The sequence below is a fragment of the Salvelinus namaycush genome, chromosome 4 (genome assembly GCF_016432855.1).
Source record: "Salvelinus namaycush isolate Seneca chromosome 4, SaNama_1.0, whole genome shotgun sequence".
In the NCBI taxonomy this organism is placed as follows: Eukaryota; Metazoa; Chordata; class Actinopteri; order Salmoniformes; family Salmonidae; genus Salvelinus; species Salvelinus namaycush.
Window position 1 is genome coordinate 30,116,739 of NC_052310.1, and position 1,153,433 is coordinate 31,270,171.

Consider the following 1,153,433-nt stretch of genomic DNA (forward strand, 5'->3'; position numbering starts at 1 on the left):
TGTGTGAATGTGTTCTTTAGTTGTGTGGTTGTGGTCAGTAGTTGAGTGGTCAGTAGTTGTGTAGCCAGACATTGTGTGGGTGTGGCCAGTTATTTTGGTCAGTAGTTGTGTGATTGTGGTCTGTAGTTGTGTTGTTCAGTTGTTGTGTGGTCAAAATAACGAAAGACTTAAAATGGTCCAGACACACACGTGAATAAGGTGCCACAGTGCCTCTACCCCCCCCCCCCCCCCCCCCCCCCAGGAGGTTGAAAAAGTTTGGCACGGGCTCTCAAATCCTGAACAGGTTCTACAGCTGTACCATTGAGAGCATATTGACTGGCTGTATCACTGCTTGGTATGCCATTATCACGAATTACGCTACAGAGGGTTGTGCGGACATTCTAGTACCTCACTGGGGCCTCGCTCCATGTCAACAATGACCTCTATATCAGGCAGTATGAAAAGAAGGACTGGAAAATTGTCAATGACCCCAACCACCCAAGCCATAGAATATTTTCTCTGCTGCTTCACGGCAAGAGGTACCGGTGCATCAAGTCTGACACCAATAGGCTCTTGAACACAACTGATTATTATCTAACAAAATAGCTAAATGGACTGAGTTTACCTTGCATCTTTATTGGCCTTTTATTTCAGTATCTATAGGTATTCACAGGACCCTACACACACACACACACACACACACACACACACACACACACAGTCACTCGAACAGAAACACCCACTCCATAATTTTCTCACTCACACTTAATATGGAAATTCAGTGGCAAGAAAAAGTATGTGAACCCTTTGGAATTACCTGTATTTCTGCATAAAATGGTCATCAAATTTGACCTGATCTTCATCTAAGTCACAATAGACAAACATAACGTGCTTAAACTAATATCACACACATTTTTGTATTTTGTTTTGTTTATATTGAATACATAATTTAAACATTCACAGCGTAGGTTGGAAAAAGTATGTGAACCCCTAATGACTTCTTCTCCAAACGCTAATTGGAGTCGAGAGTCAGTTAACCTGGAGTCCAATCAATGAGACGAGATTGGAGATGTTGGTTAGAGCTGCCCTGCCCTATAAAAAACACTCAGAAAATTTGAGTTTGCTATTCACAAGAAGCATTGCCTGATGTGAACCATGCCATCGAACAAAAGAGATCTCAGAAGACGTAAGATTGAGAATTGTTGACTTGCATAAAGTTGGAAATGGTTACAAAAGTATATCTAAAAGCCTTGTTGTTAATCAGTCCATGGTAAGACAAACTGTCAATAAATGGAGAAAGTTCAGCACTGTTGCTTCTCTCCCTAGGAGTGGCCGTCCTGCAAAGATCACTGCAAGAGCACAGCGCAGATTGCTCAATGAGTTTAAGAAGAATCCTAGAGTGTCAGCTAAAGACTTACAGAAATCTCTGGAATATGCTAACATCTCTGTTGACGAGTCTACAATACGTAAAACACTAAACAAGAATGGTGTTCATGGGAGGACACCACGGAAGAAGCCACTGCTGTCCAAAAAAAACATTGCTGCATGTCTGAAGTTTGCCAAAGTTTACCTGGATGTTCCACAGCGCTACTGGCAAAATATTCTGTGGACAGATGAAACTACAGTTGGGTTGTTTGGAAGGAACACACAATACTATGTGTGAAGAGAAAAAAGGCACAGCACAGCACACCAACATCAAAACCTCATCCCAACTGTAAAGTATGATGGATGGGGCAACATGGTTTGGGGCTGCTTTGCTGCCTCAGGGCCTGGACAGCTTGCTATCATCGACAGAATAATTAATTCCCAAATTTATCAAGGCATTTTCCAGGAGAATGTTGCTATCTGTCTGCCAATTGAAGCTCAACAGAGTTGGGTGATGCAACAGGACAACGACCCAAAACACAGAAGTAAATCAGGATTCCCCCCCCGGATTCCACTGCCAGTCAAACAATTAGTCGTTTGACTTCAAAGCTGTGGATCGGTACAATCATAAAGCGAGAGCCGTTGCATAGTTGACCTGTTCAGAATGTTAATCAGTGGCATGGGACCCAGCTTTTCCTGCCCTAACATTTAATAGAAAATATTGCTCATGATGGAAGTCACATTGCGTGCTTCCACAACAGTATCATGTCATGTAACCAGCACATTGAATTTACAGGAATGATTTTTAAGTAATTCTGTTTTCTCTTTCAGAAGTTTGATTATCCCTTCCAACAGCTCACTGTTTCCATGTCATGGAGTCGTACTGTACCTGTGTCACATTGGCTGTCTTCTCCAGACTTTCCACTTTAGTTGAATAGGTATTCACTTTGCCAATGAGCACTGCCAATTATTAATTTACCAGTTTTAATTGTATGTCAAGGGCAGAGGTAATCTCCTCAATAACAATCTCTCTTATAGTAGCGGCGAACTCTTTCTGTTGTCTGGTGTTGAGAGCCGCCATGTTCCCACAGTTGAATTGTAGACGGACAAATTCTAGCTGCTGAAGCGAAATAGATCTGCTGTTATTTATTGTCACACAATTAATATCCCACACCTTAATATGATGTTTAGTATTGATGAATTTGAGGAAATAAGTCCATTAATTCACAGTAACTTTCAAAAGAAGCCATGATAAAGCCACACGTTTCAATACATGCCACGGGAAACAGATATGCATGACAGTCCATTTATAACTTATGATAGGGAGCTGAAGGCTTATTTCCCGGAGGACCGTTTGGGAGAGTTGCTTGCCCAAGGGTTGTGGGACGCGTTGAAGTTATGGGGACTGAAAGAACGACAACTTGTGTGTTTTACAACGGACAACACATCCAACATGGTAAAAGCCATGGAGCTAAACAGCTGGACAAGACTGACGTGTTTCGGTCACCGTCTTCATCTGGTCATCGGTAAGTTGACAAAATATGTTTTCTCAGATGATGAGCAGGTACTGCTATAGATGAACTATCTTCAAAGTAAGGACTCAGGACGTCGGTTATGAGATGAAATGTTAAGAAAAAGTAGCTGGCATTGCTTGGCTAATAACTTGTCACTTGTTGGATTCATAACTGGAGCGTTCTCGTTCTCAGTTCCTGTTGCAAGGTATTCTGGTCCTTGCAGTTCAATAGCCTAAACTAATACAATAGAACAATGTAAATAGTTCTCAGTCACATGAATTGTGGTACATTTAGTCTTGTAAATAACTGTAAATAATATCTGGAGATAATCTCAGTGTACTCTGTAAAAGTCACACTAACTATAATACAAGCTTTTTAAAATTGAATAGGACTAGGCCCAGTAATAGCCAAACAGTTAAATCGGTATTTTTTATGCCATATATTTCTGTATTCATTATATATTATAGTATTCAGATTCTTTGCTTTCCTTGAGCTGTTTCTACAACTTGACTGGAGTCCACAACTTGATTGGAGTCCACCTGTGGTAAATTCAATTGATTGAACATGTCAGAGCAAAAACCTAGCCATGACGTCGAATGAATTGTCCGTAGAGCTCCGAGCCAGGATTGTGTCGAGGCACAGATCTGGGAAAGCGTACCAAAAACTGCGCAATCGGGGGAGAAGGGCCCTGGTCAGGGAGGTGATCAAGAACCCAATGGTCACTCTGACAGAGCTCTAGAGGTCGTCTGTGGAGATGGGAGAACCTTCCAGAAGGACAACCATCTCGTCAGCACTCCACCAATCAGGCCTTTATGGTAGAGTGGCCAGACGAAAGCCACTCCTCAGTAAAAGGCACATGACAGCCTGCATGGACTTTGCCAAAAGGCACCTAAAGACTCTCAGACCATGAGAAAGAAGATTTTCTGGTCTGAGGAAATCAAGATTAAACTCTTTGGCTTGAATGCCAAGCGTCACGTCTGGAAGAAACCTGGCACCATCCCTACGGTGAAGCATGGTGGTGGCAGCATCATGCTGTGTGGGTGATTTTCAGCAGCAGGGACTGAGAGATTAGTCAGGATTGAGGCAAAAATTAACGGAACAGTACAGAGAGATCCTTGATGCAAACCTGCTCCAGTGCGTTCAGGACCTCAGACTGGGGCAAAGGTTCACCTTCCAACAGGACAACGACCCTAAGCAGATATCCAAGACAACGCAGGAGTGGCTTCAGGGCAAGTGTCTGATTATCCTTGAGTTGCCCAGCCAGAGGCTGTACTTGAATCTAATCTCACATCAATGGAGAGACCTGAAAATAGCTGTGCAGCAACACTCCCCATCCAACCTGGCAGAGTTTGAGAGGATCTGCAGAGAAGAATGGGAGACACTCCCCAAATACAGGTGTGCTAAGCTTGTACTGTCATACCCAAGAAGACTCGAGGCTGTAATTGCTGCCAAAGGTGTTTCAATGAAATACTGAATAAAGGGTCTGAATACTTATATCAATGTGATATTTTTTATTTAGAGATTTTATAAATTAGCAAACATTTCTAAACTGTTTTTTCTTTGTCATTATGGGGTATTGTGTGTAGATTGATAAGATTTTTTTTTAAAGCAATTTTATAATAAGGCTGTGACCTAACAAAATGTGGAAGTAAAGGGCTCTGAATACTTTCCGAAGGCACTGTATTATGAATTATCTAGTTGTTTCGTAAAAAAAAATGTTATGCCTAAATTTAAGAAATATAAAAAAATATATACTTATGTAAATATAAGAAAACAAAGTTAATGAATATTGTTTGGAAACAAATGTTGTTGTTTTTTTACAGAGAGAAGTGTTAAATATCCCCTCATTGACCTTGTCGTTGCTGTTTGCAAGAGAGTAGTCAGTGCCTTCTACATGGCCTGGAAAAAAGCTATGAAAATTGCAATAACTGAACATTACTTGCTGGCCACTTGCTTGTCACTGAAACTCCAACCAGGTGGGGCTCACGCCTGAAGATGATACAAAGAGTGCCTGAGCAGGAGAAAGCCATAACTCAGGTCCTAGCTGCAGAAAAGAAAACCAGGCCCCTGGTGCCTACATGGCAAGACATACTTGTCCTTGAGTCAGTAAACAAAGCCCTGACTCCACTGCAAGAGTACACTGACACCTTGTCCGGAGAGGAATATGTCAATGTCTCCTACCTGAAGCCTGTACTCCAGCTGTTCAACGTGAGTGTTTTGAATTTGGAAGAAAATGACCCACCTCTCACAAAGGACATCAAGAGGACCATCCTTGACTATCTGAATGACAAATACTCAGATCCTACCACAGATGACCTGCTGGACAAAGCGTCATTCCTCGACCCCTGCTTCAAGACCACATACAGTTCCTTCAGAAAGGATTTACACGTTTACCACATTTTGTTGTGTTACAGCCTGAATTTTAACCTTTTCACACAAGAGTTCCAAATATCTCTAATGGTCACCCCAGCATGAGTTATTTTATGCACGTGATGTCAGAATAAACTTACTGTTCCAAAATGTGATTATTACGCAACAGGACAGTTAACACGTGCTGCCTGCTAATTTTCTATAGGCTGTTTCAATTTGTCAATTTCAAATGATTTTCGAACAAGTTGTATTTTCTAACAACAGTTTGAATTGAGGTGTGTTCCGCCTCCTCATTAATTCACTTTCAGCTTTGCGGACAATTTATGTTTGAGGCTTTACTGAGCCGGATAAACTTCTCTCTTTGAGGAGAGCCCACTGCACTTCACTCATGTTTGCGCAGATCAAGTATTTATATTTGCGCAGTCTTGCCAGAATTGGAACATTTTCTTGCTGGCGCTCGCTTTGCCATCCTTGTTGTTTTCCATACACATAATAACGTTGGACATGTGTGCATTCCTATCAATGTAAGTTCCTTATTTTCTGTATATCGTGTTGTCGTTTCTACTGTAAACGCATAGTGTATGTATGTATGTAGGTATGTATTGTAGCGACCCGCAGAGACAGCTGTGTGTTATGTGTTAGGCTAGTAGGTGGCTGTATTGTACTTACCAGTACCCAGTGTTCGCGGGGTCCGACATGCCAATCAACCTGCTATCTGCCAATCACGGGAATACCTGGAATGTTCTGATGCCGGGCATCCTGGCGGTTGGCGGAGTGGCGTGGAGGGGGGTTGGGCAGGGGGATGGAGCATTGGAAGTTAACCAGGGTTAGCCTTTGTTCTCTCTCTTATGTCTGGCCTGCGCAAGAGAAGGTCACGGTTGGCTTGTGGTTATCTTTCATCTATTTGGCGTTGGCTACGGCCAAACAGTAGCCTGTGTAAAGTTGGGTTAATAAACCGTCAATTCGTAAACTAAACCCTCTGTCTGGACAATTGTTCCTTTATGATCTAGTCAGGTCATTACAGTATGTATGTATGTAGCATAATGTATTTACAGTTTTATTCACAAGTACTGGTGACAAATAATTCATTCCGATTAGAGCATATATTTTAAATGAACACCTATGATGTGTGTAAAATACTTTTCTGAAGGTTGTACTGATTTATAATGAGCTAAGCTATTTGCCAGCTATGTGTGGCGCCATGTTTGTTGACATTATACAATGCATTCTTGGGTGTCATGTAATCTGTCGGACCAAAGATGTTATAATGAGGTGAAGGAATGGTTCACTCATCTTTCGGGTAAACTTCCGGAAGTGAATGAAGGGAAGTGGATGTTCATTGACGACACACCCCCTTCAACATGCATAGAATAAACAGACCAAACTCATCTTGTCTCCTCTTATTATCTTTGGTTAATGCGAAAAAACAAACATTCCGGCAACGCACAAACTACCCATTGTCATTACTTTCGATTTCTAGAAAGTGTTTTACTCAATTATTTCCATCAATGGTGAGCTCACCAGTGATGTAAATAGTAATTGTTATTAGCTAATTCATATTGTAGTTTCTGTCAGCCGTTATAAACATATGACCACTTGTGTTACGTCAATCTTTCCTCAGTTAGCACTAGGACAAATGTAGCCTACATTTTTCCGGTTTGGATGATTGTGTTATGCTGTAGCTACTTCTGTGAATGTCTGAACATTGCATCCAAAAATAAACTGGTCATATTCTGGACATAACTTTGTAAGGACTGTGTTTGTGCAAAATGTTTCTGTGAAAAAAGTGTTGCCAGCTCAAATGCTGATTGTTGCGTCAATCGACGTTCTAAATAAGCATTCTAATCAAGCGTTCTGATCACACTGGTTTGATCGTATGCAACAGGGACCACTATAGAATGATCACACCCGTTTGTTGGTACATGTGAAAAGGTTAAAAAAAAGTTAAATGTTGATTTTTTTTATCACTGGCCTACAGACAATACCCCATAATATCAAAGTGGAATTATGTTTTTTTTTTTTATTCTAATTAAAAATGACAAGTTGAAATGTCTTGAGTCAATAAGTATTCAACCCCTTTGCTATGGCAAGCCTAAATAAGTTCAGGAGTAAAAATGTGAATAAGTTGGATGGATCAACAACAGTGTAGGAAAACCTGGTTCAGTCTGCTTTCCACTAGACACTGGGAGATTAATTCACCTTTCAGCAGAACAATAACCTAAAACACAAATCTCGACAGCCAATACATCTCTGTTGCTTGGCAGGTACTTAATTGATTATTCTCATGGAACACAAGTAGCGTACAGACATGAAACACAGTCGGGGGAACGTAACTAAAGGAGTGACAGATATAGGGGAGGTAATCAGTGAAGTGAGAGTCCAGGTGTGCGTAATGATGAATGATAACCGGTGGTTAGTAAACTTGCGACGTCGAGTGCAGGAGGGGTGGAGCGGGAGTAGATGTGACTTTAAAAAAATGTTTTTTTTATGCTTGGGATTGTATTAATTTGGGATATATCGCATCCCACAACTGTCCCAGACGATTGTTTGGAATATATATTTCTCGCATAGAATAGGTCGACTTTTGTACTATGGGGATAGTAGACTGACATAGGTTAGTGCTTTTTCTGTTCGTTAGGCCTACTCATCTTGTTGGCTGATTAAAGTAAATGTGAACAGTTGTTCCAATATCTTCAATATGCCCCTCGGAATTAGATAAGGATGCGCACAGTTGTGTCCCTGATGTGTCTGTCTTCACTTGTAGCCTGTGAGAAAGACCCGATCACTTGATGGAGAGCGCAACACTCAGGAAGAAAGGCACAACGGCCACTGGCCGCAAATGTCATGTATTTTTTTAAGGTGCATTACAACCACAAAAAGGGGATGCTGCCGTGAAATTCTAGGCATTATCAAGTGCTTGCCAAATTGTGAATGAGTGACTGATGTAGTGTGTACAGTCTGCGCAAAAAACAAAGCACAGCTGATGCCTTTCAAGCAACCTTTTTTCAAATCATCATTAGTTGCAACATGCAGCCTTACAATGTATTAAAAATCCAAACATATAGCCCAACATTTGTAGAACTAACGTTACATTAATAACTCTGAATTAAGTATATAGGAATACCTATTTCTTTGTTAACCGCTCAACACTAAATAGCAGCATGTGCGCACTCCCTCAAAATGTTTGGAGAAACTATCCTTTCTATTTTATTCAGCTTTGTTCAATTGTATTCTTCATACTATAAAATAATGCCACAGAATTATAAGCGAATCTTGTCTGCTAAATGAACTAGTGTAGCCCACAGCCATTTGGCATAGCCAGATCAGGACCTAACAAAAGGACAACTCAGAGTATTCTGTTCTTCTGAAATAGACATTTTCTTCATATCATGCTTCTTTAGACCTTTCTAAAATAAATAATGTATTTATTGTGTAGGCTATATTCCATGGATTTATTAGACTTTTTAAAAAGCAGATGTTCCAAAGGTCTGTATCTGGGGCTTGTTGGCTAAGTGTGGAAGCCAGGAGATGCTAAATGTGTTTGTTAATTAACGGTCAATTGCCGAAAGTTATTTGCTTGACATTCACCGGCTGATGGAATTTCTTGACTGCCACAGCCCTAATCCAGACCTGACATAATTGGGATGGTTGTTCACGCAATGTGTATCATATTAAAACTTACCTGTGGTCAGATTGATATAGAATCTCAGACCTGTATACCCAGAGTGAATGTGAAGTGAAACGATTAGCAATATCGATTTAGAGACTTTGGGAAGTCAACCAGCCACAGACAGAACTACTAATTATTAATTTTTTTAACCTTTATTTAACTAGGCAAGTCGGTTAAGAACAAATTCTTATTTACAATGACGGCCTACCCCGTCCAAAACCTAACCCGGACAACACTGGGCCAATTGTGCGCCGCCCTATGAGACTCGTCCGGATGTGATACAGCCTGGAATCAAACCAGGGTCTGTAGTGACGCCTCTAGCACTGAGATGCAGCCCAGACTTTTATCCTTTCCCAGACAGGCTGTATTTAATGAATATTACTATATATTTAAATATATGATTATATATTTAATTTTAAAAAATTGCATAAAAGGTGAGAGAGCCGGGGAGGGGGGACATAGTGGCTCATCAACAAGATACATAATTAGAGGTGGTCGTTTGAGAATACTGACGACTCAATAGAATAGAGGTGAGGTGAGTGTTAAGCCTCCATGGTGACCCATGTTCATGCCGTTGCATTGTTCACACCACAGCTAAAATGTCTTTACTGAAATAAAACTCAGGTATTTAAATGGTTTGACACTCTTGTTCTTGAACACACAAGTGATGTAGCATTGCAAACCCCAGAGAATATGTAAATACAGTACAGAGTTCAAATCCTGGGGCAATGTCTAACAGTATAAGGGTTTCATGGGGGACCCATTTGGAGGTGACACCCAGGGGATCTACAGCGTAACATTTTACTGGTGGAACCATTTAGATGTGACACGGTAGAGGATATGTGTAATGAGGGGACTGATTCAGAGGCTACACCATGAGGGATGAATAAAAGTGTGTACCAGTTGACTAGGAGACCCATTTAGAGGTGACACCCTGGGAGATATGTAACAGTTAATTGGAGGGACTTATTTGGAGATGACACTCTGGGGGGAAGTGTACTGATACATACTATACAGTTGTGTGATGTCCATGCAGAAGGTGGCAGACCAGGGCTGAAAGCAGGAGGAAGGCCTTTAGGGTGAGGGCAGCAGGTACGGACACCAAACAGGATCTGAAGTTTACAGGTCAAAAGAGCATTAGGAAGTGGTTAATCAAATCAAATTTTATTTGTCACATCCGCTGAATACAACAGGTGTAGACCTTACAGTGAAATGCTTACCTACATCCCTCAACCAACAATGCTTTAAGAAGTTAAGAAAAAAAAGTGTTAAGTAAAGAATAGATAAGTAAAAAAATAATAATAATAATTTTTAAAAAATGAAAAAATTAAAATTAAACAGCAGCAGTAAAATAACAAGCGAGGCTATATACAGGGGATTCCGGTACAGAGTCAATGTGGGGGGCACCGGTTAGTTGAGGTAATTGAGGTAATATGTACATGTAGGTATAGTTGAAGTGACTATGCATAATTGCTAGTGTAAGCTACTAATGTGTCCCTGATACTAATGTTCACTGTTCATCACTCAACTATTTATATCAGTTGTTTGCACTACAATTTCACAATGAAATATTGTAGCTAATTCCTTCCGACACTGCTCTCAGACAGTGCCAGGCTGTTCACCGATTCTCCACCCTTCTCCCAAAGTGTGCACTTGCACACTATGGATGAAAACTCGCTTTAGCTGATTATTTCACCAATCCAATGGTTGTAAATCCATGACGGGACTTCGGGAGAAGGGTGGAGAATCAGAGCGCAGCTCTACTTGCATATATATGCCCTTTCCATTCCCTTCCCTTCGCTCTCTCTCCCATCTCCATCCTGTAGCTGGCAGAATTAATGGCCATCTCCAGCACATGGATGCAGCCGTCGTCAGAGGCTAGCAAGCACCACCTTGTCTGAGGTGCACCAGTCGATGTCCAGGATATGGTAGTTCACGTTCCGACCAATCCGCAGGCTGCTCACCATTCTCACCTGCAGAGGTCAGGGTGAGGAGTATAGTTACACAACATAATCTCTGATTGATTGGTCAGATTGACAGGTGATAGGAAATAAAATGTTGACATAGTTCTCAGGCCAACATGTCAAACTTAAAATTGTCCAGACAGATGTGTAAATCGATTTTAGTTGCCTATAAATCAACAGTAGCACTGTAGCAGAATGAAAAAGGCAAGACCCCATTGAAAAAATCTTTACAAAAAAAAAGAGTTTATGGAGTCTCCTCTTCTCTGTTGTTTGAAGTGTGTGCGTGTGTGTGTGTGTGTGTGTGTGTGTGTTGGAGTCTCTGAGACCCAGCTGTCAAGAGATCACTGCTGCGTTTCTGAGATCTCTCCTATTTCTCCCTCTTTTCTCTCTATCCTGCTCACTCCATCGGCCACTGTTGCTGAACTCAAAAGCATGAACAGAGTTTGTGAGGCTGCACCAGCTAGAGTTGGGACTGGGGAGGGAGGCCGTTTTAAAATCATAGATATGATGGGGTGTGGGAGCGAAGCACATTGGTAGAGGTGCAGTCTCCCAAGGTATTGTTCATAGCGGCATGGGTACGAATCTCATTAAACCCTATACTTTCATGCTGTCTTGCCTCTATAAATGTGCACTCCATGTACTTTCAACAGTCTAAATAAAAGTGGAAAAAATGTATGTGAAGGGAACATTTTAACAACCCCTTACAAAGAAGGTTTGTTCTTAAGTAGGGCTTCCAATGTGAAATGAAGGGCTTGCAGCGTGATAATGGAGGCTCGAGTTATTAACAAAGGTGAAAGGAAAGGTAGACATTCAGAACTTAGAATAGTAAAGGACATCTATCCTTGTGTGTATTTGTCAGTGGAAAAGCTTTTAGGCTCCCTGTGAATGCTATTATCTAATAGCCTGAAATTACATCCTGAAATTATACTTTATAAACAAAAATCCATACAACCAAAGGGAGTAAAGGTAGCTGATCACTAACTGGATGTACTGTATGTCTTCAAAGAGCACCTTGGTTGAATCCCCTAGCAATCAGCCATAAAAAATACTACCCTACAGTAGTACGTATCATTATTGCACTTACACTCACACTTGTCTTTTATTACTAGCACTGATTTTGCCGATAGCTGGTTTATTGAGGAAAGTGTTTTACTTGCAATAACTGATGTGGTTTCTTACTTACCTTCATTGAATGCACTGACTGTATAAGTCAGTCTGTATACAGTGGCTTGCGAAAGTATTCACCCCCTCTGCCTTTTAAATATTTTGTTGCCTTAAACCTGGAATTAAAATTGATTTTTGGGGGGGGTTGTATCATTTGATTGACACAACATGTCACAAAAATGATTTGAATGCATTTAAATGGTTTGAAACTTGTCTGCCTGTTGAGAACACATCCTCAGCCTTCTATAGGAATTTAACGACTGCATAGGACTATGTTTTGGATGACTGGCTGCGAATGCTTATTGAATTGTTTTATTTCTGCCTTTTCTATTCCAGACATTCTGAAATTCACTAAAGCATCCCATGTATGTAACTTTAGTCTTTCACTTTTCAATTAATCTGGCACAACACTTTGAAGATGTTATTGTGAAACAAACAACAAATTAGACAAAACTGAAAACTTGAGCGTGCATAACTATTCACCCGCCCAAAGTCGTACTTCTTCATTACACAAAGGAAAAAACATCAACCAATTTCTAAAGACTGTTGACATCCAGTGGAAGTGGTAGGAACTGCAAGAAGGTCAATTAGAAATTTGGATTCCCAATGAAAACCCATTAAAAAGAGTGACCTCAAAAAAAAAAAAATCTGAATGGTTTGTCCTCGGGGTTTCGCCTGCTAAATAAGTTCTGTTATACTCACAGACATGATTCAAACAGTTTTAGAAACTTCAGAGTGTTTTCGATCCAAATCTACTAATAATATGCATATATTAGCAACTGGGCCTGAGTAGCAGGCAGTTTACTCTGGGCACGCTTTTCATCCCAAACGTGAAAATGCTGCCCTCTATCCCAAAGAAGTTAACTTCTCTAGGGTAGGGGGCAGCATTCGGAATTTTGGATGAAAAGCATGCCCAAATTAAACTGCCTGCTACTCAGGCCCAGAAGATATGATATGTATATAACTGGTAGATTTGGATAGGAAAAACTCTAAAGTTTCCAAAACTGTTAAAATAGTGTCTGTGAGTATAACAGAACTTATTTGGCAGGCGAAAACCTGAGAAAAATCCATTCGGGAAGTAGTTTTCTTTTGTTGGTTTTGTAGTTTTCTATTCAATGCCATTACAGTATCCATTGACTTAGGACTCAAATTGCAGTTCCTATGCCTTCCACTAGATGTCAACAGTCTTTAGAAATTGTTTCAGGCTTGTATTCTGAAAAATTAGGAAGTAAGAGCAGTCTGAATGAGTGGACCCTAAATTGTCACAGAGCCTTTTCATGCGCACGACCGAGAGATTGCCTTTCTTGTTTACCTTTTATATTGACAACGTTATTGTCCGGTTGAAATATTATCGATTGTTTAGGCTAAAAACAACCTGAGGATTGAATATAAACATAGTTTGACATGTTTCTATGAACTTTACGGATACAATTTGGATTTTTTGTCTGTCTGTTTTGACTGCGTTTGAGCCTGTGGATTACTGAAGAAAACTCGCGAACAAAACGGAGGTTTTTGGATATAAAGAGACTTTATCGACCAAAAGGAACATTTATTGAGTAAATGAATGTCTGCTGAGTGCAACCATATGAAGATCATCAAAGGTAAGGGATTAATTGTATCTCTATTTCTGACGTATTTCTGATGTTCTACTTGGCTGGTTACTATTTGTAATGATTTGTGTTGTGGGCTATGTTCTCAAATAATCGTAAGGTATGCTTTCGTCGTGAAGCTTTTTTAAAATCTGACACCATGGTTGGATTCACAAGAAGTTAATCTTTAAACCTATGTAAAATACGTTTTGTTTTCTGAATTTTATTAATGAGTATTTCTGTATTTGAATTTGGCGCCCAGCAGTTTCACTGGCTGTTGAAGAGGTGGGATGCTAACGTCTCACGTACCCAAGAGAGGTTAATAAATAGCTTTTATCTGGACACTCTTCCATAAAGCCCAGCTCTGTGGAGTGTACGGCTTAACCTCTTTGGGCTGCAGGGGCAGTATTGAGTAGCCTGGATAAAAGGTGCCCATTTCAAACGGCCTCGTACTCAATTCTTGCTCGTACAATATGCATATTATTATTACTATTGGATAGAAAACACTCTCTAGTTTCTAAAACCGTTTGAATTATATCTGTGAGTAAAACAGAACTCATTTTGCAGCAAACTTCCTGACAGGAAGTGGAAAATCTGAAATCGATGCTCTGTTCTAGGGCCTGCCTATAAATGTCCTTGATATGTATTAGTATACATGCACTTCATACGCCTTCCACTAGATGTCAACAGGCAGTGAGAGAAGAAATGGAGTGTATAACTTGATCTGGGGTCGAATAAAAGCTCTTGGCATGACGTGACACCAATTTCCTGTTTTCTGGAACGTGCGAGAAGGGACCTGGTATTGCCTTCTGAAAAGCTGTCGTTATAGACGACTAATATCTCCGGCTTTGATTTTATTTGATAAATGTGACAATATCATCGTAAAGTATGTTTTTTCAATATAGTTTTATTAGATTATTGAATTTTTTTCGGGACGTTAGGCGTGTTGCTTTGTCTACGTTTGTTCACGAAGGAGAGCTTCGCGCCACTTTGCTAGCTTTCCATGCTAATTGACTGGAGAAGAGGACATTCTAAAACCAAACAACGATTGTTCCCGACAAAGGACCCCTTGTACAACATTCTGATGGAAGATCATCAAAAGTAGGACCCATTTTATGATGTTATTTCATATATCTGTCGTACATGTGTACTAGTAGTTTGCGCCCAGATTTTGGGCACTCTCTCGCTATAACGTAAGCTGGATTTCGTAATGAAGTTATTTTTAGAATTCTAACACGGCGATTGCATTAAGAACTAGTGTATCTATCATTTCCTATACAACATGTATTTTTTAGTAACGTTTATGAATAGTTATTTGGTCAGAATAGGTGATTGTCATAAAAATATCCGGACATAATGGGAAAAAGATGCTACGTTAGCACAATGTATAACCACTGATTTCAGCTCTAAATATGCACATTTTCGAACAAAACATAAGTGTATGTATAACCTGATGTTATAGGACTGTCATCTGATGAAGCTTAGGTTAGTCAAAAATTATATATCTTTTGCTGGTTTGTTACGATCCCTAACTTTTGCAGCTGGTAAATGGCTTGTGTTTCTGGCTATTGTGGTAAGCTAATATAATGCTATATTGTGTTTTCGCTGTAAAACACTTAAGAAATCGGAAATATTGGCTGGAATCACAAGATGCTTGTCTTTCATTTGCTGTACATCATGTATTTTTCAGAAATGTTTTATAATGAGTATTTAGGTATTCCACGTTGGTGTCTGTAATTACTCTGGCTGCTTCTGTGCTATTTGTGATAGTAGCTGTGATGGTAGCTGCAATGTAAAACTGATTTATACCTCAAATATGCACATTTTTCGAACAAAACATAGATTTATTGTATAACATGTTATAAGACTGTCATCTGATGAAGTTGTTTCTTGGTTAGTTTGGTTGGTTCTTGGTTAGTTAGGTTGGTTTTGTGCATGCTACCTGTGTTGTGAAAAATGTCTGTCCTTTTTTGTATTTGGTGGTGAGCTAACATAAATATACGTGGTGTTTTCGCTGTAAAACATTTTAAAAATCTGACATGTTGGCTGGATTCACAAGATGTTTATCTTTCAATTGCTGTATTGGACTTGTTAATGTGTGAAAGTTAAATATTTCTAAAAAATATATTTTGAATTTCGCGCCCTGCACTTGAGCTGGCTGTTGTCATAAGTGTACCGACGTCGGGCTTGCAGCCATAAGAAGTTAACTAATTATGTGACTTGTGAAGGTAATTGGTTGCACCAGATCTCATTTAGGGGCTTTCATAGCAAAGGCGGTGAATACATATGCACGCATAACTTTTCAGTTTTTTTTAAAAGTTACATTCACTTCACCAATTTTGTAACGGCTTTCTTCCTGGGATGAAGGAGAGGACCAAAATGCAGCGCGGCTAGTGTTCAACATGATTTAATAAAGAAGAGACAATAACGTGAACACTATACAAAATACAAAATAACAAATGTGAAAACCAAGACCGTCCTATCTGGTGCAGAACACAAAGACAGAAGACAAAGATAACTAAGGCCAGGGCGTGACAAATTTTGAATATTTTGTGTATGTCCATTACATGTAATCCAAATTTAAAAAATCAATTAAAATTACAGTTTCTAATGCAACAAAATAGGAAAAATGCCAAGGGGGATGAATACTTTTGCGAGGCACTGTATGAGTGTCTGCTAAATGACCAAAACATTTATGTATACGATGTTTAGGAAAATATTTCTGCGGACGATCTTGGATGAAGGAGAAAGGTTCATCAACGCGCAGAGCTTCAGTGTATAATTTTAGTGTGACTGGAACTTGTCCGGAACATAGTAGGAACTTTACAGAACGCAATTACACAAGTGTGTCCAAAAAAGCACAATATTTCCTTTATAGGAAATACTACTTTTGACCAGGGCCCATAGGTTTCTGGTCAAAAGTAGTGCACTAGGGAATAGGGTGCCATTTGGAATGCACACAAGTCAAACTTTTAGCTAGTGGGACATTTTGTGAATTTGGGCCAAGATTATCTTTTAAATTATGGGTCTCGATCAATTTCACACAGAATGTCCCTAGTTGCCATGAAGAGAGAAAGAACTTTCACCTCCTTGTTGTCCAAGACCTTGGCTCCATCTGTGTACATTAACAGCAGTTTCTGGTTCGGATCTTCTTCACCCAACAGGAGATCCGCCTGGAACATTCATACAGAGGTCACTACAAACACATATATGTGCACACACACACACACACACACACACACACACACACACACACACACACACACACACACACACACACACACACACACACACACACACACACACACACCCACACACACACACGGTATGTTACCTAAAAAGATGAGCCTTGAGGTCCCAGAGGTTGAGGTTGCCGTCCACGTCACCTAGAACCAAAGTGTCTTCTTTCCAGGCGATGCACGTGATACTACCCATACTGCTCTGCAACACACACAGGAAGAGAGGAGGATGATGAGAAGAGAGGAACTTACAATAGCTCTCTGGTAGTCATCTGAAGGACTAACAAACACAACACTTCCCATTGACATCTGACTCAGACCTGGGTTTAAATACTATTTCAAATACTTTGAGCATTTGCTTTAGCCTGCCTAGAGTGTTATGTAAGCGGGGTATGCACTTTTGGGACTTTTCCATTGGTTCCATTGCAACAGGCAAGCTCAATCGAGCACAGCAAAGTACTTGAAATTATATCAAATAGTATTTTAACCGTTCCTGTAGTGTGGACCAAATAATGAATTGCTTTAGCTAAAGTGTATCCATAACAGAGCTTAAGCCAGAAAAATATCCATCTCATCCTGCTCTCAAAATTTCAACTACCTACCCACATTTGATCTGAGAGAGTGAGTGGTTAAGAGAAGGGATATCAACAGAGATTCAGAGCAGGTTGAGCTTTAAAAGTGGGGGAATATTGCTGAAAAAGAAATGCAGCACTGTGAGAGAGAGTTGTTGTTACTGTTGTCCCATTATTGATTATATAATAATATTGTAATGATTATTATTTTTATTGTACATCTCCAAAGTAAGCTTTGGCAATATGTACAATGTTACGTCATGCTAATAAAGCAGAGAGAGAGAGAGCGAGAGCGGATAAAGACAGTACATATCTTGACTAAGATATGAAATTCCTTTATCAGTGTACGGGAAGATGCAAACTCTTAAATCTCTAAATAGAGACTGTGGCAGAGTAGTCTGAGATAATAATTGAAATCCCTGGAAACACTTGCTCATCAACCTGCCAATAATGGATGAAAGCATGCAGGAGGTGAACAAGCAGAAACCATTTGACACTATCGTATATGGACAGGTCCCTTGCCTCTGCACCATTTGACACTACATGGACAGATCCCATCCTCTGATTAGCAGGACATGAACAAATAAATATATACTTTTTTAAAGTTATATAAGTTGTTAAGATAAGTTGATTGAGCATTCTAGTTTTTATGAAGATAAAACTATTCTGAAAATTTTGCAAACTCAACTTGCTGTTTTTGCTGAAGAGAATGAACTGAAAGTAGGCTAAGTCGCTATGGATAAGAGAATCTGCTAAAACATGACTGAAAAGTAAAATCTAACACAGGTTAATTCAACTGCAAGAAAGTCATGACAAAATAAGATATGGCAAAGTGTTGATGAGGGTGAAAAAGTTTTAATCACTCTTAGTTCTCCATGCATCAACAAGCCTGACTGTTTATGCCAAACCAACACAATGTCACTACCTTCAAATCAAGGCTTCCAAGGCTAAATCAGGCTTCCCCTGTGCCTCAGTACAGTGGTTCCTCCTTTAAAAGTTGCGTCATATTGCAGCACACTTTGCGGGCTGCTGCAGCATTCTGTGGCCTGTTATTTATTTGTCAGCCATTCTTTCTGTTAATGCGAGTTGGTGCTAGTTTGACCACCAGAGGGCATCTTTGAGAAGCATTTGATAGTCTTCTAAATTAGCATTACCAGAGAATTTAAAACCTTTCTTGTAATAACATAGTATATGGGATTAATTTGATTAATATTATGGTGTTTCTATTCCGAGAAGAAAAAAAATGAAACCCTCTGGGTTTCCATTAGGATGGAATGGAAAATATGGCGCTGTACAACGTGATGGTCGGGAGTAGGCTACAGCATAAGAGGATTGGAGGATTCTAAATGAATATCTAAGGGGCATTTCCACACCCAAATTGTAGTGTAAATTAACTTTCAGTTGAGCGTACTTGCTCTTTGCCTTCTCTACTGGAAGTTGATGTTGTTGCTATGCAACCTCTTGCTAGCTAGTTAGCATAACAAATTACTAGTTAGACATTCTTCGACTTTGGGTGTGTGGGTATTCAATCTGGAGCGCCTGCGCTTATAAATCAGAGCTTTCTCAGTTTGTAAATTCAGACTGTTTCGCTCTCGGAGCGCAGGCTGGACGATCGGGCCGAGGAGTAGGGTTGATTTGAGCATTCTGGCCTTACAACGGCAGTCAAGCACCCAAGCTAACGTTGGCTAGCTTGCTAGCTACTTCCAGACACAAATTAGACCACTCTGACCATTTTACTTGCCCTAGCAGAGCTGGTTAGACAGTTTTCGCATTAACCAGAGCGTTGGTGACTGTAACTGTGCTGCTGGAAACAATTTAATTATGCTTTTTTGCCGATGTTTACTGACACCGGCCATATTCAACTAGTGTTGAGCGCTCGTAAATGCATTATTCTGCGCTGAAATTGGAGTAGATAGCCAGAGCAAATTTACGAAAGCACCCAAATGTCCATTGAGAACGCACAATGACTACACCATTTAGCTAAGCTAAGAATGACGGAAACAATCAAGTCAAAAAACATTGGGTAGTTAGATAGCCTATAGTTAATCTTAGCGCACAGATCCCGCTAGAGGGATCAAATTCGACAACATCTGGTGAAATTGCAGAGCGCCAAAATCAAAATAGAAATAGAAAGACAAGTGTCTTACATGGTTCAAAAGCTTAGAATCTTGGTAATCGAACTGCGTTGTCAGATTTCAAAAAAGCTTTACGGCGAAAGCATAGCATTCAATTGTCTTAGGACAGTGCCTCACATTAACATATTTTCCAAGCCAGCACAGGCGTCACAAAATCAGAAATAGCGATAAAATAAATCACTTACTTTTGAAGATCTTCCTCTGTTTGGAATCCCTAGGGTCCCAGCTACACAATGACTGGTCGTTTTGTTCGATAAAGTCGTTTTTTTTATATCCCAAAAACGCCATTTAGTTGGCGCCAATATCAATATTCAATATTAGTTGAATTCCAATATCCACTCCTTCAACATGCATACAAAGGCTTCCAAAAAGTTACCAGCAAAGTTCGTCCAAACAAGTCAAACAATGTTTTTTATTAATCCTTAGGTGTCTAATATCTAAATAAACCATAATATTTCATACGGAGAATACTATGTTCAATAGCAAAGGAAAAGAACGAAAAGCGTGCCCTCGTTCACGCGCACAAAGACTACTTATTGCCTTGGAAAGACTACAATATTTCTTAATTTAAAAAAACAAGCCTAAAACCTTGTATAAAGACTGTTGACATCTAGTGGAAGCCATAGGAACTGCAATCTGGGAGGCGGAAATTAGATCTTTCATAACAGCTAGTGCAAGCCATAGGAACTGCTATCTGGGTCCTATTTATTTGTATATCCCGTAGGCTAGCATTGAAATGGCCTGTGACCTCAAAGAAACACATTTCAGAATGAATTTTCCTCAGGTTTTTGCCTGACGTATCAGTTCTGATATACTCACAGACATTATTTTAATAGTTTTAGAAACTTTTAGTGTTTTCTATCCAATTCTACCAATTCTATTCAAATCCTAGCGTCTGGGCCTGAGTAACAGGCAGTTTACTTTGGGCACGTCAGTCAACCGGAAATTCAGGATACAGCCCCCTAGCCCAAACTATTGTTTTGGCAAGTCGGTTACTTTGTGCAAGACATAAGTAATTTTCCCAACAATTGTTTACAGACAGGTTATTTCACTTGTAATTGACTGTATCACAATTCCAGTGGGTCAGAAGTTTACATACACTAAGTTGACTGTGCCTTTAAACAGCTTGGAATATTCCAGAAAATGATGTCATGGCTTTAGATGCTTCTGATAGGCTAATTGACATAATTTGAGTCAATTGGAGGTGTACCTGGGGATGTATTTGAAGGCCTACCTTCAAACTCAGTGCCTCTTTGCTTGACATCATGGGAAAATCAGAAATCAGCCAAGACGCAGAAAAAAAAAAAAAATTGTAGAGCTCTACAAGTCTGGTTCATCCTTGGGAGCAATTTCCAAATGCCTGAAGGTACCATGTCCATCTGTACATACAAATGTACGCAAGTATAAACACCATGAGACCACACAGCCGTCATACCGCTCAGGAAGGAGACGCGTTCTGTCTCCTAGAGATACTTTGGTGTTGAAAAGTGCAAATCAATACCAGAACAACGCCAAAGGACAATGTGAAGATGCTGGAGTAAACAGGTACAAAAGTATCTATATCCACAGTAAAATGAGTCCTATATTGACATAACCTGAATGGCCGCTCAGCAAGGAAGAAGCCACTGCTCCAAAACCGCCATAAAAAAGACAGACTACGGTTTTCAACTGCACATGAGGACAAAGATCGTACTTTTTGGAGAAATGTCCTCTGGTCTGATGAAACAAAAATAGAACTGTTTGGCCATAACGACCATCGTTATGTTTGGAGGAAAAAGGGGGATTCTCGCAAGCCAAAGAAAACCATCCCAGCCGTGAAGCACGTGGGTGGCAGCATCATGTTGTGGGGGTGCTTTGCTGCAGGAGGGACTGGTGCACTTCACAAATAGAAATGATAAATTATGTGGATATATTGAAGCAACATCTCAAGACATCAGTCAGGAAGTTTAAGCTTGGTCACAAATGGGTCTTCCAAATGGACAATGACCCCAAGCATACTTCCAAAGTTGTGGCAAAATGGCTTAATTAAGGTGAACAAAGTCATGGTATTGGAGTGGCCATCACAAAGCCCTGACCTCAATCCCATAGAAAATGTGTGGGCAGAACTGAAAAAGCATGTGCGAGCAAGGAGGCCTACAAACCTGACTAAGTTACACCAGCTCTGTCAGGAGGAATGGGCCAAAATTCACCCAACTTATTGTGGGAAGCTTGTGGAAGGCTACCTGAAATATTTGACCCAAGTTAAACAATTTAAAGGCTATGCTACCAAATACTAATTGAGTGTACATAAACCTCTGACCCGCTGGGAATGTGATGAAAGAAATGAAGCTGAAATCGTTCTTTCCACTATTATTCTGACATGTCACATTCTTAAAATAAAGTGGTGATCCTAACTGACCTAAGACAGGGAATTTTTACTAGGATTAAATGTCAGGAATTGTGAAAAACTGAGTTTAAATGTATTTGACTAAGGTGTATGTAAACTTCTGACTTCAACTGTACATATAATGTATATATACAGTATACCTATAATGGTGAGTATAGACAGTTTGGACAGTATATGAATAGAAAACGTGTGTACTGCAGTAGTTATATAGGATGAGCCATGACTAGAATATAGTATGTATACCATCCTTTTTTATATAGCACCTTGCACTTTCACTTTTTGTATTCTTTCGAACATGGATAACATTAATTACATTTATTTTGTATCCTGGCTTCCTTGGGTTATTCATTGTCATGGTTTTGAGTGCGAGTACTTTTTGAATTCTACAGATATTTTCTCTCCCAATCACCAACCGCCTTTCATTCTAGGAGTGCAAATCCTCATACTGGCTTTCTAGAATACAGTATACACATATAAAGTGAGTGAAACAGTATGCAAACATGATTTAAGTGACGAGTGTTCAATGACTATGTACATATGTATGTATTTTTCATTTTCTGACAGGAAGTTTGCTGCAAAATGAGTTCTGTTTTACTCACAGATATAATTCAAACGGTTTTAGAAACTTGAGAGTGTTTTCTATCCAATAGTAATAATAATATGCATATTGTACGAGCAAGAATTGAGTACGAGGCCGTTTGAAATGGGCACCTTTTATCCAAGCTACTCAATACTGCCCCTGTAGCCATAAGAAGTTAACAGGTCTGGAGATAGAAGCTGTTTCTCAGTCTCTTGGTCCCAGCTTTGATGCACTTGTTCTGTCTCCGCCTTCGAGATGGTAGTGAGGTGAACAGGCCGTGGCTCGGGTGGCTCAACCCTCGTATATAGCCACGTTATTGACATTTTCAATTTATATAATTTATACAAATTATTCTTTACTTTTGTTTATTTAGCAAATATTTTGTTGGCTTGTAAGTATGCATTTCACGGTAAGGTTTTATTTGGTGCATATGACAAATAATATTTGACAGCATGCATCGGTAGACTTTTTGCCTCCTCGCTTAGATCCTTATGCAATGATTTATACCAAAAAGCAAGGTTTTTCGTGTTAAGAAGTATGTTCTCCTCATTCCATGTAAAGGGCCTGGATTATGTCCGTTTTGAGCAGGGCGAGCCATTTGGCAGGCCCCTGCTGTTACGGTGCAGTGCTGGATAGAACGTTTGAAGTTTATGTTTTGCTTGTTTAATGGCCCTCTGGAGTGTTATTTTTTAATCCGGAGTGTGTTGGGAAAGGGGGAAATGAGTGGCTGGGTTCTGTCATGTCTTTTCATCTCTACCGTTGGCAGGCTGATGGGCGAGTAGATGTGTATAGGGTATGGTCTGCCAAGTGCCAGGCTTTTGGAATTGGCCTGGTCTTTCGTCAGCATTACATCCCTACACACTGCACACTGCCCAATCCCACCTGGACAAGAGAAATACCAATGTAAGAATGCTGTTCATCGACTACAGCTCAGCCTTTAAAACTTCTCTGGGATATGTGGGACGGTTGCGTCCCACCTAACCAACAGCCAGTGAAATTGCAGGGCGCAAAATTCAAAACAACAGAAATCTCATAATTAAAATTCCTCAAACATACAACTATTATACACCATTTTAAAGATAAACTTCTCGTTAATCCAGCCAAAGTGTCTGATTTCAAAAAGGATTTACGGCGAAAGCACACCTTGCGATTATGTTAGCTCAGTACATAGCCACAGAAAAACACAGCCATTTTTCCAGCCAAAGAGAGGAGTAACAAAAGGCAGAAATAGAGTTAAAATCAATCTCTGACCTTTGATGATCTTCATCAGATGACACTCATAGGACTTCATGTTACACAATACATGTATGTTTTGTTCGGTAAAGTTCATATTTATATCCAAAAATCTGAGTTTAGGCGAGACGCTACTGTCTCACTTGGCCAAAAGCCAGAGAAAATGCAGCGTGCCAAATTCAAATAAAGTACTATAAAAATCTAACTTTCATTAAATCACACATGAAAGATACCAAATTAAGTTACACTGGTTGTGAATCCAGCCAACATGTCAGAATTCAAATAGGCTTGTCGGTGAAAGCAAACGATGCTATTATCTGAGTTAGCACCATTGTAAACAAAGAGAGATAAGCATATTTCAACCCTGCAGGCACGACACAAAACGCAGAAATAAAAATATAATTCATGCCTTACCTTTGACGAGCTTCTATTGTTGGCACTCCAATATGTCCCATAAACATCACAAATGGTCCTTTTGTTCGATTAATTCCGTCGATATATATCCAAAATTTCCATTTAGTTGGCGCATTTGATCCAGAAAAACACCGGTTCCAACTCGTGAAACATGACTACAAAATATCTCAAAAGTTACCTGTAAACTTTGCCAAAACATTTCAAACTACTTTTGGAATATAACTTTAGGTATTTTTTTTTATTTTTTTTTATTTATTTATTTATTTTAAATTAATTTTATCCCCTTTTCTCCCCAATTTTCGTCGTATCCAATCGCTAGTAATTACTATCTTGTCTCATCGCTACAACTCCCGTACGGGCTCGGGAGAGACGAAGGTCGAAAGCTACGCGTCCTCCGAAGCACAACCCAACCAAGCCGCACTGCTTCTTAACACAGTGCGCCTCCAACCCGGAAGCCAGCCGCACCAATGTGTCGGAGGAAACACCGTGCACCTGGCCCCCTTGGTTAGCGCGCACTGCGCCCGGCCCGCCACAGGAGTTGCTGGAGCGCGATGAGCCCTAGACCACTGCGCCACCCGGGAGGCCACTTTAGGTATTTTTTAACGTAAATAATCGATAAAATTGAAGACGGGATAATCTGTGTTCAATACAGGATTAAAACAATCTATAGCATGCTTTCTGGTCACGCGCCTCTATCTAACAGGACACTTCAAATGACCCTGATTCAAAATGGCCGTACTTCTTCATTACACAAAGGAAAAACCCTCAACTAATTTCTAAAGACTGTTGACATCCAGTGGAAGCAGTAGGAACTGCAAGAAGGTCAATTACAAATCTGTATTCCCAAAGAAAATCCATTGGAAAGAGAGTTACCGAAAAAAACAAACATCTGAATGGTTTGTCCTCGGGGTTTCGCCTGCTGAATAAGTTCTGTTAACTTCTTGTCACAATGGGGGCGCTGTTTCCACTTTGGAAAAAATCGTGCCCAAATTAAACTGCCTCGTACTCTATTCTAGATCGTACAATATGCATATTATTATTACTATTGGATAGAAAACACTCAAGTTTCTAAAACTGTATCTGTGAGTAAAACAGAACTCATTTTGCAGCAAACTTCCAGACAGGAAGTGAAAAATCTGAAAACGATGCTCTATTCCAGGGCCTGCCTATTCAATTGCCTTATATTTATGGATATGCATGCACTGCATACGCCTTCCACTAGATGTCAACAGGCAGTGGAAGGTGGAATGGGGTGTCTAGCTTGATCTGAGGTCGAACAAGAGCTTGGAATGACGTATCCAGAATTTCCTTTCTCTACCTAGGCGCGGGAAGCACCTCCCTATTGTCTTATGATAAGTGTTCGGTATAGACGGCTAATATCTCCGGCTTTGTTTATATTTGATACATATTAGAAAAACATCATAAAGTAGGTTTTTTCAACCGAGTTTCATCAGTTTATTCAACGTTTAATGGGACTTTTGGAGTTTTCCGTTCTCTGCGTCGAGAGAAATTGGGAACGTCATCAACATTGGCAAGCCTTGTGGAGCGAATTCGACAGGAGAGAAGGACATTCTAAAACCAAACAACGATTTATTCTGGACCTAGGACTCCTTGTACAAGATTCTGATGGAAGCTCAGCAAAAGTAAGAACAATTTATGATGTTATTTCGTATTTCTGTGGAAAATGTTGAGTCCTATTATTCGCCCTTTTTGCGGGCGCTGTCTCGCTATAACGTAAGCTGTTTGTTATGGTAAAGTTATTTTTTAAAATCTAACACGGCGGTTGCATTAAGAACTAGTGTATCTTTCATTTGCTGTCCAACATGTATTTTTTTGTAAAGTTTATGATGAGTTCTTTGGTCAGATTAGGTGAGTGTCCAAAATAGCTCCGGACAATTTGGTGAATCGATGCTACATATTCACAATGTATAACCACGGTTTGCAGCTCTAAATATGCACATTTTCGAACAAAACATAAGTGTATTGTATAACATGATGTTATAAGACTGTCATCTGATGAAGTTGGTCAAGGTTAGTGATTAATTTTATATCTTTTGCTGGTTTTTGCGATCGCTACCTTTTGCTGCTAATAAATGCATTTGTGTGTTTGGCTATTGTGGTAAGCTAATATAATGCTATATTGTGTTTTCGCTGTAAAACACTTAAAAAATCGGAAATATTGGCTGGATTCACAAGATGTTTATCTTTCATTTGCTGTACACCATGTATTTTTCATAAATGTTTTATGATGAGTATTTAGGTATTTCACGTTGCTCTCTGTAATTATTCTGGCTGCTTTGGTGATATTTTTGATGGTAGCTGCAATGTAAAACTATGATTTATACCTCAAATATGCACATTTTCGAACAAAACATAAATTTATTGTATAACATGTTATAAGACTGTCATCTGATGAAGTTGTTTCTTGGTTAGTGACTAATTATATCTCTATTTGGTCGGTTTTGTGATAGCTACCTATGCGGTAGAAAAATTGTGAAAATATGCGGTTGAGTCTTTTGCTATTGTTGTTAGCTAATAGAAATACATATTGTGTTTTCGCTGTAAAACATTTTAAAAATCGGAAATGATGGCTGGATTCACAAGATGTTTATCTTTCATTTGCTGTATTGGACTTGTGATTTCATGAAAATTATATTATATGATATCCCTGTCGCGTTAGGCTAGGCTATGCTAGTCAGCTTTTTTGATGAGGATGCTCCCGGATCCGGGATGGGTAGCAATGAAAGGTTAAACTCACAGACATGATTCAAACAGTTTTAGAAACATCAGAGTGTTTTCTATCCAAATCTACTAACAATATGCATATCTTATCCTCTGGGGATGAGTAGCTGGCAGTTGAATTTGGGTATGCTTTTCATTTTCATTCATGAAAATGCTGCCCCCTATCCTAGAGAAGTTTTAACACCATAGGGCCCTCCAAGCTCATCACTAAGCTCAGGGCGTCTGAAACTCTCCCTGTGCAACTGGGTTCTGGACTTCCTGACAGGTTGACTCCAAGTGGTGAGTTAGGCAGCAACACCTCTACCACGCTGATCCTCAACACGGGCTCAGCCCCCTCCTGTACTCCCTGTTCACCCATGACTGCTTGGCCACTTTACGCTGCTTTCATGTACATGTCTACCTCAAATACCTCGTACCTCTGCACATTGATCTTGTCCTGGTACTCCCTGTAAAACTCTATTCTTGTGTATTTTATTTTATTCTTCTAGTGTTCCTCTGCATTGTTGGGAAGGGCTCGTAAGCAAGCATTTCACGATAAAATCTACACTAGTTGTAATCGGTGCATGTGACAAATAAAATTAGTCTCCAACTCAATCGTCAAGTTTGCTGATGACACAGCAATGGTAGGCCTGATTACCAACAATGATGAGACAACCCACAGGGATGAGGTGAGAGCCCTGGTGGAGTGGTGCCAGGAAAATAACCTCTCCATCTACGTCAACAAAATGAATGAGCTGATTGTGGACTACTGGAGACAGCAGAGATAGTAACCCCCATCCACATCGATGGGGCCGCAGTGGAGAGGTTCAAAAGCTTCAGGTTCCTTGGCGTGCACATCAATGATAACCTGAAATGGTCCCTTCACACAGACAGCGTGGTGAAGGCGCAATAGTGCCTCTTCAACCTCAGTAGGCTGAAGAAATTTGGCTTGGCCCCTAAGACCCTCAAAGTTCTACAGATGCACCATTGAAAGCATCCTGTTGGCCTGTATTACCACCTGGTATGGCAATTGCACCGTCCGCAACCACAGGGCTCTCCAAAGAGGGTTGCAGTCAGCCCAATTCATCACCGGAGGCACACTGCCTGCCCTCTAGGACATCAACAGCACCCGGTGTCACAAGAAGACCAAGAAGATCATCAAGGACAACCACTGGTACCAAGTCAATGTGTGGGGGTACAGGTTAGTTGAGGTAATTGAGGTAATATGTAGGGGTAAAGTAACTATGCATGAGTAATAAACAGCAAGTAGCAGCAGCGTAAAAATGGAGGTCAATGCAAATAGTCCAGGTGATTGTGTGCTGTAGAAATGTTAAATGATATTGTGTAGTCTCCCTGAATAACTTCTCTTTATTTCAAAGATATCATATCATGTTTTGTATCATTATGTAAGCAACATTATGCCTTTAACAATTACCCACCTTTCCCTAGGAGCCTCAGCACCCAGCCCCACCCTCACTGTCCATTGAACTGAATTATAAAAGCTTTGCCTGAATAATAGCCATGTGCGACTGAAAACCTTCTACAGCTCAGACATTAGCATAGTTGGTAACTGGAAAGCGCCCTCTTGCTTATTGATCCCATCTCAATGAGCGGAGGCCAAACACCAATATTGTAATTTGAAAGATTATCTTCTGCTTTCGCTTCGATCTTAGTTGGATGAAGACACTAAATCGGAGCTGTTTGAACTCTGACCTTCTCCCTTTTTCTCACTGAAAGGACGTTTGGGAATCCAGCCAGAGACTAAACTCCTGCTGAATTGCACGTAAGCGCATTCAATGCAGCCTTTTCTCACTCCTTAAATCCCTATTGGTGTGAGCGTGTAAAACTATATTGCTTAGGCTGCCTCTCTTAAATTCCCTGCTTTGTCTCATTTTGAAATTATTGCAAGTCATATCCTTGTGAGTTAAAAGAAACCATCCTCTCTTTTCCCTTCTCCCTTCCCCTTTCAAACTCTGAGAAAGGGATGAGCCAAGCACATTAATTAATAGTAGCCAGTTGGAGGAGCTCATGGCTAGACATGCCTGGAACCACTGTGACGCCCTTTTCGGACAGGATTCACAGAATTTAAGCGTTGGTAAATGGGCCCACTTGCTTAATGGCAATTCTCTCACTTCTACTCTGGGAAATCCTAGTCGTGGACGATTCACCTGGATCACCTGGGAGTGAATGTAGATTAATTGCTGGAACATGGGATGTACAGTATCCTCACCTTCAGGGGAGATTTCGGTGTCTGACATGACATAAATGTCATGGAAGGCAATGACTGTCTTTGGAAAACTTTTGCTGGAAAACAGCAAGTGAGAGAACAAGGGTAAGTTGACATATGTATCAGACCTCAGGATAAGACCCAGAAGCAGACAGTTCGAAGTAACAAAAGTTTATTACAACGACAAGGGGCAGGTAAATGACAGGTCAAGTTCAGGCAGAGGTCAGTAATCCAGAGCAGTGTCACAAGGTACAGAACGGCAGGCACGTTCAGGGAAGGCGGAATGGTCAAAATCGGGACTAGAGCGCAAACAGGAGAATGGGAAAACCGCTGGTAGGCTTGATGAGATAAGACGAACTGGCAACAGACAAACAGAGAAGACAGGTATAAATACAAAGGGGACAACAGGGCAAATGGGTGACACCTGGATGGGAGTGGAGACAAGCACAAAGACAGGTGAAATAGATCAGGGTGTGGCAATAAAAATACATCCCAAGATTCACGCCCATTGGTTGAGAGAGAAAAAAATTATAATTTGAAGAGTGAGCCCATACTGTAGGTTAAACATTAAGAGTGAAGAATGTTAATTATTTGCCATGCTTATAGCCTATAAGGTAAATAGGTGAATGACATTCCACACATGGCTAATAGGAAAGAGGAGAAGAAACAAAATGCTGTGCTGATGATGTTAACTGTGTATGCTGTTTGTATGCCTGTAGAATAGGAAACAAAGTTAATTCTGTTATGCTTACTGGATGAAGTGAAATGAGAATTCAGATCAGCCTTCCTGATTGAACCTTCGTAAAGTACATTAAGGAATATAAATGCATAATGATCTGCATGTCTTTGTGGCACTAATAGGAAAACACCTCAGATATGTTTCCATCCTGTTTTATAATTCAGGATTGTGGCCCTTGCCGCTGCCCCATTTTGCCCGGAGGGTGCAATCAATATGGAAATGAGCAGGCAATAAGGTGCTGGGGAGAGCATGTATTATTAATGTTACTTTGGCTGATATTTTCTGAATAGTTTGGCCAACATCATTCTCCTTTTGTGAGTTTTTCTTAGGACTAATAAAGCTACTTCCTTGCTGAGAGAGGAGAAATTTCCTGACTAATCTTCCAAATGGCTAATATACCAATGTGTACACATCCTCGGTAGAATATAGACGCAGAATTATTAACACAGAGAGACTAGAAAGTATTACCTCAGTTTATAATCTCTGGGTGTATATGCATGTGTACAATGGAGTGTGGGAATATTAGTGTGTGTATGTGTGTGTGTGTATATCTCTTTTTGTGAGTGTGTTCATCACCAGTGCAGTGACAGTGGGACATTTCTTGGCCATCTCTCGTAGCAGTCCTGACATCCCACAGCTCCAGAGGCTTTTCTCTGAACGCCACAACCAGATACTGCCTGTAGGGGGAGACAAACCTCAGTACAGGCACATCACAATCTACACCATCAAAATGATTCTATGGGCTCTATGTGCCGATTTCTCTTTCAGAGACACACACACACCACTGTGTGCACCTACACACAGACACTCAGACATCTACACAAATTTCAATCAAACATCCATTCAATGTGTGAAGGGCGTCCAATGCACCACTGGAGTTTGTACTGTTCTAGCAGCAGAACACATTTCATGGGAATATGAATGGGGGGGGGGGGCTGTGTGTAAGGGACTCAGTTCAGATGAGACACTTTCATCATCTCAATATCCGGCTCGTCGTTCCCCCACTCGCCTCGGAACGCAAAGCGCCAGCCTGTGGGAGAGAGGGAGACAGACGTATAGAGAGACAGAAGAATAGAGAGAGAGCGTGATATCATTCAAAATCCTAACACACGTAAGGTTGGAAAAAGAAACGTCCCTTTTTCAGGACCCTGTACTTCAAAGATAACTCGTAAAAATCGAAATAACTTCACAGGTCTTCCTTGTAAAGGGTTTAACCTGTTTGGGCTGCAGGGGCAGTATTGAGTAGCCAGATAAAAGGTGCCCATTTCAAACGGCCTCGTACTCAATTCTTGCTCGTACAATATGCATATTATTATTACTATTGGATAGAAAACACTCTCTAGTTTCTAAAACCGTTTGAATTATATCTGTGAGTCAAACAGAACTCATTTGGCACAAACTTCCTGACCAGGAAGTGGAAAGTCTGAAATCGATGCTCTGTTCTACTTCCTGCCTATAAATGGGCATGATACGTATGAGTATACATGCACGTCATACACCTTCCCCTGGATGTCAAGAGGCGGTGAGAGAAGAAATTTAGTGTTTATCTTGGTCTGAAGTGGAATACAAGCTCTTTGTATGACGTGTCCCCCATTTCCGGTTTTCTGGAGAGCGCGAGGCGGTACCTGGATTTGCCTTCTGTTTAGCTGCCGTTATAGGCGACTACTATCTCCGGCTTTGATTTTATTTGATACATGTGACCATATCATCGTAAAGTATGTTTTTTCAATATAGTTTAATCAGATTATTGAAATTTTTTCGGGAGTTTTGCCGTGTTCCGTTCTCTGACTTTGTTGACGATGGAGCGATTCGTGCCACTTGGCTAGTGCGCTTGCTAAATCGAGAGGGAAAGTGGCCGTTCTAAATCCAAACAACGACTGTTCTGGACAAAGGACCCCTTTTCCAACATTCTGATGAAAGATCAGCAAAAGTAAGAAACATTTTATGATGCTATTTCATATATCTGTCGTGCATGTGAACTAGTCGTCGGCGCCCAACGTTTGGGTACTCTAGCTATACCGAAGCTGGATGTCGTAATGAAGTTATTTTTTAGAATTCTAACACTGCGATTTCATTAAGAACTAATGGATCTATCATTTCCTATACAACATGTATTTTTTAGTTATGTTTATGAATAGCTATTTGGTCAGAATATGTGTGTCAGAAAAAGTGTCAGAAAAATATCCGGACGTTGTGGGAAATAGTAGCTACGTTAGCACAATGTGTAACCACTGATTTCAGCTCTAAATATGCACATTTTCGAACAAAACATAAGTGTATGTATAACCTGATGTTATAGGACTGTCATCTGATGAAGAATATCAAGGTTAGTCAAAAATTATACATCTTTTACTGGTTTGTCACGATCGCTAACTTTTACTGCTGGGGAAGGGCTTGTGTTTCTGGCTATTGTGGTAAGCTAATATAACGCTATATTGTGTTTTCGCTGTAAAACACTTAATAAATCGGAAATATTGGCTGGAATCACAAGATGCCTGTCTTTCATTTGCTGTACACTATGTATTTTTCAGAAATGTTTTATGATGAGTAATTAGTTATTTGACGTTGGTGTCTGTAATTATTCTGGCTGCTTTCGGTGCAATTTCTGATTGTAGCTGCAATGTAAACTATGATTTATACCTGAAATATGCACATTTTTCGAACAAAACATAGATTTATTGAATAACATGTTATAAGACTGTCATCTGATGAAGTTGTTTGTTGGTTAGTTTGGTTGGTTCTTGGTTAGTTAGGTTGGCTTTGTGCATGCTACCTGTGCTGTGAAAAATGTCTGTCCTTTTTTGTATTTGGTGGTGAGCTAACATAAATATACGTGCTGTTTTCGCTGTAAAACATTTTAAAAATCGGACATGTTGTCAGGGTTGTGTGCGGAGAATATTCGGAGTCAAACGCAGGACACAGGTGTTGAGCGAAACCACAGTGTTTTACTCAAAATTAATGCACAATTCCACAAATGGAAATAAACAGATACATACACGTATCAACTACAACACCTAACGCACAAACAATCACGGACAAAACAGAAATGAAAGCCAGAGGGTTAAATAGGGAACATGATGGGGGAATTGAAACCAGGTGTGTATAATACAGACAAAACAAAACGAAACTGAAAAATGGATCGATGGTGACTAGAAAGCCGGTGACGTCGACCGCCGAACACCACCCGAACAAGGAGAAGGGCCGACTTCGGCGGAAGTCGTGACACATGTTGGCTGGATTCACAAGATGTGTACCTTTCATTTGCTGTATTGGACTTGTTAATGTGTGAAAGTTAAATATTTAAAAAAAATATCTTTTGAATTTCGCGCCCTGCACTTGAAGTGGCTGTTGTCATAAGTGTACCGACGCCGGGCTGCAGCCATAAGAAGTTAACCTGATGATGACAGGGGGCGCTATTTACACTCTGGGGGAAAATCGTTCCCAATTTAAACGGCCTCGTACTCAATTCTTGCTCGTACAATATGCATATTATTATTACTGTTGGATAGAAAACACTCTCTAGTTTCTAAAACCGTTTGAATTATTTCTCTGAGTGAAACAGAACTCATTCTGCAGCACATTTATTGTCAGGGAGTGAGATTTCAGAAATCGAGGTCCCTGTTCTGGGTGCAGTTTATAAGTCCCAATGTAAGCTATGAGGGTACATGCACTGCATACGCCTTCCTCTAGATGTCAGTAAGCGGTGAGAATTTGAATGGAGTGGATTGCGCAATCTGGGACCTTATATAAGACCGTGGAACAGGAAGTACCGTCCTTTTCAACGGTGCGCCTGGCGCAAGAAGACATCACAATGACGTCCTGCAAACGCTTTCGTTTTAGTAGTTCTATATCTCCGGTCATGTTTTTATTCGTTATAGGTGTTAAAGACATCATAAGGTAGTTAATTTAAACCGACTTATAGCAGTTTATAGCAGTTTATTGCGATTTTCCTGGATTTCTTTGTGACGCGCTTCCACTAGTTGGGCACCTCTCCAGTGGGTGGCTAACGTTAGCGGCTAATTCGACAGGACAAGAGGACATCTTTCAGCCAAAAGACGATTGTTCTGAAGAAAGGACACCTTGCCCAAGATTCTGATGGAAGCTCAGCTAATAGTAAGCAGTCTTTATGCTGATAATTCATTGTTCTGTTGAAAAAATTCAAATGCATAAGACTCCATTACTTGCAGTGTAGCCTTGCTTTATCGCACAGTGTATTGCGCAGTTACGTTAATTTTAAAAATTTAACCCAGCGATTGCATTAAGAACTAATTTGTCTTTCAATTGCTGTCCAACCTGTATTTTTTTAGTCAAGTTTATGAATAGTTTTCGATAAGAATAGGTGCCGTTCCAAGATGGCGCCGGACAGATTGCTTGACGTTATGGACACTATTATCATTGTATAAGCACGATTTGTGCCGCTAAATATGCACATTTTCGAACAAACTCTATATGCATTGTGTAATATGATGTTATAGGACTGTCATCTGAAGAATTCTGAGAAGGTTAGTGAAAAAATTTATATATTTGGTGGTTTATACGTTATTGCTATGTTTGGCTTGAATCAATGCTGTTGTAATGTTTGCTATTGTGCTAAGCTAATATAACGCTATATTGTGTTTTCGCTGTAAAACACTTAGAAAATCTGAAATATTGTCTGGATTCACAAGATCTGTGTCTTTCATTTGCTGTACGCTGTGTATTTTTCAGAAACGTTTTATGATGAGTATTTAGTTATTCCACATTGGTCTCTATAATTGCTCTGGCTGCTTCGGTGCTATTTTTGACGGTAGCTGTGATGGTAGCTGCAATGTAAAACTGATTTATACCTCAAATATGCACATTTTTCGAACAAAACATAGATTTATTGTATAACATGTTATAAGACTGTCATCTGATGAAGTTGTTTGTTGGTTAGTTTGGTTGGTTCTTGGTTAGTTAGGTTGGCTTTGTGCATGCTACCTGTGCTGTGAAAAATGTCTGTCCTTCTTTGTATTTGGTGGTGAGCTAACATAAATATACGTGCTGTTTTCGCTGTAAAACATTTTAAAAATCGGACATGTTGACTGGATTCACAAGATGTGTATCTTTCATTTGCTGTATTGGACTTGTTAATGTGTGAAAGTTAAATATTTCTAAAAAATATTTTTTGAATTTCGCTCTCTGCCTTTTCAGTGGAATGTGGGAGGAGTTCCGCTAGCGGAACGCCTGGGCTAGACAGGTTAAACACTGTTTCCCATGCTTGTTCAATGAACCATAAACAATTCATGAACATGCACCTGTGGAATGGTCATTAAAACACTAACAGCTTACCGACGGTAGGCAATTAAGGTCACAGTTATGAAACCTTAGGACACTAAAGAGGCCTTTCTACGGACTCTGAAAAACACCAAAAGAAAGATGCCCAGGGACCCTGCTCATCTGCGTGAATGTGCCTTAGGCATGCAGCAAGGAGGCATGAGGACTGCAAATGTGGCCAGGGCAATAAATTGCAATGTCATACTGTGAGACTCCTAAGACAGAGCTACAGGAAGACAGGACGGACCGATGATCGTCCTCGCAGTGGCATACCATGTGTAACAACACCTGTACAGGATCGGTACATCCGAACATCACACCTGCGGGACAGGTACAGGATGGCAACAACTGCCCGAGTTACACCAGGAACGCACAATCTCTCCATCAATGCTCAGACTGTCCGCAGTAGGCTGAGAGAGGCTGGACTGAGTGCTTGTAGACCTGTTGTAAGGCAGGTCCTCACCCGACATCACCGGAAACAACGTCGACTATGGGCACAAACCCACCATCGCTGGACCAGACAGGACTGGCAAAAAGTGCTCTTCACTGACGAGTCGCGGTTTTGTCTCACCAGGGGTGATGGTCGGATTCGCGTTTATCGTCGAAGGAATGAGCGTTACTCCGAGGCCTGTACTCTGGAGCGGGAGCGGTTTGGGGGTGGAGGGTTCATCATGGTCTGGGGCAGTGTGTCACAGCATCATCGGACTGAGCTTGTTGTCATTACAGGCAATCTCAATGCTGTGCGTTACAGGGAAGACATCCTCCTCCCTCATGTGGTACCCTTCCTGCAGGCTCATCCTGACATGACCCTCCTGCATGACAATTCCAACAGCCATACTGCTCGTTCTGTGCATGATTTCCTGCAAGACAGGAAGGCAGTGTTCTGCCATGGCCAGTGAAGAGCCCGGATCGCTATCCCATTGAGCACGTCTGGGACCTATTGGATCGGAGGATGAGGGCCCCCCAGAAATGTCCGGGAACTTGCAGGTGCCTTGGTGGAAGAGTGGGGTAACATCTCACAGAAAGAACTGGCAAATATGGTGCAGTCCATGAGGAGGAGATGTGTCCCCTACTTAATGCAGCTGATGGTCACACCAGATACTGACTTACTTTTGATTTTGACCTCCCTTTGTTCAGGGACACATTATTCCACTTCTGTTTGTCACATGTTTGTGGAACTTGTTCAGTTTATGTCTCAGTTGTTGAATCTTGTTATGTTCATACAAATATTTACACATGTTAAGTTTGTTGAAAATAAACACAGTTGACAGTGAGAGGACGTTTATTTTTTTGCTGAGTTTAAGACGGATCCCTGGGGAACCCATATTATGCAGTTGCAAGACGTGTCAGTGATAACTTTGCATTCACGCAGCAGTCTCATTTCACTCACATTAATGAGATAAACAAATATATAATATTTACATGGAACCTGTTTTGATCTAGTCTGTGTATTTAATCTTAGCTAAGATTATACAAGATTATACGTTTTTCCTATTTTGTTACATGACAACCTGTAATTTAAATGGATTTTTATTTGGATTTCATGTAATGGACATACGCAAAATAGTCCAAAGTGGTGAATTAGGTTCATCGAGGAGGCAGGTAGCTTAGTGGTAAGAGCGTTGGGCCAGTAACGTTGGGCCTGTTGTTCTGCCCCTGACCAAGGCAGTTAACCCGCTGTTCCTAGGCTGTCATTGTAAATAAGAATTTGTTAACTTAGGGGGCAGTATTTTCACGTCCGGATGAAAAGCATGCCCAGAGTAAAAGGCCCCGCTACAAAGCCATAAAAGCTAGAATATGCACATTATTAGTAGAATTGGATATAAAACACTCTGAAGTTTCTAAAACTGTTTGAATGATGTCTGTGAGTATAACAACTCATCAGGCAGGCAAAAACCTGAGAAAAAAATCCAACCAGGAAGTGGGAAATCTGAGGTTGGTCGATATTCAACTCAGCTCCTATTGAAGATACAGTGGGATATTGGTAATGTTGCACTTCCTAAGGCTTCCACTAGATGTCAACAGTCTTTAGAACCTTGTCTGATGCTTCTATTGTGAAATGGTGGCGAATGAGAGGGGAATGAGTTAGAGGTCTGCCAGCAGCCATGAGCTGACCATACGCGTTCACATGAGAGTTCGCTCCCGTTCCATTTGCTTTTCTGAAGACAAAGGAATTCTCCGGTTGGAACATTATTGATGAATTATGTTAAAAACATCCTAAAGATTGACTCAATACTTCATTTGTCATGTTTTTACGGACTGCAATATAACTAACTTTTCATCCGTACTTTCCGCTGGACCTGCCCGCGCGTCGTGAGTTTGGAAAGTGTACTGAACGCTTGAACAACAAGTAGGAATTTGGACATAAATTACGGACATTATCGAACAAAACAAACATTTATTGTGGAACTGGGATTCCTGGGAGTGCATTCTGATGAAGATCATCAAATGTAAGTGAATGTTTATATTGTTACTTTTGACTTCTGTTGACTGCATAATATGGCAGATATATTTGTGTCTTGATTGGGCTCTGAGCGCCGACTCAGATTATTGCATGGTTTGCTTTTTCTGTAAAGTTTTTTTTAAATCTGACACTGCGGTTGCATTAAGGAGAAGTGCATCTAAACTTCCATGCATAACACTTGTATCTTTTATCAATGTTTATTATGAGTATTCCTGTACATTTATGTGGTTCTCTGTAAAATCAAAGGATGTTTTGGAACTTCTGAACGTAAGGCGCCAATGTAAACTCAGATTTTTGGATATAAATATGAATTTTACCGAACAAAACATACATGTATTGTGTAACATGAAGTCCTATGAGTGTCATCTGATGAAGATCATCAAAGGTTAGTGATTAATTTTATCTATATTTCTGCTTTTTGTGAATCCTCTCTTTGGCTGGAAAAATGGCTGTGTTATTCTGTGAATAGGCACTCACCTAACATAATCGTTTGGTTTGCTTTCGTCGTAAAGCCTTTTTTAATTGGACACTGTGGCTGGATTTACAACAAGTCTATCTTTAAAATGGTGTAAAATACCTGTATGTTTGAGGAATTTTAATTATGGGATTTCTGTTGTTTTGAATTTGGCGCCGTGCACTTTCACTGGCTGTTGAAGAGGTGGGACGCTACCGTCTCATATACCCTAGAGAGGTTTTAACTGACTTGCCTATAAGAAGTGAATTGAGAAAAATAACTTGTTTAAAAATAAATAAAAAACGTGTATATGTATTCACCCCATTTGCAATGAAGCCCCTAAATAAGATCTGGTGCAACCAATTACCTTCACAAGTCACATAATTAGTAAAATGAAGTCCACCTGTGTGCAATATAAGTGTCACATGATCTGTCACATGTTCTCAGTATATATACAAACCTATTCTTAAAGGCCCCAGCAAGCAACACTGTGAAGACCAAGACTCAAAACAGGTCAGGGACACAATTGTGGAGAAGTACAGATCAAGGTTGGTTTCTAAAAAAATATCTGAAACTTTGAACATCCCACAGAGCACTGTTAAATCCATTATAAAAGAATGGAAAGAACATGGCACCACAACAAACCTGCCAAGAGAGGGCTACCCACCAAAACGTCTGAACCAGGCAAGGAGGGCATTAATCAGAGAGGCAACAAAGAGACCAAAGATAATCCTGAAGGAGCTGCAAAGCTCCACAGCGGAGATTGGAGTATCTGTCCATAGAACCACTTTAAGCCGTTCACTCCACAGAACTGGGCTTTACGGAAGTGTCCAGAAAAAAGCAATTTCTTAAAGAAAAAAATAATCTGGGTAGCCATTTGATTCTCACTTGCTCTCTCCTTTTTCTCCCTCCATCTCTGTGAGGGGCTAGCTGCATCCATCATTTTAATATCTCCACATCAGGAACTTCAGAATGGCTGCGACGCTCAGCACATTTTGTAAATATCAGAAAGAGAGAAAATAGAACACTTATTGAAATACAGTGGCTTGCGAAAGTATTTACCCTCTTGGCCTTTTCCTATTTTGTTGCCTTAAAACCTGGAATTAAAATGTATTTTTTGGGGGGGGTTGTATCATTTTATTGACACAACATGCCTACCACTTTGAAGATTGGATGGGTTCTGCTGGTGTACAGCAATCTTTAAGTCCTACAACAGATTCTCAATTGGATTGAGGTCTGGGCTTTGACTTGACCATTCCAAGACATTTAAATGTTTCCCCTTAAACCACTCGAGTGGAAGACGAACCTCTGTCCAAGTCTCAAATCTCTGGAAGACTGGTTTCCCTCAATAATTTCCCTGTATATAGCACCATCCATCATTCCTTCAATTCTGAACAGTTTCCCAGTCCCTGCCAATAAAAAAGAAATTATGGTGGAAAATACTTATTTTCCACCATAATTTGCAAATAAATTCATTAAAAATCCTACAATGTGATTTTCTGGATTTTTTTTCTCATTTTGTCTGTCATAGTTGAAGTGTACCTATGGTGAAAATTACAGGCCTCTCTCATCTTTTTAAGTGGGAGAACTTGCACAATTGGTGGCTGACTAAATACTTTTTTGCCCCACTGTACAGTATGCAGTAGCTAGAACTTTGGCAGAGCTACAGTTCAGGTGCAATTCAAGAATGCCCTTATTAAATGGAGAATGAAATGGTCTCATTCTGTATGTTATGTCTCTTCCTTCAGGATAGGCACACAGTGGACTCCCTCACCGTCTGTTTTGGAAGAACCCGTAGTGTACAGCAACATGGAGGAAGAGCTAGACAGGCACTCTGGGTCAAAAGTAATTCTAGTGAAAGCAGGCGTTACATTGCGATTTAAATCTACCGTTCAAAGGTTTGGGATCACTTAGACATTTTTTGGGGATCACTTTGAAAGAAAAGCTAAAATATTTGTCCATTAAAATCACATAAAATAGATCAGAAATACAGTGTAGACATTGTTAATGTTGTAAATTACTATTGTAGCTGGAAACGACAGATTTTTAAATGGAATATCTACATAGGCATACAGAGGCCCATTATCAGAAACCATCACTCCTATGTTCCAATGGCACATTGTGTTAGGTAATCCAAGTTTATCATTTTAAAAGGCTAATTGATCATTAGAAAACCCTTTTGCAATTATATTACCACAGCTGAAAACTGTTTTCCTGAGATAACTATTGTGTTCCAGAGTATGTTAGAAATTATAAACCGGGTGGTTCGAGCCCTGAATCCTGATTGGCTGAAAGCCGTGGTATATCAGATCATTTTCTGTGGGTATGACAAAAAAAATACCTTTTACGATTTAATTACATTGGAAATCAGTTTATAATAGCAATAAGCCACCTCGGGGGTTTATGGTATATGGCCTATATACTACGGCTAATGGCTGTATCCAGGCATAAGAACAGCCCTCAGCCTTATACCACAACCCCTTGGGCCTAAATGATTAATTATACTTTTTTTTTTACAATCAATTGATTTTCTATACGAGAGGGGTCTCACATACGAGAGGGATCTCACAAGGAGGAAGAAAATCAATTGATTGTAAAATGGACACTATATTGATGTTTTTTGGTTGAGTTCTTTTAGACCTTTTCCCTGGTATTGTATAGGCCTATCAAGAAAATTGTTTCCTAACATTTTAATATGCTGCGTATTTATAGGGCATCTTTGTAAAAATTCCTTATCTACTTCCCCAGAGTCAGATGAACTTGAACGTGGATACCATTTTTATATATCTTTGTTCAGTTTGAAAGAAATTGCCAACTAGCATTAGCGCAATTGCTAACTAGCGTTAGCGCAATGACTATCCCTTTAACCTGTTATGGCTGCAGCCCGGTGTCGGTACACTTATGACAACAGCCCGTCCAAGTGCAGGGCGCGAAATTCAAAAGATATTTTTTAGAAATATTTAACTTTCACACATTAACAAGTCCAATACAGCAAATGAAAGATACACATCTTGTGAATCCAGCCAACATGTCCGATTTTTAAAATGTTTTACAGCGAAAACAGCACGTATATTTATGTTAGCTCACCACCAAATACAAAAAAGCACAGACATTTTTCACAGCACAGGTAGCTTGCACAAAACCAACCTAACTAACCAAGAACCAACCAAACTAACCAAGAAACAACTTCATCAGATGACAGTCTTATAACAAGTTATACAATAAATCTATGTTTTGTTTGAAAAATTTGCATATTTGAGGTATAAATCATAGTTTTACATTGCAGCTACAATCGGAAATAGCACCGAAGCAGCTAGAACAATTAGAGACCAAATTGAAATACCTAAATACTCATCATAAAACATTTATGAAAAATACATGGTGTACAGCAAATGAAAGACAAACATCTTGTGAATCCAGCCAATATTTCCGATTCTTTAAGTGTTTTACAGCGAAAACACAATATAGCATTATATTAGCTTACCACAATAGCCAAAAACACAACAGCATTGATTCAAGCCAACAGTAGCGATAACGAATAAACCAGCAAAAGATATTAATTTTTTCACTAACCTTCTCAAAATTCATCAGATGACAGTCCTATAACATCATATTACACAATACATATATTGTTTGTTCGAAAATGTGCATATTTAGCGGCACAAATCGTGGTTATACAATGTGAATACTAGGCAAAATGCAATAACAATGTCCGGAGAAATCTTGGAGAGGCACCTAATCTAATCAATAACTAATCATAAACGTTACTAAAAAATACATGTTGGACAGCAAATTAAAGATAGCTTAGTTCTTAATGCAATCGCCGTGTTAGAATTCTAAAAATAACTTCATTACGACATCCAGCTTACGTTATGGCGAGAGAGCGCCCAAAATCTGGGCGCAAACTAATAGTACACATGTTCGACAGATATATGAAATGACATCATAAATGGGTCCTACTTTTGATGATCTTCCATCAGAATGTTGTACAAGGGGTCCTTTGTCCAGAACAATCGTTTGGTTTTAGAACGGCCTTTTTCCCTCTCGATTTAGCAAGCACACTAGCCAAGTGGCGCGAAGCTCTCCATCGTCAACGAACTCAGAGAACGGAACACGGCAAAACTCCCGAAAAAATTTCAATAATCTGATTAAACTATATTGAAAAAACATACTTTACGATGATATTGTCACATTTATCAAATAAAATCAAAACCGGAGATAGTAGCCGTCTATAACGACAGCTTTTCAGAAGGCAATCCTAGGTTCCTCCTCGCGTCTTCCTGAAAACAGGAAATTGGTGTCACGTCATGCCAAGAGCTCTTATTCGACCTCAGTTCAAGCTATCCACTCCATTTCTTCTCTCACTGCTTATTGACATCTAGTGGAAGGCGTATGAAGTGCATGTATACTAATAGATTTCAAGCAAAAGATTAGGTAGGCCCTGGAACAGAGCCTCGATTTGAGATGTTTCACTTTCTGACAGGAAGTTTGCTGCAAAATGAGTTCTGTTTTACTCACAGATATAATTCAAACGGTTTTAGAAACTTGATAGTGTTTTCTATCCAATAGTAATAATATGCATATTGTACGAGCAAGAATTGAGTATGAGGCCGTTTGAAATGGGCACCTTTCATCCAAGTTACTCAATACTGCCCCTGCAGCCCAAAGAAGTTTTAAGCGCCTTCAAATGATTTGAACTAGCTGGGAATAAATAATTTGTCACTCTCAGAATGCCTGTGTCACACACTGCGAGAGACCTTTGGAAGGAGGGATGCAGGATAGAAGGAGGAGACACAGAATGGAATTACAAAGACTGGAGGCATGTTAGTTTGAACTTTACTTAATCTTAGCGCAAGGGGTCAGATTTTTTTATTTTCTTAAAATAACGTTCCCAAGGTAAACAGACATTTTCTCTGGCCCAGATCGTAGAATATGCATATAATATACAGATTAGGATAGAAAACACTCCAAAGTTTCCAAAACTGTCAAAATATTGTCTGTGAGTATAACAAAATGTATTCTGCAGACGAAAACCTGAGAAAATATAACCCGGAAGTGATATATATATATATATTTTTTTTAATCTGTGTTTCCTGGACCGTCTTTCTTCCATTTAACCTTTTGAGGACAGAGGGCGCTGTTTTCACTTTGGGGGAAAATCGTGCCCAATTTAAACGGCCTCGTACTCAATTCTTGCTTGTACAATATGCATATTATTATTACTATTGGATAGAAAACACTCTCTAGTTTCTAAAACCGTTTGAATTATATCTGTGAGTAAAACAGAACTCATTTTGCAGCAAACTTCCTGACAGGAAGTGGAAAATCTGAAATCGATGCTCTGTTCTAGGGCCTGCCTATAAATGTCCTTGATATTTATTAGTATAGATGCACCTCATACGTCTTCCACTAGATGTCGACAGGCAGTGAGAGAAGAAATGGAGTGTATAACTTGATCTGGGGTCGAATAAAAGCTCTCGGCATGACGTGTCACCAGTTTCCTGTTTTCTGGAGAGCGCGTGAAGGGACCTGGTTTTGCCTTCTGAAAAGCTGCCGTTATAGACGACTAATCTCCGGCTTTGATTTTATTTGATACATGTGACAATATCATCGTAAAGTATGTTTTTTCAATATAGTTTTATTAGATTATTGAAATTTATTCGGGACGTTAGGCGTGTTGCGTTGTGTGCCTTTGTTCAGGAAGGAGAGCTTCGCGCCACTTTGCTAGCTTTCCGTGCTAATTGACTGGAGAAGAGGACATTCTAAAACCAAACAACGATTGTTCCCGACAAAGGACCCCTTGTACAACATTCTGATGGAAGATCATCAAAAGTAGGACCCATTTTATGATGCTATTTCATATATCTGTCGAACATGTGAAATAGTCGTTTGCGCCCAGATTTTGGGTACTCTCTCGCTATAACTAAGCTGGATGTCGTAATGAAGTTATTTTTAGAATTCTAACACGGCGATTGCATTAAGAACTAGTGTATCTATCATTTCCTATACAACATGTATTTTCTAGTAACGTTTATGAATAGTTATTTGGTCATAATAGTTGAGTGTCATAAAAATATCCGCACATTCTGGGAAAAAGATGCTACGTTAGCACAATGTATAACCACTGATTTCAGCTCTAAATATGCACATTTTCGAACAAAACATAAGTGTATGTATAACCTGATGTTATAGGACTGTCATCTGATGAAGGTTTATGAAGGTTAGTGAAAATTAATATCTTTTGCTGGTTTATTCCCTATCTCTAACGTGCCTATTGCTATCGCTAACGTGCCTTGATGAATGAATGCGGTAGTGTGGTAGGCTATTGTAGTAAGCTAATATAATGCTATATTGTGTTTTCGCTGTAAAACACTTAAAAAATCAGAAATATTGGCTGAATTCACAAGATCTTTGTCTTTCATTTGCTGTACACCATCGATTTTTCAGAAATGTTTTATGATGAGTATTTAGGTATTTGACGTTGGTGTCTGTAATTACTCTGGCTGCTTCGGTTCTATTTCTGACGGTAGCTGTGATGGTAGCTGCAATGTAAAACTGATTTATACCTCAAATATGCACATTTTTCGAACAAAACATAGATTTATTGTATAACATGTTATAAGACTGTTATCTGATGAAGTTGTTTCTTGGTTAGTTTGGTTGGTTCTTGGTTAGTTAGGTTGGCTTTGTGCATGCTACCTGTGCTGTGAAAAATGTCTGTCCTTTTTTGTATTTGGTGGTGAGCTAACATAAATATATGTGGTGTTTTCGCTGTAAAACATTTTAAAAATCGGACATGTTGGCTGGATTCACAAGATGTTTATCTTTCATATGCTGTATTGGACTTGTTAATGTGTGAAAGTTAAATATTTCTAAAAAATATATTTTGAATTTCGCGCCCTGCACTTGAAGTGGCTGTTGTCATATTGTGCCCGGCTTCGGGCTTGCAGCCCAAAGAAGTTAACATATGTTTCCCATAACAATAAAGCCCATATATTGAAATGTAATTGATATGAGAGAGGAAGCGTGAGAGAGAGAGGTTGAGAAGGAGAAGAAAGAGAGAGAAGAGCTAGAGATCTCTGCTTCCTTTCTTTCTAGCTTTAATGGGAGCAAAGATTGCAATTTCACTGCCCAGTGATTTCACACCGTCAGCATTGAGCTCATCTCCTTCTTTATTTGCACCCCTCTGGAAGATATAAAATGATGGCTGTCCCTGCGTGTCGTATCTCTACGGTGTCACATCTAAAGGAGTCCCCCTCCCCCCTCCATCCAACAAAGCAGCCCATTTGTGTGACCAAAGTGGAGTTCAATGCACAGAGAGAGAGTGTGTGAGTTATGTCTGCCAGTGTTAGATGGTCGATAGTAAATGCCCTTTCTAGACAGATCAATCAGGTGTCACATCTAAATAAGTGCCCCCTCCTCCAACAAAGCAACATCTTTGTGCGAGGAGAGTAGAGCAAGAGAGCGAGAGTGAGGGAGAAGGAGAAGGAAAGGGAGAGGGAGAGGGAAGGGGACTTTCGTCTGGCCAGTGTTCTATGGCAATACTAACCACCCGGTCTGGACTGATCAATTGAATGCTGGAGCAGTAACTGCTCCCCACCTTCCTATCTTGTAAATAGGTGGGGTGACGAAACGGAAGCCAAAATCAGCTGAAGGCTGTCTCTGCCCAATCCGAGTCTTATCCAAAATCGTTCATTATGGAAGCGGTTCCATCCCAAGTGTCATTAGATCTCTCAGAGGAAACCATTTGTTCCCACTGTCACAAACGGTGATACCAACGGGAGTGAGAATCAGTCTTGAGTGAGAATCAGTGGTCGTTATAACACTCGCTTTCAACTTTCCACAAGCCAACTTCTACATTGAGCTAGTGTCGAGACTAGAGAGTGACAAAAAGGAACATTTCAATTGATTCAGAATAAACACCTGACTGAGACTTTGCTTGTTCAATCATCGGCATGAAAACAAATACACTGTGAATTCATAATGACCCTGAGAGGCAGTCACATCAAAGAATGGATGCCAGATTTTGGGATGTCTGGCAATCAGTGTCCCAGCCACCATCTGAAAGAGGCATCGGGGTGAAGTTTCCCGTAAGTACAGATCTTTCCCTACCCCAATCCCAACCTTACCAATAGTGGGGAAAATGCTACATTTACCCAATATCAGTCTAGGGGCAACTTCACCCTACACCCTGAATCAGCATCAGGAGCCCCATCCGCTACTCTAGGCTTCAGATAACGTGCGTTTGTTTTAGCTTGCCTGGTCCCCCAGCGCGGAGTTTTCACTTTATGACCAATGGAATGGGCTCAAATGTGCAAACCCCACCGACATGGTGCCACGGCCGAGCTAAAACTAACACACCTTATCTGAAGGTAGTAGGGTAAAGTTGCCCCTAGACAATGATCATGGGTCAATTTAGCATTTTCCCCACTATGGATAAGGTTAGAATCGGGGGAGGGGAAGCTGATCCTAGATCGGTACCTCGGGGAAACTAAACCGAAATGGCACTGAAACAGCAGGTCTGCACACCAGTTAACACTCACAGCCAAGAACATCCAACTTTTCCAAACATTGATGTATGCAAACCTGCATACACATGAACACATACTGTATAGGCCTTTTCCTTTCTGAATTCTGTCTAGCTTTTGACTTTGATGTTGTATTTACTACATAATAATGACTGTTGAGAATGTAGGGGTAAGGCTCTCTTCTCAGATGTGCAGTGTTATTCTCTTTCTCTCCCTCCCACTTCCCTCCCTCGCTTCTCCTGTTTATTTATCATTATTAACTCCATCTCTCCGCCAGGCTGTCTGGCAGTTATCTCAGGGGTGTTAATAATAGAAGGAAAGTAACTTTATTTCAGATGAAGCAATATCTCTTTTGCGTCATTTGGAGAGAACACAGAGCTAAATGAGATGAGCGGTCATCTTACAGTAGGCCTACGTCCTGATCCTGCTTTATGCTACACAATCCTTACAATACCTTTTAACAGTCAGACATGCTGACGTTGTGCAGTTTCACATCATAGGGGGGTGGGGGGGAAGACCCAAAAGCAGCCCCAAAAGCAGCCTCAGAGGAAGCCCCAAAAGCAGCCCTGTCAGTTGGAACTTCAGCTGCACCTCCTGCTGCGGAGGTGGATGGTCAGCTCCCGAAATCAAACTCTGACCTGGACACACACAGGATGAGGATGGAAAAGGTTAATAAGGGTTTCAAACAACCTTAATCTTTGCTGGAGGTTAATAAAGAATTAAAATGGTTGGTTGGAATGATAAAAGTGAACGTGGTAACCTCTCTGCTTTCACATCTAATCACTTAGAATTTAAGGAGGAAGGGTGGATTTCTGAAGTAAAAAATAAATAAATGAAACTGTATGCACTCACTACTGAAAGTCGCTCTGAATAAGAACGTCTGCTAAATGACAGAAATGTAAATGTTAAATGATAAAACAGGGACAATAACTCATTTTACAAACCCTAATGATAGGGGCTCAACTCAGACGGAAAAGGAAATGGAGAAAATTGCACTTTTAAGGCAGTTTACGAGTCCAGACCAGACCAGACTGAGGATAAAATAAACGAGCTAGTTTATTTTACCCTCAGTCTAGTCTCCCACAGGAGAGGAGATGGAGAGTTGGGCCGGTTTTATGACTTAACGACTTTTATCACCGGTTGTAAACCTTCTCTTGCCTCTGCAGTATGGAGAAGTTAAAAATCCCTTTGTTACAACAGTGAGAGACTTTGCCAATACTTCAAACATCAAACAATGAACATTGGGACTATATATTTCAATATCCAAATGTTGGGAATTATGACAGATAGAATATGGAAAATGAATGTATATTTTGTCATTAAAATGATCAGAAAGACGTTATAACGGAAACTGTAACTTTAAGAGCTTTCACAATGTATATCAGATTTACATGTTCTAAAGCTTATATGATTAAATATGAAACTAATTGTGAAAAGTTAGCAATGTGATTTTAGCCTTCTGAATGAGAACTGTTTTTCTTGAAAAACTTGTGCCAGTCAGTAGCCACTCCCAAGTTAGCTCAGAGTTCGTGTCAACATGATGGAACCGCCTTCCAGGCCAGAGTGCTTCATAAGAACTTGTAACGAAATTTACATTAAAACCAAGCAGGCGGACGGTGTAAGCCGGATGTCACAAATGGTTAAAACTACAAGACCAGAAAATGGTAAGACCCTCTGAAACTCTCGACGAGTGAAGAAGTTGAAGACTAGACCAAAACATTCCCAGTCTGCAGCTGGTATGTAAAGTAGTCTAGGACAATTGACGAAAGATGAGAGGGAAGGACAAATCTCTCTCACCATCATAGGTACCTCTGAGGTATCTATTCTAACAGAGGGAAGTACAGATCCATCTGAACACTGCGTAGTAAATCTCTGATATATACATCCAAACGAACACTCCAGAACAAAAGAAGACTACAACTAAAGGACATTGTGACCTCTGGTGGACAAACCTGGTACTCAGGCCCAAAAGCTAGAATATGCATATAATTAGTAGATATGGATAGAAAACACTCTGATGTTTCTAAAACTGTTTGAATGATGTCTGTGACTATAACATAACTCATATGGCAGGCAAAAACCTGAGAAAAAATCCAACCAGGAAGTGGGAAATCTGAGGTTTGTAGTTTTTCAAGTGATTGCCTATCCAATATACAGTGTGAATTTGGTCATATTGCACTTCCTAAGGCTTCCACTAGATATCAACAGTCGTTAAAACGTTGTTTCAGGCTTCTACTATGAAAGGGGAGCGAATAAGAGCTGTTTGAATCAGGGGTCTGGCAGAATGTCACGTGCTCAGCCGTGAGCGCGAGCTGCGTCCCCTTTTATTTCTAAAGACAAAGGAATTGTCCTGTTGGAAAATTATTTAAGATTTATTATAAAAACATCCTAAAGATTTATTCTATACATCATTTGACATGTTTCTACGAATGTTAATGGAACTTTTTTGACTTTTCGTTTGGACTTAGTGCCCGCACATTGTGCATTTGGATTACTGGACTAAACGCGCAAACAAAAAGGAGGTATTTGGACACAAATTATGGACTTTATCGAACAAAACTAACATTTATTGTGGAACTGGGATTCCTGGGAGTGCATTCCGATGAAGATCATCAAAGGTAAGTGAATATTTATAATGCTAGTTCTGACTTTTGTTGACGCCACAACATGGCGGGTATCTGTATGGTGGCTGAGTGCAGTACTCAGATTATTGCATTGTGTGCTTTTGCCATAAAGCTTTTTTGAAATCTGACACAGCGGTTGCATTAACCTCTAATTCCTCCCAAACCCGGATCCGGGAGCACCCCCATCAGTAAAAAAGCTGACTAGCATAGCCTAGCATAGCGTCACGAGTAAATACTAGCATCTAAATATCATTAAATCACAAGTCCAAGACACCAGATGAAAGATACACATCTTGTGAATCCAGCCATCATTTCTGATTTTTAAAATGTTTTACAGGGAAGACACAATATGTAAATCTATTAGCTAACCACGTTAGCAAAAGACACCACTTTTCTTACTCCACCATTTTTTTACTGCGTCAGTAGCTATCACAAATTCGACCAAATAAAGATATAAATAGCCACTAACCAAGAAACAACTTCATCAGATGACAGTCTGATAACATATTTATTGTATAGCATATGTTTTGTTAGAAAAATGTGCATATTTCAGGTATAAATCATAGTTTACCATTGCAGCCACCATCACAACTCTCACCAAAGCAACTAGAATAACTACAGAGACCATCGTGTATTACATAATTACTCATCATAAAACATTTCTTAAAAATACACAGCGTACAGCAAATGAAAGACACAGATCTTGTGAATCCAGCCAATATTTCACAGCGAAAACACAATATAGCATTATATTAGCTTACCACAATAGCCAGAAACACAACACCATTTACCAGCAGCAAAGGATTAGCGATCGTAACAAACAGGCAAAAGATATATAATTTTTGACTAACCTTGATATTCTTCATCAGATGACAGTCCTATAACATCATATTACACAATGCATATAGGGTTTGTTCGAAAATGTGCATATTTAGCGGCACAAATCGTGGTTATACAATGTGATTAGTGGCCAAAACTTCAAGCAATCTGTCCGGCGCCATCTTGGAGAGGCACCTAATCTAATCGAAAACTATTCATAAACTTGACTAAAAAATACAGATTGGACAGCAAATGAAAGATAAATTAGTTCTTAATGCAATCGCTGTGTTATATTTTTAAAATTAACGTTACTGCGCAATACAGCGTGCGCTAAAGCGAGACCGCACCGAAATTCATGGCGGAATTATTATTTGACATTTGTCAACATAAATACGAATTAACAGCATAAAGACTGCTTACTATTTGCTGAGCTTCCATCAGAATCTTGGGCAAGGTGTCCTTTCTCCAGAACAATCGTCTTTTGGTTGAAAGATGTCCTCTTCTCCTGTCGAAATAGCCGCTAACGTTAGCTATGTGCCGGAAAGGTGTCCAACTCCTGATAGCGCGTCACAAAGAAATCCCAGAAAATCGCAATAAACTGATATAAACTGCTATAAGTCGGTTTAAATGAACTACCTTGTGATGTCTTTAACAACTATAACGAATAAAAACATGACCGGAGATATAGAACTGCTAAAACAAAAGCTTTGCAGGACGCCATTGTGATGTCCCTCTTGCGCCAGGCGCCCCGTTGAAAAGAACGGTACTTCCGTTCCACGGTCTTATATAGGGCCCCAGATGGTGCAATCCACTCCATTCAAATTCTCACCGCTTACTGACATCTAGAGGAAGGCGTATGCAGTGCATGTAGCCCCGTAGCTTGCATGGGGACTTATAAACTGACCTCAGAACAGGGACCTCGATTTCAGAAATCTCACTTCCTGACAGGAAATGTGCTGCAGAATGAGTTCTGTTTCACTCAGAGAAATAATTCAAACGGTTTTAGAAACTAGAGAGTGTTTTCTATCCAATAGTAATAATAATATGCATATTGTACTAGCAAGAATTGAGTACGAGGCAGTTTAATTTGGGAACTAATTTTTACAAAGTCGAAATGGCGCCCCCCTATTGACAAGAAGTTAACCTCTCTGTGCTACGGATCCCTTTAGCGGGATCATTTTCCTAAACAACCGCTGAATTGCAGGGTGCCAAATATTACAAAAAATATTTATAATCATGCAATCACAAGTGAAATATACCAAAACACAGCTTAGCTTGTTGTTAATCCACCTATCGTGTCAGATTTAGAAAATATGCTTTACAGCTAAAGCAATCCAAGCTTTCGTGAGTGTATCAATCAATGCTAGAACAGCTAGCCCCAAATTAGCATGGTCACGAAAGTCAGAAAAGCAATAAAATTAATCGCTTACCTTTGATAATCTTCGGATGTTTGCACTCACGAGACTCCCAGTTACACAATAAATGTTCTTTTTGTTCGATAAATATTACTTTTATAACAAAAAACGCCATTTGGGTTGCGCGTTATGTTCAGAAAACCACAGCCTCGTTCCGGTCCTGAAAGGCAGAAGAAAATTCCCAAAAGTATCAGATTCAAAAATATTACAAAAAATATTTATAATCATGCGATCACAAGTGAAATATACCAAAACACAGCTTAGCTTGTTGTTAATCCACCTATCGTGTCAGATTTTGAAAATATGCTTTACAGCGAAAGCAATCCAAGCTTTTGTGAGTGTATCAATCACTAGACAAAACAGTAAGAACAGCTAGCCGCAAATTAGCTTGGTCACGAAAGTCAGAAAAGCAATAAAATTAATCGCTTGCCTTTGATGATCTTCGGATATTTGCACTCACGAGACTCCCAGTTACACAATAAATGTTATTTTTGTTCGATAAAGATTATTTTTATAACCAAACACCTCCATTTGGTTTGTGCGTTATGTTCAGAAAACCAAAGGCTCGTGCCGGTCCTGAAGGGCAGACGAAAATTCCAAAAAGTATCCGTAATGTTCGTAGAAACATGTCAAACGTTTTTTATAATCAATCCTCAGGTTGTTTTTAACATACATAATCGATAATATTTCAACCGGACGGTAAACTATTCAATACTACAGAGAAAGAAAATGTCGAGCTACAACTTTCGGGCGCATGAACTAATCAAAGGACACCTGACGCGTTTTGATAAATCTCGCTAATTTTTCAAAATAAAAGCTTGAAACTATGTCTAAAGCCTGGTCACAGCCTGAGGAAGCCATTGGAAAAGGAATCTGGTTGATACCCCTTTAAATGGAGGATGGGCAGGCAATGAAACAGGGATTTTTCCAAATAAAAGGCACTTCCGGGTTGGATTTCCTCAGGTTTTCGCCTGCAAAATCAGTTATGTTATACTCACAGACAATATGTTGACAGTTTTGGAAACTGTAGAGTGTTTTCTATCCTAATCTGTCAATCATATGCATATTCTAGCATCTGGGCCTGAGAAATAGTCCGTTTACCTTGGGAACGTTATTTTTCCAAACATAAAAATAGTGCCTCCTAGCTGAAAGAGGTTAACTGCACCTCAGATTGCAGCCCAAATAAATGCCTCACATGGTTCAAGTAACAGACACATCTCAACATCAACTGTTCAGAGGAGACTGCATGAATCAGGCATTTGTGGTCGAATTGCTGCAAAGAAACCACTACTAAAGGACACCAATAAGAAGAAGGGGCATTAGAGAGGTGGAAATCTGTCCTTTGGTCTGATGAGTCCAAATGTTAGATTTTTGGTTCCATCCGCCGTGTCTTTGTGAGACGCAGAGTAGGTGAACAGAGGATCTCTGCATGTGTGGTTCCCACTGTGAAGCATGGAGGAGGAGGTGTGATAGTGTCGGGGTGCTTTGCTGGTGACACTGACTGCGATTTATTTAGAAGTCAAGGCACACTTAACCAGCATGGCTACCACAGCATTCTGCAACGATACGCCATCCCATCTGGTTTGTGCTTAGTGGGACTATCATTTGTTTTTCAACAGGACAATGACCCAACAGACCTCCAGGCTGTGTAAAGGCAATTTGACAAAGAAGGAGAGTGATGGAGTGCTGCATCAGATGACCTGGCCTCCACAATCACCCGACCTCAACCCAAATGAGATGATTTGTGATGAGTTGAACTGTAGAGTGAAGTAAAAGCAGCCAACAAGTGCTCAGCATATGTGGGAACATTACTGTTTGAAAAGCATTCAGGTTGAAGCTGGTTGAGAGAATGCCAAGAGTGTGCTTAGCTGTCATCAATGCAAAGGGTGGCTACTTTGAAGAATCTAAAATCTAAAATATATTTGTATTTGTTTAACACTTTTTTGGTTACTACATGAATCCATATGTGTTATTTCATAGTGTTGATGTCTTCGCTATTATACTACAATGTAGAAAATAGTAAAAATAAAGAAAAACACTTGAATGAGTAGGTGTGTCCAAACTTTTGACAGGTACTGTATATTTATACTTTCAATATACTGTACTTTAACTATTTGCACATCATTATAACACTGTACGTAGCTATAATATTACATTTGAAATGTCTCTATTCCTTTAAAGTTTTTGTGAGTGTAATGTTTACTTAGATTTTTTTATTGTTTATTATCTATTTCACTTGCTTTGGCAATGTAAACATATGTTTACCATGCCAATAAAGCCCTTTGTATTGAATTAAAAGAGAGAGAGAATAAGAGAAAAAGAAAGCAACAGACACAGTGAGAACGAAAGGCACATTGTTATTAGTGAGAAGTAAGGACCAGAGATATATATTTTGTCTGTTAGTACAGTTCAATACTGTTTCTTTGCATGGAAAAGTTGTACCCAAGTGGATCGATGGTCAGTTGAGCTGGCCAAGTCTCTCAGACGAGAGGAGGCTGTTTAAGACAATGGAAGTTGATTTCAGAAATGCTTAGCAATGCGGCAGTGGTCCTTTCCTAAGGTTTGACTCTCACCCTGGATAGGTTTTGAGTATTCCTTGATCTCACAGTGAGCGGTACTGCTCACCACGTCCCACAGAATGATATTCCCTGCTGCATTGGCCGAGGCCAGCCTAAGGTAGGGCGAGCTCAGGGTGTGGTGGTAGTTCTCCCTGGATCATTTCACCTGCACAGACAGACAGAGACAGAAAGAAAGGCAGTCAGAGACAGAGGGCTCAATTTTAACAAACGTAACTCAATAGTAAATCTAAGTGCAGGCGGTAGCGCAATAGGTTCAGGGTGTGTCAGATGTTTTGCTATTTTCACTATCACAATTATCGCCGCACTTGCTGGAGTTGACGCAAAATGGTTGGGTTTTGATGAATAAACAAGTTGTGGGTGTGTCAAGGCTTGTCCCCTCACTAGATACGTTAACTTGAACCCATTTTGCAGTCCACAAGTAATTGCATAGCTTCAATAGCATTCACACTGATATAGGGGCTGGGCCTATTGTAAATTACATTATGGATGAGCATGGATATGCCAAACATTGTCAATAAGCAAGATTCAAATCATTATTGATAAGGCCTAAAAAGAGAATGAATAATTCTAATCAAATCTCATCCATATATGTAGTTACAGTTGAAGTTGGAAGTGTACATACACTTAAAAAGTCCTTCAAATTTGTTTTTCAACCACTTCACAAATTTCTTGTTAACAAACTATAGTTTTGGCAAGTCGGTCAGGACATCTACACAAGTAATTTTTCCAATAATTGTTTACAGGAAGATTATTTACCTTATAATTCAGTGTATCACAATTCCAGTGGGTCAGAAGTTTAAATACCCTAAGTTGACTGTGCCGTTAAACAGCTTGGAAAATTACAGAAAATGATGTCATGGCTTTAGAAACTTCTGATAGGCTGATTGACATAATTTGAGTCAATTGGAGGTGTACCTGGGGATGTATTTCAAGGCCTACCTTCAAACTCAGTGCCTCTGTGCCCGACATCATGGGAAAGTCAAAAGAAATCAGCCAAGTCTGGTTCATTCTTGGGAGCAATTCCCAAACGTCTGAAGGTACCACGTTCATCCCTACAAACAATAGTACGCAAGTATAAACACCATGGGACCACGCAGCCGTCATACCGCTCAGGAAGAAGACGTGTTCTGTCTCCTACAGATGAATGTACTTTGGTGCGAAAAATGTGCAAATCAATCCCAGAACAGCAGCAAAGGACCTTGTGAAGATGCTGGAGGAAACAGGTACAAAGTTATCTATATCCTCAGTAAAACGAGTCCTAAATCGACATAACCTGAAAGGCCGCTCAGCAAGGAAGAAGCCACTGCTCTAAAACCGCCATAAAAAAGCCAGACTATGGTTTGCAACTGCACATGGGGACAAAGATCGTACTTTTTGGAGAAATGTTCTCAGGTCTGATGGAACAAAAATAGAACTGTTTGGCCATAATGACCATCGTTATGTTTGGAGGAAAAGGGGGGAGGCTTGCAACCCGAAGAACACCATCCCAACCGTGAAGCGCGGGGGTGGCAGCATCATGTTGTGGGGGTGCTTTTCTGCAGGAGGGACTGGTGCACTTCACAAAATAGAGGGCTTCATGAGAAAGGAAACTTATGTGGAAATATTGAAGCAACATCTCAAGACATTTGTCAGGAAGTTAAAACTTGGTCGTAAATGGGTCTTCCAAATGGACAATGACGCCAAGCATACTTCCAAAGTTATGGCAAAATGGCTTAAGGACAACAAAGTCAAGGTATTTGAGTGGCCATCACAAAGCCCTGACCTCAATCCTATAGAAAATGTGTGGGCAGAACTGAAAAAGTGTGTGCGAGCAAGGAGGCCTACAAGTCTGACTCAGTTACACCAGCTCTGTCAGGAGGAATGGGACAAAATTCACCCAACTTATTGTGGGAAGCTAATTCAATGTATGTAACCTTTTGAACCATGTGATGAAAGAAATAAAAGCTGAAATAAATCATTTTCTCTACTATAATTCTGACATTTCAAATTCTTAAAATAAAGTAGTGATCCAAACTGACCTAAAACAGTGAATTTTTACTAGGATTAAATGTCAGGAATTGTAAAACTGAGTTTAAAAGTATTTGGCTAAGGTGTATGTAAACTTCCGACTTCAACTGTACATTTTCTCATTCATCTCTTTAGATTTGTGTGTATTTGGTAGTTGTTGGGGAATTGTTAGATTATTTGTTAGATTTTACTGCACTGTTGGAACTAGAAGCACAAGCATTTCGCTACCCTCGCATCTGCTAACCATGTGACCAATACAATTTGATTTGATTTGAACAAAACAACAACTTGTTTTAAATAGGCTATGTCACACTTATAGGCACCATCATTTCTCCCTGTGGGCATATAATATTAAAACAACGCAGACTATGGAGGGTTTTATGCACAATCAAAACGGGACCTGCATGGCTAAAATAATGTGGGCCTATCTAGAAAGCATAGATAAATAAGGAATGTCAGCTCACTGTTTTACTCCTCTCAAACTTTATATTTTGAAAAAGCTTTGGTGATTAAGATTTATTTCCAAGCGCTCAGGAGCCAACTCCTTTATCGACAATCGACTACTTCATGATTGCATTGGGAAGACAAAAAAAAGCCTTAATTGAGAGAAGGGGAGGCTATGCTTTGTTTTTAACCGAAAAAAACAGTATGAGCACCAAAAGCACACTAGGATACTCTTGTTCTATGCACATAATGGAGTGTGCGTCACGGCTGGATAGACTTTGTTTCCGCTGTCAAAACTCATGCCATAACCGAATTCGTTACCACTTATAACCAGTTTTTGGTTGATCTTAAATATCCCTATCAGCGCTGCCTGAAATTAGCACTTTGGATCATGTTTTTAAGGACACACCTCAAATATGTCCACCCTCCCATCTGAACGCATGCGAGCTGATATAAGACAGGTAAATCGCCAAACCTGGCGTTAGGGCTAGAAAAGCTAGTCTATTGCAGGGCCTTTATATGTCTGTATAGGCCATTTGATATAGAGATATATAGAGCAAACATTTCAGCGTCATATGCTGTCACGCCCTGATCTGTTTCACCTGTCTTTGTGCTTGTCTCCACCCCCCTCTAGGTGTCGCCCATCTTCCCCATTATCCCTGTGTACTTATACCTGTGTTTTCTGTTTGTCTGTTGCCAGTTCGTCTTGTTTGTCAAGCTTACCAGCGTTTGTCCTGTCAGCTCCTGTTTTTTCCCAGCCTGTCTTTTTCTCGCCCTCCTGGTTTTTGACCCTTGCCTGTCCTGAACCCGCCTGCCTGACCAACCTGCCTGCCCCTGAGCCTGCCTGCCGTCCTGTACCTTTGCCCAGTGTTGAGGATCAGTGGGGTGGAGATGTTGTTACCTACCCTCACCACCTGGGGGCGGCCCGTCAGAAAGTCCAGGACCCAGTTGCAGAGGGCGGGGTCGAGACCCAGGGTCTCGAGCTTGATGATGAGTTTGGAGGGTACTATGGTTGTAAATGCTGAGCTGTAGTCGACGAACAGCATTCTCACATAGGTATTCCTCTTGTCCAGATGGGTTAGGGCAGTGTGCAGTGTGATTGCGATTGCGTCATCTGTGGACCTGTTGGGGCGGTAAGCAAATTGGAGTGGGTCTAGGGTGTCAGGTAGGGTGGAGGTGATATGGTCCTTGACTAGTCTCTCAAAGCACTTCATGATGACGGAAATGAGTGCTACGGGGCGGTAGTCGTTTTGCTCAGTTACCTTAGCTTTCTTGGGAACAGGAACAATGGTGGCCCTCTTGAAGCATGTGGGGACAGCAGACTGGGATAAGGATTGATTGAATATGTCCGTAAACACACCAGCCAGCTGGTCTGAGGACGCGGCTGGGGATGCCATCTGGGCCTGCAGCCTTGCGAGGGTTGACACGTTTAAATGTTTTGTTCACGTCAGCTGCCGTGAAGGAGAGCCCGCAGGTTTTGGTAGCGGGCCGTGTCAGTGGCACTGTAGTGTCCTCAAAGCGAGCAAAGAAGTTGTTTAGTCTGTCTGGGAGCAAGACATCCTGGTCCGCGACGGGGCTGGTTTTCCTGTTATAGTCCGTGATTGACTGTAGACCCTGCCACATACCTCTCGTGTCTGAGCCATTGAATTGCGACTCTACTTTGTCTCTATACTGACGCTTAGCTTGTTTGAGTGCCTTGCGGAGGGGATAGCTACACTGTTTCTATTCGGTCATGTTTCCGGTCACCTTGCTCTGATTAAAAGCAGTGGTTCGGGCTTTCAGTTTTGCGCGAGTGCTGCCATCAATCCACGGTTTCTGGTTTGGGAATGTTTTATTAGACGCTGTGGGTACGACATCGCCGATGCACTTGCTAATTAACCCGCTGACGAATCAGCGTATACATCAATGTTGTGGTTCGCCGCAATGCGGAACATATCCCAGTCCACGTGATCGAAGCAATCTTGAAGTGTGGAATCCGATTGGTCGGACCAGCATTGAACAGACCTGCGCACGGGAGCTTCCTATTTTAGTTTCTGTCTATAGGCAGGGAGCAACAAAATGGAGTCGTGGTCAGCTTTTCCGAAAGGAGGGCGGCCTGCCTGCCGTCCTGTACCTTTGCCTCTTTTGCTGTAATAAACATTGTTACTTCGTCACGGTCTGCATCTGGGTCTTACCTTATGCTGATACTCTCCACACAAACACACAAAAAAGTCCACTGATGGAGAAATATGGATGGAGATAGTGATCTGCTTGTGTTTGAATAATTGAACCGTGCTGGGGTATATCTTCCTATATTGGCACAACACTGGGCCAGTGTTGTGGCTGTGGCAGTTTACAAGATTTAATTGTGTACCGTGTGAGGAATGAGAGACCAGGAGTGGGCCCAGAGCACTGATAATCGCTTTGGAGTTTATTGGCTATTACTCACTCTCGCACACACACTCGCGAACAGACACACGGGTGCATGCACACACACACTTTCGCACACGCAAACAGACGCACACACACTTTCGCATAACAACACACACTTTTGCACAAGCGCACACATAAACTCTCTCACATACACACACATGCGCACAAACAGTCGAGTGCACGATGGTAGAGCAAGGCCCTTCATCAGAGCTGAAACAACCATTATCAATGTGGCTCTTTGGCGAAAACACAGTGACATGTTGCTGACAAAGAAATAAGCTTACTCTGACCAAAGTCACACAGAACCCACTTTGTTAATTCGTTGGATGCTAACAAACAGGCTAACAAACAGGCTATTTACTTAGAACCAGACATGAATATAGTTCACTCCTGTGATGGGTTACATTTCCTTTTGCAAATGTAGTCTAGGCTACATGCTATGAATTCTCATTCAATTACTCTGCTTGAATAATTGAATGGAATGTCCCATGTCTATGATACACTTTTCATAGGCCTAGGCAACATGGGTCATGATACCTGTAGCTAACAAAAACTTAGCTGTGAGCCATTTGTTACTCATTCAATCCACTTGTTCAAAGAAGGCATAGGCTACTTCCTGCCATGTTCCCATTATGATATTGAGAAACAAAGGGCATTGAATAACCCTGACTGGCACTTACCTTGACCACATTGGCTTTGTGAGGCGTCTATTTCTATGGGCACAAGCACTGTTCATGACACAAACTGTTCACACCGCTCTTGTTGGTGGAGAGAATTTTACAGGTTTAAAGCTTATTTCCTGCAATTCTAAACATTTTGTCATGGGGTGCAAAGAAAATGTTGCAGTTTTAAAAGTAATTTTCTTGCAATTCGAAAATGTTTGCCATGTCGAATGTGTATTCATGTGATATTTGAGTCACACAAAAATTACAACAATATCTATGGGCTAAAAAAACAAAATAAAAAACGTTAGTTGACATGGGCTAGTTGATCTGGACATTTCTGACAAGTTCTAAATAGCTCTCTAAAGTATGCGCACCCTGTTGACCCCACAGTTTCGGAACCACTGTGCTAAAGAACAAGTTGATTTCATTGACATGAAGCAGCCATAGCTTTGGCTACTAAGCACAGATGAATACAACTCAAAACATACTATTCTGTTCTTTTGAAATAAATTGTCTAGTACCATGTTTTAAAAAAAATGTTATGACCTTCCTAAATTTATTTGTGATTGTGTATATTAACGCTAGAAAGGCAGATAGCATAATAATGCATTTTTTTAAGGGCATGTCATTTTTTTAATGGGTTTCCCCAGCCTGCTCCACTCCTCCGATAGTTGAATGTGCCATGCCCAGTTGATAATCACCCCAATAATTGCCTTGAAACTGAACCTAAATTATACCTAAACTAATTTCACACACAACAGATGAACAACAGATTAAATAAATTAACCCTTTCATGCGTGAGTTCCAAATATCTCTAACGGTCGCCCCAGCGTGAGTTTTTTTATGCACGTGATATTAGAAAGTTCTCTCCATTCCAGAATGTGTTTGTTATGTAACAGTACATTTCATCCGCGCTGCCCTCAAACAAAAGCACGCAGCCTGTTTTTATTTGTCAATTTTAAATTATTTTCTAACAAGTTTTTTATTTTCTAATAACAGTTTGAAATGAGGTGTGTTCCGCCTCATTCATTCCCATAAAAGTAGTCATTTTTACTTTTGCGGACCAATTAATTTTTTTGACATTTCTGACCCGGACAAAATTCCCCAAACACTTCTCAATTGTTTGTGCAGGACATTTACTCATCTGCCGTCCTGCATACACGTGTTCATATTATTCCACCTGTCGCCTGCATCGAAATCAACGTTGTTTTCGTTACCAATAATACCTTTGGAAATGTGTGCGTTTCTATCAAAGTGCCTTATTACGTTATAATAGTTTCTGCATGTCGTGTTATGTCGTTTCTACTGTAGCATCATGTTTTTGTGTATATTCCTTATAACCGCGGACACGCGATGTAACGTTACTCATTTCATAACATTTATGGTGTTATACTCAATGCTTAGGTAGCTAGCTACTTTCTCCTATTAGCTCTGGAAAACAATGCTAATTGCGTCAGGGAAGTATTAGCATGTGTTGTATTTTGAAGCTACCCTGGCCTTATGACTCCCAAGTGGCACAGCGTCTCAGTGCTAGAGGCGTCACTCCAGACACCCATCTTCAAATCAAGACTGCGTTTCTATCAAAGTAAGTGCCTAATTACGTTATTGTGTCGTGTTATACCGTTTCTACTATAGCTTACTGTGTGAATGGAGCATAATATATTTGTATATATTCCTTATAACCGCGGACACGCGAGGTAACGTTACTCATGTTACTCACCTTTTATGGTGTTATATTCAATCGTGCTTATGTAGCTAGTTACATTATTCTATTAGTTCTGTAAAACAATGCTAAATGCGTCAGAAGTATTGGCATGTTGTATTTTGACGCTACCCTGGAAAAATGTGAAAATATCTTATACCACTTGGTCGTTTTCTGAGTGCATTCCACAAAGCTGTTTATCATCCACTGCCCCCATTTTGAGGTAATAGTCAAGCACGCAGTCTGGTTTCATGTTTCTCTGTCTGGTTTGTTTCTCTCTCCCGTCAGGTGGTCCACCTTCCCTGTGGCCGACATGGTTGCTGTATGGACAGTGGAGAGGACATGGACGTCTCGTTTGTCATGCCACTTTACTGCCAGCTGTTAACATTTCTTATTTTGTATAACGGGTCATTTAGGATGGTAGTAGCGTTGATGAAATGCAGTCATAGCAGCAGAACTAGAAAGCAGTCTTTACTGTCACCAGGAATGTATACATTTCACTAATTGTGGTTGTCCCCCACTCCTGGCTCTCTCTTATCCTGTAGCTCCAAGGCATAGCGATTGGTCTCTACTATGTCTCCCACCAGCTCCTCTGTCAGAAACAACTTGAAGCACTCTGCCTCAGTTGGAAATGGCAAGGGGCGTTGCACTCCAGACTGGGATTCATCAAAGCAAACACCAGGGCCAGGAGGGGTGAAACAGCAGGGCCAGGAGGGGTGAAACAGCAGGGCCAGGAGGGGTGAAATGACTGGTGGCCTTCCAGCTACCACAGAACTCCTGTACTTCATCCACTGTTGGTATGCCTCCATCACCACCAGCATCTTCAAAGGGAACTGGGACTTTGTCAGTGGACAAGGGAAATTCAGATTCAGGGTTCTCAATGGCTACAAGGTTGGGGGGCAGCTCCTCACTGTCACTGTCAGAATCTGATTCCTGACTTTCATACTCAGACTCATTGTCAGAATTTTAAAAAATCTCCAGAATTTCCACATTTGTTTGTTGTCTCCTTTTGAAAGACATTGCTAATGCTTCAGCTCATCTCACTAGCTACATACATAAACAACAACACTGAATGGTTTAGAGTGAGAGGGTACGTGGTTGACTGCCGGCACGCGCCACTTGTATCAATAAATCACTATCAGAAAATGTTTTGTGTGGCAATTAGTTGTGTATTTACGGTTTTATTCACATGTTTTCAAATCTAGGTGACAAATCATGCATTCCGATTCTTGCACAGATTGTAATGGGCACATATTATGTGTGTAAAATACTTTTTTGAAGGTTGTACTTATTATGATGAGCTAAGCTAATTCCAGCTGTGTAGTCATGTTTGTTGACATTCAATGCATTCTGGGTTCACGTAATCGTCTGTTTGACCAAAGATGTTATAACAAAATGAGGTGAGTAAGAGTTCACTCGTTTCACTCGTGATTTGAGGACTTCCGGAAATGAAGGGTGGGATGTGAACGACGGTAGACGACACACCCCTTCAACATGCATACTATAAACAGACCAAACTCATCTCGTCTTCTCTTATTATCTTCGGTTTCTGTGAGGAAAAAGATGCATGGCTGCGCGCTGAAACTAATGGTCGGATTACTTTCGATTTCTAAAAAGTGCTTTACCTAATTATTTCGATCAATGGTGTGCTCACCCGTGATGTGATTAATTATACATAGTAATTGCTATTAGCTAATTCATATTGTAGTTTATGTCAGCCGAGAGTTAGAAAATATGACTGCTTGTGTTGGGTCAATCTTTCCTCAGCGCTAGGACAAATGTAGCCTACATTTTTCCGGTTAGGATGATTGTGTTATGCTATATATTCTTCTGTGAATATCTGAACATTGAATCCAAAAATAAACTGCTCACATTCTGGACATAACTTTGTAAGGACTGTGTTTGTGTAAATAGTTTCTGAAAAAAGTGTGGCCAGCTCAAACGCTGATTGTTGCGTCATTCGAAACTGGCCATTCTAAACGAGCGTTCTAAATGAGTGTTCTAATCACACGGGTGTGATCGTACGCTTCAGGGACCACTGTAGAACGATCACACCCGTGTGATGGTACGTGTGAAAGGGTTAAGTATAGTATGCTGGGGGAGAAAAGTGGAGAATGGGTGAGTTGAAAAGTGAGGGGAAGCAAACGGTGCATAAAAATGTAATCACCAGCTGTGAATGATGAACAGGGCGGGCAATTCAATTGTATTAATCTATTCTAATTAGAATCTGTAAAAGTATGTGGACACCTGCTCCTCGAACATCTCATTCCAAAATCCTGGGCATTATTATTGAGTTGGTCCTCCCTTTGCTGCTATAACAGCCTCCACTCTTCTGGGAAGGCTTTCCACTAGATGTTGGAACATTGGTGCGGGGACTTGCTTCCATTTAGCCACAAGAGCATTAGTGAGGTCTGGCACTGATGTTGGACGATTAGGCCTGGCTCGCAGTCGGTGTTCCAATTCATCCCAAATGTGTTTGATGGGGTTGAGGTCAGGGCTCTGTGCAGGCCAGTCAAGTTCTTCCACACCGATCTCAACAAACCATTTCTGTATGGACCTCGCTTGGTGCACAGGGGCATTGTCATGCTGAAACAGGAAAGGGCCTTCCCCAAACTGTTGCCACAAAGTTAGAAGCACATAATCGTCTAGAATGTAAGTGTATGCTGTCGCGTTAAGATTTCCCTTCACTGGAACTAAGTGGCCTAGCCCAAACCACGAAAAACAGCTCCAGACCATTATTCCTCCTCCACCAACCTTTACTGTTGGCACTAAAAAAATCTGAATATTTTCCTTGGTGCCCTGACTTCCTAGTTAATTACAGTTACATGATTAATCAGTTTAATTGCGTAATAATAATTACAGAGAGTTATTTGACAAATAAGTCTTCAGTTTTAATGATGCCAAAGACACGACACTGTGCAACATTGCAACATTCCCTATCAACAACTTAACTATTAAAACATGAGCACAGTACAATGACCCTTATCCAATTAACACTTTCAACTGATGTGGTAGCTTCCATTCAATTGAAAGCCGTGCTGAAGGATATAAAATCAAATTAAAGAGGTAGTGATGTGCCGACATCCATTTCACAGTCTAACAATTTGACTATATTTAACTGTTTAAGTTGAAGATTAATGTTGATTTAATTTACATTTCTTCCTCCATGACAATTTTCACTCCATTATGTTTACAAAACAAAGTTATACTTGCACATTATAAAATGTACTTATGCACGCAATGTTTCGGTCCTAAACCTTCATTCTTGACTACAGTAAGGTGTAGGGCCGAATCATTAAACTGACAAATAAACATTCTAAATGCAAGTAGACAGTGTGTGTGAATTTTGTTTTTCCAACTTTCTTATATGTACCGGTCCACAACAATACACGGGTATGCAAAAGACCTCTCCTTATAAATCCATGAAGATTCTCTATCTATTTTCATCCTCTGGGACCTCAGCCATTTTTCACATGTTGACGTCAGCAATGTGAGATTTATGGCCAATGCCTCTAAAGCTTCCTATATATAAGGATTTAGGCTGAGACAAACAGCTTTATCACTGATTTGTAAGGTAACTTCACAATGCCAATTTTCAGTTTTCCCAAACAGTAACACTTTACTATTAAACTCTACACCAACTGAAGTTAAGTTACTCTTGTATCTCTGTACATGTTAAGACTCAATAGATTAAAGGCCAATAGTATTGCATGACTTTCTCATTTTTGTGACCGGTTTTACTGAAGGCACAGATCAAATCAAAATGTAGGCATACATTTTAGTTGGCATTTGCCTACAAAACATTGTCGTCTTCAGTTTTTTTATCCTTAATCTCTTTTCCTTGTAAAATAACGTAACTATTTACAATTGTTTAGCGCCATAAATGTTTTTGGTATTTTATTTTACAGTTGGTTTTTCCAACCAAGGACCATTGGCTTCATTCTGTCTCCATCCAAACATAACAACACTTCTTTTACAAACCCAAACATGTTCTTCATGGAATTCGAGTATCCATGTTGGAGTGAGTACATTAGCCCGTACAAACATACAAGTGCATCAGGCCAGCACCGGAAATCCTTCATAACCACCTTCTCCTCAAGGACCACGTAGACTCTTCCTGGATGGAATGGCACAGCAGCTACATCTCCATCGTCGTCAATGACTGAGATGATGGCTGCTGGTCTCTTGATGGCTGCAGGGTCTTGGGATGTACCTTCCTGAGAAAGAACATGAAAATATAATTATAATTTCACAATACACTCTTATGAACACACAAGTTTCTCCCCTCCTTTATTTTGGGTCAAAGAATATTTGAACAACCTCGCACATAAACACAACCCACCGTGTATGTTATGAACACTCCAGAGTCATCCTCTTGGAATATTGCTGGAAGACATCTGAGGACAACGATCGGTGTTCACATCACATGGTTGCTACAGAGAAACATGAACTAAATATCTGTGTAAGGGTATCACTGATCTTAAAATGTAACATTTCAGTCAATGAATTTGCTTTGCATTTAGCTTACTGATTTAATTTACATACCTGGCTGTACTAATTCAGAATGTCAGCTGTCTCCTGTCCAATTCTTCCAGTCTTTCCCTGCTTCTCTCTGGATAGGGCTAGCAAGTGTTCTGTGAGTTGGTCCAACGTGGAATAAAACAAATCCCGGAGTTGCTGGTTTGTGATGTGATGGTACTCTGCACATACCTAAAACAAAATACAAAGGCAATTGAAAACTGCTTTACGTCCCCCCACCCACACTTGTTCCTCGAGGAAAAGTGCCGGCCATCTGTCTTGGATATGCTCTATGGTGGGGCTCAAGGTAACAATCTCTTTACGTCTCAATGCAAAGGTCCTTCACATGCTGCTGTTGACCAATGATAAGTCAATCTTGTCTTGGTCCGTTTCCTCCAACTCCTCCACAAGGAAAACCCTCAACCTTTCCAGACTTTCTTCAGTTTCACCTTGTGGAAGCTGTGGGAGAAAGTTTTCTTCTGCTCGTCGAGGCCGATTTATCTTTCAATGTGGCGAGTTGCCATCTGGGCTACTTTTACCTCTCTTGCCACTGTTAACTTTCAATTCTGGACACCCTGACTTGCTGAATTTGCCCATTTTGAACACCAAGCTGTCTCTCCATCCATCACAACCACTTTTGGAGCGAGACTCCTCCAGGCAAGGATGTTTTTGAACTAACGCTTCAGCGACACTTTTAATCTCCCAAGCTCTCATCTTCTGGTACCTCGGAGCCAATTATTGCAGGAAGAAGCCTAAGCAATGTAAAATTTGTGGCCATTGCCTCCAATCATTTTTCTTTTTGCATAGCTCTTAGGTATAGGCTGAGGTCGATCAACTTTGTCACTGTTCTCATAAGGTAACAAGCAATGCTCAATTGTTCCAATGAGAAACACTTCTTTCTTATCAAATCTTGTAGACACAGAGACAACTCTACCGGAAATCATGAAGGACATCTTGAGGAAATCCACTTGTTGTATGAAAGTACTGTAGTTGCTGTGAAAAAACACAAGCACTCTTCATACCATAGTCCTCTGCACTTACGGTGCCTTGCAAAAGTATTGTTCCCCCTTGGCGTTTTTCCTATTTTGTTGCATTACAACCTTTATTTGGATTTCATGTAATGGACATACACAAAATAGTCCAAATTGGTGAAGTGAAATAAAAAAATTAAAAAAGGAAAGGTGGTGTATGCATATGTTTTCACTCCCTTTGCTATGAAGTCCTTAATTAAGATCAGGTGCAACCAATTACCTCCAGAAGTCACATAATTAGTCAAATAAATTCCACCTGTGTGCAATCTAAGTGTCAAATGATCTGTCACATGATCTCAGTATATATACACCTGTTCTGAAAGGCCCCAGAGTCTGCAACACCACTAAGCAAGGGGCACCAGCAAGCAAGCGGCACCATGAAGACCAAGGAGCTCTCCAAACAGGTCAGGGACAAAGTTGTGGAGAAGTACAGATCAGGGATTGTTTATAAAAAAATATCTGAAACTTTGAACATCCCACAGAGCACCATTAAATCCATTATTAAAAAATTGAAAGAATATGGCACCACAACAAACCTGCCAAGATAGAGGCCCGCCCACCAAAACTCATGGACCAGGCAAGGAGGGCATTAATCAGAGAGGCAACAAAAAGACCAAAGATAACCCTGAAGGAGCTGCAAAGCTCCACAGCAGAGATTGGAGTATCTTTCCATAGAACCACTTTAAGCCGTACACCTCACAGAGCTGGCCTTTACGGAAGAGTGGCCAGAAAAAAAGCCATTGCTTAAAGAAAAGAATAAGCAAGCACGTTTGGTGTTAGCCAAAAGGCATGTGGGAGACTCCCCAAACATATGGAAGAAGGTACTCTGGTCAGATGACACTAAAATTTAGCTTTTTGGCCAACAAGGGAAATGCTATGTCTGGCACAAACCCAACACCTCTCACCACCCCGAGAACAACATCCCCACATTGAAGCATGGTGGTGGCAGCATCATGCTTTGGGGATGTTTGTCATCGGCAGGGACTGGGAAACGGGTCAGAATTGAATGAATGATGGATGGCACTAAATACAGGGAAATTCTTGAGGGAACCTGTTTCAGTCTTCCAGAGATTTGAGACTGGGACGGAGGTTCACCTCCAGCTGGACAATGACCCTAAACATACTGCTAAAGCAACACTCGAGTGGTTTAAGGGGAAATGTTTAAATGTCTTGGCCATTCCAAGACAAATCCCAGACCTCAATCCAGTTGAGAATCTGTGGTATGACTTAAAGATTGCTGTACACCAGCGGAACCCATCCAACTTGAAGGAACTGGTGCAGTTTTGCTTTGAAGAATGGGCAAAAATCCCAGTGACTAGATGTGCCAAATTTATAGAGATATACCCCAAGAGACTTGCAGCTGTATTTTCTGCAAAAAGGTAGCTCTACAAAGTATTGACTTTGGGGGGATGCATAGTTATGCACACTCAACTTCTCTCTTTTTGTCTTATTTCTTGTTTGTTTCACAATACAAATATTTTGCATCTTCAAAGTGGTAGGCATGTTGTGTAAATCAAATGATACAACCCCCCCCCCCCAAAATCAATTTTAATTCCAGGTTGTAAGGCAACAAAATAGGAAAAATGCCAAGGGCAGTGAATACTTTCGCACACCACTGTACCTGCCCTGCCTCACTCACTACTCATGCCACTTACACAAATACTGCTTACACAGTATACTCACACCCGTTCCATAACACACTGCAAAAATTCCTATATTTTACGCTGGACATGTGAACACAAACTCTAAGATACCACATTCATAAGCATGTTGTCATGTTTATTAGAAACACCCCAAATAAGAGGGCAGCTGTACTGATGTAGAACAACACAACACACACACACACACACCTTCACTGAGAACAGAGAGTAACACACACAAGTCTCCTTCAGTTCTACCTTCTCATCTGACAGTGAGTCCATTGAAAAATAATCTAACATATCTAACCAGGTTAGAACTGACAAGAACAAATTCTATTTCAAATGTGGACGTGTAGTATACAATTGTTCAGTTGCATATTATATAGTATAATATATTGTAATAATATTCAGTGCCTTTGAAAAGTATTCAGACCCCTTGACTTTTTCCACATTTTGTTAATCATAATCCTCCACAATCTTCACACAATACCCCGTAATGACAAAGTGAAAACAGGTTTTTAGATTTATTTTTGCACATTTATTAAAAATAAAAACAGAAATACCTTATTTACATAAGTATTCAGACCCTTTGCTATGAGCCTCAGATTTGAACTCAGGTGCATCCTGTTTCCATTGATCATCCTTGAGATGTTTCTACAACTTGATTGGAGTCCACCTGTGGTAAATTCAATTGATTGGACATGATTTGGAAAGGCACACACCTGTCTATATAAGGTCCCACAGTTGACAGTGCATGTCAGAGCAAAAATCAAGCCATGAGGTTGAAGGAATTGTCTGTAGAGCGCAGAGACAGGATTGTGTTGAGGCCCAAAATCTAAGGAAGGATATCAAAACATTTCGGCAGCATTGAAGATCCCCAAGAACACAGTGTCCTCCATCATTCTTAAATGGAAGAAGTTTAGAACCACCAAGACTCTTCCTAGGGCTGGCCGTCTGGCCAAACTGAGCAATCGGGGGGAAATGGCCTTGGTCAGGGACAACGACCCTAAGCACACAGCCAAGACAAAGCAGGAGTGAGTGTCTTCGGGACAAGTCTCTGAATCTCCTTGAGTGGCCCAGCCAGAGCACGGACTTGAACCTGTTCGAACATCTCTGGAGAGACCTGAAAATAGCTGTGCAGCAACGCTCCCCATCCAACCTGACAGAGCTTGAGAGGATCTACGGAGAAGAATGGGAGAAACTCCCCAAATATAGGTGTGCTAAGCTTGTAGTGTCATACCAAAGAAGACTCGAGGCTGTAATTGCTGTAAAGGGTCTGAAGAGTTATGTAAATGTGATATTTCCGTTTTTTTATTACCAGAAATGTAAACAAAAATGTTTTTTTGTCGTTATGGGGTATTGTGTGTAGATTGATGACGGGGAAAAATATTTTTTTACATTTGGAGTAATGCCGTAAATTAACAAAATGTGTAAAAAGTCAAGGGCTCAATACTTTCCGAAGGCACTGTATATTATAAAATCACTAAGTTTAGTTTATATTAACATCCTAAAACTGTTTTCAAAATGGCGGCTTGTTGATGTTGTAACACTGAAAGTTTCCTTAGCCACAAATGGAAGGTCTGTAGAGTCCCACTTATAAACAAAAGAAGCGCACATGAGCATATTTTTCCTATCTCTGTTCATAGATGATTTTCACACAGCGGCAGACGGTCCATTGTTGCACATAAAGTATATAAACAGGAAAACACATTTTCAAAGTGCTCTCAAGGCCAGACATGCTTATCCATATACAATAGTATATTTTCAAAAATTGTATTTTCATGCCATGGTCAATAATGATACTTATTTTTTTTCTCCATAGGCTATTCAACATCAGTTTGGTTACTTTTTCAAAATTAAAATGAATTTTTAAAAAAATACAAAATTCAGATTAGAAGTAATTTATAAATAAAATGTTGGTAAAACGAAGCAAACATAATTCTACTCTCAATAACAGCAATTTCACCCTTGAATATTTATCCACAATCACTACTTTTAGTTACCTACTTTTTTTCCTACTTGATATATATTTTCAAGCCACAGACTTTTTTGCTGCAAATAATAAATGTTACATTAAGAAAATAAGTTCCAGTACTTTGTGGCTCCAACAGGCAGTCCATAGGTCTATATATCACTTTAACAATCCAAACACATTTCTGATATGTCATGACAATGCTCCCAGCAGCATCAAAAAAAATTAACTTGTGACTAAATGCTTTAGGTCTTAAAAGTCCTCAATCAAGGATACACATACCTGCAAACACTGTTCAATGCAATCAGTGGTGCAAAGAAAAACTTGATGTTACAGAAAAGTTATAGACCTTTGTGCATTAGCTGGGTCAACATTTAGCAGGGCTGATGACTAGCATCCAGACGTGCTCAGACCTCCACATGGAATGGCTGATGGTGTCCACTGTTTAGCACCTATACACAGTCCTATCCATCATGGGACTTAAGGAAAGGCTCATGCTAACTTGGTTAGCTTTGTGTTGTAATGTTATTTGACAAAAAGCAAAGTCCAAGTCCAACATGCTGGTGGACTCTTTCGACACACACAATTAGACACACATGCAAAGACATACACACACAATCTGGCACACAGGCACACCGTGCCTTGCAAACGTATTCATCCCCCTTGGCGTTTTTCCTATTTTGTTGTATTACACCCTTTAATTTAAATCGATTTTTATTTGGATTTAATTTAATTGACATACACAAAATTGTCCAAATTGGTGAAGTGAATTGAAAAAAAATAACTTGTTTCAAAATATACACTGCTCAAAAAAATAAAGGGAACACTTAAACAACACAATGTAACTCCAAGTCAATCACACTTCTGTGAAATCAAACTGTCCACTTAGGAAGCAACACTGATTGACAATAAATTTCACATGCTGTTGTGCAAATGGAATAGACAAAAGGTGGAAATTATAGGCAATTAACAAGACACCCCCAAAAAAGGAGTGATTCTGCAGGTGGTGACCACAGACCACTTCTCAGTTCCTATGCTTACTGGCTGATGTTTTGGTCACTTTTGAATGCTGGCGGTGCTCTCACTCTAGTGGTAGCATGAGACGGAGTCTACAACCCACACAAGTGGCTCAGGTAGTGCAGTTCATCCAGGATGGCACATCAATGCGAGCTGTGGCAAAAAGGTTTGCTGTGTCTGTCAGCGTAGTGTCCAGAGCATGGAGGCGCTACCAGGAGACAGGCCAGTACATCAGGAGACGTGGAGGAGGCCGTAGGAGGGCAACAACCCAGCAGCAGGACCGCTACCTCCGCCTTTGTGCAAGGAGGTGCACTGCCAGAGCCCTGCAAAATGACCTCCAGCAGGCCACAAATGTGCATGTGTCAGCATATGGTCTCACAAGGGGTCTGAGGATCTCATCTCGGTACCTAATGGCAGTCAGGCTACCTCTGGCGAGCACATGGAGGGCTGTGCGGCCCCACAAAGAAATGCCACCCCACACCATGACTGACCCACCGCCAAACCGGTCATGCTGGAGGATGTTGCAGGCAGCAGAACGTTCTCCACGGCGTCTCCAGACTCTGTCACGTCTGTCACATGTGCTCAGTGTGAACCTGCTTTCATATGTGAAGAGCACAGGGCGCCAGTGGCGAATTTGCCAATCTTGGTGTTCTCTGGCAAATGCCAAACGTCCTGCACGGTGTTGGGCTGTAAGCACAACCCCCACCTGTGGACGTCGGGCCCTCATACCACCCTCATGGAGTCTGTTTCTGACCGTTTGAGCAGACACATGCACATTTGTGGCCTGCTGGAGGTCATTTTGCAGGGCGCTGGCAGTGCACCTCCTTGCACAAAGGCGGAGGTAGCGGTCCTGCTGCTGGGTTGTTGCCCTCCTACGGCCTCCTCCACGTCTCCTGATGTACTGGCCTGTCTCCTGGTAGCGCCTCCATGCTCTGGACACTACGCTGACAGACACAGCAAACCTTTTTGCCACAGCTCGCATTGATGTGCCATCCTGGATGAACTGCACTACCTGAGCCACTTGTGTGGGTTGTAGACTCCGTCTCATGCTACCACTAGAGTGAGAGCACCGCCAGCATTCAAAAGTGACCAAAACATCAGCCAGTAAGCATAGGAACTGAGAAGTGGTCTGTGGTCACCACCTGCAGAATCACTCCTTTTTTGGGGGTGTCTTGTTAATTGCCTATAATTTCCACCTTTTGTCTATTCCATTTGCACAACAGCATGTGAAATTTATTGTCAATCAGTGTTGCTTCCTAAGTGGACAGTTTGATTTCACAGAAGTGTGATTGACTTGGAGTTACATTGTGTTGTTTAAGTGTTCCCTTTATTTTTTTGAGCAGTGTATATTTTTTCGAAACGGAAAAGTGGTGCATGGATATATATTCACCCCCTTTGCTATGAAGCCCCTAAATAAGATCTGGTGCAACCAATTGCCTTCAGAAGTCACATAATTAGTTGAATAAAGTCCACCTGTGTGAAATCTAAGAGTCACATGATCTGTCACATGATCTCAGTATATATACACCTGTTCTGAAAGGCCCCAGAGTCTGCAACACCACTAAGCAAGGGGCACCACCAAGACCAAGGAGCTCTCCAAACAGGTCAGGGACAAAGTTGTGGAGAAGTACAGATCAGGGTTGGGTTATAAAAACATATCTGAAACTTTGAACATCCCACAGAGCACCATTAAATCCATTATTAAAAAATTGAAAGAATATGGCACCACAACAAACCTACCAAGAGAGGGCCGCCCACCAAAACTCACGGACCAGGAAAGGAGGGCATTAATCAGAGGCAACAAAGAGACCAAAGTTAACCCTGAAGGAGCTGCAAAGCTCCACAGCGGAGATTGGAGTATCTTTCCAAAGAACCACTTTAAGCCGTACACTCCACAGAACTGGGTTTTATGGATGCGTGGACAGAAAAAAGCCAATGCTTAAAGAAAAAAATAAGCAAACACGTTTGGTATTCGCCAAAAGGCATGTGGGAGACTCCCCAAACATATGGAAGAAGGTACTTTGGTCAGATGAGACTAAAATTTAGCTTTTTGGCCAACAAGGAAAATGCTATGTCTGGCACAAACCCAACACCTCTCATCACTCTGAGAATACCATCCCCACAGTGAAGCATGGTGGTGGCAGCATCATGCTGTGGGTATGTTTTCATCGGCAGGGACTGGGAAACGGGTCAGAATTGAATGAATGATAGATGGCGCTAAGTACAGGGACATTTTTGAGGGAACCTGTTTCAGTCTTTCGTAGATTTGAGACTGGGACAGAGTTTCACCTCCAGCAGGACAATGACCCTAAACATACTGCTAAAGCAACACTCGAGTGGTTTAAGGGGAAACATTTAAATGTCTTGGAATGGCCTAGTCAAATCCCAGACCTCAATCCAGTTGAGAATCTGTGGTATGACTTAAAGATTGCTGTACACCAGCGGAACCCATCCAACTTGAAGGAGCTGGAGCAGTTTTGCCTTGAAGAATGGGCAAGAGTCCTAGTGGCTGGATGCGCCAAGCTTATAGAGGCATACCCCAAGAGACTTGCAGCTGTAATTGCTGCAAAAGGTGACTCTACAAAGTATTGACTTGGGGGGTGAATAGTTATGCACGCTCAAGTTCTGTTTTTTTGTCTTATTTCTTGTTTGTTTCACATAAAAATATTTTGCATCTTCAAAGTGGTAGGCATGTTGTGTAAATCAAATGATACAAACCCCCCAAAACATCTATTTTAATTCCAGGTTGTAAGGCAACAAAAGAGGAAAAATGCCAATGTTGTGAATACTTCCGCAAGCCACTGTACACACTCATACACGTTTAATGCACTGCCAGTAACTGTCAGCATGTGTCAGATTGTTGACCATGAATGTGATTCTTATCTTGCCCTCAAAGCCAAGATGGAAAATAACCCAGCTCTCTCTTATGAAGTTTCAGGACAAGAGATAAACTTTCAGGACAATGCAAACCACTGACTAATCATTGCAGAACAGAGTCAGACTGGTATGGGGCTGCAGGCAGAGACATACACTCTTATAAAAGTAGAGTATTTTCAGAAGATCCTCCCATAGGGTTCTTTAATTTTCACCATAGGAGGATCTTCTGAAAATAAAACATTTTGGTTCCAAAATGGCATCAAGTAGTTACATAAGATGCAGAAGCCCAGCTCAGCTCACCCCTATAATGCCACAGCAATGGTACAGTATGCTTCAGCAGTAAAGGAAATATACCAATTAATCTTAGTTTGATGACTAACAATGGGGAATACTGTATGTTATCTCACTGAAAAATATTGCAGAATTTATTTTTTAGAAATTCTTTATAAATTGGCATGAAATCAGGCTTGGCACAATTTAAGACACAACAATGAGCCATGGCTGCCCCCTCTAAGGGCCCTAACCCCACCATAATTCTAAATTACTATTCATTTTGTGAGGCAACTGTGGACTATAATCCATTTGTAATGCTTGGGTTGTCCTCACAAGCAGTGCTGCCTAACCCAACATAATGAGGATTAATGCAGAAGGTTGAGCTAACGTAGGCTAATGCGATTAGCATGAGGTCATAAGTAAGAAGAACATTTCCCAGGACATACAGTGGGGAGAACAAGTATTTGATACACTGCCGATTTTGCAGGTCTTCCTACTTACAAAGCATGTAGAGGTTTGTAATTTTTATCATAGGTACACTTCAACTGAGAGACGGAATCTAGAAAATCCAGAAAATCACATTGTATGATTTTTAAGTAATTAATTTGCATTTTATTGCATGACATAAGTATTTGATACATCAGAAAAGCAGAACTTAATATTTGGTACAGAAACCTTTGTTTGCAATTACAGAGATCATACGTTTCCTGTAGTTCTTGACCAGGTTTGCACACACTGCAGCAGGGATTTGGCCCACTCCTCCATACAGACCTTCTCCAGATCCTTCAGGTTTCGGGGCTGTCGCTGGGCAATACGGACTTTCAGCTCCCTCCAAAGATTTTCTATTGGGTTCAGGTCTGGAGACTGGCTAGGCCACTCCAGGACCTTGAGATGCTTCTTACGGAGCCACTCCTTAGTTGTCCTGGCTGTGTGTTTCGGGTCGTTGTTATGCTGGAAGACCAAGCCATGACCCATCTTCAATGCTCTTACTGAGGGAAGGAGGTTGTTGGCCAAGATCTCGCGATACATGGCCCCATCCATCCTCCCCTCAATACGGTGCAGTCGTCCTGTCCCCTTTGCAGAAAAGCATCCCCAAAGAATGATGTTTCCACCTCCATGCTTCACGGTTGGGATGGTGTTCTTGGGGTTGTACTCATCCTTCTTCTTTCTCCAAACACGGCGAGTGAAGTTTAGACCAAAAAGCTCTATTTGTCTCATCAGACCACATGATCTTCTCCCATTCCTCCTCTGGATCATCCAGATAGTCATTGGCAAACTTCAGACGGGCCTGGACATGCGCTGGCTTGAGCAGGGGGAACTTGCGTGCGCTGCAGGATTTTAATCCATGACGGCATAGTGTGTTACTATGGTTTTCTTTGAGACTGTGGTCCCAGCTCTCTTCAGGTCATTGACCAGGTCCTGCCGTGTAGTTCTGGGCTGATCCCTCACCTTCCTCATGATCATTGATGCCCCACGAGGTGAGATCTTGCATGGAGCCCCAGACCGAGGGTGATTGACCGTCATCTTGAACTTCTTCCATTTTCTAATAATTGCGCCAACAGTTGTTGCCTTCTCATCAAGCTGCTTGCCTATTGTCCTGTAGCCCATCCCAGCCTTGTGCAGGTCTACAATTTTATCCCTGATATCCTTACACAGCTCTCTGGTCTTGGCCATTGTGGAGAGGTTGGAGTCTGTTTGATTGAGTGTGTGGACAGGTGTCTTTTATACAGGTAACATGTTCAAACATGTGCAGTTAATACATACAGGTAATGAGTGGAGAACAGGAGGGCTTCTTAGAGAAAACCTAACAGGTCTGTGAGAGCCGGAATTCTTACTGGTTGGTAGGTGATCAAATACTTATGTCATGCAATAAAATGCAAATTACTTACTTAAAAATCATACAATGTGATTTTCTGGATTCCGTCTCTCACAGTTGAAGTGTACCTATGAGAAAAATTACAGACCTCTACATGCTTTGTAAGTAGGAAATCCTGCAAAATCGGCAGTGTATCAAATACTTATTCTCCCCACTGTAGATATCTGATATTGGCAGAAAGCTTAAATTCTTGTTAATCTAACTGCACTGTCCCATTTACAGGGCAAGGGGGAGATATTACTAAGTGAGAGAGTATGCAAGAAAGGGAGCAGGTGGAGATGGAGGAGGGAGAGAGAGGGGATAGAGAAGGAAAGGGTAAGAGCGATAGGGAGAAAGGAGCTGGAAGGCAAGAGAGAAAGAAAAGTGAGAAGTGTCATGGAGGGATGAGATATGACATGAGAACAATGTGAAAATAGAGAAACTGGATGTTAAGAAACACAGAATTGAGAAAAGAGAAAGAAACGGGACTGGGGATAAGATCAGCTTTGTTATCAAAAAGTGCTTCTCTCCATGAATGTAAAGCTCGTTATCATTAAACATCACAATAAGGTGATGAGTGTTCGATTCGCCTGCTGGGGAGCAAGGAGACCCGCAGCTCCACTAAAACCATTGACAACGGCATGTCGTTTTCAAGGGATAAATAAATGTTAACTATTTGATTGTAATATCATCACCTCTTGAAGAGCAAATATCAAATTATTCCATGCAGAACAATTGCGCACATTTAGTTCATCAGTTATAAATCTACAGCAAGTACCTGCATGCTTTTCATGATCAGTAAACATAAATTGATCATGTAATTTCAGATACACTACATGACCAAAAGTACTTGGACAACTGCTCGTCGAACATCTCATTCCAAAATCCTGGGCATTAAGTTGGGCTGGTCCCCTTTTTGCTGCTATTACAGCCTTCACTCTTCTGGAAAAGCTTTCCACTTGATGTGTCATGGTCGTGTGTAGAGACGGACCAAGGCATAGCATGCTCTGAGTTCCACATCTTTATTTTAGTAAAAACTTACAAAAAACAAAAGGAAACAAACAACGAACCGTAACATAAGAGGTGCTACATGCACAAACTTAAAACAAGATCCCACAAAACACAATGGGGAAATGGCTGCCTAAATATGATCCCCAATCAGAGACAACGATAAACAGCTGCCTCTAATTGGGAACCATACCAGGCCAACATAGACATACAATAACCTAGATAACCCACCCTAGTCACACCCCGACCTAGCCAACATAGAGAATAAAAGGCTCTCTATGGTCAGGGCGTGACATGATGTTGGAACATTGCTGTGGGAACTTGCTTCCATTCAGCCACAAGAGCATTAGTGAGGTCGGGCTCTGATGTTGTGCGATTAGGTCCATCCCAAAGGTGTTTGATGAGGTTGAGATCTCGACAACCCATTTCTGTATGAACTTCGCTTTGTCCACGGGGGCATTTTCATGCCGAAACAGGAAAGGGCCTTCCCCAAACTTTTGCCACAAAGTTGGAAGCACAGAATCGTCTAGAATGTCATTGTATGATGTGGTGTAAATATTCCCCTTCACTGGAACTAAGGTGCCTAGCCCGAACCATGAAAACCAGCCCCAGACCATTATTCCTCCTCCAACAAACTTTACAGTTGGCACTATGCATTCGGGCAGGTAGCGTCCTCCTGGCATCTGCCGAACCCACATTCGTCCATCAAACTTCAGTTTGGAACTGAGTAGTGAGTGTTGCGACCGAGCACAGATGATTTTTACTCGCTTCAGCACTTGGCGGTCCCGTTCTGTGAGCTTGTGTGGCCTACCACTTTGTGGCTGAGCCATTGTTGCTCCTAGACGTTTCCACCTCACAATAACAGCACTTACAGTTGACCGGGGCAGCTCTAGCAGGGAAGAAATTTGACGAACTGACTTGTTGGAAAGGTGGCATCCTATGATGGTATCGCATTGAAAGTCACTGAGCTCTTCAGTAAGGCCATTCTACTGCCAATATTTGTCTACGGAGATTGCATGGCTGTGTGCTCAGTTTTATACACCTTTCAGCCACATGTTTTTTCCTGATATAGCCGAATCCACTAATTTGAAGGGGTGTCCACATACTTTTGTATATATAGTGTATGTAAGGGTAGACTCACGATATCTCTCAATATTGGCCACTATTAGTTGGATGTTTGAGTGATATAAATTAAAAGTTAATTATACCTGACGAGTATGAGGTTAGTTTCCCATGGTTTGTGGCGTCTGCCTGTCAAGCCGCAGATCGGTGCATATGCCGATGTAATGTTACTGTTAGCTGATAATGTTTATTTTGCAAGCTACAGATAGAAACTTTGTACATTTGGCAAACATAGCGGTAAGTAGACCTAATGTACTTTTTCACCAACTAACGTAGGCCTACTTTGCAAAGTAGCTAACATTATCCCCTTTTAAAATAGTGTTTAATCACGATTGCTGCTGACAGACATGATAGGCTACATTGATTGATGGACCACGTTAAATTGGCTAGCTAACTAATAACAAATCATGTCAATTTGGCTAGTTAACAAGATAACTTTCAGGGGATAAATTAGGTGGCTATTTCCAAATATTGTTTGATTTGCTTGCCTTCTATAGTGGTGATGACAGTAGTCTGACTGACAAATTTACCAGTGTGATGTCAAGCTCTTTCCAAAAGCCAAATCTCCGATGAAGCAAGCTAAATGACACGTTGTTTGCTTTAGCTATTTAGCTACATGCCAAATGGATCTGGCTACCCTCACGTGTCTGAAAATACATTTATTTTATTTTATTTAAATAAAGGTTAACTAGGCAAGTCAGTTAAGAACAAATTCTTATTTACAATGACGACCTAACCCGGCCAAACCCTAACCCGGACGACTCTGGGCCAATTGTGCGCAGTCCTATGGGACTCCCAATCACGGCCGGTTGTGATACAGCCTGGAATCAAACAGTGCCTTAGACCGCTGTGCCACTCGGGAGACCTTGATGTTGTTCAATTGATGTTTACTGATTGCTGTAAAACTCTGATGATAGAGCTAAGTGTGGATTAATCTTCAAGAGATGATGATATTTAAACCAAATAGTAATAACATTTATTTAACAATTCCTTGAAAACGGCACATAGTTGTCACTGGTTTTAGCGGAACTGGGGTTCTCCTTGCCCCCCCAGCAGCCAAATCGAACGCTATTGTGATGTTTTATTGATAACAACCATTTGGTGTTATATTTATCATTATGTTTCCATGGAAAACCAGCAGTAGGAGAGATGTGAACAATGCAAAAACAACGTCTGTGGGTCTAAAACCAAGGCTAATAGAATAATAATAGAATACAGTTTGGACAACATTAGTGACCATACATCTGGCCATTATAGTTGATGTGTTCTCTCAAAGTTAGAAATGTGTGAGCTATCAGATTTTGTAGTGTGAATTCCCTCACTGACAAAGCGATTAGATATCTCATAAATCATATTGGGGAGCTATGACATATAACACACCCAGTGCCTCATTGCTGTGACATTTAATGAGATTACCACCAGGCGCTCTGCTTTCCATCCAACTCTACATCAAATTGATACCAGCCGCTATACCAGCTACTCCATTCTACTAAAGTGAGCAGTAAATAAAATGTCGAGCAACAACTTGTAATGAACATCCTAGCAGTTTATTGTTGGGTTAGGGCTTTTGCCTTTTTGCTCCAGCAGTGTTGTCCTATATTCCCAGATGCCATACATACACAGCCTCTCTAAATAAAGACCACTGAAAGGGTGCTGATTCCGGCAGGCAAAACAAACAAAGGGTGAGGATGGAGGGAGGTGAGAGACAGGGAGAAAGATTGAGAGAGCGAGGGGGGGTACAGCACTGTCCACTGGTATATGTAAGTGCTAGCTAGTCAGTCTACAGTTAGTGAGAGGGGGAGCGGGTTGGGTGGTCCTGGGGTGAGGGTGGAGTTAGAGATTGTGTCTGGAGGTAGGGGTGGGCAGGAGTCATACAGGCCCCTCCGTCAGTCCCTTCAGAGGCAGGCTGGTGGCGTTCTCAGTGGGCAGGACCCGAGGATCGCCCTGTGCAGAGATGAGGTGGGAGGCTTTGGCCAGACTGGCATAAGGCAGGTGGCAGTCCATGTGCAGGAACGGGGGGTAGTGCTGTCGGTAGCAGATGTAGGCAAAAAGCAGGCCGATCACCCCTCCAACAAAGGCATCTAGGGAATAATAGTAATAATATATTAATACTGTACATATAATAATATATGCCACTGGCAGACACTGGTATTATTAGTTCCACACTCTTACCTTAGGTCTTACCTTGGGTCTAACTTACCTACAGAATATCTACAGTAGGAAATTAACTTGGGTACTTAGTTATTCATACAGTGCATTAATTATTGATATGTTACTTCATTATTGGTGATAACATTGGAAATGTCAGCTAATTTAGATTATAAGTAGCTAGGAAAAATGGTGGTACAGTCATATGGAATTTGTTACAGCCCAACAACAGACTACAGAGAGATATTTACTAAAGTCTTGCAGGTTGACAGATATGAAAACAAGAGGAAAGGTCAGCCTTTGAGTTTGGTGTGGATGGGTGCTGGGAGCAGTTTGTTTCAAGGTCCAATGCAGCCGTTTTTATCTCAATATCAAATAATTTCTCAGTAAGTACATTACAGTGATTGTTTAAAAAATAAAATGGTCAAAAACAAACAAAAACAGCTTCTTAGCAAAGGGCAATTTCTCAAGCAGGAAGACCAAACCTCCATCCCACCAAAACAGGCTGAAATTTCAGGCAGTCTTTTCAAACAGCTCTTACACTAAAAGGGCATTATCATAATTTTCACAATTTCACAGTATAATTCCAACCTCAAAGTATGGAAATATACACTGCTCAAAAAAATAAAGGGATCACTTAAACAACACAATGTAACTCCAAGTCAATCACACTTCTGTGGAATCAAACTGTCCACTTAGGAAGCAACACTGATTGACAATAAATTGCACATGCTGTTGTGCAAATGGAATAGACAAAATGTGGAAATTATAGGCAATTAGCAAGACACCCCCAATAAAGGAGTGGTTCTGCAGGTGGTGACCACAGACCACTTCTCAGTTCCTATGCTTCCTGGCTGATGTTTTGGTCACTTTTGAATGCTGGCGGTGCTTTCACTCTAGTGGTAGCATGAGACGGAGTCTACAACCCACACAAGTGGCTCAGGTAGTGCAGCTCATCCAGGATGGCACATCAATGCGAGCTGTGGCAAGAAGGTTTGCTGTGTCTGTCAGCGTAGTGTCCAGAGCATGGAGGCGCTACCAGGAGACAGGCCAGTACATCAGGAGACGTGGAGGAGGCCGTAGGAGGGCAACAACCCAGCAGCAGGACCGCTACCTCCACCTTTTGTCTATTCCATTTGCACAACAGCATGTGAAATGTATTGTCAATCAGTGTTGCTTCCTAAGTGGACAGTTTGATTTCACAGAAGTGTGATTGACTTGGAGTTACATTGTGTTGTTTAAGTGTTCCCTTTATTTTTTTGAGCAGTGTACATAAAACACATGAAAATCCTGTTTTGACTGCACTAGGCCTTACAGCTTTCGTGAATGTTGGGCTGACGTCACTGCTGGGGCTGGCTATATTAGAAATGTCAGATAATTTAGTTTATCAGTAGCTCGGTAAAACGGTGGTGGCATGGTCATGGAGGTGAAACAAGTGAGGCATTTGCAAATGCTCAAAAGCAGACTTCAGGGAGGTATTCCTAGAGTCTTCCTGGTAGACAGATAGGAAAAACAAGTGGAAGGGTTTGAGAATAATATTCTCTGTGAGAATAACATGTTGGATTGGTGCAGGGTAACAATTTGTTTCAGGTCTTGTGAACGTTGGGCTAATATTGGGTTGACTTCACTACTGGTGCTGGCTGAGTCTCAACATGCCCCTGGGTTGAACAAACCATCTCTGTCACTTTGTCACCATAGCTGAGAACATGTTACCTCACAGTGACCACAACCCTATGAGCTATAACATGCAAAATCATTGCCTTCTCATGATCAATGTTCTGAAAAAAAGGGCAAAAGTGTTGTAGAGAGAATGACTAGCGTGTGCAGTAGTTGGACCGGCTGAACTAGACTCAAAGATTTTGGAAACATTTATCTGTCCAGCTGGAGGAAATGAAGTTAACGTCTGCACCATAAATTGTGCTCGAACATAAACTGGCCAGATTCCAACGTCCATACTAGCATCCCACTTGGAAGACAAATTGCTTCACACTAACTAGTGTATGCTAGTGTGGATTGGAACAGAGCCCGTGGTATTACCTGTTGATGACCTCACACAAGCTGTGACTTTTAACTATGCGTTCAAGATGGATGATTATAAGTAGGGAAACAGCCCAAAGTAATGATGTGTAGGCTCTATCCCTGAGCTGGTGATTTGAAAGGTATCATGATACTTGGAGAGCCATCTAAAGATTGATGCTGTTGATGCTTCAGTATGGGTGCGTTCGGATTTTCACCATATTAGCATAGACGTGACATAAGTCAAAACAAGACATGGTGTGAAGAACAAGATACAACTAGCTGAAATAAGCCACATACAATTCCCTACACGGCAGCTCTTGTCGTTGATCCTAGCTATCTGACCGTTCAGAATCATACAACACAGCCTTTAGCCTCCGAGATGTGTGCGCCCACCCGTCTATAAGTACTGCTGTAGTTTCAATAGTCTATCATGACCAGGAGGGTAACAAAAAGTTGGTGCAGCATATGACATGTCACAGGACAGGTGTTGTGAGTGCACAAAATGGCGCTATGCTGTGTGTTATTATCAAATCAAATCAAATTTTATTTGTCACATACACATGGTTAGCAGATGTTAATGCGAGTGTTGCGAAATGCTTGTGCTTCTAGTTCCAACAATGCAGTAATAACCAACGAGTAATCTAACCTAACAATTTCACAACAACTACCTTATACACGCAAGTGTAAAGGGATGAAGAATATGTACATAAAAATATATGAATGAGTGATGGTACAGAACGGCATAGGCAAGATGCAGTAGATGGTATAGAGTACAGTATATACATATGAGATGAGTAATGTAGGGTATGTAAACATTATATTAAGTGGCATTGTTTAAAGTGGCTAGTGATACATTTTTTACATTATTAAAGTGGCTGGAGTTGAGTCAGTATGTTGGCAGCAGCCACTCAATGTTAGTGGTGGCTGTTTAATAGTCTGATGGCCTTGAGATAGAAGCTGTTTTTCAGTCTCTCGGTCCCTGCTTTGATGCACCTGTACTAACCTCGCCTTCTGAATGAAAGCGGGGTGAACAGGCAGTGGCTCGGGTGGTTGTTGTCCTTGATGATCTTTATGGCCTTCCTGTGACATCGGGTGGTGTAGGTGTCCTGGAGGGCAGATAGTTTGCCCCCGGTGATGCGTTGTGCAGACCTCACTACCCTCTGGAGAGCCTTACTGTTGTGGGTGGAGCAGTTGCCGTACCAGGCGGTGATACAGACCGACAGGATGCTCTCGATTGTGCATCTGTAAAAGTTTGTGAGTGCTTTTGGTGACAAGCCTAATTTCTTCAGCCACCTGAGGTTGAAGAGGCGCTGCTGCGCCTTCTTCACCACGCTGTCTGTGTAGGTGGACCATTTCAGTTTGTCCGTGATGTGTACGCCGAGGAACTTAACTTACTACCGTCTCCACTACTGTCCCGTCGATGTGGATAGGGGGTTGCTCCCTCTGCTGTTTCCTGAAGTCCACGATCATCTCCTCTGTTTTGTTGACGTTGAGTGTGAGGATATTTTCCTGACACCACACTCCGAGGGCCCTCCCCTCCTCCCTGCGTTACAGTTCTTGACACACTTAAACCGGTGCGCCTAGCACTTACTACCATAGCCCGTTTAAAGGTACTTAAATATTTTTTTGTCTTGCCCATTCACCCTCTGAATGGCACATATACACAGTCCATGTGTTACGGATATAAGTATTCTGTGTGTATCCTGCGTGTGTTTCTTTTCTCTCCTTCTCCCCTACTCACAGGTGACAATCATCATTCCCTAATCAGTCATCAATCAGTCGCTAGTCAGTTGTTTTCTCTGGAGCTCGATCTCTTTGTGTAGCAATCTCTCTGTAAATGCCATATGTCTGTAGATCTCTTGTGTGGTTTAGCATCTACATGTCACTTTGTCCCCACCTGTGAGTATTGTGTTTGTTATGGTGTTTGAGTGTTTGCTTGATAGTGGGAAAAGGGGGTAACCAGACAGGTCGCCCATGGGCATACACTACCCGTAGGTAAACTTTGTTAAATACACTAGTTAGAACTGGGTGGACCACCCACTGTATTTTTGGTTAGTTAGTTAGCTGTTGTTGAAATAGGCTAGTCTAGGGGTGTTTTTGGATGCTTATTCTTTCTTTCCTTGGGTCCAGCTCAGCCCCCTTTCCTTCACTCATCCCAAACCATCTCAATTGGGTTGAGGTCAGGTGATTATGGAGGCCAGGACATATGATGCAGCACTCCATCACTCTCCTGCTTGGTCAAATAGCCCTTACACAACCTGGAGGTGTGTTTTGGGTCATCCTGTTGAAAAACAAATGATAATCCCACTAAGCGCAAACCAGATGGGATGGCAAATCACTACAGAATGCTGTGGTAGTCATGCTGGTTAAGTGTGCCTTGAATTATAAATACATCACTGACAGTCTCACCAGCAAAGCACCCCCACACTGTCACACCTCCTCCTCCATGCTTTACGGTGGGAACCACACATTTGGAGATCATCCGTTCACCTACTCTGTGTCTCACAAAGACACGGCGGTTGGAACCAAAAATCTCAAATTTGACCATAGGACAGGTTTCCACCGGTCTAATGTCCGTTGCTCGTGTTTCTTGGCTCAAGCAAGTTTCTGTCACGATCGTCTATAGGAGAGAGAGATGACCAAGGCGCAGCGTGTGCAAAATACATCTTCTTTTATTAGAAGAGAGGAAAAACACGAAAACGAACACTATACACAAAACAAACCAAAACAACAAACGACCGTGAAGCTAATGACGTAAGTGCAGGGACAAGCAACAAACGTTCAACATAGACAATTACCCACAAAAAAGCTAAAGCCTATGGTTGCCTTAAATATGGCTCCCAATCAGAGACAACAATAACCAGCTGTCTCTAATTGAGACCCAATTCAGGCAACCATAGACTTTCCTAGACACCTACACTGAACACTAAACCATCTCCTCTACTAAACCCCCTAAACCATACAACACCCTAGACCAGGGGTGTCAAACTCATTCCACGGAGGGCCTAGTGTCTGCAGGTTTTTGGTTTTTCCTTTCAATAAAGCCCTAGACAACCAGGTGTGGGGAGTTACTAACTAATTAGTGATGTTAATTCATCAATCAAGTACAAGGCAGGAACGAAAACCCGCAGACACTCGGCCCCCCGTGGAATGAGTTTGACACCTGTGCCCTAGACAATACAAAAAACACACAAACTTCCCCATGTCACACCCTGACCTAACTAAAATAATAATGAAAACAAAGATAACTAAGGCCAGGGTGTGACAGTTTCTTCTTATTATTGGTGTCCTTTTAATAGTGGTTTCTTTGCAGCAATTTGACCTCGAACGCCTGATTCACTCAGTGACCTCTTAAAAGTTGATGTTGAGATGTGTCTGTTTCTTGAACTCTGTGATGAATTTATTTGGGCTGCAATTTCTGAGGCTGGTAACTCTAATGAACTTAATCTCAGCAGCAGAGGTAACTCTGCGTCTTCCCTATCCTATGGTGGTCCTCATGAAAGCCAGGTTTATCATAGCGCTTAATGGTTTTTGTGACTGCACTTAAAGAAACTTTCAAAGTTCTTGAAATTTTTCGTATTGATTGACCTTCATGTCTTAAAGTAATGATGGACTGTTGTTTCTCATTGCTTATTTGAGCTGTTCTTGCATAATATGGACTTGGTCTTTTGCCAAATAGGGCTATCTTCCGTATTCCACCCCTACCTTATCACAACACAACTGATTGGCTCAAACGCATTAAGAAGGAAAGCAATTCCACAAATGAACTTTTAACAAGGTGCACCTGCTAATTGAAATGCATTCCAGGTGACTACCTCACAAAGCTGGTTGTGAGAATGCCAAGAGTGTGCAAAGCTGTCACCTGGAATGAGTAGGTGTGTCCAAACTTTTGACTGGTTCTGTATATTTTCCAAGCTTCTGAAGCGTAGATATGATACATAAATATCCATCACATCAAGAAACATTATGGATGTTCAAGATACTTTTGTAAATATAGTGTATGTGGACACCCCTTTAAATTAGTAGATTCGGCTATTTCAGCCACACCCGTTGCTGACAGGTGTATAAAATCGAGCACACAGCCATGCAATCTCCATAGACAAACATTGGCAGTACTGAGAGCTCAGTGACTTTTAACATGGCACCGTCATAGGACGGCACCTTTCCAACAAGTAAATTCGTCAAATTTCTGCCCTGCTAGAGCTGCCCCGGTTAACTGTAAGTGTTGTTATTGTAAAGTGGAAACTTCTAGTAGCAACAACCGCTTAGCCGCGAAGTGATAGGCCACACAAGCTCACAGAACGGGACCGCCGAGTACTATTGCGCGTAAAAATTGTCTGTCCTTAGTTGCAACACTCACTACTGAATTCCAAACTGCCTGGAAGCAACGTCAGCACAATAACTGTTCGTCAGGAGCTTCATAAAATGGGTTTCCAAGTGTAAAGCTCGCCGCCATTGGAGTCTGATGTTCTTTGGAGTTATGAATCATGCTTCACCATCTGGCTGTCCAACGGACGAATCAGGATTTGGTGGATGCCAGGAGAACACAGCTGCCCCAATGCATAGTGCCAACTGTAAAACTTGGTGGAGTTGGAATAATAGTCTGGGGCTGTTTTTCATGGTTCGGGCTAGGCCCCTTCGTTCCAGTGAAGGGAAATCTTAATGCTACAGCATACAATGACATTCTAGACAATTCTGTGCTTCCAACTTCGTGGCAACAGTTTGGGGAAGGCCCTTTCCTGTTTCAGAATGACAATGTCCCCCTGCACAAAGCGAGGTCCATACAGAAATGGTTTGTCGAGATCGGTGTGGAAGAACATGACAGTCCTGCACAGAGCCCTGACCTCAACCCCATCAAACACCATTGGGATGAATTGGAATGCCGACTGCGAGCCAGGCCTAATCACCCAACATCAGTGCCCGACCTCACGAATGATCTTGTGGCTGAATGGAAGCAAGTCACCGCAGCAATGTTCCAACATCTATTGGAAAGCCTTCCCAGAAGAGTGGAGGCTGTTATAGCAGCAAACGGGGGACCAGCTCTATAACTCTATAATGCCCATGATTTTGGAATGAGATGTTCGACAAGCAGATGTCCACATACTTTTGCTCATGTAGTGTATCATAATGCTGAAAACGGATATTGACAGTGAAAAGAGAAACCAATTATAGACCATATAAAACCTTCATGAAAGTTAGGTTTACAAAGAAAGTTTCAAGATGATCTGATGTGAGGAGCATGTTTTAGAAAAGCTTTTCCTAAAACTTCATGGAAGTTACATTGCCTGTCCCAGTCACCCCCTATCTTTATAAGACTGTAAAACACGCAAAACAAACTCAAGACACTTCCATTTAGTCTTTATTGCTTCATTAACATCACATCTTCATAACTAACACTAACAAATGTGAGTGGAATATCGAGCTCTGTGAGCCCTTTCAAAAAGCCATTACATATGATTTACTTCAAAGCCTTTTTTAAACTTGGCATCTTACTCTGCAATGGTCAAAATTCATACCATTTCCTACTTTCTTAAAGGTTAAAAATGACCCGCCACTATGTTAAACAGCAGAGAAAACCCCCTAACTTGAAATAGGTTTACTTTTCCTGGAATGACCGCAACATTACAAAAAGTGAAGCATCGCCTTTCTTCATTTTTCAATGGAAGCTGTACACCACCAGGGTACAAAGATTGTCCGAGGGTCATTTTTGACCTGGCAGTATTAAAATAATTTACACACCACAAAAACCACAAATAAACACACACACACAATGAGAAATTGAGATTATTTGTGCTACTGATTGAACTCTTTTTTGTGCATGTACAGCATCTCCTCTCCACGACCCCACATGACTCAAGTTCACAGTCAAATAAACAAAATGTCAGACAAAATAAACAACATTTCAGACAAAATAAACATTTCTTGAAAGCATTGTTTATTATTAATGGGGAATGCAGTCGGAGGCTATAAAGGTGCTGCAGATGACAGTCCCCCCCAGTTCTCTCTTTGCTGAATCCATGATTGCACGTTTCAGTGCCAAACAAGTCGTAGATCAGATTTTATCAGATGTCCAGGAGGAACAAGATAACAATGATTTAGAAGAGGAGGAGGTATCTGAAGAAGATGGGGAAGAATATAACCCAGAGCACGATGCATCATCTTCAGATGATGAAGAAGAAATCCCCCAAGCTGAAAGAGACATTTTTGTCAAAGAACAGCAAGATAACATGGTCCTTGTCACCATATGACAACCAGGGCAGGATGGCAGCACAAAATGTCATAAGGATGACACCAAGGCCCACAATACATGCAGTTGCCCATGCCCAGGACATCGCCTCAACATTCATCACACCAGCCTGGAGATAACACATTTGGAGGGTTTCCGTAAATATGGAGACAACTGGAAAAGGATAGATGAGATTGACCTGTGTGCCTATATAGGGCTACTAATCTTAGCAGGTGTGCATAGGTCCCGAGGTGAGGCTACCTGTAGTCTCTGGGATGCAGAGAGTGGAAGGGCGATTTTCCGTGCCACAATGCCACTGAAAGTCTTTCACACTTTCTCAAGAATGCTACGATTTGATAACCGTGAGTCAAGACCTGCAAGACGTATGAGAGACAAACTGGTGGCTATAATAGGTCTGGGAGAAGTGGGTGGAGCGTCTACATACCTCTACAACCCTGGGCCTGAAGTAACAGTGGATGAGCAACGAGTTCCATTGAGGTTAAAAAAAAGAGTAATATCTGTAAGTGATTTTCACTGTTAATTTTGTTATGTATTGCTGTAATAGCATTGATTTTATATGATAGTTTTCTGTGAACTGATACTAATTACTGATAGTAATCTCTTTTGTAAAAAGGTCGCTGTCCTTTCCAGCAGTATATTCCCAGCAGGCCAGCAAAGTATGGCATCTAGGTATGGGTGGCCTGTGACGCAAAATCCAGCTACACTTGGAAGATGCAAGTCTACACAGGGAAGCCGACCAGTGGAGGCCCGGAGAAGAGCCAGGGGTTGCGGGTTGTGCTTGATGTGACAGATGGACTCAGGGGGCACAATGTCACTTGAGACAGGTTCTTTACCTCTTATGAACTCAGCCAGCAGCTCCTGAAGAGGAAGATCACCATGGTTGGCACAGTTAGAAAGAACAAGCCTGAGCTCCCCCTGCACTCATCACAACAAGGGGGAGAGAGGCCTTCTCATCAAAGTTTGCCTTCACCCCCACCACCACTCTAGTTTCTTACCTCCCAAAGAGGAACAAGGTCATCCTGAGCACACTGCACAAAATGGCTGAGATCAGTGATCGTGAGGACAAGAAGCCAGCCATGAACCTGGACTACAACCACAACAAAGGAGGTGTGGACAACCTGGACAAGGTAATTGGAACTTACAGCTGCAGGAGCATGACTGCCTGCTGGCCCCTGGTCATCTTCCATAACATCATTGATGTGTCCTCATACAATGCCTTTGTGATATGGAACAAGATCAACCCTACCTGGATTCCTGATAAGCGGAACAAGAGGAGGGTGTTCCTGTTGCAGCTGGGAAAGACACTGAAACCCCACACATTCAAAGAAGGGAGCGCCTCCCCTGCACAGCAGCCTCTGCAGCGCTTGTTTACAGTTTTTCTCAATTGCTAAAACACTAAAACCCATTGGCTGAACAAAGTTCTCAGTTGCCTGGACTCATTTAGCTAATTATGCAGTCTGTTGTCAATACCTTAAACCACAGGTGTCAAACTCATTCCACGGGGGGCCGAGTGTCTGCGGGTTTTCGCTCCTCCCTTGTACTTGATTGATGAATTAATATCACTAATTAGTTAGGAACTCCCCACACCTGGTTGTCTAGGGCTTTATTGAAAGGAAAAACCAAAAACCTGCAGACACTAGGCCCTCCGTGGAATGAGTTTGACACCCCTGCCTTAAACCATTTCACATGGTAAAACACAATTTGCAGATCTCACTTAGACTTTTCAGCAAAACTCTAAACACATTCTCATTCTCAAAACACATTCTGCACTCTAATGCACATGTCATCCATACCGGTAAACACAAGTGGCAACAATCAAATACAAATAGAGAACACATGTCATTGATTGAACACAACCACTCAAAATTGATTTAACCTGTTTCAAATGATGCAACTCAACCAATATAAGCCAGTTCAGAGAGCAAACAGGTTGTTGAAGGAGAAAGTCTGAGAATGGATAGAAGAAACAATGTGAGAGGATGAGGACGAGTGCGTATGCGAGGTGGGCGACGAGGAGGAAGAGGAGGAGGGCAAGAAAGAGGAAGAGGAGGACGAAGAGGAAGAGGAAGACAAAGAGTGGAAATATCTGATGAAATTCGAGCAACAGTTATAGACCATGTTCTTGTCCATGGACTGACAATGAGGGAAGCAGGACTTAGAGTGCAACCCATTTTGAGCCAATTTTCTGTGTCCACCATAGTAAGGACATTCAGAGAAGAAAACAGGTACAGTATACTACTGTATTTTTGTTATTGCAAATTTACTGTACTACACTTTATGCAGCTGTTTCAATAGACATTTGTAAAGTTAATCACTGTATGTATTGTACTGCATGAATATGTTTTGGAATTGCACAACTACTTTTTGTAGAATTGCAAGGCTGCCACATGCAGGTGGAAGGACAGCTATATTCACTCGGGAGCAAGAGGCCGTTATAGATGGCATGGTCCTTCAAGATAATGCAATACGACTCAGAGAAATCCAGGAACGAGTGATACAAGACAACACACACTTCCAGGGAATCGACCCACAATTGACCGTGTCCTCCATCGTAACAGGATGCGAATGAAACAAGTATACAGAGTACCTTTTGAGCGCAACTCACCAAGGGTGAAAGAACTGCGAGCAAGTAAGTGTACATTCAGAAACATTTACTGTAATCCAGATTGTCTACAGTACTAACACATACTTTGTGAATGACATTACTCTTCAGTACATACAATGTATGTGAATCAGAAGCCTAATTGTACTCTACAGTATAGCACTGTCTCTGTACGACTTCCACAATCCTACATACAGTATATTGTATTTCTACACAGACAATATTTGACTTGGAATCATTGGACAGACCCCATGAGTTCATCTTTGTCGATGAAGCAGGTTTCAATCTAACAAAGAGGAGAAGGAGAGGCCGAAACATGATTGGACAGCGGGCCATTGTTGAAGTCCCTGGTCAACGAGGTGGCAATGTCACAATCTGTGCTGCTATCAGCAACCATGGTGTTCTACATCACCATGTTACACTCGGGCCATATAACACCCAGCACCTTCTAAGATTTATTGCCAATCTAAGAGATATTTTATTTGAGCAGCAGGTTCAAAAGCAGCAGGGTCAAGAGCTAAATGAGAATCCCATTCCCACCTATGTGATAGTGTGGGACAATGTCCGTTTCCACCGAGCTGCTCAGGTAAGGGAATGGTTTAACATCAATGGGCAGTTTATGAACTTGTACCTCCCGCCATACTCGCCTTTCCTGAATCCGATTCAGGAGTTTTTCTCCTCTTGGAGATGGAAAGTGTATGATAGACAACCCTACACCAGAGTAAATCTGCTGCAAGCCATGGATTTATTCTGTGGTGATATAGGTGAGGAATCATGTCAGGGCTGGATACGGCACACAAGAGGCATCTTCCCCCGTTGCCTCAGGAGGGACAATATTGCTTGTGATGTCGACGAGGTTCTCTGGCCTGACCCAGCCCAAAGACAAGAAGAAGCACATTGATCACATGTTTACTCCTTTGATTTTTATCCCTTTTAGTATTGTATACTGTAGTACAGTGCATTGTAGGCTGTATACTGTACAATGGACAAATTGTATGGCCCTGAACATTGTGCTTTCCATTTATTAACAGTACTGACTGCTCAATAGATTTTGACTGGTTGCAGGTTCATATCAATAAAGAACAATAATTACAGTATCACAGAGACAAAGGACACGTTTGTGAGATGCAGGGTACAGTACTGTAAAACTAGGGGTACAAGGAGGAAGAACAAAAAACAAAATTGCAAATAGCAAAGCAGAGTAGTAATTTTTGATCAATTTTGAGCTACTATGATAGAACATGTTTTCGTTCATCAAAAGACAATGATGGAAAAATATGAATTTTTTTTAGATTAAAAATGTACTTCTGTCACGTCCTGACCATAGTTCTTGTGTGTTTTGCTTGTTTAGTGTTGGTCAGGACGTGAGCTGGGTGGGCATTCTATGTTGTGTGTCTAGTTTGTCTGTTTCTGTGTTCAGCCTAATATGGTTCTCAATCAGAGGCAGCTGTCAATCGTTGTCCCTGATTGAGAATCATATATAGGTGGCTTGTTTTGTGTTGGGGATTGTGGGTGGTTGTCTTCTGTCTTTGTGTTCTGCACCAGATAGGACTGTTTCGGTTTTCACATTTTCTTGTTTTGTTGTTTGTAGTGTTCTTATATTCTTTATTAACTTCTTATGGCTGCAGGGACAGTATTGAGTAGCTTGGATAAAAGGTGCCCATTTCAAACGGCCTCGTACTCAATTCTTGCTCGTACAATATGCATATTATTATTACTATTGGATAGAAAACACTCAAGTTTCTAAAACCGTTTGAATTATATCTGTGAGTAAAACAGAACTCATTTTGCAGCAAACTTCCTGTCAGAAAGTGAAAAATCTGAAATCGAGGCTCTGTTCCAGGGCCTCCCTAATCTTTTGCTTGAAATCTATTAGTATGCATGCACTTCATACGCCTTCCACTAGATGTCAATAGGCTGTGAGAGGTGAAATGGGGTCTCTAGCTCTTTCTATGGTCAAAAGAGAGAGCTTGGAATGACAGGACCCCAATTTCCTTTGTTCAGGAAGACGCGGGAAGGACTTCCGCATTGGCTTCTGAAAAGCTGTTGTTATAGACGGCTAATATCTCCGGCTTTGATTTTATTTGATAAATGTGACAATATCATCGTAAAGTATGTTTTTTCAATATAGTTTAATCAGATTATTGATTTTTTTTTCGGGAGTTTAGGCGTGTTGTGTTCTCTGCGTTTGTTCACGAAGGAGAGCTTAGCGCCACTTGGCTAGTTTTGCTTGCTAAATCGAGAGGGAAAAAGGCCATTCTAAAACCAAACAACGATTGTTCTGGACGAAGGACCCCTTGTACAACATTCTGATGGAAGATCATCAAAAGTAGGACCCATTTATGATGTTATTTCATATATCTGTCGAACATGTTTACTATTAGTTTGCGCCCAGATTTTGGGCGCTCTCTCGCTATAACGTAAGCTGCATGTCGTACTGAAGTTATTTTTAGAATTCTAACACGGTGATTGCATTAAGAACTAGTGTATCTATCATTTCCTATACAACATGTATTTTTAGTAAAGTTTATGAATAGTTATTTGGTCAGAATAGGTGAGTGTCAGAAATATATCCGGACATTCTGGGAAAAAGATGCTAAGTTTTCAATGTATAACCATGGATTTCAGCTCTAAATATGCACATTTTCGAACAAACCATATGTATTGTGTAATATGATGTTATAGGACTGTCATCTGATTAAGTTTATGAAGGTTAGTGTAATAATTAACTTCTTATGGCTGCAAGGGGCAGTATTGAGTAGCCAGTTAAATGGTGCCCATTTCAAACGGCCTCGTACTCAATTCTTGCTCGTACAATATGCATATTATTATTACTATTGGATAGAAAACACTCTAGTTTCTAAAACCGTTTGAATTATTTCTCTGAGTGAAACAGAACTCATTCTGCAGCACATTTCCTGACCAGGAAGTGGAATGTCAGAAATCGATGCTCTGTTCAACTTCCTGCCTATACATGGGCATGATACGTAAGAGTCTACGTACACTTCATACACCTTCCCCTGGTTGTCAAGAGGCGGTGAGAGAAGAAATTTCGTGTTTATCTTGGTCTGAGGTGGAATTAAAGCTCTTTGTATGATGTGACCGTCCATTTCCTGTTTCTGGAGCGCGCGAAAGGGGACATGGATTTGCCTTCTGTTTAGCTGTCGTTATGGACGACTAACATCTCCGGTTTAGATTTTATTTGATACATGTGACCATATCATCGTAAAGTATGTTTTTTCAATATAGTTTAATCAGATTATTGAAATTTTTCCGGGAGTTTTGCCGTGTTCCGTTCCTCTGACTTTGTTGACGTTGGAGAGATCCGTGCCACTTGGCAAGTGCCCATGCTAAATGATGAGGGAAATTTGCCGTTCCAGATCCAAACAACGACTGTTCTGGACAAAGGCCACCTTGTCCAACATTCTGACGGAAGATCACCAAAAGTAAGAAACATTTTATGATGCTATTTCTAATATCTGTCGTGCATGTGAACTGGTCGTCGGCGCCCAAGTGTTTCTGGCTATTGTGGCTACGCTAATATAACGCTACATTTTGTTTTCGCTGTAAAACATTTAATAAATCGGAAATATTGTCTGGAATCAAAAGATGCCTGTCTTTCAATTGCTGTACACTATGTATTTTTCTGAAATGTTTTATGATGAGTAATTAGGTATTTGACGTTGGTGTCTGTAAATATTATGGCTGCTTTCGGTGCAATTTCTGATTGTAGCTGAAATGTAAACTATGATTTATACCTGAAATATGCACATTTTTCTAACAAAACATATGCTATACAATAAATATGTTATCAGACTGTCATCTGATGAAGTTGTTTCTTGGTTAGTGGCTATTATCTTTATTTGGTCGAATTTGTGATAGCTACTGATGGAGTAAAAAACTGATGGAGTAAGAAAAGTGGTGTCTTTTGCTAACGTTTAGCTAATAGATTTACATATTGTGTCTTCCCTGTAAAACATTTTAAAAATCGGACATGTTGGCTTGATTCACAAGATGTGTACCTTTCATATGCTGTATTGGACTTGTTAATGTGTGAAAGTTAAATATTTAAAAAAAATATATTTTGAATTTCGCGCCCTGCACTTGAGCTGGATGTTGTCATAAGTGTACCGGTGTCGGGCTGCAGCCCAAACAGGTTAATATCTTTTGCTGGTTTTGTCGCTATCGCTACTGTTGCCTTGAATCAATGTAGCTGTGTGGTTGGCTATTGTAGTAAGCTAATATAATGCTATATTGTGTTTTCGCTGTAAAACACTTAAAGAATCGGAAATATTGGCTGGATTCACAAGATGTTTATCTTTCATTTGCTGTATTGGACTTGTTAATGTGTGAAAGTTAAATATTTCTAAAAAATACCTTTTGAATTTCGCGCCCTGCACTTGGACGGGCTGTTGTCATATTGAGCCCGACACCGGCCTGCAGCCATAAAAGGTTAAATCATGTTGAACACTAGCCGCGCTGCGTGTTGGTCCTCTCCTTCATCCCAGGAAGAAAACCGTTACAGAACCACCCACCTAACCCGGACCAAGCAGCATGGCAACGGGCAGCAGCGACAGCAGCAGCAGCGACCAGCTACACAGGACTCCTGGACATGGGAGGAAAGTTTGGAGGGAAAAGGACACTGGGCTCACATTGGAGAATATCGCCGCTCTCGGGAAGAGATGGAGGCAGCTAAAGCCCAGGAGCGGTGGTATGAGGAGGCAGCACGGAAGCGTGGCTGGTAGCCCGTGAAGAAACCCCAAACATTTCTTGGGGGGGGGGGGGCTAAAGGGTAGTGTGGCGAAGGCAGGTAGGAAACCTGCGCCCACTTCCCATGGAGAGCGGGAGTACGGGCAGACACCGTGTTATGCGGAAGAGCGCACGGTGTCTCCTGTACGTGTGCATAGCCCGGGGCGGGTTATTCCACCTCCCCGCACTGGCCGGGCTAGATTGAGCATTGAGCAAAGTGCCATGAAGCCGGCTCAACATATCTGGCCTCCAGTACGTCTCCTCGGGCCGGTGTACATGGCACCAGCCTTACGAATGGTGTCCCCGGTTCGCCAACACAGCCCAGTGAGGCTTATTCCACCTCCCCGCACTGGTTGGGCTACGGGGAGCATTCAACCAGGTAAGGTTGGGCAGGCTCGGTGCTCAAGGGAACCAGTACGCCTGCACGGTCCGGTATATCCGGCGCCACCTTCCCGCCCCAGCCCAGTACCACCAGTGCCTACACCACGCACCAGGCTTCCAGTGCATCTCCAGAGCCCTGTTCCTCCTCCACGCACTCTCCCTGTGGTGCGTGTCTCCAGCCCAGTGCCTCCAGTTCCGGCACCACGCACCAAGCCTCCTGTGCGTCTCCAAAGCCCTGTACGCACTGATCCTTCTCCCCGCACTTGCCCTGAGGTGCGTGCCCTCAGCCCGGTACCACCAGTTCCGGCACCACGCACCAGGCCTACTGTGCGCCTCAGCAGGTCAGAGTCGGTCGTCTGCCCAGCGCCGTCTGAGCTGCCTGCCTGCCCAGCGCCATCTGAGCCATCCGTCTGCCCAGCGCCATCTGTGCCATCCGTCTGCCCAGCGCCATCTGAGCCATCCGTCTGCCCAGCGCCATCTGAGCCGCCCGTCTGTCCCGAGCCGTTAGAGCCGCCCGTCTGTCCCGAGCCGTTAGAGCCGCCCGTCTGTCCCGAGCCGTTAGAGCCGCCCGTCTGTCCCGAGCCGTTAGAGCCGCCCGTCTGTCCCGAGCCGTTAGAGCCGCCCGTCTGTCCCGAGCCGTCAGAGCCGTTCGTCAGTCAGGAGCCGCTAGAGCTGTCAGTCAGTCAGGAGCCGCTAGAGCCGTCAGTCAGTCAGGAGCCGCTAGAGCCGTCAGTCAGTCAGGAGCCGCTAGAGCCGTCCGTCAGTCAGGAGCCGCTAGAGCCGTCCGTCAGTCAGGAGCCGCTAGAGCCGTCCGTCAGTCAGGAGCCGCTAGAGCCGTCCGTCAGTCAGGAGCCGCTAGAGCTGTCCGTCAGTCAGGAGCCGCCAGAGCCGCCAGCCAGTCAGGAGCCGCCAGAGCCGCCAGCCAGTCAGGAGCCGCCAGAGCCGCCAGCCAGTCAGGAGCCGCCAGAGCCGCCAGCCAGTCAGGAGCCGCCAGAGCCGCCAGCCAGTCAGGAGCCGCCAGAGCCGCCAGCCAGTCAGGAGCCGCCAGAGCCGCCAGCCAGTCAGGAGCCGCCAGAGCCGCCAGCCAGTCAGGAGCCGCCAGAGCCGCCAGCCAGTCAGGAGCCGCCAGAGCCGCCAGCCAGTCAGGAGCCGCCAGAGCCGCCAGCCAGTCAGGAGCCGCCAGAGCCGCCAGCCAGTCAGGAGCCGCCAGAGCCGCCAGCCAGTCAGGAGCCGCCAGAGCCGCCAGCCAGTCAGGAGCCGCCAGAGCCGCCAGCCAGTCAGGAGCCGCCAGAGCCGCCCGCCAGTCATGAGCTGCCCGCCAGTCATGAGCTGTCTTCCAGTCATGAGCTGCCTTCCAGTCATGAGCTGCCTTCCAGTCATGAGATGCCTCTCTGTCCGGAGCTGCCTCTCTGTCCGGAGCTGCCTCTCTGTCCGGAGCTGCCTCTCTGTCCGGAGCTGCCTCTCTGTCCGGAGCTGCCTCTCTGTCCGGAGCTGCCTCTCTGTCCGGAGCTGCCTCTCTGTCCTGAGCTGCCTCTCTGTCCTGAGCTGCCTCTCTGTCCTGAGCTGCCTCTCTGTCCTGAGCTGTCTCCTCTATCTAGGGGGGACCTTTGTGAAGGTTCCTAGACCAGGGTCGGGGGCGAGGGTCGCCACTCAAAGGACGCTAAGGAGGGGGAGAAAGACAATGGTGGAGTGGTGTCCTCGTCCTGCGCCGGAGCCGCCACCGCGGACAGATGCCCACCCAGACCCTCCCCTGGAGTTTTAGGGGTTTTGCTTGTTTAGTGTTGGTCAGGACGTGAGCTGGGTGGGCATTCTATGTTGTGTGTCTAGTTTGTCTGTTTCTGTGTTCAGCCTAATATGGTTCTCAATCAGAGGCAGCTGTCAATCGCTGTCCCTGATTGAGAATCATATATAGGTGGCTTGTTTTGTGTTGGGGATTGTGGGTGGTTGTCTTCTGTCTTTGTGTTCTGCACCAGATAGGACTGTTTCGGTTTTCACATCTTCTTGTTTTGTTGTTTGTAGTGTTCTTATATTCTTTATTAAATCATGTTGAACACTAGCCGCGCTGCGTGTTGGTCCTCTCCTTCATCCCAGGAAGAAAACCGTTACAACTTCTCCCTGAGAATTGTATGTTTTGAACAATGTGTTTTCTATTTTTTGGTGTATTGTTTACTGACTGCTTGAGAGTGTATATCATTTTGATCACTTTGTTTATGATTTGAGAGCAGTGTTTGATTTTGAACACAGGTAAAACTGTTTTGAGGCGAATGTTTGAGGAGTCAGAGGTTATGTAAATAGTGCATGAAGATGAGGTTTTGTGTTTAATGTTTTCAGGAAATGGAGCAAGGTTTCAATAATTGTGTTTTAGCAATTGAGAAAAACTGTAAGCTGTTCAGGGGGCTGATCTTGTCCTGATCCACATGAGGCTGCAGCTGGAGCATGCAGAGGAGGAGATGCCAATTGTGCCTCCCAAAAGAAGGACTGTAAAATAAATACTATGTGCTGTACATGTGAGAAATACAACTGCAAAGTCCATGCACACACACTTGCATACTGTCCTACATGTGCTAATTAGAGTTGATTGATTTATGTTCTTCACGTTTTTGTTTTGTATCTATTATCTTATTTTTTTCTTATTTAATGTTGTTGTTTATACACCTTGTGGGTGGGGGCAATGGTTAAAAAAATGGGAGAAGACTGATATTTTGCTGTTGAATTCCTCATTGTATGGTATATAAGAATATATCACTATGTAGCCAAAAAAGTTCAAGACTGTTATTGTTTCTCTTCAATAAAATGCATTCAAAACTACTTTCTGCAACTTTCTTAGGCTATACAAGTGCTATCTCTTGCTGAAAGATGTATGTTTATACCTCTGCAGTACCTTTGGCAATAATAATAATAAACCTCTACTTTAGTAAAGAAAACAAATATGACAGGTGTGTTGTAATACAAACAAATTGTGGCCACTGATTAAATGCAGTCTTTCTGCATCGAGAAGAGGGAAAATCCAGATATTCACAAAGTTTGTGATGAATGACAGGTCGTTTCTTCATGCAAAATAGATTTGGGGTTTAAAATTCAATTAAGCTACTTTATTTTAGGGGTTTAGTGAAGGCAGGTCATGTTTTACCCTTAGGACAAGGGGAGTATACAGAATGTTAAGACTACACAAGGGTTAAACATTTCAAAAGAAGTCTGAACTCCAACATATAGACCGTAGCCCTTTCCAATCGCAGCCGCTGTCATCCCATATAAGGGTTGAAAGTAGCACATGTTGTCATTGAATAGGCGCCAAAATTGGAACACAGTGGCTGTACAGTAACATGCTACACATGACATCAGAGCTCCGGTTCTCCACTTCACAGAAGTGTATGGGTTTTGACTGACAGACATTATAAACTTGAGCACTGCGGGCTACAAGAAGTTGCCCCCATCCCTCCCGCTAATTGGCTACTTTTGCACATTTATTGTTGTCTGAGTGAGGAAAATCCCTAAAGTCGTTGTGTTCTGAAAAGATGACACATTGAGGATGATAAAAAATACCACTTTGATGTCACACAATATACATTTTATATAGGCCTACATTCATGGGGATTGTTTTTTTTTAATGTCTTCTGTGTACATCGTGATGATAGGTTTACAATTCCCCGGGTTTTCCAGAAATCCTAGTTCAAAGATTCCTAGAATTAACAAAGAATATGCAGGAGGTCCACGGATCCTCCAACCAGGATTTATGGAAAACCAGGGAATTTGGGGCAAATTACCAGAATGTTGCAACCCTGGTGAAGACCAAATTAATTTCTGCATGTATGATAATAAAGGTAGCTGAATTGAACAGCCACTAAGTCATATGGTCAGAAAAAACTCCTAGACCTAAATGGCATATCTGCTGATTTGCTGACCGAAACCGACCTTGCCAGTGGTGTTTGTAGTCGCAGGTGCGGGACAGGGCGATCATCAAAGCGCTGTAGAGGGGCAGCAACATGGCACACAGACGCCAGCTGCATCCGCGGCCCCGGTCTGTGAAGCACTGCAGCTTCCCAGCCAGATAGAAGGAGGTGAAGCCCAAGCCAGAGAACGCAACTGAGGGTTGGGGGAAAGAGGGAGAGAAAAATACTTATTCCACTTTTAATTATATCATAACCTTGGAGGTCCCGCTTTAAATGATGTGCATTGCATAAGTGCTTCATAAAACCTTCATAAACACTACATAAATGTGTTACAAATGGGGCTGCTGCAGTGACCATATTACCGCAGTCATCAGTCATGACCCACGTGATCGTTGAGTCACAGTAATCACCTTTTATGCACTCTGGACATGCTTTGGTAGTACACAACTTGCTAACTACCATCAGGTCCTAACCACTCTGACATCAATGCAAATGCAATCGAAAATCACATCAAACACTTATCATCACGACAGTGGGCCTATTGTACTTTTAAAACTCACCTCACTGTGATGATCAATTTGAAGAAAGATGTAAAACACCAGGTTGAAACAGTGTAAAAGGCAGAAGCTACTCTTCCAGCGGTCCGGCAAAATTAAGACAGTTACACTACCGGTTAAAAGATTTAGAACACCTGCTCATTCAAGGATTTTTCTTTATTTTTACTATTTCTACATTGTATAATAATAGTGAAGGCATCAAAACTATGAAATAACACATATAGAATCATGCAGTAACCAAAATAAGTGTTTTTATATTTGAGATTCTTCAAATTGCCACCCTTTGCCTTGATGACAACTTCACACTCTTGGCATTCTCTCAACCAGCTTCACCTGGAATGCTTTTCCAGCAGTCTTGAAGGAGACTGTGGAGACATGAGGCAATTATGATGAGTATTTCTGTAAATTGACGTGGCTCTCTGCAAAATCACCGGATGTTTTGGAAGCAAAACATTACTGAACATAACGCGCCAATGTAAACTGAAATTTTTGGATATAAATATGAACTTTATCGAACAAAACATACATGTATTGTGTAACATGAAGTCCTATGAGTGCCATCTGATGAAGATCATCAAAGGTTAGTGATTCATTTTATCTCTATTTCTGCTTTTTGTGACTCCTCTCTTTGGCTGGAAAATGGCTGTATGTTTTTGTGACTAGGCGCTGACCTAACATAATCGCATGGTCTGCTTTTACCGTAAAGACTTTTTGAAATCGGACACTGTGGTGGGATTAACAAGAAGTTCATCTTTAAAATGGTGTATAATACTTGTATGTTTGAGGAATTTTAATTATGAGATTTCTGTTGTTTGAATTTGGCGCCCTGCACTTTCACTGGCTGTTGTCAAATCGATCCCGTTAACGGTATTTGATCCCTAAGAAGTTTGTGTTGCAGTCATTTCAGTTGCTGTAGTAGCTGACGTGTATAGTGTTGAGTCATGCACATACATAGACACACTGGCTTTAGTCAAAGCCGGTGACATGTCATTAGTAATGATTGAAAAAAGTAAGGGGCCTAGATAGCTGCCCTGGGGAATTCCTGATTCTACCTGGATTATGTTGGAGAGGCTTCTATTAAAGAACACCCTTTGTGTTCTGTTAGACAGGTGACTCTTATCCACAATATAGCAGGGGGTGTAAAGCCATAAGACACGCGTTTTTCCAGCAGCAGACTATGAATGACCATGTCAAAAGCCGCACTGAAGTCTACCAAAACAGCCCCAAAATATTTTTATCATCAATTCCTCTCAGCCAATCATCAGTCATTTGCTGTGCTTTTTGAATGTCCTTCCCTATACGTGTGCTGAAAGTCTGTAGTCAATTTGTTTACTGTAAAATAGCATTGTATCTGGTCAAACCAATTTTTTCCCAAAAAATGTATTATGGGTTGGTAACAGGCTGATTGGTTGGCTATTTGAGCCAGTAAAGGGGGCTTTACTATTCTTCGGTAGTGGAATTACTTTTGATTCCCTCCAGGCCTGAGGGCACACACCTTCTAGTAAGCATAAATTAATATGGCAAATAGGAATGGCAATATCATCCGCTATTATCTTCAGTGATTTTACTTCCAAGTTGTGAGACCCCGGTGGCTTGTCATTGTTGACAGAGAGCAATACTTTTTTCACCTCTTCCACAATCACTTTACGAAATGTAATAATTTGGTCAGATATATTTGGATGTGTAGTGTCAGCGTTTGTTGCTGGCATGTCATGCCTAAGTTTGCCAATCTTGCCAATGAAAACAACACCTGTACAGGATCGGTACAGCCGAACATCACACCTGCGGGACAGGTACAGGATGGCGACAACAACTGCCTGAGTTACACCAGGAATGCACAATCCCTCCATCAGTGCTCAGACTTCAATAGAAAGAGAGAGGCTGGACTGAGGGGTTGTAGGAATGAGCATTACACCGAGGCCTGTACTGTGGAGCGGGATCGATTTGGAGGTGCAGGGTCCGTCATGGTCTGGGGCGGTGTGTCACAGCATCATCGGACTGAGATTGTTGTCATTGCAGGCAATCTCAACGCTGTGCGTTACAGGGAAGACATCCTCCTCCCTCATGTGGTACCCTTCCTGCAGGCTCATCCTGACATGACCCTCCTGCATGACAATGCCACCAGCCATACTGCTCGTTCTGTGCGTGATTTCCTGCAAGACAGGAATGTCAGTGTTCTGCCATGGCCAGCGATGAGCCTGGATCTCAATTCCATTGAGCACATCTGGGACCTGTTGGATCGGAGGGTGAGGGCTAGGATTCCCCCCAGAAATGTCCGGGAACCTGCAGGTGCCTTGGTGGAAGAGTGGGGTAACATCTCACAGCTGGAACTGGCAAATCTGGAGCAATCCATGAGGAGGAGATGCACTGCAGTACTTAATCAAATCAAATCAAATGTGCGCCGAATACAACAGGTGTAGACCTTACAGTGAAATGCTTACTTACAGGCTCTAACCAATTGTGCGAAAAAGGGTATGTGTGTGTGTGTATGTAGGTAAGTAAAGAAATAAACAACAGTAAAAATACATTTGAAAAAAAGAGTAGCAAGGCTGTATACAGACACCAGTTAGTCAGGCTATTGAGGTAGTATGTACATGTAGGTATGGTTAAAGTGACTATGCATGTATGATGAACAGACAGTAGCAGTAGCGTAAAAGGAGGGGTTGGCGGGAGGTGGGACACAATGCAGATAGCCCACTTAGCCAATGTGCGGGAGCATTGGTTGGTCGGACCAAATGACGTAGTATGTACATGGATGTATGGTTTAAGTGACTATGCATATAAGATAAACAGAGAGTAGCAGCAGCGTAAAAGAGGGGTTGGGGGGGCACACAATGTAAATAGTCCGGGTAACCATTGGTTACCTGTTCAGAAGTCTTATGGCTTAGGGGTAAAAACTGTTGAGAAGCCTTTTTGTCCTAGACTTGGCACTCTGGTACCACTTGCCATGCAGTAGTAGAGAGAACAGTCTATGACTGGGGTGGCTGGGGTCTTTGACCATTTTTAGGGCCTTCCTCTGACACCGCCTGGTGTAGAGGTCCTGGATGGCAGGCAGCTTTGCCCCAGTGATGTATTGGCCCTACGCACTACCCTCTGAAGTGCCTTGCGGTTAGAGGCCGAGCAATTGCCGTACCAGGCAGTGATGCAACAGGTCAGGATGCTCTCGATGTTGCAGCTGTAGAACCTTTTGAGGATCTCAGGACCCATGCCAAATCTTTTTAATTTCCTGAGGGGGAATAGGCTTGTCGTTCCCTCTTCACGACTGTCTTGGTGTGGTTGGACCATCCTAGTTTGTTTTTAATGTGGGAATTTGAAGGAATTTGAAGCTCTCAACATGCTCCACTACAGCCCCGTCAATGAGAATGGGGACGTGCTCGGTGCTCCTTTTCCTGTAGTCCACAATCATCTCCTTAGTCTTGGTTATGTTGAGGGATAGGTTATTATTCTGGCACCACCCAGCCAGGTCTCTGACCTCCTCCCTATAGGCTGTCTTGTCGTTGTCGGTGATCAGGCCTACCACTGTTGTGTCGTCTGCAAACTTAATGATGGTGTTGGACTCGTGCCTGGCCATGCAGTCGTGGGTAAACAGGGTGTACAGGAGGGGACTGAGCACGCACCCCTGGGGAGCTCCAGTGTTGAGGATCAGTGTGGCAGATGTGTTGCTACATACCCTCACCACCTGGGGGCGACCCTTCAGGAAGTTCAGGATCCAGTTGCAGAGGGAGGTGTTTAGTTCCAGGTTCCTTAGCTTAGTGATGAGCTTTGAGGATACTATGGTGTTGGACGCTGAGCTGTAGTCAATGAATAGCATTCTCACATAGGTTTTCCTTTTGTCCAGGTGGGAAAGGGCAGTGTGGAGTGCAATAGAGATTGCATCATCTGTGGATCTGTTTGGGCGGTATGCAAATTGGAGTGGGTCTATGGTTTCTGGGGTAATGGTGTTGATGTGAGCCATTACCAGCATTTCAAAGCACTTCATGGCTACAGACGTGCAGCTGGTGGCCACATCAGATACTGACTGTTACTTTTGATTTTGACCCCCCCCCCCCCCCCCCCCCCCCCCCCCCCCTTTGTTCTGGGACACATTATTCAATTTCTGTTAGTCACGTCTGTGAAAGTTGTTCAGTTTATGTCTCAGTTGATGAATCTTGTTATGTTCATACAAATATTTACACATGTGAAGTTTGCTGAAAATAAACGCAGTTGACAGTGAGAGGACGTTTCTTTTTTCGCTGAGTTTATATTGTGATCACTACATCCAATGGATTTCTGCAGCATTAGTACATATATGATCAATACATGTTTATGATTTAATTCCTGTGCTGTTTGCAACTACCCTGGTAGTTTGACTGATAACCTGAACCAGGGTACAGGCACTGGTTACAGTCTGAAGCTTTTTCTTGAGTGGGCAGCTTGATGAAAGCCAGTCAATATTTAAATTATACCTCTCTGTTGATATCACATAAATGTTCAAGCATTTCACACATTATCCAGGTGTTAGCACTTGGTTGTCTATAGCAGCTTCCAACAATAATGGGCTTTAGGTGAGGCAGATGAACTTGTAGCGATATTACTTGAACAGTATTTAACATGAGATCCTCTCTAATCTTTACAGGAATGTGGTTCTGAATATGAACTGAATATGGGATTACTGAGTGTGTTTGGGAATAGTTCTAAGTGAATGTGGATGAGAGTATTGTGTGTTTGACTAATTAACTGAACAGGGGTTTAGCCCCGGTGTGAGAGTTGTGTGAGTGTGGGATGACGTGTTAAGCAGGCCTTTTTTTCTAAAGAGTTCAACAAAGGGTTTGAGTATGGAAAAGTGAAAAAGTAAGAGTAGGATGGGGGATCCGTGCTAGAAACCAAAAGGGAGGTGTAGTGTAATAGCAAAAAAATTGGTAGGGGAGTACTGAACCAAACAGAAGAGTGGACAAGATGGACATTTCCCTATTGATGGGACACTGAGCACAGAAAAACTGCAGTCTATGAGAGGCCAACTTGAAAGTTAAACTGAAGTGGGACGATTTCAGAAAGTGGGAGAGAGAAGCAGAAAATGCAAAATATAAATCTGTAAGATGCTAAAGGAAGTGGAACCAGAGAAAAGAGAGGAGGAAGAAAAAGAAAAAGAAGAAGCCTAGCTGGCATTTCTCAGAGGGGAACCCTTTCGTGGGGCCCCCCTTGTATCTGCCACTGCCAAATCCTCCACCAGCAGACGGAGAAGGTGTCTTCCCACCCCCTCATAACCTATTTGGGGTTGGGTCTGTGCCAGGTGGAGGAGCCGTGGGATTAGGAGCTGTTGTAGGAGCTGCAGAAGGGGCTGGAGCTGAAGACAGAAAGCTACCAGCAAAAACAAGGACCAGAGCAAATGAGCAGAGAGGAACAGAGGAAAGGGAGAGTGAAGAAGAGGAGCTAGAAGAGCTCAGAAAAGAACTAGAGAATTGTAAGAGAAAATATAAAAGTAGAGAAAAAAATAAACAAATTAAGGAGTGCAAGCAGGAAGAATGACATCAGTGAAGAAGATAAAAGGAGCAGCTGTGTTGTGTTAGGCTTATCCATATGCATCCACAATGACCATGTTTCCCACTCAGTTTCAACCTGTTGTTCAACGTCTTTCTTCAAATTGATCAATCACAGTGATGTAAGTTTTAAAAGCTAGATACTGTTTTGATGATAAGTGTCTGATGTGATTTTCGATTGAATTTGTATTGATGTCAGAGTGGTTAGAGGAACAATAGAGGCCTGAGTACCAGGCAATTAGCAACTTGATGGTCATTAGCAAGTTGGGTATGTCCAGTTGGTTATGTCCAGTTAGGTATGTCCAGAGTGCATAAAAGGAGATTACCATTACTCAATAGTCACCGCAACAGCCCCTTGATCACATAATGTGTAGTTATTGGGGATGCAATATGATTTGTAGATCAGTGATTCTGCTCTAGTCTGACTGCAATGTAGTCAATCTCAAACATACCTCTATCAGTAGGCTAGATATCATATTGTCACAGGGACACATTTCATTACAGCTAAAGACTTCTGTATTACAGGAGAGATGGAAGAGGAGAAGAAAGAGGGTTTTACTCTGCCCAAGATCTGTCCACAAAAATAATTATTTGGTCAACAGAAATTGGAATTGCTAATTTACTACTTGAGGCTTATTTGATCTAATATACGTTTCGTAGTGGTTAGGTTGTTACGAAAGCACTGATTAAATTGACGCCCGTGGCATTTTAGCAACTATATAACCAAATTGTGTCTGTTGTTCACACGCGTATCTGCCCTCTCATTGGCTAAAATGGATTCACCTGATCTTACCTCCCCCCACTTCCTTCCATCTTTGAGGACATTTATTTCCATTATTAGAGCAGTCAGTCAACTATCTTCTCAATATAATAGATAATCTTTGATTACAATAAGCCTAACGAAATGGAAGGTTTTTTCCCCTCCAATTATCTAATCATACTGTGAATGCTTCTAGTCAGGATCAATGCCAACTATGGCACCCTATTCCCTATAGTGCACTACTTTTGACTAGAGCCCATAGGTGCCCAGCTAGCAAAGTGGATTCGGCCCAATCGCGGACCTATTCCGGTTTGCCGAAACTGATTCAAATCAGCCCGAGTCCGGCTGCCGGGCTCAGCTCCATATATTGAATGACTGCCCAGATTTTTACAAAATAATTATTTAACTAGGCAAGTCAGTTACGAACAAAGTATTATTTACAATGACAGCCTACCAGGGAACAGTGGGTTAACTGCCTTAGTCAGGGACAGAACAACATCATTTTACCTTGTCAGCTCAGGGATTCGATCCAGCAAACTTTCTGTTACTGGCCAAACACTCTAACCACTACGCTACCTGTCACCCCAGTACAATCAGTACACTGCCAGTATCTTGTCAGAATCCTCCCAGAAGTGGTCTGATGCAAATTCATATTAATATTACCCAGCCCCCCCCTGATAGTTGTATATTCAGTTGCATTATACTATATCAAAATACAAACAATGAACAAGTAGACATTTACTCATAGCTTAGAATTGTATTTTATTATTTTAACAGGAAATGTATTATAATATATATATTTTTTAAATCACATAGGGAAGAGCCCACATCAACAACATCAACTACAGTCTCCTGCTGCAGCATGGCCTTTGACTAAAACTGGCCTGTCACTAAAAGATAGCCTTTCACTACAACCAATACCATTGATATCAATTTCTCTCTGGTCATGGTTTTTAAAGTTTTTAAATCTCACGGCAGTATCAACTTTGCTATGGGTTCAAGGAAGCTGCAGTTTTAAAATGTTAACATGGTCTGAGAAGAACAATATTGATAGGCCAATACAGGCATTGCCAATATGCCTAACTTTACTAGTATCTTTTGTAGAGCATTTTGGCCAGTTTTATGGTAAAGAGATGAAGTGTATAATGTGCATGGCCTTAAGTGATGACTGAATACTATCTCAGGGATTCCTTTTGAAAACTTCTTAGGTCCAATCATCTTTTTTTTTATAAAACTGACGTCAGAGTTTGAACATGCAATCTCTGATGGTTGTAGTGAAGTACCATGTGAAAAAATATCACAGTGATTGTCTTATTCCACAACATGTCACATGTTCAGAGAGTGAATATAAGGAAATATATCCAGCTAAATTCTGCATCAAGGTTTTCAGTGGTGAGAATTAATCAAAAGCAAAAACAGCATAGGCTTATAGCGACCAAATTAAGTTGCAGCTGTGTAAAAACATCATACCTCAAAAATTGAGATTGGGAGTACCATAGGGCGGCGCACAATTGGCCCAGCGTCGTCTGGGTTTGGCCGGTGTAGGCAGTCATTGTAAATAAGAATTTGTTCTTCATTGATTTACCTAGTTAAATAAAAGGTTACATTTTTTTAATTAAAAAGATATAAAAAATAAGCATATCTAAATGAACAAGCCTACAGCCTAGCCAGAAAACAGAATGTAGGCCAACTCATATTCTGTTCTTCTAAAATACATTTTCTTCATATCGTGTCTCTTTAGACCTGCCTAAAATAAATAGTGGATTTATTGTGATGGTGTATTAAATTGATTTATTAGACTTTTTAAAATGTAGATGTTGCAAAGGCCTGAATTAGCGGCATGTATGCATGCGTTGACGCCTGGAGAAGATAAACGTGTATTCAATTACCGAGAGACCCTCAATATTAAGCATGACAATAACCGGCTGACAAAATTTCATGACCACCACAGCTCTAATCAAGATTAGTGATTATGTGCCTCGACTGGCTCAAGCTGATCCCTAAAACATACTGATTAACTTAAATGTAATGTCAAAATGTTGATTTCCAGCTAAAAATAAATAAATGATTCTGACATGCCGAAACGTGGTATATTTGGAAAGAAAACATCTGGGAAATTAGGAAGAAATTATCAGAAGACAGGAGGTACATAGTTCAGAACACACAAGATCAAACACACACAAAATAACCTTCTTTTTTTTTTAAAGTTATCTTTCAATTGACAAGCTGTAAGTGAATTATTGTGAATTATTGATGTCCAGAGCTGGAAACACATCAGATGGCTTCCACAACATGTGAACAATATCAGAAAAAAATGGTATTGATAGACCTAACAACTAGAAATGGGCAGATGTTTTAGTAAGTGCTGTCAGGTGTGATCATGGGACGTTTTCAAGTGTCCCTAAACCTTTCCAAAGTGGCATATGTCTGTAAATTAGATAATTCCAGTGCTATTATATATTTGCAATCCCTAATGCTATTTGTTCGGTATAAAAACACAATTTCTACCATATCAACCTCACTCAAACATTGTGGTGGTGTTACAGGGTTTCCAGGGTACATTCAAGTGTCCTTTCAACCTCTCCAAAATGTCTGAATGTGGTAATTGCACTGTTTTTGCACACTGGATGTGCTTGAAAGTTATTGTTCGCTATAAAAAAAAAATTCTACAACACCAATCCCTCAAACATTGTGGTGGTGTCGGGGGACACACAGGGGATATCGAAGTGTTTTCATGATATGTTTAATGCGCAAGATATAGTCACTCGTGGACATTTGATGTTGCCATCAAGTTATACATAATCAGATAACATTGCAATAGGCTAGATTTGTTCCTACCAACCTAAGGATTAATTTTGTACCCCCCATGTAGCTATAGCTCAAACACAGACTAAATCTAAGCTTACCTTGTAAGATGTTTGCCATTTGGTGAAAACGTGTAAAATAAACATTTTAACTTTCGGGGCTGGTGATCAATAATGGTAGGTTACAGGCAGGCAAAAAAGACATCCTCATGATCTGTGGAGTCCCGGCTTTCGGTGTGAATCAACCTATTCTTGGTTTATTTCGTTTATGCTTCACAATGCTAACCGGAATGTAGGTAGCAACCTTGAAATGAGGTAATCGGCTCAGTCTGCCCGTATACATTTTTATGCCCATATATGCTAGTAAGTCACACCAAAGATTTTAAGGCTCAGATCAATAGCCAAGATACTCAATTTTCGGCAGACACCCGGATTTTGCAGGATGGGGCTACCATTCTCATACCAGACTGAATTTAATTTAAAAATCAAATGGGGTCCCCAAATATGGGGACTTTAATTTAAGAGGTTTCAGTGTTGTGGCTGGTGACTGACTGGTACTCACAGGAGGAGTGGCTGCTGGGGAAACTCTTGCGTCCCTCTGACACTAGGTCTGGTTCTCCGGTGCACAGCATCTTAATATTCACCTGTCCATCTGGGAAACAGCGCTGGAAGTAGTCTGGCCTGGGCCTGTAGAGAATGGAAAAAATACACTTAAATCAACCGCTCTCTTAACACGCTAGGGGTCAGATTATATATATATTTTTTTAAATAACGTTCCCAAGGTAAACGGACTATTTCTCAGGTCCAGATTGTAGAATATGCATATAATTTACAGATTAGGATAGAAAACACTCCAAAGTTTCCAAAACTGTCAAAATATTGTCTGTGAGTATAACAAAACTGATTCTGAAAGGCGAAAACCTGAGGAAATCTAACCCGGAAGTGATTTTTTTATTTTTTATCTGTGTTTCCTGGCCCGTCTTTCTTCCATTTAATGGGGTGTCAACCTGATTCCTTTTCCAATGGCTTCCTCAGGCTGTCACCAGGCTTTAGACATAGTTTCAGGATTTAATTTTGAAAAATTTGCGAGATTTTTCAAAAGTAGTCAGGTGTCCTCTGATTAGTTCCTGCGCTCGAGAGGGTAGCTCTCCATTTTCTTTTTCTCTCTTATTGAATAGGTTACGGTCCGGTTGAAATATTATCGATTATGTTTGTTAAAAACAACCTGAGGATTGATTATAAAAAACATTTGACATGTTTCTACGACCATTACAGATACTTTTTGGAATTTTCGTCGAACGGAACGAGGCTTTGGTTTTCTGAACATAACGCGCAACCCAAATGGCGTTTTTTTGTTATAAAAGTAATATTTATCGAACAAAAATAACATTTGTTGTGTAACTGGGAGTCTCGTGAGTGCAAACATCCGAAGATTATCAAAGGTAAGCGATTAATTTTATTGCTTTTCTGACTTTCGTGACCAAGCTAACCAAGCTAATATAAGGCTAACTGTTCTAGCATTGATTGATACACTCACAAAAGCTTAGATTGCTTTCGTTGCAAAGCATATTTTCAAAATCTGACACGATAGGTGGATTAACAACAAACTAAGCTGTGTTTTGGTATATTTCACTTGTGATTGCATGATTATAAATATTTTTAGTGATATTTTTGAATCTGATACGTTTGGGAATTATCTTCTGCCTTTCAGGACCAGAACGAGGCTGTAGTTTTCTGAACATAACGCGCAACCCAAATGGCGTTTTTTTGTTATAAAAGTAATATTTATCGAACAAAAATAACGTTTATTGTGTAACTGGGAGTCTCGTTAGTGCAAACATCCGAAGATTATCAAAGGTAAGCGATACATTTTTATAGCCTTTCTGACTTTCGTGACCATGCTAATTTGGGGCTAGCTGTTGTAGCATTGATTGATACACTCACGAAAGCTTGGATTTCTTTCTCTGTAAAGCATATTTTCAAAATCTGACACGATAGGTGGATTAACAACAAACTAGGCTGTCACATATTTCACTTGTGATTGCATGATTATAAATATTTTTAGTAATATTTTGCGCCCTCAGCGGTTGTTTAGGAAAATGATCCCGTAAAAGGGATCCGTAGCGCAGAGAAGTTAACCTCTACGGGATCGGTGACCCCACCCCACCCACCCCACCCACTCCACTCCACGGGAGGGTTGCGCTAATGTAGGCTAATGTGATTACCATGAGGTTGTAAATAACGAGAACATTTCCCAGGACATAGACATATCTGATATAGGCAGAAAGCTTAAATTCTTGTTAATCTAACTCTACTGTCCAATTTACAGTAGCTTTTACAGTGAAATAATACCATGCTATTGTTTGAGGAGAGTGCACAGTTATGAACTTGAAAATGTATTAATAAACCAATTACACACATTTGGGCAGTCTTGATACAACAATTTTGAACAGAAATGCAATGGTTCATTGAATCAGTCTAAAACGTTGCACATACACTGCACCTAACCTGGATTAGTACATTGTGACCTTTCCCTTGCATTTCAAAAATAAAAAAACATGCGTTTTTTTCTTTTCTGTGTATTATCTTTTACCAGATTTAATGTCTTATATTCTCCTACATTAATTTCACATTTCCACAAACTTCAAAGTGTTTCCTTTCAAATTGTATCAAGAATATGCATATCCTTGCTTCAGGTCCTGCGTTACGTCCGTAGTTGGAATGAGACAAAGGTGCAGCGTAGTAAGTGTACATCTTTCTTTATTAAGATGAACACCAACAAAACAACAAAAGAATAAACGAACGTAACGTTCTGCAGGCTACACAGTAAGAGTATAAAAACAAGATCCCACAAACTCAGGTGGAAAACAGGCTGCCTCAGTATGATCCCCAATCAGAGACAACGATAGACAGCTGCCTCTGATTGGGAACCATACCCCGCCAACCAAGAAATAGAACACATAGATTTGCCCACCCAAGTCACACCCTGACCTAACCAAATAGATAATAAAAGGGCTCTCTAAGGTCAAGGTGTGACATCCTGAGCTTTAGGCAGCTAGATTTGGGTTTGTAATTTTAGGCATAAATTGAAAATAAGCGTTGGATCCTTAAGAGAAAGGGGTTTGTTATTGCTTATGCCACCTGAAGTTAACTTTCAATACTGTAAGGGGGGCGTAACTGGTGGCAGGGAACGCAGGAAAGCAGAACTTGGTGAGTAGCCGGAGCAGTTTAATATATAAAACTAACGGCATACAAAACAACAAACACATGGGTACAAAACCCGTAGCGCACCAGTAACACATAGCACGAGTACTTACAAATAAACAATTCCCGACAAGGACATTGGGGGAAACAGAGGGACAATATACAACATGTAATTAGGGAATTGAAACCAGGTGTGTGTGAAAACAAGACAAAACAAATGGAACACGAAATATGGATCGGCGATGGCTAGAAGACTGGTGACGTCGACCGCCGAACACCGCTCCAACAAGGAGAGGAACCGACTTTGGCAGAAGTCGTGACAAATACACGACAAAGGCATTTAGTTAAATTTTGAAAATGACACCCAGCATAACTGAATGTGAATGCCAATCAAGATAAGGTACAGTACTCTGCATTGACATATAATCAAACCTTTTCCCAAACAGTGGTTGAGTCTAGTTGGTGTATTGCATTATTTATTTACCTGCCAACTATCAACTTGATAGTGTTTGTGAAGACTCCATTCAAAGCCAGAGCAAGTGAGACAGCTGTAGGACAGAGAAAAAGAGAAAAACAACTAGAGACAGAAACAGGTTTTACAGAGACACAGAGGAAAACACAACACAGCACTTACAACCCCAACAATAAACCTGGGTCAGAGGGCAGGTGTGTATCTATTACAGATTAATGATATTCTTTGGGGAGAAAACTGTTTGCCAAGTTTTTTACTGCATTGTACAGTACTGGTTTCCTTTGCTGCTGTGGTAGAGATTCTGGACCGATGCCAGTTATCCTGCCTCTAATTTAGTATTAAAACAGACCATTAAAAGGGACAATCTGCGATTGGTACACCCATTTTTTCACATTTAAAATTAATGATTCATACCCACTGATTCTTAAAAGTTTTTTAAATTAATATTATTTAAGTGAAATATTAGCGTATGTCTGAAGCCAAAAAAGACAGGAAATTCAAAAGCTAATTTGATTTATGCACTAATAAGGCTTTGATGGAGTAGGAGGTTTACCCCATTACTGTCCTTAAACATTATGTAGAGGTTTTCATTTACAAAGATGAAGGCTAGTCCTGGACTAAAAAGCAAGATCAATGGAAAATCTCCAGCCACATTCCGTGAAACCACTCCTTAGTCTTACATTTGACCTAGCCTAATAGATAAGCCAACTCAGATGGGACATGTAGAAGGTAGGTGACAGCTTTTGAACATATTTTGTAGCTATACATGGTTTAGGCTCCTGTTATAAACAATGGTGTAATGCAGCCTTATATTATGGGTTATGATAGGGTTTGGGTTAAAATAAGAATTTGTTCTTAAAAACTTCTTAAGACTAGGGGGCGACATTTTCACTTTTGGATGAATTTGTGCCCAAATTAAACGGCCTCGTACTCTGTCCTAGATCATATGATATGCATATTATTATTACTATTGGATAGAAAACACTCTGAAGTTTCTAAAACTGTTTGAATTATATCTGTGAGTAAAACAGAACTCGTATGGCAAGTTATTTTTTAAATCTAACACAGCGGTTGCATTAAGAACCAGTGTATCTTTAATTATATGTTAAACATGTATCTTTCATCAAAGTTTTATGATGAGTATTTCTGTATTTCACGTTGCTATCTGTAATTACTTTTGCTATTTTGGAGCCATTTCTGAACATGGCGTCAATGTAAAACCACGATTTGTGGCTATAAATATGCACATAATCGAACAAAACATAAATGTATTGTATAACATGATGTCATATGACTGTCATCTGATGAAGTTGTTCAAAGGTTAGTGATTAATTTTATCTCTATTTATGGGTTTTGTGAAAGCTATCTTTTCTGTGAAAAAATGGCGGTGTGTTTTTGGATATTGTGGTGAGCTAACATAAATATATGTTGTGTTTTCGCTGTAAAAGATTTTAAAAATCGGACATGTTGGCTGGATTCACAAGATGTTTATCTTTCATTTGCTGTATTGGACTTGTGATTTCATGAAATTATATTATATCCCTGTGGCGCTAGGCTATGCTATGCTAGTCAGCGTTTCTGATGAGAATGATCCCGGATCCGGGATGGGTAGTCCAGAAACCTCTACCGCTTCTCTCTCCTGGATCCGGGATCCTCCTCATCAAAAAAGCTGACTAGCATAGCCTAGCCTAACGGGACAGGGATATCATATAATATAATTTTCATGAAATCACAAGTCCAATAGAGCAAATGAAAGATAAACATCTTGTGAATCCAGCCATCATTTCCGATTTTTAAAATGTTTTACAGCGAAAACACAATATGTATTTCTATTAGCTAACCACAATAGCCAAACACACAACCGCATATTTTCACCATGTTTCCACCGCATAGGTAGCTTTCACAAAACCGACAAAATAGAGATAAAATTAGTCACTAACCAAGAAACAACTTCATCAGATGACAGTCTTATAACATATTATACAATACATTTATGTTTTGTTTGAAAATGGGCATATTTGAGGTATAAATCATAGTTTTACATTGCAGCTACCATCAAAAATATCACCAAAGCAGCCAGAATAATTACAGAGAGCAACGTGAAATACCTAAATACTCATCATAAAACATTTATGAAAAATACATGGTGTACAGCAAATGAAAGATAAACATCTTGTGAATCCAGCCAATATTTCCGATTTTTTATGTGTTTTACAGCGAAAACACAATATAGAATTATATTAGCTTACCACAATAGCCAAACACACAACCGCATTTATTCACTGCAAAGGTAGCTTTAGCAAAAACCAGCAAAAGATATAAAATGAATCACTAACCTTGAACAAATCAGATGACAGTCTTATAACATCATGTTATACAATACAATTATGTTTTGTTCGAAAATGTGCATATTTAGAGCTACAAATCCTGATTATACATTGTGAATATGTAGCATCGATTCACCAGAATCTCCGGAGATATTTTGGACACTCACCTAATCTGACCAAAGAACTCATCATAAACTTTACATAAAAATACTTGTTGTATGGCAAATGAAAGATACACTGGTTCTTAATGCAACCGCTGTGTTAGATTTTTAAAAATAACTTTACCATAACATACAGCTTGCGTTATTGCGAGACAGCGCTCACCAAAACGGCGGAGAATAGGACTCAACATTTTACACAGAAATACGAAATAACATCATAAATGTTTTCTTACTTTTGTTGAGCTTCCATCAGAATGTTGTACAAGGAGTCCTTGGTCCAGAATAAATCGTTGTTTGGTTTTAGAATGTCCATTTCTTCTGTCGAATTCGCGCCACAATGCTAGCCAAGGTTGCTAACATTCCCATCCTCTCTTGATGCAAAGAACGGAAAACTCCAAAAGTCCCAATAAACGTTGAATAAACTGATAAAACTCGGTTGAAAAAACCTACTTTATGATGTTATTATCATATGTATCACATAAAATCAGAGCCGGAGATATTCGCCGTGTATACCGAACGCTTTTCAGAAGCCAATGTCGAGCTCCGCGGCGCACCTTGGAAGACAAAGAAATTCCTGACCTGCCACTCCAAAAGCTCTCATTCGACCTCAGATCAAGCTAGACACCCCATTCCACCTTCCACTGCCTGTTGACATCTAGTGGAAGGCGTATGAAGTGCATGCATATCGATAAATAAAAGCCAGTTGAATAGGCAGGCCCTGAAACAGAGCCTCGTTTTCAGATTTTTCACTTCCTACATGGAAGTTTGCTGCTAAATGAGTTCTGTTTTACTCACAGATATAATTCAAACAGTTTTAGAAACTTGAGAGTGTTTTCTATCCAATAGTAATAATAATATGCATATTGTATGATCTAGAAAAGAGTATGAGGCCGTTTCATTTGGGTACGATTTTTTCCAAAGTGAAAACAGCGCCCCCGTATTGACAAGAAGTTAACTGACTATTCTAGTTAAACAAAGGTTAAATAAAAAACACAGTTGCTCTTGAGGCATATCTGGATAGTTATTTTTGTCTTATTTCACTGTAGAGCCCCCAGCCCTGCCCAACATGCCTTAGATACCCCTTTTGTCCCTCCCCCCACTGATGCGGTAACCTCACCTGGTTTAACTGGTGCCTCTAGAGACAAAACCTCTCTCATCGTCACTCAATGCCTAGGTTTACCTCCACTGTACTCACATCCTACTTTACCTTTGTCTGTACATTATGCCTTGAATCTATTCTTCCACGCCCAGAAATCTGCTCCTTTTACTCTCTGTCCCGAACGCACTAGACGACCAGTTCTTACAGCCTTTAGCCATACCCTTATCCTAGACCTCCTCTGTTCCTCTGGTGATGTGGAGGTTAACCCAGGCCCTGCAGCCCCCAGCACCACTCCTATTCCCCAGGAGCTCTCAGTTGTTGACTTATGTAACCGTAAAAGCCTTGGTTTCATGCATGTTAACATCAGAAGCCTCCTCCCTGAGCTTGTTTTTTTCACTGCTTTAGCACACTCCGCCAACCCGGATGTCCAAGCCGTATCTGAATCCTGGCTTAGGAAGTCCACCAAAAATTTGAAAATTTTCATCCCCAACTACAACATTTTCCGACAAGATAGACTTGCCAAAGGTGGCAGGCCCAGTACCACGGGCAGTACCACGGGCAATCTACTGCAGAGATAGCCTGCAGTGTTCTGTCATACTAACCAGGTCTGTGCCCAAACAATTCGAGCTTCTAAAAGTCTCCCACCGTTGCCGCTTGTTATAGACCCCCTTTAGCCCCCAGCTGTGCCCTGGACACCATATGTGAATTGATCGCCCCCCATCTATCTTCAGAGTTCGTACTGTTAGGTGACCTAAACTGTGATATGCTTAACTTCTCTGGCGCAAACGTCCCACCGGCCAATAGCCAGGGAAAATACAACTCGATAAATATTCAAATAACATGATATAAAAATCTAACTTTCATTAAATCACACATGTAAGATACCAAATTAAAGCTACACTCGTTGCAAATCCAGCCAACATGTCAGATTTCAAAAAAGCTTTTCGGCAAAAGCATAAGATGCTATTATCTGATGATAGCACAAAAGTAAACAAAGAGAGAAGCATATTTCATCACTGCAAGCACGACACAAAACGCAGAAATAAAATATAAATCATGCTTTACCTTTGACGAAATTCTTTTGTTGGCACTCCAATATGTCCCATAAACATCACAAATGGTCCTTTTGTTCGATTAATTCCGTCGATATATATCCAAAATGTCAATTTATTTGGACCGTTTCATCCAGAAAAACACAGCTTCCAACTTTCGCCAAGTCACTACAAAATATATCAAAAGTTACATGTAAACTTTACCAAAACATTTCAAACTACTTTGGTAATACAACGTTAGGTATTTTTAAACGTTAATAATCGATCAATTTGAAGACGGGATGATCTGTGTTCAATACAAAAAGAAAACAATCTGACGCAACTTTTTTCATAACGTGACTCTCAAAATATTTACTTCATGTGACCCTCATTTACGATAGCCCTACTTCTTCACTACACAAAGGAATAACCTCAACCGATTTCCAAGGACTGGTGACATCCAGTGGAAGTGGTAGGAACTTCAAGCAAGTCCATTAGAAATCTGTTGTCTCTAAAAAATCTTCATTGAAAAGACAGTGACATAAAAAAAATACAAATTCTGAATGGTTTGTCCTCAGGGTTTTGACTGCTACATAAGTTCTGTTATTCTCACAGACATGATTCAAACAGTTTTAGAAACTTCAGAGTGTTTTCTATCCAAATCTACTAATAATATGCATATCTTATATTCTGGGGATGAGTAGCAAGCAGTTGAATTTTGGCATGATATTTTTCCCGAAAGTGAAAATGCTGTCCCCTGCCCTCAAGAAGTTTTAACACCCCGGCTGTCCTACAATCTATGCTACATGCCCTCAATCTCACACAAATTATTAAGGAACCTACCAGGTACAACCCTAAATCCATAACCACACTGACCAACTTCCCCTCTAAATACACCACTGCTGTCTTCAATCAGGATCTCAGCGATCACTGCCTCATTGTCTGTGTCCGTAATGGGTCCACCCCTCATCACTGTCAAACGCTCCCTAAAACACTCCAGTGAGCAGGCCTTTCTAATCGACCTGGCCCGGGTATCCTGGAAGGATATTGACCTCATCCCGTCAGTAGACAATGCCTGGTTTCTGTTTAAAAGTGCTTTCCTCACCATCCTAAATAAGCATGCCCCATTCAAAAAATGAGGAACTAAGAACAGATATAGCTCTTGGTTCACCCCAGACTTGACTGCCCTTGACCAGCACAAAAACATCCTGTGGCGTTCTGCATTAGCATTGAATAGCCCCCACTATATGCAACTTTTCAGGGAAGTCAGGAACCAATATAGACAGTCAGTTTGGAAAGCTAAGGCTCCCTTTTTCAAACAGAAATTTGCATCCTGTAGCACTAATTCCCAAAGGTTTTTGGACACTGTAAAGTCCATGGAGAATAAGAACACCTCCTCCCAGCTGCCCACTGCACTGAGGCTAGGAAACACTGTCACCACAGATAAATGTACGATAATCGCTATTTTAAATAAGCATTTTTCTACGGCTGGTCATGCTTTCCACCCGGCTACCCCTACCCTGGCCACCAGCTCAGCACTCTCTGCAGCAACTTGCCCAAGCCTCCCCTCGCTTCTCCTTCACCCAAATCCAGACAGCTGATGTTCTGAAAGAGCTGCAAATATGGATCCCTACACATCAGCTGGGCTCGACAATCTGGACAATCTCTGTTTCAGTATGATGTGTTGGATAAAGGAATAAAGACAGACACCAATGTCAAGTTCAATAGCCTTGTTACGCATTGTACAAATCCCTACGCGTGGAGTCTGGGGAACAGTCCAGCTAGTCGATTACCTATCAACTAGACTCCGTAACAATCTCTTTCTAAAATTATCCGGCGCAATTTTTGCAACCCCTATTACTATCCTGTTCAACCTTTCTTTCGTATCGTCTGAGATCCCGAAAGATTGGAATGCTGCCACGGTCATCCCCCTCTTCAAAGGGGGAGACACTCTAGACCTAAACTGTTATAGACCTATATCCATCCTGCCCTGCCTTTTCTAAAATCTTCGAAAGCCAAGTTAACAAACAGATCACCAATCATTTCGAAACCCACCCTTCCTTCTCCACTATGCAATCTGGTTTCCGAGCTGGTCATGGGTGCACCTTAGCCACACTCAAGGTTCTAAACGATATCCTAACCGCCATGAATAGACAACAGTACTGTGCAGCTGTCTTCATCGACCTGGCCAAGGCTTTCGACTCTGTCAATCACCCCATACTTATTGGCAGACTCAATAGCCTTGGCTTCTCAAATGACTGCATCGCCTGGTTCACCAACTACTTCTCTGATAGAGTTCAGTGTGTCAAATCGGAGGGCCTGTTGTCTGGACCTCTGGCAGTCTCTTTGGGGATGCCACAGGGTTCAAATCTCGGGCCAACTCTTTTCTCTGTATATATCAATAATGTCGCTCTTGCTGTTGGTGACTCTCTGATCCACCTCTACGCAGACGACACCATTCTGTATACTTCTGGCCCTTCCTTGGACACTGTGTTAACAAACCTCCAAATGAGCTTCACTGGCATACAACACTCCTTCCGTGGACTCCAACTGCTTTTAAATGCTAGTAAAACTAAGTGCATGCTCTTCAACCGATTGCTGCCCGCACCCGCCCGCCCGACTAACATCACTACTCTGGACAGTTCTGACTTATATGTGGACAACTACAAATACTTAGGATATGTGAATAGAATATGTGGACAACTACAAATACCTAGGTGTCTGGTTAGACTGTAAACACTTATTCTAGACTCACATTAAGCATCTCCAATCCAAATGTAAATCTGGAATCGGCTTCCTATTTCACAACAAAGCCTCCTTCACTCATGCTGCCAAACATACCCTCATAAAACTGACTGTCCTACCAATCCTTGACTTTGGCAATGTCATTTACAAAATAGCCTCCAACAGTCTACTCAGCAAACTGGATGTAGTCTATCACAGTGCCATCCGTTTTGTCACCAAAACACCATATACTACCTACCACTGCGACCTGTACGCTCTCGTTGGCTGGCCCTCACTACATATTCATCGCCAAACCCAGTGGCTCCAGGTCATCTATAAGTCTTTGCTAGGTAAAGCCCCGCCTTATCTCAGCTCACTGGTCACCATAGCAACAACCGCTCCAGCAGGTACATTTCACTGGTCATCCCCAAAGCCAACACTTCCTTTGGCCACCTTTCCTTCCAGTTCTCTGCTGCCAATGACTGGAACAAATTGCAAAAATCATTGAAGCTGGAGACTTATATCTCCCTCTCTAACTTTAAGCATCAGCTGTCAGAGCAGCTTACCGATCACTGTACCTGTACACAGCACATCTGTAAATAGCACACTCAAACTAACTCATTCACATATTGTTATTCATCTTTTAGCTCTTTTGCACCCCAGTATCTCTACTTGTACATCATCATCTGCACATCTATCACTCCAGTGTTAATGCTAAATTGTAATTATTTCGCCTCTATTGCCTATTTATTGCCTTACCTACCTAATCTTCTACATTTGCACACACTGTACATAGATTGCTCTATTGTGCTATTGACTGTACGTTTGTTTATGTGTAACTCTGTGTTGTTTTTTTCTCACTGCTTTACTTTATCTTGTCCAGCTCGCAGTTGTAAATGAGAACTTGTTCTCAACTGGCTGTCACGCCCTGGCCTTAGTTATCTTTGTTTTCTGTAATATTTTGGTTAGGTCAGGGTGTGACAGGGGGGATGTTTGTGTGTATTTGTCTCGTCTTGGGTGGTTGTATGGTATAGGGGGTTTTGGTAGAGTGTATGGGTTTGTGTTGAGTGTAGGTGTCTAGGTAAGTCTATGGTTGCCTGAATGGTTCTCAGAGACAGCTGTCATTCATTGTCTCTGATTGGGAGCCATATTTAAGGCAGCCATAGGTAGTAGGCTATTGTGGGTAATTGTCTATGTGTAGTGTTTAGTGTCAGCACTATTTTGTTTGAATAGCTTCACGGTCGTCTGTTTGTTGTTTTTGTTCGTTTGTTCGTCTTCATAATAAAGGAAGATGTATTTCTCTCACGCTGCGCCTTGGTCCACTCTGCCTCATTACGACGATCGAGACAGAATTACCCACCAAACTCGGACCAAGCAGCGTGTCAAGCAGCAGCAGGAGCAGCGCATACAGGATTCTTGGACTTGGGAGGAGATACTGAATGGTAAGGGACCTTGGGCACAGCCGGGAGAATATCGCCTCCCTCGTGAAGAGCTGGAGGCAGCTAAAGCCGAGAGGAGGCGATATGAGGAGGCAGCACGGAAGCAAGGCTGGAAGCCCGCGAGTCAAACCCAAAAATTTCTTGGGGGGGGGGGGGGGCTACAACGGAGTGTGGCGAAGTCAGGTAGGAGACCTGCGCCAACTCCCTATGCTTACCGTGGAGTGTGAGAGTACGGGCAGACACCGTGTTATGCGGTAGAGCGCACGGTGTCTCCTGTACGTGTGCATAGCCCGGTGCGGGTTATTCCACCTCCCCGCACTGGCAGGGCTAGATTGAGCATTGAGCCAGGTGCCATGAAGCCGGCTCAACGCGTCTGGTCTCCAGTGCGTCTCCTCGGGCTGGCATACATGGAACCAGCCTTACGCATGGTGTCCCCGGTTCGCCTACACAGCCCAGTGCGGGTTATTCCACCTCCCCGCACTGGTCGGGCTACGGGGAGCATACAACCAGGTAAGGTTGGGCAGGCTCAGTGCTCAAGGGAGCCAGTACGCCTGCATGGTCCGGTATATCCGGCGCCACCTCCCCGCCCCAGCCCAGTACCACCAGTGCCAACACCACGCACCAGGCTTCCAGTGTGTCTCCAGAGCCCTGTTCCTCCTCCACGCACTCGCCCTATGGTGCGTGTCTCCAGCCCGGTACCACCAGTTCCGGCACCACGCACCAAGCCTCCTGTGCGTCTCCAGAGTCCTGTGCGTCCTGTTGCTGCTCCCCGCACTAGCCTTGAGGTGCGTGTCCTTAGCCCGGTACCTCCAGTTCCGGTACCACGCACCAGGCCTACTGTGCGCCTCAGCCGGCCAGAGTCTGCCGTCTGCCCAGTGCCGCCTGCACTGTCCGTCTGCCCAGAGCCGCCTGCGCTATCCGTCTGCCCAGAGCCGTCAGAGCTGCCCGTCTGTCCCGAGCCGTCAGAGCTGCCCGTCTGTCCCGAGCCGTCAGAGCTGCCCGTCTGTCCCGAGCCGTCAGAGCTGCCAGTCTGTCCCGAGCCGTCAGAGCTGCCCGTCTGTCCCGAGCTGCCCGTCTGTCCCGAGCGGCTAGAGCCGTCCGCCAGTCAGGAGCAGCCAGAGCCGTCCGCCAGTCAGGAGCAGCCAGAGCCGTCCGCCAGTCAGGAGCAGCCAGAGCCGTCCGCCAGTCAGGAGCAGCCAGAGCCGTCCGCCAGTCAGGAGCAGCCAGAGCCGTCCGCCAGTCAGGAGCAGCCAGAGCCGTCCGCCAGTCAGGAGCAGCCAGAGCCGTCCGCCAGTCAGGAGCAGCCAGAGCCGTCAGCCAGCCATGACCAGCCAGAGCCGTCAGCCAGCCATGACCTGCCAGAGCCGCCAGCCAGCCAGGATCTGCCAGAGCCGCCAGCCAGCCAGGATCTGCCAGAGCCGCCAGTCAGCCAGGATCTGCCAGAGCCACCAAAGCGGGTATTAACTATGGTGGAGTGGGGGCCACGTCCCGCACCCGAGCCGCCGCCGTAGGAAGGCCCACCCGGACCCTCCCCTTCTGTGTCAGGTTTTGCGGCCGGAGTCCGCACCTTTGGGGGGGGGTACTGTCACGCCCTGGCCTTAGTTATCTTTGTTTTCTGTAATATTTTGGTTAGGTCAGGGTGTGACAGGGGGGATGTTTGTGTGTATTTGTCTCGTCTTGGGTGGTTGTATGGTATAAGGGGTTTTGGTAGAGTGTATGGGTTTGTGTTGAGTGTAGGTGTCTAGGTAAGTCTATGGTTGCCTGAATGGTTCTCAGAGACAGCTGTCATTCATTGTCTCTGATTGGGAGCCATATTTAAGGCAGCCATAGGCAGTAGGCTATTGTGGGTAATTGTCTATGTGTAGTGTTTAGTGTCAGCACTATTTTGTTTGAATAGCTTCACGGTCGTCTGTTTGTTGTTTTTGTTTGTTTGTTCGTCTTCATAATAAAGGAAGATGTATTTCTCTCACGCTGCGCCTTGGTCCCCTCTGCCTCATTACGACGATCGTGACACTGGTCTACCTGGTTAAATAAAGGTGAAATAAAATTTATATAGATGTATAAGTTATAGTTATTTAAAGGATCAATCTGTGATTACTTCATACATTGTTTTACTTTTACATTATTTACACACACCCATTGATTCTTGAGAAATATATTTTACATAAGAAATGCCTCATGAGCTTAGTCCAATTGTCATACCCAATCAGAACCCAAAATACATGCTTGTTCTATGCTATTTTAAACACTGTTGAGACTTATGGTTCAAATTGTCAGTTTGTATCCATAGCTCTATCGATTAATTACATTTTTTCCACCCCCCCATTCTTCAGATTTTTACCAAAATAGTGGCGGGGTTTTGACTTAGTTGTTTGAACTGCAGATTGCCCCTTTAAGAACAAATGGGTATACAGTGCCTTCGGAAAGTATTCAGACCCCTTGACTTTTTCCACATTTTGTTACGTTACAGCCTTATTCTAAAAATGATTAAATTGTTTTTTCTCTCATCAATCTACACACAATACCGCACAATTCAAAGCAAAAACAGGTTACTAGACATTTTTTCTAATTTATATTTAAAACAAAAACTTATCACATTTACATAAGTATTCAAACCCTTTACTCGGTACTTTGTTGAAGCATCTTTGGCAGCGAGTACAGCCTCGAGTCTTCTTGGGTGTGACGCTACAAGCTTGGCACATCTGTATTTGGGGAGTTTCTCCCATTCTTCTCTGCAGATCCTCTCAATATCTGTCAGGTTAGATGGGAAGCATCGCTGCACAGCTATTTTCAGGTCTCTACATAGATGTTCAAGTCCGGGCTCTGGCTGGGTCACTCAAGGACATTCAGAGACTTGTCCCGAAGCTACTCCTGCGTTGTCTTCAAATAAAATTTTATTTGTCACATGCGCCGAATACATCAGCTGTAGACCTTATCGTGAAATGCTTACTTACAAGTCCTTAACCAACAATGCAGTTTTATGAAAAATAAGTGTTAAGTAAAAAATATAAAATAAAAGTAACAAATAATTCAAGAGCAGAGATAAAATAACAGTAGCGAGGCTATATTGGTGGTGGTTGGTGGAGGTAATATGTACATGTAGGTCGAGTTAAAGTGACTATGCATTGAAAATAAACAGATAGTAGCAGCAGCATAAAAGAGGGGAGGCAATGCAAATAGTCATTTGATTAGCTGTTCAGGAGTCTTATGGCTTGGAGATAGAACTTGGAGAACCATACTTCTTCCATTTGGGAATGATGGAGGCCACTGTGTTCTTGGTACCCTTCCCCAGATCTATGCCTTGACACAATCCTGTCTCTGAGATCTATGGACAGTTCCTTCGACCTCGTTGCTTGGTTTTTGCTCTGACATGCATTGTCTACTGTGGGGCTTATATAGACAGATGTGTGCCTTTTCAAATAATATCCAATCAATAGAATTTACAAAAGGTGGACTCCCATCAAGTTGTAGAAAGATCTCATGGATGATCAATGAAAGCAGAACGCACCTGATGTCACGTTCCTGACCTATTGTTCCTTTTTTATTTTATTTATTTAGTTGGTCAGGGCGTGAGTTGGGGTGGGTTGTCTTTGTGTGTTTTTGTATTGTCTAGGGTGTTGTATGGTTTAGGGGGTTAAGTAGAGTAGATGGTTTAGTGTTCAGTGTAGGTGTCTAGGAAAGTCTATGGTTGCCTGAATTGGTTCTCAATTAGAGACAGCTGGTTATTGTTGTCTCTGATTGGGAGCCATATTTAAGGCAGCCATAGGCTTTAGCTGTTGTGGGTAATTGTCTATGTGTAGTGTTTGTGTCAGCACTATTTATATGTATAGCTTCACGGTCGTCAGTTTGTTATTTTGTTAGTTTGTGTATAGTTGTTCGTTTCTTGTTTTTTCTCTCTTCTTTAATAAAAGAAGATGTATTTTGCACACGCTGCGCCTTGGTCCACTCTCTCACAAGAAGACGATCGTGATAGAATTACCCACCAATCTAGGACCAAGCGGCGTGTCAAGCGGCAACAGGACCCACCTACACAGGATTCATGGACATGGGAGGAGATACTGGATGGTAAGGGACCTTGGGCACAACCGGGAGAATATCGCCTCCCTCGTGAAGAGCTGGAGGCAGCTAAAGCCGAGAGGAGGCGATATGAGGAGGCAGCACGGAAGCAAGGCTGGAAGCCCGTGAGTACAACCCAAAAATTTATTGGGGGGGGCCTTAAAGGGAGTGTGGTGAAGTCAGGTAGGAGACCTGCGCCTACTCCCTGTACTTACCGTGGAGAGCGAGAGTACGGGCAGACACCGTGTTACGCAGTAGAGCGCATGGTGTCTCCTGTACGCGTGCATAGCCCGGTTCGGTACATTCCAGCTCCACGTATCGGCCGGGCTAGATTGAGCGTTGAGCCGGATGTCATGAAGCCGGCCCAACGCATCTGGCCACCAGTGCGTCTCCTCGGGCCGGCTTACATGGCACCAGCCTTACGCATGGTGTCCCCGGTTCGCCTACATAGCCCGGTGCGGGTTATTCCACCTCCCCGCACTGGTCGGGCGACGGGGAGCATACAACCAGGTAAGGTTGGACAGGCTCAGTGCTCAAGGGAGCCAGTACGCCTGCACGGTCCGGTATTTCCGGCGCCACCTCCCCGCTCCAGCCCAGTACCACCAGTGCCTACACCACGCACCAGGCTTCCTGTGCGTCTTCAGAGCCCTGTGCCTCCTCCACGCACTAGCTCTATGGTGCGTGTCTCCAGCCCTTTACCACCAGTGCCTACACCACGCACCAAGCCTCCTGTGTGTCCCCAGAGTCCTGTGCGTCCTGTTGCTGCTCCCCACACTAGCCCTGAGATGCGTGTCCTCAGCCCGGTACCACCAGTTCCGGCACCACGCACTAGGCCTAATGTGCGTCCCCAGGGTCCAGCATGCCCTGTTCCTTCTCCCCGCACTAGCCCTGAGATGCGTGTCCTCAGCCCGGTACCTCCAGTTCCGGCACCACGCACCAGGCCTACAGTGCGTCTCAGCCGGCCAGAGTCTGCCGTCTGCCCAACGGCGCCTGAACTGCCCGTCTGCCCAACGGCGCCTGAACTGCCCGTCTGCCCAACGGCGCCTGAACTGCCCGTCTGCCCAACGCCGTCTGAACTGTCCGTCTGCCAAGCGCCGCATGAACTGCCCGTCTGTACTGAGTATTCAAAGCCGCCCGTCTGTACTGAGCCTGCAAAGCCGCCCGTCTGCCATGAGCCTTCAGAGCCGTCCGCCAGACAGGAGCCGCTAGAGCCTTCCGCCAGACAGGAGCCGCTAGAGCCTTCCGCCAGACAGGAGCCGCTAGAGCCTTCCGCCAGACAGGAGCCGCTAGAGCCTTCCGCCAGACAGGAGCCGCTAGAGCCTTCCGCCAGACCGGATCAGCCAGAGCCTTCCGCCAGACCGGATCAGCCAGAGCCTTCCGCCAGACCGGATCAGCCAGAGCCTTCCGCCAGACCGGATCAGCCAGAGCCTTCCGCCAGACCGGATCAGCCAGAGCCTTCCGCCAGACAGGATCAGCCAGATCCGTCAGCCAGCCATGAGCAGCCAGATCCGTCAGCCAGCCATGAGCAGCCAGATCCGTCAGCCAGCCATGAGCAGCCAGATCCGTCAGCCAGCCATGAGCAGCCAGATCCGTCAGCCAGCCATGAGCAGCCAGATCCGTCAGCCAGCCATGAGCAGCCAGATCCGTCAGCCAGCCATGAGCAGCCAGATCCGTCAGCCAGCCATAAGCCGTCCAGCCAGGATCCGCCAGAGCCGTCATCCAGCCAGGATCCGCCAGAGCCGTCATCCAGCCAGGACCCGCCAGAGCCAGCCAGCCAGGATCCGCCAGCCAGCCAGGATCCGCCAGAGCCAGCCAGCCAGGATCCGCCATCCAGCCAGGATCCGTCCCTCAGTCCGGAGCTGCCGTCCCTCAGTCCGGAGCTGCCGTCCCTCAGTCCGGAGCTGCCCCTTATCCTGGTGCTGCCCCTTATCCTGGTGCTGCCCCTTATCCTGGTGCTGCCCCTTAGTCCGGTGCTGCCCCTTAGTCCGGTGCTGCCCCTTAGTCCGGTGCTGCCCCTTAGTCCGGTGCTGCCCCTTAATCCAGTGGGGTTAATGTGGAGGGTGGTCATTTGGAGGAGGCTACGAAAGCGGGTAGTGACTATGGTGGGGTGGGGACCACGACCAGTGCCAGAGCCGCCACCGTGGACAGACGCCCACCCAGACCCTCCCCTAGACTTTATGCTGGTGCGCCCGGAGTTCGCACCTTAAGGGGGGGGGGTTATGTCACGTTCCTGACCTATTGTTCCTTTTTCTTTTATTTATTTAGTTGGTCAGGGCGTGAGTTGGGGTGGGTTGTCTTTGTGTGTTTTTGTATTGTCTAGGGTGTTGTATGGTTTAGGGGGTTAAGTAGAGTAGATGGTTTAGTGTTCAGTGTAGGTGTCTAGGAAAGTCTATGGTTGCCTGAATTGGTTCTCAATTAGAGACAGCTGGTTATTGTTGTCTCTGATTGGGAGCCATATTTAAGGCAGCCATAGGCTTTAGCTGTTGTGGGTAATTGTCTATGTGTAGTGTTTGTGTCAGCACTATTTATATGTATAGCTTCACGGTCGTCAGTTTGTTATTTTGTGTATAGTTGTTCGTTTCTTGTTTTTTCTCTCTTCTTTAATAAAAGAAGATGTATTTTGCACACGCTGCGCCTTGGTCCACTCTCTCACAAGAAGACGATCGTGACACCTGAGCTCAATTTCGAGTCTCATAGCAAAGGGTCTGAATACTTATGTAAATAGGGTATCTGTTTTTATTTATATAAATGTGCAAAAATGTAAAATCTGTTTTTGCTTTGTCATGGGGTATTGTGTGTAGATTGATTAGGATTTGTTTTGTATTTAATCCATTTAAGAATAAGGTTGTAATGTAACAAAATGTGGAAAAAGAGAAGTGGTCTAAATACTTTCTGAATGCACTGTATATCATTCAGGGCTCATTTGTAAAATAGACCTTAGTCTCAGTATGACTCCCTGGTAAAATAAAGGTAAAGTAAATTCAAATATTACATGCATGGGCAAACAGAGAGTAGCCCCACTAAAGCAAATGACCATTCCCCGACTAGAGCATGCAGCAGAAGTTCTTGCATTACGTGTTGATACAATGTTGAAATCAGTTTAAGATTCAACTGGAATAATCAAGCTTCTGGACTGAAAGCACATCTGTGTTCTGCTATATAGCCAACAAAACAAGAAAGTTCCACATATTTTTGGCAAAAAGTCTCAGTCATCAGAGGTTTGTCTAAGACTATTCAGTGGCGGAATGAGAGCTCCAAAGTCAATCCAGCAGATGATGCGTCACGTTGTATAACTGCATAATCTTTCCTAAAATCCAAGAGTTTGATTGAAGATCCAGACTTCCTGCTGAGGGCGGAGTCTCTGATGACCCTGAGGTAAAGAAACTTAGACCAATTTGTAATTATATAGTCCTTTATGACCATATGTACCTCTGTGATTAATTATTATTGACTATGTGCAAAAGTTAATTGAATTGTTTCGACACCCACCATGCGTCATGTGCGTAATGGTCATGTGAGGTGAAATGTGTATATTATGGGATGTGAGCACTCTGTTTCGGATCGAAATGTCAATGAAGCGGTGAATTGGGAGCATAAACAGTGTGCGGGCCTTCCTGTTCTTCCTGACATAAAGACATCACTGTTAATTACATAGTGGTGAAATAAGAAAATAACCCTAAAAATCAACTAATTGAAACTTTTCACAATGGAGTAATTTGAAAAGGCAGCAGCTTGGAAGCTGAAAGTCAAGACGACACTGCAGCAAGTGATAAAATAAAATAACCTAAGAACGGTAAGAACAAAGAAAAAGTTGAAGAACAGCTGAAGACATTTAAGACAACACTGAGTGGCCAAAGTCTCTCTGTGGACTAGATGATGCAGGCTGAGAAGGCAATCCTAAATTTCACAGAGGAAATGGCTGATTTGGAAAGAGGCACAAATCTGAAGAGAAACAGCACCGCCTTCATGCTTGATCCAGTCATGAAGGGTCGCTTGTTGAGAGTTGAAGGAAGGCTAGCTTTGTACAAACTTCCTAATCTCGAGTGCTCACATTTTGTTTTGCCACGTCCAGATTCAAACCGTTTGAGCCCCTCCCTCTCCTTCCACCAAATGGACGGGCAAATAACCGTCCTCTGATAATCTGTGGAGATGGTTAAATTGATGACGACAATGAGAATAAACTGTACTGGGCGCTGAAGTCGAAAATCATAACAACTATGGCTGCTCTTGAGGAGGTTGGTGTTGATTCTGCAATAGCATCAGCGATATCAGAACAGGACGGCATAACTTAATTGAAAGCACAGCAAATAACTGCATTGAAGGCTTTTCTCGAGGGAGAAGACGTTTTTGCTCGGCAACAGCTTGATTTACCAGCTAGCTCCAATGGTAGTCAAGCAAATGTTACTTGCCTCGAAGCGAACATAGAAGTCATTTAGCTCATCTGGTAGGCTCGTTTCACTGCCACATCCGACGAACATCGGAGCCGGTGTAGTACGATTCAGTCTTAGTCCTGTATTGACGCTTTGCCTGTTTGATGGTTCGTTGGATGGCATAGCGGGATATCATATAAGCTTCTCCCGCTCCTTGAAAGCGGCAGCTCTTTATCTCAGTGCAGATGTTGCCTGTAATCCATGGCATCTGGTTGGGGTTAATACAGTTGAAGTCATACATTTAGATGCACCTTAGCAAAATACTTTTAAACTCCGTTTTTCACAATTCCTGACATTTAATCCTAGTAAAAATTCTCTGTTTTAGGTCAGTTAGGATCACCACTTTATTTTAAGAATGTGAAATGTCAGAACAATAGTAGAGAGAATTATTTATTTCAGCTTTAATTTCTTTCATCACATTCCCAGTCGGTCAGAAGATTACATACACTCAATTAGTATTTAAATTGTTTAACTGGTTAAATTGTTTAAATTGTTTAAATTGTTTAACTTGGGTCAAACGTTTCGGGTAGCCTTCAACAAGCTTCCCACAATAAGTTAGGTGAATTTTGGCTCATTCCTCCTGACAGAGCTGGTGTAATTGAGTAAGGTTTGTAGGCCTCCTTGCTCGCACAAGCTTTTTCAGTTCTGCCCACAAATTTTCTATTGGATTGAGGTCAGGGCTTTGTGATGGCCACTCCAATACCTTGACTTTGTTGTCCTTAAGCCATTTTGCCACAACTTTGGAAGTATGCTTGGGGTCATTGTCCATTTGGAAGACCCATTTGCGACCAAGCTTTAACTTCCTGACTGATGTCTTGAGATGTTGCCTCAATATATCCACATAATTTTGTTACCTCATGATGCCATCTATTTTGTGAAGTGCACCAGTCCCTCCTGCAGCAAAGCAACCCCACAACATGATTCTGCCACCCCCGTGCTTCATGGTTGGGATGGCGTTCTTCGGCTTGCAAGCCTCCCCATTTTTCCTACAAACATAACGATGGTCATTATGGCCAAACAGTTCTATTGTTGTTTCATCAGACCAGAGGACATTTCTCCATCTTTGTCCCCATGTGCAGTTAAAAACTTGGCTTTTTTTTATGGTGGTTTTGGAGCAGTGGCTTCTTCCTTGCTGAGCACCCTTTCAGGTTATGTTGATATAGGACTCATTTTAATGTGGATATCGATACTTTTGTACCTGTTTCCTCCAGCATCTTCACAAGGTCCTTTGCTGTTGTTCTGAGATTGATTTGCACTTTTCGCACCAAAGTACGTTCATCTCTAGGAGACAGAACGCGTCTCCTTCCTGAGTATGACAGCTGCTTGGTCCCATGGTGTTTATACTTGTGTACCACTGTTTGTACAGATGAACGTGGTACCTTCAGGCATTTGGAAATTGCTCCCAAGGATGAACCAGATCTGAGGAGGTCTTTGCTGATTTCTTTAGATTTTCCCATGATGTCAAGCAAAGAGGCACTGAGTTTGAAGGTAGGCCTTGAAATATATCCACAGGTACACCTCTAATTGAGGCTTATTGACATCATTTGACTATCAGAAGCTTCTAAAGCCATGACATCATTTTCTGGAATATTCCAAGCTGTTTAACTTCTTTGGTGTAGGGGGCAGTATTTTCACGTCCGGATAAAAAGCGTGCCCAGAGTAAACTGCCTGATACTCAGGCCCAGATGCTAGGATATGCATATTATTAATAGATTTGGATAGAAAACACGCTGAAGTTTCTAAAACTGTTTGAATGATGTCTGTGAGTATAACAGAACTCACGTGGCAGGCAAAAACCTGAGAAAAAATCCAACCAGGAAGTGGGAAATCTGAGGTTTGTAGTTTTTGAACTCTTTGCTTATCCAAGATACAGTGGAAATGGGGTCATATTGCACTTCCTAAGGCTTCCAATAGATGTCAACAGTCTTTAGAACCTTGTTTGAGGATTCTATTGTGAAGGGGGGGGGGGCGAATGAGAGGGGAATGAGTCAGAGGTCTGCCAGAGAGCCACGAGCTGACCAGGCGCGTTCATGTGAGAGAGTTAGCTTGCGTTCCATTGTATTTCTGAAGACAAAGGAATTCTCCGGTTGGAACATTATTGAAGATTTATGTTCAAAACATCCTAAAGATTGATTCTATACATCGTTTGACATGTTTCTACAGACTGTAACGGAACATTTGGACTTTTCGTCTGCACCTAGTGATAGCGCATCATGATTTTTGATTACTGTGCTAAACGTGCGAACGAAAAGGATGTATTTGGACATAAAGATTAACTATATCTAACAAAACAAACATTTATTGTGGAACTGGGATTCCTGGGAGTGAATTCTGATGAAGATCATCAAAGGTAAGTGAATATTTATAATGCTATTTCTGACTTCTGTTGACTCCAACATGGCGGATATCTGTTTGGCTTGATTTGTTATCTGAGCGCCGTACTCAGATTATTGCATGGTTTGCTTTTTCCGTAAAGGTTTTTTGAAATCTGACACAGCGGTTGCATTAAGGAGAAGTATATCTTCAATTCTGTGAATAACACTTGTATCTTTTATCAATGTTTATTATGAGTATTTCTGTAAATTGATGTGGCCCTGTGCAAATTCACGGGATGTTTTGGAGGCAAAGCCAAATGTAAACTGAGGTTTTTGGATATAAATATGAATTTGATTGAACAAAACATACATGTATTGTGTAACATGTTGTCCCGGGAGTGTCATCTGATGAAGAATATCAAAGGTTAGTAAATCATTTTATCTCTATTTCTGCTTTTTGTGACTCCTCTCGTTGGTTGGAAAATCGCTGTATGCTTTCTGTGACTAGTTGCTGACCTAACATAATGATATGTTCTGCTTTCGCCGAAAAGCCTTTTTGAAATCGGACACTGTGGTTGGATTAACGATAATTCAAACTTTAAAATGGTGTCTAATACTTGTATGTTTGAGAAATTTGAATGATGAGATTTCTGTTGATTGAATTTGGCGCCCTGGGAACCCCGTTCCCAGACAGGTTAACCTAGGGCAAATGAAATGTCTCACGATGTGATTGTAAGTTTTCCTCATGCCCAGATGTCCAGCAACATCGTCATGGGAAGTGTTCAATACCAACTCACAAAAGTTAACTGGTACAACAACCTGACTAACAGCCTCCCCCACAAAACTACTACTATGAGACACCCACTTTCTCATCAGGACATCAACCTGGAGAAAATAGCCATGGGCGACATCTCCCAACTGTTCCACAGGCACAATTTTGTCAAGCAACTCTTCTATTGTCGGGTCAGTCCGTTGCTCCTTGATTAGATCAGAGCGGGGCACAGCTAACGGGATAACAGGGAAAGTAGTGGCAGATTTCTTTGTAACATCATCATTAGCCGGCGCAGTGACCAGGTCACCACGGCTCATTTAACAAGTCACCACGCATGTAGAGAACATCTCTGGGAAACAATGTGCGCTCTCATTGGGAATCCCTACAAATGACGGCTTACAGGAAACCACTAGAGATGGAGACACGACAGGCCATACACGCTCACCAGCCAAGTTATTCCCAAGGATAACGTTGATACCCTCAATAGGCAATGAAGGACCCACCCCTACGACAACCTCACTTTTCACTGGTTCAGAATCCAACATCAGTTTATGCAATGGAACGGACAGAGTGTTCAAACCAATTCCCCTAATTAAAACACTATTCCCCTAATCATTCTCAGCAGAGAAAGGTAACACAGATTCTAACACAAATGACTCAGAGGCACCTGTGTCCCTCAGGATCTTCACTGGCACTGGGGAGTTTCTTCCTAACAGAGAAACAACAGCCACCACTCATTCTGAATACGGGGCTCTGGAAATCCACTTTTCAAAACATACTCATCCGCCAAAACCGCAGCTTCAGAGACAGTCTTCACTTTTCGTTTGTTAATGTACGTGGCTATATGATCAGGGATTGCATCCTTAAATTGCTCTAGCCTAATCAGATCACACAGCCCTTGGAAAGTCATAACCGCAGAGGTGGTACATCAGCGATTAACTTCTAGTTCCTCCCAAACCCGGATCCGGGAGCACCCCCATCAGTAAAAAAGCTGACTAGCATAGCCTAGCATAGCGTCACAAGTAAATACTAGCATCTAAATATCATTAAATCACAAGTCCAAGACACCAGATGAAAGATACACATCTTGTGAATCCAGCCATCATTTCTGATTTTTAAAATGTTTTACAGGGAAGACACAATATGTAAATCTATTAGCTAACCACATTAGCAAAAGACACCACTTTTTTTACTCCTCCAGTTTTTTACTCCATCAGTAGCTATCACAAATTTGACCAAATAAAGATATAAATAGCCACTAACCAAGAAACAACTTCATCAGATGACAGTCTGATAACATATTTATTGTATAGCATATGTTTTGTTAGAAAAATGTGCATATTTCAGGTATAAATCATAGTTTACCATTGCAGCCACCATCACAACTCTCACCAAAGCGACTAGAATAACTACAGAGAGCAACGTGTATTAGCTAATTACTCATCATAAAACATTTCTTAAAAATACACAGCGTACAGCAATTGAAAGACACAGATCTTGTGAATCCAGACAATATTTCAGATTTTCTAAGTGTTTTACAGCGAAAACACAATATAGCGTTATATTAGCATACCACAATAGCAAACATCACAACAGCATTGATTCAAGCCAAACATAGCGATTACGTATAAACCACCAAAATATATTAATTTTTTCACTAACCTTCTCAGAATTCTTCAGATGACAGTCCTATAACATCATATTACACAATGCATATAGAGTTTGTTCGAAAATGTGCATATTTAGCGGCACAAATCGTGGTTATACAATGAGAAAAGTAGCCAAGCTGCAAAGAAAATGTCAGGAGAAATCTTGGGAAAGGCACCTATTCTAATCGAAAACAATTCATAAACTTGACTAAAAAATACAAGTTGGACAGCAAATGAAAGATAAATTAGTTCTTAATGCAATCGCTGGGTTAGATTTTTAAAATTAACGTTACTGCGCAATACAGCGTGCGCTAAAGCGAGACCGCCCCATAATTCATGGCGGAATTATTATTTAACATTTGTCAACATAAGTACGAATTAACAGCATAAAGACTGCTTACTATTAGCTGAGCTTCCATCAGAATCTTGGGCAAGGTGTCCTTTCTCCAGAACAATCGTCTTTGGGTTGAAAGATGTCCTCTTGTCCGGTCGAAATAGCCGCTAATGTTAGCCACCAACTGGAGAGGTGTCCAACTCGTGAAAGCGCATGACAAAGAAATCCCAGAAAATCGCAATAAACTGCTATAAACTGCTATAAGTCGGTTTAAATTAACTACCTTATGATGTCTTTAACACCTATAACGAATAAAAACATGACCGGAGATATAGAACTACTAAAACGAAAGCGTTTGCAGGACGCCATTGTGATGTCTTCTTGCGCCAGGCGCACCGTTGAAAAGGACGGTACTTCCGTTCCACGGTCTTATATAAGGTCCCAGATTGCGCAATCCACTCCATTCAAATTCTCCCCGCTTACTGACATCTAGAGGAAGACGTATGCAGTGCATGTAGCCCGATGGCTTACATGGGGACTTATAAACTGACCTCAGAACAGGGACCTCGATTTCTGAAATCTCACTCCCTGACAGGAAATGTGCTACAGAATGAGTTCTGTTTCACTCAGAGAAATAATTCAAACGGTTTTAGAAACTAGAGAGTGTTTTCTATCCAATAGTAATAATAATATGCATATTGTACGAGCAAGAATTGAGTACGAGGCAGTTTAATTTGAGAACGATATTTTACAAAGTTGAAACAGCACCCCCTATATTGACAAGAGGTTTTAACTTCTTGTGGGCAGGGGGCAGCATTTTCACTTTCGTATAAATAGCATGCCAAAATTCAACTGCCTGCTACTCATCCCCAGAATATAAGATATGCATATTATTAGTAGATTTGTATAGAATACACTCTGAAGTTTCTAAAACTGTTTGAATCATGTCTGTGAGAATAACAGAACTTATATAGCAGGCAAAACCCTGAGGACAAACCATTCAGAATTTTTATTTTTTGATGTCACTGTCTTTTCAATTTTTTCTTAGAGACACCAGATTTCTAATGGACTTGCTTGCAGTTCCTACCGCTTCCACTGGATGTCACCAGTCCTTGGAAATCGGTTGGGGTTATTCCTTTGTGTAATGAAGATGTAGGGCTATCGTAAATGAGGGTCACATGAAGTACATTTTTTGAGAGAGGCACGTTACGAAAAAAGTTGCGTCAGTTTGTTTTCTTTTTGTATTGAACACAGATCATCCCGTCTTCAAATTGATCAATTATTAACGTTTAAAAATACCTAACGTTGTATTACAAAAGTAGTTTGAAATGTTTTGGTAAAGTTTACATGTAACTTTTGATATATTTTGTAGTGAAGTGGCGGAAGTTGGAAGCTGTGTTTTTCTGGATGAAACGGTCCAAATAAATTGACATTTTGGATATATATCGACGGAATTAATCGAACAAAAGGACCATTTGTGATGTTTATGGGACATATTGGAGTGCCAACAAAAGAATTTTGTCAAAGGTAAGGCATGATTTATATTTTATTTCTGCGTTTTGTGTCGTGCTTGCAGTGTTGAAATATGCTTCTCTCTTTGTTTACTGTTGTGCTATCATCAGATAATAGCATCTTATGCTTTCGCCGAAAAGCCTTTTTGAAATCTGACATGTTGGCTGGATTCACAACGAGTGTAGCTTTAATTTGGTATCTTACATGTGTGATTTAATGAAAGTTAGATTTTTATATCATTTTATTTGAATATGGCGCGCTGTATTTTCCCTGGCTATTGGCCGGTGGGACGATTGCATCCCACCTGCCCCAGAGAGGTTAATGTGCGATCAGAATCAAGCCAACTCTAAGCGTCAGCAACACGCTCAAACAACGAAAAGAGCGTCTCAGGGTCCTTCTCATTAAATGTTGCCAACAGCCATAAGTTTCCGACTATATCAAATGTGTCCGGGGCACAACTGAGAGAGAAGCGAGGTAAATCTGGGTCACCTCGGTAAATCTGGGTCACCTTCCACCAATGCAAACTCTCCCTGAGATCTTTCCTTCCTGTTTAAATTCCAATTCCTTTTCATGCTTAACACGATCATGTCAGTTATCGACAGGTATGTGGATGATTGGGGCTTTATTCAGGAATGCTTCTTGGGCTACTTTGATGTGTCAAGTGGGCGAGATGCACAGTCTCTGTTTAACTTCATGGACAAACTTGTTGTTCAAACCTACGACGGCGCAGCTCTAATGAAATGTATCTGCTATTTGTATTTCAATCAATCAATCAAATGTATTTATAAAGCCCTTTTCATATCAGCCGATGTCACAAAGTGCTATACAGAAACCCAGCCTAAAACCCCAAAGAGCTAGTAATGTAGATGTAGAAGCACGGTGGCTAAGAAACTCTCTAGAAAGGCAGGAACCTAGGGAGAAACCTAGAGGGAAACCAGGCTCTGAGGGGTGGCCAGTCCTCTTCTGGCTGTGCCGGGTTGAGATTATAACAGTACATAGCCAAGATGTTCAAACGTTCATAGATGACCAGCAGTGTCAAATAATAGTAATGATGACAGGTTGTAGCGGGTGCAATAGGTCAGTACCTCAGGAGTAAATGTCAGTTGGCTTTTCATAGCCGAGCATTGAGAGTTAGAGACAGCAGGTGCGGTAGAGAGAGTCGAAAACAGCAGGTCCGGGACAAGGTAGCACGTCTGGTGAACAGGTCAGGATTCCATAGCTGCAGGCAGAACAGTTGAAAGTGTAGCAGCACCACAACCAGGTAGTCCTGAGGCATGGTTCCAGGGCTCAGGTCCTCCGGGAGGGGAGGGAGAGGGAGATAATTAGAGGGAGCATACTGAAATTCACACAGGACACCGGATAAGACAGGAGAAATACTCCAGACATAACAGACTGACCCTAGCCCCCGACACAAACTATTGCAGAATAAATACTGGAGGCTGAGACAGGAGGGTTCGGGAGACACTGTTGCACCATCCGACAATACCCCCGGACAGGGCAAAACAGGCAGGATATAACCCCACCCACTTTGCCAAAGCACAGCCCCTACACCACTAGAGGGATATCTTCAAACCACCAATGTACTACCCTGAGACATGGCTGAGTATAGCCCACGAAGATCTCCCCCACGGCACACACCCGAGGGGGGCGCCAAACCCGGACAGGAATATCACATCAGTGACTCAACCCACTCAAGTGACGCACCCTCCTAGGGACGGGATGGAAGAGCACAAATAAGCCAGTGACTCAGCCCCCGTAATAGGGTTAGAGGCAGAGAATCCCGGTTGAGAGAGGGGAGCTGGCCAGGCAGAGACAGCAAGGGCGGTTCGTTGGTCCAGTGCCTTTCCGTTCACCTTCACACCCCTGGGCCAGACTACACTCAATCATAGGACCTACTGAAGAGATGCGTCTTCAATAAAGACTTAAAGGTTGAGACCGAGTCTGCTTCTCATGTGGATAGGCAGACCATTCCATAAAAATGTAGCTCTATAGGAGACAGCCCTGCCTCGAGCTGTTTGCTTAGAAATTCTAGGGACAATACGGAGGCCTATGCGGGACCAAATCAGAGATAGGTAGGAGATAGGTAGGCCCATGTAATGCTTTGTAGGTTAGCAGTATAACCTTGAAATCAGCCCTAGCCTTTACAGGAAGCCAGTGTAGAGAGGCTAGCACTGGAGTAATATGATCAAATGTTTGGGTTTCAGTCAAGATTCTAGCAGCCGTGTTTAGCACTAACTGAAGTTTATTTAGGCTTTATCTGGGTAGCCGGAAAGTAGAGCATTGCAGTAGTAGTAGTAGTAGTAATCTAGAAGTGAAAAAAAAGCATGCATTAACTTTTCTGGACAGAAAGTTTCATATTTTTGCAATGTTACGAAGATGTACAAAATCTGTTCTTGAAATAGAGAGTAATGCCGAGGACCTTCACATTTTTATTTGAGACGACTGTACAACCATCAAGATTAATTGTCAGATCCAACAGAATATCTCTTTGTTTCTGGGGACCTAGAACTAGCATCTCTGTTTTGTCCGATTTTAAAAGTAAAACATTTGCCGTCATCCACTTCCTTATGTCTGAAACACAGGCTTCCAGGGAGGGCCATTTTTTTTTAACCCCCGGGGTTCAATTCTCGGGCCGACTCTTTTCTCTGTATATATCAATGATGTTGCTCTTGCTGCAGGTGATTCTCTGATCTACCTCTACGCAGATGACACCATTCTGTATACATCTGCCCCTTCTTTGGAAACTGTGCTAACAAACCTCAAAACAAGCTTCAATGCTATACAACACTCCTTCCGACGCCTTCAACTGCTATTAAACGCTTGTAAAACTAAGTGCATGCTCTTCAACCGATTGCTGCCCGCACCCTCCCGCCTGACTAGCATCACTACTCTGGACAGTTCTGACTTAGAATATGTGGACAACTACAAACACCTAGGTGTCTGGTTAGAAGGTAAACTCTCCTTCCAGACTCACATTAAGCATCTCCAATCCAAAATTAAATCTAGAATCGGCTTCCTATTTTGCAACAAAGCCTCCTTCACTCATGCTGCCAAACATACCCTTGTAGAACTGACTATCCTACCGATCCTTGACTTCGGCGATGTCATTTACAAAATAGCCTCCAACAGTCTACTCAGCAAATTGGATGTAGTCTATCACAGTGTCATCCAATTTGTTCCTAAAGCCCCATATACTACCCACCACTGCGACCTGTACGCTCTCGTTGGCTGGCCCTCACTACTTCATCGTCACCAAACCCACTGGCTCCAGGTCATCTATAAGTCTTTGCTAGGTAATGCCCCACCTAATCCCGGCTTACTGGTCACCAGAGCAACACCCACCCGTAGCACACGCTCCAGCAGGTATATTTCACTGGTCATCCGCAAAGCCAACCCTTCTTCTTGCCGTCTTTCCTTCCAGTTCTCTGCTGCCAATGACTGGAACGAACTGCAAAAATCACTGAAGCTGGGGTCTTATATCTCCCTCTCTAACTTTAAGCTTCAGCTGTCAGAGCAGCTTACCGATCACTGTACTTGTACATAGCCAATCTGTAAATACCACACCCAACTACCTCACCCCCATATTATTACTTACCCTCCTCCTCTTTTGCACCCCAGTATCTCTACTTGCACATCATCATCTGCACATCCATCACTCCAGTGTTAATGCTAAATTGTAATTCTTTCGCCTCAATGTCCTATTTATTGCCTACCTCCCTACTCTTCTACTATTGCACACACTGTACATAGATTTTTTATATTGTGTTATTGACTGTACGTTTGTTTATGTTTAACTCTGTGTTGTTTGATTTTGTCGCATTGCTTTGCTTTATCTTGGCCAGGTCGCAGTTGTAAATGAGAACTTGTTCTCAACTGGCCAACATGGTTAAATAAAGGTGAAATAAAAAATGCATACAAAATTAATGCAGCTATTCATGGATGTTGTGTATCTGCGTCGGCCACATAGGTTACAGAAGAATCGGCATGCATTCATTCAATGCATTCAATACAGGCAAGTTCACATTATTGTCACATATTTTAGAATTTAATTATTTCTATATTCTATTTTAGGCAATATTATACTATTGTTCAACAACGTAGGTCCTTAAATGAAAAATAAGTACTTAGAAAAAGTCCCTGAAACTCCTTGAATATGACTTGTCAATGTCTGTATGAACCCTGCTTTCAGTAAGTATAATCCGATGTTGTTGTATAGGTGGAGTTATTGTACAATTTGCATACACATGTACACACACACACACACACACACACACACACACACACACACACACACACACACACACACACACACACACACACACACACACACACACACACGTGAAACTGCATACAAATATTTTTGATTTGTTTCAAACCATTGTGAAATGTTTAGCCCAATATCACACATTTGCCCCATTATTTATAGAAAGACCCGCTTGTATTTCTCAAATCAGCTGTGGATGTGAGTCAAGGAGATTGTCCAGTGGCAGTTTAAGATTAGCAAAATCCTTCTCACTGTCAGTGGTGAAATCTGCTAAGGTGGCTGGGGGTGACTTACATTGAAGGCTGGACCCATCTGCTGAGCTACACCTCAGGAGGGGGATGGCTGCAGATACCCTTTTGCAACTGGATGTTGAACTTGCTGGTAGAATAGCTCTGGAATTTGCCTGGTAGAATAGCTCTGGAATTTGCTGCGAGTAAGATGTGTACTTTGACTGAAGAGCTGGGTATGGAATGTGTTGCGGGTAAGCTAGGTACTCTGGAGCAGGGTATGGAACTTGCTGCAGTTCCAAAGTACCCAAAAGTGCTATAAGTAGAAGTACTGAAATGGCAGAAAGAACTGAAATGGACAATATGAACATTCTAAAGGCGTAAAAAATAATGTTCAAACATTTGATAAGAACCTATAGAACAATTCAAAGTACATACAGTAGCAACAACATAAATCAGAAAAAGAACTCCTTCAATCAATGATGCATACTGGAGTGTCATAGGATGATGGCTGCCATACAACAAATGATTTGGTATGGTGCCCATCTTAATATGGTCAGCTGTTGTCCCCCTAACTTGTCAGGTGACTTAGCAGCTATCTTGGATAAGCACTTTGCCACTTTGATAGTGAACTTGGTATTTACATGAGATAATCCACAGCACCCATCTACTATTTATTGCCCATCATTACATGCTGACCAAACTGCCGCTGTATGTGCGCATGTTGATTTTGTCTATTCCCACCAGACCCGTTCATGACATGCAGGTTAAAATACCAAAACCAACTGTGAACCAACTATATTAATTTGTGTACAGGTCAAAACACGTATGAAACATTCATTAACATTTAGCTAGCTTGCTGTTGCTAGATAATTTTTTCTTGGAGATAAACATTGGGTTGTTATTTTACCTGAAATGCATACGGTCCTTTCTTTTGCTGGATCTTTGTAGAATTTTGACCCATTTTGAGTTACACAAAATTGTGTTTTCTCTATTCCAACAATTAATACACAGACATAAGGGGAAACATTGTTTTTAGTTGGTTTTCTTTGATTAATCGTGTCTCATTCATTCTTCTTCTGTGGATTTTATATGGCGTTTGGAAACCAACTTTAAGGAGCATCATCGCGACCAACTGGACTGGAGTGTTAACCTCATTCATCTTTTAATCATCCACGTGGGTTAGTATGCTCCTAAAATCAATGAGTAGATGGGAGAGGCGGAACTTGCAGCACGTGCCCGGCTAGACAGATGCATGCAACATGGGCGGTTTGGTCAGCACGTTAGGCTTAGTTGAGAGACTGTGAGAAGGTATGTGAAAGGGTATTGTGCATGCAGGAACAGTCTTGTGTAGTGTATGCTAAGCGGTAGGTTGGAGGTAGATCACGATATTCTGATATACCTTACTGATATTTATCCTGTCTAGGAAATGCGTTCCGCAAAAATAAAAAAAAATAAAAAAATGTGTTGCATGCATATGTTTTCACCCCCTTTGCTATGAAGCCCCTAAATAAGATCTGGTGCAACCAATTACCTTCAGAAGTCACATAAATAGTGAAATAAAGTCCACCTGTGTGCAATCTAAGTGTCACATGATCTGTCACATGATCTCAGTATATATACACCTGTTCTGAAATGCCCCAGAGTCTGCAAAACCACTAAGCAAGGGGCACCACCAAGCAAGCGGTACAATGAAGACCAAGGAGCTCTCCAAACAGGTCAGGGACAAAGTTGTGGAGAAGTACAGATCAGGGTTGGGTTCTTAAAAATATCATAAACGTTGAACATCCCACGGAGCACCGTTAAATCCATTATTAAAAAATTGAAAGAATATGGCACCACAACAAACCTGCCAAGAGAGGGCTGCCCACCAAAACTCACAGACCAGGCAAGGAGGGCATTAATCAGAGAAAACAAAGAGACCAAAAATAACCCTGAAGGAGCTACAATGCTCCACAACGGAGATTGGAGTATTCGTCCATAGAACCACTTAAAGCCGTACACTCCACATATCTGGGCTTTACGGAAGAGTGGCCAGGAAAAAAAGCTATTGCTTAACCTGTTGAGGACAGAGGGCGCTGTTTTCACTTTGGGGGAAAATTGTGCCCAATTTAAACGGCCTCGTACTCAATTCTTGCTCGTACAATATGCATATTATTATTACTATTGGATAGAAAACACTCTCTAGTTTCTAAAACCGTTTGAATTATATCTGTGAGTAAAACAGAACTCATTTTGCAGCAAACTTCCTGACAGGAAGTGGAAAATCTGAAATCGATGCTCTGTTCTAGAGCCTGCCTATAAATGTCCTTGATATTTATTAGTATACATGCACTTCATACGTCTTCCACTAGATGTCGACAGGCAGTGAGAGAAGAAATGGAGTGTATAACTTGATCTGGGGTCGAATAAAAGCTCTTTGTATGACGTGTCACCAGTTTCCTGTTTTCTGGAGCGCGCGCGAAGGGACCTGGTATTGCCTTCTGAAAGGCTGTCGTTATAGATGACTAATATCTCCGGCTTTGATTTTATTTGATAAATGTGACAATATCATCGTAAAGTATGTTTTTTCAATATAGTTTTATTAGATTATTGAAATTTATTCGGGACGTTAGGCGTGTTGCGTTGTGTGCCTTTGTTCAGGAAGGAGAGCTTCGCGCTACTTTGCTAGGTTTCCGTGCTAATTGACTGGAGAAGAGGACATTCTAAAACCAAACAACGATTGTTCTGGACAAAGGACCCCTTGTACAACATTCTGATGGAAGATCATCAAAAGTAGGACCCATTTTATGATGCTATTTCATATATCTGTCGAACATGTTGTACTAGTAGTTTGCGCCCAGATTTTGGGCACGCTCTCGCTATAACTAAGCTGGATGTCGTAATGAAGTTATTTTTAGAATTCTAACACGGGGATTGCATTAACTTCTTGAGCCTATGGGGGCGCCATTTCGACTTTGTAAAAATGAATTCCCAAATTAAACTGCCTCGTACTCAATTCTTGCTTGTACAATATGCATATTATTATTACTATTGGATAGAAAACACTCTCTAGTTTCTAAAACCGTTTGAATTATTTCTCTGAGTGAAACAGAACTCATTCTGCAGCACATTTCCTGTCAGGGAGTGAGATTTCAGATATCGAGGTCCCTGTTCTGAGGTCAGTTTATAAGTCCCCATGTAAGCCATCGGGCTACATGCACTGCATACGTCTTCCTCTAGATGTCAGTAAGCGGGGAGAATTTGAATGGAGTGGATTGCGCAATCTGGGACCTTATATAAGACCGTGGAACTGAAGTACCGTCCTTTTCAACGGTGCGCCTGGCGCAAGAAAACATCACAATGGCGTCCTGCAAACGCTTTCGTTTTAGTAGTTCTATATCTCCGGTCATGTTTTTATTCGTTATAGGTGTTAAAGACATCATAAGGTAGTTAATTTAAACCGACTTATAGCAGTTTATAGCAGTTTATTGCGATTTTCTGGGATTTCTTTGTCATGCGATTTCACGAGTTGGACACCTCTCCAGTTGGTGGCTAACATTAGCGGCTATTTCGACCGGACAAGAGGACATCTTTCAACCCAAAGACGATTGTTCTGGAGAAAGGACACCTTGCCCAAGATTCTGATGGAAGCTCAGCTAATAGTAAGCAGTCTTTATGCTGTTAATTCGTACTTATGTTGACAAATGTTAAATAATAATTCCGCCATGAATTATGGGGCGGTCTCGCTTTAGCGCACGCTGTATTGCGCAGTAACAGTGATTGCATTAAGAACTAATTTATCTTTCATTTGCTGTCCAACTTGTATTTTTTAGTCAAGTTTATGAATAGTTTTCGATTAGAATAGGTGCCTTTCCCAAGATTTCTCCTGACATTTTCTTTGCAGCTTGGCTACTTTTCTCATTGTATAACCACGATTTGTGCCGCTAAATATGCACATTTTCGAACAAACTCTATATGCATTGTGTAATATGATGTTATAGGACTGTCATCTGAAGAATTCTGAGAAGGTTAGTGAAAAAATTAATATATTTTGGTGGTTTATACGTAATCGCTATGTTTGGCTTGCATCAATGCTGTTGTGATGTTTGCTATTGTGGTATGCTAATATAACGCTATATTGTGTTTTCGCTGTAAAACACTTAGAAAATCTGAAATATTGTCTGGATTCACAAGATCTGTGTCTTTCAATTGCTGTACGCTGTGTATTTTTAAGAAATGTTTTATGATGAGTAATTAGGTAATACACGATGGTCTCTGTAGTTATTCTAGTCGCTTTGGTGAGAGTTGTGATGGTGGCTGCAATGGTAAACTATGATTTATACCTGAAATATGCACATTTTTCTAACAAAACATATGCTATACAATAAATATGTTATCAGACTGTCATCTGATGAAGTTGTTTCTTGGTTAGTAGCTATTTATATCTTTATTTGGTCGAATTTGTGATAGCTACTGATGGAGTAAAAAACTGGTGGAGTAAAAAAAGTGGTGTCTTTTGCTAACGTGGTTAGCTAATAGATTTACATATTGTGTCTTCCCTGTAAAACATTTTAAAAATCAGAAATGATGGCTGGATTCACAAGATGTGTATCTTTCATCTGGTGTCTTGGACTTGTGATTTAATGATATTTAGATTTACATTTACATTTTAGTCATTTAGCAGACGCTCTTATCCAGAGCGACTTACAGTAGAGTGCAAGGTATAATAAAGGCACACAATTGGATGCTATTGGATGCTATTGGATGCTAGTATTTACTTGTGACGCTATGCTAGGCTATGCTAGTAGCTTTTCTACTGATGGGGGTGCTCCCGGATCCGGGTTTGGGAGGTGTTAGAGGTTAAGAACTAGTGTATCTATAATTTCCTATACAACATGTATTTTCTAGTAACGTTTATGAATAGTTATTTGGTCAGAATAGTTGAGTGTCATAAAAATATCCGCACATTCTGGGAAAAAGATGCTACGTTAGCACAATGTATAACCACTGATTTCAGCTCTAAATATGCACATTTTCGAACAAAACATAAGTGTATGTATAACCTGATGTTATAGGACTGTCATCTGATGAAGGTTTATGAAGGTTAGTGAAAATTAATATATTTTGCTGGTTTATTCCCTATCGCTAACGTGCCTATTGCTATCGCTAACGTGCCTTGATGAATAAATGCGGTAGTGTGGTAGGCTATTGTAGTAAGCTAATATAATGCTATATTGTGTTTTGGCTGTAAAACACTTAAAAAATCGGAAAATATTGGCTGGATTCACAAGATGTTTGTCTTTAATTTGCTGTACACCATCGATTTTTCAGAAATGTTTTATGATGAGTATTTAGGTATTTGACGTTGGTGTCTGTAATTACTCTGGCTGCTTCGGTTCTATTCCTGACGGTAGCTGTGATGGTAGCTGCAATGTAAAACTGATTTATACCTCAAATATGCACATTTTTCGAACAAAACATAGATTTATTGTATAACATGTTATAAGACTGTCATCTGATGAAGTTGTTTCTTGGTTAGTTTGGTTGGTTCTTGGTTAGTTAGGTTGGCTTTGTGCATGCTACCTGTGCTGTGAAAAATGTCTGTCCTTTTTTGTATTTGGTGGTGAGCTAACATAAATATATGTGGTGTTTTCGCTGTAAAACATTTTAAAAATCGGACATGTTGACTGGATTCACAAGATGTGTATCTTTCATTTGCTGTATTGGACTTGTTAATGTGTGAAAGTTAAATATTTCTCAAAAATATTTTTTGAATTTCGCGCTCTGCCTTTTCAGTGGAATGTGGGAGGAGTTCCGCTAGCGGAACCCCGGTGCCAGACAGGTTAAAGAAAAAAAATAAGCAAACACGTTTGGTGTTCGCCAAAAGGCATGTGGGAAACTACCCAAACATATGGAAGAAGGTACTCTGGTCAGATGAGACTAAAATGTTGCTTTTTGGCCATCAAGGAAAATGCTATGTCCGGCACAAACCCAACACCTCTCACCACCCGAGAACAACATCCCCACAGTGAAGCATGGTGGTGGCAGCATCATGCTGTGGGGATGTTTTTCATCGGCAGGGACTGGGAAACTGGTCGGAATTGAATGAATGATGGATGGCACTAAATACAGGGAAATTATTGAGGGAACCTGTTTCAGTCTTCCAGAGATTTGAGACTGGGACGGAGGTTCACCTTCCAGCAGGACAATGACCCTAAGCATACTGCTAAAGCAACACCCGAGTGGTTTAAGGGGAAACATTTAAATGTCTTGGAATGTCCTTGTCAAAGCCCAGACCTCAATCCATTTGAGAATCTGTGGTATGATTTAAGATTGCTGTACACCAGCGGAACCCATCCAACTTGAAGGAGCTGGAGCCGTTTTGCCTCGAAGAATGGGCAAAAATCCCAGTGACTAGATGTGCCAAGCTTATTTTTATTTTTTTGTTTCACCTTTATTTAACCAGGTAGGCAAGTTGAGAACAAGTTCTCATTTACAATTGCAACCTGGCCAAGATAAAGCAAAGCAGTTCGACACGTACAACAACACAGAGTTACACATGGAATAAAACAAACATACAGTCAATAATACAGTAGAAAAATAAGTCTATATACAATGTGAGCAAATGAGGTGAGATAAGGGAGGTAAAGGCAAAAAAAAAGGCCATGGTGGCGAAGTAAATACAATATACCAAGTAAAAACACTGGAATGGTAGATTTGCAGTGGAAGAATGTGCAAAGTAGAGATATAAATAATGGGGTGCAAAGGAGCAAAATAAATAAATAAATAAATACAGTAGGGGGAGAGGTATTTGTTTGGGCTAAATTATAGATGGGCTATGTACAGGTGCAGAAATCTGTGAGCTGCTTAAAGCTAGTGAAGGAGATAAGTGTTTCCAGTTTCAGAGATTTTTGTTGTTCGTTCCAGTCATTGGCAACATAGAACTGGAAGGAGAGGCGGCCAAAGGAAGAATTGGTTTTGGGGGTGACCAGAGATATATACCTGTTGGAGCGCGTGCTACAGGTGGGTGCTGCTATGGTGACCAGCGAGGTGAGATAAGGGGGGACTTTAACTAGCAGGGTCTTGTAGATGACCTGGAGCCAGTGGGTTTGGCGACGAGTATGAAGCGAGGGCCAGCCAACGAGAGCGTACAGGTTGCAGTGGTGGGTAGTATATGGGGCTTTAGGAACAAAATGGATGACACTGTGATAGACTACATCCAATTTGCTGAGCAGGTTATTGGAGGCTATTTTGTAAATGACATCGCCGAAGTCGAGGATCGGTAGGATGGTCAGTTTTACAAGGGTATGTTTGGCAGCATGAGTGAAGGATACTTTGATGCGAAATGGAAGCCAATTCTAGATTTAACACAGTGTCCAACGAAGGGCCAGAAGTATACAGAATGGTGTCGTCTGCATAGAGGTGGATCAGAGACTCAACAGCAGCAAGAGCAACATCATTGATGTATACAGAGAAGAGAGTCGGTCCAAGAATTGAACCCTGTGGCACCCCCATAGAGACTGCAAGAGGCCCGGACAAGAGGCCCGGACAACAGGCCCTCCGATTTGACACACTGAACTCTATCAGAGAAGTAGTTGGTGAAACAGGTGAGGCAATCATTTGAGAAACCAAGGCTATCGAGTCTGCCGATGAGGATGTGGTGATTGACAGAGTCGAAAGCCTTGGCCAGGTCAATGAATACGGCTGCACAGTATTGTTTCTTATCGATGGGGGTTAAGATATCGTTTACGACCTTGAGCGTGCCTGAGGTGCACCCATGACCAGCTCTGAATCCAGATTGCATAGCGGAGAAGGTATGGTGGGATTCAAAATGGTTGGTAATCTGTTTGTTGACTTGGCTTTCGAGGACCTTAGTTAGGCAGGGTAGGATAGATATAGGTCTGTAGCAGTTTGGGTTGAGAGTGTCCCCCCCTTTGAAGAGGGGGATGATCGCAGCTGCTTTCCAATCTTTGGGAATCTCAGACGACACGAAAGAGAGGTTGAACAGGCTAGTAATAGGGGTTGCAAAAATTTCGGCAGATAATTTTAGAAAGAAAGGGTCCAGATTGTCTAGCCCGGCTGATTTGTAGCGGTCCAGATTTTGCAGCTCTTTCAGAACATCAGCTGACTGGATTTGGGAGAAGGAGAAATGGGGAAGGCTTGGGCGAGTTGCTGTGGGGGGTGCAGTGCTGTTGACCGGGGTAGGGGTAGCCAGGTGGAAAGCATGGCCAGCCGTACAAAAATGCTTATTGAAATTCTCAATTACAGTGGATTTATCGGTGGTGACAGTGTTTCCTATCCTCAGTGCAGTGGGCTGCTGGAAGGAGGTGTTCTTATCCTCCATGGACTTTACAGTGTCCCAGAACTTTTTTGAGTTTGTGTTGCAGGAAGCAAATTTCTGCTTGAAAAAGCTAGCCTTGGCTTTTCTAACTGCCGGCGTTTCTAACTGCCTGTGTATATTGGTTTCTAGCTTCCCTGAAAAGTTGCATATCACGGGGGCTGTTCGATGCTAATGCAGAACGCCATAGGATGTTTTTGTGTTGGTTAAGGGCAGTCAGGTCTGGAGAGAACCAAGGGCTTTTTCTGTTCCTGGTTCTAAATTTCTTGAATGGGGCATGCTTATTTAAGATGGTGAGGAAGGCATTTAAAAAAAATAACCAGGCGTCCTCTACTGACGGGGTGAGGTCAGTATCCTTCCAGGATACCCCGGCCAGGTCGACTAGAAAGGCCTGCTCGCTGAAGTGTTTCAGGGAGCGTTTGACAGTGATGAGTGGAGGTCGTTTGACCGCTGACCCATTACGGATGCAGACAATGAGGCAGTGATCGCTGAGATCTTGGTTGAAAACAGCAGAGGTGTATTTAGAGGACAAGTTGGTTAGGATGATATCTATGAGGGTGCACGTGTTTACGGCTTTGGGGGGTGGTACCTGGTAGGTTCATTGATAATTTGTGTGAGATTGAGAGCATCAAGCTTAGATTGTAGGATGGCTGGGGTGTGAAGCATGTTCCAGTTTAGGTCGCCTAGCAGCACGAGCTCTGAAGATAGATGGGAGGCAATCAGTTCACATATGGTGTCCAGAGCACAGCTGGGGGCAAAGGGTGGTCTATAGCAGGCGGCAACGGTGAGAAACTTGTTTTTAGAGAGGTGGATTTTTAAAAGTAGAAGTTCAAATTGTTTGGGTACAGACCTGGATAGTAGGACAGAACTCTGCAGGCTATCTCTGCAGTAGATTGCAACACCGCCCCCTTTGGCTGTTCTATCTTGTCTGAAAATGTTGGAGTTAGGGATGGAGATTTCAGAATTTTTCGTGGTCTTCCTAAGCCAGGATTCAGACACAGCTAGAACATCCAGGTTGGCAGAGTGTGCTAAAGCAGTGAATAAAACAAACTCTGGAAGGAGGCTTCTAATGTTAACATGCATGAAACCAAGGCTATTACGGTTACAGAAGTCATCAAAAGAGAGCGCCTGGGGAGTAGGAGTGGAGCTAGGCACTGCAGGGCCTGGATTCACCTCTATATCACCAGAGGAATAGAGGAGGAGTAGGATAAGGGTACGGTTAAAAGCTATGAGAATTGGTCGTCTAGAACGTCCGGAACAGAGAGTAAAAGGATGTTTCTAGGGGCGATAAAATTGCTTCAAGGTATAATGTACAGACAAAGGTATGGTAGGATGTGAATACAGTGGAGGTAAACCTAGGTATTGAGTGATGATGAGAGAGATATTGTCTCTAAAAACATAATTGAAACCAGGTGATGTCATCGTATGTGTGGGTGGTGGAACTGAAAGGTTGGATAAGGTATAATGAGCAGGGCTAGAAGCTCTACAGTGAAATAAGCCAATAAAAACTAACCAGAATAGCAATGGACAAGGCATATTGACATTAAGGAGAGGCATGCTTAGTCGAGTGATCATAAGGGTCCAGTTAGTAGTGAGGTTGGTTGGGGTAACGGCGATTCAGACAGCTAGCCGGGCCATCGGTAGCAAGCTAGCATAGGATGGAGGCCTGTTTTTATCCACCTCGTGCGTTTCTGTCGGTAGATTAGTGGGGTTCCGTGTGGTAGAGGGGATCAATCCAATTGGCAAAATAGATATAGTTATAGTGACCCAAGAAAAATGGTCCGATAGACCTATTCAGATAGCAGCCGATAAGACAGCTAACGGTTAGCGGGCCGCAGAGAGAGATACCCAAAGAGACTTGCTGCTGTAATTGTTGCAAAAGGTGGCTCTACAAAGTATTGACTTTGGGGGTGTGAATAGTTATACACTCTCAAGTTTTCCATTTTTTTGTTTTATTTCTTGTTTGTTTCACAATAAAAAAATATTTTGCCTCTACAACGTAGTTGGCATGTTGTGTAAATCAAATGATACAAGCCCCCCAAAAATCTATTTTAATTCCAGGCTGTAAGGCTTGCGAATACTTTCGCAAGCCACCGTATGTAACACTAGAACTGTACCTGTTGTGTAATGAGCACAAATAAAGATAGCTGTAAATTGTTTTACTTTGTTAATTCACCACTGTCTTAATTTAGCTGGTCAGTTTATTAAGAGCTTGTGTTATTGTCTTAGCATAAAACATGCTGTATGCCTCACATGACAATTTCATCTGACCTGCTAATATGGCTCCTTTCACCTAAAAAGAGACCATGGCTCTTTATGAAAAATGGCTTTGAACCATGAAAAAATACCAAACTAATAACGTAAAGCCTAAAAGTAGCATATCGTTACGTCAGATGGTGGAATGTGATCACAAATAAATGTTTACCTAACAAAAAGATTGCTCATATTTTGGTAGGTTAAAAAACATTATGCTATTAGTAATGACTTTATGTCACCAGATAATATAGCTTACATGAAAAGGCCTGCAAAAATGCATATCTTCAGTAAATGTACTTTCAAATGCACAAATATGTATTTCAGACTTCAAATAAATTGTTGCACTGGCAAAACTGAGAAAAAGTGGAATAATGTACAAAGTATGGCGAAGAAACTCGCTGACACAAGCACACTAATTACCCTATAGTTTAGCCCATTTTAAGGAATATGAATTGTTCTACTGACTTACATTAGCTATTGTGAAAGACCAAATAAATTAAACAGATGTGTGGTAAATGTTAGTCATAGTTGGAGGCAAAAATGCTGACAGGAGACTGCACTTGAGCCTATTTTAATTATTGTTTATTGAGGATTTTTAAGTTTGTTTTGAAGCTTATTTCCTGCAATTCTGCATAGTGTAACTTGACGCATGGCATATTTTGTTCAGACTTTTTCATGATAATATTGATAGGGAAAATAAAGGAGAATAATTTCAAAAATGTTTATCCGCTAAGAAATACTGTATGTTATAATATTATAATTTATTTGACCCATTAATGATCAATTTACATATTTTTCAGAAAATTATTGACATTCAGCAGCTGAGCTACTTCCCATGCAGTCTTTTTTGACTCCTTGACTAAAGACTGTTGTAGCTCAGCCGCTGAATGTCATAAAGATGAACAATATCCTCATGTGCATCAAGAGTCACACAATAGACTACTTACCAAGCAGTCTTTTTTTGACTACTTAACTATAGAATGTTGTAGCTTAGCCACTGAATGTCATAAAGACGAACAATATCCTCATGTGCATCAGAATCACGTCTTTCTTGTGGAATTTGCACTTGTTTCTAGCCTAAAGCATCGCAGAGTTAATCACAGAGTCGTTATAGATTGCTTTATATAATCAATATACATATTTGCCCCTTCAAAACCTTAAGATAACAAGAGGTATGCTTTTGCCCTTTTCTTTAACAAGAGGTAGGGCATACCCTGACATAGCCCCTCGATTCAAGCACTGATGATAACAATAAAAGGATGAGTCAACGTAAGGGTCCATACAATACATACCTAGACACGCCTCCTTGATTTCTGTCTTATCTGTCCTCTGAATGATCTTCACCACAAATATCACAGCCAACGGAGTGAGAAATGAAATCGCCTGGGAAGAAAACAAGAAGAAAACACAATCTAGACACATACAACACACATTGCTGTCAATTAAAGAACCTCTTAATCATTTCACAAAGAGGTCCCCTAAAGCATTTTCTTTCCACTGGGAGTGTGCAGTGTGACATCTTCAATGAAGAGTTTTAATCCAAATATTGCTAAATGAGCTGCCACCAACAAGGTTCTTTATTGTGCTCTGGAGTCTCCTGCACTAAAGGGATAGTTCTGTTTGGTGTTCAGTGGCTGTAATTCCATAGGAGACTTGGGCCATCGCAGCTCCCAAGTAATTATTTCTGCCTCAAAAAAGTGTTAATTACTTTCGGCCCCAAATCAATAATCCTTCAGGATCTGCAGTGGATACAAAAACAACGGTTGTATTTGATTCTTAAGATGTGTAGCACATTGATGTGCGCAGTGCATTTAATTTCCCTTGAGATAGAGATCCTTGGACTTTCGACTCTTATTCATCGTATCAGTTTAGCAATCTGTGTCAAAATGGCTATCGCTCTCTGGCAATAATAACCTCACCAGGGAGATCATAGCAGGTCTATGAGAGGACAGACTGAGTAGGGCTCTTTAAGTTCTGGGATGATGGATAACTATGGAATAGGTACAGGATAGACACAGCCCTGTCTGGGTGCAGCACAAAAGTGATAGAGGGAGAAGCAGAGTGTGCATTGTTGCTTTGTCAACACAAATGTGCAATTTTGTCATGACAATTACTTTTTTTTATTTGAGAGTGTTTTTTATTACAGTCTTTCTTGCTTTTTACAGAAGGCTCCCCTTTATGGTTTAAACCTTCTTCAGTGTGTATCAGGGAACAGCAATAAACCGCTGCTTGCAATGCGAAAGTTTGAGGGTTCGTTGGAAAGTATTTCAGGATGCCATCGTGATTAAGGAGAGATTTTTAGGGAGAGATAGAGAACATTAAAAAGTAATTGACATTTCTTAAGAGGTTACCCTCAGTTACCAAGAGGAATTGGTAACTGAAATCAAAATTATTTTGTTAATTTCCCATAAGAGTTCCTAGAAAGATAAGGCGTGTAAGCGTTCATCTGTGCTTGCGTACTTGGGTTTTGTGTGTGTCTGTGTGTGTATGTGTGCCTGAGTGCATGCATTTTAGGATGTGAGCCTGAGGCTCTGTACTTTTATAGTTGTAGATCCTGGCAAATGCCAAAGATATTAGCGCTCATGACATCATGGAGGAGAAAATAGTATTTTCCATCCTGCCTATTTTAATTTCCAGATACATTTTCCTCAGTTCAGGGACATGCTCAGATGGATGACCTTAAAGAGAGCTAGTGTCTGTCATCAGAGATGAAAACACTTTCCCTGAGATACTTGTTGCGTCCCAAATGGCACACTATCCACTTAATATGGGCCACTATTTTTGACCAAGGCCCATAGGGCTCTGAATCAGTGTTTTTTTTCGTTAATCCAGCCAAAGTGTCTGATTTCAAAAAGAATTTACGGCGAAAGCACACCTTGCGATTATGTTAGGTCAGTACATAGCCACAGAAAAACACAGCCATTTTTCCAGCCAAAGAGAGGAGTAACAAAAAGCAGAAATAGAGTTAAAATTAATCACTAACCTTTGATGATCTTCATCAGATGACACTTATTGGACTTCATGTTACACAATACATGTATTTTTTGTTGAGTAAAGTTCATATTTATATCCAAAAATCTGAGTTTAGGCAGGACGCTACTGTCTCACTTGGCAAAAGCCAGAGAAAATGCAGCGCGCAAAATTCAAATAAAATACTCTAAAAATGTAACTTTCATTAGATCACACATGAAAGTTACCAAATTAAAGCTACGCTGGTTGTGAATCCCGCCAACATGTCAGAATTCAAATAGGCTTTTCGGCAAAAGCAAACGATGCTATTATCTGAAGGATAGCAACATTGTAAACAAAGAGAGAGAAGCATATTTCAACCCTGCAGGCGCGACAGAAAACGCAGAAATAAAAATATAATTCATGCCTTACCTTTGACAAGCTTCTGTTGTTGGCACTCCAATATGCCTGCTGGGTTGAAATGTTTTCTCTCTTTTGTTTACTATAAGTGCTATGCTCAGATAATAGCATCGTATGTTTTCGCTGAAAAGCCTATTTGAATTCTGACATGTTGGATGGATTCACAACCAGTGTAGCTTTAATTTGGTATCTTTCATGTGTGATTTAACGAAAGTTTGATTTTATAGTAATTTTCATAGTAAATAATTTTAATTTGGTGCTCTGCATTTTCTCAGGCTTTTTGCCAAGTGATACAGTAGCGTCTTGCCTAAACTCAGATTTTTGGATATAAATATGAACTTTACCGAACAAAAAATACATGTATTGTGTAACATGAAGTCCTATGAGTGTCATCTGATGAAGATTATCAAAGGTTAGTGATTAATTTTATCTCTATTTCTGCATTTTGTTACTGCTCTCTTTAGCTGGAAAAATGGCTGTCTTTTTCTGTGACTTGGCTCATACCTAACATAATCGTTTGGTGTGCTTTCGTCGTAAAACCTTTTTGAAATCGGACACTGGTGGGATTTACAACAAGTGTAGCTATAAAATGGTGTAAAATACTTGTATGCTTGAGGAATTTAAATTATGGGATATCTATTGTTTTGAATTTGGCGCCCTGCAGTTTCACTGGCTGTTGACGAGGTGAGACGCTACCGTCCCACATACACTAGAGAGGTTAACTTCTTGTGAATAGGGGGCGCTGTTTTCACTTTGGGAAAAAATCGTGCCCAATTTAAACGGCCTCGTACTCTATTCTAGATCGTACAATATGCATATTATTGTTACCATTGGATAGAAAACACTCTCAAGTTTCTAAAATTGTTTGAATTATATCTGTGAGTAAAACAGAACTCATTTGGCAGCAATGAGGCACAGCACTGTTTATGACTTCAAGGCTATCAACTCCGGAGATTAGACTGGCAATACTAAAGTGCCTATAAGAACATCCAATAGTCGAAGGTATATGAAATACAAATGGTATAGTGAGAAGTAGGCGATGCATCATAAATCCTATAATAACTACAACCTATAACTTCTTCACTGGGAACATTGAAGAACTGGGAATATTGAACCACCAGCTTTCATATGTTCTCATGTTCTGAGCAAGGAACTTAAACGTTAGTTTTTTTACATGGCACAGATTGCACTTTTACTTTCTTCTCCAACAGTGTGTTTTTGCATTATTTAAACCAAATTGAACATGTTTCATTATTTATTTGAGACTAAATAGATTTTATTTATGTATTATATTAAGTTAAAATAAAAGTGTTCATTCAGTATTGTTGTAATTGTCATTATTACAAATATATATATACAGTATATAAAAATTGTCAGATTAATCGGTATACGCTTTTTTGTCCTCCAATAATCGGTATCGGCGTTGAAAAATCATAATCGATCGACCTATACACATGACAATGCCTCGAATTTCATGGCGGCATCCCCTTTGTGTGGCCGTAATACGCACCACAGAAAAACATGCCTTTTGCCCTTTTGCAGCCAATGGCCGTGAGTGCTGCTTTGTGCTCTTCTCCCAGAGTGGTAGTGCGGTCTGAAGCACCTCTCACACAATGCTCTCTATCACGTGATTGGGTCTTTCTCACAGGCTACAAGTGAAGACAGACACATCAGGGACACAACTCTGCGCGTCCTTATCCAATTCCAAGGTGCATATTGAAGATATTGGAGAAACTGTCCACATTTACTTTTCATCAGCCAACAAGATGAGTAGGCGTAACGAACACCAAAAACAGTAGCCTGTGTCAAACTACTATCCCCCATAGTACAAAAGTCGACCTGTTCTGTGCGAGAAATAAATATTTCAAAACATAGTCTGGGACAGTTGTGGGATGCAATAGATCCCAAATTAATACAACCAGTAGCATCAAAACACCTTTTATTACGCAATGTGGATTACGTAACAGATCAAAACGTTTAGCTTAAAATGTTGATAAACTATTATGCTATTTCTTCACATTATAAGCGCAGAAATGCGCACAGCGCAGTAGACTATAAGAACAAATGTTCCATTAGCGGAAAAACACCATTATCAAAAGTGACCGCAAATGCGATTATGCATGTAATGCTTTATTATAAAGGTGAATTTAAGGTAAATTGTTCCCCAAACTTGAAACTCACACGTTGCTTATGTATGCCAGTTCGGCTCTACACCCCTTCTACAGCGGATTAACGTGCTTAATTTTAAGAAGTTATTTGGCCATGTTGTGTCTTTGGCTATGCCGGATTAAGTGATATGACATGCTATTCTATAAAATCCTTTCTCCGTAATTAATATTACCTGATTGAGCTAATCATGTACATGTAATTAACTAGAAAGTCGGGGCACCACAAAATAATATTTATAGAGCTGTTATCCTTTTGTCAATAGGGGGGCGCCATTTCGACTTTGTAAAAATTCGTTCCCAAATTAAACTGCCTCTTACTCAATTCTTGCTCGTACAATATGCATATTATTATTACTATTGGATAGAAAACACTCTCTAGTTTCTAAAACCGTTTGAATTATTTCTCTGAGTGAAACAGAACTCATTCTGCAGCACATTTCCTGTCAGGAAGTGAGATTTCTGAAATCAAGGTCCCTGTTCTAGGGTCAGTTTATAAGTCCCCATGTAAGCTATGGGGCTACATGCACTGCATACGCCTTCCTCTAGATGTCAGTAAGAGGTGAGAATTTGAATGGAGTGGATTGCACCATCTGGGGCACTATAAAAGCTCATGGAACGGAAGTACCGTTCTTTTCAACGGGGCGCCTGGCGCAAGAGTGACATCACAATGGCGTCCTGAAAAGCTTTCGTTTTAGCAGTTCTATATCTCCGGCTCTGATTTAATTTGATTTTTGTCTTAAAAACTTCATAAGGTAGTTAATTTAAACCGACTTATAGCAGTTTATATCAGTTTATTGCGATTTTCTGGAATTTCTTTGTCTTGCGCTATCGCGAGTTGGACACCTCTCCGGTGGATGGCTAGCGTTAGCTGCTATTTCTACAGGAGAAGAGGACATCTTTCAACCAAAAGACGATTGTTCTGGAGAAAGGACACCTTGCCCAAGATTCTGATGGAAGCTCAGCAAATAGTAAGCAGTCTTTATGCTGTTAATTCGTATTTATGTTGACAAATGTCAAATAATAATTCCGCCATGAATTTCGGTGCGGTCTCGCTTTAGCGCACGCTGTATGCGTAGTAACGTTAATTTTAAAAATCTAACACAGCGGTTGCATTAAGAACTAATGTATCTTTCATTTGCTGTCCAACCTGTATTTTTTTAGTCAAGTTTTGATTACTTATTGATTAGAATAGGCGCCGGACAGATTGCTTGAAGTTTGGCCATTAATCACATTGTATAACCACGATTTGTGCCGCTAAATATGCACATTTTCGAACAAACCCTATATGCATTGTGTAATATGATGTTACAGGACTGTCATCTGATGAAGAATATCAAGGTTAGTCAAAAATGATATATCTTTTGCCTGTTTGTTACGATCGCTAAACTTTGCTGCTGGTAAATGGTTTGTGTTTCTGGCTATTGTGGTAAGCTAATATAATGCTATATTGTGTTTTCGCTGTAAAACACTTAGAAAATCTGAAATATTGGCTGGATTCACAAGATGTTTGTCTTTCATTTGCTGTACGCTGTGTATTTTTAAGAAATGTTTTATGATGAGTAATTAGGTAATACACGATGGTCTCTGTAGTTATTCTAGTTGCTTTGGTGAGAGTTGTGATGGTGGCTGCAATGGTAAACTATGATTTATACCTGAAATATGCACATTTTTCTAACAAAACATATTTATTGTATAGCATGTTATCAGACTGTCATCTGATGAAAGTGTTTCTTGGTTAGTGGCTATTTATATATATTTTTTGGTCGAATTTGTGATAGCTACCTATGCAGGAAAAAAATGGTGGAGTAAAAAAAGTGGTGTCTTTTGCTAACGTGGTTAGCTAATAGATTTACATATTGTGTCTTCCCTGTAAAACATTTTAAAAATCAGAAATGATGGCTGGATTCACAAGATGTGTATCTTTCATCTGGTGTCTTGGACTTGTGATTTAATGATATTTAGATGCTAGTATTTACTTGTGACGCTATGCTAGGCTATGCTAGTCAGCTTTTTTACTGATGGGGGTGCTCCCGGACCCGGGATTGGGAGGAAGTAGAAGTTATCTTCCGAATAAACTCTTAAAGATCTAGTAATATTTTACATCAATTGCAGTCAATATTAATCGTCACCTTATTTCAGTCTCATCTGAAAGTTGTAAATTCTTGGTTATCTTCACGAACCCTGGCTAACAAGTTGAATCAGCAATGCAAAATTGGGTCTAATTATTTATTTACCAAATACCTAACTAATCACACAGAATTACATATACACAGAATGAATCATACCTTGATTACCAATTATGTCATAAAGGAAAACGTCCCTGGTGGACGGAGCACATATGACAGCGGATTACACAAAGAAAAGGGGCTGGGTTTGAGTGAAAGAGCGGGAAGATTGAAGAACAAAGGGAGAAGCGATGTCTCTATCGGGCCGTAGGCAGCTACTCTATCGTAAATACAGAATCTTATACATTTCTAAATTACCGCCTATTTGGAAAAGAAAAATGCAAGAAATATTTACTCTGAGCTGCGCTTCAATAGGTTGGTGGTAGATGGAAGGCCGTGTTGCCCAACAGAGTCCTTTGTCCTTTGAAGAGTGTCTCTGGTGGTGAACGGGATACGCTGTAGTGTCGTCGTTGTGTGGTAGACGGGATACTCTGTCTGTCCTTTCCTAGCCCACAATTACAGCTGCTGTTGCTAACTCAACGGCTAGGATTACTCACTTCTTTAGTGAATAATAGTTCAAAGTTCATACCACCACAACCAAAGCTCACGCTGAGGTTGGCTTAGTTCTGTAGTTGACATGTTAGTCCTTTTTAAAGTATGGACCGCCGTCCTCACGTCATCGGAACAGGAGGTTACATTTTTGTCAAGGGCTTTATATAGTGGAGGGAGAAGGGTGTGTTTTCATAGTTTTATAACCCGTGTCTCTTCACAGGGGCGGGCCACTGATTGAGCAGAGCCCTAACCTTATGAAAACCCAAATCTCTCATTTGGAAGCTAAAATTACATTTAATCTTTTCACCAATAGTTTAATATTCAAACATTTAAATTGCCCAATACTTCCATGTGAACCTGATAACTATAATGTGTAGACTTTCCACTGTAGAGTTTATGTCATCCTATCATTGATGAGAATGGCTCAGATGACAACCGAACTGACATCATATTCATTAAGTCCCAACGCATATGTTCAACTGGTCAGATTACCAAAATATGGTTCATTTCCCCCCAACTTCTTTGATGTTCACAGACTATTCAAGAGTCCCTTTGTAGAGACAAGAGAGAGAGGGAAGGGAGAAAGGTATTTATGGGGGGGTCATAAACCTTACCCACAGGCCAACGTCATGACAGCCACTTTAGTTGTCATACAAACCTTATCAAAACATGTAGGACTATGGGCTACATGAGGTGTGTGACTATGATTAGAAAAAGTTGCAAAAAAAAGTTATTTATGCTGGGAATCATTCACAAGTGATAATATATAATTCACAAGTGATAGGCTAATATTGTTAAAAAAAATATATATATATATATATATATTTACCTTTATTTAATGAGGCAAGTCAGTTAACCTCTCTGGGATATGTGGGACGCTTGCCCAGGGAAAATGTAGAGCGCCAAATTTAAAAAAAAAATGGTATAAAATCAAACTTTCATTAAATCACACATATAAGATACCAAATTAAAGCTACACTCGTTGTGAATCCAACCAACATGTCAGATTTCAAAAAGGCTTTTCGGCGAAAGCATAAGATGCTATTATCTGATGATAGCACAACAATAAACAAAGAGTGTGTAGCATATTTCAAGCCTGCAGAAGCAACACAAAACGCAGAAATAAAATATCAATCATGCCTTACCTTTGACGAATTTCTTTTGTTGGCACTCCAATATGCCCCATAAACATCACAAATGGTCCTTTTGTTCGATTAATTCCGTCCATATATGTCCAAAATGTCCATTTATTTGGCGCGTTTGATCCAGAAAAAAACTGCTTCCAATTTGCGCAACGTCACTACAAAATATCTAAAAAATTACCTCTAAACTTTGCCAAAACATTTCAAACTACTTTTGTAATACAACTTAAGGTATTTGTAAACGTTAATAATCGATCAAATTGAAGACGGGTCTATCTGTTTTCAATACAGGATGACAACAAACTAACGATACTTTTCTAGTCTTGTGCAACTCTCAAACAGTACACATAACGTTACACTGATTCCAGATGGCCGTTCTTCTTCATTGCACAAAGGAATAACCTCAACCTATTTCCAAAGACTGGTGACATCCAGTGGAAGCGGTAGGAACTGCAAACAGGTTGATTAGAAATCTAGTATCCCAATGAAAACTCATTGAACAGACAGTGACTTCAAAAGAAAGAAAATCTGAATGGTTAGTCCTCAGGGTTTTGCCTGCTACATAAATTCTGTGATACTCACAGACATGCTTCAAACAGTTTTAGAAACTTCAGAGTGTTTTCTATCCAAATCTACTAATAGTATGCATATCTTAAATTCTAGGGATGAGTAGAAGGAAGTTGAAATTGGGCACGCTATTTATCCAAAAGTGAAAATGCTGCCCCCTATCCTAGAGAAGTTAAGAACAAATTCTTATTTTCATTGAAGGTCTAGGAACAGTGGGTTAAAGATATCACATAGTAGAACTGCGTAAGTGTTGCTCTCCACTTGAAATCAATGGAATTAGAGTATGAAAACTAAGGAGATGGAGAAAATTCTGGTGTTTGATTGCAAATATGCAGACTGAAACACCTGTCTCCGGATTACATCTCAAACTAAGGGCAACCATGGCATCTTTGACAGAGGGAGAAGCGTCCATCATTGTATATGGGTAAGAGTCTAGCTAGCTACATTTTCAGATATTACACATTTCAAATTTTGTCAGACATTTTAATTTCAAGTTACTGTACTCTTAGCTAGCTAACGCTGGCTAGCTAGCTAAAAATAATAATAAAATAATTAAAAAATTAAAAAATTGCTATGTGTTTCTACATGACCTTATAGTATAACAGAATCCTCATCAAGATAGCACTAATACATGAAAGAACAAACTCAGTGGCCTTGTGGTTAGTGTGTGTGTTTGTGTGTGTGTGTCACTTACGAACATGACCCTCTTGGGGATGTGGTCCGACTCCACCAAGGGATTTTTGTAGAGCCACAGCTCCTCTGGCTGGATCACTCTCTCAAAGGGCTCCAGGAATTCTGTGAATCTGAGGAAGAGACACAAATCCACCGCATTAGCTCTGTCTTTCACAATACATTCATTTTCGTATGGGTAGCCCCAGCTGGAATCAAACCCACAATCCTGGTGATGCAAGCCTCATTGTTCTACAGGACCACAAGATCTAGTTACAGTAATACTATGATTTTAGTTCTTCTTTGACGGTTTGGACAGCAAACTAGCACTCTAACAAACACTATGTTTGGAACATTGAAGAGGATTTTTGCTACTGGACTTAACACGTTTTTACACTTAACAGTTAAAGATGCCATCTGGGATCTTAAAAACTTACACATTTGTAATATATTGTATGAATTTGAATTTTTAACATCATACATATTACAAAAAGTTATATACAGTATATTTGGACCCATTTTGGCTCGTGAGCACTACTTTCAAAACTACTGGCTGAAATTATACAAAAGCTCTTGAGCATCATTTAAACACATGTTTCCTGTTCAAGTTGAAGCCCTTTACCTCAACTGACCAGTCAATGGACAAATGTTTAAAAAATCCATTGGGCAGAGTCATGTAGTTGAGTTGGCTTTCCCCCAGAAAAGCCTCACAGAAAAGCCTCACTGCTCTGTAACATTCATGTCGTTTTGCGTCCAAAATGAAACCCTATTCCCTACATAGTGCACTATACATGGAATTGTGTGCCATTTGAGTGTACCATTGACTACCAAGAGGTTAGCCTGCTTGCCCCGCAGCTTCCTCCAGCCTCTCTCTCCCTAGCCGCCCAGGGACCTGTCAGACCTGACCTTGTTCTCTCCCAGTGAAACAAAGGCTTTCCGTTAGTCCACTCTAAAACCTTTCTTTCACTGCGGACCATGCCAACCAGGGCTGACTGTGACAGTGATGAAAATATCTGCCCAGACAGTAACCGGAACTAGCATTCAAATGAGGAAAAGCTCTTTTCATAAACTCAGCAAAAAAAGAAACGTCCTCTCACTGTAAACTGCTTTTATTTTCAGCAAACTTAACGTGTAAATATTTGTATGAACATAACAAGAATCACCAACTGAGACATAAACTGAACAAGTTCCACTGACATGTGACTAACATAAATGGGATAATGTGTCACTGAAAAAAGGGGGAGTCAAAATCAAAAGTAACAGTCAGTATCTGGTGTGGCCACCAGCTGGACTGGACGAGATTTGCCAGTTCATGCTGTGAGATGTTACCCCACTCTTCCACCAACGGACCTGCAAGTTCCCGGATATTTCTGGAGGGAATGGCCCTAGCCCTCACCCTCCGATCCAACAGGTCCCAGATGTGCTCAATGGGATTGAGATCCGGGCTCTTCGCTGGCCATGGCAGAACACTGACATTCCTGTCTTGCAGGAAATCACGCAGAGAACAAGCAGAATGGCTGGTGGCATTGTCATGCTGGAGGGTCATGTCAGGATGAGCCTGCAGGAAGGGTACCACATGAGAGAGGAGGATGTCTTCCCTGTAACGCACAGCGTTGAGATTGCCTGCAATGACAACAAGCTCAGTCCGATGATGCTGTGACAGATCGCCCCAGACCATGACGGACCCTCCACCTCCAAATCGATCCCGCTCCAGAGTACAGGCCTCAGTGTAACGCTCATTCCTTCGACGATAAATGCGATTTCCAACCATCGCCCCTGGTGAGACAAAACAGTGACTCATCAGTGAAGAGCACTTTTTGCCAATCCTGTCTGGTCCAGTGACGGTGGATTTGTGCCTGTTGTTGCCGGTGATGTCTGGTGAGGACCTGCCTTACAACAGGCCTACAAGCCCTCGGTCCAGCCTCTCTCAGCCTATTGCAGACAGTCTGAGCACTGATGGAGGGATTGTGCATTCTTGGTGTAACTCTGGCAGTTGTTGTTGCCATCCTGTACCTGTCCTGCAGGTGTGATGTTCGGAAGTACCGATCCTGTGCAGGTTACACGTGTTACACGTGGTCTGCTTCTGCGAGGATGATCAGTTGTCCGTCCTGTCTGCCTGTAGCCCTGTGTAAGGGTATTCTGCCCTATGTCCACACAAGCAACCACAAGAAACTTCTTTGATCAGAGGTTAGCTTGTTTAATAAGGATTGCAAGCCAGATTGCAACCCAGAGTATACGCCTACAGTCATTTGCAAGTAACACACAGCACAAAAGATGGTGTTTTCCCTTTTGATTCTCTTCTGAGGATCACCCCGCCTGGGGTGATGTCCCTTAACTTGAATACCATATAAGCTCATAATTCATAGTTGCTAATACAAAGATGTCTCTGCTAGGCGGAGTTCAGCTCATTGTGTTATTGCTATCATGTGCTAGCAGAAGTAAGACTGGAACAACAGGCAATCTTGGTTCCCTTTATCCATCTGTTACCCAAAGTATAGTTTCAACACACAGACATATGACGTTGTACAGTTGACCTTTTCAATGCACTTGCAAGGTCTATCACTGATTCTTAATCTCAAACTAAAGCAAAACATGAATCATTGTACTTTTGTAATCGCAGGTAGAATTGTAATGTACGGATGTTATAAAATTCCTTTCACTTCCCCATTGGAGGTAGAAACCTCCATCACAAACATTACAATCAATAATTTTGGTTCACAAGGGAATGTAGCGCAAATACAACAATCATCTCTTTGTCACATAGCACGCAAGCTTCATTACAACACACAGGACAATCGTCACACTGGCACCTGGCACAATAATAATGGTCAGCATGTTGGAAATTTTGAAAATAGAATTTAGTAATGGATTAGGATCAGGTTCACTCTCAGGATCTCAGGATCAGAGTCCCAATTTCAATGCCTCACCCCTGTCAACCAGCATACCAGCAACATGAGCGAAGTTTTGGAACGGATCTCTCTCCATGCTTACTTCACGTGTACTCCTGTCCCACTCCTGAGAGAAAAGGCATGAGAGAAAAGCAATTGATAACTTTGATTGGATGCTGTACACCGGTTGCTAGCTAGGACTCAGATTTCTCGGTAGAAGTGGTGCAGACAGGGCCGGATTGACTGCCTTTGTCGGTCTTCTTTAGCCGGTTAGAGGGGGTTTTGAGGTTCACACCGTTCTCGTGGTCAAATTATTCCTTCCATGCATTAAGACAACGACTGCAGTCACCTTCATGATAACCTCAAGAGAGAACAGATCAGAAACACAGTTTAGTTCAGTTCATTTCTAAACATGTCAAAGAGAATAACAACACATTCTGTTGAATTATTATTTTTTTTATTTTTTTTATTGGCTTGTACTCCCCATCAAACTGTCAACCTAATCGCAGAGTCACAGGAATGTAGACCTCTAACTCATCAGGAGAAATCCCAGTAATCCAGAAGACCCAATCTGGTGAGATATGTACTGAAACAGAATAGAACAAGCAACATAAGAGTACACTCCTTCATGTATCACTCGATACACTCCTTTTGACACAAAACTCACAATTTGAGTAATGTGTTAAAATAACAAAACACCACTACTGGTTAAAAATAAAACAAAACAATTTCGTATAACAAAATCTAATTAGAATCACTACCCATAATAACTCCATAAACCATTTTTTTTTTACCCATACAGTCATAGGAAAATAGACTTAAGACAGCCTACCCTTATTTAAAAGCAATATCCTCTCCTTCTTCCCGTTGGTCCGAATCACAGATAGGGCTATAAACCATAAACTTCATCATAATTATTAGTATTACTAATGACCTTCAAATCAGTATTACAAATTACCTTAAAATGCATCATCCTAAATGGTTTTCAAGTGAGGGTGATCAAGCCACACTACAAAGTCAGGAGAAAGGTCATACAAAACCTTCAAAGCAGTGTATTACTAAATTAGACTAATTAATGATAAACAGTCAAACATTTCATACATTTCGTATCCCATGTTTACATTTCTCATAATTTTTTAAATGTATTCAATTAAAACTCTGAAAATAAAAACTTCAGAAAATTACATTTGTTCCCCTTTAAGATACCTCGACACTAACCCGTGAAAACCCACAAAGGAAATAGTCCACTCAATATGTCAAAAACATATTAACACCTAAGTAGCCTATTCTATCAGGCGATTAAGAGTCATGCAAAATCGAACTAAGCAAGCTGTAAAATCAACCAGTTTAAATCTTAAAACAAAACAATAGCTGCTATAACTTTCTAAAGAAAAAAAAACATGGCAATATTTGAAAACGCAATCAGAAACAGTCAGTAACAAAGACCCAATGCTATTTAAATGACAAACAAATCCTGCAAATAACGCATTTTTAACGGTCTGTAGTCTTAAAACCTTTTCTCAATAGGGGGGTGCTGTTTTCACATTGGAAAAAATCGTGCCCAAATTAAACTGCCTCGTACTCTATTCTAGCTCGTACAATATGCATATTATTATTACTATTGGATAGAAAACACTCTCAAGTTTCTAAAACCGTTTGAATTATATCTGTGAGTAAAACAGAACTCATTTTGCAGCAAACTTCCTGACAGGAAGTGAAAAATCTGAAATCGAGGCTCTGTTCCAGGGCCTTCCTATTAGTTTGCCTGAAATCTATGGATATACATGCACTTCATACGCCTTCCACTAGATGTCAACAGGCAGTGGGAGGTGGAATGGGGTGTCTAGCTTGATCTGAGGTCGAACAAGAGCTTTTGGAATGACGTGTCTGGAAATTTCATTGTCTTCGAAAGCGCGAGAAGGAACCCCAGATTGCCTTCTGAAAAGCTTTCGGTATACACGGTAGATATCTCCGGCTCTGATTTTATTTGATAGATGTGATAAAAATATCATAAAGTAGTTTTTTTAACCTGTTTGGGCTGCTGGGGCAGTATTGAGTAGCCAGATAAAAGGTGCCCATTTCAAACGGCCTCGTACTCAATTCTTGCTCGTACAATATGCATATTATTATTACTATTGGATAGAAAACACTCTCTAGTTTCTAAAACCGTTTGAATTATATCTGTGAGTAAAACAGAACTCATTTGGCACAAACTTCCTGACCAGGAAGTGGAAAATCTGAAATCGATGCTCTCTTCTAGGTCCTGCCTATAAATGGGCATGATACGTATTAGTATACATGCACGTCATACACCTTCCCCTGGATGTCAAGAGGCTGTGAGAGAAGAAATGGAGTGTTTATCTTGGTCTGAGTTGGAATAAATCCTCTTGGAATGACGTGTCACCCATTTCCTGTTTTCAGGACGGCGCGAGGTTGGACCTGGAATTGCCTTCTGAAAAGCTTTCGTTATAGGCGACTACTATCTCCGGCTTTGATTTTATTTGATACATGTGACAATATCATCGTAAAGTATGTTTTTTCAATATAGTTTTATTAGATTTTTGAAATTTATTCGGGACGTAAGGCGTGTTGCGTTGTGTGCCTTTGTTCAGAAAGGAGAGCTTCGCGCCACTTGGCTAGTGCGCTTGCTAATTCAAGAGGGAAAAAGGACGTTCTAAATCCAAACAACGATTGTTCTTGACAAAGGACACCTTGTACAACATTCTGATGGAAGATCAGCAAAAGTAGGACCCATTTTATGATGCTATTTCATATATCTGTCGAACATGTGAACTAGTCGTTTGCGCCCAGCTTTTGGGTACTCTCTCGCCATACCTAAGCTGGATGTCGTAATGAAGTTATTTTTAGAATTCTAACACGGCGATTGCATTAAGAACTAGTGTATCTATCATTTCCTATACAACATGTATTTTTTAGTTATGTTTATGAATAGCTATTTGGTCAGAATATGTGTGTCAGAAAAAGTGTCAGAAAAAAATCCGGACGTTGTGGGAAAAAGTAGCTACGTTAGCACAATGTATAACCACTGATTTCAGCTCTAAATATGCACATTTTCGAACAAAACATAAGTGTATGTATAACCTGATGTTATAGGACTGTCATCTGATGAACCTTATCAAGGTTAGTCAAAAATTATATATCTTGTACTGGTTTGTTACGATCGCTAACTTTTGCTGCTGGGAAATGGCTTGTGTTTCTGGCTATTGTGGTAAGCTAATATAACGCTATATTGGGTTTTCGCTGTAAAACACTTAATAAATCGGAAATATTGGCTGGAATCACAAGATGCCTGTCTTTCATTTGCTGTACACTATGTATTTTTCAGAAATGTTTTATGATGAGTATTTAGGTATTTGGCGTTGGTGTCTGTAATTATTCTGTCTGCTTTCGGTGCAATTTCTGATTGTAGCTGCAATGTAAACTATGATTTATACCTGAAATATGCACATTTTTCGAACAAAACATAGATTTATTGAATAACATGTTATAAGACTGTCATCTGATGAAGTTGTTTGTTGGTTAGTTTGGTTGGTTCTTGGTTAGTTAGGTTGGCTTTGTGCATGCTACCTGTGCTGTGAAAAATGTCTGTCCTTTTTTGTATTTGGTGGTGAGCTAACATAAATATACGTGCTGTTTTCGCTGTAAAACATTTTAAAAATCGGACATGTTGGCTGAATTCACAAGATGTGTACCTTTCATTTGCTGTATTGGACTTGTTAATGTGTGAAAGTTAAATAATTCTAAAAAATATATTTTGAATTTCGCGCCCTGCACTTGAAGTGGCTGTTGTCATATTGTGGGCGGCCTCGGGCTTGCAGCCAGAATAAGTTAACCGAGTTGTATCAGTTTATTGAACGTTTATTGCGAGTTTTGGAATTTTCTTTTCTTTGCGTCAGGTGAAGTTGGGCACGTTTGCGCCACATGGCTAGCTATGGTTGCTAATTCGACAGGAGAAGAGGACATTCTAAAACCAAACAACGATTATTCTGGACCAAGGACTCCTTGTACAAGATTCTGATGGAAGCTCAGCAAAAGTAGGAACCATTTATGATGTTATTTCGTATTTCTGTGGAAAATGTTTAGTCCTATTTTCCGCCCTTATTGTGGGCGCTGTCTCGCTATAACGTAAGCTGTTTGTTATGGTAAAGTTATTTTTAAAAATCTAACACGGCGATTGCATTAAGAACTAGTGTATCTTTCATTTGCTGTCCAACATGTATTTTTTAGTAAAGTTTATGATGAGTTCTTTGATTAGATTAGGTGACTGTCCAAACTATCTCCGGAGAATTTTGTGCATTTTGGCTACGTATTCACAATGTAAAACCACGAGTTGTACCTCTAAATATGCACATTTTCGACCAAAACATATATGTATTGTGTAACATGATGTTATAAGACTGTCATCTGATGAAGTTGTCCAAAGGTTAGTGATTCATTTTATATCTTTTGCTGTTTTTTGCGAATGCTATCTATGCGGTGAATAAATGCGGTTGTGTGTTTGACTATTGTGGTAAGCTAATATAATGCTATATTGTGTTTTCGCTGTAAAACACTTAAAAAATTCGAAATATTGGCTGGATTCACAAGATGTTTATCTTTCATTTGCTGTACACCATGTATTTTTATTAAATGTTTTATGATGAGTATTTAGGTATTTCACGTTGCTCTCTGTAATTATTCTGGCTGCTTTGGTGATATTTTTGATTGTAGCTGCAATGTAAAACTATGATTTATACCTCAAATATGCACATTTTTCGAACAAAACATAATTGTATTGTGTAACATGTTATAAGACTGTCATCTGATGAAGTTGTTTCTTGGTTAGTGACTAATTATATCTCTATTTGGTCGGTTTTGTGATAGCTACCTATGCGGTAAAAAAATTGTGAAAATATGCGGTTGAGTCTTTTGCTATTGTGGTTAGCTAATAGAAATACATATTGTGTTTTCGCTGTAAAACATTTTAAAAATCGTAAATGATGGCTGGATTCACAAGATGTGTATCTTTCATTTGCTGTATTGGACTTGTGATTTCATGATATTTATATGCTAGTATTTACTTGTGGCGCTATGCTAGGCTATGCTAGTCAGCTTTTTACTGATGAGGATGCTCCCGGATCCGGGATGGTGATGAAGTAGAAGTTAATATCTGACACATTATACCGACACAATTTACCAGAAAATAGCCTTAAAGTTCAGTCAATTGTCTCTCCACAGAGATTTTCACATGTGCAAAAGGGATCTATCATAGCAGTCTAACCAATTCAATCAACATCCATTCACCTTTTCTCAATAGGGGGTGCTGTTATCACTTTGTAAAAAATTTTGTTCCTAAATTAAACTGCCTCGTACTCAATTCTTGCTCGTACAATATGCATATTATTATTACTATTGGATAGAAAACACTCTCTAGTTTCTAAAACAGTTTGAATTATATCTGTGAGTAAAACAGAACTCAAGTTGGAGCAATTTTCCTGTGAGGAAGTGAGAAATCTGAAATCAGGCAGGCTGTTCTGGGGTCAGTTTATTAATTTGCATGTCTTCTATTGGTCGAGATGCACTGCATACGCCTTCCCCTAGATGTCAGCAAATAGTGAGAATTGGAATGGAGTTGCTAGGCAGATCTGAGGCCATATAAATGGGCTTGGAACGTGGGGTGCAGTCTTTTCAACATTCGCCATGACGCAAGACAGACCTCAGGATTGCGTTCTGGAAAGCTCCCGTTATAGGCCTTAGATATATCCGGCTCTGATTTTATTCGATATAGGTGTTAAAGACATCATAATGTTGTTATTTTAAACCGAGTTATATCAGTTTATATCAGTATATTGCGATTTTCGGATATTTCTTAGTGCTGCGTTATAGTGAGTTGGACACGTCTTCGCCACATGGCTAATGTTTACTGCTAATTCCAAAGTTGAAGGCGACAATCTACAACCGAGCAACGATTCCTCTGGACAAAGGACAACTTGCCCAAGATTCTGATGGGAGCTCATCAAAAAGTAAGAAGTATTTATGATGTTAACCTCTAACACCTCCCAAACCCGGATCCGGGATCCCCCCCATCACAAAAGCTGACTAGCATAGCCTAGCCTAAAGTTACAGGGATATCATAAAATAAAATGTTCATGAAATCACAAGTCCAAGACACCAAATGAAAGATACAGATCTTGTGATTCAAGCCATCATCTCTGATTTTTAAAATGTTTTACAGGGAAGACACAATATTTAAATCTATTAGCTAACCACGTTAGCAAAAGACAACACTTTTCTTACTCCACCATTTTCTTACTGCATCAGTAGCTATCACAAATTCGACCAAATAAAGATATAAATAGCCACTAACCAAGAAACAACCTCATCAGATGACAGTCTGATAACATATTTATTGTATAGCATAGGTTTTGTTAGAAAAATGTGCATATTTCAGGTATAAATCATAGTTTACAATTGCAGCCCCCATCACAACTCTCACTAAAATGACTAGAATAACTACAGAGACCATCGTGTATTAGCTAATTACTCATCATAAAACATTTCTTAAAAATACACAGCGTACAGCAGATGAAAGACACAGATCTTGTGAATATAGCCAATATTTCAGATTTTCTAAGTGTTTTACAGCGAAAACACAATATAGCGTTATCTTAGCTTACTACAATAGTCAGTCACACTGCAGCATTGATTCAAGGCAAAAATAGCAATAACGTTATAAACCACCAAACGCTATTAATTTTTTCACTAACCTTCTCAGAATTCTTCAGATGACAGTCCTGTAACATCATATTACACAATTCATATAGAGTTGGTTCGAAAATGTGCATATTTAGCCGCACAATTCGTGGTTACACAACGTGATTAGTGGGCAAAAAATCAAGCAATCTGTCCTGCGCCATCTTGGAAAGGCACCTATTCTTATCGAAAGCTATTCATAAACTTGACTAAAAAAATACAGGTTGGACAGCAATTGAAAGACAAATTAGTTCTTAATGCAATCGCTGAGTTAGATTTTTAAAATTAACGTTACTAGACATACAGTGTGCGTTACAGCCAGACTAGTGCCGCAATAATGGCGGACAAATACGTTTACATTTTTCCACATAAATACGGAATAACATCATAAATAGCTCTTACTTTTGGACGAGCTTCCATCAGAATCTTGGCGAAGTGGTCCTTTGTCCAAAAGAATTGTTGCTTGGTTGTAAAACGTCGTGTTCAACTTCGGAATTAGCAGCTACCAATAGCTATGCGGCCACAGCATGCCCAAATCCTCAAACTCAATACTAAGGAAATTCCGAAAATAGCAATATACTCGCATAAACTGATATAACTCGGTTTAAAATAACTTCGTTATGATGTTTCTAACACCTATATCGAATTAAATTACAGACGGATATATCTAAGGTCGATAACTGAGCATTTCAAAACGCCATCCTGAGGTCTTGCTTTGCGTAATGGCGAGCGTTGAAAAGAGAGGTCCCCTCGTTCCTTGGCCTTTTATGAACTCTGAGAGCTACGTAGAAAGTCCATTCCACTTCTCATTGGTTACTGACATCCAGGGGAAGGCGGGTGCAGTTCATGTCGACCCATAGGATACAGACAGAGCTTTAAACTGATCTGAGAGCAGAGCCTAGTTTTCAGACCTTCGCAGTTCCTGTCATGGATTTCGCTGTAGAAAGAGTTCTGTTTCACCCACAGACATAATTCGAACGGTTTTAGAAACTAGATAGTGTTTTCTATCCAATTGTAATAATAATATGCATATTGTACGAGCAAGAATTGAGTACGAGGCAGTTTAATTTGGAGACCAATTTTTCCAAGATCGAAATAGCACCCCCCATAGGCTCAAGAAGTTAATTCGTTGTTCTGTTGAAAAATGTAAAACTCCTATTCCGCCATTAATTTCGGTGCGGTCTCGCTTTAACGCACGCTGTATGTCGTAGTAACGTTAATTTTAAAAATCTAACAGCGGTTGCATTAAGAACTAATGTATCTTTCATTTGCTGTCCAACCTGTATTTTTTTGTCAAGTTTATGATTAGTTAATGATTAGATTAGGTGCCTCTCCCAAGATTTCTCCCAACATTTTGTTGGCAGCTTGGCTACTATTCTCATTGTATAACCACGATTTGTGCCGCTAAATATGCACATTTTCGAACAAACTCTATATGTATTGTGTAATATGATGTTATAAGACTGTCATCTGAAGAAGTTTGAGAAGGTTAGTGAAAAAATGTATATCTTTTGCTGGTTTATTCGTTATCGCTATTGTTGGCTTGAATCACTGCTGTTGTGTGGTTGGCTATTGTAGTAAGCTAATATAATGCTATATTGTGTTTTCGCTGTAAAACACTTAAAAAATCTGAAATATTGGCTGGATTCACAAGATCTTTGTCTTTCATTTGCTGTACGCTGTGTATTTTTCATAAATGTTTTATGATGAGTATTTAGGTAATTCACGTTGGTCTCTGTAGTTATTCTAGTTGCTTTGGTGAGAGTTGTGCTGGTGGCTGCAATGTAAAACTATGATTTATACCTGAAATATGCACATTTTTCTAACAAAACATATGCTATACAATAAATATGTTATCAGACTGTCATCTGATGAAGTTGTTTCTTGGTTAGTGACTATTTATATCTTCATTTGGTCGAAATTGTGATAGCTACCTATGCAGGAAAAAAATGGTGGGAAAAAAAAGTTGTGTCTTTTGCTATCGTGGTTAGCTAATAGAAATACATATTGTGTCTTCCCTGTAAAACATTTTAAAAATCAGAAATGATGGCTGGATTCACAAGATGTGTATCTTTCATCTGGTGTCTTGGACTTGTGATTTAATGATATTTAGATGCTAGTATTTACTTGTGACGCTATGCTAGGCTATGCTAGTCAGCTTTTTTACTGATGGGGGTGCTCCTGGATCCGGGATTGTGATGAAGTAGAAGTTAACTCAAAACCAGATATTGCCCTTGTAATAAAAACAAATGATCTTTTCTCATGCAACATATTTAAATTACTTTACTACGTCACATTAGCTCCGCAAAAATAATTTGTTTAATGGAAACCTTAATTTGGCTTTGATACCATCTTAATTCACTGTAACTGTTAGGGGAAAGCATCTATTCAATAAATATAGCAACTTATCTCTTACTACAAAAAAATACATTTTCAGGCCTTAAGGGCAATTTTCTCTAATGTATCATTATATTCTTTAGAAAATTCCATAAGCATTTAGACAGTCATATAATGCTTTAACCTTAACCCTTATCAAATGATCCATAAAGGGAGAACAACTCAGAAAAAAACGTGTATTTACTATTTACCCACCCGACGTATATCTACATCTGAATGCGCAAGTTAGTATATTATTCATAATTTAGTTCCATCGTTCTTCATCGCTATTCTGTTCTGCGGAAAAGGAGTGTTAGTCATTCTCATAGGTTGACCTGCAAGTACCTCATGTGGGGCCAATCCCGTCATGGTTCCTTCCTCTCATGTACATCAGAGCCAGGGGCAAGCATTTCACCCATGACAGGTTAATTTCCTTCATTAAGTTATTTAGCTTCCCCTTTATTGATTGATTCACCCCCAATGCTTCTGTCTAAATGTATATTACCAAATGCACAAAGTGGGAGCCATTGTTTTAGGATAATTTGGATGCCAAACCCCATCTTGGAATTATTTTTCTCAGTAGACATTCAGCCACTGTGTTTGCATTTGCTGCTCTACAGGGAAAAGCTTCTACCCATTTGGATAACATGTCAATAACTACAAGGCAGTGCTTATATCCCTGGCATGGGCTTAATTCAATAAAGTCCATCATCACATGTTCAAACAGACCCTCAGGTCTTGGATGGGCCAATGTAGCCACAGAAATGCCTCTGGCAATGTTGTTATTGAGACAGATAATTCATCTGTCGCAATAATGTTTTGCAGAAGATGAAAAACCAGGTGCATGCCAATATTGTCTTGTCATTATCATCTATCACCCCCCCTTTGACACATGGTCCTTACCATGCGTCAAGTTACACATGTATGGAAAACACTAGTGAGGAAGAACAGTAAAGGTGGAGGGCCCACCCAGATTCCTTGCACCACCGAGCGTGGATTTACAGGAAACCTTCTCTTTGGAAGGAGCAGAGTCTTGTTAAAGAGAAATATTAGTTTGACAAAAAGGGTTAATTAAGCTCATTCGGCATCTTTAAAAGAGGAGAAACAATGACACAGCAGTGGCTTTTGCTACAGCATTAGCTCCAGAATTTCCTAAAGAAATTTCATCAGTGCCATTAGTGTGAACTGGACATTTTATCGCAGTAACTTCAGAGGACAGACAAATAGCCAGCAAGAGATTATTCACCAACACATGGGATGCAATGTGTTTCCCAGTAGCTGTAAAAAAAACACAAAAAAAACTGTTTCAACAGCATGCCAACATCATACATGACACAGAATTTAGAACAACTATCAGTATAGATAGTAACTTATTTATCCTTAGCCAGCAGTCATGCTCTAGTTAATGTCAGCAATTCAGCCGCCTGGGCAGAGAGATGTGATGGTAGTCTAGCAGATCCAACAACAGAAAAGGAAGTAACCACTGAGTATGCCACTAATGGTTCCACTTTTTGAGTGTTTTTAAGCGGAGCCATCAGCCAAGAATATCAAGTCCCGATTAGACAGAGGGACATCAGACAAGTTAGGGCAAGCTCTGCAAATTTAATCTACAAGTTGTGGCGTACAGCAGGTCAGCCACCAGGGGGAGACTCGTCGAGGCCTGATGACAGACGGAGTATACATCACGAGGTGATGGCTCCATCTGCTGGACGTGCCAGGTCTTAACGGGCTCTCCGGCCAGGACTAATTGGGGCTGATTGGGAGCTGGTGAGTAATCAAGGGCTGATTGCTTATCAGCTGTGCAAGGCCCATAAAGCTGCCAGAAGGGCAGCACACAAGGGAGAGCAGGGGGAAGAAAGGACTCCCGTGTAGTTGGGGGCGGTTGCAGAGGTATGAGGAGTTCAGTTTTTGTGCCCGACAGGATACAGCAAGACCCGGAGCCCAGAAGACGGTATCCCGGAGAGGGTCTCATGGGGGAGACTTATCCTTTTCTTTTTTGATTTATTATTTAAATAAACACCCTTGAAAGCGAGCTAATCATACTCTGTCCGTGTCTGATCTGTGTAAACGTCTTGACCAAACCCCCTGTTCTGCTACAAAGTTTACCTCATTGCAACAATATCAGCACAAGCCAACACAACCTAAGTTGCCATAGCAACTGCTCTAAGACAACAAACCATCCCCATCTACTGGATCCAAATGCTTAGAATAGTATCCTGCTGGTCTTTGCTGAGCTCCATGTTCTTGCATAAGAACAGCAGACATATTACCCCCTTTCTCACCCACAATCAAATTAAAAAGTTTGGAATGGTCTGGCAAACCCAGACATGGTTAAACAGTCAACATTTTCTTTAAAGAAACCATAGCTTATTCTGCATCCTCATTCCAAATATTAGGACCCTGTGCGGTCATTTGAAGACCATAAATGCTCCCCTTCAAGCTTGTGACTATTTCAGCATAGTCAGGCAGGCGGGCTCTGCAGTAGCCAGCCATCCCCAGTAATAACATGATTTCGCATGAATAACTGATATGGTTGCCCCTGTATCGCATAGAAAGTCAATCCACTTACCGTCTATCTGAACTTGCACCATGGACGACTGATGAGAAGAGAAGAGCAGTTTCACCAACTGTGGCACAAGATTTGCACTATCTTCTGTCTTTATCTCAACTTCCTCTTCTTCGTCTTGTCAGAACCCTGGGTTTTGCGCCGTTGTGTGTGGAGGGGCACTCAGCCAGGGTCCATGATCTGTTGGTTCTGGGTTGCCCTGAGCGTTTGCGCAATCTCTCTGAAAATGACCAGGTTGGCCACATACAAAGCAGCCTTTCTGGGGACATAAACGGGACGTGTGGCCAGGTTGCAGGTATAGCAGATGAAAGTCTGAGTTTCCTCTTCCACGGCCTCTTCTCCGGGCTCGTTCTCCACCTCCACCACTCCGCGGGTGACCTGCTTCTTTTCCTCTCGGCGGCCCTCAGGTTGCATATGGTTGTGGATGTGGGGATATCCCTTGGTAGAAAACCAGCTGAGCCATCTGTAGTTTGGTGTCTTTCTTTGTCTTCTCCTTTTGTTCTATATCTGAGAATTGTCTTTCGGCATGTTATATGTGTTTCCCAGACCTCATCTGGCTCTTTGTACTCCCATCCCACACAGTTCATACACACAGCTCCGTGCACCTCCCGTTTTCTAAATAACCCCCAGATCACTCCTGTCTTTCCCCTTTTCTTTCTTCTTTCATAGTCCTCAAGTCTCCGTCGTACTTCTTCCAACTTCTTCATGCATAATGTCCCTCCTAGTGGAAAACCACCTTCCTTGTGCCACAGTGGGATCTCACTTGTTGCCCACTCTGTCCTCCTGACAGAGCTGGTGTAACTGAGTCAGGTTTGTACATGCTTTTCAGTTCTGCCCACAAATGTTCTATTGGATTGAGGTCAGGGCTTTGTGATGGCCACTCCAATACCTTGACTTTGTTGTCCTTAAGCCATTTTTCCACAACTTTGGAAGTACGCTTGGGGTCATTGTCCATTTGGAAGACCCATTTGCGTCCAAGCTTTAACTTCCTGACTGATGTCTTAAGATGTTGCTTCAATATATCCACATAATTTTCCTCCCTATTGATGCCATCTATTTTGTGAAGTGCACCAGTCCCTCTTGTAGCAAAGCAACATGCTGCTGCCACCCCAGTGCTTCACGGTTGGGATGATTTTCTTCGGCTTGCAAGCCTCCCCCTCTTTCCTACAAACATAATGATGGTCATTATGGAAAACAGTTCTATTTTTGTTTCACCAGACCAGAGGACATTTCTCCAAAAAGTACGATCTTTGTCGCCATGTGCAGTTGCAAATCGTAGTCTGGCTTTTTTATGGCGGTTCTAGAGCGGTGGCTTATTCCTTGCCAAACGTCCTGTCAGGTTATGTCAATAAGGGACTCGTTTGCCTGTGGATATAGATACCTTTGTACTCGTTTCCTCCAGCATCTTCACAAGGTACTTTGCTGTTGTTCTGGGATTGAGTTGCACTTTTCGCACCAAAGTACGTTCATTTCTAGGAGACAGAACGAGTCTCCTTCCTGAGTGGTTTGACGGCTGCGTGGTCCCATGGTGTTTATACTTGCGTACTATTGTTTGTACAGATGAACGTGTTATCTTCATGCACATTTGTGGCCTGCTGGAGGTCATTTTGCAGGGCTCTGGCAGTGCGTCTCCTTGCACAAAGGCGGAGGTAGCGGTCCTGCTGCTGGGTTGTTGCCCTCCTACGGCCTCCTCCACGTCTCCTGATGTACTGGCCTGTCTCCTGGTAGCGCCTCCATGCTCTGGACACTACGCTGACAAACACAGCAAACCTTCTTGCCACAGCTCGCATTGATGTGCCATCCTGGATGAGCTGCACTACCTGAGCCAGTTGTGTGGGTTGTAGACTCCCTCTCATGCTACCACTAGAGTGAAAGCACCGCCAGCATTCAAAAGTGACCAAAACATCAGCCAGGAAGCATAGGAACTGAGAAGTGGTCTGTGGTCACCACCTGCAGAACCACTCCTTTATTGGGGGTGTCTTGCTAATTGCCTATAATTTCCACCTTTTGTCTATTCCATTTGCACAACAGCATGTGCAATTTATTGTCAATCAGTGTTGCTTCCTGTGGACAGTTTGATTTCACAGAAGTGTGATTGACTTGGAGTTACATTGTGTTGTTTAAGTGTTCCCTTTATTTTTTTGAGCAGTGTATTTATTTTTTGGGGGTGTGTTAGAATAGCATTTAAGTATTTTGTATATAGTTATTTCCTTCAAAATGTATCACTGTACCAATTCGGCCACTTGGGTACATTTGGGTACATTTGTGTGGGACACCTGGGTGACTTCATGCTCAATGTCATGTAGCTCGCTCATTTTTGAAGTTATCTGTCTAAAACTTTGCTCAGCTATTGTTGCCATCTCATGTTCTTCATTCAAACCATCCACAGCATCCTATATGTATGTTTGGCTGTTCTTGGTCATTTGAAAGATGATGCAGCAACAATAAAAAACAGAAAACGTATGTTTATTTCCTTGTATTTCTTCTACCAGATCTATTGTGTTATATTCTCCTACATTCACATTTCCACAAAATTCAGAGTGTTTCTTTTCAAATGATACCAAGAATATGCATATCCTTGCTTCTGTGCCTGAGCTACAGGCAGTTAGATTAGGGTATGTCTTTAGGCGGAAATTGAGAAGAAGGGGGGGTACCCCAAAGAAGTTAAAGGCGCAGTCAACTTAGTGTATGATAAACTTCTGACCCACTGGAATTGGGATACTGTGAAATAATCTGTCTGTAAACAATTGTTCTAAAAATTACTTGTGTAATGCACAAAGTAGATGTCCTAACTGACTTGCCAAAACTATAGTTTGTTAACCCATACCAGTTGACTGCTTTTGAGGTCTTGGAAAAATGTGGGATTTTTTGGGGGGGTGGGGGGTGTATTTACCTTTTAAATTCAAGTGCAAACTTAGCAAGAGGCTGTTGTTCAGCTGTGGTGGTATGTTCATCATTGCCAAGAATGTCAGCCTTTTTTTGTTTTTTGCAAGCTCTATTCTGAGCAATGATTATGATTTGTTTCGTTTTGGACTGTTAGGTTTGAAAACAAAAAACAAAAAACAAAACAAATACCCACTGAATTGATGAAAATTATCATGACATCATGCAGCCAGGTAAGCATAGGCTACCTAGTAGTTTACATTTAATTGAGAAGGTTTTTGGGAAAGCCTTTCCATCTACCAAAAGACAGCATTATCGCTAGCTGCTACACAAAGTGGTAGGCGCATGCACCGCACACAAACAGATGTGCATTCTCGTTGCCTAATCAGAATCACTGATGCATTCTGTTCAAGTCTTACAATAAACTTGGGCAAATTAATACATTTTCAATACATTTAGTTGATTCCCTATTATCTTGAATTTGTCCTTTGCTATCAAATAAGCGTTTTAAACACGTTTTTAACCAAAGTTTCCCATTTTCCGCTGGTAGAAGTGGGAGATTACGTTGTAGCTTACTCTCACATGACTGCGTGATCTAGAATGGACTACATTGACAGCCCATAGGCGGAAAATGGGAGACCCTGGATAAGAACGTGTTTTAAAAGCTTATTTGATAGCGAAGGATATATTCAACATGTCGAATCGTAAGTATTGTTCCTAGAGATACTGAATATGCCTTTTGACTGGAAACATTATTTGTGTGAAACCGAATAGTTTAGATTTGGTTCATCAAGGACACTAGGCTACGGAAGCTTCCGCTACTAGCCGTCTGTTAACACTGGCAGATAGACAGTCACACTGGGTTCAGATATATTACTTGATCTGCCACTGAGACAGTCTGCAGAGCGGAAATACATTAAGTGAAAACCAAACACATCGCTGGAGGCTATAACAGCCCTGGACATTGCCTCTGCACAAAGCACAATGTTCCTATATTAAAAATGCTTTCAGATTTTTCCAGATTTCCTCATACAAATTCTTATGTATAATGCCAACACTAAAAATCACACATTACAACGACAATTAATAATCAGTCACCTGGAAAGGTAATTCTTAGGCCATATTGATAACTACATCATCAGCACTTCTCAAACAAAAGCTGTACGAGAGAGACAGTCTGTAGCATGTGCTGACGTGAACCCCCAAGGAGCCATCAGGACAAGTGCTTGGTCTGACAGGCAGACCCCAAGGCTCTGACAACAATGTGGCCAGCTCTGCCTAGACCAGCCCAGCACTGTCTCACACACACGCTTGCACGCACACAAACATACACTCATGCAAACACACACACACACACAAACAACCACCCCCACTTGAGTGGCTGTCACTCCGGGCTGGGGTCTTCGAGTAACGGGACTGGGGATGGAGGCCATTCATCATACAGTAGGCCTACCACTCATAAAGCTGCCTGTGGATGTCCCTTCACATTATGAGAAATATACTTACACACCCAAAAATAAAACCCCAAAAATTGTATTAGCTGATTATTTATCTCAGCAATAATAATGGAATCTGTAACTTAGCTATCTAGTGTTTATATTAGTATCTGCACAATCACATCTCATCACTCATTTACCCCCAAAAATGATTGAGAACATGTTAACTGTATTTCTGGGATTACTTAAACATTTTGGACTGCAAGAATGCATCTTTGAATGTGGAGTCAATATATCAATAATTCAAATAATTTCTTTTCGAAAGCTGCATTCTTTATGATTCTGGAAACTCAGTCACTGTTTTGAGTAAATAGCTATATATTTACAGTTGAAGTCGGAAGTTTACATACACCTTAGCCAAATACATTTACACTCAGTTTTTCACAATTCCTGACATTTAATCCAAATAAAAATTCCCGTGTTTTAGGTCAGTTAGGATCACCACTTAATTTTAAGAATGTGAAATGTCAGAATAATAGTAGAGAATTATTTATTAGTTTTTATTTCTTTCTTCACATTCCCAGTCGGTCAGAAGTTTACATACTAATTGAGTGCATTTGGTAGCATTGCCTTTGAATTGTTTAACTTGGGTCAAAGGTTTCAGGTAGCCTTCCATAAGCTTCCCACAATAAGTTGGGTGAATTTTGTCCCATTCAAGGACCAGAGGTTCCACGTGCGGGGATGCCAGGGGACCAGGTCTACATCCGAGTGTTCCGGAGGAAGTGGAACGAGCCAAGGCAGGAGGGTCCCTACGAAGTGGTCCTAGCAACACCAACAGCCGTCGAGGTGAAAGGAAGTTGCTAAGGATTAAGTGTGGCAGGTTGTCTCCTTGGAAACATAGGTGCTTCCCTTCTCACTTGTATAGGAACATACTTGAATGTTTGGGACTTAAGCTTTAGAGGAGGGTTATATTGCGAATTTTCCAGAACATGTGTGTTCATTTCTGAGGAGTCTGCGAGAATAGTGCACTTCATATGTCCATCTGTGTCATTAGACACCATTAGACATGCACCTGTCTGGGGAGTGGACATGACTGTTTATTTCTGTACCAGTGCTATGGCCTAATATTTACTGTTGCTATGGTTGGTTATGCCTATTGGGAATTCATTCTGTCTCCTAGAGATGAAAGTACTTTGGTGTAAATCAATCCCAGAACAACAGCAAAGGACCTTGTGAAGATGCTGGAGGAAACAGGTACAAAAGTATCTATATCCACATAACTTGAAAGTCCGCTCAGCAAGGAAGAAGCCACTGGTCCAAAACCTCCATAAAAAAAGCCAGACTACAGTTTTCAACTGCACATGGGGACAAAGATCGTACTTTTTGGAGAAATGTCCTCTGGTCTGATGAAACAAAAATAGAACTGTTTGGCCATATGACCATTGTTATGTTTGAAGGCAAAAGGGGTAGGCTTGCAATTCGAAGAACACCATCCCAACCGTGAAACACGGGGGTAGCAGCATCATGTTGTGGGGCTGTTTTGCTGCAGGAGGGACTGGTGCAATTCACAAAACAGATGGCATCATGAGAAAGAAAAAGTATGTGGATATATAGAAGCAACATCAAGACATCAGTCAGGAAGTTAACTTCTCTAGGATAGGGGGCAGCATTTTCATGTTTGGATGAAAAGCATACGCAAATTCAACTGCCAGCTACTCATCCCCAGAAGATAAGATGTGCATATTGTTAGTATATTTGGATAGGAAACACTCTGAAGTTTCTAAAACTGTTTGAATCATGTCTGTGAGTATAACATAAATTATTTAGCAGGCGAAACCATTCAGATTTTTTTTTTTGAGGTCACTCTCTTTTCAATGGATTTTCATTGGGAATACAGATTTCTAATTGACCTTGCAGTTCCTACCGCTTCCACTGGATGTCAACAGTCTTTAGAAATTAGTTGAGGGTTTTTCCTTTGTGTAATGAAGAAGTACGGCCATTTTGAATCAGGGTCACTTGTTGTCTACTGTTGGATAGAGGCGCGTGACCAGAAAGCATGCTACAGATTGTTTTAATCCTGTATTGAACACAGATCATCCCGTCTTCAATTTTATTGATTATTTACGTAAAAAAATACCTAAAGTTGTATTACCAAAGTAGTTTGAAATGTTTTGGCAAAGTTTACAGGTAACTTTTGAGATATTTTGTAGTCATGTTTCACGAGTTGGAACTGGTGTTTTTCTGGATCAAACGCGCCAAATAAATGGATATTTTGGATATATATTGACGGAATTAATCGAACAAAAGGACCATTTGTGATGTTTATGGGACATATTGGAGTGCCAACAACAGAAGCTCGTCAAAGGTAAGGCATGAATTATATTTTTTTGCGTTTTGTGTCACGCCTGCAGGGTTGAAATATGCTTATCTCACTTTGTTTACAATGGTGCTAACTCAAATAATAGCATCGTTTGCTTTTGCCGAAAAGCCTATTTGAATTCTGACATGTTGGCTGGATTCACAACCAGTTTAGCTTTAATTTGGTATTTTTCATGTGTGATTTAATGAAAGTTTGATTTTTATAGTATTTTATTTTGAATTTGTTGCATTGCATTTTCTCTGGCTTTTGGCCAAGTGAGACAGTAGCGTCCCACCTAAACTCAGATTTTTGGATATAAATATGAACTTTACCGAACAAAACATACATGTATTGTGTAACATGAAATCCTATGAGTGTCATCTGATGAAGATCATCAAAGGTTAGTAATTAATTTTATCTCTATTTCTGCTTTTTGTTACTCCTCTCTTTGGCTGGAAAAATTGCTGTGTTTTTCTGTGGCTATGTACTGAGCTAACATAATCGCAAGGTGTGCTTTCGCCGTAAATCCACTTTGGCTGGATTAACGAGAAGTTTATTTTTAAAATGGTTTATAATACTTGTATGTTTGAGGAATTTTTATTATGAGATTTCTGTTGTTTTGAACTTGGCGCCCTGCAATTTCACTGGTTGTTGGTTAGGTGGGACGCTACCGTCCCACTTATCCCAGAGAAGTTAAAGCTTGGTCGCAAATGGGTCTTTCAACTGGACAATGACCCCAAGCATACTTCCAAAGTTGTGGCAAAATGGCTTAAGCACACAAAGTCAAGCTATTGGAGTGGCCATCACAAAGCCCTGATCTCATTCATATCGAAAATTTGTGGGCAGAACTGAAAAAGCGTGTGCGAGCAAGGAGGCCTACAAACCTGATTCAGTTGCAACTTGCTAAAATTCACCCAACTTATTGTGGGAAGCTTGTGAAAGGCTACCCAAAACGTTTGACCCAAGTTAAACAATTTAAAGACAATGCTACCAAATACTAATTGAGTGTATGTAAACTTCTGACCCACTGGGAATGTGATGAAATAAAAGCTGAAATAAATCACTCTACTAATATTCTGACATTTTTACATTCTTAAAACTTCTTGAGCCTATGGGGGGTGTTATTTCGATCTTGGCAAAATTGGTCTCCAAATTAAACTGCCTCGTACTCAATTCTTGCTCGTACAATATGCATATTATTATTACTATTGGATAGAAAACACTCTCTAGTTTCTAAAACCGTTTGAATTATGTCTCTGAGTGAAACAGAACTCATTCTGCAGCACTTTTCCTGCCAGGGAGTGAGATTTCTGAAATCGTGGTCCCTGTTCCCAGGTCAGTTTATAAGTCCCTGTGAACGCTGTGGGGCTACAAACACTGCATACGCCTTCCTCTAGATGTCAGTAAGTGGTGACAATTTGAATGGAGTCGATTGCGCAATCTGGGACCTTATATAAGATCCTGGAGCGGAAGTACCTTTCTTTTCAACCGTGCGCCTGACGCACAATGGACGTCGGACTGGCCTCCTTCCAAGCTTTGGTTTAGCCAGTTCTATATCTCCGGTCATGTTTTTATTCGTTATAGTTGTTAAAGACATCATAAGGTAGTTAATTTAAACCGACTTATAGCAGTTTATAGCAGTTTATTGCGATTTTCTGGCATTTCTTTGTGACGCACTTTCAAGAGTTGGACACTTTTCCGGTACATGCCGAACGTTAGTGGCCATTTCGACAGGACAAGAGGACATCTTTCGACCAAAAGACGATGGTTCTGGAGAAAGGATACCTTGCCCAAGATTCTGATGGAAGCTCAGCTAATAGTAAGAACTATTTATGCTGATAAATCGTTGTTCTGTTGAAAAATGTTAAATGCATAAGCCGCCATTAATTTTTGGGTAGCTTCGCTTTAGCGCACCCTGTATTGCGCAGTAAGGTTAATTTTAAAAATGTAATTCAGCGATTGCATTAAGAACTAATTTGTCTTTCAATTGCTGTCCAACCTGTATTTTTTTTGTCAAGTTTATGAATAGTTTTCGATAAAAATAGGTTTCTTTCCAAGATGGCGCCGGACAGATTGCTTGAGTAGTTGGACACTATTTTCATTATATAAGCACGATTTGTGCCGCTAAATATGCACATTTTCGAACAAACTCTATATGTATTGTGTAATATGATGTTACAGGACTGTCATCTGAAGAATTCTGAGAAGGTTAGTGAAAAAATTAATATATTTTGGTGGTGATAACGTTATCGCTCTTTTTGTCTTGAATCAATGCTGGGGTGATGTTTGCACATGTGGTATGCTAATATAACGATATATTGTGTTTTCGCTGTAAAACACTTAGAAAATCTGAAATATTGTCTGGATTCACAAGATCTGTGTCTTTCAATTGCTGTACGCTGTGTATTTTTAAGAAATGTTTTATGATGAGTAATTAGGTAATACACGTTGCTCTCTGTAGTTATTCTAGTCTAGTTGTGATGGTGGCTGCAATGGTAAACTATGATTTATACCTGAAATATGCAAATTTTTCTAACAAAACATATGCTATACAATAAATATGTTATCAGACTGTCATCTGATGAAGTTTTTTCTTGGTTAGTGGCTATTTATATCTTTATTTGGTCGAATTGGTGATAGCTACTGATGGAGTGAAAAAATGGTGGAGTAAGAAAAACGGTGTCTTTTGCTAACGTGGTTAGCTAATAGATTTACATATTGTGTCTTCCCTGTAAAACATTTTAAAAATCAGAAATGGTGGCTGGATTCACAAGAAGTGTATCTTTCATCTGGTGTCTTGGACTTGTGATTTAATGATATTTAGATGCTAGTATTTACTTGTGACGCTATGCTAGTAGCTTTTCTACTGATGGGGGTGCTCCCGGATCCGGGTTTGGGAGGTGTTAGAGGTTAAAATAAAGTGGTGATCCTAACTGACCTAAGACAGGGACTTTTTACTAGGATTAAATGTCAGGAAATGTGAAAACTGAGCTTATTAAATGTATTTGGCTAAGGTGTATGTAAACTTCCGATTTCAACTGTAATTCAAAACAAAAACACATGAACAAGGCACAGACATAAAACTGAAACAGAACAGTAATGCCTGGGGAAGGAACCAAAGGTAGTGACATATATAAGGAAGGTAATCAGGGAAGTGATGGAGTCCAGGTGAGTCTGATGATGCGCAGGTGTGCGTCATAATGAGCAGCCTGGTGACCTATAGGCCGGAGAGGGCCAACATATGACAACATCTGTTGTTGAAGTGCATTAGATTAATAAAGCTACAGTACTCTAGCAGTAGGCAGGCTGCTTATGAAGCCTTGTTAGTGTATAGGTGAAATTAGCTTTTGAATTTCGTGTCTTCTTCGGCTTCAGACAGAAAATAATATTTCAGTGAAAACATTTTTTTGTATTAATATAGAGAGGCATTGAGTGATACGAAGCATATGGAGGAATAAAGAGCGGAGGCATACCAAGCGCTTCCTGGTGTCACTGTGAGATGGTGCTGGCAGGGCATCCCTGGCTGTCCTGGAGTCCTCAGGTGATAGGCAGACCACACTCTCTCATTCTGCTCTTTTCAGGCACACATCTCTCACAGCCAGGACACCACTGTCTATCTACCTCTTTCTTTTATTTTTTCCATCTCTTCACCTCTTTATCCGCAACTGTCTCTAAATATTATCTTTCCATCTCTCAGCCATGTTCAGACTCCATTCACACATCAGTCTCTCACTCATCAGAGACAGTGAAATGACCATGCTGGTGAATCAAATCATGCTTCAGCCAGGCAACTCAATTTTCTTTGAAGTGCATCAGACAAGCAGCAGAACTCCCTAATCCGGCACAATTTGTGCCCGTAATAAGATCCAAAGGCTCATTCTGTTTAAGTTGTGTGTCTGACTCCCAAATGGCACAGAGGTCTAAGGCACTGTGAAGTGCAGTGCTAGAGGCGTCACTACAGACCCGGGTTCAATCCTGGGCTGTATAACAACAGGCCTTGATCGGGCGGCGCAGAATTGGCCCAGCGTCGTCCGGGTTAAGGGAGGGTTTGGCCGTGGGGATTTTACTTGGCTCATCACACTCTAGCGACTCCTTTTGGCAGGCTGGGTGCCTGCAGGCTGACCTCAGTCGTCAGTACTCCGAGACATTGGGGCGGCTGGCTACCGGGTTAACTTCTCTAGGATAGGCGGCAGCATTTTCACTTTTGGATAGCATGTCCGTTTGGGAGTTGCAGCGATGAGACAAGATTGAAATTGGGGAGAAAAAGGGGATAAAATACCCCCAAAAATCTGCAAATGATGATGCTCCCCTTGGGCTTAGTCTAACACCCACTTCTTCACACCCAAATGCTTAACCTGGAAGCCAGCATGTTAAATGTGCAACCAGAGGGAAAATAACTCTGGACCACCCATACTCCACACACAGAGTTGCGTACAAAGCTCTCCCTCGCCCTCCATTTGGCAAATCTGACCATAATTCCATCCTCCTGATGGAGGATACATTACAACATATTATGCATTTGATACAACAGAGCACACTGTGACAGAGGAAAAAGCTAAAATCTATGAGCCCAGAGATTGCCATTCACTCCAACTGGGGAAAGATGAAGTGATGACATGGGAAGGTGAGCATTTCCTGTTACTTCTTCATCTCCATCCTTTTGCTTACAAGCAAAAACTAAAGCAGGAAGCACCAGTGACTCGATCAATAAAAAAATGGTCAGATGAAGCAGATGCTAAGCTACAGGACTTTTTTGCTAGCACAGACTGGAATATGTTCCGGGATTCCTCCAATAATTGAGGAGTACAACACATCTGTCATTGGTTAAATCAATAATTGCATCGATGACATCGTCCCCACAGTTACCGTACGTACATACCCTAACCAGAAGCCATGGATTACAGGCAGCTTCCGATGAACCATCAAACAGGCAAAGCGTCAATTCAGGACTAAGATCGAGTCATTCTACATTTACATTTAAGTCATTTAGCAGACGCTCTTATCCAGAGCGACTTACAAATTGGTGCATTCACCTTATGATATCCAGTGGAACAGCCACTTTACAATAGTGCATCTAAATCTTTTAAGGGGGGGGGGGGGGGGGTTAGAAGGATTACTTTATCCTATCCTAGGTATTCCTTAAAGAGGTGGGGTTTCAGGTGTCTCCGGAAGGTGGTGATTGACTCCGCTGTCCTGGCGTCGTGAGGGAGTTTGTTCCACCATTGGGGTGCCAGAGCAGCGAACAGTTTTGACTGGGCTGAGCGGGAACTGTACTTCCTCAGAGGTAGGGAGGCGAGCAGGCCAGAGGTGGATGAACGCAGTGCCCTTGTTTGGGTGTAGGGCCTGATCAGAGCCTGAAGGTACGGAGGTGCCGTTCCCCTCACAGCTCCGTAAGCAAGCACCATGGTCTTGTAGCGGATGCGAGCTTCAACTGGAAGCCAGTGGAGAGAGCGGAGGAGCGGGGTGACGTGAGAGAACTTGGGAAGGTTGAACACCAGACGGGCTGCGGCGTTCTGGATGAGTTGTAGGGGTTTAATGACACAGGCAGGGAGCCCAGCCAACAGCGAGTTGCAGTAATCCAGACGGGAGATGACAAGTGCCTGGATTAGGACCTGCGCCGCTTCCTGTGTGAGGCAGGGTCGTACTCTGCGAATGTTGTAGAGCATGAACCTACAGGAACGGGTCACCGCCTTGATGTTGGTTGAGAACGACAGGGTGTTGTCCAGGATCACGCCAAGGTTCTTAGCGCTCTGGGAGCGCAACTATGTAGCTAGACAACTATGTAGCTAGTTAACACTACACTAATCAAATCGTTCCGTTGTACTGTTTCGGTAGAAGTTGGCTAGCTGGCTAGCTAGCAGTGTTGACGGCGAAAATAGCTGGCTAGCTGACTTTGTTTAAAAGTGGAACTGGCTAGGTAACCTCGATAACTGGCTAGATGATTACTCTAAACTACACAATTATCTTAGATGCAAAGACAACTATGTAGCTAGCTAACACTAGCTAACACTACACTAATCAAATCGTTCCGTTGTAATGATTCGGTAGAAGTTGGCTAGCTGGCTAGCTAGCAGTGTTGACAACGTTAGAAGATTCGATAATTCGATAATAATCTGAACTACACAATTATCTTTGATACAAAGACGGCTATGTAGCTAGCTAAGAAAAGAAGTGCTAAGATCAAACAAATCAAACCGTTGTACTGTAATGAAATTAAATTAAATGTAATACTACCTGTGAAGCGAAGCGAAAATGCGACCACTCGCTCCAACCCGGAAGGCAAATAACACTGAAACAGGCATGAGAGCACCAGCTGTACCGGAAGACTGTGTGAACACGCTCTCCGCATCCGATATGAGTAAGACCTTTAGACAGGTCAACATTCACAAGGCCACAGGGCCAGACGGATTACCAGGACGTGTACTGCGAGCATGCACTGACCAACTAGCAAGTGTCTTCACTGACATTTTCAACCTCTCCCTATCTGAGTCTGTAATACCAACATGTTTTAAGCAGACCACCATATTGCCTGTTCCCAAGAATACTAAGGTAACCTGCCTAAATGACTACAGACCCGTAGCACTGACGTCTGTAGCAATGAAGTGCTTTGAAAGGCTGGTCATTGCTCACATCAACATCATCCCAGAAACCCTATACCCAATCCAATTTGCATTCCGCCCCAACACATCCACAGATGATGCTGTCTCTATTGCACTCCACACTGCCCTATGTGAGATTGCCATTCATTGACTACAGCTCAGCGTTCAACACCATAGTGCCCTCAAAGATCATCAATAAGCTAAACACCTCCCTCTGCAATTGGATCCTGGTCTTCTTTTTTTTTTTTTTTTTTTTTATCCCCTTTTCTCCCCAATTTTCGTGGTATCCAATCGCTAGTAATTACTATCTTGTCTCATCGCTACAACTCCCGTACGGGCTCGGGAGAGACGAAGGTCGAAAGCCATGCGTCCTCCGAAGCACAACCCAACCAAGCCGCACTGCTTCTTTAACACAGCGCGCCTCCAACCCGGAAGCCAGCCGCACCAATGTGTCGGAGGAAACACCGTGCACCTGGCCCCCTTGGTTAGCACGCACTGCGCCCGGCCTGCCACAGGAGTCGCTGGAGCGCGATGAGACAAGGATATCCCTACCGGCCAAACCCACCCTGACCCGGACGACGCTAGCCCAATTGTGCGTCGCCCCACGGACCTCCCGGTCGCGGCCGGCTGCGACAGAGCCTGGGCGCGAACCCAGAGACTCTGGTGGCGCAGTTAGCACTGCGATGCAGTGCCCTAGACCACTGCGCCACCCGGGAGGCCGGATCCTGGTCTTCTTGACAGGCCGCCTCCAGGTGGTAAGGGTAGGTAACAACACATCCGCAACGCTGATCCTCAAAACGGGCCCCTCAGGGGTGCGTGCTCAGCCCCTCCTGTACTCCCTGTTCACTCATGACTGCACGGCCAGGCACGACTCCAATACCATCATTAAATTTGCCGATGACACAACAGTGGTAGGCCTGATCACCGATAACAATGACAATGAGCCTATAGGGAGGAGTTCAGAGACCTGGCTGTGTGGTGCCAGGTCAACAACCTCTCCCTCAATGTGATCAAGACAAAGGAGATGATTGTGGACCACAGGAAAAGAGGGCTGAGCAGGCTCCCATTCTCATCGACGGCGCTGCAGTGGAGCAGGTTGAGAGCTTCAAGTTCCTTGGTGTCCACATCACTAACATGGTCCACGCACACCATGACAGTTGTGAAGTGGGCACGACAAAACCGATTCCCCCTCAGGAGACTGAAAATATTTGGCATGGGTCCTCAGATCCCCAAAAGGTTCTACAGCTGCACCATCGAGAGCATCCTGAGTGGTTGCATCACTGCCTGGTATGGCAACTGCTTGGCCTCCGACCGCAAAGCACTGCAGAGGGTAGTGTGAACGGCCAGGTACATCACTGGGGCCAAGCTTCTTGCCATCCAGGACCTCTATACCAGGCGGTGTCAGAGGAAGGCCCTAAAAATTGTCAAAGACTCCAGCCACCCTAGTCATAGACTGTTCTCCCTGCTACCTCACACAAGCGGTACCGAAGCACCAAGTCTAGGTCCAAGAGGCTTCTAAACAGCTTCTACCCCAAGCCGTAAGACTCCTGAACATCTAGTCAAATGGCTACCCAGACTATTCGCTTTGCCCTCCCCCCTCCCCTCCCCTCTCCACACCACTGCCACTCTCTGTCATCTATGCATAGTCACTTTAATTAACTCTACCTACATGTACATACTACCTCAACTAACCGGTGCCCCCGCACATTGACTCTGTACCGGCACTCCCCTCTATATGTTGTTATTTTTTTACTGCTGCTCTTTAATTACTTGTTACTTTTATCTCTTATTCTTTTCTGTATTTTTTGGAACTGCACAGTCCGGTAGGGGCTCGTAAGGTCTACACCTGTTGAATTCGGAGCATGTGTGACTAATAAAATGTGATTTGATTTGAAAACAGACTGTGCCGACGAACGGTTAAAAGCAGCAAGCAGGTGGCAGTCATATTGCTTCTGATCTCAGAACATTGGTTTTCATTTTCTATACATTTTCAGACGATTATACATTTTAAATCGCAACCGTTCATTGACATTCAGCAGGTGATCTACTGCGCACAGCTGATGTTTGTTATGTCCTTAAGACTTGTCATTCTTATGGGAATGGATCTTGTAGCGTAATGGAAATCCAAACCTTTTGTCAAATAGGATGAGATTACACCTGTCGGAGAGATGTGACGTCGCATGGCAGTCATAGCCAATCTGTGACATCAACGGTAATGGACAATGTGGAGCGAGAATAGGAAAAACCACGTTAGAAACGTTGACAATCATAATAGGCCTCTTCTCTTGTCCGAGGCAGAACCATAACAGTATTTCCTATATAAGAGGCTTCCTTGTTGCTTACATAACCTTTCTAGGAAAACAAGAACAATGGACTCCGATGACTCAGCACTACAGACAGACTCCTGTAAATAGATTTCCCTGAACTGGAGTACAAGGAGATGCATAATTCAAAGTGCAAGCTAAACAAACATGAACAATGCACTCCATTTCAAAATTCAAACTCTGAGACCTAATTTTCACATTGTTTTATCCCATTTTCTCCCCAGGAGCTTAGACACTTGATGTCTCTGTCCTCAGGCTGTTTCTGACAGAGCCGCCAGGAGAGAGGTGAATGATTATCACTGATCTGAGGTCTGTTTTAGAAGGATGAACTCCAATGTCATTTGGGATTAGCCCTGAATTTGTTCACCTCTCAGTTCACCAACTTTAGGAAAATGTAAGTTCTGGAAAAGGCTAAACTATTTTTTTTGATTAACTAACCTGAAGCTATTTGTTACAGTAATCAATCTCGCGTTGAAAGAGTCACTCATCAGAAATGCCAGTTCATTCCACAGAGATCCTATTAAATTAGTTATAATTCTATGGTTCATCCATCCATCAGCCACCCACCCATCCATTCCTTCCTTCATACAATGTATGTCCATTCATCCATCTATCCCTCCCTCCCTTTCTTCATCCCTCCATCTATCCAATTCAATTACAAATGTATTCATCTATTTACTTCTTAACAAGATATACAGTGCATTTGGAAATTATTCAGACCCCTTGACGTTTTCGACTTTGTTCAAACAAGTCAAACTACATTTCTGTCTAATCCGCAGGTATCCTAAAATGTAAATAAACTATAATATTTCAAAAGAAGAATGCAGTATGTTCAATAGAAAAGTAAAATTAGTAAGCGCACATCCTCTTCCTCGCGTGCCAACAGACTACCATTGTACTGGGCCTCTTTGTACAAAAACTCAAAATTCTTGCTCGTTTCTGAAGAAACAAGCCTGAAACAATGACCAAAGACTGTTGACATCTAGTGGAAGCCATAGGAATTGCAATCTTGGAGCTGGAATTACATAGAACCCATAGCTTTCCATTATAAGAGCCTGGGAGCTAAACATGTTTTTATATCAATTGTGTTAGTCTCATACATTTTTAGAACATTTCTAGAAACTTCAAAGTGTTTTCTATTCAATGCTACCAATTATATGCATGTCCTGGCTTCTGGGCCTGAGTAACAGGCAGATAACTTTGGGAACATCAGTCAGGCTGAAATTGAGAAAAATAGATCCTATCCAAATACTAATCAGTGGGAATAGGGGACAGGTGTGCGTGATGAAAGTTCCCGGAGTGATCCGTGACAATTCTCACATTCCATCTAAAGGAAATAAGTACTTGAGCAATACTTCCCAACTTGACAGAATTCCACTGCACACTATTGTGAATATGAATGACCCAAATATGATCCATGTGCTGGGTAACCAGTAGATTGAAAACACGACAACAGCACATGACTCTGGCTCATGGCTGTGAGAATCAACACTCTGTGAATGTGTTGATTGATTGAGGCCACGGAAAGCGTCTTCTCAGTCACTCAAGTGAGAAATCACTCCTTGGTATGTTTTCTAATCTTTCGCTTGTTTTCCTTTGTCGACAACACTGAAATGGCACCAAACTCATTATCCCCTCTTCATATCAGCATGGGAAAATGAAAATTTGTTTTTTTACTTATCCTTAAAGGGATACTTCAGTATTTTGGGTAATTTCTTAATTACCCCGGGTCCGACAAACCCATGGGTACCATTTTTATGTCTCTGCATGCAGTTTGAAGGAAGTTGAAGGTAGTATATTGTTATCTTAGCTCAATTGCTGGAACTGTATGGATATCTACTAGCCCGCTCCTCTCAAAAGCAGGGAAATATACTTAACTACTCCAAAGCTGGGTGGTTAGCACTTTGTACTCTATGAAATTACAACATTTGTATTAACATTTAATTGTTTGAAAAATATATTCTTGGAACTATTTTCATTGAAATACGCATTTCATTAATCTGCTGTGACGTGGGCGCAAGGATAGGCTGTGCGTGAATGTTAACACAGCTGTCCAGATGAGACAGGCTCAGGAGAGTGTCAGTTTTGAACGAGTTTGCTAGATGTCAACCTGTGTATATTGGACAACACAGGTATATTTCGGTTATCACTATGGCAACAGCTTCCAGGAACAACACAATATTTACATCTTACAGCTATTCAGAAAATAAGGAAAAGGAATTAAACAACATCCCAGACAGCACACATACATATTGCCTACGTCGGCCTGAAAGTGGTATATCGTCAGTAGACCGTGTTCCATTTAGAACGTCAGAGGGAGGGTGGCTGTGAGTGTGGTAGTCCCGCATGTGAGCGTGGTAGGTCGAAATGCGTGTTTGCTGCAAGGTCACATGGTCGCTCAGCGTCGGAGTCCGCTGTAGAGACGTCGAAATTGAGACGAGTGTCACAAATCTTGAATAGCCGCCATGTCTCAATGCATAATCATTCTTCACCTGCGGGGGGGGGGGGGGGGCATATTTAACATATTTTAGGAATAGATGTTTACATGGACAGAAACATTTTCGTGTCATGGTTGGCAATCATTTTATCAGAAAGTATGTATAAAGCCTATGCTTAAATAAATTAATACAAGTGCAGGTGTCAATTATTAACCAAGTGGCCACCTCTACTGCGATGTGTAGAAGATGAGAAATCTGAAGAAATTAGTTTGCAATGTGAAATTGAATCATCCATCCACATTGCTTCTCACAAAAATGCTTTAACACTTTGGAGAAGTGCACATTTAACTCGTAAACATTGTTTAATTATCATGCAAATCTTAAAATTACTAAAAGATGCTATGTTGCCAAATTTCTTAAAATGAATTGAACTATTCAGTAAACAGTTGGCTTCATTCAGACATCAAAGATGTTGTTCTCTATAATAAGTGGATTAGGGTATAGGCCTACTTTGGGGGATTTGATGGAGGAAGAAATACAATCAATAAATGGGGAGCTCTGGATGAGGGTTAATAAAGCAATTTTACAAAATAGGCTTGAATTACAAACCGACCCAGTATGCATGCAGCCACCACTTCAAATGATCCATTCATATAATTAATTAATGAATGAAATATTAATAATTGAGGGTTGTTATCTACAGGTAAATAGAAGACTTTCAGAAAAAGATCAGTACAGCCATGATCAAAGCTAGTGCGAGAAACTAACGTTACATGGATCATAGCAAATGAATTATACCTAGCGTGCGCACACTGGCAAGGCTCAGAATTATTTGAACATTTGTTTGCCTGTTGACAGTAACGTTATCTACTCGTTGAAGCTGAAGAAGCTAATGTTAGCTGTCAAATTAAGTAATTATCTATTATTATTACATCTAATTATCACTGAATTTAACTTTTAGAATTTTTTAAATTTCACCTTTAACCAGATAGGCCAGTAGAGAACAAGTTCTCATTTACAACTGCGACCTGGCCAAGATAAAGCAAAGCAGTGCGACACAAACAACAACACAATGTTAAACATGGAATAAACAAACATACAGTCAATAACACAATAGAAAAGTCTATATAGAGTGTGTGAAAATGAGGTAAGATAAGGGAGGTAAGGCAATAAATAGGCCATAGGGGCTAAATAATTACAATTTAGCAATTAAACACTGGAGTGATAAATGTGCAAGTAGAGATACTGAGGTGCAAAGGAGCAAAAAAATAACAGTATGGGGATGAGGTAGTTGGATTTACAGATGGGCTATGTACAGGTGCAGTGATCTGTGAGCTGCTCTGACAGCTGGTGCTTAAAGTTAGTGAGGGAGATATGGGTCTCCAGCTTCAGTGATTTTTGCAATTCGTTGCAGTCATTGGTAGCATAGAACTGGAAGGAAAGGCAGCCAAAGGAGGAATTGATTTTGGGGGTTACCAGTGAAATATACCTGCTGGAACACGTGCTACGGGTGGGTGCTGCTATGGTGACCAGTGAGCTGAGATAGGGCGGGGCTTTACCTAGCAAAGACTTATAGATGACCTGGAGCCAGTGGGTTTGGTGTCGAATATGAAGCGAGGGCCAGCCAACAAGAGCATACAGGTCGCAGTGGTGGGTAGTATATGGGGCTTTGGTAACAAAACAGATGGCACTGTGATAGGCAAGTCAGTTATGAACAAATTCTTATTTACATTGATTTTGGCTAACCAAACGGCAAAAGGCCTCCTGCGGGGATGGGGGCTGGGATTAAATAGAAATATACGACAAAAACACATCACTACATAAAGAGCGACCTAAGATGACAACATAGCATGGCAGAAACACATGACAACACAGCATGGCAACAACATGGTAGCAGCACAAAACAGGGTACAAACATTGTTGGGCACAGACAACAGCACAAAGGGCAAGAAGGTAGAGACAACAATACATCACGCAAAGCAGCCACAACTGTCAGTAAGAGTGTCCATGATTGAGTCTTTGAATGAAGAGATTGAGATAAAACTGTCCAGTTTGAGTGTTTGTTGCAGCTTGTTCCAGTCGCTAGCTGCAGCAAACTGAAAAGATGAGCAACCCAGGGATGTGTTTGCTTTGGGGACCTTTAACAAAATGTGACTGGCAGAACGGGAGTTGTATGTGGAGGATGAGGGCTGCAGTAGATTTCTCAGATTAGGGGGCAGTGAGGCCTAAGAGGCCAATTGCACATCACACACCTTGCAATCTGAGAGGAGGGAGTACAGTATCTGGACTTTTTATGTAATTTTATGAGGCATGTCTTACCTTGTTTCAAAGTAGTCTAAAATCCGACCACAGGCTAAACATTTCCTCATTAACATTATGAAATTGAAACCAGCATTTTCTCTTCTGTTGGTTTTCAAAGAAACTTTATTTTTGATGTCCAGAAGCCAAACACAATCCTAATCATATTATCAACCCATGCTAGTTGTTAGATCTTACCTCTTTTTCCATTTCTCACAAATATTTGTATCCCGGTCACATGAAACCACTCGCATTTGAGGCGCCGGTGCACTTTGGAGAAGGTGTTTCCCCGCCTGTTGCATTTTTTTAACATCCGCGTGTATAGCCATCTGCGGTGTGTGATTGCTACATTTATAGTGTGAATAAATAATAGTCAACATTTTAAGCTAAACTTTTTGATCAGTTGTATCTGCCCTGTGGGCGTGGCTTTTTAATTACAGTGTTTATATGGACTTTGTATATATCGTCCCAGAACTGGCCCAGTCTGTTTTGAACAGCCCATTACATATTTTTTTTATCATACCCGGGATGGCGGGATGCCTATTATTTCGAGCCCTGAGTCACTGTAGAAATTGTTCTTAGGTTATCATGTTGAATTCTGTCTATTGTACTTTGCTTAAAACGATTATTGATGTGCCTGTTTAAAGTGCGCATTTAAGTTTTCTACTAATTTGCCTGTGCCTGTCATCTCGTTCTTAAACATAGGACTGCTTGGAAAATATAAGTTCTCAAAGGAATTGTTAATTGTGCGAGTTGTCTAGGCCTCTTTACAGCCGTTTTGCCAATATCATTTGGTATATTGCTATTTATTTGGACATAAATTTAATCATTTTTGTCTATTGTCTACTGCATTCTTGGACTCAAACGTTTGTTTTTTTTGTAACTATATTAATCACATATTCACTGCTCTTAGCCTATAATAAAACCTTACTTCCAACTTTATTGAACCAACTGCACACCCTCTGCATAAGCTATCTTTTTGTTAAATGTGATGCTTATGTTTCTCTGTTCCTTGTTTCTCTCTTCTCTGTGCTGGAGTTCTTTTAAGAACTTGATGGTATAGCAGTAACCCAATAAACTTGACATTAACTTGAATTTTCTCTCTTCATTTTACCCACAAACAAATTTACCTATAGTCAAGTAAAGCATATTGTTTTTTATTATTGCCAGTATAATTTAGCTAATAATCTTTGTTATATTTTCCATTCAACTTCGACGTTTACACTAATTTGGTAAGGGTAATTCAAATCGTGTAGTGAAACAATATTTGCTGTTGGATCGAAGTCAAATAAAGGTATTTTTTATGTTGTCTGTAGAGCGGCCAGGCAGCATGCAGCTTTGACGTGCATCGTCCAAACAGCGGCTGAAGAGCGAATGCGATCTAATGCCGACATCTTGCCAATGCAAACGCTCTCCATACTACATCGGCTTGATGTATCATGTATACATGAAGTGGTAAGTGGTACAGTATTTGGAATTTCAGTACAGAAGAAAGATCATTGGTATTGTGGTAAACATTGGTCAGCTATAGAGCTAAGGGTAAAACAGAGTTAGTCTGAATGCTTTGGAAGGTTTCAGCCTGGATGACAGACTGTTTTTAATGTTCAGTATCACTACATGGCTACAATCTGTGTGGCTACATGACTACGTCAATATATAATTCAGGAATGACCTGATGGAGCACTTCCTGACGATACGCATGGACAAATACTGGGAGCCCAATCCTGTGGAAGAGGCCTTAATAAGTTTGCTGCCAACATAACCCCATCCCAAAACCCAGCAAGGTGGTCATTGCAGCACACACATCAAGATCAAGGACACTTGAGGGCTATTCTGACTCCCCCTGTATCCATGGGCATAGTCCTCCTTGCACTACTACCTAATACAAATACACTCAAATGTAACAATTTATCACTCTGCATCTGTAGCATTTTATAAAAGTCTATTCACTGTAGGATACTACTGTACACAGAAGCTCTACCATAACTACTTTGTACTGTTTATTTGACCTTTTATTAATGTAGATCAAATAAAATTGTATTTGTCACATGTGCCAAATACAACAGTGAAATGCTTACTTACCAACAATGCAGTTCAAGAAATAGAATTAAGAAAATAGTTTCTAAATAAACTAAAGTTAAAAAGTAACACAAAAAAATAACAATAACAAGGCTTTATACAGCGGAACCTAGTCGATGTGCGAGGGTACAGGTTAGTTGAGGTAGTTTGTATATGTAGGTAGGGGTAAAGTGACTGCATAGATAATAAACAGCGAGTAGCAGCAGTGTAAAAACAAATCAATATAAATAGTCAGGTCCTACCAAGAACCCTTGATGGGTTCTTCCTAGAACACTAGATGAATTGAGGGCCTCCCGGGTGGCGCAATGGTCTAGGGCACTGCGTCGCAGCAGACTTACTTGCCTTTAAAATGTAATTATTTATGACAATACATTACATATATCATATAGCCTTTATTTGAGGGCCTAGTTATACCCTAACACAGTGGTGTTAGGAAACTCCTGGTTTACAGGCCACATCAGGCCTGCAGTTCACATTATGCTGGCTTCCAAAGTGATGTGAAAGTCGTATTGCCAGAGTAAGAATATCCAACAATTTGTTTTTTTTTGTTGTTTTTTTTAAACTCCTTTTCTCCCCAATTTCGTGATATCCAATTGTTAGTAATTACTATCTTGTCTCATCGCTACAACTCCCGCATGGGCTCGGGAGAGACGAAGGTCGAAAGCCATGCATCCTCCGAAACACAACCCAACCAAGCCGCACTACTTCTTAACACAGCGCGCCTCCAACCTGCGCGCCTCCAGCCGCACCAATGTGTCGGAGGAAACACTGTGCACCTGGCTCCCTTGATTAGCGCGCACTGCGCCCGGCCCGCCACAGGAGTCGCTGGTGCGCGATGAGACAAGGATATCCCTACCGGCCAAACCCTCCCTAACCCGGAAGACGCTAGGCCAATTGTGCATCGCCCCACGGACCTCCCGGTCGCGGCCGGCTGCGACAGAGCCTGGTCACGAACCCAGAGTCTCTGGTGGTGCAGTTAGCGCTGCGACACAGTGCCCTAGACCATTGCGCCGCCCGGGAGGCCCTCAATTGGAACTTTTAATCACCCACAATCTGCATTCAGAATGACCCGGGATTAGGAATATTGATTAACTTCTTTGATACAGGGGGCAGCATTTCCACCTTTGGATGACTTGCGTGCCCATAGTGAACTGCCTCCTACTCGGTACCAGATACTAATATATGCATATTGTTATTACTATTGGATATACACACTCTGAAGTTTCTAAAACTGTTTGAATGATGTCTGTGAGTATAACAGAACTCATATGGCAGGCAAAAACCTGAGAAAAAATCCAAACAGGAAGTGAGAATTCTGAGACTGGTCATTGTTAAACTCATCGCCTATTCAGTTCCCTGTAATATATGGATATGTTTGCACTTCCTACGCCTTCCACTAGATGTCAACAGTCTGTAGAACGCTGAATGAAGCCTATACTGTGATGTGGGACCAGATGGGAGGTGTTTGAGTCAGTGGTCTGGCAGATTGCCAGTTCTTGGTCACACGCATTCCTCATGATATCGCCATGCGTTCCATTACTTATAGAGACTGAAAATAATTATCCGGTTGGAACCTTATTGGATATAAATGATAACAACATCCTGAAGATTGATTCTCTACTAAGTTTGACCAGTTTATTCGACTTGTGATATAACTTTTTGAAGTTTTCGTCCGGCGTTTGCCTGCATCTGCGCAAGCGTTTGGACACGTGTAGTACACATGCTAGCAAAAGTAGCTAATTGGACATAAGTAATGGACATTATTGAACAAAACAACGATTTATTGTGGAACTAGGATTCCTGGCAGTGCATTCTGATGAACATAATCAAAGGTAAGGGAATATTTATGATGTAATTTCGTATTTCTGTTGACTCCAACATGGCGGAGAAATGTTGTTAAGTCTGAGCGCTGTCTCAGATTATTGCATGGTGTGCTTTTTACGTAATATTTTTTTTAAATCTGACACAGCGGTTGCATTAAGAACAAGTGTATCTTTAATTCTGTGTAAAACATGTATCTTTCATCAAAGTTTATGATGAGTATTTCTGTTATTTGACGTGGCTCTCTGCAATTACTCTGGATATTTTGGAGGCATTTCTGAACATGTAAACCGAGATTTGTGGATATAAATATGAACATTATCGAACAAAACATAAATGTATTGTGTAAATTGATGTCCTATGAGTGTCATCTGATGAAGATCATCAAAGGTTAGTGATTATTTTATCTCTATTTCTGCTTTTTGTGACTACTATCTTTTGCTGGGAAAATGGCTGTGTTTTTCTGTGGCTATGTACTGAGCTAACATAATTGTTTGGTGTGCTTTCCCCGTAAATCCTTTTAGAAATCAGACATGTTGGCTGGATTCACAACGTGTAGCTTTAATTGGGTGTCTTTCATGTGTGATTTCATGAAAGATAGATTTTTATAGTAATATCTGTATTTGGCGCGCTACATTTTTTCTGGATTTTGGCCAAGTGGGACTCTACCGTCCCACCTATCCCAGAGAAGTTAATGGGACTACCTAAGTTATCTAAACTATCTCAGTAAGAGCTACAATAACTACAACTACTAACAGATTGGAATAGTTAATAAAAATATGTAGCATAAGTTTAAAGATCGACTGCTAGTTAGACCTCATACACTCTCCACAAGGCTGACACACACCCAGACCAAGGTCTCCCTAGGGAAAGAGGTATTCTGACCTTAATGGGACTTCCTGGTTAAATAAAATCAAAGTCCTCACACTCTCCACAAGGCTCTGGTTAGGAATAACTCTGGAGGCTTGAACCAGAAGGAGAGCAGGACAGACAAGGTTTCCCAGAAACACAGGTATTCTTAAGGTATGTACAGATATAATTACTGCTGACTATCACTGTTTGGCATGAGCCAAGACAGAGTCCATCTACAGATTTCAATGGCAGTCAGACCTCACACTCTCTCCACATGGCTCTTGTCAGGGACACTGGAGGCTTGAGCCAGAAAGACAGACAGACATACAAGTAAGTTCCAAAGAAAACAGGAAAATTATCCATGTCATGTCATCGTCCTTCTTACAAATGCTTTGCGTGGACAATTCATTGTACATGTTTTATTCTATCCATTTATTTAATTTGAGTCCCTTGGTACATGTTCAAATGTAAAAGTTATCGAATGTGAGCTACAAAATTAGCAAAAATGCAACTGTAGCGTTAAAAAAAACTATCCCCAGGAGACCAAGAAAGTTTTAAACTATTTTTCCTATCTAATGTGAGCGATATGCATGTCAGCTTTCCTTGTCCCTCGTACAGTAAATACATTATTAATTGAATCATGGACTTTTACTGCCCGCTGGCTTGTGTTGCTGAAGTGATTAATCATGGGGCCTTCGCCCCAGTGGCACTCTTTTCACTACACTCTTTAAAAAACGGGTTCTAGATGGAGAGACATTTACAGAGATGCAGGCTGAGGGGCCACAAAATAATCGATCCTGTGTGTGTGTGTGTGTGTGTGTGTGTATGCGTGTTTGAGTGTTTGAGTGTGATTTAACTGAATTCTCAAGATGTACTCAGAAAAACAGAAAGCCTTTATTTTTTCCAGCAGAAAATAGACATACTACAGATGGGGCTCTGTAACAAAAGAGAGTCTATTAGGCTTATCCGTCTCATACTAAGAGGGAATAGCTTGTAAAATTGGATTCATTCGAATTATACAAGTCTGGACTTTGACCACAGGGGTTGCCCAAGTTAAATATATGAAGCCATGTGATAATGTCGACTGGGAAGAAGTCAATTAATAATTTAATCAAAAAGTGGGTTGGATGGTTCAGTCTCTATGACACAAATACATATGCACACACATATGCACACACATGCACAGACACAAATATACAAACGGCACGTCAAGTAACAAGGAGTTACGGAAGTATGCCTCCAGGATGCTCTCTACCAAGACCCTTAAACTCAGCTAATACGCATCGACTTCTGCTGTCAAATTAAGCCTGCATAACCTCATTACCACATTATTTAATTATATACCAATAGTCAAACCTCTTCAACCGAATGTTGCTAACATAGCCCCAATCACTGTAGAATCTGATAGTTGGATATTTTTATAAATGAACATGAGTCTTCAGGATGACAGCATACATGGGCTATTTCCAAATGGCATCCTATTCCCTATATAGTGCACTACCTGTGACTAGGGCCCTATTCCCATTAAATAGGGAAAAGGGTGCCATTTGGGATGCAGATATGGAGGAAGGCTAGCTCCTCCAAGGACAGAGATTAATAATAGACCCAACAGACAGACGTAGCGCTTAGGCTACAATCTCCAAACCTGAGATGTCATTTAATTTCTGCCTGAATGACAGATGGACACTGCTAGGTGAGTCATAATAGACCAAACCTGAGGCAACAGGGATCATTTCAAGCAGAACATTATCAAATAAGATTAAACAAGAGTAGATGTGGTCTGTTTCAATTCAGGTTAAAGTCCTGTAGACAAGTACAATAAAATATTAATTTCAATGTTGCATGTGGGTTTCCTCCCTTCTCTTGGGTTTTTTATATCCATAGTACCCATTTATGCTAAACATGTTTAAAAAGATTAACTCTAATGCGCTACCATGCATGAAAATCTCTCTCTCTCACACACAAACACACACCAGCCTCAAATGGGGTTGAATGTAGCCTAATTGCCTTTTGTCGTTACAACATGATGAAATTCAATGCAACTAATTAATCCACTTGTTAAAGCAACATGTTAACAGTCAATGGAACCGGCTATTGGAAAGAGGCAGTCTCCATGGTGCTAAAATGTGAGGGAAGACGAGGAGCTGTCCTTTCAGCACTATGGCATACGCTCAAGCGGCAAGTCGCCTTTGCATTGCAATCGCCCAGTCAACCACATAATTCATTATAGGACTAATAATTAAGTAACAGCTATGAGACTTTACATTCTACATCGAACCACACTTATGTGATGACGAATAACATTGTTTCTATGTTTGAAGCATATCATGGTCCATCGCTTATCTCAAAATCTAAAATTATGGATGGGGACATAATCACTGAATAGAAATCGAAGCTCAGAACTGGTCATAGAGCAATAGATGTATGGCCCTGCCTAACTGACTTTGAGTCATAAATCTATAACACGATGGATCATTCAAGTGGAACTGAAAGATAGCTACTGTATCCTCAGCCATTTCAAGAGCTCCGGAAGGAGGGCAGTGGTAAGACTACTCAATAGACTCATTTCTTGAGGAGGAATACACATTTGTTTATCAAAATGAGAGTTGACGTCAAATACATTTTTTTTTACTATCGCAGTGCTTGCATATGAATGGTGTACTTACACAAAAACTCCGAAAAGAAGAACTCGTATGCCAATCTCTAATGCCAGCTCTCGTATATTTTTCCTCAGGTCTGGAGGTGACATATTCATGATTCTTGAGACAATCCGCCAGGTAGAATTGACAAGCAGGAGTGGTCAATTCTCTGTGCTCAGTCTATAAAATAAATCCACCTTTTGTCTGGGGCTTCTTCGGTGTCAGGCGCTTCGGGAACCAGTCGTTGTGCACATCTGTCGCGACTCAATCACCTGAAACAGAATCTTCCCTCCCCTCCTCTCTTCGCCGCTGAGGCTCCACTGTCTGATGTCGCAAGAGAATTCTCCTTATTGCACCTCATCTGATGAAAACTCCTACTTTATTGCATGAAAGTCTCCTTTCTCCGTTCCATCAATTACCCAGTTAGGTGAGAGACGGGAGAGAACGTTGGGCACAAAACTATAAGAGCATCGAGGGAGGGAGGCAGACTCTCCTGAAAGGCGGGAGATGGTGAGAGGAGGAGACGAGGGGAATAAAGGAGGAAGAAAGTGAGCAGGGATATGATGCCGAGTGGCACAAAGTGCATATGGGGAGTTGAGCGAACACGTGAACTCTCTCTCTCCCCCTTTTTCTCCCTCTGTTTCTCATACCCTCACTCTACCAGAAGGAGCGGGTGACTTTTTAAACTGGTTTATCGGATAACCAAGGAGCGGTTAAAGGGGTTGCCTTGAATTTGACTGTAACTTACAGACAGCTCAGTGGCAAGTAAAATTATGTATTTCATATTACAGTATACATACTTTATAAATTCGGTATCAAAGCAAGTACTGTGAAATGACGCATAGTACAATACCATAAAATGTACTGTATTATACTGTAACATTTGTTTTAATGCTACCATAAATGGAATGAATGAATGAAATTCATTGAGGGGAGGGGCTTGTATGTCAAACTATTCTACTGTAATTGCATGGGATTGGTACAAGCAGGTTGGCTTCTAGGTAAAGTGTTTACACATTACAGCATATTAATGAATATTTGGTGTTTTATACGACTTACACTTTAAGAGGCCTTGTCAAAGGCTTCCAAACTGGCAGTGACTACAGGGCGAAACAGACCAAAAGGACATGGCAAAGTTCTCAACCATTTAAGGTTTTCCCTGACAAAATGTCCCGAAGCTTCTGCACATGTTTTGGTTTCCACAAGACACCCACAACACACTCACAAAGTCAGATTCCACAGCCACAAAGTCAAATTTGGCAAAAATGATTTAATTTAAGGTTAGCAGGGTTAATACAGACCGTTTTTTATGCTGCTGATACTCGCTGCTTTTTATCAATGCATAGTCACTTTACCCCTACCTACATGTACATATTTCCTCAATCACCTAGACTAACCTGTACCACTACATATTGGCTCGGTACCAGTACCCCCTGTATATGGCCTCATAATTGTTACTTTGTGTTTTTTTTATTTATATTATTATTATTTTTAAATTACAAAGCCCATTCATAAACATCAATATCCTGCCAGGCAGGATCTAATCTACGTTTGCCTTGCATTTTAGTTATCGATGTGATGTTTGGCGGAAACTATTCAGTCAGTTCTATACCTGCCTGGCTGAGTAGCAGTGTGGGTGGAAGGAGCGACCTCGCCTTGCAACCAGAGTGCGAAACACGTGACGAAATAAAACATGGTAGTCTGTCTTGAAATGAATTGCCAAAACCAATACATTTTTCTAATATTTTTCATATTAACACATTTTATAATTTTCTGTTCTCTCATTTTATTTCAAGAGTGCCAAATTCAAGTACTGTTAATCAGTCGAAAGTCATAAGAAACAATGAAAAAAATAGGCTGTTAACCAGGGCCTTACAACCTCTGGGAAATAGCTTATTGTTGTATACGTGTGAGAACTAATAATATATCAGAAGTCACACAAATAATTATTCTAAGATCCTAGGAGAGATCAACTGGAGGTATTTACCAACAGGTTAAGGATAATAACAGTAGAAAGCACACACACATAGAAAGTAAAATCACATACATATAAATTGTGAGATTAAGGATGATAACAGTTATAGAAACACACGCATGGATTGAGAGAGTAAGCATAATAACAAGGAAAACAATTAATAACATGGGAGGAAGGCGTAGTATAGGTGAGCGAAATATAGGAATATAATTATAAGAAAGTAGGTCAGAGAAGGGTATGAGATCATTTAGAACTATTCAAAAGGACGGCCGGAGGTTAAAATCTTAAAATAAACCCTACTCCGTATGTGAAAGTCTAAACCTACTAAGAGTAATTTAGAACTATTCAACAGACGGCGGAGGTAAGATCTTAAATAAAGGTAAACCCTGCTCCGTATGAGATAGTCTAAACTCATCAAGAAAACAGGAACCGGGGAGACATAATTGTATGAATATAGATCGCCTATCGAAATACGTTTCAGGGGGGATAGTTGAGATCTACCGGAGGCGCACAAATAGGTCTGACTATTCCGAGAGTAAGGAATTAATGGTTATTTATTATAGTAGGTCAGAGAGGTGAGACCTAATATTCTATCAAAAGTCATAAAAATAATTATTCTGAATTCCTAGGAGGGTAACAACGAGAAGGGTTAACTAATAATGGGGAGTAAATCCTCAAAGGAGGTTCCGGAATTAACCGGAGATGAGAGATATATATATATATAGAAGGAACATTTATTTTGGCCCGAAATGGAGAAAGAAGTACGAATTTGATGGACGTTTAGATGTAGAAAAATTTGAATTAATGATAAAGCAGATACATAAGACGTGTGTAGATATTTCCGGTCACAACTTGCAGACTTGTTTACGTGTAGATATTTACAGTCACAACTTGCAGACTTGTTTACGTGTTGCTGTGCGTTTTGTTGCCAACCTTACTTTGCTACCTGACAACTTTACGTTTTTTACTTTTTAATTCCCGTTTATATTTTTAGTTTTCCCCTCACTCAACTTTTTTTCTTTCAACTTTTTCACTCCGGACGCTTTATCTGGACATGGTTCGTCAGGACTTCCAACAGCTGAAGCTAAGTAGTAACATTAGCATGATGCCTTCTAATTGCAGTCGCTGTACTCATAATATACAGGAGAACGATCGCCTTACGGCGAGGATAGCTGTGCTGCAAGCCCAGCTTCAGACGCAATTGTTAGGCAAGGGTAATTTCAGTGTAAGAAAGGATGAAACAAACAGCGTCTGTGCCACCAGTAAGTACAGATAGTAACGTTAGTACAAATCCCTCGCACGGTCCCCGCAGCCGGACAACTTTCTCATGGCTTCTGGAGGGAAATGCTGTAGGAATGCTCAACCGGTGTCGCTCATTCAGCCGACAGAAACTTTCACCGGTTTTCCCCATTTAAGCAGCGAGTCGATTCTGAGGCCGAGCCTTCTCTGGTCTCTACTAATGGCTCCCACCATTAGCTCTGACAAATTGAAAACCCTAGTCATTGGCGACTCCATTACCCGCAGTATTAGACTTAAAACGAATCCTCCAGCGATCATACACTGTTTATGTTACACCCCTGAACAAGGGGGGAAAGAATCACAATTGTGATACGGAATGTTTACTCATTGAACTTTTAGTGCAATCATTTTACATAAGTAACACATTTTACAGAATAACAGATCTACAGGAAATAGATAGTTTTGTAGGGTACAAGGCTTATTCAAGTCACAACAGTATACACTGTACATCACTGAAACAAATACTATTTTCAATATATAATATAATAATATAAGCTTTAACTCAGTAAACCATAACTCAATTTATCAGCAGGCAATAAAGTGTTTGAAAAACCATTACACAAATAACACCGCAAAATATATTATTAACAACGCACCTGTTCATTCACAATCGACATAAAATGGCAGCTACGTAGCAGTACCTAGCTAGCTGCAACCGAGCACGGCTCATTACTCTCTGCAAACTTAACTAACTTCCTCAATATGTTACTAAGACACACCTTAAACACTCTTGACATGTTAGCAAGTTATTACATTTAAATTACTCTTTTTAATCATCAATAACGTACCTGAACAAGGGGAGAAAGAATCACAATTGTGATACGGAATGTTTACTCATTGAACTTTTAGTGCAATGAGAAAAAGACCGCGAATTCTCCGTGAACTTGAGTGGAGACCAGAGCAATTGATCTCAGGCTCATAGATTAAGAGCATTTAGTAGATCACAGATTAACACTTTTACCCACGACAACATAAAGTAATCAACATAACGTTTACACATTCCTCTCACAATTCGTACCCTTTGTATGCTTGACGGATTTTAACACAATTATATAAATGTTATCAATCTATCAACTAATACTGAATGCATGATCTTCTTAAGAATCTAGCTTAACTAACTGCTTTCTTGGCAACCATGCGTTTTTCAGTGCGGCCCGTTTTCCAGCCCTTTGTCCACTGGTCTCCACGGATGGTTGTCTGCCTGGTTGTAAGCGCTGCAAAAACACATTCATGTTTTTAACACAATTATCGATTTTATTATACAGTATGCCTACACATTATTTTATTCTTTATTTAATCAAATGCTCTGAAACCAAAATACCTTTAGTTTTGGTGATCCTCTCAGCTCCGGCTAATTTTCAAGTCCTCTGGTGGTAATAGTCCTAACCCTGGAACGGGTAACAACATAGAAAGAAGCTGGCTTGATGAAAACCATGTCCTGACATCAATAATCAACTTTCACAGTCAAGCATTAGGATATTTTATTGTTAGAACAACATGTTGCATGTTGATGGGATGTTAGTAAACTATTCTCTGTGCAATACCTGTGACTTTTAACCACCTCACTGAGGTGATCTGTAGTCCAGCTGGTCGCTTGAGGACAGAATCTGGGAGGTGCCTGAAGTCTTCACATTGCATCCTCATCACCTTGAATGGTTTTGCTGGTTGTGCTTCAAGTATCATCTTTGAAACATCATCAGGTGTATGAAGGACTGACACCTTGCGCCTCTTCTCGATGGTGGCAAAAGATCAATCACAAGGAAGAAAAGAATGACCAGACCATGAACTTCTGCTCAACTTGGGTAAAGTAACCCATAGAGACGAGCATCGACATCAGATTGAGCATCCGCCAGTTGTTATTCTGCCCACAGCATCTGTCACTGAAGATGATCAACTTGCGCACCTCTGGTTTGGTGAGTGGCGTGAATTTTGTCTTCACCCACTTCAATATGCAGCTTGCCACCTCAATGGACCCTCGATGTACAATCCCCTCATGCCAAACACACATGTATGCAGGATCTTCTTTTCCAAGTTCCTGGATGCAAAGGTTAAAATTTGACAGCTGCCGCTGGTAGTAGACATTTGAGTGGGTCAGATTAGGGGTGTACATCACCCCCTGTAGATCCACAGAAATGACATGGCAGTCAGCATTAGCTTTAGCCCACTCAGTGTCACTTTGAAGCTGTGTGTAGGCCTTTCGGCTTTTCGATGGTGCAACTCACTTTCAACTGCAATCTTCCTCTTCTCCTCTTCAGATGTTGCTTAGATGTTGCTGCTGACATCTTAGTGAAGAATGCGTCACATTTGCCACAGGTGTCACTCCTGGGTTGGCCGAAATTGAGACTCTGCTGTTTGAAAATGATGTGGTATTCTTCTCTTCATATTTTCACTTGCCTGAAGACGGCTGTTGGTTAGCTGGAACACAGACATGAAAGTGACCTTGCACACATTCAATCTCTGGCCTGCTTGCTGTACATGGTATTTGAAGGTTTGTTTCCGTCGTTTGTTCTCCTTTGTATCCTCAGGTTTACATCTCCGTTTCACCTCATGCTGCAATAAAAATTGACAATGATAAATTCAGAATTTAATATACTGTAGCACATTCAGGGTATTGCTTGATCAGGACCTCCATCTTTCACACACTCCCAACCTATAAACTGAATGAGTTTGTATTGCACCATTGTGTAACACTGCACTTTTAGAGTTAACGTTAATGTACGTATCATTACTGTCAAAGTTAAACTATGCAAGTGTTCAATATAGCTATTATAATAATAGGCGTGTTGTCTTATTTCTAACCTGTTCTAAGCTGGAGAGAATCAACGCTTGTTGTTTCTCGTATGGGACAGTGTACTAACTGTTGAACAGATGCAGCTTGCGCTCATCAGTCAACTTTCAGTCAAAAATCAGTCAACTACAATCCTTTCTGCACGTCGTGGAACACGCTCTTCCCTGCAGGATACAGTGTAACGTTACATATAACTAGCTAGCTACTGTAGCCATGTCGAATCATCCGGTGGATGGAGAAAAAGTAGCTAGCTATGTTTCTTCTATAATCTAGCAATAACATTTGTAACGATAATGTATAAATTAGTAGCCAACGAACTTTAGCTAATATGTTTTCTCTATAGTTACAAATTAGACAACCCATAACATACATGTTAGTTACTGTACTCTATAGCTAGCTTGATTGTTTGATAAACAATTCTACCACATACCTCTTTTGGACAGCTTTTCCCAGTTTTTTCTTGACCCTTACGATTTGTATAGGGTTTTCCCGCATCCCGTAAGATCTTCCTTTGCCTGTCTTTCCATTCTTTTAGTTTGTTTTACGTTTCTTTCCCACATTTCGGCGATTTTCATCAGCAACAGAAAAGTTGTGAGCTTGTCCGTCCATTCTGAGTGGTGCACATAAACGGTTATTCCACGAGAGCCTATCTTTAAATTAAAAATTATTGTTAATTAGCACGTGGAAAGCTTGTGAAACGGGTTCACTATAGAAAAAGGGTGTCCAATAATGATTTTTCATGTATATCTCTTTTTTTTTTTTTTATGTCACATATATGGTTCTTCGTCTGTAGGATTCAACTGTGGGAGCATATACAGTGGCTTGCGAAAGTATTCACCCCTCTTGACATTTTTCCTATTTTGTTTCCTTACAACCTGGAATTAAAATAGATTTTTGGGGGGGTTGTATCGTTTGATTTACACAACATGCCTACCCACTTTGAAGATGCAACACATTTTTTATTGTGAAAAAACAAGAAATGAGACAACAAAACTGAAAACTTGAGCATGCATAACTATTCACCCCCCAAAGTCAATACTTTGTAGAGACAACTTTTGCAGCAATTACAGTTGCAATTCTCTTGGGGTATGTCTCTATAAGCTTGACACATCTAGCCACTGGGATTTTTGCCCATTCTTCAAGGCAAAACTGCTCCAGCTCCTTCAAGATGGATGGGTTCCGCTGGTGTACAGCGGAAGTCATACCACAGATTCTCAGTTGGATTGAGGTCTGGGCTTTGATGAGGCCATTCCAAGACATTTAAATGTTTCCCCTTAAACCACTCGAGAGTGTTGCTTTAGCAGTATGCTTAGGGTCATTGTCCTGCTGGAAGGTGAACCTCCGTCCCATTCTCAAATCTCTGGGAGACTGAAACAGGCTGAAACAGACTGAAACAACCCCGGGTCTCGACCCTGCCCTGTGCAACTGGGTCCTGGACTTTCTGACGGGCCGCCCACAGGAGGTGAAGGTGGGAAACAATATTACCACCCCGCTGATCCTCTACACCGGGGCCCCACAAGGGTGCATTCTCAGCCCTCTCCTGTACTCTCTGTTCACCCATGACTGTGTGGCCATGCACGCTTCCAACTCAATCATCAAGTTTGCAGACGACACTACAGTGGTAGGCTTGATTACCAACAACAACGAGACGGCCTACATGGAGGAGGTGAGGGCCCTCGGAGTGTGGTGTCAGGAAAATAACCTCTCATTCAACGTCAACAAAACAAAGGAGATGATCGTGGACTTCAGGAAACAGCAGAGGGAGCATCCACATCAACGGGACAGTAGTGGAGAAGGTGGAAAGTTTTATGTTCCTCGGTGTACACATCACGGACAAACTGAAATGGTCCACCCACACAGACAGCATGGTGAAGAAGGCACAACAGTGCCTCTTCAACCACAGGAGGTTGAATAAATTTGGCTTGTCACCTAAAACACTCACTAACTTTTACAGATGCACAATCGAGAGCCTTTAACCGCAAGGCTCTCCAGAGGGTAGTGTGGTCTGCACAACACATCACCGAGGGCAAACTACCTACCCTCCAGGACACCTACAGCACCCAATGTCACAGGAAGGCCAAAAAGATCATCAAGGACAACAACCACCCGAGCCACTGCCTGTTCACCCCGTTATCATCCAGAAGGCGTGGTCATTACAGGTACATCAAAGCTGGGCCCAAGAGACTGAAAAACAGCTTCTATCGCAAGGCCATCAGACTGTTAAACAGCCATCACTAACATAGAGAGGCTGCTGTCAACATACAGACTCAAATCTCTGGCCACTTTAATAAATGGACTTAATAAAGGTATCACTAGTCACCTTAAATATTGCCACTTTAATAATGTTTACATATCCTACATTACTCATCTCACATGTATATACTGTTCTATATCATCTACTGCATCTTGCCTATGCCTATGCCTATCATTAGTCACTTTAAATAACGGCACTTTAACTTCTTATGGCTGCAGGGGCAGTATTGAGTAACTTGGATAAAGGTGCCCATTTCAAACGGCCTCGTACTCAATTCTTGCTCGTACAATATGCATATTATTATTACTATTGGATAGAAAACACTCTCTAGTTTCTAAACCCGTTTGAATTATATCTGTGAGTAAAACAGAACTCATTTTGCAGCAAACTTCCTGACAGGAAGTGGAAAATCTGAAATCGATGCTCTGTTCTAGGGCCTGCCTATAAATTTCCTTGATATTTATTAGAATACATGCACTTCATACGTCTTCCACTAGATGTCAAGAGGCAGTGAGAGAAGAAATGGAGTGTATAACTTGATCTGGGGTCGAATAAAAGCTCTTTGTATGACGTGTCACCAGTTTCCTGTTTTCTGGAGAGCGCGAGAAGGGACCTGGTATTGCCTTCTGATAAGCTGTCGTTATAGACGACTAATATCTCCGGCTTAGATTTTATTTGATACATGTGACAATATCATCGTAAAGTATGTTTTTTCAATATAGTTTTATTAGATTATTGAAATTTTTTCGGGACGTTAGGCGTGTTGCGTTCTCTGGGTATGGTGAAGATGGAGAGCTACGCGCCACTTGGCTAGTTAGCTTGCTAATTCGAGAGGGAAGAAGGCCGTTCTAAAACCAAACAACGATTGTTCTGGACAAAGGACACCCTTGTACAACATTCTGATGGAAGATCAATAAAAGTAGGACCCATTTTATGATGATATTTCATATATCTGTCGGAATATGTTGACAATTATTTTGCGCCCAGATTTGGGCTCTCTCTCGTTATAACGTAAGCTGGATGTGGTAATGAAGTTATTTTTAGAATTCTAACAACTAATGTATCTATCATTTCCTATACAACATGTATTTTTTTGTAACGTTTATGTATAGTTATTTGGTCAGAATAGTTGAGTGTCATAAAAATATCCGCACATTCTGGGAAAAAGATGCTACGTTAGCACAATGTATAACCAATGATTTCAGCTCTAAATATGCACATTTTCGAACAAAAAATAAGTGTATTGTATAACCTGATGTTATAGGACTGTCATCTGATGAAGCTTATCAAGGTTAGTCAAAAATTATATATCTTTTGCTGGTTTGTTACGATCACTAACTTTGTATTGGACTTGTTAATGTGTGAAAGTTAAATATTTCGAAAAAATATCTTTTGAATTTCGCGCCCTGCACTTGAGCTGGCTGTTGTCATAAGTGTACCGACACCGGGCTGCAGCCAGAAGAAGTTAATAATGTTTACATATCCTACATCACTCATCTTATATGTATATACTGCATTATACCACCTACTGCATCTTGCCTATGCCGCACGGCCATCGCTCATCCATATATTTATTTTTACATGTTCTTATCCATCCCTTACATTTGTGTGTATTAGGTAGTTGTTGTTAATTTGTTAGTCAATTAATTAATTTGTTAATTAATTACTTGTTAGATATTACTGCATTGTCAGAACTAGAAGCACAAGCAATTCGCTACACTCGCATTAACATCTGCTTACCATGTGTATGTAACCGATTTGATTTGAGGTGGACTCAAATCAAATTGTAGAGACAGCTCAAGGATGATCAAAATAAATTGGATGCACATGAGCTCAATTTGGAGTGTGGTAGCAAAGAGGTGTGAATACTTATGTAAATTAGATATTTTTGTATTTAATTTTCTATACATTTGCAAAAATTCTAGAAACATGTTTTCACTTTGTCATTGTGTGTAGATTGGTGAGAAAAAAATATTTAATTCATTTTGAATTCAGGCTGTAACACACACATATATACTGTTTATATACACCGTAAAGGTGCATCCAGGTGAAAGCTATGATCCACTTCAATCAGTGTAGATGAAGGGGAGGAAACAGGTTAATTGAAGAATTATATTTAAGCCTTGAGACAATGGAGACATGGATTGTGTATGTGGGCCATTCAGAGGGTGAATGGGAAAGACAAAATATTGAAGTGCTTTTGAACGGGGTATGGTAGTAGGTGCCAGGCGCACCGGTTTGAGTGTGTTAAGAACGGCAACACTGATGGATTTTCATGCTCAACAGTTTCCCGTCTGTGTCAAAAATGGTCCACCACCCAAAGGGCATCCAGCCAACTTGACACAACTGTCAACATGGGCAAGCATCACTGTCGAACACTTTCAACACCTTGCAGAGCCCCTGTCCCGGCAAATTGAGGCTGTTCTAGGGGCAAAAGGGGGTGCAACTCAACATTAGGATGGTGTTTGAATTTACGACTAAACCATGATTGTAGGGGAGTGGGGTAAATTGAGTCAAAGGGGTAAGTTGAGCCACCATTGTTTCTAGGAAACACAACATTAATAATTTGACAACATATTTAGGAACAGGTCATAATTTCACAGAGTCTGTAAAGGAAGAATCCACATGGAAAAAGTGGTAAACAGATTAGGTAAAAGAAAAACAGATTTTCAAATGAATGCATTGTGTTAAAGGTTTCATGATGCTTGTATCTTGTTCGGTTCTAATTCTCAGAGTAAATAACTCAACAGACACTAGGAAAGCTTAACCAAGTTTATTCTTCCCAAAGGGTCAATACAGCTTCATTCAGACAACATGTTTCCACCACTACAAGTACAGTATATATACTCCAATTTAGACATTTGTCCTTCTCTCCAATCCTTACATCTTTTATGGTCCGACAGAAAGACAAAGTGATAGGAAAATAAACCATTGTTTCTCCCTTAAGGGAATCTTACCTGACCTCAACCCCCTTGAGGCCTAATCCAAAGATCTCCACCCGTCTCCCCTAACACATTCACAAAACCATCTGGCTCCTACAGATAACCATTAACTTCTTGTCAATATGGGGGCGCTGTTTTCACTTTGTAAAAATTTGTTCCCAAATTAAACTGCCTCATACTCAATTCTTGCTCGTACAATATGCATATTATTATTACTATTGGATAGAAAACACTCTAGTTTCTAAAACCGTTTTGAATTATATCTGTGAGTAAAACAGAACTCAAGTTGGAGCAAACTTCCTGTCAGGAAGTGAGAAATCTGAAATCAGGCACTCTGTTCCAGGGTCAGTTTATTAATTTGCATGTATTCTATTGGTCGACATGCACTGCATACGCCTTCCCCTATATGTCAGCAAGCAGTGAGAATTGGAATGGAGTTGCTAGGCAGATCTGAGGCCATATAAAGGGTCTTGGAACGTGGGGTGCACTCTTTTCAACGTTCGCCATGACGCGAGACAGACCTCAGGATGGCATTCTGGAAAGCTCTCGTTATAGGCCTTAGATATATCCAGCTCTGATTTTATTCGATATAGGTGTTAAAAACGTCATAATATAGTTATTTTAAACCGAGTTATATCATTTTATATCAGTATATTGCGATTTTCTGAATTTTCTTTGTGCTGCGTAATGAAGAGTTGGACACGTCTGGGCCACATAGCTAATGTTTGCTGCTAATTCCTAAGCTGAAGACTACATTCTACAGCCGGAGCAACGATTATTCTGGACAAAGGACAACTTGCCCAAGATTCTGATGGAAGCTCATCAAAAAGTAAGAACTATTTATGATGTTAATTCGTTGTTCTGTTGAAAAATGTAAAACTACTATTCCGCCATTAATTTCGGTGCGGTCTCGCTTTAACGCACGCTGTATGTCGTAGTAACGTTAATTTTAAAAATCTAACAGCGGTTGCATTAAGAACTAATGTATCTTTCATTTGCTGTCCAACCTGTATTTTTTAGTCAAGTTTATGATTAGTTAATGATTAGATTAGGTGCCTCTCCCAAGATTTCTCCCGACATTTTCTTTGCAGCTTGGCTACTTCTCATTGTATAACCAGGATTTGTGCCGCTAAATATGCACATTTTCGAACAAACAATATATGTATTGTGTAATATGATGTTATAGGACTGTCATCTGATGAAGTTTTGAGAAGGTTAGTGAAAAATGTAATATCTTTTGCTGGTTTATTCGCTATCGCTAATGTGCATGAATCAATGCTGCTGTGTGGTTGGCTATTGTAGTAAGCTAATATAATGCTAAATTGTGTTTTCGCTGTAAAACACTTAAAGAATCTGAAATATTGGCTGGATTCACAAGATCTTTGTCTTTCATTTGCTGTACGCTGTGTATTTTTCATAAATGTTTTATGATGAGTATTTAGGTAATTCACGTTGCTCTCTGTAGTTATTCTAGTTGCTTTGGTGAGAGTTGTGATGGTGGCTGCAATGTAAAACTATGATTTATACCTGAAATATGCAAATTTTTCGAACAAAACTTATGCTATACAATAAATATGTTATCAGACTGTCATCTGATGAAGTTGTTTCTTGGTTAGTGGCTATTTATATCTTTATTTGGTCGAATTTGTGATAGCTACTGATGGAGTAAAAAAAGTGGTGTCTTTTGCTAACGTGGTTAGCTAATAGATTTACATATTGTGTCTTCCCTGTAAAACATTTTAAAAATCGGACATGTTGGCTGGATTCACAAGATGTGTACCTTTTCATATGCTGTATTGGACTTGTTAAACTTCTTGCCACTAGGGGGGTGCCATTTCGACATAGCACAAATGTGTACCCAATGTAAACGGCCTCGTACTCAATTCTTGCTCGTACAATATGCATATTATTCTTACTATTGGATAGAAAACACTCTCTAGTTTCTAAAACCGTTGGAATTATGTCTGTGGGTGAAACAGAACTCTCTCTGCAGCAAAATCCATGACAGGAACTGCGAAGGTCTGAAAACTAGGCTCTGCTCTCGGATCAGTTTAAAGCTCTGTCTGTATCCTATGGCTCGACATGAACTGCACCCGCCTTCCCCTGGATGTCAGTAACCAATGAGAAGTGGAATGGACTTTCTGCGTAGTTCCCAGAGTTTATAAAAGGCCAAGGAGCGAGAGGACCTATCTTTTCAACGCTCGCCATTACGCAAAGCAAGACCTCAGGATGGCATTTTGGAACGCTCAGTTATCGTCCTTAGATATATCCGTCTGTAATTTAATTCGTTATAGGTGTTAGAAACATCATAACGAAGTTATTTTAAACCGAGTTATATCAGTTTATGCGAGTATATTGCTATTTTCGGAATTTCCTTAGTATTGAGTATAACGTTTTGGGCATGCTGTTTGTTATAGCTACTTGTAAGCTGCTACTTCCGAATTTGAACACGACGTTTTACAACCAAGCAACAATTCTTTTGGACAAAGGACCACTTCGCCAAGATTCTGATGGAAGCTCGTCCAAAAGTAAGAGCTATTTATGATGTTATTCCGTATGTATGTGGAAAAATGTAAACGTATTTGTCCGCCATTTTTGCGGCCCTAGTCTGGCTTTAACGCACACTGTATGTCTAATAACGTTAATTTTAAAAATCTAACTCAGCGATTGCATTAAGAACTAATTTGTCTTTCAATTGCTGTCCAACCTGTATTTTTTTAGTCAAGTTTATGAATAGCTTTCGATAAGAGTAGGTGCCTTTCCAAGATGGCGCAGGACAGATTGCTTGATTGTTTGCCCACTAATCACGGTGTGTAACCACGAATTGTGCGGCTAAATATGCACATTTTCGAACCAACTCTATATGAATTGTGTAATATGATGTTACAGGACTGTCATCTGAAGAATTCTGAGAAGGTTAGTGAAAAAATTAATAGCGTTTGGTGGTTTATAACGTTATTGCTATTTTTGCCTTGAATCAATGCTGTTGTAATGTTCGCTATTGTGCTAAGCTAATATAACGCTATATTGTGTTTTCGCTGTAAAACACTTAGAAAATCTGAAATATTGTCTTGATTCACAAGATCTGTGTCTTTCCTCTGCTGCACGCTGTGTATTTTTAAGAAATGTTTTATGATGAGTAATTAGCTAATAAGGCAGTTTTATTCAAGTGTAAAAATATCAGGCAAAGCGTGCAGCACGGCCCCGTTCTGTCTGATTCATATGGAATCGTCGGAGAAGAGAGCGCTCTACACATTGTACAGCTTTATATATGCATTGAATGAAGTAGGTTGATCTGGTAGTCTGGCCTTCTGATTGGTCGATCTGGGTCGTGGGTAGTCCTGTTCAGGCCTGGTGTCGACGTTCCATTGGTTCTTAACATAGTTAATATAGTGTGTGTGGGGTTGTGTGTGTGGGGGCCAGTTCATGGGGGAGGGGAGTTGTGTGTGTGTCTGTGGTTGGTGTCTAATGAGACCAGCATGTGTCCAAGGGAACACGGGGGTGTGTGTATTTTGTATAAAAGATAGCTTATGTTGAGAAGTTGTTATTACAAGTTTCCAGTATCTATTACAATTTCTTACACTATACAATAAATATGTTATCAGACTGTCATCTGATGAGGTTGTTTCTTGGTTAGTGGCTATTTATATCTTTATTTGGTCGAATTTGTGATAGCTACTGATGCAGTAAGAAAATGGTGGAGTATGAGAGTGGTGTCTTTTGCTAACGTGGTTAGCTAATAGATTTACATATTGTGTCTTCCCTGTAAAACATTTTAAAAATCAGAGATGATGGCTTGAATCACAAGATCTGTATCTTTCATTTGGTGTCTTGGACTTGTGATTTCATGAACATTTTATTTTAGGATATCCCTGTAACTTTAGGCTAGGCTATGCTAGTCAGCTTTTGTGATGGGGGGGATCCCGGATCCGGGTTTGTGAGGTGTTAGAGGTTAATGTGTGAAAGTTAAATATTTAAAAAAAATATCTTTTGAATTTCGCGCCCTGCACTTGAGCTGGATGTTGTCATAAGTGTACCGGTGTCGGGCTGCACCCCAAACAGGTTAAATAGGGATGACAGTTACTCCAAATTGATTGTGATATGTGAATTGCTGATTTCATATTGTGTTTTTGTTTCGATACAAATTTCACCAGATTGGGATACTGGAGTGTGGGATTCTGCGAGTGGTTAGGGTGCTAACTTGCTGATCTGTTAACTCTTCTGAGAGGTTGCCAGTAAAATAAGGGAGCATGAACTCATTTTTTGAATGGCTTTAGCAGTAACAGTATGTTGTTATGCTCTTTGACATTAGTCTTAGAGATAATGTTATTAAGAAAAGGTTAATATAATAATTTGTCATATAGTCAATGCTTGTCTGGATTTCCTGAAACAGAAATTAATTGATCTTTTTTTTGTTGAGGTTATCATGGAAGGTGACATCAGATCGTGTCTTAATGCATGGTAGGAATAATTTGACCACAAACAGTGTGTGTGAACCTCAAAACCCTCCCTAAACAGACTGAAGAGAGAGCGACAAAGGCGTGCAATGCGACAATGACTTTTAACACGTCTATCTGAGTCCAGTGAGAGAACAGCTCAGGTGAGAGATTTGTATACGTGGGAGAAAAGGGGGTATCTATTTGGATATTGAAATCGGGAAATTACCAAGGGCCATCAAATGGGACAGGCAAGAGTTACATGTGCCATTGGGAAGATGAACTGTAAATGATATCTGAAAAAGACATGCTAGAATGATAAGTGCCGGGAGAAGGACGGGGGGTGGTCTACACACTGCGAACAATTTAGACTAAGGATGCATTGAGATACTGATCTTTCATTACCAGGCCAATTTAGACTAAGAATGCATTGAGATACTGATCTTTCATTACCAGGCTACTCATGACAGGAACACAGGGACAAAGGGGGGCTGTAACAAGAATAAGCTATAACCTGCAATAAAAGCTTCCGTTTACAAATTTACATTCTAACTGGGATGATGTGTGCTAATTTGAGAAGCTGGAATTTGAGTCATAGACTCAAAGTAAGCACTAAGGACTGTCTGTCTGAATTTGGGTTGGATCATTTATAAAATGTTTTAGTTATGATACGGATACAAGCCACATGGCTTGGTATCTGGTAACTGGGAGACCGATGGGAGTACAGAGGGGGCTGTTCTTCAAATGTCATAAATTAGTGATCTTGCCATAGTAGGAGAGTCTATGTTGTCAGGAAATGACCCATGTGTTGCAGTGTGTATATCTTCAGGTGAAGGCAGCACATGAGGAGCCAGAGATAAGCAAGGGCACGGGCTGAATTCTGGAGATTGAGTGTACATCAAAATACACCAAGAGGGGGTGTTGGGACAGCGTTCGTCTGGTCCATACCCATTACTCCTTACAGCACCTGCAGCGGTAAAGATCGTCATGTCTCTCCTCGGTGGGTGCATAGTGCATGTGAAGTGAGGTCCAGATGCATAATGGGTGAGCTTGAAGACACCATGACAGAGGAAGCGGAGCAAAAGCGCGAGAGAGAGAGACTAGATTCCACTGTAGACATGCAGATGGGTTGGGTCTGGGAGATACTTTAAACATCATAGTTGGGTTGGGTTAGCTGCTTTATTGGTTAACTTTTACTGCCTCAGAAACCCGGATCCGGGATCACCCCCCACCCCCCCCACACTGATTAGCATCACTAGCATAGCGTCACATTTAAATAGTAGCATCTAAATATCATTAAATCACAAGTCCAAGACACCAAATGAAAGATACAGATCTTGTGAATAAAGTCACCATTTCAGATTTTTAAAATGTTTTACAGGGAAGACAAAATATGTAAATCTATTAGCTAACCATGTTAGCAAAAGACACCATTTTTCTTTGTCCACCATTTTTTCTCAACACCAGTAGCTATCACCAATTCGGCTAAACTAAGATATTGATAGCCACTAACCAAGAAAAAACCTCATCAGATGACAGTCTGATAACATATTTATGGTATAGGATAGGTTTTGTTAGAAAAATGTGCATATTTCAGGTATAAATCATAGTTTGCCATTGCAGCCACCAACACAAATCTCACCAAAGCGACTAGAATTACTACAGAGAGCAACGTGTATGACCAATTTACTCATCATAAAACATTTCATAAAAATAGACAAAGCATAGCAATGGAAAGACACAGATCTTGTGATTTCAGACAATATTTCAGATTTTCTAAGCGTTTTACAGCGAAAACACAATAAATCGATAAGTTAGCATACCACATGTGCAAACATTACCAGAGCATCGATTCAAGCCAAAGAGAGCGATAACGTAATCATCGCCAAAATATATACATTTTTTCACTAACCTTCTCAGAATTCTTCCGTTGACACTCCTGTAACATCATATTACAACATACATATATTGTTTGTTCGAAAATGTGCATATTTAGCCATAAAAAACCGTGGTTATACAATGAAAATAGTAGCAAATCAAGCCTCAACATGTCGGACGCCATCTTTCATAGTGATCTAGTTTAATCGAAAGCTAATCATATACTTGACTAAAAAATACAGGGTTGACAGGAATCGAAAGACAAATTAGTTCTTAATGCAATCGCTGATTTACATTTCTAAAATTATCCTTACTGTGCAATACAGGGTTCGCCAAGCGAAGCTATAGCAAACAAAATGGCGGATTATGCGTTTAAAATATTTCGACAGAACAGCGATTTATCATATTAAATATTTCTTACTATGAGGTGATTTTCCATCAGATTCTTGGGCAATGTATCATTTCTTGGGTCTAATCTTCTTTTGGTCGAAAGATGTCCTCTGTCCGTCGAAATGCCCACTAACGTTCGACCGGGACCCCGAAACGTGCCCAAAGCTTCAAAGAGCATCACATATAAATTCCTCAAAATCGCACTAAACGGATATAAATTGCTATAAAACGGTTTAAATTAACTACGTTATGATGTTTCTAACTCCTATATCGAATTAAATTACAGACGGATACATTTCACGTTGATAACCGAGCCTCTGAAAATGGCATCCCGAGGTCCTCTTCTGCGTAATGGCAAGAGTCGAAAGGGGGGCTACCCTCACTCCTTGGCCTTTTATAACCTCTGAGAGCTACGCAGAAAGCCCATTCCACTTCTCATTGGTTACTGACATCCAGGGGAAGGCGGGTGCAGTTCATGTCGTTCCATAGGATATACACAGACTTTTAAAACTGATCTGAAATCAGAGCTTCGCTCTCAGACCATCGCAGTACCTGTCATGGATTTCGCTGTAGAAAGAGTTCTGGGTCACCCACAGACAAAATTCCAACGGCTATAGAAACTAGAGTGTTTTCTATCCAATAGAATTAATAATATGCATATTGTACGATCAAGAATTGAGCACGAGGCAGTTTAATTTGGCGACACCCGGAAAAAAAAAATGCTAACTGCTCCCCCTATTGACAAAAGGTTAACTTCTTCTGGCTGCAAGCCCGAGGCCGCCCACAATATGACAACAGCCAGCTCAAGTGCAGGGCGCGAAATTAAAAAAATATATTTTTAAAATATTTAACTTTCACACATTAACAAGTCCAATACAGCAAATGAAAGGTACACATCTTGTGAATCCAGCCAACATGTCCGATTTTTAAAATGTTTTACAGCGAAAACACCACGTATATTTATGTTAGCTCACCACCAAATACAAAAAAGGACAGACATTTTTCACAGCACAGGTAGCATGCACAAAGCCAACCTAACTAACCAAGAACCAACCAAACTAACCAAGAAACAACTTCATCAGATGACAGTCTTATAACATGTTATACAATAAATCTGTTTTGTTCGAAAAATGTGCATATTTGAGGTATAAATCATAGTTTACATTGCAGCTACAATCGGAAATAGCACCGAAGCAGCTAGAACAATTACAGAGACCAAATTGAAATACCTAAATACTCATCATAAAACATTTATGAAAAATACATGGTGTACAGCAAATGAAAGACAAGCATCTTGTGAATCCAGACAATATTTCCGATTCTTTAAGTGTTTTACAGCGAAAACACAATATAGCATTATATTAGCTTACTACAATAGCCTACCACACAACCCCATTCATTCAATTCAACGTTAGCGATGGCGAATAAACCAGCAAAAGATATTAATTTTTTCACTAACCTTCATAAACTTCATCAGATGACAGTCCTATAACATCATATTACACAATACATATATGGTTTGTTCGAAAATGTGCATATTTAGAGCTGAAATCCGTGGTTATACAATGTGACCATGTAGCAATTATTTTCCAGAATCTCCGTATATGTTTCTGACACTCACCTATTCTGACCAAATAACTATTCATAAACTTTACTAAAAAATACATGTTGTATAGGAAATGATAGATACACTAGTTCTTAATGCAATCGCCATGTTAGAATTCTAAACATAACTTCAGTACGACATGCAGCTTACGTTATAGCGAGAGATCGCCCAAAATCTGGGCGCAAACTAATAGTAAACATGTTCGACAGATATATGAAATAGCATCATAAATGGGTCCTACTTTTGATGATCTTCCATCAGAATGTTGTACAAGGGGTCCTTTATCCAGAACAATCGTTGTTTGGTTTTAGAATGACATTTTTCCCTCTCGAATGAGCAAGCAAATCTAGCCAAGTGGCGCTAAGCTCTCCTTCGTCACCAAACGCAAAGAACGCAACACGCCTAAACTCCCAAAAAAAATTCAATAATCTAATAAAACTATATTGAAAAAACATACTTTACGATGATATTATCACATTTATCAAATAAAATCAAAGCCGGAGATATAAGACGTCTATAACGAATGCTTTTCAGAAGCCAATACTGGTGACCTTTATGCGCTTCCTGAACAAAGGAATTCTGGGGTCATGTCATTCCAAGCTCTCTCTTTTGACCATAGAAATACCTAGAAACCCAATTTCACCTCTCACAGCCTATTGACATCTAGTGGAAGGCGTATGAAGTGCATGTATACTAATAGATATCAAACACATTTATAGGCAGGCCCTGGAACAGAGCCTCGATTTCAGATTTTTCACTTTCTGACAGGAAGTTTGCTGCAAAATGAGTTCTGTTTTACTCACAGATATAATTCAAACGGTTTTAGAAACTTGAGAGTTTTCTATCCAATAGTAATAATAATATGCATATTGTACAAGCAAGAATTGAGTACGAGGCCGTTTGAAATGGGCACCTTTTATCCAAGCTACTCAATACTGCCCCTGCAGCCCAAAGAAGTTAACCCATGTGCATGTCCAGTAGCCTTCACAAGATCAGATATGTGCCAGACCAGTCAGGTCTCTGTTGGTCTATCTTGCCTCATCCACATGGATTCTGCTTACGTTCTGTTTTTACATGTCTAATGGTTCACTCAATGTTGATCCAGCTTTGTACATTGACATGGGCTCAGCCTTCATTCTGCTTACACATGTCTAATATTTAACTTCATATTGATTCTACTTTCTACTTCAAAGAAAACAGTATAGGTACTGGAAATTCACCAACACCAGGCAGGAAGTTAAGTGGCTTGTGTAATAAACTTATAAGGGCACAAGGTGAGACCCACCTTGGGTGAGGCTTGTAGCATCTCATTTTGAATGTATCTGTCATTTTTTTGTATTGCTGTCTGGTGGCCACAGATTCGTTTAACCCTGCATAATCGGCTATATGGTAGACCATTCTTCGATCTCGGTGATATCCTTTTAAGTTGTTCAGTGATCAGAGTCATCAGGTCCAATGAACATTTATTAAGTATATTCGGGGTGTAGACATGGGTTCCCCCTTTTCCCCAACTATGCAAACCTGTATGTGGGACAATTTGAGGAAGCACTCCTTTACAAAACAGAGACACACCCCCTACTTTCTAAAATCCTCCTATGGAAGAGATACATAGTGTGATGATGTGCGTCTAGGTGGTAGGTGTAGGAGTCAGGCGCAGGAGAGCAGGGATGTCTGAGAAGCGTGTTTTAATAAGAAAGTCCACCAACACAGGAATAGCACAATCGAAAATGTACAACGCCCTCGACAACAGAGAACCCGTACAAACGCACGGAGGAACAAACAAAGTTCCGACACGATTACACTAAAGAATCCGTGAAAACAAATAACGGTATAATCTAACCGAGCACATCACAATAAAAGACTAATCCCGCACAAATTTAGGCAGGCAACAGGTTACAATTATACACACAGAAATTAACGCAAATGAAACCAGGTGTGAAAAAGAACCAAAGACAAAACAAACAGAAAAGGAAAAAGGGATCGGTGATGGCTAGTAGACTGGCGACGCCGAGCGCCGCCCAAACAGGGAGAGGAGCTACCTTCGGTAGAAGTCGTGACACATAGATTATGTCTTTGTGCTCTGGGAAGGAAGTCAGCAGGAACTAAATTAATTCCAAACTTTACTAAACGAGAGTTCTGAATACCTCAAATTCACCATGCATATTGATGAGAGAAAAATAAACTACCTGGACGTATGGATCATCAAAGAGAATGATGCATTACAAACAGACTTATACACAAAGCCCACAGACCGCAATACCTTGCTATGTGCAGATAGTATGCATCCTATTCCCCTCAAGAATGGTCTACCATATAGCCATTTATGCAGGGTTAAACAAATCTGTGGCCACCAGACAGATTGACAGTAATGCAAAACAATATGACAGATATATTCAGGACAAACGACAAACGAAAAGACAATTAAAACAATGCATAGCTGAACACTGCAGCTCAATCAGGTGTAAGAACATTGACTATTGTGGTAGCTCATGACTATGATTACATTTCCATTATTAGCAGGCAGCATCTAGATTGTCCACTTTGAAGTGCTGAGACAGAATGACTATATAAGGAACAGAACATATATGATCAGGGCCCGCTACCATTATAACCTATACAGCTGTCAGATGTGGGCATTAACAAGCAAGAACTGAGACGGAAAGATAATGGTGGAGAAAAGTCAAGGGAAGCTATTTTCATATAGAGGGAGGGGATTCTATACGTTATGCAAAGACAGAATACTACAAAGGCAGGACTCTGTGATATGAGAATTTAGTATTTTCCATGGAAGGCCTCGGCTCTGTTACGTTTGTAATAAAGTCTAAATTGAATTCACAAGTTCCGGTATCTGTGTAAATATTTGACTCAATATTCCACAACACTATCCAGTAGCAGCCTACTTTGTTGAGGCTAACCATCCAATCTCCTCTACTGCCACACTGCTTTCCACAATGTGGCAGTAGTATTAAATGGCCAATTAACATCGATCATTTGAGTGAACTTGGTGACTTGCCTGCCATGTGATTATAATTGGACATTTTATCAGTTAAACCTGAAAGGCACCAAGGTTAAACATACACTGAATTTTGCTTGTTGCTTGTTGCTTGCATGTTGCTCTACTAAGGAGAGGAGGTAACATTGAGATCCTACTACTACAAAGGGAGGCTTACTGGATATCCTATCTAAAAACATTGACTCTTAGTGGTCTGAATATTGAGTTGATCTCAGGCCCTTCTTATCAACAATTCTTTATTTTATGAACAGATGTATTCTTTCTACAGCTTATATGTTCCCCCTGTTGATGATGCTTACTTAGCATTAAGGTGGAAACAAAATAAATTAAATTAAATACGAAACAATTACATATGTGAAATTGAATTAAACAATAATGAATTTTTATGCTAATATTATGCACAATATTCAATGATGTTTATGTTGAAGGAATTCGATTCCTATATGTTCATTAACCAATTTAATTATACAAAGCAAACACTCTGTCCGTTTCTAAGAATATGTAAGATCCTTATTTGCATAAAATAGACATAGACCCGAGTCCAAATTAATCAATAGTGTTTATTCTCGAGAGTACTCTCCCCCAAAACCATGTATCTCACTTTATATATCACAAACAGCGTCATAGAATCCCTCCCCCTCCGACGAGGATAAAGATGATCAAACAGTTTATTTCAACACACTCAAGCACATACCTTACACAATATGTCTGCATTATCTCCTGAAATCTCTCCTCAGTTTATTACCACTTAACTGACAGTTCCAGTCCCCCCCCAGATACGGAAAACCCAAAGGTCTTGAACTATTCTCCCTTATCTCCACAGAGTTATAGCTGAGTCGGTTCAAACATAGGTTAACTATCCATTTCGTTTTCTTTAGAGACACACAGACATTCCTTTCTACCCTCATACATGTTCCATAACCTCTTCCTTAAGAACTAACATTATTCATCCATATAGAAAAACAGTAATTCAATTAGTTATAGTTATAGCTAAATGTATACATAGTTTAGTCATTTATTCATAAAATTCATAACAGTTTCAATATGATAACAATAGCCTAATATATTTACTATAATATATACTATTGTTTGTTTTTAACAGTTTCCCTAATTCATTCTAATTAACATAATCATCATGACACACCCCTCATTATACTTCTGTATACTTCTGGCCCTTCTTTGGACACTGTGTTAACTAACCTCCAGACGAGCTTCAATGCCATCCAACTCTCCTTCCGTGGCCTCCAACTGCTCTTAAATGCAAGTAAAACCAAATGCATGCTCTTCAACCGATCCCTGCCTGCACCTGCCCGCCCGTCTACTCTGGATGGTTCTGACTTAGAATATGTGGACAACTACAAATACCTAGGTGTCTGGTTAGACTGTAAACTCTCCTTCCACACTCACATTAAGAATCTCCAATCCAAAATTAATTCTAGAATCGGCATCCTATTTCGCAACAAATCATCCTTCACTCATGCTGCCAAACATACTCTCGTAAAACTGACTATCCTACCGATCCTTGACTTTGGCAATGTCATTTACAAAATAGCCTCCAACACTCTACTCAACAAATTGGATGCAGTCTATCACAGTGCCATCCGTTTTGTCAACAAAGCCCCATATACTACCCACCATTGCGACCTGTATGCTCTCGTTGGCTGGCCCTCGCTTCATATTCGTCGCCAAACTCACTGGCTCCAGGTCATCTATAAGTGTAACGAGTCCTGTGTGTTGCTGGTGAGAGAGTCAGGCGCAGGACAGCAGATACGAGTAAAAAAAGTGCTTTTCTTTAAAAAAAGAAATATACAAAGTAACATCTTGAGCACACACAGACGGACCGAAATTACAATAAACAATCACTCACAAAAACCATGTGGGGAACAGAGGGTTAAATAATGAACAAGTGATTGTGGGATTGACAAGAGGTGTGTGAAACAAAGACAAAACAAATGGAAAATGAAAAGTGGATCGGCAGTAGCTAGAAAGCCGGTGACGTTGTCCGCCGAACGCCGCCCGAACAAGGAGAGGGACCGACTTCGGCGGAAGTCGTGACAATAAGTCTTTGCTAGGTAAAGCCCCGCCATATCTCAGCTCACTGGTCACCATAGCAGCACCCAGCCGTAGCACGTGCTCCAGCAGGTATATTTCACTGGTCGCCCCCAAAACCAATTCCTTCTTTGGCCGCCTTTCCTTCCAGTTATCTGCTGCCAATGACTGGAACGAATTGTAAAAATCACTGAAGCTGGAGACTCATGTCTCCCTCACTAACTTTAAGCATCAGCTGTCAGAGAAGCTCACAGATCATTGCACCTGTACATAGCCCATCTGTAAATAGCCCATCCAACTACCTCATCCCCATATTGTTATGTATTATTATTTATAAATGTTTTTGCTCCTTTGCACACCAGTATCTCGACTTGCACATTCGTCTGCACATCTATCACACCAGTTTTAATTGCAAAATTGTAATTACTTCGCCAATACGGCCTATTTATTATCTTACCTCATTTGCACACACTGTATATATACACTGCTCAAAAAAATTAAGGGAACACTTAAACAACACAATGTAACTAACTATTGCTACTATGCAAGTAACCATTTGGCTGTACCGTTTACACCTTCTGTAGAGACCCATCCACTTGGCAATATGTGGCTGGGGGTTATAGCATTTCTTTCACATGACCTATCAATTTAGACAAGTGTGTCTGGGTATGCGTCATCTAATATTTTTAAATCTAATATATTTTTAAAAATCTAATATATTTTTTCTGTTTACCTGGAATTGTTCCTTATTGTAGGCTACTACAATTACCACTTTTAGTATTCATATTTACTACACTACCAACTGTTTAGCACATGACCTCACATGTGAAACCTTAAAGAGATGGGTGGGGCTGGTTTAAGAGGGTGTGAACAATGCTAAATGGGTGTAGACAAAGGAGAGCACTCCAGTAGGTACCAAAACATTCAAAGGCCATTTTCTCAAAAGTGAGTTTACAAGTTTATCAACTTTCAAAACAGAATTAATTTCCCATTGTTACTCAAATGCAGTGTATGAGCAACTATTTTGTAGCCCTGAGTCACTACTTTTATCCAATGTAAAGAACACCATTGCAAATGTTGCTACATAAGACCGATTTCAGCCAGTCGGTCACATACTTCATTGAGTACAGACATTTATAGCCGCCTTAACTTACACTGTCCCATGGATCAATTTACCCCATACATGGGACAAGTTGTGCCAAGAGACCACCTTTTTTGGACAAGCTATGTTTTCAAATCTGTAATGTTCTCATTGATTCTGATTATTTCGAGGGATACACAACATCCTGAAATACAGTGGGGCAAAAAAGTATTTAGTCAGCCACCAATTGTGCAAGTTCTCCCACTTAAAAAGATGAGAGAGGCCTGTAATCTTCATCGAAGGTACACTTCAACTATGACAGACAAAATGAGAAAAAAAAATCCAGAAAATCACATTGTAGGATTTTTTATGAATTTATTTGCAAATTATGGTGGAAAATAAGTATTTGGTCACCTACAAACAAGCAAGATTTCTGGCTCTCACAGATCTGTAACTTCTTCTTTAAGAGGCTCCTCTGTCCTCCACTCGTTACCTGTATTAATGGCACCTGTTTGAACTTGTTATCAGTATAAAAGACACCTGTCCACAACCTCAAACAGTCACACTCCAAACTCCACTATGGCCAAGACCAAAGAGCTGTCAAAGGACACCAGAAACAAAATTGTAGACCTGCACCAGGCTGGGAAGACTGAATCTGCAATAGGTAAGCAGCTTGGTTTGAAGAAATCAACTGTGGGAGCAATTATTAGGAAATGGAAGACATACAAGACCACTGATAATCTCCCTCGATCTGGGGCTCCACGCAAGATCTCACCCCGTGGGGTCAAAATGATCACAAGAACAGTGAGCAAAAATTCCAGAACCACACGGAGGGACCTAGCGAATGACCTGCAGAGAGCTGGGACCAAAGTAACAAAGCCTACCATCAGTAACACACTACGCCGCCAGGGACTCAAATCCTGCAGTGCCAGACGTGTCCCCCTGCTTAAGCCAGTACATGTCCAGGCCCGTCTGAAGTTTGCTAGAGAGCATTTGGATGATCCAGAAGAAGATTGGGAGAATGTCATATGGTCAGATGAAACCAAAATAGAACTTTTTGGTAAAAACTCAACTCGTCGTGTTTGGAGGACAAAGAATGCTGAGTTGCATCCAAGGAACACCATACCTACTGTGAAGCATGGGGGTGGAAACATCATGCTTTGGGGCTGTTTTTCTGCAAAGGGACCAGGACGACTGATCCGTGTAAAGGAAAGAATGAATGGGGCCATGTATCGTGAGATTTTGAGTGAAAACCTCCTTCCATCAGCAAGGGCATTGAAGATGAAACGTGGCTGTGTCTTTCAGCATGACAATGATCCCAAACACACCGCCCGGGCAACGAAGGAGTGGCTTCGTAAGAAGCATTTCAAGGTCCTGGAGTGGCCTAGCCAGTCTCCAGATCTCAACCCCATAGAAAATCTTTGGAGGGAGTTGAAAGTCCGTGTTGCCCAGCAGCAGCCCCAAAACATCACTGCTCTAGAGGAGATCTGCATGGAGGAATGGGCCAAAATACCAGCAACAGTGTGTGAAAACCTTGTGAAGACTTACAGAAAACGTTTGACCTCTGTCATTGCCAACAAAGGGTATATAACAAAGTATTGAGATAAACTTGTGTTATTGACCAAATACTTATTTTCCACCATAATTTGCAAATAAATTCATAAAAAATCCTACAATGTGATTTTCTGGATTTTTTCCCCTCATTTTGTCTGTCATAGTTGAAGTGTACCTATGATGACAATTACAGGCCTCTCTCATCTTTTTAAGTGGGAGAACTTGCACAATTGGTGGCTGACTAAATACTTTTTTGCCCCACTGTATATGTATATACTTTAGTTAAAGAATACTATACTTTCCCTTGACAGAGTGATGCTGAATGCAAAAAAAAGGCTAAACTTTCCCCACTCTCTGCTATTTAATTTGGATGCAGACAAAGAGATGAAAAGATGAAGGAAGTAAAGGGATATCTGTTTTGCTAAGTTTTAAAACACTTCTAAATGTTAGGTGTTTATTTCAAGAAAATATACTAATGGAATGACACAATAATCCTCATATCCTTTGCACAAACCCAGGGATGCCATCCCACACATCTGCTTGTGGGATTTCAAAGGAACAATTTCAAGGAACAATCATTCAATTAAAGACAAATTAATCAAATTCCTGACAGGTGAGAGGTTGGGCTTTAGGAAATTATAAAACAGACATTCTCTGAGGCAAGTAATTTCAAAGGTGGAAAATATACAAGTTGCAGAGAAAGAAGAGGTAAGAAATGTTATACACATCGACACAAGGGGAAAAATAGTAAGCCACAGCTAATCAGTGTGTAGCCTTTGACACAATTCACAAACACAGGTTAGCTGTCACGTTCTGACCATAGTTCTTTTGTGTTTTCTTTGTTTTAGTGTTGGTCAGGACGTGAGCTGAGTGGGCATTCTATGTTGTGTGTCTAGTTTTCACGTTTCTATGTTTGGCCTGATATGGTTCTCAATCAGAGTCAAGTGTTAGTCATTGTCTCTGATTGGGAACCATATTTAGGTAGCCTGTTTTGTGTTGGGTTTTGTGGGTGGTTGTCTTCTGTCTTTGTGTCTATGCACCAGATAGGACTGTTTTGGTTTTTCACATTTATTGTTTTGTAGTTTGTAGCGTTCACGTTTTTGTCATTATTAAAACATGATAAACACTAACCACGCTGTGCTTTGGTCCGATCCCTGCTACACCTCCTCTTCAGACGAAGAGGAGGAAATCTGCCGTTACATTAGCTAAGCTTTACCCAGTGAGCGGAGATTGATTTCAAGAGAGCTATTTTTTTCATCTCTGTGCTATGGTCCCAACTACGTAGGAGACCATTATTTCACACTAGCACAACCTTTCACTTAGGCTACTGCTCTGACGAGGATGGTGAATATTGGTCACATTCTGCATTGGAGGTGAAGCCACAGATTTAAGACACTTATCAGCAGTGTTAATTTAGCATTCTGGAAAGAAAGATAACACAAACCTAGCAGAGGCCGTTAGCATGGATTCAGAGAGCAACATTGATATACCTTTTTTCCACTCCCTTAAAACCAGTTAAATGTAACTAAATATAATTGAAAATGTGTAACGATGTAAGCTGAGAGTTGGGAAGCAAGTTCAGGGAGTGAATACATTTAATAAATAAATGACCAAAACAAGAAACACAAACAGCACACCAACATGGAACAGCAACAGAAACAATGACGACTGGGGAAGAAACCAAAGTGAGTGACATATAAAGGGCAGGTAATGAATGAGGTTATGGAGCCCAGGTGAGTGTCATTATGCGCAAATGTGCATAATGCTGGTGTCAGGTATGCGCCATAAACGAGCAGCCTGCTGACCTCGAGGCCAGAGAGGGAGCACACGTGACAAAATGTAATCTACGTAATCCCCAAAAGTAATTATTTGTCATGAGAGTTCCTTAAATAATAACTAGTATGCATACCCCAAGAAACGTTAAAATCTCACCTTTCCGGTAAAAATGTTCATAAAATGCTGAGGTGTAGTCACTTTTGAGGACACAAGCTCAAGTACACAGTACAAATATGAAAAATGGTATCATGTATTTCCTATTCAATAAAACAGTATGAATAAGGCTTGAAATTACTTATATGCTTTCTAAATATAGTATAATCAAATTATAAAATGACTACCTATAAGATTTCACCTTCCTTATAACTGTAAAATACATATTTGTATGTTTAGTGTTAGAGAAAATGTGCATATTTTCTAAAGGTCTCTCGATCAAAACGTCTGCCCCATCGCTGTAAATGTTTCTCAGAGGTCTAGTTTGGATTCCTGAACTTATTATGAGCTCTTCTTTCATCTCATATTAATATTGTCTGTCTATGACAGTGTTTTTTGTGTTTAAAATCTATAAATTAATTTAGATTAATGGCTATAAATCGATCTCTGAATGTGCTACCGTGATGATGCAGGCATGGGCTTTGTCAGTGGATGTGACATATGGTTAAGCCAGGAGTTGATGGACAGTCGGAAGAGAGAATGAAATGGTAGGAGGGACATCCCAGCTTCAAGTGGTTTCAGATTTCACATCCTACTTCACACAGGCTCAAACAATATACTACTGAAGAATAATTGTTCTAACCAATGTAGGAAGAGCGTTTATAAACTGAAAGTCTACTATAAACCAGTGCACTCTGGAGTAAGGCCGTACAGCTGCACTGACTATGGGAAGGCATTCAGTCACCCTGGGGTGGCAGGTAGCCTAGTGGTTAGAGCGTTGGACTGGTAACCGAAAGATCGAATAGCCGAGCTGACAACGTAAAAATCTGTCATTCTGCCCCTGAACAAGGCAGTTAACCCACTGTTCCTAGGCCATCATTGAAAATAAGAATTTGTTCTTAACTGACTTAGTTAAATAAAAGATAAAACTCTGAGCCTTTCAAACGACGTAGGTGGATTCAATCTGGAGAGAGGCCTTACAGCTGCTCAGTGTGGTAAAAGTATTGTCCAGTTGGGGGCACTGACAGACCATAAAAAGAGTCACACTGAAAGAGCATCAGTTTAGTCCAGAATCTCTAAGAGCACAAGAGAATACACTTGGGGGAGAAGCCACACCACTGCACACAATGCTACAAGAGCTTCATAACAGTATGATACTTCAGGACGCACCAGTGCACACTCGGGAGAGAAACCCTATTGTTGCTCACATTGTGGCAGAGAATTCGGTCAGAGCTCAGAATGCATGAGAAGCCTTTCAAGTGTGAGCATTGTGAAAATAGCTTCATTTTGGCTGCTTACCTCAAGAAACATGAGAAGGTGACTGTAGCCAAAGTTTTGGTGACTATGGAATCCAGAGGATTCACGGGAGAGAAACCATACAGTTGCAAAACCTTCAGGCACTTGTCTTCATGAAAACAACACACAATGTGTCATTAAGTACTAGGCCTATATTGATTAATAAGTTAAAACTTTAGTTTGAGAGAGAGTGCATGTGTTGTTTTGCTGTAAAAAAATAGGTTTTTACAATTTATAAAATATAATTTTAAAGCACTGTAGTTTGTTTATTTGAATTTGGCCATTGGGAATTATAAATAAGCATACAACACAGGCATTTTGTTTTCAAGTTTAAGGTCCCAATAATTTTTGTTATTGGGCTCAATAGTTTTGGTATGTCTATTTGGTTTTGTGATCAGAAGTGACATTATGTGAGACTAATTTCAGCTCTCTTAACCAAACATAAGCCTATGAATTTTACTTTAATGTGTGGTGCTTTCATGTGATCAGAAATGTGCACTTATTGATTATAACATACTAAATTACACACCAAATTGTAGAATATAGCCTATATGCATTACTCGTTTTTCATGCATTGATTGTTAAGTTAGGCCCATCAAATTGTTTCAAAGTCGCAATACTTGTTTTATACACTAGGTGGAAATACTATACTGTCGTTGAATAGACCAGGGTACTTCAACCTTTTCTTTTGCAAGCTGGAGACCCAGGCCCAATAGAAATAAATGGTAAATAATGTATTGTGTCATTTTGGAGTCACTTTTATTGTAAATAAGAATAGAATATGTTTCTAGATACTTCAACATTAATGGGGATGCTACCATGATTACGGATAGTCCTGAATGAATTGTGAACAATGATGAGTGCGAAAATTACAGACACACAAATATCATACCCCCAAGACATGCTAACCTCTGACCATTACAATTACAGGGGAGGTTAGGGGGTTAGGATATGTATGCCTGTAACGTTCTCACTCATCATTGTTCACGATTCATTCAGGATTATCTAAAATCATGTTAGCACCCACATTAATGTAGAAGTCTTTAGAAAGATTATATTCTTATTTACAATAAAAGTGACTCCAAAATTAAATAATACATTATTTACCATTAATTTCTATTGGGCACAAAATAACCTGAAACACAACCAAAACACACAGCAAATCCACAAGCTTGATGTAATTAATCATTGCAATTTCAGTTTTTCACTTGTTATTTTGGTCACTGACAGTGACTCAATTAGCCATGTCAGCTAACCCATTTTTTTAATGGTAAATTAGTCTAGCCAGCTATCATTTTAGGAGCCTAATCATGGCCAAATTCCCCATTGATTTTGTTAGTCACTGTCACTCAGATATCATTAACATGGCATAAGTCTTAGCAAAAAGTGTAGAATTGCTGAAAATTTGCTTTGAAATTGCAAAAAATGGTCTCAGAAAATTTGCTTTAAAATTGCAAAAAATGGTCTCCACCCCATGGCAAAATGGGTAGAACTGCAGGAATTTAGCAATCAAACTGCAAAAAAGCCTCTAACCCAAACGACCATTGCCGGCACTGCATCCAGTTGTTCTATTATGCTACAGCAAGGACAAGCGAAACCGGGAGTTGGAACGTTTCCGTATCATAGACATTAAAACCAGGGTCGGATTTAGCTGTAGCCTATGCTGAGGTGAAGTTGAAGTGAACAGCCAAAGTCAGGAGCTGACATTTTCGACTGGAGATGGAAAAAGTGTTGTCGTGAGCGGGAGAGAAGAAGAGAAGAGAATTGAAGAGAGAGAAAGGGAGAGAAAAAAGAAACGAACCTAAATAACTAACCTACCTATAGCCTTTACTTAGTGACGCATCACAGCAGGACATTTGACCGAATCTAAAATCATTCAACCCACGACGGACACGGACGAGGCAGGTAAGATTAGATGATTAATATGATTTTCTACATTTGGTGGTGCAAAAGCAATAGAGAAATGAGCACATTGCATGGACGAAGTGAGCCTTTTATGTTTTTGTGTCTGCTATGTCACTTAACCGATTGATGGAGGGTATAGTTTTTAGGCTACTAGGCTGTTTATAGCTGGATTTGCTCCGGCTACTATCTAGCAAACATGTAGTGTTCAATATTAAGCAGGGTCTTATTTATAAGTGCACATACAGCCAATGCCAAATAAGACGAACACTTCAGTCGATATAGCCTACTATATGTTTCGCACAGACGGGAATTAGTTAAAAAACTTATCACAAACGTAGCCTATTTGAAAAAAGAGGGCGTCTGGGAAAAGGTATATATGCACATCGTGATTCCAGAAAAATGGAATATGTTTGTCGTTATGTATTGCAATTATTTTAGGCTATATCACATTCTGAACTGTAGCCAACGCAAGCAAGACTATTACACATTTACGGGCAATGACAGTAACTAAATATAAGCAAATACTGTCTTGTGCATGCAGCTTCGGGGGTATCAGGTGCGTGGACTTGTCTCAGGTAGCTCCGAAGACTTAAAAGGTGCACCTGCTGGTAAGCGCCGTATCGCGCTCGCGCCGTTATTTATTTATGTGTTGCCTGAACCCACTGCTGTGCCATTGTCGCGCGAGGTTAAGCTTCGACTCTGTAATTTGCCCCTGTCCTTGGTTCAGCTCCACTAATGCGGCACATTGTCGGATGAGCTTACTACACGGTTGCCGAGGGCCATGTGGTGCTGGTGCTATCTAGTCATATGATTATGGTAATAGTTTGTAAACTCCGGATAACCTCAATCACTCCCTGTAATTTGCAGGGTAGAAAATAAAAACAAGACTGTTTCTTTCTTTCAGTTTTTAAACCACTATCCAACTTTAGCCATCCAAGAGGGATTTCATGCAACATGCTGAGCATGTAAAGTGCCTATAGGGCAGGGGTACCTTTTCTCGCATGAGAGCTACTTTTAAAAAACGAAACATGTCGTGAGCTACTAATTATTTTCTAGCTTTCAAATAGGCACATTCTTCTCTTCTCTCCTCTGAAACTCATCCCCAGGTCCTTAGTGTACAAGAGAAAGTAGTGCACAATATTTTCTGTCAATATACTGTACCTGGTAAAATAATGGTTAATAATCAACTCTAAGGGGGCCCCTAAAAAATCTGTGATTTTTACACCCCAAATTATGTTTTATATTTTCCCAAATTAAGTTCTCAGTTTTATTTTTCCAAGTTTTAGAAGAAAAAAAATGTCACTCTCAAAATTACAACTGTTCATAGAGCAATAACGCAATTGGTTTTTCTGAGTCGATGTCAATGGTTAAATCACATCAGAAGACCATTTCTTTTAGGCCTGGAAGAAAATGAACATTTCTTTTTTAGTTTAATTCCCCTTTTAATAGTGCATCTGGCCCTTTAATTGTACATCTAGCTAGTAAGGAATGTGCTGTCTAATCTGCTTGTCAAGTGATGGTTCTGTACTGGTGCTGCTCATTTCATGGCAAAGTTAGCAAATTACATACACTACCTGTAAAAAGTTTTAGAACACCTACTCATTCAAGGGTTTTTCTTTATTTGTACTATTTTCTACATTGTAGAATATTAGTGAAGACATAAACTATGAAATAACACATATTGAATCATGTAGTAACCAAAAAAGTGTCAAGCAAATCAAAATATATTTTATATTTGAGATTCTTCAAAGTAGCCACCCTTTGCCTTGATGAGAGCTTTGCACACTCTTGGCATTCTCTCAACCAGCTTCACCTGGAATGCTTTTCCAGCAGTCTTTAAGGAGGTCCCACATATGCTGAGCACTTGTTGGCTGCTTTTCCTTCACTTTGCGGTCCGACTCATCCCAAACCATCTTAATTTGGTTGAGGTTGGGGGATTGTGGAGGCCAGGTCATCTTATGAAGCACTCCATCACTCTCCTTCTTGGTAAAATAGCCCTTATACAGCCTGGAGGTGTGTTGGGTCATTGCCCTGTTGAAAAACAAATGATAGTCCCACTAAGCCCAATCCAGATGGGATGGCGTATTGCTGCAGAATACTGTGGTAGCCATGCTGGTTAAGTGTTGCTTGAATTCAAAATAAATCACAGACATTGTCACCATCAAAGCACCGCCACACCATAACACCTCCTCCTCCATGCTTTACGGTGGGAAATACACATGCAAAGATCATCCGTTTACCCACACTGCGTCTCACAAAAAATCTCAAATTTGAACTCGAGACCCAAAGACAAATTTCCACCGGTCTAATGTCCATTGCTCGTGTTTCTTGGCCCAAACAAGTCTCTTCTTATTATTGGTGTCCTTTAGTAGTGGTTTCTTTGCAGGAATTTGACCACAAAGCCCTGATTCACAGTCTCCTCTGAACAGTTGATGTTGAGATGTGTCTGTTACTTCAACTCTGTGAAGCATGTATTTGGGCTGCAATATCTGAGGCTGGTAACTCCAATGAACTTATCCTCTGCAGCAGAGGGAACTCTGGGTCTTCCATTCCTGTGGCGGTCTTCATGAGAGCCAGTTTTATCATAGCGCTTGATGGTTTTTGGACTGCACTTGAAGAAAGTTTCAAAGTTCTTGAAATGAATTGACTGACCTTCATGTCTTATTTGAGCTGTTCTTGCCATAATATGGACTTGGTCTTTTACCAAATAGGGATATCTTCTGTATACCTCCCCTACCTTGTCACAACACAACTGATGGGCTCAAACGCATTTAGAAGGAAAGAAATTCCACAAATTAACTTTGAACCTTTCTAGCCCCGGGGTTCCGCTAGCGGAACACCCACAACATTCCACTGAAAAGGCAGCGCGTGAAATTCAAAAATATTTTTTTAGAAATATTTAACTTTCACACATTAACAAGTCCAAAATGAAAGATAAACATCTTGTTAATCTACCCATGGTGTCCGATTTCAAAAATAATTTACAGTGAAAGCACAACATATGATTATGTTAGGTCAGAGCCAAGTCAAAAACACACACAGCCATCTTTTCAGCCGCCAATAGGAGTTAGAAAAAGCAGCAATATAGTTAAAATGAATCACTAACCTTCGATTATCTTCATCAGATGACAGTCATAGGACATCATGTTATACATGTATTGTGTGTTTTGTTCGATAATGTGCATATATATATTAAAACAAATCTCAGTTTACATTGGCGCGTTACGTGCAGTAATGTTTTGATTCCAAAACATTCGGTGATTTTGCAGAAATAATAATAAACATTGATAAAAGATGCAGGTGTTATTCACAAAATTAAAGATAAACTTATCCTCTATGCAACCGCTGTGTCAGATTTCAAAATAAACTTTACGGAAAAATAATTATCTGAGAACGGCGCTCAGAGCACAATCCAGCCAAAGAAATAGTCGCCATTTTGGCGTCAACAGAAGCTACAGAAACACTATAAATATGCACTTACCTTCGAATAACTTCATCAGAAGGCACTCCCAGGATTCCCAGTTCGACAGAAATGACTGAAAAGTTCCATAAAGCCCATCATTTAGCCACTTGTTGTTAGCATGTTCAGCCCACGAATCCATTTTCATGACGCACGAACAATCCATCCAGACAAAAACTCAAAAAGTTCCGTTACAGGTCGTAGAAACAGGTCAAATGATGTTTGCAATCCATATTTAGTATGTGTTTTACATTAATCATCAATAAGGATCCAACCGGAGAATTTCATTGTCTGAAGAAAGAGCATTGGAACGAGATCTCTCTCTCTTGCTCGCGCGCAAAACGAGACTGAGATTTCTGACTACCACTCACTAAAATAGCTTCAATGAGCCCCTCCTTTATAGTAGAATCATAAGACTAAAATCTAAAGACGGTGACATCTAGTGGAAGCCCTAGGAAGTGTTTGCTTTTCCATAACTAGAATGGGTATCATTTGGCACTGTTTTGAAAATCGAGTTCTCACTTCCTGTGTGGAAGTCTTCTCAGGTTTTTGTCTGCCAAATTAGTTCTGTTCTACTTACAGACATAATTCAAACAGTTTTAGAAACTTCAGAGTGTTTTCTATACAATAGTAATAATAATATGCATGTATTACCTTCTGGGGCAGAGTAGGAGGAAATTCCGTTTGGGTACGCAATTCGTTCAAAGTGGAAACACCGCCCCCTGTTCTTAACAGGTTTTAACAAGGCACACCTGTTAACTTCTTTGGGATAGGGGGCGATATTTTGGCGTCCGGATGAAACGTGCCCAAAGTAAACTCCCTGCTACTCAGGCCCAGAAGCTAGGATATGCATATAATTGGTAGATGCGGATAGATACTCTAAATTTCTAAAACTGTTAAAATAATGTCTGTGAGTATAACGGAACTGAAATGGCAGGCAAACCCCGAGGACAAACCATCCTACCACTGATTTCAATGGCTGGGCACTTTTATAATAGGGCGAAATCGTGCCCGATTGCAGTTCCTAGTGCTTCCACTAGATGTCAACAGTATTTAGAAAGAGTTTCAGGCTGGTTTTTGGAAAAATGAGCCTGAAATGGTAGTTTTTCTAGGTGGCTCCCATTTTGGCTGTAGTGTTTCCAAGCACGCGAATGAGAGCGCATTCTTTGGTATTTTTCTCCGGTAAAGACAATAACGATTCTCCGTCTTAAATTTTATCGTTTATTTGCGTATTAGGGTAATTAAGGTTTGATTATAAACGTTGATTAAACTTGTTTGGATAAGTTTATTGGTAATGTTTGGGATTCATTTTGTATGCATTTTGAAGGAGGGAAAACGAGTGGATTATTGACTGAAGCGCGCCAGCTGAACTGAGTTTTTATGGATACAAAGAAGGAGTTTATCGAACAAAAGGACCATTTGTAATGTAACTGGGACCTTTTGGAGTGCCAACAGAAGAAGATCTTCAAAGATAAGGCATATATTATATCGCTAATTTCTGACTTTCGTGTCGCAACTCCCTGGTTGAAAATGATTTGTTATGCATTTGTGTGCTGGGCGCTGTCCACAGATAATCACATGGTTTGCTTTCGCCGTAAAGCCTTTTTGAAATATGACACGGCGGCTGATTTAACAATAAGTTAAGCTTTATTTTGATGTATTGTACTTGTGATTTCATGAAAGTTTAATATTTATAGTAATTTAATTTGAATTTGGCGCTCTGCAATTTCACCGGATGTTGGCCAGGTGGGACGGTAGCGTCCCACTGATCCGCAAGAAGTTAATTGAAATGCATTCCAGGTGACTACCTCATAAAGCTGGTTGAGAAAATGCCAAGAGTGTACAAAGCTGTCATCAAGGCAAAGGGTGGCTATTTGAAGAATCTCAAATATAAAATATATTTTAATTTGTTTAACACTTTTGGTTACTACATGATTCCATATGTTTTATTTCATAGTTTTGATGTCTTCACTATTATTTTACAATGTGTAAAATAAAGAAAAACCTTTGAATGAGTAGGTTTGAATGTTCTAAAACTTTGGACCAGTGGTGTACTTACTCGTGATATACTTTGCAGTTAACATTTAATTGAGAAGGTTTTTGGGAAAGTATTTCTGTCAACCCACGAGGGTTATCACGTCAACTGGCTACACACGGAGTGATAGACAGACAGGGTCAATATTGCTGGAATTCATTGGCAGATCTTGTGTTAGGTTTGGCTTTTTAATGTTGCGTTGATCATATAGCAGCTGGGAGCTTGCGGTGTCGGATACTTGTGAGATTTGTTTATGACAATTTGTGATGGAACACATGAAAAATCTATTTCGGAATTGTTTGGAGAGCTACTCATAGGTGGGGTGCGTGCTACTGGTAGCTCGCAATCGACCTGTGCGAGACCACTGCTCAATGGTGGAAAAAGTACCCAATTTTCCTACTTGAGTAAAAGTAAAGATACCTTAAAAGAAATTGACTGAAGTAAAAGTAAGTCACCTAGTAAAATACTACTTGAGTAAAAGTCTAAAAGAAAAGTATTTGGTTTTAAATATACTTAAGTATCAAAAGTATAAATATAAATCATTTACATTTCCTTATGTTATGAAAACCAGACGACACGATTTTCTTGTTTAAAAAAAAAAATACCGATAGCCCGGGGCACAGTTCAACACTCAGACATAATTTACAAACAAAGCATTTGTGTTTAGTGAGTCTGCCAGATCAGAGGCAGTAGGGATGACCAGGGATAAGTGAGGTAATTAGACAATTTTCCTGTCCTGCTAAGCATTCAAAATGTAACAAGTACTTTTGGGTGTCAGGGAAAATGTAAGGAGTAAAAAGTACATTATTTCTTTAGGAATGTAGTGGAGTAAAAGTAAAAGTTTCCTAAAATATAAATAGTAAGGTAAAGTACAGATACCCCCAAAAACTACTTAAGTAAAAAAATCGAATCAAATTTTATTTCTCACGTGTTTTGCTGCAGAATGCTGTGGTAGCCATGCTGGTTAAGTGTGCCTTGAGTTCTAAATAAATCCCCGACAGTGTCCCCAGCAAGTTACCCCCATACCATCACACCTCCTCCTCCTCCATGCTTCACGGTGGGAACCACACATGTGGATGTCATCCGTTCACCTACTCTGCGTCTCACAATGACATGGCGGTTGGAACCAAAAATCTTACATTTGGACTCATCAGACCAAAGGACAGATTTCCACCGGTCTAATGTCCATTGCTTGTGTTTCTTGGCCGAAGTAAGTCTGTGTCTGTTACTTGAACTCTGTGAAGCATTTATTTGGGGTGCAATCTGAGGTGCTGGTAACTCTAATACATTTATCCTATGCAGCAGAGGTAACTCTGGGTCTTCCTTTCCTGTGGCAGTTCTCGTGACAGCCAGTTTCATCATAGCGCTTGATGGTTTTTGCGACTGCACTTGAAGAAACTTTCAAAGTTCTTGAAATATTCCGTATTAACTGACCTTCATGTCTTAAAGTAATGATGGACTGTCATTTCTCTTTTCTTATTTAAGCTGTTCTTGCCATAATATGGACTTGGATAACAAGATGGCACCGACAGAGAGGGATGCCTCTCTTCTAGTAGGAAACTTTAGGAAACTTTGCAGTATTTCATATTTAAAAAAAAAAAATCTTAAGTGTTATTACATACAGCCGGGAAGAACTATTAGATCTTTTTTTTACCTTTTTATTTAACTAGGCAAGTCAGTTAAGAATGACAGATTTTTACTTTGTCAGCTCAGGGATTCTATCTTGCAACCTTTCTGTCTCTAGTCCAACACTCTAACCACTAGGCTACCTGCCGCCCCACTATGACCTGGAATATGACTTTCCCGAAGCAGATCCTTTGTCTGAACTACCCAGGGCATTTGAACTGATTCTAGAGGCTCACCCAAAACAACGCTGCCAGAGAAGTGGTAGACGGAGCGGTCTTCTGGTCAGACTTCAGAGGCGCACACACCACCCACCGCTTCCAAGTATATTACTTGCTTATGTCCAGTCTCTAGATAACAAGGTGGACGAAATTAGGGCAAGGGTTGCTTTCCAGAGAGACATCAGGGATTGTAACATACAGTGGTTGCTCAGCTAAACGTTTTGCAATTATGCTGCGGGATTTAGAGGTAATTGGTGGTTTAGTACGGTACCGTGTGTAACTACTTCATCAGCACTGATTATGCTTTTGGATCCCAAGGTGCTACTGTGTCTCCAAAAATACACTTATTTTTTTGTTACTACTAGTCAGTATTACTTACTAAAACTGTTGTTACAATAAGGTTTTTATTCTAAAAGAAACTTAGACAACAATTAGGGTGTGGAAATGTTAGGATTATTTTGCTCTTACTGTAGTACTGTAGCCTAGTACTCCCGACCAGTCATGTTGTACAGGGCTTGAGTGGCGCAGCAGTCTAAGACACTGCATTGTTGCTACAGATGCTGGTTCAATACCCGTCCCGGACATGACTGGGAGAACAATGAATTGATGGTAGGCTTTTGATTTCTTTCCCTCTAAAATCATAAATAAATGATTCTAAATAACAAACTTTATTTACAAATTAGTAACAATTTCTCACTCTGTTATTTAAAAAAGAAATCATCTCCAAAATATCGTTATTTTTAAAACAAAGCTATTATTATTGATTAATTTAGAATTATATAAAAGCCCCTTAGATATTTTCACAGATATATTATTAACCCTGTTTTTCACAAGCGTAGCAGGCTGTGAATTCTGCAAACAATGTTTAACCTGTCTAGCCCCAGCGTTCCGCTAGCGGAACTCCTCCCACATTCCACTGAAAAGGCAGAGCGCGAAATTCAAATTTTTTTTTTTAGAAATATTTAACTTTCACACATTAACAAGTCCAATACAGCAAATGAAAGATACACATCTTGTGAATCCAGTCAACATGTCCGATTTTTTAAATGTTTTACAGCGAAAACAGCACGTATATTTATGTTAGCTCACCACCAAATACAAAGAAGGACAGACATTTTTCACAGCACAGGTAGCATGCACAAAGCCAACCTAACTAACCAAGAACCAACCAAACTAACCAAGAAACAACTTCATCAGATGAGTCTTATAACATGTTACACAATAAATCTATGTTTTGTTCGAAAAATGTGCATATTTGAGGTATAAATCAGTTTTACATTGCAGCTACCATCACAGCTACCGTCAAAAATAGCACCGAAGCAGCCAGAGTAATTATAGAGACCAACGTGGAATACCTAAATACTCATCATAAAACATTTCTGAAAAATGCATCGTGTACAGAAATGAAAGACAAGCATCTTGTGAATCCAGCCAATATTTCCGATTTATTAAGTGTTTTACAGCGAAAACACAATATAGCATTATATTAGCTTACTACAATAGCCTACACACAACCACATTCATTCATCAAGGCACGTTAGCGATAGCAATAGGCACGTTAGCGTTAGCGAATAAACCAGCAAAAGATATCAATTTTCACTAACCTTCATAAACCTTCCTCAGATGACAGTCCTATAACATCAGGTTATACATACACTTATGTTTTGTTCGAAAATGTGCATATTTAGAGCTGAAATCAGTGGTTATCCATTATGCTAATGTAGCTTCTTTTTCCCAGAATGTGCGGATATTTCTATTAGACTCTCACCTATTCTGACCAAATAGCTATTCATAAACATTACAAAAAAATACATGTTGTATAGGAAATGATAGATCCATTAGTTCTTAATGCAATCGCAGTGTTAGAATTCTAAAAATATCTTCATTACGACATAAGGCTTATGTTATAGCAAGAGAGTGGCCAAAACCGGGGCGCAAAACTACTAGTATACAGTTCGACAGATATATGAAATAGCATCATAAAATGTTTCTTACTTTTGCTGATCTTCCATCAGAATGTTGGACAAGGGGTCCTTTGTCCAGAACAGTCGTTGTTTGGATTTAGAACATCGTTTTTCCTTCTTCAATTAGCCAGCACACTGGCCAAGTGGCTCGAAGCTCTCCTTTCTGAACAAAGGCACACAACGCAACACGCCTAACGTCCCGAATAAATTTCAAAAATCTAATAAAACTATATTGAAAAAACATACTTTACGATAATATGGTCACATGTATCAAATAAAATCAAAGCCGGAGATAGTAATCGGCTATAACGACAGCTATTCCGATGGCAAATCCAGAACCAACTTCGCGCCTTCCTGAAAACATAAAATGGGGGACACGTCATTCCAAGAGGACGTATTCCATCTCAGACCAAGATAATCACTCCATTTCTTCTCTCACTGCATCTTGACATCCTGGGGAAGGTGTATGACGTGCATGTATACTCATACGTGTCATGCCCATTTATAGGCAGGCCCTTGAACAGAGCATAATTTTCAGACGTTCCACTTCCTGGTCAGAAAGTGTGCTGCCAAATGAGTTCTGTTTTACTCACAGACAAAATTCAAACGGTTTTAGAAACTAGAGAGTGTTTTCTATCCAATAGTAATAATAATATGCATATTGTACGAGCAAGAATAGAGTACGAGGCCGTTTAAATTGGGCACGTTTTTTCCCCAAAGTGTAAATAGCGCCCTCTATCCTCATCAGGTTATAGCAGGACCATATATATTGGTCATGGCTCCCAAGTGCCTTACAGTTCTCCTGCTTTATCCACTGAGATAGAGGTAGGCGCACGAAGTTCAAGTCACGAGGGCAGGAGGCACGGGACGGGCCGCAGAGCAGCGCACAGAATACGGACGTAGCCCATGGGGAAGGGAGGAGCAGGAAGGGGGACGGAGGGTGGACCCCCACCCTGCCCCAATGGGTAGCACAGAGCAACACTTTAAGCAGCATTGCATTAATAATGGTGCTGACTAGGGAAACGTTCCCACTGTCTGCACGTTCAAACTAAAACAGTGTAACTAATAATGGCGCGAAAAATGCCCCTTAGATATCTAGATATGAATGATATGAGGGCAGACATTATTAAATATTGGAACATTAGACCTCTCACTAAAGTCGTCAGTCAGAAGTTATACTTAAATCCGAACTGGATTTAACGAAAAAATGAACATGAAAAAGCGCACGTGTAAATCCCAAACTCTAAAAGTAATTAGAAAGGTAGATACAAATTATTTGTGACATTGTGGTTACAATAAAGAATGTAAACAGGATGTAAACATTTTTATTTACTGTAGTGATGGACAGCTGGAGGCATTTTGAAAACAGGTTTTCAAACACTACAGTGTACTGTAGTACTGTCCATGACTAATGCAACCCAAAAAAGCATTAAAGACGAGAGTTAATGAGTACTTAAGGTCACCGAGAAAGTCTGGACATGGCCTGCTCTCCCTTATGTAAGGAATTAGGCACTTTACCATGTTTACTACAGTATGTACAGTAGGCTATGTTTACTTGTCAGACTGCACAGTAGCCTAATAACCAAATGCAGGCGGCTTCTATCTTCAAAATGCTTTAAATGCTTTATTATCCAAATGTTTAAAGTGCGTGTGGGCGACCTCATGCAACCGCAAAATGTCAGATAGTTATTGTAACAAAGAAGACGGTTCTTCAGCCCATGCACTTTTGCTGTACTGTTTTCTGCACCAATCTTCAATAATATTTTCTGAACTACCTCAAAAGTGTACCTCAAACATTTTGGGTAATCCATGTTCAGACAAAGAAGTCCAATCAAAGTGGCAAAAGCATTTGGGACATTGTGAAGCTCATGCATGATCACCTGCTCTTCTATCACAAGGGCAATGTCCACATTGTCAGCTGGCATTGGTTCATCTGCTGCAGCTCCATCCACAACAACAAGGATACCGATTTTAACTCCATGGGTGACTTCCTCAGAATCAATTGTCTTCTGAAAAACAGAACAAAAATAGGCAAAGATTAGAGGCATTGCCCTACAAAACATCCTTCAATACAATTTTTCTGTCAAACTGTCTGCAAATGTACTGTTGCATATTGATGCAGGCAAGTGGGGAGGCAGGTAGCCTAGTGCTCAAGAGCGTTGCGCCAATAAACAAGCATGGTCCTTAAGCACATCAATCAACCATGATTGCTCCCAGGTCTAGATAGAATGTGTTCTTCTTTGAGGTAAAACATGATCTGATCTTTTCCTATTTGCAAAAAACTATTGATTGTCCGGTATAGCGCCGCAAAGGCCCATGGTCATCCAACACTGAAAATGAGGGGGAAAACCATGTAAAGCCTCATCTATCATTCAGTGCTGTCAGTTCTTTTTACAACATTCATTATATTAAAGGTGCACTGTGTAGAATTCCGCCTCTACTACTTTCTTATTAAATGACCAGCTTACAAAAGCTGTAAAAACTATATTTCTAGATATTTAAAAAATATAAAAAGTTATTTAGATAGGACAATGATTCCCTATAATAAGCAATTCATTTGTCACCCAAAATCACAGCCTAAAATGCAAAGTTCATATTGAAGACGGACTGACGAACAATGGTGATGCAAAACTGATTGCAATTCCTGTTCAAATGGCCTATCAAGATCGCTTTTTATATTTTTTAAATAACAAGAAATATCGTTTTTACAGCTTTTGTATAGAATTTAGAATTCCTCACAGTGCCACTTTAATTATGTTAATTGTCTAATAATATGTAATTTTCACTTTACTAAGGGCACTGCAGTATTGTGTGCTGCCATACACCAGGGATGTGTGATACGTTCACATATGCTAAAACTTGAGCATACTTACAGTTGAAGTCTGAAGTTTACATACAGTTTAGCCAAATACATTTAAACTCAGTTTTTCACAATTCCTGACATTTAATCCTAGTAAAATTCCCTGTCTTAGGTCAGTTAGGATCACAACTTTATTTTAAGAATGTGAAATGTCAGAATAATAGTAGAGTGATTTTTTTTTCAGCTTTTCTTTCATCACATTCCCAGTGGGTCATACGTTTACATACACTCAATTTGTATTTGGTAGTATTGCCTTTAAATTGTTTAACTTGGGTCAAATGTTTCAGGTAGCCTTCCACAAGCTTCCCACAATAAGTTGGGTGAATTTTGGCCCATTCCTCCTGACAGTGCTGGTGTAACTGAGTCAGGTTTGTAGGCCTCCATGCTCGCACGCGCTTTTTCAGTTCTGCCCACAAATGTTCTATAGGATTGAGGCCAGCGCTTTGTGATGGCCACTCCAATACCTTGACATTGTTGTCCTTAAGCCATTTTGCCACAACTTTGGAAGTATGCTTGGGGTCATTGTCCATTTGCGACCAAGCTTTAACTTCCTGACTGATGTCTTGAGATGTTTCTTCAATATATCCACATAATTTCCCTTCCTCGTGATGCCATCTATTTTGTGAAGTGCACCAGTCCCTCCTGCAGCAAAGCAGCCCCACAACACGATGCTGCCACCCCCGTGCTTCACGGTTGGGATGGTGTTCTTCGGCTTGCAAGCTTCCCCCTTTTTCCTCCAAACATAACGATGGTCATTATGGCCAAACAGTTCTATTTTTGTTTCATCAGTCCAGAGGACATTTCTCCAAAAAGTACGATCTTTGTACCCATGTGCAGTTGCAAACTGTGGTCTGGCTTTTTTATGGTGGTTTTGGAGCAGAGGCTTCTTCCTTGCTGAGCTGCCTTTCAGGTTATGTCGATATAGAACTCGTTTTACTGAGGATATAAATACTTTTGTACTTGTTTCCGCCAGCATCTTCACAAGATCCTTTGCTGTTGTTCTGTGATAGATTTGCACTTTTCGCACCAATGTACGTTCACCTCTAGGAGACAGAACGTGTCTCCTTCCTGAGCAGTACGACGGCTGCGTGGTCCCATGGTGTTTATACTTGTGTAATAATCTGCAATCTGTCTGTAAAAAATTGTTGGAAAAATTAATTGTGCCATGCACACAGTAGACTTGCCTAACCGACTTGCCAAAACTTTCGTTTGTTAACCTCTCTTGGGCACGTGAGACGGTAGCGTCCCACCTCTTTAACAGCCAGTGAAACTGCTGGGTGCCAAATTCAAATACAGAAATACTCATTATAAAAATTCTGAAAACAAAACATATTTTACATAGGTTTAAAGATTAACTACTTGTGAATCCAACCACGGTGTCAGATTTAAAAAATGCTTTACGGCGAAAGCATACCTTACGATTATTTGAGAACATAGCCCACTAGACATATCATTAAACAGTAGCCAGCCAGGTAGAACAGTTACACAAAGAGAGGAGTCACAAAAAATTTAGAAATAGAGATAAAATTAAAATAATAAATTAAAATGATAAAATCCCTTACCTTTGATGATCTTCATATGGTTGCACTCAGCAGACATTAATTTACTCAATAAATGTTCCTTTTGTTCGATGAAGTCTCTTTATACCCAAAAACCTCAGTTTTGTTTGCGCGTTTTCTTCAGTAATCCACAAGCTCAAATGCAGTCAAAACAGAAAGACAAAAAAATCTAAATTGTATCCGTAAAGTTCATAGAAACATGTCAAACGATGTTTATATTCAAACCTCAGGTTGTTTTTAGCCTCAATAATCGATAATATTTCAACCGGACAATAACGTAGTCAATTTAAAAGGTAAACAAGAAACACACTCTCTCGGCCTGGCGCAGGAAAAAGCTCTGTGACACTTTAGGATCCACTCATTCAGACTGCTCTTACTTCTTCATTTTTCAGAATACAAGCCTGAAACAATTTCTGAAGACTGTTGACATCTAGTGGAAGGCATAGAAACTGCAATTTGAGTCCTAACTCAATGGATACTGTAATGGCATTGAATAGAAAACTACAAAACAAAAACAAAAACGACTTCCTGAATGGATTTTTCTGAGGTTTTCGCCTGCCAAATCAGTTCTGTTATACTCACAGGCACTATTTTAACAGTTTTGGAAACTTTAGAGTGTTTTCTATTCAAATCTATGGATATCTATGCATATCAAATCTATGCATATCATATATTCTGGGCCCGATATGCAGGCAGTTTAATATGGGCATGCATTTCATCCAAAATTCCGAATGCTGCCCCATACCCTAGAGAAGTTAACAAGACATCTGTGGAGTTTTAATGACTCCAACCTAAGTGTATGTAAACTTCCGACTTCAACTGTACATTTCACAACCGTCGACAACAGCTATCAATAGTTGTTTACATGGTAGTTAGGTATTATCGCCCAAACCTGGTATTGTGTATAATGTATGGTCCTGATTTTTGCTCTGCAGTCCAAGATAAAGATGTAGTTTCTTCTGGACAAAAAACATGCTAAATCACTATTCTCAACTGAATTTCTAGCAAGGGAGAAAGGTTGAGTAAAAGTAAAACTTTGCTAAAAGTGATGTCCTTATATACTGTAGTTGGTTCACATTTGATTTGGCCTGTATGTTATAATCACTTCAGATGGCGACAGACATTCAACTTGACTCCATTGAACGTTACAGTTCACCATGATTCATAGGAAATTTCACTCCTGGGAGAAAGCATAAGCTTATGTTGTAGGGTTGTATACCTTACGTCTTCAAAACGTTGGTAGGGTCTTCTCGCAGGAAGTATGGCAAGCCCCGGAGCACAGCCTCTCTCTTACTTTGATTGGATCTCTAACAACAAAAGCACAATTGACTGTTTAACGACATTGTTAACCTCTCTGGGATATTTGGGACGGTAGCGTCCCACCTCGCCAACAGCCAGTGAAATTGCAGGGTGCCAAATTCAAAACAACAGAAATCCCATAATTAAAATTCCTCAAACATACAAGCATTTTACACCATTTTAAAGATAAACTTGTTGTAAATCCAGCCACGGTGTCAGATTTCAAAAAGGCTTTACGACGAAAGCACACCAAACGATTATGTTAGGTCAGCACCTAGTCACAGATAAACACAGCCATTTTTCCAGCCAAAGAGAGGAGTCACAAAAAGCAGAAATAGAGATAAAATGAATCACTAACCTTTGATGATCTTCATCAGATGACACTCATAGGACTTAATGTTACACAATACATGCATGTTTTGCTCGATAAAGTTCATATTTATATCTAAAAATCTCAGTTTACATTGGCGCGTTATGTTCAGTAATTCCAAAACATCCGGTGATTTTGCAGAGAGCCACATCAATTTACAGAAATACTCATAATAAACATTGCTAAAAGATACAATTGTTATGCATAAAATTATAGATAAACTTCTCCTTAATGCAACCGCTGTGTCAGATTTTTTTTAAACACACCATGCAATAATCTGAGTACGGCGCTCAGACACAAAAACAAGCCATGGCCAGATACCCGCCATGTTGTGGAGAAAACAGAAGTCAGAAATAGCATTATAAATATTCACTTACCTTTGATGATCTTCATCAGAATGCACTCCCAGGAATCCCAGTTCAACAATAAATGTTTGTTTTGTTCTATAAAGTCCATAATTTATGTCCAAATACCTCCTTTTTGTTCGCGCGTTTAGTACACAAATCCAAACTCAGGAGGCGCGGGCAAGTCCAGGCGAAAAGTCATATTACAGTTCGTAGAAACATTTCAAACGAAGTATAGAATCAATCTTTAGGATGTTTTTATCATAAATCTTCAATAATGTTTCAACCTGAGAATTCCTTTGTCTGTAGAAATGCAATGGAACGCAGCTAACTCTCACGGGAGCGCGCGAGACTGAGCATGTGGCACTCTGGCAGACCTCTGACTCATTCAGCTCCCATTCCCCCCTCCTTCACAGTAGAAGCATCAAACAAGGTTCTAAAGACTGTTGACATCTAGTGGAAGCCTTAGGAAGTGCAATATGACCCCATAGACACTGTATATTCGATAGGCAACGACTTGAAAAACTACAAACCTCAGATTTCCCACTTCCTGGTTGGATTTCTTCTCAGGTTTTTGCCTGCCATATGAGTTCTGTTATACTCACAGGCATCATTCAAACAGTTTTAGAAACTTCAGAGTGTTTTCTATTCAAATCTACTAATTATATGCATATTCTAGCTTTTAGGACTGAGTAGCAAGCAGTTTACTCTGGGCACCTTTTTATACAAGGTACTCAATACTGCGCCCCAGTCCCAAAGAAGTTAATGTGTTTGTCAATGTTAAGGTCTCATCCTCAATATTTGTTTATTTAAAAAAGTTGCAATTATCAATACACCAAAACGTAGGTAATAACTGTACAGAAGACTTTAATGTCAATATAATCGAACCTACGTCTTTTTCAAGACTGTCCATAATGTAACGGCAGTCTATTTCGTCCTCCTCATCGGACGAGGAGAGGCGAGAAGGATCGGAGGACCAATGTACAGCGTGGTAAGTTTCCATGATTTAATAACATGAAAACAATATACAATTACAAAATAACAAAACAAATTAACCACCACAGTCCCGTGTGGCACAAACACTGACACAGAAAACAACCACCCACAAATCCCCAACACAAAACAAGCCACCTATATATGATTCTCAATCAGGGACAACGATTGACAGCTGCCTCTGATTGAGAACCATATTAGGCCGAACACAGAAACAGACAAACTAGACACACAACATAGAATGCCCACCCAGCTCACGTCCTGACCAACACTAAAACAAGCAAAACACCTAAGAACTATGGTCAGGACGTGACACATAAGGTGTTTTAGCTCCATCCCTCCACCACTCTTGGCACGGTAGAATTCAAGGACCTTGGAAAAATGACTGTCCAGGCCTTCATAAAATGTGTTCTTGAGGTCCACAGAAACCAGTCTCATGAACTCCAGAGCAACCTGTTTGAAGCGCATAACATACCAGGGAAGGAATTTTAAGGACAAGGCCACTATGCCTTAAGGGTGTGCCTAATCTGCGAAGTGCACCAGAACAATCATCCAGGGCACTAAGGCCATCAAACAAAATTACATTGCTACAAAGCAAAAAAAAACACTTGTTAAAAAACCCTATAAGCATTTAATGTAGGAAAGTGATTAAAATCATCCGCTGCCACTTTCAGACCAAAGGGTTACCATGATAATGGAGCTACAGTACATATACTGATTTGGGGGAAATATATCTTGATTTTGCAGCTTAAACTGAAACTAACACTGAAAAACTCGGAAGCATGTGATTAAAATATACATAGCTAGGAATCAAGAAAACCAGTTTGGATCATTTAAAATGTATATATGATAGCCTGTGACTGCCACTGCGCTCATTGTTAAATAAAGTTAAGGGATTCAGAGTCAAGCTATGAAACTAAATGACAGAAATACTTTCAAAACAACAATGATTTATAGCCATAAATGACTTCAGAAAATGTGAGTGAAACGCTTACACTGTATAGAGCCCTGCATTTGTGTGACCTATAAACAGTCAGAGTTATGAGTTTTACACCCAGCGTAAGAGCACTACAGATAAAAGGAATACATTTTTGGAAAGCGTATTACATTAATAACTGTAGTTTCTTGTGTCCTCTAATCACTTTCATCTCAAGATGCACAACGGTCTGAAGGGAGACAAACTCTTGAGGTATGAGAAACTGTGTATATTATTAATTTCAATAATCACAGAAAATCTTATTGCACCCAATGCAGATTTTAAATAAGCACTTGTCTGTCTGTGAACAGAGCTGTCCATCTAGAATTGATGTCAATCACAAGGGGCTAATCTTCCACAATCTCCTTTCTTCTTAACGAGAAAGTAGTCATCATTGCTGCATCAAGTTACCCAGTCAGGACCTCTTTTCTGAATCTCTTCTTGCATATAATTTATGTCTCCTAGGGAAGTTATGGTTTTATCCTCTGGCATCTCCTTGGTTTCTTTTCAGCATTCACAGTTAATGCTGAAAAAAACCTGCAACACGGAGCTTCTAGAAGTTTCCCATTTGAAACTGTATGCTAATTTTCCATCCGTACCATCCTGATGCTGACTCTGGCTCCTTAAGACATGGATGCTTCTCTGTTAGAGCCATGGCAATGCTTTCAAATTCTTTGTTTGATGGGTAAGCCTTGTAGATTGCATCTGCAATTTTGTCCAGAATGTCAGTCTTTACATCCTTGGATATTTTCAGTAGAGTACCGTCATTCTCAAAATCTTAATTTCCTCGTCTAAGCCTTAGCTCAACATCATGTGAAAAAGTAGGTATGATGAAGGTTTTGGGCCAATGGAGTGAGCGTTTGCTTGAGGTGGGTTCTGGTGAAGAACCCAAGCTGGCAGTGTCCAGGGTTAAGTCTGACAGGTTAGAGTCAGAAAAAGAACTTGGAAGCAGCTTGGAAAATCACTTAGTGTTGCCTTCTCTGGAGGAAGTTCAGAAGGACTGGTGAGATTACACAACTCATTTCCAAATTCCGGGTCTTCAAACTGAAGGGTGAAATCCCCTTGGAGTTGAATCTTGCTTTTAAGCTCTGAATGCAGGTTTTCAATGGTTTCAGGCAGTGGGTCAAGACAGATTCTATGGATGTCACCGTCTGACAGTATGACAGCATTGGGTCGATTGGCAAGGCTGTGAGAAACAAAATAACAATTAGACACTACAATATGTTTAAGTTGGTTAGCGCTGGGTCTCAAAAAGGTTCCCTACATGACTCAAAGTACTGTTACCAGTTCACACCCCACCTTGAAGAGCTGAGTTGAACAAAATAAAATGAAGTCAAACATACCTTAATTAAGTAGGAAGGCCTTTGGCAATACTGTCATTCTTCCTCCTTTGGTATATGGGGACAAAGGATAGTAATCATTCAGCTCGCTCATTTCTACAACGTTTAGCTCCATGGAGGTTTTTTTTGTGAGCTCGTAACATCTCAGGCGTTCCATGTACCATGCTGAAAAGGGTTCAATGATAAAGGAGGCTTCATTGTTTACCAGTAACACTTTTTGAAGTTTTCCCAAATCAGGCAACCCACTGGTGTGTCCTACAGACAAGAACATTCCTTCAGAACACTTGGTAGCATTAATGGTTGTTGTTGTGGCAATAGACACAGTAGTAACATTGGGATACTTATTTTCTATGGCCAGTTTCATGGAATACTCAAGGCTCTCAGTAGAAACAACTGCATTATGTTCAACTTCTAAATCTGGCTTCAAAAAAGACTCAGCATGTCAAGGTAGTAAGCTGATGTTGTGATGCTAAAGTAAGTAATATATTTTAAAAGTTGTTGGCATCACACACAGCTTTCTAAAAAAACAAACTGGGCTTTGGCTCAAAACGTATGGTCCAAAAATCTCTCAATGGGCCAAAGCTGTGAATAAATTGAGGATAATGCTCAAGAAAATGGTGTTTGGGGTGAAGTTTGTGGTCTGGGAATTCCTTTTTCAACACGTTCTTTCAACATGTACATATGGTCAGATATTTTTGACACTGAGGTAGCACAAGGTTTCAGTAGTAAAGTGGGTTGAAGCCAGAATATCAACAATATACTTCAAGTCCAATAATATTTCCCAGGTTTTGTAATTTTCAGGAATCTTGTTCACTCACCTCGACATCATCATCACTTTCAAAATGTAAGGACCTATCCGAATTCGTATCACAAACCAACATATACTGAACAAAAATATAAACGTGAGCGGAAATAAAAGATCCTGGAACTTTTTCATACACACAAAAGGCGTATTTTTCTAAAATGTTGTTCACAAATGCCAGAGATGTTTTGAGGTTGCAATTGGCATGTTGACTGCAGGAATGTCTACCAGAGCTGGTCCCAGAGACTTGAATGTTAATTTCTCTATCATAAGCCGCCTCAACGTCATTTTAGAGAATTTGGCAACAGACCCCATAATCACAGACCACATGTAACCATGCCAGCTCAGGACCACCACATCCAGCTTCTTCAACTGTGGGATCGTCTGCAATAAAATGCTAATTAATTACTTAAAAATCATACAATGTGATTTTCTGGATTTTTGTTTTAGATTCCGTCTCTCACAGTTGAAGTGTACCTATGATAAAAATGACAGACCTCTACATGCTTTGTAAGTAGGAAAACCTGCAAAATCGGCAGTGTATCAAATACTTGTTCTCCCCACTGTATATATCATACACACACACACATTTTTGTAATAATGACAATTGCAACAATACTGAATGAACAATGAACACTTATTTTAACTTAATATAATACATAAATACACACACGCACACAGCTCTGAAGTGACAATGATACTGAAGAGTCTGCTTAGGAGACAAATACTCTCAACTGTTTGAATAAAAATAGAGTTTAAGTTACCTGTGATGAATGTTGATAACAAAAACTTTAATTTCTATATGCAGGAAATCCTATTTTAATAATGGGCATGGTAAGAATTGACAACCAAAGTGCGAGTCATAATTCCCATGACACCTAGCAAAATCTGAAAAGCAGTTCCTTCATTTTTTCCATAGGATATTTTTAGATCACTTAAAATAAGGTCTGTGTTTCGTGTAGGCTTACATCACCGTGCCAATTTTATAACTGTGTAGATATCCATAGGACAAGGTAACTCTGATCAATATTGGCTAAATATAAGCGAAGATAAAAAAAATTGTAGAGTGGATTTATGAAAATATGTTGACAAACGTTACCTTATCCTAGTGAGATTTACACGGGTATCAAAACGTCGAGGCGGTTTAAGCCTGCACGAAACACAGACCTTATTTGAAGTAGATCAAGACATTCTCTATGGAAGACATGAACGGTAAAATAACGAAGGAACCCCTTTCAAATTCAGCCGCAAGTTATTACAGGAATTATAACGCGTCGACTATTACTCTCTAAACCATATACCTTTGACTAATCCGGAAACTATCACCTCGAAAACAAAACGTTTATTCCGTTCCATATTTTATCTAACGGGTGGCATCCATGAGTCTAAATATTCCTGTTACATTGCACAACCTTCAATGTTGTCATAATTACGTAAAGTTCTGGCAAATCTGGCAAAGAGCCAGGCGGCCCAAACTGTTGCATATACCCTGACTCTGCGTGCAATGAACGCAAGAGAAATGACACAATTTTACCTGGTTAATATTGCCTGCTAACCTGGATTTCTTTTAGCTAAATATGCAGGTTTAAAAATATATACTGTGTATTGATTTAAAGAAAGGCATTGATGTTTATGGTTAAGTACACATTGGAGCAATGACAGTCATTGATTGATTGTTTTTTATAAGATAAGTTTAATGCTAGCTAGCAACTTACCTTAGCTTACTGCATTCGCTAACAGGCAGGCTCCTCGTGGAGTGCAATGTAATCAATGCAAGATTGGATCCCGAGCTGACAAGGTTAAAAATCTGTCGTTCTGCCTCGTTTTTCCTAGGCCGTCATTGAAAATAAGAATGTGTTCTTAACTGACTTGCCTAGTTAAATAAAGATTAAATAAATCGGCAAATCGGCGCCCAAAAATACCGATTTCCGATTATTACGAAAACTTGAAATAAGTACTCCTCAATGGCAGTGGGAAGTTACTGGATATTGGCGGGAACTGGAACACTCTATCGTATGTATCAATCCAGAGCATCCCAAACATGCTCAATGGGTGACATGTCTGAGTATGGGGCCGTGCATTATCATGCTGAAACATGAGGTGATGGCGGTGGATGAGTGGCACGTCAATGGGCCTCAGGATCTCATCACAGTATTTCTGTGCATTCAAATTGCCATTGTGAAAATGAAATTGTGTTCATTGACCGTAGCTTATGCCAGCCCATACCATAACCCCACCGCCACCATGGGGCACTCATTTCACAACGTTGACATTAACAAACCACTCGCACACACAACGCATACACGAGGTCTGCGGTTGTGAGGCTGGTTGGCTGGTTGGACATACTGCCAAATTCTCTAAAATGACATTGGAGGCGGCTTATGGTAGAGAAATTAACATTCAGTCCTCTGACAACAGCTCTGATGGACATTCCTGCAGTCAGCATGCCAATTGCACGCTCCCTCAACTTGGAGACATCTGTGGCATTGTGTTGTGTGGCAAAACTGCACATTTTAGAGTGGCCTTTTATTGTCCCCAGCAGAATGTGCAGCTGTGTAATGATCATGCTGTTTAATCAGCTTATTGATATGACCAAACCTGTCAGGTGGATGGATTATCTTGACAGGAGATATACTCACTAACAGGGATGTAAACAACTTTGTGCACAGAATTTGAGAGAAAAAAACTTAATGTGAGTGTGGAAAATATCTGGTATATTTTATTTCAGCTCATGAAACATGGGACCAACAATTTACATGTTGCATTTATATTTTTGTTCAGGGTACACAGCCGTGACCTACCAACATATTTTTCTGTCTAACATTCTATTCTCTTTCTAATTGAAGAAATACAAACAATTAAGAATTATCTGGCCTTGTAAATTACTAATTCCCCTACATAGATATTGCACATTACATACAAAACAAGTAGCACAATCAACAGATGGTGCCGCAAAGTATTGGTTGTGTCATTGCCATTGTTATCAACATTCCACAGACGCTGTAGCCACATTGATGTCCAAAAGTAGAACGGGAGCTAATTACTTTTTAGCCTCATTGATGTAGTCGAGTCACTAAACCTTGAGTCAGAATCGAGTCCTATGTCTCCTGTGCTCAACGATCAAGTCACGAGTCCCTAATTTTATTTTTTTACCTTTATTTAACTTGGCAAGTCAGTTAAGAACAAATTCTTAGTTACAATGACGGCCTACCCAGGCCAAACCCTAACGACACTGGGCCAATTGTGCGCTGCCCTATGGAACTTCCAATCATGGCCAGTTGTTATACAGCCTGGAATTGAACCAGGGTCTGGAGAGACACCTCTAGCACTGAGATGCAGTGCCTTAGACCACTGCACCACTTAGGAGCCCTATGGCTGAAGTCTGAGTCCCAGAGCTCGAGTCCTGGTCCAAGTGCTCAAGTCTGAGTCAATGGGTCAACATTAATTCAAAGTAAAGTTATTTACCCAGTCAGATATAGTGTAGTGGCAAGAGGAATTTTGTCAATAAATTGTTTGCTATCGCTTTCCTTTATGTGCCACCAAATGTTTGCATATAAGCTCCTGGTAATGTTACCAGAGCCATGTTCAGTTGCAAAATGTTCTCAAACATTGCAGATAGAAATTCCACGAATAGAGTCGTCGTTATTCCTTATTCAACGTGTCAGAGAGGCATGTTTGTTCTACATAGCATATTTCTATCTGAACATTCCAAGACATTGCGTCCTGCTGAACGCGCCCCAGGTTGTTAGCTATAGCTAGCTCATGAGGTAACAGGACTGTAACATGACTTATGAATGTAAAATGCGGCCCACAAATGCACAATAGAAAGAAAAAACGTATTCGCTGGTATTATGTGTCGTTTCTATTGAATGGTGATCTATATACTCTTTTATATTCTCAATGGAGAGAAAAACATAGCTAGACTGTTGTTTTACTATTACATTCAATGCTGCTATCGTTTTTAATTTTGTAAAGCAGCTTGTGTTTCTTAACCAGGCAAAGGGTAGCTCACTAGTAGGCTGGTGGTGACTGCTTAGCTACGGGGAAGCAAGACAGTCGCCTGCTCAATGTGTATAATCAGAGGCGGAGTGGAGCCTGTCTGCCCACACTCATCTCTTCCTCACCCGCAGCTCACCAGCTGATGTAGGCTGTGTGTGCTGGGTATGGTGTGTCCTTCCCACTAATGAACTGCTCTGCGTATCTGTGCTGCTAATATTAATTGTGCTCATCATTGAAAAGCTTTCAATCTCTCCAAAAACTCTTGTCCAGTCCACTTAGTAGTCAGATTTTACTCACAGAAAATTTTATCTCGTCTCGTTTTAGTCAACTGAAATGAAAAATCATTTTTGTTTAGTTATAGTTTTTTCTATTTCGTCAGTTATAGTCTCGTCAATTGCCACTGAATAATAGGTGTTTGACGAATATTTTAGTCACTATTTTTGTTGAATAATTTAACACGGATTGCTGGGCCAATGTGCTGAACGATATTGCACTGAACTTATGGCCTATAACAGCCCTCTGCTTTGGGGTCACAACCTTCAATACGGTGGTTGGCCAGTGCATGAAATGTTGGAGTTGGAATTCCAAGTCTTACTGTGTTACTGCCACCCTATACTGAGGGGGCATACAGTCATAGAAGACAACCATCTCCAACACTATTTGGGGTTATCATTTCCCTCTCTCCCTCGCTTTTGCTCCTGCAGTGTGGAAACGGCAAACCTCTGACACAGTCGCTCTCTCTCGGAGTGTCTGTCACTCTCGCTGAATCCACCCAGAATACGAGAGGGGGAGAAAAAATATAATTTGAAATGAAGGGGCCCATATCTGACAGGCTCTGTGAGTGACAGGCTCAAATGAAAAGCAATATGAGGGATATAGTAGCAATGAATTGCAGATAGTGACACCACAGTGCTGTTCTAAGAGTAATAGGGGAGGGAGCATGGTAGGGAATACTGTATAATGAGGAAAGAACATGGAATAACGGGAGAGTGGCGTAAAAGAGAGGGACAGAGAAAGATGATGCAAAACAGAAGAAGTAAGGACAGAAAGGAGGGAGGAAGGAAAGAGAGAAGGAGGGAGGAAGGAAAGAGATTAGAGGTTCCTCTCACCCCACAAACTTGGTAGACAAACATTGTTACCTAGGCCTAATTGACACTTCTTTAGATGCATGTGGTGGGATATGTGACGACATTTGGTGTGAGCTCCGATGCTGGTGGTGCCAGGTATAGAGGCATGAGGAATGCATTGGAAATTGCTCTTGGAACCGGCTTGGAACTGCCCCGGACCATGACTGTCCATTGTGTGGCCAAGTGTAAACCCATCCCGCTCTCTCTCTCCCTCTACCTCCCTCCCTCCCTCTGGCCCAGCTGTGTGAGGTCATTAAATCAAGCAGGGCAACCAGGCAGAACAGTGGGAAAGAGGTTGAGAAGGAGAGAGGAGGGCTCAGAAGATGGGTGTGCTCAGCCAATCGTATTACAGGTGGCCCATCTAAACCTGCAGGGCCACCTGTAATACGATTTGCTGAGTAGACCCATCTTCCGAGCCTTCCTCTCTCTTTCTCAACCCCTCTCCATCCCTCTCTCCCTCTGTTTTTCCTGGCTGCTCCGTCCTCTTGGAAATCACCCTTTCTGAGAGAGAGGATGGTGCAGTATAGTGTTTCATCCAAAATGGTACCCTGTTCCCTTTATAGTTCCCTTTTATAGTGCACTATTTTTTAAAGTAGTGGACTATAAAGGGAACAGAGTCCTGGTCAAAATAGGGATGCATCCAAATCCACGTGCCCTCAAATAGAAGCAGGTTAAAAGCAGGTTGAAAGCCTTCACGGCAAACTCTCTAGAAGTAATCGTCTGTCAAGTAGTCCACCTAGTCTATGATCCAAGTAGATTGACCTTTTGCCTAGATATAGACATAGATATACACTGAGTGTACAACACATTAAGAACACCTTCCTTATACTGAGTTGCAACCCCCCCCATAAATTGACTATTTGTATCTGTTGATTGTGAGACTGATATAGACTGCACACTACACAGCTACATGCGCTTGATAGAATAGACCGGGGAGGCCCTAATAGAAAGAGACAAAGGTTGTGTCCACAAAGGCAGTACCTTTCTCCAGGGGCCCTGGTCGAAAGTAGTGCACTACATAAGGAATAGGGTGCCTTTGGGGATACAGACAAATAGATTAATGAGTCTCTGCAGGCTATCTGGTGCACTCTGACACAGTTGTGTTTATGTTGTCTGATATATACACAGCCCTCTGGCAGGTATTTTAAGTGCTGGGTTTAGATGTACAGTATTGGTGTTGTGTTAATTGAAGTAAGGCAGAGGGTTATGGAGAGAAAAGTGATTTAGTAATGACATCAATAATGATGTTTGGTATATTTCGCACAACAAGCATGTCAAGGGGAACCTTGTTGAGTGGGTCTACATTTTCTTATCTCTGCTTTATGTGTAAATAATTGCTATCATGAGCCTTTAGGAATGAGAAAAAAATAGTTTTTTTGTGAAATGGTAGACAAACAAAAGTACTCCCCACTGGGCACAGACGTCAGTTCAACGTTTAGTTTTACACATTTGGTTGAGTTGTCAACTAATATGAAATCAACAACAAATGTCATTGGATTTATGTGCCTATAAACTCTGCATGCTTTTCCATGTTGTGGTGGTAGTACAATGTCACATACTATATCATCGCATGACTTCAAGTTTACTGCGACATGATGGGGCCATACTTGCGAACATTAAAAAAAGTTTAAGTTTAAGCATCAGCCAATTAAACATCTTGACGTGTTGCAGGTGATCAAAGGCTACATCTCCCTGGGAACAAACTGGTTAAATCAATCTGTCAATGTATTGTGACGTGGAATCTACGTGGAAAATACATTTGACTTTGAAAAAGTAATCAACGTAAACTATTGTTTTGAGTGGAAAATTTCAACCACAGGATTATGTCAACATGGTAACCAATTTTGAACATAGACAAACCTTGTATAAAATATGTTGAAATTGTACCTTTGAAACAACGTCAAATTTTCAACGTAAAATACACTATAAGAATACAATACAGGGATGCAAACTAGTCACCTTTCGGCGAAAAGGTGACCTACGTGATTTGTGTAGATCCGATGAGAAAAGTTTGGGTGAGAGGGGTGGGGGTGGGGGCTTTGGATGACTACTGGCTGTATGCGAACGAGTAATGCGCGTTTGGACCAATACTGGCTGTATCCAAGGCTCAGCCAATCGTTCACATAACAACAGAATGCAGCACGCGACTGAAGAGAGAACAGACAACCAATTTGCTAGTTACATCATCAGCGCACGCTCTGGAATGACAGCGGGAGAGTGGAACAGCAGTTTGCCAGTTAACTTACAGCAGCGCCCCCTCTTAACGATAACGAAGAGGTAGGTGAGAAGCCTGACCACGAAGATTGGTGAAAAGGTAATGAAGTGTACTTCATGAGCTGTAACCGAAAAACAACTGGCATTTGGAAAGTCTGAGGTGAGGGAGAAAGTGTGGTGGACCAAGTATTGTATTTTTTTATTTTTTTTTATTTTTTTTTTAGGGGTGGATCAGCTTAATATTGCGGAAAGAATGTTGCTTCCAATGTAATTGTCTGCATCATTTCCAATCCCCCATATTTTTTTGGGTAAATATATATATCCATACACGTATGCATACATATACACATATATACATACACATACCTATATAGACATACATACTTTTTTAAAGAGTATACCTTTATTATTATTCCCCGCAAACCCTACCACCGATCCCCCAATTGGAGTAAACTGATAAACATTTCTGTTTTTACCTTCAATTTATACATCTTATACACATTTTACAGACACAGTCTACTTTATAATAGTTCTCTCTTGTTTGTTCTTAGTCCTTCCTCTATTTCTGTTGTCCATCCAGTTTGATTTCCACTTGTAACTGTGCTATTTCACAAAGGCTCCGCACCTATACACATTTCACAGATCCCGTATGCCCTACATTGTTTATCTTGTTATTAGTCCCACCCTTCAGCTCCACTCAACCCTTCCCATCTATCTTCCAACATCATCCATTTCGGATTTTTATTTGCCATATATTTTTCAACTGTGCTGTGATGCTTCACAAAAGATTTGAATCTTCCTATTCTCATAGCTTCCACGGATTGTAAATTAAAAATAAACATTTTTGCTAAAATAATTATTATATTATTGATTGATTGACTATGGCTTTTCAAATCCCCCAGTATTGCTATCTGTAGCGTTAGTTCTACGCAAATGTTGCAATTCTTCAACCATTCCTGGACCTGTGACCAAAAACGAGCTACATACGGACAATACCAAAATAAATGATCTAATGACTCTGCCTCCTCACAGCAGAATCTGCAGAGCTGGGAAGATTGAATCCCCCATATATATAACATTCTATTAGTTGCAAGAATTTTGTACAATAATTTAAATCGAAGTTTTGAATCCGGCGTTGTTTTGCGTATCAATTCATAAACCATGTGCCATGGAATGGGTACATCGAAAATCTCTTCCCAACTGTTTTGCAATTTATATGGCACAGCTGTCAGTTTTTTGGTCCTTAAATTAAATTGGTATATGTTTTTATTTATCACACTTTTCTTTAACCATTTATGTTCTTTAATATAGGGCCGACATACAAGTTCCTTACTTTTTTCCCCTTCTACTTGCCTCTTCCATTTTTGTGGCAATGCTGCAATTAATTGGTTGTAATTTTGGGTAGAGCAGACATTTCCATATGTCTGTGTTAGCTGCATGTGTGACATTACTCCACCAGTCCTATTTATGATATCATTCACAAAAATTATACCTTTTTTAAACATTTCTTCATCAATTACTATATTTGAATTTAACCACAATATTTGTTGTACTATTTGTTCCGTCCTTTCAGGTGGATTAAACTGAAATTGCAACCAACTTTCTAAGGCTTGTTTAAAAAATAAAGATATTTTGGAGATTATTTCCTTTTCAAACAACCGAAAGTGAGCAGGTGTAACGGTGGTTCTCCTCCTCTTCAACCGAAGAGGAGGAGTAGTGATTGAACCAAGGCGCAGCGGGTTGTGAATACATAATTTAATAAAGACACGACAAAACAATGAAGACAGAAAACGACCTAGACTTGAATAAACTACAAAATAACAAAACCGAAATGTATAGACAGACCTGAACAATACGAACTTACAAATAACGCGAAGAACGCACGAACAGGGAAAAATAGACTACACAAAATGACGATGAACAAACATACCGAACAGTCCCGTATGGTGCGACAAACACTGACACAGGAGACAACCACCCACAACGAACACTGTGAAACAACCTACCTAAATATGACTCTCAATTAGAGGAACGCAAAACACCTGCCTCTAATTAAGAGCCATACCAGGCAACCCTTAAACCAACATAGAAACAGAAAACATAGAATGCCCACCCAAACTCACGTCCTGACCAACTAACACATACAACAAACTAACAGAAATAGGTCAGGAACGTGACAGCAGGTGTAATCTGAATAAAGGGAAAAAGGCCCTTCTTGAACATAGGATGAGACATTCGTACCAATCTACTAGAGAACCAGTTTGGATTTAAGTATAACTTTTGTATGACTGATGCCTTTAGTGAGAGGTCTAATGCTTTAATATTTAATAATTTCTGCCCTCCGAATTCATATTCGTTATATAAATAGGCCCTTTTAATTTTATCTGGCTTGCCGTTCCAAATAAAATTGAATATTTTTTGTTCATATAATTTAAAAAGCAGGTCACTAGGTGTAGGCAAAACCATAAGCAAATAGGTAAACTGTGATATGATGAAAGAGTTAATCAGGGTGATTTTCCTTTCCATGGTAGCAAGATCTTATCTATTTTTGCTAACTTTCTATAAAAAATGTATTGGAGTGAGATCATTTCTTTCTTTTGGGATTTGTATACCGAGTATGTCCACATCTCCGTCAGACCATTTAATTGGTAAACTACATGGCAATGTAAAATGTGTATTTTTTAGTGATCCAATACGTAATATGGTACATTTATCATAATTTGGTTTTAATCCAGAGAGGATAGCAAATGTATCTAGATCCTCTAAGAGGCCGTGGAGAGACTCTAGTTGTGGTTTTAAAAGAAAACATGAATCATCAGCGTACAATGACACCTTAGTTTTTAGGCCCTGGATTTCTAATCCCTTAATATTAATGTTTGATCTAATTTTAACAGCTAACATTTCGATGGCAATAATAAATAGATATGCCGATAGTGGACAACCTTGTTTTACTCCTCTAGATAGTTTAAAACTTTCTGAGATGTAGCCATTATTTACTATTTTACACCTAGGGTTACTATACATAATTTTAACCCATTTTATAAGAGATTCCCCAAAATTGAAATATTCTAGGCATTTATATATAAACTCCAGTCGTACTTTATCAAAAGCCTTTTCAAAATCAGCTATGAAAACCAGGCCTGGTGTCCCGGATATTTCATAGTGTTCTATTGTTTCCAGTACTTGCCTTATATTATCTCCAATGTATCGTCCATGTAAAAAACCTGTCTGATTAGGATGAATAATATCTGACAAAACTTTTTTTATTCTATGCGCCAAGCATTTTGCTAGGATTTTTGCATCACAACACTGAAGTGTAAGAGGTCTCCAATTTTTTAAATGGACTGGATCTTTATATATACCACTTGGGTCCTGTTTCAGTAATAATGATATCACACCTTCTTGTTGCGTGTCTGATAATCTATCATTTATATAGGAGTGGTTAAAACAAGCTAATAATGGTCCTTTGAGTATATAAAAAAAAAAAATTGTATACTTCCACTGGTATGCCATCCAGTCCTGGAGTTTTCCCATCCTTAAAGGCCCCAATTGCCTCAAGTAGTTCCTCCTCTGTAATTAGGCCTTTACATGAGTCTTTTTCTTATTATTAGGGAAAAAATCCATACAATTAGTTTCAGTTAGTGGAGATGGAGGAGCCTGAAACGAAAACATATTCTTAAAGTACTTTACTTCCTCTTTCAAAATATCATTTGGTGAATCATGCGTGACTCCATCATTTGTAACAAGTTTTAATACGTTTTTTTTGGTAGCATTTCTATATTGAAGATTGAAAAAGAATTTGGTGCATTTTTCCCCATATTCCATCCAGTTCGCATTATTTTTATAATATATTACACTGGATCTTTCTTGAATAAGTTCCTCCATTTCTTTTTGTTTTTCCTCTAACTTATTCTGTGCCTCTATGGTACTGTTTTTATTGTTATCTAACTGTACTGTTAGTCCTTCAATTTCCTTTGTTAATATGGACTCTTTTGATCTAAATTGCTTTTGTTTTATAGATGAGTACTGAATTGCATGGCCTCTAAAGGCACACTTAAAAGTGTCCCATACAATATGGGGATCTGCTGTACCTATGTTATGTCTAAAAAAGTCAGTTATAAATTCTTCTGTCCTAGTTCTAAACAATTTATCATCTAGTAGGCTTTGATTAAATTTCCAATATCCTCGCCCACGTGGAAATTCTGTAAGAGTAATATATATGCCAATTATGTGATGGTCCGACCGCATTCTGTCCCCTATCAAACACTTTTTAACTTTTGGTGCCAGAGAGAATGATATAAGAAAGTAGTCAAGGCGACTAGCTTGATTAAGCCTCCGCCATGTATATCTCACTAGGTCAGGGTATTTAAGTCTCCATATATCCACTAATTCCAATATATCCATGACATTCCTGATTTCCTTAAGTGCCTGAGGGTGATAGTTTGTAGTGTGATTTCCTTTCCGGTCCATAGAGGTATTTAAGACCGTATTAAAATCTCCCACTATAATAATAGAGTCTAGTGTTGCTTGTAGAGTTGATACATTCTTATATATATTGTCAAAGAAGCTTGGATCATCATTATTCGGACCGTATAGGTTAATAAGCCATATATGTTTATTGTCCAATAACATATTTAAAATAATCCATCTACCTTGAGGATCTGTTTGGACAAGTTGCACATTTGGATCAAAGTTATTATTAATTAAAACCATCACCCCTTTTGAATTTCTTTGCCCATGGGAGAAATATATTTCGCCCCCCCAGTTCTTTTTCCACAAAACTTCATCTAAAACTGTCGAATGGGTTTCCTGTAAACAATAGATATTATAATCCTTCTCTTTTAGCCAGGTAAATACTGATCGTCTTTTCTTATTATCTGCTAAGCCATTACAATTGTAACTGGCTATACTTATTTCACCACTTACCATAATGAGACACACCTTTCAATTATTTGTATCAAAATATATGTTTGTAAACGTCCTATTAAAAAGTAACATAATGATTGAGTGTCTATATAGTTGTACCATGACATTTGCATCTCCACTAAGCAAACCTCCAATTGGTCCCCACTATTCCACCCGCCAAAAGCCCCCATCTCGAGTTGGGTTGTCATCCCAATGCCCGGCAGACCACCCCCGACCCCCCGCATCCCACAGCCCCGGACCGACTGGGATCCATCCTTCGAAAAGTACACACAGCGCCATCCACCGAACCGAAGCAGATCCATTGCCAAATGCATTTCCATCGCCCTCACCTCGATTCTCATTATATATTGCTGTGGATCATCCTCTATAGTCCCTAACATCTTTTACTTCTTCCTTCGCAACAGTTGTGGGATACACACATACACCCACACACATTCAGCCCTTACCCCCACACAACCATAAGCTCACCCTCTCAACAATTGCACCATCCCAGAGCCCAACTCAAGATGGGTCATGATTTACAAATGTACTTGCAGTTGCAGCTGCATGAGAAGGCCTGCAAGACCGCGCAAAAAATGAGCATAAATGTAGAGATTTATTTACCATTGTCACATCCTAGATGATGGAGGTCAAATGTACACCTTCTTCCTGAAACACCCACAATACGGTCATCCGTTTTGACCATGTTCCCAAGCATCTCCATGCAGTCCGACTTTGATTTCGTGCCACCAGGGCCACAATAATATACCCCCTCTCTGAATGTCCGAGTGTGACCCCCTCCCCATGGGTTACTGCAGCTAGTGTTGCCAGCACTGCCACTGCCTGGGTGGGGGCACCCCACCGGAATCCCCACCGGCTAGGTACAAGGTCGTCAAGGATCTCATTAGCAGCTTTGAGAATTTCCTTGTTTATTATGCTCTCCCTTTAGGGGGCTTTGGCTTTGCAGGACCAACCCTGCCAAGCAGGCTCAGAATCTTGAGGGGGCAGTGCTGCTCTTGGTCTCTGACCTCATTTTGGCTGCATACAGACCGCTTACAGCATGCACATAAAACAGTTAGGGACTTCTCCTTAGTATCTGGGCCTTTCATGTGGGTGTCTAGGGTATAGGGCCATGGACCGTACCATTAAAATAGGATAATAAATAATTAGATATAATTTATTTTAAAAATGTAGTTCCCCATGATAGGACAAGTATTGGACCAAGTATTGTTAGCATTGTTAAGTATCTCACTCAACACTCCAGCAAATTGGATGCAGTCTATCACAGTGCCATCCGTTATGTCACCAAAGCCCCATATACTACCCACCACTGCGACCTGTATGCTCTCGTTGGCTGGCCCTCCCTTCATATTCATCGCCAAACCCACCGGCTCCAGGTCATCTATCAATCTTTGCTAGGTAAAGCCCCGCCCTATCTCAGCTCACTGGTCACCATAGCAGCACTCACTCGTAGCACGTGCTCCAGCAGGTATATTTCAATGGCCACCCCCAAAGCCAATTCCTCCTTTGGCCGCCTTTCCTTCCAGTTCTCTGCTGCCGATGACTGGAACGAATTGCAAAAATCACTGAAGCTGGAGACCCATATCTCCCTCACTAACTTTAAGCACCAGCTGTCAGAGCAGCTCACAGATCACTGCACCTGTAAATATCCCATCTGTAATCTGTATCTCTACTTGCACATTCATCTTCTGCACATCTATCACTCCAGTGTTTAATTGCTAAATTGTAATTATTTTGCCTATTTATTGCCTTACCTCCCTTAACTTACGTCATTTGCACACACTGTATATATACTTTTTTCTCTCTATTGTGTTATTGACTGTATGTTTGTTTATTCCATGTGTAACACTGTGTTGTTGTTTGTGTCGCACTGCTTTGCTTTATCTTGGCCAGGTCACAGTTGTGAATGAGAACTTGTTCTCAACTATTCTACCTGGTTAAATAAAGGTAAAAACATTTTTTTATCTTGCTAGCTGGATCAAATGATCTGTTATATAGCCAGAGAAATGTTGAGCATTAGCCAACTGAACTGATCAAATAATTGAGTTTCTGGTGTGAAAATTAGCTGGCGAATAAAGTCATACAGCTAACGTCAGTAACATAACCAGTTCGCTATAGTATTAACTGGTAACGTTATACGACTCTTTGCCGTTCCTCAAGTTATAACGTGTTAGTTACTTACGGGACCCTGGCAATCTGTGTGAAATGTTAGCTAGTTATAGTTAGCTAACAAACTAACTACTATCTGTGAACTAATGTTTTCCCTCTACAGTATGTGGTTAATTTTCAGAATAAGAGAATTAGGTGAAAATGAGGCGTTGCTTGTTAAACCAGTGTAGCTGGTGCTGGGCCTGGCTTAAGCTGGATGCCACTATAGAGGTGAAAGGAACACCACACACTTTCCCTCTTTCTAACTTTTTTCAATACATTGGTTAAAAAGAGGTATGCCAGGTGTACTCTCTGCCTCAATTATGCCAACAAAGGGTATCATGCTCTGTTGGCACATTGTAGAACATATGTCCACAGGCAGAACGTGTACAATTGTCACGACTTCCGCCGAAGTCGGCTCATCTCCTTGTTCGGGCGGCCGACGTCACCGGCTGTCTAGCCATCGCCGCTCCATTTTTCATGTATCCATTTGTTTTGTCTTGTTACCTGCACACCTGGTTTTCATTCCCCAATCAATCTACATGTATTTATTCCTCTGTTCCCCCACATGTCTTTGTGTAAGATTGTTTGTGTTACGTGTGGCTTGTTTTTTCCGTGTTATTTTTCACAAAAATGTTTATTGTTAAAGATAATTCTTGTGACTGTTTTGCGCATTTTGCACTTTTGCCTATATAAAGTGTGCGCCTGTTCACAAATCTCTGCTCTCCTTTACCTGACTTCGCTACCAGTACGCACACATTTGACAACAATGTAATAATGTGCAGTGTATCCCAAAGATATTAATTTTGTTGTGTTGAATTTGACAGTTACACTTGTGAGTGAGGGGTAATTATTACATGTTTTACTCAGTGAATGTTATTTTTGCACACATGTAGCCTTGTGCACTTGATCAGCGTCTTTAGTGGCCACTACAATAGAGCAAAAATAGAATGCATGTTTGTTTCATTCTACTTTAAGATGTTTTTTTCCCACAGTGCAATATTTAGATATGTGTGGTCACAAGTGTTCTATTATAAAGGCTGTCATGGCTAACTGCAATATTAGTATATTGTTCTTTCTCATTTGCAGTAAAGTCTAGGCAACAAATACAATTGGATTGCTTTCTTTACATTTTTTAGCTGTGCGTTAGGTTCACATTAACCACTTTTTATTTTACACACAGAGACTGATCATGTAGATCATTCTTTGTTGTTTAATTAGTTAAAACCTGCATTTCCCCCTAAAAGGGATTTTTTTACATGTTGCAGTGCAAAAAAAAAAGTGTTACCTTTTTGGGCCCTCACCAGTTTGCATCCCTGACAATAGGCTGGGCAGCACCTCCTACTGGAGAGTTGATCTATCTACAGCTATCCCTTTATTTTTTTTTATTGAACCTATATTTAACATGGCGAGTCAGTTAACAACAAATTCTTATTTACAATGACATCCAACCAATTGGCAAAAAGCCTCCTGCAGGGACGGGGGCTGGAATTAAAAATAAAAATATAGGACAAAACACAAATCACGAGATCAATAGAGACACCACAACACTACATAAAGAGAGATCTAAGACAACAACATAGTATGGCAACAACACATGACAACACACCATGATAACAACATGGTAGCAACACAACATGGTAGCAGTACAAAACATGGTACAAACATTATTGGGCACAGAAAGCAGCACAAAGGCAAGAAGGCAGAGACAACAATCCATGACGCAAAGCAGACACAACTGTCAGCAAGAGTGTCCATGATTGAGTCTTTGAATGAAGAGATGGAGATAAAACTGAGCAGTTTGACGCTTTTTGCAGCTCGTTCCAGTCGCTAGCTGCAGCAAACTGAAAAGAGGAGTGACAGAGGGATGTGTGTGCTTTGGAGATCTTGTGACTGGCAGAACGGCTGTTGTATGTGGAGGATGAGGCCTGCAGTAGGTATCAGATAGGGGGGATTGAGGCCTAAGAGGGTTTTATAAATAAGAATCAACCAGTGGGTTGATGGGTATACAGAGATGACCAGTTTATAGAAGAGTGCAGTGATGTGTCTTATAAGGAGCATTGGTGCCAAATCTGATGGCCGAATGGTAAAGAACTTCTAGCCACTCGAGAGCATCCTTACCTGACGATTTATAAATCACGTCTCCGTAATCTAGCATGGATAGGATGGCCATCTTAATCAAGGTTAGTTTGGCAGCTGGGGTGAAAGAGGAGCGATTATGATAGAAGAAACCAAGTCTAAATTTAACCTTAGCCTGCAGCATTGATATGTGCTGAGAGAAGGAAAGTATACCGTCTAGCCATACTCCCAAGTACTTGTATGAGGTGACTACCTCAAGCTCTAAACCCTAAGATGTAGTAATCACACTGGTGGGGAGAGGGGCATTCTTCTTACCAACCACATTACCTTTGTTTTGGAGGTGTTCAGAAAAAGGTTAAGGGCAGAGAAAGCTTGTTGGACACTATGAAAGCTTTGTTGTAGAGCGTTTAACACAATATCCGGGGAGGGGCCAACTGAGTATAAGACTATCATCTGCATATAAATGGATGAGAGAGCTTCCTACTGCCTGAGCTATGTTGTTGATGTAAATTGAGAAGAGTGTGGGTCCTAGGATCGAGCATTGGGGTACATCCTTGGTGACAGGCAGTGGCTGAGATAAATCAAATCAAATTGTATTTGTCACAATCGCCGACAAGCCCTTAACCAACAGTGCAGTTCAAGAAATAGAGTTAAGAAAATATTTACTAAATTAAGTTTTTTTTAAAGTAACACAGTCGAATTACATAGCAATAAGGAGGCTATATATAGGGGGCCCGGTACCTAGTGAATTTGGGGGGGTACAGGTTAGTCGAGGTACATGTAGGTAGGGTTAAAGTGGCTATGCATTGAGGATAAACAGCGAGCAGGGATCAATGTAAATGGTCCAGGTGACCATTTGAATAATTGTTCAGCAGTCTTATAGCTTGGGGTAAAAGCTGTTAAGGAGCCTTTTGGAACTAGACTTGGCGCTGCGGTAGCACAGAGAATGGTCTATGACTTGAGTGACTGGAGTCTTTGACAATTTTTTGGGCCTTCCTCTGACACCACCTGCTATATAAACTCAGCAAAAAAAGAAACGTCCCTTTTTCAGGACCCTGTCTTTCAAAGATAATTTGTAAAAATCCAAATAACTTCACAGATCTTCATTGTAAAGGGTTTAAACACTGTTTCCCATTCTTGTTCAATGAACCATAAACAATTATTGAACATGCACCTGTGGAACGGTCGTTAAGACACGAACAGCTTACAGACGGTAGGCAATTAAGGTCACAGTTATGAAAACTTAGGACACCAAAGAGGCCATTCTACTGACTCTGAAAAACACCAAAAGAAAGATGCCCAGGGTCCCTGCTCATCTGCGTGAACGTGTCTTAGGCATGCTGCAAGGAGGCATGAGGACTGCAGATGTGGCCAGGGCGATAAATTGCAATATCTGTACTGTGAGACGCCTAAGACTGTGCTATAGGGAGTCTGGCGACCAGCTGATCGTCCTCGCCGTGGCAGACCACATGTAACAACACCTGCACAGGATCGGTACATCCGAACATCACGCCTGCGGGACAGGTACAGGGTGGCAACAACTGCCCGAGATACACCAGGAACGCACTGGACTGGCAAAAAGTGCTCTTCACTGACGAGTCGCGGTTTTCTCTCACCAAGAGTGATGGTCAGATTTGCGTTTATCGTCGAAGGAATGAGCGTTACACCGAGGCCTGTTCTCTGGAGCGGGATTGATTTGGAGGTGGAGGATCCGTCATGGTTTGGGGCGGTGTGTCACAGCATCATCGGACTGAGCTTGTTGTCATTGCAGGCAATCTCAATGCTGTACGTTACAGGGAAGACATCCTCCTCCTTCATGTGGTACCCTTCCTGCAGGCTCATCCTGACATGACCCTCCAGCTTGACAATACCACCAGCCATACTGCTTATTCTGTGCGTGATTTCCTGCAATACAGAAATGTCAGTGTTCTGCCATGGCCAGCGAAGAGCCCAGATCTCAATCCCATTGAGCACGTCTGGGACCTGTTGGATCGGAGGGTGAAGGATAGGGCTATTCCCCCCAGAAATGTCCGGTAACTTGCAGGTGCCTTGGTGGAAGAGTGGTGTAACATCTCACAGCGAGAACTGGCACATCTGGTGCAGTCCATGAGGAGGAGATGCACTGCAGTACTTAATGCAGCTGGTGGCCACACCAGATTCTGACTGTTAGTTTTGATTTTGACTCCCCCTTTGTTCAGGGACACATTATTAAATTTATTTTAGTCACATGTCTGTGGAACTTGTTCAGTTTATGTCTCAGTTGTTGAATCTTGTTATGTTCATACAAATATTTACACATGTTAAGTTTGCTGAAAATAAACGTAGTTGACAGTGAGAAGACATTTCTTTTTTTTGCTGAGTTTAGGTCCTGGATGGCAGGAAGCTTGGTGATATATTGGGCTATACTCACCACCCTCTGCAGCGGCTTACGGTCAGATCCTGAGCAGTTGCCATTCCAGGCAGGGATGCAACCGGTCAGGATGCTCTCGATGGTGCAGCTTTAGAACTTTTTGAGGACCTGGGGTCCCATGCCAAATAGTTTCAGTCTTCTGAGGGGGAAAAGGTGTTCTGACTTTATACACTGCCTTCTTTGAGAGAGGTAATTAGCAAACCAGGCCAAAGCCCCCTCAGAGACAACAATACTCCTTAGTCGGCCCACAAGAATGGAATGGTCTACCATATCAAAGATTTGGCCAAGTCAATAAAAATAGCAGCACAACATTGCTTAGAATCAAGGGCAATGCTGACATCATTTCGGACCTTTAAGGTTGCAGTGACGCATGCATAACCTGAGTGGAAACCAGATTGCATGCCAGAGAGAATACTATGTAAAATGGCCCGGAAGAAATGGCAGCAGTTTTACGGGCACCCAACCAATTGTGCTCTTATGTGGGGGTATTTTCGCATTATTTGTAACTTATTTTGTACATAATGTTTCTGCAACTGTATCTTACGGCAAAAAAAGAGCTTCTGGATATCAGGACAGCGATCACTTACCTCGGATTAGACAAAGATTTTTATTCAACAAGCAAGACATTCTCCAAACACCCAACAGGGCCAACATCCCCGTTATTTGCAAGAGGAAGCGACGCAGGTACAGAGGACAAAGAGCCGGATGCCTGGTCAGGACCGGGAAAAGGCGAGTGGGAAAGCTGCCGTTACTGTCAATACTACTCGCCAACGTGCAATCCATCGGAGCATCAAAAACTGTAATATCCTATGTTTCACAGAATCGTGGCTGAATGACGACATGGATATTCAGTTAGCGGGATATACGCTGCACCGGGAAGATAGAACAGCACACTCCGGTAAGACGGGGGGGGGGGGGGGGGGGGGGGGGGGTCATTCTGTGCATATTTGTAAACAACAGCTGGTGCTGAAAGTCTCTAGATTTTGCTCGCCTGAAGTAGAGTATATTGTGATAAATTGCAGGACACACTACTTGCCTAGAGTTTTCAGCTATACTTTTCGTGGCTGTTTATTTACCACCACAGACAGATGCTGGCACTAAGACCGCACTCAGTCAGCTGTATAAGGAAATAAGCTAACAGGAAACCACTCACCCAGAGGCGATGCTCCTAGTGGCCGGAGACTATAATGCAGGGAACTTAAATCAGTTCTACCAAATTTCCATCAACATGTTAAATGTGCAACCAGAGGGAAAAAAATTCTAGATCACCTGTACTCAACACACAGAGACGCGCACTAAACTCTCCCTCTCGGATTCTTCCGATGGCATTGAGTACACCACAGCAGTCACTGGCTTCATCAATAAGTGCATCGAGGACGTCGTCCCCACAGTGACTGCGTACATACATACCTCAACCAGAAGCCATGGATTACAGGCAACATTTGTACTGAGCTAAAGCTGCCGCTTTCAAGGTACGTGACTCTAACCCGGAAGCTTACAAGAAATCCTGCTATGCCCTGCGATGAACCATCAAACAGGCAAAGCGTCAATACAGCGCTAACATTGAATCATACCACACCGGCTCCGACGCTCGTCTTATTTGGCAGGGCTTGCAAACTATTACAGACTACAAGGGGAAGCACAGCCACGAGCTGCCCAGTGACACGAGCCTACCAGACGAGCTAAATCACGTCTATGCTCGCTTCGAGGCAAGTAACACTGAGGCATGCATGAGAGCATCAGCTGTTCCGGACGACTGTGTGATCACACTCTCCGTAGCCGACGTGAGTAAAACCTTTAAACAGGTCAACATACACAAGGCTGCGGGGCCAGACGGATTACCAGGACATGAACTGGCAGGTGTCTTCACTGACATTTTCAACATGTCCCTGATTGAGTCTGTAATACCAACATGTTTCAAGCAGACCACCATAGTCTCTGTACCCAAGAACACATAGGCAACCTGCCTAAATGACTACAGACCCGTAGCACTCGCGTCTGTAGCCATGAAGTGCTTTGAAAGGTTGGTAATGGCTCACATCAACACCATTATCACAGAAACACTAGACCCACTCCAATTTGCATACCGCCCAAACAGATCCACAGATGATGCAATCTCTATTGAACTCCACACTACCCTTTCCCATCTGGACAAAAGGAACACTTATGTGAGAATGCTATTCATTGACTACAGCTCAGAGTTCAACACCATAGTACCCTCAAAGCTCATCACTAAGCTAAGGATTCTGGGACTAAACACCTCCCTCTGCAACTGGATCCTGGACTTCCTGACGGGGCGCCCACAGGTGGTGAGAGTAGGTAGCGACACATCTGCCACGCTTATCCTCAACACTGGAGCTCCCCAGGGGTGCGTGCTCAGTCCCCTCCTGTACTCCCTGTTCACCCACGACTGCATGGCCAGGCATGACTCCAACACCATCATTAAGTTTGCAGACGACACAACAGTGGTAGGCCTGATCACCGACAATGACGAGAGCCTATAGGGAGGAGGTTAGAGACCTGGCCGGGTGGTGCCAGAATAACAACCTATGCCTCAACGTAACCAAGACTAAGGAGATGATTGTGGACTTCAGGAAAAAAAGGACCGAGCACGCCCCCATTCTCATCGACGGGGCTGTAGTGGAGCAGGTTGAGAGCTTCAAGTTCCTTGGTGTCCACATCAACAACAAACTAGAATTGTACAAACACACCAAGACAGTCGTGAAGAGTGCACGACAAAGCCTATTCCCCCTCAGAAAACAAAAAATATTTGGCATGGATCGTCAAAATGTTCTACAGCTGCAACATCGAGAGCATCCTGACTGGTTGCATCACTGCCTGGTACGGCAATTGCTCGGCCTCTGACCGCAAGGCACTACAGAGGGTAGTGCGTACGGCCCAGTACATCACTGAGGCTAAGCTGCCTGCCATCCAGGACCTCTACACCAGGCGGTGTCAGAGGAAGGCCCTAAAAATTGTCAAAGACCCCAGCCACCCCAGTCATATACTGTTCTCTCTACTACCGCATGGCAAGCGGTACCGGAGTGCCAAGTCTAGGAGAAAAAGGCTTCTCAACAGTTTTTACCCCCAAGCCATAAGACTCCCGAACAGGTAATCAAATGGCTACCCGGACAATTTGCATTGTGTGCCCACCCCCAACCCCCCCACCCCTCTTTTTATGCTGCTGCTACTCTCTGTTTATCATATAAGCATAGCCACTTTAACTATACATTATACTATACACTATACACTTTAACTGTACATTTTACCTCAATTGGGCCGACCAAGCAGTGTCTGTATGTAGCCTCGCTACTTTTATAGCCTCGCTACTGTATGTAGCATGTCTTTTTCCTGTTGTTTTATTTCTTTACCTACCTATTGTTCATGCTAGCGGAACCCCTCGACAACATTCCACTGAAAAGGCAGCGCTGCGCGCGAAATTCAAAAATATTTTTAGAAATACACTGCTCAAAAAAATAAAGGGAACACTTAAACAACACAATGTAACTCCAAGTCAATCACACTTCTGTGAAATCAAACTGTCCACTTAGGAAGCAACACTGATTGACAATAAATGTCACATGCTGTTGTGCAAATGGAATAGACAAAAGGTGGAAATTATAGGCAATTAGCAAGACACCCCCAAAAACGGAATGGTTCTGCAGGTGGTGACCACAGACCACTTCTCAGTTCCTATGCTTCCTGGCTGATGTTTTGGTCACTTTTGAATGCTGGCAGTGCTTTCACTCTAGTGGTAGCATGAGACGGAGTCTACAACCCACACAAGTGGCTCAGGTAGTGCAGTTCATCCAAGATGGCACATCAATGCGAGCTGTGGCAAAAAGGTTTGCTGTGTCTGTCAGCGTAGTGTCCAGAGCATGGAGGCGCTACCAGGAGACAGGCCAGTACATCAGGAGACGTGGAGGAGGCCGTAGGAGGGCAACAAACCAGCAGCAGGACCGCTACCTCCGCCTTAGTGCAAGGAGGTGCACTGCCAGAGCCCTGCAAAATGACCTCCAGCAGGCCACAAATGTGCATGTGTCAGCATATGGTCTCACAAGGGGTCTGAGGATCTCATCTCGGTACCTAATGGCAGTCAGGCTACCTCTGGCGAGCACATGGAGGGCTGTGCGGCCCCACAAAGAAATGCCACCCCACACCATGACTGACCCACCGCCAAACCGGTCATACTGGAGGATGTTGCAGGCAGCAGAACGTTCTCCACGGCGTCTCCAGACTCTGTCACGTCTGTCACATGTGCTCATGTGCTCAGTGTGAACCTGCTTTCATCTGTGAAGAGCACAGGGCGCCAGTGGCGAATTTGCCAATCTTGGTGTTCTCTGGCAAATGCCAAACGTCCTGCACGGCGTTGGGCTGTAAGCACAACCCCCACCTGTGGACGTCGGGCCCTCATACCACCCTCATGGAGTCTGTTTCTGACCGTTTGAGCAGACACATGCACATTTGTGGCCTGCTGGAGGTCATTTTGCAGGGCTCTGGCAGTGCACCTCCTTGCACTAAGGCGGAGGTAGCGGTCCTGCTGCTGGTTTGTTGCCCTCCTACGGCCTCCTCCACGTCTCCTGATGTACTGGCCTGTCTCCTGGTAGCGCCTCCATGCTCTGGACACTACGCTGACAGACACAGCAAACCTTTTTGCCACAGCTCGCATTGATGTGCCATCTTGGATGAACTGCACTACCTGAGCCACTTGTGTGGGTTGTAGACTCCGTCTCATGCTACCACTAGAGTGAAAGCACTGCCAGCATTCAAAAGTGACCAAAACATCAGCCAGGAAGCATAGGAACTGAGAAGTGGTCTGTGGTCACCACCTGCAGAACCATTCCGTTTTTGGGGGTGTCTTGCTAATTGCCTATAATTTCCACCTTTTGTCTATTCCATTTGCACAACAGCATGTGAAATTTATTGTCAATCAGTGTTGCTTCCTAAGTGGACAATTTGATTTCACAGAAGTGTGATTGACTTGGAGTTACATTGTGTTGTTTAAGTGTTCCCTTTATTTTTTTGAGCAGTGTATTTAACTTTCACACATTAACAAGTCCAATACAGCAAATGAAAGATACACTTCTTGTTAATCTACCCATCGTGTCCGATTTCAAAAAGGCTTTACAGCGAAAGCACACCAAATGATTATGTTAGGTCAGAGTCAAGTCACAGAAAAACACAGCCATTTTTCCAGCCAAAGATAGGAGTCACAAAAAGCAGAAATATAGATAAAATTAATCACTAACCTTTGATGATCTTCATCAGATGACACTCATAGGACATCATGTTACACAATACATGTATGTTTTGTTCGATAATGTGCATATTTATATCCAAAAATCGCAGTTTACATTGGCGCGTTTCGTGCAGTAATGTTTTGATTCCAAAACATCCGGTGATTTTGCTCATAAACATAATAAACATTGATAAAAGATACAAGTGTTATTCACAGAATTAAAGAGACTTCTCCTTAATGCAACCGCTGTGTCAGATTTCAACAACAAAAAAATACGGAAAAAGCATAATCTGAGTACGGCTCTCAGAACCCAATCCAGCCAAAGAAATATCCGCCATGTTGGAGTCAACAGAAGTTGGAAATAACATGATAAATATTCACTTACCTTTGATGATCTTCATCAGAATGCACTGCCAGGAATCCCAGTTCGACAATAAATGACTGATTTATTCCATAAAGTCCATAATTTATGTCCAAATAGCTACTTGTTGTTAGAGTGTTCAGCCCAGTAATCCATCTTCATGAGGCGCGAGCACTGCGTCCAGACAAAAACTCAAAAAGTTCCGTTACAGGTCGTAGAAACATGTCAAACGATGTATGGAATCAATCTTTAGGATGTTTTTAACATAAGACTTCAATAATGTTCCAACCGGAGAATTCCATTGTCTGTAGAAAAGCACTGGAATGAGAGCTAACTCTGACCCATGACTCATTCAGCTCCCATTCCCCCCTCCTTTATAGCAGAAGCCTGAAACAAGTTTCTAAAGATGGTTGACATCTAGTGGAAGCGTTAGGAAGTGCAACTTGACCCCATAGACACTGTGTATTCGGTAGGCCAAGCTTTGAAAAACTACAAACCTACGATTTCCCACTTCCTGGTTGGATTTATCTCAGGTTTTCACCTGCCATATGAGTTCTGTTATACTCAGACATCATTCAAACAGTTTTAGAATCTTCAGAGTGTTTTCTATCCAATACTACTAATAATATACATATATTAGCATCTGGGACAGAGTAGCAGGCAGTTTACTCTGGGCACGCATTTCATCCAAAAGTGAAAATGCTGCCCCCTATCCCAAACAGGTTATTAACAGGACAAAGTAGAAATTGTCCTGTCACAGTTAGAATTGGCCTATAGCTTTAGTCTACCATCCAGGGTTTTAACCAAGTTCTGCTTAGCTTTGATATTTTTCACTGACTATTACCAATGTGCTTTTATGAGAATGACTGTTGAGAAATCGTCACTTAATAGATTAACTGTTGCTAACGAAGTCATTCCAATGTGTAGGTTCAACAGAGCAAGTAAAATGTAACCATACTTGATCAATCTCATGCTATTGTTTATATTCAGCCCTGGGATTCAACAAAACATAGAAAATACATATAGGCCTCGGGTTTCAAAATATGGTTTATTGCAAAGGTAATAATAAATATATTGGATTCACATCTCAACCAAAATTAAAAGTTAAAGAATTTTATTAAATCAAACTGCATTTAAAGTGGATTTAAAGTTTGAATTGATTTAGCCCTATTCTTTAACTTAGAATTTTGGTTGAAATGAAGACGTGAATCCAACATATCAATTATTAATTTGTAAACAAATTTGAATTAAAGCCAGACTTAGTGGCAGAGATGGCGCAGAAAATACATCTCCTTCAAAAGTTTAAATTTGGTTGTGTTATCAACCAAAAACAATTCAATATTAACTTTTGCAATACGGTAAATAGCCTATTAACTTGTTGACAAGTTAACAAATTATATGGTTGTGCTTTAACCTTTTCATGTGTGATTTCCAAATATCTCTAACGGTTGCCCTAGCGTGAGTTGTTTTATGCACGTGATGTCAGAATGCACTCACTGTTCCAAAATGTTATTGTTACGCAACAGGACGATTAACCCGCGCCCTCTGCTAATTATCTATAGTCTATGTTAAAACTTGACAATTACAAAAGATTTTTTAACAAGTTTTTAATTTCCTAAAACAGTTTGAATTGAGGTGTTTTCCGCCTCCTCATTAATTCACATAGATGTAGCCCATTTCACTAGTGCGGACAATTTATGTTTGAGGCTTTACTGAGCCGGACAAACTTCTCTCTTCAAGGAGAGCCCAATAACTTCCCCAGTGTTTCCGCAGATCAAGTATGCAGATATTTGCGCAGTGTTGCACAAACTTTTTCCCCCTGGCACATTTTCTGGCTGGCACGCTCATTGCCTTCATTGTTGTTTTCCTTACAAATAATAACTATGTGTTCCTTTGTAATAACTTTGCATTCCTATCAAAGTAAGTGCCTTATTTTCTGTATATCGTGTTATCGTTTCTACTGTAGCATACAGTATGTATGTATGGAGCATAATGTATTTACAGTTTTATTCACAGGTTTTAAAGTTCTGGTGACAAATCATGCATTCCGATTATTGCATAGATTGTAATGGACACCTATGATGTGTGTAAATTACTTTTTTGAAGGTTGTACTGATTATGATGAGCTAATTCTAAGCTATTTTCCAGCTATGTGTGGCGCCATGTTTGTTGACATTATACTATGCATTCTGGCTGTCACGTAAACGTCTGTTAAACCAAAGATGTTAATGAGGTGAAGGAATGGTTCACTCATCTTTCGAGTCAACTTCCGGAAGTGAATGAAGGGACGTGAATGATCGTAGACGACACACCCCCTTCACATGCATACTGCAAACAGACCAAACTCATCTTGTCGCTCCTTCTTACCTTTGGTTGGCGCTAAAAAAAACAACATGGTGGCGTGCACAAACTATTCATCATCGGATTACTTTCGATTTTTATAAAGTATTTTACTCAATTATTTAGTTTCTGTCTGCCAAGAGTTTGCTAAATATGTGTTATGTCAATCTTTCCTCAGTTAGCGCTAGGACTAATGTAGCCTACAATTTCCGGTTTGGATGATTGTGTTATGCTGTCGCTACTTCTGTGAATGTCTGAACATTGCATCCAAAAATAAATTGGTTCCATTCAGGACATAACTTTATAAGGACTGTGTTTGTGCAAAATGTTTCTGTGAAAAAACAGTGTGGCCAGTTCAAATGCTGACTGTTGCGTCACTCGAAACTGGACATTCTAAATAAGCATTCTAATCACACCGGTTTGAGCGTATGCTGCAGGGACCAATGATCACACCCATTTGTTGGTACGTGTCAAAGGGTTAAGATGGTTGAAAGCGTAGTGATAACACATTGGGAACTCAGCAACCTTTTGGCTGTCTTTTTGAGCATGTGAAAATAGGTTGGAATCTCATTGACCAACGTATCTACAAAATATTACCCAATTCCCCACGTTGAAATGACGTGGTGTGCCCAGTAGATTGTTAGCTGTTCCCATCACATAACCTGGTACATTTATCCCTGTGCTAAAATCACCAGGTGGCAGTGACTATTTATGGTTCAAATTCCGTATCATCCAATTAAAAATGTTCACTTAATTGGACGTGATAGAACACTTTTCCATGAGACAAATGGATGTGATGGAACAATTTTTCAACAGTCAAAGGACACCATATGCTAATCAAAGTTATTAAAACACACACCATTTTTCAGTTGGGAAATTAGCTCACAGTGTTGCGAGCCTGACTTCTTCTGGTGAATTTTGCCATTTGCGGCAGGTTCGAATCCCAGCTGAGTTATTGTTTTTTCATTTGAAATGTAAAATTACATTTATTGTCCTAGCATGTTGTGAAAAGAAGGGAAGTGCAGCCAAAACCTTGTACATGAAAATTCCAAATACATTTAATGAGGAACTTCTTGTTGGAGTCCCTCTTGCAGGCCAACACATACCATTAGGTTACTGGCACTGCTGCATAAATAATCATCGCTACTGTAGGCTATATTACAAAGATGCATAAGCCTACACTTAGGCCAACATTTTATTATGCATTATTATAATCATCCACTTCGTGGCCTTGTTGATAAATTTTAAGAAATGACATTGGTTTGTGGAAAAAAAGTTTACGATCTTTGGCTGTTGCGGAATTTGTTACAGGAAATAATCAAGGCCTCCTCGTAATGTTAACCTGGTACATTTAGCCTTATGCTGTGTGAACATCTATCCTTTGATCAAGTGCAATGCGTTGACAATTTTAATTGGCTGATACTTAAAACGTGATCTAAAACTTGAACTTTTTCTAATGTTTGCACGTATGGCCCACGTTTTATATCAATATTTGATAAAAGTGTTTCCACCGCAATTGACGCATAATCAATTTCACTGACAAAAATTGCCACCCTTGTGGTTTTATCGACATTGGAAAATCTTACCAAGAAATGTGCTGTTTCCTTGAGGCCTGTTTTTAAAGTGTCTGGTAATTCATTTGCATGAAATGGTTGGATGGAAACCTGGTTATTCTCAGATAAAAGTGTCAACTTGAGTGGATTCTCAGTCTGATCTTATTTTTTTCTATTCCCCTGTATAGTGCACTACTTTTGACTATAGGGAATTGGGTGCCATTTGGGACTCAGTCAATGTTCTTTTCTTGAGGTTATGCTCAAGTTCTTTTTGGTATAACATTCATCTTTTTAAGCTATCAGCTGGTGTTGCTATGACAAATACGCCTTTTTGTTTTGTTTGTGACTATTTGAACGGGTGTAGTAGCACAATCCCTCTTAGGAGGATTTGCAACTATTGCTCTTCTGAGTGTATCAGAGTGAAACCTTGCACAGTGATAGGAAGTGTTGGGGAGTAGTGAACTACATGTAGTTCAACTAGTAATTTAACTACATTTTGCAGTAGCTAGGCGGTAGTTGCCATGTAGTGGTGTAGCTAACTACTGGAACTGCACACTACATTTTTTTGCTAAAATAAAATAAAATCTGGGTGAAGTAGGCAAGAATTTCCTTTCTTTTCCGGCATCAGACCTGCCTAATTCGCATTTGAAACATCGTTTTTGTGTATGATAAGCTAATGTACACATTCAGTTTACATCTGACTCCAGAGTGATCTGTTCTTGCAATATTTTTCTATGACATTGCAGATATGGACATGATCATTTATCACGAAATATACTGAACAAAGACATAATCACAACATGAACTGAGTTACAGTTCATATAAGGAAATCAGTACATTTAAATACATTCATTAGGCCCTAATCTATGGATCTATGGATTTCACATGACTGGGCAGGGGTGCAGGCCCACCCACTTGGGAGCCAGGCCCAGCCAATAAGATAGAGTTTTTCCCCACAAAAGGGCTTTAGTACAGACCGGTTGGCTGGTCTCAGATGATCCCGCAGGTGAAGATCCTGGGCTGGTATGGTTACCAATGCTCTGCGGTTGTGAGGCCGGTTGGATGTACTGCTAAATTCGCTAAAATGACGTTGGAGGCGGCTTATGGTAGAGAAATGAACATTCAATTCTCTGGCAACAGCTCTGGTGGACATTCATGCAGTCAGCGTGCTTATTGTATGCTCCCTCTACGTGAGACATCTGTGGCATTGTGTTGTGTGACAACTGCACCCACTCAGCCCCTACGCAGACGGTCATGCGTCGTCACTATCTTCACTCTCTTTCTCTTCCATTACTCAATCCTTTTCTATCCTATCATCTATCATTTCTGCTAAATCCCTCTCCCTCCTTACTCTGCCTCTTCGACCCTACTCTCTTCCCTTTCCGCATCCTTTGGTTGACGACAGCAACTCCTCATTCACTCAGCTTATTAAGTCCACTGGTTCAACTCACACATAACTATCCTAGGCCTTGACCTCTTTCTCCCCTCTCTCTCCAGATGAACTCCTGCGACTAGTGATGTCCGGGCCGACCGACAACCTGCCTCCTTGACCCCATCAAGGGGACCACCTCTGGAGACGTTCTTCTAATTCTCACTTCCCTCATCAACTCATCCTTGACCACTGGTTGCGTCCCCTCTGACTTCAAGATGTCCAGAATCGCTCCCCGCCTCAAGAAACTAACACTCGACCCCTTTGACATCAAAAACTACAGACCGTTATCCGTTCTTTCGGACCAACTCTCGCGTTATCTCTCTCAGAACATTCACTCAACCGAGACCACTCCCCTCTGTGTCACAGAGGCTCTCGGCACTGCCAGAGCTCTCCTCGGTTTTCATCCTCCTAGTTCTATCCACTGCCTTCGAGACTGTGAACCATCAGATCCTCCTGTGCACCCTCTCAGGGCCATGCATTTCAAGCTCCTGGATCTGTGTCTGCACCACATGCTCTCACTACTGGTGTCCCCCAGGGCTCGGTTCTAGGCCCTCTTCTCTTTTCTCTCTACACTAAGTCACTCAGCTCTGTCATATCCTCACATGGTCTCTCCTATCATTGCTCTGTCATTTCCCCTTCTGACACCCAGGTTGCGACATCTCTCTGCGTGCCTGGAAGACATCTCAGCTTGGATGTTTGCCCACCACATCCAGGGAAGGCATGCCCATTCCAAAACCTCTCCATCACGGTGAACCCCACTTGTGCCATTAAACCCCTGCAACTTATGCAGAACACCTCAGTCTGCATGGTGTTCAACCTTCCCCTGCTCCTCTTCACAGCCCTCTAGCTTCCAGTTGAAGCTCGCATCCACTACAAGACCATGGTGATTGCCTACAGAGCAGCAAGAGGAACTTCCCCTCCCTACCTTCAGGCTATGCTCGAACCCTATATCCCAACCCAACCACTCCGGTCTGCCACCTCTGGTCTTTTTTCCATCCCACCCCTACGGGAGGTCAGCACCCGCTCAGTCCAGTCAAAGCTCTTCTCTGTCCTGGCACTCCAATGGTGGAACCAGTTTCCCCCTGATGCTAGGACAGCGGTGTCCCTGCCCATCTTCTGAAAACGTCTGAAACCTTACCTCTTCAAAGAGTATCTTAAATATGACGTCTCAGTCAGTCTAATCCGCATCCTCCACAAAAAATGTATAAAAATTAAATGTATTTTACTATTAGCTCTCACTTTGCTGATAACTTCTTTTTTGAGAGAAAAATGTACTTATTACGACTGTGATATGTGGTTGTCTCACCTAGCTACCGTAAGATGAATGCACTAACTGTAAGTAGCTCTGGACAAGAGTGTCTGCTAAATGACTAAAATGGAAAATAAAATGGAAAAATAAAATAGGGTCTTCATTATTCGCTTGAAAATCTTGCGACAAATGGATGGAAACTTAGCTATTGTCTGCGTCCCATTTACAGATTCATTACAGATACAGCAAACACAAGAATTCACCTGACAAGTACTGTTGACTGGCTCAACCCACTGTGACTCACTGTTTCTCAGTGGGAGCAGTCAGTAGAAGAAGAACAAGGCATCTATTGGAGTATTTATTGTGGGAACTGTGTGTGTGTGTGTGTGTGTGTGTGGGTCCTGCAATCTGTGACAGAGCTAAAAGGCTAGAACACACAGGACGATGGGTGGCGGGGGAGGCGACGGCTGAGCGATAGTGACAAAGCGAGGGGGACCAGGCGCAACGCCTTTCAGCGCTCCCATCCTGTCCCGTTAATTACCCTCTCCCCAGGTCCCAGGTTTCTACCCAACCCCTAAACCTCCAGCCCCCCTCTCACGGCCTGTTTTGGAGCTGTCCGTCCCACGCCATCTCGCAGGATCAAATGGGCCTCAGGGAGCTACTGGAGCCGAGGAGAGGAGAGTTTATCTTGGACTCTGTCCTGTGCCCACCCTCACCCCTCCATCTCCTCTGTGTACTCTGCCTGATGAGACTGATGAGTTTCAGAAGAAAGGTCTTTGTTTCTGGCCATTTTGAGCCTGTAATCGAACCCACAAATGCTGATGCACCAGATACTCAACTAGTCTAAAGAAGATCAGTTTTATTGCTTCTTTAATCAGGACAACAGTTTTCAGCTGTGCTAACATAATTGCAAAATAGTTTTCTAATGATCAATTAGCCTTTTAAAATGATAAACTTGGATTAGCTAACACAACGTGCCATTGGAACACAGGATTGATGGTTGCTGATAATGGGCCTCTGTACACCTATGTAGATATTCCATTAACAAATCTGCAGTTTCCAGCTACTAGTCATTTACAACATGTCTACACTGTATTTCTGATCAATTTGCTGTTATTTTAATGGGCAAAACATGTCCTTTTCTTTATAAAACAAGGACATTTCTATTTGACCCCAAACTTTTCAACGGTTGTGTATGTCATACACTGGACTGCAGTGTGCTATGAAATAGGGTTTGACACCTTACAAAAGTATGATTACAAACGTGTCATTCTGAATTAAATGAGTGAAGAAACATGAAGGGGAGTTTCTGTCCCAGAGCATGCAATGTGCATAGTTTCAACATAGCACTATAAAAACACACACACAAACAAACATAGACCTTCATTATTCCTATGTGTGGACTATTGTACAGTGCCTTACAGTATTCATCCCCCTTGGCATTTTTCCTATTTTGTTGCATTACAACCTGTAATTTAAATAGATTTTTATTTGGATTTCATAGTCCAAATTGGTGAAGAAAAAAAAAAACTTGTTTCAGAAAATGCAGAAAAAACAAACAAAAACTGAGAAGTTGTGCGTTTTTTATGTTTGCTATGAAGCCCCTAAATAAGATCTGGTGCAACCAATTACCTTCAGAAGTCACATAATTAGTTAAATAAAGTCCATCTGTGTGCAATCTAAGTGTTACACAGCTCTCTGATCTTGGCCATTGTGGAGAGGTTGGAGTCTGTTGGATTGAGTGTGTGGACAGGTGTCTTTTATACAGGTAACGAGTTCAAACAGGTGCAGTTAATACAGGTAATGAGTGGAGAACAGGAGGGCTTCTTAAAGAAAAACTAACAGGTCTGTGAGAGCCGGAATTCTTACTGGTTGGTAGGTGATCAAATACTTATGTCATGCAATAAAATGCAAATGAATTACTTAAAAATCATACAATGTGATTTTCTGGATTTTTGTTTTAGATTCCGTCTCTCACAGTTGAAGTGTATGATAAAAAAATTACAGACCTCTACATGGTTTGTAAGTAGGAAAACCTGCAAAATCAGCGGTGTATCCAATACTTGTTCTCCCCACTGTATACACCTGCTCTGAAAGGCCCCAGAGTCTGCAACACCACTAAGCAAGGGGCACCACCAAGCAAGCGGCACCATGAAGACCAAGGAGCTCTCCAAACAGGTCAGGGACTAAGTTGTGGAGAGGTACAGATCAGGGTTGGGTTATAAAAAGATATCCGAAACTTTGAACATCCCACTATTAAAAAATGGAAATAATATGGCACCACAACAAACATGCCATGAGAGGGCCGCCCACCAAAACTCACAGACCAGGCAAGGAGGGTCTTAATCAGAGAGGCAACAAAGAGACCAACGATAACCCTGAAGGAGCTGCAAAGCTCCACAGCGGAGATTGGAGTATCTGTCCATAGAACCACTTTAAGCCGTACACTCCACAGAGCTGGGCTTTACGGAAGAGTGGCCAAAAAAAGCCATTGCTTAAAGAAAAAAATATGCAAACACGTTTGGTGTTCACCAAAAGGTATGTGGGAGACTCCCCAAACATATGGAAGAAGGTACTCTGGTCAGATGAGACTAAAATTTAGCTTTTTGGCCATCAAGGAAAATGCTATGGCTGGCGCAAACCCAACAGCTCCCATCACCCCGAGAACAACATCCCCCACAGTGAAGCATGGTGGTGGCAGCATCATGCTGTGGGGGTGTTTTTCATCAGCAGGGACTGGGAAACTGTTCAGAATTGAAGGAATGATGGATGGCCTTAAATACAGGGAAGTTCTTGAGGGAAACCTGTTTCAGTCTTCCAGAGATTTGAGGCTGGGATGGAGGTTCACCTTCTAGCAGGACAATGACCCTAAGCATACTGCTAAAGCAACACTTGAGTGGTTTAAGGGGAAACATTTAAATGTCTTTGAATGACCTAGTCAAAGCCCAGACCTCAATCCAATTGAGAATCTGTGGTATGACTTAAAGATTGCTGTACACCAGCGAAACCCATTCAACTTTAAGTAGCTGGAGCAGTTTTGCCTTGAAGAATGGACAAAAATCCCAGTGGCTAGATGTGCCAAGCTTATAGAGACATACCCCAAAAGACCTGCAGCTGTAATTCCTGCAAAAGGTGTTCCTACAAAGTACTGACTTTGGGGGGGTGAATAGTTATGTATGCTCAAGTTTTCAGTTTTTTTGTCTTATTTGTTGTTTGTTTCACAATAAAACATATTTTGCATCTTCAAAGTGGTAGGCATGTTGTGTAAATCAAATGATACAAACCCCCTAAAGATCAATTTTAATTCCAGGTTGTAATGCAACAAAATAGGAAAAATGCCAAGGGAGGTGAATACTTTCGCAAGCCACTGTACCTACAGTACTATCCAGATGCTCTCATATCATCCCAATGTTGTCATACGGTACTCAGGAATGCTGAGTCAGGCGACAGCCTTTCTATCCACACTGGAGTGAGACTACACAGATTAAGTTATAAGAGAGATGGCATTACTCAGCTCATCAGAGCAACGCAGTCCTGCCATCCTTCCTCCCTCCATTCCTCCGTCCCTCTATCCCTGACACAGCCAAACGTCCCCTAATCAGTTTTGGATCACTCGGCTAATGAGCAATAGTTTTTTCATGGCAAGCAGTGGAGAGACGTATGTATCTATCTATCATTGATTGATGTGATAATCCACAGATCTGCCCAGGAGGCTCCAGGCTACAGCCAGGGCCCTGGCTGGCTTCGAGAGGGGTTGTCACCAATGTTCCCTCACATTTTGGGGTGCACTGAGCTAATCTTTGGTATTGTGAGAGGAAACATAATTTATGGTGAACTCTGAGGCTGTACCCTCACAGTTTTAGACAGTAGCCAATAGGTGATTGTGGCTATTTGAGCATAATGTAAGCCAAAACAAAAACAATGTAGCAAATCCCATAACATTTTCACATGGAAATAGCTTTGATTTCTATGATATAGCCTACAGTAGCCTATATGTGGTGTTCAATGCAGGCCTACATTGCATGAGACTTTTAAAACGTTTTTACATTATGAAGAGGTTGACATTAATTAATGTTTTGCTTGGTCTATAACACTATGGGCCAAATAGGTGACTTTAAATTGCATTGTATTATGTTGTATGATGCAAGAAACCACTTTACAAAATAAAATGAATTATTATTACCATACAGAGAATTAGATCATGTAGGCTACCCCTCTGTCTATTGGCTTATTTGCATATTCAAGTGTGTCTTAATTAAAGGGGCAGTGTTGTAATTTAAGACATTAAGGCTTTTTACCTGACATGCTTTTCAAAGACAGCCTGAAATATAGCCTTGTAGGAAGTAGTAACTCCTCATTGCTGACCTATACTTATCAATAACTGGGCTAATAACTGGGCTAACTAGCAAAGTATATCAGCAAATGTGCACTCTGATCTGAACTGATCTGAAAAGCGCATTCACTCAGGGGTGATGTGATTGAAAGACCGCTTGTGGGCTACCCCTGCCAATAGAATTATACTCTGTTTCGCTTTGGCTCTGCCTACAACAAAATCACAGACTCAATCTTGCAAAGTTAGATTTGTTTTGGTTTGTTGCATTGAAAAGGGGCTGATATAATGTTGATTCGGTCACAGAAAAAACGTTGATCTATATAGTGGAAACTAATGGGGCGAACTCAGTGAAGTTGTGTCTCTCCGCCGCATAGCATTTCTTCTGTGTGACAGTCCTGGAACAAGTGCGCGGCTTAGAAGGAACATTGGTTGTCACCAAGGTTAAGTTAAGTCAGACACAATTGTCATGTAATCAATAGTATCTGGTGCTGTGGGCCGGGTGGGAGTCAGAGAGATACGGTTGCCTGTTGGCTGTTGAACGGGGGGGGGCTCTCTGGAACCAGCCCAGAGGGTCCAGATATTATTACGCTTCACTTTACAATCATTTTTTTGGTGTTAATCACACATTACCAAGAGATAAACAAGAAAAGATCCCAAAACTTTTCCCCCAGTAATAAACAGTAGTACATTTTTGTGGGCTGAAAGCAGGAGAAAACTATAAAGCAATTTTAATGGGCTCTGGTTATTAGCCAAATTACCAGTAGTGACTCGTTTCTGCAGGGTAGCCTATCCTGACTTTGATTGAAGACTTAACGTTACAGTGAAATACTGTAGTAGATTTTATGTAGCTCATATAACATTTTTATGTACAGTACTACATGGGCTAAATCGGCTGAACTATTCTACTATTTCAATGTAAAGTAGTAGTGAATATGAGCCATTTGGCAATGTGTTCTGTGTGTTACAGTGGACTTTAGAATTGCTTAACTTTACAATTCCACAGTAAAAATGATTTGCACTGAGTGTATGGGTAGTATGGAACTTGTTCTTGAACCATCAAGTGAGTTTGTGAGAAACTCTTTTAAATAGTACAGTGTTGGAAATGGGGGAAATGCGTTGTAATGTGCCATGGGTTGCAATGAGGTTGTGGATTGCTTTAATAGTACTCTTTTTTACTCTCCAGTAACCCAGTGTATTAGTGTATTGAAGCGAAAGGGAACGAGACGAGACCCGACACATACAATACCAGGAACAGACAGAGCCAACGGACGGAAAGAGGGAAAGATTGTCCAAGAGAGGCGAAAAGTGAAGGGAAGCAAGAGAGGAAGAGACATGCCTGGAGATGGAGAGAGGAGCGGAGGAGGAGAGGGAGCAAGTGAGGGGGTGGTGGTGAGAGACCAGGAGATGAGCAGTGGCTTTGACAGAGGGAGTCAGGGAAAGAGAGAGAGACAGAGAGATTGAGATATGGATAGTGACAATGGAGATGAGGGGGGTGGGAAGCTGCGGTGGAGAGGACAGTGTGTAGCGTTGGGGCCCGCCTCACTGCTCTCTACGTCTTCTGCCTCATTCGGTCTGTGCCTTGTAGAACCAAACCTGTACAGGGGTGAGTCATATCCACTCATCCATCCGTCATCTCAGAGATGTCCTTAGCGTTTGGGAGAGGGATTAGTTATGAGACTGTGGTAGCAGAGGTGTGTGTCAGTGTGTGTGTTTTGTGGGTGCAACTGTCAGTATGTGCCTGTCAATATGTGAGTGATTGAGTGGGTTAGGACAACGTTGTGTCAAAGTTTTAGAGCATTGGATCATTGTTTGTGTCCACATATGAAACATATAACTATGCTTTTAAATGCTGCTTAATCCAGGTCCCATTGAACCAAATGGGCTATGTCCCGAATGGCACCGTATTCCCTCCATAGGGCACTACTTTTGACCAGAGCCTTATGGACCCTGGTCAAAAGTAGTGCACTACATAGGGAATAGCGTACCATTTGGAATACAAATATGGACTAATTGAACCCAATCATACACCTGGCAACTATGTCAGCGTTCATGCGCCCGGTCCGCCACAGGAGTCGCTAGAGTGCAATGGGACAAGGACATCCCTGCCGGCCAAACCCTCCCCTAACCCGGACGACGCTGGGCCAATTGTGCACCGCCCCATGGGTCTCCCGGTTGCGAGCCTAGACTCAAACCAGGATCTCTAGTGACACAGCTAGCACTGCGATGCAGTGCCTTAGACCACTGCGCCACTCGGGAGGCCCATGCTTCCCATTCTTAAGTTTTGTTTTTGGGTCTTTTACTTTTGGTTTTGTACACCATTTTCAAACAGCTGAAAATACAATATTTTGGTTTATTGAAAATATATTTCACTGCGGTTTAGATGGTACAATGACTCTCTACACTATACATTGCTTGTTTTGTCACAAACTATTAGAATTTTAGCAACCAGGAAATGGCGGAGCGATTTCTGCTTATTACACCTTTAACACAGCTCTAATGAGTCTATCATTATTTTCTTCCACTGCTTTATAGCACTAATTTGTGTTTGGCTAGATTGGATCAGTTTAACATTGCTCCAGGATTTGCAGCTAATACTAGCTAATACTGCCTCAGGCATTTTATACTTTACTGATAAGCACTGCTGAAGTAGGAGATTATATAACACATGAACTGCTCCCCCGGGTCACTCAGGTTCTGTGTGGAGCATTCCTCGGCACACACATACACGCACACACAGTCACACGCACTTGCACGCACACACACTCAGGCGTGATGCTAAGGCTCTCTCTGTGCACCCACTGAGTGGACATAATCTCCCCTGCTACAGGACTACAGCCATGGGGGAGAGAGGGGGAGAAGAGGGACCCAAGGCCCAGCAGGGAATGGAGGGAAAGGGGGGAGTGAAAGAGGCAGGGATAGGGTATGAGGAGAGAGAGATGGGGGAGTGCAGGGTCTCCAGGGCACAGCAGGGAAAGGATGTAAAGAGGGTAAGAGAGAAGGAGAGAAAGGCTATAGAGAGGGCTACAGGAAGCCGCAGTGGAGAGGAGACAAGGGTGTTGAATGCTATCTGCAATAATGCTGAGGAAATAGGAAACCAAATGAAAACAAATGTCCCCATTTGCACTGACACTACTATCACTACTATTATCTTCTCTACCTTTCCTGTCTCTTTCTGCCTCACCTGAACATTTCTCTTTATTTGGCTGAATTGAATCCACCGTGTGCCGTGTCTCAAACAGCATACCAGAGACTGAATGGGAACTGAATGTTTATTTTACTGTATTTTATTGTATATCACACAGGTTTTTAGGCTGTTTATTTACCTTTGGATTATACCTTCCAGCTTTGCTGTTGGATTCCTGAGAGAGGCTGAGGCATTGGCTGGTTTCCCTCTCTGCCTCTCCTTTGTACTGAAGGGAATAAATTAGGACTGGGTGGCATACCGTTTTTTGCGATATACCTGTATTGATGCACGGACCGGTTTGGGTTTTTACTTGACCTTTTATAACGGTATTTTAGTTTTGTTTGTTAAATGTGATACGCAGTGTGTAACAACCATTTTTATAGTTTACTTCGCTACTTGAGTCGTCTCTCTCCATGCCGCTTTCCACACAGACCTAGCCCCGGTTCCTGTCACTCAAGGATCGCATTTGTTGTTCCTCAACCACTAGACACTTGCATTCAGTCTGCATGGTCAATGCAGCATATGCAACAATGTTGAGGACAACGATGCAGTTGTCACTTAGCCTTTTAATATAAATCCATTAGCATTCTATAATTACACTATTAGCTTGTGTTTCTTACATCTGCAAACAGCTAGTTTGTCTTTTCTTAGCAAGTTGGTCCTAAATCTTGTTAGCCACTGATTGTTAGCCGCTAATGCTAATTGCTAGCTAGCTAATAAATGTACTGAGTAAGAGCAAGCGTAATTAGCTATACAGCCTGATAATACCAGTGATGGTGTAGACCTAAATCAGCATGTTGTTTGTGCAACAGTATCTTCTAAATTAGAGGAATACGCAAACCAATAATATGTTAACTACATGAAGTAGCTAAGAGAAAACAGTCAATGTAGCCAAAGATTATAGGGTCCCCTAGGAAACACCTATCTTACCCTGTCACAATAATTCCTCCCTGGCATTTTCATTCGTTGTCATGTCAAACAACACTATTAAAAGTGGCCACTATTATATTCTAACTATATAATTAGAATAGACATTCTATTTCCATGATTCCAACAGTTATCCCAAGTGTTTTGATCTAAATCACAAGTCAAATTGCAACATTTGGTTAAAAATAAGGCCCAGATTGCTTGCCCATATCGTGCAGCCCTACGTGGCAGCCATACGTAATGATCTCAAATGCAGAAATTGATGAAGATGATTACTTTTTTGTGGGTTGAAGTTGAATTGAACAGTATGGAGAATGGAGAAAGACCCATTGAAATCACCTAGAATGTATGTGTTGTCACCCTAGGGTCATGCACTACTCATAAAGCAAATGTATAACTTTTATTATTAAAAAAACGTAAAATACCGTATATTCTTTTTAAATACCATGATATAATATTGTGGCCATATCACCCAGGCCTAGAGTAAATACAGTGTGAAGCAAAACAAAGTGGGTTAGAGGGAAATAAGGCAAAAAAAGATAAATGCTGGAAATGGAATTGTAAGCAAATTAATTTAACAGACAAGTGAGGCCTTGTTAGGGTAGGAAAGAGAGAGAGAGAGAGAAGGGGGGGTAATGAATTATGAAAGGCCTGATCTCTGAGAAGTCAGGTAGGGTTTCGGCATTGTCTGAGCTGTCCACTGACGGGCCCCACTCGCTCACTGACTCACACACTTATCTCATTAGAAAATCAATATCGCAATAATATCTTCACAAAAAATACTTTCATCGTTCTTCATATTGTATTCAGATTGGATGAAACTTGACAGCTAAAGGGGGTTTCCTTCCTAAGTTACAGTATTTGGTTCATACAGTTTTTAATAACATCACAAAATGACAAACAATATGACCTTATTATTCTTTAGGTCCCCACTGACCATTTCCCACATAATTTATGATAGAATTATTGTTCCATTATCCACTTTTTGGATGTTAGAGTTTAGGGCGGGCAAAAGTCTGTGAACAAAGATATTCCTTTGGTTGATACTAGAGAGCATTTACGACCGGGTGTGAGGTGTCAAAAAGCGGCCCAGCACCCACCTCCCCTCTACTGTGGGTGAGAGAGGGCCTGCTTATTTGTCAACCATTGCCAAGCTGATCATTGGATCCTCACAGGAGAGTCATGACAAAAGTGTTAGTCTCATGTTTCATGAGCTGAAATAAAAGTTCCCAGAAAAGTTTGTTACGCACAAAAATATTGTTTTTCTAAAAATAGATGCACCATCTCTTTTAGTGAGCATTTCTCTTTGCCAAGATAACCCATCCACCTGACAGGTATGGCATATCAAGAAGCTGATTAAATATTATCATTACACAGGTGCACCCTGTGCTGGGGACAATAAAAGGTTACTCTAAAATGTGCAGTTTTGTCACTCAACACAATGCCACAGATGTGTCAAATTTTGAGGGTGTGTGCAATTGGCATGCTGACTGTACGAATGTCCACCAGAGCTGTTGCCAGAGAATTTAATGTTTATTTCTCTACCATAAGCTGCCTCCAACATTGTTTTAGAGAATTTGGCAGTATGTCCAACCTATGCCCTCCCAGGCCCACCCATGGCTGCGCCCCTACCCAGTCATGTGAAATCCATAGATTATGGCCTAATGAATATATTTCAATTGACTGATTTCCTTATATGAACTGTAACTCAGTGCAATTGTTGCATGTTGCGTTTATACTTGTGACCCGATTCAGGAAACTATGCTTATGTCACGACTTCACAAAAGAGCCGTTTGAATGTGATTATTTCATCCCCCAAAATTTTTGGTTGCAGAAATGCCTTCTCAAACATGTGAACTTTCATGTGCATTAATACAAACTTGTATGCCATCTGGGGCGGCAGGGTAGCCTAGTGGTTAGAGCGTTGGGCTAGTAACCGAAAGGTTGCAAGTTCAAATCCCCGAGCTGACAAGGTACAAATCTGTTGTTCTGCCCCTGAACAAGGCAGTTAACCCACTGTTCCTAGGCCGTCATTGAAAATAAGACTTTGTTCTTAACTGACTTGCCTAGTTAAATAAAAAAAATAAAAAAAGGTTAAATGTAAGTTGCTCTGGATAAGAGCGTCTGCTAAATGACTTAAATGTAAATATGAATAAAATTGTTAAATTACAAGCCTTGTTGGTTAAGGCAACCTTCCCACTAGCCATGATTGGCTGATATAATGAGTGGGCTGGACATGCCAAGAGAGAAGTTCAGATTGGTCTGCCATATTAAAGGCTTCTGTCTATTTGAGCTCGTCAATCTGTGTTGGTAATCCTGTCGAATGCGGCTTTTTTAAAATGTATTGTGTAGTAGAGCTGCATAAGTGTTGCTCTCCACTTCCTGGAGGATCAAGTTTTGAAGTCAGTGGAATGAGAGTATGATCGATAAAGAGAGGGAGAAAACACCTGTCTCCGGATAACATCTTCAAAATAAGGGGAACCAAGGTATGGCATTCCTGACAGGGAGACGCGTCCATAATGCATGATGATGTAAGATAGGCTAGCGTTAGCTAGCTACATTTTCAGATATTAAACGTTTCTAATTTTGACAGAAAGTGGTTTAATTTCAAGCTAAAGTGTACTGTTAGCTAACTAGCTAATGTTATCTGGCTGGCTCCCTAGCTGACGTTATTATTTGTTTCCCAGAGCCATTTTCTTTTCTAGTTAGAGCCTAATGTTAGGCATTGTTGACACTTTGTTCATTGTTGTTTAACTAGCTAACGTTAGCTGGCTGGCTCGTTAGTTAACGTTAACTGACGTGTGTACAACACCCGTTGAATATGGCTGGTGTCAGTATACAAATGCAAAAAAACGCAATGAAATTGTTGCTAGCAGAGTTGGTTAGGCTGTTTTCATGTTATCCAGTGGTAAACAAATCATCGGTCAGCGTCAAGTGTGCGCCTCGAGAGCGAAACGAGATGGGTGGGGCTAAAGCTTAAGAGGGTGTGAACGATACTGAATGGGTGTAGACAAAGAAGAGCTCTTCATCAGATACCAAAACATTCACAGGCGATTTTCTCAAAAGTGAGTTTACAAGTTGATCAACTTTCAAAGGAGAATTACTTTCCTATTGTTCCTCAAATGCAGTGTCTGATATACCATTTTGTAGCTCTGAGTCTCTACTTTTATCCAATCTAAAAAACAACATTTCACATTTTGCTACATAAGACAGAATCGAGGTGGTGAGTCACATTTTATAAAGTATATACAACAGGTTCGGGCTAGGCCCTTTAGCTCCAGTGATGGGAAGTCTTAACGCTACAGTGTACAATGACATTGTAGACGATTCTGTGATTCCAACTTTGTGGCAACAGTTTTGGGAAGGCCTTTTCCTTTTTCAGTATGACAATGCCCCCATGTACAAAGCGAGGTCCATACAGATATGGTTTTTCGAGATCGGTGTGGAAGAACTTGACTGGCCTGCACAGAGCCCTGACCTCAACCCCATCAAACACCTTTGGGATGAATTGGAAGGCCGACTGCGAGCCAGGCCTAATATCTCAACATTAGTGCCCGACCTCACTAATACTCTTGTGGCTGAATGAAAGTAAGTCCCTGCAGCAATATTACAACATCTAGTGGAAAGCCTTCCCAGAAGAGTGGAGGCTGTTATAGCAGCAAAGGGGACCAAGACCATATTAATGCCCATGATTTTGGAATGAGATGTTCGACGAGCAGGTGTCCACATACTTTTGGTCATGTAGTGTATCTATTTGAATATTCAATGTTTGGTAACTGAACATGGCCCAGGGGCAGCACAGGTTTATGTTGTCATGTTAATGTTGTTTTAACCTTTTTGTGGTGACCACAATATAGAGAGGACCAGTTGAATTTTTTTTTTTACCCAAAATAACATCATTTGTTTTTCCTTGACCTTGCATTGTGTTCATTATTAATTGACATTAAGCTATACATTTACAAATGTTAATTGAAGGGTAAGAAGTGAAATCCAGATTTAGGGAGACAGTGTGACATCTCCCTAGCCTACAGTGTATCAGGGGTGTATCCACTGGAAACCAAACGGAAACAAACAGGCCGAAACAGGGAGGTATCTACTTCAAAATCAACTAATGTTAGTTGCAAAATGTTTTGCAACGGTCTTCTACGATGTGCACAAATGAAATACACCCCAGTCCTTGAGATGAGATGTGGATAGAATGTAAGTGTCGAGTCATGTTCCCATGTGGCACAGCACTAGACTCAACACTCAACTCGGTGACATTAACAGTAAATACCACTAAACAAACACTGCAATTAGCAAGAAGCTTAATTATGCCCTCCTCATATTAAGTGTGATTATGCCTATTTAATATCAACCTTACAGTTGGCCTAATGATGCCGTGCTAACAGATAAGCTCTCTCTCTCTAAATATAATTAACACTTCCCTTCTTTTTAAAAATATTTTGCCAGACAGACAGTGAGTTTCACGAGATCATTAACACCTAGACGTCCTGATTATGAGGTATTAAAGAGTGCGTAAATGAGCAGTTCATGTTAAATTCCCCATCCACTAGTCGTCAGTGTCACGCCTGCTCCCGCACTTCCCCCTGGAGCTCGAGGACGCCGGGCTCCACAGCATTACGCACTCCTGCCACCACCATTACACACACCTGCTTCCCTCGTCACATGCATCAGCGATCATTTGGACTCACCTGGACTCAATCACCTGTCATTTCCTCCCCTATATCTGTCTGTCCCCCAGCTCTGTTGCCAGCTTCCGCATTAACGTTCGTATGCCGTTTTGTCACCCGTGTGCTGACACTGTTCCTGTCTTGTTCCTTGTCTGTTCCTCATTAAATGTTTGACTCCCCGTACCTGCTTCTCGACCTTAGCGACGGTCCTTACAGAATGCGGAAGCCATGAAATGGCGCATCGGGGAGTGCTGGCGTTTCGTTTGGTGGTGACATCGGGTCCAGGGGCCGCCACCGATGGAACCAGGGGTGCTTAAGCCCGCTCGTCGGAATTCCACCCCCTAACTGGCTCGAGAGGTTTCCTTGCCTTTGTTGGCTCGGCAGGCGCCCATCCCACGTCAAGCCTCAGCCAGATCGCCAGGGTTTTACGCCTCAGCCGGCTCGCCAGGCATCTATGCTTTAGCCGGCTCATCAGGCTCCCATGTTCCGGGATCAGCAGGCTTTCGTGCCTCAGCCGGATCGTCAGACTCCTATGCCTCAGCCGGCTCGTCAGGCTCCCATGCCTCTGCCAGTTGGTCAGGATTTTACGCCCAGCCTGCTTGCCCAGCGCCCGTGCCTCGGCCGGCCCGTCAGGCTCACCCAAGTGGGACGCCGGGTGTTGCCCCCTAGGGGAGGGGGGGTACTGTCTCACACCTGCTCCCCAGCATTACGCACTCTTGCCACCATCATTACGCACACCTGCTTCACTCGTCACGTGCATCAGCGATCATTTGAACTCACCTGGACTCAATCACCTGTTATTTCCTTCCCCTGTCCAGACAGATATCTGTCTGTCAAATAATGTTATATCAACTGTAGCTTTGATTGGACTGATCATGTCAACATTATACTTTCAAAATCTTAGCTAGACAAGTAGTCATCATCATGACTCGACAATCTACTGGCAAATCTTTTTCAATCCTTGTCATATGAAGATAAATTATAGATGAAATGTATTGGTGCTCATCCGCCATTGGACCTAAACATTAAACAACAAGTTGGAAATTGCATATTCAACAATGAGTGGTTTGGAAGGAATCAGTGGCTAACTGTGAGCGTCGCAAAGCAATCACTATTTTGCTTCCCCTGCCTACTATTTGGTGGAGAGGGTGTGTGGTCCAAGTCTGGATTTAAAACATCTGTCTGAAAGGGTCTCTTTTCCAAGCTTAAAATGATAAACATTCACACTCAACACCATTGGCCAGAAAAGGTTGAATACATTGGCCATGCTGTCAAACCAGCATTACTTCTGCCGAGCTCCAAACAACTGGAAACTCGGAACTTGGACAACTCAGACCTTAGTGCGTTCACGACAACTGGAAACTTGTAAAGAATCAAGCTCCAACTGGGAAAATACATTTTGGTCCAACTCGGAATTCCAAGTTGGGAACTCGGGCCTTTTTCTAGAGCGCCGACCTGAAGATCACTGACATCATGATTTAACCTATTTTTTTGTTGTTGAGTTCCCAGTTCTCTTGAAATCCCCATAAATCCAGAGAATGCCAGAATTTGATGACAAAGTTTGGCCTCAAGAAGGACCACCTTTTGTTCAAGTGAGCACAGCACAGCGGTCCAAAAATATGTATTGTATGCCCCTGCATAAATTATGTAATATGCCAGGGAGATAAGTATAAAGTGTATGTTGTGTAGTAAGCTGTTAATAACCCAGTAGCTCACCCTAAGAATTTGGTCCCTCTTCCCATCAGAACTACTGTTCTGACTTGGTGGTGCACATGTAGCCTAAAGCCTGTTTAAGGGAAATGTCATCATCAAATATTGTAAAAGCTTTCATTGTCTGCTTATATTCCCCTGTTATTTATCCTACGGTTCTAACTTGGTGTACAGGGAGAATACTGTAAGAACGCCCATGTTCTGAATTCAAAGTGCTTATCTCGCTCATTAATGTCTTAATCGAAATTACAGCTTACCTCATATCCGCTCCTCGTTCCCTTATGCCATAGTTTGTACACCTCAATTGTTAAATTGCTTATATAGGGCAATCTCATCAGTATCTTATTCATCATTTTAGGCAATTTTGGAATGATGCATTTCATTGTTTTGCTTACTTTGTGTATTATAATTAGCTCATGTGCTTTTCTTCACGAGGGGATACTATATAATGTTGTTGGGTCTTTAACCATGTTTGCCAGTGACAGTCTCTTCACATTCAAATTGTTTTTTCAAATAAATGTTCAGTAATAGACCCATCTAATTCCAGTTGATATTGCGAGGGATTGTTTTGTTTGCGCAATGCGCTGTCTGTGCGTCGGTATATTGTCTATAAAAGTGGATCCTCGTGATTGTATTTTCTCTCCTTTTTAGACCACATAGGCCTAATAAAAAACTTCAAATGGTAGGCTAACCACATCCCTCTCTCTCTCTCTGTAGTGACTTACAGAAGAGTGAAGTTAACTTCAGCAAGATGTTGAGGCCTTATCTTAACTAATATCTATCTGAAATTCTGTCTCTGCCTATTGTGAAAGTGCTGAATGAATAGGCCTACCTTGTCGCAGTCTGTTTGCTTGCACTTGCTATTACTGAGAGAACAAACATTATGAATTTACTGAACATAAGTGTAATAATGTTTGTATGGTTCAAAAGTCAAAACTCATGTCAGCATTCATCATTTATGGAGAATGCTGTCTTATCGACTTACACAAATCCACAAGGAGTCAGTAGAAACCATCTTTGTTTTAGCAAGTCAGCCATATCAGCTCTGGTTTTTAAAAAGGCAGTAAATGAGGCTGAATGAACTGTTTCGCTGTCAGACGAGGCTCCGCTAATAGCCCGGTGTAGCGGTGGTGAGGATTCACTCCATGGTGCTAAAAGGAAAGCTCCGCTGTAGGGACAGCTTTATGTAGGCCCTAACAGTTTGTGGGCACCATTTGTCACCGTTATAGTGCAATTCATGTATTGTTTAGTGTTGTGTAGTGGCTTTGCTGACATGCATAAAAAAAAATTGGTTGAGTTTGCCCCACCAAGATTTATATGCTAAAACCGCCACTGGCTAGATGTGTTGTTTGGCAGTAACGATTGACAAGGGTTCGTCGCCATCATATCGCAAGCATCATTGTGAAGGTCTTTCCTTAGATCTGGGTCGGAGCAAAGGCGGAAGTGGATGTTCTGTTTGAAACTGACTGCAAGAAAGGAAGAAAGAAAACGAGAGGTAAAGTTGTGGTGAAATCTAGTATAACCAAGCCTAGTTCAAACTTGTTTTTAGTCTAAGTGAGGGTTTTGGACTGATGGAGTTACCTGATAGATTCGTTTGACTTCTCGATAAAAATCATGGATGTGTTGGATAACGTGGCGTCAGTGAGAGTTACAAGAAGTGGTCTTATTTCGTTTTTTTGTGTATCCGCGGAGCAGAAGAACCGTGCTTTGCGCCTGAAGATATTGGGTTGGAATGTGTCGTGTATGGATCTTCAAAGCAGGGATTTATCTCTGGGGTGGTGCAGGAAGTGGATACAGATATACACTACATGACCAAAAGTATGTGGATATCTGCTTGTCGAACATCTCATTCAAAATCATGAGCATTAATATGGAGTTGGTCCCCCCTTTGCTGCTATAACAGCCTTCACTCTTCTGGGAAGTGCTTTCCACTAGATGCTGGAACACTGCTGCGGGGACTTGCTTCCATTCAGCCACAAGATCATTAGTGAGGTCGGGCACTGATTGGGCGATTAGGCCTGGCTTGCAGTTAGCGTTCCAATTCATCCCAAATGTGTTCGATGGGGTTGAGGTCAGTGGTCTGTGCAAGCCAGTCAAGTTCTTCCACACCGATCTCGACAAACAATTCTTGAATGGATCTCACTTTGTGCACGGTGGCATTGTCATGCTGAAACAGGAAAGGGCCTTCTCCAAACTGTTGCCACAAAGTTGGAAGCACAGAATCGCATTTCAACTGAGGCAACATAATTTTTACACGCACTCAGCGGTCCTGTTCTTTGAGCTTTGACTTGTTGGAAAGGTGGTGTCTTATGACGATGCTACATTGAAAGTCACAGAGCTCTTCAGTAAGGCCATTCTACTGCCAATGTTTGTCTATGGAGATTACATGACTTTGTGCTCGATTCTATACACCTGTCAGCAACGGGTGTGGCTGAAATAGCCGAATCCAATTTTTCAAAGGGGTGTCCACATACATTTGTATATATAGTGTACCTTTGGAAGTACCTGAGTTGGTTGGTGCACATCTACTGACCCGTATGGGGGATGGAGTGAAAAGGTTCACTCCATCCACACTGTTGTTCTTTGAAGTAGTCTACCTTCGGCTTTGTGAGATACTCAGTAAGAGCTTTCATGCCCAAGCCCATCCAATGTGACGAATGAAAAATATTTGGTAATGTGTCAAGTGATGCAGATGGGAAGAAAATAATATGCCAGCTGAGGTTAAATACTTAAATTGTTGTGCTGAACATGTGCCCGAATTCCTGGAGTGCCCTGTTGGGGTGAAGGAGACAGGTGGCAAGAATAAGGGCTGTCCAGCGTTTCTCCTGTCTGGAGGTGGTGAGCCACCAGTGAATGTTTCTCGCCAACCGACTGATCCTGACATATTGCATGTGAAAAAGGTGGACTTTGTATAATTTATTGCAGTGATCAAAAACTGCACAGCACAAGCAAAGAAATCGGAGAAAATTGACATTGTGAGTGCCTGCTGAATGACTCCGTGATTTCACAGCCGAGGCCCCTGAGCCTGTGTAGGGATGTGATTTGGGTTGGACTGTGACTGAAGGAGTGGGATTTGTTTTGATTAGTCTATTTTAGCATTTTGTATGATGTCGTCGCTTCCCCTGCAATTTCCCTGCAATTGATTGTGTAGTTATTTTAACCCCCCCCAAAAAAATCAATTTTAATCACAGGTTGTAATGCAACAAAATAGGAAAAACGGCAAGGGGGATGAATACTCTTGCAAGGCACTGTACAACTCCGACAGATACCAAACTTTGACACAGACAGGCGAGGAGCTCCAAGGACTAAACAGCCAACAAACTTAATGAAAGTGAGTCTAGCAAACGTTTGTGTACACTTCACTCAGAAGTTATAGATCAATGAAATGCAACAATACTGAATTCTTGAAGTGAAAAGTTGACATTGGTTTAGCGTAGGCTAAACGGTTTCATCGTCATACATTTCCTGTCGGTCGAGTAGGCCTATATTCTACGCTGCCAAACTAATGTTGCAATACATGGTAAGGGAATTAAATGGTTGTAATGATAGCTGTTATTGTAAAATGATATGGAATGTAGATTCAACAGAAATGTAGTTTAAATACAAAGTTTAAACAAGTTTAACATGAACAAAGCGCTCTCAAATGGTGGGAGTTTGGAGAGCACATGGAGATAGGGCGTTGTCGCCACACAGAGGAATATAAGGAATATCTACTGTGCCTTCAGAAAGTATTCATACCCCTTGACTTATTCCACATTTTGTTATTGCTACTATACAGTATGCAAGGGCACCCTCCACGAGAGGGTTGTATGGAAATAAGTGGCAGGTGTTCAAGCCTTGGTGACAAAATTAAAGAATTGTTCCTTTTCAGCGCTTTCTGGTGGACATTTTAATGTTCCTACAGAGGCTTTTCGAGCAGGGTAGTTCATTCTCTACTCTGAAGGTGCCTTCAGAAAGTATTTCTTCCCCCCTGACTTATTCCACATTTTGTTGCATTACAGCCTGAATTCAAAATGGATTAAAAAATATATATTCTCACCCATCTACAGACAATACCCCATAATGACAAAGTGAAAACATGTTTTTAGACATTTTTGCAAATATTTTAAAACTTAAATACAGAAATATCTCAGAGTCAATACTTGTATAAGCACCTTTGGCAGTGATTACAGCTGCGAGTCTTTCTGGGTAAGTCTCTAGGATTTTGCCTGTGCTTAGCCTCCATTCTGTTTCTTTTTTATCCTAAAAAACTGCAGTCCTTACGATTACAAGCATACCAATAACATGATGCAGCAATCACTATGCTTGAAAATATGGAGAGTGGTACTCAGTAATGTGTTGTATTGGATTTTCCCCGAACATAACACTTTCTATTCAGGACAAAAGGTTGCTTTGTCACATTTTTTGCAGTATTACTTTAGTTCCTTGTTGCAAACAGGATGCATGTTTTGGTAAATTTGTATTCCATACAGGATTCCTCCTTTTCACTCTGTCAATTAGGTTAGTAGTATTGTGGAGTAGCTACAATGTTGTTGATCCATCCTCAGGTTTCTCCTATCACAGCCATTAAACTCTAACGGTTTTAAAGTCACCTCATGGTGAAATCCCTGAGCGGTTTCTTTCCTCTCCGTCAACTGAGTTAGGAAGGATGCCTGTATTTTTGTAGTGACTGGGTGTATTGATACACCATCCAAAGTGTAGTTAATAACTTCAACATGCTGAAAGGGATATTCAATGTCTTCTATTATAATTTTTACCCATCTACCAATAGGTGCCCTTATATGCGAGGCATTCCAAAACCTCCCTGGTTTTTGTGGTTGAGTCTGTTTGAAATTCACTGCTCGACTGAGGGACCTTACAGAGAATTGTATATGTGGAGTACATAGATGAGGTAGTCATTCAAAAATGATGTTAAACACTATTATCCATGCAACTTATTATGTGACTGGTTAAGAACATTTTTACTCCTGAACTTAGTTAGGCTTGCCATAACAAAGGGGTTGAATACTTATTGACTCAAGACATTTCAGCCTTAGATTTTTTTATTCATTTGTAAACATATAGAAAAACATAATTCCACTTTGACATTATGGGGTATTGGGTATAGGCCAGTGACTAAAAATCTAAATGTAATCAATTTTAAATTCAGCCTGTAACACAACAAAATGTTGAAAAGTGAAGGGGTGGGAATAATTTCTGAATGCATGGCAGCTATATCAGTGTGTCATGTGGGAATTGATGGTCCCACACCAAGGGTTTTTAAAAGGTACGCGCTGTCTCAGGGCAGTTTCTATACCTATTCCGCCCACTTGGGATTAGGCTTTGGATGTGCTGTGTGAGGCCCCCTTTTGAACCGATGGACTATGCGGATCTGAAGATCCTCTCCTACAAGACCGCCCTGCTTTGGTCTCAGCTAAACACGTTGGAGATCTCCAGCCGTTATCCATTCACCCCTCCTGTATGAAGTTCGCCCATGGCAACTCTAAGGTGATGTTGCGTCCTAAGGTTATGACTATGTCCTACAGGTCAATTGCTTTTGAGATTTTCCATTTTTGCTTCCTCCGTTTGCTTCTGTGAAGCAGCGGAGGTTACATGCCCTGTGTCCGGTACGAGTGTAACGCATGTACATTGAGTGGACCAGGGGTTTCCATTGGTGTGACATACTTTCCCACTAAGCATTTACCGACAGCAACGTTTTTTGGGGGCCTGTGAGGACCGGCCTACATTTCTTGGGACCAAATACGAACCTATCATAGATGCCTATGTTTGGTTTAGATTTGTCTGGTCTGGACCGGCCTATATTCCAACGTCCACAGATGTCCGGAATTAAACTATACTGTAGTGTACTGTAGTCTATTCTATTAAATAAACTCTACTGTCCTGTACCGTAACATACCATATCGTACTCTACTGTACTAAACTGTGCCTTACCTGTGATGTTCAAACTTGTGAAACAGCCTAGACATCTATGATTCGTTCTAATCCAGAGCGATTTACAGTCAGTGCATTCAACTAAGGTAGATAAACAACAACATATCACAGCCATAGAAACCCCAAAAATATTCTGTAACCGTTACTGAAAATGTTATTGGAGTGGTCTGTTAGTTTATTCTGTAGGTTGGACTACTTTGAACATAATTTCTGCCAGTTTTAGAGTTTTTGAAAAAGCTAACATGAGACAGATGGGAGCAATAATAAATATTCTGTTGGACTCTTCAGTTGGCTTCTCTTTCCTATATTAAGAGGCTTGAACAAGAGCAGTACTGAATTGAAGGAATTAATCCATATCTCGGGTTTATCACCTTTGGAAGGCGGGGCTTGGTATTCATTGGCCGTGTCAGGCGTGATTCTAATGTTCTTCAGTAGAGGGCCCTTGCATGCAAATTCCCCATAGCTGTGTTGTACCTCATTTCCCTCCTTCAGGGAACAGTAGTTACAGTTTACAATTTTCACTCTAGAAAATTAGCATTTTCTTAAAACACACACACACTGAGTGTGTACTATGTGTGTGTATGTTGCAGTGTGGAGCAGGCAATGTTGTGGAGTGTGGGTTTCGGTGGCAGGATGACGGTGGCCAAGATTCTCCTATCCTTCTTCATCCTAAACTCCTTTTGCGAAGGTGAGTCCCAACTACTTACTATTTACTCTCAATGTTATCCCTCTCTCATTCACTCTCTCATATCCTTCCATCCAATCACATTCCACTCCTACATTTCCTTTGTTCTCCTCCCTCTCCTCTTCTTTTATACTTAAACTCTTCTCTGAACCCAAATTTTCCTCCCTTATAATTATTTTTGTTTTGTTTTACATATCTATCAATCGCTAATCTCTTTAGTCTAGCTTTCTTCATCTACACCTGATGATCCATCTTGAACAATTTGTCTGCCTGGACTTTAACAAAGCAAATTTGAGGAAAACGCTACCGAAGTTCTAACAACACATTGTCTCTAGAAGTTGCGCTTCAAAAACTCTCGCTAGTTTGAAGAATCTCAAATATGAAATACATTTTGATTTGTTTAACACTTCTTTGGTTACTACATGATTCCATATGTGTTATTTCATAGTGTTGATGTCTTCACTATATTTCTACAATGTAGAGAATAGTTAAAATAAAGAAAAACCCTTGAATGAGTAGGTGTGTCCAAACTTCTGACTGATACTGTAGGTAGAAGTCATTCAAATCAAATCAAATCACATGGTTAGCAGATGTTATCGTGAGGGTTGCGAAATGTTTGTGCTTCTTGTTCCGACATTGCAGTAATATCTAACAAGTAATCAAACAATTCCACAACAACTACCTAATACACACACATCTAAAGGGATGAAATAACAATATGTACAGTTGAAGTCGGAAGTTTACATACACTTAGGCTGGAGTCAAATAAACTTGTTTTTCAACCACTGCACAAATGTCTTGTTAACAAACTATAGTTTTGGCAAGTCGGTTAGGACATCTACTTTGTGCATGACACAAGTCATTTCTCCAACAATTGTTTACAGACAGATTATTTCACTTATAATTTACTGTATCACAATTCCAGTGGGTCAGAAGTTTACATACACTAAGTTGGCTGTGCCTTTAAACAGCTTGGAAAATATCAGAAATGGCTTTAGAAGCTTCTGATAGGCTAATTTACATAATTTGAGTCAATTGGAGGTGTACCTGTGGATGTATTTGAAGGCCTACCTTCAAACTCAGTGCCTCTTTGCTTGACATCATAGGAAAATCAAAAGAAATCAGCCAAGACCTCAGAAAAAGAATTGTAGACCTCCACAAGTCTGGTTCATCCTTGGGAGCAATTTCCAAACCCCTGAAGGTACCACGTTCATCTGTACAAACAATAGTACGCAAGTATAAAAACCATGGCACCACGCAGCCGTCTTACCGCTCTGGAAGGAGACGCGTTCTGTCTCCTAGAGATGAATGTACTTTGGTGCGAAAAGTGCAAATCAAGCCCAGAACAACAGCAAAGGACCTTGTGAAGATGCTGGAGGAAACAGGTAAAACATTATCTATATCCACAGTAAAACAAGTCCTATATCGACATATCCTGAAAGGCCGCTCAGCAAGGAAGAAGCCACTGCTCCAAAACAGCCATAAAAATGCCAGACTACGGTTTTCAACTGCACATGGGGACAAAGATCGTACTTTTTGGAGAAATGTCCTCTGGTCTGATGAAACAAAAATAAAACTGTTTGGCCATAATGACCATCGTTATGTTTGTTGGAAAAAGGGGGAAGCTTGCAAGCCGAAGAACATCATCCCAACCGTGAAGCACGGGGTTGGCAGCATCATGTTGTGGGGGTGTGTTGCTGCAGGAGGGACTGTTGCACTTCACAAAATAGATTGCATCATGAGGAAGGGAAATTATGTGGATATTTTGAAGCAACATCTCAAGACATCAGTCAGGAAGTTAAAGCTTGGTCGCAAATGGACAATGACCCCAAGCATACTTCCAAAGTTGTGTCAAAATGGCTTAAGGACAACAAAGTCAAGTTATTGGAGTGGCCATCACAAAGCCTTGACCTCATCCTATTGAACATTTGTGGGCAGAACTGAAAAAGCGTGTGCGAGCAAGGAGGTCTACAAACCTGACTCAGGTACACCAGTTCTGTCAGGAGCAATGGGCCAAAATTCACCCAACTTATTGTGGGAAGCTTGTGGAAGGCTACCCAAAATGTTTGACCCAAGTTAAACCCAAATACCAATTGAGTGTAGGTAAACTTATGACCCACCGGGAATGTGATGAAAGAAATAAAAGCTGAAATAAAGCATTCTCTCTATTATTCTGACATTTCACATTCTTAAAATAAAGTGGTGATCCTAACTGACCTAAGACAGGGACTTTTTGCTGGGATTAAATGTCAGGAATTGTGATAAAATGAGTTTATATGTATTTGGCTAAGGTGTATGTAAATTTCCGACTTCAACTGTACATATAAATATATGGATGAGCGATGGCCGAACGGCATAGGAAATATGTAAAAGATGGTATAAGATACAGTATATACATATGAGATGAGTAATGTAAGATATTTAATCATTGTTAAAGTGTCAGTATTTAACGTGACTACTGATCCATTTATTAAAGTGGTCAATGATTTGAGTCTGTATGTAGGCAGCAGCCTCTCTGAGTTAGTGATTGCTGTTTAACAGTCTGATAGCCTTTAGATAGAAGCAGTTTTTCAGTCCCTCGGTCCCAGCTTTGATGCACCTGTACTGACCTCGTCTTCCAGGCGGTGATACAGCCCGACAGGATGCTCTCAATTGCTGATCTGTAAAAGTTTGTCAGGTTTTTAGGTGACAAAACAAATTTCTTCAGCATCCTGAGGTTGAAGAGGAGCTGTTGCACCTTCTTCACCACACTGTCTGTGTGGGTGGACCATTTAAGTTTGTCTGTGATGTGCACGGCGAGGAACTTGAAACTTTCTACCTTCTCCACTACTGTCCCGTCGATGTTGTGTAAATGCGGTGGTTCGCGCTTTCAGTTTTGCACGAAAGCCGCCATCTATTCACGGTTTCTGCACTTCCTTATAAACTCATTCACAGAGTCAGCGTATAAATCGATGTTAATCTCGGAAGCTGCCTGGAACATTTACCAGTCCGCGTGATCAAAACAATCTTGAAGCGTGGATTCCGATTGGTCAGACCAGCGTTGAATGGTTCTAGTCACAGGTACATCCTGTTTGAGTTTCTGCCTATAGGACGGTAGGAGCAAAATGGAGTCATGGTCAGATTTGCCAAAGGGAGGGTGGGGGAGGGCCTTGTATGCATCGCGGAGTTAGAGTAGCGGCCAGTGTATTGTCCGCACGAGTGCCGCAATCGATTTGTAATTTGCTTTGTTAAAATCATAGATGTACGCAAGCACGCACATGCACATATCCGTATTCCTGCAGTGTATGCCTATGCCTCCAGGTACTTAAACATGTATTATTTCACATTTCTCACACCTGTATAGGGATATCATAAGACCCTATAGTGCCTAACCTAAATCCCACTCTTTTTCTCTCCTCTTCCAAAGCCTCCAACCAGCCTCCACGCTTCCAGAACTACTTTTTCCACTCCTATCTTCTCATCTACGAGAACACACCAGTCGGTGAGTCTTAGTGTGTGTGACCATATTTGATTTGTGTGTCAATTCAGCAGACAGTCCAGTTTTCATTTGTGATTTACAGAGATATGGAGGACCAGAGCGATATAGAACATTAAAGAATCACTGGTTCAGGTGTGATTTCCCCCTTTCAGGGAAAGAAAAGGAAAGAAAATATGTGACAAAGACATGAAGAGATTATTTGAAGTGAGGAGTGTCTGAGGAATGACAGTTTTTACACCGTGTAAAATATCACGGTATCAGTGTGGGGCAGTTTTGATGTCAATATAATATTGTTGTTGAGATAAGTATTTACGTTACATTGAATATTGATTATTTCACAGATTTTTGTATGGTTTGGATGTCAGTTTTATGGTCAGAATTATTATTAGAGTTGATGTTAAAAGGTTCAATGCAACCGTTTTTATCTCAATATCGAATTATTTCTGGGTAAAAATTAAGTATCTTGCTGTGATTGTTTTCAATGAAAATGGTCAAAAACAAACAAAAATAGCAATTTCTCAAGCAGGAATTTTGTTAGGACTTTCTGAGAGAGGTCTGAGTGGGGAGGGGAAAACTGAAAACGAGTTGTTATTGGCAGAGGTTTGGAACACTTTTTCTTATTGGTGTCACGGTTGTTGAAAGGAGGGGACCAAGGTGCAGCGTGGTGAGCGTACATTTTATTTTATTTGGGAAAAAGACGCAGAACAAAAACAATTAACACTACAGAAACAAACCGTGAAGCTCAAAGGCTATGTGCCCTAAACAAAGTCATCTTCCCACAAAGACAGGTGGAAAAAAGGGATACCTAAGTATGGTTCTCAATCAGAGACAATGATAGACAGCTGCCTCTGATTGAGAACCACACCCGGCCAAACACAAAGAAATACACAACATAGAATACCCACCCCAACTCACGCCCTGACCAAACCAAAATAGAGACATAAAAATGATCTCTAAGGTCAGGGCATGACAATTGCACCAGGCAGGCCAAAACTCCATCCCACAAAAACGAATAATGTTAGCCAGCGAGAACTACAAAAGTTTTGCTACTTTTCTCAACAACATTGATGACCTGAATTTAGCAGGTCGCTATCGACAGATCATTTGGAAAAAGTGATGGGCTAGTTTCTGCACATGCCACAGTCAGTGTGAACCAGAGTGACTTGACACAACGCTAGCCAAACAAGATGTAGCTACAAACAAAACTTAGTTAAGTTTGCCGTGAAGCGTTCATTCATGTATACGGGTAAAAGTCGAGCTATATTTTCAGATATCATACGTTCCTAATTTTGTCAGAAAGTAATTTTCATTGCAAGTTAAAGCGTACTGTTTGCTGCCTCGCTAGCGAACATTACATTTATGATCTGTGTGGTAATATTATTAGAATCAGAAAATATTTGCATTACTGGTTAAAAATTCTTATGGCTTGGGGGCAGTATTTTGACGTCTGGATGAGAAGCGTGCCCAAAGTAAACTGCCTGTTACTCTGGCCCAGAAGCTAGGATATGCTTGTAATTGGTAGATTTGGATAGAAACACAGTTTCCAGAACTGTTAAAATAATGTCTGTGAGTATAACAGAACTGATATGGCAGGTGAAAACCTGAGGAAAATCCATCCAGGAAGTGGGATTTTTTTTGATGTGGGTATTTTCAATTGAATGCCTATAGAGTATCTAATGGGTTAGCACCCAGATTGCAGTTCCTATCCACTAGATGTCAAAAGTCTTTAGACATTGTTTCAGGCTTGTTTTCAGCTGGTTTTGCGCGTGACCGAGTGCGCTCCCTTCGTTGTTTTTCCTTTCTATTGAATATGCTATTGTCCGGTTGAAATATTATCGATTATTTAGACAATTGACAACCTGAGGATTAATTATAAACATCGTTTGACATGTTTCAACTTTACCGGTACTATTAGGATGTATTCATCTGCATGTTTTGACCGCCTTTGAGCCAGTGGATAACTGGAGTTTTTGGGATATAAAGAGGGACTTTATAGAACAAAACAAACATGTATTGTGTAGCTGGGACTCTTGTGACTGCAACCATACCTTATCTTCAAAGGTAAGTGATACATTTTCTCGCTATTTCTGACTATTGTAATTTCTTTACTTGGTTGTAAAATGTTTGTAAGCGGGGCGCTGTCCTCAGATAATCGCATGGTATGCTTTCGCCGTAAAGCCTTTTTGAAATCTGACAAAGCGGCTGGATTAACAAGAAGTTCATATTTAAGCCGATGTGTAACACTTGTTTATTATGACTATTTCTGTATTTTGAATTTGGCGCTCTGCAATTTCACCGGATGTTGTCGAGGTGGGTCTCTAGCGGGACGCCTGCGCCAGAAATGTTAAAGCCTAATGTTAGCTAGCTAACATTGAACGTAGTTGGTTAGCTCTTCAGCTATAATAGCTTGCGAAATAGCTTCCTATTTTGTTGCCTTACAACCTGGAATCAAAATAGATTTATATCATTTGATTTACACAACATGCCTACCACTTTGAAGATACAAAATATTTTTTATTGTGAAACAAACAAGAAATATAACAAAAAACAGAATTTGAGCGTGCATAACTATTCACCCCCCAAAGTCAATACTTTGTAGAGCCACCTTTTGCAGCAAATACAGCTGCAAGTCTCTTGGGGTATGTCTCTATCAGCTTGGCACATCTAGCCACTGGGATTTTTGCCCAGTCTTCAAGGCAAAACTGCTTCAGCGCCTTCAAGTTGGATGGGTTCCGCTGGTGTACAGCATTCTTTAAGTCATACCACAGATTCTCAATTGGATTGAGGTCTGGGCTTTGACGAGGCCATTCCAAGACATTTAAATGTTTCCCCTTATATCACTCGAGTGTTGCTTTAGCAGTATGCTTAGGGTCATTGGCCTGCTGGAAGGTGAACCTCCGTCCCAGTCTCAAATCTCTGGAAGACTGAAACCGGTTTCCCTCAAAAATGCCCCTGTATTTAGCGCCATCCATCATTCCTTAAATTCTGACCAGTATCCCAGTTGCTGCCGATGGAAAAACATCCCCACAGCATGATGCTGCCACCACCATGCTTCACTGTTTGGATGCTGTTCTCGGGGTGATTGGAGGTGTTGGGTTTGCGCCAGACATAGCCTTTTCCTTGATGGCCAAAAAGCTCAATTTTATGAAAGAATAAACACTAATGTATCTTGATTAAATACGTTTTCAACCCCCTGAGTCAATACATCACCTTTGGCAGCGATTACAGATATGAATATTTCTGATGTTTTAGAGCTTTTCGCACCTGGATTGTACAATTATTCTTTAACAAATTCTTCAAGCTCTGTCAAGTTGATTGTTGATCATTGCTAGACAGCCATTTCAAGTCTTGCTTTAGATTTTCAAGCCAATACTGTAACTAGGCCACTCAGGAACATTCAACATTGCTTGGTAAACAACTCCAGTGTATATTTGGTCTTGTGTTTTAGGTTATTGTCTTGCTGAATGGGGAATTTGTCTCCCAGTGTCTGTTGGAAAGCAGATTGAACCAGGTTTTCCTCAAGGATTTTGCCTGTGCTTAGCTCTATTCCATTTCTTTCTTATTTTTTTCCTTTTTTGTGGTACTTTTTACCCCTTTTCTCTCCAATTTTGTGATATCCAATTGGTAGTTACAGTCTTGACCCATCACTGAACTCTGTGGTGGTTAATTTCTGTATTATCAAATGAGGAGAGACAAACTTAAGTCAGACTTATACTTAAACTAAATCTTTAATAGTGAGAGCTTAGCAATAGTGATGGCTTGTCGACGAATCACTGTCTCTTTGATGGTTCGTTGAGAGCCACAACACAAAGGCTACTGAGATCTTTTATAGCAAAGATCCACCCCCTATTCGACATAACAGGTGTTTTGAACGGGTCACAAGCTGAGACTTTTTAAATGAGAAAGGAGTATCCCGTAGCCAGATTATCGTTTAGTTTGGCCCCTAAAACGAGGTTTCAATCTCGTTCCTGGTACTTCATAGCACACAAACACCAACTCATCCAATGGCATAAATAGATTGTCAACTCCAGATACTCCCATTTCAAGTAAAACCCCTTCTTGACCCCACTCATGGACAAGCTCACTGAGGGGAGTGAGCCTCTAGGTCATACACTATCCCAGGATAAGTGCAACATCAGAGATGACATACAATGGTTCCAGACACTACCACACACATCCCCAAATGCCAAAGGAGGGAGTGACTGGCGCACAGACATTGTGGAGACAAGTAATTGGTTCCCCATTAACCACGCCATCCCTTCACATGGTTTATGAATAGGTAAAGACACATTCGCATACCCTTTCTGATATTCTACATAGCACCAGGGACATGTGAAAGACAACTTTGACCTCTCCCCTCTCTGGGCCCCAGGTGACTGAGCCTCAGCTGAAGGAAGAAGTGCAACCGCCAACACCAGAGTCCGGAATAATACATTCTAATAACAAGTATATCACATAAGCATATTATTCAGATAAGACATCTTAATGATCTATGTTACCCAACTAATTCTGATTCTTCCGCCACAACTCCCGTACGGACTCGGGAGAGGTGAAGGTCGAGAGACATGCGTCCTCCAAAACACGACCCCACCAAGCCACACAGCTCGCTTAGCCCGGAAGCCACCTGCACCAATGTGTCAGAGGAAACACCGTCCAGCTGGCGACCGAAGTCAGCGTACATGCACTCGGCAACCACAAGGAGTCACTAGAGCGCAATGGGACAAGGACATAATAGCCGGCCAAAGCCTCCAATAACCCAGAAACGCTGGGCCAATTGTGTGCCTCCTCATGGGTCTCCCGGGATCGAACCCGGATCTGTAGTGACTCATCTAGCACTGCGATGTAGTGCCTGCTAGGATATGCATATTATGAGTAGATTTGAATAGAAAACACTCTGAAGTTTCTAAAACTGTTTGAATGATGTCTGTGAGTATAACAGAACTCATATGGCAGGCAAAAACCTGAGAAAAAATCCAACCAGGGAGTGGGATATCTGAGGTTTTTAGTTTTTCAACTCTTTGCTTATCCAAGATACAGTGGAAATGGGGTCATGTTGCACTTCCTAAGGCTTCCACTAGATGCCAACAGTCTTTAGAACCTTGTTTGATGCTTCTACTGTGAAGTGGGGGCGAATGAGAGAGGATTGAGTAAGGTCTGCCATGAGCTGACCATGCGCGTTCAGTTCCATTGCATTTCTGAAGACAAAGGAATTCTCCGGTTGGAACATTATTGAAGATTTATGTTAAAAACACCATAAAGATTGATTCTATACTTAGTTTGACATGTTTCTACGGACTGTAATATGACTTTTCGTCTGAACTTTTGCCTGGACCTGCCCGCGCGTCGTGAGTTTAGATTGTGTACTGAACGCGCGAACAACAAGGAGGAATTTGGACATAAATGATGGACATTATCGAACAAAACAAACATTTATTGTGGAACTGGGATTCCTGGGAGTGCATTCTGATGAAGATCATCAAAGGTAAGTGAATATTTATAATGCTATTTCTGACTTCTGTTGACTCCAACATGGCGGATATCTCTTTGGGTTGATTTGTCGTCTGAGCACCGTACTCAGATTATTGCATGGTTTGCTTTTTCCGTAAAGTTTTTTTGAAATCTGACACAGCGGTTGCACTAAGGAGAAGTGGATCTAAAATTCCATGTATAACACTTGTATTTTCATCAACATTTATGATGACTATTTCTGTAAATTGATGTGGCTCTCTGCAAAATCACCGGATGTTTTGGAACTGCTGAACATAACGCACCAATGTAAACTGAGATTTTTGGATATAAATATGAACTTTACCGAACAAAACATACATGTATTGTGTAACATGAAGTCCTATGAGTGTCATCTGATGAAGATCATCAAAGGTTAGTGATTCGTTTTATCTATATTTCTTATTTTTGTGACTCTTCTCTTTGGCTGGAAAATGGCTGTGTTTTTCTGTGACGTGGCTCTGACCTAACATAATCGTTTGGTTTGCTTTCGTCGTAAAGCCTTTTTGAAATCGGACACTGTGGCTGGATTTACAACAAGTGTATCTTTAAAATGGTGTAAAATACATGTATGTTTGAGGAATTTTAATTATGGGATTTCTGTTGTTTTGAATTTGGCGCCCTGCAGTTTTACTGGCCGTTGACGAGGTGAGACACAACCGTCCCACATACCCTAGAGAGTTTAAAAAAAAATTATTCAGCAGAATCGGCGGACTGAATACACCCCTGATCACGCGTAAACACAGTTCATGGTTTCCTAGCACTTCAATGCACAACACATCAGCTGTATGTGACCAGGCAAAAAACACTTTCCAAGCCAAACCGCTACGCACAGCCTAATCATTGTCACCATATTAGATAAAGTAGCGTCATAGTCAGCATAGCTAATAGAACTAATGCGTTAGTAAATCCGCTACAATTACCGTGTACTGGCGGGCCCCTGTGGCAATAAATGAGTCAAACCAAAAACTTGCCTTGACTTGGAAGAGTTCCAGTGTTGTGTTGGATGGTCATAGCCAGCTAGCTAACATAGCATCACTCTGTTTGAGCAAATGCAGCTAGCTAAACTAACAAGCTACATTTGCTAGCTAAGTAAGTGAAACTGAAAGTGAAAACATTTACAACATCTCTCTCTCTCTCTCTCTATTTCTCTCTTGCTTCTCCTTCATTTAGGAAGAAATTCATTTGTTAAAAACTGTTAAACTATTTTCTTTCTCTTTGAGTCAACTACTCACCACATGTTATGCACTGCAGTGCCAGCTAGCTGTAGCTTATGCTTTCAGTTAATTCTCTGATCCTTTGATTGAGTGGACAACATGTCAGTTCATGCTGCTAGAGCTCTGATATGTAGGAGGACGTCCTCCGGAAGTTGTCAAAATTACTGTGTCAGTCTATGTAAGGGGGTGAGAACCATGAACTTCCTAGGTTTTGTATTGAAGTCAATGTACTCAGAGGAGGACGGAAGCTAGCTGTCCTCCGGCTACACCATGGCACTACCCTACTGAGTGCTTTTGAGGCTACTGTAGACATTTGCAAGATAGTGTGCTATAATCAATTATTTGGTGACTTGGTTATATTTAGCATAGTTTTATCTAAAAAGGCAAACTTTTTAAATGTTTTAAAATGTCAAATTGTATGAAATTTACTGCGGATGGTCCTCCCCTTCCTCCTCTGAGGAGCCTCCACCGAGTCCATGCAATTTATTATCTGATTTGTTTAGCAAGTTTTTACTCTTGAACGTTTTTAGACTTGCCATAGCAAAGGGGTTGAATTTCAGCTTTACATTTTTTGACATTATGCCAGTGACACAAAATCTGAATTGAATCCATTTTAAATTCAGGCTGTAACACAACACAATGTAGAAAATGAATACTTTTTGAAGGCACTGTATAAGGAATAGGGTACCATTTGGGATGCAGGCGATGATTTTTGACATTGCAATTTTTCGATGTCTGGCTTTTCACATCTAGCCATGTCTCTCAAGTGGCTTTGAATTTAAAAAATATACACTGAACAAAAATATAAAGCAAAATGTAAAGTGTTGATCCAATGTTTCATGAGCTGAAATAAAAGATCCAATACATTTTCCATATTCGCAAAAGGCTTATTTCTCTAAAATGTTTTGCACAAATGTATTTACATCCCTGTTAGTGAACATTTGTCCTTTGCCAAGATAATCCATCCACTTTACAGGTGTGGCAAAACAAGAGGCTGATTAAACAGCATGACCATGACACAGGTGCACATTGTGTTAAGGACAATAACAGGCCACTCTAAAATGTGCAGTTTTGACACACAACACAATGTCAAAGATGTCTCAAGTTTTGAGGGAATATGCAGTTGGTATGCTGACTGCAGGAATGTCCAACTGGCCTCGCAACTGCAGACCACGTGTATGGCATCATGTTGGCAAGCGGTTTGCTGATGCCAACGTTGAAAACAGATTGCCCCATGGTGGCGGTGGGGTTATGGTATGGGCAGGCATAAGCTATGGACAACAAACACAATTGCATTTTATCGATTGCAATTTGAATGCACAGAGATAGCGTGACAAGATCCTGAGGCCCATTGTCGTGCCATTCATCCGCCGCCATCACATCATGTTTCAGCATGATAATGCACGGCCCCATGACACAAGGATCTGTACACAATTCCTGGAAGCTGAAAATGTCCTAGTTCTTCCATGGCCTGAATACTCACCAGACATGTCACCCATTGAGCATGTTTGGGAAGTCCTGGAAAAAAATATTGGTCGAACCGAGAGTCGTCTGTTCTTTCAACCAATCGATTGGTCGAACTTTTAAAATGCATATTTTTCCATATATACACACCATTGTTTGAATAAAATCAAATATATGTGGGCTACTGAGCTTGTCTGATGCTTTAAGCACTGTGATAAAAAATTAAGAGATTCAAATTACTAAAGATGGAGCCTAACCAGAAGACAAAAACCTGTTCCCGACCCTCCTCCTCCCGCTGTTGCTGGCCTTCGCAGATTCTGGCTTATGCTCCTGAAGTTGCCGGTAATAGGCTACACCAGCGGTCGGCAACATTTCCGTACCATTTCTACTGATCTGTGTGCCAGTTATGATTTTCATATGCACATTTTCATGGAACAGTTTCATTTCATTTCTAATAAAGTCTTCATGTCTCAAAATCAATGCCATGTGGTTAATCAAAATTCTCTATAAATGAAAATGATACAGATCTAAAAGTAACTTCTATTGCCATTGCCTATATGTAAAAATAGCCTACATAAAGCCTACAAATAAAAACATTGCAGCCCACAGATAGAAAATATCCTGATGAAAATAAATATCCTATAAATGTCACGTTCGTCATAAGGAGTATACCAAGATGCAGCGTGGTATGTTTCCATCCTTTATTTCGGAATAGAAAACTTCAAAGAACAAAAACAACAAAACTAACAAATGAAACGTGACGCTAGAATAATGCTCACAGGCAACTATACATAGACAAGATCCCACAAAGCACAATGGGAAAATGGCTACCTAAATATGATCCCCAATCAGAGACAACGATAAACAGCTGCCTCTGATTGGGAACCATACTAGGCCAACATAGACATACAATTCACCTAGATAACCCACCCTTAAATCATACCCCGACCTAACCAACATAGAGAATAAAAGCTCTCTACGGTCAGGGCGTGACAGTACCCCCCCCCCCAAAGTGCGGACTCCGGCCGCAAAACCTGACTCAATAGGGAAGGGTCCGGATGGGCCGTCGTAGAAGGTTCCGAACCGCGGACCGTCGTTGGAGGTTCCGGACCGCGGACCGTCGTTGGATGATCCGGACCGCGGACTGTCGTTGGAGGTTCCGGACCGCGGACCGTCGATGGAGGTTCCGGGCTGTGAACTGTCGCCGGAAGCTCTGGACTGGGACCTGTCGCCGGAAGCTCTGGACTGTGGAGGTGCACTGGAGGCCTGATGCCTGGGACCGGTACAGGTGGTACCGCGCTGATGACACGCACCTCAGGGCGAGTGCGGGGAGGAGGCACAAGACGCACTGGACTGTGGAGGCGCACTGGAGGCCTGATGCTTGGGACCGGTACATGTGGCACCGGGCTGATGACACGCACCTCAGGGCGAGTGCGGGGAGGAGGCACAGGACGCACTGGGCTGTGAAGGCGCACTGGAGACACAGTACGTATGGCCGGCGCAGGATATACTGGGCTGTGGAGGCGCAGAACACTTCAAAGAACAAAAACAACAAAACAAACAAACGAAATGTGAAGCTAGAATTATGCTCACAGACAACTATACATTGACAAGATCCCACAAAACACAATGGGAAATGGCTACCTAAATATGATCCCCAATCAGAGACAACGATAAACAGCTGCCTCTGTTTGGTAACCATACTAGGCCAACATAGACATACAATTCACCTAGATAACCCACCCTTAAATCACACCCCGATCTAACCAACATAGAGAATAAAAGCTCTTTATGGTCAGGGCGTGACAATAAAGCACATTGGCTAAAGGAAAGGGGGATTCCTAGTCAGTTGTACAACTGAATGCATTCAAATGAAATATATTTTCTGCATTTAACCAAACCCCTCTGAATCAGAGAGGTGCGGGGGGCTGCCTTAATCAACATCCATGTCATTGGCGCCAGGGGAACAGTGGGTTAACTGCCTTGTTCAGGTGCAGAACAACAGATTTTTTCCTTATCAGTTTGGGAATTCAACCCAGCTACCTTTTGGTTACTGGTCCAACGCTCCTACCCGCCAGGCTACCTGCCACATGGCCTGTCTGCAAGGAACCTGAAACATTGTATCAACTATTAACTTGCTCAGGCCCAGAAGCTGGTGTGGACAAAATTGCAACATTGTATGAAATATTCTGTTGGCTAGTTGCACAAGGGATAAGAAGTAGTCAGGTAGGCCTATTTTATGACATTATATACCTGATCAGAGCATGACATTTTTTCCCCTTTCATGCTGAGTTGTTATCGAAAGGGAGACAGCAGAAAATATTTTTTAAATAGGCTACCTTGAGGAACTTGTTGTTCCTCAACATTGTCATTCTCAGTGGATGTAAAAACAGACTTAGTTTACTTACTGTTTGAGGCGAAGAAAACATTACTTTGAGAAGCTGGTGATGGTGAGTTAGGACAATCAGAAATAGTAGCAGATCCCCTTTCATAAGCCAGGCCAGGTAGTCTAGGCCTACTTCTATGCGTAATCAGGTGCGCGTCCTTACTCAATATTGACTAGAGCGCTCCATCATTAACCAAAACTTTTTTCTCAAGTGTAGACAATGATTGTGCACTCTGCAAACAATGTTTCCATTCCTACAATGACAACAATAAGACTGTAATACTAATATATTGAATGCATTAACAGAAATTAGCGTAACCAAATAAACATTGTAGATTAGAACTCATGTCGAGCTGCTTGAGGCAAATGGTGGTCACACTAGATACTGACTGGTTTTCTGATCCACACCCCTATTTTTTTGTGACCAACAGATGCATATCTGTATTCCCAGTCATCGGAAATCTATAGATTAGGGTCTAATTCATTCATTTCAATTGACTGATTTCCTTATATGAACTGTAACTCAGTAAAATCTTTGAAATTGTTGCATGTTGCCTTCATATTTTTGTTCAGTATATATTGGATTCAGTTGCTTTATATACTGTATATATTTGTATATTAATATAAAAAAAATATTTCGCCCAAGTGTTTCTACAAACACAAAGAAATAAAGGCTACGGCGATGACTCAGTAAATGCAGATTGGTCTCTACTATGTCAGTCATTCACCATAGTATGTGTGTTATCTCCCTCTCCCATCTCTCCCTGACATCCTTTATCACTCCATTTCTTCTCTCCTCCTCTCCCTCTCTTTTGTGTGGATCTTTCGTTTAGCCTGTTTACTGAGGGTAAATTGCCTGGCAGTCTGTGTGATGAATACAGTTCTCTGTTCTGACCCTTTCTATAGTTTAGAATTTCATTGCTCCATAATCACACTCAGAGAAGAGCTCTGGTAGCTTTGGAGAGGAGGGAGGGAGAGAGAGAGAGAGAGAGGCAGAGGGGGGAGAGAGAGAGAGAGGTGGAGGGGGACAATCATTTTCAGGTTTTGACATAGATTTTCAAGAAGATTTAAGTCAAACCTTTAACTACGCCACTCAGGAACATTCACTGTCTTCTTGGTAAGCAACTCCAGTGACCATTTGGCTCTGTGCTTTAGATTATTGTCCTGCTGAAAGGTAATTTTTGTCTCCCAGTGTCTGGTGGAAAACAGACTGAACTAGGTTTTTCTGTAGGATTTTGCCTGTTCTTAGCTCCATTTCCATTTATTTTTTATCCTGAAAAACTCCCCAGTCCTTAACGATTACAAGCGTACCCATTACCCATCTACCAATAGATCCCTTCTTTGCGAAGCATTGGAAAACCTCCCTGGTCTTTGGTTGAATCTGTGTTTGAAATTCAATGCTCGACTGAGGGACCTTACAGATAATTGTACGTATGGGGTACAAAGATTAGGTAGTCATGTTAAACACTTTTATTGCAAACAGAGTGAGTCCATGCAACTTATTATGTGATGCGTTAAGCACATTTTTACTCTTGAACTTATACTGTATAGGCTTGCTATAACAAAGGGGTAAAATACTTGTTAACTAAAGACATTTCAGCTTTTCATTTTTTATTAATTTGTGAAAACATAATTCCGCTTCGACATTATGGGGTTTTGTTTGTAGGCCAGTGACAAAAAAATAGGAATACTTCCTGAAGGCACTGTAACTTTTATAAAACAACAGAGGGATTTGTTCATTAGAATTTCATACTAATTTTATTATTTAAAAGTGGAACATGAATTGTATCGGGGTTTATTGATCCCCTCGCCACTCTCTGGAAGTCACCCTCTGAGTTTCGTCAGCAACATGTAACAACGGAGGACCCTCTGAGCGAGTTGGTAGGGGCGAGGGTGTGGTTTGGGATTCATCGCCAGTTTGTTATGAGTTGAGGGCATGATATGCTGAAGGGTAGGAGGACCTCACTACACTAGGGTCTGTGTTTTTACCACACACAAACTCAAAGAAATTTGTCTCATTAGTTTTTGAAGAATTTGTCTAATTAGTTGAACTGCTTAATGTACTGGCCGAGCATACTAATTACTCTGAATGACAAAAATATGCATAAAGGGCATATTTTAAATAATTATAAATGTATTCCCTGTAAGCCTTCTTGAGGTTTAGTTAGGCCTACTGAGTTTGTGCACAGAGAGTGAGAAATGTGTATGATTATAATATTGCACTTTACTGTACATTACCTTAATATCATGAAAGCTGAATGTTTATGGGTAGGCTACATTGTGTGCATCTTTTTATCTGTATCTAAAGAGCCATACTATTTGAAATCCTTCTTTTTTGGGGGCGGCAGGTAGCCTAGTGGTTAGAGCGTTGGGCCAGTAACCGAAAGGTTGCTGGATCGAAATCCCGAGCTGACAAGGTAAAAATCTGACGTTCTACCCACTGTTCCCCGGTAGGCCATCATTGTAAATAAGATTTTGTTCTTAACTGACTTGCCTAGTTAAATAAAGGTTACATGTGTGTGCAGTATACAGTCTCAGACAGACAAATTATATGATATAGTATATAATATTATATTAAATTTAGCAGACACTTTTGTTCAAAGCAACTTACGGTCATGTGTGCATATATTTTTCTATGGGTGGCCCCAGCGGGATTCAAACCCACGACCCTAGCATTGCAAGTGCCATGCTATACTTACTAAGCCACACAGGACCAAAGGATTCAATAGATTTACCGACTTTGAGAAGGGACTCTGCATTACTTGATCCTTGACGATCAGGTATCCACAATAGCTCTGATTGGTCTGTTTAAGGTACCATGCAGTATGCTGTGTGTCCTGGTGATGATGCAACAGTGTGGGGCACACGTTGGGCCAGGTGAGGACGGGGTGTCACTGGGTGTCAGCCGACACCCTGTCCCGTGGCCCTGTGATGGCCTCACACACACACACAACAGGCACGGGCAGATCATGTTCTTCAGACGTCTTCATGATCAGACGTGTGTGTGTGTGTGTGTGTTTGATTTGCGTACAGGAGCATTGTTTTCCTTTGTGTATGGCCCCTACCTACCCCTCCATCCCTACCCACCATTTCCTCACTGTCCTCCCTCCTCTCCCCTCTCCTCCTGGGCAGATCAGTAACTGGGATCAGTAACTGGGCTGCATCCACCACCGGGCCCTGCTGCCTCTAGTCTTGGCCCTAGCCAGCCCCAGCCAGATGGGGCCCATTTGTATTTATGAAGGAACATGCTTCACTACATGGATATTTGATCTAAGGCTGAAGCGTCTCCTCTTCTCTCCTTCACCGGAGGGGGTCTGGTCTAGACATCGAAGATGTTTCACACGTACAGTACAGTGGTAGTGTTCACAGGTTGTCATGGTGTTTGGGAATAAACTTTAGAGGCATGGTGTCTGAAAACAAAAAGCTGACGTCTAGGTTGTTTGTCAAATACCAGGTTGCTTTAGTATAAATATTCTCCTGAAGAGTTTCTTATTTCAGGGACATTGCATGTTCTTGTCCCCAATTAATCAGTGCCCACAGAGTGACTTAAATCACAGCCTTGTGATTTTCATGACACAAACATATGTTTAAAATGTATCTTCTCACACAGAGATGTTGTGTGTGTGTCTGTGTACTGTGTACTGTGTGTGTGCATGTCTCTGTGAGTGTGTGAATGTATGTGTGTTTGCGTGTGTGGGGGGCACAAGTGCAGGGGGATAATGTGCGTACCTGGGGGTTACACCTCTATTTTAAGTAGTTGTTCATTGTGTTCATTGTGGCAGAAAATGCAATGTGTAATTAGGGAGAGTGCAGTCTTTGATTAAGCACTCTCATCTTTTAATCCACGTTGCCCTGATCTGGTAAATGAACCCCTCTGCTGGGTAATTACGTGTGTATGCGCAAGAACGCGTGCGTGCACAGAGCAGAACACAACATTTGTTTAGAAAATGCTACTTTCTTACTCTGCTCTGGCGATTCTTGCTGTATGTCTAATGGTTTATGCCCAGTGAGTGTGAAATATCAGCTTTTAGTTTAGTAGAAAACATGGATTTATACACCTAATAAAAGCCTAACTCTAACCCCATTTAAGAACACAAGATCATTAACTATGGTACAGAAGTGGTGTGGGGAAGTTAATCTCTCCCCATATCAAATTGGAGTCACTGTAGTGTACTGTTACACTCAAACACAGGCTACATTTCAAACACAGAGTTTATATAATGTGTAAAACTTTGAGTTTATTTACAACATGGTGCACCCCCCAAAATAAAAAATAAAAAGTAATCATGAAGTTACTCAATGTAGTAATATGGACAATTAAGCTAAAGTTGAAGTCGGAAGTTTACATACACCTTAGACAAATACATTTAAACTCAGTTTTTCCCAATTCCTGACATTTAATCCTCGTAAAAATTACCTTTATTGGGTCAGTTAGGATCACCACTTTATTTTAAGAATGTGAAGTGTCAGAATAATAGTAGAGAGAATGATTAATTTCAGCCTTTATTTCTTTCATCACATTTCCAGTGGGTCAGACGTTTACATACAGTCAATTAGTATTTGGTAGCATTATCTTTAAATTGTTTAACTTGGGTCAAACGTTTCAGGTATCCTTCCACAAGCTTCCCAAAATAAGTTGGGTGAATTTTGGCCCATTCCTCCTGACCGAGCTGGTGTACCTGAGTCAGGTTTGTAGGCATCCTGGCTCGCACATGCTTTTTCAGTTCTGCACACATATTTTCTATAGGATTGAGGTCAGGGCTTTGTGATGGCCACTCCAATACCTTGACATTGTTGTCCTTAAGCCATTTTGCCACAACTTTGAAAGTATGCTTGGGGTCATTGTCCATTTGGAAGACCCATTTGCGACCAAGCTTTAACTTCCTGACTGATGTCTTGAGATGTTGCTTCAATATATTCACATAATTTTGTTTCCTCATGATGCCATCTATTTTGTGAAGTGCACCAGTCCCTCCTGCAGCAAAGCACCCCCACAACATGATGCTGCTACCCCGTGCTTCACTTTTGGGATGGTGTTCTTCGGCTTGCAAGCCTCCACCTTTTTCCTCCAAACATAACGATGGTCATTATGGCCAAACAGTTCTATTTTTGTTTCATCAGACCAGAGCACATTTTTCCAAAAAGTACGATCTTTGTCCCCATGTGCAGTTGCAAACCGTAGTCTGGCATTTTTACGGCGGGTTTTGGAGCAGTGGCTTCTTCCTTGCTGAGCGGCCTTTCAGGTTATGTCGATATAGGACTCATTTTACTGTGGATATAGATACTTCTGTACCTGTTTCCTCCAGCATCTTCACAAGGTCCTTTGCTGTTGTCCTGGGATTGATTTGCACTTTTCACACCAAGGTACCTTCATCTCTAGGAGACAGAACGCGTCTCCTTCCTCAGCAGTATGAAGGCTGCGTGGTCCCATGGTGTTTATACTTGCATACTATTGTTTGTACAGATTAACGTGGTACCTTCAGGCATTTGGAAATTGCTCCCAAGGATGAACCAGACTTGTGGAGGTCTACAATTTATCTTCTGAGGTCTTGGCTGATATCTTTTGATTTTCCCATGATGTCAAGCAAAGAGGCACTGAGTTTGAAGGTATGCCTTGGAATACATCCACAGGTGCACCTCCAATTGACTCAAATTATGTCAATTAGCCTATCAGAAGCTTCTAAAGCCATGACATCATTTTCTGGAATTTTCCACGCTGTTTAAAGGCACAGTCAACTTAGTGTTTGTAAACTTCTTTCTGACTCACTGGAATTGTGATACAGTGAACTATACGTGAAATAATCTGTCTGTAAACAATTGTTGGAAAAATGACTTGTGTCATGCACAAAGTAGATGTCCCAACCGACTTGCCAAAACTATAGTTTGTTAACAATACATGTGTGGAGTGGTTGAAAAACAAGTTTGAATGACTCCAACCTGTGTATGTAAACTTCAGACTTCAACTGTATGTTCATGGATCATTTGCACAGTATTTGTGATATTAAGACAAAAATATCAAAACTCAATATCTATATAAAATATAATATAATATAATACAAAATATATATAATATAAAATCTTCCATATGAAAAGCTGAGAAAAGTAATGTAAGTAAAAATCAAATAGCAAAGAGAAAATAAAAAGGAGGATGTACATGAACAGAAATGGTTACATAATCCTGTATACAGTAAAAGATTAATCAACATGTATAATGATCACTTCAAGGAAAGTAGTCAAGTGGAAAACATCACAGCTAGGTCAGTATGATACAGTTGTGCTGCAGATGCTTTTGTTGAGGTTATGTTTTTCTTGTACCAGGTGTACAGTGGTTCGTCCTTTAAATTTTGCAGCGTACTGCAGCACAGTTTTGCTTGGTGCCGCATATTTTTATGGCACGTTATTTAAGTGCCAACCACTGGTACCATTCATGCAAGTTAGTGCTAGTTTGACCACCAGAGGGCATCTTTGAGAAGCATTTGATAGCCTTCAATAGTGGCTGTACTTGAGAATGTAAAAACGTTTTTGGTAGAACATAGTATATGTGACTGATTTTAAGATATTTTGCTTAATTAATGTAATTAGTATTATGGTGTTTCTACTCCAAGAAAAACGAAAAACCCTCAGGGTTTAACGTTAGGATGGAACAGAAAATATGGCACTGTACAACGTGACGGTTGGGAGTAGGCTACACAGTACTGGGCTATTTAGCTAAGGAATCCCCATGTCATGCGCAGGCACACGGGAGACCGTGGTTCAATTCCCCAATGGGGAGGAAGGAGTAGGCTGTCCTTGTAAATAAGAATTTGTTCTTAACTGACTTTCCTAGTTAAATAAAGGTTACACTAAGAGCATAACATTTCTACACCATAATTTTAGTCTAACCAATACCCAAATGGAAAAAAAAGTCTCATTGATTTATCAAGACCAGTCCCGTCCCCATCTTTGTCCCAGAGCAGCGCGAAATGGTGCTAAAATAATTTCCGGCTAATGCTTCAAATCCTATTGTTTCTAACTTCAATATGCTTTTTAAAGAAATAAGACCTACACCACTTTTAACAGCACATTACTCAAAACTAGTGAGACTCATGTCGCCTACGGTAGGACGACAGTATATCGAAAAATATGTGACTCTCTGCCAATAATTACATATAGAAGATTGGAGTATTGGAGGATTCTAAATTAAAACCAAAAGCCGCCTCATAGGTCTCCCGGTGGTGTCCGTCATGGGTATCTGTAGCAACACATTTTGCATTGCAATGCAGTGACTTAGACAGCTACGCCACTGGAGAGGCCCCATCCTCAAAGTTATAAAATACAGAGAGGTGTTGGTAAAGGTATATTGTCCTGCTAATAGCCCATAATGGGCTATTATAATACTGTACATGGTGTCCAGGTCAGGATAACAAAAACATTTCTTTATTACGTATGTAGTACGCTAGTATGGGTATTTGGACATAGCCATTGTCCTTTCTTGTACCAGATGAAGGTAGGGTTGTCACTCAGAGTGCAGGTGGTGCTACATGTCAATGTCACACTCTGTCCCTCTGTCACTGTGGCTGGAGGGGCCATGTTCACCTAAAGGTCTGTGACAGACAGTTGATCCAGGGAGGCTATAACCCCATTCTACATACTGTGTTCTAAACTGGAACTTGTACTCCGATCAGTCCTCCTTTCTCAGGTCAGTGATTCTCAGGGTGGAATGTTTGTTGTGGTCCCATAGTACTCCACATGACCCTCATACTGTGGCTTCAAAGTCAGATTTTGAGTCACACCAGACTCCCCATTGATTAACTTGTTAAACTCTGAGTGAGTTTGGGGGTACCCCCTTCAAACTCACTCAGAGTTTAACGATACTGGATCGCGTACGATCCAGTATCGTAGGCGCACACACACACACGCAAGCACAGTAGCACACACACACCGACGAGTCAGTGGAGGCTGCTGAAGGGAGGTCAGCTCATAATAATGTCTGGAACGGAGCAAAAGGAATGGCATCAAACCATGTGTTTGATGTATTTGATACCATTCCACTTATTCCATTCCACTTATTTCACTATACCACACACTTATTGCACATGGTTTTGAATGGGAGTGTGAGTGTATTACATGTTATTTTATGTATTATTTAAAGATGCAAAACTAAACTTAAGAACGGGAAGCATAGAAATAGTGCACATAGAACACATCTACCACTTCTTCGACTTGCTTTCAATGAGAATGACATATCCATAACTCACATTTCTATGTGGACTTTGTCAGCTCGCCCCAAAAGTTACATATTGCAGCTTTAATGTGTATTTAGAGTACATACATGAGGTAAAATAATTCAAATAAACAAAACACCAACAACCATGAAATCTATCCCATCTCTCTCTGTTGTGGATGTAACAAGGTCTCATGGTTTTGACGTATTACGGATGAACGTCTATTTTTTATGCATTAATTCTGCATGGTTACAGGGTTAAAACAGAAACAACTCAAAGGGTTAAGTTTAGGTGTTAATTCAGAGTGGTTAAGGTTTGGAGAAGGCTTAAAACAAATATGACGCACTGCGCTATTACCATCAAGTATCATTAGCACGCTCTGGCCCCGAGCATCATGAGTTTGTGTCTAGTGCTGGGCAATTGTGTATCTTTCTTTTTTGTGAGCGCCGAGGAAGGCATATATCGACATTCTGGGAACATTTTTAAACGTCCGAAATCACGGTCTATTTGTAGGAATCAGGCTGGTGGCACAGGGTGACACATTTAGTTGCTGGCTTTTGATCTTACCAGGATGGTAAGTTAATGTACATCAGGGATCTGTCTAAAGTTGGGTATATATTTTTCTAAATGTCTACTTTTTCCCTTATGTTGTAATATTTTGGGCAGGAACACAGGAAGCACATCTCAGTTTCTACCTCCTATAAATCACAATTTCTACGTAGTTTCCAATCTTTTGGCAGTCAAGATTTAAAGTTGTCTTCCTCTTTCAATATCCAGACTGGTAGCTCAGAGGGTTTTTCTTCCTTTTCCGTCATGGAGGCTTAGGTATTCTGCAAAATCCAGAATTTAAAATGCTTGTCTGCACTTAAATACAATGCAGACCAATATAACAGTGTTGTTTGCATCCCTCTCCTTGCCCCAACCTGGGCTCAAACCGGGACACTCTGAACACGTCGTCAACTGCCACCCAAGAAGCATCGTTACCTATCGCTCCACAAAAGCCCTTGGTCTCAGAGCGAGTGACGTCACTGATTGAACGCTACTAGTGTGTGCACACACACACCTCCCGAACGTAGCCTCACTCTAGCTTGTCTGCATTGCGGGTATCAGCTGGTCAACTGTTGAGCAAATCTTCTGGCGGCATCAGCTCCTCTCCTCAGAGAGTAACCACTAGACCCAGCCTGCCCTTCTTCATCCATATCTATCTGTCATTCTCTTGCACTCTCTCTCTCTCTTTCTCTCTCTCTTCCTCCCTCTCTTTCTCTCTGGGGACAGTGGGTCACTGCTATCCTGTCTGCCTGCGTAAGTGTGGTTAGTGATAACATCACCTCAAAGAGACACTAGCCTGTGTGTGTGAATGTTTGTATCAGGGCAAGAAAGTGTGCAGAATGAGTTGAACTGTAGAGAAAACAGGAGAATGATAGAGTAAAATTGGAAGCGTAACCGATGGACATACAGAGAGATGAAGGGAGAGATTGGCAGAAAGGAGGAGAGAAGGGAGAGAGGGAGTGATGGCAACAGATGGATGGGATGCTTCAGGAAGCAGCAATGTTTGAAAAAAGGAAATAGAGAGGAAAGAGAGCGAGAGAGGTGGGAAAGACAGAGATGTGATGGTCAGTCTGTCTACAGAGATAATGACCAGCTGTCTGACCGACCTAGGGTCGTTGTCCTGTTGGAAGGTGAACATTCGCTCCTGATCGCTCTGCAGAAGGTTTTCATCAAGGATCTCTCTGTACTTTGCTCAGTTCATCTTTCCTTCAATCTTGTCTAGTCTCACAGTCCTTGCCACTGAAAACATCCCCACAGCATGATGCTGCCACCACCAAGCTTCACCGTAAGGATGGTGACGGTTTATTCCAGACGTGACGCTTGGCATTCAGGGCAAAGAGTTCAATCTTGGTTTCATCAGACCAGAGAATCTTGTTTCTCATGGTCTGAGTCCCAACTGGGCTGTCATGTGCCTTTTACTGAGGAGTTGCTTCCGTCTGGCCACTCTATCATAAAGGCCTGATTGGTGGAGTGTTGCAGAGATGGTTATCCTTCTGGAAGGTTCTCTCATCTCCACAGAGGAACTCTGGAGCTCTGTCAGAGTGGCCATTGGGTTCTTGGTCACCTCCCTAATCAAGGCCCTCCTCCCCCGATTGCTCAGTTTGGCTGGGAATCTAGGAAGAGTCTTGGTGGTGCCAGACTTCTTCCATTTAAGACTGATGGATGCCATTGTGTTCTTGGGGACCTTCAATGCTACAGACATTTGTTGGTACCCTTCCCCAGATCTCTGCCTCGACACAATCCTGTTTCAGAGCTCTACAGACAATTTCTTCGACCTCATGGCTTGGTTTTTGCCCTGACATGCACTGTCAACTGTTGGACCATTTTATAGACAGGTGTGTGTCTTTCCAAATCTTGTCCAATCACTTGAATTTACCACAGGTGGACTCCAACATCTCAAGGATGATCAATGGAAACAGGATCCATCTGAGCTCAATTTCGAGTCTCACAGAAAAGGGTCTGAATACTTAAGTAAATAAGGTATCTGTTTTTATTTGTAATAAATTTGCAAAAAATGTCTACAAACCTGTTTTTGCTTTGTCATTATGGGTTAGTGTGTAGATTGATGAGCATTTGTTTTATCCATTTTAGAATAAGGCTGTAATGGAACAAACTGTGAAGGATCTGAATACTTTCCGAATGCACTGTATGTGTTCCAACAATGAGCTGCAGTTTTGAAATAATTGCATCATTTCCCTCTTAGGCTACTTTGTGGTTGTCACTAGTTACCACAACCACAAAGTCGAAATTGGTATTTTGGTCTTAATTTAAGGTTAGGGTTAGGCATAAGGTTAACAGTGTGGTTAAGGTTAGGGTTAGGTTTAAAATCAGATTTTAAGAAGCGAAATTGTAGAAACAAGCAGGGTTTATGATTTTGTGGCTGTGGTAACTATTGTTAGTGACAACCCTATTTTGCGAACAGCTAGTGGCATTAAGAATTGTTTACCCTTAACATAGACAGGTTCCACACTGAAAATATGCTAAAACATTTGTATTCATATTTATTATGGATCCCCATTAGCCGCTGCCAAGGGGTCCAGCATAATTAATGCAGTTATAATTTTTTTTTAACATTGACAACAGATTTCACAACACATACCTACAACACAAAATCCATATGTATGTGGGTGTATAGTAAGTATGTTATTGTGTGTGTATACATGTGTCTGTGCCTGTGTTTGTGTTGTTTGAAAGTCCCCTCTGTTGCATAAGGTGTATTTTTATCAGTTTTTTTTATCTAAATTTACTGCTTGTATGAGTTACTTGATGTGGAATACTGTTCCATGTAGTCATGGCTCTATGTAGTACTGTGTGCATTCCATAGTTTGTTCTGGACTTGGGGACTACGAAGAGACTTCTGGTGGCATGTCTTATGGGGTATGCTTGGGTGTCCGAGCTGTTTGCCTGTAGTTCAAACAGACGGCTCGGTGCATTCAACATGTTAATACCTCTCACAAATACAAGTAGTGATGAGGTCAATCTCTCATCCACTTTGAGCCAGCAGAGATTGACATATTAATGTTAGCTCTCTGTGTACATCCAAGGGCCAGCCATGCTGCCTTGTTCTAAGTCCCTATTTGTGGCACCTGACAACAAACTAGGGACTTTAGGACCTGCCTTGTTGGTAGTGCTGTTAAAAAGCCAGAGCAGCGATTTATTATGGACAGACTTCTACCCATGTTAGCTACTGCTGTATCAATATGTTTTGAATATGACAGTTTACAATCCAGGGTTACACCAAGCAGTTCAGTCACCTCAATTTGCAAAATTTCCACATTATTCATTCCAAGATTTAGTTAAGGTTTAGGGTTTAGTGAATGATTTGTCCCAAATACAATGCTTTTAGTTTTAGAAATATTTAGGACTAACTTATTCATTGCCACCCATTCTGAAACTAACTGCAGCTCTTTGTTAAGTGTTGTGGTCATTTCAGTTGCTGTAGTAGCTGACTGATATAGTGTTGAGTCATCTGCATACATAGAAACACTGGCTTTACTCAAAGCCAGTGACATGTTGTTAGTAAATACTGAACAAAGTAAGGGGCCTAGACAGCTGACCTGGGGAATTATTGATTCTACCTGTATTACGTTGGAGAAGTGTTAGACAGGTAACTCTTTATCCACAATATAGTAAGGGGTGTAAAGCCATAACACATATGTTTTTCCAGTAGCAGACTATGATCGATAATGTTAAAAGTGGCACTGAGTTCAAACAAAACAGCCCCAACAATCTTTTTATCATCAATTTCACCCAGCCAATCATCAGTCATTTGTGTAAGTGCTGAGCTTGTTGAATGTCCTTCCCTATAATTGTAATGAAAGTCTACCAATTTGTTTACTGTAAAACAGCATTTACGGTCAAACACCATTTTTTCCAAAACTTTACTAAGGGTTGGTAACAGGCTGATTGTTCGGCTATTTGAGCCAGTAAAGGGTGCTTTACTATTCTTAGGTAGCGGAGTGACTTTTGCTTCCCTCCAGGCCTGAGGGCACACACTTTCTAGTAGGCTTTAATTTAAAATATGGCAAAAAGGAGTGCCAATATTGTCCGCTATTATCCTCAGTAATTTTCCATCCAAGTTGTCAGACCCCGGTGGCTTGTCATTGTTGATAGACAACAATACTTTTTTCACCTCTTCCATGCTCACTTTAAGGAATTCAAAATTACAATTCTTGTTTTTCATAATTTGGTCAGATTTACTTGGATGTGTAGTGTCAGTTTTTGTTGCTGGCATGTCATGCCTAAATTTGCAAATCTTGCCATTTAAAAAATCATTAAAGTAGTTGGCAAAATCAGTAGAATTTGTAATAAATGAGCCATCTGATTCAATGAATGATGGAGCTGAGTTTGCCTCATCCCTCTCAACCATACAATTTTTCAATTCCTCATCAGTCCAGGGGGTATTAACCGTTTTTACAGTTAATCCACAGGGATTAACTGAACTGGGTTTGGGTTATTGATAAATCGTTGTCACATCACAGCCTTATTATGCTGTGAAAGGATCCAGGAACCCAAATTATTTGGGTGGATACCGTCCTCCTTATAAAATGTGTTTTGTTTCCAAAAGGTATCAAAATTGTCAACAAAAGTTACACCCATTGAGCTGCAATTATCACGTAGCCAGATGAGAAGAGAGAGAGTCCTGCTAAAGTTTTCAATGCCACGATTCAGAGAGGGCACAGGGCCAGATATGATGGATATTTTATTAGTGTCTAGCAGAGAGTCAATCAGTTCTTTGAAATCCAGTTTCAACTGTTCAGAGCTGCCCTTCATAATGTCATTCAAACCCACATGGACTGTGATAGAATCGATGTCCATGTCCTGGCGTAGTACATTCAGAGCAGGTTAGTAATGTCATTTTCTCGAGCCCCCGGGATTGGACATTGTTTTTACACCAGGAACAGTCACATTTCTTACCATGGAGCTGCCCAAAATCACGGCTGGTGAGAAGGATAAGGAAATCCGCCCGCTCACACGTCACAGAATAGTGCAGGCCTCCGACCGATGGAGATGCCCCGCTCGATCCAGAGCAGGGATGGAAGGTTGCAGACGTCGACTTCGAAATCGGAGTGCGAGTAGGTACAGCGGCCGCAGACACAGTTACCCCCAGCGACGAAGGTGCAGGAAGATCAGGCTCCAGGCCGGCTAAACTATTTGTTGTTTGCATCCTCTCCGGGCCTCTCGTTGGGGGTGTAGACTGCTTTGCTGGGTCCATACGGGAGTTGCAGCGATGGCACAAGACTGTAACTACCAATTGGATACCACAAAGTTGGGGAGAAAAAGGGGTAATAAAAAAGTAGGACACGTGACATCCGGGCAACTTTGTGAGAAAAAAAACTTTATATCGGAGTTGTCTCAAGATAGCTATGCATATTCATGACATGAGGGTAGTAGCTTAGCATCTCACTCCATTGAATACACGTGGTTGATGTCAACAACCGTCATAGAATATTCTAACATTTATTAAAATCATGAAATGTATCCACCAATACAAAGAGAAGATTAGGCGGGAGCTTGACAGCCTGCCGTGCGACTTTGTGGACAACCACTCCTGTTGTTACGGCGGAGAGACAATTATTGTATTTAGAATTTCAGTCGTCAACCTCAACCCTGCCCCAGACATCCAATTAGCTTTAAGAAAGAGGTGAGGAATTGTAGAAACAAGGACAGATTAAGCAATGATTTGACAGCTTGTAAGAGTTTAACACAATGAGCTGTGATTGGTTAGTCACAGTATCGTCACTGAGCTGTTTTCAGCATAGAAATAGAAGGACTAGATTCTATTCATATGCCTGAACCCATCTCACTGCAGTATTGCTGCCTTTCCGTCTGTCATCACTGGGGATATAGCTTGTTATTTGTTTTCCTTTCAGATATGAAACATCCAAAGCAATTGCAAGTAAAATTCAAGCAAACACACAAACGGATACAGACAGACTGGCATGCAGGCATGCACATAAACTGAGCTGGGCACACATGCACAGACAGACAGACTCACATGCAAAGACACTCACACACACACAGGGGGGGTTAGAAAAATAGATGCGCCAAGGCACTTACAGCAGATGACCTTCAGGCAGTGTTTATATATGTGCACACATGTGTGTCTGTCTTTGTCCATGTGTGCCTACGAGTGTGGTTTTGGGTGCAATGGGTGTATTTTTTCATCATACGAATGCGTATGAAAAGTATGTGTTCTTATGTGCATGATCTCTAATGTTAAGGAAGTCTCAAGTTTTTGCTCACCTGAGTTAGAATACCTCATGATAATCTGCAATCCATACTATTTACCAAGAGAGTTTATCTATATTTTTTAAACTATCTATTACCACCACAAACTCATGCTGGCACTAAGACCGCACTCAACGAGCTGTATAGGGCCATAACAAAATGCACACCCAGAGGCGGTGCTTCTCATGGCCAGTGATTTTAATGCAAGGAAACCGAAATCTGTTTTACCTAATTTTTACCAGCAGATCACCTGTGCAAGTAGAGGCGACAAAACTTGAGAACAACTTCACTTCACACACAGAAACTCATACAAAGCCCTCCCTCACCCTCCCTTTGGCAAATCTGACCATAACCCAATCCTACTGCTTCCTGCTTACAAGCAAAACAACTCAAACAGGAAGTACCAGTGATGTGTTCAATACAGAAGTGGTCCGATGAAGTGAAAGCTAAGCTACAGGACTGTTTCGCTAGCACAGACTGGAATATGTTCCGTGATTCATCCAACAATCAAAGACGTAAAACGACTGTACATAAACAAAGTGGAGTCACAATTCAATGGCTCAGACCCAAGACAATCCTGGATTATAAAGGGAAAGCCAGCCTCATCGTGGACACAGACACCTTGCTCCCAGATTAGCTAAACACCTTCTCTGCCCGCTTCGAGGAAAACATCATTGAGCCACCGACGTGTGCCTCCTCCGCTCACAAGGACTGTTTTCTCTCGTTCTGCGTAGCCGACGTGAATAAGTCATTTAAGTATGTTAACCCTCGCAAGGCTGCCGGCCCAGACGTCCATGTCCTCAGAACATGTGCAGACCAGCTGGCTGGAGTGTTTACAGATACAGTATCTTCAACCTGTCCATATTCCAATCTGTTGTCCTCACTTGCTTCAAGGTGGGCACATTGTTCCTGTACCCAAGAAAGCAAAGGTAACTGAACTAAATTACTATCGCCCCATAGCACTCACCTCTGTCATCATGAAGAGCTTTGAGAGGCTAGATAAGGACTATATCACCTCCACCTTACCTGACATCTTGACCCACTACAATCCGCATACTACACCCACAGATCCACGGACGACGCAATCGGCATTGCACTGCACACTGTCCTATCCCACCTGGACAAGAGAAATATCTATGTAAGAATGCTGTTCATCGACTACTGTTCAACCTTAAACTTCTTATGGCTGCAAGCCCGAAGCCGGGCACAATATGACAACAGCCACTTCAAGTGCAGGGCGCGAAATTCAAAATATATTTTTTTGAAATATTTAACTTTCACACATTAACAAGTCCAATACAGCATTTGAAAGATAAACATCTTGTGAATCCAGCCAACATGTCCGATTTTTTAAATGTTTTACAGCGAAAACACCACGTATATTTATGTTAGCTCACCACCAAATACAAATAAGGACAGACATTTTTCACAGCACAGGTAGCATGCACAAAGCCAACCTAACTAACCAAGAACCAACCAAACTAACCAAGAAACAACTTCATCAGATGACAGTCTTATAACATGTTATTCAATAAATCTATGTTTTGTTCGAAAAATGTGCATATTTGAGCTATAAATCAGTTTTACATTGCAGCTACCATCACAGCTACCGTCAGAAATGGCACCGAAGCAGCCAGAGTAATTACAGACACCAACGTCAAATACCTAAATACTCATCATAAAACATTTCTGAAAAATACATGGTGTACAGCAAATGAAAGACAGGCATCTTGTGATTCCAGCCAATATTTCCGATTTCTTAAGTATTTTACAGCGAAAACACAATATAGCATTATATTAGCTTACCACAATAGCCAGAAACACAAGCCATTCCCCAGCAGCAAAATTTAGCGATCGTAACAAACCAGCAAAATATATATAATTTTTGACTAACCTTGATAAGCTTCATCAGATGACAGTCCTATAACATCAGGTTATACATACACTTATGTTTTGTTCGAAAATGTGCGTATTTAGAGCTGAAATCAGTGGTTATACATCGTGCTAACGTAGCATCTTTTTCCCACAACGTCCGGATATTTTTCTGGCACTCACATATTCTGACCAAATAACTATTCATAAACATAACAAAAAAATACATGTTGTATAGGAAATGATAGATACACTAGTTCTTAATGCAATCGCCGTGTTAGAATTCTAAAAATAACTTCATTACGATATGCAGTTTACGTTATGGCGAGAGCGTGCCCAAAACCTGGCCGCAACCTACTAGTACAACATGTTCGACAGATATATGAAATAATATCATAAAATGGGTCCTACTTTCAATTAGCACGGAAAGCTAGCAAAGTGGCGCTAAGCTCTCCTTCCTGAACAAAGAAACACAACGCAACACGCCTAACGTCCCGAATAAATTTCAATAATCTAATAAAACTATATTGAAAAAACATACTTTACGATGATATTGTCACATGTATCAAATAAAATCAAAGCCGGAGATATTAGTCGTCCATAACGACAGCTTTACAGAAGGCAATACCAGGTCCCTTCACGCGCTCTCCAGAAAACAGGAAACTGGTGACACGTCATGCCGAGAGCTATTATTCGACCCCAGATCAAGTTACACACTTCATTTCTTCTCTCACTGCTTGTCGACATCTAGTGGAAGACGTATGAAGTGCATGTATTCTAATAAATATCAAGGACCTTTATAGGCAGCCCCTAGAAGAGAGCATCGATTTCAGATTTTCCACTTCCTGTCAGGAAGTTTGCTGCAAAATGAGTTCTGTTTTACTCACAGATATAATTCAAACGGTTTTAGAAACTAGAGAGTGTTTTCTATCCAATAGTAATAATAATATGCATATTGTACGAGCAAGAATTGAGTACGAGGCCGTTTGAAATGGGCACCTTTTATCCGGCTACTCAATACTGCCCCTGCAGCCCAAACAGGTTAAACACTATAGTGCCCTCTAATCTCATCACTAAGCTCAGGGCTCTGAACCCCTCCCTGTGCAACTGGGTCCTGGACTTCCTGATGGACTGATGCCAAGTGGTGAAGGCAGGCAACAACACCTCCGCCACACTGATCCTCAATGCTGAGGCCCCACAGGGGTGCGTGCTCAACCTCCTCCTGTACTCCCTGTTCACCTATGGCTGCGTTGCCATGCACGTCTCCAACTCCAAAAATCATGTTAGACCAAATACAATGTTATTTTACAGAAAACAAATTAACCAGACTTTCAGCATGCTTGTAGGGAAGGGCACTCAACTACTGTCCAGTTGTGTGGTCAGGTGCGGCAAAGAAGGACATAGGCAAATTGCAGTTGGTCCAAATCAGAACGGCACGTATTACACTTAGATGTACACGGAAGGCTAATGTCAATGACATGCATGTCAATCTCTCCTGGCTCAAAGTTAAGGAGAGATCAACTGCATCATTATTGGTCTTTGTGCAAGGTGTTGATGTGTTGAAGGTACTGAACTTTGTTCAAGCAGTTGGCACACAGTTAGAACATTCACCGGTATCACACAACACGTGCAACTAGAGTTCTCTTAACAGTCCCCAGGTCCAGAACAGAGGCTGGGAAACACACAGTATTAAATAGAGTCATGACTAAATGGAACTCTCTACCACCCCAGGTAACCTAAGCTAGCAATAAAACCAGATTCAAAAACCAGACGTCAACAAAATGAAGGAGCTGATCGCGGACTACAGGAGACAGCATCGACGGACCGCAGTGGAGAGGGTCTAAAGTTCCTCACGTGCACATCACTGACGACCTGAAATGGTCCCTTCACACAGTGTGGTGAAGAAGGAGCAACAGTGCCTTCAGGAGGCTGAAGAAATTTGACCCTCACAAATGTCTACAGATGCACCATTGAGAGCATCCTGTTGGGCTGTATCACCGCCTGGTAAGGTAATTGCACCGTCCGCAACCACAGGGCTATCTAGACGGTGGTGCGGTCAGCCCAACATATCATCGGGGGCACATTGCATGCCCTCCAGGACATCTAGAGCACCTGGTGTCACAGGAAGGCCAAGATCATACACAGCATCAGCCATTCGAGCTAAGGCCTGTTCACACCGCTATCATCTACAAGGGGACAGTACAGGTGCATTAAAGCTGGGGCTATAGAGACTGATAAACAGCTTCTATCTCCAGGCCATCAGACTGTTAAAACCACTTACCACTAGCCGTCCTCCGCCCAGTACCTTGTCCTGAATCTAAGTCACTGTTACTAGCTGGCTACCACCCGGTACTCTACTCTGCACCTTAGAGACTGCTTTGCCCTATGTACATAGTCATTGAACACTGGTCACTTTAATACTGTCTACATTTTAGCTATGTTCGTACATACTGTATACTACATACTTAATGAGTATATACTACATACTATACAGTGCATTCAGAAAGTATTCAGAACACTTCCACATTTTGTTACGTTACAGCCTTATTCTAAAATGTATTAAATAAATGTTTATCCTACACACAATACCCCATAATGACAAAGCCAAAACAAAGCGACGTTTGAAAATGTATTAAAAATAAAAAAACATACCTTATTTACATAAGTATTCATACTCTTTGCTATGAGACTCGAAATTGATCTCAGATGCATCCTGTTTCCATTGATCATCCTTGAGATGTTTCTACAACTTGATTGGAGTCCAACTGTGGTAAATTCAATTGATTGGACATGATTTGGAAAGTCACACACCTGTCTATACAAGGTCCCACAGTTGACAGTGCATGTCAGAGCAAAAACCAAGCCACGAGGTCGAAAGAATTGTCCGTAGAGCTCTGAAACAGGATCTGGGGAAGGGTACCAACACACTTCTGCAGCATTGAAAGCCCCCGAGAACACAGTGGCCTTCATCATTCTTAAATGGAAGAATTTTGGAACCACCAAGACTCTTCCTAGAGCTAGCCGCCTGGCCAAACTGAGCCATCGAGGGAGAAGGGCCTTGGTCAGGGAGGTGACCAAAAACCCGATGGTCACTCTGACAGAGCTGTGAGTTCCTATGTGGAGATGGGAGAAACTTCCAGACAACCATCTCTGCAGCACTCCACCAATCAGGCCTTTATGGTAGAGTGGCCAGACAGAATCCACTCCTCAGTACATGACACTCTGCTTGGAGGCATCTAAAGGACTTTCAGACCATTTGGCCTGAATGCCAAACGTCACATCTGGAGGAAACCAGGCACCGCTCATCACCTGGCCAATATCATCCCTACGGTGAAGCATGGTGGTGGCAGAATCATGCTGTGGGGATGTTTTTCAGCGGTAGGGATTAATGGCGCAAAGTACAGAAATATCCTTGATGAAATCCTGCTCCAGAGTGCTCAGGACCTCAGCCTGGAACGAAGGTTCACCTTCCAACAGGACAACGACCCTAAGCACACATCATACCCAAGAAGACTTGAGGCTGTAATTGCTGCCAAAGGTGCTTCAACAAAGGACTGAGTAAGGGTCTGCATGGTTGAGAAGCACACTGGTTGTTCATTCTATTTGTTCCATTGCTATGCAGGCTGGCAATATTCGTATCCCTTGCTTGCCAGCTAGCCAACTACGGCTAACACAGTCACATCAAATTCTGCAGCTAGAATTACAGCAAAGTAGCTACATTTGCGTTCATTTAAGATGTTTTCTAGTGACATTTATTTGGATACATGCATCTATAACAATGTTGAAGATGACTTCACCTGGCAAAGGAAAGTTGTTGTCTCATCATGACACTGTTCATGACAGTAGAGGAGATTGCATTGATAATCAAACACTATGCTAGAACCTAGCTACTAAATATATTGCTGCTAGCCAATCTGCCAATATGACAACCACATTCAACAATACCAGACGCTGAAAACAGCTGGTTAAACGAGAAACATGTGAAAGTATTTGACAACACTAGCACCACTACAGCAACATAGACGAACTGTGGAATTTCATGTTAATCACTCACCACCTGCTGATGCTGCAAAAAAAGACATCTGCAGAAACATGAATGATGGCTAACTAGTTATGTTTTTCCTCGTTGGACCTGCATTTACAATGTAACCAATTTTAGTTTGTGTGGTTGTTGGTTTAGCTTTCTGTAACGTCGTAGCAAGTACGGTCTGCATGGTGCAGTGATTTAAAACGGTAGTAAGGCGCCTATTGTTGGAACTACTTCAAGAGATGTCCAATATCTTTTCCAACTCTCCGTATATCTAGTATTAATGCCCACTTTAGAATGCCCTTTTAGCCAATCAGAATAGAGTATTCAACAACCATGTGGTATGATATACTAAATCTTTCTGACATGGACATTGTCTGAGTACAGTGTCCATATTTTTAGTGAATGAGTGAATCAGCGTTAGTAGCAGAGTTGGTGGTGCATGCATTAACACAGAGAGGAAACACACATTATGGCCTTGTGTTGAGCAACAGCCATGTCTCCTGATTGACACATAGCCAATTATCCATATGTGTGATTTACTGTAGCATGCATTTGCTTTAACAACCCATGTTGTGTGCGCTCATACACAAGAACACATGCATGCACACACACACTTACACACACACACACAACCCCCCCCCCACACACACACTCACCAACTAGATTGATCACTAGCTCCTTAGTTTGTTGTCCTTGGTGTTAGAGATTGTCCTTGCACTATCGTCAGTGGAGAAGGTGTAGTAACATGATCGACAGTGACACACACACACACACAGACTCATCAACTCATGGATTACATGACAGATCAGCACTGACACTACCTCTGCTCAAGACAGCCCATCAAGTATTTATAAAGGCCAGGTGTAGCTCATGGTGTTCAGTGCTCAGCTGTCCTCTCTATTACCTGGTAGTAGCTAGCCTACTCCAGTTTAGCCTCTAGAGAATTCCCCCTGTCTTGTTTATAGACTACTTCGAAATAACCCTGAAATAAACAGACATACTGTACACACACGAAAGCAGGCACACATACGTGCGCATTCACACACACACACACACACACACACACACACACACACACACACACACACACACACACACAAAGGTATTCACGCATGCATGCATGCATGCATTCGATTACACAGACCTCAGATACCCCCTCCCCTTCCTAGCAGGGGCACTGTGAGAGTTGTTTGAGATACTTTTCAAAGAGGTAGGGTTTCAAACGCTTTCGGAAGATGGGTAGGAACTCGGCTGTCCTGACTTCCGGGGGAAGCTTGTTCCACGAAGAGCTTTAACTGAGTGACTTAGTGTTAAGGGAAAAGAGGAGAGAGCCTAGAAATGAGCCCTGGGGGACACCAGTAGTGAGAGCATGTGGTGTAGACACAGATCCTCTCCATGCCACCTGGTAGAAGCGACGTGTCAGGTAGGATGCAATCCAGGAGTGTACAGAGCTTGAATCGCCCAACCCTGAGAGGGTGGAGAGGAGGATCTGATGGTTCATGGTGTCGAAGGCAGTGGATATATCTAGGAGGATGAGAACAGAGTCAGCTTTGGCAGTGCGGATAGCCTCTGTAACACAAAGGAGAGCTGTCTCAGTGGAATGAGCCTCATTGAAGGCTTACTGGTTAGGGTCAAGAATAACATTCTGAGAGAGATAATGAGAGAATTGGTCAGCGAAAGCATGCTCAAATGTTTTGGATAGGGGGAAAAAAAGGCATACCGGCCTGTAGTTTTTAACGTCAGAGGGGTCGATTGTTGTTTTTTTGAGGAGCGGAGCGACTCTGGCCATCTAGATGTCAGAGGGGACGCAGCCAGTAGTCCCATGCACTCTGCTGATGGTGGCTCTGGGTATGTGAGTATCCATAGCAATGGTCCCGCTTGGGCTGCTATGCTCAATGATGAGACATGAGGGAGCTGTTAGCTACTTTTTGTCACTCTAAACTCTGACAAAACTCAAGGAACATTATTATTTTCTGTGAAATAATCTCTCCTGTGTTATATTTGACGAGGTTCAAGCACTTCTGACATAGATATGACTGTACTGCGCAGCAGAGCACAAGTAAATGGCTCAGCTTCAACATGTTAGTGATCAATTTAGTGATGCCCGAGCACCGCCCGTACCCTAGTTATTGATGAAAAAACAGGCCCTAACCCGATGTATAATGTCAAGGCCTGTCGGACTCGGTTCGGGTAGCAGAGCTCTAACTCAATGCCAAGGAGCGGGAGTGGAAGGTCATGACGGCCGGGATGAAAGGGACCAGTAAGAGTCAAAGGATGCGGAAAGGGAGGAGAGTAGGGTCGAAGAGGCAGAGTCAGGAGATAGGAGGGAGAAGAATTTAGCAGAAGGAAGAGACAATAGGATAGACCAGCTCATGACCATCTGGATAGGGACTGAGTGGGTAGGGTTGGAGGAGAGATGGAGAGAAAAGGAAACTAAGTAGTGATCAGAGACATGGAGGGGGTAGCATTGAGATTAGTAGGTGAACAACAGCCTCTAGTGAAGATTAGATCAATTTCCTTGTGAGTAGGAGGTGACTGGGAAAGGGTGAGGTCAAAAGAGGTAAGGAGTGGAAAGAAAGATATGGAAAAAAATGAAGTCAGGAGTCGGAAGGTTAAAGTTGCCCAGTACGATGAGTGGTGAACCAATGTCGGTAAATTAGTTTATCAAGGTGTCAAGCTCATTGAGGAACTCTCCAAGGGCACCTGGTGGGTGATAGATGACAACAATGTTAAGCTTGAGTGGACAAGTGACAGTGACTGCATGGATTTCAAATGAGGAGATACAGTGGTTCCTCCTTTAATAGTTACGAGCTTACACCGCGGGACTTAGAGGTACCCAGCGTCACTGCTTCATTGCTCCAGACCACCACAAGGGGGAGTTAGAGCACTCATTATGCATTTGGGTCCCAAGGTTTTTATATGACCAATCATATCGAGTGGTTCCAATGACGAATTTGACGCGGAGCCACCCCTCCCTTGTGGCTTTCTTCAGCAAAGATGGCTGACAAAACATTATGGGGAGGCAAATCTAAGTAGTTATAACGTCATAACGAGTCAAGCAAAACATTTACAATTGAGAGGAATATGTTAGTTAATGTAGAGACAAACGATTGTGCATATGTTTTTGTCATAAAGGTAATTTACGAAAATCGCTATTTTGCAAGTTTTTTTCTGTCATATTCAATACTAGGTGTATCAAACTCCATTCTGTGAATGGTGCTGTGTCTGCATGTATGTATTACAACTATACACGTCAACAGTGTTTACCACTTCTGCTCCTGGGACATCAATGATTACACATTGTAACTATGCAATAGACTAGAAACATGATTTTGTAATTCATATATACAGAATAAAAACAGTACATCCTGCCTGAATGACGCTTGGAAGAGAGCGAGGAATGAGATGGGAGTAACAATCCTTGCTATTTGCTCTGAGACCTGCAGAATAATGTAATGAAACAAGCAAGGAGCAGATTTCGAACCCTCAACATTCTAGCCCGAAGTCCAGCACGCTATCGACTGTGCCCAAATGTATTAATTGGAGTTGGGGCCGATTTTAGCCACAAACAGTTTATCTATTGGAATCTTCAACATGTGGAAAGGGGGAAAAGTATTATTATTAGTTTTTCACAAGCGTCCCAGGATGGGCTATTAGCTGAACAATAGACTATTCAACTTTTACAAAAGAATTGTCTAATAGCCGAGCTAGGTGTGAACCCCCCCCCCCCCTCCCCAATTTGCCACAAATAATTTGTGTCTATCTTTTCACATCTACCTACACACGTATCTACCTAAACACGGTTAATGTTCTGAAAAATAATAAATAAAATAAACAATATAAATACAGTTGAAGTCGGATGTTTACATACACCTTAGCCAAATACATTTAAACTCAGTTTTTCACAATTCCTGGCATTTAATCCTAGTAAAAATTCCCTGTTTTAGGTCAGTTAGGATCACCACTTTATTTAAGAATGTGAAATGTCAGAATAATAGTAGAAAGAATGATTTATTTGAGCTTTTATTTCTTTCATCACATTCCCAGTGGGTCAGAAGATTACATACACTCAATTAGTATTTGGTAGCATTGCCTTTAAATTGTTTAACTTGGATCAAACATTTCGGGTAGACTTCCACAAGCTTCCCACACTAAGTTGGGTGAATTTTGGCCCATTCCTCCTGACAGAGCAGGTGCAACTGAGTCAGGTTTGTAGGCCTCCTTGCTAGCACATGATTTTTCAGTTCTGCACACAAATTGTCTATGTGATTGAGGTCAGGGCTTTGTGATGGCCACTCTAATACCTTGACTTTGTTGTCCTTAAGCCATTTTGCCACAACTTTGGAAGTATGCTTGGGGTCATTGTCCATTTGCGACCAAGCTTTAACTTTCTGACTGATATCTTGAGATGTTGCTTCAATATATCCACATAATTTCCCGCCTCATGATGCCATCTATTTTGTGAAGTGCACCAGTCCCTCCTGCAGCAAAGCACCCCCACAACATGATTCTTCCACCCCAGTGCTTCACGGTTGGGATGGTGTTCTTTGGCTTGCAAGCTTCCCCCTTTTTCCTCCAAACATAATGATGGTCATTATGGCTAAACAGTTTTATTTTTATTTCATCAGACCAGAGGACATTTCTCCAAAAAGTATGATTTTTTTCCCCATGTGCAGTTGTAAACCGTTGTCTGGCTTTTTTATGACAGTTTTGGAGCAGTGGCTTCTTCCTTGCTGAGCGGCCTTTCAGATTATGTCAATATTGGACTCGTTTTACTGTGGATATGGATACGTTTTTTACCTGTTTCCTCCAGCATCTTCACAAGGTCCTTTGCTGATGTTCTGGAATTGATTTGCACTTTTCGCAGCAAAGTACGTTAATCTCTAAGAGACAGAACGCGTCTCCTTCCTGAGCGGTATGACGGCTGCATGGTGCCATGGTGTTTATACTTGCGTATTATTGTTCGTTCAGATGAAGGTGGTACCTCCAGGCATTTGGCAATTGCTCCCAAGGATGAACCGGACTTGTGGAGGTCTACAAGGTCTTGGCTGATTTATTTTATTTTTGATGTCAATCAAAGAGGCACTGAGTATGAAGGTAAGCCTTGAAATACATCCACAGGTGCACTTCCAATTGACTCAAGTTATGTCAATTAGCCCATCAGAAGTTTCTAAAGCCATGAAATAATTTTCTGAAATGTTCCAAGCTGTTTAAAGGCACAGTCAACTTAGTGTATGTAACTTCTGACCCACTGGAATTGTGATACAGTGAATTATAAGTGAAATAATCTGTAAACAATTGTTGGAAAAATTACTTGTGTCATGCAAAAAGTAGATGTATATACATACATACCGTGATTAGGAGTGCACAATTGGCCCAGGGGTTTTGGCCGGGGTAGGCCTTCATTGGCCGGGGTAGAATGGTGCTGAAAATATAGCAAGCTCGTTATGCAAGTGTTGCACACCAGATGGCGAAAACCTACACCAGTCGAGCAATTCATTTCAACAATTATCTTCACTTTAATTTGACTTTACAAACAACAAGAGATCTTAACCTGTTTGGGGTGCAGCCCGACACCGGTACACTTATGACAACATCCAGCTCAAGTGCAGGGCGCGAAATTCAAAAGATATTTTTTTTAAAATATTTAACTTTCACACATTAACAAGTCCAATACAGCATATGAAAGGTACACATCTTGTGAATCAAGCCAACATGTCCGATTTTTAAAATGTTTTACAGGGAAGACAAAATATGTAAATCTATTAGCTAACCACGTTAGCAAAAGACACCACTTTTCTTACTCCATCAGTTTTTTACTCCATCAGTAGCTATCACAAATTCGACCAAATAAAGATATAAATAGCCACTAACCAAGAAACAACTTCATCAGATGACAGTCTGATAACATATTTATTGTATAGCATATGTTTTGTTCGAAAAATTTGCATATTTCAGGTATAAATCATAGTTTACATTTCAGCTACAATCAGAAATTGCACCGAAAGCAGCCATAATATTTACAGACACCAACGTCAAATACCTAATTACTCATCATAAAACATTTCTGAAAAATACATAGTGTACAGCAATTGAAAGACAGGCATCTTGTGATTCCAGACAATATTTCCGATTTATTAAATGTTTTACAGCGAAAACAAAATGTAGCGTTATATTAGCATAGCCACAATAGCCAGAAACACTTGGGCGCCGACGACCAGTTCACATGCACGACAGATATTAGAAATAGCATCATAAAATGTTTCTTACTTTTGGTGATCTTCCGTCAGAATGTTGGACAAGGTGTCCTTTGTCCAGAACAGTCGTTGTTTGGATCTGGAACGGCAAATTTCCCTCTTCATTTAGCATGGGCACTTGCCAAGTGCTACGGATCTCTCCAACGTCAACAAAGTCAGAGAACGGAACACGGCAAAACTCCCGAAAAAATTTAAATAATCTGATTAAACTATATTGAAAAAACATACTTTACGATGATATGGTCACATGTATCAAATAAAATCTAAGACGGAGATGTTAGTCGTCCATAACGAGAGCAAAACAGAAGGCAAATCCATGTCCTCTTTCGTGTGCTCCAGAAACAGGAAGTGGACGGTCACGTCAAACAAAGAGCTTTAATTCCACCTCAGACCAAGATAAACACGAATTGTTTTCTCTCACCGCCTCTTGACAACCAGGGGAAGGTGTATGAAGTGTATGTAGACTCTTACGTATCATGCCCATGTATAGGCAGGAAGTTGAACAGAGCATCGATTTCTGACATTCCACTTCCTGGTCAGGAAGTGTGCTGCAGAATGACTTCTGTTTCACTCAGAGAAATAATTCAAACGGTTTTAGAAACTAGAGAGTGTTTTCTATCCAATAGTAATACTAATATGCATATTGTACGAGCAAGAATTGAGTACGAGGCCGTTTGAAATGGGCACGATTTAACTGGCTACTCAATACTGCCCCTTGCAGCCATAACAGGTTTTAATTGGAGTCTATTTCTTCGGAGCCTAGACCTATATAAAATTACTTAACTTGCTGAGGTAGGCTATGAGGCTTTATTAGGCCTAATTACTATTGCAACTGGTCAAAAATGTAGCATCCTACATAAAACCTTAATTGAAAGAAAAAAAGTCTGCACGTTTGATCTAAACAGTGTAACTAATAGTTAGTGTACAATTGTAAATCCAAAACTCTAAAAGTAATTGGAAAGGTAGATGCAAATTATGTGTGACACAATAAATAATGTAAACAAGATGTGGTGTTTTTATTTACAGTAGTGATGGACATCTGGAGGCATTTTGAAAACAGGTTTTCAAACACTTGTTTTTCACAACTGTAGCAGGTGTAGCCCATCATGCAAATGTTTCCTATTAGCAGGACAATATACTTTTTATATCCCGGCTACTGTTGTGAAAATCCCCCAACTTGCAATGTATGACGCTTAAGTTCTCTAAAGTGTTACATTTCTAACTCAAAACAGCAATACAGTATTTATTCAGCAACATCTTTATGCTTTTGTTAATAAAATATAATAATGAGAAAAAAGACATACAAATGTGGATGTTTATATAAACTATATTTTGGTCACACTTCCACCCAGCTCCACGACCACAGGTCAAACCTTGTCACTCTAAACTCAATGTATTTGTTGCATTGTTGTATCGTCAATTTCTCTAGCCAAAACATCTTGATGGCCTTGACCAGTTCATCTTTGCTTCTGGGCTTGTCAGAGTTATGAATGAATGTTTTCAGTTGATGCCAAACAAGTTAGATCGGGTTGAAATCAGGAGACCTACATGTAGAGATGGAAAAAAAATTCTATATACTGTAGGCCTACCGAAAGTGTTGTAGGTCTTTTATTTATTTATTTTTATTTTACCTTTATTTTACTACATAAAGGTCTACTTACTCTGCAGGTGTCTTGAAATCTCGAGCCACGATACCTGAAAAAGGAGGCAAGAGTGAGTTATTGAGTTGTAACAGTCCATGAGTAACAGTCCATGAGTTGTAGGCTACAATATTGTATGTAGCTTTGTCTTTGTAAATAGCCAAACTTACCATCAAAAATTAAATATGGGCCTGGTCCCTGGCGAGAAATTGCCCCCACAAATGGAGTTTGAGCGGATGCTTGGGACTTCCTTTTTTTTGGAGCAATTTTGAGCAAATTGAAATACAATGTGAAAATGTGCAGAATACAGTAAAGACCAGCAGTCAATTTATTTAAGCATTATTTCTAGCATTATTAGGCCTACATTAATGTATGGTAGCCTTTCCTGGGCTTTCGAGTTTGGCGTAAAACAGGCATCTGATGATAGTGTTTGCGAATAGCACCGTCTGTGACCAAAATCCCCAAGTCGACCAGTATTTTTGAAATGTCTCCAGTAGATTTTCTGTTCCTCCTGAAAGCCCTAATCTGCTCACTTAAATGTATAGAGATCCTGGTCATGGTGCTACAATGTAATCAAAGTGAGGACAATCGGCAATGTGCTGTATACTTATAGCCAATTGTAACCTGAAAGTCACGCCTTTCCTCACCACGCCCAAAACTCCACCCTTAACACAGTTACCTTTCAAAAACAAGCTGTTAATGAAAAAAATCACATTGCGACCAAAGAGAACAGACGAAATGGACATGGTTTTCATCAAACCAGCTTCTTTGTATGGTGCTACCCGTTCCAGGGTTAGGACTGTAACCACCAGTGGACTTGAAAATGACCCGGAGCTGAGAGGATCCCCAAAACTAAAGGTATTTTGGTTTCAGAGCATTTTATTTAACAAAAGAGAAGGTATATAGCCTATCAATGTGTAGGCACTGTATAATAAACTCGATAATTGTGTACTAAAAACGTGAATGTGTATTTGCAGAGCTTACAACCATGCCAACAACCATCCATGGAGATCAGTGGACAAAGGGCTGGACAACGGGCCGCACCGAAATAACGCATGGTTGCCAAGAAAGCGGTTAGTTAAGATAGATTCTTAAAATGTGTACAGCTTTTGTGTGTTGGAGTCACTTTTAATTCTTAATTGATCTACCGTTTCTATCATAGGCCACTGTAATCGATGGGGGCTCAGGGCGGTACCATTCTCCTCATATGATGAAGGTGCTCATGGGTGATATTCAAACTTTGAAGACCGAGATCGAGACATTGAAGGCAGACCATCAGAAAGAGAAACATTATCTGAGGGCAGAGATATGGGTGACAGCTGTGGGCTCTGGAAGTCCACCTCCGACAGGCAGAGTCAACATACGTGGCGGGTTTGTCAGGTCGTTGGTTCACCCTGACATTTCCATTCCTCTTCTGACAACAGATCTTGACCAACTGCTCACCAGGCACAGCAAGGGCCGCCCGGACCATTGTGCTGTTCTGCTGTTCCAAGGATGTGTAACCAAAGAGAGATACCACGAGTGGGCACAAAATACAAACTGGGATGGATCCCGAGGCAAATGTGGCTTACCAGTGAACCTCCGGGTGTTCATCATTAATACTGTGTCTCTGAAGTTTCCGTCCATGACTGTTGCAACCCGAAAAAGCATTACAGACTGAGTTAATGAGTACTTGAGGTCACCGAGAAAGTCTGGACATGGCCTGCTCTCCCTTATGTAAGGAATTAGGCACTTTCCCATGTTTACTACAGTATGTGCTGTATGCTATGTTTACTTGTCAGACTGCACAGTAGCCTAAAAAACAATATCTTCAAAATGCTTTAACCTGTCTAGGACTGGGGTGCCGCTAGCGGCACTCCTCCCACATTCCACTGAAAAGCCAGGGCGCGAAATTCAAAAAAAATATTTTTTAAAAATATTTAACTTTCACACATTAACAAGTCCAATACAGCTAATGAAAGATACAGATCGTGTGAATCCAGCCAACATGTCCGATTTTTAAAATGTTTTACAGGGAAGACACAATATGTAAATCTATTAGGTAAACACCTTAGCAAAAGAGACCATTTTTTCTTTGTCCACCAACACCACTAGCTATCACCAATTCGGCTAAACTAAGATATTGATAGCCACTAACCAAGAAAAAACCTCCTCAGATGACAGTCTGATAACATATTTATGGTATAGGATAGGTTTTGTTAGAAAAATGTGAATATTTCAGGTAGATATCATAGTTTACAATTGCACCCACCGTCACAAATCGACTAGAATAAATAGATAGAGCAACGTGTCTTACCTAATTACTAATCATAAAACATTTCGTAAAAATACACAGCATACACTAATCGAAAGACACAGATCCTGTGAATACAGACAATATTTCAGATTTTCTAAGTGTCTTACAGCGAAAACACAATAAATCGTTATATTAGCATAGCACATGTGCAAACATTACCAGAGCATTGATTCTAGCCAAAGAGAGCGATAACGTCAACATCGCCAAAAGATATTAATTTTTTCACTAACCTTCTCAGAATTCTTCAGATGACACTCCTGTAACATCATATTACAACATACATATACAGTTTGTTCGAAAATGTGGATATTTAGCCACCAAAATCGTGGTTATACAATGAGAAAAGTAGCCGAGCTGGTCAGAAAATGTCGGACGCAATATTAGACAGTGATCTAGTCGTATACATAAATACTCATAAACGTGACTAAAAAATATAGGGTGGACAGCGATTGATAGACAATTTAATTCTTAATACAATCGCTGATTTACATTTTTTAAATTATCCTTACTTTTCAATACAGTTTGCGCCAAACGAAGCTACACGAAACAAAATGGCGGTATTAGCGATTAACATTTTTCGACAGAAACACGATTTATCATAATAAATTGATCTTACTTTGAGCCGTTCTTCCATCAGAATCTTGGGCAAAGAATCCTTTCTTGGGTCTAATCGTCTTTTGGTCGAAAGCTGTCCTCTTGCCATGTCGAAATGCCCACTGCGTTCGGCATGAACTGAAAACGTGCCCAGAGCTTGAAATTGTCTCAGAAATAAATGTCCCAAAATCGCACTAAACGGATATAAATTGCTATAAAACGGTTTAAATTAACTACCTTATGATGTTTTTAACACCTATTACAAGTAAAAACATGACCGGATAAATATTACTGGCTACACTAATGCTTGGAAAAATAGTAGGTCGGTGTCCGCCGCGCGTCCGACGCAGCTGGAAAAGAGTTACTTCCTACACGTTGATCTGTTTTATAGAGGCTGTGATTGCGCAATCGACACCATTCAAAGCGTCATCACGTAAAGACATCCAGGGGAAGACGTAAGCAGTGTCTGTATCCTCATAGCATTTACGGGGACCTTTAAACTGACTCCAGATCAGGGGCCAAGATGTGTGAAATCTGACTCCATGTCAGGGAAATTGCTGTAGAATGAGTTCTGTTCCACTCAGAGACAAAATTTCAACGCCTATAGAAACTAGAGACTGTTTTCTATCCAATAATAATAATAATATGCATATTGTACGAGCAAGAATTGAGTAGGAAGCCGTTTAAAAATTACACGATTTCCAGAAAAAGTGACAACAGCACCCCCTATCCCAAAAAGGTTAAATGCTTTATTATCCATATTTAAAAGCATATAGTGTACAATACTGTATTTTTTCATCAGCATCTTTATGCTTTCGTTAATAAAATTATGATAAAAATACTCTTTCAAAATGTCCATAACGAATTACTTGTACAAATATGCCATGATATTCTTGAGATATGTGTTGACTGAATATAAGCAAGTGATGTCTGCTTTTTTGCCTTTTTCTCACTCACTCTAGGTTAAAGAAAAAATATCATTACTTTTTTTCAAAAGTGTTTATTATTAAATCATTTAGAATTATATAAAAGTTCCTTAGGATCTGTGAGAATATCTAACGGAAAATGCCCCTTAGATATGAATTTATAATCCTCCAATCCTCTAAATGTAATTATTGGAGGAGTCACATCATTGGAAAAAATATTTTTCGATATACTTTAGGCCTTCCATAGGCGAAATGAGTCTCACTAGTGTTGAGTAATGTCTAATGAAGGCAAATAATTTAGAATCCTCCAATCCTGTAGCCTACTCCCGACGTCACATTGTACTGGTTTTATTTACAAATTAGTGAGAATGTCTAACGCCATGTTGAAGAATTGCCTTTTTCTCGCTCACTCTAAATGAAAACGAAATCTCCAAAATATTGTTACTTTAGAATTATATAAAAGCCCCTTAGATATTCTCACAGATCTTAATGGAAAATGCCATTCAGATATTAATATATAGTCCTTCAATCCTCTAAATGTAATTATTGGCGGAGAGTCATGTCATTAAACAAGAAAAAGAATCTCGCTATACTGTTGGTCTACCATGGGCGAAATGAGTCTCACTAATGTTGAGTAATGTCTAATGTCTAATTCTGTAGTAGACATCACAACTATGAAATAACACATATGGAATCACATTGTACAGCGCCATATTTTCCCTTCCATTCTAAGAGAAACCCAGAGTGTTTTTTGTTTTTCATGGAATAGAAACACCATAATATTAATCAAATTAATTAAGCAAGTACCAGTCAAACGTTTTGGACACACCAACTCATTCCAGGATTTTTATTTATTCTTCCTATTTTCTACATTGTAGAATAATAGTGAAGACATCACAACTATGAAGTAACGCATGCCCTGCATTCTGTAGTACAGACATGGCCTGCTCTCCCTTATGTAAGGAATTAGGCACTTTCCCATGTTTACTACAGCCTAATAAACAAATAAACACATTTTGTTAATAAAATAATGATAAAAAATACTCTTTCAAAATGCAGATGTTGATTTAGTTATGGATCCATAAAGAATTACTATGGGAATAAATATCACTGATTTACAGAAATATTGGGACCAACTTGTCTAATGAAGGCAAACAATTTAGAATCCTCCAATCCTTCTATGCTGTAGCTTTATCTCGACCGTCGCCTACACCTGACGTCACGTTGTACAGCGCCATAGAAACCGTGAGGGTTTCCTTTTTCCTTTTTCTCTGAATAGAAACACCATAATATTAATCAAATTAATTATGCCAAATTTCTTAAAATCAATCCCATAAACTATGTTATTACAAAAAAGGTTTTAAATTCTCTGTAATGCCAATACGGAATACTATCAAATGCTTCTCAAAGATGCCCTCTGGTGGTCAAACTAGCAGTACCTTGCAGTAACAGGTGTGCAGCAGTATGATGCAACTTTTAAAGAAGGAACCACTGTAGACAGGTGAGAGGGGGGGAGAAGAGAAAATCTCTATTTAGGAGAAATGAGAAGCCTTGTAACACCACCGCGATAACCAGATGCTCTCGGACTATGAGAGAACACATAGTCCGATGATGAGAGAGCAGCTTTAGTAGCAGTGTTCTCTGGGGTCTTCCATGTCTCCGTCAGGGCCAACATGTGTAGGGACTGAAAGCCAATATAGGCTGAGATGAACTCAGCCTTATTGAGCGCAGATCGGCAGTTCCAAACGCTGCCGGAGACTAGGAATTCCTAATGGGTTGTACAGCGCTGGTACAATAAATTAGAAGAGTTGCGGCCACGGGGTTCTCTAAAACTTACAGGGAGAGAAGTGAATTGGGATAGAAAACACACATATACTTGCCAAAGCTACAAAAGAGCAAAATGAGATCATCAGAAAATAACTAGGTAAGATACTTAAGTGAAAGAGTGGTGTGGAGGCTTCCTCTCTTTCCTTCCTTGAACAACTCCGTAGAACAACATGGCAGAAGTCCGGTATGCCTTCTTTCTACAACATCATCGCGTGACAATACTACCGCTTACAGCTGCTGCTCTCCTTGCTGGTTCATGGCATGGCATTTCTCAACAACTCCACTCCTCCTGTGTGCTTTTCTAAAATCAAATTGTCTTCTGGTTTTAGAGATGCATGTATTTGTTTTTTATCAATGTGTTTATTGAGTTTTTTTTTTTTTTAAGTCTATGTTCATGCTTATTGTAATGAAGCATATTTGTCACATTCTTCAGTGATCCCCCACCGGGGTCTGACAATCTGGATGGAAAATTGCTGAGGATAATAGCGGACGATATTGCCACTCCTATTTGCCACATCTTCAATTTAAGCCTACCAGAAAGGATGTGCCCTCAGGCCTGGAGGGAAGCTAAAGTCATTCCGCTACCCAAGAATAGTAAAGCCCCCCTTACTGGCTCAAATAGCCGACCAATCAGCCTGTTACCAACCCTTAGTAAACTTCTGGAAAAAATTGTGTTTGACCAGATACAAAGCTATTAAATAGTAACCAAATTGACAACAGACTTTCAGCACGCATATAGGGAAGGATACTCAACAAAAATGGCACTTACACAAATCACTGATGAAATTGATGATAAAATGATTGTGGGGGCTGTCTTGTTAGAACTCAGTGAAGCTTCTGACATTATCAATCATAGTCTGCTGCTAGAAAAACATATATGTTATGGCTTTACACCCCCTACTTTCATGTGGATAAAGAGTTACTTGTCTAACAGAACACAGAGGGTGTTCTTTAATGGAAGCCTCTCACACATAATCCAGGTAGAAACAGGAATTCCCCAGGGTAGCTGTTTAGGCCCCTTGTTTTTTTCAATCTTTACTTTGAGTAAGGCCAGTGTGTCTATGTATGCGGAGTACTCAACACTATACACGTCAGCTACTACAGCAACTGAAATTACTTCAACACTTAACAAAGAGCTGCAGTTAGTTTCGGAATGGGTAGCAAGGAATAAGTTAGTCCTAAATATTTCCAAAACTAAAAGCATTGTATTTGGGACTACATCTTGTAATGAATAATGTGGAAATTGAGGAAGTTGAGGTGACTAAACTGCTTGGAGTAACCCTGGATTGTAAACTGTCATGGTAAAAACATATTGATACAACAGTAGCTAAGATGGGTAGAAGTCTGTTCATAATAAAGCGCTGCTCTGCCTTCTTAACAACACTATCAACAAGGCAGGTCCTACAGGCCCTGGTTTTGTCGCACCTGGACTACTGTTCATTCGTGTGGACAGGTGCCACGAAGGGGGACTCGGGAAAATTGTAGGTGGCTCAGAACAGGGCAGCACGGCTGGCCCTTAAAGGTACACGGAGAGCTAACATTAATGACATGCATGTCAATCTCTCATGGCTCAAAGTGGAAGAGATATTGACTTTAAAATTGTATAACTGCCTTAATTTTGCCTTGGCAGCAGCCAATGGGGATCATAGTAAATACAAACAGTAGAAACGTAAACAAACTATCAGTGGCGACAAATCATCAGTATCATAACACCAGCATAGGCCACTTGTATCAATGAATCACTGTCAGAAAATGGTTTGAATGGTAATCATTTATTTATTAACTGTTTTATTCGTTTTTAAGTTCTAGTGATAAATCATGCATTCCGATTCGATAATTGACACCAGATGTGTGTAAAATACTTTTTTGAAGGTTGTACTGATTATGATGAGCTAATGTTAAGCTATTTTCTGGCTTTGTGGAGCCATGTTTGTTGACATCATTCAATTCATTCTGAGTGTCATGTAAACGTCTGTCAGACCAAAGATATTACTGTAAAACAAGGTGAAGGGATGGTTCCACACTGCATACAGTACAGACCCAACGTGTCTTGTGACCTATCCTTATCTTTGGTTGACGCAGAAAATAATGGCAGCGCGCACAAACTCTACCCTCTAGCAAAAATTATTTTGATCACTGGTGAGCTCACACATGATGTGATGAATTGTTAATAGTAATTGCTATTAGCTAATTCATATTGTGGTTTCTATCAGTTAAAAGTTGGCTAAATATGACTGCTTGTGTTAGCGCACTCTTTATTTAGCCCTAGGACTAATGTAGAATACATTTTTGGATGAGAATTGTGTTATGCTATTGCTGCTTCTGTGAATGTCTGAACATTGCATCTAAAAATGAACTGCTCACATTGACGACATAAAGTTGGTTGTGAAGACTGTGTTTGTGCAAAATGTTTATGTAAAAAAAGTGTGGGCAGTTTAAACGCAAGTGTTCTAATCACACCAGTTTGAGCGCATGCTGCAGGGACCACGGTAGAATGGCCACTGTAGAATGCATCAAAGGATTATTATTTCAACGTATTTTGTTTTTTGTCGCACTGGTTTGCTTTATCTTGGCCAGGTCGCAGTTGTAAAGGAGAACTTGTTCTCAACTGGCCTACCTGGTTAAATAAAGGTGAAATTAACATTTTAAAAATTAAATGGAGCAAAGAGTTTCTGGAGGGCATATTTTTCTGGCTTGTGCAGAGCAGTTTGAATTAATTTTGCTATTGAATTTTGTAACGGCTGTCGTCTTCCTCGTCTGAGGAGGATAAGTTAGAAGGATCGGAGGACCAATGCGCAGCGTGGTAATTGTTCATCTTGTTTTAATAAAGGTGAACACTCAAAATACAAAACAACAAAAGTGACAACCGAAACCGTTCTATCTGGTGCAGACACACAAAGACTGAAAACAACCACCCACAAAACCCAACACAAAACAGGCTACCTAAATATCGTTCCCAATCAGGGACAACGATTGACAGCTGCCTCTGATTGAGAACCATATCAGGCCAAACACAGTAATAGCAAAACATAGAAATACAAACATAGACTGCCCACCCCAACTCACGCCCTGACCATACTAAATAAAGACAAAACAAAGGAAATAAAGGTCAGAACGTGACAGATTTGTTGCCCTACTAGATTCCAAAGAAGATGAAAACATTTGGTTTTAGGCGATGGCTTTAAGTGATAGCTAGCAACTTGTAAACAATTACCCATTCCTAAGTATTATTAAAATAGCAATGTTACATAATACAACATTGGCCAATTATATTATATGACTTTAGCCTCCTATTTTAATTATATAAACATTTTCTTCTGATAGTAATGATGTTTGTTTATGATGATATATATTAGGAGTTGACTTGGGTCGCTAGCTAGCGACAGTATCTTCAGCCTAGCCTACACTCTTAAACATGATTGGTTGTTTGGATGTCACAACTGCTGGGTTGCAGGCATTGGGTGACTTAGTTGGGCTTTTTTCTTTAAAAAGAGCCAGGTTGGGTTGTTGATGCTGGGTTATTAAGATATGACCCAACAGGTCAGACCAGAAGACTGGAGGCATGGCTTAGTAGGGGCATTGCTTTCAGATAATTCTTGTTGGCCACTTGAGAGAGAGAGTAAATGTCATTCCCGTTCATCTGTTCTGTTGTGTTGTCAAAACATGTTAAGGTTTAACACTGACAGTTTTGTAGCTTCAATGAGTTTTACATAGGTGTATGAGTTCCTCAAGAGCCTATGCAAATCCCAATGTTGGAATAGTTACCCCTTTATTTAACCAGGTAGGCTAGTTGTGAACAAGTTCTCATTTACAACTGCGACCTGGCCAAGATAAAGCAAAGCAGTTCGACACATACAACAACACAGAGTTACACATGGAATAAACAAACATACAGTTGAAAAAAAAGAAGTATAGATAGTGTGTGCAAATGAGGTAAGATAAGGGAGGTAAGGCAATAAAATAGGCCATAGTGGCGAGGTAATTACGATATAGCAATTAAACACTGGAGTGATAGATGTGCAGAAGATGAATGTGCAAGTAGAGATATTGGGGTGCAAAGAAGCAAAATAAATAAATAAATAAATACAGTATGGGGATGAGATAGTTGGATGGTGTCACGTTCCTGACCTATTTCTGTTAGTTTGTTGTATGTGTTAGTTGGTCAGGACGTGAGTTTGGGTGGGCATTCTATGTTGTCTGTTTCTATGTTGGTTTAGGGCTGCCTGGTATGGCTCTTAATTAGAGGCAGGTGTTTGGAGTTCCTCTAATTGAGAGTCATATTTAGGTAGGTTGTTTCACAGTGTTCGTTGTGGGTGGTTGTCTCCTGTGTCAGTGTTTGTCGCACCATACGGGACTGTTCGGTTTGTTTGTGAGTTCGGTCTTTTGTGTAGTCATTTTCCTGTTCGTGAGTTCTGCGTTTTATGTAAGTTCACATGTCCAGGTTTGTCTACTCCGTTTTGTTGTTTTGTTAGTTTATAGTCAAGTTCGTGTTTTCGTTGTCCTAATTAAATCATGTCATTCTAAAACGCTGCGCCTTGGTTCAATCCATGCTCCTCCTCTTCGGATGAAGAGGAGGAGGACTACCGTTACAGATGGGCTATTAACAGATGGGCTATGTACAGGTGCAATGATCTGTGAGCTGCTCTGACAGCTGGTGCTTGAAGTTAGTGAGGGAGATAAGAGTCCCCAGCTTCAGCCATTTTTGCAGTTCGTTCCAGTCATTGGCAGCAGAGAACTGAAAGGAAAGGCGGCCAAAGGAGGAATTGGCTTTGGGGGTGACCTATGAAATATACTTGCTGCAGCGTGTTCTGCGGGTGGGTGCTATTATGGTGACCAGTGAACTGAGATAAGGTGTGGCTTTACCTAGCAAAGACTTGTAGATGACCTGGAGCCAGTGGGTTTGGCGACGAGTATGAAGCGAGGGCCAGCCAACGAGAGCATGCAGGTTGCAGTGGTGGGTAGTATATGGGGCTTTGGTGACACAACGGATGGCACTGTAATAGACTGCATCCAATTTGTTGAGTAGAGTGTTGGAGGCTATTTTGTAAATGACATCGCCGAAGTCAAGGATCGGAAGGATAGTCAGTTTTACGAGAATATGTTTGGCAGCATGAGTGAAGGATGCTTTGTTGCGAAATAGGAAGCCGATTCTAGATTTCATTTTGGATTGGAGATGCTTAATGTGGGTCTGGAAGAAGAGTTTACAGTTTAACCAGACACCTAGGTATTTGTAGTTGTCCACATATTCTAGGTCAGAACCGTCCAGAGTAGTGATGCTGGATGGGCGGGCGGTCAGGTGCGGGCAGCGATCGGTTGAAGAGCAAGCATTTAGTTTTACTTGCATTTAAGAGCAGTTGGAGGCCACAGAAGGAGAGTTATGGCATTGAAGCTCGTCTAGAGGTTAGTTAGCAGAGTGTCCAAAGAAGGGCCAGAAGTATAGAGAATGGTGTTTTCTGCATAGAGGTGGATCAGAGAATCACCAGCAGCAAGAGCGACATAATTGATGTATAGAGAAAAGAGAGTCGGGCCGAGAATTGAACCCTGGGGCATCCCCATAGAGACTGCCAGAGGTCCGGACAGGCCCTCCGATTTGACACACTGATCTCTATCAGAGAAGTAGTTGGTGAACCAGGTGAGGCAGACATTTGAGAAACCAAGGCTGTTGAGTCTGCCGATAAGAATGTGGTGATTGACAGAGTGGAAATCCTTGGCCAGGTCAATGAATACGGTTGTACAGTATTGTCTCTAATCGATAGCAGTTATGATATAGTTTAGGACCTTGAGCGTGGCTGAGGTGTACCCATGACCAGCTCGGAAGCCAGATTTCATAGCGGAGGTACGGTGGGATTCAAAATGGTCGGTGATTTGTTTGTTAACTTGGCTTTCGAAGACCTTAGAAAGGCAGGGTAGGATATATATAGGTCTGTAGCAGTTTGGGTCTAAAGTGTCTCCCCCTTTGATAAGGGGGATGACCGCGGCAGCTTTCCAATCTTTGGCGATCTCAGACGATACGAAAGAGAGGTTGAACAGGCTAGTAATAGAGGTTGCAACAATTTTGGCAGATCATTTTAGAAAGAGAGGATCTAGATTGTCTAGCCCGGCTGATTTGTAGGGATCTAGATTTTGCAGATCTTTCAGAATATCAGCTATCTGTATTTTGGTGAAGGACAAATGGGGGAGTCTTGGGCAAGTTGCTGTGGGGGGTACAGGGCAGTTGACCGGGGTAGGGATAGCCAGGTGGAAAGCATGGCCAGCTGTAGAAAAATGCTTATTGAAATTCTCAATTATTGTATATTTATCGATGATGACCGTGTTTCCTAGCCTCAGTGCAGTGGGCAGCTGGGAGGAGGTGCTCTTATTCTCCATGGACTTTACAGTGTCCCGTAACTTTTTTGAGTTTGTGCTACAGGATGCACATTTCTGTTAGGAAAGCTAAGGCTAACTTTTTCAAACTGCTTGTGTATATTGGTTCCTAACTTCCCGGAAAAGTTGCATATCGCGGGGACTATTTGATGCTAATGCAGTACGCCACAGGATGTTTTTGTGCTGGTCAAGGGCAGTCAGGTCTGGAGTGAACCAAGGCCTATATCTGTTCCTGGTTCTACATTTTTTGAATGGGGCATGCATATTTAAGATGGTGAGGAAGGCACTTTTAAATAATAACCAGGCATCCTTTACTGACGGGATGAGCTCAATATACTTCTAGGATACCCGGGCCAGGTCAATTTGAAAGGCCTGCTCGCTGAAGTGTTTTAGGGAGCGTTTGACAGTGATGAGGGGTGATCGTTTGACCGCAGACCCATTACGGATGCAGGCAATGAGGCAGTAATCGCTGAGATCTTGGTTGGAGACAGCAGAGGTGTTTTTGGAGGGCATGAGGGTGCCCGTGTTTACGGATTTGGGGTTGTACCTGGTAGGTTCATTGATAATTTGTGTGAGATTGAGGGCATCAAACTTACATTGTAGGATGGCCGGGGTGTTAAGCATGTCCCAGTTTTGGTCACCTAGCAGCACTAGCTCTGAAGATAGATGGGGGGGATATCAATTCACATATGGTGTCCAGGGCACACCTGGGGCAGAGGGTGGTCTATAGCAAGCGGCATCGGTGAGAGACTTGTTTCTGGAAAGGTGGATTTTTAGAAGTAGAAGCTCAAATTGTTTGGGCACAGACCTGTATAGTATGACAGAACTCTGCAGGCTATCTCTGCAGTAGATTGCCACTCTGACCCCTTTGGCAGTTCTATCTTGTTGGAAAATGTTATAGAAAGGGATGGAAATGTCAGGGTTTTGGTGGTCTTTCTAAGCCAGGATTTAGACATGGCTAGGACATCCGGGTTGGCAGAGTGTGCTGAGGCAGTGAATAAAACAAACTTGGGGAGGAGGCTTCTGATGTTAACATGCATGAAACCAAGGCTTTTACGGTTACAGAAGTCAACAAATGAGAGCGCCTGTGGAATAGGAGTGGAGCTAGTCACTGCTGGGCCTGGATTAACCTCTACATCACCAGAGGAACAGAGGAGGAGTAGGATAAGGGTTCGGCTAAAGGCTATAAGAACTGGTCGTCTAGTACGTTCGGAACAGAGAGTAAAAGGATCAGGTTTCTGGGCGCGATTGAATAGATTCAAGGCATAATGTACAGAAAAAGGTATGGTAGGATGAGAATACAGTGGAGGTAATGTGTGGGAGGTGGAACTGAAGTGTTAGCTAAGGCATCTTGAGCAGGGCTAGAGGCTCTACAGTGATATTAGACAATAATCCCTAAACAATCCTAAGCAATGGACAAGGCATATTGACATTAGGGAGAGGCATGCGTTGCCGAGTGATCATAGGGTTCCAGTGAGTAGTTAAGCTGGCTGGAGACAAGGCGATTCAGACATCTAGCAGGCCGGGAGTAGCAAGCTAGCATAAGGGCGTTAGAGGTACGTCGCGACGGAAGAAGTCTGTTGTATCCTTCTCGTGCGGAGCCTCGTCGTGATGGGTTAGTAGGGTTCCGTGTAGTAAAGGTGCCCAGTCCAATTGGCAAAATAGGTATAGTGGCCCAAGAAAATTGGCCGATGGACCTATTCAGCTAACAGTCCGATATGCTCTAGACAGCTAGCGGGCCGCGGTTAGCAGGCTAGCAGATGGGCATTCAGGAGACGTCGCGACAGAGAGGCCTGTTGCAAAAAGAACCTTCGGGCAGATTACGTCGGTAGTCCAGTCGTGATGGATTAGCAGGGCTTTGTGTGGTAAAAGGGGTCCATGCCAATTGCCAATGAGTGGCTGATCGACCTCTTCGGCTAGCCGGGAGATGGGCCTAGCATGGGCTAGCTTCAGGCTAATTGGTGCTTGCTTCGGGACAGAGACTCATCGGATTGCAATTACCTAGCTGCGATGATCCAGGTGAAAAGGTTCAGAGCTTGCGGTAGGAATCCGGGGATATGGAGAGAAAATAAGTCCGGTATGCTCTGGTTTGAATCGCGTTGTGCAAACTGGCGAGAGATTTCCGAGCTAGAGGTTAACTGATGACCGATAGCAGTGGTTAGCTGACTACTAGCTCGTAGGTGGCTAGCTTCTGTTGGGGGATTCTGGTTCGAAAGTAAAGACAAATAGCAGATCCATACCACATTGGGTGAGGCGGGTTTGCTGGAGAGTATATTAAATTCGAGGTTTAGGAATAATATTATAAAGATATGCTTAGAAAAATATATATATACACGGGACACGGGACAAGATGAGGACAAAGACGTCTGACTGCTATGCCATCTTGGATGTTAATATTATATTAGATAATACAGTGTCTTCTGAAAGTATTCAGACCCGTTGACTTTTCCACATTTTGTTACGTCACAGCCTTACACTAAAATTTATTAAAATCCTCAGCAATCTACACACAATTACAACAAAGCGAAAACAGGTTTGTAGAAGTTTTTGCAAATGTATTAAAAATAAAAAATACCTTATTTACATAAGTATTCAGGCCCTTTGCTATGAGAATTGAAATTGAGCTCAGGTGCATCCTGTTTCCATGGATCATCCTTGAGTTTCTACAACTTGACTGGAGTCCACTTGGGGTAAATTTAATTGATTGGACACGATTTGGAAAGTCACACCTGTCTATAACCAAGCCATGAGGTCGAAAGAATTGACCATAGAAATCCAAGACAGAATTGTGTGGAGGCACTGTTCTGGGGAAGGGTACCAAAAAATATCTGCAGCATTGAAGGTCCCCCAGAACACAGTGGCTTCCATCATTCTTAAATGGAAGAAGTTTGGAACCACCAAGACTCTTCCTAGAGCTGGCCGCCCGGCCAAACTGAAAAATCGGGGGGGAATGACCTTGGTCAGGGAGGTAACCGGGAACCCGATGGTCACTCTGACAGAGCTCTGGAGTTCCTCTGTGGAGATGGGAGAAGCTTCCAGACAACCATCTCTGCAGCACTCCACCAATCATGCATTTATGGTAGAGTGGCCAGACGGCCTGCTTGGAGGCATCTAAAGGACTTTCAGACCATTTGGCCTGAATGCCAAGCGTCACATCTGGTGGAAACCAGGCACCGCTCATCACCTGGCCAATACCATCCCTATGGTGAAGCATGGTGGTGGCAGAATCATGCTGTGGGGATGTTTTTCAGCGGTAGGGACTAATGGCGCAAAGTACAGAAATATCCTTGATGAAAACCTGCTCCAGAGTGCTCAGGACCTCAGCCTGGGAACGAAGGTTCACCTTCCAACAGGACAACGACCCTAAGCACACATCATACCCAAGAAGACTCGAGGCTGTAATTGCTGCCAAAGGTGCTTCAACAAAAGACTGAGTAAAGGATCTGCATACTTAAGTAAATGTGATATTTAAGTTTATTTTTCATTAATTTTTTTGTTGCAAAAATGTCTAAAAACATACCACACATACAACTTAAATGTTACCGGTGGTGGCAACTCACCACAACTTATAGTCTGTCATTATTAGCCATTTCTTTGTTTTCATGGAAGCTGTATTTGTTGTGCTATTGATAATGATCAACTGCCATCAGTTGACTGTTCAGAGGACCGAGGCTGGAAATAGGAGAACACAGGTGGCTTGTCGAAGGAGGGTGCTGTTGAGGCGCTGTATTTTCCTCTACCAAAACGCAAATGTAATAAGTATGTCGCGTTGTCAATTATTACACACTGTACTGGTCTGTATGTAGCCAAATTCATTCTCAATTTTATACATCCAATTGGACTATAATATTAGAACATGTATGTCTGTCATAGCAAGTGTAATTTAGTTCCTCTGTGGAGATGGGAGAACATTCCAGAAGGACTACCATCTCTGCATCACTCCACCAATCAGACCTTTATGGTAGAGTGGCCAGATGGAAGTCACTCCTCAGTAAAAGGAACATGACAGCCCGCTTGGAGTTTGCCAAAAGGATCCTAAAGACCAGAGCCCTGGTCAAAAGTTGTGCACTATATAGTGAATAGGGTGCCATTTGGGACTAGGGTGCCATTTGAGCCATGTATTTCCACATGCAGTGGACATTTCCTTTTCAATGGAGGAGAGCGAGAGAGCTGGAGAGGGAGAGTATAAGGGATAGGGTGACTTTTGCAGTTATTATTGATGAGTGTGTGAGAAAGTGCTTAATTTGCACAGTCTTCAACCAAATTCATATTGAAAGCAGCATAATTTGCATAAATCTCATTAGATGCAATGAGAAGCGTTCATAAATTGTAATATTAATTAGTCATTTTTGCCTCCGTTTCATGGTGAAAATGGATTATATTAATAAAAAGAGAAGGGTGTGTGATTGTGGAGCCTAATTGGTCTTTGTGTTATCAGCCGGGGCCTGGAAGTGACAGGCTTGATTTAGTTTGGCTTCAACTCTACAGTAGTCTCCAATGGAGAGAGAGGGAGGGAGGGGATAGAGAGGATACTAAATGTTAGTGTGCCTGTGCTTGTGTGTGTTTGCCTGCCTGTGTTTGCATGTGTGTTAGTGTGTGTGAATGTGTGTGTGTGTGTGTGTGTGCCATGCTGGTAAATACACTACACAGCAACACTTTAACCTCTTAATGGCCCTTCATGTTCTCCGTGTGGGTGACTTGTCACTCTACCATAACCTATCCCCTCTCAGTGGCTCCTTATCTTTCCTTCAGTTTAAGTCTACCATAAATAACCTCTAGCCCCCATCCTCCATTTTCACGAATTATGGCATAGCAAGGAGTAATACAGCTGGCTGTCTTTTTTGTTTCTTGATATATTAACGTTGCAGCCGAAATGGAACCCTATTCCCTATTTAGTGCAGCCGGCCAAAAAAGTAGTGCACTAAATGGAGATTAGAGAGCCAAATGGGGAATAGGGTGCCATTTCACCCAAAGCAATGCACTAAATTGAGAATAGGGTGCCATTTTGGATACAACCAATGTTTCCTGGGATTGACCAATTACCCATGTCTTCTCCTATGCATGTCAGGCACATCAGTGACCCAGCTGCAGGCGGTGGACCCAGACCAGGAGCCCCTCATTTTCGGGGTAGTGGGAGAGGAGGCCATGAGGTACTTTGCAGTGGAGAGAGACACTGGAGTAGTGTGGCTACGACAGCCCCTGGACCGCGAGGTTAGAAGACACAGGCACACACACACACTGCCGCACACACACAACCACCCACACGTGCATGCACACACACACACACACACACACACACACACACACACACACCCACACGTGCATGCACACACACACACACACACACACACACACACACACACACGTCTCCGTTCCCTCCCCACACTCCCTCCTTCCCTTATGAAGGGTTTGGCTGACATCTCTCTCCATCTCTTCCAGACCAAGTCGGAGATGCAGGTGGAGTTCTTTGTGAGTGACAGCCAAGGGGTAAGAGCCAAAGAGCCAAGAGTCAACACTGTTACACATCCTGGATGTCAAGCAGCTCACACACTGTAGATACAACTCCACCTGACCAACTATTATTCACTCTGACACCTGTCTCACATGCAACGTTCAAATGCTAAAACACACTGACACTCCACAACCCTATGGGTAATGGTTAAGACACTACATTCATACACTCATTCTATGCATAGAGTGTGTGTAATACTTGTATGTGTCAGGGAGTTGATTGATTGTGTGTATGTTACTCACTCTGACACCTGTCTAACATGTACTGTTCTGATTTTTTACTTTACCTTCATTAATTAGGCAAGTCAGTTAAGAACAAATTCTTATTTTCAATGACGACCTAGGAACAGTGGGTTAACTGCCTTGTTCAGGGGCAGAACGACACATTTTTACCTTGTCAGCTCAGGGATTTGATCTTGCAACCTCTCGGTTACTAGTCCAACACACTAACCACTGCCACACCTCTCCCTGATGCACTAAAACACAATGACATTTCAACCTACACATTCCTATGGGTTAAGACACCACCCTCATTCTATACATAGAGTAAGTGTATTGTGTGTCTGTGTATCTCTCTGTCTGTGTGTTTGTGTATTAAAGATTAGGACCTCTTGTGCTTTCGCAGGTGGTCAAAGACACAGTGAATATTCAGATAGGAGATGTGAATGACAACTCCCCTACTTTCCATGGCCAGCCGTACACAGTACACATTGCAGAGGTAGGCTACAGTCATGTATATGGAATGTGTAATAGCTACTGTATATAACTGTACTCCCTAACTTGTCCCACTGTCCTTGTGGGGAACACTATCATTGTCCTCTGGAGTCACTGCGGGATGAAGTATCCCCTTGGTACAGATCTAGGATCAGTTTCCCTCTTACAATCCTAACCTTAACCATTGCTGGGGGAAATGTAAAACTAACCCAAGAAGTATTGTGTTATGTGTGTGTGTGACAATTTTTTACTGATTTATGAGAAAAAGCATAGTTTCTCTTGCTCGATATAATACACAGACAGTGAGAATCTTTGAGTCAATGTCTCTGCATAATTGGTTGACTTATCAGACATGCAACCTTACAACAAGTTGGCCCTGCAAATGGCTGTTGACCTGCATGATAACCAACCACTGGTTTGGGAGTCCTCTTCTTTCTCATATTTGGAGAAAGTCATCCAAATTGCCATACAAATATAAAAAAAAATCTCCCTCTGCAGTGGTCCTCAATCTCTCCCACTACAGCTTTTCTTTCTCTCTCTCAGGCTACTACCTCCACTAAGTCTCTCCCTCCTATTTCAGTCTCTATCTCCCACCTCTCATTCTCTCCCTCCCTCCCTCTCCCTCTTTTAGTCTCTATTTATCTCCCTCTTACAGTTTCCCTCACTCTGGTCCGAAAGAGGAGAGGATGGGGGGCAGTCTCACCTCCCTTCTCTCTCTCTCTTTATCCCCCTCTCTCCCTCCCTCTCTCCCCACTCCCTTCTTTTTGCCCTCTCCCCCATCTGATTGTTGATATGAAGTAATTGCCAGAGTAGAGTAGAATGTTGGAGTCTGGAACTTCAAACAGAGGCTGAAATCTATCTCAGCCACGCACACACACATATCGTGTTGTGTTTATATTGAGTGCATAGCCTATCCCCAGTCTTCTCCAAATCTTCAAAGCCACTGGGATTTTCCCCCTCTTCAATCCATAAAGTCAAGCAAATAAATTCAGAGAAAGAGGGGGCTGTGTAGCCTGCCCTCTTTACCTCCTATGAGTGGAGAGTTGTCTCAGGTTTCTCTGTGTTTTTTCAAGGTTCTCTCAGGATTGTCTGAGGGTTCTATCAGGGTTTTCTCTGCATTATTTGAGGTTATCTCAGGGTTCTAGTTACAAAGAGCTGCTAAGGTTAAATTTTTTATTTTAACCTTTATTTAATTAGGCAAATCAGTTAACAACAAATTCTTATTTACAATGACTGCCTACCCCGGACAACGCTGGGCCAATTGTGTGCCGCCCTATGGGACTCCCAATCACAGCCAGATGTTATACAGCCTGGATATGAATCAGGGATTGTAGTGACGCCTCTTGCACTGAGATACAGTGCTTTAGACCACTGCGCCACTCGGGAGCCCACAAATTGCTGCTATTATACCTTTGAATAGATAGAGGCCTTTAGGGCAGGCAAGGCAGGTTGTCCTTGCTGTAGGTACAGCATTTATAACATGTTGATTCGACTGTTCCGGTCTTGGATGCTGATTGCCTAAAATCATGTTCCAAGCCATGATTTATTTCATGATAAACCATGGCAAATGCCTGTTTACTAAAGTGTCACTATGCATCCATAAGTGTTTCCACTGTTCTTTTCACATTTCTACTGTCCCAGCCAGGCAATTCATGAACTTCATCAAATAATTTTAAAATTATCTCAGGCCATGTTTGTGTATGATACATGTACTCCGGGCACCAGCTGTAGCTCACAGAATACTCAGTGCTAAGCCATGGGGGAGCCGAGGACGAGATGATGCAGTGAGGGTGTTGTGACTTTGTTCCCTGTTCTATCTTGTTTCCTCCATCCCCTCCCTCCCTCTCATCCTCTTCCTCCTCCAACAACTTTCTGTCCTCCGCATTTTTATGGCCTCATTACCTCTGAGACTACCGGTGACCTCCGTTGGGCAAAGCAAATACGCTGCGACATCACTCCATCAACCTGTCACTCACCGTATGTGCCACAGTAGCCGGCCAATCACAGATTATGACTTCCATCAGCAACTCTGAGACGATAAGCTAGTTCCTGAAGTTGACTGCAGAAAAAAACAGACAGGCAGAGAAGGATGGGGATGGACAGAGATGGAACTAGTTTGACGGAGAGGAAAAATAACAGAAACGAGTGGAAAGAGATGGGAGTGAGAAAGAGAGAGATGTGGTATGTAGAGAGATACATATACAGAGACAGAGAGAAGGACATGGAGGAAAAAAGTAACAATGGAAGGAATGGGAAAGAGCTGGAAGAGGGAGTGGGAAAGTGAGATAAAACAGGAATACAGAAAACAGCTCAACGTGACCTGTGGATGGGTAGGTGTAGAGTAGTAAAGACGAGAGGAGTGTGTGTAATTGAGAAGGTATAGAGAAGAGGAGTGTGTGTAAATTGAGGAGTTGTAAAAGAGGAGTGTGTGCGCACATGCGCTGGCATGCGTACTGTAATTGTGGGTTTAATTTGTGGTGCTATAAAGAGGGTGAAGGGGAGCAGGTGGGCTGCTAGCATTCCCTGTGTCAGCGCTAATGAGCTGGACAGATTTACAGCAACCAGCCATGGCACAGTGTGTGGAGACCGAGATAACTGTGCGTCGCTCTGGATAAGAGTGTCTGCTAAATGACTAAAATGTAAATGAGACAATGTTGTGTCTCAAATGGCACCCTGTTCCCTATTTAGTACACTACTTTTGATTAGGGCCCATCATATCATCCCATAGGGCTCTGGTCAAAAGAAGTGCACTATATAGGACATAAGGTGCCGTTTGGGACACATTCAGAGACTATTACCCAAACACAATGTTCGACTAAAACAACAGATGGGCCTCATCCAAATTCCCCATTTAATGTAATGGTGGTAATAGTGCAAGGGTGGTGCATACTGTGTTTTTTTGTTTTTCACATTTTAGAGTAAGTTGTATCCCTATTAGTTTACTATTTGGTATGAAAGGTGATAATACTGTATTTCAGCCCTATGATTCTTGATCTAAATCTAGCATAACACACTTTAAAGTACAATGTACATTAGACGTGTATATTTGAAATGTAGTCTGTGTGTGTCTGTCCGTCTGTGTGTGTGCATGCTTTATTGTGTGCTTTTGTGCATCTGTGTGTCTGTATGTATAACTCACTAGCTGAACAGTTTTTAATAACACCAGTCGCCCCAGGGAGTCCCAATCCACTCCCCCAGCCTTTACTCCCATGCTTCCTGGCCCCTAAACCCTCTCCCACTGTGAGCTAGTCTCTGTGTCATTGACACGCCGCCACCATCAAATGCCACTACTAATGACTTTTCTGAAACTCACCCAGTGTTTTCTGTGTCCTGCTGCTCACCCCAGACCCACCCCGATCCCACAAACACACTCTTTCTCCTGCTCTGTGTTTTTCTTTTTTCTTTCTTTCTCTGACTTTCCCTCTTTCTTTCTTTGAATTCCACTCTCTCCCATTCATGACTTATACTGTATAGACAGACAGACAGATGGAGTAATGAACATACAGAGTGATGAATGCATGGACAGACAGGCACGCGCTCACACACATACACACAAACCCCAAAAAACGTCTACCTTTTATGTACTATATCTCGCTCTGCTTATTTTATCAATGCCATAACTCATCAACTATTTATTTATCGTTCCGTAGACACACGGTGTTGTAGAATATGGAACACAGATAAGGCAACAGTGATGCAGAGGGAGATAGTACAGCCATGCCAAGTCTGGCCCTGAAATGCACTATACAGATGGATTGAATATATTGGCAAACAGACAGACAGACAGACAAGCAGGCATCCACTGCACTGCTGGATAGCTAACATTGAGCTTATCTGTTTACTTTCTCTCCCCCCCATTCTGTCAGGCAGCGGGTGAAGGGAAATCCGTCCTCAGCCTATTTCTGTATTTTCTATCAGCCCTATCTCAGTATCCCTCACGGTGCTGATAGCTCTTACATTGACTGTTATTACAAACCGGTCTTCATTTTAGCTGGAGGTGGACAGGCCACACCATAGAAATATAATGACTAGCATATGGGTACACTCAATATGGCCACCAGAATTTACAGTAAATGTAATCAAGGAATATTGACTTGAATGGGAATGTCCGTTTTAATCATTCTATTCTATGGAGGACGCAAGTTACTTAAACAATGATAGACCATAGAAAGTCAAACAGGATCAAAGCTTGAGAGTGGTCAGGTCATCATACCTGTGCAGTATCCATCTAGCTATACTGCACTGTACTGACTGCCACAGCATCCATGTGAGCTGATATTTCATTTATGTTACATTGATGTCACAATGATGTTGAAATCACAAGAGGTCGAAGGATGGCTGGAGGGTTGGGCTGGGGATGGGAGCATGGTTGGCAGGAAGGCAGGCAGGCAGACAGACACATGTACGCACACACTGATCTCTCAGATTGGTTTGGCAAAGCGTATCAGAGAGTGTTCATTATGCCTGGGAATGAGATGTTTAGAGCTTGATGTTGGATTGGGCAGAACAACAGAGGACTTCCACTATTTGATGTGCCCTGTGTCACTATAAAGTATAAATCAGATTCATGTGATCTAGTCCTTTCTCTTTCTCTTTGTACAATTATAATTATTATGAAAGCATAACTTCAAGCCCTAATAATGTACACCTCTGTGTATCACATTATCCTGCCTGACGTTATTATACACATATGACATTCATTGTATTAAAACCATTATTTTACATATGACCTATAAGCAATGACATTCTGAAACAATCCTATTAATTTAAGAATCTGTTAAACTAAGTAATTAATGTCGGCATAAAGAAATGGTTTGTGCTGTTGTTATCATAACTGCCTTAACAATCAAACACTCCCACCACATATACCATAGCACGCACGCACGCACGCACACACACACACACACACACACACACACACACACACACACATTACTGTGATTTGCTCTATGCATAATGGTTTCTGTATCGTCTCCGGAGGATGAAATTGAATGGGGTGGTTAGTGAGAAGTGGCTGGGTGACACTAATACCAAGAGCCACGGAGAGAAGGGTGGAAGGAAGGATAGAGCAAGGGAGGGAGATGGGGAGAGAGAGAGAGAGAGAGAGAGAGAGAGAGAGGATGGATAGAGAAAGAGAGAGTAAATGAGGAATAGACGGAGAGACAAGGGAGGAGGAGGAAGGTTGAATGGAAAGTAGTCAATATGAGATCCACCCTATACTTGAGATTAGTTTTGGTAGAACTTTTATTTTCAAGGCTTACGATATATTAATGTCTAGAGGTCTCGCTCCATCTGTCCCTATGCATATATCTGAGAGCATTGATTAATGCTCAACACTTGATATCTTGATGTCTACTATGTGTAATACCTATTTCATCTTATACATTTGGTCTTCTTATGTCTATGCACTATGAAAAAGCCAACTTAACCAATTGCTTACACAGTGTTATCATGTGAGTTGAGTGGACTTTAAAAGGACAATAATTTGAGCTTATGTGCTAAAGTCTTCAAAAACACAAATGAATACTGTATTATTTACAGTTAACTATAGTATAACTACTGTAGTATATATATATAAACAATGTTTTTAGAATGAAAATGTGTTGTTTTACTAGGTCAGCCATAGTAGTGCGGCACACCTGGAATAAATTAGGGATACAACTAGTAATCAATGTAGTGTTTTTGCAGATTGTAGTATTTACTGTAGAGTTTTGCGGACACTACTGTAGTATTGTGTTTTTGTTTTATTATCTTTGACATAGAAGTAGAGGCTTTTTCCTTGAGGAAACCTACTGGAGGAATACTAAAATAGCAAATTGTCTATAACCTGTAGGTACGTAGGACTGGGGTCTGAATGGACAGTTCAAAGCTTCTGCTCTTTTCTATAACCTGGTCTATACTTGGAATGTAGGTTTCTCACTTATGAGTGGCACAAATTGGGATATGGGGCAGGGGAATGGGCATGGTATGTGCAAATGAAATACTATAGTATTTACTATAGTAACAAAAAAAAACGGTAGTGTTTTTGCAGACATTACTGTAGTATTTACTATAGTATACTATGGAATTCTATAGTAAGTACTGGAGTATTTTATAATAAACTGAAATATTTTTTAATGTGGGAACCAATTGCTTAATAAGTGTTATGTGAGTTGAGTGGACTTAAAAAGGACATGCATTTGAGCTAATGTGTTAAAGTTTGTTTACTCAACAAACTCTGCTTGAAGTGAGCTGAATTTGAACAAGCTTGTTGAGTAAAATTACAAATCCATTTTTGCTCAAAACCACTCAATACCACACCCATCATTATCACATTTCCCAGTATGCTCTACTGCAGGTTGATACAAAAAAAAAATATTTCAATACCTGTGTTTTTGTATGTACATTGTTTGGTAAATTAATGTTATGATACATAAACATAAAACATATCATTTTCTAAACTAATGCAATCTGTTAATAGTTGGACTTATTCACTCAATCTAAAATTCAAAGTTGAGCGAACATACAATTCAACTTGAGAATGTATATTGGTTCAGCTATACAATGCATTCGGAAAGTATTCAGACCCCTTGACTTTTTCCACATTTTGTTACATTGTAGCCTTATTCTTAAATGTTTTTTTCCCTCATCAATTTACACAATATACCCCATAATGACAAAGCAAAAACAAGTTTGTAGAAATGTTTGCTAATTTATAAAATAAAAAAATGGAAATAACATATTTGCATACAGTGGGGAGAACAAGTAATTGATACACAGCCGATTTTGCAGGTTTTCCTACTTACAAAGCATGTAGAGGTCTGTAATTTTTATCATAGGTACACTTCAACTGTGAGAGACGGAATCTAAAACAAAAATCCAGAAAATCACATTGTATGATTTGTAAGTAATTCATTTCCAATGTTTCTAAACTTACCCTTAAAAAGCACCATGATGATTACAGTGGTTCGTCCTTTAAAAGTTGCAGCGTACTGCAGCTCAGCTTGCACGATGCCGCAGAATTCTATGGCACATTATTTGTCAGCCATTTTTACCATTAAAGCTACTTAGTGCTAGTTTGACCACCAGAGGGCATCTTTGAGAAGCATTTGAAAGCCTTCAGTCGTGGCTGTAGTAGAGAATTTAAAAACTTTTTTTGTAAGAACATAGTATACGGGACTGATTTTAAGAAATGTTGCGTAATTAATTTGATTAATATTTTGGTGTTTCTATTCCAAGAAAAACGAAAAACGAAAAAACGGAAAATGTGGTGCTGTACAACGTCAGGAGTAGGCTACAGTACTTAAGCACATAACATTTCTACACCCTAATTGTATTATTGTAGTCTAACCAATACCCAAATGGAGATTCAGTGAAAATAAAAATCTCAAGACCAGTCCCCATGCTTGTCTCAGAGCAGCGCGAAACAATGCTAAAATAGTTGACCACAGCAGGTAGGCTATTGCTTCAAATCCTATTGCTTCTAACTTCAATATACTCTTTAAATAAATAAGACCTACACCACTTTTAACAGCACATTACTCAACACTAGTGAGACTCATGTCCCTACGGTAGGCCTACAGTATATCGTGACCGCCAATAATTACATATGGGTCATCCGGTGGTGGCCGGCACGGGTGTCAAACCTGCATCTGTAGCAACGCATTTTGCACTGTGATGCAGTGTCTTAGACCGCTGCGCCACTCGGGGGGCCCCATCCACAAAGTATCAAAATACACAGAGGTGTTGGTAAAGGTATATTGTCCTGCTAACAGCCCATAATGGGCTATTATAATACTGTACATGGTGTCCAGGTCAGGATAACCAAAACATTTCTCTATAAAATGCTATCAGAAAGAATGTTGGTACTTATTTATTTTGACTCAAAGCCATGAATGAGTGAGTCAATCAGCTGTATGTAGGTGCCAGGGCTATATGACTGTGCCATCAACTTGATAATATATAACGATATTTTGGAGATCATTTTGTTTAAAAAAAAACGAAAGTGAGCGATTGTAATCTGAATCAAGGCCAAAACATTTATTTATGTTCTTAGAGGGAGAGAAACATATTTTCCAGTAACAGCAAAAATTTGTTTACCTTCATTAGCCTACTTTGTTCCAATATTTCTGTCATTCAGTGATATTTATCCCCATAGTAATTCGTTATGGATCCATAAGGAAATAAACATCTGCCTTTTGAAAAAGTATTTGTATCATTCTTTTATTAACCTCTCTTGGGTACGTGAGACGTTAGCGTCCCACCTCTTCAACAGCCAGTGAAACTGCTGGGCGCCAAATTCAAATACAGAAATACTCATTATAAAAATTCAGAAAACAACATATTTGACATAGGTTTAAAGATTAACTTCTTGTGAATCCAACCACGGTGTCAGATTTAAAAAATGCTTTACGGCGAAAGCATACCTTACGATTATTTGAGAACATAGCCCAGCAGACAAATCATTACAAACAATAACCAGCCAAGTAGAAGAGTTACACAAGTCAGAAATAGAGATAAAGTTAATCCCTTACCTTTGATGATCTTCATATGGTTGCACTCAGCAGACATTAATTTACTCAATAAATGTTCCTTTTGTTCGATAAAGTCTCTTTATATCCAAAAACCTCCGTTTTGCTTGCGCGTTTTCTTCAGTAATCCACAGGCTCAAACGCAGTCAAAACAGTCAGACAAAAAATCTAAATTGTATCCGTAAAGTTCATAGAAACATGTCAAACGATGTTGATATTCAATCCTCAGGTTGTTTTTAGCCTAAATAATCACTAATATTTCAACCGGACAATAATGTCGTCAATATAAAAGGTAAACAAGAAAAGCACTCTCTCGGTCGCGCGCATGAAAAAGCTCTGTGACACTTTAGGGTCCACTCATTCAGACTGCTCTTACCACCTAATTTTTCAGAATACAAGCCTGAAACAATTTCTAAACACTGTTGACATCTAGTGGAAGGCATATGAACTGCAATTTGAGTCCTAAGTCAATGGATACTGTAATGGCATTGAAAAGAAAACTAGAAAACCAACAAAAAAAACGACTTCCCGAATGGATTTTTCTCAGGTTTTCGCCTGCCAAATCAGTTCTGTTATACTCACAGACACTATTTTAACAGTTTTGGAAACTTTAGAGTGTTTTCTATCCAAATCTACCAGTTATATGCATACCGAGAAGCAGGCAGTTTAATTTGGGCATGCTTTTCATCCAAACTTCTGAATGCTGCCCCCTACCCTAGAGAAGTTAATGAAAGCATAAAGTTGCTGATGAAGAAATACAGTACTGTACAGTATATGGTTTATCCAACATTTTTCGGTTGCACGAGATCGCCCACACGCATATTTATGTAGGTGCCGAGGCTATATGACTGTGCCATCAACTTCATTATTTAGCAGACATCACTTGCTTATAATTGTCAACACATATATTTTAAGAATATCATCAAATATAATTTAACATTTTCGTTTCACCATGCTTGTCTCAGAGCAGCGCGAAACGGTGCTGAAATAGTCATCCACAGCGGGTAGGCAATATATAATGATATTTTGGAGATGATTTTGTAAAACAAAAAATGAAAGTGAGCGATTGTAATCTGAATAAAGGCCAAAATAATATTTATGAAGGCCAAAATACTTATTTCTGTTTTTAAAGGAAGAGAAGGACATCCCGGCCAGCCAAAACCTCCCCTAACCCCGGATGACCCTTGGCCAATTGTGCATCGCTCTATGGGACTCCCAATCAGATGTGATACAGCCTGGATTCAAACCAGGGACTGTTGCACTGAGATGGAGTGCCTTAGACCACTGTGCCACTCGGAAGCCATGACCAACATACAGTATTTTGTCCTGCTATTAGCCCAACCTAGAAACGTTGTTTGCAGAATTTACAGCCTGCCACGCTTGTGAAAAACAGGGTTAATAATAATAATAATAATGATACTTTTTCCCCCTTCCACATGGTAAAGGTACCAATTGATAAACTTTTTTTTATCAATTAGTATATTTGAGTTGAACCACAATATTTGTTGTATTATTTGTTCTGTCTTTTCTGGTGGATTAAACTGAAATTGCAACCAATCAACGGCCGGTTGTGATACAGCCAACCTAAGAAATACATTTGACGATAGAATTCTCCCCCTACCCTCCTCCTTCTAGGCAAGTCTATTGTTCTGCTAATAGCCCTGCTAATAGCCATAATGGTGCTGTACAAGTAAACATAGCCTACAGTACATGCTGTAGTAAACACATCCTTGGAATAGCAGAACAGCATAACGGTCCGGACGGCCCTTGCTGTGCCTGTTGAGCAGTTGGTCAAGTTCTGTTGTCAGAAGAGGAATGGAAATGTCAGGGTGAACTCACGACCTGACAAACCCGCCAGGTATGTTGAGTCTGCCTGTCGGAGGTGGACTTCCAGAGCTCACAGGTGTGCCTGGCATGGATTGTAACTCCATCTCGTTCCTCGCCCTCTTCAACACGTAATTTTTCGCCTGACTCCCCGCCAATGCCACCTGGCTCTGGACCAATGCATCAGCTGTCGCCCGTATCTCTGCTCTCAGATAATGTTTCTCTTCCTGCTTGTCTGCCTTCAATGATTCGATCTCGGTCTTGAAAGTTTGAATCTGATCATTGTGCACCTTCATCAAATGAGCAGAATGGTACCGCCCTGCGCCCCCATCGATTACAGTGGCCTATGATAGAAATGGTAGATCATTTAAGAAATAAAAGTGACTCCAACACACAAATGCTGCATACATATTTTAAGAATCTAGCTTAACTAACCGCTTTCTTGGCAACCATGCATTTTTTGGTGCGGCCCGTTGTCCAGCCCTTTATCCACTGATGGTTGTCGACATGGTTGTATGTTCTGAGAAAACACGCTCACGTTTTTAGTACAGAATTTTTACAAATTTAACCTTTATTTAATTATCAATTTTATTACACAGTATGCCTACACATTGATAGGCTATATACATTATATGTTTATGAAAATGCACTGAAACCAAACTACCTGTAGTTTTGGTGATCCTCTTAGCTCCAGCTCATTTTCAAGTCCTCTCGCGGTTATGGTCCTAACCCTGGAACGGGTAGCACCGTAGAAAGAAGCTGGCTTGATGAAAACAATGTCCATTTCATCTGTTCTCTTTAGTCGCAATGTCATTTTTTTTTAGCTAAACAGCTCATTGTTGAATGGTAACTGTGATAAGGGTGGAATTTGGGGCGGGTTGAGGAGTACTGGAAAGGTGTGACTTTCAGCTTACAATAGGCCATAAGTATACAGCATATTGCCGATTGTCCTCACTTTGATTATGCTGTAACAACATACTGTAGCACCATGACCAGGAACTCTATTCATTTAAGTTGCAGATTAGGGCTTTCAGGAGGAACGGAAAATCTACTGGAGAAAACCTCCTTCCTTCCCCATGGGCTAGGTCCGTCTTCTGTGCGCGGCTCTGCAGCCCATCCCATTGTGCGCCACTCAGGAGCCATGACCAATATATGTTGTCCTGCTAATAACAGGGTTAACAATATATATGTGAGAATATCCAAGGGGCATTTATACAATCCTAAATTAATAATTATTGTTTGTTTAAAAAAGAAGAATATTTTGGAGATTATTTCATTTTCGAATAAAGTAAAATGAGCGAGAAAAATGCCATTCTTGAACAAGGGGTGAGACATTGTTACTTATAAATAAAGCCAGTTTGTTATTTAAATTTGTTTTTTTTCTGTTTTTAGTGAGAGAGAAACCATAAACCTACAGTCATCTCATGGGTCTCCCAGTTGAGGATGGCATGGGTATTGAACCAGCATCTGTAGCAACACAGCTTGCACTGTGATGCAGTGTCTTAGACCACTGCGCCACTCAGGCACTGTACAATGTGACTGGTCAGGAGTAGGCTACAGTACTAAAGTAAGAGCAAAATAATCCTAACATTTCCACATCCTAATTGAGTCTAGGTTTCTCTTAGAATAAAAACCTTAGTGTATCACCAGTTTTTGTAAGTAATACTGAAGTCCTGCACAATTATCAGTTTCTATTTTGGTTTATGTCGTCAGTTAGAGTCACAGTAGTGCCTTGGGACCCAAAAGCCTAATCAGTGCTCTAACTCCCCCTTGTGCTGGTCTGGAGCAATGAAGTAGTGACGCAGGGTACCGTACTAAACCACAACTTACCTCTAAGTCCCGCAGCATGATCACACAACTTTTAGTTGAGCAACGTCTGTAAGTGTCCATTTAGCTGTACCATAATATTTGATATATCTGTCGAACTGTATACTAGTAGTTTTGCGCCCAGATTTTGGGCACTCTCTCGCTATAACGTAAGGTGGATGTCGTAATGAAGATATTTTTAGAATTCTAACACTGCGATTGCATTAAGAACTAGTGTTACTATCATTTCCTATACAACATGTATTTTTTTGTAATGTTTATGAATAGCTATTTGGTCAGAATAGGTGAGAGTCTAATAGAAATATCCGCACATTCTGGGAAAAAGAAGCTACGTTAGCATAATGGATAACCACTGATTTCAGCTCTAAATATGCACATTTTCGAACAAAACATAAGTGTATGTATAACCTGATGTTATAGGACTGTCATCTGAGGAAGGTTTATGAAGGTTAGTGAAAATTAATATCTTTTGCTGGTTTATTCGCTAACGCTAACGTGCCTATTGCTATCGCGCCTTGATGAATGAATGCGGAAGTGTGGTAGGCTATTGTAGTAAGCTAATATAATGCTATATTGTGTTTTCGCTGTAAAACACTTAAAAAATCTGAAATATTGGCTGGATTCACAAGATGCTTGTCTTTCATTTGCTGTACACGATGCATTTTTCAGAAATGTTTTATGATGAGTATTTAGGTATTCCACGTTGGTCTCTATAATTACTCTGGCCGCTTCGGTGCTATTTTTGACGGTAGCTGTGATGGTAGCTGCAATGTAAAACTGATTTATACCTCAAATATGGACATTTTTCGAACAAAACATAGATTTATTGTGTAACATGTTATAAGACTGTCATCTGATGAAGTTGTTTCTTGGTTAGTTTGGTTGGTTCTTGGTTAGTTAGGTTGGCTTTGTGCATGCTACCTGTGCTGTGAAAAATGTCTGTCCTTCTTTGTATTTGGTGGTGAGCTAACATAAATATACGTGCTGTTTTCGCTGTAAAACATTTAAAAAATCGGACATGTTGACTGGATTCACAAGATGTGTATCTTTCATTTGCTGTATTGGACTTGTTAATGTGTGAAAGTTAAATATTTCAAAAAAATATTTTTTGAATTTCGCACTCTGCCTTTTCTGTGGAATGTTCCGCTAGCGGAACGCCTGGGCCAGACAGGTTAACTTCTTATGGCTGCAAGCCCGACGTCGGTACACTTATGACAACAGCCAGCTCAAGTGCAGGGCGCGAAATTCAAAATATATATTTTTAAAATATTTAACTTTCACACATTAACAAGTCCAATAAAGCAAATGAAAGGTACACATCTTGTGAATCCAGCCAACATGTCCGATTTTTTTAATGTTTTACAGCGAAAACAGCACGTATATTTATGTTAGCTCACCACCAAATACAAAGAAGGACAGACATTTTTCACAGCACAGGTAGCATGCACAAAGCCAACCTAACTAACCAAGAACCAACCAAACTAACCAAGAAACAACTTCATCAGATGACAGTCTTATAACATGTTATACAATAAATCTATGTTTTGTTCGAAAAATGTGCATATTTCAGGTATAAATCATAGTTTACATTGCAGCTACAATCAGAAATAGCACCGAAAGCAGCCATAATAATTACAGACACCAACGTCAAATACCTAATTACTCATCATAAAACATTTCTGAAAAATACATAGTGTACAGCAAATGAAAGACAGGCATCTTGTGATTCCAGCCAATATTTCCGATTTCTTAAGTGTTTTACAGCGAAAACACAACATAGCATTATATTAGCTTACCACAATAGCCAGAAAGACAAGCCATTTCCCAGTAGCAAAAGTTAGCGATCGTAACAAACCAGTAAAATATATATATTTTTTGACTAACCTTGATATTCTTCAACAGATGACAGTCCTATAACATCAGGTTATACATACACTTATGTTTTGTTCGAAAATGTGCATATTTAGAGCTGAAATCAGCGGTTACACATTGTGCTAACTTAGCTACTTTTTCCACAACGTCTAAACAGCAACGATATTTTTCTGACACGTTTTCTGACACACATATTCTGACCAAATAGCTATTCATAAACATAACTAAAAAATACATGTTGTATAGGAAATGATAGATCCATTAGTTCTTAATGAAATCGCAGTGTTAGAATTCTAAAAAATAACTTCATTACGACATCCAGCTTCGGTATAGCTGAGTACCCCAAAGTTGGGCGCCGACGACTAGTTCACATGCACGACAGATATATGAAATAGCATCATAAAATGTTTCTTACTTTTGGTGATCTTCCATCAGAATGTTGGACAAGGTGTCCTTTGTCAAGAACAATCGTTGTTTGGATTTAGAACGTTCATTTTCCCTCTCGATTTAGCAAGCGCACTTGCCAAGTGGCACAAAGCTCTCCATGTCAACAAACGGAAGAGAACGGAACACGGCAAAACTCCCGAAAAATTTTCAATAATCTGATGAAACTATATTGAAAAAACATACTTTACGATGATATGGTCACATGTATCAAATAAAATCAAAGCCGGAGATATTAGTCGCCTATAACGGCAGCTAAACAGAAGGCAAATCCATGTCCCCTTTCGCGCGCTCCAGAAAACAGGAAATGGGGGGACACGTCATACAAAGAGCTTGTATTCCACTTCAGACCAAGATAAACACGAAATTTCTTCTCTCACCGCCTCTTGACATCCAGGGGAAGGTGTATGAAGTGCACGTATACTAATACGTATCATGCCCATGTATAGGCAGGAAGTAGAACAGAGCATCGATTTCAGACTTTCCACTTCCTGGTCAGGAAGTTTGTGCCAAATGAGTTCTGTTTGACTCACAGATATAATTCAAACGGTTTTAGAAACTAGAGAGTGTTTTCTATCCAATAGTAATAATAATATGCATATTGTACGAGCAAGAATTGAGTACGAGGCCGTTTGAAATGGGCACCTTTAATCAGAGCTACTCAATACTGCCCCTGCAGCCATAAAAAGTTAACCCTGACAGTCATGGCACGATAGCCAAGAATACATGCAGTACTGACAATCAGGAGCGAGTCAACCTGTAAACCTGACTTGCCTAGTTAAATATAGGTTACATTTTTTTTAAATACAAATAAAAAAACACCTCTCCACTCACACACATTTTGTTTTTATTCCAGGGTCGTTTCTTTATCACCCCGGCTATTTTACACCTAGGCCTATATCATTAGAATCAATAATATAAAATGTAGCGTAAATAGCGTAGACATATATAATATACCTCTCGCATAGAGAAGTGCTACCATAAGCCAGTTAGTGTTGTTTCTACCGTTAACTTTAATCAGTTTATCCAGTTTTAACCAGCCCGCCACACACTAATAGAGACAATTTTGACAAAACCTAATACATTTGCCAGTGTGTATCGAAACATTAAATATTCCCTTTACATTTTTTATATTGAGATGTATTTTTTTAATGTAAAAGCTGTGGCAAAGAAGTGCTTGCTAAATCGAGAGGGAAAAAGGCCGTTCTAAAACCAAACAACGATTGTTCTGGACAAAGGACCCCTTGTACAACATTCTGATGGAAGATCAGCAAAAGTAGGACCCATTTTATGATGTTATTTCATATATCTGTCGTACATGTGAACTAGTAGTTTGCGGCCAGGTTTTGGGCACGCTCTCGCCATAACGTAAACTGCATATCGTAATGAAGTTATTTTTAGAATTCTAACACAGCGATTGCATTAAGAACTAGTGTATCTATCATTTCCTATACAACATGTATTTTTTGGTTATGTTTATGAATAGTTATTTGGTCAGAATATGTGTGTCAGAAAAAGTGTCAGAAAAATATCCGGACGTTGTGGGAAAAAGATGCTACGTTAGCACAATGTATAACCACTGATTTCAGCTCTAAATATGCACATTTTCGAACAAAACATAAGTGTATGTATAACCTGATGTTATAGGACTGTCATCTGATGAAGCTTATCAAGGTTAGTCAAAAATTATATATCTTTTGCTGGTTTGTTACGATTGCTAACTTTTGCTGCTGGGGAATGGCTTGTGTTTCTGGCTATTGTGGTAAGCTAATATAATGCTATGTTGTGTTTTCGCTGTAAAACACTTAAGAAATCGGAAATATTGGCTGGAATCACAAGATGCCTGTCTTTCATTTGCTGTACACCATGTATTTTTCAGAAATGTTTTATGATGAGTATTTAGGTATTTGACGTTGGTGTCTGTAATTACTCTGGCTGCTTCGGTCCTATTTGTGACGGTAGCTGTGAAGGTAGCTGCAATGTAAAACTGATTTATACCTCAAATATGCAAATTTTTCGAACAGAACATAGATTTATTGTATAACATGTTATAAAAATTGTCATCTGATGAAGTTGTTTCTTGGTTAGTTTGGTTGGTTCTTGGTTAGTTAGGTTGGCTTTGTGCATGCTACCTGTGCTGTGAAAAATGTCTGTCCTTTTTTGTATTTGGTGGTGAGCTAACATAAATATATGTGGTGTTTTCGCTGTAAAACATTTTAAAAATCGGACATGTTGGCTGGATTCACAAGATGTTTATCTTTCATATGCTGTATTGGACTTGTTAATGTGTGAAAGTTAAATATTTCTAAAAAATAGATTTTGAATTTCGCGCCCTGCACTTGAAGTGGCTGTTGTCATATTGTGCCCGGCTTCGGGCTTGCAGCCCAAAGAAGTTAAGAATGATGCTGAATGGGTGTAGACAAAGAAAAGCTCTCCAGTAGCTGTACCAAAACATTCAAAGGCCAATTTCTCAAAAGTGAGATTACAAGTTTATCAACTTTCAAAGCACAATTACTTTTCCATTGTTCTTCAACTGTAGTGTATGATATACCATGTTCTAGTTCTTAGTCTATACTTTTATCCAATGTAAAAAACACAATTTAAAATGTTGCTACTTAAGACCGAATCAAGCTGGTCGATCACAATTATGGATTCATTTGTTTTCTACAAAAACATGTTGCTGCATGATGGACTTAAAAAAAAGAAAGTGTATTATTAAAAAAATATTCATGCAGAATGGAACTGTGGACCTAAAATAAGTTTGGACTTATGGGTATGATGAACCTATCCTTTTTTTAATTTCAGCAATATGGAACATTGGACTACATGGACTTAAAATCCAGTTTTGATTTAGGTGATGGCGAAGATGGGTAAGACCTTTTTCTTTTTGATTGTTTATTTATTTAATTTGAAGATTGCACAGTAGTACATTAGAAATACCAAGGTAGTTTTGTGTTTAATATGATACGGCCTAATTGTAGAGGTCAGGTATATTATGACTTAAAAGCCGTTATATAGTGCAGCCCTTGTTCACGGTTGTGAATCGGAACAATTAGCTTTTAAGACTAAATGTAATAAATATGAATAGATCTAATGTAGAGCAGGGATAAAGGATTATAGAATTAAAAACCTGCCTATGTTCTCTAGTAAAGTAGGCCTATATGATCCTAAAATAATTGGTGTCATTATCCTTTGTGACAAACCTCTTCAAGATTAGGAGAGTTTGTCACAAATTAAGCGGGAAACCCTCACCAAAATCACCCCAGAAAGAGAGTTATTTCAAACAGGAGAGTACCTGTGTTTGTCTCTCCGTCCTGGTCAACCCAGGCCGCAGGCGAGGTCAAGGATAGCAGGGTTGGGTACACAAATCGGGTTCTCGGTAGGTCTAGGTCCAAACGCCAACCGGTAAGTCCAAACAGTCCAACTCATACATGGTAAATCCAGCCGATATATATTGTCTCTTTCTCTATGGTTCACAGATCCTTCCCCTCCCTGGTTTGTCTTGACCCCTTATCTGTGGATCGGCCCTACCTTCTGAGTTTCCCTTGCTTCTGGGAATTGTTTTGGCAGTCGGCCATTTTGTGATCTGTAGTTCTGATTGGGGTAGTCATTTTAATGAGAGGGCAGAGCCTGTTTATTAGTTCTGCTCTCACAAATCTGTAACGATAGTCGTCATATTCCTCCTCCTCAGACGAGGAGAGGAGAGAGGGATCGGAAGACCAATTTGCAGCGAGGTATGATGACATAATGAACTTTATTAACAAGACGAAACTAAACACACGAAGAACACTTGATAATTTTACAAAACGACGTAGACAGACCTGAACGAGAGAACTATACATAAAACATGAAGAACGCACGAACAGGAACAGACTACATATACTAACGACAACGAAACAGTCCCGTGTGGTGCGAACATACACTGACACGGAAGACAACCACCCACAACAAACAATGTGAAACAACCTACCTTAATATGACTCTCAATCAGAGGAAACGCCAAACACCTGCCTCTAATTGAGAGCCATACCAGGCAACCCATTAACCCAACATAGAAAACACATAACATAGACTACCCACCCAAAACTCACGCCCTGACCAATTAAACACATACCAAACACCAGAAAACAGGTCAGGAACGTGACAAAATCTGCCATTTATCACTCGACACCCTTCTTTGCCACAGCTTTTACATTAAAAAAATACATCTCAATATAAAAAATGTAAAGGGAATATTTAATGTTTCGATACACACTGGCAAATGTATTAGGTTTTGTCAAAATTGTCTCTTAGTGTGGCGGGCTGGTTAAAACTGGATAAACTGAACGGTAGAAACAACACAATAACTGGCTTATGGTAGCACTTCTCTATGCGAGAGGTATATTATATATGTCTACGCTATTTACGCTACATTTTATATTATTGATTCTAATGATATAGGCCTAGGTGTAAAATAGCCGGGGTGATAAAGAAACGACCCTGGAATAAAAACAAAATGTGTGTGAGTGGAGAGGTGTTTTTTTATTTGTATTTAAAAAAAATGTAACCTATATTTAACTAGGCAAGTCAGGTTTACAGGTTGACTCGCTCCTGATTGTCAGTACTGCATGTATTCTTGGTTATCGTGCCATGACTGTGTCAGGGTTAACTTTTTATGGCTGCAGGGGCAGTATTGAGTAGCTCTGATTAAAGGTGCCCATTTCAAACGGCCTCGTACTCAATTCTTGCTCGTACAATATGCATATTATTATTACTATTGGATAGAAAACACTCTCTAGTTTCTAAAACCGTTTGAATTATATCTGTGAGTCAAACAGAACTCATTTGGCACAAACTTCCTGACCAGGAAGTGGAAAGTCTGAAATCGATGCTCTGTTCTACTTCCTGCCTATACATGGGCATGATACGTATTAGTATACGTGCACTTCATACACCTTCCCCTGGATGTCAAGAGGCGGTGAGAGAAGAAATTTCGTGTTTGTACTGTGTAAGGGGGTGCAAATGTGTATCGGGGACTACTTCAGCAAGAGGTAGTCGAGTCCTTGAGCCCTTGAACATTTGGTTGTTTACATACAATTTTTCGACCACTAGACAAACATTCTGCTTCTCTGCTCGGAGCCTTTTGAAAGTGGGGTACAAGGCACGTTGTCTCTCCACTATTTTATGGGGAAATTGTTCATTCATAGAGAATGGGGTGTTCTTCAGTTCCCTACCCTAATGTAACAAGACCATTTTCATTTTGTAGTGAGTTATCATAGCTACGATCGGACGGGGCCTTCCCTTCGCTCTGCCACCCGAAACGGTGAGCCCTTTGAAAATCAATTGTATCCACCTCTTCGTCCGTCATCTTGAGATTGTGTTTCATGAATACCTTGAATTTTTCCTCCGTTGACTGATAGTGTTCATATTCATCCTCCTTTATTTCCAATATAACAATATTATTCTTCATACTTCTGCACTTTAGAACAAGTAATTCAGCTTTCATTGTTTTATTAACATATCATAGCCTCTCTGTAGTGTATTTTAGGGAGACCACGGTAGTTTTCAATATCTTATTTTATCTTATCGTATTTTTTCCATTTTATTACTGTAATCCATTCCTGTTTTAGGGCCTGAACCTCCCCCGTTTGCCCAGGCAATAGATCCATATGTTTTAATTGCTCGCTCATGCTTGTAAGCAATGCTTTATCTTATGGAGACATACAGTGTTGCCTTACAACCTGGAATTAAAATAGATTTTGGGGGGGGGTTGTATCATTTGATGTACACAACATGCCTACCACTTTGAAGATGCAAAATATTTTTTCTTGTGAAACAAATAAGACAAACTATTCACCCCCAAAGTCAATACTTTGTAGAGACACCTTTTGCAGCAATTACAGATGCAAGTCTCTTGGGGTATGTATCTATAGGCTTGGCACATCTAGCCATTGGGATTTTTGCCCATTCATCAAGACAGAACTGCTCCAGCTCCTTCCAGCTGGATGGGTTCTGCTGGTGTACCGCAATCTTTAAGTCGTACCACATATTCTAGATTGAGTGTCTGGGCTTTGACTAAGCCATTCCAATTCCATTTAAATGTTTCCCCTTAAATCACTTGAGTGTTGCTGTAGCAGTATACTTGTCATTGTCCTGCTGGACGGTGAACCTCCGTCCCAGTCTCAAATCTCTGGAAGACTGAAACAAGTTTCCCTCCAGAATTCATCTGTATTTAGCACCATTCATCATTCCTTCAATTCTGACCAGTTTCTCAGTCCCTGCCAATTAAAAACATTGGCAGGGAAATCGTGTTCCTGGGGTGATGAGAGATGTTGGGTTTGCGCCAGACATAGCATTTTCCTTGATAGCAAAAAGCTACATTTTAGTCTCATCTGACCAGAATACCTTCTTCCATATGTTTGGGGAGTCTCCCACATGCCTTTTGGTGAACACCAAACGTGTTTGCTTAATTCTTTCTGTCAGCAATTACTTTTTTCTGCCCACTCTTCCGTGAAGCCCAGCTCTGTGGAGTGTACGGCTTAGACTGGTTTTGTGGACAGATACTCCAATCTCCGCTGTGGAGCTTTGCAGCTCCTTCAGGGTTTTCTTTGGCCTCTTTTGTTGCCTCTCTGATTAATGCTCTCCGTGCCTGGTCCGTGAGTTTTGGTGGGTGGCCTCTCTTGGCAGTTTTTTTGTGGTGCCATATTCTTTCAATTTTTTATAATAGATTTAAGGGTGCTCTGTGGGATGTTCAAAGTTTCGGATATTTTTTTATAACCCAACCCTGATCTGTAGTTCTCCACAACTTTGTCCCTGACCTGTTTGGGGAGCTTCTTGGTCTTCATGGTGCCGCTTGCTTGGTGGTGCCCCTTGCTTAGTTGTGTTGCAGACTCTGGGGCCTTTCAGAACAGGTGTGTATATACTGAGATCATGTGACAGATCATGTGACACTTAGATTGCACACAGGTGGACTTTATTTAACTAATTATGTGACTTATGAAGGTAATTGGATGCACCATATCTTATTTAGGGACTTCATAGCAAAGGGGTGAATATATATGCACATTCTTTTCACTTCACCAATTACTATTTTGTTTATGTCCATTACATGAAATCCAAATAAAAATATATTTAAATTACAGATTGTAATGCAACAAAAGGAAAAACGCCAAGGGGGATGAATACTTTTGCAAGGCACTGTAGTTATAAAAACGTCCCCCTCCAATGTTACGTTTGACATTTTAGACGGTGGCTTCCCTTCAGTTTCGTTCGCAGAGTTCGAGGAAAGGTATTTTCTTTCTTTGCTTCAATGTATCTGATTATTTTTCGAGCATATCAAAATGCTGATAATTAAATAGTTTAAGGTTCTCTATATTATCCAGAAAGTTTGTTTCACAGTTATCAGCTAATCATCAGTTTTTATGATTAATTTATGGGACAAGCTGTGCCTACCATGCTGCCACCTGCCACATCATCAACCCAACCTCCGGAAGCCAAGTTAAAATAATTCAAATTGTGAAGACTTAGTTATTTTGTTGCTTTGACAAAGTTATTTCTGAAGTTTATTTATTGTAAGTGATTATTGATTAACTTACCTCTGTCCCTCATTTTAAGGTCAACCCTATTACGTGATCTGAACTGTAGTTTTAATATGGTAAAGATATTCCTATTTTTAAAAAAACTTTTTTTTTTTACATTTAACATCTAATAGTCAAATCATAGAGTAATTGCAGGGGAGCTGGTTCTACTTTTTTTTAACATTTTCTAGTGTTTTGTGGTGGAAAACTGAGCGGCATTGTTAAAACATTCAATTGCCCCTTCCTGTTGAAACAACAAGCTTCCTATCCCCCTGTCATATGGGGATTTAAATTGTCAAACCTGTTACTGTCAACTCTGTTACTTTATTTATTTAACCTCTAGAGATGGAAAAACTAGTTTTTGTTATGAAGTTGAACATGACAGAATGTTAAAATTAGGTAAAATAAAACGTTTTTGGGACTAAGTTACACACAACCCCTGTGTTTGTTCCAGTCAGTACCTAATTAATCATTTCAGACCAAAATGGCTATTTGAGTGAGTGACATGTCAAATACTACCATCATTGCACAATAGTTTACTGTTCGTGCATCGTTTCCAATCCAGAGGGTTGTCCAAACTGTGTATGTGTCTGCTGACATTCAAGAATCTTAAGTATAGACTCGGAGGTGTGGGCGCGCATGCGCGTTTGTATGCTGCCAGTTGTAATGGTAAATCACCCTTTCCCGCTCTTTAGCTCTCCATCGTTTACTTAATCCCACTGAGCATGAAGAGCACCTTGTTTGCGTGTGTGAAAATGTCTTTGTCAGAGAGGCAGGCTGGCATCTGAGTGACCATCAATGAGAGGGGGAAGGCAGAGAGAGAAATTCAGTGAGGAATGAGCTCGCTCTCTCTCTTGCTCCCCCCCCCCCCCCCCCCCCATGGGTGGTCGTGAGTTCCAAATTGAAATGAAGAGGAAATTTAGCAACTCTTGGAGGGCAGTGGAGGACTGGAAGTTGATTAAAAAAAACAGCTTGTTCATCGATTAAAAACTAACACGTTTCGGGCCTTAGCCTTCATCACAATTTTTCAGTGTGCTGCCAATTTCCATAGCCTCTCTCTCTGTCTCTCTGGTCTTGATCACAGTGAATGCTGAATCTCAACCCACTGTAGTCTGAGCTCTCTGGAGGTATGACGGTACGCCCTACAGTGCATGACTCATTTACTTTAGGAACAGTGGAAATTAAGAGAACTGGGAAAAATAATTAAGTGGACTAAGATGGTTCCCAAACTGTTGGGGTGCGCCATATATATATATATATATATATATATATATATATATATATATATATATATAAAAAGGAAAGTCCGGCTTTAAACTTCATCTTGAAAGTTGTAATAGTAGAATGCACAAGGTGCAATTTCGAAATTGGGTATTGCATTATCAGTTCCTCTTGTCATGTTAATCATTGCATACCTTAGAAAGCTATATATAACTTGCCAGAAATGTCCAGATCAACTCGCCCATGTCAGCTAAAAAATATATATTTAGGTTTCTTAAACTATATTGTTGTAATTTTTGGCAAAATTGATAGAATTGCAAGAAAATGTGCTTTAAAACTGCAAAATGTTAGTTGCACATCATGACAAAATGTGTAGAATTGCAGGAAATAAGCCCTGCAAAATTCTCTACCAACAAGAGGGGTGTGAACAGTTTGTGTCATGATCAGTGCTTGTGCCCATAGAAATAGATGTGGCACGTGCACAGAGGGGGCACGGGGTGTTCCCCAATCTGGAAGGGGGGCCCCAAGTTAAAAAGTTGGGACCCCTGGACTAACGAACATTCCGTAATTATTGCAGGTGTTGGTTAATGTAACCAGGGCTGTGTAACTACCACTGTTGTCACTACTACTGTTTAGTTAAGTTTTAGCTAACCTTGTCATAACAAACTCACACACACACCACCAGCACCATCATCATCACCTCCATCCTCATCAGACATGACAAACATGAAAAAAAAACAGATGGAACAGATGTTTAACCACTCAATTATAAACCCAAATGTTGACAAATGTTTGCCGCAAATGTTCCCAGCCGTTGTCAATTCAATCAATCAGCTGTTTAGTGGCTGTGTCTTTTCTGCGTCATCCCATTTGGTGGGGAAAACATATTGGTCCACGTCCGTACATCAACATGGTTCATGCGCGTGTGTGTGTGTGTGTGTGCACGTGAGTGTGTGTGTATTTACCAGTTGTGTTTTGGAGTCATGTGTGGTTGACATGCAAGCAAAATCTCTTACATTTTTGGCACTTTTCCTACAGTATCAGAACCCTCTTTTCAAGCTGCGATGTCTCCTTCAATGGTCACTAGGCCCTTTGGTTAGTCTTATTACTACAGTACCATCCTCCCTAACACCAACTTAGCCCCTCTACCCTCCACCCCCCCCCCCCCTTCCCTCCTCGTCCCCTTCCCTCCCTAGTGTCCCTCCCTGACTATAAGTGCTTTGATGTATAATTGAGTTGTGCTCTCAGCCTCCCCTCTCCCCGTTCCTTCGCTTGCCTCCTTTCCCCCCAGGAGTTGGCTTAGAGAAAAGGTGGGTTAAAGGAGTGATGGAAAAGAGGGGAGAAAGAGAAAACATTGGAGAGGAGTAAAACAGAGACATGGTCAGAGGTGGAGGAGTTTCAAACCATATGCTTGAGATGGGATTTAATTTATGTTGGGCAAGTCACACTGACATCAGAAACAGTTGTATTAGTAACTGTCTTTTTTCAGGAGAGTCCAACTAATGAATATTCAGTGGTGGATAAAGTACTCAATTGTCATACTTGAGCAAAAGTAAAGATACTTTAATAGAAAATGACTAAATTAAAAGCAAAAGCCACCCAGTAAAGTACTACTTGAGTAAAAGTCAAAAAGTATTTTGTTTTAATCAAATCAGATCAGAATGTATTTGTCACATGCGCCGAATACATGTGTAGACCTTACCGTGAAATGCAGTTAAAAAAAATTGAGTTAAGAAAATACTTACAAAATAAACTAAAGTAAAAAATAACAATAGCAGTAACGAGGCTATGTACAGGGGGTACCGGTACCTAGTCCATGTGCGGGGGTACAGGTTAGTCAAGGTAATTTGTGACCGACCGGCTCGATCCTATGTAGCAAAATTTGAAATTGTGTTTTTTACTTTGGACTCAGAGCTAGAAAATGGAATATCATACAATACAGTTGAGGAACAATGACCAATGACCACTCATGATCCTTTGAGTGTTGATAAACTTGTAAACTCCCTTTTGAAAAAATGGCCTTTGAATGTTTGTCTACACCCATTCAGCATCGTTCATACCCTCTTAACCTCTCTTGGGTATGTGAGACGTTAGCGTCCCACCTCTTCAACAGCCAGTGAAACTGCTGGGCGCCAAATTCAAATACAGAAATACTCATTATATAAATTCAGAAAACAAAACATATTTTACATAGGTTTAAAGATTATCGACTGCTGTGCATTGTTCAATTAGCTGAAGGTGCAGGCTGTACGTATATGAGCTCATGTCATTAATCTGTTACGATGCATAGTACAATCACCTACAAAAGGAGTGTCTTTAGATTTGGGCTCGTATTCACTAAGGGCGCTTTCATACCCCTAATGATCTGGATTTTGGAGCGTTTGGTACCCTGATCCGCACTGTAAAGCATGCGTGAAACGCAAATGAACCCTGGCTGTAACGAATCCTGGACATGTGTGAGTAGCGGGTCCAAGACCCAGGACCAGAGTACCAGGTATTGTGACGCGGCAGCGCGAGTCGCGTAGAACCTTTTTGCCTGTTGTATACAATCTAGCTTGCTAACATCATGTAGAATGTCCGTCTTGCTAATCACACCCTGAAACTGTTATTTTCAGGTCTTGTGAAGGCAACATGTATTCTGTAGAACTCTCACAAATGCTTCAGGAAACCGAACCAGGGTACCAAGTTTCATATGTGAAAAAGCCCTAAGTCTCAGAGTAGGAGTGCTGATTTAGGATCTGCTTTGCATTTTAGATCATAATAAATAAGATTACTTGGACTGGTTGCAAAACTTCGTGTAATTTACCAAAGTAAAGAAACTATGGAAATGAAAAAGCAATTTTGGAAATCTATGAAAACTTTCAGAATTGATACTTGAACGATCCCTAGACGGGGAACTGTCAACTCAGTCAAGTTTTGGTAAAGAGCTGAGGGATGGGAACCGGAGAAATGTAACCACTCTCAAATTCATAGACAGAGCTATGGATGCAAGGAAGGACCATCCATTAGATCACACTTATTTGTTTTATCAAACAATGTAAACAAACCAGTTACCACTGTTAAACTAAGCTCATGAGGCATTTATAAGTTATATGCTTCAAGAATAAATGGTTATTGTGAAGTGTGGCCAAGATGTCCATTCTAGTGGATTTAGGGCTTAAAGCATCAAGCGCCTCGAGTAGGAAGGAGTAGGGGTGTTGATTTAGGAACAGTTTTGCCTTTTAGATCATAGCTCATAATCTGAGACGTTTGATACATACAGCCTATAGACCCAGCCATTGGCCCTCTCCCACAGAGCTGTAGTGGCAATGCAGTGTCTCAGTATGGTGTCTAAGGCTGAGATACTTCTCAGCAAGACCTCTGGACTGAATAAAGAGCTCTGTCGCAAGGAGCCCCAGTGTGTCACTAAGACCATACTAAGGCAATCTCAACAGTTTCAAAAGGGATTCAGTCCACTCACGGGTGTTGTTCTTGAAAATCCTCTATGTAACCCTGTCATATATAACCCTCTCCTATTTCTCAGTCTTTCTTTGTCTGTCCTTTATCCTGTAGTCTACAGTGCATCCCCTGGATCGCTCTTCTTTTTCTCTCTCAGTCCTATACACGCACACGCACATACACACACTCAGGGAATTACCCTGGGTACAGTCTAAGAAGCAATACTGTACCGTATACGCACATAGGCTTCAACTAGGTGACGGGTACATGGACATCAGCACATGGACAACGCACACATAAAACACACACACAAATGCATGCACACACACAAGAACACACACTCCTGACACTTGTCTCCTGTGAGATGGTGTGCGCCGTGACCCTCAGAGCCTATGATTTCCCATTATTCCAACAATTGGAGAGGGTCACAGGTAATTCCACAGAGGAGCATGTGTGTGTGTTCATCACCTGTCCTTAGGGACCACACACAAGCCCGTACGCACACACACACACACAACGAGACACGCAGGCGCACCAGGCATGCACACACACACAGACACACACACACAGGCACTCACAGACACACACACACACACACACACACACACACACACATGTACAAATACACAGACACAGACACGCACAAATGCACACATACACTCAGGGAATTATCCTGGGTACAGTCTAAAAAGCAATGTACTGAACATACTGTACTGTATACAGTCGTGGCCAAAAGTTTTGAGAATTACACAAATATTAATTTTCACAAAGTCTGCTGCCTCAGTTTGTATGATGGTAATTTGCATATACTCCAGAATGTTATGAAGAGTGATCAGATGAATTGCAATTAAGTGCAAAGTCCCTCTTTGCCATGCAAATTAACTGAATTCCCAAAAAACATTTCCACTGCATTTCAGCCCTGCCACAAAAGGACCAGCTGACATCATGTCAGTGATTCTCTCGTTAACACAGGTGTGAGTGTTGACGAGGACAAGGCTGGAGATCACTGTCATGCTGATTGAGTTCAAATAACATACTGGAAGCTTCAAAAGGAGGGTGGTGCTTGGCATCATTATTCTTCCTCTGTCAGCCATGGTTACCTGCAAGGAAACACATGTCGTCATCATTGCTTTGCACAAAAAGGGCTTCACAGGCAAGGATATTGCTGCCAGTTAAATGGTTGATTTAGGTGCAATCTATCGGATCATCAAGAACTTCAAGGAGAGTGGTTCAATTGTTCTGAAGAAGGCTTCAGGGTGCCAAAGAAAGTCCAGCAAACGCCAGGGCCGTCTCCTAAAGTTGATTCAGCTGCGGGATTGGGGCACCACCAGTACAGAGCTTGCTCAGGAATGGCAGCAGGCAGGTGTGAGTGCATCTGCACGCACAGTGAGGCAAATACTTTTGGAGGATGGCCTGGTGTCAAGAAGGGCATCAAAGAAGCCACTTCTCTCCAGGAAAAACATCAGGGACAGACTGATATTCTGCAAAAGGTACAGGGATTGGACTGCTGAGGACTGGGGTAAAGTCATTTTCTCTGATGAATCCCCTTTCTGATTGTTTGGGGCATCTGGAAAAAGCTTGTCCGGAGAAGACAAGGTGAACGCTACCATCAGTCCTGTGTCATGCCAACAGTAAAGCATCCTGAGATCATTCATGTGTGGGGTTGCTTCTCGGCCAAGGGAGTGGGCTCACTCACAATTTTCCATAAGAACACAGCTATGAATAAAGAATGGTACCAACATATCCTCCGAGAGCAACTTTTCCCAACCATCCAGGAACAGTTTGGTGACAAACAATGCCTTTTCCAGCATGATGGAGCACCTTGCCATAAGGCAAAAGTGATAACTAAGTGGCTCGGGGAACAAAACATTGATATTTTGGGTCCATGGCCAATTGTACTGTTGAAAAACAAATAATAGTCCCACTAAACCCAAACCAGATGGGGTAGCGTATCGCTGCAGAATGCTGTGCTAGCCATGCTGGTTAACTGTGCCTTGAAATCTAAATAAATCACAGACAGTGTCACCAGCAAATCACCCCCACACCATAAAACCTCCTCCTCCATGCTTTACGGTGGGAACCACACATGCGGAGATCATACATTCACCCACACCGCGTCTCACAAAGAAGCGGAGGTTGGAACAAAACACATTTGGGCTCCAGACCAAAGGACACATTTCCACTGGTCTAATGTCCATTGCTTGTGTTTCTTGGCCCAAGCAAGTCTCTTCTTCTTACTGGTGTCCTTTGGTAGTTGTTTCTTTGCAGCAATTCGACCATGAAGGCCTGATTCACACAGTCTACTCTGAACAGTTGATGTTGAGATGTGTCTGTTACTTGAACTCTGTGAAACATTTATTCGGGCTGCAATTTCTGAGTCTGGTAACTCTAATGAACTTATCCTCTGCAGCAGAGGGAACTCTGGGTCTTCCTTTCCTGTGGTGGTCCTCATGAGGAGCCAGTTTCATCATAGCGCTTGATGGTTTTGCAAATGCACTTGAAGAAACTATCAAAGTTCATGAAATTTTCCGTATTGATTGACCATGTCTTAAAGTAATGATGGACTGTCGTTTCTCTTTGCTTATTTGAGCTGTTCTTTCCATAATGTGGACTTGGTCTTTCACCAAATAGGGATATCTTCTGTGTACCCCCCTACCTTGTCACAACACAACTGATTAGCTCAAACGCATTAAGAAGAAAATAAATTCCACAAATGCTTATTTGAAGAATCTCAAATATAAAATATATTTTGATTTGTTTAGCACTTTTTTGGTTACTACACGATTCAATGTGTGTTATTTCACAGTTTTGATGTCTTCACTATTATTCTACAATGTAGAAAATTGTAAAAATAAAGAAAAACCCTTGAATGAGTAGGTGTTATAAAACTTTTGACCGGTAGTGTATAGATGAAAGATGAATTTGCCATTTGGATCACTTCAAAGTTATACAGATGAAGGTTTCACGAGTTATAAGTACAGCAGCTTTGTTTACAAATTGCATGTCAGAATTCTCCAGGTAATTATGACGCATAGGCCTATTGATAATTTTTTTGCCGCACATTCTATCTGTCCCTCTGATCCATTCACGACTATAGCAACACATCAACAATACATATGTAGCTATATAACCCTCTCAATACAAACAAGACTCATAAATGAGAGTTGAGTGATACAGAATAAACATGTAATTTAGCTGACAAATGCATGACCTAATGGTTAATAATATTAGCTCCTGGCTGTCAGTCTGTCTGTGGGCCTACCTGTCTGTGTGACAGCTGACAATACACAGGAGCGCAGATTTGAAAACACTGGTGGGTCTGTCTTTACAAAGTTGCTTTGATGTTGCTAGTTTGAGTTTCTGAATAAAAACTGGAATTGTGGGCAATTTTAATTTTTTTAATTCAGCAAGGGATTGAGAATATGTTCCTAGTGCAACACTTGCTAGTTGGACCATATTTCAGACTTCTCAGCACGATCAGTGCCAGCAGCATGATGGACACTATGGATGATAATCACAAAAGCCAGCTCTGTCTTCTGGTAAGTGAAGCAAGCTATCTAGCTAATTTAGCTGTCTAGAAAACAGATAGATCCACCCACACATTGCTTGCAAATGTGTATAGCCTACCAGTGGGTGATTAGCCTACAGCCAAATAAACGTTCATGCACTTGCAAACTTTGCTGGAGTTGCTGTTGCAGCCTGGTCTCATAGACTAGACCTAACCTGGTAAATGTAGATCCGGTACTCAAAATTAGTATGGTTACTTAAGTACGGTGGTGGTTGGTCGGAGTGGATGGGTAGGCAGGCATATAAAGGCAGGCATATAACGCAAACGTTTACCAACCCAAAGGTTGTGAGTTCGAATATCATGATGGACAACATTTTAGCTAATTAGCAACTTTTCAACTACTTGCTACTTTGCAACTACTTAGCATATTAGCTAACCATTCCAATAACCTCAACCCTTTTAGCTAACCATTCTCCTAACCTTAACCCTTTTAGCTAACCCATCCCCTTTGTAACATATCATAAATGTAGCAAATTTGTAACATATTGTATGTTTTGCAAATTCGTAACATAATACAAATTGTAATTCGTAACACCAACGGTATGTGGACACCTGCTCTTCGAAAATTTCATTCCAAAATCATGGGCATTAATATGGAGTTGGTCCCCCCTTTGCTGCTATAACAGCCTTCACTCTTCTGGGAAGGCTTTCCACTAGATGTTGGAACATTGCTGCAGGGACTTGCTTCCATTCAGCCACGAGCATGGGTTTTGAGGTCAGGGCTCTGTGCAGGCCAGTCAAATTCTTCCGCACCAATGTCGACAAACCATTTCTGTATGCACCTTGCTTTGTGCACAGGGGTATTGCCATGCTGAAACAGGAAAGGGCCTTCTCCAAACTGTTGTCACAAAGTTGGAAGCACAGAATCGTCTAGAATGTAATTGTATGCTGTAGCGTTAAGATTTCCCTTCACTGGAACTAAGGGACCTAGCCTGAACCATTACAAACAGCCCCAGACCATTATTCCTCCTACACCAAACTTTACAGTTGGCACTATGCATTGGTGCAGGTAGCGTTCTCTTGGTATCTGCCAAACCAAGATTCGTCCATCGGATCGTCAGATGGTAAAGCGTGATTCATCACTCCAGAGAACGCATTTCCACTGCTCCAGAGTCCAATGGAGGCGAGCTTTACACCGTTCCAGCCAACGCTTGGCATTGCGCATGGTGATCTTAGGCTTGTTTGCAGCTGCTCGGCCATGGAAACACATTTCATGAAGCTCCCGACGAACAGTTATTGTGCTGACGTTGCTTCCATAGGCAGTTTGGAAGTTGGTAGTGACTGTTGCAACCAAGGACGCAATTTTTACGAGCTTCAGCACTCGCCGATCCTGTTCTGTGAGCTTGTGTGGCCTATCACTTCACGGCTGGCCCGTTGATGCTCCTAGACGTTTCCATTTCACAATAACAGCACTTACAGTTGACCGAGGCAGCTCTAGCAGTGCAGAAATTTGACAAACTGAATTGTTGGAAAGGTGGCATCCTAAGGTGGTGCCACTTTGAAAGTCACAGAGCTCTTCAGTAAGGCTATTCTACTGTCAATGTTTGTCTATTGAGATTGTGCTCTATTTTATACACGTCAGCAACGAGTGTGGCGGAAATAGCCAAATCCACGAATTTGAATGGGTGTCCAACTTTTTTCCATGTAGTGTATCATATGAAATGGGTGATGGACATCCACAAATTAATACATACCCTACGAAATGTAACATATCATACTAAATGGAGTGTCCTGGATTTACATACATAATAATACGAAATTCTCCTGAGACAGACAGCCAGCTAATTGTTTTCCTCTTCGAGGGGGAGTTTACTATTGCAAACATTTGATGGCGAATTTATTAAACCTATAGTTGTTGAGGGCCGACTTTTCCATGCACGTGTTTGCACTGCAATAGATCAAGTAGATAATACTGCTATTGTTGCAGTAGGAGGCCTATATTGTTGAACTTGTCTATATCAATTAGAATGACATTTTACTGCTGTAACTTGTATAGCTGACTCCACTTGCAAATAAAAAATGTTATACAGTAGAGTAACCTACATGCTTTTTGTAGGCTACAAGCAACCGAGAACACTAGCTGTCTGATACTGACTGATCGATGGGTGGCTGGCCCAGCAGCTGCTTGAGAACTCTTAGATAGAGCACATTATGAGTTTGTTTACATTACATCTTGCCTGGGTTTGTTTTGTTGCCCTGACATTTTTGATATTTCATAATAGCTGGTTTTAACCTCACTAGGGTATGTCGGACGGTAGCGTCCCACCTCGTCAACAGCCAGTGAAACTGCAGGGCGCAAATTCAAAACAACAGAAATCCCATAATTAAAATTCCTCAAACATACAAGTATTTTACACCATTTTAAAGATACACTTGTTGTAAATCCAGCCACAGTGTCCGATTTCAAAAAGTATTTACGACGAAAGCACACCAAACGATTATGTTAGGTCAGAGCCAAGTCACAGACAAACACAGCCATTTTTCCAGCCAAAGAGAGGAGTCACAAAAAGCAGAAATAGAGATAAAATTAATCACTAACCTTTGATGATCTTCATCAGATAACACTCATAGGACTTCATGTTACACAATACATGTATGTTTTGTTCGGTAAAGTTCATATTTATATCCGAAAATCAGAGTTTATTTTGGCCCGTTATGTTCAGTAGTTCCAAAACATCCGGCGATTAAGCAAAGAGCCACATCAATTTACAGAAATACTCATAATAAACATTGCTTAAAGATACAACTGTTATGCATGGAATTTTAGATCCACTTCTCCGTAATGCAACCGCTGTGTCAGATTTTAAAAAAAACTTTACGGAAAAAGCACACCATGCAATAATCTGAGTACAGCGCTCAGAGACCAACACAACCCAAACAGATATGTGTACCATGTTGTGTAGTCAACAGAAGTCAGAAATAGCATTATAAATATTCACTTACCTTTGATGATCTTCATCAGAATGCACTCCCAGGAATCCCAGTTCCACAATAAATGTTTGTTTTGTTCGATAATGTCCATCATTTATGTCCAAATACCTCCTTTTTGTTCGCGCGTTTAGCCCAGTAATCAAAATTCATGAGGTGCAGACGAAAAGTCAAAAAGTTCCGTTACAGTCCGTAGAAACATGTCAAACGATGTATAGAATCAATCTTTAGGATGTTTTTAACATAAATCTTCAATAATGTCCCAACCGGAGAATTCCTTTGTCTGTAGAATTGCAATGGAACGCAAGCTAACTCTCACATGAACGCGCATGGCCAGCTCGTGGCTCTCTGGCAGACCTCTAACTCATTCCCCTCTCATTCGCCCCACTTCACAGTAGAAGCCTCAAACAAGGTTCTGAAGACTGTTGACATCTAGTGGAAGCCTTAGGAAGTGCAATATGACCTCATAGACACTGTGTGTTCGATAGGCAAAGAGTTGAAAAACTATAAACCTCAGATTTCTCAGGTTTTTGCCTGCCATATGAGTTCTGTTATACTCACAGACATCATTCAAACAGTTTTAGAAACTCCAGAGTGTTTTCTATCCAAAATCACTAATTATATGCATATTCAAGCTTTCTTGGCTGAGTAGCAGGCAGGTTAATTTGGGCACGCTTTTCATCCAAAATTCCCAATGCTGCCCCCTACCCTAGTGAAGTTAATCGAAAGAATTACCTTGATGAATAAACCAGACATTGATTAATTTATTAAATGTATTTATTTATTAAAAGCACATTGATTTATTGCATTTGTGTGGCCATCGATGGTATCTCATTGTGCGATTGTTGTTCACCTGTAAAGAGGAAAGAAACAGAGTTTGAGTTGGAGCACTAACAATTGGTTTGGCACTGAAAGCTTTTGTTTTGCATCTCCCGTTATATACATTTATCTATTCATGCATTGAGTAATCAAAAGTTACAAGCGCAAGGTGATAATGTTAAAGAAATAACACGTTAAGGTGAATCAAAAGAAATGTGAATGGTTACCTTTTATTTCCTCGTCGATTGAAGAGGGTTATGTCTTGTTTCCTGATCAAAGTTTGACCATCAAACAGTGTGTATTGTTTTTCATTGTACGGGGTATGCAGAAGTTGTTAATTCTCAGGGTGGGTTACATGTATATATCCCAAATGTTATTCATGCCTATACATGAGTTAGCACCTTTATAGAGATGTGTGTTGGTTTAAATATATGTATGAATAGGATAATTAGGATATACATACATTGTGAATGTTGAATGATCATTGTAAGATATGGCTGTCTACCATTGGCTGTTGCGTTATGGGTATAAGAACCCTGGAATTTCTTTCTTTGAGAGACAGGGCAAGGTCAGTATGCTGCCGGGTTTTTCAGGCATGATTGAGCCTGGGTTTTCTTTTGAGTATTCTAATCTATGAGTTGATTCAGATACGTTTATCAGGCCTAACTTTTGTTCACCGTCCAAGGTTTGTTATTTTGTTTGTACTGTATATAGTGTACAGTCACCGGCTATTTATCTTCACTGCAAATAAAAAGCCTCACTTTCGTCAAGAAAAACAGATCTTTATTGTATGCCTCCTCACTGTTACAGCATGGTCAACATCACAAACCCGTTCCCTCCAATCTTCTATGTCTCTCTCTGTTCCCTCCATTTCATTAGACTGGCAGAGTGGAGAAGCAGCTAGTATATCTCCATCAATCCTATATGTCAAATTAAATCAATCAAATCAAACTGACGGGCCATGACAAAGTCTGTCTCTTTGTTTCTCTCATGGCCGGCCCTAGCATTGTGAGGGCCCTAAGTGACTTTTGGTTGGGGGCCCAAACCCCGGGATCCTTGCAAATATATACATACAGTATATTTTTTCAGGAGCCTGATCTGCACTGTTTATCAGAATGGTTTAGGCACATATGGGCAACACAGGTCAATTGTAACATGTAGGCCTACATTATATTCACTGTGTTTATGCAAGTTGTTAGGGAGACATTAAAGTCATCAGGTGTGCTATTAGCAATAAGCATTATCACCTGAAGCCACACTGATGCAGCATAATGGAAGAATAAAAAGGCTTACGCATGGGGTGCTCATATGCATACCCCATTGGGCTAATCATTTGCTAGATCCCAAACTCTAAACATGATCTTGTTACTAGTTTGTAACATATTGTATATTTTAGATGGTGTCAACATAAATTAATTTTCATTTATTTTGAAGTAGAATGTCTGTGTTTTCGTGACATTCTCACTCTCCTTCTACAAAATAATATCAAGAGGGGGCATGCCCCCGGCATATCTCCAGCAACCGGGACCCATCTAATCTAGACCCATCTAAACGTCCCTTTTTCAGGACCCTGTCTTTCAAAGATAATTCGTAAAAATTCAAACACTGTTTCCCAAGCTTGTTCAATGAACCATAAACAATTAATTAATTTTTTAAGCTAACCACTCATTATAATGGCTGTCTATGGGAATATCAATGGAATACCTCCCAGATTGCAGTTCCTATGGCTTCCAGTAGATGTCACCAGTCTTTAGCAAGAGTTTCAGGCTTGTTTTTTGAAAAATGAGCTAGAATTTGTAGTTTTCTAAGTGGCTCCCATTTTGGCTGTAGTGTTGTGGCGTGCGTCGGTGAGGGCGCGCACTTTGTTATTTATCTCCGGTAATGAACATACTATTCTCCGTCTTAAAATGTATCATTTATTTACATATTAGGGTACCTGAGAATTGATTAGAAACATTGATTGACTTTTTTGGACAAAGGTTTTGGTAACTTTTGGGATTCATTTGTATGCATTTTGAACGAGGGAAACCGGTGGATTACTGAGTCAAGCGCGCCAACTAAACTGACTTTTTTGGGATATAAAGAAGGACTTTATTGAACAAAAGGACCATTTGTTATGTAGCTGGGATCCTTGGGATTTATTTTATCGCTATTTCTGACTTTCGTGACGCCTCTGCTTAGTTGGAAAATGTTTGTAATGCTTTTGTATGCGGGGCGCTGTCCTCAGATAATCGCATGGTGTGCTTTTGCCATAAAGCCTTTATGAAATCTGACAAAGTGTCTGGATTAACAATAAGATAAGCTTTTAAACGATGTAAGACACTTGTATTTTCATGAATGTTTAATATTACGAATTTTGTATTTTGAATTTCGCGCTCTGCAATTTCACCGGATGATGTCGAGGTGGGGCGTTAGCGGCATGCCTATCCCAAATATGTTTTAAGACACTAACAGCTTACAGACGGTAGGCAATTAAGGTCACAGTTATGAAAACTTAGGACACTAAAGAGGCCTTTCTACAGACTCTGAAAAACACCAAAATTAAAGATGCCCAGGATCCCTGTTCATCTGCGTGAATGTGCCTTAGGCATGCTGCAAGGAGGCATGAGGACTGCAAATGTGACCAGGGCAATAAATTGCAATGTCGTACTGTGAGACGCCTAAGACAGAGCTACAGGGAGACAGGACAGACAGCTAATTGTCCTCGCAGTGGCAGACCACGATTAACAACAACACCTACAAAGGATCGGTACATCCGAACATCACACCTGCGGGACAGGTACAGGATGGCAACAACAACTGCCCGAGTTACACCAGGAACACACAATCCCTCCATCAGTGCTCAGACTGTCCTCAATAGTCTGAGAGAGGCTGGACTGAGGGCCTATAGGCCTGTTGTAAGGCAGATCCTCACCAGAAAGAATATCGCCCATGGGCACAAACCCACCGTCGCTGGACCAGACAGGACTGGCAAGAAGTGTTCTTCACTGACGAGTTGCGGTTTTGTCTCACCAAGGGTGATGGTCGGCTGAGTGTTACACCGAGGCCTGTACTCTGGAGCGGGATCGATTTGCAGGTAGAGGGTCATGGTCTGGGGCGGTGTGTCACAGATCCTCACCAGAAATCGGACTGAGCTTGTTGTCATTGCAGGCAATCTTAACGCTGTGCGTTACAGGGAAGACATCCTCCTCCCTAATGTGGTACCCTTCCTGCATGCTCATCCTTACATGACCCTCCAGCATGACAATGCCACCAGCCATACTGCTCGTTCTGTGCGTGATTTCCTGCAAGACAGGAATGTCAGTGTTCTGCCATGGCCAGCGAAGAGCTTGGATCTCAATCCCATTGAGCACGTCTGGGACCTGTTGGATTGGAGGGAGAGGGCTAGGGCCATTCCCCTCAGAAATGTCCGGGAACTTGCAGGGGGGGCGGAGGTCGGGGTGCCTTGTGAGAATTTGTTGTCGAGTGGGTAACCGACACTACCATCCACACTATTGGCCAACGTGCAATCATTGGAAAATAAACTGGATGATCTACGATTAAGACTATCCTTCCAACGGGACATAAAACACGTAATATCTTATGAGTCGTTGCTGAACGAAGACACGGATAATATAGAGCTGGCTGTGTTTTCCGTGCATCGGCATGACAGATATGTCTGTTAAGACAAGGGGTGGGGGTGTGTGTCTATTTGTCAATAACAGCTGGTGCGCAATGACTAATATTGAAGAAGTATTGAGGTATTGCTCGCCTGAGGTAGAGTACCTATGGCAACCGTTATGTTTGGGCTGTAGTGGAGTGGGATGAGAGTTTCAAGTTCCTTGGTGTCCACATCATCAACGAATATCATGGTCCAAACACACCAAGACAGTCATGAAGAGGGCACGACAAAACCTTTTCCCCTCAGGAGACTAAAAAGATTTGGCATGGGTCCCCAGATCCTGAAAAAGTTCACCAGCTGCACTATCGAGAGCATCCTGACCAGTTGCATCACCGCCTGTTCTGGCATCCAGGACCTACAGTTGAAGTCGGAAGTTTACATACACCTTAGCCAAATACATTTAAACTCAGTTTTTCACAATTCCTGACATTTAACCCTAGTAAAATGTCCCTGTCTTAGGTCAGTTAGGATCAACACTTTATTTTAAGAATGTGAAATATCATAATATTAGTAGAGAGAATGATTTATTTCAGCTTTTATATCTTTCATCACATTCCCAGTTTACACACACTTAATTAGTATTTGGTAGCATTGCCTTTAAATCGTTAACTTGGGTCAAATGTTTCAGGTAGCCTTACACAAGCTTCCCACAATAAGTTGGGTGAATTTTGGCTCATTCTTCCTGACAGAGCTGATGTAACTGGGTCAGGTTTGTAGGCCTCCTTGCTCACACACGCTTTTTCAGTTCTGCACACAAATTGTTTATGGGATTGAGGTCAGGGCTTTGTGATGGCCACTCCAATACCTTGACTTTGTTGTACTTAAGCCATTTTGCCACAATTTTGGCAGTATGCTTGGGGTCATTGTCCATTTGGAAGACCCATTTGCAAACAAGCTTTAACTTCCTGACTGATGTCTTGAGATGTTTCTTCAATATATCCACCAAATTGTCCTCCCTCATGACGCCATTTATTTTGAGAAGTGCACCAGTCCCTACTGCAGCAAAGCACCCCCACAACATGATGCTGCCGGCCCCGTTCTTCACGGTTCGGATGGTGTTATTTGGCTTGCAAGCCTCCCCCTTTTTCCTCCAAACATAACAATGGTCATTATGGCCAAACAGCTCTATTTTTGTTAAATCAGACCAGAGGACATTTCTCAAAAAAGTATGATATTTGTCCCCATGTGCAGTTGCAAACCGTAGTCTGGCTTTTTATGGAGGTTTTGGAGCAGTGGCTTCTTCCTTGCTGAGCGGTCTTTCAGGTTGTGTCGATATAGGACTTGTTTTACTGTGAATATCGATACTGTTGCACCTGTTTCCTCCAGCATCTTCAAAAGGTCCTTTGCTGTTGTTCTGGGATTGATGTGCACTTTTCGCACCAAAGTACGTTCATCTCTAGGAGATAGGAAGGAGACTCGTTCTGAGCGGTATGACGGCTGCGTGGTCCCATGGTGTTTATACTTGCGTACTATTGTTTGTACAGATGGACGTGGTACCTTCAGGCATTTGGAAATTGCTCCCAAGGATGAACCAGACTTGTTGAGCTCTACAAATGTTTTTCTGAGGTCTTGGCTGATTTATTTCGATTTTCCCATGATTTCAAGAAAATAAGCACTGAGTTTGAAGGTAGGCCTTGAAATACATAAATTAGCCTATCAGAAGCTTCTAAAGCCATGACATCATTTTCTGGAATTTTCCAAGCTGTTTAAAGGCACAGTCAACTTAGTGTATGTAAACTTCTGACACACTGGAATTGTGATACAGTGAATTATTAAGTGAAATAATCTGTCTGTAAACAATTGTTGGAAAAATTACTTGTGTCATGCACAAAGTAGATGTCGTAACCGACTTGCCAAAACTATAGTTTGTTAACAAGAAATTTGTGGAGTGGTTGAAAAATTTGTTTTAATGACTCCAACCTAAGTGTATGTAAACTTCGACTTCAACTGTACTAGGCGGTGTCAGAGGAAGGCCCAAAAAATGGTCAAAGACTCCAGTCACCCAAATCATAGACTGTTCTCTCTGCTACCGCATGGCAAGCAGTACCGGAGTGCCAAGTCTAGGTCCAAAACAGCTTCTACCCCCAAGCCATAAGACTGCTGAACAATCATTCAAATGGCCACCATTGTTGACACCGGTGAATATGTCAGGTGTCAGTAAACTTTGGCAAAAAAGTAAAACTAAATTGTTGCCAGCAGCACAGTTTTAGTCGCCACTGATCTGAATAACATAAAAACAGCCTATCCAGCTCTGCTAGGGGGAGTAAAATGGTCAGAGTGAGCTGTTCTCTCATTTATGAGTAGTTAGCAAGCTTGTCAACATTAGCCAGTTAGCTTTGGTGCTGGACTGCTGTCGTTAGAACAGAACGCTCAGATCAACCCTACTCCTCGGCCAGAGAGTCCATTGTGCACTCTGAACGCTCCTTAAAGAGATGGGCGGAGCTAAAGCTTAACTTCTCTAGGGTAGGGGGCAGCATTTGGAATTTTGGATGAAATGCATGCCCAAATTAAACTGCCTGCTTCTCGGGCCCAGAAGATATGATATGCAAATAACTGGTACATTTGGATAGAAAACACTCTAAAGTTTCCAAAACTTAAAATAGTGTCTGTGAGTATAACAGAACTGATTTGGCAGGCGAAAACCTGACTAAATCCATTCAGGAAGTCGTTTTTTTGGAGTTTGTGTAGTTTTATATTCAATGCCATTACAGTATCCATTGACTTAGGACTCAAATTGCAGTTTCTATGCCTACCACTAGATGTCAACAGTCTTTAGAAATTGTTTCAGGCTTGTATCCTGAAAAATGAGGAAGTAAGATCAGTCTGAATGAGTGGATCCTAAAGTGTCACAGAGCTTTTTCATGCGCGAGACGGAGAGAGTGCGTTTCTTGTTTACCTTTTAAATTGACGACGTTATTGTCCGGTTGAAATATTATCGATTATTTAGGCTAAAAACAACCTGATGATTGAATATAGACATCGTTTGACATGTTTCTATGAACTTTACGGATACAATTTGGATTTTTTGTCTTCCTGTTTTGACTGCGTTTGAGCCTGTGGATTACTGAAGAAAACGCGCGAACAAAACTGAGGTTTTTGGATATAAAGAGACTTTATCGAACAAAAGGAACATTTATTGAGTAAATGAATGTCTGTTGAGTGCAACCATATGAAGATCATCAAAGGTAAGGGGTTAATTTTATCTCTATTTCTGACTTGTGTAACTGTTCTACTTGGCTGGTTACTGTTTGTAATGATTTTCTAATGGGCTATGTTCTCAAATAATCGTAAGGTATGCTTTCGCCGTAAAGCATTTTTTAAATCTGACACCGTGGTTGGATTCACAAGAAGTTAACATGACACTAATAAGGGTAAATTGGTTGACGAAGCTCACAGGTCCCTCTGCCTCTCCCTCACATCTCTTTCACACCAGCATGCACACAGAGACATGCACCCATTTCCCTTCCCTTCGTACACATATACTCACTCTCTCACACACACCAACTGTCCCTGATGTCTTTATAAGACCAAAGTGCTGGACTGATTAAAGTCTTTGTTTTATAGAAAGCGGAGGAAAATATGATGAAATAAATAAATAAAGCCAAAGTGTGTAGCCCCCTAGGCAACATCCGTTTATATAATAATCAGCTCGGCTCTCATTTGCATTTTATTCTGAAGAAAAATAAGAAGTTGAGTAGAATGTGAAAAAGAGAGACATACGCTATATATACAAAAGTATGTGGACACACCTTCAAATTAGTAGATTTGGCTATTTCAGCCACACCTGTTGCTGACAGGTGTATAAAATCGAGCACACAGCCATGCAATCTCCATTGACAAACATTGTATAATGACCTTACTGAAGAGCTCTGTGGCTATCAACGTGGCAACGTCATAGGATGCCACCTTTCCAAGAAGTCAGTTGGTCAAATTTCCGCCCTGCTAGACCTTCTCCAGTCAACTGTAAGTGTTGTTATTGTGAAGTGGAAACTTCTAGGAGCGACAATGGCTCAGCCTCAAAGTGGTAAGCCACACAAGCTCACAGAACGGGACCGCCGAGTGCTGAAGCGCGTAAAATCATCTGTCCTCAGTTGCAACACTCACTACACTACTACACTACTACCAACTGCCTTTGGAAGCAACGTCAGCACTGTTCGTCAGGAGCTTTATGAAATGGGAGAGAGAGAAAGAGCGAGAGAAGGAACAGCCTCCATCTCCACTCTCTAGCCCCTTCTCCTCAGAGTGTCTGACACAGAATAAGAGTCATAGTTTTATACAGCAGCACGGGCGATCAGGAGTTTCTGGAGAAAAGCAAATGTCGTAGAATTATTGTAATCAAAATGAGAGACTTTTACATTTCTTTAAATGTAGGTGATTCGTTGAGAGCCCAACGAGCCGATTTGAGCCACAGCATTTTATAGCAAAGTCCATCCTCCTGGATGTTCATGACAAACAACAGATGTATGGAATGGGTCACAAGGTTAATAATAATTCACATCAGACAGTATCTGCTGTAAATACTGTTCTAATTGTGTAGAAACCAGGGTCTGGCCCCGAGCCATCTCTCCCTGGTACCTTATAGAACATAAACACCTCATGCTATGGAATGCGGTCTTGTTAGGTTTATCACCCAAAGCATCATTAAATCTCCCAGAGGCACACTTTCAGTCCACACACACAGATAAGTGTTCTAAAAACCCTTATTTCTGTTGCATAAAACAACCATTTGATACAATAACAGTATTATAACTATCTTGCAATTTCTGTTCTGACACCATTCAGCTGGCCCGTCCTTGTCCTCTTCCAGTGGGATCAACCCTGAGCCATAGGCCTGTCTGTTTCTCTCTTCCCCATTCCCTATAGAGCGACTGGACTTGATTTCCTTTACACTTAAATAAACAGGAGATGCTCTTGGGAGGCAGCCAGCAATGAAGAGGATGAGACAGGCAGGAGGTGGGAGGAGGCTAATGAAGAGATAAAGATGCTATTTCTTTCTTTCTCGCGGCTGATAGAAACCCATCTCACAAATAGGCCGATGTACGTCGTAAATACACACACACTCTAGCATACACGCACAGGAGCATGCACACACATGGACATGCACACACGCAAGCCGGTGCATACACACACAAATGAGCATGAGCACACATGTACACACAGTGGCTCCCCTTGTTGTCAGTTAGTGTGGAATCATTTTGCTTGGCTGAGTGTCTCCAGAAAATCACCCATCGCTCAGCCTGGCCAGAGAGCATGGACAAGGGGAGATGAAGAGAGTAGAGGGGGATAAAAAGAGAAACACATTTGAGCACGATAGAGAGTGTCGTTGGAGGTGGAATACATAGGTGGCATGTGGGTTTTATGTTTGGGGAAGCTATATTTTCATGAAAAAATTCACCTTTATGATAAAGCTTTAAATGCATCTATCATCGCATTTGCAGACTAATGTAAGTCAGCGTACTATTCCTAATGTGATGAGTAGATTGGATAGTCATACGTTTGGCTAATAATATAACTGGCTCACTGTTCTAAAAAAATTAAGTAATGTGTTTCTTCTCTTTTCTTTGAACACATTCGTAGCTCAAAAAAAAATCCTGGAGCTGGGGTTCCCCCCCCAAAATATCATTTTATAAACACATTTGATGCAATTCTACCACACTTTACTCTCCATGACTGGAGACATTAGCAGAATCTTAAAGGGGAATTTCACCCTGGCTCTGCCACGTCATATAGTCATTACTATATTAACAACATTGTGTTTTTGTCATAAACAAGTCCAGCATTCATAGTGAATGTAGATAACGACGTGCCAGGTAGATGGGACATGCCCACAAACTTGGTTGATGGCGTTGTTTACTTCAAACAACAAACACACAGTAATCTCAGAATTTCTCGAGGCAATTTCTTTCCAAAATGTTTGTTTTTCACGAATGTTTCTCATCATGCCTGTGTGGTGTTCTGTCTGGCAGTGCTAATTACAAACAAGCGTGAAAATGAGTTATCTTTCACATTCAGATTTACCCCGATGCTGCCAGTGGTTTGCTACTACAGTGACTTGCAGTCTGAATGTATTGTAATGTTTTTGAAATTGGCAGCAGCTTATGGGGATCCATAATAAATACAAGAACAAATATTATCTTCAATGTATCATCCATTTAAAAAACATGTCTGGTCAGGATGAATAATTTCCGACAGCACCTTTTTAATTCTATGTGCGATGCATTTTGCCAATATTTTTGCATCACAACACTGAAGTTTAAAAGGACCATTTTTTTTAGATAGATTGGGTCCTGTTTCAGTAATAGTGAAATCAGACCTTCTTGCTGAGTACCTAAAAGTATACAATTTTTAGGAGTGGTTAAAATATGCTAATAGTGGATCTTTGAGTAGATCAAAAAAGGTTTCAGTTACCTCAACTGGTATGCCATCCAGCCATGGTCTAAAGGCTTTAATTGCAATTTGGCCTTCACACAAGTCATTCTGTACAGCTGTTATTTTTACACTAGTATTAGGGAAAAAATCCTTACAGTTAACTTCAGTTAGTGGAAATGGAGGAGACTGAAAATAGAACATATTAAAGTACATTGCTTCCTATTTCAAAATATAATTTTGTGAATCGTGGATGACTGTCATTTCTAACAAGTTTCTGTAAATAATTTTTGGTAACATTTCTATGTTGAATATTCGCTTTATTTGTATAATACACTGAACAAAAATATAAACACAACATGTAAAGTGTTGGTCCCATGTTTGATGAACTGAAATAAAATATCCCAGAAATGTTCCATACTCACAAAAATGTTGTGTACAAATTTGTTTACATCCCTGTTAATGAGCATTTCTCATTTATCAAGATAATCCATCTACCTAACAGATGTGGCATATCGGGACGCTGATTGAACAGCATTATCATTACACAGGTGCACCTTGTGCTGGGGACAATAAAAAGCAGTTCTAAAATGTGCAGTTTTGTCAAACAACACAATGCCACAGATGTCTCAAGTTTTGAAGGAGCTTGCAATTGGCATGACGACTGCAGGAATGTCCAACAGAGCTGTTACCTGATCTATCGTAACCCACCTCCAGTGCCATTTTAGAGAATTTGGCTGTATGTCCAACCGGCCTCACAACGCAGACCACGTGTAAGGCGTCGTGTGGGCGAGCGATTTGCTGATGCCAAGGTTGTGAGAAGAGTGCCCCATGGTGGTGGCAGGCATAAACTACGAACAACGAACACCATTGCATTTAATCAATGTCAATTTGAATGCACAATGGCAAGATCCCGAGGCCCATTGTCGTGCCATTCATCTGCCGCCATAACCTCATGTTTCAGCATTATAATGCATGGCCCCATGTTGCAAGGATCTGTACACATTTCCTGGAAGCTGAAAATGTCTATGGCCTGCATACTCACCAGACGTCACCCATTGAGCATGTTTGGAATGCTCTGGATTGACGTGTATGACAGCGTGTTCCAGTTCCCGTCAATATCCAGCAACTTTGCACAGCCATTGAAAAGGAGTGGGTCAACATTCCACAGGCTACAATCAACAGCCTTATCAACTCCATGCGAAGGAGATTTGCCTCATGCAGCGCGACACGTGGTGTTCACACCAGATATTGATTGGTGGATATATATTTTTTAGGTATCTGTAACCAACAGATGATACCAATCTGTATTCCCAGTCATATGATATTCATAGATTAGGACCTAATTTATTTATTTCAAATGACTGATTTCCTTAAATAAACTGTAACTTAGTAAAATCTTTGAAATTGTTGCATGTTGCATTTATATATTTTTTCAGTACATATTATACTTGATCGTTCCCGAGTTGCTGATGTTACACATTTGCTAATAAGTTATAAACGGGAGGCCTGGCACATAGTAACAAGTTAGCAGGTGCCAGGATAAGTAACTAGCCAACTCCAGTCATGTGCTAATGTTTTATGGTAAGCCTATGTTTAGGTGGCTGGTAGTAACATTATAGCTTTTTGTTTAGTAGCCATATCTATGATTAAAAAGAGAATTGAGAGAATTGAGATACAATAGATCTCCCAGCGGTCCATTGTTTGGACAACGCGGTCCATGGCGGTGCCAAGATGGTGGAGCATCGCCGCGTGATCAAATCGCTCCTCCATCCCTATACCAGGGGCTCCTGCTCCTGCTGACTCCATTAGTGGTTGTGGGATTCTGTAAGGGAGTGCGTAACTGGCGGCAGGGAAGTCAGGCGCAGGAGAGCAAAACTGGGTAATCAACGGAGCAGTTTTATTCATAAAACCACCGGAAACCAGAACAAACAAAATGGGTACAAAACTGTCGCGCACCAGAGAAAACGTGCACATGCACTTACAATAAACAATCCCACACAAAGACATGGGGGGAACAGAGGGTTAAATATACAACAAGTAATTGAGGGAATTGAAACCAGGTGTGAGGGAAAACAAGACAAAACACATGGAAAATTAAAAGTGGATCGATGATGGCTAGAAGACCGGCGACGCCGCCCGAACAAGGAGAGGACCCGACTTCGGCGGAAGTCATGACAGCTCCAACCATTTCCATTTAGCCTGACCCTTACTTTACTCTCACCTTCACAATCCCTGTCTTTCTTTTATCTCAGTTCCTTCCTTCAAACCCAATAATACCTTCAGCAGTGAGACAAACTGTAGCTCTGGAAGGAACGAGAGAGTGAGAAAATGAAAGAAGAGAGTGAAGGAGTGTGAGAGAACTGGCACAATCACAGCCCCGCTGGCTGAAAAGGAGAGGGCAGTTGAGAGCAGGAGAACAGGAGCAGGCGGCGATATGGGGGGAGAGGCGAGGCCCCTTAGTCAACATAGGTGTAATCATGGCTACATTGTGACTAACAGTTGGACCTCAGTACCTCCTTACAGGCGCCCAGCGGGACACACCTGTCCACAGCCCCTTCAGTGCCTTTGTACACCACACGTCCAGACACCGCCTGTGCAAATTACACCTTTTTAACATTCTGCACATGCATAAAAGAACAGGACATCAAATGAGAGGGTGACTGCAACTTGACGTGTGTTCAGTGTTCTGTATTCTTTCAATATAATCACTTTTGTGCTTTTCGTAAGTGGAATGCACTGCTGTGTCTAATTGTCAGTGAGTGCACTCTGAGAATAGCTGGCTAACGATGTAGGTGGTGATAATAATTACTTTATTTATTTAGATTTGTTTATAAAGCACTTTTTGTACAGTGTATATAATATTATAATATATGCCATTTAGCAGACACTTATCCAATGAGTCTTACAGTCATGCGTGCATACATTTTCAAATGGGTGGTCCCAACAGGAATCAAACTCACAGTCCTGGCGTTGTTAGCGCTCTGCTCTACCAAGTGAGCCACAGAGGACCACAAAGGAGTGCATTATTCTATTATTAAGTCCCAGTATTATCCTGATCACAACAACTCCAACTCACTTCTGCACTACCCTGTCCATGTGTGCTGAAATCCTTAACATAATTACAGAGGAGAAGAGCTAATTCATGTCGAACTCAGTTCACCCAAATTTCAAAATGACACACTGGTTTCCTTACCCTGTAAGCAGTCTATGGAATAGGTATGACAGCAGGCCGTCATTGTAAATAAGAATTTGTTCTTAACTGACTTGCCTAGTTAAATAAAGGTAAAATAAAAAAAGGTGGTTTTATTTACTTGCCACAGTTTCCAAATGCAAAAATCCCAATCAGGTCATGGAACCGATAATAGCATTTTCTGGGCATCATGTACAAATCTTCCGAAAGTATCTAAAATTGATTGTGAAGCTCAAGAAAAGATTCCAGTTCCAGAGGCATGCATTGAAACACATGGCCTTTCCGGAGCATTCTTTTGCAAACTACTATGAATTAACATACTTGTTTCCTAAAACCTGTCAATACTAAACATCATATAAAGGTGTGGGACATTCTTTGTGTGACAATAAATAACTAGCAGGTCTATTACACTCCAGCAGCTAAAATTGTTCCGTCTAGAATTCAACTGTGGGAACATGGTGTCTCTCAACACCAGACAACAGAAAGAGCAGGCCGCTATTATACGAGAGATTGTTTGTGAGGAGCTTACAGGACCTCTGCCCTTGACTTACAATTAAAACCTGTAAATGTATTGTTGTCAGTGCTCACTGCTAAAGTGAATCCCTATTCAACCAAAGTGGAACGTCTGGGGAAGACAGCCAATGCGACAGAGGTGCGACTCCATGACCTGAAAACAACGCAAGCTAAGTTGGAAAGGACAATCAAACTCCAAAAGAAAAAAAACAGAACCCCTTGAAAATCGTTCCCGTAAAGCGGGCAAACACAACTTCTTTCATGAGCAATCTTTTCTATGAACTGTTTGAGCAGGAGAAGCTGGTTCCCATGCCACTGATTAACATTGCGCACCGCACGTGTCCTCTCCGGAACGGCTCTGGCTGTATGATTGTACGGATCCGCAGCTTTTTGAAGTCAAACTGCGAATTGTTCACCTTGCAGTGGAATTACTAAAATAGAAAGAGACCTACAATGAGGTGAGATCCCAGCTACGCAAGTTAACCTGAGATACGGCTTCATCCACCCGGCAAAACTCATCTTGACCTTCCAGAACACAACACACACATTTCAACTGCCAAGGACGCTCAAGACTTCTTCGAGAAGCATATCAAACCCAACACACACGGAGGCAAGCGACAGATGGAACCCCATGACTGGCTCATTATTCAGGTATGCTATCCATGCACAATCATACAGCCTAGCCTATGGCTATGATGCTGCCCTCAGCATAAAACAATATTGTGTGGGTACAAGGAACAATATTACTACTTTATTATTTATTTTTGAAGACCAATAATATGCTGCTTAAGAGATTTCATTTACATTTTTGTCATTTAGCAGACGCTTTTATCCAGAGCGACTTACAGTAGTCAGTACATACATTTTCATACTTTTTCATACTGGGCCCCCGTGGGAATAAAACCCACAACCCTGGTGTTGCAAGTGCCATGCTCTACCAACTGAGACACACATTTCATATGTAAGGCTGCCACTTGCTGTTATGCTACAACCCTGTTATTAAAGTATAGGGAGGGGGGAACATGGGGGCTGGGGAAGGGGGCAGGGAAGGGGGAATGGTTTATAGAGAGGGTCTTCTGGGTGGGGAGTGACCAATGGGTGTGTTTCCCTATGGATCCTGCTTTTAATTTTACATCCATGGGCTTATCAACAGTAAAGATGACAATTACATTTTAGAAAAACAAGTGCAACACTAGCTATTCACTTGTGGAATTTGAAAGGCCTTTATATTCCTATCAACCGTTCCAGCTGGTTTGATATTCTAGCAAAAAAACATGTTGATATAGCAATGCTCCAAGAAACACAACAGCTCCAAAAGGGAGCAAAAAAAAAAAAATCTTTACTATTTTCTACATTTTAGAATATTAGTGAAGACATCAAAACGATGTAGTAACCAAAAAAGTGTTAAACAAATATTGTATATTTAAGATTCTTCAAAGTAGCCACTCTATGCATTCTCTCAAACAGCTCTATAATGTAGTCACCTGGAATGCATTTCAATTAACAGGTGTGCCTTGTTAAAAGATAATTTGTGGAATTTATTTCCTTCTTAATGTGTTTCAGCCAATCAGTTGTGTTGTCACAAATTAGGGTTAGTATACAGAAGATAGCCCTATTTGGTAAAAAACCAAGTCCATATTATGGCAAGAACAGCTCAAATAGGCAAAGAGAAATGACAGTCCATCATTACTTTAAGACATGAAGGTCAGTCAATCCGGAAAATTTCAAGAACTTTGAAAGTCTTTTCAACTGCAGTCGCAAAAACTATCAAGCGAAATTGTCTCTCGTGAGGACCTCCACCGGAAAGGAAGACACAGAGTTACCTCTGCTGCATTAGAGTTACCAGCCTCAGAAACTGCAGCCCAAATGAATGTGTCACAGAGTTCAAGTAACAGACACATCTTAACATCAACTGTTCAGAGACTGCGTGAATCAGGCCTTCTTGGTCGAATTGCTGCAAAGAAACCACTATTAAAGGACACCAATAATAATAAGAAACTTGCTTGGGCCAAGAAACACGCGCAAAGGACATTAAACCGGTGGAAATCTGTCCTTTGGTCTAATGAATCCAAATTTTAGATTTTTGGTTCCAACCAAGGTGTCTTTGTGAGACAGTAGGTGAACTGATGATCTCTGCATGTGTGGTTCCCACCATGAAGCATGGAGTAGGAGTTGTGATGGTGTGGGGGTGCTTTGCTGATGACACTGTCTGATTTATTTAGAAATGAAGGCACACTTAACCAGCATGGCTACCACAGCATTCTGCAGCGATACGCCATCCCATCTAGTTTGCGCTTAGTAGGACTATAATTTGTTTTTCAACAGGACAATGACCCATCACACCTCCAGGCTGTGTAAGGGCTATTTGACCAAGAAGGAGAGTGGTGGAGTGCTGCATCAAATGACCTGGCCTCCACAATCCCGTGACCTCAACCAAATTGAGATGGTTTGGGATGAGTCTGACCACAGAGTGAAGGAAAAACAGCCAACAAGTGCTCAGCATACGTGGTAACTCCTTCAAGACTGTTGGAAAATAATTCCACGTGAAGCTGGTTGAGAGAATGCCAAAAGTGTGCAAAGCTGTCATCAAGGCAAAGGGTGGCTACTTTGAAGAATCTTAAACATAAAATATATTTTGATCTGTTTAACACTTTTTTGGTTACTACATGATTCCATATGTGTTATTTCATAGTTTTGATGTCTTCACTATTATTCTACAATGTAGAAAACAGTAAAAATAAAGAAAAACCCTTGAATGAGTAGGTGTGTCCAAACTTTTGACTGCCACTGTAAAATAGAGAACAATTTGTACAAACTGGCTGTTTTTTTCTTCAGCCCCAAACAAAACTAAAGGTGTAACCATGATGATACATAAGAAACTCAAAATCACCATCCTTGGTAAAGGCAAAGACCAAGGCAGAATCACTTTCCTTAAATGTATCCATAATGGAAAGAAAACTGCCTTTATTAATGTGCATGCTCCAAATTCCTACGTTTTCTTTTTTTTTGAACAGCATATTGTTAGAATTAACTGAATTCCATCTGCTTATTTGGACAGACATAAATGCCATTCTGGACATGCGGGACAAATCTAAAAAGACCAAAGTAAAGCATTTTCTATTCAAACAGGCACAAAGCATTCTCCCAAATCGATTTCGTACTATTATCTACCCTAGTTTCTTTAATCAAGAAAATTGACATATGAGCCTATCATCATGCTTATTACTGCCATATACACATTTCAGAATCTCCTAAATGAGCCACAAGATGGTGCTTTAATGTTTCCTTATAACAAAGTCATACTTTCTGTGAACAATTTCAAACAAAATTTAAAGAATTCATAATGATTTACAAAAGTTCAGTCGATGATCCTCGGATTTTATGCGATTTAAAGGTTTTATTAAAAACTGCATTTCCGTCGGGAACGAATAAATCACAAATAAAGAATGGGATGAGTTGTTAAACGATGTTAGAGCATTCTCAACAACAAAAAAATCAGACCATTCTTCAAAGTCAAGACAAAACTAAATCTATTGATCAGACAGAGAGCAGAATTTGCTATCCGTTGGGTTAGACTCAACCATTACTTACATGGTAATCGACCCAGTCGTCTGCTGGCTAACAAGCTTCGCAGTAATGATCAATTAGTGGATCTTGCAACTATTGAATCTGAATCAGGTGAATTACCATCAGAACCCAAATTAATCAACCAAATATTTTCCCATTTCTATAAAGAATTGTACAGTTCTGATTGTGACTCCAACACAAGCCAGATCGAGTCCTTATTCAAAGATATAAGAACTCCTCCTCTCAACTGAGGAAGCCGGCTTGCTGGGAGCCCAAATCTCTCTCCATTTACTCAAAAGGGCATTGGATAACAAGAATAAAAGCAAATCACCTGGATGGGATGATATTCCTCCTGAAGTCTATTTAAAATGTTGGAATCAATTAGGTCCACTGTTGCTCAAAATTATGAATACAGCTGTTCACAAAGGTTAATTTGGGAGAGATGTGAACACAGCACTAATTTTGCTTTTATAAAAAAAGGTAAGGATGCCACCCAGTGCTCGGATTATCACCCCTCTCTTTGATAAACACAGATATGTTTTCCAAAATGTTGTCGTCTCATCTCAGGACTTGCTTACACAAATTGATCCACACGGACCAAAGCGGATTTGTTTAAAAGCATTTATCCTCGGATAATCTTAAATGAGGTTTTAAGAAATGTTAGCAAATTTGACATGCAGTTGACAGCGCATGTCAGAGCAAAAACCAAGCCATGAGGTCGAAGGAATTGTCTGTAGAGCTCTGAGACAGGATTGTGTCGAGGCACAGATCTGGGGAAGAGTACCAAAAAAATGTCTGCAGCATTAAAGGTCCCCAAGAACACAGTGGCCTCCATCATTCCTTAATGGAAGAAGTTTGGAACCACAAAGATTATATACGGTATGTGTGCCATTCAGAGCGTGAATGGGCAACACAAAATATTTAAATGAATGGGGTATGGTAGTAGGTGCCAGGTGCACTGGTTTGAGTGTGTCAAGAACTGCTGGGTTTTTAACTCTCAACAGTTTCCAGTGTGTATCAAGAAGGACATCCAGCCAACTTGACACAACTGTGGGAAGCATTGGAGTCAACATGGGCCAGCATCCCTGTGGAACACTTTTGAAACCTTGTAGAGTCAATGCCCCAATCAAATTGAGGCTGTTCTAATGTTTTGTACACTCAGTGTGTGTGTGTGTGTGTGTGTGTGTGTGTGTGTGTGTGTGTGTGTGTGTGTGTGTGTGTGTGTGTGTGTGTGTGTGTGTGTGTGTGTGTGTGTGTGCGTGCGTGCGTGCGTGCGTGCGTGCGTGCGTGCGTGCGTGCGTGCGTGTAAATATATATATATATACAGTTGATGTCGGATATTTACATACACTTAGGTTGGAATCATTAAAACTCCAACTTGATTTGCACTTTTCCCACCAAAGTACATTCATCTCTAGGAGAAAGAACGCGTCTCGTTCCGGGGCAATATGACAGCTGCGTGGTCCCATGGTGTTGATACTTGCATACTATTGTTTGTACAGATGAACGTGGTATCTTCAGGCGTTTGGAAATTGCTCCCAAGAATGAACCAGACTTGTGGAGGTTATGGCTGATTTCGTTAGATTTTTGCATGATGTTCGCAAAGAGGTACTGAGTTTGAAGGTAGGCCTTGAAAAACATCCACAGTTACACCTCCAATTGACTCAAATTATGTAAATTAGCCTATCAGAAGCTTCTAAAGCTTTGACATCATTCTGGAATTTTACAAGCTGTTTAAAGGCACATTCAACTTTGTGTATGTAAACGTCTGACCCACTGGAATTGTGATACAGTGAATTATAAGTGAAATAATCTATCTGTCTAAACAATTGTTCTAAAAATGACTTGTGTCATGCACAAATTAGATGTCCTAACCGACTTGCCAAAACTATAGTTTGTTAACAAGACATTTGTGGAGTGGTTGAAAAATGAGTTTTAATGACTCCAACTTAAGTGTATGTAAACTTCCGACTTCAACTGTGTATGTTTAAATATATATATATATATTACACTGAGCATACACCCCTTCCTTTTGCCCTCAGAACAGTCTCAATTCATCGTAGCATGGACTCTACAAGGTGTTTTAAGCGTTCCACAGGGATGCTGGCCCATGTTGACTCCAATGCTTCCCACAGTTGTGTCAAGTTGGCTGGATTTCCTAAAGTTATTCAGCCAGACTGCTCCCACTCCCAATGGGCTCTCCACCATCCTCCCTAGACTAGAATGGAGACATGGAGTCTCCAGAATTCCCCACCTCTCTATAAGTGGGTGGGGAGAAAGTAGTCTTTTGCTGCTACATCTAGAGCGGCTGAAGTCGAGTAGATGGGGAGGCTGGTGGAAGAGAGGGGGGCTTACGGCCCTATTACACATTATAGAGCAGCCAGGCCAGTTAAAAGAGAAACTGAAGCCCCTTTTGTATTACAGATTTCTCATGGCTATTAGAGGCATGGATTTTTTCTCTCTCTTACATAAGTACTTCCACACAACTTAGCTGGTCAATTGTGCTCAGCTCTGTACTACTGAACTATTCACTGTGCCACTCCCAGCTCTGACACTACATGTTGACTGATGTGTGCGTTGTGGTTATTTACTGAGCCGCAGCGGCAGTTGTGTTAATGAGACATTGTTTACAGGCTGCTGTGTGGAGAGAGATAGAGACAGACTGTCAGGCTTTAGGAAGGGAAAAGGATATCCCCATATCTCGTACACACTCCACGCTCCCTAAACAGTCACTTGCACGCCACACATATGAATGATCACACTCTCTCAAATATATCTAAACACTCCATACAAGTATTCTGCACACATTTGGGACACTCACATTGGCCATGTCGAAATGTGGCTTGCCTGCTACTTACTTCAGCTGCATAATGTGTAATGACAAAGCAAAAATATGTTGATGTGTTAGGGGATCTGTAAGATATGGCCATTTGTTGTTGTATTTGCACTGTGAAGGTGTTTTTATGGGATCACTGTTGATGGATTGATTCTCCCTGTGTGGAGGGTGGATTTACTAAATCATGATTGATTGATCCTGTGGATTCGATGCCCGATGACATCCAAAAAAGTCGGAGTAGGAGTTTAACCCCGCACTACCACCATTCATCTTTTTCTCCCCCTTATTTATTTCTCTCTACCTCTTCCTCTCTCTCTCACACATCTCTGTCTTTATATATATATATCTTTCCATCCCTCTCTCAAAAGGTGACAGGCACCTTAATCCAGTGAGACATATGTGTCATCAGCACTACTGATGCATGCCTGTCTTTCTGCAAGAGGACAGGAGGGAGGGATGTATGACTTACAGAGAGAGGGAGTATGCACGTGTGTGTGTGTGTGTGTGTGTGTGTGTGTGTGTGTGTGTGTGTGTGTGTGTGTGTGTGTGTGTGTGTGTGTGTGTGTGTGTGTGTGTGTGTGTGTGTGTGTGTGTGTAAATGAGAGAAAGAGAGAGAGTTTAGGAGTAGGAGAGAGAGAGTGAGAGATATAGTGAGACGCTGGCCAGGTAAGGTGGAGTGATAGGCAGTGATGTCAGAAGATGTAGACAAAGGCAGCCAGTCAGCTTATTTTACCTGTGTTATGCTGTTGTGTTCCCTGGGCAATGAACTTTGGCCTCACAGCACACCTAAACGACCACTGATACTGTGTGTGCGTGCATGTGTGTTGTTGGGTTTCCTGGACAATGGACCTTGGCCTCCCAGCATACCCCTTTAGTACAACTGATATGGGCTGAGTAGCATACACAGAATCACACAGAAACAAACACCCTCTGGTGGGAGGTGCAACACAGCAGACAGACAAAGAAAGCCACATATATATGGAGGGGTGTTCACATATACCCTTCTCCCCTATGTGGTCACTATCTACTGCTCCTGACCAGGAACCTATGCGTGTGTGTGTGCGTGTGTGGATGTGTCTGTGCGTGCTTGTGTAGGTTTCTTTGTTTCTATTGTATTTGGGAGTTTGGATATATTTGCCTATGTTTCAGTGTAAGATACAATTCCAATTAATGAACATGTTTTACAAGTTTGCTGACAAACTCTTTGCATCGAGAGGGGAGTGTGTGTGTATTCCTACAGTAGCTGGCTTTTCAGACTGACCATGAACAAAGCACACAAGAACCTTCAGCATTCTAAACTGCTCCTCTGCCCAGAACCCATCTTTATTTTATTCATTTAACCTTTATTTAACTAGGCAAGCCAGTTAAGAACAAATTCTTATTTACAATGACGGCATACCCCGGCCAAACCCTAACCTGGACGATGCTGGGCCAATTGTGCGCCGCCCTATGAGACTCCCAATCACGGCCGGTTGTGATACAGCCTGGAATCAAACCGGGGTCTGTAATGACGCCTCTAGCACTGAGAGGCTGTGCCTTAGACCGCTAAGTCACTCGGGAGCCCTCTAAACTATCTTATTTGTGTATTGTACATACAATATAAATACTATTTGGTTAAGTATACCTGTGTATCCTGAACTTGCCTCTTTGACTCTGGAATTGAGCAATTGAAGGCTAGATTCTATCAGATCCGCGCTAGCCGACACCCGCTTAGCAGTTGTTTTGGCGGTGTCTGAGGTGAAACTGTGTTAGAGATGTCAAATTCAAAAGCGGCTTCTGGCATTATACCTATCGCGGTCATTGCCATTGGCTGCATGGAGTTGCATTATTAGAAAATTTCCATGCAGCTGTGTTTACAAGTTGGAATGTGTGATGTAATCTACACCTCGATTAGGCTAGAAATCTTCATTATTTAGTTTCATGATTTTCAATATGAATGTCATTATTTCTATATAGCCTACACTTTCACATTCTGAACTTCGAATGCGGGTGGGATGGGTGTGGCTTAGTGAATTGACCATACAAGCAGCGCTCCCCGATTTGAAAGTTCCAACGAAGTTATACCTCCGGCATATCATGTAAATAACCAACACCTGCATAGCAGATCATTGTTCTTATCACGGGTTATATATTCCTCATATTCAGCACCACCCCGACTTCAACATATGTGAAAATGGAGCGTTTCTACAGTACCAGTCAAAAGTTTGGACACACTTGCTCATTCAATGTTTTTTTTTTTTTTTTTTACTATTTTCTACATTGTAGAATAGTAGTGAAGACATCAAAACCATATAGTAATCAAAAAGTGTTTAAAAAAATCAACATATATTTTATATATACCAAGAATTCTTTAAAATCAAATGCCGACCGCATTATCTACCAAGATAATTCTCTTCGATTATAGTCACAGCTGTGTAAATACCCCCCAAGCAGATACCTTGACAGCCCTGAAAGAACTTCACTGGACTCTATGTAAACTGGAAACCATATATCCCGAGGCTGCATTTATTGTAGCTGGGGATTTTAACAAAGCTAATCTGAGAACAAGGCTTCCTAAATTCTATCAGCATATTGAATGCGCAACACGAGCTGGTAGCATTCTGGACCATTGCTGCTGTAACTTCCGCGATGCATACAAAGCTCTCCCCCGCCCTCCCTTTGGCAAATCTGACCATGACTTAATTTTGTTGCTCCCAGCCGATAGACATAAACTAAAACAGGAAACGCCCGTGCTCAGGTCTATCCATTGCTGGTCTGACCAATCGGATTCCACGCTTCAAGATTGCTTCGATCACATGGACTGGGCTATATTCCGGGTAGCCGCCGACAATAACATTGACGTATACGCTGACACGGTGAGCGAGTTTATTAGCAAGTGCATCGGTGATGTTGAGCCCACTCTGACTATTAAAACCTTCCCTAACCAGAAACCATGGATTGATGGCAGCATTCGCACAAAACTGAAAGTGTGAACCATCGCTTTTAATCATGGCAAGGCGACTGGAAACATGACCTAATACAAATGCCTACTCATAATTGGTTCAAATCAAACAATGCAAATCAAACAATCCACTAGAGAGGAAGGGGGGGGGGGGGGAGTGGGGCCGGTTCTCGGACTTTAACAACCGGTCGTAAACTTCCTCTCTCATTCACTGCAATATGGAGAAGTCCAAAATCCTTTGTGTGTAGAGAGAAACTCTGCCTCAAAACTTTAACATCAGAAGGTTGGATATTGAAACAATATGTCTAACGTAAATAATGTGACAAATGGTTGGTGGGGCTCCAAACAATAATAATGTTAAATCAATTGTTGTTTTGTGATATCATTAAGGATTGTATAACAGTAATTCTGGAAATGTATATGTCCCAGTTATCAAATTTACATCGAAATGTTTTGGAACCTATATGATTAAATATGAAACTATTTGTGAGAAGATTAAATGTGATTTTAGCCTTCTAAATTAGAGAATTGTTTTTCATATAGACTTTTTCCAAGTCAGTAACCCCACCCACGTGAGCACAGATATTGTGGCAACATGATGGAACCACCCTTCAAGGTGAGGGCATTAAAGGACTCCTAACAAAATGTACATTAGGCCAGACAGCATAGAGCGGTGGCTACATGACTGACAAATGGTTTAAAACTATAAGACCAGTACATTGCCGGGTTGTTACTGGCGTGTAAAATGGTTTTAAACGACTAAACCTGTATACGTGCAGCGTGAGCTGAATACGTGACAAATGGTCTAAAACTACAAGGCCCTCTTAAACTCAACAGATAAGACTAGACATGCACCGCCTGCAGCTCTGCAAGTAACAGAAGAGCATTACCCTATCAATCGACCATTGGAACGTCCGATGTATCCAGTTAAACGGACACTTCCAGAACAAAGAAAGCTACTACTACAACTACTAAGGACATGGTGATCTCTGGTGGACAACCAGAGACTTATACAACCAGAGACTTTCTGTCGAACTATTCGTCACAGACAGATCGGGCGATTTCCATAGACAGAGATGACCAAGACATACAAGCGTAAATATGCACATTGATTTTCTAAATCCGAATGAGCGGTTGTTAGGGTGCTAAATATCCATATTTACGATGAGCGTATTATTGAATTGTATGCACGATAGTTGAATTCCTTTGTCACTCTTTCTTTCCCCACCCCATTCATTGTGTAATAAGCCGTCATATTGGGTTAGTCCATTAGGGACTTTTCATTACATTATGTTGGTAATCAATTCAACCTATACTGTGTGTGTATGTATTTCTGTGTGATTATTTCGTTAGTTAGTCAATAAATAATTAAGCCAATGTGTGTAAGCTGAGTCATCATGTAGACTGGGGTTTGTGCATATTTTTAGAATATTACGATGTTCAGAATGAGACTGATATGAGTTTAGTTGTTTAGTTGAGAAGAAACAGGAAGTAGTTGGGATACTGTTCATCATTAAAGAGAAACTGCTCCTAAAACACATTTTCCTTTTGAAAAAGTCCTATGTGGCATCGATATGAGTCAGACACATTTATTATATTGTCAAAATTGACTACAAAGTGTAAATAGGATAATTTGTTCATAAAGTCAGTTTCGTCTAAAACGTAATGTTATGACTATAACTACTGTTCCCTGAAGGAGGGAAACGAGGGACAACATACTATGGGGAGTCGCACTCTCGCGACTTCGGTTGAAGGATCTACAGTGGTACCTGACAAGGCCAATACAATCCACGCCTCATACGAAGCCCTGCCTTCCACAGCTGATAAGCGTGAGGCACGGACTCATTCCTTCAATTTAATACCACCCTTCACCAAGCCCAGGAACGGGCGGTGCGGGTCCAAACAGGTATTTGACCTTGTTTCCCTGGTTCCAGGGAACAGTAGTTATAGTCATAATGACCCACGGCAGACCACCCAGACCAAACCCTGCCTGATGCGGTAATCTGGGTATTGCGGACACGGCACGCTGGTTAGTGACTTTCCCCTGTCCCAGCTGTAAGCACACTTGGATAAGTGACATCCAAACGATAAAACCACACAAACGTGTGTGGTGATGCCCAACTCATCCTAGCACATATCTCCTATAGTCAACCCTTTAAACAACGCCCAAGATGCTGCCAGAGCTCTGGTGGAGTGAGCACATACACAGCTAGGTAACCCTTGCTCCTTGTTGCTAAATGCCAGGGACAGAGCGCCCTGCTTAGAGAGCGCCCTGGCGCTAGTTGGATTAGCAGAACAGACAAATAGCTGGTTACATAATTGGATATCCTGGGTTCGTTCAATGTACGTGCGCAAAGCTCGCACCGGAAACAGGGCATGTAACCTCTGTTGCTTTTCAGAAGCAAAGGAGAAGGTGAAAAGGGAAATAGCTCAAAAGCTAAGGACCTGTAGACATAGCCATGACTTTCGGAGCGAAGGCTACATTTGGACTCATTGTCACCTTAGTCGCCCAGGGCGAACTGAGTACAGGACGGGTGTATGGGTAACACGTGGAGGTCCCCGACATGTTTAGCCGAGGCCAAAGTAATGAGCAGGGAGGTTTTGTAGGAGAGGATCTTCAGATCCACTGACTCCAGAGGCTCAAAGGGGGCCACACCCAGCGTCTCCAAAAACATTGCCATGTCCCATGTTGGTGCAATAGGTTTAGATACCAGTCTGAGACCACATACACCTTTCACGAACTGCACCACTATGGGGTGTGCCCCAGGTGTGGCTCTGTCAATACCCACATGACATGCTGAGATAATGGCCATGTACACTTTAACGTGCAGAATGCGCGTCCCTGCTCGAAAAGCACCTGTAAGAACATAAGGATGTCCCTCACAAAGCACTGAAAATGAACAAGCCCCTTCTCTTGGCACCAGAGCTCAAACGCTTATACGCATACAGCCCTCTCGTGGAGGGCGCCCTTGCAGACGGATTGGTAGCATTAACATTCGATGGTAAACCCCTAGCCTCAGATTGGCCCTCTCAGTGGCCAGGCCCATAGGAATCAAATCACCGGCCTCTCGTGCCAAACCTTTCCATGTGCCTGGGACAACAGGTCCCTGTGCAACTGGAGTTGCCACGGGTCTCCATCTAAAAGGCGAACCAAGGCTGCCTGGGTCAACGGGGAGCCACAATAATTAATGATAAGCCCTTCCGGCGCACCCTATCCAACATCGGCTGAATCAGAACCTCTGGCGGAAACGCATAAAGGAGGGTCCGAGGCCACTGGTGCACCAGAGCGTCTGTTCCCAGAGCCAACTGTCCCAACAGTTGATGCGTAAAGACCTACGTTGGCTCTGCCAAACCTCTCCCATATCTGGGAAACCACCCAGGGGTGTATTCTCCACTCCTGAGGAAGAGGATCCCCTGGATATCAGATCTGCACCCGAGTTGAGGCAACCGGGAACATGCACCGCCCGAAGTGAGAGCAAATGTGCACTGCTCCACAGCAACAGGGAGCGAGCCAAATCTTTAGAATAGACAATACACATAGAATATCATTCTAGTTCTGGTAAGACAGCTGATGTTGTACTCTACACACGTAAAGACAAAATATTTTCTGCTGTAAATATCATATTGATGTGCTTATAAAGACAGCATGCCAACACTTCCCCTAGCAAATGAAAATAAGTCTAGATAGGCTCGCCAGCTGCAGCTATACCCAAGTTATGCTAGCTAGCTGCTGTCAGGTTGGCTAAACACAAGGTCAGCACAGGCTTAAGCCTACACATAGAACTGAATTAACAGATCATCTGATATGGTAAGTCAGTCAGGAGGAGAGAAGTCCTCAACTTCTAAACGTATCTACATAGCAAAGCAAGCTTAGTTTACCTCGCTGTCACTACTCACAACTGCACTTGTATGTTGTGATTAAATGGCAAAGACACACCCAAGAAACATCCACATCAAACTACACCCCCAAGACAATTCTTGTTTGGCTTCAGTCATGGACACTAGCATTTCTTAATGAGCAAACTGAAAACCGAGGCCAAATCAGGAAGTTCAGCCCCCCTTTAAATGTGCAGAACAGTAATCTGTATCCATCCATTGTTTCTACATAGCCATCCATCCACCTTTTAAATAACCCCTCAAACTATAGAAATATGACTTTATGCAAACCTGTGTGCCTGTCTTTCTCTGTGTTCCAGAACACTCCAGTGGGCACCTCAGTGTACCAGGTGAATGCCACAGACCCAGACCAAGGCACGGGGGGCAGTGTGCTCTTCTCTTTCCAGCCCCCCTCTTCCTTTTTCTCCATCGATGGAGCCCGTGGTACAGTCACTGTCACCAGGGCTCTGGACTATGAGACCACATCGGCCTACCAGCTCACTGTCAATGCCACGGTGAGGGGATACACAAAATACAAACAAACTTAAACATAGATTTTATGAAGTAACAAGCATAACCATCTTATCTAATGTCTATTCCATTTTGTTGTGGTTAGTGTAAATAAATAAAATTCAACTGAGAATGGCATGGAAATGTTGGCATATTGTTGTGAATGCAGGATTGTGTTCAGTAGGGCTAAGGTTTTAAAACTTTAAAAGAAAAGGAGCAAGTCCAGGTTTGAGTCTGTTTTCTTCCCAATGAACATGACCCAGGGGTGACCATTCTTGTGTGTGTCTGTTCTCTCCCTCAGGACCAGGATAAGAAGCGCCCTCTGTCCAGTCTATCTAATTTAGCCATCACCATCACTGATGTTCAGGACATGGACCCCATCTTTACCAACCTACCCTACAGCACCAACATAGGGGAGGATGTCCCACCGGTCAGTAATACTACGTCTCACCCCCCCTTTACTTTACTTCTCCATCTCCTCCTTCGCTTCCCCATATGGAAAAAAATACATTTCAATATATTTAACTTCACCTAAAAATGTGTCTCAAATACATGTAGATCAATTTGCATCTTTGCTCAAATGCATGTCATGTCTGACAATATTTCAGAAATGCATGGCCATTACACCTAGTTTACAGGGTGGCAAAAGTGGTTCCTAATTCGGCTTCTTAAATTACTCTTTACGTATTGATGAAAAGGGATAATTGTTTTGTGCCACCAAGCCAACACGTAAGATTTCTCAATTGTTTACTTCAGATTTAAGGTTACTTATGTAAGCTAGTCACAACAATGATAGTTTATTGACATTTAAATGAAATTATGTTACTGTACATTGTTAGCTAACTGATAGTATACTACATGACCAAAAGTATGTGGACACCTGCTCGTTTGAACATATCATTCCAAAATCATGGGCATTAATATGGAGTTGGTCCCCCCTTTGCTGCTATGACAGCTTATATTATTTTCGGAAGGCTGTCTACTAGATGTTGGAACATTGCTGTGGGGACTTGAATCCATTCATGCACAAGAGCATTAGAGAGGTCGGGCACTGATGTTGGGATATTAGGCCTGGCTCGCAGTCGGCGTTCCAATTTATCCCAAAGGGTATGGGGTAGAGGTCAGGGCTCTGTGCAGGCCAGTCAAGCTCTTCCATACCGATCTCGACCAAACACTTCTGTATGGACCTCACTTTGTGCACGGGGGCATTGTCATGCTGAAACAAGAAAGGACCTTCCCCAAACTGTTGCCACAAAGTTGGAAGCAGAGAATCAAAAGTGTTAAACAAATAAAAATATATTTTATGTTTGAGATTCTTTAAAGTAGTCATCCTTTGCCTTGATGACAGCTTTGCATTCTATCAACCAGCTTCACCTGGAATGTTTTTCAAACAGAACATAGTCAAAATAATGAAAAACTCTTGAATGAACTTCTTCCATTTAGGATCACTTTGCACATACACTGCTGCCATCTATTGGCCAAAATCTAAACGGTTCCTGGGCTGGAATATTACATTATGGCCTTTCTCTTGCATTTCAAACGTGATGGTACAAAACAATACAAAAAAAACGTTTTTTCTTTCTTTGTATTACCTTTTACCAGATCTAATGTGTTATATTCTCCTACATTCCTTATACATTTCCACAAACTTCAAAGTGTTTCCTTTCAAATGGTACCAATAATATGGATACCCTTGCTTCAGGGCCTGAGCTACAGGCAGTTAGATTTGTGTATGTCATTTTAGGCGAAAATTGAAAAAATAGGCCTATCATTAAGAGGCAGGTCACCTGTGATACAAGTCAATATTCGACATCCATCCATGTCTGAGGACATCGGGAGATGACGTGGAAACCGGCCACTAGGGGCAACAGTGAGCACTTGAACTTAATGCATAAACTTAACCTTGGAACGACACAGAGAAGTAGCCAAACACTTGGAAATTTGACATTTGAGAAACATTGATGAACATCAGTGTATACGTCAATGATATTCTCAGAAGTAACCCAGAACATATCCCAGTCAGTGTGATCAAAACAATCTGAATCATGGATTTCGATTGGTCAGACCGGCGTTGAATAGAACTTAGCACGGGTACTTCCTGTTTGAGTTTCTGGCAATAGGAAGGAGCAGAATGGAATCGGGATCTGATTTGCTGAAGGGAGGGTGGGGGAGGACCTTGAAACCATCACATATTGGAAATTAACAGTGGTCGAAAGTTTTTGAAGCAGGAGTACTGCAGGCATTGTGTTAGAACTTCGGTCGTGTTTTCCTCAGATTTGCTACAATAAATGCGGCCTCAGGATATGCCGTTTCCAGTTTCCACAAAGTCCAGTGTAGTTCCTTGAGTGGTGACGTAGTATCGGCTTGAGGGGGAACATACAAGGCTGTGACGATGACCGAAGAGAATTATCTTGAGAGTTAATGCAGTCAGCATTTGATTGAGGTATTCTAGGTCTGGTGAACAAAATGACTTGAGTTCCTGTACGTTACCACAATCACACGATGAGTAATTAATCATGAAACATACACCTCTGCCTTTCTTCTTCCCGGATAGTTCTTTATTCCTATCTGCACAATGTACTGAGAACCCATCTGGCTCTATGGATGGGGATAGTATATCCGGAGACAGAAATTATTCTGTGAAGCAAAGTATGTTACAGTCCCTGATGTCTCTCCGGAAGGAGATCCACGCCCAGAGCTAATCTACTTTATTGTCTAGGTACTGAATATTAGTGAGTAATACACTCAGAAGCGGTGGATGGTGTGCACGCCTCCTGAGTCAGACTAAAAGTCCACTCCGTGTCTTGGAGCAGCCTCTGGGATAAGTTACATTGCCTTTGAGGTTATGAACAAAGGATCCAATTCAGGAAAGTCGTATTTCTGGTTGAAATGCTTGTGAGTTACCTCCAAAAGTTATTTCCGGCTGTATTTAATAATGCAAAAACCGTTCTGGGCTAATATTGTGAGAAATAACTCAACAACAAAATAAAAAAAACTGCAAAGTTGCTTAGGAACCAGAAGCAGACAGTGGTGGAAAAAGTAGCCAATTGTCATACTTGAGTAAAAGTAAATATACCTTAATAGAAAATTACTCAAGTAAAAGTGAAAGTCACCCAGTAAAATACTACTTGAGTAAAAGTCTAAAAGTATTTGGTTTTAAATATACTTCAGTTTCAAAAGGAAATGTAATTGATAAAATATACTTAAGTATCAAAAGTAAAAGTATAAATCATTTCAAATTCCTTATATTAAGCAAACCTGATGGCATGATTTTCTTGGTTTAGTTACAGTGCCTTGCAAAAGTATTCATCCCCCTTGGCGTTTTTCCTATTTTGTTGCATTACAACCTGTAATTCCAATGGATTTTAATTTGGATTTCATGTAATGGACATACACAGAATAGTCCAAATTGGTGAAGTGAAATTAAAAAGATAACTTGTTTAAAAAATATAAAAAAATATAAACGGAAAATTGGTGCGTGCATATATATTCACCCCCTTTGCTATGAAGCCCCTAAATAAGATCTGGTGCAAACAATTACCTTCAGAAGTCACATAATTAGTTAGATTGCACACAGGTGGACTTTATTTAAGTGTCACATGATCTCAGTATATATACACCTGTTCTGAAAGGCCCCAGAGTCTGCTGCTTGGCACCACCAAGCAAGCACCACCATGAAGACCAAGGAGCTCTCCAAACAGGTCAGGGACAAAGTTGTGGAGAACTACAGATCAGAGTTGGGTTATAAAAAAATAACAAAACTTTGAACATCCCACGAAGCACCATTAAATCCATTATTAAAAAATTGAAAGAATATGGCACCACAACAAACCTGCCAAGAGAGGGCCGCCCACCAAAACTCACGGACCAGGCATTAATCAAAGATGCAACAAAGAGACCAATGATAACACTGAAGGAGCTGCAAAACTCCACAGCGGAGATTGGAGTATCTGTCCATAGGACCACTTTAAGCCGTACACTCCACAGAGCTGGGCTTTACGGAAGAGTGGCCAGAAAAAAGCCATTGCTTAAACAAAAAAATAAGCAAACACGTTTGGTGTTCATCATTCCCCTTTTCTCTATGCTATAGAGTAAAGAGACATATTTTTACGTTGTTTCATGGCAATTGCATATAGGCTACCCAAGTGTAGGTTACTGTAAATATTAACCTAAAACTTGCTGACCCTTTATTGATTATTATTTATTGATTTAGGCAATGCTTTTGGATTACATTTAATTTCCAGCATTTAAAATGTACTGTTTAGGACAACCTGCTTTGGAATGAGTAACAGTCACTTTGCCTGCCTGCATATTATTATACATTTTTTCTATTTTCTTATAATATTATTTGAGTTAGAAAAACATTTAATAGGCTATTGGCTATATATGAATGTATTGAATGTTTCATCCATGCCGGTCCATTTAAGGGTTCCTCTCTTTTTTTGTTGCATCCTGGCTACCCTGAAATGATAGGTCGCTGAAGTGGAATTTGAAATCGTGTAGTGATACATTTTAGGTCAGATATGCTATAATATAGCCTGAAATGTCACTTTTTTTCCACAATTGCCCCACTACTGAGTGTTGTGAGAATCCCCCCCTTTGTTTAAAGAACACAACACCACCCGATGTGTTCTTCTTTTAATTTCACTGTTCAGTCTCCTTTAGTGTTGATTTTCTTGTTGTTCCTGTGTGTGTTTGTTGCACTGTGTGTTTGTTGAGAAACAAAATAGCATTTCTTTCTGCAGTTATGGGTACAAGGAAAAGATGCATTCAAATCAAGGACTGTAGTGATTTATATTTAAACTTTATACTGACAATGACGTCACTTAATAACATTCTGATTTATAACGTGAAGTGCTTATACCATGTGGTCAAACGGAAAACAATATTGACACAGCTAAACCAAATGGATTGTGACATCGCTCTCCTCCAGGAGACTCACTTATCAGATAACGAGCACAAAAAGCTTAAATGGGAATGGGTAGGTCCAACTTTTCTCTCCCCTGACTCCTCCTCAAAAATAAATGGTGTTTGTATACTGGTTAATAAGAGGTTGTCTTTTACATTGAAAAATAAGGTAACTCATTCAGAGGGTCAGTTTGTTATTATCCAGTGCCTATTATTTGGCATTCATTTTACTTTTGCTAATATACAGTATATGCACCAAATTATGATTCCCCACAATTTATTAATAGATGTTTCTTAGAGATTGCAAAGCAGTCAAATACACATTGTGTAGTTGGAAGTGACTTTAATTGCATTTTATCTCCACACATGGACAATTCACGACCAGGAGGTCCCATATTCAACATCTCTAGAGCAGTTACATTTCTCTGTGAAGAACAGGGGTTTATTGACATATGGCAATTACTCTAGGATTTACTTTTTTCTTATCCCTCAGACCTTAGCTCATCAGGTGGAAAACTGTATTATCAATAACATTACCATCTCGTATCATAGTCCTGTATCCCTGAAACTAAAGTTAAAGGATTGACTTCCTGGTACATACAGGTGGAGGCTAAATGTTTCTCTTCTTGGAGAAACTTGTTTTCAAAAGGTTATTTATGCTGAACATTTTGTCAATTTAAATCAACGGAAGGTATCAGCCCGCCCCTTTTATGGGAGAGTGCCTAGGCTTATTTTAGGAGTCAAATTATAATCTCTTCATCTCTGTTCAAAAAAGTATGTATAGAAAAACCAGAGAAGATTGAGAGAGAAATCATCCAATTAGAGGAAAGACAAACGAAACAAGGGGATAGGAACACTAATTCAATTGACTGCAGCGAAAGGAGAGCTTATTACGCTGCTTACTTATAAAGCTGAGGGTTCTATACTAGGCCTATACTCAGGGAGACAAACCAGGGAAACGTCTTGCACTGCAACTGAAAAAGGATGCCGCTAAACAATATACTCTCGATATCAGAACTGTACTGGGCAAAGTTACTTCTTGCCAAGGGGTTTATTGACATTTGCAGAAAGTTATACCCAACAACAAAAGTGACACTTTTTTTCTGTTTGCAACATTAAATTAGTTTGGTTTTGGGGAGCGCTTTTTGAAATAGTTGATATATGAAAGTCCAAAATCATGTTAGAACGAATTGGGATATGTTGCATTCTTTTTTGCTACAACGTGGAAATCGTCAAGGAGATTGTCTCTCGCCACTTTTATTTGCCCTTAGCATAGAAACTCTGACGAAAGCTATTCAAAGTGTCATAAACATTCATGGTCTGCAGGTGGGGCCAAACGAACACAATATATCTCTATATGCAGATGATGCCACAGAGGCTGAGACAACAATTCCAAATATATTTATATGAATAGGTGAATATGGTGCTACATCAGGCTGTAACATTTACGTTACTGAAACTATTGCAATGATGACATTTGTGCTGAAACCTCAAGCATCAAAGGCAACTATGCCTTTAAGTGGACTGATACGAGCATACACTACTTAGGTGTTAATGTTACGTCAGACTATGGGAAACTATATGCTTTGAACTACCCCCCCCCCCCTGTGATTAGTAAAATCACTGAAGATCTAGATGCAGGTCGGGTCTCTTCAGTGAAAATTAATATCTTACCAAGACTGCTTTATCTGTTTTCAATGCTTCCTATAAAAACTAGCCTAAATACAGCAATAGGCACATTTTTATGGCAACATAAGAAGGCTTGTATAGGTTAGAAAAAAACTGCAGCTGGTCAAATAATTGGGTGGGCTTGGCCTTCCTAACCTTAAATTGTATTTCTGGGCTGGGCAACTTAACCACATGGCATCATGGATTCAACAACCAAAGGATTTGTCATGGCTTAAAATTGAGAGTCAATATTGTGCTACAATGCCTTTACGTTGTCTACACTTTACATCAGACCCTATTTTTGTTGTGAGGATTAAACCAAATCAAATTATCACTCATACATTGAAGTTCAACACCAATATAAACCGATTAATGACATTCCTAGACACTCGCCTACATTCCACAACCCAGACATCCTTCCTGCTTCCTAGAGTCTCAACTGTTGAAAGGCTTAATTCTTAAATAATTTCAAGAAATCTAGGACAAATTCATTATATCCCAAACAAATGTTTATAGGTACATTCAAGTAAGGCAATTCTAATCAAAAATGAAATACAATTGTATTGGTCACTTGCGCCGAATACAAGAAGTGTAGACTTTGTCAGGAAATGCTTACTTACGAGCCAAATCCCAGCAATGCAGAGTAAAAAAAATTGATTGTTAAAAATTGATTGTTACAAAAAATTACTGAGCCAAATTACTTTATCAAGGGGAAAACATTGGGACTGTTTCAAACACAATATCATTAACATTCTAATATTATCTTTAGATAATCTTAAGAACTCATGGTAGGGTGAATTACAGGTGCATATATCAGAGAAGAGTTGGGGGAATGTATGGAAAACACAATATAAAGCTACTACATGTAATCAACCAATGGAGTTCCAACTCAAAGTACTACATCGTCTTTGTATGAGCCCTGATAAACTTGATAAAATTAACAAAGAAATATCCGCTACGTGTTGGAGGCAGTGTGGACAAATAGTTACTTTATCACATATTTTGGCAATGTCTGAAAATCCAGAGTCAATTTGGGAGTCCTCTCCTCTCTAACTGCACTACCCCATCCCTCTCTCTTACCTTCTCTTACTCCCCCTCTTTTTGTCCTCTCCCTCACTCCCCCTTCATCTTGTCTTCCTCAGTCCCCCTCTCTGTCCCCTTTCTAATTGTGCTGCTCTCCTTGCTCTCCTAGTACCATCTATGCGGTGGGGTAGTGAAATGTCAAGTGCTAAATTTCAATGCATATTAACTGGGTATGACTGAGGCGACGCCTGGTGTCTCCCCGACTCTCCGATAAATCAGCTGTCACAACGAAGGTCAGGGGGAGCGGTAGTGGGAAGAGACGAAGGAGAGAGAGAAGAGGAAGAAATAAGGTGCGAGGGAGAAAGAGATAGTAAGTGAAAGAGGGTTGAGGGAGAAGGGAGGGAGAGAGAGAGAGAAATTAGGGGGCAGAGGGAAAGTGTGGCTAACAGAGTTTTCGGTCTTCATGAAGAGCTACTGGGTGGGTTTGGCTTTTTCTACAGCCCTATACTAACACACCTGATTCAGCTGATCAAAGTCCTGAGTAGTAGCTGGTTAGTCAAATTAGATGTGTTAGAATAGAGTTGGAACTAAATCCTGCACAACCAGTAGCTCTTACAGCCCCCTCAAAAAAGATAATGACATTGAGACTTTTCCTAAAATGTTTTATGAGATTGGAGAACACATTGGGAGGGATCTTAGACCATTCCTCCTTACAGAATATTTCCATATTTTGATATCCTTCAATTCTAACCACAGGGTTTCAATGGGGTTCAAGTCCAGAGACAATGATGGTCATTGCAATATTTAGATTGTGGTCAATTAACCATTTCTTTCTGGATTTTGATGTGTGCTTGGGGTTATTGTCTTGCTGTAAGATCCACTTGTGGCCACGTTCCAGCCTCCTGGCAGAGGCAACCAGGTTTTTGGCAAAAATGTATAAGCAAAATAGCCTCATAACATCCAAGATCCACCACTAGGGCTGTTGCAGTGACTGTATTACTGCCACACTGGTGGTTATGTCCGTTTAGTCACGGTAAATAGGCTTCTCCAATCTTTGATGCTGCTGATGGTCATTTGTGTAATGAACACGAGGGGAGACAGAGAGCTGGTTCCAAGCGCAGGGCGCAGCAGATGTTCATTGCAAAGGACCACATGAGGAGGCAGATATCTGGGTCCAGGAGCAGGCAGAAGGTCATACACAGGGGTCCAAAAGGGCAACAGTACAGGCAGGGAAAAGACTAGTAATGTAGTCCAGGAGATCAGGCAATAGGTAGATAACAGGAAATCCGATAGGCTAAAGTACAGGAAGGGAATAGGCAAAAGGTATAGTTAGTGAGGCAGGCAAAAACTATCCTACACGGGAGGTGTAAATCACGGGGAAAAACAGAGCTCTGAAAGACATGTGTCACAAAACAAACAATACCTCACAGTGATGGGGTGCAAAGAACTGAACTAAATCGTGTGTGAACAGGTGATTAGAATTCAGGTGATTGGGATCTGGAGAGTGAGCTGCGTTCAGGGGATCTAGGTGTTTGAGTGCGAGAGCTGGGAAGTGGGATGGAAAGTGAGCTGCGTTCAGGGCATCTACGTGTTTGAGGGTGTGAGTTGGAAGCAGCCATTACAATTAGTAGCCTACCAAACTTGCTAACTGCCTGGTACTCAGCACTCTATTGTCCCAATCACTCTGACATCAATGCAAATGTATCGAAAATCTAATCCAGCACTTCTTTAGAGGCCATGAGTTTATGTTGCGCAACATTTCTATAGGTTATATGCAATTGCGCTAGAAAACAGAGTGATGGTCAATACTAAAAAGAGGAGGATCCCATCAGCTTTCTATAGGCTAGGCTAACTATATTTATTTGTCAACTTTCCTAATATTAAGCACATATTAAGGGATATTAAGGGATTAGAAATCCGTGGCTTAAAAACAAAGGTGTCATTGTTAGCTGATGATTCATGTTTTCTTTTATAACCACAATTAGAATCCCTCCACAGCCTCATAGAGGATCAATATACTTTTTTTAACCTCTGGATTAAAACCAAAGTGTACTACATTACGTATTGGGTCACTAAAAAAATTCAACTTTTACATTACCTTGTAGTTTACCAATTAAAGGGTCTGACTGGGATGTGGACATACTCGGTATACATAACCCAAAATAATGAAATGATCTCACTCCAAAACATTTTTACAGAAAGTTAGCAAAAATAGATAAGATCTTGCTACCATGAAATGGAAAATACCTGTCTATTTGTGGAAAAATCATCCTGATTAACTCTTTAGTCATATCAGTTTACCTATTTGCTTATGATTTTGCCTACACCTAGTGACCTGCTTTTTAAATTATATGAACAAAAAATATTCCATTTTATTGTGAATGGCAAGCCAGACAAAATTAAAAGGGCCTACTTATATAACGAATATGAATTCGGAGGGCAGAAATTATTAAATATTAAAGCATGAGACCTCTCACTAAAGCCATCAGTCATACAAAAGTTACACTTACATCCAAAATGGTTCTCTAGTAAATTTGTTCTTAACTGACTTGCCTAGTTAAAAAAATTCAGATTACAACTGCTCACTTTCAGTTATTTGAAAATGAAATAATCTTCAAAATATTGTTATTTTTTAAACAAGCCTTAGAAAGTTGGTTGCAATTTCAGTTTAATCCACCTGAAAAGACAGAACAAATAATACAACAAATATTGTGGTTAAACTTTGTAAATTATATCATAAATAGGACTGGTGGAGTTGTCACACATGCAGCTAAAACAGACATATGGAAATGTCTGCTCTACCCAAAATTACAACCTACTAATTGCAGCATTAAAACTCAGCAAAAATAGAAATGTCCTCTCACTGTCAACTGTGAAATATGTATAAGAACATAACAAGATTCAACAACTGAGACAAACTGAACAAGTTCCACAGACATGTGACTAACAGAAATTGAATAATTTGTCTCTGAACAAAGGGGGAGGAGGGGAATCAAAAGTAACAGTCAGTATCTGTTGTGGCCACCAGCTGCATTAAGTACTGCAGTGCATTTCCTCCTCGTGGACTGCAGCAGATTTGCCAGTTCTTGCTGTGATATGTTAACCCACTTCCACCAAGGCACCTGCAAGTTCCCGGACATTTCTGGAGGGAATGGCCCTAGCCCTCACCCTCCGATCCAACAGGTCCCAGACGTGCTGAATGGGATTGAGATCCAGGCTCTTCACTGGCCATGGCAGAACACTGACATTCCTGTCTTGCAGGAAATCACGCACAGAACGAGCAGTATGGCTGGTGGCATGGTCATGCTGGACGGAGGAGGATGTCTTCCCTGTAATGCACTGCGTTGAGATTGCCTGCAATAACAACACGTTCAGTCTGATGAAGCTGTGATACACCGCCCCAGACTAGGACGGACCCTACACCTCCAAATCGATCCCGCTCCAGAGTACAGGCCTTGGTGTAACGCTCATTCCTTCAACGTTAAACGCAAATCCGACCATCATCCCTGGTGAGACAAAACCACGACTCGTCAGTGAAGAGCATTTTTTGCCAGTCCTGTCTGGTCCAGCGACAGTGGGTTCGTGCCCATAGTCGACGTTGTTGCTGGTGATGTCTGGTGTGGACCTGCCTTACAACAGGCCTACAAGTCCTCAGTCCAGCCTCTCTCAGCCTATTGCGGACAGTCTGAGCACTGATGGAGGGATTGTACGTTCCTGGTGTAACTCGGGAAGTTGTTGTTGCCATCCTATACCTGTCCCACAGGTGTGATGTTCGGATGTACCGATCCTGTGCAGGTGTTGTTACACGTGGTCTGCCACTGCGAGGATGATCATTTGTCCATCCTGTCTCCCTGTAGCTCTATCTTAGATGTCTCACAGTACGGACATTGAAATGTATTGCCCTGGCCACATCTGCAGTCCTCATGCCTCCTTGCAGCATGCCTAAGGCACGTTCACACAGATGAGCAGGGACCCTGGGCATCTTTCTTTTGGTGTTTTTCAGAGTCAGTAGAAAAGCCTCTTTAGTGTCCTAAGTTTTCATAACTGTGCACTTAAATGCCTACCGTCTGTACGCTGTTAGTGTCTTAACGAACGTTCCACAGGTGCATGTTCATTAATTGTTTGTTTCATTGAACAAGCATGGGAAATAGTGTTTAAACACTTTACTTTTTATTTAATTTTTTATTTAACCAGGTAGGCTAGATGAGAACAAGTTCTCATTTACAATTGCGACCTGGCCAAGATAAAGCACAGCAGATTGACACATACGTCAACACAAAGTTATTCATGGACTAAACAAACATACAGTCAATAATACAGTAGAAAAACCAAAAGTCTATATACAGTATGTGCAAATGAGGTAAGATAAGGAAGGTAAGGCAATAAATAGGCCATGGTGGCGAAGTAATTACAATATAGCAATTAAACACTGGAATGGTAGATGTGCAGAGGATGACTAAGCAAGTACAGATACTGGTGTGCAAAGGAGCAAGATAAATAAATAAATACAGTATGGGGATGAGGTAGTTGGATGGGCTGTTTACAGATGCGCTATGTACAGGTGCAGTGATCTGTGAGCTGCTCTGACAGCAGGTGCTTAAAGCTAGTGAGGGAGATATGAGTCTCCAGCTTCAGTGATTTTTGCAGTTCGTTCCAGTCATTGGCAGCGGAGAACTGGAAGGAAAGGCAGCCAAGTGAGGTGGTGGGGCTTTACCTAGCAGAGACTTGTACAGTCGTGGCCAAAACTTTTGAGAATGACAAATATTAATTTTCACCAAGTCTGCTGCCTCAGTTTGTATGACGGCAATTTGCATATAATCCAGAATGTTATGAAGAGTGATCAGATAATTGCAATGTATTGCAAAGTCCCTCTTTGCCATGCAAATTAATTGATTCCCCAAAAAACATTTCCACTGCAATTCAGCCCTGCTGACATCATGTCAGTGATTCTCTCGTTAACACAGGTGTGAGTGTTGACAAGGACAAGGCTGGAGATCACTCTGTCATGCTGATTGAGTTTGAATAACAGACTGGAAGCTTCAAAAGGAGGGTGGTGCTTGGAATCATTGTTCTTCCTCTGTCAATCATGGTTAACTGCAGGGAAACACGTGCCGTCATCATTGCTTTGCACAAAAAGGGCTTCACAGGCAAGGATATTGCTGCCAGTAAGATTGCACCTAAATCAACCATTTATCGGATCATCAAGAACGTCAAGGAGAGCGGTTCAATTGTTGTGAAGAAGGCTTCAGGGCGCCCAAGAAAGTCCAGCAAGCACCATGACTGTCTCCTAGAGTTGATTCAGCTGCGGGATCGGGGCACCACCAGTACAGAGCTTGCTCAGGAATGGCAGCAGGCAGGAGTAAGTGCATCTGCATGCACAGTGAGGCAAATACTTTTGGAGGATGGCCTGATGTCAAGAAGGGCAGCAAAGAAACCACTTCTCTCCAGGAAAAACATCAGGGACAGACTGATATTCTGCAAAAGGTACAGGGATTGGACTGCTGAGGACTGGGGTAAAGTCATGTTCTCTGATGAATCCCCTTTCCGATTGTTTGGGGCATCCAGAAAAAAACTTGTCCGGAGAAGACAAGGTGAGCGCTACCATCAGTCCTGTGTCATGCCAACAGTAAAGCATCCTGAGACCATTCATGTGTGGGGTTGCTTCTCAGCCAAGGGAGTGGGCTCACTCACAATTGTGCCTAAGAACACAGCCATGAATAAAGATGGTACCAACACATCCTCCGAGAGCAACTTCTCCCAACCATCCAGGAACAGTTTGGTGAAGAACACTGCCTTTTCCAGCATGATGGAGCACCTTGCCATAAGGCAAAAGTGATAACTAAGTGGCTCGGGGAACAAAACATCGATATTTTGGGTCCATGGCCAGGAAACTCTCCAGACCTTAATCCCATTGAGAACTTGTGGTCAATCCTCAAGAGGCGGGTGGACAAACAAAAACCCACAAATTCTGACAAACTCCAAGCATTGACTATGCAAGAATGAGCTGCCATCAGTCAGGATGTGGCCCAGAAGTTATTTGACAGCATGCCAGGGCGGATTGCAGAGGTCTTGAAAAAGACGGGGCCACACTGCAAATATTGACTATTTGCATCAACTTCATGTAATTGTCAATAAAAGCCTTTGACACTTATGAAATGCTCGTAATTATACTTCAGTATTCCATAGTAACATCTGACAAAAATATCTAAAGACACTGAAGCAGCAAACTTTGTGGAAATTAATATTTGTGTCATTCTCAAAACTTTTGGCCACGACTGTAGATGACCTGGAGCCAGTGGGTTTGGCGACGGGTATGAAGCGAGGGCCAGCCAACGAGAGCGTACAGGTCGCAGTGGTGGGTAGTATTTGGGGCTTTGGTGACAAAACGGATGGCACTCTACTCAACAAATTGGATGCAGTCTATCAGAGTGTCGGAGGCTATTAAATAAATGACATCGCCAAAGTCAAGGATCGGTAGGATAGTCAGTTTTACGAGGGTATGTTTGGCAGCATGAGTGAAGGGTGCTTTGTTGCGAAATAGGATGCTGATTCTAGATTTAATTTTGGATTGGAGATGCTTAATGTGAGTCTGGAAGGAGAGTTTACATTCTAACCTGACACCTAGGTATTTGTAGTTGTCCACATATTCTAAGTCCGAACCGTGTAGAATAGGGATGCTGGACGGGCGGGCAGGTGCGTGCAGTGATCGGTTGAAGAGCATGCATTTAGTTTTACTTGTATTTAAGAGCAGTAGGAGGCCACGGAAGGAGAGTTGTATGGCATTGAAGCTCGTCTGGAGGTTAGTTAACACAGTGTCCAAAGAAGGGCCGGAAGTATACAGAATGGTGTCGTCTGCGTAGAGGTGGATCAGAGAATCACCAGCAGCAAGAGCAACATCATTGATATACGGAGAAGAGAGTCGGCCCGAGGGCAGGACAACAGGCCCTCCGATTTGACACACTGAACTCTATCAGAGAAGTAGTTGGTGAACCAGGCGAGGCAGTCATTTGAGAAACCAAGGCTGTTGAGTCTGCCAATAAGAATGTGGTGATTGACAGAGTCAAAAGCCTTGGCCAGGTCGATGAATACGACTGCACAGTAATGTCTCTTATCGATGGCGGTTATGATATCGTTTAGGACCTTGAGTGTGGCTGAGGTGCACCCATGACCAGCTCTGAAACCAGATTGCATAGCGGAGAAGGTACGTTGGGATTCGAAATGGTCAGTAATCTGTTTGTTAACTTGGCTTTCGAATACCTTAGAAAGGCAGGGTAGGATAGATATAGGTCTGTAGCAGTTTGGGTCTAGAGTGTCTCCCCCTTTGAAGAGGGGGATGACCGTGGCAGCTTTCCAATCTTTGGGAATCTCAGACGATACGAAAGAGAGTTTGAACAGGCTGGTAATAGGGGTTGCAACAATTTTGGCAGATCATTTTAGAAAGAGAGGGTCCATATTGTCTTACCCAGCTGATTTTGTAGGGGTCCAGATTTTGCAGCTCTTTCAGAACATCAGCTATCTGGATTTGGGTGAAGGAGAAATGGGGGAAGCTTGGGCGAGTTGCTGTGGGGAGTGCAGGGCTGTTGACCGGGGTAGGGGTAGCCAGGTGGAAAGCATGGCCAGCTGTTGAAAAAGGCTTATTGAAATTCTCAATTATAGTGGATTTATTGGTGGTGACAGTGTTTCCGCGCCTCAGTGCAGTGGGCAGCTGGGAGGAGGTGCTGTTATTCTCCATGGACTTTACAGTGTCCCAGAACTTTTTGAGTTTGTGCTACAGGATGCAAATTTCTGCTTGAAAAAGCTAGCCTTAGCTTTCCTAACTACCTGTGTATATTGGTTCCTAACTTCCCTGAAAAGTTGCATGCCACGGGGGCTATTCGATGCTAATGCAGAACGCCAAAGGATGTTTTTGTGCTGGTAAAGGGCAGTCAGGTCTGGAGAGAACCAAGGGCTATATCTGTTCCTGGTTCTACATTTTTTGAAAGGGGCATGCTTATTGGAGAGGAAGGCACTTTTAAAGAATGACCAGGCATCCTCTACTGACGGAATGAGGCAATATCCTTCCAGGATAACCGGGCCAGGTCGATTAGAAAGGCCTGCTCTCTGAAGTGTTTTGGGGAGCGTTTGACAGTGATGAGGGGTGGTCGTTTGATCGCAGACCCATTACGGATGCAGGCAATGAGGCAGTGATCACTGAGATGTAGGTGGTGTATTTGGAGTTGGTTAGGATGATATCTATGAGTTTGCCCGTGTTTACGGATTTGGGGTTGTACCTGGTGGGTTCATTGATCATTTATGTGAGATTGAGGGCATCAAGCTTAGATTGTAGGATTGCCGGGGTGTTAACCTCTCTTGGATCGTTCGGGACACTAGTGTCCCACCTCGCCAACAGCCAGTGAAATTGCAGGGCGCCAAATTCAAAACAACATACATTATTAAAATTCCTCAAACATACAAGTATTTTACACCATTTTAAAGATACACTTCTCGTTAATCCAACCACAGTGTCCAATTTCAAAAAGGCTTTACGGCTAAAGCACAACATATCATTATGTTAGGACAGCGCATAGTCACAGTAAGCATTCAGCCATTTTCCAACCAAAGAGAGGTGTCACAAAAAGCAGAAATATAGATAAAATGAATCACTAACCTTTGACGATCTTCATCAGATGACACTTCTAGGACTCAATGTTACACAATACATGCATGTTTTGTTCGATAAAGTTCATATTTATATCCAAAAACCTCAGTTTACATTGGCGCCAGGTTCAGAAATGCCTCCAAAACATCCGGGGATATTGCAGAGAGCCACATCAAATAACAGAAATACTCATCATAAACTTTGATGAAAGATACATGTTTTACATAGAATTAAAGATAAACTTGTTGTTAATGCAACTGCTGTGTAAGATTTCAAAAAATCTTTACGGCAAAAGCACAATATTCAATAATCTGAGTACAGCGTTCAGCCACCAAAGCAAGCCATACTTACCCGCCAAATTGTGGAGTCGACAATAGTCAGAAATAGCATTATAAATCTTCACTTACCTTTGCTGATCTTCGTCGGAATGCACTCCCAGGACTCCCACTTCCACAATAAATGTTTGTTTTGTTCGATTACGTCCATATTTATGTCCAAATACCTCCGTATTGTTCGCACGTTTAGTTCACTATTCCAAAGGCACAATGCGCGAGCGCAAAATCCAGAGGAAAAGTCTAAATAGTTCCATTACAGTTTGTAGAAACATGTCAAACAATGTTTACAATCAATCCTTAGGGTCTTTTTATAATACATCTTCAATAATATTCCAACCGGACAATAGCGTTTTCATTACAGAGGAAAAAGAATGAACGGCGTGACCGCGCAGTAAACAACTCATTGGCCTCAGCCTAGTCCACTTGTTGAAACAGCTCTTATTCCACCCCCTTCCACAATAGAAGCCTCAAACAACTTTCTAAAGACTGTTGACATCTGCTGGAAGCCTTGGGAAGTGCAATATGGCCCCATAGACACAGCATATTGGATAGGCAATCACTTAAATGAAACTACAAACCTCAGATTTCCCACTTCCTGGTTGGATTTGTCTTCGGTTTTCGCCTGCCATATGAGTTCTGTTATACTCACAGACATTATTTTAACAGTTTTGGAAACTTTAGAGTGTTTTCTATCCAAATCTACTACTTATATGCATATCATAGCTTCTGAGCCTGGGTAACAAGCAGTTTACTCTGGGCACCTTATTCATCCAAGCTACTCAATACTGCCCCCCTTTCCCAAAGAAGTTAAGCATGTCCCAGTTTAGGTCACCTAGCAGCACGAGCTCTGAAGATAGATGGGGGCAATCAGTTCCCATATGGTGTCCAGGGCACAGCTGAGGGCAGAGGGTGGTCTATAGCAAGCGGCAACGGTGAGAGACTTGTTTCTGGAAAGGTGGATTTTTAAAAGTAGAAGCTCTAATTGTTGGGTACAGACCTGGATAGTAAGACAGAACTCTGCAGGCTATCTCTGCAGTAGATTGCATCACCGCCCCCTTTGGCAGTTCTAACTTGTCGGAAAACGTTATAGTTAGGGATGGACATTTCAGGGTTTTTGGTGGTCTTCCTGAGCCAGGATTTGGACACGGCTAGGACATCCAGGTTGGCAGAGTGTGCTAGGGCAGTGAATAAAACAATTTTAGGGTGGAGGCTTCTGATGTTAACATGCATGAAACCAAGGCTTTTTCGGTTACAGAAGTCAACAAATGAGAGTGCCTGGGGACACGCATGGCCTGGGTTAATCTCCACATCACCCGAGGAACAGAGGACGAGTAGGATGAGGGTACGGCTAAAGGCTAACAAAACTGGTCATCGAGTGCATTGGGGACAGATAATAAAAGGAGCAGATTTCTGGGCGTGGTATAATAGATTCAGGGCATAATGTACAGACATGGGTATGGTGGGGTGAGGGTACAGTGGAGCTAAACCCAGGCACCGAGTGATGATAAGAGAGGTTGCATCTCTGGCACTAGTTATGCTGGGTGAGATCACTGCATGTGTGGGAGGTGGGACAAAGGAGGTATCTGAGGCATGTTGAGTGGGACTAGGGGCTCCGCAGTAAACTAAAACAATGATAAATATCCTAAACAACAGTATACAAGGCATATTGACATTTGAGAGAGACAAAAAGCGAGGCATAAAGCAATCACAGGTGTTGATTGGTAGAGCTAGCTAAGACAACAACGTGTAAGACAACAACAGCTAATCAGCTAAGACAACAACAGGTAAAATGGTGATGAGTGGGCAGAGAGGGTCGGTTAACTACACACAGGGCCTGAGTTTGCGGCAGGTGTCGACAGATAAACAAATATAAACAAAATGGAGTACCGTGATTAACCTTTCATTGCTACCCATCCCGGATCAGGGAGCATCCTCATCAAAAAAGCTGACTAGCATAGCCTAGCCTAACGCGACAGGGATATCATATAATATAATTTTCATGAAATCACAAGTCCAATACAGCAAATGAAAGATAAACATCTTGTGAATCCAGCCATCATTTCCAATTTTTAAAATGTTTTACAGCGAAAACACTATCTATTTCTATTAGCTAACCACAATAGCAAAAGACTCAACCGCATATTACTCACAGATATAATTCAAACAGTTTTAGAAACTTGAGAGTGTTTTCTATCCAATAGTAATAATAATATGCATATTGTACGTTCTAGAATAGAATACGAGGCAGTTTAATTTGGGCACGATTTTTTCAAAAGTGGAAACAGCGCCCCCATATTGACAAGAAGTTAATGAACAGTCCAGCAGGCATCAGCTATGTAGCCAAGTGATCATAGGGTCCAGTGAACAGCAATAGATGGAGCAGGGAAGCCACGGGGTAGTCGTTACTACGATAGCATGGGGAAGACACAGCGTTTAAAGTTAGCAGGCTGGGGTAAGTAGAAGCGTCTGCTCCGACGTCCGGCAAAGGCCGGGTTGAAGGCACAGCGAATGGAGTTTCGTCGGCAGACCAGTCATGGTGGTATGGCGGGGTGCCGTGTCGACAAAGGGCCCAAGCCAAATGGCGAAAGAGGTATTGTAGTTGTAGTAATTTTGTTTTGCTAGCCGGGAGATGCACGTGGCTCGCGGCTAACTGGTGCTAGCTTCGGGACAAGGGCGTTAGCTGCTATAGCCACTTGGTAGCAGCTAGCTAGCAGCGATGATCTGATGCAAGGTCCAGAGCTTACGGCAGGGAACCGGTGAAGCAGTGGATTCTAGCCGTGTTTGGGTAGAGTCCGGGTGATCACTGAGTATGCCGGGAGGTGGGCCTGGCTCAGGGCTAGCTTCGGGGCTGGGTCACTCGGTGGCAGCTAGCTAGCTGTGATGATCAGGAGTAATGGTCCAGGTTTTACGGCAGGAGTTCGGCGTTATAGTGGAGAAAACAGTTCGATACTGGTAGGCTGGCAAGTATTATCCAAGCTAAAAAAAAAGAGCTGGTGTCTGTGCAGAAGGTAAAGGCCGCTAACAGTGGCTAACAATGACTAAATAGCTGGTAGCTAATTACCTGGCTGCTGATAGCTAGCCTCTGATGGAGGTTCTGGCTATAAGGTCTAAAGAAATAGTGGTTCCGTATAACATTGGGTGAGGCAGGTTACCGGAAGGTATATTTAATTTAAAAATGGAAAAGAGATGGAAAATAAAATTGAAATATATTCAAAAAAAGACGAAAAATACAAAAGTACACGAGAGAACGACAAAACACGTCTGCATTGCTTCGCCATCTTAGAAAAAATCTAATAAAAATGAAGATCTGTGAAGTTATTTGGATTTTTAAGAATTATCTTTGAAAGACAGGGTACTGAAAAAGGGACTTTTTTTTTTTTTGCTGAGTTTATATACTGATATCATGTGACACAGATTGCACACAGGTGGACTTTATTTAACTAATAATGTGACTTCTGAAGGTAATTGGTTGCACCAGATCTTATTTTGGGGCATCATAGCAAAGGAGGTGAATACATATGCATGCTCCACTTCTCCGTGAATTATTGAAACAAGTATTTTTTTTCATTTCACTTTGGACTATTTTGTGTATGTCACATGAAATCCAAATAAAAATCTATTTAAATTACAACGAAGGGGGATGAATACTTTTACAAGGCATGGTTAGTGCCACGATACTGTAAATGTGCTATTCTCACACAATCCTGCCCTCAGATCATATTCTAACGGGCATCTGTTATTTTCAGTTTGCTAGTGTTTGCCTGTGATAAGCCACCGGGCTTGACTGACTGAGTGGGTGTCAACTATCCTCAAGGCTGGTGACATTTTCACGTAAACAGATATCAAACACGTAGCACTGTCATAGGTCATTTTTTAAATGCCATCCTTCCCTCTCTTTCTGTCTTTCTTTCTCCCTCTCTCCAGCTCTCTTGTTTTCTTTCTGTCTCTCATTCCTTCCATCCCTCCCTGTCCCTCTCTCTCCCTCTATCCCTTTCTGTCTCTCTCTTTCCGCAAAACATCCATACAAAACTTTGATGGCAGGTTGAGATTGAACCGTATTTTTCAAAGAACAGCATAGGGACATATTTTTTGGCTGTTATGGATTTGTGTTGTCAGAGATGCCATTTAAACCCTTTCTGAGACAAAGACACTTTGGCTGTCAAACTGGTGAGCTGAAAGGAAAGAGAGAGGGAGAGGGGGAGTATTTGTGGGTGGTGGGGGTGGGGAGGGTGTAAGGTAGCATTGTACAAGGATAAGGGAAAAAGAAACAGAGAATATAGGAGGTGAGAGCTGAGAGGGAGGGAGGAAGGGTGAGAGAGGGAGGAGGGTGAAGGGTAGGGGGTTTAAATGCCGTTTGATTGAACATATTCCACTTGTGTGGACAGCAGGAGAATATTGCTCATATTACTTCAGCTCTCTCCATCTCTCTCCCTCTTTCTACCTACCCTCTCCCATCTCCTTCTCTCTTCCCTCTGGCTCTGGTAGTGATCGCTCCAATCTAAAATACCTTTAATTGATTCTGCTGTAATTAGTCAATGACAAAATATGCTTTGGCAGAATTGGAGCATAAACATGCCTCAGACACAATTTGCTGGATCAATGGGAGGCAGATATGAAAAGAGGGAGAGAGGGATGGAGAGAGAAGAGGGAGGGGGTGTTTTCTGGTCGGCTTAGCAAAGGTAGCGAGAGATAATGTGAGAGAGAAGGAAAGGGAGAGAGGGATGGAGAGAGATGTTTTTAAGCACCGCCACCTTGTCTGATTGAGGCGCGGAGGCCGAGAACACTGCGGATCAAATACTTTTCAAATAGCTTATTTTTCTTCACCACTCTCTCTTTCTCGTTCTCTACGTTTTTTTTCATGAGTTGCAACCTCATCTGCTCAGCTGGAGAGTTTTGAAACGATAGGTGTGTGTGTGTGTGTGTGTGTGTGTGTGTGTGTGTGTGTGTGTGTGTGTGTGTGTGTGTGTGTGTGTGTATTGGTGTGGCAGAGTATAAGGGGATGAGAAGTTGTGCTTACTATAGTGTCTACAAGATAATAAGTGCTCTAAACCAATTTTTTCCTGTGTGTGTATGTCCACAGGGCTATGAGGTGCGCAAGATAAGAGCCATTGACCAGGATCTGGGGAGACCGAGAGGCATCGGCTACACCATCATCTCAGGTCTGTCACAATCAATTAGTTAATCAATCCCCATCACACTCACACACTCACTCACTGCTTATTATTGGGTGTTAGGGTTATAAACTAAACATTGCTTTTAGAGTTGAACTGACCATACCAGAATATACAACATACAATACTATCAGAAGCACAGCGTTCTTTGTTTCATGTCTGCAGGCCTTACCATTGCTGAGATATTACAATGTTTGTGTCAGTATTCTGGGTCAAAGTGTCGCGGGACATAATGCACAGGTCAAAGGCAAAGCCTTTTCCAAAAATGGCACCACAATGACACAGGTGGACTAAGATTAACACATATAAACTCAAATATCTCAAGATAGGAATGTCCTATCAACAGGACTTTCAGGGGTTATACAATAATATGAGCATGTTAAATTAAATATTTCCACTGACCAGGTGAATACAGGGGAAAGCTATGATCCCTTATTGATGTCACCTGTTACATCCACTTCAATCGGTGTAGATGAAGGGATGGATTTTTAAGCCTTGAGACAATTGAGATGTGTATGTGTACCATTCAGATGGTGAAGGGGCAAGACAAAATATTTAAGTGCCTTTGAAAAGGGTGTGCTAGTAAGTGCCAAGCGCACCGGTTTGAATGTGTCAAGAACTGCAACACTGCTGGGATTTTCACGCTCAACAGTTTCCTGTGTGTATCAAGAATGGTCCACCACCCAAAGGACATCCAGCCAACTTGACACAACTGTGGGAAGTATTGGAGTCAACATGGGCCAGTATCCCTGTGAAATAATTTTGACACTTTGTAGAGTCCATGCCCCGACGAATTGAGGCTGTTCTGAGGGCAAAAGGGGGCTGCAACTTAATATTAGGAAGTGTTCCAAATGTTTTGTACACTCAGTGCATATGTACTGAACAAAAATATAAACACAACATACAACAATTTCAAGATTTTACTGATTTACAGTTCATGAAAGGAAATCAGTCAATTGAAATAAATTAATTAGGCCCTAATCTATGCATTTCACATTCCTGGGAATACAGATATGCATCTCTTGATCACAGATACCTTAACGAAAAAGGTAGGGGAGTAGACCCTGGTGAGGACGAGGAGCACGCAGATGAGCTTCCCTGAGACGGTTTCTGACAGTTTCAGAAATCCCTCGGTTGTGCAAAACCAGTTTCATCCACTGTCTGGGTTGCTGGTCTCAGACGATCCCGCAGGTGAAGAAGCTGGATGTGGAGGTCCTGGTCTGGCGTGGTTACACGTGGTCTGCGGTTGTGAGGCCAGTTGGACGTACTGCCAAATTCTCTAAAGCGCCGTTGGAGGCGGCTTATGGTAGAGAAATGAACATTCAATTATCTGGCAACAGCTCTGGTGGACATTGCTGCAGTCCACATGCAAATGTGTCACTTGCTCAAAGCTTTAAACATCTGTGGCATTGTGTTGTGTGACAAAACTGCACTGCATTTTAGAGTGGCATTTTATTGTCCCCTGTACAAGGTGCACCTGTCAGCTTCTTGATATGCCACACCTGTCAGGTGGATGGATTATTTTGACAAAGGAGAAATGCCCACTGACAGGGATGTAACAAATTTGTGCACAACATTTGAGAGCAATACACTTTTTGTGTGTGTGGAACATTTCTGGGATCTTTTATTTCAGCTCATGAAACATGGAACCAACACTTTACATGTTGCATTTATATTTTTGTTCAGTGTAAATTCATTCTCTGATCCTTTGAGTGGGTGGAAAACATGCCAGTTCATGCTGAAAGAGCTCTGATACATTTGGAGGATGTGCTCCGGAAGTTTTCATACAGTAATTAATGTGTAAGTCTATGGAATGTGATGAGAACCATGAGCCTCCTAGGTTTTGTATTGAAGTCAATGTACCCAGATAATTACGGAACAGCTACACCTTCAGAGTGCTGTTTATTTTATTATTTTTTTTAACTGCCAAGTCAGTTAAGAACAAATTCTTATTTACAATGACGGCCTACTGGGGAACTGCCTTGTTTAAGGGCAGAATTACATATTTTACCTTGTCAGCTTGGGGATTCGATCCAGCAACCTTTCAGTTACTGGCCCAACGCTCTAACCACTCACTCTACCTGCCACTCTACCTGCTCTACCTGCTGCCCCAGAGGTAAATGTAGACCTTCATTGCAAAACAGTGTGTTGTCATCAATTATTTGGTTACATGTGAATATATTTAGTATTGTTTTGTCAAAAAAGAATAACTTTTTTCGAATGTAGCACTATATTTATTTGTATGAAATTTACTGAGGAGGATGGTCTTCCCCTTACTCCTCTGAGGAGCCTCCACTGCTAAAGGCATAGTATCATGTGAGGTCACTTGTCAAGTCAGTCAATCAGTATTTGCTACAGATGTGCTCAATAGTGCTTGAGCACAATGTATAATGTTGGAGCTCAATGGTCAACACTGTGTTGACTATAATGTCCTGGACAAATCCTGTCTTCATGTCGCACACGTCGCTTTGGCTCTCTCTTCTCATGTAGCTCCAAGCAATCGGTCTCCTTCACTATGTCTCCCATTAGCTCCTCTGTCAGAAACAGCTTGAATCACTATGCTGCAGAAGGAGATGGCAAGGGGCTTTGCAGGAGGGGTGAAATGGCTAGCGGCCTTCCAGCTACCGCAGACCCACTGTTGGCCTGCCTCCATCACCACCAGCATCTTCAGAGGGACCTGGAACATCATCGGTGGGCAGGTGGGCCTCTGATTTAGGGTTCTCAATAACCACAAGGTTGGGGGGACGCCCACTGTCACTGTCAGAACCTGATTCTTCACTTTCATACTCAGACTCAGAATGTACTCAGACTCAGAATGGTCATACTCTTGTCAGAATGTACGCATTTGTAAATGGTCTCCTTTTGAAAGACATTGCTAATGCTATAGCTTAGCCCACTAGCTACATACATAAACAACACTGAGTGGCTCTGAGTGAGTGTCAGAGGTTACGTAATTGACATCCGGCACCCGCCACTTGTATCAATGAATCATTATGGTTTATGAGGTAATTATTGATTGATTTACTGTTTTATTTGCATGTTTTCAAGGTGTGGTGACAAATCATGCATTACGAGTCTTGCATAGATTGTAATGGACACATATGTGTGTAAAATACTTTTTTTGAAATGTACTGATTATGATGGAGACAACTATGTATGGAGCCATGTTTGTTGACATCCTACAATGCATTCTGGGTTTCACGTAAATGTCTGTCAGACCAAAGATGTTTTACAAAATGAAGTGAAGGGATGAACTCATATTTCGAGAAAAAAGTTAATGATGGGAAGTGAATGATGGTAGGTGTGTGTGTGTGTGTGTGTGTGTATACTTACAATATACAGACTAATTGGTCAGAAGAGGGGTAAAATATACTTCATTCTAAATGCAATTGTTCCTGAGGACCTGAGGTTTAAATGTATTCAATCTTTACTTTAGTTTCACCAAAACAAAAAAATGAGAGAGCGAGACAGAGATCACGGTAAGAGAGAACATCTCTGCCCCACCCTCAGTTAGCTAACGGTGGCTTATTAGCCACATACTGGCGGTGAATCTACGATCACTTCAACAATTCAACTTGAAATCTTGATAGCAGCATAGCAAGATGTGCAGTGATATATTTTTTTGTGCATTTCGTTTCATGTATATGGTCAAGCACTGAGTGTAGATGAACTCTTGCTTACCTTTTTACCAAGGCAATGTATTCATAGCTTTCTGCTAAAATATGTCAATTTAATTCACAGTTGATCAAAATATTATGATTTATAAAGTGAGCACCAGAGTCAAAGTAGAATTCTAACTCAGCGTACATATTTTTTCACATTACCTATTTTCTGATGATAATCATACAGAATAATACACAAGGCTGATTCAAACACACACCATTCAATACTTTCATATACTAATACAACAGAATAATAGAATAGGCATGTCCATAAACGTTCAATCTCTGTTCAGTTCAACTGTGCAGAACATTGAATATATAATTATAAATAAGTCTAAATATAAATATGACAGTAATCAATCAAGATCATACATCAGGGAGTTTGGCTGCTATACCACCTCTGCCTGGGTTCTATTAGGACACTGTAGCAAAACATTTTGCAAAGGAAACCGCAAATTAGCATTTACTATATTATTGGACAAGTTCATAGTATCTCTCTCTAATTTTTTGACTGGGCATGTTTACCGATGATAGGAAGGGACCAGTGTCAGTTCAGAAAGCTTATGAACAGTCTAAAGTGAACAACAAATCCATTTGTCTGGTTTCTTCCTCCCACAAATGCATTATGAGTTATCGTGTTACGACACTTTTCACAGGAAATGGGGAGTGATAGAGAACAGAGGACACTGGTGGGGGGAGCTATAGGAGGACGGGCTCATTGTAATGGCTGGAATGGAATAAATTGAACGGTATCAAACACATCACACATATGGAAACCATTCCAGCCATTACGATGAGCCCGTCCTTCTATAGCTCCTCTCACCAGCTTCCTCTGATAGAGAGATACATTACATGTTTGTGTGTGTGTGAGAGTCTGTGCCTGTCTGCCTGCGCACATGTCGGTGTGATGTGTGTCAGAGACATTACATTTTACCAACCCACGACTAAGTTGTGTTACAATACCTTTAGGGCCGCACCAAAGTTAGACAGACAGAGACATAATATCCTGTAAACCAACATACAGGCTTTGGGCAAGTGAGGGTGTGTGTGCGTGCGTGCGTGCGTGTGTTGCGGGCATCCTCGGTGATGTGCTTCATGTCTTTGTATCCCACAAAGTACAGACACTTCAAACAGAACTTTCTTCAACTATCTTCCACTTATTGTACTGCAGCTGAAAATGCGAGGGCGTACGAACATGACTATTTCCAGCCAGTCTGTATTGTGCTGTAATGCTAGGAGACCTACTTTATGTTTTGTTGTTGGGACCGGTTCTTTAGCCTCTTAGACCACAATGGACAGAGAAATAGAGAGAGGGAGAGAGAGATGTGGAGATGGACATACATAATAAAGAGAAAGGAGAGGACAGTATAATGCAGAGAAGACAGTTTCATCAACTATACTGTATATTACAAAAGTAACTGAAGATCAGTATAGCTAATTTTCCCCCCAACATCGGCTTCTAACTTCAGACACTCTCTAGCGGTTGGAGGACTAAATCACCTCGAGCTCAACATTTAAATGGACTGGAAAATAACGGTAAGTTTTGCGACTAAAGACACCCTTCTAGCTAGCTGACCACCGATTTTTATTGCAATTTATGCAAGTTTAGTTAGGTTTTGAGAGTTTTCTAAAAAGTAATATGTATACACATTTTGTGGGACACGCTGTATATTGTAAAATTTGACTACGCGACAGACCACACATCATTTAACTTTTTACCTCTGAAATATAGCTAACGGATTTGCTAATGTTGCTAGCTTGGTTGCTAAATGTTGATAGAACTGCTAAGTAAGCAAAAAGGAAAATCATTTTAAGCGTTAGATAATACATATCACGAAAACAACTGAAGTTGTCAAGCTTTTACCGTATCAAAATTGGAGTCTTCTGACGGGAGTGTTTTGCACAATCTGCAAAAATATTTTTTGAACTTTGAACCATTAACTTTTTGACACCTATCACTCACTGTAGGCTAGGTTTCATCTTACAACAGCTACATAGAGGCAGTATTTAGTCAAATGTTACAATGTATGCATCAATATTAAACTAATTGGGACAATTTTTGTTACAAAAAACATAGTTACACTTTCAATTATTGTGAAATCGTTCATCATCACCTTTCAATGCCTTAACTTTGAAATGTAAATGTTTATGTTTAGATTGAGTTATCTTTCTAAAATGTGTATAATATGCCAAGTTATTTAGCTACATGCATTTACCACCACAGCATGGAGAAAGTCAAGAGGAAGGAGTGGAGTGAGATGGACATGTTCCACGTCATGGAGGACTGCGGTGCAGGGATGGCTATCCGAAAGGCTGCCAAGGTTAGGCATCTTTTGTTTTTAAGGGATTACCACGTCTATAAGCATTTTATCTGCTAGTAACAGTTTTATTTTCTTATCTACCAAGGTGCATGGCGTATCTCGACAGATCCTGGTGGACAGGCTGGGCGACCGGGTAATCCATGGTTGTTGCAGTGGACCACCCACATTGCTTGCACCAGAGGATGAAAGTTATCTGGTGCAGTACTGTATCTACAACACCAGCCATGGGTTCCCCTTCACCAGACAGAGGCTGATGAAATACGCCGAAAAAATACGCAGGTATTTGGGGTTCTATGTGTTTATGTATGTAGAATGATGGACTGACTGTTCTCAATGTGTGTGATGTAAATGTGGATGTGTATGGTGATGCCAAAACAAACATTTTCATCCTGGATGGATACTTTTATATTCTATTGTAAGTTTTGGGCACCCAGGGGAAACAATCCCACCACTTGGGAAGAGGTGATGGGAAATATTTAGGAGGACTCACAAGAACCTGAGCATGAGGATGCTGGACACCCTGGACAGGGGGAGAGCTGAGTGTGCCACACGTCCGACGATGGACACCTTCTTCACTTCTTATGAAAGCGCTTGGAGGAGAGTGGGTTGAGGGAGAAACCCAGACAAATCTATAACTGAGATGAGTCTGGGTTTTGTAACAACGACCAGAGCAGGCACAAAGTGCTTTCTCCCTGGTGCGCAAAACACGTGTACCAGCAGGCTCCGGGGACCAAGGAGCACATCACAGCGCTGGCCTGCTTCAAAGCAGCTGGGGAGGACGTCCCCCCATTTATCATCTACCCCAAGTGTGGCCACTACACACTGGGAAGCCCCCCCCCCTGGGATGTATGGACGGTCAAACAGTGGTTACATTGACAGGGACTTGTTCAGGAAGTGGTTTCTGCACTTCATTAAGCATTCAGTGAAGGAGCGCCCTCTCCTTGTCATCTTTGATGGGCACAAGAGCCACATGGACACGGAGGTGCTCGCGGCGGCACTAAGGGAAGAGGTTATACTTCTTTGTCTTCCACCACACTGCACCCATGTCCTGCAGCCGTTGAACATGGCATACTTTGGCCCTTTACAGTCTGAGTCCACCAAGGTAGCTGGCGACCTTAGCAATTTTGACCACTCCTACATGGTAAAGAAATCAGAATTTGCCATAGTATTCCGCTACCCGTACCAGCACTGCAAGGACATGCGTTATGTGGTGGAATGGTTTTGACCCTTTTTACCTTTCAGCCATTGAAGGTTCCCATTTAATGCCGCCTCCGTCTCTACCAGGTCCCACCACTGCGCCTCCTGGAACCAGCAGCACTGTGCCGTCCATCAGCACCTCCTCCCCAGCGACCACAGGAGGACCCTCAGCCCCTGCTCCAGTCTGAGCTCCATCCCTAGCTCTAGAAGAGCTGATAGCGAAGGACCTGGGACATATCCTTAATGTCCTGAAGTATCGGCTAGACTGATACAGAAGACTCCCTATGGTCGCCACATGCCTCACCGGGGAGGAATACACGCGCCAGTGGCAGGAGAGGGGTTAGAAGGAGAGAAGGAGAGGGCTAGCATAAAGCATAGAGCTCTTAGCATAGCAAAGAGCGTCGGGCAGCCCTCAGAACATAGAGGGCACAGGAGAGGGCTGCCATGGATGAGACCATTGACGCCACCGCCTCTGCTGGACCCCCCACTGGAACCACTCCTGACAGCTGCATCACCACTGCTAATACCTCCCAGTGTGCAACACCTGTAGGAGCCGCCGGAGTCCACAGCTACAGAAGGCCACGTGCCTACTCTCCTGGCCACACCATCATCTGCCCCTCAACCCCACCATTACAAACACCAGCTCCTCCAAGCCATCGGCGGCGGTTTCGTCCACCACCACCACGATGCACACCACCCCCCCTGTCTGTCATCACCAACACGGTCTCCTCTGGACCAACTGCCTCCTCTGTCTCCCCTGGTCACACCACCATAGCAGCCTCGTCTGGTGTCCCTGCCCCCTGCAATTAGAATACAGCCTCCTCCACAGGTAAACACATGTTAAATTCCAGAAAAATGACTTATGTGTTTTATAAAACTGCAATGTTTAAACTTTTTTTCTCTCTTTACATATCTACAGTCCATAGCACCAGCCTCAAGGCATGTCCACCTCCTCCAAAACTTCTGCAGCTTCCTCCAGAGGTATTGATGTAAAAAAGTTTTAAATGGGTTTATGAAACATCCTCTGTCTAACATTGCTTTTTCTCTCAACTGCAGCACAGAAAAGGAAGAGAAAAGCTTCACCGGCCACCTCTGTTACACCACCCATGGAATTGTTTTTTTCTCTCTCAGTTGTATCAATGACTATTGTTGCTGTAGTACTTCTACATTTTGCAAAACCATGTTAATACATTTGATGTGTTCTTGGGTGTGCTGTGACTTCTGCCAGCACTGGTTTCACTGCAGGTGCGTGCAGTGCGATCCAGAGGTGGCGGTGGAGCTAGATTTTAATTGTGATTCTGTGACAATATGGGGATGGAGGTCGAGAGTTAATTGTTTGTTTTGTTTGTTTTCATATGAAATTACTTATTTGTAAACGAAAATACATGTCTAAAATATAATATATTTATTCAACCCATCCAACCCATCAGTATTTCTTCCTTTACTTTTTCCTTTACTATGTGCATCTCTGCAACACAAACTCCAATTAAAGTTTTATTTTATGTAAATTATTCATACTCATTTATATTTTAGTATTAAACTGTTATCTACTTTCTCAAAACATAAAATTAATCTGTAAAATAAATGATGATCAATTATTTGGTTACAACACTGAATATGTTGGTGAAGAACCATTTTTTATGAGTCCACAGGAGGGCGCACCGGGCTACGCAATGAAAAGTTGACAGGGAAGTAATTTTTTTTTACCAGAAGACTAGCCAACTAGTCAACTATCTAGTAAACACTTCGGATACGAGGTTGGTGTCTCATTTATTTATTTATTTATTTATTTATTTATTTTATTTTATCCCCTTTTCTCCCCAATTTTCGTGGTATCCAATCGCTAGTAATTACTATCTTGTCTCATCGCTACAACTCCCGTACGGGCTCGGGAGAGACGAAGGTCGAAAGCCATGCGTCCTCCGAAGCACAACCCAACCAAGCCGCACTGCTTCTTTAACACAGCGCGCCTCCAACCCGGAAGCCAGCCGCACCAATGTGTCGGAGGAAACACCGTGCACCTGGCCCCCTTGGTTAGCGCGCACTGCGCCCGGCCCGCCACAGGAGTCGCTGGAGCGCAATGAGACAAGGATATCCCTACCGGCCAAACCCTCCCTAACCCGGACGACGCTAGCCCAATTGTGCGTCGCCCCACGGACCTCCCGGTCGCGGCCGGCTGCGACAGAGCCTGGGCGCGAACCCAGAGACTCTGGTGGCGCAGTTAGCACTGCGATGCAGTGCCCTAGACCACTGCGCCACCCGGGAGGCACCGGTGTCTCATTTATTCAACAAAATTAACCGAATATATCTTGTTATTGAACAAAATAGTAAGGTGGCCAATAACTGGGGACCGTATGCCGATAATACAGAACATATTTTTTTACTTAGTGGCTTATCAAAAAGCTGATAGTAGTAGTATTTCCACTGAAATGTCAAAAATGGTAATTGCTAACCCGTTAGCTAACATTTTTACCACACCAATAATAACAAAACATTGATGGCTTGATCACAAGATAACACACTGTTGAAGGTAATATATTTCTTAAACGCTGTTGAATATGCCGATAATACGGGTTCCTACGCTAGCTAGGTTACAGCAGGACACATACTGCAACTAGTTTCAACCAATGAGAAAATATAGGATGCATATCGTACAGTAAATTAATATAAATTAAGAGTGGGATAGATAGAAAGTCATGCAAATAATTGGTATTTCTTGTATGCAAACCACATAGCCAGCCTTGCCCAACAGCCACCCCCTGTGCCCTGGTATGCCCTGGCTAAACTCTGAGTGTCCTCTAAGAGGGTCACCAGCCATGATGGTAGCACATTACATGGGTGCCCAATGCTACCCATGGCAGTGTCAGCTGGTTAATAATGTGTACTGGCTGGCACTGGTTGAGTCAGGTTGGCATGCAGGGTGGCACACTTCTTAGTGATAGAGATGCCCATCCCTTGATAATTTTCTGAGTCACTGGCTGACCTTAACCAGTCACTCTGCCCCTTTCACTTACAGAGACAAGGCAGTGACCAAACACACACACACACACACACTGAGACACACACACAAACACATACAGGCGCGCACACACACACACCCACAGAATGGACAGAAAGCCTAAATCCCAGCCACACCATGAAAACAAACACAGTGGCCTCTGCTTCTATAACCCCACCCTACCCCACCCCCTCTCACTGTTACAGCTAGGCGATGCTCTTTTGTGTTGCAGAGTTGAAGAGCAGAGCATTAAAAATGCATTAATTAGATAGTGTGTCTAGTCCCTTTGGCAGAGGGAAATCATGAGTTATGGCGCTGTACTAAGCCCTTATGGAGATGGAGCCTGTAGGGTTGATCAAATCATTATAATTTTCATAGATAATGGATAGTGAAGGATAATGATGCAGTGCTCAGAGTTTAAGGTGGGAGGATGATGCAATTTGGTGTGTGTGTGTGTGTTTGTCGTGTGCTTGCGTGCACACACGTGCAGGTGTGTATGCCTGTGTGCTTGTGTAAGACACCTACTTCTCATCTCCTCGACTGTCGTCAGAGGGTGTGACTTAGTCCTTCGGGACTCGTCTCATTAGTACAGTAATTAAGATAAAAGGTTTTAACTGCAGAGTTGATTTATGCTAATGAACTGGGGACCTGGGATCAGGATATCCTCCCTCTCTCTCACCATCGGAGGGCTAAGCTGGGATGTGATGCTTACATTAGATGGTGACACCTTGTGAGCTCTGGATCTGTTATTGTTGATTGGTTGGTTGTGTGTGTGTGTGCGAGCGAGCGTGCATGAGTGGGGCTAAGAAAGAGTTTGTATTAATAGTGACTACCCAGTGCCCACCCCCTGACCCCATCATGACCCCATGACCCTTTGACTAGACCTTAGATCTGAGGCTCACTCATGTTCCTGCTGTTGATTTGTCTTTAGCCAGAAATTACAGTATGTCCCAATAATCTTTATTTTCTCCTGAAGGTTGCAATTGTTGGCTTCCCTTCATGATTTTGAAAGTCAATTACTGGTATATGGAAACTCCCTGTAGCCCATGCCTACACAAGTCCAATGTTTTTACATTTGTGGGGAATTGAGAATGAGTGCACACTTCAGGAGAAAGGAGATATTATTGGGACGTTGCACCATACACTGTAAAAATGAGGTAGTTCTGCTAACTACATTTTTTTTGTGGAAACCCATTGCCTAGAATCATTTGAGTAACCCAACTCAAATTATGTCAGTGTTCAATACTTAAAGTAAAAAAGTGACATCGTTATTTTTTAAAGTTCTAAACTGTTGTTTTTTTAATTACATTTTTGGCACTAAATTGCAATATGTATTCTGAACTATAACTATTGAAGTTATTTGAAGTTATATGATAGAATATGCACACTGTGAAGGTGATCGTGATGCATTTAGGAGGAATGTTTACACTTCCTCCAGGCTGCAGGAGTGCTCCTGGGTAGATGTGGCATTTTGTATAAATTTGAGGATGATTCTTCTAGCCCACAAATGTCGACGTGGTTATGCAGCTCTAAAGAAAATAAGCAAAGTCTTAGGGATTCCTTCCTTGTGTCTCAGCTCATATCAGAGACATGAGAGGAGAGTGACAGGTAAATAAAAAGGGAGAGTAGCCCATTATTGTCAGGTGACTTGCTGTGTATAAATAATATTTATTTCCTTGCTCCAGCAAATGTATTCAAAGTGAATAAACAGAGTGAGAGGAAAACATAACTATACAATGACTGTCACATAGGCCTACAGTGTCATAGGGCTGTAGCCTACTGTGATTACTGCGAAATTAGTAAATACATGCTGATATGCTAATATTTACATAGGGTAACATGCTGATGTTTAGTCCTGCAGTTTTGAATGTAATGTCGACAGACATCATAATAAGTACCCCCCCCCCCCCCCCCCCCCCACACACACACTTTAGTTGCAGAGATTCAGAGAGGGCTACAGTCAATGGAGAGTGCTGTAAAGCTAATTAGAATAGCATACACAGATATAGACCCAGACATAGCAGAGTTGCTGAAGGAGGATGAGGATGCCATCATAGACATTCATGTATCCTTTGATGGCACTTGGCACAAGAGAGGATTCACTTATAACTACGGGATAGGTGTGTGCATAGACATTGCAACACGTCTCGTGACAGACTATGAGTTGTTGTCTTCATACTGCCATGCATGTGTGATGAAAAGGAAAAGTGGAATTACTGAGGAGTAGTTCAGAGAATGGAAGGATTCACATGCAGATGACTGTGCTCAAAACTTCTCAGGTTCGAGCAAAGCAATGGAGCAGGACGCAGCTAAACGCATGTAGGCCAGATCAGTCAGTCGCCACCACCTTCGTTACACCGAGATGCTCTCAGATGGTGACAGTACTGCATACAAGCAGTTGTCAAATTAGATCCCTACCCAGGCCTTGAGATATGGAAACTAGAATGCATCAATCATGCCCACAAGAACAGCGCTTCGTAAACTTAGTTCAGAGAAACCACTTGGGGTGAGAGGTGTGGGGAAACTCACTGCACAAAAATGTAAGAGTCTGCAAAACTACAGGGGTGCAATTCTTGATAACCAGGATGATGTAGAGGGCATGAAGAATGCTATCTGGGCTGGTCTTGTTCATTCCATATCAACAGACGGAATCCCTAATCACGGTAGATCTTGGTGCTAGTAGCAGTGAGCCCTAGAAAATGGTGAAGATCCACCCAGTCACAAAAACCAAGGACCCCATACCTTTTTTAATAGAGAGGTTGAACAGAAAATGGTACCTCTATGCCATAGGATGTCAAATGATAACCTCCTCAAATGAATGCAGCACGTAGGAACCCAGAATGCAAATTAATGTCTGAACTCATTGTGTAATATGTGATATGGTCGCGGTGCCCCAAAACTGTCTTCATGGGCAAAAGCCGCATTGACGGAGCAGCCAAAATGGCAGTAGCCACTTTCAATGAGGGAGCCACTGCTATATCATATGTGATGGACAAATTGTGGCTTGACAGCACTTTGGTGACGCTGAAAGCAATCAGAGAGGAGGACGCGAGGCGTGTTGTGAGAGCTGATGCTGCTTCAATGGAGTGTGCCAAGCGTAGGCGCAGGTCCCATGTCAAAGTCAAGAAAGTAAAGCGGCACCAGCAACAACTCAAAGGTCCTTACAAAATGGGGCAAGCATAGCTGATTAATGTTCTGCACATTTCACCAGCCATTCAATAGCTTTGTATGTGACAAATTGAGCAAAGTGATATGAGAATTTGTCCAAAACTGAAGATTTGCCCAACAGACTGGTATTCAAAGCATATGCTCTATTGCTTGAAACAAATGTTTTCAATGTGCTAATGCATTTGTAAAAGGTATTTTTTATGTTTATTTGTCAGTTTAGAAGTGATATATGAATAAGAGATTAATTCATGTGACATAAATGGTCATATTTATGGAAAGTACATTTTAATTGCATTAGTTTATCTTTATTGGTCATTTTCTCAAAATTACATGTTTCCTGTGCTCCAATTAATTTGTCTGTCTTCAAAGCACTTACATTTACATTATTCCACACACAGTTTCTAGGTCTTATAGTCAGACTTATACAGAGGCTTTTTTATATATCTTGCGTCATTTTTTATTTTAAGTGTCATTTTATCTGTAAATATATGCAAAATATGCATCCTTCATTAATCTGAATTGTTTTTTAAATAATTCCAGCCAGGGCTGTAGTAGAGCGGTTCTAGAGATTCAAGTTCCTTGGTGTCCACATCACCAACAAACTATCGTAGTCCAAACACACCAAGAAAGTTATGATGAGGGCACGACAACTCCTTTTCCCCCTCAAGAGACTGAAAAGATTTGGCATGCGTCCCCAGTTCCTCAAAAAGTTCTACAGAAGCACCGTCGAGAGCATCCTGACCAGTTGCATCACCGTCTGGTATGGCAACTGTTCGGCATCTGACCGTAAGGCGCTAATGAGGATAGTGCGTACCGCCCAGTACATCACTGGGGCCAAGCTTCCTGCCATCCAGGACCTCTATACTAGGCAAGTCAGAGGAAGGCACAAAAAAGTTTCAAAGACTCCAGTCACCCAAGTCATAGACTGTTCTCTCTGCTACCGCACGGCAAGCGGTACCGGAGTGCCAAGTCTAGGTCCAAGAGGCTCCTTAACAGCTTCTTCCCCCAAGCCATTAGATTGGTGAACAATTAATCACCCAGACTATTTACACCCCCGCCCTTTGTTTTTACACTGATGCTACTTGCTGTTTATTGTCAATGCATTGTCACTTTCCCATTTACCTATATGTACAAATTATCTTGACTAACCTGTACCTCCGCAAATTGACTTATAAATATAAAATATAAATACTTGATTTGTATAATTTCATCCCAACTCCGTCAACTACACCTAACAAAAATGTCATTCTTGTTAGTGTGTTTCATGTAGAACTTCATTCATTTTTTTTTTACTCTCTATGTTGAATCACATATCATTCAAAAGCTTGTTTTCCAGAGCATATCGTGAGATGGTCCATACAATATAGACGTAGTGCTTCGTGCTGAAAGATTAGTAATTTCCTGATATCCGATTGGTTACTGGCATTTAAAGGTCCTTTCCGGCAACCTGATTGGTAAAAATGCCTCACGTGCCGCGCAGCACTTCCTTGTTTGAAATCTCCCACAAAGAATTCCCGTAAAGAGAGACAAAATGAGCAAATCTCGAAGAATATATCTACAGAATGTGAATAAATATAGGCGATCTCTTTTAGCTAATGCAAGAAAAGCAGTCAATAAAATAACAAATGAACCTGATCAGCCGATCGAGGCAGTGGCAGTACAGGTAGAGGAGGAAAAGGAGGTAGCCGCCAGAAGCGCGTTGAGATGCAAATTAGTTGAGATGAAGATGACAGCTATCAGCAGTCAACCAGACAGCAGCCAGCCAACAGTGGCTTTTATTCTACATGTCACAAATAAAACGTGTTTTTTATTTGATTTGCCCTAAGTGTCTAAACACTGGACGGAAAATCACCATAGACCCCACCAACCAGGGATTCTGTAATTCTGTCATGATAGAATATGCACACTGTGAAGGTGATCGTGATGCATTTAGGTGGAATGTTTACATAAATTTGAGGATGATTCTTCTAGCCCACAAATGTGGACGTGGTTATGCAGCTCTAAAGAAAATAAGCAAAGTCTTAGGGATTCCTTCCTTGTGTCTCAGCTCATATCAGAGACATGAGGAGAGTGACAGGTAAATAAAAAGGGAGAGTAGCCAATTATTGTCAGGTGACTTGCTGTGTATAATTAATATTTATTTCCTTGCTCCAGCAAATTTATTCAAAGTGAATAAACAGAGTGAGAGGAAAACATAACTATACAATGACTGTCACATAGGCCTGCAGTGTCATAGGGCTGTAGCCTACTGTGATTATTATTAGTACCCCCGCTAATTGACTTGGTACCGGTATCCCTTGTATATAGCCTTGCTATTGTTATTTTATGTTGTTATTTTTTACTTTAGTTTATTTAGTAAATATTTTCTTAATTAACTCTATTTCTTGAACTGCATTGTTGGTTAAGGGCTTGTAAATAAGCATTTCACGGTAAGATCTACACCTGTTGCATTCGGCGCATGTGACAAATACAATTTGATTTGAAATAGCGAATGGAGTATGTTATTCCAGTGGTTCTTTTTCACAAATCCTAACTTTACATTATATTGGCTTGCGAAAGTACTCACCCCCTTGGCATTTTTCCAATTGTGTTGCCTTACAACCTGGAATTAAACCTGGTTGTATCATTTGATAGGCATGGTAGGCATGACAACATGCCTACCACTTTGAAGATGCAAAATATTTTTTCTTGTGAAACAAACAACACATAAGGAAAAAAACTGAACTTGAGCATACATAACTATTCACGCCCCCAAAGTCAGTACTTTGTAAGAACACCTTTTGCAGGAATTACAGCTGCAAGTCTTTTGGGGTTTGTCTCTATAAGCTTGGCACATCTAGCCACTGGGATTTTTGCCCATTCTTCAAGGCAACACTGCTCTAGCTCCTTCAAGTTGGATGGGTTCCGCTGGTGTACAGCAATCTTTAAGTCATACCACATATTCTCAATTGGATTGATGTCTGGGCTTTGACTAGGCCATTCCAAGACATTTAAATGTTTCCCCTTAAACCACTCGAGTGTTGCTTTAGCAGTATGCTTAAGGTCATTGTCCTGCTGGAAGGTGAAGCTCCGTCCCAGTCTCAAATCTCTGGAAGACTGAAACAGGTTTCCCTCAAGAATTTCCCTGTATTTAGCTCCAACCATCATTCCTTAAATTCTGACCAGTTTCCCAGTCCCTGCCGATGAAAAACATCCTCCCAGCATGATACTGCCACTACCGTGCTCCACTGTGGGGATGCTATTCTCGGGGTGATGAGAGGTGTTGGGTTTGCACCAGACATAGCATTTTTTTTTATGGCCAAAAAGCCCAATTTTAGTCTCATCTGACCAGAGTACCTTCTTCCATATGTTTGAGGAGTCTCCCACATGCCTTTAGGCGAACACCAAATGTGTTTGCTTATTTCTGTAAAGCCCAGCTCTGTAGAGTTTACGGCTTAAAGTGGACAGATATATGTGACACTTATCTTTGATCTCTTTGTTGCCTCTTTGATTAATGCCCTCCTTGCCTGGTCCATGAGCTTTGGTGGGTGGCCCTCTCTTGGCAGGTTTGTTGTGGTGCCATATTCTTTCAATTTTTTTATAATGGATTTAACGGTGCTCCATGGGATGTTCAAAGTTTCTGCTATTTTTTTATAACCCAACCCTGATCTGTACTTCTCCACAACTGTGTCCCTGACCTGTTTGGAGAGCTCCTTGGTCTTCATGGTGCCGCTTGCTTGGTGGTGCCCTTTGCTTAGTGGTGTTGCAGACTCTGGGGCCTTTCAGAACAGGTGTATATATACTGAGATCATGTGACAGATCATGTGACACTTAGATTGCACACAGGTGGACTTTATTTAACTAATTATGAGACTTCTGAAGGTAATTGGTTGCACCATATTTTCATAGCATTTTCATAGCAAAGGGGTGAATACATATGCACGTACCACTTTCCTGTTTTTAATTTTTTTGAAAATTTTTAAACAATTATTTTTTATTTTTTCACATATGTCCATTACATGAAATCCAAATAAAAGTCAATTTAAGTTACAGGTTGTAATGCAAGAAAATAAGAAAAACACCAATGGGGATGAATACTTTTGCAAGGCACTGTATCTGGTAAATACTCTGCATTAACGTTGGTGTGAATGGCTTTAATCATTATTGAACGTCAATTTGCTTGACAGTTTTCATGTCCGATCATCATGATCAATTACACCTCATAGCACTACAAACTTCTTAATACTATTTTAGAAATATCCTTTTCTTTCTCTTAACATACATACGCCATTGTGTAAAAGGATCCTAAAGTCCACATTTTTTGAATTACCCACAATCCTCGAAAAACAATGTACTGTTAAGTATTCATAACTTGCAAAACCGTAATAATTCTATATCAGCACAACACAGATAAATCAAGTGTTTTTTATTTGTCTATTTACTACTTTATTATTTTAAGTAAAGACATTAAACATAATAGAATCAAGAAAGAAAGAAAAACTTATTTAATAAACGTTAGATTGACTTTAAAAAAGTATAACTTGTAAAAACTATAACTTTAGATTAGCAGAACACAGATAAATAATTATATTTACTCAATAACCTCATATTTGTTCACAATACTAAAAAATATTAAGTGATAACAACATCTGATTGACATCAGAGTGAGTACCACTTATATGATTTTAGTTCTACAGGCAGGTGGAGATGTTTGAGTAACCATTACTCAATTGCTTTAATAATGAGTTAGACAATTACTTTTTTTACCCCTTTTTCTCCTAAATTTTGTGGTATCCAATTGGAAGTTACAGTCTTGTCTCATCGCTGCAACTCCCATACGGACTCGGGAGAGGCGAAGGTCGAGAGCCGTGCGTCCTCCGAAACACAACTCAACCGCACTGCTTCTTGTGTCGGAGGAAACACCGTACACCTGGCGAACGTGTCAGCGTGCACTGCACCCGGCCCTCCACAGGAGTCGCTAGTGCATGATGGGACAAGGACATCCCTGCTGGCCAAACCCTCCCCGAACCGGACGACGCTGGGCCAATTGTGCGCCGCCCCATGGGTCTCCCGGTCACGGCCGGCTGCGAAAGAGCCTGAACTCAAACCCAGAATCTCTAGTGGCACAGCTAGTACTGCAGTGCAGTGCCTTTGATCACCGCGCCACTCGGGAGGCCCGTAGGCAATTGCTTTTTACAGTGTATGAATACGTAATGGCAGAGATTAGGGTTGGAAAGTGAAGAACACATTTTGTCACACTTCTGTTTTTTGTTTAACTTTATAATATACAAAATCCAACGGTATGTAGCTAGATAGTTGAGTCATCCAGTTTGTTATTAAGGGGGAATATGAGGCTTTCCAATTGATGAATATTTAAACTATTTTTTTCAGCAATTACACCTAGAATAAAACACTACAAAACTGATATTGATCAAAAATATTTACTTTTCCAAACATACATAATTGTGGAGCTGGATGAATATAAATTCCTAGACACTTTTGGAGCATTCAAGTTCTTATTATGATGGATCACATTGAGATGAAAAAACTTGTGTGACATAAAACATTACTTTTCTGTCCTTGCATTTATGGATATGTAAGTAATAGTTATATCATATATTGAGCATTAATCAATTAAATTAGACATTGAACTTGAACCCTGTAAGAATCCTGGATCTACCTTTTGGACAGTGTTTTGTATAGAGATCTCAGAAATGCAGTGTAACTACGTAACATTTTGTGTCTCCTTATGTTACGGGGTAAAATCAGTTTTCATGTGCACATAAATCCAAAATAATGTATGCATTGCCAAATTGAATGCTTCTAACCAAAAGAGTCACCATAACTTGATATTTTAAACCTAAATCGATCTGCTACCAATGACTGGAACGAACTGCAAAAATCACTGAAGCTGGAGACTCATATCTCCCTCACTAACTTTAAGCACCAGCTGTCAGAGCAGCTCACAGATCACTGCACCTGTACATAGCCCATGTGTAAATAGCCCATCTGTCACAATCGTCGTAATGATGAGACCAAGGCTACAGGTACATTCTCTTTTACTGAATGAAACACTTAACAAAAACAACAAAACCAACGAACGAAACGTGAAGCTATACGACTAGTGCAGACAGGCACTACATAGACAAGATCCCACAACACAAACGAGGAAAATGGCTACCTAAATATGCTCCCTATTCAGAGACAACGATAAACAGCTGTCTCTGATTGGGAACCATATCAGGCCAACATAGACATACAACACCCCTAGACATACAAAACCCTAGACATACAAAACCCCTAGACATACAAAACTAGCATACCCACCCTAGTCACACCCTGGCCTAACCAAAATATATAGAAAAACAGAGATATCTAAGGTTAGGGCGTGACAGTACCCCCCCCCCTAAAGGTGCGGACTCCCGGCCGCAATCATGAACCTATAGGGGAGGGTCCGGGTGGGCATCTACCCTTGGTGGCGGCTCTGGTTCTGGACGCAGCTCTGGAAGCTCCGGACCGTGGGTCGTCTCTGGAGGCCCCTGTCCGTGGATCATCGCCGGAAGCTCCGGACCGTGGGTCGTTTCTGGAGGCCCCGGACCGTGGATCGTCGCCGGAAGCTCCGGGCCGTGGGTCGTCTCTGGAGGCCCCGGACCGTGGATTGTTGCCGGAAGCTCCGGACCGTGGGTCGTCTCTGGAGGCTCCGGACCGTGGATCGTCACAAGAGGGTCTGGACTGAGAACCCCTGCTGAAGGCTCTGGACCGCTGACCGTCGCTGGAGGCTCTGGACCGCCGACCGTCGCTGGAGGCTCTGAGCCGCCGACCGTCGCTGGAGGCTCTGGACCGCCGTTGAAGGCTCTGGACCGCCGACCGTCGCTGGAGGCTTCGTTGCTGGAGGCACCGGACCGTGGATCATCGCTGGAGGCTCTGAACTGGAAACCTCCACCGGAGGCTCCGGACTGCGGATCGTCACCAGAGGCTCCGGACTGCGGCTCGTCGCCGGAGGCTCCGGACCTTGGACCGTCGCCGGAAGCTCCGGACCGGGAACCGTCGCCGGAAGCTCTGGACCGGGAACTGTCACCGGAAGCTATGGACCGGGAACTGTCACCGGAAGCTATGGACCGGGAACTGTCGCTGGAAGCTCTGGACCGGGAACTGTCGCCGGAAGCTCTGGACCGGGAACTGTCGTCAGAAGCTCTGGACTGGGAACTGTCGCCGGAAGCTCTGGACTGCGGAGGTGCACTGGAGGCCTGATGTGTGGTGCCGGCACTGGTGGTACCGGGCTGAGGACACGCACCTCAGGGCGAGTGCGGGGAAGAGGCATAGGCCGTACTGGACTGTGGAAGCACACTGGAGACCTGATGCGTGGGACCGGTACAGGTGACACCGGGCTGATGACACGCACCTCAGCACGCCCGCTCTGCAGCACTCTCAATGCCAGCACCTCTCTCCGGAATCTTGCGTCGAACTCCTCACTCGACTCCCTGACTGGCTCCATGTGCCCCCCTTTCTTGGGGTTGCCTCTCATGCTTGCTCCGTTGAGCTATCTACTCGTATCGTCGCCGTTCCGCTTTCGCTGCCTTTATCTCCTCCTTAGGACGGCGATACTCCCTGGCCTGCGTCCAGGGTCCTTTCCCATCCAGGATCTCCTCCCAAGTCCACTCCTTCTGTACACGCTGCTTGGTCCATTGTTGGTGGGATCTTCTGTCACGATCGTCGTAATGATGAGACCAAGGCGCAGCGTGGTATTCGTACATTATTTTTTACTGAATGAAACACTTAACAAAAACAACAAAACCAACGAATGAAACGTGAAGCTATACGACTAGTGCAGACAGGCAACTATACATAGACAATATCCCACAACACAAACGAGGAAATGGCTACCTAAATATGCTCCCCAATCAGAGACAACGATAAACAGCTGTCTCTGATTGGGAACCATATCAGGCCAACATAGACATACAACACCCCTAGACATACAAAACCCTAGACATACAAAAACCAAATACATACAAAACTAGCATACCCACCCTAGTCACATCCTGACCTAACGTAAATATATAGAAAAACAGAGATATCTAAGGTCAGGGTGTGACAACATCCAACTACCTCATCCCCATACTGTAATTTATTTTATTTATTTTGCTCCTTTGCACCCCAGTATCTCTACTTGCAGATTCATCTTCTGCAAATCTATCACTCCAGTGTTTAATTGCTATATTGTAATTATTTCGCCACTATGGCCTATTTATTGCCTTACCTCCCTTATCTTACCTCATTTGCACACAGTGTATATAGACTTTTTCTATTGTATTATTGCCTGTATGTTTGTGTATTCCATGTGTAACTCTGTGTTGTTGTTTGTGACGCACTGCTTTGCTTTATCTTGGCCAGGTCGCAGTTGTAAATGACAACTTATTCTCAACTAACCTACCTGGTTAAATAAAGGTGAAATAAATTAAATAAATAACAATAAACTGTTAACAATAAACTGGTTCTTCAATAATTTTGCATAATACTTGTTCAATGGACATTTGGTGTCCAGCTGATTAGTTACGCCATGATATTTTCAGATCCAGGAAGTCTGACAGTCAAGTGACGAACAGCTGTTGTGATAGCGCATGCGATACAACAACAACACAAGTGCTGGAAAAAGGTGTTTGCGAGGAATGTCCAGAATATTTTGGTATCTCATTCGTTACGCCGGTGAAGACAGTTGTGCCTGAATCCACGTTGAATCTAATTTCCCTAGCGAATTGACGTTGATCATCTGTTGTTGTCTGCTTGATTTACAGTAAGGTCTCATTAGATTTAACAGAGAAAGCATCAATGTAATGAGTTCATGTTTTCATATGTTTTTGTGTGTCAGATTGGACACCGAGTCTACTGTGCACAATTGTGTAGGATAGACAATTGGCGCAACACCCAATGCTATTCCTATTATTTATTCTGGATATAATGACAACAAATTACATAGCCTGGTGTGCTTATTCACAATATAATCTGGTAATGAAATACATTTTGTTTTCCATGTTAGACCTTCAATTTTAAACAATACAGGGGACTTGAAGTAGCCTACTATTTGAATTTGGAGGTCAGACAATCAAGTACTGAAATAGGACTACCTTGAAAATTAGACATTTCCTCAATTTGGTGCGTAAAAAGTTATTGTAATTATTGTAGCCAAATTATACATTTTCCTGCTTCCTTATAATTATCTGTGATATAATTGTTTTGCCGTTTTTGTGAGATGTGGCCACTTTCGCTTGTTTCCCGCTGCTTCAATTGAAGGGTGTTACATGCTGACCAGACCGGACACGTCGCGTGCGCGAGCGTCGCAAAATAATTTTAGAAATCCATGTTATTCAATTATTGCACCCACACTTCTAGCTCGCGCCAACGAGCGTCTGCGACGCCAAGGGCTAAAATAGAAGTCATTCCTATTTCTGACGTAGATCGCGCTGAAAGTCATTCCTCTCCCATCTCCTCGTTGGTTTATAGAAGCAGGTACCCACGTGCCATCTCCTCATTGGTTATACCCACGTGGGTGTTTAAAAGGCGAACTTTGTTGCCGGTTGTCGTGGTAATACAATGAAAGTTTAAATGCGATCACCATATAAGCCTGGAAGGAGGAGAGATGACTAGAAACGATTTGGTTGGCCGTTTTATGTGTGGATTAATTGTCGGAGTAGAGGTCCTTGTGCATTTCAGGTAATATAACAACTCAATGTTTATATCCCAGGAAAAATGAGCTAGCAACAGCAAGCTAGCTAAATAGGACAAATTAAAGTTAGCTAGCAAGTGCAAGCTAACTAGCTAAATTGCCATACATGTTTAATGATTTTCGACCTGTCCCCAAATTAATGTCATTGGTTCAGAGTTTGTTTTGATATTTTAACCTGCGTGTCGTGATCGAGTTTGGTGTGGGGGGGCAAACTACATTTATGCACGATAGTGCACTATGGCGCACGCACGCAGCCGGTTTGGGTTCCGTGTTACGCTACCTTGTTGCGTACAACCATGTGCAGTTATTATGAGGACTACAACATCTAAAGATGGCTTCAACTTGGCTTCCATACAAATCATTCCATTAAAAATTTACCTGGTTTTTGGTCACTTTCTCATTATAAAAACAGCCATGGTGAGATTAATGCTACCGCTATTAACGGCTTTATTATGTGTGCCTGCGTCGGCTACATAGGCGACAGAAAAATCGACATGCATGCATCCAATCTATTTAGTCAGGCAATGTCCATATTATTCTCACAAATTTAGAATGTAATAACACTTTTCATATCAATGCATTGGCAAGGCCCCAAAACATATTTATTCTTGAAATGGTAATGGCCTACTTTTTTTTTTTTACACTTTTCACATGCTTTTTGGGGGAGGGAGGGTTCTATATTGTGCCCTATATGCATAATTATATAAATGATACAATTATATAACAATGAGGTCCTTAAAAATTACAATTAAGTGCTTGAAAAGTCCCTGAAAATCCTTAAATTTGACTTGCCAATGTCTGCATGAACTCTGCTTAAAGGATGTATAGTCCTAGGCCTCTGTTGTTATTTAGGTGAAGTTATGGGCCAATTTGCATATATTACATTTTATATTATTTTTCATTTTTTGTTTCTAACCATTTTAAAATATTGATCCCAATGTCACACATTGGCCCCATTATTTATGGAAACACACACACACACACAGTCTCACACATAGCTGTGATCAAACAGGCTTGGTTTGATGACTGCTGGGACTGCCAGTCTGGCCAGTCTGAAAGCCCAGATGAGGCCCATTCAGGCAGCCCCACACACTCAGCTGTCTCTACTCTACCTACGGCCCCAGAAGTTATCTCAAATGTGGTCAAATGTTAAGTTGAGCTATATTGAGAGCAACAAGCGGAAACTCAAAAGAGTTTATCAATGCTTTACCTTGTACTGAACCTGTATCTCTGTATCCTCCAATCTATCTGATTACAGATCCGGCATCTTCATTTGATCATGCTTTTGTTCCTCAGCAGGAAAATGTAAATAGAATGCAAATTGCCTTGTGATTTACATTAACCCCCTTTTTTTTCTCCATGAGGGGGCAGTCGAGTCACTCATTCAGACCGGGGACTGCTACAGTTGGTTCTCAAACTTATTCCCTGTGACCCCCAAAGTGGAGTGGTTCAAACCTTGCGACCCCCATGCACGCACATTATCCCTTTGGAGGGCACAGTGCTCGTTGCCAACTGGCTGGATACCATTTTCTTCCTCACAAATATCGTAATAATTTTTCCCCAGAACATCTTCATCCCATAATATTGAAAGCAGTGTGATGTCACAGCTATCTTTATAAATATAGCCAGTAGCCACCTAAATCAGTCCTATCTGAAATACGAAAATTATCAATGAAACGTCTATAGCCTATTATTGTTCTGACATCAATGCATTCGTAGTAGATTGCTAAACTGTATTTTATATAGATAGTACAAATGTAGGCCTACTTTGTTTTTGCCAGGCAAAACTAGAGAAAATGAAATAAGTGCTTCTGGTCACTAAGCTCGATATGCGCGCCTGCCTTTGAGAATAGTCTGATGGGTGATGGGTAAAACCTAGGCTACATTTTCTAATCTATATACTGTATCCTATTATAGGCAATTCATAAGTTATCCTGCTCCAATCTAACTATTTCGGAATGTTGTGTTATGGTTTGCGCCCGTGTAGCCTAGGCTACAGCCTACAGTTCAACATACATGTATACATGTTCTGTACATGTTCTCTGCAGACAAACAAAGGCACTACTGCAATGGGGGGGGGGGGGGGGGGTCACACATAACCTAGGCTACTGCGCAATTAGACTCACCTTTTGTAAATTAATGAAAGGTGTGAAACACTACTTGAGTCTCTCTCCTCTGAGCCACGCACAATTTACATTCCAGTGTGATTATGAACAGTAGCCTAAACACTGTTATCTCCATCTCCCTATGATTCCTCAATTGTTGACCATGATACACCAGTCTTAAAAATATTGATTAGCCTACTGGTAATTCAGAGCATACTGGCAGGAACCCAATCCCAATTCACACTCCCAATCCATAGAAAACACAGCATCACAAATACATTTTTGCAGGTCCTTAGGAATATTATAATTTATAATATTATAATTTATTTTCAAAAGAATATAATAGCATATTTTGATCATATTTAATATTACAACTTTAATTATGCAATGTTACTGGACTGTGCAGTCTATAGGCTACATGGTTCCACCATGCAAATTAAATAATTAGGCCTAGTTCTTATTTTGTTCATTAAACAAACAAGACACTTATATTCCCCTGCCCTGACCACAGTCAACACACAATACTGTTTGTGTTTGCCTGGCCGAGTGGATGAGCTGATTTCTCCCCCCAGTAGGCTACTTGCAATTCGCGCTAACCCTTTAATCATGCAACAATGATAAAGTCATTATCATTTAAGAATCTGTCAATTTTCCGCACCCTTATGTTAATGTTATACAATTTACAAACATTTGTGGGTGTGCGTCATGCTTTTTATTTAGCTTTTCACTAGACTGGTAACATTATAATTAAATTAACTTCTTAGTGATCCCTTTGCGCGCCAATCCCGTTAACGGGATTGATTTGACAACACCCAGTGAAATAGCAGCATGCCAAATTCAAAAACAGAAATACTCATAATAATAATTCATAAATCATACAAGTGTTATACATCGGTTTAAAGATGAATTTCTTGTTAATCCAGCCACAGTGTCAGATTTCAAAAAGGCTTTACGGCGAAAGCAAACCATGCGATTATCTGAGGACAGCGCCCAGCATACCAACACATGAAAATCAGATTTCAACCCACCAGGCGCGACACAAAAGTCAGAAATCTTTGAAGATCTTCTTCTGTTGGCACTCCAAAATGTCCATTAAACATCACAAATGGTCTTTTTGTTTGATAAACTCTGTCGTTATATCTCCAAAATTTCCATTTATTTGGCGTGTTTGACTCAGAAAATACACCGGTTCCAACTCGCGCAAAATGGCTACAAAATATCTAATATAGTTACCTGTAAACTTGATCCAAACATTTCAAACAACTTTCCTAATCCAACTTTAGGTATTTTTAAATGTAAATAATCGATCAAATTTAAGTTGGAATAAACTGTATTCAATACCGGACGAAAACAAAGTGGAGCGAGCTTTCAGGTCGTGCGCCCCAACCACAACAGTACACTAGACTCGACCCTCGTTCTGAACAGCCCTACTTCTTCATTACTCAAAGGAAAAACATCAATCAATTTCTAAAGACTGTTGACATCTAGTGGAAGCGATAGCAACTGCAAGCAAGTGCCTTAGAAATCTAGATCCACATAGAAAACACAACAACAACAACAAAAAATCCTGGATGGTTTGTCTTCGGGGATTCACCTGCCAAATAAGTTCTGTTATACTCACAGACATAATTTTAACAGTTGTATAAACGTTAGAGTGTTTTCTATCCAAGTCTACTAACAATATGCATATCTTATCTTCTGGGGATGAGTAGCTGGCAGTTGAATTTGGGTATGCTTTTCATCCAAATGTGAAAATGCTGCCCCCAATCCTAGAGAAGTTAACAATGTCTACACTGTATTTCTGATCAATTTTATGTTATTGTAATGGACAAGAAATGTGCTTTTCTTTCAAAAACAAGGCAATTTCTAAGTGACCCCAAACTTTTGAACGGTAGTGTGAATATATATATTTTTACTGAAATATCACACTTACATAAGTATTCAGACCTTTCACTCAGTACTTTGTTGAAGCACCTTTGGCAGCAATTATAGCCCCGATGCTACAAGCTTGGCACACCTGCATTTGGGGAGTTTCTCCCATTCTTCTCTGCAGATCCTCTCAAGCTGTATCAGGTTGCATGGGGAGCGTTGTGTGATAGATAAATTACGAGATTATGTTTAATACTGTTTATGCATCAAATGTCTGTTTTATGCAATAGAATAGGGTTCTTAGAACTGTCCCATCTGTGTCTGTGTGAACTGAGAGGAGCCTCTGAAGCTTGGGCTGTCAACTGATTAAGTGATGGCTAGGTGATAAAACCAACAGCCACATTCCATTCCATGATTAGTGGTGCATGTGAGGGAGATGTCTCCGGTCTGACTGAGCCTTTCATTTCATAGACTGAATTGGTGTCTGTAAGGTACCAGGGAAGAGATCAGGGTCCAAACCCTGGTTTCCATACAATGAGAACAGTCTTCACAGCAGGAGAACTTTAAGAAAAGAAAAGTGTTGGGACCAGCACCACTGTGGAAAATAGGAATGTAGACTATGCATATCCTAGCTTCTGGGCCTGAGTAGTAGGCAGTTTACTTTGGGCACACTTTTCATCTGGACATGAAAATAGTGCCCCCTAGCCTTAATCAATTTTAAACACTGAGTATACAAAACATTAGGAACACTTTCCTAATGTTTTGTGTTTCACCCGCCTTTTGCCCTCAGAACAGCCTCAATTTGTCAGGGCATGGACTCTACACGGTGTCGAAAGCGTTCCACAGGAATGATGGCCCATGTTGACACCAATGCTTCCTACAGTTGTGTCAAGTTGGCCGGATGTCCTTTGGGTGGTGGACCTTTCTTTATACACACAGGAAACTCTTGAGCCTAAAAAAACCAGTAGTATTGCAGTTCTTGACACATTCAAACTGGTGTGCCTGGTACCTACTACCATACCCCGTTCAAAGACACTTCAATCTTTTGTCTTGACCATTCAATGGCACACATACACAATTCATGTCTCAAATGTCTCAAGGTTTAAAATCCTTCTTTAACATGTCTCCTCCCCTTCATATACACTGATTGAAGTAGATTTATCAGGTGACATCAATAAGCAACCATAGCGTTCACCTATTCAGTCTACTGTCATGGAATGAGCAGACTTAAAACAGAGTTTAGTCAAGGATCATTTTTTTCACATTGACCATTCCGCCTTACAACTACAGAATGCACATTGTACAAACAACGGTCAATGAGATTGTTAAAGGTTTCTTTGGTCACTCTCATCTCTCAACTCTGCTTTGTTGGTTGGCTTTATGTCCTCTAAAGTTCTAACGAAAAATGCATCAATCCCCTACAAAATGTCAATATATTATAATCCACATAATCCATATCCGTAAGGGTTTCTCATGATGCGGCCAAAACTCAACAGCGTGCGCTATAGGATAAATGTGCTTTGATTTAAACAGTACAAGTAGTCTGTAGCATGTTTTAACATCTGCTCTGAAACTCGCTCAAAGAGTAGGCTAGTTACTTACAGAGATCTACTTACTTCACAAAGATCTAAATGCATATTCCCATAAATGGATATTCTCATGAAACTGAGCGAGATCAAATGGATATGGTTGGCATGCAGATGCAGTTTGGCCGTTTCATCTACCGTAAAACGAGAAGAATATAATTCAGTGGTGATGGCCTATTTTGACATTAGGTGCTAAAAATAGAAAAATGTCTTCAAGTCACTGGCCGTGTCTGAATACACATACTTGCGTCCTAAATAGTAGGTTGTTTGAATATGCGAAAAAATTGAATTTTATAGTTTGACAATTTAAATCGAGTATGCTTTGAATGCCAGGATGTTATACTCATTTCATCTTTTCATTTAGTAAAATTCGCTGCACAATTGTCAGGAATTTCGCAGCCACAATGCATTGGAAGATGGGGGCTGCGAGTTTTGATAGCTAGATCTCTTCAACAAAACAACTTGGAAGATGGTGAATAGCAAAGCTTTTGCAGTGGTGTTCAAATGTAAGTTGTTTTTGTTCTTCTTAAAATAATCACGACTATTTCAGCATAACATTACATCTTTGAAAACAGATCTTCAGCCTGCTGCAGACTAGAAGTTATAACTGTTCAAACAGCAACATTACCTACAGGGTTACTTGCTTGATGTTTAGCGACAACTTCATATTTAACATTAGCCTAGTTAGTTAGCTAGCTAGCTACTTGTTGTAAATACCAGAGTTTGTATTCAAACTGTTGCAAGGTTGGATGACAATACCAAGCATTTAACACAGCAATAGTTTTTCAGTAAGATTTGGCCATAGTTAGCTCTCTTGCCACTACACTATGCACTGGCACTAGCTATAGCTAACGTTAGTAATGCGGTAGTCTACATTCCTATTTTCCACAGTGGTGCTGGTCCCAACACTTCTCTTTTCTTATAGTTCTCCTGATTCGTCACGTCAGTTTATCTGTGTTGAGCTGATTGTAGCATTCATGCTATGCAATATTAGTTTATACTAAAACGGTTACAGCCTGAATGGATCTAGTCTAGCTAGTTTAATTGCACATAACCTGCTATGGTGAAAGTAATGGTAAGCTGCACTCGTTACTGTTTTACCTTGGCACTCCACTTTCATAAAGTATTTGGCAGTCTACCCACTTAGCAATGAGCAATCAGGAGGCTATAGCTTTCTAAAGAAAGTTCACACAACTCTACTTTGCTCATGTTTTGGTTAACGTTGTACTTCATCTTATGTCTTTTCAATATCTATTTGAATGAGTATGAGCTGGAGGGGCAGCTGTCACCTGCATGGGTGAAAAAGAGGTGGGAGAACTATACGCTGAAATGCAAGGTATGCTACTGTATGTTATCTTGACATTTATTGCTGTACTTGGTTAATAAAGTTCCTCTTTTCTCTGAGAGCCACAACACTTTCACATTTATTTCCTATGCTTCACCGGCATATTCATGTAAGTATGAAGATATTATCTTCATCAGAGCTCTTTGCTCTCCTAAACGAAATAAACCATCTTTGGTATCATAATAATAATTATTATTTAATTTCCATAGCGCGTTTCATAACAATCTTAAAATGCATTTAAGCCAAATAACAAGCAATACATTGAGTAACCTAGCTTTAGTTGGATAGGTCTCTAAGTCTTTGAATGCATGCATCCTCCAAAGATGGAGAGGGACAGTTCGTGGCTTGATCAGAGGAAGGTGGTCAGGGAGATGGTTGAAGAAGATGGAGTCTGGTGATGATCTTGTAGAGCTAGCTATTCTGGGAACCAGCCTGAGTTGTGTAGCCACTGGACTTCTCCTTCACAATGTATGGAACCCTCTTCGGTGATGCCTCAGCTCTGGGTGCCAGAAAGCTCACCACATACAGTTCAAAGTAGTAGCTAGCCAGTCGTCCTCATTACGAGCCCTCTGTCTCAGCACTGCATTCCTTTACTGCATCTCCCATTCCTCTCAAACTTCAGGTGACTCTTCAATTGATATATGCTTAGGCCTACGGTTACCTCAAGTTTACTCCAAAAAAGATGTTCCAAATGCTAGCTACTTAGCTAACGTTAGCCCAGAACAACAACATGTTATGCTGGTGAATGAGGACCCAAAAGCGACTTAATAGAAACCGAGTCTTTATTCCAGTCTTTAACAAACAATGATACTCCTGGATATTATCCTAGGTAAATCCAAAACAGGAAACTGAAATCCTCTCGTCAGTAGAGAGGAACGACTGGAGACGCGACCACAGACTGCAGGTCGCTTCAGGAAGGCACAGGCCGTAGCTGACATAGACACCTGCTCACACGCAGCATCTGAAGAAGGCAAAAACACGACAGGGCGGAACAAGGACACAGAACAGCAAACATCAAACAAGAATCCGACAAGGACAGAAGCGGAAAACAGAGGGAGAAATAGGGACTCTAATCAGAGGGCAAAATAGGGGACAGGTGTGAAAGAGTAAATGAGGTAGTTAGGAGAATGAGAAACAGCTGGGAGCAGGAACGGAACGATAGAGAGAGAGAGCGAGAGAGGGAGAGAGGGAGGGGGAGAGAGAGGGATAGAAAGAGGGAAAGAACCTAATAAGACCAGCAGAGGGAAGCACAGGGACAAGACATGATGATCAAAGACAAAACATGACACAACACCCCACAGTAGTGTTGGACATACAAACATGGTTTTCAGAATCACTAAAGAAGTGCTAAAATGTTATTTTATGCAATTTCAGGTATTCATTCTATGGTTTTTACAGGTGCAACACTGCATAATACTTCTAAGGCCAATTATATTAATACATCAGGTATTACTGTAGGAATGCATACGTAATTACATACTGTATATATTATCTCATCGGAGATATTACTGTATGTTTACATTGTATATAATTTTTGTAGTATTAGGTTATCACTTATATGGAAATTGGTATATCACTTCTTAAGTAACTACAATGTTGGTAACAACTTCTAATGACCTGGCTAGAGTTATGGCATAAAACTAACTAGCAAACTAAAGCAGCTAGCTTGTCTAGCTAACTACCAGCAAATGATTTGGCTAAGCTAACCTTACCTAGCACCACACTGACAGTAGACTAGCCTAGCTAGTAACATGAACCTTAGTTAACCTATTAACTGACATTGCTAGCTAGCTAACTAGGCTACTGTAGGCTAGTCACATTAGATCAAGACTATTTGAGTGGGCTTCTATTCGGCTACACATTGCCAAGCTATAGCCAGGCTTCACATGGCAAATGGCTACACATGGCCAAATTATAGTCAGGCTCCTAGCTAATACTATTATAATGTTATTAGCATTAACAATCTAGATACCTAGTAAGCTAGCCATTAGAAAGTTAGCTGACAGTTGGATAACCAACTTAAACTGGCTAGCCTAACAACCACTGTCAGCAAACTGTCTTATCCTGCTATGGCAATGATTAACATTAATTTTGTATCTGTTACATTGTTTGCTAGATAATAAACCAAGTGAAGATAATATCATTCACAAAATCAAACTAGCTAAATTCCAGCTGTGTCACTTAGTCCTTAGCTAACGTTAGCTAGCTAGCTATATTGCTAATGACAGGCTAGGACCCGAGAACCAGGACCCGAGAACGTTTCAAAAGGCGCCTCATTTGCACTGAAATGTTACATGAAATCCATGGATTATCAAGACAAATTCAATTCTACATTAGAACTACATTAATGTCTTAGTACTTATTTACGTTGGTTCTCCTTGGTCAACATTTTCTGTCCTTGATGTCGCTCAACAACATGTGACCCAGTGAATGTATTTTTTTTGCTGAGTAACGTTACTACAACTTCCTGCACGTGCGTATTTCACGACAATTTCTAAAATTTATAGCTGGAAACAAATTTTAACTCTTTGTCAGGGTTGTGTGCGGCGAAGTAGCAGAGTCAAAGGCAGGACACAGGTGTTGAGCGAAACACAAAACGTTTACTCAAAAATGACAGCAAAATTCCACAAAGGGAATAATTACAAAACATCATATGAAATAACCACAACCACTAACGTAACAAACAATCACGGACAAAACAGAAATGAAAGCCAGAGGGTTAAATAGGGAACATAATAGGGGAATTGAAACCAGGTGTGTAATTATGCAGACAAAACAAAACGAAACAGAAAAATGGATCGGTGGTGACTAGAAAGCCGGTGACGTCGACCGCCGAACACCACCCGAACAAGGAGAAGGGCCGACTTCGGCGGAAGTCGTGACACTCTTAAAGTGTTCGCCCAATGTCAGTACTGTTTTTACCTGACCCAAGGATTTTGAATTGAACATGGCTTGTGTGCTAAGTTATATATTGTCGGCCGAAAACAGCAGAAAAACTAAAAAGAAGGTTATCAAATACCTCCAGAAGAAGTCCCGGCAAAGATGGATACATATGGTAAGATAACTTTACAACTGGAAATGTATTGGCCTAGAGAACTTTGGGAACGTTTGAAATGAAGACTACTGTAAGAAATGTTTGAATATGTAAATGTACAGTGAATCGGTCTTTCATCTTGAGCTGGTACGTAGCCTCGTTAGCTATTCTCGTAGGTTCTAGGAGCGTACACTGCCGGACCAAGCTAACCAGGCTGACATTGACCCATATATTATTTCACCAGTTGGAACGCATTGTAAAAAAATATTGCTATGAACATGCAAAGAAGAAAATAATCTATGCTTTCCAGTGGCCAGTGATCTTCATAGTTGTGTCTGTGCTGCTTGAGAAATTTGATTTCCAGTCTTTCTACAAGGGCTCTGTCACGAACGTCGTAATCCTCCTCGTCTGAGGAGGAGTAAGGATCGGACCAAAACGCAGCGTGATGTGAATCCATTCTTCTAATTTATTAAACGAAGAAATGAAGAACACTTAAACAAACTACAAAACAACAAAACGAACGTGACGCTATAAAACGAAAGTGCATACACAAGCAACCAACGTATAGACATAGACAATAACCCACAACCCACAATACAAAACAGGCTACCTAAATATGGTTCCCAATCAGAGACAACGCAAAACACCTGCCTCTGATTGAGAACCATATCAGGCCAAACACAGAAATAGACAAACCAGACATACAACATAGAATGCCCACACAGATCACACCCTGACCAACCAAAACATAAAACATACAAAGCAAACTATGGTCAGGGTGTGACAGGCTCGCACTCCTCTGTGTCCAGGCTGCATTCCAACTCTGGAACCTCAGAACTGCGAGCCCATGTAAAGCAAGTGAAGAGCATAGGAGATGCACACCCTCCTGATATACCTTTGGCCTACAGCCTACCACTCAATATGTTTTATCCCTGTCTGGAAAGCTTTTGTTCAGTGGAATGGAATTGAATATAATTACTTAGCCTGTGCTCCATTACAATTATAACTTAGTGTCAGTCTCTTAAACACGCATCTGTGTCTGAGTTAAATGTGCATGTCCTTACAGGATGTGTGGAAACAAGAGAAAGCATCAAAAGACTCTCTCCTGCTTCAATGTTTAGCCATTCTCGGGTTCCACTTATGGATTGAGAAACATTTCTTCATTGGTAGGTTAATGAATTTGACACACTAAGAATTATTTTGAATAATACATTTTTTTAAAAGTGGTTCACAATCAGCATTACCCTAAAAAGGGCCTCCAAAAATCCCTAACACAGATCCCAAACACTTTTTTTGTTTTGTTTTTACACTGGGATGGCATGCTTCATTGATGATTAAATAGTTGGGCAAGTGGTAGACCTGCCAAGGTCAGAAAAAACATAATTTTGACCACTTTGTTTGTTAATAGATTTCACCTACAGAAAGTCCATGCTCTTTCAGCCCCCAATATAAAATGAAGCCTAACAACCACACACAAGGTACTGATGAGTATGTAGCTATTTTCTAAGTAATTACATGTTGATTAGTGTTCCATGGCATAGGTTAGTACAGAAGTGGAACAAGGTATGGTGAGCAGGTCTCTCCAGGCTGAAGAAAATGTGGTTTAAGGGCAAGTTAAGGTTGTTACCAAAAGCTGGGTCTCAATGGGTTAAGTCTGGGACCTACCATGGGTTTAATTTCTGAAAAAAATATTTGGTTTTCTATTGTCATATACTATTGATCTGATTTGTTATTTCTTTGTTGCAATATTGCAGATTTGCACAGGGGCTACACTTGAGGCATGTTGATATGATAGAGGATGGCCTTGCACTGAGCTCAAGTACCCTGACAAGAATGGCAAAAAGCCTGAGAAAGATGAGAGGTGCATTGTCATTGTTACAGTTGTCGATCAACTCAGAATTACGAGCAATTTTGACTCTGAAAAAGCCACCAGTTTTGTTTACCTGTATTCACTCTGAGGAAATTTTAGCTCACATGCTTTTGGGATATTTCATACATTATTTACTGGACAGCTTAAAGGGGCACTCCAAGATTTTCAACATTTAGCTTGCTTTGCCAACCATTCCAAACAGTGTTTCCCACAGGAATTTAGGTTACTTGTCGTGGTGGCAGTTCCCATGGATTTACTAATCCCCCACCATTTCAAGGCGTGACTAACCACTGGCCAACTGACCTATCACAAAATAATGATATGCACTTGTTCCTATCTTTCAGTACAATCGTGGAAGTATGGGGCCAACGTGGAGAAGACAGGGTAGGGTGTTTGGGATGATGGAAGTCAAACACATCCAGTTCTTAAAATTGTGGAAAACCGTTCACAGGCAACCTTAATTCTTATCATCATGCGACATGTGCGAAGAGGTTCCAACATTCTGAGTGACTGCTGGAGGGCATATGTCGGGTCTCTGAATAGGCTGGGTTACAATCACCAGAGAGCCAACCACAATAACAACTTTGTGGATCCTCACACAGGAAGTCACACACAACACATTGAAAGAGCGTTGCAGACAATAAAGGGGCAGGTCTGGAGGCTAAGGGCCAATCGGACCAAAAAAGTTTGACGCATCAAGAAAGGAGAACTCTCAACTCTTCAAAGACATCTGATTAGTGTATCCGCTGTAAGATTTTCACTCCTAGAATGCACCCGTAAGAGGAAATGTTTTGTCAATACCATTCCAATGTAAGGTCAGACATCTCGGTAAATATGTAATTGCATTGAACGTACATTGTAATTACACTTACAGGTGATGTAACAACATTTATTCTACGTTGATGTGTATTTTCCCAATGATTGTAATAAAAAGGTTTACACTACCGTGTTTCGCTTTACTTGAAGCTGCTTGATCCTGGGTAGGTACATTATAGTTACATGCATATCCATTGTAAATACAATTGCGCTTACATTTAATTATGTACATCCTTCATGCCAAATAATATGTAAATAAGGTAGCTGAAGCTGTAGTTAATGATAGGGTGTGCATTGTTACAACAGCCGACGGAGTCCTAGCCTAGCTTATTTTGATGGTAGTGACGTATATAGTTTACATGTAACAAGGTTAAATATTAGGATGCATTGTTAACATGGTGCTACACAGGAGACTGCTAAAGTGTAATTACAGAACATGTTAGTTGCATTTGGAATGAGACATCTTGTAATTACATATACATAAATCATGAGTAATTACACATATGGAATAACCTCTGAAAAGCTGATGTGTTACATGTCCTTGTTCGACTTGTGTAATAACCTATACTGCTAAACCCTTATTACAGTGTAAGTACATAGCAATTACATGTAACTACTATGTTATAAATACATGTATTACTATTTAGTTACATACTCATTAATGGACACTTAAGGTAAAGTGTTACCTTACCGGTAAATTTGGTATGAACACAACCAGTCATGATGTTTTCATCTTATTGTCAAACAAATCACTTAAAAAAGTAGGCTACCTGTGCATGTTTGTCATCATCCAAACAGTGCACTTGCACCATTTGATGAATGGGAAGAGGCAACTGTTACAAAACAACAAAAAGTGTAATGATATTCAGCGATTGTCATTGGGTCTACACGGCCGTATCCTGAATTAATTTATGCGTCTTGCTGATAAAATGACCTTTTGTGTAGAAAGCAAAAGTTGGGACACCGGAAAAGAGGCTGAGATATGGGACTCTCTGTCCTAGGATGACAAGGGCAGCCACACAGGAAAACATTGTGTAGCCCTTTCCTGTAGTCAAATGTGTCATCATTGATTGAATGGTATTAATATTTTTCATAATTAACAAACCTTTTTTTTATTACCTGAAAATCCAGTCTTTCAATGTAAGACACTTTTGTTATATTTCAGTCTTCTGTGATGTATATAAAGTGTAATATTGGGATGCAAACTCAAAATTGAATACATTTCAACTCTATAACTGATATGGTGCAGGTATTTTCTTTAAACCCATAACCATGTGTGTGAGGCGTATACATATGTATCAAAGTATATTTGTTTAAGACCCTGTTTTAGCCCACAGCAGTAATTAAACACACAGAGGTAGGGGTGTTCGTTTAATTTGGAATACGCTTTTATTTTAATATTTACCACTGTAGCAGTACAAATTGAATTTGAAACATAGGAGAATGGTTGAATTAGCATTATTTAGAAACGCCGCCCAAAGTTTGACTTCATTGCATTTAGGGGGACTCATGTCTCATTCAGGGGATAATCCTTATGATATGCCCGTAAGCCTTCACCTCAAAGTAATACTAATTTAACACTGTATGCTGTCCTCCAAAGCTCATCCTACATCGCACTATTCCATAGTGCACTACTTTTGTGTGTGACAAAGTAGTGCACTATATACGGAACAGGGTGCCATTTGGGACACATTGTCATCCACTTGTCACACACTTGATTGAACTCACCAGATTTTTGGGTTTTCTTTCTCGAAGCACAATCCCCACCATAATGACTACACATGTAGATTTTCCACTTTCGCGATTCAATGCACTTAGTCTATCTTTTTCTCTCCCTGCTCTATTTCTCTCTCTTGCTCTCACTCATAGCGAACACATGTTGAGAATTTCAATAGCTCTTCTCTCAACAACGCATGTTTCCTTGCTTGTCTACAGAACATATCAAATCAATGAGACTTGCTTTGTGATACAGTAACATAGCTTACTATATTGATATGTTGTGGTATTTCAATCCTACCTATTAACCCCTATGCCAGTTCCATCCTCATAGGGATTAAGCATTTTTTTTATCGCTTTGGTTATATTTTCACAAGTATAGGGTACATTTTCACAACTCTTAGTTCAAAACTCCAAGCCAGTCTCATTCAAAACCTGTCATTGTGCATTCATTTGGATTGTAAACATCTCTCACCACACAACCATTGATTCAACATACACGTTTATTGTGAAATGTAATGAGAACATTGGTTTAATCACCAAAACAACATAAAGACATATTTTTAAAAAAATCATTTGAACTACCAAATCAAATCAAATCAAATGTTATTTGTTACATACACATGGTTAGCAGATGTTAATGCGAGTGTAGCGAAATGCTTGTGCTTCTAGTTCCGACAATGCAGTAATAACCAACAAGTAATCTAACCTAACAATTCCACAACTACTACCTTATACACACAAGTGTAAAGGGATAAAGAATATGTACATAAAGATATATGAATGATACCAGTTAATCCAATAGCAAACGATGCAAGATATGTGTTTCAAAACACCCTTAGAAGTATCTTTATTTCGTTTTTATTTGACCTTTATTTAACTAGGCAAGTCAGTTAAGAACAAATTCTTATGACAACCTAGGAACAGTGGGTTATTGTACAGATTTTTTTCCTTGTCAGCTCAGGGATTCAATCATGCATCCTTTCGGTTACTAGTCCAACGCTCTAACCACTAGGCTACCTGCCGCTCTAAACTACCTGCCGCTCTAAACTGTTGGATGTGATGTAAAATGTTTACTTGATGGTGTTATATTAGAAAATTACTTTGCTGTATATATTCTAGTGTAGTGTGTGTTGTTTATTTTAATTTGACAAAAAAAGGGGTGGGGGGGTGTAATTTTATTTTTATGGTTGTATTGCCTTGTGACCTGTCGTGGAAATTCATACTGAGAGAGACTTCTTCAAACAATCATCTTTATTTAATATCGATGAATTATTGCAATGATGAGACTAGTCAAGCCAACTGTCACGTTCCTGACCTGTTTTATGTTATTTTTGTATGTGTTTAGTTGGTCAGGGCGTGAGTTGGGGTGGGCATTCTATGTTTTGTGTTTCTATGTTTAGGTGGTTGGTAATTAGCCTTATATGGTTCTCAATCAGAGACAGGTGTTTGACTTTTCCTCTGATTGAGAATCATATATAGGTTGGCTGTTCACACTGTTTGTTTGTGGGTGATTGTCTTCCGTGTCTGTGTCTGCGCACCACACGGGACTGTTTCGGTTTGTTCGTTCGTTCGTTTTGTTGTAGTCTGTACCTGTTCGTGCGTTCTTCGTGTTTCATGTAAGTTCTCAGAGTTCAGGTCTGTCTACGTTTTCGTTTTGTTATTTTGTAATCATTTTCAAGTGTTCTTCGTGTTTTCGTCTTTCAATAAATTCAGTATGTATTCACAACCCGCTGCATTTTGGTCCTCAAATCCCTACTCCTCCTCTTCGTCTGAAGAGGAGGAGGACACCCGTTACAGAATCACCCACCAACCTAGGACCAAGCGACGGGGGAGAGCGCAACAAAGAAACCAGGACTTGTGGACATGGGAGCAGATATTGAATGGAGAAGGACCCTGGGCTAAGGCAGGAGAGAATCGCCGCTCTCAGGAAGAGAGGGAGGCAGCTAAAGCCCAGGAGCGGTGGTATGAGGAGGCAGCAAGGAGACGTGGCTGGAAGCCTGTGAGTAAACCCCAAAAATTTCTTGGGGGGGGGCTAGAAGGGAGAGTGGCGAAGTCAGGTAGGAGACCTGCGCCCACTCCCTGTACTTACCGTGGAGAGCGAGAGTACGGGCAGACACCATGTTACGCAGTAGAGCGCATGGTGTCTCCTGTACGTGTGCACAGCCCGGTGCGGTACATACCAGCTCCTCGTATCGGCCGGGCTAGATTGAGTATTGAGCCGGATGTCATGAAGCCGGCCCTACATATCTGGCCACCAGTACGTCTCCTCGGGCCGGCTTACATGGCACCAGCCTTACGCATGGTGTCCCCGGTTCGCCTACATAGCCCGGTGCGGGTTATTCCACCTCCCCGCACTGGTCGGGCGACGGGGAGCATACAACCAGGTAAGGTTGGGCAGGCTCAGTGCTCAAGGGAGCCAGTACGCCTGCACGGTCCGGTATTTCCGGCGCCACCTCCCCGCCCCAACCCAGTACCACCAGTGCCTACACCACGCACCAGGTTTCCGGTGCGTCTCCAGAGCCCTGTTCCTCCTCCACGCACTTTCCCTGTGGTGTGTGTATCCAGCCCAGTGCCTCCAGTTCCGGCACCACGCACCAAGCCTTATGTGCGTCTCCAGAGCCCTGTACGCACTGTTCCTTCTCCCCGTACTCGCCCTGATGTGCGTGCCCTCAGCCCGGTACCACCAGTGCCGGTACCACGCACCAGGCCTACAGTACGCTTTGAGAGTCCAGTGTGCCCTGTTGCTGCTCCCCGCACTAGCCTGAAGGTGCGTAGCTTTAGCCCGGTACCTCCAGTTCCGGCACCACGCACCAGGCCTATAGTGCGTCTCAGCCGGCCAGAGTCTGCCGTCTGCCCAACGGCGCCTGAACTGCCCGTCTGCCCAACGGCGCCTGAACTGCCCGTCTGCCCAACGGCACCTGAACTGTCCGTCTGCCCAACGCCGTCTGAACTGTCCGTCTGCCCAACGCCGTCTGAACTGTCCGTCTGCCAAGCGCCGCATGAACTGCCCGTCTGTACTGAGCCTTCAAAGCCGCCCGTCTGTACTGAGCCTGCAAAGCCGCCCGTCTGCCATGAGCCTTCAGAGCCGTCCGCCAGACAGGAGCCGCTAGAGCCTTCCGCCAGACAGGAGCCGCTAGAGCCTTCCGCCAGACAGGATCAGCCAGAGCCTTCCGCCAGACAGGATCAGCCAGAGCCGTCAGCGAGCCATGACCAGCCAGAGCCGTCAGCGAGCCATGACCAGCCAGAGCCGTCAGCGAGCCATGACCAGCCAGAGCCGTCAGCGAGCCATGACCAGCCAGAGCCGTCAGCGAGCCATGACCAGCCAGAGCCGTCAGCGAGCCATGACCAGCCAGAGCCGTCATCCAGCCAGAGCCGTCATCCAGCCATGACCAGCCAGAGCCGTCATCCAGCCATGACCAGCCAGAGCCGTCATCCAGCCATGACCAGCCAGAGCCGTCGTCCAGCCATGACCAGCCAGAGCCGTCGTCCAGCCATGACCAGCCAGAGCCGTCGTCCAGCCATGACCAGCCAGAGCCGTCGTCCAGCCATGACCAGCCAGAGCCGTCGTCCAGCCATGACCAGCCAGAGCCGTCGTCCAGCCATGACCAGCCAGAGCCGTCGTCCAGCCATGACCAGCCAGAGCCGCCGTCCAGCCATGACCAGCCAGAGCCGCCGTCCAGCCATGACCAGCCAGAGCCGCCGTCCAGCCATGACCAGCCAGAGCCGCCGTCCAGCCATGACCAGCCAGAGCCGTCATCCAGCCATGACCAGCCAGAGCCGTCATCCAGCCATGACCAGCCAGAGCCGTCATCCAGCCATGACCAGCCAGAGCCGTCATCCAGCCATGACCAGCCAGAGCCGTCATCCAGCCATGACCAGCCAGAGCCGTCATTCAGCCAGGATCCGCCAGAGCCAGCCAGCCAGGATCCGCCAGAGCCAGCCAGCCAGGATCCGCCAGAGCCAGCCAGCCAGGATCCGTCCCTCAGTCCGGAGCTGCCGTCCCTCAGTCTGGTGTTGTCCCTCATTCTGGTGTTGCCCCTCATTCTGGTGTTGCCCCTTATTCCGGTGCTGCTCCTTATCCTGGTGATGCCCCTTAATTTAGGTGGGGGTATTTGGAGGGTGGTCATTGTGAGGGGGATAAAGAAGCGGGGATTTTTTATGGTGGGATGGGAACCACGCCCAGAGCCTGAGCCACCACCGTGGACAGATGCCCACCCAGACCCTCCCCTAGACTTTTGGTGGTGCGTCCGGAGTTCGCACCTTGAGGGGGGGGTTCTGTCACGTTCCTGACCTGTTTTATGTTATTTTTGTATGTGTTTAGTTGGTCAGGGCGTGAGTTGGGGTGGGCATTCTATGTTTTGTGTTTCTATGTTTAGGTGGTTGGTAATTAGCCTTATATGGTTCTCAATCAGAGACAGGTGTTTGACTTTTCCTCTGATTGAGAATCATATATAGGTTGGCTGTTCACACTGTTTGTTTGTGGGTGATTGTCTTCCGTGTCTGTGTCTGCGCACCACACGGGACTGTTTCGGTTTGTTCGTTCGTTCGTTTTGTTGTAGTCTGTACCTGTTTGTGCGTTCTTCGTGTTTCATGTAAGTTCTCAGAGTTCAGGTCTGTCTACGTTTTCGTTTTGTTATTTTGTAATCATTTTCAAGTGTTCTTCGTGTTTTCGTCTTTCAATAAATTCAGTATGTATTCACAACCCGCTGCATTTTGGTCCTCAAATCCCTACTCCTCCTCTTCGTCTGAAGAGGAGGAGGACACCCGTTACACCAATAGTCTTGACTGTTGTTCTTTATATAGCTGACACGAAGAATGCTTACTCATGGTTGGTTCAACCCCTTCTATGCAGATTGGGTCATCATAAGCCACTCTGGGTTCATCCTGTCAATATCTGCACGTAGGTTGTTGTCTTAACCTCACCCTGGCTTAGTTTCCCATTTGCAAGGTTGATTTTGAAACAATGCGGGATTGTTATACTCGTAAGCTATCACTAGTAAAATCCATTCTTCTCTATGTAATGCAGTCTTTAACTTATTTGTCAGCTCAAGACATCTCTAGGGACCGTACGTCCAGATTAGCTGCAGGGAACTAGAGTGGAGACCATAAAAACACAGCATTAGTAGGACATAAATGTCTTCCCATTTGTTAAGTATTAATGGCCAACTATTAATATCAAACAAATCAGGTAAATACCAAATTTTTCTCTCACAGACCCAATAAAAAAACTATTGTTCACAAAAGAAAGAAGTGCTAAAAGTAATACGCTACGGTACGGTAAAGTACAGTAGATTACACAGTTTTCACATGAGGCATTAGGCACTTATATTACCCAACAAAAAAAACATACTTTTTTTTAATATAATTGCAACATAGTTGTACTGTCTGTAATCAAATGAAAGAAATTAAATAAAACAAATTAAATGAATGAAAATAAAACAATGTTTAGCCCGCATTAATCTGTCTTGAGCATTTGGCCATAAATTCTCATCCACTTCACAGGGAATGTCTTCATTGTTCATGCACTGCGGGAAAAACCTTTTGGTATAGCAAATCCAAGCTTCACATTGGTCTGCATTGATGTCGCCTCATGCCTCATCCATGGCCAGAAGCAGGGTGGCACGCTCATGGGGATGGCAATCGTATACCTTCTACCTCCATGCTGAAAATAATTATTCAATAGAGTTGAGGAAAGGATAGTATGGGGGCAGGTATATCTTCAGAGATAGCTGCGAACATGGAGAGGTTTCCCCCACGTTGTCCAGGCACTTGAACGGTCGCCCGTGGACCGATGAGTTTCCACCCATGGCTCCAAAATTTTGGCCAGGTTAAATCCCGCTTCATCAACAAAGATATACTTGTGATGGTTCACAGCAGCACCAAGCACCATCACACTCTAAATATATATTTTGGTTAGTTATTTTTACAGTATAGTTCCAATATTGCGAAGTAGCGTGTCAATCAAATAGTAACAATAATACAGTATATAGTGTTGTACCTGAACATACTCAGCCTGCAGTTGTTTAACTCTCAAAAGGCACCAGGTAATGTGTTTTAAAGGACATGGTGCCTCTTCAAAAGGCGGGCGATTGTTGATAGGCTGACGGATGCCACATTAGCAAAGGTGTCATCGTTCCTCTCAATGACTTGCTTTATATCAGACAGTATGTCATTCCTGGCCCTCACCATTTCCACCACTGCCCACTCCTGCTGGTCAATCAGCACACAGCAACAGCCATCACCATGGGGTCTTCTGTCAATTCTAAGGGTAGAACAGAATATACAGTGCCTTGCAAAAGTTTTCACCCCCCTTGGCGATTTTCCTATTTTGTTGCATTACAACCTGTGAAATTGCGCGCAATTCAAATAAATAATTGCTTCTTTATATCCCAAAAAGTCAGTTTAGTTGGCGCATCGATTTCAGTAGGGAGACAAAGGAGTCCAAAAAGCTACCGCTAAACTTCGTCCAAACAAGTCAAACGGCATTTCTATTTAATCCTCAGGTACTCTAAAATGTAAATAAACCTTAACATTTCATACGGAAAGTAGTATGTTCAATAGGAAAGGAAAATTAGTAAGCGGAAAGTAGTATGTTCAATAGGAAAGGAAAATTAGTAAGCGTACGCCCTGCCCTCTCCATCACGCCCGGAAAGACTGATATGTGTTAGTTGCTTGTGTCTGCACTGTATATATATAGCGTCACGTTCGTTTTGTTGTTTTTGTATAGTTTGTCAAGTGTTCTTCGTTTCATTAAATATAGAAGAATGTATTCAAATCACGCTGCGCCTTGGTCCTCCTCTCTTCCTCCATACAACGAATGTGACACCACAATGCTTCACTGTGGGGATGGTGTTCTTGGGGTGATGAGAGGTGTTGGGTTTGTGCCAGACATAGCGTTTTCCTTGATGGCCAAAAAGCTTAATTTAGTCTCATCTAACCAGAGTAACTTCTTCCATATTTTTGGGGAGTCTCCCACATGCCTTTTGGCGAACACGAAACGTGTTACCTTAATTTTTTCTGGCCACTCTTCCGTAAAGTCCAGCTCTGTTGAGTGTACGTCTTAAAGTGGTTCTATGGACAGATTCTCCAATCTCCGCTGTGGAGTTTTGCAGCTTCTTCAGGGTTATCTTTGGTCTCTTTGTTGCCTCGCTGATTAATGCCCTCCTTGCCTGGTCTGTGAGTTTTGGTGGGTGGCCCTCTCTTGGCAGGTTTGTTGTGGTGCCATATTCTTTCCATTTTTTAATAATGGATTTAATGGTACTCCTTGGGATGTTCAAAGTTTCAGATTTTTTTTTAGAACCCAACCCTGATCTGTACTTCTCCACAACTTTGTCCCTGACCTGTTTGGAGCACTCCTTGGTCTTTATAGTGTCACTTGCTTGGTGGTGCCCCTTGCTTAGTGGTGTTGCAGACTCTAGGGCCTTTCAGAACAGGTGTATATATATATATATATATACTGAGATCATGTGACAGATCATGTGACACACAGGTGGACTTTATTTAACTAATTATGTGACTTCTGAAGGTAATTGGTTGCACCAGATCTTATTTAGGGGCTTCATAGCAAAGGGGTTGAATACATATGCAAGCACCACTTTACATTTTTTGAAACAAGTTTTTTTTTTTTTTTTCACATCACCAATTTGGACTATTTTGTGTATGTCCATTACATGAAATCAACATCTATTGAATAACCTCTCTGGGACAGGGTCTGGTTTCCTGAATTTCTGCCTGACTAACATTTCCAAAGTAAACTGTCTGTTACTTAGGCCCAGAATCCAGGATATGCATAGAATTGGTAGGATTGGATAGAAACCTTTTTGAAGTTTCTAAAACTGTTAAAATAATGTCTGAGACTATAACAGAATTGATATGGCAGGCAAAAACCCGAAGAACACCCAACTGGGAAAAAAAATATATATATATTTTTTAGGGCCCAGGCTCTTATACATTTACATTTACATTTAAGTCATTTAGCAGACGCTCTTATCCAGAGCGACTTACAAATTGGTGCATTCACCTTATGATATCCAGTGGAACAACTGGAATGGAAACCTATTGTTTCTATGTAAATCCGTCTCCCAGATTGCAATTCATATGGCTTCCCACTAGATGTCAACAGTCCTTATTCAAGGTTTCAGGCTTGTTTTTTGAAAAACAAGCAAGAATTTGGAGTTTTGGTGAGAAGAGCACCGGAACAATAGACAATCACCCACAACCCACAATGACAAAACAGGCTACCTAAATATGCTTCCCAATCAGAGACAACGACTAACACCTGCCTCTGATTGAGAAGCATATCAGGCCAAACACAGAAACAGACAAACTAGACATACAACATAGAATGCCCACTCAGATCACACCCTGACCAAACAAAACATAAACATACAAAGCAAACTATGTTCAGGGCGTGACGTGGTGGCAGCATCATGCTGTGGGGATGTTTTTCATTGGCAGGGACTAGGAAACTGGTCAGAATTGAAGGAATGGTGGATGCTAAATACAGGGAAATTATTGAGGGAATCCTGCTTCAGTCTTCCAGAGATTTGAGACTGGGATGGAGGTTCACCTTCCAGCAGGACAATGACCCTAAGCATACTGCTGCAACACTCGAGTGGTTTAAGGGGAAACGTTTAAATGTCTTGGAATGGCCTAGTCAAAGCCCAGACCTCAATCCAGTTGAGAATCTGTGGTATGACTTAAAGATTGCTGTACACCAGCGGAACCCATCCAACTTGAAAGTGGCTAGATGTGCCAAGCTACTAGAGACATACCCCTACATAATTACAGACTTGGAGCTGTAAATGCTGCAAACGGTTGCTCTACAAAGTATTGACTTTGGGGAGGTGAATAGTTTTCTGTTTTTTTGTCTTATTTCTTGTTTGTTTCACCCCAAAAAATATTTTGCTTCTTCAAAGTGATAGGCATGTTGTGTGAATCAAATGATACAAACCCCCCAAAAATCTATTTTAATTCCAGGTTGTTAGGCAACAAATTAGGAAAAATGCCAAGCGGGTGAAAACTTTCGCAAGCCACTTCAATAGGTCATACTGTAAGAATACTGTAAAACATTGTGTGAATGTACATTCATTACAATATGTCATTTCATGTCAATGTAATGGTAAAGCATAGTGCATATCCTTCAGACTTACCCTTTTTCTTGGCAAAATGTTCTCATGAACAAAGAGATAGTAGTTATTTTCAGATTGGGGTGACCTAATCTGGCACCCTCTGCAATGGTAAGGCCTCTGTTTAACCCCTGGGTCAATGACAATGGCCCAAACTTCATTAGACACAACAGTTCCCTGCCGTCTGCCTCCCTTTCTCTGATTTCCACCTCTTTGAAGGGGGGCCCATGCACATCACTTTGACCTCTTTGATTGGGCCCATGCCTACCTCTTTGACCTTTTTGATAGGGCCCATGCCCACCTCTCTGACGGGGACCTTGTCCACAAACTCTTTCATTTCTTCCTCCATCGCTGTCTATCCTAACCATTTAGCACAGTTAGATTAAGTGATGGTCAAATGTATTTAAACTAATTAGAAGAGAATCATGTGAAAAGTATTGTGAGCATTGCATTGTGAAAGGCAATTAGTCTCTATGAAAGGTATTTCTAACACTAATTAGGGTTGGTGAAAATGTGTCTTTTAGTTATTCAATTGAAAATGTGCTTAAAGTTTTGAAAAAACAGCCTTTTTGATGATCTGTTTTGAGTGTTGTACTAAGAGTTCTGAAATTTGACCACATACTTGTGAAAATAGTACCAAAGCGATTAAAAAAACTAACACAGGTGTGTGTGTGTGTGTGTGTGTGTGTGTGTGTGTGTGTGTGTGTGTGTGTGTGTGTGTGTGTGTGTGTGTGTGTGTGTGTGTGTGTGTGTGTGTGTGTGTGTGTGTGTGTGTGTGGTATGCTACTTGAGAAACACTGCATGCGTTTCTCATTTTCCAGTCCACTACAGTTGGTAATTTGAGAGCTTTGGCAATCCTCTCATTTCTCACATCTTAGTATCAACTCCTGTAAGTTAGCTACACAGTCCACACACACACACACACACACACACACACACACACACACACACACACACACACACACACACACACGCCTGCATACGTGCCTGTCTGCATTTGTGTATGTGCCTGCCAGCATCTGTGTGTGTGCCTGCCTTCTTGCCTGCGTGTGACACTGCCTCTTCCCATCATTTTTATGGGTATATACAAATAACTATCAATAGAAAACAGGTAAAACGAAATTAAAGTGCAGCTAGTTTGCTATCTTTCCAGCTTCCGTTTGAAGTGATTGTGTTAGCTGTGTTGTTGGCTAGCTCCTCTGAACAAGTGTCTTGACGAGAGAGCACATTTTCTACGCCAGGCGAAATCGCCCGTCATTAGCTCATTGTTATATGGATGTATCCAAATAAATGTCACCAGAAAACAACTTAAACAAACGCAAATGCAGCTACTTTGCTGTTATTCTGGTTGTAGTGTTTGACGTGACTGTAAGTTAGCTGTAGTTGGCTAGCTAGCAAGCAAGGGATAAGAAAGTTGCCAGCCAGTATGGCAACCGAACCAATAGAACGAACGACCAGGCGGCTTGGGTAGCTACCCTAGATCTATGTCGGGACTTGTGTCAGGACCATATCTTGTGGAATATATCCTCCAAACAACGGCTTCTAGGGCATTATCACTTAAATATTTAATTTCGTCATAGGAACAAAATGTATTTGTGCATGAGGCAAATGCAGTGCAACTCCAGTTTCGCCAACAGGTGGAAGATGGTGTCCCCTCTCTCTGGTCAGTTTCACTGGAGGAAAGGAAGGCGAGAGCAGGGACTGTGAGAGGCAGGCCCTCTGCTGCTCCCTCCCTCCGCTGAGACTAATGCTGTATTCAAAATAACTGGGAACTCAAAATCTTCTACTTCTGATTTCAGTGAGTTCAAGACCACTGGTAACTATGAAAAAAAATTGATACGACTGTGAAAAATAGTTAACGGTCATCCAACTCGGACTTCCAAGTTGGCATCTATGGCATCTTTCTAGAGCTCCGACTTTCCGACCTGAAGATCACTGACGTCATGATTTTACCACATTTTTCTTCCAAGTTCCCAGTTGTCTTGAAAGCACCATGACCATCAGATGCAGGCAGCATCAGTCCAGTAAAATAAAAAAGCTAATTTGCTAATTATTTCAATTCATGTTTAGCTGTACCTCTCAAGTGCTACACCAACTTATCTATTTTGTTATCAAAGCTCAAGTTTTGAAATATAAGGCATATAGCCAATATGCTGTGATAATGTATTATGCCAACTGCACAAGCCTCATTCCTACAGAACTTTATTTATTAGGTTAATGTTACATGTTTTTATGTCATGTTAAAAACATAATCTGAGCGGTAAATCTTGGCTTGCTTTTTGACTGTGAAAGTGATGTTTACTCAGAAAGGGTTGGTGACCACTGTGCTACGGCGTTGTCGACGGGGATGGCCGATGGGGATGGGTGTAAGCATCTGCTTTTAATTCCAAAGGTTGCAAGTTCAAATCCAGGGATAGAAAGTTGTTTTGGAGATTTTTGTTTTAATCCTATCCCAAACCTTAACCCTTACCTTAACCATTTTGGAGTTAATTACTAACCTTAAGAATGTGTAGATAATGCCTGAACTTAACCCAAACAGTACAAAGTTAATCAGAGTTAATGCCTAACCTAAAACACTTTTAAATTTGACGTTTGGAACAACTTTGAAATTTGACGTTTGAGAAACATCGATGAACGTCTAATTCTGAAGTCACACTGTGAGAGCTGATAGGGCCACACACCATGACAGCTAATTTGTGTGTGTGTGTGAAAAATTGTCCTATTTGAGTAAAACTAAAAATAATATCAAATTCCTTTTTAAACCAGACAGCACCATTTTGTCTCTTTCTTTTTATTGACGGATAGCCAGGGGCACACACCAACACTCAGACATAATTTACAAACGAAGCATTTCTGTTTAGTGAGTCTGCCAGATCAGATGCAGTAGGGATGTTCTCTTGATAAGTGTGTGAATTGTACAATTTTCCTGTCAAAATGTAACAAGTACTTTTGGGTGTCAGGGAAAACGTATGGAGTAAAAAGTACATTATTTTCTTTCAGAATATAGTGAAGTAAAAGTAAAAGTTGCCAATAATATAAATAGTAAAGTAATGTACAGATACCCCAAAAAATACTTAAGTAGTACTTTAAAGTATTTTTGCTTAAGTACTTTTGACCACTGCCCAAATGCCTTCCCACCAGTACATTAGCATACTTTATATACTGTTACACACACACTTATTACATAGTATTCCATACATAAGTTAAGGCCATGCAACCTGAGTTGAAACCTGAGATAGGTGTACATGTACAGTACATAAACAGATGCATGTGTCATATATGTATGTGGATGTGTCATATATTTATGTGGTGGACACTTGATTTGGTCACATGATATTGTTGTGGTATGTCATAAAATCATGTTACGACCACACATATCAATATTCATTTTTATATATCAATATTTTGCTAAGTCTTGTTAAGTGGATGGGTCTCTAAAGAAGGTGTAAACGGTACAGCCAAATAGTTACTTGCATAGTAGCAAATTCAGAAATAGATCGTGTCAAAATTAAATTAAATACAAGAACAATATCAATAACGATATCAGTGATAGACAAGGTAGTTATATGCATACAAAGTGGCTGAGCAGCAGGATATAAAAAAATTGTAGCATCAACTTATGGCGTGTGTGTTAGGAAAGAGTCATTTGAATAGAGGCACTGCAGATAGTGCTGATGACTGGTCCGTCCGAACTATGCAATAAGAGGGGAATCTATATTCGGAGAGCCTGTTTCGGTCCTGCTTTTGACTTTGGTGCAGGGCATGTGATGTCCATTGCCTCTTCGTTGCAAAACACCCTGATTTTCTTAAAAATATAAGTTTTTCTAGCTGTGTCCAGTCCAGGTGGTGCTTGTATAGGCAGACCGTCTATGGGAGGAAGGATGTCAGCGTTGCGCAGCAGAAACCTGGTCCTGACAGTCTGAACGCTCCTTGGCGACAACAACAACTCCAGAGCATCGAAGCTGTAAAATGGAATAACAAAAAAAATCTGAAGACATTTACAACCCTGCACAACATCAATTCACCTCCCAAGTTTAGATAAGAATAATAACCTCATGCAATGCAATGAAAATGATTTTCACCTGAAGTGCTGGTACTGCCTGACCTGTGGCAGTGGCCTGAAGTACGGAGTCAGGTGTTGTTGCCAGCCACAGCTTTCCACCAGCACTGTACCATCCTACAGTCCAACCAGCTGTGGGATGTTGACCCCTGTCACAGTGCTGTCCTTCACAACACCAGCAATCTCTGAAGTGCTGCTTGATGAGGCCGAAGCACCAGGGGGCAAACTTGGGGGCAAACTTGGTGTGGCCTGTGGTCAGGAAGTGAAGGTCCAGACTGTGGTGGAGTTTGTGCATAGACCACCAGGCACAATACCAGAGCACAAACTTGTTCTTGTTTTGGCCACTGCAGTTATCACAATTCAGGCCAACACGTGTTTTCCCAACTCCGTAGTTGGTGAAGAAATGGTACATGTAGTTGATGACTGTGCTGCTGCCTGTGCTTGCTTGGGCCAGCTCTCTTTTTGATGGGAGGCATTAGACCATTCTCCTTGTATGACAGGTGGAGGAGAGTAAGGCATGTTCTACTGATGCTGAAAGACAAATTCCAGATACAAATATTTTAGCATTAGGCTATAACCTGTTTGGGCTGCAGGGGCAGTATTGAGTAGCCAGATAAAAGATGCCCATTTCAAACGGCCTCGTACTCAATTCTTGCTCGTACAATATGCATATTATTATTACTATTGGATAGAAAACACTCTCTAGTTTCTAAAACCGTTTGAATTATATCTGTGAGTAAAACAGAACTCATTTGGCACAAACTTCCTGACAAGGAAGTGGAAAGTCTGAAAACTATGCTCTGTTCTAGGTCCTGCCTATAAATGGGCATGATACGTATTAGTATACATGCACGTCATACACCTTCCCCTAGATGTCAAGAGGCAGTAAGAGAAGAAATGGAGTGTTTATCTTGGTCTGAGTTGGAATAAATCCTCTTGGAATGACGTGTCACCCATTTCCTGTTTTCAGGAAGGCGCGAGAAGGAACCGGGGATTGCCTTCTGAAAAGCTGTCGTTATAGGCGACTACTATCTCCGGCTTTGATTTTATTTGATACATGTGACAATATCATCGTAAAGTATGTTTTTTCAATATAGTTTTATTAGATTATTGAAATTTATTCGGGACGTTAGGCGTGTTGCGTTGTGTGCCTTTGTTCAGGAAGGAGAGCTTCGCGCCACTTGGCTAGTGCGCTTGCTAATTCAAGAGGGAAAAAGGACGTTCTAAATCCAAACAACGATTGTTCTTGACAAAGGATCTCTTGTACAACATTCTGATGGCAGCTCATCAAAAGTAGGACCCATTTTATGATGCTATTTCATATATCTGTCGAACTGTGTACTATTAGTTTTGCGCCCAGGTTTTGGGCACTCGCTCGCCATAACGTAAGCCTTATGTCGTAATGAAGTTATTTTTAGAATTCTAACACGGCGATTGCATTAAGAACTAGTGTATCTATCATTTCCTATACAACATGTATTTTTTAGTTATGTTTATGAATAGTCATTTGGTCAGAATATGTGTGTCAGAAAAAGTGTCCGAAAAATATCCGGACGTTGTGGGAAAAATATGCTACTTTAGCACAATGTATAACCACTGATTTCAGCTCTAAATATGCACATTTTCGAACAAAACATAAGTGTATGTATAACCTGATGTTATAGGACTGTCATCTGATGAAGCTTATCAAGGTTAGTCAAAAATTATATATATTTTGCTGGTTTGTTACGATCGCTAACCTTTGCTACTGGGGAATGGCTTGTATTTCTGGCTATTGTGGTAAGCTACTATAACGCTATATTGTGTTTTCGCTGTAAAACACTTAATAAATCGGAAATATTGGCTGGAATCACAAGATGCCTGTCTTTCATTTGCTGTACACTATGTATTTTTCAGAAATGTTTTATGATGAGTATTTAGGTATTTGACGTTGGTGTCTGTAATTATTATGGCTGCTTTCGGTGCAATTTCTGATTGTAGCTGCAATGTAAACTATGATTTATACCTGAAATATGCACATTTTTCGAACAAAACATAGATTTATTGAATAACATGTTATAAGACTGTCATCTGATAAAGTTGTTTGTTGGTTAGTTTGGTTGGTTCTTGGTTAGTTAGGTTGGCTTTGTGCATGCTACCTGTGCTGTGAAAAATGTCTGTCCTTTTTTGTATTTGGTGGTGAGCTAACATAAATATAAGTGCTGTTTTCGCTGTAAAACATTTTAAAAATCGGACATGTTGGCTGGATTCACAAGATGTGTACCTTTCATTTGCTGTATTGGACTTGTTAATGTGTGAAAGTTAAATATTTCTAAAACATATATTTTGAATTTCGCGCCCTGCACTTGAAGTGGCTGTTGTCATATTGTGGCCGGCCTCGGGCTTGCAGCCAGAAGAAGATAACTAGCAATGTGAAATGGCATTCTGAGAAAACATAACTAACGTTACACAAAAAAATGAACTATAATCCCAATCCATAAAGTAACGTTACTAGCAATACAAACTGATTGTCATAGCTAAAGTTAACCAAATAAGTTAGACTCAATGTTAACGTTAGCTAGCATCGAACTCCAGCTGGCTAGCTAACAGCAAGCCTTAACTTGCAATTAGAAACATATAATATCTGAAACTGTAGCTAGATTATTACCCGTATACATGGATGAAAGCTTCACGGCAGACTGCAACCAGTTTCATTAAATAAGATGTCCTGTGTCGTTTCCGTTTAGTTTGCACAGTTTCTTACCTATCACCGTCATCAGAAGACTCTACAATGTATTCTTCAATGAAATAGTTTTTACCTAAATCAGGGAATTCCTCATCGTCTGATTCATTTTCAGAGTCAGAGTCAGCATGGCCTGATCGTCCTCCAGCATGGCCCCATCACAACTAGTCCATACATTCAGGGCAGCAATGTTATTGAGAAAAGTAGCAACATATTTGCAGTTCTCCATAGCTAACGTTATATCTTTAGAAAAAACTGTAGGAAGGATTATCTACACATAACGAGCAGCTCAGTTTATAGACACAAGATGCTACACCGCAGAACAATCTGAAACTCCTCTCTCAGCATGTCCATGTCACGTTCCTGACCTGTTTTCTGTTAATTTTGTATGTGTTTAGTTGGTCAGGGCGTGAGTTGGGGTGGGCATTCTATGTTTTGTGTTTCTATGTTTAGGTCAGGTGTAATTAGCCTTATATGGTTCTCAATCAGGGACAGGTATTTGACGTTTCCTCTGATTGAGAACCATATAAAGGTAGGCTGTTCACACTGTTTGTTTGTGGGTGATTGTCTCCTGTGTCTGTATATGTTACCACACGGGACTGTATCGTTTGTTTGTAGTCTGTTCCTGTTCGTGAGTTCTTCGTGTATTTATGTAAGTTCCATGTTCAGGTCTGTCTACGTCGTTTTGTTATTTTGTAGTTTGTTGAAGTGTTTTCGGTTTTCGTTTTTACTTTAATAAACTTCGTTACGTCAAATTATCACGCTGCGCTTTGGTCCAATCCCTACTCCTCCTCTTCGTCCGAAGAGGAGGAGGACAGCCGTTACAGAATCACCCACCAATCTAGGATCAAGCAGCGTGAGAGGAACCAGCAGCAGCGGCCTAAAAACCAGGACTCGTGGACTTGGGAGGAAATATTGTCTGGAAAAGGACCCTGGGCTCAGACAGGGGAATATCGCCGCTCTTTTGAAGAGAGGGAGGCAGCTAAAGCCCAGGAGCGGTGGTATGAGGAGGCAGCAAGGAGACGTGGCTGGAAACCCAAAAAGAAACCCCAAAAATGTATTGGGGGGGGGGGGGCTAAAAGGGAGTGTGGCGAAGTCAGGTAGGAGACCTGCGCCTACTCCCTGTACTTACCGTGGAGAGCGAGAGTACGGGCAGACACCGTGTTACGCAGTAGAGCGCATGGTGTCTCCTGTACGTGTGCATAGCCCGGTGCGGTACATACCAGCTCCTCGTATCGGCCGGGCCAGATTGAGCATTGAGCCAAGTGCCATGAAGCCGGCTCTACATATCTGGCCTCCAGTACGTCTCCTCGGGCCGGCTTACATGGCACCAGCCTTACGCATGGTGTCCCCGGTTCGCCTACATAGCCCGGTGCGGGTTATTCCACCTCCCCGCACTGGTCGGGCGACGGGGAGCATACAACCAGGTAAGGTTGGGCAGGCTCAGTGCTCAAGGGAGCCAGTATGCCTGCACGGTCCGGTATATCCGGCGCCACCTCCCCGCTCCAGCCCAGTACCACCAGTGCCTACACCACGCACCAGGCTTCCAGTGCGTCTCCAGAGCCCTGTTCCTCCTCCACGCACTCTCCCTATGGTGCGTGTCTCCAGCCCAGTAACACCAGTGCCTACACCACGCACCAAGCCTCCTGTGTGTCTCCAGAGCCCTGTACGCACTGTTCCTTCTCCCCGTACTCGCCCTGATGTGCGTGCCCTCAGCCTGGTACCACCAGTGCCGGTACCACGCACCAGGCCTATAGTACGCCTTGAGAGTCCAGTGTGCCCTGTTGTTGTTCCCCGCACTAGCCTGAAGGTGCGTGTCCCGTGTATATGTTACCACACGGGACTGTATCGTTTGTTTGTAGTCTGTTCCTGTTCGTGAGTTCTTCGTGTATTTATGTAAGTTCCATGTTCAGGTCTGTCTACGTCGTTTTGTTATTTTGTAGTTTGTTGAAGTGTTTTCGTTTTTCGTTTTTACTTTAATAAACTTCGTTATGTCAAATGATCACGCTGCGCTTTGGTCCAATCCCTACTCCTCCTCTTCGTCCGAAGAGGAGGAGGACAGCCGTTACAGTCCAGCCCAGTCATTATCTCAGCCAATCATGGCTAGTGGGAAGGTCCCTGTCTTTTTCTTTGGCTAAACCAACTAGGCTCTTAATTTAACACCTTTATTCGTATTTACAGATCAATCAATCAATCAAATATATTTATAAAGCCCTTCTTACATCAGCTGATGTCACAAAGTGCTGTACAGAAACCCAGGGGCGGCAGGACATTGGAATATTTTGGTGTGTACTGTAGTTTGCTCACATGTCTTTTTGTGCAACCATGAGTGTCATTCCATTTGATTTAATCTGTTGTGTTATGCCATTTAAATGTTATATATGATTATGGTCAGTGACTCATGTATGGCCTTGTGTCAATTGAGAACTATTGACTAAATCAGTGGTTCTCAATTCTCTCCCTAGGGACCCCCAGCTGTTCCAGAGATAGCACACCTGATTCAACTTGTCAATTAACACAATAATAACATTGAATCAAATGTATTTATAAAGCCCTTTTTACATCAGCCGATGTCACAGAGAGCTATACAGAAACACAGCCTAAAACTCCAAACAGCAAGCAATGCAGGTGTAGAAGCACGGTGGTTAGGAAAAACTCCCTTGAAAGGCAGGAACATAGGAAGAAACCTAGAGAGGAACCAGGCTATGAGGGGTAGCCAGTCCTCTTCTGGCTGTGCCAGGTGGAGATTATAACAGAACATGGCCAAGATGTTAAAATGTTCATAGATGACCAGCAGGGTAAAATAATAATAATCACAGTGGTTGTAGAGGGTGCAACAGGTCAGCACCGCAGGAGTAAATGTCAGTCGGATTTACATAGCCAATCATTCAGAGTATCTCTACCGCTCCTGCTGTCTCTAGAGAGTAGAAAACAGCAGGTCTGGGACAGGTAGCACGTCCGGTGAACAGGTCAGGGTTCCATAGCTGCAGGCAGAATAGTTGAAACTGGAGCAGCATTCCGACCAGGTGGACTGGGGACAGCAAGGAGTCATCAGCCCAGGTAGTCCTGAGGCATGGTCCTAGGGCTCAGGTCCTCCGAGAGAAGAGAAAGAGAGAGATAGCGAATTAGAGGGAGCATACTTAAATTCACACAGGACACCGGATAAGACATGAGAAATACTCCAGATATAACAGACTGACCCTAGCCCCCTGACACAAACTATTGCAGCATAATTACTGGATGCTGAGACAGGAGGAGTCGGAAGACATTGTGGCCCTGTCCGACTATACCCCCGGACAGGGCCAACCAGGCAGGATATAACCCACTCACTTTGCCAAAGCACAGCCCCCACACCACTAGAGGGAGAGATATCTTCAACCACCAACTTACTACCCTGAGAAAAGGCCAGGTATAGCCCACGAAGATCTCCCCCACGGCATGAACCCGAGGGGCGTGTCAACCCGGACAGGAAGATCACGTCAGACTCAACCCACTCAAGTGACGCACCCCTCCTAGGGACGGCATGGAAGAGCACCAGTAAGCCAGTGACTCAGCCCCGTAATATGGTTAGAGGCAGAGAATCCCAGTGGAGAGAGGGGAACCGGCCAGGCAGAGACAGCAAGTGAGGTTCGTCACTCCAGTGCCTTTCCGTTCACCTTCACACCCCTGGGCCAGACTACACTCAATCATAGGACCTACTGAAGAGCTGAGTCTTCAATAAAGACTTAAAGGTCGAGACCGAGTCTGCGTCTCTCACATGGATAGGCAGACCATTCCATAAAAATTAAGCTATAGGAGAAAGCCCTGCCTCCAGCTGTTTACTTAGAAATTCTAGGGACAATAAGGAGGCCTGCGTCTTGTGACCGTAGCGTACGTGTAGGTATGTATGGCAGGACCAAATGGAAAGATAGGTAGGAGCAAGCCCATGTAATGCTTTGTAGGTTAGCAGTAAAACCTTGAAATCAGCCCTAGTCTTAACAGGAAGCCAGTGTCGGGAGGCTAGCACTGGAGTAATATGATCACATTTTTGGGTTCTAGACAAAATTACACCTATGGAATATTAACAATAATCTGCCTAACCAAAATAAAAATAAAACTGTATGGTTCTTCAAAAGGATCTACCGAGAACCTTTGAGATTCTCCATAAATGTTCTATAAAGAACCATTCAAAAGGGTTCTATATAGCCCCAAAAGGGTTGTAACCATAGCAGAACCCTTTTCTTTGTGCTATATAGAACATTTTTGGAATTATTTTTGATAGAACCGGAAAAAAAGTTATATATAGCACCAAAAAGGGTTCCGCTATGGTTACAAGCAATTTAACCTATATTTAGCACTGTATTTAACCATTGGTTTTGAGTGTGTAGTGTACTGTACAGAGAACAGAGAGTGGAGTGGTGCTGGAGTGTGTCATTGTGTCATTGGCTCTGTCAGCTGTCAGTCATGCTAACTAAGTAGGCTCATGATCATGTTTGAAACCAGTATTAGAAAAAAGGTTACACGTGGAACCATAAGAGTTCTTCTACAGGGTTCTTCTAGAGGGTTGTCCCTTTTTGGTTTTAGGTAGAAGAGTGTAGCAGAGGGATTCCACCAATTTCTCTCATATACTGCACCATTTACTGCAGTTACACATGGTTTACTCACTAACCGACAGACATGCACTCATGCCATAGAGTTACAGGTGAGAAACATCCACATCCATGTTGTACTAGTCAGCATCAGCAGGATATAATTGAATTAGCTAAGCATATTATAGCTGTACTCCACTCCCCCATCTTCTCTGAGTACTCCAGAGATGGGATATCCAGCAGTCCAGCCCATTGTTTGCTCTCCATTGACCTGATTCCAGCGACAGCATTCAAATGTATGAATACCAGCTATATCGCAATTGCAGAGAGATTCTGGCCTATATACAACACGTGTTTCCGACATTCGGAATCTCAATTGCATCTGAATGCCACTCGGCATGCACAGTGCCATTGAACCCAGGCGCAGAAGTTATTTGTCATGTCCAATTTAGAATAAAAATGGAGAACACCTCTGATCATATTACTGGGCTGAGGGGGTGAAGAGGGGAGAGGCAGAGGGGTAAGGGTTGATTGAGAGGACAAGAAGAGGGTGAGAGGGTGGGTAAGGGACACAGGGAGTGAGGGGATGGGATGAAGGGGGTGAGGGGGCAAGAAGCGGTGTGCATTGGGTGAGAGGGTGAGAATAATTGAGGAAAGGAGAGAGACATGGGAGGGGAGAAAGAGGGGGGAAGAGAGCGAGGAGAGTAGAGGAGAGAGGGGAGGAGAGGGCATATTATCGCTTTGTGTCTGCCATCTCTATCTGCTGGATGTAATTAGTGTGCAAAGAGCACAGCAACCAGCTGAGATAGAGAGAGAGCGAGAGAGAGGGGGGGTAAAGAAAGGGTTGAGAGATAGAGAAAGAGGGAGGGAGAGAAACAGAAGGAGAGAAAAATCATTTGTAAAGATGTCAAGAGGGGTTTTAACTAGTTTTAACCTGTGTTATTGATATGGAAAACAATGGATGTATGCTTAACCTTTACTGAATCACTCACAGGAATTCCTGCATGGACTATAATGGTGTACAAACTTTTTTTTTTTTAAATTTTATCCCATTTTCTCCCCAATTTTCGTGGTATCCAATCGCTAGTAATTACTATCTTGTCTCATCGCTACAACTCCCGTACGGGCTCGGGAGAGACGAAGGTCGAAAGCCATGCGTCCTCCGAAGCACAACCCAACCAAGCCGCACTGCTTCTTAACACAGCGCGCCTCCAACCCGGAAGCCAGCCGCACCAATGTGTCGGAGGAAACACCGTGTACCTGGCCCCCTTGGTTAGCGCGCACTGCGCCCGGCCCGCCACAGGAGTCGCTGGAGCGCGATGAGACAAGGATATCCCTACCGGCCAAACCCTCCCTAACCCGGACGACGCTATGCCAATTGTGCGTCGCCCCACGGACCTCCCGGTCGCGGCCGGCTGCGACAGAGCCTGGGCGCGAACCCAGAGACTCTGGTGGCGCAGTTAGCACTGCGATGCAGTGCCCTAGACCACTGCTCCACCCGGGAGGCCGTGTACAAACATTTAACAGAACAACCAAGGTATTAAAAAAAGCCAAACAAGAAAGCAGATAGAATACCCAGCAAACTGGGAACATTACCAGAACATTAGCTAAGATTCCCATTAAGTTATAGTTAGGATTTTATCTAACATGAGGGCTGATAGCCATGAAGTGCTTTGAAAGGCCGGAAACCCTAGACCCACTCCAATTTGCATACCGCTCCAACAGATCCACAGATGACACAATCTCAACCGCACTCCACACTGCCCTTTCCCACCTGGACAAAAGGAACATTGACTACAGCTCAAAGTTCAACACCATAGTGCCCACAAAGCTCACCACTAAGCTAAGGACTCTGGAACTAAACACCTCCCTCTGCAACTGGATCCTGGACTTCCTAACGGGCCGTCCCCAGCTGCATACGGCCCAGTCCATCACCAAGCTTCCTGATATACAGGACCTACTGTATATACTAGGCGGTGTCAGAGGAAAGCACCAAAAATTGTCAAAGACCCCAGTCACCCAAGTCATAGACTGTTCTCTTTGCTACCACACGGCAATCGCTACCGGAGCACCAAGTCTAGGACCAAAAGGCTCCTTAACAGCTTCTACCCCCAAGGGTAGAGACAGGATTGTGTCGAGGCCAAGAACACAGTGGCCTCCAACATTCTAAAATTGAAGAAGGACAACCATCTCTGCAGCACTCCACCAATCAGGCCTTTATGTTAGAGTGGCCAGACAGAAGCCACTCCTCAGTAAAAGGCACATAATAGCCCGCTTCGAGTTTGCCAAAAGGCACATAAAGGACTCTCAGACCATGAGAAACCAGATTCTCTGGTCTAATGAAACCAAGATTGAACTCTTTGGCCTGAATTGTCACGTCTGGAGGAAACCTGGCACCATCCTTACAGTGAAGCATGGTGGTGGCAGCATTATGCTTTTTGGGATGTTTTAAGTGGTAGGGACTGGGAGACTAGTCAGGATAGAGGCAAAGATGAACAGAGCAAAGTAGAGAGATCCTTGATTAAAACCTACTCCAGAACGCTCAGGACCTCAGACTTGGGCCTTGGTTCACCTTCCAACAGAACAACGACCCTAAGCACACAACCAAGACAACACTGGAGTGGCTTCGGGACAAGTCTCTGAATGTCCTTAAGTGGTCCAGCCAGAGCCCAGACTTAAACCCGATCGAACATGTATGGAGAGACAGTGGAAATAACTCTGCAGTAACGCTCCCCATCCAACCTGACAGAGCTTGAGAGGCTCTGCAGAGAAGAATGGGAGAAACTCCCGAAATACAGGTGTCCCAAGCTTGTAGCATCATACCCAAGAAGACTCAAAGCTCTAATCGCTGCCAAAGGTGCTTCAACAAAGTACTGAGTAAAGGGTCTGAATACTTATGTAAATGTGATATTTCAGTTATTTATTTTTTATGAATTTGCCAACATTTCTAAAAACCTGTTTTTCTTTTGTCATTATAGGGTATTGTGTGTAGATTGAAGAGGGAAAAAAACTATTTAATCAATTTTAGAATAAGCTTTTAACGTAACAAAATTTTGAAAAAGTAAAGGGGTCAGAATCATTTCCAAATGAAGAAGTTATATTCTTGAAGAATCAATGGGTATTATTCATTCCAAAAATGTAAGTAGCAACTACAGATTCTTTCCACTTTAACGGAATGTCCTGTGCAACCTAACTTAAACATTGTATGAATGTCATCACAAATTATCATATTTTTTGTTTTGGGAACCTATCTCTTGTAATGTACCCACACTGTTCCCACAACTTAATTAAATGTTAAGGGAACCTTTCTAAACGCAGAAAGGTTGTTATGTCAACATTCTTGCAACATCAAAGGAATGTTTTGTGCACTCTGATATAAATGTCAGCAAAACTGGACAGTTTTAGTGTTTTGGGAACCTTGTCATGTACCCACAATGTTCCCACAATCGAAAGAAACATTCTGGATACCTATAAAGAACAGACTGTGTTCTGGGAACAGGGCTGGACCATTAGGTAGGATTAGGCGGCCGTCTATGGAAGCAGATTGACGAGGGCGGCATTTTCTGAGCTAAAGTGAATAAGACGCACCTCCAATAACACAAAACCTCACATAATTATTGCCAAAAACAATGACAATTTCTCTCAACCAGTGGCATATGGGCTTTGTAAGTGAGTGCCCTATGATAAGCAGTGCCCACTTTGTAAAAGACAGGGAGGCAAAATATTTATATTTTCAATTCCCAGCACGCCTCTGCAGGGTGCTGTTGGAGAGACGCATCGCTGCACCGCTCCACCAACGTTCCGTAACAAAAAAAAAATCTAGCATAAAACATGTAGCAGAAATAGCATATGATAGAAAGAGTGTGGCCTTTTCTGTAGCCTACAGGCTGGAGATAAAATGTATGTCAATGTAATGAGACAGAAATGTTTTACATGATGCAGGTCTCTCCGATCAAATAGCCTAACGTAAATGGCTCCCAATCAAATAAGAAATGTGCTGACATGTTAACAAACATACAACATATTCTAAAAACAGGACAGGTCAAAGTAAAATGGACAATATGGAATGGAAAATCAGGCAACTCACAACTGCTGTCCAGTAGTTTCATCCCGTGGGCTAAATTGTCATGATCAGTGGTTTCAAGTTTGTATTTGTACATTTTTTAAGAGCTGATCATAGCAAAAAGAAAATACTTCTGCATTTCCCGCTGTGTAAGCACATTACAAATAGGCTCAGGATAACTCCTCCTGATAAAGTTGAGAGGCTGCTATTCAGAGATTAAATAGCTAAATTGATTAGTCACAGGAATCAGGACTAATAAAGCCAATGCAATGGCCTGTTTTACAAATGGTGGGCCTACCACATGGATGGGCATTCATAACATTCCATTGCGGGCCGACATGGTAGGCTACACCCCGGTAAACACGGACCGACGTGTTTCGGAAGTCTTTATTTTTACATTTCATGGGGAACTGTAAGCCAGGGATGAGAAACTCCAGTCCTCAGTAAGTCCTCAGTAAGCACGGACCAACGCTAACGCCTTTTGGACGTATTTTTTTGGTGCAGTCCAGACCAGCCTTTATTTCCACGGACGTAGTTTTTTGGTCCGGACCAAATCTAAACCAATCATAGACGTCTATAAATGACATATTTTCAACTTTCATTCAGAACCGAAAATGAACCTAACTTCAACGTCTGGAAAAATATGTATTTTAGACGTCATTTCAATGTCATTTTGCTTACCGGGACTATTCTTGTAGGGGCGGCAATTTCTTGTCTCGCCTAGGGGCGGCAGAAATTCCAGGACCGGCCCTGTCTGGGAACATTGTTGAATGTTGTTGAAGGTGAATGCTTTTTAGAATCATAGAATCATCCACACAACTGGGTAGTTTTTGTGCTTTGGGAATATATATTTTGTGATGTCCCCACAATGTTCTCACCAAACTGTTCCCACAACCTAATGAAACAATCTGCGAACCTTTAAAGAGAGATTAAATGTTATTTGTTGTGCTGGTGAATGAGGACCCAAAAGCGACGTAATAGTAACAGAGTCTTTATTCCAGTAATAAACAAATAATGATTCTCCTGGATATTATCAATGGTCAATCCAAAACAGGAACTGAAATCCTCTCGTCAATAGAGAGGAACGACTGGAGACGCGACCACAGACTGCAGGTCGCTTCAGGAAGGCACTGGCCGTAGCTGACATAGACACCTGCTCACACGCAGCATCTGAAGAAGGCAAAGAACACGACAGGGCGGAACAAGGACACAGGAACAGCAAACAAACAAGAATCCGACAAGGACAGAAGCGGAAAACAGAGGGAGAAATAGGGACTCTAATCAGAGGGCAAAATAGGGGACAGGTGTGAAAGAGTAAATGAGGTCGTTAGGAGAATGAGAAACAGCTGGGAGCAGGAACGGAACGATAGAGAGAGAGAAAGAGGGAAAGAACCTAATAAGACCAGCAGAGGGAAGCACAGGGACAAGACATGATGAAAGACAAAACATGACAGTACCCCCCCACTCACCGAGCGCCTCCTGGCGCACTCGAGGAGGAACCCTGGCGGCAACGAAGGAAATCATCAATCAACGAACGGTCCAGCACGTCCCGAGATGGAACCCAACTCCTCTCCTCAGGACCGTAACCCTCCCAATCCACTAAGTACTGGTGACCACGTCCCCGAGAACGCATGTCCATGATCTTTCGTACCTTGTAAATAGGAGCGCCCTCGACAAGGACGGGGGGGGGGGGGGGGGAAGACGAACGGGGGCGCGAAGAAAAGGCTTGACACAAGAGACATGGAAGACAGGGTGGACGCGACGAAGATGTCGCGGAAGAAGCAGTCGCACAGCGACAGGATTGACGACCTGAGAGACACGGAACGGACCAATGAACCGCGGAGTCAACTTGCGAGAAGCTGTCGTAAGGGGAAGGTTACGAGTGGAAAGCCACACTCTCTGACCGCGACAATACCTAGGACTCCTAATCCTACGTCTATTGGCGGCTCTCACAGTCTGCGCCCTGTAACGGCAAAGTGCAGACCTGACCCTCCTCCAGGTGCGCTCACAACGTTGGACAAAAGCCTGAGCGGAGGGAACGCTGGACTCGGCGAGCTGGGACGAGAACAGAGGAGGCTGGTACCCAAGACTACTCTGAAACGGAGATAGCCCGGTAGCAGACGAAGGAAGCGAGTTGTGAGCGTACTCAGCCCAGGGGAGCTGTTCTGCCCAAGACGCAGGGTTTCGAAACGAAAGGCTGCGTAATATGCGACCAATCGACTGATTGGCCCTTTCTGCTTGACCGTTAGACTGGGGATGAAACCCGGAAGAGAGACTGACAGAAGCACCAATCAAACGACAGAACTCCCTCCAAAACTGTGACGTGAATTGCGGACCTCTGTCTGAAACGGCGTCTAACGGGAGGCCATGAATTCTGAACACATTCTCAATGATGATTTGTGCCGTCTCCTTAGCGGAAGGAAGCTTAGCGAGGGGAATGAAATGTGCCGCCTTAGAGAACCTATCGATAACCGTAAGAATCACAGTCTTCCCCGCAGACGAAGGCAGACCGGTAATAAAGTCTAAGGCGATGTGAGACCATGGTCGAGAAGGAATGGGAAGCGGTCTGAGACGACCGGCAGGAGGAGAGTTACCTGACTTAGTCTGCGCGCAGTCCGAACAAGCAGCCACGAAACGGCGCGTGTCCCGCTCCTGAGTAGGCCACCAAAACCGCTGGCGAATAGAAGCAAGCGTACCCCGAACGCCGGGATGGCCAGCTAACTTGGCAGAGTGAGCCCACTGAAGAACAGCCAGACGAGTAGAGACAGGAACGAACAGAAGGTTACTAGGACAAGCGCGCGGCGACGCAGTGTGAGTGAGTGCTTGCTTTACCTGTCTCTCAATTCCCCAGACAGTCAACCCGACAACACGCCCTTCAGGGAGAATCCCCTCGGGGTCGGTAGAAGCCACAGAAGAACTAAAGAGACGGGATAAGGCATCAGGCTTGGTGTTCTTATTTCCCGGACGATAGGAAATCACGAACTCGAAACGAGCGAAAAACAACGCCCAACGAGCCTGACGTGCATTAAGTCGTTTGGCAGAACGGATGTACTCAAGGTTCTTATGGTCAGTCCAAACGACAAAAGGAACGGTCGCCCCCTCCAACCACTGTCGCCATTCGCCTATGGCTAAGCGGATGGCGAGCAGTTCGCGGTTACCCACATCATAGTTGCGTTCCGATGGCGACAGGCGATGAGAAAAGTAAGCGCAAGGATGGACCTTATCGTCAGACTGGAAGCGCTGAGACAGAATGGCTCCCACGCCCACCTCTGAAGCGTCAACCTCGACAATGAATTGTTTAGTGACGTCAGGAGTAACAAGGATAGGGGCGGATGTAAAACGCTTCTTGAGGAGATCAAAAGCTCCCTGGGCGGAACCGGACCACTTAAAGCAAGTCTTGACAGAAGTCAGAGCTGTGAGAGGGGCAGCCACTTGACCGAAATTACGAATGAAACGCCGATAGAAATTAGCGAAACCGAGAAAGCGCTGCAACTCGACACGTGACTTAGGAACGGGCCAATCGCTGACAGCCTGGACCTTAGCGGGATCCATCTGAATGCCTTCAGCGGAAATAACAGAACCGAGAAATGTGACAGAGGAGACATGAAAGGCGCACTTCTCAGCCTTCACGTAGAGACAATTCTCTAAAAGGCGCTGGAGTACACGTCGAACGTGCTGAACATGAATCTCGAGTGACGGTGAAAAAATCAGGATATCGTCAAGGTAAACGAAAACAAAAATGTTCAGCATGTCTCTCAGTACATCATTAACTAATGCCTGAAAGACAGCTGGAGCATTAGCGAGACCGAACGGCAGAACCCGGTATTCAAAATGCCCTAACGGAGTATTAAACGCCGTTTTCCACTCGTCCCCCTCTCTGATGCGTACGAGATGGTAAGCGTTACGAAGGTCCAACTTAGTAAAGAACCTGGCTCCCTGCAAAATCTCGAAGGCCGACGACATAAGGGGAAGCGGATAACGATTCTTAACCGTTATGTCATTCAGCCCTCGATAATCCACGCAGGGGCGCAGAGTACCGTCCTTCTTCTTAACAAAGAAAAATCCCGCTCCGGCGGGAGAGGAAGAAGGCACCACGGTACCGGCGTTGAGAGAAACAGACAGATAATCCTCGAGAGCCTTACGTTCGGGAGCCGACAGAGAGTATAGTCTACCCCGAGGGGGAGTGGTCCCCGGAAGGAGATCAATACAACAATCATACGACCGGTGAGGAGGAAGGGAGCTGGCTCTGGACCGACTGAAGACCGTGCGCAGATCATGATATTCCTCCGGCACTCCTGTCAAATCACCAGGTTCCTCCTGAGTAGAGGGGACAGAAGACACAGGAGGGATAGCAGACATTAAACACTTCACATGACAAGAAACGTTCCAGGATAGGATAGAATTACTAGACCAATCAATAGAAGGATTATGACATACTAGCCAGGGATGACCCAAAACAACAGGTGTAAAAGGTGAACGAAAAATCAAAAAGGAAATGGTCTCACTGTGGTTACCAGATACTGTGAGGGTTAAAGGTAGTGTCTCACATCTGATACTGGGGAGAAGACTACCATCTAAGGCGAACATGGGCGTGGGCTTCCCTAACTGTCTGAGAGGAATGTCATGTTTCCGAGCCCATGCTTCGTCCATAAAACAACCCTCAGCCCCAGAGTCTATCAAGGCACTGCAGGAAGCAGCTGAACCGGTCCAGCGTAGATGGACCGACAAGGTAGTACAGGATCTTGATGGAGAGACAGGAGTAGTAGCGCTCACCAGTAGCCCTCCGCTTACTGATGAGCTCTGGCTTTTACTGGACATGACATGACAAAATGTCCCGCAGAACCGCAATAGAGGCAAAGGCGGTTGGTGATTCTCCGTTCCCTCTCCTTAGTCGAGATGCGAATACCTCCCAGCTGCATGGGCTCAGTCTCTGAGCCGGTGGGAGGAGATGGTTGAGATGCGGAGAGGGGAAACACCGTTAACGCGAGCTCTCTTCCACGAGCTCGGTGACGAAGATCTACCCGTCGTTCTATGCGGATGGCGAGTGCAATCAAAGAGTCCACGCTGGAAGGAACCTCCCGGGAGAGAATCTCATCCTTAACCTCAGCGTGAAGTCCCTCCAGAAAACGAGCGAGCAACGCCGGCTCGTTCCAGTCACTGGAGGCAGCAAGAGTGCGAAACTCTATAGAGTAATCCGTTATGGATCGATCACCTTGACATAGGGAAGCCAGGGCCCTGGAAGCCTCCTTCCCAAAAACTGAACGATCAAAAACCCGTATCATCTCCTCTTTAAAGTTCTGATAATCGTTAGAACACTCAGCCCTTGCCTCCCAGATAGCTGTGCCCCACTCCCGAGCCCGACCAGTAAGGAGTGATATGACGTAAGCGATCCGAGCTCTCTCTCTTGAGTACGTGTTGGGCTGGAGAGAGAACACAATATCACACTGGGTGAGAAAGGAGCGACACTCAGTGGGCTGCCCAGAGTAACATGGTGGGTTATTAACCCTAGGTTCCGGAGACTCGGAAGACCAGGAAGTAGCTGGTGGCACGAGATGAAGACTCTGAAACTGTCCAGAGAGATCGGAAACCTGAGCGGCCAGGGTCTCCACGGCATGACGAGCAGCAAACAATTCCTGCTCGTGTCTGCCGAGCATTGCTCCCTGGAACTCGACGGCAGTGTTGAGAGAATCCATAGTCGCTGGGTCCATCTTGGTCGGATTCTTCTGTTGTGCTGGTGAATGAGGACCCAAAAGCGACGTAATAGTAACAGAGTCTTTATTCCAGTAATAAACAAATAATGATTCTCCTGGATATTATCAATGGTCAATCCAAAACAGGAACTGAAATCCTCTCGTCAATAGAGAGGAACGACTGGAGACGCGACCACAGACTGCAGGTCGCTTCAGGAAGGCACTGGCCGTAGCTGACATAGACACCTGCTCACACGCAGCATCTGAAGAAGGCAAAGAACACGACAGGGCGGAACAAGGACACAGGAACAGCAAACATCAAACAAGAATCCGACAAGGACAGAAGCGGAAAACAGAGGGAGAAATAGGGACTCTAATCAGAGGGCAAAATAGGGGACAGGTGTGAAAGAGTAAATGAGGTCGTTAGGAGAATGAGAAACAGCTGGGAGCAGGAACGGAACGATAGAGAGAGAGAAAGAGGGAAAGAACCTAATAAGACCAGCAGAGGGAAGCACAGGGACAAGACATGATGAAAGACAAAACATGACATTATTTCCAGGAACATTCTTGCAACATCAGGCAAATGTTTTATACAAATATTCTATAATCATCAGCACGACTGGAGAGTTTTTGTGTTATGAAAACTTTCACAGGTTTGCTAATTAGTATTAAAAAGAGGGAGATTGGATAGTATGGAAGGAGGATGGGCAGAGAAGGCAGGCGGATAAGTGCAATAATTCATTTCCAGTGTGAACGAGAGAGCTAGAGAGAAAGATAGAGACACAGTTTGTGGAAGATAGAGATACACACACACTGAAATTGTTCTAGTGGATTGAAAGCTGTCAACACACAATGCTATGAGTCCCAAATAAGCACCCTATTCCCTACATAGTGCACTACTTTTGAACATTTAGCAGATACTTTTAGCCAAAGTGACTTACAGTAGAGCATGCGTACATTTCCATATGGAATCAAACCCACAACCATAGTGTTGTAAGCGCCATGCTTTACCAACTGACGCACACAGGACCATGGAAGAAATTAAGAGGCTGATGGAGGAAGTAGAGGTGAAGAGCAGAGAGCAGACTGACAAATTAGATACAAAGATGCAGGTGGACAGAGGTCAGAGGGGAGCCCTGGACTGGTAGAGAGATAGTGCTATAGCATGGGCCAGCCACTGTATTATATAAGACACTCCGTCACACACACATTTCATACACACACACACACACACACACACACACACACACACACAACTGACACACGCACACACACACACACACACACACACACACACACACACAACTGACACACGCACACACACACACACACACACACACACACACACACACACACACACACACAGAGAAACACTTCATAGAGCACCTCCACCTGTCCTACTAGTCCTACGGATACCTCTACCCAATAGGCATGTTTAATAATTTACCTGATGAGGATCACTGACTCTCTCTCTCCTCTTTCTCCCATCACTTCCCTCCTCTGTCTCACCCTCTACATTAATCTCCTTCTCTCTCTCCCTCCCTCTCCCCCTCTCCTTTCCCTCTTTCCGCCTCTCCTCTCATTCCTCCAGGCAACACCAACAGCATCTTTGCTCTGGCCTACATCAGTGGCTCTTTGACGGTGAATGGACAGCTGGACAGAGAGAACCCCCTCTACTCATCCGGATTCACTCTAACCGTCAAGGTCTGTCCGTCTGTGTCTGTGTTTGTGTTTAGGCCTGGGAGTAATGAGAGACATAAACTGAGCATATATAGCTACACTACCAACTCTACATTTTATTTAGTTGTAAACCCTCACAGTTACATACAGTACATACATTCTGAATACAGTATGCTGGTACAGTATAGAATACATCATCAATACTTAATTCAAGGCATTGGGAGGTGAGGTATAATCTTCCAGGTGTGCATTTCATCACCCCAACCTGAGGCATGTTATGACAGAGAACAGCTAGTCTTCCTTGGGAACAACCTGGGATGATGAAGGAATAGAAGATGTTCTTATCAATTTCAGAGTGTGGAACAGATGGAGGGATTTCTGGTAAAAGGCCAGTTTTGTCAGAGTGAATGTTGAGGCTAGTTGATGACTGCTTTCTACCAGAAACTGTAGCCTGCTTTAGACTCACAAATAGATAGATGATCTGTACAAAAAGATTCAGGATCAGACAAACTGAAAGATGTTTTTGTGTTTCGAACTCTGTTTCGAACACGTGTTTGTTAGAGATGAGTATTTGAAATTATTTCACTATAAAATAATCTAATATTTTTTTGGGGGGGATATCCGAATATTAAAAAATAAATAATAATACTCTATTCGCTTTACCAATCAGAATGATGCTAAATGCCACAACATCAGACAGAGAGAGTGCAGTTGTTTTCAGGGTGCTATAGCGGTAGCGTTTGGCTAACAGTAGCCTAGGCTAATAGAGAAGTCTAATGTTCGCCATCATAGAACTGATTCTGTTTCAAAAAAGGTTTTCTGGGTAGTGTTTTGCATTGATCTCTCAGGTCTTGTGGACCCTCTGTTGGTGCATGCCTGTAGGGTAATCACTATTTGAAGTGGGGAAAATAGAATACTGTTGTCAGGGCTGACCGGAGGGCTAAATGTGCTAGCAATGATAGTAAAATGCCTTTTCATGTGAAACGCAACTCATAGCCCATGAAAGAAAAAGAAAATAAAGCAATCACTTTGTTCATCCTCAGAACTGTAGGCTATAGTGAACAATGCACTCGGGAGCAGCGGTCTAAGGCATTACTACAGTCCATGGTTTGAATCCAGGCTGAATCACATCTGGACGTGATTGGGAGTCCTATAGGCCAGTACACAATTGGCCCAGCGTTGTCTGGGTTTGGCCGGGGTAGGCCGTCATTGTAAATAAGAATTTGTTCTTAACTGACTGTACCTCAATGCGCCGCACATAAACACAACATTCTAAAGTTTGTTGTTTTATTAATTTAAGGATTTCAAATGTCATGGTATAGGTAACTCCTGTAACATAACGTGTCTTAATATGGCGTTGAGCCACCACGAGCCAGAACAGCTTCAATGCACCTTGGCATGGATTCTGCAAGTGTCTAGAACTCTATTGGGGGGGTGTGACACCATTCTTCCATGAGAAATTCCATCATTTGGTGTTTTGTTGATAGTGGTGGAAAACACTGTCTCAGGCGCCGCTCCAGAATCTCCCATAAGTGTTCAATTGGGTTGCGATCTGGTGACTGAGATGGCAATAGTATATCATTTACATCATTTTCATGCTCATCAAACCATTCAGTGACCACTCGTGTCCTGTGGATGGTCGGCATTTTCATCCTATGGGGGCATAGCCATGGTAGGTAACACAATGGCCTGCCCAGCATTTTTATTCATGACCCTAAGCATGATGGGATGTTAATTGCTTAATTAACTCAGGAACCACACCTGTGTGGAAGCACTTGCTTTTAATTTACTTTTTATCCCTCATTTACTTAAGTAACCATTATTTTGGCTGTTACCTGTATATCCGTGTATGTAACAATGTAACATTTCATTTTTACTTTAAATAGGCCTACAAAAAAAATGGTACTCTCACAAGTTTTTGAATACTAACGTCCGTTCAGATATCCGTGCCCATTCCTTGTTTGTTTGTTTGTTTGTTTGTTTGTTTGTGTGTGATTGTGAGTGACCATAAAGGGTTATTCAGCTTATCCATTTAGAAGAACACTTTATATGGTTCCGGATATAACCTTTTCATCCATCAACAAACCCTTTAGAAGCCTTTTTCTAAGAGCGTTGGTATTATGATGAGAGCAGGGAATTCCATTAAATCTTTTTTGATAATATATTCCAACCTTGATCTTTATTCTTAATTGAAATCAACCATTACAGCAAACCAGGAGAAAATTCATAGACCAAAATAAAGAACATTTTCCCCAAAAAATATAATATATTTATAAGATATGAATTACCCCTTTCCCTTTCCCTACCACATACTATCTCTATCTTTCTCTCTAGGGCTCTCATTCACACTGGAAATTAATGATTGTACTTCTACTTATCCGCCTGCCTTCTCTGCCCGTCCTCCTTCCATACTCCCCCCTTCCTTACCTCCCTCCCTCTCCCCCCTTTCTCCTCCTCCATTCCTCCCTCAGGGCACAGAGTTGAATGATGACCGTACCCCGACGGATGCCTCGGTGATGACCACATTCACCATCCTGCTGATTGACAAGAACGACAACGCGCCCAAGTTCAACAGCTCCGAGTACCGAGTGCGTATCACTGAGCTGGCCCAGGTGGGTTTCGCCCTACCCCTCTTCATCCAGGCTGAGGACAAGGATGAGGTGGGTCACCATCACCAATCATACATTCCTTAAAATAAACGGTATCACTTTATTTGACAGTGTCAGTTTGACATGGAAGTGACAGTGATAAGACCTGTCAATAGACCTGACATGATCGCATTCACTCTACAAAAAAGTCAAGGTGCAAGTTGGTACCAAATAAGGATCTTGAGAGCAATGTCATAGGGGAACCCATTTTAGGGTCTCTGATGAAACATAGACGGGTTGGCTAACAACGTCCCAAAAATGATGCTCGCACATCGATGTGGACGGAAGGTGTGCTTTGTTATGGTTTTGAACGGTCAGATAACTAGCAACAATGACTAGAAGCTGCCTTGCATGGAACCGTAGGTGGCTCGTTTCAGCTCGTTGTATCTTCTTAAAATGTTAAGTTTCACGTTTTAATGTCACATTCACAAGTACAGTGAAATGCCCTTCTTGCAAGCTCTGAACCCAACAATGCAGTAATCAATAACAATATAATACTAAAAATAACAGAAGGTAGAACAAAAACACACAAGAAATAAAAATAATAAGAAAAGTTCCAGTACCTTATTTACAATGTGCAGGGATACTGGAGTGATACAGGTAGATATGTGTAGGCGCAGGGGTGTCAAACTCATTCCACGGAGGGCCTAGTGTCTGCAGGTTTTTGGTTTTTCCTTTCAATAAAGCCCTAGACAACCAGGTGTGGGGAGTTACTAACTAATTAGTGATGTTAATTCATCAATCAAGTACAAGGCAGGAACGAAAACCCGCAGACACTCGGCCCCCCGTGGAATGAGTTTGACACCTGTGGTGTAGGGGTAAGGTGACTAAACATCGGGATATATGATAAACAGAGTAGCATTAGCTAATGTGATGATTGTATGTGAGTGGGTGTGCGTTTGTGTAGAGAAAGTATAAATGTATGTGCATATTATGTGTGTGTGAGCAAATTATGGAGTGAGTGTTTGTGTGTGTGTTGGAGTGTCAGTCTATAGGGCCCTGTGAGTAGTTCCTCCTTTAAAAGTCGTGAGCTTACGCTGCAGGATTTAGAGGTAATTTGTGGTTTAGTACGGTACCCTGCATCACCAATTCATTGCTCCAGACCAGCGCAAGGGGGAGTTAGAGCACTGATTATGCTTTTGGGTCCTACTGTGTCTCTGACAATGAATGGGCGACATAAACCTAAATAGAAACGGATAATTGTGCACGACTTCAGAATTACTTACTAAAACTGTTGTTACACTAAGGTGTTTATTCTTTTATTTTGTTAGGCTCTTACTGTAGTACTGTAGGCCACTCCCAACCAGTCACATTGTACAGCGCCTGAGTGGCACAATGGTCTAGGACACTTCATAGCAGTGCAAGCTGTGTTGCTACAGATGCTGGTTCAATACCTGTGCTGTCCTCTACTGGGAGACCCATCAGATGATTGTAGGTTTGTTGGTTTTTCTCCCTCTAAAAACAGAAATAAATAATTATATATAGCAAACTGGCTTTATTTACAAATTAGTAACAATATCTCACCCCATGTTCAAGAATCGCCTTTTTATCGCAAATTTTACGTGATTTGAAAGCAAAATCATTTCCAAAATATTTAAGGGGCATTGCACTAAATATGGCGCTGACTTGGGAAATGTTCCCGCTGTTCTGTTCTTAGTGCCAGTCTGCCCATTCAAACTAAAACAATATAACTAATAATGGCATCTTCGTGCTTTCATTAATAAAATAATGATAAATGTCACACCCTGGCCTCTGTTATATTGATTTTCTTTATTAGTTTAGTTAGGTCAGGGTGTGACATGGGATGTTTGTGTGTTTTGTCTAGTTTAGGGTGTGTGTATTGTTTAGGGGGTTTTGTATAGTGTATGGGGTTGTGTTAAGTAGAGAGGTTTAGGAAAGTCTATGGTTGCCTGGTTTGGTTCTCAATCAGAGACAGCTGTTTATTGTTGTCTCTGATTGGGAGCCATATTTAAGGCAGCCATAGGCTTTAGGTGATTGTGGGTAATTGTCTATGTCTAACGTTAGTAGCTGTGTGTGCACTTTCGTTTGTAGCTTCACGGTCGTGGTTTATTGTTTTTGTATTAGTTTGTATAGTGTTCGTTTCGTCTTCGTCTCTAATAAAAGAAGATGTATTTTTCACACGCTGCGCCTTGGTCCACTCATTATCCTCAAGACGATCGTGACAGAATTACCCACCAAACCAGGACCAAGCAGCGTGTTAAGCAGCAGCAGGAGCAGACACAGGATTTCTGGACGTGGGAGGAAATTCTGGACGGTAAGGGACCCTGGGCACAACCTGGAGAATATCGCCGCCCTCGTGAAGAGCTGGAGGCAGCTAAAGCCGAGAGGCAGCGATATGAGGAGGCAGCACGGAAGCGAGGCTGGAAGCCTGAGAATCAAGCCCAAACATTTGGGGGGGGGGCTCTCGGGGAGTGTAGCTGGGTCAAGTAGGAGACTTGAGCCAGCTCCCCGTGCTTCTCGTGAGGAGCCGAAGAAAGAACCAGAGACAGTCGGGCTGATATTGGAGGTGAGCAATGGGAATGAAGCTGAGACTGTGGATGAATTAATGGGGAAATTGGAGGAGAGAGAGAAGAGGGATTTGCTGTTGTGGAGCATAAAGCACCGCATCCGCTTGAAGGAGCGTGTGCGGGATTTGATGTCACCGGGAACAGCTCTCCATACTCGTCCTGAGGTGCGTGCTAGCCGTCTGGTTAAGACAGTGCCTACACCACGCACTAGCCCTGTGGTGCGTGTCTCCAGCCTATTACCACCAGTGCCTACACCACGCAGCAAGCCTCCTGTGCGTCTCCAGATTCCTGTGCATCCTGTTGCTGCTCCCCGCACTAGCCTGAAGGTGCGTGTCCTTAGCCCGGTACCTCCAGTTCCGGCACCACGCACCAGGCCTACAGTGCGCCTCAGCCGGCCAGAGTCTGCCGTCTGCCCAGCGGCGCCTGAACTGCCCGTCTGCCCAACGCCGTCTGAGCTGTCCGTCTGCCAAGCGCCGCCTGAACTGCCCGTCTGTCCTGAGCCTTCAAAGCCGCCCGTCTGTACTGAGCCTTCAAAGCCGCCCGTCTGTACTGAGCCTTCAAAGCCGCCCGTCTGTCCTGAGCCTTCAGAGCCGTCCGCCAGACAGGAGCCGCCAGAGCCGTCCGCCAGACAGGAGCAGCCAGAGTCGCCAGCCAGCCATGAGCAGCCAGAGTCGCCAGCCAGCCATGAGCAGCCAGAGTCGCCAGCCAGCCATGAGCAGCCAGAGTCGCTAGCCAGCCATGAGCAGCCAGAGTCGCCAGCCAGCCATGAGCAGCCAGAGTCACCAGCCAGCCAGGATCCGCCAGAGCCGCCCTCCAGTCATGAGCCGCCCTCCAGTCATGAGCCGCCCTCCAGTCATGAGCCGCCCTCCAGTCATGAGCCGCCCTCCAGTCATGAGCCGCCCTCCAGTCATGAGCCGCCCTCCAGTCCTGAGCTACCCCTCTGTCCTGAGCTGCCCCTCTGTCCTGAGCTGCCCCTCTGTCCTGAGCTGCCCCTCTGTCCTGAGTTGCCCCTCTGTCCTGGGTTACCTCTCTATCCTGAGCTACCTCTCTGTCCTGAGTTGTCTATATTTAGGAGGGGCCTTGGTGAAGGTTCCTGGACCATGGTCGGGGGCGAGGGTCGCCACTCAAGGGACGCTAAGGAGGGGGACAAAGACAATGGTGGAGTGGTGTCCTCGTCCTGCGCCGGAGCCGCCACCGCGGACAGATGCCCACCCAGACCCTCCCCTTGAGTTTTAGGGGTGCGCCCGGAGTTCGCACCTTGAGGGGGGGGGGGGGGGGGTTCTGTCACGTTCCTGACCTGTTTTCTGTTGTTTTAGTATGTGTTTAGTTGGTCAGGGCGTGAGTTGGGGTGGGCATTCTATGTTATGTGTTTCTATGTTGGGTTTAATGTGTTGCCTGATATGGTTCTCAATTAGAGGCAGGTGTTTGACGTTTCCTCTGATTGAGAACCATATTAAGGTAGGCTGTTCTCACTGTTTGTTTGTGGGTGATTGTTGCTGTGTCTGTGTATGTCGCACCACACGGTACTGTTTCGTTTTGTTCTTTCATTCATTTTCGTGTGTTCCTTCCTGTTCGTGCGTTCATGTTATATGTTCTCTAGTTCAGGTTTGTTCACATCGTTATTTGTTTTGTAGTTATCAAGTGTTCTTCGTGTTCGTCGTCTTGATTTAATAAATTCATTATGTATTCAGCACCCGCTGCGCATTGGTCCGCTCAATCACCTATAGACGATCGTTACAATAAAAATACTCTTTCAAAATGCCAATGTTTATTTAGTTATGGATCCATGGTGAATTACTATAGGAATAAATATCACTGAATTACAGAAATATCATCCAATCCTCCAAATGTAATTATTGGTGTAGTCACGTCATATTTTTCGCCTACCGTAGGCGACATGGGTCTCACTAGTGTTGAGTAATGTGTTGTTAAAAGTGTGGTGGTCTTATTTATTTAAAGAGCATATTGAAGTTAGAAGCAATAGCCTACAAATATTTAGCACCGTTTCGCGCTGCTCTGAGACACGCACGGAGACTGGTCTTAATAAATCAATGAGATTTTTATTTTCACTGAATCTCCGTTTGGATATAGGTTAGACTAAAATAAAATAAAAATGAGGGTGCTGCTTGTAATCCATGTCTCTCCGACATTTACAACATTGTTTCAATATTCAAATTCGATCTCCAGCTGTACCATAGTAATGAATGTGTAGGGGTCGGGGATCAGGACGACACAGACAGGCAGGCAGCGTTTCTCAGCCAGTCGAAATCATGAATCTGATGTCATGTCTGTGCTAATATGGCAAAAAAATTGCTAGATACAGTAGCTAACCAACAACTGTAGCGATGTATTTGAGAGACAACAAGTGCTCATAGTGCAAATGTATTTGTTTTCATTAAACATTTGGAGACTAGATACCGTTTACATGTTGTCAACAGTCAATTGTGTCTGTTTTGCCCCATAGTTGTGCACACATCGGTTTTGTTTCTGAACAACCAACCCGTCTATACATGGGATGGCTCTTTGATGAACCATACAAAAATCCCAAACCAAAAATGTTTTGGCCCTCCAGGACCAGATTTGAATAGCCCTGCTGTAGGGTGTTGAACCTTATTTGCATATTTTCCAGAGTGCCTTTTGAGTGAATTTTAGAGATACCAGTACCGCCCATGACTGTGTTTGCTAGTGACAGAGAAATGGTTGTAGAATTCATTCAATATTCAGTCCAGTGGACTTCACCAAGTGAGTTCCCAACTGAATATAGTTTAGGTCTTCTTTTAATGGCCTAGTTTTACCCTAATACAGTGGCCTGAAACTCCTTGTTTAGGACCACATCAGGCCTGCAAGTCACACTATGATGGCTTGCAAAGTGATGTGTAATTCTTATTGGAATCCAGCAAGAGTGGGGATAACCAACATTTAGCATTTTTATTCACCCGCAACCTACATTCAAAATGACTGCCAGGGTTGGGAAGACTAAAGTATGAGAGTGCCTTAAACATCTAAAATAGAACAACCATTTCAGTAACGGGTGCAATAAGTAAACGTTTAAGTTATTTCTATTTGATTAGCAAAAGATTAATTAATAAATCATTAGACAACGGGTGGGTCAAATCCTGATGCTGATTGGTTTAAAGCACATTCCAGCCGGTGTCTGTTCCACAAGTTACCAACGGCTAATTCTATGATGTTAAAAAGCCTATTTACTCTATTCCATCTGCCTGCGCAATCCACTGTCTCATCAGCCCAGCCAGGCAAATTATAAACTCCACTATAAAAAGCATCTAGACATTATCTCACATTTCATTGAGACTAACATTTCGTTTTCAACAGTGGAGATTTGTATAAACCTTGCCATCTGTCTCCGACATTGCAACAGTGTTTCAATATGCATTTTTCCTATTTTGTTGCCTTACAACCTGGGATAAACATTTATTTTTGGGGGGTGTTTTTGTATAATTTGGTTTACACAACATGCCTGTCACTTTGAAGATGCAAAATATGTTTTATTGTGAAACAAACAAGAAATAAGACAAAAAAACGTCAAACTTGAGCGTGCATAACTATTCACCCCCCCCCCAAATCCAATACTTTGTACAGCCACCTTGTGCATCAATTACAGCTGCAAGTCCCTGCTGATGAAAAACATCCCCACAGCATGACACTGCCACAACCATGCTTCACTGCGGGGATGGTGTTCTCGGGGTGATGAGAGGTGTTGGGTTTGCGCCAAACATTTCATTTTCCTTGATGGCCAACAATCTCAATTTTAGTCTCATCTGGCCAGAGTAACTTCTTCCATATGTTTGGGGAGTCTCCCACATGCCTTTGGTGAACACCAAACGTGTTTGCTTATTTCTTTCTTTAAGCAACGGCTTTTTTCTGGACACTCTTCCGTAAAGCCCAGCTCTGTGGAGTGTACAACTTAAAGTGGTTCTATGGACAGATACTCCAATTTCCGCTGTGGAGCTTTGCAGCTTCTTCAAGGTTATCTTTAGTCGCTTTGTTGCCTCTCTGATTAATGCCCTCCTTGCCTTGTCTGTGAGTTTTGGTGGGAGGCCCTCTCTTGGCAGGTTTGTTGTGGTGCCATATTCTTTAAAAATTTTAATAATGGGTTTAACGGTGCTCCATGGGATGTTCAAAGTTTCTGCAATTTTTTTATAACCCAACCATGATCTGTACTTCTCCACAACTTTGTCCCGGACCTGTTTGGAGAGCTCCTTGGTCTTCATGGTGCCGCTTGCTTGGTGGTACCCCTTGCTTAGTGGTGTTGCAGACTCTGGGGCCTTTCAGAACAGGTGTATATATACTTATATACTGAGATCATGTGACACTTAAATTGCACACAGTTGGACTTTATTTAACTAATTATGTGACTTCTGAAGGTAATTGGTTGCACCAGATCTTATTTAGGGGCTTCATAGCAAAAGGTGTGGATACATATACACTGCTCAAAAAAATAAAGGGAACACTAAAATAACACATCCTAGATCTGAATGAATGAAACATTCTTATTAAATACTTTTTTCTTTACATAGTTGAATGTGCTGACTACAAAATCACACAAAAATTATCAATGGAAATCAAATTTATCAACCCATGGAGGTCTGGATTTGGAGTCACACTCAAAATTAAAGTGGAAAACCACACTACAGGCTGATCCAACTTTGATGTAATGTCCTTAAAACAAGTCAAAATGAGGCTCAGTAGTGTGTGTGGCCTCCACGTGCCTGTATGACCTCCCTACAACGCCTGGGCATGCTCCTGATGAGGTGGCGGATGGTCTCCTGAGGGATCTCCTCCCAGACCTGGACTAAAGCATCCGCCAACTCCTGGACAGCCTGTGGTGCAACGTGGCATTGGTGGATGAAGCGAGACATGTTGTCCCAGATGTGCTCAATTGGATTCAGGTCTGGGGAACGGGCGGGCCAGTCCATAGCATCAATGCCTTCCTCTTGCAGGAACTGCTGACACACTCCAGCCACATGAGGTCTAGCATTGTCTTGCATTAGAAAGAACCCAGGGCCAACCGCACCAGCATATGGTCTCACAAGGGGTCTGAGGATCTCATCTCGGTACCTAATGGCAGTCAGGCTACCTCTGGCGAGCACATGGAGGGCTGTGCGGCCCCCCAAATAAATGCCACCCCACACCATGACTGACCCACCGCCAAACCGGTCATGCTGGAGGATGTTGCAGGCAGCAGAACGTTCTCCACGGCGTCTTCAGACTCTGTCACGTCTGTCACATGTGCGTGTGAACCTGCTTTCATCTGTGAAGAGCACAGGGCGCCAGTGGCGAATTTGCCAATCTTGGTGTTCTCTGGCAAATGCCAAACGTCCTGCACGGTGTTGGGCTGTAAGCACAACCCCCACCTGTGGACGTCGGGCCCTCATACCACCCTCATGGAGTCTGTTTCTGACCGTTTGAGCAGACACATGCACATTTGTGGCCTGCTGGAGGTCATTTTGCAGGGCTCTGGCAGTGCTCCTCCTGCTCCTCCTTGCACAAAAGCGGAGGTAGCGGTCCTGCTGCTGGGTTGTTGCCCTCCTACGGCCTCCTCCACGTCTCCTGATGTACTGGCCTGTCTCCTGGTAGCGCCTCCATGCTCTGGACACTACGCTGACAGACACAGCAAACCTTCTTGCCACAGCTCGCATTGATGTGCCATCCTGGATGAGCTGCACTACCTGAGCCACTTGTGTGGGTTGTAGACTCCGTCTCATGCTACCACTAGAGTGAAAGCACCGCCAGCATTCAAAAGTGACCAAAACATCAGCCAGGAAGCATAGGAACTGAGAAGTGGTCTGTGGTCACCACCTGCAGAACCACTCCTTTATTGGGGGTGTCTTGCTAATTGCCTATAATTTCCACCTTTTGTCTATTCCATTTGCACAACAGCATGTGAAATTTATTGTCAATCAGTGTTGCTTCCTAAGTGGACAGTTTGATTTCACAGAAGTGTGATTGACTTGGAGTTACAATGTGTTGTTTAAGTGTTCCCTTTATTTTTTTGAGCAGTGTACTTTCCCGGTTTTTATTTTTTTGAATTTTTCTTAACCAATTTGGACTATTTTGTGTATATTCATTACATGAAATCCAAATAAAAATAAATTTAAATGACAGGTTGTAATGCAACACAATAGGAAAAACACCAAGGGGGATGAATACTTTTGCAAGGCACTGTATGGAATCATGTAGTAATCAAGTGGCCACCGTCTGCCTTGATGACATAAACACATACACATTTACACTCATCATATGCTGATGCTACTCTGTTCTTTATTTTACTCTCTTTATCTATCCCGATGCCTAGTCACTTTACCCTGCCTTCATATTCATACAGTATCTACCTCAAATACCTCATACCCCTGCACATTCAGTTAGTACTGGTACTACCTGTATAAAGCTCCATTCTTGTGTATTTTATTCTTCTTGTGTTACTATTTTTATTTGTATGATTATTTTTTAACTCTGCATCGTTGGGAAGGGCTCGTTAGCAATCATTCCATGGTAAAGTCTACACCCGTTGTATTCGGTGCATGTGACAAATAAGCTTTGATTGGATTTGACACAATCTTTCTAACTCCCAAACACAGTCTTCTTACACACACACACACTTTCTCACTCACTCACGACAGCCTGAAACTAGGAGCTACATTCGACTCAACTACAATTTAATTTGCTTTGGAAGAGATGGGATAGAGCATCAAATTATAGCTAACAAGGAAAATCTATCACCCTGGGTTGAGATAAGCTGAAAGCTAGTCAACTCTGATTGATTCCAGCACCACAGCCGCCAGGATGGAATTTGACAGATAACTGCAAGTTAAGTGGAGAGAGAATGAGAAGGAGGGAGAGAAGGAGGAGGAGAGGGGATAGAAGGGGTGGTAAAGAGGGAAGAAGGTAGGGAAAAAGTAGCATAACTAATGGAGTATGGGCAGGCGGTGAAGTGAACGATAAGGCAGACATACAGACCGAGAGAGGGGGATGCTGAGAGAGACGCAAAGTGAGAGGTTGAGGGGAAAAAAATGAGGGATGAGGATAGCAGGAGAGAGGCTGAGGGAGAGAGAAAGAGAGGGTGAGAGAGAGGGTTAGACAGTGAGAGGCAGAGGGAGACAGAGAGAAAGAGAGACATAAAGTGTCTGAGGTAGTGGCATATTCAGCTGCAGGTTTGTTTATTCTTGCCGTGGAGTGTGTTTGCTCCTGTCGGCATGGCGATGGCAAGGGACGGCGAAGAAAATCACCGCTATTCCATGGGAGCTCCTCATCAGTTGATGGGTAAATCTGGCAGACGATAAGAGTGGTGCCGCTGTCAGCAGTCTCAGAACAGGTGTGTGTGTGTGTGTGTGTGTTTGCAGAGGTTGGCAGTGTCACATAAATGCCGCATACCTCAATCTATACAAGCAGTGCCCATGTGAAATCTCCATAATAGATGCTTTAAGGTCACAGGAGGCTGCTGAGGGGAGAACGGCTTATAATAATGGCCGGAACGAAGCAAATGGAATGGCATCAAACACTTGAAAACCAAGTTTGATGTATTTGATACCATTCCACTGATTCCGCTCCAGCCATTACCACGAGCCCGTTCTCCCCAACTAAGGTGCCACCAACCTCATGTGGTTTAGGTTTATTGGATAAGCTATGTGTGCTCAAGGCAAACAGCCACATAGCTACAGTACATCAGTGAGATTAATTTAAACCAGATATACAGTAGAGTGCATCAGAATGCAGCAACCCACTGGGCCATCTCATCAGCAACCCTTGCTCTCTGCTTAACCCCAGCTCAGCTCAACTTCAAATGAAATTATACTGGTCACATGCGCTGAATACAACAGGGGTAGACTTTACAGTGAAATGCTTATTCACCTCGGAGTGTGGTGTCAGGAAAATAACCTCACACTCACACTCAACGTCAACAAAACAAAGGAGATGATTGTGGACTTCTCAGCCAATTAGCTCCCCGCCCACTCAGCCTGTCTTTTCAGCCTTACTGATAGTTAGACGTGAGAGAAAAAGTACATTAAGTATTTTTACTAGGACAAAATTAGAGCTGAGCGATTAGTGCTTTTTGAGGTTGGTTCAGTTCAATATTTTTTTTTTTAACACGTTTTTGAATTTCGTTTGATTATAAAATATTGTTTTTACATGAAATGCACTATGCATTATGTGGGTTGAATGCTGTAACAACACAGAATAAAACAATTAATAAAAGTCCCATGATGGTAGTGACTGTCCATCACTGCTTATCTCTTATTAATCATAGTTTATTCACATTACTCTACATTAAAGAAATATTTAAGTTGTTGTGTATATTACATTTGATTTATTTGATGACTATAATTTTATTCAAAGTCATCATCTTATCTCTGTAGAGCTGCTGCTTTTGCTGTCTGAAAAAAATCACTATTTTGTAGCTCTTCAAAGTAAGTAAGGCATACTTTTATGACTGCTGAATATCAACTATCAATCACTTCGATCATGTATTTGTTTAGGTAAAGATACACTACCGTTCAAAAGTTTGGGGTAACTTAGAAATATCCATATTAAAATAACATCAAATTGATGGTCTGATTAAATCCCGGCCTAAGTGTAGCCAGAGTGATTTAAGATAATCACGCTTGTCAACATGGCTCTTTAAACATCCTTATCTCCTCCACAGCACACATTATCCTCTCATTGTGTCATTCTGCTCTGATCAAACACACATACACACACACACACACTAATATGATTAACACATATTTAATGAGTTGCCTTTGGCAGTGTAATCATTCTTTTAGCAGAAGAGATGGCAGCTATAGTAATGGAACTTCGTGGGCAGTGTATGGGGAGTTACTCTATTCTGTACTCATATGCCCAATTACGATTTACATATAATGTTAAGTAATACAGTGGAGTGACTTTTATGTGGGAGAGATAAAGAGGACGATTCAGATGGAGGTACAAGACGATGAACACCATTAGGGCTTCGGTGTTCAAACGTAATGCACTATATACTGTAGGGCAGGTATTCCCAAACTGGGGGACGCAATGCCGTCGGGGGTACGCCAAATAAAAATGTGATTCACTTTTAAAAATTTGATTCACATTTTCAAACAGTCCATTTATTTTTTCCAATGGGGCTATACATTTGGGTGAGGTGTCTTTCTCGCCTTAGTAGCCTCGTTTCACTGCCAAAAATAAAATTCAACCATCTAGTGTTCAGCGAAATAACAACACAATGTCAAATAGAGGTAGCCTAGTCAAATAATTAACATCCAATCACATTAACCGTTACTCTCTCGCGGGAATTCCACTAACGGTCCGTATGTAGCCAAACGTAACTACTGCTCATTCCGTTTGCTCGAAAATTGATAAATGGTTAAAAAAAAGTAAGGCACGCGTCCATAGAGGCACATACCAGCAGTACTACAGCTGCACCTGTTGATGACACAAGTTGTTCTGCTTCCACGAGCACATCCAATGCTAGCATCAGTAATTCTACATGTGTTGTTAGCCCAGCTAGCATGGACACTGACAGTTGTGAATCTGATGCAGCCGAAGAGCTACTGCCCCCTTACCCGGGAAAGCACTGAACAATAGACAGGGACGTTGGACCATCGAAGAGGCGCAAATATGATGATTGATTTGGGCTTCAAATATATTGGGAGTAGTGCCTTTCCTCAGCCACAGTGTTATGTGTGCAAAAGTACTATCTCACAACTCGATGAAACCTTCACTCTTGCACAGACATTTAGAAACAAAACATGCCAATTTGAAAAATAAACCGCTGGAGTTTTTTGAGCGAGAATTAAGACGACTTTCGACTAGTAAGACATGTATAAAAGCAACAGATACCATTAATAAGAAGGGGCTAGAAGCATCTTATATAGGTGAGCTACCGAGTGGCTAGGACAGGCAAGCCCCATGCTATTGTGGAGGACTTAATTATTCCTGCTGCCGTGGATATGTCCGGGACAATGCTGGGGGAAAAGGCTCCAAAAACTATACAGACAATGCCTTTATCAAACATCACTGTTTCACAACGCATCAGTGACATGGCAGGAGATGTTTTGAAACAATAACTAGTTTGCATGCAAGCCAGTGAATTCTATGTGTTACAGCTGGACGAGTCAACAGACGTGGCGGGCACAGCTCCTGGTATATGTTCGTTACGTTTATGGGGGGTCAATTAAGGAAGTCATCATCTTCTGCAAACCACTGGAAACCAGGACAACAGGAGAGGATATTTTTAAAGTACTGTACAGCTTTGTGACATTAAATGGACTTTGGTGGTCAATATGTGTTGGTATCTGTACTGATGGCAGAAAAGCCATGACAGGGAGACATAGTGGAGTGGTAACGCGCGTGCAAGCAGTTGCTCCCGATGCCACTTGGGTTCACTGCAGCATCCACCAAGAGGCTCTTGATGCCAAGAAAATGCCTGACAGCTTGAAACACATTTTGGACACTACAGGGAAAATGGTTAACTTTGTTAAAGCAAGGTCCCTGAACTCGTGTATTTTCTGCATTATGCATTGATATGGGCACCGACCATGTAACACTTTTACAACATACATAAGTGCGCTGGTTATCAAGGGGCAAAGTATTGACATGTTTATTTTTTCTTTACTGACCATAATTTTCACTTGTCTGACTGCTTGCATGATGACGAGTTTCTCACACGACTGGCCTATCTGGATGATGTTTTTTCTCGTCTGAATGATCTGAATCTAGGATTACAGGGACTCTCTGCAACTATATTCAATGTGCGGGACAAAATTGAGGCTATGATTAAGAAGTTGCAGCTCTTCTGTCTGCATTAACAAGGACAACACACAGGTATTTTCATCATTGTATGATTCTTTGTGTGCAAATGAACTCAAGTTTACGGACAATGTCAGATGTGATATAGCAAAGCACCTGAGTGAGTTGGTTGCGCAATTACGCAGGTACTTTCCCGAAACGGATGACACAAACCACTGGATTCGTTATCCCTTTCATACCCTGCCTTCAGTCCACTTACCGATATCTGAACAAGAGCGCCTCATCGAAATTGCAACAAGTGGTTCTGTGAAAATGTAATTTAATCAGAAGCCACTGCCAGATTTCTGGATTTGGCTGCGCTCAGAGTATCCTGCCTTGGCAAATCGCGCTATTAAGACACTGATGCCCTTTGTAACCATGTACCTATGTGAGAGTGGATTCTCGGCCCTCACTAGCATGAAAACTAAATACAGGCACATACTGTGTGTGGAAAATGATTTAAGACAGACTCTCTCCAATACAACTCAACATTGCAGAGTTATGTGCATCCTTTCAAGCACACCCTTCTCATTAACCTGTGGTGAGTTATTCACAATTTTCGATGAACAAATAAGGTTTTATATGTAAGATGGTTAAATAAAGAGCAACATTGTTGATTATTGTTTATTATTATATTATTATTTGTGCCCTGGTCCTATAAAAGCTCTTTGTCACTTCCCACGAGCCGGGTTGTGACACAAACTCACACTAACTCTTATGTTTAATAAATGTATTGTGTAGTGTGAGTGTGGCAAAAAACAACATTTGAGAGTGCGCTGACCCTGGTGCTAGAAGGGGTACGCAGCTGGAGGTCAAATCAAAGTTTATTTGTCACGTGTGCAGAATACAACAGTGACATGCTTACTTACAGGCTCTAACCAATAGTGCAAAAAAGGTATTAGGTGAACAGTAGGTAAGTAAAGCAATAAAACAACAGTAAAAAGACAGGCTATATAAAGTAGTGAGGCTATAAAAGTAGCGAGGCTACATACAGACACCGATTAGTCAGGCTGATTGAGGTAGTATGTACATGTAGATATGGTTAAAGTAACTATGCATATACAGAGAGTAGCAGTAGTGTAAAAGAGGGGTTGGCTGGTGGTGGGTGGCGGGACAGAATGCAGATAGCCCGGTTAGCCAATGTGCAGGAGCACTGGTTGCTTGGCCCAATTGAGGTAGTATGTACATGAATGTATAGTTAAAGTGACTATGCATATATGATAAACAGAGAGAGGCAGCAGCGTAAAAAGAGCGGTTGGGGGGTGGCAAACAATGCAAAAAGTCCGGGTAGCCATTTGATTACCTGTTCAGGAGTCTTATGGCTTGGGGGTAAAAACTGTTGAGAAGCCTTTTTGTCCTAGACTTGGCACTCCGGTACTGCTTGCCATGCGGTAGTAGAGATAACAGTCTACGTCTGGGGTGGCTGGGGTCTTTGACAATTTTTGGGGCCTTCCTCTGACACCGCCTGGTGTAGAGGTCCTGGATGGCAGGCAGCTTAGCCCCAGTGATGTACTGGGCCGTTCGAACTACCCTCTGCAGTGCCTTGCGGTCAAGGGCTGAGCAATTGCCGTACCAGGCAGTGATGCAACCAGTCAGGATGCTATCGATGTTGCAGCTATAGAACCTTTTGAGGATCTCAGGACCCATGCCAAATCTTTTTAGTTTCCTGAGGGGGAATAGGCTTTGTTGTGCCCTCTTTTTTGACTGTCTTGGTGTGTTTGGACCCTTCTAGTTTGTTGTTGATGTGGACACCAAGGAACTTGAATCTCTCAACCTGCTCCACTACAGTCCCGTCGATGAGAATGGGGGTGTGCTCGGTCCTCCATTTCCTGTAGTCCACAATCATCTCCTTAGTCTTGGATACGTTGAGGGATAGGTTGTTATTCTGACACCACCCGGCCAGGTCTCTGACCTCCTCCCTATATGCTGTCTCGTCGTTGTCGGTGATCAGGCCTACCACTGTTGTGTCGTCTGCAAACATAATGATGGTGTTGGAGTCGTGCCTGGCCATGCAGTCGTGGGTGAACAGGGAGTACAGGAGGGGACTGAGCACGCACCCCTGGGGAGCTCCAGTGTTGAGGATCAGCGTGGCAGATGTGTTGCTACCTACCCTCACCACCTGGGGGCGGTCCGTGAGGAAGTCCAGGATCCAGTTGCAGAGGGGGATGTTTAGTCCCAGGATCCTAAGGTTAGTGATGAGCTTTGAGGGTACTATGGTGTTGAACGCTGAGCTATAGTCAATGAATATAATTCTCACATAAGTGTTCCTTTTGTCCAGGTGGGAAAGGGCAGTGTGGAGTGCAATAGAGATTGCATCATCTGTGGATCTGTTTGGGCGGTATGGAAATTGGAGTGGGTCTAGGGTTTCTGGGATAATGGTGTTGATGTGAGCCATTACCAACCTTTAAAAGCACTTCATGGCTACGGACGTGAGTGCTACAGGTATGTAGTCATTTAGGCAGGTTGCCTTGGTGTTCTTGAGCACAGGGACTATGATGGTCTGCTTGAAACATGTTGATATTACAGACTCAATCAGGGACATGTTGAAAATGTCAGTGAAGACACCTGCCAGTTGGTCAGCACATGCCCGGAGCACACATATTGGTAATTTGTCTGGCCCCGCAGCCTTGTGGATGTTGACCTGTTTAAAGGTCTTACTCACGTCGGCTACGGAGAGCGTGAATACACAGTCGTCCAGAACAGCTGATGCTCCCATGCATGCCTCAGTGTTGCTTGCCTCGAAGTGAGCATAGAAGTGATTTAGCTCGTCTGGTAGGCTCGTGTCACAGGGCAGCTCGCGGCTGTGCTTCCCTTTGTAGTCTGTAATAGTTTGCAAGCCCTGCCTAATAAGACGAGCGTCGGAGCCGGTGCAGTATGATTCAATCTTAGCCCTGTATTGACGCTTTGCCTGTTTGATGGTTCGTCGCAGGGCAGGATTTCTTGTAAGCTTCCGGGTTAGAGTCCCGCACCTTGAAAGCGGCAGCTTTACCCTTTAGCTCAGTGCAAATGTTGCCTGTAATCCATGGCTTCTGGTTGGGGTATGTACGTACAGTCACTGTGGGGACGACGTCCTCAATGCACTTATTGATAAAGCCAGTGACTGATGTGGTGTACTCCTCAATGCCATCGGAAGAATATCCGAACATGTTCCAGTCTGTGATAGCAAAATAGTCCTGTAGTTTAGCATCTGCTTCATCTGACCACTTTTTTATAGACCGATTCACTGGTGCTTCCTGCTTTAATGTTTGCTTGTAAGCAGGAATCAGGAGGATAGAGTTGTGGTCGGATTTACCAAATGGAGGGCGAGGGAGAGCTTTGTACGCGTCTCCGTGTGTGGAGTACAGGTTATCTAGAATTTTTTTTCCTCGGGTTGCACATTTAACATGTTGATAGAAATTTGGTAGAACTGATTTCAGTTTCCCTGCATTAAAGGTTGAATGTTTGAAGGGGTACGGCACTATAAAAAGTTTGGGAACCACTGCTGTAGGGAATATGGTGCTATTTGGGAAGCAGCCAGTGGCTCTCCGTCAGTCTGATGTTCAGGTCCATTTAGTGGGGTCCAATCTTCACTTATTCATCTTTCCATGGGTTTATTTTTTCTGTCCCTTGTTCATTCTCTTTTCTTATTGTTTTTTTTCTGCAAAAAAAGAGAACACTCCAGGTTAAATGATTATTGAACTCTGAAACAATTTTCTCTCTGCGGATCAATCGTTCTCCCCACTGTCATCACGAGCAAATGGATTCCTGCAGAAATAGAAAAAGGGGCCTTTATAATTGGCTGTGGGTGACGAGACACAGTTCATTACCGTGCCATGCATTCACAGTGGTGTGTGGGGGTCTGTGCATGTATTTGTGTGTGTGTGTGCTTGCATGCATGCGTGTGTGTGGAGACCACCAGTCTGGGGAAGTTAGAGCTGCTACTCTGAGACACTATCTAATCTCTGACCCTGCATCTCAAAGACACAGAGAAGAGAGAGAATGAGATAGATTACAGGTTGAGGTAGTGAGAGATGATAGAGGAGCAAAGTGACATGTAGAGATAATAAAAGAAGAAATGTGCTTGGATGGAACCAATAAGGGTTGAATACATGCGTGTGACTGGCATCGATCGAGCGCTTCCATTTCTCACTGCTTTGAAAAGGCTTGTGCTCAGAGTCAGAATAAAGTCAAATACATTTTCTCTCTCACACACTACAGTGCGAATTACGTTTTTTTCTTGTACATGCTAGTAGTATGTACACCAGAGGTGGGCAAAATAAGTCCTAAGTTGATTAACAGCGCCCAAGGTGGATTTAGCAACAACAATAAAAAATGTCACTGAATGTGCCGCTTAGTTCATAGAACCGCGGTTACGTGAGTAACCTCCAAGGTACGCCATATCAGCGGTTTCTGTTTTCTTCCTACAAATTTGGATCTAGCTTTTGATTGGTTGGAGTTATTTGCCAATATATTTATGATGCATTTTATTCCCTTTGTGATACAAAAATAATAATAATACACCTTTACAATATTTAAGTAATTTGACATATTTTGTTATTAGCCTCATGAACATAAACTTGTTTGTAGTTTGTATCTAGAATTGTTAGAAAGGCCATAAAATGAAAACAATTCGTATTGCTTGATATTGCTAAGAAAATATCTGGATGTGGCCCTCGAGCCAAAAGTATTGCCCACCCCTGGTGTACATGCTAGTAATGTGTACATGCTAGTCTGTAGGAGGACATGCGATGAATGTATGCTACTGCACAGCATCTGCAACTTGACTGATTAAGGAGGATAGTCGTTACTTTTTGCCACAGATGTTGTTGCCATAGTACTGTATTAATACTTTTATGATAGATTAATTCAGATGTTTAATTACATGATCTGTGCTTTTGCACCAGGACTGCATACCTCTTTTCTTTTAACAGGAACAGTTACCCTTTATCAACATTTCTGTTTTCACATTAGTGTAAATATACGGGATTTAACAAAAGATCTAATTTCCATCCATAGTTCGTAATTCAGCCCCACATCTCAAACGGCAGCTTTTCTTCTCATCCCTTTGAATCTTTAATCAATATCTAACTCTCTTTTCCTTTTGACTCCATCCTCTCCTCTAGGGAGTGAACAGTATGTTTCAGGTGTTCCTATCGGGGAATAACTCGGATCACTTCACCATCTCACCCACAGCGGTGCAGGGCCGTGCTGACATCAGGATGAGGGTGGACGTGCCTCTGGACTACGAGAACATCCAAAGATACAGCTTCTCTGTAAGTTCACTCCGAACACACAAGCACAAACTTGCTTACGGCATGTTTTTATCTCTGTTACAAACAAACTATCAGTAACATGTACTGTACAAGCAAGCAGTAAGCAAAGACACTATGGGCGGGTGTCCCTGGAATCAGATTAAAGGGGTGATTGCTACATAAAACATTTTACTTTCACATTAATGACTCAAAGAACCATTTGAGCTTTTCAATGGTTCTTTGCCGTTCACAAAAGGGTTCTTTGCTCTTTTAGTGATAATTAAAATGTAGCTCTTTTTGTGCAACCATGAGTGGCCAGTTTATCGAATGTGTTGTGTTATGCCATTACATATTATATATAACCAGTGATAGTGTCTTGTGAAATGATCACTTAAGAGCCTTGTGCCAATTGAGAGTGGTTGACTTAATCAGTCAGTGATTCTCAATTATCTATATAGCTGTAGCTTACTTGATTCAACTTGTGAATTAACACAATATCTCTGGATATATGTTTTTTACCCCTTTTTCTCCTAAATGTTGTGATAGCCAATTGGTAGTTACAGTTTTGTCCCATCGCTGCAACTCCCGTACGGACTTGGGAGAGGCAAAGGTCGATAGCCATGCGTCCTCCATAACACGACCCTGCCAAGCAACACTGCTTCTTGACACACTGCTCGCTTAACCCAGAAGCCAGCCGCACAAATGTGTCGGAGGAAACACCGTACAACTGCCAACTGTGTCAGCGTGCATGCGCCCACCATAGGAGTCGCAAGGGCGACAAGGACATCCTGGCCGGCCAAAACCTCTCCTAACCCGGATGACGCTGGGCCAATTGTGCGCCGCATCATGTGTCTCCCGGTCACCGCCAGCTGGGACACAGCCCGGGATCGAACCCGGGTCTGTAGTGAAGCCTTAGTGCCTTAGACCGCTGGATTTTTAACTATTATAATATGGCTGACCAGAACAAAAAACCCTGTATGGTTCTTCAATTGCCTCTACAAAGAACCTTTCAAAGGGTCTTTATGAACCAACCATAAAGAACCATAAAAAAAGTTTATATAAAGAACCATAACAAGGGTTCTATAAAGTTCTATAGTCCCAAAAAGGGTTTCAACCATAGTGGAATCCTTTTTTGGTGCAATATAGAAACTGTTTTAATGGTTCTTTATAGAATCTTAGGTTCTTTATAGCACCAATTAGAATCTTATGAGCATGATTCTTTATTGAACCTTCAAAAAAGGGTTCACTATAGCACAAAAAGATGATGCTATGGTTACAAGCCAAAGATCCCCTTTCTGGTACTTTTTAGAACCATTATTTTTTAGAGTGTACACTCCCCTCCTCCAAGGTGCAGGGTTGAGTAACCGGGTGGTAGCCTGCTAGTGATGGCTATTTAACAGTCTGATAGCCTTGATTAACTTTTTGGCTTTCCTGTGACATCGGGTGCTGGAGGGCAGTGTGCCCCCGGTGATGCGTTGGGCAGACCGCACCACCCTCTGGAGAACCCTGCGGTTGCAGGCGGTGCAGTTGCTATACCAGGCGGTGATACAGCCCGACAGGATGCTCTCAATTGTGCATCTGTAAAGGTTTGTGAGGGTTTTAGGGGCCAAGCCGAATTTATTCAGCCTCATGAGGTTGAAGAGGTGCTGTTCCGCCTTCTTCACCACACTGTCTGTGTGGGTGGACCATTTCAGATTGTCAGTGATGTGTACGCCAAGGAACTTGAAGCTTTTCACCTTCTCCACTGTGGTCCCGTCAATGTGGATAAGGGCGTGCTCCCTCTGCTGTTTCCTGCAGTCCACGATCAGCTCCTTCATAGGGAGAGATTGAATATGTCCGTGAAACACTCCAGCCAGCTGGTCTGCGCATGCTCTGAGGATGCGGCTAGGGATGCTGTATGGGCCGGGAGTTTTGCGAGGGTTAACACACTTAAACGTCTTACTCAAGTCAGCCACGGAGAACGAGAGCCCATAGTCCTTGGGAGCGGGCCGTGTTGGTGGCACTGTGTTATCCTCAAAGCGGGCGAAGAAGGTGTTTAGCTTGTCCGGGAGCAAGATGTCGGTGTCCGCAACGTGGCTGGTTATCCCTTTGTAATCCGTGATTGTCTATAGACCCTGCCACATACATCTCATGTCTGAGCCGTTGAATTGCAACTCCACTTTGTCTCTGTACTGACGTTTTGCCTGTTTGATTGCCTTACGGAGGGAATAACTACACTGTTTGAATTCAACCATATTCTCAGTAACCTTGCCATGGTTAAATGGGGTGGTTTGCACTTTCAGTTTTGCGCGAATACTGCCATCTATCCACAGTTTCTGGTTTGGGCAGGTTTTAATAGGTACAGTGGGAACAACATCCCCTATACACTTCCTGGTGAACTCAGTCACCGTGTCTGTGTATACGTCAATGTTATTCTCAGAGGCTACCCGGAACATATCCCAGTCAGTGTGATCAAAACAATTTTGAATCATGGATTCCGATTGGTCAGACCAGCAGTGAATAGACCTTAGCACGGGTACTTCCTGTTTGAGATTATGCCTATAGGAAGGGAGGAGCAAAATGGAGTCGTGATCTGGATTGCGGGAGGGCCTTGTAGGCATCCTGGAAGGGGGAGTAACAGTGGTTGAGCGTTTTTTCAATGTGAGTACTACAGTCAATGTGTTGATAGAACTTCTGTAGAGTTTTCCTCAAATTTGCTTTGTAAAAATGTTGCTCTTTATTCCAGCATTTTGGATTTGAGATCAAATATTTCATATGAAGCAGAATGTCACTTTATATTTGATGGTATTTTCATACATATCTGTTTAACCGTTTAGAAATTAAAGCACTTTGTGTATCTAGTCCCCCCTTTTGAAGTACAGTATTGTGAGAAATTCACTTAAAGTGTATACATTTTTTCAAAAGTTTAGTATTTGGTCCCATATTCTTAGCACACAATGACTACATCAGGCTTGTGTCTCTACAAAGTTGTTGGATGCATTTGCAGTATCCTCTCTGCAAAAGGTTCTACCTACAAGTATTCCCCTATGGCAATGGTCACCAACCAATCATTGGTGGCATTCTTAGTCGATCACCAAACATTTCCGAGCGATAAACCTTTCATTCCATTTTTTAAATTTGCACCCGATTCAGCTGGCCTGCGCGTGTTCCCATTTTGAACCATTTCATATTTTTTAATGTACAAATGCTGGCCATGTCTGCAGCAACGTAGCAGGTGTAAAAGAAAGCTACAGCAAAGCTGATACTGACTTTTGTCATGTTCTGACCATAGTTCTTTTGTATTTTCTTTGTTTTAGTGTGGTCAGGGCGTGAGTTGGGTGGGTTATCTATGTTTTGTGTTTCTATGTTGGGTTTGTCGTTTGGCCTGATATGGTTCTCAATCAGAGGCAGGTGTTTGTCATTGTCTCTGATTGGGAACCATATTTAGGTAGCCTGTTTTGTCTTTTGGTTTGTGGGTGTTTGTCTTCCGTGTCAGTGTTTGTCGCCACACGGTACTGTTTCGTTTGTTCACTATGTTTATTGTTTTGTTCCAGTGTTAAGTTTTGTTTATTAAAAAGACATGAACACTTACCACGCCGCACCTTGGTCCGATCCTTCTACCTCCACAGACGATTGTTACATAATTTCTAAACTTTTAAAACCATGACTAGAAAGAGACTGTCAACGAATACAGCAAAGAGCTGCTGTTTTATAAGTTAGTGAGATGTTTAAGCTTACTCAGCACTGTCAAAACCTTCTATTCAACACTTTTATAAGTCATAAAATGTGTGTTCTCCCTACTTCCACTCGCACTACAACCAGCACTGCAGCTGCGATGAGTGAGTAGGGAAGTGGATAGATAGGCTTTCAATGTCTCTGGTCATAGGAGTAACAACATGAATTTGTGCACCGGGCAGAAAAAATGTGGTGGTACTCGAGTTTCGCTATCAGCTGGAAAACGGTGTTCCTTTTTGGTCAGTGTCAGTGGAGGAAAGGGAGAGCAGAGGGATGAGAGGCAGACCCTCAGTCTGCTGCCCTCCCCCTCCACTGAGACTGACCATCAGATGTAAGCCCAACAAAATTTTAAAAAGTGATTTATTAAAATGTATGCTCACAAGTAATACAACAACTGATCTATTACCAGTGTGATCGTATAGCCTACCTCAAATATTGGTCTGAGAACAATGTATTGGCAGGGCAATTCAAGCAAAACCAATTATGGTATAATGTTTTGGGCCTACGGCCTACTGCACACAACTCATAACTACAGTACTGTTTTTACATAGGTTAATGTTGCATAGGCTTGTGTTAAGTCATGTAAAAAAATATATATATTTAGATCTCGGCTTGTATTTTGACTCAAGTGATCTCGACTCAAAAAAGGTTGGTGACCACTGCCCTATGGAGACAAGCCGAACAACTCTCTATGGTTCTAATAAGCACCTTTTTTTCTAAGATCGCACTGAAGAATAAAATAAAATAAAATGCAATCCTACGTGCAGGCCTGATTTGGCCTGTATACCATGAGTTTCAGGCCACTGTATTATGGTAAAGCTAAAAAATAAGGTCTTATGAGAGTGTATTTATTGTACTGTCATAAAGAGTTTAACTATAATGATAACATTTGCCTAAAACCTCACTTGGTGAAGGCCACAGGACTGAAAATGAATGAATTCAACAACAACGTCTATGTCCCGAACAAATACAGTCATGGGTGGTAACTCTACAATTCACTTGAAAAGGCAAGGCACACTGGGAAATTATATTGGAGGCATGTCGTAGTTACACAAAATGTTCAAGCTGATACAACTCAAATCTGGACCCCCAGATGTGACCCCCAGGGTGACAGTGGCTCTATTAGTTTGAGTTATGATAACAAAATCACTTTAAGTAAATGTACTCATATATATTAAGTGCAATGGGCTTCCTCAAAAGTTTGGAGTAATGACAACACAATGGAGTTTACAGTGTATAGCTAGAAATACAGTATAGGATCTGACTAATGCCACCTTAGGTGGAACACGTTGTCATGTGTGCTCCCTCTCCGGCCTCTAGGTCACCAGGCTGCTCGTTATGGCGCACACCTGTCACCATCGTTACGCGCACCTGCGCGTCTTCAGACTCACCTGGACTCCATCACTTCCCTGATTACCTTCCCTATATATGTCACTCCTTTCGGTTCCTTCCCCAGGCGTTATTGTTTCTGTTCCAGTGTCATGTCTGCGTTGTTTGTGTTTCTTATTTTGTGTTTAGTTGAGTTTATTTATTGAAACACTCACTCCCTGAACTTGCTTTCCCCGACTCTCAGCGCGCTCATTACACACGTACTGTACATACAGTACATTTGTACTGACAGCTAATCATTGGCTTGCGAGAAATGTACTGTATGTTTTGATTCTACTCTCATGAGATTGTCCCTGTAAACATAATGACTGTATACAAACTAAGAATAATGCTGCCACATTTCAGTTATGCGACAATGCCATAGCAGAAGACACTGTCTAGCTCAGGCTTTAAAACTCATTTAAAAATCAGCACTCAGTGCTGCAGACTTGGTTGAGCATTTAAATGTATATTGTGTTACTTCAAATTACCCACCACTATTTACTGAAACATTTGATATTGTGTTTTGGATCCTTAAAACTGAATAAAGTTTAAAGTATGACATTTTTTAAACTAATTTCAGTCTGTTAATTAAGTTGAAAACAAAGTACATGAGCATATGCATAGAAAGTGGATATGCATGGATGCATGTCACAATGGTAAAATGTAAAAACAACTGAAGATACTTTGTCATTTTCAGTTATTGACACGGTAGCGCTGCTGTAGTTAGCAAAATAGTGTAGAAATGATTGCTAACTAGCTAAGCATATTGGCTGACTGTGGGGCAAAACAATTCACTTATTTACCATTAATAAGTCACCGCTGATCTCTTTGCTGGCAAATGCAACACTGTACTAAAATTGCCCAGGTGTCTCCAGTAATGTTTACTTTTTGATGTTCTATGACGTCTCCACTTCCTTCCTACCCTATGTCTAGAATATTGATGTGTTCAAGTGATCAGAGACTCTGCTCTCACTTTTTCAGCTATATGCCAATGAGTCCATTTCAGAACATGTGGGTTTTGCCCGTATCTACATTGACCTGATCAATGAGAATGACAACCGGCCCATCTTCCTTAAACCCCTGTATAACATCAGTCTGCCTGAGAACACACCCAGAGGAACCTCTCTGCTACGCATCCAGGTAAGCTTATCACTGCAACACGCTAGCTATAACACACTGTAACAAACACTCCCTGAAGCACACTGTCTCATGCTGTTGTATGGTGTCTGTTGTGCTGTAACACCCATTGCCTAGCAGTGGAGACTCCTCAGAGGAGCAAGGAGTGGACCATCCTTCTTCTTTTTATTTTATTTTTTATGTACATTCAAAAAGTTTTCCTTTTTAAATAAAACGATACTAAATATAATCACGTCACCAAATACTTGATTAAAAAACACTATTTTGCAATGAAGGTCTACAGTAGTCTCAACAGCACTCTATTGGGTAGCACAATGGTGTAGCCGGAGGACAGCTAGCTTCCGTCCTTCTCTGGGTACGTTGACTTCAATACAAAACCTAGGAGGCTCATGGTTCTCACCCCTTTCCATAGACTTACACACTAACTATGAAAACTTCTGGAGGACGTCCTCCAACCTATCAGAGCTCTTGCAGTATGAACTGACATGTTGTCCACCCAGTCAAAGGATCAGAGCATGAATCTAGTACTGAAAGCATAAGGTACAGCTAGCTAGCACTGCAGTGCATGAAATGTGGTGAGTAGTTCACTCAAAGAGAGAGAAAGACAATAGTTAAACAGTTTTGAAAAAATGTATTTCTTCATAAATGAAGGAGAAGCAAGAGAGGGAGTGTTTTTTTCACAATTTTTTCACAAATATACATTTTAGCAAATGTATAAAAAACTTAAATAACTTTTTACATAAGTATTCAGAACCTTTGCTATAGCATTTAACATTTAAGTCATTTAGCAGACGCTCTTATCCAGAGCGACTTACAAATTGGACAAGTCAGTTAAGAACAAATTCTTATTTACAATGACGGCCTAGGAACAGTGGGTTAACTGCCTTGTTCAGGGGCAGAACGACAGATTTGTACCTTGTCAGCTTGGGGATTTGAACTTGCAACCTTTCAGTTACTAGACCAACGCTCTAACCACTAGGCTACCCTGCCGCCCCTATAAGACTCGAAATTGAACTCAGGTGCATCCTGCTTCCATTGATCATCCTTGAGATGTTTCTACAACTTGATTGGAGTCCACCTGTGATAAATCCAATTGATTGGACATGATTTGGAAAGGCACACACTTGTCTATATAAGGTCCCACAGTTGACAGTGCATGTCAGAGCAAAAACCAAGCCATGAGATCGAAGGAATTGTCCGTAGAGCGCCAAGACAGGATTGTGTTGAGGCACAGATCTGGGGAAATGGTACCAAAACATTTTTGCAGCATTGAAGGTCCCTAAGAACACAGTGGCCTCCATCATTCTTAAATGAAAGAAGTTAGGAACCACCAATACTCTTCCTAGAGCTGTCCGCCCGGCCAAACTGAGCAATCGGGAGAGAAGGGCCTTGGTCAGGGAGGTGACCAAGAACCGATGGCTGAGCTCCAGAGTTCCTCTGTGGAGATGGGCGAGCTTTCCAGAAGGACAACCATCTCTGCAGCACTCCACCAATCAGGCCTTTATGGTAGAGTGGCCAGACGGAAGCAACTCCTCTGTAAAAGGCATGACAGCCCGCTTGGAGTTTGACAACATTCACCAAAAGGACTCTCAGACCATGAGAAACAAGATTCTCTGGTCTGATGAAACCAAGACGGAACTCATTGGCCTGAATGCCAAGCGTCACATCTGTAGGAAACCTGGCACCATTCCTACAGTGAAGCATGGTGGTGGCAGCATCATGCTGTGAGGATGTCTTTCAGCAGCAGGGACTGGGAGACTAGTTGGGATCAAGGGAAAGATGAACGGAGCAAAGTACAGAGAGATCATTGATGAAAAGCTGCTCCAGAGCGCTCAGGGCCTCAGACTGGGGGGAAGGTTCACCTTCCAACCAGACAACAACCCTAAGCACACACACAAGACAATGCAGGAGTGGCTTCAGGACAAGTCTCTGAATGTCCTTGAGTGGCCCAGCCAGAGCCCGGACTTGAACATATGTGTGAAGTCCTTCAAGACTATTGGAAAAACATTACTCATGAAGCTGGTTGAGAGAATGCCAAAAGTGTGCAAAGCTGTCCTCAAGGCAATGGGTTGCTACTTTGAAGAATCTCAAATATAAAATATATTTTAATTTGTTTAACACTTTTGGGCTCATTACATGATTATATATGTGTTATTTCATAGTTTTGATATCTTCACTATTATTTTATAATAAAGAAAATAGTAAAAATAAGGAAAAACCCTTGAATAAGTATGTGTTTCCAAACTTTTGACTGGTACTGGTAAGCTGACCACGACTCCATTTTGTTGCTTCCAGCCTACAAACAGAAACTAAAACAACAAGCTCCCTCGCTCAGGTCTGTTCAACGCTGGTCCGACCAATCTGATTCCACGCTTCAAGACTGCTTCGATCACGCGGATTGGAATATGTTCCGCATTGCGTCCAACAACAATATTGACGAATACGCTGATTCGGTGAGCGAGTTCATTAGAAAGTGCATTGACGATGTCGTACCCACAGCAACGATTAAAACATTCCCAAACCAGAAACCGTGGATTGACGGCAGCATTCGCGTGAAACTGAAAGCGCAAACCACTGCTTTTAACCAGGGCAAGGTGACCGGAAACATGACCGAATACAAACAGTGTAGCTATTCTCTCCGCAAGGCAATCAAACAAGCTAAGTCCCAGTATAGAGACAAAATAGAGTCGCAATTCAACAGCTCAGACACAAGAGGTATGTGGCAGGGTCTACAGTCAATCACGGATTACAAAAAGAAAACCAGCCCCGTCGCGGACCAGGATGTCTTGCTCCCAGACAGGCTAAATAACTTTTTTGCTCGCTTTGAGGACAATACAGTGCCACTGACACGGCCCGCTACCAAAACCTGCGGGCTCTCCTTCACTGCAGCCGAGGTGAGTAAAACATTTAAACGTGTTAACCCTCGCAAGGCTGCAGGCCCAGACGGCATTCCCAGCCGCGTCCTCAGAGCATGTGCAGACCAGCTGGCTGGTGTGTTTACGGACATATTCAATCAATCCTTATCCCAGTCTGCTGTTCCCACATGCTTCAAGAGGGCCACCATTGTTCCTGTTCCCAAGAAAGCTAAGGTAACTGAGCTAAACGACTACCGCCCTGTAGCACTCACTTCCGTCATCATGAAGTGCTTTGAGAGACTAGTCAAGGACCATATCACCTCCACCCTACCGGACACCCTAGACCCACTCCAATTTGCTTACCGACCCAATAGGTCCACAGACGACGCAATCGCAACCACACTGCACACTGCCCTAACCCATCTGGACAAGAGGAATACCTATGTGAGAATGCTGTTCATCGACTACAGCTCAGCATTTAACACCATAGTACCCTCCAAACTCGTCATCAAGCTCGAGACCCTGGGTCTCGACCCCGCCCTGTGCAACTGGGTCCTGGACTTCCTGAAGGGGCCGCCCCCAGGTGGTGAGGGTAGGTAACAACATCTCCACCCCGCTGATCCTCAACACTGGGGCCCCACAAGGGTGCGTTCTGAGCCCTCTCCTGTACTCCCTGTTCACCCACGACTGCGTGGCCATGCACGCCTCCAACTCAATCATCAAGTTTGCGGATGACACTACAGTGGTAGGCTTGATTACCAACAACGACGAGACGGCCTACAGGGAGGAGGTGAGGGCCCTCGGAGTGTGGTGTCAGGAAAATAACCTCACACTCAACGTCAACAAAACAAAGGAGATGATTGTGGACTTCAGGAAACAGCAGAGGGAGCACCCCCCTATCCACATCGACGGGACAGTAGTGGAGAAGGTGGAAAGTTTTAAGTTCCTCGGTGTACACATCACGGACAAACTGAATTGGTCCACCCACACAGACAGCGTTGTGAAGAAGGCGCAGCAGCAGGTGCATCAAAGCAGGGACCGAGAGACTGAAAAACAGCTTCTATCTCAAGGCCTTCAGACTGTTAAACAGCCACCACTAACATTTAGCGGCCGCTGCCAACATACTGACTCAACTCCAGCCACTTTAATAATGGGAATTGATGGAAATTATGTAAAAATGTACCACTAGCCACTTTAAACAATGCCACTTAATATAATGTTTACATACCCTACATTACTCATCTCATATGTATATGTATATACTGTACTCTATATCATCTACTGCATCTTGCCATCTTTATGTAATACATGTATCACTAGCCACTTTAAACTATGCCACTTTATGTTTACATACCCTACATTACTCATCTCATATGTATATACTGTACTCTATACCATCTACTGCATCTTGCCTATGCCGTTCTGTACCATCACTCATTCATATATCTTTATGTACATATTCTTTATCCCTTTACACTTGTGTGTATAAGGTAGTAGTTGTGGAATTGTTAGGTTAGATTACTTGTTGGTTATTACTGCATTGTCGGAACTAGAAGCACAAGCATTTCGCTACACTCGCATTAACATCTGCTAACCATGTGTATGTGACAAATAAAATTTGATTTGATTTGATTTGATTACTGTAGCTCTAGTCGATGCTGTTGGTTGATTGATTGTGCAGGGGCGGCTCACAGTTCGCCTACAATTATAGTGAATTTGTATTTGATTTTGAATAGGTAATTTTTTATATTTTCATAATTACTTGGGTGACACTAACTTAAGCTATACAGAATATCTCACCACCATGCATTTCTCTCTCCTTTATTCATTTTTTCAAGCGTGCTGAGGGGCTGTCAACAGTTTAGTGAAATATGTTTTGTTGCGAAAATATGTTACTATGTATCCGAAACAGACTTGACTTGGTTTCCCAAATTAAGCGCTGGGTAGCTGCAGAAACAGGGTTGGAGAGCCCATGGGCGGAATATCACCTGTCACGCAGTGAGAGCATGCTCTTCAAACAGTGGTTGATGCATGAAGTGAAATAGGTGCTCTTATATTTATAGTGGAGCATATTTATTTATGCTCCACTATAAAACCGAGGTAAGCGGAAAGCGTGCAGCCCCCATTCGCTATTCGAGTGCATACAGATGACATTCCTTTTTCCCCCTGTTCCTGCTCATTTGATAAAGGGCCATTCTAAATGGAATATATCTTACATATTAGTAAAGACAAGATTAAATTGAAAATAGTCTGATGGGTGAAAATATGATCACTTGATGAGAGATAAGCTGTGCAGCCTGATGCAAGGAACAGAGCGCAAACTTTCTCAAATCATTGATTGCTTAAAGTCGCATCATGCTGCCCATATATGTTTTGATTCCTAATACATTCTAAGGTTTGTATCAGTCACAACTAAAGTTGACAAATAACTCTAAATCTAGCATATAGGACCTGTTTCAAATTATGACTTTGACGCTCAACATAGCAACTTCATATGCGTACTTGCTTTGGAATGGGAAAAATATCCTTTCTATTTATTTCTGCTAAGTTCAATTATATTCTTACTATAAAATCATATAATGGGATGGAACTTATAAACATATATTTTCAGATAAGTAAACAAGCCTACAGCCTATGGCATGGAGCTTAGCCAGATAACAACTCATATTCTGTTCTTTTGAAATACATTTTCTTCATATATTCTTTAGACATGATCAAAACAAATAATGGATTTTTTGTGATGGTGTATATTAAATTGTTTTATTGTACTTTTTTAAATGCACACTGTACAAAAATATAAACGCAATATGCAACAATTTTAAGGATTTTACTAATAAATTCATTAGGCCCTGATTTCACATGACTGGGAATACAGATATGCAATCTGTTGGTTGCAGAGACCTTAAAAAAAGTAGGGGTGTGGATCAGAAAACCAGTCAGTATCTGGTGTGACCACCATTTGCCTTATGCAGGGCGAAACAAATCCTTCCCGTAGAGTTGATCAGGCTGTTGATTGTGGCCTGTGGAATGTTGTCCCACTCCTCTTCAATGGCTATTCGAAGTTTCTGGATATTTGCGGGAACCGGAACATGCTGTCGTACATGTAGATCGATAGCATCCCAAACATACTCAATAGGTGACATGTCTGGTGAGTATGCTGGCCATGCAAGAACTGGGAGCTTTTCAGCTTTCAGGAATTGTGTACAGATTCTTGCGACATGAGGGGCATTATGGGTATGAGGGGCAATATCATGCTGAAACATGAGGTGATGGCGGCGGATGAATGGCACGACAATGGGCCTCAGGATCTTGTCACAGTATCTTTGTGCATTCAAATTGCCATAGATGAAATGCAATTGTGTTCTTTGTCCGTAGCTTATGCCTGCCCATACCATAACCCCGCCACCACCGTGGGGAACTCTGTTCACAACGTTGACATCAGCAAACCGCTTGCCCACTCGCTCTCTGCCATCTGCCCGGTACAGTTGAAAATGGGATTCTTCCTTGAAGAGAACACTTCTCCGGCGTGCCAGTGGACATCGAAGGAGAGTATTTGCCCACTGAAGTTGGTTACAATGCCAAACTGCAGTCAGGTCAAGTTCCTGTGCAAATCCACAGTTTCATCAGCTGGTCTCAGACGATCCCGCAGGTGAAGAAGCAAGATGTGGACGTCCTGGGCTGGCGTGGTTAAACGTGGTCAGCGGTAGTGAGGCCAGCTGGACGTACTGCCAAATTCTCTAAAATGACGTTGGTGGCAGCTTATGATAGAGAAATTAACATTACATTTTCTGGCACAGCTCTGGTAGACATTCCTGCAGTCAGCATGCCAATTGCACACTCCCTCAAAACTTGAGACTGTGGCTTTGTGTTGTATGACAAAACTGCACATTTAGAGTGGCCTTTTATTGTCCCCAGCACAAGGTGCATCTGTCTAATGATCAGGCTTGGAACTCCTTACAAAATACTTTTAAACTGGAATAACTTGTCCCGATTGGCGTTTTTAAATCATTGTTAAAGGATTTTGAGGCTGATTCCCTGACCTGTCAATGTTTTTAATTTGCTGTTTTATGATTTTGTTATACTCTTGTGAATTCTGTTTTTTTTACTATATTACCTGTAGTTTTTCATGTTGTCTGTCTGTTATTGTGTAATGACTTGGTACTGCCTATCTTGGCCAGGATGCTCTTGAAAAAGAGATTTCAAATCTCTATGAGCCCTTGCTGGTTAAATAAAGGTTAAATATATATATATATATTTTTTTTAAATGCTGTTTAAAGCTTCTTGATATGTCACACCTGTCAGGTGGATGGATTATCTTGGCAAAGGATAAATGCTCACTAACAGGGATGTAAACACATTTGTACACACAATTTGAGAGAAGTACGTTTTTTGTACATATGGAACATTTCTGGGATCTTTTATTTCAGCTCATGAAACATGGGACTAACACTTTACTACTAGCTACTGTAGCTAGCTAAAAACATACATGTGGGCGTGCATCATGTGCATCCTAGTACCTCACCATCATCTATATCCTGACCGAGCAGTGAGAAGGTTACCTAGGCTGGGTCCCAAATGGCACCCCACTCCCTACATAATGCATTGCGTTTGACCAGGGCTCATTTGGGATGCATACCCAGTTATCAGCACAGAGTCCACATAATAACTCTGGATTATTATTCATTACCATTCATTTCAAACACACACACACACACACACACACACACACACACACACACACACACACACACACACACACACACACACACACACACACACACACACACACACACACACACACACACACACACACACACACAGAGTGACTGGCCATCTCCTCTGACTAAACAGATGTTTCTCCCACTCCTCCAGGCTCTGTCCATAAATACCTGTTAGAGCTCGGACAGCTTTATGGCTGACACACATACACAGTCCTGTGTCACCCTGCCTTATCATTCACTGCCTTTCCTCAAGTTCAGCACACGGCCAGAGCAGAGAATCACCACGCTCGAGCCCAACAGACAGTCATCACACACATCTCACACTTTTGTGTGTGTGTTTGTGTCTGTGTGTGTGCAAGTGCATGCGTGCATGTGTATGTACATGTAAAACCCTGTACAAGCTTCACGTGCGTAGATCTACGCACATACACTACCGTTCAAAAGTTTGGAGTCACTTAGAAATGGCCTTGTTTTTGAAAGAAAAGCACATTTTTGCTACATTAAAATAACATCAAATTGATCAGAAATACAGTGTAGACATTGATAATGTTGTAAATGACTTTTGTAGCTGGAAACAGCAGATTTTTAATGGAATATCTACATGGTTGCTGATAATGGGCCTCTGTACAACTATCACTCCTATGTTCCAATGACACGTTGTGTTAGCTAATCCAATTTTATCATTTTCTAAGGCTAATTGATCATTAGAAAACCCTTTTGCAATTATGTTAGCACAGCTGTAAACTGGCTTGCTGGTTAAAGAAGCAATAAAACTGGCCGTCTTTCGACTAGTTGAGTATCTGGACCATCAGAATTTGTGGGTTCGATTACAGGCTCAAAATGGCTAAAAACAAAGACCTTTCTTCTGAAACTCGTTAGTCTCATTAGTCTAGTGAAGAGGTTACTCTGGGATGCTGGCCTTCTAGGCAGAGTTGCACAGAAAAATCCATATCTCAGACTGGCCAATAAAAATACAAGATTAAGATGGGCAAAAGAACACAGACTCTGGACAGAGGAACTCTGCCTAGAAGGCCAGCATCCCGGATTCGCCTCTTCACTGTTTTCATTGAGAGTGTTTTTTTGCGGGTACTATTTAATGAAGCTGTCAATTGAGGACTTGTGAGGCGTCTGTTTCTCAAACTATACACTCTAATGTACTTGTCCTCTTGCTCAGCTGTGCACCGAGGCCTACCATTCCTCTTTCTATTCTGGTTAGCAATGATCCCCAACATCTTAATAGAGCTTGAAGAATTATGAAAAGATTAGAGGCTCACCCAAGAAGACTTACAATTGGAATAGGTGCCAAAGGTGTTTCTAACATGTATTGACTGTATGAATACTTATGCAATGAGTATATTTTAGTTATTTAATTTATATCAAACAAAACAAAAATATTTCTACCACTTTGACATTAGAGTATTTTGTGTAGATTGTTGACAAAAAATGACAATTAAATCAATTTTAATCCCAGTTTGTAACACAATAAAATGTGAAGAAATCCAAGGGGTATGAATACTTTTGCAAGGCACTGTATAACCTCTTAGCACTTCAGAGTGCCAATGTTAAATGTGAACAGACTTTTTAGGCTGCTCATTGCCACACCAAGAACTCAGTGAACCAGGTTTAAAAATGTTTTGCGACTAAAACCGAAAAGCAGTTTTTCTTATTGGACAAGTTCCGATATTACCTTTAGTTGATATGTTTGTTTGTTCATTAACAGTATTGTTTACCACATTTTGACATTGTGTGGCCATGCCTCTAATCTACAAGCTACCAGGGTGTGGTGTATTCCAGAGTTTAGTATGTATCAGAGTGGTGGATTTTTAGGGGGAGGTCAGGCCGAGTAGATATAATAATTTATGCTACGCAAATTGAAAGGCACTTTTCACAGTGATTTTAAAAATCACCAGAAATTTTATTGAAATGCCTTGTTTAGGCAAATATTTATGATTCAACTGATTTATGGTTTATGTACGTACAACCCTTACCCAATGCATTACTCCATGCCCCTCAAACACATTCATGCATTCATGCACAAACAAATTCATGCATGCACGCACACACAAATGGATGCACACACACACACACAAATACACACATACTGTTTAATATTTATCTGCTGTTGTGTTACTTATCATTATCAATATTTATTGTGATTAAGTCTCTGTTCGGTTCTATCTTTCTCTCCATCTCAGTCTCTTTCTCTCCCTGTGGAGAGTTTAGACTGGCATTTCCTATCAGTAAAATTGCTCGTTGTTTTTTCTCTTCCATTCGTTTGAGTGTGTTTGTATTCTTTCATTTCTTATTTATTGCCTCCAATCATATTTGCAGTTCCTCTCTTTCCTTTAGCCATTGTAGCACTAATGGATTTCAGGGTCTGTCAATGTGTTTGAGAGAAACAGTGTGTGGTGGGTGTTTGGAAAATATTTATTCACAATGGCCATTTTCTTCTCACTCATTGTCCTATTATCCTGTTCTCCTCTCCAGTCCTTCAGTCTTCTACCCTTCCTTCTCTAGAAATAGGAAAATAACTCGTACATCTGAAGATACCTGTTGCAGGTGAATGGGAAATATTACACTGTAAAACTTACTTTCCGCTGTAAATTTACAGCATTATACTGGCATCAGAGTTGCGAGGTTAAACTGTAATTTTGCTTTACTGCAGGGATGCTATAAAATGTTTTACATTAAGAAATATTATACAATTAATTGTAATGAATGAATTGAATTAATTTAAGAGGCAGGATTTGTATTTTATAGTATTTTACTGTAATTACATGAGATTGGTGCAAGCAGGTACTGTGTGTGTGTGTATATATATATATACATATACACACACAGTACCAGTCAAACGTTTGGATACACCTACTCATTCAAGGGTTTTTCTTTATTATTAAGACATCAAAACTATGAAATAACACATATGGAATCATGTAGTAACCAAAAAAGTGTAAAACAAATGAAAAAATATTTTATATTCTTCCAAGTAGCCACCCTTTGCCTTGAAGATAGTGTAGTATTCTCTCAACCAGCTTCATGAGGTAGTCACCTGGAATGCTTTTCCAACAGTCTTGAAGGAGTTCCCACGTGTGCTGAGCACTTGTTGGCTGCTTTTCCTTCACTCTGCGGTCCAACTTATCCCAAACCATCTCAATTGGTTTGCGGTCGGGTGATTGTGGAGGCCAGGTCATCTGATGCAGCACTCCATCACTCTCCTACTTGGTCAAATAGCCCTTACTCGGCCTGGAGGTGTGTTTTGGGTCATTGTCCTGTTGAAAAACAAATGATAGTCCCACTAAGCTCAAACCAGATGGGATGGCGTATAGCTGCAAAATGCTGTGGTAGCCATGCTGGTTAAGTGTGCCTTGAATTCTAAATAAATCAATGACAGTGTCACCAGCAAAGCACCCCCACATCATCACACCTCCTCCTCCATGCTTCACCGTGGGAACCACACATGCAGAGATCAACCGTTCACCTACTCTGCGTCTCACAAAGACACGGAGGTTGGAACCAAAAATCACAAATTTGGACTCATCAGACCAAAGGACAGATTTCCACCAGTTTAATGTCCATTGCTTGGGTTTCTTGGCCCAAGCAAGTCTCTTCTGATAATTGGTGTCCTTTAGTAGTGGTTTCTTTGCAGCAATTCGACCATGAAGGCCTGATTCACGCAGTCTCCTCTGAACAGTTGATGTTGAGATGTGTCTGTTACTTGAAATCTGTGAGGTGCAATATGAGGTGCAGTTAATTGACGATTTCTGAGGCTGGTAACTCTAATGAATTATCCTCTGCAGCAGAGGTAACTCTTGATCTTCCTTTCCTGTGGCGGTCCTCATCAGAGCCAGTTTCATCATAGCGCTTGATGGTTTTTGCAACTGCACTTGAAGAAACTTTCAAAGTTCTTGAAATTTTCTGGATTGACTGACATCCATGTCTTAAATTAATGATGGACTGTTGTTTCTCTTTGTTTAATTGAGCTGTTCTTGCCGTAATATGGACTTGGTCTTTTACCAAATAGGGTTGTCTTTTGTATACCACCCCTACCTTGTAACAACACAACTGATTGGCTCAAACGCATTAAGAAGGAAAGACATTTCCACAAATTACCTTTTAACAAGGCACACCTGTTAATTGAAGTATCAGTGACTGACTCAATAGGAAGTGGTCTGAGGATGCAGATGCTAAGCTACAGCACTGTTTTGCTAGCACAGACTTGAATATGTTCCGGGATTCTTCCGATGGCATTGAGGAGTACATTAGTCACTGGCTTCATCAATAAGTGCATCGATGACTTTGTCCCCACAGTGACTGTACCGCAACCAGAAGCCATGGATTACAGGCAACATCCGCACTGAGCTAAAGGGTAGATCTGCCGCTTTTATTGACTCTAAACCGGATGCTTATAAGAAATCCAGCTAAACCCTTCTACGAACCATCAAACAGGCAAAGTGTCAATACAGGACTAAGATTGAATCGTGCTACACCGGCTCCGACACTCGTGGCAGGGCTTGCAAACTATTATGGACTGCAAAGGGAAGCACAGATGCGAGCTGCTCAGTGACACGAGCCTAACAGACGAGCTAAATAACTTATATGCTCACTTCGAGGCAAGCAACACTGAAGCATGCATGAGACCATCAGCTGTTCAGCGCGACTGTGTGATCAAGCTCTCCGTAGCCGATATGAGTAAGATCTTTAGACAGGTCAACATTCACAAGATCGCAAGGCTAGATGGATTACCTGGACGTGTATTCCGAGCATGCGCTGAACAACTGGCAAGTGTCTTCATTGACATTTTCAACCTCTCACTGAAGAGTCTGTAATACCAACATGCTTCAAGCAGACCACCATAGTCCCTTTGCCCAAGAACACCAAGGTAACCTTCCTAAATGACTACTAACCCGTGGCACTCACGTCTGTAGTCATGAAAGGCTGGTCATGGCTCACATCAACACCATCATCCCAGAAACCCTAGACCCACTCCAATTTAGATACCCTAGATACCACCCCAACAGATTCACAGATGATGCAATCTCTATTGCACTCAACACTGTCCTTTCCCACCTGGCCAAAAGGAACACCTATGTGAGAACGCTATTCATTGACTACAGCTCAATGTTCAACACCATATTGCACTCAAAGTTCATCACTAAGCTAAGGACCCTGGGACTAAACACCTCCCTCTGCAACTGGATCCTGGACTTCCTGACGGGCCACGCTGCCATGATGATCCTCAACACAGGGGCTCCTCAGGGGTGCGTGCTCAGTCCCCTCCTGTACTCCCTGTTCACCCACGACTGCATGGCCAAGCACGACTCCAACACCATCATTAAGTTTGCAGACGACACAACAGTGGTAGGCCTGATCACCGACAACGATGAGACAGCCTATAGGGAGGAGGTCAGAGACCTGGCAGTGTGGTGCCAGGATAACAACCTCTCTCTCAACGTGATCAAAAAGGAGATGGTTGTGGACTACAGAAAAAGGAGGATTGAGCATTCCCCCATTCTCATCTATAGGGCTGTAGTGGAGCAGGTTGGGAACTTCAAGTTCCTTGGTGTCCACATCACCAACAAACTAACCTGGTCCAAACACACCAAGACAGTCGTAAAGAGGGCTCGACAACTCCTATTCACCCTCAGGAGACTGAAAAGATTTGGCACAGGTCCTCAGATCTTCAAAAAGTTATACAGCTGCACCATCGAGAGCATCCTGACTGGTTGCATCACCTCCTGGTATGGCAACTGCTCTGCCTCGGACCGCAAGGCACTACAGAACGTACAGCCCAGTCCATCACTGGGGCCAAGCTTCCTGCCATCCAGGAACTCTATACCAAGCAGAAGGGCCCCAAAAATTGCCAAGGACCCCAGCCACCCTAGTCATAGACTGTTCTCTCTGCTACCACATGGCAAGCGGTAGCAGAGCGCCAAGTCTAGGTCGAAAAGACAGCTTCTACCCCCAAGCCATAAGACTCCTGAACAGCTAAACAAATGGCTACCCAGACTATTTGCATTGTCCCCAACCCACCCCTCATTTTTACACTGCTGCTACTCTCTATTTATTATCCATGCTTAGTCACTTTACCTCTATCTACATATTACCTCGATTAACCGGTGCCCCCGCACATTGACTCTGTACCGAAACCTCCTGTATATAGCCTAGCTACTGTTATTTTATTGTTGCTCCTTAATTCTTTGAAATATTCCTTCTTCTTTTTTCTTAAAACTGCGTTGTTGGTTCAGGGCTTGTAAGTAAGACTTTCACTGTAACACCTGTTATAATCGGTGCATGTGACAAATACAATTTGATTAGATTTTTGAAATGCATTCCAGTTGACTACCTCATGAAGATGGTTGAAAGAATGCCAAGAATGAAATCTGTCATGCCAAGCTGTCATCAAGGCAAAGGGTGGCTACTTTGAAGAATCTCAAATATAAAATATATTTTGATTTGTTTAGCACTTTTTTGGTTAATACATGATTTAATGTGTTATTTTATAGTGTTGATGTCTTCACTATAATTCTACAATGTAGAAAATAGTAAAAATAAATAAAAACCCTGGAATGAGTAGGTGTGTCCAAACTTTTGACCGGAACTTTATATATATATATATATATATATATATATATATATATATATATATATATTTAATTAAATTCTAAATGTTGACCATTATTTTTGTTTTTAAATATAGCTACTATTTTTATTGTTGTCAATGTTATGTTGTCAATGTTATTGTCATCCTTGTGTGTATCACTTTGCTTTGGCAACATTGACCCTGTTATTCATGCCATTAAAGCATATTCAATTTGGATATGAATTTCAATTTGAGAGAGAAAGATGGACTGCTCTGTTGGCTGCATCTTCGTCACAGCTGTGTGCTCTCCACCACACTGCCTGACAGATACTGGACATCTTTACTGGTGTGTATGCGTGTGTGCTCCCACGCGTGCGTATGTTGGTATTCGTGCGTTTCACGTAGTTGCGAAGCTATTGACTCTATATTACGGATATGATGGTGTGTGCATTTGCGTGTGTGTTGCTGTTTGTGTGGAGGTGTTTAGATGTGTAGCGCCGGGAGGAGAGGGGATTGTCTGTGTTTGGAGGGTAGTGTCTACAGCAGGCCTGGTAGACTATTTCCACGCCCCCCCATTCCTCAGAGCCCGGCAGAAAAGTAATTTTAGGAGCTCGGTAATTCAAATTCCAGGTCATATAAGCCATAAAAGCAACCCTCCTCAACCTGAGATGGTATGGCCTGATTATCTGTGTTCCTCTCTACCTCTCTGTCATCACTGAGTGGAAGCTTTCACCTCCAAATATTTTGAAACCGACCTACACAAACAGAGGACGAAGAACTAGGAAGTGGGAATGTGGGATTGTATGCTCTGTCAATGGCTGGAGAGTGCAAGACATTAGAGTTAGAGGAATGGTTCAATCATGACTGGAAATTATGTTGGAGGGTCTCGCTTGAGATGTTTGATTCTTTGAGGGGTAGATCAACTAAGCAAATAGGAGGTGGATTTGTGTGGAGGAACTGCAAACACAATCACTTAGATGTATGCATCTCACACACACACACACACTTCTCTCTCTATCAATTCAATGGGGCTTTATTGGCATGGGAAAAAAATGTTTACATTGCCAAAGCAAGTGAAATGAACAATAAACAAAAGTGAGAAGCCACAAAAACAACATTAACAAAAACATATTAGAAATGAACAGTAAACAACGCACTCAAAGGTTTCAAAATGGTAAAGACATTATTTATTTGTAACCTTTATTTAACTAGGCAAGTCAGTTAAGAACACATTTTTATTTTCAATGACGGCCTAGGACTTAAAGTAGAACTGACAGCATTTTAGCAACATCAAATATGTTCATATATACCCCCAGGAAGAATATGAGATTTAATTTTCTTCTGACAAGTGAGCACTTAGATATGGTCATTTTCACATTTTCATAAATTCATAGAATGTTTGGGAATGACAGAGTATGGCATTTGTGAAAATTCTATAGCATTATAGTGGGAAAGCGGCCATGCGTTTGAGCAATTAATAGGCAGTGCAGTAAATAAAACCTAATAAAAACATCTGTCTCGTCCAGGACCGGAGTCTTCACTGACCGGTGAGCCATAGTCAATCAGAGCTACAGTAGGCCTTTATGCAAATAAGCCATTTGCCTCATGGGCCTGCCATAATTCACTTCGAACTGGACTGTTTTTCAGGCAGTAGCAACAGCACAACTTTGCCATTAGAACGCATTCGTCAAAAGCCACAAAATACACCTGAATGGATTTCTGCAAATATGTAAATACCAGGGGAGACTCTTACATTTGGGTACTTTACAGTCCTATCTATTGATCAAACAACCATGAAAAGGTAGGCTCTCTCCCTCAGTTATGCACATCAACAACAAGATCAACAACTAATGCTAGCCAGAGCGAGATGAGCCAAAATCTAACTAGGGAACATTAGATAAACCCTCAAACTTTTTCAGCTAGTTAGCCCTCAAAATTGCACTGATAAACAATGGAGGAATAGTAGCCTGCTCTTCCTACAGTTTACCTGCCAATGCATGCTTGTCCCAACCCACGTCTGAATTGGAGAGAGGTTACATTTCTTGGTCACATCCCTCAGCTATATACCAAAACATGCTGTTTTTTATTCTGATGTTTTATGTATATTTTATTGCATTCACAGCTGCTTCACCAGAAATTGTAAACACACTACTTGCATAGTGGTGATTTGATTTGCACCGTATTTCTTGTTCTTCTACATGTTTTGAGGTAATCCAACGCCACAATCTAATGGCACCCTATTCACACAGCACTATATAGGAAATAGGGTGTCATTTGGGATTCAGCCTTAGCGTTTTTTAGAGGGTGTACTGTAGCACCGTCCATTGAATATCCAGTGGGGTGTTATGCTTAAATATGTTCCTTGGTCTGTCATGTGTCCCTGTGTGTGTCACTGTCACCCAAAGACTGCTGGTGCCTTTCCCTTCTCCTCACTCTTCAATCTGCATACATGCATACAAACGTTGAATAATATCCCTTTCTTCCCTCTCCTCAGGCTACAGACGGTGACTTTGGCACGTTTGGGACAGTGCGGTATTACTTCAGTGATGAGCCTGACCAGTAAGACACACCTAAATACACAGACTGAGATACCATATAAATTAATTATCCTACCTTTTATCAAAGGGCATGATTGAACGTTTTTATAATTAAATAAGTCTCATTTGTTGAATCCTGGGTATTGTTATTGTCCTGTCACATGCCTCTCCCCCAGGTTTTCATTGGACACTGAGACAGGCTGGGTGCATCTGTGGGGCAATCTGGACTATGAGCTGATGCGTCGATTCACTCTGACCGTGCTGGCCCGGGACGGGGGTGGGGAGGAGACCACGGGCAGGCTGTGGGTCAATGTTCTGGATGTCAATGACAACACACCCCTTTTCCAGAAGGAGGCCTACATGGGCTCACTGAGAGAGAACGAACAGGCCGCACAACAGGTGGCCCGAATCAGGGTAGGTGAAGACACACACAAAGACACACATAAAAACACACAGACACACATAGACAGATGGACACAAGCACACACACACACACACACACACACACACACACACACACACGGACAAACACACATTGATAGACAGATAGACATAAGCATAAACACACACACACCAGGGCAGGAGGAGGAGGGGGGAGGTCTAAGTTGTGACACAAAGGATACACCCTGAGACCCATATCAAGTTGACTTTTGCTTTGATGTAATTTTTCTCCTCATTTTTACCCAAGCCGATTGCCCTCTTCGATTTTAGATACACAGTTTAAGTGGAGTTTGTCTATGTGTGTGTGCATGCGTGTGTGTGTGCGCGCATGTGTGCATGCACACATACTGTGCCTTCAGAAAATATTCACTTTATCTACATTTTATTATGTTACAGCCTTATTCTAAAATGTATTACATAGTTGTTTTCCCTCATCAATCTACACACAATTCCCCATAATGACAAAGCAAAAACAAAAAGCAGGTTTTCAGACATTTTTGCCAATTTATTACAAATAATATCCGGAAATATCACAGTTTGTCCTTTAAAAGTTGCAGCGTACTGCAGCACAGCTTGCGTGGTGCCGCATAATTCTATGGCACATTATTTAAGTGCTAACCACTGGTACCATGAATGCTAGTTAGTGCTAGTTTGACCACCAGAGGGCATCTTTGAGAAGCATGTGATAGCCTTCAATAGTGTCTGTACTAGAGAATTGAAAAAAAAAATTGTAAGAACATAGTAGATGGGACAATTTTAAGAAATGTTGCTGATTAATTGTATTAATATTATGGTGTTTCTATTCCAATTGTATAATTGTAGTCTAACCAATACCCAAACGGAGATTCAGTCAAAATAAAAATGTCATTGATTTATCAAGACCAGTCTCCATGCTTGTCTCCGAGCTGTGCAAAACAGTGCTAAATAGTTGTAGGCTATTGCTTCAAATCTTAATGCTTCTAACTTCAATATGCTCTTTAAATAAATAAGACCTACAGCACTTTTAACAGCATATTACTCAACACTAGTGAGATTCAAGTTGCCTATGGTAGGCCTACAGTATATTGAAAAATATGACGTGACTCTCCGTCAATAATTACTTATAGAGGATTGGAGGATATTTCTGTAATTCAGTGATATGGGGCGGCAGGTAGCCAAGTGGTTAGAACGTTGGGCCAGTAACCGAAAGGTTGCTAGATTGAATCCCCGAGCTGACAAGGTAAACATCTGTTGTTCTGCACCTGAACAAGGCAGTTAACCCACTATTCCTAGTCCATCATTGTAAATAAGAATTTGTTCTTAACTGACTTGCCTAATTAAATAAAAAAATATAATCAAAATTATTCCATAGTAATTTGTTATGGATCCTTAAAAAAACATTGGCATTTTGAAAGAGTATTTTTATCATTATTTTATTAACGAAAGCGTAAAGATGCCACTATTAGTTACATTGTTTTAGTTTGAACGTGCAGACTGGCACTAAGAACAGCGGGAACGTTTCCCTCGTCAGCGCCATTATTAGTGCAATGCCCCTTAAAGTGTTGCTCTGTGCTACCCAGTGTGGCGAGGTAGGGGACCACCCCCCCTTTCCCTTCCTCCTTCTCCCTACCCCCGCTAGGTCCGTCTTCTGTGCGCGGCTCTGCGGCCCATCCCATGCCCCCTGCTCTTGTGCCTTGAACCTCATGCTCTTTCAGTGGATACAGCTGGAGAACTGCAAGGCAATCCCATTGTGCGCCACTCGGGAGCCATGACCAATATGACCAATATATAATATCCTGCTAATAACAGGGTTAATAACAAATCTGTGAGAATATCCAAGGGGCTTTTATATAATTCTAAATTAACAATAATAATAATCGCTTTGTGTAAAAAATAACAATATTTTGGAGATGATTTTGTTTTCAAATCACGTAAAATGAGCGAGGAAAAGGCCATTCTTGAACATGGGGTAAGACATTGTTACTAATTTGTAAATAAAGCCAGTTTGTTATTTAAAATTCTTTATTTCTGTTTTTAGAGGGGGAGAAACCAAAAACCTACAGTCATCTCAGGGGTCTCCCAGTTGAGACCAGCATGGGTATTGAACCAGCATCTGTAGAAACACAGCTTGTACTGCTATGTAGTGTCTTAGACCGTTGCACCATTCAGGCGCTGTACAATGTGATGGGTCGGGAGTGGGCTACACTACTACAGTAAGAGCAAAATAATCCAAACAGAATAAAATTATAAAAACTTTAGTGTAACAACAGTTTTAGTAAGTAATACTGATGTCGTGCACAATTATCAGTTTCTATTTAGGTTTATGTCGCCCATTCATTGTCAGTTAGAGACTACAAAAGCATAATCAGTGCTCTAACTCCCCCTTGCGCTGGTCTGGAGCAATGAAGTGGTGACGCAGGGTACCGTACTAAACCACAAATTACCTCTAAATACCGCAGCATAATCGCAAAACTTTCAGAGGAGCAACCACTGGAAGTATTCAGATACTTTACTCAGTACTTTGTTGAAGCACCTTTGGCAGCGATTACAGCATTGAATATTCTTGGGTATGACGCTGCAAGCTTGGCACATATGTCTGGGAGTTTCTCCCATTCTTTTCTGCAGATCCTCAAGCTCTGTCAGGTTGGATGGGGAGCGATGCTGCACAGCAATTTTCAGTTCTCTCCAGAGATGTTTGATTGGGTTAAAGTCCGGGCTCTGGCTGGGCCACTCAAGGACATTCAGAGACTTCTGCATTGTCTTGGCTGTGTGCTTAGGGCCGTTGTCCTGTTGGAAGGTGAACCTTCGCCCCAGTCCAAGATCCTGAGCACTCTGGAGCAGGTTTTCATCAAGGATCTCTCTGTACTTCGCTCAGTTCATCTTTGCCTTGATTCTGACTTGTCTCCCAGTCCCTGCCGCTGAAAAACATCCCACAGCATGATGCTGCCACCACCATGCTTCACCGGAGGGATTGTTCCCGGTTTCCTACAGACGTGGCTCTTGGCATCCAGGCCAAAGAGTTCGATCTTGGTTTCATCAGACCAGAGAATCTTGTTTCTCATGGTCTGAGAGTCCTTTAGGTGCCCTTTGGCAAACTCCAAGCAGGCTGTCATGCGCCATTTACTAAGGAGTGGCTTCCGTCTGGCCACACTATCATAAAGGCCTGATTGGTGGAGTGCTGCAGAGATGGTTGTCCTTCTGGAAGGTTATCCCATCTCCACAGAGGAACTCTAGAGCTCTGTCAGAGTGACCATCAAATTTTTGGTCACCTCCCTGACCAAGGCCCTTCTCCCCCGATTGCTCAGTTTGGCCGGGCGGCCAGCTTGGTGGTGCCAAATTTCTTTCATTTAAGAATGATGGAGGCCACTGTGTTCTTAGGGACCTTCAATGCTGCAGACATATTTTGTAACCTTCCCCAGATTTGTGCATCGACACAATCCTGTCTCGGAGCTCCACGGACAATTCCTTCGACCTCATGGCTTGGTTTTTGCTCTGACATGCACTCTTAATTTAACTGTGGGACCTAATATAGACTGGTGTGTGCCTTTCCAAATCATGTCCAATCATTTGAATTTACCAAAGGTGGTCTCCAATCAAGTTGTAGAAACATCTCATGGATGATCAATGGAAACAGGATGTACCTGAGCTCAATTCCGAGTGTACATTTTCAGCCTATTCCTCATTTAGTGCTATACTTTTGGGTCATCCTATTCCCTATTTAGTGCACTACTTTTGACTTTGGTTAAAAGTAGTGCACTAAATAGGGAGTAGGATGGCATTTGGGACTTGGCTTGGTACAGCTCAGCATGTTTCAGGGTCTCCCGCCGTGCTTTATTTGCCCTGTGTGTGTGTGTGTGTGTGTGTGTGTGTGTGTGTGTGTGTGTGTGTGTGTGTGTGTGTGTGTGTGTGTGTGTGTGTGTGTGTGTGTGTGTGTGTGTGTGGTGAGTGTGTGTGTGTGAGCAGGGACTGAACGGTCTATTTGCTGTATTTGATTAGACGGAGCTAACCTTAAACACTCTGGCTATTAATATGATGCCTGAGAGAAATAAGGAAGCCAGCAAGTGGAAAGTGTGCGTGTCAGCGATTTATGGATTTGCCAATGACCAGACCCCCAAGCCTCCGAAAACCCTGGATCTAAGAGAGAGAGAGAGAGAGAGAGAGATCAAGGGGTACTGTGAAGCCAAAAGGAAAGGAGTGAGAGAGATGATGGGGAAGGGGATACTGTGACACATAGCACACAAAAGCTTTTCTCCCTTTCAGCCCCACACACATCATCCCTTTCTCTTCATCAGTACAAATAATGCATTTTCTTTGCCTCCCAGAGTCTCTGTTTCCCTGCTTCCGCCTCTCCTTTCCTCTCCCTCTCTTTTCCTCCTCCTCCTCTCTGTTATCTTTCACCCCTCTCAGTTGGTCGGAGAGTTATGCCTTATCATAAAGTATTTGAAGAGAGAGTGAGCAAGAGAGAGTGAGCAAGAGAGAGTGAGAGCGAGAGAGAGGTGCGAAGTTGAGCAAGTTAGATTAAGAGATATAGAGATAGGATAGGATTGAATTGAGAGAGACGAGAGTGGTGTTTTCTCAGTCAGAGAAATAACCAGTCAAATCTCTACATTATCATAAACATTTTTGCATATGTACCCAAGTCAGCGTTTTACATGTCCAAACCATACTGATGCCCTAGGAAGCTCCAATGACTCTCAATGCCTCAGTATTAATATTCTATCCATTCAAGCTGAAGTTCTGAGTGTTATTGTTGTTTGGATTAACTTAGAATGGGACACAGAGAGAGAGAGAGAGATAGACACACACACACAAACACACACATTGGAATGGGACATTCACACTTCTGGCTGTTCCCTGTTTGCTGTGCTGCTCCGCTGGTGTTCATTCAATATTAAAGATGCAGTCCAGGATCTTAAGGACAACGAAATACGTAACATATAGTTCAGATTGGATTCGTAACTTGTCATGTGAATTGCACCCCAAAAAGTTGATGACGTAGTATACAATTTGATGACATGGTACACATAAAACAGGGACCACTTTTGGCTTGTGAGCACCACTTTCAAAACTACTGGCTGAAATTGTACAAAGTTTGAGAGTGCATCTTTAACACTGGTATGCTAATAATGGGCCTAAATTCTAATCTACCCAATAACACACTGACTGACAGCCTGCTGTCTTATCCACAGGCTGTAACACTGTATCACTGATACTGTACCATCTGAGCATCCAAACATTGTCTGTCTCATTCAAGTGTAATCATTTTATCACTCTCTCTCTCTCTCTCTCTCTCTCTCTCTCTCTCTCTCTCTCTCTCTCTCTCTCTCTCTCTCTCTCTATATATCTCTCTCTCTCCCACTCACTCACTCATTCACTCACTAAATAACACACTCTCTTTCTCTCCCTCCCTCTCCAACCCCCCTCTCCCTCTCCTCCTCTCCACCGCTCCTCTTCCTCTATCCCCCCTCTCTCCCCCCCCCCATCAAATTAAAATACAAACGGCTTTATTGGCATAACAAACATTGAGTAAATATTGCCAACACATCAATGTTACAACTGCACTTGAGTTAAATACATTGTAATAACAAAATTCAAAAAATAATAACTTGTAATCACTCTATCTTTCTCTCCCAGGCGACAGATGAGGACTCTCCCCCTAACAACTTCCTGACCTACACCATCACCTCAGTGTCTGCGTTCCGTGGTTACTTCAGAATCACCATGGTGGAGGGCTACGCAGGTCAGCACACACACACAGGCACACGCATACACGCAAATAAACACACAGACACATGCACACATTGAATTTATACTTGTTTTGAGTAATCTCAATACCTTCAACAAAACCTTTAGCAGTTTATATTTTTGTCCGGCCATAATACACATGTGCATTTTACATTTTAGTCATTGTCCAGAGCGACTTACACTTAGTGCATTTATCCTAAGATGTCTAGGTGGGACAACCACATGTCTAGGCTTCCATCCAATTGGGACAGATTTTAATGTGAATATTCTAGAATCCTCATAAAGAAAATATGCAAATTTTCCCACCAAATTGACTTTTGTGGATAAAAATCAGTGCGCGATGATGTGTTGCACACAAAATGCACTTTTTCACTTAAGTTTTCATGTACCGAATAAAAATCAAAATTTCAATAGTTTTTCATCGCATTTTTAACTCTAACAATAGTTTTGTCACAAAAACTGTTGCCTTAAACAGCAAATGTGCCTACTCTGTCTGGTCTTGGCATATGCGCTCTAGCCAACAGCTTGCAGATACAGTGTGGCTAGGCTATGCGGGTATAATCTACATGATGAAATGATTGTCGATTAGAGCGATAATATTTTTATTTGTCAAACGGCAGTCAAGAATCTATCATCATGTCAGCACAATAAGACCCTCGATATTTATTGGAAAGGAGCATCAAGATCAAAACGCACTTTCACCACCCTGTGAAGTTCATCTTATTTCATCTGTAGCCTAATAAACTGCTTGCTTTCCAAGTTGTAGTGGGAGGACCACACACCATATCATTGCGTGACTCCAAGTGTAAGGGGTGCGTAATCGGTGGCAGGGAAGGCAGACGCAGGAGAGCAGAACTTGGTAATAGCCAGAGCAGTTTAATAGCAAAACCTACGGCATAAAAATAACAAGAATAATTGGGTACAAAAACCTGACGCGCACCAAACAACACGTGCACTTACAATAAACAATCCCACACAAAGACATGGGGGGAACAGAGGGTTAAATACACAACAAATGATTGAGGGAATTGAAACCAGGTGTGAGGAAAAACAAGACAAAACACATGGAAAATGAAAAGTGGATCGATGATGGCTAGAAGACCGCCGAGCGCCGCCTGAACAAGGAGAGGACCTGACTTCGGAAGTTTACTTCAATATGATGGTTATTATATCAATATTTGCGCATAAAGGCATTTCCACCGCCATTTCATGCATAATGAATTTACAGACACAAAAAAGATTCCTGAAGAAAAAGAAACGCACACCTATTTAGGCGAGGTGCTGGCTAGCGGAGTAGAAAACGTAAAAATAAAGGAGAGCCCCACACTCTAGGAGCTCAGATTTAATTTACCAACGTTTCGACAGGCAAGCTGTCTTCATCAGGGTACAATCACAGACACTGCGGGATGACTCGTTTATATAGTGTCAAGACACACATGTGTCTGTAATCATGGCCAAGAGTGGCCTAATATCATTGGTTAATTTCTCAATAATTAAAATGGCATAGAAAGAGCAGCATACAATAAGTACAAATGGATAGCATACGATCATAGACTCACTTAAGACCACACAAGCCTACAAACAACCACAATGGCAAAGTCACAACAATCACAATAATGGCTTCAGATCAAAGTCCACGTTGAGACCGAAGGGAGCAAGGGTCTTTAAGTTAAAGATCCAGGCAGCCTCGTTTTAACAATAAATTATCAAGGTCACCCCCTCTCCTAGGGAGGGTGACATGTTCGATGCCAATATAACGCAGAGACGAAATCGAGTGGCCTGCCTCCAAAAAGTGGGCCGCAACTGGGTAGGTCAAGTTTTGGCACCTAATGGTGCTACGATGCTCTGAGATACGTACTTTTAATTCACGCTTTGTTTTACCCACATAATTTTTACCACAAGGACAAGTTATAAGATAAATAACTGCCTTAGTGGAGCACGTAATAACACCTTTGATTGGGATCGATTTCCCTGTTTGTGGGTGTTTGAAGGATCTGCATTTATAAGTGCCATTGCATTGAGCACAGCCATTACACTTATAATTTCCATCCAGTAGGGGCGCAAATAGACGTTGTTCAGGAATATCTTGGGGTGGTAAATCAGAGTGTACCAATTGGTCTCTGAGATTTCTGCCCCGCGAAAATACGACCAAGGGAAGGTCCGAAAACACATTACCGAGACTATCATCGGATTTTAGAATGTGCCAATGTTTGTGAACGATTCCCTTAATTTGTTCAGAGCGCTTTGAATAAGGGTAGTTAGAATGCAAGAATGCGTCTTTTTGCGAGACTGCCCTTGAAAAAAGATTCCACCATGTCGAACGAACAAATGATCTGTCGGCATTTATCAAATTGTACCAAAACTTCCTGTTTCCATCACAGCTGTGGTGATTGTTTTTTATATGATATGAGTTTACTGACATAAAAACTGTGGATGGAAACGTGGTTAATGTAAGTACATTTTTCTTCAATAAAGCAGCTATCATCTGTGGGTTTATTTAAAATACTATTTGAAGAGGTAGGTTTTCGGAAGATGGGCAGGGACTCTGCTGTCCTAGCTTCAGGGGGAAGCTGGTTCCATCATTGGGGTGCAAGGACAGAAAAGAGTTGTCCCTGGGCTTAGTATGGTTGGGAGAGCCAAGAGACCAGAAGTGGCAGAACGGAGTACTCTGGTTGGGGTGTAGGGTTTGAGCATAGCCTGAAGGTAGGGTGGGGCAGTTCCTCTTGCTGCTCCGTAGGCAAGTACAGTGGTCTTGTAGTGGATGCAAGCTTTGACTGGAAGCTAGTAGATTGTGCAGAGGAGAAGAGTGACATGGAAGAACTTGGGAATGTTGAACACCAGGTGGCTTGTGACGTTCTGGATAAGTTTGATAGCACAAGCGGGGAGCTCAGCCAACAGTGAGTTGCAGTAGTCCAAACAGATTGACACATGCTCCGCTTCCTGTGTGAGGTATGGTCGTACTCTACGGATGTTGTAGAGCATGAACCTGCTGGGGCGATTCACTGCGTTGATGTTTACAGCGAACGACAGGGTTTTTGTCTAGGGTCACACCAAGGTTCTTTGTACTCTGGGAGGGGGACACTGTGGAGTTGTCAAACATGATGTAGAGGTCTTGGAGTGGGCAGGCCTTCCCCGGGAGAAAGAGCAGCTCCATCTTGTCAAGGATGAGGTGGTGAGCCGCCAGGCACGCAGAGATGTGTGTCTCCACTTGCTTGTCAGATGGGGGAAGGAGAAAAGTTGTTGAATGTCATCCGCATAGCCATGATAGGAGACCATGTGAGGATATGACGGAGCCGAGTGACGTTTGTTAGGTTCTAAATAAACGGAGTAAAAACTCAAAGACGACTAGTAAAGCGCAAACCAAGTTTATTCACCCACTGGGTAACACAGCTGCATTAGACAAATACATTTTCCCACCAGCACAAGTATTTATACTCCCTTTAGGTGGTCTCCTCTTTTTCTCTAAACATTACATCTTTGTTGCTAGGCTCCTTCCCTTACTTAGTAATTCTCCAAGCCCATGGCTCATATCCACCCTTAATTGACCACACCATATACATTCCTCCTATATATAAACATTAACTTCTGGTGTAGCAAGTATTTCAAATTACAACCGAACAGTCCCACCGAATGAAACAAATAATAATAATACATGATTGACATTCACAGTTGATTTGTCTATTTAGACCTCCAAAACGTATAGCCCCTGATTCATAATCACACTATGCACACTCTTATTTCTCTCTCATCGGACAACTGATAATGACATTTCAGCTGGAGCTTTTGACTTTCTCCAATTCCTCCTTCTGGTTCATATGGCAGTAATAGCACAAGAGTTGAGAAGCAAAAAGCAACACAAAACAACAAGTTTTAATAATGCGTTGAGCTTTGCATAATTATATATGCAATGAAAAACCTACGTTTGATAACATGGCGATTCCCACTCTCTCTTCGCCTAACTCTATGCCTGCTGGGTTCCACAAAAATGAAGACCCCAAAAAACTATTCATGCTTTCACCTAGTCTTCCCCGCTTCCAAGAGGTTTCCAAGCCATGTCATTTTCACTTCGCTCCCCATCTCCTTCTTCCTCCATGACCACCTGATATACACTTGCGGTGGCCTTAATCACTATAGCGTCCTTCAGGCTTCTTTGACGAACCCCTTACTGAAAGTTGACAATAGTGTCTGAAATGACAACACTATCTCTGCTACTCCCACCATGATCTGGGTATGTGTGATGTTCAATTGAACTTCATAGTAGTCTCTATTTTGTGCACAGTTAGCTGTCCTTCCCCTCCTACGAACTAACCCCTGATATCACTATACACAGAGACTCTAATACCCCTTCTTTCATTTATGAGCCACACAGATCTCCGATCCAGTCACATTCTATTCCGCTTTCCCAATTCCCTGTAACGTTAATGCCTTGGTTTTTGGGACTTCACAGAATACACTGATGTCGGTCCTCCCAGAATCTGTAACTAACACCCTTTTGCAAACATTTTGTCTCAAACACAGGCCCCATATGTACCATGCCTCCGGCCACGAATTAATTTGCACATAAATCATTCCATCTAACTCAGAACATGTTAGTCACTACTGCTAATCCACTTCTATAGTTATAAACATACTAAAACATTCTGAAGTCAATTTCCAACAATCCCGCCTATGGAACAATGATCCTTCTAATGTGCCACAACACCTAGAAAACATATGGACTTGAACAGGAAAGAGAGAAAATACATATTTAATAATTTCACACCACCCTGAGATTGGGGAGAGAACCGTCCATCCATTCTGTCCAATGCCAATGGAATGCTAGTCTCCATGCCAGCCACCTTTATCCTCATCCTCGGGTGTCATGTATCATCCAGCAAGCCATATGTATTGATGTGCTTTAACATTAGGATTCTGATGACATGGTAAAACAAAAACCGCTACTATCCCTCTCATGATGAGTCCAAGCTACCATCTTTTTCAAATGTATTTTTATTTCACCTTTATTTAACCAGGTAGGCTAGTTGAGAACAAGTTCTCATTTACAACTGCGACCTAGCCAAGATAAAGCACAGCAGTTCGACACATTCAACAACACATGGAATAAACAAACATACAGTCAATAATACAGTAGAAAAAAAGAAAACAAAAGGTCTATATACTGTGAGTGCAAATGAGGTAAGATAAGGGAGTTATAAGGCAATAACTAGGCCATGGTGGTGAAGTAATTACAATACATCAATTAGACACTGGAATGGTAGATGTGCAGAAGATGAATGTGCAATTAGAGATACTGGAGTGCAAAGGAGCAAGATTAATAAATAAATACAGTACGGGGATGAGGTAGTTGGATGGGCTGTTTACATATGGGCTATGTACAGGTGCAGTGATCTGTGAGCTGCTCTGACAGCTGGTGCTTAAAGCTAGTGAGGGAGATATGAGTCTCCAGCTTCAGTGATTTTTGCAGTTCGTTCCAGTCATTGGACGCACAGAACTGGAAGGAAAGGCGGCCAAAGGAGAAATTGGCTTTGGGGGTGACCAGTGAGATATACCTGCTGGAGCGCGTGCTACGGGTGGGTGCTGCAATGGTGACCAGTGAGCTGAGATAAGGCGGGGCTTTACCTAGCAGAGACTTGTAGATGACCTGGAGCCAGTGGGTTTGGCGACGAGTATGAAGCGATGGCCAGCCAACGAGAGCGTACAGGTCGCAGTGGTGGGTAATATATAGGGCGTTGATGGCAAAATGGATGGCACTGTGATAGACTACATCCAATTTGCTAAGTAGCGTGTTGGAGGCTATTTTGTAAATGACATCGCTGAAGTCAAGGATCGGTAGGATGGTCAGTTTTACGAGGGTATGTTTGGCAGCATGAGTGAAGGAGGCTTTGTTGCGAAATAGGACGCCAGTTATAGATTTAATTTTAGATTGGAGATGCTTAATGTGAGTCTGGAAGGAGAGTTTACAGTCTAGCCAGACACCTAGGTATTTGTAGTTGTCCACATATTCTGTCAGAACTGTCCAGAGTAGTGATGCAGGACGGGTGGGCAGGTGCGGGCAGTGATCGGTTGAAGAGCATGCACTTAGTTTTACGTGCATTTAAGAGCAGTTGGAGGCCACGGAAGGAGAGTTGTATGGCATTGAAGCTCGTCTCGAGGTTAGTTCACACAGTGTCCAAAGAAGGGCCAGAAGTATACAGACTGGTGTTGTCTGCGTAGAGGTGGATCAGAGAATCACCAGCAGCGAGAGCGACATCATTGATGTATACAGAGAAGAGAGTTGGCTCGAGAATTGAACCTTGTTGCACCCCCATAGAGACTGCAAGAGGTCCGGACAACAGGCCCTCCGATTTGACACACTGAACTCTATGAGAGAAGTAGTTGGTGAACCAGTCGAAGCACTAATTTGAGAAACCAAGGCTGTTGAGTCTGCCAATAAGAATGTGGTGATTGACAGAGTCGAAAGCATCGGCCAGGTCGATGAATACGGCTGCACAGTAATGGCTCTTATCGTTGACGGTTATGATATCGTTTAGGACCTTGAGCGTGGCTGAGGTGCACCCATGACCAGCTCTGAAACCAGATTGCATAGCGGAGAAGGTATGGTGGGATTTGAAATGGTCGGTAATCTGTTTGTTAACTTGGCTTTCGAGACCTTAGAAAGGCAGGGTAGGATAGATATAGGTCTGTAGCAGTTTGGATCTATAGTGTCTCCCCCTCTTTGAAGAGGGGGATGACCGCGGCAGCTTTCCAATCTTTGGGAATCTCAGACGATACGAAAGAGAGGTTGAACAGGCTAGTAATAGGGTCAGTCAGGTCTGGAGAGAACCAAGGGCTATATTCGTTCCTGGTTCTACATTTTTTGAAAGGGGCATGCTTATTTAACATGGTGAGGAAGGCACTTTTAAAGAATGACCAGGCATCCTCTACTGACGAGATGAGGTCAATATCCTTCCAGGATACCCGGACCAGGTCTATTAGGAAGGCCTGCTCGCTGAAGTGTTTTAGGGAGCATTTGATAGTGATGAGTGGTGGTCGTTTGACTGCAGACCCGTTACGGATGCAGGCAATGAGGCAGTGTTTGCTGAGATCTTGGTTGAAAACAACAGAGGTGTATTTGGAGGGCAAGTTGGTTCGGATGATATCTATGAGTGTGCCCGTTTACGGATTTGGGGTTGTACCTGGTGGGTTCATTGATAAGTTGTGAGAGATTGAGGGCATCAAGCTTAGATTGTAGGGTGGCCGGGGTGTTAAGCATGTTAAGCATGTCCCAGTTTAGGTCACATAGCAGCACTAGCTCTGAAGATAGATCGGGTGCAATCAGTTCACATATGGTGTCCAGGGCACAGCTGGAGGCAGAGGGTGGTCTATAGCAAGTGGCAACGTTGAGAGACTTGTTTCTGGAAAAGTGCATTTTTAAAAGAAGAAGCTCGAATAGTTTGGGTACAGACCTGGATAGTAAGACAGAACTCTGCAGGGTATCTCTACAGTAGATTGCAAAACCACCACCCCTGGCAGTTCTTTCTTGTCGGAAAATGTTATAGGGATGTAAATTTCAGGGTTTTTGGTGATCTTCCTAAGCCAGGATTCAGACACGGCTAGGACATCCGGGTTGGCAGAGTGTGCTAGGGCAGTGAATAAAATAAACTTAGGGAGGAGGCTTCTAATGTTAACCAGAGGAACAGACGAGGAGTAGGATAAGGGTACGGCTAAAGGCTAAAATAACTCTTTGTCTAGTACGTTCAGAACAGAGAGTAAAAGCAGATTTCTGGGCACGGTAGAATACATTCAAGGCATAATGTACAGACAAAGGTATGGTAGGATGTGGATACAGTGAGGGTAAACCTGTGCATAGAGTGACGATGAAAGAGATATTGTCCCTAGAAATATAATTTAAACCAGGTGATGTCACCACATGTGTGGTAGGTGGAACTAAAGTGTTAAATAAGGCATATTGAGCAGGGCTAGAGGCTCTACAGTGAAATACGACACTAAATGCTAACCAAAACAGCAATGGACAAGGCATATTGACGTTAGTGAGAGGCATGCGTGGCCGAGTGATCATAGGAGTCCAGTGATTGGCTTCAGGCAGCTTGCGGGCCGGGACTAGCAAGCTAACAGAAGGGCCTTGGAAGGACGTCGTGACGGAAGAAAGTCTGTTGTGGCCCCCTCGTGCTATTACATCGGCAGACAGATCAGCAGGGCTCCGTGTGGTAAACCAGTCCAATTGGCAGAATAGGTATAGTGGCCAAAGAATTTGTCTGGTGGGCCTCTTAAGCTAACTGTCCGATGTGCTCTGGACAGCTAGCAGGCCGCGGCTAACATGCTCTCGGATGGGATTTCAGGGGACGAAGCGATGGCGGAGCCAGTTGAGAAAAACCCCATTGGGCGAATCACGTCGGTGGTCCAGTCGTGATGAGTCGGCGGGGGTCCAAGCCAATTGGCAAAAAGAGGTATTGTAGCCCAAGTAGTGGCTGATGGACCTCTTTGGCTAGCCGGGAGATGGGCCTTGCAAGGATAGCTCCAGGCTAATTGGTTATTGCTTCAGGACAGTGACGTTATCCAGGAGTGGCCACTTGAATAGCAGCTAGCTAGCTGCGATGATCCAGGTGAAGAATAAAAGGTTCAGAGCTTGCGGTAGGAATCCGGAGATATGGAGAAAAATAAGTCTGATTTGCTCTGGTTTGAGTCAGACTGGCGAGAGTTGTCCATGCTAGAGGTAGCTGATGACCACTAGCAGTGGCTAGCTGACTACTAGCTAGTAGCTAGTTAGCTGGCTAGCATCTGTTGGGGTTCCGGTTCAGGCGACGGTTCAGACGACGGATCAGCAGGGCTCCGTATGGTGGGTATAGTGGCCAAAGAATTTGTCCGATGGGACTTCCTCTACGGACCACCCATCCCGGATCCGGGATCATTCTCATCAGAAACGCTGACTAGCATAGCCTAGCCTAGCGCCACAGGGATATCATATAATTTCATGAAATCACAAGTCCAATACAGCAAATGAAAGATAAACATCTTGTGAATCCAGCCAACATGTCCGATTTTTAAAATGTTTTACAGCGAAAACACAACATATATTTATGTTAGCTCACCACAATAGCTCAAAACACAACGCCATTTTTTCACCGCAAAGATAGCTTTCACAAATCCCACAAATAGAGATAAAATGAATCACTAACCTTTGAACAACTTCATAAGATGACAGTCTTATGACATCATGGTATACAATACATTTATGTTTTGTTCGAAAATGTGCATATTTATAGCTACAAATCGTGGTTTTACATTGCCGCATGGTCAGAAATGGCACCAAAACAGCCAGAATAATTACAGAGAGCAACGTGAAATACAGAAATACTCATCATAAAACTTTTATGAAAAATACATGTTGTACACATAATTAAAGATAAACATCTTGTGAATCCAGCCAACATGTCCGATTTTTTAAATGTTTTACAGCGAAAACACAACACATATTTATGTTAGCTCACCACATTAGCCCAAAACACAACGCCATTTTTTCACCGTAAAGTTAGCTTTCACAAAACCCACAAATAGAGATAAAAATAATCACTAACCTTTGAACAACTTCATCAGATGACAGTCTTATGACATCATGTTATACAATACATTTATGTTTTGTTTGAAAATGTGCATTTTTATAGCTACAAATCGTGGTTTTACATTTTACATGGTCACAAATGGCACCAAAATGTCCGGTGAAATTTTAGACAGCCACGTAATCTAACAGAAAAACTCAGCATAAACTTTGTTGAAAAATACATGTTGCACATATAATTAAAGATACACTGGTTCTTAATGCAACCGCTGTGTTAGATTTAAAAAAATAACTTTAGTAAAAAGCACAGCATGCAATAATCTGAGACACCGCTCAGCCATTCTCCGCCATGTTGGAGTCCAAAGAGTCCACAAAAATACGAAATAACATCATAAATATTCCCTTACCTTTGATGAACTTTCATCAGAATGCAGTGCCAGGAATCCTAGTTCCACAATAAATCGTTGTTTTGTTTTAGAATGTCCATTTCTTCTGTCGAAATAGCAACTTTGGCTAGCATGGTGTAGTTCACGTGTCCATGAAGATTTTACGCATGAACAAAAAATTCAAAAAGTGATAATAAAAGTCTAATAAACTGGTCAAACTCAGTTGAGAATCCATCTTTAGGATGTTTTTCACAAATATATCCAATAACGTCCCAGACGGAGCATTTCTTCGTGTCTACCTAACACATTGCAGACAAATATATGACAAGCCCTAAGTGCGTAGCCAAATACTGCCAATATGGCTGACCTCTCACTCCAACGACTCCCATCCGGTCCCAGAGAAGGCTAGACACTTCATTCCACGTTCTACTGCCTGTTGACATCTAGTGGAAGGCGCATGAAGTGCATACAGATCCATAAATACAAGACAATTGAATAGGCGAAGCCTTTCACAAACTTCCTGTTTGGAAGTTTGCCTGCCAAATGAGTTCTGTTTTACTCACAGATATAATTCAAACAGTTTTAGAAACTTCAGAGTGTTTTCTATCCAATAGTAATAATAATATGCATATCATATGATCTAGGACAGAGTACGAGGCCGTTTAAATTGGGCACAATTTTATCCAGAAGTGAAAAGGGGGCCCCCTATTTCCAAGCTAACAGTCCGATGTACTTTAGACAGCTGACGGGCCGTGGCTAACTAGTAGCCAGTTAGCTGGTAGCCAGTTAGCTGGCTAGCTTTTGATGAGTTGATGAGTTCTTAAGTATAAAAATAACAGATCCGTACCACATTGGGTGAGGCGGGTTGCAGGAGAGTATATTCAGTCCGTAGATAGAAAGTGATATTAAAATATGAAATATATATACGGGGAAAAAACAAAGGAAAATGATGTTTACAAGGGACAGGAAGGGATAAGACAAAAACACACGTCCGACTGCTACGCCATCTAGTGGGTTCCCTCTCGGAGGACACTAAACGATAAGGTTTCCTGGTAGGAAACCCTCCCTACACTCAATAAATTTGAGCATTGCACCCTCCCCTCACTTTGTGTTCTCCTCGCAGCTTAGGGGCAGTGCTCTCTCTCTTTCTCTCCTTTCCGAATCATAATTAAAACACTTGATACAGTGGTTCTTTCTTTTAAAGTTGCGTCGTACTGCGGCACAGCTTCATGCCGCAAAATTCTATGGCACGTTATTTGTGTCAGCCATTGTTGCCATTAATGTGAGTTAGTGCTAATTTGCCCACCAGAGGGCATCTTTGAGAAGCTAACATGTTGAAATGACATGGAGCTGTAGGCCTAAGAGTCAAAGGGAGCCTTGAATAGAACAGACTATATTGGATTTATTTTTAGAAATGTAGCTTCATTCATTTGATGAATATTATGGTTTTTCTATTCCAAGAAAAACGGAAATGCATTTCTTACTGTAGCAGATGAACTGTAGGCCTAATGGTTTCCGTTAGGAAAATATGGCACTGTATTGCACTTGTTTCTATTCCAAGAAAAGGAAAATGCATTTGTTACTGTAGCTGTTTTATCATAACGTACGTATTGGCATAAAGGCCTACTTAAATATACAGTACATCAATCAATCACTCAGTAATTTGTGTATGTCATCACACAGCATACAAGTCATCCATGTCTTTAACCTTTTGTCAATAGGGGGAGCAGTTAGCATTTATTTTTTCTGGGTGTTGCCAAATTAAACTGCCTCGTACTCAATTCTTGCTCGTACAATATGCATATTATTAATTCTATTGGATAGAAAACACTCTCTAGTTTCATAAACCGTTGGAATTATGTCTGTGGGTGACCCAGAACTCTTTCTACAGCGAAATCCATGACAGGTACTGCGAAGGTCTGAGAGCGAAGCTCTGGTCTCAGATCAGTTTTAAAGGTCTGTGTGTATCCTATGGAACGACATGAACTGCACCCGCCTTCCCCTGGATGTCAGTAACCAATGAGAAGTGGAATGGGCTTGCTACGTAGCTCTCAGAGGTTATAAAAGGCCAAGGAGTGAGGGTAGCCTTCTTTTCGACGCTGACCATTACGCAGAGAGGGACCTCAGGATGCCATTTTCAAACGCTCAGTTATCAACGTTAGATGTATCCGTCTGTAATTTAATTCGATATAGGTGTTAGAAACATCATAACGAAGCTATTTTAAACCGAGTTACATCAGATTATGCGAGTATATTGCTATTTTTCGGAATTTCCTCAGTATTGCGTCTTGAGGATTTGGACACGTTGGGGCAAAATAGCTATTGTTAGCTATTGTTAGCTGCTATATCAGAAGTTGAATGCAACGTTTTACAACCAAGCAACGATTCTTTTGGACAAAGGACCACTTGGCCAAGATTCTGATGGAAGCTCGTCGAAAAGTAAGAGCTATTTATGATGTTATTCCGTTTTTATGTGGAAAAATGTAAACTCAATAATGGCGATTAGTGACGCCATTATTGCGGCACTAGTCTGGCTGTAACGCACACTGTATGTCTAGTAACGTTAATTTTAAAAATCTAACTCAGCGGTTGCATTAATAACTAATGCATCTTTCATTTCATGTCCAACCTGTATTTTTTTAGTCAAGTTTATGAATAGTTTTCGATAAAAATAGTTGTATTTTCAAAATGGCGCCGGGCAGATTGCTTGAGTAGTTGGACACTATTTCCATTGTGTAAGCACGATTTGTGCCGCTAAATATGCACATTTTCGATCAAACTCTATATGGATTGTGTAATATGATGTTACAGGAGTGTCATCGGAAGAATTCTGAGAAGGTTAGTGAAAAAATTAATGTATTTTGGTGATGATAACGCTATAGCCCATTTTGCCTTGAATCAATGCTCGGGTAACGTTTGCAAATGTGGTATGCTAATATAACGATTTATTGTGTTTTCGCTGTAAGACACTTTGAAAATCTGAAATATTGTCTGAATTCACAAGATCTGTGTCTTTCCATTGCTGTGAGCTGTGTATTTTTAAGAAATGTTTTATGATGAGTAAATTGGTCATACACGTTGCTCTCTGTAGTAATTCTAGTCGCTTTGGGGAGATTTGTGATGGTGGCTGCAATTGCAAACTATGATTTATACCTGAAATATGCACATTTTTCTAACAAAACCTATGCTATACAATAAATATGTTATCAGACTGTCATCTGATGAGGTTTTTTCTTGGTTAGTGGCTATCAATATCTTTATTTGGCCGAATTGGTGATAGCACCTGATGGAGTAAGAAACTGATGGAGTTAGAAAAGTGGTGTCTTTTGCTAACGGGGTTAGCTAATAGATTTACATATTTTGTCTTCCCTGTAAAACATTTTAAAAATCTGAAATGGTGGCTTTATTCACAAGATCTGTATCTTTCATTTGGTGTCTTGGACTTGTGATTTAATGATATTTAGATGCTACTATTTAATTGTGACGCTATGCTAGCGATGCTAATCAGTGTGGGGGGGGTGGGGGGTGATCCCGGATCCGGGTTTCTGAGGCGGTAAAAGTTAAATACAGTCAAACATTTTTGTTCTAAAACTAAATAACAAAGGGAGCCTTGATTAATTTTACAATCACGGCTAAAGCGATTTAATTAAGGGTTTCAGTCTGGAAAATATGGTGCTGTACAACGTGACCGGTCGGGAGTAGGCCTAGGCTACTAAGTGACTGCGAGTGAAGAGCAAATATGAGGTGGAGTTCCAGAGCTCACAGGTGTGCCTGGCATGGATCTCATTCCTCTCCCTCTTCAACGCTTCATTCTCGGCCTGACTCGCTCCGACAATGACGAGTGACTCGCTGGACCAATGCATCAGCTGTCGCCCGTATCCCTGCCCTCAGAGAATGTTTCTCTTTCTGCTGGTCTGCCTTCAGTGACTTGAATCTTGGTCTTCAATGTTTGAATCTGATCGATGTGCATCAGAGCAAAATAATCCTAACATTTCCAAATAAAAATCTGATTGATTTATCAAGACGAGTCCCCATGCTCTGTCATTCAGTGATATTCCCATAGTAATTTGTTTTGGATCCATCCAGATGTGGTTATAAAAGAGTGCATTTGGTGGGCTATGCAAAAAAGATGAGAGAAGTGACATGCCTCACAAATATCCATTAATACATTTCAAGTCCCTAAACTCAGCAAGAGTCTATTTTCCTGCTTATCGTAGAAATACACATCTGCATTTTGAAATAGTGTTTTTATCATTATTTTATTAACGAAAGCATAAATTTGTTGATAAACAAATACTGTACAGTATATGCTTTATCCGACATTTTGCGGTTGCATGAGGTTTGGAGTTAGAAATGTAAAACTGTATAGTACTTAATACATTGTAAGTTGGGGTGATTTTTTCACACAACTAGCCGAGCTATTAGACTATCCTTTTGTAAAGGTATGACGAGTCTATTGTCCTGCTAATAGCCCATCATGGAAACGTTGTTTGCAGAATTCACAGCCTGCTAAACTTGTGAAAATCAAAATGCCTCCAGCTGTCTATCACTGCTGTAAATACAAACACAGCATCTACAGTGGTACAAATATATTATTGAATTCAATATAAAAATTTAAATGCACATAATTTTAAATGTTAAACTAACAAGTGGTTGTCATGGTGAATAATCCAATAATAATTGGTATGACATGGCTCCTGGAACTCATTAAGAGGTAGCTTCTAAATGAAAATACTTGCAGATCAATAAAATGTCCCTGTAGATCTAATTACGTTTAGATGATTGGAGGATTCTGAATGAATATCTAAGGGGAATTTTTCATTTGGGAAAATCTGGTCTGTGATATTGAGTTAGATATTCTCTGTAAGGTTTCACATTTCTAAGGGGCTATTATATAATAGCAGTCTCGTGGTTATCGAGGTAAGGTGGTCTCTACTCAAACCTTAGCCCTTTCGTAATTGAGGGAAGCATGGTCTGAAGATAAATTCCCAAGGTGGGGGTTATATTCAGAAGAGTAGAAAGGGGCTGTTCCACAACGCCAGATCAATGTCTGTGCTCATGGGGCGGGCCTATGATTTAGTTAAACTCCAAAGGGAATTGGAGTTTCCTTCATTAAACAGTTTAAAATTACATTACATAATTTCACGAATAGTTTCATCTTTACTCATTCATTTTATACAACAATTAGATGCATGCCTCACAACTGAGACTCTTGTATAAACAGGGTTATTGTAATGTTGCTGTATTGTCTCTCATGAGTTTCACAAAATTGTACCAAACAGACCAGTTCGCTACTTCACCGACCGTTTATACATTCTCCAGAACATGAATATTGTTCAGTTCTCAAGTTCTGTGAGGTGGAAGAAGTTCCTTTGTTCTCTCTATGAAAACTCACTCTCTCACTATACTGTCTGGCCATGAGGAAGAATCTCCTCCAGGAATGTATGACCTGCCTAACAGAGCCTGGTGTAGGGGGAAGAGAGAGAGGGGGATGGTGCAGAGAGAGGGGGATGGTGCTCGCTGTACCCAAAGAGGGCATGTGATGGCATTTTCCTGTATTACCAAAGGAGGAGAGTTACAAACCACACACCAGTCAGAGTTATACTTAAACTTCATCTTCAATAATATGAGCTTTATAATAGCCCTTTGACTCTCAGATCAATTCACTATATATAATGAATTTTGAGAGTCACTACAGAAGAATACAAATATATTTTATAGCCAAGATACACCCCTCTCAACTTACATGACAAACCACAGATCTTAGGAACAGTTCACAAACCCATTTACATAGAAAATACATATATTTTACATAAAGCAAAAATCACAAAACAATAACTCATTGCATGGGGTTCCTGCACATGACCAGTTTCATTCCAAGAAACTCAGCACTGTCTCTTATTTCAATCCCCAACACATTTTCTAAGCACTCTAGCATGTTATCTGGGAAGGTTATGATACACAGTCACCTGCACGAACCCACGAAGAAAATCAAAACTCATTACAGTTTATGAGATTCAAAGCTATATTTTCCATAGACAGTAAAAAGCACATGTTTAATGCATAATGCAGTGCATGCAACAATGGAGTTTAATACAGTAATATTTAGTTATCTATCACACTCCAGTGGATCAGCATAGTATGTTGGACTATTTCCATTCCAGAAACAAAAATTAGCATATCTTGTTGAACAAATCCAGGAAATGACTCATAGTTAAAATAAAATGTATCCCCTTGGTGCCTAATGAACATAACCCAAGACAAGCATCATGAGTCCACCATTTATAAGGCAATGCCGATAGATCAAATAGATTAGGATCAATTTCACTCTCCAAACCTCTCCATTCACCATGGCATGCTTATAATAGTTTCAACATCTTTAGTTCATAACAACAATCAAAACAATCCTTCAGTTTTAAAAATCATTAAATCTCCAAATTAAATCATAATTAGAATCCAGTTAATTATCTAACCAAAATTTAGAATGACATTGCTCAGTGATTTAAATTGGTCTTATCACTCAAAGTAAAAAACTAAATTTAACACACATCAATATTGGCAGAATGTACATTCATATAATTATCCCATAATTCTACTATTAACTTTTTTATCGCGATTATAATACAGATCAGTATCTCAATGCATTCTTAATCTAAATTACTATAATTTTCCATGGTGTAGACCTCTACAATCAACCTGATACCACAAAAGTCTAACACAATTTTTTTGGCACAGTTGATCAACCCCCTCCTTCAGGCACTGATTCTTCTGGCGTCCTTTTCGTTCTTCTTCTTTACAGTTCAAAGTGGATGGCCCATGATAATGTCCCAATTTCAATGTCTCACCTTTACCACCCATTATATCTTGTCCATTTGTCAACCAGTATACCAGCAACATAAGAGAAGTTTAGAACAGAGTTCTCTCCATGCTCACTCCACATGCACTCCTCTCACACTCCTGAGAGAAACATGAAAGAAAAGCAGTTGACAGCTTAGATCGGATACTGTACACCGATTTCTGGCTCGGCTCCCTTCTCTCAGTAGAAGTGGTTCGGACAGGGCCTTATTCAATGCCTTTGTCACTCTTCTTCAGCCAGTTAGAGGGGGTTTTGAGGTACACACACTGTTCGGTCCAATTATCTCTTCCATGCATTAAGATACCGTCTGATGTCACTTTTCATGATAACCTCGAAAGAACAGATCAGAACAACAGTTTAGTTCAGTTCATTATCTTCTTATGGCTGCAATCCCGTTAACGGGATGATATGACAACAGCCAGTGAAAGTGCAGGGCGCCAAATTCAAACAACAGAAATCTCATAATTAAAATTCCTCAAACATACATGTATCTTATACCATTTTAAAGGTAATCTTGTTGTTAATCCCACCAAAGTGTCCGATTTCAAATAGGCTTTTCAGCGAAAGCACCACAAACGATTATGTTAGGTCACCACCATCTCACAGAAAAATTCAGCCATTTTTCCAGCCAAAGAGAGGAGTCACAAAAAGCACAATTAGAGATAAAATGTATCTAACCTTTGATGATCTTCATCAGATGACGCTCATAGGACTTCATGTTACACAATACATATATGTCTTGTTTGATTACGTTCATATTTATATCCAAAAACCTCAGTTTACATTGGCGTCATGTTCAGAAATGCCTCCAAAATATCCAGAGAAATTGCAGAGAGCCACGTCAAATAACAGAAATACTCATCATAAACTTTGATGAAAGATACATGTTTTACATAGAATTAAAGATACACTTGTTCTTAATGCAACCGCTGTGTCAGATTTCAAAAAGCTTTCACGTTCAGCCACAAAGCAAGCCATACAGTTACCCACCAAATTGTGCAGTCAACAAAACTCATAAAAAGCATTATAAATCTTCACTTACCTTTGCTGATCTTCATCAGAATGCACTCCCAGGACTCCCACTTCCACAATAAATGTTTGTTTTGTTCGGTAATGTCCAATCATTTATGTCCAAATAGCTATTTTTGTAGCGTGTTTGGTAAACAAATCCAACGTCAGGAAGCGCGTTCACTAAAAGCTGACGAAATGTCCAAAAGTTCCGTAACAGTCAGTAGAAACATGTCAAATGATGTATTGAATCAGTCTTTAGAATGTTTTTAACATAAATCTTGAATAACGTTCCAACCGGAGAATTACATTGACTTCAGATGAGCGATGGAACAGAGCTCCCTCTCATGTGAACGTGCATGGTCAAAGCATGGTCAGGACATGGCAGACCTGACTAATTCCCCTCTCATTCGCCCCCCCCCCCCCCCCCTTCACAGTAGAGGCATCAGACAAGGTTAAACAGACTGTTGACAGCTAGTGGAAGCCGTAGGAAGTGCAAAATCATCCATATCTCGCTGTGATTTCAATAGGATATTGGTTGAAAATCGACCAGCCTCAGAATTCCCACTTCCTGTTTGGATTTTTTCTCAGGTTTTTGCCTGCCATATGAGTGCTGTTATACTCACAGACATAATTCAAACAGTTTTCAAACACTTCAGAGTGTTTTCTATCCAATACTAATAATAATATGCATATATTAGCAACTATGACTGACCGTTTACTCTGGGCACCTCTGTGCACCTTTCATCCAAGCTACTCAATACTGCCCCTGCAGCCATAAGTTAACTACATGATTAATTATTACTTTTACCAATTATTCTTAATACAAATGTCTAAACATATTTCAAAGAGAATAACAACACATACTATTGAAACCATTCTTTCAAATTGGCTTATACTCCCCATCACACTGTCAACTCCATCATAGAGCCAAAGGATCAGGAAGTTAGACCTATAACCCATTGGGAATAGAACAGAACAAACAACACAACAATACAATACACTCCTTCACATATCACTCAAGGTGTGTAAACTTCAATCCAAAACCTCAAAGAACTGAATCCTCCCCCATTTTTAACACATAACCCTCCATGAGAGTAAGGCGAGAAAAAAATAACACTACTACTGGTCAAAAGATAAAACAAAATTTCAAATAACATACACAAATTAAAATCACTACTCTGAAAACCTCCACAAAGAAAAATGATTTTACCCATATGGTCATAGGAAAATAGACTTAAAGCAGCCTACCCTTAGTTAATATGGCTAAGAACTATAAACTCCATCTTATTTATCAATTACACAAATTACCTTGAAATCAGTATTATAAATGACCTTAAATTCATTATCAAAATGGCTTTCCAATGAGGGTGATCAATTCACAACGGAAAGTCATGATAGATGTCATAGGTCATACAAACCCTGCAAAGAAGTGTTTCTTACTATATTAGTCAAATAAAAAAGTCAAACATTTCCTACATGTTGTATCCCAGGTTCCCAGAACATTCCTTTATCAAAAGAATTCACGTGTTTAATTAAAACTCAGAAAATATAAACTCAGAAATATTCCATGTGTGTGCGTGCGTGCCCCTTTAAGATACCTTGGCACTAAAACAAATGGAAAACTCACCAAACCCAAAGGCAATTTTAAAACAAATCAAACATAGTATTTTAAAAACACCAACAAATAGTCATAACAAATGTGTTGTGTGTGTGTATTTGCAAACCTTAAGGTAAAAACACAAAAACTTCCAGGCCCTTTTCAATTTGGTAGTTTACGGCCTCAATCTCACTCACTCTCCCCAAGATTATAGTCCCAGGAAACATTTCAAAGAGACAATGACACCCCCATTTTCCCAGAAAAAAACACAAACACTTCGTTAGCATTCATTATACTACAACGATTCAGAAACTCAAAAGTTAACTATAAACAAAACCTAATAATAATGATAATTCCACTGTACCTCAAATCATGAATCATAAATTGTAATCTACATCAATGTATATGTATGCTTAATTGAACATACACAACACTTAAATACAATTATCCTGGTATCATTACTATCTAAATGTAATCATTTTTTCCTCTGTCGCAAATGTAGTACATTTCTCAGCGTAAGGAATCAGTGATATTTAATCCCAGGCATTTAATAAAAATGTAGACGTGTTCTCCCATGTCTCCTTTAACTTACATACTTTAGGTAACTTCCATCCGTCCCGGAAGAAAGAATCCTACTCAAATACATTAGATAATACAATGTTTAATTAAGTAACATCAACACCTAAAATAAACAGGTAACAAATAAACAAACCCATAACCCCTTTAATCAGCAATCTAATAATTTCAACCTGTTGATATGTTTAGTAAAAACTATCCTGATTTTTAACAAATCTAAAATCTTTCAAAAGTTGGCGCTGTCTCATCAGCGTAAAAATCCACCAAAACTTTTTTCCACTCATATCTACAAGGTTTTCATTCCCCAAAGGTCAATACTGTTCAGCTTGTACATTAATGATCTTCCTTCTGTCTGTACAGGGTCTGAATTTCCAATGTAAGCAGATGATACAGTGATAAATGCACGCAAATAACAAACAACAAGCTACACAAGAACTCACTACTGTAATGGTTCAGATGACAAAATTGCTCAGAGACTCATGTTTGCCTCTCAATAAAAATAAAAAAACACAGTCTGCATGTTCCTCACAAAGAAAACAACCGATGCCCCTGAGACAGATGTCTATGTATCAGGGGAAAAGCTCCAGGTGGTATCTGATTTTAAGTACCACGGCATCATACTTGATTCCAACCTCTCTTTTAAATAGCAAATAAAAAAGGTAACTCAAATAACCAAATTCAACCTAGCTAATTTCCAAAACATATGAAATCGTTTTGATTACAGAGGTAACAAAACTATATTTCAAATATATGATACTCCCCCACTTAACATACTACTTGACTAGTTTGGCCCAAGCTTGCTTTTCAACATTACAACCCATTCAGTCTGTCTGCAAACAGGCTCTCAAAGTAATTGATAGGAAACCCAATAGCTACAGAAAGCATAAGAAACAATATTATGCAATACACTGATGCCTATCTTGTATTCAAGATTCTAAATGTCCAGGCTGAAAAGGAAACCCAAACCTTATGGCAGCAGATCCACATGATCCGCCATGAGAGATGACTGTATAGTTCCCTTAAGGAAAAGCACCTTTAGTCAATCTGCTTTCACTGTGAGAGCTTCCCCTGTCTGGAATACCCTGCCATTAGACACACACAACTGTGATTAATGTGCACTGTCCCTGTAAAAATAAAAATTACTCAAACTGCAATCAACTTTAATGACCTGACATTGTTCCACATAATGGAAACAGATTACAATGTTAGAATACATTAACTTCCTGCTCAAATTCACTGGTGTTACCTAAACAATCAAACCAAGAATCAATAAACCATCAGAATACAAAAATTATCACAAAATGTTTCCTTATTCACACCTGAATCTCTTTCAGCCCAACTCTCCTATTTTTTTTACCAGTGGGCAAAAATATAACCCCTTTCAAACAACGTTCTGCCTTACCTCTATCGTAAGATTAAAACAAAACTTTACAACTTTCTCTTCTCTTTTGGCTTCACACTTATGAAATGTCCAAGACTTTAAAAATAACATGTACAGTGCCAAATGTATTCATTAGATTTAGGTAAATGTCTCTTCCTTGATTCAGTTATTTAAATACGACTCCCTATTTTTCTCAATATGTTATTTCAGCAGACCATTTAGGCAACAGACAATGTATCACATCAAACTCGCCTCGCTATTTAAGTTAAATTAATTTGTCTTTCAATTTGAGCCAAACAAGCTATTAAAACATTCAGTTTATATCTTATACAAACACTAGCGACCGTATCCTTCCAGTCAAAACATACCAAATAGTTGAATTACAATCTGTAACTCAGATTTTAGTCAGTGCATTGCCCGGGAACCGAACTCGGGACTATCGTTTGGAAGGCGAACATTCTACCACTGCACCAGCAATGCTATTTGAGTAATTAGACTCCCCGCAAATAAACCCACTTTACAATTGTCTGTAGTCGTAAAATCAGGCACGTACTACCAAGACAATTCCCAGAAAATAGCCCTAATTTAAAGGTCCAAACGTTACTGCGGCGATGATTCTCACATGCCAAATGAATAGATTAGCAGTCAGAGTAAAATCGACATTCATTGACTAGGAAACAGATCTTGTGCCTTTTAATAAAAGTAGATTATGTTTACTCATGCAACGTATTTCAATTACTACTACATCTCATTAATCACGCAATGATAATTAGTTTGATGGATACCCTAGGCTTTGTACGACATTATAAATGACGTCGAGATTCCATCTTAATTCGCTCTAACTTTATGGAAAACGGTTTGTTCAATAAATCCCGCAACTCCTCTCATACTGGGAAGAAAAAATAAAACAGTTTTATTTCAAATGTTGTACCCAGACGGAGATAATCCAATAAGCGTTTTATTGTTACATCATTAGGGTAAGATAACCAAAAGTGGACACACTCTAATCAGTTTCTAGAGCTCAATTGCCCAGATTTTGTAGACAGTTTAATAGTGCTTAAAACTTAATCTTTATCAAATTATCCATTAAAGATACCAATTCAAAACCTATGTACGTCTACGAATGGGTGGTTTAAATTGTATCTATTTATATTCTCAGCATTACTTTCATCGTTATCACTAGTAATCGATTATACACACATACAATTTATCATGTTTTCATATATTCACAGAATCCATATAAAACGTAAGAAATTCTTAGGTACTCACACAGAACTTTAAGGATCACCCACACAGGATTGGTCAGATGTTCACACAGAACTGGTCAGATGTTCACACAGAACATCAGAACATAATTAAAAGGTTACCCACACCACACAGAGTCAACCTACCTCGCTCCTACAAATATTACCTAGTGATCCCATAACAAAATACTCACACAGAGTAACCCAGGGCATACCTGGCCGCACATTTTAAATAATTGGAATTCACCACCTCTGAGGGTCACTTAGTCAGTCACACAGACACTTTCAGAATGAGGTCCTTCTTCCAATAGGGCTTCACCAAGTACCGTGTTTCACACAGAACACACAGTCACCCTGGCCCCTCACCCCCACAGACCGCACTAATCCCCACTGTGATCAATTCAGTGTTAGGACGGCTCTAGGTCTCCCGCAACTGACCAATAGCAGAGTATATTTGAGTCCGCAAACTCTCCGATTACTTTCCTCTAACTCGGCCCTGCTTTACGCCTCCAAGGTGCCCTCCTCACAAAGGAATACACACTCAGAGCCTACGTAACAGAGGCTTTTCTAAAAACTCGACTTCAAGTTAACATTAGCTTGCTGGCTCGTTTGCTAAAGTTACATGATGTGTGTGATCTTACACGTTGTTTACTTAGCTAGGGTCATTGTTTTCAACTTTCAAAGCAGAATTACTTCCCCATTGTTCCTCAAAATGCAGTGTATGATATATACCATTTTGTAACCATTTTGAGTCTCTACATTTATCCAATGTAAAAAAAATCATATATACCTCTCCGCTTGATTTAATTTGTCTTACTCTTGAATCCATTACCGGTACTGGGGGTATGTTGGGCAGCAACTATACGCACTGCAAAGTGAGTGGAATTAGATTCCACTCTCAATGTGGCTTGAACTATCTCTGCCCATGTGGAGTGTTGGTCCACCACCCCTGCAATAGCAGTTTTGCCAGTGGGTTTCAACCCTGCCATCGAAGCGGAGGTACAACTTCCTGCATTTTCATTCAAATGATCTGCTAGTGCCAGATTAGGGTACAGTGCCTAGTCCTACCTGTAGTATTTACAGTGGGCCTACTAAATAAACTCAGGCTTTTCTTGGTCTGTATCCTATAAATTGGTAAACCTACAATTCTCATCTCCCCAAGATGTCAGAATGAGTGGTAACAGGTGTAGGAACTGTGCCTAACTTGTTTTTGGTGCCGGCTCCTGTTTCACTGATTCAGAGTCTCTAGTTTGACTGTAAATCGTGGTGAACGCTTCTCGCAGCGCCAACTGTTAGGTTCTAAATAAACGGAGTAAAAACTGACGGACGACTAATAACGCTGAAACCAAGTTTATTCACCCACTGGGTCACACAGCTGCGTAAGACAAAGACATGTTCCCACCAGCACAAGTATTTATACCCCCTTTAGGTGGAGTCTCCTCCTTTTCTCTAAACATTACATCTTTGTTGCTAGGCAGGAAGTTAAGTGATGTGGGTAATAAACTGTTTCTTCTCCCTTCATGTGACCTGACCTGACCTCGGCCCCCATTCTTCTCTAATCCACAGCTGTCCACCCTTATCAGTGAACGCAACCATGTGATCGCCTTTTCCCTTACTTAGTAACTCTCCAAGCCCATGGCTTCTGGTGTAGCAAGTATTTCAAATTACAACCCAACACATTGTATAGAGAGAATAGGAGAGGGCCTAGAACCGAGCCCTCACACCTGTAGTGAGAGAATAATTGTGCAGACACAGATCGTCTCCACGAGCAGTCAGCAGTTCACACACAAGTAGGCTACTGGGAAGACAGCCACTTAAAGTAGATGGCCCTAGCTAGCAAAAAAACAGTACTAGACAACAACAGATAAGACAGAAATTATACTTATCACTCCAGGAGTCCTTTAGCTATAGATTGAAGCACATTCATTTTGGTATTTGGCAATTAACATTATTAGGAGTACATTAGTAGTTGTACATTGTTTTAATGTAACCAAAATATAAAGTTGCTGTATTATGTCATTCTCCTGCTGTACACCCTACTTTACAGTCCTTACCATCACATCTCTCTCTCTCTCTCTCTCTCTCTCTCTCTCTCTCTCTCTCTCTCTCTCTCTCTCTCTCTAATTTTTCTGTCCTCAGTGGTCAGTGTGAACAGCCCTCTGGACTACGAGATGGTCCCTGAAGGAATGATCTACCTGACTGTGATGGCTAAAGACGGCGGGAACCCAGCCCTTAACAGCAGTGTCTCTGTCACCGTCGAGCTGTTTGTCAGTACATCACCCAACTTTATGCTTTCTAAATGTTTCAACCAACACTCATGCATGCAACACTCATGTAGGTTTCATCCAACACTCACTGACTTCACTTTGAATTGATCCCAATCCTGTCATGTACTACTGTTGCAAACAGGTTAAGGATTAGCTATTTCTTTTTCAATTTTCACCTAAAATGACATACCCAAATCTAACTGCCTGTAACTCAGGCCCTGAAGCAAGGATATGCATATTCTTGGTACCATTTGAAGTTTATGGAAATGTGAAAGGAATGTAGTAGTATATAACACAATAGAGCTGGTAAAAGATAATACAAAGAAAAAAACAACCATTATTTTGTATTTTTTTGTACCATCATCTTTAAAATGCAAGAGAAAGGCCATAATATATTATTCCAGTCAGGTGCAATTTAGATTTTGGCCACTAGATGGCATCAGTGTATGTGCAATGTTTTAGACTGATCCAATGAACCATTGCATTTTTGTTAAAAATGGTGTGTCAAGGCTGCCCAAATTAGCCTAATTTGTTTATTAATAACTTTTCTTTTTTTAAATATATATATATTTTTTAGTATTCTTTCACTGTTTTAGCTACTGTAAATTGGACAGTGCAGTTAGGTTAACAATATTTTAAGCTTTCTGCCAATATCAGATGTCCAGGGAAATTGTCTTGTTACTTACAACCTCATGCTAATCTCATTAGCCTACGTTAGCTCAACCGACCCGTGGAAGGGACACCAATCCCGAAGAAGTTTTAATTCAAGATTGGCGACTTTAAAAAAAAGTTTTCACCTGAAATTACATACCCAAATCTAACTGCCTGTAGCTCAGGACCTGAAGCAAGGATATGGATATTCTTGATACCATTTGAAAGGAAACAAAGTTTGAAGTTTGTGGAAGTGTGAAATTAATGGAGGAGAATATAACACCTATTTATTTGTATTTTTTTTCATCATCTTTGAAATGCAAGAGAAAGGCCATACATTAAGATAGCAGCTTTCCACAAGAATGGGCTTTAGGTGAGGCAGGTGAATATCTGTAGCCATATTTCTTCAATAGCATTTAATATGAGATCGTATCTAAGCCTTACAGGAATATGACTGAACATAAATGGCAACACCTCCACCATTGGCATTCCTGTCTTTTCTGAAGATGTTGAAACCATGTATTACTGCCACTGAATCATCAAAGTTATTATCTAAGTGAGTTTCAGAGAGAGTCAGTATATGAATGTTATCTGTTACTAGCAAGTTATTAATTTCATGAACCTTGTTTAGGCTACATATGTTAACGTGGGCTATATTTTTCACTTTTCTGGGAGACTTTAATGTTTTTTATTGCTTTACTAGGAGGCTTATCAGAGGTAGTAGACATGACAATTATATTTATGTTTGAGCTGAGCTGCACACAGTGGAGTTCCTACTAGGGCAAACATATTCCTACTCGGGTGAACTAGCATCAGTGCTAACATATAACTCAGGTTCATGGGTGCATGAGTACTGCATACAATAGCTGTAGGATTGACCGAGGCTTTCAGGGGAGTTAGAGGGACATAAATGATGTTACTTACATTATGACAGCCAACGCCCCTGGGAAAATGTACATTTTCATCAGCACAGCAACACAATGGTAGGGATTATCTGAGCAGGGCTTGGGTCACTGATAAGTAACTTTCTCAACGCAACCTTGAAATGTGCGGACATGGTCCAGAAGCCAAAATGATTTTGATGGACTCGGTCATTCCTGTAGAGTGTCTACTGTTTCCAAAAGGTGTCAAAGTTATCTATAAAAGTTATGCCAACAGAGCAACAGTAATCTTTTAGCCAGGTGTGTAATGCCAGTAGCTTGCTGAGTCTTTCACAGCCACAGCCCAGCAATGGTAACAGGCCTGAAATAATTGACCGTTTTTTGGAATCTTTCAGAGCTCAAATCAGTTCGTTATAATTCATTTTTAGCAGTTCCGAGCTAGCCCCTATAATGTTGGTTGATACCACATGCACTATGACAGCGTCAGCCCCCGGCAGTTGTTGTAGAATGGTAGGAAGCAGCCTTGTAATGTCCTGTATTCGTGCTCCAGGATAGCACATGGTTTCTCACCATAGAGCTGGTGATGACGACAGCAGGTGAAATGGCTGAGGAGGTCCGGCCGTTCTTTCGCCTCGAGTGGTTTAGAAGACCCCTAGAAGACTGATGGGAGGTGCGTCCCGATAGACCCGAGCCAGCTGTAGAATCCATCGTGGCTAATGAAGGGGCCAGAGTCTTATACACCCTCACGATCCGATGAGGGGGAGCTCTGAAGAGCTGAACCTGAGGTAGAAGCCACCGGAGATGGAGACAGAACAAAGGATGCAGGTACCTCCGGATCCGATGTCGAAGTGGAAGCCCGCAGGGATGAAGGCGCCGGAACCTCTGGATCCAGGGCGGCAAGATGTTTGAAGTCTGTTTGAAGTCTGTTTGAAGTCCGGGCTTCCATTCAGAAAAGGAGGCCTCTAATTGCCAAAGGAGGCTGCCTCCACGTGCCTCCACGGCTGGTTGGTAGGGTCAAGAATCGGAACATCTACTAAGTCATCCAGAAGCGACCTACTAACTCCATTCTCCATGGAAGGGGGAGACACCTTCTGGGAAGGATCCCTGCAGAGCAGCGGCCAGTCGGCTATGGAGAGACGACACGGCGGCGACACTCCCACCAGACCAGAGCAGCATTCAGCTTCTGGAGTAGAAGAGAAAGAGAAAGTAGGCAGGCATAGATTCCCCAGTAGCTTGTGTAAGTTCACCAGTTATTTGCTAACATTAGTCCTCTGCAAGCAAACAGTTGTTACATTGAAAGTCCAGACGGTCCACATTGTCCTAGAATAGAGAAAAATAAACACAGCTCCTGCAGCGTTGAAAATATTTGTTAGTTACCTCCACTTAAACTACAGGCTAGCTAGGCTGGCTGGGCTTCCGTGTCTCTGTTCTTGACAGGAAGTGCTGTAGAAACAAGCAGTACATTGCAGTGAGCCAAAACACCGGTCAAGAAGTTAGGGAGTGACAGGTAGAAGGAGCATTTGCTAACCAACAAGCAGTGTGAATGAGCATACATCCTTACATAGAGAAACACATTCGGGAAAAACATATAGAAGTGTTTAACCCCGTACATAAACAGTTAATAAACCATAGCTACATAGACAATTAACCACGAACACTTTCATATCTGTCACTATTTCTGGAGTGTCCCCTGCTGTGGCAGGTGCTATAGAAGGTTAACACTGACAACTGGCACTCAGGCTACTATTTATCTTGTGCTGCACTACGAAAGCCCTGGGTGTGATGCTGCCACACAGTGATAACCCCATGTGGTCGTCGGTTTGTGTGTGTGACTCCCTGTCTTCCACTGAATGACAGAGAGAGAGAGAGAGAGAGAGAGAGAGAGAGAGAGAGAGAGAGAGAGAGAGGAAAGGGGGATACTTAGTCAGTTGTACAACTGAATGCATTCAACTGAAATGTGTCTTCTGCATTTAACCCAACTTCGGAGCCCGAGGATAGCCGAACAGGTCTGGACTTCACTCTCTCTGTGCATCTCATCACATGGATTCTCCCATATTGTCACATGCAGAGGCTACTGCTGGGATTCATACCTCATCTTGTATCAGAGACTTTTCAAATAGATTAATACATAGTACACCTACACACTAACAAATACATACACACAAACACACAGACACTGTAAGCTGGGTGTCTAAAACCCTGCTGGTACAATATGTTGGTAATCAGAACCATAATAAAGAAACAGAGAAGTGTCACAGCAAAATATTCATGGCTGGATAAAGACACTATCCCTCTAGAATATATACAGACCCCAGAGAGAACTACAATAAATCAACAACATACTACTACTACTGAGCAAGAGACTCTCAGAATGCTAAAACAAATAGACTTCCACACAATACATATACACACAAAGAAACAGACTACATATCATAATGTGTTTGTGTGTTGTGTTTAAGTGTTAAAATTTTTGTTGTATGTCTTTGCTCGCCTTCTCCCATAGGATGAGAATGACAACCCGCCAATGTTCAGCAAGCCATCCTACCTCGTCAAGATCCCTGAGAACATCATTGCAGGTGCGTTGGAGTCATAGAAATATAATAACTTTATTAGGTAAGAATTTATTTTGACTACATATCCATAGTGCTTTTATTACACATCTATAAGCATTTCATGAACGTGTTATAACAGATCCCAACCTCATTATTAAAGGTTAATGTATATTCATAGCATATCCATCCAGTCATGCAATACCTCATATTTAGGTATCTTAATTGTTGCATCATTACAATGACAGCGTAGTGTCATCATTATGGCTGTTTTCAAAATTGGTGCTTCTGCCATACCAGTGTTGGTGAATATGTGAAAAGATGGTAACACGTTACATTAAGTTGCCCCTATTACTATGTGGCTACACAGTAGTACTTACAATGTAACAATCTTTAACCATCAACTCTGTAATTACAATGTTGTTAAAGGGACATACATGTATTTACAATGTACTTACCCAGGAGCAAGCAACTTAATGTGAAGTGAAGTGACATGTTTTATTACTTTGTAGTTACAATGCAACAACCTTTGCAGAGACAATAGGCTAACCAGGAGAAATAAGGAAACAGGAGAACATTTTTCAGTGTGAATTTTCTTTAATTGATTTGACTCATATTCAAACCATTAAAATTAAATTCCCAATTTCAGACTCAAAGCAATAACAATCAGTAAAGCGTACTAACTAGTTAGTAAAACGTACTAACACAGTGTGGTAAAGCAAGCTAGCTAGCATTTCCCAATGTTTCACTAATGCAGCTCGCTAGCTAGCTAAGCACTGGTACAATGTCAACATGTTTTCCAACTCGGTCAATAAAAGTTACAAAATTCAAGTATAAAGCTTATGAAACATTTAGTTAACCCTTTAGCCTCAATATAATTCCAGAATGCTGCTGTAGATTACTTGGTCATTTTCAAGATAAAGCGGCTCTGGCAGCTCCTGACTGGCTGGCGGCTCTGGCAGTTCCTGACTGGCTGGCGGCTCTGGCAGCTCCTGACTGGCTGGCGGCTCTGGCAGCTCCTGACTGGCTGGCGGCTCTGGCAGCTCCTGACTGGCGGGCGGTTCTGGCAGCTCCTGACTGACGGACGGCTCTAGCGGCTCCTGACTGACGGACGGCTCTGGCGGCTCCTGACTGGCTGGCGGCTCTGGCGGCTCCTGACTGGCTGGCGGCTCTGGCAGCTCCTGACTGGCTGGCGGCTCTGGCAGCTCCTGACTGGCTGGCGGCTCTGGCAGCTCCTGACTGGCTGGCGGCTCTGGCAGCTCCTGACTGGCTGGCGGCTCTGGCAGCTCCTGACTGGCTGGCGGCTCTGGCAGCTCCTGACTGGCTGGCGGCTCTGGCAGCTCCTGACTGGCTGGCGGTTCTGGCAGCTCCTGACTGACGGACGGCTCTAGCGGCTCCTGACTGGCGGACGGCTCTAATGGCTCGGGACAGACGGGCGGCTCTGAAGGCTCGTGGCAGACGGATGGCTCAGATGGCGCTGGGCAGACGGATGGCTCAGATGGCTCTGGGCAGACGGATGGCTCAGACGGCGCTGGGCAGACGGATGGCTCAGACGGCGCTGGGCAGGCAGGCAGCTCAGACGGCGCTGGGCAGGCAGGCAGTGCAGGCAGCTCAGACGGCGCTGGGCAGACGAGCAGTGCAGGCGGCGTTGAGCAGACGAGCAGTGCAGGCAGTTCAGACGGCGCTGGGCAGGCAGGCAGCTCAGACGGCGCTGGACAGACGAGCAGTGCAGGCGGCGTTGAGCAGACGAGCAGTGCAGGCAGTTCAGACGGCGCTGGGCAGGCAGGCAGCTCAGACGTCGCTGGACAGACGAACAGTGCAGGCGGCGTTGGGCAGACAGCCGACTCTGACCTGCTGAGGCGCACAGTAGGCCTGGTGCGTGGTGCCGGAACTGGTGGTACCGGACTGGAGACACGCACCTCAAGGCTAGTGCGGGGAGCAGGAACAGGGCACACTGGACTCTCGATGCGCACTATAGGCCTGGTGCGTGGTACCGGCACTGGTGGTACCGGGCTGAGGGCACGCACCTCAGGGCGAGTGCGGGGAGAAGGAACAGTGCGTACAGGGCTCTGGAGACGCACAGGAGGCTTGGTGCGTGGTGCCGGAACTGGAGGTACTGGGCTGGAGACACGCACCACAGGGAGAGTGCGTGGAGGAGGAACAGGGCTCTGGAGACGCACTGGAAGCCTGGTGCGTGGTGTAGGCACTGGTGGTACTGGGCTGGAGCGGGAAGGTAGCGCCGGATATACCGGACCGTGCAGGCGTACTAGCTCCCTTGAGCACTGAGCCTGCCCAACCTTACCTGGTTGCATGCTCCCCGTAGCCCGTCCAGTGCGGGGAGGTGGAATAACCCGCACTGGGCTGTGTTGGCGAACCGGGGACACCATGCGTAAGGCTGGTGCCATGTACACCGGCCCTAGGAGACGTACTGGAGGCCAGATATGTAGAGCCGGCTTCATGGCACTTGGCTCAATGCTCACTCTAGCCCGCCCAGTGCGGGGAGGTGGAATAACCCGCACCGGGCTATGCACCCGTACAGGAGACACCGTGCGCTCTTCCGCATAACACGGTGTCTGCCCGTACTCCCGCTCTCCACGGTAAGCATGGGAAGTGGGCGCAGGTTTCCTACCTACCTTCGCCACACTACCCTTTAGCCCCCCCCCCAAGAAATTTTTGGGGTTTCTTCACGGGCTTCCAGCCACGCTTCCGTGCTGCCTCCTCATACCACCGCTCCTGGGCTTTAGCTGCCTCCATCTCTTCCCGAGAGCGGCGATATTCTCCAACCTTAGCCCAGGGTCCTTCTCCGTTCAATATTTGCTCCCATGACCATTCCTCCTGGTACCGCTGCTGCTGTCGCTGCTGCCCGTTCTCACGCTGCTTGATCCGGGTTTGGTGGGTGGTTCTGTAACGGCAGTCTAAGTCGTCCTCCTCCTCAGACGAGGAGAGGCGAGAAGGATCAGAGGACCAATACGCAGCGTGGTAATTTTCCATAATGAATTTAATCAACACAAAACAATACACTATACAAAATAACAAAAGAACATACCGTCACAGTCCTAGCTGGTGCAGAACACAAACACAGTGACAGGAAATAACCACCCACAATCCCCAACACAAAACAAGCCACCTATATATGATTCTCAATCAGGGACAACGATTGACAGCTGTCTCTGATTGAGAACCATATCAGGCTGAACATAGAAACAGACGAACTAGACACACAACATAGAATACCCACCCCAACTCACGCCCTGACCAACTAAACACATACAAAACAACAGAAAACAGGTCAGGAACGTGACACAGGCTCTGAGGGGTGTCCATTCCTCTTCTGGCTCACTATCACTATCACTCACTATCAAACATTTATAAACACTCAACACAGCAAAAGATTCTAGAGTATTTAAAATGTAGTACATTTGACCAAAATACTCACACAAAATGTACCAACTATAAAATATTATACCTATAAATATAATTTCCATTTTAAAAATGTATCCAAAATGTGACCAGAGGACAATATTCAGAAAGTATTTCAAAACCCACACAAAGTAGGCTATTGGATTGTCAAAGATTATTATTTATGTTACAAAAAAATGCAACAAAAAATGTAACAACTATTCAGAGACTATCCAAAATGTAGATAAGCTTTCTCAATACAATTTAGACCAGGCCTGACACAAAATGTAGAAATAGTACTTTAACAACATTTTCTTCAAGTATTAGATAGAGAAATGTGCCTATAAGATTTGTATGACAAATTCATGTCACACTGTCACATGAGCATTTGAATTTAGCCTACAACATGTCATGTAACTTGTTGAAGCATGTGGCACAAAATATAAGCATAATACTTTGACAACAATTCAGTAAATGCAACAAGTATTAGGTAGAGACAGATAAAAACACACACTAAGTGTTAGACTGGATTCAGATACTATTTTTTAATACACAATTTGAGATTTCACTTCAGTATTTGCATTTAGCCTACATTATGTAATGGAACTTCTGGAAGCACGGCCCCATCTTGCAAAGTGGCACAGAACATGTAGAGCACCCACTCTTTGCCCTGTGTCCAATCCGGATGCACACCCTCTCTTACTCCATTCAAACTTCACCAGGGAGTGGCCTGCTTTGAAATAATGAGTAGCATCTCGGTCCACACCCCCTGGTGCCACATTCTTAGCTCCCTACTTCCTGCCACTGTAGCCATCACAAAGCGAACGCACAAGTTGCATTTTGAATTCCTTCAGGGATACGTCCCTGCGATTTCTGGGAAAGGGCCTTTACAGGGTCCCCCACACAGTGTAAGCATTGATAATAGCAATGTTGATCATCCCCCAAAACACATACTTCCACCATGTCCTGCCTGTGAGTCCAGGACAGGACTATAGTTGTTCCTGAGTTGGTTGAGATGGTCAACCCTGCCTATTTTATTGTTATAATCCAGGACCAGCTCTGGAACAGATATGTCTATATCATGGTACTGGTTTTAGGGTGTCATTCCCTGACCGGTTAGAACATAGACAGTACATATCTCATTTGTCCCTCCAGCGGAATGCCATAACAGTATCCGCAGACCATATTGGACTCTGACCTCTGTGGACCTTGCCCTCTATAATGGCCTTTGGATATTCTTCCTATTGGGCCTTACTGTGCCACAATAGTATGTGTCAGCATCAAGAAGATCTCTCACCAGAGGCATGGATGAAAATAAGTTGTCAGCGTAGTCATGGCAAACCATAACCTACAGATCAACAGGAATTACTCGAGTGTCCAGTTCGGTGGCTAGTTAGCTGGTTGTCTGTATGGCTAGCTAGCGAATGTGACAGCTCAAATCAAATCAAAGTGATTTCAAATCCAATTTTATTGGTCACATACACATGGTTAGCAGATGTTATTGTGAGTGTAGCGAAATTATTGTGCTTCTAGTTCTGACAGTGCAGCAATATCTAACATGTAATCTAACAATTCCACAACAACTCCCTAATACACACAAATCTAAGTAAAGGAATGGAATAAGAATATATACATATAAATATATGGATGAGCAATGACAGAGTGGCATAGGCAAGATGCAATAGATGGTATAAAATACAGTATATACACTACCATTCAAAAGTTTGGGGTCCCTTAGAAATGTCCTTGTTTTTGAAAGAAAAGCAATTTTTTTTGTCCGTTAAAAAAAACTTCAAATTGATCAGAAATACAGTGTAGACATTGTTAATGTTATAAATGACTATTGTAGCTGTAAACGGCTGATTTTTAATGAAATATCTACATAGGCGTACAGAGGACCATTATCAGCAACCATCACTCCTGTGTTCCAATGGCACATTGTGTTAGCTAATCCAAGTTTATCATTTTAAAAGACGAATTGATCATTACAAAACCCTTTTGCAATTATGTTAGCACAGCTGAAAACTGTTGTTCTGATTAAAGAAGCAATAAAACTGGCCTTCTTTAGACTAGTTGAGTATCTGGAGCATCGGCATTTGTGGGTTCAATTACAGAATGGCCAGAAACAAAGAACTTTCTTCTGAAATGTGTCAGTCTATTCTTGTCCTGAGAAATGAATGCTATTCCATGCAAGAAATTGCCAAGAAACTGAAGATCTCGTACAACGCTATGTACTACTCCCTTCACAGAACAGCGCAAACCGTCTCTAACCAGAATAGAAAGAGGAGTGGGAGGCCCCGGTGCACAACTGAGCAAGAGGACAAGTACATTAGAGTGTCTAGTTTGAGAAACAGATGCCTCACAAGTCCTCAACTGGCAAAGAACAAATAAACTCTCATGGATGGGCTGTAGTGGAGCAGGTTGAGAGCTTCAAGTTCCTTGGCGTCCACATCACCAACAAACTAACATGGTCCAAGCACACCAAGACAGTCGTGAAAATGGCACGACAAAACCTATTCCCCCTCAGGAGACTGAAAATATTTGGCATGGGTCCTCAGATCCTTAAAAAGTTTTACAGCTGCACCATCGAGAGCATCCTGACGGGTTGTATCACTGCCTGGTATGGCAACAAGCTTCCTGCTATCCAGGACCTCTATACCAGGCGATGTCAGAGGAAGGCCCTAAAAATTACCCACCACCCTAGTCATAGACTGTTCTCCCTGCTACCGCACAAGCGGTACCGGAGCACCAAGTCTAGGTCCAAGAGGCTTCTAAACAGCTTCTACCCCCAATCCATAAGACTCCTGAACATCTAATCAAATGGCTACCTAGACTATTTGCATTGCCCATCCTCCTCTTCTACGCTGCTGCTACTCTCTGTTATTATCTATGCATAGTCACTTTAATAGCTCTACCTACATGTACATATTACCTCAATTACCTCGACACCGGTGCCCCCGCACATTAACTCTGTACCGGTACCCCCTGTATATAGCCCAGCTATTGTTATTTTACTGCTGCTCTTTTTCTGCTGCCCAGCTATTGTTATTTTTACCTCTTACTTTTTTTGGTATGGGCTTGTAAGTAAGCATTTCACTGTATGGTCTACAGCTGTTGTATTCGGCGCATGTGACGAATACAATTTGATTTGGTTTTGATAGTCTCTAACAATGGGTGTCGTTGTCCCAAAGGTGGGAAGGCAGGTGGTCTGCTTATCAGTATGCTTATCGTGGACAGATTTTGAACGGGTGAGGTTATACAGACACGCCTGGTTCCCAATTTGATGATGTATGTCTTGCAGTGAGAGTCGATTGGATACAAACAGATTTACTTTAATCAGTTCAGTCAGTAGTCCTGATGACTACTATAATTTCTAGCTTGTAGCTAGAAACTTCAGGGAGAATTTGAAACTTGTCTGCCGAAGTTGGGACTTGGGAGAGTGTTCAGAATAATTTGTTGGTTATTTTTTAAATAAAATCTGAACAGTAATGGCATAGTTGCACATTTTCAGTGAAAATCACTACAATAAATGTGCTTTAGCTGTCACCCTGGCCTGATATTGGCTACACTATCTAGCTATTTCTCTCTAACAATATTGTATACACTATCTAGCTACTTCCCTCTCCTTGTTGTTGTGTTGGCGCAAGCCGGTTTCCAGACGGTTTCTACCAATATTACAAGTTATTTGTCGTGTAGGCTGCTATCCTACTCAAAATGAAGTCAAGTGGGATGGAACAAGTTGGACACGTTAGCTCCTACTAACGACATGTGACAGCCTACAGCTGCCCGGTGGGAAGCAATTGCTGACCAGTGGGAAGCAACTCACGTCGGTAACCACCTCGATACAATACTGTTGTATTGATCATTTGCATTTATTTCGCACTGGATTGTCGTTACGTTAGCTAATTGACATGTCACGGTGACATCCAGATGGTGTCCAATACTACAAGTTATTTCTCCCTCGCCCACTGAAATAAACATAATTTTCTGTGTCATGAATGCATTACGTAGTCAAATTAAATCCCTTTATTACATAAAAAATTATATATCTACAGTTGGAGTCACTCACAGAAGACAGCTGGGCTGTGTCTAAAAACTAGCCTGCAAAAACCCTGCTTCCTCCATCCTCCAATGCACTTTAGGAGAGAGGCCAGGAGTGGTGGAAACAAGGACAGCAAGTCACGTTTTCAGACCCAGCCCTGGTGTTACAATGAGGTCAATGGCAAAAACTGGGTGTCCATTCATTCCTTCTGTTCAATTCGAACAGCTTTAACATACTGTAGATCATTACAATTACCTTGTACAATAATAATAGACTAGTTTAATGGTCAATCCTAACCCTATCACTTCTTACCCTTTACCTTGAGTTTCAATGATATTCCTTTCTTTGCTTTGTGTCGTTTTTTTTATGTCTCGACTTGTATCCCCTCTTGTCTCATATCTTCTTATGTAGTTTTATATATTATTTTTTAAGTGCTTAGCAGGCCAGTGCAGTTAAATTACTATCACTATTCATTCTCATGCATGTATTCAGAGTATACAATAGTTTTGTTTCCAATCACTGGAGGAATTGAGATAAGTGACTACTCCCTCGTCCGCCAGAGCTGCTGAAGAGCTTGGCAAATGTGTCAGACAAACACACATGCACACACACACACACACACACACACACACACACACACACACACACACACACACTTTCTCTCTCTCTCTCTCTCTCTCTCTCTCTCTCTCTCTCTCTCTCTCTCACACACACACACACACATTGAAGTGCCAATTTGAAAGCAAAGTGGACTGTGGGGGTGGACCATGGAGCTAACTTAACTAGCTAACCGTGTGGCTCTGGACCTAGCCTCTCATCACCTCCCCTGGATATTTATCAAGGCTCTTCCATGCATGTACCATAATACCAAACAACCTGCTGATAATCCACTAATCCATAAACCCACTCAGTGCCACTCTCTGTCAGTGTAGCGGAGTGTGGGAGAGTGGAGGTTGAAAGATGCCTCTCTCACTGATCCCCCCCTCTTGCTCAGGGGGAGCACACCTCATATACATTTGTACACCTCACTCTTGATATCCCTTCCTCTTTCTTCCCCTCTTTCTCACTCACTCCTCCCCTCTCTCTCTTCCTCAGGGGCGACGGTTGTGTTTGTGAATGCCACTGATCTGGACGCCTCCCGGGAGTTTGGACAGGCCTCACTCATCTACTCCCTACAGGGCTCCTCCCAGTTCCGCCTCAACACGCGCTCAGGTGAGTGTGTGTGTGTGTGTGTGCAAGGCGCAACTTTGTGTTGGATATTGGGGTGGTAAGGGTCAATGGGTTCTGGTGTCAACACCCCTCTCAGCTTTTTTTGGTAATAGCTGTGAAATTGTTATTTCTGGTGAATTTTGAAGGGGAAATGTATCAAAAAATGTCCTGATAAATTGGTCAATATATCCCAATCACAACTGAAACCCCATATGTTTTCTATATTACTTAAAACTGTGTTCTTACTGTTAACTGTTCAGAAAGTCACCACCACACCCCATCTTTAATTAATTGTAAATAGATGGGTTGGCTGACAACGTCACAAAAACGTTGTGAGCGCTTCCATGGTGCAGTAGTCTGCGTGTTGTTGTGATTCTGGATGGCCAGATTGATAGCAAGAATAACAAGAAACTGCCATGTGGGGAAATGTACGTGGCTCGTTTCAGCTCATTTCATCTTGTTATTGATAACATGTCTTGTTTTGAGTTCATCTTTGCTGACTGTAGCCCAAGTGCTATAGCAAAACATTTGTTGCCTGCATTCTGATTTAATTTGGTTGTCATGGCAGGGGTCAGAGACAGTCAGTAGAGAGAGGGAGAGCACAACCATGTTGAGGCACAGGGAGAGGACGAACAGATCATCATGTGACAATTTGGAATTGTAGTCATAAGGCTGTCTGGTAAAGCACTTTGCACAGCAATTTATATCGCACACAGATTAGAGCTACCAGTTCAACTTCTCATCTTTGCTGACTGTACCCCATTTGCTATAGCAAATGTTGTTGCCTAAATTCGGGTTTAATTTGGTTGTCATGGAGGTTGAAGACATGGCTGTGCTTAGCAATGGCACAAAGAAGATTGAATTATGATGCCGTCTGTCATATCCACCAGGTGAAGCTGGATACCAAAGATAGGAAAACAATATGCCCAAAATGTATTTGGTGCATTTAAGTGAATTGAGACTGTAGATCTGACCCCTTTCTGTTCCACTATATGCCCATCTTTGTATAAGGTTGATGGTGAATGACAATGAGTTTTTGCTACGTATTTTTGTATGATGCCATACTGATTGGTTTATTTTAAAGTCTATTGCTTGATCCATATATTTTTGAGTTATATTTTGACTCTCACTCATTATTTTATTAATTAATACTGCAATTCAATTGTGTAACCAAGTAAGACGTTTCTGGAGTCAGATTGCCTTGACTCCTTTTAAGTTAATTGGGTATAAGAAATGAGTTATTCAAGACCATATAAGTTACTAGCCAAGCGTGGTGAAGGGTACACAAATAGAATAATGGGTTATGGCATATACTGGTTGATTGTTTATCGACAACACTGAGACATACGCAACTATTGGGCAAAACAGACGGGGTTGGCTTCGATGTTTGACCACTGTAAGCCATATTTCGTCTCCAATGTTTATTGAAAACATGAATAGATTTGCACAATGAGCACTTGTTGTCTCTCAAATACATTGTTACAGTTGTTGGTTAGCTAGCTTTAGCCATATTAGCATTGACATGAAATCAGTCAAAACACCTCAAAATAACACATGTTATCAATAACAAGATGAATCGAGCTGAAACGAGCCACGTACAATTCCCCACATGGCAGTTTCTTTTCATTCTTGCTATCAATCTGGCCATCCAGAATCACAACAACACACAGACTACTGCCCCATGGAAGCGTGTTGAACTGATAGTGCCTTATAACTCAAATCCTCACCTGATTACATGTTAGTCCTCTCCCTGCCTCAACATGGGTGGTGCTCTCTCTCTATCACTCTTTCTATTGCCTATCTTTGAATCCTGCCATAATCATATGACCAAATACCATTATCATATGACAAAGATGGCTGGCCATAACAATGATGGGGTTAGCTTATTAACATGAATTAGATTCTGTTTTTATTAGCTGAATTATTTATTTACTTTCTGGCAATAGGTATAGCTAGCTATCTGACTACATAGTGCCAGTCTATTATGAATTGTAGAGTGTAGTGAGCTAGCTAGCTAGCTAGCTATGTAGCCATTCATTCATTTACTTAACATCATCTGCACTCCCCACAAAAATTGTATGTCCTGCACTTCCATCCTCATTGTATGAGGCATGTCTTACCTTGTTTCAAATTAGCCTTGCCAAAATCAGGTCATAGAAATGTTAAGGGGATTTATTTTATAAACACTTCCGTATGCAATTGAAACCAGCATTTCTTTCATATTCTATTGGTTTTCAAATCAACATCATGTCATTGTCCAGCAGCTAGATACAATCCTAGTCATATTAGCAACCCATGCTAATGTTTGCGTCTTTTAGATATCCCCTCTTTCTACATTTGTAACAGATGTTTTAATTTCTGTCACATAAAACCGCTCACATGTGCAGTGCGCTTTTTAGAACGGTGTGTTCCCGCTAATTGCATTATGGAACATTCATGCATATCCTACTGCCGTGTGCGCATTTCTGCGCTTATAATATGAAGAAGTTAATCAACAATTTAAGCTAAAGAGTCTGATCTGTTGCCTCAGCCTCATTGCTTTAAAAAAACATTTTTTACAGTGGTTGTATGAATTTGGGATCCAGAGACTGTTTTGAATCGTCTCAGACAGAGGCGATTAATTTCGAGCCCTGTAGCTACCCCTCCTCAGTGAACACTACAAAGAGAAAGAGCGAGAGAGCGTAGTGTTCGCTGCAGAACTGTTACTTCAGACCAAAGCAATGCATTGGCTGGCTGCCTCTGGGGACCGGGCGCAACCAAAAGCGGCAGGGGATCCGATCTTAAAATGAGGAACTGAGTCACTGTGGTGCAAAGCAATTAAGAACGTGCCGTAAGCTCACTCCACAGCTAGCTTGAAATGTTGCGGATGGAGCCATCCAATCAGTACCTTTTGGGTGGCTCAAACCGTTGGTCCGTTGGAGGAAGCAAAGCTGTTAGCAGAACAGTTAACCCCGTTACACTAGAGAGCGAGTGTGCATGTTTGTATGTGTCTGTGCATGCGCGTCTGTGTGTTTTTGTACATGCTGTGTTGTGTCGGATGTGTGTTTGACCTATGCATTACCTGTGTGTTTCAGGAGAGATCACCACTACAGCCTTACTGGACAGAGAACTGAAGTCAGAGTACATCCTGATTGTCAGAGCTGTGGATGGAGGGGTGGGGCCACTGCAAAAGACTGGCATTGCCACGGTAACCACCTCCATTCTCACACCTCTTCATGTTTCTTATTGTTCTCAGAGCATTTAGATGCTTCTCTCTCTTTCTCTCCCTTGCTGTCTCTCTCCATTTATCTCTCTCTCCCCCTCTTCTCTATCTCTAAGACTTTAACTGAACTCAGAACAGTCATTAACCCTTTCTACTCCTCCCTCCAGGTGAACATCACCATCCTGGACATCAATGACAATGCCCCCATGTGGCGAGACGAGCCCTACCACGCCAATGTGGTGGAAATGAGCCCCGTCGACACTGACGTCGTGTCTGTGAGTTCAGCTTGCCTTGATCTTTAACATTTGATGCCCTGACCCCCAGAAATTAACTATGGCTTGTACAGTAGATATGAAGAAATTAGCAAGGGTCTTTTGTGGTGAGCGGACTCCATGAGACAGACAGACCGCTGCCTTGTTCATAGCAATTCAATTGAAAGTAAGAATTTTCAACCACTTTACACTTTTTTGTGGATAGGATTTTTCCTGTTCTATTTCATCTGTGGTGTGGAAGGTAGCCTAGTGGTTAGAGCGTTGGACTAGTAACCGAAAGGTTGCAAGATCGAATCCCTAAGCTGACAAGGTAAAAATATGTTGTTCTGCCCCTGAACAAGAACCCAGTGTTCCTAGGCCGTCATTGAAAATAAGAATTTGTTCTTAACTGACTTGCCTAGTTAAATAAAAGTGAAAGTGAATTTGAACCTTAATCAAATGTAAATGATTCTCCCTTTGATTGGATATGACAGCAGGGTATTTTGGAGGAAATAAATTGACTGTGCTGTACAATGTGTAGCCAGAGGAAACATACTTAAGGGATAAAGAGACACTTCTACAGGTAGTGCAGAGTCTGCTGACAAATAAATACTTGATTGCAGCATATATGAGCCTAACCTACTGTGTTCGAACAGAAAGATGACAACTCAACTGCGAGTCATACAATAGATGAGGTTTAGAATTTGGAGGAGAGTGACATTTTCTACATGTAGTACATTTGGGTAACAGAAAGACCTGATTGCAGTGAGCATATGTATACCTAACCCGCTCTGACAGTAAGTGAAAAAATACAACAAGTGTCCAACAGTGCAAATCAACTCCTGGACCTACAGTACCAGTCACAAATGTGGACACACCTACTCATTCAAGGGTTTTTCTTTATTTTAATATGTTCTATATTGTAGAATAATAGTGAAAACATCAAACTATGTAACCAAAAAAGTGTTCAAAGTAGCCACCCTTTGCCTTGATGACAGCTTTGCACACACTTGGCATTCTCTCAACCAGCTTCACCTGGAATGCTTTTCCAACAGTCTTGAATGAGTTCCCACATATGATGAGCACTTGTTGGCTGCTTTTCCGTAACTCTGTGGTCCAACTCATCTCAAACCATCTCAATTGGGTGATTGTGGAGGCCAGGTCATCTGATGCAACACTCCATCACTCTTCTTCTTAGTCAAATAGCCCTTACACAGCCTGGAAGTGTGTTGGGTCATTGTCCTGTTGAAGAACTAAGTGCAAACCAGCATATCGCTGCAGAATGCTGTGGTAGCCATGTTGAATTCTAAATAAATCACTGGCAGTGCCACCAGGAAAGCACCCCCACACCATCACACCTCATCCTCCATGCTTCACGGTGGGAACCACACATGCGGAGATCATCCATTCACCTCGTCTCACAAAGACACAGCGGTTGAAACCAAAAATCTCAAATTTGGACTCATCAGACCAAAGGACAGATTTCCACTGGTCTAATGTCCATTGATGGTGTTTCTTGGCCCAAGCAAGTATTGTATTCTTATTGGTGTCCTTTAGTAGTGGTTTCTTTGCAGCAAAAAGGCCTGATTCACGCAGTCTCCTCTGAAAAGTTGATTTTGAGATGTGTCTGTTACTTGAACTCCATGAAGCATTTATTTGGGCAGCAATCTGAGGTGCATTTAACTCTAATGAACGTATCCTCTGCAGCAGATGTAACTCTGGGTCCTCCTTTCCTATGGTGGTCCTCATGAGAGACAGTTTCATCATAGCGCTTGAGGGGTTTTGCAACTGCACTTAAAGAAGCTTTCAAAGTTCTTGAAATGTTTCGTATTGACTGACCTTCATGTCTTTAAGTAATGATGGACTGTCGTTTCTCTTTGATTATTTGAGCTGTTCTTGCCATAATTTACACAACGGGTGGGTCTAATCCTGAATGCCGATTTGGTTAAATCAAATCAAATGTATTTATATAGCCCTTCTTACATCAGCTGATATCTCAAAGTGCTGTACAGAAACCCAGCCTAAAACCCCAAACAGCAAGCAATGCAGGTGTAGAAGCATGGTGGCTAGGAAAAACTGCCTAGAGAGGCTAAAACCTACTCCCTAGAAAGGTTAAAACCGCATTCCAGCCGGTGTCTATTTCACAAGTTACCACCGGCTAAATCTATGACGTTGAAATGTTAATTTACTCTGTTCAATATCACTGCGCAATCCACTGTCTCATCAAGCCTGCCAGGAAATGTAAACTTGATCTCCACTATAAAAAGCATCTAGACATTATCTCCCATTTCTTTTAGACTATCATTTGGTTTTCAAAAGCAGAGATTTGTATAAACCTTGCTGTCTGTCTCTCCGACCTTTTCAATTTTGTTTCAATATTGAATTGCGATCTGTCCCACATAAAGTGAATGTGTCCTAAAGAGACAGACAGCAAATTGAGCTGGTTATCATAGCAACATACAAAACTTATTTTCAGTTGACTGGCTAAATCGTTACTTTGCTGCCAAACATGAAATGGATCAGTGGAACATTTATTTTGATCTTTTCGGCGGCATGACTATGGATGAATGGGAAAAAAGAGATAGCAAGAATACCCAGGCATGCAGATTTGGAGGATACTGCATTGAATGACCTAGAGAAAAGCCGCAACGAAAAAACACAGTAAAGAATACAAACTGGGCTGTGCGTTACTTCGATGGTGTCACGTTCCTGACCTGTTTTCTGTTGTTTTGTATGTGTTTAGTTGGTCAGGACGTGAGCTGGGTGGGAATTCTATGTTGTGTGTCTAGTTTGTCTGTTTCTATGTCAGCCTAGTGTGGGTTCTCAATCAGAGACAGATGGTAGTCGTTGTCTCTGATTGAGACTCATATATAGGAGGCTTGTTTTGTGTTGGGATTTTGTGGGTGTTTGTTACCTGTCTCTGTGTTTGTATTCTGCACCAGATAGGTCTGTATCGGTTTTGCACATTTGTTATTTTGTATGTTTTGTAGTGTTTCACTTGTTCTTGTATTAAACATGTTTAACACTAGCCGCGCTGCACTTTGGTCCTCTCCTTCACCCCTGGAAGAAAACCATTACAGAAACACCCACCAAACCCGGACCAAGCAGCGTGGCAACGGGCAGCAGCAACAGCAGCAGCGGTACCAGGAGGAATGGTCATGGGAGGAAATCATAAACGGAAAAGGACCCTGGGCAAAGGTGGGAGAGAATCGCCACTCTTGGGAGGAGAAGGAGGCAGCCACAGCCCAGGAGCGCTGGATTGAGGAGGCAGCACGTAAGAGAGGCTGGAAGCCCGAGAGGCTCACCCAAAAATTTCTTGGGGGGGGGGGGGGGGGGGGGGGGGGTCTAAAGGGGAGTGTGGCGAAGCCAGGTTGGATACCTGAGCCAACTCCCCGGGCTTACCGTGGAGTGAGAGGGCGTCGTACTGGTCAGACACCGTGTTATGCGGTAAAGTGCACGGTGTCCCCAGTACGCGTGCTTAGCCCAGTGCGGGCTATTCCACCTTGCCGCACTGGGAGGGCTAGGTTGGGCATCGAGCTGGATGTCATGAAGCCGGCCCAACGTATCTGGCCTCCAGTACGTCTCCTCGGGCCGGCGTACATGGCACCAGCCTTACAGGTGGTGTCCCCGGTTCGCCTGCATAGCCCAGTGCGGGTTGTTCCACCTCGCCGCACTGGCAGGGCTACGGGGACCATTCAACCTGGTAAGGTTGGAGAGGCTCGGTGCTCAAGAGCGCGTGTCCTCCTTCACGGTCCGGTATATCTGGCGCCACCTTCCCGCCCCAGACCAGTACCACCAGTGCCTACACCACGCACCAGGCTTCCAGTGCATCTCCAGAGCCCTGTTCCTCCTCCCCGCACTCGCCCTGAGGTGCGTGCCCTCAGCCCGGTACCTCCAGTTCCGGCACCACGCATCAGGCCTATAGTGCGTCTCAGCCGGCCAGAGTCTGCCGTCTGCCCAGCGGTGCCTGAACTGCCCGTCTGCCCAGCGGCGCCTGAACTGCCCGTCTGCCCAACGCCGTCTGAACTGTCCGTCTGCCCAGCGCCGTCTGAGCCGTCCGTCTGCCCAGCGCCGTCTGAGCCGTCCGTCTGCCCAGCGCCGTCTGAGCCGTCCGTCTGCCCAGCGCCGTCTGAGCCGTCCGTCTGCCCAGCGCCGTCTGAGCCGTCCGTCTGCCCAGCGCCGTCTGAGCCGTCCGTCTGCCCAGCGCCGTCTGAGCCGTCCGTCTGCCCAGCGCCGTCTGAGCCATCCGTCTGCCCAGCGCCGTCTGAGCCATCCGTCTGCCCAGCGCCGTCTGAGCCATCCGTCTGCCCAGCGCCGTCTGAGCCATCCGTCTGCCCAGCGCCATCTGAGCCATCCGTCTACCCAGCGCCATCTGAGCCATCCGTCTGCCCAGCGCCATCTGAGCCATCCGTCTGCCCAGCGCCATCTGAGCCATCCGTCTGCCCAGCGCCATCTGAGTCATCCGTCTGCCACGAGCCATTAGAGCCGCCCGTCTGTCCCGAGCCATTAGAGCCGTCCGTCAGTCAGGAGCCGCTAGAGCCGTCCGTCAGTCAGGAGCTGCCAGAGCCGCCAGCCAGTCAGGAGCTGCCAGAGCCGCCAGCCAGTCAGGAGCTGCCAGAGCCGCCAGCCAGTCAGGAGCTGCCAGAGCCGCCAGCCAGTCAGGAGCTGCCAGAGCCGCCAGCCAGTCAGGAGCTGCCAGAGAGGCCAGCCAGTCAGGAGCTGCCAGAGACGCCAGCCAGTCAGGAGCTGCCAGAGACGCCAGCCAGTCAGGAGCTGCCAGAGACGCCAGCCAGTCAGGAGCTGCCAGAGCTGCCCTACAGTCATGAGCTGCCCTACAGTCATGAGCTGCCCTTCAGTCATGAGTTGCCCTTCAGTCATGAGTTGCCCTTCAGTCATGAGTTGCCCTTCAGTCATGAGCTGCCCTCCAGTCATGAGCTGCCCTCCAGTCATGAGCTGCCCTCCAGTCATGAGCTGCCCTCCAGTCATGAGCTGCCCTCCAGTCATGAGCTGCCACTCAGTCCGGAGCTGCCACTCAGTCCGGAGCTGCCACTCAGTCCTGAGCTACCTCTCTGTCCTGGGCTACCTCTCTGTCCTGAGCTACCTCTTTGTCCTGAACTACCTCTCTGTCCTGAGTTGTCTCCTCTATTGTAGAGGGGAGTTGGTGAAGGTTCCTGGACCATGGTCGGGGGCGAGGGTCGCCACTCAAGGGACGCTAAGGAGGTGGACAAAGACAATGGTGGAGTGGTGCCCTCGTCCACCGCCGGAGCCGCCACCGCGGACAGATGCCCACCCAGACCCTCCCCTTGAGTTTTAGGGGTGCGCCCGGAGTTCGCACCTTGAGGGGGGGGGTTCTGTCACGTTCCTGACCTGTTTTCTGTTGTTTTGTATGTGTTTAGTTGGTCAGGACGTGAGCTGGGTGGGAATTCTATGTTGTGTGTCTAGTTTGTCTGTTTCTATGTCAGCCTAGTGTGGGTTCTCAATCAGAGACAGATGGTAGTCGTTGTCTCTGATTGAGACTCATATATAGGAGGCTTGTTTTGTGTTGGGATTTTGTGGGTGTTTGTTACCTGTCTCTGTGTTTGTGTTCTGCACCAGATAGGTCTGTATCGGTTTTGCACATTTGTTATTTTGTATGTTTTGTAGTGTTTCACTTGTTCTTGTATTAAACATGTTTAACACTAGCCGCGCTGCACTTTGGTCCTCTCCTTCACCCCTGGAAGAAAACCATTACAGATGGCTTCGAGTTCAAAACTGTCACTAAAGAAGAGTTTAACGTCCTTCTCCAACAGTTTTATGGAAATGTACAAACTGGGAGGGGGAAGCAGTACAGCATAAGTAGCTACCTGGTACTCCGGGGTGAGCTCAACCATTTTCTAAATGACCCTAAGCTGGTGCCTTATGAAGTACACTGAATTTACCACCTCAAATCATGTATTTCTGGGCAACATCAAACAGCTAAGGCAAGGAAAATATATCACAAACAGCCACCCTCCCATCACCGATAAGGACATGGCCCAGCTCAAAAACTCCCAGGCTTTGAGTCCCGATACACCAAGGGTTCTGGTCCCGAAAGTGTGGTTCGACCTCCAGTTACATCTGGGTCGAAGAGGAAAAGACAACTAAAGCACAACTTATTCCTCGTAAAAACAGACGAGAACTGTCTATGGTATATTGTTCATAGCCTGTTTGTGTTATTTCTAAGTTGCACACGTAATTAGGCTACTGGAAAACAACATTATAACATGGAGTCCAAGAGGGGATTTATGTTCGAGCAGCCAGGGAACCCACCCAACCCAGTGGCATCACTGGAGAAATATCTATTGAAATGCCCGGAGAATGCCCTTACATTTTATCTCCACCCACTTCTACCCAAGATCTGCAGGGCAGCGGGAACAACAACATACACAAATCACAGCATCAGGACCCCGACAGTCCAGAAACTGGCCAATTCTGGTTTATAAGCAAGGGAGAATATTTCAGTGAGTGGGCATCGGTTAGCTATAGCTATGTCAGCTGTGATGGATAACAAAGAGAGTGTATGGATTGATGTATTAATATCAGCTCAAATGAATGTCGTGGATTGTCTTGACAAGAGACCACATTTTCTCTGCCAGGCAAAGTCACGCATCATAAGCTCATTGTTATGGATATATCGAAATAAATCTAACTAGAAAACAAACAAGTGCAAATGCAGCTATTTTGCTGATATTCAGGCTGCACTTTTTGACGTGAATGTAAATTAGCAGTAGTTGGCTAGCTAGCAAGGAAGGGATAAGAACGTTGCCAGTCAGTATGGCAATGGAACATTTAGAAGGAACGACTGGGTCGCATTTATAGATACAGAACAAAAAGAACGAACAACTGGGTCGCGTCTCCAGCAACCCTAGATTTGTGTCTGGACTATATCTTGTGGAAGGATGAAATAGTTAGAATACATTTATCAAAATAATGTTTTTTAATGAAAATATGTTGATCATTATTTGAATATGTTGGTAACCCGTTGTATAAAAGTGATAATGATCGAGAAGCCGGTGTTTGTCTGATATATTGGCACATTATTATCCTTCCCTCATTGTCCTGCTGGTGTCTTTGGCAACGTGTTGTCACTGATGAACACCTAATTGTTCATTATTAACAAGGTGCCGGTCAGTGTAATTAAGGGAGTCCGATTGCTAATTAAAATGTAGCCTGCAGTCAAATGCATTGCAAATTACCCTGCTGCTGGGCTGGTAGCGAAGAGAGAAAAGTGATCACTGTGGAACGAGAGATGAAGAGAAAAAGAGACTGGTGGTTGGCACTGAAATGTTTATCTTTCTGCTTTTCCCTCTCTCTTCACCCCCTCCATTATTGTGGAACTGGAGAAAATGGAGAGATGGAGAGGAAGAGAAAGAGAACAAGTGGTAGTACAGTGGTTCTTCTTGTAAAAGTTGCGTCATACTGCAGCACACCTTGCGGGCTGCAGCAGAATTCTATAAGACGTTATTTAATTGTCAGCCATTGTTGCTATTAATGCTACATAGTGCTAGTTTGACCACCAGAGGCCATCTTTGAGAAACATTTGACTTTTTGTAGTGTTGGCTGTACTAGAGCAATGGTTCCCAAAATGTTTATAGTCCTGTACCCCTTCATACCCACTTCATACCCCCTCTACATACCCCCTCTAGCACCAGGGTCAGCGCACTCTCAAATGTTTTTTTTTCCATCATCGTAAGTCTTCCACACACACACACTATATGATACATTTATTAAACATGAGAATGAGTGTGAGGTTTTGTCACAACCCGGCTTGTGGGAAGTGACAAAGAGCTATTACAGGACCAGGAGACAAATAACAACATAATAATAATAATCAATAATTTTGCTCTTTATTTAGCCATCTTACACATAACTCCTTATTTGTTCATAAAAACATATTGAATAACTCACCACAGGTTAATGAGAAGGATGTGCTTGAAAGGATGCACATAAATCTGCAATGTTGGGTTGTATTGGAGAGAGTCTCAGTCTTAAATCATTTTCCACACACAGTCTGTGCCTGTATTTAGTTTTCATGCTAGTGAGGGCTGAGAATCCACTCAGTGAGAGTGGATTCTCAGCCCTCACTAGCATGAAAACTAAATACAGGCACAGACTGTCGTTCAAAAGTTTGGGGCCACTTAGAAATGTCCTTGATTTAGAAAGAAAAGCAAATTTTTTGTCCATTAAATTAACATCAAATTGATCAGAAATACAGTGTTGTAGTGAGGTGCATATTGGCGGCAGAGAAGTCAGGCGCAGGAGAGCGAAAACTGATTTACAACGGTGTCGTTTAATATCCATAAACCACCGTCAACAGAACAATACAATAAATGGGTCAAACAAAACCCGGTAAATACCACCATACCGTGCACAAGCACTACAAGAAAACAATTACCGACAAGGACATGAGGGGGAACAGAGGGTTAAATACACAACATGTAATTGATGGAATTGGAACCAGGCGTGATGGAAGTCAAGACAAAACCAATGGAAAATGAAAAGTCGATCAGTGATGGCTAGAAGGTCGGTGACTTCGACCACCGAACGCCGCACGGACAAGGAGAGGGACCAACTTCGGCGGAAGTCGTGACAGTACCCCCCCCCCCCCCCTTGATGCGCGGCTCCAGCAGCGCGTCAACACCGGCCTCGGGGACGACCCGGAGGGCGAGGCGCAGGGCGATCCGGGCGAAGACGGTGGAACTCATGCAGCATTTAAGGGTCCAACACGTCCTCGACCGGAACCCAGCACCTCTCCTACGGACCGTACCCCTCCCACTCCACGAGATACTGAAAGCCCCTCGCCCGACGCCTCGAATCCAGTATGGAGCGAACGGAGTACGCCGGGGCCCCCCCCCGATGTCTAGAGGGGGCGGAGGAACCTCCCGCACCTCAGACTCCTGGAGCGGGCCAGCCACCACCGGCCTGAGGAGAGACACATGGAACGAGGGGCTAATACAGTAATCGGGTGGAAGCTGTAACCTATAATAAACCTTGTTTACTCTCCTCAGGACTTTAAATGGCCCCACAAACCGCAGACCCAGCTTCCGGGCAGGGCATGCGGGGGAGGCAGGTTTCGGGTCGAGAGCCAGACCCGGTTCGCACCGGGACCTCACTGCGGTGGCGATCTGTGTTTGCCTTTTGGCGCGTAACGGCCTGCTGAAGGTGAACACGGACAGCTTCCCATGTCTCCTCTGCACGCCTGAACCAGTCGTCCACCGCAGGAGCCTCGGTCTGACTCTGATGCCAATGTGCCAGAACCGGCTGGTACCCCAGTACGCACTGGAAGGGAGAGAGGTTAGTGGAGGAGTGGCGAAACGAGTTCTGTGCCATCTCGGCCCAGGGCATGAACGCCGCCCACTCCCCCGGCCGGTCCTGGCAATAGGACCGCAGAAACCTGCCCACATCCTGGTTCACTCTCTCCACCTGCCCATTACTCTCGGGGTGAAACCCTGAAGTAAGGCTGATCGAGACCCCCAGACGTTCCATGAACGCCTTCCAGACCCTAGACGTGAACTGGGGACCCCGATCAGACACTATATCCTCAGAACCCTGTAGTGCCGGAAGACGTGTGTAAACAAGGCCTCCGCAGTCTGTAGGGCCGTAGGGAGACTGGGCAGAGGGAGGAGACAACAGGTCTTAGAGAAACGATCCACAACAACCAGGATCGCGGTGTTACCCTGTGAGGGTGGAAGATCAGTCAGAAAATCCACCGACAAGTGCGACCAAGGCCGCTGTGGAACGGGTAAGGGCAGGTGCCTAGGAGCCTTACACTGGGCGCACACCGAGCAGGAGGAAACATAAACCCTCACGTCCTTAGCCAAGGTAGGCCACCAGTACCTCCCACTCAAACAACGCACTGTCCGACCTATCCCAGGATGACCAGAGGAGGGTGACGTGTGGGCCCAATAGATCAACCGGTCACGAACAGCAGACGGGACGTACAGACGCCCAGCGGGACACTGGACGGGAGCGGGCTCTGCACGTAACGCCTGCTCAATGTCAGTGTCCAGCTCCCACACTACCGGCGCCACCAGGCAGGAGGCGGGGAGTATGGGAGTGGGATCCATGGGCCGCTCCTCTGTGTCATACAGCCGGGACAATGTGTCTGCCTTCACGTTCTGGGAGCCTGGTCTGTAAGAAAGGGTAAACACAAAACGGGTGAAAAACCACGTCTGTTGACTCATCCAGCTATAACGCATATAATTCACTGGCTTGTGTGTGAAGCAGTACATGTTTCAAATTGTTTCTCAGCCATGTTTTGAAACAATTACTGCTTCTCATACAAACCAGTGAATTATATGCGTTACAGCCATGTCACTGATGCTATGTGAAACAGTGTTGTTTGATGAAAGCATTGTCTGTATAGTTTTTGGGGCCTTCTCCCCCAGCATTGTCCCAGCCATATCCACGGCAGCAGGAAGAATTAAGTCCTCCACAATAGTATGGGGCTTGCCTGTACTAGCCACTCTAATTGTAGGCTAACCAATACCCAAATAGAGATTCAGTGAAAATAAGATAAAAGACCAGTCCCCATGCTTGTCTCAGAGCAGCGCGAAACTGTATAGTTGACCACACACGGGTGGGCTATTGCTTCAAATCCTATTGTAACAATTGGATGATGGCGGGCCAGAACATAATAAGTATATAATATTAGCACCATTAATTGGCCTACACTACAAATGTAACATGTTTAACACATTTGATTAGTTCATAATACATTCTAAGCATAGAACTTTCAGTGGCCTTCTCGCCCCATTTAGGGGCCCGATGCAAAAACATTGAATCGTTAACTGCAAGCTGAACACACAGCTTTTTTTGCGGACATATTCTGTAACTTAAACGGGTTAAATCTGCAGTTACAAGGAAGATGGAAACAGTCGCGGACAAGGTGGAGAAATCTGAGGCCTTTAATTAACTAGGAAGCTTGAGTTGTTCGATTTGGACTTGTCATCTGGAAGGCTACTGCACTTCAGCACACTGAAGAAACAACAGGCAGAGGGACCAGGCCACAGCATTGTCACAGAGGTGATGGAAGATTTCATCAAGCAGCTGTCGGAAAACTTATCCACCAGTTTTGAAGACTACAGCATGCCCAAGGATATCATTGCGTTTGTACGTGATTGATAAAGTTTGATAAACTTTTTGATAAAGTTTTTTAAACCAATTAGTATATTTAAGTTTAACCACAATATTTGTTGTATTATTTTATTTGTTGTATTATTTGTTGCATGAGGTCTTGAGTTAGAAATGTAACACTTTAGAGTACTTAAGCATCGAATGCATTGCAAATTGGGGGATTTTCGCACATACAGTAGCCGGGCTATGAAGAGTCTAATGTCCTTCTAATAGGAAACAATGTTTGCATGATGGGCTACAGCTGCTACAGTACTACAGTACACTTGTGAAAACCTGTTTTCAAATTGCCTCCAGCTGTCCATCACTACTGTAAATAAAAACACAGCATCTTGTTTACATCTTTTTTAAATTCTTTATTGTAACCACAATGTCACAAATAATTTGTATCTACCTTTCCAATTACTTTTAAAGTTTGGGATTTGCAAATGTGCGCTGTGAGAATATCCAATAATAATAATAATCGCTTTGTAAATAAGGATGCATTATGAAAGGAAAATGACATGCACAAGAGACTGTGGTAATATTTTTCCTTTTAGAGACTATAATACTGTACATGGCATCCAGGTCATTTTCATTTCTCTTAGAATAACTTACTAAACCTTTATAACAACAGGTTTAGTAAGTAATATGCTACAGTCCAGTTACAGCTTGTTCTGATCAAGTAGAAACAAAAAAATAAGTGTATTTTTTCATTGTCTATTTAGTGGCACCACAAATGTGAGTTAATATTTACACAACAATTTACCAAACAAAACACATTACAAAATTGCATCCCCAAATATGATTTAACCTTTATTTAACTAGGCAAGTCAGTTAAGAATAAATTATTGTTTACAATGACAGCTTACCCCCAGATGACGCTGGGCCAATTGTGTACCACCCATAGGCGGAAATTCCAGGGGGGACGGAAGGGACACGACCCCCCCCCCCCCATCCTGGGAAAAATATGATTTGTCCCCCCCAATATATCACTGTTAACATAACTATGTAATTGCAATAATATTAATAATACGCAATGAAAGCACCTATGCTGATTATAGACACTTAATAGCGCGTTTTTAAGTTTCAAAAGATTGCGACCCCCGCCCTTTTCCTCACAATGGTTTGATCCACTGCCAGTTCCTTAGCTGGCAAGGTAAAAGAGAGTTCGTATCTACTGTGTGAAAGGCACTCAATGCACGTAACTGACGTGAGGTTTATCTAGTCAATAGGCCATAGCAATGTTGTTTTTATGTTGGCAGGGTTCACACACACACACGCACACACACACTAGCTGGATTTACAGAGCTAGCACGCAAACTAAAGTAAACATTAACCATCAAGCTAGCTAGTACCTATTCCATTTATGTGGCGTCGTAAAAGATGGAATCTTTGCTATCGTCAGTTTATTCCAAGATCAGCATGCAGCTGGAGTGCTTCAAATTCCCTGCGATAAGGTTAGCGATAAACAAGTCCAAACTGAACAGAACAGAACTACACTCTCTTCTACCATTGTCTTAAATATATTTAATGGTCTCGTTGCAAAAGCTAAATTGTCGCTAGTGAACTTTTTTATTTTATTTCACCTTTATTTAACCAGGTAGCAAAGATTATAGCAAACACCACAGAAACGGAATTGGTGTTCGCTAGCTTTGCAAATTCAGCTATTGTCGGAAGCCAGCCAATATGAAACAAACTATATTAAAATTACAAAAGGTTGCAGCATACGTTGTGTAAATGGTGAACTCATACAGCTGTCAACTCTTGTCACTGCAATCCGTTTCACATTTGCTAGTTACCTTTTAGATCGAAGCACATATAGAATGATAGAAGATAAGATGATAGAAGCCCATCTCCTACTGTAAATAACCTACACACTGTGTGTGTGTGTGTAGCCAGCCAGCCAGGTAGAAAAATGGCAGAAAAAAGACGGACATCAGAGTATTTTTCAGTACACCAAAACGCAAAGTAAGAACCCTAGTAGCCTAATATCTCAAAGACTAGTTGATACAATGTTCATAAGAAAGAAGTGAAATGCTAATGGAAATGTTTCACAATGATGTCATTAGGCAGAGCAGGCAACAGATGGCACACAGACAGCAGAGTTGGGGACAGATATGCAGGGACAGACTGGCAGAGACAGGGAGTCTCAGGTAAGTTTGTTGAGTCTGTGTTTGGCAACATTAAGGTTCTCAAATATTTTTTTTGTAAATAGGGACATAATTGGAAAATGCCATGGATACCCCCACTCTCAACTTAAACAAATCTTAGTTCAGTCACCAGTTTAAGGCAATGGTATTGCTGTTGTGATTAATTGTGTTGTTTTGGGTACCGGTAGTTACGAGTACGGCAAACACCTTATTTCTTTTCTAGGAGACAGACTGTGAGTCAGTGAGGGTGGTGAAAGGGAAAGAGCCAGGGAGAGAGACTTCAGAGAACAATGTCACTGCCACGGCAGGACCAGGTGTCACTCTTGTTGCCAGCAGCACCAGTATAGGGGACAGTGGCACAGCATTGTCCAGTTACCTCAGTGATGGCACAAAACTATATCAGCCACACCCACAATTTATAGAACTGCAAACTCTTGCAGAGTGTTGACGTTTCAAGAGAGATAGTTTCGCGATTTCCCCTGGCTACATTATAATCCATCAATAAAAGGAGTGTTGTGTTTTCACTGGAGCCAAGGGTTTTCAAGCCAAAAGAGAGCAGATGCTGCCTTCATTAGTGCAGGATTTAGGAACTGGAGAAAAGCCATTGAAAAATTCACAGCACATCAAAACTGCCAAACCCACTGCCACTTTGTAACTGTAACAGCACACCAGCTAAATCCAATCAGTGTCCAGTTATCCAGCGCGTGAGGTAAACAGCAGGAGGCCGCAAGGCATTGCTTGATGAAAATTGTTAGTTCGGTGCGGCATGTAGTAAGACAGGGACAAGCCTTTAGAGGCCACACGGATGACAGTGGGAATTTATACCAGCTTTTGAAACTTAGGGCAGAAGAGGATGATCCCATTTTACTGAAGTGGTTAACAGAGCGCACCACAATGTACAAAGGCCCCAAAGCACGGAATGAAATTCTGAACATCATGGCCAATACAGTCATTCGAGCCATTGCAGCTGAGATTAGGTCTCTTCCGATTGTACAATTTTCAGTAATTGTTGATGGTACCCAAGATGTCTCTGGTGCTGAACAGGAGAGTGTCTGTCTGCGTTATGTTGACCATGACCTTGTCCCTCACAAGGAGTTTATTGGGCTATACAGGGTGTCGGAGACAACAGGCGAGGGCATTGCGAAAGTGGCAACTGATGTGTTGTTGAGGCTCAATTTGCCCATGTCTGGCTTACGTGGGCAGAGTTACGATGGTGCCTCAAACATGGCAGGAAAATACACAGGTGCACAGGCAATTGTGAGGAGGCAGCAGCCATTAGCCCTCTATGTACATTGTGGAGCACACAGTAAATCTGATTACACAGGCTGGCTGCTCAGCCCCCCCACTGATCCGGGATTCCCTTTCTTGGGACCATCAGTTAGGTGTCCTCTATGGCCAGTCAGGAAAGTTTAAGAGCATGTTTGAATCAATTGTCACATCCAAGATACAAATCTGACCACCCTGAAACCCCTATGTCCAACAAGGTGGACTGTGCAGAATACTGCTATTAGAGCTGTGCTAGGGCAGTATGAGTGGGTACTAAGCAGCCTAGAGGAGATGGCAAAATCTGCATCCAAGACAGCTTCAACTGCCAGTGGCTTATTCGAGCACTTCAGCAAAGGCAAGACTGTGTTGGGCCTCACACTTGCCTCTGCTGTTCTTGGAGAGCTTGAATGTCTAAACATTTCACTGCAGAAGAAAACTGACTGTCTCTGGTATGCAGGCTGCAGTCGAGTGTGTGCGGTCATCTCTTAGGGGCAAGAGAAATGACGAAAGCTACCTTTGACTGTATGAGAAAGCAACAACATTGATTGACTCTATTGAATCCATTGAGACGCACTCAAGACGATTTGCTGGCAAAGCAGTGGATCACTATAGGGCAGAATTTTTTAAAGTGTTGGATGGTGTGGAGGTTCAGTTTGGCGACCGTTTTGACCAGGACAGTCTAAACGTCCTGCAAAAGTTGGAAAGAGCGCTTCTCACGGGGGAGTTGGATGAGTCTCTAGATCAGTACCCAGAGGTGAACATAGATTCTCTTTCAGTGCAGATCCCTCTCTTTCACAACAAATACCCCTGTAGCAGCAGTGGAGAGGCAGCAGAGGTCCTCAGGAGGCTTCCAGTGGAGGTGCGGGGGTTGTTTGACCAAGTTGAGGTGCTGATCAGAATTTTGTCTGTGGTGCCAGTGTCTGCATGTGAGGCTGAGAGGAGTTTCAGTGCACTCCGCAGGTTAAAGACTTGGCTACGGGCTAGCATGGGCCAAGAGAGACTGAACGGCGTAGTTGTCTGTAATGTACATAAAGACAGGCTGGACAGTCTCAAGAGGGAAAATATCTGCCAGCAATTTGTTGGATCCATTGAAACCCGCAAACATATGTTCAGTTCTTTTGTTCAGTAATGTGTATAGCAGTGGTTCTCAACCTTTTTTGGGGTACTGGAACCCCTGCATATTTTGAGACAAGGCAGGCAAGGTTTTGAGCGGTCCTCAGGGACCTCCACCCCATCTATATTATATGTAAAGTTACTGGAAACCTTGTGGTACTGAATACGTTCATTACACTTTTTGATTTCACGGACCCCTTTCAATTACACCAGGGACCCCTAGGGGTCCATGGACCCCTGTTTGAGAACCCCTGGTGTATAGTATGATATTTGTTCTTTTGTTTAGTAGTTTTTAGTACATGACTACACTTACTAATTATTTATTTAATGTTATTTTATTTAAAATGGCATACTTTGTGTGACATACTTGTCCATAGCTGCTGTTTGAAGAGTTGAGACACTGACTGAAGGATATTTTGTTTGATTTATTTGGGTTATTCATTGAAGTAGTTATTTTGCTTTTAGAACTGTACTTATTTGTATCTTTTTGTTCTTGTAAAACTATTGTAGTAGACTCAGGCCAGTGGAGACCAACTTTGTGATGGTTCTCAATGGAGATTATTTTAGACGAGATCACACCATGTTCATTGTATTTATGAAAACTGCACCCATACAGTGTACAGTACCATTGCCACCTACTGGCCTTTCTTGGTATTGCTGGTTGTAAGTACAAATACCTGCATACATACTGAACTGATAAGGAACACTGCTATAACTATTATTAGTAGTAGTATTATAATGATTTAAACATTTGAACAAGTTGGGACAACCCGTCACTTAACTACTGTACCTATCAATTATCCAGTAGTAGTGATTATGGTTCCTCAATATACATTTAACATATTACAACGTAGGCTATGTGTTACAGCACTACTTTTGGTGTCCCCCTCAGGAATTGCTCTTGAGAAAATGTAATGTAATTGTCCCCTCCAAAGTTGATATCAGATTTTCGCCCCTGGTACCACCCTATGGGACTCCCAATCACAGTCGGATGTGATACAGCCTAGATCCGATCCAGGGACTATAGTGATGCATCTTGCACTGAGATGCAGTGCCTTAGACCGCTCCGTCACTCGGGAGCCATGACCAATATGACCAATATATATTGTCCTTCTAATTGTTCTGCTAACTGTTCTGTAGTTTCGACCGAATGATTTGTCTGACAAACAAAGAAATCCGTGTCCTGCAGGCCCAGGCATGAATCAAAGCTGGCGAGAGTAGTTGTTTCATTATTTTATTTCCGAAAGCATAAAGATGTTGATGAAGAAGCCACATTTGCCTCGGGGTCCATCCCAGTATTCTGGGTATTCTGTGGAACCATGCGTTTTTTTTCGGTGCAGCCATTTGTCCACTGATCTCCACGGATGGTTGTATGCTCTGCAAAAACACATTCACGTTTTTAGTACACAATTATCGATTTTATTACACAGTATTCATACACATTGATAGGCTATACACATTTGTTTTAAAGAAAATGCACTGAAACGAACATACCTTTAGTTTTGGTGATCCTCTCATCTCCGGCTCATAACGGGTTGATGGATGGCTCATTTTGTATTCCAATGTATTGAACGAATGTATTAATTACAGTAATGTACTAATCTCATTCTTGGACTGGAAACATTGTTTGCAGAGTTCATGATCTAATTTTCAGTCCTTGTTTAAAAAATAACTATATTTTGGAGATGATTTCATTTTCAAATAACCGAAAGTCAGCGGTTGTAATCTGAATAAAAGGAAAAAGTATATTGTCCTGCTAATAGCCCGTCCTAAAAATGTTGTTTTCTCTAAATACTACCGTTTGAAAGGAAACACTTTGAAGTTTCTGGAAATGTGAAAATAATATATGAGAATATAGCACATTAGATCTGGTAAAAGATAATACAAAGAAAAAAAACTGATTTTTTTTTCTCATCATTTTTGAAATGCAAAAGAAAGGCCACAATGTATTATTCCAGTTTAGACGCAATTTAGATTTTGGCCACTAGAAGACAGCAGTGTATGTGCAAAGTTTTCAACTGGTCCAATGAACCATTGCATTACTGTTCAAAATGTTGTATCAAGTCTGCCCAAATGTGTCTAATTTGTTTATTGATACATTTTCAAGTTCATAACTGTGCACTCTCCTAAAACAATAGCATGGTATTCTTTCACTGTAATAGCTGCTGTAAATTGGACAGTGCAGTTAGATGAACAAGAATTTAAGCGTTCTGCCCATATCAGATATGTCTATGTCCTGGGAAATGTTGTTGTTACTTACAACCTCATGCTAATCACATTAGCGCACATTAGCTCAACCGTCCCGTGGGGGGTCACCGATCTCATAGAGGTTAAAGAATTGAATTCAAATGTTAATAAAACATTTTGATCACAGAAACAATGAGAAAATATGGAAAAATCTATAAATAATGAAATGCCCGTGCCCGATCATCATCAAGAGATATGCTGGACCCTATGTCAAAGAGGTGTTTTTGGGACCATATCGTGTTTATTGTCCTGCTAATAGCCCTTGTGAAAACATGTTTTCAAAAGGCCTCCAGGGCCGACAGAGAACTTCCTTACTTTTCCCGCCTTGTTTAAAAAATAACAATATTTTGGAGATTATTTCATTTTCAAATAACCGAAAGTGAGCGATTGTAATCTGAATAAAGGCCAAAATAATATTTCTAAAGGCCAAAATATTTATTTCTGTTTAATAGAGGGAGAGATTCCAAAAGCCGACCGTGCCTATTTTTTGGAAAAGGAAATCCCGGCCAGGCAAACCCTCCCCAATTGTGCACCACCCTATGGGAATCCCAATCACAGTTTATTGTGATACAGCCCAGATTTGAACCAGGGACTATAGTGATGCCTCTTGCACTGAGATGCAGTGCCTTAGACCACTACACCACTCGGGAGCCATGACCAATATAACCAATATATAATGTCTGGCTGATAGCCCATCCCAGAAACTTTGTTTGCAGAATTCACAGCCTGCGACGCTTGTGAAAAACAGGGTTAATAATAATAATACTTTTCCCCCTTTCCACTTGTTAAAGGTTCCAATTGATAACGTTTTTTTTAATCAATTAGTATATTTGAGTTTAACCACAATAGTTGTTGTATTATTTGTTCTGTCTTTTCTGATGGACTAAACTGAAATTGCAACCAACTTTCTATGGCTTGTTTAAAAAATAACTATATTTTGGAGATTATTTTGTTTTCAAATAACCGAAAGTGAGTGAGAAAATGGCCATTCTTGAACATGGGGTGAGACATTCTTACTAATTTGCAAATAAATTCAGTTTGATTGATTTCTGTTTTTAGAGGGAGAGAAACCAATAGCCCACGGGTTTCCCGGTCGCAGCCGGCACGGGTATTGAACCAGCATCTGTAGTAACGCAGCTTGCACTCCAATGCAGTGTCTTAGACCACTGCTCCACTTGGGAGGCACAATCTACAATGTTTTTAATGCTGATCAATTGCCTTGCACAAAGTATCTATTGTTCTGCTAATAGCCCATAATAGCTCTGTACAACCTAGGGAGTAGGCTGTAGGGAGTAGGCTACAGTACTACAGTAAGAACAAAATAATCCTAACATTTCCACACCGTAATTGTAGTCTAACCAATACCCAAATGAGGATTCAGTGAAAATAATAATCTCATTGATTTATCAAGCACTGTATTGACCTCTGAATTATGTATTTTCTCCCTTCCACTTGCCTCTTCCATTAATTTTTAAAGAGTATTTTCCAGTAAGCATAATCAGTGTTCTAACTCCCCCTTGCGCTGGTCTGGAGCAGTGAATCAGTGACACAGAGAACCGTACTAAACCACAAATTACCTTTAAGTCCCACAGCATAAATCTCAACACTTTTAGTTGAGCAACCACTGTAGTAGTCTTTCTTGGATGCTCTACCTCTCTTCACTCCCTCCATGTGTATCTGTCTTTAATTTGAGCACTTTATCCATCATCGTGGAACGAGAGAGGAATAGAGCGATAAAGAGTAGATGAAAGAACGAGTGGTGGTGTTGGAACATAGAATGTTGTTTGTCTTTCCCTCTCTTCACTTCCTCCCTATGTACTTTAATGTGAACACTTTTCCCTTTCGTTGGATGCACTTTTTCATAGTGTTGGATTTCCCTTACATTGGTGCTCTGAGGGTACTCACCCTCATCCCCCTTGCCCCCCTCTGACCAAAGGATTGATGTGTGCCACATGCTAAGCGCAGTGAGAAGATGAATTTGGTCGCAGTGCCCTGGGAAAAGGATAGAGCCCTACAACACACACTCACACTCACTCACACACACACACACACACACACACACACACACACACACACACACACACACACACACACACACACACACACACACACACACACACACACACACACACACACACACACACAGTCAAACGGTTTTCAACCCCCCCCCCCCCACACACATGCACACACACACACACATACTCACACACAATTGGTCATCTAATCTCTAATGAGGTTACTTACCTAATTAAAAAACAAAATTCTCTTTACTGCTGATATCTATGTAAGTGGAGGCCACAGTTCAATAGACAAGGCTAATGTTTTTGCATATTATAATGTTATGTTCTCTCCTAAGACTTAGATTGATTAATTTAAATGGACTTTGGGGCTACCTATGAATAAGTTTCCCCTCACCCTTAAATCTCCTTCCACTACTGTCCACTCTCTTTTTCTTTCTCTTTTTCTCTCTCTCCCTCTCTCGCTCCTCTCTTTCTCATTTTTTTCATAATTCTTATGACGTGAATGACATGCCCAAAGTAACCTGCCTGTTGCTCAGGCCCTGATGCCTGGATATGCATATAATTGGTACCATTGGAAAGAAAACACTTTGAAATTTGTAGAAATGTTAAAATAATGTAGGAGAATATAACACAATACATATGGTAGGAGAAAATCCAAAGAAAAACCAACCGGAAATGTTTTTTCTTTGAGAGACCATCCTCTTAGAATGGCAAGTATAATGGCATACTGGAAATTAGCTCCCTGGATGCAATTCCTATGGCTTCCACAGGGTGGCAGCAGTCTATGTTCAAGGTTTCAGGCTTGTAACTTCCAAAACGAATAAGAAATATCAGTTTTTGTACAGGGACAAAGTCTTGGAAATTCGTGTTTGCGCACGCCATGAAGACAAGATGCACCTGCTAAAATCGGTTTCCTATTGAGCATACTTCGTTCCGTAAGAAATATTATAGTGTGATTACATGTTAGGGTATCTGAGGAGTGAATAGAAACATATTTTGACTTGTTGAAACAAAGTTTAGGGGTAGATTTTCGGATTCCTTTCTCTGAATGTTGAACGAGTGGATTACTCAAATCGATGGCGCCAACTAAACCTTCTTTTTAGGATATAAAGAAGGATTTTATCTAACAAAACGACACTACATGTTATAGCTGGGACCCTTTGGATGACAAATCATAGGAAGATTTTCAAAATGTAAGTGAATATTTAATCGTTATTTGTTAATTTATGAAACCTGTGCCGGTGGAAAAATATGTTGATGTGGGGCGCCGTCCTCAAACAATCGCATGACATGTTTTCGTTGTAATAGCTACTGTAAATCGGACAGTGCAGTTAGATCACAGGTGTCAAACTCATTCCACGGAGGGCCGAGTGTCTGCGGGTTTTCGCTCCTCCCTTGTACTTGATTGATGAATTAACATCACTAATTAGTTAGGAACTCCCCACACCTGGTTGTCTAGGGCTTTATTGAAAGGAAAAACCAAAAACCTGCAGACACTCGGCCCTCCGTGGAATGAGTTTGACACCCCTGAGTTAGATTAACAATAATTTAAGCTGTCAACCGATAATAGACACTTATATGTACCTAAATGTTTAATATCCATCATTTTTATGATTATTTATTTGAATTGCGCACCCTCCAGTTTCACCGGAAGTTGTCCCGCTAGCGGGACGCCTAGTCTTAATTAATCAATGTACGGCTCAGAAATGTCTATCTACCTAGTCTTTTAATAATTCAAGACCTGCCAAACCTTTGCTCTTCTAATGACCAATTAACCAGTTTCCAGCGTTTTCTTCGTCAGTGCGGTGAATAATTGATCAGCTCTTTTAAAAAATCATGTTTTTAGCCGCCCTCTCGGCCCAGCGTATAAATTACCTATCACGTTAGATATTAGGTTGTTGTCCGGTGGGGGTGAAGAGATGTAAAGTGTCAGATTTTCCCCCACTAAGACTCATTCCTTCTTTCTTTCATCATTCCTCCTCTCTCCCCTCCCTCCTCCTTTCTCTCATCTCCTTCCTCTCCCCACTTTCCCTTCCCCCCTCATCCCCCATCCCCCCATACATCCTTCCAGGTGCTAGCGATAGACCCAGATGTTGGGGAAAATGGGACAGTGGTGTACAGCATCAGCCCAGAGAACCCCTTCTACACCATCAACAGCAGCACGGGCAAGATCAGGACCAGCGGGGCCGTGCTGGACAGAGAGAGGTCCAACCCAAAAGACACCCAGCTCATGAGGACCATCATCGTGTCTGCTGTCGATCGTGAGTCCCACACCAGGCCAGAACTCTGTCTGTTAGTTGGTCGGTCGGTTTGTTGTTCTGTGTGTCTGGCTGGCTAGCTGTTTATCTGGGACTGAGACTTCTGTCTATGTGTGTGTGAGTCTCTGTGTGTCTCTGTGTGTGTGTGTCTCTCTCTCTCTCTCTTTGTGTGTGTGTGTGTGTGTGTGTGTTTCTCTCTCTCTCTCTTTGTGTGTGTGTGTGTGTGTGTGTGTGTGTGTGTGTGTGTGTGTGTGTGTGTGTGTGTGCGTGTGTGTGTGTGTGCGTGTGTGTGTGCGTGTGTGTGTGCGTGTGTGCGTGTGCGTGTGCGTGTGCGTGTGCGTGCGTGCGTGCGTGCGTGCGTGCGTGCGAGCGAGCGACTGGGGCTGAAGAGTCTGTCAGTCTGTCAGCCTATACTATATCTGTATCTAAATTACAGTGTGCGTTCATATATGAGTCTCTACTTTAAAGAGTAACTGCCCCAAAAAGCCACTTCTCGTTTAGAAAAAGGCTTATGTGGCATCGATATGAGTCAGAAACATTTATTCTAAGGTCAAAATTGACTACAAAGTTTAAATAGGATAATTTTGGTTATAAAGTCATTCTCTTCCAAAACAGATTTGCGAAATGATAGGAAAAAATGCTATGTCAAAGAATGAAGGGCACCGTAACAGTTTTCCTTGGGTTGGGTTTATTTCAATCCTGCCCAAATGCCCACAGCTGGCAGCACCAAAGTAATCATCAATTCGGAGCGCAGCTGCATGCGACCCGATCGTAATGCCCATGGTCAATTTGGTTGACATTCGATATCCCCATGGGGCTATTAGGGACCATCAGTAAATTACACAATATTTTGAATGTCAATGGCTCCAAATTTACGTGACTTAAAAAACTCAAACCAACTATAAATTGTAGAAATTCAAATTTTAAACGCATTTAATGAGGCAACATTTTTTGAAATATTAACTTTGTCCCATTTACATTGTGTAATTTATTGTTGGTCCCTAACTAGCCCCAGGCTATCTAATGTCAAACCAACTTTGCCACGGTTGCACCCCAACCGGCTGAAGCTAAGTTGGCTATCACTAGCTAGCCTAGGCCACCTCTGGTAAAACTTTTATTGGAGTTTTGTGCTCCTGTAAATGCTGTGTTTGTACCTCTGGTGCCCACTCCAGTTGGCAGACCTCCACTGCGTTCCTCAGTCAGCACCACGGTGTACGTCAACTTGCTGGACCTTAATGACAATGACCCCATCTTCCTTAACCTGCCCTTTGTGGCCGAGGTGCCAGAGGGCCTGCCTAGTGGATCCTCTGTGTTCAAGGTCAGTACACCATTACAATATGTCATTAGAGTTAGATACTTGTGTAATTGTATCAGATTAATCAGATGGAAGTGTGTGAAGGCTAATAAAATGTTTTCTTGGTTTCTGTATTCCCCTGTCTGTCATGTCCTCCTCTCACTTCTATTCTCCCCACCACTTCCATATCTCTCTCCCGGTCTGTCCCCTCTGTCTCTTATCCCCACATCTCATCTTACTCTTCCGATCTCCCCTCTCCCCTTTCCTCTCATTTCATTTACTCTTCTCTCCTTCCCTTCTTCCATCCTTTCCTCTGCTCCTCCTCCTCTCCTCTCCCTTCCTCTCTCTCTTCTCTCTCTCTCTCCCTCTCCACTCCCTTCCTCCTCTCTCTCTCTCAATCCCTCTCTTTTCTCCATCAGATCCAGGTGGAGGACCCTGATCAGGAGGAGAATGGTATGGTTACCATGGGGCTACGGGTGGGCATGCCACGAGTTGATTTCTATCTCAACACCACCACGGGCGTGCTGTACTCAACGGCAACTCTGGACCGCGAGCAGATTAGCCTGTACCACCTGAGGATCGTGGCGTACGACCAAGGGCAGAACCCACGCACCTCCACCAGCACCCTTACCATCACAGGTTTGCAAGCATCAGGGCCTGTAATCACTTATTGTCTCAGAGTAGGTGTGCTGATCTAGGATCAGTTTTGCCTTTCAGATCATAATGACTAAGACAGTGGGGACCTGATCCTAAATCACCACTCCTACTTTAAGACGCTTTGTGAATACAGGTCATGGCTGGTCCAACATTCAAATTTTACACCATATAAAGACTGATTCAAGACAGTATTTTGCTTAGTATAATACCTGCTCATACCTCATAATACCTGCTCATACCTGGTCAGAAGCATATATTTTAGAAGCGCTGGGAGTGGAATGACAATCTGTTAAATGTGTTGCTTGTCTTGTCTGCCTATTGATCATGATGAAAGTTATTTTACAAGAGACAATGTGTCTCTCTGTCTCTCTTTGTCTGTCTGTCTGCTTGCCTGTCTCTCTGTCACTCTGTGTCCATCAGTCCTAGATGTCAACGACGAGACCCCCACATTCTTCCCCAAGGTGTACAACGTGTCCCTGCAGGAGAGCGTCCCCAGGGACCATGTGGTGGCTCGCCTCATCTGCTCCGACAATGACGCCGGCCTTAACGCCGAGCTCAGCTACTTCATCACAGGTCAGAGTTCAAACTAAGGCCATGGCAGACTGTGTGTGTGTGTGTGTGTGTGAGTAGTTGGGAAAGACGTGGAGTTGTATTATGTGAATGTGCTACTACTTGTTCATGGGTATGTGTGTGTGTATGTATACTTGCGTTCATTCATGTGTATAAGTGAATAGCCAAGATATACATGTAATACTCCACCATATGTGTGTTGTGTTCTGCAGGTGGTAACCAGGATGGTAAATTCAGTGTTGGCTTCAGAGATGGTGTGGTTCGGACTGTGGTTGGCTTGGACAGAGAGACACAGGCTACATACTCACTGGTCATAGAGGCTATCGGTAAGTCCTAGCCCTATAAGAGCATTTTTCATCTTTCTTTCTACTCTGTGTATTTAGAGCTTTTGTACATCTGTGAGATTGAGAAGCGAGAAGTGATGCATGCAAGTCTTGTTGTGCAACGGTCTCTGTTCCTTTTCATAATCTTTAAACTATCAAAATAAAGAAAGTCACACACGCCATGTGTCATCTCCCAGCAATTTAATGGGTATTTACCAATGTTTCGGCATCACTGTGCCTTCCTCAGGGTAATGTCATGAATACTTGAACCAGGTTATGTAGACACACAGTGCAATTACTGTAACCAATGACAATAGTGAGGGGTGTGTCATAATGATTAAGTTAATTCAAATTAATGAAACTTTAAAAAAGTTGTATATGACATATTAAATATATTATGCTATTGTTATCATATAGAAACATAATGGAATAGTGTACATCATTTTAGCATCAACATACATTATTGTTTCATTCAATTTCACATAATAATTTTGTATATCGTTTTTGTTACATGTAATCTTTTGGTTCAACCTTAATGTATAATGAACATCATCAACAGGGGGAACATATTAGGTATGCGCTAATAAGCTGTACATTTTTTTTTTACATTTATAAGACTTGTTCATAGAGGAAAATGTGTTCATAAGAAGGGCCTGAGATCAAAGTCAATATTCAGACCACTAGGGGTCAATGTTTTTAGATAAGATATCCAGTAAGACACCCTTTGTAGTAGTAGGATCTCGATGTTACCTCCTCTCCTTGGTAGAGCAACATGCTCAATGCCTGTGTATTTGAGGGAGGAGATGGGATGGTTAGCTTCAACAAAGTGAGCTGCTACTGGATAGTCAGTGTTCTTACACCTGATTGAGCTGCAGTGTTCAGCTATGTGTTGTTTTAATTGTATTTTCGTTTGTCCTACATAGGCTTTTCCACATGAACAGGTGATGAGATAGATTACTTGGTCTTGCATGAGATGATAGCCCTAACAGGGATCTTTCGACCTGCATGTGGTTGTCTGAAGAAAGATGTTTTTATAGTGCTATTGCATCATGCGCATGAGCCACATTTGTAGTTCCCATTTGGGATAGGTGTCAAGAGTGTCTGAATAGGCTCAGGGGGCATGTCAGATCTCACCAAACTATCTCCAATATTGCGACCACGCTTATAGACCACCAGTAGTCTGATTGCAGAATATGCCAGTGCTTGTTCAGGATTGCTTTCATTTTCTCTGAACCCTTGGTGTACTTAGTGAAAAAGACAGTTACTTTTCATAACCTTCCCAAAGAGAGACCAAGAAGGCTTGAATCCCACATGCCACCCTATTCCCTATTTAGTGCACTACTTTTGACCAGGGCCCATAAAGCTCTAGTGAAAAGTAGTGGACTTTTCTAAGGAATAGGATGCCATTTGGGATGCAGCTAACGTCTGAGGTTTCGTGTTGTTGTTGAAACTGTTGAGTTTATCTGAGTTGTCCTGGGATGACCATGTGTGTGCTGATAGGGCCGTTCAGACTCCTCACTGTGAGTATATATTTAGAGGGGGGGGATTCAGAGAAGAGAGTACTCATGTAACTACCTCAGAAGTGATTGAACATGGCTGAACTTTGAGTACCCCACTGGTATGTTCTAAAACATGGGGTTTACAAAGACTCAGACTGTATCCATTTTTGGTTTCTATTGTATGGTTTTAATGATTAAGGTTTCATTTATTTACATCAAATAAAATAAGTGATAAACAACAATACAGATAAAAACAAAAATAAAAAACGGTGTCCAGATGTGTTTGGAAGCCAAAGGGCTTGTATAAAAACCACACCACAAACAAACAATAAACAATATGTAAGTACAACACAAAAAAGGTTTGTTTAAACAGATAACAAAATTCACTAATCATAAATGTACAAATGAACCGATCAGCGTTCCCAAAAAATTATAAACAGTATATGTTTTGTTTAAATGTGTGTGTTCATGTGTTTATGTGTGGATGTGAGTGTGTGAGAGTTGGGCTATATGGAGGAGATTACTGAGTAGTTCGGTTCATGAGGCTAACCCAGAGTCTTCGCTTGAAGTTATTGAGGGATGATGAGGTTTTGGCACTGTGAGTATAAGAATTCCAGAGTATGGTACCTCTATCTGATAGAGAATTGACTAAAGTAGGTGAGGTGAGGCAGTGGAGAGGCTGAAGGTTATCGCAATGTTTTGTGTTTATATAAATGGATTTCAGAATTAACCCTGAAGAATCCATTGAAAGGTAAACTGTCAGGGAGGTACAGTATTTGTAGATGAAAATGCCAAATTGGCATACATTGATGCAGTAAATAGACAAGATATTGAGTTTCTTAAACAAAGGTGCAGATGGAGCTAGGTAATTAGAGGAGGTGGCTAGCCTTGCAAATTTATTTTGTATGACGAGTAATTTGTGTAGGTAGGAGGCATATGTACTGGCCCAGACAATTTTACAGTAAATGAGATATGTGTAAATGAAGCTATAGTAAAGTGTTAGGAAGCAAGCCTGATGAACCAAACCACTAATCTTTCTGATAATACCAACAGATTTCATCACTTTGCTGCAGCAAATTGAATATGATCTTTCCAGGATAACTTTTCATCAATTAGAACTCCAAGGAATCTAGAGGATGAGACTTGTTCCATTTCATTCGCACCAATTGATTGAATTATACAGTTAGTTTTACTTGCAAAGATTGCAAAGATCTTGACTTACTTACTTCATTAGTCCACTGTTGATACATATATTCAAAGTATGTTCATGACCAAGTTTCTCAGAAACTGATTGACATATACACACAGTGTTAGTTTTGTAATGTGTAAATGTGTGTATCCCTCAGACAATGGTCCAGCAGGCAGCAGGAGGACAGGCACAGCCACAGTGTTTGTAGAAGTACTGGACGTGAACGACAACAGACCCATCTTCCTCCAGAACAGCTACGAGACCAGCGTACTGGAGAATGTCCCCATAGGATCCAGCATCCTGCAGGTACACAGCCAGGCTGATACACGCGCGGCACGTATATATACATACACATGATTGCAGGTACGCACGCACACACACTCATGCATGTGTGCACACAGACACCCACAAACACATGTGCACACATAGACATACATATACACACAAGCATACACATGGTTACACACAAGGATATACCTACACACACACAATATTATGCACTTAAGGAAATCAAACTTGAGAAAGCTTTTTATTTTCTAAAACAAACTACATTTAATACAATAAAATAATAACACAAACTGTTCTACACTCTTAGAAAAAAAAGGTGCTATCTAGAACCTTAACAGGTTCTTCGGGTGTCCCCATAGGATAACCCTTTGAATAACACTTTTTGGTTCAAGGTAGAACCCTTTGGTTCCATGTAAAACCCTCTTTTGTTTCAGGTAGAACCCTTTCCACAGAACGTTCTACTTGGAACCCAAAAAGTTTCTACCTGGGAACAATCGAATAACACTTTTGGAACCCTTTTTTTATAAGATTGTAGCTAATACAACAATCAAAATGTACGAAACAATTCACATCATCCACTTAGGCTGTTATCCCTTTTGGAAGAACCTTGGGCTTGCACCTGCTTCTCTTGTCATTAACAACATGGCCCAAATAACCTTTACTCCACCAGTCCATGTGGTTATCTTGAAGTCAGGGTTTGATCAGAAGTTAGTGTCATTGTTTAGTTAGCAGTACATCCATGGACATGCAGGACTGTGGTCAAGTCTGAGTGCTTTGGTCAAGTTACAGTCAAAGCGGTCATCTCCATGACCAGGCCTGCATTCATCTCACGGTCAGAGCGTAGTCATATCTCTGTAACATAGTCAAACAGGCAGCGCATGGTAAGGTGGGTGAGCTGCTGTGGTCAGGTTGCAGTCTGGTTGGGGAGCAGTGGATGCTGCACTCTGGCCTGCGCTGGGGCGGTCGTCTGAATGAGGAGGTGAACGACCGCTGTACAGAGCCCAGTCGCTTCCACAGCTTGAGCTGGGGCTCCGATGACAGAGAAGGCCCGCAGACCAGGGACTCGCCTGAACTACAACCCCCATCTGAGTCCTCCTCTGTCTGGGCTGATGACCCACGACACACGGCCAGGAAGATAGCACAGCCAGCCAGGAGCAGGGAGAGGCCTAACACCACCATGATGGTCAGCAATGGGTTGTGAGGCTCTGATGGCAGGGGGGAGGAAGAGAGGGAGGTGGGCAGGCTGGATAGGTTGAAAAGTAGTGGTGATTTTGTGAAAGAAAGGGTGGAAGAGATGTTGACCGTTAGATCACTGGTGGTGTTCATAGTCGCCAAGTTCTGGAATGGAGAGAAGTCATGAGAAAGGAGGTTAGATGAGAAGTGTGTGGACATCTCTGTGTGTGGGGGGCGGTCTGTGTGTGAGTGTGTGCGTGCGTGTACACCAGTCTCTTTCAGAGTGCCACAGCAGCTTTCTTGATATGGGAAGTCTTGCCTTATTGTCTAAGCTAAACCAAGCTGACTTCGGCTTTTTTAGGAGGGGTTATTACCATCATACCCTGAAGGAGATGCAACACACACACACACACAAATGTCATAGTCTTTAATTCGGTAGAGACAACACGTGCCTTGTCGGTTTAGGGAGAAACACATTGGGACGTGAAATTAGTTTTAAGACCAAATGCCAGCAAAGCTGTGTGGAAAGGCCACTGGAGCAGCCTTCATCTCGTTAGTCACCAACCCCCAACACACACTCGCTCACACACTCACACTCACACACACACACACTCTCAGACGCAAAATATTAAATACAAAATATATTACAGTATACACACACCCACAAACAAACCACAAACTCCCGAGAGTTCAGACATCTTTCACTGTCCAACATCCACTTACTCTCTCACATTGACTGTGACTCCATACTTAGATGCATGCACTCATACTGACCCAAACACAAATTCACCTATATGGGCATAACACATATAAGCATATGTCAGCAAACACACATACATTTTATACACACACACACACACACACACACACACTTTACCTTTTTCAGTCACATCCAGCATCTGTGAGTCAAACTTTTTCCTTGCTTCAACGTTCCTTTTCTCCCTCACACTGCCTTTTCAAGAGAGCGTTAGGGAATGCACAGAGAAGAAAGAGGACAGAGAGGACAAGGTGGTAACAGGACAGTGATCAAAACATAGTCTCTTTGTTTTCCACTGGGAGAGCCTAAAACAATGGTCCATTTCCAACACCGTCTAAGAGCTTAGAAAATGATCTCCCAACACTAACACTGCAAATGCTTAAATTCACAACATCTGGGCTTAGTAACACAAACTGGGAAGCTCTGCACCCCTTTTATTGCCAAAGTGGTGCAGTCCACTGTGTAATACCCTATTCATCAATTTGACCCTCTACTCTCTTTTCTCCCGTCTCACCCCTTCCCCTCCTCCTCTTTCTCTTCTCCTCTCTAAATATCTTTATAAAGCTAATGAAACTGAAACATGGCCCCTCTTTTCACACAGGGAGCAAGAGAGAGAGCGGAAGGAAGGGAGGGAGGGAGGGAGGGAGGGTGGGTGGGTGGGTGTGTGTGTGTGTGTGTGTGTGTGTGTGTGTGTGTGTGTGTGTGTGTGTGTGTGTGTGTGTGTGTGTGTGTGTGTGTGTGTGTGTGTGTGTGTGTGTGTGTGTGTGTGTGTGTGTGTTAACACATTTTGTGTATGTATTTTCTCCAGTCTCACCCCTTCCCCTCTCCTCCACTTTCTCTTCTCCTCTACATCTCTTTATAAAGCTAATGAAACTGAAACATGGCCCCTCTTTTCACACAGAGAGCAAGAGAGAGAGAGGAAGGGAGTGTGTGTGTGTGTGTGTGTGTGTGTGTGTGTGTGTGTGTGTGTGTGTGTGTGTGTGTGTGGAGATGTTTAACTATTCTTGTGGGGACCAGAAGTCCCTACAAGAATAGTAAACAAAGTAAAAATTGACCAGCTGGGGACATTTTGTTAGTCCCCCACAAGGTCAAATGCTATTTCTAGGGGGTTTAGGGTTAAGGTTAGAATTAGTGTTAGGGTTAGAATTAAGTTAAATATTAAGGTTAGGAGCTAGGGTTAGTTTTAGGGTTAGGTTTAGGGTTAGGATAAAGTTTAGGTTTTTGGGTTAGGGTTAAGGTTAGGGTTAGGGTAAGAGTACGGGTTAGGTTTAGGGTTAGGGAAAATAGGATTTTGAATGGGACTGAATTGTATGTCCCCACAAGGTTAGCTGTACAAGACTGTGTGTGTGTGTGTGTGTGTGTGTGTGTGTGTGTGTGTGTGAACACGTTTTGTGTATGTCTGTGGGTGTGGGTGTGGGTGTGCATGCATGCTTGTGCACGCATCTGTCTAGGAATATCCACAGGTCCTACAAGCAGGGTAAGGTCAGGGTCTGCTCAGTCTCATCTTGCTTCAACATCTCTGTGCCTATTTTAGTTCAGAACTCCAGTCAGAAGTCATGGTTGGATTCAGTATATTCTACTCAGCTCAGCATGCCTCACTAGTTATCTCCGATGAGCCATGCTGTCTCTGATGTGTTTTTGTCTTTGGCTGCTCTGGCTCCATGCCTGCCTTTCAGAGAGAGAGAGAGAGAGAGAGAACAAGAGAGAGGATGTAGACTGGTAGAGGGAGAGAGAGAGATGGGGTAGAGAGGGAGAAAGAGGGAGAAAGAGGGAGAAAGAGACGAAGCGAGTGAGTTATAGAGAAAGAGAGAGGGGGTGAGAAAGAGTGAGAGACATCTCCATTGTGGACTTGTTGCCAGGGCCATGGTGCAGTTGTTGTGGCAACCATGGGACTACACAGAATTTGGAGGGGGTGGGGTGGGTCACTCGCATGTTAGTACGTGTGTGTGTATGTGTATATGAATGTCAGCATTTGTGTGTGTCTGTGTGCATGCCTGTGTTCGCGCACATGTATGTGTGTGTACGTATGTGTAAATATTTATGTACTTTAGCTATGTAGGCCTATCGGTGTGTGGTTTCAAGTCACTGTGGTTGTAAATGAGTATAATGGCTGCATATGTCTGTGCTATTAACATGTGTTTGTGTCTGCAGGTGCAGGCCACAGATTCAGACCAGGGGGAGAACGGCAGGGTTCTGTACATGATCCTCTCTGGTGAGTACAACTTCTTCCATCCTCTTCCCAGTTGCCAGGTGGTGATACTTTTCACACCTACTCTCAGGCCTCACCGCACACAAACAACTAAACACAAAAGACTGTCAACACTGCACGCTAATTATACCCTGCATGCATAATCATAACTTTATTTGAAGTAATACGGTATTAGCCATTTAACTGCTCAATGAGACATTTGAAAGATGCAGTGTCAAGTGGGTAACACTTGATTTGGATAGATTCATTTTACAATGTTGGTGATTCATTTTACAATGTTGGTGATATTCTAGTATTAATATTTGAATGTACTTTATATCAATACACTCATGACCATCCTGCATGCAATCACTCTCAACCCCCAGCTAACCTCTCCCTCTCTCACACACCCTCTCTGTCTCTCTCTCCCCCTCTCTCTATCTCTCTCCCCCATCTCCCTCTCTCTCTGCCTCGCTCTCCACCCCCCGCCCCAATCTCTCTCTCTCTCTGTTTCTATCTGTGTGTGTCTCCCTATCTCTCTCTCTCTGTCTGCATGTGTAGGCAACAGTAAGGGTCTGTTCAGAATTAATGAGCTGTCGGGGCTTGTGATGCGGGGCCAGAGGGCTCTGGACAGAGAGAGCAGCAGCTCCCACGTGCTGGAGGTAGAGGCCTACAACAGTGACCAGGGCAGGATGAGGAGCTCCGTACGGGTAAGGAGAGTAGGAGGAATGATGAGAGAGGAGAGGGAGAGGGTGGGCAGGGATTGACGAGAGACAAGGGAGGGAGAGGGGACAGGGCTGGATATGGAGGTCTACAACAGTGACCAGGGCAGGATAATGAGCTGCTTGCAAGTGAGGAGGGGACAGGGGAGGGTAATGGGAGACTGGGGAGACAACATAGGATGGGACCGGGCTGGAGGTGAGGAGCTCCATACTGTTGAGAAGGGGAAAGGGAGGGGGAGGAGAGGGGACAAGGCAGGGGAAGGGAGAGGGGATAGGGCTGGAGTCTTGGGTCGTTCCACCAATTCGGTACCTTTTGAGAAGTGTAACTTGGTAAAAAAAAGAACTGTAATTTAAGATAATTTTAATTTTCTATTATAAAGTCACTTGTTGCAGTTGATTTTAATTCTGCGTCACTAAGACACGTGATGCCCAACTTCTATCAACATCTCTCCTTCGCCACTGTAACGTTCGTTCTCCTCCTAGTCTGAGGAGGAGCATGGATCGGACCAAAACGCAGCTTGGGTAGAATACATGTTTGATTTATTAACGAAAGACGAAGACGGAAAAACTCTTAACAAACTACAAAACAATAAACGACGTAAACAGACCTGAACATGAGAACTTACAGACAACGAAGAACGCACGAACAGGAACAAACGAACAAACGAAACAGTCCCGTGTGGCACAAACACTGACACAGGAACAATCACCCACAAACAAACAGTGTGAACAGCCTACCTTAATATGGTTCTCAATCAGAGGAAACGTAAAACACCTGCCCCTGATTGAGAACCATATCAGGCTAATTGAAAAGAACCCAACATAGAAACACATAACATAGAATGCCCACCCAGCTCACGTCCTGACCATACTAAACAAAGACAAAATAAAGGAAATAAGGTCAGGAACGTGACAGTACCCCCCCCCCCCAAGGTGCGGGCTCCGGCCGCAAAACTTGAACCTATAGGGGAGGGTCTGGGTGGGCATCTGTCCACGGTGGCGGCTCTGGCTCTGGACGCTCTGGACGAGGAGCAATAAAGTGATAGACCAATGTTACTCAACCCACAAAGAAGCATCCGAGGTCCTCCCTCGTCCCTCCTTCGGCAAATAAGATACTCCTGAACATCTCCCTTTGGAACTGGATCCTGGACTTCCTGACGGGCCGACCCCAGGTAGTGAGAGTAGGTAACAACACCTCCGCCACACTGATCCTGAATACAGTGCCTTTCAAAAGTATTCATCCCCCTTGGCATTTTTACAACCTGTAATTTAAATGGATTTTTATTTGGATTTCATATAATGGACATACACAAAATAGTCCAAATCGGTAGGGGAAATTAAAATATATATATAATAATAATGGAAAAGTGGTGCATTCATATGTATTCACCCCTTTGCTATGAAGCCCTTAAATAAGATATGGTGCAACTAATTACCTTCAGAAGTCACATAATTAGTTAAATAAAGTCCACTGTGTGCAATCTAAGTGTCACATGATCTGTCACATGATCTCAATATATATACACCTGTTCTGAATGGCCCCAGAGTCTGCAACACCACTATGCAAGGGGCACCACCAAGCGAGCGGCACCATGAAGACCAAGGAGCTCTCCAAACAGGTCAGGGACAAAGTTGTGGAAAAGTACAGATCTGGGTTGGGTTATAAAAAAAATATCAGAAACTTTGAACATCCCACGGAGCACCATTAAATCCATAATTAATAAATGGAAAGAATATGGCACCACAACAAACCTGCTAAGAGAGGGTCACCCACCAAAACTCAAAGACCAGGCAAGGAGGGCATTAATCGGAGAGGCAACAAAGAGACCAAAGATAAGCGGAGATTGGAGTATCTGTCCATAGGAGCACTTTAAGCCGTACACTCCACAGAGCTGGGCTTCACGGAAGAGTGACCAGAGAAAAGCCATTGCTTGAAGATAAAAATGAGCAAACATGTTTGCCAAAAGAGGGAGAATCCCCAAACATATGGAAGAAGGTACTCTGGTCAGATGAGACTAAAATTGAGGTTCTTGGCCATCAACAAAGACGCTATGTCTGGCGCAACCCCAACACCTCTCATCACCCCAAGACACCATCCCCACAGTGAAGCATGGTGGTGGCAGCATCATGCTGTGGGGATGTTTTTCATCAGCAGGGACTGGGAAACTGGTCAGAATTGAAGGAATGATGGATGGCGCTAAATACAGGGATATTTTTTGAGGGAAATTTTTTGAGGGATTTGAGACTGGGACTGAGGTTCGCCTTCCAGCAGGACAATGACCCTAAGCATACTGCTACAGCAACTATCACGTGGTTTAAGGGGAAACATTCAAATGTTTTGGAATGGCCTAGTAAAAGCACAGACCTCAATCCAATTGAGAATCTGTGGTATGGCTTAAAGATTGCTGTACACCAGCGGAACCCATCCCACTTGAAGGAGCTGGAGCAGTTGTGCCTTGAAGAATGGGAAAAAAATCCCAGGGGCTAGATGTGCCAAGCTTATAGAGACATACCCCAAGAGACTTGCAGCTGTAATTGCTGCAAAAGGTGGATCTACAAAGTATTGGCTTTGGGGGGGGTGAATAGTTATGCCTGCTCAAGTTTTCTGTTTTTTTGTCTTATTTCTTGTTTGTTTCACAATAAAAAATATTTTTCATCTTCAAAGTGGTAGACATATTGTGTAAATCAAATTATACAACCCCCCCCCCCCCCCCCCCAAAATATATTTGAATTCCAGGTTGTAAAGCAACAAAATCGGAAAAATGCCAAGTGGGGTGTGTGCTTAGCCCCCTCTTGTACTCCCTGTTTACCCCACAGCTGTGTGGCCACGCACGACTCCAACTCCATCATAAAGTTTGCTGTATGACATAACGGTGTTAGACCTGATCACTAACGGTGATAAGACAGCATGTAGCCAATGTGTCAAACTCATTCCGTGGAAGGCCGAGTGTCTGCAGGTTTTTGTTCCCCTCTTGGCTTGATTGATAAAAAGGTCACTGATTAGTAAGGAACTCCCCCTCGTTTTCTAGGTGTTAATTGAAAGGAAAAAACAGCAGACACTTGGCCCTCCATGGAATGAGTTTGACATTCCTTGCCAACAGGGAGGAGGTCAGAGGCCTGGCAGTGTGGTGCCAGGACAACAACCTCTAACTCAATGTCAGCAAGACCAAGGAGCAGATTGTGGACTACAGGAAACATGGGGGTGCACACCCCCATCCACATCGACAGGGACACAGTGGAGAGGGTGATGAGTTTCAAGTTATGAGTTTCAAGTCAAGTGTCCACATCACTGAGGACTTAAAATGGTCCTCTCACACCATCACAGTTATGAAGAAGGCACAGCAGCGCCTCTGCTCCCTCAAAAAAAAGCTGAAATGATTTGGCATGGCCCTTCAGATCTTCAGGAACTTTTACACCTGCACAATCGAGAGCATCCTGACTGGTTGTATCACAGTCTGGAATGGCAACTGCACCACCCAGTGCATCACTGGTGGCGAGTTCCCAGCCATCCAGGATGTACATGCAAGGCGGTGTCTGAGAAAGGCCCGGAAAATTGCTAAAGAGTGTTCTCCTTGCTCCCAGAATGGTCTTGTTAAGTGGCGCGTGCCAAAATATCTTTGCCTGATGCTTCCTTGACTAGACTACTGATGTTACACAAAATTCAAAAGGCAGGAAGGCACATTTCCATGTGACCAAATTCAACTTTTATTTACCGTTTCATAAACATCTATGTGCTTTTATAAAGAAACAAAACCACGTAGGGAATGAGTTTTATGTTTATATCCGTAGCTACATCCATCGTAACAAGAATTGGATGATACTGGTGGTCATATCAACTAGTTATCTTTTCCAACTGATTGATTGGCCGTGCAGTCCACTAAGACAGTTGGTTCATAGTTCAATGGTTGTGAATTCTAATCCCACATGGGGTAAATCCTTTATTTACAATATTCATCCCGTGACCACACACTTCTAATTCTGAAAGTGAAAGCATATCTGTGAGAGGGGTCTCCCTGGTAGTAGTTGTAGGTTTTTATACAGTACCCAAGACTAATCTGTGAGTTAATTTTACCTATTGGAAGAATACCTACTGTGTAAATACTGCAATGCGGGTTGGATTGAATTGAGCCCCTAATTTTCCATTTCAAGGTGATTAATGCAGTAATTTGCACCCCATGGGGGGATTCAAATTTACACCGCAAGTGCCAATCGATGTCAGGAACTCAGCGCCTTATAACTGTCTAGAGCTGTATTTGCTCGTGATCCATCTAAGTGTATTATTAGAGCATGTCTGCAAACGTCTGGTAAGTATAATTTAGTGAGAAAGTGTTTGGATCAGGTGCAACAATGTTTTCCCACCCCCATAATTAATATTTATAAATCAAAATGTACTGGGGGGAGGGGCAGTTCAAACTCAAAACAAACTGCACCCCCCTCCCCAAAGTAGAACATATTTTACATGACCCTCCTCTTGCACTGTAAAATAAATTTAACACCCTCCCCCTCATAGAATTAACTCAAAATAACAATAACTGTAGCGACCCTGTGTTTATAAACTTGGACATTGACTTTGCCACTTCAGCATGCTTTTGTGGCACATTCGATGTCACGCAGGGCTACGGGTCAGAGAGTTGAGGGTTCGCTGACCAACACAGACGAGCTCACTCTCCCTGCCTGTTTTCTTACTTCACGATCAGAGCCGGCTGGAGACAATGATCAGCTTGGGGGAAATCAGATATTCTACAGCCAGCGCCATGAATACACAAAGGATGTTGGCCAAATGAGCCACATTTATGTGTCCTTAAAAACAGCTATTCATTGTGTTTTGATGTTTAGCATATGCAAACCTTTACAGCCTATTTTATAGTTTTTTTAGGCTACTTTCCTAAAACAATAATGTTCCACCTCATAGTTCAGCTGTCAGAGACTTGAGCACTAAATGTATCAGCACATTGCAGGCAAAGGCCTCGGTGTCCACTGCGTGATTTTGATATTTTTATATACAGTACCAGTCAAAAGTTTGGACACTGTCACATGAGTTGACGCTGGAGAGACGAAGCAGGTACGGGGAGTCAAACATTTAATAAGGAACGGACATGTAATAAGACAGGAACATCATCAGCATGCAATAAAGCAAGTGTGATGCAGGGCAGCCTGGTGCTCTAAAGCGCCAGGGGAGGCAATAGCGGGTGCAGACGTGACAGTGCCTCCCCCCCTCTAGGGGTGCCACCCAGCATCCCACCCGGGCGAACCAGCCGAGACATGGGCGATGGGCAAGCCAGTTGGGGCGTGGGAGTCCAACGAACCGGCAGGAGCGTGAGAGCCTGGCGAGCCGGCTGAGGCATGGAAGCCACCGATGGAGCCTGTCGATCCTGCTACAGCGAGGGAGCCCGACGATCCGGTGGAGAGTGACGTGGGATGGGAAGCCGCCGAGCCAACCGAGGCAAGGAAACTTCTCTAGCCAGCCAGGACGTGAAAGCCCGACGAGCTGGCTTAGGCATCCCCGGTTCCATCGCCGGCGGAATCCACCCCGACGTCACCAATAAAAAAAGAAAAAATATAAAAAACTCCTGGACCGGCTGGGCGAACAAGAACTGACGATCCAGGTGAGGCCCGATGTGAGATGGGCACCATCCGAGCCAACCGAGGCAAGGAAACCTCTCGAGCCAGCTAGGGCGTGGAAGCCCGACAAGCTTGCTAGGCACCCCCGGTTCCATCGTCGGCGACCCAGAGCCGATGCCACCATACCAACAGGAAAGCCAGTACTCCCCGATGCTTTGTGTGATGGCTAATGCATTCTGTCACATGAGTTGACGCTGGAGAGACGAAGCAGGTATGGGGAGTCAAACATTTAATAAGGAACGGAGATGGAACGAGACAGGAACAGTGTCAGCATACAAGAAAACAAAGACAAAAAACTATCAATGCATCAGCAGGGAACAGAGCAGGGAAACTGACAAGTATAGGGGAGGTAATAAACAGATGATAAGCGAGTCCAAGTGAGTCCAATATCGCTGAAGCGCGTGATGAGGTAAGGCAGGTGTGCGTAATTGATGGCAGGAGTGCGAAAATGCAGGTCAGCCTGGCGCCCTCAAGCGCCAGGGGAGGGAAGAGCGGGAGCAGACGTGACAGACACACCTACTCATTCCAGGGTTTTCTTTATTTTTACTATTTTCTACATTGTAGAATAATAGTGAAGACATCAAAACTATGAAATAACACATATGGAATCATTTAGTAACCAAAAAAGTGTCAAACAAATCATAATATATTTTAGATTTTAGATTCTTAAAATTGTCACCCTTTGCCTTGATGACAGATTTGCACACTCTTGGCATTTTCTCAACCAGCTTCAACAAGCCTCATGAATCTGGTTGACAGAATGCCTAGAGTGTGCAAAGTTGTCATAAAGGCAAAGGGTGGTTACTTTGAAGAATATCAAATATATTTTGATTTGTTTTTGGTTATTACATGATTCCATATGTGTTATTTCATAGTTTGATGTCTTCACTATTATTCTACAATGTAGAACATAGTCAAACTAAAGAAAAACCCTTGAATGAGTAAGTGTGTCCAAACTTTTGACTGGTCCTGTATATATATATATATGCCCACCCACAGCCAATCAGAATGAGTTTTTCCCCACAAAAAGGGCTTTAATACTGACAGAAATACTCAGTTTCATCAGCTGTCCGGGTTGCTGGTCTCAGGTGAAGAAGCCGGATGTGGAGGTCCTGGGCTGGCGTGGTTACACGTGATCTGCAGTTGTGCTGCTGCTACTCTCTATTTATCATATATGCATAGTCACTTCAACTATATATTAATGTACATACTACCTCAATTGGGCCGTTGTCTGTATGTAGCCTCGCTACTGTATATAGCCTGTCTTTTTACTGTTATTTTATTTCTGTACTTACCTATTGTTCACCTTACAACTGTTTTGCACTATTGGTTATAGCCTGTAAGTAAGCATTTCACTGTTATGTCTACTGTTGTATACGGCGCACGTGACAAATAAACTTTGATTTGATTTGGGGTTGGATGTACTGACAAGTTCTCTAAAACGATGTTTGAGGATGCTTATGGTAAAGAAATGAACATTCAATTATCTGGCAACAGCTCTGGTTGACATTCCTGCAGTCAGCATGCCAATTGCACGCTCCCTCAAAACTTGAGTCATCTGTGGCATTGTGTTGTGTGACAAAACTGCACATTTTAGAGTGGCCTTTTATTGTCCCCAACACAAGGTGCACCTGTGTAATGATCATGCTGCTTACTCAGCTTCTTGATATGCCACACCTGTCAGGTGGATGGATTAACTTGCAAAGGAGAAATTCTCACTAACAGGGATGTAAACAACATTTGAGAGAAATTAGCATTTTGTGCATATGGAACCTTTCTGGAATCTTTTATTTCAGCTCATGAAACATGGGACCAACACTTTACATGATGCATTTATATTTTTGTTCAGTATGTATAAAGGAAGACATGCTTAGGCCTAACCCCAGAGAGATAGAGATATTTATGGCACCTGACCACACAACTGAACAGTAGTCCAGGTGCGACAAAACTAGGGCCTGTAGGTCCTGCCTTGTTGACAGTGCAAAAAGGTTGAGCAGCACCTTATCATGGACATATTTCTCCCCATCTTAGCTACTGTTGTATCAATTTTAGAGTGTAATGGAACACAAAGGAATGGAACACTAGTCACTTTAATAATGTTTACATATCTGGCATTTCTCATCTCATATGCGCAAGCAAGATGGCGCCGACAGAGATGGTCGTCTTGCTTCAAGTTCTTAGGAAACTATGGAGTATTTAGATTTTTTATGTGTTATTTCTTACGTTGTTACCCCAGGAAATATTAAGAACTATTGGATATAAGAGCGACGTCAACTTATCAACATTACGACAAGGAATACAACTTTCCAGAAGCGGATCCTCAGTTCGGACCACCACCCAGGACAATGGATCTAATTCCAGTAGTCAACCCAAAACAACAGCGCCGCAGAAGGGGCAGACGAAGCGGCCACCTGGTCAGGTTCTGTAGACATGCACATCGCCCACTGCTCCTGAGTATACTACTAGCCAATGTCCAGTCTCTTGACAACAAGGTAGACTAAATTCAAGCAAGGGGTGCCTTCCAGAGAGACATCGGAGATTGTAACATTATCTGTTTCACGGAAACATGGAAACATGGCTCTCTCGGGTTATGTTGTCGGAATCGGTTCAGCCACCGGGCTTCTCCATGCATCGCACCGACAGAGATAAACACCTCTCTGGGAAGAGGAAGGGCGGGGGTGTATGCTTCATGATTAACGACTCATGGTGTAATCATAACAACATACAGGAACTCAAGTCCTTTTTCTCACCCAACTTAGAATTCCGTACGATCAAATGCCGGCCATTTTACCTACCAAGAGAATTCTCGTAAGTTATAGTCACAGCTCTGTACATTCCCCCTCAAGCTGACACCAAGACGGCCATCAAAGAACTTCACTGAACTATATGCAAACTGGAAACCATATATCCAGAGGCTGCATTTATTGAAGCTGGGGATTTTAACAAAGCAAATTTGAGAACAAGGCTACCTTAATTCCACCAGCACATTGATTGCGCGACGCGCATGGGCAATACCCTCAATCACTGCTACTCTAACTTCCTCGATGCAAACAAAGCCCTCCTTCGGCAAATCTGACCATGACGCCATCTTGCTCCTACCGTCTTATAGGCAGAAACTCAAACAGGATGTACCAGTGACGAGAACCATTCAACGCTCGTCCGACCAATTGGAAGCCACGCTTCAAGATTGTTTTGATCACGCGGACTGGAATATGTTCCGGTCAGCCTCAGAGAACAACATTGACCTATACGCTGACTCGGTGAGTGTGTTTATAAAGAAGTGCATTGGAGATGTTGTACCCACTGTGACTATTAAAACCTACACTAACCAGAAACTGTGGATGGATGGCGGCATTCGCGCGAACCTGAAAGCGCGATCCACCGCATTTAACCATGGAAAGAGGTCTGGGAATATGACTGAATGTAAACAGTGTAGTTATTCCCTCCACAAGGCAATCAAACAAGTGAAAGGCCAGTACAGGGACAAGGTCGCAATTCAACTGCTCAGGCACGAGATGTATGTGGCAGAGTCTACAGGAAATCACGGACTACAAAAAGATAACTAGCCACGTCACGGACACCGACGTCACACTTCCAGACAAACGAAACACCTTCTTTGCCCGCTTTGAGGATACTATAGTGCCACTAACAAGGACTGCACTATCTATAGGATAGATTCTTCAAAACAAACTTCCTTTTGAAACATTTTTTGACTATCTGTTTTGCCATGTATGAATGTTATTTAATATATTTATATGGGCTAATAGCAGTAAGGCCACATTTTATGTTTAATCAAATAATTGTTGAATGTAGTATTTATTTTATACTTACAGGGGTCCTAAAATTCTAAATCAAATACTGTAGCTAAATGGTCCTTGGTTTGACCATCTTAAAACAATTCCATATGTAAGTATTAAAAGTAGAATCCCAGACTTAGGTTTCAATATATAATTCAATATTGGTGCTCAATTTCGTCTTAAAATATCAATGGGACGCAAAATGCACTCATTTTGTGTAACAACAAAAGTGACCAAGGCAAGATGAGGAGCTCTGTACGGGTGAGGCGGGGAGAGGGGGGATTGGGTCTAAATATAGGGGATAGGGAAAGAGGGGAGGGGAGAGGGGACATGGGAGAACATAGAAGATGAGACTGTTAGGGTCATACATAGGGAAGGAAAAAGGAGAGAATGTGAGGCAGGATTTAGATAAGAACAGAGGTGAAGGTAGTGTATTGGGAGAGAAGAGGGTGTGGGACAGGACATACAGTATAGTGCTAGGGTAGAGTATGTTGCAAAAGGGAAAGGGCTGTAGTGGTATAACAGGGCAGTAAATGACACCTGTGAGCATCTTGTGAGCAGTTGTCCAGCTACTTCCCTGACTCCCAGTGTCTCTGTCTCCCACTACAGGTGATAGTGTATGTGGAGGATGCCAATGACGAGGCACCAGTGTTTACCCAGCAGCAGTACAACCGCCTGGGTCTGAGGGAGACCGCTGGCATTGGCACCTCTGTCATCGTAGTACGAGCTACAGACCCCGACACTGGTGAGTGTTGTAGTGTAACATGATGTATTACAGTACCCATAACCCTCTGTACAAGCTGGTTTTATTGATAATATATACATTATAGTGTACACTAGTACAGTATGTATTGATAAGGAAACGGGACAACATTATGTTAGCTTTATTTACTAAAATAAAACAGAATATTCTGTACAGAGCATTATGGGTATTGTAGTACATAGATAGGTATGTGTAGCAATGCATGACTACATACTTAATTTTTTTTCTTTCTCTTCTCTCTCTTGTTTTGCCTTCCTTTGCCCAACCTCCTTCCCTCTATGATTTTCCCTGTCTTTCCTCTCCTCTATCCTCCCATTCCTCCATCCAGGTGACGGTGGGGCGGTGGCCTATGCCCTGGACTCAGGCTCCGACCGTAAGTTTGATGTGGACGTGAGCACGGGCCTGGTGACCACTGTAGACTACCTAGACTACGAGACCAAGACCAGCTACCTGATGAACGTGTCGGCTACCGACCAGGCGCCGCCGTTCCACCGTGGCTTCTGCATGGTCTACGTGACCTTACTTAATGAGCTGGACGAGGCGGTGGCGTTCTTCTCTGCGGGCTACGAGGTGTCACTCATGGAGAACATCGCCACAGGAACGGAGGTGGTGCAGGTAAAGGCACAGTCGGCGGACAACCTCAACCAGCTGTCGTATCGCTTTGACCCGGACACATCGCCAGCCGCCCTCGCCCTCTTCAAGATCGACAGTATCACGGTGAGTCGGTGGACAGCCTGGGGTGTAAGACCGTATTAGCATGTCTCACTCTTATTGGACAGTTGGGTTAAGGTCAATTCCATTTCAATTCAGGAAGTAAAGAGCAAATCCAATTAGGATTTTCCCTTGAAAGCATTCTTCTTGAATTGACTGAATTGATATGGAATTTAAACCCATCCCTGTTGGATACGGTACACTGCTCAGCATATATATTTAAAGCTAGGATAAATCAGGTTGTTTGTTAATTTGTTTTACTCCTTTCTCCCTCTCTTTCTCTTTCTCCTTCTCCCTGTCCATCCCCAGGGCCGTATCACAGTCACAGGGCTGCTGGACAGGGAGAAGGGGGACCTCTACACCCTGACTGTAGTGGCTGACGATGGGGGACCCAAAAAAGACTCCACTGTGGTATGGCAGTCGCTTCTTTCTTCTTAATTTCTTTTTTTTCTTGTTTTGACAGTAGTTTTTATTCCCGGTTGTCAGGTCTCATCTGTTTTCAATAATAAACCGCGTCACAATGTTTTTATCTGTTTTGTTGTAGAAAAGGTCAGTTAATGACAATCTTTATTTTCACCTCGTTACTGCTATCTCATGGGGAAATTGCAGAAGGTAGGTGTTGCTCAGGATTACTGTTTTAATTCAAAGTTTTAATTCAAAGCTTAATGAAGTGTGTGTGTATGTCACAAATGTACTTTTGTATTATTTCTCAAAAGCATACCATGTTAATCAATTTGAATTCAAAGTTTTGTAGCATCTTAGCCCTCTTGTCAATGCCAATCCCTCATTGGCTTTGTCTATACATGTGACAGGTGTCAATCAACATACAGGATGAGAATGACAACAGTCCAGAGTTTGATATCACATCTGATTCATTGGTGGAGATTCCAGAGAACACACCCATCGGGAAGAGAGTGGCTGTGGTGCTTGGGCGCGACAAAGATGCCGGGAAAAATGGACTGGTGAGGAGAGAGACAGAGAAGAGAAGAGAGAGAGAGAGAGAGAGGGAGAAGCTCTTCACCTGCTCTCCCTGCTCTATTTCAACTCACTCCATCCCCTCCTCTTTGTCTCGCTCTCTAAGGTGCAATTCAGGCTGGTGGCAGGGAACATGCAGGATGTGTTTGAGATCCGGACAGTGAACCACACCTATGGAGAGATCTACGTCAACTCCCCTCTGGACCGAGAGTCTGTTGACCGCTACCTGCTCAAGGTTAGACACCTGGGTCACGTTCTATAACCATGTTTCCAAAGTCATACCATTTAAAAAAAAATCATGACAGCTCTGATGGAAACAGGCATTTCGTTACAATTTTGTAAATGCCGACAGATCAGTTGTTCGTTTGACATGTGATCTTTTTGTGTTGGTAAAATTAATTATGCGAGAAATGGCGGTGGAAATGCCTTTATGCGCAAATATTGATATAATAACCATCATATCGAAAGAAACTTGGAGTCACGCGATGATATGGTGTGTGGTCCTCCCACTACGACTCTGGAAACCATGCAGTTTATTAGGCTACAGATTAAATAAATTACGATGAACTTCACAGGGTGGTGAAAGTGCATGGTGATCTTGATAATATTTTCTGATAAATATTGAGAGTCTTATTCTGGTGACATAATGATCGATGCTTGATTGCCATTTGACAAATAAAAATATTCTTGCTCTTATCCATAATAATCTCATGTAGACTAGCCTACCCGCACAACCAGCACAGGCACTCCAGATTGAATTTAACTAGGCAAGTCGGTTAAGAACAAATTATTATTTGTTCTTAAGGACAGCCTACTCCTTCCTCCCTGTCGGGGAATTGAAACCCGGTCTCCCATGTGCCCTGCCCACATGACTCAGGGACTCTTTAGCTAAATAGCCCAGTACTGTACTGCCGACTGTCACGTTGTACAGGGCCCTATTTTCTGTTCCATCATAACAGAAACCCAGAGAGTTTTTCGTTTTTCTTGGAATAGAAACACCATAATATTAATCAAATTAATTAAGCAAGTACCAGTCAAAAGTTCAGACACACCTACTCATTCCAGGATTTTTCTTTGTTTTTACTATTTCATATATTGTAGAATAATAGTGAAGACATCACAACTATGAAATAACACATATGGAATCAGTTAAGAACAAATCGTATTTATAAGGACAGCCTACTCCTTCCTCTCCATTGGGGAATTGAACCCCGGTCTCCCACGTGCCTGAATTCTGTAGTACAGACATGGCCTGCTCTCCCTCATGTAAGGCATTAGGCAATTCCCCATGTTTACTACAGTATATATTGTAGGCTATGTTTACTTGTCTGACTGCACAGTAGCCTAAAAAACAAATGCAGGTGGCTTATAGTACTGTATTTCGTCATCAGCATCTTTTGTAATGAAAAATAATCTTTCAAAATGCAGATGTTGATTTAGTTATGGATCCATAACGAATTACTATGGGAATAGATGGAACAAAGTTGTCTAATGAAGTCAAACAATTTAGAATCCTCAAATCCTTTTATGCTGTAGCCTAATCTCGACCGTCACGTTGTACAGAGCCATATTTTCTGTTCCATCCTAATGGAAACCCTGAGTATTTTGTTTTTCATGTAATAGAAACACCATAATATTAATCAAATTAATTAAGCAAAATTTCTAAAAATCAATCTCATATACTATGTTATTACAAAAAAGGTTTGAAATTCTCTGGTAATGCCAATATGGAAGACTATCAAATGCCTCTCAAAGATGCCGTCTGGTGGTCAAACTAGCACTAACTCGTATTAACAGAAAAAATGGCTGACAATTAGATAATGTGACATAGAATGCTGCAGCAGCCTCAAGGTGTGCTGCAGTACGATGCAACTTTTAAAGGAGCAACCACTGTACCTGTACTGTAACTGCGAGCTGTTGACTAGAGCACACGTGCCAAGACCAGAGAAGGCACATTTGCTATTCAACGTAACAGTTTTTGTGACAAAACTATCAGTAGAGTTGAAAATGTGATAGAAACACATTGAAATACATTTATTCAGTGCATGATAACTTAAGCAAAAAAGTACATTTTGTGTGCACTACGTCATCACACATAGATTTTTACCTGCAACAAGTCAATTTTGTGGAAACACCACTGGTGGATGAATGCGCATTTATCCACCAGTGGTGTTTCCAAACTTTCCTTAAGTTTTCATGTCTTTATGCAGATTCTACAATATTTGCATGAAAATCTGTCGCCAATTAGATGGAAACCTAGCTATTAAGGCACAAGGTAGCAAAACATTATGCAGTGGAAAATGAAGTGATAGCTTCTTATTAGACAACTTCAGATTGTCCCTTCCTGTTTGAGTCTATTTTCTTCCATTCCGTGCCTAATGATCGCTACCGCTTACTGTTAAAATGCCACATTCAGGCTTCTCAGTCAGGAACCATATGACAATTATATGTACTCAAGCTACATAGGATGAATATTAAATATTATTATACAGCATGTCAGCACATGAGCATGTTTTCATTTTTGAATGAATGTTTTGCTGGTTTGTATGCATCCATACACATACAGTAATCCCATTGCATTTTACTGTATATCCATATGTTTATTAATACAAAAAAAAAAATATTGAAATATAAGCTATTGCCTGAAGCTGAAAAATATAGGATATTCAAAGCTAATTTGACCTATGCATTAACAATGTTTTTCGGCATACGCAGCTTAGATACCTTCTAGAGGACAGTATGTTTATTGATCTACTGTACTTCAACAACAGATGTACTCACATTGGATTGGTTGATTAGGATTCCAAACTTCTCTCAAACCGCTTTATACTCTTAGAGTAGATTTATCCCATTAATGTACTTGGTAATGTAAACTTATTTTTGGTATAAGACACACATGCAATCTGGGAATCTTGACGTATACCCATTGGTTCTTGAAGGGGCAATCTAGAGTTCAAAACAACAACAAATCCAACACCGCACCACTCTTTCAGTAAAAAGCTGAGGAACAGGGGTAGTGAAATGTAACCACCTCAAATTCATCAATAGAGCTATGTATACAAAAAATACAATTTGAACCATTTTCCCCCCAAAAAATTGTACAAACAATTGAGTAGAACAAGCATACAGTGCCTTTGGAAAGTAAAGTGGATTGCGAAAGTATTCACCCCCCTTGGCATTTCTCCTATTTTGTTGCCTTACAACCTGGAATTAAAATATATATTTTTGGTGGTTTGTATCATTTGATTTACACAACATGCCTACCACTTTGAAGATGCAAAATCTTTTTTTCAAGTGAAACAAACAAAGACAAAAAAACAGACCTTGAGCGTGCAAAACTATTCAGACCAGTTTCCCAGTCCCTGCAGATGAAAAAATATTCCCATAAGATGATGCTGCCACCACCATGCTTCACTGTGGGGATGGTGTTCTAGGGTGATGTGAGACGTTGGGTCTGCGCCAGACTTAGCATTTACCTTGATGGCCAAAAAGCTCAATTTTAGGCTCATCTGACCAGAGTACCTTCTTCCATATGTTTGGGGAGTCTCCCACATGCCTTTTGGCGAACACCAAACATGTTTGCTTATTTTGTTCTTTTAAGCAATGGCTTTTTTTCTGGCCACTCTTCAGTAAAGCCCAGCTCTGTGGAGTGTAGTACGGCTTAGAGTGGTTCTGTGGATAGATACTCCAATCCCCACTGTGGAGCTTTGCAGCTCCTTCAGGGTTATCTTTGGTCTCTTTGTTGCCTCTCTGATTAATGCCCTCCTTGCCTGGTCTGTGAGATTTGGTGGGCGGCCCTCTCTTGGCAGCTTTGTTGTGGTGCCATATTCTTTCCATTTTTTAATAATGGATTTAATGATGCTCCGTAGGATGTTCAAAGTTTCTGATATTTTTTTACATCCCAACCCTGATTTGTACTTCTCCACAACTTTGTCCCTGACCTGTTTGGAGAGCTCCTTGTTCTTCATGGTGCCGCTTGCTTGGTGCTGCCCCTTGCTTAGTGGTGTTACAGACTCCGCGGACTTTCAGAACATACTGAGTTCAGGATCTCTCTGTACTTTGCTCCATTCATCTTTGGCTTGATCCTGACTAATCTCCCAATCCCTGACACTGAAAACACCCCGATAGCATGATGCTATCACCACCGTGCTTCACCGTACGAATGATGTTATTTAATTGTTTTGATGTCTTCGCTATTATTCTACAATGTAGAAAATGGTTCCAGACACTAACTCCACACATCCTGTGCCAGACCTTAGGCCACAAATACAAGGAACTTGTTGTTTTGTTCAGTACTAAGAACATTTGTTGTTACTTAGTTTCCACCTTGAGCTAGGGGAGTGAACAATCTCCCCCTAGGAGGAGGTGACTGAAGCACAGACACTGTGGAGACAAGTGATTGGTTCCCCATTACGCACGCCATCCCTTTACATGGTTTGCAATAGAGACACACAGTTCATATATGGAAACAATATTTCCTTCTGATCTCCTTTGCCATACTCCTTGCTGATATTCTGCAGAGCAACAGGGACCTGTGATAGACAAGCCTGACTTCTCCACTCTCTGGACCCAAGGTGACTGAGGCCCATTTGAGGGAGGAAGTGCAGCTGCCAACACCAGAGTCGAAAGGAGATATTCTAATAACAAGAGTTTTCAACAGTTCAATCATATAAGCATATTCTGCAAATAAGACATCTTAATTATCTATGTTACTTAGCTAATTCTGATTTCGCCACAACGACGACAAAGATAATATACAGTTGGCTGTTTTTTCCGTGTATCGGCAAGACAGAACAGCTGCCTCCGGTAAGACAAGGGGTGGCGGTCTGTGTCTATTTGTCAATTAAAGCTTGTGCATGAAATCAAATATTCAGGAAGTCTCAAGGTTTTGCTTGCCTGAGGAAGAACAGGGAGGACAGGAGGGGACTAAGCACACACCCCTGAGGGCCCCTGAGTTATAAGACTGCTGAACAATTAATCAAATGGCCACGGACTATTTACATTGACAACCCCCCTCCCTTTGTTTTTCCACTGCTGCTACTCACTGTTAATTATCTATGCATAGTCACTTTACCCCAACCTCACATAAGGTTGTATTCGGCGCATGTGACAAATAAAAATTTGATTTAATGTAATCCATGGCTTCTGGTTGGGACATGTACGTACGGTCACAGTGGGGATAGCCAGAGGGAAGCCACTCCTCAGTAAAAGGCACATAACAGCCCGTTTGCCAAAAGGCACCTAAAGACTCTCAAACCATGAGAAAAAAGATTCTCTGGTCTGATGAAACCAAGATTGAACTCTTTGGCCCGAATGCCAAGTGTCACATCTGTAGGAAAACTGGCACCATCTCTACGGTAAAGCATGGTGGTGGCAGCATCATGCTGTGGGGATGTTTTTCAGCCGCAGGGACTGGGAGACTAGTCAGGATCGAGGGAAGGATTAATGGAGCAAAGTACAGATATCCTTGATGAAAACTTGCTCCAGAGTGCTCAGGACCAGAGACTGGGGTGAAGGTTTACCTTCCAACAGGACAACAACCCTAAGCACACAGCCAAGACAACACAGGCGTGGCTTTGGGACAAGTCTCTGAATGTCCTTGAGTGGCCCAGCCAGAGCCCGGACTTGAAGCCGATCGAACATCTCTGGAGAGACCTGATAATAGCTCTGACGCGACGCTCCCCATCCAACCTGACAGAGCTTGAGGTGTGCCAAGCCTGTAGTGTCATACCCAAGAAGACTCGAGGCTGTAATCTTTGCCAAAGGTGCTTGAACAGAGTACTGAGTAAAGGGTCTGAATACTTAGGTAAATGTGATATTTCTGTTTTTTATTTTTATAAACCTGTTTTTGCTTTGTCATTATGGGGTATTGTGTGTAGATTGATAAAGGAAAAAATCTTAATCATTTTTAGAATAAGGTTGTAACGTAACAAAATTTTGAGAAACGTCAAGGGATCTGAATACTTTCCGATTGCACTGTACATCTAAACAGAAGTAATAGTTACCAGTAACAGGATAAATAGATATATACCTATGGTAATGGGAATCAATAATCAATGACCAGCAGCTTAGTGGTAGGAATAAATCTAAAACTATCGTTGCGTCTATAATGTATGCCCACCTGTTTACGCACATGTGTACATCTGTCTGTCTGTCTTTGTGTGTGATTGACTGACTGACGTGTGTGTGATTGACTGACTAATGTGTGTGCATGTATGTGTGTGTGTGTTATGACAGGTGCGTGCCATGGACAGTGGCGTGCCTCCCCGCTACAGAGACCTCCCTCTAATCATCAACATCCTGGACGTCAATGATAACACACCCGTCATCGAGAGCCAGGGGGGCTACAATGTCAGCGTCAGCGAGGTGAGTCACTCAATCACACACACGTCAGTCAGTCAGTCAATCACATATACAATCAGGCACACATATGGAGAGTATTTTGGGCCGAGAAAGAGCCTACGGTAGATACTGATACCGATCACCATGTTACCTAACATCTTAGTAAGTGCCTAAGACACCGTCATGAAATAACATGGATTGTCAATGGATGCACATTTTTTCTTAGGCGTCAAACTACTGACACGTTCATATCATGTACTTGTCACATGACATGTACACGTCATTTAGACATTGTGTTCACGTGACTCTTACACATCACGTGTCATATTTCAATTTATTATCTGACAATGAATGTCTTCTGAATGTCTACATGTAAATGCTATCTTATACGCCCAGTCTTTTGACTAAGTCCGACAAAGACAAGTTTGTATCAGGTTAGAAAAAACACTAGCATATAACAAGAGACAATTCTTTAAAGAGTAAAACACGGGATAGAATGACTAATGATGTAATTTTCCAAGACAACATCAAATAAGAAAAAATGAAGCACCCACCTAATTACCTAATTATCTTACCTTAAAAGATCTTATAAGACAACCCTATGCTTAGCATGACTAATGGACCGAGACATTTAATCAATTTAATAAAACTTAGCTAAAATAGGTATATCACAAATAACTGTAACAACTTATTTTTGAAATACTGTATCAGAAAAAAGATCAGACTAGTTGAGATGCAGCCACCTGTGTGGATCTAGGCCTATTTCTAAGATCAATATGGACAGTTCCCTGTGCTGAAAGTTGAGCTAATTTACTAGCAACAAGAGGGCTTTGTTTGAGCCCTATTCAAGAAATAAGGGGTAGGCTTACCTGTTTGACGGATGCAATTATGCTATATTTAAGCAATAAGGCCAGAGGGGGTGTGGTATTTGGCCAATATACCACGGTTAATGGCTGTTTTTATCCGAGACCCAATGCAGAGTACCTGGATACAGCCCTTAGCCATGGTACAGTGGTTGCTCAACTAAAAGTTTTGTGATTATGCTGCGGGACTTAGAGGTAATTTGTGGTTTAGTACGGTACCCTGCGTCACTACTTCATTGCTCCAGACCAGCACAAGGGGGAGGTAGAGCACTGATTATGCTTTTGGGTCCCAAGGCGCTACTGCATCTCTAACTGACAATGAATGGGCGACATAAACCAAATAGAAACTGATCATTTGTATGACTTCAAAATTGAATTTCAAATAACTGAATGATGTGGATGAAGAAGATGATTGAATTTAGAACAATAGTGTAAGAATTGCTATTCCTCTGTCCTGCACGCGCACACCCGTCAGTATTACTTACTAAAACATACAAAAATTACTTACTAAGGTTTTTATTCTAAGAGAAACTTAGACTACAATTAGGGTGTGGAAATGTAAGGATTATTTTGCTCTTACTGTAGTACTGTAGCCTACTCCCGACCGTCATGTTGTGCAGCACCATATTTTCTATTCCATCCTAACGGAAACTCTGAGGGTTGAATTTTTTTATTTTCTTGGAATAGAGACACGATAATATTAATACAATTAACTAAGCTACATTTCTTAAAATCCCATATACTATGTTCTTACAAAAAAGGTTTTAAATTATCTAGGGCAGCCAATATTGAAGGCTATCAAATGTTCCTCAAAGATGCCCTCTGGTGGTCAAACTAGCACTAACTAGCATTAATGGTAACATTGGCTGACAATGAAATAACATCCCATAGAATTCTGTGGCAGCCCGCATGGTGGGGCTAGGGTCCTTTTTCCTCAATTTCCGCCTGACTGACGTGCCCAACGTATCCTGAATCCAGGATATACATATAATTGGTACCATTGGAAGGAAAACACTTTGAAGTTTGTAGAAATGTTAAAATAATGTAGGAGACTATAACACAATAGATATGGTAGGAGAAAATCCAAAGAAATACCAACCAGAATTGTTTTTGAGAGCCCATGCTCTTAGAATAGAAGTACAGGGAAATAATGAAATCCTGCTCCCAGGATGCAATTCCTATGTCTTCCACAGGCTGTAAGCAGACTATGTTCAAGGTTTCAGCCTTGTTTATTCCAAAACGAGTAAGAAATATGAGTTTTAGTACTGGGACACACTCTTGGAAATTCGTGTTTGGGCTCGCGATGAAGACAAGACGCACCTGCTAATATTGGTTTCCTATTGAACATACTTCTTTCCGTAAGAAATATGATAGTTTGATTACATTTTAGGGTATCTGAGGAGTCAATAGAAACATATTTTGACTTGTTTTAACAAAGTTTAGAGGTAGATTTTCGGATTCCTTTCTCTGCATCTTGAACGAGTGGATTACTCAAATCGATGGCACCAACGAAACTGTCTGAGATATTGAGATATAAAGAAGGATTTTATCTAACAAAACGACACTACATCTTATAGCTGGTACCCTTTGGATGACAAATCAGAGGAACATTGTCAAAAAGTAATTGAATATTTAATTGTTATTTGTGAATTTATGAAACCTGTGCCGGTGGAAAAATATTTTGATGTGGGGCGCCGTCCTCAAACAATCGCATGGCATGCTTTCACTGTAATGGCTACTGTAAATCGGACAGTGCAGTTAGATTAACAAGAATTTAAGCTTTCAACCGATATAAGACACTTGTATGTATATACAGTGGGGCAAAAAAGTATTTAGTCAGCCACCAATTGTGCAAGTTCTCCCACTTAAAAAGATGAGAGAGGCCTGTAACTTCCATCATAGGTACACTTCAACTATGACAGACAAAATGAGAAAAAGAAATCCAGAAAATCACATTGTAGGATTTTTAATGAATTTATTTGCAAATGATGGTGGAAAATAAGTATTTGGTCACCTACAAACAAGCAAGATTTCTGGCTCTCACAGACCTGTAACTTCTTCTTTAAGAGGCTCCTCTGTCCTCCACTCGTTACCTGTATTAATGGCACCTGTTTGAACTTGTTATCAGTATAAAAGACACCTGTCCACAACCTCAAACAGTCACACTCCAAACTCCACTATGGCCAAGACCAAAGAGCTGTCAAAGGACACCAGAAACAAAATTGTAGAACTGCACCAGGCTGGGAAGACTGAATCTGCAATAGGTAAGCAGCTTGGTTTGAAGAAATCAACTGTGGGAGCAATTATTAGGAAATGGAAGACATACAAGACCATTGATAATCTCCCTCGATCTGGGGCTCCACGCAAGATCTCACCCCGTGGGGTCAAAATGATCACAAGAACGGTGAGCAAAAATCCCAGAACCACACGGGGGGACCTGCAGAGAGCTGGGACCAAAGTAACAAAGCCTACCATCAGTAACACACTACGTCACCAGGGACTCAAATCCTGCAGTGCCAGACATGTCCCCCTGCTTAAGCCAGTACATGTCCAGGCCCGTCTGAAGTTTGCTAGAGAGCATTTGGATGATCCAGAAGAAGATTGGGAGAATGTCATATGGTCAGATGAAACCAAAATAGAACTTTTTGGTAAAAACTCAACTCGTCGTGTTTGGAGGACAAAGAATGCTGAGTTGCATCCAAAGAACACCATACCTACTGTGAAGCATGGGGGTGGAAACATCATGCTTTGGGGCTGTTTTTCTGCAAAGGGACCAGGACGACTGATCCGTGTAAAGGAAAGAATGAATGGGGCCATGTATCGTGAGATTTTGAGTGAAAACCTCCTCATCAGCAAGGGCATTGAAGATGAAACATGGCTGGGTCTTTCAGCATGACAATGATCCCAAACACACCACCCGGGCAACGAAGGAGTGGCTTCGTAAGAAGCATTTCAAGGTCCTGGAGTGGCCTAGCCAGTCTCCAGATCTCAACACCATAGAAAATCTTTGGAGGGAGTTGAAAGTCCGTGTTGCCCAGCAACAGCCCCAAAACATCACTGCTCTAGAGGAGATCTGCATGGAGGAATGGGCCAAAATACCAGCAACAGTGTGTGAAAACCTTGTGAAGACTTACAGAAAACGTTTCACCTCTGTCATTGCCAACAAAGGGTATATAACAAAGTATTGAGATAAACTTTTGTTATTGACCAAATTCCTATTTTCCACCATAATTTGCAAAAATAAATTCATTAAAAATCCTACAATGTGATTTTCTGGATATTTTTTTCTCATTTTGTCTGTCATAGTTGAAGTGTACCTATGATGAAAATTACAGGCCTCTCTCATCTTTTTAAGTGGGAGAACTTGCACAATTGGTGGCTGACTAAATACTTTTTTGCCCCACTGTACATGTTTAATATCCCTAATTTTTATGATTATTTATTTGAATTGCGCGCCCTCCAGTTTCACCGGAAGTTGCTAGCGGGATGCCTTGCCTTAAGAGAACCACTGTACAGTCGTGGCAAAAAGTTTTGAGAATGACACAAATATACATTTTCACAAAGTCTGCTGCCTCAGTTTGTATGATGGCAATTTGCATATACTCCAGAATGTTATGAAGAGTGATCAGATGAATTGCAATTAATTGCAAAGTCCCTCTTTGCCATGCAAATTAACTGAATCCCCCAAAAACATTTCCACTGCATTTCAGCCCTGCCACAAAAGGACCAGCTGACATCATGTCAGTGATTCTCTCATTAACACAGGTGTGAGTGTTGACGAGGACAAGGCTGGAGATCACTCTGTCATGCTAATTGAGTTCCAATAACAGACTGGAAGCTTCAAAAAGAGGGTGGTGCTTGGAATCATTGTTCTTCCTCTGTCAAGGTTACCTGGTTACCTGCAAGGTTACCTGCAAGGAAACACGTGCCGTCATCGTTGCTTTGCACAAAAAGGGCTTCACAGGCAAGGATATTGCTGCCAGTAAGATTGTACCTAAATCAACCATTTATCGGATCATCAAGAACTTCAAGGAGAGCGATTCAATTGTTGTGAAGAAGGCTTCAGGGTGCCCAAGAAAGTCCAGCAAGCGCCAGGACCGTCTCCTAAAGTTGATCGGGGCACCACCAGTACAGAGCTTGCTTAGGAATGTCAGCAGACAGATATGTGTGCATCTGCACGCACAGTAAGGCAAAGACTTTTGGATGATGGCTTAGTGTCAAGAAGGGCAGCAAAGAAGCCACTTCTCTCCAGGAAAAACATCATGGACAGACTGATATTCTGCAAAAGGTACAGGGATTGGACTGCTGAGGACTGGGGTAAAGTCATTTTCTCTGATGAATCCCCTTTCCGATTGTTTGGGGCATCCGGAAAAAAAGCTTTTCCGGAGAAGACATGGTGAGCGCTACCATCAGTCCTGTGTCATGCCAACAGTAAAGCATCCTGAGACCATTCATGTGTGGGGTTGCTTCTCAGCCAAGGGAGTGGGCTCACTCACAATTTTGCCTAAGAACACAGCCATGAATAAAGAATGGTACTAACACATCCTCCGAGAGCAACTTCTCCCAACCATCCAGGAACAGTTTGGTGACGAACAATGCCTTTTCCAGCAGGATGGAGCACCTTGCCATAAGGAAAAGCTGATAACTAAGTGGCTTGGGGAACAAAACATCGATATTTTGGGTCCATGGCCAGGAATCTCCCCAGACTTTAATCCCATTGAGAACTTGTGATCAACCCTCAAGAGGCAGGTGGACAAACAAAAACCCACAAATTCTGACAAACTCCAAGCATTGATTATGCAAGAATAGGCTGCCATCAGTCAGGATGTGGCCCAGAAGAAAATTGACAGCATGCCAGTGTGGATTGCAGAGGTCTTGAAAAAGAAGGGTCAACACTGCAAATATTGACTCTTTGCATCAACTTCATGTAATTGTCAATAAAAGCCTTTGACACTTATGAAATACTTGTAATTATACTTCAGTATTCCATAGTAACATCTGACAAAAAATAACTAAAGACACTGAAGCAGCAAACTTTGTGGAAAATAATATTTGTGTCATTCTCAAAACTTTTGGCCGTGACTGTATATTGGCCATATACCACAAACCCCAGAGGTGCCTTATTGCTATTATAAACTGGTTACCAACGTAATTAGAAAGGTAAAAAGACATGTTTTGTCATATCCATGTTATACGATCTGATATACAACGGCTGTCAGCCAATCAGCATTCAGGTATCGAACCACGCAGTTTATAATTGTTGTTATTTCCTCCAAAAGGGACAGTCTCCCCTGATCATCTCAAAGGTCCCCCGTAACCCCAGTTTTAACTGACAGTTTTACCCCTCTTTTGTGAATTGAATGAAAATCATGAAACACGGATAGACACGAATGAGAAATAATTGTATATGTTTGTTTCTTTTTTATGGTTAACATTTTTTGGGAAGCCTGACTTACCTCTGCATCCATGAATACATGCCACTTTGTAGGCTGAAGGTCATTACACTTATGGTGTTTGTAATAGATGTTCCTTTCCAATCAAATGGTGGGTGCACAGAGCACTGTCCAGATGCTGGACTTATTTTGGAGTAGACGAACATGTGCATGGAACCTAGTTAACCTACTTTTTGAAGTGATTTGTTTGACAACCAGATGAAACATCATGACTGTTTGTGTTCATGACACATTTAACGGTAAAGCATTTTTTAAGTTAAATTTGGCCTACATGTCTTAACTATAAAACCCATTAAAAGAAATGTGTGCCATAGGATGTCCCAGTAAAAAAGTGACCCCCAAATGTCACGGTATAATTCACACTCCTGATGGTAATTTCAAGTGAATTTACTGCTGTATGCTTATACCATATATAAAATCCTGACCTTGAATGCAAGCATTACAACAATACTTTTGGAATTAATTTATGATTTATTTGAACAGGGAAATGTACCAAACCTGAGCTGAAGCATTTAATGCGTGGAACTATCATAATTATATTTATTAAATCCACCTTGCATCGATTAAAGTTCAAAATGCTAATCTGGGTCTGTGCCCCACATTGGCCACCTCATTTCAAATGTTCTGGATACGCCACTGATGTGAAAGTTAAATTACATAAAGGAATATAAGTTTAAATATATCCATGACATATATACAGTAAAAAAAAGAAACGTTCCTTTTTCAGAACCTTGTCTTTCAAAGATAATTCGTAAAAATCCAAACAACTTCACAGATCTTCATTGTAAAGGCTGTAAACACTGTTTCCCATGCTTGTTCAATGAACCATAAACAATTAATGAACATGCACCTGTGGAACGGTCGTTAAGACATAAACAGCTTACAGACGGTAGGCAATTAAGGTCACAGTTATGAAAACTTAGGACACCAAAGAGGCCTTTCTACTGACTGAAAAACACCAAAAGAAAGATGCCCAGGGTCCCTGCTCAACTGTGTGAACATGCCTTAAGCATGCTGCAAGGAGGCATGAGGACTGCAGACGTGGCCAGGGCAATAAATTGCAATGTCCGTACTGTGAGACGCCTAAGACATTGCTACAGGGAGACAGGACGGACAGCTGATCGTCCTCGCAGTGGCAGACCATGTGTAACAACACCTGCACAGGATCGGTACATCCGAACATCACACCTGCGGGACAGGTACAGGATGGCAACAACAACTGCCCAAGTTATACCAGGAATGCACAATCCCTCCGTCAGTGCTCAGGCTGTCCACAATAGGCTGAGAGAGGCTGGACTGAGGGCTTGTAGGCCTGTTGTAAGGCAGGTCCTCACCAGATAACACAGGCAACAACATCGCCTATGGGCACAAACCCACCGTCGCTGGACCAGACAGGACTGGCAAAAGTGCTCTTCACTGATGAGTCGCTGTTTTGTCTCACCAGGGGTGATGTGCGTTACAGGGAAGACATCCTCCTCCCTCATGTGGTACCCTTCCTGCAGGCTCATCCTGACATGACCCTCAGCATGACAATGCCACCAGCCATACTGCTCATTCTGTGCATGATTTCCTGCAAGACAGGAATGTCAGTGTTCTGCCATGGCCAGCAAAGAGCCCGGATCTCAATCCCATTGAGCACGTCTGGGATCTGTTGGATCGGAGGGTGAGGGCTAGGGCCATTCCCCCCAGAAATGTCCGGGAACTTGCAGGTGTCTTGGTGGAAGATTGGGGTAACATCTCACAGCAAGAACTGGCAAATCTGGTGCAGTCCATGAGGAGGAGATGCACTGCAGTACTTAATGCTGACTGTTACTTTTGATTTTGACCCCCCTTTGTTCAGGAACACATTATTCCATTTCTGTTAGTCACATGTCTGTGGAACTTGTTCAGTTCATGTCTCAGTTGTTGAATCTTGTTATGGTCATACAATTATTTACACATGTTTAGTTTGCTGAAAATAAATGCAGTTGACACTGAGAGGACGTTTCGATTCGTGCTGAGTTTACAAGAGAATTGACAATTGAGTATCATTAAATAAAATATAAAAAAGTCTAATATAATGTTGAGATTGAGCCGCCACTCATGCGTGTATCCCTAAAATCAATCGTGAACTATTTCGGCCTAGGTATAAAGCGATCTATAAAAATGTTTAACTCCATGATGCTTTATGTTATTAAAAACTAGCTGAAAAATACACAAGTAATACGCGACTCCGATGCACATGGTGATATATTTGATTCGTTGGACATTCTTCTGGCCTGGCGAATACAAGCTCTGAAAAAATACCTACAGGGGAAAAAAACAAGGTTTTACTTGGTTTTGTTACAGAGAAAACAATCAAGCATTTTATCTGGGCAGTTTACTTTCAAATGCAGAGATAGGCTTAGTTAATTAGTCTATATGTCTAGCTACATACAGGTATATATTTACAATGACCTACCTCTATATTTCAACATAGCATACTGTATAGAGGCTATATAAAAACCATGCAAATAAGTGTATGAACTTACATTTATTCTCTCTGGTAGCCTAGGCTACTGTGTACTATCCCTGCATCATATTGCATAGGCTATTAATACATGCATGGATGGAGGACATGAATCCATTTGCTTAAGCCCTACTTGTCCTCGGCAAACATGATCAAAAATAATAATAATAATAATCAAATCATGGCACTACCATCTGTGTGATAATGAATTCAGTGCATCATTGTCTATCAATATCGGAAAAAGGCTTATGCTTTCCATAAGACCACTGTAAGTGCACAATCAGCTTATACGCCCATGGATAGGCCTATATGGTACAACATTTTGTTAAAAAGTGGGGTTAGAATGGTTTTAATTGTCATTTTTGGGGGTCAGCAATCTGCATAAAATACATTGTAATGTCAAAAGTAGATTTAGTTTTCTTCATTTTTAAAAACGAATGGAAAATATAACATGCCTGTATATTAGCCTATTAAAAGTTGCCTTACAGGAAAATACACAGTGATTTCTATGAAATTCCATCTGAAAGAGAGCAACTCTCATTTGGGCTTTTCTGATCAGCGGATCTGACTCATTATTATCTACCCTGGAGTTGGTAGTGGTTCTCTAAATGACAGAGAACATGGGGTAAAACCCCTTGGTTTACGCATCTTTGAAGTTCAGACAGTAACAGTAGCCTAATATTTGGAACAGTAACTGAAGTCTGGACATTGACTGTAGGCCTCACATGGAAGCCTATTATAATATTAACTTCTTTAGAATTAACTGTTTCTTGCAGTAAAATGATAGACCAAATGTTCATTTGTCACACCTACACACAAGTCAGTCAATCAATCACATACACAATAATAAACACACACACACACACGAACACACTTCACACACACACGAACACTCCTCTTCAATGGCTGTGTGATGTTGCTGGATATTGGCGGGAACTGGAACACGCTGTCGTGCACGTCAATCCAGAGCATCCCAAATATGCTCAATGGGTGACATGTTTGGTGAGTATGCAGGTCATTGAAGAACTGCAAAATATTCAGCTTCCCGGAATTGCGACATGAGGCCTTGCATTATCATGCTGAAACATGAGGTGGTGCCGGCGGATGAATGGCATGACAATGGTCCTCAGGATCTCTGTGCATTCAAATTGCCATCGATAAAATGTAATTGTGTTCCTTTTCCGTAGCTTATGCCTGTCCATACCATAACTCCACCGCCTTCATGGGACACTATGTTCATAACGTTGACGTCAGCAAACCGCTCACCCACACGACGCCATACGATTCATCCGCGAGGAACACACTTCTCCAGTCTGCCAGTGGCCATCGAAAGTGAACATTTACCCACTGAAGTCAGTCACGATGCCGAACTGCAGTCAGCTCAAGACCCTGTTGAGGACGAGCACACAGATGAGCTTCACTGAGACGATGAGCTTCTGGCTGTTTTTGCAGAAATTCTTCAGTTGTGCAAACCCACAGTTTCATCAGCTGTCTGAGTGGCTGGTCCCAGACGATCCCGCAGGTGAAGAAGCCGGATGTGGAGGTCCTGGGCTGGCGTGGTTATACATGGTCAGAGATTGTGAGGCTGGCTGGACCTACTGCCAAATTCTCTAAAATGACATTGAAGGCGGCTTATGGTAGAGAAACTAACATGACATTCTCTGGCAACAGCTCTGGTGGACATTCCTGCAGTCAGCATGTCAATTGCACGCTACCTCATCACTTGAGATATCTGTGGCATTGTGTTGTGTGACAAAACTGCACCTTTTAGTGTGGTCTTTTATTGTCCCCAGGACAAGGTGCACCTGTGTAATGATCATGCTGTTTCATGCTGCTTGATATGCCACACCTGTCAGGTGCATGGATTATCTTGGCAAAGAATAAATGCTTACTAACAGGGATGTAAACAAATTTGTGCACAACATTTTAAAGAAATAATAGTTTTGTGCTTATGGAAGATTTCTGGGATATTTTATTTCAGCTCATGAAACATGGGACCAACACTTTACATGTTGCATTTATATTTTTGTTCAGTGTAGTTGAATTACATGTAGTGGAGCTACTCCCCAACACTTGTAGGTTCGATCCCTTCAACCGACTTTCGGCCATTCTGTCGCCCTACCCTTTCTAACCTCTCATGCTGTACTGCCTGAATACAAGCCCCCAAAAATATAAATGGAGAGTGGAATTTCACTCTGCTTTAAAAACAAATATTTACTGTACATATAAAAGATAGTGTATTACTCACATGATGCTGATCAGTTATTGTCTGTCTGTCTGTCTGTCTGTCTGTCTGTCTGTCTGTCTGTCTGTCTGTTAGAATGTGGGAGGCGGTACGTCCGTCCTGCGCGTGGTGGCCACAGACCGGGACATCGGGCCCAACGCCATGCTCTTCTACTACATCACCTCGGGTAACAAGGACCTCACCTTCCGGATGGACCGCATGACCGGCGAGATGGTGACCCGACCATCCCCACCTGACCGCGAGCGCCAGCAGGAGTACCGGCTGATCATGATGGTGGAGGACGACGGCACGCCATCACTATCGGTGAGTTGGAGAGAAGGGTTATTTAGGGATCAAAAAGAGGCTTAGGTGGTGAGCATGGCAGGGGGAATGGTAATGAGCGCGATCGGCCGTTGGTGTGGCTACATTTTAGAGATTTTTTTTGAGGCCCTCATCTTGGCACTGTCGATGTTCTTTTGAATTTCGACCGTAATGCCCTGCAATTCTACGAATTTCTCCATGTAACAAAAAATTTGGGGGGGCAGTTTAAAAGCTAATTTCCTGTAATTCTTCACATTTTGCCATGTAGCTGAGAGAAAATGTTGCAGTTTTAAAGCTAATTTCCAGCGATTCTATACATTTTGCCATGGGTAATGCTGTTTTCTGTTGCTCAAACATAATAACAAGGCGACCTGAAAAAACACTTTGGCGGTCCATCCAAGGATTACATTGGCAGAAAAATCCCTGAGAGAGGGTCAGAGATTTGAGGTCAAAATTGGAAGGGGTAGGGGCTGAGACACAAGGATAAGGGTGATGTGATAACTTGAATTGGGGCTGCAGGTAGCCTGGTGGTTAGAGCGTTGGAATAGTAACCGAAAGGTTGCAAGATCGAATCCCCGAGCCAACAAGGTAAAAATCTGTCGTTCTGCCCCTGAACAAGGCAGTAAACCCACTGTTCCTAGGCCATCATTGAAAATATGAATTTGTTCTTAACTAGTTAAATAAAGGTAAAATAAAATTGGACATGGGAAATGTTCAGTAGGCAAGTGTTGCGTAACGTTGCAGATAGAAATGTAATGAATTGAGCCATCTACATGTCAGAGAGAAATGATTGTTCTACATGGACAGAATTAGATCAGAATCACCTCTACTCAGAATATTACTTGATGATATGGTGCTGCTGGTGATATACAACATTTAGAGACAGAATACAGACAAAGAAGTTTTGACAAGGTTTGCATACATTATATACAGCTAGGTAGAGTGAGCATAAAGCTGTGGTCACCTTTTCTGAGTCAAGATCACTTCGAGTAAAAATGCAAGACGAGATCTACCATTCATCAGATGCAGGCCTTCAGTCAGCTGTGCGTCACATGTAATACAACAAATGATCTATTACCAGTGTTATCATATACCAAATATTGGCTGTGCTTGAATTGCCCTGCCAATGTTGTTCTTCTCAGACCATTTCAAAATTATATTTAAACATTTTAGGTATATGACCACACTGCTATTAGATCATTTGTTGTATAACTTGTGAGGCACAGCTGAGTGAGCATAATACAGTTGATGTCGGAAGTTTACATACACTGAGGTTGCAGTGATTAAAACTCATTTTTCAACCACGCCACAAATTTCTTGTTAACAAACTATAGTTTTGGCAAGTAGGTCAGGACATGTACTTTCTGCATGACACAAGTCATTTTTCCAACAATTGTTTACAGACAGATTATTTCACTTATAATTCACTGTCTCACAATTCCCGTGGATAAGAAGTTTACATACACTATGTTGACTATGCCTTTAAACAGCTTCGGAAAATTCCAGAAAAGGATGTCATGGCTTTAGAAGCTTCTGATAGGCTAATTGACATAATTTGAGTCAATTGGAGGTGTACCTGTGGATGTATTTCAAGGCATACCTTCAATCTCAGTGCCTCTTTGCTTGACATCATGGGAAAATCAAAAGAAATCAGCCAAGACCTCAGAAAAAACATTGTAGACCTCCAAAAGTCTGGTTCATACTTGGGAGCAGTTTCCAAATGCCTGAAGGTACCACGTTCATCTATACAAACAATAGTACGCAAGTATACACCATGGGACCACGCAGCCGTCATACCGCCAAGGAAGGAGATGCGTTCTGTCTCCTAGAGATGAATTTTTGGTGCGAAAAGTGCAAATCAATCCAAGAACAACAGCAAAGGCCCTTGTGAAGATGCTGGAGAAAACAGGTACAAAAGTATCTATATACACAGTAAAACGAGTCCTATATCGACATAACCTGAAAGGCCGCTCAGGAAGGAAGAAGCCACTGCTCCAAAACCGCCATTAAAAAGCCAGACTACGGTTTGCAACTGCAAATAGGGAAAAAGATCGTACTTTTTGGAGAAATCTCCTCTGGTCTGATGAAACAGAAATAGAACTGTTTGGCCATAATGACCATCATTATGTTTGGAGGAAAAAGGGGGAGGCTTGCAAGCCGAAGAACACCATCCCATCCATGAAGCACGGGGGTGGCAGCATCATGTTGTGGGGGTGTTTTGCTGCAGTGCAGCACTTCACAAAATAGATGGCATCATGAGAAATGATGTGGATATGTTGAAGCAACATCTCAAGACATCAATCAGGAAGTTCGCAAATGGGTCTTCCAAATAGGCAAGCATACTTCCAAAGTTGTGGCAAAATGGCTTAACTTCACTAGGGTAGCGGGCAGCATTCGGAATTTTGGATGAATTGCATGCCCAATTTAAACTGCCTGTTTCTCGGGCCCAGAAGATATGATATGCATATACAGTGGGGCAAAAAAGTATTTAGTCAGCCACCAATTGTGCAAGTTCTCCCACTTAAAAAGATGAGAGAGGCCTGTAATTTTCATCATAGGTACACTTCAACTATGACAGACAAAATGAGAAAAAGAAATCCAGAAAATCACATTGTAGGATTTTTTATGAATTTATTTGCAAATTATGGTGGAAATTAAGTATTTGGTCACCTACAAACAAGCAAGATTTCTGGCTTTCACAGACCTGTAACTTCTTCTTTAAGAGGCTCCTCTGTCCTCCACTCGTTACCTGTATTAATGGCACCTGTTTGAACTTGTTATCAGGCAGTCACACAGTCACCAGGTGTATGGTGTTTCCTCTGACACAATAATTTTTTTGGTGGATGGATATAATTTGTATGTATCAAATCAAATCAAATTTTATTTGTCACATACACATGGTTAGCAGATGTTAATGCGAGTGTAGCGAGATGCTTGTGCTTCTAGTTCCGACAATGCAGTAATAACCAACAAGTAATCTAACCTAACAATTTCACAACAGCTACCTTATACACACACGTGTAAAGGGATGAAGAATATGTACATAAAGATATATGAATGAGTGATGGTACAGAATGGCATAGGCAAGATGCAGTAGATGGTATCGAGTACAGTATATACATATGAGATGAGTAATGTAGGGTATGTAAACATATAAAAGTGGCATTGTTTAAAGTGGCTAGTGATACATGTATTACATAAAGATGGCAAGATTCAGTAGGTGGTATAGAGTACAGTATATACATATGAGATGCGTAATGTAGGGTATGTAAACATTATATTAACTTCTCTAGGATATGTGGGACGCTAACGTCCTACTTGGCCAAAATCCAGAAAAAATGTAGCGCGCCAAATTCAAATATATTACTATAAAAATCAATCTTTCATGAAATCACACATGAAAGACACCAAATTAAAGCTACACATGTTGTGAATCCAGGCAACATGTCTGATTTCAAAAAGGATTTACGGGGAAAGCACACCAAACAATTATGTTAGCTCAGTACATAGCCACAGAAAAACACAGCCATTTTCCCAGCAAAATATGGTAGTAACAAAAAGCAGAAATAGAGATGAAATTAATCACTATCCTTTGAACATCTTCATCAGATGACACTCATATGACATCATGTTACACAATACATTTATGTTTTGTTCGATATTGTGCATATTTATATCCACAAATCTCGGTTTACATTGGCGCCATGTTCAGAAATGCCTCCAAAATATCCGGAGTAATTACAGAGAGCCATGTCAAATAACAGAAATACTCATCATAAACTTTGATGAAAGATACATGTTTTACATATAATTAAAGATACACTTGTTCTTAATGCAACCGCTGTGTCAGATTTCAAAAAAACTTTACAGAAAAAGCACACCATGCAATAATCTGAGATGGCGCTCAGATTTAACAACATTTCTACGCAATGTTGGAGTCAACAGAAATACGAAATTACATCATAAATATTCCCTTACCTTTGATTATCTTCATCAGAATGCAGTGCCAGGAATCCTAGTTCAACAATAAATAGTTGTTTTGTTCGATAAATATCCATTACTTATGTCCAATTAGCAAATTTTGCTAGCATGTGTAGTACACATGTCCAAACGCTCGCGCAGATGCAGGCAAACGTCGGACGAAAACGTCAAAAAGTTATATTACAAGTCGAATAAACTGGTCAAACTTAGTAGAGAATCAATCTTCATGATGTTGTTATCATATATATCCAATAACGTTCCAACCGGAGCATTCTTTTCAGTCTCTATAAGTAATGGAACGCATGACGATATCATGAGGAAAGTGCGTGACCAAGAACTGGCACTCTGCCAGACCACTGACTCAAACACCTCCCATCCAGTCCCACAACACAGCATAAGCTTCATTCCACGTTCTACTGACTGTTGACATCTAGTGGAAGGCGTAGGAAGTGCAAACAGATCCATATATTACATGGAATTGAATAGGCGATGACTTAAACATCGACCACTCTCAGAATTCTCACTTCCTGTTTGGATTTGTACTCAGGTTTTTGCCTGCCATATGAGTTCTGTTGTACTCACAGACATCATTCAAACAGTTTTAGAAACTTCAGAGTGTTTTCTATCCAATAGTAATAATAATATGCATATATTAGCGTCTGGGACAGAGTAGGAGGCAGTTCACTATGGGCACGCAATTCATCCAAAAGTGAAAATGCTGCCCCCTATGTCAAAGAAGTTAACCTGTTTGGGCTGCAGGGGCAGTATTGAGTAGCCTGGATAAAAGGTGCCCATTTCAAACGGCCTCGTACTCAATTCTTGCTCGTACAATATGCATATTATTATTACTATTGGATAGAAAACACTCTTTAGTTTCTAAAACCGTTTGAATTATATCTGTGAGTAAAACAGAACTCATTTTGCAGCAAACTTCCTGACAGGAAGTGGAAAATCTGAAATCGATGCTCTGTTCTAGGGCCTGCCTATAAATGTGCTTGATATGTATTAGTATACATGCACTTCATACGCCTTCCACTAGATGTCAACAGGCAGTGAGAGAAGAAATGGAGTGTATAACATGATCTGAGGTCGAATAAAAGCTCTTGGCATGACGTGACACCAATTTCCTGTTTTCTGGAGCGTGCGCGAGAGGGACCTGGTATTGCCTTATGAAAAGCTGTCGTTATAGACGACTAATATCTCCGGCTTTGATTTTATTTGATAAATGTGACAATATCATCGTAAAGTATGTTTTTTCAATATAGTTTTATTAGATTATTGAAATTTTTTCGGGACGTTAGGCGTGTTGCTTTGTCTGCGTTTGTTCACGAAGGAGAGCTTCGCGCCACTTTGCTAGCTTTCCGTGCTAATTGACTGGAAAAGAGGACATTCTAAAACCAAACAACGATTGTTCCCGACAAAGGACCCCTTGTACAACATTCTGATGGAAGATCATCAAAAGTAGGACCCATTTTATGATGCTATTTCATATATCTGTCGAACGTGTACTATTAGTTTGCGCCCAGATTTTGGGCACTCTCTCGCTATAACATAAGCTGGATGTAGTAATGAAGTTATTTTTAGAATTCTAACACGGCGATTGCATTAAGAACTAGTGTATCTATCATTTCCTATACAACATGTATTTTTTAGTAACGTTTATGAATAGTTATTTGGTCAGAATAGTTGAGTGTCATAAAAATATCCGGACATTCTGGGAAAAAGATGCTACGTTAGCACAATGTATAACCACTGATTTCAGCTCTAAATATGCACATTCTCGAACAAAACATAAGTGTATGTATAACCTGATGTTATAGGACTGTCATCTGATGAAGCTTATGAAGGTTAGTCAAAAATTATATATCTTTTGCTGGTTTGTTACGATCGCTAACTTTTGCTGCTGGTAAATGGCTTGTGTTTCTGGCTATTATGGTAAGCTAATATAATGCTATATTGTGTTTTCGCTGTAAAACACTTAAGAAATCAGAAATATTGGCTGGATTCACAAGATGCTTGTCTTTCATTTGCTGTACACCATGTATTTTTCAGAAATGTTTTATGATGAGTATTTAGGTATTTGACGTTGGTGTCTGTAATTACTCTGGCAGCTTCGGTGCTATTTGTGACGGTAGCTGTGATTGTAGCTGCAATGTAAAACTGATTTATACCTCAAATATGCACATTTTTCGAACAAAACACAGATTTATTGTATAACATGTTATAAGACTGTCATCTGATGAAGTTGTTTCTTGGTTAGTTTGGTTGGTTCTTGGTTAGTTAGGTTGGTTTTGTGCATGCTACCTGTGCTGTGAAAAATGTCTGTCCTTCTTTGAATTTGGTGGTGAGCTAACATAAATATACGTGGTGTTTTCGCTGTAAAACATTTTAAAAATCGGACATGTTGGCTGGATTCACAAGATGTTTATCTATCATTTGCTGTATTGGACTTGTTAATGTGTGAAAGTTAAATATTTCTAAAAAATATTTTTTGAATTTCGCGCCCTGCACTTGAAGTGGCTGTTGTCATATTGTGCCCGGCTTCGGGCTTGCAGCCCAAAGAAGTTAAGTGGCATTGTTTAAAGTGGCTAGTGATATATTTTTTTTACATGTATGGCAGCAGCCACTCAATGTTAGTGGTGGCTGTTTAACAGTCTGATGGCCTTGAGATAGATGCTGTTTTTCAGTCTCTCGGTCCCTGCTTTGATGCACCTGTACTGACCTCACCTTCTGGATGATAGCGGGGTGAACAGGCAGTGGCTCGGGTGGTTGTTGTCCTTGATGATCTTTATGGCCTTCCTGTGACATCGGGTGGTGTAGGTGTCCTGGAGGGCAGGTAGTTTGCCCCCGGTGATGCGTTGTGCAGACCTCACTACCCTCTGGAGAGCCTTACGGTTGTGGGCGGAGCAGTTGCCGTACCAGACGGTGATTCAGCCCGACAGGATGCTCTCGATTGTGCATCTGTAAAAGTTGGTGAGTACTTTTGGTGACAAGCCGAATTTCTTCAGCCTCCTGAGGTTGAAGAGGCGCTGCTGCGCCTTCTTCACCACGCCGTCTGTGTGGGTGGACCAATTCAGTTTGTCCGTGATGTGTGCGCCGAGGAACTTAAAACTTTCTACCCTCTCCACTACTGTCCCGTCGATGTGGATAGGGGTGTGCTCCCTCTGCTGTTTCCTGAAGTCCACGATCATCTCCTTTGTTTTGTTGACGTTGAGTGTGAGGTTATTTTCCTGACACCACACTGCGAGGGCCCTCACCTCCTCCCTGGAAGCCGTTTCGTCGTTGTTGGTAATCAAGCCTACCACTGTAGTGTCGTCTGCAATTTGATGATTGAGTTGGAGGCGTGCATGGCCACGCAGTCGTGGGTGAAGAGGGAGTACAGGAGAGGGCTCAGAACGCACCCTTGTGGGGCCCCAGTGTTGAGGATCAGCGGGGTGGAGATGTTGTTACCTACCCTCACCACCTGGGGGTGGCCTGTCAGGAAGTCCAGTACCCAGTTGCACAGGGCGGGGTCGAGACCCAGGGTCTCGAGCTTGATGACAAGTTTGGAGGGTACTATGGTGTAAAATGCTGAGCTGTAGTCGATGAACAGCATTCTCACATAGGTATTCCTCTTGTCCAGATGGGTTAGGGCAGTGTGCAGTGTGGTTGCGATTGCGTCGTCTGTGGCCCTATTGGAGCGGTAAGCAAATTGGAGTGGGTCTAGGGTGTCAGGTAGGGTGGAGGTGATATGGTCCTTGACTAGTCTCTCAAAGCACTTCATGATGACGGAAGTGAGTGCTACGGGCGGTAGTCGTTTAGCTCAGTTACCTTGGCTTTCTTGGGAACAGGAACAATGGTGGACCTCTTGAAGCATGTGGGAACAGCAGACTGAGATAAGGATTGATTGAATATGTCCGTCAACACACCAGCCAGCTGGTCTGCGCATGCTCTGAGGACGCGGCTGGGGATGCCGTCTGGGCCTGCAGCCTTGCGAGGGTTAACATGTTTAAACGTTTTACTCACGTCGGCTGCAGGGAAGGAGAGTCCGCAGGTTTTGGTAGCGGGCCGTGTCAGTGGCACTGTATTGTCCTCAAAGCAAGCAAAGAAGTTGTTTAGTCTGTCTGGGAGCAAGACATCCTGGTCCGCGACGGGGCTGGTTTGCTTCAAGTAATATTTAAATGACTAAATCAGGTAATTTTGTATACATTTCTTTAAATTTGCATCGGGCCGCTTCTGAGAGGATTCTGGTAAGATGCCGGCAAAGTCGGCTGAATTCCGGTAGACGGAAACGGCCCAATTTACTTGGGCCGATTCTGGGCAGTCATTCATTTTTTATATTCCGAGCCGAGTCCGACACCCGATTCCAGGCCGATTCAATCAGTTCCGGCCCTCCGGAAGAGGGCCGCTTCTGGGTCGATTCCTCGTTGCTAGCTGGGTAATTAATCTAGCGCTAATGTTAACTAACCACGTTAGCTAGCTAGCAACCCTCTAAATCTAAACTTTGCAGATTTAGCTACATCTGCAAAGATCTCAACCATTCACTTAGCCGATATAACAAGTTTGGCCAGCAGCTAACTTCTAAAAAAATTAACATATTACCTACCTTTCAAAGCTGTGCAATTCCAGCTGCCCTTGCACCGTCTGCAATTTAATGAAAAATGAAGTTTCCAGTTAAAACCGGGAGCTCAATCAACACTGCTTAGTGCCACTGCCCAACCTCTATACAGTTACTCTCACCTGGGAGTTATATAAGCACAGAGGGTGTAAAAACAACTCTTAAATCAACACCTCTTAACACTAAAAATGTAACACAAAGAAAATGAACACTTGTTAACACTGGCCAGTTTGCTTTGTAGGCTTGAATCATTGCCTTGTATCAATACAGTTCCATTATTGTATAAGTTTACAATTTAACGTGTGTTGCTTTCGTCAGCTTCTTCAAAAATGCTGATCTGACAGTCTTGGCTGATGCCTCTCTTTTTTGAGAAAGGGGAAATGGTTGCAAATAATCCTTTTCCATTTGTGCCCTCGTTTGGTATTAAATATTACATTTGCTCTTATTTTGCAACTGGTAAAATCTGCAAACAGGCATTCATGTTCTGTCCCACCATCAAACCTTTTAAACTTTTCTTTCCTCTCTCCATCTGGATGGATGATGGGTAAACAATTTCCATAGCAACGCTGGTGATGTTGGCTACAATAGAAGGCGACAGTACCCTTTCCAAAACAGCATTGTTTCTTGTATTATTGTCACTAGTGTCTTTAGAGAACTGTCTTACTTTGCTGTCCTTCGTCTTTTGTTCTTCTTTCGTCTTTTCTCTTGTGTTGTTAGCTAGCTATTTTTTAGTTAGCTAGCTAGCTTCTTTTAGGAGAGTCCATAGTAAATGCTTAGCAACCGGTAAACAATCCAGCTAGCTAAGCTAACTGCACAATTTTATAAAAATAGATACCTTTTGACAAGCCTATCTTCTTCATTTGTTGCTTGTTTTGTCTCCCATTCTGTCTTGCAGTTTTCTTTTTATATTTCCCAATGTACTTCACTCTAATATTTGAAAGATCTCATTTTTCAAAGGGTTTTATTGGCATGGGAAACTTCTGTTTACATTGCCAAAGAAAGTGAAATAGATAATAAACAAAAAATAATTAATAGTAAACATGACAAGAATAAAGACATTTGTCTATATATAGTGGTGTAACTATGTGCAAATAGTTAAAGTGCAAAAGGGAAAATAAATAAACATAAATATGGGTTGTATGTACAATGGTGTTTGTTTTTCACTGGTTGCCTTTTTCTTGTGGCAACAGGTCACAAATCTTGCTGCTGTGATTGCTGGTTAAGTGTGCCTTGAATTCTAAATAAATCACAGACAGTGTCACCAGCAAAGCACCCCCAACATCATCACACCTCCTCCTCCATGCTTCACGGTGAGAACCACAAATACGGAGATCATCCGTTCACCTACTCTACGTCTCACAAAGACACAGCGGTTGGAACCAAAAATCTTACATTTGGACTAATCAGACCAAAGGACAGATTTCCACCGGTCTAATTTCCATTGCTCATGTTTCTTGGCCCAAGCAAGTCTCTTCTTCTTATTGGTGTCCTTTAGTAGTGGTTCCTTTGTAGCAATTCGACCATGAAGGCCTGATTCACACAGTCTCCTCTGAACAGTTGATGTTGCGATGTGTCTGTTACTTGTGCTACAATTTCTGAGGCTGGTAACTCTAATGAACTCATCCTCTGCAGCAGACCTTTCCTGTGGCGGTCCTCATGAGAGCCAGTTTCATCATAGCGCTTGATTTAGTTTTTGCGACTGCTAGTTTTTGCGACTGCACTTCAAAAAACATTAAAAGCTCTTGACATTTTCCAAATTGACTTACCTTCATGTCTTAAAGTAATGATGGACTGTCATTTCTCTTTGCCTATTTGAGCTGTTCTTGCCATAATATGGACTTGGTCTTTTACCAAATAGGGCTATCTTCTGTATACCACCCATACCTTGTCACAACACAACTGATTGGGTCAAACACATTAAGAAGGAAATACATTCCACAAATTAACTTTTAACAAGGCACACATTTTTATTGAAATGCATTCCAGGTGACTACCTCATGAAGCTGGTTGAGAGAATGCCAAGAGTGTGCAAAGCTATCATCAAGGCAAAGGGTGGCTACTTTGAAGAATCTCAAATATAAAATACTTTTTTAGTTACTACATGATTCCATATGTGTTTTTCTATAGTTTTGATGTCTTCACTATTATTCTACAATGTAGGAATTAATTAAAATAAAGAAAAACTCTTGAATGAGCAGGTTTGTCCAACTTTTTGACTGGTACTCTAGATCTTTTAAAAATGGAGTATAAAGATCATTAATGTGCTGGAGTTTTTTTTAATTCAATAATGTACAATTTGTGCCCTCAGCATGCTCTTTCTACATTCTTTTCTGTCTCACCACCAGTCATCGACTACCATCTACGTGCGTATAGTGGATGAGAACGACAACGCGCCAGAGTTTCCAGAGGAAGAGTATGTGACGGTGCTGAGCGAGGGCCCCAACACCGTGGGTGCCATTATTGCCAGCGTAACCGCCATCGACCCAGACGAGGGCCTCAATGGCACCCTGCGATATGCCATCATCCACGGAAACCTGGCCATCACCTTCCACATCAATCACACTACCGTAAGAATATGGACAGATATTTTACACTGATACCTAACCTACTTTGTGTTCTGTGCAGACCTTGGTTTTTCTACTATTTGAAAACCTTTCAGATAGTTTAGCTGTGATTGATTGCGCTTGCCTTGCACATTGAAACAAATTGAAAAATCGAATTAAATGTTATTCATCACGTGCCGAATACAATAGGTCTAGACTTAACCATGAAATGCTTGTCTATGAGCCCTTCCCAATGATGCAGAGTTAAAAAATAATAATAATTTAAAAAAAAGTTGTAACACAAGGAATAAAATACACAAGAATGGAGCTATATACAGGGAGTGCTATACACCAGATCAATGTGCAGGAGTATGAGGTATTTGAGTTAGATTTATACAACGGTTGGTTGTAATCCTGAATGCTTATTGGTTGAAACAGCATTCCAGCGTGTGTCTCTTCCACAGTTACCACCAGCTAAATCTATGACATTAAAATACCTATTTACTCTGTTCCATCTGACTGCGCAATCCACTGTCACATCAGGACAGACAGGTAATTTATAAATTTGATCTCCACTATAAAAAGCATCTAGACATTACCTCTCCATTATTTCTTTTAGACTAAAGTTTAGTTTTCAACAGCAGAGATTTGTATAAACCTTGCTGTCTGTCTCTCCGGCATTTGCAACATTGTTTCGATATTGAGATTCGATCCCCAGCTTTCCCATAGTAATGAACGTGTTGGGAGTCAGGATGAGACAGACAGGTAGGCATCTTTTCTCAGCTAGTCGAAATCATGAATCAGCATAGTTTTTATGGATATATACAAATAACTATCAATAGAAAACAGGTAAAATGAAGTGCAGCTAGTTTGAAGTCTTTTCAGCTTCAGTATGAAAGGATTGTGTTAGCTGTGTTGCTGGCTAGCTCCTCTGAACAAGAATGTCCTGACGAGAGAGCACGTTTTCTACGCCAGGCGAAATCGCGCCTCATTAGCTCATTGTTATGATGTATCCAATTAAATGTCACTAGAAAACAGCTGTACTGTTTGACGTTACTGTAAGTTAGCCGTAGTTGGCTAGCTAGCAAGCAAGGGATAAGAACGTTGCCAGCCAGTAACGCAAATGGAACATTTAGAACGAACGACTGGGTTGCGTCCAAAGATACAGAACAAAAAGACTGAATGACTGGGTCGAGTCTCTGGCAACTAAACCGATAGAACGAATGACCAGCCGGCTTGGGTAGCAACCCTATATTTGTGTCCTGACTGTATCTTGTGGAAGGATGAAATAGTATGAATAAATTCATCCAAATAACGTTTTTAATGAAAATATGTAAATAATTATTTGAATATGTTGGTAACCCGTTGTATAAAAGTGATAACATCGTGTCAATATGTCCCCCAAAATCTGGCTTCTCTGGCATTATCTCTTATAGGGATAGCCCCCTTTTTTTCAATTTTTGCCTAAATGACATACCCAAATCTAACTGCCTGTAACTGAGGCCCTGAAGCAAGGATATGCATGTTCTTGGTACCATTTGAAAGAAAACCCTTTGAAGTTTTTGGAAATGTGAATTAAATGTACGAGAATATAACACATTATATCTGGTAGAAGAAATTACAAAGAAGAACCAACCGGTCTTTTTCTACCATCATCTTTGAAATGCAAGAGAAAGGTTCTAGCCAGTTCTAGCCATCACTCTGGTTGTAATTCCGATAGTGTCCACAAGATGGCATCAGTGTATTTGCAAAGTTGATGGATGGATAACTTGAAGTATGAGTGAACTACAATACTTTTAGTGTGAAGTACCCAGGTACATTTGGGCAAATCGTGAAGGAGCCATTCACATTCATATTACATTTTTCTGCAAGAATATCGTCAAATCTGTATTTAGCTTTCCAAGTATTAGTAGCCATATTATAAGTTCAACATTTGCAAAACAACCAGTTTTCATAACTTCATAACTCTGAATATCCTTATATTTTTGTCCAAAATGAAAAGGCATGCTGTCATACAAGGTTAGTAGCTACATTTTATGACATATACATGATACTCCTGTAAAGCCCAGCTCATTGGCTATCTAGCTAGCTTTGTTTGACCCAGATTGGCGCTTATTTGACAAAGATACAATCGTTCAAGTGATGACCGCACGCTTCATCGGTGTGCCATGAAGGCGTCGCTCTCCTACCAAATATGGTGTCCTATAGGATATACTACACCCCTAATGATATAGTGAAGTCTTGTTACCTTCTAGGATCTCTGAAGAATACATACAAACGTCATTTGGCTCATTGAAACAACATTTAGGGTGAGATTTTCACAGATCCTTTCTTTGCAAATTGAACGAGTGTCTGCAAATTGAATGAGTGGAAATACAAAATCGATCATGCATGCTATATGGACCTTTTTAGGATATGAAAAAGGATTTTATCTAACAAAACGACACTTCATGTTATCTCTGGGACCCTTTGTATGATAAATCAGAGCAAGATTTTAGAATGTAAGTACACATTTCACCTTCAGAGGTGAATTTATCAAACCTATCACGGTGAAAAAGGTGTTTTGTTGTTAGGAGCTCTCCTCAAACAATAGCATGGAATTTTGTCACAGTAATAGCTACTGTAAATTGGACAGTGCAGTTATATTAACAAGAATTTAAGCTTTCAGCCAATTTAAGACACCTATATGTACCGACATTTGTTATTTCCCTAAAATCTGTGATCTTGACATAACGCGCTGCATGATTTACAAAAAAGAACAGATTAGCAGCAGTATAGGATGAGTGTAAAAGTGTGCGTGTGTGTGTGTGTGTGTGTGTGTGTGTGTGTGTGTGTTGGGTTGGTATGTGTGTTTGTGTTGTCGGTATACGGTGCGTATGTATGTGTATGTGAATGTGTTTGGGTTTATTATCACTTTTTTTCTTCCAAAACTCTTAACAGTTTCTAAAGTGAATACTGAAACAATAGTTCTAACATAAGAAAGTGGGGAATGGTCAGAGATGATCTATAGAAAACTAATGTCATATTGGTTTTTATTTTGTGATGTTTTTAAAAAGGTTATAAAGGAAATACTGTAACTTATATCCCCTTTATCTGTCAAGTCTCCCTCCTCTACATTGTATATGAGATATGAAAAAGTATAAAAGTATTTTTGTTAATAAGATAGATTATCCAATGGCTCCTAAAATCACATCCTATCTCCTATAAACTGTGCATAGTAAGTAGCCACGCCCCGAGTGAGGTCAGAGAGCGTGTCAAACTGACGGAACCGCCCATTTTGAGAGAGTGCATAAATGGATTGGTAACAAATTAACACTAGACTAGAAAAGCATGGAGTGGGAGCTACACGTTTGAAATGGTTGGAACTTTGAATCGCAACACGAGGTGAAGAAACTAAACTCACCTCCCAGACCAGAGAGGCGTGTAGAGTCGCAGCTCACATCCAAAGTGGTTTGGACCTTGAGGTGAAAAAGCTCACCTTCCAGACAATCGCTGGTACGGCTGATTAGCTGTCCTAAGTCAAATATCTAGAAAAGTGAATTTAAGTGGGACCATCCTACGACTCTTCAAACCATAATACTGTACTACTCTTCTCAAATCACCGTAGTACGCTACTCTCATCACACAGTGGGAACCATCGACACGGCTGGCTAGCCGTGCATCTTCCAGAGTGAACAACAGTAGAAAAGACAGGTCCGGACCATTTCGGACAATCAGACCATTATTTTTATAAATGTTTTATTTAACCAGGTAAGTTGACTGAGAACACATTCTCATTTACAGCAACAACCTGGAGAATAGTTACAGGGGAGAGGAGGGGGGATGAATGAGCCAATTGCAAGCTGGGGATGATTAGGTGGCCGTGATGGTTCCCACTGTGTGATGAGAGTAGCGTACTACGGTGATTTGAGAAGAGTAGTACAGTATTATGGTTTGAAGAGTCGTAGGATGGTCCCACTTAATAAGGGCCAGTTTGGGAATTTAGCCAGGACCACGGTGTAACGTTCGTTGTATGGAGGAAGAGAGGAGGACCAAGGCGCAGCGTGAAAAGTATCCATTTTAATCGAATACGTAAACAAACAAACAAAATAACGATAAACGAGAATAACACGAAACGAAACAGTTCTGTCTGGTGCAGGCACACAAAGACTGAAGACAACCACCCACAAAACCCAACACAAAACAGACTACCTAAATATGGTTCCCAATCAGAGACAATGACTAACACCTGCCTCTGATTGAGAACCATATCAGGCCAAACACAGAAACGGGAACACTAGACACACAACATAGAATGCCCACTCAGCTCACGTCCTGACCAACACTAAAACAAAGAAAACACAAAAGAACTATGGTCAGAACGTGACACACGGGGTTAACACCCCTAATCTTACAATAAGTACTCCAAACAGGCGGCAGTTTGTGTGCAAAGTACACTACTGTTCAAAAGTTTGGGGTCACTTAGAAATGTCCTTGTATTTGAAAGAAAAGCACATCAAATAACATCAAATTGATGAGAAATACAGTGTAGACTTTGTTAAACATTCATGAAAATACAAGTGTCTTACATCGTTTAAAAGCTTAATTTCTTGTTAATCCAACCGTGTTGTCAGATTTTCAGAACGGCTTTACGGCGAAAGCATCTGAGGATAGCGCCCCACATCAAAATACTTTTTCAAACCAGCACAGGCGTCACAAAATCCCAAATAGCAATAAAATAAATCACTTACCTTTGAAGATCTTCCTCCTTTTGCAAGGGTCCCAGCAACTCTTTATATCCAAAAAAGTCAGTTTAGTTGGCACCATTGATTTCAGTAATCCACTTGTTCAACGTGCATACAAACGAATCCAAAACGTTACCGGTAAAGTTTGTCCAAACAAGTCAAACGATGTTTCTAATTAATCCTCAGGTGCTCTAATATCTAAATTAACGATAAAATTTAAGACGGAGAATAGTATGTTCAATAGGGAAGATAATTAACGAAGAGTGTGCACCTTATTCACGCCAGCAACAAGACTACTATTTCTAATGAGGGACACCTTGGATAAACTACAACTGCTCGTTCATTTTTCAAAAAACAAGCCTGAAACCCTTTCTAAAGACTGTTGAAATCTAGTGGAAGCCATAGGAACTTCAATCTGGGTCCTATCTATTTGTTATTCCCATAGGCTAGCATTGAAATGGCCTGGGACCTCAAAAACACATTTTCTGGATGGATTTTCCAGAGTAGGGGTAGCCAGGGGGGAAGCATGGCCAGCTGTAGAAAAATACTTATTGAAATGATCAATTATCATAGATTTATCGGTGGTGACAATTCTTCCTATCCTCGGTGCAGTGGGCAGCTGGGAGGAGGTGCTCTTATTCTTCATGGACTTTACAGTGTCCCAAAACTTTTTGGAATTAGTGCTACAGGATGCAAATTTCTGTTTGAGAAAGCTAGCCGTAGCTTTCCTAACTGAGTATATTGGTTCCTGACTTCCCTGAAATGTTGCATATCGAGGGGGCTATACGATGCTAATGCAGAACGCCACAGGATGTTTTTGTGCTGGTCAAGGCCAGTCAAGTCTGGGGTGAACCAAGAGCTATATCTGTTCTTAGTTATATATTTTTTGAATGGGGCATGCTTATTTAAGATGGAGGGGAAAGCACTATTGAAGAGCAACCAGGCATCCTCGACTGATGGGATGAGGTCAATATCCTTCCAGGATACCCGGGCCAGGTCGATTAGAAAGGCCTGCTCTCTGAAGTGTTTTAGGGAGCGTTTGACAGTGATGAGGGGTGGTCGTTTCACCGCGGACCCATTACGCATGCAGGCAATGAGGCAATGATCGCTGAGATCCTGGTTGAAGACAGCAGAGGTGTATTTAGAGGGCAAGTTGGTCAGGATGATATCTAAGAGGGTGCCCATGGTTACGGATTTAGGGTTGTACCTGGTAGGTTCCTTGATAATTTGTGTAAGATTGAGGGCATCTAGCTTAGATTGTAGGACGGCCGGGGTGTTAAGCATGTCCCAGTTTAGGTCACCTAACAGTAGGAGCTCTGAAGATAGATGGGGGCAATCAATTGGTGTCCTGGTGTCCAGGGCACAGCTGGGGGTTGAGGGTGGTCTATAACAAGCGGCAACGGTGAGAGCCTTGTTTCTGGAAAGGTGAATTTTTTAAAGTAGAAGCTCGAACTGTTTGGGCACAGACCTGGATAGCATGACAGAACTCTGCAGGCTGTCTCTGAAGTAGATTGAACTCCACCCCCTTTGGCAGTTCTATCTTGGCGGAAAATGTTATAGTTAGGGATGGACATTTCTGGATTTTTGGTGGACTTCCTAAGCCAGGATTCAGGACACGGCTAGGACACTGCTAAAGCAGTGAATAAAACAAACTTAGGGAGGAGGCTTCTAATGTTAACATGCATGAAACCAAGGCTTTTACGGTTACAGAAGTCAACAAATGAGAGCGCCTGGGGAATGGGAGTGGAGCTAGGCACTGCAGGGCCTGGGTTAACCTCTACATCACCAGAGGAACAGAGGAGGAGTAGGATAAGGGTACGGCTAAAGGCTATAAGAACTGGTCGTCTAGTGCGTCCGGAACAGAGATTAAATGGAGCAGGTTTCTGGGCGCGGAAGAATAGATTCAAGGCATAATGTACAGACATGGCTATGGTAGGACGTGAATACAGTGGAGGTTAACCTAGGCATTGAGTGACGATGAGAGAGGTTTTGTTTCTAGAGACACCGCATTTAACCGCATGTGTGGGAGGTGGAACAAAAGGGCTAGCTAAGGTATATTGCGCAGGGCCAAAGGCTCTACAGTGAAATAAGACAATAATCACTAACCAAAATAGCAATGGACAAGGCATAATGACATTAGGGAGAGGTATGCGTAGCCGAGTGATCATAAGGTCCAGTAAGTAGCTAGGCGAGCTGGAGACACGGCGATTCAGACAGCTAGCGGGCCGGGGATAGCAGGCTAGCAGAAGGGCTTTAGGGGGACGTCGCGATGGAAGAGTCTGTAGAAACCCACTCGGACGGTTACATCGGCAAACCAGTCATGATGGATCGGCGGGGCTCCATGTAGGCAGTAAAAGGGTCCAGGCCAATTGGCAAAATAGGTATTGTAGACCAAGAAATTGGCTGATGGACCTCTTCAGCTAGCCGTTAGGTGGCTCTAGCTCGGGGCTAACTGGTGCTTGCTTCGGGCATGAGATGCTAGCCACTCGTACAGCAGCTAGCTAGCTGCTATGATCCGGTGTAAAGGTTCAGACCTTGTGGTAGGAATCCGGAGATGTGGAGATGTGGTAGAGAGAAAAAACAGTCCGATATGCTCTGTGCAGACTGGCAGGAGTTGACTGGGCTGAGGCTAGCTGATGACCACTAGCAGTGGCTAACAGACTACTAGCTAGTAGCTAGGCTAGTTAGCTGGCTAGCTTCTGTTGGGGGTTCTGGTTCTAAAGTATAAAATATAGCAGATCCATGCCACATTGGTTGAGGCGGGTTGCAGAAGAGTATTTTGAAATTGAGGTTAAAAATATAAAAACAGATATAAGAAGAAAAAAGATATACACGGGACACGACAAGACAAAGTCAAAGACGTATGACTGCTACGTCATCTTGGATTGTTGCTTATTCAATTAAATGTAGTTAATTGATTTGATACGACACCTTTGACGGATTTGTTAAAATCCTCAATGCTGTAGGATGAATCCAGGAACATAACCCAGTCTGTACTCGAAAAACAGTCTTGTAGCCTCGTGTCTGCCTCATCTGATCGCTTCTGTATTGGTACTTCCTGTTTGAGCTTTTGTTTGTTAACAGGAAGCAGGAGAGAGTCATGGTCAGATTTGCCGAAGGGAGGACGAAGGAGGGCCTTATGCATTTCTGGGGGTAGAATATAAGTGGTCTAAATTTTAGCGGCCCTAGTAGCGCAGGAGACGTGTTGGTAGAAGTGAGGTAGAACGGTTTTAAGTCTCCCCGCTTTAGTCTCGTTCACCAGAAATGCTGCTTCTGGGTTAGAGGTTTCTTTTTTGTTTATGGCCCCATACAGTTCGTTGACTGCCAAAGTGGTGTTTGTTTGTGGAGGGATGTATAAAGTGGTGATGATTACGGATGAGAACTCTCTTGGTATTCTATATCAGGTAACCAAAAGCTTGAGATTTGCTTCACACTGGAAGTAGCGCACCAGTTGTTGTTAATGAAGAGACATACCCCTCTCCTTTTGGAGGCTGCCTTCATCCGATCGTGCCGCTGCATGGAGAAACCACTGAGTCCTACGTACATAGAATCATCCAGCCACGTCTCTGCAAGGCATATAATATTGCAGATTTTCAAGTCTCTGTTAGGAGACTCTGGAATGAAACTCATCCATCTTTTTCTCAAGTGACTGGACATTTGCCAATAGAACAGAGGGGAGTGCTTGTCGATGTTCTCTTAGTCTCAATCTCATCAGGATGCCGGCACGTCTCATGTGTCTACGCCTGCAGTGTTTTGGTAGCCCATGAAACAAAGGAATGGAGTCCGGTATGAACAAGGGAACAGCTGAGTTGGTGTTGAAGTCGGATTTGAAATCGAAATCGAGGTTAGTAAATGTCGATCTGATGTTCAGAAGTATTTGGCGTTCATACAGTGGCAAGAAAAAGTATGTGAACCCTTTGAAATTATCTGGATTTCTGCATAAATTGGTCATAACATTTGATCTGATCTTCATCTATGTCACAACACTAGACAAACACAGTCTGCTTAAGCTAATAACACACAAACAAGTATATGTTTTCATGTCTTTATTGAACACACTGTGTAAACATTCACAGTGTAGGGTGGAAAAAGTATGTGAGCCCTTGCATTTAATAACTGGTCAGGACTCTGACTGGGTCACTCCAGAAGGCGTATTTCATTCTGTTGAAGCCAATCTTTGTTGATTGACCTCTGTGTTTTGGTTCGTTGTCCTGTTCCATCACCCAACTTCTGTTCAGCTTCAATTGGCGGACAGATACAGTGCCTTGCAAAAGCATTCATCTCCCTTGACATTTTTCCTATTTTGTTGCATTACAACCTGTAATTTAAATAGATTTTTATTTGGATTTCATGTAATGGACATACACAAAATAGTCCAAATTGGTGAAGTGAAATTTAAAAAAAAATATTGTTTAAAAAAAATATAACAAATAAAAAACAGAAAAGTGGTGCGTGCCTATGTATTCACCCACTTTGCTATGAAGCCCCTAAATAAGATCTGGTGCCACCAATTACCTTCAGAAGTAAAATAATTAGTTAAATAAAGTCCACCTGTGTGCAATCTAAGTGTCATATGATCTGTCACATGATCTCAGTATATAGACAGCTGTTCTGAAAGGCCCCAGAGTCTGCAACACCACGAAGCAAGAGGCACCGCCAAGCAAGCGGCACCATGAAGGAGCTCTCCAAGCAGGTCAGGGACAAAGTTGTGGAGAAGTACAGATCAGGTTTGGGTGATAAAAAAATATCCGAAACTTTGAACATCCCACGGAATACCGTTAACTTCTACTTCCTCAGAAACCCGGGTCCGGGAGCACCCCCCACCACCCCCACCAGTAAAAAAGCTGACTAGCATAGCTAGCATAGCGTCACAAGTAAATAGTAGCATCTAAATATCATTAAATCACAAGTCCAAGACACCAGATGAAAGATACACTTCTTGTGAATCCAGCAATCATTTCTGATTTTTAAAATGTTTTACAGGGAAGACATAATATGTAAATCTATTAGCTAACCACGTTAGCAAAAGACACCATTTTTCTTAGTCCACCATTTTTTCTCTCCACCAGTAGCTATCACCAATTCGACCAAATAAAGATATTGATAGCCACTAACCAAGAAAAAACTTCATCAGATGACAGTCTGATAACCTATGCTATACAATAAATATGTTTTGTTAGAAAAATGTGCATATTTCAGGTATAAATCATCGTTTACAATTGCACCCACCATCACAACTCGACTAGAATAAATACAGAGAGCAACGTGTATTACCTAATTACTAATCATAAAACATTTCTTAAAAATACACAGCGTACAGTAATTGAAAGACACAGATCCTGTGAATCCAGACAATATTTCAGATTTTCTAAGTGTTTTACAGCGAAAACACAATAAATCGTTATATTAGCATACCACATGTGCAAACATTACCCCAGCATTGATTCAAGGCAAAAACAGCGATAGCGTTATCACCACCAAAATATATTAATTTTTTCACTAACCTTCTCAGAATTCTTCCGATGACACTCCTGTAACATCATATTACACAATCCATATAGAGTTTGATCGAAAATGTGCATATTTAGCGGCACAAATCGTGCTTACACAATGGAAATACTGTCCAACTACTCAAGCAATCTGCCCGGCGCCATCTTGGAAAGACACCTATTCTTATCGAAAACTATTCATAAACTTGACTAAAAAAATACAAGTTGGACAGCAATTGAAAGACAAATTAGTTCTTAATGCAATCGCTGAATTACATTTTTAAAATTATCCTTACTGTGCAATACAGGGTGCGCCAAAGCGAAGCTACCCCCAAAAAAATGGCGGAATATGCGTTTAACATTTTTCAACAGAACAACGATTTATCATCATAAATAGTTCTTACTATTAGCTGAGCTTCCATCAGAATCTTGGGCAATGTATCCTTTCTCCGGTCTAATCGTCTTTTGGTCGAAAGATGTCCTCTTGTCCTGTCGAAATGGCCACTAACGTTCGGCATGTACTGGAAAAGTGTCCAACTCTTGAAAGTGCGTCACAAAGAAATGCCAGAAAATCGCAATAAACGGATATAAATTGCTATAAATCGGTTTAAATTAACTACCTTATGATGTCTTTAACACCTATAACGAATAAAAACATGACCCGGGATATAGAAGTGGCTAAACCAAAGCTTGGAAGGAGGCCAGTCCGACGTCCACTCTGCGTCGAGCGCACGGCTGAAAAGAAAGGCACTTCCGCCCCAGGCTCTAATATAAAGTCCCAGATTGCGCAATCGACCCCATTCAAATTGTCACCACTTACTGACATCTAGAGGAAGGCGTAGGCAGTGTTTGTAGCCCCACAGCATTCACAGGGACTTATAAACTGACCTGGGAACAGAGGCCAAGATTTCTGAAATCTCACTCCCTGGCAGGAAAAGTGCTGTAGAATGAATTCTGTTTCACTCAGAGACATAATTCCAACGGTTTTAGAAACTAGAGAGTGTTTTCTATCCAATAATAATAATATGCATATTGTACGAGCAAGAATTGAGTACTAGGCAGTTTAATTTGGAAACGTCAAGAAAAAAATAGTGCTAACAGCTCCCCCTATTGACAAAAGGTTAAATCCATTATTAAATATTTTATAGAATATGGCACCACAACAAACCTGCCAAGAGAGGGCCGCCCCCCAAAACTCACAGACCAGGCAAGGAGTGCATTAATCAGAGAGACAACAAAGAGACCAAATATAACCCTGAAGGAGCCGCAAAGTTCCACAGTGGGGATTGGAGTATCTGTCCATAGAACCACTTTAAGCCGTACACTCCACAGAGCTGGGCTTTACGGAAGAGTGGCCGGAAAAAAAGTAATTTCTTCAAATCAAATCAAATTTTATTCTTCACATGCGCCGAATACAACAGGTGTAGACCTTACAGTTAAAGGCTTATTTACGAGCCCCTAACCGACAGTGCAGTTTCAAAAAATACAGATAAGAATAAGAGATAAAAGTAACAAGTAGTAATTAAAGAGAAGCAGTAAAAAATAACAATATATACAGGGGGGTGCCGGTACAGAGCCAATGTTCGGGGGCACCGGTTAGTTGAGGTAGTATGTACATGTAGGTAGAATGACTATGCACAGATGATAACAGAGCGTAGCAGTGGTGTGGAGGGGGAGCAATGTGAATAGTCTGGGTAGCCATTTGACTAGATGTTCAGGAGTCTTATGGCTTGGGAGAAGAAGCTGTTTAGAAGCCTCTTGGACCTAGACTTGGCGCTCTGGTACCGCTTGCCGTGTGGTAGCACAGAGAACAGTCTATGACTAGGGTGGCTGGAGTCTTTGAAAATTATCAGGGCCTTCCTCTGACACCGCCTTGTATAGAGGTCCTGGATGGCAGGAAGCTTGGCCCCAGTGATATACTGGGCCGTTCGCACTACCCTCTGTAGTGCCATGCGGTCGGAGGACAAGCAGTTGCCATACCAGGCAGTGATGCAACCAGTCAGGATGCCCTCGATGGTGCAGCTGTAGAAGCTTTTGAGGATCTGGTGACCCATGCCAAATCTTTTCAGTCTCCTGAGGGCGACTCAGGACTGTCACGATGTGCTTTGACCATGTTAGTTTGACCTTGTTGGTTTGCTTTGACCATGTTAGTTTGTTGGTGATGTGGACACCAAGGAACTTGAAGCTCTCAACCTGCTCCACTGCAGCCCCGTCGATGAGAATGAGGCATGCTCGGTCCTCTTTTTCCTGTAGTCCACAATCATCTCCTTTGTCTTGATCAGAAAAAATAAGAAAATAAGAAAAATAAGCAAACACATTTGGTGTTCGCCAAAAGGCATGTGGGAGACTCCCCAAACATATGGAAGATGGTACTCTGATCAGATGAGACTAAAGTTGAGCTTTTTGGCCATCAAGGAAAACGCTATGTCTGGCGCAAAACCATAACCTTCATCACCCCGAGAATACATCCCCATAGTGAAGCATGGTGGTGGCAGCATCATGCTGTGGGGATGTTTTTCATCGGCAGGGACTGGGAAACTGGTCAGAATTGAAGGAATGATGGATGGCGCTAAATACAGGGAAATTCTTGAGGGAAACCTGTTTCAGTTTTCCAGAGATTTGAGACTAGGATGGAGGTTCACCTTCCAGCAGGACAATGACCCTAATCATACTAATAAAGCAACACTTGAGTGATTTAAGGGGAAACATTTAAATGTCTTGGAATGGCCTAGTCAAAGCCCAGACCTCAATCCAATGTAGAATCTGTGGTAGGACTTAAAGATTGCTGTACACCAGCAGGAACCCATCCAACTTGAAGGAGCTGGAGCAGTTTTGCCTTGAAGAATGGTAAAAAATCCCAGTGGCTAGGTGTGCCAAGCTTATAGAGACATATCCCAAGAGACTTGCAGCAGTAATTGCTGCAAAAGGTGGCTCTACAAAGTATTGACTTTGCGGGGGTGAATAGTTATGCACTCTCAAGTTTTCAGTTTTTTTTGTCTTATTTCTTGTTTGTTTCACAATAAAACATATTTTTAGCATCTTCAAAGTGGTAGGCATATTCTGTAAATGAAATTATACAAACCCCCCCCAAAATCTATTTTAATTCCAGGCTGTAAGGCAAGAAAATAGGAAAAATACCAAGCGGGGTGAAAACTTTTGCAAGCCACTATAGCCTTTGATTCTCCTGCAAAATGTCTTGATAAACTTGGGAATACATTTTTCTGTCGATGATAACATGCTTTCCAGGCCCTGGGGCAGCAAAGCAGCCCCAAACCATGATGCTCTCTCCACCATACTTTACAGTTGGGATGAGGTTTTGATGTTGGTGTGCTGTGCCTTTTTTTCTCCACACATAGTGTTGTGTGTTCCTTCCAAACAACTCAACTTTAGTTTTATCTGTCCACAGAATATTTTGCCAGAAGCGCTGTGGAAAATCCAGGTGCTATTTTGCGAACTTCAGACTTCAGTTTTTTTGGACAGCAGTGGCTTCTTCTGTGGTGTCCTCCCATGAACACCATTCTTGTTTAGTGTTTTACGTATCGTAGACTCTTCAACAGAGATTTTAGCATGTTCCAGAGATTTCTGTAAGTCTTTAGCTAACACTCTAGGATTCTTCTTAAACTCATTGAGCATTCTGCACTGTGCTCTTGCAGTCGTCTTTGCAGAACGGCCATTCCTAGGGAGAGTAGCAACAGTGCTGAACTTTCTCCATTTATAGACAATTTGTCCTACTGTGGACTGATGAACATCAAGGTTTTTAGAGATACTTTTCTAACCCTTTCCAGCATTATGCAAGTCAACAATTCTTAATCTTAGGTCTTCTAAGATCTCTTTTGTTCGAAGCATTGTTCACATTCTTGTGAATAGCAAACTCGAATTTTGTGAGTGTTTTTGTTGGGTAGGGCAACTCTAACCAACACCTCCAATCTCATCTCATTGATTGGACTCCAAGGTTAGCTGACTCCTGACACAAATTAGCTTTTGGAGAAGTCATTAGCCTAGGGGTTCACATACTTTTTCCAATCTACACTGTGAATGTTTAAATGATGTATTCAAAATAGACAAGAAAAACACAATCATTTGTGTGTTTTTAGTTTAAGCACACTATGTTTGTCTATTGTTGTGACCAAGATGAAGATCAGATCAAATGTTATGACTAACTTATGCAGAAATACAGGTCATTCCAAAGGGTTCACATACTTTTTATTGCCACTGTATGTGATAATAGTATGAACTTTCTGTAATTTCTTTTTTAGGTAAACACAAAAACTCACTTTCCCGTCGGCCCATCTTTTAGTATCAGAATTGTTGCAGAAGTGCTAACCCTGCCCATCAGGGACACCAGGCAGGTTAAAGCAACTACTCAAAGTATTTGAAAGATTTTAAGTTGTATTTGAACCCAGGTATGGTACTATGTGTAGGTTGTGGACACACTGAGTATACAGTATTTAGAATAGCATTGAGTGTTAAAGTATTTGTCTTTTTGTGCATGTGTATGTGTCCAGGGAAGGATTGTTGCAGTGAAGGAGCTGGACTTTGAGATCAGCAATGGACACTACACACTTATCGTCACAGCAACGGACCAGTGTCCCATCCATGCCCTCCGCCTGACTTCCAGCACCACGGTGATGACAATGACACACACACATACACACACTACATGACAGTAACTCTTTTTACACTGCATGTTCATCATGCAGTTATAATTTAATTGTTTTATCAAGGTAATTTACTTATAAATTAATCATACCAGGCAGTGATGCAACCAGTCAGGATACTCTCGATGTTGCAGCTGTAGAATCTTTTGAGGATCTGGTGACCCATGCCACATGTTTTCAGTCTCCTGAGGGGGAATAGGCTTTGTCGTGCCGTCTTCACGGCTGTCTTAGTGTGTTTGGACCATGATAGTTTGTTGGTGATGTGAACACCAAGGAACTTGACGCTCTCAACCTGTTCCACTCCAGCCCCGTCGATGAGAATGGGGGCGTGCTCGGTCCTCCTTTTCCTGTAGTCCACAATCATCTCCTTTGTCTTGATCACGTTGAGGGAGAGAATGTTGTCCTGGCACCACACGGAAAGGTCTATGACCTCCTCCCTATAGGCTGTCTCATCGTTGTTGCTGATCAGGCCTACCACTGTTGTGTCATCAGCAAACTTCATGATAGTGTTTGAGTCGTGCCTGGCTATGTAGTCATGAGTGAACAGTGAGTACAGTAGAGGACTGAACACGCACCCCTGAAGGGCCCCCAGGATCAGCATGGCGGATGTGTTGTTCCCTACCCTTACCACCTGGGGGCGGCCCATCAAGAAGTCCAGGATCCAGTTGCAGAGGTAGGGTCCTTAGCTTCTCAATGAGCTTTGAGTGCACTATGGTGTTGAAAGCTCAGCTGTAACTCAATGAATAGCCTTCTCACATAGGTGTTATTTTTGTCCAGGTGGGGGAGGGCAGTGTTGACTGCAATAGAGTTGCATCATCTGTGGATCTGTTGGGGCGGTATGCAAATTGGAGAGGGTCTAGTGTTTCTGGGGATAATGGTGTTGATGTGAGCCATGACCAGCCTTTCAAAGCACTTCATGGCTACAGATGTGAGTGCTATGGGTCAGCAGGCATTTAGGCATGTTACCTTAGTGTTCTTGGGCACAGGGATTATGTTGGTCTGCTTGAAACATGTTGGTATTACAGACTCAGTCAGGGACTGGTTGAAAATGTCAGTGAAGACACTTGCCAGTTGGTCAGCGCATGCTCGCAGTACACATAGTGGTAATCTGTTTGACCTTTCAGCCTTGTAAATGTTGGCCTGTTTAAAGGTCTTACTCACATCTGCTACGGAGAGCGTGATCACACAGTCGTCCGGAACAGCTGGTGCTCTTATGCATGTTTCAGTGTTAATTGCCTCGAAGCGAGCATAGAAGTAATTTAGCTCATCTGGTAGGTCCGTGTCACTTGGCAGCTCGCGGCTGTGCTTCCCTTTGTAGTATGTAATAGTTTGCAATCACATGCCACAACAACGTCATCGATGAAGCCAGTGACTGATGTGGTGTACTCCTCAATGCCATCGGAAGAATCCCGGAATATATTCCAGTCTGTGCTAGCAAAACAGTCCTGTAGCTTAGCATCTGCTTCATCTGACCACTTTCTTATTTACCGAGTCACTGGTGTTTCCTGCTTTAGTTTTTGCCTGTAAGCAGGAATCAGGAGGATATAATTATGGTCAGAATGGCAAGTCGAGGGAGAGCTTTGTATGCGTCTCTGTGTGTGGAGTAAAGGTGGTCTAGACTTTTTTTAACATGCTGGTAGAGATTACGTAGAACGAATTTGAGTTTTCCTGCATTAAAATCCCCGGCCAATTGGAGCACCACCTCTGGATGAGCGTTTTGCTGTTCGCTTATGTCCATATACAGCTCATTGAGTGTGGTTTTACGTGCCAGCATCGGTCTGAGGTGGTATATAGACAGCTACTAAAAATACAGATGAAAACTCTCTTGGTATATAGTGTGGTCTATAGCTTATCATGAGATACTCTACCTCAGGCGAGCAAAACCTCGAGACTTCCTTAGATTTTGTGCACCAGCTGTTGTTTACAAATATACAGAGGGCGCTGTTCTATCTTGCCGAAAAAGCTTACAACCCACCAGCTGTATGTTAATCATGTCGTCGTTCAGCCACGACTCTGTGAAACATAAGATATTACCGTTTTTAATGTTCAGTTGGTATGATATACAAGCTGTAGTTTGTCTATTTTATTATCGATTGATTGTGCCTTGGCTAATAGGACCAATGATAAAGGTAGATTACCCACTCGGCGACTGAACCTTCCAAGGTACCCGGACCGTCGTCCACGATATCTCCGTCTTTTCCTCCTGCGAATGACATACGTATAGACCAGGGGTTCCCAAACTTTCTCCCGCCTTCCAGCATTGGGGAACACCCCACCCCTCCTCCGCCTATGCCATGTTGATTTCTATGGGCTCAAGCGTTGTTCATGACAGTGAAGAGAAAATGTTGTAGGTTTAAAGCATATTTCCTGCAATTCTACACATTTTGTCATAGGGTGCAGAGAACATTTAGCAGTTTTAAACTAATTTTTATGGACAAGTTGATCTGGGCATTTCTGACAAGTTATATATAACTCTAAGGTATGACTGACATGACAAAAGGAAAACAATTTCAGCTATTTCTACTATCACAATTTTAAAGAGTAAGTTGAAAGCTGAACTGAGTCCCACTCCCCAAAAAATAATAATAATAATATACAGTCGAAGTCGGAAGTTTCCATACACTTAGGTTGGTGTCATTAAAACTCGTTTTTCAACCACAGGACATCTACTTTGCGCATGACACAAGTAATTTTTCCAACAATTGTTTACAGACAGATTATTTCACTTATAATTCACTGTATCACAATTCCAGCAGTTTACATACACTAAGTTTACTGTGCTTTTAAACAGCTTGGGAATTTCCAGAAAATTATGTCATGGCTTTATAAGCTTCTGATAGGCTAATTGACATCATTTGAGTCAATTGGAGGTGTACCTGTGGATGTATTTCAAGGCCTACCTTCAAACTCAGTGCCTCTTTGCTTGACATCATGGGAAAATCAAAGGAAATCAGCCAAGACCTCAGAAAACAAATTGGAGACCTCCACAAGTCTGGTTCATCCTTGGGAGCAATTTCCAAACACCTGAAGATACCACGTTCATCTGTACAAACAATAGTACCCAAGTATAAACACCATGGGACTGTCATACCGCTCAGGAAGGAGACCCGTTCTGTCTCCTAGAGATGAACGTACTTTGGTGCGAAAAGTGCAAAATCAATCCCAGAACAACAGCAAAGGACCTTGTGAAGATGCTGGAGGAAACAGGTACAAAAGTATCTATATGCACAGTAAAACGAGTCCTATATCGAAGTAACCTGAAAGGCCGCTCAGCAAGGAAGAAGCCACTTCTCCAAAACCCGCCGTAAAAAAAGCCAGACTACGGTTTGCAACTGCACATTGGGACAAAGCTCGTATTTTTTGGGAAAATGTGCTCTGGTCTGATGAAACAAAAATAGAACTGTTTGGCCATAATGACCATCGTTATGTTTGGAGGAAAAAGGGGGAGGCTTGCAAGCTGAAGAACACCATCCCAACCGTGAAGCACGGGGGTGGCAGCATCATGTTGTGGGGGCGCTTTGCTGCAGGAGGGACTGGTGCACTTCACAAAATAGATGGTATAATGGGGGAGGAAAATTATGTGGATGTATTGAAGCAACATCTCAAGACATCAGTCAGGAAGTTAAATCTTGGTTGCAAATGGGTCTTCCAAATTGACAATGACCTCAAGCATACTTCCAAAGTGGTGGCAAAATAGCTTAAGGACAACAAAGTCAAGGTATTGGAGTGGCCATCACAAAGCCCTGACTTCAATCCTATAGAAGATTTGTGGGCAGAACTGAGAAAGCGTGTGTGAGCAATGAGGCCTACAAACCTGACTCAGTTACACCAGCTTGGTCAGGAGGAATTGGCCAAAATTCACCCAACCTATTGTGGGAAGCTTGTGGAAGGCTTCCTGAAACGTTTGACCTTAAACAATTTAAAGGCAGTGCTACCAAATACTAAATGAGTGTATGTAAACGTCTGACCCACTGGGAATGTGATGAAAGAAATAAAAGCTGAAATAAATCATTCTCTATGCTATTATTCTGATATTACACAATCTTAAAATAAAGGGGTGATCCTAACAGACCTAAGACAGGGATTTTTACTAGGATTAAATGTCAGGAATTGTGAAAAAAGTGAGTTTGAATGTATTTGGCTAAGGTGTATGTAAACTTCCGACTTTAACTGTATGTGGACCCCCGCTCCCCCCCTGCCGACCCCCACAGTTCGGGAACCACTGTTATAGACCATAAAGATCTCTATTCAGGTTGTTTCCACCGGTCTTTTCCAGGTGTTGGTGAATGTCCTGGATGTGAACGATGTGACCCCCACCTTCACCAAGCCCTATGAGGGGCCCTTTGAGATAACAGAGGGCCAGCCGGGGCCCCGGGTCTGGACCCTCAAGGCCATCGACCAGGACTCTGGACTCAACGGCAAAGTGGAGTACAGCATCACTGCCGGAGACCCCCAGAGTGAGTAGGGTGTTTGTGTGTGTGTGTGTGTGTCTCTGTGGGGAGGGGGTGGGGTATATATGCGGGTGATTTACTATCCATGTGTGCATGTTTTTGTGTGTCTGTGTGTGTGTGTTTGTGTGTGTGTGTGTGTGTGTGTTTGTGTGTGTGTGTGTGTGTGTGTGTGTGTGTGTGTGTGTGTGTGTGTGTGTGTGTGTGTGTGTGTGTGTGTGTGTGTGTGTGTGTGTTTGCAGTATAAGGCTAGTAACAAACTAATCATGCTTCCCCTCTTTTGCTCTTGCTCTCTCTTTCTCTCTCTCTGTTAGATGAGTTTGTGGTTTCTCCAGTGGAGGGAGAGCTGCGTGTGAGGAGAGATGTGGAGCTGGACAGAGAGACCACACCCTTCTACAACATCACTGTCATGGCCAAAGACCTGGGTAACCCACCACGCAGCAGCATGGTATGTTCATACACATGTTCACAGAAACACACACACACACAGACATGCACTGATCCTGTGGTGCTTCCTGCTGACATGCTCAGACACTTATATGAACACAACACATGTGTGCGTCCACACACAAACACATACACACTAAGACCAAGTGTGACACTTTCCTGTGTCCTCTCCATCTCCCAGGTGGTGGTGGGTGTCCATGTGCTGGACATCAATGACAACGACCCCATGCTGTTGAACCTGCCCCACAACACCAGTGTGAGAGAGGGGGCGTCCATCCACACCTCGGTGACAACGGTCCAAGCACGGGATATGGACAGTGGACGCAACGCCCTGCTCACCTACAACATCACTGCCGGAAACCACGATGGAGCTTTCTACATCAATGACACTGTGAGAGACAGAGAGAGACAGAGAGAGAGAGAGAGGGAGGAAGAGGGAGGGAGGGAGTAAAAGGGGCAGAAAGGATAGAGAAGTGAGAAGAAGGGCTTGTTCTGAAAATGTAGACAAAATAAATTGATAAAAAGTCAGGAGCTAGGTTTCCATCCAATTGGTGACAGATTTTCATACGAATATTCTAAAATCCCCATCAAGAAAATATGCGAATTTTCCCACCAGTGGTTTCCACCAAGTGGAAATGTTGCGGATAAAAATCAGCGTGTGATAACATAGTGCACACAAAATGTTATTTTTCACTTAAGTTTTCATGTGCCAAATAAAAATAGAAAGTTTGATGTGTTTCCATCATATTTTGGGGTGGCAGGTAGCCTAGTGGTTAGAGCGTTGGGCCAGTAACCAAAAGGTTGCTAGATCGAATCCCCGAGCTGACAAGTTAAAAGTCTGTCGTTCAGCCCCTGAACAAGGCTGTTCCTAGGCTGTCATTTTCTTAACTGATTTGCCTACTTAAATAAAGGATAAAAAAAATAACAATAGTTTTGTCGCAAAAACTGTTGAATTAAATAGCAAATGTGCCTACTCTGGTCTTGGCACGTGCGCTCTAGCCAACAGCTCGCAGATACAGTGCAGGTAGGCTGTGTGGGTTGACTAGTCTACATGATGAGATTATTATGGAAAAGAGCGAGAATATGTTGATTTGTCAAATGTCAGTCAAGCATCGATCATCATGTCACCAGAATAAGACTCAATATATATTGTAAAGGAGCATCAAGCTCATCACCGTGCACTTTCACCACTCTGTGAAGTTCATCATAATTTATTTCATCTGTAGCCTAATAAACTGCATGATTTCTCAGAATTTACTTCGATTTGGTGGTTATTATATTAATACTTGTGCATAAAGGCGTTTCCACCGGCATTTTTCGTATATTTAATTTTACCGACAAAAAAAGATGCCACCATGTCGAACAAACAAATTATCTGTCGCCATATATTAAATTGTACCAAACTTCCTTTTTCCATCTCCGCTGTCGTGATTTTTTAAAATATACGGTATGACTTAAAAACTCACATAAAAACTGTGGATGGAAACGTGGTTATAGAGAGGCATTGAAAAGGGAAGGATATGGTATAAAAGTCAGGTCTATCCTCCATCTTGTGCGCAATCACCCCCCCCCCCCCCCCCCATGGTCTCTCTATCCCCCTCTCAGACAGGGATGGTGCAGGTGAACAGGCCTCTGGACAGAGAAAGGGTGGGGGAGTACAGACTGACCATCACCGTTAAAGACAACCCTGAGAATCCCCGCATCGCTCGCCGGGTACTGCTCCACACGCACACACACACACACACACACACTCACACTCACACTCACACTCACTCTCAAATAAGACAGGACTGATACTGGACCACTCAGGAACCACTCAACACCTCTTGGAAAGCCATTCTGGTGTGTTTTTGGCATTAACATTTGTGGAAATGTCCCGCTGAAAAATAAACTCTTATCCCAGGGTGAGGTTCTCAGAAGACTGAGGCGGGTTTTCCTCCAAATTTTTACCTGGGCTTTGCTCTTTTCATTTTTAGTTTGACCCTGACAAACTTCCCAGGCCCTGCCGTTGACAAGCATACCCATAACATGATGCTGCCGCCACAATACTTAAACACAAAGAGTTTCACTCAGTGCTGTGTTGTATTGGATTTGACCCAAACCTGTCGTTTTTAATTTAGGTCAAAAAGTGTATTTCTTTGCCGTGTTGTCTTGCAGTGTCACTAAACGGCCTTGCTGCAAACAATGGATGACTTGGAGTGGATTTTTAACACAGTCTTCCTTCTTTACACTTTATCATACAGGCCAGTAATGTGGATTGAATGCAATGTTGTTGATCCTCTGTATTTTCCAGTATTGTGATATGGATTTTTGTCCATATTGCCCAGCTCTACATAGATGGCATTATTCAATGGCACACATGTGCCTCTCAAATATTGCATGGAATGACAGCTATTTGCTTTTTTATTGAGAACATTTCTCACCTTGTTCCCTGCCCCTCCATCCTATCCTACCCCATTCACCCCTCCCTCCCCAATCCATCACTCTCTCCCTCCTTCCATCCCTTTCTCTAGGACTCAGACATGCTGGTGATCACAGTTCTGGATGATAATGACAACAGGCCCATATTCACACAGACCAGCTACCGGGCTGAGATCTCTGAGAACTCCCCCTCAGGTACCAACCTCACTGATGTGTTTTTCTGACTTTCTCTCTGTATCTGTCACTCGGTGCGTTTGGTTGGCTGGCGGGGGAACTGTCTTGACAGTCTGGCTAGTATATATATATATAGTACCAGTCAAAGGTTTGGACACTCCTACTCTCATTCAAGGGTTTTTCTTTATTTTTACTATTTTCTACATTGAGTAGTAATGGTGAAGACATCAAAACTATTAAATAACATATATGGAATCAGGTAGGGCTCCTGAGTGGCACAGCGGTCTAAGGCACTACATCTCAGTGCTAGAGGTGTTACTACAGACCATGGTTCGATTCCAGGCTATATCACAACCGGCCATGGTAGGGAGTCCCATACTGCGGTGCACAATTGGCCCAGCGTCGTTCAGGTTAAGGTTTGATCGGGGTAGGCTGTCATTGTAAATAAGAATTTGTTGCCTAGTTAAAGAAAGGTTAAGTAAACAAAAGTGTTAAATATATTTTAGATTCAAAATAATTATGGACTGTCATTTCTCTTTGCTTATTTGAGCTGCTCTCGCCATAATATGGACTTGGTATTTTACCAAATAGGGCTATCTTCTGTCTACCACCCTTACTTTGTCACAACACAACTGATTGGCTCAAACGCATTAAGAAGGAAAGACATTTTTAACAAGGCACACCTGTTAATTGAAATGCATACCATGAAGCTGGTTGAGAGAATGCCAAGAGTGTGCAAAGCTGTCATCAAGGCAAAGGGTGGCTACTTTGAAGAATTTCAAATATAAATTATTATTATTATAATTATACTTTTTTGGTTACTACATGATTCCATATGTGTTATTTCATAGTTTATTCTACAATGTAGAAAACAGTAAAACAAAGAAAAACCCTTGAATGAGTTGGTGTGTCCAAACTTTTGACTGGTACTGTATATATATATATATATATATATATATATATATATATATATATATATATATATATATATATATATATATATATATATAATTCCACAAATTCAATTTATTGAACAGTTGAATTGGTTTTATTTTTATATAGCCTACAGTAACAAACTAATGAAAATGCTATGTTATTATTTTAAATAAATAAAACATCTTATTCCAATGTTACCTCATGAACACAACCAGATATTCGAGCATGATTTTCGAGCATGTTATGAAACATATTAATTACACTTTTAAAATGTTACAGTCAGAATGACTGCTCGTTAGCTTGAAGGGGGGTCTCTCGGGGCCCAGCGGTTCTAGTTTTAAACAGCATGATCATTACAGAGGTGCACCTTGTGCTGGGGACAATAAGAGGCCACTCTAAAATGCCACAGATTTCTCAAGTTTTGAAGTAGCGTGCAATTGGCATACTGACCACAGGAATGTCCACCAGAGTTGCCAGATAATTTAATGTTAATTTCTCTACCATAAGCCGCCTCCAACGTAGTTTTAGAGAATTTGGCAGTACGTCCAACTGGCCTCACAACAGCAAACCACGTTTAACCATGTCAGCACAGGACCTCCACATCCGGCTTCTTCACCTGCAGAATTGTCTGAGACCAGCCATCCAGACAGCTGATGAAACTGTGGGTTTGCACAACCAAATAATTTTTGCACAAACTGTCAGATACCATCTCAAGGAAACTCATCTGTGTGCTCGTCATCCTCACCAGGGTCTTGACCTGACTGCAGTTCGGCATCGTAACCATCTTCAGTGGGCAAATGCTCACCTTCAATGGCCACTGGCATGAGGGGAGAAGTGTGCTCTTCACAGATGAATCCCGGTTTCAACTGTACCGGGCAGATGGCAGACAACGTGTATGGCGTTGTGTGGGCAAGGAAGTCTGCTGATGTCAATTTTGTGAACAGTGACCCATGGTGTAGGTGGGGTTATGGTATGGGCATTACTGGAAGCTGAAAATGTCCCAGTTCTTCCATGGCCTGCACACTCACCAGACATGTCACCCATTGAGCATGTCCGGGATGCTCAGGATCGCTGTGCACGACCACTTGTTGCAGTTCCCACCCATATCCAGCAACTTCGCACAGCCATTGAAGATGAGTGGGACAACATTCCACAGGCCACAATCAGCCTGATTAACTCTATGCAAAGGAGATGTGTCGCGCTGCAAGTCGCAACTGGTAGTCACACCAGATACTGACTGGTTTTCTGGTCAGTTCCCTACCTTTTTTTAAGGTACTGTATCTGTGACCAACAGATGCATATCTGTATTCCCAGGCATGTGCAATGCATAGATTAGGGCTTATCAAATCCATTTAAATTGACCCTTTTCCTTATATGAACTGTAACTCAGTAAAATCTTCGAAATAGTTGCATGTTGCGTTTATTTTTTGTTCAATGTATTTAGCAGTCTGGCTATTTAGCAGTCTTATGCCTTCAGGTAGAAGCTGTCTCGGAGCCTATTGGTCCGAGAGCCGTTGCTCCGGTACCGTTTGCCGGATCGTAGCAGAGTGAACATGGGTGGCTTGAGTGTTTGGAAATTTTTCGGACCTTCCTCTGACACCGCCTGGTATAGAGGTCCTGGATGGCAGGGAGCTCAACCCCAGTGATGTACTTGGCTTTCCGCACCACACTCTGTAGTGCTTTGCGCTCAAGGGCGGTGTCTTTGCCATATGAAGCGGTGATGAAGCCTGTGAAGATGCTCTCGATTGTGCAGCTGTAGAACCTTTTGATTATCCGAGGGCCCCTTGCCAAATCTTTTCAGCATCCTGAGTGGGAAGAGGCGCAGCCGTGCTTTCTTCACAACTGTGTGGGTGTGTGGGGACCATGTTATGCCCTTAGTGATGTGGATGCCAAGGAACATAAAGCTCTCGACCCACTCTGCAACAGCAACTCTCCCCTCTTTCTCCTATAGTCCACGATCAGCTCCTTGGTCTTACTGACATTGAGGGAGAGGTTGTTGCTCTGGCACCACACTGCTAAGTATTTGACCTCCTCACTGTAGGCTGACTCATCCCCGTTGGTGATCAGGCCTACCACCGTTGTGTCGTCAGCAAACATGATGATAGTTTTGGAGTCATGGATGAACGCAGTCATGTGTAAACAGGGAGTACAGGAGGGAACTATGCACACACCTCTGAGGGGCCCCCGTGTTGAGGGTCAGCATGGAGGAGGTGATGTTGCCTACCCTCATCACCTGGGGCTGGCCCATCATGAAGTCCAGGATCCAGTTGCAGGGTCCCTAACTTGGTGATGATCTTACAGGGGATTATTTTGTTGAACGCTGATCTGTAGTCTATGAACAGCATTCTAAACAGTTATTTCCCCTCTTGTCCAGTTGGGAGAGGGCAGTGGGAAGTGCAACTGATATTGTGTCGTCTTTGGATCTGTTCTGGTGTTATACAAATTGGAGTGGGTCTAGGGTGTCTGGGATGATGGTGTTGATGTGTGTCATGACCAGCCTTTCAAAGCACTTCATAATTACAGATGTGAGTGCTACAGGGCGATAGACATTTAGGCAGGTTACCTTGGAGCTCTTGGGAACAGTGACAATGGTGGTCAGCTTGAAACATGTTGGGATTACAGACTGGGACAAGGATAAATTGATTGAAAATGTCTGTGAAGACTCTTACCAGGTAGTCTGCGCATGCTATGATATCGTGCTCTGGTCTTCCATCTGGCCCAGCGGCTTTGTGATTGTTAACCTGTTGCATGGACTCACTCCGTGTGCAATAATAGTGGTGAACATGACTTGAATGACAACCCCATCTCTGTACCTAGGGCTGTTACGGTGACCGTATTACCGCCACACCAGCGGTCACAAGTCATGACGGCAATCAAATTCCACGTGACCATTTAGTCACGGTAATTAGGCTTCTCCAAGGTCTGATGCTGCTGATGGTCATATAATGTGAAGAATCTGATCTGTTGCGTCAGCCTCATTGCTTAAAAATGTTTTTTTTTGATGCTAGTGGTTTTATTAATTTGGGATCCAACACATCCCACAACTGTCCCAGACTATATTTGAAATATTTATTTCTCACACAGAATAAAATAGGTCAACTTTTGTACTATGGGGGATAGTAGTTTTACATAGGCTAGTGCTTTTTCGGTTCATTAGGCCTACTCATCTTGTTGGCTGACAAAAGTAAATGTGGACAGTTCTTCCAATATCTTCAATATGTGTCTCTAAATTGGATTAGGACTCCGTCTTCACTTGTAGCCTGTGAGAAAGACCCGATCAAGTGATGGAGAGCCTTGTGAGTGAGAGGTGTTTCGAGCATGCAGCCGGGAGAAGGGAATTCAAGTTATTATATTCAGCCCAAGGGCACAACAGCCGCTGGCCGCAAAAGGAATGGATTTTTACGGGGCATTACGGCCACACAAAGGGGATGCCACCGAGAAATTCGAGGCATTATCAAGCGCTTGTCAAATTGTGAATGAGAGACTGATTAAGTGTTTACAGCCTGCGCAAAATACATAGCAGAGCTCATGCCTTTCATGCAACTTAAAAAAAAAAAATTGTCATGGAGCCTTAGAATGTATTAAAAATCTAAACATATAGCCCAACATTTTTATCACAACTACAGTTATATAAATAACTCTAAATTAAGCATATAGGAGTACCTGTTTCTTTGTTAACCACTCAACATGTGTGCAATCCCTCTAATCGTTTATCTATTTTATTCAGCTATGTTCAATTGTATTCTTCATACTATAAAATAATATAAAATAATGCCAGAGAATTCTAAGCAAATCTTGTCTGCTAAATGAACTAGTGTAGGCCACAGCCATATGGCATAGCCAGATCATTTAACTCAGAGTATGCTATTCTGTTCTTCTGAAATAGACTACATTTTCTTCATTTCATGTTTCATTAGACCGTCTAAAATAAATAATGGATTTATTGTGATAGTGTAGGCTATATTACATGGATTTATTAGATTTTTTTTTTTTAAGTAGATTTACCAGTGGATGGTAGGCTGCCAGGAGATGCTAAATGTGTTAATGTTAATTAACAGTCAATTACTGTGAGACCGGCAGTTATTTTCTTGACAGTCACCGGCTGACGAAATTTCATGATTTCATTTTTCAACAGCCCTATCTGTACCACACACATACAATTATCTGTAAGGTCCCTCAATCGAGAAGTGAATTTCAAGTACAGACTCAACCACAAAGACCAAGGAGGTGTTCTAATGCCTCGCAAAGAAGAGTACCTATTGGTAGATGGGTGACAATAAAAAAAGCAGACACTGAATATCCCTTTGAGCTTTGTGAATTTATCAATTACGCTTTGGATGGTTTATCCATACACTCAGTCACTACAAATATACAGGCCTCCTTCCTAACTCAGTTGCTGGAAAGGGAAGAAACCTGTCACGAGAATTTTTATCCCGATGGTTGAACTCAACTATCACTCAAGCTTTGTCTATTTCACCAAAGGTCATAAATCTCCGGTTTAATAAAGAATTAGACAAAGTCTCAGATTCTGCAATAGATCAATACTTTATTCAGAGAGCACTCTGACTTCAAAATGAGAACACAATCATTTTATAACATACACACACACAAATGAACTCACATCAGTAGAAACTCCACCTCTCTTTAGGTGGGCTGTATTTTTCCACAATACTAACACATAGTTTCTCATTATCTTCTGCAAGCCTAGCCATTTCTAACAGTTACTCCCCTACCTAGGTTGGGGAGGCCTCTTTCCTGTTATTGGTTTCAGAGTTCTCACAAGTCGACAGTTCAGTTGGCCTTGGATGTCTCAACTATACCCAGCTCATATTGCAAAATAGTAACACAATGGCCTAGTCACACACATTATTGAATTATGACTCTTAACACATCTCATACAATTATATGGTTTCAGGGTGGAATACTTTAGTCATTATCTTAAACATACAAATTATTTTATCAAAACCGCTCAGGGATTTACTATGAGGCCAATGGTCATTTTAAAACAGTTACAGAGTTTAATGGCTGTGATACGAGAAAACTGAGGATGGATCAACAACATTGACAGCCAATAGAAGCTCATCATAACACACCCCTTCTTACATGTGTCTCTTCGGGTAAATCTTCTCCAGGTGAACCAGGGGCTTGAGCTGCTCAGCGAAAATGACAGAGTGAAAAGAAGGAAGCTTGTAGAATGGCGCCGGAGGACATGGCTGCCGTTTTACAATCCACTAACCAATTGTACTATTGTGTGTGTTTTCCGCGTTATTTGTAACTTATTTTGAACATAATGTTTCTGCCACTGTGTCTTGTGACCAAAAAGAGCTTCTAGATATCAGGACAGTGATTACTCACCCCGTACTGGAGGAATACTTTTTCTTTAACGAGTCCGACGGGAAGGATTTACTTCAGACGCCCAAAAAGGCCCTCATCCCCGTTATTCGCAGGAGAAAGAGACGGAGATATGGGCGATGAAGGTCTGGGCGCCTTGTAAAGATTCTGCGGCGAGCGGGTAATCTTCCTTTAACATCGGTCCTATTAGCCAATCAATGGAAAATAAATTGACGAACTATGATCACATAGTTTTGTAATTGAACAAAACTATGCTACATTTTATCTCTGAGACCCTCAGGATGACAAATCAGAGCAAGATTACTCAATGTAAGTACATTATTTAGCTTCAGAGGTGAATGTATCAAACCAGTTGCCGTGATACAAGTTTTTTGTTGTTGTGCTCTCTCCTCAAACAATAGCATGGTATTTTTTCACTGTAATAGCTACTATTAAAATGTACAGTGCAGTTAGAATAACAATAATTTAAGCTTTCGGCCCATATAAGACATGTCTATGTCCTGGGAAATGTTCTTGTTACTTAAAGCGTCATGCTAATCACATTAGTGCACGATCGGGACACCGATCTCGTAGAGGTTAATAAATAAAAAGATTGTAGAATTTTTCTTTCACATTACAGAGTATTGTTTGTGGAACGTTGACAAAAAATGACAATTAAATCAATTTGAATCCCACTTTGTAACATAACAATATGTGTCCAAAGTCAAGGGGTGTGAATACTTTCTGAAGGTACTGTATGTCTGTCTGGATGTCTGTCTGTCTCTGTCGCTCTGGCTGGCTGACTCTGTCTCTCTCTCTCTCTCTCTCTCTCTCTGTCTCTCTGTCTGTTTAAATTGACAATGTTTATTTCCTCTGCTACCTCTATCCCTTGCGTGGCCCTCAAAACCTCCTACGCTTTTCTTGTCTTTATATCTGCTTTCGTCTATGCTTCGATGACTCATGCTTCTCTCTCTTCCCACTCTCTTCCAATCTCAATCTTTTCCTCTTTCATTCATCAATCATTCTTGCCCTTCCCTCCTCAACTCTTGTATTTAACTTTCCTCTCCCCATCTGCCATCCTACACATCACCCTTTCTCCCCCTATCCATTCCTCCATCCTCTCTCAGGCAGTGCTGTGTCAGTGTTGAATGGACCAGTGTTGGCTGAGGACAAAGACATTGGGCCCAACGCTGTGGTCAGGTACCGTCTGCTGGGAACAAGACTGGACCTCTTCACTGTGGACTCTGATACAGGTCTGACACACACACACACACATATCATTAATCATAATTTTCAAGTCAAATCACATTTTATTTGTCACATTCTTCGTAGACAACAGGTGCAGACTAACAGTGAAATGCTTACTTCATCACCAATTATCCCACTGCCTGTACCTCTCCCCTGTTCCCCCCTGCAGGTATAGTGCGTGTGCGACAGAAGGCTCTGTTGGACCGCGAGGCGTTTGTGGAGCCGCGGGTGGAGCTGCTCCTGGTGGGGGAGGATGTGGGAGGGCTCAACAGCAGCGTGCCCCTCACTGTGACAATCATGGACCAGAACGACAACCCTCCTGTCTTTAACCCCCCCAGCCTCACTGTGCACCTCCCTGAGAACAGCCCCACTGGTGAGTGTGTGTTGATGGGTGGGTGGGTGGATGGATGGTGGTGTGTGGAGGTGTGTTGGTTCTTCTATCCTTGTGGGGACCTAAAATCCTACAAAGTCCCAACAAAGATAGCAAAACAAGAAAATGTCTCCCTCATGGGGACATTTCCCACGGATTATGGATTAGAGTTACAGGTTATGGTAAGGGTTAGGTTCAGGGTTAGGGGTTAGGGAAAATACGATTTTGAAAGGAAATACATTTTAGGTCCCCACAAGGATAGAAGAACACAACATGTGTGTGTGTGTATGTGTGTGTCTGTGTGACTCTATGCATGCATGAATGCGTGTGTATGTACTCACTGTCAACTGCATTTATTTACAGCAAACGTAACATGTGTAAATATTTGTATGAACATAACAAGTTTGAACAACGGAGACATAAACTGAACAAGTTCACAGATATGTGACTAACAGAAATGGAATAATGTGTCCCTGAACAAAGGGAGGGTCAAAATCAAAAAGTAACAGTCATTATCTGGTGTGGGCCACCAGCTGCATTAAGTACTGCAGTGCATCTCCTCCTCATGGACTGCACCAGATTTGCCAGTTCTTGCTGTGAGATGTTACCCCATTCTTCCACCAAGGCAAGTTACCGGACATTTCTGGGGGGAATGCCCCTAGCCCTCACCCTCCAATCCAACAGGTCCCAGACGTGCTTAATGGGATTGAGATCGGCTCTTCGCTCTACATTTATATTTACATTTTAGTCATTTAGCAGACGCTCTTATCCAGAGCGACTTACAGTAGAGTGCATACATTTTATTACATTTTTTTTTTTACACACTGAGACAAGGATATCCCTACCGGCCAATCCCTCCCTAACCCCTAAACCGGACGACGCTATGCCAATTGTGCGTCGCCCCATGGACCTCCCGGTTGCGGCCGGCTGCGACAGAGCCTGGGCGTGAACCCAGAGACTCTGGTGGCGCAGCTAGCACTGCGATGCAGTGCCCTAGACCACTGCGCCACCCGGCACCCCTGGTTAGACAAAACAACGACTCGTCAGTGAAGAGCGCTTTGTTGTTGCCGGTGATGTCTGGTGAGGACCTGCCTTACAACAGGCCTAAAAGCCCTCAGTCCAGCCTCTCTCAGCCTATTGCGGACAGTCTGAGCACTGATGGAGAGAATGTGCGTTCCTGGTGTAACTCGGACAGTTGTTATTGCCATCCTGTACCTGTCACGCAGGTGTGATGTTCGGATGTACTGATCCTGTACAGGTGTTGTTATACATGGCCTGCCACTGCGAGGAAGATCGGCTGTCCGTCCTGTCTCCCTGTAGCGCTGTCTTAGGCATCTCACAGTACGGCCATTGCAATTTATTGCCCTGGCCACATCTGCAGTCCTCATGCGTCCTTGCAGCATGCCTAAGGCACATTCACACAGATGAGCAGGGACCCTGGGCATCTTTCTTTTGGTGTTTTTCAGAGTCAGTAGAAAGGCCTCTTTAGTGTCCTAAGTTTTCATAACTGTGACCTTAATTGCCTACCGTCTGTAAGCTGTTAGTGTCTTAACGACTGTTCCATAGGTGCATGTTCATTAATTGTTTATGGTTCATTGAACAAGCATGGGAAACAGTGTGTAAACCCGTTACAATGAAGATCTGTGAAGTTATTTGGATTTTTGAATGATCTTTGAAAGACTTGGTCCTGAAAAAGGGACTTTTCCTTTTTTGCTAAGTTAAAAAAATACACTAATCATCCCAAGTCACAGATACATAGACCTACCGGGATTTTCCATGCACCGGCAGAACAGAGACGCTACCTCGAGTAAGATGAGAGTTGGGGGTGTGTGTCTTTTTGTCAATAACAGCTGGTGTGCGATGTCTAATATTAAAGAAGTCTCAAGGTATTACTCACCTGAGGTAGAGTACCTTATGATAAGCTGTAGACCACACTATCTACCAGGAGAGTTCTCATCTGTATTGTTCGTAGCCTTCTATTTACCACCACAAAATGAAGTTGGCACTAAGACCGCTCTCAACCAACTCTATAAGGCCATAAGCAAACAAGAAGATGCTCACCCAGAAGTTGCGCTCCTAGTGGCTGGGGATTTTAATGCAGGCAAACTTTAATCAGTTTTACCAAATTTTTACCAGCATGTCACATGTGCAACCAGGGAAAAAAATCCTAGACCACCTTTACTCCACACACAGAGAAGCATACAAAGTTCTCTCTCACCCTCCATTTGGCAAATCTGACCAAATTTCTATCCTCCTGATTCCTGCGTACAAGCAAAAACTAAAGCAGGAAGTAGCAGTGACTCGCTCAATACAGAAGTGGTCAGATGAAGCATATGCTACACTACAGGACAGTTTTGCTAGCACAGACTGGAATACAGTTGAAGTCAGAAGTTTACATACACCTTAGCCAAATCAAATCAGTTTACTACAATTTAATTGTAGTAAAAATTCCCTGTTTTAGGTCAGTTAGGATCACCACTTTATTTTAAGAATGTGAAATGTCAGAATAATAATAGAGAGAATTATTTATTTCAGCTTTTATTTCTTTCATCACATTCCCAGTGAATCAGAAGTTTACATACACTCAATTAGTATTTGGTAGCATTACCTTTAAAATTGTTTAACTTGGGTCAAACGTTTTGGGTAGCATTCCACAAACTTCCCACAACAAGTTGTGTGAATTTTGGCCTATTCATCCTGACAGAGCTGGTGTAACTGAGTCAGGTTTGTAGGCCGTTTTTCAGTTCTGCCCACATATTTTCTGTAGGGTTGAGGTCAGGGCTTTGTGATGGCCACTCCAATACCTTGACTTTGTTGTCCTTAAGCCATTTTGCCACAACTTTGGAGGTATGCTTTGGGTCATTGTCCATTTGGAAGACCCATTTGCCACCAAGCTTTAACTTCCTGACTGATGTCTTGAGATGTTGTGGGGCGGCAGGTAGCATAGTGGTTAGAGCGTTGGACTAGTATCTGGAAGGTTGCAAGATTGAATCCCTGAGCTATTTAACTTTCACACATTAACAAGTCCAATACAGCAAATGAAAGGTACACATCTTGTGAATCCAGCCAACATGTCCGATTTTTAAAATGTTTTACAGCGAAAACAGCACGTATATTTATGTTAGCTCACCACCAAATACAAAAAAGCACTAACATTTTTCACAGCACAGGTAGCATGCACAAAACCAACCAAACTAACCAAGAACCAACCAAACTAACCAACAAACAACTTCATCAGATGACAGTCTTATAACATGTTATTCAATAAATCTATGTTTTGTTCGAAAAATTTGCATATTTCAGGTATAAATCATAGTTTACATTGCAGCTACAATCAGAAATTGCACCGAAAGCAGCCAGAATAATTACAGACACCAACGTCAAATACCTAAATACTCATCATAAAACATTTCAGAAAAATACATAGTGTACAGCAAATGAAAGACAAGCATCTTGTGAATCCAGCCAATATTTCCGATTTCTTAAGTGTTTTACAGCGAAAACAAAATATAGCGTTATATTAGCTTACCACAATAGCCAGAAACACAAGCCATTTACCCGCAGCAAAAGTTAGCGATCCGAACAAACCAGCAAAAGATATATAATTTTTGACTAACCTTGATAAGCTTCATCAGATGACAGTCCTATAACATCAGGTTATACATACACTTATGTTTTGTTCGAAAATGTGCATATTTAGAGCTGAAATCAGTGGTTATACATTGTGCTAACGTAGCATCTTTTTCCCAGAATGTGCGGATATTTTTATGACACTCAACTATTCTGACCAAATAACTATACATAAACGTTACTAAAAAATAAATGTTGTATAGGAAATGATAGATACATTAGTTCTTAATGAAATCGCCGTGTTAGAATTCTAAAGATAACTTCATTACCACATCCAGCTTACGTTATAACGAGAGAGAGCCCAAATCTGGGCGCAATATAATTGTCAACATATTCCGACAGATATATGAAATATCATCATAAAATGGGTCCTACTTTTATTGATCTTCCATCAGAATGTTGTACAAGGGTGTCCTTTGTCCAGAACAATCGTTGTTTGGTTTTAGCCTTCTTGGCCTTCTTCACTCTCGAATTAGCAAGCTAACTAGCCAAGTGGCGCATAGCTCTCCATCTTCACCATACCCAGAGAACGCAACACGCCTAACGTCCCGAAAAAATGTCAATAATCTAATAAAACTATATTGAAAAAACATACTTTACGATGATATTGTCACATGTATCAAATAAAATAAAAGCCGGAGATATTAGTCGTCTATAACGACAGCTTATCAGAAGGCAATACCAGGTCCCTTCTCGCGCTCTCCAGAAAACAGGAAACTGGTGACACGTCATACAAAGAGCTTTTATTCGACCCCAGATCAAGTTATACACCCCATTTCTTCTCTCACTGCCTGTCGACATCTAGTGGAAGACGTATGAAGTGCATGTATTCTCATAAATATCAAGGACATTTATAGGCAGGCCCTAGAACAGAGCATCGATTTCAGATTTTCCACTTCCTGTCAGGAAGTTTGCTGCAAAATGAGTTCTGTTTTACTCACAGATATAATTCAAAAGGTTTTAGAAACTAGAGAGTGTTTTCTATCCAATAGTAATAATAATATGCATATTGTACGAGCAAGAATTGAGTACGAGGCCGTTTGAAATGGGCACCTTTATCCAAGTTACTCAATACTGCCCCTGTAGCCATAAGAAGTTAACTGACTTGCCTAGTTAAATAAAGGTAAAATAAAAAAAGAAATGTTGCTTCAATATATCCACATAATTCTTATTTCTCATGATGCCATCTATTTTGTGAAGTGCACCAGCCCCTCCTTTAGCAAAGCACCCCCACAACATGATGCTGCCACCCCCGTGCTTCACGGTTGGGATGGTGTTCTTCAGCTTGCAAGCCTCCCCCTTTTTCCTCCAAACATAATGATGGTCATTATGGCCAAACCGTTCTATTTTTGTTTCATCAGACCAGAGAATATTTCTCCAAAAAGTACAATCTTTGTCCCCATGTGCATTTGCAAACCGTAGTCTGGCTTTTTTATGGCAGTTTTGGAGCAGTGGCTTTTTCCTTGCTGAACGGCCTCTCGATATAGGACTCGTTTTACTGTGGATAGAGATGCTTTTGTACCTGTTTCCTTGATTTGCACTTTTCAATACGTTCATCTCTAGGAGACAGAACGGGTCTCCTTCCTGAGCGGTATGACGGCTGGTGGTCCCACTTGCTTACTATTTTAGTTTTATTTTTTATATTTTTTACCCCTTTTTTCTCCCCAATTGGTAGTAGTTACAGTCTTGTCTCATCGCTACAACTCCCGTACGGACTCGGGACAGGCAAACGTCGAGAGCCATGCGTCCTCCGAAACAAAACCCAACCAAGCCACACTGCTTCTTGACACAACGAACATCCAACCCGGAAGCCAGCCGCACCAATGTGTCGGAGAAAACACTGTGCACCTGGCGACCTGGTCAACGTGCACTGCGCCCGGCCCGCCACAGGAGTCACTAGTGCGCGACGAGACAAGGATATCCCTGCCGGCCAACAAAACCTTTAAACAGGTCAACATTCACAAATCCGCTGGGCCAGACGGATTACCAGGACGTGTACTCAAAGCATGCCTGGACCAACTGTCAAGTGTCTTCACTGACATTTTCAACCTCTCCCTGACCGAGTCTGTAATACCTACATGTTTCAGGCAGACCACCATAGTCCCTGTGCCCAAGGAAGCAAAGTTAACGTTCCTAAATAATTACCGCACCGTGGCACTCACGTCGGTAGCCATGAAGTGCTATGAAAGGCTGGTCATGGCTCAGATCAACAGCATTCTCCCGGACACCCTAGACCGACTCCAATTTGCATACCGCCCCAACAGATCCACAGATGACGCAATCTCAATCGCACTCCATACTGCCCTTTCTCACCTGGACAAAAGGAACACCTATGTGAGAATGCTGTTCATTGACTACAGCTCAGCGTTCAACACCATAGTGTCCACGAAGTTCATCACTAAGCTAATGACTCTTGGACTAAACACCCCCCTCTGCAACTGGATCCTGGACTTCCTGACGGGCCACCCCCAGGTGGTAAGAGTAGGCAACAACACGTCTGCCATGCTGATCCTTAGTACCCTCCTGTATTTCCTGTTCACCCACGACTGCGTGGCTAAACACGACTCCAACACCATCATTAAGTTTGCTGATGACACAATAGTGGTAGGCCTGATCACCGGCAATTATGATATGGCCTATAGGGAGGAGGTCAGAGAACTGGCAGTGTGGTGCCAGGACAACAACCTCTTCCTCAATGTGAGCAAGACAAAGGCGCTGATCGTGGACTACAGGAAAAGGCGGGCCGAACAGGCCCCCATTAACATCAACGGGGCTGAAGTGGAGCGGGTCGAGAGTTTCAAGTTCCTTGGTGTCCACATCACCAACAAACTATCATGGTCCAAACATACCAAGACAGTCGTGAAGAGGGCACGACAAAACCTTTTCTCCCTCAGGAGCCTGAAAAGATTTAGCATCGGTCCCCAGATCCTCAAAATGTTCTACAGCTGCAACATCGAGAGTATCGTGACTGGTTGCATCACCGCCTGGTATGGCAACTGCTCGGCATCTGACCGTAAGGTGCTACAGAGGGTAATGCGAATGGCCCAGTACATTGCTGGGGCCAACCTTCCTCCCATCCAGAACATATATAAGAGGCTGTGTCAGAGGAAAGCCCATAAAATTGTCAGAGACTCCAGTCACCCAAATGATAGACTGTTTTCTCTGCTACCGCACGGCAAGCGGTACCGGAGCACCAAGTCTAGGACCAAAAGGCTCCTCAACAGCTTCTACCCCCAAGTCATACGACTGCTGAACAACTCATAAAATTGCCACCAGTTAATTTACATTGACCCCCTCCTTTTTGTACACTGCTGCTACTCGCTGTTTGTTTGTTACCTATGCATAGTCACTTCACCCCCACCTACATGTACAGATTACCTCAACTAGCCTGTTCCCCCGCACACTGACTCGGTACCGGTGCCCCATGTATATAGCCACGTTATGTTATTCTTATTGTGTTACTTTTTATTATTACTTTTTATTTTAGTCTGCTTGGTAAATATTTTCTTCTTCTTGAACTGCACTGTTGGTTAAGAGCATGTAAGTAAGCATTTCACGGTAAAGTCTACATTTGTTGTATTCGGCGCATGTGACAAATAAAGTTTGATTTTAGTTCAGGCTTCTCTTGCCCCTTGTGTTTTATCCTAACCTCTGTGTCCTCTCTTCCTTCGTTTCTCTCTGTTCTAGGTGTGGTGGTGACCCAGCTGTCTGCCAGTGACGCTGATTCAGGCTCTAATGCCTGGCTGCTTTACCGGCTGGAGAGCGGTGCCCAGGACCGCTTCGTAGTTGACTCCCTCTCTGGTGCCGTCCTGGTGGGCAACGCCACCCTCGACCGTGAGGAGCGTGGCTCCTACCGCCTGGTTGTCGTGGCTACTGACCGTGGCACACCCTCATTGTCGGGCACGGCCACCCTGTCGGTCATCCTGGATGACGTCAACGACTCGCGACCACGTTTCCTGGAACCCGTGACAACTATTAACATAAACGAGTCTACACCGCCGGGCGTGGTGGTGGCAACGCTTGCTGCGAAGGACCCTGACCTACGACCCCGGCTGGAATATTACATAATCTCTGTGGAGGCGAAGGATGATGGAAATAACCCTGTTGTTGGGCTGCAAGAGTCATTCGGCATCGATTTCCACACGGGTTAGTAGTCAACAGACACAGTCGATCATGTATCTTTACTGAGTTGCCTGTCAGATTGTGTGGATGTTTTGTAAATATGTGTATACAGCATAGGCGCCTGAACAATGTCGCAAACGGAGCAGCTGCACTTTCAAAATATTTTTTTTACCAGAAAAGTATCATGATCTAGGCAATTTGTCATTTTCAAGGATAAGTATTGTTTTGAGCTAGTCTGTATTGAAATAGATAATTCCATTTTATATATTATATAATTAACAGATTGCGGTTGAGCTCACAAAAAAAAAAAAATGGAATTTGTGGCGTGTGTGTGTGTGTGTGTGTGTGTGTGTGTGTGTGTGTGTGTGTGTGTGTGTGTGTGTGTGTGTGTGTGTGTGTGTGTGTGTGTGTGTGTGTTTGTCTGCCTTTTTTATTAGTTTTTGATTGGCATCTTACATTCAAACAATGAATCCTGATCGAGGATAACTTTTAAAACATGAAATTATTTGGCTTGCTCTAAAAGGATTTGGCTAAAAGCAAATCTAAGGCACTGCATCTGAGTGCTAGAGGTGTCACTAAAGAGACTGGTTCGATTCCAGGCTGTATCACAACCAGCCGTGATTGGAGTCCCATAGGGCGGCGCACAATTGGCCCAGTGTCGTCTGAGTTGGGGTTTGGCTGGGATAGGCCGTCATTGTAATTAAGAATAAACATGTCCTGCGCACACAAGCTCCCATTAGGCCTACAGAAATACATCTAACGGATGGGATAAACAGTTATGTTCCTTGCCAAATTATGACAGTTTTATCACAAATTCAAAATGGCTAGTTTATTGAAGTAGGGAATTATGTGTTCCAACAATGAGCTGCAGTTTTGGAATAATTACATCTGATGGATTTTCTTTCGAACTCCTAGTGCCATTTAGAATTGGTTAGCCTAGAGCTATGCTATAACCCCCCTAAACATAGACAGGTTCCACATTAAGCATATGCAAAAACATTTGTTTGATAAAGACAAAGAGCATATTTTCATCAGAATCATTAAGCCTACTCACCAGATGTTGTGGCCGTAATTCATCACCATACAGTGTTCAATATGGAATTGTCCATTTAGAAAATTCCAAAGAACAGGCAGAATAAACTAAATCGAACGGCTGTATATCGAGAAGAAGACAGATTTTGGTTTGTAACCCTGAAATATTTTATTTAAACTCACAAAATTCAGCCGGGTTTCAAGTGATCAGTCTTTGAAAATAACTGTTCCAGACGCGAGACGCATTGCGAACTTTTCTCATTTGGAAAAATATTCTGTTCAATTTTATTTTGTTTTATACTATAAAATAGGTGTGTCTTGACTGTGATAAGGGTTTGGGCAATAAGAGCGTCTTGCTTGCTAAATTAACAAAACAAGGCTATGCCATTGTACAGCCATAGGCTTCTACAAGCAAGCAACACTGCTAAGGTTACTGACTTTTTGAAGATTGTAATTCCAGCAATTCATGCTGAAGTGAGATTTTCCCCGTCAACGAAATTTGGCACACCGGTTGAGAACTCACAACCTTAAATGGTTAGCAGATGGCGCAGTGATCCACTCATGAGATGACAGATGATAACAACAGAGAGTAGTAGCGGTGTAAAAGAGGGGGGAACAATGCAAATAGTCTGGGTAGCCATTTGATTAGATGTTCAGGAGTCTTATGGCTTGGAGATAGAAGCTGTTTAGAAGCCTCTTGGACCTAGACTTGGCACTCCAGTACCGCTTGCTGTGCGGTAGGAGAGAGAAAAGTCTATAACTAGGGTGGCTGGAGTCTTTGACAATTTTTAGAGCCTTCCTCTGACACCGCCTGTTATAGAGGTCCTGGATGGCAGAAAGCTTGGCGCAAGTGATGTAATGAGCTGTACACACTACCCTCCGTAGTGTCTTGCGGCCGGAGGCCGAGCAGCTGCCATACCAGGCAGTAATGCAACCAGTCAGGATACTCTCGATGGTACAGCTGTAGAACCTTTTGAGGTTCCGTGCCAAATCTTTTCAGTCTCCCGAGGGGAATAGATTTTGTCGTGCCCTCTTCACGACAGAACAGATTATATGGGATTGATTATAATTTGTTTGTAAATTATAATTGTATTTGTTGTTCTGTTTATGCTTTGAGAAATGTAGTTTAATTAAATTGATTAATATTAATGTGTTTCTCTTCCAAGAAAACTCAAATGCATTTTACAGTAGCCTATGTAGGCCTCAGGGTCTCCATTCGGAAAATATGGCATTGTACGGCGTGACCGGTCTGGATTAGGCCTAGACTACTAAACGACTGCGAGTGAAGAGCAAAATAATCCTAACATTTCCACACTGTAATTGTAGGCTAACCAATACCCAAACGGAGATTCAGTGAAAATAAAATCTGATTGATTTATCAAGACCAGTCCCCATGCTTGTCTAAAAGCAGCGCGAAACGGTGCTGAAATAGTTGACCACATGCGGGTAGACTATTGCTTCAAATCCTATTATAACAAATGGATGACTTTGGGGGTTTCAGTAAGCAACCATTTGTTACCTACAATTGCATTAGCCTACTTTATTCCAATATTTCTGTCATTCAATTATATTTATTCCCATAGTAATTCGTTATGGATCCATCTTGATGTGGTTAGAAAACAGTGCATTTGGTGGGCTATGCAAAAGAGATGGGAGAAGTGACATGCCTCACAAACATCCATTAATACATTTAAAGTCCCGACCTCCCGGGTGGCGCAGTGGTCTAGGGCACTGCATCGCAGTGCTAGCTGCGCCACCAGAGTCTCTGGGTTCGCGCCCAGGCTGGGCTGGGTTCGCGCCCAGGCTCTGTCGCAGCCGGCCGCAACCGGGAGGTCTGTGGGGCTACGCACAATTGGCATAGCGTCGTCTGGGTTAGGGAGGGTTTGGCCGGTAGGGATATCCTTGTCTCAGTATGTAAAATGTAATAAAAATGTATGCACTCTACTGTAAGTCGCCCTGGATAAGAGCGTCTGCTAAATATGTAAAATGTAAATGTAAACTCGGCAAGTCTATTGTCCTGCTGATAGCCCATCAAGGGTGGAGGCCTTCTTTTTTTTCCAATTTATTGGAAAGGCTGCTAAACCATTTACACATGGCCCACAAAATTGTTGCATACTTACAGTACAGTGCACTTTCACTCCATTCTCCACCCGACTCTCTACCAATGCAACCAGATTGTTCTGTGATAGGGGGCCGGCATTCTGTGGTCTGTGATATTGAGTTAGAAATGTGAATCTTTAGAGTACATTGAAAGTTTGCCCTTTTTTGGCTATTAGGCTAAACTTTACAATAGAACTCAACACAGACTGGCCGCAGCATCTATCAGCAGTCTAAACTGTGGCAGAAATTGTTGGATTTTTCAGACCAAGCCGAGCTGTTAGACTATCCTTTTGTAAATTAATGGAGGTGTGAATGTTTCAGTCAGTATCTCTCCTATTGCACTAGAGTCCTGCATCAGGCAAAAAAATCAGCTGGAGGGTGGTCCCGGAGTTGAGAGAGAACTTAAATACAATGGCGCAATTACACTGGCGCAATTACACTTGACACGTGGATGGACAATTTGGGAAAAATAGGATACCTGTGCCTGACAGCCCATTACATAATGAAGAGTGGATGTTATCCACCACGGAATGGGACAGTGCACCTCAAAACTGCAGATAACATAAGGCCAACTATTATGAAAGAATACTTGTGGATCTTGTTGATTTCCTCTATCGCTTCAAGAGGCCTACTGTCCACCTGGTAATTGTGTGGTTCCAAAGGATAAAGCGTCACCTTCAGATGGATGTGTGGTTTCAGAGAGAAGCCAGCTGCGAGCCTGCGACCAGGCATGGTGGAAGACGTAATTTTCCTGCACAGCAATTTGAAGAAATCCAGTGATGGACTGATTTTGAAGTTATTGTTTTAGTATATGTATTTGTTGTCTAATATTAGAAGGCTATTCAAAACTTGTTAAGGATCCGCCCCTTTTTTTTAAATATTTGCCTAAAATTACATACTGAAATCTAACTGCCTGTAGCTCAGGCCCTGAAGCAAGGATACGCATATTCTTGGTACCATTTGATGGGAAACACTTCAAAGTTTGTTGAAATGTGAAAGGAATGTAGGAGAATATAACACAATACATCTGGTAAAAGATAACACAAAGAAACAACCAACCGTTCTTTTGTATTTTTATTTGTACCATAATCTTTGTATTGCAAGAGAAAGGCCATAATGTATTATTCCCGCGCCTGGTGCAATACACATTTTGACCACAAGACGACAGCAGTGTATGTGCAAAGTTTTAGACTGATCCAATGAACCATTGTATTTCTGTTCAAAATGTATCAAGACTGCCCAAATATGCCTAATTTGTTTATTAATAACTTTTTATGTTCAGAATTGTGCACTCTCCTCAAACAGTAGCATGGTATTATTTCACTGTAATAGCTACTGTAAATTGTAGAGTTCAGTTAGATTAACAAGAATTTAAGCCTTCTGCCAATATCAGATATGTCTATGTCCTGGGAAATTTTCTTGTTACTTACAACCTCATGCTAATCGCATTAGCCTACGTTAGCTCAACCGTCCCATGGACGGGACACTGATTCCGAATTCGTTTTTAAAGCAATTTGACTTGTCAATGTGCCACATTGCATTGTGAAAAAATATATATTTGTTCTTAATTCATGGTATGGTTTCTTTTTAGCCAAATGTTAAATAGACATGCAGACAAATTAATAAATACAGGAAAGAGGATCTGGGTCTGGGAAGGTGTGATGTCATTGATGTTTGTATGTGTATGCTTTGTATTGCCTAAAAATATAAAATGACAAGCAACACACATCTGATTATTCATTATGAATAGGATTTTTTTTGTTTACATTCTTCATTATAACCACAATGTCACAAATAAATGAACACACACAACATGAGCAGATTAACTTGGTCAAAACAATTATATTTTAAAGACTATCAGAAAGAATGTTGGTACTTGTTTATTTTGATCCAAAGCCACGAATGAGTGAGTCACTTTACGCTGACAAATATAGCTTTATGGCGAAATAGCCCACTAAATAGGCCAAGCCGGAACAAATATATTACATTGTCTAAATACACTAGTAAATTTCATAAATAAATATAGTAGGTCAGCTCTTGAAAATATGGGCAACCTTTTTCCCCTCCCTATCCTCACTGGACTCTTTCATTCAGTTTCTTGTTCACATCAACAAAGAAGGACTCAGTGTTTCAGAAACTCACTTCATATAGAGGGGCTATCACTCTTTCGCACTGTGGTAAATCAAGCCAGTTTGTTATTTAGAATTATTTCTTTCTGTTTTTAGAGGGAGAGAAACCAAAAGCCTACCGTGCCTATTTAAAAAAAAAAATGTCAGTATACATGTCTAGTGTAAATGGCTCCATTGTATTTACCCAAGTTCTCTCTCAACTCCGGGACCACCTGCGAGCTATTATTTGTTTTGCCTGATGCAGCAATCTAGTGCCAGAGAAGAGAGACTCTTGAACTGAAACATTCACACCTCCATTAATTTACAAAAATATATTTGTGCCACAGTTTAGACTAGTGAAAGATCAGCTTTCTTACTCCCCCTTGTGATAGTGTGGAGCAAAGACACAATTATGCAATTTACAACAATCTGCCACCATCTACCACAAAAGGTTGCGGCATAAGCTCTAAACTTTTAATTGAGGAACCACTGTACAGCTTCAAAATATGTGACCGACCGGCTCGATTTGGTCTTATGTAGTCAAATTTGAAATTGTGTTTTTTTACATTGGATAAAAGTAGAGACTCAGAGCTAGAAAATGGTATATCATACACTACAGTTGAGGAACAATGGGAAAACAATTGAGAGAATGGTCCTGAATGTTTTGGGAAACCTACTGGAGAGCTCTTCTTTGTCTACACCCATTCAGCATCGTTCACATCCTGTTAAGCCTTAGCCCCACCCATCTCTTTAAGGGTCACAAGGGGAGGCCATGTACTTAACCAAATATTTCAAGATGAATGGCTGGTTTACACTACAGGTGTGTTTGTAAATTCAATCTGGAGTGTGCTCAGAGTGTGCTCTGGGCATTCATAAACTCAGAGCGTTGTTAGATTGTCCGTTTGTAAATTCAGAATGTTTTCTTTCTCGAAGCGGTCAGAGCGCACACTAGACGCTCTGGTGGAGGAGTAGGGTTGATCTGAGCATTCTGACCTAACAACAGCAGTCAAGCACCAAAACTAACTGGCTAATGTTGACTAACTTGCTAGCTACTTCCATACACGAATAAGAAAACAGCTCACACTGACCATTCTACTCGCCCTAGCAGAGCTGTTTAGGCTGTGTTGATGTTATCAAGTTGCATTGGTGACTGTAACTGTGCTACTGGCAACAATTTAAATACTATTTTTTTGCCAACTTTTACTGACACCGGTCATATTCAACAGGTGTTGAGCATTCGTAAATGTGTCCGTTATTTTGCGCTCTGGCACACTCAGACGCGAGTGCTCTGAAATCGGAGAAAATAGCCAGAGCTAATTTACCAGCTATGTCTATCGACAGATGTTGCAGTGACATCATGAACATTCTATTAAAATGGTTAATTGCATAGTGGAGTTTTTTGTTTAGACATGTAGCTAGCTAGCTAAACAATGAACCATAATCCCAACTCATAACATTACTACCCTGCGTGAATCTGCAGGTAGCTAACCAACCAGGTTCAACGTTAGCTAGCTAGCTAAAATTAGGCTATAGCTAGCAATCCAAATGGCTCTGAGATACGAATAATTTTACTACACAGATAATACACATAACGTTAGCTAGCGAGCCAGCCAGCTAATGTTAGCTAGATAGCTAACAGTACACTTTAACTTGAAATGAAAATGACTTTCTGACAAAATTAGAAACGTGTAATATCAGAAAATGTAGCTAGCTAGACTATCTTACATGGATGGACACTTCTCTCTCCCTGTCACGGATGCCATCGTTGCCCTTAGTTTGAAGATGTAATCCAGAGACAGGTGTTTTATACAATACCCTTCTGTGTGTTCTCTTTTCGACTCCCTATGCATATTTGCAATCAAACACCAGAATTTTCTCCATCTCCTTAACTATCATATTCTAATTCCACTGGGCATTCCACTGATTTCAAAACTTGGTCCTCCATAAAGTGGAGAGCAACCCTTTGCAGTTCCACTATAGGATATCGTTCAATAAAGCCACTTTAGAAAGGATTACCTACACATAATGACCAGCTCATGTTATAGACAGAAGCATACTACATGGCAGACCAATCTGAACTCATCTCTCGGCATGTCCAGCCCACCCATTATCTCAGCCAATCATGGCTAGCGGAAAGGTTCCTGACTTTTTCCTTGGCTAAACCAACTAGGCTCGTAATTTAATAATTGTATTGGTATTTGCACATTTGTTTTTAAGGTACATGAAAGTTCACATGTACCAGAAGACATTTCTGCCCAAAAAAAGCATTTTGATTTAAAAAAAAGTTTACGTTCAAATCGCTCTCCTGTTAAGTAGTGACACGGGACATACACCTAGTTCCCTGAAATTAGTCACATATGTTCAAAAGCTACCTTGTCCATTTACCATCTGAGTAAATTTATGTATTAGGCTAGGTCAAATGTAGGGTTAAGCAGCGGTTTCGAGGACACAAATTACACCTAGTCCTCGACTAGAAAGAATTTTGGCTGGAGATTTTCTATTTTTTAGTCCAGGTTTTCCATTCTTTTTAGTCCAGGACTACGCTTAATCTGTGTCCGGGAAAACCTCCCCATAATGTTTAAATTAGTGCAATGGGATGTCTTACATGAAAAAACAAGTTTAAATGACCAAGTACATTAATGGGGTAAACCTACTCTGAGGTTGTTTTTAGGCTGTTTGAGAGGTTTAATTCTTAATCAACAATGTGAGTACATCTTTTGTTGAAGGTCAGTAGATCAATAAAGCTACAGTACACTAGCAGTAGTCAAGCTGCTTATGCTGAAGAAACTTATTAGTGCATGGGTCAAATTAGCTTTAGAATTTCTTATATATAACTTAAAATGTACTTGTTTGTATTGATTTTTTTATTGACTGAATATATTTATAGGGAAATTTAGCAATTGGGATTTGTTATCTGTAATGGTTATAATAAATTAGTCATTGTTGCGCACTGTTGGCATATAGGCCTAGATAAATAAATTAAAATAATCTGGCCTTCGAAAGTACTCGACTTCAATATAATTTATTGTTGCAGAACCTAAACATTTTTTTTTGTTCTGTTCATAAATATGGATTCCATTGTAAAGAAACAGCGTAGATTTGCAGGATTATATATATTTTTTGCACCCCCACTTTCAGACAGGCACCCATGGTCAGGCACCCATGGTATACAGTATAAGTCAACTATATGTAAACTGTGTGTGTGTGTCTGTGCGTGTGTGTGTGTCTGTGTGTGTGTGTGTCTGTGCGTGCGTGTGTCTGTGTTAAATGATTGTATCTGTGAATGTGTGCCTGTGCATGTGTGTTCCCACAGGTGCTGTGTTTGTGCGTAACCCACTCAACAGAGAGCTGGTGGCCACCTTTGAGATCCTTGTGTCGGTGCATGACAACGCCAGTGATGTCATCGACATGTCAGTCAGCGTACCTAATGGTGAGTCTTCATCTAAAATCACCCTAATTCTATTTTTTTAAACAATTGTTTGGTATTTCATCACCTTTTTGTTGCCCTATATGTCTCTCAAGATTCAACACTGTCAAACTAACAGAAGTAGATAGGAATTGACTTACTGCAGCTCATGATAAAACCCAACATACTTACCTTACATACAAACCTCAATCAGTACAATACACTCAAAATAGGCTGAACGACAATGCTCTTAATCTCTCCTGTCTCATTACAATAATAACCCTCTCAATTACCGCTCAACCATTAACAGCGAGACTGATAGTGAACGTGCTGGATGTGAATGACAACGCCCCGCGGTTCAGACCCTTTGGAGTGGCCAACTTCTCAGAGAAGATTCTGGAAGGCGCTCAGCCAGGCACCACTCTGCTGTCCGTGTCAGCTGTGGACCCAGACAAAGGCCCTAACGGACAGGTCATCTACCAGCTGCTACACCTGCCCAGAGGGGACTACCTCAGACTGGAGGACCCCTCAACTGGTATAACACAGACACAAACACAAACACAAACATCTCAATCAAAAAGGGCACATCAGAACTTTTTAAGACACACACATTTGATTTACTATGTAACCGGAACAACAAAAATTGTACCCCTTGTAAAAATACAACCTTAGTCCAAACACCAAGCAACCTCAACAATAGCTTTTAGCCTTTTGGTATAATGGTTCTGGAATGATAGTCACAGGGACCAGGGTTTGAGTCAGGGTACCCCCCTAATTAACTGCATTGGTGTCAGGTGTTGGATAGCACCATTGAAAGCATACCGCAGCTAAGTTTTAGTCAGAGTTTATTTTTCAGAGGCATGGTTCAGCAACTTTTTGTAATTGATGTGCTAGCTGAAATATATATCATTCTACTAAAGTAATCAGAACTATTCTTACAATATTGAACTTTATTTAGCATGAATTCAAAATTTAACACATCTCCCACTAACATAACAAATATATATATATTTTTTATTTTTGTCCCACCCTTCAGCTACCCTAAACCCCTCACATCTATCTCTGAAAACCATCCAGTTTTGATTTCTACTTATATTTATCAACTTTGCTGTGATGTTTGACAAAGGTCTGAATCTTTCTATTTGCATAGTTTCTATAGATTTAAATTAAAGATTCACATTTTTACTAAGATATTATTGATCGATTGACTATCGCTTTTCAAGTCATTTGCAGATATAGCTTTAAGCAAATGTTGTAATTTTTCAGCCATTCATGAATGGCAGAAGACAGAAAAGGAAAGAGGTAAAACAGAGGAGCAGGGAAGACAGCATATGATTAATGAATTACAGTGCTACCCTAATATTCTCTCAGTTCATCACAATTACATAGTGGCTCTAGCGGTGTTTTCCTAACCAGCCTTGGGCTCCCAGTCGGCCCGAAGGTTATCTTAACCTTTCTGCGCACAGATCCCGATTACGGGATCATTTCCCTAAACAACCGCTGAATTGCAGGGCGCCAAATTCAAAAATATTACAAAAAATATTTATAATAATGCAATCACAAGTGAAATATACCAAAACACAGTTTAGCTTGTTGTTAATCCACCTATCGTGTCAGATTTTGAAAATGTGCTTTACAGAGAAAGAAATCCAAGCTTTTGTGAGTGTATCAATCAATGCTACAACAGCTAGCCCCAAATTAGCATGGTCACGAAAGTCAGAAAATAAATAAAATGAATCGCTTACCTTTGATAATCTTCGGATGTTTGCACTCACGAGACTCCCAGTTCCACAATAAATGTTATTTTTGTTCGATAAATATTACTTTTATAACAAAAAAACGCCATTTGGGTTGCGCGTTATGTTGAGAAAACTACAGCCTCGTTCCGGTGCTGAAAGGCAGAAGAAAATTACCAAACGTATCAGATACAAAAATATTACAAAAAATATTTATAATCATGCAATCACAAGTGAAATATACCAAAACATGTTGTTAATCCACCTATCGTGTCAGATTTTGAAAATATGCTTTGCAACGAAAGCAATCTAAGCTTTTGTGAGTGTATCAATCAATGCTAGAACAGTTAGCCTTATATTAGCTTGGTTAGCTTGGTCACGAAAGTCAGAAAAGCAATAAAATGAATCGCTTACCTTTGATAATCTTCGGATGTTTGCACTCATGAGACTCCCAGTTACACAACAAATGTTATTTTTGTTCGATAAATATTACTTTTATAACAAAAAAACGCCATTTGGGTTGTGCGTTATGTTGAGAAAACTACAGCCTCGTTCCGTTCGACGAAAATTCCCAAAAGTATCCGTAATGGTCGTAGAAACATGTCAAATGTTTTTTATAATCAATCCTCAGGTTGTTTTTAACAAACATAATCGATAATATTTCAACCGGACCGTAACCTATTCAATAAGAGAGAAAAGGAAAATGGAGAGCTCCCCTCTCGCGCGCACAAACTATTCAGAGGACACCTGACTACTTTTGAAAAATCTCATTCATTTTTCAAAATAAAAGCCTGAAACTATGTCTAAAGCCTGGTCACAGCCCGAGGAAGCCATTGGAAAAGGAATCTGGTTGATACCCCTTTAAATGAAAGAAAGACTGGCCAGGAAACACAGATTTTAAAAAGAAAATATCACTTCCGGGTTATATTTTCTCAGGTTTTCGCCTGCAGAATCAGTTTTGTTATACTCACTGACAATATTTTGACAGTTTTAGAAACTTTGGAGTGTTTTCTATCCTAATCTGTAAATTATATGCATATTCTACATTCTGGACCTGAGAAATAGTCTGTTTACCTTGGGAACGGTATTTTAAAAATAAATAAAAATCTGACCCCTAGCGTCAAGATTAAGAGCGGGTGAGGTGGCGATGACGGGACTGGCTTCCTTTCTCACATCAAAACATACCTGCAGACAAGAAACAGATGGATAGAGAGAGAGCATGATTAAGCTTTGTTTTTTTTATTCTAACACGGTCAGTCATAATCATCAGGTGAAATGCAAAACTGACCTTGGATCATTAACTCTGGGACTTCTACATCTCAATCTGTATTTCAATGTAAAGCATCTCTTTAATAATACTTTCTGTTGACCTGACCAAGTGACCTCTCACCTATGATCATGCTGTGCCCTCTGTGTCAGCCAGTTCAGATGCGGGAGGGGTTCACCAACACAGCTGATTTAACCTAGAGGATTTAGGGAGAAGAAGGAGAGGGATGAAGTGGAGAGAGACTGTTATTGAGAAAATAAGGTAGTTAAAGAGACTGTGTTCAACAGGAATCTGTGTGTGTGTAGTCTCACCTGGTGTCCACGCTAAGTAGCTGCAGAGTACTTTATGCTGAAAAACAGACACACGAGGACAAACAATAGAAGATAATGTCATTATTATACTTTTACATTACCAGATCACAAATTAATGCATAAATACCACTTGAAGCTTGATGATGCCTTGATCATTTGAATCAGTTGTGTAGTGCTAAGACAACAGCTGGTGAGGTGTCAGGTTTGCCTCTGTACTTAAAGGGTGATTATTCCAACTCTCTGTGAAATGCTGCGGAACTGCCCGCAGACGAGGTAGGAACACATATCCCACACAAAAGAGGTGGATAGAATTAGACAGGTCAAGTTAGCCTTCTTCCACCAAACTGTGCCGCAAGTTGTAGTACTGACATGTCACAACGCTCCAAACATCTCTCAATTAGCATTCCACTCTAAAAGAGAGAAAGAAAAGGTTTTGTGGTGGGGAGGAACTGTGGTCCTGTGGTCTTCCTTCATGAATAGTGAACACTGAGGTGGGTTCGAGGTTATAGAAATGCAAGTTGTGTGTGCCTCTGTGAGTGGTTACTGACTGTATGTGACGCAGACACCTATCTGAGTGTACCTGAAACATTTAAATATAGAGGGCTATGTGTCTCACCACTTGGTTATTGCAAGGCTAACCTCCAGGGAAATCATGACTTGGCAGCAACAGGGGCTTGATAGTCCAGTGAAAATAGCTGTGTGTTTATGTGGTGTAAATCTGAATATTAGCAGCTGACATCTTAAGGGTTTTTTAATTAATGCATGTGAGACAGGTTCCATGTACAACAAGACAGGCAGAGTGGAAGAGAGAAAAAGAACACAGAATAGTTTAATTACCTCTGGTTATGGACACTTTTGTCAGCAATAAAGCTTCCATGGCCTGTTCCTCAAACAGTGAACATACATCTGGCAATAAATACATTTTCGACCCCTTGATCAGCTTGCTCTCTGAAAGTAAGGAAAATAGCTTATTTTTTGTAGATATGAAAACAATAACTGAGATATGACCGTTCAATCTAAAGCAGCAGATGTTATTTTCAGGATGTGTCAATACAGCACAGAAAGCTTAACACCAGACTGGTATTGTGGTTGTTCATTTTGTGATTGGAAATATGCAATATGCATACAAAATAATGTACTTACCTTCCTTGAAAATCCATCTATACCGCCAAAGATGACAATGTTGTATCTTGAAAAAAAGCATTGGAATTAAAAGTGGAATGTTTAACCTGCTTCATTATTTATGTATTACCAGTTGATGAAAAACAACTTCAGTTTCATACATCATTGAAAATGTGTCTACGAATAAGTAAGAGTAAGTTAGATTTGATGGAGACATTATACATCTTTGTACCTTATCAATTTATGATTTGTATCAATGTGGACGAGAGACAGGGGAGCTGAGCAATGCAACAAAGCTGGATCATTCTGGCAATGATGCCTGCACTATCTACACGCTGCAAAGACTCCCTAACTCTTCGCCATTGTACACGATGGCCCATTGCTTGGAGACTTCCTTTGACCATTCTAAAGCCTGCATGCCATCATCTCACAATTCTTTGTAGGTGTCCGCTATGACTTCCTTTGTGTCGGAAAGAAAGGCTGAACAGTATTGGTTGTAGCCAAACTGATATTCAAAAAATGGCCAAAATGGAGAGTGGTTGATAACGAAATTAAATTGGAGTTTTGCTTTTCAAAAAAAAAAATTATTCTCAAAATATTTTTGGGGAATAAAATGCATAAAGTTTAGCACGCTGTTACAAAATATTTGATTGCACTTTCTTTCTTTTTTTACTTTGAAGCATCGTTTTTCCTTTCAGAACAAAAAGAAAGTTGCTTTCAGAACAATTATTTTTGATTGAAAAGAAAAAGGTTTTGCTCTCGACAAAAAGACACAAAGGTACCTCCATAGCTTATACCAATTTGTCTGTGAATAACCAGACCTTCAAACAAACTTGCTATGCAGAATTCTTGACGTACAACCGAAGGTGCTGCCATATCCTGCCAGCACGCCCACAAGCGAGCCACTCAGGCGAAGAATGAAGCGTGGAAGAGGGCGAGGATCGAGATGGGAGTAAAAAATAATTTGTTTCAAGTTGGGGAGGGGGGCTAATAGCTGAACAATAGACTATTCAACCTTTACTAAAGAATAGTCTAATAGCTGAGCTAGGGGTGAAAACTCCTATCACAGACCAGATTTGCTTAAATGACCAAGTGGGAGTTAGAGCACTGATTATGCTTTTGGGTCCCAATGCACTACTGTGTCTCTAACTGACAATGAATGGGCAATATAAACCAAATATTAACTGATAATTGTGCACAATTTCAAATGAAACAAGCAGGGAGCAGGTTTCGAACTCTCAACCTTCTTGCACGAAGTCCAGCGCTCTATCGACTGTGCACCAAAGCATGCTCAAGCCGCAGAGTCAATAGAGCACATCCTCGCGGTAGCTTGCTACTCAATGTAATAAAGTAATGACTTTTCAAATAAGTTACCTTACACGTTATGTTGGCTGACAATTTGTTATCTACGCTGTCCTTACGAACCACATAGCATATCATTACAGCAGTATGTTATCTATTATATATATAGTATGTTATATATGTTAGCTATCTACCTAACGTTAGTAGTTATACATCAAACTTGCCAGTATATTAACTATAGGCTATCTAACTACCCAACGTTTATTGACTTGATGATTCCCGTCATTCTTAGCCTAACTAAGTGGTATAGTCGTTGTGCGTTCTCAATGGACATTCGGGTGCTTTCATAAATTCGCTCTGGCTATCAACTCCGATTTCAGAGCACTCTCGTCTGAGTGTACCAGAGTACAGAATAATGAATTGATGAGCGCTCAACACCCGTTGAATATGGCCGGTGTCAGTAAACGGCAGCAAAAAAAACGGAACTAAATTGTTCCCAGCAGCACAGTTACAGTCACCAATGCTCTAGTTAACACGAAAACTGCCTACCCAGCTCTGCTAGGGCGAGTAAAATGGTCAGAATGGTCTCATTTGTGTCTGGAAGTAGCTAGCAAGCTAGCCAACGTTAGCTTGGGTGCTTGACTGCCGTTGTAAGGCCAGAATGCTCAAATCAACCCAACTCCTCGACCCAAACGTCTAGTGTGCGCTCCGAGAGCGAAACGGTCTGAATTTACAAACTGACAATCTGACAACGCTCGGAATTTATGAGCGCAGGCACTCGAGATTGAATTTAAGAACACACTCAAAGTTGAAAAATGTCTAACTAGTAATTTGTTATGCTAACGAGCTAGCAAGAGGTTGCATAGCAACAGCATAAACTTCCGGTAGAGAAGTAGAGAAGGCAAAGAGCAAGTACGCTCAACTGAAAGTTCAGTTACACTACAAATAGGGTGTGAAAATGTTATGCCCCTTAGATATTAATTTAGAATCCTCTTATGCTGTTGCCTACTCCCAACCATCACGTTGTACAGCGCCATATTTTTCATTCCATCCTAACAGAAACACTGAGGGTTTCATTTTTATTTTTCTCGGAATAGAAACACCATAATATTAATCAAATTAAGTGAACCAAATTTCTTAAAATCAATCCCATATACTATGTTATTACAAAAAAGTTTTTAAATTCTCTGGTAATGCCAATATGGATGACTATCAAATGCTTCTCAAAGATGCAATCTGGTGGTCAAACTAGCACTAACTCGCATTAACAGAAAAATGTCTGACAAATAAATAACGTGCCACAGAATGCTGCAGCAGCCCGCAAGGTGTGCTGTAGTATGACACAACTTTAAAAGGAGGAACCACTGTACATGTTTTATTTTTTTAAATCGGGCGTTGTTTTGTGTATCAGTAGATAATCCATGTGCCATGGTATTGGCACATCAAAAATCTCTTCCCAACTATTTTGCAATATGTATGGTGAAGCTGTAATTTATTTTGTTCTTAAATTAAACTGATACTTTTTTATTGATCAAAAGTTTCTTTATGACACAGTTCCTTATCTTCTTACACTTGCCTCTTCCATTTTTGCGGTAATTCTGCAGTCAGTTGGTTGTAATTTTGGACAGAGCAGACATTTCCATATATTTTGGTTAGCTGCATGTGTGACATAACTCCACCAGTCTTATTTATGATATCATTAACAAAGATTATACAATGTTTCATTTTATTCACCAAATGTTTTCATTTTTATTATCAAATAGTATATTTGAGTTGAACTATAATATTTGTAATATTTGTTCTGTCTTTTCTGGTGGATTACACTGAAATTGCAACCAGTTTTTTTATGGCTTGTTTTAAAAATAGTGATATTCTGGAGATGATTTCATTTTCAAATAACTGAAACTCGGATGTTGTAATCTGAATGAAGCGAAAAAGGCAATGTTTTAGCATAGGGTGAGCCATTCTTACTGATCAGCTGGAAAACCTGTCCGGATTTTTGTTTGACTGAAGCCTTTAGTGACAGGTTCAATGTCATATTCATTACATAAATAGGCCCAATTAATTTTGTCTGGCTCGCTGTTAATTTTGTCTGGTTCGCTGTTACAAATTAAGTGGAATATTTTTTGCTCATACAATTTAAAAACACGTTGTTTGGTGTAGGCAGGGCCATAAGTAAATAGGTAAACGGGGATATTACTAAAGAATTGATCAAGTTGATTTTTCCACAAATAGACAGGGATTAAGCTTTCTATGGTAGCAAGATATTAACTATTTTTACTAACTTTATATTAAAAAGTATTGTAGTGAGATTATTTATTTATTTTCGGGATATGAATACTGAGTTTGTCCACAAGATGGCGCCGACAGAGAAGGCTGCCTCACTTCTAGTCCTTAGGAAACTTTGCAGTATTTCGTTTTTTTATGCATTGTTTTATGCGTTGTTAGCCCAGAAAATCTTAAGTTTTATTACATACAGCTGGGAAGAACTGTTGGATATCAGAGCGATGTCAACTTATCAGCACTACGACAAGGAATACGACTTTCCCGAAACGGATCCTTTGTCATGACCACCCAGGGCATTTTAACTGATTCCAGAGGCCAACCCAAAATAACGCGGCCGGAGAAGAGGAAGACAGAGCGGTCATCTGGTCAGACTTCGGAGGCGCGCACACCACCCAATGCTCCCGAGTATATTACTCGCTAATGTCCAGTCCTTAGATAACAAGGTCGACGAAATCGGGGTAAGTGTTGCTTTCCAGAGACACATCAGGGATTGTAACATACTCTGTTTCATGGAAACATGGCGCTCTCGGGATATGCTGTCAGAGTCGGTACAGCCACCTGGCTTCTCAGTGCGTCGCGCTGACAGGAATAAACATCTCTCCGGGAAGAAGAAGGGCGGGCTGTATGTTTCATGATTAACGACTCATGGTGTAATTGTAACAACATACAGGAACTCAAGTCCCTTTGTTCATCTGACCTAGAATTCCTCACAATCAAATGCCGACCGTATTATCTCCCAAGATAATTATCTTCAGTTATTGTCACAGCCGTGTATATCCCCCCTCAAGAAACTTCACTGGACTTTATGGAAACTGGAAACAATATATCCTGAGGCTACATTTATTGTAGATGGGGATTTTTAACAAAGCAAATTTGAGAACAAGGCTACCTAAATTCTTTCAGCATATCGACTGTAGCGCTCGCACTGGAAAAACACTGGACCATTGTTACTATAACTTCCGCAATGCTAACAATGCCCTCCTTTTTGCACACATTTTGCTCCTCCCTTCCTATAGACAGAAACTCAAACAGGATGTACCGTGCTAAGGATTATTCAACGCTGGTCTGACCAATCAGAATCCACGCTTCAAGATTGTTTTCATCACGGGGACTGGGATATGTTCCGGGTCGCCTCAGAGAATAAAATTGACGTATGCGCTGATTGGGTGAATGAGTTTATAAGGAAGTGTATAGGAGATGTTGTACCCACTGGGACTATTAAAACCTTCCCTAACCAGAAACCGAGGATCAATGGTGGCATTCGCGCAAAACTGAAAGCTTGAACCACCGATTTAACAATGGAAAGGTGACTGGGAATATGGCCGAATATAAACATTGTAGTTATTCCCTCCGCAAGGCAATCAAACAAGCAAAATGTCGTTATAGAGAGAATGGATTCGCAATTCAAACATATGTGACAGGGTCTACAGGGTCTACAGACAATCACGGACAACAAAAGGAAAACCAGCTACGTGACGGACACTGATGTCTTGCTTCCAGAAAAACTAAACACCTTCTTTGCCTGCTTTGAGGATAATACAGTGCCACCAACGCGGCCCTCTACCAAGGACTGTGGAATCTCCTTCTCCGTGGCTGACGTGAGTAAGACATTTAAACGTGTTAACCTCTCTGGTACAAGTGGGACGGTAGCGTCCCACCTCGACAACAGCCAGTGAAATTACAGGGCGCCAAATTCAAAACAACAGATAGCCCATAATTAAAATTCCTCAAACATACAAGTATTATACACCATTTTAACCTCTCTTGGGTACGTGAGACGTTAGCATCCCACCTCTTCAACAGCCAGTGAAACTGCTGGGCGCCAAATTCAAATACAGAAATACTCATTATAAAAATTCAGAAAACAAAACATATTTTACATGGGTTTAAAGGTTAACTTCTTGTGAATCCAACCACGGTGTCAGATTTAAAAAATGCTTTAGGTCGAAAGCATACCTTACGATTATTTGAGAACTTAGCCCAGCAGACAAATCATTACAAACAGTAACCAGCCAAGTAGAAGAGTTACACAAGTCAGAAATAGAGATAAAATTAATCCCTTACCTTTGATGATCTTCATATGGTTGCACTCAGCAGACATTCATTTACTCAATAAATGTTATTTTTGTTCGAAGTCTCTTTATATCCAAAAACCTCAGTTTTGTTTGCACGTTTTCTTCAGTAATCCACAGGTTCAAACGCAGTCAAAACAGGCAGACAAAAAAATCTAAATTGTATCCGTAAAGTTCATAGAAACATGTCAAACGATGTTTATATTCAATCCTCAGGTTGTTTTTAGCCTAAATAATCGATAATATTTCCACCGGACAATAACGTTGAAAGGTAAACAAGAAAGGCACTCTCTCGGTCACGTGCATGAAAAAGCTCTGTGACACTTTAGGGTCCACTCATTCAGACTGCTCTTACTTCCTCATTTTTCAGAATACAAGCCTGAAACAATTTCTAAAGACTGTTGACATCTAGTGGAAGGCATAGAAACTGCAATTTGAGTCCTAAGTCAATGGATACTGTAATGGCATAGAATATAAAACTACAAAACCAACAAAAGAAACTACTTCCCGAATGGATTTTTCTCAGGTTTTCGCCTGCCAAATCAGTTATTTTATACTCACAGACTATTTTAACAGTTTTGGAAACTTTAGAGTGTTTTCTATCCAAATCTACCAGTTATATGCATATCATATCTTCCTGGGCCCGAGAAGCAGGCAGTTTAATTTGGGCATGCCTCTCATCCAAAATTCCGAATGCTGCCCCCTACCCTAGAGAAGTTAAAGTTAACTTCTTGTAAATCCAACCACAGTGTCCGATTTCAAAAAGGCTTTACGGCGAAAGCACACCATGCGATTATGTTAGGTCAGCGCTTAGCCACAGAAAACCCTACAGCCATTTTCCAGCCAAGGAGAGGTGTCACAAAAGTCAGAAATAGCGTTAAAATAAATCACTTACCTTTGATGATCTTCATCTGATGGCACTCCCAGGTCTCCATGTTAGAATTTATTTTTCATTTTGTTCGATAAAGTTAATCTTTATGTCCAAATACCTCCATTTTGTTCACGCCTTTAGTCCAGTAATCCAAATGCACAAGGCGCGGGCACTAAGTCCAGACGAAAATTCAAAAAAATTCCATTATAGTTTGTAGAAACATGTCAAACGATGTATAGAATCAATCTTTAGGATGTGTTTATCATAAATCTTCAATAATATTCCAACCGAACAATTCCTTTGTCTTTAGAAATGAAAGGGAACGAAGCTCGTGCTCACGGCTATGCGCATGACTAAACTAAAGGCTTTCAGCCTGACCACTGGTTCAAACAGCTCTTATTCGCTCCCCTTTCATAGTAGAAGCATCAAACAAGGTTCTATAGACTGTTGACATCTAGTGGAAGCCTTAGGAAGTGCAATATGACCCCATTTCCACTGTATCTTGGATAGGCAAAGAGTTGAAACACTACAAACCTCAGATTTCCCACTTCCTGGTTGGATTTTTTCTCCGTTTTTTGCCTGCCATATGAGTTCTGTTATACTCAGAGACATCATTCAAACAGTTTTAGAAACTTCAGAGTGTTCTCTATCCAAATCTACTAATTATATGCATTATCTAGCTTTTAGGACAGAGTAGCAGGCAGTTTACTCTGGGCACCTTTTTATCCAAGCTACTCAATACTGCCCCCCTGTCCCAAAGAAGTTAATGGAAGCAACATTATTTCCGCAATATTAAGCTGATCCTCCCCTAAAAAAAGAAAGAAAAATGAACCATTCGCCGGGGGGGGTGGGGGGTGGACGCATAATCCCTGCAGCACGAGAGTTCTCAAGATACCATTCTTGTTCTGAGAAATGAAGGCTATTCCATGAAAGAAATTGCCAAGAAACTGAAGATCTCGTACAACTCTGTGTACTACTCCCTTCACAGAACAGAGCAAACTGTCTCTAACCAGAATATAAAGAGGAGTGGGGAGGCCTCGTGTTTTGCGGGTACTATTTAATGAAGCTGCCAGTTGAGTACTTGTGAGGTGTCTGTTTCTCAAACTAGACACTAATGTACTTGTCCTCTTGCTCAGTTGTACTCCGGGGCCTCCCACTCCTCTTTCTATTCTGGTTAAAGACAGTTTACGCTGTTCTGTGAAGGGAGTAGTACACAGAGTTGTACGAGATCTTCAGTTTCTTGGCAATTTCTTTCATGGAATAGCCTTCATTTCTCAGAACAAGAATAGACTGACGAAGTTTCAGAAGAAAGGTCATTGTTTCTGGCCATTTTGAGCCTGTAATCACACCCACAAAGGCTGATGCTCCAGATACTCAACTAGTCTAAAGACGGACAGTTTTATTGCTTCTTTAATCAGCACAACAATTTTCAGCTGTGCTAACATAGTTGCAAAAGGGTTTTCTAATAATAGCTAACTTTAAAAATGGAGCAGTTAGCTATGCACTTCAACAGTTGCGCAGTTAAGGCCCAACAAACTGTATCGCTTTTCAGCTTTTATAGAGAAGCACATCCTTTTGTATACATGGCAGTCAACAGATAGTGTGTAAAAAGCAGTTAGTTGTCTGTGCAGATTTTTGATAGCACGAGGTTGATAGGCTGAGTGCTCAACCGTCTAACTGCATTCACAATAGCGAAACACTATAATGTGCACCTTTCTTCAAGTTTCCATACATGTGCCTTTCTGTAGATAGTAAACCCATGGGATGTCACATGAATGACCTTAGCTATACGCCCAGTCTTATGACTAAGTCCCACAAAGACAAGTTTGTATCAGGTTAGAAAAAACACTAGCATATAACAAGAGACAATTCTTTAAAAAGTAAAACACTGGATAGCATGACTAATTCTGTAATTTTCCATGACATCTGGCTTCACCATCATCAACTCATCTAACTCTAGTGAGTTGCCAGAAGCACCAGTCTCCGACATGTTGTGAAGGAACTCTCCGAAGCTGGCTTCATCACCATCAAAATCTCTGTCTTTGTTTTGTCTACCTAATTGTTATGTCTACTTAAATGTTTTATCATTATCTCTAGGCCTAGGCAACTCAGCTTTTAGCTGTGAATGTATAGCCTACAAGATGAAATTAACAAATGAAAAAATAAACCCTTCATATACTGTATATAGTATTTATATACCCCTGCATGTACTGTTAATATGGTGCTAACATGGCTGCCATATCATTTTGTAGTGTCATGTAAATAAAATATAGTGCAGAATCCTCAATCTCTAATTAATGGCTTTGAATGTAGCCAATACACTACAGAAAAAGAAACACATGGATCTATTGTCTATGTATTTACAGTAGCTACTGTGTATCATGTAAAATCAGTTTCATATTGAACCCACTAACAGTGGCAGAGTTGAAATTCACATAAATTCACCCAGATGTGTTGTGATATTCAATTTGCCACACGCTTTGTAAACAACAATCAGTGAAATGCTTGATTGTGGACACTTACCAGCAATGCAGAGAAAGAAAATAGAGAATTAATAGAAAAGTAAAATACTTCATAATAAAAGTAATAATAGATACACAATGTGTAATGATAAGGGGTATCAGTACGAGTCGATGTGCAGGATTACGAGGTAATTGAGGTAGATATGTACATATAACTAGGAATAAAGAGACAGATAGTAAACAGTAGCAGCAGCGTATGTGATGAGTCAAAAAAGTTGGTACAAAAAGGGTCAATGCAGGTAGTCCGGGTAGCTATTTGGTTAACTATTTAACTAACTATTTAGCAGTCTTATGGCTGTTCAGGGTCCTGTTGGTTCCAGACATGGTGTATTGGTACCGCTTGCTGTGCGGTAACAGAGAGAATTGTCTATGACAGGGTTCTCCAACCCTGTTCCTGGAGAACTACCCTACTGTGGGATTCTGTTCCAACCGCAGTTGTAACTAACCTGATTCATATTATCAACCACCTAATTATTAGAATTAGGTACACTAGATTAAGATTGGAGTGAAAACCTACAGAACAGTAGCTCTCCAGGAACAGAGTTGGAGACCCCTGGTCTATGACTTGGGTGGCTGGAGTCTTTGACAATTTTTAGGGCTTTCCTCTGACACCGCCTGGTATAGAGGTCCTAGATGGCAGGGAGCTCAGCCCAAGTGATATACTGGGCCGTATGCACTACCCTCTGTAGCGCCTTGCAGTCGGATGCCAAGCAGTTGCCATACCAAGTGGTGATGCAGCCAGTCAAGATGCTTTCAATCTGTAGAAATTTGAGGATCTGAGGGCCCATGACAAATCTTTTCAGGCTCCTGAGGGGGAATAGGCATTGTTATGTCATCTTCGCGACTGTGTTGTTGTGTTTGGACTATGATAGGTCCTTAGTGATGAGGAAACCGAGGAATTTGAAGGTTTCACCCGCTCCACTTCAGCCACGTCGATGTGAATTGGGGCGTGCTCCTTTGACTTTCTGACATTGAGGGAGAGGTTGTTGTCCTGGCACCACACTGCCAGGTCTCTGACCTCCTCCCTTTAGGCTGTCTCATCGTTGCCAGTTATCAGGCCTACCACCGTTGTGTCATTGGCAATCTTAATGACGGTATTGGAGTCATATGCAGCGACGCATTCACGGGTAAACAGGGAGTACAGGAGGGGGCATGCACCCCTTAGGTGCCCCTGTGTTGAGAGTCAGCATGACGGATATGTTGTTGCCGATCCAGTTGCAGAGGGAGGTGTTCAGTCCCAGGGTTAGTAAAGAGCTTGGAGGGCACTATGGTGTTGAATGCTGAGCTGTAGTCAAGGAACATAATTTTAATTAAGGTGTTCCTTTTGTCCAAGTGGGAAAGGGCAGTGTGGAGTGCAATATAAATTTGCATGATCTGTGGATCTGTTGGGGTGGAATGCGAATTGGAGTGGGTCCAGGGTGTCTGGGATGATGGTGTTGATGTGAGACATGACCAGCCTTTCAAAGCGTTTCATGGCTACAGATGTGAGTGCTACGGGGTTATGGTCATGTAGACAGGTTACCTTGGCGTTCTTGGGCACATGGATTAGGGTAGTCTGCTTGAAACATGTACAGTAGGTATTAGAGACTGGGTCAGGGATAGGGTTAGGGTTAGCTGGTCTGGTAGACTCATGTCACTGGGCAGCTCGCGGCTGAGTTTCCCTTTGTAATCCGCGATAGTTTGTAAACCCTGCCACGTCCGACGAGCGTCACAGCCGTTGTGGTAGGATTTGATCTTAGTCCTGTATTGATACTTTGCCTGTTTGATGGTTCATCAGAGGGCATAGCGGGATTTCTTATAAGCGTTCGGGTTAGTGTCCCACTCCTTGAAAGTAGCAGCTCTAGCCTTTAGCTCAATGTTGATGTTGCCTGTAGTTGAACAGGTGACATGCTGGTAGAAATTAGGTCAAATGGATTTCAGTTTTCCTGAATTAAAATCATCGGCCACTAGGAGCGCTGCCTCTTAAGAGGTTCACAAAGAGACACACACCACCCCCTTGACCTTACCCGACGCTTCTGCTCTGTCCTACCGATGCATTGAAAAACTAGTTAGTTGTATATTATCCATGTCCTTGTTCAGCCAAGTTTCTGAGAAACATAGGATATTGCAGTTCTTCAGGTCCCGTTCGTAGTAAAGTCTCGAACATAGCTTGTCCAGTTTCTCCAGTGACTGTAAATTTGCTAGTAGAACGGAGGATAGAGGTGGTTTATTGACACAGCACTTTGATTCCTCATAGAATTATGAAAATGAATTGCTTGGTATTGAAGCTCATTTTTTTTAAATCAACCAAACATTCTAAATGTAAACATTCTGCAAACTTTGCATCGGTCACTCAGAATTGCTATGACAATGAAACAGAATGAAATTATTGGATGTAACATATTGTGCATCATGTAAAATCTGTTTTACATTGAACCCAGAGTTGAAACAAACACACACACACACACACACACACACACACACACACACACACACACACACACACACACACACACATATAATACAGCCCAAGCCTGTAATGAGCCTTTATAAGCAAACATTAATTTGATTAGTATATTTATGATGAGAAATGTTCTGGTAACCATTGTGTTGTTGTGCAGGCAAGATCATAGCCAACCGGACGGTGGACTTTGAGCAGGTGCAGTGGCTGAACTTCACAGTGAGAGCCCAGGACCACGGCAGTCCACCTAGAGTGGCTGAGCTTCCTGTCTACCTGCGTATAGTCGATGTCAATGATAACAACCCTATCTTTAAACAACCCTCTTACCAGGTACCAAAAATACTGATTCATAACATACACTGCAAAATGCTTCACCATTAGTAGTACTCACTTGATATAATTTCTATTGTGATGGTCTGAGTTTGAGCACTCGTCTTGTTTTTGTTGTTGCCACTGTTTACTGTGACTGCCCCCATCCCCTTTATTGTCCTCTTTTTTTGTTTTCTGTAAATTGAATGTTGATTTCATTTGATTAGTCAAGACATCAATGTAACATTTGTATTTATTATGGATCACATTAGATGCTGCCAAGGCAGCAGCTAATCTTCCTGGGGCCAGCAAAATTAAGAAACATTTTTTGAAACATTAGAATACATTTACAACAGATTTCACAACATATTAAGTGTGTGCTCGCAGGCTCCTACTCTACTACCACATGTCTGTGTTGCTTCACAGTCCCTGCTGTTCCATAAGGTGTATTTTTATCTCTGTTCATTTTTCATCAAATTTTACTGCTTGCAGGAGTTACTTGATGTGGAATAGAGTTCCATGTAGTCATGGCTCTATGTAGTACTGTGCGCCTCCCATAATCTGTTCTGGACTTGGGGACTGTGAAGAGACCTCTTGTGGCATGTCTTGTGGGGTATGCATGGGTGTCCGAGCTGTGTGCCAGTAATTCAAACAGACAGCTTGGTGCATTCAACATGTCAATACTTCTCACAAATGCAAGTAGTGATGAAGTCAATCTCTCTTCCACTTTGAGGCAGGAGAGATTGACAAGCATATTATTAATGTTAGCTCTCTGTGTACATCCAAGGGCCAGCCGTGCTGCCCTGTTCTGAGCCAATTACATCAAGGTGTTCTGTCTGATGTCCCTTTGCAGAAGCCAGTGTTTGAGGATGTTGACTTGGGCACGGTCATAGTGAGAGTCAGTGCCACAGACGCAGACTCTGGCCTCTTCTCTGTCATCGAGTACAGCCTAGTAGATGGAGAGGGCAAGTTTGGCATCACTCCATCCACCGTGAGTTCTAAAACACACACTTTGTAGTGCTTGAAGTGGACTTCGCTTTTTTACTTCACGTATCACTGCACTTCATGCACAGAGATGACAAAGCGTGTTTCAAAAATCATCATAACGAATTACTTTAAACGAAAGCATTTAATAAAGACTCCCAGATGGCGCAGCTGTCTAAGGCACTGCATCTCAGTGCTAGTGGCATCACTATAGACGATTCCAGGCTGTATCACAACCGGCTGTGATTTGGAGTCTCATTTTTAAAAATGTTTATTTAACCTTTATTTAACCAGGAAGGGCTCATTGAGATTTAAAATCTCTTTTTCAAGAGCGTCCTGGCCAAGATAGGCAGCACTAAGTCATTACAAAAATTACAGACAAACAACATGAAAAACTACAAGTAATCTAGTAAAAACCATAGAATTCACAAGAGTATAACAAAAATCAAAAACAGCAAATTAAAAACATTGACAGGTCAGGGAATAAGTCTCAAGATCATTCATCAGTGATTTAAAAATACCAATCGGAACAAGTTCTTCCAGTTGAAAAGTATTTTGTAATGTGTTCCAAGAAGATGGAGCAGAGTACATAAAAGCCCTTTTACCAAATTCAGTTCGGACATTTGGAACATTTAGCAGGATAAAGTCCAGCGAACGAAGAGAGTACCCACCACATTTCTGAACAATAAAAATGCCCAAATAAAAAGGTTATAAAACCAAAATGGCTTTTTAAATAAAAGTATACCAGTGACTGAGCCTACGAGTGACTAGAGAAGGCCAGCCAACCCTGGTATACAAAGTGCAGTGGTGCGTAAGGGTTTTGCAGTTTAAAATAAATCTCAAAGTGCCATGGTAAAGGGTGTCAATTGATCTCAAACACTAAGTGGAAGCATTCATATATAAAATATCCCACAGTCTAGTAAAGGCATAAATGTAGCTGATACTAGCCTCCTTCTGGCTTCAAAAGAAAAACAGGCCTTATTCCTAAAATAAAATCCCAATTTCAGCTTCAATTTTTTTGTAAGTTGTTGAATATGCAATTTAAAAGAGAGGCCGTCATCAATTAAAATTCCAAGATATTTATATGAGCTTACAACCTCAATCTCCTTGCCCTGACAGGTAGTAATAGGTGAAAGGTTCAGAGTTCTATTTCTTGCTTTAGAAAACACCATTAGTTTAGTTTTGTCAGTATTGAGGATAAGCTTCAATTGACACAAGGTATGTTGAACAGTATAAAAAGCAGTTTGCAAGTTCTGGAAAGCTTTTGTAAGAGACGAGGCACAACAGTAAATAACAGTATCATCAGCATAAAAATGAAGTTGCGCATTTTGGACATTTTTGTCCAAATCATTTATATAAATAGTGAATAAGAGAGGACCAAGTACAGAGCCTTGGGGCACACCATTAAAGACAGACAATTTAACAGACATAAGCCCTTCAAATTGAGTGCACTCAAGTTCTATCAGACATATAGTTAGTAAACCATGCAACTGCATGCTCTGAAAGACCTGCACTCGACAATCTCTGCCTTAGTATAGCATGATCAACTGTATCAAAAGCCTTAGAGAGATCAATAAAAAGTGAGACACAGTGCTGTTTTTTGTCAAGGGCTTCAGTGATATCATTTAAAACCTTCATGGCTGCTGTAATTGTGCTATGCTTCTTCCTGAAGCCCGATTGGTACATTGATAAAATAGTAAAGTAAATAGTTAGTAAATAAAAACTCTTTTAGCTGTTCACTCACAAGGGTTTGAAGTATTTTCACCAGGGGTGACAGCTTTGAGATTGACCTATAATTATTTAAAAGAGTTGGATCTCCCCCTTTTAAAAGTGGTAGGACAAATGCTGATTTCCAGATTTTCGGAATTTCATTACATTCCAGGGTTAGATTGAACAGATATGTAAGTGGTTCAGCTATGAAATCAACTGCCAGATTTAAAAAGCAGGGATCCAAAAGATCAGGACCTGCAGGCTTTCTCTGATATAAGGATTTCAGGGCTTTATGTACCACCTGCACTGAGAATGGCAAAAAGCTAAAAGTTTGACCAGCTCTCACTGGTTCATCCACACAGGGTTGTACAGAGACAGAGGACACTGGTTCATCCACACAGGGTTGTACAGAGACAGAGGACACTGGTTCATCCACACAGAGTTGTACAGAGACAGAGGACACTGAATCAAACAGCCTACCAGATGATACAAAGTGCTCATTGAAACAATTCAGCATTTCAGTTTTGTCATATACAGCAACAGAGTCCTTCAAAACACATGACGGTAATTCATTAACATTACTGTTACCAGACATAGACTTAATAGCCTTCCAAAACTTTCTAGGGTCATTCAGGTTATCAGTGGTAACAGACATAAAATATTCACTTGGCCTTCCTGAGAAGAAAATAACACTTGTTTTGTAACTGCCTAAAAATAAACCAATCAGCATCAGAACATGATTTCCTTGCTTTAGCCCAGGCTAGATTACGGTCGTGAATAATACAAGACAGCTCAGAAGAAAGCCATGGATTATCCCGCCCTTTAAACCTGAGCCTGCGGAATGGGGCATGTTTGTTTACTATTTGGGAAAAACCATCATGAAAGAATATACAGGCAGTTTCCACACGGATAAACTCAATCTTGCTCCAGTCAAAATAAAACAAATCATGAAAGAAAGCCTGCTCATTAAAACACTTCAAATTTCTCTTATGAATAAAATGTGGGTTTGTCTTAGGAACCTTAGTATTTCTAACAGCAACAACAGCACAATGGTCACTTATGGGAATGAGAGGGCTACTTGCACAGTGTTGGGAATGGATCAGTGATTGAATGAGGGTATGACGCATGAGTTGAGGTGTTCAGAGGCTTGACTTCAGTGCAGGACAGGGGTTGAGGTTTTCATATTAAATATAATTTCTTTTGGGATATCACTTGAAAGTATTAATTAAAACGCTGGTCCTTGATGGTAAAAACAATAACACATATAATTAGGCTTCAGTGCAGGTGTCAGGCGGTGGGTGTAGCTGGTGCATGAAGTCAGGCGCAGGAGAGCAGAGATGAGTAAACAACGCACTTTACTTAATAAATAGCACAAAGTAAACATACCAATGTGCGAACAATAACGGTTGCCACAAAACACGGGTGAAAACAGCACCCGGAAAAAAACCCAGCCGGAAACGTACCGACCTGAACAATAAACAATCACACACAAAGACATGGGGGGAAACAGAGGGTTAAATACATGACCAGTAATTGGGAAATGAAAACCAGGTGTGTGGGAAACAAAGACAAAACCAATGGAAAATGAAAAGTGGATCGGCGATGGCTAGAAGACCGGCGACATCGACCGCCGAGCGCCGCCCGAACAAGGAGAGGAACCGACTTCGGCAGAAGTCGTGACAGCAGGACAGGCTCATCATGGATAGATGGTGTTGGAGAAGAGCTCAACTCTTCCACTGAGGGCAAGACAGGATTTGACTGGGAAGACAAAAAACAATAACACAATACACTACACAGTTAGAAAAAGCTAATAATGAGTTAGTCCAAGCAAGGAGTAAAAACATTGATGTGTAATAATATGATTGTGTTTGTGTGTGTGATTGAATCTGCAGTACAATATCAACAAAATCAATATCAACAATATCAACAAAAAACAATTAGAAACTCCTCTCTCTCTTTCTCTCTCTTCAGACTAGTAATGAGAGAAAATTGATAGAGGTACTCACAGTGCTTGGAGAGGAAACATTCAACGTGCCAGTGGATGAGTGGGCACATGAGACGTGGCTTCAGTTCATGTCAGGAGAGAGTTAACAATGGTAGGGGAGTGGAGTGGTGATCACCATTCCATTACAGGTGCTTAATTGTAGGTTTGGGCAACGAGTTTTTCCATGAAGTTAAGTTCAGACATCTCATAATTCACAAAGTCAAACAGACTGTGCATCTCGCCCACTTGACACATCAAAGTAGCCCAAGAAACGTTCCTGAATAAAATCATCCACATACCTGACGATAACTGACAACTGCAAGCAGACTGGTGGCATAATTATGGCACCGGGCGATGCAAAACAATCTCTCCCATTGTCAGACTCTTTACCAGTCCGGATACACGCTCAGCTGCCTAGAACGTTTGGCTGCCCAGAGGTGGCATGCAGCAAAACAGCAACTGAATGTTGTTTTTTGATCATCATTGCAAATATTAGCTAAGCTGCTCAGGAGGCAGACAGGCAGTTCAGTAGTGTTATCTATTTAGAAACTACGATATGGCTGCAACTATAAAGAATAGCCTTCATCATCAAACAAAATGTGTCCAAAGTGTAGTGACTGTGTCCTGCTCGTGCAACTTCAATATCCTTTACAACAGACAGACAGGGAAGGTTGTAGCATTCATAATATTGTGGGCGGTGCAGTTGCCGTACCAGGCGGTGATACAGTCCGACAGGATGCTCTCAATTGTGCATCTGTAAAAGTTTATGAGGGTTTTAGGTGACAAGCCAAATTTCTTCAGACTCCTTCTTTACCACACTGTCTGTGTGGGTGGACCATTTCAGTTTCTTAGTAATATATACACCGAGGAACTTAGAATCATGTAGTAACCAAAAAAGTTTTAAACAGATCAAAAAATATTCTTCAAAGTATTTGTATTTCTATTCATTATGAATCCCCATTAGCTGCTGCCAAAGCAGCAGCTACTCTTTCTAGGGTCCAGCAAAATTAAGGCAGTTTATACAAGTTTAAAAACATTACAATACATTCACAGATTTCACAACACACTGTGTGCCCTCAGGCCCCTACTCCACAACTACCACACATTTACAGTACTAAATCCATGTGTATGTATAGTGCGTATGTTACCGTGTGTGTGTGTGTGTGTGTGTGTGTGTGTCTGTGCCAATGTTTGTGTTGCTTCGCAGTCCCTGCTGTTCCATAAGGTGTTTTTTAATCTGTTTTTTAAATCTAATTTTACTGCTTGCGTCAGTTACTTGATGTGGAATAGAGTTCCATGTAGTCATGGCTCTATGTAGTACTGTGTGCCTCCCATAGTCTGTTCTGGACTTGGGGACTGTGAAAAGACCTCTTGTGGCATGTCTTGTGGGGTATTCATGGGTGTCCGAGCTGTGTGCCAGTAGTTTAGACAGAGAGCTCGGTGCATTCAACATGTCAATACCTCTCATATATAAAAGTAGTGATGAAGTCAATCTCTCCTCCACTTTCAGCTGTCCATCTCTCCTCCACTTTCAGCCAGGAGAGATTGACATACATACCATTAATATTAGCTCTCGGTGTACATCCAAGGGCCAGCCGTGCTGCCCTGTTCTGAGCCAATTGCAATTTTCCCAAGTCCTTTTTTGTGGCACCTGACCACACGACTGAACAGTATTATAAGGTGTGACAAAACTAGGGCCTGTAGGACCTGCCATGTTGATAGTGTTGTTAAGACGGCAGAGCATCACTTAATTATAGACAGACTTCTCCCCATTTTAGCTACTACTGCATTAATATGTTTTGACCATGACAGTTTACAATCTAGTGTTACTCCAAGCAGTTTAGTCATCTCAACTTGCTCAATTTCCACATGATTTATTACAAGATTTAGTTTAGGTTTCGGGTTTAGTGAGTGTTTTGTTCCAAATACAATGCTTTTAGTTTTATAAGTATTTAGGGCTAACTTATTCCTTGCCACCCACTCTGAAACTAACTGCATCTCTGTGTTGTGTGTTGCAGTCATTTAAGTCACTGTAGTGTATAGTGTTGAGTCATCCGCATACATAGACACTCTGGCTTTGCTCAAAGTCAGTGGCATGTTGTTAGTCAAAATTGAAAAGCAAGGGGCATAAACAGCTACCCTGGGATTTCCTGATTCTAACTGGATTATATTTGAGAGGCTTCCATTAAAGAACACCCTCTATGTTCTGTTAGACAAGTAACTCTTTATCCACATTATAGCAGGGGTTGTAAAGCCATAACACATACATTTTTCCAGCAGCAGACTATGATCGATAATGTCAAAAGCTGCTTGGAAGTCTAACAAGACAGCCCCCACAATCATTTTATCATCAATTTCTCTCAGCCAATCATCAGTAATTTGTGTAAGTGCTGTGCTTGTTGAGTGTCCTTCCCTTTAAGCATGCTGAAATTCTGTTGTTAATTTGTTTTCTGTGAAATAGCATTGTATCTGGTCAAACACCATTTTTTCCAAAAGTTTACTGAGGGTTGGTAACAGGCTGATTGGTCGGCTTTTTGAGCCAGTAAAGGGGGCTTTACTATTCTTGGGTAGCGGAATGACTTTAGCTTCCCTCCAGGCCTGAGGGCACACGCTCTCTAGTAGGCTTAAATTGAAGATTTGGCAAATAGGAGTGGCAATATCAATCAATCAATCAAGTTTATTTTATATAGCCCTTCGTACATCAGCTAATATCTCGAAGTGCTGTACAGAAACCCAGCCTAAAACCCCAAACAGCTAGTAATGCAGTTGTAGAAGAACGGTGGCTAGGAAAAACTCCCTAGAAAGGCCAAAACCTAGGAAGAAACCTAGAGAGGAACCAGGCTATGAGGGGTGGCCAGTCCTCTTCTGGCTGTGCCGGGTGGAGATTATAACAGAACTATGCCAAGATGTTCAAAAATGTTCATAAGTGACAAGCATGGTCAAATAATAATCATGAATAATTTTCAGTTGGCTTTTCATAGCCGATCATTAAGAGTTGAAAAACAACAGGTCTGGGACAGGTGGCGGTTCCATAACCGCAGGCAGAACAGCTGAAACTGGAATAGCAGCAAGGCCAGGCGGACTGGGGACAGCAAGGAGTCACCACGCCCGGTAGTCCCGACGTATGGTCCTAGGGCTCAGGTCCTCCGAGAGAAAGAAAGAGAGAAGGAGAAAATTAGAGAGAGCCAAGATTGTCAAAATGTTCATAAATGACAAGCATGGTCAAATAATAATCAGGAATAAATGTCAGTTGGCTTTTCATAGCCGATCATTAAGAGTTGAAAACAGCAGGTCTGGGACAGGTAGGGGTTCCGTAACCGCAGGCAGAACAGTTGAAACTGGAATAGCAGCAAGGCCAGGCGGACTGGGGACAGCAAGGAGTCATCATGCCCGGTAGTCCTGACGTATGGTCCTAGGGCTCAGGTTCTCAGAGAGAGAGAAAAAAAGAGAGAACGAGAGAATTAGAGAGAGCATACTTAAATTCACACAGGACACTGGATAAGACAGGAGAAGTACTCCAGGTATAACCAACTGACCCTAGCCCCCCGACACATAAACTACTGCAGCATAAATACTGGAGGCTGAGACAGGAGCGGTCAGGAGACACTGTGGCCCCATCCGAAGATACCCCCGGACAGGGCCAAACAGGAAGGATATAACCCCACCCACTTTGCCAAAGCACAGCCCCCGCACCACTAGAGGGAAATCTTCAACCACCAACTTACAATCCTGAGACAAGGCCGAGTATAGCCCACAAAGATCTCCACCACAGCACAAACCAAGGGGGGGCGCCAACCCAGACAGGAAGATCACGTCAGTAACTCAACCCACTCAAGTGACGCACCCCTCCTAGGGACGGCATGAAAGAGCACCAGTAAGCCAGTGACTCAGCCCCTGTAATAGGGTTAGAGGCAGAGAATCCCAGTGGAGAGAGGGGAACCGGCCAGGCAGAGACAGCAAGGGCGGTTCGTTGCTCCAGAGCCTTTCCGTTCACCTTCACACTCCTGGGCCAGACTACACTCAATCATATGACCTACTGAAGAGATAAGTCTTCAGTAAAGACTTAAAGGTTGAGACCGAGTCTGCGTCTCTCACATGGGTAGGCAGACTGTTCCATAAAAATTGAGATCTATAGGAGAAAGCCCTGCCTCCCGCTGTTTGCTTAGAAATTCTAGGGACAATTAGGAGGCCTGCGTCTTGTGACCGTAGCGTACGTATAGGTATGTACGGCAGGACCAACTCGGAAAGATAGGTAGGAGCAAGCCCATGTAACGCTTTATAGGTTAACAGTAAAACCTTGAAATCAGCCCTTGCCTTAACAGGAAGCCAGTGTAGGGAAGCTAGCACTGGAGTAATATGATCAAATTTCTTGGTTCTAGTCAGGATTCTAGCAGCCGTATTTAGCACTAACTGAAGTTTATTTAGTGCTTTATCCGGGTAGCCGGAAAGTAGAGCATTGCAGTAGTCTAACCTAGAAGTAACAAATGCATGGATTAATTTTTCTGCATCATTTTTGGACAGAAAATTTCTGATTTTTGCAATGTTACGTAGATGGAAAAAAGCTGTCCTTGAAACAGTCTTGATATGTTCGTCAAAAGAGAGATCAGGGTCAAGAGTAACGCCGAGGTCCTTCACAGTTTTATTTGAGACGACTTTACAACCATCAAGATGAATTGTCAGATTTAACAGAAGATCTCTTTGTTTCTTGGGACCTAGAACAAGCATCTCTGTTTTGTCCGAGTTTAAAAGTAGAAAGTTTTCAGCCATCCACTTCCACGTCTGAAACACAGGCTTCTAGCGAGGGCAATTTTGGGGCTTCACCATGTTTCATTGAAATGTACAGCTGTGTGTCATCCGCATAGCAGTGAAAGTTAACATTATATTTTCGAATAACATCCCCAAGAGGTAAAATATATAGTGAAAACAATAGTGGTCCTAAAACGGAACCTTGAGGAACACCGAAATGTACAGTTGATTTGTCAGAGGACAAACCATTCACAGAGACAAACTGATATCTTTCCGACAGGTAAGATCTAAACCAGGCCAGAACTTGTCCGTGTAGACCAATTTGGGTTTCCAGTCTCTCCAAAAGAATGTGGTGATCGATGGTGTCAAAGGCAGCACTAAGGTCTAGTAGCACGAGGACAGATGCAGAGCCTCGGTCTGACGCCATTAAAAGGTCATTTACCACCTTCACAAGTGCAGTCTCAGTGCTATGATGGGGTCTAAAACCAGACTGAAGCATTTCGTATACATTGTTTGTCTTCAGGAAGGCAGTGAGTTGCTGCGCAACAGCTTTTTCTAAAATTTTTGAGAGGAATGGAAGATTCGATATAGGCCGATAGTTTTTTATATTTTCCGGGTCAAGGTTTGGCTTTTTCAAGAGAGGCTTTATTACTGCCACTTTTAGTGAGTTTGGTACACATCCGGTGGATAGAGAGCTGTTTATTATGTTCAACATAGGAGGGCCAAGCACAGGAAGCAGCTCTTTCAGTAGTTTAGTAGGAATAGGATCCAGTATGCAGCTTGAAGGTTTAGAGGCCATGATCATTTTCATCATTGTGTCAAGAGATATAGTACTAAAACACTTAAGTGTCTCTCCCGATCCCAGGCCCTGGCAGAGCTGTGCAGATCCAGGACAGCTAAGCCCTGGAGGAATACGCAGATTCAAAGAGGAGTCCGTAATTTGCTTTCTAATGGTCATGATCTTTTCCTCAAAGAAGTTCATGAATTTATTACTGCTGAAGTGAAAGCCATCCTCTCTTGGGGAATGCTGCTTTTTAGTTAGCTTTGCAACAGTATCAAAAATAAATTTTGGATTGTTCTTATTTTCCTCGATTAAGTTGGAAAAGTAGGATGATCGAGCAGCAGTGAGGGCTCTTCGGTACTGCACGGTACTGTCTTTCCAAGCTAGTCGGAAGACTTCCAGTTTGGTGTGGCGCCATTTCCGTTCCAATTTCCTGGAAGCTTGCTTCAAAGCTCGGGTATTTTCTGTATACCAGGGAGCTAGTTTCTTATGACAAATGTTTTTCGTTTTTAGGGGTGCAACTGCATCTAGGGTATTGCGCAAGGTTAAATTGAGTTCCTCAGTTAAGTGATTTTTGTCCTCTGACATCCTTGGGTAGGCAGAAGGAGTCTGGAAGGGCATCAAGGAATTTTTGTGTTGTCTGAGAATTTATAGCACGACTTTTGATGCTCCTTGGTTGGGGTCTGAGCAGATTATTTGTTGCGATTGCAAACGTAATAAAATGGTGGTCCGATAGTCCAGGATTATGTGGAAAAACATTGAGATCTACAACATTTATTCCATGGGACAAAACTAGGTCCAGAGTATGACTGTGGCAGTGAGTAGGTCCAGAGACATGTTGGACAAAACTCACTGAGTCGATGATGGCTCCGAAAGACTTTTGGAGTGGGTCTGTGGACTTCTCCATATGAATATTAAAATCACCAAAAATTAGAATATGATCTGCTATGACTACAAGGTCTGATAGGAATTCAGGGAACTCAGGAGGAACGCTGTATATGGCCCAGGAGGCCTGTAAACAGTAGCTATAAAAAGTGATTGAGTAGGCTGCATAGATTTCATGACTAGAAGCTCAAAAGACGAAAACGTCATTTTTTTTTTTGTAAATTGAAATTTGCTATCGTAAATGTTAGCAACACCTCCGCCTTTGCGGGATGCACGGGGGATATGGTCACTAGTGTAACCAGGAGGTGAGGCCTCATTTAACACAGTAAATTCATCAGGCTTAAGCCATGTTTCAGTCAGGCCAATCACATCAAGATTATGATCAGTGATTAGTTCATTGACTATGACTGCCTTTGAAGTGAGGGATCTAACATTAAGTAACCCTATTTTGAGATGTGAGGTATCACGATCTCTTTCAATAATGGCAGGAATGGAGGAGGTCTTTATCCTAATAAGATTGCTAAGGCGAACACCGCCATGTTTAGTTATGCCCAACCTAGGTCGAGGCACAGACACAGTCTCAATGGGTATGGCTGAGCTGACTACACTGACTGTGCTATTGGCAGACTCCACTAAACTGGCAGGTTGGCTAACAGCCTGCTGCCTGGCCTGCACCCTATTTCATTGTGGGGCTAGAGGAGTTAGAGCCCTATCTATGTTGGTAGATAAGATGAGAGCACCCCTCCAGCTAGGATGGAGTCCGTCACTCCTCAGCAGGTCAGGCTTGGTCCTGTTTGTGAGTGAGTCCCAGAAAGAGGGCCAATTATCTACAAATTCTATCTTTTGGGAGGGGCAGAAAACAGTTTTCAACCAGCGATTGAGTGCTGAGACTCTGCTGTAAAGCTCGTCACTCCCCCTAACTGGGAGGGGGCCAGAGACAATTACTCGATGCCGACACATCTTTCTAGCTGATTTACACGCTGAAGCTATGTTGCACTTGGTGACCTCTGACTGTTTCATCCTAACATCGTTGGTGCCGACGTGGATAACAATATCTCTATACTCTCTACACTCGCCAGATTTAGCTTTAGCCAGCACCATCTTTAGATTAGCCTTAACGTCGGTAGCCCTGCCCCCTGGTAAACAGTGTATGATCGCTGGGTGATTCGTTTTAAGTCTAATACTGCGGGTAATGGAGTCGCCAATGACTAGGGTTTTCAATTTGTCAGAGCTAATGGTGGGAGCCTTCGGCGTCTCAGACCCCGTAGCGGGAGGAGTAGAGACAAGAGAAGACTCAGCCTCAGACTCCGACTCGCTACATAATGGGGAGAACCGGTTGAAAGTTTCTGTCGGCTGAATGAGCGACACCAGTTGAGCATTCCAACAGCATTTCCCTCCAGAAGCCATGAGAAAGTTGTCCGGCTGCGGGGACTGTGCGGGGGGGTTTATACTAACGTTACTATCTGTACTTACTGGTGGCACAGACGCTGTTTCTTCCTTTCCTACACTGAAATTACCCTTGCCTAACGATTGCGTCTGAAGCTGGGCTTGTAGCACAGCTATCCTCGCCGTAAGGCGATCGTTCTCCTGTATATTATGAGTACAGCGACTGCAATTAGAAGACATCATGTTAATGTTACTACTTAGCTTCGGCTGTTGAAGGTGCTGACGAACCATGTCCAGATAAAGCGTCCGGAGTGAAAAAGTTGAATGAGGGAAAAAAGTTGCGATGGAAAAACTAAAAGTATATCATCTGCTATTATCCTCAGTAATTTTCTATCCAGATTGTCAGACCCCGGTGGCTTGTCATTGTTGATAGATCACAATAATTTTTTCACCTCTTCCACACTGACTTCCACACTGCAATTTTTGTCTTTCATAATTTGGTCCGATATACTTGGATGCATAGCATCAGCGTTTGTTGCTGGCATGTCATCCCTAAGTTTGCTTATCTTGCCAATGAAAAAGTTAGGGGTTTGAGGGCAGCCCTTGAGCCCAACAGGGATGTGCAATCCTACTCAAACGCAATCCGTGACCTACTACATTCACAAGATAATAAGCATAGGTCTATGAGGCTACTTCATTTGAAGTTAGCCTACATAAAACACCATGTCATTTTGCACAAATTTGTAAGTTAACCTTTTGTTTCGACATATAGTCTGCTGGCCTAGCTGTTACTCTCTAAAATATGCTATGCACGTTGTTGGCAAATGGAGGCGATTGATTCAGCCCAGACATTGTAGCGAATTCGAAGGGCACCATGACAGGGTCTGATGTACGCAACTCCATGTCTCTTCGCAGTCTGACAATGCACCATGGTCATTAGAATGGTATTGCTTTGAGGATACTGTGTGTGACACCTGTTTGAATGAGTGTATTAGACCCCCCCCCACACACACACACACACCTGCATACACACACAACCCACCTGTTTATACCTATGTACTACATGTAACCACACAGACTTGGATGAAATATCTTATCTGAGTCTGTGTGGTTGCTCCTTCTGAACCAAATCTGTGGCACAACCTCTTCCAGGTCATAATAGGGCTACTTATAATCATATGGTTATTATGTGCTAAAAGAGAAAGGATTTCCTTGTTATTAGGCCAACTATAAGGTATAGATTCACAAGGTCACCTAACTGCAGGCATTTCAATGGTGGTGAGCACAGCAACAGGGAGCCAGGGAAACATGCACTTAACCAAATCCCCTACTTTAATCTTGAAATATAACTGTGACTTATTTATTATTTTTTTAAGTACTTTATTCTCATTGTAAAATGTCACGTTTATTCTCTAAATATTGCCACTTTTTCTCAAAATATTGCCAGTTTATTCTAAAAATTGAATTCAGACTTTATTCTCAAAATATTCCCACTATTCTCAGTGTCAACAATTTGACACTGAGAATAAACATTTCCAAGTACCACGACCATCACTGTTAATTTAATTTTTAACTTCACTTGGCCCTAATACTCTTCCTTAGTTTACTGCACCTCCTGGCCCGTTCACTGTACTTTATTTTAATAATGATCTTTCTCCTCCTCCTCCTCCTCCTCCTCCTCCTCCTCCTCCTCCTTCTCTTCTCAGGGTGACATCTACATTCTGTCTCCACTGGACAGAGAGACTAAAGACCACTTCACCCTGACAGCCATCGCTAGGGACAACCCTGGCGGCAGCCCCAACAACCGACGAGAGAACTCTGTTCAGGTGGGATTCATACTGTAGTAGAACATAAGTAAACGTATCTGAATGCACTGACTGTAAGTCACTCTGGATAAGAGTGTCTGTTAAACGACTAAAATGTAAATGTACACTACCGTTCAAAAGTTTGGGGTCACATAAAAATGTCCTTGTTTTTGAAAGAAAAGCACATTTTTTGTCCATTAAAATAACATCAAATTGATCAGAAAAACAGTGTAGACATTGTTAATGTTGTAAATTACTATTGTAGCTGGAAACGACAGATATTTTATGGAATATCTACATAGACGTACAGAGGCGATTATCAGCAACCATCACTCCTGTGTTACAATGGCACGATGTGTTAGCTAATCCAAGTTTATAATTTTAAAAGGCTAATTGATCATTAGAAAACCCTTTTCCAATTATGTTAGCACAGCTGAAAATTGTTGTGCTGATTAAGGAAGCAATACAACTGGCCTTCTTTACACTAGTTGAGTATCTGGAGCATCAACATTTGTGGGTTCGATTACAGGTTCAAAATGGCTAGAAACAAATAACTTTCTTCTGAAACTCGTCAGTCTATTCTTGTTCTGAGAAATGAAGGCTATTCCATGCGAGAAATTGCCAAGAAACTGAAGATCTCATACAACGCTGTGTACTACTCCCTTCACAGAACAGAGCAAACTGTCTCTAACCAGAATAGAAAGAGGAGTGGGAGGCCCCGGAGTACAACTGAGCAAGAGGACAGGTACATTAGAGTGTCTAGTTTGAGAAACAGACACCTCACAAGTCCTCAACTGGCAGCTTCATTAAATAGTACCCGCAAAACACCAGTCTCACCGTCAACAGTGAGGAGGCGACTCCGGGATGCTGGCCTTCTAGGCAGAGTTCCTCTGTCCAGTGTCTGTGTTCTTTTTCCCATTTTAATCTCTTCTTTATATTGGCCAGTCTGAGATATGGCTTTTTCTTTGCAACTCTGCCTAGAATGCCAGCATCCCGGAGTCGCCTCTTCACTGTTGACGTTGAGACTGGTGTTTTGCGGTAACTATTTAATTAAGCTGCCAGTTGAGGACTTGTGAGGCATCTATTTCTCAAACTAGAAACTCTAATGTACTTAAACAAGGACATTTCTATGTGACCCCAAACTTTTGAACGGTAGTGTACATTCAAAATATATCACAGCATTGGTAGTATGTTTATTATGATCCCTGTGGAGCCTGACACCACAACATTGGTATTGCTTGCGCCAGCCACACTCTTACTAACTGATCTACACAGGACCACATAATATTTTTCTGTCTCTCTCAGGTCTTGGTGACCGTTCTGGATGTGAATGACTTCCGTCCGCGTTTCTCAGAGCGGATCTTTGAGACCAGTGTGTTTGAGAACGAGCCCAGTGGGACGTCTGTGATCACGCTGACTGCCACTGACTTGGACGAGGGGCAGAACGGCCTGCTCTCTTACAGCATGCAGGGCCCGGGGGCAGGTTGGAGCCCCACACACACACACACACACACACACACACACACACACACACACACACACACACACACACACACACACACACACACACACACACACACACACACACACACCCTTACCATCATCTATACTGTGAGAGGCTTTTGTTCCAGCCCAGCATTAACACCACTAATTCAACATATTATGATCTTCGTGACCAATTGATTAGTTGAATCAAGTGTGTTAGTGCTGGGCTAGAACAAAATCCTGTATACCCACTGTTTAACATTTACATGTTTTGTCTCACTTTCTCCCTGCCTCTGATTAACTGTTGGTTACATTCTCTCACTATTTTCTCTCTCTCCGTCTCTATGGTGTTATCAGATGCCTTCTCTCTGGACGCTGACACAGGTCTGGTGCGTTCTCTCCGTCTGCTGCAGTCCTTTGAGCACTTTAACTTGACGGTGGTGGCTACAGACCAGGGCAGACCACCCCTCTGGGGCACCGCAACCTTACACATCATCATCATAGACGTCAACGACAACAGGCCCATGTTCGTCAGGCCCACCAACGGCACCATTATGCACATCATGGAGGTGTGTGTGTGTGTGTGTGTGTGTGTGTGTGTGTGTGTGTGTGTGTGTGTGTGTGTGTGTGTGTGTGTGTGTGTGTGTGTGTGTGTGTGTGTGTGTGTGTGTGTGTTTTTGCATGTTGCTGGTGCAACAGTATGGTGTTTGTTAGTTGTCCCTAGCAGGATAGTAATAATTGATGAACATATTAATTGTTTTTGTGCGTGTACAGTATGAATGTGTTGCTCCACTACACACACATTGCTAATGTAAAATTCTCTGCAGTTGCATACAAACAGAATATCTAAAATCTCAATGATGTGTCTGTCCTCCCCACTTGTAGGAGCAGCCCCCAGGCCTGCTGGTGTATGAGGTGTTTGCGACAGATGGGGATGAAGGGGTGAATGGAGAGGTGCGCTATGCCTTCCTCCAGACAGGAGCTGGGAACAGAGACTGGGATAACTTCCACATTGATGCTATTACAGGAGTCATCACCACCGCCATCAAACTGGACCGAGAGAAGCAGGCCCTGCACAGTGTGAGTGGACTGACTGGGCCCAATTCTAACTTGAGATATGCACTTGTAGCTAGCGACAACTTGAAACATACGTGTACCTTCATGTCAATGGGAGATATGCATTCAAGTTTGATGTAGGCCTGCCGGATTTCATGTCAGGATTCAGCCCAGACAAGAATGAACAAGCTGATATGCAACTTATGAACCTACACAGTGATGTAGTGTGTGTATATTGTGTTTGTATTGTGTGTGTGTGTATGTGTATGTGTATGTGTGTGTGTGTGTGCATGCATGCGTTTATGTGTGCGTGTGTGTTTGTGTGTTTATATGTGTGTATTTGCGTGTGTGTGTGTGTGTGTGTGTGTGTGTGTGTGTGTGTGTGTGTGTGCATTCATTCTTTTGTGTAATATGCATTCTTGTGTGTGTGTGTGTGTGCATGCTTGTGTGTATGTGTATTGTTTATGTCTGACTTAAGGACTGTGTCCTGTCCCTCAGCTGATTGTTGTGGCCTATGACCTGGGTCAGCCCGTGCCTTATGAGACCACCCAGCCCTTACAGGTTGCGCTGTTGGACATTGATGACAACGAGCCTGTCTTCTTTAAGCCCCCGGTGAGTGGAGGAGAGTTAGGGAGCTGGGCGGTGTCTCATGCAAGGAAGATGTCAGTCTGGGCGGTGTCTCATGCAAGGAAGATTCCCGCCAGTCTGCCCTAATTCAGACTCATCTTATTGCAATGAAACATAGCCCTGGACTCCTCAGCTATAAGTATAACTCTGGGTTTATACCTTACCATTTGATACCTTATGTCACGCCCTGACCTTAGTTCTATCTATGTTTTCTGTATTATTTTGGTCAGGTCAGGGTGTGACGAGGGTGGGTATGCTTATTTCACTTGTCTAGGGTTTTTGTATGTCTAGGGGTGTTTGTTAGTCTAGGCATATTGTAGGTCTATGGTGGCCTGAATTGGTTCCCAATCAGAGACAGCTGTTTATTGTTGTCTCTGATTGGGGATCCTATTTAGGTTGCCATTTTCCATTTTGGTTTCGTGGGTTCTTGTCTATGTGTAGTTGCCTGTCAGCACTTGTGTTATATAGCTTCACGTTCGTTTTGTTATATTTTGTTTAGTTTGTTTAGTGTTCATTCGTTTAATAAATTAGAATGTACGCATACCACGCTGCGCCTTGGTCTCATCACTATGACGAACGTGACAGAAGAACCCACCAAAAAAGGACCAAGCAGCGTGAAAAGGAGGAACAGCGCTTTGTGGAAAAATGGACCTGGGAAGAAATATTGGATGGAGCAGGACCCTGGACGCAGCCGAGGGAGTATCGCCTTTCTAAGGAGGAGATAGAGGCAGCGAAGGCGGAACGGCGATACTACGAAGAGAAGTAGCGAGGGGACAGGACTCTGCCATGGAGGCAGGTAGAAACAGCGCAGGAGGAACGGCGAAGATATGAGGGGACATGGCTAGCACGGAAGCCCGAGAGGCAGCCCCAATACATTTTTTGGGGGGGGCGCACGAGGAGATTGGCTGAGTCAGGTTGGAGACCTGAGCCAACTCCTCGTGCTTACTGTGGGAAGCGTGTGACTGGTCAGGCGTGTGACTGGTCAGTGTTATGCAGAGATGTGCACGGTGTCTCCAGTTCGCATTTCTAGAATGGGCATCCAGCCAGGACGCATTGAGCCAGCTCTACGTTCCAGAGATCCAATGCGTCTCCACGGCCCAGTGTGTCCTGTTCCTGCTCCCCGCACTCGCCCTGAGGTGCGTGTTCTCAGCCCGGTACCACCAGTTCCGGCACCACGCACCAGGCCTCCAGTGCGCCTCGAGAGTCCAGCACATCCTGTTCCTCCTCCCCGCACTCGCCTTGAGGTCCGTGTCCTCAGCCCGGTACCACCAGTTCCGGCACCACGCATCAGGCTTCCAGTGCGCTTCTATAGTCCAGAGCTTCCGGCGACAGTACCCAGTCCAGAGCTTCCGACGACAGTACCCAGTCCAGAGCTTCCGGCGACAGTACCCAGTCCAGAGCTTCCGGCGACAGTACCCAGTCCACGGCTTCCGGCGACAGTACCCAGTCCAGGGCTTCCGGCGACAGTACCCAGTCCAGGGCTTCCGGCGACAGTACCCAGTCCAGGGCTTCCGGCGACAGTATCCAGTCCAGAGCTTCCGGCGACGTTTCACAGTCCGGAACCTCCAACGACGGGCCACAGTCCGGAACCTCCAACGACGGGCCACAGTCCGTAACCTCCAACGACGGGCCACAGTCCGGAACCTCCAACGACGGGCCACAGTCCGGAACCTCCAACGACGGGCCACAGTCCGGAACCTCCAACGACGGGCCACAGTCCGAAGCCTCCAGCGACGGTCCCCAGTCCGGGGCCTCCAGCGACGGTCCCCAGCCCGGGGTCTCTGGCAATGATCCACAGTCCAGAGCCTCCGGCGATGAGTCACGGTTCAGCTCTACAAAGGCGGAGGGACCAGTGTAAAGATGGTGGGCGGCGTCCAGAACCAGAGCCGCCACCGAGGTTAGATGCCCACCCGGACCCTCCCCTATAAGTTCAGGTTTGCGGTCGGGAGTCTGCACCTTTGGGGGGGGGGGGTACTGTCACGCCCTGACCTTAGTTATCTATGTTTTCTGTATTATTTTGGTCAGGTCAGGGTGTGACGAGGGTGGTTATGCTTGTTGGTCTTGTCTAGGGTTTTTGTATGTCATGGGGTGTTTGTTAGTCTAGGCATATTGTAGGTCTAACGTGGCCTGAATTGTTTCCCAATCAGAGACAGCTGTTTATCGTTGTCTCTGATTGGGTTGCCATTTTCCATTTTGGTTTTGTGGGTTCTTGTCTATGTGTAGTTGCCTGTCAGCACTCGGTTTATTATACGTAGCTTCACATTCGTTTTGTTAGTTTGTTTAGTGTTTATTCTTCATTAAAAGAAGTATGTATTCATATCACGCTGCGCCTTGGTCTCCTCAATACGACGAACGTGACACCTTACCATAATATTTTTTCTATACCAAGTATTTTTGTGTGATCAAACCACCTGTTTAAATCTCTAGATATTTGATGTTTATCTGTGATTAGAGTTGTTTTATTTGGTAGTTTTGTGTACTGTACTGTGTTTGTATATTAGTCAATAGCTTTGTTTATACCTAGCGCTAACATGCGTCCTTTGTTCTGATTTTGTCCACATTCTGATTGTGCCCATAATTTCAGATATATGCTTACAGATGGTATTACAATGTGTCTCATATCTGTCCATTGTGTCCGCATTCTGACCACATTTTACTGATCCCTCCCTGAATGCAAATGATTTGACAGCTATTATTTCAAAATAGTATTTATTTATTCTAAGACCCAAATTGATGCCATATTGTCACGTTCGTGAAAATGGACGGACCAAGGCGCAGCGTGATTAGAGTTCCACATCTTTATTTTCGTGAAACAACACAAAAACAATAAACCAACAACGAAACGTGAAAGTAGTGGTGCTACAAGCACATGCACAAACAATATCCCACAACCCAGGTGGGAACAATGGAGAACTTAAGTATGATCCCCAATTAGAGACAACGACAATCAGCTGCCTCTAATTGGGAACCATACAACAAAAACAAACATAGATATAGGAAAACTAGAACACCCTCCTAGTCACACCCTGACCTACAACACCATAGAGAACCCCGAGGGCTCTCTATGGTCAGGGCGTGACACATATGTAAATGGTGCCAGCTGTCAATGATTTTAGAAGGCAGGATTATGATGTTTTAAATGGTTTCACTGTCCAGATCCATCTACAGTACACTTGTAAGACATCCAGATACAAAGCGTGCCTGACTACCTCCGGAGGGGGTCTGGAAGATATTATCACAATCGGATCACAATGCATCTTTTAATTGTCTACACCTGTCTGAAAATGTTGGCATAATCTGAAAGTGGAAATGATCAGGACAGAAGATGCATGCTAGTACCAAGTATAAACAAGGCTAATGTCTCTGTTTCATATGTGTAACGATTTTGTCTTACATCTGGCCCATGTATCTGTGTGTGTGTGTGTGTGCTCATCTGTCTGTCTGTCTGTCTGACTCTCAGCGAGGCAGCCTGCCGTACCAGACTCTGTCTGTGTTAGAGCACTCTACTCCAGGGACAGTAGTGGGTAACGTGACAGGAGCTGTGGACGCAGATGAAGGCTCCAATGCTGTAGTCTACTTCTTCATAGCAGGTCTGTGGAGAGGACAACACAACACTACACTACACACACAGACACAAATAGACACACTGATTCATCCATATCGGACAATGCATAAATATCAGTCCATTAGTACTAATACGGAATAATTCAATATATCTTTGGTTGCTGCATGTTGGTGCTGCTGTCTATTGAATATGGATGTAACACTGATTTCCAATCGTGCCCTTATAGGGGGAGATACTGAAGGTAACTTTGGCCTGAGCCCAGGGGGCGTACTGAAGGTGAAGAAGGATCTGGACCGTGAGAACATCTCAGTGTACTCCATCATCGTCAAGGCCTCCAGCCACAGGAACTGGGCCCCTGCTAGGGGTCAAAGGTCAGCCTGGGGAAGAGCACTTGACCCCAGCCGTGACCCAACCCTGGAGGAGGTCAGAATCTACCTGGAGGACATCAACGACCAGCCACCACGCTTCACCAAGCTAGAGTACACTACAGGTACTGTACATAAACTGTGGGAGGGATAAATGTGTGTGTGTGTGTTGAGGTTGTGTGTCTATGTGCATTCTCTCGCTTTCATTCCCCCTCTCTCTATCTCTTTCTCTCTCTCAGGTGTGGCTGCTGATGCCAAGGTAGGCTCAGATCTGATTCGGGTACAGGCCATAGACAACGATGTAGGGAACAACAGCCTGGTGCTGTACCATGTCCTGTCCATCCGCTACATTAAACTCCAGTCCAATGACACTGAGGACATAGGAAACGGCTTCATCATAGGTCAGTCACTGCCTACTGCCTAGCATGACTATTATCTCCTCTGTGTTTGTATAGTATCCCTTGTTAATCCTTGATAACCAATGTTAGAATCAATTCAATTTCAATTCAGAATTGAGGAGATTAATTGAATTGAAAAGGAATTTGCCCCTGGCCTGTTGTTAACCTTCTCTGCCTATTTTTCATTGATAACCAAGGTTGGGATCAATTCTATTTCAGTCAAGGTGATGAATTGACTAAATATTGACATAATTGAAATGGAATTGAGCTCCAACAATGTTGATAACCCCCACCTATAGGGGAAAAATGTTTCAATTCTAAATATTGATTTGAATCACAGTGGAATTGGCCCTGAACCTGTTGATAACCCTTAGGAGAGACAGATGGGATCATCCGTACCTTTGACCTGTTCACGGCTTACGACCCGGGCTACTTCGTGGTGGAGGTGTTGGCACGGGACCTGGCGGGCCACAGTGACATTGCCATGGTGGGCATCTACATTCTGCGGGACGACCAGCGGGTGAAGATCGTCATCAACGAGATACCAGAGCGGGTACGACAGTTCCAGGAGGAGTTTATCAACCTGCTGTCCAACATCACCGGAGCCATAGTCAACACGGACGATGTGCAGGTAGGTAAGGGTGTGAGTGTGTGTGCATGTGTGTGTATAAAATTACGTATGAAATGTGTATCTCCCACTAACCCCCTTTGTCATTCCTTTCCTCTGTTTCTGCTCAGTTCCACGTGGACAAGAAGGGCAGAGTGAACTTTGCCCAGACAGATGTGCTCATACACGTGGTCAACAAGCACACCAACCGCATCCTGGATGTGGAAAAGTCAGTTGCTGCCTGGCAGTATAGTTTATTATCATGTTATTACCTATAGAAATATAATTAGTAGAACGGATAGTCCCCTTTCCCATACCAAGTTTATTCACCCACTGGGTCATACAGCTGCATAAGACAAAGACATGTTTCCAAACAAAGACAAATCACCCTGATTAACTCTTTAGTCATATCACAGTTTACCTATTTGCTTATGGTTTTGCCTACACCTAGTGACATGCTTTTTAAATTATATGAACAAAAAATAATACATTTTATTAGGAATGGCAAGCCACACAAAATTAAAGGGCCTATTTATATAACCAATATGAATTTGGAGGGCAGAAATGATTAAATATTAAAGCATTAGACCTCTCTCTAAAGGCATCAGTCATACAAAGTTATACTTAAATCCAAACTGGTTCTCTAGTAGATTGGTGGGAATGTCTCACCCCATGTTCAAGAATGGCCTTTTTCACTTAATTCAGATTACAACTGCTCACTTTCGGTTGTTTGAAAAGGAAATATTCTCCAAAATATCATTATTTTTCAAGCAATTCTTAGAAAGTTGGTTGCAATTTCAGTTTAATCCACCTGAAAAGACAGAACAAATAATACAACAAATATTATGGTTAAACTCAAATCCGAATTGATTTAAAAATATATATATTTTTCAATTAAATGTTTAAAAAATGTATAATTTTGTGAATTATATCATAAATAGGACTGGTGGAGTTATGTCACACATGCAGCTAACACAGACATATGGAATTGTCTGCTCTACCCAAAATTACAACCAACTAATTGCAGCATTACCACAAAAATGGAAGAGGCAAGTAGAAGGGGAAAAAAGTAAGGAACTTGTCTGTCGGCCCTACATTAAAGAACATAAATGGTTAAAGAAAAGTGTGATAAATAAAAACATATATACCAATTTCCTTTTAAGGACCAAAAAATTGACAGCTGTGCCATATAAATTGCAAAATAGTTGGGAAGAGATTTTCGATATACCCATTCCATGGCACATGGTTTATGAATTGACACGCAAAACAACGCCAGATTCAAAACTTCAAATTTTTCAATTTAAATTACTATACAAAATTCTTGCAACCAATAGAATGTTATATATATGGGGGATACAATCTTCCCAGCTCTGCAGATTTTGCTGTGAGGAAGCAGAGTCATTAGATCATTTATTTTGGTACTGTCCATATGTAGCTCGTTTTTGGTCACAGGTCCAGGAATGGCTGAAGAATTGCGACATTTGCCTAGAACTAACGCTGCAGATAGCAATACTGGGTGATTTGAAAAGCCATAGTCAATCAATCAATCAATAATATAATAATTATTTTAGCAAAAATGTTTATCTTTAATTTACAATCTGAAGCTATGAGAATAGAAAGGTTCAGTACTTTTGTGAAGCATCACAGCAAATTTTAAAAATATATGGCAAATAGAAATCCAAAATGGATGGTGTTAAGAGATAGATGGGAGGGGTTGAATGGAGCTGAAGGGTGGGGCAAATAACAAGATAACCAATGTAAAACATAGAGGCTGTAAAATATATATAGGTTCAGAAATGTTGAGAAATAGCACAGTTACAAAAATAAATCAAACTGGATGGACATCAGAAATAGAGGAAGGACTAAAAACAAACAAAATATAACTAATGTAAAATAGATTTTGTCTGTAAAATGTGTATAATATGTATAAACTGAAGGTAGAAGCCTAAGTGTTATTGTTTATTAGTTTACTCGAATTGGGGAAGGGTGGTAAGGTTTGCGGGGAATGATAAAGGTATATTCTAAAAAAAAGTATGTATATGTAAATACAGTTGAAGTCGGAAGTTTCCATACACTTAGGTTGGAGTCATTAAAACTCGTTTTTCAACCACTCCACAAATTTCTTGTTAACAAACTATAGTTTTGGCAAGTCGGCTAGGACATCTACTTGTATGACACAAGTATTTTTCCAACAATTGTTCACAGACAGATTATTTCACTTATAATTCACTTTATCACAATTCCAGTAGGTCAGAAGTTTACATACACTAAGTTGACTGTGCCTTTAAACAGCTTGGAAAATTCCAGAAAATGTTGTCATGGATTTAGAAGCTTGTGACAGGCTAATTGACATCATTTGAGTCAATTGGAGGTGTACCTGTGGATGTATTTGAAGGCCTACCTTCAAACTCAGTGCCTCTTTGCTTGAAATCATGGTAAAATCAAAAGAAATCAGCCAAGACCTCTGAAAAAAAGTGTAGACCTCCACAAGTCTGGTTCATCCTTGGGAGCAATTTCCAAACGCCTGAAGGTAACACGTTCATCTGTACAAACAATAGTCCGCAAGTATAAAGACTATGGGACCACGCAGCCGCCATACCGCTTAGGAAGGAGACGCGTTCTGTCTCCTAGAGATGAATGTACTTTGGTGCGAAAAAGTGCAAATAAATCCCAGAACAACAGCAAAGGACCCTGTGAAGATGCTGGAGGAAACAGGTACAAAAGTATCTATATCCACAGTAAAACGAGTCCTATATTGACATAACCTGAATGGCCGCTCCGCAAGGAAGAAGTCACTGCTCCAAAACCGCCATAAAAAAGACAGACTACGGTTTGCAACTGGACAGGGGGACAAAGATCGTACTTTTTGGAGAAATGTCCTCTGGTCTGATGAAACAAAAATAGAACTGTTTGGCCATAATGACCATCATTATGTTTGGAGGAAAAAGGGGGAGGCTTGCAAGCCGAAGAACACCATCCCAACCGTGAAGCACGGGGGTGGCAGCATCATGTTGTGGGGGTGCTTTGCTGCAGGAAGGACTGGTGCACTTCACAAAATAGATGGCATCATGAGGCAGGGAAATTATGTGGATATATTGAAGCAACATCTCAAGACATCAGTCAGGAAGTTAAAGCTTGGTCGCAAATGGGTCTTCCAAATGGACAATGACCCCAAGCATACTTCCAAAGTTGTGGCAAAATGGCTTAAGGACAACAAAGTCAAGGTATTGGAGTGGCCATCACAAAGCCCTGACCTCAACCCTACAGAAAATGTGTGGGCAGAACTGAAAAAGCATGTGCGAGCAAGGAGGCCTACAAACCTGACTAAATTACACCAGTTCTGTCAGGAGGAATGGGCCAAAATTCACCCAACTTATTGTGGGAAGCTTGTGGAAGGCTACCTGAAACATTTGACCCAAGTTAAACAATTTAAAGGCAATGTTACCAAATACTAATTGAGTGTATGTAAACTTCTGACCCACGGGGAATGTGATAAAAGAAATAAAAGCTGACATAAATCATTCTCTCCACTATTATTCTGACATTTCACATTCTTGAAATAAAGTGGTGATCCTAACTGACCTAAGACAGGGAATTTTTACTCGGATTAAATGTCAGGAATTGTGAAAAACTGAGTTTAAATGTATTTGGCAAAGATGTATGTAAACTTCCGACTTCAACTGTAGGTATGTGTATGTATGTATATATGTGCATATTTATGTATGCATTTGTATATGTATTGGTATATACGTGTATGTATGTATGTATGTGTATATATATATATATATATGAACGTTTATGTATGCGTATGTATATGTACGTGTATGTATATATATTTTTACCAAAAAAATACATGGGGGATTGGAAATGATGCAGACAATTACATTGATGGAAGCAACAATCTTTCCGCAATATTAAGAAAATAAAAATAAAAATGTGCAATAAAAATAAATAAAAGATATGTTTCCACCAGCCCGAGTATATACAGTGGGGAGAACAAGTATTTGATACACTGCCGATTTTGCAGGTTTTCCTACTTACAAAGCATGTAGAGGTCTGTAATTTTTATCATAGGTACACTTTAACTGTGAGAGACGGAATCTAAAACAAAAATCCAGAAAATCACATTGTATGATTTTTAAGTAATTAATTTGCATTTTATTACATGACATAAGTATTTGATACATCAGAAAAGCAGAACTTAATATTTGGTACAGAAACCTTTGTTTGCAAATACAGAGATCATACGTTTCCTGTAGTTCTTGACCAGGTTTGCACACACTGCAGCAGGGATTTTGGCCCACTCCTCCATACAGACCTTTTCCAGATCCTTCAGGTTTCGGGGCTGTCGCTGGGCAATATGACATAAGTATTTGATCACCTACCAACCAGTAAGAATTCCAGCTCTCACAGACCTGTTAGTTTTTCTTTAACAAGCCCTCCTGTTCTCCACTCATTACCTGTATTAACTGCACCTGTTTGAACTCGTTACCTCTATAAAAGACACCTGTCCACACACTCAATCAAACAGACTCCAACCTCTCCACAATGGCCAAGACCAGAGAGCTGTGTAAGGACATCAGGGATAAAATTGTAGACCTGCACAATGCTGGGATGGGCTACAGGACAATAGGCAAGCAGCTTGGTGAGAAGGCAACAACTGTTGGCGCAATTATTAGAAAATGGAAGAAGTTAAAGATGACGGTCAATCACCCTCGGTCTGGGGCTCCATGCAAGATCTCACCTCGTGGGGCATCAATGATCATGAGGAAGGTGAGGGATCAGCCCAGAACTACACGGCAGGACCTGGTCAATGACCTGAAGAGAGCTGGGACCACAGTCTCAAAGAAAACCATTAGTAACACACTACGCCGTCATGGATTAAAATCCTGCAGCGCACGCAAGGTCCCCTTGCTCAAGCCAGCGCATGTCCAGGCCCGTCTGAAGTTTGCCAATGACCATCTGGATGATCCAGAGGAGGAATGGGAGAAGGTCATGTGGTCTGATGAGACAAAAATAGAGCTTTTTGGTCTAAACTCCACTCGCCGTGTTTGGAGGAAGAAGAAGGATGAGTACAACCCCAAGAACACCATCCCAACCGTGAAGCATGGAGGTAGAAACATCATTCTTTGGGGATGCTTTTCTGCAAAGGGGACAGGACGACTGCACCGTATTGAGGGGAGGATGGATGGGGCCATGTATCGTGAGATCTTGGTCAACAACCTCCTTCCCTCAGTAAGAGCATTGAAGATGGGTCGTGGCTGGGTCTTCCAGCATGACAACGACCTGAAACACACAGCCAGGGCAACTAAGGAGTGGCTCCGTAAGAAGCATCTCAAGGTCCTGGAGTGGCCTAGCCAGTCTCCAGACCTGAACCCAATAGAAAGTCTTTGGAGGGAGCTGAAAGTCCGTATTGCCCAGCGACAGCCCCGAAACCTGAAGGATCTGGAGAAGGTCTGTATGGAGGAGTGGGCCAAAATCCCTGCTGCAGTGTGTGCAAACCTGGTCAAGAACTACAGGAAACGTATGATCTCTGTATTTGCAAACAAAGGTTTCTGTACCAAATATTAAGTTCTGCTTTTCTGATGTATCAAATACTTATGTCATGTAATAAAATGCTAATTAATTACTTAAAAATCATACAATGTGATTTTCAGGATTTTTGTTTTAGATTCCGTCTCTCACAGTTGAAGTGTACCTATGATAAAAAATTATAGACCTCTACATGCTTTGTAAGTAGGAAAACCTGCGAAATCGGCAGTGTATCAAATACTTGTTCTCCCCACTGTATATCCCAATTTGGGTGTGGTGTCCTTCTTCCCTCTAAAAATTACATCTTTATTGCTAGGCAGTAAGTTAAGTGATGCGGCCAAAAAACTGTTCCTTCTCCCTTAATTTGACCTGACCTCGATCCCCATTCCTCACTAAACCACCTCTCTCCACCCTTATCAGTGACTGCAACAATGTGATTGCCTTTCCTTTACTCAGTACATTAAAGCTTAATTGCCACACCATAAACATTCCTCCTACAGATAACCATTAACTTCTGGTGTAGAAACCAGACTATGGCACTCATTATTTCAAGTTTAGGAGTCAGAACCCATCATAGTAATTATATTTCTATGTCATTACATTGTTACTACACAAAAAATGTGGTATAAGTATACTCCTCTTTGTGCTGAGCCCATTGTCTCTCCTTCCCTGGTCTTGTGATGGACAGGGTGATTCAGATGATTGATGAGAACAAGGAACAGCTGAAGAAACTGTTCAGGAATTACAACATCCTGGATGTCCAGCCTGCCGTCAGCGGGAGAGCACCTGATGACCTCACTACGCTACAGATGGCCATCATTATCTTAGCTGTGTTGCTCTTCTTGGCAGCCATGTCATTCATCTTCATGAACTGGTACTATCGCACAGTGTAAGAGCCTCCCACTGTAATTCAAATCACATTTTATTTGTCACATGCGCCAAATACAATTAATGTAGAATTTACAGTGAAATGCTAGCTTACGAGCCCTTCCCAACAATGCAGAGTTAAAGAAAAAAAATACAATTGTAACGCAAGAGGAATAAAATAAAATACACAAGATTGGCGCTACAGTTGAAGTCTAAAGTTTACATACACTTAGGTTGGAGTCATTACAACTAGTTTTTCTACCATTCCACAAATGTCTTGTTGACAAACTATAGTTTTGGCAAGTCGGTTTGGACATCTACTTTGTGGATGACACAAGTAATTGTTCCAACAATTGTTTACAGACATATTATTTCACTGTATCACAATTCCAGTGGGTCAGAAATTGACATCAAAACAAATTTTATTGGTCATACACACATGGTTAGCAGATGTTAATGCGAGTGTAGTGAAATGCTTGTGCTTCTAGTTCCGATCGTGGAGTAATATCTAACAAGTAATCTAACAATTTCACAACAACTACCTTATACACACACAAGTGTAAAGGAATGAATAAGAATATGTACATATAAATATATGGATGAGCGATGGCCGAACGGCATAGGCAAGATGCAGTAGATGGTATAGAGTACAGTATATACATATGAGATGAGTCATGTAGGGTATGTAAACATTATATAAAGTGGCATTATTTAAAGTGACTAGTGATACATTTTATTACATCCAATTTTTAAAGTGGCTAGATATTTGAGTCAGTATATTGGTAGCTGCCACTCAATGTTAGTGATAGCTGTTTAACAGTCTGATGGCTTTGAGATAGAAGCTGTTTTTCAGTCTCTCTGTCCCAGCTTTGATGCACCTGTACTGACCTCGCATTCTGGATGATAGCGGGGTGAACAGGCAGTTGCTCAGGTGGTTGTTGTCCTTGATCTTTTTGGCCTTCTTGTGACATCGGGTGGTGTAGGTGTACTGGAGGGCAGGTAGTTTGCCCCCGGTGATGCGTTGTGCAGACCTCACTACCCTCTGGAGAGCCTTACGGTTGTGGGCCGAGCAGTTGATTTACACATACACTAAGTTGACTGTGCCTATAAACAGCTTGGAAAATTCCATAAAATAATGTCATGGCTTTAGAAGCTTCTGATAGGCTAATTGACATCATTTGAGTCAATTGGAGGTGTACCTGTGGATGTATTTCATTGCCTACCTTTAAACCCTTTGCTTGACATCATGAGAACATCTAAAGAAATCAGTCAAGACCTCTGAAAAAATATTGGAGACCTCCACAAGTCTGGTTCATCCTTGGGAGCAATTTCCAAACACCTCAAGGTACCACGTTCATTTGTATAAACAATAGTCCGCAAGTATAAACACCATGGGACCAAGCAGCTGTCATACTGCTTAGGAACAAGACGCGTTCTTTCTGCCAGAGTTGAACATACTTTGGTGCAGAAGGTGCAAATCAATCCCAGAACAACAGCAAAGGACCTTGTGAAGATGCTGGAGGAAACAGGTACATACCTATCTGTATCCACAGTAAAACGAGTCCTACTCGTTTGGCCATACTGACCATCGTTATGTTTGGAGAAAAAAGGGGGCCGCTTGCAAGCCGAAGAACATCATCCCAACCGTGAAGCACGGGGGTGGCAGTATCATGTTGTGGGCTGCTTTGCTGCAGGAGGGACTGGTGCACTTCACAAAATAGATGGCATCATGAGGCAGGGAAATTATGTGGATATATTGAAGCAACATCTCAAGACATCAGTCAGGAAGTTAAAGCTTGGTCGCAAATGGGTCTTCCAAATGGACAATGACCCCAAGCATACTTCCAAAGTTGTGGCAAAATGGCTTAAGGACAACAAAGTCAAGGTACTGGAGTGGCCATCACAACGGCCTGACCTCAATCCCATAGAAAATTTGTGGGCAGAACTGAAAAAGCGTGTGCGAGCAAGGAGGCCTACAAACCTGACTCCGTTACACCAGCTCGGTCAGGAGGAATGGGCCAAAATTCAACCAACTTATTGTGGGAAGCTTGTGGAAGGCTACCTGAAATGTTTGACCCAAGTTAAACAATTTAAAGGCAATGCTACCAAATACTAATTGAGTGTATGTAAACTTCTGACCCACTGGGAATGTGATGAAAGAAATAAAAGCTGAAATAAATCATTCTCTCTACTATTATTCTGACATTTCACATTCTTGAAATAAAGTGGTGATCCTAACTGACCTAAGACAGGGAATTTTACTCGGATTAAATGTCAGGAATTGTGAAAAACGGAGTTTAAATGTATTTGGCTAAGATGTATGTAAACTTCCGACTTCAACTGTATATACAGGGAGTACCAGTACAAATCAATGTGCAGAGGTGTGAAGTATTTGATGTAGATACTATATGTACATGACAGCAGGGTTAAGTGTCTAGTCATCAGGATAAATAATACAAGGAAAATAAATAAACTAGCAACAGCAACTGATGAGTGTAAAAGTGTGTGCGTGTGTGTGTAATATGTATGTATGTGTGTTTGTGTTGTGTTGGTCTGTGTGTGTGTGTAATGTGTGTGTGAGCGTATGTAGTGTGCGTGAATGTGTGTGGCTTTTGTGTGGGAGTGTCAATGTATATGGTTTGTGTAGTCTAGTGAGTGTACGTAGGGTCAGTGCAGATAGTTTGGGTACCATTAATTGACTATCTAGCATTCTGGTAGTCTTTTCGGGGGTAGAAGGGGGTAGAAGGTGTCTTGGAGCCTGTTGGTCCGAGACCAGATGCTCCGGTACAGTTTTCCAGACGGTAGCAGAGTGAACAGTCTATGGCTTGGGTGGCTGGAATCTTTGGCAATTTTTTGGGCCTTCTTCTGGCACCGCCTGATATAGAGGTCCTGGATGGCCCTGGATGGCTGTTCGCACCACCCTCTGTCACCCTTTCACCCTCATTGTCAAACATAGCATACTGATCCACTTTAACTTATACAATCCAATAAGCTTACTCATACTTAACCACTTCATTTTACAATATGTTCTTGTGTATCAAAGTATAGATTGCTCTTTCAGTTCATCTCAATAGTCTATTAACTTCTTTGGGCTGCAAGCCCGAAGCCGGGCACAATATGACAACAGCCACTTCAAGTGCAGGGCGCGAAATTCAAAAAATATTTTTTAGAAATATTTAACTTTCACACATTAACAAGTCCAATACAGCAAATGAAAGATAAACATCTTGTGAATCCAGCCAACATGTCCGATTTTTAAAATGTTTTACAGCGAAAACACCACGTATATTTATGTTAGCTCACCACCAAATACAAAAAAGGACAGACATTTTTCACAGCACAGGTAGCATGCACAAAACCAACCTAACTAACCAAGAACCAACCAAACTAACCAAGAAACAACTTCATCAGATGACAGTCTTATAACATGTTATACAATAAATCTATGTTTTGTTCGAAAAATTTGCATATTTGAGGTATAAATCAGTTTTACATTGCAGCTACCATCACAGCTACCGTCACAAATAGCACCGAAGCAGCCAGAGTAATTACAGACACCAACGTGAAATACCTAAATACTCATCATAAAACATTTCTGAAAAATACATGGTGTACAGCAAATGAAAGACAAGCATCTTGTGAATCCAGCCAATATTTCCGATTTCTTAAGTGTTTTACAGCGAAAACACAATATAGCATTATATTAGCTTACCACAATAGCCAGAAACACAAGCCATTTACCAGCAGCAAAAGTTAGCGATCGTAACAAACCAGCAAAAGATATATAATTTTTGACTAACCTTGATAAGCTTCATCAGATCACAGTCCTATAACATCAGGTTATACATACACTTATGTTTTGTTCAAAAATGTGCATATTTAGAGCTGAAATCAGTGGTTATACATTGTGCTAACGTAGCAGCTTTTTCCCAGAATGTCTGGATATTTTTATGACACTCAACTATTCTGACCAAATAACTATTCATAAACGTTACTAAAAAATACATGTTGTATAGGAAATGATAGAATACACTAGTTCTTAATGCAATCGCCGTGTTAGAATTCTAAAAATAACTTCATTACGACATCCAGCTTAGTTATAGCGAGAGAGTGCCCAAAATCTGGGCGCAAACTAATAGTACACATGTTCGACAGATATATGAAATAGCATCATAAAATGGGTCCTACTTTTGATGATCTTCCATCAGAAGGTTGTACAAGGGGTCCTTTGTCGGGAACAATCGTTGTTTGGTTTTAGAATGTCCTCTTCTCCAGTCAATTAGCACGGAAAGCTAGCAAAGTGGCGCGAAGCTCTCCTTCGTGAACAAACGCAGACAAAGCAACACGCCTAACGTCCCGAAAAAATTTCAATAATCTAATAAAACTATATTGAAAAAACATACTTTACGATGATATTGTCACATTTATCAAATAAAATCAAAGCCGGAGATATTAGTCGTCTATAACGACAGCTTTTCAGAAGGCAATACCAGGTCCCTTCTCGCGCGTTCCAGAAAACAGGAAATTGGTGTCACGTCATGCCAAGAGCTTTTATTCGACCTCAGATCAAGTTATACACTCCATTTCTTCTCTCACTGCCTGTTGACATCTAGTGGAAGGCGTATGAAGTGCATGTATACTAATACATATCAAGCACATTTATAGGCAGGCCCTAGAACAGAGCATCGATTTCAGATTTTCCACTTCCTGTCAGGAAGTTTGCTGCAAAATGAGTTCTGTTTTACTCACAGATATAATTCAAACGGTTTTAGAAACTAGAGTGTTTTCTATCCAATAGTAATAATAATATGCATATTGTACGAGCAAGAATTGAGTACGAGGCCGTTTGAAATGGGCACCTTTTATCCAGGCTACTCAATACTGGCCCTGCAGCCCAAACAGGTTAAACATGTTTTTCATTTCAATGGAATTTGTAATGGTGTTACTTCAAACTGGCTATGATAGATACTTTGACATGGCTATGTCAACATGTTGAACGTCTCACCACCTGTCTGTGTGTTTTTCTATGCTACAGACACAAGAGGAAGCTCAAAGCCATTGTAGCAGGATCCACAGGTGAGAGACAGCACCGAGGGGAAAGTCCCTGCAAGCCTAACAGCAGGATGTGGCAAACTATGGTCTAGTTTGACTAGCTGTGTGTGTGTGTGTACGTGTGTGTGTGCTTGTACTTCATAATTCACCCGTTTGTCTTCTGTCTTCCAGGGAAGCAAGATCTCATGGACATCCTGGATTTGCCCAACACCAATAAATACTCATTTGAGGGGTGAGACAATAGATTACAGTGTTTATGCATTTTAAAACTTACAGTACTTTATTGCACTTGACTCATGTTATTGAGTCAAGTGCATATTCCTTTTGCAGGTTCACAGATACATGCAGTGCTGATCTTAAATATCTGACAGTTGTGTATACAATATTTAATAAGACTGATGAAGTGTTACCTGGGTAAGGTTATAGCTAAGACTGTTGTTGACTCTCAGGGCCAACCCTGTGTGGCTAGACCCGTTCTGTCGGAACCTGGAGCTAGCTGCCCAGGCAGAGCATGAAGACGACCTGCCGGAAAACCTCAGTGAGGTCACTGACCTGTGGAACAGCCCTGCTCCTACTCACGTGAGTACAGCTATTAAACAGCGGCGGTGCCGTTTAAGATGGAGAACACTTTTTTTATGGGCATGGCCTTATTTCTATTACAGCATATTGGATGACTGTCATTCATATTCCACTCACCCAGTTAATTTTAACATTGACATGTTTAGGCTACTTCATGATACTCAAATTGTTCCTACAACCTAGCCTATGAATGAAAGTTTACAACCTGGTGCACACAGGTTTGACAGAAAGTTTTGAGGTGACAGACAGTGACACATGGACAGACAGTGACACATTTAATAGCTCTTTCACACTTGCCTGTATCTAGCTGATCTAGGGTGCAATCATAAGTCCAACAGTTGCAAACAATAATTTTTATTATTAGACATATTCAGGTATGTTTATACCCATTTCGTTTCATTTGCTTCCATTTAAGAAATGTCTTTCAACAGAATTGGCGGAATGAATACACCCCGATCACGTGGAAAGACAGTTCACTTTCATAGCAGCCATATTGTATTCCTTCTCGGATCTATGCACTCTTCTCCTCTTACCTTTTCCCTTCGCTTGTGGACTTCAATGCACAACACATCAGCTGTATGAGACCAGGTGGCAAAACCATATTATAACCGCTAAACACAGCCTACATCGTTGTCACCATACTAGCTATTTGTAAAGTCATAGTCAACATAGCTAATGGACCTAATGCGTTAGTAAACCCGCTACAATCATGCAGTAACGATAGAGTCAGTAAGCAGTTTAGCAGTTACACCGGCGGGCCCTAGTGGCAAAAAATAATTGTAAAACCAAAAGCTTGTGTTGGATAGTCATAGCCAGCTAGCTAACATAGCATCCCTCTGTTTGAGCAGTGTGTTTGAGTAGGCTAAACTATCTAGCTGCATTTGCTATCTAAGTAAGTGTAACTTAGAGTAAAAAAAATGACACTCTCTCTCACTTGATTCGCCTTCATTTTTGAAGAAATTAATTAGTTTAAAACTGTTCAACTATTGTCTCTCTCTCTCTCTTTGAGTCAACTACCCACCACATTTTATGCACTCCAGTGCTAGCTAGCTGTAGCTTATGCTTTAAGTACTATATTTATTATCTGATCCTTTGATTGATTGGACAACATGTCAGTTCATGCTGCAAGAGCTCTGATAGGTTGGAGGACATCCTCTGGAAGTTGTCATAGTTACTGTATAAGTCTATGTAGGGGGTGAGAACCATGAGCCTCCTAGGTTTTGTACTTGAAGTCAATATACCCAGAGGAGGACGACAGATAGCTGTGTTCCGGTTACACCATGGTGCTACCGTACAGAGTGCTTTGAGACAATTGTAGACCTTCATTGCAAAATAGTGTGTTTTAATCAATTATTTGATGACCTGTGAATACTGTATATTCAGTATAGTTTTAGGATAACTTTATTAATGTTTTACCATTTTTATTTTTATGAAATTCACTGAAGAGGATGGTCCTCCCCTTCCTCCATTGAGGAGGCTCCACTGCTATCTATGTATGTTCATGCATTTCTATGAGTACACCCAGCAAACCACAATTGGTTCTGTGAAAGTTCCCAGAACATTCATTCGGTTGTGGCAAATGTTCTCCAAACACAAAAACTGTCCAGCCGTGCTGATGATTACAATGTTTGTATAAAACTTTTACCATGTTGCAAGAACGTTCCCAGAACACATTTTGTCTGTTCTTTAAAGGTTCCCAGAATGTTTCTTTAGGTTGTGGGAACAGTCTGGTGGAAACACTGTGGGGACATCACAAAATAATCTGTCAACTTGTACGGATGATTATGCAATGCTTGTATAAAGGGTGCAAAAACATTCCCCTTATGTTACAAGACCATTCCCAGAGCACATTTGTTATGTTCTTTAAACGTTCCTAAACATTTATTTAGGTTGTGGGAACCTTGTGTGGATATGACAAGATATAGGTTCCAAAAACACTAAATCTGTCCAGTTGTGCTGACATTCAGACAATGTTTGTATCAGGGTGCACAAAACATTCCTTTGATGTTGCAAGAATGTTGACAGAACAGCCTTTCTAAGTTATTTAAAGGTTCCCAGAACATTTGATTAGGCTGTGGGAGAAGTGTGGGTACATTACAAGATATAGGTTCCCAAAGAACAAAATATGCTCAGTTGTGATGACATTCATACAATGTTTAAGTTAAGTTGCACAGGGCATTCCCTTAATATTTTCACATGTGAGTTCCAAATATCTCTAGCGGTCCCCCCAGTGTGAGTTTTATTTATGAGCGTGATGTCAGAATGCGCTCACTTGTCCAACATTTGATTGTCACGCAACAGGACAGTTAACCCATGCTGCCCTCAAACCAATTAGCTTCCTGCTAATTATCTATGTTTCAACTTGTTAATTTCAAATTATTTTCAAACAGTATTATTTTCAAACAAATTAGGTGCGTTCCGCCTACTCATTAATTCACAAATAAGTAGCCCATTTCACTGTGCCAGACAATTTACATCTGATGCATGCTATGCTAATTTAAGATGAATATTAGCTAGATGAGCCGGACAAAGTTCTCTCTTTGATGAGAGCCCAAGCACTCCCCCAGTGTTTCCCCAGGTCAAGTATGCAAGCATTTACGCATCTCCAGTCAGAACCTTCCCGAATGTTTTACCCCTCGTGCATTTTCCGGCTGGCGCCCCCATTGCCTTCATTGCTGTTTTCATTACTAATAACTATTTTGGGCATTTGTGTGTTCCTATCAAAGTAAGTGCCGTGCCTTATTACGTTAGCATAATAGTTTCTGTATATCGTGTTATGTTGTTTCTACTGTAGCACACCTTATGTAGCTTATATGGAACATAAAGTATTCTGTGTGTATTCCTTTATAACCGTGGACACGCAAGGTACTAATTCCATAACCTTTATGGTTTTATACTCAATTGTGCTTATGTAGCTAGCAACATTCTTGTATTAGCTTCTGTTGTATCCTTTGAAGCTGCCCTGGCTTCATCATGACCATGGCCTGTGTATTAATTTGGCTTGTTTAGCATAGCCCTGCTCTGCACTGCCCTGCCCCCTTTTGGAGCTCTTCAGTTACTGTTTCTTACTGTGTCTTATATCATTCATAATTATGATTTTGTGAATTCAAATTATTATTTTTAAAGCAGTGTTATTAAGTTACTTTGTAATACATTGTAATATTGTTTTATTGCTATATCCTGATATTGTATTGTAATTACTAATAATTCCTCTTTATTCTGTACTTTCAGAAACCACACACACAAACTATATTGAATATTATTTGCCAACATCATAACTCGAACTGGACTTCTTTCTTGCCAAAGAATGAGGCCAGCTTTTGTATGCTGGCAACATACTCTTTGAACAGCACAACGTTTTATTGGAAGAAAAAACAACAAGAAAAGACATATGCCTATATGTAATGGTTGTCTATTTTATTGAAGTATTGGTAGTGGTTGAACAGCAAAAATAAAAACGAGTTTTACTAGAGGGAAAAAAAGAGCAAGAAAAGACTGACAACTCATTAAAATGCCTAACCCATATTTCAATATTCAGTAATTGAACAATAAAAACTGCATTCCCACCCCCCACCCCTTGAGCAGCAGTTTGTGGAACTTGCCGTGCATTGAGGCGTAGGGGATTGTCTGCAGCAGGATGGCCCCAAGTTGATGAACGCCGAAGGGTGTGATGCTCCTCCAGCAGCTTTCTCATGAGGTTCTCTCTGTGCTATTGGTAGGTAATCACCTCACCTATGGGGGAGAGGGAGTGGGGAGGAAGAGGGAGTGGTGAGGATTATGAGGGGGTAGGTGGATGAGATATGGTCAATTTAATTGCATTTTGGAACTGTATGTGAATTTTATGTCAAATTATTCCACAAAGCTGTTTATCATGTCCCCCTTATCCAATGCCCCCATTTTTAGGTTATAGTCAAGCACGCAGTCTGGTTTGACCTTTCTCTCTCCCGTCAGGTGGTCCAACTTCCCAGTGGCCAACATGATTGCTGTATGGACAGTGGAGAGGACATGGATGTCTCGTTTGTCATGCCACTTTAGTGCCAGCTGTTGAACGTTCTCATTGAACTCCACCTTACCCCTCTGCATCTTCCCGCTTCCGAATGCCGGCATCCCCTTCCTGTTCAACCGGATTGTGCCACAGGCCCCTGTGCTGTTGGAGAGCAGATGCTGGAAGAGTGTGGGACTGCTGTACCAACTGTCCACATACCAAGTGTGGCCCTTCTCGAAATGAAGAGCCAGCATGGTTATCACCCCGGACCCGGACCCAGACACCCCAAGCCCCTCATAATGTAGGATGTCAGTGTTGGACCCTGTGTAGTCTTAATGTCCTGGACAAATCCTGTCTTCATGTCGCATATAATAAAGAACTTGACCCCAAAGTTGTGCCTTTGTAGGGAATATATTTACGGAATGCTAGCCTATCCTTCCATAACATCAGGGTCGTGTCACTGCATAGGTCCTTGTATGGCAAATGCTAATGTAGAGCTGGTAAGAACATCTATTATTTTGTGTAAGGGTCATTTAGGTTGGCAGCAGCATTGTTGATGAAATGCAGGCATCGCAGCAGAACTAGGAAGCCGTCTTGGGGAAAGAGAGTGGCAAAGAAGGGAGTTGCAAACATAGGATCCGTGCACCAGTATTCCCTTAGGGAGTTCACCAGGAAGGTATACATTTAATTAATTGTGGTTGTCACACATTTAGCGAGTTTCCCCTGATTCTCTCTTCTCCTGTAGTTCCAAGGCATAGCAATTGGTCTCCTCCACTATGTCTCCCACCAGCTCCTCTGTCAGAAACAGCTTGAAGCACTAAGCCTCAGAGGGAGATGGCAAGGGGCTCACTCCAGACTGGGACTCATCAAAGCCAACAGCAGGGCCAGGAGGGGTGAAATGGCTGGCGGCCTTGCAACTATCGCAGACCCTCTGTACTTCACCCACTGTTTGTCTGCCTCCATCACCACCAGCATCTTCAGAGGGACTTTGTCGGTGGGAAAGGGGTCCTCAGATTAAGGGTTCTCAATGGCCAATAGGTTGCGAGCAGCTCCCTACTGTCAGAACCTGATACTTCACTTTCATACTCAGCCTCATTTCAAAATGTATAAAATCTCCAGAATTTGTATCTACCTTTCCAATTACTTTTAGAGTTTGGGCTTAATTTGATTAATATTACGGTGTTTCTATTCCAATGAAAACAAAACAAAAACTGTTTTCCGTTGGGATGTAACGGAAAATATGGCGCTGTACAATGTGACGGTCGGGAGTACAGTACTGGGATATTTAGCTAAAGAATCCAGTATCCTGCAGGCACGCGGGAGACTGGGGTTCAATTCCCCGACAGGGAGGAAGGAGTAGGCTGTCCTTGTAAATAAGGATTTGTTCTTAACCTTTCTAGGACACACGTTCCGCTAGCGGAACCCCTGACAACATTCCGCTGAAAAGGCAGCGCGGGAAATTCAAAAGTATTTTTTTGAAATATGTAACTTTCACACATTAACAAGTCCAATACAGCAAATGAAAGATAAACATCTTGTTAATCTACCCATCGTGTCCGATTAAAAAAAAATGTTTTACAGCGAAAACACAACATATGATTATGTTAGATCACCGCCAAGTCCAAAAAACACATATCCATTTCCCAGCCAAAGATAGGAGACACAAAAAGCAGAAAGAGATAAAATTAATCACTAACCTTTGATGATCTTCATCAGATGACACTCATAGGACATCATGTTACACAATACATGTATGTTTTGTTCGATAATGTGCATATTTATATCAAAGAATCTCAGTTTACATTGGCGCCATGTTCAGAAATGCCTCCAAAATATCCAGAGAAATTGCAGAGAGCCACATCAAAGAACAGAAATACTCATCATAAACTTTGATGAAAGATACACGTTTTACATAGAATTAAAGATACACTTGTTCTTAATGCAACCGCTGTGTCAGATTTTTAAAAAACTTTACAGAAAAAGCACACCATGCAATAATCTGAGATGGCGCTCAGATATAAACAACATTTCTCCGCCATGTTGGAGTCAACAGAAATACGAAATTACATCATAAATATTCCCTTACCTTTGATGATCTTCATCAGAATGCACTCCCAGGAATCCTAGTTCCACAATAACTTGTTGTTTTGTTCGATAATGTCCATTATTTATGTCCAAGTAGCTACTTTTGTTAGCGCGTATAGTACACATATCCAAACGCTCGTGCAGATCCAGGCGAACGTCGGACGAAAACTTCATAAAGTTATATTACAGGTCGAATAAACTTGTCAAACTAAGTAGAGAATCAATCTTCAGGATGTTGTTATCATAAATATTCAATAACGTTCCAACCTGAGAATTCCTTTTTGTCTATAGAAGTAATGGAACGCAAGTCGATATCATGTGGAACGCGCATGACCAGGAACTGGCACTCTGCCAGACCACTGACTCAAACAGCTCCCATCCGGCCCCACATCACAGTAGAAGCTTCATTCAACGTTCTACAGACGGTTGACATCTAGTGGAACATCCATACCCCACTGGGATTTCAATAGGCGATGAGTTGAAAATCGACCAGCCTCAGAATTCTCACTTCCTGTTTGGATTTTTTCTCAGGTTTTTGCCTGCCATATGAGTTCTGTTATACTCACAGACATCATTCAAACAGTTTTAGAAACTTCAGAGTGTTTTATATCCAATAGTAATAATAATATGCATATATTAGCATCTGGGACAGAGTAGGAGGCAGTTCACTCTGGGCACGCTATTCATCCAAAGTGAAAATGCTGCCCCCTATCCCTAAAAGGTTCATTAAAGGTTCCAGAACATTTAATTAAGTTATGGAAGCTGTCTGGAATGTTGCAAGAATAGTATTACATATTGTACTTAAGAGGTTGCACAGAACATTCTCACAAGTCAGTTTTTATGACGTTCATAGCATATTTGTTTTAGGTTTAACTTAATATTCCATTGATGTTCATACGTCATTGATTTTACCTTAACATCAAATCAAATTTTATTTATATACAGTGGTGGAAGTAGTACCCAGAAGCCATACTTGAGTAAAAGTAAAGAGACCTTACTGGAAAATGACTCAAGTAAAAGTGAAAGTCATCCATTAGAATACTATTTGAGTACAAGTCTTAAAGTACCTGATATTAAATCTACTTAAGTATCAAAAGTAAAAGTTTGAAACGTAAGAGCCGTAAATCCAAAACACAAAACAGCCAGACCTTTTATTTGGTTTGAGCTCGAGTCTTTCTGAAAGGTAACAGTCTTACAGATGCAAGAAGTGCTCAGATAAATTTTTTTAAAGAATGTGGATTCTCAAATATGCAACACTTGAAAATACATCTCTTACAGACAAAAAATAAATATACCAAAATGAAGGAATATAGCCAGTAAAACATAAGCAGTTACAATCAGTCACCCTATAGATCTTTTTTTTCTTCAGATTAGCTCATCAAAAGTACATGTACAGAACTGAACACAACCTCACTGTAGGAATATGTGGACATCACCACTGATGGAACTGTATTTTAAATGAGTGTGTCAGGTCATGTCTTCGTAACAACCTATAACTTTTAAACATAAATTAACAAAACTGATAAGGCATCCTTGTCCTGTGGCTTGCTGGCTTTAAACTGTCATTACTTGAAGTTGAAGAATTTGCAGGTCATCTTCAGTTAAAGCTAGTTTTCATAGTTTCTGGAATCCAGTCTTACTCTCCTGGGGCTGAAAACAAGTCCTGCAATACTGAACAGCCTTTCACAGGCAGCTGTTCAGCACCACCGAAAGTTTTGAGCAACTGTTATGACAGTTTTAATCAGTTGCATCTAAATCTACTCTAAAGTAACACCATACAGATATGGTATGGAACATACACAGTCTAATTTCTGAGCAGTTATTCAACTAACTACAATAGACCAAGAAAGTCACTGATGATGTACAGAATTTGTCTTGCATGTTGTGTAATCTGAATACTGGAAGGTTGTTGACAACGTAGGCACTGATGCTGTCCTCACCAAAACAAGTGTATGTGAAAGACAAATACATGCACTAATGAAATCAGTAATAATAGCTATTACAATAGCCTAAAGTTTGGGAAAGTTCTCAAAGGAAAACCTGTGTCATATCTAATGTTTTTGAAAATATTAGACACACTGCTGTGTTTCCAGATGTAATTTTTTTTTTTACTGGGGTGTTTGTGAAAGCATTCACTAAATTGTTAATCCAACATAGTCTAGAATAGAAAGTATAACGATAACATCCATAGTTATGTAGGGCGACCAACTCGATATGTTCCATTTTCTTGACTACCAGCGGAGCTAGCTGGTAAATCAAGCTCCCTGTCCGGAAAAGAATGAAAACATATTTTTCCTGAGAAAAGCCTTCAATGCAGTTATTTGCTATTCTTTCAATTAAGTTATGCCCTCCAGTTATGCCCAACCTCCCCAAGAGCAGCCATTGTTGTTATGATTTTCGACTTCGACTACAGGTGCTTCTCATTGTGGTCATCAATGAAACCACCCCCACAGATTATCAGAGGACCCTGATTGGTCTGGCCGTATGGTGGAAGGAGGGGGAGGGGCTCAAACGGTTTCAATCTGGTCGTGGCCAGACTGTATCCGTGTAGTGAAACAGAATGTAAGCTCGCGAGATCAGGAGGCTAGAATATTCTATCAACGTCCCACCATCAGTTCTCAGGACATCAGCTGATGGTCCTAAAGAAACGTTCTCCCCCTAAAAAATGGTGTCATTACAACATCACACCGTGTTACTGTTGCCGAGCCCATCAAGGCCCTGATTGGTGAACCACTGGGACAGACACAGTGCTTTTAACAGAGTGTTTTGAATGTACATATTTGACATACAATATTACATTGTACATCCAGTGTCTGTTTTGGACTGTTTTGTTCCGTAACCTATTTGGACGGATCCGGTATCTCTTGTGGCATGAAAAATTATTTTCACTTTTTGCAGTGTAAAAGTTATAATATTTGAGACCAACGCGTAGCCGTGGTTGTGTGAGAAGCACGACCGTATCTCTCACAGAACTACAATGAGATTCACTTTCTTTCTGTGATCTCTCTCTGCTCTAATAGACATGAGCCTGCAACTCTCATCTCTCCAGTGTTGCACTTCATTTATTTCCTTATAGAATCATAGCCGTGCGAAGGGTTCTGGAAGAGCTGCAGTACCCCTGATAATGTGAAATACATTTGCCAAAGTTATAGCATCTGTTACTGCTGATAAGATGGTGGTGCAGTGGATAGCAGCCATTTGACAGGCTCCTGACCAATTCTGCTATTTTGTGTGTTTTTTTACACTGATCTTAACTTTTTTTGTACATAATGTCTCCGCCATAATTTCCTATGACCGAAAACAGCTTCTGGAGATCCGAACAGCGATCACTAACCTCGATTTGGATGACAATTTATACTTCAAGGAGTCGGCAGCTCTGGACGTTCTGCTTACTTCAGACCAGGCCCTAATCCCCGGGACTCAAAAGAGGAAGTGACGGCGCAAAAGAGGCATACGAGCCGGCATCCTGACGAGTTGGCATGCAAATAAACCGCCTTTACCCTCCGTTCTGTCGGAGAACTTACAGTCACTAGAGAAAAAACTGGACGATCTCCATTCGAGCTATTCCATGCTATCAATGGGACCTGAAGAACTGTAATATTCTATGTTTCTTGGAATCATGGCTCAACGAGGACATGGATAATATACATCTTGCTAGCTTTTCCATGCATCGTCAAGACAGGACGGCACCCTCGGGTAAGATGAGGGGGGAGGGGTGTGTCTCTTTGTTAACAACACCTGGTGAACGATCTCTAATGTAAAGGAAGTCTCAACCTTTTGCTCGCTTGAGTTAGAATACCTCATGATAAGCTCCAGGCCATACTATTTACCAAGAGAGTTTTCATCTATATTTTTCGTAGCTGTCTATTTACCACCACAAACCTATGCTGGCACTAACACCGCACTCAACTAGCTGTATAGGACCATAAGCAAACAAGAAAAGGCGCTTCTTGTGGCCAGTGATTTTATTGCAGGGTAACTGAAATTAGTCTTACTTCATTTTTTACCAGCATGTCACTTGTACAACTAGAGGCGACGCAATTAGAGATGACTTTTACTCTACACACAGTAACGCATACAAGGCTCTCCCTCACAATCCCTTTCGCAAATATGACCATAACTCTATCTTCCTGATTCCTGCTTACAAGCAAAAACTCAAATAGGAAGTACCAGTGACACGCTTAATACGGAAGTGGTCCGATGAAGCAGATGCTAAGCTACAGGACTGTTTCACTTGCACAGACTGGAATATGTTCCAGGATCCATCCGATTACATTGCGGAGTTTACCACATCTGGGTCATTCTATGAAAATGGTAGCTTTTTGAACAGCCAACTTTTACAAATGTTTATTATTTTTTTAATCAAAACGTATAGTCAGATAATAGTTAACCGCTTAACAATATAAATCAACATAAATGACAAACATATTTTTATATTTGTACTACATTACATTAAAAAATGCTTGTGCTTGTCACGCTCTGACGTTAGATATCTATGTTTTCTTTATATTTTGGTTAGGTCAGGGTGTGACGAGGGTGGGTATGCTAGTTTTTGTATTGTCTAGGGTTTTTGTAGTTCTAGGGGTTTTGTAGGTCTAGGTATTTGTATGTCTATGGTGGCCTGATATGGTTCCCAATCAGAGGCAGCTGTTTATCGTTGTCTCTGATTGAAAATCATATTTAGGTAGCCATTTTCCCTTTTGTGTTCGTGGGTTCTTGTTCTATGTTTAGTTGCCTGTCTGCACTATTCATATTAGCATCACGGTGTCTCCAGTTCGCAGTCATAGCCCGGTGCGCTCTATTCCAGCTCCTCACATTTGCCGGGCTAGAATGGGCATCCAGCCAGGACGGATGGTGCCGGCTCAGCGCTCCTGGTCTCCAGTACACCTCCTTGGACCAGGATATCCTGTGCCGGCTCTGCGTACTGTGTCTTCGGTGCGTCTGCACAGCCCAGTGTGTCCTGTGCTAGCGCCCCGCACTTGCCGGGCTCAAGTGAGCATCCAGCCAGGACGCATTGTGCCTCCACAGTCCAGTACGTCCTGTGCCTCCTCTCTGCACTTGCCCTGAGGTGCTTGTCCCCAGCCCGGTACCACCAGTGCCGGCACCACGCATCAGACCTCTAGTGCACCTCCACAGTCCAGTACGTCCTGTGCCTCCTCTCCGCACTCGCCCTGAGATGCGTGTCATCAGCCCGGTACCACCAGTTCCGGCACCACGCATCAGGCCTCCAGTGCGCTTCCACAGTCCAGAACGGCCTGTGCCTCTTCCCCGCACTCGCCCTGAGGTGCGTGTCCTCAGCCCGGTACCACCAGTTCCGGCATCAGGCCTCAAGTGCACTTCCACAGTCCAGTACGGCCTGTGCCTCTTCCCCACACTCGCCCTGAGGTGCGTGTCCTCAGCCCGGTACCAACAGTTCCGGCACCACGCATCAGGCTTCCAGTGCGCTTTCACAGTCCAGAGCTTCCGACGACAGTTCCCAGTCCAGAGCTTCCGGCGACAGTTCCCAGTCCAGAGCTTCCGGCGACAGTTCCCAGTCCAGAGCTTCCGGCGACAGTTCCCAGTCCAAAGCATCCGGCGACAGTACCCAGTCCACAGCTTAACGGCGACAGTACCCAGTCCAGAGCTTCCGGCGACAGTTCCCAGTCCGGAACCTCCAACGACGGGCCACAGTCCGGAACCTCCAACGACGGGCCACAGTCCGGAACCTCCAACGACGGGCCACAGTCCGGAACCTCCAACGACGGGCCACAGTCCGGAACCTCCATCGACGGGCCACAGTCCGGAACCTCCAACGACGGGCCACAGTCCGGAACCTCCAACGACGGGCCACAGTCCGGAACCTCCGGCGACGGGCCACAGTCCGGAACCTCCGGCGACGGGCCACAGTCCGGAACCTCCGGCGACGGGCCACAGTCCGGAACCTCCGGCGACGGGCCACAGTCCGGAACCTCCGGCGACGGGCCACAGTCCGGAACCTCCGGCGACGGTCCCCAGCCCGGGGTCTCCGGCGACTGTCCCCAGCCCGGGGTCTCCGGCGACAGTCCCCAGCCCGGGGTCTCCAGCGACGGTCCCCATCCCGGGGTCTTTCCTTTGTATTATGGCATTTAAACTCAAAATATATCACTAAACCATGACTCCTGACCCGAGGGACAAGACAATTTTATGAAGGCATAGGTTAAGTCCTGAGATTACAGACTAGTACTAAAACACTTGAAGTAGGCATTCTAGAGTTAAGTCAACAAGTTACTATATCATTGTGTTTACTTGATAGCTAGCTACACAAATAGCTAGCTAGAACAAAGTGTTAATAAGATTTTTTTAAATTATTTAAAAGATTTAAAAGCAATACAAATAAAACTGACCGTGCACTACAATATATTTAAAAATTAGTTTGCAATATAACTGTCTTACATATGTTTTATTAATAATAAAACGCTTAAATTAAAAGCAAAAAAACATATTTTGTGTCATTATCTCACACTTTTAAGTGTTTTTCCTGGTGAATAAGGCCGGGACAGGAAAGCCACCATTTTCGTAGAATGATCTGTCACCGGCTTCTTTAACAAGTGCGTCAACGACGTCGTACTCACTGGGACCGTACTTACATATCCCAATCACAATACATTGATTACAGGCTAAATCCACACTGAGCTAAAGGCTAGCAGCTAAAGGCTGCTTTCAAGGAATCCCGCTATGACCTCCAACAAGCCATCAAACAGGCAAAGCATCAACACAGGACTAAGATGAAATCCTACTACGCTGGCACTGAATCTCGTCAGATGTGGCAGGGCTTGCAAACTATCACGGATTACAAAGGGAAACCCAGCCACGAGATGCCCAGTGACGTGAGCCTACCAGACGAGCTAAACGCCTTCTATTCTCGCTTCGAGGTAAGCAACACTGAACCAGCCCCAGGTGTTCCGCAAGATTGTGTTCTCGCTCTCCATAGCCGATGTGAGAAGACATTTAAACAGGTTAACATTTACAAGCTCACAGGGCCAGACGAATTACCAGAGCATGCGTTGACCAGCTGTCATGTGTGTTCACTGACATTTACAACCTCTACCTGACCTAGACTGTAATATCTACATGTTTCAAGCAGACCACCATAGTCCCTGTGCCCAAGAACGCCAATGTAACCTGTCTAAATGACTATCGCTCCATAGCACTCACATCTGTAGCCATGAAATTATTTAAAAGGCCATCATCCCAGACACCCTGGACCCACTCCAATTCGCATACCGCCCCAACAGATCCACATACCGCCCCATCAGATCCACATGCAATCTCTACTGCACTCTCCCACCTGGACAAGAGGAACACCTATGTGAGAATGCTTTTCATCGACTACAGCTCACCAATAGTACCCTCGAAGCTCATCAGTAAGCTCAGGACCCTGGGACTGAACATAAGTTTACTGACAACACAACAATGGCAGGCCTGATCCCCAACGACAATAAAACAGCCTATAGGGAGGAGGTCAGTGACCTGGCAGTGTGGTGCCAGGTCATCAACGTCACCAAGACAAAGGAGCTGATCGTGGACTACAGGAAATGGAGGGCAGAGCACGCCCCCATCCACATCGACAGGGCTGTAGTGGAGCGTGTTGAAAGCTTCACATTTCTCAGGGGACACATCACCAAGGAATTAACATGGTCCACACACACCAACACAGTTGTGAAGAAGGCAAGACAACACCTCTTCCTCCTCAGGAGGCTGAAAAGTTCTACAGCTGCACCATTCAGAGCATCGTGACTGGCTGCATCACCATTTGGTATGGCAACTGCTTGGCATCCGACTGCAAACGCTACAGAAGGTAGTGCATATGGCCCAGTACATCATTGGGGCAGAGCTCCCTGCCATCCAGGACCTCTATTCCAGCTGGTGTCAGAGGAAGGCCCTAAGAATTGTCAAAGACTCCAGCCACCCCAGTCATAGACTGTTCTCTCTGCTACCTCACGGCAAGTGGTACCGATAAACCAAGTCTGGAACCAACAGGGCCCTGAACAGCTTCTACCCCCAAGCCATAAGACTGCCAAATAGTTATGCAAATAGCTACCCAGACTATCTGCATTGACCCTTTTTGCACTCTTTTGGCTCATCACGCTGCTTGCTACTGTTTATTATCTATCCTGTTGACTAGACACTTTACCCCTATCTACTGTAAATGTACATATCTACCTCAATTACCTCGTACCCCTGCTCATCAACCCCTGCTCGGTACTGGTACCCCGTGTATGTAGTCGTTAATCATTGTGTATTTATTCCTTGTTTTATTATTTTTCTCTCTGCATTGCTGGGAAGGGCCAGTAAGTAAGCATTTCACTGTTGTTTACGAAGCATGTAACAAATAACATTTGATTTGATAATCAGATAAGAGGATGAGCTGCATCAAAATGAATGAATAGCGGGAAAGGATGCAAATGCGCATTAGATGACCTTGCACTGGTCTTTTCCAACTAGCACTGACTTTGCTGATAACTTCTTTATTGAGAAAAAATGTACTTACAATGACTGTGATATGTGGTTGTCTGACCTCGCTATCTTAAGATGAATGCACTAACTAAGATAAAAGCTGGATAAAAGCTAAATGACTAAAATGTAAATGTATGTAATTGTAGTGTTGATTCTGATAGAAACACACAATACCTAGAACATGGTTGCCATATTCTCAGAATTTTAGAAATGTGTATATTAACAGTAGCATACTTTCTCTCATTTGCCATTTAAGCAATGATGTTGCCAGTGTTAGGTTCTAATTTTCAGAGTAAAAACTTGACGGACACTATGAAAGCTTAAAGCAAGTGTATTCTTCCCAGAGGATCAATACAGCTGCATTAGACAATGCATTAGACAAGAACCTTTTCACACAAGCACTGATATTTAACCCTTCCTTCTAGGCTGAGTCTCCTCCTACACATCTGAACAAATATTGTATCTTACTGCTAGGCAGGACACAAAGTGATACGGGCCATAAACTTTTATTTCTCCCTTAACGTGACCTGACCTGATCTCGACCCCCCTTCATCACTATTCCATGGCTCTCTCCCCTTATCAATGCCTGCCACATGTGATTGCTTTCCCTACACTCAGTACATTCCAAGCTTAATTGCCCCCACCATATACTTTCCTCCTACAGATAGCCGAGGGGCTACACTAGAGGTTAATGGTTATGGCACCCCTCATTTCTCTATTACAACTAATGATTAACCTTTAAACCTTTAAAGTTCATAAATCCAAACCTATCACCAGTTATACCAAAACAATACACAACACAGAGATCCATCACCTGGTTTTAATGTGGAAACAAATGTAAAAATCATGTGGGACAAATCACATGAATCACAGTATATTAAAGGGGCAAGCTGCAGTTGCTACATCCTTTTTGTAATTTTTAAATGAATAATGTAATGACGGTATGTGGTGTGGATTTCAAGAAGACGATGTAGAGATGCAAATATAAAATTAATTAACTACTGACAGTTTATGAGATAGTGGAAATGTGGTAATAATTTCAATTTAAGTGGCAATCCTACAGATGACCATATTTCAATGAGAAACTGGTTTAAATTTGTTCAGTTAGGGGTGTTGTATCTATTGCCAAATAATGACAACGACTTATAGCGCTTAGAACGTGAGAGTAGTGTGACTCCCCTAGCAGGTCTCAAACCCAGTGACGAATGCCCTATCCACTATCCCAATAAGGGATATCCCTAGGGTATATGCTTATTGGGCCAGTATAGTTAGACACTGCTGAGAAGCAAACCCTAAACCCTTCTTTCTAGGCAGATCTGAAACTACTGGATACTGTAGGTATAAGCAATAAGGTGAATGCACTTTGAAGTAAATCTCAGCTCTGTTAAAAGTAGTCAAGAAAAACTATTTTATTGACCATAGTGATTCAGGCGTAACATTAAAACAGGGTTTTAATGCCCCACCAACATCATACAAAAAGCCCTAAAATTGCTTAAATAAGTCAATCAAATCAATACACTGACACTAAAATGGTGACATAACAGAAAGCTCGGAATGCTGTGAACCAAGAGGTTCTGAGTTCATATCCCAGGGGAGCACATGCTGAATAATAATTATCGTATAAATGAACATGCACAATGTAATCATGTATGTCAAATATGTACGTTGAAAACACTATGTTAAAAACATTGTGTGTGAATGTCCCCAAAATTGCCAACAAACAAAGAGCTGTGAATGGATCAGTGGTTCACCAATCAGAGCATAAAATGGGCCTGGCCACAGTAACAAGGGGAGATGTGCAATGATAAACAATTTGGTGTTTTCTTCGAGACTGTTTCTTTGGGACCATCAGGTGAAGTCTGATACCCAGGAATGTTCTTGCAAAGTTCCCATGAAACGTGTCTAGAACATCAATATCTTATATTCATAGAAAATGGCAACCATGTTCAGTGTATGTTTGGTGGGACGTTGATAGAATATTCTCCTAACCCACAGAAAACTGGACACAGGAATGTTCTTGCAATGTTCCCATGAAACATGTCTAGAACATTAATATTGAATATTCTGAGAAAATTTGAATCATGTTCTGGGTAAGTCCTGTTTTACATTAAAGGAATAGTCTCTTGGAAATAGTCCTTATATGTCACTGTAACATTCTTATGACTCTTAAGGGAACGTTCTCTAAAGTTGTGGAAGCGTTTGTTGTTAGCTGGGACTACACAGGAAAAATGATACACAGTGAATCCCTCCTCTGGCCTAGCCAGGTATTGTGCTACTAACACTGTATATTTGTATGTGTATTTATTTATTCCCTTCCTGGGGTCCAGCAAAGTTAAGGCAGTTATACAATTTAAAACTTCTTTGGGATAGGTGGGACGGTAGCGTCCCACCTGGCCAACATCCGGTGAAATGGCAGAGCGCCAAATTCAAATTAAATTACTATAAATATTAAACTTTCATGAAATCACAAGTGCAATACATCAAAATAAAGCTTAACTTGTTTTAATCCAGCCAAGGTGTTAGATTTCAAAAAGGCTTTACGGCGAAAGCAAACCATGCGATTATCTGAGGATAGCGTCCAGCTGTAACGGCTGTCTTCGGGTGAAAGAGAGGAGGACCAAACTGCAGCGTGATGATAATCCATATTTTAATAGGCTACTTAAACAACAAACAAAAACAACAAACTGACAGAAAGAACCGAAGACGCTACAGTCCCGAACTAGTGACCACAGACCAGATGAACACACGAACAGGAACAATCACCCACAAAACACACTACAAAACAGGCTACCTAAATATGGTTCCCAATCAGAGACAACGCAAAACACCTGTCTCTGATTGAGAACCATATCAGGCCAAACACAGAAATAGACAAACCAGACATACAACATAGAATGCCCACACAGATCACACCCTGACCAACCAAAACATAAAACATACAAAGCAAACTATGGTCAGGGTGTGACACCAGCACACAAATGCATAACAAATAATTTTCAACCAGGGAGTTACGACACGAAAGTCAGAAATAGCGATATAATATATGCCTTACCTTTTGAAGATCTTCTTCTGTTGGCACTCCAAAAGGTCTCAGTTACATTACAAATGGTCCTTTTGTTCGACAAATTCCTTCTTTATATCCATAAAAACTCAGTTTAGCTGGCGTGCTTCAGTCAATAATCCACTTGGTTTCCATCGGTCAAAATGCATACAAAATGAATCCCAAACGTTACCAATAAACGTATCTAAACAAGTCAATCAACGTTTATAATCAATCCTAAGGTACCCTAATACGCAAATAAACAAAAAAAATTAAGATGAAGAATTGTTATTGTCTCTACCGGAGATAAACAAAAAGAACGCGCTATCTCGGCCATGCGCATGGAAACACTACAGACAAAATGGGAGCCCTTTGAAAAACTACTTCTTCTCCCTCATTTTTCCAAAAAACAGCCTGAAACTCTTTCTAAAGACTGTTGACATCTAGTGGAAGACCTAGGAACTGCAACCGGGCACGATTTCGCCCTATTATAAAAGTGCAAGCCACTGAAATAAGTGGTATTATTAATTATTTTGGGGGGGATGGTTTGTCCTCGGGGTTTCGCCTGCCATTTAAGTTCTGTTATACTCACAGACATTATTTTAACAGTTTTAGAAACTTAATTATATGCATATCCTAGCATCTGTTTACTTTGGGCAAGCTTTTCATCCGGACGTCAAAATACCGCCCCCTATCCCAAAGAAGTTAAAAACATTAGAATGCATTCACAACAGATTTCACAACACACTGTGTGCCCTCAGACAACTACCACATATCTACAATACAAAATCCATGTGTACGTGTGTGTATAGTGCGTATGTTATCGTATGTGTGTATGCATGTGTCTGTGCCTATGTTTGTGTTGCTTCACAGTCCCCGCTGTATATAGTCCTAAGGAAGATGACACCAAAATTTGTCTCAGGTTTACATGAGCTCCAATTAGTCATCATGGCTCTGCCCTCCGAGTGACCCTCAGGCAGGGATTCAATCAAATCACTGTCAACAAGCGCACTGCACTTGACTTTTAAAGGTAACCTACACTTGAGTTGACATCCACAGCATTTACCGTGTATGCGATCTCAGCGAACATCATGGAAATTGCCTGCATGTCGACAGTACAGTACACATTTGATTGAATCCCAGCCAAAGTCAGCTCTGGATCTCTCAGTGTCTCTCGTATCCCCAGTGCTGCCCTCCAAGGCCAGGCATTTGTCTTTCACTGAACTGTGTGTGTGTGTGTGTGTGTGTGTGTGTGTGTGTGTGTGTGTGTGTGTGTGTGTGTGTGTGTGTGTGTGTGTGTGTGTGTGTGTGTGTTACAACTTGCAGGGAACATTTGGCCGCAAACCTCAGGCAAAGCCTGAGGATGACCGTTACCTGAGAGCAGCCATCCAGGAGTATGACAACATCGCCAAGCTGGGCCAGATCATGAGGGAGGGGCCCGTTAAGGTAAGGGACACACAAACACACATATGTCCTCTCAGGTGGCAGTGACCACACATTCCTGTTGGGAACTAATATTTCTGCTTGTAAAACAACCATTGGTTTTGAGGTGCTGTGCGGTAATCTAAACATATTGGGACGGTAAATGTGATTTTGATTGACTGTGATTGTGACCCTAACTGCTGTTCTATTAGGGCACATTGCTCAATGTGGTTCTGGACGACTACCTGAGGCTCAAAAAGCTCTTTGCAGCCAGACTGGTCACCAAGTCGACCAGCCAAGGCGACCAATCGTCAGTCACAGAGGTGGGACGTGAGAAGAAGCAGGTCCAATCCTGTTGCTGTGTGCTGTCCTGTTCCCTGCCACCGCCATTGGAGGGCGCTATATCACTCCTCTGTTTCCCCCACTGGCGCTTCTCCGTCTCACTGCCTCTGCTTGCATGACTCCTGTAGGCCACTACCACCCCACTCTACTGCTCTATAGGATGTTGCCACTTACTGCTAGTGCTAACTGCTAACGACCTGCTGTTTTTCCCCTCAGAATTCCTTTCAGGCTAATTTCTGACTGCTGCACCTTTTCAACATTATTGCATCTGACTTTCAATGTTACTTAATTTCAATGAGACAATTGGTGCTGCTTTTTTGCTTATCCCCCAACTTCCTTCAACCCACTACTCTATAATATAATCTGCCCATTCCTCTCTTCCATGTCTCTACCTTCTTTCCTCTCCCAGCTGATCCAGAGTGACCTGGATGATGACGAGGATGAGCGAGTGGGCATGGGTGACAGCTGGGGAACGCTGCGCTTCAAACACAAGCTCCCCGTGGAGATGAGGGGACCCGACGGCGTGCACGTTGTTCACGGCAGCATGGGCACGCTCCTGACCTCTGACCTCAACAGTCTGCCTGAGGACAACCAGCTGGCCCTGGCGCACTCCATGGAGGCGCTTAACGCCACCGACAGTGGGCTGTACGCCGAGCGCAATGCCCGTACCGAGTCGGCCAAGTCCACGCCGCTGCACCACAACAAGAACGATGACACACTGTCCGAGAGCCCGCTGGAGATCACCGAGTTATGACTAGCCTCGCTGGTCTGAGAAGATCCACCACTGAGTGGAGTGTCCTCCTGTCCCCCTGCCTCTTCCTCTATCCTCTCCTCAAAGACTGAGTGTCAGACACTGACCACTGTGACCAGTATACAGCCAGGGGAGATTTGGGAAAGCGGGCAGGGGGCCAGGGGTTGGAGGAGGTGGAGTGTATAGTCTGGGAACTTCAAATACCAGTGAAGATCTTTGTGAGCCATGGATGGCATGTGTAAGGGATTTTAATTTTGTTTAATGCCTGATGGTGGATCAAATGCATAGGCCTGTGTCAATCGAAGACCTGGAACATAAAATAGCAAAGCAAACTGAAAGACTACTAAGATAAAAGATTTTGATAAATAGGACATTATGGCCAGCTTGTCTCTTGCAGGACATTATTTGGTCTCTTACACATTCATCTAAGATCCAGGTGCCCAGCTAACAACATTCCCACACTTTTAGAGAACATTCCCTTAAGAGTCTCATTAGATCATTACCCAGTGGTGTAAAGTACTTAAGTAAAAATACTTGAAAGTACTACTTAAGTCGTTTTTGGGGGGTATCTGTACTTCACTATTTACATTTTTGATTACTTTTAATTTTCTTTAGAAATGTAGTGAAGTAAAAGTATGTATTTTTTACTCCATACATTCTCCCTGACTCCCAAAAGTACATTACATTTTGAATGCTTATCAGGACAGGAAAATTGTCTAATTCACACACTTATATCAAGAGAACATCCCTGGTCATTCCTACTGCCTCTGATCTGACTCTAAACACATGCTTCATTTGTAAATTATGTCTGAGTGTTGGAGCGTGCCCCTGGATATCCGCATATTAAAAAAAAAAAAAAATGGTGCCGTCTGGTTTGCTTAATGTAAGGAATTTGAAATTATTTTGACTTTTACTTTTGGTACTTAAGTATATTTTAGCAATTACATTTACTTTTGATACTTAACTATATTTAAAACCTAATTATTTTGGACTTTTACTCAAGTAGGATGTTGCTGGGTGATTTTCACTTTTACTTGAGTCATATTCTATTAAGGTATCTTTACTTTTACTCAAGTATGACAATTGGGTACTTTTTCCACCACTGCCATTACCTAATGTTTTCATAGGACTGTTCCAGTGATGTGCAAAGACTGTTTCATTCCCTTAATGTCAAACAGAACTTTCCCAGAACGTAGTTAGCATGTTCTCAGAATATTCAATAGTAATGTTCTAGACACATTCCTTGGGAATGTAGCAAGGACATTCCTGTGTCCAGTTTTCTGAGGGTTAGGAGAATATTCAATCAACATCCCACCAAACATACACAGATCATGGTTGCCATGTTCTCAGAATATCTAATATTATAATACGCTAATTATTCTAAACTGCGGAAGGGACTACTCCTACAAAAAATAAATATTATTTCCTTCATTTTCAGGCTCGAAAGAAGCATGTTGTCCTTTTACATCCGGTAGATATTACGCTGGGTTTTGTTTTTTTCAGTTTTTGTGTTTGGAATGGCACGGATACTATTGTGTCATGTTAATGACATTACGGCATAATTTCGCTCCTCCTCCAGCCCTATAAAAGGGGACCCCTAACCCATCATAGTAATTCATAGTCAATGACAGAGAGCATCCACAGGCCGCTACAGGGTGTCCTGGCGTTGCAGGAGAGGAGGCTGCATGAGGCGTTAGATAGGCCAGGTAACTTACAGAAAGTATTCATACCCCTTGATTATATTCCACATTTTGTTTTGTTACAGCCTGAATTCATTGGATTTTTTTTCTCTCGCCCAATTACACAGAAGTCCTGATAATGACAAAGTGCAAACATGTTTTTAGAATTTTTTGCAAATTTGTTGAAATTGAAATACAGAAATACAGTACCAGTCAACTACTCATTCAAGAGTTTTTCTTTATTTTTTACTATTTTCTACATTGTAGAATAATAGTGAAGACATCAAAACTATGAAATAACACATTTTGAATCATGTAGTAACCAAAAAAGTGTTAAACAAGTGTAAATAAATTTTATATTTGAGATTCTTCAACGTAGCCACCCTTTGCCTTGATGACAGCTTTGCACACTTTTGGAATTATCTCAACCAGCTTCATGAAGTAGTCACCTGGAATGCATTTCAATGAACAGGTGTGCCTTGTTAAAAGTTAATTTGTGGAATTTCTTTCCTTCTTAATGCATTTGAGCCAATTAGTTGTGTTGTGACAAGGAAGGGGTGGTATACAGAAGATAGCCCTATTTGGTAAAAGACCAAGTCCATATTATGGCAATAGCAGCTCAAATAAGCAAAGAGAAACAACAATCCATCATTACTTCAAGACATGAAGGTCAGTCATTGCCGAAAATTTCAATAATTTTCTTCAAGTGCAGTCGCAAAAACCATCAAGCGCTATGATGAAACTGGCTCTCCTGAGGACCGCCACAGGAAAGGAAGACCCAGAGTTACTTCTGCTGCAGAGTTAACTGCACCTCAGATTTTAGCCCGAATAAATGCTTTACAGAGTTCAAGTAACAGACATATCTCAACATCAATTGTTCAGAGAAGATGCAAATGGACATTAGACCGGTGGATATCTGACATTAGACCGGTGGAAATCTGTCCTTTTGTCTGATGAGTCCAAATTTGAGATTTGTGGTTAAACCGCCATGTCTTTATGAGACGCAGAGTAGGTGAACGGATCATCTCTGCATGTGTGGTTCCCATCATGAAGCATGGAGAAAGTGGGATGGTGCTTTGCTGGTGACACTCAGTGATTTATTTAGAATTCAAGGCACACTTAACCAGCATGGCTACCATAGCATTCTGCAGCGATACGCCAACCCATCTGGTTTGAGCTTAGTGGCACTATACTTTTTTCCCCAACAGGATAATAACCCAAAACACACATCCAGGCTGTGTAAGGGCTATTTGACCAAGAAGGAGAGTTATGGAGGGCCACATCAGATGACCTGGCCTCCACAATTACCCCAACTCAATTGAGATGGTTTGGGATGAGTTGGACCGCAGCCAACAAGTGCTCAGCATATGTGGTAACTCCTTCAAGACTGTTGGAAAAGCATTCCTCATGAAGCTGTTTGAGAGAATGCCAAGAGTGTGCAGAGCTGTCATCAAGGCAAAGTGTGGCTACTTTGAAGTATCTAAAATACCGACCGCCTTGATTCGGTCTTATGTAGTAAAATTGTAAATGGTGTTTTTTACATTGGATAAAAGCAGACACAGAACTATTAAATGGTATATCATACACTGCATTTGAGGAACAATGGGAAAGTCATTCTGCTTTGAAAGCTAATACATTTGTAACCTCACTTATGAGAAACATCCTAACAGCAGCAGTCAAGCACCCAAGCTAACAGTTGTCGCAGTGACGTTCTATAAAATGGACACTTGCATAATGGAGTATTTTGTTAAGACATGTAGATAAACAATGAACCATAATCCCAACTCATGACGTTACTACCCTGCCAGCTAACATTAGGCTATAACTAGCCAAGCAAATGTCTCTGAGATACGAATAATAAGATCATACACGTAACGTTAGTTAGCAAGCCAGCCAGCTAACGTTAACTAGCTAGCTAACCATACATTTGAACTTGAAATGAAAAGACTAAGTCAAAATTTGAAATGTGTCATATCTGAAAATTTAGCTAGCTAGACTATCTTACCTGTATACATCATGGTTGGATGCTTCTCCCTGTCACAGATGCCATTGTTGCCCTTAGTTTGAAGATGTAATCCAGAGACAGGTGTTTTCTCCATCTCCTTAGCTATCTTACTCTAATCCACTGATTTCAAAACTCGGTCCTCCAGAAAGTGGAGAACAACACTTATGCAGTTCTACTAAGCAATATATATATTTTTAAAGCTGTGTCAGACAGGATTACCTACACATACTGACCAGCTCAAATAGACAGAAGCGTGCTATATGGCAGACCAATCCTAACTCATCTTTCGGCATGTCCATCCCACTCATTATCTCAGCCAATCATGGCTAGCGGGAAGGTTGTCATTTTCTGTGCTAAACCAACAATACTTGAAATGTAACAATTGTATTAGTATTTAAAGATGCCATACACGTTTGTTATTAAGGCACATGAAAGTTCACATGTGAAAATTACATTCAAATGGCTCGTGTGAAGTAGTGACCCGCGACGTACGCCTAGTTTCCTGAAACGGTCCACATTTAACACTTTTTGGGTTACTACATTATTCCATGTGTGTTATTTCATAGTTTTGATGTCTTCACTATTATTCTACAATGTAGAAAATATTTAAAAAATGAAGAAAAACCCTGGAATGAGTAGATGTGTCCAAACTTTTGACTGGTACTGTATCTCATTTACATAAGTATTGTCACCCCTATCCAATACATGTTAGAATCACCTTTGTCAGCGTTTACAGCTGTGCGTCTTTCTGGGTAAGTCTAAGAGCTTTGCACACCTGAATTGAACAATATTTGACCATCATTCTTTTCAAAATTCTTCAAGCTCTGTCAAATTAGTTGTTGATCATTGCTAGATAACCATTTTCAAGTCTTGCCATTGATTTTCAATCAGATAAGGTCAAAATTGTAACTCGGCCACTCAGGATTATTCACTGACTTCTTGGTAAACAACTCCAGTGTAGATTTGGCCTTGTGTTGTTTTAGGTTATTGTCCTGCTGAAATGTGAATTAATCTCCCAGTATGTAACGATGTGTGCTGAGAGTCGGGAAGCAAGTTCAGGGAGTGAATAAACAAAACATAATACAAAACAAGAAACACGAACAACGCACAGACAAGAAACAGAAACAATAACGTCTGGGGAAGGAACCAAAGGGAGTGACATATATAGGGAAGGTAATTAGGGAAGTGATGGAGTCCAGGTGAGTCTGATGACGCGCAGGTACGCGTAACGATAGTGACAGGTGTGTGCCATAACGAACAGCCTGGTGGCCTAGGAGACGGAGCACACGTGACAATGCCCCCTCCCTGACGCGCAGCTCCAGCCGCAGGACACCGACCAAAATGACGATCCCGGGAATCAGGAGAGGACACCTCTACAGAGGCACGGAAAACCTATCAATCCAGCTGAGACGCAGGAGCATGGCGACCTAGAGCGCCGGAGAGAGAGAGCATACCTGACGGTATCCCCTCCCCGGCGCGTTCGGTTCCAGCCACAGGACGCCAACCCAAGGGACGATCCCAGGGATCAGGAGCGAACCGGTCACCCCTGCTGATGAGCGGGAACCTGTCGCCGGCTGGGACGCGGAACCTGACAGACCGGCTGAGACAGGGAAGCCTGGCGATCCGGCTGAGGCACGAGAGCCTGACGAGCCGGTGGACACAGGGGAGCCTGGCGATCCGGCTGAGGCATAAGAGCCTGACGAGCCAGCGGAGGCAGGGGAGCCTGGCGATCTGGCTGAGGCATGAAAGCCTGTAGCGCCTCCCGGACCCAACGTCATTCCAGCTGACACAAAAAATACACTCCCTGATGCTTCCCTTAGGTGAGGCATTATTCTGTAACGATGTGCGCTGAGAGTCGGGAAGCAAGTTCAGGGAGTGACTAATTTAATGAATGAAAGAAACATAATACAAAACAAGAAACACTAACGCCATACAGACCAGAAACAATAACGCCTGGGGAAAGAACCAAAGGGAGTGACATATATAGGGAAGGTAATCAGGGAAGTGATGGAGTCCAGGTGAGTCTGATGATGCGCAGGTGCACGTAATGATGGTGACAGGTGTGCGCCATAACGAGCAGCCTGTTGACCTTGAAGCCGGAGAGGGAGCACACATGACACAGTATCTGCTGGAAAACAGACAAACAGATTTTGCCTGTGCTTAGCTCCATGCCATTTCTTTTTATCCTAAAAAACTCCCCAGTCCGTAACTATTACAAGCATACCCATAACATGATGGAGCCACCAATATGCTTGAAAATATGGAGAGTGGTTCTCAGTTCCTCAGGATTTGCCCCAAACATAACACTTTGTATTCAGGACAGTTAATTGCTTTGCCACATTTTTTTCAGTATTGCTTTAGTGCCTTGTTGCAAACAGGATGCATGTTTTGGAATGTTTTTATTCTGTACAGGCTTCTTTCTTTTCACTCAGTTAGGTTAGTATTGTGGAGTAACTACAATGTAGTTGATCCATCCTCAGTTTTCTCCTATCACAGCCATTAAACTTTGTAGCTGTTTAAAGTCAACATTGGCCTCATGGTGAAATCCCTGAGTGGTTTCCTTCCTCTCCGGCAACCGAGTTAGGAAGGACACCTGTATCTTTGTAGTGACTGGGTGTAGTGACAACCAAAGTGCAATTAATAACTTCAACATGCTTAAAGGGTAGGCCGTCATTGTAAATAAGAATTTGTTCTTAACTGACTTGCCTAGTTAAATAAAGGTTAAGAAACACATAAATAAAAATTCAATGTTTGCTCTTTTTTTTACCCATCTACCACTAGGTGCCCTTCTTTGCGAGGCATTGGAAAACATCTCTGGTCTTTGCAGTTGAATCTGTGTTTGAAATTCACTACTTGACTGAGGGACCTTACAGATAATTGTATGTGTGGGGTATAGAGATGAGGTAGTCATTCAAAACTCATGTTAAACACTATTATTGCACACAGAGTGAGTCCATGCAATTTATTATGTGACTTGTTAAGCTAATTTTTACTCCTGTACTTATTTAGGCTTGCCACAAAGGGGTTGAACACTTATTGACTCGAGACATTTCAGCTTTTAATTTTTAAATAATGTGTAACAAAAATGTAAAAACATATTTCCACTTTCACAATATGGGGTATTGTGGGTAGGCCAGTGACAAAAACATCTCCATTTAATCTATTTTAAATTCAGTCAAGGGGTGTGAATACTTTCTGAAGGCACTGTACCTGACCTAACACCCCCTCCCGGTTCTCCCTCCTGACCCCTGAGATGTTAAAGTCTTCTTAAATAAAATATTGGCTTTTAACTCAAACTGTTATGACTTTGTCTTTTTATTATTAGATTTTGTTAAAAGTTTATTTTAGGCAGTAGAGTTGGCTAAGTAGATAATAGCCTAATAATATTGTAGCCTTGTAGATGGGTGGGTGTTTAACCAGGAATTTATGGACTATACGTGGGGTGTGTGGGGACCGCATTGAGTGTGACACAAGATGTATCAAATGCAGAGGGTAAAGTAAACATTGGATATTTGTACATCGGTAGTAACGTTGTCAGACTCACTCAGTGGGATTGTTGGGATTGCGCCGTATCAACCAGCTGGTTTTCAATGAAAACATTGCAGACAACTGGAAAATGTTTGAGAAGGAATGGTGGATTTACTGCAACGCGGGCCTATCGGACAAAACAAAAAAGGTTCAAGTGTGCACTCTACTTAACCTGGCTGGACCGGACACCGTGGAAAATCATTTGTCTTTGCAGAGGAAGAGAATCATGAGGTTCTGGAGGTATTGTTGACAAAGTTTGAATAGATACTGTATGTCTCCCAGTGAAAAATGTAATAATGGACAGACACGTTAAATTCTACAAACCGAAAACCTGATGAATCTATTCAGTCCTATACATCTATGCTGAAAATACTGGCAAAGAAATGTGAATTTGGCCCATTAACTGATGAACTGGTTAGAGAACAAAGTGACAAGAAACTGCTATGAAAAAAAGTTCACACTGGAATCAGCTGTTCATCTGTGCATGCTAAATGAGCAGTCTGAAAGGCGTAAAAAGGAACTGAGGAGGGAGGAGAGGTTTTTGCCGTTCAAGGTCAACGCTGTACAAACTGTAATGGTGCACACCCCCCTGATAGAAACATATGTTTTGCATTTAACAAACGGTGCAATAACTCTGGTAGGATTACTATTTTTGCCAAGTGCTGCAGGTCAAGTCAACAACGAGCACAACAGCAAACATCTGGCAGCTATGCTAACAGTAACAGATACCATACTAATGCACATCAGTCTGGCTCATATCAGCCTAGAGCACAGAACTTCAGCAGAATGAATGAACTGCAATGTAAACCTGAATATGAAGCTGAGGATACATTCTACTGTGAAAGTGTTGATCTGATTACTAAAAAGGGGTAGATATTCACTATAATAGTAAACTACACTGCAGCCAAGCTTAAAGTGAAAATGGATACTGATGCAAAGTGCAATGTGTTATCTAAACAAATGCTGGAGAACATTGAACCTACTGTGTCAGTTAATACTGCTGAAAAAGTTAACCTGGCTGCCTATGGGGGGCAGATGATCCGTACACAGCCACCATTCATTGCACTCAAGGGAACTTTAACTTTAATGTAGTTGAACAGGAAGTGAAACCACTACTTGGGTTGCCAGACAGCATAGCATTGGGGCTCATACAACTAGGTCCTGATGTGCACATGTTGAAGCAATAGGCTCCAGGAGTATAGTGACCTTCTTAACACAGAAGAGATTGGCAATCTACCAGTGGTATATCACATGAAACTGAATGAGTAATGCCCAGTCTATGCGCCCAGAAAAGTGCCAGTGGCAATGAAAGAGAAAGTGATTAAAGAACTTGAGAGGATGTCGGGTTAGGTGTTCTAATCCCTGAAAATTAAACCACAGAGTGGGTTTCTGCCATGGTAGCTACTGTAAAAAAAGAAAGAAAAGATGGCTCTGTCAGGCTATGCCTGGAAACAGTGCATTTGAACAGGTCAGTGCAGACATGCCAGGTGAAAAAGTATTCAGCATTCTTGATGCAAAATGTGAATTCTGGCAAATTTGGGATGAGAGCGGTCAGCTGAATCCAGGGAAATGCTTCATGAGGTTCCCTACATCGGCCACCTTCTCATAGCTGACAGGTTGGAACCTGACCCAAAAAAGACAGAGGTCGTCAGACAGATGCCCAAGCCAGAGGAAAAGTAGGCACTGCAGCATTTTTTGGGTATGACTAACTATCTGTATAAGTTCCTTCCACAGTGAGGTGACGGGGCCTCTCCACAAGCTCTTCCATCAGGACACTGAATGGTGCTGGCAGGAGCAGCATGACGCTGCCTTCACCAAAATCATAGAGTTGGTATCTAGCCCACCAGTGCTCCAAGTATTATGATTTGGGCAAACCAGTTGTGCTGTCTGCAGATGCATCCCAGCATGGTTTTCGAATCTAGAGCACTGACGGAGACAGTGACACAGTGACACATGAGATGTTGCTCTTATTTTTTGCATGTAAAAAGTTTCATGATTTAATTTACGGGCGAGCGGTGTAGGTGGATATGGGGTTTACAAAATAGGGAAGGAGATGTTTGTAGCTGACAGGACCGGAGGACACAGAATAGTCCTTTGATGTCATGACTGTACAGGTTCTGTTCTGTCCTTGCACTGAAGAGTTGAGGGCTGCAGTGGCAACAGACGTGTCGTGGCAATTTCCTGTATTACCAAATGAGAGTTATAAACCACACACCAGTCAGAATTATACTTAAATTTCATCTTTAATAATATGTGAGCTTTAAAATCTTCCTTTGACTCTCAGATCAATTCAGTGTCTATAATGAATTCTGAGAGTGCCTACAAAAGAATACCAAGATATTTTATAGCCAAGACACACCCCTCTCAACACATGACGAACCACAGATCTCAGGAACTCTTCACAAAGGGCCTTTTACTTTAGAAAGGAGTATCCCATAGCCAGATAGCATTAGCTATAAATTATCATTCAGTTTGGTCTCTAAGACGAGGTTCTAATCTCGTTCCTGGTACTTCATACTACCAAAACATTACCTCATCCAAGGCATAACATAATTGTCAACAATTATATTCTCCCATCTCAAGTAAACCCCCTCTTCTCCCCAATCCTGGACAAGCTCACTGAGGGGAGTGACTTCTAGGTCATATACTATCTCAAGATAAGTGCAACATCAGAAGGGACATACAATGGTTCCAGACACTGCCATACTCCTCCCCCCAATGGGAAAAGGAGGGAGTGACTGGCGTACAGACAGTTAATCACGCCATCCCCATTAATCACGCCATCCCTTCACATGGTTTAACAGATACATTCACATATGAAGACAATGTTCCATTCTGACCTCTCCCTTTCTGATATTCTGCATATTACCAGACATGTAAAAGACAAGCCTAACCTCTCCCCTCTCTGGGCCCCAAGTGACTTTTCCCTAGCTGAGAATAGTATAGTCCAAAGGGATACATTCTAATGACAAGTATCTCACATAAGCATATTATGTAAATAAAACATCTTATCTATGTTACCCAACTAATTTTGATTCAGCCGCCACATTACCCTCTCAAGGGACTCTGTCCCTTCTGAAGAATCAGAACAGTAACATGGTACCTTACTAACACTAGTTGCAGAGTATATGAATTAAAAAAATACATAATCAATATTTAAAAGAAAATAATCAAATCCCTTCTATGTCAAGTACCTTAGCTTATATGTAAGCTTTCTCCCTTCTGAAACTAAGTTTACAACCTTTATTCTACAAGACAGACTTGCACATGTTTAATCACACAGAATATTACATTGTTGAGGAAAATAAAAATAAAAAACAGAACATAGAAATGCTCCCTAAGTTACAGGAGAACCAGTATCTAAACACAGGCCTCATCACAACATATAGGACAGTCATCCCTCTAAGTGCTTATGCTCAGAATTGGAGTCCTCACCATCAGAGATGTAGTCAGGAATAGAGAATAGGTCAGGGAAATCATTCATATTCCAAATCATAATTAAAAACCCAACTAATTATCCAATCAAAATTTAGAATGACATTCCTCAGTGATTCAAATTGGTCTTATCACTCAAAGTAACAAACTCAATTTAACACCCATCAATATTGGCAGAATTTACATTCATATTAACATTCAGTATAATTATCCCATAATTCTACTATTAACTTTTTAAGGGAACTATACAGTCATCTCTCATGGCGGATCTTGTGGATCTGCTGCCATAAGGTTTGGGTTTTCTGTTCAACAAAAGTACTGAGTAGAGGGGGAGCCTGGACATTTAGAATCTTGAATACAAGATAGGCATCAGTGTATTGCAAAAGATTGTTTCCAACTCAGGAGCTTATGCTTTCTAAAGCTATTGGGTTTCCTATCAAGTACTTTGAGAGCCTGTTTGCAGACAGACTGAATGGGTTTTAATGTTGAAAAGCAAGTTTGGGCCAAACTAGTAAGGTAGTATGTTAAGAGGGGGAGTATCATAGATTTTAATTATAGTTTTGTTACCTCAAAACAATTTCATATGTGTTGGAAATTAGCTAGGTTGAATTTGGTTATTTGAGTTAATTTTTTTATTTTGCTTTGTAAAAAGAGAGGTTGGAATCAAGTATGATGCCGTGGTACTTAAAATCAGATACCACCTGGAGCTTTTCCCCTGATACATAAACATCTGTCTCAGGGGCATCAGTTGTTTTCTTTGTGAGGAACATGCAGACTGTGTTTTTTTTTAATTTAAATGCAAACATGAGTCTCTGAGCAATTTTGTCATCTGAACCATTACAGTAGTGAGTTCTTGTGTAGCTTGTTGTTTGTTATTTGCACTGTATCATCTGCATATATTGGAACTTCAGACCCTGTACAGACAGAAGGAAGATTATTAATGTACAAGCTGAACAGTATTGACCTTTGGGGAATGCAAACCTTGTGGATATGAGTGGAAAAAAGTTAGTTTTGATTTTTACGCTGATGAGACAGCGCTAACTTTTGAAAGATTTTAGATTTGTTAAAAATCAGGATAGTTTTTACTAAACATATCAACAGGTTCAAATGATTAGATTTCTGATTAAAGGGGTTTCTTTATTTGTTTATTGTTTATTTTAGGTGTTGATTTTACTTAATTAAACATTGTATTATCTGATGTGTTTAAGTAGGATTCTTTCTTCCGGGACGGATGGAAGTTATCTAAAGTATATAAGTTAAAGGAGACATGTGAGAACACGTCTACATTTTTATTAAATGCCTGGGATTAAATATCACTGATTCCTTACGCTGAGAAATGTACTACATTTGCAACAGAGGAAAAAAATAATTACATTTAGATAGTAATGATACCAGGATAATTGTATCTAAGGGTAGCATGTTCACTTAAGCATACATATACATTGGTGTAGATTAAAATGTATGAATAATGATTGGAGGAAGTACAATGGAATTATCATTATTATTAGGTTTTGTTTATAGTTAACTTAAGTTTTTGTGTGTTTTTACATTAAGGTTTGCAAATACACACACACAACACATTTGTTATGACTATTTGTTGGTGTTTTTAAAATACTATGTTTGATTTGTTTTAAAATTTCCTTTGGGTTTGGTGAGTTTTTCATTTGTTTTAGTGCCAAGGTATCTTAAAGGGGCACGCACGCACATGGAGTTTTTATTTTCTGAGTTTTAATTAAACACATTAATTCTTTTGATAAAGGAATGTTCTGGGAACCTGGGATACAACATGTAGGAAATGTTTGACTATTTTTGTAATTTGTCTAATATAGTAAGAAACACTTCTTTGAGGGGTTTTGTATGACCTATGACCTCTATCATGACTTTCCGTTGTGGCTTGATCACCCTCATTGGAAAGCCATTTGGATAATGAATTTATGGTCATTTGTAATACTGATTTAAAGGTAATTTGTGTAATTGATAAATATAGTTCTTAGCCATATTAACTTTTCTTTGTGAAGTTTTTCAGAGTAGTGATTTTAATTTGATTAGGTTATTTGAAATTTTGTTTTATCTTTTGTACCAGTAGTAGTTTTGTTTTATACATTACTCTCATACTGAGAGATATGTGTTAAAAATGGGGGAGGATTCAGTTCTTTGAGGTTTTGGATTGACGTTTATACACCTTGAGTGATATGTGAAGGAGTGTATTGTATTGTTGTGGTGTTTGTTCTGTTCTATTCCCGAGGGGATATAGGTCTAACTTCCTGATCACTTGGCTCTACGATGGAGTTGACAGTGAGATGGGGAGTATAAGCCAATTTGAAAGAAAAGTTTCAATAGAATGTGTGGATATTCTCTTTGAAATATGTTTAGACATGTATATTAAGAATAATTGGTAAAATTAATACTTTATCAGTTAATGAACTGAACTAAACTGTTGTTCTGATCTGTTCTTTCGAGGTTATCATGAAAAGTGACATCAGACGGTATCTTAATGCATGGAAGAGATAATTGGACCAAACAGTGTGTGTACCTCAAGCCAGAAATCGGTGTACAGTATCCGATCTAAGCTATCAACTGCTTTTCTCTCAGGAGTGTGAGATGAGTCCACGTGGAGTGAGCATGGAGAGAGATCTGTTCTAAACTTTTCTTATGTTGCTGGTATATTGATTGACGAATGGACAAGACATAATGGGTGGTAAAGGTGAGACATTGAAATTGGGACATTATCATGGGCCATCCACTTTGAACTGTAAAGTTATCTGAAGAAGAACGAAAAGGACGCCAGAAGAATCAGTGCCTGAAGGAGGGGGTTGGTCAACTGTGCCAGAAATTGTTTTAGACTTTTGTGGTATCAGGTTGATTGTAGAGGTCTACACCATGTAAAATTATAGTAATTTAGATTAATAATGCATTGAGATACTGATCTGTATTATAATCGTGATTAACTTCTTGCCGCACGGATCCCTTTTACAGGATAATTTTCGTAAACAACCACTGAATTGGCAGCGCGCCAAACTCAAAAATAATACTAAAAATATTTATAATCATGGAATCACAAGTGAAATATACCAAAACACAGCTTAGCTTGTTGTTAATCCACCTATCGTGTCAGATTTTGAAAATATGCTTTACAGCGAAAGCAATCCAAGCGTTTCTGAGTTTATAAATCACTAGACAAAAAAGTAAGAGCTTGGTCATGAAAGTCAGAAAAGCAAGACAATGAATCGCTTACCTTTGATAATCTTCGGATGTTTGCATTCAAGAGACTCCCAGTTACACAATAAATGTTATTTTTGTTCGATAAAGATTAGTTTTATAACCAAAATCCGCCATTTCATTTGCGCGTTATGTTCAGAAAACCACAAGCTCGTTCCGGCCCTGAAAGGCAGACGAAAAATCCAAAAAGTATCAAATTCAAAAATAATACTAAAAATATTTATAATCATGAAATCACAAGTGAAATATACCAAAACACAGTTTAGCTCTTTGTTAATCCACCTATGGTGTCAGATTTTGAAAATATGCTTTACAGCGAAAGCAATCCAAGCGTTTGTGAATTTATCAATCACTAGACAAAGAACAAAAGAATAGCTAGAACAGCTAGCCTTCAATTAGCTTGGTCACGAAAGTCAGAAAAGCAATGAGATTAATCGCTTACCTTTGATAATCTTCAGATGTTTGTACTCACGAGACTCCCAGTTACACAATAAATGTTATTTTTGTTCGATAAAGATTAGTTTTATAACCAAAAATTGCCATTTGGTTTGTGCGTTATGTTCAGAAAATCACAAGCTCGTTCTGGTACTGAAGGGCAGACGAAAACTCCAAAAAGTATCAGTAATGTTCGTAGAAACATGTCAAAGGTTTTTTATAATCAATCCTCAGGTTGTTTTTAACATACATAATCGATCATATTTCAACCAGACGGTAAACTGTTCAATTCTACAGAGATAGAAAATGTCGAGCCAAATCTCTCCTGCGCAGGAACCAATCAAAGGACACCTGGTCATCCACTGACACGTTTTGATAAATCTCGCTCATTTTTCAAGATAAAAGCCTGAAACTATGTCTAAAGCCTGGTCACAGCCTGAGGAAGCTGTGGAAAAGAAATCTGGTTGATACGCCTTTAAATGGAGGAGGGGCGAGCAATGGAACAAGGATTATTTTTTTTAAAAGCACTTCCGGGTTGGAGTTCCTCAGGTTTTCGCCTGCAAAATGAGTTCTGTTATACTCACAGACAATATTTTGACAGTTTTGGAAACTTTAGAGTGTTTTCTATCCTAATCTGTCAATTATATGCATATTCTAATATCTGAGCCTGAGAAATAGTCTGTTAACCTTGGGAACGTTTTTTTCCAAATATAAAAATTCTGCCCCCTAGCTTCAAGAGGTACCTTTTGTCAATCTGCTTTCAGTGTGAGAGCTTCCCATGTCTGGAATACCCTGCCATTAGACACACACAACTGCGATTAATGTGCACTGTCCCTGTAAAAATAAAAACTACTCAAACTGCAATCAACTTTAATGACCTGACATTGTTCCACATAATGGAAACAGATTACAATGTTAGAATACATGAACTTCCTTCTCAAATTCACTGGTGTTAACTAAACAATCAAACCAAGGATCAATAACCATCAGAATACATTATCACAATGTTTCCTTATTCACACCTGAATCACTTTCAGCTTAACATATCAACTTTTTTTTTCTTTCCAGTGGGCAACAATATAACCCCTCTCCTCTCAACATTCTGCCTTACCTCTTATCGTAAGATTAAAACCAAACTTTACAACTTTCTCTTCTCTTTCCTCTTCCCACTTATGAAATGTCCAAGACTTTAAAAATAACACGCACAGTGCCAAATTTATAACATATGTCAGTCAATCCATAAGAATGAAAAACATTTCAGTGGGCACCACTATTTCTCCGCTATTATTTAGAATTTCTTTAATTTAGGTAACTGTCTCCTCTATGATACAGTAATTTAAATACGACTCCATTCTCAATACGTTATTCCAGCAGATCATTTAGGCAACACCATGTATTGGCGGAGATCTCGCCCGGCGGAGATACAATCTTCGGCAAAATCATTCGCAAGGAGATTCCTGAAAAAATATTATTTGAAGGTGAGCTTCACTGTTACACACAGGTATTGTGTGTAACAGTGATAACACCAAGTAAAACTGAAATGATAACTTAAAACACAAAATATAAATATCCATTAACAAACTTCTTATAGCTTAGACTAATTTCCACTTCCTGAACACATACTACTTAAATAAAAAACATAGCCTTTTCTTAGTAAAACGCAAAAGTAAAAATGAAATCAATACAGTAGTCTTTCCACCATATAGTCAGACACATTCTATTCACAGGCTTGTACACAGCACTGGCTTGCATCGAAATTCACTTCGCAATTATTTTGAATTAATTAGTCTCTCAATTTAACCTAAACAATCTATTAAAAAGTTCAATTTTTCCCTTCTTTCAATTTCAACCAAACAAGCTATTAAAACGTTCAGTTCATATCTTATACAAACACTAGCGACCGTATCTTTCCAGGCAAAACATACCAATAGTTTAATTACAGTCAAAAACTCAGATTTTAGTCAGTGCATTGGCTGGGAACCGAACTCGGGTCTCCAGCTTGGAAGAGGAAAATTCTACCAATGAACCAGCATGCTATTTGAATAACTAAGACTCCCCGCAAATAAACCCACTTTACAATTCCCAGAAAAATAGCCCTAATTTAAAGGTCCAAGCGTTACTCCGGCGATGATTCTCACATGCCAAATGAATAGATTAGCAGTCAAAGAGTAAAATCGACATTTATAGACTAGGAAACAGATCTTGTGTAACGGTCGTCTTGTGGTGAATGAGCGGACCAAGGCGCAGCGGGTGATGAATACATACTGATTTATTATTACAAGACGAAAACACTAATGAACACTAGAACAAACTACAAAACAATAAACGAAGTCAACAGACCTGAACAAACGAACTTACATATAGACGAAGAACGCACGAACAGGAACAGACTACCTAAAACGAACGAACAAAACGAAACAGTCCCGTGTGGTATACACAGACACAGGAACAATCACCCACAAACAAACAGTGAGAACAGCCTACCTTAATATGGTTCTCAATCAGAGGAAACGTCAAACACCTGCCTCTAATTGAGAACCATATCAGGCAACACCTAAACCCAACATAGAAAACACATAACATAGACTACCCACCCCAACTCACACCCTGACCAACTAAACACATACAAAACAACAGAAAACAGGTCAGGAACGTGACATCTTGCGCCTTTTAATAAAAGTAGATTATGTTTACTCATGCAACGTATTTCAATTACTTTACTACATCACATTAATCACGCAATGATAATTTGTTTGATGGATACCTTAGGCTTTGTACGACATTATAAATTACGTCGAGATTCCATCTTAATTCGCTCTAACTTTATGGAAAACGGTTTATTCAATAAATCACGCAACTCCTCTCATACTGGGAAGAAAAATAAAACATTTTCAGACCTTAAGGGCACATGCCAGCACCTCTGAGTCATTCTAAGTGGCTGGGTAAAATCATCAAAGGAGCTTCCCCAAGATGTTCGCCCCTACTATGCCATGAAAGAAGACTTTACAGTACAGGATTGGCCATGAAAGAAGAGTTTACAGTACAGGATTGGCTCATACTGTGGCGTCAAAGGCTGCTAATCCCTTGTCTTTACAACAATTATATACAGGCCAACTGCATCAAGGACACCCAGGGGCTGAGGCAACAAATCGTAAAGCAAGGGAGATGTGTGCTGACATAGAGAGGGAGGTGTTCTGCTGTGCTCCTTGTAATGCTCTTAATCCACACCAGGTTAAGGAGACAATGCTGTTGCATGACATACCTGGACTGCCCTGGTCGATGACTGCTACAGACATGTTTGCATGGCAGGGTAAGATGCACTTGGCCCTGGTGGACTCTTTTTCAGGCTGGTTTGAACTGGACTACCTGCCAGATATAAGGAGCACCACTGTGATTGGAAAACTGAAGAGGCACTTCGCTGTCCATGGGGTATCCCATCGTCTGAAGGCCGACACCACAACCCTGTTTGTGTGTAGGACATTTCAGAATTTTGCCTCGGCATGGGATTTTGAACACATGACGAGCAGCCTCCTCTATCTTCAGTCTAACGGGTTGGTGGTGTGCGCTGTACGCTCAGGAAAACACTTGGAAAAGTGTCACAGAGACAAGTCCGATATCCAGGCTGTGTTGCTGTGTGTGTGCAACCTTTTCCAAGAAGGCTTGCCATCACCTGCGTAGAGACTGTTTTCCAGGAGGACTAGGACAATGCTTCCCACAACCACAGAGATGCTTCGCCCTGTGATGGAGACAGGGTAAAGGAGGCTCTGACACAACAGAGAATGAGGGGAAAAGTGTACTATGACTACAGTGAACGGCAGCTCAGTCCATTGGCGCCTGGACAAATTGTCAGGATGCAGACGCCCTGTGGCTATGATAGGTTAGCTGTTGTGAGTGGCGGTGCCCCACAAACAAATGGCTACGTTGTCACATCAGATGGCACAGACTATGTGAATAATCCGCTGTGCTTATTGCTGATTCAAAAACGGTGTGTGTGTGTCTACACCCATTCAGCATCATTCACACCCTCTTAAGCTTTAGCCCCACCCATCTCTTTAAGGATTGATCCAAGCGTTCTGTACTAACAACAGCAGTCCAGCACCCAAGCTAACTTGCTAGCTACTTCCAGACACAAATGAGAGAACAGCTCACTGAACATTACTCGCCCTATCAGAGCTGGTTAGGCTGTTATGATATCCAGAGCGTTGGTGACTGCAACTGCCCATTCGTAAATTCAGAGTGTTTCCCTCTCTGAGCGTTCAGAGCCCACACTGGACGCTCTGGACGATGAGTAGGGTTGATCCGAACATTCTGACCTCACAAGAGGCAGTCAAGCACCCATGCTAACTGGCTATAATTGGCTCATTTGCTAGCCACTTCCAGACACATAATGAGAGAACACCCCACTCTGACCATTTTACTCACCCTTGCAGAGCTGGTTATGCTGTTTTCATGTTATCCAGAGCATTGGTGGCTCTAACTGTGCTCTTGCCAACAATTTAATTACACTTTTTTGCCGACGTTTACTGACACCAGCCATATTCAACGGGTGTTGAGCGTGCGTAAATTCATCAGTTATTCTGCGCTCTGGTACACTCAGATGAGAGTCTTTTGTTAAGACATGTAGCTAGCCTGCTAGGTAAACAATTAACCATAATCCCAACTCATGACGTTACTACCCTGCATGAATCTGCAGGTAGCTAACCAACCAGGTTCAATGCTAGCTAGCTAACATTAGGCTATAACTAGTCAAGCAAATGGCTCTGTGGGTCCCGTGTGGCTCAGTTGGTAGAGCATGTCGCTTGCAACGCCAGGGTTGTGGGTTCGATTCCCACGGGGGGCCAGTACAAAAAAAAAGTATGAATGTATGTACTTGTAAGTCGCTCTGGATAAGAGCGTCTGCTAAATGACGTAAATGTAATATGAATAATAAGATCATACACGTAACGTTAGCTAGCGAGCCAGCTAGCTAACAGTACACTTTAACTTGAAATGAAAATACTTTGTCAAAATTAGAAACATGTAATATCTGAAAATGTAGCTAGCTAGACTATCTTACCCATATACATCATGGATGGACGTGTCTCCTGTCGGATGCCATGGTTGCCCTTAGTTTGAAGATGTAATCCGGAGACAGGTGTTTTCTCCATCTCCTTAGCTATCATACTTGAATTCCACTGATTTCAAAGCTCAGTCCTCCAGAAAGTGGAGACACAGCTAACACAGCTAACAGTATATCTCTCTAGCTAACTGTATACTTTAACTTGACATTAGGCTTAGATAGTTTTACTATGCAAAAAATAATAATTAAGCCGCGTTAGACAGGATTACCGAGACATACTGACCAGCTGAAAGACAGAAGCGTGCTATATGGCAGACCAATCCAAACTCATCTCTCTGCATGTACATCCCACTCATTATCTCAGCCAATCATGGCTAGCGGGAAGATGTATTTTTCTGTGGCTAAACCAACTAGGCTTGTAATTTAACAATATTATTAGTATTTACAGATGGCATACAAGTTTGTTATTAAGGCACATGAAATTTCACGTTCCAGAAGACATTTCTGCCCAAAACAGTAAAAAGTTTACTTTCAAACGGCTCTCCTGTGAAGTAGTGACGCACGGCATACTCCTAGTTTCCTGAAACGGGTCACATATAGGCCTACAATTAAAACATTGACACATTGTATCTGTCCCTGAAGTAAAAAAAATTTGTACATAATGTTTATGCCATCATGTCCTTTTACCGTAAAAGAGATAACCTCGATTTCGATGATGATTTATACTTAAATGAGTTGGAGGTGAATGACATACTGCTTATCCCGGACCAGGCCCAAATCCCCCGACACTCGAAGAAGGAAGATGCGGTGTTATAGAGGCCGACATGTGGGATACCGGACGAGACTACATTGGCGAGTGGATAAACCGCCTCTGCCGTCCGTTCTATCGGAGAACTTGCAATCACTGGAGAATAAACTGGACGAGCTCTGTTTGAGACTATGCTATGAACGTGATCTGAAGAACTGGGATATCCTATGTTTCTCCGAGTCGTGGCTGAAGAAGGACATGGAAAATATAAATCTAGCTGGTTTTTCTGTACATTGGCAGGACAGAACGGCAACGTCTGGTGAACTCGTGGGGTGGTGTGTGTCTCTTTTGTTAACTTCTTATGGCTGGGGACAGTATTGAGTAGCTTGGATGAATAAGGTGCCCAGAGGTGCCCAGAGTAAACTGCCTGCTACTCAGTCCCAGTTGCTAATATATGCACGATATATAATTAGTATATTTGGATAGAAAACACTCTGAAGTTTTTAAAACTGTTTGAATGATGTCTGTAAGTATAACTGAACTCATATGGCAGGCAAATACCTGAGAAAAAATCCAACCAGGAAGTGGGAAATCTGAGGTTGGTCGTTTTTCAACCCATTCCCTATTGAAGATACAGTGGGATATTGGTCATGTTGCACTTCCTAAGGCTTCCACTAGATGTCAGTCTTTAGAACCTTGTTTGATGCTTCTACTGTGAAGTGGGGCCGAATGAGAGGGGATTGAGTAAGGTCTGCCATGAGCTGAACATGCGCTGACCGTGAGAGCGAGCTCTGTTCCATCGCATTTCTGAAGTCAAAGGAATTCTCCGGTTGGAACATTATTGAAGATTTATGTTTAAAACATCATAAAGATTGATTCTATACATCGTTTGACATGTTTCTACGGACTGTAACGGAACTTTTTGGACTTTTCGTCCGTACTTTCCACTGGACCTGGCCGCACTTCGTGAGTTTAGATTGTGTACTGAACGCGCGAACAAAACTGAGTTATTTGGACATAAATGATGGACATCATCGAACAAAACAAACATTTATTGTGGAACTGGGATTCCTGGGAGTGCATTCTGATGAAGATCATCAATGGTAAGTGAATGTTTATAATGTTATTTCTGACTTCTGTTGACTGCATAATATGGCGGATATCTATTTGTCTTGTTTGGGCTCTGAGCGCCGTACTCAGATTATTGCATGGTTTGCTTTTTCCGTAAAGCTTTTTTGAAATCTGACACAGCGGTTGCATTAAGGAGAAGTGTATTTTAACCTGTTGAGGACAGAGGGCGCTGTTTTCACTTTGGGGGAAAATCGTGCCCAATTTAAACGGCCTCGTACTCAATTCTTGCTCGTACAATATGCATATTACTATTGGATAGAAAACACTCTCTAGTTTCTAAAACCGTTTGAATTATATCTGTGAGTAAAACAGAACTCATTTTGCAGCAAACTTCCTGACAGGAAGTGGAAAATCTGAAATCGATGCTCTGTTCTAGGGCCTGCCTATAAATGGGGTTCATATATATCAGTATACATGCACTTCATACGTCTTCCACTAGATGTCGACAGGCAGTGAGAGAAGAAATGGAGTGTATAATTTCCCCAGCTATTTCTGACGGTAGCTGTGATGGTAGCTGCAATGTAAAACTGAATTATACCTCAAATATGCACATTTTTCGAACAAAACATAGATTTATTGTATAACATGTTATAAGACTGTCATCTGATGAAGTTGTTTCTTGGTTAGTTTGGTTGGTTCTTGGTTAGTTAGGTTGGCTTTGTGCATGCTACCTGTGCTGTGAAAAATGTTTGTCCTTTTTTGTATTTGGTGGTGAGCTAACATAAATATATGTGGTGTTTTCGCTGTAAAACATTTTAAAAATTGGACATGTTGACTGGATTCACAAGATGTGTATCTTTCATTTGCTGTATTGGACTTGTTAATGTGTGAAAGTTAAATATTTCAAAAAAATATCTTTTGAATTTCGCGCTCTGCCTTTTCAGTGGAATGTGGGAGGAGTTCCGCTAGCGGAACCCCGGTGCCAGACAGGTTAAAGTTCCATGCATAACACTTGTATTTTCATCAACATTTATAATGAGTATTTCTGTAAATTGATGTGGCTCTCTACAAAATCACCGGATGTTTTTGGAACTACTGAACATAACGCGCCAATGTATACTGAGATTTTTTTATAGAAATATGAACTTTATCGAACAAAACATACATGTATTGTGTAACATGGAGTCCTATGAGTGTCATCTGATGAAGATCATCAAAGGTTAGTGATTAATTCTATCTCTATTTCTGATTTTTGAGACTCCTCTCTTTGGCTGGAAAAATGGCTGTTTTTCTGTGACTTGGCTCTGACCTAACATAATCGTTTGTGGTGCTTTCGCCGAAAAGCCTGTTTGAAATCGGACACTGTGGTGGGATTAACAAGAAGTGTATCTTTAAAATGGTGTGAAATACTTGTATGCTTGAGAAATTTTAATTATGAGATTTCTGTTGTTTGAATTTGGCGCCCTGCACTTTCACTGGCTGTTGTCATATCGATCCCTTTAGCGGGATCTCAGCCATAAGAAGTTGTTAACAGCTGGTGCGCAATCTCTAATATTAAGGTAGTCTCGAAGTTCTGCTCACCTGAGTTAGAATGCCTCATGATAAGCTGTATACCAGGGGTAGGCAACACTGTTCCTGGAGTGCCACAGGTACTGCAGGATTTTGATCTAACTAGGCATCACACCCGACCAACTGCGCTAAATGATCAGTTCAGTGATTGAAAAAATTCAACACACCTGGTCTTCCAGGTTGGTTAAATCAAAAACATGAAGTGCCTGCGGTACTCCAGGACCACGGTTGCCTACGCCTGCTGTAGACCATACTATTTACCTAGAGAGTTTTTCATAGCTGTCTACTTATCACCACAAACCACTGCTAGCACTTAGACCGCACTCAACGAGCTGTATAGGGCCATAAGCAAACAAGAAAATGCTCACCCAGAGGTGGCTCTCATAGTGGCCTGTGATTTTAATGCAGAGAAACTGAAGTCCGTCTTACCTCATTTCTACCAACATGCCACCTGTACAACTAGAGGGGAAAAAACTCAAGATCACCTTGCCATCCATTTGGCAAATCTGACCATTACTCTATCCTCCTGATTTCTGCTTACATGCAAAAACTCAAACCGGGAGTACCAATACGGAAGAGGTTCAATGAAGCAGATGCTAAGCTACAGGACTGTTTCGCTATCACAGACTGGAATATGTTCCGGGATTCAGCCAATGGCATTGAGGAGTTTACCACATCAGTCACCAGCTTCATTAATACGTGCATTGATGATGTCTCCCCCACAGCGTCCATATGTACATATCCCAACCAGAAGCCATGGATACAGGCAACATCTGCACTGAGCTAAAGGCTAGAGCTGCAGCTTTCAAGGAGTGGGAAACTAATCTGAACGCTGATAAGCAATCCTGCTACGCCCTTCGACGAACCCGCAAACAGGCAAAGTGTCAATACAGGACTAAGATCGAATCCTATTACACCAGCTCTGACGCTCGTCAGATGTTGCAGAGCTTGCAAACTATCACGGATGCCCAGTGACGCGAGCCTACCAGATGAGCTAAATGCCTTTTATGCTTGCTTCGAGGCTAGCAACACTGAACCATGCATGAGAGCGCCAACTGTTCCGGACAACTGTCTGATCACGCTCTCCATAGCCAATGTGAGTAAGAGCTTTAAAGGTTGGCATTCGCAGGGCCAGACGGATTACCAGGATGCTTATTCAGAGCATGGGCTGACCAGCTGGCAAGTTTCTTCACTGACATTTTCAGCCTCGTCCTGACCCAGTCTGTTTCAAGCAGACCACCATGGTCCCTGGGCCCATGAACGCCAAGGTAACCTGTCTAAATGACTATCGACCCGCAGCACTCACATCGGTAGCCATGAAATGCTTTGAAAGGCTGGTCATGACTCACATCAACAACATCATCCCAGACACCCTGCACCCACTCCAATTCGCATACTGTACCAACAGATTCAAAGATGACACAATGTCTATTGTGTTTTCTGCCTTTAACCACCTACAGTGCCTTCAGAAAGTATTTACACCCCTTAACCTTTTCCATATTTTGTTGTGTTACCAATTGAGATTAAAATTGATTTAATTGCAATTTTTTTGTCAACGATCTACACAAAAAACTCCAATGTCAAAGTGGAAGAAAAATTCAAACATGAAAACTAAAACCCTAATAAATCTTGATTAGATAAGTATTCAACCCCCTGAGTCAATACATGTTAGAATAACTTTTGGCAGCTGCAAGTCTTTCTGGGTTAGTCTCTAATAGTGTTCCACAGCTGGATTGTGCAACATTTGCCCATTATTCTTCTCAAAATTCTTAAAGGTCTGTCAAATTGGCTGTTGATCATTGCTAGACAACCATTTTCTGGTCTTGCCATCGATTTTCAGGCAGAAAATTGTAACTCGGCCACTCAGGAACATTCACTGTCTTCTTCTTGTTATTGTTCTGCTGAAAGGTGAATTCATCTCCCAGTGTCTGGTAGAAAGCAGACTGAACCAGGCTTTCCTCTAGGATTTTGCCTGTGCTTAGCTCTATTCCGTTTATTTTTTATCCTGAAAAACTCTCCAGTCCTTAAGGATTACAAGCTTGCCCATAACATTATACTCATTAATGTGTTGTATTGAATGTGCCCCAAAGACAACACTTTGTATTGAGGACCAAAACTAGTCCCGCTTTAAATGACGTGCAGCTTATAAAGGCTTCATAAACACTACATAAATGTGTTACAAATCATCTATAACCGTATGTCATGCTTTATAAAGGGTTTATAAAAGTGGCATAACTGTGACATAACCACCAATGTCCAATGTGACATAAACCACCATGTCAAATATGACAAACTTTTGCTTAATAAAGGCCTTATAAATCATATAAAATGTAGGCTTCACAAAGCATTTAGAACCCTGTCATGCATCTTGGTAGAGCATTGCAATGCCAGGATATTGGTTTCGATTCCCGGGACTACACATAAGTAAAAATTTATTCACTCATGACTGTACGTCACTTTGGATAAAAGTGTCTGCTAAATTTGATATATTTTTTCACTAAAACATTTCTAGGATGACCAAACCTCTTTCCCTCTGGGGTGCAAAGTCAATATTGGACCTGACCTCAACTTCCCCCAAAATTCTGTGCTGCAGGACTACACTAAAGTGTAGTCATGCACATCAAAAAGCTTGGTAGGGATTTTAAAATCTGTTTAGATTTCTTTTGCCTACAATTTTTTCACAAATTTCATTTTCTTGGTTTTGTTTTTCCAGGTTTCGAATGTGATTATTTTTGTCTGGTTTCACGATTATTCTTTTTTTCGTTATACTTTTTCTATAGACAAAATTTTATTTTCTGTGTTCACAACAATGCTTAAACCACATCAGGGGACTCTTTGATTATTTTGTGTATTTCCCTTTAATTCAAGTGAGCATGCCTTGCACTGTTTAGTTAGTGGGTTTGCTGTAGTGCAGTAAGCACACATGATGTAATTTGCCAGCCAATGGAATAGGTGGAGTAAAAGGCCAGCAACACTCCGTATTATTCAGAACCCCATGAAATTACACCATACAGTATATACGTTCTACAGACCCTACTGAGTATTCCTCACAATACTATTACACCCAGAATAGTTCTTGCTCTACACTAATATGTATTCCATATACAGTGATTCGCATTGGGGGCATTCATTTGACTTTGGAACATGTTTTAAAACCCAAATGTAATGTCAATGTCACTTAAATCTGAACACATATCAACGTCTTGGAATGGCCTAGTCAATGCTCAGACCTCAATCCAATTGAGAATCTGTGGTATGACTTAAATATTGCTGTACACCAGCAGAACCCATCCAACTTGAAGGAGCTGGAGCAGTTTTGTATTAAAGAATGGACAAAAATCCCAGTGGCTAGATGTGCTAAGCTTATAGAGATTATACCCCAAGAGACTTGCAACTGTAATTGCTCTAAAAGGTGGCTCTACAAAGTACTGACTTTGGGGGGGTGAATAGTTATGCACGCTCAAGGTTTCATTTTTTTGTCTTATTTCTTGTTTGTTTCACGATATAAAATAATTTCCATCTTCAAAGTGGTAGGCATGTTGTGTAAATCAAATGATACAAACCCCCCAAAAATCTATTTTAATTCCAGGTTGTAAGGCAACAATATAGGAAAAAAGCCAAGGGGGTGAATACTTTCGCAAGCAACTGTAATGTTAACTTTAATTGCTATGCGGACGATACACAGCTGTACACTCTTGGCCAAAAGTTATGAGAATGACACAAATATACATTTTCACAAAGTCTGCTGCCTCAGTTTGTATGATGTCAATTTGCATATTGTCCAGAATGTTATGAAGAGTGATCAGATGAATTGCAATTAATTGCAAAGTCCCTCTTTGCCATGCAAATTTACTGAATCCCCCAAAAACATTTCCACTGCATTTCTGCCCTGCCACAAAAGGACCAGCTGACATCATGTCAGTGATTCTCTCGTTAACACAGGTGTGAGTGTTGATGAGGACAAGGCTGGAGATCACTCTGTCATGCTGATTGAGTTCAAATAACAGACTGGAAGCTTCAAAAGGAGGGTGGTGCTTGGAATCATTATTCTTCCTCTGTCAACCATGGTTACCTGCACGGAAACACGTGTCGTCATTATTGCTTTGCACAAAAAGGGCTTCACAGGCAAGGATATTGCTGCCAGTAAGATTGCACCTAAATCAACCATTTATCGGATCATCAAGAACTTCAAGGAGAGTGGTTCAATTGTTATGAAGGCCGGTTCAGGGAGCCCAAGAAAGTCCAGCAAGCGCCAGGACCGTCTCCTAAAGTTGATTCAGCTGCAGGATCGGGGAATCATAATTTTGCATAAGAACATAGCCATGAATAAAGAATGGTGGCAACACATCGTCTGAGAGCAACTTCTCCCAACCATCCAGGAACAGTTTGGTGACAAACAATGCCTTTTCCAGCATGAGCACCTTGCACAAGGCAAAAGTGATAACTAAGTGGCTCGGGGAACAAAACATCGATATGCTGGGTCCATGGCCAGGAAACTCCCCAGACCTTAACCTTTACTTAACACCCATCCCGGATCCGGGAGCATCCTCACCAGTAAAAGCTGACTAGCATAGCCTAGCATAGCGCCACAAGTAAATAATAGCATATAAATATCATGAAATTACAAGTCCAATACAGCAAATGAAAGATAAACATCTTGTGAATCCAGCCATCATTTCCGATTTTTAAAATGTTTTACAGCGAAAACACAATATGTATTTCTATTAGCTAACCACAATAGCCAAAGACTCAACCGCATATTTTCACCATGTTTCTACCGCATAGGTAGCTATCACAAAACCGACCAAATATAGATATAATTAGTCACTAACCAAGAAACAACTTCATCAGATGACAGTCTTATAACATGGTATACAATAAATGTTTTGTTCGAAAATGTGCATATTTGAGGTATAAATCATAGTTTTACATTGCAGCTACCATCAAAAATATCACCAAAGCAGCCAGAATAATTACAGAGAGCAACGTGAAATACCTAAATACTCATCATAAAACATTTATGAAAAATACATGGTGAACAGCAAATGAAAGATAAACATCTTGTGAATCCAGCTAATATTTCCGATTTTTTAAGTGTTTTACAGCGAAAACACAATAATATAGCTTACCACAATAGCCAAACACACAACCACATTTATTCACCGCATAGATAGCATTCGCAAAAACCAGCAAAAGATATAAAATTAATCACTAACCTTGACCAACTTCATCAGATGACAGTCTTATAACATCAGGTTATACAATACACTTATGTTTTGTTCGAAAATGTGCATATTTAGAGCTGCAAACCGTGGTTATACATTGTGAATATGTAGCATCGATTCACCAGAATGTCCGGAGCTATTTTCGACACTCACCTAATCTGACCAAAGAACTCATCATAAACTTTACATAAAAATACTTGTTGTATGGCAAATGAAAGATACACTGGTTCTTAATGCAACCGCCGTGTTAGATTTTTTAAAATAACTTTACCATAACAAACAGCTTGCGTTATTGCGAGACAGCGCCCGCCAAAACGGCAGAGAATAGGAATCAACATTTTCCACAGAAATACAAAATAACATCATAAATTGTTCTTACTTTTGTTGAGCTTCCATCAGAATCTTGTACAAGGAGTCCTAGGTCGAGGATAAATCGTTGTTTGGTTTTAGAATGTCCTTTTCTCCTGTCGAATTCGTGCCACAATGCTAGCCAATGTTGATGACGTTCCCAGTTTCTCTCCACGCAAAGAACGGAAAACTCCAAAAGTCCCAATAAACGTTGAATAAACTGATGAAACTCGGTTGAAAAAAACTACTTTATGATGTTTTTCTAATATGTATCAAATAAAAACAGAGCCGGAGATATTAGCCGTGTATACCGAACCCTTATCATAAGACAATATGGAGGTGCTTCCCGCGCCTAGGTAGAGAAAGGAAATTCTGGACACGTCATTCCAAGAGCTCTTGTTCGACCTCAGAGCAAGCTAGACACCCCATTCCACCTTCCACTGCCTGTTGACATCTAGTGGAAGGCGTATGAAGTGCATGCATATCGATAAATATTAGGCAATTGAATAGGCAGGCCCTGAAACAGAGCCTCGTTTTCAGATTTTTCACTTCCTGTCTGGAAGTTTGCTGCAAAATGAATTCTGTTTTACTCACAGATATAATTCAAACAGTTTTAGAAACTTGAGTGTTTTCTATCCAATAGTAATAATAATATTCATATTGTTCGATCTAGAATAGAGTACGAGGCAGTTTAATTTGGGCACGATTTTTTCCAAAGTGAAAACAGCACCCCCCTATTGACAAGAAGTTTTAATCCCATTGAGAACTTGTGGTCAATCCTCAAGAGGCGGGTGGACAAACAAAAACCCAATTTTGACAAACTCCAAGCATTGATTATGTAAGAATGGGCTGCCATCAGTCAGCATGTGGCCCAGAAGTTAATTGACAGCATGCCAGGGCGGATTGCAGAGGTCTTGAAAAAGAAGGGTCAACACTGCAAATATTGACTCTTTGCATCAACTTCATGTAATTGTCAATTAAAGCCTTTGACACTTGTGAAATGCTTGTAATTATACTTCAGTATTCCATAGTAATATCTGACAAAAATATCTAAAGACACTGAAGCATCAAACTTTGTGAAAATTTATATTTGTGTCATTCTCAAAACTTTTGGCCACAACTGTATGTTATTAATTTAAAAAAATTACATATGTTATGAATTTGAAAAATGTACATATTTTTTATTTTACCTTTATTTAACTAGGCAAGTCAGTTAAGAACAAATTCTTATTTTACAATGACGGCCTACCACGCCCAAACCCTCCCCTAACCCGGCCCATGCTGGTTCAATTGTGCGCCGCCCTATACGACTCCCGGTCACGGCCGGTTGTGATACAGCCCGGGATCAAACTAGGGTCTGTAGTGATGCCATTAGCACTGAGATGCAGTGCCTTAGACCGCTGCGCCACTCAGGAGCCATATGTAATTTTGGAATCGGCTAAACTTTGAACATTGAGATATTAAATAAATGATAGAGACAAAGCCTTGAATAGAAAGCGTTTGTAAAAAGCCAGAAGGCTTTGGAATGTGTTTGATGGAGGAGAGGAGAGCGATGTGTTGATATAGGGAAGACAGATGGATATCTGTGGATTAGGTGAAGGAGGGGTTGAGGTCAGGAAGTGAGGGTTGATGTCAGTTCCCATTAATCAGGGTTGGTATCTGGTTACCTTCTTTCCTGTGGAGAGCCATAAAATGTAACGATTGGAGAGAAAGAGGAGTGGCTTAAGTAGGATGCATATAAACTGTGATGTCTGAAATCTTTTGCTGTCTGATTTCAGCTGTACAGAACCTTTGGGAAAGATTAAACTTGGTTAAAGCTTCTCTAGTGTCCGTGAGTTATTTACTCTGAAAAATAAGAACCTAACAATATATATATCTTGCAAATTTGAAAATAATATGTTACAAATTCTAGCTAGGTGGCTAATGTTAGCTAGGCTAGGGGTTAGGGTTAAGTTTAGGAGATAGGTTAAAGGGTTAGGGGAAGGTTAAGGTTAGCTAACATGCTAAGTAGTTGCAAAGTAGCTACAAATTAGTAAGTAGTTGAAATGTTGCTAATTATCGAAAAATGCTAAAGTTGTTTGTGTTGAGATTCAAACTCACAACCTTTAGGTTGCTAGACATTCACTTTCATTTTTGCCTTAAGTATGTCACGTTCTGACCTTTATTTCCTTTGTTTTGTCTTTATTTAGTATGATCAGAGCGTGAGTTGGGATGGGCAGTCTATGTTTGTATTTCTATGTTTTGCTATTTCTGTGTTTGGCCTGATATGGTTCTCAATCAGAGGCAGCTGTCAATCGTTGTCCCTGATTGGGAACCATATTTAGGTAGCCTGTTTTGTGTTGGGGTTTGTGGGTGGTTGTCTTCAGTCTTTGTGTGTCTGCACCAGATAGAACTTTCGGTTTTCACGTTTGTTGTTTTTGTATTTGTAGTGTTCAGTGTTGGATTTATTAAAATAAGATGAACACCAACCACGCTGCGCTTTGGTCCTCTCCTTCTTCCACCGAAGAAAACCGTTACAGAACCACCCACCAAAAAAGGACCAAGCAGCGTGGTAACAGGCAGCGGCAGCAGGAGCAGCGCAAGAAGGAGTAATGGACATGGGAGGACGAGTTGGACGGCAAAGGACCCTGGGCAGAGCCAGGGGAATATCGCCGCCCCAAAGCAGAGCTGGAGGCAGCAAAAGCAGAGAGGCGGCATTATGAGGAGCTAGCACGGCAGAGTGGCTGGAAGCCCGAGAGGCAGCCCCAAAAATGTATTGGGCGGGGGCACACAGGGAGTGTGGCGAAGCCAGGTAGGAGACCTGCGCCAACTTCCCGTGCTTACCGTAAGGAGCCGAGGATGGAATCAGAGCAGTCGGCAAAGTTGAGATGTGAGTCTGAGAATGTTGAGGAGTTATTGGACAGATTGGAGGAGAGTGAATGGAGGGGAGATTATGAGACATTCAAGGAGTTGCTGATAAAATTGGAGGAGAGTGAAGAGAGAGAGCTGTTGGTTTGGCGTAGTAGGCACGGCATTCGCCCTGAGGAGCGTGTTAGCTGTCTGATGCCACATGTGTCAGTTCCTAGTACTCATCCTGAAAGATGTGTTAAAGTTCCGGAACAATTGATGCCGGCTATACACACCAGGTCTCCAGAGTACCTTCACAACCCGGGGTGTTCTGTTCCGGCACCACGCACCAAGCCTCCTGTGCGTCTCCAGAGCCCTGTACGCCCTGTTCCTATGAGACCAGGCTGGCAATAGTGGCCCAGTAGCTTAGTTAAACCAGACTGAAAGCTGATTTGATTTATTAGGATCCCGATTAGTCGAGGCCAATGGCGACATCTAGTCTTACTGGGGTCCGACACATATGGAAAAAGACATTACATACAAAATACTTTAAAACATTAACATGTAGTGTGTGTGCATCTATCAGTTACACATACATGTCAGTACATACACACAACAAGTCGGTCACATGGGAGAGAGGTGTTGTGCCATGAGGTTTGGCTTTATTTGTTTTTTTTAAAGCAAGGTTTGCTGTTCACTTGCTCAATATAATATGGAAGGGAGTTCCATGCCCTCATGGCTCAGTACGTTTGAATTGGTTCTTAGAAAAAGTGATAGTCAATCTTTCTGAGACTGGCATGCATAGTATTAATATTAGCCCTCTGATTACAATGAAGAGCAAGACGTGTGGCTCTGTTCTGGGCCAGCTGCAGCTTAACTAGGTTTTTCTTTGTAGCACTTGACCATATGACTGGACAATAATCAAGATAAGATAAAACTAGACCCTGCAGGACTTGGTTTGTGGAGTGTTGTGTCAAAAAAAGCAGAGCATCTCTTTGTTATGGATAGACCTCTCTCCATCTTTTCAACCATTGAATCTACAGCGCATTCGGAAAGAATAAAGACCCAATGACTTTTTCCACATTTTGTTAAAATTACAGCCATACTCTAAAATTGATTTTTTTTAAATCTACAATCTACAATACCCCATAATGACAAATGTTTTTAGAAATTTTTGCAAATAAAAAATAAAAACAAATACTTGATTTACATAAGATTCAGACCCTTTGCTATGAGACTCAAAACTGAGCTCAGCTGCATCCTGTTTCTATTGATCATCCTTGAGATGTTTCTACAACTTGATTGGAGTCCATCTGTGGTAAATTCAATTGATTGGACATGATTTGGAAATGCACACACCTGTCTAAATAAAGGTCCCACAGTTGACAGTGCATGTCAGAGCAAAAACCAAGCCATGGGGTTGAAATAATTGTTTGTGGAGCTACAAGACAGGATTGTGATGAGGCACAGATCTGGGGAAGGGTAGCAAAACATTTCTGCAGCATTGAAGGTCCCCAAGAACACAGTGGCCTCCATCATTCTTAAATGGAAGAAGTTTGAGCAATCGGGGGAGAAGGGCCTTGGTCAAGGACTGGGAGACTTGTCAGAATCAAGGAAAAGATGAACGGACCAAAGTACAGAGAGATCCTTGATGAAAACCTGCTCCAGAGCGCTCAAGACCTCAGACTGGGGTGAAGGTTAAAAAAAATAAAAAAATTGTATTAGTCACATGCACCGAATCACATCACATTTCACCTTACAGTAAAATGCTTACTTACGAGCCCCTAACCAACAATGCAGTTTAAAAAAAAAATACAGATAATAAATAATAGTAACAAGTAATTAAAGAGCAGCAGTAAAAGAACAATAGCGAGACTATGTACAGGTACAGAGTCAATGTGCGGGGGCACTGGTTAGTTGAGGTAATACGTACATGTAGGTAGTTATTATTTATAACCTTTATTCTACTAGGCAAGTCAGTTAAGACCAATTTTTATTTTCAATGATGGCCTAGGAACAGTGGGTTAACTGCCTTGTTCAGGGGCAGAACAACAGATTTTTACCTTGTCAGCTCGGGGATTCAAGCTTGCAACCTTTCGCTTACTAGTCCAACGCTCTAACCACTATGGTACCTGCCGCCCCAGTCAAATAGTCTGGGTAGCCATTTGATTAGCTGTTCAGGAGTCTTATGGCTTGGGGGTAGAAGCTGTTTAGAAGCCTCTTGGACCTAGACGTGGCACTCCGGTACCGCTTGCTGTGCGGTAGCAGAGAGAGAAGTCTATGACTAGGGTGGCTGGAATCTTTGACAATGTTTAGGGCCTTCCTCTGACACCGCCTGGTACAGAGGTCCTGGATAGCAGGAAGCTTGGCCTCAGGGATGTACTGGGCCGTTCGCACTACCCTCTCTAGTGCCTTGCGGTTGGAGGCCGAGCAGTTGCCATACCAGGCAGTGATGCAACCAGTCAGGATGCTCTCGATAGTGCAGCTGTAGAACATTTTGAGGATCTGAGGACCCATGCCAAATGTTTTCAGTCTCCTGAAGGGGAATAGGTTTTGTCTTCCCCTCTTCACGACTGTCTTGGTGTGCTTGGACCATGTTAGTTTGTTGGTGATGTGGACACCAAGGAACTTGAAGCTCTTAACCTGCTCCACTGCAGCCCCGTCAATGAGAATGGGGGCGTGCATGGTCCTCTTTTTCCTGTAGTCCACAATCATCTCCTTTATCTTGATCACGTTGAGGGAGAGGTTGTTGTCCTGGCACCACACGGCCAGGTCTCTGACCTCCTCCCTATAGGCTGTCTCGTCATTGTCGGTGATCAGGCCTACCACTGTTGTGTCATCGGCAAACTTAATGATGGTGTGTGTTGGCGTCGTGCCTGGCCGTGCAGTCATGAGTAAAAAGGGAGTACAGGAGGAGACTGAGCCCGCACCCCTGAGGGGCCCTTGTGTTGAGGATCAGCGTGGCGGATGTGTTGTTACCTACCCTTACCATCTGGGGGCGGGAGGTAAGGAAGTCCAGGATTCAGTTGCAGAGAGAAATGTTTAGTACCAGGGTCCTTAGCTTATTGATGAGCTTTGAGGGCACTACGGTGTTGAACGCTGAGCTGTAGTCAATGAACAGCATTCTTACATAGGTGTTCCTTTTGTGGGAAGGGCAATGTGGAGTGCAATAGAGATTGCATCATCTGTGGATCTGTTGGGACGTGTCGTGTCTTTACTATCATTAAATGAAGACTTTTAGTTTTTATCAAAGATTCTCTGTAATTAGTATTACGCGATTAAACTGATTAATCATGTAACTGTAATCAACTAGGAAGTCGGGGCACCAAGGAAAATATTCAGATTACAAAGTTATAATTTTCCTAATATAACTTTTCAGATATTTTATATCTGATCAATTAGTCTTCGAATTAATGAATTATTTACTTTACCTCACGTTAGTCTCATTCCAAACGTCGTAAATTGTTGGTTATCTGCACGAACCCAGTCTTCACTATGAGTCATCCATACATCAATTGTCTTAAATCATTTATTTACTAACTAAGTAATTCACAGAAATGCATAAACAAACAAACAAAGTAAATATGGTTACAAGAAATGATGGGGGAATGTGCCCTAGTGGGCTAAACCAGCATGGCGGCTTGTTAGACAAAAGGGGAGTGGGGGTCAGAATAGAAGATTCTACAGAGTTGATAATTATAACAATTGAAATGCTAATCCTTTGCACATGAACGCTCACTCATTCGGGAACAATTGCAATCAATATATATATTTACGCTCAGTGTGTCATCGGGATCTCTGCTGAAGAGTTAGTTTCTGTTGGAGATTTTCCGTCCTCTCTCTCTCTCTGTCGTGGTTAGAGTGGATAGTTCAGAGTGACATTCATTCATGTCGTTATGGATAGGTGTTTCGGCGGTTGTCGTTCTTCGCGTTCAATGATACCGAATTCCTAGCTGCATACTAGTAATTAATATCAAAGTCTTGTTCTTATTCTGTCGGTATAGATAGTCTAAGAGTTTAACCACGTGGGATGGTTAAAAGATTCAGCAGTCTGGTCTCAAACCTTGGCCCTCTCGTTATCGAGGTAAGCTGGTCTGCAACCTTTGTCCTCTCGTGATTGAGAGAAACATGGTCTGGTGATAGAAAACCCGTGTGGGTTTTATTCGGAAGGGCAGAAAAGGGCCTGTCCCAGGATGCCCAACCCTAACTGGGCTCATGGGCGGTCCTCTGATTTAGTTAAACTCAAAAGGGAATTGGAGTTTCCTTCATTAAACAGTCCAAAATCACATTACACAATTTTACAAACAGTATCATCCTCACTCATTCATCTTATACAACAATTAGATGTAAACCTCATACCTGAGGCTATTATATAAAGAGCGTTATGGTCATGTGGCCGCACCATCTCATGAGTTTTACAAACTTGTACCAAACGGACCAGTTCGTAGCTGGATTCTTCACCGATCTTTTATACCTTCTCCGGAACATTAATGTTGTTCGGACCTCAAGTTCTGTGAGGTGGAAGAAATTCCTTTGTTCTCTATGAAACTTCACTCTGTCTCTATACTGTGGCCATGAGAAGATAATCTCCTCAGGAATTTACGACCTCTCTCTGACCACAGCAGCCTGTGTGTAGGAGGCAGGGAGAGGGGGATGGGGCTTGCTGTACCCAAAGAGGGCAACGTCATGACAGACGTTATGTAAATTGGAGTGGATCTAGGGTTTCTGGGATAACGGTGTTGATGTGAGCCATGACCAGCCTTTCAAAGCGCTTCATGGCTACAGATGTGAGTGCTACGGGTCGGTAGTCATTTAGGCAGGTTACCTTAGTGATCTTGGGCACAGGCACTATGACGGTCTGCTTAAAACATGTTGGTATTACAGACTCGGACAGGGAGGGGTTGAAAATGTCAGTGAAGACACTTGCCAGTTGGTCAGCGCATGCTCACAGTACACGTCCTGGTATTCCGTCTGGCCCTGCGGCCTTGTGAATGTTCACCTGTTTTAAGGTTTAACTCAAATCAGCTGCGGAGAGCGTGATCACACAGTCTTCCAGAACAGCTGTTGCTCTCATGCATGTTTCAGTGTTACTTACCTCGAAGCGAGCATAGAAGTAGTTTAGCTCGTCTGGTAGGCTCGTGTCACTGGGCAGCTCCATTACAGACTTCTCTTTGTAGTCTGTAATGGTTTGCAAGCCCTGCCACATCCGACGAGCATCAGAGCCGGTGGAGTACAATTCGATTTTAGTCCTGTATTGATGCTTTGCCTGTTTGATGGTTCGTTGGAGGGTATAGCGGGATTTCTTATAAGCTTCTGGGTTAGAGTCCCGCTCCTTGAAAGCGGCAGCTCTAGCCTTTAGCTCAGTGAGGATGTTGCCTGTAATCCATGGCTTCTGGTTGAGGTATGTACGTACGGTCACTGTGGAAACAACGTCATCGATGCACTTATTGATGAAGCCAATGACTGATGTGGTGTACTCTTCAATGCCGTTGGAGGAATCCCGGAACATATTCCAGTCTGAGCTAGCAAAACAGTCCTGTAGCTTACCATCTGCTTCATCTGACCACTTTTTTTATTGATCTAGTCGCTGGTGATTATGGTCAGATTTGCCAAATGGAGGGCGAGCTTTGTTTGCGTCTGTGTGTGGAGTGAAGGTGGTCCAGTTTTTTGGTTGCACATTTAACATGCTGATAGGAATTTGGTAAAACAGATTTAAGTACCCCTGAATTAAAGTCCCCTGCTACTAGGAGCACCACCTCTGGGGTGAGCGTTTTCTTGTTTGCTTATGGCGGAGTACAGTTCATTCAATGCTGTCTTAGTGCCAGCCTCTGACTGTGGTGGTATGTAAACAGCTACGAAAAATACAGATAACTCTCCAGGTAGAGTATCTCTTAAGCTGTAGACCACACTACCTCAGGCCAGCAATACTTCGAGACTTCCTTAGATATCGTGCACCAGCTGTTATTTACAAAAATGCATAGTCTTTCGCCCCTTGTCTTACCAGACGCCACTGTTCTATCCTGCCGGTGCAGCGTATAACCAGCCAGCTGTATGTTGATAGTGTTGTCGTTCAGGCACGACTCCGTGAAGCATAAGATACTACAGTGTTGAATGCCCCGGTGGTAGTTTAATCTTCTGCGTATGTCATCTATTTTATTCTCAGAAGATTGCACGTTTGCTAGTAGAATGGAAGGAAGTTGGGTTTATTCGATCGCCTACGAATTCTCACGCAAATCACAGGGATCTGGGCCTGTTCCTGAGAAAGCAGTATATCGTTCGCGTCGGGCTCGTCAGACTCCTTAAAGGAAAAAAAAAATTCTGCCAGTCCGTGGTGAGTAATCGCAGTCCTGATGTCCAGAAGTTATTTTCGGTTATAAGAGATGGTAGCGGCACCATTATGTACAAAAAAAAAATATATATATATATATATACACAGTGGGGCAAAAAAGTATTTAGTCAGCCACCAATTGTGCAAGTTCTCCCACTTAAAAAGATGAGAGAGGCCTGTAATTTTCATCATAGGTACACTTCAACTATGACAGACAAAATGAGAAAAAAAAATCCAGAAAATCACATTGTAGGATTTTTAATTTATTTATTTGCAAATTATGGTGGAAAATAAGTATTTGGTCACCTACAAACAAGCAAGATTTCTGGCTCTCACAGACTTGTAACTTCTTCTTTAAGAGGCTCCTCTGTCCTCCACTCGTTACCTGTATTAATGGCACCTGTTTGAACTTGTTATCAGTATAAAAGACACCTGTCCACAACCTCAAACAGTCACACTCCAAACTCCACTATGGCCAAGACCAAAGAGCTGTCAAAGGACACCAGAAACAAAATTGTAGACCTGCACCAGGCTGGGAAGACTGAATCTGCAATAGGTAAGCAGCTTGGTTTGAAGAAATCAACTGTGGGAGCAATTATTAGGAAATGGAAGACATACAAGACCACTGATAATCTCCCTCGATCTGGGGCTCCACGCAAGATCTCACCCCGTGGGGTCAAAATGATCACAAGAACGGTGAGCAAAAATCCCAGAACCACACGGGGGGACCTAGTGAATGACCTGCAGAGAGCTGGGACCAAAGTAACAAAGCCTACCATCAGTAACACACTACGCCGCCAGGGACTCAAATCCTGCAGTGCCAGACGTGTCCCCCTGCTTAAGCCAGTACATGTCCAGGCCCGTCTGAAGTTTGCTAGAGAGCATTTGGATGATCCAGAAGAAGATTGGGAGAATGTCATATGGTCAGATGAAACCAAAATAGAACTTTTTTGGTAAAAACTCAACTCGTCGTGTTTGGAGGACAAAGAATGCTGAGTTGCATCCAAAGAACACCATACCTACTGTGAAGCATGGGGGTGGAAACATCATGCTTTGGGGCTGTTTTTTGCAAAGGGACCAGGACGACTGATCCGTGTAAAGGAAAGAATGAATGGGGCCATGTATCGTGAGATTTTGAGTGAAAACCTCCTTCCATCAGCAAGGGCATTGAAGATGAAACATGGCTGGGTCTTTAAGGCAGTGACAATGATCGCCCGGGCAACGAAGGAGTGGCTTCGTAAGAAGCATTTCAAGGTCCTGGAGTGGCCTAGCCAGTCTCCAGATCTCAACCCCATAGAAAATCTTTGGAGGGAGTTGAAAGTCCGTGTTGCCCAGCAACAGCCCCAAAACATCACTGCTCTAGAGGAGATCTGCATGGAGGAATGGGCCAAAATACCAGCAACAGTGTGTGAAAACCTTATGAAGACTTACAGAAAACGTTTGACCTCTGTCATTGCCAACAAAGGGTATTTAACAAAGTATTGAGATAAACTTTTGTTATTGACCAAATACTTATTTTCCACCATAATTTGCAAATAAATTCATTAAAAATCCTACAATGTGATATTCTGTATATTTTTTTCTCATTTTCTGTCATAGTTGAAGTGTACCTATGATGAAAATTACAGGCCTCTCATCTTTTTAAGTGGGAGAACTTGCACAATTGGTGGCTGACTAAACTTTTTTGCCCCACTGTATACACACACACCTCCCCAATAAGCATTCCTGTATTTTCTATAGATGTTATATCCTTGTATTGCTACTGCTGTATCATCAAATGAATTATCCAAGTGAGTCTCAAAATTGGCTAATACAGTGGCAAGAAAAAGTATGTGAAATCTTTGGAATTATCTGGATAAATTGGTCATAACATTAGATCTGATTTTCATCTAACTCACAACAAAGTGTGCTTAAATTAATAACACAAATTGTATTTTTCTTGTCTGTATTGAATACATAATTTAAACATTCAGTGAAAGGCAGAAAAAGTATGTGAACCCCTAGGCTAATGACATATCCAAAAGCTAATTGGAGTCAGGAGTCAGCTAACCTGGAGTACAATCATTGAGACGAGATTGGAGATGTTGGTTAGAGCTGCCCTGCTCTACAAAAATCCTTCACAAAATGTGTTTGCTATTCATAAGAAGTATTGCCTGATATGGACAATGCCTCGAACAAAAGAGATCTCAGAAGACCTACGATTAAGAATTGTTGACATACATAAATCTGGAAAGGGTTACAAAAGTATCTCTAAAAGCCTTGATGTTATTCAGTCCACGGTAAGACAAATTGTCTATAAAATGGAGAAGGTTCAGCACTGTTGCTACTCTCCCTAGGAGTGGCCATCCTGCAAAGATGACTGCAAGAGCACAGCGCAGAATGCTCAATGAGGTTAAGAAGAATCCTTAAGTGTCAGCTAAAGACTTAGAAATCTCTGGAACATGCTAACATCTCTGTTGACAAGTCTACGATACGTAAAACACTAAACAAAAATGGTGTTCATGAAAGGACACCACGGAAGAAGCCACTGCTGTCCAAAGAAAATTATTAATGCACGTCTGAAGTGCGCAAAAGAGCATCTGGATGTTCCACAGCGCTACAGGCAAAATATTCTGTGGACAGATTCAACTAAAGTTGAGTTGTTTGGAAGGAACACACAATGTGTGAAGAAAAAAAGGCACAGCACACCAACATCAAAATCTCATCCCAACTGTAAAGTATGGTGGAGGGAGCATCATGGTTTGGGGCTGCTTTGCTGCCTCAGGGCCTGGACAGCTTGCTATCATCAACGGATAAATTATTTTCTACGTTTATCAAGACATTTTGCAGGACAATGTAAGGCTATCTGTCCACCAATTGAAGCTCAATAGAAGTTGGGTGATGCAACAGGACAACGACCCAAAACACAGAAGAAGAAAATCAACAACAGAATGGCTACAAAAGAAGAAAAGTCTTCTGGAGTGGCCCAGTCAGACTCCTGACCTCAACCCGATTGAGATGCTGTGGCATCACCTCAAGAGAGCGGTTCACACCAGACTACCCAAGAATATTGCTGAACTGAAACAGTTTTGTAAAGAGGAATGGTCCAAAATTCCTCCTGGCCGTTGTGCAGGTCTGATCCGCAACTACAGAAAACATTGAGGTTATTTCTGCCAAAGGAGGGTCAACCAGTTATTAAATCAAAGGGTTCACATACTTTTCTCACCCTGCACTGTGAATGTTTACACAGTGTGTTCAATAGACATGAAAACATTATTGTGCGTTATTAGTCTAAGAAAACTATTTGTCTATTGTTAAGACTTAGATGAAGATCAGATAAAATGTTATGACCAATTTATGCAGAAATCCAGGTCATTCCAAAGGGTTCACATACTTTTTCTTGCTACTGTAAATGTTATGTTAGCAAGTTACTGATTTCATGTACCTCTAAGGCTACATATATTAATATGTGCTTTTTTCAGCCCTTTCCTTATCAGAGATGGACATAATATGGAAAGAAGCAAACAAATCAAGAAAAAAAAAAAATACATTCAGCAGTCCATTAAAAATCAGTTGGTGTGGGCACCGTAGGGTTGAAGCTACGAACCCATAGGCATGGCTCTCTCATCCCTTACAGGATTTTGGGAGGGAGGGTGGACAATGAGCCTGTCATAGCGGATGAAAGCAATGTATCCACGCCCTCTGGCAGCTTTCATGGCTGGGATAAGTTCCTTCCTGTTCTGGCACACAGCATCAGGATAGTCCTTGTTGAGGAAGTTTTACATTCCTCTGAAGTGCTTGGCTCTTTCCAGAACAGCTACCTTGTCATTGAACCTCAGGAACTTGACCACTATCGGCCTGGGCATGTCACCTGGGCCGGTGGTGGGTTTTCTAGTCCTGTCTGCGCTCTCAACAATCTTCCTGTGGTCCATCTTCAGTTTCTCCGAGATTCTTTCCCCCACTTTGTCCTCAGACTCCGTCCAGGTCTCGTGGAGATTCTGCAATTACGTCCACAACCACGCTGTTCCGCCTTATTTGTTATTATCTCAAGAGACAACCGATGGAGAAATCAGATTATGGATTGAAATACAAAACTGATGTCCTCTCTCAATGACTTACAGATTGCTGTCATCTTGCCGTTGTCCTGTTTAAACTCATCGAGCTGACCCTGGGAGAACTGCAAACTGTTCTTCAGGTCCTGGACCTCCTTGGTCAGGTCGTCCATTCTTTTATTAGTTGACTCCACCAGTATTTGGACACAACACAAAGCTATTGTCTTGTTGTTGTAATAACTGCTTGAAGAACTCTGTTTCGTTTAAAATATCCTTCAACTGTGATTGAGACACCACTGTCCTCAATGGTACCGCTGGCTTTGGTATTTGTCAGGGTAGAAACAAGGTTACGCTGTTACTCCTCGCAGTTCCAGAGGGCAGGTCGCTGGGAAGATCGGAAACAAGACAGACAGCCACACGCCTGGGACAATCTATGAAAACGGCACTAGCCTAATCGGCAGCTAGCTAGCAGCTAGGCTAGCTGCTACGCCAAGCGGCTCCTCAGACCCAGCCTTGGTCAGCAGGATCACTGAACAGATAGCGGTCCCAGCAACTTATGCCAACCGCATTGTGGGATCGAAACTCAGAAAGGTAGCTAGAAACAAAACTTTCCAAAACAACAAACCAAGCTCTCCCTCATTCTGCATTCAACAGGAAGTTGTGTTGTGCAGTGCATTCAAGAAGCTCACCCCTGTAACAGTGAAATCCATTTTGCGTGCCAGGCTAGTGGCCCACCACAGCATAGGACAGGATGAACCAATAAAAAGAACACACTGTTACTTGAAGAGAACACTGATAAAGACGTAATGTATTGACAAGCGCAGAGCCACATACTCCAACAGAAACCACAGCGAGCGCATCCAAAGGTGTACAGTTCTTTGCTTCTCAAGTTACATGGGCAATGAATATAATAAATGGGATGGAGGAATAGGGGAACAATGCCTCAGTATGGAACTGGAAGTCTCATCTTGGGGCTAGAATCAATCCGTAGCGCTGAAGAGCCGTGGTATAGCGAAATTTGTGTTATTTTAAAGGTTATTTTCCGATTGCGCCAACATTTTCAGCATTTATGAACAGTGGGAACATTACCTTTCAATTGCGCTATACCCCAGACCTTAAGCACTACATATTGGATCTAGCCCTCCTTGCCAGGAGGCTACGGGTGGGAGTATATTTAAAAAATAAAACCCAATTGTGGGCAACATAAGATGGCATGCTGACCCACAAAGAACTTGACACTGCCACCAGAAAGAGAGCGAGTTAGTTCATGGTCAAAATGAGTAGCATTTACTTAATTTGTTTCTAAAAATATTCAAAGATTAAGCCTATTAAAACCAGTTAAATGTAATTGAAAATGTAATCTATGTAATCCCCAAAAGTTATATCATGAGAGGCCCATAAACAATAACTAGTAATGCTGCATACTCCAAGAAAATATAACAATTTCCCCTTTCTGGTAAAAATTGTTAAATTGCTGAGGTGTAGTCACTTTAGAGGACACAAGCTCAAGTACACAGTACAAATATGATACACAAATTAAATATTTTCTGTATTCAACAAAACTATGAATAAGGGTTGAAATGACAATCTTTCTAAATATAGTACAATCAATTTATAAAACGACCAACTATAGGAATTCTCCTTAACTATAAAATACATCTTTGTATGTTTATAGTGTTGTGCATATTTTCTAAAGGTCTCTTGATCAAAACGTCTGCCCCATCGCTGTGAAAGTCTCAGAGCTCTAGCTTGGCTTCCTGAACTCGCCTCTCATATTAATATTGTTCATCTATGACAAAGTTTTTTCCCCTTCAAAATTGATTAATTATTTCAGATTAATGGCTATAAATCGATCTCTGAATGTGTTAGTGATGAAACCACTCTCCGCTTCGCTACTATGCAAGGATTGCGGACATGTGCTTTGTCAGTGGCTGTGATGTAGGGTTCAGTCAGGAGTTGGACAGTCAGAAAAAAGCGAATGAAATGCTAGGAGGGACATCCCAGCTTCAAGTGGTTTCAGGGTTCACATCCTGTGTCACACAGGCTCCGAAAATATACTACCATGTCTGTAGGAACCAGGACTAACGCTCAACGCAAGCCATTTCAATCGACAGTGTCCACAGATCGATTAATAAATGTCGGTCGGAACAGATACCAGAACTACGTAGGTCCCCTAAAGGTGACTTGACTTTAAAGAATATGGTACGGAGAAAAAAACAAGTAAAAAAAATGCTGCTTTACCAAAATGGGTAGAGCGCTAGAATGGATTTCTGGAATACGTGTACATTGTACTGGAGACATTTGTCGGTTTTCCTTTCGTATAGCAACTGTTTCCGAATCGAAGTGTCGTGTTTTCAGCATTATTTATTTTTATATTCAAATTTTGTACACTTTCTATGGTAATCATTATCACCAGTCCTGAGCTACGTTTTCGGAATGTTTCTTTATTTAACGAGGCAAGTCCGTTCAAATCTTATTTTCAATGACAGCCTACCAGGGAATAGTGGGTTAAGTGCCTTGTTCAGGGGCAGAACGACAGATTTTTACCTTGACAGCTCGGGGACTTGATCCAGAAACCTTTCGGTTACCTGCCCAACGCTCTAACCACTAGGCTAATGTTGGAGGATCTGTGATAAAATATGCAACTTCCTCCGCCCCAGGGTCAGTGGGTTGACAGGAATTCGATACGTTAGCTAAACTTTCATCATTGGAGCACAATGGCAGGGTATTAAAGACACTGGCAGACACTGAGGAGGATGAGTTGGTAACTACTTCTACTGATTGAGCTGTCAACGACTATCTTCATGACGTTGACCCTTTGACAGATGGGGGAGGGCACACAAAATGCTGTAAATCATGAATGGTGACAATCTCTCAATACACAGCTCAAGATAATGGATGACAATTTTTTGTTGAAATGTGTTATATACACTGAAAAATAAACGCAACATGCGACAATTGTAATGATTTAACTGTGTTACAATTCATATAAGGAAATCGGTCAATTGAAATTAATTAATGGAGGCCCTAATCTATGGACATCACATAACTGGGCAGGGGCACAGCCATAGATAGCCCTGAGATTGTTGGAGGACCACCCACTGGGGAGCCAGGCCCAAACCATCAGAATTAGTTTTTTCCCCAAAAGGTGCTTTATTACGGACTTAACTACTCCTCAGTTTCATCAAACGTCCGGGTGGCTCGTCACAGACGATCCCGCAGGTGAAGAAGCCGGATGTGGAGGTCCTGGGCTGGCGTGGTTGTAAGGCTGGTTGGACGTACTGTCAAATTCTCTAAGGCGGCTTATGGTAAATAATTTAACATTCAATTATCTGGTAACATCTCTTGATGTATATTGCTGCAGTCAAAATGCCAATTGCACACTCCCTCAACTTGACATCTGTGGCATGACAAAACACACTTTAGAGTGTCCCCAGCACAAGGTGCACCTGCGTAATGATCATGTGGTTTAATCATTCTTAATATGCTACACCTGTCAGGTGGCTGGATTATTTTAGCAAATAAGAAGTGCTCACTAACAGGGATGTAAACAAACGTGCACAACATTTGAGAGAAATAAGCTTTCTGTGCATATGGAAAATCTGGGATTTTTTAAATTTCAGCTCATGAAACATGGGACCAACATTTTACATGTTGCGTTTATATTTTTGTTCAGTGTAAATATCTAATCTCATAGCAGTTGAAATAAATTATAATACAAAACTCTGAAGTCCTATAAATAACTGGTGGCACTTTTGAGAGTAAAGATATTGATAGCTAAATGTTGCCATCTAGTGGTTCTGATTTAGCTGATTAACTACTGTACTGTTTGAGGAAGGTACTAAAATCACAGTATAAATTATCACAATGACTCCATGTGCAACCCAACAAAACATGACTTTTAGCTCACCACTTCATCCTTTATTGTTAAATTAAAAAAGCATTATCGACCGTTCTGTTGGAGGATCAACAGAGCCAAGACAGAGAGCCAGGTAGGCCAGATTTAGCAGCTGTAAATCAAAGGTCCGACTCATGTGGCCCGGGTGGTTGTGGTGGCGGCTGTGGCAATGGTGCTGGCTCCACTCATAGCCATCTTCTTCAGCGTTCTGTTCAACTGCATGGCGAATAACACAAGTACAAACTGAGTAAACATTTTTTACATTTTTATTGGAATAAACCAAATTCAATAGCAGATAAGGAGCCTTTAACTTTCCTATTAAGTGACTTAAATATATAATAATTAAATACAGAAGCAAATGTCTGCAATGTAACAGAAATACTATGATAAAGGTAAACAAAGACTGTTGCTACCTGGAAATACTGCTGTAAAGTAATTTGAAAATGTATAATTTCTCACCTCCTCAAACTTGTGGATCTGTCTGATGAAGAAGTCTCCATAGCGGCGGGCCACCTTGGTGTCTGCGATGTGGATCATGTCCTGCAGGCACATAACAGACAGGGAATACAGGTTACTTCACTACATTATTTCCAAAGAGTTAATTCCATATTGACGGAGTTACTACATTAAAACTTCTTTGGGATAGGGGGCAGCATTTTCACTTTTGGATGAATTGGTGCCCAAATTGAACGGCCTCCTACTCTGTCCCAGATGATAATATATGCATATTATTATTACTATTGGATAGAAAACTCTGAAGTTTCTAAAACCGTTTGAATTATGGCTGTGAGTATAACAGAACACATTTGGCAGGCAAACTTCCAAACAGGAAGTGAAAAATCTGAAATGGGTTGATGTGAAAGTCATCGCCTATTCAAATCTCTGTCATTTATGGATCTTTATGCACTTCATACGCCTTCCACTAGATGTCAACAGTCGGTAGAACGTGGAATGAAGCCTCTAGTGTGATGTGGGGCCAGATGGGAGCTATTTGAGTGACTGGTCTGGCAGAGTTCCAGTTCCTGGCCACGCACGCTAGCCATGTGATGTCCATGTGTGCCATGAGTTATATAGACATGAAGAAATGCTCCGGTTGGGACGTTATTGGATATATATGATAACATCCTAAAGATTGATTTTCTACTAATTTTGACCAGTTTATTCGACTTGTAATATAACTTTTTGAAGATTTCATCCGATGTTTGCCTTCAATGCGCCGGTGTTTGGACACGTGTACTACACATGCTAGATAAAGTTGCTAATATGACATAAGTAATGGACGTCGAACAAAAAAAAACGATTTATTGTGGAAATAGGATTCCTGGCATTGCATTCTGATGAAGATATTCAAAGGTAAGGGAATATTTATGATGTAATTTCGTATTTCTGTTGACTCCAACATGGCGGAGAAATGTTATTTATATTTGAGCGCCGTCTCAGATTATTGCATGGTGTGCTTTTTACTAAAGTTTTTTTTAAATCTGACACAGCGGTTGCATTAAGAACCAGTGTATCTTTAATTATATGTAAAACATTTATCTTTCATCAAAGTTTATGATGAGTATTTATGTTAGATGACGGGTCTCTCAAATTTCTCTGGATATTTTGGAGCCATTTCTGAACATGTAAACCAAGATTTGTGGCTATAAATATGCACATTATCGAACAAAACATAAATGTATTGTGTAACATGATGTCATATGAGTGTCATCTGATGAAGATGTTCAAAGGTTAGTGATTAATTTAATCTCTATTTCTGGGTTTTGTGAAAAGCTATCTTTGCTGGGAAAAATGGCTGTGTGTTTTTTGGATTTGGTGGTGAGCTAACATAAATATGTTGTGTTTTCGCTGTAAAACATTTTTAAAAATCGGACATGTTGGCTGGATTCACAAGATGTTTATCTTTCATTTGCTGTATTGGACTTGTTAATGTGTGAAAGTAAAATATTGCAAAAAAATATTTTTGAATTTCGCACGCTTCCTTTTCAGCGGAATGTTGGGGGGGGGGGGGGGGGGGGTTCCGCTAGCAGAACGTCTGTCCTAGAAAGGTTAAACAGAATCAAAAACGAGGTGAGTGGGCTCTGTGTAATGACACATCTTGTCACACACACACCTTGTCAATGTAGAAGTCGACCTCGGAGGCGGACTGGAATTCTCCGTCCAAGGCAGAGATGCCGCTGGTCCACACCAGGTTCTTCATCTTGTGTTTGAAGACCAGAAGCTGGATGCGGAACTCCTGCTCAGTCATGTCTAGGAACCCTGCCAGCTTGGCCACAGGCATGGTGGTGTAGAGCTTCAGGAAACTGTACAGTAGAGACATGTAGCAGGATGAGGTTAGAGGGGGAAACCAAGGAACCATGTTAGAGAGCAATGCTAGAGAGCTGGGTCGTGTTCAGTAGGGAGAAATATTTTGAAACGAAGTGAAACAGGGAGGTGCTGAACTTGACTGACTGTAGCAGCTCACCCGACTCTCAGAGATAACTCGTTACCTGCGGATGGTAGAGAGCTGGGCCTGTTGCTGCACCTCCTCAGCGAACACCTTGAGCTGCTGCTGGAAGGGCTCCTTGTGGTAGTTGGGGAGCACATTATCGTAGTTGGGCACCACCGGGGACAGGAACTTGGGACAGGCGAAGCTGAAGAGCTCCTCAAACACCTGCAGGTCTCTGAGGTCACAAAGTCATGGCAGTCAAGTCTCAAACACCAACTATGGCCCAATTCAAAATCGAACTGTAGACCCTTACGCCCTATGCACCTGTGGCGATCTGAGTGGATTTGACAGGTGCAAGTAAGCAATATGGTAATAGCCCCACCTCGCCCTCTGATAAGGCAGGTGGACGTTTCACTATATTGCTTAGACCAAACAAATCCTGTCTGTCAGAACTCCACATAGGGCTTGGGCCTATAAATCCCTCTAGCCCCTAGTTCCCACAATATGGTAGTAAGCGTAGACTTTCTCTCGCTCACCCCTTCTGCATGCGAAGCATCTTGTCTCCGTACTTCTCCCTGAGCTGGGTGTGGATGCTTTCGTCGATGCGCATGGGGTACATGGTCAGGGCTATTGCCAACAGCCCGTGCATCTGCTCGTTCTGCTTGCTGATCTGGAGGAGCAGGAAGAAGTGACTCAACCAATTACCAGGGTCGTGTTCATTTTAAAAACGTTTTCCATTATGTGCCCTAATGATCATCACCCAGCTCTGAGAGGGAGATGTCCATCATAATCAGTAATGTAGTTATCACAGGTTAGGCCCACTGACCAATATTCCCCCCCAAAAAAATCTACCACTGAGAACATTGTAAGTCTTGTGAGCAGAAACTTGAACATTGTGAGCATTCTGTGCAACTTCCTGCGTGCATTTACTGTGAACATGGAGGCTGTACCCGCTTCCAGTTAATTTTAGACATTTGCCAAGTAAACTACTGAGGCTATTTGGCCTATCAGTGGCCTACTAACAAAAACAAGGGATCAAATGCATCCCATAACATTTTCATATGGAAATAGCTATTGATTTCAGCCTATAGTGGCCTATATGGTGTTCAATGTTGGCCTATTCTATTAGATGTAAAAACATTACGCAGGGCTTGACATTAAACTTTTTTCTTTTTAGTTGTCTGAAAGCTCAAGTCACATGTTTAAAAATAGAAAATGGTCTGTTAACTTCTCTAGGGTAGGGGGCAGTATTTGGAATTTTGGATGAAATGCATGCCCAAATTAAACTGCCTGCTTCTCGGGCCCAGGAAGCAAATGTTGGAAGCAATCACTCCCCCATGGCTGAACAAAGAAATAGCAAATTATTGCCATGTTATAGCTAACAATATCAACATCTGCGTGGGCTGGCATTTCTTCTGTGCGGCAGTCCTGAAGGTGCATGCGCACAAACATTGTCACTGACCATCTCATATTTATAGGTGGACCTCTGGAACATGTTCCTGGTCCTCTGGATGTAGAGTAGGATGTTGGCGAAGACACGGATGGCATCCTGGTACCTCCTCATCATCAGGTAGGCAAAGCCCACGTAGTAGTAGGTGGTGATCTGGCACTCAGGCACACGAGAGTACATACTCTAAGAGAGATTAAATATAAAGTAGAGGGAAGTGACTGGGTTAGAACAAATAGGGAATCAATTGGAGAGAGAAATATGGAGTAGAAATATGGATAGAGGGGTCTTAACAGTTAAGGCCCACTCCTTAATTCGTAGGTCTGTCAATATCAGAGAGTGGGCATTTGGGGATAGATACGGAGACAGTACAGGTGCATCAAAGCTGGGAGCCGAGAAACTGAAAAGCAGCTTCTATCTCCAGGGCATCAGACTGTTAAATAGTCACTACTAGCCGGCCTCAGACCAGTACCCTGCCCTGAACTTTAGTAACTTACTAGCCGGCTACCACCCGGTACTCAACCCTGCACGCTAGAGACTGCTGCCCTATGTCCATAGTCATTGAACACAGGTCACTTTAATAATGTTTACAGCTCGGGGATATGATCCAGCAACCTTTCGGTTACTGGCCCAACGCTCTAACCACTTGGCCGGGAAAAATTATATGAAAAGCCGATTAAACTTGCCGGCCAAAATGACCAGGAGAAAAACTAAAACACTGTTAAAGAATGCTTTTTATTAATTGATGGAAATACCAGTTGATGGAAAATACATTTGACAGTCATGCTTATCAGTCTATAGATTCATTTGCATATTTATTTTGGGGGGGATTTACATTGTTCCGTGTCCATCTTCGTTAGTCCTCATGCATCTTATTTATCAAAAAGCTATCAGACACGCACAGCATTTTGACTTCTCAACTGGTAATTGAAGTACGCCTCACACCACTTTACAATGTGAGCTGGAGTCAGTATGCATTAAAAAAATGTACTTTATTTGAAACGTGAATGTCTTATTTCATATTATGAGGCATGTCTTACCTTGCTTCAAAGTTGCCTATAGGCAAAATCTGACTACGGAAATGTGGAGGCAATTATTTTATAAAGACTTCATAGGCAGCATGTGAGTTTCAAGTTAGGGGAAGATTACAATTTATCCTACCATTTCTACCGGTCTGCGTTCCAGTTATGATTTTTATATGCACGTTTTCATGGAACAGTTTCATTTCAATAACGTGTTAATTTCTCAAAATCACTGTCACGTGGTTAATCATAAAAATCTGAATTAGAATTACAAATATCTAAAAATCAAGTAAACTATTTCAAGATTACCAGCCTCTGCCATATGGACACATTGATATACCTTGATCCATTGGTGCTAAAGAAATGAGCGCATGGAACTCAAAGCTTATAGGCCAATGCAGTAGTACATAACTCTTTCACACAGAGTGGTGATTATCGAGGGGGAGCTTGTTGGAACGATTTTTTAAAATAGTGTACTGAGGAACTAGAGTTTTAATATAGCATTCACAATGGATGTTAAAAAAAAACACTTTCATACATTTCCCTGCAATTGGTCAGGTACTTATGCGTGCTCAGAGAAACCAGACATGCTCATTGCTCACATGGAGCACTCCAAACAAAACACAACATTTAAAAAGTACACAAATCTTTACAATTATGGTTATGAAATAAACCAAAACTTGTTTCTCACAACTGCAGCAGGTTGTGAACTCTGAAAACAACATTTCCACTCAGAATGAGAACGGTAAATTACTTGTAATTAATACATAAATTAACATAAGTTTATGTAACCAAATTGTGTGGATTAACAGTACATTTACTACTGGTGACATACAAATCTATTCCCCATTACATACTGTATTTATTTATCAAAGGGCAAACAATTCACACAATGAATGCGCAAGAAATGGCGGGAGACAGCTGAACCATTCTGGAGAGAGACTCACCGATATCTTAGCTAAACATTAAATTACACCCAAGAAATTATCTTCACACATATTTTAGATGCTTATCACTGACACCCACAACTCAATAATTCAGGCTTTCCAAATAGGCGTAAGCCTACGAGCTTGTGATTTGAAACAATCCACAGAAATGTTATTTAATTAGATAATGATCCTCAATTCCTCTGTGGCTAAGTCATGCTTTCTTTCTGGTGAAGTATTTTCAATTGTTTTATTTCTTTCTGTATAGACAGGAGTAATTATATAATTTTGGCAAATGTATTTCCATGTACTTCTCTATATCACAGCCATGCCATTTATGTCCTGTTATATTTGTTTTCATATCAAATTTCTTTCTTTGTCCAGAAGCCAAAGGCACAATCCTAGTCTTATTAGCAACCCATCCTAGTTGTTGCATCTTTAGATTCCCCCTCTTAAGTTTTTAACAGAGATTTTCACCACAGTCACATATGGAACTGCTATCAGGTGCACTGTTTAGAAGGGCGTTTTCTCATGGGCACTTTTTAGAAAGGTGTTCACCCGCGAATTGTATTTTGACAAATGTTATAAAATGTTTTATTGGCTGTTTCATTACATGAGCTGCATGTTCTGTTAAAATGCATTACCATAATCTACATGTGATTTCTGTCATTCTGAGCACCGAGGGTGGACGTGCATCTGGGTGCATATGGGTGCATATGGGTCCGGAAAATTGAAATCTTCCCGGTCACATTATCCAGCATCGCATTTTCCAAACGGAAACCCTGCTTCATATGTATGTATTTGTATTCTAGTTAAGGCTCATCCTAAATAACTACTGCTGTGCACACCTTTTCGATTCATTTACTGTCCATAACACACACCATCATATACATATATTTATATTCAGAACACTGACATTGCTCGTTCTAATATTCCTTTCCTATTGTTAGTTATTACTGCACTGTTGGAGCTAGGAACGTAAGCATTTCACTACACCCATGTTACCATCTGTATAATATGTGTATGTGACTAATACATTTGATTCGATTTGGAGATGCATCTTCAGCTGTACGAACATCGACAGTACTACTACACAGAGGCCAGTGTACCTTCTTGTTGAGTTCGATGTTCTCCAGGACTTTGATGGCCTGGTAGTAGTCCCCGAGCAGAGAATGTAGCCTCAGCAGCCCCACCAGGCTGAAGTATCCCAGCATCTTATACAGGGAATGACGGCCATACTCGCCAGCCACACTCTCTGGATCGCCTGCGACACAAAACACAACCTGTTAGAGCTGTCGCACAGGAACCTTGGGCTGCATCAACCATTCAGTATTGATCACTGAGAAGAATGTGGTGTAAGACAATGTCAAAATATTTTGCTACAAATTATATATCGTTATGTCACAATATATCACTACAAACAATATATTTTTATAACGATATGCAACAATATATCAATGCATCTACAGCTGTAACTTCTTTACCTCCACTGGTGTAGACCTCCAGCTGGCGGTTGATGTTGCTCTTGTCCACCAGCGAGTGGAGCACGTTTAGAACGCTGTGGACATTCCAGATCTTGGGGTTGTTCCTCAGGAACTCAATCTCCTCCTCAGACTTCTTGGCTGTCTTGCAGCGATACTGGCTGAACGACTGGAACTGGTTGGGGAAGAAGAGTGACCTTGTTATCTTCTTATTCAAATGCAGTCACAATTCCATGTGTCATAGCAGCTTCAAGACAGAGGGGTACCAAATGAATGCCATAGATTAAAAAAATTGCCAGAAAAGTACACTACTGTTCACAAGTTTGGGGTCACTTGGAAAAAAAGCAAAAATGTTGGCCCATTAAAATAACATCAAATTGATCAGAAATACTGTGTAGAAATTGTTAATGTTGTAAGTGACTATTGTAGCTGGAAACAGCAGATTTTTTATGGAATATCTACATAGGTGTACAGAGGCCCATTATCAGCAACCATCACTCCTGTGTTCCAATGGCACATTGTGTTAGCTAATCCTATTTTGATTTTAAAAGGCTAATTGATCATTAGAAACCCCTTTTCCATTTATGTTTGCACAACTTTTGTGGGTTCGATAACAGGCTCAAAATGGCCAGAAACAAATAACTTACTTCTGAAACTCGTCAGTCTATTCTTGTTCTAAGAAATGAAGGCTATTCCATGCGAGAAATTGCCAAGAAACTGAAGATCTCGTACAATGCTGTGTACTACTCCCTTCACAGAACAGGGCAAACTGTCTCTGACCAGAATGAAAAGAAGAGTGGGAGACCCCGGTGCACAACTGAGCAAGAGGGCAAGTACATTAGAGTGTCTAGTATGAGAAACAGACGCCTCACAAGTCCTCAACTGGCAGCTTAATTAAATAGTACCCGCAAAACACCAGTCTCAACGTCAACAGTGAGGAGGCGACTCCGGGATGCTGGCCTTCTAGGCAGAGTTCCTCTGCCCATTTTAATCTTTTCTTTTTATTGGCCAGTCTGAGATATGGCTTTTTCTTTGTAACTCTGCCTAGAATGCCAGCATCCCGGAGTCGCCTCTTCACTGTTGACGTTGAGACTGATGTTTTGCGGGTACTATTTAATGAAGCTGCTTTTCTCTTTCTCAAAACAAGGACATTTCTAAGTGACCCCAAACTTTTGAACCGTAGTGTACATTTTGAAGCTGAAAAACGAATACACATGCAACATACCAAACTATGTTAATTTACCTGATAAATGAATTCATCAATTATGTCCCAGAGCCACTGGTTGGGCAGCTCCAAGGGGGCGGGTCCATCTGCATCTATATAGAACAATATATACCTGCTTATTAAGGCATTGAAAACATCCAATTCAACAGTGTATTATGAAAATATATTAAGACAACAAATATTTAGTACTCAGACTTACTTAGAATGTAGTTGAAGAGGTTGCAGTAATTGTAGTAAGACTCAAATCTCTGGTCGAGAGTGGGTCCTCCCTAATAGTCAAAGAACACAAAAGCATTATTTAAGTAAAGTCTTCCAAGTAGTGACATTATTATATTTCTGTGCACTGTATATCCATTGGATTAAATCCATCCAGGACAGGAGATGTTTGGTTTATATTTTAAAGCCGATAGGGGTTAAACAATGTTTCTGTGGCAGGATAGATACTCACACTGACTTTAGCATAGATGTGTCTGTAGTACAACTCCTTATACAGGATCAGGAACACAGCATCTGAATGGGCCAACAGCAACAGTGAGCAAGCGCAACAAGATAGAATGGCACAACATTCTTTGCCTTCTTCGCTTGCTGGCATTTATTGTAATGAATCTTGACCTGGAGGCAGCTCTGCAGTGGTCAACAGCTGGCACAGGTCATAAAATCTGATTTGAACCCTAACCACACTTCAAACCCTAATGCCTAACCCTAAATTAAAACCAAATAACACATTTTTACAATATTTTGAGTTCAGCTGGCCCACTGAGCAGAAATCGCTTTTTTCTGCTTCCAAAGCAAGACTCATGACAAACATTAACCTGTGCATTCTTCCCACTTCATTGTCAATGGAGAACAGCAACAGCATGAATATTCTACAGAGGCAGGAAACTAGTTTGTGAACCACATGGTCTCCACTCTATTAGCAAACAGCTCTAAAGAAAGCAGAGAACACCCTAATGGATACTAGACATCCTGTTTAAAGTTTAAACTCCTACCATCAGGTCCACATTTCTCTGTCCACCGTTGCAAAAACAACAAATAAAGACATTCACTCATGCTGCCATAACATGTATCCTTTTCAAAAATGCTACTACTGCACGCCACACAATAATAAGTTGAACTTTCACTCCAGCAACTGTTCAATAAATGTGTGGTCCATGTTATTTTGTCACAATTCTTGTGTGATGTCTGTTTTTGGATATGATTCTGCTGCAAAACCAATTAACCCCGGAGAGATAATGTCTTCTTAGTACTACTAACTACCACCACTCGTGTCCATGATCATCTGAACAGGCTTGTGCCCAAACTGGAAGGAGAAACAGCAGTAGACTGGCGCACTCACCGTTTCCAACAAGGGAAGCGATGGCCTCAGACTCTGGCCAGGGAGACGTTTTGAAGAACCGGTCAGTCAGCTTGTTCCAGCTGAGGAGAGAGGGGAGAATGTGTAAAATGAAAACTTTCAACTTAAGTGTTTTAAAATGACAGAGCTTTTCTTTCTCAAAACAAGGACATTTCTATGTGACCCCAAACTTTTGAACGGTGAGTCATTAGTCGACTGAGAATTTTTGGGGGGCCGAGCAGTAGCATATATACACACACACGAGATGGCCGTGGGGTGGGCACAGCACAAGGGGAGTGTGGATAAAATACACGTCTCTCTCCAGAATGCACTCTCCTGCCAAGTTGTGCACATTCATTGTGTGAATTGTTTGCAGTGCAGTCGGAAAGTATTCAGACGATTTCACTTCTACATTTTGTTACGTTACAGCCTTATTCTAAAATGTATTAAATCTTGATAAATCTACACACAATACCCCATAATGACAAAGCAAAAACAGGTATTTAGACATTTTTGCAAGCAAATGTATTAAAATATACTGAAATATCACATTTACATAAGTATTCAGACTTTACTCAGTACTTTGTTGAAGCACCGTTGGCAGCGATTACGCTTCGAATCTTCTTGGGTATGACGCTACAAGCTTGGCACACCTGTATTTGGGGATTTTCTCCCATTCTTCTCTGCAGATCCTCTCAAGCTCTGTCGGGTTGGATTAGGCGCTGCACAGCCATTTTCAGGTCACTCCAGACATGTTCGATCGGGTTCAAGCCTGGGCTCTGGCTGGGCCACTCAAGGACATTCACAGAGACTTGTCCCAAAGCCACTCCTGAGGTGTCTTGGCTGTGTGCTTAGGGTCGTTATCAGTCTGAGGTTCTGAGCGCTCTGGAGCAGGTTTTCATTAAGGATCTCATTGTACTTTCCTCCATTCATCTTTCCATCGATCCTGACTAGTCTCCCAGTCCCTGGTGCTGAAAAACATCCCCACACCATGATAACGCCACCATGCTTTACCATGGAGATGGTGTCAGGTTTCTTCCAGACATGGCGCTTGGCAATCAGGCCAAAAAGTTCAATCTTGGTTTCATCAGATCAGAGAATCTTGTTTCTCATTGTCAGAGTCCGTTAGGCGATTTTTGGCAAACTCCAAGCGGACTGTCACTTGCCTTTTACAAAGGAGTGGCTTCCGTCTGGCCACTCTACCACAAAGGCCCAATTGGTGGAGTGCTGCAGAGATGGTTGTCCTTCTGGAAGGTTCTTCCATCTCCACAGAGGAACCCTGGGGCTCTTTCAAAGTGACCATCGGGTTCTTGGTCACCTCCCTGACCAAAGCCCTTCTCCCCGATTGCTCAGTTTGGCCGGGCGGCCAGCTCCAGGAAGAGTTTTTTTTTAACACTTCGGAAGACACAAATGTAGCAGCTATTCTGCTACATTTTACATACATGGTACTTTTATATACAGCAATCAACTAATACATTACCAAACACGTTTTAATCCCATCCCTCAGCCACTTACCATACACCACCCTCGTTTGGTTTCCATGTGCCATATATTTTTCAAATTTGCTGTGATGTTTTACATACATTTTGAACCTTTCTAAATCGCATAGTATCCACAGATGAGCTAAAGATGTAAACTTTTCCTACCAGTATTATTGTATTATTGACTGACTATGGCTTTCCAAATCGCCCAACACTTATTTTAAAGGTTAATTTTAAGTGAATGTGATTTTTTAACCATTCCTGAACCAGTGACCAGAAGCAAGCTACATAGGGTCAATACCTAAATAAATTATCTAGTAATTCTGTCTCTCGGCAGCAAAATCTACAGATCTGAGAATGTTGTATTCCCCATACATACCGCTCTGGGAAAAATTAAGAGACCACTTCAGAATTATCAGTTTCTCTGGTTTTACTCTTTATAGGTATGTGTTTGGGTAAAATGAACATTTTTGTTTTATTCTATAAACTACTGACAACATTTCTCCCAAATTCCAAATAAAAATATTGTAATTTAGCGCATTTATTTGCAGAAAATGACAACTGGTCAAAATAACAAAAAACATGCAGTGTTGTCAGACCACGAATAACCAAAGAAAATAAGTTCAAATTCATTTTTAAACAATACTAATGTTTTAACTTAGGAAAAAATCAATATTTGGTGGAATAACCCTGATTTTCAATCACAGTTTTCATGTGTCTTGGCATGCTCTCCACCAGTCTTACACAATGTTGGGTGACTTTACGCCACTCCTGGTGCAAAAATTCAAGCAGCTCGGCTTTGTTTGATGGCTTGTGAACATCCGTTTCCTCTTGACTACATTCCAGAGGTTTTCAAATGGAGTTCAGGTCTGGAGATTGGGCTGGCCATGACAGGGTCTTGATCTGATGGTCCTCCATCCACACCTTGATTGACCTAGCTGTGTCCTGCTGGAAAAACTAATCCTCAAGAGTTGGATTAGGGAACATTGTCAGAGCAAAATGAAGCAAGTCTTCTTCCAGGACAACCTTGAACGTGGCTTGATTCATGTGTCCTTCACAAAGACAAATCTGCCCGATTCCAGCCTTGCTGAAGCACCCCCAGATCATCACCGATCCTCCACCAAATTTCAGTGTGACACTTAAGCTTGATGAAGGCATCTCCAGGTCTCACACCCACTGAAATTTGGTGGAGGACCTTCCTCTAGCCCCACTGAAAGCTGTGATTGAAATTCATAGTTATTCCAGCAAATATTGATTTCTTAACTCTTCCTAAGTAAAAACTTTGTGTTGTTTAAAAATATGAACAGTTGGCGTTGTCGACATTATTCACCACGATTTACAGTGTAACTGGAGAATCCAAATCAGTGGAGCAGGCACACAGAAACAAGGTAGGCACAGTTCCTACACCTGTTACCACTCATTCTGACATCTTGGGGAGATAAGAATCGTATGATGAACAATAGAATACGGACCTAGAAAGCCTGAGCTTATTCAGTAGTCCCATTGTGTTACGACCAGTCGTAAATATATGGCGTAGGGTAGGTTCCATAAGGATAAGTCCCGAGTGGAGCTAGTAGTATGAGAGATCCATGAGTGATACTACAGTGTAGGGTAGGTTACGTGTAGGATAGATCCCTAGGGGATGCAAGTCCCAGCCGCGGAGTGTGTGTATGGATAAATTGTCATGCTTGTGTACTAGTACGGTACATTGTAGAGGAGTAGTCCATGGAGAAGGACCAAAAGAATATGGATGTGAAAGGTTGCCTATAAGTTGAGGAGGAAAGTCACATTCATGGTTAGAAAAGCAAAAAGATATTCTAACGTTGTTTGAACATGATTCGTGTGTATTAGTAGTAGCAATAAGGAGAGAGGTTGGTTTATGCCCTAAATAAATATATTTTGACCGTACACTTTTTTGGTTAACACATGATTCCATGTGTTATTTCACAGTTGTCTTCACAATTATTCTACAATGTAGAAAATAGTAAAAAATAAAATAAACCACTGAATGACTAGGTGTATCCAAACGTTTGACGTGTGTGTGTACACACACAATGAAAAGTTTGGGGTACCTTAGAAATATCCTTGTTTTTGAAAGAAAAGCATATTTTTTGTTTATTAAAACATCAAATTGATCAGAAATACAGTGTAGAAATTGTTAATGTTGTAAGTGACTATTGTAGCTAGAAACGGCAGATTTTTTATGGAATTTCGACATAGGCGTACAGAGGCCCATTATCAGCAACCATCACTCCTGTGTTCCAATGGCCCGTTGTGTTAGCTAATCCAAGTTGATCATTTTAAAAAGGCTAATTGATCATTAGAAAACCCTTTTGCAATTATGTTAGAAACAAAGACCTTTCTTCTGACACTCGTCAGTCTATTCTTGTTCTAAGAAATGAAGGCTATTCCATGCGAGAAATTGCCAAGAAACTGAAGATATCGTACAACGCTGTGTACTACTCCCTTCACAGAATAGCACAAACTGGCTCTAAGCAGAATAGAAAGAGTGGGAGGCCCCGGTGCACAACTGAGGAAGAGGACAAGTACATTAGAGCGTCTAGTTTGAGAAACAGATGCCTCACAAGTCCTCAACTGGCAGCTTCATTAAATAGTACCCACAAAACACCAGTCCATCTCTGACTGGCCAATAAAAATAAAAGATTAAGATGGGCAAAACACAGACACTGGACAGAGGAAGATTAGAAAAAAGTGTTATGGTCAGACTAATCTAAGTTTGAGGTGTTCGGATCACGAAGAACATTTGTGAGACGAAGAAAAAATTAAGATGCTGGAGGAGTGCTATCTGTCAAGCATGGTGGAGGCAATGTAATGGTCTGGGGGTGCTTTGTTGGTGGTAAAGTGGGAGATTTGTACAAGATAAAAGGGATTCTGAAAGAGGAAGGCTATCACTCTATTTTGCAACGTCATGCCATACATACCCTGTGAATGGCGCTTAATTGGAGCCAATTTCCTCCTACAACAGGACAATGACCAAAGCACAGCTCCAAACTATGCAAGAACTATTTAGGGAAGAAGCAGTCAGCTGGTATTCTGTCTATAATGGAGCGACCAGAACAGTCACCGTATGATACGTAAGAAGTGCCCATAAAGCCAATCCAACTTGTGGGAAGTGCTTCAGGAAGCATGGGGTGAAATCTCTTCAAATTACCTCAAATTGACAACTAGAATGCCAAAGGTCTGCAAGGCTGTAATTGCGGCAAATGGAGGATTCTTTGACGAAAGCAAAGTTTGAAGGACAATTATTATTTCAATTAAAAATCATTATAACCTTGTCAACATCTTGACTTTATTTCCTATTCATTTTGCAACTCATTTCATGTATGTTTTCATGGAAAACAAGGACATTTAAGTGACCCCAAACTTTTGAACGGTAGTGTATATACACACACAAACAAAACACCAGTCAACGGTTTGGACGCACCTACACATGCAATGGTTTTTCTTTATTTGTACTATTTTCTACATTGTAGAATAATTGTGAAGACATCAATACTACAAAATAACACATATGTAATCATGTAACCAAAAAAGTGTTAAATCAAAATATATTTGAGATTCTTCAAAGTTGCCTTGACAGCTTTGCACACTCTTGGCATTCTCTCAACCAGTTTCATAAAGTTGTCAACAGGAATGCATTTAAATTAATAGGTGTGCCTTGTTAAAGTTAATTTGTGGAATTGCTTTCTTTAATGCGTTTGAGCCAATCAATTGTGTTGTGAGAAGGTAGGGGTGGAATACAGAAGACAGGGCTATTTGGTCCATATGGCAAGAAAAGCTCAAATAAGCAAAGAGAAACGACAGTCCATTACTTTAAGACATTCAGGTCAGTCAATGCCGAAAAGTTTCTTCAAGTGCAGTTGCAAAAACCATGAAGGGCTATGATTTAACTGGCATTCGTGAGGACCGCCACAGGAAAGGAAGACCCAGAGTTACTTCTGCTGCAGAGGATGAGTTCAATAGTTAACTGCACCTCAGATTGCTGCCCAAATAATTGCTTCAGAGTTCAAGTAACATACACATCTCAACATCAACTGTTCACAAAGAAACCCCTACTAAAGGACACCAATAAGGAAACTTGCTTGTGCTAAGAAACACAAGCAATGGACAATAGACCGGTGGAAATCTGTACTTTGGTCTGATGAATTCAAATTTGAGATTTTTGGTTCCAACCGCCAAGTCTTTGAGAGAGAGGAGGTGAAAGGAAAATCTCTGCATATGTGGTTCCCACTGTGAAGCATGGAAGACACGTGATGGTGTGGGGGTGCTTTGTTGTGACACTGTCTGATTTATTTAGAATTCAAAGCACACCTAACCGGATTGGCCATCCCATCTGGTTTGCATTTAGTGGGACTATTTTTTATTTATTTATATATATATTTATATATATATATATATATATATATATATATATATATATAAATAAAAGTAATAAAAAAAAATATATATATATTTTTTAAACTTTTTTAAAATTACTTTTATTTATTTATATATATTTACTTTTTTATTTAAATATATATATATATATATATATATATATATATATATATATATATATATATATATATATATATATATATATATATATATATATATATATATATATATATATATATATATATATATATATACACAGTGCTCAAAAAAATAAAGGGAACACTTAAACAACACAATGTAACTCCAAGTCAATCACACTTCTGTGAAATCAAACTGTCCACTTAGGAAGCAACACTGATTGACAATAAATTTCACATGCTGTTTTACAAATGGAATAGACAAAAGGTGGAAATTATAGGCAATTAGCAAGACACCCCCAATAAAGGAGTGATTCTGCAGGTGGTGACCACAGACCACTTCTCAGTTCCTATGCTTCCTGGCTGATGTTTTGGTCACTTTTGAATGCTGGCGGTGCTCTCACTCTAGTGGTAGCATGAGACGGAGTCTACAACCCACACAAGTGGCTCAGGTAGTGCAGCTCATCCAGGATGGCACATCAATGCGAGCTGTGGCAAGGTTTGCTGTGTCTGTCAGCGTAGTGTCCCGAACATGGAGGCGCTACCAGGAGACAGGCCAGTACATCAGGAGACGTGGAGGAGGCCGTAGGAGGGCAACAACCCAGCAGCAGGACCGCTACCTCCGCCTTTGTGCAAGGAGGAGCACTGCCAGAGCCCTGCAAAATGACCTCCAGCAGGCCACAAATGTGCATGTGTCAACATATGGTCTCACAAGGGCTCTGAGGATCTCATCTCGGTACCTAATGTCAGTCAGGCTACCTCTGGCGAGCACATGGAGGGCTGTGCGGCCCCACAAAGAAATGCCACCCCACACCATGACTGACCCACCGCCAAACCGGTCATGCTGGAGGATGTTGCAGGCAGCAGAACGTTCTTTCATCTGTGAAGAGCACAGGGCGCCAGTGGCGAATTTGCCAATCTTGGTGTTCTCTGGCAAATGCCAAACGTCCTGCACGGTGTTGGGCTGTAAGCACAACCCCCACCTGTGGACGTCGGGCCCTCATACCACCCTCATGGAGTCTGTTTCTGACCGTTTGAGCAGACACATGCACATTTGTGGCCTGCTGGAGGTCATTTTGCAGGGCTCTGGCAGTGCTCCTCCTTGCACAAACGCGGAGGTAGCGGTCCTGCTGCTGGGTTGTTGCCCTCCTACGGCCTCCTCCACATCTCCTGATGTACTGGCCTGTCTCCTGGTAGCGCCTCCATGCTCTGGACACTACGCTGACAGACACAGCAAACCTTCTTGCCACAGCTCGCATTGATGTGCCATCCTGTATGAGCTGCACTACCTGAGCCACTTGTGTGGGTTGTAGACTCCGTCTCATGCTACCACTAGAGTGAAAGCACCGCCAGCATTCAAAAGTGACCAACACATCAGCCAGGAAGCATAGGAACTGAGAAGTGGTCTGTGGTCACCACCTGCAGAATCACTCCTTTATTGGGGGTGTCTTGGTAATTGCCTATAATTTCCACCTTTTGTCTATTCCATTTGCACAACAGCATGTGAAATTTATTGTCAATCAGTGTTGCTTCCTAAGTGGACAGTTTGATTTCACAGAAGTGTGATTGACTTGGAGTTACATTGTGTTGTTTAAGTGTTCCCTTTATTTTTTTGAGCAGTGTATATATGCACACACACAGTTGAAGTCATAAGTTTACATACACCTTAGCCAAATACATTTAAACTCAGTTTTCATAATTCCTGAAATTTAATCGAAGTAAAAATTCCCTGTCTTAGGTCAGTTAGGATCACCACTTTATTTTAAGAATGTGAAATGTCAGAATAATAGGAGACTGATTTATTTCAGCTTTTATTTCTTTCATCACATTCCCAGTGGGTCAGAAGTTTACATACACTCAATTAGTATTTGGTAGCATTGCCTTTAAATGTTTTTACTTGGGTAAAACGTTTCACGTAGCCTTCCACAAGCTTCCCACAATAAGTTGGGTGAATTTTGGCCCATTCCTCCCGACAGAGAAGTTGTAACTGAGTCAGGTTTGTAGGCCTCCTTGCTCACACACACTTTTTCAGTTCTGCCCACATGGGACCTCAATCTATGGGATTGAGGTCAGGGCTTGTGACGGCCACTCCAATACCTTGACTTTGTTGTCCTTAAGCCATTTTGCCACAACTTCGGAAGTATGCTTGGGGTCATTGTCCATTTGGAAGACCCATTTGCCACCAAGCTTAAACTTCCTGACTGTTATCTTGAGATGATGCTTCAATATATCTACATAATTTTCCTCCATGATGCCATCTATTTTGTGAAGTGCACCAGTCCCTCCTTTAGCAAAGCACAGAACGCATCCCCTTCCTGAGCGGTATGACGGCTGCGTGGTCCCATTGGTGTTTATACTTGCGTACTACTGTTTGTACAGATGAGCGCGGTACCTTCAGGCATTTGGAAATTGCTCCCAAGGATGAACCAGACTTGGAGGTCAACAATTTTTTTCTGAGGTCTTGGTTGATTTCTTTTGATTTTCTCATGATGTCAAGCAAAGAGGCACTGAGTTTGAAGGTTGGCAATGAAATACATCCACAGGTACACCTCCAATTGACTCAAATGATGTCAATTAGCCTATCAAAAGCTTTTAAAGCCATGACATCATTTCCTGGAATTTTACAAGCTGTCAACTTAGTATATGTAAACTTCTGACCCACTGGAATTGTGATAGTGAATTATAAGTGAAATAATCTGTCTGTAAACTACATTTTCCAGGCTGTGTAAGGGCTATTTGACCAAGAAGGAGAGTGATGCGTGCAGCATCAGATCACCCAACCTCAACCAAAGATTGTTGGAAAAGTATTCCTCATGAAGCTGGTTGAGAGAATGCCAAGAGTGTGAAAAACTGTCAGGGCAAATGGTGGCTACTTTAAAGAATCTAACATCTATTTTGATTTGTTCAACACTTTTTTGGTCCCCATTATCCTAAAATGTAGAAAATAGTCAAACATACCCTAGCATAGGGCTATAGAGCCCTGTTTTAGGTGTGGGGCAGTTGGTCATTGGAAGAGTGAGTTTAGCAAGGGAGCTCGAAATTCACAAAATTTACAACAGGATAAAGTATTATATTTAGTGGGGTAACGGGCAGAATCGAAAGTGATACAGCTACTACCCGTCTTTGAACATGGGTCCAGTAACAATACCTGGATAATTTAACATGGTGACAGGAGTGGAGTCGAATTTGGGGTTGGATAATCTTTGCACGATGCCAGGAGAGTGAAATCTAAAAGGTAACAAATAAAAATTAGCAGTATGACCGGCGAAAGCAATTGTCAAAACCGCCGAGCAATTGTTGTTTCAAAACTGCCGAGCAATTGTTGTTTCAGGATCATCCACTATGGCAAAAGGCGCATTAGATTGTGGTCTGATTAAAGGTTGCAAGCCTGTGTGTGGGGAGGGGGAGCCGCAGATTAAGCAAGACCCCATTAAACCGGGGGCTGAGAAGTCGGTGGCGGAGGATCTTCCAATATTACTTGAACGAGGCATAGTGGTATGAGGACCAGCTCGGTGCAACAGCCATTTATTCCCAATGAAAAAGAGACTGAAATGGCGTATTACGGTGGATTTTCGCGGCATAAACAAACAGTGAAAATCACACCAGTGCTAGCAGATTTGGCAGAGCTTTTGGCATCTATTCAATAGCTATTATCAGAGAAGTATTTCATTTAAACTTATTTTACTAGGCAAGTCAGTTAAGAACAAAAACGTATTTACAATGATGGCCTACCCCGGCCAAAGCTTAACGACGCTGGGCCAATTGCTCGCCGCCCTATGGGACTCCCAATCATGGCTGGTTGTGATATAGGCTGGAATCGAAGCAGGGTCTGTAGAAACGCCTCTAGCACTGAGATGTAGTGCCTAACACCGCTGCACCACTTAGGAGCCCTAGTAAAGGTGAAGGATGCTATAGTAACAGTATTGAACGGGACTACGGCGCAAATAAAATATATTTTGAAGTATGCACCAAGGGCAGTGTTAATGGTAGCATGGGTTACCTTGGTAGCATTGTTGGGATATCACTTTGAGGGCATTGATGTTGAAACGTATTTACAGTGCTGATTTGCCTCGAGATGAGGTCAAGTTGATAAAGGTCACTGCACGTGTATATCATGTGGCCATGGAGGATGAAGAGATGGGGGCCGAAGTGATTACCCGGCACCTTTTGTAACCTGTGACTAACGGGGGGAGACATCCTGAAAGCATGAGGTTTTTTGTGTAACCCAGTAGAAAAGTATCCCGAAGGTATCGAGTCAGGCTAAGAGAGAGTGGGAATAGTCATGTTATCAAACTTAGTTTTTTTCTTTGCAAATATATATATGCATAGCTTTAAGCATTATTAATACTTATGTTTTGTGTTTCTTTTTGCTTTTCAAGTCTTGTGCTATCACTCTTAGGAACCCGAAGGAGGAAGGGGAGAAAGTAAAAATCTCCAGCTGAAATGGAGGAAGTCAAAATTCCAGCTGAAATGTCATTATCAGTTGTACGGCGAGAGATGGAAATAAGAGTGTGCATAGTGTAATTATAGGTCAGAGGCCTAAGTCTCGGAAGTGTAAATATACAAATCAACTGAATGTTTGTCATGTTTTACTTTTTGGTCATTTATAAGCATTTCTAAGTTCATATAACTTTTTACAGTATGAAGCTACTGTTAAAAAAAGGGGGGGAATTGTGTTCCAACTTGAAAAATCGTTATTCATGTTAACATATTAGAACTGGGTGTATGGAAATACTGAGTTAGAAAGGGGAGTGCAGAAAGATTACATTCTGTCAGAACAAATTATTGTTAAATCTCAGGGATTCTATAGAGAGAAGGGCAGTCTGGTTTCAGTCACTGATAAGGTAGGACAGCCGTTAGTTAGCGACGAGTGAGGAATGCAGGCCAAGGTCAGATGAAGTGAGTTCCTGCCTGGCAACAGCTCTATTGGCTGTCAAGATGTGCGAGGAGGAGCCTCCGCCTAGAAAGAGGGTATAAATATATGTGCTTGTGTAAACATGTCTTTGTCTTATGCAGCTGTTTGACCCAGTAGGTGAATAAAATTGGTTTGAGCTTTTTCCTAGTTGTCCGAATTAGTTTTAAATCTGTCAGAACAGGAGACAGACATCCTTGTTTTACCTCTCTTAAAATCTCAATACTTTCTGAGAAGTAACCATTATTTTGTATTTTACACCTGGGGTTGCTGTACATAACTTGAACCCATTGTATAAGAGATTCGCCAAAATTAAAGTAATCCAGGCATTTATATATACATTTTAGTTGTACTTTATCAAACATCTTCAAAATCTGCTATGAAGACCAGGCCTGGTATCTGACGTTTCATAATGTTAAATTGTTAAGTAATTGTCGTATATTATCTCCAATATATCGTCCATGTAAAAAACCTGTCTGATCAGGATGAACAATATCTGGTAAAACCTTTTTTATTCTATGTGCTACGCATTTCTCCAGGATTTTCACAAAATTGAAGTGTAAGAAGCCTCCATTTTTATTTTTTTAAATGGACTGGATCTGTATACTTACCACATGGGTCCTGTTTCAGCAGTAATGAAATCAGACCTGAAAGCCTACCATTTTTATAGGCGTAATTAAAGCAGATATACATCTACTGGTACACCATTAAGCCCTGGTGTTTTTTCAAACTGAAAATATTTAATTGCCTTAAAGTTCATTGTAAGTTGGCATTCACACAGGTCTTTCTGTACATTTGTTAACTTTACAATAATAATAATAGTATTATTATGAAATAAATCCTTACAGTTAACATCATTCAGTGGCGATGGAGACTGAAAAGAAAAAGTGTTTCCTATTTTGCTGTATTACAACCTGTAATTTAAATGGATTTTTATTTGGATATCATGAAATGGACAAACAAAATAGTCCAAATTGTCCATAAACAAATAGTCCAAATAGTCCAAAAACAGAAAAGCGGTGCGTGCATATGTATTCACCCCTTTGCTATGAAGCCCCTAAATAAGATCTGGTGCAACAAATTCCCTTCAGAAGTCACATAATTAGTTAAAATCCACATGTGTGCAATCTAAGTGTCATATGATCTGTCACATGATCTCAGTATATGTACACCTGTTCTGAAAGGCCCCAGAGTCTGCAACACCACTAAGCAAAGGGCACCAACAAGCAAGCGGCACCATGAAGAGCAAGGAGCTCCCCAAACAGGTCAGGGACAAAGTTGTGGAGAAGTACAGATCAGGGTTGGGTATAAAAAAAATCTTCAACTTTGAACATCACACGGAGCATCATTAAATCCATTATTTAAAAATTGAAAAAATATGGCACCACAACAAAGCTGCCAAGAGGGCCGTCCACCAAAACTCACAGACCAGGCAAGGAGGGCATTAATCAGAGGCGCAACAAAAAGACAGAAGATAACCCTAAAGGAGCTGCAAAGCTCCACAGCGGAGATCGGAGTATCTATCCATAGGACCACTTTAAGCCGTACACAACAGAACTGGGCTTTATAAAAGAGAGGCCAGAAAAAAGCCATTGCTTAAATAAAAAAATAAGCAAACATGTTTGGAGTTCACCAAAAGGCATATGGGAGACTCCCCAAACATATGGAAGATGGTACTCTGGTCAGATGAGACTAAAATTGAGCATTTTGGCCATCAAGGAAAATGCTATGTCTGGCACAAACCCAACACCTCATCACCTCAAGAACACCATACCCTTTCCATCGGCAGGGACTGGGAAACTGGTCAGAATTGAATGATGGATGGCCCTAAATACAGGGAAATTCTTGAGGGAAACCTGTTTCAGTCTTCCAGAGATTTGAGACTGGGCTGGAGGTTCACCATCCAGCAGGACAATGACCCCAAGCAAACTGCTAAAGCAACACTCGAGTGGTTTAAGGGGAAACATTTAAATGTCTTGGAATGGCCTAGTCAAAGCCCAGACCTCAATCCAATTGAGAATCTGCGGTATGACTTAACTTCTTATGGCTGCAGGGGCAGTATTGAGTAGCTTGGATGAAAGGTGCCCAGAGGTGCCCATAGTAAACTGCCTGCTCCTCAGTCCCAGTTGCTAATATATGCATATTATTATTCATATTGGATATAAAACACTCGGAAGTTTCTAAAACGGTTTGAATGATGTCTGTGAGTATAACAGAACTCATATGGCAGCAAAAATATGAGAAAATCCAAACAGGAAGTGGGAATTCTGAGGCTGGTCGATTTTCAACCAAGACCCTATTGAATCAGTGAGATATGGATGAGTTTGCACTTCCTACGGCTTCCATTAGATGTCAACAGTCTGTAGAACCTTGTCTGATGCCTCTACTGTGAAGTGGGGGCCGAAGGAGACAGGAATTAGTCAGGTCTATCATGACCTGACCATGCTCTGACCATGCGCGTTCACATGAGTGAGCTCTGTTCCATCGCACATCTGAAGTCAATGTAATTCTCCGGTTGGAACGTTATTCAAGATATGTTAAAAACATTCTAAAGATTGATTCAATACATCGTTTGACATGTTTCTACTGACTGTTACGGAACTTTTTGACATTTCGTCTGCTTTTAGTGAACGCGCTTCCTGACGTTGGATTTGTTTACCAAACACGCTAACAAAAATAGCTATTTGGACATAAATGATGGACATTACCGAACAAAACTAACATTTCTTGTGGAAGTGGGAGTCCTGGGAGTGCATTCCGACGAAGATCAGCAAAGGTAAGTGAAGATTTATAATGCTTTTTATGAGTTTTGTTGACTGCACAATTTGGCGGGTAACTGTATGGCTTCCTTTTGTGGCTGAACGCTGTTCTCAGATTATTGAATATTGTGTTTTTGCTGTAAAGCTTTTTGAAATCTGACACAGCGGTTGCATTTACTTCTCTAGGATAGGGGTCAGCATTTTCACGTTTGGATGAAAAGCATACCCAAATTCAACTGCCAGCTACTCATCCCCAGAAGATAAGATATGCATATTGTTAGTAGATTTGGATAGAAAACACTCTGAAGTTTCTAAAACGGTTTGAATCATGTCTGTGAGTATAACAGAACTTATTTATCAGGCGAAACCCCGAGGACAAACCATACATTTTTTTTTTTGAGGTCACTCTTTCAATTGGATTTTCATTGGGAATCCAGATTTCTAATTGACCTTCTTGCAGTTCCTACCGCTTCCACTGGATGTCAACAGTCTTTAGAAATTGGTTGAGGTTTTTTCCTTTTTGTAATGAAGTACGGCCATTTTGAACGAGGGTCACTTGTTGTGTCTTGTTTGTTAGAGGCGCATGACCAGAAGGCTAGCTACAGTTTGTTTTAATCCTGTATTGAACACAGATCATCCAGTCTTCAATTTTAGCGATTATTTACGTTAAAAAAATACCTAAAGTTGTATTACAAAAGTAGTTTGAAATGTTTTGGCAAAGTTTACAGGTAACTTTAGAGATATTTTGTAGTCACGTTTCGCAATTTGGAACCGGTGTTTTTCTGGATCAAACGCGCCAAATAAATGGACATTTTGGATATATATCGACGGAATTAATCGAACAAAAAGACAATTTGTGATGTTTATGGGACATATTGGAGTGCCAACAACAGAAGCTCATCAAAGGTAAGGCATGAATTATATTTTTATTTCTGCGTTTTGTGTTGCGCCTGCAGGGTTGAAATATGCCTCTGTTTACTCTGTTGCTATCCTCAGAAAATAGCATCGTTTGCTTTCGCCGAAAAGCCTATTTAAATTCTGACATGTTGGCTGGATTCACAACTAGTGTAGCTTTCATTTGGTATCTTTCATGCGTGATTTAATGAAAGTTTGATTTTTATAGTAATTTATTTGAATATGGCGCTCTGCATTTTCTCTGGCTTTTGGCCAAGTGAGACAGTAGCGTCCCGCCTAAACTCAGATTTTTGGATATAAATATGAACTTTAACAAACAAAACATACATGTATTGTGTAACATGAAGTCCTATGAGTGTCATCTGATGAAGATCAAAGGTTAGTGATTCATTTTCTCTCTATTTCTGCTTTTTGTGACTCCTGTCTTTGGCTTGAAAAATGACTGTGTGATTTTGCGGTGACCTAACAATCGTTTGTGGTGCTTTCGCTGTAAAACCTATTTGAAATTGGACACTTTGGTGGGATAACAACAAGATTACCTTTAAAATGGTATAAGATACATGTATGTTTGAGGAATCTTAATTATGAGATTTCTGTTGTTTGAATTTGGCGCCCTGCACTTTCACTGGCTGTTGTCATATCATCCCGTTAACGGGACTGCAGCCATAAGAAGTTAAAGATTGCTGCACACCAGCGGAACCCATCCAACTTGGAGCTGGAGCAGTTTTGCCTTGAAGAATAGGCAAAAATCCCAGTGGCTAGATGTGCCAAGCGTATAGAGACATCACCCATGAGACTTGCAGATGTAATTGCTGCAAAAGGTGGCTCTTCAAAGTATTGACTTTGGGGGGGGTGAAGAGTTATGCACTATCAAGGTCAGTTTTTTTGTCTTATTTCTTGTTTGTTTCCCAATAAAACATATTTTGCATCTTCAAAGTGGTATGTGTAAATCAAATGATACAATCTGGAATTTAAATATATTTTTTGGGGGGTTGTAAGACAACAGTATAGGAAAAATGCCAAGGGGGTGAATACTTTCGCAAGCCACTGTATGCTTAAAATATTTTGCCTCCCTTTTCAAAATGTAGTTTTGTGAATCATGGATGACTCCATTTATAATGAGTTTCGGTAAATCATTTTTGGTCTCATTTCTATATTGAAGCTTTGAGAAATGTAGCCTTTTTTTATGTTCCATCCAATTCGCTTTATTTTTGTAATTAATTACACTTGATCATTCTTGAATAAGGTCATCCAATTATTTTTGATTTTCCTCTATCCTATTTTGTGCCGCTGTAGTACAGTTTCCATTACCATGTACCTGTGCTGTTATTTTCTCCATTTCCTTTATTAGTCTAATCTCTTTTGACCTAAACTGCTTTTGTTTTAAATGAGAATTGCCTCTAAACGTACATTTAAAAGTGTAACATACAATAAGGGAATCTGCGGTACCCATGTTATGTAGAAAAAAGTGAATTCTGAATAATTTTGTCTTAGTTAAGAACAAATTGTCAACCAGCAGGCTTTGATTAATTTTCCAATATCCCCGTCCACGTGGAAATTCTTTAAGAGTTATATGGAGGCCAATTAGATGGTGGACCGATCGTATTCGATCTCCTTATAATACTTTAACTTGATGGAAGCAAGAATGAGACCAGGAAGTAATCGCGACGGCTAGCTTGATTAAGCCTCCTCCATGTATATGTTACTAGGTCAGGGTTTTTCAGGCTCCATATATCCACTAGTTCTAACGTATTTATGATATTCATATTCTCCTTAAGTGCATGATGTTGATGGTTTGTAATGTGATTTCCTTTACGATCCATTGTGGCACTTAAAACCGTATTATAATCTCCCATCATAATAACAGATTCATTTGCTGCTTGTGAGCCCAATAGATTATTAGATACATTTTCAAAGTAGTGTGGATCATTATTATTTGCCCCCGATAGATTAATTAGCCAGATCTGTTTTTGATCCAATAGCATATTTAAAAAGGATACATTTTTTTGATAATATAAAAAAATCACCCCTTTTGAGTTTCTTTGCCCATGAGAAAAAATATATTTCTCTCCCCCAGTCCTTTTTCTACCCAAACTCATCTATATTTGTAAAGTGAGTTTCCTATAAAGAATAGATATATTACTTTAGCCAGGTACATTTTTGTATTATCTGCTAAGCAATTACAATTTTAACTGGCTACACACTTATTTCCCCGCTTACAATAATGATACCACAACCAATGTTTGTAAACTTAACATTAAAAAGCCCCATGATGATTAAGTGTCCATATTGCTGCACTATAATATTAGCACTGTTAAGCATACTGTAGCTGCAACTGTGTAAACCTCCGATTGTCCTAATCTTCCACCCACTAAAACCTCCCCCCATACATACAGTGCATTCGGAGAGTATTCAGACCCGTTGACTTTTTCAACATTTTGTTACGTTACAGCCTTATTCTAAAATCGATGTAAAAAAAAAAATAATAATAAAATAGCCCATAATGACAAAGCAAAAAAACGACAAAGGTTTTTATACATTTAAGCAAATAAATAACATAACAGAAATACCATTTTACATAAGATTCAGGCCCTTTGCTATGAGACTCAAAATTGAGCTCAGGTGCATCCTGTTTCCATTGATCATCTTTGAGATGTCCCTACAACTTGGAGTCCAATCAAGTGGTAAATTAAATTGATTGGACATGACTTGGAAAGGCACACACCTGTCTATATAAGGTCCCACAGTTGACAGTGCATGTCAGAGCAAAAACCAAGCCATGAGGTCGAAGGAATTGTCTGTAGATCTCCGAGACAGGATTGTGTTGAGGCACAGATCTGGGGAAGGGTACCAAAACTTCTCTGCAGCATTTAAGGTCCCAAAGACAACAGTGGTTTCCATCATTCTTAAATGGAAGATCAAGTTGTAGAAACATCAAGGATATTCAATAGAAACAGGATGCACCTGAGCTCACTTTCAAGTCTCATAGCAAAGGGCCTGAATACTTATGTAAATAAGGTATCTGTATTTTTTTACATTTGCTAACGTTTCTAAAAACCTGTTTTTAGTATTGTGTGTAGGAAGAGCTAATTGTTTTACTTAACAGAATGTGATAAAAGTTAAGGGCTCTGAAATTTCAGAATGCACTGTATATCACTAGTATTTATCGTTAATTCCTATAATATTGAATCTACAGTGTTTGATTGGTTACGGTCATTTCTGTTAATGCATTCAACATATTATTCCAGTCTTTTACCGTTCTCACTGTCGGAGTGGACACATTGTTTGCAGAGTGCACAACCTATGCTACAATTGAGAAACAAGTTTTGGTATATTTCCTTCCATTTACGACTTGTCAATTTAGTCATTGTCTTTTGTTTGGAGCTCTCCTGTCAATGTTGAGTAAGGATGTGCACCCGATTATGCAAAGAAGTAGGCCTTAGGCTACCTGGCCTGCAAGCCAATGTAGGCATATAAAATGTGCTCATTTGGGGAACTGATAGCATTTCTGACTGGCTTAACACACCACCACTAATGAGCTGTGGAGCTTCTCAAAGTAATGTTTTCACCTTAAACAGCAAGCCAACAAAGTCTGTTTTACATCCATTGAGAATGACAATAGTTCCTCAATGTATTTGAAAAATCTCCCTTTCGATAACCACTCGGCATGAAAGGGAAAAATGTAACACGCCTACCTGATTACTTCTTATCCCTTGCACAAATAACCAAAAGCCGCGTCTGTCCCGAGCTCAATGGTGCGGGAAACTGAAGGCCCACAATATTTTAGACAATGTTGCAAGTTTGTAAGCTTCGGCCGGATTCAAGTTAATAGTTGATACGTTTCATGTTCGTTGCAGACAGACCATTCGTAGCCAATGTGATTTATTAGAAGTTCATTTTTAAATCAGGATATTTTCTACCTGCAGGCTGCAATGTTTGTATTTGTTGGCATAAGTTACTTTTTAGGATTGTATCATATTCATTTAGACCTGGATAGAATTTAATTAACCACATGACAAGGCTTACTTAGAAGTAATTATAAATTAAACCGTTCCATGAAAATGTGCATATAAAAACCATAACCGGCACGCAGATCGGTAGAAATTGTAAGATAAATTGGCATTCCATATGAGAAAGGTTGACGACTCCTCGAGTAGCCTATTACCAGCAACTTCAGGAGAGTAACGGCAGAATCTGCAAAAGCCAGTAGGAACGGGAGGAGGATGGTCGGAACAGGTTAAGGTTTCTTTCTTCTGGTTATCTTGATTTCTAGCTCCCTCGAGTCATTTGTGTCTTATTTCAACATAACAGTGCCCTTAAAAGCATCAGAATGCATATATAGTTGATTTTATTAAAACACATAAGATGTGTCTAAGATTTATTTTGTCAAGGGACAGCCCTAGTGTTTTAATGTTACGATAACTACAATAAAGACTGAGTACCTGTTCTCGTAGACATCTTGGATTTCGTAGATCTTCTGCTCAATGCTCTCGCTCGACACACGGTTGGCCTGCAGCTCGTACACCTTCTGGTCAATGAGGTCTGAGATGGTCTTGTGGAAGTACTGCAGGAAGTTCTTGATCACCTCTGGGATGACGTGGTAGGTCTGCTGCTCGTACTGGCGCTCGTATGCCAGGTCAGCTTTAGGGTCACCTGCAAGAAGATTGAGGAAGGGTGAGGTTCTTAAGGAATAGTGTTGCACTGAAACAGTAATGGTGGGATTTGTGCAATACGTTTCTACCATAGAATCATTGATGTGATTCTATTTATTTGGTGTCTACTTTGTGGTACAATTAACTGATGGGTGAGGGAGGCGTATGTAGTGACTACACACCAAACACATGCCTGACATTTGAATGTCTAGTTTATGCACTCATATCTAGACAAAACTACACACTCACCAGTATGGAGATAATCATCATTTGTGTAGGAATAAGGGTCATACTGTGGAGAGATGGAAAAGTATGTCAATTAAGATCAACATGATCAACAAGCAGTCATCAAGTCCAAATCCTAGTTGGTGAAACCAGGGTAATTAAAATGTCAACATATTTTGCTACCTAAATAACTAATGCTGGCCAAACGTTTAGGGTATTTTTCTTCTGAAAGCTATTCAATGTGATAACAGCAAATATTTTTATCTGATATAACAAATCACTCAGAAGCCAACCAGACAGAAAAGTATTACTCCACCATGAGTTAACATTAGCTACGCGTTACGTAGGCACGGTAAAATAGGTGGTTTTCGCCAACTGGATGACTGGCTAACTAGCTAATTCATAACAAACACTAGTAAGCACATGAAAAGCAACAATTATTTGTGAGTATCTGAAAAAATATAATCAAATCAACCGCCTAGCTAACTTAGGTAGCTATGTCGCTAATGTTAGCAACTATAGTTAGCTAGTTAATGTGGCGTCCTCCACTTCGTAATGAGCCAGTGAGGATAGCCAACATTAGGTTACCGCGCTATAACCTAAAATAAACTGTAGAACATAAAATAGGTATGTACTTCTTCGGTTTCTTCGGTTTGGAACGACATGTTAGGATATTTCCAATCTCGTACAAAAGTGTGTGCTTAGCAGAACCACGCAGCTGACGGGGAAAGGAACCGGAAATGGATTTGCAACTAGAACAAATAGTAGACAGCAGCATGCTGGGACTGTGGCGGAATGAAATTAGGATCAGATGAGTTACTGGCATGGAATCGGATTGACCGTATTTAAGTGATAATGCAGGAGAAGCCGGTGTTTTGTTTTGTTGGATATATTGGCACGGGGGTTGTTAGGCCCGAAAGGAAGTTAAAATCAAATGAAATTGTATTGGTCACATACACATGGTTAGCATATGTTATTGCGAGTGTAGCGAAATGCTTGTGCTTCTAGTTCCGACAGTGCAGCAACATCTAACATGTAATCTAACAATTCCACAACAACTGCCTAATACACACAAATCTAAGTAAAGGAATGGAATAAGAATATATATATATATGGATGAGCAATGACAGAGCAGCATTGGCAAGATGCAATAGATGGTATAAAATATACATATGAGATGAGTAATGCAAGGTGTGTAAACATTATTAAAGTGACTAGCGATCCATTTATTAAAGTGGCCAATGAGAGGCAGTAGCCTCTCTGTGTTAGTGATGGCTGTTTAACTGTCTGATGGCCTTGAGATAGAAGCTGTTTTTCTGTCTCTCGTTCCCAGCTTTGATGCACCTGTTATGTTATGCATAGAGAATGACTCTATTCCTTTGGAATTTTTGTGAGTGTAATGTTTACTGTTAATTTGTATCTTTTATTTAACTTGTGTTTATTATCAATGTCACAGATACTATGGCACAGATATAAAGATGAGTCCTCTATCTATCAAAGCAGTAAGATGATTGTAATATATAATAACTTTCCACGCTAACAACTGAATAAGTTGATAATATTAAATAGTGGCTGATATAAATATTTTCAAATGCAATAGTCCAGTGTTTTATTGTGTATACTGAATGCACTACATTTTTATAGGCATTGACAGTATAACTTTTTATTTTTAGATATTAGTTTAAAATATATTTTGAAATAATGTTGCAATGGAGCTTGGCATTTATCCCAAAACTCCATTAATTTCCCCATAGGCTTTGTCCAACGAATCATGGCGGAGTTAGTGCCTACAAATAGACTTAGTGTCTACAAATATTACATTTGAGGCTACTGAAAGGAGAATGGCTCATAAATGGCTGGAACAGAGTGAATGGAATGGTATCAAATACATGGACATCATGTTTGATGTATTTGATACCATTCCGCTCCAGCCATTACCATGAGCCCGTCCTCCCCAATTAAGGTGCCACCAACCTCCTGTGTTGTATTACTATTGCTCTCTATGGTCAGGTAAGCGCCCTACAAATTGTTGTTTAACTTGACACCTGGTGGCATGAATGCTTTGAATTTGCATTGACAGGGTAACATTCTGACTTGTGTTGCACGGTAACTAGTAGCCTTATGCAGACACATTTACCCTTGGCTGTAACCTTGGATTTATTATTGTGAGTGTTGTAGATGTGTCAGATGGAATTTAAATGTACATGACTCTTTCCGCTACTCTATGACATAGACATCCAGACAATTTAGGCATTTTTCTTAAATAAAAACAAACCCACATTTTAACATTTTATGGACATTATTTTGTTTTTCTTTGTATTACGCTACTACATTAAGTACAACATATTTGTTTATGCTTATTTAACAAAGATTGCCTCAAATGAAACATAGACCTATTAGGCCTAATGGATATAATCTTTCTATCAACATGATCGGTGTGCACTGAGTGTTAAAACTTCACAAATGTTTAATGTACCAAATGCCTACACGGTAGGCACAGGCACGTGTGTGTCATGAACAACTTTTGCTTGAGCAACAATAGTGCAATCGGCGGTTCGCTTTCAAAATAAAATGCATTAATTGAAACTGACACAATAGGATAATAAAAAATAAAAACGTGCCGTGATTGGACAAGATAATGCTAAACAAGGTTGGAATGTTGTTATATACATTCAACAAAATACAATTATTAGTAGATTTATCAAAAACAAAGCTTTGAAAATCTGTTGAAATCGCACTGTGGATGTATTTGAATTCAGAATTGCATTGGGGGTAGCCTAATATGTGGATTGTGATCCCATGAATTGGGTATCAGCCTACTCAGTGACACCCACAAAACACAACTATGTAGAGATTACACAAATATTAGCATCTTAGCTCTTATTGCAGGACTTTAAACTGTGTTAAATCACCATCTCATTCAGTCTATTGTGTGTATTGAACATTTATGTTGCAGTGTACAGATGAACTATGGATGGTACACCCAAGAAATGGAGTATCAGCCTACTCAGTGACACCCAGAGAACACAACTGTGTAGAGTTTACACTAATATTACTGTCTTAGCGCTTATTGCAGGACTTTGGCTGTTTGAAATCACCTTTCCAGTCAGTCTATTGTGTGCATTGAACATACATATTGCACTGTGCAGCCTGACCTATGGATTGTACACCCATAAAATGGGTTATCAGCCTACTCAGTGACATCCACAGAACACAACTGTGTAGAGTTTTTCTTGTGGTAGCTGTTAATGGCCCCTCGACGACAAGCATTTTGTGGTGCATTTCTTAACAGGGGTTTTCTCCTAGCTTCACATCAAAGTTATCTTAAATGGAAGAATGCATTTTTGGCCGGAAGAAGTACTTCTCTTTGGGGTAGCCATAACTGCATTTTGCCTCTAGGCTCTGCTCTTGAGTACCAAGAAAGACTACATAAACTACTTTCATGTGTTGTGTGCTTTTTTAAACTAAACACACACTCCTTTTTATGTCAACAATCAGCTGACAAGGTGAAAGATGACTCATCAAGCTCAAGCACCTCAGTTGTAAACTGCATACTCACATTAGCATGAAGACCAATACTTATTTCACAATAGATTGTGGAAAGGGCTTGGCTGCGAATGGCACAGCTATCAGTTGGTGTACCCGAATATTTGAAATGAGCACGTCCCAGGTTAGAAAATAACTTTAGTTGGACTCCTTGGAGGACTACCAACTAAATGAATGGGCTCCAGTAAAGATAGGCATCATGGAGTAAGCAGTAAGTAGCCTTTACCAGAGATCTCCAACTGTGGCCTTTTCCCTACCAAACCTGTCATAATTGGTACCCTAACACTAGCTTTGACTTTCCTACATAATGCAGTAAGTGCTACTTGTTGGGGTAGTTTGACGTGATTTATGGAACACAAAATCACCTGATAATACTGACTATCCTTTTTCTGCCGATTTAAAACACTTCCAGATGACTTCAAACAGAAGTGTTGATTCCATAGCTCATAAGTGCTTCTATTTGGGGTAGTCTTTTTTGTTGTTGTTGAAAATCAAATCACATTGTATTTGTCACGTGCTGAATACAACAGGTGTAGACCTTACAGTGAAATCCTTCACCAACAATGCAATTTTAAGAAAATACCAAAAAAAAAAATATGAGATAAGAATAACAAATAATTAAAGAGCAGCAGTAAATAACAATAGTGAGGCTATATACAGGGGGTACCGGTACAGAGTCAATGTGTCAATGTGCGGGGGCACCGGTGTCGGGGTAATTATGTACTGTACATGTACAGTTGAAGTCGGAAGTTTACATACACTTAGGTTGGAGTCATTAAAACTCGTTTTTCAACCACTCCACAAATTTCTTGTTAACAAACTATAGTTTTGCCAAGTCGGTTAGGACATCTACTTTGCATGACACAAGATATTGTAGACAGATTATTTCACTTATAATTCACTATCACAATTCCAGTGGGTCAGAAGTTTACATATACTAAGTTGACTGTGCCTTTAAACAGCTTGTAAAATTCCAGAAAATTATGTTATTGCTTTAGAAGCTTCTGATAGGCTAATTGACATATATTGAGTCAATTGGAGGTGTACCTGTGGACGGTTCATCCTTGGGAGAAATTTCCAAACGCCTGAAGTTACCGCGTTCATCTGTACAAACAATAGTACGCAAGTATAAACACCATGGGACCACGCAGACGTCATACCGCTCAGGAAGGAGACGCATTCTGTCTCCTAGAGATTAATGTACTTTGGTGCGAAAAGTGCAAATCAATCCCAGAACAACAGCAAAGGACCTTGTGAAGATGCTGGAGGAAACAGGTACAAAAGTTACTATATCCACAGTAAAACGAGTCCTTTATCGACATAACCTGAAAGGCCTCTCAGCAAGGAAGAAGCCACTGCTCCAAACCACCATAAAAAAGTCAAACTACGGTTTGCAACTGCACATGGGGACAAAGATCGTACTTTTCGGAGAAATGTCCTCTTGTCTGATGAAACAAAAATAGAACTGTTTGGCCATAATGACATTCGTTATGTTTGGAGGAAAAAGGGGGAGGCTTGCAAGCCGAAGAACACCATCCCAACCGTGAAGCACAGGGGTGGCAGCATCATGTTGTGGGGGTGCATTGCTGCAGGAGGGACTGGTGCACGTCACAAAATAGATAGCATCATGAGGCAGGGAAATTATGTGGATATATTGAAGCAACATCTCAAGACATCAGTCAGGAAGTTAAAGCTTGGTCGCAATGGGTTTTCCAAATGAACAATGACCCCAAGCATACTTTCAAAGTTGTGGCAAAATGGCTTAAGGACAACAAAGTCAAGGTATTGGAGTGGCCATCACAAAGGCCTGACCTCAATCACATAGAAAATTTGTGGGCAGAACTGAAAAAGCATGTGCGAGCAAGGAGGCCTACAAACCTGACTCAGTTACACCAGCTCTGTCAGGAGGAATGGGCCAAAATGCACCCAACTTATTGTGGGAAGCTTGTGGAAGGCTACCCAAAACGTTTGACCCAAGTTAAACAGTTTAAAAGCAATGCTACCAAATACTAATTGAGTGTATGTAAACTTCTGACCCACTGGGAATGTGATAAAATAAATAAATGCTGAAATAAATCATTTTCTCTACTACTACTACTATTATTCTGGCATTTCACATTCTTAAAAGAAAGTGGTGATCCTATCTGACCTAAGACAGGGATTTTTATTAGGATAAATGTCAGGAATTGTGAAAAACTGAGTTTAAATGTATTTGGCAAAGATGTATGTAAACTTCCGACTTCAGCTGTAGGTAGAGTTATTAAAGTGGCTATGCATACATAATAACAGAGAGTAGCAGCAGGATGTGTGTGTGTGGGGGGGGGCAAGGCACATAGTCTGGGTAGCCATTTGATTTGCTGTTCAGGAGTCTTATGGCTTGGTGGTAGAAGCTGTTTAGAAGCCTCTTGGACCTAGACTTGGTGCTCCGGTACCGCTTGCTGTGCGGTAGCAGAGAGAACAGTCTATGACTAGGGTGGCTGGAGTCTTTGACAATTTTTAGAGCCTTCCTCTGACACAGCTTGGTATAGAGGTCCTGGATGGCAGGAAGCTTGGCCCCGGTGATGTGCTGTACGCACTTCCCTCTGTAGTGCTTTGTGGTCGGAGACCGAGCAGTTGCCATACCAGGCAGTGATGCAACCTGTCAGGATGCTCTCGATGGTGCAGCTGTAAAACCTTTTGAGGATCTGAGGACCCATGCCAAGTCTTTTCAGTCTCCTGAGGGGGAATTTGTTTTGTCGTGCCCTCTTCACGACTGTCTTGGTGTGCTTTGACCATGATAGTTTGTTGGTGATGTGGACACCAAGGAACTTGAAGCAACTCTGTTTATTCAGTTTTACACACATAATAAGACAGCACAATAAACAATTTAAATAATATACTCAACTAGAGAAAAAAAGAAAAGAAAAGAATACCTATAATGATACCATACTTTAGACAAGTTAAACACACTGGGCTGAAGGGTACGGAGATTAAAGGGCAATCTGTAGTTTAACAGATAGGGGTGGAGAAATGTAAGTGTAAACAAATATAAAACAGGTCAAAACAAGCTCACATTTTAGGCTCTTACAGGACAAGAGAAATAAGGCATCCACAAGTCTGATTCAATAGGCACATCACCAACCATAATGTCCTCTCAAAAGACCCACAAAGAAATGCTCCTCCAGCCAGTAAGTCACAGGGATGTCAAATACAGACTTATTTTTGTTTTAGTAAGAATGCCATCAGAGGTTGGAATGTTCAAAGTAAGACCGGAATGGAGCCCAAGTATCATAAAACAGTTTGGGGTTCCCACATGTATTGAATACAATTTTTTCAAATTTCAGAGAGCACAACACATCTCCCACCCAATATTTCTACGATATTCTACAATATTTCTACGATAGGGGAACTACGATAGGGGAACTATGATATTTCTACGATAGGGGAACTGCCATCTCCCAGTTCTGGAGTATTACCTGTCTAGCTAAAAGAGTTGTATACGCAACAGTGTCTGACTGAATTGTTAACAGGGGGGTACCAATAGGCAGTACTCCAAAAATGTCTGTAAGGGGAGACGGATGTATAACAGTGCCATATATATCAGAGAAACATTTAAATATTAATTCCCAGAAACCCGACAGTTTATGACAGTCCCAATTAAACGCCTTGTTTATTTAATTTATAACACTTTAAATTGCCCTTGGTTCTTTTTGTCTCGTTCCGTTTCCACTTGTCCTGCTTTATTGTTATGCAGGACCGGTCACAATACTTTTAATACAAGATTACAAATAGCATTTCGGTACACTTAAAATAAGCTATTAGTTTAAGAATATATTTAAGAATATATTTTAAGTGTATTAAAATCCTATTTCCAATCCTGTATTATAAGTATACTGAACTATAAAATAATTCGGTTTATTTTGAACACACTTACATATAATGATTACTTTTAATGCTATTCAGTGTACTACAGTAAAACTTATGTGGTTCCAAAATAATACACTTTAGGAAAACTGCTGATTTCGGCTGGGGAGGGAAAGTGAAAGCGCAAAATATGTCTTACCACAAACAACAATGCATGGTGTGCTTGGCAGCTTTGCACTGTCAATTTCTGATGGAAGGCAAGTTATCAACGTTGAGGAACGTCTTGTTCTCATCTTCATTGAAGAAGTTAAGTAGCAGCAAAACAGACCCAGGTAGGTTGGCTTCTGGCTTCTCTTTGATAGTTTCTATATCTGACAGTGTCTTGGCAATCTTGCTCCTCCACTCACGAGTGAGAGATTTGAAGTAAGACATAATTCTTACACATTTGCTCGCTATGGCTTTCTCTTGCTCTTCATTGAGATCAACACCAGTAAGTTCTCTAAAATGAGTCTTGATGCCAGGGGTCTCGTGTAGATATGGCCATTCTTTGGCAATGTCAGAAGTCTCCATACCACAAATGATGTATTTCCTCTGGGAGTAGAAGGTTGCTGCCATTTTCTTTTCAATACTCTTGTTGTCCTTGCTTCTGTTTTTGTACATCTTCTTTAGTTCTTCTTGTGTATGTTTCTGTGTTTCTGTAGTTTCATCGGCTGTTAACCGTCCTGGTCGCCAGTTGATACAGCCATAAAAATCCAGGCATATCTGTCACGAATCCCGCCGAAGATGGTGCCTCTTCCTGTTCGGGCGGCGCTCGGCGGTCGTCGTCGCCGGCCTACTAGCTGCCACCGATCCCCTTTTCTGTTTCATTTAGTTGTGTCTGATTTGTTGCACCTGTTTCGTGTTTAGGTTTGGTTGTGGGCTATTTATACCCAGTTGGCCTGCCGGCTTTTGTGCGGGCTTGTTTTTCTGTTTGTGGTGTTCGTTATTTCTTGTGGTATCAGTTCCTGCTCAGTTTCGTCCTGTTTGTTGGACTGGGACTTTACGTGCTCTTGTGTGTGTGGCGTGACCGTCTCTCTGGTTGTATTTGGAATATTAAAAATCCACATTTTTGGAACTACCCTGCTCTCTGCGCCTGACTCCTGCACTCACCACTTATTGAAGCCGTGACAATATCCTCTTGGATGGTGGATCCTCAGACTCACTTGACTGTCTTCTTAGGGATAGGGGGGTGTTCCCTCACTTCAAGTTATCAACTCGGCTCTGCAGCTGCTTAGTGAAGGAGTCGTGTCCAATACCAACAATTTCACCTTCGGTAACATTTTGGAATGCCCTAGTCAGCACCATCTTTCTGGCTACTTCACTCAAATGCTTATTTCCTGGCATTGGACAAACAGTAAGGATTTCACCTACAATCAGGCAAATAACTTCACATCTCTCCCTTCCAGTTGGGCTCTCCTTGTTCTCCAGCTTTCTTGTAACCTCAGATGGCATTCGATTCCAAGGATTTACAAAACTGAAGTGCCAGTTATTGTCCACTGCTGTCCGTCTACTGGGGCTGGAGAATGCGCTTGAACTTGAGCTAGCCGGTGGTGAGCTTGTGCTTTCAGTGTTGTATCTACCACCTGTGAAAGTGCACAAGAAACACATTTGGTGTTCTCTTGATGTCACGTTCCTGACCTGTTTTATGTTATTTTTGTATGTGTTTAGTTGGTCAGGGCGTGAGTTGGGGTGGGCATTCTATGTTTTGTGTTTCTATGTTTAGGTCACTTGTAATTAGCCTTATATGGTTCTCAATCAGGGACAGGTGTTTGATGTTTTCCTCTGATTGAGAACCATATATAGGTTGGCTGTTCACACTGTTTGTTGGTGGGTGATTGTCTTCCGTGTCTGTGTAGGTTGCACCACACGGGACTGTTTCGGTTTGTTTGTTCGTTCGTTAGTTGTAGTCTGTACCTGTTCGTGCGTTCTTCATGTTATATGTAAGTTCTCATGTTTTAGGTCAGTCTACGTCGTTTTGTTGTTTTGTAATTTTCCAAGTGTTTTTCGTGTTCGTCTTCGTCTTTCAATAAATTCATTATGTATTCACAACCCGCTGCATTTTGGTCCTCCGATCCTTCTCTCCTCTCCTCGTCCGAGGAGGAGGAAGAACTAGACACCCGTGACAGAATCACCCACCAACCTAGGACCAAGCGGCGTGGGAGAGCGCAACTGCGTAACCAGGACTCGTGGACATGGGAGGAAATATTGGACGGAAAAGGACCCTGGGCTCAGACCGGGGAATATCGCCGCTCTGTTGAAGAGAGGGAGGCAGCTAAAGCCCAGGAGCGGTGGTTTGAGGAGGCAGCAAGGAGACGTGGCTGGAGACCCGAAAAGCCTGTGAGTAAACCCCAACAATTTCTTGGGGGGGGGCTTAAAGGGAGAGTGGCGAAGTCAGGTAGGAGACCTGCGCCCACTCCCTGTACTTACCGTGGAGAGCGAGAGTACGGGCAGACACCGTGTTACGCAGTAGAGCGCATGGTGTCTCCTGTACGTGTGCATAGCCCGGTTCGGTACATTCCAGCTCCACGTATCGGCCGGGCTAGATTGAGCGTTGAGCCGGATGTCATGAAGCCGGCCCAACGCATCTGGCCACCAGTGCGTCTCCTCGGGACGGCTTACATGGCACCAGCCTTACGCATGGTGTCCCCGGTTCGCCTACATAGCCCGGTGCGGGTTATTCCACCTCCCCGCACTGGTCGGGCGACGGGGAGCATACAACCAGGTAAGGTTGGGCAGGCTCAGTGCTCAAGGGAGCCAGTACGCCTGCATGGTCCGGTATTTCCGGCGCCACCTCCCCGCTCCAGGCCAGTGCCTACACCACGCACCAGGCTTCCAGTGCGTCTCCAGAGCCCTGTTCCTCCTCCACGCACTAGCCCTATGGTGCGTGTCTCCAGCCCAGTACCACCAGTCCCGGCACCACGCACCAAGCCTCCTGTGCGTCTCCAGAGCCCTGTACGCACTGTTCCTTCTCCCCGTACTCGCCCTGATGTGCGTGCCCTCAGCCCGGTACCACCAGTGCCGGTACCACGCACCAGGCCTATAGTACGCCTTGAGAGTCCAGTGTGCCCTGTTGTTGTTCCCCGCACTAGCCTGAAGGTGCGTGTCTTTAGCCCGGTACCTCCAGTTCCGGTACCACGCACCAGGCCTACAGTGCGTCTCAGCCGGCCAGAGTCTGCCGTCTGCCCAGCGGCGCCTGAACTGCCCGTCTGCCCAATGGCGCCTGAACTGTCCGTCTGCCCAACGCCGTCTGAACTGTCCGTCTGCCAAGCGCCGCATGAACTGCCCGTCTGTATTGAGCCTGCAAAGCCGCCCGTCTGCCATGAGCCTACAGAGCCGTCCGCCAGACAGGAGCCGCTAGAGCCTTCCGCCAGACAGGAGCCGCTAGAGCCTTCCGCCAGACAGGAGACGCTAGAGCCTTCCGCCAGACAGGAGCAGCCAAAGCCTTCCGCCAGACAGGAGCAGCCAGAGCCTTCCGCCAGACAGGATCAGCCAGAGTCTTCCACCAGACAGGATCAGCCAGAGCCTTCCGCCAGACAGGATCAGCCAGAGCCGTCAGCGAGCCATGACCAGCCAGAGCCGTCAGCGAGCCATGACCAGCCAGAGCCGTCAGCGAGCCATGACCAGCCAGAGCCGTCATCCAGCCATGACCAGCCAGAGCCGTCATCCAGCCATGACCAGCCAGAGCCGTCATCCAGCATTAAGCCATCATCCAGCCAGGATCCGCCAGAGCCAGCCAGCCAGGATCCGCCAGAGCCAGCCAGCCAGGATCCGCCAGAGCCAGCCAGCCAGGATCCGCCAGAGCCAGCCAGCCAGGATCCGCCAGAGCCAGCCAGCCAGGATCCGCCAGTCATTCTGGTGTTGCCCCTCATTCTGGTGTTGCCCCTCATTCTGGTGTTGCCCCTCATTCTGGTGTTGCCCCTCATTCTGGTGTTGCCCCTCATTCCGGTGTTGCCCCTCATTCCGGTGTTGCCCCTCATTCCGGTGCTGCTCCTTATCCTGGTGATGCCCCTTAATTTAGGTGGGGTTATTTGGAGGGTGGTCATTGTGAGGGGGATAAAGAAGCGGGGATTTATTATGGTGGGATGGGAACCACGCCCAGAGCCTGAGCCGCCACCTTGGACAGATGCCCACCCAGACCCTCCCCTAGACTTTTGGTGGTGCGTCCGGAGTTCGCACCTTGAGGGGGGGGTTCTGTCACGTTCCTGACCTGTTTTATGTTATTTTTGTATGTGTTTAGTTGGTCAGGGCGTGAGTTGGGGTGGGCATTCTATGTTTTGTGTTTCTATGTTTAGGTCACTTGTAATTAGCCTTATATGGTTCTCAATCAGGGACAGGTGTTTGACGTTTTCCTCTGATTGAGAACCATATATAGGTTGGCTGTTCACACTGTTTGTTGGTGGGTGATTGTCTTCCGTGTCTGTGTAGGTTGCACCACACGGGACTGTTTCGGTTTGTTTGTTCGTTCGTTAGTTGTAGTCTGTACCTGTTCGTGCGTTCTTCATGTTATATGTAAGTTCTCATGTTTTAGGTCAGTCTACGTCGTTTTGTTGTTTTGTAATTTTCCAAGTGTTTTTCGTGTTCGTCTTCGTCTTTCAATAAATTCATTATGTATTCACAACCCGCTGCATTTTGGTCCTCCGATCCTTCTCTCCTCTCCTCGTCCGAGGAGGAGGAAGAACTAGACACCCGTGACACTTGACTCCACATTTTACTCCTTGACACCACATACATTATCATCACTGAGTTTCTAATCCAAACTTAACTCCCATTGTAACATCTACATCTTGCTATAAAATGTCTGCTTGTTAAATAATATGATTATTATGACAAAACATTTGATAAAAACCATAAAACTACATTTTTGACACACCATGAATAGGAGGGCTAAACTAGGCTTAATCAGAGTCTGAGAAACTGAGCCGAGATGAGACCTTTCTAATGTCTGTGTAGATTCAAATCATCGGTAGTATAGCTCGAAAAGCTTTCCAAAAGTTATGATTTGAACTATTTGAATTCGACAAATATTACCTGACTTAACACCCACATTGAAAATATTTTCTTGTCAATCCTATCGTCATAATCATAGAGCCCATTTAAGTTTTGGGTGTATATGCACTTTTTAAACAGTAAATGTATAGCCCGTTTAGCATTTTCTTATGTACTTACGTATAACAAAGTAGCAATCCTTGCTGCGGGTTGTTTGGGGACTACCAGACACACTTCTGGGTGTTGGATCATTCCTTCCAGTACTATCCTTTTCACCTTGGATAAAAATAAGAGGTTGGGAATCAGGCCGTGTACCATGTTCTACCATGTTTTAATGACAGTTATCACGAGTTCTTTAAGTAACAAACTGATACACTTACATTTAGTGTTCCCCTGGGCTATAAGCATCCTTGCTTCTACTGGCCTCAGGACATGGAGAAGATCTGCCTCCTGGACATACTCATTTCTTCCAGCTCTTTCACACCCAATGTCTTAAGAGAATCCAGCACTGACTGATGTCCACATGAGTTTGGCAGCACAGAATATAAAAATGATGCAAGAGCACTGTCTTGATCACCCATGTCTACTAAAGATAAAAAGTAAAGACTACCGTCTAATAAAAATTGTTCACATGGTCTCTATTTAACTGTATTTTTGTACAAACTTGTGTTATTTGAACTGTCTACTTTTACAACTTCTAACACTTGATTGATTTCCTATTCAGCATCTACTATGCTATATTTAATTGAAATTACTCTTGTTCTGTAGAAAGCATATGCAGAAAGTGGGTAGTAATCCAGACATAGTTCTGCATTAAGACACATCATGCTCTCAATAGCATTTTGAACTTCATACAGTCCAAAATCTGGTGAATAAGATGAGCTAAGACGTGTAACAAGAAAGTAGACATGCTAGTACACGCAAAACACTAGTCTCAACGTCAACAGTGAAGAGGCGACTCTGGGATGCTGACCTTCTAGGCACAGTTCCTGTCTAGTGTCTGTTCTTTTGCCCATCTTAATCTTTTATTTTTATTGGCCAGGCTGAAATATGGCATTTTCTTTGCAACTCTGCATAGAAGGCCAGCATCCCAGAGTCGCCTCTTCACTGTTGACATTGAGACTCGTGTTTTGCGGGTACTATTTAATGAAGCTGCCAGTTAAGGACTTGTGAGGTGTCTGTTTCTCAAACTAGACACTCTAATGTACTTGTCCTCTTGCTCAGTTGTGCACCGGGGCCTCCCACTCTTCTTTTCATTCTGGTTAGAGCCAGTTTGAGCTGTTCTGTGAAGGGAGTAGTACACAGCGTTGTACGAGATCTTCAATTTCTTGGCAATTTCTCGCATGGAATAGCATTTATTTCTCAGAACAAGAATAGACTGACGAGTTTCAGAAGAAAAAGTTATTTGTTTCTGGCCATTTTGAGCCTGTAATCGAACCCACAAATACTGATGCTCCAGATACTCAACTAGTCTAAAGAAGGCCAGTTTTATTGCTTCTTTAATTAGGACAACAGTTTTCAGCTGTGCTAACATAATTGCAAAAGGGTTTTCTAATGATCAATTAGCCTTTAAGAATGATAAACTTGGATTAGCTAACATAATGTGCCTTTGGAACACAGGAGTGATGCTTGCTGATAATGGGCCTCTATATGCCTATGTAGATATTCCATTAAAAATCGTTTCCAGCAACAAAAGTGATTTACAACATTAACAATGTCTACACGGTATTTCTGATCAATTTGATGTTATTTCAATGGACAAAGATGAGCTTTTCTTTAAAAAATAAGGACATTTCTAAGTGACCACAAACTTTTGAATGGTAGTGTATATATATATATTATGTTGATTTATCAGAGACAGACTAATCTCTGATCGTCTGTTATGTTGTCACACTTGAGGACAACCACTGGTGGAAAAAATCTAAAGTAATAAAACTAACTAAAACTGACCATACGTATTTGCACATTAGAATTTACCTACAGTTGCAGTCATTCTGTTTGAAAATGTCCCTAAAATAATTAAATACATTTCTGAAATATGCCTCTGATGGTGGCAGTGCAGTTCCATCCACTTTGAAACAAATGTTTTCCCCTACTCTGCAGTACAGTTTAACTTTTTAATATGCATTAGCAGTGGATCCATAATGGACATTCTATGCACCTATTACAGCAGAGAAGTTCAGTCAAGCATTGCCCATGTTATATAGCCAACCTTTTTTTCAATAGATCCATTGTCATTGAAGAAGTTAATACATTTTTCTCTTTTAGATAGACAATGATGAATGAGAGGGAAAGATAGGTAGAGGAATATAGACATGAAGGCGCAGGGAGGGTTTGAACCCATGTCGCACAGGGCAATGTGTGGTCTGGCAGCACTACCACTACACCAGATTCCAGCACAACATTTTCATTTGGTTTGACACCAACTATAAACAATTGGGATACAGCAACATAAACAGCCCATGTCCTGATGAAGCCACAGCAAGCAGTGTGTGTCCTGGTGGTGACAGTAGTGTCCCCCAGAGCTCTCTAGCTGAGAGGTTCAGTCAGCCTGCCCGCCTCACCGTCACGTCCCCTAATGAGCTAGCGTGCTAATGCTAATTAACAGTGCTCACTGCGTCATTGTGCACATACATGCACACCACACACACACCATTCCTGGTTGTTTGGCAGCGTGCCCACCGGTATGCTTCTGGTGCCCATGGGTCTCGGAGGACCTCACTGCGAAGACGTGTAACGTGCCATTCAATTATGACAGAATTGCACAGAGCATGGCATCAGCAGCTGGTGTAGACAGACCAGGGGGATGTGAAAAGGGGACAGAGGGTGTGTGTAAATCAGAAATACCTGGTTCTCAGGCCTCATGTTTCTCTCTTCATTCTCTCTCTCTCTCTGTTTTTCCCTCACTCTTGACTTGTACTTCTTAGTCTTTTTTCCCTTTCCAACAGAGAGATCATCTGGCTAGGCAGGTAGCCTAGCAGTTAGACTGTTGGGCCAGTTATCAGAAGGTTGTTGAATAAAATCCCTGAGCTGACAAGGTAAAAATATGTATTTCTGCCCCTGAACAAGGCTGTTAACCCACTGTTCCCCAGTAGGCTGTCATTGTAAATAAGAATTTGTTCTTAACTGACTTGCCTAGTTAAATAAAGGTTAAAAAAAATCATTAATTAGGAAAAGTACTTGCAGTTTACCACTATTGTAAAATAATCTGCCTAGTGAGTAGAATATATGTGTTTGGGGGATGTGTCTCGGCCAATTAACACAATTTGACGTTTCAGCCCTGGGCCCGGTTTCACAAAAGGAGCATCAGAGCTGTTTCCTAAAACCATCATTACTAAAGCTGCACTTGAAAACACTATTTACCGACTGCCTCAGACCACTCGTATAACAGTGTCGTTAGATTACTTTTTTCCCTTCCACATCACTTTTTACACAAAATAACTCCATTTTAGAATAAGGCTGTAACGTAACAAAATGTGGAAAAAGTCAAGGGGTCTGAATACTTTCCGAATGTGCTGTATATATTTCAATCATATTGAAATGAATGTCATGTTCAGTCAATTGAGTTCTATTTTGCTAATTGTAGGTTACATGGTCTGTAATTTTGGCCTCAATCAGTGGTGACACGTCATTCAGGTCATTAATACATGTGACATATCAGTTTGCAAACAATGTAAAAAAACAACAACATTGAGTTAAAACTTCTTATGGCTGGGATCCCGTTAACGGGATCGATATGACAACAGCCAGTGAAAGTGCAGGGCGCCAAATTCAAAACAACAGAAATCTCATAATTAAAATTCCTCAAACATAGAAGTATTTTACACCATTTTAAAGATAAACTTGTTGTTAGTCCCACCAGTGTCCGATTTCAAAAAGGCTTTACGACGAAAGCACACCAATTGATTATGTTAGGTCAGCACCTAGTCACAGAAAAACACAGCTATTTTTCCAGCCAAAGAGAGGAGTCACAAAAAGCAGAAATAGAGATAAAACGAATCACTAACCTTTGATGATCTTCATCAGATGACACTCATAGGAGTTCATGTTACACAATACATGTATGTTTTGTTCGATAAAGTTCATATACAAAAATCTGAGTTTACATTGGCGCGTTACGTTCAGTAATTCCAAATCATCCGGTGATTTTGCAGAGAGCCACATCAATTTACAGAAATACTCATAATAAACATTGATAAAAGATACAACTATTATGCATGGAATTATAGATACACTTCTCCTTAATGCAACCGCTGTGTCTGATTTCAAAAAAGCAGATATCCGCCATGTTGTGGAGTCAACAAAGTCAGAAATAGTATAACAAATATTCATTTACCTTTGATCGTCATCAGAATGCACTCCCAGGAATCCCAGTTCCACAATACATGTTTAATTTGTTCGATGAAGTCCATAATTTATGTCCAAATACCTCCTTTTTGTTCGCGCATTTAGCCCAGTAATCCAAATTCATGACGCGCGAGCAGACGAAAAGTCCGTTACAGTCCGTAGAAACATGTCAAACGATGTATAGAATCAATCTTTAGGATGTTTTTATCATAAATCTTCAATAATGTTCCAACCGGAGAATTCTTTTGTCTTCAGAAATGCAATGGAACGCAAGCTAACTCTCACGTGAACGCACGTGATCAGCTCAATGCACTCTGACAGACCCCTGACTCAAAGAGCCCTCATTCCCCCCTCCTTCACAGTAGAAGCATCAAACAAGGTTCTAAAGACTGTTGACATCTAGTGGAAGCCTTATGAAGTGCAATATGACCAATATCCCACTGTATATTCGATAGGCGATGAGTTGAAAAACTACAAACCTCAGATTTCCCACTTCCTGGTTGGATATTTTCTCAGGTTTTTGCCTGCCATATGAGTTCTGTTATACTCACAGACATCATTCAAACAGTTTTAGAAACTTCAGAGTGTTTTCAATCCAAATATACTAATAATATGCATATCTTAGCTTCTGGGACTGAGTAGCAGGTAGTTTACTCTGGGCACCTTATTCATCCAAGCTAATCAATACTGCCCCCAGCCATAAGAAGTTAAAAAGCCGCATACAAACATGGTCTCTTTTTTGCTTACTTGAGAAAGGCAGCTCCAAAATGCAGGTGTTTCAGCCTAGCTCAGTGCTTTCTGTGGTGGTGGTGGTGGTGGGGCAGCCAGTGGAAAATACGGTGTGTAGGGGCTGGTAATGTCCTTTAGTTACGCCGTGATTGGCTCAGTGCTCTGGGAACACTACATCACCGCAAAATCTACGGGGAGAGCTCGAAAATTCAAGCCCCTTGGGTGCTGCTATAGAGTTACATTAGAAGTGCCCATATAAGAAGGTTCAAGGTCATTGGCCACAGATAAAATGAAGTCAAATAACTTTATATCTACCGTAGCTTTGATTGGACTGATCATGTCAACATCATACTTTCAAAATCTTAGCTTGCAAGCTAGAAAAGCAATCATCATCATGAATCACATCAACAACCTACTGGCAAATCCTTTTCAATCCTTGTCATATGACGAGAAATTATTGATATAACGTATCGGTGTTCATCGGCCATTGGACATAAACATTATAAAACAAGTTGGAATCGAGATGTATGTGGCACAGTCTACAGACAATCAAGGACTACAAAAGGAAAACCAGCCACGTCACGGACACCAACATCTTGCTTCCAGACAAACTAAACACCTTCTTTGCCCGCTTTGAGGATAATACAGTGCCACCGACGTGGACTGCTACCAAGGACTCTGGGCTCTCCTTCTCCGTGGCCGACGTGAGTAAGACATTTAAACATGTTAACCCTCACAAGGCTGCCATTCCAGACGGCATCCCTAGCCACGTCCTCAGAGCATGCGCAGACCAGCTGGCTGGTGTGTTTATCTACATATTCAATCTCTCCCTATCCCAGTCTGCTGTCCCCACATGCTTCAAGATGGCCACCATTGTTCCTGTACCGAAGAATGCAAAGGTAACTGAACTAAATGACTATCACCCCGCTGCACTCACTTCTGTCATCATGAAGTGCTTTGAGAGACTAGTCAAGGATCATATCACCTCCACCTTACCTGTCACACTAGACCCACTTCAATTTGCTTACCGCCCCAATAGGTCCACAGACGATGCAATCGCCATCACATGAATCACTGCCCTATCCCATAAGAATGCTTTTCATTGACTATAGCTCAGCATTAAAAACTATAGTACCCTCCAAGCTCATCATTAACCTTGAGGCCCTGGGTCTCAACTCCGCCCTGTGCAATTGGGTCCTGGACTTCCTGACAGGCCACCCCCAGGTGGTGAAGGTAGGAAACAACATCTTCACTTCGCTGATCCTCAACAATGGGACCTCCCTGTTCACCCATGACTGCATGGCCATGCACGTCTCCAACTCAATCAACAAGTTTGCAGACGACACAACAGTAGTAGGCTTGATTACCAACAACGACAAGACAGCCTACAGGGAGGAGGGGAGGACACTCGGAGTGTGGTGTCAGGAAAACAACCTCTCCCTCAACGTCAACAAAACACTTCGCTGATCCTCAACAATGGGACCTCCCTGTTCACCCATGACTGCATGGCCATGCACGTCTCCAACTCAATCAACAAGTTTGCAGACGACACAACAGTAGTAGGCTTGATTACCAACAACGACAAGACAGCCTACAGGGAGGAGGTGAGGACACTCGGAGTGTGGTGTCAGGAAAACAACCTCTCCCTCAACGTCAAAAAAACAAAGGAGATGATCATGGACTTCAGGAAACAGCACAGGGAGCACCCCCCTATCCACATCGACAGGACAGCAGTGGAGGACGTAGAAAGTTTTAAGTTCCTCAGGGTACGTATCACGGACATACTGAAATGGTCCACCCACACAGACAGTGTGGTGAAGAAGGTGCAACAGCACCTCTTCAACCTCAGGAGGCTGAAGAAATTTGGCTTGTCACCTAAAACCCTCACAAACATTTACAGATGCAAAATTGAGAGCATCCTGTCGGCCTGTATCACCGCCTGGTACTGAAACTGCACCACCCACAACCACAGGGCTCTCCAGAGGGTGGTTCGGTCTGCACAACGCATCACCTGGGACAAAACACTTGTCCTCCAGGACACCTACAGGACCCGATATCACAGGAAGGCCAAAAAGATCCTCAAGGACAACAACCACCCGAGCTACTACCTGTTCACCCCGCTACCTTCCAGAATTACGAGGTCAGTACAGGTGCATCAAAGCTGGGACCGAGAGAGTACCTCCTCCCAGCTGCCCACTGCACTGAGGATAGGAAACACTGTCACCACCGATAAATCTATGATAATCGATCATTTCAATAAGCGTTTTTCCACGGCTGGCCATGCTTTCCACCTGGCTACCCCTACTCTGGCCAACATCTCAGCACCCCCTGCAGCAACTTTTTGTTTGGTGTAATATAATATATAATATACAGTGCCCTCTGTAATTATTGGGACAGTGAAGCATTGCTTCTTCTTTTGGCTCTATACTCCAAAGTTTTGGCACAGGATAATCAAATGCTCTCACTGCACAGAGGTGCTTAGGCAGATGGGTCACAACTGGGGACCAGCGTGTGTGGGTGTTGGGAGGTAGGAGGGTATCCAAGCTAAATCAGCTACGACTAGATATTGGTTAAACAAAGCCTCCCATTCCTTCTCAATTTGGCATGCTTTCTTAAACAACCAAACTCTATATGCATTCACACATCAAGTATTCTCTTGAGTTGGTCTCTGTGATGGAACTACTGTTGAACATTTGAGCTTGTGGTTGTGTGTGTGTGTGTGTGTGTGTGTGTGTGTGTGTGTGTGTGTGTGTGTGTGTGTGTGTGTGTGGGTGTGTGTGTGTGTGTGTGTGTGTGTGTGTGTGTGTGTGTGCACGAGTATGTGGGGTGGGGGGTGGGTGGGTGTAGGTCAATCTAAGGGTGGAATGGGAGAGAGGGGCATAGGTGTTTGTTTGGGAGGGGTAGGGTGAGTGAGTGTATGCATTCCACATCTGTTGATCAACATTTTGAATTCTTACTACAGGCCGTTGTTATGGATAACAATCATTTGTAGATTTGCTTATATTATTACACATATTATTCATCAATTGTGGAAATAAATTAAGATGTATAACTAGATGCAGTACAACTGAGGCAAGGGGCGTTCAAAATTATGTTGGCTGCGGATCTAATTCTGTACTGTAGTTGGCACCATGTGCTATTTTTAAAGGATGGGCCCCTATCTCTTAAAGCCCCTAGGATCTATGTGTACAGGGACAGTCAGCCAGTAACTGGGATGAGTGGAGGTTTTAGCGGGTGGAATATTGGACAATTATACTGTACATATGAGATGAGTAATGTAAGATATGTTAACATTATTAAAGTGGCATTGTTAAAAGTGACTAGTGATCCATTTATTAAAGTGGCCAGTGATGTTAGTCTCTATGTAGGCAGCAGCCTCTCTGAGTTAGTGATTACTGCTTACATGTTGAAAATGTAAAGACATTTTGTGGTGTGTGGTGTGTGTCTGTGGTGTGTAATGAGGAGCAACTAGATGCTGCACTTGACACAATTATGAAATTGCTTATTCCAGTTACTAATAAGCACACACCCATTAAGAAAATGACTGTAAAAATGGTTAAATCCCCTTGGATGATGAGGAATTCAAAAATTGTATGGTTGAGATGCATGAGGCAAAAGGTATGGCAAATTAGTCTGGAAGCCCAACTGATTGGCAAACGTAATGCAAATAAAAAATCATGTGACTAAACTAAATAAAAATAAACTATACTATGAAGCAAAGATAAATAATATAAATAATGATAATAAAAAGCTTTGGGGCACCTTAAATGAAATGTTGGGAAAAAAGCCAACTAGGCTCCATCATTCATTGAATCAGATGGCTCATACATCACAAAGCCCACTGATATTGCCAACTACTTTAATGACTTTTTCATTGGCAAGATAAGCAAACTCAGGGATGACATGTCAGCAACAAATGCTGCCTCTACACATCCAAGTATATCGGACCAAATTACGAAAGACAAGAATTGTACTTTTGAATTCCGTAAAGTCAGTGTTGAAGAAGTGAAAAAAGTATTGTTGTCTATCAACAATGACAAGCCACCGGGGTCTGGTAATCTGGATGGAAGATTACTGAGGATAATAGCAGACGAAATTGCCACTCCTATTTGCAACATCTTCAATTTAAGCCTACTAGAAAGTGTGTGCCCTCCGGCCTGGAGGGAAGCTAAAGTCATTCAGCTACCCAAGAATAGTAAAGCCCCCTTTACTGGCTCAAATAGCCGACCAATCATCCTGTTACCAACCCTTAGTATACTTTTGGAAAAAATTGTTTGACCAGATACAATGCTATTTCACAGAAAACAAATTAACAACAGACGTTCAGCACGCTTATAGCGAAGGAAACTCAACAAGCATAGCACTTACACAAATGACTGATGATTGGCTGAGAGAAATTGATGATAAAATCATTGTGGGGGCTGTCTTGTTAGACTTCAGTACAGCTTTTGACATTATCGATCATAGTCTGCTGCTGGAAAAATGTATGTTTTATGGCTTTACACCCCCTGCTATAATGTGGAAAAATAGTTACTTGTCTAACAGAATGCAGAGGGTGTTCTTTAATGGAAGCCTCTCAAACATAATCCAGGTAGAATCAGGAATTCCCCAAGGTAGCTGTTTAGGCCCCTTGCTTTTTTCAATATTTACTAACGACATGCCATTGACTTTGAGTAAAACCATTGTGTCTATGTAAGCAGATATCTCAACACTATACATAACAACGATTGAAATGACTGCAACACTTAACGAAGAGTTGCAGTTAGTTTCAGAGTGGGTAGCAAGGAATACAGTGCCTTGCAAAAGTATTTTGTGGCATTACAACCTGTAATTTAAATAGATTTTTATTTGGATTTCATGTAATGGACATATACAAAATAGTACAAATTGGTTAAGTAAAAGTTCAAAACAGAAAAGTGGTGTGTGCATATGTATTCACCCCCTTTGTAATGAAGCCCTTAAATAAGATCTGGTGCAACCAATTACTTTCAAAAGTCACATATTTTGTTAAATAAAGTCCACCTGTGTGCAATCTAAGTGTCACATGATCTCAGTATATATACACCTGTTCTGAAAGGCCCCAGAGCCTACAACACCACTAAGCAAGGGGCACCACCAAGCAAGCAGCACCATGAAGACCAAGAAGCTCTCCAAACAGGTCAGGGACAAAGTTGTGAAGTACAGATCAGGGTTGGGTTATAAAAAAATATCAGAAACGTTGAACATCCAAGGGAGCACAATTTAATCCATTATAAAAAAATGTAATGAATTTGTCACCATAACAAACCTGTCAAGAGAGGGCCACCCACCAAAACTCACTGACCAGGCAAGGAGGGCATTAACTTCTTGTCAATAGGGGGGCGCTGTTTTCACTTTGGAAAAAATCGTGCCCAAATTAAACTGCCTCGTACTCTATTCTAGATCATACAATATGCATATTATTATTACTATTGGATAGAAAACACTCTCAAGTTTCTAAAACGGTTTGAATTATATCTGTGAGTAAAACAGAACTAATTTTGCAGCAAACTTCCATACAGGAAGTGAAAAATCTGAAAACGATGCTCTGTTCCAGGGCCTGCCTATTCAATTGCCTTATATTTATCGATATGCATGCACTTCATACGCCTTCCACTAGATGTCAACAGGCAGTGGAAGGTGGAATGGGGTGTCTAGCTTGCTCTGAGGCTGAACAAGAGCTTTTGGAGTGACAGGTCTGGAAATTTCTTTGTCTTCTCTGGCGCGCGAAGTACGTCGACATTGTCTTCTGATAAGCGTTCGGTATACACGGCGGATATCTCCGGCTCTGATTTTATTTGATACATGTGACAATAACATCATAAAGTAGTTTTTTTCAACCGAGTTTCATCAGTTTATTCAACGTTTATTGGGACTTTTGGAATTTTCCGTTCTTTGCGTCAAGAGAAGATGGGCATGTTCGCGCCACATGGCTAGCTAAGGTTGCTATTTCGACAGAAGAAATGGACATTCTAAAACCAAACAACGATTTATTCTGGACCAAGGACTCCTTGTACAAGATTCTGATGGAAGCTCAGCAAAAGTAAGAACAATTTATGATGTTATTTCGTATTTCTGTGGAAAATGTTGATTCCTATTCTCTGCCGTTTTGGGAGCGCTGTCTCGCAATAACGCAAGCTGTTTGTTATGGTAAAGTTATTTTAAAAAATCTAACACAGCGGTTGCATTAAGAACCAGTGTATCTTTCATTTGCCATACAACAAGTATTTTTATGTAAAGTTTATGATGAGTTCTTTGGTCAGATTAGGTGAGTGTCCAAAATAGCTCCGGACATTCTGGTGAATCGATGCTACATATTCACAATGTATAACCACGGTTTGCAGCTCTAAATATGCACATTTTCGAACAAAACATAAGTGTATTGTATAACCTGATGTTATAATACTGTCATCTGATGAAGTTGGTCAAGGTTAGTGATTAATTTTATATCTTTTGCTGGTTTTTGCGATAGCTACCTTTTGCGGTGAATAAATGCATTTGTGTGTTTGGCTATTGTGGTAAGCTAATATAATTCTATATTGTGTTTTCGCTGTAAAACACTTAAAAAAATCGGAAATATTGGCTGGATTCACAAGATGTTTATCTTTCATTTGCTGGACACCATGTATTTTTCATAAATGTTTTATGATGAGTATTTAGGTATTTCACGTTGCTCTCTGTAATTATTCTGGCTGCTTCAGTGCTATTTGTGATGGTAGCTGCAATGTAAAACTATGATTTATACCTCAAATATGCACATTTTTCGAACAAAACATGAATGTATTGTATAACATGTTATAAGACTGTCATCTGATGAAGTTGTTTCTTGGTTAGTGACTAATTATATCTCTATTTGGTCGGTTTTGTGATAGCTACCTATGCGGTAGAAACATGGTGAAAATATGCGGTTGAGTCTTTGGCTATTGTGGTTAGCTAATAGAAATACATATTGTGTTTTCGCTGTAAAACATTTAAAAAATCGGAAATGATGGCTGGATTCACAAGATTAAGATTCACACTCTGGTCAGATGAGACTAAAATTGAGCTTTTTGGTCATCAATGGAAAATGCTATGTCCGGCGCAAACCCAACACCTCTCATTCCCCCGAGAACACCATCCCCCATCTCCACCCCTCATCACTGTCAAACGCTCCCTAAAACACTTCAGCAAGCAGGCCTTTCTAATCGACCTGGCCTGGTTATCCTGGAAGGATATTGACCTCATCCCGTCAGTAGAGGATGCCTGGTTGCTCTTTAAAAGCGCTTTCCTCACCATCTTAAATAAGCATGCCACATTAAAAAAAAGTAGAACGAAGAACAGATATAGCGCTTGTAGAAAGAGGAGGAAGGGAAGCACTACTAAGGTACACAATAGTAAATTTGGTAGACAGAAGGTGCTCTTGGTAAAAGGGGTAAATAGGTTACCAAAAAGAAAGGAGGGCCAAGGAACTCTTCATATAATTAATTAAAATGCCTTTATTAGTATGGCATGTTCAATAGAAACAAAGTTTTTAAAAATCCGACGCGTTTCGGCTGCATGGCCTTCGTCAGGGAGTACAAAAAAATAATACAATGTCCTCTTTTGAACAGCTTTTCCAATTAGCCCTAATTAGAAGAGGGAGTGGTTACACAATTGATTGGACACACCTAGTAAGCAATACAATACACATTAAAAAGTGAAATACTGAAGCTATGTTATCATAAAAATACAACTCCAAGCTACAAGTATCAGGACACTTAGAAAGGTAGTTCTAACCTTAAATATGACTGGGAGAAGTGTCAAGAATAAGACAGCAATATATTCCATAGTACACTAGAACACAGCAAAACATGAACAACAACAGTCTAAACATAGCTGAGGGCAATTGAGCAAAATGTCCACTAGATGACAGCAAATGGACCTATCACAACCCTACAAGAAGGGTGAGAAATCCATATCTTCATTTAAACCAGGGTATTTCGTAAATCCCAAAACTTTCCCTTTGGTTTAATTGTTTAAGACGGTCCCCTTTTCTAATAGAGGCTGGAATATGATCAATACCCATAGCTTGTAGGGAGGCAGGGTTGCCATGGTGTAAGGACTTGTAGTGCCTTGCCATGGGGTAGTCTTCATTGCCTACCCGTATGGCGTACTTGTGTTCCGTTAAGCGGTCTTGAAGGCGTCTCTTTGTCCGTCCAATGTAGAACACCTTGCACTGCGGACATTCCAATCTATAGATGACATGAGTGGTTTTGCAGTTAATGAAATGCTTGATGTAATACTCCATTTTGGAAGCTGTGTCAACAAAATACTTCTTCTGTGCAATATTTCTGCAATGGTTGCAATGGTTACATTTGAAAGAGCCCTTGGGTTTGTGGTCAAGCCAAGTTTTTTGAGAGTCACCCGGAAGATAACTGTGGACTATGTTGTCATTTAGGGTAGGACATCTCTTAAAACTTCTTATGGCTGCAATCCCGTTAACGGGATCGATATGACAACAGCCAGTGAAAGTGCAGGGCGCCAAATTCAAACAACAGAAATCTCATAATTAAAATTCCTCAAGCATACCAAAGTGTCCGATTTTCAAATCGGCTTTACAGCGAAAGCAACACAAACGATTATGTTAGGTCACCGCAAAATCACAGAAAAACACAGCAATTTTTCCAGCCAAAGACAGGAGTCACAAAAACCAGAAATAGAGATAAAATTAATCACTAACCTTTGATGATCAGATGACACTCATACGACTTCATGTTACACAATACATATATGCTTTGTTCGATAAAGTTAATATTTATATCCAAAAACCTCAGTTTACATTGGCGCCATGTTCAGAAATGCCTCCAAAATATCCTGAGAAATTGCAGAGAGCCACGTCAAATAACATTAATACTCATCATAAACTTTGATGAAAGATACATGTTTTACATTGAATTAAAGATACACTTGTTCTTAATGCAACCGCTGTGTCAGATTTCAAAAAGCTTTATGGCAAAAGCAGAATATTCAATAATCCGAGAACAGCGTTCAGCCACAAAAGGAAGCCATACAGTTACCCGCCAAATTGTGCAGTCAACAAAACTCATAAATGGCATTATAAATCTTCACTTACCTTTGCTGATCTTCGTCGGAATGCACTCCCAGGACTCCCACTTCCACAAGAAATGTTTGTTTTGTTCGGTAATGTCCATCATTTATGTCCAAATAGCTATTTTTGTTAGCGTGTTTGGTAAACAAATCCAAAGTCAGGAAGCGCGTTCACTAAAAGCAGACGAAATGTCAAAAAGTTCCGTAACAGTCAGTAGAAACATGTCAAACGATGTATTGAATCAATCTTTAGGATGTTTTTAACATAAATCTTCAATAACGTTCCAACCGGAGAATTCCATTGACTTCAGATGTGCGATGGAAGAGAGCTCCATCTCATGCATGGTCAGAGCATGGTCAGGTCAAGGCAGACCTTACTCATTTCTGTCTCCTTCGGTCCCCCTTCACATTAGAGGCATCAGACAAGGTTCTACAGACTGTTGACATCTAGTGGAAGCCGTAGGAAGTGCAAACTGATCCATATCCCACTGTGTATTCGATAGGCGATGAGTTGAAAATCGACCAGCCTCAGAATTCCCACTTCCTGTTTGGATTTCTTCTCAGGTTTTTGCCTGCCATATGAGTTCTGTTATACTCACAGACATCATTCAAACAGTTTTAGAAACTTCAGTGTTTTATATCCAATATGAATAATTATATGCATATATTAGCAACTGGGACTGAGGAGCAGGCCGTTTACTCTGGGCACCTCTGGGCACCTTTCATCCAAGCTACTCAATACTGCCCCTGCAACCATAAGAAGTTAAAGCTCATGACTGGTGGCTCAGGAAAGACTTGGCGTAGTAGCGTATCACTTTGGATGATTCCCCAATTATTTTTAATGATTATTTTAATGTTCTCTGCTTCAGTGCTGTATTTTGTAACAAAATACACTCTCTCTGATGTATCATGAGGCACTCCCCTTCGCAACATGTTCTCTCTGTCAAGTAATCCAGCCCTTATACCTGCATCTTTCAGGACCTGAACGCTGTAGCCCCGATTCAAGAAGCCATTCTCCAATTCAGCAGATTTTACACTGTAGTCTGTTTCCTGATCGCAAATTCTGCGAACTCGTTGCAATTGGCCATATGGAATATTCTCTTTTAGCCTTTTGGGGTGAAAGCTGTCTGCCCTCAGAATGGTATTCCCATCTGTAGGCATCCTAAAGATTGATGTGTGCAAAGAACCTTTGTCATTTTTACTAATGTTAAGGTCCAAAAAATTAATGTTATCCTTGCTGTACTCCATAGTTAGTTTGATGTTAGGGTTAATGCTGTTAAGGTATTGGTGGAAGGAAATAAGTTCATCTTCTGAGCCAGACCAAAACAGGCAAACATCATCAAATGCTGCCTCTACAAAACGTATGCCATAGCTGCCAAACCTTGTTCATGCTCAATGGTGGTGTATAGAGACTACACATCCATGGTGACTAAAAAGGAAGCAGTACCTATATTGTTCAATTCCTTAATTTTGTTCAACACATCTGTGGCATCTTGAAGATAGGCTGGGAGTAACGTCAGAAAAGGCTTAATAAAGTAATCAATTTACTTAGAGATGGGTTCTGTCAGACTTTCATTACCACTAATGACTGGTCTGCCTGGGGGATTTTCAAGATTTTTGTGGACTTTTGGAAGAAGGTAAAAAGAAGCCATAGACGGACTGCCAATTGAAAAGAAATTTGAACTCATTGTCTGAAATGTATCCATTCTCCTTAGCTTCTGTGAGGATCCCTTTCAATTTAGTTTTTAGGTCCTCTGTAGGGTTGAAGGTAAGAGATTGGTAGAATTCATCATTGTCTAATTGACGGTAGGCTTCTGTCACATATTTGTCTATACTCCACACTACTGTAGCACCACCTTTGTCTGCTTTTTTAACCACAATCCGTTCATTTTTGGACAATGATTCAACTGCATCCTTTCTGTCTTAGAAAGATTACGTTGTGTGGTTGGAGTCAATTTTACCCTTAAACAGATTCTCCACATCAAATTCACTTTCTTGGCAAATGTATTTAGTGTGGCATTCTGGACGATGGGACAAAAAGTGGACTTGGGCTTAAAAGGTGTTTTTGAGGGAACAGAAACTGCCTGACCTGAGACACTGGCGTCTGTAGTTGGAGAGATGTTTTGTTTGTACCAGGCCTTCAGATGTAGATTCCTGTAGAAACGAAATAGGTCAATCTTTGTATTAAATTCATTAGTTGAATATGTGGGGGCAAAGGACAGCCCTTTAGACAATACCCTTATGCAATCATCAGAAAGGGGTTCTCCATAAATGTTGATCACAGCCTTGTTCTGGTCCTGCTCCGTGTGGTTGGATAGTCTTGATTCTTCCTCCCCCTCCGTGTTGGCCTCTTCCGCGTCCTCTCCCTCTCTTGTTGAGGAACCTGCGTGACTCCTCTTCCTTATCTAAAAAATCTTGGGAGGAACTGGCCTCTGAGTGTCTGGGGTGATCCTCATCGTCACTGCTTGTAAAGTTGAAAGAAACAGATCTAGGCTTCCTTCTCTGCGGATATGATTCTGAATTCTTGCGTGTTGGTTTTCTCCAGGCAAAGACCTTGCCATCTCTATAGTCTACTTCATGTCTTCTACATTTTCTTAGCTTGTCTTGATTCAATGTCAGAGTGAATGTGTCTACTTTCTCTTTCAAGATCTCATCACATCGTGCTTTATTAGAATTGTCACTGTGTTCTGTGATTTTCCTTTTTACTTCTTCAATTTCTGTATGGACTACTTGTCTGTCCTTTTTAGATTATTCTATTAGAAGTAGCATTAGGTCAAATAAACACTTGTTGAGAATAGCCACCCATTTATCTCTAAATTCAGTTTTACCTTGTGCTCCATTAGCTGGACACTTCATAATACGGAGTCCTCTGGGGATTAGGCCTTTCCTCCAATGGTCAGACAAGGTGATAGAATTGAGGTCAAGTTTGGTATCTTTCTCCATAAGGTGTTGCAAGTCTCTGTAAGCCTTGTTTAAGTCCATTCCTGTATTCTCTGTGGCTGTCATCTCATCTAGCAATGAGGTAGTGGTAATAATCCTTTGGCCCTCTTCATGGGAATAGGAAAATCTTGTAGCCTCTTGGGTAAAATCCATAGTTTGAGTTGTAAAATGTCCTCAAAAACACAGAAAAAAAATTGACTGTGGAGCTGCTTCCTCTAAGCACCACACAAGTGCTATGCTTAACTAGTAGAAAGAGGAGGAAGGGAAGCGCTACTAAGGTACACAATAGTAAATTTGGTAGACAGAAGGTGCTCTTCGGTAAAAGGGGTAAATAGGTAATCAAAAAGAAAGGAGGACCAAGGCACTCTTCATATAATTAATTAAAATGCCTTTATTAGTATGGCATGTTGAATAGAAACAAAGTTTAAAAAATCCGGCTTGGTTCACCCCAGACTTGACTGCCCTCGACCAGCACAAAAACATCCTGTGGCGTATTGCACTAGCATTGAATAGTCCCTGCGATATGCACATTTTCAGGGAAGTCAGAAACAATACACACAGTCAGTTAGGAAAGCAAAGGCTAGCTTTTTCAAACAGAAATGTGCATCCTGTAGCTCTAACTCCCCAAAATTTTGGGACACTAAAGTCCATGCCAAATAAGAGCACCTCCTTTCAGCTGCCCACTGCACTGAGGTTAGGAAAAACTGTCACCACCGATAAATCCACGATAATCGAGAATGTTAATAAGCATTTCTTTACGGCTGGCCATGCTTTCCTCCTGGCTACCCCAACCACGGCCAACAGCTCCGCACCCCCCGCAGCTACTTGCCCAATCCTCACCAGCTTCTCCTTCACCCATATCCAGATAGCAGATGTTCTGAAAGACCTCAAAACCTGGCCCCGTATAAATCAGCTGGGCTAGACAATCTGGACCCTCTCTTTCTAAAATTATCCGCCGCCATTGTTGCAACCCCTATTACTAATCTGTTCATCCTCTCTTTCGTATCGTCCGAGATTCCTATAGATTGGAAAGCTGCCGCGGTCATCCCCCTCTTCAAAGTGGGTGACACTCTAGACCCAAACTGTTACAGACCTATATCCATTCTGCCCTGCCTTTCTAAAGTCTTCGAAAGCCAAGTTAACAAACTGATCATTTCGAATACCACCGTACCCTCTCCGCTGTGCAATCCGGTTTCCGAACTGGTCATGGGTGCACCTCAGCCACGCTCAAGGTCCTAAACGATATCATAACCGCCATCGATAAAAGACAGTACTGTGCAGCCGTCTTCATCGACCTGGCCTAGGCTTTCGACTGTCAATCACCGTATTCTTATCGGCAGACTCAGCAGCCTTGGATTCTCAAATGATTGCCTCGCCTGGTTCACCAACCACTTCTCAGATAGAGTTCAGTGTGCCAAATCGGAGGGCCTGTTGTCCGGACCTCTGGAAGTCTCTGGGGGTACCACAGGGTTCAAATCTCGGACCAACTCTTTTCTCTGTATATATCAACAATGTCGCTCTTGCTGCGGGTGATTCCTTGATCCACCTCTACGCAGACGACACCATTCTGTATACATCCTTGGACAATGTGTTAACAAACCTTTTGTCACTTCTAGGTTAGACTACTGCAATGCTCTACTTGCCGGCTACCCGGATAAAGCACTAAATTAACCTCAGTTAGTGCTAAACACGGCTGCTAGAATCTTGACTAGAACCAAACATTTTTATCATATTACTCCAGTGCTAGCCTCTGGCTTCCTGTTAAGGCAAGGGCTGATTTTCAAGGTTTTACTGCTAACCTACAAAGCATTACATGGGCTGGCTCCTACCTATCTTTCCAATTTGGTCCTGCCGTACATACCTACATGTATGCTACGGTCACAAGACGCAGTTCTCCTTACTGTCCCTAGAATTTCTAAACAAACAGCTGGAGGCAGGGCTTTCTCCTATAGAGCTCCATTTTCATGGAATGGTCTGCCTACCCATGTGAGAGACACAGACTCGGTCTCAACCTTTAAGTCTTTATTGAAGACTCATCTCTTCAGTAGGTCCTATGATTGAGTGTAGTCTGGCCCAGGTGTGTGAAGGTGAATGGAAAGGCACAGGAACAACGAACCGCCCTTGCTGTCTCTGCCTGGCCGGTTCCCCTCTCTCCACTGGGATTCTCTGCCTCTAACCCTGTTGCAGGGGCTGAGTCACTGGCTTACTGGTGCTCTTCCATGCCTTCCCTGGGAGGGGTGCGTCACTTGAGTGGGTTGTCATTGACGTGATCTTCCTGTCTGGGTTGGCGCCACCCCTTGGGTTGTGCCGTGGCAGAGATCTTTGTGGGCTATACTCGGCCTTGTCTCAGGATGGTAAGTTGGTGGTTGAAGATATCCCTCTAGTGGTGTGGGGGCTGTGCTTTGGCAAAGTGGGTGGAGTTATATCCTGCCTGTTTGGCCCTGTCCGGGGGTATCGTCGGATGGGGCTACAGTGTCTCCCGACCACTCCTGTCTCAGCCTCCAGTATTTATGCTGCAGTAGTTTATGTGTCGGGGGGCTAGGGCCAGTCTGTTATATCTGGAGTATTTCTCCTGTCTTATCCGGTGTCCTGTGTGAATTTAAGTATGCTCTCTCTAATTCTCTCTTTCTTTCTTTCTTTCTTTCTCTCTCTCGGAGGACCTGAGCCCTTGGACCATGCCTCAGGACTATCTGGCCTGATGACTCCTTGCTGTCCCCAGTCCACCTGGCCGTGCTGCTGCTCCAGTTTCAACTGTTCTGCCTGCGGCTATGGAATCCTGACCTGTTCACCGGACATGCTACCTGTCCCAGACCTGCTGTTTTCAACTCTCTATAGACAGCAGGAGCGGTAGAGATACTCTGAATGATCAGCTATGAAAAGCCAACTGACATTTACTCCTGAGGTGCTGACCTGTTGCACGCTCGACAATGTGATTATTATTATTTGATCCTGCTGGTCACCTATGAACATTTGAACATCTTGGCCATGTTCTGTTATCATCTCCACCCGGCACAGCCAGAAGAGGACTGGCCACCCCTCATAGCCTGGTTCCTCTCAAGGTTTCTTCCTAGGTTCTGGCCTTTCATGGGAGTTTTTCCTAACCACCGTGCTTCTACACCTGCATTGCTTGCTGTTTGGGGTTGTAGGTTGGGTTTCTGTACAGCTCTTTGAGATATCTGATGATGTAAGAAGGGCTTTATAAATACATTTGATTTGATTTGAACCTCCAAATGAGCTTCAATGCCATACAACACTCCTTCCGTGGCCTCCAACTGCTCTTAAACATTAGTAAAACTAAATTCATGCTCTTCAACCGATCGCTGCCCGCACCCGCCCGCCCGACTTGCATCACTACTCTGGACGGTTCTGACTTAGAATATGTGGACAACTACAAATACCTAGGTGTCTGGCTAGACTGTAAACTCTCCTTCCAGACTCATATTAAGCATCTCCAATCTAAAATTAAATCTAGAATCGGCTTCCTATTTCACAACAAAGCCTCCTTCACTCACGCTGCCAAACATACCCTCGTAAAACTGACTATCCTACCGATCCTCGACTTCGGTGATGTCATTTACAAAATAGCCTCCAACACTCTACTCAGAAAACTGGATACAGTCTATCACAGTGCCATCCGTTTTGTCACCAAAGCCCCATATACCACCCACCACTGCGACCTGTATGCTCTCGTCGGCTGGCCCTCGCTACATATTCGTCTCCAGACCCACTGGCTCTAGGACATCTATAAATCATTGCTATGTAAAGCTCCACCTTATCTCAGCTCACTGGTCACCATAACAACACCCACCCGTAGCACGCGCTCCAGCAGGTATGTCTCACTGGTCATCCCCAAAGCCAACACCTCATTTGGTCACCTTTCTTTCCAGTTCTCTGCTGCCAATGACTGGAACGAATTGCAAAAATGCTGAATTTGGAGACTTATATAATGCTCACTAACTTTAAGCATCAGCTATTTGAGCAGCTTACCAATCGCTTCAGCTGTACACAGGCCATCTGTAAATAGCCCATCCAACTACCTACCTCATCCCCATATTGTTTTTATTTACTTTTTTGCTCTTTTGCACACCAGTATTTGTACTTACACATCATCATCTGCACATCTATCACTCCAGTGTTAATTTGCTAAATTGTAATTACTTCACTACTATGGCCTATTTATTGCCTTTCCTCCTTACTCCATTTGCACACACTGTATATAGATTTTTCTATTGTGTTATTGACTGTACTTTTGTTTATCCCACATGTAACTCTGTGTTGTTGTTTTTTGTCACACTGCTTTGCTTTGTCTTGGCCAGGTTGCAGTTGTAAATGAGAACTTGTTCTCAACTGGCCGACCTGGTTAAATAAAGGTAAATTAAAAAATAAATAAAAAATACCCCACAAGACATGCCACAAGAGGTCTCTTCACAGTCCCCGAGTCCAGAACAGACCAAGGGAGGCGCACAGTACTACATAGAGCCATGACTACATGGAACACTATTCCACCCACATCAAGCAACTGATGCAAGCAGTAAAATTAGATTTTAAAACCTTATGGAACAGCGGGCACTGTGAAGCAACACAAACATAGGTGCAGACACATGCATACACACACGATAATATACGCACTATACACACACAATCACATGGATTTAGTACTGTAGATATGTGGTAGTGGTGGAGTAGGGGCCTGAGTGCACACAGTGTGTTGTGAAATCTGTGAATGTATTGTAATGTTTTTAAAATTGTATAAACTGCCTTACTGCCTCGGCAGCAGCTAATGGGGAGCCATAATAAATACATATACAAATGTAAAATATATTTTGATTTGTTTAACACTTTTTCGGTTACTACATCAGGTGTTATTTCATAGTTTTGATAGTTTCCTAGTTTCTTCACTGTTATTCTACAATGTAGAAAATAGTAAAAATACATTTCAGTGTTATATTTTTTATACATTTACATAACATTATGAACCTGTTTTTGCTTCGTCATTATGGGGTATTGTGTGTAGATTGATGAGGAAAAAAATGTATTTAATAAATTTTAGAATAAGGCTGTAACGTAACAAAATGTGGAAAGGTCTGAATACTTTCCGAATGCACTTTATAGTGTATATACTTTATATTTACCAAAAAATATATGGAGGATTGGAAACGATGCAGACAATTACACTAATAGTAGCCACAATCTATCTGCAATATTAAAGCTAATCTCGATCCCAGGCTGTCTCACAGCTGGCCACGACATGGAGGCCCATGAGGCGGTGCACAATTGGCCTGGCGTTGTCCGCGTTAGGGGAGGGTTTGGCCGACCAATATGTCCTCGTCCCATCGCGCTCTAGCGACTACTTGTGGCGGGCCAGGCACATGCATGCTGACTTCAGTCGACAATTGTACGGTGTTTCCTCCGACACATTGGTGCGGCTGACTTGCGGGTTAGGAAGCAGTGGCATGGTCGTGTTTCGGAGGAAATATGGCTCTCGATGGTCGCCTCTCCTGAGTCCATACGGGAGTTGCAGTGATGGGACAAGACTGTAACTACCAATTGGGGAGAAAATGTTTATCCCCCCAAAAATAAATAAAAAGACAGACTGTCAGCTTTCATTTTTGGATATTTTCCATCTTGGGTAAACTGTTCAGAAATTACAGCACTTCATGTACGTAGTGTGCCCATTTATGTGGAGCAAAAGTATTGGGACTTATTCACTTATATGTGTTAAAGTAGTAAAAAGTTACCATATAAATAGCACGCAATGACTTTGTCAAGCTTGTGACTACGGACTTGTTGGATCCATTTGCTGTTTGTTTTGGTTGTGTTTCAGATGATTTTGTGCCCAATAGAAATGAATGGTAAATAATGTATTGTGTAGTTTTGTATTCACTTTTATTGTAAATAAGAATAGAATATGCTTCTAAATAGTTCTACATTAATGTGGATGCTACCATGATTATGGATAATCCTGAATGAATCCTGAATAATTATGAGGGAGAATGTTATAGAGATGCATAAATATCATACCCCCAAGATATGCTAACCTCTTACCATTACAATAACAGGGGAGGTTAGCATTTTTGCGGGGTATGATATTTGTGAATCTGTACCTTACTCACTAACTTGGCATTTGATTCCCGGATTGCAGGCATTTTGGCGTGATCATAGAAATAGAATGAATAGAACAGACATTCCCATTCCGAGTCTTTCTGGATGTTCTATTTCTGTGGTTGTAATTACATCAGGGGCAAAGTTTAGGGGCAGGTTTCAGCCATAGTGGTGGTACGATGGAGGAATCTCCCTAATGGGGCTGTTACAGTACCGAAGAAAGTGGTTGAAGTTGATTTAGCTCCCACTCCCAGATGGATAGTCCACCCCCCCCCCCGTTCTCCCTCCCAATCTTTATTAATCACCCAGACAAATGCCCGGTCCCATCTGAGTGCTTTTTTTTCTCTGCCCCGTCCCAAAATAATTTCTTGGAATAAGGGAGAGAGGGAGAGAGAAAGCTCTCAGGGGCGATCAATAGCTGTCGCAGCTGTTTTACGGCTCAGTCCAATTTAATTAAAAAAGGGCCCATTAAATCTATGAGGACGCTAAGTAAGGCCATCTGCAAAGTGCAGCCCCCTCTGTTGCTCTGTTGCGTCAGCCACTCCAACTGACTCCAACTGTCCACTTAAGGCCATGAGCGATGTGTTTTTTCTTCCCTCGTTCCTTTTCCCTCCTTCACTGCTCACTCATCCTTCTCTTTTCCTTCCTCCTTTCCTACTCTCTCCTCCCTCTCTCTTCCCTCCCTCCCTTACTGCTCAGGCGTTTAACCATGGAGGACTTATGCCGCATTCATGACATGTTGGAAACTTGTAAATACAACCTTCAATCTCGTAATTACAAGTGGGAAACTCTGGTATCATCCCTGCGCTCTGACATTTGGGAAGAGGTTTGGGGAAACTACACCAATAATCTCTCCTTCTATCTGAAGTTTGCACTTGTTCACTAATTACAGCAAATGTAAAAGCATTGGATTGGTGTAGGCATGGGCATCCTAGAGGAAGTTGTCATATAACAGTCCATTCCTTTCAAATCCAAGTGCACACTTCAGGAGAAATTAGAGTTTGTTGGGATGCAACCACTTCTCTGCAGTATGACATTCATTATGCTGTAGTTCTGTTTCCAAGCAGCAGGGAGAACCAAAGGCAAAGTGATGAGGGATTACTTTACTAGTTACTCATAAATAACCAGCAGTGGTATAATGCTATTGTTTTACAGTGCATTCGGAAAGTATTCAGACCCCTTGCCATTTTCCACATTTTGTTACATTACAGCCTTATTCTAAAATTGATTAAATGCCCCCCCCCCTCATCAATCTCCACAAAATATCCCATAATTACAAAGCAAAAACAACTTTAGTAATTATTGCTAATTTAAAAAAAATAAACAGAAATAATACATTTACATAAGTATTCAGACCCTTTGCTATGAGACTCGAAATTGAGCTCAGGTGCATCCTGTTTCCATAGATGAGGCATTCGATCTACCTTTAACCCTTAATTTTGTAATGGAGCATGGTCATCTACAATAGTATAGAAGACTGCAAAAAGGCTGCAATCTAAATCCGGCTCAGATGTAGTTGAAGTACAATCAAGGTCACTAAAATAAAGATTCTGTAAAAAAAGATAATGTAAAGTTTTAAAGTTCCTCTTTGTGATGACACGAGGCTTAGATTTTTTTATTCTCACATCTCTAACACAAACAACTGGGCAATGGTCACTAATATCTTGGGCGAAGACACCAGTAGAAACATATTTCAATCAGAGTTGAATTTGAAGGATCTTTAGGGTTGGGCCGTGTAGGCGTAGTCACCAGCTGGGTTACATGTAGATCCTTACAGATGTATTTTAGATTGTCTGAATCATAATTTAGGCCACCCAGGATAATACGTTCTGATTTAGTAAAATAAGACAACTAGTTCTTCTACACCTGTTGTTTACGAAGCATGTGACAAATAAATATATATATTTTTTGATTTTTATTTGCCGGTGTAGGACACATACTCGCACACCAGGGTTTCTGTTGGTAAAATGTGGCGCCAGACATTTGACTGGCAGCATTTTCTATTTTATTTTTTATTTTAATTTCACCTTTATTTAACCAGGTAGGCCAGTTGAGAATAAATTCTCATTTACAACTGCGACCTGGCTAAGATAGAGCAAAGCAGTGTGACACAAACAACATCACAGAGTTAAACATGAATAAAGAAAAGTATAGTCAAAACACAATAGAAAAAAGTCTATATACAGTGTGTGCAAATAGCGTGAGGAGGTAAGGCAATAAATAGGCCATAGTAGCGAAGTAATTACAATTTAGCAAATTAACTCAGGAGTGATAGATGTGCAGATGATGATGTGCAAGTAGAAATACTGGTGTGCAAAAGAGCAAATAAGTAAATAAAAACAATATGGGGATGAGGTAGGTAGATGTTATGACTTCCGCCGAAGTTGGTCCCTCTCCTTTTTCGGGCGGCGTTCGGCGGTTTAAGTCGCCGACCTTCTAGCCATCGCTGATCCTCTTTTCATTTTCCTTTGGTTTTGTCTTGTCTTGTATCACACCTGTTTCCAATCCCATTCATTACATGTTGTGTATTTTACCCTTTGTTCCCCCTCATTGTCCTTGTCGGTGATTGTTTGTTTGTAAGCTTTGTGCTAGATATTTTCCGGTGTGCGACGGGTTTACTACCTATTTGTATTATTTTGTATATTTTGATTTTCTGAGTTTTGAGCACTTATTAAACTGCTCCGTTTTATACCAAGTTCGATCTCCTGCGCCTGACTTCCCTGCCACCAGCACACACCCTTACAGTAGATTGGATGGGCTATTTACAGATGGCCTGTGTACAGCTGCAGCGATCGGTTAGCTGCTCAAATAGCTGATGTTTAAAGTTAGTGAGGCAGAAGAGAACTGGAAGGAAAGGTGGCCAAATGAGGTGTTGGCTTTCGGGAAGACCAGTGAGATATACCTGCTGGAGCGCGTGCTATGGGTGGGTGTTGTTATCGTGACCAGTGAGCTGAGATAAGGTGGAGCTTTACCTAGCAAAGAGTTATAGATGACCTGGAGCCAGTGGGTCTGGCGACGAATATGTAGTGAGGGCCAGCCGACGAGAGCATACAGGTTGCAGTGGTGGGTGGTATATGGGGCTTTGGTGACAAAATGGATGGCACTGTGATAGACTGCATCCAATCTGCGGAGTAGAGTGTTAGAGGCTATTTTGTAAATGACATCGCTGATGTCGAGGATCGGTAGGATAGTCAGAGAGGCTTTGTTGCGAAATAGGAAGCCAATTCTAGATTTAATTTTGGATTGGAGATGCTTAATATGAGTCTGAAAGGAGAGTTTACAGTCTAGCCAGACACTTAGAATATGTGGACAACTACAAAAACCTAAGTCAGAACCGTCCAGAGTAGCGATGCAAGTCGGGCTGGTGGGTGCGGGCAGCGATCGGTTGAAAATCATGCATTTAGTTTTACTAGCGTTTAATAGCAGTTGGAGGCCACGGAAGGAGTGTTGTATGGCATTGAAGCTCGTTTGGAGGTTTGTTAACACAGTGTCCAAAGAATGGCCAGATGTATATAGAATGGTGTTGTCTGCTTAGAGGTGGATCAGGGAATCACCCGCAGCAAGAGCGACATCGTTGCTATATACAGAGAAAAGAGTCTGCCCGAGAATTGAACCCTGTGGTACCCCCATAGAGACTTACCAGATGTTTGAGAAATTTACCAGACCCATGTGCATTGGGTGCGTAACCTGGCCAGGACGTCCACCGACAATGCTCAGAACGACAGAAATCACATCTAGATTATGGTATCCATTTTAACAGAACATGCAACTCTAGGATGCAACGAAGTGTGTCTTTCTTACCGAATTCTGATGCGCATATGCAAAATACAAATAAATGTACTTTTCCTTAGCCAACAAGACGAGTAATGAACAGCAAAATCACTAGTCTAAGTACATCTACTATCCCCATAGTAGAAAAGTGTACCTATTCTATTGGTCAGCTTGTCATTCTGTGTAAGAAATAAATAGCCTATTCCAAACAAACTCTGGGATAGTTGTGGAACAATAGATCCCAAATTCACGAAACTGGTAGGCTTAGGCTCCATTTTTTTAAGCAATGAGGATGATGCATCAGTTCAGAACGTTTAGCTTAAAATGTTGATAAAGTATTCTTTCTTCACATTATAAGCGCAGTAATGCGCCCAAGGCAATCGCCTACGAGAGTGTGAGTGCAATAATGCAATTATTGGGAAAACATCTTTGTCAAAAGCACATCGTACATGTGAGCGTTTTCATGACACATTTTGAAAGAGGGAGCCTGAAGATCCAACAACTAGCATAGGTTGCTAATATGACTAGAATTGTGCCTTTTGGCTACTGGACAATGAAAGACAGTTGATTTGAAAACCAATAGAACATGAGAGAAATGGGCTACTGGCTTCAATGGCATATGGAAGTCTATAAACTAATCGCCTCCACGTTTGGTCGTATTTTGGCGAGGCTACTTTGGAGCAAGTTTAAACATGCCTCATGATATATAGCAAAACGTTCAGGTTTCAAAAATTAAGTACAGTCGTGGCCCAAACAATTGGCACCCTTGCACTTTTTTCAAATAATACACAATTTCTTCCAGAAAACTGTTGAAATGAAAAAATATTTTGGTATCCACAAAACATTTGGTTTGCATCTGAATAATTTACTAAATGTTAGCTTAACCCACAAAGAAATCCTAAAATGGCCTGGACAATATTAATGGCACCTAAATAATTAGAGATCAAGCAGATGATTCTCCTTCACTTTGGAATTGAACTCACCTGTGGTCAGTTGCAGGTGCGTGCAATATAAAAATCACTAATTCAACCAGTTTGAATAGAGAAAAGGACTCATTCTCCTGTTTTGTGTCACTGTGTGTACTGCAATGAGCATGGAGAAAAGATAGAAAAACAGAGAATTAACTAAGGTCAGACACAAGATTGTAGCCAAGCATGGACAATGTCAAGGCCACAAGTCCATCTCCAGAGATCTTGATGTTCCTATTTCCAACGTACATAATGTTATCAAGAAGTTTAAATTAAGGCTAATGCCGCTGTAGCCAACCTCCCTGGATGTGGCCGCAAGAGAACTTGATGGAAGGTTGCAGTGAAGGATTGTTCGAATGCTGGAGAAAGTACCTCGATCAACTGCCACACAGATTCAAGCTGACCTTCGGACACAAGGTATAACAGTTTCAACTCGCACCATATGTCACCAACTCAATGAAAGGGGGTTATATGGTAGGAGACCCAGGAGGACCCCACTGCTGAGAGAGAGACATAAGAAAGCTAGACTGAAATTTGCCAAAACACACCTGAACATGCCAAAATCCTTGAGATGTCATGTGAATGTCCTGTGGACAGATTAGAGCTTTATGGTAAAGCACACCATCTCTATGTTTCCAGAAAACAAAAGGAAGCCTTCAAAGAAAATAACACCTTCCTTACATGGAGGAGGTTCAGTGATGCTTTGGTGTTGCTTTACTGCCTCTGGCACTGGGTGCCTTGAACGTGTGCATGGCATCATGAAATCAGGAGAATACCAAGGCATTTTGGAGCACTATGTCGGACCCAGTGTCAGAAAGCTGGGTCTCTGTCGAAGGTCATGGGTCATCCTGCACAATGACCCCAAACATACTTCAAAAAGCACCCAGGAATGGTTCAAGACAAAACACTGGACTGTTCTGAAGTGGCCAGCAATGAATCTAGATCAGCCTTTCTTAAAGTATGGATCGCGACGTGTCAGAGTAAATGTATAATTATTTAATTATTTACTGGAATTGATTTGGCCAAGTGCAACTGCGCTCACTGTTCAGTGCAATCTTTGTTTAGCAGCAGTATCTCAGCTCAGTTTGGCAGCTGCGCGAGTGGGAGGAGATGCCCGTGTGCTTCGTCATTTACTGGATATTTTTTCTGTCGTTTTCTTGAAGATCACTCCGCGACCCACACGCTGCAGCTCTGTCGTTCAGCAGCAGATTATGTGCTGTCAGCCACTGACTTGTCATTCCCACACGCAATCACTTACCGCTGTCATGAAATGGACTCAAACTAGCCACAAGTTCTGACTGAGCTCAATTGTCATGAAACGCAAATACAGCAATGAGTTTCTCTCTCTTGGTTTTGTACAAACTTTGAGAAATAACAAGTATTGCCTGCAATGTGTTTTGTGCGGAATGGTATCAAATACATCAAACGCATGGTTTCCAGGTCTTTGATGGCATTCGCTCCGTTCCAGCCATTATTATGAACCTTCCTCCCCTCAGCAGCCTCCTGTGGTTCTGTTATACATCTGTGTGATATGATCAGTCAGTTTATTCCAGTTCAGAATGAAAATTATTTATTGTATTTAACAGCTACAGTTCCAACCTAGACAGATATGTAAGAGTGTTTTTAATGGGGAAAATAAACATGAATAGCTATTTATATTGGTATTTTTGTTTTGTTGTCTATATTGCATTTGTTTTAGGCATAACGGCAATGAATTGTACCAATATTTACGTATAGTTGCATCTAAATAACAAACTGGCTTTATATTTACAAATTAGTAAGAATTTCTCACCCTATGTTCAAGAATGGCCCTTTATCCTTTATTTAGATTACAACTGCTCACTTAAGGTTATTTGAAAACAAAATAATCTCCTAAATATGGCTCTCAATCAGAGGAAATGAAAACCACCTGCCTCTAATTGAGAGCCATATCAGGTCACCCTTTAACCAACATAGAAACACATAACATAGACTACCCACCCAAACTCACGCCCTGACCGTCAAACACATACAAAAACAACAGAAAACAGGTCAGGAACGTGACAGAACCCCCCCCTCAAGGTGCGAACTCCGGGCGCACCCCTAAAACTCAAGGGGAGGGTCTGGGTGGGCATCTGTCCGCGGTGGCGGCTCCGGCGGTGGACGAGGACACCACTCCACCACTGTCTTTGTCCCCCTCCTTAGCGTCCTTTGAGTGGCGACCCTCGCCCCCAACCATGGTCCAGGAACCTTCACTAAGGCCCCTCCAACATAGAGGAGACAACTCAGGAACGAGAGGTAGCTCAGGCCAGAGAGGTAGCTCAGGCCAGAGAGGTAGCTCAGGACAGAGAGGTAGCTAAGGACAGAGAGGTAGCTCAGGACAGAGATGTAGCTCCGGACAGAGGGACAACTCTGTACTAATGGCAGCTCCGGACTGGGTGGCAGCTCCGGACTGGGTGGCAGCTCCGGACTGGGTGGCAGCTCCGGACTGGGTGGCAGCTCCGGACTGGAGGGCAGCTCATGACTGGAGGGCAGCTCATGACTGGAGGGCAGCTCATGACTGGAGGGCAGCTCATGACTGGAGGGCAGCTCATGACTGGAGGGCAGCTCATGACTGGAGGGCAGCTCATGACTGTAGGGCAGCTCATGACTGTAGGGCAGCTCATGACTGTAGGGCAGCTCATGACTGTAGGGCAGCTCTGGCAGCTCCTGACTGGCTGGCGGTTCTGGCAGCTCCTGACTGGCTGGCGGCTCTGGCAGCTCCTGACTGGCTGGCGGCTCTGGCGGCTCCTGACTGGCTGGCGGCTCTGGCGGCTCCTGACTGGCTGGCGGCTCTGGCGGCTCCTGACTGGCTGGCGGCTCTGGCGGCTCCTGACTGGCTGGCGGCTCTGGCGGCTCCTGACTGGCTGGCGGCTCTGGCGGCTCCTGACTGACGGACGGCTCTAGCGGCTCCTGACTGACGGACGGCTCTAGCGGCTCCTGACTGACGGACGGACGGCTCTAATGGCTCGGGACAGACGGGCGGCTCTAATGGCTCGTGGCAGACTGATGGCTCAGAAGGCGCTGGGCAGACGGATGGCTCAGAAGGCGCTGGGCAGACGGATGGCTCAGAAGGCGCTGGGCAGACGGATGGCTCAGAAGGCGCTGGGCAGACGGATGGCTCAGACGGCATTGGACAGACAGATGGCTCAGACGGCGCTGGGCAGACAGATGGCTCAGACGGCGCTGGGCAGACAGATGGCTCAGACGGCGCTGGGCAGACAGATGGCTCAGACGGCGCTGGGCAGACAGATGGCTCAGACGGCGCTGGGCAGACAGATGGCTCAGACGGCGCTGGGCAGACAGATGGCTCAGACGGCGCTGGGCAGACAGATGGCTCAGACGGCGCTGGGCAGACAGATGGCTCAGACGGCGCTGGGGAGACGGATGGCTCAGATGGCACTGGGCAGACGGATGGTTCTGGCCGGATGAGGCGCACTGTAGGCCTGGTGCGTGGTGCCGGAACTGGAGGCACCGGACTGGAGACACGCACTTCAAGGCTAGTGCGGGGAGCAGGGACAGGGCACACTGACCTCTCGAAGCGCACTATAGGCCTGGTGCGTGGTACCAGAACTGGAGGTACCGGGCTGAGGGCACGCACCTCAGGGCGAGTGCGGGGAGAAGGAACAGTGCGTACAGGGCTCTGGAGACGCACAGGTGGCTTAGTGCGTGGTGCCGGAACTGGAGGCACTGGGCTGGAGACACGCACCATAGGGAGAGTGCGTGGAGGAGGAACAGGGCTCTGGAAACGCACTGGAAGCCTGGTGCGTGGTGTAGGCACTGGTAGTACTAGGCTGAGGCGGGAAGGTGGCGCCGGAAATACCGGACCGTGCAGGCGTACTGGCTCCCTTGAGCATTGAGCCTGCCCAACCTTACCTGGTTGAATACTCCCCGTCGCCCGACCAGTGCGGGGAGGTGGAATAACCCGCACCGGGCTATGTAGGCGAACCGGCGACACCATGCGTAAGGCTGGTGCCATGTAAGCCGGCCCGAGGAGGCGTACTGGTGGCCAGATATGTAGGGCCGGCTTCATGACATCCGGCTCAACGCTCAATCTAGCCCTACCAGTGTGGGGAGGTGGAATAACCCGCACCGGGCTATGCACACGTACAGGAGACACCGTGCGCTCTACTGCGTAACACGGTGTCTGCCCGTACTCCCGCTCTCCACGGTTAGCCTGAGAAGTGGGCGCAGGTCCCCTACCTGCCCTTGGCCCACTACCTCTTAGCCCCCCCCCAAGAAATTTTTGGGGTTTCTTCTCGGGCTTCCTTGCTAGCCGCGTACCTTCATATCTGCGGTTTTGGGCTGTGGCTGCCTCCTTCTCCTCTTCAAAGCGGCGATTCACTCCCACCTTAGCCCAGGGTCCTTTTCCCTCTATGATTTCCTCCCAACTCCAGAAATCCTGCAATCCTTTTTTCGTGGACCACTGTTCGTGGTCCCGCTGCTTGATCCGGGTTTGGTGGGTGGTTCTGTAACGGGCTTCCTCCTTCTCCTCATCCGAAGAGGAGTAGCAAGGATTAGACCAAAATGCAGCGTTGTGATAAGACATGATTTTTAATCAATAAAACAGAAAACACGACGAACACTTGAATAATTACAAAACGACGTAGACAGACCTGGACGACGAACTTACATGAAACACGAAGAACGCAAGAACAGGAAAACTGACTACATAAAACGAACGAACAAACAAAACCGAAACAGTCCCGCGTGGCGTAACATACACTGACACAGGAGACAACCACCCACAACAATCAATGTGAAAACACCTACCTTAATATGGCTCTCAATCAGAGGAAATGAAAACCACCTGCCTCTAATTGAGAGCCATATCAGGTCACCCTTTAACCAACATAGAAACACATAACATAGACTACCCACCCAAACTCACGCCCTGACCGTCAAACACATACAAAAACAACAGAAAACAGGTCAGGAACGTGACATGAAGAGATTTTTGATGTACACATTTTACACATTTTATGAATTGACACGGAATTGTCCATTTATTATAGCCTAAAACCTTCTGAATTAATGTTTATATTGAAGATAGAAGCCACCTCTTAATGAGTTCAGATAGCCGATCACTTATCCAACAATTTTTATTATTATCCCTGCATAATAATTATATAAAAGCCCATTAGATATTAGATAACATGTTTTCAAACACTTGTTTTTCACAAGGGCTATTAGCAGGACAATAGACACGATGTGGTCCCAAAAACACCTCTCTGACATGGGGTCCAGCAGATCTCTTGATGATGTCATTGAATGTCTCGCCAGCTTTGAACCATGCCTGGGCCTGCAGGAAGCAAAGTGCTTTGTTTGTCAGGTGAATCATTGGGTCGAAACTACAGAACAGTACAAAACAAGAGAACACACACGGTTAATGTTCTGGAAGAAATATATATATATATTAGTCCCCTCAAGTTTCTTAAACTGTCTTCTGACTGTGATTAGAACAATGTTGATGTGGTGCCGTAATGCTAGCAGATTCCAAATTTCCTTTGCTGATCGCTCATCTTCAACCATCAGTGAGTCGATGGCTTGAATAGTCTCGCTGGAAATGGAATACAAATTAAATGTATTTATATAGCCCTTCTTACATTAGCTGATATCTCAAAGTGCTGTACAGAAACCCAGCCTAAAACCCTAAAAAGCAAGCAATGCAGGTGTAGAAGCCCGGTGGCTAGGAAATACTCCCTAGAAAGGCCAAAACCTAGGAAGAAACCTAGAGAGGAACCAGGCTATGAGGGGTGGCCAGTCCTCTTCTGGCTGTGCTGGGTGGAGATTATAACAGAACATGTCCAAGATGTTCAAATGTTCATAAATGACCAGCATGGTCAAATAATAATAATCACAGTAGTTGTCGAGGGTGCAGCAAGTCAGCACCTCAGGAGTAAATGTCAGTTGGCTTTTAATAGCCGATCATTACGAATATCTCTAGAGAGTTGGTCTGGGACAGGTAGCACGTCCGGTGAACAGGTCAGGGTTCCATAGCCACAGGCAGAACAGTTGAAACGGGAGCAGCAGCACGGCCAGGTGGACTGGGGACAGTCGGGGGGCTAGGGTCAGTTTGTTATATCTGGAGTACTTCTCCTGTCTTATCTGGTGTCCTGTGTGAGTTTAAGTATGCTCTCTCTAATTCTCTCTTTCGGAGGACCTGAGCCCTAGGACCATGCCTCAGGATTACCTGGCATGAGCATACTTAAATCCTCCTAGGGACGGCATGAAAGAGCACCAGTAAGCCAGTGACTCAGCCCCTGTAATAGGGTTAGAGGCAGACAATCCCAGTGGAGAGAGGGGAACCGGCCAGGCAGAGACAGCAAGGGCGGTTCGTTGCTCCAGAGCCTTTCCGTTCACCTTCACACTCCTGGGCCAGACTACACTCAATCATATGACCCACTGAAGAGATGAGTCTTCAGTAAAGACGTAAAGGTTGAGACCGAGTCTGCGTCTCTCACATGGGTAGGCAGACCATTCCATAAAAATGGAGCTCTATAGGAGAAAGCCCTGCCTCCAGCTGTTTGCTTAGAAATTCTAGGGACAATTAGGAGACCTGCGTCTTGTGACCGTAGCGTACGTGTAGGTATGTACGGCAGGACCAAATCGGAAAGATAGGTAGGAGCAAGCCCATGTAATGCTTTGTAGGTTAGCAGTAAAACCTTGAAATCAGCCCTTGCCTTAACAGGAAGCCAGTGTAGGGAGGCTAGCACTGGAGTAATATGATAATTTTTTTTTGTTCTAGTCAGGATTCTAGCAGCCGTATTTAGCACTAACTGAGGTTTATTTAGTGCTTTATCCGGGTAGCCGGAAAGTAGAGCATTGCAGTAGTCCAACCTAGAAGTAACAAAAGCATGGATAAATTTTTCTGCATCATTTTTGGACAGAAAGTTTCTGATTTTTGTAATGTTACGTAGATGGAAAAAAGCTGTCCTTGAAACAGTCTTGATATGTTCGTCAAAAGAGAGATCAGGGTCCAGAGTAACGCCGAGGTCCTTCACAGTTTTATTTGAAAAGACTTTACAACCATCAAGATTAATTGTCAGATTCAACAGAAGATCTCTTTGTTCTTGGGACCTAGAACACTCATCTCTGTTTTGTCCGAGTTTAAAAGTAGAACGTTTGCAGCCATCCACTTCCTTATGTCTGAAACACAGGCTTCTAGCGAGGGCAATTTTGGGGCTTCACCATGTTTCATTGAAATGTACAGCTGTGTGTCATCCGCATAGCAGTGAAAGTTAACATTATGTTTTCGAATAACATCCCCAAGAGGTAAAATATATAGTGAAAACAATAGTGGTCCTAAAACGAAATTTACAGTTGATTTGTCAGAGGACAATCCATTCACAGAGACAAACTGATATCTTTCCGACAGATAAGATCTAAACCAAGGCCAGAACTTGTCCGTGTAGACCAATTTGGGTTTCCAATCTCTCCAAAAGAATGTGGTGATCGATGGTATCAAAGGCAGCACTAAGGTCTAGGAGCACGAGGACAGATGCAGAGCCTCGGTCTGACGCCATTAAAAGGTAATTTACCACCTTCACAAGTGCAGCCTCAGTGCTATGATGGGGTCTAAAACCAGACTGAAGCATTTCGTATACATTGTTTGTCTTCAGGAAGGCAGTGAGTTGTTGTGCAACAGCTTTTTCTAAAATTTGAGAGGAATGCAAGATTCGATATAGGCCGATCTTTAAAAAAATATTTTCTAGGTCAAGGTTTGGCTTTTTCAAGAGAGGCTTTATTACTGCCACTTTTAGTGAGTTTGGTACACATCCGGTGGATAGAGAGCCGTTTATTATGTTCAATATAGGAGGGCCAAGCACAGGAAGCAGCTCTTTCAGTAGTTTAGTTGGAATAGGGTCCAGTATGCAGCTTGAAGGTTTAGAGGCCATGATTATTTTCATCATTGTGTCAAGAGATATAGTACTAAAACACTTGAGTGTCTCTCTTGATCCTAGGTCCTGGCAGAGTTGTGCAGACTCAGGACAACTGAGCTTTGGAGGAATATGCAGATTTAAAGAGGAGTCCGTAATTTGCTTTCTAATGATCATGATCTTTTCCTCAAAGAAGTTCATGAATTTATTACTGCTGAAGTGAAAGCCATCCTCACTTGGGGAATGCTGCTTTTTAGTTAGCTTTGCGACAGTATCAAAAATAAATTTAGGATTGTTCTTATTTTCCTCAATTAAGTTGGAAAAATAGGATGATCGAGCAGCAGTGAGGGCTCTTCGATACTGCACGCTAATGTATTTCCAAGCTAGTCGGAAGACTTCCAGTTTGGTGTGGCGCCATTTCCATTCCAGTTTTCTGGAGGCTTGCTTCAGAGCTCGGGTTTTTTCTGTATACCAGGGAGCTATTTTCTTATGACAAATGTTTTTAGGGGTGCAACTGCATCTAGGGTATTGCGCAAGGTTAAATTGAGTTCCTCAGTTAGGTGGTTAACTGATTTTTGTCCTCTGATATCCTTGGGTAGGCAGAGGGAGTCTGGAAGGGCATCAAGGAATCTTTGTGTTGTCTGAGAATTTATAGCACGACTTTTGATGCTCCTTGGTTGGGGTCTGAGCAGATTATTTGTTGCGATTGCAAACATAATAAAATGGTGGTCCGATAGTCCAGGATTATGAGGAAAAACATTAAGATCCACAACATTTATTCCATGGGACAAAACTAGGTCCAGAGTATGACTGTGACAGTGAGTAGGTCCAGAGACATGTTGGACAAAACCCACTGAGTCGATGATGGCTCCGAAAGCTTTTTGGAGTGGGTCTGTCGACTTTTCCATGTGAATATTAAAATCACCAAAAATTAGAATATGATCTGCTATGACTACAAGGTCCGATAGGAATTCAGGGAACTCAGCGAGGAACGCTGTATATGGCCCAGGAGGCCTGTAAACAGTAGCTATAAAAAGTGATTGAGTAGGCTGCATAGATTTCATGACTAGAAGCTCAAAAAAAATTTTTTTTTGTAAATTGAAATTTGCTATCGTAAATGTTAGCATACAGTAAAGACCAGCAGTGGATTTATTTAAGCATTATTTTTAGCATTATTATTGTAGCCTACTGTACCTGTTCATTTTCCTGGGCTTTCACGTTCTGCATAACACAGGCGAATTGCACTATCCGTGACCATAATCCCTAAGTCTAACAGTATTTTCCCAAGATGTTTAATTATTCAAGGATCCTTTCTCTTCTCTGTGCTGGAGTTCTTTTAAGAATAGAAAATAATTACTCTGGGAATAAATATCACAGAATGACAGAAATATTGGAATAAAGTAGGCTAATGAAGGCAACAAACTGTTGCTTACGAGAACACCCAAAGTCATCAAATTGTTATAATAGGATTTGAAGCAATAGCCTTACCCACGTGTGGTCAACTATTTCAGCACCGTTTTGCGCTGCTCTGAGACAATCATGGGGACTGGTCTTGATAATTCAATTTTTATTTTCACTGAATCTCCATTTGGGTATTGGTTAGCCTACAATTAGGGTGTGGAAATGTTAGGATTATTTTCACTCGCAGTCACTTAGTAGCCTACTCCCGACTGGTCACATTGTACAGCGTCATATTTACCTGAGGGTTTCGTTTTTCATTTTTCCTGGAATCGAAACACCATAATATTAATTCAATTAATTGAGCTACATTTCTTAAAATCAAAAAACGTTTTTAAATTCTCTAGTACAGCCAATTAAAAACTGTCAAATGATTCTAAAATATGCACTCTGTTGGTCAATTAAGTTCCACACACAGTCTGTGCCTGTATTTAGTTTTCATGCAGGTGAGGGCTGAGAATCCACTCTCACATACAGTGGCTTGCGGAAGTGTTCAACCCCCTTGGCATTTTTCCTATTTTGTTGCCTTACAACCTGCAATTAAAATAGATTTTTGGGGGGGTTGTATCAATTGATTTGCACAACATGCCTACCACTTCAAAGATGCAAAATAATTTTTATTGTGAAACAAACAAGACAAAAAGACAAAAAACTGAACTTAAGCGTGCATAACTATTGACCCCCCCCCCAAAGTCAATACTTTGTAGAGCCTAATTTTGCAGCAATTACAGCTGCAAGTCTCTTGGGGTATGTCTCTATACGCTTGGCACATCTAGTCACTGGGATTTTTGCCCATTCTTCAAGCAAAACTGCTCCAGCTCCTTCAAGTTGGATGGGTTGCGCTGGTGTACAGCAATTTTGAAGTCATACCACAGATTCTCAATTGGATTTAGGTCTGGGCTTTGACTAGGCCATTCCAATACATTTAAATGTTTCCCCTTAAACCACTTGAGTGTTGCTTTAGCAGTATGCTTAGGGTCATTGTCCTGCTGGATGGTGAACCTCCGTCCCAGTCTCAAATCTCTGGGAGACTGAAACAGGTTTCCCTCAAGAATTTCCCTGTATTTAGCGTCATCCATCATTCCTTCAATTCTGACCAGTTTCCCAGTCCTTGCCGATGAAAAACATCCCCCACAGCATGATGCTGCCACCACCATGCTTCACTGTGGGGATGGTGTTCTCGGGGGTATGAGGTGTTGAGTTTGCACCAGACATAGCATTTTCCTTGATGGCCCATAAGCAACATTTTTGTCTCATCTGACCAGAGTACCTTCTTCCATATGTTTGGGGAGTGTCCCACATGACTTTTTTCAAACACCAAACATGTTTGCTAATTTGTTTCTTAAAGCAATGGCTTTTTTCTGCCCACTCTTCCGTAAAGCCTAGCTCTGTGGAGTGTATGGCTTAAAGTGGTCCTATGGACAGATACTCCAATCTCCGCTACTCCAAGCTTTGCAGCTCCTTCAGGGCTATCTTTGGTCTCTTTGTTGCCTCTCTGATTAATGCCCTCCTTGCCTGGTCCGTGAGTTTTGGTGGGCGGCCCTCTCTTGGCAGCTTTGTTGTGGTGCCAAATTCTTTCAATTTTTTAATAATGAATTGAATGGTGCTCCGTGGGATGTACAAAGTTTCGGATATTGTTTTATACTCAACCCTGATCTACTTCTCCCTGACTTGTTTGGAGAGCTCCTTGGTGTTCGTGGTGCCGCTTGCTTGATGGTGCCCCTTGCTTAGTGGTGTTGCAAGTTCTGGGGCCTTTCAGAACAGGTGTATATATACTGAGATCATGTGACAGATCATGTGACACTTAGATTGCACACAGGTGGACTTTATTTAACTAATTATGTGACTTCTGAAGGTAATTGGTTGCACCAGATCTTATTTAGGCTTCATAGCAAAAGGGGTGAATACACATGCACCCACCACTTTTCCGTATGTTTTTTAAATTTTTTAAACAGGCATCAGTTGCAAAGTGCATCAGTGTTTTAACAGCGCAATTTGCTGAGGCAAGAAAATATGAGTGCAGCCCAATCCAGAAATCTGGCAGTGGCTTCTGATTCAATTAAATTTTTCACAGAACTGCTTGTTGCAATTTCAATGAGGCTCTCTTGTTCAGATATCAGTCAGTGGACTGGAGAAAGGGCATGAAAGGGATAATGAATCCAGTTGTTTGTGTTGTCCGTTTCGGAAAAGTACTTACGTATTTGCGCACCCAGCTCACTCAGGTGCTTCGCTATAGCACATTTGACATTGTCCGTGAGCTTGAGTTGATTTGTACACAAAAAAATCATACAATTATGGAAAGACCTGTGTGTTGTCCTTGCTAATGCAGACAGAAAAGAGCTCCAACTTCTTAATCATAGCCTCAATTTTGTCTCGCATCCTAGATAAAAAACATCACCCAGGTAGGCCAGTCATGTGAGAAACTCGTCGTCATGCAAGCGGTCAGACAAGTGAAAATGATCGTCAGTAAAGAGAACTTTTAGCTCCTCTCAATTTAAAAAAAACGTGTCAATACTTTGCCCCTTGATAACCAGTGCACTTCTGTATGTTGTAAAAGCATTACATTGTCGCTGCCAATATAATGACATAATGCAAAAAATATACGATAGTTCAGGGGCCTTGCTTTAACAAAGTTAACCATTTTCACTGTAGTTTCCAAAACGTCTTTCAAGTTGTCAGTCATTCCCTTAGCAGCAAGAGCTCCTCGGTGGATGCTGCAGTGTACCCAAGTGGCGTCGGGAGCAACTGCTTGCATACGCGTTACCACTCCACTATGTCTCCCTGTCATGGCTTTTGCGCCATCAGTACAGATACCAACACATCTTGACCACCAAAGTCCATTTGATGTTACTAAGCTGTCCAGTACTTTAAAAATATCCTCATGTTGTCCTGGTTTCCAGTGGTTGGCAGATGAGGATGTCTTCCTTAATTGACCCCCCATAAACGTAACGGACATATACCAAGTGCTGTGCCAGGCCCGCCACGTCTGTTGACTCATCCAGCTGTAACGCATATAATTCATTGGATTGTATGCAAAGCAGTAATTGTTTCAAAACATCTCCTGCCATGTCACTGATGCGTCATGAAACAGTGTTGTTTGATGAAGCCATTGTCTATAGTTTTTTTGCCTTTTCCCCCAGCATTGCCCCATCCATATCCGTGGCAGCAGGAAGAATTAAGTCCTCCAAAATAGTATGGGGCTTGCCTGTCCTAGCCACTCGGTAGCTCACCATATAAGACGCTTCTAGACCCTTCTTATTAATGGTATCTGTTGCTTTTATACATGTCTTACTACTCGAAAGTCGTCTTAATTCTCGCTCCAAAAACTCCCGTGGCTTATTTTTCAAATTGTCATGTTTTGTTTCTAAATGTCTGCACAAGAGTGAAGGTTTCCTGCGAGAGAGTAACGGTTAATGTGATTAGATGTTAATTATTTGACTAGGCTACCTGTATTTGACATTGTATTTCGCTGAACACTAGATGGTTTAATTTTATTTTTGACAGTTAAACGAGGCTACTCAGGTGAGTTTGGGAATACCTGATTTAGTGCATTACTTTTGACCAGGGCCCATAGGGAATAGGATGCCAATTGGGACACAGAATGGAGATCCGGTTAAGAAGGTTCCCTATATGGCAAAGCTCCAAAGTGAAAATGTGCTATATCATGAAACCTTTTTGAACAGGCATAAGGTTAGGGGTGCGGTTAAGGATAGGGTTGGTTTACATTTTGTCCGGATGGTTTTGGAAAATTTGGCAGTGAAATTGACTTTCAGGTTTCTAAATCTCTTCTGACTCTCGTTGCCATTAGATTCACCATTGTCTTCTAGAATCTCCATCAAGCAGACATGTGTTCTATCAAATTAAAGATTTCTACATCATAGTAGATTTGATTTTCCCTCATCACCCCTGCTGTACAGTGTTAGTAAGACACTGTTTAACATATAACCAATCACATGGGATACCAGAATATTTGGACAAAACACATTTTGAACGGGGATGATTATAGCAAGTAACTGAATTTCCAGCATTAATTCGGCATTTGTTACTAGCTCTGCAGACACACATGGGATGTTAGCTCCGCTGCAAAATATGGTGGACATACTCCAGTTTTCCTCTTAATTTAGTTTTGCCTACAATTTCTTAAAGACTCCCTCTATCGTATTAGTTGTAAAGATGCTGTCAATTGACACAGCATGAGTCAATGGTTTGCTTGTAGTTTACAACATTTTCTCTCCTATTCTCTCCTCTACATCTCAGTTTAATGTAAGTTGACATATAGATTTTGGAAAGGGCAGAACCTGTTCTATAGTTCTGTCTGTACCCTCTGATCTGGTCAAAATGTCATGCTTGATCTTGACCATAAGCCCACTTTGCCAAACATCTTTTCGGTCATCTTATTATTTTCTGTCTGGCAGTAGCAGTGCATAGCTAGCATCTCCTCCAGTGTCTCCCTCCACATCAGTTAGCGATCAGACAGTCTAAGTGGGGAGGCATGTGTAATAATGTTAGCATCAATTCAGATGGAGCTGGCTCTACCCTTCCGCTCCATCCCCCTCTACTTCTCCTCTAATTGAGTGAGTGTTTGTCACTTTGCTTATTGGCTACAGTAGCATTGTCTTTGGCCCGGGTTAGGAGAGGCAGCGCAGTAAGGCAATCTGCTGATTGCTGTTTTAGTACAACTGTCAAGATTTGTCCTCTGTGAAGTGAAGGATGGTCGGATGGATGTGTTTTTACTCCCTTTTAGAAGCGAGAGTGTGCACAGGGAAACCGTCTCCCTCCCAACCTAATCACCTAATGAAGCAGTCGGCCAATCAGTGGGGTTAAATGAACCAGGAATGAGTAAGCAGTCAAAAGATCTATTTCCTGTAACAAATTAAATGGGACTGCAGACAATTTCTTACCCCAGGAACACGTGATTTTTATTGATAACTGTCATGGTAGTTACTCAGAGTACTGATTACACAAAGCAACACTCTAGCCATTGTTGTATTACTGTGGAAGTAGGCCTGATCAATTGCAAGTTAAGCTGTATTTATTAATGGCCAAATCAGAACAGACAGAAATATACATGGGATAGCAGGTCGAAGCCAGAAATCCAGATTAGCAAAATAGCCAGAATTCAGAGAGAGATAAATTCTACATGCAGGGTTGGACTTGAATACATTAGTGAGCTTTTTCTCTCTCTCTCTCAGATTTCCTTTTTGAATTTCATTTATTCCCCGTTTTCACGCCCCTTCATGGTGTAAGGCGGAGGAAGGGCGAATGCAGGTCTGTGATAGCTATGCGCTGGACTGGTTTTAATGGAAGTAAAGGGCACTAGTATGTGGCTGGCCTTAGCAGCTCATCTAAGTCACATTCTCTCTCCCCCCCCACTGCCAGTGGTCTTTGTGTGGTTTTACTGGAGTTGAGACAGGGGGCCTCGGGCCATTGTTCAGACTAGTGCTTTTCATGAAAAATTAAAAGTAGAGAGATGGAGGGAGGGGAAGAAAGGAGGGCGAGAAATCCTCTTAGATTGAAAGCTTGACTTCACTCACGCACATGTCAAAACATGGGAGAGCCAGTGTGCCATCCAAGTATTTTAATGGCCTAATTTATTTACTCGGTCACAAATAAGTAGAAAAAAAAGTTTTAGGAAATACTTTGTAATTGTTGTGTAACGCAGGGCTTCTGGTTGTTTCAGATTATTTGAAAGGGTCTTCGTCGGGGAGAACTGAAAACTCTGCTGTGCTACTTCCGAAGAGTGACACAGTCCAGTAAGCATCATATCATATCATATCAAAATGAAACTTGGGTCTGGTGTTATACTTTCTATTCCAAGTTATACTTTATCAGGAACAAAGAGAACTTCATTTCATGAGAATAGGACTTATCATTGCTGAGATCTTACTTTCAAGTTATTGGAAAAGATAAAAAATGCCACAGACAAGTCAATGATAATCTCTTTTAATAATGGAACCAATTCACCTGTCTGATTTCTTTAATTCAACACATTTTGTCCAATATCTCAAGGTTGGTCATATTTTTATGACATTTCCAAGGCTGATGTAGAACACAGAAATTATTCAAATAAAAGTAAAATGTATCAAATTAAAATCCAATATTATGCAAATTAGGTACATAATATGCAAATTAGGCATGACAGAATACAACATTACAGTAATTTAAGCCCAATAATTTAAGGTAGGGTGGTAGCTCTAAGCCCTCAGATCGCAATATCTACTAAGCTCACATATGGCATTGTTTAAGATTGTGTTTTTTTTTTTTAAATACACTGATATTTTTATGGAACATTGATTTTGTCCTTTACTGCTATAGCCTATAGAAATGCATTGAATAACACATTTGTACTTGGCAAAACAGACAGTCAAACATTTAATCATAAGGAATATGGTTTTGAAGTATACTGAACAAAAATATAAAATGCAACATGCAACAAATTTCCAAGATGTTACTGAGTTACAGTTCAGATAAGGAAACCAGTCAATTGGAATAAATGCATTAGGCACTAATCTATGGATTTCACATGACTGGAAATACAGATATACATTGGTTGGTCACAGATACAAAAAAAAGGTAGGGGCGGGGATTAGAAAACCAGTCAGTATCTGGTGTGACCACCATTTGCCTCATGCAGTGCGACAAATCTCCTTCACATAGAGTTAACCAGCCTGTTGATTGTGGCCTGTGGAATGTTGTCCCACTCCTCTTCAATGGCGAAGTTGCTGGGAACTGGAACACACTGTCGTACACGACGATCGAGAGTATCCCAAACATGCTCAATGGGTGACATGTCTGGTGATTATGCAGGCCATGGAAGAACTGGGACATTTTCAGCTTCCAGAAATTGTGTACAGATCCTTGCGACATGGGGCTGTCTATTATCATGCTTAAACAAGAGTTGATGGCGGCGGATGAATGGCACGACAATGGGCCTCAGGATCTCGTCACAGTATCTCTGTGCTTTAAAATTGCCATCGATAAAATGCAATTGTGTTCATTGTCCATAGCTTATGCCTGCCCATACCATAACCCCACCGGCACCACGGGCAACTCTGTTCACAACGTTGACATCAGCAAACCGCTGCTCACATGATGCCATACACGTGGTCTGTGGTTTTGAGGCCGGTTGGACGTACTGCCAAATTCTATAAACCAACTTTGGTAGAGCAATTAACATTAAACTTTCTGGCAACAGCTTTGGTGGACATTCATGCAGTGAGTATGACAAATTGCCATGTGTTGTGTGACAAAACTGCACATTTTAGAGTGGCCTTTTATTGTCCCCACCCCAGTGTAATGATCATGCTGTTTAATCAGTCTCTTGATATGTTACGCCTGTCAGGTGGATGGATTAACTTGGCAAAGGAGAAATGCACACTAACAGGGATGTAAACAAATTTGTGAACAAAATTTGAGAGGAATAAGCTTTTTGAGTATGGAACATTTCTGGGATATTTTTTTTCAGCCAATGAAACATGGGACCAGCACTTTACATGTTGCATTTATATTTTTTTTCAGTGTATAAGAAATCTCAGGGATTTTGTATACTTTTTAGACCCATGTTTGGTCATGTTATCCCTATGCATGTTGTGCCATTTTTACAGCCCGGTCCTGGGTTACCTCCAGACAACTCCCCTGAAGCCTGTGTGTGTCGTAGAGCAAAACAACCGACACCTTCGTGTTCGTGAGAATCTCTCCTTTCAAGTCTCTCCAGTGTGCAAAGCTGTCATCAAGGCAAAGGGTGGCTACTTTGAAGAATCTCAAATATAAAATATACTTTGATATGTTCATGCAAGTAAATTTCAGCAAGTAGCAATGTGAACGTGTTTGTGTGCATTTCTGTGTTGCAGGGGATTTGGAATAAGACGGTGGAGACAGGAGACGGAGTAGGCTACGATTCTCAGCAGCAGATATTAAATCGTTTTTTTTTCTTACATTTAGTTATGTTTAGGGCTGTTGGTAGGCCTAACAGTCATCTCAGTCATTTATTTAAATTAAACCTTGTATTTTTCAATAAATAATGTAATTTTTTTAATCACATGCATTATTTGGTCTTTGTAGTTCTGTAGCCTATATTGAAATGGAACTGTTCCACGAAAATACATGAAGGAGGAGCAATTTATACACATTATTATTGTTATTATAAACAAAGATGTATAAATCATATTTCCAAGTGTTCTAATGAAATGTCCATATTCAAACAATCAATGTCTGATAAATGCAATTGAAAACAGTAGAAGTGTCGCATCACAATGAAATCTTGATTCTACCTTGATAAAGGATCAAAGGAATATTATCCATAAATAAAACCAACATTTAGACAGCTTTACGAAACAAAATATACATAAAGCCACTACTACAGGCCATCAAGTCACAATAAGGCAGACTTCAAATGAAGACAAAATAAAAATTACCATCACATTAAAACTGCTTTGGCTTTAAAATGAGAGAAGTCCTGAGCAATCTGTAGTAAAACAGACAAAAATGTATTTTTCCATTGCAGTTAATCATTAGTCTGGCAAACACCTAACTTCCGAAGTCCTCCTGACCTCAGTCTGGAATGGCTCTTTGATGTTGTCGGCACGATGCGTCAGTAATGAAGGGGGCTGTGCTTTTACTGGTTGGCTCTCCTATGTCTTTCTTACTCAAACACCCACATGCAGAGCCACACTCAGAAGGGGGAGGCACTCGGGGGCTATTACATTGGGGCTCCCAAGAGGCGCAGTGGTCTAAGACACTGCATCTCAGTGCAAGAGGCGCCACTGTAGTACCTGGTTTGAATCCAGGCTGTATCACATCCGGCCGTGATTGGGAGTCCCATAGAGTGGCGCACAATGTGCCCAGCGTTGACTGGGGTAGGCTGTCATTGTAAATAAGAATTTGTTCTTAACTGTATAAAAAGGTGGTGTTTATAGAATACTCACAGCATGTATGTCTTTCATGTTCTTCTTTAACTTCAGGCTATAGTCAAGTCGTACAAAAGCAAGTGTTTCCTTGTCTATCTCCTCCACTGCAAAAAAGAAAGGGGTCTGTTGCACAACTGAATGCATTCAACCAAAATGTGTCTTCCTCATTTAACCGAACCCCTCTGAATCAGAGGGGTGAGGGGGGGCTGCCTTAAATCGGCATCCATGTCTTCGGCGCCAAGGGAGCAGTTGTTGTTGGGGGTTAACATGCCTTGATCAAGGGCAGAACGGACGATTTTTCCACTTTGCTGGCTCTGGGAATTCGTAACAGCAACCTTTCGGTTACTTGCCCAATGCTCTTAACCGCTTAGGTTTAACCGCTAGGGGAGAGATTTGAAGGTGCAGTTTCACCCACATACTTTGAGGAGGGAAGGGTTGATAAGCCAGATCAAATGGTTGAACAAAGGCAAAGGAGTGAGGAAAGAGCTAAATTAATAGGGATGGCAGTAGCAGGGCTGGCTCCAGGCATAAGCGACGTAAGGGACCCAGGAACTCAGTCGAGTACTATTGAGAGTTATAATAGTAGAATACACACCATGCAAGCACGAAATTTGGTTGTGCATCAGCAGTTTCTCTTTTATGTCAGTCACTGACAGTCACTCAATTAGCCATGTCAGCTAACAATTTTGTAATTGGTAAATTAGTCTAGCCAGCTATCTTAACTTATATTAATCATGGCCAAATACTGACCGGTCACGCAGGGCACCTACCCAGGGGCCCGGACCTCCAGGAGGCTCCCATTGATTTTATTACTCACTCTCACTCAGATATCATGGCATACGTCATGGCAACATTTGTAAAATTACATGACATTTGTCATAAAATTGCAAAAATGTCTGTCCACCCCATGACAAAATATGTAGAATTGCAGGAATTCACATCAAAACTGACAATTGTGCTCCGCTGTCAAGAGGGGGGCCAATAAAATGTTTTGATCGTGAGGTGGGGGCAACACAATCTCACTTAGCCCCCCCCCTTCGAAGCAATAGCGTTGAGGTTAGAAAGGCAGGCCAATAACAGGCAGCCAGAGGGTTACCAGCTACAATATCTCTGTATACTACCTACTGCTGTTGTGCCCATGAGCAAGGCACTTTCCCTCTAAGTGCCCGTGAGCTGCTTCCAGCCTGTGATGTGTGTGTCAGGTTGGTCACTGTGACAGAATATCTCTGCAAATGAACAATAAAGCAAGTATGCTAAAATTAAGGCCAGACTATCTATGGCAACTGTGCAAGTAATGTATTCAATCCCAAAGTGGCTGTGAGGTTCTAAGAGGCTATTGATTATCAATGTCAATGTGGAAGACGTAGATGCTGTTGTACACAGGGTCAATAAAAATCTGTGTTTCCCCTCCAAAGCTCTGTCCCCTCACTCTCAAAAAGGATTTTCTCAGTTTTACTTACCCTCAAACTTTCTACTCAAAGAGGCCATGTTTCAGTCATTCAGTGTATCCTTTACAAAGCTGTCCACTGGCCTTGACCTCTGCATTTAACTTCTCTAGGGTAGGGGGCAGCATTCTAAATTTTGGATGAAATTCTGCTTCTCGGGCCCAGAAGATACGATATGCATATAACTGGTAGATTTGGATAGAAAACACTCTAAAGTTTACAAAACTGTTAAAATAGTGTCTGTGAGTACAACAGAACTGATTTGGCAGGCGGAAACCTGAGAAAAATCCATTCAGGAAGTAGTTTCTTTTTTGGTTTTGTAGTTTTCTATTCAATGCCATTACAGTATCCATTGACTTAGGACTCAATTTGCAGTTTCTATGCCTTCCACTAGATGTCAACAGTCTTTAGAAATTGTCTTAAGCTTGTATTCTGAAAAATGAGGAAGTAAGAGCAGTCTGAATGAGTGGACCCTAAAGTGTCACAGAGCTTTTTCATGCACGTGACCGAGAGAGTGCCTTTCTTGTTCACCTTTCATATTGACGACGTTATTGTCCGGTTGAAATATTAGCGATTATTTAGGCTAAAAACAACCTGAGGATTGAATATAAACATCGTTTGACATGTTTCTATGAACTTTACGGATACAATTGGGATTTTTTTGTCTTCCTGTTTTGACTGCGTTTGAGCCTGTGGATTACTGAAGAAAACGTGCAAACAAAACGGAGGTTTTTGGATATAAAGAGACTTTATCGAACAAAAGGAACATTTATTGAGTAAATGAATGTCTGCTGAGTGCAACCATATGAAGACCATCAAAGGTAAGGGATTCATTTTATCTTTATTTCTGACTTGTGTAACTGTTCTACTTGGCTGGTTACTGTTTGTAATGATTTGTCTAGTGGGCTATGTTCTCAAATAATAGTAAGGTATGCTTTTGCCGTAAAGCATTTTAAAAATCTGACACCGTGGTTGGATTCACAAGAAGTTAATCTTTAAACCTATGTGAAATATGTTTTGTTTTCTGAAGTTTTATAATGAGTATTTCTGTATTTGAATTTGGCGCCCAGCAGTTTCACTGGCTGTTGAAGAGGTGGGACGCTAACATCTCACGTACCCAAGAGAGGTTAAGTACATGTTGGAAACATACCTAGCTATACTAACTTGGTAGCTAGCTAACATCATTTGCATTCATCCTCCTCAACTTCACAAGTCAGACTAAAGCTGCCACTGTCAGAAACCATTGAAAACCTGTACAGTAACGCTAGCTAACTCAATCAATCACCATGCAAGCATGAGATAACCCTGCCAAATAGCTTGATTAAATTATCCCAGACAGAGAATAAGTAAGGCCAGCTAACTTTGCTAACGAGTCAAACAGTGTCCGACACAGTCCAGAAGAAGTGTCAGACTTAGCTTGCTAAGGTACCTAGCTGGTTAACTTCAAACAGCAACCGTTACAGAAATTGACATAGCTCGCTAGCTAACCAAACGTTGACAAAAAAACATAAATTTAGCTTCATTCCATGACAACTCTCCAGTTATAAGGCCACAAGGTGAGACCCAGATGCAGACACAGGTGGCAGATGGTTAGAGTCCAAGATGTTTACAAACAATCCAAAAGGGGTATGCAAGAGAATGGTCGTGGACAGGCAAAAGGTCAAAACCAGTTCAGAGTTCCAGAAGTACTGAATGGCAGGCAGACTCGAGGTCAGGGCAGGCAGAATGGTCAGGCAGGCGGGAATGGAGTCCAGAAAACAGGCAAAGGTCAAAACCGGGAGGACTATTAAAAGAGAATAGAAATGCAGGGGCACGGGAAAAACCCGCTGGTTGACTTGAACATACAAGACGAACTGGCACAGAGAGACAGGAAACATAAATACACATACAAATAAGCAACACCTGGAGGGGGTGGAGACAATCACAAGGACAGGTGAAACAGACCAGGGTTGTGACAGCATCCCCCCCTCTAGGGACACCACCTGGCTTCATACCTGGGCGCATACCTGGCTGGCCGGGGTGTCGACGGTGAAAATCGGCGATGAGGGCCGAGTCCAGTATGTCTTTAGCCGGGAACCCAGCACCTCTCCTCCGGGCCATAACCCTCCCAGTCAACCAGATACTGGACACCCCTGCCCCGTGGTCGAACGCTCAGGAGGCGTCTCATCGTATACACTGGCTGGCCATCGATAACACGGGGGGAGGGATGGACCTAGAAGCAGAAGACAGAGGACAGTGATACAAGGGTATAATCCTGGAAACTTGAAAAGTAGGGTGTACACAGAGGGTACGGGGCAACAGCAGATGGACAGCAGTGGGACTAATGTCTCTAGAGATGGGGAAAGGACCAATGAAACGGGGGGAAAGTGTTCGGGATTCTACCCGGAGGGGTAGGACCCAAGTGGACAGCCATACCCTCTGCCCGATCCGATAGCGAGGAGCCAGAGTCCGGTGGTGGTCCGCTTGTTGACGATACCTGGAGGTGGTCTTGATTGGAGATGAAACCCAGAGGACAGGCTGGCTGACAACCCAATAAGATTGCAGAACGCCTTCCAGAATTGGGATGAGAACTGAGGACCCCGGTCTGAGAAAACGTCAACCAGGAGTCCATGGATAAGGAAGACATTCTGCACCATAAGCTGGGTCGTCTCCTTGGCTGAAGGTAACTTTGGAAGAGGGATAAAATAGGCGGCCCATGGAGAATCTGTCCACCACCATCAGAATGGTGGTGTTGCCATCTGATGGAGGAAGCCCAGTGACGAAATCCAGAGAAATATGGGACCAGGGGCGATGAGGGACAGGAAGTGGCTGTAGGAGGCCAGACGGAGCTTGCCGCGGAGTCTTGCTTTGTGTGCATACCATGCATGTGGCGACGAAGGCCGAGACATCAGGAACCATGGTAGGCCACCAGAAGTGTTGACTGAGGAAAGCCAGGGTCTGACGAGTACCAGGATGACAGGTAAGCCTGGAGGAGGTAGTCCATTCCAGGACCTTAGACCGGACCGCATCAGGCACAAACCTCCATTGCCTTGGTTTCCGGCCCAGATAGAGAATTTAACCTACCACAATGTGGTGTCGTGTCTGGGAGGAGATCAATGGCACAATCATAAGGACGATGCAGGGGAAGAGAAGTAGCCCATGCCTTGCTGAAAACCTCCAGGGGTTTGTGGTACTCTGTGGGGACGGTAGAGAATCCGAGACTTGACTTAAACCCTGAAGAGGCTGTCTCGGGGAAGGCTGCGCTGCTTTGAGGCAATGGGAATGGCAAAACGGACACCAACCCAGGTTTGAACTTGTGGTCCATCAATAATGGGGTTGTGTTTCTTAAACCAAGAAAATCCCAAAACAACTGGAACATGGGGAGACTCAATGAGAAGCAGCTGTATTGCCTCACTGTGTTTTCCTGAACCCCGTATATCAACGGGAACAACCCAACTATTGCCCCAATGCCTGCAACCCAGCAATTGGGTCATCCAAACAACCCAACCTTTTTTTGAGTGTAACTTACATCTCAAAGCCATGCATGCAAGAAGCCTTGACCTGTCTGGAGCACACATATTTCTCTGTCCTCAGTTTGATTAAGGCCTCAATCTGTATTTTTGCCACTGATTGCTTCTAGAAAGGGAGAATGAACAACACATGATCAAGCTGAGCTAAGGTAGATACTAGTTTAAAACAATAAAATACATAATTGTTACAAAAAATAAATGTATGGGCAATATTTTTGAGAATAATTCAGGCATTTGCTTACCTTATCAATCTTGAAGATGACTTAATCACACACAAAAAAATCACTCCAGGGTGTTGATCTATCCTTCTCCCAATACAGCCTATTCCAACACCACAGGTAGGAAAGGGTATGGAAATTACAAGCTAATGTTATAATACTTTTATTGCATCAAATGGTTGTTTTATGTGTCTGTGTCTGGGTGAACTGAAAGTGGGCCTCTGCGAGATAACACTGACAGGAGATTTACCATGTCTTTGGGAATACCGCATTCCAGAGCATGAGTTAATGTTTCTGTTCTATACGGTACCAGGGAGACATGGCTCCAGTATGGAGTTGGGGGGCCAGACACTGGTCTCTACACAATGAAAACTCTTGTTACAGCAGATACTTATAATTCACAGCAGACAGTATCTTCAATACAAATCTTAACCTTGTGACCCATTCCATACATCTGTTGTGTGTTATGTATACTGAAGGAGAATGGACTTTGCTATAAAATGCTGTGGCTCAAACCAGCTCGTTGAGTTCTCAGTGATCACCTGCAGGGGTGGTTACTGACTACCTCCATTACTGCAGTAATGAAATAAGAAATGTTGATTGTTTTGAAAATATCTTAGTCTCTCCTTTTGATTACAATAATTACACCACAGTATCCATTGTTGCTACCTTAGCTGTTGTGCTAGCTAACATGTTACTAAACCGTGATACTAGCATATTGACATGCATGTATATATTGTTATTAAAAGACAGCAACTTATTCACCTAAAAATAAGTGTTAGGCAAATCATTAGTTAGCCAGCTACCCATCACATTAATTGTGTAAAATTATGATTGCTAACATTAGCTAGCTAAGCGCTAGCCAGTCAGTGTCACTGACAGATTGAAACTGGTATCAACAAAATGTATATCAATCTATCCCATTTAACATGATGTTGCTAACTAGGCTAAATTCGCTAATAAAATGTAAAAGTTTATTAGGAAGTTTAATTAATAAGTTAGGCACTCACCAGACTACTACGATAGGTAATTGGCTAGATAGCTTGGTTTCCATTTGCCAATAGATTTTTCTAATCCCCCTGACTGGTCATTAACGGTTACTAGTCTTGGAACTCATGTGTTCACCAGAAACAGTTCCTGGTAAACCATTTGCCACTAGTGTCATTAACATGATGTTGCCATAGGTTTGCCACAGATTCAAATAGAATCTTGAGAGAATTTTCTGCCAGAACAAAAAACTGTTTTGCCACAGATTCACCATTAGTGGCAAACATTTGCAAACTTCTGGCAACATTTTGTGGGACACTATTTAGTTTACAGCAAAATTGCCACAAACTTACGGGAAGCTTGTCGTAACAAATTCATTTTTGTAAAGGCACGGACAACTTTAGCATTTTTGCTAATTAGCGACTTTCAACTACTTACATATTCATTTACCTAACCTTAGCCGTTTTAGCTAACCCTTCCCCTGACCTTAACCCTAATTCCTAAACTTAACACTAACCTTAAACCTAACCCCTAGCCTAGCTAACGTTAGCAAGCTAACTAATGTTAGCCACCTAGCTAGAATTCGTAAAACATATACATTTTACAAAATCGTAACATATTGTACCTTTTGCCAATTTGTTACATGTAATACAAATGATAATGTGTGACATATGTGAAATGGGTGCTGGACATTCACAAAGTAATACAAACAATGTGAAACGTAACACATTATACTAAATGGAGTCTCATGGATTTACGTACAGAATAATACAAAATGCTCGCAGACCAGGCCGATTAATCATAGAAATATATAAAGATTTATGTGCAACAGCAGTTGAACTAAAGGCCAACAACCACATACCATACAGCAGGAAAAAAGCAGGGACAAATGCATTAAAACAAACTATAAATCAATTTAACCGAGCTATAAACATTGGCTTAAGAGAATATTAGCATTAGATTATGAGACTCATCCATATGGCTCATCCATCAATTTATCTATTAATTCACAGGAAGACATCAGCCGGAGGGCTGTGCTTCCTCTGGTCACTTCTCACACTACATACAAGAGCACATACTTATCCACTATTGTTCAGTGGAACAAAGACATGCTAGCAACAATCTTGCTGCTGGGAATTATTTTCCTGGCGGCTGATACACTATGGTCTGTAGGAATTCTCATGCTGGGGCACACAGTCTGGGAAAAGCACACATCCAGTGCCCCAAGCAGCACACATCCAGTGCCCCAAGCAGTGTACCTTGCTCCAATGCTTTTCCATTAATGACTGTAAACAACTTTGAGCATTCCTCAAGAGCAAACACAAATGGGTAGGGTCTGGTCACCTTCACCTGGTGCAGGTACTCAACCATATTGGTCTTAACCTATTAGAGAAAAATCATTCGATTTTAGAATATGAGGACTTGTGCAATGTTGGAGGCACACTGACAATGCCATTACACATAATGCATTTTATAACCTATATAGTATTTTACATCAATATAAACATCCAATCCCTGTTTGATGCCCACATCTTCCATTTATTTGGGGCTGAGGGTTAATTTACACAACAATGTCTTGGATTGTGCACTCATGCATAACAGATTTTGGAATACTGATCCGAACTCAATAACCATGAACGCATGAGATGAGCCTGCCCAATAGCTTGGTTAAATTAATCCAGACGGAGCCAGCTAACAAGTGAAACAGTGACCGACACAGTCCAGAAGAAGTGTCAGACTTAGCTAGCTATCGTTGCAGACACTGACATAGTTAGCTGGCTAGCTAGCCAAACGTTGACAAAAACCTTACATTTAGCTATATTCCATGACAACACTCAAGTAAGTTATAGCCGCGATGCTAACATTAGCTAGCTAACGTTACCACGGGCAGAGATATTAGCACAGAAACTGGCTAGCTAGCAAAGGTCGTTAGCTAACGCTCAAGCTAACGTTAGCTAGCTAATTAATTATGATAGGACAACCTATTTAACCTAAATGACTATCAAAATGAATAGTTCCTAAAGTTCGTTACTTAGCGTTTTCACGGTTTTCAGTCCGCCTGTCATGTTCCTGACCTATTGTTCGTTTTTCTTTTATTTATTTAGTTGGTCAGGGCGTGAGTTGGGGTGGGTTGTCTTTGTGTGTTTTTGTATTGTCTATGTGTAGTGTTTGTGTCAGCACTATCTGTCTTTATAGCTTCACGGTCGTCAGTTTTGTTATTTTGTTAGTTCGTGTATAGTTGTTCGTTTCTTGTTTGTTTTCTCTCTTCTTCTTAAATAAAAGAAGATGTATTTTGCACACGCTGCGCCTTGGTCCAATCACTCACAGCAAGACGATCGTGACACCGCCAAAAGACCCTTTGTCTGTCGAAATAACATTAGCCATTTTACACTCAGTCAGACACTCAGTCGCACTAGAAGACTTGTAAGTTGCCATGTCTCAACACTTGCTGACATTCTGGTGGACTTCATGCGCTGGTGTATGGAGAATTAACCCACTGGCTGGGTCAAATATCCATAGCTCAACCTTAATAACCCAGCACCAACAACCCAACCTTGCTGTTTTTACAGAAAGCAACCCAACTATTGATCCAATGCCTGCAACCCAGCAATTGGGTCACCCAAACAACCCAACGTTGTTGAGAGTGTAACTTGCATCTCAAAGCCATGCATGCAAGAAAACTTGACCTGGTGCACACATTTCTGTCCTCAGTTTGTTTGTATTTTATCCTTTTAACTGATTTATTCTAGAAAGAGAGAAGGAACATGGCTGTCAATGCCACCGGGAAATTTAAGGCCTGATTGATTCTGAATGTATGGCCGATATTTATGAGAAGAATACATACATTTGCTTACCTTATCAATCTCGAAGTTGATACACATTTATTTCCAGGGTTTTGATGCATCCTCCCAATACAGCCTTTTCCAACACCATGGGAAGGGTATCCATCTGCAAAAGATTTGCTTTGATGTCACATCAGCTCATATGTGATTCGTTTCAGGAAACTAGACCTATGTCGCGGGTCACTACTTCACAGGAGAGCCATTTGAACATAAACCTTTTTTTAAATCAAAATGCGTTTTTTGGCGTAAATGCCTTCTGGAACATGTGAACTTCCATGTGCCTTAATAACAAACTTGCATGCCATCTGTAAATACGAATAAAATTGTTAAATTACGAGCCTAGTTGGTTTAGCCACAGAAAAGGCAAAAGGACAAGAACCTTCCTGCTAGCCATGATTGGCTGAGATAATGAGTGGGCTGGACATGCCGATAGATGAGATCGGATTGGTCTGCTATATATCAAATCAAATCAAATTGATTTATATAGCCATTCGTACATCAGCTGATATCTCAAAGTGCTGTACAGAAACACAGCCTAAAACCCCAAACAGCAAGCAATGCAGGTGTAGAAGCACGGTGGCTAGGAAAAACTCCCTAGAAAGGCCAAAACCTAGGAAGAAACCTAGAGAGGAACCAGGCTATGAGGGGTGGCCAGTCCTCTTCTGGCTGTGCCGGGTGGAGATTATAACAGAACATGTCCAAGATGTTCAAATGTTCATAAATGACCAGCATGGTCAAATAATAATAATCACAGTAGTTGTCGAGGGTGCAGCAAGTCAGCACCTCAGGAGGAAATGTCAGTTGGCTTTTCATAGCCGATCATTAAGAGTATCTCTACTGCTCCTGCGGTCTCTAGAGAGTTGAAAACAGCAGGTCTGGGACAGGTAGCACGTCCGGTGAACAGGTCAGGGTTCCATAGCCGCAGGCAGAACAGTTGAAACTGGAGCAGCAGCACAGCCAGGTGGACTGGGGACAGCAAGGAGTCATCATGCCAGGTCGTCCTGAGGCATGGTCCTAGGGCTCAGGTCCTCCGAGAGAGAGAAAGAAAGAGAGAAAGAGAGAATTAGAGAGAGCATACTTAAATTCACACAGGACACCGGATAAGACAGGAGAAGTACTCTAGATATAACAAACTGACCCTAGCCCCCCGACACATAAACTACTGCAGCATAAATACTGGAGGCTGAGACAGGAGGGGTCAGGAGACACTGTGGCCCCATCCGATGATACCCCCGGACAGGGCCAAACAGGAAGGATATAACCCCACCCACTTTGCCAAAGCACAGCCCCCACACCACTAGAGGGATATCTTCAACCACCAACTTACCATCCTGAGACAAGGCCGAGTATAGCCCACAAAGATCTCCGCCACGGCAAAATCCAAGGGGGGGCGCCAACCCAGACAGGAAGATCACGTTAATGACTCAACCCACTCAAGTGACGCACCCCTCCTGGGGACGGCATGAAAGAGCACCAGTAAGCCAGTGACTCAGCCCCTGTAATAGGGTTAGAGGTAGAGAATCCCAGTGGAGAGAGGGGAACCAGCCAGGCAGAGACAGCAAGGGTTGTTCGTTGCTCCAGAGCCATTGCGTTCACCTTCACACTCCTGGGCCAGACTACACTCAATCATATGACCCACTGAAGAGATGAGTCTTCAGTAAAGACTTAAAAGTTGAGACCGAGTCTGCGTCTCTCACATGGGTAGGCAGACCATTCCATAAAAATGGAGATCTATAGGAGAAAGCCCTGCCTCCAGCTGTTTGCTTAGAAATTCTAGGGACAATTAGGAGGACTGCGTCTTGTGACCGTAGCGTCGTATAGCACACTTCTGTCTATTTCAGCTGATCAGATTGTATTGGTTATCCTGTGTATAAAAATATATATTGCGTTGTAGATCTGCATAAGTGTTGCTCTTCACTTTCTGAGGAAACCGAGTATTGAAATCAGTGGAATTCGAGTATGATAGCTAAGGAGATGGAGAAAACACCTGTCTCCGGATTACATCTTCAAACAAAGGGCAACCATGGCATCAGTGACAGGGAGAAGCATCCATTCCATGTATACCGGTAAGATATTCTAGCTAGCTACATTTTCAGCTACTACACGTTTCTAATTTTGACAAAAGAAGGTCACTGCGATAACTGTTGATAGACGTAGCAGGAATAACTGACAAATTTACAAATGCTCAACACCCGTTGAATATGGCCGATGTCAGTAAACATTGGCAAAAAAGAGCAAATTGTTGCCAGCAGCACAGTTGCAGTCACCAATGCTCTGGATAACATAAAACAGCCTAACCAGCTCTGCTAGGGCGAGGAAAATGGTCAGTGAGCTTTTCTCTCATTTGTGTATTTGCCAAGGCAGCAGCTACTCTTCCTGAGGTCTAGCAAAATTAAGGTAGTTTATACAATTTTAAAAACATTACAATACATTCACAGACTGTGTGCCCTCAGGCCCCTACTCCACCACTACCGCATATATATAGTACAAAATTAATGTGTACATGTGGTATGGTATCTTGTGTGTGTGTGTGTGTGTGTATGCATGTGTCTGTGCCTATGTTTGTGTTGCTTCACAGACCCTGCTGTTCCATAAAGTTTATTTGTATCTGTTTTTTTTATCAGATTTTACTGCTTGCATGAGTTACTTGATGTGAAATAGAGTTCCATGTAGTCATGGCTCTATTTAGTGCTGTGCGCCTTTCATAGTCTGTTCTGGACTTGGTGACTGTGAAGAGACCTCTTGTGGCAAGTATTGTGGGGTATGCATGGGTGTCCGAGCTGTGCGCCAGTAGTTCAAACAGACAGCTCAGTGCATTCAACATGTCAATACTTCTCATTAGCAGTAATGAAGTCAATCTCTCCTCCACTTTGAGCCAGGAGAGATTGACATGAATATTATTAATATTAGCTCTCTGTGTACATCCAAGGGCCAGCCGTGCTGCTCTGTTCTGAGCCAATTGCATTTTTTCTAAGTCCTTTTTTGTGGCACCTGACCACACGACTGAACAGTAGTCCAGGTGCGACAAAACTAGTGCCTGTAGGACCTGCCTTGTTGACAGTGCTGTCAAGAAGGTAGAACAGCGCCTTATCATAGACATACTTCTCCCCATTTTAGCTACTGTTGTATGAATGTGTTTTGACCATGACAGTTTAAAATCCAGGGTTACTCCAAGCAGTTTAGTCATCTCAACTTGCTCAATTTCCACATTATTTATTTCAAGATTTAGTTGAGGTTTAGGGTTTAGTGAATGATTTGTCCCAAATACAATGCTTTTAGTTTTAGAAAATTTTAGGACTAACTAATTCCATGTTACCCACTCCATGTTACCCAAAATGTGCATATTTCAGGTATAAATCATCGTTTACAATTGCACCCACCATCACAACTCGACTAGAATAAATACAGAGAGCAACGTGTATTACCTAATTACTAATCATAAAACATTTCTTAAAAATACACAGCGTACAGTAATTGAAAGACACAGATCCTGTGAATCCAGACAATATTTCAGATTTTCTAAGTGTTTTACAGCGAAAACACAATAAATCGTTATATTAGCATACCACATGTGCAAACATTACCCCAGCATTGATTCAAGGCAAAAAGAGCGATAGCGTTATCACCTCCAAAATATATTAATTTTTTCACTAACCTTCTCAGAATTCTTCCGATGACACTCCTGTAACATCATATTACAACATACATATAGAGTTTGTTCGAAAATGTGCATATTTAGCCACAAAAATCGTGGTTATACAATGAGAAAAGTAGCCAAACTGGCCAGAAAATGTCGGGCGCCATCTTGGAGAGTGACCTAGTCTAATCGATAAATAATCATAAACTTGACTAAAAAATACAGGGTGGACAGCAATTGAAAGACAAATTAGTTCTTAATGCAATCGCTGAATTACATTTTAAACATTATCCTTACTGTGCAATACAGGGTGCGCCAAAGCGAAGCTACCCCCAAAAAAATGGCGGAATATGCGTTTAACATTTTTCAACAGAACAACGATTTATCATCATAAATAGTTCTTACTATTAGCTGAGCTTCCATCAGAATCTTGGGCAATGTATCCTTTCTCCGGTCTAATCGTCTTTTGGTCGAAAGATGTCCTCTTGTCCTGTCGAAATGGCCACTAACGTTCGGCATGTACTGGAAAAGTGTCCAACTCTTGAAAGTGCGTCACAAAGAAATGCCAGAAAATCGCAATAAACGGATATAAATTGCTATAAATCGGTTTAAATTAACTACCTTATGATGTCTTTAACACCTATAACGAATAAAAACATGACCCGGGATATAGAAGTGGCTAAACCAAAGCTTGGAAGGAGGCCAGTCCGACGTCCACTCTGCGTCGAGCGCACGGCTGAAAAGAAAGGTACTTCCGCATCTTGGTCTTATATAAAGTCCCAGATTGCGCAATCGACCCCATTCAAATTGTCACCACTTACTGACATCTAGAGGAAGGCGTAGGCAGTGTTTGTAGCCCCACAGCATTCACAGGGACTTATAAACTGACCTGGGAACAGAGGCCAAGATTTCTGAAATCTCACTCCCTGGCAGGAAAAGTGCTGTAGAATGAGTTCTGTTTCACTCAGAGACATAATTCCAACGGTTTTAGAAACTAGAGAGTGTTTTCTATCCAATAATAATAATAATATGCATATTGTACGAGCAAGAATTGAGTACTAGGCAGTTTAATTTGGAAACGTCAAGAAAAAAATAGTGCTAACAGCTCCCCCTATTGACAAAAGGTTAATTAAAGAACACCCTCTGTGTTCTGTTAGACAGGTAACTCTTTATCCACAATATAGCAGGAGGTATAAAGCCATAACACATAAGTTTTACCAGCAGCAGACTATGATCGATAATGTCAAAAGCCACACCGAATTCTAACAAAACAGCCCCCACAATCTCTTTATGATCGGTTTCTCTGTGTCTGGAAGTAGCTAGCAAGTTAGCTAGTTAGACTGCTGTTGTTTGGGCAGAACACTAGGATCAACCCTTAAAGAGATGGGTGGGGCTAAAGCTTAAGAGGGTGTGAATGATGCTGAATGGGTATAAACCAAGTAGAGCTCTCCAGTCGGTACCAAAACATTCAAAGGCCATTTTCTCAAAAGTGAGGTTACAAGTTTATCAGCTTTCAAAGCAGAATTATTTCCCCATTGTTCCTCAAATGCAGTGTATGATATTCCATTTTGTAGCTCTGTGTCTCTACTTTTATCCAATGTAAAAAACACAGTTTCAAATTTTGCTACATAAGACCTAATCAAGGCGGTCGGTCACATATTGTTGCTACCTAGCTGTTGTGCTAGCTAACATGCTACTGACCCATGACACTAGCATATTGACATGCTGCATTTTGATATTGACATGGTTTTAAAAGACAGCAACATTGCTAACTAGGCATCATTTAGCTTATACAATTGTAAAGTTTATTAGGAAGTTTAATAAGTTAGAAACTCACTGGACAACCTTGGTAGGTTACCTAGCTAGATACTGTTGCTTGGTTTCCATTTTCCAACCAATTTTTCAAATCCCACTGATTGGTCATCAACGGTTACTGGTCTTGTAGCTCATGTGTTCACCAGAATTGGCTTCAGATTCACCACTAGTGGCAAACATTTGCAAACTACTGGCACACTATTTAGTTTGCAGCAAATTTGCCTCAAACTTGTGGAAAGTTTGCAGCAAAAAAACATGTTTTTGTAAGGGTAGGGACTGCTGCCCTATGTACATAGTTATTGAACACAGGTCACTTTAATACATGTTTAGTATTTATATATCTACAACTGTACTGAAGTTGTTATTATTTTTTATTTTGGATTGTTGTGTGCTTGTTGACATTTTTTTCATTGATTGATAAGAACTAGGAACATAAGCATTTTGCTGCACCCGCCATAACACCGGCTAAACTGTGTATTTAACTTTCATTGAATTTATATGAGTATGTACTGTGATTTTCTTCTTCTTCACGATGCTGGATGCTTTTCTCATTCGTTCCATCAACAACACAAAATCAATTGGAGCTAACATGTCACTCAGGAACCCTGGTTTGATTCCAGGCTGTATCACAACTGTCCATGATTGGGAGTCCCATAGGGCGGCGCACAATTGGCCCAGGGTCAACTGTTCTTAACTGACTTGCCTAGTTAAATAAAGATTAATAAAAAAAAATACATTTACATACAATAGCAACCAATACTGGCATGTCATTTGAAATCCTTGGTGAAATTATATTTGTTAAGGCCTCTAGAAGTGCAAGTGATATGACATCAAAAATACTGTTTGAAACAAGTGTTGAATTTCATGTTGTAAAATTACACAACATCTGAGTAGTTCCCATGCCTGATACATTATGGTATGTGTACATTCCTTTTGTAGTTGTAAGTGCCCCTTTTAAAGTCGCACACTTCCTTCTCCTTCAGTATTCTCCCTCATAAACATCCCCTTCCCCCTTACCTTCTCTCTGTCTACTGTATGTCAAAGTGGTAGGTTGGTAGGTTACTGAAAAATTGTCCCATGAAAATAAAAATCAATACTATATGTTAAAACACAGATATTGAGTTAACATTGTCACTGACATTTTAATATGATGGTTTTCTACCGGTATATTGTGATATTTATGCATTTGATGCATTTATTAACTTAGTATCTGTTGATTTGTGAATGCTGTACATGCTAGCTTGTTCATGCCCCTATTGTTAATTTGCACTTTACAGAGGAGTTGGTGCATAAGGGCAGCACAACATTTCATTCATGGATGTTGTTTGTTTCTTTATCGGGTATGTCATGTGTTTTTGTTTGTTATGATATTTTGACAATATTTTACTGTTAGTTTGCAAGTGCACGTCATGTACTAATTGTACGTAATGCCTGGCTGTTATTTATGAAAGTTGGGTAGCCCAGGCCCATAGGCTATCCTGTACATTATCTACATGTTATACTGTACATTGCATTATATTGTATCGTTGTCCAACGAGATTGTTATTCTTAGCCCTGTCTACTGTACCTATGTGGAAGAGAGGAGTTGGTGCATAACGGCAGCACAACATTTAATTTATGGATGTTGTTTGTTTCTTTAATATCAGAGAATAAAATATCAAAACCAAACCTGATCCTTTGGTCATATGTAAGCCGATCAAAACAAAATGCAGAGGCAATCTACACCAGTCACACTTGGTACCATGTCCATTCTGATCTACAAGATCATCGCTGGCATGATTACAGGGTTGCTCCATCACCACCGGACTCCCCTCCTCTCTCCTCTACTGAGGCATCTGCGCTCCGCTGTGAATGCAAGTCTATGCATGAGAGGTACAGTGAATTTGGCACAAGACAGAGACATTCAATACTTTGTTTGGTGTTTACTACCGCATAAAAAAATATATATATTGATCTACAGTGTCAAAGTTATTTTACTACTACATATATTTATTTTTCAAGTTTTCAACACTATTTCAGTTTCATTTATGAATGTTCATCTCCCACTGTAGACCCCAAGCTCGCCCTGTCTTTCCAGTTTATGCCTGCTGAGGAGTGGACCGCATCAGAGGTCCAAGGACAGTTGGATGCCCATCAGAGGGATCTGAGTAGAGGCAAAGCTCCAGCTCAATATGCAGTGCCACTGTCAGCATGCACTCAGAGCCCAGCAGCAGTCAGCCAGCCCATCACAGTGAGCCACGTCAGCCCTCTGAGGTATTCAGCCAGTCTCACCAGTCTAAAAAAAAATATCCCAATGCCCAAGGCAGTGATTGGGAACATTACTCTGTGTAGGGTGCTGTCTTTCATTCCCCTTCCTCTCCCATGTATCTATTCCCCAGGTCGTTGCTGTAAATGAGAATATGTTCTCAGTCAACTTACCTGGTAAAATAAGGGCTAAATAAATACAATACAATAAATCCTGAATGCATCACTGAACCCAAACACACTGTGCCGCCAAGCTAGTGGATGTCTCTCCTTGCCTAGCAGTGTCTCTCAAAGGAGAGTGCGAGGAGCAGGTACAGGACATACCTGACTGGGAAAGCACACTTGAGGGAGAGTGCGAGGAGCAGGAACAGAACGTACCGGGCTGTGGAGGCGCACTAGAGACATGTTGCGTAGAACCGGCACACATTTTACCGGAACGATGACACTCTTCACACGGTGAGTACGAGGAGTTGGCACAGGACGTACTGGGCTGTCAAGGCGCACTGGAGACCTGGTGCGTACAGCCGGCATCAATTGTACCGGAACTTTAACACACTTCTCAGGACGAGTACGGGGAGTTGGCACAGGACGTACTGGGCTGAGAAGGCGTACTGGAGACCTGGTGCGTATAGCCAGAAAGTGACAACTATTATATGATCCCCAATCAGAGACAACGATAGACAGCTGCCTCTGATTGGGAACCACACTAGGCAAAAACAACAAAGAAATAGAAAACATAGATTCTCCCACTCGAGTCACACCCTGACCTTACCAAACATAGAGAATAAATAAGGATCTCTAAGGTCAGGGCGTGACAACAGTACTGTAGCCGTACAATATTAATTGCACAGTAATAGGCACCCTGCATAGGAAAGTAATACCAGATCAACTTTCCCACAGTGATACTTCCTTTCTTCTCTTTCTATGAAACAAACATTCACTGTACCCACATTTTTTCATGTTTATTCACTCGCCTAAAGATAGGAGCAACTCTTGTACTGTCAGTCTCCTTGACAAGTTTCAGAAGATTAAGATGCACCAGAAAAAGTTTGCTGGAGTCAAACACACACACACACACACACACACACACACACACACACACACACACACACACACACACACACACACACACACACACACACACACACACACACACACACACACACACACACACTATAGCCTCTTCTTTCACTCCCTCTTTCACAGTGATCCCTCGTTGCAGATACGAATGGGATGCTTTGTAGAGCATGAGAAAGTGGCTTCCTGAGCAAATTAGTGTAGGAGTCGATGGGGAATAATATTGTTTGTTTTCTATGAAACTAGTCTGGAGTTATAGACTTGCTTGGTTGAACAGCAGCAGGTCTTACACGTATTTTTTTCTGTTTTCCCGATTTTTAAGCTGTATGCTTGTCATAGTGAATATTTGGATCTGAGCACAAAATGAAGATATATGAAAGAATAAATGTATTCACAACTGGTAATTATAACTTGCCTTCAACCTTTTTCTTCTTACAATTGATTATTTTCACTCCTAAATCATTGCTGAGACACACTAATGCCTGGTCCAGCTTTGATGACCTCGCTCCAAGTGCGATCCAGCTTTGATGAGCTAATTACTGCTGAGGTTCGACCTCTAAGGTACACTTAAAACTAAATGTGCAAGTTGGAACCAAATAAGGTTATTGAGAGTGATGCCATAGGGGAACCATTTTAGGGTCTCTGAAGAACTATACAAAAATACAAATCAGAAATGTTTCGGCCCTGCAGGACCGAAATTGAATAGCCCTGCTGTAGGGTTTCATGCATTATTTGCATATTTCCCAGGGTGCCTTCCGAGTGAATTTTACCAGTACCACCCATGACTGTGCTTGCAAGTGACAAGAGAGATAGTTGTTGGCCGAGGTTGGAGTAGCCAGGTGGAAGGCATGGCCAGCCGTTGAGAAATGCTTGTTGAAGTTTTCGATTATCATGGATTTATCGGTGGTGACCGTGTTACCTAGCCTCAGTGCAGTGGGCAGCTGGGAGGAGGTGCTCTTGTTCTCCATGGACTTTACAGTGTCCTAGAACTTTTTGGAGTTAGAGCTACAGGATGCAAATTTCTGCTTGAAAAAGCTAGCCTTTGCTTTCCTGACTGACTGCGTGTATTGGTTCCTGACTTCCCTGAACAGTTGCATATCGCGGGGACTATTCGATGCTATTGCAGTCCGCCACAGGATGTTTTTGTGCTGGTCGAGGGCAGTCAGGTCTGGAGTGAACCAAGGGCTATATCTGTTCTTAGTTCTGTATTTTTTGAACGGGGCATGCTTATCTAAGATGGTGAGTAAGTTACTTTTAAAGAATGACCAGGCATCCTCAACTGACGGGATGAGGTCAATATCCTTCCAGGATACCCGGGCCAGGTCAATTAGAAAGGTCTGCTCGCAGAAGTGTTTTAGGGAGCGTTTGACAGTGATGGTCGTTTGACCACGGACCCGTAGCGGATACAGGCAATGAGGCAGTGATCGCTGAGATCCTGATTGAAGACAGCAGAGGTGTATTTGGAGAGCAAGTTGGTCAGGATAATGTCTATGAGAGTGCCCATGTTTACGGATTTAGGGTTGTACCTGGTGGGTTCCTTGATGATTTGTGTGAGATTGAGGGCATCTAGCTTAGATTGTAGGACTGCCGGGGTGTTAAGCATATCCCAGTTTAGGTCACCTAACTGAACAAACTCTGAAGCTAGATGGGGGGCGATCAATTCACAAATGGTGTCCAGGGCACAGCTGGGAGCTGAGGGGGGTCGGTAGCAGGCGGCAACAGTGAGAGACTTATTTCTGGAGAGATTAATTTTTAAAATTAGAAGTTCGAACTGTTTGGGTATGACATTACTTTGCAGGCTATCTCTGCAGTAGATTGCAACTCCTCCCCCTTTGGCAGTTCTATCTTGACGGAAAATGTTATAGTTGGGTATGGAAATCTCAGAATTTTTGGTGGCCTTCCTAAGCCAGGATTCAGACACGGCAAGGACATCAGGGTTGGCAGAGTGTGCTAAGGCAGTAAAACAAACGTAGGGAGGAGGCTTCTGATGTTGACATGCATGAAACCAAGGCTTTTTTTCGATCACAGAAATCAACAAATGAGGGTGCCTGGGGACATGCAGGGCCTGGGTTTACCTCCACATCACCCGAGGAACAGAGGAGGAGTAGGAGTAGGATGAGGGTGCAGCTAAAGGCTATCAAAACTGGTGGCCTAGAGCGTTGGGGACAAAGAATAAAAGGAGCAGATTTCAGGGCATGGTAGAATAGATTCAGGGCATAATGTGCAGACAGGGGTATGGTGGGGTGCGGGTACAGCGGAGGTAAGCCCAGGCACCGGGTGATGATAAGAGAGATTGTATCTCTGGACATGCTGGTTATAATGGGTGATGTCACCGCATGTGTGGGAGGTGGGACAAAGGAGGTGTCAGATTATAAACTAAAACAATGATAACTAACCTGAACAACAGTATACAAGGCATATTGACATTTGAGAGAGACATACAGCGAGGCATAAAGTAATCGCAGGTATTGATTGGGAGAGCTAGCTAAGACAACAGGTGAGACAGCAACAGCTAATCAGCTAACACAACAACAGCAGGTAAAATGGCGATGACTAGGCAGAGAGGGTCGGAATAACTACACCCAGAGCCTGAGTTCGCGGCTGGGGCCGACAGATAAAAAAAAATAAACAGAATGGAGTACCGTGAATTAATGGACAGTCCAGCAGGCATCAGCTATGTAGCCAAGTGATCATAGTGTCCAGGGGGCAGCAGTAGATGGAACAGGGAAGCCGCGGAGTAGTCGCCACTACGCTAGCACGCGGGCGACACAGCGTTTAAAGTTAGTAGCCCGGGGCTAGTAGGAGCGTCTGCTCCGACGGAGGCCGGTTGAAGGCACAGCGGATGGAGTATTCGTCGGCAGACCAGTGGTGGTGGTGCGGCGGGGCGCCGTGTCGACAGAGGATCTAAGCCAGATGGCGAAAGAGGTATTGTAGAATTTAGTTTGCTAACCGGGAGATGCGCCTGGCTCACGGCTAACTGGTGCTAGCTTCGTGGCAGGGGCGTTAGCCACTAGCTAGCTGTGAAGATCAGAAGTGGTGGTCCAGGGATTACGGCAGGAATCCGGCGTTGTAGTGGAGAGATAGTCCAATACTGGTAGATTGGCGAGTATTATCCAGGCTAAAAAACAGGGCTGGTATCTGTGCAGAAGTTAAAAGCCGCTAGCAGTGGCTAACAATGACTAAATAGCTTGTAGCTAATTAGCTTCTGGTGGTTCTTGAATGTGTTCTAAAATTAAAAATAATAGCGATTCCGTATCACATTGGGTGAGGCAAGTTACCGGAAGGTATAATCGAATTAAAATGGAAAAGAGTGAAAATAAAATTGAAATATATACAAAAAAGAAGAAAAATACAAAAGTACACGAGAGGACGAACAAAAACACGTCTTCACTGCTACGCCGTCTTGGATCATTTTACCCTCATACAGTGGCATGAAACTCAGTTTACAGACCACATCAGGCCTGCAAGTCACATTATGCTGGTTTACAAAGTGATGTGCAATTCCTATTGGAATCAAGACATAGCGGAGATATCCCCTCCAAAAATTGTTTTATTCACCTGCAACCTGTATTCAGAATGACTGCCAGGGTTGGGAAGACTAAGATATGAGACTACCTTAAGCGTCTAAACTGGAACAACCATTTCAGTAACTGGTGCAATAAGTCCAAGTAACAGATTGGAAAAGTTTAGAAAAATGTATGTCATTTATATTTGAGCAGCATAATATTAATTAATCAATCAATGTACATGCAAAAACATAGATATTGAAACAAACAGTTCCTAAAATCAACATAATGATGGTCCTGGTTTTGGTTCAACTCTGCTTATTAACACCAACACTGTGGTTATTTTACACCACAGAGTGTTAATTTAATTCTTTACAGTTTTAATTTAACTCTTGAATCAACACTATAAATGTTACACTGACAAATCAACACTAGTTAACACTGGCCAATTTGCTGGGTGCTATTAAAGGGACACATCTGCAGGCTTCCATACATTTCAATAACCTTCTAGAATTCTGAAGAACCGTAGATGCCACGTTAAGAACCCACACTTAACTCAAAGGTTCTTTATCGGGCAAGAGATCTACAAGTAACTTTAAGAGTTGAGGATGAACCATTTAAGAACCTTACATTTTTTCAGTATACAGCAGACTCAGACAACTCAATTGCTGGTAGAAAACTGTTTTCTACCCCTTCGAACTGATACAATTTGTAGATAACTGACCCTCTTTCTGGGACTCACCAAGAAACAGGACCAAGCATGACCTGCTGAAGAGTGACAGACACCATCCAAGCTGGAGGGGTGTTCTCCTCTTATCTAGCAACATAGACAGGAGTCTAACTACTCTAGCTCAACCATGACATAAGATACCGGTCAGTAGTGCAATAGGGTTGGGCTAGTTTGTTTCCAGATTTGTTTGTGCTGTCTTGACAACTCCTAAGACCAGGCAGGCTATGATTGGGCTTGATTCCCCTTCAATTCAGGAGATTAATTTAAATCTCCAATTCAAGAACTGAGAAGTGCTTTGAAATGGAACTGAGCCCATTCCCCCAGTGTATCACTTCAGACAGATACACAAAATGCAGGCTTGATCAGTGCTCACCAACCCTGCTCCTAGAGAACTACAGGCTGTGAAGGCATTTGGTACAGAGGTGAAACAAAAGCCTGCACACTCTGTAGCTCTCCAGAACCAGGGATGGTGACCATTGTTCAAGCCTGGATATCTGGCAATCAACTACGTTTTTGCTACTACCTACTGTACATGATATTACTTTGGTATTATATTTAGAGCATTGATACAGATTATGTAACCTCCTAGCAGCCAATCTGCAACATTTGAGATTGTAAGTGCTAGATACCTCCAATGCCTATGCCGAATGTTAGATACCACTACTCTAGTGAAGTAGTGTGAACGTATGGGTGAACATGTAGGCCAAGATGTGACTATGAAAATGTCCAATAGAACACTTTGTTAACCCTCTGGAACCTAAGGGGTTTCCCTATGAGATTTATTGTTCTAGATTTGTTATAAGGTTGTATTTTACCTGTAAGAGTATTGTCCCCATTCATTAGCAATAAAACTAATGTAGGCTACTCTCTGTTCATCATATATGCATAGTCACTTTAACCATATCTGCATGTACATACTACCTCAATCAGCCTGACTAACCGGTGTCTGTATGTAGCCTCGCTACTTTTATAGCCTCGATACTGTGAATAGCCTGTCTTTTTACTGTTGTTTTATTTCTTTACCTGCCTATTGTTCACCAAATACCTTTTTTGCAATGTTGGTTAGAGCCTGTAAGTAAGCATTTCACTGTAAGGTCTACACCTGTTGTATTCAGCGCACGTGACAAATAAACTTAGATTTTATTTGATTTTAGTTTGTGTAGATAACTATTCCAAGCAACAAGAAGCACACAGCAAGCACAAGGAAAGTTAAATTATATTATAACCTTTTAGATATGTGGATTGTTAAAGACTTCAAGAACATTATTTTACAGTAGGTAGTAGGTTCTTTACTTGGGCTTGTCTCTATATCTTTGCTGCTAATAAATTATTAGTTTGTTAGTTGTTGTCACACCTCACTTGATCAAGAGACACCAGCCAGCTGGCAGGCCTAGGGAGACGAGTGACAGGCATTGATGCTCTCCACAGTCCGTAAAAAACCCCGTCACAGTCTACACCATGGAGGCTGCTGCGAGATGGTGTAAGATGCACAGAAGTAAACAGAACAGTCCAAAGCCTCCAAAATATTTGAATCAGACTTTTTTTGATGCTTTAAAACCCATTTGACAAGAGTGTAGATGAGAGACGAGAGGTTTGTAATGTTGAAAACGTCTTAATGACAGTGATAGAAATGCTCCATGGATTTCTGGGTTTCCAGTTAAGTAAGATCCCCAGAATCCCAAGGATGGACAATTAAAGCACAAAAAGACACATTTGCTTTGTAAACAACAGGTGTAGACTAAAAGGGAAATGCTTACTTACAGTACCTTCACCAACAATGCAGAGAGAAAATAATAATAGTAATAATAGAAAAATAATAACAAAAGGAATACATACACAATGAGTAACGATAACTTGGCTATATACACAGGGTACCAGTACCGAGTCGATGTGCAGAGGTGCGAAGTAATTGAAGTACAAATGTACATATACAGTAGGTAGGGATAAAGTGACTAGGCAACAGGATCGATAATAAACAGTAACAGCAGATTACGTGATGAATCAAAAGAGTTAGTGCAAAAGGGGTTGTGGGAAGCTCAATGTGAATGTATAAGAAATACCAGTAAGAAATACTGAGTAAAGACACCTCTTTACTATTAGCTTTTTCAGCCAGCTCCACATAAAAAGGGATTTGCATTGCCAATACATGCTGAATGTGTATCGGAAAACTTTTACTCTTAGGTCTCATTAAATAGGTATGGTTAACAACACGAAGTAGATGTAGAGACTTAAGGCTTTGATGCACTTTCACTTGAATACAAAACATGTCTATGTTTATTATACAGAATTAACAAAGCAATAATGGAAATATGCTCTTGTTTTATTGTACAATGCTGGATGAGATGAATATACAGTTTTTCTGATAGCATAATTAATCACCATACAATAAAAGCCATAAGAAACAACAATTACATTTTTTGTTGTTGTACTTTTACCCCTTTCTCTCTCCAACTTCGTAATATGCAATTGGTAGTTCCAGTCTTGTCCCATCGCTGCAACTTCCCTACGAACTCGGGAGAGGCGAAGGTCGAGAGCCATGCGTCCCCCGAAACACGACCCTGCCAAGTCGCACTGCTTCTTGACACACTGCTCACTTAACCCGGAAGCCAGACGCACCACCGTCCAGCTGGCAATTGTAGTCAACTTGCAGGCGCCCAGCTCACCACAAGGAGTCGCTAGAGCATGATGTGACAAGGAAATCCCGGCCGGCCAAACCGTCCCCTAATCCGGACGAAGCTGGGCCAATTATGTGCTGCCTAATGGGTCTCCTGGTCACGGCCGGCTGTAACACAGCCTAGGATCCAACCCGGGTCTGTAGTGATGCCTCAAGCACTGCGATGCAGTGCCTAAGACCGCTGGGCCATTCAGGAGGCAACCATAATTACTTTTAATTAATGTTGCAATTAATAATAATAATACATTGAATTTATTAAATTACAATGTGTGCATTAAAATAAATAAAAAGAAGTAGACCAAAAAGTTTGTCTCTTGCGACAGACCAGTTAACGCGCCAGATTTGATTCTTGGTTCCCGAGATTATGTAGCAATAAATACAACAATGCTTGACTTAAGCCTGGAGAATACTATTGTATGGTACTGTTATGCTTGTCATTGAAAATACAAAAAAGTCTGTGTTGCCTGTGTGAAGAGGTGTGTCTTTAGTGTGGACTTGAGTGTACAAACCATTAAGAACACTTTCCTAATATTGTGTTGCGGAGCCCTTTGCCCTTAGAACAGCCTCAATTTGTCGGAGCATGGACTGTACAAGGTGTTGAAAGCATCCCATGTTGACTCCAATGCTTCCCACAGTTGTGTAAAGTTGGCTGGATGTCTTGATTCTTGATACACATGGGAAACTGTTGCGCGTGAAAAACCCAGCAGCACTGCAGTTCTTGACACAAACCTGTGTTCCTGGCACCTACTACCGTAACCTGTTCAAAGGCACTTACATTGTTTGTCTTGCCCATTCACCCTCTGAATGGCACACATACACAATCCATATCTCAATTGGACATTTGGACAATGTGCAGTTTTGTCACACAACACAATGCCACAGATGTCTCACGTTTTGAGGGAGTGTGCAGTTGGCATGCTGACTGCAGGAATGTCCACTAGAGCTGTTGCCAGATAATTTAATGTTAATTTCTCTACCATAAGCCACTTCCAACATCATTTTATATATATATATATATATATATATATATATACAGTACCAGTCAAAAGTTTGGACAGACCTACTCATTCCAGGGTTTTTCTTTATTTTTGCTATTTTCTACATTGTAGAATAATAGTGAAGACATCAAAACTATGAAATAACACATATGGAATCATGTAGTAACCAAAAAAGTGTCAAACAAATCAAAATATATTTTATATTTAAGATTCTTCAAAGTAGCCACACTGCAAACTTTTGAGGGTACTGTAAGTATTCACACCCCTGAGTCAACATATTAGTTTACAGCTGTGAGTCTTTCTGGGTCTCTAAGAGTTTGCACAATTGGATCGTACAATATTTGCTCATTATTCTTTTCAAAATGATTCAAGCTCTGTCACATTGGTTGTTGATAATTGCTACACAGTCATTTTCAAGTATTGCCATAGATTTAGCAGGACAATAACCTAAGGCCAAATCTACAATTGTGTTGCTTATCAAGACAGTGAATGTTCCTAAGTGGCCTAGTTACAGTTTTGACTTAAATCTGCTTGTAAAAGGTGAATTAATCTCCCAGTGTCTGATGGAAAGCAGACTTAACCAGATTTTGTTTCTATTTTATTCTGAAATACTCCCCAGTCCTTAACGACTAAAAGCATAACCATAACATGATGTTGCCATCATTATGCTTGAAAATATGGAGAGTGCTACTCAGTAATGTGTTGTATTGAATTTGCCTCAAAAAACTTTATTTTCAGGACAAAAAGTAAATTGCTTTGCCACATTTTTTGCAGAATTACTTTAGTTCCTTGTTGCAAACAGGATACATGTTTTGGATATTTTTATTCTGTACAGGCATCCTTTTTTTTCACTCTGTCAATTAGGTTAGTGTTGTGAAGTAACTACAATGTTGTTGATCCATACTCAGTTTTCTCCTATCACAGCCATTAAACTCTGTAACTGTTTTAAAGTCACCGTTGGCCTCATGGGGAAATCCCTGAGCGGTTTCCTTCTTCTCCGGCAACTGAATTCGGAAGGACGCCTGTATCTTTGTAGTGACTGGGTGTATTGATACACTATCCAAAGTGTAATTAATAACTTCACCATGCTCAAAGGGATAATTAATGTCCAATAGGTGGCCTTCTTTGTGAAGCATGGTAAAACCTCCCTGTTCGTTGTGGGTGAATCTGGTTGAATTCACTGCTCAACTGAGGGACCTTAAAGATAACTGTATGTGTGGGATACAGAAATTAGGTAGTCATTCAAAAATCATGTTAAACACTATTATTGCACACAGTGTGAGTCCATGCAACTTTTTTGTGACTTGTTAAGCAAATATTTACTTCTGAACTTATGTAGGCTTGCCATAACAAAGGGGTTGAATACTTAATGACTCAAGACATTTCATCTTATCATGTTTAATAATTTGTAAAAATGTCTACAAACATAATTCCACTTTTACATTATAGGGTATTGTGTGTAGGCCAGTGACAAAACAATCTCAATTTAATCCATTTTAAATTAACTACACAACCGCTAACAGCCAGTATCTGGATAACATGTGTGAAATAATGTATGTGATATCAACAGAGAGGTATATTTTCTGGGTGAATTAAATATTGACTGGCTTTCATCAAGCTGTCCACTAAAGAAAAAGCTTCAAACTGTAACCAGTGCCTGTAACCTTGTTCAGGTTATCAGTCAACCTCCTAGGGTAGTTACAAACAGCACAGGAAGGAAATCAACAACATGTTTTAAAAAATATATATATTTCACCTTTATTTAACCAGCTAGGCTAGTTGAGAACAAGTTCTCATTTGCAACTGCGACCTGGTCAAGATAAAGCAAAGCAGTTCAACACATACAACAACACAGAGTGACACATGGAATAAACAAACATACAATCAATAATACAGTAGAAAAATGTGCAAATGAGGTAGGATAAGATGGGTAAGGCAATAAATAGGCCATGGTGGCGAAGTAATTACAATATAGCAATTAAACACTGGAATGGTAGGATGTGCAGAAGATGAACGTGCAAGTAGAGATACTGGGGTAAAAAGGAGCAAGATAAATACATAAATAAATACAGTATGGGGACGAGGTAGAATGGGTGGGCTATTTACAGATGAGCTATGTACAGGTGCAGTGATCTGTGAGCTGCTCTGACAGCTGGTGCTTAAAGCTAGTGAGGGAGTTAAGAGTCTCCAGCTTCAGAGATTTTTGCAGTTCGTTCCAGTCATTGGCAGCAGAGAACTGGAAGGAAAGGCGGCCAAAGAGGTGTTGGCTTTAGGGATGACCAGTGAAATATACCTGCTGGAGCATGTGCTACCAGTGGGTATTGCTATCGTGACCAGTGAGCTGAGATAAGGTGGAGCTATACCTAGCAAAGAGTTATAGATTACCTGGAGCCAGTGGGTTTGGCGACGAATATGTAGCGAGGACCAGCCAACGAGAGCATACAAGTCGCAATAGTGGGTAGTAAATGTGGCTTTGGTGACAAAACAGATGGCACTGTGATAGACTACATCCAATTTGCTGAGTAGAGTGTTGGAGGCTATTTTGTAAATGACATCGCCGAAGTCAGGGATCGGTAGGATAGTCAGTTTTACGAGGGTAATGTTTGGCAGCATGAGTGACTGTGGCTGAGGTGCACATGTGACCAGCTCGGAAACCAGATTGCATAGTGGAGAAGGTACGGTGGGATTCGTAATGGCCGGTGATCTGTTTGTTCACTTGGCTTTCGAAGACTTTAGAAAGGCAGGGCAGGATGGATATAGGTCTGTAACAGTTTGGGTCTAGAGTGTCTCCCCTTTTGAAGAGGGGGATGACCGCGGCCGCTTTCCAATCTGTAGGAATCTCAGACGATATGAAAGAGAGGTTGAACAGACTAGTAATAGGGGTTTCAACAATGGTGGCGGATCATTTTAGGAAGAGAGGGTCCAGATTGTCTAGCCCAGCTGATTTGTAGGGATCCAGATTTTGCAGCTCTTTCAGAATATCAGCTATCTGGATTTGGGTGAAGGAGAAGTTGGGGGGAGGCCTTTGGCCAGTTGCTGCAGGGGGTGCAGTTGTTGGCTGTTGGCCGGGGTTGGGGTAGCCAAGTAGACAGCATGGCCAGCCGTAGAGAAATGCTTATTGTAATTCTCGATTATCGTGGATTTATCAGTGGTGACAGTGTTTCCTAGTCTCGGTGCAGTGGGCAGCTGAGAGGAGATACTCTTATTTTCCATGGATTTTACAGTGTCCCAGAACCTTTTGGAGATGACCTGGCACTGGTTTTATTCCGTGACAAGACAATGTTTCCTCACCCACTTTGGAAATGGATCAGAGTTCTCCCAGTTTTGCACCCTCTCTCCTCGTTGAAAGAATGTAAGATCCAATATAACTTTTTTATTTATTTAACCATTATTTAACTAGGCATGTCATTTTAGGACAAATTCTTATTTACAATGAAGGCCTACCCAGCCAAACCCGAACGACGCAGTGCGCCGCCCTTTGGGACTACCAATCACGACCGGTTGTGATACAGCCTGGAATCAAACCAGAGTCTGTAGTAATGCCTCTAATACTGAGATGCAGTGCCTTAGACAGCTGCGCCACTCGGGAGCCCCATAAGAGTCTAAATCAGAAAGTATAATAATAACATACATAGCTATGGACTTGCAAACAGAAGTCATCATACTGTCTATTACTCTTGGACAGTATGCCGAATCCAGTCGGGAGTAGAACCCCTGAGAAGATGCCTTCAATGCAATTATTTGCTGTTATTTCAATGTTCTCCAGTTCTGATATAACTGCTGCCATCCTCCTCAAGAGAAGCCATTGTTGTTATTATTTTTGACTTCAGCGCCCAGTACAGACGCTTCTCGTTGTTGTCATCAACTAAACCACCCACACAGATTATCATTGGACGTTGATTTGTCCGGCCATAGCTAGTTTATTGTCTTTGAGAAGGTCTGTTACTTATGCACTTCTAGCTAGCTAGTTAGCTAGCAGACGCTTCTCGTTCTCGGAGTCCAATTCATGTTAAACATAGCACAGACTCGTTTGATATCAAATTCTATAGTTATGCTTACCATTTCTATGTCATGTGAATCTCATCCACAACAATCCCCATGAGGGTTTTTCGTAATGTTCCACTGTTGATGCCAGCATATTCCACTACTTCAGCAGCCAAGACACTAGGCTAACGAAAACAATCGCTCAACGTCCATGGAGGATGTCTGCACCATTATTTACAACAAGTTACATCGCAGTGATCCCCAGCTTCGCAGCCTCTCTGTTCTAGTCCTCCATCAGTGACACAACATTGAGGATACGGTTTTCAATACGCCCTAGTGGAGCTAGCTGGTGAATCAAACTCTTGCCGAATCCAGTTGGGAGTAGAACGAAAAACATCTGCTCCCCCGAGAAAAGCCTTCCAGTTATTTGCTGTTCTTTTGCCCTCCAGTTCTGATTTAACTGCTGCCATCCTCCTCAAGAGAAGCCATTGTTGTTATGAGTTTTGACTTCAGCGTTCAGTACAGACGCTTCTCGTTGTTGTCAGCAATTAAACCACCCACACAGATTATCAGAGGACACTGATTGGTCCGGCCATACGTTGGAAGGAGAGGAAGGGGCTTAAACTGATCGAATCTGGTCATAGCCATACTGTATCCGTGTACCGAAACAGAATGTAAGTTTGTGAGATCTGGATGTTTCGTACGAGGAAAGTTGATATGGCTGCTAACATGAATGACTTTCAGCCACAATACATGTGCAGAACACATTTTATTTTTGTATCTTGCATTTTGAAAATGCATCGGTGTTTATGGCTGTAATGAAAGGCTATATTTATGCAGCAATTGTGAGTGTGTGTTCGTGTGTATGCTTGGCTTAATTATGCTTCAGTATGCTTGGGGTCATTGTCCATTTGGAAGACCCATTTGCGATCAAGCTTTAACTTCCTGACTGATGTCTTGAGATGTTGCTTCGATATATCCACATAATTTTTCTTCCTCATGATGCCATCCATTTTGTGAAGTGCACCAGTCCCTCCTGCAGCAAAGCACCCCCACAACATGATGCTGCCACCCCTGTGCTTCACGGTTGGGATGGTGTTCTTCGGCTTGCAAGCCTCCCCCTTTTTCCTCCAAACATAACAATGGTCATTATTGCCAAACAGTTCTATTTTTGTTTCATCATTTCTCCAAAAAGTATGATCTTTGTCACCATGTGCAGTTGCAAACCGTAGTCTGGCTTTTTTATGCCGGTTTTGGAGCAGTGGCTTCTTCCTTGCTGAGCGGCATTTCAGGTTATGTCGATATAGGACTCGTTTTACTGTGGATATAGATACTTTTGTACCTGTTTCCTCCAGCATCTTCACAAAGTCCTTTGCTGTTGTTCTGGGATTGATTTGCACTTTTCACACCAAAGTAGGTTCATCTCTAGGAGACAGAACGCGTCTCCTTCCTGAGCAGTATGACAGCTGCGTGGTCCCATGGTGTTTATACTATACTTGGGAGCAATTTCCAAACGCCTGAAGGTACCAAGTTCATCTGTACAAACAATAGTACATTAGTACTATTAATAGTAATAGTACACAAGGATGAACAACATTTTTTTTCTGAGGTCTTGGCTGATTTATTTTGATTTTCCCATGATGTCAAGCAAAGAGGCACTGGGTTTAAAGGTAGGCCTTGAAGTACATCTACAGGTACACCTCCAAATGACTCAATCGATGTCAATTAGCCTATCAGAAGCTTCTGAAGTCATGACATAATTTTCTGGAATTTTCCAAGCTGTTAATAGGCACTGTCAACTGAGTGTATGTGAACTTCTGACCCACTAGAATTGTGATACAGTGAAATAATCTGTCTGTTAACAATTGTTGGAAAAATTCCTTGTGTCATGCACAAAGTAGATGTCCTAACCGACCTGCCAAAACTATAGTTTGTTAACAAGAAATGTATGGAGTGGTTGAAAAACAAGTTTAAATGACTCCAACCTACGTGTATGTAAACTTCCGACTTCAACTGTATGGAGGCAGTGGAGTTGGCACTCCTGCACATGCGGCAGAAATATCCGTATTTTCAGCCTGTGCACGTTGGGATACATAAAGTCCGTATCCGTAGCCATTTCAATATTTTCAATACTGTCTGCAGGTAGAATCCCTTACCTGAGGGACTCAATGGTAGCCCTGTAGTTCTGCTTGGGGAAGACCATAACAGGGCTGGAGTTGACAGGCAATGCCATTCTGTTATTCAAGTACATGTCCTCCAGCCAGTAGTCATACGTATGAGAGTGTTTACTTTATGTAAATGATGGTTCTTTGAAATGAAACTGTATGGATCAACCTAGCCAACGAATGTAGGGTATGATGACCAAGCATAGGACTGGTCCTAAACGAAACAGTGTCAGAGGTAACACCTCTCTCGTATTAGACATGTGATTGTATGGATCACTGTGTAAAGGTCATCAAGTACAATGACCCCTGGGTTAGAGGTATTTGTATTTATTATAGATCCCCATTAGCTGCCAAGGCAGCAGCTACTCTCCTGGGGTCCAGCAAAAGTAAGGAAGTTTATACAATTTTAAAAACATTACAATACATTCACAGATTTCACAACACACTGCGTGCCTTCAGGCCCCTACTCCACCACTACCACATATCTAGAGTACTAAATCCAGGTGAGGGAGGGGGAATTTATTCTAATGTCCAGCGCATCATTGGATTCAGTGGAAACTGGTGGGAGGAGCTATAGGAGGACGAGCTCATTGTAATGACTGGAATGGAATCAAAGGAATAGAGTCAAAAGTGGTTTCCATATGATGTGTTTGACACCGTTCCATTTATTCCATTCCAGCCATTACAACGAGCCTGTCCTCTAATAGCTCCTCCCACCAGCTTCCACTGATTGGATTTAATAACATGCTGTAAATGACATTGAAACAGATCATATCAGTTTTATATGAATCGATATTTGTCCCATTTCTAAGTTTCTGGATGAAATGGTGAGAGCTTGTGCATGGCTTGAACTATTGATAATAAGATATTAGTGTACCTAATAAAAAGTAGGGATGACAAAGTTAACGTATAAATAACGCGTTAACGCATGCCATTTTTAACAAAGTAATTTTTGGGGGGCCGATAACTTCTTATGGCTGCAAGCCCGAAGCCGGGCACAATATGACAACAGCCACTTCAAGTGCAGGGCGCGAAATTCAAAATATATTTTTTAGAAATATTTAACTTTCACACATTAACAAGTCCAATACAGCATTTGAAAGATAAACATCTTGTGAATCCAGCCGACATGTCCGATTTTTAAAATGTTTTACAGCGAAAACACCACGTATATTTATGTTAGCTCACCACCAAATACAAATAAGGACAGACATTTTTCACAGCACAGGTAGCATGCACAAAGCCAACCTAACTAACCAAGAACCAACCAAACTAACCAAGAAACAACTTCATCAGATGACAGTCTTATAACATGTTATTCAATAAATCTATGTTTTGTTCGAAAAATTTGCATATTTCAGGTATAAATCAGTTTTACATTGCAGCTACCATCACAGCTACCGTCAGAAATGGCACCGAAGCAGCCAGAGTAATTACAGACACCAACGTCAAATACCTAAATACTCATCATAAAACATTTCTGAAAAATACATGGTGTACAGCAAATGAAAGACAGGCATCTTGTGATTCCAGCCAATATTTCCGATTTCTTAAGTGTTTTACAGCGAAAACACAATATAGCATTATATTAGCTTACCACAATAGCCAGAAACACAAGCCATTCCCCAGCAGCAAAAGTTAGCGATCGTAACAAACCAGCAAAAGATATATAATTTTTGACTAACCTTGATAAGCTTCATCAGATGACAGTCCTATAACATCAGGTTATACATACACTTATGTTTTGTTCGAAAATGTGCATATTTAGAGCTGAAATCAGTGGTTATACATTGTGCTAACGTAGCATCTTTTTCCCACAACGTCCGGATATTTTTCTGGCACTCACATATTCTGACCAAATAACTACTCATAAACATAACTAAAAAATACATGTTGTATAGGAAATGATAGATACACCAGTTCTTAATGCAATCGCCGTGTTAGAATTCTAAAAATAACTTCATTACGATATGCAGTTTACGTTCTGGCGAGAGTGTGCCCAAAACCTGGCCGCAACCTACTAGTACAACATGTTCGACAGATATATGAAATAACATCATAAAATGGGTCCTACTTTTGATGATCTTTCATCAGAATGTTGTACAAGGGGTCCTTTGTCGGGAACAATCGTTATTTGGATTTAGAATGTCCTCTTCTCCAGTCAATTAGCACGGAAAGCTAGCAAAGTGGCGCTAAGCTCTCCTTCGTGAACAAACGCAGACAACGCAACACACCTAATGTCCCGAAAAAATTTCAATAATCTAATAAAACTGTATTGAAAAAACATACTTTACGATGATATTGTCACATGTATCAAATAAAATCAAAGCCGGAGATATTAGTCATCTATAACGACAGCTGTACAGAAGGCAATCCCAGGTCCCTTCACGCGCTCTCCAGAAAACAGGAAACTGGTGACACGTCATACAAAGAGAATTTATTCGAGCCCAGATCAAGTTATACACTCAATTTCTTCTCTCACTGCCTGTCGACATCTAGTGGAAGACGTATGAAGTGCATGTATTCTAATAAATATTAAGGACCTTTATAGGCAGCCCCTAGAAGAGAGCATCGATTTCAGATTTTCCACTTCCTGTTAGGAAGTTTGCTGCAAAATGAGTTATGTTTGACTCACAGATATAATTCAAACGGTTTTAGAAACTAGAGAGTGTTTTCTATCCAATAGTAATAATAATATGCATATTGTACGAGCAAGAATTGAGTATGAGGCCGTTTGAAATGGGCACCTTTTATCCGGCTACTCAATACTGCCCCTGCAGCCCAAACAGGTTAATCACATCTTCATTTCCCCACCGCATTGACCTTTTTAGCGCACGTGTTTCCTCATGGACCCTTTTAAGCGCATCACACAATGCGCTCTGAGCCCATGCCGTGTGCAGATTTTCTCACCTCCTGCGTCCTCTCCTCCTTTCTCTCTCACCTCCTTTTGAAAAAGGTCAAAGTTAATCGAGGAGTGTAGGCGAGGAGAGTGAACGTGGATGGAATGCACTTTCTTGAAATGCATATCATTAGACTCGCATGTCATTAGACAACTCGCATGTCATTAGACAAATGACGTTTACAGGGGTGGATCCCAAAATAAGTGTGTAAAGTGATCAAAACAAATTAAGATAGTTGTGCAAGACATTTTAGAGATAAAACAATTAGTAGCATAATGTTTTTAAACATGTGCATGTATTTCTCCTCTGACAAAACAAAACTCTTCCGTGGTAGGATACACATGAGTATCCTCTATGAAAGGTGGCTATCGAGGAGGGGAGAACATTCTTCCGGTTGCATTCTAATGAATTGATACAATCCTCAACCACTTATCTGTTTCCGGGTCACAGAGGATGGAGGATGGTCTTTTGCCCAAATGAGAGAACCCCTCAATCTCAGACTGTTTCTATTGTGGTGAACTATGTGCACAGATCTGACCAACAATTTTGAAGGATAACCATGAACACCGGCATTTCTTTAGATAACAGCAAAAACATAATTTGTACAGAAGTAGATAGCTAGTGTCATGACTTGCCCTGTTGGGTGAGGATCGTAGGTGCCAGATTATTATTTTTTTATTTTTTTATCTCTCTCTCTCTCTGATGTTATCCTTCTAAAGTCTCTCTGATGTTATCCTTCTAAAGTCAATGGCCACGCCCACATGAGCACAGACATTACGTTGGAGTCATGGTATGCCCCCTTTACCCAGAGTGCATAAAACCCACTTCTGACAAAATTAACATTAGTCAAGAGAATGCGAGGACGTGTGCCCCCACGCTGAAATGGCTACCACGCTATAGACCAGAGAGCATGGAGCTGTAGCTACATGTTGGATTGGTTGGAAATTTAAATATAGACCAGACAGTGTGAAGCTGTGGCTACACGGCTGAGAAATGGTTCTTAGGGATAGCCCCTTTTTTTTCAATTTTCGCCTAAAATGACATACCCAAATCTAACTGCCTATAGCTCAGGCCCTGAAGCAAGGATATGCATATTCTTGGTAGCATTTGAAAGGAAACACTTTGAAGTTTGTGGAAATGTGAATTGAATGTTCGAGAATATAACACAATAGATCTGTTAGAAGAAAATACAAAGAAAAAACAACTGTTCATTTTTTCTACCACCATCTTTGAAATGCAACAGAAAAGTCCCACATCTAGCCATCACTTTGGTTGTAATTCCGATGGTGTCCACAAGATGGCAGCAGTGTATGTGCAAAGTCTCAGACTGATAACTTGAAGTTTGAGCAAACTACATGACATTTAGTGTGAAGTCACCAAGGTACATTTGGGCAAATCGTGAAGGAGACATTTACATTCACATTAACTTTTTCTGCAATAATATCGTCAAATCTGTATACTTGGACTTTGATTTAGCTTTTCCAGTATTAGTAGCCAAGTTACAAGTTCAACATTTGCAAAACACCCAGTTTTCATAACTTCATAACTCTCCATATTCTTATAATTTCTGTCCAAAAGGAAAAGGCGTGACGTCGCACAAGGTTAGCAGCAACATTTTGCGACAGATACTGGGTTGCCGCATACTCCCGTAAAGCCTAGCTCATTGGCTATCTAGCTAGCTTTTTTGACCCCGATTGGTACTTATTTGACAAAGTTACAGCCAATCAAGTGAAATCCGCCTGCGTCATCGGCGTGCCATGAAATTTCAAAATCGATCGTGCATGCTACATGGACCTTTTTAGGATATGAAAAAGGATTTTATCTAACAAAACGACAGTTCATGTTATCTCTGGGACCCTGTGGATGATAAATCAGTGAAAGATTTCAGAATGCAAGAATGTAAGTACACATTTCGCAAGAGGACAAGCACATTAGAGTGTCTAGTTTGAGAACTCATAAGTTCTCAACTGGCAGCTTCATTAAATAGTACTCACAAAACACCAGTCTTATCATCAACAGTTAAGAGGCATCTCAGGGATGCTGGCCTTCTAGGCACAGTTTCTCTGTCCAGTGTCTGTGTTCTTTTGCCCATCTTTATATTTTATTTTTATTGACCAGTCTGAGACATGGCTTTTTCTTTGCAACTCTGCCTAGAAGGCCAGCATCCCGGAGTCGCCTCTTCACTGTTGACGGTGAGACTGGTGTTATGCGGGTACTATTTAATAAAGCTGCCAGTTGAGGACTTGTGAGGGGTCTGTTTCTCAAACTAGACATTCTAATGTACTTGTCCTCTTGCTCAGGGGCCTCCCACTCCTCTTTCTATTCTGGTTTGAGCCAGTTTGTGCTGTTCTGTGAAGGGAGTAGTACACAGCATTGTACGAGATCTTCAGTTTCTTGGCAATTCCTCGCATGGAATAGCCTTCATTTCTCAGAACAAGAATAGACTGACGAGTTTCAGAAGAAAGTTCTTTGTTTCTGGCCATTTTGAGCCTGTAATCGAACCCACAAATGCTGATGCTCCAGATACTCAACTTCTCTAAAGAAGGACAGTTTTATTGCTTCTTTAATCAGGACAACAGTTTTCAGCTGTGCTAACATAATTGCAAAAGGGTTTTCTAATTATCAATTAGCCTTTTAAAATGCTAAACTTGGATTAGCTAACACAACGTGCCATTGAAACACAGGAGTGATGGTTGCTGATAATGGCCTATGTAGATATTCTATGAAAAGTTTGCCGTTTCCAGCTACAATAGTCATTTATAACATTACCAATGTCTACACTGTATTTCTGATCAATTTGATGTTATTTTAATGGACCAAAGAAATTGCCTTTCTTTCAAAACAAGGACATTTCTAAGTGACCCCAAACCTATATTTCAGAGGCCAAAAAACACATTGACATGGAGTTTTAAAGGGGATACACTCATATTTTAGAAGAGTTGCATATATTTACATTGCTGTCCATGGGGTCCTTCGATGGGTCTCGTTCCAGAACTGGCATTCTGGAACGTTGGAAGTCCAGTCAGGCATGTAAAATTGGATATGGCTCTCTGCATTTGTGAATGAAATTGACAAGACAATGTCAGACTATGGCTCCCTTATTTGTTGATTCCTTTTAACAATATCAAAGTAACCTGACAATCAAATGAGATGGTAAAAGTACATTGGTTTTTTTGGGGGGGGGGGGGGGGGGGGGGGGGTAGATCAGCTTTAATATTGCAGATAGATTGTGCATTCCATCAATGCAATTGTCTCCATCATTTCCAATCCCCCATGTTTTTGGGGAAAATAAATTCCCTAACCCTAACATCTCTCCCCTCACTGGAGTAAACTAATAGACAACAACACTTAGGCTTCTACTTCCAGCTTTTACATAGTATATACAATTTACAGACACAGTATATTTTACAATAGATATCTTTTGTTTGTTTTTAGTCCCATCCTTCAGCTCCACTCAACCCCTCTGAACACCATCCTGTTTTGATTTCTATTTGCCATATATTTTTCAACTGTGCTGTGATGTTTCACAAAAGTTCTGAACTTTTCTATTCTCAGATTCAACATATTGCAAAATAAAGATAATCGTTTTTGCCAAGAGTATTATTATATTACTGATGGGTTGACTATGACTTATTAAATTACCCAGCAGTACTATTTACAGAGTTAGCGACAGTTAATGTTGTAATTTTTCAGTCATTCCTGAACCTGCGACCAAAAACAGGCTACATATGGACAGTACCAAAACAAATTATCTAATGATTCTGTCTCTTATCAGCAAAATTTGAAAGTATATTGTTGATATTGCTGAAATATTTATATTATTTTCATATCGCAAATTCCTTAAAACTGTAGCAAAACAATTTATCATATAGAAATGTGATTATTCAAGCAGGACTATTGAGTAGGATTATTTCTTATTCACTTATAAAACGAGATGCCTTTTGGGCTTAGTATCACCAGGAATGTAAGGTTGTATTACTCCATTTGTTGTTTTTGTTGTCATTGAGTCTTTGGAAACAAACAATGTCCTTGCTTCCTCAAGTCTATGAAGTCTTACAAAACAAAGTGCCAGGATCAGCCTATTTATTTGTAAAAAAAAAAAATATATATATATATTTTATTAGTGAGTCCCATTGTTGAAATAACAGATTGTGCCTTTAATAAGTTTACTTCAAGAAGTATAATATTTCAAATTTAATTCAGGGCTGCCGTTTTTCATTGGCACGATACTGCTAGAAATACTAAGGTTTTTCTCTTACCTCGGCAGCTTCAAAAAGTTCAGGTGTGATCTAGCCTATTATCAATGGCTCCGGTAGATAGACAGTCTAGCGTTAATGTTTCTAGTTCTCCTCAAAACCAATCCTTTATCGTCCAGTCTCAGTTTCAGCATCCCTGCATTCCATCCACAGCACCTCCGTTAGCTTAGGAGGGACGCTGAAGGTACCTAGTCCTGTTGGCAACAAGGCACCTCCCTTTGCGAGCCATTCACGGATAAGTTTATTTGGCAGTTTGCGTGTTAAACCCACCTGTTTAGGAAAGGGTTAGAAACCGTGTCCAGTATGCTATACGCACCGTGTGCAGGTAGACCTATTGGTAGCTCACGCCGAGGTGTATGGAAGCGTTTTATTCCTTCTTTGGCTTTCTGATTTTTCTCCGACAGTGTGCCATAATTTCTTTCTTTTGTTGTTGTTCTTTAAAATATAGCCGACATTAGGCCTACAAGCTTACATTTTTGCACGTGTAGCCTAGATTGTAGTGTGTTTTGACTGATCATGGTTTTATATGATAAAGCAGCCTATGTTTGGGATTGTTTATATACTGCCCATTGTTCTACTAGGCTACATAAATCATTCTCCAATCCTGTCACATTAAATATGGAATAAAAGAAACAACTGCTCTGAATTTGAGGGTCAGGAAAATTAAAGAATGGGATAATTGGTTTACTGGTAACCTGCTAAACCAATACCACAAAGTTTAACCAAAGCGCCTGATTCAATTCGTTTTTAACTTAAATGGTGATTAACGTGATTTTTAAACTAACTTTCTCCATTTCAAACGTTCTCTAGTTCAATTGATTAAAACTTGTAGAATCGCTTATATTTTTCATAAGCTCTCAAATCAGACATTAATTGTTGATATTTAATTGTGCATAAACTATTTCGATGTAAAAAGAAAACGAATTAAACCTTACGTATGTTTATAGCCTATTGGTCTTGATTGAGATGTATGTTCATATTACATTTTAATTTGATGTGAATAATGTGTTGTGATTTTAGTGACTTTGACTTGTGAATTTCTTACAACCCTTTCAACTATAACGTTATGTAAATATTGTATTTGCATTATAAGAGAGCGACACAGACTGGTAGCTAAAGGGAGTTAGCCAATCATTGCATGCATATTATACTTTTGACAATAACACACATGAAGCACTGGTACATTCACATACTCTTGATTTAATATCTACATTAATATACATATATAAGCAATTGCTGAAATGTCCTATCATACATTTAGGATATGCATTCCAGATAGCCTATAAATCATCCAAATTAAGTTAAATACAGAATACACAAGGTAAGACGGGGGATTCAAACCCATCTATTCCCCCCTAACAGAGTATTGTGACATATTGCATATTGATTTTAGCAGCACAACTCTTGCAAAATACATATAAGGTATATTATTTTGAATGACGAATACATTTCATTACTTCTTTTTTATGATAAAAGTTATGTTCAGTTTACACAGGTCCATGAATATGATATGGAATCAATGTTTTGGCACAATGCACACACTTTCAGCTTTAACAAATATCACCCTAGCGCAATTTACTGTGAATGCTTCTTCAGATGACATTGTCCGATTGAATTGGAAGACAGGAGATTAATCTGGAGTTATCTTCTTTCCTAATTAAATTATGTAAATGGTTCGGTCAAAGGAGTATGGCACTGAGAGTTTAGCTTCATCGCTTTTTTTTTTCTTTTTTTTTTTACAGTTTACGCATATTCAAATGACTCTTCTTCAGAATACCTGTCTATGCCATTCTCATCAACAACATTACTTAACCCCTTCCTCTTCCTCTCGCGTTCCTGAGTTTTTATTGTGTCGTAGAGACCCGTGGGGCCTTCCTCCAGTAGCATGCCTCTCTCCGAGTTTGAAGGTTTCATTTGGCACACGTTCTTTAGTAAGAGGAGCGCTGGTGCGTAAAGCACATTGGCGAGGCCCATGCCCAGGTTGAGCTGAATGAAGCCCAGGTCGTGGACTATCTGTCCGGCCACCACAGGGCCCAGGGCGTAGGCCACGCAGTAGGAGATGTCCGCGATGGCGTACACACTGCCGTACACCGACACATGCCGCACGTCCACCAGGAAAGCGAGTGTAGGCAGTAGCGCCGTGTCCACCAGGGCGATGCCAAAGCAGATGCCACACAGTGGACCCATCAGCTGGCCGAAGGTCTTACAGGCTGGCACGGTGCACGAACTGGCGCCGATTATCACCATGCCCAAGGCCCCGTAGAACCACTGCAGGTGTGGGTACTTAGCCGCGAGTTTGACGGTGATGTACACACCCAGGACATGCGGGAAGAACGCGGGAAGCCAGGCAAGGCCGATCTCCCATTGGGAAGAGTGCATGGTTTCTTCCATCCAGTTTGCGATGGTGGGCTCCAGGAAGGCCAGCGGGATGTTACAGGTGGTCAGGGCACCCGCCACCACAACTATGTAGGGGTCGATCATCAGTTTGTAGATGGGGGTGCCCACGGGCATGTTCTCTCTCTCCCCTCTGGAGAAGGGCTTTAACACGGTCAGGCACAGCATGCCGTCCGTGAAACAGATGCAGGCCAGCACAATGAAGGGCACCCGTTTCCCACAGAACTCGTACAGGATGCCCCCGAAGGGAGGCGCCACTAAGCTGCCGAAAGAGATGAATGCCAGGGCGATACCCAGGGCTCTGCTCCTCTCCGCCTCCTCCGTGTACTTATCCGCTATCATGGCGATGCCTGATGTATCTGCGAACGCTGAGCCCAAGCCCTGCAAGCTCCTCGCCGCGAACAGAGACACGTAATTATCGGCGAAGGCGAATAGACAAGTGGAAAAAAACATGATGATGAGTCCGATGAACAGAGGAAGGTCATAGCCGACCCGGTCAATGAACGTCCCGGTCAACGGGTTGACCAAAAGCTGCAATATGGCTTTGGACGCAAAAAGTACACCAATCTGCAGGTCGAAGTTGCCTTTGGTGGCTTTAAAGATAGTATGATTCGAGGAATTCCCGGCATTTATTACTCGTGCATTAAACGAAGCGTGATCTGCCTCACTTTGTAATTCTGCCAAATAGTCTGGTATGATCGGCACAATTACCATGTAAAGCATGTTATCTAATAGAAGTGCTACACAGACAATCACTAGAATAATCCGTCTCTGTCGCTCAGGGTCTTTGAATTTAGTACCTAGTTGTTTAGTTCTTTCGCCTATCTCAGACAGTTTCATAGCAGCAGATTGCGCTAGATCCCCGGCTCCGTGGTCGGCTCCGTGGTCCTCTGTGATTCCCTCTGTATCCATGATTCTTTACGTTTTCTGCTGGCTTCTCTCTTCAAAAACGAAAAATAAACTCTTTCCACCGACTGAAATGTGCGCGTCTGAGTTCAGGAGCTCTGTGTACATTTGTTTTTGTCTTGTCAGGTTCACTCATTCAATTAACTTATTCAGCAGCAGTCTAAACATATGGCCAGCTTTCCGGTCTTTACCTTTCCCTGATGGCACAGTCCGTCATTGCGCTCCTATTTCCTCTCTCGTGACTTGGACGCGTTTTATCCCTGTCTTCCATTGTGGTTTCATTGTCTCATACCCCGTCATTCAGGTGACGCGCTGGCGACAGATAAACTCTCACAGGTTAGAGATTCACCTGCAGCTCACTTGCACACTGTTACTAGTTTGTGCGGCTCTTTCCTAAACCAGACTGCCCCTTCAGTGCTCTGCGCTCTCCGCCATCTGCTCTCACGTCTGCAGCCACCTGTATGTCATCATCTCACATCAGCTAGACCCCTTCAGTGTCCCCCTACCCCGTCGTTTCCAAAAGCTATATGATGCAATCCTTTTTTGCCTTTCAGTGTTTCATTTAAGTCATTTAAGTCATTTAGCATTAGCAGTTTCCACAGATGGGACATTATTTTATGATAATTTAACACATGGCAAGCCCGTGCCCAATAACACTCTGCAACCAGTTACTTCACGGAAAAATACTCTTGGTTTGATATAGGCCCACCCTTCAATCAAAGGACAGTGTGTGCTTGTATAATATGAATTGTATGGACGGTTTCAAAAAGTCAGGAGAGCAAAACAATGGACAACATTTGAACAATGTGTTTGGAAACATTTGAACAAGGAGTTATCTTTTTAGATGTGGGCTATATTTGTTTCCAAGTGACCTTTGATGTACTGTATGTATTTTATGCAATGTATGTTCAATACAATATCCACTGTTTGGTTAACATTTCTAACTTTCATACAACAAAATATTAATTTCATTAAATTAATTAAAAGATTAATTAATTGAAAAGTACCCTAATGTTTTAATAGTGAAACGTGTGTAGTTCAGACAGAGGAGTGATCAACTACACTGATCTCGACTGAGTCTTCACTCAGCCGCAACAAGGTTGCCATTTTAAGCACATGACGTCTTTACCCAAGAATTGGAATTCCAATAAGGGAGTGAACGTTATTTATAATATGGGTTACATGGAGAAAATCGGACCTCTATGAAATGAAAATGGACGGCCCTCCCTTCAGTAAAATATATTTTACCGGAACGCTTGAAAAAAGTAACCCTCCCCTATACCCAAAATAATAATTAAAACAAAGTGGATAGAAGAGAACATGTCTACCAATTACCCTCACTTCTTGGACAGATCAGAGCCTTTGATATGCAGTTTTAGAAACGGTTCTTTGTCCTGTAAGCATTAAATGGGAACGCAAAAATATTAATAGTGCACAGGGCTGCGGGCTTCGCAGGACACAGGACGCCGTGGAAGGTAGTAGATTTGGAAAAATATCCTTCATAGTAAAAGTATTGCATCCATTTATCATTTATGCAGGTCCGAGAAAAAAAATCTTTAATAAAAAAAATATGCAATTTTTCGTCATTTTACATATTAACAGAAACTTTTTTAATAGCACACAAATTACCGAAATTACAGGATCTTCGTAGCCTATAGGCTATTAATCATTTGATTGAGACCACACTAGATAGCCTATAAGCACACTTGATATTGCGCTCCCAGCGGAGAATCAGAGATGAGGCTATTTAGGCTATAGGCTATTTAGTGTGGTCTCAATCAAATGATCCATAGCCTATAGGCTACGAAGTGCATGCTCGGGGAAGCACAGAGCAAAGTTATACTTCTAAGATAGCTGCTGGGATAGTGTAAACAAAACTAGGCTGCACTACACACCACAATGACTATTCCAACGCTGAGCCCCAGGCTGCTCTGCTCTTGCTTATCAAAAACGTTTTTTGTGTGCTGCCTTACCAAAATGGCTGTGCTGTGTAGGCCTAAGGTGGCACACAAAGGCTTATTCAGATTTTTTTTGTTTGATTAGGCCTAGTCTGAAAAATTCATTATCTCATGCGTGAACTAGCGGCATCTGGCACACATCAACATATAGCCTAATAAGCAACTCAATTCTAAAACTCTGAGAAATATTGACATTTCATCAATTACAAATTACATGATGCTCCCCTAGACTAGATATAAAAATTATTAAACCCTGCCCTTGAGTGAAATTGAAAAAGCATGACCCTCCCCCATTTTCCTCCAGATAACCATTTTGTACATTTCGATCCATCAATAATCTCTCACAGCTCCCAGTAACAGTGATGTGAGTTGGTGTCCAAATCAGATGCAAGCCTTAGAGCACATTAAATCAAAGTTTAATCGAGCAGATTAAATCAAAGTGTAATTTATTCAAGCATACTTGATCAAACTGTAAAGGTCCTGCAAAGTCAAAATCATGTTTTCCCATCAAATTGGATGATATTTGGACATAACCAGATGAAAGTAGCATGACCAAATTATGAAAAATTATGGTCGCTGGTACATTGAGAAAGTTTGATCATAAACTTACTGGCTTCCTCCTCTATGTCAGGGGGGGGGGTATGACGATTCTAAATGACAGGGGCCCTAAAAAAATATTAGAACTATGGGTAACAAAATCAATATTAAATTATTAACCTATCATAATTAATAGAGTATTTTATTTACAATGCAATAATAAAACTAACCGTTTCTTTTATTGTTTTTGGCAAAAAGTAGACATCCAGAGAGCCTCTGCTCCTGAGAGCCCCCCCCCCCCCCCCCTATTTACATATTTACATGAAATGGTTTGGACCTAGCAGTGAATTGCGAGTGAGGAGTGCCGTGGAGCATCATGTCATAGCTTCCTAAAGAAAAATCTGGCTTCCAAAAATGAAAAGAAAGACAGGAGAGAGAAAAGAAAGAGCGACAATATGTCACCAAATTTTACACAAAGGAAGGTGAGTGTAGTCCGTGAGTGGTGGAAATTAATCTGTTAGCTTAGTCCATAGTGAAATAGGCGACTTTTGTTCCCCTAACAGGCTGACTACACGACTCGCGTCGCTTGCGCGAACGTTGCAAAAATAAATGTAGAAATCTATATTATTAAATTATTGCACCCACACTGCTCGCGCGCGTCAATGAGCATGTGCATTGCCAAGGGCTAAAATAGAAGTCAGTTCTATTTCTGACGCAGATCGCGCTGCAAGTCCTGCCTCTCCCATCTCCTCATTGGTTTATAGAGGCAGGTACCAACGTGCCATCTCCTCATTGGTTATACCCACATGGGTGACTGAAAGACGAACGAGGTCAGTGGCGGTAATGCACCTAATTTATGAAAGTTGCCAATCGCAATATAAAGTCAAGAGAAGAAAAAGCCTAGGAGGAGAGATGACTAGAAACGATTCGGTTGACCCTAATGTGTGGATTAATTGTCGAAGTAGAGGATCTTGTGCATTTCAGGTTAAATAACAACTCAATGTTTATATCCCAGGACAAATTAGCTAGCAACAGCAAGCTAGCTAAATAGGACAAATTAGCTAGCAAGTGCAAGGTAGCTAGCTAATTGCTATAAATGTTTCATGCTTTTCGACCTGTCCCCAACTTAATGTAATTGGTTCAGAGTTTGTTTTGATATTTTAACCTGCGTTTCATGATCGCATTTGGTGTGGGGGACAAAATAAATTTATGCACGATGGCGCACGCGCGCAGCTGGTTTGGGTTCCGTGTTTAACATTAGTTACTTAATATCTTCACAGAACATTCTGGGTATATACATTTCTCTCCTTTTTTAGCTGACATTTAATCAATGCAGGCAAACTTTTAGCAAGCTATTCATACTAAATCAGTTGTCCCTTCCCCTGCCCGGTGCCAGGCCCAACAGATGCAACTTCAGGCTCAGCAGCCCTGTCTCCCCATCCCCATACCCCTGAACCAGCCCGACTCCCAACTGAAGAAGGAGGTGAGCAGCATTGTGTTGAATGACATGTCAATTGGCATAATTGCAGGTACTGCAATGCATTGAGGACAGGAATGTGATTCTCCAGTCAGGAAAAATCTCACTTGACACAGAGGCAGCCAATATCAGAGCCTTAAAGAAAGAGATGCAAGCTCTTAGAGATGGATGGGAGTCTCTCCTGTCTGAGGCAACACTGATTGCTACGCAAATGGATGTTGCACCTCAATTTAGCAAGGAACACAGCCACCAGAGGAAAAGGAAGAGATTCCATGATGAGACCTCTCAAGAAAAGACAGCTCAGGACAGTGCAGCAACGGTGTTTCAGAACAGTGTTTTTTACTGCTTTGGACAACATCATAAGTGACTTGGACACTAGGTTCCACACCACTGCAAAAATTGTAAAAGGCAGATTAGTGAGGATAGTCCCTTCTGTGTGCCAACCACTGGTCATAAACTATTCCAGAGATCTTACACCTGAGTTTCAAAATGAAGTAAGACACCTGAACACTATATATGCTTCCACTTTCCCCCCTAACTTGTCCCCTCTTGGTCTCCTGAATGCAATTTGTAAGATGCAGCTGAAAAGCATTTTTGGAGAAGTGTGCATTGTTTTACGTATATTTTGCACACTGTCTGTGACTGTTGCTGGTGGCGAGAGAGCTTTCAGTAAGCTACAACTGATAAAAAACTATTTGAGGTCCACTATGTCCCAGGACAGGCTTTGCAGTATTGCCCTGCTATCCATTGAAAGTCAGTTTGCTAGAAAGCTGGACTTCAAAGATTTGATTGTTAGCTTTGCTAGCAAGAACTCTTGGTGCTGGGCTCTTGGTTAGTAAGGCTGAGCAAGGGCCAGTGATAACTGTTAAATGGCATGGCTATGGATATTGGATTACCACACATATTATGCCCACAGGTTGAGAACAAGACTGAGAACAGACAGAGACAGTGAACAAGATATATCTCAAAGTAATGGCTGGATTGCCATAAAATGTGTTGTCCACAATCAAGACCCCAAGTGGAAGAAACCTATTGATTTGGTGACCACTTGACCTTTCCTCTAATGCCACCATCAGGCCTATTCATTTCCATTTCCACTTTTACAGCTGCTAATCTTCTAGTTGGTACAGTTGAAGTCGGAAATTTACATACACTTAGGTTGGAGTCATTAAAACACATTTTTCAACCACTCCAAACATTTCTTGTTAACAAACTATAGTTTTGGCAAGTCGGTTAGGACATCTACTTTGTGCATGACACAAGGAATTTTTCTATCAATTATTTACAGACAGATTATTTCACTTATAATTCACTGTATCACAATTCCAGTGGGTCAGAGGTTTACATACACTAAGTTGACCATGCCTTTAAACAGCTTGGAAAATGTTGTGGAGGTGCTTTACTGCAGGAAGGACTGGTGCACTTCACAAAATAGATGGCTTCATGAGGAGGGAAATGATGTGGATATATTGAAGCAACATCTCAAGACATCAGTCAGGAAGTTAAGGCTTGGTCGCAAATGGGTCTTCCAAATGGACAATGACCCCGAGCATACTTCCAAAGTTGTGGCAAAATGGCTTAACGGCAACAAAGTCAAGGTATTGGAGTGGCCATCACCATTCCCTGACCTCAATCCTATAGAAAATGTGTGGGCAGAACTGAATAAGCGTGTGTGAGCAGGAGGCCTACAAACCTGACTCAGTTTCACCAGCTGTCAGGAGGAATGGGAAAAAATTCCCCCAACTTATTGTGGGAAGCTTATGGAAGGCTACGCAAAACGTTTGACCCAAGTTAAACAATTTAAAGGCAATGCTACCAAATCCTAATTGTGTGTATGTAAACTTCTGACCCACTGGGAATGTGATGAAAGAAATAAAAGCTGAAATAAATCATTCCCTCTACTTTTATTCTGACATTTCACATTCTTAAAATAAAGCAGTGATCCTAACCGACCTAAGACAGGGAATCTTTACTGGGATTAAATGTCAGGAATTGTGAAAAACTGAGTTTAAATGTATTTGGCTAAGGTGTATGTAAACTTCCGACTTCAACTGTATGTATACTTAGTTCAAACATCTGCTGCTGATTTTATTATTTTGTTTGTTTTATAATTCTATAGATAATGTTTATTTATTTTAATTGAAAAGGTTAATGTATTTTTAAGAGAATTTTCCATTCAAGAATTGTACCATTAAAATTACATTTAGACATTAAAAGATGGCATTTAGCACATTTCTTAAGAGTGTATCAGTCTTGCATCAAATAGTGAATTCCACTGTTTGCAGAATGTTGCATGCATGTCTGCACAGTGTTATATTTTCACAGCTCACTGTCAGTAAATATCGTACAGTAAATATTGCACTACAAGATAGTTGCAAGCCTCCAAAGGTAGAGTTATTTAAAGCTTTGAATAGGTCGATTGGGTTCTGGAGGTGTGTGGTTACAGCAATTGTGCAGGGTTTGTGGGGCCCAATGTGATATATTTTCATGTATCCCAAAATCCCTGGTGGCGCTCCTGGGCTGGGTTAATTTAGGCTTAATGTGACATCACATATAGCCACTAATTTTAACCTTTTCACATGTGAGTTGCCAATATCTCTTAACAGTCCCCCCAGCATGAGTGTTTTTATGTGAGTGTTGTCAGAATACACTCACTAAGCATTCTTATGCAAGTGAAGTACATTTCCGATACAACATGTCACAACAGGCCTTCTGGAAACAGAACATTTGTGGGTAAACTTTCCAAATGTAGACAAAACAAAAACAAGCTGGGATCTTTTTGTGTCTGTAACATTAATTATGCGAGAAATGTCGGTGGAAACGCATATTGATATAATAACCATCATATCGAAGTAAACTTGGAGTCACATGATGATATGTTGTGTGGTCCTCCCACTACGACTCGTCAGGAAAGCATGCAGTTTATTAGCCTACAGTTGAAATAAGCTATGAACTTCACAGGGTGGTGAAAATGCAAGGTGATGAGCTTGATGCATCTTTCCAATAAATATTGAGGGTCTTATTCTGGTGACACAATCATCGATGCTTGGCTGAAGTTTGACAAATAAAAATAATCTCGCTCTTTTGTCCATAATAATCTCATCATGTAGGCTATACCCACACTGTATCTGCAAGCTGTTGGCTAGAGTACGTGGCAATACCAGAGAGGGCGCACTTGCTTTATAACGCAACATTTTGTAGAGTTTTTTGTTACATACACTTCATGCTCGTAAATAAATGTTAGCTGGTAAGCCAGCCATCTAACCTCAGCTAACGTTAGCTAGCTAACAGAAAGCTTTAACTTGGGGTCTTTTGTTTAGACATGTACCGTTAACATTTGCTAGCTAGCTAAAAAATGTAATATAATCCCAATCCATAAAGTAATGTTACTTGCAATAAAAACCGAGTGTCATAGCCAGCTAAAGTTAACAAAATAGGTTCAATTTTAGCAAGCAAGCCAGCCATCAAACTTCTGCTGGCTAGCTAACAGCAAGCTTTAACTACAGTGCCTTGCAAAATATTCATCCCCCTTGGCGTTTTTCCTATTTTGTTGCATTACAACCTGTAATTTAAATGGATATTATTTGGATTTCATATATTCATATTCATATTTCATAAGTATTTGATCACCTACCAACCAGTAAGAATTCCAGCTCTCACAGACCTGTTAGTTTTTCTTTAAGAAGCCCTCCTGTTCTCCACTCATTACCTGTATTAACTGCACCTGTTTGAACTCGTTACCTGTATAAAAGACACCTGTCCACACACTCAATCAAACAGACTCCAGCCTCTCCACAATGGCCAAGACCAGAGAGCTGTGTAAGGACATCAGGGATAAAATTGTAGACCTGCACAATGCTGGGATGGGCTACAGGACAATAGGCAAGCAGCTTGGTGAGAAGGAAACAACTGTTGGCGCAATTATTAGAAAATGGAAGAAGTTCAAGATGACGGTCAATCACTCTCGGTCTGGGGCTCCATGCAAGATCTCACCTCGTGGGGCATCAATGATCATGAGGAAGGTGAGGGATCAGCCCAGAACTACACGGCAGGACCTGGTCAATGACCTGAAGAGAGCTGGGACCACAGTCTCAAAGAAAACCATTAGTAACACACTACGCCGTCATGGATTAAAATCCTGCAGCGCACGCAAGGTCCCCCTGCTCAAGCCAGCGCATGTCCAGGCCCGTCTGAAGTTTGCCAATGACCATCTGGATGATCCAGAGGAGGAATGGGAGAAGGTCATGTGGTCTGATGAGACAAAAATAGAGCTTTTTGGTCTAAACTCCACTCGCCGTGTTTGGAAGAAGAAGAAGGACGAGTACAACCCCAAGAACACCATCCCAACCGTGAAGCATGGAGGTGGAAACATCATTCTTTGGGGATGCTTTTCTGCAAAGGGGACAGGACGACTGCACCGTATTGAGGGGAGGATGGATGGGGCCATGTATCGCGAGATCTTGGCCAACAACCTCCTTCCCTCAGTAAGAGCATTGAAGATGGGTCGTGGCTGGGTCTTCCAGCATGACAACGACCCGAAACACACAGCCAGGGCAACTAAGGAGTGGCTCCGTAAGAAGCATCTCAAGGTCCTGGAGTGGCCTAGCCAGTCTCCAGACCTGAACCCAATAGAAAATCTTTGGAGGGAGCTGAAAGTCCGTATTGCCCAGCAACATCCCCGAAACCTGAAGGATCTGGAGAAGGTATGTATGGAGGAGTGGGCCAAAATCCCTGCTGCAGTGTGTGCAAACCTGGTCAAGAACTACAGGAAACGTATGATCTCTGTATTTGCAAACAAAGGTTTCTGTACCAAATATTAAGTTCTGCTTTTCTGATGTATCAAATACTTATGTCATGCAATAAAATGCAAATTAATTACTTAAAAATCATACAATGTGATTTTCTGGATTTTTGTTTTAGATTCCGTCTCTCACAGTTGAAGTGTACCTATGATAATAATTACAGACCTCTACATGCTTTGTAAGTAGGAAAACCTGCAAAATCGGCAGTGTATCAAATACTTGTTCTCTCCACTGTAATGGACATACACAAAATAGTCCAAATTGGTGAAGTGAAATGAAAAAAAATAATAAATGGAAAAGCGGTGCATGCATTCACCCCCTTTGTTATGAAGCCCCTAAATAAGATCTGGTGCAACCAATTACCTTCAGAAGTCACACAATTAGTTAAATAAAGTCCACCTGTATGCAATCTAAGTGTCACATGATCTGTCACATGATCTCAGTATATATACACCTGTTCTGAATGGCCCCAGAGTCTGCAACACCACTAAGCAAGGGGCACCAACAAGCAAGTGGCACCATGAAGACCAAGGAGCTCTCCAAACAGGTCAGGGACAAAGTTGTGGAGAAGTACAGATCAGGGTTGGGTTATAAAAAAAGATCAGAAACTTTGAACATCCCACAGAACACCATTAAATCCATTATTAAAAAATTTATAGAATTTGGCACCACAACAAAGCTGCCAAGAGAGGGCCGCCCACCAAAACTCAGGGACCAGGCAAGGAGGGCATTAATCAGAGAGGCAACAAAGAGACCAAAGATAACTCTGAAGAAGCTGCAAAGCTCCACAGCTGAGATTGGAGTATCTGTCCATAGAACCACTTTAAGCCGTACACTCCATAGAGCTGGGCCTTACGGCCCAGAGAGTGGCCAGAAAAAAGGCATTGCTTAAAGAAAAAAATAAGCAAACATGTTTGGTGTTCGCCAAAAGGCATTTGGGAGACTCCCCAAACATATGGAAGAAGGTACTCTGGTCAGATGAGATTAAAATTGAGCTTTTTGGCCACCAAGGAAAATGCTATCTGGCGCAAACCCAACACCTCTCATCACTCCGAGAAGAACATCACACCAATACAGGGAAGCATGGTGTTGGCAGAATCATGCTGTGGGGATGTCTTTCCATCGGCAGGTACTGGGTAACTGGTCAGAATTTAAGGAATGGATGGTGCTAAATAGAGGGAAATTCTTGAGGGAAACCTGTTTCAGTCTTCCAGAGATTTGAGACTGGGACGGAGGTTCACCTTCCAGCAGGACAATGACCCGAAGCATACTGCTGAAGCAACACTCATGTGGTTTAAGGGGAAACATTTAAATGTCTTGGAATGGCCTAGTCAAAGCATAGACTTCAATCCAATTGAGAATCTGTGGTATGACTTAAAGATTGCTGTACACCAGCGGAACCCATCCAACTTGAAGGAGCTGGAGCAGTTTTGCCTTGAAGAATGGGCAAAATCCCAGAGACTAGATGTGCCAAGCGTAGAGAGACATACCCCAAGAGACTTGCAGCTGTAATTGCTGCAAAAGGTGGCTCTACAGAGTATTGATTTTGGGGGGGGTGAATAGTTATGCACGCTCAAGTTCCATTTTTTTCTTTTTGTCTTGTATGTTTCGCAAGAAGAAATATTTTGTATCTTCAAAGTGGTAGGCATGTTGTGTAAATGAAATGATACAAACCCCCCAAAAATCAATTTTAATTTCAGGTTGTAAGGAAACAAAATAGGAAAAATGCCAAGAGGGGTAAATAATATTGCAAGTCACTGTAGCAATACAAACTGATTCTAAAGTTAACCAAGTAGGTTCATTGTTAGCAAGCCAGCCATAGAACTTCAGCTGGCTAGCTAACAGCAATCTTTAACTTGCAATGAAAACTAATTTCGGACAAAATTAGAAATTATAATATCTCAAACTGAAACTGATTCTTACCCGTATACAAAGCTTCCCGGCAGACTGCAACCCTTTTTATTAAATAAGACGTCCTGTGTTGTTCTGTTTAGTTTGCACACCGGGCACCACAACAAAGCTACCAAGAGAGGGCCGCCCACCAAAACTCAGGGACCAGGCAAGGAGGGCATTAATCAGAGAGGCAACAAAGAGACCAAAGATAACTCTGAAGAAGCTGCAAAGCTCCACAGCTGAGATTGGAGTATCTGTCCATAGAACCACTTTAAGCCGTACACTCCACAGAGCTTTGAGAACCCGTTGTGTTCCACTGATTTCAAAACGCGTGAAAAAACTCTGTGATAACACTGTTGATCGCCATTTCTTCCCCATCAGTGTCATCAGAAGACTCTACGTCTTCTTCAATTAACATATTTTTACCAAATCAGGGATTTCCTCATCACCTGATTCATTTTCAGAGTCAGAGAGAGTCAGCATGGCATGATCGTCCTCCAGAAAAGAGTCCATCACAACTTTTCCCCACTGGCCTTTGTTGATTCAGGGCAACAATGTTATTGAGAGCAGTAGCAACATATTTGTAGTTCTCATGTAGTGATTGAACAACAACTGCATTCCCACCCCCCACCCCTAAAGCCATACACTCTTAGAAAAACAGGTGCTTTCTAGAACCAATAAGGGATCTTCGCCTGTCCCCATCGGAGAACCCTTTGAAGAACCCTTTTTGGTTCCAGGTATAACCCATTTAGGTTCCAGGTAGAACCCTTTTCACAGAGGGTTCTACCTGGAACCAAAAAGGGTTCTCCTATGGGGACAGCTGTTCAAAACTCGAATGCATTTGTCATGTTGATATCAATGCTGCTGTAAACTGCAACAGAAGAAACATGTGAAATGGGAGATGTATATCAATTTCTTGATATTCATGGTTAATTAACATGGTCTGAATAAAATTTTGGAAACACTCAGAATTTCTTGTTTTTGAAAGAAAAGCTACGTTTTTTGTCCATTTAAAATAACATCAAAATGATTAGAAATACAGTATAGACATTGTTAATGTTGTAAGTGACTATTGGAGATGGAAACGGCAGATTCTTTTAAGGAATATCTACATAGGCCCATTATCAGCAACCATCACTCCTGTGTTCCAATGGCACGTTGTGTTAGCTAATCCAAGTTTAGCATTTTAAAAGGCTAATTGATCATTAGAAAACCCGTTTGCAAGTATGTTAGTACAGCTGAAAACTGTTGTCCTGATTAAAGAAGCAATAAAACGGTCCTTCTTTAGACTAGTTGAGTATCTGGAGCATTAGCATTTGTGGGTTCGATTACAGGCTCAAAATGGCCAGAAACAAAGAACTAAAACCTGTTTTCTCTTTGTCATTATGGGGTGTTGTGTGTAGATTGATGAGGGAAAAAAACATTTTAGAATAAGACTGTATCGTAACAAAATGTGTAAAAAGTCAAGGGGTCTGAATACTTTCTGAATGCACAGTACAGAGCACCAAATTTAGTGGAAGGGTGATGCTGCCATCCTTAGACGAAGTTGTGTAGGCTGCTATGTCCACTGCTGTCAGTGGTATACTCAGAGGAAGAGTGTTGGAGACATCTAGTGGCAAAATGATTAACTGCATAATGATGCTGAGTCACCTCATACATGGGTATTGTGTGAATATTTGTTTTTTTCAAACAAATGGCAGTTTTTTTTAAATCTTTGAGATACATTATAACAGATTTAAATGCATAATAATCATCTCATGATCTTGACTAAATACCAGCCATTATTAGTGTGTTGATGTTTATACACTGAAAGACATAACATATACTGTAATCAAATCAAATCAAATGTATTTGTCACATACACATGGTTAGCAGATGTTAATGCGAGTGTAGCGAAATGCTTGTGCTTCTAGTTCCGACAATGCAGTAATAACCAATGAGTAATCTAACCTAACAATTCCACAACTACTACCTTATACACACAAGTGTAAAGGGATAAAGAATATGTACATAAAGATATATGAATGAGTGATGGTACAGAACGGCATAGGCAAGATGCAGTAGATGGTATAGAGTACAGTATATACATATGAGATGAGTAATGTAGGGTATATAAACATAACGTGGCATAGTTTAAAGGGGCTAGTGATACATGTATTACAAAAGGTGGCAAGATGCAGTAGATGATATAGAGTACAGTATATACATATACATATCAGATGAGTAATGTAGGGTATGTAAACATTATATTAAGTGGCATTGTTTAAAGTGGCTAGTGATATATTTTTACATCAATTTCCATCAATTTCCATAATAAAGTGGCTGGAGTTGAGTCAGTATGTTGGCAGCAGCCACTCAATGTTAGTGGTGGCTGTTTAACAGTCTGATGGCCTTGAGATAGAAGCTGTTTTTCTGTCTCTCTGTCCCTGCTTTGATGCACCTGTACTGACCTCGCCTTCTGGATGATAGCGGGATGAACAGGCAGTGGCTCGGGTGGTTGTTGTCCTTGATGATCTTTATGGCCTTCCTGTGACATTGGGTGGTGTAGGTGTCCTGGAGGGCAGGTAGTTTGCCCCCGGTGATGCGTTGTGCAGACCTCACTACCCTCTGGAGAGCCTTACAGTTGTGGGCGGAGCAGTTGCTGTACCAGGCGGTGATACAGTCCGACAGGATGCTCTCGATTGTGCATCTGTAGAAGGTTGTGAGTGCTTTTGGTGACAAGCCGAATTTCTTCAGCCTCCTGAGGTTGAAGAGGCGCTGCCTGTCTTATTATAAGTTATTATAAACACAATCTCACATTCAATTCGTGCATATATGTACATTATGCATTTCACCAAATGTCATGCGTTTGTGTGTGGCTTAATTCATGAGAAAAGACACAAACTTATGTGCTACTTAATTCTGGTGAAAATACATATTTAACCAGTAGGCTGCACACAAGCCTTTGCAACAACGTGATAGCCTATATTTCATTTTTGTTCTTCTTTATGACTAATTCAACTTTATGAAAATACATAAATGTTGTCTATATTTAACACTGTTTTAAAATGTGTAGTTGTATGCCTATATGTACTGTTTTAGACTTGCTGAACAGAATTTGTGAGAAAAGACGCACATTTACATGCGACTTAATTAGTTGAAAAAATGGTTTTATTAATGCCAATGCTGTTTTCTATGTTAGATTTCGCTTAATACTTTGGGATATTGGTGTACTTGTAATCAGAAAGGCCCTTTTTTTGTTTAGGCAACAGTACAAGATTTTCTTCATAACGCATTTCATATTTCGTGGAGCCTAAATTACACAATTTTTCAAATGCATTTATTACATATTAAACAGGTTAATGTAAAATAATGAATTATGTTGGCTTACACTTATGGCGCTTCCAAGGCCTTTCCATGACGAATATTACGGTCATGTCAATCATGTTATATACTTAGGCTACTGTAACGCGTTCAACCAGTTAGCAAGTCAGAAATGTCAGTTTCCTAGTACCGACTAGCAATTGAATGCTGTATTATGCTGGCTTCACATTTTCTTGGGAAACGGAAAAATGGGAAGTTGAACACAATCATGTCGGAGTTACAAGTGCTTTTGAAGTCGGAATAATTCTTAAACCAATAAGATTGTCAACATCATTTTCTAATTTCCCACTTGAATTACACTCCAAATAGGATTTACAAGTGAAACTTCCCAGTCGGGAACTAGGAATTTCTGAGAACTCCGATAGCACCTGAACGAGGCATTAGTATGTGTAATAGACAACAGTAGGGTCTGGGTCGTGGCGTGTCCAGCCCTCATACCCATTCACGGCCACCGCGGAGTGAGTGTCAGAAGCCTACTGTGTGTCCGTGCAGTCAACTAGTATAATTCTTGTTTGTGAAGTAAGTATGGTGATTATTATTAAGGTTCTGGCCGTCTGAGATACCAACAAATGTTTGGTTTAACAATAATATTTTTCAAGGAGCGGTTCCAATGTTAAGCCTACATACATAGCCTACATCTGTCTTCAGATTTATTTTATGGGTGATTTTTCCATAAAATACATTTCTTTCAATCTACCAATCCACTCTTCCGTAGTATGAATGTCCTCATTTAACCAATGCTCTTTGATACATATATTTGCTGCACACAAGAGGATATTCAACAGGTAGGCATTTTGAAACCGTTCAGAGATTACTCCAAGTAATGGCACTTTTTAGGTTCTTTGCCAGGGAACATTTAAACACATTATCAATGGCCAATACTTTTTTCTATGCTTGATTTCACTTAATATGTTTGGGTGTTGTTGCGTTCATTGCAGTCAGAAAACATATGTTGGCCGATCAAAACCCTTGCGGGTGATGTTGCTTTCTCTCCTAAGTCTTATGAGAAAATAACGGAAAACGGACCCAAGATCAGTACTGTACATAAGCAACTTCAACCCAATGTAATGCGGAGCACGTTCCAGCTCGTCAACACAATCCGTAACGTACAGCACGCATAAAGCAACTATTTCTGTCTTACAATCTCTCTCCACCAGGTGTAGCACTTCTCTCATCGTTTAAAAACAAGAAATTGACAGTGACGGGGGTAAGGGGGGATACCTAGTCATTTTTTTGTGTCATTACTACATGCGATCATGACTCTCAAAGCCGCTGTTTACTTCTGAAGATCACTTTAGCACTGCCCTAAAAACCCGATTCAAATTTGACACAAACCTTCAAATAGGTATGTAATGACACATTATATAAATTCTTTATAGTGTTTTATTTACATTTTAGAGGTGATAAGGTGATAAGTTGGACAGATCGAGTGAAAAAAAGCAGTTCCCACACGACATCTGTCCTTCTCACTATCACGCATTAGTTTCGCTTCCCCACCCGCCATTTTTAAAAAGACCCGACGGAGCTCATTGCCTTCTTGAATTATGCAGAAACGGGCAGCGTGGAGCTCATGTCATTGATTTTGTTGGAAAGGGGAGAAATTGTGCTTTACAACGGTATTGACATTACAGTTGATCTGGAACTATTACGTTTTTGGGGCGCTAAAATAAGGTCAATTGTACAGACCAAGGCGATGTACAAAAGTGAGTGAGTTTATGTTAGGGGTTAGTTGAAATGAAAAACCAAAAACCCGCAGACACTCGGCCATCTGTGCAATGAGTTTGACACCCCTGCCTAATAGAGCTAGTTCAACTTGTCTTTGCAAAGCCTTTCTAAAGACAGTTTTATATCTTGTGGAGCAAACAATTGCAAATAATGGATGGATTGGGTCAACAAGACAGCAATACTCCCATCCACAGTGAATGTGTATCTATCCAATTGTCATCATATTATCCATCATTCACATTCTTTACATTTTTGTACATAACCTGTAGTTGTTGTGATGTAATCCACTTATAAAATAAGTACATCTTAATGCTCAGTTAATTTTTAAAATTAAAATAAGTATCCAACATATACAGCGGTGAAATACAATTCTAAACTTGTTCTGTTTAATTTACAGCTCCAAATATAGACCCTTCACACCTACCACCCTTCTATTCAGACCACTCAGACCTACGGCTGACACATTTAGTCTCTCTCTCTTTCTATCTATCCTCTTGATACAGATCTCTTGATCCACCCTCTGGCTGCATTTTAAGTAAGTGGATACTTTTTCTCTTTTAATTCAGCTTTCTTCCCATTTCTTGTGTTTTCAAAAACCACGCCAGGTTGCAGTTTAAAAATGCAAACCATCTGGAGGAGATTACTCGAACATTGTATCTTAATAAAATAAGTAACCAAATCCCCCTGGCCCATGTACTGTTTCATCTGTCAACTAACGACACTCATTGCACTATGCACCTGAGGCTATGGCAGGTAGCCTATATCTAGGTTACAATAGTAGTCAACAGTTAGTATGACACATTTTACATTACAGTGTGGCATGTGGGGCAATGTCAAAGCCTCAGGATTAGTTTTAGTACAAGGCGAGTTCCATTATCAGATCTGACCCATATGATTGAGTCATTGAAACCCATGTCACCTTCAAACACACACATATCACTTCTTTAATGGGCTTGAGAAGGGTCAGGGCTTGACGTTTAATGTGAACTCAACGTCAGCTCCTTAATTGGCCAAACTCACTTTATTAATTGCTATCGTTAGTATACTTTTTATCTCATAATCTCTAGTTCTCCTTGTCAATTCAAGCCCCGTGCCAGAGTGGACCTCCCTGGTCATTCCATCAGTCAAAGTTACTGTATGTGTATAGGGCTATTCTTTCTGACACTTTTGTATCCACCTTAATGCAGAATGGCTCCTGCCTCCAGCCATAAGCTGTGTCCTAGTTGTAAAACATCAATAGGAGTAGCATCAAAGAAGTGCAAGTTCTGTGGTGCAAAAATACAGCTGAAGGTAAAGTTAGAGGCCCATAAAATTAAGGCGACAGGCAAATAAGACAATAAAACATGGAAGATATGCAACCTTGATTAACCTGTTTGGGCTCAAGGGGCAGTATTGAGTAGCCAGATAAAAGGTGCCCATTTCAAAAAGGCCTCGTACTCAATTCTTGCTCGTACAATATGCATATTATTATTACTATTGGATAGAAAACACTCTCTAGTTTCTAAAACCGTTTGAATTATATCTGTGGGTGAAACAGAACTGGACTTAGAGCAATTTTCCTATGTGTATGTCAGAATGCAGAATTTTGCTGGCTGTTCTGAGACCTGTGTATTAATTTGCCTGTCCTCTATTGGTTGAGATGCACTGCATACACCTTCCACTGGGTGTCAGCGAATAGGGAGAGTTGAAATGGAGTTTCTACGTAGTTCCCAAAGGTTATAAATTGCTTGGAACCGAAGTGTCCCATCTTTCCACTCTTCGCTCTGACGCAGGGAGGGTCTTGGCATGTCATTTTAGAAGCTCCCGTTTTAGCTCCTAGATATATCCGGCTCTGTTTTTATTCGATATAGGTGTTGAAGACATCGTAATGTTGTTATTTTAAACCGAATTATATCAGTTTATGTCAGTATATTGCGATTTTCGGGTATTTATTTTCGTGACGTTGTAGGAAGTTGGGTATCTCTGGCCCACATGGCTATTGTTTACTGCTAATTGCAACGTTGAAGACGACGTTCTCCAACCTAGCAACGATTCTTTTGGACAAAGGACACCTTTCCCAAGATTCTGATGGGAGTTCATCGAAAAGTAAGAACTATTTATGCTGATAATTCATTGTTCTGTTGAAAAATGTCAAATGCATAAGACGCCATTTCCTGCAGTGTAGCCTTGCGTTATCGCAGCCTGTATTGCGCAGTAAGGTTAATTTTAAAAATGTCATTCAGCGATTGCATTAAGAACTAATTTGTCTTTCAATTGCTGTCCAACCTGTATTTTTTTAGTCAAGTTTATGAATAGTTTTCGATAAGAATAGGTGCCTTTACAAGATGGCGCCGGACAGATTGCTTGACGTTATGGACACTATTCTCATTGTATAAGCACGATTTGTGCCGCTAAATATGCACATTTTCGAACAAACTCTATATGCATTGTGTAATATGATGTTACAGGACTGTCATCTGAAGAATTCTGAGAAGGTTAGTGAAATAATTAATATATTTTGGTGGTTTATACGTTATAGCTATTTTTGCCTTGAATCAATGCTGTTGTTATGTTTGCTATTGTGCTAAGCTAATATAACGCTATATTGTGTTTTCGCTGTAAAACACTTGATAAATCGGAACTATTGTCTGGAATCACAAGATGCCTGTCTTTCAATTGCTGTACACTATGTATTTTTCAGAAATGTTTTATGATGAGTATTTAGTTATTTGGCGTTGGTGTCTGTAATTTTTCTGTCTGCTTTCGGTGCAATTTCTGACTGTAGCTGCAATGTAAACTATGATTTATACCTGAAATATGCACATTTTCCTAACAAAACATATGCTATACAATAAATATGTTATCAGACTGTCATCTGATGAAGTTGTTTCTTGGTTAGTGGCTATTTATATCTTTATTTGGTCGAATTTGTGATAGCTACTGATGTAGTAAAAAACTGATGGATTAAAAATAGTGGTGTCTTTTGCTAACATGGTTAGCTAATAGATTTACATGTTGTGTCTTCCCTGTAAAACATTTTAAAAATCGGACATGTTGGCTTGATTCACAAGATGTGTACCTTTCATCTGGTGTCTTGGACTTGTTAATGTGTGAAAGTTAAATATTTAAAAAAAAATATCTTTTGAATTTCGCGCCCTGCACTTTGAGCTGGCTGTTGTCATAAGTGTACCGACGTCGGGCTTGCACGCCAAACAGGTTAATGCAGCAAACAACCTGGTAAGCTTTATCATGTTTTCCTCTAAAAAGATTTCTGCATTTCTAGCTTAGGGAAATGATAGGTGCTATGCACTTATTTGCTGTTGTCTCATTGTGTCATTTAAGACTGAAAATCAAAATGTCATTATTTGACTGATATTTGTTGTGTTTCTGGAAGGTATTTTGTCCTTAGTGATTCCAGGTACAGTGGCTTGCGAAAGTATTCAACTCCTTGGCATTTTTCCTATTTTGTTGCCTTACAACCTGGAATTAAAATATATTTTTGGGGGGGTTTGTATCATTTGATTTACACAACATGCCTACCATTTTGAAGATGCTAAATATGTTTTATTGTGAAACAAACAAGAAATAAGACAAAAAAATGTTAAACTTGAGCGTGCATTGCTATTCATCCCCCCAAAGTCAATACTTTGTATAGCTACCTTTTGCAGCAATTACAGCTGCAAGTCTCTCGGGGTATGTCTCTATAAGCTTGGCACATCTAGTCACTGGAATTTTTGCCCGTTCTTCAAGGCAAAACTACTCCAGCTCCTTCAAGTTGGATGGGTTCCGCTGGTATACAACAATCTTTAAGTCATACCACAGATTCTCAATTGGATTGAGGTCTGGGCTTTGACTAGACCATTCCAAGACATTTAAATGTTTCCCCTTAGGGTCTAGTTTCCTGAATTTCCACCTGACTGATGTTCCCAAAGTAAACTGCCTGTTACTCAGGCCCAGAAGCCAGGATATGCATATAATTGGTAGCATTGGATAGAAAACACTTTGAAGTTTCTAAAACTGTTAAAATAATATCTGAGACTATAACACAATTGATATGGCAGGCAACCGTTCTTTCATCTGTCAATTAACGACAGATCTTTCTTATAATGGAAAGCCATGGGTCCTATGTAATTCCGGCTCCCAGATTGCAATTCCTATGGTTTCCACTGGATGTCAACAGTCTTTATTCAAGGTTTCAGGCTTGTTTCTTGAAAAAGGAGCAAGAATTTGGAGATTTAGTGAAGACAGCACTGGAACAATATCAGTCTTTCGGCGTGTTAGGAAGAGGGCACACGCTTACTAATTTTACTTTCTTATTGAACACACTACTTTCCGTATGAAATATTATAGTTTATGTACATTTTAAGAGGATTAAATAGAAGCATTGTTTGACTTGTTTGGACGAAGTTTAGCGGTAGCTTTTTGGACTCCTTTGTCTGCATGTTGGACGAGTGGATTACTGAAATCGATGGTGCCAACTAAACAGACTTTTTGGGATATAAAGAATGCTTTTATCTAACAAAACGACCATTCATGTTGTAGCTGGAACCCTTGGGATTGCAAACAGAGGATGATCTTCAAAAGTAAGTGATTTAATCGCTATTTGTGATTTTGTGAAGCCTGTGTTGTTTGAAAAATAAGTTGATGTGGGGCATCATCCTCAGACAATCGCATGGCATACTTTCGCTGTAAAGCCTATTGTAAATCGGACAACGCAGTTAGATAACAAGTATTTCAGCTTTTAAATAATATAAGATACTTGTATGTTCATGAATGTTTAATATTATGATTATTTATTTGAATTGCGCTGCCTCCAATATCACCGGATGCTGTCGACTGGTGTCCCGGTAGCCCTAAGAAGTTTTAAATCACTCGAGTGCTGCTTCAGCAGTATGCTTAGGGTCATTGTCCTGCTGGAAGGTGAACCTCCATCCCAGTCTCAAATCTCTGGAAGACTGAAACAGGTTTCCCTCAAGATTTTCCCTGTATTTAGTGCCATCCATCATTCCTTAAATTCTGACCAGTTTCCCAGTCCCTGCTGATGAAAAACATCCCCACAGCATGATGCTGCCACCACCATGCTTCACTGTGGGGATAGTATTCTCGGGGTGATGAGAGGTGTTGGGTTTGCGCCAGACAAACCAGGCATTTTCCTTGATGGCCAAAAAGCTCAATTTTAGTCTCATCTGACCAGAGTACCTTCTTCCATATGTTTGGGGAGTCTCCCACATGCATTTAGGAGAAACACCAAACATGTTCACTTATGGCTTTTTTCTGGCCACTCTTCCGTAAGGCCCAGCTCTGTGGAGTATAGGGCTTAAAGTGGTTCTATGGACAGAGAGTTCATTTAGCAAGCGCGCTAGCCAAGTGGCTCGAATCTCTCCATGTCAACAAACGGAAGAGAACGGAACACGGCAAAACTCCCGAAACATTTTCAATAATCTGATGAAACTATATTGAAAAAACATACTTTACGATGATATGGTGACATGTATCAAATAAAATCAAAGCCGGAGATAGTAGTCGCCTATAACGGCAGCTAAACAAAAGGCAATCCCACTGTCCACCTCGCGCTCTTCAGAGTACCGAAAACAGGTTAACCTGTTTGGGCTGCAAGGGGCAGTATTGAGTAGCCAGATAAAATGTGCCCATTTCAAACGGCCTCGTACTCAATTCTTGCTCATACAATATGCATATTATTATTACTATTGGATAGAAAACACTCTCTAGTTTCTAAAACCGTTTGAATTATATCTGTGAGTGAAACAGAACTCATTTGGCACAAACTTCCTGACCAGGAAGTGGAAAGTCTGAAATCGATGCTCTGTTCTACTTCCTGCCTATACATGGGCATGATACGTAAGAGTATACGTGCACTTCATAGACCTTCCCCTGGATGTCAAGAGGCTGTGAGAGAAGAAATTTCGTGTTTATCTTGGTCTGAATTGGAATACAAGCTCTTTGTATGACGTGTCCCTCATTTCCGGTACTCTGAGGAGCGCGCGGTGGACAGTGGGATTGCCTTCTGTTTAGCTGCCGTTATGGACGACTACTATCTCCGGCTTTGATTTTATCTGATACATGTGACCATATCATCGTAAAGTATGTTTTTTCAATATAGTTTAATCAGATTATTGAAATTTTTTCGGGAGTTTTGCCGTGTTCCGTTCTCTGACTTTGTTGACGATGGAGAGATCCGTGCCACTTGGCTAGCGCGCGTGCTAAATGAAGAGGGAAAGTGTCCGTTCTAATTCCAAACAACGACTGTTCTGGACAAAGGACACCTTGTCCAACATTCTGATGAAAGATCAGCAAAAGTAAGAAACATTTTATGATGCTATTTCATATATCTGTCGAACATGTTGTACCAGTCGTGGGCGGCCAACGTTTGGGTACTCTAGCTATACCGAAGCTGCATATCGTAATGAAGTTATTTTTTAGAATTCTAACACTGCGATTTCATTAAGAACTAATGGATCTATCATTTCCTATACAACATGTATTTTTTTAGTTATGTTTATGAATAGCTATTTGGTCAGAATATGTGTGTCAGAAAAAGTGTCAGGAAAAATCCGGACGTAGTGGGAAAAAGTAGCTAAGTTAGCACACGGTGTAACCATTGATTTGTAGCTATAAATATGCACATTTTCGAACAAAACATAAGTGTATGTATAACCTGATGTTATAGGACTGTCATCTGAGGAAGAAAATCAAGGTTAGTCAAAAATTATATATCTTTTGCTTGTTTGTTACGATCGCTTACTTTTGCTACTGGAAAATGGCTTGTGTTTCTGGCTATTGTGGTAAGCAAATATAACGCTATATTGTGTTTTCGCTGTAAAACACTTGACAAATCGGAAATATTGTCTGGAATCACAAGATGCCTGTCTTTCAATTGCTGTACACTATGTATTTTTCAGAAATGTTTTATGATGAGTATTTAGTTATTTGGCGTTGGTGTCTGTAATTTTTCTGTCTGCTTTCGGTGCAATTTCTGATTGTAGCTGCAATGTAAACTATGATTTATACCTGAAATATGCACATTTTTCGAACAAAACATAGATTTATTGTATAACATGTTATAAGTCTGTCCTCTTTTGTATTTGGTGGTGAGCTAACATAAATATACGTGCTGTTTTCGCTGTAAAACATTTTAAAAATCGGACATGTTGGCTGGATTCACAAGATGTGTACCTTTCATTTGCTGTATTGGACTTGTTAATGTGTGAAAGTTAAATATTTGAAAAAAATATATTTTGAATTTCGCGCCCTGCACTTGAGCTGGCTGTTGTCGTAAGTGTACCGACGTCGGGCTGCAGCCATAAGAAGTTAACACCTATATCGAATAAAAACAGAGCCGGATATATCTAAGGGCTATAACGGGAGCTTTCTAGAACGACATCCTGAGGTCCTTTTTGCGTCATGGCGAAGAGAAGAAAGGGAGAACCCCACGTTGCCAGCCCATTTATAAGGCCTCAGATCTGCCTAGCAACTCCATTTCAATTCTCACTATTCGCTGTCATCCAGGGGAAGGCGTATGCAGTGCATCTCAACCAATAGAAGACAGGCAAATTAATAAACCGACCTCAGAACAGCCTGCAGATTTCAGCATTCTCACATCCTCATAGGAAAATTGCTCCAACTCGAGTTCTGTTTTACTCACAGATATAATTCAAACGGTTTTAGAAACTAGAGAGTGTTTTCTATCCAATAGTAATAATAATATGCATATTGTACGAGCAAGAATTGAGTACGAGGCAGTTTAATTTGGGAACGAAATTATTACAAAGTGCAAACAGCACCCCCTATTGAGAAAAGGTTAACCTCTACCGACCCACCCTCCCGGATCCGGGATCCTCCTCATCAGAAACGCTGACTAGCATAGCCTAGCCTTGCGCCACAGGGATATCATATAATATAATTTCATGAAATCACAAGTCCAATACAGCAAATGAAAGATAAACATCTTGTGAATCCAGCCAACATGTCCGATGGTTTTACATTGGCGCCATGATCATAAATGGCTCCAAGACAGCCGGAATAATTACAGAGAGCAACGTGAAATACAGAAATACTCATCATAAAACATTTATGAAAAATACATGTTGTACACATAATTAAAGATAAACATCTTGTGAATCCAGCCAACATGTCCGATTTTTAAAATGTTTTACAGCGAAAACACAACATATATTTATGTTAGCTCACCACAATAGCCCAAAACACAACGTCATTTTTTCACAGCAAGGATAGCTTTCACAAAACCCACAAATAGAGATAAAATTAATCACTAACCTTTGAACAACTTCATCAGATGACAGTCGTATAACATCATGTTATACAATACATTTATGTTTTGTTTGAAAATGTGCATATTTATAGCTACAAATCCTGGTTTTACATTGTGAACATGGCGCCAAAATGCTCCAAATTGTCCGGAGAAATTTTAGAGAGTCACGTAATCTAACAGAAAAACTCATCATAAACTTTGCTGAAAAATACATGTTGGACATATAATTAAAGATACACTGGTTCTTAATGCAACCGCTGTGTTAGATTTAAAAAAAATAACTTTAGTAAAAAGCACAGCATACAATAATCTGAGACAGCGCTCAGCCATTCTCCGCCATGTTGGAGTCAACATATTCAACAAAAATACGAAATAACATCATAAATATTCTCTTACCTTTGATGAACCTTCATCAGAATGCAGTGCCAGGAATCCTTGTTCCACAATAAATCGTTGTTTTGTTTTAGAATGTCCATTTCTTCTGTCGAATTAGCAACTTTGGCTAGCATAGTGGAGCTCACGTGTCCATGAAAGTTTGACGCATGGAACGAAAAATTCAAAAAGTGATAATAAAAGTCGAATAAACTGGTCAAACTCAGTTGAGAATCCATCTTTAGGATGTTTTTCTTGTATGTATCCAATAACGTCCCAGACGGAGCATTTCTTCGTGTCTACCTAAGGCATTGCAGACAACGATATGGTGCACCCAGGTGCGCAGCAAAATACTGCCAATATGGCTGACCTGTCACTCCAAAAGCTCTCATTCGGTCCCACATCAGGCTAGACACCTCATTCAACGTTCTACTGCCTGTTGACATCTAGTGGAAGGCGTATGAAGTGCATACATATCCATAAATACAAGGCAATTGAATAGGCGAAGCCTTTCACAGAGACCCATTTCAGAATTTTCACTTCCTGTTTGGAAGTTTGCCTGCCAAATGAGTTCTGTTTTACTCACAGATATAATTCAAACAGTTTTAGAAACTTCAGAGTGTTTTCTATTCAATATTAATAATAATATGCATATCATATGATCTAGAACAGAGTATGAGGCCGTTTAATTTGGGCACTATTTTTTCCCAAAGTGAAAATAGCGCCCCCTATTAAGAAGAAGTTAATGGCGTCAGACCGAGGCTCTGCATCTGTCCTCGTGCTCCTAGACCTGACTGTTGCTTTTGATACCATCGATTACCACATTCTTTTGGAGAGATTGGAAACCCAAATTGGTCTACACGGAGAAGTTCTGGCCTGGTTTAGCTCTTATTTATCGGAAAGATATCAGTTTGTCTCTGTGGATGGTTTGTCCTCTGATAAATCAACTGTAAATTTCGGTGTTCCTCAAGGTTCCGTTTTAGGACCACTATTGTTTTCACTATATATTTTACCTCTTGGGGATGTCATTCGAAAACATAATGTTAACTTTCACTGCTATGCGGATGACACACAGCTGTACATTTCAATGAAACATGGTGAAGCCCCAAAATTGCCCTCCCTGGAAGCCTGTGTTTCAGACATTAGGAAGTGGATGGCTGCAAACGTTCTACTTTTAAACTCGGACAAAACAGAGATGCTTGTTCTAGCTCCCAATAAACAAAGAGATTTTGTGTTGAATCTGACAATAAATCTTGATGGGTGTACAGTTGTCTCAAATAAAACTGTGAAGGACCTCGGCGTTACTCTGGACCCTGATCTCTGTTTTGACGAACATATCAAGACTGTTTCAAGGACAGCTTTTTCCATCTACATAACATTGCAAAAATCTGAAACTTTCTGTCCAAAAATGCTGCAGAAAAATGAATCCATCTTTTGTTACTTCTAGGTTAGACTACGGCAATGCTCTACTTTCCGGCTACCCGGATAAAGCACTAAATAATCTTCAGTTAGTGCTAAATACGGCTGGTAGAATCCTGACTAGAACCCAAAAATGTTATCATATTACTCCAGTGCTAGCCTCCCTACACTGGCTTCCTGTTAAGGCAAGGGCTGATTTCAAGGTTTTACTGCTAACCTACAAAGCATTACATGGGCTTGCTCCTACCTGTCTTTCCGATTTGGTCCTGTCGTACATACCTACACGTACGCTATGGTCACAAGATGTAGGCCTCCTAATTGTCCCTAGAATTTCTAAGCAAACAGCTAGAGGCAGGGCTTTCTCCTATAGAGCTCCATTTTTATGGAATGGTCTGCCAACCCATGTGAGAGACGCAGACTCGGTCTCAACCTTTAAGTCTTTACTGAAGACTCATCTCTTCAGTAGGTCATATGATTGAGTGTAGTCTGGCCCAGGAGTGTGAAGGTGAACGAAAAGGCTCTGGAGCAACGAACCTCCCTTGCTGTCTCTGCCTGGCCGGTTCCCCTTTCTCCACTGGGATTCTCTACCTCTAACCCTATTACAGGGGCTGAGTCACTGGCTTACTGGTGCTCTTCCATGCCTTCCCTGGGAGGGGTGCGTCATTTGAGTGGGTTGAGTCACTGACGTGATCTTCCTGTCTGGGTTGGCGCCCCCCCTTGGGTTGTGCCGTGGCAGAGATCTTTGTGGGCTATACTCGGCCTTGTCTCAGGATGGTAAGTTGGTGGTTGAAGATATCCCTCTAGTGGTGTGGGGGCTGTGCTTTGGCAAAGTGGGTGGGGTTATATCCTGCCTGTTTGGCCCTGTCCGGGGGTATCATCGGATGGGGCCACAGTGTCTCCTGACCCCTCCTGTCTCAGCCTCCAATATTTATGCTGCAGTAGTTAATGTGTCGGGGGCTAAGGGTCAGTCTGTTATATCTGGAGTACTTCTCCTGTCTTATCCGGTGTCCTGTGTGAATTTAAGTATGCTCTCTCTAATTCTCTCTTTCTCTCTTTCTTTCTCTCTCTCGAAGGACCTGAGCCCTAGGACCATGCCTCAGGACTACCTGGCATGATGACTCCTTGCTGTCCCCAGTCCACCTGGCCGTGCTGCTGCTCCAGTTTCAACTGTTCTGCCTGCGGCTATGGAACCCTGACCTGTTCACCGGACGTGCTACATGTCCCAGACCTGCTGTTTTCAACTCTCTAGAGACAGCAGGAGCGGTAGAGATACTCTTAATGATCAGCTATGAAAAGCCAAATGACATTTACTCCTGAGGTGCTGACTTGTTGCACCCTCGACAACTACTGTGATTATTATTATTTGACCATGCTGGTCATTTATGAACATTTGAACATCTTGGCCATGTTCTGTTATAATCTCCACCCGGCACAGCCAGAAGAGGACTGGCCACGCCTCATAGCCTGGTTCCTCTAGGTTTCTTCCTAGGTTTTGGCCTTTCTAGGGAGTTTTTCCTAGCCACCGTGCTTCTACACCTGCATTGCTTGATGTTTGGGGTTTTAGGCTGGGTTTCTGTACAGCACTTTGAGATATCAGCTGATGTAAGAAGAGCTATATAAATACATTTGATTTGATTTGATAAAGCACATATGCAAAAGGAATGGAATCACTTTTCACCCAGTGCAAACTGCGCCCACCCAAACGAACACATTCAGTATGTGATAGATTCCTCGTCATCAGAGCTGTAGTGGATGCTTTCATAGATGTCATCTAGGTTCTCTTCCAGGAGGTAATCTATGAAGTTATTTTCTAGGAGGGAGGTGTCGTGGCCCATAGCTTTGCTGTATATCAGTTTGACAGAGTCCTGGTGTCTTCTGAGGCTGCTGACTCTCCTCTGGAGAAGAGACCTCTGCTCCCAGCTTCTGACTGATTCAATTGACAGCCTAACACCAACAATCATAACGTGTAGGGTAAATACAATGAAGTATTCCTTAAATACAATAGCGATTATAGGGTGCCAACATCAATTGTACATATTAATGAAAGTTCCCCCACTTTACCTGATTAGGTCAAGTGCCACATGTGAAGCAAGGTATTGCACGTTCTCCGATTCCCTCTTCAGGCTTTCCCAGTGCTGCTTGACTTCCTTTAGGACAATTAACTCTTCCTCCTTCAGCCGTCTCAGGTGCATCAACCGGTCAAAGGCTATTTTCTTTGTGAGTAGGTTAGCTGTAAATTCATGAGAATGCAATGTGGATTTGTAACTTTAATGGCAGTGCTGTCTGTGTTTACGCAACTGAACAAATACAGATAGCAAAACAGAAACATATTTATTGTGACACACAAACATACTACTTACTTTGTCCATGCAGCTCCCTAGGCCATGCATGAAGGTCTGTGGAAAGTATCTTATCTGCAGATGGTATTGCTGAATCTGGTACAAGGGTGTTGTACTCCTCTATGGCAGCTGTCAATTTGGCCTTTTCTTCCAATATCTTTCTGCGCAGAGGGTGTCGTTTCTTGCATCCATCTGTCATCAAAACAAAAGGAGAATGGAATTATTTGTTAAGTTGCATGGCTTTGAAATGAAAGAGAAATTAAGTGTGTGCAATTCAATATTCATGAAATTTCACAAACCTGTCTGACGGTAGAGGTTCTTTCCTTTGTTTGATGCTAAGAAACAGGACTTCAAATGTTCTCTGTAGTACCTGGGGACCATCCGTGTTCTCAGCTGTTTCCTCTGAAATACAATAAATCTATAAATTAACAATATATCTCCAACGGTGAGTAGTTGCACTCACTTCCTGGAGGAACATAAGGCCTGTGAAGGTTTTTGTAACATGATTTGTTACGTGGTGGGTGAGTGAGCCCCAACCTAGAGGACCAGGGAATGTCTGCCTCTATCCTTCCACCTGTCTGGCTTGACTGCACCTTCCAGTGGAATACACCCTCTAAGGGTTAGCTCTCAGGGTCATTGGAGTACGCAAGCCTCTCCACCAGGTCAAGGTGACTGTCCAGGAAAGTTACATTTAGGACTTAAAAAATATATATTTGTATTCATTTACCTGTATTAGCCCATTGCTGAACTTCCGTTGTTCAGTTGTACAGTCTCATCGCCTACACCCAAATGACAAAAAAACAGAATAATTAATTGTTTTCAAATAAATAAAATGCATAGATATAATACTTAAATGTATTGATCCACACAATACACCTTCAAGTATCTTCGGGACAATTCTCTGTGCATGTTCTTCTTCTTCCTTCTGTTCCACCCCATGGCCTAGATGGTTAGTGTGTCTGTTCTTGCTAGAAAAGCCAAATAGAACTCCTTATTCCAGATAAGTACTAACATAGCTGAATAAAACAACCTTAAACAAATTGTTTACCTCCTTTGGATATTTGCTTGGAACAGATTGCAGCCCTCGACAAGAAGCTGTTCCCTTGTTCCACTTCCTCCCCCAGAGTTGTGCCAGCTCCTTCCTGATTCCATCCTCCCCACTTAATCTAATTTACATTTAAAAAAAGATTGACTTAATATTGCAAATATGTGAATAACAAACATCTAAATGGGAAGCCTTGTAAGGACTGAAGCTGGAAATTCACTTTCAACAATTTAATAAAGAAAAACTTACCTCGCATTTCAAACGATGTGCCTTTTGCATGCATGACGGAAAGAAGTGGCTTCATGTCTAAAAGAGTGGCGAGCTCTGGACAATGAAGGGCAACTTTGGTTATGTATGGCCAAAATTTGCTGATCACATCCGTACACATGAATTGTATGTTCCTGCTGCCAGACAATTCCTTCTGCAAGAACAGTGGGTATGCAAAGATCTCTCCACACATCATGTTGAGGCTCCTCAGAAGTATTCCATGGCGGCAGACGGCAACTTCGAGTCCCTCTTTATCAAGTTTGTCGTTTGTTTTCCTTGACAACTCTTTAGCTGCTGTCCACTGGGATGCTCCACATACCCCTTTTCCATAACCCTAGACAAGGAAGTAGAAGAGTATAGGTTGTCATTTTTTAGGGGGGAAGTGATAACGGGACAGTTGGTTAGGTTTTTAAAATCTAGCTGAGGGTGCTGAGCTACCCCCTGTGTTCGCTACAATGGAGATGAGAAGTTGGAGATTGACTGTCAAAACTAAGCAATTGTAAATTGTGTTCCATTTCTGAACAGAGGGAGTGGTGTAATGACCCTGGACTTGAAGAGAAAGGATTACCATCTCTCCAAAAGTATATGTTTTTACTGGAATAGTGTATAACGAGTCTGCCTTTGAGTCAGATGGCCCGAGGCCAGTCCTATTTCACATATTAGAAGATACACAGGAAACATAAATGTCTAGACTTTGTATGGACAATTTTCACAAAGTCAGACACATCCTCATCCTTGCAGATAAAAACACCATCAAATAATCCTTTGTCATCAGTATTTGAAAGGATATATATATATGTACAGTTGAAGTCGGAAGTTTACATACACTTAGGTTGGAGTCATTAAAACTCATTTTTCAACCACTCCACACATTTCTTGTTAACAAACTATAATTTTGGCAAGTCGGTTAGGACATCTACTTTGTGCATGACAGAAGTAATTTTTCCAACAATTGTTGACAGACATATTATTTCACTTATAATTCACTGTATCCCAATTCCAGTGGGTTAGAAGTTTAAACACACCAAGTTGACTGTGCCTTTAAACAGCTTGGAAAATTCCAGAAAATGATGTCATGGCTTTAGAAGTTTCTGACAGGCTAATTGACATCATTTGAGTCAATTGGAGGTGTTACCTGTTGATGTATTTCAAGGCCTACCTTCAAACTCAGTGCCTCTTTGCTTGACATCATAGGAAACTCTAAATAAATCAGCCAAGACCTCAGAAAAAAAATTGTAGACCTCCACAAGTCTGGTTCATCCTTGGGAGCAATTTCCAAATGCCTGAAGGTACAACGTTCATCTGTACAAACAATAGCACGTAAGTATAAACACCATGGGACCACGCAAGCCACTGTTACAAAACTGCCATAAGCCAGGCTACGGTTTGCAACTGCACATGGGGACCAAGATCGTACTTTTTGAAGAATTGTCTTCTGGTCTGATGAATCAAAAATAGAACTGTTTGGCCATAATGACCATTTTTATGTTTGGAGGAAAAAGGGGGAGGATTGCAAGCCGAAGAATACCATCACAAACGTGAATCACATGGGTGGCAGCATCATGTTGTGGGGGTGCATTGCTGCAGGAGGGACTGGTGCTCTTCACAAAATAGATGGCATCATGAGGGAAGTTAAAGCTTGATCGCAAATGGGTCTTCCAAATGGACAATGCCTCCAAGCATACTTCCAAAGTTGTGGCAAAATGGCTTAAGGACAACAAAGTCAAGGTATTGGAGTGGCCATCACAAAGCCCTGACCTTAATCCTATTGAAAATGTGTGGGCAGAACGGAAAAGGCGTGTGCGATCAAGGAAGCCTACAAACCTGACTCAATTACACCAGCTCTGTCAGGAGGAATGGGCCAAAATTCACCCAACTTATTGTGGGAAGCTTGTGGAAGGCTACCCGACACGTTTGACCCAAGTTAAACAGTTTAAAGGCAATGCTACCAAATCCTAATTGAGTGTATGTAAACTTCTGACCCACTGGGAATGTGATGAAAGAAATTAAAGCTGAAATAAATCATTCTCTCTACTATTATTCTGACATTTCACATTCTTAAAATAAAGTGGTGATCCTAACTGACCTAACACAGGGAATTTTTACTAGGAATAAATGTCATTGCTACATCACTGTTTGGTTCTTGTAGATTTTGCATATACCATTTATTCCTACGAGGACTTTATGTTTCCCATGACCAACATGGATGGTGCTTGTCAGGCAACCACAATATCACCTCTGGTGCAATGGTAAAAAACAATCTTGGGACAATATTTTATACAACAATAAATTTTAACTTTGATATAATACATTCAGACGCAAAAAAATATAAAACACACCCTGTTCATGAAGTGCATATTTGCCATCACTGTGGAGAGATATGGCTGTGGTTGGAGGAAAGGGTGTGTAGAATCCCTCGATCATGGACTTTCTGTTGTGCAAGGGGAACTTTGCATGTGTAGAGACATCGCAGTCTTCGCAGTAAAGCTGTGAACTTCTCAACGAAGTATTGCTTTTTTGTAAACACAATAAAAATGGGCAAAGGATTCAATTAAGAAACACACATTGGGCTGTAAGTAGGTGACAGCAAATATATCTCTGCACATTCTATGGTGTGACAAGCCAAAAACCTCAGCTTTGATTCTACAGTAAATTTAATTACAGGGCAGACCAAACTATTGAATATTAGGTCTAAAATGGAATATCACACGATAGAACTTGATCCCATTGTCGAATAGAAATTCTGAATGTTCTTAAAACAGCAAAAACACACTGAGTGTACAAAACATTCTCTTTCCCTGACAAACTGACCAGATGAAAGCTATGATCCCTTATTGATGTCACCTCTTAAATCCACTTCAGTGTAGGTAAAAGCCTTTAGACAATTGAGACATGGATTGTGCATGTGTGCCATTCAGAAGGTGAATGGGCAAAACAAAACATTTAAGTGCCTTTGAATGGTGTATGGTAGTAGGTGCCAGGTCCAACGGTTTGTGTCAAGAACTGCAACGCTGCTGTGTTTTTCACCATCAACAGTTTCCAGTATATTTCATGAATGGTCCACAACCCAAAGGACAACTGTGGGAAGCATTTGAGTCAACATGAGCCAGCATCCCTGTGGAACGCTTTCGACATCTTGTAGTCCATGCCCTGATGAATTGAGGCTGTTCTGAGGGCAGAAGGGAGTGCAACTCAATTTTAGGAATATTTTGTATACAGTGTATTTTGACTACAGTGTAGGCAAATGCTTCCACAATTACAGACAGTGGTTGCAAAAGGAAAGACACTGTGTAAACAGTCCAATAGTGGATTTGAATGAATTCAACTAAGACTATGGCAGATTGCTTCATAGTAAAGGAAATGTGCAGGAAAAACTCTGCCAGGATGTTGTTATTGTACTCCCCTACAGAAGTATTTGGACAGTGATGCTAAAATGTTGAATTTGTCTCTACACTCCAGCATTTTGAATTGCATTGTCGAGAAGCAACCTGCAAGTAAGCATTTTGTTGGATGGTGTTACCATCAGTATCCTGTACATCCAAGTAATACAACTTACAACTAGCCCCACCATTTGACAATGTCATAAGTATTTAGACACATTTCATGTATGTATTAAAGTTGTTAAAAGTTTAGTATTTGGGCCCATATTCCAAAAACACAATGACTACATCAAGCTTGTGAATCTACAAACTTGTTGGATACAGTTACAGCTTGTTTTGGTTGTATTTCAGATTATATTGTGCCAAATAGGAAATGAATGGTGAATAATTTATGTCATTTTGTAGTCACTTTTATAGTAAGTAAGAATAGAATATCTTGATGCAGTCATTGTGTGCAAGGAATATGGGACCAAATTCTCAACTTTTGACAACTTTAACCCAGTAAATTATATGTGTTCAAATACTTGACATCTTCAAATGGGGGGGACTAGACATATAAAGTGCTTTCATTTCTAAACGGTAAATCAGATAAGTCTGGAAATACCCTGAAATAAAAGGTGACATTCTGTACAGTAATTTCATATCAAACATTTGATCTCAAATCCGAAATTCTGGAGAATAGAGCCACGTTTAAAAATGTTGCATCACTATCAAAATAAAGACGCAGTGCAGTATAATTCAGTAACACCAAGATGACCCCAATTTTGACAGTGAAACAATTAAAACATACCTATTTCTTCATCAATGCTGAAAACTGGAGTGGATTCCAATCCACTGGTCCTTGTCTCTAAAATAAGATGTGCAAAAAAACGATTAGACATAAAGGGGTATTCCTGTTTTCCTCATTAGTCCCAGGTGTATTTATCCCTGTGTGTCCTGTCTCTCTGTGCCAGTTCATCTTGTTTTGCCAAGTCAACCAGCGTTTCTCCTAGCTCCTATTTTTCCCAGTCTCTGTTTTTTCCTAGCCCTCCTGGTTTTGACCCTTGCCTGTCCTGACGCCGTATCCGCCTGCCTGACCACTCTGCCTGTTTAATAAGGATTAAAGACAAAATGTCTAAAAAGAAAAAAGAAAAAAATGGGCTATCATGTCTGTGGTTGTTGCAAAGGCTTGTGTGTAGCCTAATGGTTAAATTTGTGTATTTTTGCACAAATTAAGTAGCACATAAATTAGTGTCTTTTCTCATGAATTAAACCACACAAAAATTCACAAAATCTGCTGAAATACATTATGTACATATGTGCACAAATTGAATGTGAGGTTGAGCTGAAAAAGCATACCTTTGTAAGGTTTAAGTGAAATGTTACCATGGGTTATCTAACCTGCATAGAGACCTCCAATGTATTTATGTATAGTAGCGGCATTGACCTACTGTACTACTTGTACCTCCTATACAGAGGAAGGAGGGCAAAAACTGGTGTAGGGTAAAGTTGCCTCTTGACGCTGATCTTGTGTCAGTTTTGCATTTTCCCTACTTATGGTTAAGGGATTTTTTAGGCTACATATCTCTGTAAGCTTCTGGAAGATTTCACTGTGCCTTCTGTTTTCACACTAAGCACTCCCTCCCTTGAGGTTGGCCTTATAGTGGAACTAGTGTAGACAGTTTGTTAGTTGTTACTTTCCACATCTATTGACTGAAAATTATCCCTAAATGTTGCAATTTCCCTGATATGGGGCCATGCTGATCTAGGATCAGGTCCCACCTGCCTGTGTAAACCTATTTAATGTGATCTAAAAGGCAAAACTAATCCTAAATCATCACTCTGACTCTGAGGAGTTTGCTACAATACGGCCCCCTGCTTTTGGGTTCAACATTTCCCACAATATGGCAACTAGGAGTCCCCATAGACATACACATTTTTTATGAATAATAACCTTCATGAAGCAAACCTCTACAACACAATATGTAGGAGTTCCTGCTGTGTGAAAGTTAAATATTTAAAAAATATATTTTTTGAATTTCGCACGCTGCCTTTTCAGTGGAATGTGGGGGGGCTAGACAGGTTAATTAAACAGACACTTTCTTGTTTGGTAAGATTCTGGATAGGGATAATGAAATGTTATCACTAGATTGGGCTATGAACGGACCGTTCGACATAACATATTTTAAAGCTATAAATGTTTTGTTTACACAGAGTGAAATGAAAACAAAACCATAGTAATACAACCTAAGATCTGTGGTTAAGATAGGGCAAGAACCTTGAACTCATAAGATTTTTTATTAACATCAAAAGACAATGACTATATTTTTTAACTAAATTACTATTGAACATTAACAAGTCCAATACAGCAAATGAAAGATAAACATCTTGTGAATCCAGCCAACATGTCCGATTTTTTTAATGTTTTACAGCGAAAACACCACGTATATTTATGTTAGCTCACCACCAAATACAAAAAAGCACAGACATTTCTTTCACAGCACAGGTAGCTTGCACAAAACCCCCAAATAGAGATAGAATTAATCACTAACCTTTGAAATTCTTCATCAGATGAGTCATAAAACATCATGTTACACAATACATTTATGTTTTGTTCGATAATGTGCATATATATATATTTTAAAAAATCTCAGTTTACATTGGCGCGTTACATGCAGTAATGTTTTGATTCCAAAACATCTGGTGATTTTGCAGAAATACTCATAATAAACATTGATAAAAGATGCAAGTGTTATTCACATAATTAAAGATAAACTTATCCTCTATGCAACCGCTGTGTCAGATTTCAAAATAAACTTTACGGAATAAGATTAATCTGAGAACGACGTTTAGAGCACATTCCAGCCAAAGAAATAGTCACCATTTTGGCGTCAACAAAAGCTACAAAAACACTATAAATATGCACTTGCCTTCAAATAACTTCATCAGAAGGCACTCCCAGGATTCCCACATCGACAATAAATGACTGAAAAGTTCCATAAAGCCCATCATTTAGCCACTTGTTGTTAGCATGTTCATCCCAGGAATCCATTTCATGACGCACGAACAATCCATCCAGACAAAAACTCAAAAAGTTCCGTTACAGGTCGTAGAAACAGGTCAAATGATGTTTGCAATACGTATTTAGTATGTGTTTTACATTAATCATCAATAAGGATCCAACCCGGAGAATTTCATTGCATGAAAAAAGAGCATTGGAACGAGAGCTCTCTCTCTCCCTTGCACGCAAATCCTGACTGAGAATTCTGACGACCACTCACTAGAACAGCTCCCATGAGCCCCTCCTTTATAGTAGAATAATAAGACTAAAATCGAAAGACGACGACATCTAGTGGAAGCCCTAGGCAGTGTTTGTTCAGCCATATCTAGACAGGGTACCATTTGACACTGTTTTGAAAATCGACTTCTCATTTCCTGTTTTGACCTCTTCTCAGGTTTTTGTCTGCCAAATGAGTTCTGTTATACTTACAGAAATAATTCAAACAGTTTTAGAAACTTCAGAGTGTTTTCTATACAATAGTAATAATAATATGCATGTATTACCTTCTGGGACAGAGTAGGAGAAAATTTCGTTTGGGCACGCAATTTGTTCAAAGTGGAAACACTGCCCCCTATCCCTATGAAGTTTTAATAAGCAAAATGTGAATATTCAATAAAACTGAGTTATAGTTGTTGAAAATATTTGTGACATTTATGACATCCTCACCAAGAGGATTTATTGGCCAATTATAGCTAAATCTTTTAGATTTACTTTTTTCTAATTCAGTGTAATGTGTTCATAATGTAATGTTGAACAATCCAATACGGATTATAATCGATGATACCATTGTCACGACTTCGGCTGAGGTCGGCTCCTCTCCTTGTTCGGGCGGCGTTCGGCGGTCGACGTCACCGGCTTTCTAGTCATCACCGATCCATGTTTCCTTTTTTCCCTTTTGTTTTGTCTTGATTACGCACACCTGATTTCTATTCCCTTATTATGTTCCTTATTTACCCTCTCGTCTACCTTCCTGTTTTGTCCGTGATTGTTTTGTGTTACCGTGTGTGTTGGAGGGTTTTCTCTATACGTTATGTTTCCTTGTTGGAGATATTCCGTTTTTTGTATAATATTTTGAGTAAAGACTTTTGTGTTTTTCTCAAACCTGTGTCCTGCGCCTGACTCAGACTACGAACCCAACATTTTATCACAACCATCACTATGTAGGGCATTTAAACTTGAGATATATTGTCCATGCATAGTACCCAAATAAAAAAAATATTCTAAAATTATTCTAAATATAACCATGACTTTGTACATTATGTGCATCATATATTATCCATATCTTCACACATTTGTGTAATACCGGGAACTGTAGTCCTTGACATCCAAAAAAGGCGTCATGGCGTAATAATTACGCAACAGATTTACTTGTTGGCTGACATTCCAATTTCTTTACATAAAATATTAAATCACACAAGACATAAAATATGTGATAAAATAGTGAGTACAATTCAATAGTCTGTGAGGAATAGCCAAGTCAGCCAAGGCTTCATTAATCCCTGGATCCCCTCTGTAATTCTATGCACTGGCTGTATAAAGAAGGGTGGAGCTCAGCCCTGTCTCTAAAACTGGATTGGCTGCATCAGAGGATCAACATTTTTGCTGTTTTCCTTGCGATTCGGCTCTGACCTGATTTTAACCAAGCTCCGGAGATGCAATATCACCATGTAATTTTGTACGCCTGCCAAAGTATTCCCTTGCCAGTGCAACCCAAACCTCACATACCAAACAGCAGAATTAATGTCACGACTTCCGCCGAAGTCGGCCCCTCTACTTGTTCGAATGGTGTTCGGCGGTCGACATCACCGATCTTCTAGCCATCACTGAACCATTTTTCATTTTCCATTGGTTTTGTCTCATCTTCCATCACACCTGGTTCCAATCCCATCAATTACATGTTGTGTTTTTAACCCTCTGTTTCCCCTTTTCGTCCTTGTCGGTGATTGTTTGATTGTATGTTTGTGCAAGTTGTGTTAGTGCGCGACGGGTTTTGTACCCAATTTGATTATTTTATATATTTTGGTTTTTGGAGGTTTGTTAACTTTTATTAAACGACTCCGTTTATACCAAGTTTGTTCTCCTGCGCCTGACTTCCCTGCCACCAACACACACCCATTACAGAATCACCGACCCTTCTATGGCGTCCGCAGGAGAAGGTACCCCGGCCATAGAGGTGGAGGAGCGCGTCCAGGAGCATGCAGTAATACTTTACCATCTTGGTGCCGCCATGGACGGCGTTGTCCAGACAATGGACCGCTGGGAGAGACAAGGAGTTCTTCCAGCGCCTCCACCAGCACAACCGGTGTCTCCCCTGAGCGCCCCTTTCCCGCCTGAACCCAGTGGGATCCGTCTCTCCTAGCCACAGGACTACGACGGGAGTGCTGCTAACTGCCAGGGGTTCCTCCTTCAATTAAACCTCGATCTGGCCATGGTCTACCCAGCTCCATCGGACCGTGAGAGGGTGTCCGCCCTCGTTTCGTGCCTCACCGGGAAAGCCCTGGAGTGAGCCAACAATGTATGGAGAGAGGAAGATGCGGTGTTGGACCAGTTTGAGGAGTTCACCCGTCCTCAACCACCCACCCGAGGGTATGGCGGCGGGTGAGCGCCTCTACCATCTGAGACAGGAGACGAGGAGCGCCCAGGATTTCGCCCTGGAGTTTAGGACCCTGGCTGCCGGCGCGGGATGGAACAACAGGGCCCTGATCGATCATTACCGCTGCAGTCTACGCGAGGACGTCCGTTGGGAGCTGGCCTACAGAGACACCACCCTCTCGTTTGACCAGCTGGTGGACCTGGTGAGGATGTCATAAATGTCACAAATATTTTCAACAACTATAACTCAGTATTATTGAATATTCACATTTTGCTTATTAACCTCTCTTGGGTATGTGGGACGTTAGCGTCCCACCTCTTCAACAGCCAGTGAAACTGCTGGCCGCCAAATTCAAATAGAGAAATACTCATTATAAAAATTCAGAAAACAAAACACATTTTACATAGGTTTAAAGATGAACGTCTTGTGAATCCAACCAAGGTGTCAGATTTAAAAAATGCTTTACGGCGAAAGCATACCTTACGATTATTTGAGAACATAGCCCACTAGACAATTCATTACAAACAGTAACCAACCAAGTAGAACAGAGTCAGAGTCAGAAATAGAGATAATATGAATCCCTTACCTTTGATGATATTCATATGGTTGCACTCAACAGACATTAATTTACTCAATAAATGTTTTTTTTGTTCGATAAAGTCTCTTTATATACAAAAACTTCAGTTTTGTTCGCGCGCTTTCTTCAGTAATCCACAGGCTCAAACGCAGTCAAAACAGGAAGACAAAAAAATCCAAATTGTATCCGTAAAGTTCATAGAAACATGTCAAACGATGTTTATATTCAATCCTCAGGTTGTTTTTAGCCTAAATAATCGATAACATTTCAACTGGACAATAACGTCATCAATTTAAAAGGTAAACAAGAATTGCTCTCTCTCTGTCGAGCGCATGAAAAAGCTCTGCGACACTGTAGCGTTCAGTCATTCCGATTGCTCTTATTCATTTTTCAGAATACAAGCCTGAAACTATTTCTAAAGACTGTTGACATCTAGTGGAAGGCATAGAAACTGCAGTTTGAGTCCTAAGTCAATGGATACTGTAATGGCATTGAATAGAAAACTTAAAAAAATACTTCCTGAATGGATTTTTCTCAGGTTTTTGCCTGCCAAATCAGTTCTGTTATACTCACAGACACTATTTTAACAGTTTTGGAAACTTTATAGTGGTTTCTATTGAAATCTACCAGTTATATGCATATAATATATTCTGGGCCCGAGAAGCAGGCAGTTTAAATTGGGCATGCATTTCATCCAAAATTCCAAATGCTGCCCCCTACCCTAGTGAAGTTAAATGGCCCCACACACCGCGGTCCCAGCTTCCGGCAGGGCAGGCGGAGGGGCAGGTTTGTTTTGCCAAGTCCCCCGGTGCAAACACGGGGGCCTCACTGCGGTGGCGGTCAGCGCTCACCTTCTGCCGCCCGCTAGCCCGTTTTAGCGATTCCTGGACGGCTCTCCAAGTCTCCTTTGAGCACTGCACCCATTCCTCCACCGCAGGAGCCTCAGTCTGGCTCTGAAGCCAAGGTGCCAGGACCGGCTGGTAGCCCAACACGCACTGGACGGCGACAGGTTCATGGAGGAGTGGCGGAGTGAGTTTTGGGCCACCTCCGTCCATGGGACGTACCTCGCCCATTCTCCTGGCCGGTCCCGGCAATACAACCGCAGAAACCTACCCACATCCTGGTTCACTCTCTCCACCTGCCCATTACTCTCGGGGTGAAAACCTGAGGTCAGGCTGATCGAGACCCCCAGACGCTCCATGAACGCCCGCCAAACCCGGGACGTCAACTGGGGACCCCGATCAGAAACTATGTCCTCAGGCACCCCGTAGTGCCGGAAGACGTGGGTAAATAAGGCCTCCGCAGTCTGCAGGGCCGTAAGGAGACCGGGCAATGGGAGGAGATGGCAGGACTTCAAAAACTGATCCACAACAACCAGGATCGTCGTGTTCCCCTGAGACGGGGAAGGTCGGTGAGACGGGGAAGGAAGTCCACCGATAGATGTGACCAAGGCCGTTGTGGAACGGGGAGGGGCTGTAACTTCCCTCTAGGCAGGTGTCTAGGAGCCTTACTCTGAGCGCACACCGAACCAGAGGATACATAAAACCTCACGTCCTTAGCTAAAGTGGGCCACCAGTACTTCCCCCTTAGACCACGCATCGTCCTCTCAATACCCGGATGACCCGAGGAGGGTAGCGTATGGGCCCACCGGATCAATTTGTCACGAACACCAAGCGGCACGTACTTACGGCCCGCTGGACACTGTGGTGGCATCGGTTCTAACCGTGACGCCCGCTCGATGTCCGCGTCCACCTCCCATACCACCGGTGCCACCAGACATGAGGCCGGGAGTATGGGAGTAGGCTTGATGGACCGCTCCTCGGTATCATAAAGATGGGACAGTGCGTCGGCCTTAGTGTTACGGGAACCTGGTCTATAAGAGATGGTAAAACGAAATCTAGTGAAAAACATGGCCCACCTTGCCTGGCGAGGATTCAGTCTCCTCGCTGCCCGGATGTACTCCAGATTACAGTGGTCAGTCCAGATGAGAAAAGGGTGTTTAGCCCCCTCAAGCCAATGTCTCCATACCTTCAGAGCTTTAACCACAGCCAGAAACTCCCGGTCCCCCACGTCATAGTTTCGCTCCGCCGGACTGAGCTTCCTTGAAAAGTAAGCGCAGGGGCGAAGCTTCGGTGGCGTACCCGAGCGCTGAGATAGTACGGCCCCAACCCCAGCCTCGGACGCGTCCACCTCCACCATGAATGGCAAAGAAGGGTCTGGATGAGCCAATACGGGAGCATCGGTAAACAGAGCCTTCAGACGTCTAAACGCTCTGTTCGCCTCCGCTGACCACCGCAAACGCACCGGCCCCCCCTTCAGCAGTGAGGTAATGGGAGCAGCCACCTGACCAAAACCCCGGATAAACCTCTGGTAGTAATTGGCAAACCCTAAAAACCGCTGCACCTCCTTTACCGTGGTCGGAGTCGGCCAATTACGCACGGCTGTAACACGGTCACACCTCCATCACCACCCCAGATGTGGAAATGCGATACCCCAGGAAAGAGACGGCTTGCTTGGAGAACACACATTTCTCAGCCTTGACGTACATGTCATGCTCCAACAGTCGCCCAAGTACCTTGCGCACCAGAGACACATGCGCGGCGCGTGTGGCAGAATAGATCAGTATGTCATGGATGTAAACCACCACACCCTGCCCATGCAGGTCTCTGAGAATCTCGTCTACAAAGGATTGAAAGACGGCTAGAGCATTCTTCAACCCATACGGCATGACGAGGTACTCATAATGGCCAAATGTGGTACAAAACGCGGTCTTCCACTCATCTCCCCCCCGGATACGCACCAAGTTATACGCGCTCCTGAGATCCAGTTTTGTGAAAAAACGTGCTCCGTGAAATGATTCCACCGCCGTAGCGATGAGAGGTAGCGGGTAACTAAACCCTAATGTGATGGAATTTAGACCTCGATAATCAATGCACGGACGCAGACCTCCCTCCTTCTTTTTCACAAAAAAGAAACTCGAGGAGACGGGTGACGTGGAGGACCGAATGTACCCCTGTCCCAGAGATTCAGTGACATATGTCTCCATAGCCACCGTTTCCTCCTGTGACAGCGGGTACACGTGACTCCTGGGAAGTGCTGCGTTTACCTGGAGGTTTATCGCACAATCCCCTCGTCGATGAGGTGGTAATTGGGTTGCTTTTTACAGAAAGCGATAGCCAAATCGGCATATTCTGAGGGAATGCGCACAGTGGAAACCTGTTCTGGACTCTCCACCGTCGTTGCACCGATGGAAAATCCTATACACCTACCTGAACACTCCTCTGACCACCCCTCTAGAGCCCCCTGTTTCCATGACATCTTGGGGTTGTGAATAGCCAACCAGGGAATCCCCAGCACCACTGGAAACGCAAGGGAATCAATGAGGAAGAGACCAATCCGCTCCTTATGACCCCCTGCGTTACCATGTCCAGTGGAACTGTGGCCTCCCTGACCAGCCCTGACCCTAACGGTCGACTATCTAGGGAGTGCACGGTGAAGGGTTGGCCAATCTGCACCAACGGAATCCCTAACCTATGCGCTAAACCGTGGTCCATAAAACTCCCAGCTGCACCTGAATCGACTAGTGCCTTATGCTGGGAAGAGGGGGAAAACTCAGGAAAAGATATTAGAACAAACATATGACCAACAGGGTGAGTCTGCGTGAGTCTGGTGCTGACTCACCTGGGGTGTCCGAGCAGTGTTCTGCCTGCCCTCTCAACTCCCAGACGAGCTCCTCCAGCACCGGTTGGCAGTGTGCCCTCTCTGACCACATCTGGTGCCGGAGGAGCCGCCTCCTCCGATCTCCCTAGACGCAGCACTCCCTAGACGCAGACCACTATGGGTGTTGGAGGGTGGAACAAAAAGAACCCGTTCTGGACGCCCGCGAGCAGCTAGCAGGTTGTCCAGCCGGATTGACAAGTCAATTAGTTCGTCCAGTGTGAGGGTGGTGTCCCAACAAGCTAGCTCTCTGCGGACGTCCTCCCGGAGGCTGCACCGGTAGTGGTCCATCAGGGCCCTGTCGTTCCACCCCGCTCCAGCGGCCAGGGTCCGAAACTCCAACACAAAGTCCTGCGCGCTCCTCGTCTCCTGCCTAAGGTGGAACAGCCGTTCACCCGCCGCTCAACCCTCCGGTGGGTGGTCGAACACAGCCCGGAAACGGCGGGTGAACTCTGGATGATGGTCCCTCACTGAGTCTGGACCCTCCCAGACTGCGTTGGCCCACTCCAGGGCTCTGCCCGTCAGGCAGGAAACGAGAACGCTCACACTCTCCTCTCCCGAGGGAGTTGGGCGAAAGGTAGCCAGGTAAAGCTCCAGCTGGAGCAAGAACCCCTTACACCCAGCAGCCGTTCCATCGTACTCCCTTGCGAGCGCAAGCCGAAGAGCGCTGGGTCCGGACGCCGCCGTAGAGAGGTATATAGCGCAGGCTGAGTTGTAGCTGGAGACGAAGTACGGAGGCCGCTCCTTTCCCATCTCTCCATTCTCTCCATCATCTGATCCATCGCCGTCCCAATCCGGTGTAGGATGGCTGTGTGATGGAGGACACGCTCTTCCATGGAGGGGAGGGGGGGCGCGGCTGCTCCTGCTGACTCCATATAGTGGTGCGGGCTTCTGTCACGTATTTCTAGGAGTGGTGGGTGTAGAGTCAGGCGCAGAGAGCAAACTTCCAAAGAAATGCGTTTTATTTCGCGTAGTTTAGCCAAACAAACAGGCAATGCCCAATGAACACGTATGTCTCCAAAACAGGGAAGAACACGTATGTCTCCAAAACAGGGAAGAACACAATAGGCAGGCGAAAAAAACAACAGCAACACTGACAGTAAGGATAAACCCGCACAACAGCAAGCGAGCACTAGAAGTTTAAATAGACATACTAATGAACCAAAATAAGCAACAGGTGAAAACAATCAGACAAAACCAACAGAAAGGAAAAAGGGATCGGTGGCAGCTAGTAGACCGGTGACGACGACAGCCGAGCACCGCCCGAACAGGGAGAGGAGCCACCTTCGGTGGAAGTCGTAACACCTTTGATCTTCATCAGATGACACTCATAGGACTTCATGTTACACAATACATATATGTTTTGTTCGATAAAGTGCATATTTATATAAAAAAATCTCAGTATACATTGGCGCGTTAAGTTCACTAGTTCCAAAAATATCCGGTGATTTTGCAGAGAGCCACATCATTTTACAGAAATACTCATTATAAATGTCGATGAAAATACAATTGTTAGACATGGAAATATAGATACACTTCTCCTTAATAATGCAACCGCTGTGTCAGATTTTTTTAAAACTTTACGGAAAAAGCAAACCATGCAATAATCTGAGTACAGCTTTCAGACAACAAAGCAGCCAAAAAGATATCCGCCATATTGGGTAGTCAACAGAAGTCAGAAATAGAATTATAAATATCACTTACCTTTGATGATCTTCATCAGAATCCACTCCCAGGAATTCCTGTTCCACATTAAATGTTTGATTTAGTTCGATAATGTCCATCATTTATGTCCAAAGAGCTACTTTTGTTAGCACGTTTGGTAAACAAATCCAAAGTCATGAAGCGCGTTCCCTAGTTGCAGACGAAATGTCAAAGAGTTCCGTTACTGTCCGTAGAAACTTGTCAAACTAAGTATAGAATCAATCTTTAGGATGTTTTTAATGTTAATGTTCCAACCGGAGAATTGCTATGTCTGTAGAAAAGCAATGGAACGAGAGCTAACTCTCCTGACCGCGCCTCTGAGCCTGTGGCAATCTGCCAGAGACCTGGCTCAAACAGCCCTTATGAGCCCCCACTTCACAGCAGAATCCTCAAACAAGTTTCTAAAGACGGTCGACATCTAGTGGAAGCCTTAGGAAGTGCAACATAACCAATATCCCACTGTGTATTCAATAGGGGCTGGGTTGAAAATCGACAACCTCAGATTTCCCACTTCCTGTTTGGATTTCTTCTCAGGTTTCTGCCTGCCATATGAGTTCTGTTATACTCACAGACATCATTCAAACAGTTTTAGAAACTTCAGAGTGTTTTCTATCCAATACTAATAATAATATGCATATATTAGCAACTGGGACTGAGGAGCAGGCCGTTTACTCTGGGCACCTCTGGGCACCTTTCATCCAAGGTACTCAATACTGCCCCTGCAGCCATAAAGAGTTATTCAAAAATCATGTTTAGCACTTTTTTTTTTACACGCATTGAGTCCTTGCAAATTATTATACAATTTGTTAAGCACATTTTTACTCCTGAACTTATTTAGGCTTGCCATAATAGTGTCTAATACTTATTGTTGACTCAAGAGATTTCAGCTTTTAAATTGTTATTAATTTTGAAAACATTCTACAGACACAATTACATTTTGACATGATGGGGTATTGTGTGTAGATCAGTGACACAAAATATCAATTTAATCAATTTTAAATTCAGGCTGTAACACAACAGAATGTGGAAACAGTTAAGGCACTGTACATACCTCCATGTCTATCATCCATGTGGTGCTGTGGTGAATACATTGCTGGGGCTGGCCATTACCCTAATTGAAAGACACACCAGATTACATAAATAACGGGGCTTCTTTCTCTTCTGAATGCCCATGTAACATTAATCAATGTTGTTACCTAGCTAGCAACAACCAAGTTCATGTTATTGGCTAGCTAGCTATTAAACATTAGCAACCCATCTCACATTAGCAAGCTTACAAAGTAATGTTAACCAAGCTAGCTAGCTAGTGTTATTGTCATCGCTAAGCTAAACAAGTAAAACTACACACAAATGAAAGAAATCAGTAATGTTACTTACTTAACTTCTTATGGCTGCAAGGGGCAGTATTGAGTAGCCTGATAAAATGTGTCCATTTCAACCGGCCTCGTACTCAATTCTTGCTCGTACAATATGCATATTATTATTACTATTGGATAGAAAACACTCTCTAGTTTCTAAAACCGTTTGAATTATTTCTCTGAGTGAAACAGAACTCATTCTGCAGCACTTTTCCTGACCCGGAAGTTCAAAGTCTGAAATCGATGCTCTGTTCAACTTCATGCCTATACATGGGCAATGAATGTAAGAGTCTACGTACACTTCATACACCTTCCTCTGGGTGTCAAGAAGGCTGTGAGAGAAGAAATGAGGTGATTATCTCGATCTGGGATGGAATAAATCCTCTTGGAATGACGTGTACCCCATTTCCGGTACTCTGAAGAACGCAATTTGGACAGTGGGGTTGCCTTTTGTTTTGCTGACGTTATAGGCGACTATTATTTCCGGCTTTGATTTTATTTGATATATGTCACCATATCATCGTAAAGTATGTTTTTTCAATATAGTTTCATCAGATTATTGAAATTTTTTTCGGGAGTTTTGCCGTGTTCCGTTCTCTTCCGTTTGTTTACATGGAGAGATCCGTGCAACCCGGCTAGCGCGCTTGCTAAATGGAGAGAGAAAGTTGCCATTCTGAATCCAAACAACGACTCATCTGGACAAAGGATTTAACAATTTATGATGTTATTTCATATATCTGTCGTAGTCGCCGGCGCCCAAGTGTTTCTGGCTATTGTGCTAAGCTAATATAATGCTACATTTTGTTTTCGCTGTAAAACACTTAATAAATCGGAAATATTGTCTGGCATCACAAGATGCCTGTCTTTCATTTGCTGTACACTATGTATTTTTCAGAAATGTTTTATGATGAGTAATTAGGTATTTGATGTTGGTGTCTGTAAATATTATGGCTGCTTTCGGTGCAATTTCTGAATGTAGCTGCAATGTAAACTATGATTTATACCTGAAATATGCACATTTTTCGAAAAAAACATATGCTATACAATAAATATGTTATCAGACTGTCATCTGATGAGGTTGTTTCTTGGTTAGTGGCTATTTATATCTTTATTTGGCCGAATTTGTGATAGCTACTGATGGAGTCAAAAACTGATGGAGTAATAAAAGTGGAGTCTTTTGCTAACGTGGTTAGCTAATAGATTTACATATTTTGTCTTCCCTGTAAAACATTTTAAAAATCGGACATGTTGGCTGGATTCACGAGATGTGTACCTTTCATATGCTGTATTGGACTTGTTAATGTGTGAAAGTTAAATATTTAAAAAAAATATCTTTTGAATTTCGCGCCCTGCACTTGAAGTGGCTGTTGTCATAAATGTACCGACGTCAGGCTTGCACGCCAAACAGGTTAAGCAAACAAACTTTTCATTCCAGTCTGGTGCATGAACAGATGAGAAAACTAAGAACGAGAAACAACTAGCGCGTTAGTTCCGTACAAATGTGCGCAACCACAACATTCAAACGAGGCTACAAAGAAAACTAATGGGACTGTAGTGACTGTGTTGACTTCAAAATCGGGGGTGTGAACTAGGTTTCTATTCAAGCGTTGATCGACATGGTAATGGCTCTATAGTATTGGAGAAAAGTTGAAAAAAACGGACCCTCCGTTACATTGTGACGTGTCATGTCGTAACGTACAGCACGCATAAAGGAACTATTTCTGTCTTACAATCTCTCTCCACCAGGTGTAGCACTTCTCTCATCGTTTAAAAACAAGAAATGGACAGTGACCGGGGTAAGGGGGATACCTAGTCATTTTTTGCGTCATCATTGCATGCGATCATCATTCTCAAAGCCGCTGTTTACTTCTAAGATCACTTTAGCACCGCTCTAAAAACCCGATTCAAATTCGACACAAACCTTCAAATAGGTATGTAATGACACATTATATAAACTCTTTATAGTATTTTATTTACATTTTAGAGGCGATAAGGTGATAAATTGGATAGATCGAGTGAAAAAAAGCCATTTTCTCACACAACCTCTCTCCTTCTCACTATCACGCATTAGTTTCGCTTCCCCACCCGCCATTTTTAAAAAGACCCGACGGGGCTCATTGCCTGCTTGAATTATGCAGTAACGGACAGCGTTTAGGTAATGTAATTGATAATGTTGGAAAGGGGAGACATTGTGCTTTACAAAGGTATTGACATTACAGTTGATCCGGAAGTATTACGTTTTTGGGGCGCTAAAATAAGGGCAATTGTACGGACCAAGGCAATGTACGAGTTTACGTGAGTTTACGTTAGCTATCTAACATAATGAGGTCTAGTGTCTCCGGCCAGTGATACAATCTCTCCATAATTCAAAATCTAGGCTAGGTAACGTTAGCTGATGCTCCATCTGTCTATATCGACTGAATGGGTGCCGCTAGTGTATTATTTGGTCAGTATTTCAAAATGTTTGGTGGTGATAAATACAAACAATCCGCCATAGCTCTTGCTACTAGCCTATGTTCAATGGAGAATGGGAACTTCCTGTAGAAATTGGTCTTTTTGGGGGCTTTTTCTGTGGGGTCTCCTGTATGTAGTGTACATTTCTCTATTGGCAGGATTGAGAATATGAATCATAGACTCACCTATATCAAAAACCTTAATGCAAATAACATTACGTGGGCAAACAAGGGTAAAACGTGGGTAGACCACTATTATTGGTCACAGTTCAAAAGGCTGCCATCCTCCCAATGAAATGGCTATGGATTCATCATTGAAAAACTTCCAATGTAAATTATTTACATTGCAAGTTGCAACATTGGATGTGGCTTGGATGTGAACCTAGTTTGAAGAAATGCAATTTACTAATGACATTTTCATGTAGGCTATGAATTAATGGCCTGAAAGGCTAGAATTGGTTTCATGGCCATAGACAATTTCACCCTTAATGACAATGACACTTTTCTTCAAGTGGCTGAAGCAGTTTAGGGAGTGGCATCTTTTAAGAAAGAAAATCCATTTATTGCTAGAAAGGAACAGTTTGTATTGCCTCAAATATTGTAGTCTATATCAAATAAATGACAAATATTTTTGCTATTTTTGGGCATAATCAATATATCATTAATCTACCTAAACTGTAATTTATGAGGTGTATAACTTTTTTGTGTCATCCTCTATGATTTTAAATACATTATGTCCACGTGTTTGTATTGTGTTTTTAAATTGGAAATAAATCAAATCAAATTAAAATCACAACAAATGTAAGTTAATAATAAAAACAAAAACAGCTTGCACCCTCTGGCTGGCCATGGTTAGCTGAAAGGTGACAGGCCGAATTTGAGATTAGAGAAATTACTTGCAATTGTTTTTCAAATTAACTCATGGTTAGATTACTTGCCGAGAGTTTATTGCAGTCCCCTGAGTTGAGGCAACTTGCCAGAGATACAAAAGCGGCCTGCAGAGGGCTTATAGTGGTCTTTTTAATTGGGGCTACCCGCCAGAGTTGCAAATCCCGTCTTAAACTGCAAACGCAGCTCGCCCACTGGCGGTAAGAATTTAGAGTCTTGGGTGTAGGGAAAGTGCAAAATAGAAAGCAGGAGGACATTTTTGGCGTACTGGGTAGCTACTGCTTCTATCTACAGTATATCAGTCAACAACAGCTAACTAGGTTTCCCCTCTCTTCCTCAAACCACAGGATTTGAAATAGAAGTGACTGGCGAGACAGTTGTTGTATAGACTGTCCTTTTAGATAAGATCACCTGTGGATTGCTTGGCTTGCTAGTTAGCCTGTGCCCTCCTGAGCCTTTGTCTCCACCAGTCTACTTGAAGATTTGGACAAAAAGGAAAAAGCTGCTGGACCAAGCACATACAGGCCTGTTTCAGCCAAAGAGGATATTCCAAGCAAATTTCAAGCATGTTTTGAAACGGTTTAAAAAACAAGTTTAAGATAAGGTTTTAATGATGGGTTTTCCTCTAATTTAGGCTTTGGCCACAACTACAAGTAAAGGACGAGTCAGCAACATTATTTTGGTATGAGTTAACGGAACATTACCATTTTAAAATAGGATTTTCAATGGACAGTTACTTTAAACCACTCACACTGATTTCAAACTGTGTTTTTAATATACAATTACAGTACTAGTCAAAAGTTCAGACACACCTACTCATTACAGTTTTTTTTAAAATTTGTACTATTTTCTACATTGTAGAATAATAGTGAAGACATCACAACTATGAAATAACACATATGGAATCATGTAGTAACCAAAAAAGTGTTTAACAAATCAAAATACATTTTATATTTGAGATACTTCAAAGTAGCCACCGTTTGCCTTGATGACAGCTTTGCACACACTTGGCATTCTCTCAACCAGTTTCATGAGGCAATCTAAAATCTAAAATATATTTTGATTTGTTTAAAACTTTTTTTGTTACTACATGATTCCATGTGGGTTATTTCATAGTTTCAACGTCTTCACTATTATTCTACAATGTAGAAAATAGCAAAAAATAAAGAAAAACCCTTGAATGAGTAGGTGTCCAAACTTTTGACTGGTACTGTACATTAAACATAGACTGCCCCTTGCTAATCAGGAGACTCGGGTATGTTGTGGTGGATTTTCACTAAAATTGCTTCACGGGAACCTGGTTAAATGAAGTTTGTAGTGTGGCTAGACACTGGTTGGCTGACACGTAATGCACTGTCAGCATGCAGTCAAAGCTACTAACCACTTTCAGTGCTAACTAGAGCTCTCTAATCATATCCTGATATTGACAGCAGATTAGTTTTAGTTTAGGCCTCCAACAGTTCAAATTGAATTAACTCCCCTTTAATTGTAGGACTCTGACATTTCACATTGGAATCATTCCTCTTTAATTGTATTTCACATTATTAAATTGGGAGTTAGGGCCACTGATTGAGATTGAAAATGTTTGTGGAAAATATGTTGGGTATAAAAACACAGCAGATGCTGAATAAATAAATATAAAAGTGTATTTTAATGTATTTAAATTAAAATAGCATATTTGGAATACATACAATGGATAATTATGCATTGAAATGTAGGTGAAACAAAACAGGTAAAATAGAAATACATAGTTTTGATAGTTCTACGTTTTTCTCAATCCTAAATAACTCTCATCATGCATAGTTTTCACCTTATTTATTTACATATTTCAGTCTGTTGTGTACTTCACTCCAGCTCCAGCCAGCATTCTTCCATTCCTCATTGTGATGAACCATGCCTTTGTATATCTTCAAGAACATACAATTGAAAAATACAGATGCATATGTTTATAAATTTAAGTGTAAATCGTACAGACAATGATTTACAAATCATACACATACATATCATATACAGTATACAAAGAAAAAAACTATGTCAATAAGTTCCCTTTTAAGCATGTCAGTTGGGAGACGGTTATCCTAAGGGGTTGTGGTTGGATTTGAAATTGCCATTTACAGTTGAAGTCGGAAGTTTACATACACTTAGGTTGGAGTCATTAAAACTCATTTTTCAACAACTCAATGAATTTCTTGTAAACAAACTATAGTTTTGGCAAGTTTGTCTACTTTGTGCATGACACAAGTACTTTTTGTCATGTCATGGCTTGGCTTTTTGTCATGTCATGGCTTTAGAAGCTTTTGACAGGATAATTGCCATCATTTGAGTCAATTGGAGGTGTACCTGTGGACACTTAGGTTGGAGTCATTAAAACTCATTTTTCAACCACTCAATGAATTTCTTGTAAACAAACTATAGTTTTGGCAAGTTTGTCTACTTTGTGCATGACACAAGTACTTTTTCAACAATTGTTTACAGACAGATCATTTCACTTATAATTCACTGTATCACAATTCCGGTGGGTCAGAAGTTTACATACACTAAGTTGACTGTGCCTTTAAACAGCTTGGAAAATTCCAGAAAATGATGTCATGGCTTTAGAAGCTTTTGATAGGATAATTGCCATCATTTGAGTCAATTGGAGGTGTACCTGTGGATGTATTTCAAGGCCTACCTTCAAACGCAGTGCCTCTTTGATTGACATCATGGGAAAATCAAAAGATATCAGCCAAGACCTCAGAAAAAACATTGTAGACCTCCAAAAGTCTGGTTCATCCTTGGGAGCAATTTCCAAATGCCTGAAGGTACCACGTTCATCTGTGCAAACAATAGTACGTAAGTATAAACACCATGGGACCACGCAGCCGTCATACCGCTCAGGAAGGAGACTCATTCTGTCTCCTAGAGATGAACGTACTTTGGTGTGAAAAGTGCAAATCAATCCCAGAACAACAGCAATAGACCTTATGAAGATGCTGGAGGAAACAGGTACAAAAGTATCTATATCCACAGTAAAATGAGTCCTATATCAACATAACCTGAAAGGAAGAAGCCACTGCTCAAAAACCGCCATTAAAAAAGCCAGACTACGGTTTGCAACAGCACATGGGGACAAGGATCGTACTTTTTGGAGAAATGTCCTCTTGGTCTGATGAAACAAAAATAGAACTGTTTGGCCATAACGACCATCGTTATGTTTGGAGGAAGAAGGGGGAGGATTGCAAGCCGAACAACACCATCCCAACCGTGAAGCACGGGGCTGGCAGCATCATGTTGTGGGGGGTCCTTTGCTGCAGGAGGGACTGGTTCACTTCACAAAATAGATGGCTTCATGAGGAAGGAAAATTATGTGGATATATTGAAGCAACATCTCAAGACAGTCAGGAAGTTAAAGCTTGTCGCAAATGGGTCTTCCAAACGTTCAATGACCCCAAGCATTTTGCCATGACCCCAAAGTCATGGCAAAATGGCTTAAGGACAACACAGTCAATGCCATATTCAATCCCAACCAATCCCATAGAAAATTTGTGGGCAGAACTGAAAAAGCGTGTGCGAGCAAGGAGGCCTACAAACCTGACTCCGTTACACCAGCTCTGGTCAGGAGGAATGGGCCAAAATTCACCCAACTTTTTGTGGGAAGCTTATGGAAGGCTACCCGAAATGTTTGACCCAAGTTAAACAATTTAGAGGCAAATGCTACCAAATACTAATTGAGTGTATGTAAACTTCTGACCCACTGGGAACGTGATGAAAGAAATAAAAGCTGAAATATTTCATTTTTCTACTACTTTTCTGGCATTTCACATTCTTAAAATAAAGTGGTGATCCTAACTGACCTAAGACAGGGAATTTTTAAAAGGATTAAATGTCTGGAATTGTGAAAAACTGAGTTTAAATGTATTTGGCTAAGGTGTATGTAAACTTTTAGACTTCCGACTTCAACTGTATATAACGTAAAAGTCAAAAGTATGGACACACCTAAGCTATTAAATAACACATGGAATCATGTAGCAACCAAAAAAGTGTCAAACAAAATCTAATATATTTTATATTTGAGATTCTTCAAAGTAGCCAACCTTTGCACACTCTTTGCATTCTCTCAATCTGCTTTATGAGGAATGCTCTTCCAACAGTTTTGAAGGAGTTCCCACATATGCTGAGCACTTGTTGGCTGCTTTTCCTTCACTTTGCAGTCCAACCCAAACCATCTCGATTGGGTTGAGGTCGGATGATTGTGGAGGCCAGGTCATCTAATGCAGCACTTCATCACTCTCCTTCTTGGTCAAATAGCCCTTATACAGCCTGGAGGTGTGTTGGGTCATTGTCCTGTTGAAAAACAAATGATAGTCCCACGAAGCGCAAACCAGATAGGATGGCGTATCGCTGCAGAATGCTGTGGTGGCCGTGCTGGTTAAGTGTGCCTTGAATTCTAAATAAATCACTGGCAGTGTCACCAGCAAAGCACCCCCCACACCATCACACCTCCTCCTCCATGCTTCACGGTATGAACAACACATGCAGAGGTCATCCATTCACCTACTCTGCATCTCACAAAGACACAGCGGTTGGAACCAAAAATCTCAAATTTGGACTCGACTATCAGACCAAAGGACAGATTTCTACCAGTTTAATGCCTATTGCTTGTGTTTCTTGGCCCAAGCAAGTCTCTTCTTCTTATTGGTGTCCTTTGGTAGTGGTTTCTTTGCAGCAATCGACCACGAAGGCCTGATTCACGCAGTCTCCTCTGAGCAGTTGATGTTGAGATGAGTCTGCTACTTTATTTGCTACATTTATTTGGGCTGCAATCTGAGGTGCAGTTAACTCTAATGAACTTATCCTCTGCAGCAGAGGCAACTCTGGGTCTTCCTTTCCTGTGGCGGTCCTCATGAAAGCCAGTTTCATCACAGCGCTGGATGTTTTTTGCGACTGCACTTGAAGAAACTTTTAAAGTTCTTAACATTTTCCATATTGACTAACCTTCATCTCTTAAAGTAATGATGGACTGCCGTTTCTCTTCGCTTATTTGAGCTGTTCTTTCCATAATATGGACTTGGTCTTTTACCAAATAGGGCTACCTTCTATATACCATCCCTACCTTGTCACAACACAACTGATTGGCTAAAACGCATTAACAAGGAAAGAAATTCCACAAATTAACTTTTTACAAGGCACAACTACTTGAATTACTTTTTCATTGGCACGATAAACAAACGTAGGGATGACATGCCAGCAACAAACGCCGACACTACACATCCAAGTATATCTGCCCAAATTTTGAAAGACAAGAATTGTACTTTGAATTCTGTAAAGTCAGTGTGGAAGAGGTGAAAAAATATTTGTCTATCAACAATGACAACCCACCGGGGTCTGACAATCTGGATGGAAAATTACTGAGGATAATAGCAGACGATATTGCCACATCTTCAATTTAAGCCTCTAGAAATTGTGTGCCCTCAGGCCTGGAGGGAAGCTAGTCATTCCGCTACCCAAGAATAGTAAAGCCCCCTTTACTGGCTCAAATAGGTGACCAATCAGCCTGTTACCAACACTTAGTAAACCTCTGGGAAAAATGGAGTTTGACCAGATACAATGCTATTTCACAGTAAATAGACTTTCAGCACACATATAGGGAATGACATTCAACAAGCATGGCACTTACACAAATGACTGATGATTGGCTGAGAGAAATTGATGATATATATTTTTTAATTAAATTTTAAATTGCACCTTTATTTAACTAGGCAAGTCAGTAAAGACAAATTCTTATTTACAATGACGGCCTACCCTGGCCAAACCTGGACAACTCTAGGCCAAGGAAGAACACCATTTATTATGGGGATCCATAATGAATACAAATACCTGTTAATTGAAATGCATTCCAGGTGAATGCATCATGAAACTGGTTGAGAGAATGCCAAGAGTGTGCAAAGCTGTCATCAAGGCAAAGGGTGGCTACTTTAAAGAATCTCAGATATAAAATGTATTTTGATTTGATTAAAACATTTTTGGTTACTACATGCTTCCATGTGTGTTTTTTCATAGTGATGATATCTTCACTATTATTCTACAATATAGCAAATAGTAAAAATAAAGAAAAACCCTGGAATGAGTAGGTGTGTCCAAACTTTTGACTGGTACTGTATAGTTTGGGTATAATGTGTATATTTATGTTGTATATACAGGGCACATTTGCAAAAGAGACCTAGGACTCAATATGTCTTCCCTGTTAAAATAAAGGTTAAATAAAATAACAGGATTCCTATTACCTTTTCGGAGATGCTTTTTGGATTCGGGCCCAGGGCCAGGATTCATAAAGCCCTTCAGAGTAGGAGTTCTAATCTAGAATCTATGCATGAAGCCATTTTAGTCATAACCCACTGGGCAAAAACTGGTTGAATCAATGTTGTTTCCACGTCATTTCAACAAAGAAATTAAATGTGATGAAGTGGTTAACGTAAGGGAATTTTGTATTTTTTTCACCCAACTCTTAACCTAAATCCAATGACATGGTGCCATTTTTTGTTGAATTCAAGTTAGTTGACAACTCAACCAAAATTAAATCAAAACTAGATGTTGAATTGACGCCTGTGCCCAGTGGGAAGAGTCCTGCCTAGTCGACAGATATTTAGGAGATCATATGTGGGGTCCTAACTAGCTATACAGAAAGTTGCTTTGGAGTTGTTGAAAGAATGTTTTTATATTTTTATATAATCAACCCATAAATTATCTAGAAGGACCTGCAACAGTATCTCTTGCACTTTTGAAAATAATTTCAAATTCATATTACTTGATGTACAGTCACATACACTGTGGGTATCTAAAGTGTGCTATAGAGTTCACACACGGTGACACGTGATTGGTTATTCCCCCAATTTGCAACAATGTCAATGAGTGTCATGACTATCATTTCTTTGCGTAATTACAAGTTGGGAAAAACTTTTATGAGTGGATTTTCGTCCTGGCTCAGAGTTTAAACCTACTCTGAGCTGGGATTTTTTAAATTATTGTCTTAAAACGGGTTTTAACAGGATTCCTAGGCCCTTTTCTGAAACACTTTGTGCATATGGCCCCAGGTCCCCCCTGTCCATGTTATATAATTTATTATGATCCAAAAGGCTAAAGTGTTCCTAGAGCAGCACTCCTACTTTGAGACCTTTAATGAATATTGGCCCAGATGTCCTTCTTTCAGACTTTTACTTGATAACTTAACTATGATACATGTATTTAAATGAAATACTATCTGTAGGGCTCATTTGAGGGCTCATTTACAACTGATAGTCCCCCAGAAGTGTAAAAACACATTACATCATTAAAATTCTCTCTGTTGAAATACTATACATTTCAGATGTAAAAAAACTAAGGATAAAAATGACAAAACTCCTTTAAACTGATATTTCCATGATGGTGCATCGTCCAAGCGTCCTCTCATAGAACCCCTGATGTGGTGGCGCCCAACATGGTGGGAGAGGTGGGGGAGAGTCCTGTGCCCTGTGTGTGTGGGGGGGAACATGGTGAGAGAAAGGGAGACAACCAGATATGTGTGTTGGACTGTGATGAGCATTTCGACAATGTGTGTGTTTGGGGCTGTGGTGAAACTTAGTGAGAGGGTGAGGTTTGTGTATGGGGCTGTGGTAGGGGTGAGGACGATGTGTGTGTCTGGGGCTATGGTGAAGATGAGATGTGTGTGTAGGACTGTGCTGAGAGTGAGGGAGAGTATAGGACGTGTGTGGGTGGCTTTGGTGAGGCTGAGAGAAAGGATTAGGTGTGTGGGGACGAGGTTTGTGTGTGGGGCTATGGTGAGGACGAGATGTGTGTGTGGGGCTATGATGAAGATGGGGTGTGTGTGTGGGGCTATGATGAAGATGAGGTGTGTGTGTGGGGCTATGATGAAGATGAGGTGTGTGTGTGTGGCTATGATGGGGATGATGTGTGTGTCTGGGGCTATGATGGGGATGATGTGTGTGTCTGGGGCTATGCTGTAGAGGAGGTGTGTGTGTGGAGATGTGTTGAGCCAGAGGGTGCGAGTATGGGAGATGGCATGGGGAGTGAGCTGGAGCATGAAGTCAGCAGAAGTACTCGTTGGGCTGACCCTCTATCTTAGCCGTGGCCTCCGAGTCCAGACTGGATCGGGCCGATAGCAGCCGGTTGGACTCCTCAGGGTTGAGTCTGGTCAGGTACTCACCCTCCAACCCTTTAGCCTTGGTTCCGGGGGACAGCGTCTCAAAAGTAACATACGAGTCCTGGATGTCCTTGGACTTCTTGCCCCACATCTTCTGGATGCGCCTCTTGAGCGCGCCACAGCAGACGATGACGGTGAGTGGCACAGCAATGACACAAGCCACGGTAATCACGATGACGTTGATGAGCTTCTGGGTGCCAGCGGCACTGGCCGCCTCGTCGGTGGAGAAGATGACACACTGCTCCTTCTTGGGGATCAGGCCCCGGACACACACGCAGGCAATGTACTTAGTCTTGGGCACCAGGCCCTCGATGAAGACCCGATTCTGACCCGCCGCCACGTTGATCTTGCGCATGTCTCGCTCGCCGAAGACGGCATAGAGCACACTGAAGGCCGTGGTGTTCTTGGCCTTGGGTGCCCGCCAGTTCAGGGTGATGGTGTTCTCCGTGTCGCCCAACACCTTGACCGAGCGAACTATCCGGTCCGGGTCATACTGGGCCTGGGCCAGGTTGCTCAGGTTCGTCTTCTCCAGCTCCAGGAGTCCGTCTGGACTGGGCAACTTGGCTGGTCCAGGGGTGGCTCTATCTGCCACACTTCCCACTACCACACCTTCAGGCTCAGGGCTGGTGTCCACAACAGCAGGTGGGGGTGGAGGATTGGGGGTGGGAACCACTAACCTATCCACCAGTTTCTCCTGGTATGCTGCCTTCCCCATCCCGTTGGGTTTGTTGACTTTGTTTTTTTCTACAGTAGCAGCAACCACGCTGGTTTGGTTGTTGTTATTGTTGGGTTTTGGGGGAGCGTCGGAGACAACCAGGGAGATGATGGTCTCTGCATTTCCGGCGTAGTTAGTGGCCTTGCAGACATACTTACCTGAGTCACGGTAGGACACGGCTGGGACACTGAGGATGGACCAGATAATGCCTTCCTTGGAGTTCTCCTGCTGGACTGTAGAGCAAGAGAAGACACATGGACACACTATTAGTCAGAGTAAAAAAATGTAAATACTAAAAAGTAATACAAAGACAGGGGAGATTCCCATTTTAAGTGTTTTTTAATGCAGGGGCCACATCCACAAAGCGTCTCAGAAAAGGTCCTAGGAATCCTGTTAAAACCTTAAGACAAACTCTGAATAATATCAATTATAAATTTTATCTCAGCTGGTAATCACGACAGTTTAAGGTACTACAAAGGAAAGATAGTGATGCTCATTGACGTTTTTGCAATTTTGATATTTTTTTTATTTAACCTTTATTTAACTAGACAAGTCAGTTGAAAACAAATTCTTATTTTACAATGATGGCCTACCCCGGTCAAACCCTCCCCTAACCCGCCAACGCTAGGCAGATTGTGCGCCGCCCTATGGAACTCCCAATCATGATACAGTCCGGGATCAAATCAGAGTCTTTAGTGACAGCACTGAGATCTAGCGCTGAGATCTAATCAAATTGTATTGGTCACATACACATGGTTAGCAGATGTTATTGCGAGTGTAGCAAAATGCTTGTGCTTCTAGTTCCGACAGTGGAGCAATATCTAACAAGTAATATCTAACAATTCCACAACAAATACCTAAAACACACAAATCTAAGTAAAGGAATGGAATAAGAATATATAAATATATGGATGAGCAATGTCAGAGCGGCATAGGCTAAGATGCAATAGATAGTAAATAATACAGAATAGTAATAATACAGTATATATATATATATATATATATATATATGAGGTGAGTAATGCAAGATATATAAACATTATTAGTGGCACTATTAAAGTGACTACTGTTCCATTTATTAAAGTGGCCAATTATTTCAAGTCTGTATGTAGGCAGCAGCCTCTCTGTGCAGTGCCTTAGATGCAGTGCCTTAGACTGCTGTGCCACTCGGGAGCCCCGAATAATGGGGAATAACTAATTGCGATGAGGCATTGCCAGCTGTGAACTCTATAGCACTCTTCAGACAACCACAGTGAATGTGGAATGTTGCACTTTTCATTCTCTTAATTCTTGCCTAATATGTTGGAATGCATAACCTTTTTTTTTTTTTACTAATTCTGATATTTTGAAGTATGTAATAGGCCTATTGCACTGAATCATACAGCATGGTGGTTGTTAAAGCGTAATTTGGATAATATTAACGTTATACTGTGTCAACACACTCATCATCGTCACTCTCGTTCAACAACTCTAAATTGCTTTGGCACAGTAGGTATCAAGTCACTTGCTGATAATGTTGGAAAGTTCTATAATTCTAACTGAACACAATCAAAGCTAACATACACTACATGGCCAGAACTATTCAAAATTTGTGGATTTGGCTATTTCAGCCTCACCCGTTTCTGACAGGTGTATAAAATCGAGTTCACAGCCATGCAATTTCCAAAGACAAACATTGGCAGTAAAATGGCCTGTACTGCAGAACTCAGTGACTTTCTACGTGGCACTGTCATAGGATGCCACCTTTCCAACAAGGTAGTTCGTCAAATCTCTGGCCTGCTAGAGCTGTCACGGTCAACTGTAAGGGCTGTTATTGTGAAGTGGAAACGTCTAGGAGCAACAACGGCTCAGCCGAGAATTGGTAGGCCACACAAGCTCACAGAATGGGACCGGTGAATGCTGAAGAGTGTAGCGCTTTAAAATTGTCTGTCCTCGGTTGCAACACTCACTACCGAGTTCCAAACTGCCTCTGGAAGCAACGTCAGCACAAGAACTGTTCGTCAGGAGCTTAATGGCCGAGCTGCTGCACAGAAGCCTAAAATCACCATGTGCAATGCCAAGCGTCGGCTGGAGTGGTGTAAAGCTCGCCGCCATTAGACTTTGTAGCAGTGGAAACACGTTCTCTGGAGTGATGAATCATGCTTCACCATCTGTCCAACAAACGAATCTGGGTTTGGCAGATACCAGGAGAAAGCTACCTGCCCGAATGCATATTGCCAACTGTAATGTTTGGTGGAGGAGGAATAATAGTCTGGGGCTGTTTTTCATTAGTTCCAATGAAGGAAAATCTTAACACTACAACATACAATGACATTCTAGACGATTCTGTTCTTCAAACTTTAGGTGTATCATGTGACATTTTCTTCATGTGAAATCATTGTCAAAAGTGCAAGAATTACTGTTGCATGTACAGTTGAAGTCAGAAGTTTACATACTGTCACGTCCTGACCATAGTGCTTATGTGTTTTGCTTGTTTTAGTGTTGGTCAGGACGTGAGCTGGGTGGGCATTCTATGTTGTGTGTCTAGTTTGTCTGTTTCTGTGTTCAGCCTAATATGGTTCTCAATCAGAGGCAGCTGTCAATCGCTGTCCCTGATTGAGAATCATATATAGGTGGCTTGTTTTGTGTTGGGATTTTGTGGGTGGTTGATTCCTGTGTCACACGGGACTGTGACGGTTAGTACGTTTGTTATTTTGTATAGTGTCTTGTCTTCGTGTATATTAAATCATGGAAACTTACCACGCTGCACATTGGTCCTCCGATCCTTCTCGCCTCTCCTCATCCGAGGAGGAGGAAGAGCTAGACTGCTGTTACAGAACCACCCACCAAACTCGGACCAAGCAGCGTGAGTACGGGCAGCAGCAGCAGCAGCGGCCCACTACACAGGACTCCTGGACATGGGGGGAAATTCTGGAGGGAAAAGGATACTGGGCTCGCATTGGAGAATATCGCCGCTCTCGTGAAGAGATGGAGGCAGCTAAAGCCCAGGAGCGGTGGTATGAGGAGGCAGCACGGAAGCGTGGCTGGAAGCCCGAGAAGAAATCCCCAAAATTTCTTGGGGGGGGGGGGGGGGGGGGGGGCTAAAGGGTAGTGTGGCGAAGGCAGGTAGGAGACCTGCGCCAACTTCCCATGCTTAACGTGGAGAGCGGGAGTACGGGCAGACACCGTGTTGTGCGGAAGAGCGCACGGTGTCTCCTGTACATGTGCTTAGCCCGGTGCGGTACATTCCAGCTCCACGTATTGGCCGGGCTAGAGTGAGCATTGAGCCAGGTGCCATGAAGCCGGCTCAACGCGTCTGGTCTCCAGTGCGTCTCCTCGGGCCGGCATACATGGCACCAGCCTTACGTATGGTGTCCCCGGTTCGCCAACACAGCCCAGTGCGGGTTATTCCACCTCCCCGCACTGGTTGGGCTACGGGGAGCATGCAACCAGGTAAGGTTGGGCAGGCTCGGTGCTCAAGGGAGCCAGTACGCCTGCACGGTCCAGTATATCTGGCGCCACCTTCCCGCCCCAGCCCAGTACCACCAGTGCCTACACCACGCACCAGGCTTCCAGTGCGTCTCCAGAGCCCTGTTCCTCCTCCACGCAGTCTCCCTGTGGTGCGTGTCTCCAGCCCAGTACACCCAGTTCCGGCACCACGCACTAAGCCTCCTGTGCGTCTCCAGAGCTCTGTACGCACTGTTCCTGCTCCCCGCACTAGCCTTGAGGTGCGTGTCTCCAGTCAGGTACCACCAGTTCCGGCACCACGCACCAGGCCTACTGTGCGCCTCAGCAGGTCAGAGTCGGCCGTCTGTCCAGCGCAGTCTGAGCCGCCCGCCTGCCCAGCGCAGTCTGAGCCGCCCGCCTGCCCAGCGCCGTCTGAGCCGTCCGTCTGCCCAGCGCCGTCTGAGCCGCCCGTCTGTCCCGAGCCGTCTGAGCCGCCCGTCTGTCCCGAGCCGTCTGAGCCGCCCGTCAGTCAGGAGCCGCCAGCCAGTCAGGAGCCGCCAGCCAGTCAGGAGCCGCCAGCCAGTCAGGAGCCGCCAGAGCCGCCAGCCAGTCAGGAGCCGCCAGAGCCGCCAGCCAGTCAGGAGCCGCCAGAGCCGCCAGCCAGTCAGGAGCCGCCAGAGCCGCCCTCCAGTCCGGAGCCGCCCTCCAGTCCGGAGCCGCCTCTCTGTCCGGAGCCGCCTCTCTGTCCGGAGCCGCCTCTCTGTCCGGAGCCGCCTCTCTGTCCGGAGCCGCCTCTCTGTCCGGAGCCGCCTCTCTGTCCGGAGCCGCCTCTCTGTCCGGAGCCGCCTCTCTGTCCTGAGCTACCTCTCTGTCCTGAGCTGTCTCCTCAATGTAGTTGGGACCTTGGTGAGGATTCCTAGGCCAAGGTCGGGAGCGAGGGTCGCCACTCAAAGGACGCTAAGGAGGGGAACAAGGACAATGGTGGAGTGGTGGCCTCGTCCTGCGCCGGAGCCGCCACCGCGGACAGATTTCAACCCAGACCCTCCCCTTGAGTTTTAGGGGTGCGTTTGGAGTCCGCACCTCAGGAGTGGGGTACTGTCACGTCCTGACCATAGTGCTTATGTGTTTTGCTTGTTTTAGTGTTGGTCAGGACGTGAGCTGGGTGGGCATTGTATGTTGTGTGTCTAGTTTGTCTGTTTCTGTGTTCAGCCTAATATGGTTCTCAATCAGAGGCAGCTGTCAATCGTTGTCCCTGATTGAGAATCATATATAGGTGGCTTGTTTTGTGTTGGGATTTTGTGGGTGGTTGTTTCCTGTGTCAGTGTTTGTGCCACACGGGACTGTGACGGTTAGTACGTTTGTTATTTTGTATAGTGTCTTGTCTTCGTGTATATTAAATCATGGAAACTTACCACGCTGCACATTGGTCCTCCGATCCTTCTCGCCTCTCCTCGTCCGAGGAGGAGGAAGAGCTAGACTGCCGTTACACATACACCTTAGCCAAATACATTTAAAATCCGTTTTCACAATTCCTGACATTTAAATTCTCTGTTTTAGGTCAGTTAGGATCACCACTTTATTTTAAGATTGTGAAATGTCAGAATAATAGTAGAGAGAATGATTTATTTCACCTTTATTTCTTTCATCACATTCCCAGTGGGTCAGAAGTTTACATACACTCAATTAGTATTTGGTAGCATTGCCATTAAATTGTTTAACCTGTTGAGGACAGAGGGCACTGTTTTCACTTTGGGGGAAAATCGTGCCCAATTTAAACGGCCTCGTACTCAATTCTTGCTCGTACAATATGTATATTATTATTACTATTGGATAGAAAACACTCTCTAGTTTCTAAAACCGTTTGAATTATATTTGTGAGTAAAACAGAACTCCTTTTGCAGCAATCTTCCTGACAGGAAATGGAAAATCTGAAATCGATGCTCTGTTCTAGGGCCTGCCTATTAATGTCCTTGATATTTATTAGTATAGATGCACTTCATACGTCTTCCACTAGATGTCGACAGGCAGTGAGAGAAGAAATGGAGTGAATAACTTGATCTGGGGTCGAATAAAAGCTCTCGGCATGACGTGTCACCAGTTTCCTGTTTTCTGGAGAGCGCGTGAAGGGACCTGGTTTTGCCTTCTGATGAGGTGTCGTTATGGACGACTAATATCTCCGGCTTTGATTTTATTTGACACATGTGACAATATCATCGTAAAGTATGTTTTTTCAATATAATTTTATTAGATTATTGAAATTTATTCGGGACGTTAGGCGTGTTGCGTTGTGTGCCTTTGTTCAGGAAGGAGAGCTTTGCGCTACTTTGCTAGCTTTCCGTGCTAATTGACTGGAGAAGAGGACATTCTAAATCCAAACAACGATTGTTCCCGACAAAGGACCCCTTGTACAACATTCTGATGAAAGATCATCAAAAGTAGGACCCATTTTATGATGCTATTTCATATATCTGTCGAACATGTTGTACTAGTCATTTGCGCCCAGATTTTGGGTACTCTCTCGCTACAACTAAGCTGGATGTCGTAATGAAGTTAATTTTAGAATTCTAACACGGCGATTGCATTAAGAACTAGTGTATCTATCATTTCCTATACAACATGTATTTTCTAGTAACATTTATGAATAGTTATTTGGTCAGAATAGTTGGAGTGTCATAAAAATATCCGCACATTCTGGGGAAAAAGATGCTACGTTAGCACAATGTATAACCACTGATTTCAGCTCTAAATATGCACATTTTCGAACAAAACATAAGTGTATGTATAACCTGATGTTATAGGACTGTCATCTGATGAAGGTTTATGAAGGTTAGTGAAAATGTATATCTTTTGCTGGTTTATTCCCTATCGCTATCGCTAACGTGCCTTGATGAATGAATGCGGTAGTGTGGTAGGCTATTGTAGTAAACTAATATAATGCTATATTGTGTTTTCGCTGTAAAACACTTTAAAAAAAAATCGGAAATATTGGTATTTAGGTATTTGACGTTGGTGTCTGTAATTACTCTGGCTGCTTCGGTTCTATTTCTGACGGTAGCTGTGATGTAAAACTGATTTATACCTCAAATATGCACATTTTTCGAACAAAACATAGATTTATTGTATAACATGTTATAAGACTGTCATCTGATGAAGTTGTTTCTTGGTTAGTTTGGTTGGTTCTTGGTTAGTTAGGTTGGCTTTGTGCATGCTACCTGTGCTGTGAAAAATGTCTGTCCTTTTTTGTATTTGGTGGTGAGCTAACATAAATATATGTGGTGTTTTCGCTGTAAAACATTTTAAAATTCGGACATGTTGACTGGATTCACAAGATGTGTACCTTTCATTTGCTGTATTGGACTTGTTAATGTGTGAAAGTTAAATATTTCTAAAAAATATCTTTTGAATTTCGCGCTCTGCCTTTTCAGTGGAATGTGGGAGGAGTTCCGCTAGCGGAACGCTGGTGCCAGACAGGTTAACTTGGGTCAAATGTTTTGAGATGTTGCTTCAATATATCCACATAATTTTCCTCCCTCATCATGCCATCTATTTTGTGAAGTGCACCAGTCCCTCCTGCAGCAAAGCAACCCCAGAACATGATGCTGTCACCCCCGTTCTTCACGGTTGGGATGGTGTTCTCCCCCTTTTTCCTCCAAACATAATGATGGTCATTATGGCCAAAGAGTTCTATTTTTGTTTCATCATACAAGAGGACATTTCTCTTTGCCTCAATGCTTGACATTATGGGAAAATCAAAAGAAATCAGCCAAGAACTCAAATTGTAGACCTCCACAAATCTGGTTCATCCTTGGGAGCAATTTCCAAATGCCTGAAAGCACCATGTTCATCTGTACAAACAATAGTACGCAATTATAAACACCATGGGACCACGCAACCGTCATTTTGCTCAGGAAGGAGACACGTTCCGTCTCCTAGAGATGAATGTACTTTGGTGTGAAAAGTGCAAATCAATGCCAGAACAACAGCAAAGGACCTTGTGAAGATGCTGGAGGAAACAGGTACAAAAGTATCTATATCCACAGTAAAACGAGTCCTATATCGACAAACCCTGAAAGGCCGCTCAGCAAGGAAGAAGCCACTGCTCCAAAACCGCCATAAAAAAGCCAGACTACGGTTTGCAACAGCACATGGGGACAAAGATCGTACTTTTCGGAGAAATGTCCTCTTGTCTGATGAAACAAAAATAGAACTGTTTGGCCATAATGACCATCGTTATGTTTGGAGGAAAAAGGGGGAGGATTGCAAGCCGAACAACACCATCCCAAACGTGAAGCACGGGGGTGGCAGCATCATGTTGTGGGGGTGCTTTGCTGCAGGAGGGACTGGTGCACTTCACAAAATAGATGGCATCATGAGGGAGGAAAATTATGTGGATATATTGAAGCAACATCTCAAGACATAAGTCAGGAAGTTAAAGCTTGGTCGCAAATGGATCTTCCAAATGGACAATGACCCCAAGCATACTTCCAAAGTTGTGGCAAAATGGCTTAAGGACAATAAAGTCAAGGTATTGGAGTGACCATTACAAAGCCCTGACCTCAGTCCCAAAGAAAATGTGTGGGCAGAACTGAAAAAGCGTGTGCAAGCAAGGAGGCCTACAAACCTGACTCAGTTACACCAGCTCTGTCAGGACCAATGGGCCAAAATTCACCCAACTTTTTGTGGGAAGCTTATGGAAGGCTATCCGCAACGTTTGACCCAAGTTAAACAATTTAATGGCAATGCTACCAAATACTAATTGAGTGTATGTAAACTTCTGACCCACTGAAATAAATCACTACTATTATTCTGACATTTCACATTCTTAAAACAAAGTGGTGATCCTAACTGACCTAAGACAGGGAATATTTACTAGGATTAAATGTCAGGAATTGTGAAAAACGGAGTTTAAATGTATTTGGCTAAGGTGTATTTAAACTTCCGACTTCAACTGTGCGTGTAGCACCAGCTGAATACGTTACAAATGGTTAAGAAATCTACCACTCTATAGACCAAGCAGACTAAGACGTGAGCCTGATGTTGCAAAATGATTTAAAACTACAACTCTACCAAAGGACAAGACTAGAGAACGTAAGGTCGCTGGTCCCCACATTGAAATGGTTACCACTCTATAGACCAAGCAGACTGAGGTGTAAGCCGAATGTTGCAAAATGGTTATAAACTCTGAAACTATCGATCACTGCAGAAGAAGCAAATCCTAGACATCGCGTTAACAGTCTGCAGCTGAAAACGTACGTAGCCTAGTACGAGAACACCAACAACCTCTGAAGCATTCTAACGAGATGAACTCAAAGAACTACTGTCGAAGTATCCATTATGTCGAAGTATCCATTCTTACCACCACCATGAGCAGGAGCTCTACCTAAGGATATGTTGATCTCTGGTGGCCGAAGCAGTGTCGTACACCCAACATCTCTGTGACCAAAGGATTTGGACGATCAAGGACAGCTCAATCGTGAATATATAAATTGCATTCCTTTCTCCGAATGAGCGGTTATTAGAGTGCTTAAGATTTTTTATTTTCATGAGCGTAGCCTCCCATAGTCCGATAGAGTAACTCCTTTGTCTCCCTTTTCCTCCCCCTCCTCTCTCTGAATTCTCCACCGTGTATAACCAAACTGTTCTGTTTTGTTAATCTTCGAGAGACGATTTACTGTATTATGTTAGTGTGTATTTGTGTATTCTGTAATTGTTTAATTAGTTAGTAAATAATTGAGCCAATTTGTGTATCGCTGATTCATCAATAAAGTAGGGTTCGTGCAGACTACAGGACATTACGACGTTCAGAATGACTGATGAGGTAATAATACAGTAATACACTGTAATCGATAAGATATGAAAATATCTGAAGCGAGTTAAATTTGGTAAATAATAACTCTTTAAACAACATTTTCCCATGGTGCCCCGACTTCCTAGTTAATTAATGTGTATATGATTAGTTTAATCACATAATAATTACACAGAGAATTGATTTGATAATATAACAGTCTTCACTTTAATGATAGTCACGTCATCACAATGATATATGATAAACAGAGTAGCAGCAGTGTATATGATGATTGTATTTGAGTCAGTATAAATGTATGTGAATATTATGTGTGTGTAAGCTAATGATGGAGTGAGTGTTTGTCTGTGTGTGTTGTTGTGTCAGTTTGTGTGAGTGTGTAGGGCCCTATGAGTGTGTATAGAGACAGAGAAAAAAATGTTAATAAATACAAGGGTCAACTCAGATCGTCCGTGTAGCCAGTTGTTCGCTATTTAGTTAGCCATTTAGTAGTCTTATGGCTTGTGGATAGAAGCTGTTCAGGAGCCTTTTGGTGTCAGACTTGATGCACCGGTACCAGTTGCCGTATGGAAGCAGACTTCCCTGGATGGCAGGGAGTTCAACCCCAGTGATGTACTGGGCTGTCTGCACCACCCTCTGTAGCACCATGTGATCGAGGGCGGTGCTATTGCCATACCAAGCATGGGTGCAGCAGGGGAAAAAATGCTCTCAAATGGTACAGCTGAAAAACCTTTTTAACCTCCTGAGGGGGAAAAGGTGCTGTAACGCCTTCTTCACAACCGTGCACTTGTGTGTGGATCATTTTAAGTTGATATGCAAAAAAATGACTTCATAATAAGATGATACATAATTGCATTATCACTTAACTACCTACAACATATTTGGCTGGCTAGCAAAAAAAGCTTGAAGCCATTTCTCTCGGTTTTTACTGCATTTTGCCTTTGTAGGGCAGTATGCATCACTGCTTATTTTAGTAAAATTTATGAAGTCAAGAAGCTAGCACTACTAGCTAGCTAGCTACATTGATTAGCTAGGTTCACAATGTAAACAAAAGCAACTTGTGTAATAAGAGGATCATATAATACAAACACTAGCAACAATTGAATGAGTATTTGAAAAAAACTGGACAAAATCTATTGTAGTTATGCATAATCGATGGATATGGTACAGTACAGTAGAACATATAATAAATATGCTCTTCCCCTCTGCTCCTCTCCGCTCTCAAAACAACGCGCTCTGTGCAGCAGGTAGAACAGCACATTGATAGGACGCTGATGGCAAAGAAATGCGACGTGTGTAGTGGAGCTAAAGCGTTATAGTGGAGCTGAAGTGTTACAGTCACACAGACACAGAGAGAGAAAGGAAGAGAAGCAAACACACAAATCCCTTGTTGACTCACCTGTCCCGTTCAGGGCTTTCCCTTCCGCCCTGCGCCAGGCCAGATCCGGGCTGGGAACGCCAATGGTCCCGCAGCGCAGCAGCACGTTGTTTCCCACGGCGCTGCGGACGTGCGCCACCGCTGTGTGGACGCGTGGCGCCTGGCACCTCCGCAGCTCGGCATCGCTGAACAGAACACCTGACAGGCTCTCGGGAGCTGCACAGCGGAGGCGTGTGTCGATTAATGCCACAGAGAACGTTGGCGACTTCTGGAACTGGACCAGGTCATACAGGCGGCAGTCACACAGCCAAGGGTTGTCATGGAGACCTGGATGGTTCAAGGTCAACTCATTAAGTCACATGGCAAAATAAAATTGAACTCTGAATTCTGTGATGAATAAAATTAAAAAGGATACTAATGGGGATTGGTGGGGTCAGAGGAGAACATAAGAGTTACAGTATGAAGTTTGGGACACGTTATAAGAAGGGCCCAGTTTTTCCTGGTTAGGTCATGAAAAACTCCTTGGCCTGGTCAGTTTACAAACACATCGTGGATGAAAGGAATGACAGTGTCTCTCTGGTTACACAGCTTTTCTGTATGGCTACAGATGACTGATGTGGATGTCTGTGTGAGGATGATGAGTTGATGAGTTGATGATTAGTTGGCCAGTTTGGAAATCTAGCCAGGACACCAGAGCTAACACCTCTACTCTTACAATGAGTGCCATGGGATCTTTAGAGACAACAGAAAGTCAGGACACCAGTTTCAAAAGAAGACACCCTACACAGGGCAATGCTCCCAATCACTGCCCTGGGGTATTAGAATATATTTTTTGACTAGTGGAAAGAGTACCTCCTATTGGCCCTCCAACACCACTTACCAGCAGCATCTGGTCTCCCATCCAGGGACCAACTAGGTCCAACCATGCTTAGCTTAAGAGACAAGCCAGCAGTGGTATGCAGGTTGGTATGCTGCTGGCCAAAGATGATGACAATGATGATGACAACGATAATGGCGACGGCGATGATGGTTAAATTGAGATTTAGGGAGTGATTTCACAATACTCAGATCATGTTGACTTTTTCAGAGGATTTGGGAACATATCACACATTCGTTTGTATACTGCTATTCCAGTTTCAGCTGTTCTGCCTGCGGTTATGGAACCGCCACCTGTCCCAGACCTGTTGTTTTTCAACTCTTAATGATCAGCTATGAAAAGCCAACTGAAAATTATTCATGATTATTATTTGACCATGCTTGTCACTTATGAACATTTTTGAACATCTTGGCATAGTTGTTATAATCTCCACCCGGCACAGCCAGAAGAGGACTGGCCACCCCTCATAGCCTGGTTCCTCTCTAGGTTTCTTCCTAGGTTTTGGCCTTTCTAGGGAGTTTTTCCTAGCCACCGTGCTTCTACACCTGCATTACTAGCTGTTTGGGGTTTTAGGCTGGGTTTCTGTACAGCACTTCGAGATATTAGCTGATGTACGAAGGGCTATATATAAAATAAAATTGATATACAGTATCTCCTTTTTTCTCCATTTCGAGGGATTTTTCAACCAACAACTCTGAGTGACTGAAAAAGATGTAGCTTACTTTACTTAAGCAATTTTCTAGGATGGAAAACATGCCTGATATGAATGTATGATTGTCTTGTGGTTTTATATTAGGGCTGCCTTCTAGCCACATCTCCCTTGTAAATGAGAGTGTATCTCAATTGTACATGCGATCACCTGGTAAATTGTGAGGGAAAAAAAGGGAAAAGGAAAAGGTAAAAAAAAATATCTCTCCCCCTTACCAAGTATCATTTTGGAGTTCTCTGGGCCCTGCACAGGTTTAACTGTTAGCCAGGTGGCGAGCACCTCAGCCGGAACAGTCAGAAGGTTGTTGCTGGACAGATCCAGGTAGGTCAGGTTTTTTAAATAAATTGTGGCGTCTGCGGGAACTGAGGTCAACTGGTTGTTGTGCAAGTCGAGCAGCGTGAGGCTGGACATATCCATAAGAGACTCCCAGGGGAACGCGGTGAGGGCATTCCCGTCAAGTCGCAGCTCCTCCAAATTTAGCATCCCACGGAAACTGTCCGGCTTGAGAGAGGACAGCACATTGAAGGACATCCAGAGGAACTCCAGATTGGGGAGGTAACTGAAGGCTTCGCTCGGGATCCGATGGATGGCTGTTTTCTCGATTCGCAGCTTGGACGTGTCCACGGGGAAACTGGCAGGCACAATGGAGATCTCGGGGTCATTGCAAATTACGCTCCTGAGGAAACAACGGGATGTGTTATACCTGGGTTTATGTTGTTTAAATAAAAAATGTGGGAGGAAAGGAACACAAATTGTATTATTTGAACTGTCTTTTTGTAAAAAGAAACTGACATTTTTGGTGTGAATTATTTGTTAAATGTCAAATTGGGTTTTCATAAGAGTTATTTAATACAGGCTATGTGCCAATTATAGTAACTGAATTCAAAAGCCTACATGTAGGACCTAACACTCTCACTAGAAACACAACTCAGAGAGATTGTCAGAGATAGAGAGTTGGTCAACGTGCCTTTGCAAGATAATCCTGCATTAAATAAAATTGAACATCATGCACTCCCAATAATTTACTTTGTCCACATGCTGATTTCGCAGTGAAGGTCCAACATCTGTAATCGTGCGAGAAATGTCTCTTAAATTAAACGGAATGCGTCTGCACAAACAAATAAAAACATGCACATTAAGCGATACATTGGTTGGTTTTGTCATTAGTTTATTCTACTCACCTGGCCATAGATCCATCACTTAGGTTGTGAAAAAAACAGCTGCACTGTGGCGGGCACGCGCTCGCCGAGGAGGGTAGCGCACCTGTCACCAGGTAGAGTCCCAAGACGAATGCGAGGAACATTTTGGCCCACTTTTATGCGTGCACTGCACAGCTAGCCTGCATGCACCCAGTCAGCACCCACTGAAGCCAAACAGACCTGCGTTTGTCATTTACCGAAATATCATCTGCACGGTTTTGTCCCACGGCTTCGCTGTCCCATAGCGATCAGACTGCTATGAGTCCCGAGATAAGAAGGATAGACAAGGATTAGCGAAAGGACTGCAGTCTTTTCATCTGGATGCATATTTCATCCTGGAATCCGATAGGCTGCGCAGAGACGTCCCTATTTATTATCACACAAAATACTTCCGAAATTGTCATAATCCACTGTGATGTTGTTTGTCTTTTTTTCTCCCCCACAAATTCAGTTTGTTAATTTGAACCCTGCCGTGACTGGTAAACTGTTGTTGGGCTGCGCTGGTTTTGCCAAGGTGTTGCACCGTGGTAAAATTGGTTTGAGATTCGATGTTTGCCAGACATTCGGACATTTAAACTTCAATAGCTCGCAAACGACTTGACCTACATAACTCAGGTTAGGCTCTTTATGAAAGAAAAAAGGTGTACAGCATTGCACAGGTTTTATTTGCCCGATTCCGACCCTAGTTTCACAATCAAAAGGCAGCGGTGTTTACTACACCGCTGCGGTTGGATTATGAAACTAGGCTCGGATTTGACGGGATTGCTAATAGTTAGGGACCATCAACAAAGTGCATGATCACAATATTCAAATTGCAATAGCTCCTCAACTGCGTCATTTAGCAACCTCATTTCAACTGTCAATTATTCCTCACATAGAGCGGCATGTTGCACAATCTTTGGTTTTCTCATAAAATGATTAAATTAAATATATATATTTATAAAAAACACTTACAATTAAATATCCGGTTGATCACATGACCTAGGCACCTCAAAACAACTTTGTATTGTTCAAAGAGACACACAAAGTACGCCCTTTGGTCTCATTAAGTGCTTACATGGTTTTATGAATCTTTAGAAGTCCAATGGCTCACGTGACTTAGCAACCTCATTTTAACTGCCTATTATTCCTTTTATAGAGAGACATTTTGCACTCCCTTTAGTTCTCATAAAATTATAAATTGTATTTATATATACATACTGTTGAGGTCGGAAGTTTACATACACTTAGGTTGGAGTCATTAAAACTCGTTTTTCAACCACCCCACAAATTTCTTGTTAACAAACTAGTTTTGACAAGTCGGGTAGGACATCTACTTTGTGCATGACACAAGTAATTTTTACAACAATTGTTTACAGACAGATTATTTCACTTATAATTCATTGTATCACAATTCCAGTGGGTCAGAAGTTAACATACACTAAGTTGACTGTGCCTTTAAACAGCTTGAAAAATTTCAGAAAATGATGTCATGGCTTTAGAAGCTTCTGATAGGCTAATTGACATCATTTGAATTAATTGGAGGTGTACCTGTGGATGTATTTCAAAGCCTACCTTCAAACTCAGTGCCTCTTTGCTTGACATCAAAGGCAAATCAAAAGAAATCAGCCAAAAAATTGTAGACCTCCACAAGTCTGGTTCATCCTTGGGAGCAATTTCCAAACACCTGGAGGTATTACGTTCATCTGTACAAACAATAGTACGCAAGTATTAACACCATGGGACCACGCAGCCGTCATACCGCTCAGGAAGGAGACGCGTTCTGTCACCTAGAGATTAAGGTACTTTGGTGCGAAAAGTGCAAATCAATCCCAGAACAACAGCAACAGGCCTTGTGAAGATGCTGAAGGAAACAGGTACAAAGTATCTATATCCACAGTAAAACGAGTCCTATATCGACATAACCTGAAAGGCTGTTCAGCAATGAAGAAGCCACTGCTCCAAATCTGCCATAAAAAAGCCAGACTAAGGTTTGCAACTGTACATGGGGACAAAGATTGTACTTTTAGGATAAATGACCTCTGGTCTGATGAAACAAAAATATAACTTTTTGCCCATAACGACCATCGTTATGTTTGGAGGAAAAAGGGGGATGCTTGCAAGCCGAAGAACACCATCCCAACCATGAAGCATGGGGGTGGCAGAATTTTGTTGTGGGGGTGCTTTGCTGCAGGAGAGGCTGGTGCACTTCACAAAATAGATGGCATCATGAGGGAGGAAAATTATGTGGATATATTGAAGCATCTCAAGACATCAGTCAAAAAGTTAAAGCTTGGTCCAAATAGATCTTCCAAATGTACAATGACCCCAAGCATACTTCCAAAGTTGTGACAAAATGGCTTAACCTCTTTGGGCTGCAGGGGCAGTATTGAGTAGCCGGATAATAGGTGCCCATTTCAAACGGCCTCGTACTCAATTCTTGCTCGTACAATATGCATATTATTATTACTATTGGATAGAAAACACTCTCTAGTTTCTATAGCCGTTTGAATTATGTCTCTGAGTGAAACAGAACTCATTCTACAGCACTTTTCCTCCCAGTGAGTGAGATTTCAGAAATCTTGGCCTCTGGTTCCAGGTCAGTTTTAAAGTCCCTGTAAATCCTATGAGGATACAAACACTGCCCATGCCTTCCTCTAGATGTCAGTAAGAGGTGACAATTTGAATGGAGTCGATTGCGCAATCAGGGCCTGTATAAAAGAGCACAAGGCGGAAGTGGCTTTCTTTTCCTGCTGCGCCTGACGCACGATGGACGTCGGACTGGCTCTCTTTCCAAGCGTTGGTTTAGCCACTTATATATCGCCGGTCATGTTTTTACTCGTTATAGGTGTTAAAAACATCATAAGGTAGTTAATTTAAACCGTTTTATAGCAATTTATATCCGTTTAGTGCGATTTTGAGGCATTGCTTTGTGATGCACTTTGAAGCGCCGGGCACGTTTCCAGTACCGGTCGAACGTTAGTGGGCATTTCGACGGACAAGAGGACATCTTTCGACCAAAAGAAGATTAGACCCAAGAAAGGATACATTGCCCAAGATTCTGATGGAAGATCAGCTCATAGTAAGAAATATTTAAGATGATAAATCGTTGTTCTGTAGAAAAATGTTAAACGCACATTCCGCCATTTTCTTTGGTATAGCTTCGCTTGGCGAACCCTGTATTGCACAGTAAGGATAATTTTAGAAATGTAATTCAGCGATTGCATTAAGAACTAATTTGTCTTTCGATAGCTGTCCAACTTATATTTTTTTAGTCAAGTTTATGAATAGTTATTCATGAGACAAGATCACTGTGAAAGATGGCGCCCGACATTTTCAGGCCAGTTTTGCTAGTATTGTCATTGTATAACCACGTTTTTTTGTGGCTAAATATGCACATTTTCGAACAAACTCTATATGTATGTTGTAATATGATGTTACAGGAGTGTCATCGGAAGAATTCTGAGAAGGTTAGTGAAAAAATTAATATATTTTGGCGATGATTACGTTATCGCTCTCTTTGGCTTGAATCAATGCTCGGGTAACGTTTGCACATGTGGTATGCTAATATAACGATTTATTGTGTTTTCGCTGTAAAACACTTCGAAAATCTGAAATGTTGTCTGAATTCACAAGATCTGTGTCTTTCCATTGCTATGCGCTGTCTATTTTTAAGAAATGTTTTATGATGAGTAAATTGGTAATACACGTTGCTCTCTGTAGTAATTCTAGTCGCTTTGGTGAGATTTGTGATGGTGGCTGCAATGGCAAACTATGATTTATACCTGAAATATGCACATTTTTCTAACAAAACCTATGCTATACAATAAATATGTTATCAGACTATCATCTGATGAAGTTTTTTCTTGGTTAGTGGCTATTTCTATCTTTATTTGGTCGAATTGGTGATAGCACCTGATGGAGTAAGAAACTGATGGAGTTAGAAAAGTGGTGTCTTTTGCTAACGTGGTTAGCTAATAGATTTACATATTTTGTCTTCCCTGTAAAACATTTTAAAAATCGGACATGTTGGCTTGATTCACAAGATGTGTACCTTTCATATGCTGTATTGGACTTGTTAATGTGTGAAAGTTAAATATTTAAAAAAAATAGATTTTGAATTTCGCGCCCTGCAATAGAGCTGGATGTTGTCATAAGTGTACCGATGTCGGGACAGCCCGCCTAACAGGTTAAGGACAACAAAGTCAAGGTATTGGAGTGGCCACCACAAAGCCGTGACCTCAATCCCATAGAAAATTTGTGGGCAGAACTGAAAAAGTGTGTGCGATCAAGGAGGCCTAAAACCTGACTCAGTTACATCAGCTCTGTCAGGAGGAATGGGCCAAAATTCACCCAACTTATTGTGGGAAGCTTGTGGAAGGCTACCCGAAACGTTTGACCCAAGTTGAACAATTTAGAGGCAATGCTACCAAATACCAATTGAGTGTATGTGATGAAAGAAATAAAGATGAAATAAATCACTCTACTATTATTCTGACATTTCACATTCTTAAAATACAGTGGTGATCCTAACTGACCTAAGACAGGGACATTTTACTAGGATTAAATGTCAGGAATTGTGAAAAACTGAGTTTAAATGTATTTGGCTAAGGTGTATGTAAACTTCCAACTTCAACTGTACTCATTCCATGGTTTTTCTATATTTGAACTATTTTCTAATAGTGAAGACATAGAAATAACACATATGGAAACAAGTAGTAACCAAAAACAAAGTAGCCACCCTTTGCCTTGATGACAGCTTTGCACACTCTTGGCATTCTCTCAACCAGCTTCATTAGGACGTCAATGACCCAACACATGTCCCGGCTGTTTAAGGGCTATTTCATCAAGAAGGAGAGTGATGGAGTGCTGCATCAGATGACCTGGCCTCCACAATCACCCGACCTCAACCTAATTGAGATGGTTTGGGATGAGTTGGACTGCAGAGGGAAAGAAAAGCACAGGTGCTCAGCATATGTGGGAACTCCTTCAAGACTGTTGGAAAAGCATTCCAGGTGAAGCTGGTTGAAGAATGCCAAGAGTGTGCAAAGCTGTCATCATGGAAAAGGGTGGCTACTTTGAAGAATCCAAAATAACATATTTTGATATGTTTAACACATTTTTGGTCACTAAATGTTATTTCATAGTTTTGATGTCTTCACTATTGTTCTATCATGTAGGAAATAGTAAAAATAAAGAAAAACTCTTGAATGAGTAGGTGTGTCCAAACTTTTGACTGATACTGTACAGTGCATTCAGAAACTATTCAGACCCCTTTACTTTTCCACATTTTGTTACATTACAGCCTTATTCTAAAATGGATTAAATTATTTTTTTCTCATCAATCTACACATAATACCCCATACTGACAAAGCAAAAATATCACATTTGCATAGTGGTAAGAAAAAGTATGTGAACCCTTTGGAATTACCTGGTTGTCTGCATAAATTGGTCACACAATTTGATCTGATCTTCATCTAAGTCATAACAATAGAGAAACGCAGTGTGCTTAAACTAATAACACACAAATTGTTGTATTTTTCTTGTCTATATTGAATACATAATTTAAACATTCACAGTATAGGTTAGAAAATGTATGTGAAAATCTCGGCTAATGACTTCTCCAAAAGCTAACCTGGAGTCCAATCAATGAGGGCGGCAGGTAACCTAGTGGTTAGAGCTTTGGACTAGTAACCAGAAGGTTGCAAGATCGAATCCCTGAGCTGATAAGGTAAAAATCTGTCCTTCTGCCACAGAACAAGGCAGTTAACCCACTGTTCCTAGGTCGTCATTGAAAATAAGAAATTGTTCTTACCTGACTTACCTGACTAAATTAAAATAAATGCGACTAGAGCCGCCTAGCCCTATAAAAAACAAATTGTGAATTTGCTATTCACAAGAAGCATTGCCTGATGTGAACCATGCCTTGAACAAAAGAGACCTCAGAAGACCTAAGATTAAGAATTGTTGACTTGCATAAAGCTGGAAAGGGTTACCAAAGTATCTCTAAATACCTTGATATTCATCAGTCATGGTAGGACACATTGTCTATAAATGGAGAAAGTTCAGCACTGTTGCTACTCTCCCTAGCGGTGGCTGTAAGGGAAAAATGACTGCAAGAGCACAGTGCAGAATGCTCAATGAGGTTAAGAAGAATCCTAGAGTGTCAGCTAAAGACTTACAGAACACGCTATTATCTCTGTTGACGAGTCTATGATACATAAACACTAAACAAGAATGGTGTTCATGGGAGGACACCAAGGAAGAAGCCAGTGCTGCACATCTGCATTTTGCAAAAGTGCACCTGGATTGTTGGGTTGAGAGCCCTGACACAAAGAATACAAATATATTTCATAGCAAAGATAGTCTACATGACAAACAACAGATGTGTGGAATGGGTCACAAGGTGAGACTCGATATACGAGAAAGGAGTATCCCCCAGCATTTGCCGTGAAGACTGTTCTTATTGTACAGAAACCAGAGTTTGGCACCTAAGACAAGGTTCCTCTCATCATTATCCATACCCGAGCCATCTCTAGCCTGGTACCTTACAATAAACAAACACCAACTCATTCTATGAAATGCATGCTGTAGGTTTTGTCACCAACCCATTCATAAATCAATTATCAGCTTTTAATAATTAATAATTAATCAATAATTAATCAATAATAATTAATCAATTATCAACTATCTCGAGTAAAACCCATGTTCTTGACCACACGCCTAGACTAGCTGCAGGGAGCTGGAGTACTTTGCAAAAACACAGCATTAGTAGAACACTGTCTTACTATTTGTTAAGTATATATAATTGTTAACTATTAATATTAAACAAAGCAGGTAAACATATTCATTTTCCTCTCACATCAGTCAACACATATTTAAAAATAAATAATGGAATATAACAGAACATTTTAGTTTCTCTTAGATTAAAAACCTTAGTGTAACAACAGTTTTAGTACGTAATAGGCTACAGTCCAGTTACAGCTTCTTCGGAAAAAATAGAAACAATAAAACGTTGTTTTTTTTTGAGTTTGTAAAAAAGGAGGAAAAGCAATTCTTACACTATTGTTCTAAATTCAACACTCTTCTTCATCCTCATCATTCAGTTAGTTCAAATTCAATTGCAATATATTTAGTACCTCCAGTTCAACAACTCCAAATTGCTTTTGCATGCGCTCCAAAGTAATAACTTGAAATAACATGATATAGTTTAATTATATAACCGAAAATAACAATTGTATTATTTATTAGCCTATTGGTTGTATCATGTCAATTAACATTTTTGTCAAAAGCGGAAGAGATACTGTTAGATGACAAACGTGCTGTTAGATTACAATATTATATTTCTGCCCGTTTGGAACAATGTAAACACTAAATAAATTATAAGTAACACGAGAGAATCTGTCCTAATGAAAAACGAATTGTGTCGTTCGAAAGGATAAAGCCTCACCTAGAAATGGATTTGTGGTTTCAGAGAGAAGCCAACTGCGAGCCTGCAACCAGTCACTGTGGATGACATTCTTTTCCTGCACAGCAATTTGAAGAAATCGAGTAATGAATGGACTGTTTTTGAAGATACTGTTTTAGTATATTTATTTGTTGTCTAATATTAGAATTTGAGTTGTCAGCAATTTGAGTTGTCAATATGCCGCATTGCATTGTGAAAAAAATCTTTCTAAATTCATGCCATGGTTTCTTTTTTAGCCAAATGCTGAATAGACATGCAGAAAAATTAATAAATGCAGGAAATTAGGAATAATAGACTGTCGTCATAAAAACATTTAGACTAAATAAATGTGTATTATTTTCTTGGGTAACTGATCGGGTCTCGGCGGCTTCTATCTTTAATATAATCATTAATTCAGAAGGTTAAACCCATAGGTCTAGGCCTGCAGTAAATTAAATTAGGTTACAAGGTTCATTTTTCATTAGGTTAAAATAATCCATGCCTTCTGGGAATGTTATATAGTCCAAACCTTATGAGCAGATAGAAAGTTGGCTGTCAGAAGTATTACAATGGAAATAAACTTTTAATCTGTCTGTCTGCATATTTCAAGACATTTCATATAAGGGTTCAGTGATATCCTATAGGTTGGATGATACTTTTCTTGACAAACTGTATTCTTAAAAACAGGATATCAACCAATGTCCCTCTTTAAATGCTTTATTATCCAAATGTTGAATGTGCATGGGCGACAGAGAAACAGTTGTCGTTTCTGTGTGTTTTGTATTGTCTAAAAAATAAATAAATACAAAGGAAAAATGGCAAGCTTGCAACATCTGATTATTCATTATGAATAGGATTTATTTTGTTTACATTCTTCATTGTAACTATAATGTCACAAATAATTGAACAAACACACAACATGAACAGATTCACTTGGTTAAGACATTTCTTTGTTAAAGATGATCAGAAAGATTGTTGGTACTTAATTTTTTTTATCCAAAGCCACGAATGAGTAAGTCACTCAGCTTTATGATGACACATCAAATCAAACTTTATTTGTCACATGCGTGGAATACAATAATTGTAGACCTTACTTACAAGCCCTTAACCAACAGTGCAGTTCAAGAAGAGTTAAGAAAATATTTACCAAATAAACTAAAGTAAAAATAATAAAAAGTAACACAATAACGAGGCTATATATACAGGGGGTACCGGTACTGAGTCAGTGTGCGGGTACAGGTTAGTTGAGGTAATTTGTACATGTAAGTAGGGGTGAAGTGACTATGCCTAGATAATAAACAGCGAGTAGCAGCGGTGTACAAAACAAATGGAGGGGGGGGGGGGGTGGCAATGTAAATAGTCCGGTGGCCATTTGATTAATTGTTATGCAGTCTTATGGCTTGGGGGTAGAAGTTGTTAAGGAGCCTTTTGGTCCTAGACTTGGCGCTCCGGTACCGCTTGCCATGCGGTAGCAGAGAAAACAGTCTATGACTTGGGTGACTGGAAACTCTGACAATTTTATGGGCTTTCCTCCGACACCGCCTATTATATAGGTCCTGGATGGCAGGAAGCTTGGCCCCAGTGATGTACTGGGCCATACGCACTACCCTCTGTAGCGCCTTACGGTCAGAAGCCGAGCAGTTGCCATACCAGGCGGTGATGCAACCGATCAGGATGCTCTCGATGGTGCAGCTGTAGAACTTTTTGAGCATCTGGGGACCCATGCCAAATCTTTTCAGGCTCCTGAGGTGGAAAAGGTTTAGTTGTGCACTCTTCACGACTGTTTTGGTGTTTTTGGACCATGATAGTTCATTGGTGATGTGGACACCAAGGAACTTGAAACTCTCGACCCGCTCCACTACAGCCCCGTTGATGTTAATGGGGGCCTTTTCGGCCCGTCTTTTCCTGTAGTCCACAATCAGCTCCTTTGTCTTGCTCACATTGAGGGAGAGGTTGTTGTCCTGGAACCACACTACCAGTTCTCTGACCTCCTCCCTTTAGGCTGTCTCATCGTTGCCGGTGATCAGGCCTAACTCTGTTGTGTCGTCAGCAAACTTAATGATGGTGTTGGAGTCGTGTTTGGCCACGCAGTCGTGTGTGAACAGGGAGTACAGGAGGGGACTAAGTACACACCCCTGAGGGGCCTGAGTGTTGAGGATCAACGTGGTAGACGGGTTGTTGCCTACCCTTACCACTTGGGGGTGGCCCGTCAGGAAGTCTAGGATCCAGGTGCAGGGGGAGGTGTTTAGTCCCAGGGTCCTTAGCTTAGTGATGAGCTTTGTGGGCACTATGGTGTTGAACGCTGTAGTCAATGAACAGCATTCTCACATAGGTGTTCCTTTTGTCCAGGTGGGAAAGGGCAGTGTGGAGTGCAATTGAGATTGCGTCATCTGTGGATCTGTTGGGGCGGTATGCGAATTGGAGCGGGTCTAGGGTATCCGGGAGGATGCTGTTGATGTGAGCCATGACCAGCCTTTCAAAGCACTTCATGGCTACCGACGTAATCATTTAGGCAGGTTACCTTCGCTTCCTTGGTTACAGAGACTATGATGGTCTGCTTGACACATGTAGGTATTACAGACTCGTGAGGGAGAGGTTGAAAATGTTAGTGAAGACTCTTGCCAGTTGGTCCATGCATGGATTGAGTACATGTCCTGCTAATCCATCTGGCCCCGCAGTTTTGTGAATGTTGAACTGTTTAAAAACTTCTTGTCAATATGGGGGCGCTGTTTCCACTTTGGAAAAAATCGTGACCAATTTAAACGGCCTCGTACTCTTTTCTAGATTGTACAATATGCATATTATTATTACTATTGGATAGAAAACACTCTCAAGTTTCTAAAACTGTTTGAATTATATCTGTGAGTAAAACAGAACTCATTTGGCAGAAAACCTCCAGACAGGAAGTGAAAAATCTGAAAACGATGCTCTGTTCCAGGGCCTGCCTATTCAATTGCCTAATTTCTATGGATTTGCATGCACTGCATACGCCTTCCACTAGATGTCAACAGGCAGTGGAAGGTGGAATGGGGTGTCTAGCTTGATCTGAGGTCGAACAAGAGCTCTTGGAATGACGTGACCACAATTTCCTTTCTCTACCTAGGCGCGGGAAGGACATCAGCATTGGCTTCTGAAAAGCGTTCGGTATAGACGGTGGATGTCTACGGCTCTGATTTTATTTGATAGATGTGATAAAAACATCATAAAGTAGTTTTTTTCAACCGAGTTGTATCAGTTTGTTCAACGTTTATTGCGAGTTTTGGAATTTTCCTTTCTTTGCGTCAGGAGAATTTGGGTATGTTCGCGCCACATGGCTAGCTAATGTTGCTAATTCGACAGGAGAAGAGGACATTCTAAAACCAAACAACGATTTATTCTGGACAAAGGACTCCTTGTACAAGATTCTGATGGAAGCTCAGCAAAAGTAAAAACCATTTATGATGTTATTTCGTATTTCTGTGGAAAATGTTTAGTCCTATTTTCCTTCCTTTTTGCGGGCGCTGTCTCGCTATAACGTAAGCTGTTTGTTATGGTAAAGTTATTTTTAAAAATCTAACACGCCGATTGCATTAAGAACTAGTGTATCTTTCATTTGCTGTCCAACATGTGTTTTTTAGTAAAGTTTATGATGAGTTCTTTGATTAGATTAGGTGACTGTCCAAAATATCTCCGGAGAATTTTGTGCATTTTGGCTACGTAGTCACAATGTAAAACCACGATTTGTACCTCTAAATATGCACATTTTTGAACAAAACATATATGTATTGTGTAACATGATGTTATAAGACTGTCATCTGATGAAGTTGGTTCTTGGTTAGTGACTAATTATATCTCTATTTGGTCGGTTTTGTGATAGCTACCTATGCGGTAGAAAAATGCTGAAAATATGCGGTTGAGTCTTTTGCTATTGTGGTTAGCTAATAGAAATACACATTGTGTTTTCGCTGTAAAACATTTTAAAAATCGTAATTGATGGCTGGATTCACAAGATGTTTATCTTTCATTTGCTGTATTGGACTTGTGATTTCATGAAAATTATATTATATGATATCCCTGTCGCGTTAGGCTAGGCTATGCTAGTCAGCTTTTTTGATGAGGATGCTCCCGGATCCGGGATGGGTAGCAATGAAAGGTTAAAGGTCTTGCTCACATCAGCTACCGAGAGCGTTATCACACATTCATCCAGAACAGCTGGTGCTCTCGTGCATGCTCCAGTGTTGCTTGCCTTGAAGCGAGCATAAAAGACATTTAGCTCATCTGGAAGGCTCACGTCACTGGGAGTCTCGTGTCTGGGTTTCCCTTTGTAGTCCGTAATAGTTTTCAAGCCCTGCCACATCCGACGAGCGTCAGAGCCAGTGTAGAAGGATTCAATCTTAATTCTGTATTGACACTGCTTGTTCGTCTGAGAGCATGGCGGGATTTCTTATAAGCGTCCGGTTTAGTGTCCTGCTCCTTGAAAGAGGCAGCTCTAGCCTTTAGCTCGATGCAGATGTTGCCTGTAATCCATGGCTTCTGATTGTTGCAAATATAATTCTCAATGCCTTTGGATGAATCCCGGAACATATTACAGTCTGTGCTAGCAAAACAGTCCTGTAGCGTAGCATCCGTGTCATCTGACCACTTCCGTATTGAGCAAGTCACTGGCACTTCCTGCTTTTGTTTTTCTTGTAAGCAGGTCAGATCTGCCAAATGGAGGGCGGGCGAGAGCTGGTAAAAATTTTGTAAAATTGATTTAAGTTTGCCTGCATTAAATTCCCCGTCCACTAGGAGCGCCGCTCTGGATGAGCATTTTCTTGTTTGATTATGGCCTTATAGAGTTGGTTGAGTGCGGTCTTAGTGCCAGCATCAGTCTGTGGTGGTAAATAGACGGCTACGAATAATATAGATGAGAACACTCTTGGTAGGTAGTGTGGTCTACAGGTTATCATAAGGTACTCTACCTCAGGTGAACAATACCTTGAGACTTCTTTGGTATTAGACATCGCGCACCAGCTGTTATTGACAAAAAGACACACACCCCCACCCCTCAACTTACCAGACGTAGCTTCTTCTCTGTTCTGCCGGTGCATGGAAAATCCCACCAGCTCTAAATGATCCGTGTCGTCGTTCAGCCACGACTCGGTGAAATATAAGATATTACAGTTTTTAATGTCCCGTTGGTAGGATAATCGTGATCGTAGGTCATCAATTTATTTTCCAATGATTGCATGTTAGCCAGTAGAACGGATGGCAGTGGGAGTTTACTCGCTCGCCTACGGATTCTCAGAAGGCAGCACAACCTGCACCCCTTTTTCCTTTGTCTTTTCTTCACGCAAATTATGGGGATTTGGGCCTGTTCTCAGGAAAGCAGTATATCTTTCTCATCTGACTCGTAAAAGGAAAAAGCTTCTTCCAGTTCGTGGTGAGTGATCGCTGTTCTGATGTCCATTAGTTATTTTCAGTCATAAGAGATGGTAGCAGCAACATTATGTACAAAATAGGTTGAAAAATAAGTTACAAACAACGCAGAAAAACTAACAAAATAATACAGTTGGTTTGGAGCATGTAAAACGTCAGCCATCCTTTTCTGCGCCATATAGCTTTATGCTGCAAAATAGACTACTAAATAGGACAAGGCTAAACAAATATATTAAATTGCCTAAATAAACTAGTACCAACATTCTTTCTGATAGTCTTTAATAAAGAAATGATTTGACCAAGTTAATCTGCTCATGTTGTGTGTGTTCAATTATCAAATCAAATCAAATTTTATTTGATGACAATTATTTGTGACATTGTGGTTACAATGAAGAATGTAAATGACATACACTACCGATCAAAAGTTTTAGAACACCTACTCATTCAAGGGTTTTTATTTTTACGATTTTCTACATTGTAGAATAATAGTGAAGACATCAACACTATGAAAGAACACATATGGAATCATATAGTAATCAAAAAAGTGTTAAACAAATCAGAATATATTTAATATTTGAGAATCTTCAAATAGCCACCCTTTGCCTTGATGGCAGCTTTGAACACTCTTGGCATTCTCTCAACCAGCTTCATAAGGTACTAACCTGGAATGCATTTCATTTCAATAACTTCTTTGGGACAGGGGGCAGTATTTTCACGTCCAGATGAAAAGTAAACGTGTCCAAAGTAAACGGCCTGCTACTCAGACCCAGAAGCTAAGATATGCATATTATTTGGATAGAAAACACTCTGAAGTTTCTAAAACTGTTTGAATCATGTCTGTGAGTATAACAGAACTTATTTGGCAGGCGAAACCCCGAGGACAAACGTTCAGATTTTTTCTTTTTTAGGTCACTTTCTTTTCAATGCGATTTCATTGGGAATCCAGAATTCTATTCGACTTTCCTGCAGTTCCTATTTCTTCCACTGGATGTCAACAGTCTTTAGAAATTGGTTGAGGTTTTTCCTTTGAGAAAATAAGAAGTAACACTGTTCAGAATGAGGGTATAGGGAGGTGTACTCTTTGTTAGAGGCTTGTGACCTGAAAGCACGCTCCACTTTGTTTTCCTCCGGTATTGAACACAGTATATCCCATCTTCAATTTTATCGATTATTTCCGTAAAGAAATACCTAAAGTTGTATTACAAAAGTCGTTTGAAATGTTTGGACAATGCTTACAGGTAACTTTTGAGATATTTTGTAGTCACGTTGCGCAAGTTGGAACTGGTGTTTTTCTGGATCAAACGCGCCAAATAAATGGACATTTTGGATATATATCGACGGAGTTAATCGAACAAAAGGACCATTTGTGATGTTTATGGGACATATTGGAGTGCCAACAGAAGAAGCTCGTCAAAGGTAAGGCATGAATTTAATTTTTATTTCTGCGTTTTGTGTCGCGCCTGGAGGGTTGAAATATGATGGTCTGTGTTTGTTTACTGGGGTGCTATGCTCAGATAATAGCATCGTTTGTTTTTCGCCGTAAAGCATTTTTGAAATCTGACACATTGGCTGGATTCACAACAAGTGTAGCTTTAATTTGGTGTATTGAATGTATGATTTCATCAAAGTTTAATTTTTATAGTAATTTATTTGACTTTGGCGCTCTGCATTTTCACTGGATGTTGGCCAGTTGGGACGCTACCGTCCCACATATCCCAGAGATAGGGGGTGATGTTTTCACTTTGTAAAAATTTGTTCCCAAATTAAACTGCCTCGTACTCAATTCTTGCTCGTACAATATGCATAGTATTATTACTATTGGATAGAAAACACTCTCTAGTTTCTAAAACCGTTTGAATTATATCTGTGAGTAAAACAGAACTCAAGTTGGAGCAAACTTCCTGTCAGGAAGTGAGAAATCTGAAATCAGGCAATCTGTTCCAGGGTCAGTTTATTAATTTGCATGTATTCTATTGGTCGACATGCACTGCATACGCCTTCCCCTAGATGTCAGCAAGCAGTGAGAATTGGAATGGAGTTGCTAGGCAGATCTGAGGCCATATAAAGGGTCTTGGTACGTGGGGTGCACTCTTTTCAACGTTCGCCATGACGCGAGACAGACCTCAGGATGGCATTCTGGAAAGCTCTCGTTATAGGCCTTAGATATATCCGGCTCTGATTTTATTCGATATAGGTGTTAAAAACGTCATAATGTAGTTATTTTAAACCGAGTTATATCATTTTATATCAGTGTCATGACTGTCCTGATCAGGTCAGGTTACAGGAGACCACAACCCTACAGATTATCTCTCAACCCCAACAGATGAGGAGAGATCTAAGGGTCTGAAGATGTGGGGGTTTTATGACCCCTCACACCCATGGTAATTCTGAGGCCACAGAAAATATTCCCTATCACTATGGAGAACCAGCCTCAGAACTTTAAACATGCAATAAAGGGACTTTGGAACAATGGTTTCCGTCAACTACAATGGTGGTCATGACGATAGATGGAATATCAAAATGTATGTCATTTTTGTTTTGTTATTAAAGGTTAATAGATTACGTTATTATGAAAACATTGTAACGTTAAGAGTTTTCCTCGTATATGCTTGATGTTTATACATTGTACGTTGTGTGGAAAATGTCGAAATCAAAGAGAATGTTTCGGTAGAGATGCAATGTGAAGTTAGTCGTCTAAAATTGGATTTGAGTAAAATCTATACCTTGGCCCTCAAACTTGGTACGCCCAGAGAATTGCCCTGAAGGCGGTTACGCCCACTTCTGACCCGAGGGTATAAAACCTGTGAGTGCAGAATTAACATGGTAGACTAAGTGACCCGAGCTGCAGCCAAAGGTCTAAAAGGTCAACGAATCCAAAACGCAACAAGTTGAAGACAAAGAAATCTTTTTCTACCCAAGCTACGGATGAGTAGCGTGTCTAAGCGGGTGTATTCAAGCCGAACCACCTAGCCTCCACTCCCCATCGAATCGTGGTATCTACACTCTTTCATCTTTACGCTGTGAGCTCTGAGCTACAGAGCTATCTGTCCTCCGAAGACCCCTTCCAGAGCGAGGACAAAGGAACAGGCCAGTAAAGCCAAAGGACACGGACATCGTGTCGTGAGGACACCTAGAGAGGTGCGCAGGAGAAGTGCGTCATTGAGCAGCTTGAACGGTCCACGCGGGAAAATCCACGGAGAACCTCCACAAGTAATTACATCATTATATTCTGATTCATAACAGCGGCAGTTTGGGGCAAGGCTAGGGTTAGAATGAGCATAGCTGACAATTTCACCCAAATGTATATTCCTCTTGTGTACTTTCTCTCTTTCTCTCTCTTTTAAATCCCCATTTTGGGTAACACGCGCCCTAGTGTGTTGGCCCGTTATACTAAGTTCTAATCAATAGCCTAGAATGTGTTTTTGTGTATGTGTATCTTTTATCATCATTTTAGCTTTTTAGTAAATAAACATTCAACTAAGACTGGTGTGGTGCGAATTCATTAGTGAGACCCGGGTCCGTGCAGAATCCCGGGCTATACGACGTTCAGAACGAGACTGTTAGAGGCAACTGGTTAATTAGCGGCAGTGGTAAAATCGATATTCTGATATTCTTTGAGTTCATTTGGGAAATAGAAACTCAATAAAAACTAGTTTTCCCATGGTGCCCCAGGTTAATGAGTTAATAATTGCTTGATTCAGTTAATCACGTAATTAGAAACGTGTAATCATTAGATGAGCAACAGTCGCCACATTAACTAATACAACGTCACGACATATTGACGCCCCCTGGGAGGATTTTAAGATAGGACTAGGCCGCACTGTTGGGTTAATTCCATACCAATTGTGAAGCCAGATACATATATACCATTAATAGCTATAGGCAGGACTAGTGTGGGAGAGAAGCGTGTGTGTGTGTGACGTTCAATTTCACCCAGATACTGGTCGGGAGTAGACACCCGGTGGCATTTCTGACGAAAGCCAGTGTGTAGGGGGGGTCTACTGAATGCTATGGGCTAGGGCATATGTACCAGCCGATTGCAAGCATTCTGAGAATAATACTAGTTGGGCCCAAGTTAGTGTTAGTTCTGTCGATCGCTTCAAGGAGCGACCTGACTCGGTCATAAGCAATTCCTAGAGCGAGGACATATGATCCAGCCATTACGGAAATTGGAGTAGATATATTCGTTTGACCGAAGCGAAGTCATTATCTCTCTACCTCTCGCGTTTGGTAACGTGAAGAGTTTAAGGGTTGAACGTGAGACGTCACCTAGTAAATCCGTTCCCTCATTGGAGGGAATTTCCCGTGTTCGGCGAGGTGGAAACCCCGCGCAAGGAAAGCTAAGCATTGCTCTAGATGCTAAGCTAACAAAGGGGAGCAGCCATTTTTGTTTCCCCCTTTGTTCATAGTGAACTCCCGAGCCAGGCGGGAATCCTGTGAGATCTCAGCTTGCGCTATCATTAACCTCTGGTGAAGAATCGCCAGTCATTTTTCTTTAAATAATTCAGGTTACGCTGGAGGATATCAAACCAGTCTCAACTGCTTGGATATCATTGTCTCAGTCAATTTTATACATACATTAAATTGATACGCTACCTTTCCAGGTTGGTTATTGGAATAATACACAAACGAATGTGTTCTAACCAATGAGACATGGTTAAACTGTTCCACATTAACTTAGATATAGCAACTATTTCAGGTTAATTAAAGCTAATTCCTGTAGCCTATATGGGGTTGACTAATCACTCAAATTGATTAATTAATTAAATATGTTTTATCAGCTCCATGGTGTTTAGGGAGACCTTTTTACAGCATTGTGAAATTCTACCTTTACTGGTACCTGGTCGATTTTAGCTTGTGTTAACAGTGACCTCCGGTGGTGAAGAATCACCAGTAATTATTTTAAAATAATTCAGGTTATGCTGTACGATATCTAACCAGTCTCGACTGATTGGATATCATTGTCTCATTCAATTTTATATATACATTAAATTGATACACTACCTTTCCAGGTTGGTTAATGAATATAATGACCAAGTTGGAGGACAAAACAGCAGAACTCATTGAAGTCGCTGATTTAATGAAGGATGAGAAAGACCAAGTGAGAAAGTTGGAAAATGTGACCTTTAATTATGGCTGCAAGGGAAAGTATTGAGTAGCCAGTTAAATCGTGCCCATTTCAAACGGCCTCGTACTCAATTCTTGCTCGTACAATATGCATATTATTATTATTATTGGATAGAAAACACTCTCTAGTTTCTAAAACCGTTGGAATTATTTCTCTGAGTGAAACAGAACTCCTTCTGCAGCACTTTTCCTGACCAGGAAGTGAAATGTCAGAAATCGATGCTCTGTTCAACTTCTTGCCTATACATGGGCATAAGACGTAAGAGCCTACGTACATTTCATACACCTTCCCCTGGTTGGTCAAGAGGTGGTGAGAGAAAAAAAATGGTGTTTAGCTTGGTCTAAGGTGGAATAAAAGCTCTTTCTTTGACGTGACCGTCCACTTCCGGTTTCTGGAGCGCGCAAAGGGGACATGGATTTGGCTTCTTTTTAGCTGTTGTTATGAACGAATAACTTCTCCGTCTTAGATTTTTTTTGATACATGTGTCCATATCATCGTAAAGTATGTTTTTTCAATATAGTTTAATCAGATTATTGAAATTTTTTCGGGAGTTTTGCCGTGATCCGTTCTCTGACTTTGATTACGTTGGAGATATATGTAGCACTTGGCAAGTGCCCATGCTAAATGAAGAGGGGAATTTGCCGTTCCAGTTCAAAACAACGACTTTTCTGGACAAAGAACACCTTGTCCAACATTCTGACGAAAGATCACCAAAAGTAAGAAACATTTTATAATGCTATTTCTAATATCTGTCGTGCATGTGAATTGGTCGTGGGCGCCCAAGTGTTTCTGGCTATTGTGGCTACGCTAATATAGCGCTACATTTTGTTTTCGCTGTAAAACATTTAATAAATCGGAAATATTGTCTGGAATCACAAGATGCCTGTCTTTCAATTGCTGCACACTATGTATTTTTCAGAAATGTTTTATGATGAGTAATTAGGTATTTGACGTTGGTGTCTGTAAATATTATGGCTGCTTTCGGTGCAATTTCTGATTGTAGCTGAAATGTGAACTATGATTTATACCTGAAATATGCAAATTTTTCGAACAAAACATATGCTATACATAAATATGTTATCAGACTGTCATCTGATGAAGTTTTTTCTTGGTTAGTGGCTATTTATTTCTTTATTTGGTCGAATTTGTGATAGCTAGTGATGGAGTAAGAAACTGATGGAGTTAGAAAAGTGGTGTCTTTTGCTAACGTGGTTAGCTAATAGATTTACATATTTTGTCTTCCCTGTAAAACATTATAAAAATCGGACATGTTGGCTTGATTCACAAGATGTGTACCTTTTCATATGCTGTATTGGACTTGTTAATGTGTGAAAGTTAAATATTTAAAAAAAATATCTTTTGAATTTCGCGCCCTGCACTTGAGCTGGATGTTGTCATAAGTGTACCGGTGTCGGGCTGCCGCCCAAACAGGTTAAACAAAAGGAGGACATTGCATCACTGGATATCTCACTCCACACTCGAGACCTCTCACTGCAAACCATGACAGATAAGTACGAGGCCGAGCGGAGCAAGGGCGACACCTACGTGTCTAAAATAAACACCCTCAACTCCCAGGTGGACTCTGCGATGCAGCAGAACACCACCCTTAGGTATCATCTGGGGGAACTCCAGAACAGTCACGCGCTATCGCGGGACAACCAAACCAAGCAAAATAGCTCACATCCGGAGCTCAGAGACCGAGGGAATGTAGATGACAGGAGAGGACAGCCTCTTTCTCTTGGCCATTCGGCCCACAGTGAATTGGGGCCTCCTCGCCAACACAACCACAGCTTGACTTTTCCTCTTGGCCTTTCGGCCCACAATTGCCCACGGGAGAGTGCAGATGCTCCCCGTGCACTTGGCGGAGACCGCCTTGACAAAATCGTTAAAAACTTCTGCCTCTTTGACCCCGTTCCAGGAAAGCCAAACGACACTGAGACATTCTTAGCAGACATAGAGGACGCCTTGGATGGTTACCCAAACGCTACGAATGCAGACAGGCTCTACCTTTTGAAGCGAACGTCCAACAGACACGTGACAAGGTTCATCCGTTTACAAGAGCAACACGTACAAAACGACTATGCTCAACTTGCCACGGTTTTGAAAATAGAATTCAGTGGTTCTGCGACTCGCAAACACGATAGCTCGTTGGCTAACAATATCAGACAAGCTCGAAATGAACATCCACAAGCCTACTATCACCGGCTTCGTTCAGCTTACTTAGGCATGCTCACTGAAACCGGAATGGAAGATCTATTACCATTTAAACAACTGTTCCTGTCAAACATGTCTCATAAACAAACAACTTCATAAACTACTTGGGCCCTACTGCCCACGTTGGGTTGCAAATCTCGACGCTCCGAGAACTTGCAAGCACCGCTTTTGAAGCATCAAAAGCAAGCCGGGCTAAAAGCCCGGACACCTCGACTTTCGAGCTTAGGCGGGAACCATCACTCGAATTGGAAGGTGCTGCATCGGGGACATGTGCGGTAAAAGATGACGATCAAAGGGGGTGGCTACCAAGTAACCACCACTTCGACAACCACCGCCGTAACAATAGCAACGATGAACGTTCCCAATCTAACAGGTCCCGTAGAGATCAACCTAGCCGATATGCCCCTGCGCCTAACTCTCACAAATGGTCAGCACCTAAGGGTAACAAGCGTAACAAGGGCAACAAAGTGTTCAACAATGATCTAAACGCTAACCGAAATGATATAGAAGCTATGGTAAGAGAGATATTGCAGCGTAAGAAACCTGAGAAAGAGGACAAGGATAAGTCATCATGACTAGGCGTAAAATCGTCGGAAACCAAGTCCCCTGAAACTCTTGCAATTCAAGAGGACGCAAACATTTCCATTACCTCCGCCCCCACTCAAAACCCCGTCCAAGAACCGCTCGTTCTAGACACAAGCCCGCAGGTTTTGTCTACAGACTTGGATGCGGATGTGGAGATGCACAAGATAAGTGGCTTTGCAACAGACGATTCCTCGCCCATTCCGATAGAGGACCCACTGGGTCACGTTGGTGACTTATCTGTCTTGGAAATCGACACAGATTACAAACCGCTCTGTTCTCCCAACCCACTCCATTTTGTTGGAGATATGACGAGAAAAACCAACTCGAACAGGCCATACCTTAGAACAGTCCTGGAGGACTGTTTGACCTGTCATGCTCTGATAGATTCGGGTTCGACAATTTCCCTCATATCCGAAACCTTGCTGGATGACCTAAAAAGGGCAGTCGACCCTGCAAAACGTTGGTTGAAAACGGAACATTGCGATACGAATCTTCGAGGCTTCACGCAAGCCACCTCGCCCCTAACCAAGCGTCTCCTACTTAAACTCAACTTCGAAAGCGTGTCACTGATCCACCCCGTGTATGTGACTAGCATCGAAATTGAACGGATGCTGATTGGGACTGATTTAATTGACCGTCTGGTACCACTAATGGATTGGAAAACCAATCAAATCTGGTCACAAATACCGATGCCAACTCCGTTGACTGCACCGCATTCTTCCAAGGCTACCTGCCATACATTGTGCAACGACGTGGGTTCGACGTCAGCATCTGACGCAAACCCGGTGAACTTGGCCATGAGCCCGCCATTGGTGGCAAATGACAAGGTTAGTTCAACTCGGAACTTAACCGAACATGAGGTCTTCCTGTGTGGCTTGGGTGACTCACCAGCTGACACTTACCGCCCTCCTCTGATAGGGGGCGTGTGCCTAAACGGTACTAAGGTTGAGGATGCCATACTGGCAACCTGGTCAGAAAAATCCGCAATCAGTCTGGAATTGTTCAACGAAATTTCGAAAATGGTTAACTGCCATCCCCTTGTGCCGAAAACGTTTAGATTTCCACTGGGAACGACTCCCCAGACAATACTCACCGCAGTAGGGGTGTGTGCGCTATCGATCCGCATTGGAACCAAGGAAGTATCTCACTACCTACTGGTTGTCGCGGACCTCCCACATACAGTCTATGTGGGAGCGGACATTTTGGTAAGATTGGGTGTTAAACTCGACACCATACACCAAGTTCTTTGGTCTTTGGCTCAGCCAAACCAACATGCCTTGTCTTTCGACCCGGTGCGAATGGCATCCGGGCAGACTATTCCCGAAGCTTGCAAGGTGATTACTGAGTCCGCCATGTTGATCCCGGCAAGAACTACAGAGGTTTCTGTAAGACTGAACCTGGCGCCCGGATACCGGATGGAAGGCACCACCGCGTTCTTCCAACCCTCTCCACAACTATTCGACTTGTGGCTAACTATCAATGGCAACCCGCTGTTGGAACTAACCGCTAGATCCACTTACCTCCTGGTGCAAAATCTGACTCAAGCGGATATTTCCATTTCTCGGCACACTCAGCTAGGAACATTGATCGATTACTCCTTCCATGATTTTGAACTGGTTGTTCCCGTGATTGGGCCTCTTCCGTCCTCCCTAGACCTAGATGGCGAGGGAGGTACGCTGTTTACTTGTCAGTCAAAAGCAATCGCACTAACTCCCGTATTGCCACTTGACGACACATCAACGTTCAGGCTGGATGTCGATTCTGACAGTAACCTGTTAAAACTTCTTCTCAATAGGGGGTGCTATTTGCACTTTGTAATAATTTTGTTCCCAAATTAAACTGCCTCGTACTCAATTCTTGCTCGTACAATATGCATATTATTATTACTATTGGATAGAAAACACTCTCTAGTTTCTAAAACCGTTTGAATTATATCTGTGAGTAAAACAGAACTCAGGTTAGAGCATTTTTCCTATGAGGATGTGAGAATGCAGAATTCTGCAAGCTGTTTCCAGGTCAGTTTATTAATTTGCCTGTCTTCTATTGGTTGAGATGCACTGCATACGCCTTCCCCTGGATGTCAGCGAATAGTGAGATTTGAAATGGAGTCTCTAGGCAGATCTGAGAGGTTATAAATAGCTTGGGAACAAAGGGTCCTGTCTTTGTTCACTTCGCTCTGACGCAGGAAGGACCTTGGCATGTCGTAGTAGAAAGCACCGGTTATAGCTCTTAGATATATCCGGCTCTGTTTTTATTCGATATAGCTGTTAACTTCTTATGGCTGCAAGCCCGACGTCGGTACACTTATGACAACAGCCAGCTCAAGTGCAGGGCGCGAAATTCAAAATATATATTTTTTAATATTTAACTTTCAGACATTAACAAGTCCAATACAGCAAATTAAAGGTACACATCTTGTGAATCCAGCCAACATGTCCGATTTTTAAAATGTTTTACTGCGAAAACAGCACGTATATTTATGTTAGCTCACCACCAAATACAAAAAAGGACAGACATTTTTCACAGCACAGGTAGCATGCACAAAGCCAACCTAACTAACCAAGAACCAACCAAACTAACCAAGAAACAACTTCATCAGATGACAGTCTTATAACATGTTATACAATAAATCTATGTTTTGTTCGAAAAATGTGCATATTTCAGGTATAAATCATAGTTTACATTGCAGCTACAATCAGAAATTGCACCAAAAGCAGACAGAATAATTACAGACACCAACGTCAAATACCTAAATACTCGTCATAAAACATTTCTGAAAAATACATAGTGTACAGCAAATGAAAGACAAGCATCTTGTGATTCCAGCCAATATTTCCGATTTATTAAGTGTTTTACAGCGAAAATACAATATAGCGTTATATTAGCTTACCACAATAGCAAGAAAGACAAGCCATTTCCCAGCAGTAAAAGTTAGCGATCGTAACAAACCAGCAAAGGATATATAATTTTTGACTAACCTTGATATTCTTTATCAGATGACAGTCCTATAACATCAGGTTATACATACACTTATGTTTTGTTCGAAAATGTGCATATTTAGAGCTGAAATCAGTGGTTATACATGTTGCTATCTTATCTACTTTTTCCACAACGTCTAAACAGCAACGATATTTTTCTGACACGTTCTCTGACACACATATTCTGACCAAATAGCTATTCATAAACATAACTAAAAAATACATGTTGTATAGGAAATGATAGATCCATTAGTTCTTAATGAAATCGCAGTGTTAGAATTCTAAAAAATAACTTCATTACGACATCCAGCTTCGGTATAGCTGAGTACCCCAAAGTTGGGCGCCGGCGACTAGTTCACATGCACGACAGATATATGAAATAGCATCATAAAATGTTTCTTACTTTTGATGATCTTCCATCAGAATGTTGGACAAGGTGTCCTTTGTCAAGAACAATCGTTGTTTGGATTTAGAACGTCCATTTTCCCTCTCGATTTAGCAAGCACACTAGCCAAGTGGCTCGAAGCTCTCCTTGTCAACAAACGGAAGAGAACGGAACACGGCAAAACTCCAGAAAAATTTTCAATAATCTGATGAAACTATATTGAAAAAACATACTTTACGATGATATGGTCACATGTATCAAATAAAATCAAAGCCGGAGATATTAGTCGCCTATAACGGCAGCTAAACAGAAGGCAAATCCAAGTCCCCTTTCGCGCTCTCCAGAAAACAGGAAATGGGCGGACACGTCATACAAAGAGCTTGTATTCCACTTCAGACCAAGATAAACACGAAATTTCTTCTCTCACCGCCTCTTGACATCCAGGGGAAGGTCTATGAAGTGCATGTATACTCATACGTATCATGCCCATGTATAGGCAGGAAGTAGAACAGAGCAACGATTTCAGACTTTCCACTTCCTGGTCAGGAAGTTTGTGCCAAATGAGTTCTGTTTGACTCACAGATATAATTCAAACGGTTTTAGAAACTAGGGAGTGTTTTCTATCCAATAGTAATAATAATATGCATATTGTACGAGCAATAATTGAGTACGAGGCCGTTTGAAATGGGCACCTTTTATCAGAGCTACTCAATACTGCCCCTGCAGCCATAAAAAGTTAAAGACATCATAATGTTGTTATTTTAAACCGAGTTATATCAGTTTGTCAGTATATTGCGATTTTCGGATATTTATTAGTGTTGCGTTCTAGGGAGTTGGTGATGTCTGGCCCACATGGCTAATGTTTACTGCTAATTGCAACGTTGAAGACTACATTCTACAACCGAGCAACGATTCTTTTGGACAAAGGACACCTTGCCCAAGATTCTGATGGGAGTTCATCAAAAAGTAAGAACTATTTATGCTGTTAATTCGTTGTTCTGTTGAAAAATGTAAAATGCATAATCCGCCATTAATTTCCGTGCGGTCTCGCTTTAATGCACGCTGTATGTCGTAGTAACGTTAATTTTAAAAATGTGACACAGCGATTGCATTAAGAACTAATGTATCTTTCATTTGCTGTCCAACCTGTATTTTTTAGTCAAGTTTATGATTAGTTATCGATTAGAATAGGTGCCTCTCCCAAGATTTCTCCCGACATTTTGTTGGCAGCTTGGCTACTTTTCTCATTGTATAACCACGATTTGTGCCGCTAAATATGCACATTTTCGAACAAACTCTATATGTATTGTGTAATATGATGTTATAGGACTGTCATCTGAAGAATTCTGAGCAGGTCAGTGAAAAAATGAATATATTTTGCTGGGTTATACGTTATCGCTATTTTTGGCTTGAATCAATGCTGTTGTGTGGTTTGCTATTGTGGTAAGCTAATATAATGCTATATTGTGTTTTTGCTGTAAAACACTTAAAAAATCTGAAATATTGGCTGGATTCACAAGATCTTTGTATTTCATTTGCTGTACGCTGTGTATTTTTCAGAAATGTTTTATGATGAGTATTTAGGTAATTTACGTTGCTCTCTGTAGTTATTTTAGTCGCTTTGGTGAGAGTTGTGATGGTGGCTGCAATGGTAAACTATGATTTATACCTGAAATATGCACATTTTTCTAACAAAACATATGCTATACAATAAATATGTTATCAGACTGTCATCTGATGAAGTTGTTTCTTGGTTAGTGGCTATTTATATCTTTATTTGGTCGAATTTGTGATAGCTACCTATGCAGGAAAAAAATGGTGGAGTAAAAAAAGTGGTGTCTTTTGCTAACGTGGTTAGCTAATAGATTTACATATTGTGTCTTCCCTGTAAAACATTTTAAAAATCAGAAATTATGGCTGGATTCACAAGATGTGTATCTTTCATCTGGTGTCTTGGACTTGTGATTTAATAATATTTAGATGCTAGTATTTACTTGTGACGCTATGCTAGGCTATGCTAGTCAGCTTTTTTACTGATGGGGGTGCTCCCGGATCCGGGATTGGGAGGAATTAGAGGTTAATATACCCCATCGTCACGGAGGATGATATTGCGTCTCCTCCTGCGCGCGAAGTACACTCTTGTGAGGTAACAACCGATGACTCTCCCAAAGGTGACATGCCATCACCACCCGATGAAGACCTGTAAAACGTCGCCGAACCATATCCTGGTTTTCATGCTCAGGTAATACAACTACTGTCGGAGGCTGATGCTCTTGTCAATGACAATGAACGCCATCAGTTGAGAGAATTGTTTAACTTCTTCTGGCTGCAAGCCCGACGTCGGTACACTTATGACAACAGCCAGCTCAAGTGCAGGGCGCGAAATTCAAAAGATATATTTTTTAAATATTTAACTTTCACACATTAACAAGTCCAATACAGCAAATGAAAGGTACACAACTTGTGAATCCAGCCAACATGTCCGATTTTTTAAATGTTTTACAGCGAAAACAGCACGTATATTTATGTTAGCTCACCACCAAATATAAAGAAGGACAGACATTTTTCACAGCACAGGTAGCATGCACAAAGCCAACCTAAATAACCAAGAACCAACCAAACTAACCAGTAAACAACTTCATCAGATGACAGTCTTATAACATGTTATTCAATAAATCTATGTTTTGTTCGAAAAATGTGCATATTTCAGGTATAAATCATAGTTTACATTGCAGCTACAATCAGAAATTGCACCGAAAGCAGCCAGAATAATTACAGACACCAACGTCAAATACCTAATTACTCATCATAAAACATTTCTGAAAAATACATAGTGTACAGCAAATGAAAGACAGGCATCTTGTGATTCCAGCCAATATTTCCGATTTATTAAGTGTTTTACAGCGAAAACAAAATATAGCGTTATATTAGCTTACCACAATAGCCAGAAAGACATGCCATTTCCCAGTAGCAAAAGGTTAGCGATCGTAACAAACAAGCAAAAGATATATAATTTTTGACTAACCTTGATATTCTTCATCAGATGACAGTCCTATAACATCAGGTTATACATACACTTATGTTTTGTTCGAAAATGTGCATATTTAGAGCTGAAATCAGTGGTTACACATTGTGCTAACTTGGCTACTTTTTCCACAACGTCTAAACAGCAACGATATTTTTCTGACACATTTTCTGACACACATATTCTGACCAAATAGCTATTCATAAACATAACTAAAAAATACATGTTGTATAGGAAATGATAGATCCATTAGTTCTTAATGAAATCGCAGTGTTAGAATTCTAAAAAATAACTTCATTACGACATTACGACATTACGACGAAATTTGATCATATTACTCCAGTGCTAGCTTCCCTACACTGGCTTCCTGTTAAGGCAAGGGCTGATTTCAAGGTTTTACTGTTAACCTATAAAGCGTTACATGGGCTTGCTCCTACCTATCTTTCCGAGTTGGTCCTGCCGTACATACCAATACGTACGCTACGGTCACAAGACGCAGGCCTCCAAATTGTCCCTAGAATTTCTAAGCAAACAGCGGGAGGCAGGGCTTTCTCCTATAGATCTCCATTTTTATGGAACAGTCTGCCTACCCATGTGAGAGACGCAGACTCGGTCTCAACCTTTAAGTCTTTACTGAAGACTTATCTCTTCAGTAGGTCATATGATTGAGTGTAGTCTGGCCCAGGAGTGTGAAGGTGAACGGAAAGGCTCTGGAGCAACGAACCGCCCTTGCTGTCTCTGCCAGGCCGGTTCCCCTCTCTCCACTGGGATTCTCTGCCTCTAACCCTGTTACAGGGGCTGAGTCACTGGCTTGCTGGTGCTCTTTCATGCCGTCCCTAGGAGGGGTGCGTCACTTGAGTGGGTTGAGTTACTGACGTGATCTTCCTGTCTGGGTTGGCGCCCCCCCTTGGTTTGTGCTGTGGTGGAGACCTTTGTGGGCTATACTCGGCCTTGTCTCAGGATTGTAAGTTGGTGGTTGAGGATATCCCTCTAGTGGTGCGGGGGCTGTGCTTTGGCAAAGTGGGTGGGGTTATATCCTTCCTGTTTGGCCCTGTCCGGGGGTTTCTTCGGATGGGGCCACAGTGTCTCCTGACCGCTCCTGTCTCAGCCTCCAGTATTTATGCTGCAGTAGTTTATGTGTCGGGGGGCTAGGGTCAGTTGGTTATACCTGGAGTACTTCTCCTGTCTTATCCAGTGTCCTGTGTGAATTTAAGTATGCTCTCTCTAATTCTCTCGTTCTCTCTTTCTCTCTGAGAACCTGAGCCCTAGGACCATACGTCAGGAATACCGGGCATGCTGACACCTTGCTGTCCCCAGTCCGCCTGGCCTTGCTGCTATTCCAGTTTCAACTGTTCTGCCTGCGGTTACGAAATCCCTACCTGTCCCAGACCTGCTGTTTTCAACTCTTAATGATCGGCTATGAAAAGCCAACTGAGATTTATTCCTGATTATTATTTGACCATGCTTGTCATTTATGAACATTTTGAAAATCTTGGCTCTCTCTAATTTTCTCCTTCTCTCTTTCTTTCTCTCGGAGGACCTGGGCCCTAGGACCATGCGTCGGGACTGCCGCCCGTGGTGACTCCTTGCTGTCCCCAGTCCGCCTGGCCTTGCTGCTATTACAGTTTCAGCTGTTCTGCCTGCGGTTATGGAACCGCCACCTGTCCCAGACCTGTTGTTTTTCAACTCTTAATGATCAGCTATGAAAAGCCAACTGAAAATTATTCATGATTATTATTTGACCATGCTTGTCACTTATGAACATTTTTGAACATCTTGGCATAGTTCTGTTATAATCTCCACCCGGCACAGCCAGAAGAGGACTGGCCACCCCTCATAGCCTGGTTCCTCTCTAGGTTTCTTCCTAGGTTTTGGCCTTTCTAGGGAGTTTTTCCTAGCCACCGTGCTTCTACACCTGCATTACTAGCTGTTTGGGGTTTTAGGCTGGGTTTCTGTACAGCACTTCGAGATATTAGCTGATGTACGAAGGGCTATATAAAATAAAATTGATTGATTGACATCCAGCTTCGGTATAGCTGAGTACCCAAACGTTGGGCGCCGACGACTAGTTCACATGGACGACAGATATATGAAATAGCATCATAAAATGTTTCTTACTTTTGGTGATCTTCCATCAGAATGTTGGACAAGGAGTCCTTTGTCAAGAACAATCGTTGTTTGGAATTAGAACGTTCATTTTCCCTCTTGAATTAGCAAGCGCTCTAGCCTAGTGGCACACAGCTCTCCATGTCAACAAACGGAAGAGAACGGAACACGGCAAAACTCCCGAAAAATTTTCAATAATCTGATGAAACTATATTGAAAAAACATACTTTACGATGATATGGTCACATGTATCAAATAAAATCAAAGCCGGAGAGATTAGTCGTCCATAACGGCAGCTAAACAGAAGGCAAATCCAAGTACCCTTTCGCGCCTCCAGAAAACAGGAAATAGGCGGACACGTCATACAAAGAGCCTGTATTCCACTTCAGACCAAGATAAACACAAAATTTCTTCTCTCACCGCCTCTTGACATCCAGGGGAAGGTCTATGAAGTGCATGTATACTCTTACGTATCATGCCCATTTATAGGCATGAAGTTTGTGCCAAATGAGTTCTGTTTGACTCACAGATATAATTCAAACAGTTTTAGAAACTAGAGAGTGTTTTCTATCCAATAGTAATAATAATATGCATATTGTACGAGCAAGAATTGAGTACGAGGCCGTTTGAAATGGGCACCTTTTATCTGGCTACTCAATACTGCCCCTGCAGCCCAAACAGGTTAAAGGTTAAAGGGTATCTATTCCTACGCCACCCGGAGCAACTCCTACGTTTGTTAGACAATACAAAATCCCGCTCGCAGCATACGCAGCGGTACAAGAGATTATCGATTCCTTATTAGCTAAACGGATAATCAGGGAATGTAACAGTACGTACGGCGCTCCCATGTGGCCTGTTCTAAAACCAACGGGTAAATGGCGTCTTACCGTTGACTATAGACAACTCAACAAACTGGTTCCGCTGTCTCGTTGGCCAATGACACAGCTAGACCAAGAGTTGCCAAAGGTGGCAAACGCCAAGTACTTCTCCACCGTCGACGTGGCTAATGGTTTCTGGACCATGACAGTCGACCCTCGTGACCAACACAAGTTGGCTTTCTCTTTCTCGAACAAGCTCTTTACGTTCAATCGCTGCCCATTCGGGTATGCGAACTCCCCTTCAGAGTTCAACATCTTCCTGCACAAGGCAATGCCAGACGCAGCCTCTAGGGGGACGATAATCTACGTGGACGACGTTCTCATGAGAAGTGAGACTTGGTCACAACACCTCAATGAAATGGACCACGTTCTCATCCAACTCGGGACTGCAGGGGCTAAGTTGGCCATCATGAAGGGACAATGGTGCAGGACCAAGGTAAACTACGTTGGGCTTCTGGTGGGTGCCGAGGGCATCCTGCCACAGTCGAACAGAATCCAGGCTGTCCGCAACATCAAAACACCTACGAACCTTCACGAGGTGCGCAGCTTCTTGGGAGTATGTAATTACTCCCGCCAATTCATCAAAAACTACGCCGACTTGTCAAAACCGTTGACTCATCTTCTTCAGAAAGACACCCCATTCATTTGGGAGGTCACTCACAACGAAGCTGTGGCTTCCTTGAAAAACCAGCTTTGCAAGGCACCCTGCCTGGTATACCCCAACAAAGACAAGACATTCTTCTTGGAAGTTGGTTTCTCAGAGCACTGCCTTAGCGCAGGGTTGTACCAAAAATACGACCAAGACAAACGTGTGGTTGCTTACGCGAGCAAAACACTCAACCCTGCAGAACACAAATACTCAGACTGCGAAAAAGCACTGCTGTCGACAGTCTGGGCAATCAAACACTTCACCAGTTATGTCGGAAGACAAAAGGTGATCATAGAAACATGTCACCAGCCTGTGACTTTTCTGAAAAGCCAACGAATCCGTGAAGGTGCTGTACACAACAGCAGGATAGCGGCTTGGCTCATGACGCTACAGAGCCATGATGTAGTAATCAACTACGCAAAAGCGAAAAACCTGCCTTTGGGCAGCGCTTTGGCGGTGTGTCAACGCTGTGGTGACGATGAAACCGACTCCGCACCACCCCCGCGTGACATCGCTCCGCCATTGCCTTCGAACCATCACTACTTCGAAGAGAACGTGTGTCTTGAAATGCCGATGGCATTTGTAGATGGCTGTTCTTACCGCCATTTAGATCACTTGCAAGCTGGTGTGGGATTGGTATGGCACAACGACATTCCGTGCAAGCCACTTCAATTTCAGCTTGGCAACAAGACCAGCCAGTTTGCAGAAGTGGCTGGCGTGCTGATCACCCTGCAAACGGCGGTGAAACATGAATTGTCAGAACTGGCGATCTGCACCGATTCAAACTATGCGAGACTCACCTTCTTATGCCACTTGCCGTTTTGGAAACAAAAGCACATGACTACTTCAAGTGGTAAGGAGGTGAAAAAAAAAAAAAGCTCATCCTAGCTTGTGATGACCTCATCACCAAACACGACATACAGGTGTATTGGAAAAAAGTCAAAGGACACTCCAAATCACCTGGTCGTGACAAACTTGGCAAGGACCATGCCGACAGCATGGCAAAATCCGGCACCCCTTGGGTGTTTGATGCTCGAGACAAAAAAACCACTGAGGATGCTATGGTGTCTGCGGTAACGCGTAGCCATGTAGCACCAGGGAAAACGTCTTCGCATGAACATAATGTGTTGCTAACGCATTCATTCCTGAATGACGACCTGGTAGCAATGCAACACCAAGATGAGTCCCTCGCCACTTTGATGGCGTTCCTGTCGGATCCTGTCAACCACCCAGTGTCCGAACTGGCTTTGGCAGGTTCACACGATTTGCGTTCGCTGTACGCAACTAAGCAGCACCTCACACTTGTAGATGACCTACTGGTGTATGTTTCAGAAACCGCCACCGCTCGAAGGTGGGTGGTTCCTAAAACACAGAGGGGGATAATGATAGCCCATGCCCACGACGAGCCATGTGGAGGCCATAGGGGTGTCAAGGCTACATGTGAAACATTGCGACAGGTGGCCTACTGGCCTCACATGGAACAAGACGTGGCACAATACGTGAGGGGGTGTCTAGTTTGCTGCCAGTTTCAACCCTCCAAGCCACTTCACAGAGCACCCCTGCAACGCAAGGGTGTGTCTTTCCCCCGGAGCTCGATCCAGATCGACTGGGTCGGCCCAGTTGCCAGGTCGGCCAGAGGCAACAAGTATCTCCTCACAGTGACTTGCGCATTCACAAAGTGGGTGGAGTGCCTGCCGGCGACCAATGACACAGCGGAAACCACGGCCGTTCTTTTGCTAAACCACGTTTTCAGTCGTTTCGGCCTGCCAGGAGAAACCGTGGACAGCGACAGAGGAACCCCCTTTATGGCAGCCTTAATGACCGAACTGTGGAGGCTTCTGGGAGTCAAAGCTAAACTCCACATCGCATACCGCCCTAGGAGTTCGGGCAGGGTGGAAAGGAGTCACCAGACCATCGTCAGAATCTTGAGGAAATATGTGGCAGCCAACCACAAAGACTGGGACCTCAAACTCCCATTGGTACTGATGGCGATCAGAGCCACACGCAACAGGTCTACAGGAATAACACCCTTCGAGATGATGACGGGGCGGCAAATGACACTTCCACTGCATCTCCTGTACCAACCGGGAGATATCGCCGCAGCCACCGCCTACACGGCTCATCAATACGTGACCGGCTTGCGGAACCATCTCCAGACTACCTTTGCGTATGCTCAAGGACAGTTGGAAAGAAGTGCAGAAGGTGACAAGACCTATTACGACAAAAAGGCCTCACACCAGGTGTTCGAGGTCGGGGATAAGGTGTGGTACTACATATACGCCAAACCCGTGGGCGTTGCAAGAAAGTTCCTGCCCCACTGGACGGGGCCACACGAGATTCTGGTGAAGCTATCCCCTGTAGCTTACCAGATCAGAATCAACAAAGGTCGACAAAACGCCACATTAAAGTGGGTCCACCGGAACCAAATCAAGTTGTACACTCCCCCCATGGGAATAGAAGGGGTGCTAGCCAGCACCGAATAGATAAAACCTAGCAAAGTCAGAGGTACTAAGACAATTTTTAAGTACCCTCAGCTGATCCCTTCCAGGGGATCAGTACGTGCACCTAAAATCTCTTATTTTCTTCCCAGCCACCAGATACACATCTGTTGACACTATTGATATCGTCCTGCGCTGTACTGTTTCAAAACAAAACCAGAAAAATAGTTGTCAAAACAAAACTTAAATAATAGTTTACCAAAACAAAACTATCCTGACTGTTACCATGATCCTTGGTCTTATTTCCCTTGGCGTGTGCACCTACTACGTACACAGGCGCACACGTGCAATGGAAGACCTAATGAGGTCTTATACTAGGATCACCTGTGGGACGGAAGCGATCCCAATATTTGGAAAGTTGGCAATAGATCCTGAAAGCCCCTTTGGGGACCCAGTCCCAGCCTTCTCTCCCGAACTCGCTAGGTCAGCCCAGTAATGTGCCCAATGTAAGCTTTGGCCTTCAGGGGCCAAATTTTTCCAAGTGCCTTAACTACCCACCTGCAAGTAGGATCACCCTAGACAGGACATTCGAGACAATGCCATGATAGAGTCATTTAGCCAAGACCATGGACATATATAGGACATAGTCCAAATTAGATGATTAGGGTGTGGTAGACACATTTTGTATACTTTTATGTTTTATTCCAATTTTTCATTTAATTTCCTTTGACACTTAGGAAACAGTAGAGCCCAATGCCGCTCGTTTGAGGAGGAAATGTAATGATGTATTGCCTGAGTGTTGTGCGCTATTAACGTCTGCCAAGTTACTGCCTAGATCCACTAGCCGGGATAACCGGATGACGAGCCGGAACACGGAGCCACTGCCGGACCTACCAGGTCCATTCTGGTGGTGGTCCGCAGCTTGCGGAAATCCTACCAGGGTAAACCACCAAGGGGGGGGGACTGCTATGATGATCCACAAACCAGGACATCCGATGGTCATTCTTATGGTGGGTTGCAACATGCAGAATCATTCCAAGTTGAACCTACCAGAGGGGGACTGTCATGACTGTCCTGATCAGGTCAGGTTACAGGAGACCACAACCCTACAGATTATCTCTCAACCCCAACAGATGAGGAGAGATCTAAGGGTCTGAAGATGTGGGGGTTTTATGACCCCTCACACCCATGGTAATTCTGAGGCCACAGAAAATATTCCCTATCACTATGGAGAACCAGCCTCAGAACTTTAAACATGCAATAAAGGGACTTTGGAACAATGGTTTCCGTCAACTACAATGGTGGTCATGACGATAGATGGAATATCAAAATGTATGTCATTTTTGTTTTGTTATTAAAGGTTAATAGATTACGTTATTATGAAAACATTGTAACGTTAAGAGTTTTCCTCGTATATGCTTGATGTTTATACATTGTACGTTGTGTGGAAAATGTCGAAATCAAAGAGAATGTTTCGGTAGAGATGCAATGTGAAGTTAGTCGTCTAAAATTGGATTTGAGTAAAATCTATACCTTGGCCCTCAAACTTGGTACGCCCAGAGAATTGCCCTGAAGGCGGTTACGCCCACTTCTGACCCGAGGGTATAAAACCTGTGAGTGCAGAATTAACATGGTAGACTAAGTGACCCGAGCTGCAGCCAAAGGTCTAAAAGGTCAACGAATCCAAAACGCAACAAGTTGAAGACAAAGAAATCTTTTTCTACCCAAGCTACGGATGAGTAGCGTGTCTAAGCGGGTGTATTCAAGCCGAACCACCTAGCCTCCACTCCCCATCGAATCGTGGTATCTACACTCTTTCATCTTTACGCTGTGAGCTCTGAGCTACAGAGCTATCTGTCCTCCGAAGACCCCTTCCAGAGCGAGGACAAAGGAACAGGCCAGTAAAGCCAAAGGACACGGACATCGTGTCGTGAGGACACCTAGAGAGGTGCGCAGGAGAAGTGCGTCATTGAGCAGCTTGAACGGTCCACGCGGGAAAATCCACGGAGAACCTCCACAAGTAATTACATCATTATATTCTGATTCATAACAGCGGCAGTTTGGGGCAAGGCTAGGGTTAGAATGAGCATAGCTGACAATTTCACCCAAATGTATATTCCTCTTGTGTACTTTCTCTCTTTCTCTCTCTTTTAAATCCCCATTTTGGGTAACACGCGCCCTAGTGTGTTGGCCCGTTATACTAAGTTCTAATCAATAGCCTAGAATGTGTTTTTGTGTATGTGTATCTTTTATCATCATTTTAGCTTTTTAGTAAATAAACATTCAACTAAGACTGGTGTGGTGCGAATTCATTAGTGAGACCCGGGTCCGTGCAGAATCCCGGGCTATACGACGTTCAGAACGAGACTGTTAGAGGCAACTGGTTAATTAGCGGCAGTGGTAAAATCGATATTCTGATATTCTTTGAGTTCATTTGGGAAATAGAAACTCAATAAAAACTAGTTTTCCCATGGTGCCCCAGGTTAATGAGTTAATAATTGCTTGATTCAGTTAATCACATAATTAGAAACGTGTAATCATTAGATGAGCAACAGTCGCCACATTAACTAATACAACGTCACGACATCAGTATATTGCGATTTTCGGAATTTTCTTAGTGCTGCGTTATAGTGAGTTGGGCACGTCTTCGCCACATGGCTAATGTTTACTGCTAATTCCAAAGTTGAAGGCGACAATCTACAACCGAGCAACGATTCTTCTGGACAAAGGACAACTTGCCCAAGATTCTGATGGAAGCTCATCAAAAAGTAAGAACTATTTATGATGTTAATTCGTTGTTCTGTTGAAAAATGTCAAACTACTATTCCGCCATTCATTTCGGTGCGGTCTCGCTTTAACGCACGCTGTATGTCGTACTAACGTTAATTTTAAAAATCTAACACAGCGGTTGCATTAAGAACTAATGTATCTTTCATTTGCTGTCCAACCTGTATTTTTTAGTCAAGTTTATGATTAGGTATTGATTAGATTAGGTGCCTCTCCCAAGATTTCTCCCGACATTTTGTTGGCAGCTTGGCTACTTTTCTCATTGTATAACCACGATTTGTGCCGCTAAATATGCACATTTTCGAACAAACAATATATGTATTGTGTAATATGATGTTATAGGACTGTCATCTGATGAAGTTTTGAGAAGGTTAGTGAAAAATGTAATATCTTTTGCTGGTTTATTCGTTATCGCTAACGTGCATGAATCAATGCTGTTGTGTGGTTGGCTATTGTAGTAAGCTAATATAATGCTAAATTGTGTTTTCGCTGTAAAACACTTAAAGAATCTGAAATTGGCTGGATTCACAAGATCTTTGTCTTTCATTTGCTGTACGCTGTGTATTTTTCATAAATGTTTTATGATGAGTATTTAGGTAATTCACGTTGGTCTCTGTAGTTATTCTAGTTGCTTTGGTGAGAGTTGTGATGGTGGCTGCAATGTAAAACTATGATTTATACCTGAAATATGCACATTTTTCTAACAAAACATATGCTATACAATAAATATGTTATCAGACTGTCATCTGATTAAGTTGTTTCTTGGTTAGTGACTTTTCATATCTTTATTTGGTCGAATTTGTGATAGCTACCTATGCAGGAAAAAAATGGTGGGAAAAAAAAGTTGTGTGTTTTGCTATCGTGGTTAGCTAATAGAAATACATAGTGTCTTCCCTGTAAAACATTTTAAAAATCAGAAATGATGGCTGGATTCACAAGATGTGTATCTTTCATCTGGTGTCTTGGACTTGTGATTTAATGATATTTAGATGCTAGTATTTACTTGTGGCGCTATGCTAGGCTATGCTAGTCAGCTTTTTTACTGATGAGGGTGCTCCCGGATCCGGGATGGTGACTCGTGAGAAGTTAACAGGTGTGTCTTCTTAAAACTTAATTTGTGGATTTTCTTTCCTTCCTAATGCGTTTGAGCCAAGTGTTGTGACAAGGTAGTCGCAAAAACCATCCAGCGCTATGATGGAACTGGCTCTCATGAGGATCGCCACAGGAATGGAAGACTCAGAGTTACCTCTGCTGCAGAGCATACGTTCATTAGAGTTACCAGCCTCAGAAATTGCAGCCCAAATAAATGCTTCACAGAGTTCAAGTAACAGACACATCTCAATATCAACTGTTCAGAGGTGACTTTGTGAATCAGCCCTCATGGTCGAATTGCTGCAAAGAAGCCACTATTAAAAGACACCAATAAGAAGAAGAGACTTGCTTGGGCCAAGAAACTCGACCAATGGACATTAGACCGGTGGAACTTTGGCCTTTGGTCTGGAGTCCAAATTGGAGATTTTTGGTTCCAACTGCTGTGTCTTTGTAAGACACGGTGTGGGTGAACAGATGATCTTTGCATGTGTAATTCCCAACGTAAAGCATGGAGGAGGAGGTGTTATGGTGTGGGGGTGCTTTTCTGGTGACAGTGTCAGTGATATATTTAGAATTCAAGGCGCACTTAACAGCATGGCTACCACAGCAGTCTGCAGCGATACGCCATCCCATCTGGTTTTGGCTTAGTCTGACTATCATTTGTTTTTCAACAGGACAATGACCCAACACACCTCAAGGCTGTGTAAGGGCTATTTGACCAAGAAGGAGAGTGGTGGAGTGCTGCATCAGATGACCTGGCCTCCACAATCCCGTGACCTCAACCAAATTGAGACGGTTTGGGATGAGTTGGACCGCAGAGTGAAGGAAAAGCAGCCAACAAGTGCTCAGCATATGTGGGAACTTCTTCAAGACTGTTGGAAACGCAGTCCAGTTTTATTTGATATTTTTAGACCTTACAAAACATACATATACAAATGAAAACTACATCACACCTGCCCAGACCCACCTGTTCAAACCCCCATCTCCAGCGCCTGCATCCCGCCACATGGCCTCAAACTGCACCATTTTGCTTCTCTCTGTCATCCACACACACACATTCAACATTTGGATAATAAAGCATTTAAAGGCTGACTTTGGTAGATTTTCAATTTTTCAGTATACATTTTTTCAGGATGTTTGATGAGAAATGAAAACGTTCTGTTATATTCCATTATATTATTTTTTTATTTAACTCGGCAAGTCAGTTAAGAACACATTCATATTTACAATGACGGCCTACACCGGCCAAACCTGGGCCAATTGTGCGCCGCCCTATGGGACTCCCAATCACGGTCAGTTGTGATACAGCCTGGATTCAAACCAGGGTGTCTGTAGTGACGCCTCCTGCACTGAGATGCAGTGCCTTAGACCGCTGCGCCACTCGGGAGCACGGAAATGTTACCAAATAGATAATAACAATAGAAAGAATAATCTGGTGGCATGGCTAGAGAGTTAGGCAGAGAATTGAGTGAAAGTGCACTGTACAATAAGTTCTCAACAATAGTGTGGGCCAGGTTTAAATCGTTTAGCAGCCTTTCCAATAAATTGGAATACAAAAGTAGCCAACCACCCTTGATAGGCTATCAGTAGGACAATATACTATTGCCTTGTTGAAGGACTTTACATTTATTCATGGATGTTTGTCTTTGCATAGCCCACCACATGCATTGTTTTCTAACCACATCTGGATAGATCCATATTGAATTACTATGGGAATAAATATATCTGAATGACAGAAACATTGGAATAAATTAGGCTCAAGCAATTGAATGCAACAAAGTGTTGCTTACTGAAACACCCAAAGTCATCCAATTGTTATAATAGCATTGGAAGCATTAGCCTAACCACGTGTGATCAACTATTTCAGCACTGTTTCGCGCTGCTTTGAGGCAAGCATGGGGACTGATCTTGATAAATCAATCAGATTTTTATTTTCACTGAATCTTCATTTGGGTATTGGTTAGCCTACAATTAGGATGTGGAAATGTTAGGATTATTTTGCCCTTCACTCGCAGTTGCTTAGTAGCCTAGGCCTACTCCCGACCGGTCACGTTTTACAGAGCCATATTTTCCAGACTGAAACCCTGAGGCCTACATAGGCTACTGCAAAATGCATTTTCATTTTTCCTGGAATAGAAACACCATAATACTAGTCAATTTAATTAAGCTACATTTATAACAATATAAACAGTACAGTAAATACAATAAGTATTTACAAACAAATTATAATCAATCCTATATAATCTGTTCTAACAAAAAAAGGTTTTAAAGTCTCTAGTACAGCCAACATTAAAAAACTGTCAAATGCATTCCTAAATTCAATCGCTTTAGCGATTTATTCATTGTTGAATTCATTGTTATTCATTGTTGAATTATTCGAGGCTCCCTTTGTTATTTCATTTTATAACTAAAATGCCTGACTGTATTTAAAGACATGGATGACTTGTCTGCTGTGTGATGATTGATAGATATACTGCATATTGAAGTAGGCCTTTCCAATCAAATCAAACGTTGTTGGTCACATACATATGTTTAGCAGATGAGATTGCGGGTGTAGTGAAATGCTTGTGTTTCTAGCTCCAACAGTGCAGTAATATCTAAAAAGTAATATCTAACAATTTCACAACCATACACACACAATTAAAGTAAAGGAATGGAATTAAGAACATATAAATATAAATATTTGGACTAGCAATGGCATAGCGGCATAGACTAAAATACAGTAGAATATAATAGAATACAGTATATGAGTAATGCAAAATATGTAACCATTATTAAATTAAAGTGACTAGTGTTCCGATTATTAAAGTGAACAGTGATTACAAGTCTTTATGCTAATAAGTAAGTTACGCTAAAACAGCTACAGTAAATAGGACTCTAGGGGCATACAGCTCCATGTCATTTCAATAACTTAGCTTCTCAAAGATGCCCTCTAGTGGTCAAACTAGCATTAATGGCAACAATGGCTGACAGTAAAATATTATGACGTCATGCACTACTAAGGACATCTAGCCAACTTGACACAACTGTGGGCTCAGCATCCCTGTGAAACGCTTTCAAGACCTTGTAGAGTCCATGGCCTGACAAATTGAGACTTTTCTATCAAGTGTGCCTTAAAATTGTACCTTATTCAAGCTCAATGAGGAAAATATTAGCCAGATAAATTAGCCAGATACAATTTGACATATTTTGGGCAGATACAATTTACAGTCCAGAAACATTTGGCATATTTTTATAAATATATATACATGGAAAATATAAAAATGTTAAGTGCCCAACAAAATTTCATAGGTTAAAAATGATCAGTGATATATTTTGACAGAGTCAAATGTTGGAAATACATTTTATTTGTGGGTCAGATATAAATAGAGGAAAATATTGTTGGAAAATATTGTTGTTTTTTCATGAAAAATATGTTTTTCCATGACAGCCAAAAACCCATGTGCAGATGGCATTTTCTCTGTACACCTAAAGCCAGCCATACTGAGGTCAGCAATGGACAGATGGATTTGTGAGCTTGGCTTTAATATTAGAGACAACTAAGAGCTATGCTATAAACAGATCAGTTCATAATAACACAAATCTGTGTCAGACAAATCATATTAGAGACTCATACATAGCCAAGTTTTTATCACAAATTCCATAGCCTCAGATCTGAATAAACATGCATTAAAACATGTATTGTATTTATAATGGTCACAGACCAAAACAGAAACCCGAAAGCACACATCTAAATCAGTTTATTAAAATACACAATACGTGAAACATTACAGAATCCTAAATGACCTCATTTAGTAATGATGATTTGTGTGGTCATATACAGCCATTTTTATCTCAATATGTAACGGCAGATTTCCTCTTCTTCGTCTGAAGAGGAGGTGTAGCAGGGATCGGACCAAGACGCAGCGTAGTTAGTGTCTATGTTTTAATAATAATCAACTGAACAAGACACAATACAAAATAACAAAAGTGAATCTAACCGAAACAGTCCTATCTGGTGCAATGAACACAAAGACAGAAGACAACCACCCACAAAACCCAACACAAAACAGGATACCTAACTATGGCTCCCAATCAGAGACAAACGACTAACACCTGCCTCTGATTGGGAACCATATCAGGCCAAACACAGAAACAGGAAAACTAGACACACAACATAGAATGCCCACTCAGCTCACGTCCTGACCAACACTAAAACAAAGAAAACACAAAAGAACTATGGTCAGAACGTGACACAATATCAAATCCATTCTGGGTAAAAATGAAGTATCTTACTTTGATTGTTTTCTATTAAAATGGTCAAAAAAAAAAAAAAAAAAGCAAAGAGCAATTTCTCAAGCAAGAATTTTGCTAGGACTGGTCTAACTGGGGACGGGAAAACTTAAAATTAGCTTTTATTGGCAGAGATTTTTGAAACTCTCTTTTTAATCAAAACTCCATCCCACCAAAACAGGCTTAAATTTCAGGCAGTCTTACACTAAAAAGGGAATTATCATAATTTTCACAATTTCACAGTATTATTCCAACCTCATAGTGTGGAAATAAATATATATAAAATATGATAATCTGATAATCCAGTTTTGTAGGCAAACAATATGACCATTGTTCTCCCCTCTAACCCTATGGTATGAAAAGCTGCCAATTAGGATGTTGCAATTATAGCATGTTCCACTAAAGAATAGATGGTATAATTTATGGCAAGTTGTGGCATTTGTATCTCTCACACCTTTGTCAGAAAGCATCTCGTCATCTCGCTCAACTAAGCCTCCTTTTGTATTACAGAACTATAGCAAAGTTTACAGAGTTGACTTTCCCATTAGATTTGTTTATTCATGAAGTTATGAACATAGATCTCATACCTTTAAAAATCTTGCAGTTGCAGTTATTTGATTCTCCTGCTTTGTTCCAGTCAAATCTAAGAATAGTTAATTGTCTTTCAGTTTTGCAGTGAGGTCAGTGTCTCACACTGAGATAAGTGTCTGAAATGTGTGTGTGTGTGTGTGTGTGTGTGTGTGTGTGTGTGTGTGTGTGTGTGTGTGTGTGTGCGTGTGCGTGTGCGTGTGTGTGTGTGTGCATGTCAGTTACCATTTTTAAATGTAAGAGAAAAAATGAATTACTTAATGATGCACAAAATAATGCACAAAAACACTTACATAATTCATATAACTTGCCTATGAATGATTGTGTGAACAAATCTTGCAGTCAGTTTACCTAAACATGAATCCAATGATTTGAGAAGATTTGACACTATACGTGAATCATCACATCATTTGTGGAGTGCTCCAGTCTTACTCACTCACTTCATCTCCTGAAGTGGATTTATTTTGAGTGATTCTCTCCTTTGGTTGTGCTATCAGACCCAAAGAAGGGGACACCTATAATTATTATAATGCAGAACTTTAACATGACAAATAACTAAATAACTAACTAATTCTATAAGTTTTAAACATGTGGCCTATTTTTACCTGCTAGCTAGCCTACTAGCTACGGCTAACACATTCACGGCCACATTTCCACTGCCGTAATACATTTTACAGACACAAAATATCCCACCATATGGAACAAATAAATTATGATTTTTATACAGTATGACTTTACAAATATAACTGGATGGAAACCTGAGTGAGTCTGACAACCAGTCAGAGACCACTATGATGACACACCAAATGTGTTTGACGGATCCTTTTTGTCTTCTTCTAATGCCTCTTAAGGGGAAAGTAATCCAATAGTAACTGAAAGTAATCCGATTATGTTTGGCTAATCCAAAAGTTACGTTATTTTGGACAGGTAACTAGTAACTATAACAGATTACATTTAGAAGTAACCTACCCAACCCTGCCTACATTATACTGTTTATAGGCCTATACATGTTACGTAGCCTATATAGCTGTAAATGGTGCTGTATATTACTGCCATGCAAACACTTCAGTAGCCTACAAAAAGCATGAATGAATGGATGTGTATGGCTGGGTGCTGAACATCCTTTCAACAGAGTTGTATAGACTACACCAAACATTTGCATTTGACATTAAGGTCATCCTTCTCCAGACGGTGGTCTCACACAGACAGAAAGGCTTGTTGTGTAACTAATAGAGAGCTTTAGAGTAGCGGTGTGTAAATACGTATTAGGGGACAGCGGGTTGTGTTGTTATGTTCATTAATACATTCTTGTGCGGATTGGGGCAAGAGAGTGAGAGAGCTTTACATAATTGCATGCATGCTTTTTCACGTGAAATGCCCCTTTAAAAGTGGGATCAGTTAGGTTAGAGGCACATTGTAAAGCAAGCGGACAGTGAGAGTAAGTAGATCTGTGATTTCTGCACTTTACTGGTGTGAAAAATCGGATTGAAGATGGTGTCTTCCTACCCTTTACCGGATGGTTTCTCAGACTTCGATGTATTCTCTTTGGGATCTTGTCTGCTAGTGGAGGGTGAGTGATGGAATTCATCCATAAATGCGGTAGCTATGCTTCTATATGCTATGTTAGACCTGATGCTCTGTGTTCAGGGTTGGTGGCCTGTTTACGCACTCTTTTACAAAGAGTGGTAGCAGCGCAGTTATGTGACCTGATGCAATATGGATGAAATGCTGATTTTGTCCAGACAATTGCATGATATATCCTATAATTTCACAATCAATAGTCTGGAACAACACATTATTATTGTTTAAACAGCCTTTCAAAAGAAAACTTTTCATTTTTACTTCTCATCTTGGAATATGCGCTCTGCTATGCACACTGCCACTGTGTTTATAACCTATTCTGTGTTATGTCCCTTAAAGGTCTTCTGGGATTCTTCCTGAATGCTGTGACAGTCGCTGCTTTCCTCAAAATAAGAGAACTGAGAACCCCCAGCAATTTCCTAGTCTTGAGTTTGGCATTAGCCGATATGGGCATCTCTGCGAACGCAACCATTGCCGCTTTCTCCAGTTTTCTGAGGTGAGTGACATAGCATACTAATCCTCTCCATCGCCTTATTCACTTTTTACTCACACTGACTCATTGTTGCAACGTTTTGCCACTGCAAAATACCATGAATTGAATATGGAATATTATATACTGGGGGTTCTCAATACCATAGCGGACCAACTCAAAGGAGAATATGTGTCTCTCTCTCTGACATATTCCAATCAATTGGCTAATCAATATCTCTGCATAGTTTTAGAGTAGTACACCAATGAGGTAGGGTCATAACAGACCTTCCGGGGACTATGCTGTGATGCATAAAGGCGGAGGATTTAGAACTCTTTAATCGGGGGGGATGAACGATGATGCTCTGGGTTGGCGTCTAGGTGGTTTAGGATTAAAACAGGCACCAGATTCACTTCAAATTCAAATGGTTATTAATAGATGACCATGGCCAATGCAAAATATCATAAACAGACACTGGCCTTCCCTGCAGTCTAGTTCTATGCACTGTAAAGTGTTTGCCATTAATTTGACAGTATCTTACAGGCATCTCGGTGGTGAGTAAAATTCTGTATTTCATATTGCTGTACACCTACTGTAATATAAATACAGTATCAAAGCAAGTACTGTGTAATGACACACACTACACTACCGCAAATTGACTGACTATATTATACTATAAAAATGTAACTGCTACCGTAATCGGAATGAATGAATTAATTAATTAATGGATGAATGAAATTCATTGAGGGGAGGAGTTTGTATTTCACTGTAATTACAAGTGATTAGTGCAAGCAGGTTGGCTGCTAGTATATTACAGTATATTAATTCATGTTTCGTGTTTTATATCACTTGCACTTCTAGAGGCCTTCTCAAAAGCTTCCAAACTGACAGAGACTACAGGGTAGAACAGACCAAAAGGACATGACATAATGCTCAACACTTAAAGCTTTGAGATTTCAATCTGTTGACTATACATTTTAAATTGACAGAGCACTATAACTACATATGAGTTAAATTGGTACAGCATTCTCACTAATGGGTGCAACAAATATAGCTTCTTACAAGGTACGCCTCAAAATATGTTAATGAGCCAGAAACAACCATACCATGCATCTCCTAATGGTCAAAAGGTTTTTAGGGCTCAAACGATACAATACGGTACGGTACTGCATTCTGTGGGGTGGAATTACAGTACCATTTGAAATATGCCAATTTTCCCACAATGCATCATCATTTACAGTATGCTGCAGTAAAAAAAATTAAAGTTTATTTTTACTGTTGATAATACTAAAAATGACCATATAAATTACAGTTTTCTGTTACATTGTGCTCTACCAGTCTATCAATTCATTGTTGAACACAATAAAAATAATAACATAGTGTTAAGGCCTAATTGTCTTTCCCCCTCTTTACTACTGTATGCCCTTCTCCAGGTACTGGCCCTATGGCTCAGATGGCTGCCAGACTCATGGCTTCCAGGGTTTCGTGACAGCTCTCGCCAGCATCCACTTCATTGCTGCCATTGCATGGGCCAGATACCACCAGTACTGCACAAGTAAGTGGCATGAGTCTCATAGGTTTCTTAGGTCTCATACATCTCCATAGACACACGTGCACACGCACACACACACACACACACACACACACACACACACACACACACACACACACACACACACACACGCGCGCGCGCGCACACACACGCGCACACACACGTGCACACACACACACACACACGTGCACACACACACACACACACACACACGTGCACACACACACACACACACACGTGCACAACACACACACACACACACACACACACACACACACACACACACACACACACACACACACACACACATCCATCCCCAACAATAAATGTACACACACACACACATCCATCCCCAACAACAAATGCACAAACAAACACACACTAAACAGGACTAATCTTTGTGTGCAGCTGTTCTTGGGGCCTCACAGCATCCTAAAAGGCCATCTGGCCTAAGAGTCTATTGGTCTGTTATGAGGTCACTCATCTATATGGTTTTAATGACCTCTCACAAAGACATAATCTGCAGATTACACCCACACTGACACACTTTCTATTGTGTTTTGACCTTGTCAAACTATACATTGAGTGTACAAAACATTAAGGACACCTGCTCTTTCCATGACATAGACTGACCAGGTGAATCCAGGTGAAAGCTATGATCCCTTATGGATGTCACTTGTTAAATCCACTTCAATTAGTGTAGATGAAGGGGAGGAGACAGGATAAAGAATGATTTTTAAGCCTTAAGAATATTGAAACATGGATTGTGTGTGTGTGCCATTCAGAGGGTGAATGGGCAAGACAAAATATTTAAGTGGATTCGAACGGGGTATGGTATTAGGTGCAAGGTGCACCAGTTTGTATCAAGAACTGCAACGCTGCTGGGTTTTTCACGCTCAACAGATTCCTGTGTGTATCAAGAATGATCCACCACCCAAAGGACATCAGCCAACTTGACACAACTGTGGGAAGCATTGGAGTCAACATGGGCCAGCATCCCTGTGGAAGGTTTTTGATATATACAGTTGAAGTCGGAAGTTTACATACACTTAGGTTGGAGTCATTAAAACTCGTTTATCAACCACTCCACACATTTTTTGTTAACAAACTATAGTTTTGACAATTTGGTAAGGACATCTACTTTGTGCATAATTTTTACAACAATTGTTTACAGACAGATTATTTAACTTATAATTCACTGTATCACAATTCCAGTGGGTCAGAAGTTTACATACACTAAGTTGACTGTGCCTTTAAACAGCTTGGAAAATTCCAGAAAATTATGTCATGGCTTTAGAAGTTTCTGATAGGCTAATTGACATCATTTGAGTCAATTGGAGGTGTACCTGTGGATGTATTTCAAGGCCTACCTTCAAACTCAGTGCCTCTTTTCTTGACATCATGGAAAAATCCAAAGAAATCAGCCAAGACCTCATAAAAAAAATTGTAGACCTCCACAGGTCTGGTTCATTCTTGGGAGAAATTTCCAAACGCCTGAAGGTACCACGTTCATCTGTACAAACAATAGTACGCAAGTATAAACACCATGGGACAACGCAGCCGTCATACCGCTCAGGAAGGAGACGCATTCTGTCTCCTAGAGATGAAGGTACTTTGGTGCGAAAAGATCAAATCAATCCCAGAAAAACAGCATAGGACCTTGTGAAGATGCTGGAGGAAACAGGTACAAAAGTATCGACATCCACAGTAAAACGAGTCCTATATCAACACAACCTGAAAGGCCGCTCAGGAAGAAGCCACTGCTCCAAAACCGCCATAAAAAAGACAGCCTACGGTTTGCAACTGCACATGGGGACAAATATCGTACTTTTTGGAGAAATGTCCTCTGGTCTGATGAAATTAAAATAGAACGGTTTGGCCATTTTGACCATTGTTATGTTTGGAGGGAAAAGGGGACGCTTGCAAGCCGAAGAACACCATCCCGACCGTGAAGCACGGCGGGGCAGCATCATATTGTGGGGTTGCTTTGCTGCAGGAGGGACTGGTACACTTCACAAAATAGATGGCATCATGAGGGAAGAAAATGACATGGATATATTGAAGCAACATCTCAAGACATCAGTCAGGAAGTTAAAGCTTGGTCGCAAATGAGTCTTCCAAATGTACAAATACCCCAAGCATCCTTCCAAAGTTGTGGAAAAATGGCTTAACTTCTTCTGGCTGCAAGCCCGAGGCCGGCCACAATATGACAACAGCCACTTCAAGTGCAGGGCGTGAAATTCAAAATATATTTTTTTGAAATATTTAACTTTCACACATTAACAAGTCCAATACAGCATATGAAAGATAAACATCTTGTGAATCCAGCCAACATGTCCGATTTTTAAAATGTTTTACAGCAAAAATACCACATATTTATGTTAGCTCACCACCAAATACAAAAAAAGGACAGACATTTTTCACAGCACAGGTAGCATGCACAAAGCCAACCTAACTAACCAAGAACCAACCAAACTAACCAAGAAACAACTTCATCAGATGACAGTCTTATAACATGTTATTCAATAAATCTATGTTTTGTTCGAAAAATGTGCATATTTGAGCTATAAATCAGTTTTACATTGCAGCTACCATCACAGCTACCGTCAGAAATGGCACCGAAGCAGCCAGAGTAATTACAGACACCAACGTCAAATACCTAAATACTCATCATAAAACATTTCTGAAAAATACATGGTGTACAGCAAATGAAAGACAGGCATCTTGTGATTCCAGCCAATATTTCCGATTTCTTAAGTGTTTTACAGCGAAAACACAATATAGCATTATATTAGCTTACCACAATAACCAGAAACACAAGCCATTCCCCAGCAGCAAAAGTTAGCGATCGTAACAAACCAGCAAAAGATATATAATTTTTGACTAACCTTGATAAGCTTCATCAGATGACAGTCCTATAACATCAGGTTATACATACACTTATGTTTTGTTCGAAAATGTGCATATTTAGAGCTGAAATCAGTGGTTATACATGTTGCTATCTTAGCTACTTTTTCCACAACGTCTAAACAGCAACGATATTTTTCTGACACGTTTTCTGACACACATATTCTGACCAAATAGCTATTCATAAACATAACTAAAAAATACATGTTGTATAGGAAATGATAGATCCATTAGTTCTTAATGAAATCGCAGTGTTAGAATTCTAAAAAATAACTTCATTACGACATCCAGCTTCGGTATAGCTGAGTACCCCAAAGTTGGGCGCCGGCGACTAGTTCACATGCACGACAGATATATGAAATAGCATCATAAAATGTTTCTTACTTTTGGTGATCTTCCATCAGAATGTTGGACAAGGTGTCCTTTGTCAAGAACAATCGTTGTTTGGATTTAGAACGTTCATTTTCCCTCTCGATTTAGCAAGCGCACTAGCCAAGTGGCTCGAAGCTCTCCATGTCAACAAACGGAAGAGAACGGAACACGGCAAAACTCCCGAAAATTTTTCAATAATCTGATGAAACTATATTGAAAAAACATACTTTACGATGATATGGTCACATGTATCAAATAAAATCAAAGCCGGAGATATTAGTCGCCTATAACGGCAGCTAAACAGAAGGCAAATCCAAGTACCCCTTCGCGCTCTCCAGAAAACAGGAAATGGGCGGACACGTCATACAAAGAGCTTGTATTCCACTTCAGACCAAGATAAACACTAAATTTCTTCTCTCACCGCCTCTTGACATCCAGGGGAAGGTGTATGAAGTGCACGTATACTAATACGTATCATGCCCATGCATAGGCAGGAAGAAGAACAGAGTCTCGATTTCAGACTTTCCACTTCCTGGTCAGGAAGTTTGTGCCAAATGAGTCCTGTTTGACTCACAGATATAATTCAAACGGTTTTAGAAACTAGAGAGTGTTTTCTATCCAATAGTAATAATAATATGCATATTGTACGAGCAAGAATTGAGTACGAGGCCGTTTGAAATGGGCACCTTTTATCAGAGCTACTCAATACTGCCCCTGCAGCCATAAAAAGTTAAGACATGAAGGTCAGTCAATATGGAAAAGCTCAAGAACTTTGAAAGTTTCTTCAAGTGCAGTTTCAAAAACCATCAAGTGCTATGATGGAACTGGCTCTCATGCGAATCGCCACAGGAATGTAAGACCCAGAGTTACCTCTGCTGCAGGGATAAGTTCATTAGAGTTACCAGTCTCAGAAATTGCAGCCCAAATAAATGATTTACAGAGTTCAAGTAACAGACATGTCTCAACATCAATTGTTCAGAGGAAACTGTTTGAATCAGGCCTTCATGATTGAATTGCTGCAAAGAAACCACTACCAAAGGACACCAATAATAAGAAGAGACTTGCTTGGGCAAAGAAACATGAGCAATGGACATTAGACCGGTGGAAATTTGTCCTTTGGTCTGGAGTCCAAATTTTTGGTTCCTACCTCCCTGTCTTTGTGAGATGCGGTGTGGGTGAACGGATGTATTTCCCACCGTAAAGCATGGAGGAGGAGGTATTACGGTGTGGGGGTGCTTTGCTGGTGACACTGTCAGTGATTTATTTAGAATTCAAGGCACCCTTAACCAGCATGGCAACCACAGCACTCTGCAGCGATACGCCATCCCATCTGGTTTGGGCTTCGTGGGACTATCATTTGATTTTCAACAGGACAATGACCTAACACACCTCCGGGCTGTGTTAAGGCTATTTTACCAAGAAGGAGAGTGATGGAGTGCTTCATCAGATGACCTGGCCTCCACAACCCCTCGACCTCAACCAAAATGAGATAGTTTGAGATGAGTCGGACCGCAGAGTGAAGCAAAAACAGCCAACAAGTGCTCAGCATATGTGGGAAGTCCTTCAAGACCATTGGAAAAGCATTCCAGGTGAAGCTGATTGAGAGAATGCCAAAGCTGTCATTAAGGTAAAGGGTGGCTATTTGAAGAATCTCTCATGTAGAATATATTTTGATTTGTTTAACATTTTTTTGGTTACTACATGATTCCATATGTGTTATTTCATAGTTTTGAATGCACTATATATATACAGTGGGGAGAACACGTATTTGATACACTGCCGATTTTGCAGGATTTCCTACTTACAAAGCATGTAGAGGTCTGTAATTTTTATCATAGGTACACTTCCACTGTGAGAGACGGAATCTAAAACAAAAATCCAGAAAAGCACATTATATGATTTTTAAGTAATTAATTAGCTTTTTATTGCATGACATAAGTATTTGATAACCTACCAACCAGTAAGAATTCCGGCTCTCACAGACCTGTTAGTTTTTCTTTAAGAAGCCCTCCTGTTCTCCACTCATTACCTGTATTAACTGCACCTGTTTGAACTCATTACCTGTATAAAAGACACCTGTCCACACACTCAATCAAACAGACTCCAACCTCTCCACAATGGCCAAGACCAGAGCTGTGTAAGGACATCAGGGATAAAATTGTAGACCTGCACAAGGCTGGGATGGGCTACAGGACAATAGGCAAGCAGCTTGGTGAGAAGGAAACAACTGTTGGCACAATTATTATAAAATGGAAGAAGTTCAAGATGACGGTCAATCACCCTCGGTCTGGGGCTCAATGAAAGATCTCACCTCGTGGGGCATCAATGATCATGAGGAAGGTGAGGGATCAGCCCAGAACTACACGGCAGGACCTGAATGAAGAGAGCTGGGACCACAGTCTCAAAGAAAACCATTAGTAACACACTACGCCGTCATGGATTAAAATCCTGCAGCGCACGTAAGGTCCCCCTGCTCAAGCCAGCGCATGTCCAGGCCCGTCTGAAGTTTGCCAATGACCATCTGGATGATCCAGAGGAGGAATGGGAGAAGGTCATGTGGTCTGATGAGACAAAAATAGAGCTTTTTGGTCTAAACTCCACTCGCCGTGTTTGGAGGAAGAAGAAGGATGAGTACAACCCCAAGAACACCATCCCAACCGTGAAGCATGGAGGTGGAAACATCATTCTTTGGGGATGCTTTTCTGCAAAGGGGACAGGACGACTGCACCGTATTGAGGGGAGGATGGATGGGGCCATGTATCGCGAGATCTTGGCCAACAACCTCCTTGCCTCAGTAAGAGCATTGAAGATGGGTCGTGGCTGGGTCTTCCAGCATGACAACGACCCGAAACACACAGCCAGGGCAACTAAAGAGTGGCTCCGTAAGAAGCATCTCAAGGTCCTGGAGTGGCCTAGCCAGTCTCCAGACCTGAACCCAATAGAAAATTTCAGCTCCCTCCTCTTTGGAGGGAGCTGAAAGTCCGTATTGCCCAGTGACAGCCCCGAAACCTGAAGGATCTGGAGAAGGTCTGTATGGAGGAGTGGGCCAAAATCCCTGCTGCAGTGTGTGCAAACCTGGTCAAGAACTACAGGAAACGTATGATCTCTGTAATTGCAAACAAAGGTTTCTGTACCAAATATTAAGTTCTGCTTTTCTGATGTATCAAATATTTATGTCATGCAATAAAATGCAAATTAATTACTTAAAAATCATACAATGTGATTTTCTGGATTTTTGTTTTAGATTCCGTCTCTCACAGTGGAAGTGTACCTATGATAAAAATTACAGACCTCTACATGCTTTGTAAGTAGGAAAACCTGCAAAATCGGCAGTGTATCAAATACTTGTTCTCCCCACTGTATATACACACACTACCGTTGACAAGTTTGGGGTCATTTAGACATTTCCTTGTTTCTGAAAGAAAAGCACATTTTATGTCCAATAAAAAACATAAAATTGATCAGAAATACAGTGTAGACATTGTTAATGTTGTAAATGACTATTGTAGCTGGAAACGGCAGATCTTTAATGGAATATCTACATAGGCGTACAGAGGCCCATTATCAGCAACCATCACTCCTGTGTTCCAATGGCACGTTGTGTTAGCTAATCCAAGTTTATCATTTTAAAAGGCTAATTGATCATTAGAAAACCCTTTTGCAATTATGTTTGCACAGTTGAAAACTGTTGTTCTGATTAAAGAAGCAGTAAAACTGGCCTTCTTTAGACTAGTTGAGTATCTGGAGCGTCAGCATTTGTGGGTTTGATTACAGGTTCAAAATGGCCAGTAACAAAGAACTTTCTTCTGAAACTCGTCAGTCTAGTCTTGTTCTGAGAAATGAAGGCTATTCCATGCGAGGAATTGCCAAGAAACTGAAGGTCTCTTACAACGCTGTGTACTACTCCCTTCACAGAACAACGCAAACTGGCTCTAACCAGAATAGAAAGAGGAGTGGGAGGCCCCGGTGCACAACTGAGTAAGAGGACAAGTACATTAAAGTGTCTAGTTTGAGAAACAGATGCCACATAAGTCCTCAACTGGCATCGTCATTAAATAGTACCTGCAAAACACCAGTCTCAAAGTCAACATTGAAGAGGCGACTCCGGGATGCTGGCCTTCTAGTCAGAGTTCCTCTGTCCAGTGTCTATGTTCTTTTGCCCATCTTAATCTTTTACTTTTATTGGCCTGTCTGAGATATGGCTTTTTCTTTGCAACTCTGCGTGGGGCCTCCCACTCCTCTTTATATTCTGGTTAGAGACAGTTTTCAGCTGTGCTAACAATTTCAAATGGATTTTCTAATGATCAATTAACCTTTTAAAATGATAAACTTGGATTAGCTAACACAACGTGCCATTGGAACGCAGGAGTGATGGTTGCTGATAATAGGCCTCTGTACGCCTATGTAGATATTCCATAAAAAAATCTGCCGTTTACAGCTACAATAGTCATGTATTTCTATGGTTGTGCTTTTCATCAGGGACAAAGCTACAGTGGAGCAGTGCCATCACTCTGGCTATTTTCATCTGGCTGTTTACCGCCTTCTGGTCCGCCATGCCCCTCATCGGCTGGGGAGAGTATGACTACGAACCCCTCAGGACATGCTGTACCCTTGACTACAGCAAAGGAGACAGGTGACAAACACACCCACGTTTCAAGTTTCAGGTTTCAAGTTTTTAAAGTCACATGCACAAGTACAGTTAAATGCCTTTCTTGCAATCTCTAAACCCAACTTTGCAGTAATCAATAACAATATAATACTACAAATAACAAGGTAGAACAAAAACACACAATATAAAAATAATAATAATAATAAAACAATTATGTAAGTAAGCATATTATATACACGGTCAGTTTCAGAACCATATTTACAATGTGCAGGGATACTGGAGTGATAGCGGTAGATATGTATAGAGGTAAGGTGACTTGGCATCAGGATATATGTAGAGTAGTGTGTGAAATCAATAGAGTTATATTTTCTGGGTGATTTTCTGGCTACTCACTCCAGAGAAAGCTTCAAACTGTAACTAGTGCCTGCAACCTGGTTCAGGTTATCATTCAATCAACCAGGGTAGTTACAAAAAGCACAGGAATGAAATCATCAACATGTATTGATCACATATTTACTAATGCTGCAGACATTTGTTTGAAAGCAGTATTCAAATCCATCGGATGTAGTGATCAAAATATAGTAGCCATATCTAGGAAAACCAAAGTTCCAAAGACTGGGCCTAATATAGTGTATAAGTGGTCATATTTGGGGCGGCAGGTAGCCTCGTGGTTAGAGCGTTGGACTTGTAACCGAAAGGTTGCAAAATCAAATCCCTGAACTGACAAGGTAAAAAACTGTCGTTCTGCCCCTGAACAAGGCAGTTAACCCACTGTTCCTAGGCCGTCATTGAAAATAAGAATTTGTTCTTAACTGACTTGCCTAGTTAAATAAAGGTAAAATATATATATATGTTTTGTGGCTATTCCTATGTTTTTGAAAGGCAAACCCCACTCCATCATTCACTGAATCAGATGATTTATTCATTACAAAACCCACTGATATTGCCAACTACTCTAATGATTTTTTCATTGGCCAGATTAGCAAATTTAGGCATGACATGCAAGCAACAAATGCTGACACTTCACATCCAAATATGCTGTATCTGACCAATTAATAAAAGACAAGCATTGCATTTTTGAATTCTGTAAAGTGTGAAGTGGTGAAAAAAATATTGTTGTCTATCAACACTGACAAGCCACCGGGGTCTGACATCTTGGATGGAAAATTACTGACGATAATAGCAGATGATATTGCCACTCCTATTTGCCATATCTTCAATTTCAGCCTACCAGAAAGTGTGTGCCCTCAGGCCTGGAGGAAATAAAAGTTATTCCCCTACCTAAGGATAGTAAAGCCACATTTACTGGCTCAAATAGCCGACCAGTCAGCCTGTTACCAACCCTTCGTAAACTTTTGGAAAAAATGGTGTTTGACCAGATACAATGCCATTTTACAGTAACAGATTTTTAGCACGAAGGACATTCAACAAACATGGCACTTACACAAATGACGGCTGAGAGAAATTGATGATAAAAAGATTGTCGGGCTGTTTTGTTAGAATTCAATGCGGCTTTTGACATTATCGATCATAGTCTACAACTGGAAAAATGAATGTGTTATGGCTGTACACCAACTGCTATATTGTGGATAAAGAGTTACCTGTCTAACAGAACACAGAGGGTGTTATTTAATGGAAGCCTCTCCAACAAAATCCAGGTAGATTCAGGAATTGCCCAGGGTAGCTGTCTAGGCCCCTTACTTTTCTCAGTCTTTACTAACGACATGCCACTGGCTTTCAGAATGGGTGGCAAGGAATAAGTTTGTCCTAAATATTTCATAAACTAAAAGTATTGTATTTGGGACAAATCATTCACAAAACCCAAAATCTCAACTAAATATTGTAATAAACAGTCCCTCCAGGATTTATCAACATTTTGTGATTTCTGCAGCCAAAAATGCTTGATTTTGCGGCAGCTTTTCTGAAATTCGGCAATACATTTTGCAATGTTTTTTTACATAAAGCAATAAAAGTCAAATGTGCTCAATTTTAGGATGATTTTAAGCAGAATACATAATATAAAAAGTGCAAAAAGGCAAATGTTTATGTTTCTGAATAACAATGAGCAACAGCTAAATGTGCATTTTAACTTCTTATGGCTGCAAGCCCTAAGTCGGGATCAATATGACAACAGCCACTTCAAGTGCAGGGTGCGAAATTCAAAATATATTTTTTAAATATTTAACTTTCACACATTAACAAGTCCAATAGAGCAAATGAAAGGTACACATCTTGTGAATCCAGCCAACATGTCCGATTTTTTAAATGTTTTACAGCGAAAACAGCACGTATATTTATGTTAGCTCACCACCAAATACAAAAAAGGACAGACATTTTTCACAGCACAGGTAGCATGCACAAAGCCAACCTAACTAACCAAGAACCAACCAAACTAACCAAGAAACAACTTCATCAGATGACAGTCTTATAACATGTTATTCAATAAATCTATGTTTTGTTCGAAAAATGCATAAAAAGTGCATATTTCAGGTATAAATCATAGTTTACATTGCAGCTACAATGAGAAATTGCACCGAAAGCAGCCAGAATAATTACAGACACCAACGTCAAATACCTAAATACTCATCATAAAACATTTCTGAAAAATACATAGTGTACAGCAAATGAAAGACAGGCATCTTGTGATTCCAGCCAATATTTCCGATTTCTTAATTGTTTTACAGCGAAAACACAATATAGCGTTATATTAGCTGACCACAATAGCCAGAAACACAAGCCCTTCCCCAGTAGCAAAAGTTAGCGATCGTAACAAACAAGCAAAAGATATATAATTTTTGACTAACCTTGATAAGCTTCATCAGATGACAGTCCTATCGAAAATGTTCGAAAATGTGCATATTTAGAGCTGAAATCAGTGGTTATACATTGTGCTAACGTAGCATCTTTTTCCCACAACGTCCGGATATTTTTCTGACACTTTTTCTGACACACATATTCTGACCAAATGACTATTCATAAACATAACTAAAAAATACATGTTGTATAGGAAATGATAGATACACTAGTTCTTAATGCAATCGCCATGTTAGAATTCTAAAAAATAACTTCATTACGACATCCAGCTTAGGTATAGCGAGAGAGTACCCAAAAGCTGGGCGCAAACGACTAGTTCACATGTACGACAGATATATGAAATAGCATCATAAAATGGGTCCTACTTTTGCTGATCTTTCATCAGAATGTTGTACAAGGGGTCCTTTGTCGGGAACAATCGTTGTTTGGATTTAGAACAGCCTTTTTCCCTCTCGATTTAGCAAGCACACTTGCCAAGTGGCGCGAATCTCTCCATGTCAACAAACGGAAGAGAACGGAACACGGCAAAACTCCCCAAAAATTTCAATAATCTGATTAAACTATATTGAAAAAACATACTTTACGATGATATTGTCACATGTATCAAATAAAATCAAAGCCGGAGATATTAGTCGTCCATAACGACAGCTTATCAGAAGGCAAATCCAGGTCCCTTGACGCGCTCTCCAGAAAACACGAAACTGGTGACACGTCATACAAAGAGCAATTATTCGAGCCCAGATCAAGTTACACACTCAATTTCTTCTCTCACTCCTTGTCGACATCTAGTGGAAGACGTATGAAGTGCATCTAAACGAATAAATATCAAGGACTTTAATAGGCAGCCCCTAGAAGAGAGCATCGATTTCAGATTTTCCACTTCCTGTCAGGAAGTTTGCTGCAAAAGGAGTTCTGTATTACTCACAGATATAATTCAAATGGTTTTAGAAACTAGAGAGTGTTTTCTATCCAATAGTAATAATAATATGCATATTGTACGAGCAAGAATTGAGTACGAGGCCGTTTGAAATGTGCACCTTTTATCCGGCTACTCAATACTGCCCCTGCAGCCCAAACAGGTTAAAGTGAGGCATGGGGAGGGGCTCTACACAGGGTTTGCCAGCACAGATAGTCTACGATGTTTTGAGTGTGAGGATTTTGGGCATAAGAGCTTTGCGTGCCCACATAAAGGCCATAGACAAGGTGAGGGCACAAGCGCCAGTGGGGGAAATCGAGGTCAACGTGCAGGGGGTAATGAGATGCAGACAGCAGAGGCTGGGCATAGTCATGCCAGGGATGGTGGTGTTAATGAGGCTGGGCCTAGTCATGCAAGAGATGGTGGTGTAAATGAGGCTGGGCCTAGTCAGGCTAGAGATGGTGGGGTAGCTGAGGCTGGGTCTAGTCATGCTAGGGATGGTGGTGTAGCGGAGGCTGGGTCTAGTCATGCTATGGATGGTGGTGTAGATGATGCTGGGCCTAGTCATGCTATGGAGGTTGGTGTAGATTAGGCTGGGTCTAGTCAGGTTATGCTAGTGGATGAGGAGAGTATAGTGGGGAAGTGTAAGAGACTAGGGGGGGGGAGGAGGAGGGTGTCAAGCGGAAAAGGAAAAAGGGTGTGGTCAAAGGCACCATGGAACCTTTGCCTGGTGCTGGCGGGAAGGCCCTGACCAAAGAGGAAGGACAGGTGGTCAGGATGGGAGATGGAGATGAGGAGGAAAGTGAGTCTGAGGAAGAGGATGAGGAGTTATTTTTTTCAGACTCCTCTTCAATGGGTTCGGAGCTGACAGCCAGTCAAGCAGAGGGGTCAAGGTACATGTTGAGAGAACTGACAAGGTTCCTGAATGAGACCAAGGGGGAAAAAGTTCATCTTTAGGCTTTTTTTTCTGATCCGGGAAAGTTTGTAAGATCAGTACAAAATACTATAAAAAATGAGGGGCATGGTGTCCTCTCACCCAGGAAACGGTTTAGGTTGAGGAAGTGGGTCACAACAGTGCGTAAGGGTCTACCTTCAGACACTGTTTAGATGTATAGTTTCTTTAAGACACAAGGGCTTTTTGAGCTTTGCTATTGGTCTCTTTCTTTGCTGGCTTTTCTCTCACTTCTTATGGAGACTCTTCGGGTAGGCTCGCTTAATATAAATGGTGCCAGAGATGCGGGAAAGAGTGTGTTGGGTGAATATGTAAAACAAAAAAAAATACTGGTGTCGTTTCTGCAGGAGATGCATAGTGATGTGTTGAATAAGTCGATTGGCGGCTCTGGTGGAAAGGGGCAAACGTGTTGAGCCATGGGACAAATTTTAGTGCAGTGGTGGCAGTCCTGTTTGTATCAGGTCTGTCTGTAAAAATTTGCTCCTCAAAGGAGGTGTGTAGGAGTAGGCTGCTTGTTGTAAAAATAGAAATCAACAACATGGGTTTTGTCTTTATAAATGTGTATGCGCCTAACACAGGGAGAGAGAGGGGGGTTCTATTTGGGTGTCTTAGACAGGAACTCTCACAGGTAGCGCCTGAGGAGATGCTGGTTGTTGGCGGGGACTGGAACTGTACAATGGATTTTTATGAAAGACAGAAATGGGGAAGAGCCTCATTCAGTGTCAGTGGGAGTGTTAAGGGACATCATTAATCAGTTTTACCTAGTGGATGTTTGGAGAACTAAACATCCCAACACAAGACAGTATACATGGGTGAAGGTTTTTGGGGCTAGGGTGAGTGCAGCCCAACTTCATCGGTTTTACATGTCCAGGAATCGGAGCAATAGGCTGTTGGGCGCTACCATTCTACTGGTGGGGTATTTGGATCACCACATAATCATGGCTTGGATGTCTATTTCACCAGGGCCCCGGCATGCATCCTATTGGAAGTTTAATGTAAAGCTCTTACAAGATGCCACTTTTTGCTCAAGTTTCCAGATCTTTTGGGAAAGGTGGGGTCAGCGAAGAGAGGAGTATGAGTCTGAGTCAATGGTGGGATGTGGGGAAAGTCAAAATTAGGCTTTTCTGTCAACAGTACATCCTCAGAGGCTAGGAGACTATTGGGGGAACTAGAGCGTTGTATTAGTGAGTTGGAGGTAGAGATGGTGGGGCAAGGCAATGAAGGCCTCCAGGCTAATTTTATCTGAACTACGTAGGGACCTGGGTAGTTTTTTCCAGGTTAACAGGTCGAATAAACTGGTCAAACTAAGTAGAGAATCAATCTTCAGGATGTTGTTATCATAACTATCCAATAACCTTCCAACCGGAGAATTCCTTTGTGTCTCTAGAAGTTATGGAAAGCAAGACGATATCGTTTGGAACGCGCATGACCAGGAACTGGCATTCTGCCAGACCAATGACTGAAACACCTCCCAACCGGCCCCACATCACACTAGAGGCTTCATTCCACGTTCTACAGACTGTTGACATCGACTGAAAGGCGTAAGACGTGCAAACAGATCCATATCTTACAGGGAATTGAATAGGCGATGAGTTGAACATTGACCAGTCTCAGAATTCTCACTTCCTGTTTGGATTTTTTCTCAGGTTTTTGCCTGCCATATCAGTTCTGTTATACTCACAGACATCATTCAAACAGATTTAGAAACGTCAGAGTGTTTTATATCCAATAGTAATAATAATATGCATATATTAGCATCTGGGACAGAGTAGGAGGCTATGGGCACGCAATTCATCCAAAAGTGAAAATGCTCACAAAGAAGTTAAGGTAAGGAACAATAGGAGCCTAACAGGAGTGAAGGCACATCATTGGCAGGGGGTATGTGGGGCGGAGAGTATGGTGGGTTTTAGATGGAGGGGGCTTTACAAACCCCCAGTACCAAAGAGTTCAGGGGACCTCCAGTGGAGGTTTCTTCATGGAGCCCTGGCCACTAACAGCTGGTTGGTACGGGTTGAACTGGGAATTGGGCAGGGGTGTCCTTTCTGTGTTATGAAAGAAACTGTTATTCATGTGTTTTCTGTGTGCGCCAGGTTAATGCAATTAATGTCTCTGTTGGAATGTCTGTGTGAGAGGTTTGGGGTAGTTATTACTGTTGGGATGTTTATAATGGGTACAGGTATTCAAATAAGGAGAAAGCCAAATGTCTTTTGTTGAATTTTCTGTTTGCTCAGGCGAAGTTGGCTATTTGGCCAACAAGGAGGAACAGGGTCAAAGGTGGGGGGATAACAGACCCTTTACTATTATTTAATGGGATGGTCTCTGCGCGCCTTAGGGTAGAATTTGAGTTCTATAGAATGATAAAAAGTGTGGAGATGTTTCAGGAGATATGGTGTGTTGGGGGGCGGTTGTCTGTATAGCTGGGGAAGATGTATTGGACATACGGTTGTAAAAGTGGTAAGGTTTTTTGGTTATTGTGATGTGCGGTGTTGTTTTGTATCGTGTGGTAGAGGGAATGGTGAGTATGGTAAATGTATGCAGTACAGGATATATTTTTATTTTTTATTTTTAAGGGGGGGTGAGTTTATGAAATGAGAATGTTTCATTAAAGAAAGACAAAAAGTCTCACTCACTCACACACTCACTCACTCTCTCTCTTAAAAAAACGAATAGATTCAAAGCTGATTAATCACTTTCAATTTGAGGATCGATATTTCTTTCTAATAATTTGTCTTAAAAGTTCTTGATTGTGATTTTTTTCTTAATAAAGGGTTGTAAGGGAGATAAAGAACAGAACACGGGAAAATAGAGTTGTAGTTGATTATTGTTTTTTTTAATTACATCCAGAAAGATTGTGCTTTCGTGATCCGTATTAAGTTTTACAGAGAGTTTAAAATGGCAATGCTGACAAATTGCACTCTGTGATTTGAGCAGCGCTCTCCATAGACAGAATGGGGAGAACAGAGTGCAGACCACCCTACTTAACCTCTCTTGGGTATGTGGGACGTCCCACCTCTTCAACAGCCAGTGAAACTGCTGGGCGCCAAATTCAAAAACAGAAATACTCATTATAAAAATTCAGAAAACAAAACACGTTTTACATAGGTTTAAAGATGAACGTCTTGTGAATCCAACCACGGTGTCAGATTTTAAAAATGCTTCACGGCGAAAGCATACCTTACGATTATTTGAGAACATAGCCCACTAGACAATTCATTACAAACAGTAACCAGCCAAGTAGAACAGAGTCAGAGTCAGAAACAGAGATAAAATGAATCCCTTACCTTTGATGATCTTCATATGGTTGCACTCAGCAGACATTCATTTACTCAATAAATGTTTATTTTGTTCAATAAAGTATATTTATATACAAAAACCTCTGTTTTGTTTGCGCGTTTTCTTCAGTAATCCACAGGCTCAAACACAGTCAAAACAGGAAGACAAAAATATTATAATTGTATCCGTAAAGTTCATAGAAACATGTCAAACGATGTTTATATTCAATCCTCAGGTTGTTTTTAGTCTAAATAATCGATAATATTTCAACCCGGACAATAACGTAGACAATTTAAAAGGTAAACAAGAATTGCTCTCTCTCTAACGAGCGCATGAAAAAGCTCTGCGACACTTTAGCGTCCAGTCATTCCGAATGCTCTTATTCCCTCATTCTTCAGAATACAAGCCTGAAACTATTTCTAAAGACTGTTGACATCTAGTGGAAGGCATAGAAACTGCAGTTTGAGTCCTAAGTCAATGGATACTGTAATGGCATTGAATAGAAAACTACAAAACCCCCAAAGAAACTACTTCCTGAATGGATTTTTCTCAGGTTTTCGCCTGCCAAACCAGTTTTGTTATACTCACAGACACTATTTTAACAGTTTTGGAAACTTTAGAGTGTTTTCTATCCAAATCTACCAGGTATATGCATATCATATCTTCTGGGCCCGAGAAGCAGGCAGTTTAAATTGGGCATGCATTTCATCCAAAATTCCGAATGCTGCCCCTACCCTAGTGAAGTTAAGCCAAGGTTAGCAGAGTAAAAGTTTGAGTAAAAACGTCACTCACCTTGATTCTTTCAGTGCTTGCCACAGTCTTTCCGGCTACCACTTCAGTCATTGTGATCTGCCGCTGCTGTGGTAACTGTTCTGACATTCTCATATGCTTTGCTGATTCAAAGTGACTGTTGATTGTCGACTTTTTCTAGTGTACATAAACATTTGGAAATTGATTTGCACGGTCGTTAGCTGTTATTTTTGTTGGTAAATTTCTGTTCATTGTACTGCCTGTCAGCCATCAACAATCACACATCATCTTCGCATGTGAATACGCTGACAGGCCAGGGGGGAAAACTTTGTTGACGTGTGGTTGAATTGAGCCATTTTCCACGGCAACAGTGCAGTAATTCGTCAAAATTACAAACCTGCTTTTTATTGGACCCTTTTATGCGCTAAAAGTGCTTGAATATATGCGCTGATTGGTTGATTTTGCATTGATTTATGCGATCACAGAATCGCGGAATCCTGGAGGGACTGAATTAATAATGTGGTAATTGAGCAAGTTGAGGGAATTAAACAGCTTGGAGTAACCCTGGATTGTAAACTTTCATGGTCAAAACGTGTTGATACAACAGTATTTAGGATGGGGAGAAGTCTGTCCATAATAAAGCGTTGCTCTGCATTCTTAACAGTACTATCAACAAGGCAGGTCCTACAGTCACTAGTTTTGTCGCACCTGGACTACTTTTCAGTCGCGTGGTCAGCTGCCACAAAGTGGGACTTCGGAAAATTGAAAATGGCTCAGAACACGGCAGCATGGCTGGCCCTTGGATGTACACAGAGAGCTAACATTAATGACATGCATGTCAAGCTCTCCTGGCTCAAAGTGGAGGAGAGATTGACTTCCTCACTATTGGTATTTGTGAGATGTATTGACATGCTGAATGCACCGAGCTGTCTGTTTGAACTACTGGGACACAGCTCGGACACCCACGCATACCCCACAAGATATGCCACCAGAGGTCTCTTCACATTCCCCAAGTCCAGAACATACTATGGACAGTACTACATAGAGCCATGACTATATGGAACTCTATTCTACATCAAGTAACTTATGCAAGCAGTAAAATTGTATTTTAAAAAACGATAAAAAAATGCACCTTATGGAACAGCGGAGATTGTGAAGCAACACAACATAGGCACAGACACATGCATACAAACACACAATTAACATACACATGGATTTTGTGTTGTAGATATGTGGTAGAAGGGTAGGGGCCTGAGGGCACACACTTAATATGTTATGAAATCTGTTATGAATGTAATATAATGTTTTTAAAAAATGCCTTAATTTTGCTGGACCCCAAGAAAATGGGTATCCATAATAAAAAATAAAAAAATACAGAGAGACATGTAACACACACACACACACACACACACACACACACACACACACACACACACACACACACACACACACACACACACACACACACACACACACACACACACACACACACACACACACACAACTTCACATATTGCAAAAGGACTGACTGATGGACAGACAGGCACACACACACACACAAATCAGAAATACATCACATGATTGCCAAAATCTTCAGCCCTGCCATGTCTAGCCAAACATCAACCTTAGTACAGTACCTGGTTTTACAGATACTCATCAGACATAGAGTGCCTTGCAAAAGTATTCATCCCCTTTGGTGTTATTCCTATTTTGTTGCATTACAACCTGTAATTCAAATGGATTTTTATTTGGATTTCATGTAATGGACATAGTCCAAATTGGTGAAGTGAAATGAAAAAAATAACTTGTTTAAAAAAAATCTATAATATAAAAAATGGAAAAGTGGTGTATTCACCCCCTTTACGATGAAGCTCCTAAATAACATCTGGTGCAACCAACTACCTCCAGAAGTCACATAATTAGTTAAATAAAGTCCACCTGTGTGCAATCTAAGTGTCACATGATCTGTCACATGATTTCAGTATATTTACACTTGTTCTGAAAGGCTCCAGAGTCTGCAACACCACTAAGCAAGGGGCACCACCAAGCAAGTGGCACCATGAAGACCAAGGCGCTCTCCAAACAGGTCAGGGACAAAGTTGTGGAGAAGTACAGATCAGGGTTGGGTTATAAAAAAAGATCCGAAACTTTGAACATCCCACGGAGCACCACTAAATCCATTATTAAAAAATGGAAAGAATATGGCACCACAAAAAAACCTGCCAAGAGAGGGCCATCCAGCAAAACTCACAGACCAGGCAAGCAGGACATTAATCAGAGAGGAAACAAAGAGACCCCTGAAGGAGCTGCAAAGCTCCACAGCGGAGATTGGAGTATCTGTCCATCTGTTTAATTCCAGGTTGTGAGCCACAAGATAGGAAAAATGCGAAGGGGGGTTAATACTTTCGCCAGCCACTGTAGAGTATTCTCTTTCTGTATTGTAAAACATTCATCTTTGCTCCCCAGGTGCACTTGTTTCATAACATCCTGTGTTCTTTTTTCTTCTAAACAGCAACTATGCATCCTACCTAATCCCCATGGCCATTTTCAACATGGCCATCCAGACCTTTGTTGTCATGTCCTCCTACCAGTCCATCGGCCAGAAATTCAAGAAGACTGGAAACCCCAGGGTAAGAAGCATGTCTACTATTATTTTCATTCATGGCTAAGCCCTGTTCCAATACTGTATTTATTATGGATCCCCATGCCAAGGCAGCAGCTACTGTTTTTATTTCCCCTTTATTTTACTAGGCAATTCAGTTAAGAACAAATTCTTATTTACAATGACGGCCCACCAAAAGGCCTCCTGCGGGGATAGGGCCTGGGATAAATATTTAAAAAATAGGACAAAACACACATCACGACAAGAGAGACAATACAACATAAAGGAGAGACCTAAAACAACATAACAAGGCAGCAACCCATGACAACACAGCATGGTAGCAACACATGATAGCAACACAACTTGGGGCAGCAGCACAACATGGTAGCAGCACAAAACATGGTACAAAGATTATTGGGCACAGACAACCACACAAAGGGCAAGAAGGAAGAGACAACAATGCATCCTGCAAAGCAGCCACACCTGTCAGTAAGAGTTTCCATGATTGAGTCTTTGAATGAAGAGATTGAGATAAATCTGTCCAGTTTGAGTGTTTGTTGCAGCTCGTTCCAGTCGCTCGCTGCAGCGAACTGAAAAAAGGAGTGACCCAGGAATGTGTGTGCTTTCGGGACCTTTAACAGAATGTGACTGGCAGAACGGGTGTTGGATGTGTAGAATAAGGGCTGCGGTAGATATCTCAGATAGGGGGGAGTGAGGCCTAAGAGGGTTTTATAAATTAGCACCAACCAGTGGGTCTTGCGACGGGTATACAGAGATGACCAGTTTACAGAGGAGTATAGAGTTCAGTGTGATGTGTTCTATAAGGAGCATTGGTGGCAAATCTGATGGCCGAATGGTAAAGCACATCTATTCACTCGAGAGCACCCTTACCTGCCGATCTATAAATTGTGTCTCTGTAATCTAGCATGGGTAGGATGGTCATCTGAATCAGGGTTAGTTTTGCAGGCGGGTGGAAGAGGAACGATTACGATAGAGGAAACCAAGTCTAGATTTAACTTTAGCTTGCAGCTTTGATATGTGCTGAGAGAAGGACAGTGTACCATCTAGCCATACTCTCAATTACTTGTAAGAGGTGACTACCTCAAGCTCTAACCTCTCAGAGGTATTAATCACACCTGTGTGGAAAGAGGCATTCTTCTTTCCCAACCACATGACCTTTGTTTTGGAGGTGTTCAGAACAAAGTTAAGGGCAGAGAAACCTTGCTGGACAGTAAGAAAGCTTTGTTATAGAGCATTTAACACAAAATCCGGGGAGGGGCCAGCTGAGTATAAGACTATAAATGGATGAGAGAGCTTTCTACTGCCTGAGCTATGTTGTTGATGTAAATTGAGAAGAGCGTGGGGCCTAGGATCGAGCCTTGGGGTACTCCCTTGGTGACAGGCAGTGGCTGAGACAACAGATGTTCTGACTTTATACACTGCACTGTTTGAGAGAGGTAGTCAGCAAACCAGCCCCAAGACCCCACAGAGACACCAACACTCCTTAGCCGGCCCACAAGACTGGAATGGTTTACCGTATCAAAAGCTTTGACCAAGTCAATACAAATATCAGCACAACATTGCTTATAATCAAGGGCAAGTGTGACATCATTGAGGACCTTTTAAAGTTGCAGTGACAAATCCATAACCTGAGTGGAAACCAGATTGCATACCAGAGAGAATACTATAGACATCAAGAAAGCCAGTCAGTTGATTATTGACAAGTTTTTCGAACACTTTTGATAAACAGGGTAAATTAGATACAGGCCTATAACAGTCAGGATCAGCATGATCTCCCCCTTTAATTAAAGGACGAACCGTGACTGCCTTCCAAGCAATAGAAAGAGAAGTGGGAGGCCCCGGTGCACAACTGAGCAAGAGGACAAGTACATTAGAATGTCTAGTTTGAGAAACAGACGCCTCACAAGTTCTCAACTGGCAGCTTCATTAAATAGTACCCGCAAAACACCAGTCTCAATGTCAACAGTGAAGAGGCGACTCCGGGATGCTGGCCTTCTAGGCAGAGATACAAAGAAAAAGCCATATCTCAGATAGGCCAATAAAAAGAAAAGATTAAGATGGGCAAAAGACACTGGACAGAGGAACTCTGCTTAGAAGGCCAGCATCTGGTTAGAGCCAGTTTGTGTTGTTCTGTGAGGGGAGTAGTACACAGCGTTGTACGAGATCTTCAGTTTCTTGGCAATTTCTCGCATGGAATAGCTTTCATTTCTCAGAACAAGAATACTGACGAGTTTCAGAAGAAAGTTGGTTTCTATCCATTTTGAGCCTGTAATCGAACCCACAAATGCTGACGCTCCAGATAGTCAACTAGTCTAAAGAAGGCCAGTTTTATTGCTTCTTTAACCTCTAACGCCTACCTAACCCGGATCCGGGAGCCCCCCCATCACAAAAGCTGACTAGCATAGCCTAGCCTAAAGCCACAGGGATATCATATAATAAAATGTTCATGAAATCACATTTCCAAGACACCAAATGAAAGATACACATCTTGTGAATAAAGCCATCATTTCTGATTTTTAAAATGTTTTACAGGGAAGACAAAATATGTAAATCTATTGGCTAACCACGTTAGCAAAAGACACCACTTCCATACTCCACCATTTTCTTACTGCATCAGTAGCTATCACAAATTCGACCAAATAAAGATATAAATAGCCACTAACCAAGAAACAACCTCATCAGATGACAGTCTGATAACATATTTATTGTATAGCATAGGTTTTGTTAGAAAAATGTGCATATTTCAGGTATAAATCATAGTTTACCATTGCAGCCCCCATCACAACTCTCACTAAAATGACTAGAATAACTACAGAGACCATCGTGTATTAGCTAATTACTCATCATAAAACATTTCTTAAAAATACACAGCGTGCAGCAGATGAAAGACACAGATCTTGTGAATCAAGACAATATTTCAGATTTTCTAAGTGTTTTACAGCGAAAACACAATATAGCGTTATATTAGCTTAGCACAATAGCGAACATTACAACAGCATTGATTCAAGGCAAAAATAGCTATAACGTATAAACCACCAAAATATATTAATTTTTTCACTAACCTTCTCAGAATTCTTCAGATGACAGTCCTGTAACATCATATTACACAATGCATATAGAGTTTGTTCGAAAATGTGCATATTTAGCGGCACAAATTGTGCTTATACAATGAGAAAAGTAGCCAAGAGCTCGAGCAATCTGTCCGGCGCCATCTTGGAAAGCCACCTACTCTTATCGAAAACTATTCATAAACTTGACTAAAAAAATACAGGTTGGACAGCAATTGAAAGACAAATTAGTTCTTAATGCAATCGCTGAATTACATTTTTTAAATTAACCTTACTGCGCAATACAGGCTGTGATAACACAATGCTACACTGCAAGCAATGGCGTTTCATGCATTTGACATTTTTCAACAGAACAATGAATTATCAGCATAAATAGTTCTTACTTTTCGATGAACTCTCATCAGAATCTTGGGAAAAGTGTCCTTTGTCAAAAAGAATCGTTGGAGAACGTCCTCTTCAGAGTTGCAATTAGCAGTAAACATTAGCACGAAAGAGAGAGATACCCACATTCCTACAGCGCCAAGGAAATAAATACCCGAAAATCGCAATATACTGACATAAACTGATATAATTCGGTTCAAAATAACAACATTACGATGTCTTCAACACCTATATCGAATAAAAACACAGCCGGAAATGTCTGAGATCTATAACCGATGGTTCCAAAAGAACGTCCCCAGGTCCTCAATGCGCCCGAGCGAAGGTGGAAAGAATCAGCCAACTCGTTCCCAATCAATTTATAAACTTTGGGACCTACGTAGAGACGCCATTTCAAGACTCCCTATTCGCTAACAACCAGGGGAAGGCGTATGCAGTGCATCTCAACCAATAGAAGACAGTCAGAGTTATCCACAGGTCTGGGAACAGCAAGCAGATTTCATCATTTTCAAATCCTCATAGGAGAATTGCTCTAAGTCTAGTTCTGTTTCACTTACAGACATAATTCAAACGGTTTTAGAAACTAGAGTGTTTTCTATCCAATAGTAATAATAATATGCATATTGTACGAGCAAGAATTGAGTACGAGGCAGTTTAATTTGGAAACGAATTTGTACTATGTCGAAATGGCACCCCCCTAGTGGCAAGAAGTTAATCACTACAACAGTTTATCTGTGCTACCATAATTGCCAAAGGGTTTTCTAATGATCAATTAGCCTTTTAAAATGATCAACTTGGATTAGCTAACACAACATGCCATTGGAACACAGGAGTGATGGTTGCTGATAATAGTTCTCTGTACGCCTATGTTGATATTCCATAAATATCTGCCGTTTCCAGCTACCATAGTCATTTACAACATTAAAAATGTCTAAATTGTATTTCTGATCAATTTTATGTTATTTTAATGGACAAAAAATTGCTTTTCTTTGAGAAACAAGGACATTTTTAAGTGATCCCAAACTTTTGAAAGGTAGTGGACATCCAAGGGCAAGCCATGCTGCCCTGTTCTGAGCTGATTGCAATTTTCCTAAGTCCCTCTTTGTGGCACCTGGCCACACGACTGAACAGTGGTTCAGGTGCAACAAAACTAGGGCCTGTAGGACCTGCCTTGTTGAAAGTGCTGTAAAGAGTAGCGTTTCATTATGGACAGACTTCTCACCATCTTAGCTACTATTGTATCAATATGTTTTGACAATGACAGTTTACAATCCAGAGTTACTCCAAGCAGTTTAGTCACTTCAACTTGCTCAATTTCCGTATTATTCATTACAAGATTTAGTTGAGGTTTAGGGTTTAGTTAATGATTTTTCCCAAATGCAATGCTTTTAGTTTTTGATACATGTGACTCACCACCTGGATTTGGTCTTATGTAGCAACGTTTGAATTTCTGTTTTTTTACATCGGATAAAAGTAGAGACTCAGAGCTACAAAGTGATATATCATACACTGCATTTGAGGAAACAATGGGAAAGTAATTCTGCTTTGAAAGTTGATCAACTTGTAAACTCCATTTTGATAACTGTTTTTCAATGTTTTTGGTACTGTTATTGGAGAGCCCTTTGTGTACACCCATTCAGCATTGTTCACACCCTCTTAAGTCTTAGACCCACCCATCTCTTTAAGGGTTGATCCGAGCGTTCTGTACTAACTTGCCAGTTACTTCCAGACATTTAACTTTCTGGGATATGTGGGACGCTAGCGTCAACAGAATAAGTTCTGTTATACTCACAGACATGAGTTTTGTGTCGCGCCTGCAGGGTTGAAATATGCTTCTCTCTCTGTTCACTATGGTGCTATCCTCAGATAATAGCATCGTTTGCTTTCGCCGAAAAGACTATTTGAATTCTGACATGTTGGCTGGATTCAAAACCAGTGTAGCTTTAATTTGGTATCTTTCATGTGTGATTTAATGAAAGTTTGATTTTTGTAGTAATTTATTTGAATATTCTCTGCATTCTCTGCATTTTCTCTGGCTTTTGGCCAAGTGAGACAGTAGCGTCCGGCCTAAACTCAGATTTTTGAATATAAATATGAACTTTACCGAACAAAACATTCAATTGGTCGGATTACCAGAATATAGTTAATTTCCCCCCACCTTCGGATGTTCCCAGAATCTTTATGTTAACCAAAGGATTTTCAAATGTCACATCAGCAGGGTAGAGAGAGGAAAAAAGGGGGGGAGAGGTATTTATGACTGTTATAAACCTACCCCCAGGCCAACGTCATGACACAGTGCTGCTGGCAACAATTGAATTACGCTTTGAATTACGTTTGCTGACACCAGACATATTCAATGGGTGTTCAGCGTTAAAAAATGTAGCAGTTATTCTGCGCTCTGGCACACTAAGATGATTTTTTTGTTAAGAAATGTAGCTAGATAGCTAGCTAGGTAAACAATGAATCCCAACGCATTACATAATGTTAGTTAGCGAGCCAACCAGCTAATGTTAGCTAACTAACAGTACACTTTAAAACTTCTTGCCACTAGGGGGGCGCCATTTCGACATAGCACAAATTCGTATACAAATTAAACTGCCTCGTACTCAATTCTTGCTCGTACAATATGCATATTATTATTACTATTGGATAGAAAACACTCTCTAGTTTCTAAAACCGTTTGAATTATGTCTGTAAGTGAAACAGAACTATACTTAGAGCAATTCTCCTATGAGGATTTGAAAATGCCTGAATCTGCTCACTGTTCCCAGAGCTGTCTTTAAATTTGACTGTCTTCTATTGCTTGAGATGCACTGCATACGCCTTCCCCTGGTTGTTAGCGAATAGGGAGTCTTGAAATGGACTCTCTACGTAGTTCACAAAGTTGATAAATTGATTGGAACCGAGGTGTCCAGCCTTTTGGATCTTCGCGCTGGCGCAGAGAGGGTCTTGGAACGTCTTTTTAGAAGCTCTGGTTTTAGAAACTAGTTATATCCGGCTCTGTTTTTATTCGATATAGGCTTTAAAGACATCATAATCTTGTTATTTTGAACCAAATTATATCAGTTTATGTCAGTATATTGCGATTTTCGGATATTTATTTTCTGAGCCCTGTCTGAAGTTGGGTATCTCTCTCTTTCGTGCTAATGTTTACGGCTAATTGCAACGTGGAAGACGACGTTTTCCAACCTTTCAACGATTCTTTTGGACAAAGGGCGCCTTTCCCAAGATTCTGATGGAAGCTCGTCCAAAAGTAAGAGCTATTTATGATGTTATTCCGTATTTATGTGGAAAAATGTAAACGGATTTGTCCGCCATTATTGCGGCACTAGTCTGGCTGTAACGCACACTGTATGTCTAGTAACGTTAATTTTAAAAATCTAACTCAGCGATTGCATTATTAAGAACTAATTTGTCTTTCAATTGCTGTCCAACCTGTATTTTTTTTGTCAAGTTTATGAATAGCTTTCGATAAGAATAGGTGCCTTTCCAAGATGGCGCAGGACAGATTGCTTGATTTTTTGCCCACTAATCACGTTGTGTAACCACGAATTGTGCGGCTAAATATGCACATTTTCGAACCAACTCTATATGAATTGTGTAATATGATGTTACAGGACTGTCATCTGAAGAATTCTGAGAAGGTTAGTGAAAAAATTAATAGCGTTTGGTGGTTTATAACGTTATTGCTATTTTTGCCTTGAATCAATGCTGCTGTGTGACTGACTATTGTAGTAAGCTAAGATAACGCTATATTGTGTTTTCGCTGTAAAACACTTAGAAAATCTGAAATATTGGCTATATTCACAAGATCTGTGTCTTTCATCTGCTGTACGCTGTGTATTTTTAAGAAATGTTTTATGATGAGTAATTAGCTAATACACGATGGTCTCTGTAGTTATTCTAGTCATTTTAGTGAGAGTTGTGATGGGGGCTGCAATTGTAAACTATGATTTATACCTGAAATATGCACATTTTTCTAACAAAACCTATGCTATACAATAAATATGTTATCAGACTGTCATCTGATGAGGTTGTTTCTTGGTTAGTGGCTATTTATATCTTTATTTGGTCGAATTTGTGATAGCTACTGATGCAGTAAGAAAATGGTGGAGTAAAAAAAGTGTTGTCTTTTGCTAACGTGGTTAGCTAATAGATTTAAATATTGTGTCTTCCCTGTAAAACATTTTAAAAATCAGAGATGATGGCTTGAATCACAAGATCTGTATCTTTCATTTGGTGTCTTGGACTTGTGATTTCATGAACATTTTATTTTATGATATCCCTGTAACTTTAGGCTAGGCTATGCTAGTCAGCTTTTGTGATGGGGGGGATCCCGGATCCGGGTTAGGTAGGCGTTAGAGGTTAACTTGAAATAAATACTTTGTCAAAATTAGAAACGCGTAAAATCTGAAAATGTAGCAAGCTACATGATCTTTTCCGTGGTCTGAAATTGGAGTAGATAGCCAGAGCGAATTTACCAGCTAGTACGTCTAACAACAGTTGCAGTGACATTGTACTGAAATGGATACTTGCATAGTGGAGTCTTGACATGTAGCTAGCTAGCTAAACAATGGACCATAATCACAACTCATGGCGTTACTACCCTGCATGAATTGGCAGGTAGCTAACCAACCAGTTCTATGGCTATAACTAGTCAAGCAAATGTGTCTGAGATACAAAGAATAAGATCATACACAGAACATTAGCTAGCGACCCAGCCAGCTAACGTTAACTAGCTAACAGTACACTTGAAATTAAACCACTCTGTCAAAATTAGAAACGTGTAATATCTGAATGTAGCTAGCTAGACTATCTTACTCGTATACATCATGGTTGGATGCGTCTCCTGTCTGATGCCATGCATGGTTGCCCTTAGTTTGAAGATGTAATCCAGACTGGTGCTTTCTCCATCTCATTAGCTATCATACTCGAATTCCACTGATTTCAAAACTCAGTCCTCCAGAAAGCGGAGAGCATACACATAACAATAGCTAGTGAGCCAGCCAGCTAACGTTAGCTAGCGAACAATACACTTTAACTTGACATTAGGTTTATGCAGTTTTACTACGTGATACATTTTTTAAAAACTTGTTCGACACGATTACCTAGACATACTGACCAGCTCCAATAGACAAGTGCTTGCTACATGGCAGACCAATCCAAACTCATCTCTCAGCATGTCCAGCCCACTTATCTCAGCCAATCATGACTAGCGGGATGATTGCTGTCTTTTTCTGTGGCTAAACCAACTAGGCTCATAATTTAACCAGGTTACTGAAACAGCCCCCTTACACTCAATAACTGGCATACAAGTTTGATATTAAGGCACATGAAAGTTCACATGTTCGAGAAAGCATTTCTGCCCAAAAAACGCATTTTGGTAAAACATTTTTTTACCTTCAAACGGCTCTCCTGCAAAGTCATTACTTGCAACATATGCCTAGTTTACTGAATCGGGTCACTAATTTAGGACTAACTTATTCCTTGCCACCCATTCTGAAACTAACTGCATCGCTTTGTTAAGTGTAGCAGTCATTTCAATCACTGTAGTACCTCCTGAGTGGCGCAGCGGTCTAAGGCACTGCATCTCAGTGCTAGAGGTGTCTTAACAGACCCTGGTTTCATTCCAGGCTGTATCACAACCGGCCGTGATTAGGAGTTCCATAGGGAGGCACACAATTGGCCCAGCGTCGTTAGGGTTTGGCCGGGGTAGGCCGTCATTGTAAATAATAATTTATTTAGTTACTTAAAAAATGTGTATAGTGTTGAGTCATCCGCAGACATAGACAAACTGGCTTTACACAAAAGTAGTGGCATGTTGTTAGTAAACATTTTAAAAAAGTAAGGGGCCTAGGCAGCTTCCCTGGGGAATTCCTGATTCTACCTGGATTATGTTGGAGAGGCTTCCATTAAAGAACACCCTCTGTCAACACGCACAATACCTATAGTGCCAATGTTAATCTATTTAGCTTTTTTGCCCTGTAAGGTGTAGAGTATCAAGGCCCCCGGGAGAAGGGATTAGGTGAGTTGGTTGAAATGCAACCACCCTGCCGTAAAGGAAGCCACTATAAATACGTCCCGCGGGACTGGAGGGACTGAATCAGGTTGCCTCTCCCTTTATATGTTGCATAAGACATTTACTCATGGTGCTGTAGCTAGGTCTAAGACCGCGCTAGTCTGAGCACAAAGGTGACTATGCTGCAGAAAAGCGTGAGCTCTTCTCACTAAGGCAGCACTGTTACTGTTATGTAACCTTCAAATAGCATCACTCACACACAGACGTGCTCTCTCTGTGTCTCTCTCACACACACACAGACACACACACATCCAATACCTGAAATCCACACATCACCTCATCATTATTTTGGAAAAACAAAGGCCCCTCTCCTCTCAGACTCCCCTGATAAACAGAGTGTTGGGTTTCTACTAGAAATGTCTACAAAACTGTACACTATGTAATTAACATTCCTTTATGGATACAAAGGTTGTACACATGGCAATCCAGTCTTTGTGTCATGTGTACTCAAAAAGAACACATACACAAACAAACCTGTTACCCCCAAGTATATTGCAGTATGATTATGAAACATGGGATAACTAAATGGTCAGTGAACAACATTTTCCTGTGTACCTGTTTTGGTGCATGATGTCTTTGTTTACGAGCTGAACTCGGAATGTAGTTCATTATGAAATTATGGTAAGCTAGATATTGTGTTTCTATCCCAGCCGTTATCCCATGCTTGTGACCAGACCGTCACATGCATGTAAGCCCCATGATCCGAGATGTTTTTCTTTCTTTTTTTGTTCTCTTCATGGCTGAACAGTAACAATTCCTTCTCTCTCTCCCTCTCTCTCGCCATCTCTCTCTCTTGCATGTTTTGGAATGTTTTTATTCTGTACAGGCTTTCTTCTTTTCATTCTGTCTATTAGGTTAGTATTGTGGAGTAACTACAATGTTGTTCATCCAACCTGTATCTTTGTAGTGACTGGGTGTATTGATACACCATACAAAGTGTAATTAATAACTTTACCATGCTCAAAGGTATATTCAATGTCTGCTTTTTTTTAACCCAACCATCAATAGGTGTCCTTCTTTGCGAGGCATTGGAAAACCTTGCTGGTTTTTGTAGTTGAATCTGTGTTTGAAATTCACTGCTCCACTGAGGAACCTTACAGATAAATCTATGTTTGTGGTACAGCGATGAAGTAGTCATAAAACATTATGTTCACACTATTGCACATAGAGAGTCCATGCAATTTATTATGTGACTTGTTAAGCAAATTGTTACTCATGAACTTATTTAGGCTTGCTATAACAAAGTGGTTGAATACGTATTGATTAAAGACATTTCAGCTTTTCATTTTAAATACATTTGTAAACATTTCCACTTTGATATTATGGGGTATTGTGTGTAGGCCAGTGGCGAAAAAATATATTTAATCCATTTTAAAATTCAGGCTGTAAAACAACAACATTTTGTCAAGGGGATGTGAATACTTTCTGAAGGCACTGTAAGTAATATACTGTCAATCTCTCTACAGTTTAACACTGCCACTCCCCTGAAGACATTTTTGTTCTGCTGGGGACCCTATGGAGTCCTGGCCTTCTACGCTGCTGTTGAGAATGCCAACTTGGTCTCTCCCAAAATTAGGATGGTAAGGACAACACACACACATATGTGTGCGCACACGCACTGCATCTAATCTGACAGAAAACTTCATATAGATTTCTCAAGGTCATATGACTTTGTGTATGCCGACGGTCTTTTACTCCATTTTCCAAATGCAATACTCAGGGTTTCTGTGTAATATAGTAGTCATTAATCGCACTGCTTGATTATATACAGTGCATTCAGAAATTATTCAGACCCCTTGACTTTTTCCACATTTTGTCATGTTAGTCTTATTCTGAAATATATTAACTTGTTTTTTCCCCCTCATCAATCTACACACAATACCCCATAATGACAAAGCAAAAATAGGTTTTTAGAAATGTTTGCAAATTTATAAAAAAAAACTAAAAAAACTGAAATATCACATTTACATAAGTATTCAGACCCTTTACTCAGTACTTAGTTGAAGCACCTTTGGCAGCAATTACAGCCTCAAGTCTTCTTGGGTATGACGCTACAAGCTTGGCACACCTGTATTTGGGGAGTTTCTCCCATTCTTCTCTGCAGGTCCTCTCAAACTCTGTCAGGTTGGATGGGGAGCGTCGCTGCACAGCTATTTTCAAGTCTCTCCAGAGATGTTTGATCGGGTTCAAGTCAGGGCTCTGGCTGGGCCACTCAAGGACAATCAGAGACTTGTTCCGAAGCCACTCCTGCGCTGTCTTGGCTGTGTGTTTAGGGTTGTTGTCCTGTTGGAAGGTGAAACGTCGCCCCAGTCTGAGGACCTGAGTGTCTGGAGTAGGTTTTCATCAAGGATCTCTCTGTACATTGCTCTGTTCATCTTTCCCTCAATTCTGACTAGTCTTCCAGTCCATGCCACTGAAAAACATTCCCACCGCACCGCAGGATGGTGCCAGGTTTGCTCTCGGTTTCCTCCAGATGTGACGCTTAGGATTCAGGCCAAAGAGTTCAATCTTGGTTTCATCAGACTAGAGAATCTTGTTTCTCATGGTCTGAGCATTTTTAGGTGCCTTTTGGCAAACTCCAAGTGGGCTGTCATGTGCCTTTTACTGAGGAGTGGCTTCCATCCATAAAATGATGCAGAGATGGTTGTCCTTCTGGAAGGTTCTCCCATCTCCACAGAAGAACTCTGGATCTCTGTCAGTGACCATTGGGTTCTTGGTCACCTCCCTGACCAAGGCCCTTTTCCCCTGATTGCTCAGTTTGGCAGGGCTGCCAGCTCTAGGAAGAGTCTTGGTGGTTCCAAACTTCTTCAATTTAAGAATGATGGAGGCCACTGTGTTCTTGGGGACCTTCGCTGCTGTAGAAATGTTTTGGTACCGTTCCTTAGATTTGTGCTTCGACACAATCCTGTCTCGGTGATCTACAGACAATTCCTTCGACCTCATGGCTTGCTTTTTGCTCTGACATGCACTGTCAACTGTGGGACCTTATATAGACAGGTGTGTGCCTTTCCAAATCATGTCCAATCAATTGAATTAACCACAGGTGAACTCCAATCGAGTTGTAGAAGGATAATCAGTGAAAACAGGATGCACCTGAGCTCAATTTTGAGTCTCATAGCAAAGGGTCTAAGTACTTATGTAAATAAGGTATTTCTGTTTTGGATTTGTAATAAATGTTGAAACATTTTTAAAACCTGTTTTCGCATTGTGATTATGAGGTATTGTGTGTAGATTAATGAGCATTTTTTATATGTTTTATTCATTTTAGAATAAAGCTGTAATGTAACAAATGTGGAAAAATTCAAGGGGTCTGAATATTTTCCAAATGCACTGTAACTCATGGTCCTTTGGTTCCCAAAGCAATGTGCATTTAACACATATTGGTATAGTGTATTGCCCATTCAGGAATCAAACTCACAACTCTGGTGTGCCAAATGTCATTCTCCAACCAACTGAGTCATTCAACCCTCTATGTATATCTGTATTTTAACAAACTTGTTGTACAGTTTGACACAAATGTACAATTGTTTTTCTTCTTGAGCTCGTATTGAGACATTGACATTGCTCTGTTTGGTCTTCTGTTTGCAGTTGGCTCCTATTCTGGCAAAGACCTCTCCCACCTTCAACGTTTTCGTGTACGCCCTGGGCAATGAGAACTACAGTGGAGGCATCTGGCAGTTCCTCACTGGGGAAAAGACTGAAGTGCCTCAAATTGAGAACAAGTTCAAATAAACTAAGCATGTGATAATCACACACAAACTGTCCTCTTGGTTTTCCAAAAGGTACGAATGTTGTTGTAGATTCATTAAAGTCACTGGACCTGGACTTCATTGTGTGTGTGTGTGTGTGTGTGTGTGAGACATTTTAGTCTGGGGTTAACGTGGAGTGTTGTGTTTGTTCTGGCATTGGGATATATTTATGTTCACTCTCTAGTTTAGGATGGGCAGTAGACACACGCCATGCCAGACTGGTGAAAAACTATATTATTAGATATTAATATTATAAATTATGACATATAATGATGAATTCCTGTCCAGCTCAAATAGCCTAGAACTTATTTTCTCTAAATGGACTAAAATGCATATATATTTTTAAAACCTCTTTAGTCTACAGGTATAATGCTTCATCACTTTATGATGTCTTGTTATAATCTACAGACAATTCCTTCGACCTCATGGCTTGCTTTTTGCTCTGACATGCACTGTCAACTGTCAACATTTTTACAAACCTGTTTTCGCATTGTGATTATGAGGTATTGTGTGTAGATTAATGAGCATTTTTTTAAATGTTTTATTCATTTTAGGATAAAGCTGTAACGTAACAAAATGTGGAAAAATTCAAGGGGTCTGAATACTTTCCAAATGCACTGTAACTCATGGTCCTTTGGTTCCCAAAGCAATGTGCATTTAATATTATGAGATGCTAATATAATGGGTCATACATGTGTATAACAACTGTTGCTCTAACAATACATTATAACCACATTAAAATGCATCATACTTGCAGGCTTTAGGCAAAGTGTTACCAATATTTTCACTCATCAAACATGATACTACTTTGCATTCCTTTGAAGCTGGATAAGTTAATGTAAAGAGTAGAGATCCCCTGATAGAAATCCTTTATAGCTCTAGTCCCAGTAGAAGCTATATGGTCATCCAGAAATTGGGCATTCCAATCTTGCTTTGTAGGTTATTACAGGCAAAGGTCCTGGTTGAGCTACCAAGCAGAATTAGTAGAGCAGCAACACTCTGCAATTCTACCAAAAAGGGTGTTTTTCATGAAAACACATCCCTCCGGCCACCCTGAGATTATAAGAAAGGAAGAAATGTATTATGCATGCTCTTCTCTCCTCCAGGCTTAGTTTCAAAGGCAGTAATGTAAAATGTTCTCCTATTTCACATAGAAATATTTTTTTTGTTAACACATCATTCATGTTGGAAAGTAAACTACTAAAATAGATTTTCATTGTTGACAGGTGATAAATGGTCGGACAGGTTATAACTGGTCAGGAAAAGTAAACAATCGCCTTCATTATGATGCACCAAATGTGACATTAGACATTGCACGTCATTGATTAAGGTGATGTTACTAAGGTAAAGTTCCTTGACATTAATTGATTTGAATTAAAGAGCACAAGGTAGTGTTTGAGACCCGTTCATTCCATCCAACTCTTCGATTTTTATGTATGATTCAGTTTACGTGGAGAGAACAGTTTAGCAACCAGCATCGGTTAACATCTGTTTCCTTTTCAACATTATTACCACAACACTTCGTACGTACCTTGTCTGATGGTTGATGCTCAGAAAAGAAAGAATGTATACTATACTTTCATAGGAGAGTATTGGAGATAAGATAGATACAATAAAGAATAACAATGGCAAGGTAGTAAGATATAAGGTGACCCCATTGATACAGTGGTAACACTTTACTTAAAGCCTTCTTTATAACATGTATGAGGCTTTCTAATGTCCTATAATATGTTATATCTCTATATCAACCTTTCAACTGAATAAAAATGGGTGTTATCTAGTCAAGTTTATTATGAGATGATAACAAGACATTATAAGGGATCATACATGTTTATGAAAAGTCTTACAATGTAATATAACTCCATTATGATGCACCATACCTCCAGGCTGATAGGGTAACATAGGTCAGACTGATAGAGAGAGGCAGTTACCATAGCAGATGATAATCAATGACAATGATGATAATCAAACAAAATCCTTTTGTTATTATAGGAGAAACTCAGATGATCTGTTTAGCAATTGTAAAAACTCCTAATGCAGAGTGTAGGCCTACAATTATGGTATCTATGAGTCTCATTCAGGTATCTAGGGTGAGAAATGTAAGCAATGTGTAAGCATCAATACATAGAAACCACGTGAGATGTTCAATTATCTAAAATGCAGAGTGAAAACGGTCCGTCTTACCATTCCCGTCCTTGATTGACAATCATCTATACAATGTCACGTGTGTTATCAGTGACATCATCAGAATAGCACAGTCATTTGGAAATTCACAAACTCTGACCTTTCCAAATCAACCATGTAATCTTAATACGATTTAAGTGCTGTTGCATGTTGTTTTCTAATAAGATTGCAACTTCTTAGAATTCCAAAACATAAACAGCAACATTTATAGTAGCTGTATTTTTGTGTTTTGTGGGGAGGTAAAACTCCCTGTTATGTACAATTCAATCAAATACTTGCATCAGGATGTTTATAGCCTAGTGGTTAGAATGTTGGGCCAGTAAACGAAAGATTGCTGGAAGGTAAAAATCTTTCATTCTGCCCCTGAACAAGGCAGTTTACCCACTGTTCCCCAGTAGGCCATCATTGTAAATATGAATTTGTTTTTAACTGACTTGCCTAGTTAAATAAAGGTTAAATATCAATATATAGAATCACATTGGTATAAAGAAAGAGTAATTGCCATCAAACAGAGTCCATTTAAATTATTGAATGAATCAACTATAAAAATCATAGTTCTAAGAAATATTTAAGACATATTAGGTATTTGTGCATTGACATTTTAAATCCCACAGTCTAATCAGTGAAAGGTGCAAGTGACTTGTGAACACCAGTGAGCTTTGTGGATGTCTCTGATCTATAGTTGTTCGTAATTTGAAACAGCTTCATATTAAATAATGTTGATGTATTATTGATACTTTTCAGTAGACTTCCCCATGTGCTTCCCCAAGTGCTTTGTGTGACAAATCACTATTCTGTGAAAACTGTAAAACATACTGTGCGAGTTCTATAAAAAAAAATATAGGTTACTATTTGCATCAGCTTTTTGAATATTTCCAACATGAGGTATTCTTATGTATAATATACTTAACTTTTGTTGTTTCACAAACAATAATATACTAATTCCAGAATAAAAATATGGCTTATCTCCAACTTGTTTTTTATCAATTACAAAACTGTTATTACTCATTAGATCAATTTACAGTTTTTGACCAGTTACTTTTAGTGATCATGAATTACTGAAATTACTTCCCATTTGAACTCCCATTATAATGTGCAGGCTTAAATCATCACAGAAAGCGAAACAAATGGCATCATGCTAGTTTCTAGGCCTTGCCGAGGTCAAGGAGATGCCCCACCTGACCTTAGCTCGCATGGTCTGACTGCAGAGACCGCGCAAATAGTAGTCCCAGAATGAAGCCTGACTAGTAGAGTATAATGATACTTTGGACATATTGCGGCTGCTAGGTCACACAGAGACACGCCGTTTTCGATGGGCTCATCGGGGGGAGGTTGAGGTGGATAAGCCACAAAGGTATTCTAGCTGTGCGTGCCGGTTCATGTAGTCTGACACATCCGAGTTTCTCCCTAAGGATAACATGGGTTTACAGGTTATGCTCTAACTCTGCTTTTGTGCATGCAATTTTCAAAATTCCTTTTGCCATGTGTTCAGGGTCACCTGTACTTCTACAAATATCAACATGAAACTATTGAATGGTCCCCTTAAAATCCAAAAAGGGAAGTATGAACTTTACCATCAAATTGGGTTGAAATCCAGAAATGTGCAGGCTTAACTTCTTTATGATAGGGGGCAGCATTTCACTTTTGGATGAATTGCGTGCCCATAGTGAACTGCCTCCTACTCTGTCCCAGATGCTAATATATGCATATTATTATTACTATTGGATATAGAACACTCTAAAGTTTCTAAAACTGTTTGAATTAAGTCTGTGAGATTAACAGAACTCATATGGTAGGCAAAAACCTGAGAAGTTCCACTTCCTGTTTGTATTTTGTCTAGGGGTGTCATATTTTCAACCAAGGGCTGATTCAAAATACAGAGAGATGTGGATGGGTTTGCACTTCCTACGGCTTCCACTAGATGTCAGCAATCAACAGAACTAAGTCTGATGACTCTAATGTGAAGGGGGGTCGAATTAGACAGAATTTAGTATCAGGTGCCATGAGGTGACCATGCATTCCCCACGCGCGTTCACGTGAGAGGCAGCTGTGTTCCATCTCTCAATTGAAGTCGTTATAGTTCTCCGGTTGGAACGTTATTCAAGATGTATGTTAACTACATTCTAAAGATTGATTCAGTACATCGTTTGCCATGTTTCTACTGACTGTAACGGAATGTTTGGACATTTCGTCACGTTATAGTGGTCGCGCTTTGAGACTTTGGTTAGGGTTTTGGTAAACAATTCGAAAGTAGCTAATTTGACATAAATAACGGACATGAACGAACAAATCAAGCATTTATTGTGGACCTGGGATTCATAGGACTACATTCTGATGAATTCTTCAAAGTTAAGGAAACATTTATCATGTATTTTCTGTGTTGCAGTCATTTCAGTCGCTGTAGTAGCTGAAGTGTATAGTGTTGAGTCATCCGCATACATAGCCACTCGGGCTTTACTCAAAGCCAGTGGCATGTCATTAGTAAAGATTGAAAAAGTAAGGGGCCTAGACAGCTACCGTGGAGTATTCCTGATTCTACCTGGACTATGTTGGAGAGGCTTCCATTAATGAACACCTTATGTGTTCTGTTTGTTATACAGGTAACTCTTTATCCACAATATAGCAGGGGGTGTAAAGCCTTAACACATTCGTTTTTCCAGCAGTAGACTATGATCGTTAATTTCAAAGCCGCACTAGAGTCTAACAAAACAGACCCCACAATCTTTTTATCATCAATTTCTCTCAGACAATCACCAGTCATTCGTGTTCAATGTCCTTCCCTATAAGCGTGCTGAAAATCTGTTGTCAATTTGTTTTCTGTAAAATAGCATTGTGTCTGGTCAAACACAATTTTTCCCAAAAGTTTACTTCGGGTTGGTAACAGGCTGACAGGTTGGCTATTTGAGCCAGTAAAGGGAGCTTTACTATTCTTGAGTAATGTAATATCTTTTGCTTCTTTCCAGGCCTGAGGGCACGCACTTTCAAATAGGCTTAGATTGAAGATATACCAAATAGGAGTGGCAATATTGCCCGTTATTATACTCAGTAATTTTCAATCCAAGTTGTCAGACCCTGGTGGTTTGTCATTGTTGATAGACAACAATCATTTTTTCAAATCTTCCACATTCCCTTTACAAAATTCTAAATTACAATGCTTGTCTTTCATAGTTTGGTCAGTTATACTTGGATGTGCAGTGTCGGCGTTTGTTGCTGGCATGTCTTTCCTAAGCTTGCTAATCTTGCCAATGAAAAAATCATTAAAGCAGCTGGCAATATCAGTGGGTTTTGTGATGAATGAGCCTCTAATTCAATGAATGATGGCGCTAAGTTTGCTTTCTTGCCCAACATTTTATTTAGGGTGCTCCAAAGCTTTTTACTATCATTCTTTATATAATTTTATACTATAGTTTCTTCTTCTTATTCAGCTTAGTCATGTGATTTCTCAATTTGCAAGTACATTTGCCAATCGGTTGTGCAGCCAGACTTGCTCATCCAAATATTTATATATTCTTCTTCCATGAATTTACTTTGATTTGTGTGTATTAGGTATTTGTTGTGGAATTGTTAGATATTACTTGTTAGATATTGCTGCACTGTCGGAACTAGAAGCACAAGCATTTTGCTACACTTGCAATAACATATGCTAACCACGTGTATGTGACCAATAAATTTGATTTGATTTTACTTATTTGCCATTCCTTTTGCCTCATCCCTCTCAACCATAATTTCTTCAATCCAAGGGGATTTAACAACATTTTTTTGTAATTTTCTTAATGGGTGCATGCTTATTAGTAACTGGAATAAGCAATTTCATAACTGCAGCATCTGGTTGCTCCTCATTACACACCACAGAGTAGCAAATATTATTTACATCATCAACATAGGAATCACTACAAAAGTTATTGTATGACATCTTATACATTATATTAGGCCCAGCATTTGGAACAACTACTGGAACTACTACTATTACAATTCCACTCAAAGAAATATACCCGATGAGTCTCAAGAATGATTTCTCAATTAATTTCTTTCATTTCCTCTCCTGTAATGAGTCAGTTGAAATGGTATTGACCCCAAAATCACCAAATAAAGGTAGACCATAATGTGCATGGGGTCACCTATAAAGAATATCTCTGAATAGAACATGTTTATTGGAACATATAGTAGCCTATGTGGCTAATCTGTTTCTATCTCATTGCAGGAGTGCCTGCTCTGTTCACGGCCTGTCTCCATGGTTACTGGCGAGCTGCTTGTTTAGCTGTTTGAAATTGCCTGTGATCACAGTGGTGAGCCTTTGTCTCGTTCACACAAAGGCAGGATTTAACAGTGAAGCCCCACCACCCAGTGCTCTCGATCTCAGTGTACAGATGAACCACACACAGGGATAAGGATTCCAGGCAGCCACTACCCTCACCTATTACTACCCTCCACACGCACAAACACCCTTGAGCTCTCTTGCACTGTCTATTATGCAAGGCACATGTATTTAAGGATATTGGAAAAGGATATAAACAAAAACAGTATTAATTCAAAAATCTATAATGCTGACGTTCACACCGGGTCGTTGGTCTTTTGCAATGGAAATAGGAAACCAATGGAAATGTTGGTTTGTTCTTTGGAATAGGAGGATGGATAGATAGAAGACTAAAAGAGTGAACATGTATAGTCACACATTAATAATGCCATATCCTAAAGCAGCAGTTCCCAAACTGTAATTCCCCCCCTCCCCAACAAAAATCTGTATTTTTTTAAAGGAACTCAGTTGGGCTTTAAACTTACTCTTGAAAGTTACAATAGTAGAATTCACAGGGTGCAATTTCGTCATCAGTACATCATCATTTCCTCTTGTCATGTTGGTCATTGCATACCTTAGAGAGCTATTTATAAAAAAAGTTTGGCAACCCCTGTCCTAAAGCAATGCAGTCATGCTTTGTTTAAAAAAGCAAATAATTCTGGACTGTAGCAGCAGCATGTGCTGCTGAGCATGAGAAACAAATCTGGGACTTAAGTGTTACACAACAAAATAAAAGTGATAGCCATCTGGCAGCTTACCTCCCCTAGCTTTTATCTACATGTCGAGTGAATGACGTACATGGGCTTTGGGATGTATTTTTAGACGGGATAGAGTGGGACTGGGACGAGACGCTTACCGTCACAGAATCAACATTGGAGCCGCCAGAGAGTTTTCGGGATTTCTGGAATTGTAGTAATCGGAGGAGAACTTGGGAGCGTTGTCGTTGGTGTTGAGGAGATTAATGATGATGTCTGCCGTGGCTCTGAATCTTTCTGGTGTGTCAATCTCCACGGCAAGAAACTGAGAGATTAAAATTATACAAAAGAAGCGTTGAACAAAGAGTGGTTAGTCACATAAGTATGGCATTCCCTTATTAATTTATACTTCAAAACAGTGGTAATGCTTTAAATAAAGGGGTATACGTAAGGCATTGATAACACTTGTATTAAACCAGTCATGACACTTTAATGAATGTTGCAGGATCATTCATACCACATTCATTACACATTTATTCAACATAATTCATAAGGGGTCTTCATAATAAGTTCCTTTTCATTATAGTACAAAAATCTATTTTAGTTGAACAATCTGGTGGGAGTGATGGTGCTGGTGCTGGTGTTACTGACTGGGTGGATTCAAGCCCAGGACTCCTGTGCACAACAAAATGGTGTTAGCCTGCTGAGATAAAAGCTTTTTATTTTTTTTATTTAACTAGGCAAGTCAGTTAAGAACAAATTCTTATTTTAAATGACGGCCTACCAAAAGGCAATAGGCCCGCATGCGGGGGCGGGGGCTGGGATTCAAAATAAAACATTTAATAAAAATATAGGAGAAAACACACATCTCGACAAGAGAGACAACACTACATAAAGAGAGACCTAAGACAATAACATAGCATGGCAGCAACACATGAAAACACAGCATGGTAACAACACAACATGGCAGCAGCACAACATAGTACAAACATTATTGGCCAGACAACAGCACAAAGGGCAAGAAGGTAGAGACAACAATACATCACGCGAAGCAGCCACAACTGTCAGTAAGAGTGACCATGATTGAGTCTTGAATGAAGAGATGGAGATACACAGTCCAGTTTGAGTGTTTTTTGCAGATTTTTCCAACCAGTGGGTCTTTGCGACTGGTATACAGAGATTACTAGTTTACAGAGTAGTATAAAGTGCAGTGATGTGTCCTATAAGGAGAATTGGTGGCAAATCTGATGGCCGAATGGTTAAGAACATCTAACCGCTCGAGAGCACACTTACTTGCCGATCTATAAATTACATCTTCGTAGTCTAGCATGGGTAGGATGGTCATCTGAACCAGGGTTAGTTTGGCAGCTGGGTTGAAAGAGGAAAGATTACGAGAGAGGAAGCCAGGTCTAGATTTAACCTTAGCCTGCAGCTTTGATATGTTCTGAGAGGACAGTGTACCATCTAGCCATACTCACAAGTACTTGTATGAGGTGACTACCTCAAGCTCTAAACCCTCAGAGGTAGTAATCCTACCGGTGGGGAGAGGGGCATTCCTCTTATCAAACCACATGATCTTTGTTTTGGAGATGTTCAGGACAAGGTTAAGGGCAGAGAAAGCTTGTTGGACACGAAGAAAGCTTTGTTGTAGAGCGTTTAACAGAAAATCCGGGGAGGGGCCAGCTGAGTATAAGACTATCATCTGCATATAAAAGGAGAAGAGAGCTTTCTACTGCTTGAACTATGTTGTTGATGTTATTGAGAAGAGTGTGGGACCTAGGATCGAGCCTAAAGCTAGGCATTTATTTGTGGAGCTAATGCTTCAGGTCTTCAGGTCTCAGCAAGATGGCTTCCTACCACATTACAATGGCAAACAATTACTTTGGTGCTATCCAGAATAGTATTTGAAATCTTTCAAATACTTTGAGTGTTTTCTCAAGCCTGCCTGGAGTGCAAGATTGGCAAGTGGGGTTTACACTTTTGGGATTATTCCATTGATTCCATTGCGCCAGGCAAGCACAATCAAGCATAGCTAGCTTATGTATTTGAAAAATACTACTCCCAGGGCTGGTGCCATCCCTTACTGTCTTGTGGCCTTGAGCAAGACATTGAACTCCTAAACTGCTGCAAGGGTAAGGCTGACCCTGTGCTGCTCCCAGCCTGTTGCGTGAATAGTGTGTCTGTAATGCTGTAACACTCATTAAGGAAATGTAATTTACAGAATTTCACCCTTGGAGATCTCTTCAGTTATAGAAGACAGCATTTTATGTATTTTTACAGCAAAACAAAACGTCAAACATTTTTCAAACATTAGTAATTAACATGATATAAAATAACGTTTGAGGCAATTTCTACCATAAAACTGCTACAGGACTGAATGGAGGTATCAATTTGAGAATTTTAACCGTGAGAGATGTTTTCAATATTTCACTACATATTTTTACGTGTTTTAACAGCAAAACATAAATTCCAGCAGTTTTCAACGATTGGTCATTTACATTATATAAAATAACTTTTCAGGCAATTTCTACAATTAAACTACAGCAATACTGAATGGTGGTATCATTTGCACTATTTCAACCATGACAGATCTTTTACAATAATAGTAAACACAAATTTGTGTATTTTAACCACTAAATATAATTTTAACCCATTCTCAACCATTTGTGATTAACATCATGTCTTTTGTGGCAATTTCTACCACAAAACATAGTACAGGACTGAAAGGAAATGTCATTTAACATGATATTAAATAATGTTTGAGGCAATTTCCAACAAAAAACTACAATAACCATTGAACAGAGGTATCATTTGGAGAATTTCAACCATGACAGATCTTTTTCAATAATAGTAAACACAATTTTGGGTATTTTAACCACTAAATATACTTTTAATCTGTTTTCAGCAATTGGTGATTAACATTATCTCACATGACTTTTATGTTGATTTATACCGTTAAACTGGTACAGGACTGAAAGGTAAGGAGAGGTGATAGAACACTGACAATTTTCAGCAGTTTGCAACTCTGAAATATAGTTATAAACATTTTCAATAAACAAGGTCTAAAAAATGTTTCATGCAAATTTGTAATTAAAAGTTAGTGCTGTACTGGTAAGTATAGATGATAGAAACACTATGTGACAATTTTCAGCAGTTTGCAACCGTGAAACATAGTTATAGACAGTTTGCAATAAACAAGGTCGAAAACATGTTTGATGCTATTGATGAGTAAAAACTAGTGCAGTACAGGTAGTCGAGATGACAAAAACACTATGAGACAATTTTCAGCAGTTTGCAACTTTGAAATATAGTTATAAACAGTTTTTAAAAAACAAGGTCTAAAACATGTTTGATGCAATTTGTAAGTTAAAACTGGTGCAGCACTGGTAGTAGAGATGATAAGAACACTATGAGACAATTTTCAGCATGTTGCAACTGTGAAATATAGTTATAAACAGTTTTCCATAAACAAGGTCTAATACATATGTTATGCACATTTGTTAGTAAAAACTGGTTCAGTACTGGCAGTAGACATGATAGGAACACTATGAGACCATTTTCAGCAGTTTGCAACTGTGAAATATAGTTATAAACAGATTTCCATAATCAAGGTCTATAACATGTTTGATGTAATTTGTAAGAAAAGACTGGGGCAGTACTGGTAGTAGAGATGATAGGAACACCATTAGACAATTTTCAGCATGTTGCAACTGTGAAATATAGTTATAAACAGTTTTCAATAAACAAGGTCTAAAACATTTTTGATTCAAATTTGTAAGTAAAAGTTAGTGCAGTACTGGTAGTTTCGATGATAGGAACACTATGAGACCATTTTCAGCAGTTTGCAACTGTGAAATATAGTTATAAACAGATTTCCATAATCAAGGTCTATAACATGTTTGATGTAATTTGTAAGAAAAGACTGGGGCAGTACTGGTAGTAGAGATGATAGGAACACCATTAGACAATTTTCAGCATGTTGCAACTGTGAAATATAGTTATAAACAGTTTTCAATAAACAAGGTCTAAAACATTTTTGATTCAAATTTGTAAGTAAAAGTTAGTGCAGTACTGGTAGTTTCGATGATAGGAACACTATGAGACCATTTTCAGCAGTTTGCAACTGTGAAATATAGTTATAAACAGATTTCCATAATCAAGGTCTATAACATGTTTGATGTAATTTGTAAGAAAAGACTGGGGCAGTACTGGTAGTAGAGATGATAGGAACACCATTAGACAATTTTCAGCATGTTGCAACTGTGAAATATAGTTATAAACAGTTTTCAATAAACAAGGTCTAAAATATGTTTGATGCAATTTGTAAAATAAACTGGTGCATTACTGGTAGTCGAGATGATAGGAACACTATGAGACCATTTTCAGCAGTTTGCAACTGTGAATTATTGTTATAAACTGTTTTCAATAAACAAGGTCTAAAACATGTTTGATGCAATTTGTAAGTACAAACTGGTCCAGTACTTGTGGTAGAGATGATAGGAACACTATGAGACAATTCTCAGCAGTTTGCAAATGGTAAATATAGTTAAAAACATTTTTCCATAGACAAGGTCTAAGACATGTTTGATGTAATTTGTAAGAAAAAACTTGGGCAATATGGTAGTAGAGATGATAGGAACACTATGAGACCAATTTCAGCCTGTTCCAACTGTGAAATATAGTGATAAACAGTTTTCCATTAACAAGGTCTTAAACATGTTTGATGCAATTTGTTAGTAAAAACTGGTTCAGTCCTGGTGGTGGAGATGATAGGAACACTTTGAGACAGCAGTTTGCAACTGTGAAATATAGTTATAAACGGTTTTCAATAAACAAGGTCTAAAACATGTTTGATGCTATTGATAAGTAAAAACTAGTGCAGTACAGGAGGTCGAGATGACAAAAACACTATGAGACAATTTTCAGCAGTTTGCAACTGTGAAATATATTTATAAACAGTTTTCCATTTACAAGGTCTAAAACATGTTTGATGCTATTGATAAGTAAAAAACTAGTGCAGAACAGGTAGTTTAGATGACAAAAACACTATGAGACAATTTTCAGCAGTTTGCATCGTTGAAATACAATTATAAACAGTTTTCAATTAACCTGTTTGGGCTGCAGGGGCAGTATTGAGTAGCCTGGATAAAAGGTGCCCATTTCAAACGGCCTCGTACTCAATTCTTGCTCGTACAATATGCATATTATTATTACTATTGGATAGAAAACACTCTCTAGTTTCTAAAACCATTTGAATTATATCTGTGAGTAAAACAGAACTCATTTTGCAGCAAACTTCCTGACAGGAAGTGGAAAATCTGAAATCGATGCTCTTTTCTAGGGCCTGCCTGTAAATGTCCTTGATATATATCAGTATACATGCACTTCATACGTCTTCCACTAGATGTCGACAGGCAGTGAGAGAAGAAATGGAGTGTATAACTTGATCTGGGGTCGAATAAAAGCTCTTTGTATGACGTGTCACCAGTTTCCTGTTTTCTGGAGCGTGCGCGAAGGGACCTGGTATTGCCTTCTGAAAGGCTGTCGTTATAGACGACTAATATCTCCGGCTTTGATTTTATTTGATAAATGTGACAATATCATCGTAAAGTATGTTTTTTCAATATAGTTTTATTAGATTATTGAAATTTTTTCGGGACGTTAGGCGTGTTGCTTTGTCTGCGTATGTTCAGGAAGGAGAGCTTCGCGCCACTTTGCTAGCTTTCCGTGCTAATTGACTGGAGAAGAGGACATTCTAAATCCAAACAACGATTGTTCTGGACAAAGGACCCCTTGTACAACATTCTGATGGAAGATCGTCAAAAGTAGGACCCATTTTATGATGTTATTTCATATATCTGTCGTACATGTGTACTAGTAGTTTGCGGCCAGGTTTTGGGCACGCTCTCGCCATAACGTAAACTGCATATCGTAATGAAGTTATTTTTAGAATTCTAACACGGCGATTGCATGTATCTTTCATTTGCTGTCCAACCTGTATTTTTTAGTCAAGTTTATGATTAGTTATCGATTAGATTAGGTGCCTCTCCCAAGATTTCTCCCGACATATTGTTGGCAGCCTAGCTACTTTTCTCATTGTATAACCACGATTTGTGTCGCTAAATATGCACATTTTCGAACAAACTCTATATGTATTGTGTAATATGATGTTATAGGACTGTCATCTGATGAAGTTTTGAGAAGGTTAGTCAAAAATGTAATATCTTTTGCTGGTTTATTCGTTATCGCTAACGTGCATGAATCAATGCTGCTGTGTGGTTGCCTATTGTAGTAAGCTAATATAATGCTATATTGTGTTTTCGCTGTAAAACACTTAAAAAATCTGAAATATTGGCTGGATTCACAAGATCTTTGTCTTTCATTTGCTGTACGCTGTGTATTTTTCAGAAATGTTTTATGATGAGTATTTAGGTAATTCACGTTGCTCTCTGTAGTTATTCTAGTCGCTTTGGTGAGAGTTGTGATGGTGGCTGCAATGGTAAACTATGATTTATACCTGAAATATGCACATTTTTCTAACAAAACATATGCTATACAATAAATATGTTATCAGACTGTCATCTGATGAAGTTGTTTCTTGGTTAGTGGCTATTTCTATCTTTATTTGGTCGAATTTGTGATAGCTACCTATGCAGGAAAAAAATGGTGGAGTAAAAAAAGTTGTGTCTTTTGCTAACGTGGTTAGCTAATAGATTTACATATTGTGTCTTCCCTGTAAAACATTTTAAAAATCAGAAATGATGGCTGGATTCACTAGATGTGTATCTTTCATCTGGTGTCTTGGACTTGTGATTTAATGATATTTAGATGCTAGTATTTACTTGTGACGCTATGCTAGGCTATGCTAGTCAGCTTTTTTACTGATGGGGGTGCTCCCGGATCCGGGATTGTGTGGAAGTAGAGGTTAAAAAATCGGACATGTTGATTGGATTCACAAGATGTGTATCTTTCATTTGCTGTATTGGACTTGTTAATGTGTGAAAGTTAAATATTTCTAAAAAATATTTTTTGAATTTCGCGCTCTGCCTTTTCAGTGGAATGTGGGAGGAGTTCCGCTAGCGGAACGCTGAGGCTAGACAGGTTAACCTGATGAGGATAGAGGGCGCTATTTACACTTTGGGTGAAAAACGTGCCCAATTTAAACGGCCTCGTACTCTATTCTTGCTCGTACAATATGCATATTATTATTACTATTGGATAGAAAACACTCTCTAGTTTCTAAAACCGTTTGAATTTTGTCTGTGAGTAAAACAGAACTCATTTGGCAGCACACTTTCTGACCAGGAAGTGGAAAGTCTGAAAATTATGCTCTGTTCAAGGGCCTGCCTATAAATGGGCATGACACGTATGAGTATACATGCACGTCATACACCTTCCCCTAGATGTCAAGAGGACGTGAGAGAAGAAAGGAAGTGTTTATCTTGGTCTGAGGTGGAATAAATCATCTTGGCACGACGAGTCATCCATTTATTTTTTTCTGGAGAGCGCGCAGATGGACCTGGAATTGCCTTTTGAAAACCCGTCGTTATAGGCGAATACTATCTCCGGCTTTGATTTTATTTGATACATGTCACAATATCATCGTAAAGTATGTTTTTTCAATATAGTTTTAATAGATTATTGAAATTTTTTCGGGACGTTAGGCGTGTTGCGTTGTCTGTGTTTGTTGACGATGGGGAGCTTTGCGCCACTTGGCCAGTGTGCTGGCTAAATCAAGAGGGAAAAACGATGTTCTAAATCCAAACAACGACTGTTCTGGACAAAGGACCCCTTGTCCAACATTCTGATGGAAGATCACCAAAAGTAGGACCCATTTTGTGATGCTATTTCATATATGTGTCGAACTGTGTACTAGTAGTTTTGCGCCCAGGTTTTGGCCACTCTCCTCGCTATAACATAAGCCTTATGTCGTAATGAAGATATTTTTAGAATTCTAACACTGCGATTGCATTAAGGGAAACGGTTTATAACTATATTTCACAGTTGCAAAATGCTGAAAATTGATTCAGTGTTTGTATCATCTCCACTACCAGTACTGCACTAGTTTTTACTTACAAACTGCATCAAACATGTTTTAGACCTTGTTTATGAAAAACTGTTTATAACTGCTGACATTTACTGACATTTGTCTCATAGTGTTCCTTTCATCTCGACTACCAGTACTGCACCAATTTTTACTTACAAAATGTATCAAACATGTTTTAGACCTTGTTAACTTCTTCTGGCTGCAAGCCCGACGTCGGTACACTTATGACAACAACCAGCTCAAAGTGCAGGGCGCGAAATTCAAAATATATATTTTTTTAAATATTTAACTTTCACACATTAACAAGTCCAATACAGCATATGAAAGGTACACCTTGTGAATCCAGCCAACATGTCCGATTTTTAAAATGTTTTACAGGGAAGACACAATATGTAAATCTATTAGCTAACCACGTTAGCAAAAGACACCACTTTTTTTACTCCACCAGTTTTTTACTCCATCAGTAGCTATCACAATTTCGACCAAATAAAGATATAAATAGCCACTAACCAAGAAACAACTTCATCAGATGACAGTCTGATAACATATTTATTGTATAGCATATGTTTTGTTAGAAAAATGTGCATATTTCAGGTATAAATCATAGTTTACATTGCAGCTACAATATGAAATTGCACCGAAAGCAGCCATAATATTTACAGACACCAACGTCAAATACCTAATTACTCATCATAAAACATTTCTGAAAAATACATAGTGTACAGCAAATGAAAGACAGGCATCTTGTGATTCCAGACAATATTTCCGATTTATTAAGTGTTTTACAGCGAAAACAAAATGTAGCGTTAGATTAGCGTAGCCACAATAGCCAGAAACACTTGGGCGCCGACGACCAGTTCACATGCACGACAGATATATGAAATAGCATCATAAAATGTTTCTTTGGTGATCTTCCGTCAGAATGTTGGACAAGGTGTCCTTTGTCCAGAACAGTCGTTGTTTGGATTTAGAACGGTAACTTTCCCCCTTCAATTAGCATGCACACTAGCCAAGGGGCGCGAATTTCTCCATGTCAACAAACGGAAGAGAACGGAACACGGCAAAACTCCCGAAAAATTTTCAATAATCTGATGAAACTATATTGAAAAAACATACTTTACGATGATATGGTGACATGTATCAAATAAAATCAAAGCCGGAGATAATACTCGCCTATTACGGCAGCTAAAGAGAAGGCAATCCCACTGTCCAGCTCGCGCACTTCAGAGTACCGAAAATGGGGGACACGTCATTCCAAGATGATGTGTTCCATCTCAGACCAAGATAATCACCTAATTTCTTCTCTCACAGCCTCTTGACACCCAGGGGAAGGTGTATGACGTGCATGTATACTAATAGATCTCATGACCATTTATAGGCAGGAAGTAGAAGAGAGCCTCGGTTTCAGACTTTCCACTTCCTGGTCAGGAAGTGTGCTGCAGAATGACTTCTGTTTCACTCAGAGAAATAATTCAAACGGTTTTAGAAACTAGAGAGTGTTTTCTATCCAATAGTAATAATAATATGCATATTGTACGAGCAAGAATTGAGTACGAGGCCGTTTGAAATGGGCACCTTTTATCTGGCTACTCAATACTGCCCCTTGCAGCCCAAACAGGTTAACTTCTTATGGCTGCAGCCCGGCGTCGGTACACTTATGACAACAGCCACTTCAAGTGCAGGGCGCAAAATTCAAAATATTTTTTTTTTTTAATATTTAACTTTCACACATTAACAAGTCCAATACAGCAAATGAAAGGTACACATCTTGTGAATCCAGCCAACATGTCCGATTTTTAAAATGTTTTACAGCGAAAACAGCACGTATATTTATGTTAGCTCACCACCAAATACAAAAAAGGACAGACATTTTTCACAGCACAGGTAGCATGCACAAAGCCAACCTAACTAACCAAGAACCAACCAAACTAACCAAGAAACAACATATAACATGTTATACAATAAATCTATGTTTTGTTCGAAAAATGTGCATATTTCAGGTATAAATCATAGTTTACATTCCAGCTACAATCAGAAATTGCACCGAAAGCAGCCATAATATTTACAGACACCAACGTCAAATAACTAATTACTCATCATAAAACATTTCTGAAAAATACATAGTGTACAGCAAATGAAAGACAGGCATCTTGTGATTCCAGCCAATATTTCCGATTTATTAAGTGTTTTACAGCGAAAACACAATATAGCGTTATATTAGCTTACCACAATAGCCAAAAATACAAGCCATTTCCCAGCAGTAAAAGTTAGCGATCGTGACTAACCAGTAAAAGATATATAATTTTTGACTAACCTTGATATTCTTCATCAGATGACAGTCCTATAACATCAGGTTATACATACACTTATGTTTTGTTCGAAAATGTGCATATTTAGAGCTGAAATCAGTGTGCTAACGTAGCTACTATTTCCCACAACGTCCGGATATTTTTCTGACACTTTTTATGACACACATATTCTGACCAAATAGCTATTCATAAACATAACTAAAAAATACATGTTGTATAGGAAATGATAGATCCATTAGTTCTTAATGAAATCGCAGTGTTAGAATTCTAAAAAATAACTTCATTACGACATCCAGCTTCGGTATAGCTAGAGTACCCAAAACTTTGGTGCCGACGACTAGTTCACATCTACGACAGATATATGAAATAGCATCATAAAATGTTTCTTACTTTTGCTGATCTTCCATCAGAATGTTGGACAAGGGGTACTTTGTCCAGAACAATCGTTGTTTGGATTTAGAACGTCCATTTTCCCTCTTGAATTAGCAAGCACACTAGCCAAGTGGCACGGATCTCTCCATCGTCAACAAAGTCAGAGAACGGAACACGGCAAAACTCCCGAAACAAATTCAATAATCTGATTAAACTATATTGAAAAAACATACTTTACGATGATATGGTCACATGTATCAAATAAAATCAAAGCCGGATATAGTAGTTGCCTATAACGGTAGCTAAACAGAAGGCAAATCCAGGTACCACCTCGCGCTCTCCAGAAAACTGGAAATGGGGGACACGTCATACAAAGAGCTTGTATTCCACTTCAGACCAAGATAAACACTCAATTTCTTCTCTCACCGCCTCTTGACATCCAGGGGAAGGTCTATGAAGTGCATGTATACTCATACGTATCATGCCCATTTATAGGCAGGAAGTAGAACAGAGCATCGATTTCAGACTTTCCACTTCCTGGTCAGGAAGTTTGTGCCAAATGAGTTCTGTTTTACTCACAGATATAATTCAAACGGTTTTAGAAACTAGAGAGTGTTTTCTATCCAATAGTAATAATAATATGCATATTGTACGAGCAAGAATTGAGTACGAGGCCGTTTGAAATGGGCACCTTTTATCTGGTTACTCAATACTGCCCCTGCAGCCCAAAAAGGTTAAAAGCTTCCTCTACTTCTCTGCTTCTCAACGGCGGAAACGCTTTTTAAATTGGGTCTACCGTTCTCGAGTGAGAGTGATTTAATTAACCCCTCACCTGCTCTTCACTAACAGCTCTCTGTGTCAATACTGATATTCCAAAACGGAACCGTTGGCTAGGATACTCGCAGACGCTGCAGGGCCAAAATCATGAGGAGACACTCCTCCTCAACCGTTTTTGCTAGAAATGCCGTTCCAATATCAACAATTCCGCAACATTCTCGACCGAGTTGTTTGTATAGAATTTTGGATATCTGTTATACTTTTTCCATTATTCACTTTCTTGTCCTCTTTTTGTCCTCCATCCGCTTTCATTGGATTTCTCAAGATACAAAGTGCCCCATTGTGACATCATCACTTCCACCTGACATTCTCTGTAAGTGAAATCAAGCAACTTTTGACACAAATCAGCCAATTACTCCACTCTGCAACCACTTAGACAAAAATTGTCAAGGTTTCCAGCTTCGTCTACTTCTCTGCTACTCAAATCTGGAGTTTGGAGAAAAACTTATATTCACATCAAAAGTTACAGCAGTTTAAGTAACAGCACCAACATCATTTTCTGTAACATTTTGGCAAACAGTGTCCATTTTGACCAATACTGCAACAAGTTAGACAAAACGTTAGAGTGTATGGGATATTCGTCTACTTCTCTGTTATTCATAGCTGTGTGCAGAATCAAAATATTCCATACGGAATTTACAGTACAGCTGTTTTTGTAACTGCATTACCACGTGTTTTTCAAACTTTCACAAACAACGGTCGTTTTGACCACTTTTGGAGCTTTTTTGAGGAAAAAACTCCTATATGCTAAAATCTTCCCCTGCTTCTCTGCTCTTCATAGACGAAGTCGGATTTCAAATCGGGGCTACCAATCTGTAACTATAGCCGTTTTCGTAACCCATTGCCTCTCCCTCAAGTGTTTGTAAATCATGTCAGCAGCAAGGCAATTCATTACTTTCCAAACAACTATCGTTTTGACCACTAAACAAACAGTTAGACAAACATAGTTTGGCTTAAAACCTTCCTCTACTTCTCTGCTTCTCAACGGCGGAAACGCTTTTTAAATTGGGTCTACCGTTCTCGAGTGAGAGTGATTTAATTAACCCCTCACCTGCTCTTCACTAACAGCTCTCTGTGTCAATACTGATATTCCAAAACGGAACCGTTGGCTAGGATACTCGCAGACGCTGCAGGGCCAAAATCATGAGGAGACACTCCTCCTCACACCGTTTTTGCTAGAAATGCCGTTCCAATATCAACAATTCCGCAACATTCTCGACCGAGTTGTTTGTATAGAATTTTGGATATCTGTTATACTTTTTCCATTATTCACTTTCTTGTCCTCTTTTTGTCCTCCATCCGCTTTCATTGGATTTCTCAAGATACAAAGTGCCCCATTGTGACATCATCACTTCCACCTGAGATTCTCTGTAAGTGAAATCAAGCAACTTTTGACACAAATCAGCCAATTACTCCACTCTGCAACCACTTAGACAAAAATTGTCAAGGTTTCCAGCTTCGTCTACTTCTCTGCTACTCAAATCTGGAGTTTGGAGAAAAACTTATATTCACATCAAAAGTTACAGCAGTTTAAGTAACAGCACCAACATCATTTTCTGTAACATTTCGGCAAACAGTGTCCATTTTGACCAATACTGCAACAAGTTAGACAAAAAGTTAGAGTGTATGGGATATTCGTCTACTTCTCTGTTATTCATAGCTGTGTGCAGAATCAAAATATTCCATACGGAATTTACAGTACAGCTGTTTTTGTAACTGCATTACCACGTGTTTTTCAAACTTTCACAAACAACGGTCGTTTTGACCACTTTTGGAGCTTTTTTGAGGAAAAACCTAATCTATGCTAAAATCTTCCCCTGCTTCTCTGCTCTTCATAGACGAAGTCGGATTTCAAATCGGGGCTACCAATCTGTAACTATAGCCGTTTTCGTAACCCATTGCCTCTCCCTCAAGTGTCTGTAAATCATGTCAGCAGCAAGGCAATTCATTACTTTCCAAACAACTATCGTTTTGACCACTAAACAAACAGTTAGACAAACATAGTTTGGCTTAAAACCTTCCTCTACTTCTCTGCTTCTCAACGGCGGAAACGCTTTTTAAATTGGGTCTACCGTTCTCGAGTGAGAGTGATTTAATTAACCCCTCACCTGCTCTTCACTAACAGCTCTCTGTGTCAATACTGATATTCCAAAACGGAACCGTTGGCTAGGATACTCGCAGACGCTGCAGGGCCAAAATCATGAGGAGACACTCCTCCTCAACCGTTTTTGCTAGAAATGCCGTTCCAATATCAACAATTCCGCAACATTCTCGACCGAGTTGTTTGTATAGAATTTTGGATATCTGTTATACTTTTTCCATTATTCACTTTCTTGTCCTCTTTTTGTCCTCCATCCGCTTTCATTGGATTTCTCAAGATACAAAGTGCCCCATTGTGACATCATCACTTCCACCTGACATTCTCTGTAAGTGAAATCAAGCAACTTTTGACACAAATCAGCCAATTACTCCACTCTGCAACCACTTAGACAAAAATTGTCAAGGTTTCCAGCTTCGTCTACTTCTCTGCTACTCAAATCTGGAGTTTGGAGAAAAACTTATATTCACATCAAAAGTTACAGCAGTTTAAGTAACAGCACCAACATCATTTTCTGTAACATTTCGGCAAACAGTGTCCATTTTGACCAATACTGCAACAAGTTAGACAAAAAGTTAGAGTGTATGGGATATTCGTCTACTTCTCTGCTATTCATAGCTGTGTGCAGAATCAAAATATTCCATACGGAATTTACAGTACAGCTGTTTTTGTAACTGCATTACCACGTGTTTTTCAAACTTTCACAAACAACGGTCGTTTTGACCACTTTTGGAGCTTTTTTGAGGAAAAAACTACTATATGCTAAAATCTTCCCCTGCTTCTCTGCTCTTCATAGACGAAGTCGGATTTCAAATCGGGGCTACCAATCTGTAACTATAGCCGTTTTCGTAACCCATTGCCTCTCCCTCAAGTGTCTGTAAATCATGTCAGCAGCAAGGCAATTCATTACTTTCCAAACAACTATCGTTTTGACCACTAAACAAACAGTTAGACAAACATAGTTTGGCTTAAAACCTTCCTCTACTTCTCTGCTTCTCAACGGCGGAAACGCTTTTTAAATTGGGTCTACCGTTCTCGAGTGAGAGTGATTTAATTAAC

At 41.6% G+C, this 1,153,433-nt stretch overlaps 6 protein-coding genes and 1 long non-coding RNA gene across 7 annotated transcripts; 3 read left to right on the plus strand and 4 right to left on the minus strand.

Annotated features, from left to right (window-relative positions):
- Positions 1-80,451: 80,451 nt before the first annotated feature.
- On the minus strand, positions 80,452-178,476 carry LOC120045823 (phospholipid phosphatase 4-like). The gene is made up of 7 exons (XM_038990756.1): positions 178,310-178,476; positions 163,505-163,688; positions 154,140-154,230; positions 113,944-114,007; positions 110,818-110,942; positions 100,641-100,811; positions 80,452-80,663 (listed from the first exon to the last, which is right to left on the minus strand). Exons 1-7 carry the CDS (start codon positions 178,474-178,476, stop codon positions 80,452-80,454), a joined length of 1,014 nt encoding a protein of 337 aa, XP_038846684.1.
- Positions 178,477-237,861: 59,385 nt separating this feature from the next.
- LOC120046433 (cadherin-23-like) lies at positions 237,862-806,988 on the plus strand. The gene is made up of 67 exons (XM_038991662.1): positions 237,862-238,185; positions 310,457-310,554; positions 313,958-314,032; positions 370,459-370,601; positions 370,830-370,877; positions 371,527-371,619; positions 432,896-433,090; positions 433,387-433,515; positions 454,738-454,816; positions 524,044-524,156; positions 526,604-526,792; positions 545,199-545,348; positions 551,394-551,552; positions 568,200-568,264; positions 568,419-568,656; positions 574,297-574,402; positions 599,154-599,281; positions 603,317-603,389; positions 611,899-612,015; positions 615,087-615,199; positions 615,382-615,489; positions 637,467-637,656; positions 638,826-638,971; positions 639,367-639,586; positions 640,025-640,177; positions 640,387-640,500; positions 643,343-643,491; positions 647,555-647,615; positions 648,153-648,301; positions 658,342-658,477; positions 658,824-659,212; positions 659,516-659,617; positions 660,019-660,168; positions 660,288-660,416; positions 666,419-666,547; positions 677,648-677,875; positions 688,796-689,017; positions 703,712-703,831; positions 708,141-708,321; positions 708,627-708,760; positions 708,941-709,150; positions 710,365-710,472; positions 711,273-711,375; positions 718,749-718,874; positions 719,039-719,242; positions 726,557-727,015; positions 735,545-735,661; positions 735,948-736,172; positions 751,727-751,896; positions 752,729-752,866; positions 766,058-766,177; positions 767,462-767,639; positions 767,999-768,210; positions 768,527-768,721; positions 769,196-769,309; positions 772,785-772,914; positions 773,116-773,379; positions 773,494-773,655; positions 774,027-774,283; positions 774,391-774,488; positions 780,480-780,680; positions 785,694-785,734; positions 785,882-785,942; positions 786,160-786,289; positions 805,201-805,320; positions 805,509-805,619; positions 806,048-806,988. Exons 2-67 carry the CDS (start codon positions 310,470-310,472, stop codon positions 806,390-806,392), a joined length of 10,107 nt encoding a protein of 3,368 aa, XP_038847590.1. The 5' UTR covers positions 237,862-238,185; positions 310,457-310,469; the 3' UTR covers positions 806,393-806,988.
- On the plus strand, positions 462,222-463,428 carry LOC120046434. Its single transcript, XR_005476805.1, has 3 exons — positions 462,222-462,837; positions 462,928-462,989; positions 463,065-463,428. It is a non-coding gene; the product is annotated as an uncharacterized LOC120046434 (long non-coding RNA).
- Positions 806,989-851,773: 44,785 nt separating the features above from the next.
- LOC120046435 (eukaryotic translation initiation factor 3 subunit L-like) lies at positions 851,774-881,880 on the minus strand. The gene is made up of 15 exons (XM_038991663.1): positions 881,770-881,880; positions 881,159-881,201; positions 880,700-880,910; positions 861,659-861,738; positions 860,771-860,832; positions 860,522-860,591; positions 860,341-860,414; positions 859,101-859,272; positions 858,726-858,880; positions 855,684-855,854; positions 854,758-854,891; positions 854,283-854,456; positions 853,907-854,096; positions 852,253-852,333; positions 851,774-852,009 (listed from the first exon to the last, which is right to left on the minus strand). The coding sequence occupies exons 1-15, from the start codon at positions 881,797-881,799 to the stop codon at positions 851,926-851,928; spliced, it is 1,731 nt and encodes a 576-aa protein (XP_038847591.1). The 5' UTR covers positions 881,800-881,880; the 3' UTR covers positions 851,774-851,925.
- A 98,602-nt stretch (positions 881,881-980,482) lies between these two features.
- On the minus strand, positions 980,483-982,045 carry LOC120045825 (probable vesicular acetylcholine transporter-A). Its single transcript, XM_038990757.1, has one exon. The coding sequence runs from the start codon at positions 982,043-982,045 to the stop codon at positions 980,483-980,485; it is 1,563 nt and encodes a 520-aa protein (XP_038846685.1).
- Positions 982,046-1,039,275: 57,230 nt separating this feature from the next.
- LOC120045826 (leucine-rich repeat, immunoglobulin-like domain and transmembrane domain-containing protein 1) lies at positions 1,039,276-1,053,602 on the minus strand. Its single transcript, XM_038990758.1, has 4 exons — positions 1,053,481-1,053,602; positions 1,052,515-1,052,975; positions 1,050,735-1,051,040; positions 1,039,276-1,040,339 (listed from the first exon to the last, which is right to left on the minus strand). The coding sequence occupies exons 1-4, from the start codon at positions 1,053,600-1,053,602 to the stop codon at positions 1,039,276-1,039,278; spliced, it is 1,953 nt and encodes a 650-aa protein (XP_038846686.1).
- A 43,335-nt stretch (positions 1,053,603-1,096,937) lies between these two features.
- LOC120045573 (RPE-retinal G protein-coupled receptor-like) lies at positions 1,096,938-1,131,521 on the plus strand. The gene is made up of 7 exons (XM_038990476.1): positions 1,096,938-1,097,016; positions 1,097,367-1,097,523; positions 1,098,930-1,099,051; positions 1,106,807-1,106,960; positions 1,118,154-1,118,271; positions 1,129,256-1,129,369; positions 1,131,378-1,131,521. The coding sequence occupies exons 1-7, from the start codon at positions 1,096,938-1,096,940 to the stop codon at positions 1,131,519-1,131,521; spliced, it is 888 nt and encodes a 295-aa protein (XP_038846404.1).
- The last annotated feature ends 21,912 nt before the right edge of the window (positions 1,131,522-1,153,433 follow it).

Bases quoted from the DNA above. Each gene is read 5' to 3' on its own strand.
- LOC120045823 (XM_038990756.1), bottom strand. From the start codon at position 178,476: ATGCAACCTGAGGGCCGCCGAGAGGAAAAGAAGCAGGTCACCCGCGGA. The intron at 163,689-178,309 runs GTATGTGGCCAA...GTTTGATTCCAG, and splicing joins GTCCCCAGAAAGGCTGCTTT to CTGGGGCTACCCATACGAAA. The intron at 154,231-163,504 runs GTAAGTGACACA...TTTTCTTCCCAG, and splicing joins TCCCCAAGAGGGTCATGTTC to GCGATTTCATTTCTCACTCC.
- LOC120046433 (XM_038991662.1), top strand. From the start codon at position 310,470: ATGTTGTGGAGTGTGGGTTTCGGTGGCAGGATGACGGTGGCCAAGATT. The intron at 638,972-639,366 runs GTCAGTACACCA...TTTCTCCATCAG, and splicing joins GTGGATCCTCTGTGTTCAAG to ATCCAGGTGGAGGACCCTGA. The intron at 660,169-660,287 runs GTGAGGAGAGAG...TCGCTCTCTAAG, and splicing joins ATGCCGGGAAAAATGGACTG to GTGCAATTCAGGCTGGTGGC.
- LOC120046435 (XM_038991663.1), bottom strand. From the start codon at position 881,799: ATGTCGTTCCAAACCGAAGAAACCGAAGAA. The intron at 860,833-861,658 runs GTGAGTGCGCCA...TGGCCCATTCAG, and splicing joins CGCTTCCCTTGTTGGAAACG to ATGCTGTGTTCCTGATCCTG. The intron at 854,097-854,282 runs GTAACGAGTTAT...TCTACTGTACAG, and splicing joins CAGCTCTCTACCATCCGCAG to TTTCCTGAAGCTCTACACCA.
- LOC120045825 (XM_038990757.1), bottom strand. From the start codon at position 982,045: ATGGATACAGAGGGAATCACAGAGGACCACGGAGCCGACCACGGAGCC.
- LOC120045826 (XM_038990758.1), bottom strand. From the start codon at position 1,053,602: ATGTTCCTCGCATTCGTCTTGGGACTCTACCTGGTGACAGGTGCGCTA. The intron at 1,052,976-1,053,480 runs GTGAGTAGAATA...TTGTTTCCTCAG, and splicing joins AGTGATGGATCTATGGCCAG to GAGCGTAATTTGCAATGACC. The intron at 1,040,340-1,050,734 runs GTGAGTCAACAA...CTTGCTCTACAG, and splicing joins GAAAGCCCTGAACGGGACAG to TCCAGCAGGAGAACTCCAAG.
- LOC120045573 (XM_038990476.1), top strand. From the start codon at position 1,096,938: ATGGTGTCTTCCTACCCTTTACCGGATGGTTTCTCAGACTTCGATGTA. The intron at 1,106,961-1,118,153 runs GTGACAAACACA...TCTTCTAAACAG, and splicing joins GACTACAGCAAAGGAGACAG to CAACTATGCATCCTACCTAA. The intron at 1,118,272-1,129,255 runs GTAAGAAGCATG...ATCTCTCTACAG, and splicing joins AGAAGACTGGAAACCCCAGG to TTTAACACTGCCACTCCCCT.